Genomic DNA, 1,140,476 nt, shown 5'->3' with positions numbered 1-1,140,476 from the left:
GGGATTTGCACTTTGTGTATTAGTGACTGGAGGGTGTAATATGAGCTTTGCTTTAGCGGCTATGCACGTGCTTTTCCCTTGCTTTTTCAGTAGGTGATGGAAACCTTAGTTTATTTTTGGCATGTTCTTAGGGCTGCACAGAAAAAGAATTTGAGGGTTGATAGTACAGACACTGAATGGTTCCTGCCCTCAGCATGTTTAAAATGTGAAGTTTGTAGAAGATGAAAAGCAAGGCAAGTCCTGCTGGCTGGTCTGTATGAGTCCAGCTCTGTAGCAGGAATAGGCACTGCTCAGTGCCTTCGTGCACCTCGCTCTGTGAGAAATCAAAAATGGGGATGCTTCTCCCCTGCTGATCCCATCTGTAAACTGGAGATATTTGGGCAGGCTTTACTCCAAGAAGGAAATAAAGAGGTTTTTTTTGTAGCTGTGGGTCCTCAGGCTGACAGACTGTGTCATTCCAGATGCCAGACCTTTCTCCCACTCCATTCTCTGATGCTGAAATTTTGGAAAGCAAAGAATAGTTTTTACCGCTCCCGCCCTAAGAGGCGGCACCTTGCAAGTGCTTGTAGCTGGTTGCTTGCCTTGGAGAATGTTTGTGGGTATTGTTGTTTGAGGACTTACTGTTACATACAAGCGACCTCTTTGAAGGTGCACCAAGTTAGCTTGGAAGAACATGTTTGGTGATAATAGCTGGGATAGTAGTTGCACAATCTCTCAATCTTCACGCTTTGTGGAGTGTGATAATTGGGCTTTTAGATAAGGAACAAATTGTAGCTCTCTGAAACTGTGCTGTCATCTGGGGCTGCAGCATAAAGTACTTATTACAGACTGGGATAGCCTTCTTGTAACAATTTTTATAGGTCTCTTCAGTTCTGGACGTTTGTCTCTTGATTTGGTCATAACTCAGGCTTCACTGCACAGTTGCATCTGAAATTCACCTTTGAGCCTTTGAAGTAAAATGAATCACAAGCAGCTGTCTGAATTGAGAGATTTCAGATGAGAGGTATGGCTCAGTGTTTAACAGAAATTACTATTAGCCATTAAACCTCCCAGCTGCTAATTAAATGGACTAGAATGTGTAAATCCATCCGTATTTTCCCTTTGCAGCCAGATAGAATTTCATTAAGGCACTTTAGTAGCTGTAAAGGGGTAGTAGCAGCCAGCATTTTGAGGTATTTTGGTTTTAGTGAATTGTGTCACTCTCGTACTGATACTAAATATGTTAATGGTATGTCTAATAGAATTTGTTTTTGTTTTGGCAGGGACATTAGGATAAGCAGTAGCTCAGCAAAGAAGAATAATTTACAGCTGAGCTCAGAGGTGGTGCTTAAATCTTTAAGTCCATAGTTGCTGTAGTTTTTAGAAGCATATGTAAAAAGAGCTAGATAACTTTGTATACAAGCCTATTTGTCAAACATTGCATATCAAACACTGATTTAAACTGCAGTTCCTTCATATGATCAATGTGGAAAGGCTCCCTTTTTCCAGTCTCTGTTCTCATAGCTTTTTAGTTAGTTCCTGGCATTGACATTGGTTTTCTATCTTTTGTGTCAACTTGAAGAGTGGATGCTGCCTAGTGGTTGAAGCAGGGGACTGAGTAGAGGTGACAAGTCAGGAGATCTTGCCTCTGTTCTTGCTTCTTTCTCACTTGTTTTGTGACCTTGAAATGAAGCATGCTATGTTTTTTCCCTTTGGTACAGAGGTATAGTTAATTACACTGCAAAGCACTGAGGATGGGACAATTAACATTTATCGAAGGGAATTGCACAATGATTAAGCCTTAATTTGCTATATCACTTCTTTCTTTCTCATTAACCCTGCTGAAGCAGGACCTTTGAAATGAAAATCAAAGGTGAACATCATTCTTAGAAGTGTAGAGGACTGAGTTAAGTCAGCTGCAACAAGGCTTTGCAGACCTCCTTGTATTTTATTGCCCTGGGACGAAACACAGGATGCGTGGGTACTGGCTAACAGGTTGTTACGCTGCTGCAGTCCTCTGATAGTTTTTTCTACTGATTTGCTTCTCTGTGTGTGGAGATAGGAGGAAAAAAAACAAACCCAAACCCCATGTGGTGGAAAACCACTGACAACAAAGAAATAAGGACAATTGAGTTTTGATCTGATCTTCTAGCTCATGATTTCCCCCTGAATGTGGTCTATGAAAGGCAGGAATATGTGCACTTTGCTATTGATGCTTCACGTGTAGGTTGGATATGGGTTTGCTTGGGAGGATGGTAACTTGTCAAAAGTAGCTGTGACAACAGGGGGAAGTTTTTAGCAGGACACTTGGATGCCAAACACTGTGGCCAAAAGCATCCCCAAGTACCCAAATGGGGTTGTGATCTGCTCAGCCTTAAAATGAGTAGGGTCCTTTTGTCTGTCACAGAGCAAGTGTTGTGGGAACAGTCAAAAGCAGTGGGGGAAAGACAGACCAGATCTGCGTGCCATGTTTTATTTGATTAAATGTCTAAAGATCAGCACATTGGAGTCCAGTTGAGCTAATTCATAATTTCTCTCATGGTATTTGTTGAGTTGTTTTAATGCAGAAGTAGGATTGATTTTATTTTAGTTTATTTGTCTTTCATATTAATGTGTACTATCTAATTCTGGTGTATTGGAGGCATTGTGGTATCTTAAGAGCCATTTTTTTTGGTGAAAATGATTAGCCGTAATGAAACAGTATCAGATTTGCTGCAATACTATCTGGCCACATTGAGTAATTCTCCCTCCAGAGCTTGAGTCCCACATATGTATTTGTGGATTAAACCCCTACTCTAAGTTTAGTAGGTAGAAAACAGTAGGAGCGACCTTTTCTTTTTGTTTCCCAGAGGAGTGAACAGGACTAATTCCACTGAAAGCTGTGTTTATGCTAATGTAACACTAGTGTAGGAGGAGAGCTGGTCCAAATCCAGTATGATTTTCTTAACAGTTAGAAAGACTCCAACAGTCCTAACTTCTAAGTTACATTAATGGCAACAAAAAATGGAAGTGAAAAGTGATTCAATGGTACAAGTATAAATACATAAAAGAACAATCTTAGATTGCTCCAGGAGTTAAAGTGCAGACAAAACTAACAATATCCATGATGTCTCGGGTGGGGTGGGGAAGTAATATATTCAGCTGGCATGGGTCTAAGGATTTAGCTGGAGTTAACGTGCAGAAGCAGCAGCTCTTTAAAGGGCTGGCGATGCAGGAGTTACAGCGTATGGAGAGGCTGGAGGTCAGTCTATCTCACTATACTGATTCCTTCTGGTATTAAAAATTCATTTCTGTACTCTACAAAACTACAGACTACATTGTGTCTGAATTGGATATTCTTAAATCTAATGGATGACTCTATTCAGAGAGAGAAATTGGAGATTCTGCATTAATATATATACACACAGGTAATATTGTTGCTACTGCTGGAGTTTTTCAATTTGAAGAAACGTAGGAGGTTGTGTGAACTAGTTAGTGATGCATTTATGTAGAAAACACATATTTTAACCTAGAGTGAAAGTCTGTCAAAAGTGAGGTATAATAACTTGTGCTCTAGAACAATATTTTATCACTTGTCACAATTAGTTGTAAAATCGCATTCAGTGCTTCAGTTGGTCAACTAGACCAAGATCCCTACTGCTTGTAATTCACTTGGGATGGATTTTGTGTAGATGGGACAGGACACATTAGGGGTAAATATTTTGCAGACACAGTTCACAGCTACTGTGATATTAAATATTTGTTATATTACCTGCTGGGTTTCATTATTCAGAAAGATATCTAGAGCATTTGTAACCATCCTTTCCTAAATGATTTAACTGCTTTTAGGACAATAGTCAGCTGTGTGAAATTCTGCTTAATCCCTGTGCCTGGTCTTTATTAGTTCCAGGTTCAGGCAAGCAGCTCATGTAGTGACTTCCCTGGTTCTTTGCAATGTGCCTTAGATACCTGCTTCTCTATTACCCTGTCACTGGGGCACGGGTGGTTTCAGTGCTCAAATATGGCCCTAAAAGGATATATTGCAACGGAGTAAGGCAAGAACCCTGAGAAACATGGGCCTGAGTTAAGAGACCACCTCAGTCCTGGACTAAGCTGGGGATATGGGGATATTTGAACACCTGCCTGGCTCCCACTGCCTTTGGCTCTAGCTGAGATATTGGAATATTAGCACTATGCCAGTAAAGAATAATTAACGTGATGGTATTTCTTTCTGTAAAGGGAAATGCAATCAGTTTTTCATTTGACTTATTTCTAGTAACAAGCTGGTTAAATCAGCTATTAAATCAAGTGAAATGAAGGTATTCTGTTTTATATCCTCTATTCTGTTAACAGTGGAGAGTATAAGTCAAAAGGGAAAAGTAACACCAATAAAGTCTGCAAAACTGAAGATGAACAGTGATTGCTCTGAGGGTTCCCTGGTCATGAGATCTACGTGCTTGGTCAGTCCAGAGCTCTTCAGTCACTTATGCCAGAAGCACCATCACCCTGGCTTGAGACAGATGGCTTGGCCTGTGGGTTGCACTTTGGCCACAGAGTCCTTTGCAGTGCACAGCACTGCTTGGGAAAACCTGTAGAAAAGGCTTTGGTAGTCAGCCAGACAGGTTAGTGCTCATCCAATGTTTATTTTTAGGTCTCTTCTTGACAGGTAAAAACAGGATTGGGAGTCTAGTGGTCAGAAATGGGGACTAAAGCGTCTGGAGGAAAGACTGTAATGTGCCAAGATTACTGCTTCAGTCTTTCCTTGTCTGCGCTTCTGTCCCACTGGCTGTATCTGTCCAGTTCCGGATTGAGGGGGTACCTGGAGCATCAGTGACCAGGTGACTCGCTGTTGTGGGACTCCTCCACCAAAGCTGAGTGCAAGAAAAGTTGAGAAATACCAAGCAGGTATTTACAGTGAGGAGGTGAAAAATTGCATTTTAGGGTGAATCAATCTTAAAAATAAGAGCCAAAAAGACCCTTTTAATTATAATGTTATTAAGACTTAACTTGGGCAAACTGCCATTATAGCAATTACTGTACTTTGCTGTTCTTAAGGCTGACTATTAGATAAGGTTAAGAGTTGAAACCATTTTTTATTTCCTCTACTATTTAAATAATATAAATTATATGTCCTGTAACATTCAGTGAGATTAGACTCTTCAAAAAGATCAGAAAAGCTAAATTATTCATGCTCTGTATAAACATCAATGTTTCATGGTGAAGTAGATGTGTTCATGTGAGCCTGGTGAGATTTTTTTTTAAGCCTCCTTTATTTTGTGTTGAGTTAAGGAAAGAATTTAACTCTGGAAACAGACCTATAGACTGGTAGCATGGACCTGATTCATGTGAAGTTGTTCTGCACAGTTAGAGCTTGAAAACAAAATGATGGGACCATGCTGTGCTTGATCCTCATCACGGTGCAAATTCTTCTTGTAAATACGACATGGGACATGGAGCTGTTGAGACACAATGGGAAGTCTTTCTGTTAACTTTGTAGGAAGCTGAAGCAAATCCCATCCTCGGTGATGGGCAACTCAGTTCTGAGGTATTTGTGCACACAACTACTAATAATGTAGGTACCTAGAGGGAAACCGGAATACAGGTCATGTAGCCCAGCAGAGTTATTCAGAGGCCTTGCCTTGGTAATCTTTGGGGTCTAATCTTGGAGGGTTGCATGACCCCATCTGACAAATGAGATGGAGCTGGTTGCTCTGGCTATGAGCAAAAGATGCTTAATGGTCCCTGTCTTGTCTCTACTGTGTTCAAACTTGTAAGTCTATATTTGAATTTGAGTAGTTTATTGTAGCTCTGTGGAGGAGAGATTTAAATCCCTGGAGTGGCCTGAATACTCATTTGGTGAGTGCTGTAATCAAATCTAGATAAAGGGAAAGAGCATTTCAGAAAAGGCAGGAGGCATAAAACCTGGTGGTTTCTACAGGGGCAAGGTCCATTGAGGTAGGCAGATAGCTTTCACTAAGGAATTGTGGTGGTTTAGCCCTGCAATGTCACTGAGTGTGCCTTCCCTCTGGCAAGCCCTGGTCCTAACACAGTGGGATGTTGAGGGGAGAGATGGTGACAGAAGAGGAAGATGTGCCAAAACACTTTGTCTCTTCCACTGAAATACTCCAGCCTCTCTAACCCAAATGCTTCAATTTTTTGTGAGTTACCTTTCTTGTCTGCACACTTCTCCCTGTTATATTAAGGAAAAAAATAAATTGCTTTTTGGCTAATCTGATTCTGATCAGGTCACAGCTATTCAAAAAACAAAACGAAAACAAAACAAATCCCCTTTCTGAAATCTCCTCTTCATGGCACGGTTCAGCTTTGATTTTGGTGATTTATTACGGCTGCAGTGTTTACACTGCTCTAATCAAAGGCCAGTTGGTACTTCAATACAAACCTTGATTCCCAAAAGCCTCGTAACTTACCTGTAAAACACATAAATAGCTGTTTTCCTGCTAAACAGAGGAATTGTCTTAAAAATATTAATGCCTTCTCTTCCCTCTTCCTCACCCTCCCCCAACACTCCTTCCAAAACTTATGCATAGTGCAAGCAAGCAGTTGACGTTGGCAGGAGGAGCATGTAAGGGACAATCTTGGTCATGGAGGATCCTGTCTGTGTCCCCGCTGGTCATAATTGCAGGCAGCTATGTCACACAAACTATCATAAGCAGAACAAACTCTGTCTTAAAACCAAAAAGGGTGTTCCTTTTCCAGCCCCGCAAAGGCTGTTCTAGTTCTTCTCTTGGTTTCCAGTCAAAATGGAAACTTGCCTGTATATGTCAATGTCTTTATTGCACTGTTCTTCATCTTGGGTGGCTTTTTCTCATCTTCAATGTGTTTATCTCACTGTTGTATTTCAATAAAGCTGCTATGTCTAAACAAATTATGGTCAGTGGAAAAACAATCCAACACCAACTGCAACCTTGAATGTTGCTCTAGGACTGAAGATGGCTCCTACCTTTTGTGTCTCTTCCTGCTGTAAGAGCTGAGAGGCTCTTGAGTATTGGAGAAGCCCTGTGAAGAACCCCCAAGCATGCTTTGACAGTGACTCTTCCAGTGATGCTCCTTGATGCTCTGCATCATTCTTGCTTCCAGCAATGCTCTGCAGTATCACAACTGGCACTAAATATTAAACAAAATGATTGCCACTTACACATGGGTTTGCCCTGGTTGCACACTTTGCCTGTAAGTTTTTTTTTTGAAGCATCTAACTTGAAAAAAAAACAATTGATGTCAGCTTGCTTCAGAGTCAATTGAAATGTCTAATAAGTCTAACACTTTTTAAAAACTATGCTTGTATTTCTGTTGGTGTCGCTGGAGGTATCTGTATGTAATACTGACTGACTACAGCAGGTGATATGAACCAAATATGGTCTGGGGAATCTGTACTTTTGCATCAGCTTTTCATTTGTTAGATGCTCCTGATAAAGCTTTCTTCACGTATTTATCTTGGGTCACCACATTCTGTTATTTGAAAGAGGGACTGATTCTTGCTGCATTCTTGCAACAATACCCAGTATTAGGCTTGAACTTAGCTGCAAGTATTGGGCTCTGTTCCATTGCTAGTACTAACTGATGTCAGTTTTCATTTTGTGAATCCCTGACTGTTTGGATGTGTTTGTATATATACGAATGTACAGAATGCCTGTCTCAAGCATCATGTCACCAGTGTCTGTGGGAAGCACCGGGATCTCCTGTGAAGCATCTTAATTAGTTTTGCCTTTCATGTTGACATTCTAAATTCTAGGTTTGAGTTATGTATTAGGCTTTTTTTCCCCTTGTCTGTCACAACAGAACAACTTCTTCAGAGCAGAACGTAATGCAAATGCTAATTAAAACTGACAAGTCAAATTGATGTCACCTATTTCAATTGGAGGGGAAAAAAAACCTGACTAAGATAAATCCATTCTGGTTGAAGTTGACTGAAACTTGGTTACTGAAATCTATGGGCACAGAGTGAAGACTCCTGTTCTGCTTTTGCTGTTTCTTGAGGCAGGAGGCAGCCATCCCATGCTTCAGAGAGCAGAGCTGTTGCCCATGGGGGAAGGACACCAATCCCACCCTCCTAGCCTGCTTTCAAAGCTGCTGTGCCACACCTGGCAAGAGATGGCTTGGAGGTGTCTGCTGGCAGACTGTCTTTGGCCAGATGTGATCCCACAGGCTGATCTTTACAGATTGCACATGTAAGCATTGAGACTGGTAGTCATCAGCTCTGTCTCTCCAAAGTGCTCTAGAGATTGCTCAGGAGGAGGGCCTTGGCTCAAGCCTCATAGTTTGTAATGTACATAAGCACTGCCCATGCCAGTACAGGCAGACTGGTGAAACCAGCCCCTTTCAGTTGCTCTTTGGCAGGGGAATAAAACAGGCGCTGCCCACAGAGTACTGGCTGCTGTCATAGTTGACAGTAGTGTGGGAGCCCTCTTTGTATAGCAAGGAGTTTGGATGGCTGATAATTATTTCTTTCCCTTCCTCCCTGAGAGGCAGAAGGTGGTTCAGGCACCTAATTATCATAAAAACCTAAGGAGTTTTTCAGTTTGAATCTGGTTTTCTTCCCTCACAGAGCACTTCACCATTTCCAGTGCATCCTGGTATTGTGCTGATGGTGTACTCCTGCTGAATGGCCCAAAAAGAAGTGCCTACACTTATTTGATGAGATGCATTTGCTTGATGGTGAGACAAGTAGATTCCAAGAAGAAAACTATTTCCTATGTGAATAGACATTTTGTGTTCAGTGCAACCCTAATATGCATCTACCTTTATAAACATGAGGATATATTAAATATACTCTGATCATGTATTAAAAGAACATTTTTGGTATGATTATTAATGCCTTGTATTCCTTTTCAGTCTGTATTCACTGCTAATGATGCTACTATTTATAAATTATTCCCCCCCCCCCCCCCCCCCATGTCTTGGGAAGACTCTTCTACTGCTCTCCAAAAGCCTGGTTCTTTCTCATGGCCATCGCTCTTTAAGCCACCCCTGGACCCAACACTGTGAGCTACAGTGCCCAGTGAGTTACTGAGTGCTGGAACACTGCCTATGTCAATGGGTGGTTTTTTCTTTTCTTATTCTACTGCCAGCACTGTTTACCTGGGAAGTAAAGGCTGCTAGGAAAGAAAGCCATTACCTTTTACTCCCCCCAAATCAAACCCTGTTGTCATCTTGGCATAATGGAGTATTACTCAGGAAAAATTCATTGCTCTTCTTCTGGCTTTTGATTTTTTTTTATGGCTTTAAAAAAAGTTAAAGATTAAAATCCTTCTTTCTTCCTGAACCCTTGTAGCTTATTGTGGTGGCTGAAATGGGTTGGCGCTTTGTGGCTTGAGAATGAACTTCAAATATCTGAGTAAATTTTAAAACAGAATTCATGCTTGTGGGCTAAAAGTAAAACACTTGTAAACAAGCCTTTCAGAGCACAAAACACTTTACAGAATCTCCATGACACTCCAGCGGAGCGGGCTGGTGTAACCCATTTTGATGCATGAGACTCAGAGGGCATTACTGTGGCCATCTGCTTAAGGCAAATAATGGATCCCAATTTTTTTGTGTGTCTGGACTTCTGTGGTGTGAACAGGATATCCGCATTTTACAAATGAGGAATGAAGGCCAGATGCAGGGCTGGGCTGGTGCCAGTCGAAGTTCCTAAAGTTTAGGTCTGGAACAGTGAAATGTGTCACAATGAGGCGTGTGGAAAATTGGATGTCTCGAAAGGCAAAGTGGTGACCAGGAAGTGACTAAAGTTAGACTGTGGGAGGTGTCGGGGGACACTGATCTGCAGTCCTCTCTCTGGACATCAGGTCCCAGCTCTGGAGTTGCAGGAGGAGCCCTCTGCCTGGGACATGAGGCTTGTCTAGTTGTGCAGCAGGCACCCAGAGCGGATCTAGGCTGTGCTGGTGAGTCACTGCTGTTGCCACCACCTAAGTTACCTGTGTGGGATGCTGTCAGGGCTGTGAAAAAGCAGAACTGAAGTATCTGAAGTCAGCCAGCATGAATCCACATTCTTGCCTCTTGAGAAGCAGCAATGAAATTCAGAAAGAGGTGTCTAGGTACTTAATAACACACATCCCTTTGAGCATAACCATAATGCTACAACTGAGCCTCATGGGGTAAGATATTTGCTAAAAGGCACTGGGGACCAGGAGAAAAAGAAAATAGCTCTGAAACATACATTAGCAGATTGATGGCTCTGTAAGGATCTTCCCAATGGCCTCTATACTCATACCAGACAAACTGCTCCAGCACCAGTAGGAGATTAAATTGGTTGAGTACAGAGCTGATGAGAAAAACAATCCTGCTAAAAATGTAGTCTTTGTAACTTTTAGGGAGCTCATTCAGTCCTAAGTGAAGCCACCTATGACTTGGACCCATTTCTAGGGAATCACAGTAGTACAACAAATGACTTTTGTGCTGCTGATCACCAAGAGATTGGTGATATCAATCTGTAATTGTTGGTAAAGACCTGAGCCTTACTTAGTGGGGAAAAACTTTTCCTGGTGACAGTGCAGGATTGCTGCTTTACATCTTTGAAACAGGTGAGCACAGAGTTCAGGGAGTTATCTCGGTTCTTCCAATCTTCCATTCATATTTTCCTAGTTTCAGCAATGGGAAGTAAGTGCTTTTCACGCTTTGGCAGCAGTTAAGAGTGTGATGTGAGCTTGTACCACTATAAAAGCAATTAATATCACATTAAAACCAACTGGTGAGAAACCTGTTTTGATTAAGAGTGAAATCTCAAGTGAAAGTTATGACAAAAATTCTGTCCTTTCAGTATCATCTAGGTTGGAGCTGGGGTAAGGAACACAGTAGGGACTGGTTTCTCACGTGGTACAAGGTTGGGATCTATTTGGCCTGAGCAAGCAAATGATGAATGGAGCTGTTGGCGATGCCAGTCAGGGGCATTGATGGAGGGAGATGCTGCTGTGTCAGAGGCAGAGCAGGCTGTGGTCTGGCTGGTTTTCCACAAGCTGCCTGTCCCTGCTGACTGCTTCCAGCCCAACTGTGACCTGTGGGGAGCTAAACACTTCTGTACCAAGCCAAGGGGCCTGGATGCCTTTTAGTCCTCTGAATGCTGGAGGTAATATCTGGACTTTGTGGGACTACTGTTTTCTCCTGAGACAATTTTTTTCCAATCTCTTACCCCATCATGGTAGTGCAATCCAGTTGACAAGTCATACTGGGATGCAAACAGATATGCCTGAAGCTGCGTCTGCTGACTGCTTTATTCTGAACGAGTACTGGCAAGCGTCCCATGGGCTGTAACATGGCCAGCTAACAGCATGCTCAATGTGTATCTTGGATTGCTAGTTTATGCAGCCTCAATAAAAGTAACTGGAAGATGCTGCTAAGACATACATAGGAGAAACTGTCCCTTTTCCATGGAATTGCAGATAAAAGCATTTTCCTTGGCTCAGTTTCCTAATCTATGAAATTTCTGAATTATTGTCATTCCTGAAAACTGCATACAATTCATTCCTGAAGTTCTACTTCCTGCTGAGCGGAGCTCAGCCTACCTACTATCAGCTTTTTTTTTTTTTTTTCCCAAAGAAGTACTGGCACCTTGTTTAGGACCTTGGTTCATGCCTGGGTGGAACAGGGAATCCATCTACCAGATGCAGAAAAGATCTGTTCTAACATCTGTCCAGCATTACCTGCCAGTCACACAAAGCAGATGGAAATCACATAGCTTATTTAACTGCATTGAGTAAAGTGGAGTTAAATTGCTGAAATACAAGTCCACTTTTGCACTTCATGCAGCTTTCAAGGTTAATATTTCTGCTGGTGTTGCATGTGATTATTGAAGGTAGTGAAGCAAGGACTGACAGATTATTAAAACAGAAAATATTGCAGGCTTAGATAATTTGCAAATAATACTGGACATCTGAGACTACTGAAATGCTGCTGTTTTATAAACAACTTGGCATATGTAACTGTGCTAGTAAAGAAAATATTAAACGTTTTGTATCATGATGTCTTCTACAAGTTGGGGTGTGTAGTTATGATGTGGGTTGGGTGCTGTTATTCTTTAACTACTGTTCAATTACAATTTTTCTGATCCCCTCTTAACACTGGCTACCGCTTTTCTTGCTCTCTGGTGTTTTTCCTGGCAGACATCTCAAGCTTTCATTGCGTAACAGCTCAAATCATGTTCAAAGTAGAATGTTGTTAATATTTACACCAGGGATGTGTCTTTCTGAAGCCAGATATTGAAAGTTCAAAACTAGAAGACACAAGCAGAGACCAGCAGTATTTGAACCAAAAATCTAGCATCAGTTTAGATTATGGCTGTAGTGCTGATAATATCTTACAAATGTCAAATGGGGGGTCCCTGAGGGTAGATTTTCTTTTGCTTTAAATGAAGGAGGGGACAGTATTGTCTGGAAATGGAGAGCTTAAACCTTTAAGGCCAATTCACACATAGGTTTTTGAAGTGGGAGGCATTTGAGTTCTTATTCTTGCTCATCTCTACAAGTGCTACACAAGTGAAATCCCTCTTTGCTATGTTAGACTGAGAAAGCTTCTTTAGCAACTGGTGCTGGCAGCTGCTGAGGCCCTTAGTACTACTGCAGAAGCTGTTGTAGTCTAAGAAACAGTACTGCTGTCCTAAACCGTTCAGCACCCGGCTGCTCCTTCCACGTGGTCCTCCGGCCAGTCGAGCAATCCTGACAGCTTGACCTCAGTTTGGTTTTTAAAGACTTCTGGATCAAGATCAAGGGTGGGTTTTGTTTTGCCCTCTGAATGCCTGAATTACGTCAATAGCTTGGATTTAGTTGAAAACTTAGGAAGGAAATGGAGCAGTAGCAAGGGGGAAGGCAGTTGAAAAATAAAGATATGGCTGAGGGTCAGAGACATGTAGAAATAATCAACAAAATATTTCTGAGAAATGCTATTAATGCTAGAAAGCTGTGTCTGAAGGAAAGCTACACTGACCCATCATATTTAACCCCTGAATCACTCAGCAAAGGACACAGTATTCACTTGCATGCTGCACAGCTAGATTATGGACATTTGATTTAGAAGTGGTGGTTTAAAGACTGCATTTTGCTCAAGTTGGGCTCAGCAGGGAAGGATCATGCCCTAGCGATTCAAAAATGAGGTTAGTGTAAATCAACAGTGACACAATTTGTTGTTCTATTTTCGCTTTTTTGTCCCTTGGTTCTTCTACAAGGAATTTACGCATCAGGAAGCGGTCTGTTTTTTTTATGGTAGTTGTCAGCATAGACATACATTTCTGTTGTGGTGGAAATAAATGTTATTTTGGCCAGTTCTGCATCTGAACGTCACAAACATGCATCACCTTTGTCCATTGTCTGGAATTTTGCAGGATCTCTTTCTGCAGAGTACACATGATCTGTGTGGTAGAGACGGTGTATATAGATCAAACAACTTTTTAATAACAGTAACAGGAGCAGAATTTGTATGCGAATGCCTTGTAGGGTACGTCCATTGCATGTGTGCACCCAGGCACCATGTGTCAGACACAAGCTTGAATTAGTTTACCTGAAGAAAGCAGTGTAAAAATTCTTCTCTTTCTTTTGGGACTGTGAAGCAGGAGGTTGAACAACTTGCACAAGGTCACCTACAAACTGTTGAGAGCTCTGACCTGACCCATACTGTGGGATTGCACACCAGGTGTCTGAGATAGTTAAGTCTGGCTTGGGAAATCTGCATAAAGTTTTTTCACCAGATACTTCTGAACAAAGTGTGGGCTTCTTGGCTTGAGACATCTCTGAACAGTTTTTGGTGCAGTTGTGTGCGTGACTTAGTCCATGAGTAAAAGTAGTATTGTCTTTTCTCCCTTCCTTCCCTTCAGTGACAGTTATGCTTTTGATTTGTGAGGTTTAATCCTCAGGGAAGCTTTGAGAAGACCCTTCTCTGGGTGCTCTGAGGCTGGCGAATGCCTTTGCTCTCAGGTGTGGACCCAGCTTCATGGTGGTGGAGGAAGCCAGCTGAGAGAGCAGACAAAGGCAGCTACTGGCTGCGTATGTGGAAGGAGGGGCAGGCATTGTGCCGGTTTTCTCCTGAGCAATTTCTCTGTGGAGTTTGCCTCAATCTCAGCCCAAAATAGACAGGAACAAGCATAGGAGCAGAGACAGACCCCTTCTGAAGGCTTTTAACTGCTTGTGGTAATTAATGGCACATGTATGGGTGTGCCTATTGTTGGCCAACAGCAAATCCTGCTTAGGTCTCAGATAAAGATCCTGGTGCTGTTTTCAAGACCTGGAATCTGAACCCTCACCTTGCTCACAGGAAAACTTGGCCGTGGGAAAAAAGAAAAATATGTATATGGAAGACTGTAAAGGAAATCCTCTGGACCTGATATCTGGGGAATGTATAATTGTTGTTTTCTGAAATGTACAGGCTGTCTTGTTTTGAGACTGATTAAATAAAAGATCCTTGTGTTCTACTGAAATGCAGTTAAGGGTCAGACTTGGTAGGAATTGGTTGGCTGGGCTAATGAGGTTATCATCATCTTAATCATGGTTCAAAATTTTGGACAAACTTTCTCCAAATTAATTCTCTGCAGCTTCTCCACCACAAGGGGTTGGAAGCTCAGAGTGTGGCCTCGTCTCTCGGTCTGTTCCTTAAAAATTATTGAAGAAATACAAACAAAACTTCATTCAATTTTCTCCCATTTGGCTCTACTGGTTGTTTCCCTGGGCTCAACCAGAGACCAGCAGTGATGGAGATGGAGTGGTGATCAATCTAATTTAGTAGTTGATACATCTCCGGTGAATGTAAATGGACTACAGTTAATCTAGTTTTCAACCATGCTTGTGTTGTGAGTGCAAGTTAAAATTCACTTTATATTCCTCTTCCCAGATGGCCCTACAGCTAAAAGTATCAGAGTGGGAGGAAGGAGATCTGGCATTAGCTTGTAGCTTCGCTACAGCTTCTCTATCTTATCCTGGCATGGTTCTGTGAGGAATTCTCCCCAACACAGTGACTTTTCATGTTTCTTTGAGTAAGAGAAGTACATGTAGTTACCACAGCTCAGCTTGTGTGAAGTAACTTGGCTCTGTTTGGACCAAAGCACAGAGATGATGTAGTGTAACCACAAAGCAGTTGGTGGGCTTCCTTGCTTAAATTGTACTTAGCAATAAGAGAGAGCAAGGAAAGTGTGTGTGTGTACACCCAGTCCCATGGACACAGCTGTGACGGCTGCACAGCGCTCCTGTGCTGTAACCTAGAGAAGTGTCCCATTACTAACTGAGGTTCCCAACGTTAATTGCCTGCAGCACAGTATATGGGCTTGTGGGATGAAAAAACCAAGGTCCTTAAATTAAAACACTGTTTCCCTGGAAAAAGCTGTGCTAAGACCACAAACTTGCATATCTCTGTCTGTCATAGGAGAAGTGAACATTTCTCAGCTTTTATAGGTGCCTGCACCTTAGGGAAATGGCTGCATCAGAACACTGACTGCAAGTAGGTTTTGTAAATCTGGTGGTGTTGGGGTTTTGTAGAGCTTTCAAGGCTTCTTTTGAACCTGGAGTCCTCTGTCTACTTACCCCACAGTAATTACAGCAGCTGTGTATTGTGACAGGCCAGGTGATGTTTCTGATGCCTTTTCAGCCACTGAAACAACTAAATGATAGAGCTTTATTAAACCCATCGAAAGAAAATGCACTTTAAGCTGTGGCTGTTGTTGGTTTAGGTGTCTTCATCTGGTTTCCTGTCGAGTGAGGTGTTTGGAGAGTTTCAGTATGTGTGACCTGTAGCAGCACCAAATCAAGCCCAGGGCTGCTCCTCAGCATTGCCTCCTGCCAGACCCAGACATGTCTTGGCAAGTGGTGGCTTGGCCCTGCTCTTCATGCTGTTCTCTGCTCCCTGCAAGGTCACAGCAGCATACTCTGATGTGATGCCACGGGCTTCGTCAGGAGCACAGGCTATCAAGTGTGCCAGCCTGCCCTGCAACAGCAAGCTTGAGCTGAGGAGTTGGGGTGTCCCTGAGGCAAGCTGGTGCTGCCTCACTCCTCGGCTGTGGGACCTGCTTTGGGAAGTAAACCAGTAACTTGGGGAAAAGTTGGGGAAGTTCAACTGCAGTGGGGGCTGGAGCAGAGAAGGTTTTTGAGGGAGGTTGGACAGAAAAGCAGTGATGCTTTTCTCTACCAGTTTTCAAGTTTGAGCTAATAGAGTGTCCTGATGGGAAGCTTACAAACAGGCTTGGGTGTAAGACTGGGCTTGTGTGCATGGGTTGAGGAAACTTCCTAGGGTCTGTGGCTTTTATAGTCTGGATACTTTTTGGCCTGACCCCACCATGCTTAAGACTACTTGAAGCTCAAAGTGCAGATGGCAGTGACAGCTATATACTTCCGTGTCATGGTTTGGACACGGGAAAGCTGACCTTTCAAAAATTGTGCCACTTACAGGGATGGGGCAGAGGCAGAGCCGAATCCTGCAGGTGGAGCGTGGGGAAGACCAGTGGGTGCTGCAGTAAGGAAGAGAACCCCTTTAGGGGTGTGTGGGTGGTCCAGGGCCAGGGGGTCTGCAGTTTGCAAAAGGAGAACTGAAGTGTAGAAAGCATGTAATGGCAAACAGCAATGTCCTTGCTCTGGATATTGTGGCACCCTAAAAACTGGGCCAGGTGGCAGAGGAGCAGAGGAGAGGCAGGGAGGCTGTGGGGTTGGTGGTGCAGGGTGACTTACAGCACGCACATCTCTTTAGGAAGAAATGATCTTTCAAGGCCAAGGGATAAGATACGTGGGACTGCTCCATGTGCACAGCACAGGGTGTCCCTCTAGTTGTAAGAGGAGTTTGTTCTTTTGCGCTTGATTCTGCATCAGATAAAGCCTATTTATAACTTTTATTGCAATGCTAGTAGGTGAATATTTTTTCAGTACCTCTTTTCTCAGATAACCCTAGGGTTAACGTCTCTGATGACCAGCATGCTATGGAGTTCTGTGCCTCACTGACTGTGCAATTAACCACATGAAACTAATTAAAATCCAAATAGTAATGAAGGTTGTACATGTGAGGAAATGCTGATGTGTGCATATGTAGTAAGAGTGGACATATGAAGATTTTCTTGCATTTCTTTCCTCTTTGCACCTCTTTACTTTCTGTATTTCTAAGGGCAATCAACCAGAAATGAGTTCTAAGAGCAATCAAGCAGAAATGAGGTATTGAAAGGATGTTTCACTTAGCTTATATTTTTTTCCACCCTTTCGTGTGCAAGTCTCTGGAGTTGGTTCACAGCACTGCAGGTGACAGATTGAGTCTCTAAAATGTATCAACTACATTTAAAAAATTATCTTCCCTGAGGAAATAAGGCTAATTCAGATTCTTTGAGTTTTAAGACTCAACTGAATGCACAGACCCAGGTGTATTCATTATTTTTTAAAAACCCTTTTAATCTTCAGAAGGCAGCGTGTTCAGTAATTGCTGTTTGATGCAAAAATATTCCTACTTCTCCCTCATTAGAGCTTACATTTCCCATTTGCAAAAACCCAGGGCTATAAACCCAGCTCTCACTTGAACGTGTTACTTGAGGAATAAATGGAAGGACAGAGAGGGGAGAGGAGCGGCCTGGGGCAGCCCCTCGCCTTGGTGGGCACATGCAGGTGTGAGGTGTCTGGGATGCTGCAACGGCACCCGGAGAGTGCAGGTGGGCTCAGAGAATGACAAAATTGAGTAAAAGCAGTGAAATGACTGCAATCAGCTGAAATTAGGCAAGACAGCGGGAGGCTGCCTGAGCACCTCCTGTGCATGTTTGGTGGTTTGGGCTGGAAGTCTCCTTGTAGATGCTGGGATGCTTTATTGGTGAATTAGCTCAGTGGAGGGAGGGCTGACTCCTGGAGACCTCCACCAAGGTCAGCTCTGAAGCCAGCTGCTCTTGGGGCCCTGCAAAACTTGGTCTTTGTGTCTGCCTTTCCAAAACTGCCAGATGGTGGTGAGAACCATGTGAAGCTGTTCCCCTTGTTTAGCAAGCCCCTGTCAAGGTCCTGGGTAAGTAAATGGCTCCTGTGCATTTATAAAGATGTTGAAATGGCGTGGGGCTTGTCTCCATCTGGGCTGCAGTGCTTGCCTGCCTGCATACAAGTACTGTGAAAAGAATAACCTACTTTTAATGCTGAAAAAGAAACTTTATTGGAATAAAAAGTTGTTATGGAAGTTACTTTTCTTCACTGCAGCTTCACTCTTTCTTCTGCTGCGTGACGGAAGAGGTGAGTCACAGGAGCTTCCCGTGTAGCTTAAGCAGGAGAGCCTATGTGATGATATCTGATTATATTTTTTTTTTTAAATGTCTTTTCTCCTGCTGGTTTTCAGCAGGCAAAATGAAGGGTTTGTTTTCACATGGGGAAGATGTGTCAGGCACAGGCAGGGGGGCTTGTTTGCCCTCTAACATTTCTCGCTGCATAGCAAATGCTGTCTTTTCCTGGAAGATGGTTCATGCCATCTGGTTTTTCGTGAGAATCACTTGAGCTACGTAGAAGGAGAATTGCCTGGAGCAGTTTCCATTTGGAAGGAAGCTGGATCAGGCAGTAGAACCGTGGGTTTTTGAACTTCTTTGGAGTGTAATTATATTGAGGACCAACTGTGCTTAGTCCAGTAGCAGCACATGAACCTTGGCATTAAAAATCAGCTAAAATCCTTATTCTGTTGTACAAAGCATGTAAATAATGAGAAACAACAAAAGATTTGATCTTGCTTTTTCCTTTTCTGGATGACTACTTGTTCTTGTTCTAGTGGCAGAGATTGTAGGTTGGTTGGTTGGACTCGAAGATCTCAAAGGTCCTTTTCAACCATGAAGATTCTATGATTCTATAAAAAAAAAAAATGAAAAAAAAAACATCAAAACAAAAACAAGACAAAAAAAACCCAAAACAAACAAAAGAACCCCAAAAAACCCCAACAACTATTGATGCCAGAGTACTGTGTAATCCCCAATTATCCTACTCCATTTGTATTAAGTAGTTTATTGCAATTTAAGGTAGACCTGGTGGTAGAGTGTTGGTGTAAAGCAGGCCTGGTTTGCTTTAGCTCACGTGGATGAAGTTGCAGCAAGCCATTCTTCAAGGCCTTCCAGCCCCATCTTTCAGGGCAGCCGCTTTCCAGCAGTGGGGAAGGAGGGCAGTGGCTGCAGAGCGGGACGTGCTCGAGGAGGAGCTGGCACGAGCTGTCTGTGCGGAGGCGTGGGAGACTGGCCTTGCCTGCCCGTCCTTTCTGGCTTGCAAAGCATTGTGTTTGTAGGAAAGCATCCGCTTTTCTTCCAGGCTCTGATGAGCTCTGGTGGAGGACGGCTGTGCTTCCAGACAAGGCTGTGGTGCTCGTCCAAAAACATCCCCTTGGGAAATCTGGATGAAGGCCTCGATAGAGCCTACCCTCTGTTTCTGAGATATTCTATTATCTTTGTCAAAGTAACAGTTAAAACAGTTGGTAATGGCACTGTATCTGCATGTAGATTTTCCTCAAGCCCCCCAAGATGACAATTTGCTTTAGGGTGTTTTGTACATATTAGCTTGTTCTTAATATTTACCTTATGTAATCCACGATTTAGGAATAAATACATAATATAGCAATTATTCTGCCATTGTGGGGGTTCAGAGGCATGTAATGAAAAAGCTGAGAATCATGCAAGCATAATTTCCATTAATCCACAATCAGTATTATTTTAGATATTTAAAAATAAAAATCTAACATATTATTCACATTAACTGTATCCTATATGTCATGCTTTGGTGCTCCTGTATCTTCCTTCTCAGAAGCAAGTCATTAGATTTTATTGTTTAGGATAGAAGGGAATAATAGAACAACATACCCGTTTTCATAAATAACTGGATTGTATCATAAGACTATCAGCAGTGATTTGTTTTATGGTTAGCCTTACTGAAAGTTGCTGTTTCAAATGGTGGCATGAATTACAGAAGGACAAGAGCAAAGTGCCCTGAGGATGGAAAAAAAAAAATCATGGCATGTAAAATGTTTCTTGGAATTAATTTATTGACATTGTGTCATCTGTCAATGAAATAAAAATTAGGTGTTTTAATAAAAAATAAGTAAGGCACGCAAGTGATCATGAAATGTTAATCTTGTGTATTGATACTCATTTGTTGTACAGCTGAAAGGGTTGGAAATTTTAACAAAGATAGTTTATAGTGATGAACTTTAATAAGGTCTCAGACTTTGCTGAGATTTCCCTTGTGAAGAGTAGCTGAATGAGAATTTACCACCTGAAATAGATTTTTCCACATGCAAAATCACTTATATGTAACATTTAGGGGGTTCTCTATGCTGAGAAGGCTTCTTCCAGGCTTTTGGTTCCATATGTAAATTTTTTGAATGGATGATTCACGGTAATGGGGTCAGTAACTCCAGTGTCGACGTTCTTCTCTTTGAATCTCTCCCATTCAGTGCCCAATGCCCAGGGCAGCGGTTCTCTCTGGCTGGGCTGTGTGCTTTCAGGGGCTTCTCCCATGGTCGTGGTGAAAAGTAGACTTGGATCTGAGCATGACCCCTATTTCTTCCCATGGATTTGGTATCTCCAACCTTCAGCTCTGAGACCTGACTGCTCTGGTAGGGATTTTTGCGTGATCCAGTACTAGTACGTGCTTCTGGATGGGCGCTGCACGTGCTTCTGGATGGGCGCTGCACGTGCTTCTGGATGGGCGCTGCACGTGCTTCTGGATGGGCGCTGCACGTGCTTCTGGATGGGCGCTGCACGTGCTTCTGGATGGGCGCTGCACGTGCTTCTGGATGGGCGCTGCACGTGCTTCTGGATGGGCACTGCACGTGCTTCTGGATGGGCACTGCACGTGCTTCTGGATGGGCATGCAGTCATCTGCTCTCCCCAGTGAGCATGAACTCTTCAGGTTAATGACAAATATTTTACATGAACTCAGCTGTTTTCCTATGTGTGTCTCCTTGGGGTTTGCAAATTACCTTTCTCTGATGGATTCCAACATGTTGTACCACATCCAGGCTGACATTTTGATTATGTATTATTCACATTGTTGAAGAAATTAACATTTGAAGCAGTCGAAGCTTTTCAGGATATTTTTCCCCAAATAACAATTTTGTATTTTGAGCACCAGCCAGATTTCTCCATATGGCTAAAATGTGCTAGAACAGAAAGACAATTAGCATGGCTTAATAAACTTCATGCATGGTTTGCTACTGCAATATCAGAAAGAAAACAAATATAGCCAGTAGTTCTCCTTGGAATAACTCTGTTAAATTACTGTTGTTTGAAATGAGCTTTTTTATGGCTTACGGCTGATATAATTTGCATTGTGATAGGTAAAGTACGCTTCCGTATGTTTAATGCCTTTGGATTTGACACAGGCCTGCTTGGGTCTTGCATAAATCTTCTCCCCTGGTGAGAGGGGAAAGGCAGTAAACTGAGTTTTGGTATGGAGCAGAAAGCAATGGATCTGGGGACATTGGGGCTCTATTCCAGACTGTACCGTGCAGCACAAGTTCTGTTGATGGTTATTTAGCCTGCTTTCAGTCTTTGTCTATTTGCTTTTCTTAGTTAAATGCTATGTTTTGAAAGCCAGACTTAGCTGGCCACACAGACCAACTTTCACAGTGTATTTCACCAAATTGTGCAGCGTCCATAGGTATATTTGTGCTGACGCATTTGATCTGTCAGCAGAGGATACTGCTGAGCAAGCTGCTAATTGCTTCTGGTTTACCATCTGAGTTTGGTACATGTAGCAGTGAGGGCGGGGAAAAAAAGCAATCCCAATGTGCCTGAATTCTGTGACTTAAATGAGCTTTGCTCAGTGAAGTCTGACACTTAAATGCTCATGAAAGCTTGTGTTCTGTTTTTGGGCATGCATGGTTTAGAGACAAACAACCGCATGTGTGTGCATGTGATTTGCAGGGCTCAAGGTATTGTGCTTTACCATGGCCATGAAGGTCCTGTGAGAGTCAGTGATAAACCGTGTTCTTGGGACATCAGTGACTCCATGGGCATGGCCTGTCTTCAGCATTTATGACAGCGTTCAGATCACCCTCTAGTAAGAAAACCTGCTCTGCGCACTACAGTTGGCTTCTTTGGTGATGTTGAGTGTGGTGTTACACAGAAAGAGCTTCCAGGGCTGAGTCCCATCGCAGAGCTGCTCGTGCTGGATCCGGCGCTCCCAAACCACTGTTTAGCATTTGACACTGAAGGAAGCTGAGCCTGGGCTGGTTTCCCCTTGAGGAATGGCAAATTAGTCAGTTCCTGAGCTGTTGCACTGATCCCAGCCAAAAGTGGGACTGAGAAATGTCCAGAAATTCTTGTTTGAAATGCCCCGGTCCAAGGGAGGCTGGAACATTGCCTTGTTTAACATCTATTGCACTGTACAGATGTCTCCTTGTTACTGATGCAGCCTGTCTTGCAAAATTCCATGAATGAGAGTGCCTATGAAGAATGTTTTTTTTACAGGGCACTGGTATGGAAGCACATAATGTTTTAATTAACTTTTAAAGTGTTATGGTCGGAATGGTTTGCGCAGCTATTCCGTAGTCTGATCTGAATCTCTCTGGATTCAGAGCACATCTATCCTAATGTCTTGAAAGCACGTGGGTGAGTTCAGATTACCGATGTGCATAGGATGAACGTTTCTGTTACCCCATCATCATTATCATCATCACCATTTTACTCCTCACTAGTGGAGTGACAGTGTGGCTATAATTAGTATTGATTGTGCAAGACGGCAGGAGTAATCGGGAAGGTGTTACACGGGAGGGCAGGCTGTGAATTCCCTGCCCAAATCTCTTACGCTATTGCTGCTGACAGTCTGTGGGTGCAGTACTATTTGCATTTATTTAAATGGGAAAAAAAAAAAAGTGGTGGTGGGAAATACTGGTAGAAAGCAGTCTTCCCTGGGAATACCTTCTCCTTGCACTCTGGGCTTAGGAGTTCACAGTTCTGCTCTAGCAGGATGTGAGTCTGAGCTGCCACCCACGCCACAGGCTTAGGAGGAGTATTTCTCTGCTGATTTCTGTTCTATAAAGAAAAATACTCCAGGTAGGAAAATACCTCAGTAAATACCATAAGTAGGTCTGTAAGGTTTCTTACCTCACCATGGTGGATGCCTCTCCCAGGTTGGTTTCTTTGGGTCAGAGATCCACACCTTCTCCATGCTGTGCCTGCCCACATCCCTTAGCCCCTCAGATGTCTGGTAGTTTTTCCTTGCAACATTTGTATTCCACTATTCCATGATGTATTTTGTGGATTCACTCCTGCTGCGAGTGTTGATTAAGAGAAGTTATAGTAGCAAAATATTTTCTTTTCCTGCAGCATGCTGTAGCAACCAGGCTCACCAGGTCTACAGTGGCTGTGCTTAATGCTGCTCTGTAGCTGAACCCACTCTCTTGGAAATACTGCTTTGGCACCAAAAAAGGATGTGATTGCCACATGAACAGACCTGTAGAGAGAGTACAGTGCTCTCAAGCTCTGTTTCTGGGGCCTCTCCTGCTTTGGCCTTGCTCTGCAGAAACTGTGGCATTGAATCAGTGTTGACACAAAATGGAGCAAAGAGTGGTCGAGTGTGTGTTGACTGCCTCTGCGAGCCACAGAGATGCTCAAATGAAAGTAGCCAAGATGAGCATCTGTGCCTGAATGCAGCACATTAATAATTGTATGGGAAGCTTAGTGCTCCTGTGCCAGTGTGTATAAATATTCATATTATTCTATGAATCTGTCATTATGTGCAAGTGCTTCATCATTCAAACTTTACTCCTGCCAAAGGTCCTTACTCATGGAAACACTCTCACTGAAGGCAATCAGATGATTGACATGACCAAAGGGCTGTGGGAGCTCTTGTAACAGCCTGATTTACAGCAGTATTTCAGTTGTAATTTTTGCAGACAGGGAAACAAAACCCAAACACAAATTGCTTCAGCTGTTTTGGAGAGAATTTCACACCATAGGGCTTTTACTTCATGGGGACTGAACGAAACCACAGAGCTTTTCCCCAGCTGCTAATTATCTGTGTCCATTTATTATTATCAGTGATATTAGTGAGGTTACTGTTGGGGACTGGATCAGTCCCTGTCTCCTGAGCTGCTGCTTTCCAGAGGCTCATCCCAGAATTCTGCAATGGATCATAGCCCCTGGGAGTGGCTTCCCTGTTATGAGTTATTGCAACTGTTAGTGCAGGGTGAAGTAGCTGGAAAGGTGATGGGAGAGCAAAGCATGCTCCAAACTCAGATATCTCTGGAATATTTGGATGCTCAACGATACTAAAGCTTTTATCACTGAGGTTTTAGTGTGGTTGTATGGGACCCAGCCAGTGCCTTGCTGTTAGATCTGAGCACCTGAGGAGGGGGGAAATGAGGATTTTGGGAAGAAACATTTTCTTTCCTCTTTATCAGTGCTGCCTACTTGCCCCATGTCAGCCAGTGTGTCCTGTGCTGGTGGTGCCCATGGACCACAGCAGCCGTGAACCTCTGGCTTGGCAGAGCATCAGCTTTCACGCTGCAGGACTGCTGCATCATTCTGTGCAGTGTTGACCCATCTGGGGCCATGCATAGATCTGCTAGAGTAACATAGCTTCCTGCTAACATGCCCTGTCATGGGGGCAGCCCTAATGTGGCATCAGTCTTGCAGTAAAGCTGCTGAATTAGATTGAATCTTGCAAAATAGATTAACATGATTAACTGTGCGGGGGGTATGTGGAGTGTAATAGTCTCCCATGTCGGGGCAGGAAGGGGAGCTGCGTGTAGTACGAGCTGTGATACTCACATGCTGGTGTGACCACTTCACTGCCAGCAACCCCGTGCCCAGCAGAGTACCAACCGCAGTGGCTCATCTGACGGTCTGCTGGGGCAGCCTGTGCCCTACTGCATGGGTGTAGGAGCGCTTCCTTAGCCATCCCTGAGTAAATGAGGCCCTCTTTGGTGAAAGTAAATCCTCACTAAGCCAGTGGTGGAAAGTGCCCCTGCTCTGTGATGAGGTGGTTGTGTTTTTATGTTTTCTGGGGGACCTCAAGGGCCTCAGAAGGGTTGGTTGATCTTAATAACCCTTTTTTGGGTGTACTCAGCTAAGACCTGCCTTGACTTGCTGGGATGTGGAAGAGAAAATACTCAATGCAATTAGCCTTTTGTCTTCTCTGTGTAGTGCCTGAACCCAGTCAATGTGGGACTTTGAGGGAGCACCTTATGTCTGGGACCGTCAGGCCAAGCTACATGGTGACCCCACTGGGATCCATAGGCAGGACATGGTCTGGCCAGGGCACCTGGCTAGCAGCCCTCGGAGGACATGTGCCATGGTTAGGAGAAGGCAGGGAGAATGGCAAATGCAGCCTGGAGGAGGCACAACCAAGCTTACAGAACAGGTTGAGAGAACCAGCTCCTGGTGTCCTCTCCTTGCACCCAGACTGGCGAGGTGGGGGAATGCAGAGGTAGAGCAAGAGTGCACTTAACAACAACAACAACGACGATCTCACTTTTATATATCCAGCAGATTGTAATAGCTGTAATCCTTAAATATGCGTATAATCAAACTGCATGTGAAATTTCATCTTTTTGGTTTACTGGGTGAGCAGGGCAGACAGCTCTTACGCTGCAGCTTTATGTTTCAGTGCATTTTGTTCTTTTGGAAAACAGCAAAATGTGCTGTACTGCAAAATGGGCTATTTGCTTGCAAAATGTCTTTTTGGTATCAAAACTGATTCCAATCATGAATACAATCAGCCACCACTGTTGACAAGCTTGTTTTGTTTGTATTTCCATATTCTTTCACGCATTCTCTTCTTTGACAAAAAGCAAGCTCACTAAAACTTTGAAATAGTGGAGCTTGACGGTGCCTACAGCTTCTGCTCAGTTAAGAGCTGCAGAGAAAGGGTGCGTGTGTTCCAGCAAGTGGTTTCTCCTGGTGTGGCTGGTGGATCCTGAGGCTGTGGGCAATGCTGTCCCCCAGGTCCGTCCATGCCTAGTGAGGGGCCAAGGACCAGACTTTTTGGTATTTGTAGAGGATTGCTGTCTCCTTCTGGCATCAATGCTTGAGTATACATCTGCCTGCAGCCCTGGGTATGGCATTTTTAACAGAACCTTGTCCAGCCATATTCCAAATTACAACATAAGAGTGTGAGCGGGTGTTACTGCATGGGCTGAGATGTAGCAGCTGACCGTCTGCGTGCCCCTAGCTGACTGCAAATACCCTCTTTGCTGAGTTTGTATAAACCTTGAATTGCAAACAGAGACACTGCAATAAATACAGGCTGATACCAGAGAGAGAAGGGATCAGCACTTTCCCATATGGCTTTCACAGTCACACGCCTCATCTGTACTGTTTCTACGCCTTCACATGCTTAAATACTGGTGTTGAGTGTAGAAGAGCATGGATCAATGTGAACACAAATGCTGGTGCCAATTAAAACTCCCATTGGAGAGAAAGGGTGTTGGCGGTTTTCCCAAAAGTATCCTCCTCTGTTTTCATGATTGTGTAGGGCTGCAAATTTCCCCATGATGAGTCATTGAAAGCATTTATAGAGGTAAGATGGGGATTTCATGCCCTAAATATAGCCTCATGTCAGCCCACATGGAGCAATCACAGGAGCTGGCTGCTGTGTGTAAATGCAAGTCAGAGCTGGCCCCAACTTCTCCTGACTGATGGGGTTTGCAGAGAGGGAAACAGGGAGTTACAGAGCAGGAAAAAGGTCAGCACGTGTAGGCTGTGACCACAAGACCTGAGATCACAACATGGTGAGATAAATCACAAGTGCAGGTGGATGTGGGAGTGGAAAAGAGCGTAGCAACTATGGGAAGAAACAGGCAAAGAAGGGTACTGCTTCACACCTGCTTTTGCGAAGCAGCTGTGGCAGTGCTGGGCTGGTCTCTGAGAGACCTCTGGTTCAGCTCTGCTGACCCATTGGGGTGTTCCAGGTGGTTTTATGGCTCACTTTTGTGACTGCTAAACCTCCTGACCTGGTTTTGAGACTGTTGTGCTTTCTGCAGATGTTCTTTCACCACTGCTGTGAATGTGAGGTCACTCCTTAGGTGGGGCTTGGGAGTTGCTGTGTCCCTCTGTGCTCTTCCACAGGCTCGCCTAGCAGAGTCTGCCTGGACCACAAGCTCCAGGGAGCTCCTGCGTGCCTACAGCACTTCTGGCAGGGGTGTGTGGACAGACAGATGGGAGCTTCAGGCAGGGCAGCCCCAAACTCTTCCTGCTGCAGCCAAGTTCCTGGCTTCAAAAGTAGGTGCAGCCTGTGCCTGTGGCCTGGGCTCTGTGCTGCTTGGATGGGCGCTGGGCTGCCTCCCTGGGCTTCTCTGTTGCTTCCCAAATGTGCTACTAGTTAAAGCTCTGGTTAAAGATATTAATAACTCTGGGGGAAGGCTTACAAAAATTCAAAACCAACCTACAGATGTAGAATGTGAATCTAAGATACTTCTTGTATAGCGGCTGGACTTGGGACACTCTCTCCTTGATTGATATGCAAATTCCACTTGGCTAATTGGCTTTCTCAGCTGTCTGCAAAGAGTCCATGTATAATTTATAAAGGGCTGGATATGTCTGCCCTGGGAACATAGTAGCTAATAACATTGAATATTCATGAATTCTGCCAGCTAATAGGCAGGTAAGACCATAAGTAGTTTTGATACATTGGAGTGAACCACCACAATCTGTTTTTATTTGAACTAAAATATTCTATGGCAGTTTGGGTCTTCAGAAAACATTTAGTTCTCTTTTAATCCAGAACGCTTAAAGACTCTTTGGATACCAGCTTGAAGTGGCCTGTAGCAATTAAAAGACATACTGTGGGTGTGTAGTGGGTGCCCTAGACAGAGATTTATTTTGCCAAGGCGTAAAACATTGCAGATTTTCCCAGCGGAGCTGGTATACCTGTATCTTCCCCCATCAGGTTTGCATCTCTGTTTTATCGAAACATACTAGAAAATGGATGTTTGGGGAGGAATAAACGAAGGGGGTTTACTGAAATGGTTTCAATTATGCAGAATAACAATTATTTAAAGTTGAGATCTTAAGTTCTGGTGTGCGGAATTGGTGCTGAAAAGATACATGAAACAGCAAGCATGCTATTTAAAAATGAACTCAACATTTTTAGGCTGTGTGTTTGGAAAACTCAGATGTTTGAATCTACACTGCTGATTATACTCAAATTTTAAGTTAAAATCCAGAAGTTAGAGGGAGTGATGTCAGCTGGTCTGTAACTACAGTGAGTGTTGTAGCATTCATTAACAAGACTGTTAGGTTTTGAGACTGCAAATCTTGGAGCCACCTACAATTTTAGCAGGACTAGAGGCTACTCCTTAGCTTAAAGATGGAGTCTCGAGCCAGCTCAGCAGCTGTTTCTGCATCTGCTGAAGTAGGGAGGTATTTTATGTAGCTTATGTAGTGGGAAGACAAATCCAGCACAGACCACAAATGGAGTTGTCAATAAAGAAGGGACTGGATATTTGAGAACAGAATAAAGACCATGTTTATCTCTAGAAAATCAGCAATGTTTCAGAAAGAGAGGGCTTCCTGCATCCCCAGACTTTAGGTCTATGTGCTCTGCCTCTAGTTAATTTCATGCCCAGTACCTTGGGATACTACATTGATGCCATGGATGAGAACCCGGCAACATTTTTGCCTTGATTTGGGAACATGGAAAAGAGAAGACTGATATTTAGATGAGTTCTGTAAGCCAAAATAGCCTCAGTTTCTTTCAATCTTCTTGGCTCTTATATTATTGCTGTTAAGTAGATTTCTGCCACTTGCGATGAGGCCAGTTTCTGGGGATGGAGTCTCTGCTGGTGGACCTCATCTTGACTGACAGCTTTCTCACCTTTCCGCAGCAGTAAAAGGATGACAGTGTTTTACTTCAAATGCAGTTCACCCTATTTCACACTCCTGTAAAGCACAAGGAAGAGCTGAAGTGTGGAGGGAGGCTCTGTTTTATGTGCCCTGCAACGAGCACCCCTGTTTGTACAACGTGAAGAATTAATGCAGGTGGCTGCATGAGCTGGTTCTGGAACAGGAGGTTGAAGTTGCTTTTTTAAAGAAAAAACTTATCAGAAAGATTTATATGGTGATAAACCATATTGCACTGCTACTAAAACACTGTATTTTGAGAGGAGAGCTTTTATAGCCTATGTAGCATAGTGAAACTGTTCATTTGATGTGCTTCTGAAGATGCCTGTGACATTTAAACACTGTAAAAACGGAACTTATCAGGTGGCTTGAGGAATGATCTTCAGTTACTTGAGAAAATCTATTTCATGAATGTCAAGACTTGGTAGGCGAGACCCATTGCAATTCACAGTTCTGCATGATTGCAATGGAGAGTGGGTGTCTGAAATGAACAGCTTTGAAAATCTTGCTCTTGCATTTGAATAGTGTGAAATGTTCGCTTAGGCCATCTGCTTCCCCACGACGGGCTCCCTCCCCTGATCCTGGGTGAGGAGACTTTAAGTACCTCAGTCCCATCTGAGCTGAGGTGTTTCACACCGTAGAATTCTGAACTCAGCCTGAAACATGATGAAATCTCAGATGAAGGGTACTGGAACCAATGCAGGACCCTAGAAGACAAAAGAATGAAGTCTGTTGGGACTTAATATGCAGTATGTATTATGCTTGATTTTATTGGAGGGAGAAAAGCAGGCTTGTGTGAAATAGGAACTGAATCTGAAATGAGTATTGTCAGTTACCCATTTTTTTTTTTTTAAAAGGAGGAAAACCCTCAAACTGTATAGAAAACAAGCCAGCAGCAGCCTCCTCTCTGTGCCTTAGTGGAAAATTGTTTGTTATCACTCACAAGCGTGTGCTGTACCAACAAATCCCAGAAGAAAGAACAAAACGGAAGAAATTCAGAAAAAAATATTAGCTGTGTTGAATCAATCAGTGTCACCAGCTACAATAACAAGCTTTGTCCTGATGGGGAGTGCTGCTCCACAAGTTGATTGGAAGGACAAGGTTTGGTGAGGGCAGGGTCTCTTCTAAGGGAGAATATCAAGTGGAGGTGATTACACACTGTATGGGCAGCTGTTCTCTGGGTCTCCTTGAGGACACCAATAGGTAGTTTTATCCAGTCTGTCACCTCCTGGTGACTCGGTTATTGCCTTCCAAAGAGAGAGGATTTCTTCCAAGACATACTAGTAGTGGGTATTTTGGAGTTTTTTTTGATGCAGAGTATTGCTCTCTTCTGTCTATGTTTTCCACCACTGCCCAGACCGTGAGTAGGGGATGGTGGTGTCTTTGGGAAGAGCTTTGATGTCACCAGAGCAGTCTGGTATTTAACTGACATCTGCACAATGTTTGCTACAGGATTTTGGGGTCAAGCTCAGGCTGCTATGATTCCTTGTGACGTCTAATGTCTCAATAGGCTTAAAAGAAACTTGCAGCATCCTCAGATATCTAGTAGCTGTACGCCTAGCAGGGCTTCCGGGGCTTTATCAAAGGACTCCCATACAGTTATTTAAGTGCCATAAGTGCTTAGCTTGTAGGAACTGTGGGGTTCTTGATCGCAGGCTGTGGGAACCGGAGCCTATGTGTAGCCTGTCTCACCTAGAGCTTCAGCCCACTGAGCACTGAGCTGCAGAAAGTGTTGTTCCAGAAACTCGTGCTTGATTGCAAGGGCTGAAGTGATCTGTGGCTTCAGGTGATATCTTTGGGACTGGGAGTTTACAGTCTAGCATCAGTACACATGGCTCTCTGGGCACTATCCTAAGTTAGTATAGCTAACTTAACAAAATGTGCCTGGCTTCATTACGTCCCTGAGCTCTAGAACTCTGAGCATCTTGCAGGGTTGTGTGAGATAAAAAGTCCCATCGATTCACAAGCAGTGATCTGCACTTGTAAGTAGGCTGCCACACTGTAGGGCAAGAGCAGCTTGACCCGCTGGCACTTTGTATGAGTCTGAGTGGGATCAGTCAAGTTGAATTCAGGCCTTGTGTGAACACCAGGTAAAACACTGAATGTATTTCTGTGTTGTGGAATAACAATTTTGTTTCTTCTGTTTGGAGACTGTAACTCTCTAAGTGTCGTTAATTCAGTGTTCAATAACAAACATAATTTTACTCGCTGTGTTTGGGGGACATGAAACATGTTTTCTTGTGGACTTAAGTTCCAAAGATGAATGGATGAATAGGATTTATGCAACACACAGACTACGAAGAGGCTGAACTGTGTAGTTGAGAAGATGACATTTACTTTAAGTTCTTTTTTTGTGTTTTTGCTTTCCAGTAGATTAATCTCTCTGTTTTGAACAATAGCCAGTCAGGACTGCACCAAAAAGATCTTCAGTGAGGTGTAGCCGGAGTGTTAAGATGAGCTTGTATTTCTGATAAGATCAATGAAATGCTTTTTTAGGCTTAGTGGAGTTAAAGCGAAGTGCAGAAATGAAGGGGGCAGGTCAGCCAATCCTGTATAACAGGTTTTGCTGTGACTTGAGTAGCCCTGCTAAACTCTAAAGCCATTTGGTAGATCTCTACCTAGATCTTTCTTTACTCTTCAAAGGATAGCTTGTGTATGCTTGAGCACTCCTGGGAAGTCTGGGCATCAGTGGTTTGACACCCCAGATCCCACACCTGGAGAACCTGGACCATTCGTGTCCCATTATATCTCCATCTTCCATGGGACCTTTTAGCTCGAGCTTGCAGTTAGCCCTGGTGAACTCGGCTAGCTGCTAATCACAAAGCAGAGCCAGCGTCTTGCAGAGTGGTGTGCATCAATGTTTCTGTGTAGCACCAGGGACTGGTGCTGTAACAGGGATGGTGCGGACAGTAACCAAACCTGATGTCCCAGAACATGTCTCCCGGGTCTCAGATTTAGCAAAACACGAACATGTTGTTTACTGTGAGCAAGCTTGTAATTGCACCTCAGGGAAGTGTTTATGCAAACACTGACGTAGTCCTGGGCTCTGTGAGACTATGTGCAAAGCAGGTCCATAAATGCTTCCTACTGATGGACATATTCATCACGAGCAATGCTTTAGCTATGACTTGTTTTGTGGATGGTTTAAAAAATAGGGAGTAATGACTTACTGTCAAGTAATTTCCCAGTTTTCAGTAATTTTATGGCCTATGAGATTTCTGTGCCTTTCTCAGTGCCATTCAGATTTCTAAGCTCTAACTCTCAAACTTCATGTGAAGGTTTTTTCTGATTTTTCCAGAAGTTATGAAGGACTATTGTGAGATACTCTTGGAACCAGCAAGAAGACCTTTCTTCATTACTTACTGACTGGCTATTGCTTATCTTGTTTATTTCCATTACTTTTACATCCATTTAGGCAAAAGAAGAACAAATACAATTGCTCTCCTAACCTTGTGAACCAGGATTGAGATTTAGGTTTGCAAAAACAACAGGGACTCTGGGAAAGTGTAGAATGCGTAAAAATAACAAACACTAAAGTTATGCCAGAGAAAAGTAAATATTAATTTGATATTGTGTTTGTTAGTGGAGCAGACTTGTTCCCCCTCCTCTTTCACACTTAAATCAACTGGCAAAGGCCAAGAAATTTGGAGTCAAGAAAGACAAACTCACTCTAAGGCAAGAAATCAGACAATGATTAATGAGTAAAAAGCAGGTTATGTGAAATCAAGCCAGTCTGAGCTTGCATTTTAAGGCACATGTTCTCATGCAATCTTATGATCAGGAATTAATTTATAACCAACTGCATAAGCCTGGGATTTTGATGATGAGGTGGGGTGAATGGCCCCATCTTTCCTGGCACTAGCTGTTACCTTTTGTAGTTTTATTTAAGAGGGAACATGGTGATCCCTCATCAGTTAACTCAATACCTGCTTGGATCTCAGTTTTGGCCATCCAAAGCTTTTCCCAAGTGTTTTATTTGCAATGATTTCAAAGTTAGACCTCTTAAACTTAGACCTCTTTACCTCTGCGTAAAGACCTCTTAAGTCTTTCTGTGTTTGAATAAACCTAGAGGAAATTTTTGAAGGCTGATCTACAGTCTGTTTTTAAATCATTCAAGGGAAAAATAATCAGCAGGAATCTGACATATGCCTCTGCCTTCCAATGGTGAGAATTACCTGAGACTTTTAGTAATTTCTGCTATAGTTGTCAAATTTTTAGTAAACAGCATGAAATTAAAAGTTGCTTTATGTTCGTTTCTTGCCTTACTTTTTGAAAATGTGATATATGTGACGCTGTAGGTTAAACATGGAAGGAAATCACCTGCTTATTTGACACCTGACCTACATGGATTTCCCATAACTGAGGGGAATCCTCCACAAGGCTTAACTGTAATCTAAATTAGCGCTAAAGCCATAGCAGTAACCTGTGTGTACAGGACTACAGGTGATCTGAACATTTTTATTGCATTAGCTTTAATGGACTTTTCAAAGTTACCTTGAATTTAGTGCAAGGAAAAAAGTTGCCTGCTTGCTTTAGACTATCTGAAATCTATATGAAGACTTTAACCAATTTAGAAATCATTTAGGCAGAACTGGCTGTAAAACAAGTTAGAAATGTTTCTGAGTCTAGGCAGACCCTAAAAGTCAATTTTATAGGAACATTTCTTAAAGCAGAAATCATCTACTCAGGAACAAACCTAAAAAAATGCACAAAACTTTTTTTTGCCAATAGGAAAAAAAAAAAAGTACATTAAACCAGTACTTTACTCTTCATTAATTCTGCTGTATTTTCATCCCTTCCCCTTCGACTCTTCCTCCCAGGGCTGGGCAGTGGCAGTTCCTCTCCCTCCACCTTCATAGCTCAGCTCACTTTCCCGCTTAAGGGTGCCACTGTGATCACGTGAAGGCTGTGAGACAGAACAGATAATTACATAGGTATTTGCACACATCATCTCGCTCTACATTGGTTTTGCTATGCAGAAACTGGAGGATGGTGTCTTGAACTACTTAGTGAAGGGCATGACTTGGGGGACAAAGCTAAACAACTGCTTTTTACACGGTTCTCCTGTCTCCCGTTGTTGTTAGCTGTGATGTGTGAGCTGTCACAGCTTTGTTACTTCTTATTTTGGTTTTCTTAATCAATTTGCTTTCCTTCTGGCTAATTAACCATATCCACCTCAGTGTTCTTACGAAGAGATTATCTTCAGACTGCTCTTTGTTTTCTCTTACAAGGTCTCCAGGCTCTTGTGTTGTGACAAGTGTGTGATGGTTGTCCTCATCCATTCGAGGTGCAGGGTGTGCTACCAGGGCACTTCCATGCCACGCAAGTACATCTGCTGGCAGCGCACCTGGAGGTTGGTCTTTGCTGATAACATTGTGGTGTCTATCAAACTAGTGTGAATTAGAAGGCTTTTTTGTAAGATTTTATTAATGCTCCTTGGTGAAGTTGTTGGCCAAGGCTAGCACATTTCTTTGTTGTTTTCTCTGAGAGTGCAGATAAGACCTGTGCGACCCCGAAAGGCACTGAACTGTGTGAGCTCCAGTGAGAACAATACTGCTTTCACTGACACCCCAAGCTGCTGGCTTGCTTTGCCCCTGAAGTCTGAGCCCACTCCCTGCTTGCAGGGTGCTGGTGGCCAAGGCTTTGTGTGAGAAGTAAGAGCAAATGGAATGAAGGATTCATTAATGTATTCTATGCTCAAGTGTGAAGGATTCATTAATGTATTCTATGCTCAAGTGAAGTAAAGCAGCTCAAATAGAAGAACCCAGCAAGCAGCAAACACAAGGGGACCCAAGGGATGCTCTGCCCTGATGGTGTATTATGCTGACTCAAATTTCTGCCAGGAGACAAAGTTGGTTGTTGGACCTGCGTCCTGGTGTGGTTCGAGCCTTTAGACTTGCAGCATCTTAGCAGAAATAATGTGTTTGATTTTTGAACCTAATGTTGTGTTTTAATTACCACTTTGGGGGGTAAACACCTGTCTCTTAGTTGGACAAAAGAGAAAAAGAGGGAAAAGCATTTTGTTGATTAGTTTATTTTCCAGCCAGTCTAGAGCTGGCACAAACACAGTGATGAAAACACGGTCTGGGATTTGGGGGGAAACCACTGGGGTACCTGTTCTAGCAATGAGGGCAGACAAGGTCAGCTGAAACCAATGTCAAAACTCAACATGGGAATGCTGCAGAGTCCTTCTTCCACTGCCTGCATTTCTCATCCCTGGCCCATGACACCCCCAGACTCCCCTCAACACCGGCAGGGGTGTTAGTGAGGCTGTGCAGGGGGCAGGACTGGGTTAACAGTCTGCAGGAAAATCAGCCCGCAGTAAAAAAGCGGGTTTGATCCAAATCAGTCCTTCGGTACTGCTTTTCTCAGAGTGCAGGAGGACGAGGATGGAAGCAGAGAACCACCAGCTCTTTCTTTTAAGTGGTCCTTTATGTCAGCTTAAGCTGTCCTGAATGAAATCCACTTGACCGGATTGTGTCCCAGATAGTGCTGTTATGGTGCTGTTACTTTTACTTTTTAAATTAAATGAATTTAAAATGGTGCCCTGTTGCCTGAACCCAAATCTTTTGAAGTTACTTTGGAAGATTTTTCTTTTGTTTTTGGCACACACAATTCCCATAGATAATATTTTCTTTTCCTCCAAATAAAGTCACTTTTATGGCCCACACAAAGTATCTCTAGCAAGACAGAAATCTAATACTGTCTGTAGTCCCATGCATAATTAACAAAAATTCATCAAGTGGACGGCTGGAATGTTTTTGTGCTGATTGCTGTGACTATTTTTAATTGTTATTGCTCTTGTTCAGACAACTGAAACAATGAGTTACCCGCATTAAACTGGGCAAGACACAGGTTGTGCAAGTGGCAGCGTAACTCCAGCCTCGTGGAGGCTTGGAGATGCCCACTGACCCCGTAAGAGTTGATGAACATCCAGTTTAACTCACTTCATTTGCTGGTTTCCAAGCATGAAAGTATAATAAAGATGAGAGCAGATAGGTCAGTATATAGCAAAAGCAATCAGGGGAGGAGTTGGGGAGGCAGCTGGAAAGCGGTGCGAAGTGCTAAAGCGCTCTGGCACCTGCATGTAAGGCTTCCTGGCCCCCGGGATGAGCCTGCCCAGCGCCTGGTGCCACCTTTCCTGGTGGCTGTGGGTGCTCTGGTTGGGACCTGCCTCTCCCCAAACACACAGAGAGCTGGTGAGCAGCACCCATGAGTTTGGCACTTGCGGGGTGGTACTCGTTTTTCCTACCATGTGCTAAAGTGATCCCTAAAGGATACTAGGACTGGGAAAAAGTATTTACATCAGAAATGGAAGCAGACTCCGCTTTCCCAACACTGGAATATATTTAGGAACAGATCATTTCAATTATTTTTGCCCTCTAGTTCCTTGGTAAATATGTCATTGTGTTTATTATTGGATTTATAGTCTGCTCTTCGGGGGAGACAGAGTATTTAGCAGCAGATCTCAATTTTAATGGAGGAGAGTCGATTCAGCTTAGAAGAATTCCCTTATGTCAAACGAGGCTGCGATGTTTATTGTCTCCTGAGAAATTTTCTCAAGTAATTTCATTAGTAAAAGATTTCAGGGACAGCCAAGCTCAGGAAAATTAAAAAAGAAAAAAAAAAAAACAAAAAAAAACAAAAAAAAACAAAAGAAAATGTGCTGCTGTCTTAGTTTAACACAGTTTGTGTCTATTTTCTAAGTCATATTTTCATGACTGTAGCCGGTTTTCAAACGTGGGGATTGAGTTTCCCAGAGGTGCCAAGCTGGTACAGCCAGCTGCCAAAAAATGCTGGCACTGGGCAAGCCAGTCCCAGTACCCCGAAACAACTTGTGTACTAGCCAGGCACCTACCCGCTTTTGAGCATCAGAGCGATATCTCACTAATTAGATAGGTCTTTAAGCTGGATTTGTTGGTTGAGCAACAGGTACCTAGTTCCTGGCAGCCTCTTGGAGAAGGAGAAACCTCCTGAGCCCCCAGGCTGGGTCCTCACAGGGTCCTTGGAAGCAACCAGGCCTTTTTAGTGGTGGCCCTTCAGTAGGGGTACAGTGTGTTGTGGGGCCAGGACCTTTCTCCCCTTGGCAGTACAATGGCTGTGCACAAGTGGTCCGTCATTGACGGCAGCAACATCACCGGAGTTTGGCAGGTGGTGGGCTGGGGAGGATGGACCCCTCCCTGGGGTGAGGGTCTGTGACTTGCACCCTGACACCTATGGCTGATTGCAGCCAGCAAGGCAGGGACTGGATAAGGATCATGAAATAGGGGTGATAAACTATCAATTGCCATCATTCAATGCAGAGTTTATTAAGAATATGAAAGGTCTATTCCTTCATCTTCTCTGCCGTAAGAAAGGTTTTGTAGCCTCTCTTTAATTCACCATATTTGGTGGTGAATTAAAAATGGCAATGGAAAGAATTTGCTGAGGCTCTCAAGAAGATGAATGATTTGCTTCACATGTTAGGTCTCCTCTTTCAGTAATGCTTTTGGTGTTATTGCTATGTGCTGCGTGAGTGAGGCAGGGTAGGAAAACTTGTGGCTGGAGGGGAGACCTCAGGTGTGGTGTGGGGCACACTGACCCTGGGCAGGTGGCACCAACTTTGGGCTTTCATGTATGCAGCCTTGGGGGTGCTTCCTTTCCTTTTATAATTTGTGTAATTTTCACAGCTCTCTGTTATCTGTATGTAAAGATATTTTTGCAATTAAGCTCACAAAATGTTTTTTTCCTTGGTGATTGATAGATAGCCAGATCACAAGCATCTGAGCAAATAAATTCACCCCTCCCACTCTCCCTGCTCTGCAGTCACCCAGAGGACTCATGCTGTTTCATTAATCTGTATGCAAGCAATCCGGCTGGTAATCTGTGCCAATAAAGGGATTTATTGTCTCACTGTGCAGAGAGGCTACATTCAGTCTTGCTGTCAGCATGAAGGGTACGCCCCATTCAGTTGTCAAAAGACAGCAGGGGTTTTTTTCCTTGCTGACTTTAAAGTGATTTCTGTGACCTAAAGGACACGAGTGTGAGGAGGACTAAGGGGTTTTGTAGCTAATCTGCACAGCATTTATTTAGGAGTGCAGAAGAAATCTCTAACACCTGCATGAAACTAATAACAATGAAAGCCCAACAGTCCTTCATATGCCCCAAAATGAATTACAATAGATGCCTGCACTTGCTATGCTCTCTTGGGGGCTGTAGGAATGCAGGGAGGATGCGGGGTTTGATATGGCACGTGAACTGCCTGAGAGGAGGTCTCCAAATGAAAGCCCTGAATCTGAAGGCAATGCTCTCTGCGGAGGGCCTGGGTGGTCTGCAGAGCGTCCTGAGCCCCTCCTGTGGTATACGGTTCTAGCTTTTTGAAGGTGCTGAACTGCCATGCATGGGCACTGGACTAGAAATAGAAGTGGTGTTAAATTCTTTCATTTATACATCTCACCAGAAGAGCCTTAACTGGTTGTGTGATAGCCAGAGTCTTTGATTTGGGGTTTCCTTCCCTGTTGTGGAGAGAGGGCCACCAGTGATCCCACAGAGCTCTTGCCAGGCACTGGATGTCTTGGAGGGAGGGTGGTGGACGGATGCTGATTATTCTCTGTCCTTAAGGGATCAGTAGTGATTGCTCTTTCCTGGTCTAGAATGGCAGACTGCCTCTTGAAATCACGCCTCTGAATTTGCAATGCTTCCTCACGGGGAATAGCAAATGAAGAGACCTCGGTTACTCTTCTGGCTTTGTAACATCGCTAAAATTTTCTGAACGAGGCACAAACTGTAACTTAGAAGCAAAATCCACGCAAGGCTGTGATGCAGCAGTGCTTCTCATTCAGTGAAGCCTGTAAAGGAGGCATGGGGTCCTGCAGACCATCATGTCTGACTGTGGTGTTCACCTTGTCTGTATGGTGTCTTTTTGGAGACTGTTAGCTGGTGGCAGAAAACTGGGAATAGCTACGAATGACGTGTCTGAAAGTGTGGTTCTCTTCTCAGACATGACCAGACTACTTGTAAGCCTTTTCTTTCTTTTTAAAAAGAGGATTAGGTATTTCTTAGACTTTTACCATAGAAATGTTTATGCTACAAATAGAATGACCCTATTCCCATTCTTTTCACTGCCAATTTTGCAGGCTTGGTTGTGAATCCAGGATGCTGGGGCTTGGTTCTTCCTCCCACGTGATGACAGAGTGGATAAATCAGGTTATGTTAGCTTAATATCTGGACGAAACTGGAAAAGTCTCTCTATGCCCTCTGACAGATGCCAGGAGTAGATTGTGGGATTGACAAGACTGCTGATATGTCCCAGATCAGTGGGGTCATCTACTTAACATCTGTGTTATTGGGTGCAGCTTCCATCAGTAGTGGACTTAGTACAGTGCGAAGTGATATTTGTCTTGATAACACAGATTTAATCCAGATGACATTTAAGTGACACTTAAATGAAAACAGTTGAGTGTTTTTAAGAGATTGAAAGTGTCAGAGTATTCTTAGAGTGACCAAACTGTCTAGAAATAGGGAAAGGGCGGTGACTGGAAAGCACAAGTCAAAGTAGGGAGGGAGGACAGTGGTTTTTAAAAGCCATTTTCCCTTCAGCAACTGGGATGTGAGAGCCCAGCCTCATGGGAGATTCTTGCAGAGCTCTATTGTTTCATGCGATTTCACCTGTAACCATTTTATCCAACTTATAAATCCAAACGTCCTGTCATACTCCATTACTGGAGTATCTGCTTCACGGATTCCTTTGTGTTAAAACATGACCAAACTGAGCAATGAGAACAAAATTTCTAGAATTTCCTTGATGGCATCTCTCTGTTCTGCAGCCCGTGCTGGAGCACCGTTCTTGTGAATTTTGCTGCCTGCATCAACACACAATCATTCCTTTCTCAGTTTGACCTTTTTATTAAAATTACCAGGAAGCCCTGAGGCTTCAGTTAGGATTGAGCCCTCCTGTGTATATAAACAGTTTAAGAAAAATGAAATGCAAATGTTAGCAAGAGGCTTGCAGAGACTTTGCTAAGCAGGTGGTCATGTCATGGTTTCTTCTTCAATAAACAGAGCTAGTCTGGACATCATCCAAGAGACAAAGGGGTGTTGGCATTCTCATTTTCATTGTTGTGTTTAAAGTTTTAACTGTTTCTTAGCACTGTAAAGTACGATCGTGAGATTTTGAACATCAGTGACAGCCGAGTGTTATCAAGCAGACTTTCTTTCCCAGCACCTCTTGGAGGTGAGTGCTCCTCTGGGCCCGTGCCTTCCACGTGGTAAACGGCTGAGGGAGGAGATTCCCCATGTAGTATTAATTCAAGAACAGGAATGAAAGACCAAGATTCTGAAGATACCTGGCAAAGACAAGGAGCTCAAACCAGTTATCTAGGAAGAGGTATGAAAGGGGAACGTGCTAGTACAGGCAACACATAAACCCAGAGTGGACGGACTATATCAGACAATTGCTTCATCACAGGAGTGGGGAGAGCCATTTATTGAAAATAAAATACATAACTCCAGAGAGGCAGAGGCATTGCAAATGGCCCAAAGCTAAGGCAGCAATTAACACAGAGTTCACTTTATTTGTTTGGGGTTTTTTGTTGGTTTATGTTTTTTTAAAAAAAACTATACGGGGGAAGAAAAACTTTTGGGGTCACAATGAGGTGCAGATTTTCAGTAATGTGCTCAGCAGAACGGATGCGTAAATCCCTTTAGCAGTAACGGAAATTGGTTTTCTAACCCAAGGAATTGAAATTATGTGCTGACTTTGCTGTCTTCTACCGTAGTAGCTCTGAATTCTGAACCTTTGGTTGCTGTTGGTAAATAAAATGGAGTTTGTTTCTACCAGGACTGTGCAGGAAAAAAAAGTAATCTTCCAGATCTGAAAGCAGGTCTGTAGCTGCAGAGCCATGAGGCTTACACGGGGACCTCTTGGAAAAGGCCAGGACCCTGATGAAATCGGGGACGGAGGGTTGTTGCCATAAGGGATGTGCCAGGCTCATCTGGCAGATGTGTGTGGTACACACATCAGTCAGTGTCCAAGGATTGTATTTACATGGCTCATCTTCATTCCCTGCTGAGGCAGGATTACATGTTTCCCTGTGTTTTTGAAAATAAACCTACTGTTGTGCTGTCCTGCTGTGATTGAGGATGTGAGCCTCCAGGTCAGGAAGAAAATTTCTCCTTTTAAAAAAATTTTAACTAGACTTAACAGGTCACCTTCTTTTGGTAAAACTGGTTCTTCCTTGAGGGCTTCTTGAACTTACTCTCAGCTTCTAGTGATTTTAATGTGGGCAAGACTTACACTAGGCAAGGAGGACATCAGTGAGATATCATCAGAGCCTTTACTGGTCCCAGGTGTTTTCCCTCAGTAAAACTGTGTGCCTCTAAAGCTGGAATCTATTCTTGACAGGTCTGGTCCTGCAATCTGCACAGTGCCTCTTCTTGAGAATATCGGAGCCATCTCTGCAGGCAGTCACCCTGCCTCATCCTGCCTGTTGTGTTTGGTGTGTGGTCACACTTGTGTGTGAAGAGAAGGTCTGACCCGTGCTCTAAAACCTCCCAGACAGCTGAGCTCTTATATTGTTTACAGTCTAAAATCAGGAATTGCTCCTGGTTGGTTCTGCACAAAGCAGCTGTGGGGAAAATTCAGTACAACATTTCACTTCAATACTTCATTTCATTTTGATATAGCGGAGAAGTCTCCCAGCAGGGGACACGCTTTGAGCACCATCAAGACATGCTTTTTTGCTCAGTAGTTTGCATCTCCATGTCCTGGGATACAAGGAAGAAGAGTGTCCATCACTTCAGGAGGGATACAGTTAGCTAGAGCATGAGAGTCAGTAAAACACATGGTGTTTATGCTCCATCATTGGGCAATTCTGATTTGCCACAACTTCTGCGGGATGAATAAATCCCTAATGAGGGTTTTTTGAACGCTGGAAGGACGGTGTGTCATACAGCTCTGGCACTCTGGAGGCATGTTCAGTTCTATCCATCAGCACTTGTGCAAATGACAACAGCAGTGTTGGTTAGGACAGGCTCATTATTCCTTCTGTGTTGATACTCATGTGAGTAACAACTACAATCATAGTGGATCAAGAAATTACTGTGAAAGTTCCAATTCAGACATCTGGGTATGGCTGGGAAATTGCTTATCAATTTTTCCTAGTTTATAAATATGGAAATGAGACTCTAGTGGGAATATGTGTAGGACTCAGCACCTTGTGGTCAGGGACCGGAACCCTACTGCACTACAGTGTACTAATGCACAGGTGAGAGATGGCTTTCATCCCCTAAAACCTTCTAGTCCAGGTTAAAGAAGTGAACTTGGGTAGGACAGACCAGGAAATATGGAAGGAAAAGGTGATAATGGTGAGCATTGCAATTTGTAAGTTTGGTGGTCCTGCAGAAAAGACTTTTTGGAATAAAGGGTCTGAAGGAAGGCAGTGTGTTTGTTTTGTGAAAGTGTAGGAGCAGCTTCTCCCAAACACAAGGAACAGTAGGGCAGAAGGGGCAACTGCAATCATTAGAGAAGATCATTGTCATGGAGTCATGCTCATAAGAATTGTGTGGGGAAAGATCATATTTTCCAGGCTAGAGGGAAGTCAATGATAGCGTGTCCGTGACCCAGACATGAAACAGCCACCGGGATGACAATAATGGTTAGGTGGAGATAGAGGAGAGTCTGTCCATTAAGAGAGATTATGCTGGAAAAGTTTGCAAGATTCAGGCACAGTGACTATGAGAAGGCAGGAAGAGCATAAAATGACAGATTATGACCATTTAGGGGGTGATGGTTCCAATGGACCTTTATATCTTCAGATAAAAGGAAAGGAGGTATCTAAGCAGGCTTGGCAAGGCAAGAGTCTATACAGAGCTTTGTCCAACACATATCTAAGAAGAGAAGCCAGCCAGGTAATGCTCTCTGTGAAAGTTCCTCCATTGGCAGCACAACTGAGAGACAGATGAGTGTCCATTGCTCTATAGAAGGATTTGATCAAGTACCAAGCTATGTAGACATGGTATCTTCATTTCAGATCTAATGTGAAAGTGCAGCTTTGGCCTGGGGCTCACAGACCTAATGGGGCTATGGCTACCTGTCAGCTGACTGGTAGTATCCATTCCTGGGTAGTCTCCTTATCTCTATGGGAAATCACGAGTGACTTGCCTGAACTTAGCTTGCACTGTGCGAGGATTTATGATGGATGATGTTACAATTGCTTCTTGTGATTTATCTGTTAATGGTCTTTCAATTAACTTTGTTCTATGTTGATTTATCTGTAATGCTGACTTTAGACCATAATGTCCTGCAACACCAGGAGTCACTCACTTGAGTGAAAACCCTTACTGAAGCATGTTGGAGCAATATGGTGATCTTTATCAGCCAGAGCTGATACTTTCACAACAAAGAAAGCGTTATCTTCATGGTCATTCAGTTATGCTCTCTTATAATTCTTTCATGTTTGTGTATCATATTAGCCTTTCTGTGATTTCGCTTGGGGTTCATGCAATATTATGGCTTCTTGGCTATCTACTTATCCCGGCCATCTATTTATTTCTTTCTAGTCCTCTGGAATACCCATAGCATTCCAAGTTTTGTCAGAAGTCAACACTAATGGATGTTAATGAGTGTCAGGAGAAATGGGATAATAACTGATGCTTGTGGGTATCTTTCTTCAGCCAAATTATTTTGCTGTGAGACCCAAAAATGATCAGGCACAGTAAAAAGCACTCTTAGCAAAGTCTCATTCTACAAACCCTTGTGCTCTGGGCACATGGACTTCTGGATCCTCTGAGGCTCATGGACTTCACACCTGTCCCTCAATTTGGGGCATTAGTGATCAATGCCAATATCAGCTTCCTCTAGTCAATTTTTCTAAGCTTTTGTTTTTCTGGCAACTCTAGCCTAACAACACTGTAAGGGTGCTTGTATTCCAAGTTTGACACTGATTTTCCATGAAAGATTCCCTGAAGATCAATGTTATTTCTTCCCAACAGCCTGTAGCTGAGTTTGTGAGACTTGTAGGCCATTAATTTCAGGGAAGACCTTGCCTCAGCTGATGGTTGAGGAGGTGATCACTTCCATTGTTTGCCCACAACTTTACCTTGACTGAAATACTGGTATAAGATTTGACTGTAACAAAGGGCATCTCTGTGGCATTAAGAGCCAAGGGCGTAGTGGAAGAGACACCAGGAGTGATCTACTTCCCTTCTGTAGGGCCCTGGTAAATAGCTGCCTTGGCCATGCTGGTCAAGCTCTTCAAGCTCTTCAAAAACCCTGGGATAGCCCTGCATATACAGCTATAAACATTGTAAAGTACAAGAACTGGATGTGCCTAAGAAGCAAATGACTTATAGCTTGGCTCACCCCAAATAGTAAAGACCTTCTGTGCCCTTAGCACTTGTGTTGTTTTGATACAACTGCATTGAGGGTGGAGAACGTGCAGTGACGGGGAATGGCTGACCTGAAGGACTTTCTGTACTTTACTAAAAATAGTGTAATTTAAAAAAAACAAAAAACACCACCTTTGCAGTTCTGCTAGGGGAATGATAGGACAACTTGCCCAAATGTATTTAAAATGTGAGATTTGGGAGGGCACTGGAAGGATAGAAGAGGTGGTGTTTCCAGCTACAGTAGATCTGGTATCAAAATGAACACTTGGCATAAGTAACGTGAGATGCCTCTGCATCCCATGAGCGTGTTCAACCTTCAGCATAATTAACACTGATTGTTGGCTTTCTTATGAGAGCACCTTGCCAGTGTGCTGCAGGATGTGCATGAAACCCGGCAGCAGTGCTGAGAAATGCACAGGACCGTGGAGAAAAAGCTGTAAGACACAAAGGCTGTTGGCAATATTCCTAGTGAAGGTACCTGGAGGACTCTGGCTCCGGTCTCCCATGTAAACCTGCAGCTATTTTCACTGGATGTTTTCAGCTGAATCAAAGTCTGTTTGCTAGAAAAGCAGATTTATTTAACAAAATTGTCTGACAGAACTTGAATGGTTGTAAGAAGCTGAAGGCAAAAAGATGACCCTTTTGGATAGGCAAGATTAGGATAGGTATTTTGTCGTGGAGAGGGAGGATATGTGGAAACACTGATCAACTGGGATTAAAAATAAAGCCAGAAACCAGTTCTCAGCTAAATGAATACAGAGGACAACAACTTGTACAATTACATATCTTAATGAGGGACAGAACTGAAGCATGAGTATGATTCATAAATGTAGGGGGAGAAAAATTATTTTGGTATTAAAAGTTGAGAAATCAAGCATCAAAATAGAGCTAAGAACAAATTTAATTATTTTTTTCAGCACTTAGAACATCTTGGTGAGGCTTGTTTCCATTTATATATTCATTTAATAATTTGCATAGCATAGCACAAACCATGTGTTTATGAAACCCCCAAATATAGTAAATTATAAGGCAGTGCCAATTTGTCTTGATTAAATTCAGATGAAGCCGAGGTACACAAGACCAAAGGGAACCAACTCACTGCTTCTGGCACTGTCCTGTAATGTCCTGATTTGAGCTGAAACATCTTAGTTGGCTGAAACACAGCCCTGAACGTTTCATAGATCGTAAGAGGGTGTTGTGTTTCCAGTCCCATTTCCTCCTGTGGCTTTCTATCTTAAACAAGGTTGAATTTTGGTGCAGGGTACTAAGCACATGTAGTATCTCTGCACAACTAGGGAAACTGCCTGTATGATTTCTTATGTATTTTGAGGAAGCTAATTACATTTCCAGTTGCTTCGTTTCATCTTTCTCAAAGGATAAACACAGTTCATTATGGTTCATGCCCCAGAGTAAATCAGGATTTTTATGAATATGGATAAAATATCTTCTCAGTCACTTAAGAGCAAAGGTTAGTGTCTCTCATACTCTTCAATGACTTTGGGCATAATTTCAAAACTCAAAATACAGAAACCACTATTAAAATATCATCCTCTCTGTCATTTTTTTAATCTGACATTTTTTGCCCCTTTCTTCAAGAATAAAAAGAAGCAGAAAATAAAATAACAGAGCACAGCGAACCCTTGTCCCTAATGTATCCATGACTTAATGCTTATTCTTTCTTCAACTTAATTCTTCAAACTTTTGGCATGTCCACAGTATGAAGTCTGCCCAGATTTCAAGTTCTTTTTTGTTTCCAAGAAGAGTGTGCGATTCATATGTTCTGCAATGACTAGCAGAGCTGCCCTCAGCTAGAGGGAGAGGTAAAATAAGGTGAGGTTATTTGTCCAAGTAAGAAGTTGAGGGGACCTGAAGCCGCTTGATTCTCTTAAGTATAGTGGAAAAATTCTTGTGTCTTACTGAAACTGCTGTGAGAATTATTAAGACATGTTCAGGGGTGCTGTTGTGTTTTTTAAGCAGTGTCCTAGGTAGCTGCACACATGAATTATTTTGACTTCACTTCTCCACAGTTCTGCCTACGCACTTAATTTGGTGCATTGCAAGTAGGTGCTAATGGTACCCTGTGAGAAGTCTCTGCAGGAATGGCTTCTGAACACTGGAGCTTAATGGAGCACCCAGAATTAATTTCATTATTATTTTTCCGTAGAGGAGAGGCATTGCAGCAAGCGGGGTTTTACAAATAACCTCCAGCTTCCTGCAGACACAGAGTCACTTTTGGAGGGTTCCCGTCTGAAGGTATTAAAGAAGTTCTGTATGGAGATTTGCTTTCTGCATAGAGTAAATCTCTCATTTTAATCTGACGCAGAGCTTTGGAAAAATTCTGAGTGTTTTGTAGTTAAGGTTAAGGATAAACTTTTCAGGATTGCCTAACCGAAGATGTTGTGGATCTGATTTACAAAGGTATTTTCAGCTGGTTAAAATTATGGAGGGATGTTTACTGGGAGTTACAGAAATGCTAAGGTAACTCATTCTCCTTGCAGTCACACTTGCTAGGGTTTTTGTCTTTTCCTGTCATTCTCACTAACTGCTCCTCTGAACCTTGAGGCAATTAAATACTTTTTGCATAACCAGCCCAAAGATACACAGGCATGGTTGCAAATTTAGCCAGATAGGCTGCTTCTCCTAAGAACAGCCTCCTACATCTTGTCTCAGTGGCAGTATTTGCCAAAGTGTCCCAGTGAGTGGAGTTCACAGACGCAGTCCTACACCTCGTGTAGCTTGAATGTCACTCAGTTTCCTCCTAATTGCTTGTTTCTTTGGAGGTTTGTTGGGTTTTGTTTTTCTCTCTATGGGCAACCCCACTTGCCATGGGGAAATCTTCACTGCATAAAGACTTAATTGCAAAACAAAGTGCATTAGTTCCTATAGTTGTTTCTCACTTGAGTATTACTTTCAGTGTCCTTAAAAGCATTCATTTTTCAAGTAGATATTTTATATAGGTCTTTTGTATCATATGACGGGAGTTAATTTCGCCCACTAGATAGTACTTCATATTTAAAAGTGTTGATCTCTAGAACGCTGCTTACTAAGCCAATGAGCAGAGGTGGAGAGCTGCCTGAGATAGCAAGGTATATCCATGCCATCTACAGGTAGAAGAATGAAGCTGGGAATGTGCAACTTTGTTATCTCCCGCCCTGGCCGGGTTTGCTCTTTTGGATTGTGCTACGGTGGCAATGGGCTCCACCGTGCACAGCGGTGACCAGCAGGAAGGGGTGAGGGCAGGGCTCTGGGTACCAAACCCCATCAGTCCATCTGTGGCAGGGTTGGTGTAGGCAGCAAGGAACCAGCGAGGTTGTGGTGTGTGGCTGCGACACTGTAAATGAGAGCAGCTGTGAAGTTTGTGTTCCTCTGTCACCTCTGCAGGAGGCATGGGGAGTGCTCACTTGTGGGTGCTGTGGTGCCCCTCCATGGTACAGAAGAGCATGAAGAAAGTAATTCAAAAAAGGCTGCTGGAACAGGGTGCTAATAAAATCCCCGTGATCAAGGGGACAATGTGAAGGTGTTTTATGAGAAGGGAAGAGGGGGCAAAAAAAAGGTCTGTGGAGCCCAACAGTTTGTCAGGGAAGAGAGAACTTTTTAATTGACTGTCAAACCATAACCTTGGAAACCTAGGGAAAAGAGGCATCAGCATGTCGGTCAGCACAGATAGGCATCAATCTTCGCTGGCTAGACAGAAACATGATTACTTCTGGGATAACGTCAACAACTTGGAAGTGCAGAAAGCTGATCTGTCCTGTTAAAAAAAGAAGGGAGGGGTGGGGTGCTCCTCCTCCCCTTGTTCGTTCAAGCTCTTTCATTTAAATAGACTGTTTACAGATATCTTTTAATTAGGAGTGATTAAAATGTGTATCTCTGTTTTGAAAGATTCACTTTGTTATGGCCTACTCCAAAATAAGGTCAAACTGGGGAGAAATATAATTGTAACCATTTTGTTTCTGTATTTCCTACTGTTTTTGTGATTTACGTTGTCTCAGCCTAAGGTATCCTAGCAAAACTGGGGTGGAGTGGCTGATAGGAAATACTTCTCCATAGTTCTAATTTTAGCAGAAAAAAATTTTTTAAATTACCAGAAAAATTTTACATAATAAAAACTTGTTATCTGGAAAAAGATTTGGAACCTGGTCTGACCAGGGAAGAAAATACCTCCTCTTCCTTTACAAAGCACTTTCCTAACCATCTGGTGGTCTTTGGGACCAGTCAGCAGCCCTGTGCACACCCCATGGTGGGAGCTCATCTCCTGACCAACATCCAGCGCTACTGATGGAGCACCTAAGGCAGTCATCTGTCTCACTTTGCATGGAGAGGATGTGTAACAAGAGCCTTCCTACAAGCCTGATAAGGGGCAACTTCAGCATGCCGTGCTACATGATTCTGTCTGCCCTAAGACGTGAGACACAACACTGTTCCCACTCTGCTTTCCAGCTCTGTGGAGTCATGGACTTTGTCCAGGATTTCTTGCCCATGGAAGTGCATGTCCAGAACAAGCTGTTGCTTCTTGGAAGAAGCATTAAGCATCCCTCCTTACCTGCTTCTCTGGTCAGCTGCATCACTTCATGGTGGCTCTAGCAAACCCAGCGTGACCCACACCTCCTGCTGCGCTCTGAGAGGCACTTCTCCAGGAGCCCCAGGTAAAATGTTATCACTTGAGAGCTTGTCCTATGTGTCCTTCATGCTACGCTTCCAGCTGTGAACTCAAACACTGCTGGGCTGTGAATGCAGGTCAGGAAAAGTCATAAGCAAGGGACAGTCCAGAGGCGCTCAGCCCTGCCTCATTCTATGACAAAGGTTATGAGTAGAGTTGTGTAAATAATTAGTTATTATTTTTATTGATGGGTGGCTGAACTGCCTGGAGTTACAAACGCTGGTATTTTTTTCTCTTCTTGATGAAATGAAAACCCTCAAAAATAAACTTTGCATCAAATGAAGTGCTCTTAGTACCAGTGCCAGTAGTTTTGGTTGATCCAAAACTGTTGGCTTTAGCTTTGATTTTTGTCAAGCTACTTGTTTTGCTCCAGGTAAACTACAGCAGTTCTTTTTAAAAGGGAAAATGTGCTGAACTGTTGAAAAGTTTTGGACAGACTGGATTATAGATGTAATGTATAGTGACTGTGTGACATTGAAGAGATTTCTACTGTTGTCATTCTGCATAGAGAGAGGAGTGTTTTCTGCCACCGGAAAGCAACTATGGATTAGCATGGTCTCTGCTCTTTGGTTCTGCAATCTTTTCTTGGTTTTGGAAAATCTCTGCATTTTCCTGTGTAATGGCAAGGGCCATGGGAGTGAGGAGCATGTTGTAAATGAGGTTATGTCAAGACACTGTGATTGATGACCATAATACTGCAGCCTTGTCTCAACTTCTTTGCACAACTTATCCTAATGTCATCTATTGTACCTGGGAGGAGACAAGGGAACCTTAACTTACAGCTCAATTTATATTAATTGCATTTCCTTTTTACATGCCAAGACCAAACTTCTGCTAGTTTCTTTGCAGAAGTTTAGGGGAAGTAATCAACGATACCATGCCCCATTGTACAGCACATTTCAAACAATTCATATGACATTTTCTGAATTAAAAATAATTAGTAGCATAAATGATCAAAGTGGTTTGTCAAAGGGCAAACATCTGTGCTGACAGAAAAGCTTTGAAGGCACCAGCCCATTAACACCCATTAAATCAATGATATATGGGACTGTGCTAAGGAGCAGCCTTTGTGGGCGTTCTCCAAACAACTTGAGGTATGTTAATTTTCTCCCTGAAGTGTTGGCAATCAGTTTAAAAGCCCTTTGGTGTATCAGACCTCCTTTATCCCCACCTGTTCTGCTTTTGGAAGCAGAGCACCTTGGCTGGAGGCTCCTGTGTACACAGGTACCATGTCAAAAGACAGGGTGTGAGTGTGTAAAGGGGTGTGTGAGCATCCTCTATGTGGAATGACCCTGAGACTCTGTTTCACAGTGTCTAACAGGCAACTACTGATTATTCAAGCACATATTCAGTTGCCTTCCCAGCTGCTGATGGAAAGACAAGGTGAATGGTTGCAGACGGCAACCATCAGTGACAGAGGGATTTAGCGGAAGACCTCAGGCAAACCTCTGAGTCTTGGCCCTGCATTGTTTTCTGTTCACCCACAGACCAAATTTGAATTAATACAGATTCAAAAGCTTATCCCCAGCAAGCGTGTGTGTAATGGGTACATTTGAGGTGGTATTTGAGGAGTATGGTATGATATTGCACCAGGAGAGTGATTTTGCAAATGATTCCAGGCTTGTAAAAGATCTGGGAGACACATGTGAGCACGCACTTCATCCCTGTGTGGCCCATCAGGATGAAAATCTCTGAGTTTGTTTTTTATTTATTCTGAGGACCCACAAATGCCGCATTTGCTAAACAGATCTCAGCATGGACTGCTGTGGTGCCTGGAAGTGGGAGGGCAGGAGCCAGCCAGGCATGGAGGAGCAGGAGGAGGATGGAGGGTACTGCCACTGGGCATGCAGGGCTGGCTTGCTGCAGCTCAGGGGAGAAGTACGTTTAGAGAGTCTCCTAGTAGCTTTGTTACTTACACATACAGCACAGTTCCTCTTTCACACTGTTGCGTTTTTTTTAGCACTAGGTTGAAATTTAATGGGAAATCTTATGTGGATTTTAAAGGGATGGAAAAAGTGACTCCTTTGACATATCTGGGAGAAAACCATGTCTTATGAATTTCCACAAAGGCTGGTGTGGAGATCCCAAATGTGGAGTATCGCTGTCTAATCTGTGAGCTGTAGACACAGTGATCAAGCTGCTGAGGCTAAAGTCTGCTGAAGACAGAAGAGAATTAATCTCCTGAACCTGGGTGTATATTGCCCCATGTCAATGTTTCTGTAAAAAATAATTTCCATATGAATTTTTCAACACTTTCTTCAATACTTATAGCTGAGTTTTTCCCAATCTGGGAAGTGCTTGCCCTTGCAACAACCCCTGGACAGGGCTACGGCATTTCTATAACGCCACGTTACTGAGGGAGAAGGGAGTTGCAGGGAGCCCACAGCACTCATCTGTGAGCATGTTGCAGCTACAAAGGAGAGATGTGAGCCTTGGCGTTCAACACCCAAGGCTAGTCCCTTAACCCTGGACCATCTCCCTGCCTTTAAGTTGATTTATGTGTAGGATTTCACTTCTTCATCAAAGTGTATACCGTAAGTCATGCAGACACACTTTGCATTAACAGCATTAACACATGCAGAATATAAGGGTGCTTACATTTCCACAAAACAGGGTGCATTGCATGGATGCAAACAATTATTTTCACGTCATATGAGGATGTCTGTTTAAGATCCACCCTCCAATTTAAAGCATAGATCCCTTTTTAGTATTCATGCTAGAAAGAGACTGTATCCAGCCTCTTCTGGAAAACTGGGCTTCGTAGCCTTTGGGGCTTAAGGATCTAATTATAAAAGGAGGGTCCTGTGGTCAAGCTGGAAAGCATGCTGGTAAATTCAGTGGAGCAGGCTAACCTAACAATTAGGATGCTTTGGTTTAAACGTAAAAGTTGAACCTGCAGTCTGCTGCTGAAGCCCAGTTGTGTACTTCTGTCCACAGCAGTTAGCCCTGCTCACCCAAATGACTGACAATGAATTACTCTTGATATACAACCTCAGCTACTAACAGGTTCAGCCAGCAAATGACCGATGCAGAAACCAATAGGCAAACACAGCTTTAGCCTGAAAGCTCTAGGTATGGTATGCCATTAAGGCACTTATTCTATTTGCTCCGCTCCTTCTCCACTCTGCATAAAAATTCCTACCAGCCCTTTAAATTTAAGCAAATTAAGGGCACACACTGAACTACTTGTTATTAATATCTCAGCACTATTTCCTAATTCCCAATTCATGCTTGAAATGGATTAAAACTGCTAATCCTTGACAAGGCAGCAAAATTTGATGCTAATTTATTGATGTGCTCTTTTAAGAAACTTTGGGTTTCCTGTCTGTAAATTAAATTTAAACAGAGCATTCAAGGTCCTTCTCAATTTAGAGAGTAGAAAGCAGAGATCTGCGTGTGGAAACATCGCGTGTCCTTGAGCTTACTGTACAGTGTGGCTGAGGAGGGGTTGTCTTGTTTTCCTAAAGGGGAGTGTTTGTGCCTTCAGAGCTGTCTCTTAGGGTCAGCCATGCCAATGGCTTCTCCATCTTACACCACTTGAGTTGTCTTGATTCACCTTGAAGAGTGACCCAAGCTTTTCTCTTCCACTGAGCTTTTTGCTCCTGTCCCGAGCTCAGGCATTACTCGATACTGTAGGTGGTTTTTCATAAGCTATCCCAGATGTGGGATGTCAGTGCTGAGCCTGGGAGAGGCTCTGTTGTTCTGCAGGGAATTATTTTAGAGTCCTTGCACATTTTTGATTACCTTGGAGCCTTATTTCAATCTTAGTCCTGTACGTTTATGTGAGTAACACGCTCCTTTACCAAAGGAAGTTTATTATTTTCAGAACATTGCAATTACATGGCAATTGTTGCTTGCTTTGGTTGTTGTTTTCTTGCCCGGGAAGATGTAAACACTGGGGAAGTTTAGACAAAGCCTGCTGTAGGAACCTGTGCTCTGTGCCTTCCTTGCACTGGGCAGAGCTGCCCGTTTCTGCAAGAAGCCTTTTCCAACCACACAGCCACCTTTATAACTCTGGGAAAGACAACAGGAATAACCTGGGCATCCGTGCCAGACCCCCGAGCCACCCCGGCTGCTGGGGTGGGCTGCCATGGGAGGAGGCAGCTCGCCTGTGCTTGGGGAGCCAAGTAATTTGAAATCTAGGAAAAGCAGGTAGCTAACAACATCATACTGACCATGGCTATCGTGAACTCTGTGTGGGCGCTGAGGCATTAATACAAGGTTCCTTTGGGTGGTTTCGTTTCTTGTCCTGCCAATATTTTTGAGGGTTTGACATTTCTGTCCTGCATTAGGTCAAAAACTTGGAATTTTCAAAGTGATTTTATCCCAACGCTGCTTCCCTCGTCCTCCCTGTCATCCCAGATATTTTTGTTTCGGAAATGCCCACACAAAATGTTTTGTCAGCTTTAAAAACACCTCATAATTTGACAAATTAATTGACAGAAAACTTTCCCTGAAGACTATTTTAAAAATGGCAGTTGTCACCTCAGACATTTCTGGGAAACTGACAGCAAGTTTTATCAAAATCTCAATGACTTTGCAATTAAAAAAGACAATTGCTATTGAACTCCAACAAAACTTTCAGGCAAACTGACCACAGTAACTTGCCAGCTCTGAAAAATGTCCTTTGTCCTTTATTTAAGACAATCTGTAATTGCAGACATCATGATATGAATTAACTGCCTTGATGTGGATGTATTTTTAAAACGAAGAGAGATACGCGGGTGGAAAGGGACTGGCACAGTGCATCAAAAGAGGACGCAGCCAACGCTGCCTCTCTCCAGCCAGCGCAGGGGGTACCAAAGAGCAGTTCTGGTTTAATATATACATTAATATAACCAGGAAACGGGGCAGCTCTCCTTCTTACTCTTTAAAGGTTACGAGCGCCAATTTTTTCTTAAGTATTTGCAGCAAAGCATTGATTTTCACAAATTCTGGGCCAGAGGTGTCACTTGCAACCACCACGCCTCCCTTCCCATGTCCCTTTGCCTCCCAAGGCTCCTTCCTGGTGCCTTCCTGGTCCCTGTAGTGAGAGCCAGTCTGGCTCTTGCTCCCAGGTACCGCATGGCTCTGCTCCGGATGCTGCTGCCTGGACTCATCCCTGAGCTCATTACATCAGGTATTTCCTTATGCTTTTGTACAAAGAGTGGTGTTTGTCCCACTGGATCCTCTTTGCTGAGTCGGGATTATCAGCATGCTTTGGGGAAAAACACATTCAGGCTTACCTGTACTTCTGTCTGTCCATAAATACCTGTGGAGTAAGGAGAACGCACATATGTACCTGCGAACAAATACTTTACCAGCTCATGCTTCTGTCTCTTTATTGTGATTTCTATGGCATTGCTGTGAAGAACTTCTCTGCCTGGCTGCCCTTAAAGGGTTATCGCTTAGCCCAGTAAGGTTTCGGAAATTCGTGGGAGAACGAAACTTGCAATTTTCAAATGGTGAGGCTGGGTTGGTGGGGTTGGTAACTGGCAAAAGTAATGCTTGTCCAGGGCTCTGATGGTGCATCTGGTGCATGAGACGGTGCATCTCAGCATTTGTGGGATTACCTTGCAGAGATTTTCCATCCTGAGACCAAACACGTTCCCACCTGTATCGCATACAGGGTTATCTTAGCTGGGTTTCCTGAAATGCTTTGTCTTCTTACCAGGCAACAGCTTTTAAATGAAAAAAGCAAATGGTGTCTCTGAGCCTGTATATTGCAGGGGTGGGAGTGAGTATTGACAGGTGATCCCTAAGCAGGATCCTTAGCCTGGAAAGTTAAATGCACACTGAATTTAGTGTTTGCTTCACTGCTAGTAAAGCTGCATGCCAGAAAGAGGATGAGATTTGAGCTGCCTGGCATTCAAGTCTGATTTCCACAGCAGGCAGGGCTGGCCCCCATTTAGCACTGCTGAAAATTCCCTGAGAAAGAGCCAGTGGCTAAGACACGTAATGTTAATTACAGATAACGTCGGCTGAAATACCTGGAGGAGACAGGCAGTAGCTGCAGTATGTAGAATCTAAAGGGACTTGTCTGAGTGGCATTAATTTTTAACGCTTTAATCGGGATAAAATCCCTCTACGAAGTCTTACGGGGAGTAGGAAAAGTCTGTTTAATTTTTGGAATATAACCTGAAGGAGAAAGCAATAATTTCAGCAATCTCTAGTGATGACAAAGTTCTTAATTGGACAACAGGAAAAACAAACCCCACATTTCTACCCAAGCCATTTAGAATTCATCCGAAGGCAGACAGAGAGCAGCAATTCCATTATCTTTATAAGCCGTTCCGTAAGATTTAAATGTCTTGCATGCTTCATGTTTTTTAAAGTGAGACTTCATGATGCCCTGGTAGACACTTCCCTGCTAAAGCCGAAGGGGTTTTGCCCAGGAAGAGGCAGGTTTCTCCTGACCCTGCTGCTGCCCTTTGCATGGCCAGCTGTGGGATGAGCGGTTCAGAGGGGATCTGCACGGTGTAGGAAGGGCAGCGGTGGTGCAGGACCCACTGGGTTCCTCTGCACCCCCAGGATGTCTTCATCCTGTGCCGAAAAAATCCTTTCTCACCAGAAGATAATAGTGTGCTAATAACCTTTCAAAACCCAGAGCTGTATTCTACAGGTGTGCGAGGCATATGGCTTCTCCCCTATTAGCAATGCAAATTTAATCAACCAGAATAATATTCAAATGGTTGGCTCAGCACGAGCCAACAACCGACAAGCAATTGTCACTTTCCCCTGCTTTTGACAAACGTAAGAAAGCACTTTGATTAAAACTTCAATTCTCCTTAAAACAGATATCTCTTTGAATGAAAGGAAGCAATGTCCTCTAGATCTACTGCACTTCCATTGTCAGTTCCCAAGAAATCTGCTTTTTATGTCCAGATCTCCACAACATCAGATAGAAAAATCTGTTACTTTCCAGTTGAAAAGCAATCCCTGTCACTACACATGCTGTAATTCAGCAAAGTGACAAAGTTCAGGTTGATCTGCATATTTTCCCATTAGGGATTTTTATTGCATTTCAATTTAATTTTGTAGCGCGATGCTGTTTGTTGTTGCCTGGCTCTTGCTAATAGCCTCAATATGCTGTATGTCTACTCTTCTGTCTGTCAAACAGCGCCAGGTCACTGGGTTTATAGACTTCGCTGCAGAGCAGAAGTCTGGAGTGTTTTAATACTCTCCTTCCTGCAGCAACGCGACCTTGACAGTCACAGTGGCACTCCTGGGAGACATCAGCGTGGTTGTGTTTAATGGCAAGGGCAACAGAGGCAGGGACTCGCCAAGCCAGGACATGACTCCAGGGTTCTGTGCCCACTTTTCTAGTTGGCATAAGTACATCTTTCTGGTGTTTTGGAGAAGGTGGTGGTGGTTGGAGTTCTATTTGAATTTTCTGGGAATGGTGAAAGGTAACCAAGGACAGAATACAGAAACGAGGGTCTAGGCACGGATTGCTCTCTGAAGAGCTGCAGGTCAAAATATACACGGGGCTGTTTAGGGATGGCCTATAAATCTGAGTGATACCTTACAGACTAAAACAAGACACAGTCATTTTTCTCCGGGTGGTACGCTCTCAGAGAGGGCCCTACAGAGACACATTGCTGTTGAGGCAGGCCCAGTTGAAGAGAAGCTCTGTGCCAGGCTTGTCCAGGGGTCAGGACCAGGATCCCGTCATTGAAAACTTATTTGTCGTACAGAGATTTGCTCCTGTGCTGGGTCATGTCACAGGTAGCACAACCGAACAGGAGACTCCCTTCACTGACCCCTTCCCACCTTAACAGCATCCCACACTCCTGGAAGGGGCTGATCCTGTTCCTTGGTGTGTTTTGGAGGGCTTTGCAGTGTTCCTGGGCCAGCATGGACCCTTCTGCCATCCAGGGGACTGGCACTGACTGCACATTACCGATGAAGCTGGTCTTTTAGCTTCAGCATAAATACTGATTTTGGTCTGGCTGACACCAGATTTGACCTGCTGGCACTTTGCTGGAGTTCACTGATGTGGGTGAAGATAAGATCTGGTCCTATAGCCTGCCTCTGAAAGAGTTGTATCCACGTCCTGTGGTAGGTAAACTGCCTCTCTTTCCTGTTTGCCTATAAAATAAATGCACATGGCGCTGCACCCCAGGGCGTCCTTCTCTTGTCATCTGGGCAGTTAGAGGGAACTATAGTGTCATCAGTCGAATAATTGTGGGAGGGCTGCAGGACTCCACTTAAAATCTCAGATAATTGTGGTCACTTTATTTTCCATTCACTTAGTGAAATAAAATGTGAAATTACCACAGCAGATAATTAGGGTAGTAGGCTTCTTGTGTTCTTGTTCATTAAATGCTGATTGAGAATGTGTCGCTAATGACTTTGCTGAGTTATTTCAAATAATATTATCATTTATGGGACTAGAAACAGTCTTTTTATTGCAAGCCCCTTTATCTAAAAAGGCCCTGCATGACACATCATTTTAAAGGACTGTTTGATCACAAAAAATATCAAAGTCTACCTGACTCTTGCAGAAACATGGAAACTGAGTTGCCTGAAGATGTGGAGGTAGATCTTGTGGTGCTTGGTGTATTTTGTAGCCTTTCTGCTATGGTAGTGAGACGATTGTACCCATCTGCCACTTTCCCAGGACCAGCCAGATGCAGTGCCTTATAGACTTCAGCCATGACTGACGTTTGCCTGTGGGATCTGAAGTTATTAGGGATGCAGAAGCACTGTGCAGAGATGGGACAAACCTGGGAGATGTGTTCCCATGAGGTAAATAAGAATATGGCCAGCCTAAGGAAAATACAAAGCTAAAATACAAATGCTGGACTTCAGCAACCGGAGTCCATCTCTGCCAGGAGCTTGAGGGGGTGGCAGGCAGGTCTCTGAGATGTCCTCCTCCTGGCATGTTGCTCCAGGGGCTGTGCTGCACCCCGCTGCCTGTTGCTGCTCTCTGCATCGCTGCCTTTTTTAGCAAATGCCATCTCACTGCCATGAACTTTGTAGATGGGGTTTCTCACCCTGTCTGAGGCTCATTGATTTATGTAGGAGATTGTTTGGAGGCTGTTTGCAAAGTTGTCTGCTGCTGATAAGTTAGTGCTGTAGCCAGTGTGTTTCTGGCCTCTGGCCAGGTACGTGCAGTGCTTCCTGAGATACCATCTGCTCCTTGCTTGAATGTTTGAGTCTGACTGTTGGCCCTCAAATGCCATCACCCTGCGATCTCACTCATGTGGCCTCCAGCCTAAAACCAGTTCTTCATGGGAGGGCTGCGGGTCATGGACTGTGCCAAGGCAGAGCACTCCATGGGGCTCCGAGGCTGGAGGCTTTTATGGGCAGGATGACACCTGTGGCCTTGGGGATTTTCTGTCAGCTCTGCAGCCCCCATGGGCTGGGCTGCAGGGATGGGGGTGGCCAGGGAGTGTAGGAGCAGGTAGTGATGCTGAAGAGTCAGGAGCAGACCTCCACCGCCACGTGGACAGTAGGACAGAACTTGTTCAGCAGTGACAAGCAGTGAGCAAAGAGTCTTTGGGCATTTTGATTCCCTTGATTGCTGATTTTTGTTTACTTCAACCTCTTGAAAAGCAAAGCACTTCTTATCTCTGCATGGGAGATGAAGCCCTCTCTTTAGCTGCAGCCTACTTAAGAAAAAGGGTGTTTTTCTGATGCCTGTGTTTTCCCCTGAGAAAACATGAAACACAATGGAAGGAGTTTAAGCAAAAAAGCCAAAGTCCTTGGACTCCAAAGGCATCAAAGCTGAGCTACTTTCCTTTGAAAAAAGTCTTTGGGTGGGCTATGATTTATAATGCCACCCATCAGACAGGTTGTATCGTAGCTAATTTTGTCTTCCATTTCTTGATGCTTTTGCCTTTTTTTTTTACTTTGATGCACTTAGCTAAACAAGCTCAAATACGCTCCCAGGAGAAAATCCAGCTCTGGGTGGTGGTGTAGCTTGGCACCAGTCTGTGCAGGCAGCCCTCCCCAGGAGCCCAGTCTGCCCTCAGCCCAGAGTGGCTTCTGTGTTGATTGTGTGTGCCATCAGATCTGGGTGTCCCCTCAGTGCCACCACCCTGTGTGTCCCCTCTCCTCTGTGCTCTAAATCCACCCCTAAAAGAGCTCTTGCAATAAACTTTCTTCCTGAGCTTGAATGTCTGCAAAAACAAGGGATTCTGGCTGTTCTCAACACATTATCATTAGACTAGATCAGGACAGCACAATAATGTGGTTTGGTATTTTATCTTGTTTGTTTTTTAAGCAAAGAAAATGGAGGCCTGCAAGTGAAATATTCACACGCTGATAGCATTGGCATACACTCCATTCGTTTTGATCTGGGAAGGAAGCCTCTCGGATGGAGACTGCGGCAGCTGGGCTTGCAGAAGGAAGGAGTAAAAGGTTAGCAGGGTCCTGCTGCTCTGCCCAGAACTGGTTAGCTGCTGTCAGTCTGTCTGGTGGATGTGGTCTGTGCTCCATACGCAGAAGAAGCTGCAACATTAGCTGCGTCTGTGTCCTGTGGGGGTTTGAGCTCTGCAAACCGGATTGCTGATGGGGTAAATGTGATGTGCAGTGATGATATGGCCTGAAAAGCCACAATCCTGCTCTCTGAGATAGACAGAATAGCTTAAGGGGATTGACCCCTTAAAGGGCAGTGCAGAACTGCATGCTTTTAATGAAATTCAAACATCATAGATTTGTCCAGGTCATGAAGGAAAACCATCTATAAGTCATTCTTCAGCTGAGCTATGCACAGCCTGTCCCTGTGGGTTGCTCTGAGCAGGAGCAAGCATCAAACGCTTCAAAAAAGCTTTGGGCAGGAGCAAGCATCAAAAACCTCCAGATGTGCTGCGAGGCCGCAGGAGGGTGTGTGTCCAGGGCTGGTTGGATGCTCTTTGACATGGTGCCTGGGGTAGCCTCACCCCTCCCATCACCTGCCTTTTGATGACTTAGAGCAGGCATGAAACACTGGGGATTTACTGTAGGAATTGTGTTCACGATGTCAAATCTTCAAGTGTGTTTTTCTTATGGGCCTCACTCATGCTAGGAGCAAAGCACTCGTGTTTCAAAACCTGTGCTGTTCAACTGGCCTCTAAATATTTGTCAGACAAAATATTTTCCATTTTCCTACCTGAGTTACCAAAGTATCTTTTCCCCTTACAGCTTGTTTTCTTATTATTGTCTCCCAATTTCTGCTACCTGTGCAAGCTGCTTATTTGCATATAGTTACTTCATTACACTTTTTCTTTTGTTCAGATTGCTAGTTGTTAGTTTTGAGGTTTTTCATTTACGTTTAATTTTTAATCTTGTAAATTGGCTGTTGTCAGGACAGCTGCAAGCCAAGAGAAAATAATGGGTTTCAGAACACAACTAATGAGATCAGAAGTTAAAAAGATCCCATAGAGACAAACGGCAAAAACCCATGAGGGGCAGATTTTTCCTCTTTAGCTCATGACAATCAGGAATTTATCCTGCAAGAAACCTTACTGATATCAATGGAGTGAGTATGGTCAGCGCGACCTGACCTACAGAAGAATATACTTTGAGTTTTACTGTTTTAAGTTCCTCGGCTTCTAACAGCCTTTCAGAATGATGCTGGTACTCTCCGTTGGTATGTTCCAGGGGGTTGGAGGTCTCCGGAGATACTCTCTGTGACTGTGTCGTACTTACGCCTGTGCAAGTGAGTGACATCTCTGCCCAAGAACATTAGGTCTTTCTCACTCCTCTGTAAATGGCAGGGCGCTCTTGTGGGGTTCCACACCACTTTGACAAATTTGTCCAAATCCCTTTCACTGCCTCTTTGCAGAAAAAATAAGCTATTGCTGGAGGTTGGGTTGGTTGCTTGGTGTTCGATTGTGTTTGATCTGTGAAATTCCCAAGAAGCCTAAAAAGCAGTGGGAGTGCAATGCAAAACAAAACCTACTGGGAAAGAGCAAGACTCGGCTGGTAGCAAAGGAGATGGGCTGCATCACGCATCAGTCTGAGACTGCTCTGCTCTGTTCCAGCCGGCGCTGCTCCCCCGGGGCAGGCTGCTGCACGCTGATGCAGACTGTCCCCTCCAACAATTCCTGCAAGAGCAGCAACAAAATAGTTCAAATGTGTTACCTCCAGAGCAGGCTGCAACATCTATGTGTTTGAAGGGTGTCAGAGGGCGAGCTGAGGCTGGGGTCACCATAGGGAGGCAGAGAAGGAGCCACGCTGTGCTTGATGCTTTCCTGTTGCACCTTCCTGCAGGAAAAGCCATATTTGCCATGCTCTCTGTGCGTGTGTGCGCCTCTGCAGAACTGCCAGAAGGTCTAAGCCTACAAATTAAAAGTGCTAACCTTTAGCAAGAGGCAAGTCAAATCTCCACAGAATTCCAAGCGCAATTGTTTAATCTCCCCAAAAGGGAGGTACGGCTAGTGCTCTGGCACCCGAGAAAGGAGACATGGGCTCTGAGGCAGCCGCTTCTGGGAGGAATTGCCATCTGGGTTCTGCCCTTTGTGCCCATGAAGCTCAGTGGGGGAGAGCCATGACCCCACCAGGTCCCTTCAAGGGAAGTCAGAGTGGGCTGTGAGGTACCTATCAGTTGGCTCAAATACTCTGAGATAAAATAAAGGAGCGGCACACCTCTGACAGTCGACTGTGGAGTTTGATCCAGTGAGGGCATTAATGAAAATAGGATTGGGAAAAGGAAGCTTTTAGGGAAGTTTAATCTATAGATAGGAATGCAGTGGGATTTTTAGCTCCAAACACAGGGAGCTTCCAATGACTAAAGCAATGAAGGGTGCAAAATCAGTCACTCTAGGAAGCATCCATGACTTTATCAACAAACTGTCTATGCCAAACAGAAGGGAAAACAGGCAAACTAAAAAAAAAAGTGTCACACTGTTATTGCTGGTGGGTGACACAGATACTAGATCTATTTAAAGCCTGGGACTAATAGCTACACCGAATGATATGCGGCTGATTTGGGTGATGTATGAATACAACCCAAGTCATAAGATTTCACAAGACAGTTTTCAAGGCGGAAATTGTTAAGAAGTGCCCTTTACACATCACCAGCTAAGTGGTGTGTATTTGCTGCTCGGAGCTACTGTGCCAGTTGGACGTCTGCCAGGCTTGTAATGCTGCTTTAAAAGGGATCACTTGCCATGTGGAGTTTTCGCATTTTCTGTTATCCAAACAGACTCACTTGAATGTTAATTTGTTCCCGGCTGCCAAGGACCCAACTCCGTAAAAAGCCGAATGCAGCAGAGCCTCGTGCCTGCTGGAGGGGCTGCTCCTATACCTGCTCCGCTGGGGATGCTGCCTTGCTGCAGCCAGGGAGCAATCTGTCATTGGGATATAAAATGTCCAGCCACAAAGGCATTTCCTTCTTTCACAGTGCAATGCTGTGACCTTGGCAAAAAAAAGGGCAGCAGCTTTTCTCTCCTCTGGGAGGTGACAGCTGGAGAGGGCACGTGGGAATATTTGAAAGAAAAAAGCCTCTTGGGTTTTTGGAGCTGGGCTACTGCAAAGTACCCTGGTCCTTGGATGGAGCTTGCCAGGGGATACCAGAGTGTCATCCTGAATGCGGGCAGGTCAGTGTGGGTGATCCAGCCCTTGTGGGATCAAAGCTAAAGCCCCCAGGAACTTTCCTGTGCCACCAGCTTCCTGCTCCCACAGCACCTGGGCGCCAGGTCCTTCAGAGGCAGGTTGGGGATCCCGTTGCCTTGGGGGAGCCCTCTGCGTGGGGGTGACCTTGTTGTACGAGGGCCCTGCTATGCAGCCCTCAGACCTTCTTGGCACCCCTCTGAGTTTTACCTTGTCCTTTTCAAGGTGGCAAAATAGCAGCTGATGGCCGTGGCCTGGGTTCAAACAAGACTGTTTGTCATGTCACTTCTAGTTCTTTCAAGCATTTGCAACATCTTTTCATGGAAATACGTAGGTTTTTCCATGGGCATGTGGGCAGAAGGAAAGCCACCTCACTGGGTGGCTGCTGGTCGTGGCAGAGTAAACTGCAAAGCTCCTGGGCTGGGGGTGGATGGCCCCCAGGAAAACCAGGGGGTGCTCTGATCTGCTCAGGGGCTGGAAATGAGAAGGGAGGGAAATACTGAGAGAGACAAAAGCAGGTGGGAGATGGCAGCAACGTGGAAGGGGTGGCAGGAGGCAAAGGGTCCCTGCTTGGTGGGGTTAGCGCGCAGACAGTGGGATGCAGTGCATTTGGCGTGTCCCGTCGCCAAATTTGCGCTAGGGCTGGCACCCTGTCTCTGGGCCAGGGCAGCGAACTGGCAAGGGGATGCCAGGCTGTGACAGTGGTACCACACTGACACTTGGTACGAGACATTGGAGCGATGGGGACGTGTGGGAAAGACCCCCCCACCCCCCATGTCCATTCACAGGTGCATAAGCCATTGGAAGGTCAAAAGGCACGGACTAATCTCATCGTTGGTTGGCATGTGCTTTATAAGGTGCTGAAACTTACTGTTTTGACTAGAAGGCACTCAAACAGGTTCAAACTTAACTAAATCTTCCTCCTCCTGCTTAATTTCTGTATCAACATTTTTGTATGCTTAAAGAAAAATGCAATTTTTTGGTGCCTGTTTTTAGCCATGGAAAAAATGGGAGATTGTTCAAAATTTGATTAAATATTTAAAGCACAGTTTCTGTTTAGAAACTGGCACTTTATCAAGTTAAACAACCCATTAAGCTCATAATCACACTCCATCTTTTGTGGCACAATGCCTTTTGCATCTTTTGAAATGAGTATTTGTGTCATCACTCAGCATGCTCTGAGGTGAAATTAATCTTCCATTGTATTGTTTCATTTTACTGCTGACTGAAATAATATTTTCAATATCTTTTTCGTTGTTTATTTGCGTTCTTTTTTTGACACATGACTCATGGAGGAAATTTGAAAACAAGTCACAAAATTGAGATCCCTGATAAGCTTCTAAAACTCCTTAAATACTCAGCTTAAATATTCTGCCATCAGTGTGCTTTGAGTAATTGCTTTTTTACCGCTAGCAGCTGCAGTCAGTGTCGCTCTGAGAATTGCTGTGGTCTTGTGGCCCTTCTGGTGTTAGGTGCTCAAATATTTAAAGAGGTGGTTTTTGCAAAACAGTGGTAGTCAGTTCTGGGGCGTGGATCCCACAAAATTCTGCAAAGGCCAGAAGAAAGAATGGAATCATAGGCTTCTGTAAGGATCAGGGATGTCAGAGCACATCCCAGACACTTGTTGACAGACTGGGGATCGCTGGCAGACACGACGCCTGTTGCAGTAGTGGCATCCCAGGCGTGAGAAGCAAGGCTGTGCTTTCCTGTGCCTAAGGGCTGCCTCTGCACAGTGGGAAGCAGTTGCTGTCCCATGTCCCACAGGCCAAGCAAGGATTGTCTCTGTTCAGTTGGGTGATCGCCACAGCTCCCTGTGTAGTAAGTCAGGGTATACTTTTGTTAGAAGTGCAGCTGTCATTTAGTAGCCTTACTGCGTGCATGATAACGGTGATTTGAGCAGAATTCTTCTCCTCCCCAGTCTTACATCAAGGAAAGTTTTCCTTTTTTAGTTACCTCTAAAAATAAACGAGGCAGACTGCTGTTTCTTTGAATGGTATGTCTGCTTTCTATGACACGGCTGACTTAGAAATACATTGCATTTGTAGACTGCGAGATGTGGCAATGTTTAAAAGGCCCACATCTTTTTGCAAATGTAATCTTTTCCATGGGATGACTAGAAGGTGTGGGTTATTTGTGTTGAGACTTACAATGAATGCTTGCATAATCTTACGGCATATTACTACCACTATACAGGATAGTGACTGCAGCAGCAAAGCCATTGCTGCACTTTATATGTTGGAAGTGATGAGGTTATATCAGCAGAGCAAGCAACTGAGCAAACTCTGTTCTTGTTTTTGTGTTGGCATGCAGTTTGATATCTAGTCATAAAAGAAATGTAACTTTAGATCACGTTCTTTGCTCTGTGCCTTGTATTTGGAATTATTACCCAGCCTTTTCAAAGCTGTTTTCCTGCCGTTGCTGACAGTGCATTTAGCACAAGGAGTCCAAACATGTCCTGGTATTGTTAAGTTAGATCCTTTCTATGTCTAAAAAATTTGAGTGCCATGTTTTCTGAAATGAACTCATCGGAACGCAGACTTTCTCTGTCAAACATTTCCTGTGCTGATTCCTTCCCTTGCTGCAGCCCAGGGGGTTACTGAAGGCAGAGATCCATCAGTTGAGGCTGATGTGCCTGGTCTGCTGCAGCTCTGCCCCCACCTGATGCTCTGCTCTTCAGCAGTGGCTTTACACGTATCACAAATTTTTGGTTTCTTCTTGGGTTTCTCGTTCTTCTGTGCTACTTCATATGAGAAGCCTGATCAGCTTTCCCTTGTTTGTTGGCGTACGATAAGTAGTTGTACATTTAAGATCAACTACAGAGTCAATGTCTGAGAATTCCTGTAACTGCTGGCATTGCTTATAAGTTTCTTTCTACCTATTAGAGCTAAGCAAGGACCTTCCTGCTTTGCGTCTCACATCCCCATTTGCTATTTCCATGTTCTCATACTGGCTTTTCATGAACCTCTTCTTGTCCTGATCAGTATAATAGTCGTCCACAAACCACTTCAGTGAGCAATGTGCAAGAAAGCGTGCTTCAAAACATACCCAGAGTACAGACAAAGCCTCTTACACACCTGGTTATGTTTGGTTTCCTTCTGAACTAACTCCCAGTTCACAGAGCAGGAGGAATATTCACAGGTGTTGCTGTAACGTGCTGGTTCTTGGAGACATGAAACATTTCATTCTCATAATGTGGGGACAGCAAAATATAACTTTATGCTAAAATCAAGCAAGGCCTCAGTGGGCTATTCTCTTTTGCAAAAATTAGTATTGTTTGTTAGATGAGATATTCCTTCACCCCAAATTTCCAGAGTACAGTCATTTCCTTGGTGAATGAGTAACTTGCACACATTCTGCTAAGATTCCTGACTGATTCAAAGGGGAATACTTGCAGCATGCAACCGAGAGAGTTTGGTCCCAAATGGGAAGCTGATGTGACTTAAAATACCAAAGGAATGAGGAAAACATATAAGAAACAGGTAAATATAACTGTTATTATGAAAAACGTTACCACAGCAATTCTTACACTGTCATAGGATGATCTAAACATTGCAACGGTAGAGGCGAGATGGAGTGTTAGCAGTGCATTTGCATCAGTGGGAAAAGCAAAGGAGCACTGGTACAATTTTAGTAAAACCCACAGGTATATAGTAGTTCATAGTGGAATACCAAAAAAAGGAGAAAGCTTAAATATGTATGTATATTTTAAAACTCCATCACAGGATAATTTAAAGCACCCAGCACGCAGCAGTGAGAAATGACTCAGGGCTATCATTTTTACACAGCATTTAGTCATATTAACTGTTTGCAATATAGTCCTCTCCCAGAACCCAGACTCTAGGGAAGAATATTCTGCTCCTCTGGCAAGTACTTGTGTGAATGAGAAAACAGGCCAGGAGATGCTTTTTTACCCTCTATCAAAAGGGGTGATGCTTGCTGGGAGGGACAGGTGGGAGAGGGCTACCTAGAGCAGTCAAATCCAACCCCAGGTGATGACTGTGTGTCATAAATAAAATTAATAAATAAGTAGAGTCCTGGCACTTGTTCCCACCGCTGCAACGGACTGTGAATTGGGTACTAAGGCAGGAGACCTGTGCGCCTGTAAAACAAGTCCAGTTACTACAAGAACTCTTTGCAGAGATGTGCTTGCAGCCACGATCCAGCTGTATATGGAAGGATTTTGTGATGCCTCCCCCACACTCTTACCTCCTGCTCTCCTGCTACATGTGGCCTTTTTCCAAGTAGATTTACTTCCTAAATAAAACATACTGGACAGTAAATGTAAATTGCCGTAATAAAGTAATTTACTCCTGCTGTGTTTTACTACAGACCTTGAATAAAAATAGATGTACATTTGGAAAGCCTGACTTCCTCCTAAATAATGAAAATGAGGAATTCTGCTGGATAGTAAATATTATAAATTAATGAAGCATTTTTAATAATTGTTCAGCAATTTCAGACTACTCATCCTTTTCTTTTATTTTCACTGGTACCAAAGTAAGGCACTTCTGTAGGACTATTATCTTGATGCTTGCCCAGTCGGGGCACCTGAAGACTTGTCTTTCTATTTGACTCTCTAAATCCAGATCTAGATCATTCTAACATAGCAGATCCAACTTTTTTCTCCTTTGTTGGAGGAAGGGACAACATAACCAGATCTTTTTTTATCCAACAGTGTGATTCAAGGATCCATCACACTGCACCTGGATACGGTGGAAGGTTTGATGGCTTCAGCAGCCGTGAGTTGCACTCCGGCTTCCGAGCGTGATGTCTGCTTGCAAGGGAAACTGTGCAACCAGGGTACATAACTGGTTGTTTCCTAATCTACTGCAGCGGTGTCCTGTGTAAAGGTGCTAATAGCTAAAGCTAAATAATGCTGCTATTTCAAACCCTTGTCACTGCAATGATGTGGATGCGTTATAATCACCTGCTCTTCTTTTCATGTGTCTGTCACCAGATGGCTGTTGTTGATGATTTATAGGATTGTATTTCAGACCTCATTAACCAACATAAGAGCATCTATGTGCTAATTTCATCCTGTCAAATATTATTTGTAATAAACATCCTGGTAGTTTCACCCAGTGGGGTTTATTGACTAAAACAGCAACGAGGCAGTACCCACACGCTGATCTGATGGGTCTGTCATTAGCGAGCAGGCTGGGTGGATACACCCCCTCTCAGTTGCTGCGTGCTCCTATAACCATCCCTGCTCAGCATCTGTCAAATGAAAGAGAGCCCCCATCAGCAATCCCTGCTACCGTCAATGAAACGGTTCCACTTAAAGCCCTCCCTTTCCCTGGGAATCTACAGCATCTTTAAAAACATACTCATAATGCAGACCCCTACATGGCTATTTTCTTCTTATCTGAAGAGCTCATGCCAGCATTCTCAGCTCAGGCAACAAAATGTTATTTATTTCAAGAGCCTGAGGTACCATCTGTTAGCAGAGCAAGGAAAATAGCTGTGCTTGAGGACACAGCTGGCCCCACAGCTCCTGAGTTTGGGTGCTGGGACCCAAATTTCCTTTCCATGATGCTCCACGCTTACCCTAAATTAGAGTAGTTGGGGGTGACATCTTCAACCTGCCTGATGTTCTCTGTGCCAGCAGAGTCCAGCTTCGGTATGCAGCTTCTAGACAAGTCAGGAAAAAGAGACAAGGTTTTAGCAAGGTTATTAATCCCACATCCCTATTCAGGGCAAATCACTGCCAGGAAAAGTGCCATTAAAACAGCTCCTGTTCTACAGCTGACTCCAGGGAGTCCAAAATCAGTCAGCAGAAACTCCAGGGTGCAATGAGGCCCCAGGACAGACTCGGCTCTGCTCGCTGGCTGGCCAGTGAGGCTGAATGCAGAGTGCATCCCTGCTGGTTTAGAATGGGCCTTTATTCTTCTCTACTCCAAAATAGCTACAGCCCATATGGCACTTGCTGACATTTGCAAAACTAGAAAACAATCCAACTTCACTGCAGTTGGAGCGCTGGGGTCAGGGAAAGAAGGTGGTGCTGGAGAAGGATGTGCGTGCAGGCTGAGGATACATGAGGTGCCTGTGAGAGACCCAGCCTGTGCCCGTAAAGCCCTAGGGGATAGCTGCCGGAGAGGACTTTCTCCTCCCCGGGCTGCTGCTGGTGATGCGTGGAGGGGGAGCACCTCCACCACATCTCACACTCCCAATTGCCCTGAGCGCAGAGCGAGGAGTGGGAAGCTGAGCACTTCTCACTACAGGACTCACTTAACGCTGTCGTACAAACTGTTGTATCAGCCTACAGTGCTCATTGCAAAAGGTAGGCTGTTGGTGCAACATAAATAACAATCAATCCTGCTGGAATAGCAATTCTGTCTTAGGCCCATTCCCAATATTTAGAGAAACTGAGTGGTATGTATTTATTAAAGACTGCAACTGCTGTGGTGAGGGTTGGTACCGCTGGTACCCGTCTAGATGAACAGATGGTGCTTCTCCTGTGTTTTGTTACTGCTGTCACAGACAGGGATAGCTCCTGTTTAAGGAAAACCCTGTTTGGCAAGAGTTATCTGCTGGGGCTTGGGATGAGGAAAGCAGCCTGGATGTCAGGTCCCTGCAATCTCTATCCAAGAGCCCGTGACTACTGACATGGATGGCCACTCTGGAAGCATCACTGGTAGACAGGGCAAACCTAGGCAAAGAAAAGGGTGTCACAAGCCTTCTGTGCAAGTCTTTTTGCCACCTCTGATGTTTCACTACAGTCCGTGCAGACTTATAACGGGAGGGAGGTTTTTTAAAGGGCAGCAACTTCTGCATTGCCTCCCCACTGTGGTGCACACTCCATGCCGTGGGGCAAAGCATGTGGCACCGCTCTTTTTCACTCCATCACAGCAGAGTCCAGCAGGACCCCCAGCTGCATGCTGCTCCAGCAAGGGCAGCTTCACATCGTCCCCACTATTCCTCAACCCGCACCCAGCGGAGCTCAGCGTCATCCCACGAGACTGGTCTGCAATGCCTTGGGTTTGCCCTGACAGTAACACTTAGAGCACATCCGCCCTGAAGAAGAATCTGTGCCCGGGCCCTTATCTTCCAAACACAGGTAAGCTAAGCTTTTGTACTGTAAAGCCATGGGTGGCTTTTATCAGAGCAGGCTTTTATTAGAGTAGCCAAAGCTGCTGCGAAGTGGGTCAGGCAGGAAGATTTTTAGAGTCGTTTCCAGGGTCCTTTCTGCCTTCCCCCCTGGACGTCTCCAAAAGCTTTGTCTTGGCACACCATAAGAGCCATTGGGTGGCTTGGCAACCAGACCAGCAACCAGTTGTCCTAATAACCCTGCCTCCTGTTATCAATTCCTAGCTTAAGCTCCTTTGCTGGCTGTCCTTGCTGAAGTGGTCACATTGCCAGTCAAATGTTTCAGCAGCTGCAGTCTGACTCCAACTGCTCTTAAAATCCCATTCATTTATGGGATTTCCTCTCTGCTTTGCAGGGAGACAGTCCTAAGCGATGTGCTTAGCTCTTCAACAGGCTCTTCTGGCAGCTTCTGCGGTGAAGCACTGCAGGAAAAGGGCAGGATAGCCTGCAATCCTAAAATGTTCTTGTTCCTCTGTGGTTGGCGTTGATTCTGCCACTCAATTTCCCAGCAAGAATAAGTCTAAATAGTTTATAGCCAGGGTTCTTTACTGACCTGAAAAGCTTCTTAAGAGAAATGTAACTTGAAGGAACACCTTTGATTTTTTTACCATAGAAAAAAAAATCTGGAGATGATCACCAATGTTGGCACTTTTCCAAAGGTCACAAGCCTAAAATTGCTCAGGATTTATTTTTGTTTGTATTTTTTAAGTAATTTGAATGCACTACCAAATCCTTGTTTATATATAAAACTCAAATACCAAAATAACGGAAGTGAAATGTAAAAGAATTGAAGCAAATGGGCTTTGTTTCCACAAAAGTCTGTAAATGAGCAGAGTATTGATATTTGCTTTACAAATGGGGCTTTTTAAGTTTGAAAGCTCGTTAATAGGATTTCTTTTTTAAATCTCCTGCCTTAAAGCTTAATTTACCTCTGCAGCATCTTTAGTTTTCAGACGGGTGTCCAGAGGAACAAGCAGTAACATGGTAGTCTTTTGCTGGGAAATTCTTCAGGCTGTTTCTGCGTGGTGGCAGAGGGTCCCCATGCTGAGCCTCCTGCTCTGAACCGGACACACAGGTGCTCAGGGTGCTCAGCTGGCTCAGTTACAGCCTGCCAGCTCCGTATCATCTCACACCCTTAGAAATATTTTTTCATGCAGGTGGGTGGAATTTTTTTTCAGGATTTTTTTTTTTTTCCCCCCTGGAAAAGTTCGCTAACCATTTTTAAGCAATGACCTGGCTGCACCCACATCCCGACCAGCAGTCCCTGCTCTTTGCCGGGCTGGGTGCCACACTGCAGGGCACTGAGCCCCATGACGCCAGGCACAAAGCCTCCATGAAGCTTCTGGGAGTCTCTGACAAAACCAGTGACATACCAGCAAGCTGATTTAAAGGGTTTTGCCGGGGCCAGCAGGGTATGATGCCTACAGCCTCCCACAGCAGACAGTGGCTGGACCGGGACGGCTGTCCCCTGTGCAGCCGGTCTCCAACGGAGGCAGCGCCTGCTCTTGCCTATTCATGTTTCCCAAATGTCCCTGTCACTTAAACGTAGCAATTTAAAGAATAACAGTCAGATGATTCTCAGTACCATCTGTCTAAACATTGCTTTTGCTAGGAAGTCAATTAAGCTATAGTTTTTCTTTGCGGAGAATGATAGCTGCACTCTGATGAGAAATGCACTTGATAATTTAATAGGCATTTTGTCTTTTTTCTAACAAGCTGTGTTGATTTCTGAGTAGTCTATTCGCTAAGGGAGGAAAATGAACGAACTGAAGTAAAACATTAGAAGATCCATTAATGTGAAGGATGGTTAATCTCTGCAAACTAAAAATAAAGCTTGTGAGCTATTTGGATTATTAACATTTGAATGATAAAGAAATTTAGGAAATGCCAAGACAGTGAGGGAAATGTCAGCTTTTTAAATTAAAAAGAATTGTTTTGAAATAATGGATATAATCATATTTTGACTTTTGAAGGAAGAAAAATGTTTTCCTGACAGTGTTTCCATGTAATAGAATACTTACAAGGTCAAAATCTTCAGTTTGAATGAATCAGTCCCAGGCTGCGAGAGGCTTTTTGACATTTTCAGTTCACAGAAGGTTTTGATTGTCTTCAGTCCTACAATACGGAAAATCTTTAAAGTCTCAAATGTAATGTGATTGGAAAACCTTTTCCCACTCAACCCGGGTGCTTTCATTGACTGTCTTTGGCAGAATTGTGGGGCTGGTTATTACAGCCATGCGACGCTTTACCTGAGGGCAGTGACTTCTTGGCCTGGTGATAACCTTGAGTCGTTTTGGCTGAATTTTTTTCTATTGTTGGCCCCTGCACAGGTTGTATTTTACAGAAAACCAGGAGCCAATTCTGAAAATGAGCTAGTTTGCCAGTTAGAAAACAAACGGGATTTTGGTTTTGTTTATTTTAGAATGATATTAGCACATCTGTGCACTGGCACAGCAAGGTTTGTCAGCAGATGGTCAGTCTGAGCCTGAAAACTGCCCCCGTGAGAGTCTTTTGGGCTGTGGGAGAGCAGGGGTGTTTTGCGCAACTGGCAGCCCTGGCCTGACTGCAGGGATGTGACCAGTGCGGCTGCTTCATCCCTCCTCGCTGAGAAATACAGGGATGAGCAGGAGCCACAGGGACCTGGGCAATCCCAGAGCTGCTCCCTTGAGTCTTAGGAAGCGCAGTGCAAATGGGGATGGCTAAGGTTGTGCCCTGGCAATGAACAGTGGATGCACCAGGTGAAGCTTCCCAAGAAGGCGGTGCAGATGCAGAGCAGAGGTGCTCAGCTGAAGCAGTATCATCGTACTTTTTCTACGAGAAAATGCTTTTTCCTCACAACTGAATAGTGGAGAGGGTGGGGGGAAGAAAAGGAGGCACAGTGACACTCTCTCACGCTAGCTGATAGCCCTGTGGTGCCTCTGGGGCACAGGAGATCTGAGTTTAAGTCCTCCTCTGGTTTGGATCTACTCCACACAAAGTACAAGCAGCTCCTGAAACCTGTTGCCTTTTCCTGAGAGCGCTGCTGCTTCCCAGACCCTCTCCACTCATCACTTGCAGGTGGACTCCCAGGGGAAATTGGCTTTATTAATGTTTAAGCCTTATGGGATGGAGACTGACACCAGGTGAGTGATGGGCAGGGTGTGGGTGAGCTGTGGGGAAAGGGAGAGACTGAGAATGAGCCACATCAGGAACAAACCGAGGCAGGGACAGGGCAAGAAACAAAAGAATGAGACAGGACAAGGAAAGGACAAGGAAAGCCACAGGTTTACATTGGGCAAGCTCTTGTTTTGTCTCCTTATGTTTTCATAATAACAGTTAAATATGGCATGTAGCAAGTCATCCATACGGGGCCACATTTTTGTATTTACTGTAAATCCACCTATGCAGCTGGGGAATTGATACCAGTATGGCTGCAGGGCTGGAGCCACCTCGGTTTGGTGCCTAATACTTGCCAGAACTGAACAGAAATCCTGCAAAAAACAAGCAGCCCGTTATTCCTCTGTCATAGCCCCCTCTTACCCTGTAATGCATGCAGGTCCATAGGGTTGTGACTGATAGGGTGTTTTTATAAGCAGTCACTACTCGGCTGGTTGTACGGTCACTGCAGCGTGCTAGCAGAGGAGACGAGCATCTCTGCTATGTCGCAGCGAGTGCTTAAACAAATCCCACAAATAATCTCTGAAAATGAGCTTCCGTCCCAGCAAGATGTGACATAAACTGGTATAACCCCTCTGGGGACCTGCACTGTGTTTGGTCCAGGATCACCCTGGCACGGCGGGAGTCCTGCTGGTGCCCTCATGGGAACAACCATGGGCAGCATCACGGCTGCCCTGGGGAGCCCTCTCATCCAGGTGTGCCAGGACATTAAGCACAGTCTCCCAAGGCAGTCTGCTCCTCTCTCTGCCCTTCCCTGCCTTGTGAGCATGTTTTTCTCGTGACTCCTTGAATCTTCTATATTAGAGCTTAAGCCATATCTGCACTAGAAATTTGTTATAGATCCTAAAGCAAGAAATACTGTGTGTAGGGATGCCACACAGTGAACCTTTTCCCTTGGACCAAGTGCACACAAAGAAAAGCAAGATACAAATCACAACGGTTTTGTAGAAATGGGCTTACTTTTGCATTTTTTTTTGTGAAGACGACTTGAGGGAATCTGACATTTTATGGGCTTGACTAATGACTCACCAATAGATTACTCTCCAGTCTGGGAACTCATCTCTCTGCAGCTCAGAGGATGTTTGGAAAGATTAATCTCAGCTCACAGGCGATGTGAGGCCGAGGGCTGCATTCCAGGTGTCCCAGGAGGTGTGATGGGAGCCCACTTGTCCCAAGACTGCTCTGTATCTCTCCTGCTGTGGTATTGAACACCCCTGTTGCTTTTCTTTCCCCTTGCTAGGACGAGCTGCCCAGGGAGAGGACTGGGAAAGGCCCAATAATCCAGTTGACTGTGGCACAGTTAGAAAAAAACAGAGAAAACTTCAGAAAGAACACCAGGTTTTAGGATGCTTTCAGTTAACTCGGGAGAAATCTGAGGTTTACATAGCAGTTAATAACGTGGCATATGCTCCTTAGGGGTATTCTGGTCTCTATACTCTTGAAGTGTTACAGTTGTTTCTACTGAGTCGAAAGCCTTGAATATAATATCCTGAGACTAAAGTCTGATGCTTTTGAAAGTGAGTGTATGTGAAGGCTAGAGAGAAGAACAGAGATTAAAACATTGCTGGGATTATACCTGAAGCAAGAGCACGCTATGGCAAACAGACTGATTTCATGTTTAAGATACTGAAGACACGTGAGATGGCCACCTGCCAAAGGTTCCTGTGAGCTCTCATACAATACTGCAAGGTAAAACAATACTGTAATTTAACCAGAGGCCAAGTAATAATGCTCCTGGCAGCTGCATATGGGCTGTAGATATTTGCACAGCCTGTACCTAAGCATCTTCTCAGGATCCTGTTGGCAGTGCTCCTACAGAAAGGTCAGGTCCTGGCACCTGGGGTGGGTACCCAACCACTGGGCTCTGGAGCGTAAAGAACCGATGTTGTTCTGGTGCTGTCAGAGATTGTTCACCTGAGTAACACCCGACAGAAGCCCCTGGAACAGCCACAAATACCCTTTAATTGAAACTTATTATTTGTTTTTTTAAAAAACCCCGCATATTACAATACTGCAATAGTTGAGGAAGGGGCTGAAGGCCATGGAGCTGCTTCATTTTAATAAAAGATGTAAATTAGTTTTGGAACAGGATCGAGTCTTGTGGCTGGATGCTGTGTAGCAGATGGGACCAAACTTTGCTTAAGTCCCTTTGCTGGCATGTACCATTGGGCACCATTGGACTTGTTACTGAGCTTGCTTGTATCATATGGATTTAATCTGCATTTTATATGGCAAATCCCCTCCCTGCTCCTGCCCTTTCTATCTGGGAAACTGCATCTTTAAGTTTAGGTAGGGGCTGTAATTCCCCCATTTTCAAAAGGCCCTTCTGAAACGCATATGCCATTCAAACACTGCTTTTAACTATCCCCCTCCCAGGGCGCAGCCACAGCTCAAGGCCAATTTACCATGATTGTAATTCTGAGTGATTAAAATTTATGGCAGCTAATATGTTGGCAAGCATATGTTAGAGCAGCGTTCAGCTGATCAAATACGTTATCTGATAACGGCTAGTAACTTCTGCTGCATGATCTATAGCCTGATTCTGAGGTGAAGGTATTTAACCTGCAGCAACTTACAAGACTAGAAAGAAATAATAAAACCCAATGTAGACTTAAGGGAAAAAGATGAAATAAAAGTTATTGGAAAGCAGCTGATGAAACGGTTGAGGCACTACAGTCGTGACAGTAATCAACAGCGCTGCTAAACCAACGGGCTCTGTGACCTTGGTGGGAGCAGATACGGAATGGCGGTGTCTGACTCAGGCTAGCAGAAATTCAGGCAAATGCAGGGATAAAATAGCAGCCTGTCAAAAGTGAATCCTGTTCAAGGGTATCAGAAGGGATTTCCAAGGCAGATTTTTTGCAGAATTAGTGATGTGCTTTGACATTTCTGGGAAGCGAGAAATTGCTTGGCAGGATTGTTGGATTTTGGCGCAGTGAAGGCTGAAGAGCGAGCCCTCGCAGCTGGGCCAGGCAGCAGAAACGTGCTTGGCTGGGTCTCATTTTGGAAAGTGTGAGGATTGCCATCAGCATCCCGGGCGTGGAGCGATCGTGTGAGGTAGATGCGTTGGCTCAGCAGCCAGCCTTAGATAGGCTGGGGTTTGGGTGCTAAGGAAGCACCGCCTTTCCCACCCTGCTCAGCAGCCATATACGGTTGCTTTGACTCATTTAAAAATGTTTTGGAGATGATGTTAGTAATCCAAGCTGCTCATAGCCTGCCTGTGGAGAAGTATTAAACAGATTGTGCAGTTTTCCTCCTGCCTGCCACAGTTTTATTTATGTTCCCATTCCTGCTGCTGGGGCCGTGGCACATTGTGGAGGGGTTGGGCTTGGTGCTGCTCTGACCACACACAGTGAGGACAGGACTCGGTGGCCTTCCCATCCCTCCTGCCACCTACTTACTGCTGTCGTGGTCCCTTGAGCAGGTGTTTTCTAGCTCAGAATGCAGTTTACGCAGAGATTCATTCAGTTAATGGCCCATGCAGTGCCAAGCTGAGTATGAGGAACTCATTTCCCGCCTTCGGGCGATGAATCCAGTGCCCCTTTGCCATTGCTGCTTGTTGCGTCCCGTTGAGGAGCGCTGGGGTAGCTTTGCTTTAGAAAGGGGAAATGTGCTGATGAATCAGGAGCAGTGGCGGGCTCCCAAAAGGACTCATCCCTTCTTTTTAATAAGGTGTCTTACATTGTAACCTTCCCATCATTTTCAATAAGCTCTTGTGCTGTCAAAGCCACACTTGGCCGTCTTTCTCATTTTCCATCTGCTTATAAAAAGGGCTTACAAGAGATGAATGATTAAGAGGAGATGCTGTTGAGGATGCTTGCCCTGTGCAAGCAAACCAGGCTCCCATCTGGCTTTCTCTGGTCTTTTTTGGTCTAGTTTTCTGGAATAAAGTTGCTGATATGGGTATTGCACCCTGGCATATGTGTATGGCCCAGGCTCCTTTCCAAAGGGGGCCAAGAGGGAGCCAGGAGGGTAGTCTGGGGGAGAACTGAGGAAGCAAAGCAAGGTTTATTCCATATATTTAGTTTTCTCTCTTCTTGTATCTACTGGAACTGTACCTGTATTGCTAAGTGAGAACCCAGTCCTACTGCCTAGGTGTGATCACATCAGTCAATCTTTTTAGCAAGCTTTCTTCAAAAGGCTTAAGTGTGATATAAAAATGATTCATCTTTAAATTCAGTCTGAATGCTTCATCGTGCAGAGCTGGAAACTCTTGTTCAAAGCTTTCCCAAACAGTCCTGTGAAAGACAGAAATTACCCAGCAGATAGTCCTTACCGCGTCTGCCTTGGAGTGATTTGTTACTGCAAAAATGAAACTGTCCAACAGTAATAAATTAATAAAGAAACCCTCCTCATCCGTGCAAAGAGAATGTAGTCTTTATAATTTATTATGGCAGCGTAAAAGAAATCTATTGCATACACCTAACTCCTGGCTCTAAGAGAGATTTTCTACAGCTTCTGTTCTCTTCCTCCTTGCAGGAAATTAGCCTGGCCCAGAGACACCGGCAGAGCCCCACCAGAACTACCTCCCACAGTGATCCACAGGAGCTATGGCTTTGGCTCGGAGTGAAAAAAAAAAACCAGCTTATTTTTGCCCTTATTTATGGCAGCTGGCTCTAGCAGTGTCCATAAGTGCTCACCAGTAAGGGTGAATCCCGGTCGGAGATTCAAGACTGGTCTCTAGAGAGCCTCTTTCTGCCTTGAGTAGCTTGTTAAAGCATAAATCTCTTCCCCGATAGGCAGTTTGTCTGTTGCGGAAGAGTTCGTATCACAGTGCACAGTGATATTTTTGTTTGCCCATAGGGATGAGTGTGTTGTTGCAACCCTTTAACTCGTACAGCGCGTTCAAAACAGAAAGGTCTTTCATGTATTCCTGCTTCACTGCTCTCAGCGAATTACCAGTCTTCTGATTTAATTAAAGGGTAAGTCAGCTGAACTTAATAAGCACATTAGTCAATGATATTTCTTAAAGCTTTGTCTGGGTAAATTTATATATCTTCAATTACAGGAATGGCTCAAATAAAAAATGAAGCTTCTTTAGCCACTGTTTTTACTTCTAAGGATCTGAAATGTATTTTTTTAGACCAATGAGCTTTATGAAGGGCTGCAGTGCATTCAAAACAATTCCTGGTAGCCCTTCCAATGCAATACTCTTCTTTCTCTTCATGATGTCCCAGATCATTTGCATGTTTGACAGGCTGCCTTATATCTCTCACTGCAAAGGAAAGCTGGTAGGTTCTCCCTGGAAGGGGAAAGGAGCTCTCTGCCCTAAACCAGGCTACTCTTGCATGTCCTCACTTGGCGCTGGGTATTCACAAATATACAAAGACCGCTCTCCTACAGCCAGGTCAGGGCGATGGAATGTGAGGATGCTGCCATGGGTCCCCGGGGGAGATGCTGTAGCCAGAAAAGAGAGCAAGCCCCGCTCTCCTCTCTCGCTTCGTATGCTTTGAGTACATTTTCTCAACAGCCCCTTGAGGCAGGAGGGGAAAAAGCCCCCCTGCCTCCAGGCTGGGACAGGGCAATCCACCTGCCCGTGGAAGTCCTGACATCGAGGTAGAAATAATGCCACCTCCACCCATAAACTGTCCTTGAAATTGTAATTGGGTTGTTACACTGAGGTGAAATGTGCTTTCTACTTTTTAATGTGTTTATTAAGTTGGCAGTATATGATTTATTATGTTCTTAATTATTAATTTTCTTGCTCGTAAGTGCCTGGATTTTTGTAAATGATGAGATAGGGAAGTGTAATGCTGTCACTTAGGAACCTTAGCTGAAATGAAGGGTTTGGCTTTTTAGTGCAATTTATATTTATGAGAAACTAATATAAGATCATTTTATAGTATTGAAGTAATATAACTAATAAAAGATGATTAAAAGAATGGTGGTTGGGTAGGTCAGATATGAACTGGTGTGAGCAGAAACTAACAGCTGTAGGATTTAGGTCCTAATTTTGGGAAACATTTAAATATTCACTTATTTTGTGAGCAGGGAGGCTGTCCTGCATTAAGTCGTAAATCTGAAGAAAGTTGTTGAGCATTCCTAAAGGCTACCTAGTATTCTGTATTCTGTAAAATAGGGTTTGACCTAGGGCAAAATTGAATGTGGAATTTTGCTTGCATTCATCCTCATGAAGCTTTACCTGCTGAGCGTTTGCAGAAGATGCACGTGAAGAGTGTGGTGAGCAAGGCTGGATTAAACTGGTTTAATTCCGGTTCATAGTTTCTGGGGGTTTTTTTCTACCACTGTGGGTGAAAATAAAGCTCAAGTAGTGGGCCTACTGTAACAGTCCCAGACTATCTTGAATACCAGCAAGTGTCATCCAGACAAAGAAAAGAACCAGTATTATACCACTTCTGGAAATTATGAGCGCAGGGCACAATTGATACATTTATTAATACGTGTGAGAAGTTCCGAGCCTGCTTGTAAGAGTACAGAAGTTATTTATGCACCTTCGATCTTCTTACTCAGTACTGTGTCTGACCATGAAGTTTCATAATGAAGTCGTTCAGAATTTCAGAATTCAGCTGTCATTGCAAGTAAAGAAAATAAATCCATTTGAACCTTTTGCATTAAATGTTCCTTTAATTCACAGCAATTTCATTTTCATAGTACTGCATATGCTGTATGAGGACAGCAATATTTTTATTCTGTAACTCCTGTTCAGGGGGGAAAAAAGCAACAATGCCTATTTCAAACTACTCTCTGACAACTAAGTTTTTCTCAATATTAAACAAGGTATTGTCAGAACTCACTTTTCTCAAATGTCAAGGTCAGCTAGAGGTTTGTAAATTAGTTCATGCCAAGAGAAACTAATGAACCAGTTAAAAGACTGATACAGAGGTTTGGCTCTGTGAACATGTTGGTTAATCATCTGAGAGTCCACTAAATATGCTTTTGATTACTTTCTTGACTTTATTTCTGTGTTTAATTTGAATAAATCTTAGTCACAACCTAATTTTGCTAGGAGTCACGTATCTCCACTGGGTCTTCTTGGAAACTTTTTTAGTTTTATATTAAATAAATATAGAATAAAGGCTCTATAACCAGTATGTGGAATAATCATAGCAGTTACTATAGAGATATTTTAGATACATTGATATATTTGTAACATAAAACAGGAATACAAGTTGTACTTTTTTTTCAAGGAATAATCCACTCAAGTGAATGAGTATCTCCAGGTGGACTTTGCAAATGCTGTGGGGTGATCATTTCCCAAGGATTAATACCCCAAATGCTGTCACAACTATTGAAACTTCCTTCCTGCACACTAGATAGAGAAGAATAAAGATTCAGCTACAGGCATCCACGGAAACTTCATCATCTCAGAGCTTTGTAGATCCCAAGAGACCCAAATCAGGCAAGGAGCAGGCAGCCTCCTTGCCAAGAGCAGGGTTCTGGCCAGACAGTGCCAGCAGGAACATCTGAGGTCTCTTTCCTCAGCTCGCTCAGTCTTCCAGATTTATTTTTAATTCTGTGTAATCACCTTGAAGTCTTTTCATGAGTAGTGTGAACCTCATTGCCTCTCACTGGAGAGGTAACACAAGATTGCAGAAGGCTGTACAACCTTTGTCTGAGGTTTTCCTGATGGCGACTTCATAACTGGGCTGTTTCCTCTCCTGGTTTATTGCACTGTATTCCTTTCAGTTTTCATCAGCGCATGGAAAAATTACTGGCACTGGCTCATGAAAATGCAGATTTCTTTTTCCTCTTCCAAATCCAGCTTCATTCTTTTCTTAAGAAAGGGAATTGAGGTTTTAAGTCAATAGCTTGGCTACATCTAATGTGAATTGACGGTATAGGCAAGCAGCTTAATACCGTGTTTCAGCTCCTTCACACCTGTTGGGAACTCAAGTATGTTCCTCTTCAAAATGAGTCTCCCCCACACACGCCTTGGTCTGCTGACACCCAAACAGACGCAGCTGACTGATTTGGTGTGAAATACAGCAGCCCCAGTTCAGCCAGGAAGGGAAGAGTCCAATTGAGGATTAGAGGCATGAGAAAAGCAAATGGGTGAGTGTGAACCATGGGGACCCTCTTCCTGCACCCTTGGGAAGGGGACCTGGCCAGCACCCTTGCTGAGGGAGAGGGTTATCTGGGAGCTCTCAGAAAAGGCGTCCCAAGGATGTGAAGGCTAGAGGAAAGTTTCCCTCTCCCCAGCCTTTCCTGCAGTGCCTGGATGTGGCAGCCAGGGCTGGACCACCTCCCACTGGCCAAGGTTTCACCAAGTGAGGAGACCAATTACGTCCAGGGGATCAGTGGTCACAGAGTGACAACCCCCTCCCAGGGGCTCCTGACCCCAGGTTGTGCCTCCAGCACTCATTCTTTTACAAACCAAAATTTCTGCTAACCTCAGTGGCCCAGACTGCCAGACCATTTAAAATCTGGCAAAGGAATGTTTTAAACAAACACGTGATCCGAGCTCCCAAAGGAGGGCAGATAATTAAGTACTAATTTGAGCAACATTTTAAAACCCATTATGGGTTTTGTTTGTAGGTAAGCAACTGCTTAAAGGGATGGCTTTAGGGTGAAAGAGTGATGCTCATCCTTACTAGATTGGTAAGGTGCTGCCTATGGGCAGCTGTGCCTCTTGTGGTTTTGTGTCTCAGAAACACAATCAACTTTTTAGTTGTGTTTCTGAGAGTTAAAGGAGTGACTGGTTCAGTGCTAGCCTGGTTTTGCAACGCAGACATATTTTATCAGGGTTAAATAGCTGAGAGTGTAATGGAACATGGTGATCACACATTTGTTTGACTCATCGGCAATGCAACTGGTGAAACCAAAGCAGATAATTAGAGCTTATAATAAAACAAGAGCATTTATAGTAGGTACTACTAGAGGAGCAAGTGGAGCCCATTTCTCATTGACGTTAGGGTCCCTCAACCCCGCCATGACGCTGGAGTTATGGTCTCTCACGCATCCCTCGTTAGTTAAGGACAGTGGGCAAGTCCCAGGAAAAGATCCCAAAGATAAACCCAGTAGTATTCATCTGGCCTATCCTCTCTTGGTTTTCCCCACAGGAAATTTCTGCATTGCCTCACAGTTCAGAGCAAGCTGATTATCTAACAGAGCAGTAAAAACATTTCCCTGTTTTAAACAATTAAGTTTTTAGGGCAAGAATTGGAAGAAGGCGGAAAATTTCATACTACAGCAACAAAAAAAACTGAGCTGAAGGGATGCAAAAAAAGTTAAGCTGAAGGGGTGCAGCAGGTGAATACTGATGTCCCTGATTATCTGACTGCAAAAAGTGGTGCCGTGCATGAAGGAACAGCGAGCTGGTGGCCACCAGTGGCACCTGGAGCCATCTCCCTGCCCTGCAGCCTGTCCCTGCCTGGGCAGCTCACCGAAGGGGCAGAATTACCTTTTAGGCCTCTTCAGACCCAGAAATCAGAAGCAGATATTTCTTTTAGAACATGAAGCTTACAGGGCTTCAAATGTTTTCAGAGCCCAGACTAATGTTGTCCTTGTTAGTCAGAGAAATATTTCTTCCTCCTCTGAAATCCTAAATCAGTTCTTGGTCTCAGGTCTATGGCAGAGATTTCCAGTAGTTAATTGTGTTGGTTTTCAATAGTTCACCCTCTAGCTGCATGTCCAACAGCGAATTGCCTGCTTTATCTCCACCGTATCCCACATCCCAGCCCCGCCACATTACCTTAAAAAATAAATAAATTAAAACCAAACAAACAAGCAACAACAAAACCACAGAAACAAAAAAAACCCAATAATATATCTATGTCCCTGGGAGTCCTGAGACCCATTACCCAAGGCGTGATTAACCACCTGATTTGTGCAGTACTAGCAAGAGCACGCAGGGAAAAATTAGCATCCTAAGGATACCACAATAACACCTTTAATCTTGGCCTTGGCTAAGTGGCAGCCTGCATTAATAGATAATAGTATAAGCTAAATCAAGGAACATACATATAGAGGACTACTTCACGTTGGCTTCTGCAGATCCAGATGTGGTGAAATAATACATTTTCTGGTTGGGAAAAGCCTGACTTGAGACCAGCTTTATCTTGGAAGACATATCATATTGCTGACTTTTACCTAGAATAAAACATGCCTGGATTATTTCCAAATTACTCTCTAATTATGACGGAAAAAAGAGAAATCTATACTAAAGCCACTACACCGAACATCCGTGAACTCTGAGTCAGGCAAGGTTACAGCTGATCATTGACTGTGTTTTGAGGCCAAGAGTGCAGATTTCGGGTCTGATAGTTATTCCATGAGTGGGTTATCATCTCCTGTTTCAGCAGTTTTTGGTAGAGATCATGTCAGATACAGGCTTCAACAGCGGGTGCGATGCATGGCCATGTATGAAGCAGGAAGGTAGGAGTCTGGGCATCATTTTGTACCCGATATGTGTGCCTTGAGCTGAGTCCAGGGCTTGTGGTGACCTGTGCAGAGGCTCCCAACTGCACTCTTGTTGTCAAAGAGCAAGTGCAGGTTGGGTTGCATACTTGATAAACGTATGCAAGAGCGTGTGATGTTTTCTCACTGATAAAAGAATGATTGAACAAACAGTCCTCAGTGATGATCCACTGTGGAACCCACGAGGAAGAGTGATTACTTGGTAGAAAGCAACTGCAAGATCAAATAAGCAAGTATAGCTAGAGGCATGGTAAGAGGTGTTATGCTGTCTCTGCAGAGGAGGGGCTGGGTTTGCTGGGCAGCCCAAATCCCCGTGGGAAAGACAGAGAACTTGAGACACACAGATTTTCAAGCAAATACTCAAGCATAACATTGGTGTTAACCTCTGTCAGGTCCACAAATGAATCCAAGTTGCCAGCCTCTCCCTCTTCATCGGTAGCTGCATGACTCACATCATTACCCAATTTAGCCTAATTGGGACCCAGCCGGTTCCCCAGTTGCTCATTGTTAAATTAGCTTCACTCAAGCAGGGGTATCTGGAGGCTTGTGGCCGTTGAGCTTTGCTTGCTGGGCTACTGTTGCTCTTTTCAGGGTATATTGCTTGTTTGGGCTGCTCTGTCCTGCCATTTTCTAGTGGCACTTCAGGGACTCCTGGCTCCCCAGACACCCTGGGGTGCCTTTGACCCTGTAAGCTGTCCCACTTGCACAGCTCCTCTGGACCAGCTCAGCCAGCAGCATCCAGCACCTGGAGCCAAGGGAGATGGAAAGAGGGCAAGATTTGCCCCCGCAAAATCAGGTAGCTGAAGGTAGGGGGTGATATGGAAAACTCAGTGCCCTATCATTGTGCTTGGGGTGTACGAGCCTGTTTCTATCCAGCAGTTTTCCAGGAGAGATGGCCCCAGCGGGTGGTTGCTTTTCAGCTTTGCTCTTCGTGTTCCTTCCCAGGGCGGCCAGGAGGATTACTGTGCGTGGGCTGCTGCAGCTCTGAGAGAGGTTATACCTGCTCCGGTGCCCACCCGGGACAGGGGCACTACTTGGCCCTTTCTCCCTGTAGTGAGAGGTTGAGGCACAAGCCCTGTGAAGCCTTCCTAATTATCTTCCTCTCTGGTCTGTGTGCATCTGGAGTGCACACAATCTGGAGTTCAGCTGCAAAGAGATAGACAGACCATGGAGATCTCATAGTTTAATTTGAGGTTGTCATCCAGAAGTAATGGGGTAATCATCTTTCTAAATCTGTGTGTTTTGATAATGTAGAAAACAATTTACAGTCAAACAGGGGTCATTGACTTGCTTTATTCTTGTTCTAGAATGACAAAACATAAACGATTACACCTGCGGTGCGTCAAGGTTGTCAGTAAGTACAGAAACATGTCATGTCTCTGTCCTCCCTGGAATGAAGACTTCACCCTTGTGTGCTCTGGATTCAGTTTGTTAAAATGCAGCCAGCAGAATGAAAAGCAAATAGGAGCTCTGTGCTAGGTGTGCCCTAGCCATGCAGAGAGACACAGACAGAAACCAAAATCGAGGTGTGAAAATCGCTGAGCTAGCTCAGTGTGTGAAGAAGCTGGTTGCTTTGCTGCAGGATGGTAGGTGACAGAGGAGGTGAGGGAACAGGGGAGGCTGAACAGGGCCAGCGACTGATTTTGTTGTTGAAAGTGTGTTTGCAAATGCTAATCTCTGAAAGTAATTGGCATGATCAAATCCAGCTCTCAATTCATGTACAGTCAGGCCATTGCCCAGTATATCCTGCCCGTCTCACTTAGCATGCAAGAGCTAACAGCAGTTTGTGCCAGGAATATGGGATGAGTCATTTGAGCTGTCTTGTTTGAAGAAATGGGGTCCCTGATTGCATTGGTTATTCTGAAGTCTTTCTCTCTTTCACTGAGAAGAGCAAAGTATGCCCAGAAGATGTGGAAGGTTGGTTGTTTTTTTTTTTTCTATATGCAAATGATGTCCTTCACTAGGTTTATTCTTTGCCTAGGTAGAAGTTAAGGGTGCCCTCCAGGCTTTCACAAGACGAAAGGTGATACAGCAGATCTATACCAGGCGAGAGGTTGTTCTTGGGCTGGCTATGGGCCTTATCTAATTCAGCATCACAGGATGGTTGAGGTGAGCAGGCACCTCCGGAGATGGGCCAGTCCAGCCCTGCTTAGAGCAGAATCAGCCAGAGCAGGCTGCCCAGTGCCATCCCCACCTGGCACTCTCCAGGGATGGAGAGTCCACAGCTTCTCTGGGCAACCTGTTCCTGTCTTTGAGCACCTTCATGGGGATGGGCAAGAAAAAAAAAAAAAGGCAGCTTTAATTTTTAAACAAAACTTCCTGTATTTCAATTTTGTCCTGTCACTGTGCCCAAAAGGAACCAGAGGGAAGAGTATGGCTCCATCATCTTTGCTTTCTCCCTATCAGGTATGAGATCCCCTGGAGCCATCTCTTCTCCAGGCTGAACAGTCCCAGCTCAGTCTCTCCTCATGTGTCAGCTCCTCCAATCTTTTAATAATCTCTGTGGCTCCTTAGATGTGGTTTTGCTTTGTAGATAAGCAAGGAATACACTGAAGCTTACTTTCTTTAAAGAAAAACCCTTAAGGATGGGTGTATTTTTATCTTTTCCAGAATATGTGGTTCAGCTGTCAAACTTGTAAAAACAGAGATTATTATATCTGTCTTTTCCCCTTTCTTCCCCCAACATCCCATTTTTATGGTTAGAGCACATTTTATGCTCTATTTGCCATTATCCTCTTCTGGAGGGTTGGATGTTTCCCCCAGATGCCAGTCAGCATCCTTTGCCCTTCACACCCTCGGCTTTCCTGCGACACGCTGGCTCCTGGGCTGAAGCATGATAGTGGTTTGGGGACCTGCCTCAAGTTAGGTACCCAGAGCGGGGCTGGACTTTGGGCCAGGGACTGAGTCTTGCTCCTGAGGAACAAAAGGAGATAAACTTGACTTCCCCCAGTACATACGTTCAGTAAGACAGCAGCTATAGACCTGCCAAGAGGAACACGGTAGAAAAGTGAAATATGTGGGTTTGGGTTTTTTTTTCTGTTTTCTAATAGATGGAGGCATTCTTCATCTAGCACAATAAACTGCTAAGCCTCTAGGTTATAAACAAAAGAAACACTTTAAATAATAAAATGTTCAGGGTGGCAGCGCTAGCAGAGATGCACATATCTGCTCCTGGAAGCTGTCGTGGTTTGGCAATAGCTCTTCTCTATCGGGCATCTCCATGAGGCTCCCTGAGTCTCCCTGCGGTGCACAGGTAGCAAATTTATACTGATGGCAGCATAATAAGCCCAGCCAGGAGAAACAAATGTCTGCCGTCGCTGCTGGGGAACAAATCAATTAGTGTGTCTGACCTGGACTGGAGAAAAGCAAGCCTGGCCAGCAAAGCGCTGTGAGCGTTGTTTCACCATGGGGAAGCAGCAGCAGCAGCAGCAGCATTTGGGGTGCTGGTGCTCTCCCCACATCCCCCAGCCATCAGCGGCATGGGGGGCACAGCTTCCTTCACCCCATGGCTGAACCTGTGCCTTGCAATGTGAACTTGCCCATGGTCTCCCAGATCTGCAGACAGCCCTTGTACCTCTGCACCGGCTGCTTCCCCCGGTTCACAGCTCCGTGTCCTCCACAGCTACTTCTCATGCTGGGATCAGAGAGAGAAAGTGGGCAGAGGTTCAGGGCTTCACAGCCACGATCCTTTAGACCTGCAGAGTCTTCTATTTAGACAAGGACCTGAGAAGCAGAACCCAAAAATAAACAGGTTGTATCCTTTCATATCTTTGTAGCTCTGATTTATTTTTTTTCCTCCCAAACAAACATTCTATCTTACATGTAAACACCAACATTTCCTTCAATAAACTTCCAGCAGAGGTCTGAAATAGCTGTGTCTCTCCAGATAGTCACATTATTTGAATAATTCCTGCTTCTGACAGGCATTTAAGAAACAGAAAGTTGTCTGTGAGTAGAGTACCCCCTTTTTTGCAGTGAATAAAGCAGTACTTTGAAGAATAAAAATCTCAGAAATTCATGGGTTTTATTGATGCACTTATACTCTAGTTCATATTTCTACTGGAAACGATGATTTTGTGTTTAAGGAGTTGGCAGACTGTATTTGTGTTGAGCAAAGCGGTGATGTTGCAAGTTATGTAGAGAAAGTAGGAAATGAAGCTCTAAGCCCCAGGGAAGCTGGCAAAGTTTGAATGTATTTTGTGGAGTGGGAAAAGTGTTTAAAAAAATCATAGCTGTTTTGAATATCAAAATATCCAGAAAGGTTTCAGTTTAAAAGGCATCCACTTTTTGATTGGCACATCTACCAAAGCCACTTACTCTTACCTGGCTGAAGCTATGGGCTTCAATTACAGCTTCATGAAGCCACCGCAAGGCTTTTGTTGTAGTGAGCGGGAGCCCTCCTGGCACGGGCTGTAAGGTCTTCAGTCCTCTCCAGTATCCATAATGTGTGCAGCTGCTTGAATTATTTTGGGTGAAGCCCTCCCTAATCCCAGCAGCTATCCTGATTTTCTCTGTTTGGGGAATATTCTAACAATATGAAACATCTCCCCATGATCCCACGTCGTCAAGCACACTGATCTGCTTTTTGGTTTATAAGCTTAAAATATCCTGTAGATCTGCTTTCATATTTCCTTGCAAGTCAGGCTGGAGCCCCCAAGCTTCTCTTTCCCTCTTTGTGGCTGTTATAACCAAAAAGAATTAAATTTTGCCCAGTCTAACAGCCGTGACCTTTTCAATCTCCAGTGCTTGTACTGAATTTCATCTGAGCTGGCAACTTCTCCTCCAGCATCCACAAAAAAAGTCTTTGCCCTACAAATAACTTTCACAAATGCAAAAACTGGTCGCTAAGCAGACAGGAGAAGTGTCTGGCATTTGGTGAGACTCGCTAAGCTGGTGGCTTGCAACACGCGTGCTGCTGCTAAAGGATGCCGGGGAAGGAAGTTAGCTGGTATTTGCAACCAGCCTCTGCCACCATGGGGCCGTCTGGGGCAAGGAGGTGATGTGATGAGCAGAGGCTGAGCAACACTTAATTTGTTGCTATTGATTTTCCAGCAGAGGCACCAGACACTGTCATCAAACACCTGGCTGTTCAAGATAAAAAGTGCTTATTTCTAACTTCATGTACTAATAACAGGGCCATTATGAGGCTCGTTGTGGTGGAGCAACCACCCCCATATGGGAAGAAGGCAAGGAGAAGCTCTTGGGTTTCAGGGATTTGCCCAGGTGGCCAGACGAGCCTCAACTTGCACCCTGGTCTGGGGGAAAGATATTTTCTGCAGAGCTTGAATTGTACCTGGATGGTTGGGAAGCAGACTGGAGAAAGAGAGGAAGCTGAACCGGTGTTTGACTGGTGAGCAGTTAACGTGGCAGGGGGAGCTGAAGGCAGCAGAGACACCCCCTCTGTCCTAAGCAGGCTGGGACACTCTGTGTTTATGTTTTTGTGGTTTTGTAGCCTTACACAGGAAAAAAGACTAGTTATTGTGAGAAGCGTGCCATATGTTGTTGCATATGGCTGAAACATCTGCATATGTACCCAGGGATCTGATATATGTGATGAGCTTCTGTTCCGCATCTAACAGTGACGGAATTATCTTTTGGATTTTTTTTTTTTTTTTTTTTTTTTTTTTTTTATCTCTAAGGCTCTTTGAGGCAAGTCAGCCTCCTGGCTCTGTCTTCATGGGATTTCATGAAACCTGCAGAGACTGGTGCATGTAGAAGGTACTGACAGTTGTTTGTCTAGGAGCTACCAAGGCTTGTCACTGGGGATGTTTGAAGGCTGAATGAGTTGTCCAAAGCTCTTCCGTAAACTACTGCTACCAAGCAAGTGGCAGAAGAGCGAGAGAGATTCAAACTAAAATTATTCAAATAATCTAAACAGATACTTTTGCATCTTCCATCAAACTTTTTGTCCCTGGCTGATTCCTATGACTTGTAAATGTGTAGTACCATATAAAGAAACCACAATGTACTGTGCATCCAGTGGTGACATTGTTGAGGTAAAGAATTTAACAGGGTTACAGAAATGAGCTGAACAACAAAAAAAATCTGTAGTCATAGCAGTTCAGATGAAATGGGATAGAGAATGCTGCTTCTCACACTTAAAGATGTTCACTGATAGCCCAGCTGCCTGGTTAATCCCAGACAGCCAGAAGCAGTGGCCACAAGAGATCTATTCATCATATATGGAAATCCTTCCGTATTCCCCAAAGTTACAGTGTCTTCATCAAGAAGGAGTTTATAAAACACTGATTCTGTGTTGTGTTCATACAGCACTTAGCGAAGGGAATCTCCCATCTTGGCAAAAGTTATTAGATAAAAAGAGTTAGGGAAAATATCACAGATCAGTGAATAAAGTGATGTTTGTCCACTTTGCCACTGAGCAAGGGGGATGGAGCTCCTGAGGAGACCTTTCATGGGGATCTGAAGCATGAAGTGCTTCTCCTAGGCACATGTGAATGCAAAAAGGTCCACCTTGTTCAGTTGTACTTGTGGTGCAAAATTCTCAATCACATGTAAATTCCCACAAACTTTTAAGCAGACTGATTTCTTAGGCTGATGGTGGGGGTGGATAGGGGGTGAAGAGATGGAAGATCATCTGACAAAACAAATGGAGGAACCGATTGAACTAGTCCATAAATATAAATGTATTCCTGACAGCATTCTGTGTGCCTCTCTTCATCGTCCTACAGAGTGTGGACTACGGTTAAAGCAGATGGAAGGTGGGGGAAAGCGAGTCATCTGGGTTTTGTTCATGACTTGTGTTGCTCACTCCCCGATGGAAGATTTCTTCAGCTCCATCCTCCTGTCTCCCTTGTGCAAGAAAGGAGATAATAATGTACATGTGTCCAATTGAAATGTCTAAAGGTCGGTGTTTGCAGGGTGCTTTGAGGCTGGAGGTCCTAAAGAGCTGCTGTCGGGCAGCATCACCACTAGTGGATCAGAGCAGGCAATCTTCTCGTGCTCTGACCAAGGCTGGGCTTTTTCCGCACCTTTCTAGTTGTATAGCACATGTAAAGGCCCTACTGGAATATATCATTTTTATTACCATTGCAAATAGGAAGCTATGACATAGAGGAGGATCTCCTCATATTTCAGATTTAAAGTTGGTGCATTTTGTTTGCATTTCAGACACCCTGAGACCACAGCCAGGACATACCCCAGCAGCACAGCTGGTGGGTCCCATAGCCTGCACCCTACTATTCCCGGCGCTGCCTTCCCTGGGCACAGCTGGGGAAGCACGGGGAGCCAGGAACACAGATGCGCTGGAGGAGATGCTCCAAGCCCCAGGCAGAATTCTGGATCTTGGTTGTTTTCAGCTCTCAGGTGGGACTGCTGAGCAGCTTTGTGGGGTTGCAGGGGTTTTGCGCTTGCTGCAGGGAATTGCCTGCTGTGCTGCAGGCTCAGGTGGGGCGAGGGGGTGGCGAGGAGATTAGAGGCATTGCCAGGAGCTCCTGAAAACAGCCCCTTATGAAATATCCTCCCTCCACACTTACAAGTCCCTGCCCAGAGGGAAGCAGTGGTAGGAAGATGGGGTTACTTGCTCCTGCCTACAAGCAGGTGAAGAGCTGGTGGTGCCCAAGGGCTCCATGCCCACTGCCGAGCCCATCTCTTCCACGGCGGTGTTGCAACAAGTCTTTAAGGCATATGCCATCTTAATGCTCCCGCAGAGTTCCTCAGCATCACGCTTGATGGGGAAATGATTGAATGTATTTCAGCATATCAAAGAGTTGACTGCCCATCCAGGCACCCCTCACAAACCCCTCCAACTAACTGGATTGTTTCAAGGCAGCTATAATTAGGTGTAATAACTGCAATCATAATTATAGCTCTTCATAGTGGGGATATTTGCTTCTTAATTCGGTCTTAAAATGGTTTGTTTCAATATTGAATCAACACTTCAGAGAAATCAATGAAAAATACGTTGTAAAAATTATCTGATTTGTGGATGGTCTTGGGTGAAAACCATTGAAAAAATGAGAGAAAAGAGCCCAGACTGAAGCCCTGTGCTTCAAAATAACACAAGTTAAGAGATAATGTATTATCAGTTGATTCAGTATTGCTTGCAACCTGCTATCATGTGTCAGAGATAAGAAAACATATGATTCCTACAGAAGGCTTCTTGGATGGCAAAAATTCCTAGATACTATTTGAATTATCATGTGCCAATAGCTCAGCATTTGTGGAAGGTGTCATCTAATTAAACTAGAATTTTTAAGTACCAGACAGCATGAAGACCAGTAATAAGAGAGCAAGAGCCGTCTGTATTACAGATGGGATGTGCAACTCTAATAGTATGGCTTTAGGCAATATTTAATTGAGTAGTTAAATTATCTTTTCCAGACGGGAAAATAAATTACTGCTCATCTCTCCAATTTATTTTAGCTTCTCCACATTCTGTTTCCTGAGGGAATGGCGAGGGAGTGTGGGACATCCCCAGATATGCCCGGGATGATTTATTCTCCCCACGCACCATAACTCTCCCTTCAAGGAGAGTGGTTTATATGCATGTGGAAGTTGCTGTGTATATAACACTGCCTGTATTCTCCTCTTTCCTTTTAAAGGATACGCTGCTAATCAGTGTGGTGGGATCATAGACATCCAGCTATACACTTGTGTGTGTGTTTGTGGTTTTATATATATATATATATATATATTTAAAATGCAGGAGAAAGAATTGCTGGTTCAGCATCCTGCAGCCAAATCCAGAGCGTGTGTCCTGGTGGGGCTGTGTAGTTTGCCCAAGAAGCTTTTCCAAGCTCTGGGATGGCCTAAAAATATTCACTTTGTCTCACAGTTTTTTGTAGTATGGAATTATTTGGGGAAATTGTGTCAAATTCTAGATTGTTATTCTTCAGGTTGCCCAAACTCAGCCAAATAAGCACACAGAAATGTATGATACTCTGTGTGGTGCATGGGAGCGGAACTTACTGGAAAATTTCTGTTCATTAATTAAGTATTGGATCCATGTGATAACAGATCTCGAGGCTGGACAAACTTTTTCCATAGTCAAGTGTTTCCATGCAAGCATAGCCACGTGAGAGTGTATTAGCGTTTGTGCTTTATGGTGGCTACAGGAGTGCAGCTGGTATTTGATCTGGCATGAAATCTTCTACCATAAAGTCACTCCTTGGAAAGTCACGAGCAGATCCAAGTCGGCTGGTTGGGTTGGTACCGGGCCACTGGTTTGTGCTGTGTGGCTGTGATGGTCTTGATCGAGTGCTCCAAGCCTAAAAATGTATTTCTCACGTCTTGCAGAACTACAGCCCGAATCCCCCGTGACTCCTGAATATTTGTGAAGGTAGCAACAGGCCCGTGAGCGTGGCAGAGCGCTGGATTCAGTCTGCTCGTTTCCAAACAAAGTCACAACTTGCTTTCCAGCTGGCCAGTTCCCAGCCATGGGTCTCGGCTGCGGGCCGGAGGAGATAACCATGTTCTCCTTGTGCAGCCTGAAATTCTGCCGAAATTCTAGTGGGAAGGGGAGGGTGAAGTAGCTTTTAAAGCACTTTGGGAGAAAAGACTCTGTATTAGTGCAGGATGATCTTGTTGTTATTAGAGTATTATTACATCTGAGAGTAACTTAAGGGACTGGAGAAAATGGTTTTTAAAATTACAGGTGGTCTATTTTTCCCCTCGGTAAAGGTTTTTTCTAATAAAGTTAATAAAAGATTGCTTTAATGAATATGGATGCTTTTGTCATATTGCCCAGAAACTCCATGGGCTGTAGAAGAAGATGTCTTCAGGGAAAAGTGCTAACTGGAAAAGCAGACAGTGCAAAGCTGATATCTCTAAAATGTTTCTCTCCAAACACGCTAAGCAGAACATGCTCCCAGGCTGTAGAAATGCAGCATGGTTGGTGTGAGGACAGGAAAACTCCTCCTGTTCTTGATCTGAGTTTTCATCATGCTGATCCCTTTAACGACCACAGATACATCCTCGGCAACCGCTGAGCTGCTTCCCATGTGCTCAGAGGTGTTTAACGTTGAGCAGAGACAACTCTGTGCATAGGGGCAAGGAAAATCCACTTATCCACGGAAAGGTCAGGGCCCTGGATTTGATGGAAGTCCCAGTGGACACTTCAGTGCTGCAAATCTGCTCTGCAGGCAGGAGCATCTCCTCCTCTTCTCTCCCGCTCTGGCAACCTGCTCTTTTGCCTTTGGCCTTGAACATGCTTTCTTTTAACCAAACAGATTTCAACAGCTCTGTGGTCCCTGCCATGAGAAGGAGGTTTGCTTCGCTTTGCTTGGTTCCTCTTTCCATGCCCTGCAGTTCCTCTTTCACTGCCCTGCAGGTATTTGGTAAAGATGATGCAGACTGCACCTGGCACATCTGTGAGAAGCAGAGACCCTAGCCACCAGCCACGGCCAGCTCTCTGACCTGGGTCCTCTGCATAGGAAGAGGTAAGAAAACAGCTTCTCCAAACGACGAGTTTCAGGCCAGTGGCTTCACCATCCTTTCAAAGTCTGACTGCAAGGGCGTGGCTCCCTGGGAAAGAACGGGTTCATCTGCTACGGGGAATTTTCCTCTGCCAGCACCAGTATGTATGGAGCTGGGAGTTAGCCCTTCCCCCTGTGATGGAAAGGACGCAAGTTCCTACAATGGCAATTTCATTTTTAAAATACGTGAGCACAGATGCTTTCTAAGCTGCCTGGAATATGAATTTAATACACACAGTTTCTGAAAGGATTTTACTGGCCAACTCCTTTTCAAGAAGCCTGTCTCTCTTAGACCAGTGTAAGTTTAAGCATTATAAGCAGCTAGCCCTGAGGCGCTGCTCTGTGGCAGGATCAATGCTTTAAGGGGTGGCTGCACAGTAAGGATGCAAGGCTTGTTCTGCACCTAGGACTATATATCAGCAGTAAATTCAATCTCCAAATATATAGTTACTGTATGTCCCTGCACACCCATAAATGATGTTCCATATTGGCATTGCAGAACACTAAATGCTCGCTATTTCTACATTTTCTTTAATTAAAATGTATTTAAAGCCTAAGTATGGACAACCATTGGATTCTAGTGATTTTTTGCTTGCACTGAGTGGCGAGCACTCATTGCCTTTCAGCTCTTGTGTATGGACCCTGGCTTCAATATGAGAATTTTTTTATCTTCCTGGGTTTGAATCTAATGGCTGAAATGTGTATTTTTTTTTAAAAAAAAGGAAGCTTTTGCTAGGTAAGCCTTGACTTCAAAGGTGCATTTCTCTGCCTTTCAGATCCTTCCTTTAGGACAGAGTACCCTGCCGATGACTCTGCAATAGGCTGCGCATTAGAAAGACATCCTGATAGTAATGGATGGACACAGATCGGTTTCTACTACTGTGCTCTCTGCCTGGGCTGCTCCAAAGGCTGATGGATTTAGGAGAAGCTTAGATCCAATTTTATTTTTGTAGTGTGAACCAAAGTCTGCTGGAAAGGTAGAGTTCACTCCCCTCCATCAGTCACAGAACAGTTGAAAATTGGATGAGGATGTGGTTAAGCAGCTGTGGGAGAGCTATTCCCTACAGAAAACTTGGGGACCAAAGAGGGCAGCAGGAGTAAAAATTGCGAGGTAAGTGATGACATTTTTCCCTCCATAGGCAAGCCCTGCAGAATGGTATCAGGTACTAAAGGTCTCTTGGGCTACCTGGCTCCCCCAAGCAAGTAGCAAAAGCCCCGTGAAGTGCAAGTTCCCGGGGTCTGGCTATGGATGCTTCTTTCAATGAGTTCCCTGTCACGTGTGCAATGCCAGCATGCTGCTAGGGAGGTGAGTTATTTCAGAAATCCAGTTTAGGGGCTCTGCTGGAGATACCAGCTCATAGAAGTTGAACTGAGTGGGTGGCTGTTGCTGCCAACGTAGCTGTGCTTCTGCACTGGAGCTTTGCTGATGGCCTCTTAGTCACCCAACAGAGAAGTATCACGTAGGCTCTAGCCTCTCACCTCTTGTGTACAAGGCCATGAAAAAAGCAGCCATGTGTGCACTTTGTGTTATGTCATTGTGAACCAAAAACCTGCAGAATTGGAGGTGCTGACTTTGCAGGGCTCAGGCTGTGAGGGACACATAGGTTGGCCATGCCTGCAAGGCTTCCGCCTGCTGCTCTGGTCCTCTGATCGCCTCCTCCCTGTTGCTCCAGGACCGGCTGGGGTGGATGGTGAAACCACTGGTACACTTCTGTGGGTATCTCTTTGTAATGCTACTTTTTGGGTAACGTTCCTCCAGGGTTCATCTTTTCCAAGCTCTGATGCTTGACGGTAGCCATTGCAAAGAGTTTGTGCTAGTACTTGCCCACACCAGGGCAAGCAAGGTCTGAGCACTTGCTGTTCTCTGTCCTTTCAGAGAAATGTTGACATGGCACAACGGGGTGCTGTGAGAAGAAATGTGAGCTTCCTCAAACTGCTTGCTGAGCTCTGCAGTAGTTCGTACCTTTTCAGAGGCTATTTTAACCCAAAAGGAGCACTGAATTTGCACTTACACTGCTTCTGGCATCTCAGCTAGTTCATTGAGAAATAGCACTCACACTCCTGCTGTGGTGTGATGACTCTTCCAGGGTCACTATGATGCCTGTGTCTCAACATCTCAGAGCATGAAAAATGTATCTGTCTTCAAGGGAAGCTAGTTGCTATTTGTGATCCAGACAGGGTTCAGCTCCTTGGGCTGCTCAAGGAGAAGACAAATGAAAGTCGTAGACCTTTTTTGTTAGCACTCACGGCCACCTGGGGCTCCCTCAAGGGCATGACCAGGTCCCCTCGGCTCCACCAAACTCCCGTTACCCTGCAAGAGCCGTGGCTGAGCTATGCTTGGAGTGATAAGAGCACTGCATACCAACCAGGCCAGGTATGATCACGCAGTGCCGGGTTTGCTGTTTGCTGCCCAGCCGCCTAATCCACGTGGTTTGACCCATCTCTGAGCTCACTGTTATCTCTGAATCTTGGGTGATGGCCTGGAGTTTCTCAAGGAAAAATAGTGCTGAAACATCACCAAACCAGAAAAAGCAGCGTGCCTTTTTAGTAGATCCACACCCAGAGCATTGCTTCTTTGTGCCTGCTCCTCAGTGTCCCTGGTTTAGTTCTTGCACTGTAACTTTAGTTTTTCTTCTCATGGTGCTGTCTCACACCCCATGTGAGAATGAGCGTGCTGCCCAAGCTCACACCCCTCCCCTTGCAGAGTGGCACTTCAAAGAAGTCCATGTAGTGACACAAGTGATTTTTATTAAGTTGTAGGACTGTATTTTATGCTCTGAAGGAACACTTACTTCACATAAAGGCTCTGACATTTTTATAGAAACGGCTATAACTGTGTTATTTCATACGAGGAAGAATTTAGTAAGCCCAGATCTGGATCTTCTTTTTATGTTATGCAAATGACTAATAACAACCCTTCTTCATTACCAGCTCAGTGCTAGGGCCAGGGCTATTAAATCCCCCCTTCCCTTCAGTCCGCACCTATCAGACTGCCACATTAGGCTGCAACCTAATCAGAATTCATAAAACCAGCCCAGGCTCGTACTGAGATACGAGGCTGCAAGATTAAAACCTGAGTTATAGAACATGATGTTTCTTTTGCTATTGCGAGAGGACAAGCTGAGGTATTTTGGGACACGGTGGCATGACACCACCTTGATTACTTGTGATTATGAAAAATTTCGCAACAACCATACAGCAGGGGAAAAAAAGTAAAGGTTTGTTTATCTCACTGCTCTGGTCGGATCACACGTGGGGCAGAAACATCCTGCTTTTTGTATTTTCAGGAGTGGTTTCCACTGCATGCCATCCGGACGGGCAATCTTCCCCTCGAACGCTGCTACTCCTCGCTCTGCGCTTGCCCTGGAGGTGGTTACAGAGGAGCACTGGGGGGCATGCGGCACCTGGCAGGGCTGCTGGGACATGCCTGGGAGGACCTCACTGCATCCCAATGGTGTTTAAACCTTCATAGTTGTAAGACAAATCTTGGTTCTTTGAAAAATCTTTCAGTGGGTTGGAGTTTTGTTTGGGGGTTATGTGGTATGCTAGAAGATTAAAAGCAATAAGGACCTTTCCTTACATAAAGTCAACAGAGTGGTGAAGTGCCTAAGAAAGTAGCCATCCCAGACTCGCCTATTGCTGGATATTTGGGGCCAGTCCCCTAGGAGAATTTGAACTTTCACTGTGTATCCCAGAAGAAAAGCCCATTTCTCCGCAGTCTGGGATGACCACCCAACCACTGAAGCTGGGTAAATGTGCTGGAGAGAATAGTTGCTTTTCTGGCTTCTGTGCGCTCTGAAAATACCAGCTGAATCAAGTCCTGTAGGTGAGAAAAGTAGAGGAACACCTTATTTGTGGATGTAGATGGGATTTTGTGTGGGCTAAGCACCAACTGTTCAGCATCTTTTGTGGATGGATCCAGCCCAACTGATCTGAAGTGGCATGTGTTGAGTGAAAAAATACATATCTGAGGGAGTTCCTGGACACAGTGTGATGGAAGAAAGGGAGAAGAAAAAGATATTCCCGTGAGTTTCATTTTCTTTGCAGGGAAAAGCTATCGGAGCTTTTCCCAGAGCAACTCCAGGAACTCTAATTATGCTTTTGTGTATCAAAGGAGAAGTGTGTTTACACCTGACCTGATCTCTGCAGAGATGAGATGTTCTGTCTTGGGAAATTGTCACCTTCAGGCTGGCTGCTCTCACACAGCTATTGCAAAGCACAAATTTCCCCTGCAGTGCAGTCGTAGCAACCTGCCAATATTCACGGAAGGCAACAGCAGTCTTTTCTGCTTTCGTGGCCTTTAGGTCAGACTCTGCCCTGTCAAATAGTGCTAATGCTAACGGGACAGATTCTTCAGAGCTCAGCCTGTGATTTCCATTATATAGCATTAACTTCAAAAAAGAATTAGTATCCCAGCAAAACACAGAGATAATTTAGATACAGGGTAATTACCTGTCCTAAAGTCTAGATTGGACATGAGCATCAACAGCTCCTGCTTTTCCTGAATTGGTGTGCAGCCTTTCATTAGCATCCCTGGGCATGCCCCAGGTCTGCTGCAGAAACGGCTGTGCAAAGCATCGCTGGTCGCAGTGCGAGGACGGCCCTGTGCTGCACGCTTGCGGCTCTGCTCCCAGCCGGGCCCGCACAGGCCCTGGGGTGGTTTGAGCCTGTGTTCGGGTATCCAACAGTTCACGGGTGAGCAAAGCAGGCAAGGACTATAAGACTGCAGAGTCTGTAAATGAAAGGTGGATGCTGGATTATGAAATATTATGCAATTAAGGTAACATTTTTTCCCCTTTAACAGACAGAAATAAACTTCTTTGACTGGGGCCCAGCGATATTTCCTCCGCTACTGAAATAATTTCAGAAAAGTACAGCCTGCTTCTAGAAGGGGCCTTAAAACAGCTGTTTTAAATAAAATAAATAAACCCCCCAAACCCAAACATCCTTCCTGATGTTTGGGAATGGCAGGGCTGGAATGGCAGGACTTTCACGGCACCCCGAGCCTGATGGGGGCGGGGGGGGGGGCGCTGCACAGCGATGCTGAACGGGAGGACCCCGCAGCGCGGCTGCGCTTCCCCGGGCGGCGGCGGCCACGGGTGGGTGGGTGAGTGGGTGGATGCCGGGGGGGGGGCTCCCCGGCAGCTGGGGCTCATTCCCTGCTGAGCAGCACCATCTAGAGGCTGCTGCCTTCCCAGGGCGCCCGGCAGCCTCCGCCAGCCCTGCCCGCCTCCCGGGACGGCATCCCCGGGCAAGGGCTCTGCCTTTCGGCTGCTGCTGGCAGGGAGGTGCCACGGCTGGAGGAGCACCAGGGTGTGCTGGCTCTGGGGCTGCCTCCAGCCCCGTTCGGTGGCAGGGGGAGGTGAAGGGTTTCGTTACCTAACGTACTGCAGGCCTGGCACCAGCAGGAATCGTGCTTGGGAAGCACGAACGGGATGCGGTGTTTCAATTTGCAATGCACTCTGCACAGGGGGAAGGCTGGAAGAGATCCCCGGCACTGAACGCGTTGTCTTAGGCTCTTTGAAGTATCCCCTCTTTTCACCAGGTCTCTTCTCGCTCACCTGAATTAACCCTCGTTTGGTGCGATTCACCCTGGTCTCCTGCTCCTCAAAACACTGGGAAATCCAGAAGCCGGGAAGCAGGCTCAAGAGCATCTGCACAGATTCCTTGGTAGGGGTACTGCTTAAAATGAGGAACAGGACAGTTGCAGCTGGGCTCTGGAAGCACAGCAGCCAGACGAAGCTTTGCTGTCTTTCAGTGCCACTTCTTTTGCAGCTAGTAGTGACCTACAGTGAAACAGATTGAGGCTCTGAGATGCTGACAAGTATCAAGGAAGTTTCTGGTATGATTTTCGTTGCTGGACCACTCAAAAAGGACTTTGCTGAGGTCCTCTGAGGAGGACCTTGTTCTTCGGCTCCTCAAAAGGCTTGGTGTCACTTGTGTCCCATAAGGCCACTCTGTGGGGAGGAAAACAAATGAGCAATGTCGGGGTCTGGGGAGGAGTGAGACGTTGCAGGCTCCCCAGGTGGCCTGAAGGACAAAAAAAAAAAAAAAGAAATGAAATGCCCTGTGGCATTTTGCATTTGCATCTATAGAAGAAGTAAACCCTAAAAGTGTGTAGTATCTGAATGTTTAACGTAGGGGCAGGGCTGGGGAAGTCAAACTGAAGCCAAGTCCCTCTGCTCCAGGCATGCTGGAGAGTCTCGTGACTGGTAATATGATCAAGCACCAATTGCCTTCAGATAAGTGGAAAACTAGCTCCAGGGCAGGTACAGCTGACAGTTTATCTGCTGGCCCTATCGTATGCGTATTCAGGAGCAGCTCAGCAGCATCGAGACCCCATGCACATAAAGTTAAGACTCAGTTAAGCGTTTGCTCCTTAATGTTCGCAGGGGAAAGATTGTACTTTTGCCATAGCAGTGAAAGGAACACCCTAATCCTAATTGAGTGTATTGATAAACTGCAGTTGCATCATACTTACTCATTTTTCAATATATCAGATTAATTTTTCAACGGGACCTTCTACGCTGAAGAATAATTGGCCAGAAAAAGAGACCTTTTTATCTCTGCGTGCAACAGTCATCAAGCCTTAACATGAGATTTTGTTAAAGACCAAATTCCTATTAATCTCATCAGAAACAGTAACAAGCAAAGGAAAGACCAGCAAGAGAAACACCTTCCTACGAGAATGAGATAGGGAGACTCAATGAAATGTGATTATTTATTTAGAAAATGATTGCCACATCATCAGCGGGTGTCAGTGAAACAGAAGCATCCGTCTTCTAGCCTGGGGCTACTGCGGAACTAGTGCTCACGTTTCCATGTCCTGTACACTTCGTACTCAGACGTGTGCCATTCGCTGCAGCCTTGAAGCATAATTAGCATGTAGTGAAGCCTTTTGTATTTTAGATTTTCTAACATGTTTAATTACTAACTTTAATTATTGTCTGTAATTTTTACCATGAGGGGATGATAGAGCAGAGGCCTTTCATGCAGCACCGAGTGGATAACTTCTGTGGGGCTACTTCTACTGCTGAAGAAGTTGGTTCAGCTGTGGATGAGGGATGAGAAAGGGTAACAATCTTTTGGTGTCCTGGTGAAAGACCTGACAGAGGGAAGGGATGTTTTCTCATTTTCACACGGATAACAGGAGTGTGCGCCTGTATGGGGAGGGAAGTGACGGGGCAGAGACATGAGGTAATGGAAAGTTATGACAGTGGAAAGCAAAGCGAATCTTGCCCAGACTTCTGCATCTCAAGGTCCTCCAAGGCTCCATGTTCTTCCTCAGCTTCTCAAAACACACAAGTCCCTACATGCAAACCAATTACAGAGGCAGCACTGATGTGTTTGCCTGTGTGCTGAAAACACTAGAGGTGATGAGAATTCTTCACTTGGAAGGAGGGTTTATCATGTAGAAGGGAAAGGTTGAGAAACACCGGCCTCTGCAACGTGCAGGGTGCTTTGCCCTCTTCATGTCTCCCTGTGACTGCATCCCATCCAGCTGGGGTCTGTGGAGCAGGGCCCTTCACTGCCCGATAGAGAGCTGCTCCAAGGATCCCTATCTGTCCCTGTGACTACCCAGGGGTCTCCAGTAGCAGCTTTGGAGTATTTTGTCCTTTTTTTGCTAGTTTATGTAGAAAATCAGCAAAAATGTAGTCTAAATGCTGAACTCCTCCGAGACCTTCAGCTGTTTTCCCATGTGAAATTTAAAGGCTACAACTCATGTCCCTGGTGAAGTCTCAGAGGAGTTGCGAGCAGAGCTTCCACGTGTCCAGGGAGAGCAGCGCTGGTTCTGGTGCGCAGGGAAAGTGGTGACTTTCTCCCATCTTTTTGATATCTCCAGATAAGAAAATCTCCAAAGCTCCAGACTTTCGTATTCCTTATCCTTCCTGTGGAAGGATAAACTAAACAAATACATATTTGTGTTTTAAAAGCGTAGAAATGAACAACCCTTGTAGATATTTGACTACATGTTTGTGCACTGGTTGCTGCTGAGTGGCACGTGCTGTGTTCACCTTTTTCCAGGAGCGAAGTGTGAGGCTCTGTGCTTTGGATAAAGCAAAGTTTTGCTGGAGAGCCCTGGGCAGGAGTGAGGACACGCTGTTGATTCACTCTGCAGCATCTCCTGGTGACTTGCTGCTCCCTGTGCCTACCAGGAAAGCTGGGTGAAGAGAGAAGCCTGACTTGCACCTCTCCCTTCTTCTTGATGGAAAAACTATGAACTGTGCTGTTGGTAAGTTAAACATAGACATTCGTGGGCTCCTTTGAGCAGTGTTCATTCACTTGAAAGCCCAACTGGGGCTCTGGCTGGATTCAAATATCTTTTGGGTGAGTACTGGATCCATACAAATAACTCCTGTCAGTGTAGCTGACCTTGGAGATTTTTATTAGCTAATTAAGATGCCACACGCAAAGGACAGAACTGAACCCACCGTCTCACTTAAAATTTAGCTTCTCTATTAATTGAGTTGAGGAAGTCTGGCTTACATCCTAAGCTGTTGGCATCCTGTATGGCTGTAAGTGTATTACCATTCGTTTTACCGGAGAATGCAAATAACATCACTGTCACACTGATGGATGGCTTAGCATGTAACAGGATGGGAGAAAAACTGGTAATTTTATAAAATTTTATGAATTTTGTGGTGGGGTTCGCCCAGCGTGCTGGATCTCTGCAATGCTTTCCAGGGCACAGGCTGAACAGGGACCACTTTTTGTGTCAGTTGCAATGAAAATAAAATAGAGATTCTCAGGAGCAGGAAGAAGGGAAAGCAATTTTCATGTAATTGATGTTGTGAAGCTTATCAGAAATCCTTCACTTTTAGGACTGTTTCAACAAAGAAATGACAGGTTTTAAAATCCTCCCACACAGTGCAGTCATATAGTAGTATCACTAATTGTTGTGATATAGTATTATTTACTCCTAATCACTGTCTTACTTATCTCTGGTTTAAAGCACATATGCATGTAGGTGTTTGTATCCATCCGTCTATCTATCTATCTATTTGTCTAAATCAAAACTTTCTGCTCAGCTTGAGGGTCCTATGGTTCACCTAAACTCAGCTTGTGCCACAGCACTGATGGGAATGTTGAGTGGCAACAGCTCAGCTGAAGGCCCTCTTTCTCTTCCCTTGGGAGCGGGTACTTCCACCACAAAGCCAAACGTTTGAGGAAGTGAAGAGATGCAGTTCTGAGATGTCTAGGAGAAGCTGACATCTGTGTTTCTGACTTTTTTTTCTGGAGCATGGAGACAGTTTTAATTCTTTCTTCTCTTTGTTGATCCACAGAAATACTGTCCCGCAAAGCATGCTCTTTACCTAGTCAGCCAAACAAAGCGGTTTGCCTATTTTATCTTTATTCCCAGTTTGTTTACACAGCTTGGACATAGCTGGCTTGTAGATCTCATCTGGTAGTACTATTTGTTTGAACTATGGTGAGCACTCAAATGCACCAACTTTGGCTACTTTCGGGGGCCGCTTCTGAATACAGCAGCTGTTCTTTCCACCTTATCTTCTAAGTTTTGCACCTGCACACTAATATACAAAGCCTCTAACTTTACCTCAAATTTTCACAATGCTCTTTAACGGCTACAAAAAACAGGGGCAAACAACAATTAAATACATGCATTTCTCCCAGTTGCTTCATTTTAACTTATCTATCATCAACACAGTAGTTTTACGTAAAAATCCTCAGAAGATTCCTTCATATTAAAGGAAAAAAAAAATCTGTTTCATGCACATAACCATGATATGAGAAATGCCAGTTTAAGTCCCTTCTTTGCCACCATCTGGAGAAGTTTCTATGACCTGGGCAGGTTCTTTAGGATCAGATATGGGAATGAGAGGCCTAGAAGTATTTAGCTGAATCTGTTGGGGTTTGACTGCGCAACTAAGACCTTCTTAAAGGTCTGTAGTCTCTGTTGCCAGTTGCTCACAGTGCCTGTTAATAAAAAGTTCTGTTTATAAAAAGGTGGCAAGAGGTCTGCCAGGACCTGGTTACTGCCAGAAACCTTTGGTTTCTGATTCATTTTGAAGGAGTTTGGGACTTTGAGACCTAACCAAGATGAGGACTGTATTTCATAAATTGGATTACTTTCAGAACAGAGAATTTGCATTCATGTCCCTGCATGGGCTTTGGAAGTACTTTTACCCCATACCCTCCTCTCAAGGACTTGACGTTAGCAGTAGGTGATGTAATTGTATTATTACAGGTCTGCCAAGAACAGCAGCCTTTGAGATAGGGGTTCACACATCTGGGGAGGGGAATTTACAGTCAGTGTGCCCTCGTGCATATGAATAATGGTAATTATATTTTCACCCTCATTCTCCGCCATTTCTGATGGGCCAGAGTCATAGCACTGAGAAGTAACTTTTTGTTCACCATGTCACTTTTATAACCATCAGTCTTTACAGGCATCCTTTACAAGTATGTGGGGCTTTGGTTTTTTTTGTTTCCCACTCTGCAAGATGAAGGTAAAATGTGCCAGTTCTTTGCTGAAATAATAGTACTAGATCCTGAGGGCCAGTGCTGGAGCAGCTGGGGAGCTGTGAGTCTCCCATCGGCACGTGTCTCACAGGGGACAGAATGCAAACAGCATTGCTCTGTTGTCATCTGACCCCATGCGCTGGGGAAGAAGGCTGTAACGTAACTACTTGGCCAACTTGACTGATAGGCAGCAGAAATGCCTTCTACGACAGAAGGAAAGCCACATTGGTATGGCCATAATCCAGACCCATCGCAAAGGACCCTCTCCCTCTTATTTCCCACCAATAATATTAGTCTCAAAGCCAAAGGGGAATGCTTCACAGCGGGCCCTTCTGAAAAACTTAGTGGAGACCCAGGTTTCTTCCTGCTCCTTCTGCACTCACCTGTAAGCGAGGCATGGCTGTAATTCTGCTACTGAGGGTATCTTTTGAAGGAAAAAGTCTGTCATCCCAGAGCTATTAGGCATAAAGTCTTACAGTTCCCATTGTATAAAACAATATCCTTTTTTATGAGCAGACATTATTCAAGCCATAAAACCCACGCATGTTTCTGTACTCTATAAAACCTGTCTCTACATCTGTCCAGGAAACAAGTGCTTTTCGAGTTCATTTGTATGTGTGGAGTTGAGGGACACATTTAATGTTTGTCGCACAATCCCCTGCCATTCAGGCTGATGGATCTCTCTTCCCCTGCAGCTCCTAAGGCACTGCAGCCCTGGACACATCCTGCCTAGATGCAAGTATGCCAAACTCAAAACCCGCTCTGCTTGTACAAGGTATTGCCTGGTTGTATTTGTTCTAGCCACTGTCTTCCTTCCAGTGGTGCCTGTGAACACAGCAAGAGAACATGTTTTTTCCTACGTTGCCTGCTGGAACCTGGTGCTGCCCGGCTGTCCCTGCTTGGTGCCTGCTGAGCGTTGGCTGCCGCAGGACAAACCCACTCCAGGGACAAGCTGGCAACGACGGAATGAGGATGATGGCAGGTAGAGTTCATGCCTGTGCATCAGCCCCAATTGGTTTTCTAGTATAGGTGCAGGTAAATTCCTTAGAGAATCAGATAGGGAAGATAAACACTTAACACAGAATAAATGCAGACGACCCCACATAACCCTAGATGAATGGTTTATTGTCTTTGTGTTTGGATATTAAGGTAGAAAGGTCTCCAGTTTTTGATGGTTTTCCTCGGTGCTTAGAGCAGCCCAGTTGTTCTGCCTTTGCTGAAGATTTTTTTTCTTGGAAAACTTCTAGTATTAGCTAGAAAAATAATCTCCCCTTTGTGACAAAACCCTTTTGGCAAAGGTGGAAAGTGGTTTTGGTCTGTCTCAGCTAAACAATACTGTGAAATTTTATCTAATAATCTAGTGCGGAATTAGTTAGATGTGACTTTTCTTTTGCGCGCGTGATCAAGTTACAGTCGAGGACTAGATTTTCATCTGGTCTTGAGCTCAGAGGTAAACCCTGAATGCACTGATGCTGTGAAATAAAACAAGCCCTACAAGCCCCTGCAGTTGAATGCGGGTGCCAGGCACTACAGCATCCTGCCTGCCTGCCTGAGGGATAAGCCTGTCCCTTTGCAGCTTGCTGCTACGGTAGCTCAAAACTGGGATTTTAATGAACTTTCTGAGGGTTTTCAAATTCCAAGCACTTCTTACACACTGCTCATCATGGGAAACCAGTGCTGTGAGGCTGCTGCTCCCAGCATGGGGTCTTTCCCCTGCTGCCTGATGCACCGTATCGGACTATCTGGCTTTTTTTTTATATTATGTAGAAGAGAAATGTCACCCCTATAACTCGCCATCTTCACAAAAACCTGCTGTATTTTCCAAAGGTAACTCAAATAGCAGCGGGAAGGGGCTGTGTTTTCTGTGCATTTGTGCTACCATAATTTTTTGGAAAAGTATCCCCCAAACCTGCCACACAAATCCACAATGTTCACTCTGTAGCCAGCATTGCTTGTCTGGGCAGAGGTATAAAATGTCACAAACTGGCTTAATTGCATGAAACATGTAAGCCTTTGTTTACGTTTGCCTCTACAGAAAAAGGGGATTTCTCTTTCCGTCAGTATCAAGAGTCTCACCTGTAACTGGTAAGTAAGGGTGGACTTATAACAGCTATGGGAACGAAGCCTTTCCCACTCTATTAATGTAGGTGCCTCAGGTATTTCACAACACGTGTGGAAGACAGCCACTTCCATCAGTAGCCCTGTTTTCTTTGCAAAATGACAGCAATAATCTGGGAGGTGGAAATTAGACTGTGAGAGTTCTAAGCTCCAGTAGCTAATAGGGGTGTCTTAGCTCTTTGCTTTAACTTATCCTGGAATGGGCAATAACAGCAACAGGACTGTAACAGGGGATATACCCCTATAATGCCCTTACAAATGGTGTCTTTGCTAACCCAAATCATTAACGTTACTCTGGTTCTATTTCCACAGAAGCTGGTGGCCAACTATGCAACATGCTCTACGCTTTGTATCGAAAAGCTGGGCTTTTGGCCTGGAGTATCATGAAGAGTTAGCCAAGGCAATCATTTCACCTTTTGTGAAACGTATCTCTTTCTTTCTGGGGTGTAGAGGTTCACAAAACAGTTAAATAGAGAGTATTTGTAGTATTGCTGGAGCCAACAACGTCAAGAAACTGAAAGAGGAAGGGTTTGGTAGGAAAAGCTAACATCTTTCATTAGATCAACTACATGACTGGAAAAAAAATGGACAGTGTTACAGCACAAAAGTCCTTATTATTCAGCAAAAGAGATTGAGAGCGCCTTACAATTGTCTGTCTGCTCGAGCTCTATCAGATGATGTAATAAAAGACATCATTCCCTACAAATGCCAGCTCTCTCATATAGGAATTGTCCCTCCACACTGCGAACCCAGTCACAAATGTCACACATCCTTCCCCCAACCATGGCAAACCATGACTTGAAATAAAGCCCTGTATCAGAGCTGCTCTTTCTTCTACACCACCTCCTCTGGGGCTAAGCTCTAACCACGTAAAAACATTTACTAATTCGAAGCGAGTGGTTAACAGCTTCAAAGCTGATGCTGCACAGCACTGCTTGTTTGTTGCTGGGAAATCTCATTTCAAAAGCCAGAGCCTTGGGGTCACTTAGCACTTCTGCAAGATCAGGCCTTGTAACCTGTTACTGGCCCCAGTAACCATGGTCCCTTCCCCGCTCCAACTCCTTTTCTGATCATGTTTTACATCTTCCTTTTTGATACATTAGTATGGAAACAACCATTGAAAAAAAATATTCACAAGCAGGTGGTTTTGTTTTTAAATATTATCTGTTCAGTTTTCACCTTTCTAGCTCTGCACATCTTGGGGGGATTCTTTATCTCCATCTGCCACTAGATGGTATTGCTTCAGCAGGCACCTTCTGTCTGCTCCGCACCCTTGCTGATGGAGACCCCTGTCCGCACAGGCTCCGCGCTCAGTCTGAATTTTGAAATGCGCTCCCTACGCCAAATTGAGCTCAAATGAACAAAGTTCAGCAGTTCAGCAGTTACACAGGTTGCTTTTTCAGGTTGCTTTTAGTCTTTTACAGGCCAGGCTGTAAGGCAATTCACGGGGACCAGCTGAAGGGGCTGCAGCAGAATGAAGCTGAGGAGGAAAAGAAAATGCCCTGAGCACTTGGAGGTGCATGGCCAGAGTTACCAGACTAACAGGCTTTCTCGCTCCACTTGCTGGACAAACAGGAATCCCATCACTGGCAGGCAGAGTCCTCTCCATAGAGCTCACTGCGGGGAGCTGGGACAGGAAAGAAATTATCTGTACGGGCTTTATTCTTTATATTCTTCAAGCATCCCCTGGCGATTGTTGTTCAGGATAACATCTTAGAATAGCAGATCTTTGGTCTCTGCCAAGTTGTTGTGTACAACTGCTTGTGCTTGCAGCACAGTTTCTGCTTAAGGGCAAATTTTGTGTTTGTTCTATAATCCAAAAGGTAAGACAGGTCTGTGGTCTGCCTGAAATGTCAGAATACTTGATGTATAAAACCTGAAGCAAACCGACAAGACTTTGTGCATCAGATCTTTTCAAATAACTGACACAAAAATGCAAATAAATAGCTTTTTTTTTCTCACAGTTGCAAAATTTTTCTAATAGTTTTGTATTTCCCTTATGCACTCATGAAAGAAAAGCAGTTAAACATGCAGGAAATCATTCAGCAAAATTGTTATTAGTCTAGTAGATGAAAGCATCAGTGTGATGAGATATGAAGCAATTTTATATTAAAAATTAACGACTTGGGCTGTTAAGCTTTGAGTGATTTGCTACTCTCTAATGACTGATATGCATCTTTATGGTAAGTTTATATGATGTGAGACTTATTACACTTTTATGTTTCCTTGATTTGTTGTTTTGTTATTAAACTGTCTTATGTCACTGCTTTTCCTACTGGGGAAAGAAACAGGAAAGTCAGACCAGAAGTGGAAAGAACATCATGTATCTGGTGACTAAATGTTCGCTGCACCCACATTCATATTTTTCATATCTTAACTATGCACCATTTTTTTTTGCCAAATAATTTTTGTTCGCTAAGTAATCCATAAATAAACAAAACCTGCTCACGCATTTGGGTTGGTGTGGCTAACTGGAGTTTAACTAGATGTTTTTAAGAACTAGTTTGAAGTTTTAAGCTCACGTTACACAGCAAACCCTCTTTCCATCCCCATCCAACTGGGTATGGGCTACAAGGCACTGCCCTGGTCCACATTAGCCCCTTTCTGCCCCCCTCAAGAAAATCGTCTCTCTTGCTGGCTCAGTCAGCAATGGAATCAAATGAGAGGAGGGCTGTCACGTTGTAAAACAGCATAAAATTTGTTGGTTTGTAGTGAAAGTGTGACCACAAGAGCCTGACCTTCCTCTCCTGAACTGTACTGCATCTTAAAAAACAGGAGGGAGCTGCCCACTGAGCTACGTTCATTGCTGAAAAAAAATGCTTCTAACAAAATTCACCTTTTTTCTCACATTTACTGGGGAAAACATAATAAAAGGCCTCACTATTCACTATCAGAGGGGAGAAAATCAGTGCTGCAGATAGAATGGCACCTTCCCTCCCACCTGTACCCACTATAGCTGCTGGTGCAGCATAGTGTCCATTGGCTCTAGCCCAGATGAGGAAAATTCACTCAGAGTAAGCTCTGAGAGGAAAGCCCACAGCAGGAGTTACCAAGAACAAAGTGCTTATTTCCTAATCTTACTACTTGCACGGAAAACAACTCTTTTTTGTATTTCTTCTCTTCCAGGGTCATAGGTAGCAGGGTGCCATGCTGGCCCGTGAGAGAAAGAAGAGGTCACCATGCTGTGTCACGTGCTATGTGGCACCGCAGCAAGGAGCAGGGCAGAAGCCACAGTGCTGGGCTGCAGAAACGCTGGATGTCTGCACGCTGCAGGAAAACATGAGGAAAGTCATGTGTGGAGTCAGTGACTCACACAGTTAAGGTTTGGCATGGCTGAGTGGCATGGCAGTGACATGGTTTTACCATAAAAGGTTATTGCTGTGGTATATGAGATTCAATTAAATGGCAATGTTCAATTAAACGGCTTCTAGAGCTATTGTTTGGAAGTTGCAATGCTTTGCATTCCTGCTGGAGCTGTTCATTGAGTATAAACAATTAATTCCCTTGCAAATGAGTCTGATTGCATAGCACAGAGATCGTAACACTCTGGTCTTCTGTTGAAAAGCTGGGTTCAAGTCCATCCCTTGGCGAGTATTTAAGCAGAGTAGAGTGGCTTCAGTAAGAATGTGAATTAATAGCTTAAGCAGAGTGTCATCTTGAAAACGCTTACTGCTCAGCCAAGCTACAGGACAGTGAAATCCACTCGAGTCCTTGGCCTATCATTTTGCAGCACCCATTAGTTACACCGGAGACTGTTTCTCTCAGATTTTGACCAGAAATTTCATCTTTGGCTGGAGAAGGAGTTTTGATTAACTTTAGTGCCGTGAGAGCAGGAAACCTGTAAGAGCACAAAACTCCCTCCTAACAGGACAACACAGAGAAACTTTGCAGTTTCCCTTTACAGAATCACAGAATGGTAGGGGTTGGAAGGGACCTTCGGAGGTCATCTAGTCCAACCCCCTGCCAAAGCAGGGTCACCCAAAGCAGGCTGGACAGGAACACATCCAGGCGGGTTTTAAGTATCTCCAGAGAAGGGGACTCCACAGCCTCTCTGGGCAGCTCTGTCACCCTCAAAGTAAAGATTTGTTCCTTGTGTTGAGACAGAATTTCCTGTGTTCCAGTTTGTGCCAGTTGCCCCTTGTCCTGTTGCTGGGCACCACTGAGAAGAGTCTGGCCCCATCCTCTTGGCACCCGCCCTTTAGATATTTATAAGCATTGATGAGGTTCCATCTCAGTCTTCTCTCCAGGCTGAACAGACACAGGTTTCTCTTAGCCCTTAGCCTTAGCCAGTGTTTTTTCATTTATAGTGTTTTGTACTGGTGAGTTTATCAAAACATCTCAATAACATTATTTTAATGGGTTTTTTTGGCACCGAGACTGCTGCCATTTGCTGGCAAGCCTTGACCTTCACCCAGTACCTTCCAGTGCCGATGTGCTCTGCTGCCGTTTCGCCATGCACAGACGCTTTCCATCTCCCTCGAGTAAAGCGGCCTCAAGCCGCGCAGATCACGCCGCTGTTCCAAGGCCGCGGTGAGCCCGCGCGGGGTGGCTGTCCCTGCACACAGACAACGTCGTCCAAGCACAACAGAAACCATGGCCGCAGCCTGGGCCCCGGGCTAGCAGGCAGCGGCCGCCGCTCGCCACCTCCCCAGGCCCTCAGCGCCGGCCGCAGCTAGGCCGCCACTGCCCCGCGCGGTTGCTATGGAGACTACGGCGCTGCCGCCTGCGCATGCGCCCGCCCCCTCCGGCGCGTTTCCGGCAGACCAGAAGCTTCGGTAGCGCGGGGCGCTGAGGGCTCGGTGGCGGTGATGGAGCGTTACGGTCAGACGGTGCTGAGCGCGGCCTCCGCGCCCGACTTTAGGCAGTAAGTCCCGGGGAGGGGCCTGGCGGCGGGAGGGGACGGGCGCCCCTGCGGGCCGGCGGGGCCTGGTGGCGGGTCGCAGCCTGCTCGGGAGAAGGGGTGTCTGCTAGGCCGCGGCGGGCCGGGGTGGCGGCGGTCGGGGGTGGAGGGGGGAGCAGCCGATGGCGAGGCAAGGGGAGCGGCAGCTCGGGCCAGGGGAGCCGGAGGAGGTGGAGGAGGCCCCGGGTTTGCCTTGGCCCTGCGGTGTACCGCCGGGCAGCCCCGAAACCCGAGCGTGGAGGCTGGTCTGTCCCTTAAAACCTCCGTGTTGGGGCTGAGGTTATACACGAATATGTGTTTTTGCTGCGTAGGGAAGTGATGAGGGTGTGTCGGTTTAAGAAAAGGATTTGACAGCAGTGGAGTTCTCAACTTTGGTAATAAGCTGGAGGTCATTTTATTCTTTTATGGATAGGTGTTAAATAGAGAATAACTTATAATTTCCATACGGAGAGTTTGACTGGGGTTATGCTTTCCACCCTGGCAGACCTTGAGAAAAACTCTAGCAAAGGAAAAGATTCTGAATGTCTGGGTTTTTTAAGCTACTTAACATGCTACCTAAATGTATGTCAGTACACGATCGGCAAAAAGTGATGTTTACTTTAGCGTAAAAGTTGTGTGTGGCTGCACGTCGTTGTCTTTTGATGACTGTCAGAGGATGAGATTATTTTTTTTCCCACTTCCGCCTGTTTTTCCAAAGAAATGTTGAGAATAAAACGTGATTTCAAGTAATATTCTATAGCACAAATATGTCTTGATAAAAATTCTTGAAACTACTTATATAAAAATTGCTGTGAAGGTGCCTGGAAGTTTTAAGAATTAGGTATCCCTGATGTGAATTGGTTTTTATGCATATTTGTGTTTCAAAGCCTAAAGGACACATGCCATTGAATCTGGTAGTCTTTGAAAGTCATAAGGGTATTGCTTGGCTTACATGTTTCCTTCAGCATAAAATAATGTAGTCAGCCAAGCAGGGCGAGTGAAAACTGGTTGAAGCACATATGAAACCAAGCTGTATATGATGTTTTGTACATACAAAACCTGTTTTAGCAGATCAAGTTCAGGGAGACCTTACCAAGTACATAATCCCTCATGATTCTCTTGCTCAAGGTCTTCTAGGTTTAGGTCTGTAAAGGCAAAAAAAGTTACTTACATTTTTGGTGTATTGGCTCTATGTTCTGATTATTGCTACAGTTATTCTAACTTTCTCAGTAGAAACTGAGAAATTATCTTAAATAGAGGAACAATGCCTAGTAAAAAGGAACTTCACTTCCAACAGTAAGCCGTTCAAGTCATTCTGTGTACTTCCCTCTGTATCCTGGCCTGTAGGATTTGTCAGTTTTCTAGACTTGTATTTTTTTTCAAAAAAATAAAAAGGAACTTGGCAAGTTTTAATGCAGAATACTGTCATATGACAAGTGCATGTGTATCTAATATTAGATCTGTAATAATTATGCGAGACTACACCAATAAATGTATTAATGTAAACCCCCTATGTTGTTAATGCTTGCAAAGCAATAACAGGGAAAATCTAAATACTGTTTTTAGTCGTGTTTGTGAGCTTTGGCTGGCAGAATCATTACATTGTTTTTAATACTATGATTTTTCTATTGCAACCAACAAATGCATACTCAAAGTCTTTATTGCTTCCAAATGATATATGTACTCAATTCTTGAAAAGTAATTGGCTTCTGTTTGGGACAAGCTCTTGTCCTGTTTCAGGCGTATATATTGCAACTTTCTTCTGTATGTAACTTTTCTTATTTATTTCAGAAATGAGGGTTCATTAACATCAACTTTAAGAACACTTCTATTCTTCACAGCTCTAATGATCACATTACCTGTTGGGCTATATTTTTCATCAAAGGCTTATGTATTTGAAGGTAATTCTGTTTCTGCCAATTAGCGCTACTGTTACAAAAAAGAGGAAAAGCACAATCCTCTAATAACATCTTTGTTCACCTTCTTGTTTTGAGTATTTGTTTCCGTATGCAGACTAAAGGCCTTGTAATGTCTAATTAGAACAGAAAATTATATAAATGGTCAATGCATCCTTCCCTGCATTGTGGTCTGCAATCTGATATTTGCTGTTTGTTATACAGTGGTTTATATAGTATACAGGTACGTTGTTCCCCTTTGCTAAAGGGTAGCTAACACCACCCGGCAGCATCAGGGATATGTTTCCTACAGGTGTTGCAAACTAGTTGTGTATTCAAGACAGAATAATGTTGTTTACTGGGTTTATTTTTTGCTTCTTAGAACGTACTTGCATTTGTCAGTGTAAACCAGTTAAGTCACATACCCAGTTTTAGATAGTGAATGTGGTTGCTTGTTGAGCTTTCTTTTAATTAAAAAAACCCAAAAGCTAACAACCATCCATGTTCTAACCTTGCTTCTGCAAGGCTTTAATAATTTCCCAATACTGCAGGAGAGAAGTATCTCCTTGAAAAGCAGGGAGGAGGGAGGGAGGGAGAAAACTGCTGCTTTTAAGAGCAGTTTGTGAATATAAAACTAAGTTGTTCCAAGATGATTCTTCGTTGGTGTGTACTGTTGTATGTTGTTCTGAAGGCTGAAGTAAAGTAACCTTCAAGATCCTTTTAAGCATGTTGTTTTTGTTGGGTTTGGTTTTGTTTTTTTTTTTACCTGAGGTGTGGCAAGCTGACCCTTAACTTTACTGTGTCGGTTAACGGCAAGATGTGTCAGCATTGATAGGATTTGTGTTTGAAGGGTGGTATTTTTGGTGTGGTGTAATGTGTGGGGTTTTGTTTCGTTGGTTTTTTTTCTTAAATTAATGAAGAGAAAAGATATTTTGGTATTTTGTCTTCTGATATTTGAAGGCTTATTTCATGTGAGATGCATTCATGTATCTTAACTCATGAGGAATTATTGTTTTTTGGTTTAAATACAGAAGGTAGAAGTCCTCTAAATTTAATTTTGTTCTACTGTTTTATCCTGTTATATTGGCAAATAAATTCTATAATTATCCTACTTCCCCCATTTTCCTGCCCCACAAAAAGTTACACTTATGAAGAAAAGATGTTGAGGATTATTTTGTGCTGGAAGATAGTAACAGAAAAAGTGGATGTTATAAAACTCTTAAGCTGTTGACTTCAAAACCAGGATATTTTATCTTAAGTACTGAATAAGTGCAGTGTTGCTTTATTCTAGAAAGAGTTTCAAAGTCTGTAATGATCATGGTGAATTCTTTTCCTATAAATCTTTCTGAGCTCAGTCTTTTGATACAGGAGTAAATGTAACTTTGGTCTTTAGGAAGAATTGTGATTTGCTGTTTCAGTGTTCCTAATAACTAATATTCTTTACTCTCTTTATTTTCTCAGGTACCTTAGGAATGTCCGACAGAGACAGCTATTTTTATGCTGCCATAGTCGCTGTAGTTACTGTTCATGTGGTACTTGCTCTCTTTGTATATGTAGCATGGAATGAAGGTTCTCGACAGTGGCGGGAAGGCAAACAGGACTAGAATGAAGATCATCGTCATGTGATGCCTACAGACTGTAAATTAAATTTTTCTGAGCTGAAGGAAAAGCATTCTTCAAAATGTATAATACACGTGTACAAAGGTGAGGCTAATGCCTCAGCTCTGGTTAGAATAAGACTTGTGCTCATCTTGAATGTGTACCAGTGTTTTCTTTAATGCTGATGGAAGTTGTTCTTTAGCCAGGCTCTGCTAGGTGGAGCTGAGGAGGTCTTTACCTGGAATTAGAATGAAATAATTATATATTTTTTAAAAAAAATCTTGTAGCTATTTTTTGCTGTTCCTAGTATTTTTCTGGCTTGCTTTGAACATAATATTGGCATGAAGCAAGCATTACACTTTCAAGTAATTAAATTGCTAGTTTAAAAGGGTACATTACTCACTTTCCAACTACAATGGAAAAGATGGGATTTCACTTTGCTGTGGATAGTTTCCTGATTTGTGGGTGTCATGGTTCAACCCCAGCTGGCAACTAAGCACCACACAGCTGCTCACTCACTCCCCACAATGGGAAGAGGGAGAGAATCAGAAGAGTAAAAGTCAGAAAACTTGTGGGTTGAGATAAAGACAGTTTAACAGGTAGAGTAAAAGCCATGTGCGCAAGCAAAGCAAACCAAGGAATTCATTCACTGCTTCCCCTCATCAGGCAGGTGTTCAGCCATCTCCAGGAGAGCAGAGCTCCATCACGCATAATGGTGACTTGGGAAGGCAAATGCCATAACTCCAAATGTCCCCCCCTTCCTCCTTCATCCCCCAGCTTTATATTGCTGAGCATGATGCCACATGGCGTGGAATATCCCTTTGGCCAGTTGGGATCAGCTGTCCCCACTGTGTCCTCTCCCTACTCCTTGTGCACCCCCGGCCCTTGCTGGTGGGGTGGGGCAAGGAGCAGAAAAGGCCTTGACTCTGTGTGAGCACTGCTCAGCAATAACGAAAGCATCTCTGTATTATCAACACTACATAGCCCCATACTAGCTACTATGAAGAAAATGAACTCTACCCCAGGAAAAAAGCAGCACAGTGTGACAGACATAAATAATATATTTCAGAGTTTAGAAGTAATTGAAAAATACAACTGGTTAGAAACTCAGGTCATGTTTTTCTAATGTGAAATACAAAGTTTCTTTTCATTTTCATATGTATTTTTTTATTACAGTGTAAAAGTCACTCTTTTAATTTCATTTTGGGAGGATTTTCATGTTACTGCATTGCTAGTCTTTCACTCTTCTACAGTTAATCTTGATGATGCAGAGAAAATGGCAGAGCATTTTTTTATGTCTTTACATCTGTGTGTCTCCTTGGTAATTGCTAAAGGATGTAGTTGGATTTCATGTGGTAAAGTAATATCAGTAACAGCTGTAAGCCACTCTAATGGCTAGTAGAGGAATAAGGAGGAGAAAACAAGCTGTAGCCATCTGCAAGTGTCCTTTATGAAGCGGAACACAAGAGTGATCACATGGAATATTTGCTTCTCTTCATAAATATTAACTTGTAGACTGTGAAATGATACAATATGTTGATTGTTTTCTTTTTTCTAGGTTATGTGTAGAAACTTTGTGTCCTCAAACCACAGTGAGATTTTTGTGTTGTAGGATAACCTGAATTTCACTTCACTGTTGTACTGTTCTTAGCAAGCTTTTTAGTCTGGAGATGAAACATTTTTCTTCAGGTTCTAGCAGTGCATAGAACTTTCCTAACACTGGTGATAACTGTTAAGCTGTTGTGCTTGAGGTCGTTCTGTTAATTTGAGTTTTCCAGTTTGTTGTATTAGTTGAGCCTTTTTTGGAAGTGTTTTGCTTAATATAGGGCTTGGAATGGTTTTGGTGCTTCATTGGTCCATGGTAAAACTTACCTATAAATGCAACAAAAATCTGTTACCCATGCCCAGTGGCCTGCAGAATGTGTTCCCAGGTCTCGTTCATCTCATCTCCACCCCCATCCCAGGTGTGCATGAGCGTATACACCATGTCACACTAACACAAATTAATTTCTACATTTTGCTTCCTAAATGTTAACTTTTTTCTTCCAGAAGCCCATTGTCAGGTTGCTGTCAGCGAACTGGAGAACGGTCTCATAGTACTTGAAAAACAACTTTAGTTTGTACGTTGGCATATTGGCTTCCTGTTCTCCAGTATATGAACTGTACACTGTTGAACAAATACTGCCTTTTAATAAAAAACTACCCTGCAATACAAAATCCAGGAAACAAGCACTTGTGCTTAACAGGTTTTGAATAATCTCTTTAATACTGCTTATGTATTAAAACGATGCTCAGCTTACAACAAATAGATCAGGTGTGGCACTGTTCAGTAGCTTTTTTTTTTTTACTCTATTTATAGTGGAGAATAAATGGGAACATAATTGTCATGCTTTACTAGCTGGGTCTTGTGCTATATGTATTCTGTGTTTCACATAGCAGGATCCTTAGACACTAAGTTAATTTCCTAGGAATAATAGGGAAGTAATTGCTTATTATAATTGTTTAATTACAAAAATCTGAAAAGTTTGACCTGTGCTATAAGTTTAGGCACTATAATGTCTCAGCAGCTGAGGGTAACGAGCTGAGCGTTAATCCATCCATTGGAATATAATGCTTTGATCCTCAATGTTCTCCTTTTAAAAAGAGGCAACACGTGAGTCTCTGCATAGCGACAGCCATGTACTGGGTTTTTGTTGCCTATGCTTGGAAGCTGAAACAACCACTCAGGTAAGTGGTGCAACGAAAACAGTTAAGCGGTGGAATTACACCGTGACTAGGGAGCTAAAAGGACAGAAACTGCAGCCGTACAATGTAGAGTGTACATGGAGTGGATACCCTACTGGGACTTCTGTTGCGCCTTACCAATACTAAGATTTATTATATTTCATGAGCTTTGTTGTGTTCTCTTTAGGTTGAGTGTTCCCTTTTATGTATCTGATGTTCCTGTTAAAGTCAAAGCAAATTCTCCTGTCAATTTTTAATTGTTTAATGGCCATTGTGATTCTTACAGGGTTTAAATAATGCAGTACAAATATGGAAAGTGATCAGAGTTGTGGAGTGATTAATATTGTTGTTGCTTTGTTTTTTATTTTCTATAAAATGATGTCTTTTAAAGTGGTACTGTAAGTTTGTTCATTACTAGGAATAGATTTGAGACAACTGTTGCTCAAGACAAAATTGGGAAAACTTGGTGTGCATAAGCCATTCAGTACTACAAAATTGCGTCTCACTTAGTGGGCCATCATGCGTTTGTATAGGTGGACAATTAGGCAGTTTAGCTAAAGCAAGCAATGCTGTCTAGCAGTGAGGAAATACCTTGAGACTGAGATCGTAGCAGAAATTTTCTGGAATGTTTTCCAAGACTATAAATAATAAAGGCAGTGGTGGGAATTGAGAAGTGGAAAATCAGTGGCTTCTCAAAATGAGTTTAGTTTTCTTCTTCTGCACTTCTTATCGTCTCTGTTTTTTTAAATGCCTGCAGAACGTTGTGGTGGGTACCCAGCCCATGAAGGTATGCAGCTTTGGTTTGTGGTTAGGGATGCCTGACTTAATTAATCTGTTAAGTGCTAGCACCAAGTAGGAAGTCTCCAGAGAAAATGGTGATGTTGGTGATCATGTTGTTAACAGGAATTGTTTGTCATACCCTAACACTGACTAATGTACAAGAACTTTAAGAAGTCTTTACAGTATATTTGAAGCAAAACAAAATACTACTTACCTGTGTTTTGCTAAGTAAGACACGGCCTAGTAATAACTTTCACTTAACATTAAAACCAAACAAAAAACCCTATACAAAAACCAAACGAATCAACCCCCCAAAACCCCCAGCCTCCTGTGTAATTTTTACAGTGGTGGTTGTTGGACACTGTCAAGCCAGTAGGAAGTTGAAGGATGTAATTTTGCCACGCTGCTAATGCAGCATGACAAACTAGGTGGCAGGCTTTTCTACCTGATGCCTGTCACAGGGGAAGGGAGGTTGTGCTAGCTGAAAAATTACGTTCTCAGTGCACTGGTGAACAGTCAAATGTCTGATGTTATTGCACTTTTGACGTTTTTTAGAATGCTGCGCAATTATTGTAGTTAAATAAACTGTGTTTAGGCTTCTGATCGCCCACGCAATTGGACAGGGTGTGCTCAAAGCCTCCAGGCAGGGGTATTGTTGGTAATAGCTCAGATGAGTAAGAGATGGGAAAGGAGAGGGCCCTTAAAATAGCAAACTAAGACACAAATGTATTATTACAAAACAACATAATCTGAGTATGACTGAAATTTAGGTGGGCTGCAGCCCATGGGACAAGGGGAGGAAGGGGTCCTGTGCAGCAAAGGAGTGACTTGGGGAGGTGGGGTGGAGATGGGGTATGGTGAGGACTGGAACGGGCTAGCACAGCTTGCTGTATGATGACTGAGGCACCGTACGTTTTTGTTTAGAAGTGTTTATTCCCCTGTTCTCCAGGGGATTATGCAGAGCCATTGATCTGAAATATTAAGTGTAAATCATACAAAATAGCAAGCCAGTTCCACTTTTAACTTCCAATTAAAGTTGTTCATAGGTTGACAGCTTTGCAATGTGTGATCTGGGGCACATCAGCTTGGTCTTGTACAGACTAGCATTGTGAGTCATCTCTTAGGGCAGGGTCAAGCCCTTGGAGTGTAAATATTTCTTTAAAAACACCAAAGAGCAACTGCCACTCTAATGTTTCATTAGCTCTGATGAACTCTCAGTTTAAGGAAGACACTCGAGCTTCTTGTTTCAAGTTCATAGAAAACAGTGCTTGCTGTTTCTCTGTGAGGGGAGGCTTGCTTGTGCTTGAATGGGGCTTGCAGCAAGGACTGTGTCATTTGGGGCCCCCTCAGTCATTGTCTGAATTTCTGAGATGGTGGGATACAACTTCAGTCCCTTTGTTAGGAGGGCGGAATCAGTGAGGGTATAGTTTAAGATGAGAGACGAAGGAAAACTCTTGGGACTTGAGTGCTGTTTGAACCTAAAATTGTAAGAAAAAGTAGGGGAGAAGTCAATGGGGATTTCTGTAGAAAGCAGGGGTTTTTTAGGTGCTGGTCTCCCAGTTTGCATTCTGAAACCAAGAGACAGAGCTAATGGTGGTCCGGTTTCTGAAGGCAGGGATGCTGACTGGGAAGCTCAGTGGTGAAGGATGACCAGGGAGAGGAGCTTGGAAAGCTGAGTAGCTAACTTGGTGACTGTCCAGCTGAATGCCTGCTACTGAGTTTTCTTGATGCTGGTTTGCTGTCACGTTTCACAACCCTCTTTTTCCTCTGGAAAAAAAGCTGTTGATGCTTATAGTTGGCACTCAACACAGTTTAGTTTAATAGTTTTAGTGTAAATGGCTCACAGCATAGGCACAGGGGGTGTGTTATTAACTAAAACTGTTTTTAATTGAAGGATGATTTATGAGTGAGAGTAACAGAGTAAAAATTAAAGAAACAAAACTGCCGTGGGTGTGGGCCAGTTCTGCAGGCAGCACTGAGGAGACATTTAATACCTTTGCAGTTTTCATCCTCAAGATGCAGAGTTTCTCATAACTTGCTTGACTCTTATTAATAAGGCCTTGCTGCTGTCGGAGATCAACTGGAAGTACCGAAGTTTATCTCCACTGCTTCGTACAGCTCGTTGCAAGGGAGTCAGTCTTTGATGTGTAGTTGGTTTTGTGTCTGATAGAGAAGACAGAAGAACCCATCTTGCTCTGAAACCTTATTGCAGTTGGAGCTCTTTCCTATAACGATTCCCGTAGAATTAGCAAGCTTGGGTGATGCTTAATATGCTAGAGCAGTTTCCTGTAGAAGCTTGTACGTCTTCAATACAGCGGTTTTTTTCTCCCAGGGTAAAGTATGCCCTCACCAAAAAATCCAAACCAAAGGTGATTCTGATGATTTGGATGTGTGAACTGTTTTGATGGCTGCCTGTGTGTTAGGTGCAGCTAGCTGTGTTTAAATGTGGAGAGGCTGGAGCTCATCATCTGCAGGTTCAACCCAACATTCTGTGTGCTGTGTGTTTAACAGGAGGGTTTGCCTTAATGCTTAGTGGCTTCAACAGGGTTATTAGAAGTAGTCTTGAGGAGTAGCTGTTTGACAGCTCCCAATTTTACGAAGGGAAAACTGGATCTTTACTTGATTTTCATATTTGAAATAAAATTATAATGGTACCTCTCTTCATGGTAATGACTGATCTGTTACATTAAGACAGTTCCTTTATTTCTAGCTAGCATTTATTTCTAACCCATTATACTTTTGCAAGCAGCAGCAAGTTCCTCACTCTTTTTAGCACTTCTCTCCCTACCTCTCCTGGCTATTTGCCAAGTGCATTCGATGGGAGCAAATGTTTTCTATAGTGGGACACCTGTTGTGGTCCCTAGTTAAGATTACATTGAGCTTTGTAGGGAGAGATGAAGTTGGTGGGGGATTGTGCTTTCCTGCCCATTCATTTTCAGAACTGTTAGTGCTATCAGCTCTGGTATTTGAGGTGTGAAAACAGGAATGCCAAGGGGAAAAAATGTTTCTAATTTTATAAACAATTCTTTATCAGATAGCTACTTGTCATGGGCCTTGGGAGGAGTAATTAACAACACTAAAATAATAGCATGTTTCTGTGTTGTCATATGCTTATTAGGTTCAAAACAGTCCAACTCTTGTGTTCAAATGTAGTTTTATTTTAGCATATTACAAAACTTAACAACATTGAAGTACCCTGAGTAGCATTGTCAGTGTGATCCAGGCTGCTTTCACTTTTCCAGCTCTGAAAGAAAACTACATTGAGCCTTTTGGTAAGGAAATCTTAGAGAGCACCTGGGAATGTGTGGTGCAGCTCTTCGAGAAGCCTGCCCATGCCAAAAAGCCATGTGTGCATTATGTCAAGCTTATGCAAGGGATTAATTTGGAAGCAGAGCTGAGTGGCTTGTGAACTTTCTACCTCAGGTCAGCTGTGCTCTAGCTGCGTAGTCCAAATTGCAATTTGATGGGATAAACAACTTTTGTGTGCTCTTTATGAACTTGGTTCCAAGAGTGAACAGGTAATTCTGCATGGCAGCAGAACTAATTTGCTGCAATTTTAATCAAAGATGCAGCAATGCAATAAGATGGCTGATTACATAAGCACAAGTTCAGTTGATCACAGCTGTATGTGCTTATAATATGTGAACTGATTGACCAGTAAAGCAGATGCAGTAATTTATTTTGTCTTGTCTTCTTGCGTTTTGCCAAGACAGTTTTATTCCAGTTCAAACTCAGCAGTTTGCTCAGCCTCAAAGATTACCGTACAGGTTGATGGACCAGTAAGATGAATTGCTGTATTTGTGGAAGCCAGTGTGCTCCAGACTCCTGTATGAACAGGTGAGGCTTTGCATCGTAAGGGAAGTCCCTTTGCCTGTGTTCCTGGCTTCTGCAGAATTTACGCGGGCTGGTCCCAAATCCGATAACAATATGAAATGCAGAAAATGAGGTATTAGAGGCAACTTGCCAGGAGTACTGTGATATGGATGGATGAGTTACCCATCAGTAACAGGACACTGAATGACTTTTTTTTCTTATGTGCATTCCTAGCACTGGGAAATCAGTATGAAGCCATCATTTAACATCTTTGAAAAACACAATTTGTTCTTAATATTTCCCCAGGAAAAGATTCCACTTAAACTAGGCTTTTGAGACTCAGTACAAATTTAAGCTACTTAGTCTTTCGCCAAAAAAGCTTTTGGATAAAACTCTGGTGTTGGTGGATTTTCTTCCCCAGAATACCCTGCATATTCCTTTTGGGGAGGGGGGGGGGGGGGAAGTTAGCATCGCAGAATACTATGTGTGATGGGATCCACAGGTGCATTGTGTTGCAACGGAGTATTTAACCTTCCTAGAGTTGTACCACTAAGTATCCAGATATCAGCCTTTAGTGCTTGTCTTTTCGTGTACTGTCTGCTCTTCATTGCAGCAAAACCCAGAGAGCAAGGCAGGGTCCTGCTGCGCCAGATCTTTATGAACGTACAGTGAAAGTTGATGGCTATCCTGAAGAAGTCACCATATAACTAGATAGGTCAGGCTAAAGGGGCGCCAGGGAACAAACACAGCAGATGTGTCCCAGTGGAAGTAGAAGAGTGTTTAATACACTTAGTACACTCCAGGGGTCGTTGGGCCTGGCCTCTGAGCTATGTCTCTACAGAGGAAAAAAATAACACATCTTTACTGCTTTAGATAGCACCTGGAGCAAATCCCATTTCCACTCTGAGTGTATGGCAGATGACAGGCTTAGAAATGGAGGGCAGGTGCAGGAAGGGACTGGAATTTGGATGTTTTGACCCTCTGCATTCACCACCATTCATCCACAGGGTTTTTTTTAGGGATTGTTTCTGGTCGGATCTTGAATCAGTAGGTACCTGGAATGTTATCCAATTTTGCTTAGCTTGACGTTCTTTTCAAAGTCTTTGCAGCTCACGCTGTAGCGCGTGCTTTCCTTCTTTGTTAGTTCTTCTGAGTATTCCATGAAATCACTGTCTCTGCAGATCGTTGCCGTTGTTCAGCTGCCTTTAGACTTCTCTGGGCTTCTTTCAGGCATACCTTTTCTCTGCTTCGTCCTTCCACCTCCTTCTAAAATTTTAAATAAAAATAATAGCAATAAAAAAATAGCTGAAATTTGCATACCACTGGAGAATGATGCATTGCACTTGAATGGTGTGATGCCATTATCCTTTCGATAGTGTTAGCGCTGTGCTTTCGTCCTGCTTCACACGTCAAGAGCACATCCCTTCATTTGCCTGCAAGATTGAGCTGGGAATGAGTTCCGTGGTCAGGGTGCAGAACCAGCATGCGGTGGTATCTGGGGGGAGGGTTGGCACGAGACTGGAAGGAATAAGACAGTGAGTAAGTGATAAAGGAATTAAACTAATACACAGACCCTAACTTTTCGTGTATGCCTTTGGGAACGTACATGTCTTAGTCTTAGCTCTAAGCAGGGTATTGTTTGGGGAAGTACATTCAAGCATGACTAATCTGCGTTTGTCTCTCTCTCCCAAAACATTGTGCCATTCGAAATGTTTTCTTTTTCTGTATTTAAAGAATATTCTTTCATAATCCAAAGACTACTCTTCATTTTTTCTAGAACAATTGGTGGAAGTGTTTTTATTAATCTTTTTATTATTTAAGCGCTTCTATCTGCAGTACACAATAGAGGCAAATGAATTGATTTTTTTGAGACAAGCGTGCTTTTTATCCTACAGAAACGATGACTCATGAGATTCAGCCAACCCTCATCTCTATTCCTCCCCCAGTTAATAAGTTAAATGTGAGTTTTGTGTTTGTAATAAAAGGCAGCCTATGCTTACCTCACCAGGGAGCTTGTTTGAACATCGAGTTCACGAGAGGAAAATTCCTTGCCACAGTAAAACTGCATCTCTGGGCATTAAGGAGCTTTGCAAAGTTTGCTCCCTGAGTGAAGAAAGCAGTGTTAGATTTAATTCAGTGTTCATGTTTACAGTGATGCTGGTCTGGTGTGATTGTGACTTTTCATGGTGATGCCAGAAGGTTTGTGGCTCTGGTATGTATGCAGGCATCAGAAAGCAGAGACCTGTTGTATCTTGTCTTTGGGACTGTTAATCCTGCAGATGGAGAGTATCAGGATGTAGAAGATGTTACTCTGATCTAGGATAAAAATTCCCTCTATTTCCATTTTGACTGAAACGGTCCTGCAAGTGGTTGTTCTGGGGTAACTAAGAAGGGAGCATGGATGGAAATGGGTGGAAGTACTTCAAGTCGGTGTTGCTGCTGAAGCCCCATGCTGTGAGAAGGCACCCTTAGCCAGAGGACCCCCATGTTAACGCAGCCATGCTCATTTAAAGCCCAACTGAGGTATGGTTCTGCAGCTCAGCAGCGTGGATGTACTGTGAGTTTTAGCTGAGAGGAAAGGAGAGCTTGATCATTACAAGTCACTGCATAAAAGGTAGTTGATTTCTCTGTAAAGTTGTGGATTTTGCACTGGGCTTTTTTGAAATATAGCAAAGTTCTTTTGAGCATCCCTGCTGGCAGATCCTGGTTTAAAGCCTCCCATGGGGGAATCCCTGATAGGGATGCACCTGAATGAGAGGCCTTCGTGGTGTCTCCTAGCCCAGGTCTCGCAAAACAGTTTGACGTATAGGATCTGGCTTCTCTAACTCTGCTTGTCCCTCAAAATGTGCTTAGAAACCAGGTGACGCGACTAGGGGCAGTATTGAGGCCTCTGTCAACTGAGATTAGGGAGAGAGTGTGAGGCACCAGTTGCAGGACAAATTGGTTACTTCGGAGAGCTGGCCCTGAAAGCTGGTGTATGGGTGGATGTTTGAGTTGTCCGTTTAACCCCTCAAACTCTTGGTCAGAGATACTTGACTTCCATTGCGTAGCTGAGCCTGATACTGATTATGTTCATTCTAAAGATTTGATCTTTTTATCAGGTAAATACTGCATAATGTAGAACGGAGTTGAGCTCCTGAATTGCTTTGGCTGGATGCTGATCAGTGTCTGGCCATAGACAGTGCACGAAGCCAAAAGAGCGGCATGGGTGTGAATTCTCAGTCTGGACAGGTGGTGTGCTCTCTTTTCCATACTGTTAATTATTCAGCAGCTTCACAAGAGCAAGCCCTGTTTTTCCAAGTACTCCTTTTTGGTGAAATCTGGAGAGATAAAGCAAAAGAAGCAGCTTTGCAGAAAGAAATCCACACTCTGAACATCCGTTTTTTTTTTCCTGTTTGGTCGCTGCACACTTAATACTGCCTTGCAGATGTTGGGAGGACTGGTACTTAACCAAGACAAGACTGTTGAAACTGATTTTCCAGAAACAATAAAATCTCCATGCGTAACTGTCTCCTCCCTTCGCTGGTCCCTAGGGTGGGAGGGACTGAGCTGTAATTGCAGAGGCTGCAGAATAGACGTGTCCTTACTCTCCGTCAGCCAGAGCTACAGGCCTCTTTCTGTATGGCTCCGGCTAAGGCCAGACTATCTATGGGTTCCTGTTAAAAGGGGCTTGGAGATTTTGCAGGACTTCTGTTTCCCTGGAACTCTCCACAGCAAGTGTGCTGCTGTGAATGGAGTTCTTGACAGATGAACCTGCATAAGAGCAAGTGATTGACTGCCTCATGTACAGCAAAGGGTTAAACTTTATATCCCACATGATGATAAACAGAACGTGCATCTGCAAGAGTAGAGGATGAAAGCGACCCAGGCCATCAGCCTGACATTTTCCAATGGAGAAAAACACTTTGGGAGGAAGAAGAGATTCCGCCATGGCAGAAATGGGAAGCTGAAGTGTGTGTTGAAGTTCAAAGACTGAAGGCCCTGGAGGGTAGTTCATGCTCCTGGCTTACAAACTCAGTTAGGATTTTGGATGCAAGTAGGGCTTACACCAGAAGCTTAGGTGAGGCAATGCTGCTGAAAAATATGTTGGGCAGCTCTATGAACAGTCAAGGAATGTCTTTAGAGTTTCACAGGTAATAATTAGTTTCTTATCTCTTCTCAAGAGTGGAAAAATATTGTGATTGACTACAGGCCAGTAGGCCAAGAGAGATTTTTAACTCCCTCTGACAGAGAGGGTGGCTTTCAGCTGGCTTCAGTGAGTATGGTTTCATGGACGCTTCAGCACCAGGACTGACCTAAGTGCAAGTCAAGTGGGGTTTTTCGGGGTGGATTCCCCTTAGCTGCTATCAACAGCTTTCCTTAGCTTGAATTTCATGAGCGATCTATTGGTTTGACATAATCCTGTGCGTGGGCTGAAGGTAATATATCATTCCAAACTTAAGAGCATTAGGTAAACAAATTCCCAACCCAAAAGGCACCCTCTGTGACTTCCAAACTCACCTTTATGCTAAAAGTAGTTTAAAAGTATACTGTAATGAAGACAGTATCTGTGTGCCTGAAAAGATCTAATTTCACAGAAAAGTAACTTACGCAGTGCGTATTTTGCAGTTTGATGGTGTTCCACATAACATGCTGCTGTTTCCTCATTCATTTGTAGATGTGTGCTTGTTAAACAAGATCTTTACAGAGTGTAGGGGCTGTTTAAATGCTTTAGGGGCTGAGCATATTTATTACAAGCTGATAATACTTGTAACTTGTTACATTAAAATATAAGTGGATTAGAATATAGTCCAATGAGAAGCATGAAAGTGATTACTAAACTGCACAAATAGATGCGCTAGAACCCTAAATAGCATAATAATCCTCTAAGGGGAAATTGCACCCTCATTCATTTATGATGGTATTGTGATTGGCTTTGTTTTAGTCCAACTTTGAGTCAATGCCTCCATGAAAATCTCATGACTTGCCTTCCAAAATGACATCAAAGACGAAAGGAGAAAAACAGTCTTGACAAAACCAGGTCACTACATTAGCAAGAGCAGAGTGGGCTGAGCGGTTCTGCTTCCTAAATCAAAGCCTTGCTGCAGGAGCATCGCTGCACTCCCATTAGTGTGTCACAAGTGCCATTCTCAGCGGTGAGGGACCAAAAAGTGTCACAACAGCAGATAAAGGCCTTGACCAAAGGCTGGTGCCTCTCCTCTCAGAGCAGCACTGTCCTGGGATTGAGGTGCTCAAGGCATCGCTTTGGGGGGAATGTCCTGGTCCCAGCTATGCTTTGTAGCCAGCCCCTGCACAAGTTAGGAATGAGGAGGAATAGCGAGTCCTTTGTGCCTAAACCAAACAAAAGTCCCAGCAAGGGAACTGAGATATTCTGCTAGCCCTGTGCTTCCAGAAAAGCAGGGGTCCTTTCGTGGTCTTGGTTAGGAACTCCCGGGGCTGTGAGTGAGTAAGGATCTTCTGAAGCGTACGCAGCTCTCGTGTGTGAACCGTGAGGAAAATGTACGGGCCTGGAGCCTGTCTCAGCCTGCCTATAGAGCAAGGAGCTGTCAAACCATCATCTCCCTCTCCTGCCGCTGTTCCTGTGTATCCCAGAAGAGCTGCCCGTGAAGGGACGGAGAGGGCCTGCACAGGGCCACATGGGCTGATGTGGAGTTGCCACATGGGCAAGATAACTTCTTCATGCACAACTTGGCAGTCTGTGGTGGTGGGGTGGGAGCCAGAGGGTGTTCATGAACAGGAGTTTGCTCCTGGATCCCATGCGACAGCGTCCTCAGGCCATTTTTGTAAAGGGCCATTTTAGTGTGTATAGCCAAAACTTAACAAGATAATTATATAGCTGGTAGGGCCAGGTGATGAATATCTAGTACAACGTACTGTAACAGACTGCTGCTCCTACGTGTTTTGTGCACAGTGGGAGTGCTGAGGTGTGCTAGTTTGCTGTCTGAAGAGGGTGGAAAAAACCTACAGGAGGAAGGAAATAACGTTTCCTGTCGTTTGGGCTTTTAATTAAATAATCAGCAGTGGCAGAGTGCCAGGGCTTCTCCTGGGACACGCGTACTGAGCAAGCGAGCTGCAGAGGAGGGGGACCCTGGATGCAGGAGGCTCACACAGGTGTCTGTGTTCAAGAACAGCATCTGTTCTTGACAACAAGCCTCGATCTTTGTGTTGCTTATTTACTTTACTTAATGAAGAAGAGCCCTTTACCCGTGTCTTCGACCATGCAGGTGCAAGGCCAGGGTTTTGCTGTTACCGCGTGAATAGCCATCACAGCACAGGGTCTGACCCAGCAGGTCATCTCGGGGGGTAAACTCAGGGAGGGACCGAGAAACTTAAATAATGTTAGGAAGACTTGCCTTAGTTTCGAGTGAGTTAGTGTCTGTGCAAAATAAATGACTTCTGTCACCTTGGGCTTTTCTGGGTAGGATTTTGAGCAGAGCAAGCCAATAAAGATTCTGGCTCATTGGGATTTTAAATGGCATTCTTGCTTCTTGGTGTAAACAGAAGGCGATAGCGTAGCATGTGGGAGGTCTTTAATCTTGTCTTCTAGGTTTACGTTTTGTAGGACTATAATTTATTTTCTTTAAGCTTTTTGTTTCATCTTGAGCACTGGCAGAGGCAAGCAGGTAACTAAAGGTACACGCAGAGCGTTTTAATGTGGCTTTTTCCTGAAATCGTCTGAGCAGCCAAGCCCCCTCCGACCACAGCCCCACCCTCCCATCGGCATTTTGTAAGGGTATTAGTGCTGTAATTAATAGGAGTTGTATAACAGTACCTAATTAAACTCTGATCATATAGTGTAAATTTAACTCGATTATCGTTAGCCTCGGTGAACTCTGCAGGAGATTAATCCTGGTGATTCACTCAGCGTGGAAAGCAACAGTGCCAGTTGTGCAGAGGACCGAAATAGGAGCACACGGAAACGCTCCCTGCTCCCAAACGCTGCGAGGTGGTGCCGCGCACCGAGGCTAACGCCGCTGTCAGCGAGGGGACTGCGCTGCAACAGGAGGCTCCCCGTTTCCAAATCGGTTAAAAGCAACTGGGATGCCAGCAGGCTCCTGAGGCACAGATCTTAAAATCACTGAATAAGGAGTCTGAGAGGATTATGGCTTACATAAGAGTTTTATGTCTGTCCTAAAGCTACAGCCCCTATGCGTTTGTGCACTGTGTTCTGTGTCCACCGACCAGTCATGGACACCGGGACCTCCTGAATGACTACAAGCCGTGTTTTGTTTAAGATGAGATTTCAAATAACAGGACCTGGTGCCTGTCTTACGAAAGCTGGTGGGGTTTTGTCTGTGGGAACAGAGCAAAGGCAACGTTATTTATTTATCTCAATTTCTGCAGATTAAAACGCTGCGTGCTTCACTTCTGCCCAGTGTGCTAGAGAATGTTTCCACTTTGCTAAAGTACCAAATGACGCTGTGGTGAAATAATGTTTATTCCTGTATCTAGTCCAGAAGTACAGGACGTGGGGTTTGTCCTGTCTTTTGCTGAGCACATCTGTTTGTCTGCCTCTAATAATAGTTTAATCAATGGGGCTGATTGCTGCATATTCCCTGTCTGACGGTAGCCCGGAAGACACAGATGACAGCAGCAAAAGGTCTTTTGTACGTGTCACTCTTTTTTCTTTTGCTTAATTAAAAGCAAAGAGAAAGTTTTACTCTTGTTTGCATGAATGGTCACATCAAACAGTACAGGAAAATCTAGGCCAAGCTGCTTTCAGCGGGCTAAGGAACATTATACTATCACACCGCATCCTTTCATAGTCGCAAATGCCTCTTAATAAACGCCAGGCACCTTTTCAGCTTTCTTTGATGCTGTCACCAGTGCCCCCAAGCCCACCTTGCCCCCACCCTCGCCCCTTCCCCGCTGTTGTCGGGCTCCATGTGGGAGCGGGATGGGAAGGATCGGGATGCGCGGGGACGCGCGGCTGGTGCATCCTCGCCGCCGCCGGCGGGAACGGGGCCGCTTATATAACGCCCTGGCTGGGTAACGAGGTAAAACTCCGTCAACTCTCCTGCGGGAGCTTTCAGAGGGTTTGGGGGGCGGCTGGCTGGCTAAAGGGTAAGTGGGGAACGTGTTTCTCAGCGCGGGGGAGTTTCTGGGGGGGGGGCGCACACGCGTGTGTTAGCGTGTGGAAAAGGGGGGGCTCCGAAAGTACAGGCTGAGGTGGGGGTGCAGGCAATGGTGCCTCAAGCAAGCACGGCCGCTCTGCACAGTTAGCACCTTGCCTGGAACGGATCATTTTAGGATATTGCTGCTTTGTGAAACAGCTCTGGAACTTGTTTGTACAGTTTTTCTGGTTTCCCCTAACGTGTCTGGAACACAATTAAGAATATGCCGTGCTTAAACCACAATGGCTTTTCGTTAATAGTGGTAATAACGCTTTCTGAGAGAGGGCTGTGCTCAGGCAGTGAAATGCTCTACGTCTAACGATCGCAAGATGTTGATATTATTCGGAATGTAACTTGCTGGGGCTTTGCTGCTGTTTTTTGCACTTGCGGAGTTGTGGCTGTTTGCAGCTCAGCTGGTACGTTTGCTTGTGGGAGTGAGAATGCTCGTGTTGACTGGTGAGTACATGCTGGATGGCTGCGTCCGTGAGTGCCAGGTACCCAGAGCTATTTCGGTTTAAGGCTGGAGCTATAGGTCTGGGTGCGCTTGCCGCTGTCACAGGAGAGCTGCCCGTACGCATAGCACTCTCCTGGACCTACTGTCAAATGTGCATCTCAGAGCAGAAAGCCATCTCTGTTTGCAGCAAGATGAACAACAAAGAGAATGCCTGAGTTTTTGGGGTTATGTTACGGAGGTTATGCTTGCTCTGTAACTGCTTTATGTGCTTCACGTGTGCGGGAGTTACTGGTGAAACCGCTGGTTCCCTTACAGGAACACAGGGCTGCGGAGCGGGGCTGTACATCCACAGCCCTGTTGGCTCTAAGCTCAGAAGATTCAAAAGGTGAGAAACAGAGCTGAAATGAACGTAAATAAGCAAGGGGTTCTGAATTATTCACGAACAGAAATGTTTGTTCCTGAACGGTCAGGTGCCTAAATCCGGAGCAGCCTCAGGCTGTGGGACTGGCATTGCAAGGGTGAGCGTTGTCCTAAAATGAACTGTGCAACAGAAAAATTGCTTGATATTAGATACAAGCTCGTATTCCCCTGGGACTGTGAATCTCTTGTACTCAATTTTTAGGCTCTTCTTTTTTTTTTTTTTTTTTTTTTTTTTTTTGATATCATCTAAAAGGTACTTGATGCCACAATTCCTGTCACTTTGGCTTTTGCATTTGTTCCTTGCAATAGTCAGCTGGAATAGCAGCCTGCTGGGGCCCATATCCTGTTTCATCTTTGTTCTCATCCTCTCACTGTGCTTGGCTCTGGTGGTCCCATGGATCCGGCTGGTCCCCGGCTGGTTGTGTGGCCCTTGTGTGAGGAGGTGTGCGTAAGCAGAGGGGACTTACCCCGAGGGCAGCGCCTCACTCCAGACTCACGTGAGCTGCACGAGGACCAGTTGTCAAAGTTTTTACGCTGAATCTCTGGGGTCGTGGGCAGTTGGATGTGTGCTGGCCACTTCTTTTGCATCTCACCATCGCCAGTGCGCTTCTGGTTTGTTGCAGAAGTTTTGGGGGGAGCATCTCCCCGACGTTTCCTATACCCACCCCAGGCAGTCCGGGAGGGGTGCGGCACGGCCGGCTGAGGCTGAGAGCCGCTGTGTCCCAGGACTCGGACCTGGGGAAGGGAAATGAGCTGGTGAAATCCCACCTTGGTGGCAAGCATGGCATATAACCATCTTTGCGCCAGGGGAAGTGGATTCTCTGTGCTGTAAAAACACCTCGTTGCTTTGGGAAAGATCATAAGTGGGTGCAACTAATAAAAAAGATTATCCATGGAGACTGCAGGCAGGTTGAGGCAGGAGCTGTTTCTTACTACAAGCTACGTGGTGCCATAAAGATCACTCCACGACTGGCCTACAAGCAGGACCCTGTCTGGGGTCTGCGCTCACTCTGGGTTACGCCCTGGGGAGAACAGTGGGTGGGTGGTAACTACAATACCAGATTTCAAGGTGTAATTCACGCTTTTATTGCTCTGAACGTGCTCCTGAGATGACAGCTGTGGGTTTCTGTGGTGCTCTGAGAAGCAGGGCAGAAGGGCAAGGAGGGAGCATGCACATGATGCAATGGGTCTGTTAAAACCTGGCTTGGAGCTCCCTTCTGGATCCCACTGGGCTCATTCCCGGGGCCAGAAACAGATCACTGGTTTGAAAATATGATTACTATTTAGATATAGAGATGTCTCTCTTGCTGGCCAGTTCCCAGATGATGCCCGCCGGGGCAAACGGAGGATGGTTTGACCTACAGGTTGTCTGGTGTCAAAGTGCAAGAGGTTTAATGGAGCAGGTCTGTATCCCAGTAACAGCTGCCTGGGGACAGAAGTGGACAAAACAGAAGGAGCCATTCAGATGACCGGAGCCCTGCGCAGGCACTCACTGCTGCCTGGTGAGAGCTTACAGCCTGGCGCTCAACTGCAAGTTAGCTGGGATTGCTGCCTTTCCACCCCCCCCCCCCCGCAAGGCAGGAATTGAGCCTGATTTGGGTGCTTTTTTGGCTTGGTTTGATTTTTAAATTTTTTTAATCCAAACCATCGTCTAGTTCTGGTCCAGGATAGTGGTCCAACTCCATACTGGTTTCTGTTAGAGCTGTTCTCCAGCAGGACTCCCAGGACACGAAAGAGCAGTGCCATATTGCACTCCCCTGTCCATCCTCTCCCTCCCTCTCCTGTCCTGCGTCACCCATCGTTCATGCCAGATGTAGGAATCGGAAGCAGCGGACAATATTGAGACTCCAAGTGGTGCTGTGCTCTGCAGATACTTGGGGATAGGTTGTCTCTGTTTCATCCGCTTTCGTTTTCTCCGTGTGAGCTGGTTTCAGTGGGTTGGAAGCTAACAAGCCGGTTTGGTCCTGGGCTTAAAACTGAACCGCAACAACTTCAGTCACGCCAGGGCTGAAAAGCTCAGCTTCAGCCTCCCAGGCTCCCTACAGCTGGGGTAGGCTGCAATAAAACAGGAGCAGCGCAGGACTGGCCAGGAAACAGAGACTGCTAAATGCGTATAATTACTCATAAAAATCATTATAATAAGTGAAAGCAATGGGCAGCGTTGCTGGGAACTTAAACGTAGATGCCAAGAGTTAACCACACCTCAAAGACTTTGCTCCACTGTCTCCTTGAGGTAATTTCTGTCTTGCTGGGCAGGAGGATGGGCAGAAAACTCTGCTTTCCCTTTCCGGCAGGGATGAGTTAGTCCTGCCTGCATCAGCCATGCAGTAGTTCCCCCAGAACTGCAAAGTCAGCGATGGAGTTAGGCCTTCCGATGCTGCAAGCCCCCAAGCACTGGGGGCATCGTTGAGCACAGGTAGAAGGCCATAAGTGATCACAGGCACAGAAATATCACATAGCTGCTAGTTTTTGATACGTGACCACCGTGGTGGCGGTGGCTTTGTAACTTCTGCAGCCTCGTTAGCTGCGCCTGCAGGGTCCCGGTTGCTGCCTGCAGATGGTGAGCCTTGCCCTATATATCAAGCAGATTTCTCTCTGTGCGCGTGCCTGTGTTTAATTACCATTATGAAATGGTAATAAAAAATTTAAAATGTCATTACAATGCGGTGCAGAGCTGGGATTTGCAATCCATCTGCAAGTCTTTTGTTGGCAAAGTTGCTCTGAGTTTATCTGAACTCTGCCGTTGGACGGTCGTTCCCCGCTGTGAACCGCTCTCTGAGCAGGCTGACGTTGCTCGTGTTGTTTGTCACTGAGTTGACTGGATACGACCGTGTCAGCACCTTTCCTGAGTCTTTCCTATGGTGGAAATTTAGCCTGGTTAAAATTCCTACCAGCCAGATGCCTCAGTAAGAGCAGTGCTAGGCATGCTTTGCCCCAGGCGTAACTTGCTTCTTGAAGGGGAGTTATTTTGATGTAGACAGGAGTCATTAGGACTGCTTTGCCTCCCTGATGTTGGTACGAACTCTGAGAAAGTCCCCATAGAGATAACCGACCCACCTCACCCGTCCCCTCACGTGTCAAAGTGCCACCTCGTGGTAGCCGCTGAAGCCAGGAGCACCCGTCTCACCAAGGTAAAGCCATTTGATGCACTTGGCAGCAAAATAAATTACTCTCCGGTGCTTACAAATCTTTCAGGGTATTAAAATGGGCTTAAAACCTACTGTGTTTCTTGCTTTAGCTTGGAGGTGGCCCAGAGCTGGGTTTGACTGGCAGCTCAGCCGCTGCTTGCAGTTTAAGTTCTTTGGGAGGGGGTGATGAATCCCTGCCTTCCCCAGCCCCCCTTCACCCCGCTGCCTTCGGGGCAGGCTGAGCCCCCAGAGCTTAGCTCCAAGCTGCAGCCAGGGAAGCTCTCAGCATCCAAACCTCAGTGGTGGGTCAGAGCCAGGTTTGTCGGAAGCGCCCCAGCTTCAGAAAATAAAGGCTTTTATTTTGGGGAGAGGACAAGAATTATTTCCAACGTGCTGATCAAAACCCTAAAGTAAATAACTAGGCATTCTTTCATTTCAGTGTAGCTCTTGGAAAATTTCCCAGGATGTCTTTAAAGAGCTCATTGTAAAACAGTGGGATGTTCTTTCCCCACAGGTATATGTTAAAGTAAAAATACTTCATTTTCTCCACTCGAAATTATTATAGAATTACCTGGTCTTGGGACTACTGTGAAGACTTCTGGGAAATCTTTCTCCTGGGCTGCATTACGTGAGATGTGCTATGGCCGCGCAAGTCCATGGTTTTGTAAAGCAGCGGAAAGAATGGTTCAACACGTGGTCTTGCCCGCCTGGCTGTGAAGGGGAAATCATAGGTTTGACTGGGGTTATATATAAACCTTTACGTCATCGGCAGTGAAACTGGTTCTGTTCTTTAAATTAAACTTTTTAAAATTAAAGTGAGGCTTTAGTATGAATGGTATTGTTTGCCACCATCTGATTGCCTCAGCCAATTTATTTTTTCTAGTTCAGGTATTTTGTTGCAGGAATTAAGAGATATCTAATCACTACCAAACTTGTTTTAACGTTACAACGCAAACACGGGTACATAGGAAGTGGAGGTCTTCCTCTGTGTGCATCCTCCTCTGCCTACCTGGAAGAGCAGTCTGGCTCTTAGCTGCTGTCATGGAGCGCCCTGGGGAAGGTGCGGAGCCCTGTTGGCCGGGGAAAGGAGCACCGATGCCGTCTGATACCTTAGGGAGCTGAGCCTAAGGCAGACCAGTAAATTGCAAGGTTTTCATTTACTTTGGTAACCTTTTGATTAAATTGCCATTCCCTCCATAGACTCGAGGACCAGAGTAATAAAGGTAATGAAGGATGAGTAATAAAGGTAAGCACAGATGCTTAGCCATCCCAGTCCCTCCCACATGCCAGTTCATCGAACCTGTTTGCTGCTCCGACCTCATCGTGGCTAGAATTTGATTTTGAATCCCCACAGGTGGGTGGATCGGGCAGCCCCCTGCTCAAAAAAAAGAAAAAATGCTTCAGCTGTGTGGAAAATACTGAGCCAGGCTGAATGTTTATTAATAAGCTGATTTTGTAAGGACATGGAGCACCATGTCTGAGCTCTTGTGGCAGGGCTAGCTAATGGTATTGGACAGCAAGCAACTGTCACTTTTGCTAAATCTGTCATATTGCAAGTAAGCTGCTTACAGCATGCAGTTGAGGTGGGCAGAATGACAGTCTAATCCACCTTAGGGCTCTACCCAAAGTCAAATTTGGAGTCTGCTTTTCTCAAGAACGCAGTTGTCCCTTGGAAACCGTTGTCTCAGAAGCACAAAGAAAGCTAAGGAGCAGAACAGTCACCAGCTTTGCTGAATAAACTCCATTTGTGTGTCTGCTCAAGGGCTTGTGGACCTCATCCCTGAGCAACGATAAAATAGGACTTCCAAGGAACAGAAGCGATGTGGAATTTGTCAGAAAACATACCGTTGTACATTGCTTAGCAAAGCAGCACAGATTCATGAGCAACCTGAGGGGCTGGAACAGAGCCCTGTCTAGAAGAGGGGAAGGGGGTGAGACCCGGTCAGCAGTACAGGGCTCTCAGCAAAGCTCTCGTGGGTGGGAGCTGTGGCAAGCGGGGCACAAAGAGGTTCTTGGCTCTTTCTGTTCCCTGTGCAGCAAGATGCCAATCCCTAGCCCAGAGACCCCGCCGGGACCTCACCGGCACCAGTGCGAGTGCAGCCCGTGTGCTCTGCCATGGCTGTATGGTGGGTTTGGGGACGGGAGGAAGGTGTGGGCACCCCCTTCTGCCGATACGTTCCTGCACCACCTCCCGCTGGCCTTCAGCCCTCGATTGTTCTGCCCTGTTGCTGCATTGGGCATGGCCGTCCCTTCGTGCTTCCGTGGTAGGAAAACAGTGGATTTCTCCCACATTTCTCCCTCTCATTTTACAGGTGAGACTTCACCCGTGCATCACAAGGCGCAACACATCTTTCAGAAATGATCCCCCATTTTGGCCCTATTTGGCCAAAGTGCATGGCAGATCCTTGAATTTGAGTAGATAAGTAATCCTGTTGATGGAGGTGCTGCTTAATATTAAACTAAGTCTGTTGCTGAATCAGCTCCTTGATCTTTGGCAACCTTTGTGCTACAGAAGTGTTTATAGATGTAGATACAGTTTCTGCAGATGACGCTGCAGCATATGGGGCACAGTGCGGAGCTTTATGGGACAGTAAAACTCAGTGCTGAACGCTGTGAATAGTTTCCTCGTCTTTATATCTGCTCTTAGCAGCTGTTTCTCAGTGGCATTTGATAGCGTTTAAGAATGTTTTCACTCCCCTTTAATTGCCTTGTCATCTGTGCGGTGCTCCACTGTAGAGGGTGCTTGCCAATACTGGTGTCTTTCCTGCAGTTGTGTGGGAAGGTCCAAATGAGGTTGGAGTGCTGTGTTAAGCTGGGAAAGCAGATAACACACGGAGTTTGAAGGCTCTCAGTCACAATATGCATTTTGAAATGCAAGAACTGTACAAAATATGCCTGGAAGGATCTTGAGGGGGCAGTTTTGTTGCTCCTCACCAGGAGATCCACAGCAGTCAAAGGCAGAGATGTGCCTACATGACTTCTAGAGTTAAAGCTTAAGAAAACAAGACAGGAAAGTGGTTTTAAATGCTATCAGGAAAAGGAGATGGGAGATAGATTAAATGCCTTATTAAAATCACATAGTGGTGGGGCTGTGGGTTCGGGGTGGAATTCCTGGCTGTCAGATCACTGACACTAACAACAATCAGGTGCCTCTGAGATACAGAGCTGAGGTCCCCTCCGGTTCCTGCAGACACCAGGGGGCACTTGAGACTCCTTGGTGGCCATGATAGATGATGGGTTGCGTGACCGAGGATACCAATGCACGAGTAGCTGGTGCAAGACCAAAGAAGATAAGATTCTGTCGTCTTCTGCTTCCTGCCATCTCCGCTGCATCAGCACAGTAGTGGCAAAGTAGTTGGAAGCTGATCTTTTTTAACACTTTTCTTCCAGCATTAACTTGCACCCACGCAAGCATGACTTTTCCATGCAAAGGAGGCAGGGAGTGGCGGAAGTGCTTCTTCAAGGGCAAGATGTGCTTGAGCTGGTCATGAAACTGCGCCCTGAGGGCTGCTGAATCAGGCTGCTCGTAAAAGTCAAGAGCATTTTAATGTACGAGGTGTTTATGTCCTTTCTTGAAGTGTCATAACGAGGATAAAGCGATAGCATCGGGGAAACGGGGTCACAGAGCAGAGCCCTGGGGAAGCACATGCCCGGCTCCTCTGGTGTTTACCTTGGGATGTGTTTTAGTTACCGACTGCTAAACATAGCAAAGCTGAAGGTACCTTATCACTCTTCTGAATTTCAAACAGTTTGTTGTGTCTTACTGGCGAGCACATCATTGGTAGCTTTAACCAGCTGTAATACAGAGGCTGTTGAAAAAACACAGCTCTGTTACCATAACAGCACTTTTATTTTTATCTTCAGGAGGAAATATTTCTTGAAATTACCTTTTGACTCCCAAAAGGTGAAGACATTCCTAATTGGAATGGTATCTATGAGTACACGTCTCTCTCTTTTTAGGTAGAAAAATGTTTACTGATAGGCTTATACATTTGGTTTGTGTGTTCTCTGCAGTCTTCAGCAATTGGGTTGGGGTTTTCTTGGGTGGCTTTAGCAATTATTTAGGAGACGATGGACAGTCTAGGGTTTTGAGTACTCTTTAGGTGATTCTTTAGTATGAGGCCTACGAGGACGAGCATGCTGCATTGCCACTGGAGAGATCCAATGAGGCATTTATGCCTAAAAAGGACACCCCAGATTAGCCCAACTACCAGATGGGAGATCCACCTACTGAGGGCCTGAAGGCCTTGCTGAGGAACCTATGGAAAGTTCTGGAGAGCACCCCAAAAAAGTGGTTCCTCAAAGCGTTTTAGGCCATGTGCATTCAGATTGGTACTTGCTTACCAATTGATTCAGAGCCTACAACTTGTATTTAAAGCCAGGCATCAGAGATGTATCCTGTAAAATCCCTTCATGGCCTACTCAGAGAAGTTTGGCACCTGTTTGCTGCCCTGGTCCTAAAACCCATGTTCCCGGAAGGTTAATGCCAAGCAATATTGTGAGTTTAAAGTACTTGCTGGGAAAGATATGCAAAGCAATGTAAGACAGAGCTATTTTAGGCAAAAAGCTTTTCTCTTCCTTAATGCTGTGGATTTTATTTTTTTAAATGTTGCGTACCATTTGTGACCAGCTCTAGAAAGTACTTAAAAACTTGCAGAATTGGGTAGACTGAATTCTTTCACGTAGATTTTTATTTTTTTAAAAGCACAGTAGAATTCATCAAGAGGTGTCATTCTGTCAGTGCCCGTGCCAGTGCATCTGCCGTCAGTGCAGAATTAATCTTTTTCTCTATGAAGCTGAACAAAACAAAAAAGTTTTTGAGTTGTCATCTTCTCCAACCCTTGCTATGTAAGTATTAGGAAATTGTTACTAAACGCTGCTGCTCTACTGAAGTCTTTAAAGGAAACTCATCCAAAAATTTTACTTTGCAGGTGAGATTCAGTTTCTTGGTAATCTGGGACTCCGCTGCAATCTAGAATAAATTAAAAAAAAAAAAAAAAGAAAAAAAGAAAATGTGCATACATCAAAGAACGTTAGTAAATGAAATTACTGGGGTTGAAACACTGGCATTACATCCCTAAAAATAACTCATCTCACGGGAAGGTGGCATAATTTAAAATCCGTGTCACACAAAAACAACGGGGCCCTAGTGACCACCTTGGGCAGGAGTGAGTCTAGGTCTGTTTCAGGCATCGAACATTTCTTGGAAACTGGACCCATTCCAGGCATTTCAGTTTGGATGTCCTGAGCTGCTTTTCAGAAGTTTAACACTGTTTGTCTCAAGTGAATCCGGCCGTGGGTTTTGCGTCCCGTGGCCGTGCACAGTGTGTTCTGAAAATCCAGCTGGACACTGACTGCTTGGCCTGCCCTGCCCTCAACCAAGGGTTTGTTGGAGGAATTTATTTCTAAATAACATTTCCACTGTCTAGATCTCTGTCATCGTTAAAACAGAACTTACTCTGAAGGGGCCACTGGTTGCATGTGAGCTACTGCTGGCTCTCCCCAGTTGTTCCTGGAAAGCAGGGGGCAGTTCTGCAGCCTGGCTTCGTCTCGCTCCCTTAACTGTAAGTTCTCGTTGGTCTTTACCAGAAGGTATTTCTGCAGCAGTTCTGACATTCTAACATGCTCCAGCTACCCATAAGCACGTGCTAAAGCTGTTAATTTTGTTTGGGGTGGTTTTGTTTCGTTGTTTGTGGGGGGAGGCCTGGGTTGGTTTTGATCTTTTTGATGCTGCGGCAAAGGCTTTTTTGTAAAGATGCTAAACCAAGGAAGTTGAGCCATGTTAGAAATAACACGGGTAACATTTCCAGTATTGCCCGCCCCCCCCCCCCCCGCTGAATGAAAAGTATTGAAAAACAAAAGCTGTGGAAAGCTAGACTGAATTTTCAACTTGCACAGCAGCACTTGGTTGAAGAGGGATGAACCTAAGCATGAGCTCAAGTTTCACTGTAGCATTCGCTGAATAAGGGCCTAAATTAATAGCATGAAGTAATAGTGCAAGAACTGGCTTCAGCCTTGTCGGAAATTCAGGGCTGTGTTTTTCAAACACACGAGCCCATTGCATTGCAGCGTCGAAATGAAAAATTCACTTTGCTTTTGCCAATGCTGAAATTTGGTGGGTTGCAATGGATTCACATTGCAAACGGCTCAGTACCAATACACGGGGTGACAGTGCTGTTGAAATGGAAGATAGCGTTGGTGTTTGGAAACAGCTCTTGTACCAGAGAAGAAAAAAAAAAGCCGTTAACACATTCTTTTGTGAAATAGCTCCAGACAAAGCACTGAGCACACGGCAGTGTGTAGGAGAAGAAAAAAGTGCATTAAGGCTTCTCTGTCGGTTGCATGAGTCATCAAAACTTATGTAAATATGCCTTCTTATAAACTGTATTTATCGTATTCATATAGAGGAATCAATAGTAACGCTTCTGTCTTTCCTGAGCATCAGTAATGTAAGTGTGGAGTATAGTATTTTGATAAGCACATTACGTGTGTCCATCATCCCTGTGGATCATGGAAGACAAAAGACCAACTAAAAGCAATTCCCCATGACTGTTACTTGGAAACTTAAACAAAATCCCAGACCTTCTAATCCAGGACAGTAATGCTATCTAATCTGGTTTTGAAAGACAGGTATGAGACTCCGAGTAACATGTCAGTTGAAAATAATCTTCCTTTTTTTCCACTTGTGTGTATCTCTGCATGTGCTTCAACAGGGAGTCGATGTGAAGGTTAAGAGGCTCTGTTATCATAGTTGCAGTTTTCTTGAAATTTGTCAGAACTGAGTCGTAGCTGGCCAGTGAGAACTGGCAAGAGTCAAAATATGGTGTGACACCAAAAAAAAAAGGGTCTCAGATTGTGTAGGTTCAAAGTCAGAAAAGTGCTGTGACGGCCTACCAGAGTGATTCACATATTTTGGGAGCGCTTATGCTTCATACACTGTTCCCAAGTAGAAGACACGACTCTTTCGGACATCTTTCAGCCTTGCGCAATCAGTCCACCTGCTTTAAAGATGAAAAAAATATATTAATAATGAGAGGGATACTAATAGATTGAAATTTCATGGGATTTTAGGGATGAACCTCTGTCTGCTGAAGTCAGAGGCAGTTTTGCCATTACCAAGGTATTTAGTCACTGTGTAGTCTGCCATTGCCTTGATAGACTAGAGTTATCTAAAAGGACATGCTGTAAATGTCAAACAAGGTTTGACTGGGGTTCCTTGCATGTTTTATTGGGAGTGACTGGGTTTTGGACAAGAGAAAATATATTTTAGATGTATATATGTTTTATCTATCCATACTTGGGGTACTTTGGAAATTCAACTAAAGGTAAATGAGTAACCGACCAAATATTCGTGCTTGCATTTCGAGAGCTACAGTATTTAAAGGGGACTTTTAAATGTGATGTAGTTGAGCTTTGGAGATGGTTTTGGATTGGGGCCATCCTTTCGACCACTGACATACCCTATATGCTACGAACTTTAAATCACCCAGGGAAAAACCTGAGGTCTTTGATGTTGTACCGAGACCCTCTGGTGCCACAGAGCTACCAGTGGCCACTTCACAGTGAGCCTGGCATCAGGCCAGTGAGGTTTATCCTGGCTGTCTCCTTTCTGATGTGTTTGCCTGATGTTTGAACTCTGTGTAAGTGGACTCAGGGATCCTAGATCTTCGGCTCTGGAGCCCAGGAGCGCAGAAAGGGGGCTCTTGGCTCCAGTGCCCTAACTGGCTTGTCCTTTTTCCAGGACAGAGCAAGTTATTTTCTTCCAAGCAAATATTTACTAAGTGCATGGGGGAGAGTTCGTATACAATTTGTTGGCATTACGTCAATACAGATTTATTCTGTTGTGTGTTTTAGAAGTTTAATTAACATGAACTTTGCAATATGTGCTGGAAAGTAAACAGCAGGCGCATCTTTGTTTACTTGGCGGAAGAGTAACGCTTCTTTAGAAGATACGAAAGCTTTTCCTAGCGCACGCGACTCTATTCACCAGTACCCTGCCAGGCCATTCTGCAGTGCACACACTTCTTAAATCCCCTGTAAGCCCAAATATCAGGCTTAGGGGAGACTTAAGTGCTGTACAAATCTTGTGGTGAGCCTTTGCACGGGGGGTGATTTTCATCCTACCCTCCGAATGCCGTGCAAACAAGCAGGCGGAGCCAAGGCCAAAGGGGATGATCGACTCCATCAGTTTGGCTGTCGTGCAGAGCCGTTTATGGAAAACATATCAGATGCACAGGCTGACGCTGCTTTGTGGATTTTATCATGTTAGCAATCAAAAATATCCAACATGAGCAGAATACCCACAACTGAACGGTTTTCATTTGGAAGGACTTCTTGGCTGAGAACTTGGCTGTCCACTGAATTGTAAATCTCAGCCGGCAGCATTTTATAATAGGAGTCCTGATATAACCTTTGCAGAGAATCACAGATGGCAACCATGTGAGAAGGCTACTGTGCTTTTAATGCCATCTGCATTGTAATCACCCCCGTAAAAAAGTGTCTTATCCTATCAGTGATACATCCTCCTCTGATGTCCCATCCATGAAGTCTGGTTCTGGGGCCTTGCAGATTATTTACACGTGAGGTTTCCATTGCGGAGTCCAAGGTTCAGGCTGATCAGTGGTGAAAAGTCACTGCCAGTGGTGGGAGCTCTAGTTAGAGGTAAGAAATCAAGCCTTACTGGAGCTGTCAGACCTGTGAACACCTTCACACATTTAACTTTTAACCATCTGAACGGCAAGTCCTCATTAGCTTCCCTGGAATCCCCTGCATGTTCAGGGCCAGTTATAGGTGTATGCATCTTCATGGCTTGGGCAAAAGAGAAGAGCCCTGCTTTGGAGAGGTCCTTCCAACATGATCATATCCCGGCTCACGGGCAAGGTCTGCTCTCCCTAGACTGCATCCCCCAGCCTACTGCAGGTGTTCTCGTGCTTCCTCTGGTGCTTTTGGTGTAACATCTCACGGCTGGGATAACGATGTCGTTGCACTCCCTGTTTTCCAAGAAAGCTTTCATCACTTCATAAGCGGCTAAAATATTCATAGCCACTAACTTGGCTATTAAAATAACATTTACAACAGGCTTAACACCAAGGACCAGATTTCTCGTTGGTGATTAGCCCTGTTGGGCTGAACTGAAGGCAGCAGTCAAACTTCTCTTACTTTTCTCAGTCCTTCTCCTGTTGGTGTGTAACTGACCTTTCCCTCTCCTTCATTCCTATTCGTGTCCCTGCTCTTCAGATATCATTTAAATGATGTTTCATGCGAGTTAAATGCTGTAGAAATGCTACTGATTGATTGCTGCTCTGTTCAAATTGGACGACTCTGTTATAAGGCATCGGATTGCTAAACGCTCTTCCAACGCCCTGCTACAGTGAACGTTTTTCCAGGTTGTCGTTTTAGAGAGGTAGAGTTAGATGTATATTTTTTCCAGGGTTATGCAAGAATAGGCATAATATTTGTTAATTGTCCCTGACGTCCCCATACATGTTTAGTGCTCTCCTGCTGTGAATAGGTTGTTACTGCCTTGTTTGTTTGTAGGCATCACCCGCGCTTCCATACAGAAATTGCAGTGGGTGATGTTTTTTCTCTGGACCTCTTTATAACTCCTCTTTCATCTGCCTCCTGATTTTTCTCTGCCTATTGAAATTTCATGCATTCTGGGGGGGCTGGTAGCCCAGATGTTTTCACGACAATGGTGTCTTTATCATCAGGATTTCATAATTAGGCAATTATTTTTTTTACAATACAGTCCTCCCAAGATTTTTGTGTAATAGGCAGTTAGATATTATAATCTGCTAGAAATGCCTTTTTGTGTAAGTATGGATTAGAATAGATTTTAATTTTACAATTTCAGAGATCTAAATTGGACATTGTGGTAAAGAAAAATGACTTTTTATGTCTATTAGAACATTTACTTTTGTGTTGTGCTTATGCCAGCTAGAGTAAAATACTTCCATATGTTTTTAATCTTAGGTTAAGTTAAAACTGCTGGTAGAAGAGATGATGGAAAAATGGTTTGTGATGATGCAAGAAAATGTAGCTAGAATTTTTAAGATACTGCAGTGCCCCATCCCCTCCTGCTCTGCAATAGGGAAGTCCAAAGTGTCAACAGAAATAAAATCTTAGTCAGTTTGAGGCAGCTGGAAGGTGGAATAACTTCGAGACATTTTGTTCCCATTATTTCAACCACTTCTTTTTGCGTGTAGCTGGAATGTTCGACCAAAAGTCTTTTCATTTCCACCTCTTCCTATTTCGCGTGTGCGTATGTGTGTTTCAGCTGAGATACGCAATGGAAGCAATCGCCTGCAAAAATGGGCATAGTCCAGTAAAGAATAATTTCCCATCGTTTCCCTAAAGAGCTCCCTCTGTAATTTCTCTCACTCTGTCTCACTACTCGTATTTGTTTTCCCTGGTGTTCAGTGAAATGTTAATCCTTTCAAATGTTAAGCCTGAATTTGTCTTTCAGTTATCTTTTGCTTCTTAAAGGCTAGTATCAAACACTGATTTCTGAGGATGTTCACAAAGGCAGATATAGCTTCAATCAACACTGGATGAGTAGAATTTTCTGTTTCTGTGCTGTGTTTTCTAGTAGAAAACTGCCTGAAAACTTTACTCCTAGTCCATCTCCATTTGTGTTTTGGTGGGAAAACTCCAGCTGGCTTTAGGCAAACAAAATGTTTTGAAGATGTAGAGCGTGTTTTGCTGAACTGGGGCCCCATTAAGCTCTCTCTGGTCCTGCAACGCCAGGGCTGTGCTGCCCTGGAGAAAAGGGATACTGCATATCCTTGAGAATACATCTTTTCCTGCTATATGTAGCAGTTCCCCAATCCTTCGTTAGCCTGAACAGAGATGGAAAAGTGCACGAGCACGGGATCAACTTGGCTGCTTCTCGGTTTGAAGGGAAGCCTGAGATGGAGGAGAAACCTGGGGGAGCAAAGAGGGGAAGCGGAAGGCAGATGCCATCCCAGAGCTGGTGGGTGTTGATGGCTGTTGCCCTGTTGGGAGGGAGAACAGACATGGAGAACTATTCCGAGAGAGCAGCTTTGGCTGGTCACAGAGGTCCTCAAGTCTCCCCTGCCTTTAAAGACTGAGTTATGTGGTCTCTGAGTACCACATCAGGTCAGGGTGAGGGAGTTGGAGCGAAAATAGCTAAAGCAGCGCTGTGGATCAGGTCCCCTTTGTGAAGTGTTCCCTTGGGCAATTTCTTTACCCATGGCCACGTTGCTGATGGTGGCACTAGTGCTGTAGACAAAATTTGAGGTTGCTCTATGTGTCAGTGTGATGGACTCCCAGGTCCAAACTCTGCTGCGTGGAGCACGCGTGCTCAGATGGTGGCTTTCAATGACTCAAGGTTAGAAACCACTCTCTGTATTCCTGTCTAACCAAAAATGATTTTTGTGGCCAGAATGAAGTAAACGATGACCACATCTGGTCTAACTCTTCCCAGACAGACCCACTATTTGCTCTAAGAAGTTAAGTAAGAGGTGACGTTGCAGTCTGAGCTAGGGGTGGCTTTCATGTTACGTGGTGCTCAAAAAGTAGGTTACTGGGTCAGGAACGGCAAGTTCTGACTGTTTGCCAGCTCGGCCTGGTTTTTTTTTTCCCCACAATGTTTATACTGCTGTGACCTGCCATGCTAAAATGAGTCTAAAAGGAATGCAAGCCGTGCTTTACAACAGCAAGATGTGTTTGAACTTGTCCTTCTGCACTTGCCTGAGATTGTCGCTTTGCAGGATGCTCGCTTTTTGGTGGCTTGCTTTTTTGAAACGAAAAGGAAAGATAATTGGAAGTCAGTGGCTAGAAGAAAGACTGTCCTTAAATGATTAGCTTGAAGTCAAAAAACTTTCTAAACTCACTGGAGTGTGCAGAGACGTGAGGTCACTCGAAATTCAGTACTGAAGAATTTGCTCCCAGATCCAGCGATGTGTTCGAGAAGATCCCTTGGGACACCTGCAAAATTTGAATCTAGCTCAGAACAGTGAATTTTGGAATAAAGGAGTTTTGATTCACGCTCTGATCTGTTTGAAACACCCCCCCAGCTGCTTGCACCGCTTTGTCCAAAACTGGTTCCTTCCCCCCGCAGACGTTCTGTCCTTGTAAGCCTCTGCAAAGCCAGAGCTCGTGTCCGAGCTGCCGGGTGTGTGGACCATGCTGCGGGCTGCCGACAGGATCGGCTCCCTGAAGGAGAGCAAGGTGCCAGGCTGAGGGTGGGAAACCTGGCGGGCAACACAAGGAACACGATTGCAGCCGCCTTCCCGGCGAGAGCAAAGGGGCAGGAGGATGGACTGGATGATCTTAAAAGTCTTTTCCAACCTAAATGCTTCTATGATTGCAGAGGCGAAGCTGACTCACGTGGGTTTGTACCTGCCCTGAGTATCGGGCCCTGCGGTCCCTCGTGTGCTGGGTGATGGCAGCCCGTGATCGCACCGCTTGTCCCAGTGCTGCCACGGGCTCCATCGCCCCACGAGGGGACCACAAAGGCAGTGGTGGCGGCTGCTTCATCCACAGGGCTGGCATGAGCCCTTTCTGGGCCTGATCGCTCCAGAGGTCGCGTCCAGCCACCATTAACCACTGGCACACAGCTGGACTGCCCCAGCCTTGCAGTTGGGTGTATAACATCATATCCAAAGAGAAATTCCTTCAGTGCTGGAGGCAAGCTTTCCTCTTGATCAGTGCCTTTGCGCCCAGATTTCCACAGCCTGATCCCGCAGCCTTCCTCCCTCCGGTTAAGTGCAAAGAGTGGGGTACACAAGGGACGGGCGGCCTGGCTTCAAATATTTGAATAATCTCACCAATAAAAGTCTGACTCAAAGCAAAGCCTCAGAATTTGTTGAGTGGCTTGCTGCCAAAGCTGACTTAAGAGGAAACTATGTGGGCCATTCAGCCAAGTGATTCATCGAGTTTTCAGTGCTTCCGAAAACTCATCTAAAAGAAAGTAAAGAGAAAAAAAGGCAAGCAGGATTTGAAGATTGCACCTCGCAAAATCTCTCTCTTAAATCAGGGAGCTTTCTGCTGCCAGACCAGATGTAGCAGGACAGAAAGAACAGCATTGCTAAATGCTCCTTGCCGAGATAAAATGGCATCTAATCACAACGCATCAGCAGTGCACCCAGAAAATGGTTCGCGCAGCCGGCAAAGGCCACCCTCAGCACTATGGTTTTCACATGCCTCTTCACGTTTCTTGCCCGCAACCTGAAAATATCTGACTTTCTGCAACTGCAGGAAAAATATGTTGCTCAAAGAAGGGTGAGGTGGGTAACGCAGCTAATATAAACCCACAAGTCTCCACGTTTCAAAGTAGGGATCAGCTCATTTTCTGACTGTTTAGTGAAATGCAAGTCAAACTGCAGCATCTCCTGGAAGACGTGTTATTTATGAGAGAGCATCAGCCTCTGGGAGCTGCAAAGGTTCCCCACCGGCGACGGCTCAGCAGGGCCCCGGTTATCACCACTGACTTACAGTTCCGTCTCTGCTGGCGATCAGTTCAGCGACTACCGGAGACTATATGTTAAGCCTCACCCCGAAGACCCCAGTCCTGCGAGGTGCTGAGTGTTTGGCGTGGGAAGCAGCGTTACGGGAGGCAGGGAGGAGGCGAGCGGCTCACCCCCTGCCTGCCCCCTTCTTTCGTAGCGGGCCGGATCAGATTCGTCACTGATAAAAATAGAGGCAGCTCCGTCGCCTTCAGAGGAGCTACGCTGGTGTACGATGGATGAGAATCTGGCCAGGCGTCTATTTAGAAGGAAAAGCTCTAAAGCTTTAAGGGGAGGCGTGCGTGTAAAATGCAAAATATCCAGCATTAGTTCTTGCTGGGCTTGTTTCCTAGGGGGTTGTGTGGATGCTAACTTGGCCTGGAAGTTGACCTGTGTGAAAATCCATGTCTGTCTGTCTTGGGCACCAAGCCCTGGCGAGTTTGCAGTCACTGCGCGGCTCGGTTCTGCCTTCCTGCCCCGCGCAGGGTTGGCGAAGGAAGTGACGGTCTGTTGGTTTGAGAGCGCTGCCACATCTCACGTGCTCGCTCCTGCCCCTGCCCCTGCGCTGCTGTGTTGTGTGGTCTTATGCAAAGCCCGTCGCTGCGCTTGGTCTTGATTCCTCTCTCTGCGAAACCGTGACGACAGCGCTATCAGAGTGCTTTTACCTAGACTTTTTTTTGGGGGGGGCGGGAAGCGACATAAAAGAGCAGCAGTCTGTGTCTGTTCTTCATCCCTGCTGCACAAGCAGCTCTCCAGCCCAGCTTTGTCGCTTCAACAGCTGTAGCATGAAAGTAAAAATATCAAAGCCTGGTATCAGGGCTCTGCCTAAGAACATGCAAACCATTATTATGGCAAAGGAATGCCCTAATAATACTCTGCTTCCAGTCAAAGGAAATACATATACTCTCCGTGTACCGGATTCTGACCTATGAATCTAGTTACACTTAATAAGATGTAACAGTTGCTCAGGGGACTGATAATAGGATATAGAGTCCTTTATCTCCGTGTCACGCGTTGAAATCCAGACCAGGCCATTAGCAATTAAAACGTCTTACCATCTGATGTCTGTCCAGTGGCCTGTGCAAAATGAGTCTCAGCTCAGCAGCCAGTACATAAACTTTTGGGGTTTCAGGGTGTTGGGTTTTGGTTTTTTTCTCTTTTCTTTTTTCCTTTTGAGGGGGAGAACTGTCATTTGCAGTCCCATTCCTGCCTTCGTTAGCGCCGTGGCCAGCTGTTTGTAGGCAGGCAAGTGGCCAGGCAGACATGGGGCCGTGGCGTTTTCTTTCCCTAAAGATGGTTTTCCAAATCAAAGCTGAAGTATGTTAGAGCAAGGCCCTCGGGAAAGCAGCCAGCGCTGGCTCTATTCATACTCAGTTTGTTTTAGGACTAAATACACACTTGTGTTCTCTTGGCTTCTTAACATGGCAGCTATTTAGGAATATAAAAATAATAGCTTGTAAAGAATGATGCATGTGTTTCCTCTCTTTCTGTCTCTCACATGGAAAATACCCCAAATATTTATTTTCGAGAATTATTTGAAAAATGGGAGAGAACGAAGAAAACCTTTACTTACTGCTGCAGTTTCGTTCAGACACAGACATGTTTGTATTCCATTAATTATGGTGAGGCTTTATATTATATCTTTCCTGTTCATTTATACCTGGTAAGATTATTTTTTTTTTTCCCCCCAATCTGAAAATACCCAACAAGTGTGAAAGGCTCCATAGTTACCATCCACCCCGACAAGGGCTGAGGGAAAGGAGGTGTTTCTTTTTCTGTCATCAAGACAAGGCCACGGTAGTGTTCGCACACAGATGTTTGTGTTTTAGAGAGTTTTATAGCAGCAAAGGCCATTGTTATCAATGGCTGGTCAAGCACAGAATTCAAATTCCCTGTGAGCTGAACCCGGGTCTGTGACTTGCAGCTGTGGCTTGAGCTTCTCAGGGGCCAGGCAGCCCCATCTTTGTAGTCACCTGCCACCAAGTGAATCTGTCTGATTCTTCTGCCGCCTACGTCCACCTTGCTGGGAAGATCAAGGAGGATTCATGGCTGCTCTTCCTTGTAGGACCAGGAGGCTGATATTGACCTCCGCAGACCATGGCCACCCGAGAGCCAGCCTCCCTTCGTGATCTTCACCCAGCTCCAGAGGAAGGTCCCGCACCTCCAGGCTCCTGTGAAACATCATTTCACAAGAGGAATTTGGAGGAGAATGGAAGGAGGAGAGGACACAACTGAACCCCAGTTACCCGGAATACATTAGCAAAAACTGCCACTTTCAAGGAGCTCTTGAGCTATGTCTTCCCCTGTGGAGATCTTGGTCCTGGGAGATTCCCTCCAAGTGGAAATACTGCAGTGCCAGGACATTGCTCTTCTTTCCTTGTTTTGAAAGACGCACCTACTCCCAATCATAGGTTCTAAGGAAAACTTGCCAAATTGCATGCCAGAACAGCGGGCTTGGGAATCTCTCACTTCCCTTTTCTCAGTATCTTTGGGAGCTTTGAACTCTTTCATGGGAGTTTGACATCCCCTCTCAGACAGCTAACGGCATATCCACCGGCACAGCCTTTATCTGGGGAGGAGGAAATGCAGAGCAGAATCAGCGAGCCGGATCACTGCAAAGGAGAAGAGGCTGAGAATCTCCACTTTGAATGAAGTGGAGAATTGAACTCTCTTCCTTTCTGGGTTCGCTATCCACCCGTCCGTACAGACACTTCTAAGCCTGCTCTTATGGTTTTCCGTTTTTGTGTGCAATAGTCTGAGCTGATGATGGGCAGAGATGCCATTAAGATAAGTACCTGTACTCTACAGAGAAGGATCACAAGCATCCTCTTGGATGCCCTTAATAAAATGTTCAGCTCTTTTTAGTGATGGAAGAGGACTGTGACACAGATCAGTTCATTAGATCCTCATCAGCTCTTGGCCTGGTTACCTCTTTGCAGCTCCCCAGATGCTCGGTGGTACTACTCCAGATGAATTAAGTGGCCACGCTTGAACATTAGCCACATTCTCTTAATTGCACCAAAATCTGTATTTTTTTTCTTTTTGTTCTTACGAATAGGAAGTGATCAAGGCAAATGAATTCTAGATTAGGCTTTTTTGACCACCACAGGGAGTGCTTAACCTTTTAAATACTAGACTTGCAGAAAAAGTCTTGGGAGCCCACGGCAGGCTACCTCCATGCCTGTTGATTATGGCTATTTAATTGTCCCCTATGAAGCACCAAGTTAAGAAGGTTAGCTGGAAATTGGGTAAATCAGCCATTCTCAGTGGAGTGTTTGAACACGGTTGGGGCGTTTAGTCACCTCCACCCCAGATTTGCCAAAGCTTGTAGCGATGGAGGGGTGAACGCCGCACTCTCTGCAGTCGAGTGAGCACAGCAAGCCCCGAACAGCCTCTTCCTTAGACTGAGCAGCCATGAAAACCGCTTTTATTTATATTTAATCTGAAACTACAGAAACCTTTCTCTTTTCTGCGCCCGCCTCTCACCCCTGTCAGTGTTGTGTTACACGACGACGAGGTTTGAAATGGGGTGGGTGTTGCAGGGGAGATGGCCGAGGGGGACCGCACGGCTTTGGGGGCTGCACCTCGGATGCTGCACGTGGGCGCACTGCGTTCGGAGCCACGGCCAAGCCGACGCGCAGCAGCTCAGGGCTGCTGGAGCCGCGCTCGCCCTGGGCCGAGAGGCTCTGGCCACCTGTGGGATTTTTTGACTGAGGAAGGGCCGTTAATTCCGGCTCCGTGGCTGAATCCCAATAGGAGTAATTGCACGGTGGCTACCTCAGGTGCCCCCTGCGATTTCAGTGGGAGAGCTGCTCTCCTGCACCTCCTGGCCTAGGCTGGCGGGTCATGCCCTTCTTCTGCTATTCCACTGCTGCCTTTTACCCTGGGCTTGGCTGGGCTTCACCTAGTGATGTGTGGCTGTCTGTCCATCCGGATTTTTCATTGCGCTCTGGGTTCTCCCTCAGCTGAAAGGCTCTGTTTCAGCCTTATAGGAAATTATCTCGTTCCTCTGTCCTTCGTGGCTTGGGGTTTTCCGTAGGCAGGACGCTTGCCGCTGCTCCTCTGACACAAGCAGCCAGGGGTTACTTAACTACCCACATCTCTCTAAAAATAGAAATTCACGGCTCCAAAGTACTTGGCCGCATTTTTGTTAGTGTATACAGTGAGCTTTCTCCCAGCTATCCCAGTCTATTAATAACAGCTCCAAAGCCTGGGGTTTGCCTAAGTGTTTAGGAAAATTCACCTTTTCCAGGCAGGGGCTGTTGGTATTTCTGTACCGTGAGATCGGAGCTGCCATCCTGCTCACAGGCTCGGTAATGGAGGGGGGGGCGGGCTGTGGCTCACGCGCCCCTTTCTTTCTTTCCTGCGAGCAAGGAGCACAACAGCCTGTAGCCGGCCAGGTCTTTTACTTACCCTTTTACTAAGAACTGACCGCAGAGAGGGGGACGGGGAAGAATCAGAAAATTTGGATATGCATTAAAGTGTAGGAAACAGCAGGGAGAGAGAAAAAATAGCAGGGAGAAGAAAGCGTGGAAAGAAGTTGCCTTTTCGTTGTGAAGGGATTAGCTGAGAGTCAGCTTTCAGATGCTTTTTAAATAAGGCATTCTCCTGGAAAATACGGATCCCGATCGATTACGAAACCCTCGGGGATTTTTGAGGTCAGAGCTCCCCTGGGAAAGGGGACAAACAAGACTGCGCAGCGGTGCCATTTGCAAATGGTCGTGTTACTTTCCAGGGAGAAATGCAGCCAACAGATTTCGTGGAGTGTTGTTTTAGGTGTCAAGTAAAAATGTTCTTTTGTTATTTCCACACGTGCCCCATGAAAAACTAAAGGTTCTTTGAGGCTGGTTAACGAGGTTTGCCTTGGATCATTAACACAAATAATCGTGCCTGGGTGATGTGGAGAGGACGGGCTCCGCAGCAGGTGTGATTCGCACAGACCCATCAGCTTCGCACCGGCGAGGGGCTGTCCTCAGCATCCTTCTGCCCCGCGGGGTGGAGGTGCTACCTGCGGGTCATTTGTCCCTGTCACCTTCCTGTGAGGCTCAGGCCCTGAGCAGGGGAAGCTTTTCCTCTCCCTGTTGTTTTCCTGCCGCTTTCTTCTGCATCCTTCATAACCTTTGCAGTCACCCAGCCCCGAGGCGTTTGCAGCCTGCGAGGTGCAACTCTCCTGTGCAGCACGACGCTCCCCGCCTCCCTGCCCTGCCTTAATTCTCCGCTTGCAGCTGGAAGGGTTTAATTGACACACAGGCTGATTCCTGACGAACTGCGGAAAAGTTGCCCTAGCCGTTTGTCTCGAGGTTACGATTCAGCCCCTGCTCTGGCTCTGCAGTCCTGCTGCTTATTAGCATTTTTCTGTACGTGGTTCTTTCCATTTCCACACGTTAATCTTGCTTTGTTAAGACTCTACCCCACGCCGAACAGACAGGAGGCACAGATGGCTTGTTGCAGGTTTGTTTTTTCTTACTCTTTAATTTCTACGGTTCATGGAACAGCGGCAATGTTTAAGTTACATAAACCTTAAATATCTTTTATTTTCAATGGAAATCATACTTGCTTAGCCTAACCCTCCAGTAATCGCCTTGTGCTCGAGAACATTTCAACTTTATTTTCCAGCGTAGTATTTGGTCGTGCTGAGGAAGGGGTGGCGCTCCTTCCATGCTATGGAAATAATCTTGGGCTGGGTGGAAGAGGGAAGATTATTTGGTTCCCCTGGGGATAATTTTGGGACATCCTTTGGAAGTCCTTTCTCCTTGGCACTTATTTAAACAGCCTGTATGCCACCAGAGATCAGCTTCAGGAGTTTGTGTTTCAGACTTTTAATGTCTGGTCAATGGAGCTACTTTGGGTACTTATGTGCTGTAGGTGAACACCTAAATTAGCGTATGGAGTATGTGCTGTGAGTGTATCCCTTCCCTTTATTGCCAAGCAGGGAGATAAGATGATGCAGTCCTGGGTCATGACGATCCTCTCAGGCTCGGGACAGCAGGGCAGCACCATGCTCTGGATCCAGACCAGTGCCCCGGTTAGGGTCCCTTTGCAGGCTTCCCTGGGCCATCCCTGCCCGGTGACCGCAGACAGGAGGGGGGCAACCCGGCCGCTTGTATCTGTCCCTTGGGACATCCCCAGAGGGGATGGACCATATCCTCCATTTCAAACCCAAATCTCGGCTCCTCCACAGGCTGCTCGCCAGCCGGGGCAGCGTGCTACAGAGATGGACCCGGCGTTCCGAATGCTGCTGGAATTCCTCTGAAAAGTTACAGAATCGAGTAAAAATTTCCCCGCGCACTTTATTGCGTCCCCAGTTGCAGGTCCCTCCCTGTGCCTGGTGGACGCGGTGACAGTGACGTTGTTCTTGCGGGGGGCGGGTGCTTGGGACTGCTCTTTACCACGCTCCTTCTTTAGCACCCACTCATGCCCCCACTCCCCCCTCGCTGAGCTGCCAGGGGTAATTGGGACTGCTCCATTATATTTTAAAAAGCTGGTTAGAGGCCTCATTTATAAAATACAGATCTGTCACACTGACAATGTAGATTTCTAATGTGCTCAAGCTTTAAAATCGTGTGTTTTGACTTTTTCCAAGGTTTCCTTTTTGGCAGCTCAATTGCAGTGCTCCCTACTGGGACTTATTTAAGGGGAAGAAAGGACATAATGTACTTACAAGCGTAAATGATGTATGTTTATTCCCCTGAACTGAATAAGTGGCAAATCCAGAGGGTGAATAAGATAAGCTCGTCAACTAGGTATTCCTAACTTTCTTTCCAGCAATTAAGAGGAGGTTTGTACCTCCCTGTCAGTTCTGCCATATAATAATACCGGGTAGTCATGTAGCTTTTATATTAATAGCAGACAGTGAAGGCACTTATCCCAGCTCTGAAGTACAGAGCCCGTTAAAATGGGACTGAAGGTATTTAATATCGATTGTTGTATTTCCTATTTGTATTCCAAAATGGCCAGCTTCGTTATACGGAGCATATTCAAAATAGTTCCGCTTAAGTCACAAAGCCTGGATTTACACCCTCACAAACACGAAATCAATCTCTCTCCGAAGTGTTCTTGGAAAGCTCAATCGAGTTTCTTGTTTCTAGATGAGCTTGCTTACATTATTTCAGAAGAAAAGTTTTACATATACAGGGAAGGAGAGCTCCCCTTTCCTACCCCATATTCCCAAGAGGCTGAGCGAGATGGGGGGCAGAGCCGGACACAGCCCATGGTATATGGGATGGGTCGGGATGCAGAGATGCGGGTACTGGACCCTGGCACGGTCCGAGATCACGATGCAGGTCCCAGTGCAGGGTCGATCAGTCCCTCCATGCCACTCATCTGTTCATCCAAGCCAGCATGATGTGTTGCCCACCGCTGCCATCTCCGGCTCTGCAAAGAGCTTTTATGAGAAACTGGCTGCATTTTCGCCACTGCCTGGTCCTCTGGCCACTGCAGGGCTGCTCAGGCTCCGTCCCTTCTTCCGTTCGCCCTGGTCCTTGGCTCAGCTGTTGTGGCACAGTCTCTCTGTCAGCTTGAACTCTGCTTGTACCCTTTCCCTTCTGAGCGTGGAGATCCGTGTTTTGGCACATCCTCTTGAACAGCTTCAGCCGAGTGTGAAGGGAGGCGCGGAGCTGGCCCGCGGTGCTGCAGCGCCGAGGGATTCCCAGCAGCAGGCGTCACCCTGCAGGTTCCCCCACCGTTGGGTTTGCATCAAGGTTCAATTTACCCTTTCGTCAAGCATTAGGGTCTGTCTGCAGCTGAGGGATGCCGACTGTACGTAATCTAGTCTTCCCTGGGACACGGTGAGCTTCTGTCCTTCTCACCTGGTTTCTAACTGGTAACTGAGGTAACTGTACTCCTTTCTGGCCAGTTTACAGGAGATTGTTTTTTTTTCACATAGTGACCAGCTTACAGGCCCCCTTGTTCGGTTTTTGATTTCAGTGCCGAAAGTTTCACATCAGCCCCTGACTGCAAGAATGATGGTTATCACGCTCAGGGACATGTTTTCCCTTCTGCCCTGCCACAGACACAGGCAGTCCGGCCCCAGGGGGTACGCCGACTCCACAAAGTGCCTCCTCTTCCCATTCGCTGTCCTGCACCAGCTCCTCTGTGCAAGAGCAGGAGGGGGTTACCGGGTGGAGGGGGGCAGCGGGAGGGACCGGAGCCGTCAGGCACAGGGGACCTTCCCCAGCCTCTCACCATGAGATGTAACCCTGAGCCCAGCAGCGATAACTCCAGTCCTTACAGCTCTCCCGCTGCTGGAAGAAGGCAGGATCATGGTTATAACTAAAAGGTTCCAATGGGTGCACTGGGAGCCAGTGTTGGCAGGGTTCAGGTGTCCCTCCGAAGGCTGGCTGCCCGCCATGAGCACGATGCTGCTCATCCAGCCCTCAGCTGGATTAACCATCACAAATAATAACAACAGAATAGACTCCTGAAGTCTCGTTAGTCCCGAGGGTGCTGGCAGTGGTGCAGTGATGCTCAGGCATGGCTTCAGGTCCCTTCTACAGCTCTATGGGACATTTGGGTTGGTTTTTTTACCGTCAGCAGCTGAGAAAGAGCTGCTGCATCTGGCTTTGCACTTCTTCCATCTTCAAGGCTGCAGCTAATAGCCACTCCTGTCCCTGTATAGCTCACTGAGACTTTGATTAGCAGATGACATATTTTGCTGCCAGACCATCGGAGGGAAAGGAAAATGAAGGTATTGCCAGTGTTCTTCTTGTCTCTATGGCAGTGAAGGTAATATCTGGGCCATGCTAAAGCCCACACGCTGCTTTCTCCTTTTACCTACCTGCTTTAAGAACTGTCTCTACTCAGAAAAGACAGCCCAGGGGAGGGAGAGAAGACACCAATTGTCCTTCTGCCTGCTCAAGCCCAGGCAAAAGCCTTGTCCTCTGGCGAGGGATGCTCGGGTGATACAGTAGTCTGCATGCAAACTCTATTGAATGTTACAGGGCTTAAGAGTCCACGGACAAAAATTCAGTTCTTTCCTCACTTTGTCATTTATCTTCATCATTTGTGTTAGGTAAACATAGAGATTTGTGGTTAGAAAGATACCTTTAAATACCAAAAATCGAAAGAAACAAGTGTAACCCAAGAAGGATGGGCCACAGCACAGCTGGGGCTGAATCTTGCCATCTTTTCCTTTCCCAGTTGCATTTCTAAGTCCCCGCAAAAATAGTGGGCCATTAATTAGTCAGATCGTTTCTCCTTTTCTAGGAAGGTGGTGCAGGAAAATAAGATGTTCCTTCCCTTTCCAAATTATAGAAGCAAAAAGTGCTGTCTTTGTGCAAGATGACTAGTAAAGTTTTGCAAGGCTGCTACTGCAAATACTGCCTGAAAAGAGACTCCAAGCCTTGTCCGCATATATATATATATTTTTTAAGTTCATTACGATTTGAATACGCAGCAGGACAGGTGCAATACACATTTCGAAATAAAATGCACCATCAAAGAACAATCTCCTGCCCATCTTAGAGGGGCTGTGAAGATAACGAAGTAAACCCACTCGCAATTGTTCTTTTGCAGCAAGCGCTGGTACATTTTTAAGCTACCCACCAGCCTGTTAAATAACTGGCCATCTTTTAAGCTCAGGCACCCTGGAGTGTAGGAGGCGAATAATTCTCAGGGGGGATTTAACACAGTTATGTAAAATAATCTGAAGCCATCCTGGTTGCTCCAGAAAGATTATAATTAAGCGGGGTTGTTTTTTTAACGTCTGCTGTCATCGGTTGATTTTCCTTTGTAACAAACCAAAACAGAAGTCTTGTTCTCATTTGTTTGAGAAGCAGTTTCTGTTCCTCTGGCGAAGAGGAAGGGGGTTCGGACGTGCTGCTGAATGTGCTGCTGTGGGTCTGGATATTTATGACACAGAATATCTTTTGAATAGTAATTTTTAACATCTGATTAATCTTCCATTCTGTTTGAGTAGAGGGACACCATCGTGCTGGGCTGGGTACAAAAGGCGCTCGGTACTCACTAACCAGCCCTCACCCTGCGCAAGGGCTTTCCAGCAAAATCCCTGGTGATGGTTTTCCCAGCCCTGCTGGTTGGGAGGTGGGCAACTGCTCAGCTTAAAGTTGGGGAACCAGGTTTTTCTCCATAGGAGCCTGTGACAAGTAGATTTTAAAGCAACCCTCCGGCATCCTAACACGTATCTAGGATGCGCGCACAGCACGACCCGTGCACACGTTTTTCCCCCGCACTGGCCGTGGCAGCACTGGCCGACAGGCGGTGGGGTGAGGATGGGACTTCTGGACTGAGCTGGACCTTCTGGACTTTGTTACCTTCTGGTTTAACCCATTTCTCTCCTCTCCCCTCCCACCACGTTTCTTCGGCTCCCTTGCTCACCCCTGCCCTCCACGTGACACGTTTTCTTACATGCTGGATAAAATAGTTTTCATATTACCCTGGCTTTGTCATGGGTTAAAGAGAAGAATCCATCGCCGTGCCAGCTGGCTGTGGTGGGGGTTTGGCTGCCACCCATGCTACACGGCTGCAGACCTCAGAAGGAAACCCTCAGCTCGGGGTTGGTGATCTCCTAGCGAAGGCAGAGAAGCCACCCAGCTGCTGCTGGTCTCCCTCGGCCACGTGGGTAAGCCACAATGGCAGGAGTGGAGGGAGCATTGTGGAATATATTAACTGGTACCCATGTTTTTTTTATGAAGAATGTGATATTTAGCAGGCCTGAATATCAGCGGTGCTGCCATTTTTTATTCCACTACAACTAAAGCAGAACTTCTCGCGGATGACTGTTTAGGGTCGTTTGGATGCCCTGCGATACGTTCTCATATTTTCCACTGCTGAATGAAAAGGAGAAAAGGAGTACGATACTTGTTGTAGGTGTCTGCTTAGCTTGCAAATGGTCTAGATTTCTGCATAGCTGCTTCCCTGTTACGTGGGGCTTTCAGGTTTCGCTATTGATTAGAGCGGTCGCTTTTCTAATTAAAAGAATTCCCAAGTCTAACTATTGACTTGGGCAGTAAATGTGCTGGGTTATTAAAGAATAAGAGGCTTTAGTCAGAAAATACGTTACCCTCTCTCGCAAAAGAGGTCAGTGTAACTCGAGCAAAAGTGTGTCCTAAAAATGAGAAAACAAGCGAAGGAAGCGAGAAAGTAGGAGCCAGGCAAATGCTGCTTGTGTAATTGCGGCAGAGCAAGTAGGGCAGGGCAGAGACCCGGGCAGTGCCGCTCGGCGGTCGCCTGCCCGCTTCCCGGCGGAAAGTACGGCTGCACGTGGGATTCCGGTTCCTTCTTGACAGGGAGGGCCAATTTCACTCAGCAGAGGCGATACGGTTAAAAAGAGAGCAAATGTACTTGCCTGCCACGAAACAGCAGCGGTGGTAGAAGCGTCTCCCATTGGGATGAACTTTCCCAGGGCTTCAGCGTTCAGCTGCTTGTGGTAGGTCAAAGGGGGTTTTGAAGGTACACTTCAACCCCTTCTTTAAAATATTCCTTCTCAGCTCTTAACACATCCCCAAAAAATATTACAACAGCGCAACCATTTCTGTTATGGAAACGAGAATTGCCTGCAGCACGATTGCGGTCACCCAGCAGCCACCCATGCCTTGCCCAACAAGCTGCTTGTCCACGGCAAGAGATGGGCCCTTCCATGCAACCTTCATCAGAAAGTTGGAGCTGGAGTCTTTGAAGGAGCCTCTCTCCTTCCGCTGTTTCTAGAAACGAGCCTACACAATTAGCTAGGAGCGAGCACTGAGCTCGCTGAAGTTGGGTGAGATGAATCCTGCCCCAGGGAACCTGAATTCCTTGAGGTAATGCATAATTACCCTTCCTGGAAGTTGTCACACCTCGGGTCATAGGTCTTGTAGCTGGTTCTCAGTGTGTAGTGGTAGTTACAGGATTTGCAACATTTTATTTGTGTACTCACATCCATTACCCGGGGACGTGAAATTCCTGTGTCAATAGACAGGTATGCTGCTGGGCAAACGGAAATGAATGTACGTCGCCTACGGAGATATAAACGCCGGCCTTGGCACTGGCGGTGTAATTTGTAGCTCTGCCTGGTCTCAGGACACATGGAGGCACTGGGCTCTGTTGGTGCTGAACAAACACAGAACGGAAAAGCGGTCAGGACCTGCAGGACCATCGAGCGTAGAATGATGCGGGAGGCGGCGGGTGGATCCAGCGAGCACTGGGAGAAATGCAGGATAACCAGGGGGCTTAGCCAGGGCGGCTCCGAAGGGCCGCACTAGGCCTTTGTGGTACCAAAGGCCTGCTTCTGAAATACGCCCTTTCACAGTTGACACCAGGGTTGCTAACAGTAAGAGTTTAATAAACACTCACACACTTAGAGACCCATACATGGAAGAAGCAAATGTGCCTTTGGACTCTCGACCTACTCTCTTCACGTCATTAACAAATCTTTTCTTTTTTTTCCATCCTCCACCTCAATTTTTTCAATTTTCCTATGCTTTTAGAGAGCTTTCCCTTACATCAGATGACTTTTTCCACTTCCTCATATGAATTTTACCCTTGTCTCCAGTCCTGAAGTATTTATAGCTCAATGGCACACATAACCATTGGGCATACAGTAATTTCTCTTTGAATACTTTCCATATCTCTCCTGTGTGCTTTTCCACCCACACGTGTTCCATTGCCTTATCCCAAAGGATGTCTTTATTCCTCCTTTATACTTTTGGTTTCTCTATTGTTTTTTTCATGCCTTTCTTCTTGATGGGTTGGGTGTTTTTGCACATCACACAGCTTGAAAAAAATTTCCCTTCAGACTCTTTCATTGAACCAAATCCTATTCATTTGATATGCACATGGGCTAAAATTCAATCTGGAGTAAAAGAGCGACCTACCTGCTGTGGGCAACCTATTTTTGAAGAATTTTGGGGACAAAGGCCTCAGATTGGCCTCCACAGAGGAATTAACTTCACCAACAGAAGAGTCCCGCTGGCCACAGCACAGCCGTGACCTCTAGGGTTGTAACTGTACTTAGATATTTTAGTTGTTGCCATTTTCTTTCCTACGGTAGTTTTTGGAGCAAAGCAGAAAACTTAAAATCTTTATGGCATTTCTTTTTCAAATATCGACATAGTTTTTGTGATGAAAAAGTAGGAATAAGGGTGATTCAAATTGTGCAGTTATTTTCTTCCCGTTTTTATTTACCTCTGTAAGGTAATACAAAGGGAACAGCATGGCAAGCACGTAGCTTTACTTTCAGCCTGGACTAATACAGAGTCATGCTTCAAAGGACCAAGATGGGAAGGCAGGCTCACAGAACTGAAAGCAATGACTCTGAACAAGACTTTAAGAGTCACGGTTAAATAGTCACAATGCTGTAGTTAGAAGGAATGCAATCAGGGATATTAAGTTATATTACTTCTCTTATTTGGCGCTCGTGGCAATGCTGATGCAAGCCTTCCTTTAATTCAAAAATGATGATGAAAAGCTGCAGAGGGACTGGAAAATGCATATGTTGGTGAAGGACTCCAGGGCTGCCATCAGGTTGGCTTAACAAAGACAAGGTTTAGGGCTGACTTGACTGCAGCCAAGGAGGAGTTAATATTCCCAAGAAGGACCACTTATTAGTAGCAGGTTCTCCAGTTAGGCAGATAAAGGCATAATGAGAGTCAATGGCTAGAAGGTGAAGTTAGGAGAATTCCCAAATCGATCCAGTTTGCACAGATCATTGTGGTTCATCAAGGGTCGGGTCAGATCCTCACGTGCAGGGCAGTTCCAAGCTCAGACAGACTGACGGTCTAAAATGCTGGTGGCTCGAAGGTGCTGCCAGCCACGGACGCTGGCAGCACTACCTCTTGTACCTCCATGTAAAGACAGCACAGAGTGGCCAGCAGTCACCTGCCACACCAGTCGGTGGTGTACCGCTGGGCTAGCACTCTGCGTGAGCTTGAGCACTTGTGCGGGCAGGACTTAATCCAGACATCATATGTGCCGCATTAGGGCCCGTAGCCCTCATGAGATGGCCAAGATAGATAGATTTAGGTTATAGGAGCAGTATTAGCCTTTATAAATGCTGCAAAGAAAGATAACGCTGTTCGGCCTGATTTTTTTCAAAGATAAAAAGTGCCAGGAACGCGTTGAAATTGGCTTAGCATTTCTGAAAATCAAGCCATAACTAATTAACCTCTGCACGCCTATATGCTTAATTATTTTTTCCAATTTATTTAAGCGAGGAAAAGATAAACTTTAGGCTTCTCAAAACTTTGCAGCAAGGTTGTGGCATGGTCAGGACTCGGAAAATCCTGAATAATCTCCCCATCACTACTTCTTTCCCTCTTCTAATTAACTCAGCTTTTACTATCATCAGTGCAATCCATTATATGGCATAGACCATAGAAACTACAGGACCAAACCCCAAGAATACACCTGACTGCATTCCTGTTCAGAGCTGGGATAAACCAGCCTGGAGCACATCCTGCCTTTAACTACACTGAAGAGGTCTTGGTGCTTTGGTGTCCTACATCAGTATTAGGGAGCTTGGGCATTGAATTGCTATAAATCAAGAGCTTTGCTGCTCTCACAACAAGCCCAGTGGGAGCCTGACTTCCACAAAGAGCTTAATTAAAGAGTGCTTATTGTCAGCTCACCCCTGTAGCCCATTAGAGCTCCGCAGAGATTTCTGTTCTCCAACATCATTGTGAAAAGTGGGACAGCCCTGGCTTCTTAGGAAGCTCTGTGTTCATAATCACTTCCTCACATGTCAATACGGTCCTGGTGATCTTACAGTCATGTTGCAATTAGTTGGTGATAGGTGTGAACAGGGCATATCTGAATAACTGTTTATGGAGATCCTATTGGCTAGACAGTTATTCAACACAGTCATCATTTTCCTCATAGCTAGTGCTTTGTCTGCCTGTATCTCAGGGTGCTTGGAAAAGCAAGATTAATGTGTGACATTTCCAAAAAACACCTATTTTCTTTCCTCAGGAGTGCATGCATCCCCGCTTTCTGGTGAACACAACCCCTTGTGATTTACAGAGTCAGAGGAACCCAGGTTCCCGTGTCATGGAGGCCCTTGAAAACATTCCTGACTTTTGGCTTGAAATCCATGTCACGGTAGCGTTGTGCTGCGGTGTAGTTAAATAAATTGCTCAGAATATAACATCTGCTGGTTGGTAGAACCAACGTAAGTTTTTTGTGTGCATAGGGCTGGTGTCACTTGGGCCCTCAGCCTCATCCGTCTTGAACGGGGGATTTGTATGTGCTTTAATATTGATAAACAGCAGCCATCGGACATTGGGCTGCAGTTACAGAAACTGGTGGGAAGAGAGCAGTAATGTTTTAGGTCTGTACCTGCGCCGTCCATTCGTGGTATTTTCACTTACAGATGTGGGACGGAGAGGGTGGTGGTGTCATTTGGGCTTGCCTTGCACCGTTCATGGTGCAAGGCTGCTTGCAGTGCAGGTCCCAGGCTGGTCCCACCCGCTCCCCGAGCCATGCAGCAGCTCTCAATCACGTGCAGTCATCACCCACAGGTGCCCCTGGAGTGCTGAGAAGGAGTTTTTTAATTTGATTCAGAATGGACAATTCTCCACATTGCACAGGCACAAACGGCCACCTCCCTTCACGCTGGGCTTGGGCGGTGTTGCAGCAGGGCACGTTCCACTGCTCTGCCAGGGGATTGCACAACTTCTGGCTCTGCTGGCTAACCCACACCCCAGAGGGGCTGAGAGGACTCACCGGTTCAGGTTTGTCCATTACTAAGTATTATTTCCCAATGCATTTATGGAGCCATCCTACCTCCAAATTCCCACCCAGAGAAGTCAGGGATGTTTGGAGGCTTCAAAAGGAATTTCGGACAGCAAAAATGAAGTTGACCTTATTTTGCATGTCCTTCTTACAACTTTCTCATCCCTCATGATTGCAGCCATGAATCAATCTAGTATTAATTTTAATTAAACTCTGTCCAACGAAACGTGCCAAGAAGATTAAGGAGCAAAGTGTAGGCTGTCATCCTGCCAGTGGCCATTCCCAGGGCAAAACTGACTTGAACAGAGCCACCTGATAGAAAGGAAGCTCCACGCAGTCATGCTGCAAGGAAAAGACTCCTCTGGCTTGTGTTCTTCACTATTCCAGCAGTGTTTCTGAACATCCTATGGGTACTTGTGTCCTTCACCCTATGGTAAGCAATCCACAGATTGCTTTCATCATATGCGTCATCATTGTGTTCCTGACGTCTGCTTTCCCACCCAGTGTTTGCAGGATCCTCATGGAGGAGGAGTTCATCCTAGAGACAAAATGGTCCTGTAAGGGAAGTTCTGTCTGTCAGCAAGTTATATATTGTAATCTGTAAAGCTGGCAGTCGCTTGCTTACGTCTCATGGCTCACGTGATGATTTCTCCGGAGTCCCACACCCTGATGTTTCACTGAGATGTCTTTTGTGCAGATACGGATCTCTCCAAACAAAAATTCTTCACCTGCCTTGTGGCACAGGTGAAGAAACGGTGCAAACCCCGCTACACCCACGCTGGGTCACTGGATGAAAACTCTCCCCTGGCTGCAGGCCATGAAGCGGGCAGGCCGGAGGGAGCAGAGTGGCTGCAGAGGATGCTGTGTGGTGCCTGCGCACCGAGCCTTAAACACCTGCAAAATCGGGTGGCTTTCTGACATGAAGCAAACCGGTTGCTTCCCCGTCACTCTGCCTACGGCAGATGCTGTGACACAGTCTGTGACAGCCTTAGGTGTCAGCCGGAGCATGCCAGGTTTGGAAACCAGCTCAGGGGATGGAGCGAGGGAAGTGCCACCCCTGGCCAGGGACACCTGCCTGTGGCAGAGTCAGTCCCTGAGCGGGGCACCCCAGGGAGGCAGGGTTTCCCCACCCTGCGTAATCATTTTCCCCAGTGGAGCCAGGGAGGAGGTTTGACTCATCGGGCAGATGGAGACGGAGATCCCAACAGACCTGGCAAAGGGAAAGAAAATGTGGCTCCAGTCGTCTTAGGTGTGAAAGGGATCTGGTTTTGTGGAGGAGGTGGGCTCCTGGTCTTGGAGAAGGGATGTTAAGCAGCAGAAGTTCCTGAGCTGGCTCTGGTGGAGCATTCCCTTGGACGGTGCCCAGTGACTGAAGGGAGCAGCTTTTGAACAACACATATAACGAGTGATGAAAATATAATTGCCAGCTTATTTGGGCATGATAGAGTATTTAGAGAAACAGCCAGCCAAACCAAACCAGCCCATTTTATCAGGTCAAACCTCACCTTCTGTTACCAGAGGATGTTCCCCTGATCCATTTGAGTTTTTAGATGTCCAGTGAGGCTTCTTCTCTGCCAGTTCTGGTTTGCCATAGCGCTGCCTCCTCTACTGCACATTTGGGTTGTTATGGTGCAAGGAAGGGAGCTGAGACCCCACATAGGGTCACACAAATTATTGCCATGGGGAGCTGGTGTCATTTTTTCTTCCCGTGTCTTTATCTAAAACTGCACTTTGTTGGCAATGAAAATACATTTAGTAGGAAAACCAGAAGCGTTACCGAATGGGCGTGGAACATAGAGAAGCACGTGAGGAAAGTGAAGAGCAAAGTAAGGCACGCTCATAGTTGCTGTGAGGCTGACCCAAACAAGTACAGATCAAAATCCAAACTGTTCCAGCAGCTCAGCTTTTCTTATTCAGAGACTACGCTCTTCCGAGCCTGGAATGCAAAGGTAGCTGTCTCTTGTTCGTTGTAATAGCTGTGGCAGCAGAGGCTGCATCTTCCTTTGGTTTTGAGCCTTTATTGCGAGCGTGTGACTGTGTTCCATAGACGCTGAAATCCAGAGGTGATGTAGGCTGGTGCTGTGTGCCTGATTGCCCTCTTGACCGATATATTTTGTGAATGTTATTGTCGAGTGCGTTAGTCATAGGTATGGCTGTGCCACATCTGGAGTTATTATCAATAGAAGAAAAGCCTACTTGTGCTGCTGGGTTATATAAAATGGAAAGAGCTTGAAACACATCGGGCAGCAGCACCGCTGTTATCTTTTTAGCTTTATGCTTGTGTGAAGCAGAGATTTAAGATTGCACTTACATCAAAGGGCGGCAGGTATGAATTGAGGATACCGGGTTGAACTTCAGATTGAGGAACATTTAAGTTACTGAATTTCTACCTGAAAAGCAACTAATAAAATAAATGAACGTAACTGTGCATTGACTGCAAAGTCTGAACTGCTTGAACAAAAAGCAGTCATTTAGCTCAATTTGGTAATTGTGTTAATAACGGAAGCCTAAATGCAGTGGCGCTTTTTTCTTTTTAACTAAACTTAACCTGGTTTTTATCCAGCTGCAACGGGCATATGACAGCAATAATAACAATAACAACAACAATAATGTAAAATAATAATAATAATATCATCCTTGATAACTGTCATGGGCCTGCTAGATTTTACCACAATTCACCCTAAAACTGTTTCTCTGTCCTGCATCTGTGGGAGAAGAAATCATGTAATTTCTAATAATTCTAGACTAGATACAGAAGTTCATAATTCCACTGAACTCCAAAAGAAGTATTTTATTGATGACGATGACTCTTAGAAATAGTAACTCCCATCTTCACAATGCTTTATGAGTGCTAATAAGGGCTTCCCCAGACAAGAACAGCTAAATAGCTATTATAATATTAATTTTAATGGTGTGATGAATTCTGAATACTTTTGTAATGGAAGTGCTGTGTTCGGTGTTCTAGTTACATTGTGGAGGTATTTTCTACATACTGATTTCAGGATTGGCTCTGTTAGTTTTATTCTGGATTGGAGTGGATCAAATCACTGGAAAACGCGTGCTCTGTTCTGATTATATGATATTTACTCTTCTAGTATCCTCCTAGGTGGATTGCAATGCAATTAGGTCTCAACTCGTCCTTATAGAGAAGGATAATGACTGGCTGCTCGAGACTGCCTGCGTTAGACTTCTCAGCCTAGGCTGATTGTGTCCCAAATTGAAGGATATTGATTAATTTTAACAGTGCCTGAAATATGTCCGTGCATTAGCAACGAACTACACACTTGGCAAACTCGTGGTGCTGTAGCAACATCTAGAAGTCTGTTCTTTAAGGAGAAAGAGTGAGAGCAAAACTCCATTTGGCATGGTGGTAACAAGAGGTGATAGTGGTGTGGTACACGGGACGCGATGTAAGGTGTTGATGGGCACACACCGACGTCCTGGCAGCACTGGAGGCAGCGCGCTGCACCCAGCGTGTCTGCTGGCATGAGACTCAGGGGCCTCTCTCCTTGGGATCGGTCTTCTAAAATCTCCAGAGCTCTCTCTCTATTGCATGCAATGTTTCACACGCTCGCATAGTTCCCGCAAACGAAACAGTCCGCCCTCTGAAGCTGTATGTGTCGCCTTTCACTGCAAACTGGCAGATTTCCACCTGATAAACTGACTGAACATGTTTCAAACTCCTTGGCTTTACCTGTTCCTTTTTCCCCAAAAAGGACTGAAAACTGAAAGCTCTGCTCCATGTATTGACTGCTGAATCTGAAATGAACCTCTGAGAGCCTGAGTATATGAAATGTCATGGTATTTCTTCTTATCAATGCACACCCAAAGCAACTCCTTCGTCTCCACTTTTACCAGATTATCTATAATAGTAGGGTAAAATTTTCCTCCTTATTTACTAAAATAATGCTGGCAAGAAAACTGTATTTTGCACAATCACTTCTCAGTCTAAAACACTTCTAGGCTAAATATATTCTTGTAAGAGATGTGCTTTGGGCATCTGTTTTCATGCTGCGTTCTCTCTGCAAGCGGCACAGAAGATGCCTTTCTTTGCCATCGCTGTGTGCAGCGTGGGTAGATCTGAGAAGAGGATTCTGCCTGAAGATTGCTGTTGTCTCTTTGTTCAGTGGAAGGATATGGCTCTAATTTCTCCCATTTGTAAATTGCACACAAAACGCAGAAATCTCGATTATACCTTCCAAGCTAGTCTAAAAGTACAGCTCAGGACCTGCAGCCCCCCAAATTTAAATCCAGCGTTCCAACATGCAGGGTAGCCAAAAGAGTGGGATGCTTCACAGCACACAGTTATCGCCCCTGCTCTCATTAGAGAAGAGAATTGATATTCACAAAGGCTTAGTTCCCTTTAAAATTTTACCCATTATGTGTTTTATGAGGACACAGGAGCAAATGTCCATTCTATTACCATTCTGAGAGGATTTTCAGGAAATATAAGTTCTTCCCTCACCAGAATTCATGAAGGAAGGGATGCCTTTCCACTCCCTCCAGGAACTGTAAGCAATACCAGTTTCATAATCAAAAAATACCACCTAATGGTTCAGCTTTATTTTTACAAGTGGCAGACTTACGCAAAGTTTCCCATCTCACCTGTACAGGTCAACAGTGCATATTATTCCAACAAGCTCTCCATGGCAAGTCTTTTCAGTCTTAGAGGCCATGCTCAAATTGGCCATCACGAGGAGGCAGTGAGCCCCAACCCAGCAGTTTTGCTCTGTCAAATATTCAGTGTTTGTTTCCGGTGTTGCCTCTGGGCTCTTGTCTGTTATAGCAATCAAAAATTTCATTTGCTTACGATCTTCTGAACGAGGAAAGGTCAAAATACAGAGCCATGAAGTCCCTTTGTAGATGCGAGGAGCGGAAAGGCTACATAAAGGAGAAAATGCTTCTTCCAAGGATGACAAACAAGCACTATCTCGGATGCCTCGGCTCTGCCAGTCAGCCTTGGGATGAGGAGTCTGTCCTGTGGATATCCACGTTTCCAGCACCCAGGACACAGGATACAAATGCTTTTGCCTCTTATTTTCATTTGTTGTGCAATCTCTCAGTGCTGCAGCCTTTGCGAACGGGGAAGCTGTGCGTTCAAACCGCTGCTTCAGCCTGCCCAGAGGGGAGCTTGCACCGCTCCCGGCGCACACGTAGTTATGAGGGTGTCCTGGACATTTGAAGTCCGCTCTCAAGATGAGCTGGTATAGGAAAGACCCGTGTTCAAAAGAGTGGGCTCTACCGTCTGATCCAGAAAAGCAGCCCTAAGAAAAAGCAAACGGACCATCCTTGATTCGTCTTATTATTGACGGGGCAGAAGCCGGTCCACTACAGTCCCTGGGTCTGAAAAATCTGATCGATAAAAAGCAAACTATCCTCGCGGAGAACAGAAGTTCTCCCAGCTCCCTCCCTTCCCCAGCCTGTCAGCACAACCTTAGACTTATCTGGGCTGGGTCACAGCCAGCTTGCCCTCATTCAAGCCCTGATCCTGGCAAGACAGTGGGTAAGCCGATCAGCCGCTCCAGCCAGCTCCGGCAGCCCAGACCTGAAATAGAAACGCGCAGCTGAGTGTTGGCCATGCACTGGAAGATCTCCAGTGTCCTCATGGAGGGAGGAGGAGGACACCTTTCTCAGAGATCACTTCACTGCTCTCTGGCCCCGTTTTTTTTGTCAGTGCTAGACAAAGTGTCCGATGTCCATGGGGACACTGGGGTTTGCCTGTGGCAAGCGGGAAATTACTAAACCAGTTCAGCCCCTCACACTGTAGGTCCTTCTTTTAGTGGCAATCCATTGAAAAACTGAGGATTGCCCTTCCCCACCACAGGCTGTGACTCTAACCTTGTGTACCAAAGTCTGAATATTTCAAAGAAAAGCAAGCTGCAGTCTCACTGTCGCTAACCTGTGAGGAAAACTGCTTTTCAAAGAAGAGGACTGATCCGATTTCTGTGAAATGAAGAGATTCTCTCCCTGCTCTCAGGGGCTGTGATGAGATGGGCAGGAGCCACACGAGACCACGTGCTGCTCCACCCCGCCAGGAGGGCAGGAATTGCAGGTCTGGTTGAATCAGGTCATCTCTGGCACCAGCAGCAGGTCCCAGGCAGCTGAAAGCTTGTGTCTAATCATGGCTGGGCAAAACTCCTTGCTCGCTCCTGATGAAGTGGTCATGTCTTCAACCCCTCTTCTCCTTTGGTCCCACCACTCTCCCTGGAGGCACCTGGCTCTCGGCACTGTCCACCAGATGTGTTGAGGAGTGACTGCAGCATCCATGCCGGGGCTCACCCGAGAGCACCCAGAAAGAGCGGGGTGGTGAGACACGGGCAGTTGTGCTTGCTGAGGGTTTACAAAAGGCATGTGCAACAGGAGCGGCCTGTTCCTTTCTCATCTTCGACATGGAGTGGAGGTAAACTGGCCCCTAGAACAAAATCCTGATTTTCAGTGAAAAAATTCACTGGGGCTTCTTATCACTTCAAGTATTTCGACCTGTCTGCAGTTTTTTTGTACTAGCTCGCATACCTCAGACATTCCCAAGAGGCTTGTTCAATCTGATAAGGCTTTGTTCACAAGAAGCTACATATTTATTTACCGAAGGGAAGACAGCCAGAAGGGTTTCTGAGCAGATACTGCGTGAACAGTTAAGCAGAGGCTATTACGACAGCTTGTGTAACAGCACGATTGACAGACAGGTAACACTTCGCCAGCCGCCTGCGTGGGGAGTCGGGATGGGGAGCGCTTCGCCCCAGCACTGTCTGAGACGTGGAAATCACCCAGCCTGCTCCTGCCGGGGTTTATGGGTCCCAAAAATTACTTCTCCTTTCATCTTTCCTCTTTACTGCAAAACTGCTCTGTTCAGGAAATGTTAAGTCTCTGTCCTTTCTAAGAAAACACGCAGAGATGGCGGGCAGTCATGATATAAAAGCGCTCAGCACGGAGATGGAAAAAACCCATCCAAAAAATGGGTTTTTTTGAAAAGAAAAAATCCAAACTAAGGCCTGAAGTCACTGTTAATTCTTGGCAAAATTCCCCACCCACAGAAGCACAAAGGGTTAAAGCCACCCGTCAGGCAAAACTCTTTCTGGGCCACCAAGGCCACTATATTCAAATGAAAAAAAAAAAAAAAGTTAAAAAAAAAAAAAGTGGGAGGTGTCCCTGCCCGCGCCAGGCGGGTTGGAACTAGATCTTTAAGGTCCCTTCCAACCCGAACCATTCTATGGTTGTATGAAATATCCATGGGATTTATATTTGTCTGTTACTTAGCCAGGGCAGCACACAAAGTGTTTCATAAGATGCTGTTAAAGGATATGTTGGCTCCTTGCAGTACCTATTGGATTACGCATCTTCAGAAACAATGTAAAATGAAAAAAAAAAAAAAAAAAAAAAAAAAAAACGGAAAATAAACTATTGCTTCCATATGCGAATGGAAAATAATTTAATTATGAAATGAAACGGCTGCACAGCACTGCCAAGAGGGCAAGCAAATGAGAACTTAACCAAAAGAGAAAATTGTCAGTCTTTCAGTGCTTAACCATTTTGCTCTGAACAGCAGCAATTATGGAAATGTGCAGAAGACTGTTTCACTGATGATAAATCTGCAATATGTCAAGCAATATTTGAAGATTCATATTTAATTACTGTGACTGCACAAATTAAACAGTGGAAAAAAGTTGTCAATGATGTTTTTTAAAGTAGGGAAATAGATCCAATGCCAAAAGCAACATGGTTAACGTCGGTAACTAAAAGAGAGTGTTTCCCTCTAGGCTAAACCTTGTGATAAAGGAAAGATGTCACTTATTATGCACTTTTGAACATGTCTGGCAAGGTTAAGAGGTAAATAGGCAGAATGATGATCTTCTGGGTTGGTAATGGTTTTCTCAGCCACAGATGTTCTCTGAGCACATTCTTTGTGTTCCAGGTTACTCATAACTCTTGATCAACATTTGTTGGGGGCTTTTTTTCCACCTCCGGAAACCATTTTAAGGTAAATAACTTCAGAAAACTCCATGTTCCACTAGTGGCCAAGGCAGGACAGAGCTTCAATGAATTCATCTCATAAAGTAAGCGCACCCCGGCCATCTACCTTAGCGGTGTCTGCGCTGTGCTCGCAGCCGGTGCCTGGGAAGCGGTGGGTCTCTGCCCTGCTGACCAGGTGTGATTTGGCACGACGCAGCTCGGCTGCCCAAGCGAAGTGGGGGCTCGCAGGGTGTTTGGAGCTGCGGGTTGACCAGGGTGGACAAAACAAGGACAGCACGTGCTTTAGTGCAGTCTGCAGAAGTTGAATCTGCGTCAGCATGCGTAACGCCTCCTTGCAAACCAGGGAAGACGTTTCCAGAAGCATCTTCTGGACCAAAATGTTGGAGGTCCAAATGCAACCCTTTTCCTGCAGCGTGCTGGCTGGCACGGGGGACGGTCCTCCGCAGCCAGCTGCCGCCTGGCCACACCACAAACCAGGGTTCGAGCGAGAGCAGCGTGGTGTGTTGCTCCTGTTTAACCAGAGGTAGGGATGCGCCGAGCTTACAGGAGTTTTCCCCAGCAGCCGCTCGGTCCCCGTGGTGCAGATTTTGGCTGCAGAGTGCAGGGGATCATCCCACCTCATCCTCTTACCCTCAAGTACTGGCCCAAGTGACACGGGTGTAAATGCCAATGCTCACACTGCTGCGCTGTGGGGCCTTAGGTGAAATTTTTTGCCCACATTCCTCATGTGTAAAATAAGCAGAGTATTTTTTTTGTTTGTTTTTAAGGATTACCTTTGTAAAGTACTTTCAGATATAACACTGAAAGGGCTGTGTAAGAACTAAGTAATAAATAATACTAGACACCAGGCAATATCCCGCTGTAAAAATGCAGAAGAATTAATCCACTGTGCTTGAAAACCCCACCCTGAATTGCTCTCAAGGACACGGAATTTGGTAGGATGCATGAATGGGAGCGGTTCTATAAGAAGATGCTCTGTGTGAAGTGGATTTTGTTCTACGCTCTGCCGTAGTTGTCATGGCGAGTATTCATATTTCCCATAGCAACGGGACCGGTAAATAACTGCATAAAAAGCTGCATTAAGTGACCAGGGCACAAGTTAATTCTCTTATCGGCATCCTTCACTTGAGCACTCTCCTGTAGACGAAACACTTCACTGAAAAGCAAGCTTTTCCTTCGGTTTGTGACATGTTTCCTCTTCATAGTTTCGTTATGATTCACCCACCAGTTGCTATGCTAGTGACACTATCTGCGCCACGTACGTACTACTGGTGTCTGAATTAACCGAAGGAGATGATGACAGGGCAGCAAACCCGCAGTGAGTGCTGGTTTTGTAGCACTTTGTGCAAGTGCTGTCTAATGCGGGTCAGCCGAAGTTCTGCAAGTGAAAGGACTGAAGCTCTACAGGAAACAACGCACTTTTTTCGTTTATTTTTGGAGTCTCTGTCTCTTGTTTTTCCTCAGTTGAAATGACTTGTTATTCTGCAAACTAGCACCACCACCAGCATTAAGGGCGGTCAGGTGTATTAAATGGACAAGGGGAGGATGAAAACTGGGGGGAGCTGGGAGATGTCACTAGAGCAGCAATGATGCTCCAAAGCAATGATGCTCCAAAGCAGGACAGTCTTTCGCTTTAATCAAAAGAAATTTGTTGTAAGTCCACGTTGTCCTAAACAGTGGTTTGCAGTGCTCTGAGAAGAGCAGAACCATGTTGTTTGTATACTCTGCTGAACGCAAAATTGGGTACAAAGGTGGGTGGCGTCCGTGAGAAACACTGCAAGTGGACAAAAGTCAGTTAGTTAGTGCAAAACAACTAGGAACCGTTTTTCTGCAACGAACCCCCTCGGGCTCCTCTGGCTGCCCGCAAATGTGCTGGGAAGGTGCTGCTTGGCTGGCCACAGAAGGTGGATGCTCCTCTGGAGGAAGAAGGCAGAAAGGGCTTCTTGATGTGGAGAGGACCAGCGGGATCTGTTGCTAAGACAGTCAGGGGCGCGATGGAGGGTCTTGGGGTCAGGATGAGAAGGCTGGCAGTACTTAACTGCTCGCATGGTCACCCCCATATTTAGGCCAAGAAAAGAGACAAATTGTCCAAAGAAAAAAAAAAACTCCAGTCCATTTCCCAAAGGTCGTGCTTCTTCAAAATGTGTCCTGAGTTTCATGACGAGCACGTGCATTAGACAGCTCCTCTCTTCACTCCCAGCCCCTCATTCACAAGCGCTGACCAAAACTGACCTTGATACTCCTGCTTAGATGAGCAAATTCTGTCTTACATATTCATTTTCCATAGACACATAAGAAGGCGATCAGTCACTTAGAGCTGCATAATCAAAACTGATTTCATCGGGTCAGTCAGGGGTTTGTTTCCGCTTATTAGGACTGACTTTTTGCAACACTGCTCATAGACAAAAATCTGTCATAAAATAGTAGTTTCCAGAGTCGTAGTGCATTCGTTGATGGTGTTCAGCACCTCCCCTGTGCCCAGAAAAACCAAATGCATTTCTGTGAGTAGAGAGTGCGGTAACATCCCACACAGTTCTGAACATTTTTTGACACGTTTCAGTATCATTCAGTGGCAAAACACAGTGATAAAGTCTCACAGACTTGCGTTTTAACTCGCTTCTGTTTAGGTATGAGCACAGCGGCACAGCATCAGCAACACGTGATGCTTTCGGTCTGTCCTGCTCCCAGGGTACAATCTCTGCTGACTACCAGGCCACTTGTTTTATGCATTCATGAATTTATTTAGAAGGTTTCTGCGTTTTTGAAGAAGGTAGAAGGAAAACAGTGGAAGTTACCTGTGAATTCTGTTGACTTTGGTGCACTTGGGATCAAGGACATGCATTGTTTTCTTTCCTGTGTATCCTAAAAGACCATTAAGGGAGGTGTTTGGAGAGCTGTGGCCTGGGGCTTGTGCTCGGGGCTCCTGTCCTTGTTAGCATCTGGGCTGTGTTGCCAGTGGTCCCTCGAGACAATCAGGCTGCTCGGTTCTTCTAAAGAACCGCTGGCACAGCTTGTGCTTAAGAAGCCGCTGCTTGACATTTCTAATTTGGCTGACTGTCAAACTATGCCCGGTCTTTCCTTGGTGGTTAAGTACGTGCAACTGTTTGTGGTGAGGGAGTTTGCATGGTGTCAGATACGTACACAGAGATAAGCGTATTGTTTTTTCAGTCTTTGCCAATCGGGAGGTCTTCTAAACGCAAACGCCCTATCTGCTGTCTACTGGGTTCTGCCACGGTCTTCAATAGTCTTGATTTTAATGTCGTCTTGGTCTTGTACAAGCTGCAAAGCTGGCAAAGGACCGCGCAGGTCACTTTGCCTTGGAGAGGAAAATTTTACTTTCCTTACAAATTAAAATCAGGCAATAGCTTCGCTCAGCACCCCGTTGCAGGTGGTTTTGCAGAGGGAGGTCTCCCCACCAGCAAGGCCATAGGAACTGCAGTGCTCCGTGCCTGCAGGTCACAGCCATCCTAATGCCACTCTCCATCCCAGTTTCCGAAGAAGATTAGGATGTAGTTGGGAGCCCTCTGGCTGCAGACCAGTCCAGGCAGAGCACAGGAGGTGAATGTCAGTATCTGGGAGAAAAGCGGGAAGGTGTGGATGGAGGCAGCTGGTCCCAGCACAGCCTGGTGGGCCCTCCCAACACACGTGTCCTTTGTCACCCACATCTGCAACTTGGCGGCCTGGTCAGACCCTGGGTTATAGTAGGAAGATCAGGTGACAAGGACAGCTTCCTCTCTGCTGCATTTGGCCAGGAGCACGTTGCTTCTTGTCTTGGAGTCAGCCGTTGCTGCTCTAAGCCATGATGTTGAAAACTCCATCAGATGACACTGTTAACATTGCATTTGCTCTGGGTAAAGGCCAGAGAGGAGAAGTGGAAACTTTTCAGTGCAAGGAATAGTTGACCTGCAGAATTCCCAACTGCTATGTATGGGATGAACAGGCAAGGACCAGAGAGAAGATATAAAGTGTTACCACCTTGTATGAATAAAGCTTAGCATCAGCAGAAATATTAATATGAAATACCCATGTTTATCAATGTGGATTTAATGCGCTAATTAGTAACAACCATGATTCATTAGGAAGGACGCACTTGCAGATGATGGGCAGTAATTCTGCACTGACTTGCCCATTCTTCCTCAGTGCCTTCGTCCGTGGGTGATACTACGCCTTTGCCGTTGCCTGGTGCTCCCTCTGCCCATTTGTCCTCTCACTGCTGAATTCAGGGGAATTTGGGCTTTTAACATAATTATTATTAAGTTTCTATTTTATGTCTCTGTTCATGAGGCCCCTCAGTAGCTGATTATACTAATCAGAGGTGATTATTGCCTGTACCCACTTAACCCATATTTAAATGCAGCAGCCTGAATTTGTCTTCAGCAGATATGAACCCAGCATCAAAGAAAATTAATTCATAGGTACATTATCCTTTGGGATCGAGCTAAAATGTGGTCAAAGAGCTTCAGAGACAGTATATGCTTTCATGGAAGGATATGGGCAGAAGAAGGTAGCCATGTCCTTGTTCGTGCAAGTTTTTTCCCCCACTTCTTTGAGTTAGGCAGAACAACAGATCACAAGAATACTTACCAGAGAATATTTTACTGCAGTTAACAGAGAACACTTCTTCCTTTATAGAAATAGTAGTTATTGCTGAAAGTGTGATCAGCCACATTAAAAATATTCTTTTACTCTTTTTCCTGGCCAGATCTCTGACTTGGGCACCTCTCAGCTTTTCAGATAAATACATTTATCTGGCCATGCTATTACTCCAGCACAAGGAAATACAGGGCCTTAGATACTCACAAAATTTGGATACCAATCTTGCCTCAGCAAGAACCATCTTAAACCGTTTACTACAAAATAAGGTGCTGGATGATGGAAATGAAAATATTCCAGTTGGTTCTCAAAAGCTCAGGTGGAATTTTGTCCTAAATGGTGATTTACTCATATATATTTCTAATTGTTTTAAAGCAGTTGCATAAAGATTCGAAGTGGCGCACAAAGATGCTGGGTAGGACGGCAAGCAGCTCCTTCCAGCCCACAGGGATGCAAGATTTTATGCTGGGGGGGAAATCCTGTTCACACTGGAGTAAATGTGGTTTTTGCTCTGCCTTTAATGGAGTTTCCGTTCCTTTTTCTGAACTTAAATGAGAATGGGATTTTACCCATCTTCTCACATGATTGTGGTGCAAACCTGACTTTTATTTTTGAGTCCTTTTTAAAGGGGGGAAATGAAGGTGAAACTGTATTATCCCAGAGAACAGATGCATCTCCAGAGGGAGAAGGGCTCTAGCAACTGCAGGGTGTTGGTTGAAGCCGAGATGTGAGCTCTAAGCCGGGTCCCCGCAGTGTGGCAGCAATGCCAGCTCTCCTCCAGGGCTGGAGAGGCTGCTGTGAAGCTGACTGTGGTTCTCGTACAGGTGGCAGGGTTGTGCCTGCCCAAAATGCACTTCCCTCTCCCCACCACAAGCCGGGGGGGGGTGTTCAGGATGAGGAGGTCACAGTACCACAGAAGGGAAAATGCACTGCCGTTTCCAGGAGTTTTCCATGAAACTTTAGAATTCACAAACATAAGGATAGATAAAGAATTGCAGGGGCAGAGTTTCACATAGGCAAACTCTTCCGCATTCTATTTTTATGTTGCAAGTAAATGTGACTAAAATATTCCAGAAACCTCTAACTATATTCTTTACTTTAAATCTAATAATTATGTATTCATCTCCCAACTTTGATTTTGTTAAATAACCAATACCATAATTCAGAGGCAAGAATTTAATCCACAGAAAATTCTGTCCTCGGAGAAGATCAAAGCGAGTCCCGTGGTGTTAAGCACACACCTACAGCACTTGATCCTGAAAAAAAATCAAGTGTGTGTTTCAATCAGCCTATCCCTTCTTGCTGGTTCCCATGCATTTACTTAAGCCTCTGCCCGGACATTTTCAGTGGCAGGACCAAGGACCAGTGGAGATCTCCACGCTGGGACAGCAGAGGGCTGAAAAAGGAGCAAGCAAACGTGTGAGATCACCAGCGGGCTGCGATGGCAATGCCTCGACACTCCTCTGCATCTACAGCCCTGCAGTGAAGGACTGAAAGTCTCTTGGGTGATATAAATACGCAAGATAAGTGCGTACACCAGAACACAAAGGTGAAACGGCCCTGTTTATCAGGCACAATTAAAATGAATAGAGGATGACTAATAAAGAGGCAGTTTAAAATCTTTACATGACACAGTGTCAAGGCAACAGTGTTGTGCAATAGCACTGACACGATTAACGCCGTGTCCCTGCCTTGGGCTCCCGCTGGCCTCGCCTGCACGCTCCCATGGCAGGGCTGGGTGGGCTCCTCCGCTCCATCCCTCCCCTCGCCGCCGCATCCCGTGCTCCCAGCGGAACCTGCACAGAGCCAGCCTCTTCGGATCAAGGCAAGGGTGGGTTTTTTTTGTTTTTCGCTTTGTTGCCTCTATTCTTCTCTTTCCTTTTGGTTGGCATTATCCCAAGCCTCACAGTTGGGATTGCTGCGTGGAAAGCGAGAACATCACGTTGAATTTCTGGGCACACTCCGGAGTGAGACGAGGCTGAGGTGCCTGATCCGGTACCGGAGCTGGTTCTCAGTTTAGCACCGCGCAACGCAATCATTTCCTGGCTATGAATTTTTGCAGTATGTAATTTAAAGGCTAGTTTGGACAACCCTTTGCTCCAGATGAAAGGTTGTGCACGGGAGTGTGATCTTGCAAAATACAGCTCAAGCTATCTCTCTATTTCTTCATTTAATTATGTTACTCCTTCATAGTGCCTGCCAGGCTGCGGGATTCTCCAGTGCACTGGGTGAGTGCAGCAGACACCGGCTGGTTTATATGTGCATATACGTATTCTTTGCTGTTCTTATTTTCTGGCCAAACCCGGGTTTCTCTTGGTTTTGTTGCCGCTGGCGTGTCTTTGCAACACAGCATTGTTAAAACCTAATAATATAAACAATTCTGAGGCTATGCCAACCATCGCAGAGTACAGCCAAAGCTGCCCAACGCTGCAGCTTGCTGAGCAACGTGTGAGGGTTTTCTTGTCAGAAATGTCTGTTTCCCTATTCTTCTTTAACTTTTTGAAGGATCTTAGTGGAGAGCGTGTTCTTCTAAACGAGATAATTAAAGTCATTGACATGAAAATTCTCAGCGTTGCTATAGGAAGAGTAGCCCCTGCACTCGCCCAGCCTGCTGTCTCTACCTGCCAGGGGCTGCAGGGGAGTTGATTGAAACACTTCAAATAGAACATGATTTCTGCTCAGAAAATCATGTTATTGCAATTAACATGTAAAGTGGCGTTTCTGAGTGGTTTGCTTTATTAGAAGAGAGCGTTGACGCTGTTTGCTGTGGCTGCCAGGCTCACAGGATGGGGGGTGGCCGTGGAAGTGTCCCAGGTGCAGACATGGCCGGGCAGTGCCAGCACAACCCGGGGCAATAGCTGTGGCACTTGGTGCCTCCCGGGGAGACCTGTCCCAGCCCCAGCCCAGCCCCTCTGGGGCCACATCCTGCCTGCGCTGCCCACAGCATCCGTCTGTGGGTGCTTAATCTTACGTGCCTCAGCTGCAGAGTGCAGTACCCTCTTTATTCCTGATCTAACTCCCCAAATGTGTATCTCCATGCCCACATACGTGGGCAATGCCATCCTCTCAGTGACCGTCACTCGCATGAGTGACTGCAGGCTGCAGAGACACACCTTAACTCAAGTAAAAAAGGAGAGAAACGCCGCATTCAATACCTATTTGTACCTTGCCTAAAAGAGGGCAAGAAGGATTTTTCCCACATGAAGGAGGGAAGGGTTGCTGTGTTTTGCATGATGAGGCTGCGTGCCTCAAAAACCTGCTCTCAGTGGGAAAATGAGATTTGCCACTTGTGGCAGTCATCACAACCACGCTATTTGCTTTGCCTCCGATAAGAAAGAAAATAAGAAATATTAACTGTGTGCAGAGGTGCCCTTTCTCTTGTCTGTATCAATAACGGCTGATGTTCCTCAGGGTTATTGCTATAACAATGTCACTTCCCTTTCCTCAGTGGCATCAGGTTTATATTAAAAGCCTCATAGCAAAGCTTTTTGTCCACTGTCCCCCTTAGGTTCTGCTTTTGTCCCCTGTGCTGTGCTTTGGGGAACTGGTTTGTGTGGGGGACAGGGCCGTAGAGGCGGGCTGCCTGCCTGCCCCCTTCCTCCAGCAGAATGAAGGCTAGGAGAAGAACAGGAGTTTTGGCTGAGCCAAAAAAAAGCCAGGGGTCAGGTGTGCCAGCTGTGAGAAAGGGCTACTGGGCAGGAATGTGCTCCCAGCAGAGCACATCTCCCAGCGTTGCACAGGCTGAGGAGCAGCCTTCCAAGAGGCGTTGGGGTGGGGGACGGAGGGGAGGGAGAACCAAAACCAACACCCACCCAAAATATCTAACTTGTTAGTTAGAGAGAGCTCACTCAGTTTTGGAAGGGGATTACATGATGCAGCTGCTTGCAGCACCCTGGGGCGTGGGGCAGGGACCCAAGCGATGTCCCCAGCCCCACGTTCCCCCAGGTTACCCCAATGGTGACATAAAACGTGCTTTTCCCACTGCAGCGCCCCAGCCAGCGCTGATCCGCTCCCAGCAGTACCTTGAGAAGAGAAAGGAGAAAGCTACAGGCCAACCTTGATGCCACAGCTTTTGGTATCTACTGCTTCCAGAGACAGGAGAAGCATAAATCAAATCCCCGGCAATCAGCATTACCTAATGAACGAGTGAAAAGCGGCCCCACCTCCGCCCCTCCGGAGCTACCGCGGCCGGGCCGGCGGGACCCGCCGCCTCCTCGCCCGGAGCCGGGCACGGCTGATGTCGCGGGCGCCCACTGTCCCTGAGGAGAGGGAAAATAATTACCGGAGAGAAAGGGAAGAAAGAATGAAAGAAAAAAAAAAAAAAAGTCGTATGAGGAAGGAAGCAGCAAATGTTAAATCAGTGACTCATGGCATGGGATGACTAATGCCGTCAAAGCGCTCCTCGTGTCGGGCATGGAATTGGTGCCGAACCGAATTGCCGGGGAGAGCAGGGAGGCTGCGGGACCCGGCGGGGCAGCGGGAACGCCGGGGCCGCGCTGCCGCCGCCCCGCTCCCCCCCGCGCAGCGCCCGGCGAAACCCGGGGAGGGGAGGGGAGGGGAGAAGGGCCGGTGCCGGCCGGGCTCCGCGGCCGAGCCCTCCCGGGGCTCGCTGCCGGTGCCGCTGACCTACTTTCCGCCGGCTCCTCCCGGCGGAGGGTACCGGCGCCACCTGCCCTGCCCGGGCTGCGCGCCTCCTGCGCCCCTTCTGCGCCCGTCCTTCGCTCCGTCCCGGCGCTGCCCGCCCCGGTGTCGGCGGGGAGGGGAGGAGGAGCGCGCCTGTGCAGTGCCGGGGGGACGGGCTCAGCCCGCCGCCGCGTTACACAACCGCCCGCCGCAATCGCCGACTTTCACAAGTCCCGCCGCAGCTCGCCGGTAGCCCGCACCCACCGGGCGACCACCCACCTCCCCACCGCGCCAGCCCTGCCCGCCCTCATGCCATGTCTCCTGCGGGCAGCGGGACCCCGCGGCGGGCGGTAACCCCCGGCGCCGGGGGGGCACCGCGCCGGGGCTGGGCATGGCACTGAGAGCGGCTGCGGGACGCGCATCCTCCGACACGGTACGTACACCCCTGCGGCGGGGACACGGGCGCCGCGGACCCTTCGCGGGGGGGGGGGGGTGCGGGACGGGGGGGTGCCCCTCGGGGGGGAGCGGCGGGACGGGCTGCCCTGTGCCCCGGGAAGAGCATTTGCCGCTTCGCCTTGTCCTCCTCCAACACCTCTAGGACCGGTCCCAATTAAGTTTTGGAGAGGAAAATTTACAGCCGCCAACTTAAGTCGTCTGATTTCCACCCCCCAAAAAAAATTCCGTGTGTCGGGAGGACGGGCACGGGAGTGCAGCCCGGGCTCCCCGGTGGGTTTCCCGGTGGAGAGGTGAGGCGGGGAGGGGGCTCCGGTGCTGCCCCCGCGGCTCCCGGGCCGGGGATGCTGGAGCGCGGCCGGACACCGGGCTCATCCCGGCCCCGCAGGTGCCCGCGGACGCCGGGTTACGGAGCGGCCCGGGAATAGCACGACCGAGAGCTGAGGGGTGTTGAGGTTGGGGGGAACACACACCGCTTTGCTGGGGGCTAAAATGGGGCCCGATGGCGGTTTTCTCGTTCTGTCTTGAATTTCTGTCGTTCTGGGAATGTGTTTGGCTGAAAACACGATGGGGGGAGAAAAACCTCCAAATTGAGTCTTGTGCCTAAATATAGCATCTAAAATCCAGGTTGAAAAGTTACACCTCCCACCAGGGTTATCGTGTTATTTGATTTTACAGACTGTTTACATTATAAGCGGGGAATTATGAAGGCTTTGAAAGCCCCCCGTGTGTTTCAGCCGTGGATTTGTGAATGATAACTCCAAGCCTTGGTCCGTCATGGCAGAAATTGCAAACCGATTGCTCTGGGTAGCTTGCACTGGAAGCACAGTTCAAAGCTGAGCCCAGCCTGATTCATAAACGAGGTGTCATATGCACTTTAGAGAGCACTCGTCCTTTGTAAAATGCCACAGTCCCCAAAGGCAGGGGGAGGCTCCTGAGCCATCTGCAAAGCTGGTCCCTCCTAAGTGGATTTTGGAGGAGTCGAGCAGACCAGTTCCATTTTAGGGGCAGAACTGGCACCGAAGTGCCAACTAGCACTGAATGAAGTTGTCTTCTTCAGGAGGGGAGCGGCCCTGGAGATAACGTACATGAAATCAAAGCTGTTAAAATGTCCCGTGCTCTGCCCGCCTGCGAGGCTGCAGTATAACCTGGGAGGGCAGGGTTGTTTATTAGCCTGAGTTTATTTTGTCGTGTGCAGTGAAAGCAGGGGTGCTGATTTAACTGATGGGACCTGACCTTCTGGTGTATAGATGGGAAAGTGGCAGGAGTCACTTCATTTTTAGGCAGAATGAGGGTGCTCCCCTCTCCTTATTTTGCTGGATCGCTACTCGCTAATCCCTAGCTCTGGAAATGGGAACTTGCCTTAAAGAGCCAGCTAGCTCTTCGTGTTTTGATACACAGGCTTTACAGTCTTCTTAAGTCCTGCCAATGTTGTTTGGAGCAGCAGGTACTTTCAGGAGTATGCAGTGTGAACCCCTTGTACTGAACATACTACAACATGCGCTGGTTTGCTTGGGAATTTGTGTAATTTTTATAAACTTCCTAGGCTGCAATGCCTCACCATAGTTAGCCAGTCAGAAAAATACAGTTGGATTTTTTGGTTTTCTAGAAATTGTATTAAAAAAAGAAAAAAAAAAAAAAAGATAATTTTCCTGTAACGTGCTGATCGGAGTAAACCAGCATGTCAGTGATGCATCGCGGAGGAGCGGAGCACCCCGTGCACTGATGCGCCGTAACGACAGCGCTCTGGCTGACGAAGTTCTGACAAATGCAGAAAGCACTAATGAGGAGAGGAAGCTGGAGAGAGTTAAGCCAAAAGTGGAAGTTTGTACGGAAGGGAGGCATTCGTATCTCTTGGGCTAAACGTGTTTACCACTGAATCTTCAGAATATTTCTGGAAGATGGACTAGGAAAAACGCAAACTGCTTTAGGAGTGGTTGCTTACTGCTCATGTATTCTGTTCATTTAGAACTGTGGATTAGACTTACTTGATCTAGAGGAAAAAGTAAAATTGGATTGAATTTTTTTTTTTATAAACTGCAAACTTCAGTGAAATTTGGCAGTAAGGGATGTGGTGGTTCCTGGGTTTAGCCACTCAGATTACGTCTGTATTAAATTATTTCGCTGGTTCAAGACACACATCAAGTACTCAAAAATAGTTTAGGGTTAAAGATTAAAATTAGAAAATGAGTAGTTCATAATTAAAGTCTCATGGTGTTGGATGCAGCATTACATTTCAGAGATACTGATGTCAAATCCAACTTCTGCTCATTAGTAGTATCCAAAAATTGGTAGAATGTCTTTACAGTTTGGAGCTAGGGCTTGTCTATGCACAGAAGTTGCATTGTTTTGCCTTAAATTACGCAACCTCCCAAGATTCACATGTAACGATACAAAGGTTTTGATGCCAGCGTAGCTCATTCCTTCAAGACCGGGCGAATAAGCTATGTGCCTATACCAGAACAACTGAAGCCAGGCTTGTACTGAAACCGCTATGGGTTCTAGTGGAATAATATGACTTTAACCAAAATAATAACACCTATAGAAACCCAAAATAGTATGGACCAGTCTTTGCTGGTATTGAAACGATACACCTCTGTATCACTTCAGTTCCAAACCTCTATTAAGGAAGTCAGGCAGGTACAAAAGCTGTATTTATTTGTTACGACCTGGATGACACCCTTCTTCCATGCAAATCTTTGTTGACCTAAGGCCATGCTCTGCTCGATGTGTCCCACGTTGTCCTGCTGCAATAGTGACTCTGTGCCCGTTGGCCCAGTGGGACTCACCTGGCCAGTAGCCTGTGTGCCCAACCAAGAGTGCCCCTGTGCAGAAGCCCTGCAAAAGCGTGTTTATTATTACTCCAGCCCCACTTGAACCCCAGTTTTAAGTGAGGTTGAGGTGGTGGCGAGGCCTCGGCAAGGGCTGTGCACCCAGCTGGGCTGGCTGGCGTCTGCTTGGCCTCAGAAACCCCAGATTCAGTCAAACCGCAGAGGTGTGTACAATTAATGAGAGACTTTGACCTACTTCATATTCCATTATTGGCTTTGGCCTTGTCTACATGCGGAGATTACACCAATTTAGTTTAAGTCCATTTTTAAAGTGATTTGATTAACCTGATGTGACCTTGCGTAAGGACATTCTTATTTTGGTTCGAATGAACTTATTTGGGTTCAGCCAAAACCTGCGCTTAGTCAATTTATACAGAACTGAAATTAGCCGTGCCTAAACTGAAAGGAGAACTCATGTCTCTAAATAATGACACAACTTTCTCATGAAAGCAGAACCTTCTGGAAATCTGGAACAGAGTGTAATTACTAACAAACCTGCAGGAGACTGAAAGCTATTCATAGCAAAGTTTAAAAAAAAAAAAAAAAAAAAAAAAAAAAAAAGAAAGCAAACAAGCAAAACTCAGATATCTTAGTGAGACAAATGAAGAAGTGACAATAATCCCAGTCATGGAATACTAAAAGCAGTGGCACGAGGTTTGCAGCAAGGCTCTCCCGTGGCTCTTCAGCTGCAGAAGAGGGGAAGCATTCGTGTCCTGTACCCGGAGCCCCTGTGCAGTCAAAAAATTAAAAAGCGATGCATGGAACTATAGGCCTGCTGATGTGAATGCAGTGTACAGGGTCTCGTGACGTATTTTGTAGGAAAGAATAATCAGACATGGAAATAATGAGGAAGCAGGCTAAATTACAACAAGATTTCTATCAAAGATGGATTGTGCTGGACTAATCTAACATCTTTTTTGTATAAGAGATTATTTAGGTGGGGTAAGGCAGGAATGTAATTTATCTAAAACCAAGCATTTGATACCATGCCCCACGGGGCTTTATTGCTTAAAATGACGATGGTGGTCCAATACAAGAATTGAAAGGTGGAAAAAGAGCTGGTTAAGGAAAAGATACACAGGTTGTGTGTGAATAAAAGTTGTCTGAATGGAGAGGGGTATCCAAAGAAAGTCATGGGGCTGGAGAGAGATTAGTGCTGTCGCTCCCTTGGGACCAGGCTCGTGCCTGTTGAGCGGAGCCGCTCTGACCTGTGGGCAGGATTTGGGGGTGTGCCCAGGAGCTGTGTGGGATGACACAAAGTTGGGAGGTATTGTCAATACAGAGGAGGATCGGGTCATCATATGAAAGGAATTTAGATGACTCTGTTGATCGGAGTGATAGAAATAAAATGACATTTAATAGCGTTGAGTGCAAAGTCATGCAAAGTTTTAAGCGTGGAGACCAGTAACAAGAATTTCCAGTGTGAAACAGGAGCTCGTCAGCTGTCTGTGACAGAAGGGAGAGATGTGGATGCGCTGGCTGGTCGGGAGATACCTGCAAGCAAGCAGTGAGATAAAGCCGTGAAGGAGACCAATGACATCCTTGGATATCAAAGGAAAATAATAGGAGAGATTCAGGGAAGTGTGATATTATCATCGTACAAATCATCATATGGAGTGTCGGTACAAGAGCTTTCCGTTGCTCATGGAGTAGCCCATCGGGATTTTGTGTAGCTCTGGATAGCCCAGCCAAGAAAATGTTAAATTGCAACAGTAGGAGGGCTAGAGATGTGGTTACACAAATGGACCGTCTGTTGTATGAAGTTGTATTGTATGAGGTTAAAGAGCATAATTTGGTTAGCTCTGGCCAGCTGAAAAAATGAAAGGACAGGTTACAGTAGGTCTTTTTCCACACAGGTGGGACTAAAGAGCAAGAAGGCAGAAAAACTAAGTCAAAAGATAGCATCCACAGAAGATCAAATTGTCTGAGTTGGTCATGAATAAGTTTGGATAGGAAATTAGAAGAAAGCTTCTACCTACCTAAGGATTGAAGTTGTGTAATAGTCTTTCAATTAGGGTAGTTTTGAGATAGATCTTGATAATCTTATGAAAGAGGTTATACAATTAGATTAGAGAGTTCCTGGAGATAGGAAATTAAGTTTGCAGAGTTAGTCCTTTGGTCTCCAGTATAGTCATATTTTTAATGTAAGGTTGAAAGGAGAATGGACCTGGTTTTGTTTGCACTGCTAACCCCATGCATCAAGGCTTCTGCTCTTTTCTTGGGAGCCAAGGCAAGAATGAATTTTCCCTGTTGCTGTAGATTTGAATCTTTTTACCCCCCCATGTTTACCTTCCTCTCAAGCACTACACATTGGAGGGTGCATTGCAGAGACTCACTCCTTTTAGCGTTAGATGGACACAGTTGCCTGCAGTTTTTTCTGGCATGCTCCCTGGTTTAACCTGTTCATCAGATTTGATGCCAGAGAGGCATTTTTCCTTCGGGTTGTGTTGCCAGTAGCTGTATTGCATTTCATGGGATATTTTCTGGGATCCGCTGCTAGTGTTGTTTCATGATTTTTGCGTGGATCCAAGGACATGCAGTACTGGCAGAGATCTTCACTTGCCCTTTGCTGTGTCACAATGCAGTTTAATCTTTTGTGGGTCTGATGTGTATCGTAAGTTTGTTGTAGGATGTGAGGAAACATTCTGGGGCTCCTGGTGCACCTCGGCAGGTTGAGGAGATGTTGTGAAGTAGCCATTAATAGTGTTGTTTTCCAAGACCGCAGTGCTGGCGTTGGTGTCCCCACCGTTCCCTTTCCACCTGATATTCCTAAAATAAGTTGCACAGCTGGACTTAAAATCAGCTCTGCTCTGGTGCAGGTCAGAGCAAAATTCTGTAAGTTGTGCAGGATAACCTCTTGACGAAGTAAGAGATTGCTAGGCATTAGTGATGGATTAGTAATTTTAAAAACACTGTTCTGTTATAGGAAAGTTGAATGCATGATGTGCATCTTATTACAAGAAAGAGAGAAGCAAAGAAAAAAAAAAAGGGACAGAAAACAAGCAGGCAAGCAAGAAGGAAAACAGCTTGACTTAGCCTGAAGCAGAGATCACATACCTGATAAGCTGCCTGTAAAGAGAAATTGAAATATGGAAAAATGACAGTGCAGATGAGGATAATATTGAGATGGTAGAAGAGGAAGTGTGTTAACCAAACTCCATGGAGCTGTTGAAATGCATTGAATCATCTAACTGTGACTTGTGTTCTTAGGCAAACACAATTGTATAATTGATTAATTTGTCGACATTTCTTTAGTGCATAGCGCTATGGTAACCAAGAGGCTCGCTAAACATTGTCACAGGGAACACTGTAAAATATATCTTTCCCGAAGAGGGAGGGAGGCAGAGCAAGACCTTGGAGCTCTGCCTTTGGAAAACTGATACACACACACACAAACACACCCAAGCGCACACATCAGCAGTTGGAAATGGCCTCCCGTTGATGGTGGTGGAAGAAAGACGAGCATAGGAGGGTTTGTTCGTGATGTGCATATTCTGGGTATGATTGAAGATGTGACACTGGCTAAAAACTGCCTTGAACACTAGCGCTACCCGCCTTTTGCGGAGCAGATGGACTGGGGACAACTATGCCCCCCTCCCACCAGGTCCTCAACACCCAGGAGTCCCGAGCGGACGGGGAGAGCAAGGGGCTTGGTCTTCCCCACACCACCACTGACACGGCGTTGGAGGACTATGCCACCCTGCACGTCACCCTCGTCGGCTTCTGGGACCTCAGTCTCCCAGGGCTGCTTCTCAGGGATTTGCTGCATAAACCAGAAAAATGTGAAGTTTTACAGTGAGCACCGAGTACCTGGGGCTTGGCCGGTAGCTGTGTTGTACCTGCAGTTGCCCCTGGGGCTGCGCTCTGTGCCCTGGCTCTGGGCAGGGGTTTGGGCAAGCCCCCCTCTTCCCCATGGCAGGGTCATGGCTCAGCTTACCCTGGACCTCTGTCACCCCACCACTTGTGTTCCCCCTCACCCACAGGTGACCTATAAGTCAATGTGAGGTGCTCTGTTGAGTGCCAGGTATAGAGAGATTGATTAATTGATTGACTAATAGATAATCCATTCTGTGATAAACGCAAAGATATTTGTAGGTGTGTTTATTCTTGTTTACAAACTGCCCGAGCTTAGGCAAGATTTTCAAGTATGTAGCAATGGCAGGAATCATATCCATAAAAATGCTAATCTCCTCTCTTGCTTCATCTGTTCAGCCCACAAACACACGCATACACACATGCTTAAAAGAAATTAATAAGGTTTGTTTACTCTCTTCTGGGCTCAGCCTACTTTAATCTTGTTTTAACGCACAGCACAGCGTGGTTATTGCTTCAGGACAATAAAGTTTTGGCCATAAGCAACATACTAAGTAAACCATTTTTTGGAGAAATAAATGAATGATAGATGAGCTGATAATAGCTCCCATTGCCGTTAATTATTTTGCATAGACATGGCAGCATTATAGGAAGATTTTTCAAGCGACCGCAGAGGTTTTATCTGGAGGGGATGAGACGAACCCTGGCCCTGATGAAGGCAAAGGTTCAATTTCCATCAACTTCTGTGCAGCGAGAACCTCTCCCAGAGCATCAGCTGAAGAGAAAAATAAACGTCCCTGAGAGTCAGCCCTTGGGTTTAGGCTGTTTAAGGCTCTACTGCACAAACTGCAAATCTGTTTTTATGTATGGAGGAGGATGCTGTGTGTTTGGTCCGCTGTTGGCTTGTCACAGCAAACACAGCAATTAGAGAGGCTGTAATAGCTGGGGAGGGTTACACCCCTTGCTGAGGAAGTTTGACCATAAACCTGTTCGTCCTGTCCCTGAGTGCAATGTACACTGGCACGATTTACAGTAAATTAAGAATATTCACTCCGATCAAACTGTTTCCAACCAAATTTTATGAAGTGATGCATTAAGTGTGTGTGTGTGTTAAGCGAGTCCTGTGCGGAAAAAAAAAGGTGGGACTTTGGTTGACTCTGCATGTGTTAAAGATGGATATCAACAGTTTACTTTTTCTCTCAAATAGAATAATTGGCAAAATTGGTTTCGTTTTGGGGCAGGCTTTTAATGGAAGGGGCGCAGTAGGAAGTATTAATAAAACAAACTCTTTGTGCTAATCTTAACACAGACATTTTCTATTTAATCTTGCTTATTGCAGAGGGCTGAGCCTTGTCATTAGTGGAGAAAATGTGTCAACACAGAAAAAGTGAGTTACTTTATTTTCTTTCCATCATAAGCTCTGGGGTTTGCCTCCCGCATGGCAGCGGTGATGGGGAGCTGTGTAATTGCAGAGGGAGTATGGATTGGCCTGTGGGTGCCAGTCCTGGGACAGGCAATTCCCATTGCTTGTTCTGCTGGAGCATGGACTTCCGTGAATCTAAATCACTTTCTTTATCTGGGGCATCTTCGCGTCTCTTGGGACTTGGGTCTTACACTGCAAGACCTCCTGGTATCTATGTGTCACCGGGCCCGGAGCAGAAGCCCATTATTTGGGGAAGTTTGCACAACTCGGGAATCCGTGCTGAAAATTTTGTTACGTGGGAAAATTGTCTACAACTCCTTTTTTTCTACTTTCTGGAAATAATTTGGAGTTTGAAAGGAGGGGGTCCCAGAAGAAGGTTATTATGGTAGGGGAGCATGTATGATTCTGTAGTAGTCCTGGTGTACTGTCTGGGAAGGGCAAAGATCCATTACCTAAAATGGGAGAAGAATAAATGCAATGGACTTAAAGTGCCACTAAATCATTTGGAAACAAGAAATGAGCCTGAATCAGAACTTTGTCTTATCCAAGGCTCATGTTTCGAATCTGGAGATGAATTCCTTATCTTGGGTATATTCATAGTTAAAAAGGCAATTAGTAGACCTATCAAGATGTAGAGTGTTAGACTGATTAGTTTGTTGGTACTAAGCTGTTGTGACTAGAGCAGAATCTCTGCTTTCGCTTGAGGGATGGAAAAAAGACTAACGCAAAGAACAACTTCTGTGTTCTGATTTTTTTTTTTTGAAGGCAAGCATATGAATATTAATAAGTGATCCAGCTGGAATAGCATCTTTCTTAAAAATTGTCCTTAGAGATAGTGTATTATATTAACATGAATTTGATTGCCCAGTAAGTAAAATTTTATAAATATAATCTTATTTCAAAAGCTGCAGTGCCGAGCAAACTATTCTGGGATTTTCTAATACAGTCCAGTTTGAGTTGTTTGAATAAGAAGAGATATCGGTGAATAAATCAGATAATGAGCTGCTTTACATAGAAGGCATAATGCCTATTTATGATGTATGGAAGTCCTGAGAGGGATGAATTGTCTGCTTAATCTTCTTTGGATTGTGTTTGAAATCTACTTTTATGAGGCATTCCTGACTGTTCCAGAGATTACTGTTCAGACACTTATATAGACTTCGTTTATATTTGATTTACAGCTCTACAAGGTCCTTTGCAGGCCAATGTTCTGTTTCTTCAGTCGTTTTTATTTGGTTCCTTGACCTTGAAGTAAAATTTGCAGTGATTATAGGTGTTGCCAAAAGTTTTCTTCTGACCTAGTTGCTCTTGTCAGAACTTGGGAAGCACTATTATCTCAATGGATGCGCCTTGCCAGCGGGAGCAGTAATACAGATCATCACCTTTGTCATTGGCATCTTTGGCACAACATTGAAGAGCTTTGCAGTTGACCTGAGAGGGGCCGATATTTCTCCCTTGCTCTGTGCAGTAACTAAGAGTATGGAGTTTGGAGCCATTGCGATAAATACTTCTTTTTCCTGCTTCTTCAGTAAGTTGGAAAAGAAAGGTGGCTGTGGAAAAGAAAGATGGCTGGATGAATTAAATCAGATTAACTAAACATTAGATTTCTCTCTTTGTTTCGAATAGCGCATTGGCATTGACTGTTTATCCATAAAACAGCTATTTTTTTTGAGCAAAAATGTGGAATTTACTTTTGTGTCTTTCCTGACATGAACATCATGTTTTATTAGGGAATTATTTCAACCAGCTTTACTAGCAGCTGATTTTCCTCCCAGCTTTGCAACACTTGCAGCAGCTTCAATCAAAGAGCCCTGATGGTGAAACGTTGCTGGAAGGATGACGTGCAACGCTGGAGTCCGGCAGAGCAGGATTGCTGCTCTGCAGAGAGGAAGCAAACATCTGTGAGATATTAAAAACTTTTGACGGGGATAGGAAGATAATTCTCAAGATAATTCCGCGTCAAGCTCTGCTCTAGCGTCTGTCTCCTGCCAGGCTTCCTAAGCCCCAGGTCATAAGGTTAGAGAAAATTGTGGGCTGATTGTGTCATCCTTCACCTGTAGATAGAGAAGTTCCCAATTGCAGCCAATCGCCACCAGACCCGGGCAGCCTGTCGTCACCCTCCTATTAAGGATGACTGTTTCTGAAACATTAACATTCATGTCAGGTCTAGATATGGATCAGCACAGGCTTAAATCATTGTCAGGAGCAGATGTGAGATACCTAATCAGTTATTTCCTAAGGAAAATGAGTTTGATTGCATGAATAGTTGTAAATATTTCATTCAGCAATTCAGCTACTACGGCAACGGTAAACAAGCTTCTGAGGCTGAAGAGAAGCATTTTGTGGTTCTGTACTTGATTTCTTATTCATTTAAACCTCAGTGTAGAAGAAGACAGCTTGGGTATTTTGGATTACTTTTGTGACAGCACTGATCATAACCAGGGGCTCGCTTTGAAGAGAGCCCAACGTGCTTAACCCTAATAAACACGGCCACCTTCATCCTGGTTTACAACGTGCCGCATTTGTCTACAGGATGGGCACAAAGCTGCAGATTTTGCCATGGGGACATGATCGTGGCACAGATTTTGGCTTCAGTAGGAAGATGACAGCCCAAGCACCAAAACCTCCATCCTCTGCCTCGGTTTTGCACCTGCCCCCCGATGCCAGGCTTCGGTGGTGGCCGCAGCCCTTGGCTGGGAGCTGAGCTGGGACTGTGTGCTCCGTGCCCCTGTCGTGCCATTGCTACGCGGTAACCCCGCTGGCTCTCTGAAGCACGGGCTATACGTAAGCAATAATTCAGGACATGGCTTTAATTTCTTGTTTGTTCTGCAATTCTCGCTTGCTGAAAAGAAAACTGAATTAATTTGGAAGAAACTTTAATGTTCAGTCAGGACGGGTGTAATACTCATTTCAGTGAAGTCGATAGGAATTTTACTACTGATCTTTTGCGGAAGGGCTGATGAGAGGAAGAAAAGGAAGGAGGAAGTTAACTTTTCTCTCTGCCTGATTGAATGCTTTCCCGGCTTGAGTTTTGGCTAAACGATTGTATAGTTTGCTTGTGATTTTTCTTAGGACACATGCACAAAAGCAGTGCATGAAAGGAGGAGGTTGGGATTACAGATGATATTTGCCTCTCGAACATGATGTGAAATTCTGAGGAAACTGGGGCTGCCAGCTAAAGGTCATGGGTGTTTTTAACTTCTGCTGCTGGCCTCATGCTGCTGCGTAGATGTTTGTCAGGGAACTTGCTGGCCTTGGTGGTATTACGTCGTCAGATTATCACAGAAACAAGCTCCCTTTTAACCCATGTGTTTTTTATGAGCGTACATTACGGTATGATTCTTTTCATCAGCTGGTTTTAATGTGTATTTTCTCAGCCAGCCTAATTTTGTTGTGTTAAATACAGTATGGACATTGTTAGCCTATGGATATATGGTTTAAGGCGCTTTGGTCAGGAAAGCCCTAGGTAATAAATTCATGTTTATCCTAATTCTGGAAACACAAACAAATCCCACTGTTTTCGCCATTTCAAGAGTTACACAGATGTTTAAAAAAGGAGGCATGTGCCAATGGATCTATCTAAATGAAGGGCCAAGCTTTTCAGTGCTCTTTTCACTTTGTCCCAGGTGAGGTGTGATCTCCCTCTGCAGCCTTTTCAGCTGGCCCAGTCTCTTACTTGAAACCCAGGACTATAGATGTCTATAGGCACATATCCACCGTCCTTGTCAGCCACATCCGTACAGCCAGGGGTGCTCAGCAGGGTGGCAGTATCCATCACTGCTGCCATTAACTACTTACTTAGTGGAGGAGAGTTATCCTTCGAGAGAGATGGACCCATGTATTTAATTTGCTGGTTGTATTGTAGTCTTGATTTTGACTCATACTAGGAGGATTCTTAGTACTGGACCATCACAGATGTGCAATAGAGCATATTTTAAAATTTTACGCATGCTTGCACAATTGTAATCCATAGACAGCATTAAGAAAATGAGGAAAAAAAACCCCAACCATATGTCCTTAATTTCAGAGATCCCCACCCTTGTGGGACATGACCAGTTCTCTGTCCCGTGTCCGTCCTCTACTGTCGGTGAGAATTGCCCCCTGCCTGTGCTGTGGCGGGTGACGAGGGACCGTGCGCTCTGCAGCGCTGGTCACTCTGCGAGAGACCAGAGCCTCTTTGAGGGTACGATAGCAGAAATGTTGCTGTTTGATCCCTTCCCTTTCCCCCGAGTCTCTGTGTTTACTCAAATCTTTTTTACATGAGCATTATCTGGGAGAGACACATCTTTTCCGGTCTTCAATAGTTAAAAAAAAAAACCCAACACAAAAACCTCCAAAGAGAATCCCCAAAGCAAAGTGGACATTCAGTCATGCTGAGTCATATTTTGTTATTATGGTTGATTATCCATCCAGCCATGCAAATAAACTGCAAGGGGGGGAAAAAAGGACGTGTGTGAATATCTTATCTACGACAGAATGAGGCCTTGGGTCTTTGTGCATAATTTGTGCAACAATAATGACCTAGTATGAAAGTGTTCCAGTGACTGACATATTTGCAGTCTAAAAAAGATAACAAAGTAATAAGAGAGAGAGAGAGATCTGTGGATGTTTATCTTCTCTTTTCTTCTTTCTGAAGGAAAGTTTTGCTTTCTCGTTATATTTCTAGCGCATATCAGCGGGACCATGCAGAATGATGAATATGATTGCAGTTAATTGTTTAAATATTCTTTTATTCCTGAAGCCTTCAAAACAAATAACCGTCTTTTGAGGAGTGAATTGAGAAGTGATGTGGGCAAGATAGTGCAAAAGAGAATATTGGATGTGAAGTTAAAAGTGTCTCAGAAAAGAGAAAGAGAAGTAGGGAGGGGGTGTTTTACAGAAGAAAAAAAAAAACAAACGGTGATATTATTAACAATACCAGTAACATAAGTAAGTGGCAGCAGTTCTTCTTAAAAGAAATTTGTCAGCTTCAATAGTTCAAATCCATCCTTGGTGTAACAACAGTGGAATTACACTTGGATCAACATCTTTCCCGTTGCATAAGTCTTCTAGCGTTAGTTAATGCAAATGCTACAAACGAGCACAACTTTGTCCAAAATGCATTTGCTGGCTATATTTATCATCTGTCTTCTTCATAGTAAACAAGAAGAGACATCTGTGGAGAAGGTCTGGTAGCCACAGAAAATATTTTGCATCGTAGTGTCTAACTGGTGCCATTATGGGCTATTCTCAGCTCAAAGAGGCAGCTGAGACACAAATGTACATTTAGTGTTTGGGACCCTTTGCAACCGTATTATGGATTTGCAACACAGGAAGTAAAACAGTGGATGGAAAAGAGCCACTTCAAGACAACTGTGAGTGATTTTGGAAATTCTGAGTAATGAGATGAGTTTTCTCACCATAACACTCGAGTCCAGCCCTTAATCATACACTCGAAACAAGTGGGCTCAGACCTTATGAAAGGTGTTTACTTATTCAGCTTTAAGGCGCAGGCCAAGAAATAACTTGATCGGATTAGCCGAGTTTGAATAGGAACGGCAGCAAATAGAATCAAATGAGTGTGAACGATGCTGCTGTGCCCTCTATTAGAAAAATATCTGCCAGCTGCCGTTGTGGAGTATAATCCTGCAAGATGCTGACGCCTCCAGTTCCCATTGCCCAAGGGAGCTGGGCCAGGGCACTTCAGGCGAGCGGCTCCCATTACTCACCTTAGTCAAACAATGGTTTTTCTCTGAAATCCTTCTTTTCCCTGTTATATAAAGGCTGATTCTTTTCTGCCTCCTCTTTCTTGAAAGGCTCTTGGTGCTTACAGGGGCTGGGTGCGTTGCTGGTTATTCTCAGCTGCAAGATTACAGAGATGGCAGCGGTAAGGTCAGTGGGGCATGAACACGGCTCAGCTGGAGAGCAGATGTGAGTAGATCATTTAAGGCAAGCAGCTGAAATTCTCGGAGCCAAATGAGGATAAGACAAATTTTGAAATGTAAGGGCTTTGTTTAAATTCCTTTTGACTGATGTGCACATTATACCTGGAATGCTCCAGAATTAAACACACCAAGAGGGTAAAGAAGTTTCTTATGCTTGAACTTGGACGTGTGAAGCCAAAGATGTAAAATGAGGTCAGTTAGCTCAGCTGCAGTGAATCCTTTGATATTCATTTAATGGATAAGTAGATAAAACTCTAAGTAAGCTTGCATGGGAGACTTTGAATTTTAACTACTAAAGCTTTTTATAATTTTCTCACAGGTCTTTTACATAGGCTGGACATTAGGAAGCATTTCTTTACCGAGAGGGTGGTCAAACACTAGAGCAGGTTTCTGAAAGAGCTGGTCGATGCCCCAAAGCCTGTCAGTGTTCAAGACGCATTTGGACAATACCCTTAATAACATGCTTTACCTTTTGGCCCGGCAGTTGGACTAGATGATCATTGTAGTTCCCTTCCAACTAAAATATTTTATTCTATTCTATAGAGCAGTTTTACTGTTCAGACAGCTAGGGCTGTTCCACTTCTGCTGCAGTACCACCGCGGGGCTCCTCAACCTGTCTTCTCATTTCTTCTCTCTCTGAACCAGAGGTGGTCTGCCTCCGGGAAATTTGTCATTTTGGCAGTTTTTAGGTTTGAGATTTGAGCGGAAGTCAAGAAGTTGAACTCTGGATCAGGAGCTGAATTCTCCTCTGGTATAGGGAGGCTTTCAATCTGGTTCAGACCTATCTCTAATCCTTTTGTCGTAGTATTTCCTTTTTCTGAATAGCTTCCTTATGTATTGAGTTCCAGAAATTCCAGGCTGGTGATACACATGGGAAACAGATTGCAACAGAGAGCAGATTAAGTTACTCAGGTCTAGGATTACTGAGGCAGAACATTTTTTTTCTTCGTGTTGTTTGAAAAGGGAGAAGAATCTTCCTTTTTTTATTTATAGGAAGAAGTTTGAGATCAAATGACTCTGAGCTGCCCTTTGATTGGTCAGTCAGTGATCACTTGAGGAAAAAATAACGAATTGGGTTTTTTTCCACCTCCTTCATTTGAAAATCGGTTGTTACCAGTGCTGCGTATTTAAGGGAGTTCTAAGACTATAGTCTTAGATGCTTCAGGAAGCTTATTTTAGGAGGGAAGACTTGACTGAATGCCAATAGACGGAGCTAATCACGAGGACATCTGGATTCACTTCTTAACTCTGCTGCGTGACCTTGGGTCAATGATTTAGGTCGAGCTTTTCCAAAATGTGCATTGTCTGTAGGTGCTTATGCTGGGTTTCAGCATTACTGAAAATTAGGCTGTAACTGCATTTACTCTTTCAAATTCAGCTTCCCAAAACTGGGACGCTTGTAAAAAGAGACAGAAGTAAAATGCGTGCCCCCATTTCCTCACTTGTACAACAAGGGTAACTGTGTTTATGGAGTGCACCAAGGCTTCCTGATGTAAAGGCATTAGAGGAGAGAGAGGATGGCAGCAAGCTGCTTGCAAAGCATCAGAAAAGTAGACGTTGTTCAGCACAAATCAAAGGATGCTGAACAAGAACCAGACTTCCGAGGCCTCCCATTTTACCAGCCGAAGGGCTCCCCAGGCAGCACAGAGGACCAAGCAGATCTAAGGAAGCACAGAAATGACAGAGTCAAGGATAGCCGCCTGTCTGCAGACTGTCTGTACAGCCCCCAGCCCATCAGCTGCCTTCCCACGTGTCGCCCAACAGCAGCAGAGGAGCCAGCTGAGTTGTCCTTTCTTGGAGGAGGGATCCAGGGACGTCACATTGAGTGTGGCCGGGGCAGCAGAGGTGTATTAAGCCGTGTGCTTCTAGGAGGTTCTGATTTGTGTCACATACAGTCAGTCTGTGCGTGCTGGAAAGGGGCAGACCTACTGTGCAGGTGTGGATCAGCTATGCTAAACATCTGGTCATGTAGCGGAGGAGTGCTGACAGTATGAGGCTCCTTTCATTAAATGGGCTGGGGAGTTGGTAGACTCTTCTGCCTTTCACGGGTGGTAGGAGTGTACAGCACTTTCGCAGGTGCATCCTCCAAGATCGACTTGGGTTGCTGTCAGGCTTTGAAGTGAGCTGAGGTACATTAACTGGGCAATGCCAGGGGAGTGCTGTACGTAGACAGAAGGTGTTCGAGTTTGAAGGAAAATCCTCCAGTCCACAAATAGCTCCCACCATCTGCTGGTCCTGCAACCTGTGAGCAGATGGACTTTGAAGCCAAGTCATACACAGCATTTTTCTCCTCGCTGGAGCAGAATAGTTTGGAAGTGTGGTCCTGGAACCACCTAGGACCCACTCCTGACCCAGTTGAAGGCCCCTGCTTTTACAGTGCAAGGCAAGCAGCCCTCGGGCCTTAGGTTTATTTTTGCATTATGAGTTCAACCCCCAGCACAAGCAAACACAAAGCACAAGTGCTCATCTCCTCATCTGTACCACCACCAATTAACTTTATATACAAGACTGGGAAGGGCAAAGAAGAAACAAAGCAAAAAATGTATTGTTTGAGGAGAAAAAGAGAACAGCTAAGGACATGAATGCCACTATTACCTCTTTCAATGAACTGGTGGTTGTGGGGGGTGTTCTCTTGCTGAGAAAAGTAGAGGAGAAGGTATTTAGTTTAATTAGATAGCTGATTTGCTTTGTTGCCTCATGATTACATTTATTCTGTGCACATGGAGAGCGTAAGGCGTAAAAGTAGGTAGTTTAATGACACATAGACTTTCTGTAGCTGTCTGCTTGGGATGAGTTCCACCCATAGTAAATACAAGAGGTAAGAAATTGCAAGAGGGATTTCAGGGTAACACATCCAAAAAGACAGCTTTGACGTGTTTGTCCTAGTATCTACATAGATGCCAAAACAAAATCCGAAACTGAAAACGGACCCAATGACCTCGCTAGATGCCATAAATACAGTTGATGCAAACTATGTCCTCTTCGTGGGAGTAACGCACGGCACCTCCCCGGGAGAAGCTCCAGCCGGTGATCCCTGAACACGGAGCATGAGGTGTCCGGGTGCTCCGCGCCCGCATCCGGGGCAGCTCGGCGGTGGGTGCGGAAGCCAACGCTGTCAAGTTGGCAGAGACTGGTGGTTTCTTTTAAAAACGTTCCTCACGGGTTTGCTATGATAGTGTTGAAACTATTCTGAATGACACCCTGAAATTCGCCAGAATTTCCGCAGTGGGTTTATGATTAGATGTTGTCCGTATTGTTTAAGCTACAGAATCAATGGCTCTGAGGACTTTTTTTTTTTTAGCTTGTTGAGCCACTCTTTTCATCGCTGAAGTTTATTGGGTTAACCTTCCCATGCACCCCCCCATCCTTTGTGATTTGCCAGAGAAGTGGATGTGATAGAAAGTGGCCCGAGGCAGGAGAGAGGGAGCCCTGCTCACCCTCCCTTCGCATGCACCCAGCAGGAACGGTTACCTAACTTCCAACATCAGGAGGCGAGCGGGGCAGGAGTCATCCTGAGTGTCACCACTGCTTTCCTTGGTAGAAATTGCTCTCCTTGGGTTTTTTGGGGGTTTTTTTGTTTGTTTTTTTTTTTTTTTTAAATTGCTCTGAAGTAAAATGGTTTTTTATATACGTGTGCCTGTGTACCCACCCACCCACATGCATTTGCACCATCAGGATCAGCCATAAGCAGAAGCAGAGCTTTAAGATCATTCGTATTTGATGGAAGGTTTGGAGAATATTCTGTTCTGACTGTTAGATTTCAATAGCGCTGCCTTCTCTTCAGCTCTGTGTGACTTTCCTGGAAATAGTCCCATGAAAACACACATCTCGATTTCTGCTGAAGGATTAACTGTGGACAACTGCCTCTGCTCCCATCCTACACGAGGGAAAATGATGTTATTATTTGAGGATTATTTGGCTTTATGTCTGACTGAGTCAGGTGTGTTAAAGAATTGTTTACGGGTTAGATATCATCATCTCATACCGCAGCACACATTTACCTTCATTTGGCTACAAATGAACACAGGTATTCATCCAAGACTGCAGAAGAAGTATTATTTGCGTTTTTATCCTACCCTGCTTGTGCCAGGAGAAGTGCAGTTTTGTACCACTGGGAATCAGCAGTTCCGCCTTTTGCCATGTTTTGAGACTTTTAAGGGGCTATTAGACATACTGATATAGTTAATTAAATGCATGCCCTTCTTGTTACGGAAACCCTGAAGACATTTTAAATAATATTCTACAATGTTGTATCTTTACCCTGCAAGGTTCAGTAATTTGCTGGAACAGAACAAACTTGGCCAGCTATTTTCTCCAGGATCTGACAAAAATCCTAGAGGACAAAATGTTCCAGTAATCATCTTTTCTTTTCAAGTGTCTGTCAGTTTTTAATCCTTTTCCCCCTTCCTTTTGTCAGAAAACGCCATATCCTGGTTAAAAAGACCAAAAAACAAAAAAAAAAGAACAGCACACCACCATTGTTCCTCCCTGTATCTTTCATTTCATTTCTGTGCTGAATCACAGTGTTCTGATACAGCCTTTTTTATGGTGTAATTGTTTTGTATAATCCATTTTCTTTGGGCACCTCTTAGCTTCTGTCTGAAGCCGTTTCTGCTATAATGAATGTAGTAATAAATCTGTCACAAGTAACAAGCTAAATTTAGAGCTCAATAAACCAGGGGAGAGTATGCCGTAGAGGAGTGAGCACATCGAGATGCAGTAGTTACAATAGTGGCACAGAAAGTCCACTTCTGGCAGGTTAACAAAAGCGGACAGAATATTTGGTTCCCTCACTGATTCACCGCCCTTGCCCGTGCTCTGGAAAACAAAGATGCTGTGTTACAATATAGGTGCAGTCCCGGCACGTCACCCTGCCTCGACACCCCCAAAGAGGGAAGGCGTGCGTTAGCTGCCCCAGACGAGCGTGCCGGACAGGACCATTTCCCTCAGCCATCCTGGTAGAGATGGAGGTGTGGGGCCGTGTTTCTGTGAAGAATGGAGCTGAACTGAGGGGGATCCCAGTGCCTCCAAAGAGGCAAAGGGTCTGAAACTGGAATTAGGAGCTATGAGACAGGACAGGAGCCAGTGCTCCTAGAGCTGGACCGAGGCGGTGTGGGAGCTGACCATGTTGAAGACACCCATCTGATTCCCACCAGCGTGATCCCTAAGGCAGCGTGTCCCTAAAGAGAATTTGGCAGTCCTGCGTGCCTCAGAGCTGGGCAAGCCAAGAGCTCCCACAGCTGAATGGCTGATTGATTGTCAACACTGAGATCGTTATAACATTTTTTTTCTCTTCTGAGAAGAGGAAAGTGAAGGACGCAGAGAAGAAAAAGCAATGGAAAGATGAAGGCAGATGACATAAGAGATAACGAGATGGAGAGAAACTATGTTCAAGGAAGATCCAGTTCTCTGAATTGCAAACCAATGGATGTTAAGTAACGGGGATAAGTGAAAGAGCAGGAAAGAACGAAGAACAACAGAAGACAAGGTACAGCATGGAAGGGAGAGGGTAAAATGCAAGCAGAAAAAAAAAAATAAAAGCAAGCAGGTCAAACAATGCAGATAACGTTTTGGTTTTTGCATTTCTGCATGGCGTCTTCACGCTGATCTGTGCTGCGGCAGCGGCGAGGCAGTGCCCATGGGGTACTCCGGCAGAGGGTAATGCCGTAGCCCTGCAGAGCTCCTATTGCGCCTGTTGCTGGCTCACTGGGACAAAGCCTGTCCGGAAGCATTTGTCCCAAAGGCGGGTAACTTTGTCACTGGAGTCTGCTCAATGAAAGAGAAAGGCCTTTCTCTTATAAAGCTGTGGGAACCGCTGCCGTGGCTTCCCCTCTGCTCCCCGCGACGGCTGATGCCGGGGTGGCTCGGCGGCGCAGGACGGCCTGCGGGGCCTGAACGGAGGCGGTGAGCGCTTCTTGTGCTGAACAGCAGCACTGTTTGGTGCTTCAAATGCCATTCACATTAGCATCTTATAATTGAAGCGTAGCACTTTACTTGAAAAGGTTAAATTCTGCCTTTTAAAAATTAGATCAGCTGTTTAGCTGTCAACGACAGCCATGCCCTCCTCTCGCCTCAAGAAGAATGAAACATTGGCGTATTGACATATAAATCGTATTGCTGGAGAAGGCATTAACGCTCTTATTTATGGCTGCATTGTGCCACGAAATGCTGCATCTTGTAATTGAGGGCTCTCTGCCGAATTCGTTGCATGTAAAATCTGTGGAAATTATTAGCACAGCACATTTCCATAATTAAAATGTTTCCTACAGTACAGAGTTGAAGCCTCCCTAACTGCCGTACGTTACTCAAATGCAAAATTTTATGAAAAATTTAATGCGAGTACAACAAAGTTTTTACGCACAGAGAATATTTTTAATTAGAGCAGTTGATGTAGTTGGGAAAAGCCATCAAATTAGCTGGGTTCGGGGACCTTTTTTAGGTGACCAATGAAAGCTTTATTTGCCACTGCTCACAAAGAAATGTGCAGCGTGACACTCACAGAGTGATCTTTGTGTCACCTTACCATCAGTGACATCACCAAATAATTAAAATTAAAGCTGTAATGAAGCATTCATAGGAACTGTTGTTTCCAGGGGGTAATTCTTACTAATGTGATGTTCCATTAAGAGTTATTCTAAGGTAATGTTAATATTTTGATGATTTGCAGCAAGCCGATAAATAAACATTTTCTTTAGTGAAAACTCTGCAGTTTTAGATAGCTCCTGAAGCCAGACAGTTCTGCAACACAAAGAATTTTAAACAAGTTCCCTCTCCCATTCTCTCTTCAGTAAAAAATGTGCGAGAATATTGCAGATAGCATGGAATAGCGCTTAAGCTATTAGCTGTGTGTCTGAGAAGTCCATTTGTCTTGTTAAGGCTGTCATACTACATTACCCTTTCTGTAACCCTGGAAACAACTTCAAATACCGTGATATTTGAAAAGTCTAAAATATAACTTGCCCTTAAAATGCTATGAGTGTTTTTTTGAGACTCCCTGTACACGGGAAGAAAAATCTTTTCCCTTTACAGAGGTCATTAAGCAGCGATGGATGTGCGTTTCTTTGTGGGAGAGCTGATCCTCACCTGTCGCAGGCGGGGTGAAAAACAATGCACTGGCAAGTGTCCTCTCTCTTTACCTGCCCATCGAGTTCAGGAATCCGTCTCTCCAAGTGCTGCAGGAGAGGATTTTCAGGAGGCAATAAATAAATTTTGATCCCTCTGGTTAATACAGTTAAGGTCAAAGAGATTCTATTTAGAGCCATCTAAAATACTCTTAACATGCAGACATACTGCTGTCAGTAGTGCTAAGTGCCTTATCTTGCTGAGGAGTGTATACAACCCTTATGAAACTATTCTTAAGTATTCTGGTTACTATATTTAGCTCTGGCTCATAACAAGACAAAAAGCACTTTGCTAAATGTAGACCTGAAGTGCTTAATCCGGTTAAGAATATTTTGTCCTTAGGTGTCTTCTGCTAAGGCTTTTTGTAGCTCACCCATCCTGCTGCATCATGCAAAAAGGGCCTGGGAATTCTTTTATGGCCATTTATTCTGTCAGAGCCTCGAAGGCTGGCGGTGTTGACTGAGGACATCTCTCAAGTTCGTTGGGGTTGTCCCACTGGGACTGTCCTGGGAAGCCTTGTTCCTCTGCCCCTTGCAGCTCACATCGGCCGTGCGGCAGCGGGATGTGATAGCTGCTGCTGGAGAGTGGAGAACTGGGGCTTTGTTTCCCAATTTAGAGCATTAACCGGACTGTTGTCTCCCTCAGTGACCAAACGGCTTCCCTCAGCTTACTGCTGTTCAAGCTGGCTGGTTGGGCAACCGCAAGTACAAGGCAGAAAACCTGCCAGGCTTCTCAGGAGTTTCCAGTTGTCAGACAACCTATGGGCAAGGCAGTGCAAAGATTTCTGCTTAAAGCTTTGCACTCAAAGCTCGGGAAGGATCCTTTTGTTTGGCTGAATTTTTGCATACTTAAGCCCATATAGAAAAAATGTTTCCTGAAAAATTGTAATAGATCTGTTTGTGTACTCGCAAGTGGTTTTTTAGAATTTAACCCGTTGCTTTAAAAAGAATCTTCTTTATACCTACGTATCTCAGAAATTATTATGAGTTAGCAAAAGTTCAGTATGAGTCATCCTTCTAGAGGAAAAGCGACTGTGTGGTTTTGATAAACCAGCGCTGACCGATGAGGAGCAGTGACCAAGATAAGCACCTCAGCTCTATGATAGCTCACCAGGGTAACAAATAAGCTCACATGCTCCTTTCGACCTAGGATAAAAGCTTGTAACGTGACCGGCATACGACGACCGTGAGAGCAGAAGCGAAGCAGATCCGCCCTGTTTAAACTTGTTACCTAGCTGTTGTTTGCAGTTGCGGCTTCACGGGGGATATCAGGAGTTGCGTGAGGTTTTCCCTGGAAGTTCATGTTCCAAGCTGAAAACGATCACTTCATCCCAACTGCATTGTTTTGCCGAATCACTTACCACTGAAACACACTAGGTATTTTATATGTTACTCCTGTACTTCTGTTGTGTCAGGAGGTTCAGGCCTCTTGCAGGTGACTTCCATATTACATTTACAACCACCATATCCCGCTTTATCTGAAACATTTTTTTTGAGCAAATGGTCTGACATCATTCCATTTAGCTGCAATGAGCAGGAATTTGGCCCGTGGTCTCACGTGACTTGCAGAAAACCTTCCCTGCGAAGCATTCTCACCGTGTCACTGCTCAGGATCCGAGTTGCTCGTGGTGTTCAGCAGCAGCCCCACGTTGTCAGCCCCTTCCCCGTCCGCCTGCGTGTCTGATGTGTGTCTCTTGCAGTGGTTCTTCAGCCACCTTCTTGTGTTTCCTTCCCTTTGAGGCATTTTCACTAGCTAGAGAAACAAACAGGCTCTTGCTAGTCCTTTAGACGGTCAAAAATGTGGGGGAAAGTTTGCTTGTTCACCGTGGTTGCAAATACGGAATCCCTGGTAGCGGCAGGGAGGTTTTTTGCAGTGCCTTGAGCTGATGCTGGAACTAATGGTAACAGGAGAAACAGCCATGAACGTGGGCTCAAAGCAGGGAGGTCACTTCAAGGGCATTAAAGGCTTGTTCAATTTGGAAGCCCAGCATTTGGCTGTTGTTGAAGATATTCCTGTCAGTCATGGACGGTTTCGTTGCATCCATATCCTTCCTGAGAATGAGCCTCATCTGAAGCCAAACAAATTTCAACAGCGACGGTTTCAGGGAGATGGGCACTGTGGTGTGGGTATAGCCAAGAGTTCAGGGTGTTCATTAGTAACCATTTAAATCACAAACAAAATGGAGACGTGTGTCCCATCAGCAGCAAATCTTAGTGGGAGGCCTTGAATCTGTCCACAGGTGGGTGGTTGTGGCTTGCGCTGAGTTTAGGTGATCACATCCATCTTGAAGGAGGTTTTTGATTGCAAGATTGGATAGATGAAGTATGGATCGTTCATACTCACCAGTTTTCATAGCACGCATGCCAGGTAAACTGTCATACTTTGGAAGGTCACTGATCAATCCTCAGTGGCCCCAGGCTAGCAAGGTCATTCCTCCACCCTGCTGGGCTACATGGCTTTTTGGACACGAGAGGTCAAGTTGGCCTTCCCAGGCTTCTTCTGCAGCAGCAGGTGGTGCACACAGAGCCAGGAGCCTCAGAACACAGTCCAGCTCCAGTTCCTGGAGGCTTTGCTGAGCTTTCAACAGTTGTACTTGAGCATTTAGTTTATGGCGGTAGCCGTTTTCAGCTTGAAGTGATTGCTGCAATCTGGGCTAAGTCTTGCCTGCAACTGTGTTTTAACTGGATTTGCTTTTCCTTCCAGGATTAATTTTTCTCCGTCTCTATTTACATGGTGATAAGAAGTGCTAATCCTACTCCGTCAGTCTGGACTGATGAATCTGAGGAATAGAACAGGTAATTTCTAATTTGGCTCATAGCTCTCAGTGACTCAGGCAGTGAGAACCACTCCCTCCCCATGGAGTGCATTCCTATTTTGGGACAAAAGAAATCATACAGTTTCTTCTGTCCAGGTCATCCGCAGGGAGGGAGATCCTTGCCCTGGAGGGAGGGTAAATTTTTGTAGCTTTTTACTGTGAGCAGCATCTTTGTCTTCCTGTCGGTTGTGGGTGGTTTTATTTGGTGTTACTTTTATAGCCACCGGGTTGTTTGAACTTGGAATAGTCTTAAAGCAGGGAAAAACATTTGGACGTACCCATTGAAAAATGCCCCTCGCGTGGGGTGGGAGGGTTTCGCCAGTGAAAGGGCTCGCTAGAGATGGAGGCAGGTTGGTGCTGATGTCGGGGACGGGTGCGATCTCCTCTTTGAAGGTGTCTGAGGTGGGTGCAAGCCAGCAGAGCTGACCCAGGTGATGCAGCATGGAGTGATGGCAGCTGGCTTGTCTGCATCTGCCTGGCGCCCCGTCCCTCAGACTCAGCCCATCTGAGTCACAAAAAGCAAGGTGCCAGTGAAGAAGTTACCCTTATGTTGAATTTTCCATCATTTCACAGGGCTTGAGGGTACCGTGTCCTTACTGGAATTGTTGCCAACTTACCTGTGCTGCAGGAACACTTTAATCACAGAATCACAGAATGGTAGGGTTGGAAGGGACCTCTGGAGATCATCTAGTCCAACCCCCTGCCAGAGCAGGGTCACCCAGAGCAGGTTGCACAGGAACGTGTCCAGGCGGGTTTTGAATGCCTCCAGGGACAGAGACTCCACCACCTCTCTGGGCAGCCTGTTCCAGGGCTCTGCCACCCTCAAAGGAAAGAAGTTCCTCCTCATGTTTAGGTGGAACTTGCTATGCTCAAGTTTGTGCCCATTACCTCTTGTCCTGTTGCTGGGCACCACTGAAAAGGGCCTGGTCCCATCCTCCTGACACCCACCCTTTAAGTATTTATAAGTGTTGATAAGGTCCCCCCTCAGTCGTCTTTCTTCCAGACTGAAGAGAGCCAAATCCCTCAGCCTTTCTTCATGAGAGAGGTGTTCCAGCCCCCTAATCATCTTTGTAGCCCTTTGCTGCACCCTCTCCAGCAGTTCCCTGTCCTAATAAAGTAAAGGCAGCAGCTCACAATGACTGTTCTGGTGCAGGGACATGCAGAACCCAGGGAACTCTGGTCACATTCCCTTCTTTTCACTGGCTAGTGCCGGGTGAGGAAGCTTTAACTTGAAGCCTTGGGTATGAATCCCAGTGGCAGGATGCAGCTCAGATGATGTGGTGGAAGTCCACCAGTGCAGGCAGCAGTCATTGGCTGCAGGGTGCTTTGGATGAACCCATCTATCATATCACCTCTTAGACGTCCTGATAGTACCCTGCTGTTGGCTAATACTAATCCTTTGGGGGATTAGCACAGTTTCCTCCTTCCTCCTATGCCCTTCCACTGGGAAAGAAATCTCAGATGCATTTCAAGCCTTGCAATGCTTGAAGTCAGCCAGCAGCCCGTGGGATTTCACAAAACAGGATCAGGCACACGCTGCCTAATACAGACATCAGAGTCAAACTGGCTCTCGCACTGACAAGGGAGGTGCTGATTCCTGTGCAGAGTTCAGTGCGTCAGCAGGGTTCCCCGTCCTGTGGCAGAGGGCAGCGCAAAGGCGGACCGAGGGGCTCCTGGCTCTTCCTTCCTTCCCTCTAAATCATGCTTATGGTAGCTGTATGTTTGGGCATATAGCAACGGTCTCACTTCTGAAACCTCAGTAGCTGACAGAACAAGCAAGAAGCTACGTAACGAGAGTGGAGTTTGGGAAAGGGAAGAATGAAACGTCCAGGAGGTCGTGAAGTACAAACCAGTGAGCTCCCTATTCTGACATCATCAACAAGATCAGGGAATATGTCTCAGTAAGTCCTTCTGTCTTTTCCTTCCAGAGCCCTGTGTTGTGTAGACGAACTGATGGATGAAGATGAGAAGGACAGGGCAAAGAGGTACGAAGGCATGCACAGAGCGCTGACAGTGGAAGCTCTCTCAGGGGAGAACTGTTAATGCCGTGTTGGCCGATGCCTGAAAAAGTACTTGGGACCACTGATGTCAGAGGCAAAACCCCCAGGCAGTTTACAGGCTATATACAGCAGAGCACCAACAGCATAATTAAGTCACCATTTTCAAGCTTTTCATAGTGTGTTTGACCACCCCTACAATGGGTTAATCAGCTGAGTGGTCCTTAAATTACATTGTCGTGCCCTCAGAATCTCGTGTTATCCTATGGCTATTTATTATCCTGATGCAAGACTCCTGACCTGTGATTTTACTGACATCATGCAGTGCTGCCCACCCGGGGCAGAGTTCCCCGTGAGACTTAGAGAGCAGTCCTGCTTTAGCACAGGTATGAGTTAGTCTCCCTTCAGAGAAGCGTTTGGCTCAGTTCTAATTAGTCATCGTACCCGAGTGCCAAATCAGAGATAGCTGTGAACGCAAATGCTGGATCTGGGAACCTCCAAATGCCAGCCTGAATATGAATGGAAGTGCCTCCTGCCTACCACACTCGGTCTAGATCACAGGAGGCATGTATCATCATGAATACGCTTGTAAAGAAAATTAATTACTGCTGGAAGAGGTTGTATGAAAATAGGTTTATCTCAGATATGACCATTGGAAAGAACATTTTGGAAGAAACTGAATGGATTTGCTTTCTTCTTTATTGTTTTAATGGAGGGGAAAACCCTAATAAAACATTCTTAAATTGTATTAACGCAAGCTGGAAACTTGTCTGTGGTTTCTGCAGCCAGACTCTTTAACGTTCCCAGTTTCATATATCGTGGCAGCAGATTTTCAAAACCAGATACAAGAGCATGTGTTTCATTCAACTCCGTTCTGCAGTTGAGATGTCTCTGCATGGCATTGTCTGTCTGTAAATTACTTTTGCAAGTATAAGTCAGGGAATAAGGAATCCTTCGCACTTTGACCTTTATAGTGTGTGTACTAACTGCAAAACAAAAGTTCATAAAAACGAGGTGGGCAAAACACAAGCGTGTAGATGCCAAGGCTTCTCTTACTGGAGAAATTTCACCCGTAACACCTTCACATCATTATCACCGCTTCTGAAACAATGGGAACCGCTGCTGAAGTCTACATACGGGTATGGTCTCGCTCAAATGAATGTAAATCATATTTGTTACCTCCTTGCTGACGGTGAGCTCAGTCCTGCTCAAGGTGCTTACACCCGAGTTTGATTTTAAACAAATGAGCAGTCCCAGCAGAGTTTAGATTCTTGTATTTAAAGTGTTTTCCTGAGACAGGGCCATTTACCTCTCCCTGGGTTGAGCTGTGTGTCCATCGTTTTACTTAGCGGCATTTATGTTTCTGTCACCCAGGGCATCACGCAACAAATCTGAAAAGAAGAGGAGAGACCAGTTCAATGTCCTCATCAAAGAGCTTTGCACGATGCTGCAGGGCCACGGCCACCCTCTCAAGATGGACAAGTCCACAATACTGCAGAGGACCATCGACTTCTTACAGAAACAGAAAGGTACTGGAGGGCTCTGGCTCTGCACCTGCCCAGCAGCCAGTTTCCACGCCGATGATGAAAACTGTTTTTTTCCAAGCATCCAAAACCTCCAGAGAGGACATGAACCTACGTGAGGGGCAGCAGCAGGCATAGCAGCTGGCCTCAGGACATGGGCTAGAGTTTGAATATGGTGCTGACCAGTTTATGATATACTTGAGAAGATGCAGCGCTGTATGCTTTTTAATGTAGTGACATCGCTTCATTTCCCTCGCTGGCTGCCGAACCCCTGGCACGCTTCGTATGCTCTCAAAAAGAGCATGAGGAAGAGCTGAGGAACAGCACACACTGCAAAAGCCAGGGGAAAGGGGTTTCTCTGCCCTGTTCCCTGGTCTCCTGGGGTAGGACATGGCTGGGTGCAGCCTGTCCTGCTGCCTGCGCACTCCCGTGAGCCTTCCCGAAACAGCTCCGGAGTCACGAACATCCTCTGCTCACGGTGATGCTCAGCCACTCTGAAATTAGCCCATTGACCTTAATTTTTTTGAAGCATTTCCTCAAACCGCCGAAAAAGTCTCCTCTTCCTTTTCTTCATTTCTAAGGCACTTGTGTCGTGATGGCGTGGAAAATGACTGTTACATGCAAGTAGGCTTTGTGTGGAGAATGATCTGAGGATGATTCTTCTGAAAGCCTCTTAAAAGAAATCTAGTGTTACTTGAAAATGAAAAAAAAAAATCCAACTAGCATGAGTCATGTTGCTTTTTTGATGTTTTTCTCTTTAAGAAATCACAGCACAGACAGAAGCCTGTGAGATTAGACAAGACTGGAAGCCTTCATTTCTTAGCAACGAGGAGTTCACCCAGTTGATGTTAGAGGTAAGACGAAATTAAAGCTGCATAGATTAGTGAGAAGTAATCAGTTCAGTGAAGTAGTTCAGGGATACAGTTCTTTTTCACCTGTAGGTCCCAATGTTAATGTTAATGATTTCTACTCTGCTGGCACATGGAATCCAAACCTGACAGAGACCAATGTTGTGCTAAATGCTTTGCAGACACAGAATTAAAAATACGATTGCTTCCACTTAAAGATAAACAGCTTTTCATTTAGGAATGAAGATGAATTTGGCCCAGATTTGGCCTGGTGAGAGAGGAAAAAGAGAATTTCCCTTCTCAGAAGAGCTGCTAGAGCTAGCAGTTTTAGCAAAAACTTGAAAGGACCTGACAAAAACGGAGCCGCTCTCTTCCTCCCGCATCCCATTAGCCAGGCAGCATTTGCTTTGCTGCCGCTGCCGCTGCTGCTGCGCGGTGCTGTACTTGTGATGTGAGCTGTATCTTTTGCTTGGATCGCCTGGATTCGGGAGAACAGCTCTCATACTCTCACCTATGAAATGCTTAGCTGATTTAGAAACATCCCCCCCGAGCCTATATGGTTTTTCCTTTCTGAAGGATGCTGCTTTGGGTTTGTGCTGCACGCTCCTCTGGCGAGGCCATCTCCTGCCCTGCGTGGGCAGCCGTTGCTCTTTGCCCCACGAAAATAAGGGTGTATGCTGGGCTGAGCTGGGAGGTGCTGCAGTGCCTTAGTTGTTCCTTTTCATCAGGACGTCGTGACTCACCTCCCTGGAAAAGTCTGTTCATTCTTTCTGGGAATTTCTCTCACCAAACAAGCTAGTTTGTTCCAGCTGAATCAAAACAAATTTCCCTCTTAGAAGTGGCAGGGGAAGAGGGCGCCCTTTAATAACTGTTGGCTTACTGGACTATGTTAGACCATTGACTAGTTTACTTAAAATGTTTTTTTCCAGAGAGGGCTTATTTTCAGCAAAGGCAGAGTATGACTTGTAAGAAAGACGGGGACAGACTTTTTAGCAGGGCCCATTGCAATAGGGCAAGGGGTAATGCTTTTAAACTAAAAGGGGGGAGATTTAGACTAGAAATACGGAAGAAAATTTTTACAGTGAGGGTGGTGACACACTGTCCCAGGTTGCCCAGAGAGGTGGTAGCTGCCTCATCCTTGGAAATGTTCAAGGTCAGGTTGGACGGGGCTCTGAGCAACCTGATCTAGTTGAAGATCTCCCTGCTCATTGCAGGGGGGTTGGACTAGATGACCTTTAAAGATCCCTTCCAACCCAAACTATTGTATGATTCCATGATTCTATGTCAGTGAGGTGGGGAATAACTGGCCGTGGGGGAAGATGGTGAATGCTGCGTCTGTGGCTCCCTGTAGCTGCAGGGCTAAGATGCAGAGCAGCCTAACAGTGTCTTTAGGAGAGCTGGCTTTGTGCACAGTGCTAACCAGAGATTAAACCTCCCAGGCCTTGGTAAGTGTTAGAGAAGAATAGGGACAGACACTGGGTCAATGGTGCAAGAAGATATTGTGAAGAACAGGGAGAACACCCAAAGAGGAAAGCACATGCAGTGACTCAAAAGGGACAGAGAACTTTGACTCCAGGACATAAACCATTGTGAATAAGAAAGGGGAAACAAAACAGACTTAAAAATGTTGTGTCACTAGCCTAACAAATGAGTACTTTATGCAGAATAAATAAGTTTTTAGATCTTGTCCCATATTGTCCATTAATTGCTAAAAATACAGCATTGTATCATTTTTCTGTCCCTGCTTATCCATCCATCCATCCATCCATCCATCCATCCATCCATCCATCCGTCCACAATGCTGGGTTTGCCATGATCATATCTAACACCTCCTTACGCACTTAATTGGTTAACTATTGTGTAATTCAGAACACATAATGAAGTGACTGAAGTCACTAGGATTGTGTGGGTGTGGAAATTCTAACCACCACTGTCTTGCTTCACGTTAAATCAATACTCACTGGGTGAAAAATACAAGTCAATTTACTATTAATGAGCAAATAAGAATATAGAAGAATGTTGAATTAGACAGCATGTGTAATTTTTATTTTTCCGCACTGAACTATCATTTCCATAATTGATTTATGTTAGTTTTAGGCTGTTAGCATCACCAAAGAATAAATTAGCCTGTTATATTTTAAGTAAGTTGTTCCCTTGCATAATTCTTTTTTTTTTTTTTTTCTTTTTGCTTGCTTTTTATCATTAGGCACTAGATGGCTTTCTCATTGCTCTTACCACTGATGGGATTATTATTTATGTATCTGATAGTGTCTCATCTCTGCTTGGACACTTACCGGTAAGTTCTGACAATGCGATATGTTGAAGAATCGTTCCCCTGCCTTAGTGCAGCCTCGATGCTGCAGGGCTGGGGCTTGGTTTTCTCTAACCAAAAAGCCAACAGACTCTTAGGGAGTTTCTCAAGCTCCTGTGAATAAGAGATTCTCCGCCAGGGTCTGCGAGTTAGCAAAAAAAGGAAAAAACCTAGGCAAAATCACTGCACTCGCAGCGCACTGCTTGCAGCACGTCTGAGGGAGGGTCTGGGCAGTGTTTATCCCACCAGGTATATGGAAAATCTTATGCTTGTGAAATCTGTGCATGCCGAAGCTCTTCTCAGCTAATTTAAAGATGATTTCGGGACTGAGTGTACGCTTTCCTAATGTCATTGTGGTTTTTTTCTACTTTGAGCCCATGGTCTTTAGTAACAAATATGTAGCCTCAGAGTTTTCTGGGAGAATTTCTAGACATCAGTTGGCTGTTGAGTACCAGCAGGTTCTGCTGGCCCCTCAAAAACATTTTTTATTTTTGTCTGGTGCCAGGCACGTGGCACCAGCGACGCCATGTGAGGGCGAATTGGAGCACACAGTTAACCTGGCTGAATGTCCTGGTGTGCAGAGAAACAAATACGTGCTGACATTTCGGTAGGACCCCTTGAGTCAGGATGCGTGGGTTTGTCAGCACTGAAACACTTGCAGGTCGAGCTGACTTTGCCAGATGTTCAGCCTAGAAGACAAATGGAGGATGTGAGGAGGAGCTCCCTCGCTTCTGTCTCGTAATTCCAAAGGGAAATGTTTAAAATTTTCATTTTGATACAATATTTCTCATCGTGTTGTATTCTGGTGGTACCAGGGATTCTTCTCCAGCTTGCACCTGGCTGAACCTCTGGAACCATACAGCCTTTTGCAAATAGCTAGCAAGCCTGGGGTAAAATAACTTAAGGGCTATATTGTGCCCTAGATCCATCCACAGAATGACTGGGCTTCCTTGTCTTAAGCATCCACGCTAGACCAGCAGCATCTGTGCTCCGCTGCGGGATGCAAAGGCGTGTGGTTGTGTCAGGCTGTACTGCTGAACATGACAAAGCATTCTTTTGTATCAGTCAGATTTGGTGGACCAAAATATATTAAACTTTCTGCCTGAGCGGGAGCAGAGCGAGGTGTACAAGCTCCTTTCTCCACATGTGCTCATGACCGATCCTGTTGCAGCTGATTTTCTAAACGGTAAGCTCTGCTCTTGCCTGTCGGTCAGGGAAATTTGCCAAAGGCAAACAGCTCCCGGGGGAGCCTGCACAGGGCTCTCCAGCTATGTAATTCTCCTGCCTGCCACTTCTGTTTTGCTGCAGTTAATATTTCTGGTTTTTAACGCAGCACATCTTCTAATGTTCCTACCTGCTCCCAGTACTTGGTCTTTGATTTGGACAGTCTTTGTTTTACTGACTGCTTTGCACCACAGGACAGTGAAGTTGCCCTCAGTAGATATTCTTCCTAGGGCAGGATGCTGGACTGAGCCTGTGAAAGGAGTGAGGGGCTTGGGGGAAGGAAAGGAGTAGTAGAAATCCCCAAGGGGTTTGTTCCTTAGGAAGTCTGCATGTCTCAGGACGCCTGAGAAACCCTAGATGGAATTTAAGCAACAGGCGTCCTATCTGAACGGTCCATCTGGATCTCTACTGCTGGTTGCTGTCCCGCCCCCAAAATGTCCCTTTCCCCCAGAAAACGTCCCCAGCACCAGAGCGGGCAGCAGCCTCTTCCAACATCCACATTTCACCCAGCCTGTGTAGGGACCCCACCCTTTCCCAGTGGGTTCGCCATGACTGGGCAATGCCTTCCCTCTCGGCGGCCCCATCGGCGTCCGTTGAGCCGGGCAGCCCTCGCCTCGTGCTGGTGCTCCATCCTGGGATTGGTTTCCCTCTGACTGGAGACCGCATGGCCTAATCCATGGAGTTCAGTCCTCGGGCAGAAAACTGAATAAGAGCTTGGCACGATGCCCTCCACCGTTAATGGAAGGGCTTAGGGTGACTTCAGCGCCCTTTGGATCTGGGTCCTCCCGAGCAGAGTACTGCAATATCGCTTAACAGCTTTGCTTGAAATTGTGCACGCAGGAAGTCAGGGGAAAACACCGCTGACCGATATTGCCAGGGCTTCACCCCCAGCGTAGCGGGGTGGCCGTAAAGCCATGGGAGAAAGGGTAAGAATACATTTCCTTAAGCGGAACCAGCTGATCATTGCTCTTAATAGTTATATATTTACTTACAGTTATCAAGAGCATCCCAGCAGGGTGTGCTGAGATACCAGAGCAGCAGGGTTGGTTTAAGCACCTAGACAGATTCAATATATGGAGAGTCTGCTAAAGTGCAGACTTCTACTAACATTGTATATGCCTCCCTCTCTTTCTCTCATTTCAGCAGAAAAACAAATAGAGTTTTGCTGCCATTTAGCAAGAGGCAGCTTAGACCCAAATGAACCCCTGATGTATGAATATGTGAAATTTGTAGTGGATTTTAAATATTTTACTCATGGTAAGTTACTCCTCCAGCCTACCTTTACCTCTCTGCCTCTCTTCTTTAAATTGTGTGTTGAACTGTAGCCTCCTAAAGGCCTTGTTTCAGCTGAAAATGCCCCATAATGGGCAGGGATTGAACGACCTGTGGATATGTTGGAGATACTTTTCATGTAAAAGTGGGGGGGAGGCTGTTGGTCAGAAGAGTGCACTCTTCTGCGTGCTGTGCTTAAAGAAGTGATACCAGACTGATCCGACCTCCTTTTGACCCGCTGCCAATTGTAAAGCAGCCTACTTATTCAAATAACCAGGAAAATACGCCATTCTGTTTCACTTGTGGCAATAAAATGACACTTTAAAAAGATTAAATAGTTTGAGAAACCTGTAAAATCTTGAATCTTGTTGAGCTGGAGAAAGGCTGACAAGAAGACTGTAGCTGCACATTGTGAGCTGCTCAAAGCTGTCTTATGAAGCTTCCCTGCAAGCCAGGGGTAGGTGGTTACAACGGTGTAACTCGGAGCCTAGAGGGTCATTCTTTAAATAACATCAGCGTGTATCAGTGTGGCATCAACCTTGTGGGAAGGAGGAGTTTGTTGCTTGGGTTTCATCAGTCATTGTACCTGTCTTGACATGAAAAGAAAGCTCTTCTTCCTCTTCTTCTTAAATAAATTGTCTGGTTGTGTCTAGTGCCTACACCCTCCTGTAATGGCTTTGAGTCAGCTATTGCACGAGCTTTCAGGTCAGCCACGGAGGAGCAGATTTGCCTCGTAGCTACCGTTCGTCTTGTCACACCGCAGTTCTTAAAGGTGAGAGCTCTGTGCCGGCAGACAATCGTAGAATCACAGAATCGTCGGGGTTGGAAGGGACCTTTAAGGTCATCAAGTCCAACTATCAACATAATGCTGCCAAAACCACCGCTAAACCATGTCCCTAAGCACCATCTTCCCTTCTGTGAGGGACTGACTGGTGCTCAGAGCTGCTGCTGGTGCCACGAGCTATGTGCTCGGCTGTGGCGAGGGGAGCCGTGTTACAGAATCACAGAATCACAGAATGGTAGGGTTGGAAGGGACCTCTGGAGATCATCTAGTCCAACCCCCCTGCCAGAGCAGGGTCACCCAGAGCAGGTTGCACAGGAACGTGTCCAGGCGGGTTTTGAATGTCTCCAGGGACAGAGACTCCACAGCCTCTCTGGGCAGCCTGTTCCAGTGCTCTGCCACCCTCAAAGGAAAGAAGTTCCTCCTCATGTTTAGGTGGAACTTGCTATGCTCAAGTTTGTGCCCATTACCTCTTGTCCTGTTGCTGGGCACCACTGAAAAGGGCCTGGTCCCATCCTCCTGACACCCACCCTTTAAGTGTTTATAAGTGTTGATAAGGTCCCCCCTCAGTCATCTTTCTTCCAGACTGAAGAGAGCCAAATCCCTCAGCCTTTCTTCATAAGAGAGGTGTTCCAGCCCCCTAATCATCTTTGTAGCCCTTTGCTGCACCCTCTCCAGCAGTTCCCTGTCCTTCTTGAACCAGGGGGCCCAGCCTCTCCAAGAGCACGTTCAGCAGCACAGATTGCTTGTGCAGAGGGCTGGTAAATGAGAGAGGACACTGCTGTGTTTGGGAGTGGGAGGTGACAGAAGTATGTGTTTTGGAATGGCGAGATATAAAGCGGGAGGTGCTTCTGAGAAGAGGCGTTTGTGTGATGGGGTGTCCTGGGGCCATCAGTGCAGGGAGCACCAATACAAGGTGACCAGCTAAACCGCTTGAAAAGTTGCAGCCTTTAAAGAAATACATCCCACTGTTCCTTTGATCTAAGAAGGCCACCCGCATCTTGTGTCCTGTGGCACAGCGCAGCGATGGCAGGGGTGACAACTGTAGAGGCTTCTTGCTCAAGAGGCCATTAGCCAGCGCAGTCTGAGGCTGGACCTGAGGTACTGTCATCCATCCTCAGATACCAATATTTACAAAAAGTTGGGGGATTTTGTCTACAGACTGCAAGATGAGGCCCTTGGACTATTTATCCTAGCTCTGAAATTCAGCCCAGGGTAAATTATGCAGCCACTTTTCATCAGTTTATGCCTCTGTAAAACAAGGCGTATTCATTCCTTAGAGGAAAATAAGTCAAGTGCTTTAAAAGCACTGTGTTTTGCTAGGGTTTGTTGTATCAAGAAGATGCATCCTTAGTCTGCATAGAGGGCTCTTTTTGTCGTTTCACAGAATTAAATGTCTGAATGTGCCAACTGTTTTGCAGGAGCTCTGCAATGTTGAAGAGCCATGTGAAGAATTTACATCGAGGCATAGTTTGGAATGGAAGTTTTTATTCTTGGACCACAGGTAAGAGATTTGGTTTTAGTCACTGAAGAATTAACAAACTGTCGCTTAAAAATCAAAAACTCAGTGGCGCTATTGCCTGAGATCCCAAGTAGAACAGCTCTAATTAAATGCAGATGAGGAAGTAATAATACTCTGAACTTACATATTAGGCATCCTTAAATGCTTTGCTCTTTTCCACATTTTAGGCCAGTAAGAAGCCATATGAAATAGTGGGAAAATGTCAAGAACAATGTCTAACTTCACCAAAATATTAAGTCATTAAAACTGAGCAGTGTGGGTCCTGTTCAATGTATTGGTTTAGCGCCTCTGTTTTCCAGCTACAGCTTCCAAGAACCCTTCTAAAACTTTTGCTGTGTTAACAAACTTTTGATTTTTCACCTTGGGAAATGATGGAATTTATAAAAATAAAAGAAAAAGCAGTGGATTAGATGGTGTAATTGCAGATTTGTTTTTGACAATGCCATATGGTGGGCCAGGATTCAGCTTGGTGAATGAAACAGACTGGAACCACTTTATTAGGCTGATTAATATAGGATTCATTTTCTTCAAAAGACGCTGGAGGGTTTTGTTCATTCTTTTACTTCTCTGCATTTGACATGTACGCGTAAGCACATTGCAAAATCCTGCCCTTTCCATTATCCCTCCCTTTGCAAGCCATGCACAGGTAGTCATTACTAGAAATAGAAGACTGGTAAATAAGGCTGTAGGGGAAAAAAATATTTGGGAGGAAAAACCCCTAAATATCACCTGCACATTTAGAGCAAGAAAGAGAGAGAGCAAATTTGAATGAATAATAATTTGCATTTGGGTAGTAGACAAGACGTGCACCTCACGCATCATACGCTGAAGCCCGGAGGAACTGACTGTGCAACAGCCCTACGATTAATGCTGTGTGGTTTGGGACAGTCGGCTTATTATTCATGTTGTCAAGATCTTGCTGGAGTGACTTTTTTTAGACTTTGATTGGCCTCTCCAATATAATGCACATTTTCGGAATCAGGTGATTAATGTTAAGATTCGTAAAAGATCCCTAAGACCCTTACTTCTGTCTCACCTTGTTTTCTTATATCTCACTGTCTGATGAAGGGCTGTGTCCCAGCAGCTCCTATGGATAAGGTGAGCAGGAGCTGCTTTGAAACCTATCAAAGAGCCTTTTGATGAATCTGGGTTATGACTCAGAGAGGAATCTCTCTGCGCCGGGTGCTTGCAGTCACTCCGGTCCCACTGATATCCCCGGTGAGGAAACCATTGTTACTGAGAGTAAATAAAGCTGATGGAGATGCTGAGGTGGAATTTGGGACAGCCCCGGATGCGAGCGGTGAGGCCAGACCCAAGAAGGAGCAAGGGATCGTGTGGGTTGTCTCATTTAATCACTAATTCAAACCTCTCTCCACCGTTGTTGGGCATTTTGCTGTTTCTCACTTATTTGTGTCAGCGCACACCACCTGATGCTGAGGTGGGCCGTCAGCAGGGGCAGAGGGTACCCAGCATCAGCTGCAGCCCGGACCTTTGCTCTCATGACGACAACGTAAATTGGGGTAAAGATAGATAATGCAGAAAGCACTCCACAGACCTGGATAAACATTAGAAAACTAGGAAAATACCTGTATTCTGGGCCTACATGTAAATACGTGCAGAGGAAGAAAACCTGTCGACTTTGATAATGATCTGTTTCTCTTCTGCGTTGTGGTCCTTGCCTTATTTCCCCTTCCTTTATGAAGAGACTGCACTCGAAGGGCTCTCTGAAGACTGTGCGTTTCCATTTGCATAGCGAGTTGCAGGCCTCAAGGCTGGAACTTCAACTAAGACCCTTTTAAATTGTTCCACAAGCAAGGCAGCTCCTTGTCAAATGACAGATGAGGAGCATTTTGTGGTTGCTTTCTCATTTAAGGAATTCTGGTGAAAGTCAGGGAAGCATAATACTTTCCTGATCAGCTTAAATGTGTATCTGATGTGCATCTGAAAGACTTTATTGTCTCAAATATAAGCATGTCATTAAAGATAGGAGAGACACTGGTGCGTTCTGCCAAAGAGACAGCAAGAAAGGACACTTTAATAAATAGACATATTATCATCATTAACAGAAATCTGCGTCACATGAGGAAAAGGAACATAGTGCTCTATGAAAAGTTGTTTGAATAAATAAGACTGATTCTGGTGGAGACCACAGTGTACTAAGCGCACGCCGTTTCAAGAGCTTTGCCATCAGAGAATGTGGAGGACTGGCTCCTCCAGCCAAGCCCTTGTGCTGGGACTGGGACCTCCTGCTGAGATCTCGATCCTTCAGGGATGCTGTTGAGCTTTCCAGGGATCTCTCTCTTTTTTCCCTGTCTCCCATTTGGTGCCAAACTGCTCATCATTGTGGGGAGGAGAGAGATGATAGACCTGTCTGGGCTGTCTTTAGTCAAATAATTTATGCCCACCACGTCTCTCGAGAGTACAAATGTGGAGGTGGGTCGCTCAGCCAGGGCAGGACAACTTCCCATATTAACATTTGGAACAGTCAGGATTGATCCATCCAAACCCAAATGTACTTACACCTAAATAATTTTTTGCTCGTATTCTTGGCTGCTTTATGGCATTCACCTTCCTTAAGAGGGTCACTTGACACACCAAGAGAAAGGCAGCGGCGGTGACACCTTCCTCCTGCCCTGGTTTTGAAATGTTAGCCATTTCGCTGACACACCGCCGCCTTATTCCCGCGGAACACACTGAACTTGGCGGGTGAGCCTCTTGCTAGCAGCACATCCAGCAGCCAAAACAAATAGGTGGAGCCAAATTAGCACATGTCTCCTGCTTCAGGGAGTACACGCAGTGCTTGAGCTGCTGCAAGGAGGAGCGTACTTGAGCGTTAGGGGACAGAAGGTGGCATGCTGGTATAGGGAGAGAGGCAAAAATAGTGGTTTTCTCCTCCCATTTCAGTGTTGTTTCACAATCATAAGCTAGGAGGCTCTGGTGGAGGTTGTGCATAAGCTCAGTGTTGTTAGGAAACCTGCTTAAAAAAAAATAATCTCATATATTGCCTGGAAAATGGAAAATCTAGAGTTGACAGCAGAATAGTCAGGTAAGTCATTGCAATGTGCCCATCTAAATACTTCCTCGATTCCTTCTCCACCTATCATAGAAATAACCATCCTTAAAACCAGCGCCATGCCTATTCTTATCTTTACTTCCAACATAAAAACATTTTTTGCTGGTTATAATTTCCCAAGCTTTTCCACAGGAGCAATTCGTTTTTCTTTTACCCGAGCTGGTCCTGACACACTTTGCAGTTTCCCACTTACTCTTTCTTCTACAGTTACTACCCAGATGACATTTACATCCAACCTACTGGATAATTCTACTCGAGCTCCAAGTTATTATGCACACGCACAGCCGTAGCGTTTCTCAAGCTGCGTGTCTCCCAAGCATGCTTAATGAATTGAGTCACTTGCGTGCGTACATGCCTTTCTCTACACCCACATAATGAATAGGCTATGAAACAGTAAACACACACCTTTTCATTTTCTCAATTTTTACCTCTCCCTCGCTGGTTTGGGTTGGTTTTTTTGTGCTTGTGTATGAAAACACGTCGTTGCGTCTATGAAAATCCACTCCTGATTTCCCTGCCAAGTGAACGTATGAGATGGTTCTGGTCACTAGTATCGCAGCGTATCTGCCAGGATGCCAAAGTGTCAGGTTTTGTGCTCACTCCCTGCCCTTTGCTTCCCTTCTAGGGCTCCACCTATTATAGGATATTTACCCTTTGAGGTTCTGGGAACGTCAGGGTATGATTACTACCACGCAGATGACCTGGAGCTTCTTGCTAGGTGCCATGAACACTGTAAGTTCCTCTCGCTCTGCAGCGTGCATGTCTTTGATCTCGTTTGTCACTCGTGCAAAAACCTTTTATTCGTCGTCACAAAAGGCATCTTTATCTGGGGTACAAGGGAATTCTGTCTTCCCATGACAGACTGTCACAGCTGACGCTTACCTGGGAGGTTGAATCCCTGCAGAATTCACTCCGATCAGGAACTGATTGTGTAGGTCTCCCAAATTGGCAGATGCCCTGTTTGAACACGGGTTGTCTGAGAGTGGAATGAGATTAATAGATGGGAAGTGAGAACTGTCCACTCTCTGCTCCCAGTTTGTGAGGGCAGCCCCAAACCCTGGGGTTTTTCCTTGATTGTCACAGTTCACGGGGTCTTGTTCTTCCTCTGGGCTCCGGTGTCAGCCAGGAGGCTCAGCTCACCAAAACGCCTTCTGAAAGCCACATTTGCATCGCCTGCCTGTGCAATTAGGTGTTGTGAACCTCACTTAACTATTAGTAAAATGCTTCTGGAGATCCAGACTCTTTTTTAAATGCAAAAGTACTGAAGACAGGCTCCCTGTGGGTGAAGATGGCTCATTTTTGGTCGATCTGAAAGTAAAGCAGAAAAGTCCAGTTCAGGCTGATATATGGACACCGGAGAATGTCTGTGAAGTTCATCTTGGTGCAAGGTGGAATACTGTGACCTGCGAAAGCCCATGAGGAGCCAGGTCAGAAGGAGCGTGTAGCCCGAGTACTGCGGCAGTGCAGCCCGTGGCTGAAGCACCATGTCCTGCTGAAGGCTGGAGCTGACCTGAGGAAGGGCAAAAGGTGGCTTCAGACGTGGTCTAAGTTAGTGTGCTTTTCCTACCGGATGAGCATGTGAGATGTTTTATCCCTGAGGCTGTATTTTTCCATTTTGTTAACGTGCACTTCAGACTGAGAAACTGATGCAGGGTTAGGTCTCTCCTCCAGCTGGTTTGCATGGCCAAGCACTGTAATGAAAAGTAACCGCGCGCTTTGTAAAATGCATCTAGGTGATCAGATATTTTGCCAAGAAATATTACTTATAGGCTTCCTGTTGGGCAAACTCTCTATTTGTCTCTCTGCTATCTCCGTTTGAAAGCAGAGTGTTTTGTCAAAAGCAAACAAGGACACCCCAGAGAGTGGAGAAAGTGGGATGCTGTAATTACTGTGAGATGCAAACCAGCGCGATGCAGGGACACCAAGAAACTCCAGAGCCCCCTGGCACACTGGAGCTAGACAAGCTGCTTCATCTCTGAGTTGCAAACCACTCCTATCTCTACCATGTACCCTCTACCACTTACACATATAAGATGCTAAAGGACCTAGTAGAGAATGGAGAAAATTACTTCTCTGAATGTCAAATTTCCCTACTTTTCTGCCCTGTCAAGCCAAAGGGCTGGTACAAAACAGTGATGGGGAAGCGGGTTCCCACCTGAGCACCCAAAGGAAGATGTGAAAGGGGCTGGAAGCAAGTTGTGGCGAGTGCAGCAAGCTTGTAGATGGGAATATTAAAGGAACATTTTAATTGCTCTGAGGTACAGTGCTTTTTAGTGCTCTTTGCTTAAAAGACCGTTCAGACAGAAGTGAGCTGCTTTAGCAGACGATGTCCCTTTGGTAATATGTGTGTGCAGTTTAACGTAGACACTAACTATATTGCGAGTGGGGTCAGATCATTCAGCAGAGAATCTCTTACATATTAAAAGAGTATTTGCATAACACACCTGAAGGAAAGGATCTTTTAATCTTACTGTGGACAAAGTAAGGTGTTGGCAAAGTGACTTATAGAAGTTGCTTCAGGAAATCTCTGCCAGGACTAGGAGCCGAGTGATCCCCAGCATGGTGTCTTGGCCAGAAGACCTTTGCGAAGTGCTTCATCTAAAGCCCATCACTGTTAGTGGGATCACTAAAGAAGTTAATTCTGATATTTAACAAAGTAGAGGTGTGCAGGTGAGTAAAAACACTTGGGTTACTGTGGCTTGGTAAGTTCCTGTTCATCAGGTTGACCGCTCTGGGCAGGCATCTTGCCTACTGTGCAGTGAAATGGGTTTGCTTAAACCACGTTTGTATTTTACTTTGCATTAATTATGGGTATTTTAAGTGAGCATGTTTCATTTTGTACTCCCGGCAGTCTGGGAACAATTAACGCGGTTATTTAATGTAGTTCCCCTTATTATGTTCCGGTTGTATTACACCACTTGAGATTTTTCTAGACATACCCTGATAAAACGTACCAGCTCTGGTGTATTTAGGGCATCTCTCAGAAGAAAACTCTCAGACAAACTGCTAAAACTCCATTATTATTTTGTGCCATGATTAGGATCCTGACTTCAAGCCTCCGGTCTTTGAAATGCATTCTTGTATACTTGTGAAAGGCCAATACTTTGTTTAATTAATGCTATTTATGCTTATTTCAGAGGAGCCCAGGAATAAGTTACAAGAATACAACTAGTTATATGGTTATCCCAATTATTAGTTATAAGAACAATCTCAAAATAGCAAAGTGCACTCTGGAAAACCAATAGCAGAAGAGAACCCAAACAAAAGCTCAGTACGTGGTTGTGTGTCATCTGCCATCTTTATAAAGCCACAAGAGCCATTTTAGTGCAGTAGCAGACCACAAGAGGGGAATGGGACTAAGTGGTTTTTTCTAATCGCCTTTACACCATGAAATGTCTGTTTGCTATAAATTGCTTTCTTTTTCATTTGACAGTGATGCAGTTTGGAAAAGGCAAGTCCTGTTACTATCGGTTCCTGACCAAAGGCCAGCAGTGGATATGGCTGCAGACACACTACTACATCACCTACCACCAGTGGAATTCCAAACCCGAGTTCATCGTTTGCACTCACCTGGTAGTTAGGTAGGAGCAAGCGCCAAACGCTTCACAATGCATGTCATGCTCAACCATTGTTTTATTCTAGTCCTGTTTTGTGTTAGACAAATATGTGCTGTGCATGTTGACACACTAAGACGGTATGTAATTCTATAAAACTATTATGACAGGGAGCATGGTGAAAAACATAATATGTTTTCATTACTCTTTTTTTTTTTTTTCTTGGCAACCGGGCCAAAAGCCTGGAAGCCACCATTGGACAAGTCTATCAGTGTGTTACATTTCAAAGAATCACAGAATGGTAGGGTTGGAAGGGACCTCTGGAGATCATCTAGTCCAACCCCCTGCCAGAGCAGGGTCACCTAGAGCAGGTTGTACAAGAACGCATCCAGGTGGGTTTTGAATGTCTCCAGAGACGGAGACTCCACAGCCTCCCTGGGCAGCCTGTTCCAGTGCTCTGCCACCCTCAAAGGAAAGAAGTTCCTTCTCATGTTTAGGTGGAAGTTCCTATGCACAAGTTTGTGCCCATTACCTCTTGTCCTGTTGCTGGGCACCACTGAAAAGGGCCTGGTCCCATCCTCCTGACACCCACCCTTTAAGTGTTTATAAGTGTTGATAAGGTCCCCCCTCAGTCGTCTTTCTTCCAGACTGAAGAGAGCCAAATCCCTCAGCCTTTCTTCATAAGAGAGGTGTTCCAGCCCCCTAATCATCTTTGTAGCCCTTTGCTGCACCCTCTCCAGCAGTTCCCCATCCCTCTTGAGCCGGGGAGCCCAGAACTGGACACAGTACTCCAGATGCGGCCTCACCAAGGCAGAGTAGAGGGGGAGGATGACCTCCCTCGGCCTGCCGGCCACACACTTCTTGATGCACCCCAGGATGCCATTGGCCTTCTTGGCCACAAGGGCACATTGCTGGCTCATGGTCATCCTGTTGTCCACCAGGACTCCCAGGTCTCTTTCCACCAAGCTGCTCTCCAGCAGGTCAGCCCCCAACTTGTACTGGCGCATGAGGTTATTCCTCCCCAGGTGCAGCACCCTACACTTGCCCTTGTTGAATTTCATAAGGTTCCTCTTTGCTCAAATCTCCAGCCTGTCCAGGTCTCTCTGTATGGCGGCACAGCTTTCCTGTGTGTCAACCACCGCCCCCAGCGTTGCGTCATCAGCAAACTTGCTGAGGGTGCACTCTGTCCCCTCGTCCAGGTCATTGATGAATATATTGAAGAGGACTGGACCCAGTACTGACCCCTGGGGAACACCACTCATCACTGACCTCCAACTAGACTCTGTGCCCCTAATCACGACCCTCTGAGCTCTGTCTTTCAACCAGTTTTCTATCCACCCCACTGTCCATTCATCTAACCCACTCTTCCTAAGCTTCCCTATGAGGATGCTGTGGGAGACCGTGTCGAACGCCTTGCTGAAGTCAAGGTAGACCACATCCATAACATTTCCCTTTTATCCCTCGCAATGACATGGCCGTAGGAATAATTAAAGCTGTTAAGAATCAGTCAGCTTTATGGGCGTGAACGGGATCGTACTTTTCCTACAAAACCTTTTGATCAGAGCTTTAAAGGTTTATGACTTGAAGTTAGCTGCTGTCCTGCTAGCCTTATTCCTCACCTGAAATTCAGCCCAGGATCCCCCCCTAGTGGGAAGCTGGTTGCGCTGGAAGACGGTGTGCATGTGGGGTGCTCTGTGATACGCACCTTCTGGAGGGGAATCTGCTGGATTCCCGCTGTCATCTCAAAAAAAAACGGTGTTAAGATTGAGAATATATTTACTGAAGGGCTTGAAAAATAGTGACACACTGGTTTTCTCTATTAACTTGCGTGGACATATTATTGCTCGCTGCGTCTTTCTTTACTGTCAGGAATCAATTTGTGAAGTTTTTTTCTGGTCCCTCTTTTTCTCCCTCAAACATCTGGAAGAACAAACACTTGTAAATTGATATTCTGAAACACAGACTGGGAACACCTGACACCACTAAACAGGTGTAAGGGATCAGAGCTGTGTGCACGGATATAAAGTACATGTTGGGTGTTACCGTAAGCAAATGTTAGATGAAGGGATTGCTTCTGAGTTGTGTTGTTTTTGTTGTTCTTCAGGGAATTTGGCTTCACTTTAAGCTCTGAATTTATTATGCATATTGTTTCTTCTTTCTGCTTCCCCTTAATCCTATTGATATAGTCCTAAATAGATTTTGAAATTCAATTCTGTCTCATACAGTTAAGGTTTAGAATATATTATTGAAGCACACAAGTTAAAACGTGGTTTCAGGAAGCGAGGGATGGTAACTCCGATGTAGCACGCTGCACGGCGCTCTGCGCACCCTCAGAAAGAGGGGACCTGACCCCCTGCTCCCCAAGGCACCGGCTTTGGTCTCACCGAGCCACCGTGCAACACGCAAAAAACTGAGTCATGAGCATCAGCAGGTTAGAAAATGAACGTACATTACCTATGGCAGTTTACCTGCACAGAAGCTGTAGGATCATTTTTCTGCCTGGTTATGGAAAATGGGAATCTCCTTTATTAGGAAAATTGTACTGAGGACAAAGACGCCCATTTTGTCTTCAGTAACCAAGTGCACTTTGCTTTTAGATTAGTCTTGTTCAAAGGCATCCAGGGATGACAATTGCAAAGCAGTGTCTACGTTCATGCTTGGAATGATTAGTGCAATTAATCATACAGGCTCTGCCGTCCTGGGTGCAATGGGGCTGGGACGCTGCCCTGTAGTTTCGAATCTGTGGATATTCAGCGTGTGCGGTTATTCGCAGACCACAAGGCCGTATGATGATGTTCCTCTGAGCGCCTTGTACGTGAGAGAGCGTGTGTTTGTGTGTGTGTGCTGTGCAGAGTTTGTGACTCAACGTCAAAACTCCGTAGTGACCTGTGTGGTAGGATAGTCACAGTACAGTAAACAATATCCAGACTGAAAAAGTGGATTTAAAATTTATTATTCTTTTTTTTTAGTTATGCAGAAGTTCGAGCTGAGAGAAGGCGAGATCTTGGCCTTGAAGAGTCATCAATTGAACTGGCCTCCTCTTCTCTAAAGGTACCACGTCCCTTCACAGTTGAATGAGTCGCTGTTTAAACCAAACTGAGTAATCGCTTACCAATCTTAGGAAAACAGCCGTTCTTTCTTCTCCTTCTCCTTTACTCCCACCTCCTTCCAAGCCTTCACTTGGGTTCTGACTCAAGTGGACCCCGAGAAGTTTCCCATTGCATGGCTCAAAAGTACCCATCTCGGTTCAGGCATCTAACTGCAAATTCAGCAGTTGCATTGCTGCTGTTCTGCTATTCGTTATCTTGCTGAGACTGTTCTGCAAACGATAGGTTAAACCACCTCAGTTCAGAAGCAGAAAAGTAGCGCTGGAGCTGGAGGCTAGATTGCTGTACCTGTCACCATTAGTAAGGCGCAGAGGATCCAAGGACAGAGTGGTGCCACATGGTACCTGTTTTGTTAGTCCCAGCTGGTCGCTGATGCTCAGACGAAGATTGGAAGTGAAGGGAAAACACTCATTCCAGATTTCAGCTCCGTTTACACCATTGGGCAGGAGCGCATCAAGTGTAGGATTGTGACCAGAGCAGTAATTTCCATGGCTTGAATCAGTCTGGCATCCCAACACACCTGTCCAATTAACAAGGTCATTTTAATTACTTTTAAGTTCTTCTTCTCAATAGTTTATAAGTAAGACCAGTAATCAAAGTAATTTCAAGTGGACTGTTGTGTAATTATCATTCTATTAGCCTCATTGCTCTTCAGACATTATTTTATAGAAGCCGTTTATGGGATGTACAGGGGAAGCTGTCACAGAGACCTTTTTCACTTGAGCAAGGACCATCTTGCAAACCATCTGCTTCGCCGTCACCACAGCACACTTCTGTGTCGTTTTCCCCTTTCCACATGGTAGTCGAGATATTTTTCTGTAGATGTTAAGCTGCATCTGTTGTTGTAAGACAGCTGGAGAGAGGCAGAGCCATCGCTCCCATTGCTTGATCTTCTGGAGGGGAGTGGGAAGCTGGGGAGCACCCTGGGAGGCGTGCGGAGGGTGGTGGCGCGGCCATCGGGATCAGCCGTATCCCGCAGGTGAAACAATCACCTACTACCCAACAGTTGTGGGCTGTTTGCCATAAACCATCTGCCAGGTGGCATCTGTCATTTGGGTGTGACAGCTCCGAAGCTGTTAATATTCACTAACGTGGGCTGTTCCCCTCTGCGGATGTGCCGCCAGGCTCCTGCCCACAACAGCCTGCTGGGACCGACAGCTCCCCAGGCAGCGGCCAGCGGGGTTACAGCTCTCAGCGCCACCCGGTACCTGTCCCCCGCAGGAGCTGTTTGCTGTAGGTTCTCCTGGGGCCGCAGCTGACGTCCCTCTGCCACTGCTCCATGTCCCTTCCCAGCCATCTCTCTCCATCTCCCCAGTGAATAAAACCATTCCCCAGCCAGCCCCTCCTGCCACCTTCATTCGTTACCTCTGCCACCGCTCCCCAGTGTGCCACAGCCAACAAACTGTGACATCCCTGAGGAAATCGGGCAGAAGGAAGCTAATTATAAAAGCATATTTTCATTTGCAGACAGCTCCGGTGGCAGAGGAGCAGGAGGGTGGCACGCCAGAGCGAAGGGCACAGGCAGCAACCCCACGGTGTTTGCCGGACTCGTGGTGCATGTCCCCCACCACTGCTCGCTGCCACCAGATGGGTGTCCTGGGACAGAAATGTGTGGCGTCACCCCAAAGCCAGCGGTGCCCGGTGTGTGATCCTGAGGGTTCTGTCGGCATGGGGAAACCTGAAGGCTTTAGGGTGAACATGGAGGGGCTGACCGAATAGAATCGTAGAATTGTCTAGGTTGGAAGGGACCTTCCAGCACATCGAGTCTGACACTGCACCAGGGTTTGGTGGTGTGGTCCAGGTTTTGCAGTGCTGGCCCTCTCCGCACCCAGTCTGTTACTCTCCTCCGCAAACAAGCAGTCGGGGAGGTGGAGGTCCCCTCCAGCGCCGTCCCCTCCTGCTGACCGTCTCGCCGCTTGTGCTTCTCTCCCCGCAGAGCCACAGCAGCTATCTGGACGTGGGGCAGTGCGGCAGCAGCCAGGACGCCAGCCGGGAAGGAGTGTCACTGTCGTCCCACAGCTCCCGGCGCTCCTCGCACACCGCCCTCTCCGACTCGGCGTGTAGGTGCCAGCGCGGCCGTGGGCAGCCCAGCGCGGGGCGAGGAGCGGGCTGGAGGGCAGAGCAGCCTCCAACATACTGGGGTTCGGCTGGGAGTCCCCCAGTCGGGGCGGGAGGGGGATGCTCCGCACCGGGACCAACTTACTGTGCCATAACAGGTTATGGTATGGGAGCGGAGCTGCGGCCATGTGCTGCCTTCTCCCTTTTAGCCCACTGCCAGTGTGAGAGCGGCTTTCTCCTCATGCGCCACCCACTGAGGGTTGTGGTTGTTTGCTGTGGCTCAGAGGAGAGGAGGTGACCCGCTAAGCCGAAGCAATTTGATCAAACCACAAACCTCACTGACAAAACTTTTATTACGGAGTAATTTGGTCCCTGATGATAAATCCCTGCAGAAGGGGTGCAGGAGGCTGCCTGCCTTGCTGTCAGCTTCATCCCAGCTCCCATCAGTGCCCCCCCTGCCCTGGGGGCAGCAGCAAGGTGACGGCAGTGCCCGTGCGGGACTGTGGGTAGGAGGCCACTCCGGGGGCTTTTCTTGAAATATTTGCCAGGGAGAGAGTCAGAAAGCTCATCTGGAGACACCCATGGAGGGAAGGATGAAATGGGGTGTTAGCATCAGAAGGGAGCCCCGCGAGCAGGCGGGGAGCCAGCGGGACCACGGAGGGGCAGTGTGGGGACCAGTTTGGCAGCGTTTGGGCCACTGCTCATCTGCGTACGAGGAGTTCAGGCTTAGCCAGGGTACCCAGGCGCGAGTGTGCTGTATCGCAGTAAACCACCTCTTTTCCAGCCACGTCATCCATGCGGCACACGGACACCAGCACTCCCACCCGGCCGTCGGTGCCGGGGGGGCAGGCGGAGAAGGCAGCCCTGCGGCTGGCATCAGCTGGAAGCGCTCAGGTCAGTGGTCCCTGCGAGCAAAAGCCTTTCCGACACTGTAAAGAAATGAGCGTGACAAACTTTGATCTTGCCATCAGAGAGGCTGGATCCCCACCTCCGAGTGTACTGGGCCTGGCATTGGGATGTCCCGGGCTGCGGGGAGCGCTGCTGGCCGGCACAGCCGGTGGGGAGCTGCTAGAGGCTCCTCTGCTGCCTTCCTTCGGGATTCAATTTGCTCCTCCAGGCCAAACACCTTCTCACACTGCGAGCCTGCTTTCTGGGGGGTTTGTACACGTGAAATGGCCTTTATCCAAAAATGGATGCTGACACCGAGGATTTGCCGTTAGCAGGGGGCGTGCAGGAGCTTAAACTCTCCCTGCAGACTCATCCTCACATCTCCTTGTGGAGTGGTCTAATTCCCTGCACTTGTTCATCGCCGGTATGAGCTGGTATGGCACCAGCTCTGCACTAGAGGTGCTATGGACCTGCAGTAAGGCAAAGTTTTCATTTCTAGGCCATAGCAGCTCCTCAAGCCCCTGGTGAACACCTCCCTCAGCATCCCGTGGCTCAGCCGGCAGTCCCCTCTCAGCACGCTGTGATGGTACGTGGTTTATTTTTGTCAAACGCACTGGGATGGCCAGGCAGCGGGGCAGACTCGGTGGCTCCGGTTCACTGCCCTTACCTCCTTGCTGGCTGGTCCCAGTGCGGCAGCATGGCTTCAGCGCCCTTTCCATTGCTGTTACTGAGGTTAACGGGCAACCAAATTATCGCAACCACTTAATTCAGCGAGGAGACAGAGCGGGTAGGACACTCAAGAGAATAGCTTAGAAGAAGGTTTACACTTGTCAAAGCCATTGGGGGCCGCTGAAGGCTCTTCTCTGAATTGCTAGCAGCTAACTGCAGGCTGGTACGGTGCTGGAGGGTTTTATTGCCCCGGTAGGGGCTTGAGTTAGGCCAGAAAAAGAAAAAAAAAAACTGCAAGAGAAAAGCGGGAGTCATAAACCATGACTATGAGGCCCATCCTCACCGAGCTTTGAGGTCAGTGTAGTAACCATTCAGACTAAAATACGGGGATTGAAGACAGACAATGTAGGTGTGAAGGATGGGTCCCAGGGTGGGATTACAACCTAAGTTGGGCCTGGCATTTCCCGGACAATTAGCAGCAGAACCGAAAGCCCAGCCTGGAGGTGTGGCGAGGGTTAGCATGCAGCGTCTGCCGCAGAAGGTGTCAGAAATCAGCAGGGTGTCACGCTGAAGGGACAGGGGAGTCCCGTGCACAGACGCTACACCTCCACAGAAATTCAGCAGACCGAGATGGGGAGCGAGGCACTGAGTATGAGCTGGTTGTGCTGCTGCTCTGGAAGTACAGTGCTTACTGGTTAGATGTGCAGTTGCCATTTTTTGTCAGCATCATATTTTCTATGGCAAAAAGCTGAAAAGCAGTCGTTTTTCTGAAGCCAGCGTCACTAGGAATGTGAGTAGCAGGGCTGGTCTCACCGCGTGATGATCTTCTCTGTTCTCTGCAGCCCGTGTACCATTTCCCGACCCAGCTGGGGATGATGCATCAGCTGAAAGAGCAGCTGGAGGAGAGGACTCGCATACTGCAAGCTGACATCAAGACGCAGCAAGAAGAGCTCCACGTCATCAAGGAGCAGCTCCAGCTAGTGCAGGACTCCAACCTGCAGGTACCCGCTGCCCCCGGGGTGCCCAAACCCCCAAACCGTTTGCTTTTCCTTTGAGCACGCGGATCGGTAACGAAATTGTCCGCGGCAGAAGCATTTAGAAATGAGCTCTGGATAAACTGGTAGTTTGGTCTCAGATGTGTGAGTAGTGTCTCCTGAGAGATGAGTGGCATCAGTATCTGCTCAAGTATTGAATCAGTAATTTTCATTATTTAGAAAAAAGCAATCCCAAGCTAATCTAAAGTCCCCCCTGCGTGAAAAGCTCAGCAGTTCAGTGGCTGGTTAACGCCACTGGATCCCCAGTGCCATTCCTGCAAAGTGCAGCAGGCGTAATGGAGCCAGAACGGTCGTGGCTCTGAATAAATATTTGAGCACAAGCTAGCATTTGATTTTCTATTATTCATGGTTCACTTTGCCCCTGGATTTAGAGATGTTGCTGTGGCAGTGTTATATATGTTGATAGAGACAGCCTGGGAGCCAGAGCCGGTATCTCCCAGGCAGTTATCATGGTTTAACCCCAGCCGGCAGCTGGGACCACGCAGCCGCTCACGCAGTTTTCCCCCTTTTACCCCAGAAGGGCAGGGAGAAGAGGCAGAAAAGGAGGGGAAAGGAAATGAAAGAAAAAAAAAAACCTTTGTGGGTTGAGATAATGATAGTTTAATAGAGCAATAATAGGAAAAAGAAAATAACAGTAATAATAACAATGGTAAGAGAATATACAAGATAAAGTAACACAACACAAGTCACTCTCACCACCCAGTGATCGGTTGCCCAGCCTGTCCTGAGTAGAGATCACGGATTCCTGCCCCCTAACGAACCCCCATTTATATACTGAGCATGGCATCTGTGGTACGGAATATTCCATTGGCCACTCCGTTATCCTGTCCATGGTCCCTCTCAGCTTCTATGGGAAGCTGCAAAAAAGCCCTTGAATAGTATAGACATCACCTAGCAACAACTGAAGCAACGTGCATTATTGACATTCCTTTCCTACCAAATCTGAAACACAACCACAGCAACCAGAAAGACAATTAACTCTATCCCAGCTGAAACCAGGGCAGCAGTACAACCACCGCATGAGCTGCAACAATTCATGTGTCTCTTTTATTTAAAGATGCTGATGCAGCAGCCGATCCCTGTTGTCTTTAACAACGTGCAGCACCCAAGCCCCAGGAGGCCGCCGCCGCCGGGGACGCCCAGGCAGACCACAGCCAAGAAGTCGCAACAGCAAGGCCTTATGGGGACGAAGCACTACTGCAGCACCCACCTGCTGTCACCGCGCCAATTCCTCAGGGACCCCTGCGGCACGGCCGCCCAGGTCGCTGGCTGCTTCCTTGTCTTCATCGGCCCCTTTCCTGGCTTTTAAATACTTGCCTGCCATGTCCCCCCTCCCCATGGTCCCACGCATCTCCTCTGTGCTGGTTTTACTCCAGAGCTGGCATTATGAAGTCTGTGCCGAGAGTCAGTTGTGAATGATGTCATTCAACTGTAAAAATAAAAGCCAGGTAGTTGAAAAGCATTATACCCTGGGGACCACCGGAGCCATCCTAGGGACCGGAGAGGAACCGAGTGGGAGGTTTGGGCTCTTATTCGCTGCCGTTTGCGATTGCAACATAGAATCATAGAATGGTTTGGGTTGGAAGGGTCCTTAAAGATCCTCTAGTTCCAGTCCCCATGCCCTGGGCAGGGACACCTCGCACTGGACCAGCTGGCTCCAAGCCACTTGAGCACTTCCAGGGATGGGGCATCCACAGCTTCTCTGGGCAACCTGGGCCACTGTGTCACCACCCTCACAGGAAAGAATTTCTTCCTAATATCTAATCTAAATCTCCCCTCTTTCAGTTCCTACTGTTCCTCCTACTTTTCCCATCTCCATGCTGGAAGCAGTTATTTTAGCCTTCTATTAGGGAGCTTTAAAATCTCACGTGGATATCTGTGTCTTCATTTCAGGTGCAGCAGCAGCAGCAGCACCTAATGAGAGGAAACCAAGCCCAGCAAACGTGTCTGCCAGGGCAGACGAGCATTTCAGTCCCCCTCTACAACAACCCCATGGTGTTTTCACAAACACATCCCATTGCAGTGGCTGCACAGATGCCGGCTGACGGCAGCGAAAGGCAACCGCAGTCTGACTACAGCCAGGACAGGAGCCTCAGGTACGAACACAGCCCTGCTGGGACCGTCCTGATGTCGGTGACAGAAAATAGTACCTGGGTGGCGGGGAGGGCAGGCACGGCTGGTCTGGGGGCGGGTGATGGTCTCTGGGTGCGTAGGGATGTCTCCTCCTGCAGAGATCTGGATTAATGGTGAGCCCGGTGTGTGTGCAAGCAGTGTGCTGTGCACACCATGCCCTACCCTCAGGCGCCTGAAGTCCTTTTCTCTCCATATTTCCATAAATTGTCCATGTAGCTCAGTAACCTTTGGACATCTGGTGCTGTCGGAGGCAGTGAACAGGAAAAACTAGCGGGAACAGCCTTTCCTAAACCTCTGTTTGCTTGCTCTGGATCTCCAGGGTGTCTTTTCTCCAGCCAGGACAAGTGCCGTGGCAAAGCCATTTTTCTTTTATACAACGCTGGTAAAGTTGTGTAAAACATATACAAAGTTGGTAATGTTGTAGAAAACATATACAACTGCCCCAAACTATTCAGCCACCTTTCAGGGAGGTATCTGCAGACACTGCCTACAGCATCCAGCTGTTTCGAAATACTGTGTAAGGAAACAAGATAAACCCTAGAAGTCTTACCATCTTTCAAACATAGTTCCTACATGAAAGATGTAGCAAGTTTCAGCTCACCTCTGCGAGCGCGTTAGGCAAGACGATAATGAGCATCCCATTTTTTCATTAGCTGTTTTTTCAGGGCGACGGTTTGCACGCTTTCAGGGAGGATTTTCCGAGATTTGTTTCTCGAGACTGAGAGGAGTTTGGCCCTCTCCCTTTTCCTGACCCTTCCTCTGTTTTTCCTCCCCCGCAGGATGCTGCTGGATCAGTCTATCCAAGCCATGATGCCCGCCGCCAACGGCAGTGGCCAGCCCGCGCAGAGCAGTGCCAGCAGGCAGCAAGGAAAGTGAGTCTCTGCTGCCCCTTGTTCTCACGCCGCGTGTTAGCAGGCGCTTCACGGCGCTGACAATTATTTTGAAAAACTTGTAGGTGATCAAGCGAACGCAAACGGTCTCAGTCTTAAAAGAAACAAAAGCTCAGCTCGTTGGGAGAAAAAGTAATTAGAATATTTTTTAATTACAAAGGACTTTATGATTACTAAGATGCTGTGAAAAAATATTTTTTTTTAATCAATTTCTGGCTTTTGCAAAGCTTCAAATGCCTAATCAAGTCATGGAGAAGGTGCACAGCCTTAAAAACCTTAATTTTCTGCACTTCCAGACCGTGCTTGATGGGGAGGGGGAAATCTGGGGCCTGCTTTCACCAGGCTCTGCGTGGTTTGGCAAACCCTGCTCCAGCCTGGTTCCTGCAGCACCTGGGCTCCCCAGGGCCCACAGTGGTGGTGGGTCTGGGTCTGGGTTTGGATTCTCACACCTTGTTTTCCTCCTCGTGGCAGGTTCGTTGCAGAGCAGCAGATCTTGCCTCCCCCGATACAGATGCAACCGATTACCTGTAGCACCGTCCGACCTCCAGCCCCATCGCCCATTTTCTCCCCGTCGCTGATGATCCCACACACCAGCTTCACGTCCCACCAGGCAAACACACCGGTTCATCTCCACCAGTGGCCACAGCAACAGGTTCAGCAGCACCGTCTCTACCTTCAGGTACTGGAGCTGGAAGGGGTTTCTGAGGATGCATGGGGACGGCTTTGGGGTTGGGTTGGTTTTTTTGAAGAAATGGGGCTTACTTGGCTAATCAAATCTGGTTGGTGCACTCGCATGTCCTCCGTTCCCATTGTATCTGCACGTACCCAAGTGCTCAACCTTTCCAGGTTGGCTCTGCACCCATTCAATGCCATATTTTCCAACAAACTCAGTTATCGCTTAGCGTCCAGAAAAAATATTCAGTTTTTCAAACACAGCTTGTCATCCAGAGGAGCTCTGGCGGGAATCTCGCTGTAGAGGTGAAACGTGGTAAGGGATAAGCTCTTTTGAAATCCTGCCTCGTGCTGTTATGTCTCAGCATAGCGAGGTTTTTTACCAGCTGCCGTCACTGCTTTCTTTTAATAAATGGCTGTTTCACAACACAAATCTCTGGAGAAGGTGATTTTGGTCTTTCCAAGCACATCTTCATCAGTGCATGCCAAACCAATGACGCTGCCAAGGAGAGCGGTTGTTGAAACTAATAATTAATTAGTAATACACTCTTCAAGACTTGCCTGGTTGGCAGAGGTAAGTTACGGTCCTCCAGGCAAAGATGGTAGAAAATAAAGCAGGAGGAGCAGGTACAGCTGAAAGTAGCCATGCAGCAGGACTGGATTTAGAGTGAGAAGTTAATCGTTGTTGTCAGCAAATGTGGACGTGAGCCATCCCTGCTTTGGGTAGCCGTGCTTATGGCTGCACTGACGTCCTGAGGACTAGCAATATGGACGGCAGAATGATGATGCTGGGGGAGATAAATAAGCTCCAGGGCAACAGAAAACCAGGCTTTGGTGCCACAGTGTCTTTTAACGAGGCTGAACCACCAAGTCCAGGTCTTTGGGGTACCAGCCACAAAGTGGTATATGGACAAGGTCACTCTACAACTTCTTCCTTGGTTGCCTGAAGATGGAAGTTGCACGTCCTGCAGATTTTACCTTACGTCCAAGTAGCTTTTGAAGGTCTCCATTCCTGCTGGGTTCCCCGTGGGGATGGTAGGATGAATGCGTCCTGCTTCCCCTCGGTACGTCCAGGCATCATTAGTGGTGCTGATAGCACCAGCATCCCAAGCCGCTTGTCCCCAACTCATACCCTCGATGGGTAGAGGTTACCTTTAGGATTTGGTACTCTCGCTCCTGGGTACGAGTCTCAGCATCAGCCCTGCATCAAGACAGGGAGCAGATGGGTGATGGGGCAGGTCTGACTTGTGGGATTTGTGTCTCCCGGCAGATGCAAGGACCCGAGCCGGTGCCTGGGGGTCCGACACAGCGCATTTTCCAGTCCCCCCACACCCCGCAGCAGAACCCCCTGAGCTGCTTCCTCCACCCGCAGCAGCAGAGCCGCCACGCGCAGGGCCAGCCCTGCAACCTGCCCGACCTGCCCGAGATGCAGCTGCCGTGAACGCCAGGTCCACCTTGCAGGGACCACCTTGGCCACAGCCGCTCAGCACCCCGGGCGCACACAGAGAGAAGAGAAGGTCGCCGCCATCAGAGCATGGGACCGGTGAGGTCGGGCCCTGCAGGGAAGGTGGTGGCTGGAGGGACGGTCCCCGCCGGGGACGGATGGATCCGGGGGCACCTCAGATGGCCCTGGGGGCACCTCGTCAATTGGGATTTCCAGGCAGCTGTGATGCTGCTCTGGCAGCCGTGCGTGCTCTTGCCCAGCCCAGTGGTACAACTGGAAGGTGATGGCTTTCTGGCTGCAGGGAGGTTATTTATCAGGTCGCCACGAAGATTGCTTTGCAACCGAGATAAACCTTTTCCATTCAGGACTTCAATGCTGAAAGTCACTGTGAATTTAAGCCCAGCACGTGGAGCACATACACAGACTGTACCGGTCCGCAGGACGCCGTTGGATTACCGTGTACATAACTCGTTTTGCTGTAGTAGGTCCATTGTGGATTTTTTTTTTTTCCCTTTTTTCTATACCTCAGTCCCGCAATTTTTTGTTTTCCAGGAGATTGGATAATGCTGCTAATTTACATAACACCACTTTTGCCTGAATTTCTTACTGTTGTTATACCAGCTCACATCGCAGCTAGTAAGATATTTGTCGTGTTTTATTTTGGTTAACAAGTGCAGATAAATTTATATGGTTTTTACTCCCTGTAGCCAAATATTTTTCAGGTTACAGACAAAGAATCCTTACTCCTCCTTTTTTTTTTTTTTGGTTGTTTTGTTTCAAGTGAGGTAGTTGTATGTGTTTCTATACATGAAAACAAACAAACAAGCATAGAACAGCATATGACGGCAAACTTTGTGGGTTTGCTAGATCATGTTGCAATTTGGCGAACGTGAAACGTGTGATCACAACGACACAAGCGATGTTACAAGCCCGTAGGGTCAGCAATAAATTGTATTTTTGTAAATTGTCACTTTTTAACTATAATTTTATATTTATGAATGGAAAAACCAGTTTATTCCTCAGTGGGTGTATAGTTAAGTGTCCCTACTGTTTGTGTCTTTCCAAAGGAAAAATGAAATGTACATTTTTGGGGGCGTTAGTAGTTGAGTGCTAACTTTGGTCACTGTTAGTGCCCAAGCGTAGGCGATGGGTTAGGACATTACTATAAGCTTTGCAAGAAAAGGGTGAGTTAGGACGAGGTCCATCGAGCGGCGAAGCTCCATCTGGCAGTAGGAACAAGGTTTAGGGACGGGTCAGTTGGGAACCTCTGTCGAATCCAAGCAAAATGCACCTTTTTTTTTTTTTTTTTTCTTTTTTTTTGGCGTTTGTTTGCTTTTTCCCTCGTGCGAGCCACTTGCTCGGCTCTTCGCAGCGGCTGGAGGCTGGTGCTTATGGATGGAGCTTTGGGACCCCAAGCAGCCCCATGTTTCAAGAAAAGGGGGGAAGTGGGAAAGTTAGCATGCAAGAAAAAAATAAAAATAGGTATAGCTAAGGGTATCTATAGCTAGAGATATCTAGTGCTGTACATATAGCTGTATCTCTAGCTAGCTCGCTTCCTCCCACCAGCCACGCATTTTCTGCGCTGCAGCACTGGGAGGATTCCGTTATCTCTGGGGCCAGACGTGGGCGCATGGGCTCGATAGCGGCAGCGGGGGGGCGGGGGGGGGGGGGGGGGGGGTGTCAGAAAACCCTGACTGTTTCAGCCTGACTGAAGCAGGTTGTGGCAGCCCGAGTTTCCCGGAGAGCTCAGGAGCGAAACGAGAGGGCAGCAGATCTGCCCCGCACTCGGCTTTGGCTGCAGCCTTCATGGCTGGCGAGGCCACGAAGGCCACCCCCCACACAAGGGGCTGTTTCCCACCCGCCGGGTTTTTCCTGAGGAAGGGGACGGGGTTTTGATGTGCCGCATCGCCCGGAATGGCGGCGGGAGGACGGGCTGCCGGAGCAGGGTGGGAGCTTTCGCGGGGCCGGTGTGAGGCACGGGGCTGTTTTGGCTGGGGCAGGGGTGGGCACGCGAACAAAAGCTGTGCGAGCTCCCAGCTTTTCACGGGGCACCCCCTCCCTTGGCAAAAGCATCGGCATGGGTTGGCTTTGGCTGGGGCGTTTGGGCACACACCTCCCGGGGGTGCCAGCGGTGATGGAGCGTGGGTGGCAGAGCAGCCTCCTGGCCACCAGCAGCGTTTAGGGGAGTGCAGTGGGCCATAGCATGGCGCCGTGGAGTTGCCCAGCAGCCCGTAGCCCTGGGGCTACGATAGCAGGGAGAGTGCCTTGGGAGTGCATTCCCAGTTGGACCCAGCCCAGCCGGCACACACAGACCCTGGGCACCACCTGGACTGTCCCCCCTCCCCCCCCCCCCCCCAAATTTCAAAGCCCTATAAATAAGCGTGGCTACAGCAGAGCCGTGGGCCGGGGTCACCTCACTGCTGGCGGTGGGATGTGGAGCCCCTGCCTTTGGGTGCAGTCTGGAACTGAACTAATAACAGCCCCCACCCTTGGCTCTTGGAGCCCAAGTCCTGGGGAGAGCTGGGGGGGGGGGCAGTGTGTCTGTCTTTTTGCTGCTGCTTCACATGAGGGGACACAGCACCCAGCCTTTGAGGTGGGAAATATTTTTTTTTTTATTATTATTATTTTTAAAAGCATTATTACTTTTTGGGTCTCCCTATCCCCAAGACAGCAGGGTTTCTCATGACGTTGGGGCGGGAGGGGTTGCTGTATTTTGGAGGGTTGTTTGTGTTTGTTTGTTGTTTTTTTTCCCCCCTTATCTTGGCACATAGTGTTAGTGGGGAGGCAAATAAACGCATTTACGTTAGGATGCCACTATTGTGCACAATTTGTGGCCTGATGTGGCTGGTGGGGGGGGGAAAGGCCGTGCATTTCCCTCCCTCCCTCGCCCATTAAACCTGCATCCCCCCCCCGCCCCAACCATGGCTGTTCTGCAGTGTCCCGTCACCGTACGTGACCCCTGGCACGGCAGGTGTCCATCAAATGGACCTCGGAGGTGGCGGTGGTTGGGGACAGGGGCGTTGGGGGTGTTCTTTTGAACAGGCTTGGTAGGGAAGTAGCCAAGGCAGAGTAGCTTTCTGGGGTTGCTGTGGCTTTGGAAGCAAGTCCAACAACAGAGGGTTGGGAATGGGTTTGGGGGGGGCGGTGGGTGTGCCGGACGGGGCTGTGCCAGGGACACAGCCCTTCTGATGGCAGCCCTGGGCCGCAGGGACGGGGAGGGCTGGCGGGGGGCACTGCCACCCCTCTCGCAGCCTCCCGGCAAGGAGCACAGGTTTGCGGGGATGTTTACATGTTAGATTGGCCTTGCTAAAACAAGAGACCTAAAATGCACTTTATCATGTGTGTCCCGTCTCCCTCTCCCCCCCCCCCCCATTTATTCCCACTGGCCCCCCCCCCAGCCACTCGCTGAGCTGCTGGCGGGTGGTGGGTGTCTGCGCCATGCCCGGCGCTCCCGCAGGGGTAGAGCCGTGTTTTCCAGACATGCTCCAAAGGACAAAAATCCCCCAGTCCCTCTCTGGGACTTGCTTGGTCCCTGCTCCGTCTGCCTCCAGGCTGGGGGGAAGGCTGAGTCAAGGCCATGGGGTTTTTGCCTTATATTGTCACTCACTCATTCTCAAAAAAAATATACGAATAAATAAATCTCTTTATTCAGGTTGATTTGTATTTGTTTACCTCGGTGTTAACTAAGACCTGTGTTGTTTTTTTTTTTGGGACCCATTTGGAATTGAGGGTTGCTGGTGGGTTTGGTTCACATCCCCCCCCCGCCAAGGTGCTTCGGCGAAAACACACGCGTTGGTGACAAGCAGAGGGCAGGACCGTGACCGATGCCACCTGCCTTGGGGCTGGGCTCCAGTGTCGGCGTTGACCTATTAGTCATTAATGTTCTGGGGCTTTCTAGTGCACAAGCACCTATATACAATCGCTCTCTCTATATATATATAGATATACTGATATATGTATTTTTAATATACATATGTATGTATGTGTATCTATATATAAAAATATATGTATAGGCCACACAATTCCAGACCTCTGAAAACACAGGCAGCTTTAATTAATAAAAAGTCTTGCACTTTTAGCATATTTGTACATATAAGCTAAAGCCTGGTGGGTATAATCAGGCTGGTTTGACTAACACAGTGAAAAGTGACTGTATATTTTGTATATACTCCATGTAAAAAAAAAAAAATAGGAGAAAAAAAATCTTAGAATTGAGTATAAATCTTGGTTTATTTTATATGATGTTGAATATAGATACATTTATAAATGTTACTATTCTTAAAAGTATTTTGTAATGGGGAAAAGGAAGTGTCTTATGAAGATGAACAGTAAAGATTTTATTCTTGTCTTGAATCCATGTCCCTGCACAGCCCCACTGAATGGGAGCCCGTGCATTTTGACAAGCTTTAAACAGATTGTATATAGTATTTTAAAGAAAAAAAAAAAAAGACGACAACAAAATAAAATACTACTTGTAAGATGTCTTACACAATATGCGCTGTTGTTATTCCCTGGGTGGTATGGGTCTGTTGGGGATCAGAATCTGCTCCTTGTTCTCCAGGAGGCATGAGAGCAACAGCCATCACGTATTTATGTGTAAAAACATTGGAGGGATGGGGCTTGGGACAGAGATTTCCATGGGATTTCCATGGCCAGTGCCAGAAGCAATAGGGGCAATGCATAATTCAGCAAGAACAAGGCATCAGAGTCGGTGTAGCCATGTCTGCACACTGTAAATGGTTTAATTTGGATGCCAAAACCAAGTAACAGTCCTCTTCCTGGGCTAACTCGCTTTCCATCGCAAGCCCAGGCTGTATGCAAGGCTAAACTGGTCCCAGGCTTCAAAAATCTGTGTCTCCTCTTTGTTCTCCCTCCGCTTCTGGGGCGGCTGGCATCCTAGCATGGGTTTGGGCTTGGACCTTGCTTTGGAAAGCACTGACTAAATGTGGCTTTAACATGACCAGTGCTCCTGAAGGAACTTCTGAAGCAGTCCATCATGAGAAATAATAGTGCCCCAAACAAAGATACTATTTTTTTTCTTGAAACAAATTTTTATTTAATATCCCATTTGTCTTACAGTACCTCTGCATACAACACATTGTATAAAAAGCCAACCTGCCAACACAAACATGTGTTGCCTTCTTGGTAAAGTGACAAAGCTATAGCAAAAAGGACGCAATAGCCTATTTTTCTGGAAACAAATCTGAATATTTCTTTTTGTTGGACTATTTGAATAGTCCAGATAACACCTGCAATCGCAATCAAGACCTTCGTACGGCACAACTGGATGAGAAACTTCTAATAAAATCAACACACAGCTATTTCTTAGTCACTGTGGTAGCAAACTGTTTAAAAATACATTATTATCTAGCCGTTAGCGTGATGAACAAGTGGCTTGTTCTAGGAATGGACGGAAAGGCAGAATGCTTTCTCTGACTCACTTGGCACCGTTTCCATGTCCCGGGAAATGCTACCAGTTGAATTACAAGCAGTTCTCTCCCAAGATGGAAAGGGCTCGTATTTTTCTTCCTATTAGTGGAGCTATTCCCTCACCTCGCGTGTTCAAGCCCTGCACGGGGTCAGGCGGCCAGGTCCTCACGGTGGCCAGGGCTGCCACCTGGAAGGGCGACAGGGTCCCTGAGCCGCACGCTCTGCAGTGCAACATCCAGGGAACATGGCAGCGCTGCCGGCCACCCCCTGGGCTAATGACTGTGGGGATCTTATGGGGCTAATAACAATAGCAACGGCCCAGCCACTAGAAAGGACCGTGCAGCGCCCACTAACCGCCACCGCGATGGGTGAGGGGAAGTCGCCGCGGCAGAGCTGCCAAGTCACACTAGTGCCACTGCAGCAGGTAGTGCAATTTTAAAACTGTACAAACAGCATCACTAGTGTTAGGAATCCACATCCTACCTACGCCTGTCTATTTTGTTCTGACCGATGCACATTCATTTATTTCCTATGACTGAATCAAAAAATAAAGACAGATAACTTCATGAAAACTGTTGCAGAAAAAAAAACACAAAACCCACCACAGATACGAGACCTGACACATGAGTACTCACTCACTCACGCTGCTTCCTCTTTGTACATGAACTGTTCCAAGTTCAAAAACGCTTCTGAAAACTTCCATGTTACAATTCGAATGGAAAGTCCCCCCACCTCCTTGGAAAGTAGCTGAGTAATTCTGGGTCAGACACCCTGCAACCGCCAGCGTCCTTGCTGACACTTCTGCTTAATTCCCAGCTCATGTGGCAGCTGGTGTCCTGCGACGGCGTGTGTGCACGCCCGCAGGGGCCTGATGCAACAGGGTGCGAAGCTGGGGTCATCTTTGCATCACCAAGAGCTTCAGATGGCCAAAAAGCTGTATCGCATGGGGATCTCTGCCCCAACTACACTGGGCTTTAAAGTCAAGGGTTTTTGAAGTCCCTTTGGAGCTGAAGAGCTTCCATTGGTCTTGCTCCCCCAGTCCCAACTACACCTGTGTGTATTTGTTAGCCAGCCTGTTCCGCAATGGGAAAGGGAAGGAGCTAGACACTAACTCCAGAGTTACTCTGTCACAAGCAAAGCACACGTGTCCCTCAGTTTTATGGCACACTGTGGAAGCACCCCAGCAAGCACACCTCTGGGTCACGCGCCTTGGAAATCGCTGGTATTTCCTACATCTAGCTCTCCCCGAAGGACCAGCCCAGGATCCACAGGCTCCCAAAGGGAGACCCTGGCAGCGAGGCAGCTGCCCGAGAGCTGCCAGGCTGCTGGAAGTCACCTCGTGCCACCCTCTGGCCTGCTGGGGCTGGAAGCCTGGCTGCTCCGACTGGTCTCGCCGGATCAAACTGCAGGTGTGTTACAGCAACGACTAAAAGACACAACCCTTTTTGGGAAAAAATATAAACAACAGAAAATCCATGCAGTTAATAAAAGTCAGTATTCCCTTACATATCATAACTTTTCATGTTAAATCTATTTTTTTAATATATCTATATATGCTGGTAATCCCGTTATACATGGATAGGATAGCTGACAAGAGCTACTACGTAATTGGTAATGGCTCCACAGTCTCTCGGATTGACACTAACAGAAAATGGTATTTTAAAAAGGTGCTCAGTTTTGCGTAACCAAAGCAAGTAATGTCACAAGGCTACTGTATTTTGCAGGTTCCTTCAGTACAGTCTTCTGTACTTCATCTTAACATCTTGTCTCTCAACCAAAACAAATGTCATTGAGTTTTAAGACTTTCCTATCTTAGCACAGAGTTCAGAGCTTTGACTACTTCTGGAAATTAACAATATCCGTCGTAAACCTACAAAAGCTTTTTGGATGGGCATCTATTTTCATGGGGCTCCATTAATTTCAGCACAGCTGTTTGCAGAAGAATTACTCACAAAGTAAATCTTATCTGAGTACGCCCTGGACCAGAACAACAACATCATCTGCTTTGTATTTCTAAAACATTAGGAAAACAGTAAGTAAATATATTTTAAAAGTGACACAGTGTTGCCCTACTTTGCCTTAGAAACATAGCTATAGGAATGGATATATTAGGTTTTATAGGTTATAAATACAAATCAGTATTATATTGCATCAAGTGTAACTACTTCGTGAAGGTTTCTGAAAAAAGCTTCCTCATTTCTCACATACAGGATATAGTTGTTGGAGTTACTGTTCATTCAATAAAACTTTATTTTACATTAATACCTGAGAGTATGGGGGAGACCAAAAGAACTAATTCATAAATTCATTGCTCCTGGTCAAAACTGTATTCTTTAGAAGCAGCATGGGAACTTTAACACCAATTGCAGTGATGGATTTCACCCAGTACTTAAAACACAAGTCAGAATTTCATTTTACTCTTCGTTCATATTGGTATTGCAAGAAAAGCCTCTGTGAATACTGTCCCCATTCTGCTTCTTTACAAAAAAAAACATGCTCAGTATAAAAATAACGCTGCTCTGCAGAGGAAGATTGTCACACAGGCTTTAGAAACAGCCATTTTTAACTAGCTTAGCAGAGAGTCCCAGTTTACTTTTTCAGTTGTTAAAATACAAGCTCTTCCCCCCTTTCTCACAACCCATTCTAGCACCAGCTAGCGAAGGTTCAAAGTCAACATTTATCAGCGTTAACGCTGGCACAGCTTGCCTCCACAGCATCTTTACTACATATTTTTTTTATATATTAAATATTTCAAGTCAGATTCCAGAGGATTTTCTTGTTGCCATGAATCCTGGCAGGCAGAAAATATTACAGCAGCACTAATCTAGAGAGCTATAGAAAAGAAAAAATAATTCCTATGTTGAGGTATGGACTCAGGGTAGGCAAAGGAGCAATTGCAATCTATCCCTAGCAGTTCAGTAGTCAGCATCCAGGTAACTATGGAGCAGCTAAAGATGGTATGTACTTGCGCTTTCCAAACACAAGCAAAACTTTACATTTCATTGACATGGTCCTAAAAAGACAACAATGGCTCCTCTTGCAAGACGAATGACAACCACCATGTGGTCGGACAGATTTAGCCCCTGCTTTTTCCCTTGATTTCAACAGTCTATTCTAGCTTTTGCTTGACATGCTGCTAGCGTGCAGCCTGGATGACCAAACAAGCTTCCATCCTTTTCACCTCTCTTGTAGGAGGATTGGTGTGAAAATGGGAAAGGGAACTCATACGCAGGCTGAGCAAGAAAAGCAGGAAACCAGCTGTTCACTGCAAAAACAGAGACGTGGGCTGGGAGAATGCAGTCTGCAAACTGCTGGCAAGGGGCTGGAATCTGTAAGAGTCCAGGACCATCGGTAACACCAAGGCAGAGGAATTGAGAGCAGGGCAACTTTTGTCTCTAACCTCATGCTCTTGTGCCTACCATTGCCTCTATTCCTAGTCTTCACCCTGCTTTGATCCCAGTCCACATGCAAATTTGGAAATAACTAATTAAACTAACCTGGAAGACAACCTCTAAGCTGTCACTAGTCCTTTTAAGTGAAAACAGCTGGAAGTCATTCCTTTTATCACAGTAATAGAAATGAACCTGTCACCCACACTGTAAAAGCTGTCATTCAGATAGGTTTGCAATAGCTCACATCCAATATTTCCAAGCAATGTTGCATATTTTAATAACACAGTAAAGACAGTTTATTATTCAGTACTTTTTGGGGGAGTGAAAGTTATGAACAATGCATGAAAGTGATTGTGCTTCAAACTATTTTTATTTACATTACCTACTAGTAATCTGATATTTAAAGCTAACTCTTCAAACTCCATTCTCTATGTAAACACCAGACTCTATTTCCATAGTGACAACCTTCATTTGTAAGTGCTTGATGCTGTGGTTAATTCAGAGTCAAAGGTAAAGAAAATTACACGCTGATTCTCGCTTTAAGTTGTAAATTTTTAGCACTCTCTATTTTAACTTTTATGTCGTGAGGTTTCTCAAAAAATCTCACAAAGGCTGGTTCATTTAATAAGGATGCCAGAATCTGTTCAAAGGCAAAAGACCACTCATGGTTCCCTCTCAGACTCTGTGCTCTACTGCCTTCAGCCTGCTCAGAGCTGCTTTCCTCCTGCCCTTTTCTGGGGCTTTCCGCAGGCACCTCCACAATGGCAACTGGACTTTTGACTGGTGACGTGGGACTCTGCAGTCTTCGCCCAACTTCTTCCATTTTCAGGAGGAGGCTGGTAACCACCGCTATAGCCCGATATAACAGCTCCTCCTCAGGATCCCCATGGAACAGATTGTACAGAGTTTTTGAGAACTGGATGAACTGAGACTACAGAGAGATACAGAGGAGATTATTCAGAGAAAACACAACTGTCCCGTTTCACTACACTTTGTGATCTCAACCCAGTGCTTGCTGCTGCTAGGCACAAAACTGCTCTAATGATAATACGGGCGCCAACCAGCCCTGATAAACCTAGGTGTGTCTGAAAGTCCCTCTTTTCATAAGCTTACAGTTACAGCAGTTTAAAAAACTCATAATCGAATGATTAATGTGAAGGTCTGAAATTTAAGGGATCCTACAAATCCTTTAGAAAGCTACTAATAGGACTTAAAGGATGAACAGCAGTCAAAACCAGACTTAAATAAGACTCAGACAGTTCACCTGATTCATTCTTGGCAAATCCTTAATGTTTTCTTCTTTTTTAAGAAGTTCATCTTGCCATTGCTTCAGATATGCCTGAATATCAACCTTCCCCTTCCCTACTTGAAAAAAAAGGGGAAAAAAAACCAGACAGACGTGAACAAACAAGAACTAAAAGCTTCCCGTGAGGGATGATGAGCAAAAGAACTGGCATCCCCAATGTCATTCCTTCTCAACAGAGTGGTGGGGCCAAGGACTAAACAGGATCTCGCCCCCCAGGACTAGACTTACAGAAGTGGATATAAAGTTAGCACTATGCTAGAGATCACGTTACTCAGTATATTTTGTCACCACTTTCCCAGCTCTACTCCCCCAAAATACACGCAGTTACCAAATGGGTCTCCAGGATTCTTTACCTTTTTCTGGGCTGCTCTTCAAGGAATCACTTTCAAGACTATCCCCAACAGATGAAACTACAGTTTAGGGGGAGAAAAAGAAGAAAGAGTTATTTAATTGAGAAAGGAGGACCAATGGTCCATTTGCTTTTATCAAACATTCCTTCCTTAAGGAGCACAACCCTCACTGACCCCTACGTTGTCAACACAGATTTGGCCAAATATAACCACATGGTAAGTTTTGTATACTTTCTATAAAAATAGAAGCCATCATGAGGCTGGAGATCACAAAAGAAACTGCAATCTGTTATATCAAGCAAATAATCTCCATAATGTTCATGGCCCACGTCTTGAACAGTGGTGAGAACAGTACTCAGGTATTACAGATAAGGCACTTTTGGATAGTTTTTAAAAAACAAAAAGGCTCAGTCTTCCAAAGAAGTAAAACCGCACAACTTTCCAAACAGAATATTTTATCAACTCCATAAACTTAGACCCCACAGAACTTTTTTCAGCTTACTCGGTTTAAAATGGAAGCAAAGGATTTTGAAATACTTGCTTGTGTACCTCAAAATAATTATGGATTAGGATATTTTATTTCTGGAGGTAGGAAATGTCATCCCTTTATGCCTTAAATGCAAAAGTGAAATGGCCATCACTTCAACAACCCCTGCAACAGGTTGCCTAGTACGCTGCAAAATGTTGACAACTAAGCTCCCCCGTTTCCATGTGAACAGCCTTGGCCTTTGAATTCAATCATCAGACTAGCTATCCACAAATTCTACACTTCTTTATGAAAAAGTAACTATCTACAGAAGATCTTTGCAGAGGATTCTTGTTAACAGTGATACGACTTACTGGATTTACTAGTTTTCAGAAGCGAGCTCCCCATTTTTCAACACTAGATAATCAATAAATTCTGTCTGATAGTCTGCAGGCAAAGCCGCACACTCTGGAGCTTACCACTGAGTTGGCTGAAGTGGATCAGTTCTTCTTTTGAAAGATCACCACCTTTGGAAGGGCTTAGAGATTCTACTTCAGTAAAAGCTGCAATAAATAAGCAAATAAAGTGGTTTAGGGGCTCCCAAAGCAGTGATAAAAAGCAAAAACTTTGTCCAGATAAACGGTCCCTATGAACAGAAATGGTGTTGGAACACATTAAGTCCTTCCCAAGGAATACATCACTCTGGAAGAAACACGTATCTGTATTACAGCTACCAGACTGTACTGTATCCAGGATTGGTGACAACAAGAAGAAAAGTAAAGCTAAGAAAAATAAACCATGCAAAGATGATACAGGAACAGCCCTCCCCGAATGCCACTGCCTCTCACTTACCTGGAGGGATGTGCAACTTAAAAAGAAGCTTGAGTTTGTCAGTGAAACTTCCATTATACATGGTATCTGTCAGAGGAAAGAGGCAAGACAGTCTGTTTAACCAGGCCAAACTTTAAAACACCCTCTTAACCTAAACAAATACAACCCAGGGAGGTTGGAACTGGAGATGTGTTCTACCTTACATGGAGTATAATTAGAGATGAAGCTTAAGGAAGGCAGTAGCACCTGCAGCTGAGCCTGGGGTTTGCCTACACCGAGGAAAGAACACTGTCTATGACTTAACTAGAATGACACCACAGCACCAAAGAAATATAGCACTAATGTCTTCTCAGCGTTTTCCCTTGAATTTTTGTTTCCTGAACAATGCCATTTTGAAAACAAGAGGAAATGAACAGAATAGCAAGTCAAGAAAACTTTCAGTTCCCCACAGATATAAGGCATTGGTCATCTTGCACGATCTGTGCATGAGATGGCTTAGTATGAGGAAGCATTTATCATCAACCAAACAGGTTGGGCAATGAGATCATACCATTTCCTAATTTTCTGGTATTTTGATGGTAAATCAAATTTAAATTTAAGCTCAAATACGGAATTAACATCTCAGAAGAGTTACTAGTTTGTAAAGCCTTGTGTTAGCTATTTCATGGAGAAATACACACAAGAAAATGAGAACACAGTTCCGTAACCTGAAGCCTTTATCATTCACCTAAATAGTGTAGCTCCCACTCTCAAGCTTATAAATATACTTTGAGGACTTGGCTTGCGATTTAAACAGTCTTTGCATTTAATGTCACATGATAAAAATCAGACTATTTAACCCTAAGTTAAGAGGCTAGTCTCCTTAGGCTCTTTATATAGTGTATGGAAGGTGAGACACTCCAGGACCGCTCCCAAGATGGAGTTCCCTTGTGAATGTGCTACACACACGTGTTGTTCTCATACCAAGAATACAGGCAAATTGTTTGAAGTTTATAAGGCAATCGGAGCTCTCATCCATCAGTCTGAATGTCCACAATGCAAGTGAGTCTCTGTTGGCACAGTGTGACCAGGGGCTCAAGAGATGACAGAGAACCCTGAATTGCTGGCAATCAATCCGATACTGTTCAAGATACGGCAGACTGGCATCATGATGTTGCAGGACAGGACTATTTACATTCCAATAACAGGAAAGAAAGTGCTCCTTCTGCAAAGGAAAGATAAAATATTAGATTTTCTGAAACAACAACTCTCTCTGGGTGAAAGATGTGGGAAGTTAACTATGTAATTTGATTTAAAGCCGACATGTAAAACATATGTTGAATCTAGCTTCTACCTCAATTTGTTAAAACTGTTTCACACCCACAACACAGTCCACCACTAAGATGGATGTTTGGTAAGTGAGGAAAATGGCACGTTACCTTGAATAATTCATAAAGCTCTTCAAGATCACTAGGATTGAATTTTACATCCTGGGACACAACACGTAGCTGAAACAAAATTAAGAGAAAATTAATTAATGATTCTTCCCTCCTTGGAATAAAACCATAGAATAAAGAACTGGGAAACTTAACCTTACATTAAAAGACACTGTTTGAATATTCCAGGTTTTGGCATATTACAATTAGGAGTAAGAACAGAATTTCTTTTTAAAAGCAATCAGAAGATTATAGACTAAAAGAAATAATTTCTCCCCCAAAAATGGGAGCTTAAAGCTAGTCACACTACTTGCATACATGGAGCCTACACTATGAAACCCAGGAGACAAAACTTAATTATTTATAATGATATAACCTATAGCTTCTTTTATAATGGGCAAACACATGTTCAGCTCTCAACAGTGAAGCTGAATCCTCATTTTTATGGTTCACAGCTTTTTAAAACAAAGTTAGCCACAAGACCAGGTTCCATCTTCACAGTACTTATGTTTGGTAAAATGAAATACAACAGTTATCATCTTAGCACAACCAACAGCATTTAGTCTCAGTTACTACAAGCCACATTTACTACAGAAAGCAGCACTACTTTTATTATCATCAGTTATAGGAAATGAGCCACTGAAGAAAACAAAGGAAGCACCTTGCAACCCCCACCTTCATTCAGGAGTCTGAACTTAGAGGATGATATTGGCAGCTGAAGAGCCACCACGCCATGCACGCATGACAGACATCCATACACACCACAGACAAAAAGCAACCCTTGTTGAATGCAGTACAGCAATCTCTTCTGTGACATTTGGGATTGCTTCCCAGAGTAAAAATGCAGGTGATTAATTGTTTTACTGTAGCACTGTGGACATTTTACAGTGCCTATGCTTCCAAGAGAAATGCATTAACAATTTAACAACAGCAGACAGACATACAGGTCAGCCTGTTCCACTCAATGCAAAGTCTCACAGATTGTCAGCCTTTAGAAGTTGTCTGCAATGATGTTACTTGTAACAAGACCAGAAGGTCATGCTGTGATTCACAGACTGAAACCCAAACGTCAGTTAACAGAAACCCTGCAGACGAGCCAGATTTCAGCATATAAAATCATGTATTTGGCCCTGGAAAATGTAGCTCTTCTCAGAATTTTCCAAAAAGGAACAAGATTTCCTTTTTTTAGCTCTTCCAAGTCACTCACCACATTCTGCTTGGTCGTAGCTTCTAACGTCTGGATCACATAAAGTCTGTTCCTGCAGCGCATGCTCTCAACATCCTCATATCGAATATCACCGTATCTCTAAGAAGAAAAGTGTCGTTTCATGAAATCAACTATTGCTAGACACATCTAAGCAGGCATTTTTGTCTTTCTTGCATCTAAGTACAATACAGGTATGGACACAAAGGAAGATCCCAGAAACTCTGAGCAAAAAGTCATTTATTGGAGCACTAACATTCTCCTAAACAGCGTAACTTTTAAAAGGGAAGATGTTTCAAAGAGTGATGGAGAAAGACGAAACTGGAAAGGTCACTGTGTGGGAAGACAAAGGAAGGGATTTTACCACATATCAGCTCTATATCCAACTCTGCTATCACATGGTGACTACTGCAGGGAAACAAAGTCTAAGATGTGTATGTTATCAGGGTGTGAAGTTCACTCTAGTGAACTTCAGAAATTAGCTGACGTAATTTCTGAACCAGTCCTAGCTACCCCTGGAATTTCTGAAGGACAGGGAAGGTGTCTGAGCATTGGAGTAGAATAAATACATTTACCTTTAAAGAAAAGTGGGATAGTAGGCAAAAACTCGAAACAAATTCCCAGAGAAATCATGGAAAAAATTATTAAACAATTAAAATCTAAATAGAAACAGCCACAATAAATCAAAACAGGCCAACAGTCTTTATCAAGATCATGTCAAATCAATTTAATTTCCTCCTAATGAGGAAATTCAGTCTAGTGTGTAGCACTGAAACAGTGGACAGGATACGTCTTTACTTCTGTAAGGTTTTTGACACTCTTCAGCAGCAAATGCAACAAGGAAGACATGGCCTAACCACGATCACCACGCACCATGTGCGCAACTGGTTCCAATAACAAACTTTGAGAACAAATGAGTGATAAATGAACAAACTAGGCAGGATTTTCAGAAGTTTTTCTGCAATCTTGCTCCCCTTTTCAACAGTGCACTTTGAACAAGATATGAAAAACTGCAACACAGCCATAAAGAGTCTGAGCACATAAACTTTGAGGAAAGGTTAGAAACACTGGTTGTATTGAATCTAGAAAAGATTAGAGTTAAAAGGGTAAGTGATGAACAACAACAACAACCTAATAGCAAAAAGGAATTGCAGAGAAAACTGCAGTCGACTATCCTCAACAGCGCACCCAATAGAGCATCCAAGAGGAACTATACTGGATATTAGGATGTTTTCTGACAAGGGCAGAGACACCCTGCAATGGGCTAAAGTTTTTGCAGATTCTCTTTTGTTGAAGTGTTTTAACAACATTAGATATTTTTTCAAGGATGATCTGAGTGTGTTCTGGACAGGGAGCTGAACTGAATGACCTGTGGAGTTCTCTTCCAGAACTGTACGTCTATGTTCCTGTGAAGACCATTACCAGCGTTCTTCTGACTTGGAACAAAGAGGAAGCAGAAAGAAATTGCATCTCTGAGCAACTCATTCACTGGTGTGGCCTCTGGGCACTGATATTGTGCAATGGTCTCAGTAAGAATATAAACAAGATGTATAATCTAACTCTGAATTAGTGTGATGTGACAAAATGTTATACGTTCTTCTATTTACTAGTTCATGACTCCTTCATACCTGATTACACTGACGAAGAATGAGTCTTGCATTTGTGCCTGACCCATAACGGCATGAAACTGCTCATAATTTTAAAAATTCAACTCTGTATCTTTTCACTTAATCTCATTTACCTTGTGAACACCCACGCAAAGCAACAGTATCACAAAACATCTCTGTTCATTTATTCATGATCTGTAACTAGACCTATCTGCAGAATGACAACTCCCCATTGCAGCAATCTTCCCATTTTGCAATTTATTTTACTTCCACAGTGATACGAAAATAAAACCCTTCACCAGAACAGAATTGTGTTGAAATTAACTGTCTGGTCAAAATGGGAAGCAGGAAATTGACTCTCACTTAGTATCAGCAGTACTCAAACAAGAGGTTGTGACGCTTACCAGCGTTGAAGAAATTCAGTTTCAACTGAAAAGAAAAATTTGCATCCAAAAAAGGGGCTTTAAGATAGAAATGGGGATACAGGCCTAGGAACAGGGCTGTCAATTTGGAAATGGGAGATTCAGGTTCAAGGATCTGCCCAAATCAATGTTCAAAGCCATACCAAATCAGAGGCTATTGCTCTGGTCCAGTCACCTGCCTGCAAAGGCAGGGCAAAAAGAAAGGGAGTTTCTTTTGCTTTGTCTTTCAGTAATGATTCCATCTCTATGAAAGCTTCAGCTTACACTTCAGAATGCAACATACAGTGTTTCTTTATTTACCATCTCTGTTCTTTATTCTGCTCCTTTTTGGAACTCTTCAGACTTTTTATATGATTAGACCAATGCTATAAAGACACTTCAAAAGTACTTGAATTTCTGATTCTTGTCTTTGTTCACCCCACTAAGGGCAATGCCCTCTTCTCAGTAAAAGCAAAAGAGATAGTTCCTAAATTATACAAATTATAATTAGTTTATCTTTTCTGAGTCAAGGCCAGGACATTTTTCCAAAAGAGATGTATTGTGGATCTATCATTAGAAACCTATGACTGAGAATCAGATAAGCAAAAAAAAAAAAAAAAAAAAAAAAAGTATCATATAGATAAAAGAAACCAGCTAATAGAAAAAAACAAAACGTGAACAAATCTCTTCTCTCAACTTGCCTTTCACTTCGGGTGGGCTGAGCAGAAACCTATCTACAAATGGATTAATACCCTGACAAAAATCATGCCAAGGAAGGAAATGCCTCACAAAAATCTGAGGATAAAAGGAGAAGGAGAAGCCAGACTTATCTCCTCCCTAGTACAGAGCTGCAAAGCTAGATGCTGCAGAAATCAAACGTGCAAATTGAAAGGAAGTGCTAAAAGATCATAACTGGTCTTCCTAACCAACACATCTCTAAACAGGCATTTAACCCGTACAAGAAACTACTCATGTAAACAGTTTCCTGCACGAGTTGTTATGTCAAATGTTACCACTATCTGCAATGCGCAGTAATCAGTTTCAAATTACTAAATGCAAGGGCTATTTCTGCTGTACTTTGACGTTTAGTTGAAATACTAATAAAATGAATGAGGGATGGCAATACATGACCTGTGATGAACCTAGGGAACCCCTGGACGCTCAGGACAGCCTAGCAAGCACATTCCAGGCAGTTAAAAAAACAAAACAATACAAAAACAAACCTATCCCATAACCTCTAAAGTTTTCAATGAGGCTCAACAAAACACTGAACCCAATTTCTACCAATCTAGACAGATTTTCTACTCTAGTTTGTACAACGCAGCTGCACTATTTTTAAGGTAGCCCATGCAATGTAAACACTGCACGCAATGCGAAAACATACCCACAAGAACACATACTTCATTTGACTCTCGGATCAAATCAGTAATGTCCACTTTTGGATGGTCACTCGTCGTATCGCTGAGGTTGGAGCCCTGCTGCACAGCCGGAGGCAAAGGACTGTCTTTGTTAGTGACACTGTCAAAAAATCTGCACAAAGCAAACACAGGAGAAATCAGCAGGAACCAGTTTATCACAACAAAACAATAACATCAGCATCTACTAAAGAAAAAGTGTGCAGAGAATGGGAAAGAGCAAAGAATATCAGCATGTGTAGCACAAATATGCTGTAATAGTAACAAAGATATGCAAACATGGGAACTGGCTACCCAGAGAAGACAGATCCATTATGGAGGCTGCTAATTCCTTTGCCAGCATCGAGGAACATATATCTACGGACTGATAGCTTCCTTTTTCTTGAGGAGAGGCAAACTACTGTAATAATTTTTTAAATATACCATCACGCAGCAGGCTGGATTAACTGTGCAACAGAAGTGTTACAGCCAGATAAAATGTTGAAAGCAAGAGCTCAAAAGGAGTTCATAACAATCATCAAAATCTTGGGTGTCAAGTGGAAACGCAACTTGTTTTATTCAAGTGAAAATTAAAATTTCACCACACTTCTAGATTTTAAATGTGCTCTTACTGTTAGGTTTCTTAAGTGTTAAATATTGAAATGAGTACAGCTAGGTTTTTCAATAAATACCAGGCTGCACGGTCTCATAATAAAAACTACATTTTCCTTATTAATACTCTAGCTCCTGCCCTATTCAAACATGCAACATTTAAATGTCCCGAACTGTTTGGAACAGTCTTAGTGTCACCTCATTATTAAGGAAAGCCACCTTCTATAAGTGATATAAATTCCAGGCAAAAATCACATTGCTTTTACTTTAAAATACACAAAATGCCACCTAAACGTGAGGAGGAACTTCTTCACTTTGAGGGTGGCAGAGCACTGGAACAGGCTGCCCAGAGAGGTGGTGGAGGCTCCGTCTCTGGAGACACTCCAAACCCGCCTGGACGCGTTCCCGTGCCACCTGCTCTAGGTGACCCTGCTCTGGCAGGGGGGTTGGACTAGATGATCTCCAGAGGCCCCTTCCAACCCCTGCCATTCTGTGATTCTGTGATTTTAGAAGAACTTTAATGGAGCATGGGACTTTCAGAGGCTCCGAGTACACTTTCCAGCCACCCCTTCCAGAATTTCAGCCCAAGATGAACACTTAATTCCTTTGAAGCCTTTGGAAGTCTTGTCCAGATGTCTTCTCAGCTGCCCCAGAATGACTTGCACATTTGCAATTATACCAGCTGCTACGCAGCCTGTAAGAATAACAGTCGCACTGATACCTGTTAAGAACTGTGACTGCTTCTGCATCATCCTTACAAGTCAGCAACTTCTCCATGTTGTATTCCAGCACTGCGAGACCCAGCTGCAAGATTGCCTTTATTCCATCATAGAAGAAACAGTCCACCACATTGACTGCACTTTCAATAGGCAGCACACTGATAAAAAGGGTAAGGAACCAGGAGAGAGAGACCGAGGAGAAAAAAGTCATGTCCGTCATGTGGTCTGTCAACTGAGGCAGATGAACCCTGATGAGCTCTTCAAACACTGCCTGATCTACCAAGGCACCTGCAGGGAAAGGATAACAAAACCACCACCCAAATCTTAATAGCGAGAAGCATACTTTTCTCAGAGCACCGGCCAGAAAGAAAGCCCCTGTCCTAATGCAAGTTTGTTGTAAAAGCAAAGAGAGGCCTAGCTGCATGGCACCATTGACTTCCTTCCCTGTGCTGGAACCTATGCACTCTGTGCATGGGGCCAGAGCCTTGCTCCATGCTATAAAGCATGTTAGCACTTTTCTGAGTGCGTGGCTACTTCCAGTGATTCTCCTGACAGCCGATACACCCCCTCTGCAATTAGAGAGAAATTTCACATCCAATTTTCTTCTAGCTTATACACATGCAAGTACTGAGTTCATGAGATCAAAGATTAAGTCTGAACCAAAGTAACTCTTTTTCCTTTATTTAAGCTAGCATGAATTGCAGTTATAATTCCAAAAGAACAGTATAACAGACTACTTCCCAAGGAGTTATGCCTAGAGTGATGACAATATCTGAAAATCATGTCCACTCCTGCTTAAGGAGAAGTCTCAGGACATTCTCAGTAACTTCCATTTTCTACTTCACAATACTGAAACCAAATGCAACCGCTTCTTTCCACTGTTCAGCCTTCAGCTCATTCCGTGCATTTGTTCTTAATGAATGATCATTTACAGATAATTTACATTCAATTCTAGATAGATAAAAAGACAGATGGATGTTACCGATGATTCGACGATTGAAATAATCCGGTAGCATCCTTTCACACACAGCAACCAAAAGCCAGAATGCTTCCTCCTCTTTAGCGTACAGCAGAAGTACTGATGTCAAAATATTCATTGCCTGTAACATTTAAACAGGAAAGGAAGCATTTATGAGGAAAGATGGTAAAAACACAACTGTTGTAATTTCTTAAAATTTGTATTTCTGAAAGCACTTTACAGCGCATTTGTAGAGTGCTAGGATAACCTACAGACATATCCAGTATAAGACTTTTACCTCTATATTATTAAATACAGAGCGTAGTATTTAAACTACATAAAAATATTTTAAGTGCTAAAAGTCTAGTAAGAATGCAAAGGAATATTTGAAGTGGACACGACAGCATTTATCAATAAATTCAAGACCAATGTAAAAACTCATGCTACATAGCGGGATGAAACAAGCAAAGTGAACCACTGAGCAAGAAACCATTACATATTTATTGATTTTATGAGGCGCCACTATACTGACATCATGAACTAATATTTAGACAACCAACACTAAGAGTCTCAAAACTGCTGTACCTGACAATATCCAATTTGGGGATTCCTGTATGCATAAGCTGTAAGAACTCTCCTGAGTGCAGAAATTCCCGTGTCACTTTGAAAAGCAGGATGCTCAGGTAAGGAGCGACGTAGATCTCGTTCAATTTCATCAGTAGCTAAAGTGCATGTTCCTAAGGACTTTTCCACCAAGTCAGTGTAATAACCAGGGTTGGATGCCATATCATTGACAGCACCTGTCAATACATTGTATTGCACAGTATTAGAGGACAACAGTAAAGTATCCACGTGATTGTCTGCAATTTGTATAAAAATTTTTGGTGACTACTGAGGTATCTCATGAATCTCCTCCAGATGTTACTGCAGTAATGTATCAGAGTAATTCTACTGAAATTAAAGGAATTACTCTGAAATGAAAACAGAAAAGCAAAACAAAATAAGGCTTGGAGGAAATCTAAGTCACTTTCCATTACAAAGTTGATTTTTACTTACTTTTTTCTTTCACTGGGGGCAGGAGGAAGCTTCCTTTCACCTACAATTTTGCCCAAGTTTTCTGGCAAACATAATACATTTCCATTTGAAGAGCTGGGAACAGATTAGAAAAACTAGGCAAAGGACTGATATTTACCTAATTAATTCCATAAATTTAACGTCAACACCTTCCAAGACAGAGATACCAGTCTGGTAACAGAAGCATAAATGCTTATGTAAACGTTCAAAGAACACTAGCAAAGATAAATCCGTGTTCGTATGTCCTCAGAAGGAACTACCGTGCAGTAGGCTGAATGAAGAGTACAAAAGGCATTTGTTATACTAAACAGATCCTCTGGAACAGCAGGAAGCTCTGCCCAGGGGAACACAGTGAGTACAGCTGGCAGATAAGGTCCTGGGTGGTTCCTCAAAATCTGCAGCTCGTTTTCTGAATCTGACACAGATTTCTTGTATGACCCTGATCAAGTCAATGGCTGCTGCTTCTCTAAGTGTTTCAGTGAACAGGAATAGAAAGAGCACAGAGGTGTTGTAAAGCACTGTCTTAATTCCCTGGGCCTCCATTTCCTCAAGTGAAGTGCTCTGACACAGACGTGTTCTACAGAAAAAAGCCACAAAAGCACATTGAGAGCTTTGTCAAGAGATCCCACATGTGTAAGAGAGTCCACAGTTCCTGTACATCTCACTCTTAAACCACGCAACAGCATATAGCAAAGAGCTGCCAATAACTGGGGCCAAATTCTTTGTCAGGAAAACATTTTTTTTGTGTGTCTGGTAACGCTATCCTCTCAGAAAGCTTAAATCAAAACAATTGAAACATAGTTCCATATTCATGCTTTTCTTTTTAGTAAGTAAAGAGGCATTGCTGAAACCGACTGTCCCCCGGAACAGCATGTATTCTTTTCCTTATTTTTCAATTGAGTTTGTTGTAAAAGAAACAGATGCAGGTTTAGTTTGAATCAATGCAATATAAATAACAGAGAAAATTATCCTGTTCATCATTTTGAAGTGTCTTTCTTCAGAAAGATTTGGACAAATTGCCAGAGGGAACAGCATTATTTGTCAGACTACATTCAGCCAGTAACTTGAACAACCATACCGGAGAGTCCACAAAATGAATCAATTATACTTGCTATGCAATACCTGAGAAGAGTAGCCAGAGCTCTCCTCTTAATGCCTCCGGGATCCCTCTTACAACTAGGTCTCGAGTCTTCTTTGTTCGAAACATACTGACACCATGTCCACGTTCGACAAAGAGAATGTTCCAGGACTGTTCTTTCATTTTTTCTTTCAACTATGAAAAGCAGAAGACAACAAGCATTAAGTAGACTGGACAACAGGCATTAAGTAGACTGGAAGATTTTCCTCATGTTTCAGAGAACAGAACCAAATTTTGCTCTCAGATATAGTCATACGAACTGGAAATGACAGCACTGGCACCCATATTGATATGTGAAATGAATGCTGATGCAAATCAGAGCAAAATCTAACCTATGCATAGTCTAAGTTTGGCGCACAATGCAAGCTCCTGCATGACCTACTAGTCTTTAAAGTATATAATTGCAAGAACGTCTATACCAGATCAGACAAAGGGTACATCTAAGCCAGTATCCATCTGACAGAAACCAACAGCAAATGCCACAGGACAGTAAGGACAAGCAAACATCTGTAAAATCCTCCTCCATCCTCCAGCAAATAGAAGCACGGGCACCTGCTCAGCAGAGGCAATCTCTCTGAACTTAACAACATACAGCAGATTTTTCCCTGCAAACTGCTGTCTGAACCTCGACAAACCTGCCGCCTTCTAACTTCACTTGAAGCCCCCTTGTTGCTGCATTAAGACAGCAAACAATCACTCCCTTTCACCTTTTTCAAGCCACTCCTAAGTTCAACTTTTTTCCTTAATTCCCACGTGGGAATGATTCCTACCCGTAAACAGCAATAACTGTATGCAAGCTGGATTTTCATTTTAAATGAAGTCATCACCATCTATTTGATATGTTTTATTGTTCACTATTCTGCTAAACTTTTTTTTTAAATAAATCAATAGGTAGACAGCCCTATTTGTTAACCTCTAGATTGAACGATCTGCAACCACATCAGCAAAAACTACATTACTGTTAAAGGACCACAAAGTATAAGGGACTTAAAGGGAGTCAATGGCCAGTGATAAAGCAGTAAGACAGCTAACCAGTGCAAGGTGCAGCTGTGCAGACAATTTCTGCCATTGTAATCCTCCTGAGGTGTTCCAAAAACACATTGCCAGCATAATAGATAAGCAAATTTAACATTTCATATAATTCATATGGCAAAAAAATAGAGGTACATTAAAACTCCCTCTGTAAGTTTCTTTTTCAGGTTTTTTTCCATGTAAATATATATATATGTATATGATTGTATGATACATACATACAAACAAATCTGCTTATTGTAACTTGGGCCAATTTTAAAATATCCTGTTTTCTGTTGCTGCTTTGTGATAAACAGCGTAACATTTTCTTGGTAAAGGGTAAATCAACAAAAGAAGGAAAAAAGATGAAATTGAATGGAAACAGTAGAAAAGACAAACAGGAAAGACGGGGTGAAGAGAAGGTTCAGATTGCTTATGTGTGGTGGCAGGTTTCTCTGTGCTAATTTGAGAGCTCTAACAAATGAACTATGAGAAAAAATATTTGGCCATGATGGCGCAATGAAACCAAGCAAGTGATTATTTGCAAAGTCAGCTCGGTGTCACAGACACCTGCTTAATTACTCTGATAAATTAACATATTTTGATTTCAACATGTCTATGAACCGCTCTTTGCTAACAGCAAAAAAAATGTACTAACTCTGTTACAGATGAAATAATATCCCTCAGAAACTCAACAGGCAAAACAGGTTGCTTCCTTTTTTTTTTTATTCATCATGCTTTGTTGCATTATACTAGTTGACAGATTTGGAACAGAACAGCTACAAATGGTGGAAAGCACACAGAGGGATGGCATGACATGACATCAGTGACATTATTCTCCCACAGTTTCTCAATCTTCCCTCAGTTTATTTACATGAGCTCCAAATAGCACTAGGAGACAATAAATAATCACGAAAATTTGCAGGAGAATGAAGTTTAGATGCATTAAGGAGGGAACTAATAGCTGAAAACACTTATGCCCATACAGGTTTTACATTTAATCAAATATTTATCAAGCAGATAGAACATTTTTACAAACAAGCAATTTCTGTCAACAGAGAAGATAACACTGTATGCCTGTAGGATCAGCCACGTAAGTAAAACCTGCTTCACAGAAAGGAAACTGGCAAAAATTCCCCATTCAAACAAAATTGAAGTTACAGGCATTTTACGGGCAGCGTAGAAGGAGGCGGAGATAGTAGAAACAGTGAAATAGATCCTTTGTAAAGTACCAGATTACTAATAAACTATTGATTATGCACCTAAAACGCAATTCAGTTTCTCTGCAGCAAAGCAACCGACGTGCTCCAACTCATGCAAGGCTCCAGGGCTGAGACAAGGTGAACATCGCCACTACGTTTTCTGTGCATGCAGCAGTTAAGGTTTAACATTGTTAAAGCAATTAAAGGTGCTGAAAGGATCAGCAGGTTTTGTCCACTTCTGTTCAACACACTATAAAAAAGCAGAACTTAAAAACCTGGATTGCCTTTTCTCCTGCCTAAAGGGTGTTTATTTTTTGACATTTCTAATATCAAAAATTCCATATCTTAATTTACCCAGTACTGCTGAAAGACTTCCTTTTAAAATAAAACCTTTCTATCTTCTTGCACACACTATGAAGAAACAAAAATAGGATGTCCTACTGAAAAAACAATTGGGAAAAAAAACCAAAGAAAAAAAACATTCTCCAGAGGATGACTTTGTTAGACAGAAGCGCAAAAGAATGAAACAACGAAGAAATTAAGTCAATTTCTTGATAACATTCTCCTTGCCCCCAAAGAGTTTGTAGCGACTTTGTATCTTGACAATTCAGATAGATATGAAACATGTTCACTATCACAAAACAAACAGCCAACTCTTCCCTGAGGGGTGGAAGAGCAGGAGGAATTAGCTCCATGAAGATAAGGCATATCATTATCAAACAAGATGAGCAGAAAATTGAATGGAGCCATGAATAAGCACCCTGTGGACTCCAAACACAGAAAATGCAGATGAAAGAGGACTGGCAAAGCCCCAGAGGAAATAAGCAGCCTTGCTGGAATACATTTTGAAAATACTTCAGTCCTTTCCAATTAGAGTCCAAAAACTGTTGGTCATTTTATCCCTTACCATTTTAGAGTCTAGATTCTCAGCATCCTGAGGATGGTAGACAGTCATTAGGGCTTCTGTACTGACAGTTTTGCTGTTATCTCTCTGACCCATCTTTGACGGTCCCGCATCAAAATCCTTCGGAATGTCAGAGGCAAAACTAGCTGCAACCTTGAAAAAAAATTTAACAGTGGTGTTTACAAATGCCAAACAATCCTTCAAGAAGCGGCGCTGACACCAGAAACCATTTTGCTTCTAGACCATCATTGTTCGTTATATTAAGTTACAGGTACCAGATACAAACTTCCAAAATAAGTGAAAACCAGCAATCCCTGCTCTGCACAGGTGGGCTTTCAGGAGGTTGCACTGGAAAAAAAAATTCATCTCTACAGCCAAAAACTTAATTATGAAAGGAGAAATATAAACAATGAGAACTGTAACAGTTAGGGAGGCCTGCCCACCCATCACCACTGAAGTCAGCAGAAAGACATTAATTTAAATGGAGCCATACACTGAACTATACAGAAATGCTGAGAGCATTTAAAATCCAGCATTAGAACCTGGACTGTTTTTCAAATCCTGATGGAAAACAAACTAAAAGAACCCAGAACCGAATGTATTCACAGTAGCACCATTGTTTAACACATTCTTTTTCGTACGGGCTCAGAGTTATTTATTTTTCCACACCTTAAAACCAGAGGTACATGACTTAGCATGGTATGTCAAAACAATCCAGATACAACCTGAAATAAAGTAATCTAAAAGGGAACACCCCTGACCAGCAGACCCTACCACTCAGGTCTCCCAGGGCTGTGCTGTACCCTTATCAGCTGAGGATTTCTGCTGATATCAAACTATCTTGCTTTTATTACTCATTTTTGCCTTCTAACCCTTAAGAAAAAGAAATTTAGACAACTTGAAATCTAGAGGTCCAGCAGACGTTGTTCCCCATCTTATGTCTAGATTCATCCTTAAATATGAATGTATAGCATTACAGAGCAAAACAATGACAACGATACATAAACTCTGAGTAAGACTACACAACATTATTCCTAGGTACTAGGAAATCAGAATTAACGGAGCAGTTACCTCTGTATTTATGATGTGTTGTGGACTTGAAGTTGCATTGCATTTCATTCTGAGCTTTGCCACAAGCTGTTCGAAATCTCTAACCTCTGTGAAACGAAAAGCTGTTTTTCCTTTGGTACTAATGCTGACTCCTCTGTTGGCTGGATCTGGCTTATCCACCCCTGTGACCTATGGAAGCAAGGATACATAAATTAGGCAAGAAATTTTACCAGCTTACTTCTAAAAGAGAAAATCTGCATACATGAAAATGCAGTATTAAGCCCCACACAAGCAGAATCAGTAACACAAGTAAAAAACTCACTACTTTAAAGCTCAGTGGTCTGCAGCTATTTTGGCACAAGGTAATAAGTATTATGTGATAGATTTTTGACAAGAGTACCAAAAATCTTTGAAAACATTTTCCCAGCTGTGAGTGCTGAACTTATTTGAAAACCTTGCCTCCTTCTACCTGCCAAAGCTGTTACTTTTTTTCTTACCATCCAAAAGCAGACCAAACATGGCTTTTGCAAGTAATCAAATGAAACAAGTTTCACAAGAATGAATTTCCACTGAGAATACCCTTTCAAAGATAGCTGTCATAATACATGACAGCTGGAGCTGATTTTAATTGCCATGACAGAACAGTTACAGATTAGAGCAGTTAACACACTTTAATAATGCAAGTACAAGTGAGACAGTCATGAATAGCTCGACTGACTGCCATTGCTGATGCTTTTACAATGTTCTAGGTAAAAGATCAAAGACCACTGAAATAAAGTAACTCTGCAGTACTGTAGAAAAAATAGCGAGGGCCTGACGATCCACAAGAATAAAATTAGAGTCAGCTCCTTGAACACAGCCTCTTCTTGTTTTTCACATGTTATGGAAGTCTCTATTGTTTGCAGGACTATTTACAGGTGATCAAATAAATTGCTTTATCTGGGCGGGGAACATCAAGGGTATTGCTGAACTTAGCTCAGCTCGCGCCCCTATGTCAGGTGTCTTATGTCAGGCAATATGTACACAGAGCATCTAGAGCAATTACAGAACCTGGTTAATTTTCAGGCTACTGTAAAATATGTCTGGGTGCTGATGAAAAGCTTTTAACATTGGGAAACTGAAATGTGGCAATGTCCCAGATCACATGAAGTCAAGAGAGGGATGGAAGGGCTTTTTTCCCCAGAAGTTACTCCACGGTCTAGCTGTAGTACTCTATAGAAACATGAATGCTGTGTCCTTTACAAGATGGTCCTTATTCAGTCTGTAGAGACTATCAGCTGTAATGGCATTGATACTTGTTCACTGACGACTGTCAATGGATTTTTCCCATAGACTTTTGAACAGACAGCGCTGCTCAATTGCTGCAAAAAGAATTTTTTTAGCACTACTGAGCTAAGAAAGAAACACAGAAGAGCGATTACTAGTCTTCAAGACCCTCTACAATTCTTTATGTGTTAAGAATCTCTCAGTAACCCAACTTCAAGAATTAAGCAAAAGCTTTTTAATTAAAAAAAAAAAGTATTTCAAAATTTGGATTCTGGATCCAGCTACAGAAATCAGGGTAAATAGAAAAGGGAAAAAGGATATAGGGAACAAAGATGAAACATGAAAGTAGTTCTATAAATCTACAAACAGAATTCCTACATGCAGTATCCAAGGTAGGGGGAAACATATGACATCATGTAAAGTAAGCAGATCCTAATGAAAATCTGCTAAACTGGCATTAAACTACACATGTGCAAAATTTCTGGTATAACTGGCTCTGACTCGAAGTTTGCATTACCTCTCTTAATGGAATGATTACACTGCACAGGCTGCCATCCTGGCTAGCAAAGCAGATGTAGTTTTCTGAAATGCACATTTTCCCATGGGTGTTGTAATGACTGAAAGGAACCCATAAGAAGCACTCATGAACTTCTTTCAAGGTCTCTTCTTTGGGTAGCCTGAAGAATGCACTAAACTGCTCACTGTGGGCACGGCTCTCTAGGCCTCTGGATTAAAAACAAAACAAAAAACAGGGGAGGTGAGAGAAAAGAAAAATTACATAAGTTTAAAATGTCTTTACAAATACAAAAGGTAAAAAGTCCTTGGGAAAAGAGTAAAACATCATGCTCTCCCACAGTCCGTGGATTGATCTGGAGCGTTCAATGTTTTGCTTGAAGAGGCAACAAGGGGCAGGAGCACAGCTATCTATATACACCCATCTAAAAAAATACTTAAACACTTCACTAAACAGCGATAGATTCAAGCATGTTCTTACACAGTAAAGCACTTTGCTGGATCAGGGCCTACAGGTAGTGCGGGAAAACATACTAATAGCCTAATCTGCTCTGTTTCCCAACCCATCAGAACACGCACTTACACCTAAAACAAGTTCTGGCTTGACAGAGGAATAATTAGCTAGAAATGTAGCACATGTTGTAAACATCTGCCATGGGCTAATTCTTCACAGGTAACTGCAGCCAGAAGCAATGTTTTGGTTGTAGAGCAACATCCCTCTCCAGCACTGCTACAAAACTGAGGTATCAATTACCCAGGAAATACAACCTAAAACAGCTTTTATTACTAGTGTACTATAAAACTACATAGCTTTTTTTTTTTTCCTTAAATCATAGGTGCATGGAGCTCTAAGTAGGAAGAGTTATTAGAAAAATGCTTTATTGTAATTTCTGATTTGCAAACAGGTAACATTTCCCAAGAAAGCTTTAGTCCCTTTATGTGAATTTAAATTACCCAACAACAGATGTGCTTTTCCTGGTTACTTTTCACAGTAAATAGCTGTGCTCCACGGATCAAAACCTGAACGTTTGAGTGCGAATATGGACAGCTCTCTGAGGAAAAGGCAATATTCGCTTCAACAGAAACCAGAACTGAAGAGAAACCATAAAATTACTACAAGGAATAATCACACACCTTCCTTGAGAATGAGGGATGCTAACCATCGGGTTACTGACATACACATCTTTCCCACCGCACCCATCTGCAACTCATTGATTTTATCACCCATCTCCAGTGGCAGCAAAGCCATGCAGTTATTATTTACACATGTTTATCAAATGATTTATTCTTCACTTTCTCCTTCTTCACCAGATCTCTTTGTCGACACTGCAGCTTCATTCTTAATTTTCTAATCCTAAATGCTGCTAGAACACCTTTTAAAAATTCAAACTACTATAAACCCTATAGTTGAAGACCAGCTCTGAAGGTCTGATCACATCCTGCTTTCATATAGACTTTTGATACTGCAAAGTAACAAGAAATTACAATGCCCCACATTACTTTGATCCCAAATTTTAATGAGACGCTTGTTTAAGAGAACATCAGCTTTGCTGACATTTACAGATCTCCTTGAGACATGCATTCTCTTCCCCTTTGCCTAATAAAGTACTGGTCCTCGAGCAGACAGACTCTACGTAACATATTACCTCTTGGTGATCTGCAGAGGATCATGAAGGACTGGGTCATTTTCAAATGTCTCCTTGTCAAAAAGTCTCCTAACAGCATAGTTTGCCAGCTGCTCCATGAGAAGGAATGTTTCACTAATGTGCAAAAACATGGAAAAATAGTGATCTTCCCCACGGGAGCACACATGAATGCTCTCTGTCAGAATCACATTGGAAGTCTTCTCAAGCTTTGATATTTCATCCCAGGAGATAATAAGTTTTACTGAAAATATGAATACAGGCAGATGTGAGTAACTTCTTGTTAGCTGCTACCCTCATATTAAAAAAAGAAAAGTAGTAGTCAGCAGCACTAATAAAATATAATTAACCAATACAGTTAAATGATAACCCACTTGGAAAGGGCTACAAATTCACAAGCACAAAAAACACTCTCTTCACAATTCCTGTAAGATAATTCCATTAGAAAGAATTTTACAGGAAGAAAAACATTGAAGACACACCATTTATGAAAATACAAGCTTACATCACCTTTTTTTTGCACTCGTGAAACTGCAAATTGCAAACAAACATCATCATATAAGCTACCTCACTTCAACAGTTTACCAATAGGGCTTCTTAAAGTAAATCCATCATGTATTGGCAAAGGAACCGTGCCCAATAGCTATGATATTTCCTACTACAAATGAGAAGTATCTTAGAAAGGATCCTACTTTCTTTATGCTTTCTAGTTTTCACATAAATACAGTTATAGCTCACATTATTAGAGGCATTTGTTTGGGCATTTCAAACTAATGTTACACAGGAAAAAGAAGGTATGTGCAATTATCACCAGCGCACAGTGCAACCATGTGAAACACCAAGTCTGTGTGTGAAGAAATAACTGTAACCCTCACAGACCAAATTAATATGCAGCATGAATAAAGATTACAACATCTTTTCATTACAGCCAACTGCAACAGGTCTGCCTTCTCTCTTATACAGAGGAAGAATACTAATGGACATTGTCCATTAAGTTACACGAATGTATTCATTTCCATAAAGTATTTTATGTTTGCAGTTTTTTTCTATTCTGTGTTGACATCTGCTCACATGGCAAAATAGCTGCCTTAGGACATAGCAGGAATTCTTCCAAATCTGAAAGATAAACAGTAAAATGTGAAGGGATTAGGCTTAGTATCGAGGCTTGCTTACCTTCTGCTCCCAGCAAAAATGAGTAAAAACTAAGGAAGTTGGTACTAAGATAAAGCCATCCTTGACAGGGCACTCTGCCCTTCCAGTAACTGCATGAGTAATAGGTAACCAACTTCTCCTGCTCCGGTAATCCAAAACACTTTTCAAACTTCATAAGACCTTCACGAAACTTCTCAGGATCTTCTTCTTTTACAAAAGAACCTTTTCCCTCTTCAGCAATCAAACCCTAAAACAAAAGAACCAGTTACCTTACATACGCATCCATGTGGGTGGGTGTCATATATGCACCTGCATACATACAGCGTAGCATTCTCCTAACAGGACAGTAAATTTTAGAACAGGAAGAATAGTCTGAGGATCTGATCAAAACCCAGGTCACAAACCAAATGTGCTATTTCAGACTCATCCACCAAGTTTCCCACACAACTTAGGCAGGACACACATTCCCAGGTTTCCTCTTCTGAAATAGATATATTTTCCTCACTTAATCACAAGAATTCCTGGCTAAATATTTAGCATATATAAAGTGCACCTTCACAAAAATATGCCATATGCTTCCCAGGCATTACTAAAATTATTCTGACATAATTTATCAACAGTTTCAGACCACTCTCTAAAGGCATCTGGTGTATCATTTACCAAGAAGAGCATATGTCAACCAACCTTACTGAACTGTGAGGCAGATAAACAGGAACAATGGCATGTGTTGAAGTTAACAGGCACATACTACTCAATAAGAAGTACGTACCATTATGATGCTGTCCTTTGATATTCTAAAGAGGACACATTATTTGCATACGTTTAGAGGAAAAAAATACTTAGCTTTCCCCAATCATGTCATGTGCCCATTACTTACTCTTATCTTTCCCTGGACAAAGCTCGTAATATCTTCATTTGAATCAAATACTGATAAAGTCTTCATAACATTGTGTTCTAACCAGTCCCAGTGTTCTGTTATTTCTTCTCTGCTGGATCCTGATTGAAAGAGAAAGTTAGTGTTACTTAAAATTAGAACAGGCTTTAATCATTTCACTAAAAATATTAATCAAGAGAATACTTAGCAAATTCCTGATTCACAGAGTAATTTAGAAACACAAGTCCAAATGACAAGTCTCAAATTGATTGTCCAACTCTTGCATACACTAAAAATGTATTTGGTGTACATTAAAAATGCGCACTGCTGTGTTTTTATCTTTCAAGCCCTTTATGCAGCTATATTTCTACCCTTTACATCCAGAAACATCTCAGCTTTGCCAACATTGTGTGGCTCAGTGATGAAGCCTGTACCGTCCCAACATCGTTAGAATGCTCCCAGTCTAAGTCTAGAAGGTGGGAAATGTGAGGTCAAATTCATCATACTAAGAAAATGAAATCTGATCCTTTGATATCCTCAGCTGTGATCACTGGGTCACACCATTTTCCAGAGTAGAACTCCAAGACTTAGACCTGCTGTGCAAAATCCCGTCTAACAAATGTAAGGATGTAAAGCATACATCACGGTAACCAGGAAGGTAGCAAAGACTTATCTTTGGATACATGAAACAACTATTTATGTTACTGACAACAAACAATTGCTACTTACTCGTGCTCATTACAGGTCATGGTTTTATCTCATTCTAACTATCAACTGTATTTCTAACCACAGTAAAGCTCAGGCAACTGCCCTTCAGGAAACAATACCCCGTCCTACCTACAATAAAGTTCTGCTTATGCTGTAATTCCAAACAACGCATATTTTCATGCAGTTGCAGGCTTCTACAAGAGGTGAGAAGCACAGCTGCACCCCATATGGAAAACATACACCAGAACTAACTCCTGATGCAGGAAAAAAGTCTCATTTATACAAGGTGAACAATCCTTGAAACAATGTTTGGCGGCACCAGAATTAGTATTTTTTCCTTCTGGACCCTCTGGGACTCAAACACACGGGAATAAGGACTGTTTTCTTTCCTTTCATTACACATGTGCAAGAGGAGGAATAACTTAAAAAACCTGTTATCAATAACCATAAGGAATGTAGACCATAGAGCCAAGATAAAATTAAATGCTCCAAAAATATAAATACTGCTTTTTCAAACACCTTAGAGAGAAGCCAACCTTGTTACTTTATTTACTTGACACTGCTTTTTAATCTAGGTTTCAGACAGCTACCCCCTACTATAGGATGAATGATGTCACTGCAACTTTACAGCAAAGAAAAACCTCTCGCACCTGAACTTTCCAGAAATACATTTAGATTACTGGTTTACTTTAAATACAAAGGAATACTCCTACCCACCAGCTACTTTAATAATTACAGAAATGTGGCAGGCCAACTTCAAAATGCTTATGATAATGCATCTTATTCTTTCCACATACTCAATTACAAATTATGCAAGTGGTAACAGGTAATAAGCAGAGATGACACTAGTGAAACAACAGTAGAGGTTCCAGCAAATTCAATACTGAATCAGTTCTTTAAAGACAGGTGAGTCCCCATCAGATGGTGGGAGGCAGGGAGAGCGAAAGAGAGGGAAAGAATTTACATAGGTTTGAATAAAAGGATTCTAGAATATAAATTAATTGGCAGTTTCATCTTCCACAGGAATGCTCACAACTAAAATCAGCCAGTGTAATCACACACTATCAATACCCCCAAGCCAGAACACACCTTTAACAATGTCTTTTTTCTCAATTTACCTTGTAAAGACTAATTAAACAACTTTCAACGGACTCCACAGAATTAGTTAAAGTTGCCTTGGGAATGAATAGAAATTGTTCTAAATATGGGTGGATTTGCAACAACACTTTAAAAAATTATATGAAGAGTAATTAACATAGCAATTAAATTGCAAACTAATTATTTTTCTCAGACTACACATGTAGACCAATTACTTGAGTCACAGTGTGAATCAGAGGCACAGATGTGACACAATAAAGATGAAACTTTAAAATAAATATTTAAATGATTTAGGAGCACCGTTTCAGATCCTTAATATGTAACAGCAGGAACAAAATGTAGTCTCTTCAATTTCTTCACTTCACAGAAGGAACAATCTGTTTTCTAACACAAAGTACAACTACATTATATAGCCTTTTGTTGTAAAGTATACTTGTGCAGCACAGAATTGACATAAATTGGATCCTAAGGTGAAGATTACCTTTTGTATTTTCCCAAGGGCTGACCTGATGGCGTGAGAATTCCCCAGAGTATATTTCCAACACACTTATCAAAGTACCTTTTTGATAGCCTGTCACCATCAGTTCTGAGTTCTTCAGTAGTAGTCTTAAAATTTTATTCACTGCCAATTCACAAAGTGTTCAAATTCTATCAACTTTATAAAGCTGTCCTTTTAAAGTGACATGTAATGGATTACATTACATCATTATTAAACAGTTTTCTCACTGACTACTGCCCTTCAGAGAAGTCCTTGCAGAATGTGAACGGGAGCAGATTAGGATTACAGCGAGAAATGTGTAAACGATTAACTGAACATCTAAAAGAACAAATCTGTATTTTGAAAGTAGCTAACTGTATAGAGAATACAGCAAGAGGCCCAATTTTTCATTTAAGGTGAAGCAATGAAGCAAAGTCCAATGTAACAACAACACAGCACTTACTAGTGGAATTACTCATACATGTAAGTGTTTTCAGAATGGTGAATTTCCTGCAAAGCTCATCTTTTGCCACAAGCAACTAAAAGGAAGGCCCAGAGCCCAGAGAAGTCTAGATGGAGTCTTGTTTCTTTAAAGAACACTGCTAATGAAAAAAATAAAAGCATGGAAAAATGAACTAAAATACGTGGTTCTTTTTTACTGTAATTATAGATGTTTTCAGAGTTTTCAATAAGCCTAAGAAATAGATTAATTCCACAACAGTGACTTTTTAGCATTAGATCACATGACAATATTAATTTACTTCAATATAAAGACAGGACCATGCCTCAGAAGAAAAACCAATGATGCATGTAAAGAATAAAAGAGTCCACTTTTGGAACGCAGGTCTCTTTGGACACCCAGAAGTTAAGCAGCCTGTATAAAGGAATTAAGAGTTTTTTCAGGAGAAGCTGCAAAACTTAAAATAAATTAAAAAAACCCACAACAAAATAAATGCATGCACGCTATCAGAAAGCATGCTCTAGGAAAAAGCATATACTCTACTCTCAAGGTTAATTTTCATTTCTATTTTCTACTGATTAATAACACAACATGAGAAAGAGAAAGAACTTCTAAAACTACAAGAGCAACAGCTCTGACCATGACTGGGAACCTGGCTCATTTTAACAAGCAAAGAGAAAGTAGAAAAAGACATTAGGATAAGCAGCTCCTGCTATTCCTACCTACAGCACACTTAATACTCTCAAGGGTCAACTTCTCCGTATCATCCTGAACTGTGCCAAGATACACTTGCACCTTTCAGAAGAAAAGATGGTGCGTCTATTGGAGCACCAAGGCAGCTTTTCAGTACTTCACAGACTGCTGCAGAGAGCAGGCAATTGCAAGTTGTAATAGGAAGAGTCCATAGATATACTCAGAAAAACTGGAACGACATGCTACTGTCAATCACAGGTTTTCAAATAACTCTAAACCATTTAGAGGTCACAGGAATGAGTAATGATGTGAGAGGATTAGCCCAAAAATGGACCGCATACTTTGTAGCTTCATTTTTCACTTTATAATCTCAGTTCGCTTCTAAATCATAGTACATACCACATGCAATGGACCAGTAGACTTGAGAGTCTGGTGTCTGATGCAGGATGCGAAATGGGGCGACTTTCGATGTAGAATCCAACACCGCATCTAATGTTCCCACGAGAAGACCTGTTGTGTTCAAGAAAATGTATACAGCATAGTGAAACTACGGTTTTTCAAACGTACACTCGCTTCTCTGTCCTTTCTTAGTCAATAGGAATGCTACCCAATACGGACTAATGAACTCAGAGGAAACAAAAGCACAAATAAATAAAGCAAAAAGTGCTCCCAGAGGAACCTCTTTGGGAGGTGATGATATTTTGATCCAGTAAAAGCCATTATAAACACAAAATGAGGGTGAAGAAGTTTTTTGAGATGACCCCCTTGGAAGAGATAGCCACATAGTATGCCAAACTAGAGGACAACCTGAAAAGTAACACGGTAGTTCACAGCCTTCAGTGAGCATAAGCAGTAATTGAACTACCTCTTAATTAGTCATTTACTGTTCTGTTTTCCAGTCACAGGAAACAGGAAAATGCAATTCCATTATGTCTGATTTTTATGAAAATCACACCATTTTCACATGAGAACACCATATCATACTTTCTGTGCATACAAAAGTTTTGCTGCTCATAGCTAGAAAATACCTGCCATTCTTTAGAAACAGTCTGTCAGATTACTCCTACATAAAGTATGGAACACTAATATTTCATCCTATTACATAAAATGCATTATTCCGACATAGATTATACACCCAAGATACGATGGCCACATCACCTCCCTGCCCATAAATATTGAATTAGCTCCTATTAAACAGAGTTCAGATTAAAATATACTAATTTCATTAAGGAGACATACTTAATCTCTCCACAACCAGGAGCAAAAAGTTTCCTGAGAAAATGAGTATGCATTTTATCTTGGCTGCCAAAATCATTCTTGCTGCACAGTAATAAAAATATTAGCCCAGATATTTTAAAAGTTACTTTCAAATCTAATAATCAGGGAATTCTAAAAGAGGAAGAAAATTCCGTAAATAACAAAAAGATAGGCTTTTGGATCCTGATGCAGAAGTAAAACTTTTTCTTCTTGTTACAACATAAACAAAAATACAAGCAACAATACCTTATGCTTCCTTCCTGTATCTCCTATGCTTGCCATCCTTCTAGCATGGCCACATAAATGGAAAGTTAACTAAAGCTACCAAAGCAATCACACACAGCTTGTATGCTCCTACAGAAGAACTGCAAAATAAGAGACGAGATTACCTAGAAAAATATGAGATGCAATTACCCAAAGTGATGCTGTAAAGTCTGTTCTGCCACCCCGCTGAGATCACGGATGCAGGGCATTCCCAAAAAAATGCTATTAGTGTAGAGAGCTCGTATGCAAAGTTAACATATCCCTCATAGCACCTCTAAGTACCCTTCCTTGTTTAATGGAAAATAATCTTTTGATTCAGGTTTTTAATATTCCATAGCAGCATTAGATTTAGATCATTTCAAATGCATCCCTCAAAAGTTATTTCAGAATTTTTAGGTTGGTTTCTGATGCTTTTTGTTCCACTTTCTTTCCATTAACCCCCTCTCAAATTCTGAACAATATCAATTGTGAGAGAATGTAAGAAAGTGAAGTAAGACAAAATCGTGTAAGTCTACACAAGCATCTTCAGAACATGGTTTTCCTAAGGGTACACTTTCAGCATAGAGCTTGTGTGACTGCCTTACGGTGGCTATTCAAGTTTCATAATGCTTTTGCTTCTCTTAAAAAAAATGGATGTGAATAATGAAAAACACAAAATAACCCCAAAGACCAGTACATTACATCAATCAAAAATACTACCTTGTCTTTTCTGCAATTCATAGATTGTATGTTACTGTTGGAAAGAAGAATTTTTTTGTAGTTTCCAACTGAAGTCAGCCATTGAATAGATAACAACATTTATGTCTGTTTAAAGAGCTCTGGCATACTGAATGAGTCATAACAGTGAGCTGATCTCAAGGTTGGCTTTGCTTCAGCGAATGTTTTATTATTTCATTCACAATTCTCCTAATATCGTTTTCTGTTATGATATACAATACAAGGACATTAGTCACCGTTTATAAGGTTAATGCAACTGCTCAGCTTGAGAGAATGATTACAACAGTGCATGACAAAGCAGCACTCCTCAAAATGCCTTAACAGTTTCCGTCTACTTGGAAGGTCATTAGATTTTAGACACAATAAACTGTATGGGGTTAGCAACAGTCACTTCAACAGTCCTACTGGTCAATACTGCTTTGTCCACAAATGTGATATACACTACAGGTTTGCACTTAAGCTAATAAATACTCAGTACATGATGAACTAATTCCAGTGGCTATGGCCACTGGCATAATTGCGAGGAATCAGCATGGTCTCACCTTCTTACCCTAGTTCTGAAAGTGCCCTAAGAGCTGCGTAATTTTTGAATACTGTATTATCAGTCAGGGTTTCCATAACTACCAGTTGTTGGGTGCTTCTCAGCAAGCATTCCCTTTTATTGCTATTTCCCGATGGAAAATGAAGAACCAGGTTCACCCAGGCAAGTGAGGCCACTGCTGAGCGGTTTGCTGGCACTCTGCTAACTCCATTCGCACAAGACTGACAATGAATGATTCACTTCCAGGGCTGCAGAGATTTAAAATTCACCTGTATAATGACAAGGATATTAACCGTAAAATCAGGGAGTAGGTAACAAAAAAATCAGTAACTGCTCAGCCCAGGCACTAACACTATCTCTGTAAGGGAGGCAAGGGGAAAAAGCAGCTCAGGCCATACTTGCCAATCCCTCGCTAACGAAATGTAGTACATGTTGCTCTCAATCAACCAGTTTTAGGAACAACCTACAGAAGGTCATCTACTCTCATCTCTGCTCAAAGCTAGACCCCACAGTTTCTACTGTGCATTCCACCTAAATCGTCCTCTTGCCGCGCTCGGGGAATGACTTCAGCTGTAGATACAGAACGGGATGCACATTTACACAGAGAAGGGGCTCTGCTTTTAGAAGAGATTTTCAGTTTCACAGCTACTGGCGTAAAAGTAGTGGGAAATACATTAGATACTTAAATAAATAGAGTTAAATACCCTAAAATTAAAACAAAGAATAGCTTTGAAATAAGGATGTGTTCTTCCTAAAAGTCTCCTAAAACACTTGCTTAACAAGAGATCAACATTAGCTGCAGAGACATGCACCACAACACATCTGCAATGAATTATGCTCTCATTTGTACTAATTTAGGCCATAAAGCCAATATGTTACATGAAAATAACTGCCCAGCATTTTGCCATCTGGGGGCAACACCAGTTTGTTCTTCTATAATTATTTCACCAAGTACATCAAGAGTCTCCTAATACTCACTTTTTGTTTTGTCCTTTTCAACCCACAACCTCAAAGATTTTTTTTTCCTGGAATAGCTGTCAGTTACATCTTTTTTACTGCTGACAATCTTCTTTATTTTAAATATGTATATCATACCCAGCAATCTGACTACTTCCTATCCTTTGTGGGACTAGTGTAATGCAAACAGAATAATACAAGTTCCATTTTACCAATGAAGAACTGGAATCAAAGAAAATATGCTGCTGTCTTTTTTTAAAAAGGCACTATAGTTTGGAAGCAAAGTTAGCACAAGCCTGTTCTCTTCTCTAATGCATAACAGTACCTTTGAGGTCAATAATTAATTATATTAAAACTGGATCAGCCAGCCTCCTGATTTGCTACATTAGGAGTGTTAAGGGACGTAAAATATTTATAAGACTGTAAGAGTTCCTTACAAACAGAAATGTTCTATTAGCGCAACACTGGTCGGGCCCATTACACTAAGGATTTTGAAAACTAGACACTTTGATGTACAACTGAGTTCTCACTCTTAGTTTATTTACATCATCATAAAAAGGAGCTGTTTGAAAACACTGTAAAAGCTTTTCCCTGAGTGGCAGAAAGTGATATTCTGCAGCTACAGTCAGCTTCATTTCGGCAGTAACTGCTCACTTCTAGAAACTGAAGAGTTCAAAGGCTAATCAGAGCAGAACCAAAGTGGAAAAAATACTGTAAAACAAGTAAGTTTGTGACAGATAGCTGTGGTAGTTTGATCTTGGCTGGATGACAGGTGCCCACCAAAGCCGCTCTATCACTCCCCTCGTCAGCTGGACGGGGGGAAAAAAAGCATGATGGAAGGCTCGTGGGTGGAGATCAGGACAGGGAGAGATTACCCACCAATTACCATCATGGGCAAAACAGACTCGACTTGGGGAAATTAATTTAATTTGTTGCCAATCAAATCAGAGTAGGGTAATGAGAAATACAAACTAAATCTTAAAATACCTTCCCCACTAAAATACCTTCCCCACCCTCTTCTTCCCAGGCTCAACTTCACTCCCAGTTCTCTCCCTCCTCCCCATTTCGGCGCAGGGGACGGGGAATAGTGGTCATGGTCAGTTCATCACACATTGTCTCTGCCACTCCTTCCTCCTCTTGGGGAGGACTCCTCACACTCTGCCCCTGCTCCAGCGTGGGGTCCCTCCCACGGGAGACAGTTCTCCACAAACTTCTCCAACGTGAGTCCTTCCCATGGGCTGCAGTTCTTCACTGACTGCTCCAGCGTGGGTCCCCCATGGGGTCACAAGTCCTGCCAGCAAACCTGCTCCAGCGTGGGCTCTTCTCTCCACGGGGCCACGGGGCCACTCCCTCCAAACTCCTATGCTGCGAGCTAGCTAGCAATGATGCAGACAACAAGCTACATCTTTTAAAAAGCAGGAATAGGAATACCAGCAGGAGCCTTCTACAGATTCAGAATAGCAATAACTGCTGCAGGAAATCCAGGACTTGAAGAGTCAAAGTTTTCCCCTACCCTTGCAAGCACGGCACATAAAACAAGCAGGGAAGACTAGTTCCAGCCATGTATTTCACTGACAAGTTTGTCTCCTCTGACAATTGCATTTTACTTTAATTTCTCAAGCAGAAAGAGATGAATTGAAACAATGGAAGCAGAAAACAAGTAATTTGTTTTCTGACATTTGAGTGAAAGATTGGTATTTTATGACACCAGATACTCATTTGTATAACTACTCAAGGAATACCCACCTCCTAATTAAGGTACTGTCTAAACTATAACCAAAGCAACATCTTTGTGACCAATACGCTTAATCTCACTAGACCTTGGTTACAGCTTGTGCATTCACAACACAGGTTTTGTGTCATCATAACTGTGCTTCCACAGATGGGCCGTTTTGCCTAACTACATTCTTATCAATACACTCTAGAAAACCTGAGTAGCTCTCCCACAGCGGCTCTGCAGAAGACAGAACGACCAGAGGACATGGTCACACGGTTGCACTGCCGGACATACAGCAACGTACTTTGGGACAATCTATTGTGTTCTGAATTATCAGGAAGTAGAACCAGGCAAACAGGTTACAGTACCTGTATCCTTAGGTGAGGTCTAAGAAGGGAAAGCAAAATGAAATGTAAAGCTAAGCAGGTGCACACCTGCAGGAAGAGAGCCAAGACTGAGCAAAACCAGCACAAGATACTTCTGTCCATTTTTACCCACACTAGCCAACTCAGAACTACGCTGTGTGAGGAACACAAGCCTTAAGAGCTACATAAGAGCTGTGTCATCTACAGATGACAAACTGGCCCTGCTGTAACAGTCAGTCCAGAAGGGTCACACAAACACATCCAACTGCAGCCTTCTTTCTAAACCTAGGACAGCACCAGAATTCCCAGCCTTCCTTCAGGTAAGTGTCTTTGCTCTCATCTATCTTTTTCTCCTTGCTATGTACCTTCTGCAGCTATCAGCTGCTTCCTCAAAACTCACATCTCCCCTCCTTAAAGTCTGTCTTACCAAGTGTACTCCTGTATTCTTGGGAATCCTTTGCTACTGCCTCCTCAGCTAGTCCTCGTTACTGCTATTCAAACCCTGCAGCACTGTTCAGCTTTATTCCCATTCCTGCCTTGATGCATTGCCCCTCTCTTCCCTCAACACTTAGTCTTCCATTGCTGCCTCCCTCTTTCACTCATAACTCCCCAGTCCCCCAATGCTGCCAGTCACCTCTAGCCTTGTCTTGTCAGCTGAAAAATGCTGTTCAGAACAAGATTATACTTGGCATGTTTGCGATGACTTCAGAAGATAATAGCTGTGCATTGTTTTTTTCTAAAGTAAACGCTAATTTTCTTGAGTGACACATAGCAATATAAAATTAAAATCAGGCACAGCAAATTATACTAGCTTATACCTAGGAGGTTTGAATATTTTCGAACCTGCAAACCCAAATATAACTGCATTTTTTCCAATTTTCTTGTTAATCTTTCTTAATCACAATTTTAATTCAATAACATCTCACTCTTTTTGTTTCTGTCCAGTGAGAAACATAACTTGTACAGCCAAAATCTGTATGAATCTAACATTATGAGAAAAACTACAGAAATAAAATGTGCAATGCCACATTAAAAAAAGCATACTACAGGAACTATCCCATTCAAGTCTTTTTCCACACTGTCAAATGCCATCAAGGACAGAAGACTAGTGACAGAAGCCTCACCTTCAACAAAATCCGAAGGGCACTAGGAGGCCCCAGCCCTCTGTCCAACTGTAAGCCTACAAGGATGTTTTAAAATGAACACCTAATTCTAGTTCTTATGATTTCCCTTTAGTCACAGTTCTTATCACACAGAAAGACAACCCTCATACCAACTCAGCTTCCTTGGCTTCCAAAGATACAAGGACAGAGAATGGCCGATCTAGCCTGATGCCCACAAGACTTCCAAGGTTGCAAAAATATCACCCTTGGTTCTAAGCCAAAGCCTAACATTATCTATCGGTACTATTATGATATGCCTAGAAGAGAATCTGGGATTTTGTGATGCTTTCTTTTCACACTTTCTTTGTGCCCTCCAAGTGGTACAGATGCCAATGAAGAACGCCCCACCTCCAGCTGGGAGGGCTATATATACATCTGAAATTCATAAGCCAAAAATTTGGACTTTGTGTTTTTGTCTTGTAGAATAAGTAAATGTTTCAACAAGACAATTACACCTCGTGTTTAATATAGCTTGCTTTATGATGACACAATTATAGAGAGCCTAGAAAGACCCAGAGGGACGCAACTCATGCAAAACACCCAAGAACCATAGCCCACCCAGGAACAACTTTACTCTGCTTCGCTGTAGCATTTCTCTTTGACAGGGTCAATGACAGATGCCAACAAACTATGAAGGACACAGTTCTAGTCTGAACAGCTACCACAACAGTGGCAGCTGGGGTCCCTGCAGTACACAACAATACAAACAGACAAGAATTAAAAATAGAAACTCAGCTCCATACCTTGAAGTTTGCATGAAATAAAGTTTATTATATAGTTGTCAATGCCCTGTCACTTTCCTGACACACCCCTCCTGACAAGCTCCATCAAATCACATGCTTGTTTTTTAAGTAAGTGATCAGAAATGCCTCAGCAGGAGCTCACTTCAAGCAGATTCAGATGCACGCAGGAAAAAGGATTTGGAAATGAGCATCTTGCCAAAGCAAGACAGATCTGTCATTTCTTCTGATGCCTCCTTCCAAAAGGCTGCAAATCTAACTCTGCCAGGGTGTCCGTTGGAGCAAAGGGCCGTTACACTAGTACCGAGTGTTGGGCTTGGTACTGACCTCAGCTTGACATACCACTGCCGGGGCGGCTGCTGGCCCTGGGCAGCCCAACGCCCTCAGCACATCCCCACTGATCTCCTCCGCTACCATGGGCACTGCAGGCCCCATCCCACGGAGTGCGCCAGAAACTTTATCCGTCCCTGGAAGTGTTCAAGGCCAGGCTGGATGGGGCTTTGAGCAGCATGGTCTGGTGGGAGGTGTCCCTGCCCATGGCAGGGGGATGGAACTAGATGATCTTTAAGGTCCCTTCCAACCCAAACCATTCTATGATTCCTTTTCCCAGTGGGATTTCTGTTGACTTGCCTCTCTCATGCCAGGAAAAAGGGGGGAAGGAGGAAAAAAAGAACCACATGAGACGCTCCATGAAGGTCAAGGGCTCCAAAAATCGGCCAGGCCTCCCCCCCTCCCTGCCCCTCTGGAGCCGGGGGGGGTCCCAGGACCGGCAAACGGCCATCCTCCCCCTCCAGCCCTTCCTTCGGCCCCTTCACCCGCCAGCCCCGAGAGACCGGGCCTGAGGCGGCCCCGCCGCCGAGCCGCGGCGAGACCCTGCCCCGGCCACCGGGGCTTGGGGGGGGTGGGGGGGTGGCCGTACCTGCCAGCCCGCCTCCTCCCTCCTCGCCGTAGCCCCGCCGCCTCTGCAGCACGAAGTACTGGTTGGAGCGCTCCTGCACCCACAGCTTGAGGGCATTTTTCAGCAGCACCTCCTCGGGCTTCAGCCACATCGCGGCGGCCGCCTCACTCCCCGCCGCCGCCGCCCATTCCTGCCGCGCCGCCCGGCCTCCCCCTCCCACGTACACAGCCCGGCTGCCAGCCGAGCCAGGCGAGCGGGGGGAGCGGCGCTGCCCCGAGGCATGCTGGGAGATGTAGTCCCCGCGGGCGGCTGGCAGCGCCGCGCCGCTGCCTCAGGACTACAGCTCCCGTCGGGCGCCGCGCGGCCGCCCGCCTCCCGCGCCGTGTGGCGGCAGCCTGCCCGCCCGTCACAGGCGGGGACGGGGAGAGGCCGCTCGCAGCCCGCCGGGGCTCGTCCCAGCCCGCGGAAGGCGGCTCGAGAGTTGTGGCTCCTTCTGTCCCACAGGCTGCGGGAAGAGACTCGTCCTCCCGCCCCGCCCACACGGCACCACCCCTCCCTTGTCCCGGAGCTGACCGGCCCCAACCCCAACTCCTGTCAGGCAGGGCCGCAGCAGGATCGGGCCTCCCCGACGGGCCTCCTGTGTGTCCTTAAAACGCCTTCATAAAGCGGGCTGGGTGTTTTTTTTGTACTCTCTGCCAGTCGGAGAAGTACCATTCTCAATTTTGGCCAAATTGTATTCTGTTTCTGTATTCCATTCCACAGACAGGCAGCACCAGAGACTTTGGCTTTTACGTTTGCTTTTCTGTCAGCACTAAGCCCTATGCTGCCACAGGAGACTGAGGTGCAGAAAGAATAAAACCCACAGGAAAAACCTGCCATGCAAGAAAGAGAGCCATGGCCACTACCTCCACCGGCAACCCTGTCACAGCGCTGGTGCATGTCCCCGCCTGGTCACAGGCCATGCCAGGAGCAGAGGAGTAGCCCCAGCAGCTGCAGAAGTAGACGTACAGTCACCATTCCCTATTTACATTTCACGTTATAAAAAGACCATCTGCCTCATTGCTTCTATCGCCCAACATGATTCAGTGCTAATTTGGAGTAGACAATTAGTTGCCTTAACAACAACTTTGACTTGTGGTCTCAGTATTTTCGTGATTTGTCTGCAAGACCTTTGGCATTTGTCTTCAACGACTAGCTCTTCAGATTGTTTGCAGACTGGCTTTATCAGTTGTTCTGTGCTAGAATAAATCAATCTATCCTGTTAAGGAACAGGACATGGTCATAGGGACTGCACTTGAGTATCTGCTCTGACTACTGTCTTCTGTTGTGGTCTTCTCCTGATTTAAAGAGTAGTTCTCTCAGAGACAGGTTTCAAAAGCAAATCGGGTGCTGGAACTACTCTGCCACATGTACCTGGCAGCTGCGGATGTCCCAAAGCTGTGGGATGACCTCCGGACTTGCTTTCCATGAGCACTGCGCAGTACAGCCTAACTCCCAGCTCCCCATGAAGTCATGATCACAGCTCAGTCTGCCCATTATTGACCCCGCTTCTCTTGCTGTTTCTTCTCCAGTCTCTTCACTATGTCCCAAAGAGCTCCAGATCTCTCCCCGAGGCCTTACACTTGATAAATGGTATCTTTTGGGGCTGAGCAAAACCACAAATAAATGCCTTCCAGGAGTGGAAGCATCACTGCTTCCTCTATTCCAGGACTTCTCAGGGTTACCATCTTTTCCCACCTCCGTGTTAGATTCACTCCTGGTGCTGATACAATCTGTCATTCAGTACAAACAGGGTAAGTAGGACATTCCCATTTCTCAGGAACTTCTCTGGGGCTTGCTGTCCTGTCAGATCCTTCCCTTAGCAGTCTCTTTCCAGCATAATTGACCTTCCTAAGATTTTCAAGAATGATGCTTTATTGATTGTGTATCATATGAAAAATTCATCACACAGTAGTTTACACTCAGCCTTTACTTTGAGCCCTTTCTAAAAAAAATTATGCACATGATGCACTAACTATAGGTTGCAAAATTGGCACTTTTGCTTTATCCTGTCTTCCTTTCATCCCTTTCAACAGTCCCAAATGTACTTCACAACCAAAAATGCTTCTGCCAGCACTGATCTATTTGTGAGCACAGGCACAGCAAGATTCTGCCAACCGCGCACCGAAAGATGTTTGGCAATGGCCATCCAGTTCCATCTGCATAAGGAACCATCTACCTAAAGGCACTAGTGTGAAAGCAGAACTGAATGCACAATCACATTTAACTCACTGGAAGGCTTCAAAAATGGGTGAATTGCAGTGCTATGAGACCTTTCCCCCTCCCCCCCCCCCTTTTTCTTCCAATCACTCATTGCACCACAGTAAGGGAAGCTGTAGTATTAAAAGGTTTTACCTTTGGGAACTGAATATAGCTTTAACTAATACTAGTCTTTTTACCTTTTTTTTTTTTTTTATAACAGAGTAGAAAGCAATGAATTTCTGGTGCTTTACCTTTACTAGACAGGAAAAATGAATTAAAAGGCATTAGCCAGCATGTGGTAACTAACACAGATAAAACGTGACTGACACACGGGAAACAACTCCTAGATACACCGGCACATCACTCTTCATGAGGCAGTTTCTTCAGTCCCCACACTTGAAGTGACTGAGAGTAACAGACATTAGCACGTTCCTGGAGATTTACCAGCTTAACTGACAGAGTGATTCCTGCATGGATGCTGCTCTTCTAAGAACATTCCCAGAGAGAGTGTTTGCCATTTAATTTTCCCCAATTAGCCAAGCTCCTTGGAGAGGAAATACCTATTAAGGATCTAACACAGGTCTTTAATTCCAATGCTAATTGTACGGGGAGATACCATTGGCATTTCTGACCCAGAGCTTGGCTTTTGGCATCTCACGCTGGACATGTTAGGACATATATGGCTTTCTTATGTAAGACTCAAACTTTGTTAATTGTATAAAAATTTAACAGTAAAATGCTACTACTTGGAAAACGTCTGTTTTGTTTTCCTCTCCCTTGTTCAAAGTCTTGAATGTCTTTCTTCCAGTTCCCTCAGGCATTGAATTCTTAACCAAATACTGTTAAAATGCAAGAGTGCTCCTCTTTTGGCTTGGAGGAATTTATTTATAGGCACTTAAATTCTTTCTTAATCAGTGCACAGTCATCCTCCAGTCTAATCAATGCCTTCTACAGCAACAGAGATTCATTTAGCGCTGCAGAATTTTTCTTTCACTTTATTAAAGACCTCCTAGAAATGGTAAATTACTTCCCTCAAGTAACCATAGCCAAGATTATATAAACAGATAAATAGCTATATAAATACATTTTGGCTTCACTCAGCATAACCAACAGTTGAACAACCAGTGCAGAGAATTACACAGTTGTTAATTCACAATGGATGAACACTGCAATTTGTTTTCAAAATTTCCCTTAAAGCCAAAATTAAGTTGCCAGAGCCAGTAGATTTTCTTTCACCTATTCCAAAATGCCAGCCATTACAGCCCTGCAGGAGCGGAACTCTATTCAAATCTGCGCCGTGAAACCATCAGTCTAAACCTGGCTGAAACACAGCAGGGCAACTTGCTGTATGTTAAACACGGAATGAAATTACATTAAATTACATAGCCAAGGTCATGTGTGTATTTATTCTGTCCAACCGTTAGGTCATTTGACAAGTGCAGATCTTTCCAGCTAAAGACCGAGGCGGACTACGTCTCACCATGTCATAGGAAGAGTCCAACTGTCCTTTGACTCAAACTGCTTCTATATGTTTGCAGCCCCTCATCACAAGCCCTGCCTTTCCCTTAAGCAAAAATGTCAGCTATAACTACATTTCTATAGGAACACCTGAAAATTTTCCTCAATATGAGAAAATTGTATTATTTTGGTTTGGGATTTAAAATAAAACCCCACTGCTGTAAAGCCTGGTTTATAAGGAAGCACAGTAATCCAGCACCAGGTGACAAGGCTTCCCCTCCTGCAGGGGTAAAAAAATAAATCTTTCCCAGTCCCCCTTTGAGACCACGCAAGCATTTGAGTGAAGTGTCTAGATCAGAGCTTTCCCGTGGGAGAGATAAGTGACAGCAGTGAGTAAACACTTAGCGACAACGCTGGAGCCTGTTCTGCTTTCTCTTTGGGGGCAGAATAATTGACATGTCTGCATGACTCAATAGGAATATTAAGAGAGTCAAGAGACACACGTTTCAGCAACTGTTACCACTCGCGGGCACGTAATTTCCAGCACCTTATATGCATACATATAGCAAACCCCAAAACTATTGCACAATAACAGCACGCTTGCACCACGTTTCAGGAACAACCCTATCCCCAGGCACACTGCTGTTCGCCTCCTGCTTAGAGGCCCGTCCATCATGCCATAGTGCACGTATCTATGTATACATAACACAGAGCCATTCAAGCCTTTAGCATCACCAAAAAAAAAAAAAGTCTGCTGCACAGTGCTTTAAAACAGCTGCTACACAAGGAAACCTGAAAATACAAAGTGAGAGTGGAGCTTTGAAATTTCTTTAGCACAGGTAAAACTGTAGCAATGTTCTCAAAGGGGAAAACCTCAGCAGAGTTCAGTGAAATAAGAAAGTGGATTTTTTCAAAGCCAGACAGCAACAGACCCAAGTTCAGTGTCATAGACTGTGTGCATGAAATTTGCACACTTTCATTTTTAAACAATACCCCTTGCATAGCTAATATTTACAAATAAATCAGCACACACAAGAACATAGCAGGTTAAGCTGCGAAACCAGAGAAGCATTAAACTCTTCTGTGTAGCAGTAACTGAAACACTGTTCAGATACAAGGGCTGTATTTATTCCTTTAGCAGTACTTCACATTTGATAGAAGAATCTTAAAAGCCTAGAAATTAGTCTGCCATGGTTTAACCCCAGCTAGCAACTACGACGACGCAGCCACTCACTAACTCCCCCACCACCACTAGGACAGAGAGAAGGAGAAAAGGAGGGGGGGAAAAACCTCATGGGTTGAGACAGACAGTTTAATAGAACAGTCACACAAGAGGAAAATCATAATGATAATAATAATGGTAAAAGAATATACAAAAATCAAGTGATATGACACAAGTTGCTCTCACAACCCAATGACTGTTTGCCCAGCCCATCCCAAGCAGCGATCACCGATTCCTGTCCCCCAACCAACCCCCATTTCTAGACTGAGCATGGTGTCTATGGTACAGAATATTCCTTTGGCCAGCTTGTCCCATCTACCCTCCCTCTCAGCTTCTATGGGAAGCTGAAAAATTCCTTGACTAAGGCAAACATTACTTAGCAACAACTAAAACAATGTTACCAGCATTATTCTCATACTAAATCCAAAACACAACAACTACTAGAAAGAAAATTAACTTAATCCCAGCTGAAACCAGGACAAGCTCCAAGCAAGTCCACATCTTTACAGCACACATACGCTTCATCTGATCCTACAGGAGTAGGATTTCACTGACATGAACTGCTGCATCCCCCACAGGTGCATTCCTTGAGAAAATGCTGTGTATCCACCTTACCCTTAGAAATATCAGTACTGGAATAACATCAGGTTTATTGCTCTTAAAAGACAGTAAATAAAAAAGCTTGAATCCTATAAACAAAGCAACGCTTTGGAACAAAAAATAAAAGTGCCAAAGCACTTTTCAATGTATTGAATTGATCAGAATTCCATCCCCACCCCACACCCTTTTTTTTTTTTTTGGGAAGGTCAAATCTTGTTCCTATTAAACACAGATGGCAGATGATTTCATGAGAGCATATCATCATGAAATTCTACTATGTTACAGCTTCCACGCCACAATAAATTTATAAAAGCTTTTTGAAATGAAAATTAAATTAAGTGTTCAGGGGTTGTATATTTACTGCTTGACTGTTCCTTTCTCTGCTCTGCACTTCAGATGTAGAACAGAAATGTGATCACAGCAAAATACAGCTTCAGAGTAAAGTCCAATTATACTCAGCTTCGCAGTTTGAGCCCAGAACCAACCCACACTTCCTAGACTAGGCTGGGAACTGAGCTAAAAAGAAGCACAAGATTAACTACTACCTAACTGGCCAGGGAGAGACAATTTTTTACTCCATCTAATAATATAATGCAGAACAAAGGGCACTTGATTGTTTTTAAAATGCTTCATCTTACAAAGCAAGCGTAAACTTTTGAGTAAGGGAGGGATGCTGAGCAACCTGGCAGAGGAAAGCGAGATGGAGCCTGTCTGATCTGAAGAGTTCACGTGAGACTGCCTTGTGCTGAACATGCCTAGAAGAAGAGTTCAGAGGGATACCAAGCAGCTCACTGAACCCACCCTAAGCTGCTTGGTTTTTCTTTTATATAAAGTACAGCTACTAGGCTTAAGCCTCTCAACACAATCCCAATCCATGTAACAGTAGCACCCTGAACACAATTAGCATTCCCTGGCAATCAACATTTAGTGTCAGTCAGGGTCATCAAAATATAGTTTTATTTACATTTTCATATTCAAATTCAATACAAATCATGAAATATTTACAACAATTTTAATTGTACTATAGATAAGAAAATGCATTGCTTTTCCCCTCCAGATTCAATAGTACTTTATTGCGGGCTTTAAGACAAAGTTCTGCTAACATTAGAAACAAGCCATAGATACAGAAATAAAAAAATAAAGTGCATCTGTAAGATGTCCTTAGTTACCTTCACTGGGCAAGGCCCCTACGCTTACTGTTGAGGCACCCCGTGTTGCTCCTTGACCCCAGTTCAACTCCCCACCGATGGCAGACAACTTGTCCCATCCTCTGTTACGGTTACGGGACGTCAGCTCTCCCTGCAGCCTTAGCACACAGGCGAGACCATGCACAGCAACAGTCCAGCATTTCTCAGGGGCTGGATCATTTTCTGAACAAAAACACAGCAGATCCTTTGGGAAGAATTTATCTTTTCATCTTTAGTTCAGTCTTCCTGAAGTCATCCCAGACTCACAAAGCCAGGACTCTGGCATATTGCTGGTGCTAGAGATGGTCATAACTCCAAAAATCATGGAGGATCTTTTGGACTGTCTAACAGGTTTGAGAAGTTCCTACAATTGCTCCCTTTACAGTATTGTGCAAGTCAGATTTGGCCTGTCAGCACGAAGCTCTCTTCTTTTCCCTTTAGGAATGTGTGGTTGGCGGGTTGGAGTTGAGAGGTAAAGTATCAATCGGTTTACTAGAAAACCAAAGACACTGTGGGCAAAATTCAATTTGACAGGCATTAGTTTGTACTTTCTCCTATCAAATTAGTGCACCTGCGAGAAGGATAAGCAATCCTCCGATGGTTAACCTGATCTCCAGGGGAAGTGTGCTGGTATCATTCCCAATATTATTCCTGGAAAGGGAAAACAATAGAAGTCTCGGCAGGAGCAAATTAGTGCACTGAAATATTAAATACAGTGTTGCTTTAAACTAAACCGGGTCTGGTAAATAAGTATTAGACCCAATCAAAATCAAATTTGTTTACAATGAAAATCCACTTGAATTAGAACAATAAACAACAAAAAAACCCCTAATTCAAAACAATTCCCAGTAGAGACAGTTACGACAAAGAATCTTCTCCTTATTTAAATGACTCAAACACTGAAGAGAAGCTTTACATAAGATGGAACTTTTGTTTTAGTGTTAAAATCTGATGTTTTTCTTTATATTTAAGACAGCTTTATCCAAAGAGTGCTAAAACTAAATTCCACATGGGAGATGCAGTTAAGAATTGCAAACCATACAATTATGATTTGAACAAGTCCATTTGATCTCAGCATTGCCAAGGCAATATTCTTCTGCTGCAGTCTTACAACATCTGGTATCCACGTGACAGCAGCAGGCAGCTCCTCACAGAAGGCTTACACCAAGTTGCTGGGCATGTTCTTAGGACTTGACTTCACGAACTTCTGTTTCATCTGCCTCAAAACTTGGGTTGTCAACGTGTGGAAGGACATTCACAGCGGAGGGCTGGGATTCATTGTTTACAAGATGCATGTTGTCATCTGTCCAGAACAAAACCAAGAAAAGGCAAATTAAGAAGTGTCATAGGCAAGCTTTACTACCTTAAAGCAAACCACGCTTCCTTTATTTCCACAAGCCTACTGCAGCGGTCTTTTCCCAGCGCTTTTCTTGCTGAGTGGGAAATCCGAGGCCATGCTCCAACTACCACTCTTCTGCTGCCCCTCGTTAGTTTGTGAGCCCATTCTTGACACTACCCATCATTTCTAGTGGTACCTGCTCAGCTGCGGAGTTCACTTCTCACCAGTGCTGAGCAAGCCTGGGTTGTGTGCTCAAGTGGCAGAAGGCCATGTGAGTCTCCAAAATCCAGCTACAAGGAGATTGGCAATTCTCGTATCACTTTAGGGCTACTGAAGACAGGCATCAGGAGCAACTTCTAGAGACTAGGTTCAGGATGAACTGTGGGACACAGGCTGATTGAGAGAGGAAGGCCTTCTCCCTACAGACTAACCTCGTTAAGCTGATGTTAGCGTGCGTCCCTGCCACTCAAATGGAGAATACAAAAGGGCCTGAGACGTACAACTCATGCAGCATCGCTTCAGTTGCTTACAGGGATGCAATTTTGACTTCTGATGTTTAGCTTATAGGAAGTGCCCTCTGCTCTGCTGGGGTGCCTAAACAGAGCACTCCTGTACGCACAACACTTGCTGGAGCAAGATGTCCCACAGAAGGCAGGCAGCAAATCCTGCGCTTTCTCAGCAGGTGGGCTTCGCACAGGAAATCTAAGCGGACACAGCCAGAGCATCACTTTCACCTCTGAAAGCTTCCTCACTTACTCCTCTTCCCAAGGCTGTTCCACAATCTAGGGGGTTGTTACTTTCGTTTGTTTACCTGGAACCTTTCAATTTTTAAAATCAACAGCAGCACTGAGCACATATGGGCAAAGTTGAGCACTACAAAGACATTTGCAATTAGTTTAATCTTGTTCAAAAAGATAAGGTATTTGGAAAAGCTGACAGTCTTTTCCAATTAAGCTTCTCTGAAAGTGTTAAAGGATGACTCAGCCTTGGCAAAATCTGAAATTCAATTGAAGTATTTGTCATCTCTATTTTGCATCATCTAAGCTAGAGCAGGACTGACTTCAAGTTTTCTGTAAGTAATTAAGTACTTAAAGCAAACAGATCTGGTGGCAAAGCAACACTCACTCATCCAAATGAAATCTCCAAAGAGACAAAAAGATGAGGGACATCTTCAGAAGAATCTCTTTGGCCTTTTAAGTAGTAAGCCTCTGATTTTCAACTACTCGTTTCACAGACTTCAGTTCTTAATTCACATTTAGGTTGTGCTTCATTTGAAAACAAAGACCAAGCACCAGAACCAAGTGCTAAAACAAAACGGGAGATTAAGATTACCCTGAAAAACAAGGTATTCAAGCACTGTGAGATGTTAGTAAGGCAAACCCCCCCTCATTCACAGCATAAGCAATGAAGCGCAATGCAATCTTGCAAGACAGATGAAACAGTAGACGCACTTTCTGATGGTGCATGTTCCTCCAGCACAGATTCATCTGCTCCTTGTACAGACGCATATCCAGATGATGCTGTTTCACTGTGATTATCCTCTTCATTAACTGTAGAGACATTTGACGTCCTATTGGATACTGTGGCTTGCACAGACTCAGCCCCTTCTTCTACATCCTCCTGTGTGAAAAAAAGAGGCAACAGTTAAGTTACAACTATGTAGGAGGCTGCATCTTTCCAGGAGACCAATGCCTGCAAGGACTGGAATTTAGTGAACTTTCACCCAGAAAAAAAAATAATTTAAAATTGAAAAAAAAAGCTCTGCTGTTAACTTCCATAGGTGGCATCATAGGTGAAAAACAGTTGCTGCCTAATTGAGCGGGAAGTTCAGATGCAGCTTCTGCATTCTTCAGCCAGCTCTTCCCTTTTACTGCCCAGTATCAAGAAAACAGATTCCCCCTCCCACTCAGTGCAGATCTCCCTCCCCCAGACAAACTCCACCATACGTTTTAGCTGGTCCAGGCAGTGTCAGGTGTTGGCAACAGCATCCTCCCCTGGCACTTGTCACAATAAGCAGTTGCAGAACACATCAGAAATTCCTGATGCGTGTGTCCTAGGAAGTCATGTGACTCCAGGAAAGGCATACATGCCAACACATTCGCTTTACAAGGACACCAGGTACTTAATAACTGAATAGAGGCTGGTTTCAGGAACAGTATGAGTTCTCAAAGTCTGCCTGAAGCTTTAAGAAACATCCTTAGCTGCAAGCACAAGAGCTAAGAGTGATTCTTTAGTCATACATTACAATCAATTTTGGTTCACATTCTGCCCAAGGTTTTAGATGACACCAGCTCACACCAGGTCAACTGCAGGCTTTGCTAAAGGGGCCACACCAATTAGTCCTGTAGCATCTCACCACTGACATGGCAACGCTTCTGATTATCACCTGCGCTCTAGAGGCAGCATGAAATGGCTCAGGATGTGGTTTTTACATGTAGTAATCAGCATCACTACACTAGCACAATACTGATAATGGCATCTGCCACTAAGACAGACTACTGGCTTACCTCAACACCCAAAACTTTGAGTATGTCACATTTGCACATCGGGCATGTCCTGTGTTCCAGAAGCCAGGGGTCAATGCAGTTCTTGTGGAAGAGATGGCTGGCGGAAGAAGGTAATGAACACATTAGGTTTCACACCAGGAAACTGTTTATGTGGCAGCTATGAAGGCCCATTAAGAAACACCAAGAATGTATTCATTCTAGAATGGATTACCTTATTTTTGCCACAAGTTTTAGTTGTTAGTTATGAATAGTTGATCTCTCAACCTGTAGCTGGTTTATGCTTATTATTATATTTACACAACTTGCTAGAATTCAGCATGGTCATCTTTGCTATATCAGTCCTAAGCATTATTTTTTTTCCTACGTCTGTATACAATACATTCTCAGCCAATAATTTAACTAATACAAATATTGACATCTCAGCCTTAGCTTTAAGGTTAATTTCTATCATGTAGATGACTAAATATCACTGGTTTCTGTTAAAACTACATAGAAAAATTATCTCAGACTCATGCCCTCAAGACAAACTATGCTCCCACACATTTACTTTGTATATGCAGTCACTGTGTATTCCAAGTGGGTATTTGGCAGGCTGTGTACTTGAGAAAATAAATATAGTTCAGCCGTCACAGATGCAAATGTGTGCTTCTGTGAAGAAACTCAATTACACAATGGGTCTGAATTAGGCCACAGATTTAGGAGGATGACTTGAAATCCTGTAATCTGCCTGTTCCCTCAGCATGAATAGAAACAGCCAGGCAGACAGGCGCTGCTCGGTGTTAATCAGAACTCTATTATGAGACAAGTGCAGAGATCACCGCATCCAGTGCTCAGTATCCTACGCCCCAGTGTGATCCATGATTCTCCAATTCAGCCCACATAACCAGCACCTCCTTCCAGCTGCACCAACGTAATGTCTAGAGTACAACCAGACACTTCCTTGATGTGTGACTATTTTAAGTACTTGGACTTAACACTGGTCATGTGTACCTCTGCTACTACAAATGCCTTCAGTTTGACTATCTGGACAAGAATGCCTTCTGCAAATACACACGCCCCAAATACTTAGATACCGCTGATGTGACTCACAGGAGCATTCGATGGTTTGTTTCTTTCATGGATATAGTTAAATGCTTTCAACAAGTAGGGTCTCAGTGTTGAGGTCAACCACCAACATCAAGTATGTTCTTGCAGTAAATATCAGTTTATAACAATTCATGTGAGAGAATTTAATATGGTTGATACTGGCAGAAATCACCACCGGTGAAGATTATCAAGTCAATGCAGTCATCTTAAGCTAGCGCCTCTTAGAGTTACATTTGTGCCAAAGAGGAATGAAACATCACAAAGGTATGTAAAAGCAGTCTCAGAGCAAAGCATAATGCAGCAGATGTGTATATACAGAATACATTCAAAAGAAGTTACTCCTGTCTTAACCCAGGAAGTCACACTTTGTTTGCAAGCTGATGTCAAGATTAGCAGGGTTTATAGGAAAATAATGAGAAGTCAAGTCTCCTATCAGCCAAAAGTATCTACAGCCTGTGTAAATGCTTCTGTACTCACGGGACTTATTTCATTACTAAGCAGGACTACCCACGAGCATAAACCTGACAAGACAACTGAATAATCATTAACACCCATGCCTGAAAGCTTATTCAGTTTTGGGGTTTTTTTTCTAAACTATTGAGCATTAAATCAAGGAAGTTTGTTGATAACACCTTAACAGGCCAACCTCTTGATATCAAAACAGGTTAGAAGTCCTGCTGCTTGAGAGCAGAGAAAGCTTTGGCTAAACTGTAACCTATTGCAAAGGTAACCCCAGCTGAGATTTGATAGTGTTTGACAAATAACACTGCTCAGCAGCTACAGATTTTTCCATTCTTCAGAACATTCTTCTTTCCTACAATAAAACTTTTCCAAGTGTGTTTTTTTTTTTTTTTGTAACCATCCCCAAGGGTTACAAAACCTCTTCCCATGCAAAAAAAGAAAAAAAAAAAGAATAATTGTGCAGGTCACATTGCAGTCCTCTAATTTTAGAAGCTTTGCCAGAGCAGTCCCATCCAGCAAGCACAAGGGGAAGTCCCACAGAACAAGTTTCCTTAAACCCTGAAAAGGCTTCCTTGCTCGTCTTTGGAGCAAACAAATCAAAATCTTAGTGCTACAATACCAGGCTTCCACAGAAGCACAGCAGTGAGATACTACAGTAGAGAACTTTAGAAAACTAAATTGCTATATCTCTATTTTGTTCTCTATTTCAGATGATGCTTACAAGAATAGAAATGCTTTCTTCTAAACTACCAAAAGTTAGCATGGTTTAACAAGTTTAGCGGGAGCACGATCCTCTTAGTAACCAGTAAACTAAGTGACAAAAAATGGGCATAGTTTTGCCAGTTATCTGCAATTTGGAGGTAACAATCTTATACGCCAGCAAAGGAAGAAATCTTTAAAAAAGCCCTGGCATCCCCTGGAGAGGCGCCGTGGTCTGCCAAGTCACACTTGTCAGTCCACTCACAGGGGACGTTATGAACACAGGCCAACAGGGCACACTTACAAGCGTGTATTTACACAGTTCCTGTTGTTCGAAACACTGTTTAACAGAGATTCAAGAATTCTTGCTGTGCAGCAGCTTGATTAAAGTTTGATCAGCTTTGTTAACATAGCAGAAGGAACAAGCGGCAAGAGGCATGCTTCCAGATTTTAGATTAAGGGGCAGTTTGGAAGACAACTTACTTGCAAGTCAGAATACGCACTACTTCGTTGGGCTTGTACAGCTCAATGCACACAACACAGCTGTCTCCATCAGGACCAGTTTCCTAAAGCAGCGAAATGAATTTACAGCATTAACAGACTTTGAAAGCTCCCTTTGAACTACAGTCAGATTTACTGCAGACAAAAGGGTCTAGCTGAAGCAATCCCGGCTCCTGTACATAATCTTCTATAAACACATTGTGTGGATTACTCATAGTCAAGCTGACACTTTAACAGAAGCATTGAAAGTTTAATCCCATGGTTTAGAAGTCAAGCGGCAAACCACCATTGGATTATTCGAGGCACTACTGTAGAGCTTTAGAAACTGCCACCTCCAGTTTAAATTACTAAAACAATAGGCAGGGAAGCTGATTAGATATATTAATTTACCTTTAAGCATCCATGCCAGCAAATTAGGACCTCTCACCTCAACAAGACTACAAGCAAAGCAGCTAAAAAGATAATCTGATTTATGAGAATGGGTAAATTGGGAAGTCTTGCACCCCGGAAAAGGAGGACCTGGTCTGGAAAAGGAACCTTCTCCACAAGAGACAGTTACAGGCTCAGAGAGACTTCTGCAGCCGGCTCCAGTACCAGGGACCACGCTCAGGCGCTGTGCAAGGGGTGTGCCGTAACGCTCTGGAAACTATAGCATCAGCCGTACCTTGTCCCCTTGCTTCAGGGTGCGTAGCTGTAACTGCTCGATGGCCTTCTTAGCCCTGGCCTTTAGTTGTCGCTGTAACAGAAAGCAGTCCTGTTAAACACAGTCTTTTCCCCTTAAGTGGTGGTTACTAATACTTACCATGGTGCTTACTGCGAGCAGGCACCAGTTTTATAACCCTGATGTTATCAAAACAAGCCAACTAAGCATGACCATGCTGTTTAGAGACAACATGAAACCAAGCTTCAGGACATATTGATGTGGTTACTGACTCTGGATGACGTGCCAACAAGGTATTTGCACATGCTTTGTTTTTACCTAACCTTTTCTCAAAGCACAGGAATTTCAAGGGTTTCTTCTTTGAAAAGATGCAAGGTAATACCTTGACCAGATTAGACCTAGCCAAAACAAACAGAAGCCTTCAAATTGACTTAGTACCGGAGACCGAACATCGAGTCCTAGAATCAATAATTTTAACTACTCACTTTATGACAACTTCCTGGCACAAACTCACGTCCTGATGAAAGGTGAGATTCTTTACCGATCAGCTCCGCTCCCACCAGCACACCCTGAACTAGTCCTCTGCCACCACTGCTTGACAGAGCACACAACCAGCTCAGGAGCCTCCTAGCACCGGCCGCTCCCATCAACTGGAAGAACGCAGTTTTATCTCAATATTGGTTCAAAGTAACATGCACAAAGGAGCTGGGGGGGAGCTATTTCTCCCTCTCCCCATGACACAAGGCATGAAACAAATGAAATGACTAGCCCCAGGTGGATTACAAGGCAGCTTTAATGAAAGCAGAGGAGGAAGCATTCCCCTTCATGCAATAATTTGCTGGCTGCTGCCAGGATGGCAGGGCAGAGATGAGCAGACAGCCGAAGCCCAGCTCGCCTGGCAACTGTTGCTGCCCAGCTGTCACTGCAAAGTATTTAATTAGCACAGGAGCCAACCTCCCTGTTTAAAGGTCACAGGTTGGTGCTGTTCCACCAGCATGAATACGACTGTCCTCTCCCTCCCTGGTGCACTTACTGCCTCGGCACACAGAGGTATCAGGCAGCTCCATCCCAACACGGCACTTGTCTTAGGGACAGACTGGACTTAAATTTTGTAGCCAACCAAAAATCTTCTTCCTAATCCAGCTGCTCAGTGCAGGAGCCCCACGTTGTTAGCTTTCCAGCATTACTTGCCCTTATGCATTTTAGTTCAGTTACAAGAATCTTTTCTGGGATGAAGGTGGAGTGCTGGTGGCACTGGTACAGAAGGAACGAGCGGGTGCAGGGCTGCTGCTGCCACCCAGCAAACTCAGGGAGAACTGGCAATTCAAGTCTGGATAAGATTCCCTGTGCTGAAGCAGTTAATGTCAAACAAGTTAATTTATATGGTCTGCTGGGACCCTGCCAAACAGTTTCGGTGCAAAATGACTTATTTGTGTATCAGCATTGTTTTGGGATCCTAAAATCAATATGCACCCTTTTAGGAGTTTAATAGTTGGTAGCTATTAACAACTATCAAGAGATACATACAATCCAAAGGCGAAGCATGCAAACAAGTTTTCAGGTATAGTTTTTAGGAGCAAGAACTAGTCAAGTTTTCTTTGAAGCTTGTAAAGTTCTTCTGCTGAAGACATCAATGTATGTTTCTGTATGTCACTTATGGTAAACTTTAGAATGATGTTCCTCTTGTCAACATTTCAGACTGAAGTCACAGAGAGGCAGCCACATACTCATCTCAGTTAATACTGAGGCCCCCAAAAGTTTCAGCAGCAAATGCAGTAACATCAACAGAGCAGGAATGCAGCAATGTTAGTACTTTTCATACACAGCCAGAACTATCTGTCACTGCTACTTGTTATTAATTGAGAACTAAACTTTCTAGGAATGTACTCCCTCATCAGTATCTAATCTACACATCTAATGTCAGGCCAAGCATATTAGACGGGACCCAACTGGCTGTATCATTAATAATTTACTGAAACAATAATTTAAGTTTCACCTGGGCACAAGTTTAATTGCTCTTCATGAAATGCACCAATGGCAAAGTCACCTTTAACATTGATTTTAGTAAGTACAGCAGAACACCCCTCCGGGGGCGTGGAGAAAAGTTCCAAGAGGAAGCTTTTTACTGAATAGCCTACCAGGAGATCCAGGATACTCGAGCTTGGAATGTCAAAGCATTTTGGGAAGCCAAGTTTTTCAAGCAAACATTAAATGTTAATGATGTTAAAAGTCTAAAACCCAGCAACTCTAGAAAAAATAGCTGACGAAGTTGAGGCAGAAAAAAAAAAAAAAAGAACCAAGACATTACAAAACAGGCCAGGTCCCAGCTCCTATCCAGGCTCTGAAGTAGAGAGGCACCTAGCTGGGAAAATTAGGTTTGCTATTTGCTTAGTCCTCAGTCTTCCCAAGTCCAACACTGCTGATTTTATCTCCGACCCCTTCTGCATAGGGGTGCGCTCCTGGCACCCTGCGAGCATGGTCACGGCAAGGCAGACCCGCATGCTCTAAGGAGGTCAGGAACTCCTGGTTTTCTCCTGTAAGCTAAGGAATTTCTTCCCCACAGGTAGCTACTGCCATGAAAACAGTTCTGAATTGTGCAAAGTTGAGCAATTCACCTCCTTCAAAGCCATTAGTTCAGTCATTTTCTCAGCTGCAACATCTAATCTTTATGAAATCAGTGGAAGTGAAGACTTGAGCTTAAATTAGAAACCAGGCCACTGATAACATCACTGGCCATTTTGCACTATTAAGAAAGGTTAATATATTGAGGAACTGAATTTGCCAGTACGCCGCTGACTAGAAAGTTATCAAGCCACCTACCACACTTTCCTTGTTTTTCCACCTTCTGCCTCACAGACCTCACAATGCAGTAAGAGATCGCAGAGGTGGGGACTTGAATTTCAAGCCCAGAAGAAAATATGCGTTCAGATAAGAACTAGCAGGTTGTAAACGGTTTAGCTAGCTGGCTGGTGAGGAAAAAGCTGCTCTGTTTTAACCCACAGTTAGGACAGATGTGCTACCAAACTTATGTTCTCACTTGGACAGCAAGACAACATGACTGGCTCTTCTCAGTAGTCACTCAACTTTTTGAGGAAACCCTTTGCACAGTTTTACACGCTACTGACTTGCATACAATTCCTGCTCAAGCTGAGTAGGAGACAGCTGCTGCCTTCAAGAAAGGCCTGCAGAGGAGAACGTGTTTAAAGCCTAGGTTATATGTGATCAAGCTGTCCAGAAAAAGTGCTTTCACCAGAAGCAGCAAGTAGTCATACAAAGAAGCACAGAAAATGTATTGGCAAACAGTGAAGTTTAAAGGTCTTCAAAAGCCTGACTGTCTATACAGCAAGAGATTGCTTCAGAAAGCACTGAAGTCTGAAGATTTTTCTCAAGCCAAAAGAAAAGGGAAAACGTATCGCCAATATGTTAATACCTGGCAGCCATCCAATTCAAGCAGGGGTTTCTACTAGTCCCATGCACGAATGAAACACATATCTAGCCAGGCTCTTCTTTTCAAGAAGCCTTTGCAGAAGAGGTATCTAGAAAATGTTCTCCCCTCTTTCTGTTCTACCCCTCAGTAAGCAACTGGGACTCCAGCTTCCTTGCCCTTTTCAGTCCAGGGCCAGAGCTCTCCTGGGGCTGTGGCTCAGTCCACACGAACAAGCCAAATATTCAGGAACTCGAACAAACAAGAGACAAGCTGCAGAGCATCATTATCAAATATCACAATTAGCTCACCATATCACTCGGAGCAATTTAAGAAGTGTTCGGTTTGGTTCAAGTGGTAGACTGACACTTTAAGAGACTCCTCACACAAGAGCAACATAAACCCACAGGAAAGGTCAAAAAAGCAGAGAGATACTTTGAAGAGTAGTAACACTGGGTAAAGGGATGCATTCAGAGCAACACTTCACTTCTGAAAGAGCGCAAGTTTTTAATGCTTAACTAACACACTTGACTGTTTCCTAAAGGCACGCCCCAAAAGAATGTACAACCCTTCAACATCTGCGCAATAAAGGAGACAAAGCACACCCCTTTACTCCACCAAGTAACAGACTGAAGTCCTGGCAACCCGAGTTTGCAAAGGGCTGAATGATGACAGGAAAGCTCCCCATCTGGCATGCAAGCTGCTAAGTTGCTTGACTAATATTCAGTATTTCATAGAGCCAACGCAGTTAAAAGTCTCAAACTTTGGATATACACTGAAAATCCAGTCAGCTGGCTACCAGGGAACACTGTAGCATCACATTTTAGTAGGTCACCTTCACTAACAAGATCTTTCTTGTTATTCTTTGCTTATCTAATCATTGTGAAGTCAGTTTTTAGATGCCATGGTACGAAAGCAATTGAAAACAATTCTGGATTGTCTTGAGTTTCACTTTTACAAAACAGTACCTTTTTACCCCCCAACAGCGGAGGCGCTTTCTTCTATTCTTATACTTTATAAAGCACATTTTAAGGCTCCTTAATTTCACTTCAGCTGAAATCATGTGGAACTGGCATGTCATTTATCAATGTTATTTTTCAATCCACAGTAAATTCCTTGTGCACGCAGAACCCAAGATAGAAACACTTTATGAAGGTGCTAGCCAAGCAGACTGGATTTTCCCAGTACCATCTACCACCGAGGCATTAATAACATTTGTAGCTTGTTGAAAGCCTGATAGCTCAGAATAGAGCTGGACTTCCACAACTGCTCTGCTAAATACCTTCAAAGGAGGAAAAATTTTCATGCAATGTGATACAGAATGTCTTTTGCAGACCAGCTTCTAGGGCACCCAGTTTCTCCTGCCCAGGTTTGTTTAGCATTGACCAGAGTTCTCATACCAAGGTAGATGGCAGGGAATGAAAGAGGGAACTCAGCAGCAGGAGACGGTGTGCATCTCTGTCCACAGATGTCAGCAAGAAGACAGCATCAAGTTAGAGCTCCAGGCCATCCCTTGTGAAAGGCACTACAGAGACAACTCCACTTGACATCCAGGAGTGGCAATGACACATCTCACAGGCAGATGACAACTTCCAATACTGCTCTTTCAACTATTTGTATCCTTATTCCCCTACCGTATCCTCACATCACTTCCAGGTGTGGCATAACATCAGAACGTGCACTTAGAGGAGGCCTAGTCCAGAAGCTGAGTCAGACACAGCTTAGACCAGGCACAAATACAGTTTCAGCTCACTGTCAGATCTCTAGTCTCAGTAAGGATACAGCCAGCTGACCATCATCCACAAGACTGCACTTAGACAACAGGACTTCAGAACACAAACTCGACTGAGTTCGGTTCTGTGATTACTTGAGAGAACCCAGCATTCAACTCTGGTCAATATTTGAGCCCACCGTTCAACTCCAGGAATATTGCCGTCATTCACCCTAGCTAGTCTGCCTGCCTGCCAAGAACATCAATGGTTCTACTTGTTAGCATTTTAAAGAAGCCAGTCCTAAAATGTTACAGAAGCCTGAATTTCAACACCTATGTCCAGCTTTATCAGCCTATTTAAGAAGGATCTTGCTCAAGGTGCCCAAAATCTCCAGGACAGCAGAGCAGCTCAGCAGGGCAGGTCTTCTGCAGTGGGAGAGAAGTCTGTCATTTCACTATCTAACCACTGATCCAGAAATCATTCACAAACTCTGAGCCCAGCTGGAGAGAGATGCTCGTGCTATTGCTGTCTGTAGGAGAGGACTCTAACAAACTCTTCTTCCAGAGTTCAGGTAGCTCCTGCACGAAGCACTGCAGATACCAATGGTCCCCTTTGCAACACAGCTGTAAGGGCAAGGCCTGCGCCACTCGGATCCTGTTCCTGCTGCTGCCCATCACCTTTACCAGACATCATGCCAGGGCTTTATTCTCACTCTTATGGCTTTTGACTTAATACCTGCTACTTCAGGGCTAAGGTGGGTCTGATCAGACTGAAGACAAAGCCATAAGCACAGTCCCATCACCTGATCAGATTACTGCACAGAAGAGGGTTACTTGGAAACTTAACTCATTAGCAACTCCCTGCCCGGGGCTTAAGAACACCATTTAATAGTGCTTTTTTTTTCCAACACCTAATTGAGGCTGTCATTGCAATTCTCGTAAAGCTTTCAGTCAGAAAGCAGCTTTCAACAAGCAGCAGTTTCCCAACTTGTGGTCTACAGAAAGGCAGCCAAAGTCGTACACCATTTTGCAGCCACATTTGCAGTCGTGTCTCACATTGCAGCTAGCACACAGGCAGTGCGACGTGGGAAGTGTGAGGGTCAGCTAAAAGCAGTTTAGTGCTCTCACCGCCTCCAATACATCAGCATTACGGCTGCACTGCAGTTCAGGGAGTAAAATTTGTAGGAGACAAAGTTAGCTAAACCTGATCAGTTGCTTTCTCCAGACAGTTTGCTTTTTGCTTTTTCTTTGGAAAGTTTTAGGCTGCTTAAAGATATATCTCAGCATTTTATAGACCACACTTCTTCCTGCAGAATGAACAAATTCAGTAATTTTGGTGCTCGAGCAGTATTTTGCCCTCAAGTTCTACAGCATGGAGGTTCAGGGGTATGAAAAAAAAAAAAGCAATGGCACACACAAACTCACCTGATTCTTGGACTGGGCCCTTGCGATCCTGAGTCGCCGAGCAGAATAATAAATAAAGTAGCCCATGGTTGCTGCTGTGACAATGAAAAACGACACCGAGATGAAGAAGATGGAGTACTGATTCACCCAAGGACCGTGCTTTTTCCCCACTTCAATGACCATAGTCACTTTCATGCCACTCTCAATCCGGTGTAAAATCTCCATGCCTTTCAGGTTGCCAATCATAATTGCAACGATTCTCTCAGCACCTGCAAAAGGAGAAGGGGAGTCCATGCTCAGTTCCCAAGTGTTGTATGAGAGTCATTGTCTTAGATGTTCCAGTTCAAGTGCTAAAGAACAGACTGGAAAGTTTCTAACTAGCATTTGCAGATTCAACATGAGCCGATGGAATAAGTGTCATCTCCATGTGCTTGTTCAGTTGAAAGGTATGTCCAGTTCCCCGATTACCTATGAGCTGCATAAGTGAACCATATTTAGAATCCATTCCTCTCCATAGTGCTCCTCACTGCCATACAGAACACGCATTGTCATTATTTCAGACTCAACACTTTGGCGATTTACATTTTAACATGCCTTTGAACTACATGAAGTTAAAAATAAATGGGGTCAGTAGGGATTGTGATATCTCCAGGAGGTCAGGGATGCCAGGTCCACAGCTGGTGGCTTAAGGACCCTTCCTGTAATGGATCCGACTCCCTCCCTGCTCCGCTGCTACTTCTTAACACCTCTTTTCTAAATTTGACAGTACTGCTAAGTACTTCCCCAGACACTGAGCAATCAAAGCCATAGATCAGCCTTTGCTTCTGTATTTTCAAGGCAGTTGAGAAATGTTTGAGTGAAATTTGGTTGTGAACTAGAAATGTTGTTGTGAGTTTCTAATGCAAATTCAGAAGGAAGCAAATATTGAGGTGTGCTTGGCTTTTAAACAGTTTGTGGCAGATGGCACACTCCATGAAGATTTTAACAACTGATTTCATTTACTCCATTGAACATCATGACAAGCCACCAGAGAAACCAAGGGTTTTATGGTCGGAAGAAATTTCAAGCAACTCTGGTCACCAAGTACAGACAAAGCTGCTTTCATTTGGGTGACACGTAAGTGTTTGAGGACACTTGATACTACGTGCAATATAACAGAGAGACTTCTAAGAGGAAAAAAAGGGAGAAACGGAGATGAGTCAATCATTATTGGCCTCTCTCTAAACAAAATACAAGAAATGTGGATTTGAAGACCAGCAAGTCAGGAGTCTCACTGCATTAAACCATCAGCTGCACAACATTCATAATGGATATTGCATGGTGAAGGAATAAGGGCTGTTACAGAAGTGCTATTTTTAGCTAACCTCCCAGCCAAGGAGGAGACCAATTTTTTTCCCCTCCATTAAAAGAAACCTTATCCAACTTCCAACTATCAAAAAAACCAGAATTGGTATTTAACCGCAAAGGCTCTCATTTGAAAAAGCACTTACTAGTTTTCCAGCTTGTTCACATAATGCCTTTGATCCAACACGGCTAAGCATGATGTCTAGCAACTCTCCTCAGCGTGACTAAACTCATCTTTTATTCAGAAAGCTCCTTGTAATGAGAAGTACATCACACAGAAAAGAGGGGGGGGAAATAAATCAGCCAGACTGCAACTACTGTCCTTTATGATGAACTAGGGCTTATACATCAGTTATAAAATGAGCTGGAGTCAGGTGTGAGGAGCAAATAAAAAAAATTAAGCAAGGGTCAAGTCAGCAGCTGTGACTTACTTTCATAAGCATGGAAGAAACTGGAAGAACAGGCTGTGACAAGAAGAAAATAAAAAGCCTGCCAAAAAAAGCAAAAAAGCTTGCTCTGCCTTATTCCCCTCTGCTTCTGCATGTCTCAGTAGTCAAATATAGCTTGTGGTTATGTGCAATTCAAGATGTAGTATAGGAAGTCCTGTTAATGAAATGTCACCATCAAGCCTGCAAAACCACTTCAGTTACTAAGCCATCAGTTGTGAACAAGTTTTACCCTTAAAGAAAAAAATCTTCCATTTAAGTTTCAGCCTAATCAGTTCACCAGGATCTCACTGGATGACAGTATTAAGGCTTCTCCTGACACTTCCCCCCCCAGCAGAGATTTCTCTCTCAATTTCAGCTCTGCTTTAAACAAACACAGGCTAGTGGTCAGCTGGTAGCTCTGACAGGTACTGAAACATGTTACTGTGGCCTGGGAACCACCAACCTCGCCAGAGGCTCCTGACAGCGCCTGGGCATCTTAATGGAAAGGAGCTATTTGAGGGGACACCTACAGATGTGTCTCAAGCACAGCAGCTGCCCTGAACTGTCAGCTTCCCCCCGCCAGACTCCAGCAAAGCAAGAGGAAAGTCAATCAGTTGTGCGTGGCAAAAACCTCACAGAAACCCAAGTTCCTTGCCTAGGCGTCAGCTTTTGTGGTTCAGGTAATGCTTTCTGTAACAGTTTAAGGGACATTAGAAGGTGAGATTAAGCTGCTGCCTGTTTAGCTAATTAATGGGCTCATTGCTAAACAGAAGCAAAACCCGTTTAGTTAAATATTTCCCCGCCTCTCTCCTTTCCCATCTCCTGTGAAATCGGTGAGGGAAAGTTACTCAAGTCTTTCAACAAACGCAATCTGCCTCTGTAGACGTGGAATTTTGCAGAAGGCGCCTCCTAAATCACAAGGCAGCACACTGGTCAAAATCTGAAGGATGCTGTTTTGCAGACACGGGTTGGCACAGATGAGGGACAAGAACTTCAGTGGTTTCTTAGAGCAGGGAGGAGCTGGGACACAAGCACATTTGGCACGCAAGGAGAGCGCGTGACTGGGATCAAAGCTGTACCTTCCTGTATCAGGTTTACTTAGACGCAGAGTGGAGTCGTATCTATTTATACCAATATAAATACCTGTATTAAACACTGCCCTGCAAAGGCTTCACTTGTTCTGCCATTGCACTTCTGCTCCCTCCAAACGTGACGTTACAGGTTTGGCAATTCAGCAGAGAGATGCAATGTGCAAGAGGTGTGCTGAACTGGGAGCATTAACTTTTGCACAGTAAACACCTGCTTTTTCACATTAAGGGGATTATTGTAACCCAGGGCTACTCTTGTGTGTGCTACAGATAAGTCTACTCTGAACCAAGCAAACCGTGGGTCCTGGAGAAGAGTCACCCCTCAATACTTAGCAGACTGCAGTGTAATCGAACCAATGCCTTCACAGCAGTAATTTTCAGCTAAAAATCACAATCTGTTCATGCATTAAAACACACCGATGCAAGGATTAGATCTTGGGGCCAACCAAATCCCCTGCTTCAAAACAAGGTATGGCAAAGCATTGCTTACCTGATTCAAATTAAGTATACACAAAATACAGGATAACCAGAACTTTAGCTCTTTGAGTCACTGCATACGACTAAGTCCCAGACAAGCAGGTCCCTACTTGCCACTGCTAAGTATGGTGGGACTCTATGTCATACCTCAAGGCAACACTTGCCTGGTAGATCCATGCTAGAGCACAGCACTGATGCCTCCAGGGTCTCCATATCTCCTTGCACAACTATCATCATAAACCCTCTCCCCACAGAAGCAGCTCCGAAGTGCTGTCACAGTGTGTTCAGGGTGAAAATAAAGCTACGAGCCGATTCCCACAGAAGGTGGGATTTTCAGATTTGCCTAATTTTTTTTTTCTTTCCTCCCCCATGCAAGTGAAGGAATGAGAAGCCGTAGCAGTTTAGAGGAACCACCTCCTTCCCAGGCATATTACAAGTACAATTACAACTTCTACAAACACTACAAGCAGGTTGTTCTGGGGATTACAGTGAAATTTCTTCTTTTTTTTTTAATGAAGAGGGAACTGGTTTCCCATAGATATTGATTATTAATATCCAGTAATGAGCCTTCCTTTCTCACTTCTCTGTTGGGACCTGTTGAAGTTGTCCACCCTTTCAGGTGTTATAATACAGCTTCCAGGTTGCCTGGAGTTCACCAAGAGTCAAGGAGATTCAGAGATTAGAGGCAACATGACTGAAGGCTTTCTGCCCAGCTCCCAAAACTGTTAAATCCTGTCTATAATATGGAAAGAGAAAATAAAACTTCATAAGGCAGCTACACTAGCACTCCAGGTGAAATAAATACAGCAAAGTAAGATTTATTAAAGCCCAGAGACTACAGCCACAGCACACGGACTTACAGGAAAGTTCTGCCCACCAGACTCTGCCATGGTGGCACTGAGCTTGCCTGTGGTCTTGACTTGAATTCTGTGCTACTTGGGAGCACGGGAAGGCCCCACCAGCCCTCCAAGAGCACAGCTGCTAGCTATACGTGTAAACAAACTGGCAGATTTCCTCACCTGGGATGGAAGTTGAATGCTACCTTAGTCATAATTAAAATTTATCCCTCATGTCCTGCATCTCCAGCCTCGCAGTTGAGCCACTCACTGCACGAGAACGTCAGAACAAGTACAGGGCACTGCCCAAGCTTCACCCATTCACAGCAACCATCCCTTCCGAGACGGCTTTCGTAAGCGAGTTTCCAGGGTTAAATCCTGCCTCCTGGACACTCCAGTGCAGGCTCCTACAAGTTGAAACCACGCACGTCTGGAGGGGAAGAAACAGGCCTTCTTGTGCAGGCTGCTCCTCCTCAGAGCTCCAACCCCTGTGAAGTCAAACTGCGCTGTCGCACTTTCAGACCTCAGCCTTTTTTTCCAGATGTTGGGGGGGAGGGGGCGGAAAAAAAAAGAAAACTTTGCCCCTGCATTAATCTTAATGTAGCTTTGGCATTGTGCATTTAATAAAACCGAAGCACAGCCTGGAAAGGGGAAGAAAGAGAGCACCTCCAGTAATTTCAATCTCTGCTGTGTCAGCGAAACCCCATCAAGTTATGAAGGCCATATTTCAGTTCCCCAGCTAATTAACTGCCAGAAAACAAGTTTCATCTAAGGAAACTTTTTTCCAAAATTGTTTGAATTTAAGGAGTCTTTATTGTAATACCACATTTCTTATTTACCACTTGAGTTCCACAACTAAGAAAACCAAACTGGTTCAGCCTGCTAGCCACAATGCCAGCTTTACGATTGTACACTATTTTCTGGTGCAGCCCATTTTAAGGCCTAATATTCTAGTACCTAACAGAAAACACTGTGTGCCTTCAAAACTTAGGCAAAAAATTCAGTTATGAAACTTGCCATCTCTGCACACTTTCCCCTCCTCTACCACTGACTTCGATACTCCACCTAACACCACAGAGAACGTTAATTCAATCTAAGAGAAGTATTTAACATTCTCTCTGTGCAATACTCTGAGGTGACACTGACAAACACCGTGTATGTTTTTCCGGCTCTTGTGAGGCCCTGGCAAGGCTTTTTGCAGTGAATAATTAACTTCCAGCTGTTTGATAGCTTTACATGTCATGGAAGCCAACTCAAGAACTCCAGCTCCACGTCAGCTTCTCAAGCCTCACTTAAAATTCGTTTCTCAGCTTGTTGAGGCATTGGAAATGTTTTACATTGTTTAAGCATCCTTTAAACCAAACATATTCAGCTTCAGTTAAGTCATGAAAGACCCTTTAATTTCAGTTTAAAACCTCAGTGTAATTTGGGGGAAATTCTACCGACCCTTATTTTCTCAGATAGCAAAAGCCAAACCCTTTAACGTCTCTATCAACGTTTACCAAGAATGGGCTGTAGAACAGCGTGATGGGACCCTTTCCTCTTTGGGAGCGGACCTGGCTACAACATAGATCAGTAAAAACATTTGAGGAAGGCAAGTTTTGTAGGAGTTTTTAAGAAAGAAGGTATAAAACACAGTAAGTAGGCAACTTATTTCCGAAGAAGGAAAAAGCTAGCATGCCGCACACAAGCTCCAACATATCCAATTCGGTAATTTTTCCTCTCCCTTTCTGAAAGTCTGAGGTGTTGCATCATCTTTAAGCAGAGTGAAATTAAGCACCCAGAGTTTGTTTTGCCAGTATTATTTCACTTCGTCCAGAGAGCGCCTTGTGCAACCACCACATCACACTCCTGCCACGGCTTCCTCGCCCCAGGAACCGGCACAGCTCACCCTCGTCTACTCACTTGGTGGTATCAAGCGAGGATTGTTGGGTATGTTTACCCAACGTTCAGCCAACACTAAGTTTTCCTGGGCTTTTAATATTGAAGAGAAACAGTTTCACAGAAGTCACCGGAAGGGGAAGGAAAGGAAGCAGCATAGCTTTTCTACCCGAAAGTTAAACATTATCTTGCCCTGTGTAGGAGAGGTTTTCTGACAGACTAGCCATGGCTAGCTCATCGAAGTTGTTTAATATCACAGTGGCAGAGAGTGAGTCCAGCTAAATGAAGACATTTATTTTTTTTTTAAAATAGTCACCTTTTTTGTTTCACAAAGGAATTAAACAGCAATTCAGCAAACAGCCAATGAACTGTTTCCTCTGAACGCTTTAAGAGGACTGAGAAACGAAGGATGCAATTATTAACAGATTAAAGGCTGCAGGCATTTTGCTACAGCTGAGTAAGTTCTGCCAGAGAACTACTACAGGATGAAGGATTTTGTGCTTGTATGATCTTGCAGAGAAGTCTTCAGAGAATGCAGTCACGCAAGAGCTGTTCAAAGTACCACAGCAACAACCCATCACGCCCCCTTTCCGCAGCTATATAAAGCCCCAGCTGACCACCACATAAGCCACATGCTCAGAAAAAGCAGAATGGAAGAAATTACGTTTGATTTTGATTGCTTCATATGCAAAAAGAAGAGCAAAAAGCAGGGCTCAGAGGTTGAATTCTCAAGAAAAGGATAGCGTCTCCTTAACCCCAGCTTAATCACTATCTGAAGGCTCTTTAGGGAGATGAAACACAAACCCTGGCTTTGGACAGATGGTGGCTGGATCTCTTTTAGCTACATGATATGGTGCTGGCAGCACAGAAGATCAGCACTAGCTGTGCCTTCAGCCATAGCCAAAGGAGGTAGCACTCCCCTACCATCCCTCCAACCCCCCAATGTCAGCAAAAAGGCAGTAGGAGATCCAGCCATCTCCTGTGCTTTACCACGAAACACATTGTCAGTTGACTCTCCAAGAATATCCTGCCAGATTAGCACACCTGGCTCTTCAGGCATGTAAGAAGAGTATTTGATATACTATCTATCAGGTTTAAAGAAAAAGGTAAGACATAGCATTTTGAATATTGCTTATCTCACTGTATTGAAATAGTAAGAAACGGGGGATTTCTGTTTGTTCTCAAACAGGCTGGTACAAGTTTACTGTTATCTGCTACATTAGAAGGGAAAATAAACTAACAGCATACACAGGCTGAGCCAGTATTACAGACATGATGTAATTCACCTGGGATGAGAGGCCAGTGCTGCAGACAAAAGCCACTGTGCCTCAGCACCACCCCACGCTCCGGGTGCGAGGGCCGTGCCCGGCCTCAGGAGCACTGGCAAACCAGACGCTCGCACACCAGCTCTGCTCTCATCACTGGTACGATGCTGACCAAAGCAAAAAAAAAAAAAAAAAAAAAGCAATGATTGCTGTCACCCACATGCACAAGGCCAAGTCTTATCAGGAACGAAGGTCTGACTGAGCAGCACCCATCCCGGCGCTCATCCTCCATCGCAGACACTGACCGAAACATCATCCTCACGCCATTGTTGCCCTGTGATAAGCTCTCCCCGTTGGAAGAGGGGAGAGTGACTGAAGTCCTGGTTCCAGGAGCAATTTAAGCCTGGATAAGCTGACACGTAGGAAGGCTTGTCCCTCCCCCTTCTCCTGCTCTGCATGCTCTCCACCCCAAACATCACCTGGCACCAAGATAAAAGAATCCCTCCCTTCCAGGCTACTTTGCAGTTATTTAAAGCAACAGCCCCTAATGACCCAGCGTTTTGATTGAACTGTCTTCTTGCTCACACCATCACCTAAGCTTAATGAAATCTACTTTCAGCTTGCTTTACTTGCCAGCTGGCACTATGCCTGACCTCTCAACATACAAGTCTTCCAAAGTAGAGGTAAACATTCAACAGCGAGATACTTGAAAAAATTGCAAAAACTGGCAGGAGTACCCAGGAGTAGGATGCAATAGCTAGATCTTTAAAAAGAAAACAAAAAAAGGGGGGGAGGGGAAGGAACATTACATGAAATTTAAAGATGAGACAGAGTCTTAGAAGATCCTCAGCATGGTAAGGACAGAAGGGAAGGGAGCAGAGAAACTCCCTGGTGGTTGTGTTGCATGAAAGAAACACCTATTTTGGAGAACTCATGCCCACAGCAGTCTTAGTCTTCGCCTGGGAACACATACCACCGTATGCTCCTTGCCAACACTGTATTTATTAATGGACTACACTGCTTGAGAGCTACCAGCCACGTCCATCTAGGGAGATTCACTCTTTGGTGAGGTTGCCCTCCAGAACAGTCACCCAACAGTTAATGTGGGTAAGGAAGATTTCCACACTAGGAACGTGGGGGAACTTTTTACCAAACAGGCTGGGTATCTAAAGGAGCACATCAAGACCAAATGTAGTTTTACATGACGAGAGTTTCCACGAGTCCCCAGAGGATACTGGAGGTGGAAACCAACCTGCGCTCCATTTAGTTTAAATAGTGTTAGAAGTTATTATTTGCCAAGTGGATCCAACAATTACCAGCCCTTTTTTCTGTATTTCTTTCTGAGCCTTTGAGACTTATGTAAATGCTGCCAGGCCCTAAATCCTAGAACATTTAGAACACGAAATCAGCCTTTAAAACAGCAGCCAAGACTGTATGCTTATTAAGGGCGCTGAGATCTGTAGAACAGCTCTCTTCACATGCTGTTTGGTCAGTAGCACTTGCAAGAGGGAAATATCATCTTTCAATCCAGCAAACAGCATCTGAAACCTTCTGGGGAAACGGCGATCAACATTCCCTAATGAAAATTCTCCAGTGAATTTACTCAACAGCTTTCAGCAGTTTTGATTTAGTAAATACATTGCTCACCCTCTTCAGATGAGATAGAGCTCACAGCTAATATCCCTTCCTCTCAACGTACTCGTAGCAGCTAAAGTGCTCGCTGGAAACCAGCAAGTTTGAGGAAGCTAATGGTAAAATAATGTAAGTCAGCACAGTGTAAGCCAGAAGGCATCTGTCTGCAGAAAGACGGCAGGTCACATTTGATACAAGGGGGGGGAACAGTGCTGAGCCCCACTGCTCTTTGCTCACTGGCACATTCAAGACTGAGGCAAACAAGCACCGTCATTGTTTTAGGGCCATATGTCCCACACAATGAAGCCTCTGCTACCACAGCTGTCACTTAGGATTTTAATCCATCCTTTCACATTTCATCAGCTCAGTAAACCCAAAGAGCAAGGGCACTTCACAGACCTGTTCCAGGCTATCTCAGGGTTGGTGCCTACCCTGCAGTTTTCCATGGCACAGAGGTACCTAAATGGGACCCAAAAGAGCAAGGGCAGGGATCAGAAGCTGCCAGTAGCACTGTTTAGTCTGTCCTGCTGCTCAGTGCCTCTCATGCTTGCCCAGGTGCTGTGGGCAGCCCCAACTCACTATTGCACCCCCACCATACCCTGCAGGTGGGGATCAGGGTCACCAGCCAGACTCTGTACCACGGTCGGTTATCCGAATGCCGCTACAGCTGTGACATTCATTTCTTCTAAACCAGGCAGCCAGGAGAAGTGAACTGAGCACATAAAGACAAAGTTGCAGCACACACACATCAAAGAGCTATTCCCAGATTCCAAGAGCTGGGAACTCCAGGCACTACATACAGGCTGCCAATACGATCCGGGCACAGGGGGTCCATCCAACTTCCTTCTCAATAAGGAGCTGCTCGTAGGAAGGGCTAAATAATCTGCAGGGGCTCGACCGGACGTGGCCAGGGAACATGGGACAGCAAGTGACATTACTTAGACCTTGCATCCTCATTCCTCACCTCGGATGTGCTCGGCACAAGTCTTCACTCACGGCAAAGGAACGGTGCACTATTTGTTTACACGACATTTACAAAGCTTCAGCACAGCCTGCCGTGGGACTACTGCTCTGTCTCAGCCTTGACCGGGATGAGTTTTACAGCTCACATCAGCCTTTTAATATCACGGCAAAGTTCTAGCTTGTTTCTAAAGATCCTGCCTCACACAAAGTTGGGGCAGAGCATCATTATAGGCTTTTGCCATCCACTGTTTCCTCAAAGCATATGGAGATTAGCCTTCACCTCAGTGAAATTCCTGCAGAACAAGTTAAGTGGCAGTGTTACATATTTAACCTCTCCTTCCCCTTTCACCCATTGATGCGAGTTTACACTTGAACCAGATCGCGTTAGCATGAGACACGCTCTTACTGTTTTAGCCAGAATTATTTAGCTGCGTTCCCCCGGAATAAACTCTCTCCAGATCAGGTGATGTGCTTCTCAAGGCTAGAGTTACACGACGAGAGGGAAACCAAGGAAAATTATCACAATAGCTCTCTGACCTGCAAAGAATCCTTCTTTACCAGCTACAGGGAAACGCTTAACACCAAAGGACACTTTCCACGGTTACCACCATACCCTGACCCCAAAGCCACCCAACAGCCTGGTTCTACCTTAAGTCAAGGTCCACCTTTAAAACAAACCAACTCTTGGTGTGCACTTTTTCCCCACATGCTGCTCTTTTTCTCCAATCAAATGTCTTTTTCAGAAGGTCAATATAGATTAGAGAGAGGTGCAGTTATAAGCACACAGAACTGTACTTTGAAACCCTGCTCAGCCTGCCACAGAGCGGTACCATCTTCTTAAAATGAGCACAATTAAAACTCAAGTTTGCTAATTGATACTGTTTTGTGCTTATAAAAGTACAAAGTAAATGTTACTTTGGACTCCAATAAATTCTTGACATTCAATGTGTTAGAGACAATTGGGCAGGATTTGGTCATATCTGATTTGGCTATTTATTGCGTTCTGTTGTTTTTATTGCCAGGGTGGGTTGGGTTTTGGTGTGGCTTTTTTTTTTCCTTGTTTAAAGTTGGCACACCAGAAAGTTTCCACACAGAGGACTGATATAAGCAATAAAGAATTCATCAGACTAAACATGATGATTATAAGAAAAAAAAAAAAGTCTCTGGAAGCAGGATGACCAGGACAAACACTGCTGTCAAGTACAGGCACATTTAACTCTCAAAACCAGAAAGTTGCTTCAAAAACTGAGCTTGACAGCCCCAGAAAAAGGCACAATGTACTTTTAGATAAACTTCTGTTAATAACTTTTGTGTTCTGTTGCCACCAAAGTTCCGCAAAGAAAAGCGTATTGTGCCACATGTTTTATCAAAGCCCACCCGCAGGGACCTCCCCGCTCTGCCAGGCTGACGACAGCTCCTGCATCCCGCTGGGGAGAGGGGAGCCCTCGGGGCAGGAGGAGATGCTCCCCTGAGCATCCCAGGAGATGGAGAGCCCCGAGGCTGAGCTCCCCCTCGCCCCAGCAAAGCCACCTCCCGCTACTTCCCACTGCCTCAGCTTGGAGGAAGCGCTCGGCCTGCTTTGGTTTCACTTGACAGCGTATGATGGCCCACTTAAAGCAGAAATTAAAGCCGATTAGGAAACCCAGATTGTGAAGTCACCGTTAGCACAGCTACAGCCGTTACAGAAATGGCGGGAGTTGTAGTTGCACAAAAAAACGTTCCTCATTGAGCAGGGCTACCCTCACCACCGCCTCCAGAAGAGTTAGAGCATCCAGTCGACCACAGCATGCCAGAAGAGGAGGCCCATCCCAAAGGGCAGTATCACCAACTCTTACCTCTTGAGTCTGAGCTCAGCCTATGGCGCTACATCTCATCAACATTATACAAGCAACATCCCGCACTTGGCAAAACGAACGAGGCTGATTGATTACTTGTAACTTGCTTCCTCTTGGCTTTGCTGTGTCGAAAGCCTGCAATGTTTGTCAAGTTTGACTGGAGAGCGTTGGGTCCCAGCAGGGGCACAGGGCAGGGGTGGCCCAAGCCCAGCATGCCACCAAAGCCCCGTGAGCACAAGGAAGAGCGTCGCTGTGGGAAGAGGTGAGAACAGGGGCTCGCAGATGACTGTGACAACAGAAAAGGATAACTCAAGCCCAGTGAGGAAGAAAAGGCAGAGTGGAATAGGAGAGAAAGTGAGGGACTAAAACAAGGACAAGGAATAACCGTGCTAGGACATGGCAAGGAAGAGTCACACGGATGAAATAAGCGGTTTGACAGAAGCTGTCTTCTCCAAGAAGTCCCTGACCTGTTTGTCTACAGTTCAGCTGTGAAGTTTTAACATGCCCTCGAGCCTGTAACCCATCATGTAGGATAATCAGGACAGCTAGAGCCACTCTGACATAAATCCCTCAGCAGAAAGCTTAAGGACAGCATGGGAAAGGGAGGAGCTCTCTTGGAGCAGACCCGGCAGAGAGCAGATGGCTCATTTCAAGAGGCAGCTCCTAGCATGATTAAGATGCTGTAGGTCTCTCAGTGGCCAGGATGGAGGAGTGGGCTGGAGCACATATACCTGCCCTCAAGAACAGCTTCAGCAGTGACCTATCCAGGTGAGCAGTGCCAAGGGAGCTCCTCCGAGAGCTGCAGGATTAGGCAGGCACACAGTGAAGAGGGTTCAGGGCAGGGATCCTACTGTCAGTTCAGCAGGAGGAACTCGCTCAGAGGTAACCAAAACTCAATAGCCTTCGTCAGGAGATTTGATTACATAAAGCTCTGCCTCAGAAAGGCCAGAGCCCATCCAGATTGTATGCTTTAAATTCTTAAAGCAGAGTACAGACAGTCACACAGCTCATTACGATTGCGCACAACGAACTTCCAGGGGCAGCTGCTGTTTCTGCTGTCTCACCAGAAGACTTACCTCCACCGCTAACAGCCAGAAATCCTCTGCACCCCTTCTAAGAGGGGTGCTGCAAGGATACAAATATTTTTGGAACCAGTCAAAGCTTTAAGACTGACTATTCATTTCCACTGTTGTATTTCTCTCCAGAAGACGTGGCTTCCCAAAGCAGTGCCACTTAGCAGAACACCACCACACCGGTGGGGTGTGTGCGCATCAACGCAACAGCCAAGGACTGGACAGAGCCACCAAAGGCACCTCCCCCGTCCCACCGCAGGCAGGGTCCCCGCTCCGGCTGTTACCAGAAGGCATTACACAGCTTTCAGTCCAGGGCTGTTCGTCAGGAAACGCTAGCCTAAAATACAGCCAAATCTCAATCTTCATTTGAAAGATGGGCAGTCTGGGGGGAAAACCCCACTGGCAGCAAGTGGGAGGCTTTCCATCGCGAGGGAAGAGAGGCTCTGTCATCAGCCTCTGCGAAATGGAAACAACCTTTAAAGGGCTTTAGACACTTTGCATCAAAACTGGCATTTTGCTGGTGAAAAGTCACTTAAGAAAGCATCTCACACGCTGCCTATTTCCGAGCGGGTTAGCGCGTGGGATACAGGGAAAAACTGTGCCTGAGTGTGGAAACCCAGCCTATTTCAGAGCCCAGACCCGCACCCCACAGGCTTTAAAAAAAAGCCAGCATCCATCAGCTCTGGGCAGCTACCCGGCCACGCTGGAAACCCAAACAAACCGGAGCCACCCTTCGCACCTTGGCCCCACACACACCTGCGGCCAGCGCCCGGCCCACCCCGGCCAGAGAGCACAGGCGGCCGCCTGCTCGCCCTCAGCCCACAACAGCAGCCTCAGCTACCAGACATCGTTACTCATTAATCAGAGAAAAAAATCCAACAACAGCAGCGCCTTGAACAGGACCGGCGAGTCCAGGCAGAAACTCTTCTTGTTGCAGGCAGAGTCAGGCAGAAATTCCAGCCTCTCACCGAGCATCAGGGCCGGGGATGTGCAGCGGGGGGCGAACCCGAACCCTGCCCTCTTCTCCCACCCCACGGCGGGGGGGGAAGGGGCAGCTCCCGGCGCAGGGCCCCCCTCCCTCTTTCCCTCCCTCCTTCCCTCCCTCCCCATTGCTCTCCCCTCCCCAGCAGCTCACCTTGGTGGGACATGGGCAGCACCTCGTTGCCGGTGCCGCGGTAGTTGTAGATGACGGCGGCGACGGCGCCGCGGTCGGCCGCCAGCCGGATCTTGTCGGCGAAGGTGCAGCCGCCGCCGCGCTGGATGAGGGCGAGCCAGCCCGGGGACCCCCCATCACCACCGCCACTGGGCGGGGGGGCCCCGCTGAAGTTGGTGCCGGCGCTGCAGGCGTTGAAGGAGTCGCGGCCGTCGGGCAGCACCAGCAGCCCCGCGGCCGCCTGCACCGGCGAGTTGAGCCCGTACAGGCCGCTCTCGCTGGCCTCCCAGCCGCTCCGGTTGTGGTCCGCGCCGTCCTCCCACGACACGTTCAGCCAGGCCGTCCACACCGCCACTGCCGCCGCCGCCCCCCCTCCCCCGCGGGGACCAGGCGGCGGGGCGGCGCAGAGCAGCGCGCCCAGCGCCAGCAGCGCGGCCCCCGGCGACATCCCGGCACGGCACGGCACGGCCCGCACACGCCGCCGCCGCCGCCTAAAATCGCCGCGGCTCCGCCACCGCCCACGGGGGAGGAGCCGGGCCGCCCCCCGCCGCCCGCCGCGGGAACCCCGCCGGGAGTCCCCGGCCCCGCCGCACACCCCCACGGCCGGAACCCCGCGGGGGGGGGGGAGCGCTGCACCCACGGGCCCCCCCACGGCGCGGTGGGAGGGGAGCACTGGGGGGGGGGGGGTCCACCTCTCCGGACCGCCCCCCAAGGCGGTGTCACCGCCCCGGGTTGCCGCCCAGGGGGGGATGCGGTGGGTCGCCCACCCGGATCACCGCGCAGAAGTGATGGTTCCTCCCGACATCACCTCTCAGGGGCGATGGGTGACACCCCCCGCCCCGGATGGCTCCCGGGAAGGGTGGATAACCCCCCTCCACCACCTCCCGGCACAGGGGCGACCCTTCTTCACACCCCCCTCCCCAGCAGCCTGCCCCAGTGCCCGCAGCGGACACAGCACCGGGGCGCCAGCGGGCCCCTGGGCACCCCCTGAAGGGACCGACCCCCCCGGCACCCCCAAGCACAGCGGCACCAGCACCCGGAGCCCAGCCTGCCTCGCACCGTCCGGTTAATGTTTGCTGAACGCTCAGCGACAGGCGGTATCAGCCCTGCCTGAAGCCGGTCTGTAGAGCGCTAGGTTAGCTGCGTTAGCTCACCGGCCATTGTTCTCCCCTTCATTAGACATACGCTATAGACCTGCCATCTCAACCAAAACCGCCTTTTTTTCTATTTATGTATTAGTTGTGTTTGCACAGTTAATTATTATTTGACCTATGTAACTCTCAATGAAAATTCACGATTCCTTAGGACTCCGCAGGTCCTTTGCGGGCAGCCAGCTTGCATTCAAAAGTCCCTCGCTCCGGCGCATGCGTATTTTTGCCAGGTTGTCCAGCATCAGGCGGCGCGGTCAGAGCGCTTGCAGAATCGCTGCAAACACGAGTGTGACATGCTGTCGAGCCCCTCCAGGGAATTTGAGGCAAGAAAGGAAGGTAACAGGAGACAAAAGAAAATTTTGAGCTCCTCTTCTCCACAGAACCGCTATTCTGATTGAGAGGCTCTGCCCCTGCCAGCTGCTCTGCAGGAATTGCCCCCAGCACCTGGAGCCACTCAAACATGTCCCCACATGGCCCCGTGTCACTACGCACAGGCTGGGTCTCTGGGTGGGAGTCCATCATTTAGAAAGGATTATTCCTGTGCAGCGATTAGATGGCACAAGAGCAGCCGCTGCCTATGCAATCGCCAACAAAATTAGTGTAAACACTGAGTTAAACCCTTTCTAGTATGAGTCGTCGCCGCTTACTTTTTAACGCAGGCTTTTGGCGGATTCTGAATCCATGTAGCTGATAACCGATAACTCGGCGTCGATCTACGGCGCACATTTTCCTTCACTTGCGCCTGTGCTAAATGCAGGACAAGGAGCACTGGGCATAGTTGAATGGCTACCTGGGGGCTTTGAAACCAACCCGCTCCACCGGCACCCACCCCTGCCAGCACGGCATCCACGGGGTTTTGCAGCTCAGTAGCACAGGGAGATCTGCCTCTGGTTTTGCTGCTGAAATAGCAGCGCAGAGCAGGTAATGAAGAGCAGATGAAGCAATTTGCAGAAGATCAATATTGCTACACACACTTACTAAGCGAATCCTTTTGTCCTAACCTAAACAAGCCTCTCATTTTCTCATTCCACCTCCAAGTAGACAACTCGTTTAGGCAGTAACATCTCTAGCTATAATAAGAAGTATATCTGTACGCAATCAGAGGGACGTGGTTTTGTGTTGAAACCCGTTCCATGTAGGTTCAGGGAACAATTTAACAACACTCTGAAAATACAACCAAGTTTTATGCAACAGGCAGCAGCCAAACCGCTCAGCGTCAAAAGCCTCCCGAGCTTTAGGGACGTTCAGCTCTGGCGTTTTCACCCAGACACGATTGGACCAAAGGCAAAGATTGAAACTTCCTCGGCATACAAAACTTCCTATAGTTCTGGGGATTTTGAGCGTGAAGCCACAGTCTCTTACACTCTCTTAAACATTACAGTTTGTAATCCGATGATAATAAAGCCAGAGCATGGGTGCAGATGTTGCGGCCGTGGGCAGACGCGAGGGCGTTTCTGCGGCAGGCAGGGTGCCGGGGAGCAGCCCCGCGGGGCGCCGTGGCGGCTCTGTGCTGGGGCACAGCTGCCCATGGGCTCCAGCCCGGCTTTGGGGGCTGCTGACGACCTGCGCTTCTCTTCGGAAACTGTTGGGAAATGTGCACGCTGTCCAGGCTCCTGCCTGGTGGCAAAACGTCTCCAAGACGGCTGGTAATCTCACCAAAATGAACACGGAACCTAAACTTGAACTCCTCGCCGTGCAGCGCAGAGAGCGGTAACAAGAAAAAAAAAAAATCGCTCTAAATGGGATTGCGGACATTTGGCTGCCATGGCGTTATTTTGGTACCAAGCTTGTGGCTCCCTGCTCAGGCAATGTTTCCACTCGCTTGAAAATAAGCGGACAGCAGGCACAAACAGAAAGCCTGTTCACCACAGTAGAGGAATTTCTCAGGTTAGCAACGCAAAGTCCAGTGTTTGTATTGGGGCAAAAAAGCGGACGCTGACGGAGGTCAGTCCTTCCAAGGAAACACTGGAAGACACCAGCCTTGCGCATCTTGGCAGGGAAGCCACCTCCAAGAGGCCAATGGTCCCTGCGCGTCCCAGCACGGATAGCGGCTCCTCCGGGGCAGCACAGCCGAGGGGAGCCGGCTGCAGTGGCCGGGACACTGTCGGAGCGCAGAGGGATACCCCAGCAGAGTTAAAACACCATGTTTTAAAAACAGCATGCCAATTATACCTATTTTAACTTGCATACCACATATCGAGAGCTTTCTGGGCTGTCATTCATTTAACCTTCTTCCAGAATGATAATTCTTAAACAGATCTGCAGCCTTACTGAAGTTTATCCTTTGCTTGGGTTTGAAAAATACGGTTTGTCTGATGCCTTTCACCTCAGTCACCTGTAATTCACAACAGAAAAGGTGCATATTGAGTAGCAATTAAAAATAGTCACTGCTACCAGGAAGCCTGGAGGGACCAGGCAAGAGGAGGGCTGATAGGTTTTGGTTTTTTCCTTTACATAAAAAGCTGAGATTTTATAGTTTGGAGAAAGCGTATTTTGTTCTGGAGAAAGAGATGAGACACTGTAGGGGCTGTGACACGCAGCACAACGTATTAACAAGTCGTGCAACTCACTTCTGCTACATTTGTTTGCAAGAGCTTTCTAGAAGTTTCTGAAATCAAAAGCGCTGTAGCCCATGATGACTACAGATGGGAGAACGATAGATTAAGCAGCATTAATGGGCCCCCACAAAATCAGAAGCAGAATTACATCTAAAATAGTTACAGCATGAAGGCATTTCTGGCACAGATCTGATTTTTTTTAACCTGAAAAGATTTTTATTATTTAAAACCTTATGCTGTATAATTTTGCTTTTTATTTTTCCCCATGGCTACTGGTGGAGGCTCTGAAAAGTTCAGAAAGCAGGGCTCGACTTTCAGGCAAGGTGAAGTCCTGGGAACGCTGTCGCTGCCTTCCACAGGGACAGACCCTATCGTTATCTGGAGCTTTGTCTTATTTGAGTAAATATTTAAACATCATTTTTCAAGATAAAAAAAATGTTTATGCTAAATATTGCTTTTTAATGTCAAGCCAGATCACTCAGGGCATATTGCTGATGAGAGACCTGTATGTTCATGTCCTTCAAAACTGCATTAGTTTCTCATTCAAGTACGCAGCCCTGGATCTCTGTCTTTGGAGGAAAGCTCCCAAGGACACAAGAAATCTCTGTTAGAGCAAAGCATTACAGGGGCCAGGACTGAACCCCCTGAGCGCTGCGTATGGATCTGAACCGTGTTCCTGGGCCTTCTCCACTGAACAACAAAGTGGAAAGGAGAAGCACTTCTGAAAACGGAAAAAGCAATCAAAAGGAGCACCCTAAAATGAAACCCAGGACTGAATGTCATGGGACAAAAAAATCCGTGAACAAATGCTACTCTGAATCACAAGTTAAAGACAATAGATGTTACATTTCCTTATCCAAAACCAGCTCATGTCCATGACCAGCAATGGAACGCGCTTGGGCAAGTGACTTGTTCCAGAATAGGCAACGGCGTGGGCTACAGCATCCCAAGTTTTTAAGCTAGCTGAAAAAAACCTTTAGGGTATGAGAATGGAGCTTGTGGTCCTTTGCCTCTTTACAAAGAGGACAAGCTCAGGCCGGGGGAGGCGTAGAGGCTGGAAACATTCCCACCTCCTGCCTGTGGGGCTTAGGAGCTTCCAGGAGAATCTGAGGTGATCCTTGTGACTAGATGCAGAAGACACATGGAGGTTGCCAGTTCCAGCTCAGTTTCACTGTGCGTCTTGGAGCTCATTTGGCTGGAACACAACTTGGAAACTCCAGCCCACAACTCTCCTTTCACTGGATGTGGAAAAAAAAAAAGTGCGTCAGATGGCCCTGTGCGCTGGCACCAAACGCTTTCCCTCGGCTGGCCAGATGTGCGCAAGAGTCTCCGGTGCCAGGGAAGCAAACAATGTTTCTCCCTACTTCTGGCACAGAGGGACCAATTGTTGACAGCGCTTTCTAATAAGAAAGGCCAGAGCTTGCCAGACAACACGTACTTTTGGTCCGGTCTGGTTGCACATGGAGCTGAAGCACAATGCCGCTCAGGCCTGTTGATTCAGCGGTGGTCTTTGTTCAGTGACGGTAGAGTTTCCAAGCAGGGGACTGAATCAGTGGTTTCCTTCCCCTGCAGTGCGTTGGGCAATCTCCATCCAGCCTGGGGACCGAGATTTTCCATATCATGCATGTAATGCAGTTGACCAACTGAGGAGCATCAGGTGACTGGAAGTCTGAACACGCCAAGAGCAGGACATATTGACACTTGGCTCTTTGAGGAAGAAATGAGTCCAAGCCAAAATGTTTGCACTTTCTGGCGTTGTTATGCACAACCTATAGGGCCGCAGAGTGCAGCTGCTCGCGGAAATCAGCAGCGCATCCCTGAGGATCTTCATCAACCAAGGTACAAGCGTGCCTAGTTTCGGTTCTGACTTCATCTCCATCAAATCCGCACAGGCCTCTCTGAAAAGCCCTCACCGCCGCCAACAGGGAAACTCAGCAGTGACTCCAGCTGGTCCTGAAAACCTTGTTTAAAGGACCGCAAGCCGAAGGCAGGAACGCGCTGAACAGGGGCTTTTAAGATCACACAACTGTAAAAGTTCAGCTTTTACAGCATAATTAGGATGTCAGCATAATTAGGATGTCAGCTGTGACAAACTTCAGTCACCCCAGCAATGTCAGCTGCGCCAATGGCCTCAACACGCCAAAGACTTGCCAGGGTCTCTTGTTCCTTCCTGCCACCCCCAAGAGCTGCTGACATGCTGCAAGAGACAGCGGCCACCCCAGCAGAGACTCCCCCAGAAAGGGGCCTGGGAGGAGGAAACAAGCATTGGAGGAGAGCATACAAATGGAAAAAACAGTAAGCAGAAAATCCTCTCTGGGAAGGTGTATGAGATTTTGGGGTTCGGTGCTTGGAGCCAGCTGGTGGCTGGCGGGGCTCAGGACTGTCCCAGCTCCCCAAGGGACACCCAGCACCAGGCAGCCATCACTGGTCATGGCTGGGAGTGCTCGGTGCTCGCTCCCTTTCCGAGAGGGCCGTGGAACTGTCTAAACTAAACACCAGCTCTAGACTAAACGATTTGGTTTAGGACATACTTTTTTTCTGAGATTCATTTTTGGCATGTGACTTCAAAGCGTGATGGGCCCGAACTGCAAAGTCAGGCTGGAGGCGGTGCTCCTCCCTGCCCCAGAGCACAGAGGCCTCGCACGGCCGTTTAGGCTCAGTGATGCTCCTTTCAGCATCTCCCTCTCCTTGAGATGGGAGAAATTGTAAACCCCAGATGGTTTCTCCTCTGTGCCTTTTGCGTCTTTGCTCAGCTGCAAAGGTGCTCACGGCCACGGCTTGGGAGGACACTGGGGAGAGGGCAGCCAGCTGCCTGCAAGCTCTTCTCCAAGCGTGGAACAGACCGTATTCATAGCAAATAAAGATATTTATAGATCTCTTCGATTTATGTACAAGTAAGATTTGTATTTCAGGGTTTTTTCATTAACATTTTCACTCTTCAGGGGGATGCACAGGGTAAGGCACTTTGACGCAGGTGATCCTTTCATGGCTCCACCAACCCAGCTGGAAAACCGCATAGACAGCAGCAGTAGATTTTAACTGAAAACAGTGACAACTACAAGAAAATCAACGGCCCGTGTTAAAATATCTTCTAAGTAACTTCTGAAATTGCTACTTTGCAATATTTAGGATGCGAGATAAGTGAGATAGTAATGAATGCACCTATCAAAAAGGTGGCGTAGTTTATTGCGTACTTGCTGACCCAACATTTCCATGTGCAAATGGCACAGTCTAGAGTCCACTGAAATCAAAGGAAACGCTTCCACTGATTTTGTAAGGGTTAAGGTATTATTTTTTTTCTGTAAAAGCCCTGTGTAAATCCTTCGTTGGAAAGCCAGATGGACTAGAAGGTTAAGTAGACAAGAGAGTAAATTGCAGTACGAATTTTAAAAGAAACCAAAGGCTGATCCCGAAAGAGACTTAGGGAAATTTGGGTCCAAAACATATTCTGAAAACCTCTGATCAGTTGCTGCTTAGACCGCCTCCAAGATGTGATGCTGGTTCATTTTTTGTTTGGTTTTCAAAGGAAACAAGGTATGCAGTCTTACTGTTTTCCTTTCTGTCCCCATCCCTCCTCCTCCCCCATCTCCTCCCGGCAGATAACTTCCCCGCTCGCCTTACGCTGATGATCAATTTCAGCCAAACTCAGAGGAAAGCTTGGAAAATTCAAGGAGAATTTTCCCACAAGTTTTTCAACATCAGCAGCTGGTTACAGGACAGAAACCCCCGTCAGTTCCTTCAGGAGAGGCGTAAACCTGAGGTTCAGCAACCACATGCTGTCTTTGGACTGATGGCTCCTGACAGCTCCTGCCTACCTCTGCCCAGGGGGAGTCCCACCTGCCAGAGAATGGGGTTTGTTAGTTCAAGGAACAAGGAAGCAAAAGGACTCTTGAGCTTGTGGAGGTGAAATCATAGGGATGGGAAGGGGGAAAAGAGGAAAACGTTACCCAGGTGGAGTCAGAGGGTGTATAGGGACACAGGGGACAGGTGTTAGGACAAAAATCCCACTTTGTTAGTTGTTTTACACCCAAACCAATTTATTTACTTCAAGCACCTGCTGTCCTGCTTCTACATGTGCACTGGTCTGGGTAGGGACAGCATTCGGCTCTGCTGCCCTGCAGAGCTCCGAGCACAAAAGGCATATTGCACACCGGCACAGCCCGGAGCTCGGGCGTCTTCCAGGAAGCAAGAAAATGGGTTTGAATCGTCTCAGGTGGTAAAAGGAACCAAACCCAGCCCTCCCCTGGTGCGAGTCAGCGCACTGAGCTCCCGGAGAAAAAGGTCTTCCCCACACCCTCTGTGCTTCACCAGGAGGGACTGTCCCAAACCACGGCGAGAGACAATGCATGAAGTCCTTACCTCCAGCCGGCTTCCAAGCTCTGAGTCTTGGCCTCAGCCTGAGCAACACCCTGAAACTCAGGAGACTTCAAGGAGATCAGACTTTAAGCTCAGTCTGTCTTGAACATTTTCCTCTTGGCTATTTATGCCCAGCTCCTTGCTGGGGTGGTTCACGGTTTGCCTAATTGGCTTTCATCGATCCTTCTGAGGTGTTTCACAGCGGTGCCAGCATAGAGAGGAGCTGACCCTCACCAGCGCGCTCTGCAAGCCCCCGGGGGCTCATTTCACTCATACCTGCAGGTGACCATCAGGCTTCCACCATTACATTTTTTTTCTGTTCAGTTCTTGGGTTGCAACAACTAACACAACTTCAATCACAACAGCATGACTGATAGGAAAGGTTACACTGACAGGTGACTGAGGAAAGCTGTGCATGTTCTATAAGATATTACCTGCTTGTAGTTAGAAGCGGGATTGATTGACTCGATCAGCTGCAAATATTTAATTTGTTCTTTGTTTCCAGCAGGTTAAACAGAAGATGTCACCTTTCTCTTCTAGGGGAAAAGGTTAGCCAGCAGGTTGGCTTCTTTTTTGGGTTCTGGCAGTTAAAGTTTTGCAAAGCCTCTCCTGAGCTTTGCTAACCGAGGAAGGTCATGAGAGCGCCATGCTGTGGTTCCAGGACAAACCTTCTGCTGGTTTTCCAGAGAAGCAGAATCTGGGCTCCCTGTATATGTTCGCCACCAAGTTTATGGATGAACAAGTGGGTCACAGTATGTAGTGACCTGAAATAAACCCAGTGCCCATCACATTGATTACCTGGGAAGCTAAAGAAACACTGAAGTACTAAATGCCAATGTGGTGAAGGGTCCTGGGCCTTGATGTCTCCGTGTTCTGGAGGCTCTGGAAAATCCCAGACCTGAATGCAGCTCCTTGGCAGCCTGTGCTCTGTGGAGGTGAGCACAGCCCACAGGGATTGTTATGGGATCCTTTTTGGAAGGAAAAGGCTGTCTGCTCTGGAGATCGGACAGTCCAACCCAGCTGGAGACAGCTGCCCAGGGCCGTGTCCAGTCGGGTCTTGAGTACCTCCAAGGAAGGAGACTGCACCACCTCTCTGGGCAACCTGCCACACTGTTCAACCACCCTCACAGTGGAGAAGTTTTTCCTTATGTAATTTCTTGTTTGTGCCCATTGCCTCTATTTCTTTCACTGGGCACCACTGAGAGGAGTCTGGCTCCATCGTATTTACCCTCCCTGGCCCCATCAGGAATTTGTACTCGTGGACGAGAAGCCCTCAAGCCTTCTCCAGACGGACCCGCCCCAGCTCGCCCAGACTGTCCTTGCAGTAAGGGCTCCCACCGGTGAAGGGCTTTGCCCTTCCTGCCGCTGCCCTCGCTGTACCTGCACCTCTCACGGCATCAGCGACGTGAAGCCACTTGGACAAGTTTCTCAGACAATAAATGGAGGAATTTGGTCTACGCTATGGGAACACTGACTTCACGGAGGCACCTGGACTGCTGTTAGAAGAGCCACTTACTTCACAGGGAATAAACGAAAAGGGAAATACACGGCATTTGCTTTGGATGGACCTCTTAGAAGTTAATTTGTTTTCATGTGCAGGTCCCACAGGCTGTTCAAAGCTGGGACAGAGAGCCCGGCTTTTTCTATAGTGAACAGAGGAGACGACTCAAAATGTGCTGCAAAAGAGAAATGGCTCTGAAGGTCAAACAAGCAACGATATTTTAGAGAGTTAAGATGGGAAACCTGAGCAAGTTTTTATGCCAGTTTTTCAAAACAAAAGATAAACTCCATTGTCAGGCATTTAGCCCACAAATTTATAATAGGTATTGCACCAACAGCTAATAAGATCCTATCTCAAAATACTTCTGAGATAACAAAAGTTAGACTGTGAGGCTACAGAATATCCTGGAAACAAGTTGGAAGGAAATGCAGATCCACAACGCTGACATTTTTTTTCAGTTGCTGGCAGGATTGCCAGTTATTTCTATTGTACAGAGAAACCGAGACACCTGCTTGCTCCTGTCGTACAGCGGTTCTGCCAGGCTACTGTTCTTCACGAGTCTTGGAGGCTTTAACCACTAAGAGTTTCCTTTCACTGGGTCTTAGTAAATCCCTTGGAGAAAACCTTTCAGAAAACACTTGATATTTTAGCTTAGCTGCTATATTGGACTAGTATCCAAACGGCAGCAATAAGGGTGGTTTATTTTTATTTATTTTTTTTTTTTAATACTATCGCCAGTCTCCTATTTTCTCTTGTAAAGGAACAGGAAAAAAAATTGCAGTGACAAGAAGATACAGCCCTCTACCGACCTGCGCCAGCACTGCTGACAAAGCGTCGGCCCAAACCAGCTGCTTCGTGACTTTGCAGAGCACCGTTATTCTGCTACCGGCTGCCGTCTGGTATTTGTTACTAAAAAACAAGCTCCCAAACACCTTGTTTAAATTTGGCTGTGTTTCAAAAACTTGACAATTCCTGGTCTTTCCATTTAAATTTCAAGGAGCGGTGGTGGAAAAATGTTGTTACAGATGCATGTTCCGTTTCCTTTCCAGAGAAAAATCAAGTTAAGTGCTGGAACCACCAAAAAGGGACGTTTTTCTTCTAGCAACAGCTTAGTCTCTGTACCGTTGGATCAATCTGACTTCATGCAAATGACACAAACACCTACAGAAAATCTTTCAGATTGAACGAGAGCATTTTCCTGCCAGTGATTTGTGTAATCGGAGAGGAATGGGAAAGTTGTTACTAATATCTTGACCTCTAAAATTTTCCATCATAAAAGCAATTAATGTACCATTTTAATCTCAGGGGTGTGTGTGTGTAACAACAAACCCATACCCAGTAACAGGTGAAACTGATGGCAGGTAAAAGGAACTGCGGTAGAGGATGAGGAAGGCGTCACCAAGAGGGGAGGTTTTTTCTCTTGGTTCCTTCCCAGCAGCTTTAAATTACCAACGTTTCCTGCAAGCCCGGACTTTGCCCAGAACAAACTATTTCATTGCTGTAAGACCGAGTGGGTGTTTTACGATGTGAAATACATACACAATATTGTACTGTTGTAACAGAAATGGAGGTTGGCTAGAAATCTCTATTGATTTTATGTTGAAGTCAGCAGGAAGGGAGGAGGACGGCAGGAAACTGCGGCCAAGGCCCCAAGGTCTAATGAATAACCAAGGTGATGGGGTTCCTATGGCCCTGCACGGTAGCAGAGGAGTGCAGACGGATGACAAGAACCAACTGATAGCCCTGGCGGCTGCTGCTCCTCGTGTAATCAGGTTTTCCTCTCGCTACTCTGCCAACAGGGCCTCTTGTCTCCAAAGGTCCAAATGGCAGAGAGGATTAATCCCCAAGTCTCCTCAGACCCCTCTGGGCGATGCCACCATTGGCAGATTCGGGCCAAAGAGGAGATTTCCTTCCCCAGCCCTGTGAACAACTCTGCTGTAAAAAAGTAAATCACCTCCAAGCGCTCTTTTGCTCTAAGCGTTGTGCTGCAGTCACCACCCCTCTCCCAGGCTTTTTCCCTTCTACCTAAAGAATGTGTGGCTTCACGCGTTGCCTGAGGGAAAGAAATACAGAGAGAAGATGCTTCTATACTGATCAAAGAGCTCATCTCACTGAAGCATTTTGCCCTCACCGTCTTTAACATGTGACTACTGCACTGATTTATAAACCTTCTTTGCCACCAAATAGATCGTAATATCCACTTCAGTCCTATAGGACAATTACAGGAAATAGTCCTACAAAAATAACAATTTGTCTTTGAAAAAACTAAATGAATTATATTAAGAAAGATGGGACTTCATGTTTCATGAAATACACTCTCGGGTGATATGTCTGTTGCTTTCAAGATTTAAAAAATCTCTTTAGTTTTAGAAAAAAAATCTGAAAAATTACGGTCTGCTTTCGGAGCTTATCCTAAATAACTATCTTATTTCTGGAGTCTAGCCTAGTCTGTCGGGTTTGTGACACCCCAGTTACCCAGAGTATCTAAACAAGGTTCCATCCCGTTCCCCTCCACTGACCTCCGGGGGAAGGGGCTGCTCTGCTCCCGCCTTGGGCCAGCTGGGGTCACAAGAAATGCTGCTGGCGCTGATTCTGTGGCTATGTAAAGCCATTACGATCCTTTCCTTATTCACCCAGCGTGAGTATGAGCTCGCATGCTCCAAAACCAAATTAAAAAAAAGCAAGTTAATCTGAATCTTGACATGCCGGCCACTGAAGTCTAAATCATTTTCTCCAGAGGCAGAACAAAAGCTTTGGTTTATTGGCTACACATTTCCAGTGAAACTTTTAAGTTCCGTTTGCAAACACTAGCTCCGTCATGGTATCAGGAGAGTCAAAGCTGGCTGTGTCGTACAACAAGCCACTGCACCTTCAGTGCCGTACAGCACAGTTTTTATCATGTTGTGCAATACCTTGTTTAGGACACTTTTTTCTTTTTTTAGCCAAGCCTCACACAATGGTTCCTAAAGCACCTATGATGCCGCTGCAGGAGCATACCTGAGACTCTGGGCCAGCCTGCTCCACAGCCGGTGTCGGGCTGTGGACTGCCCAGGCGTGAGCTCCACAGCGAGACACGTCCTGAAGTGGCAAACCCCAACCAGCACCGGGCTGTCACCAGTAAAATGCTGGCTCATCTCCGGATTAAAAATCGCTCAGTTTGCTCACGAGATCAGACAAAAAAGACGTAAGCCAAAGGATTCCTAGTGCAGCTTCACCAAAGTATACTTCCAGGAATTTGCTATGTATACCTACGTTTTGTACTAAAATGCCTATTAGACAGGTTAACCTAGAGGAAACACACAGAAATAAAAGCCAACAGTACAGTATCACAATTACCTTTTCAATTCTTCCCTAATGACAGATTCGTAGCTATTAGGGCCAGAATGGGCGATTACAATCATTTTGTCTAACCTTTCATTAAGGAATTTGGATATTCTAGAAGAGGCTGAAATCAGCCACTATTCAGAAAGGATTAGAACAATTTAGAAAGAAAAAAACAAAAGCAAGATCTGGCTTGCAATCTGCAAAGCGTACACCTATGCTGCAGACGCTTGTAGGTTCATTTGTGGCCTCTAACTTTGAAAAATAAACTAGTGCCTTCAAAGCAGACGCTACGGGTTTCTCTACATCACTGTCTGAAATAATTTGCGTGCTGTACAAGTAAAAAAATGGTACTAACTTCACAGAGTCACCAGTTTGTCTACACTGCACCAAGCTCAGAACGTAACAGCAGAGTATTTCTTACTAAGCACTGAAGTCAACAAATTGCAAAATACATTTCTTTTCCCATTGAATTCTTGATTAAAGCAACAATCATCCAGAAACACAACTGCCTCCTCATAGCCCAGCTGTGCTGTCCTGGACCAAACTCCAGAGAGATGGTCAGGTTTCAGTGCTTCGCGCTGTGATACTCACCGAGATGCGACATCAGGACGGTGCCGTTGCCTTTGTCCACCGCATTGTAGATCACAGCTGCTGTTGCACCCCTTCTGGTGGCCACCTTGATTTTTTCAGCAAAAGTGCAATTGCCTCTTTCAATCAGTGCTATCCACGGCGGTGTTGTGATGGTGAACTGGGTATTTGCATCGCAGGCTTGAAGATTAGCCGATTTAGGAATGCCCACCAGCCCCCGAGCACTAAGTAGAGGAGAATTTAATCCATACAGGCCACATTCGCAGTGCTCGGACACAGTACTGTTGCTAGCACTGTTGAAATAGAATAAACTTACAGAGGCTCTCACAGAAAATGCCTCTGTAGTCTTGAATAAAATACTAACAATCACCAGGAGGCAAAACCCCCTAAACTTATCTGCCTGCTTCATTGCTTATTCATATAAGCACAAAATGTAGATGCCTACAGATATTTTCGGCTGGTGGTGGTTGTCGTTAGCCCACAGCCTACTGAGGAGTTTGAAATTTCAGTTCCAACAGGAACTCGACACCACCCAGGTAAGTCCCTGCTGCGGTGTCACTGTGGGGGCTGGGACGGTGCAAGTGACACACCTGCCTACGTGAAGGTATTGTGAGATGCAGACCAAAGGACACGCAAGTCACCTTCGGCCCTAACTTTGTGCTTCTTTTTCACAAAGCATCATTCTCCCCTTCCTTCTCTCCCGTTACTGCCCAAATTCTAGTTTTGATGATGCTTCCTAAGCGATCGCTCAAGCCCCCCGCTCTGTTTCAACTGCAACCTCACTTCAGAGGGCCGGGTCACCTTTCATCCAGCAATGTAAGCTCAGGGTTCTCACTTCACAGTGATGCAATCTGTGATGCAAATGACCTTCTTAAAAAGTTCAAAAGCGGACAGAAGGAAATATTAAAAAAAATTACCCATCGTATAGACTAAGATAACCAAGTCATTCTCCACATTTCTCCTTTCAGATTCTTTCAGTCATCTACTCCGTGAGGTCCAGCTTGTTCTGGTGTTTATAACGAACTGATTTTAAAGCAAAAGATGTAGAATCACCTAAACTGATCACAGAAGCAAACTACCTCTTTCAGCGCATTTTCACACTCTATCTCACTTTCAAGATTTACATTGAGATGTTTGAATAATTACCACACAACTCTCCATTTCTGGATGTAGGCTCTACAGACTCTTTCTCTGAGTTCAGTCAGTGTTGTATTCCGCACCAATTACTAGTATCAACTCCTGTTTTCTTACATTAGAACAGAAAAATGAAAAAATTTCTAATGTTAGAACTCTGTAGTCCATAACGAAAATAAAGGACAAATTGTAAAGTCATCAAGAACTTTTTCCAGTTTTTCTGCAAAAGTCATGCTCCACACAATCTCGAAAGCCAAGAGAAGCTGCAATCGGTGGCAAATGTTTTGATGGAAGCTCGACCTAGTCCCCCTGTAAAGACTTTTTAAAAGAGTACACGTAACTGTGGGAAAGATTAATGGAAAACTGAAACAGCTCTCAAAGAAAATGGATAGAAAATGAAAGAAACAATCCAAGACATATATATATATTAATTAATTTATTTATATTCACCAGTCTTCAGTGTTGTACTAGTTCTACATCACATTAATTCAAAACTGATCTTACCTCTGAGATCTATGACTTAGTAAGTTTTATACAATCAAAAGTACCATTAGCTACAAAAGTTTACCTTCCTCTATTTTTCTTTGAAATTAATGCTGGAAACAAAAGAAACATGCAAATGTAAGATTTCAGATTTTGGTTGTGTGTGAATTCTACAGTTAGGGAATGTGCTCTGATAGTATTTTACCCTCAGCAACGGCAATACACGGCAGCAAGACAGACGACATTTTTCAGGAGTAAAGACTCTATCTCGGTTTAACATGACAAAATTAATGTGTTTCAGGTTCAGGATCAAAAATACTTTGGTTTTATACTTGTGTCAATACACACCAAGTGAAATAAAACAGTAGTTTCTTTGCAGAAAGGACCTTCACCGGAACCACGTATTAACACTGCAACACTTCAGAAACTAAAGTCAGCATATTAAGTTTGGCGTAACTTTCGGGGATGCGGTAAGTGCCTCTACAGAATGACCCAGAGTATTGAAATTCCAAGCCTGCTACAAGCATTGAATTTTCTCGAGCTCTACACAGAGAGCCTGTGCTTCTGACATTGGCACTTCATTCTGCAAGACTAAATATCTCTCCTTCCTGGCTTTTGCCATGAAAAACTTCAAACACCACTTCTGTAAAATAAAATTACATACTTTAAAGTCTCAAGCGCATATTATACATATTCCACATCATTCTGATATTTCCTTTAGAGTTAGGAAGTCCTAACATGGAGGATGAAATCATTAATGCTATGTTTAAAGTGTAGTAAGGAGTGCAACGCGGCAAACAGCCTTTGCTGCGTTTCTATTGCATGGGATGGATAGAGTGCCGAGAACAACTGAATAGAGTGGCTCTGTGATAGCGTTAGTCACATCAGTCCTTTTGTACAAAGATAATTACTCTAAAAATTGCTCCTAGAAATAATGGTTTCATTAAAATTAGACTTCGATCTGAAGTATATCTAAATAAAAAATACTGGCTGACACAGTCAGCATGGCTCAGTTTGGTATAGGAAGTGCTGGTGCTAATCTCATTCTAGAGCAATGGCCTCTAACCTTCACCTACCCAGAAGGAACAAAATTACACAAGTAACATATTGCAAGCAACGCTGTGCTCTTCTGGGGTTGGTATGTTTTCATTTGCTTTCTGTGGCAAGGTTATAAGGTACTCTCAAAGGCATGGTTGACAAACATTGCTCTAGAACCAATACTATAAGATCCATACAAAATACAATTGTACAATACATAGTCACATTTAATTTACTTTTCAGTTAAACTTTTCTCATGAATACATTTTTTAACTGTAAACCACACTAGAGAGACAGAATAACTCTGTCATTTTCTTTAGCCTTAACAGGCTTTTAGTTTTTATCTGAACTTGTAATAAAGACAGTTATGTTTCTCCTTCAATTACCATTAACTGGAGTCAGGGTACAGAATTTAAGTACTTTAAGACGAAGTCCACTGTCCCCAGGGCAGAAGAGTGAGCTATGAGTTGAAAGAGATACTCCACAATTACCAACATGCTGTTAAAATGTGCCTAAAAGTTTTTCACAAAAGAATAAATCTGTTCCTATAATTTAACTCTATGGGCTTTGGTCAATAATGGTAAAACTTAATTGGCAAGCTTCCATAATGCAAGCATGTCTTCTCAAAGAATTGAGCTGAGACCAGCATTTCACATGGACAAGTTGTCAAATAGCAATGTGTTTAAGCTCCTGCTTGAGAATAATTTCCTACAGATCCAGTTGCACAAATGATTTGAGGTTGTTTGACACAGGAGGAAAAACTGGGACTTGGTTCTGAACTCAGCAGGAGCCAGCTGCTACTTTGTATCTAGGCAAAAAGTTGACAGGGTTTTACAGAATCTCTTGCTCTTGTGGAAATAGCAGCTTCTCACAGCTTCTGAGCTCTTTCATGCACTCAGAATACAGCTACTACTAAAATGAAAGAGGATAGCAGTGATCAACAGAAAAAACCCTAATGGTGTAACACACTGTATCCTGCCATGCTAAGCACTCCTTAAAGACCGTTTTTCTCTTGCAAAGCTAGAAGCAAGTTCCACTAACAAAGTTTCTTTTTTTTTTTTAAATATTTAATTATTTTTTTATTAATAAATAAAATATGTTAAAAACTTTTGGGTGCTACATTCACTACCCAATACTGTATATACGAAAGCAGACATATAAAAACAGAACAATTGATCTTGCTCAAGTAAAAAGAACTGAAAGTGGCTTCTTGGATCACTGAGTCCAGTCCCCAGTACTAAAAGCAGAATGGTATTTAACCACTTTCGCAAACACGGTAAGTTTCAAGCTTACTAGTACCTCATAGAACATAACAGCTCTAATCCTAAAAATTATTCTAATTTCCAGACTAAATTTATATCACAGCCAGTTAATTCTTTTGCAAACTTTGCCTTTAATATTGGGAAAGCCTGCCTCTCTTCTCAGTTCCCACCCTGATACACACATTTCCCCTGCATGTATGTGCACAGGCAGAGAGAGAGAGATGACAATCATACTCCATGGTATCCTATCAAAAGATAAGCTTACTGTATTAACTATTCAGCCTTCCTGAACATAAGTGACCAAGACGTTGTGTAATCCATTTCAAGACTGCAGAAAAATAAAGGGAACAGTCATCCTTCTCAGTTACATGGATGACCATTACAATTGCTCTAAGGATCATAATTTTATGTTTGTGTCTGCTAGTTCTAGAAAAGTGCAATGTGTAGAGGGTTATTCACGTTACAGCAATTTTATTTCCCTCCTTTTGAACAATATAAATTTGAAAAATAAGTTATTAAATTACACTGGATTCCACTGGGTCCACACCAGGTTGTTCCACAGTCTTGTAGATTTTGCTTAGAAAGACTTCTACCTTATCATCACCCAAGTGACAGATGTCCAAGATGCAGACAACATGTTTGCCATCTAGATCCATCGCTGCTTTTACGATTTCATCTAGAAGTTAAGAAAATACACTTTAAAAACCATACAGAAAAAAGGTATACTGAATTGACATTGTTTTCCATGCAGTAGTGTGTGTATGTTCAACCTTCATTCAGTGAAAAACCTCACTCTAACTATTAAATCCTGGCCTACTGGGATTCTTTTTTTTTGGTAGGTAGGAATCTATTAGTAAATTCCATCACTAGAAATGACAGTATCAGAACTTAGATATGGAACATCTGAATTCATTACTTAACCATTAGCGATTCTCAGATTTCATAGTATTATTCGAGGAAAAGTAAAGATATATTTAAATTAAATCAGGTCTGTCTACACAAACATGCAGGAAACGCGATGCTTATATAGCACTTTGCAGTATGACAGACGTTATTAGTGTTCACCATATTTGGTGACAGTAATTAGAAGCATAATCTGAAAAGGATTATGGAGTAATGATAGGGAATAAGGATAAGGAAAATAATTCCACAGCAGGCAAATACTTCAGTTTATAGGCACTGTAGGTTGTTGTGTTAAAGCAGCTGTTCAAAGTGACATCAGTGAAATGGATTGACTGATTGACAGTTATTCCACTCTATTTTGAAGCAGATAAAGCCAAATATTCACATGCTCAAGCCACACATACTGACTTCTATGTCAGTATAATTTTGCATCAACAAATAACTGCAAACACTATCTACGTCACTTAGGAGCTTGTGGTTTGGATATTAAAATACTATCTTCAGAGCATGAGAACAGCTCCAGTAAAAACTGCCTTGAAAATTCAGTATTACATTTATTTACTAAAGGTGGTCACATAGAATTCATGTATCTTTCACCGAAGAGGTGAACAATGCCTGACCTACAACAGAGATTTCTATAGAGGACCAACTCTTGCACTGTAAGATAAAACAAGAAATAATAAATGAGTAAAGTCAACAAAAGCCAGTCTCACTTGAAAGTGGAAACATGTCACAAAGCCTTCCGTTGCTAGTGGCCTTCTGCTGACATGAAGAGATGCAACTCATACAAGATAATAATGTATCATTTTGAATGTCTTCTAGTTGAAATAAGTGGGGATCTTCAGGACAAAACAGTGGAAGAAACGCAACATCTATTGCTATATCGTGGTTTATACCTGTTGAAAAAAAATATTTGTTAGCCAAAACTTCATCTTCAACCCATTAGCAACTTCATGCACCATTTCTTCTTTTTTGTAAAAACCTAAATTATTGCAGGCTGAACCCTGATTTTTGTTTACTTGCTCTTTGCCCATTAATTAGTGACTGATGTCTAAAAATACATTTCTCTCTATATATGTATATATATTTATACATAAGCACATTCAAATTGATACGATGTTATAACACACTGTGATTTAAGGCTAACAATGCTGTTAGCTCAGAAAATATGAAACCAACATTGGAAGCCATTTCACACTCCTTTCTAACTTTATCACTGCTACAAGGACAGAGAAATTAATTTTATAACCAATGTATCTATGCAGTATGCAATGCACTACTTCTGCTTTTGTCTTGAATATTATATTGTAAGTCCCAGGATTCTAGTATCTGTAAATACTCAACACCTTCTCTGGAAATTTCCCTTAGCAAATAATGGAAACTTTTAAATTATGGGAACTTAACATAAGCATAGTTAAGGTAGGCAATTTCCTTCTCCTTTTAATGGGGACAAACAGATACACATCAACTTGCATATTTATATTTTAACAAATAAATAGCAATCAAGTGAGCTTTGTGCTAACCAGAAGCAGCAGAGAGCAGTTGATGAGTATGGCTAAAATACAGCTCTTAATTTTCTAGCATGGAAGAAAGGCACTTTAAGAGCAACAGTACTCAAAAACACAACTTCATGAGAATAAAGCTCAAAAGAAGCATTCATAGTTGTCCTTTTCCCTTTAAGAACACTTAATTTGTTTCTGATGAACACCTCTCCATCAGGAAAGTCAGCTGACAATCAAGTGCAATTTAATAACTGACCTGATGATGTCAGACTGCTTAACTAGTGAACAGGACCTACCTCTAAGTGTAATAATCAATAGCTTAAGGACTACACACATTCTTCAAATGATACACATAAACCCATACACAAAATTGCAATTATATGAAAAGTTATACAAGAAACAAGATATTCAATCATTTCATTTACAGGTATTTTTAATGAGAACTACAGCTTTCCAGTAAAAAATTATCATAAATCAGGTCTCTAACAAAAATCTAAAGTGTCAATCACTTTTTTCAACTTCAAAAAAATACTCAGAATCAACTGATTTATTTAGAGAAATCCATTCAGTTTCTAACAAACCTTCAAGTCATTCTCAACACAGCAAAGAGCTAAGATCTTACACCTTTTTTAGACGCTTAATCGAGCTACCAAATACTTACCCAGAACTGTCACTTCATAATACCCAAGGCCACTGGCACTTTTAAACTCGTTGATATTTTTATCAGTTCTGGTTTCTTTTGGTTGGTGCACTGCTGCATGAAGGTTGTACTGTTGCATTAGCAAGTCTTTGTGCACATAATCAAATTTACGTGGGATGCTTTCTGCGAAAATTGTACTGTGATGCAAATACTTCGTTAACTTGTCTTTCACGTGTGCCCACAGGTCACTCTGCCATGAATCACAACTTCTTCCAGTCTCTGCAGTTTCAGGTATATCATTCATTCCTTCTCCATCTATTATAAACACAGAAAATATTTAGTTGCTTATATCCTCATAGAATTGCATCACTTCTCTGCTAGATGAGAAATATTTTCATTAGAACATTTCAATTATGAAGACATGGCAGAATGTTCAAAACATACAACGCAATGAATTAAACTAGGGTTGGAGTGTGAGGTAACCTTTGAAGCTAGACTTGCTTTAAAAAAAACCTTATTTCACCACTGAAGAGCACCATCATGGCTTGTTTTTGGAGAGCACGGAACTTGTTAAATGAACAGCCAGAAAACATGAAAACAAGTTTTAAATGGGTACAAGTGAAGGTAAACTTTTCCATCCCTTGCACAATAACTATATGCTTATATTGAGGACTATGTTACATTTCAAATTTCTTGCTCCAGTTAATGATAGCTCTATTCTTCTTTCCTATTACATGTAACTTGAGGATTGTTAATGGTAAAAGCTTATATAACCATCACTTCCAATTTTGAAGGTGAGTGTTAAACCCCACCTTTTGAGCTTATCAGAAAGGTTGTTTCAAAATATTTCCAGTATAGCCTTTTATCTCCTTCATCTCCTGTGAAACAACTTCTCATCAAGTAGCCTTCTGAAATGGGTACATTATCCACCCCAACATTCCTCTATGAACGTATACTTTTTTACTTCTTTTTAGTGTCATAATTGCTATGATGGAGTACCAGGATGTTAAAAAATGAAGAAACCAGAATGTGCACAGACAAACTGTTCCTCACAGCCTCCTCCTAGAGAAGCTGATGTGTTCTGGTCTCAACAAGTGGTCTGTGTGGTGGGTGGGGAACTGGCTGACAGGCCGTACCCAGAGGGTAAATAACTCCTTTCCAAACTCGCAACCTGTCACAAGTAGGGTCCCCCAGGGATCAATACTGGGCCCAACCCTGTTTAGTATCTTCATAAGTGATGTGGATGATGGGATCAGGTGTACCCTGACGAAGTTTGCTGATGACACCAAACTGAGTGGGGAATTGGACACTTTGGAAGGGAAAACCACCCTGCAGGAAGACCTGGATGGGCTAACAAGAACCTTATGAAGCTCAACAAGGACAAATGTAAGGTCTTGTACCTGGGAAAAACATAATCCAGGAGCGCAGCACAGGCTGGGATCTACCTGGCTGGGGAGCAGCTCTGCGGAAAGGGACCTGGGGGTCCTAGTGGACAACAAGATCAACATGAGCGTGCTGCTGTGGCAAAGAAAGCCAACAGGGTGCTGGGTTGCATCAACAAAGGCATCACCAGCAGAGACAGAGAAGTCGTTATCCCACTCCACTCAGCGCTTGTCAGGCCACACCTGGAATACTGTGTTCAGTTTTGGTCCTCACATTACAAAAAAGATGTGGACAGGCTGAAGAGGGTCCAGAGAAGGGCCACCAAGATGATCAAAGGCCTGGGAAGCCTGCCATAGGAGGAAAGGCTGAGAGAACTGGGTCTGTTCAGCCTTGAGAAAAGAAGGCTTAGGGGAGACTGTATCACCATGTTCCAGTATTTAAAGGGTGGCTACAAAGAAGATGGAGACCCTCTTTTTACAAGGAGTCACATGGAAAAAAAGAAGGGTAATGGGCACAAGTTACTCCTGGGGAGATGAGAACAATCAGCCATTGGAATAATCTCCCCAGGGAAGCAGGGGATTCCCCAACATTGGACACCTGTAAGATTCATCTGGGCAAGGAGCTGGTCCATCTTGTCTAGACCGTGCTTTTGCTGAGAAAGGTTGGACCAGATGATCCTTGAGGTCCCTTCCAACTTGTCATTCACTGATTCTCTGATCCTATGAAACTTGGTACAACGTATGCAAGAAGAAGGGAAATAAGAGTCTTGCTGCATGGAATTAGACAACACAGGACAGTGAATTTAAAGAAAATTGACACTAATACTGTGAGAAAAATATGTGCATATGTTTAGTAGCTACATTTACTAACATAATCACATAATTACTGCATATTTACATTAGATGAGAGATTAATTCATTTATTTTGGACTACACTCAAAATAACAACCAATTGAAGTTAAATAGGGTTTCACATGCAGTGAGGAAATATCAATGTAAATGATATCTTAATTTAAGAATAAAAGTTGCTAAATATAGCTGTATTTTAGATATAAACATCTAAATAAAAGTATCTAAATATAAGTATCTAATGCAAAGTATCTAATGCAGTCAAAAAATTGAGGCCTGTATTTCACGGTACATCTTCACATACATGCGTTCATTTTATGAGATCTACGTGATATCCCAACAATTCTAAGGACAGTAACAGCATAGCGCAATAAACACTAGAGCTGCAAGAAATTCCTGTAAAAATAATTTCAGGTGAGAACACTTAATTTGATTTCTTGTTTTTAAAGGCAAAAAGAAATTTCACCTAAGAGTAACAACCAATAAAATAATTACTTAGCACACTTGCTTATGGATATGTTTTCTTACTTTTGAACAACAGATCTCTACATAGTACATGAGGCTGCTCTTTCTCTGGAATAAAACTTCACTTTAAACAGTTACCTGTACAAGTTTTTCTCCAATTTGAAAGTTTCCTCGTCATTTCAGTCTCTTAATATATTAAACATTCAGGAAATTTCACTGTCATTTCTATTGTTTTAAAGGAGCACAATGGAGTAGATCATCCTTAATAGGCTACAAAGAAAACCTATTGAGGTCATTACTAAATTAAGATGAACTGCTGCCTTGCAAAAATAAAAGGATGGACACCATTATACATAATATAGCTGTACATAGAAGAAAAATGGCAGATGTTAATTTTGGGACAGATGCTAGCAGTAGACAAACTTTTAGATAAAATTACATGACTCAGAGTATATTCAGTCAGCTTTGAAAAGAGGAAAACATGTCTAAATTTTTGCGTGAAATAAAAAACAGACCAAGCTGCACAGAACAACAACTAACAAATTAGACTTCTTCACTCATCCAAAAATAGATATCAAGAAACTAACTGCACAACTTTATTTTTCAATTGCAGAGGAAGAAAGGAAAAAGTTAATAACAATAACTCAGAAAAAAAAAATCCCTAAATCAAACAACATCATCCTTATTCCTTGTTACTGGCTTGTATGTTTCATTCATTGCCTCCCACATCTTGTATTTGTCTTTTTAGTAAGGTACTCGCATAACTTTGGGGCTGCATTGCTGGAGGAGGACAATTTTATCACATGCAAGAAAACTGCCAACAGAAAACGAGAGGTCTTATGCTGCTAAGTGCTTCCGAGGTAGAAAACTAACTTAAAATTTGCATAAAGCAACACTGAGAATTTATTCCCCATACTGGGAAACAGCCTGACGCTGTTCTTCCAGCCATCTTTTAGAACACAGCAGGGATACAACTGAGCAGAATGACATTAACAATACATCGGTACAGTGGCTCCCTAGAGGTTGATGCAGCCAGATGTACAGAAGAGCTGTCTTGACAAAAAAGGGTTATGAGGATATCTTTGCTGCGTGTTCTGGACCTGAAGACAAGAAGTAAGCTTAAACTTTCTAAGGTTAATGTAACAACTATTTGCAACATACCTGTGCTGTACTGTACACTGTCTGATACAGCCTGTCCATTTTTATCTTGCACAAACTCTTCATGTTGAAATTCAGTCAAGCTATAAAAAAGAAAGTTATAGTGTGTGTGTGTATATATATATATATATATATATATTTAAAACCTATTTAAATCTCAAACACTATGCAGCAGAAGTTCAAACCTTAACAGATTTCTAGTGATAAATGATACAAGCTTGAATGAGTAAGCACTAGTACCTGGTTTTATATCACGGGACATGTAATATAGCAGCTTGACATAATGACACCTACTACGCTCAGTAAATCAGTTTTTGAAAAGCTTAGGACAAGAACTGCTGTATTTCTTTGCTTTATAAAGTAGGCAGAAAAGTATTTTACGCTCAGAAAACAGTGTTTGTTGCCCTCTACTGGGCACGTATTGAAATAGCATGTGTGACACTAAGCTGAACATCAGATACAGACAACAGGTTTACGACTTGATTCTAAAAAAACGGTTGCACAGCATGCTGATGCCCTTTCATATCAGCACCCTTCAGCAGTCAAAATCAAAGCATAAACCACGTCATCACTCCAGAAGCCAAAATGATAGAGAGATTACAAATATTTTTTTTCCTTTGAACATACTACCCAGCTGTAACAATCAATCAAGCAAACCAGATTTTTGTTACACTTCCATTTTTAACCTCAAAATTTTGAATTAACGGTAAGCAACTGTTCTCTAACAATCTCTAATGAATTACCTAGGATATTATGCAGCAGAAAAATGTAACAGATACTCTGCAGCGATAACATGGTAAAATAAGCTCTTAGGCCCATTTATTCCTTTCTTTTTTGCTCCATTACGCTCATTATAAACTCATCATGATGTCTGAATAAACTTAGGAAAAAGACTATCTTGATTATCTCACATCACAAATGACTGAGACAAAGGCAAGACTTTGTTAAGGTACCATTAAAATTTCAGACTACCAAAGTAGTTACTAATAAAATACTGTAACAGCAAATACACAGGGACAATATACAGAGAGCGGAAAAGGAAAAAAACATGAAAACAGTATTTAGTGAGACATTCAGTATTTCAGGCATAAGGATTTACATATTTTTTTACCAATTTTTCCCATTTCATAATAGGATATATCTTGAAAATTTCATGTCAATGTTTCATAGCAAGTGGAAAATAGCTAAAATCCAGTGAAAAGATAAAGGGAAATACATTGTGGGTTTTAAGTATTAAATTATATTTTATGAAATGCACTATCATCATGGTGTGGGCTAAGTACTGGAGTGATCTTCTTGTGATTTCTAATTCTAGGCAGAAAGAATCCTCACTTAAGCAGCACAAACTGCGCAACTGAGGTTTTAGCCACCTCATTTTGTAAATAAAAAAAGCTGACAAATAGAAAACTTCAAAACACCATGACCATACTTGCTTCCCACCCCCCACCCAAGCTTCTGAGCAGAGTTGTGTCGAAAATGTTGGTAAATGAAAATTTGTATGTGCTTCTACGTGACTCTGTAGTCCGAAGTATGTTTCAAAATTTTGGGGTCCAGGGCAACCTCAGAAACAGACATGCAAGATGTCAGATCTAAGTTTATGGTGCGGTATTTTTACGTTTTCTGATGAAAGGCAGCAGGGAAGTTTGTCTCTTACCATTCTGAAATGGTATTTCAAGTAATTTCATTGTGCTTCCTATGGTATTATTTCTAGATAAAAGAATGTTTCCATGAAAATAGTATCATATGAGGAATTAATTCCTTTTACAAGAACCATCATGGAAAGTAATTACTCTATATGTATAAGAATAAATTAAACATTTATATACCAGCTATGTGAATACATTTTCAAGCCATTAGAAGACATTTTCAAAATATTAACAAAATTAGTGTAATTAAAAATTAGTGCCCACAAAACTAACTCTCACTTTCGAGACTTGGATTTCCCAACAAGAGACATGAAAATCTAGCACAACGTTAGGAAACGCTTGCTCAGAAATCAACGCATCAAGTTAGATACATGCCAACTTCCCTCTTCATTAAAGCAGAGGATTAAACCAAGTCAGATTGATGGCAAGTCAATATTATTGAAACGGTGTCTTTTTCTTTTAAAATTGTCTAGTTTTGGAGGTGAATAGGCTCTGATTCAGAGGTAGTAGAGCCTCTGAAAAATATGAAAATAACTTGTCACAATTTTCCCCCACTTCTTTCACGGATTTCTAGCTGGGATGATTTCTCCTACCTGCTTGACGTGTTACTCCTACGGGACTGCTTTGTGCTGGATGTGTGTACAGCATAACTTGAGCTAGGTTCCTAAGGGAAACCTACTTGTCCAGACACACAATTTATATGCTTCTCTGCCAGCATGTCTGCAAGCCACCTGATAAAACCCAAATCCTTCCATTTACTGCAATATGCTGTGGCTGTTGTACACCAAAACACCCACATTCCTATTTGCCTATGCCAGCTTTATGAGAACTTGTGCCATGCCAAATTTGCTATTTTCAGCCTGCATTCTGCAGGCTCCCTTTTTCACAGAGGGACACTTGAAAAACAGCCTTTATTCAGTACTTCCAGATACACCGGAATTCACCATTTCAGACATTTCACTTTAAGTATTGTCAACAAAAATAACATTCATCAAAATAGATGGCAGATTAATACTTTTGGAAAATACTGGGAAAATAAGCATCTCTCGTGCCTCACACCTATTTCCTAAGCACTGGGACTAAATGTGATTAAAAAAAGGAGAAAGAAAATAGTTACAACTTGTAGCCATGCCCAAATGATGCAAGGTATTAAAGTGCCTCAAAACAACAAAACCAAATACCCGCTCACTGATCTAACTGGTAAAAACCTTATTAATAGACAGGTTTGAAATACTGTCATGACACCATTATGGTATACGCCTCTACCACGGCAAGTAACAGAGTAACCAAACAGCCTTCTACAATAATTTGACAAGTCTACACAAACTGATTGTTGGTATCTACCAATTTCTCCCTGAAAAATTCTGATTTATGTAAAAACGGAGGCTGAAGAAAATGTTAAATTCCGTGAAAACTTTCAGTCATGCAAACCTCAAGCTGAATTTCCCCGTATTACAGAATCCTCATCCCTTAGTTCTCATCAGAGGGGAGGGAAAAAGGAGAAAAGGGTCTATATTACATAAACATTTAGAAGTGAAACTGCAAGGACAGAAACATACAAAGTTACTTTCAAGCAGTGTAGGGTATGAGCGTGTAGTGCATGAGCAACTCCACGGTAACTGCAGTGCTAAACTTGCAAAGATTAAAATGCTATGAAAACTACTGTGGTTTTTTTCACTTCCACATAAAAATAAGCCTTTCTAAAATTCCTGATCTTTCCTCATTCACAATAAACTATCAATGAAACTACTTTGCGGTATATGAAATGCTTAAAAGTACATTTATGTTGAATGTCTCTCCTAGCAAGGATATAAATATCAACAGTAATATTAAATTAACCAGTTTTCTCTTACCTTGTTCTTTCTGAAACCCTTAGTAATCAGACAAATAAGTTACCTCAGAAACATAGGAACTGAGGTTGTCAATAAAGAGCCTTAAAATAAGCCTTAAAAACAAAAAAAAACTTAAAAAATGCAACCACATGCTGAAAAAACTGCACAAAATACTTGATGCAAAATCATTTAAGATAGAATATGTACTTAAAAATATATCTCTATTGTTGTTATTTTATCAATGTATTAAAATATTTCAGTGAGAGCTGACATTCTGCTACTTCTAAGCAACAGAACAGAAAACAATGCACTTTTAAGGTATGTCAGGCTAACTTTCTATTTTTCTTCTGCAATTTGGAGAACTCAGCACAACTTCATAGTTAATTACAGAAATACACAAGTTACCTTTTAATTATATAGAGTGAAACAGCTTTCCATAATCCAACACAGACTTTCTCCTCCTTTAGTTGGGGTTCTAGCACTAATGGGATAGAGTGGACACACAGGTAGCGAGGAGAGTAGCAGATTGAGAAAAGCAGAGAACAAAGTAAACATGCCTTAACTTTTTTCTTACTTTCAGGAAATGGGGAGAAATTCTTCCCACCCTCCACCCCCAAGAAAAAAATTGAACATTTCTCAGCAAATGAAAGAAAACTTCACATTCAAAAAAAAATTATTTTCCTATGGATTTGTGCCACAAGTCCCTGCAAACTCCTGCACCACCTGCAGAGATGTGACCTTAAAGCAAGGTGTCACAGTTTTAATAAATGGCCTGCAGAGCCAGGCAACCATTTCCCCTAGAAAATGCAGGATCTACCAAGAGGACCAAAGGAAAAAAGAGACACGTGGCTGAAAAGAGCCTGGTAAATCCCACAGAAAAAGCTTTTGCAAATTAGCTTCCAAGAAATGTTTTTTCAAGAAAATAGACATGCTTGTAGGGCAGTAATACTGGCAGAATGGTCAACAACAACTGATCAACTCCATCATTACTATTGTTGCTCTATCCCTAGCACTATGATTCACTGTTTTAGTGGGGAGGGAAGAGGTGCTAAAGGTAAACTAAGGTGGCAACTGAGGGGCATATGTTCTCATGACACAAACCCAAACATCCGAAGTTACTGACACCAAAGAGTTCAAACATTCAAGTTACACACTGTGTTTGGAACAAATTATATGAATTTATGGCCCTTAAACAAAACGCATGAAGGAAAGTAGCATTTTACCCCAGACTAATAACAGTAACGGTTACATTCAGTTCTCTGAGTAATTTCCCATTTGCAGTTATTTCATTAGGTTCCACACTTATCAGGGCTCTGGAATTGAAATTCCTACCTGTGGTTTTTTGGTTGTTTGTTTGTTTTTTTCTTAAATCTTTCTCTGGATCCAAATGGAGTTCAAGAAAGACTTGAGTGTTAGGCAGTGGAAGGAGCCAGGTGGCTTCTCAGGGACAACTATACTTACACCTCTGTAGCACCGAGGATGCTGTATAGCTCAACCTCCACTAGCAAATCCATTAATGCTACTACATTGTTCACTCTGCTGGCTAATGAAGCATCCCTCCCTCCTACCTCTGGCTTTGCTACTTAAACTGTAATCTCTCTGAAACAAAAACTACTATATTACTCTGCTTACCGTTATGGACCCCTGTTACTATATATTCCCTAAATGGCACTAGTAACAATATAAAAATATGTTTAATAACACAGCCAAAATTATGTTTCAGAATAAAATAATCCAATGTATTTGAACTGGAATCAGTACAGAATAATTGAACAGAAAAAATTAAACTTTACCCTGATTTGTTCTTTCATTTCATTTCCATACAGATTCTTGACCTGTAAAAGTTTGTCTTCAAATATCTTTGTTTCATCACTGCAACTATTTAACATAACTAACTTCACATGACTTACCCAAATTTTCTTCTTGCAGACCGTGTGAAATAGGGGTAAGATGATACAGGAGTAACAGATGCACTTCCCCTTAAAGTAGGAAATTCACCATTATTTTACAGTAGTTAGTTAAATGGAAATACACAAAGCAAAGAACATGCATGTTTTTCTTTCAGGCAGAATCAACCTAAGACACTCAAATGTTGGAATTTACCTTATGGAATGGAAATCCACTAACAAGTTTGCTGTAACACTGCCAAGACAGAACTTCTATTCAGGGTTTTCTTAGTCTTAAGTTTTCATTCAATCCTAATTACATTTCATCTCATTTTCCCTCAAAATATTCTGGATACCCACCCTCTTGCTACATTATGACTTTTAGATGTGAAATGTTGAGAAGAAAAATATACCCTCTACAACATGAGAAATCCACTACAAAGGAAAAAAAAGATGTGACTGGCTAGATTTTTGCAACATTAAATCCGTCAATGTATACACCAGGTTTTTAATACTAAGTACAGGTATATTAGATTTTGCACAAACATTGCAACAAAGGGCAATCTTATACAAGCAGGTATTTCACTCTTGAAACTAATGTATAAGGCAAATTATTTTGTCTTATTCCATTTCCTTATATCAGACTGATATCCTCTGACTACGCCCATCTAGATGCAATAAAATTTCATGAAATCCAATCACAAGCAGAGCCATAGTACTACAAGTTATTTCAAGGCTTTAGGTGACCACCATCTTCTTGCCTCTCTGACAGTAAGTTACAGCTACATGCAGTACATTCTATTAACTAGAAGGAAAAAAATAAGGTATGTTTGAAATTAAGGAATAGATCCTGATTCTGCATTTTCAGTGAAGAAATCTTATTTCCTCACACCACTGTAACTATTGCTTTTTCCACGGCTATGTCACTAAACTATATACGGTTCAAGTATTAACTGCCTGTATTTCAAATCTGTGAAATTAATAACAAAGTAGCATAAATACTAATCAGAGGAGAGCACTGCAAACCAGGCACCTGCTTTAATCAATCCTTCATTAGCCTGAACAGTATAATTGTCATCAACTGATGATAGGAAAAGCACCTAACTACCTTTTCAAGATTAAACTATATAAGCTTTTAAAGCTTTCTTATATATTTTCTATGGCCTGGGCTCTGAACTAATTTCTGCAAACACTTTTTAGAAGATCCACTATATGTTTATGAAGAGAACTTACTTTTCTCCATTTGTATTTGATCTGCGTGGTATCTTTCTCTTAACTGAACTCTTTTTTGACAATACAGTTTGGTGCTGATGTTGTTCCCCAGGAGGGCAATGTGGCCCCAGAGAAGACTTAACTTCTTCAGTTTGAAGGCTGGTGTTTTTTCCCTTGTGAACAGAGTCTTCCTTGGACATAGCAGAACTTTCAAGAATCTTTGAAGTATCTTTCTGCAACAACAGTTAATTGTTTAAGAGTTTCAAAGAGTTTCAAAAGTTTCAAACTTTAAAACTTGCAGGTTTTTGAGTTGGAAGCAATAGCTTTAAGTAACTTTTAAAGGAACAAAACAATTTACCCTACCTTCTGAAAGTCACATTATATCTAGCAGAAATTATCTTCTAATCATATTAATTCTGCCTAGAAAGTGACAGAGAGTGTGTTGCCTCTCCCACAGTCTAATTTACATTAGGTTATCCAGTCAGTCAAACTAGCAACTTCTAAACAGAGGTAGTTTTACAGAGGACTGTCATAACACTTTCAGAAAAGCACTGAATCGTTGCTTTTTAAGAAGTTCTAAATTATGCCTTTCAAAAATTTTACTCTCAAAATAGAAAATGAAGTTAATCAAGAGACAATGTAACTAGGTTCTGAACTCAAATGCAAAATTCTCCATTCTAATTACAATCATAGTTGCTTAAGTGCTATAGCATTAATTCTCAAACACGGTACCTGAACAAGTTGCATTCCCGAGGCTTCTTCAGCCACACTGCTACAGCTGATGTATCTTATAGCGCTAATTATTCCTTGAACAGCAATGCGCTTGTGCTCTCTGTAGTGCAAGTCTTCAATCTCTTTCCCCGTTTCACCTATAGCTTTCAAAACTGACTCAACTGCAAAAAAGAAACTTCCGTAAACAAGTTTTAAAGAAATACAATATCAAAATGTCTGAATGCAAGACTCAAAAGATAATTTGTTATTAAATATCAAATTGATTCAAAATTACAGTTTTGAAGAATTTTAAATCTTTTTGTTGTTCACCTCACATGAAAATAAAATTAAACCATAAACCTTTTTAGCTCACAACCATCTTTTAGTATGCATTATCAGATACCACAATTTCTGTTTCAGGTGAAATTTCGAATTCACCGTGTTTTTCAGTATAACTGTCTTAAATTCTGATTTAGCAGAATATTCAGAGTAAAACTTATGGGCAGATCTGTAGCTCACGTAAGCTGCTACAATTCTCCTGCAGCTACTGGTGCCATGATACTTTCTGTCAGATGAGGATTTAGCCTGTAACACATTTAGTCATGAAAGGGAGTTTTTCTTAAATGACATTACAAATTTGTGTAATCAGTATAGTAACTGTGTTGCTTTTTAACTGATGCTTTAAATGCTTAGAGTAAGACTGAACTGAAAAAGGTTACAAGGCTACAAATCTTAAAGATATTTGACGGTATGATACCTTTATTGTTTTTGCAATATTTCAAAAAGTTATTTGGAGGTCGTGGAAAAGGATAATAGCCGCCAATGACAGTTTTCTTCATTTGATCAGCTTCACTTTGTGTTTTAGTCCACTGAATGAAGTTTTTCACTTTGGTATCCTTGGTGTATGGCTGGCCCTTGTGCCACCCTTTTAAAACAAAAATAATCAGATATCAAAACCAAAGCAGATTACTGTCATCCATTCTCATCTTGAAACTATCCTAACACTATGTAGAAAAAATGAATTAAGAAAAACTGGACTAGAGAACACAAAAGACAGTCAACAGTGTTTTATGAAATTAGTATCTTGAATTCTTTGACTAACACTTGCATTTGACACTGAAAGTTAGATAAATGTTAAGTAGTAGAAAGAAAGAAAACTGTTAAGTAGTAGAAAGAAATAACACAACTAGCAAAAATGCTACCGGAATACTTTCTCACAGGACCATACAAAAGAATAAAATGATCAGAAATTGTTTTATTAGCAGGAAAGAGCAGATAAATCATATTCATAGGGTCAGCAAAAATCATTACTGATCATTATGTATTCATCGTTGGCTGGTCTAAAACAAAGATATGGATGAAATACCAGTTTTATTAAATAAATTGTAATCTGAACAGATCTATGTCTAAGCTGTGAACTAAACTAGATCTTATCCAATGGTTTGCAAACTCTAGCTGTAGTTCTCATTTAGGACCCAAACAGACATAAAATGAACTAAAGCTAGGGTGGGGGAGAGCTTAACTATTTAATTAGAAAATTAAGCACAAAAATATACTGAAGGGAAGCAAAGGAAAAAACCCAACCTCTCAGTAAATTAAGTAAATTAAATAATTAAAAACATATTAAAAAAAATACTAGCTTGCTTGGCTAGTCCAATTAAGCACAAAACATCCTACCCAGCTTGTCAGGAAAGACCAAGTGTATAGAACTGATTACGCTCAGGTACTTTTTTAGCACATATTTTTCTCTATTCCTACTTGTCAGCGGAAAGATTCAGACTGGGTGAGTGGTATGTTAGGAACACTGAAGAAATGAGCTGGATAAACAAACACAGGGAAGATACCCCGATTGCATCTTACACTCCCTTGCAATTAGGTCAGTACATCACTCGCCTGCAACACTGCTATAATCTGCCTCCTGATTCAAGAGCAAATACACCATGAACAGCTGTGCCTGGTCCTGCCTGTGACATGGTGACTGGTGGTATCTAGTGTACAGCATCACAGGGCCATAAAGTGTATTGTAACTGCAGACGGGAGTATTCAAACAAGACCATCTAGAAGGAATGCTTCTTCAGTGCAGCCCAGCACCACATCCCTTCCCAGACCACATGGTCTGCACAAGACCCTGCAGGTTGGCAAAGACGAAACGTAACAGCTCTCCAAGTATTTGCTGAAAAAGATTAGCTAAGATAAATTTAAGACAACTATACCTTTTTTTTTTTTGTAATAAGGAAATCTGTAAGCCAGAAAAGCTGCAAGTGATTTTTAATGTTTTTAAGGAAGCAGTAATCTGCATTGCTACACTCCCAAAGGATTAAAACAGGCTGAAAAAATTAATAAACATATGACAACCTAATAATACTTAGGTACTTTTCATGAGATACACCCGTTAATGCCTCACAAGAATGCAATTTTCCTTTTTCTTTTTGCAATGGTATTTCATTATTAACTGAAAGTCATTTCTGACAGGGAAACTAATACTATGCACTGATTATTTTGCTGTAAAACAAAAATACCCTTTCCAAAGAAATAAGATGAGAACTACGTAAAACTAAAACTAGTTTAAGTTACCTGTAATGAATATTTGACTTTCATTTGAAGTCGTAAGGTAAATTGTGCTGGAAGGATTCTCAGTGAGGTCCCGTACCACTCTCATCTGGGTACACACCAAATACGTCACTGGAGAGAAAAAAAAAAGCCTTCAGGTTTTTTCCTGATATTTCATTGATTTTAGAATGCCAAGATTGACACGCACTAGATTGATTTTATTAAGTGCTCTAAACAAGACACTTTAGTTCTTGACCCTACAAACGGTTCAGCACGTATTGAGCCTCCGTTATAAATTACAATATGGAGATGTAATTAAATTTTCAATATAATAACTGCGCAAGGAAATTTCAGCATACATGTTAGGACTAAAGCATCAGATACTTCATCAGGAGGATATCAATGAAACAAACAGTAAAAATATGGATATTAGATGGCTGTGTTTCAGAAAGCACAAGAAATCATGGCATGCCACTGCAAAACTTCTAAATAGAATACAAACTCACTCTTCTGTTAATATCTCAGTTAAACACTGGAATGACGTTCTTTGCCATTTCTCCAGAACACTCAAGATTAATGCAGCCATAATCTTAACAGGGTTGTGTAGCTGTTCCTGAATCATATGATATAAAAAAAATGCACGACACCAACCACTGTTAAAGGAAGGATGAGTGCTTGGAGGAAAAGAGAAAGAAGGCAAGAAGAAACATTTAAAGCTCTTTTAAAATCCTTAATTGAGGATGCTCCAGTCTGAAATTTATCATTCTTAGCTCACATGCAATAACTAACATAGCTGTGTGATGACTGCTGTTTGTCCAAAAAATATTTATTCAAAGAAATGAAGCTTTTATTTACAGGGAAAAAAGCAGTAATAGATTTGACCAGCTACCTTCTTTATTTGCTACTGATGTTGACACAGGTGCTTCACTTAAGTTTCTGCTTGAAATTAATGAGATTGGGTGAGCCCCAGGCCCAGCTGCCCATCTATTGTTTAGACTAACTGGCAGATCACCAATATGATAAGGGTTTCAAATACTTAAAACCATTTTTTTTATTTTTACATTTTAATTTCTGATCAGTTATTTTCTGTTTAAGGAGATAAACCATGGCCAATTTTTATTCAGTGGCAATTATACTCAGAATTTGAAATTAGCAACCAACTAGAAAAACACATAAATATTAATAAGTATTATAGAGAGATGAATACTTGGGTGAATATGTTCAAACACTTCTGGCTGAGAAGTCGCAAATAATTCCAGTATGAATGGTTGGTCTGAAGTCCCATCAATGGCATGTGCCCAACGATACAGCCAGAAGTCTTCACCATGTTCTATATAAACAAATATTAAGAAAAATGTATAAGCATTTATTCAGAAAGTTAAAACTTGTTTGATAAATTCTGAAAGTCGTATTTATAGAAAAACCTCTCTTTCTTGCTCGTTCAGCTCTTCCTACAAACGTCACAAGACCAATAACATCACAGGAATGATTGTTTGGTAAGTCATCCAGTTCTGACCTAAAACCAAAACAGAACAAAAACATGTGTATTAGTTAATAACAAAACACAAAGCTTTCTCAGAAACTTTTCAAAAAACATTTCCAATTAACATTCAGTGTAATGTAGTGAAATTTAAGTTCCAGCTTGACAACCAACAAAATTCTATTTTACCTTGTAATAAACCGATATTTAACTTCAGGCAATCCCCAATCTGGTTTAACCATTTCTTCTGGAATAATACTTATTTTAGTAGGAGGGTCTCGAACATTAAGGCTGATTTCTAACAGAGAAAAAAACCCCAAAAAGTCAGTAACATTTCAGGCATGAATACAAATTTTAAAAAAAACACCAAAATCTTAAAAAATCCACAAAAAATCCAGGGTGAAGTTTCTTAAATGAAGTATTTCAACTTTGTCTCACTGCTTGTTAAATTATGAATCAATTCCTCTGATGTTAGGTTTTCATCAAAATAAAGTAAGGAAATCAGGTACAGCATTCAACAATGCAATTTTGTAATCTGAGCTATCTTAAACTTTTCAGTTCTCTACATGAGCCAATTAGTTTTATCCAGATGGATACTTTAAAAAACAGCAGCAGAAACAAATACTACAATACTGATTAGATACAAAGTACTTCTTACGCTAGCTTCATTCTCCAATGTCACTAAGATCTAAAGTTGACTTCCAGACAATGAAGTAAAACAGAAAACAGAATTATCAGATGAGAACTGCCACACCTGATACCAGCTCAGGCAGTTATTAGTATGACAGAAATACACTATGGCCGTGGAGGAAAACAAAAGGTCTTCCCATGTCTGTTCTACTGCACCTGAAAAATTTAATAAATTAAGCAGACTGTTTAGATGCTGAATAACTAACATGGCAGAGCACTGGGCGAAGTGAGGGTTTCTGCAACCAGATAAAAATACAGGGGCAATGTCTTCAGCATCTAAAATACACCAGTGGTACTCTATTGTCTTTCTCAGAACAAGACAAATCTTGCTGGTATGAAAAAGACAGATTCTGATGAAGTTTCCCAGAAAAGTAATTAAATAGGTATAAATAATGTATACAATTGTTTATATAATTATATACAGCCCTTCACCCTAGCGGTTCAACAACAGGAAGGCGTTATACTTGAAATCAGACTCTACTTCAGAATTTTCTTTGGCTACTGCTTTCTAGAAATGTATTTGGAGGATAACTGTGGTTTTGCATATGGTGTTTTAGGAAAGTAACTCAGAGAAAATTCCTGAAAACAACACTTTCCCATGCATCAAAAGCATTTATCAAATTGTTCTGTCATTTTGAGATTAGATGAAAGTCATATACTGAACTCAGGACGATACCCTGGGATGATTCAGAAGCTAAGGTCAGTACAGACTATTCAAAACAGCAGTTTTCGTCAGTACCACATAAATTCAGTGATCTGTGAAAGGCACACGTTGCCTGGCAGTAGAATTCAAGGTGCTGGTACTAACTATTTAAGCTCCAAAAGTTTTAGGTCCTGAAACAGCACCTGTCAGCATGTTGTACAATGCTGCAGCTGCAAACAGAAGCAGGCAATGCAGAACTCAATTCACAGAAACCTAGGAATATGCCAGAAGCATACTGTCTTGCAAGAACTCTTAATTTGGAAAGTCCTTTCCCCTTGTGGCCTTGTTAAGGCTACAGATAGATTTTACAAGGTTTACAGGTGAATGGTTGTAAGGAAACACTGGAAAATTGGGGTTCGATGGAATTACAAATTGGAAATACATGAGGAAAAAAGTAATTGTAACTTAAGCAACTCAGTGTAATTGATTGCTTTAACTAGTAGCTGAAGAACTTTTGGAGCACTCATGCATGCTTAAAAAAATGAAATATTGACCCATATTTGGCATATACAGAGATATTTACATTAATGGAGTAATTAGTGAGGCATTAAATTTCATTTCAGCTGAACAAAAAAAACCAACCCAACCATATACCAAGAGTTGCATAAAATCGATTTTATAACTGCTCTAGACTTTTTTCTGGATATTCACTTCTCTTTAGACTCTCTTCTCACAGGATATATGGGCATAAGATCCATCAATGGATGGTATTATATGCTTTGGTAGTTCATATTAAGACAAAATACTGAGCTTTCTGCTGAGAAAAGTACCACCTTTACTGTACGTGCATTGATATGAACTGAAAATTAGTAATTTCTACAGTTTATCTGCATTCTGAAAATACACCATGGCACTTTACTATAGATTGACTTTTAATTCTTCCATTACACATCTATTACCATTTACAGCCCATTGGCTTAATTTTCCATTTTGATCTCTTTAACATTTGCACAAATCAGTAGTGTAGTGTGAATGAAGGCATTAAAATGAAGTGATATTTGCCTATAGAGAAAGTCACCTCAGACGGCATATTTTATTCTGTCCCTTTCCCGAAGAAAGGGTTTGTGGCAATTATAATTGGTTTCAGGGCTGGCTTGTAATCATCAGCAGCTTCTGTCACAAACTTCCATTCCGTGCTAAACATTTCTTTCTCCTGCCAACTCATCACAAACACTTCAGACATTAAGATCTGGTTTTAAGGCACAGATACATTAGGCAGAAAATACACTGCTTCTAGCAGTGAAAATATTGTTTATTTTCATGCACTGTAGCAACCGCATTAGGAAACTGTCATTGTAATAAGTTATATATACATCATCCTTCACTAACACGCATATTTGCTTGTTTCAAGGAAGTTATTTGAATTTTTTGAGCGTTGGCTGTCATTTTGTTCTGAGTATGAAAGCACAAAAGGGAAACGAACTCATGTTCATCGAAGTAGGAGAGAAAAAAGTTGACCAAATCCAGTCTGAAGAGGCTATTGTCGTTATATTGCAGCACTTGTATTTCTGTGGCATAGCTCCCTTGAGTATCTGCTACACTAAACAACTGCAAGTAAGAAAATACTTCCTCATAGCCAAGGAATATTCTTCATATGTGTATTCCCATGGTGCTGCTGTTTCAGCATAGACAGCAGTCATCAATGCAACTTTTTATTCAGTGGAGCTTTGCAGATACTCTGGGCTTTGATCATATACACTAAAATCTAAAGTCAGATGAGGTGACAATGTGCTTTAGTGAGCTGGAATAAGGTGTGAGCAAGTGCACAAATGATATCTGTATTATGAATCAGGAAGTAGAATCAGATTAAAATTCAGTGATAGAAGCCAGTCTTTATGACCCCAAAACTTGAAATCAGGAATTAGGTTTTTATTTATTTATTTTTTAAACAAAGGTGTTAACTAATTGTGGCAATAAACTTTGTAGACATGATCCAAACATAAACAGGGAACAATAAGAACTTAGATGCTAAGACACCTTTCAGAGCTAATATTTAAGGATATATACCTTAACAACTAGTCTCAGCCATGGATAGCTTTCTATTTCATTTCTATAAAGAGCTGCCTTTTTTACAGCTATATTTCATTGACGCAAAACAGTTTTCTGCAATACTTAACCAATTGTAGCAAATCTCTTCATCTGTGAATCCCCTGGGGTTGGCTGTGTTTTAAATGGGTAACTGGTTTTGATAGCATACTGTTCAAGAAGAAGTACCGTGCCAACCTTTATACTGTTATACCATTCAGGACATAATGAATTCCACAAAACCATTGACATCATGCCTGAACTATCAGCAACTTCAAAGTAAGCCTAAAGAAAGAAGAGAGACAAAATACATTCATCTTTTATTTATCATCATTCTGGTATGCATTTATTTTGGATAATTCATCAGCTACTTGACTCATTAACAATTTCTCTGATGATTATAAATGGACACAGAGTATGTTCCAAAACTTGTACTGAATACTGGAGTTGAAGAAATCCATCATTTCCACAAAATAATTTTTCCACAACTACCCCCGCCCAAATTCTTATGTTTCCAGTGCTCAGTAATGGTAAGTAACACCAGTTTCACTCGATGTTTTTTGGAAGAGGTTGGGGAAACACCATGCACAAGAAACAATACTGAAAAGATTCTTCTTTATCAGCGAGAATGCTGTATTTAGAATAACATTTCAAAATATCCATGGAGGAAAAACATATTTTGGAAGTTGAGATGTTACAGGATCATTTGCTAAACATTCTTGATCAAAAAACGACACAAGTCTGATTTTCAAGCAAAAAAAAATAAATTCAGAAAACAATCTGCATTGCAAACCACTATCTTTTCATTGAAGTTCTTCTCATGACAAAGATTTCTACCCAATTTTTTTTTTCAACCTGAGCGAACTTTGAATCCATAACTGAGCAGATCACTGGGCAGTGAAAAATATTTTTGAACAGTCTTATAATGGTCTTAAAAAGTAGCAATCCACTGAAAAATATAACCTCAGCTCTACAAAAATGCTTCATTTTATCCATTCATCCGTCAGCCTCAAGCTTTTGTTCATACTACCATCCTCTTTCTTTAGTATATTACCATTCTTGAACATATCTAACACCTTATGTGTTTTTCTCCCTTGCTTCTTCTAAAATCCTCTTTTCCTTATTCCAAGTTCAATAAAGAGATTATACAAATCAACGCTTGTTAGTTCATTCTAATATTCCTAATTAGTCATGAACCATGCATCCTTGAAAGTAAACCATTAAAGCATAGAATCTTTCGTTAGCCCATTGGTTTTTATCTAATAAGAATAATTCAACACACAACACTATCTAAAAAAGGAACGCATAAAGCAAAAAGCACGTAAAATCTGTCTCCTCTAACTTCTTGAGCTGAATCAGCTCTGGCTATTGATTCTACACCTAATACCAGGAAATATGACCGATGAACTGCCATGAAAGTTAGGAGCACCATCTAGACTGTCTACTGAGAAGCACCTCCAATAAAAAGACGCAGATTTTTCTTCACGTGCAAAGGGAATGGAAACTTGGAATAAGAGAACATCACAGCCTTTCATCAAGATGGTTCACACTTCTCTCTCCCCATGGAGGAATTTATGTACATTATTGGAGCTCTTTGTAAAGTGTTGCCCTGCTGTACGGGGTCTGTCTGGGTTGGAGTTTATTTTATTTGTACCAGCCTGCACAGTGCCGCGTTTTAGATCTGTGACTAGCACACCAATGTTTTAGCTGTTGCTGAGCAGCGCTTGCACGATGTCAAGGTCTTTCCCTGTTTCTCAGTCTGCCAACCCAGCTAGTAAGCTAGGGATGGGCAAGAGGCTGGGAGGAGACACGGCTGAGATAACTGACCTCAAGTGACCTAGGGGAGATTCCACACCATGTAACATCATGATCAGATATAAAATGGGCTGCTAGTCTTCCCAAAGTACCCCTTGTTCAGAGACTGGCTGGGCACTGGTCTGCTGGCCAGAAGTGGTGAGCAATTGCCTTTACATCACTTGTTTGACTGTTTTTTTTCCCCCCTTCATCTTATTAAACTGTCTTCATCTCAACCCATGGGTTTTTCCTCACTTTTGTTCTTCCAATTCTCTCCTCCACCCCTCTGGAGGGGGGCAGGGGAGAGCAAACGACCAGCTGGCAAGTGCTTAGTTGCCAGCTGGGAGCAATCCACCACACCTGCTATCTCCATTTCTAAACAGATCTACACAAAAATATCACAAATAAAACATATTAAGAAAATCATTAAGAATTTCACAATAAAACAATCTATCTGGAAGTCACCAGGTGAGAGAATTAGCGGATACAAATTGTTAAAATTTGTTTGCGTTTCTTTTTTTTGACAAGACTGACTAACTCCAGCTTCCAAACAGAGAGACCAGAAACACTTAGGCTGTTAAGCTACTAAAAACTCCAATTTTTTTTCTTCCTTCACAAAAAGCTCAACTGAACTAGTAACTGAAACACATCCACCAAAGTTTGTACGTATGATCCCTAAATTCACCATTTCCTACTCTAAAGGCTCAGCATTTTTGTAAAGGTAGCATTTTTAATATAAAGTAGCTACAACATAAATCTTAACTTTACATGCTTACTATATGGGAATAATAATTTCCAAATATCCTACAGCTATTTGTTTGAGTGTTAACCTATGTATTTATCCCTCTTTACCTGATAAGGCATATCCAGTTTTTTCTCTGGTTTTCCGTAGTACCTTAGTCTAGATTTGTGCAGGACTCTCACAAGAAGTGGATGGAAGTGAGCTCTGCTTCTCCAGGTCATTTCCAGCTGACCAAGAGAAGTCAGCTTGGAGACTAAGGTTAAAGAAAAAAGACCAAAAAAGAGCATTGATGACTGAATATTTAAGTTTTCAGGAGTAAAGTGCACAGACCAGGATGTCACATGTATTTTCTTAATGTTTTTAACATTTAAAAAGGCTCATTTACTGACATTATTCACCATGAAATCCTGCTCTGAGCTATCAGCACACAGCATAGCTTTGTTTTTTAATTGAAAATTTAAAGTTTAATTTAAAATGATACATAAGTGTTGACAGATGAGCAGAAGAGCTACTACAAAAGACACAGGCGTTAACCTAAAAGGGCACCACAATTTTGCAGAAGTCACACTTATACCTCTCTCCTCACTAGTCTTCATGGACTGACACAAGTCCCTCGGCACTGGCTGCATTTTGGGTGGCAGCTTCCAGGTGCACCCAGTCCCACAGACTAGCCAAGAGACTACCACTGGAACAGATGTCTTTGTGTGAGCAGAGACTTTATTGCTCTCTACAGCCACCTGAAAGGAGGTTGTAGCGAGGTGCAGGTTGGTCTCTTTTCCCAAGTAACAGGTGACAGAACAAAAGGAAACGACCTCAAGTTGCTCCAGTGGAGATTTAGATGGGATATTAGGAAAAATTTCTTTACTGAAAGGGTTGCCAAGCATCGTAACAGGCTGCCCAGGGAAGTGGTTGAGTCACCATCCCTGGAGGTATTTAAAAGATGTGTAGATGCGGTGCTGAGGGACATGGTTTAGTGGTAGCTTGGCAGTGCTAGGTTAACGGTTGGACTTGAGGATCTTAAAGGTATCTTCCAACCATAACAATTCTATGACTGACACCTCAAAAGACCGGGCGCAAGCACCACAGCTACATATTTTCAGCCAATGTTTCGTAAAGTTTAAAAAAAACCCTCAAGGTAACACAAACACGTAAACTGCGATGTGTATGGCATATTCATATTGGCGCCTAACGCAACTGCAGGGTCGCCTCTGACCAGGGAGCTCGGCCCAGCCGCACAAGCAACACAAGCACCCGCACCCTCCCACCTTTGTGGGCGCCTTCGAGGCCTCCAGCAGCCCAGGCCTCCCTAGGGCGCCCGGCTGCCCCTGGGCCGGTTGTACCCCTCCACCCCCTTCCTCTCCACCCGCCTCCTCCCCGCTTACCGTCGACGTCCACCTGCGCCTGGGGCTTGTCCACCACCCACATGTCCCCGTAGGGATCCTCGTTGTTCCACAGCGGCAGGTAGTGCTTCTTCTCGCCGCGGAGGGGCGGCGGGCAGTGGCGGGGGCGGCGGGGCGGGGCAGGGGGGTCTGTCCCACCGCCACCCCCCGCCGGCTCCAGCTCCTCCAGGCAGAGGAAGCCGTACCGGAGCCGCTTCTCGTCGTACAGGTACGAGCAGCGCCTGAGGCGCAGGCGCGCGCCGGCCCGCAGCTGCGCGCGCTGCACCAGGCCGTTGAGGCGCGGCGCTAGGTAGCAGCGCTGCTGGCACGCACCGTCCGCCAGCGTCACGTCGTACCAGTACTGCGGGGCGGCGGGCGGCGGCGGCGCCTCGGCCAGGTACCGCTCGACCGCCGCCACCGTGAGGGGCGGCGGCTCCGCGGGGGCCATGCTTAGCTGGGAGGAGCCCCGCACTTCCTCAAAGAGCCGCTGCAGCCAGGAGGCCCCGCCGCTCGCCAGACCCCCCGCCGCCGCCCCCCGCCTCTCCTCGTCGGGGCGGGCGCCGCCACCGCCGGCACCTTCCGGGGTAGGGTCCTGCATGACAGCCCGGGCCGCTGCTGGGGAGGGAGAGAGCGGCCTCGGCCTCCCGCTGTCACCGGCTGAGCCACGGCGCCGCCATGGCGCGGGGCGGGGCCGGGGCCGGTGCGCGCGCGCGCCGCGTTCCGTTCAAAGCTCCCAACGGTCGCGCAGGGGGAGGGAAGACGGTGACAGGAAGGCGGCGGCGGGGGCGAGGGCGGGGGTGCGAAGGAGGAAGCAGAAGGCCCCGGGGAAACGGTGGGAGGAGCAGCCGGTGATAAACAGGCCGTGGCGGGGGAGAGAAGGGGTTCCCGAGGCGGTGGGTGGCACTGCCGCACTTCAGGGGTACCCCAGGGCTTGTTCCGCCGGTAGGCTGGCGTCTAGAAACCGTTAGAAACCGAGCCTGGAGGCTACGGCACGGAAAGGCCGTTTGTATGTCCGCTGCGGTGCTGACCTGCTGCCCACCCTCATCTTCTTGTGGAGAGCCCATGGGGTGCCCCCGGCTCGGCATCAGTGGGGTATGGCACAGCAGCCAGGCCTGCCAGCTTCCTGTGTAACAAATAAAAGCAAAATAAACAAAAATCTGGCAAATCAACAAATGGTTACAGGACTGGTACCACAGCTAGGGATTCAGCTTCTGGGACCATGGGACTCGCTTTGAGAAACAAGGTCTGATGGTGTCTGTCTGTCTGTCAGTCAAGGGGAAGAGCATCTTCGGTCATGGCTTGCCAAGCCAGTGAAGAGGGCTTTGAACTGAAGTTGTCTCAGTCCACCCCACTGCGACCAGTTTGATGCCAGTGCCAGCGATAGATGCCCAGAGCCTGGAGAAGGGTCACAGGTCGGCAGTAGAGCACCCGGAGTGCAGCACAAAAGAGTTGCAGCCACTCCAGCCAGTGAGTCAGCTTCATCAGAGCCCAACGTAAACGCCTCTATGCAAACTCACATAGCATGGGGCATAAACGAGGAGTTAGGATGACACCAAGCTGTGTGGAGCGGTCAACATGCTGGAGGGAAGAGATGCCATCCAAAGGGACTTTGACAGGCTTGAGAGGTTGGCCTGTGCGAACCTCATGAATTTCAACAAGGCCAAGTGCAAGGTCCTGCACCTGTGTTGGAGGAATCCCAAGCACAAATACAGGCTGGATGGAGAATGGATTGAGAGCAGCCCTGCCAAGGTGGTCTTCAGGGTACTGGTGGATGAAAAGCTGGACATGAGCTGGCAATGTGCACTCGCAGCCCAGAAAGCCAACCATATGAGGACAGGCTGAGAGAGTTGGGGTTGTTCAGCCTGGAGAAGAGAAGGGGAGACCTTATAGCAGCCTTCCAGTACTTAAAGGGAGTCTACAGGAAAGATGGAGAGGGACTTTTTTCAGGGAGTGTAGCGATAGGACAAGCGGCAACAGTTTTAAACTGAAAGAGGGGAGATTTAGATTAGATACGAGGAAGAGATTCTTTACTATGAGGGTGATGAGACACTGGCACAGGTTGCCCAGGGAAGTTGTGGATGCCCCATGACTGGAAGCATTCAACGCCAGGCTGGGTGGGGCTTTGAGCAACCTGGTCTAGTTGGAGGCATCCCTGCCCATGGCAGGGGGCTGGAACTATATTATCTTTAAGATCCCTTCCAACCCAAACCATTCTATGATTCTATGAAATAGGCTCTTTATTCCCTGCATCCTGTTAAGAACCTTCTGCTGCACCTGGTCCTGATTCCATTTTAAGTGGATGCATAATACTCATTATTGCTTCTACCTAAAGATGAGTGTGTTCTGAGTTGTAATGGAGGTGTCTCATGCTAGCTCCTAAACTTGTATTTATCTTTTTTCATAGTTGCAGCATGTTGGTAATCACAATCATCCTGCCATCAACTAAGTCTACTGGGTCTTTCTCTGTTTCCAACAGCAATGGTTGAATTGCTATTAGGAGAAATTCTTACTAGTGGTCCCTAAGTGCGTGACCTTTTCTATTTTATTATTGATTCTCATCACACTGCTACTATCAAGATCATCCTTTTCTTTATGATACCATGATCACTTATGATATTAATGAAACTTCTGGGGATTAAGAACTTTGTATTTAATACTTTATTAACACTTGCTAATATATGTATTTTTTTCTATCAAAGGAAGTATTAGACTATAAAGCAGCAGGACAGAGCGAGGAGAGAGGGGGTAAAGATAAAGGGGCAGGAAGAGGAAAAAGAGAAGCAATCTCCAGTATTTATAGCATCACTGGTCCAGATAGCCTTTGGAAATCCAGTAGACCGAAGCGGGGCTGCAGGTTAGGCAGAGCTGTGTCATGCACTGGCCCAGAAGCAGTTCTCTGAACTCACAGCTTAAGAACGATTGTATTTTTAAGCCTACTGGCTTTGCCACTGCGGAGCTTTTGTCTCAGGGCAATTGGAAGACTGTTCCTTGAAGCATTTAAGACAGACTGAGAAACTAGACAAGGGGATATAAAAAACCCAAGCCTTCTCTGGCCTTTAGACAGCCCTAAGAATAGTATGAGTTTATGGATTTTATGTAACAGTGCACTCCTTGGTGAGAACATTTAAAACAAATCAGTCATTCTTGATGTTTGTGTTGAAGCCAAGATACTGAGTAAAACTTCAATATGCTGTCTTTTTTTTTTTTTCTCCCTGGTAAGCACACGATCTGTTGTGTGGACTGATAAAATGGTATTTACAATCTTTGAAAAAATGAACATGACCCAAATGCCTTTTTACTGAGATTGCACAGGATATGATTTCACATCACTGACAAGCCTTACCTGGAGAGCTGTGGTGTAGACTTTTTTTCAGCTATTAAATGAATCTGTAGGTATAATGAGGAAATCTAATCTGTGGTCTGCTCCCAGCCTCTCTCCACTTTTGTCTTGCTTGTGATAGGACTTGCAGAAGAAACATTTTATTTATAGGAGAGGTAATTGTTACATGTACATCCGTTGTCATTTTTTTTTATTGTTGTAAATCACTGTGGTTTCAGTCATGGAAACTATGAAGCAGAAGCTTTTGTGGAGTGATAGTGGACTGATAGGAGTGTTAATACTTTATAATGTTGGATAAATTTGTATGCATTGCAGTTCCAGATACAAGATAGTTCCCTCTCTTAGGAACTTGTTCCTGTTACCTCCTTCTTTCTCACCAGCAGAGGTCTAGCTAACATAGATATTTCAAAACTCTAACAGGGTAAATCTCTTTGCTGATGGCATGTCAACAGCATGTTTTAATGACTGGTTACGTCTGTGAATTCATCTAGATGTGATTCCCCTGCCATACCTGACCAGCGGGACAGATGTGATTGCATTAGAAACTGGAAGTTTAAAAACATCTGGAGAATGAATAATGAATGGTATCAGAATCACAAAAACTAAGAGCTTGGTGTGATGTGTTGAGCTTCTTCCATCGGGGCATGCAAGAAGCTCATTGAAGACAATATGGTTTTTCATATACCTACAGTTAAGCGTGCTGAACTGTACCTATGTTGACCTCTCTTGAATCAATACATAGTCTCAAATTCTCAGACATAATTAGCAGCCAAGTATCTGAGTTATGTACAACACACCTTAAGAAAAACAGCAGTTTGCCTCTATAGCCATGCCAGCAAGTAATAGGATATGCTGAATAGGAGGACATTATTACATTCTGTTAAACATTAGATTTCATACACAGTGGAGAAATTAAAGGCACAAAAGAATAAAAGGTGGTGCTGTAGAATAAAAAAAAAAAGCTATTGTGCAAGATCATAAAGCTTACTGTAAACGACAGTTGTTTGCCACAGAGTGTTTTGAGGACAAAAATGGAAAAGCCTTTCTACTACATTTCACCATTATCTTCTAGGGGCTTTTGTTAAATCAACATAGAAAATAACAGGAAGCGATTAAGTAATGCTAAAATAACATTTGAGGTGATTACCCAGCAGACATCCTCTTGCCCTTTAATCAGCTCTACCACTTTGAGGAGCAGTTTAAGTAGGTGGTGGGCTATCAGCAGGAAGATCTACACTTTTATGTGGAACCTTGATTTATTGTGCAGGTTTTAGAATCTATAGAAGTCTTTTATATAGATTGCAGGTTTGCTCATGTTTCATTTAACTTAAATACAGCTGTCTAAACATGGAACTGAACTTGTAAGCTGGCTTTTATGATGGTCTTTGGAGAAACAATTTCACTCCAGAGCAATTCGGTACCATGAAACAAGCTACTTTTAAACGTAAAACAAAGCTAAAATTAAAATGCCATTTCATCTGAGCTCCAATAGAAATAGGTAATACAAGGCTATTTACAGTTTGTTTGATACATTATGTAACTTGCATTGTATGTGTAGCTGTATCTTACTGCCTAGCTCTGCTGTTTGGCAAATAATTGTAAAACTAAAGAAGATATTTTAGTTTTTCTTATTGCAAGCTCTCATTTTGCTCTAGTTCCACTGCCCTCATCCCACTGGGTATTTGGGTAAAGAGAAAGGCGGAAGCACAGAAATTCACTCATGAAGCTCATTAGCAGCACGCACAGCACAGCGCCAGCTGTCACCCTTACTGGCACTCTGTCTAGGCTGAACTCTCACACTGTCACCTCAGCAGCTTTATCTACTGCAAGGAAATATATTCATTTTGTCTCTATAGGCAGATGTAGATGTTTCCCTAGGGATACTGTAACAGTAACAAAGCTTTCTTTGATTTTTCAGAGTATTTTTTATTACTGTTTCGGTTGTACAATTTCAACATTAGGGAACAATACATAGCGTACAGTACATAGCTTGCGTTGTTCGCAGGTTTTAAAGTCATGTGTCAAGGTTCAGGCTGCAGGATAGAGTTCACCATTCCTAAAATGAAAGCAGGCACATACAATACTATCTTGCTGCAGTATTAGCGCAATCTTGTTTGTCAAATATAACATTAGGAGCACCACCTGCCATTAGGATACTGCATATACCAAAGGATTACTGACATGGATCCTTAAAGTTATGCGCCTCTGCCCCTGTAGGATTTGTTCACATCAAAGTGACATCACTAGAAAAACGCTGTTAAGCAGTTCACTCCTTGGTTTTAAAAGTTAGTGAAAGGTTACAGCTAGAGAAACACCTCACGAAATGAAACCACAAATCCGATACACATTTTGCATAGTTAAATTTATGTCTCTGGATTTTTTTTTTCTTCAAGCCTTTGAACTTTTGCTTTGAGGTGAACAGTTACTCGGAACACACTCTCATTCAGTGTTCAGACCACCCAGTCACTCCAGATACCTTTCCATTTCTTTGGTTACTTTCTTTTCCTTAACATCTCTTAACCTTTTTTTTATTCCTTCTACAACACTACACTGTTCCAGACATCCACTCCCTCCCCTTCGGCTACTCCTGTTTATTTTCTTCAGCTTTTCCCACCTCTTCAGTCATTTCCACTCTCTTCTGTTACTCTTCTCAACATCTCTGGGCTTTCTTATCTTCAACCATTCTGATTTTCTCTTGATGAGGAGAAAATGCCACAATCTTCTTGTTGCATCCAGTTGCTATTGCTATTTGCAGTACCACTTCTAAATCCTTTAAAAGCATTTACCTCTAAGGGCCTCATTCTTTCCATATTTACACATGGATGTAACCCCAATAATTCCAACGGTTTTACATGCAAAGTGTCAGATGAAAATCCAACCTACTGCCTTGAATCATAGCTGGAAAGGAAAAAGCTAATGGAAACAGAATGAAAAATTAAAACTTCAGTGTAATAGTGCACATTCCCTCTCTTGAACTTGCACTTTTTTCCCCCACTTGGTACGGAGCTAAACATCTTTACAGTGTGTCAACTTACTGTCACATTTTTCCATTACAATAATATCAAACAAGTTTGATCACGTTTGCTTCTTTAATCTGCTGATATGAATTGTTCTCTGCTAATTCCTTTTAACTAGTGCCTGGCATCAGGAAAAATCTGCCTCCTACCTGTTGACACCAAAATGGGAGAGGGAAAAAATTCACATGCATCCCATGTAATGCAGAGGCTGCTGAGACAAGCACATTTTGAAAAAATATTATAGGCAGCCTGGATCAGTGATGGCTTATAGCATAAGCAGTTTTGCAAGCAAGTTTTGCACACCGACTGGCTACACAATGAAAGCTGTTCTTTCTTCACAGTCTCTTAGACTTTTTAGTTTAAGTCAACTGTATTTCTGATTGTCTGCAAATTACTTTTTGCCTGTAATTATAACTTTCATCTCTGTTTCTGTTACAGGTTTGCGTTTGTTAGGGTTTTTTTTGTTGTTTTTTTTTTTGTTGGAAGTTGAATAAAACAAGCCCCATGTTCAGTAGCATGGGGAGCCAAGCCACGTTTTGCTCATCTGCCCCAGTCCTAACATTGGCAACAGGTAGGAACATTACCACAAATAGACAGAGACCTCCTGTTTTCACACAGCTCTGCCCGAGCACAGAATACCGTTCAGATTTTAAGTCTGCACACAAGCTGATTACTTGCATACATTAAGAACCACTTTGAGTATTTAACTGCACATATTTTTTAGTATGGCCTTAGGCTTATTTTTCTGTAAAACATTTAAAAGGAAAATACTTCATAAAAAAACCACTATACATTTTGAGATAAGCTAGTGCCCGTGAAAAGTGCTAGGTTAATAACTTTGGAAAGTGCAGTCCTCCACATAGCCAAAGAATATAGACAGCAACAGTGTAGGCATCTCTGATCTGCCTGCACGCAGTGGAGATGCCGACACGGGGAAGGGGGATCAGCCCCTAGTTTGATTCTCTGCTGACACATACAGGGACACCAGTTCTGGAGCTGATGGTTGCGATCTGAGCACCCGTCAGTCACGGTGTGACTACTAACACTAACTTAACCTGACAAACTGTACAAAACAGCTACCAGTTTTAACAACTTTATTTCTCCCCTTCTTAGTCAACTTTGAATCATCATCCTTGAGGTAGACGACCAGATATTCCAACACACTTTCCCTGCACCTTTCAGTATCGCATATTTCAAGTAAAAAAAAAATACCTATTTTCAAACACTGTAGCTAGCGATTTCACTTTTGCCTACAGCGTCATCCATACTGTATCATGTCTGGAATGAGCTCTTTTGTATTACATTTGATGCTTTACATTTTCAAAGCACATCCAAAATCAGATAAATGATGATTGCATTAAACCCTACAATTTAATCATAGTATATGATTATATATAGCATGTGTATATATATATATTAATTATATCTGTATAGTTTTATGGCCAAGTTACAAGCCCCTGAGAACAGAGTTTATGCAGAAACACTGGCACCAATAACACTAGTGGATGCAGCTTTATTTAGATGTAATTAGCACAGAAAGCACCTGAAATTATTTATATTTTCTATTTATAATAGATTAACTCTTTGGATATTTTCAGAACTATATTAAGAATACATTTGTTAATCTTAACATCCGTTGTGGAAGGATTATATTTACACACAAATACATGAAGACTTGATGCTGAAAGAGCAAGAAGGGAAGAAAAGAAGGTGCCTCATCCTGTGCCCTTATATTTGCCCTTATATACATGGGTAGTGCCTTTAAATCAACTCTCATGAGCGTGGGTCCCGTTTCTGAAATTACAGGTTCAGGTCCATAATGTTTTCTTTATGCATACATGATTTCGACAAACTACTATTTAAACTATTTTTACAAATACATTCTACAGTAACTGTGTCTATGGGCTCAGGCATCCAGCCCTGAGAGAAACATGAAGTCTGTCCCCTGCATTTTGTAAATTCTACCAGATGGGGCATGTGTAGCCGCTTTTACGCTTTTTTTAAGTAGCCGCTTTTACAGCTTTGCAGTGAAATGCACCTGGCTACCTAACACAGGATACAAACCCGCGAGCGTCCCAATCTGCGTTAGGCCCCATCATCAACAGTTGCTCTTTCACCAAGGCTTGGACAAGCGCATCTTGGTGGAACAGTAACAGCTTGCTTAAAATTCAAAACAAGCCAAAACCCAATTCAAAATAGCTTTGCCACTAAACTTGTTTGTGTTTTTATATCTACCTGCAGATGTTGCTGTCCAAAAAAGAAAGAGACTTCAGTTCAAGATAACAACATTACATCATCTGTGACAATGACACTGTACAGCTTTCAGAGTACAGGAGCTTCTTATACTGACTACATTCTTTGTTAAAGTTGTTCTCTCCTAACACTGTGAGTACAATCTTGGTTTGCAACATATTTTAGAAGACAAACTAAACATGTTTGCAATACTTTGACAGGTAAATGGAATTCTTTCCAAACTGAAAGAATATAAACTTTGATAAGTTAGTAACAACAAATTTTTTGCAGGTAAAAAGTGCAAATCTGTGTATATTACCTCCAAGCATTTTACACTGCTACCTACAGGGAATTTCAAAGCATCCTTCATTTTGATGTGATTTACCAGTTGAATAGTACATTTTGACCAAGAGTCATGAAGTATATTTGACTGCTGCCTCCTGACTGTACAGACGCAAAGAACACCTTGAAAGGAAGAAAAAAAAAATATAAAAAAATGCTACTGTCAGTTTACACTTATGTATGGCAATATTTTTACCTATACAGGAAATCTGAGAGAATGCCACAGTCCTAGACACAAGGATATGTAGATCACAATTCAGTTTTAATCCCATGAGAAACTTTTTAAAGTGAAACTGTGCTTGTGGTACAACTGGGATATATTTTTTGGTCTATTTTTTTTTCCTATTTAGAAAGACACATTTTAAAATAATTAATCTAAACAGTTTTTGGGCCCAAGTTTTCTAAATATGTCAGTGGGACTAAGCAGGTTTCACAGAACATTTATGAAGAACTGCTATATGCAAGAAATCATACTTGGTTATCCATACTCTAGTGTCTGTAGTATGTCAAATACGAGAGCATTAGGGTTTTCTTTTCCATGATGGCTGCTCTGAATTGCCTGTAATTGCAGTAGCCCACAAGAGGCAGTCCTGTAGCTGGGCATTATCAGGGCTGGCTCACTAGCCCTCCCCACTCCACCTGTTGTGCTGGAGTCTGGCCAGTTAGCAATGTCTGTATTTGTTATCAGCTCTGATATCAGTTAAGGTTGTGTAGAATAGGAGTTAGAACAGAGCTGGCTAAAGTAGGGTGGTGTAAAAGTGTGGAATATCCATAGTGAGCGCTTTGTGGGGTCAGCGACTATGTTTATACTAAGGTAAGAAATAACCAGTGTAAAAAAGTTACAAAAATTAAATGGTCTCAGTGTCACAGTCAACTATTATTAATTTTTGCTTAATCACCACACTGTAGTCATCTCTTTACCTTGTCATTTCTTTCACACAGAAATTTTAGCTTCTGTGCTTTCTTGTGCATAAATACTCCTTCCAGATTTCCCGTTTCCACAGAGCGTAATTCAATTGCCTTCTCTCCCCAGCCCATGACCTGATTAGATTGAAGGTAAGCTAAAAGAAAAAAAAACAACATTTGACACTATTTAACAGGTGAAAGACTGATTCTTGACTCATTTATGTCAATATGGATCTGAAGCATTTCTCTTTGATAACAATATATTCTGAATTATTTGTATTTTAAGTTTACACAAAAAGCCTTGGGAACAGTTACTAAATTTCAGTTTCTCCTCTCAAACTTATTTTGGACTCTAGATATAAATCTTAAGTATGCTACTATTGTATATTTTAGAATCACAAAATGTCAGAGGAAACCTCTGAAGGAGGCCAAAGCAGGGCCAAACTAGACAAGGTTATTGTGAACTTGCCCAGACATGTTTTGATGGATATTTCACAACCCACCCCCAAAGCAGGGCCAAATCAGACGTTACTTGTGAACTTGCCCAGACATGTTTTGATGGATATTTCACAACCTCTCTGCTCCCCTGTTGCAATGCATCACTACTTTCAAGGGTAAAAATTTCTTCCTAATACCTAATTGGAATTTTTCTTGGTGCAATTCGTGCCCATTTTGCCTCTCATCCCTTCACTGTACACATCCAAGAAAAGTCTTGACTGTCTTCTCTATACCCTCCCATTTCAAAGCTTGGTTTGTATTTATTATGGAGTTCAGCTTAGTCTGCAACCTAAATACTTTTGAATCTGAGACTATGCCATGGTTAATTCGGTGTCCTTAGCTATTGTCTTCCCATTACTAGTTACATGCAGTATCTCCAAAAATAAAGGAAAATACTCCAGCACTGTGGAAGCTTACTATGTTACTCCCTTTAAATCTGGCAATTTGATGAGAAGGCAGAATAGTGATGAAGGAGTTAACACCACATATTTCAAATTAGGCACAGTTTCAATGAAAGCCCTCCGATTAGTGCACAGTGTGGGCTTCCAAGGTAAAAATACATTAGTTATGCTCTATTGATAGTCAGTGCTCAGGAACTGTTCTTCTTGCTCAACTATGAGCTGTTATTTCATTAGTCTGAGAATTCTGGTGCTCTGAAATGACCTGGAGAGAATGTGTGCATTTGGTTTTCAGCTTCAGCGGGCAGTGCTTGCCTGCCCTACATTACTAGTGCAAGCAACGTCTGTTCCTTAAAACCTTCCACGTTGGTTTAGATTTTTGACTAAAAATTAAACTTTCAGTACACAGTGATACAGGAAGCAACAGTCTGCAATCCCACTTTAGAAGGACAGCAGAAAATAAAGGCAATATGCCTGAGTGAGTGTATTTTCTTCTTTTATCAGCTGTTGATTTATTATAAAATTGGAATCCTTGCTTTGTAATTCTTGTCAGAACAACTACATGAAAATTATACCTCCTTGGAAACATGTGTGGTTTGGCTACAACGTTGTGATTTTAATTCCCTCAAAGTCTATGAATTTCCCCTACATCTGTTTAGTGTGCTTTCCTTTCAGTTATTCTTTGTGCACACTGAAGGCTTCCCTGCCGCTAGAGCCGAGAGCAAGAAAATTCTTTCCCAGTATCCCAGTTGTGTGGAAAGCGGAAGAAGCCATCCCATCTGAAAAGCAAACCAGCAGTGAGCATCTGAGGGCAAGTGGGAGAAGAGAAGGGGGGGAGGGGTATTTTCTAAAAATCAAAGACTTGAAATCAATAAATTTTTAAATATTATCTTTATGCTTCAGGTTCCTAGGCTGTACAACAGGGCAGTACTGCTGTAGGCTGCAAGGAAGACTGCCATTAACATTTCCGAATCACTGCAGCAGTAGCATGATGAGCACCAGGGCAGCACCCGTGCAATGTGCTGTTAGTATCTAAAAAGGTAGGCCCAGACCACACATAAAGTGAAGAACATAAAAATCATACAATACTCAGACATTTGCCATTTTTTCTAACAACTGACAGTGTATTAACCTTTTCAAATTTTGCTTTTCAACACAACAGGAAGAGAGGCACACTGTCGTTCTGGGGGGTGGGACAGCGAGGCAGGCACATATACATAAATGCATGAAAGCATTCTATCGCTATGCTGTTTAGGTCATGTAGGTCCTGCAACAAAGACCTAATCCACTCATAAGTCTCCTTATCTTTTCCACTACAAGAAACGTGCACTCAAGTTGTCAGTATGCTATGTCTGTATCATGTCTGCATCCGTGCCTTTGGCAGATTTCAATTTGATAGCATCCTTGCAGCTCTCAGTAACAGCTTAATTAGGCTCTGTTGCAACCTCTAGGTGATCCAGGATAGAAAGCCCTGGATGACTTGACCAGTACCACTATGTTCAGAAGAGACCTAATCTCCAAGCAGTATTACAACAGGAACATAATAAACCAGATATACTGTGTTCAGCCATTGATTCTCTGCTGTCCAGCCAATAAACTGAGAACTTGTCAAGTGACAGTGGCAAATTTCAGTTGAAGTACAAATATCATAAAAGTCATTCTTAATGCAGAATCAAAAAGTTCTTTCTCGAATTGCATCTGTAGAATAACATGCCAACAAAAAGGCCCCAATATACCATTTGTGCGGTTGTCCAGTTGTAAGGATATATGTACACATGGAAATTAATTTGGAAGATAGCAGGCTGTGAATTCAAAGGCCAGTACTGAGTCTTGATAATCTTCCCATGTGGCAGCACTTAAACGTGTTTCACGTGAAATGAATTGAGAACAGATTGGATGCTCAGAATAAAGCTGTCTTATTCTGGAACAAAAGCTCCTATCCCTGAGCAACTTAGGAATAGTTATTTTAAGTCCACTTTCCACCTCAACAAGCTTTAGATAAAAATTTCCTATGCTTCCAGCTGGCAACATACAAGGGTGTTTATATTTCAGACAATACAAGATCGTACTGGTTTCTAGCAACCCTAGACTTAAACAGCCACTCTGGTCCTTTGGACAGTAGCTCAGCAGAAAAGGCATACACTGACTCAGACTGATGAGCCAGTATTGCTTAACGTGCTGGAACAAAGTTATCCACAGTTACCTGGAGCTCCCCTGCTTCACCCAGGTCACTGCATATCTTAAAAGACCTATACTTGTGCATGAGCTGTGGTTCTTGCTACACCATTTACACCAGCATTACTCCCCGGACATCAAAGAATATATGCTATAATGTTAGTATAGCAAAGTGAGCTCAAAATCAGTTTCTTAACATCGTGAAAGCATTAACAATGCTCTAAACTTGGGGCAAGACTTGGTATTTCCTGTTTACACTGTGTATTAACATTTAAGTTGAGTAGAGGGAATTGACTGCTTCAAGGGGAAATGGTTGAGGGAGACAGGAAAGGCAAAAGAAATTACTGAGCCATATTGGATCCATTAACTTCTATGAAGTGTCACTGACATGAGCTAATGATCTCAGTCTCCCACCCGTAGCATACTCAGTCTGAATGAGACAACTGCACTTCGTAGCACGGAACCCAGGTACTGCTACTACCTCACCTCCCTTCTTAACCTTTTCTTTTTTAAACTTTTTCCCTTCAAAAATCCCTTTTCTGATCTGATGTACTGAATTTGGCTCGCTGCCCTAAGCAGTTATTCCAAACTGACCTCTGCATTAGAGCAGAATCAGGCCACCTTTTAGCAAAATATCATACAATTTTCTGATTAGTGGTACAGAAATAGGACAGGAAAGGACCTTAATGTACCTTCTCTTCCATCCATATTTCTGTGCCACATCAGTATCACTTCTGACAGTTGTTTGTCTAACCTGACCTTAAAGGCCTCTAGTGATGGAGACTCCAAAAATTCCCCAGGCAACTGATTCCAGATAAACCAAGTTTGAAATGAACAAACTGAACGTGAATTAAAAGAGTCTGACCGACTTTTGTGTGCCCAAGTCACAAGATCAAAATTCATTTTGGAAGGTAAAAGATGGTGTATGCTGCTCTACTGAATTCCTTTTTGGAGGCAGTATGTGCATAGGTGAAATTCAGTGCAAAAAAGCTACTGAATTTTTCTTTTGTATACGCGTTTGAGAAAACTGCTTCAGGCAAGTATGCAGCTGGGCATGAACATTAAGAGGAGAAGATCCAGTGATGACTTTGTGACAAAAAAGAATACCAGCTATGAGAGACCTGTCCTGGTTTGAGGTAAAACAGAACCAATTTTCTGTTTAGTAGTTTTACTTTTTAGCTAAGCACTTAAAACTGAGTACACTTCTACAGAATCCTTCTTTGGCCCTTTAATCAAACCCAGTGTGATCTATGAAATCAGGAGTTTTATTGGTTCCCCACTCTTTGGGGAAAGCATGTTTATTCATTTATTTTTAGAGAAATGGAAGGGAGACGTAGGAAATAACCCACAGAGATATCAACATCATCCTACGATGTAGCAAAGCTTGTTCCCACTGAAACCCAGCCTTGAGCTCTCCAGCGATGTTGCTGATCACTGATTAGGGACTGATTAGCTACTTGCACGTACTCCTGTCTGTTGCCCATGCCTTAAAACTTACTGCCCGCAAAGTTAAGCAATTTTGGGTAGGAAAACCAAGAAGGAAGTTGGTAACTTCTCTTGTGCAATTGCGTTAAATAGATTTACTACTATTATTTATGTTACCTGGATAGAAGCGTGTATTTTTCTTCCTCCAGTCACAGCTGTGGAGACCTTTTACTAAATGAGAGAGGCTAGAGAGTCAAAATCAAGAAGAAAAAAATCTAAGGCTGAATAAAGTCACAAGTGGACAAATTAAGAAATTGGCCATGGAAGACAAGTGTTTTTCTGCTGTATGTTTTGGTCAGATTGCACTGGATAAAGGGCATACAGTCCCCTAACCACCCCAAGCGAGCTAGGAATAAATTTATGAATAAATCTTTTTTTTTTTTTTCCCCTACACGTGTATGTTTCTATGCATCTCTGTTCCAAAGCTTCTCTGCTCACAGTTGTTGCTCACTCTTTCGTAAGTATTCCAGTAGAACTGATAAACCAACTCAGAAATGTATCTGGGGTGACAGTTTCCTTGTTTGAATGCTTTTTACTGTTTCCTTGGGGAAGAAGCGCACAGAGATCTATCCAACAAGAGTCATTCAGATACAAGCAGGCATTTTCTGTGCGGGAGATGGACACCAACCCTTCCAAGAACTGGTGAGTATGTTGATAGAGCACTGAAGCAGTAATTCAACAACCTTTTGGTAACGCTGTCCGTTTCTCTACATAACATACTTTTTGCTTCTAAATGTACACGGCAAAGGAAATAAGGACTTTTATTGGTTCCCCACTTTGGGAATATCCAGTTTTGTGCCAACCTTCTGAGACTGCATACTGTAAATAATTCATTACTCACACAAAAGGGCAAAAGTGCTCCCAAATCTTATTAACTTGATGTTTCTTAAGCCCTTTTTTAATCCTGTTCTATAGAAAGAAAATATTACAGCTATATTTGTATTTAGCCCTACATATGTGAAATATCTTTCAGATTAAACATAGACGGAGGACTTCTACAATTTTAATTTCCCACAGGATTTGAATTTCCTCTCTCCAAGTTCTTATTAACAGGTCAGTCACAGAGGTCCCAACTTAAAGACTATGAGAGTAAGCTACATTTAGATTCCCTGCCCTAAATCCATCAATTATAATACAACTATTTTTTATTTTTTGTAGTGAAGATATTCTCACAAAAGTTTTCTTTCAAAATAATTGTTTAAAGAAATCAAGAAATGAGCAATGGATGACTAGAGAACACCCTGAGGTTAGCACAAGATCCTTCTGTCTCTGAAACACAGAGTGAAAATTTTGAGATAAGCTCATAGAGACTTTAGGAGGTCTGAAATGAGTCTGGAGATTGGTCTGGAAATTCCAGGAAAATGGGATCTCTTATGAAACTTTCAAGTTTCCCCTAAGTTTGGCCATGCAAATAACAGAGTTATTCACGTTTCTCTCATAATAGATAATGTTTTTGTCTGGGGCCAAGAATTTCAAAGGATCAAGAAAATTAATAGGAGCTAGTGGGAAAGAATTATTAAAATAATAGTTAAGAGAGCTCTTTGTTTAAAGTTTGAGTTGGGTGTTGAGTTATAGGTTGGGTTAATTTGGTTTTAGTGGAAATGTGATTCCAATCAGAAGTCAAATTAATCTTGTACCACATCACAAAGACTGACAATTTCTGTTCCAAAGAAATCAATTTCTGAGATACCAGAAGTGCTGCTGCAGCAGCAGAAACGCAAGGGTTCTCAAGCCAACATATTGGAAAGTTGTCAAATGACAACTGAGAGGGGCTGTTTGGAGACTGCCTCCCTTCAGCTGTGGAATCTGCAGAAGTATAAACAACGAGAGAGACAGATGGATGGAGACAGACACCTTTCCTTCCAGAGAAAACCTACAGTCTTGCTTTTTGAGCACTGGGAGAAGTTCTACAAAGAGCTAGCTGTTTATTCAGCTCTCCTAACCTTACCATCCAAAACATTTAATCTAACTCGCCCTCTGCTTCCTCAGCAGGATGTTTCGCTATACCTGCCCTAGCTACCTGTCCCTGGATGGGCACCACCTTCCCCATCTGGAGGTGCCCATTTCTCTAGACTGACTACAGAGAAAACCTAAACTATTCACATAGACAAGATTCCTATATATTAAAATTCACCAGACAGGATGCCACCCTCAGAAGCATCTTCTCCGTCCCTTTCCTATTTAACTGCCCTAAAATACTCTAACAGAAACACTTAGACAATGTCGTACTGCTATCTTTCCATGCAAATGCTTATCATAGTGGTGTGCTGAAGAACAGGAGAAATAGCTGCACGAGCACATGGAAAGGCAAATGTGCGAATGGCATTCCTTCTATTAAGATGTAATCAACCTTGAGAAATCGAGAATATCATGCCTAGCCAGATGTATACTGAACAATCTTTATAAATTAGAGTAGTTAACTGGCACAAAAGATCACAGATATTCAACTGGTCCAAAGTGGTGAAACTTTATTCACTTCAATACCAGCTGGGTACACGCAAGGAAATTTTTCCTGAAGTTAAGGCAGTGTGATTTCCAGGCTACAGGAAAGCTTTACAAACCTATCTCATGTCTGTGGGTTTGATGATTCAGTACTTGCAGCAACACTGGGAAGAAGGACTTAAGCTTTCTGTGGTCCACTTCTGAGGCATTCCTGCGAACTCAATCTAGATTAACCGAAAAGGCTTTGACAGCAATCAGTGCTCAGTGAGACAAACTCCAAATTTCCAAGTAGAAGTCGTAGAGGTATGCAGCATCCCCCTTTCTAAAAAGCACAATGTAAGAAAGCCCTTTGTTCCTTATATATCATCTGTCTTTGAAACACACTAATTATCTAGTAACAATGACTCTTTAAGACACAGCATATAGTAGGAATAATACAACTAGAAACGCCTGTAATAGTTAAAAATAACATCCTGGTTTAAAAAGTATTAAGCATGAGATTAGGGTTAATCTCTGGCAGGACGCTCATATAAGTGTTGCTGATTTTAAAATTGTTTCTTCCCAAGGCAGGAAAAAGAAGTTCTAACCCACGAAGTACATGTGGGTAAACAAAGGAGAGTTTAAGTATTTATGAAAATCACGTATCGTATATGCACACCATAAGGTGGATAAGACATTACAGTTTGAAGAAGGTGTCCATGGTAAGTAAACTTGCTGCTTTTAGTAAGGCCTAAGGAAGGCCGTCCCGTAACAACATGCTTGAAAGCTTCTGTCTCCTTCAGAGAGCATCCGTCAGTGCAGCTTCCAATTACACTCAGTATTTCTCATTAGAACTCTTCTTACCCTGAGTAATTGCTTTTTGATTATTATTTCTTACAGTGTTTCTAACATCAGTTCAGAGGGGATGTAAAATTTCAGCATATCAAAAAAGGTTAGATATTCCTATGAAATAATGGAGAATTGACTTAATACATTTTCATTACATCCTGTAGCTCTGAATATGGGCTGAAAATTTGGCATAGGGCTATTCAGTGAAGGGGAGGAAATGCCATATAGTCAGCTTATACATTTTGTTTTTGAAACTGAAGCAGTTTTGTTGCTGAATTTTATTGAAATAGCGCAATAAAGTCGTATTGTAGTGGTTTGTGTTCCAGAGGTGGGCTTCTTGCCCTTAGTGCTGTTGAAAACCCTCTACAAATGTCAAACCTGGCATTTACTCAAGGCTGTTATTCTACTAATGTTAATGGACTAAAACTACCCAGTAGAAGTAAAAGGAGAAAGGTGAACATCCTCAGTTTTTCACTGTGGCATCCACTTTCTGCCAATCTAATAATATGCTTTTGTACAATCTAAGTGTCTTGGGTTTTTTTTCTTTGTTGGTATGTTTGTTTTAAGATGCAGAACAGGACTGAGCCAGAAAAGAAATTAAAAGCAACAAATAATAAAAATCTGCCTGTGTTGTTCTTGATTTTCCCCACACTGTTAACTTGAAGCCCTCTGGGGAAGGTGAAACAAACAGCTGTCCTGGCTACAATACAATTAGAATCTCCTCCTACCAAGCCAACTGCAAGCGTGGAGAGATTGAGAATCTATTAGAAATACCCTGGGCTGGCAGCACTGTGAATTTAAAGTGATAAAATTAAGGGGCCATTTGACAGCAGTTACAGACCTCTTCAGTAACGACCTCTCTATAGTTGTGAATTTTTACATAAAATGCTGTGGGCTATGAACAATCAAAGTAGGAAACGAGCACTTTTTTTCCCCCCCTTTGTAATTCACAGAATTCTGTCTGTGAAAACTGATGGTGAGCTGCATCCTCAGTGCAATTTGGCTGTATAGTCAAGGTATAATGCAATAAACAGTGTGACAAGAATACAAACTCTGATCCAAATGTGAAGACCCTATTGCAATCATTGGCTGTCTTAACACCAACACACATAAATCTGTTTACTCTTTACACATCTGGTTTGCTCAGAAGTTTCTTTATGTGCCACACAACCACTTTCACATGGATACAAACCTCATAAAGAAGTCAGGCTTCATGCGGCAGAATCTTAGATTTAATAAAGCGCTGTTTTTCATACATACCTACAGATGCTGGCATTTCTCCCCACTGTAAAACAGTTTCCTTTGTGAAATGCCCATATATATCAATGTAGATGCCTTCATCTTCATAGGTGAGTAAAAGCTCCATTCCGCTGGTATTCGGCAGGATGATGATGGCATGTGGGCGAATAGTCCCCTGGATCTAGAATCGTATTTTACTAAGATTTATATCAGAAAATGGACTGCAATTTTAGTGACTACATCAATCTAACTAGCTTGGCAGTGCAATAAAAAGAACTAGCTCGTGGCTCATGGAAAGTGAAAGAAATGCCTGTTTTCAGAAGGCTGTGTGGTGTGCTAGCCAGCCTCCGAAACAGGCTTTCTCCCCTCCTCCCCGCTTTGAGTATGACAGTAGGTTTGCAAACAAATCAACATTCAATATTTCACTTTATATTTCCCAGCATTTAATGGTTTCAAGAAGCCATGGAGCCACTGAGACACAATAATATTTACTTACTCACGCACAAAACACGTGCGTTATATAAATAGGAGAAAGGTGAAATAAATTTGAATTCACAATTATTTCAGAAGATGGAGGAAGGACAAAAGCTTCCATATTCCAGGAAATCCGTGCTTTCACTTTCCATGATATTGCCCTCTCCCCACTGACAAGCTAAAACCTGTCAATTTAACTGCAGCAAGTTGAAAAGTTACCTGGACCTTTCAAATACGAGCCACTCTCTGTCCTTCCCTTCCCACATCCTTCACTCAACAGTTTCCCACTTAAATGCTGTTCGGCGTACATTTTCTGCATGCCACAGGAACAGTGCATTTCGCTCGCACAAATTATTTTAACAGCTGTTCAATGCACTAGAATCTCTCCCAGAAGCCAACACGTCCCAAGTGAAAAAAAAAGGTTTAAGTATACAACCATGAAGGTGGGGTTTTATGAAAGTGGTTTTGAAAGAAAAGAGGACAGCCTTAACAGACAATAACAAAGCATTTCCTTGTCTAAAGTGCTACTCAAAACAGGATGTTAAATAGTAAATTAAACAACTACAACTAATATTTTTATAGGAAGCGTATGACTGGGGTTTCTACATCATTTTCACAAGCCAGCAACACACAGATCGTTTCTTCTTCAAGCACATACATTTATGCACACCGTTAAGGGCACAACGAACAGTAAAAGAAGCACTGAAGCTGTACTTGCCAAACCGAATACACCCAGGCCAACCACTTGACTCCGTGCCTCCGCAACAACTATCCGTAACACTAGAACGGGTATCCAGAGCCGCAGAGCAATTTTAATGCGTTGCCTTGGTACTCGCATGAGCGATCGAAGCAGGTAAGAGATGAAGAAAGAGGTGGGGAACCAGGAAAAGAGGCTACCAGAAAGCAAGAGTATCTGAAGTCAGCCTGTTAAAGTCTGGTCTGTTGCCACCACAAAGCTCCTCGAGAGAATTATCCAATTCTAGCAGATGCTCTTTAAAATAATGAAATACCGAAAAATATAGAGCTACGGATAGAGCAGCAGATTTATTTCAGGTCTAAGACTCTAAGGGGAAAACATATTTTTAGTACACGCTAACTTTTGGTTGAAGAGCACCCACAAATGGAGTCAGTCTTAAAGGTGCCCTGCATATTCAGGACAGTCACCTGGGAAATCTCTCTCATCAGCTACATATAATTATATTTGCAGCCTGTTGAAAAACTACAGCCTCTAAGAAGGTCTGCTTTTTTTTTTTTTTTTGCCTTTCTTATCTTGGGCAATTATGCTAATGATCTTTTTGACAAGTCATTATTCACCTTGCTTAGCAACCAGCTTCCAGGGATGGTATGCCAGCACCACGCTTTGATTTATAAACTGATGTGAATTTTTCATAGTTGCATAGTTAACGAAGCTACTAATTGTCAGATTAAATAAACCCTCTAACAAAACTCCCTTAGAAAACCCAACGCAGGAATAAACAGTACAAGCTTTGAGCAGATGATTCAACAGTTCTGAACAGCTGGAATAGTTGCTTTTTAATTAAGAGAAGTTTATAAACTTAACAGCCATCCTCAATATCGTGTCCATTAGAAACACGGGCCTGACAGAATGGGAAGGCTGTCACTTGTCGGGGCAGCAGAGTGATCAAGCGGCTTGCACAGGAGGCATGGGTTTCCGTTTGGTTTGAAAAGGTGGGCCTGAGAGTGGAGCAAAAGAAGTCAAAAAAATAAATGGGTTCAAGGCACAGGCTGCAACATGCAGATCTGGGATGAGATTTCTTCGGACCTCCTGAGCATAACTGTGGGACACCCTGCAGTGGGACGCAAGGAGGGCACGGCACGCGGATGGGCAAACCCTCTGCCCCTGCGGAGCCCCGCTGACGGCCGGCGGGATCTCAAGCGTGCACAGAATTTCCCTGCCAGGAGCCATGGGAACCCGTGAGTTTTCTGGACCTAAGCCCCCAACTTTCTCTGGCTTTTGGGACACGCAGCTTTGAAAATAACTACCTAGAACAGCTGAAAAATAAGCAAACGACAAAAAAAATTAAAGCCATAGCACAGACTATGGCTGGCCCCGTGCCAGCCATTCACTTCTGCAAGGGAATTACTTTGCAGTTATCTGAGTTTAAGCAGGAATTTAGCCATCACCATCACCTCAATGAACAGATGCACAAGGCAATGTGTACACATCAACCTGAAATCAACAGCTTCATGCCAACTTCTTGACAATCTAATGAGAAAATCCTGAGGAAAATGGAAAAACTCTTCTGAATTTAAGGGCTGATTTCAAGGGCAACTGAACATTAAGAAGAGCAGCAAATTCGTTTAGTCTGGAAGCTGGGTTTCTGTAAAGTCATGACTGAAAGACAAATCACATTTTGCATATGGAGCCTGGATCTGTAATCAAACGAATGCAATTTTGCTCCATGGTGAAGAAATTGGGATTATTCATAGGTGCACGTGTATACCTGGCTCCTCCGGCTACAGGTACTCACTGGTGCAAGGGTAACATACTTGCAGTGGATCAAGATTAAAACATGTTGCAACCGTCTTCGTCATCCAGGCCAAATTTCAGCTCAATTCAGTGCTAATTTAATCAGCTTGTTAGCAAGCTTGAGAAGCACAGTGGCAAATAAGTCACCTAAATTCATGTAGATATTATTGTGTCTTTGATTGCTTAAGTAGTCCTAACTTTCCAGAATAAATCAATTAAAAATAGTACTGTCCGTACAACAGACTTTCTGACGTTAAACCATTAAAATTGATATTCTGAATGTGATAAAAGCCTCTTAACCGAACTTCAGTGTTATAAAAGTATGTGAAAAGTGGTTTTTTATTAGCTGACATACAACAATTACTCTCTTACCCTGTCTTTCGAAATATAGCACAACTCTTAACCTGATCATCATCAACATACAGCCCAAGGAATGGAGGCGTTTACATTATTTTTTTGAGTATCTTACGTGTGTTGGAAGGTACAGGTCATACACAGATCCAGAGTCCACATCAATAGCGTGAAAGCCTACTACTGAGCCATATACAACTTTTAATCTTTGTCCATTTTCAACAGTCAGGTCCACTGACAGTGGTTTGTGATGAAGTGAGGTAAAGGACTGCAAAAAGAAAAATACACTATATTACACAATGAAGCTGTTGGTTTACAGATCTATATGTATGATCTTAAGAATTTTCAAAGCTCAAAAGTCAGACAGCTATTTTTGTTAAATAGTATGTTATATTTAAGCAGGTAAGTATCCATCATCCACTGAGCTGCAAGGAGAGCTGGATAATTCACTTGTGTTTTGAAAAAAAAAATCCAGATTCTAGAAACGGACCAGGCAGAAATTAGGCTAAGTACCATTCATGTTCAATTTCCTCCTCTTTTGAGGGAAATCAGCACCAACTTCGTGAACTCAAATGTATGTTTTGGCACAGCACTGAAACAAGTTATTCACATCTAACAGAATCACGACTGTGACATTTTTATGCCTGCCATCTCCAATGTGTGTCAAATGAGCTACGGTTTCTTTAACAGAATACTCATTTTATCTTTAACTAGAAATAAATGTTATACAAAGCAACAAAAAGCAAAAGCAAATAGTAGATGAGAGACAGTGAGAGACAGTGATACATCTGAACCAAAGTGAAGTTTCACTTACCTTAAAAGCCATGAATTTGTGATAAGGCTTTGGAGCCCAAGCATAAACCTCCACTGAGTTTTTCAAAGCAATTACAAGGAATTTGATTCTTTCATATTTTACTGTAATACAAGAAGAACAATTCCTTAGGTATCAGCAAGACACTTAAATCAAAGACCATCTCATCACATGAAATAATTTCAATGGATTACCTGTAGAGGTAGACATTCTCCAGGAAGGGAGACTAATGGATTCTGGACACCAATGTTTAATATCATCAGTGACAATATCTCGACTGAAAACCTATAGCTCATTTATTCTCAGTAAAGCCAGATGACTGTTAACAACATTTATATATTATTTTTACATATATCTATGAAAAAAAAAGTTATAAATCTTACTAGTCGGAAAAACAGGTCTTGACCCTGCAGATATGTCAACCTACTTTATTTTTTTATGTATGAACACACACCAGCACTAGTGGCTGTTAATAAACTACTTTTGGAGCAATGGTGGTTGTTGGTTGAACGATTCTGCTATACTCTGCAGGATGAATCTTCATTTCACTGTTCACGTGTGGGGTTAAATCCCCATGCGCTAGTGGGGGCGAAGGACTCCCATGTTCCTGAGATGAGTAAGCATTTAAGAGAGGAGCAATTTCTCTAAGTTGATTAAGGTCGTGTTGGGCCCATAGAGAACAAATGCATTCAAATTTAAGGCTTCTTTGTACATTGTGTTTTCACTCTGGCAGAGACAAGCATTCGCTTTGGGAACAGAACCCTAGGGTATCACATCCCAACGCATTCACCCTTCGTTTTATATTCAGTGTCTGCTTGGCAGGGATTTTGAAAAGATGCAGATGTTACACTGCTGAAGTAAGCTTTGTTTTCTGGAGGGGCCCTCGATCAGCCCTTGCTGCTTACAAAAGGAGCAGGTAGCAGAGGCATGGAGAGTGGATAAGGACAGACACTGGTCAGGAAAATCTCACTTAGGCAGAGAAAGAAAAAAAAACCACAACCCCAAAGTCCACCAAAATGCAAACCAGCACATCCCCTTCCTCTTCTACCTGGACAAATGGCCATAAAACCAAAGGTCCAGATACAAGAAGATTCACCAAGAGAAAAACAACAGCAGCTGTTTTGTCAAAGAAGTAAGAGTGGTTTGTCATATGTAAACACAGAAGCTCCTACCAAATGTTTGCCTAATTTTAGGATAACTATTTTTTAAAAAAAAAAAAAAAAAAAAAGAAAAAAAGAAACAACATACCAAACCCGAAGATGAGCAACTGAAGTGGAATACGTGGGTGCTTAGCTAAAATCACACAGAAAGTAAAAATGCACATCTGTTTCACATTCTTGGATTTAACCCTTGCCACTTTTTTAAAGCCGTGAGATACAAAAGCAAAAAAAGATGTCAAGCAAGGTATTCATGAGAGCCAGCCACCTCATCTCCTGCATTCCTCCATATCATTTCTCTATTTGACTTTGAAAAAAGTGCCACTTTCATATACCACCTTTCACCAAAGCAAAACTTGCGCTATACATCACACCCGCTCACGCAGTTAGATGACAGAAACTATCACAATACTGATGTTCGTCTTCAAGAATGAACTGCCTGAAAGCTAAAAAAAAGCAAGATGGTTTTTCAACCACTACGGTACCATTTCCAGCGTGTAAGTTTAAACAAAGGTATATTTAGGTCTTTATGATCTAGAGACAGGGATGAGCTGTCAACACATCCAGTCTGATCTACCTATGGACACCCTACAAATATGATTTACTAGCACTTTAGTCACCCAGTTTCTCGGCAGTTACTCAGCACCAGGAGGGAAGCTGAATAGCATGGAGGTGGAAAACATCAGTCTAATTAAAACCTTAAGTACAGAACTTCTAAGCTGCTGACTGAGCAACAGACCAGGGTTGGCACTCCCTTCTTCCAGCTGTCACAGGGAATACCCATAACATCATCCCGTAACTGCTGCAAGAAGAGATGCTACCTGGAATGACAGGGAGCAAAGCAAAGCCATGTAAAACAAGGTTTGAAAAGAAAACACTCAGAGATATTCAGCCCAATACAATCCTGAAAAAGAGCTGAAGAAAAATACTGGTGTCACGACATGCAATAGGATGATCATGTAGCTCCTCAAGGAAAAACCAGTAAGTCCTTACCGACTTTGTAGTGTACGCAGCCCTCCAGGTCACCCACAGACACCCAGCCTTGCCGCTTCTCCACCTCTGGATCATTGCGCAAAATCTTATTTCTCAGCCATGATAAGTAATAGACCCTCAACTTATTCTTCTTCCCTAGGATTTGGAAAAAAAGACAGCCATAATGCTTTAACTCGCTGAAGTAAAAACTCTCCCACACTCACACAGAGCCGGAGTTTTGTGACCTTGAGTAGAGCAGGTCTCTGTGCCTTGTCAAGGTGAGAGAAGAGTCCACCAGCCCAAATGCAAAGCCCTGTGTGATGGTGACGCGCAGGAGGGAACTGGAACATGAGCAATACGATGGCATTTGGCACATGAGCATTTACCTTGCGACTCAAGCTTCATGCAAGATTTTCACACCTGACTGAAATTCTTCCCTCAGGCCAAAGAAGAGGTCTCTATAGACGCATGTATTATCAGAAATAATCACACTATCTGGCATTTACTCTTTGATGTGAAGGAGGGAACACAGGTATGGCCTACAATGGCCATTTTGAATAAGTGACTCATTTAGTTCTAATTAACTGACAGTCTTCATTACAAGTAGCTATTTTCTTTTGGATGCCTTTCCAGGTGAGAATTACTTTGTCATCTTTCATCTCAGCCAGTCTTCCTGCTGCTTTAGTTTGTAAGTACATGTGTTCAAGAGCAGTCTGGGATCACAGGTTAGTCTAAGAGAGAAGGACTCTGTCACAGAAGCAACCGGACCTGGCAATATGGGACAAACAGCTCTCACCATCACCTACCACGGGGAGTCTGGACTGGAGAGAAGGAGCTGCCATTCCTTGCTGGACCTACATCGCTCACCTTGCTGTGTGCTAAGCACCCTTTGGGGCCACTCTCATCCATGGGGAATAAGGGCCTCAGCACCTCGCAGGGCAGAGCCCAAGCTGTTTGTCATCAGAGGTTGAAGACACTACTCCATTTAATGTGATGCTTTCACAGCATAGAACACTCATGTTACTGCTCATACATCTTTTTGAACACAGAATGAGGTTATTTAATGATATTTTAATAGAATTGCACTTAGATAGATGCTCACCCATCACAGAAACAAGCAAACAGACCAACAAACTATAACTTGCTGAGAACCAGTTCATTTTAAGGATATGAAACACTTCATACTTCCCATAAACCATTTCACACATTAACCAGGTAATGAAATATCCCAAAGCCTCTCTGAAATGAGAATATACATGTTAAAAATTCAAGAGAGTTTTCCTATTAACAAGAATAACTGTCCTGTGATTTTTCTGCAAGAGGAAATTCCTCAACCTAGTTTATAACCTAATTCTTCTTTTTAATTGCTTCCAACCCCAATGCAGGTCAGATACTTTTAGACAATGAACTAACCTGATATAGTAATTAGCACATTGAGTCCTTCCAGAACATCCATTTGCTGGAATCGCCTCCTTGTAATCAGTGAATAAACTCTTCCTTGCCCACTTCTGTCCAGCAGCCACAATCCATTCTCTGTTCCCACCAGTAAATTTACTCCTGTTGATACAAGGAAAAAAATACTGCATAAATCACGTAACGATTCAGAGGCCACCGAGTGTTCATTGTTTTGAAATCTGATTCTTTCTTAGTCTCACGTAATGGTATCTGATAATTTCTCTGTTGCTCTGTCGATGACCTCCCAGAAAAATGAATAGAAAAAAAAGGATCTCACCATTAACAGTTTTTACCCAGCAGAACACTTATGTGCTTGTGTAACTTGAAGAATGAGTAGTTCCGCTGAAGTCAATGTTGATTTAAAGAAAAGGGAAAATGCTTTGTGAGCTCAAATTTCTCGGGTGACCTTGGAAAGTGCCTGTGAGCCCTGCAAAAGTCCCAGTCCAGCACCGCTCCACTGGCAACACAGGAGATGCAATTAAGTGATCTAGGGGTCCCTAACCAATTAAAAAATTAAACAAAAAAATAAAAAAATCATTCCTCTTTCCCCAAATACAACACTCAAATCAAAGGAGGACCAAACTTGGGGGAAGAAGGGCTGCTGTCAGGAGAAAACAGAGTGTTTGTTTGAAAACAGTCCGTGTTTTGCAAGAATGCTTTCAAATGCCAAATTACAGGAGTGAATCCATCTGAAATCCAACTGCTTCCGAGGAAGCAAAGGCTCCAGTAGGTTGCTGACATCAGAGGATGTCAAAAATCGTGTTTGGCTGGCATGACCACTACCTTTCCTAAAGAAACAACATGAGGTATCCTGCTGGAACAAGCAACCTCCTCCTCTGGCAATGCTCTGATGAGTACCTGGTGCTCGTCAGCCTCAACGCACATTTAATTACAGCCCTTGTCACACAGCTCTGTACTTAATTTAAAATCTTGGACTCCTACAAATGTACATTACATGAAATCTGTGAAGCTGTAAACTGGAAATCTACATTTCCTTTGGACAACGTTTAATCTATTTCATTCATTTTCCATTCCAGACTCAAAAGTGAGGAGGAGTAAAAGGCTGGGTGAGTCCCATAGAATAAGCCTGTTCTTCTGAAGTAGAAAGATGGTTAAAAAAATTTAAGAGCTTAGCTAGTATTAGACTGGGACAAGGTCTACAGTTGTTGAAAACTGGTCTGACTGCACTTGTCTTGGTTTTACACCATGTGGAGCTGACCCCGTAAAAAGGGTGATCCAGCGAGGTTCTGAGGAAGCACTGACAGCAGGAGCTAAGGACACCAAGCTTTTGGAAAGACTGACACCTGGCCTGCTTCAGATTCTTGGAATACCTAACACGTGTGACAGCGAAAGGCTTCAGGTTTGGAATATTTCCACTGGGTCAGGGCTAAGTGTGATCAGCTGTACTTGTACGCGGCTAAGACAAGAATAAGTATCATGAGCCGCGTAAACTAGTAAACATTTGCAACTTTTGGCTCTTCCAACAAGCACAGTTTCAATTCGGTGCCCAATCAAAATCCATTGCAACTGCAAGTCATCCGTTTGCCATCTTCTAGCAGGAAGGCAGCGTCATGCGAGCGACGCAGGTATCTACTCGGCGATCCACTCCAGGACTTTCTGACAGGAGAGGTGCAAGACAACTGTGAAGTCTGCCTGGCATCTACTGCCAGCCTCTCCTGCTGCTGCCTGCCCTCCACACGCATGCCCAAGTACTTCTGAGCTTACCCCACAAAGCAGCACAAAGGACCTCGGAGTTGAATTTCTTCTTGTATTTCCGAATTTCTGGACTGTCACTCTGCGGGCGGATATTCGTTGGGTTGACGTTGACAACGGAGCCCTTCCTTGCATTTTCTCTCCTGACAGGCTCAGGTTTTGCACTAGATGCTACAATGAAAGACATATGCAATCATGAAAAACACGAGTGTTTGGCTACGTCTCACATTTGACGTGTTTATGACAGAACGAAAGAAACCCCAGAGGGGTGAGAAATCACCTCGGGAGCATTATGGAGCCAGAGGGAAAAAAACATACATCTAGAAAATTCCTCAGGCATTCCTGAGTAAGCGCTGTGGTAACACAGCGAGCCACATCTGGAAGAAGGACAGAACCAGTACAATAAGAATTCGTAGCGACGTGGAGTTTCAGTTTCTGGAGACATTACTGACAGTTCCCGTTTGCAAGCAATAAGCCCTTCCCACTCCCCCTCCAAAAAAAAAAAAAAAAAAAAAGGAAACCAGGAACGACATTTTATGAGAAGGGTAAAGCATACTCACGAGAACTACAGGAAGGTCCTACTGGACTGGTGGGAGGGGTGATTGGCAGAAGTCTGGGATCTATGAATGAAGTGAATGATGTTGTAGACGATGTACTGCTCTTTGAAGGTGTGCTTTCAGTGCACGGGGTCTGCAGTGAAAAACAAGAGCTGGGTCAGGAAGACGATGCTGGGGGAGCAGACAGCACACAGCAATGTGGTGCCTCTGAGGTTCAGAAGAAGTGGCATGGGGCACACTTAGACAGGATGAACAGTCTTAAAGCCAAAGACAGATGGTACAAATTCAGCGACAGAAGAGGAGGCCTGAGCGGGGAGTTGTGTCAGGATGCTTACCCAGGCGTCCCAATGGGATGATGGGGGCAAACAAGTGGAACAACAGAACTTGTTAGGGAGCTCAAGATTTCTTACTTATCCCCTAGATAAAACTTTTAAAGAAAAGAAGGGATGTGGTGAAAAATCTCATCATAAAAAGAGACAGGACAGATGAAGTTAAAAGGCTGTCAACCTCAGGCTCTGAAGGGCTGGAAGAAAACAACGGTACAATTAATTCAATCTATAGTTTATCTCTTACCTTATTCAGAGGTTTGTTCTGAGGTTCCTGGCTGGTCAGTGGCACTTTTGGTGGGTTCACAGAGGAGTCTGAAATTTGGCTTTGCTGGAGGAGATCTGGCAGGAGATAGTTCTGGTTGTTTATGCTCCAGAGGCCTTCTTGGGTGCTAGAAATTTGTTGCCCTAAAATCTGATCCTGCGCAGGAGAACATACAGTTAAACTCCACGTTTAGCATACTTCCGATGCACTATGCACCTCCCATTAATTAGGACAATAAATGATGGGCACATGGGGAGGGATGCTCTGCGTCACGCATCATGTAAAGACAAACCCTATGGAAAGATTAAAATGAAAAATTAAATACAGAAGTGTGTGGCAAATACCTAAGACATTGATACTGGCTTAAACCCCTGAAATGCTCCACAAACACTCCTCATCTACGTTACTTCAAGCCACAGGTGAAGAAGGAACTTCATCCTCAGAGACACTTGAGACAGAATCAAGTGACTTGTCCTAACGTTACAGATCTGACCTCTATCTACCACAGTCAGAAGTAGGTACTTCTCGGTTCTGGACCTGCATTAAGTTCAAAGCCCTTTACCATTCAATTCATTGCTACTTTCCATTTACTGATTAGGAAACTTTATTCCAGAATGCTGACATTCAGTAGGATCTGGTATCAGCATTTCCAGCACAGTGATGTTTGGTACTGCAGACCTCCTTACAGGATCCCACCAGCTTCAAGGAAATATTTTTGAACTATGTAAGGTGTGAGGCACCACACAAGCTCACTCTCCGACAGCACAAAATACAGAGTTGGAGGTTGGTTTCTGGGAATACGTGGCTAGAAGCTTTGAGAGGAAGTAAGATGGGATGCGTAAAGGAAGATGTCCCAGATGGGGTGGGCAGTGCAGAGGGATCTACCCCTGGCTGTGATCGGGCAGGGAACCTGAACACCATTGGCACTGTAACGTAGGGAGTAACAGGAGCCAAGTGCTGCACTAGAAAATTCCTCCTGAATTACACCGAAGGAAAAAAACACCACCAAACCCCAGCAGCTTCTGGCTGGATGAATTCAAGGCAAGTCTGTACATTGTACTGACTTTGATAAACAACCTACTGAAATCAGATCAGCTTTTTTTGAATGCTGGCCAAAGTATGAAAAAACCCCAAGTAGATAATTCTAAATAAAAGGCATTTGCCTTTTAAAAGCCAAGTAATTAAGTAGAAAACAAATTGATGCTCCAAATATTTCACATTTTAATTTAGATGTAAAAAACCAAACCAACCCATACGTGTCAGTATTTGAGATGAGGGACTGACTGAAACCAGTATGGGGCTTTTTTTGTTCAGTTTTGAGTCAGATTCAGCTGAACTGAACCAAACACCCATTTGAACGATTTGGGCAGTTTGGTACACCCTAACCCTTCAAACCAGTTCCTGATGATGAGCCGGGGACAGGGATGTTGGAAGAAGTTGTAGAGACTCATGATGGCTGTGGTTGGTGTAACAGAGGTGGGAGGAACAGACAGGATTCTCCATGAGAAGGAGGGAGAAGACTGGGAGGCATCACAGACATTTGTGTGGAGAAGTGGCAGTCATCTGTCTGTTCTCACTCCCCCATCGTTCTCCCCAAACCCACCAGAAAATGTGACTCCGCTCCCCTCCATCCTCCCTCATCCTCAATCTGGGTCTCGAAGACCCCATCCTTCAACTTTCCCTCAAGCAGCCTATTTCCAATGCCCGGATATCAGGGGAAAGGGAAAGCACTGGGCTGGTTTTGCCACAAGAAGAATACTGGGTTTGCCCCATTTATAATTCCTTCTCCGAAGCAGGGTCTTTTCTCCTTGAAGATGGTGGGACGAAGGCAAAGCAGGACTCCTTCCCCAGTCAGGAAGGATGCCATTCCGGAACTCCTTTTTCTTCCTAGCCCTGCCACAGCTCACGCAAACAGATCTGGGAAAAACACCAGTTTCACAGCAATTTATTTTCCCTGTCTGTGAAACAAGAGTACACTCAGTAATAGGTGGAAGTGCTCTGATGCTGACTGCATGTCTTATTACTGTAACTTTTTTTGTTTTCGACCACAAAGAACATTGTTCTGCTTTGTCTGTCTTCATCTTTTCTGCACTAATATTTATCACAGGGGAAAATCCACATGACTTGAAGTCTACTAGAAACTACAGCTGGGAAGGAACCACATGAGAAGACATGTATTTTTGCTAAGCTAGTAAGGAGAGATGAAGTGTTTTTCCCCTCTTCTGGTAACATTCTAAGTAGTAAGAGGTAGTTCTCTTTAAATTGGAATAAAAAAGGTCAAGATTTTTTTAAAACAGCAACAATGCAGACCAACAATAACCAACAGCATTGCTTTTTTGCAACCTGCCCAGTGCCTTCAAGAAATACGTTGACATCAGGAACTACTACCAGGTCAATAGCAAGGACAAATAAAGAAGCGCAATTTCATACCTAAATGTAAGCACTTTTATAGGAAGCACAAAACCTGAAACTACACATATTTTCAAGGCTTATAGCTATAATTTGCAATGACAGAGCAGGACTTCACAGGGAAAATGCTGCCGAGAAGAAACGGATACAGTGTTTATCATACACATTAACGATCTGACTCCCCCTCACCGTACCCACCCCCTTACAAATGGCCAAATTACCTTCTGTTCTGCGACGGTGCTTTGGGGTTTCAGTTCAATTCCATCTGGTACTCTCGTCCTTGAGAAATCTGCCACTCTGCTGCTTAGCAGTTGCCTGGTAACAAACTCCAATTAATGAACAGAACTACTTCAGGGGGAAAAAAAAAAAAAAAAAAGAGCCCAAAAAAACAAAAAGCAAAAAAACCACACATATACATGTTCAAAAGTGCGCATAATTAACATTTGCTAGTTACACTTAAAGGTTCTTGTACAAAAGCAAGCTGATTAGTCTGTGGATGTGCCTGAATGGACTGGAGCCCAAGGAGCACTCACACACATCAGGAAGCTCTCCCCACCCCGACGGAGAGCATCCCTTCATCTCCCTGCATTCCACCCACCATTTTTCAGACACTGTGTAGCTCAAGCAAGTGAGAGCTGGTGGCTCAAGCTGTCATTTGAGAAGTGCCTACTTCAAAACTTACCCTGTCTCACCTCATACACTACCCTGTGGAGTGCAATTAGGAGCCACCCTGCTCTCCAAAGAGCATCGGCTGCACGGGGGAGAGCTCCTGCTCAGCTGTATGCCGGTATCAGGGACCTCTCTGCCAGTGCCTACTGGGACAGGCTACACTGGAATTTCATACTGCGAGTCAGTCCCTGAAACACGGACATCCTCACCTTACGTACAAAGAAACAACAAAAATGTTGCCCAGTGCACACAGAGACAGAACAATGTAAGAACTGCTGGAATGGCTGGGGACAAAGGCCCACCTAGCCCAGTACCCTGTCTTCAACAGAGACCAAAAGCAGACACCTGAAGAAAGAGTAAGAATAAGGACATACCCCAGCCTACTATTGCTTTCTACACAACCAGTGGTATCTTTGGTTTTTTAAACTTTTTTTACCCAAGTGGAACAGCCTCAGCAAGGCTCTGGCCCCATTTCTGTGCATTTCCATCCCACATTATTTATTTATATTCATTTATTTATTACTGCAATCCATTTAAACGTATTATATTTTTGCCTCCTCTGCAGTAATTATAATGCCGACTGGGTTCAGGATGCTGCTGCGAAGGGCTCTACGGTGCTGTGCCACCACTGGTAGGAGAGTGTGAGGGTTTGTTTTAAAGTGTTGCCCAATGTGATAACAAAGAAGGTTTGGTGAGAGAGCTACCGACTTAAGACAGATGTGAAGAAGTTCTTGTCGCTTCTTTTTGTTGTTTAATTTTTGGTTTTGGGTTGCTCCCCTCATCTTTCTATGGGAGGGGTAAACATTTGCATACTCAACTTAGAAGGAATGGCAAGACATGGAGTAGGATCAATGGTGAGTGCCAGGGTCTCTTCTTACCAGAAAAGCGAGCAGCAGCTGATCTTAAACGATGTCAGCCTCCCATTTATTAGGGGGAGAAAGTAATTCATAGCCAAGCACACACTTGCACCCACCTTGTTCAAATTTTGGTAGGGAACAACATATAAAGAGCAAAGAGAGGAAACTGAACTACACAAAATGAGCCCCAGGAAAGTCAGTGTTTCAGGGGATTGTGAATGCTGCAGCCACCAGAGGAGGAAGAACTCTCAGAGAAATTAGCATCAATGGAAAAGATATGTTATACAAGCAGGTAAGATGCTGGATCACGTACACTGACATCTCTTCCTTAAAACAAAATCCTGGTGTGTGTGAGGAAGAATTCTGGCTCATCTCACCGAAAAGAAAAATGAGGCCAAAAAGTTGTTTTACAGCTGAGAGACAGCTGCCCTTAGTCCTGGCTTCCTCAGAAATGAGCCTTCTCAAGGTGGCTAACAGGGGTCATCCAAGAGAATATGAAGCTCTTTCTCTTGTATACGTGCATGTCCCAAGTCTAGTCTTACTGGGCACCTCCACGACAGCTGGAGCGTGGACACCAAAAGCTGTTCCACAGCCCAGGCAAGAACAAGAAAACAGAGATTGTTTTCAATAGCCAACTAAAACTTTGTCCAAGGTGTCTCAGCCAGAGCCCACACAGAAACACTCCTACAGACTGCAAGAGCCTTCAGATCCCGCATTCTCATACCTTAGATTGCAAGAAAAACAAAAACCTTCATTATCCAGAATATGCAAAGTTTCAATGCTGGCTGCTGCTTTCATTTTAATCACTATACTTTTTGCTATTTCTTGGTATTAATCAGGATAGATTTCCCAAAGTGTCTCTCTTTTAATACAAACGATGTTCCATCCAGGTGAAGGGACTTTGTCAATAGACAAAATTATTATTTTGATTTTACAGGAGTTCTTGCGGCGGCTGTGTGCACAGGCAGGCAAACCTGACAGGGATCATCCTGCCAATTCCACTTCTCTAGATCTCACACACAGAGGAGATGCAACGCATGCAGGTTTCCAAAGGCAGTGATACCACTCCTTCAAATCATTACAGCATGCAAGGATCACAGCAATCTAGCACTTACGCAGCAAAGTCATTGCTACAGGGCAAATCCATGTTTTTATGTAGAGTCTTTCTGAGTTCTAGGATGAATTCTATGACCTGGAGTGAATAAAACTTTTTACAGATCAAAATAAGGTGGTTTGGAAGAGGAGCACTAAGAAAATAAAGGCATCGCAGCAAAAAGACAGCTCTTTCAGGTGCGCTGAATAAGCTACAAGATTTTTAACATTCTCCCTCCTCATTCCTCAGCTTTGAAAATGAGCTTTAGAAATGCAAATCAGGAGCATATGCAGGTGCAAAAACTCCACCTTCCTCCGAGCAGCACAGGGGAAAGGGCTGGTAGCAGGCCAAGGCGATGGCTTGCCAGCAGTGCTACAAATCCGCGCGTCTCTTCCCGAAGACTGACAAAACTGCACATGCGATTATGTCAGAAGAGCAAGAGCCCCATCCCAGAGAGCTCTGTGGCCCTGCGATGCACTTCGAAGTAAATCCTAGAACTTGAATTAAACCCTCTTAAAGTCTCTTTGCAAGAAATTTAGAAGTTTCATTCATCAATACTAAAAAATAATTCTCTTTGCCGTTCCAAGCAGCAGCGCTGGCCAGCTGATCTCCTGACTCTCATTCACTTGGACTAGCAAGCTATTCACACTCCATTATTTCTCAGCAGAACACACATTTTGCTCGACAGGTAACACACCACAAGATGTCAGTCACAAAACCAACAAGAGAAACTGGAAAGCTAGAGAGAAACAGTTCATGTGAGATCAGCTTGGTACAAGCCACGGCATCATCTGGCAACCACAGCAACTGTGCAAAACAGTAATATTAAAAATACAATTTTAGAAGTTTTATTTTGTATTTAAATTAAAAATACAAATTTTACAAAAACAAGTCCTGCCTACACTATCTCCTCTTTATCCACCACAGCCCTGGTGAAGGAATCAGCTTTTCAGTGGTAATTATTTCTCCCGGAGTGAACAGACTGCCTGAATACAAGGGTCACGTTTGCCTCGCTTTTTTCACTGTAATCTGTATTTAGCATGAAGGTGTACAGTTTTCTTTCCCTCTCCTTTTTCCTTCCAAAAATTCTTTAAACATAGATCAGTGCCAAGTAATCTCTATAAAAGCACCACCTATTGATATTCAGTTAAAGCGAGACATTTCCTCATTGTCCCAGGGCAACAAGTCATCAAAGCTGATTACACTGCATACATCTGATGGAGCAAACATTTACCCCCGGGAGTTCATTATAGCGCGATTAAACTGCTTAATTACAACTGACATAAATGACTGATAGTAACTTCAGAGAGGAGGTAGTGTTTATGTACGCCAACTTTTTTTCCAGATATTTAGAAGTATGTAATAAAAAGGAAGAAAATAATAATTAAAAAAAAAAATAAATAATCAAGCCAACCTTGTGTGGTTCGTGTCATCTTCGTCGCTGCTGCCAGCTTCGTCGCTCGATGAGGAATAGTCTGCTGCTTTTAAGAATGCGTTGGCACCGTCCCTCCCCTTGGCAAAGGAGCCTGGATTCTGAGCAAAGAAAGCTCAGTTGATTTTTTTTTTTCCCCCCTCATGGAAGAACCCACCACTGAACAGCATGTGCAGTTTTTTTACTCTCCCAGCAAATATAGTTATTGTCGCTTCCACACCAAAAAAGCTTTATTAGGAACTTCTGTTGGTCCATCACAGGTGGGTATTTCACATAGGAAAGTGACATAAGCCAAAATACCTGATTTTCCTTTATGTTTACAGGTGACTCGCTTTAGTCAGTATGTTATTTTGAATCTCAAACATTCATGATTCAATCTTTGTACTTTGCAGGAGCACAGAAGTACCTCCTCTTTCACCCAAGAGAAGGTGTGCTCTGCACCAGGACCGAAGGCTCACCCCGACCTGAGTTCCACCCCAGCCCTGAGGCTTGGGGACCGTGCTGTGCTGCGTATGGAGCACCTTTCGGCTGGAAAGGCCAAACCGACACAGCCATGGCTCACACCACGGGGCAGTTAGACGCCCCAGTCCTACAGGAACTCGTATATAGGCCTCCCATGACACTGGCAATGGCCTAAACAGAGAGTCTTCTTCAAACCTCTGGTCCCTGAGAAGCCAGGGGGGGCTGGGGACTCCAGTAAGCTGCTCCTGTCCCCTGCTGTCCTGCTCTGCAACCCGCTGGATCACCCAAGCCTGCCTGCCAAGTTTTAAAATGCCAAGCACCCCACAAACTTTTAAAATGCCAAGCATCCCGCATATGAGCTCTTGCACAAGGCACAGTGAGCTCCAGTTGTCTGACAGGCATCCCCTCCCTCTCCCCCGCTTCAAAACACCACCAAGGAAAAGAAATGCCTCAGTAAATAAGACAGAGAAGCAGCAATCATCCTTTCCACGAGTGGCACGTCAGCAAACAGAGAGCCAGGACAGTCCTGAGTGTGTCACAGCCTGGCAGCACACACTCCAGGCAGTTACACACTGGGTATCTGCACAAGCCACAGGCGTGGTCTTGACTTCTGGCTTGCATGGCAAGTGATCAATGACCTCCTGAAATATTAAAGACGTACCCTTCCTTTCTAAAGATTTATGATCAGGCAGGTTCAGGAAAACTGAACTCTCTGCTGATGACCTGAGCTGGACACAAGTCAGACCTGGACTGAAAGCTGATGAGAGACATTAATGCAGCAGTAAGCCCGAGCCAGCCCCACGTGGCCTCTCAGACAGACTCATTAGCCAGCAAACTCAAGCACCAACAGAAGGGCTGTCTGCCCAGACATTTCCTCAGTGAAAATTACGAACAATCACAAATACCAGTGGATTTAAAAGAACCTACTGCAATCTGGCCTGGGTGAGAAACTTTTTCAGACTTCTTATGCAGCTGGAAGTGGTTCTGGGACAAAGCGTTCTCTGCCTTGGCCGGTCCTGGATTCCCTAGGAAGAAGAAGAAAAAAAAAGTTTATTTTTTTAAATGCACGCACAGCAGAGTGAGAGACCAGTAAGACAAGCACATAAAGTTACCACCCAAAGCAGACACCAGCTTCTGACGATAAACTTCTTTTTTCTCTTTCTTGCAAAGTGAAACCTTTTTGCTCGTTTCCCAATGGTTCTGGATGCCACAATATTACTTATATAAATTGATACTGGTGCAGTTTAATGCTGCAAGAGTAAGACAAGCAGACCAAAACTTGGCAACACACTCCCACTGCACGGAACCAGCAACGGTTCCAAGGACTCGAAGGCAGCTTGCAAGGGAGGAGAGTGCGGGCGTGCTAATCCCTTCCTCTGATCCTCTTCTTGAGGGGAGACAGCTCATCGTATCAGCAACTGCTGGGTATATTCCAGCCCTGAAGGTGCCACCCAGCTGTACTCCTGTGACCCCAGACAGGGCTCAGGGAGAGGGTACAAGAGCTTGGGCCCCTGATGCATACTTTCATGAGCAAACAGATGGGGCACCAAGATTTGGCCTTCGCAAAACTGTTGCACAAAAACAGTCCAAAGGGTCCGATTCTCTAAACCCAACTGGGCTGGGGGCAAACTCCTGCACTAAACTCCACTCACGAGCATGGCGTCAAACTAAAAGCAGAAGAGGATTCAGCGCTTCCCATAGCAGTGTTTTCCAGTCCCCAATTCCCTTGGGGCACATAGAATGTCACTTCTCAGCTCCTACTTCCATTCTGCGCCATGGGGAAGTAGGTAATAACAGCCCCCATTTTTGCAGAGAGAACTGGCCCCAGCCACGGGCCACCACAGCATCAGGTGGCACCTCATGACACTCTGGCCAAGGCCAGGTTCGGGTAGCAAGGAAGCTGTGGCGCTACGCTTCCCTCCCAGGTGGCTTGGGGACCTACACTTGTCACCACGCTTGCACAGCTATTGAATACCCAAGCAAACAAGACTAGAGGAGCTGGAGTCCATCTGCACATGGTAATGCCACGTTAGGAGGGATGCTTGCAAGTCATTAAGTAAACCTTCCCTTTCAGTGCCCCTACTGTCCACAAAGCTACCTGGGAAGAACAAAAGCAGCCTTGGAGAGATGTGGTCTTCTGCACACAATTCCTGATCCAAGTGAAGGGAGGGAAAGCAGACGTGCCCTCACCCTGCCCCTGGGACACAGCAGCCAGCTCAACTTCTACCTCGTTCGGCAATTTCTGCCATCACCATCCTGCTGCTACCAACGGGACTCCTTGCAAGTTAAGGGGGGAGAATTCAAGCTCACACAAATTAGGATTTGTATTTGGTAATTTAGATAGTTTTATCACAATGACTTCATGTATTCATGCATTTTGCAAAGCTTTTCCAAAACAGAATTCCTTATTGGTCAATGAGTACCTAAGCAACTCAGCAGAAGTATTAGCTTTAAAGTATTTATAGCCCTTTCCTGCCCAATTCGTTATCCCTGTGGGTTTGGAAAAGCAACAAACTCTTTCTGGAACACTGTAAGCCAGAACTAGCTGCAATTTAATGACACTTAAGAACCCAAGGAGACAGTTTAAACCACAAGGGAGGTTTTCTATTCTTTCCATTGCTGGTGAGGTTTTCATTTCCCCATGCCAAAATAGCACAGGAGTTACACATCACGCAGACATTGCAAAGTCGAGCTGGGCTGTTGCATGTTCTTCATCACTATGCTGTTATTCAATTGTAAAATGACATAAGAGCAAAAAGAAACAAAACCCAAGCCGTTTAAAGTGTGCTTTGGATTTCTCTTGAAGCAAAGCTTCCTATTCTGTGTAGCTAGTGAAAGCAAAACTGGCTCGATTGTGGAAGTGTAATAAGCAAGCAATTTGTTCTTCATTTATCAAGGGCTTGCAAATTAACAATGTGAGCCTCAGTTTAAAAATAAATGACCTCAGCAGCTCACTGGTGTGGTTTCAGAACATTTTTAGCATCCACCCTGCTTCAAATTGGGCGTGATTCCCCATGTCCCCCATCTTTACTAGTCAACCTGGATGCAAAGTGCTGTAACACACCACTGCTCTGCAAGGAGCTACGCAAGAAATTGCCCTACAGTTGACCCACAGAAAACGCCCTCAGGAATTACAATAGAGGAACAAAACTGTCCACTTCTGCTCCATGTCCCCATCTGCCAGAATCTCAGGTCACGGCTCAGGAACCAGAGTCTGTACCACAAAAAATCTGCACAACCATGAGCAAGCCCACTGCATTCCTACACCTCTACCAGTGATACCAGGGTAGCTTATAAAGTCGCACTTTGCTTTAACTGGATGAGGCTATCTCTACCTTTTAACTTCTTCTGCCTTTTTTTTTTCTTCAGTTCATAAAGTTTTCATAAAGTGCTGCACAGAGAGTCTTACGCTTCGTTCAGCCAGTACGTTATTAGAGCGCAGAAATATTAGTGTACAGAACTGCTCATCTGTATCATCTTATCAGTGGGCAATGCAAAAAAGCAGCATACGGTTATGCAGAAAATGCCAATGGGTGAACATTAATATTGAAGTACATCTGTAGGTCTGTAGTGTTGGCTCTGCTGAGTTTCAATGGCGTCAGTAAGTGCAATAGAATTGATTTTTCCCCCCCCCCAATTCTTAATTGAAGCAATTCAAATCTTCTGTATGGAAATACGTTCACAGTCACTTTTTGACTCAAAAGAGGAAGTGTTTATCTTTTAGGAACATGGAACCATAAAATCCAGTGGGCTTTCAAAACCCTATCACCAGAAGACATCATTTAAAAAAAAAAAAAAAAAAAAAATCCCATTTGCAACGCAGCACTTGACACCCTTCAGAAGCCCGTTTCATGCGATTGGAATTTTGCATATTTTGACTGATGAATCTTTTGACTTCGGAATCACCTGAGGTTGACCAGCTGCTCTGATGAGATCCCATCTCCCACTGCTTGCTGCCAGGAGCGCTGCTGCTGCTGTTTAGCTTCAGAGCCTGTCCCCCGGGGGATGACTGATGAGTGCTACCAAACAGAAAGACAAAAAGCAGATCAGACTATCTTGCATGCAAGAACGCAGACTGGAACGGACCTCCTAGGCCACTGAGTTGAGGTCCCTGCTGTTAATGTATGATATAATACTCTAAAGTTTTATATTCGTTGCTGCTCCAAGCAGGGCCACACAGTAGTGAGAGAAGATGATGGAGGGGATACTCTCCTCTGGGTACTCACTCTGGGAGATTACAGACATTCCCAAATTATTAAAAAGTATCCTAGTATATGTACTTCTCCCTTGGCCTCCTCATACCTGTGTCACTCCTGATTCCAAAAGCTCATGGCTTTTACAAATAACGAAACCTGCTCTAGTATCCTCTAAGAAGATACATCATGACTCACTTACCAATGGTGAACGGAACGCATCGGACAGCAAAACAAGCTGCCGAGCTTGTGAAGCAAAAGAGCAGCTCACCCAGAAACCCAAAGCTCAGAAACCACTCACTTGTTACACTTCGGTTTATTTACATGTTTCTTTTCTGCTTTGCCTCCTATAATTCCTAAGTAGAGAGCATTTAGGGCTTGACTTCCTTTGAAAGTTATTTCGGACGATGTTCCTGACTCTGGCTCATCAGAAGCGCTGCACGTTATTTTGTTATGTCCGCTAAATCTGCTTCCCTTTCAAATCTCTCCAACCCTCGTGTCTCACAGCATCACATTCCCTGATTAGACATCCAGTGGGGGCTACCCTTTACCGCTGAGCTCTCTGCATCCTTGGTCTTTTCTCCTGGGATATGAAAAAAGTACACTAGCCTTAAGGGCGGAGTGCCAAAATAGTCAAGATACATCTACAGACAGCATAGTTGCTTGCTCTTGCTCAAGCTACTACAGGCACAAACTTCACAAGCTATCGTTATAAGTGCCTCTAGAGGGAGTTGGGGCCAGACCCCCACTCGCCAAAATATCCAGGCACCTCTGAAACCGACATAGAGCATCTGCAACCACCCGCCACCACCAGTGTGATGGGCTTGGACCTCAAGTAGCCTGCCCCTTCAGCAGCCACTTACTCTAACGTGAAGGGAAAGCAAAGCATCACCAAATCACAAGAAGTTAAAAAACCGCGCACCATGCCGCCCATGAACCGGGAAACGGACGCACAACTTGCATGCAACCCACTCGGGCATGCCAAACAGGCTGAACCAAACAAGACAACTCATTGCAGGAAGTATTACAGACAAAACAGCCCTTATATATTAAAAATACTGCTTTACAGCAGAAGACAGAACTACGTTGCATGAAAAGGAGGAGAAGACCTACAAGAGGCTTGTTTCTCTTTAAATCAGTTAGGTCAATCAATAAAAGGAAGCTGGCTTAGGCACTTCCTTCAGGTTTAAGATCAGGACCTTTGGTTAGTTATTTTTGTGGACAAACTGACTCAAAAGACAAAATAATTGTAACTGCTATTAAATGAGGTATAAACCCACGTCAGTTTTGGTGATACTGTCATTATGGATTTGCTTTTAATAAATTGGCCCTAGTTTTATTATTGACAATAAATCGGTGTTAGTATAAGCATAAAATGCCTAAGAGCTTACCTTGAAAGGCATCTCTGATGGCCAGGCTGATCCCTGCTGTAAAATTTAGAGGTTGTCCTTTCTGGAACCTTAAGGATTTAATCAAATGTTTTAAGTTTGCTACTGATATTTCAGACTCAGTTAATAAACCTAGCGCTTACCCTGTATCAATGCAAAAATGAGACTAACCAACATAAATGAATAACGCTTCAGTGGGACCCGTGGAGAGGTCTTCCATGCTATCAACACTGGAAGATGCAAGTCAATCGCAGGTGCTCCCAATTTGCTCCAAGCCTGTGCAATCTATCAGGGTGCAGACTGCAAGTGGCTGGCACCTTTCCCTGGAGTCAGCGTTATTCTCGGTCGATATTTAACGCGGTCAGGGAAACACACCTGCAGTCACTTAATGCAGCTTTCCCGAGGTGGTGGATTACTTTACGTTGCTACCAAAGGGCTGGAGGAAGAGAGACGCCCCCCACACCATCGCCCCCAAATGCAAAGTAACAAAATGAATACATGCATACATGCACATCCCCCCACAAATATTCTTGTATTTGTTAATTCTGTTAAAAAGAGAAATACACCATCACCCAAATTACACAAACTAGTTAGCTTTTCTGCAACAAGCCACAAAGGGCAGCTACAACTACTTGGTCTAACAAAAGTAGTATATCTGCATTCACAGATATTATATATGTACACATAAACTCAGAACACTGACGCGCTTATAAACTCCTATCTTCGTTCTAGATTACTGAGACCCAGTTAATGGACAAGCAATGAGATTATCACTGAATTTCCTGAAGTCCAGAGGACGGATACTACACAGCGCAGGGGAACTGAGCAGAGTGCTATTAACCACCGACAGCGCCAAACACCCCGAGCCTCACGTACCTTTGGGGGCTGTTCTTCGTTTTGACTCACGCTCCAGAATACGTCATCCTGCACAGGGCTGAGTGGTGCCGTCACCATATCTGACAGTGAACTGCTGTGGTACACATCCTTACTAGCCCGGAAATTTTCACACTTGAAACAAATGAAATACATGTTGAATTGTACCTCCCTGCCTATGTAATACGTCCCAATCTCAACAGGTATCAATGGTTCTGTTTGTGAGATCAAATTTTTAGTCAATGTACAAGGAGTATTGTGTTTGGATACAGCCCTACTCACCTTGTCCACTGCAAAGTAAGTTACTCATTTCCAGCATATTAGCATGGAAAGCACAAATATTTCAAAGTGGAGGGTACAATAAAAAGAAAGAGTAAAAACACCTATGCAGTACATATATCTCCCCTTCTTAAATCTACAGAGAAGCTAATAAGTCATAGGCAATGCACAGTGAACTACTTAACTGGATGATGCAAAAATTACTGTTGAGTAAATATATTTCATTCAAACCCGACCAATGCTTCCATTTCAGAATTTCGATAGTGTAATCACTGGGGGAACCCACCTGCTCTAAGGCAGGCGGTGGCTTCCAAACCAGCGTTTGCAAGCCCACCATCAACCTAGAGTCAATGGAGACAAACTGCCAGCTGGAAGCGCTTTAAACTCTCCAATGGTTTTGAGGGTGCCCTGGCCCTCCTCTGTACGAGAATTTTCAATTACTTGAAAAAAACCCCAAACAATTAACTTGAGAATGCAGTAAGAAAGAAATAAGAAAATATGCTCAGACTACACCTCATGGGTGGTCCCGTCTAGGTGCTTCCATCATGACCTCCTGTGTTTCAAAGGTATCTTCAAAGGTATCAAATTAGAGCATTAGGGTAGCAAGTGCCCTAATCATGGGGATGGGAGGGAGAAGCAATCAAATCGCTTCATTACAAAGTCTTTATTCCAAGGGAACAACAAGCCAGCAGTGTAAAACTCAAATACTCAAAATTTGGTTCTCTGATCCTTTCTGTATTTAAAGAAAAAAAAAAAAAAAAAAGAGAAAAGAAGGAAAGGTCTCTCAAATTCTACACACTAATGATCTATTACACTGGTGTCTTCTAAAGGGGAAGAAAGGCAGAGCGCTAGAAATGTCAACTGAATGTACTGATCCTCCCTGTAATGAGAAATCCTCCTGGCCACAAGACCGAGACAGAACACATGGAAACGCTGTGCGAGCTGGGCCTGTCTTGAGGGATTGCTATGCTAGAACCAATTTGATGTTAGAGAAACAGAAAAAAGTATTAGAGAAATGCCCTGAAGCTATACCACTTTGTGCTTCTTCTTGTCAGACCTCCCATGCAAAGCAAGACGGGGGCTCCCCGGAGACACCCGCGGCCGGCAGCAACGGGCCCTGACACCCTTCCCACATCGGGAAACCAGCACCACATCGGTGCCCCGGCACCCTAACACACCTCTGCCGGGAGGCACCGCTTTCTCAAATGCACGGCAAGACCAACATGTCCACCGCTTGCATGCCTAAGAAAGGGGCTGACAATTTTTGTCTGAGTCAAAGTTCAAATTTTTTTGTCCCGATTGAGTTACTGCAGCTCAGATCAGAGACAGCTGCAGTTCAGTCTCCCCAAAGAATGACTCAGACAAATATTTTATTGATTTACAAGTCAAGCGTATAAAATTCTCTACTTCCCCAGTCTTAAAGTAAAATACAGTAACTGAGAACTGTGTACAGCTTTTCAATAATATAATATGATTAAGAACTCCCTAGAACTCTACAAGATTAGTTATTTCATGGGAACAATGTTCAAAATCACTTAAACATTGACAGGTAGTAATTCTAAAACTAGCTAAAGATGCCAAACATCCGTTCAAACTTCCCATCACAGCCTCCCCAGACGAGCATGGCAAAGTCAGACATCAAAAACCAGTCCTGAGAAGTTCACCTAGTTAAATATTCAGGTGCTTTTTCTGCCTTTTTGGGAAAATATGCTCTGTTGACTCCCTTTACAGAAAAATCGCTTTTTCAGCAGTTGTAACATTTCATAATCCATGTCCTTTCATTTTGCCAAAATCACTTTTTTGCCCAACATGATTGTCACTAATAATAGTTTTTAGTTAACCAGAATTATCTCAACAGCCAAGTGTTCCCCTGAAAGGATTCATCGTGTGTATAGAAATAGGTTTTATAGCAAGTGTATTATTATCAGAATACAGGAAGATTTTTTTTTTTCCCTTGCCACTTTTTCAACAAGATACTTACATTTCATCCTAAATTCCAGCTTTTGAGTCCTGAAGACCACCAGAAAACTACTTCTGCTTAACAGCATGGCTGAGCTTTGCTGAATCGTGATATAAGTGACTGGGTGAATCCAAACTCTGCAGACGGGACCCACACACCTTCTTTGGGCAGAGAGAGACCAGTACAACGGCACCACATAAAGCCAAGAAGTGACTCCTACTTTTTGGGTGATTTCTGCAGGACCTGCAAGACTTTGCAATTCCACAGCAAACCAAAACCGTCTCAGATAACCTCCTAAATCACAGTGTTTGATACTTCCCTTAAGTTTTACAAATAAAATAATTTGGGGGGGGGGGGGAACGACACACGTGAATGAAACACAAACCCCCTAACAATGATGCTAAACTACTGAGACTTGAGCCTTACATTGCTTTTATTGTAAGTAATACTGAAAGAACAGCAGTTCCTCTCAGGCACAGAAAGCACTGGCAGACAAAGCGTCACCTACCACGTGTCTTCAAACCACAAAGGCACACCTAACAGAGCTAAGGCAAGGGACCCCTCGCTCCCTGAAATTACAACACAAGGTGATAATAGTACAAAAGACTGATTACTAGAGTTAGTTTAGAAGAATTTAGGAGCAAGAAGTTTTAAAGAGAGAGGCGGCACTGCTTTTTGGAGGATGCCCAAGTTACTAATCTGAACTGAATCTATATGCAGAGGGTGGATAAGTGCAACTGTTCTTACAAAACAGCATAAAGGAAAAGGATTTTCTTAAACTACTGAGCAGATCTGCGCTGGGATACTGGGTCAATCCATGACCTAACGCACAGCTAGTTCTTCTAATATCGTCAGCTTTATTGTCCTGTTTCAGCCACGTTACTCCAGACAATAGAGGAGACCTAGCTAGCGAATCCTACAGGAAAACCCCAGAATCAATTAAAAAATGGAGTTTATTTCAGATGTGAGCTAAATTCCTCCACTAGTCAAGCAGCAGGAGATGCTGGGCAGAGAAACAGACTCGGTGACTTTGTTCAAGAAGTCTCTGTAAAATCCTGTGGGTAGTCCAGAGCGGCTCATCCCACACCGCCACAACCAGAGCGTCAGATCTGCTACCGCACTGCAGCAAACACAAAACAGGTACAAAACGGGTGGAAATGGTACGCTCTGATCTGGCAGCGTCTCACATTTCCCTTACCAGACAGACAGGATACAAGACCCTGAGAAATCATGCTCCCTGAACCTCAGGGGCTGTGTTTAAGATTTTCAGTGAAATAATTTTGAGAGAGATTTGGGCAAGCAGGATGTGCCACAACATCTTGCCAAATACGATCATTTAAAGTAAGAAGTCATTTTTGTGTGAGCAGAGCAGTGATGACAGCTGATCCCTCTCTGACAAACCTGGCTGGAAGTTCTTCAGCGCAGACATCTGTGATGAATTCAGCTTGCATTTTAACTCCGCAATTCACTTTTAGTTTAAATCAACAAGGCACCCACATATCGAACTTCACAAGTATATCACTGTGAGTCTTTTAATCTCCAGGTGACTAACTGACCCATCACTCATATTGCCTTCACACTTCATACAGGCAGCATATCCAAGCGTGCCGCTATTAGCATCAACAGCTGCTGCCAACCAGCAAAAGGAAACACAACCTTTCAGAGGATTCATAAATTACCCACTGACATTCATCTGGCCTCCATGCTAACACGGCAGGTAAGAGTACAGATTGCCTTCTCCCTGTCCACACGGTCCCTATCAGCTCCAGCACTGACTCGCGAGCGGGTAACAGGGCAGCTACCAGCAGGGAGTGAAATCACACGGTAACAACTGTAGATCACTCGCTGCTATTATCCTTAAGTAACACCATCACTTTAAACAACATAAAATTTTTATAGTGTAGTTTCCATCAAGGAATGTGAAAGAGGTTGGTAAATTCCGCTTCATTCCTCACCACTCCCAGTGGCAACTGGGAGAGGTGCTACCAAACCGAGACGCATCGACAGGGCGCAAAGGAATGAAGGGACATGTCCCAGGTGATGCAGCCAGCCTAGATCGCAGCTCCTTTCATCCCGGGAGTGGCATTTTAACAGGGCACGACCATCCTCTGTACAGCCGCTGTGCTCCTGCAGAATCCCAAATGCCCCGCAATAAACTACGGACTCTCCCACTCCTATTGCAGGGTGAAATACTCGCCTCAAGGAAGCTGCCAGCCTCTACCCAAGGCTAAGGGATAAATGTCCTTCCTACAGACCTTGCACCAGCTCTCCAGTGATTTGATCCTACAAGCCAGGCCATCAACTCAGCCCGGTTACAATACTCGTGTCCTGAAAAGACAGACAGGCCCTGGAAAAAAGGATGTGAGAAGATACACAAATATTTTCCCAGGTAAAAGCTGTCAGGTGAAACAGGGCCTTTCCTCTCCCAACAGCCGTCTATGGCGATTCTTCCATCATCACCAAAGAGCAACCTGAACAGGAAAGGCACAGGGAGGCTTTCACTTAAAGATGGTAACAGCCAGCTATTACCTGCCTCCCAGAGGCTCGCTCCAGGGCATAAACAGAAGCCGAAGGACAGGGGAGAGCTGAGCCAGGGAGCCTGATCCTTGAGGACCCTGGCTCTTGGGGAAGGAGGAGCTATGGAGCGCTTTGCGAAGCACAGCCTGAGAAAAAATAGAACGTGAGAACGGTGCTATGAGGAGGGCTGATTCAGGACATGTCAAGCTTGACATGGCGAATATACAGAGCTGCGAACAAAGGCCTGATTTTTAAGGCACTTCTGTATCTTCTTTTTTAAGCCACTATCCGTATCAAGCTGTGGGACTTCAATCACCCTGACACCTGCTGGATAAGCAGCATGGCAAGACGTAGGCAATCCAGGAAGACTCCTGGAGTGCATAGAGGATAACTTCCTAAGCCAGGTAATAGACAGCCCCACCAGAGGGGACGCGATATTGGACCAAGTGAGCTAATCGGTGATGTCAAGATTGGAGGCAGCCTGGGCTGCAGTGATCAGGCACTGGTGGAGTTTGCAGTCCTAAGGGATATGGGTCAGGTGAAGAGTAAAGTCAGGACCCTGAAGTTTAGGAAAGCAATTCCAGCTGTTCAAGGAGTTGGTCAACAGGACTCCCTGGGAAACTGCCCTCAGGGACACGGGAGCAAAACAGAGCTGGCAGATCTTTAAGGACACCTTCCACAGAGCGTAACAGCTCTTGATCAACAGCCAGATCAAGATCTTGATCTTGATCCTCTGATTGAGGAAAAGTGGCCACAAGATGCCACAGCAGTGCACAAACAACTCCTAAGCCTGACTCGAATGACACTCTGCCATGGGTACCACTAGCTAAATCCCACAGAAGCAACTGGAGAGATGGATCAGAAGCTGTACATCCACATCCATCCAGGAGCCCAGCATGAACTGAGAGCTGCCAAGAATAAAACAAGCGCTGTAATTGTATATCCTCATTGAAGGGTTGAATGAATGCACGAATGAAGTGCTGTGGGGAACCGTAAAGGCAATAAGATTATTCCTGCCACAGCATGGTTACAAAGCAAGTGGAGATTTCCAGCTTAAATGAGGTGTGTTCACGCTTCACGTAGCTTATTCCATTTCTACTTGCTGTCTTGTCTTTCTTTTGCTCACACATGCTTACAGTCCCTTCACAAGAGACTCGAGAAAAAAGTAACTGCAGTCTAAGCTACTTATTTCAGACACTGTGAAAGAGCAGCACGTTGAAAGGAAGCCGAGTTTTTGGGCACACCGTGGAAACCCTAAATCACCTCTGACAGAACCAGTAGGAACAGCATAAGCTAAAAGCTTTTGAGAGAAGAATTCCAACCCAGAACTTTTTCAGAGTGCTTTCAGTGTATAGGTACTGTTTAGGTACCACTTCTACCTCTAATATGAATTTCTTCAGGTCACAGACCTTCTGAGCTCTATCCGCAGGCAAAATCTGACACTGCATTGGTCCTTACTGCATCTCCATACACTTTTACATTATTTCATCAGATCACTAACAATCTTGCTTGTGTATACGGTCTTCAGGGATAAAAATTCTGGCTTTGGACTTGTTTTGAAAAGTGCCACATGTATTTATGGTGCCATATAAATAATATATCGCCCAGGGACTGCAACAGTGCAACCACGCAGGCTTTCTGTCAAACATTTAAGAGTAATACCACGGAATCAGCAATGAGGCATCAAGTTTATAAAAACAACTGTTATCTAACCCTGTTCTGCAGTGCCTAAGCATAATTCCACATAGAACTTTGCAGCATGTGGCGGCATTAAAAATGTCTGAGAATGTTTGCACAGGCCTCAGTCATTTCTGCCAGGAGCGAAGGAAATCAGGTTTCTGATGTGCTGCTTCGTTTAGGAACCACCCATGCCTTCTCCTCCCACCCTGGGGCAGCAGTACCGTACCTGTACTAACACGGCTCTCTGCGGCGCGGGGGTGCAAGGGCTGGAACTGCTGCCAGACCCCATCCTGGCGTGTGGCGTGGCTTCGTGCCCCAGCACCGCTGGCCACTGGAGGGAAGGCTGGATGCTGTCACTTTTCTTTTTTCGGTCCTCGGCCTGAGGAGGAGAAAAGCAGCAACAGGTTGCACACTGAGCCTCAGGATTTGCAGCCTGGACGTCCTCCAACAGCAGCCCAGTGTGCATCGACTCCAGTGGACCTCCCCATCGGGGAGAGGTCAACCCTGGCACAATATGAACCATTATTGCCTCTCCATTTGCAACCCTTCCTTTTCCATCAAGTTTCTAAACTGCAGCAAGGAAAAGGGCCCGAGTTGCCATCTGCTGTATTCTAGGCCATCCCGTTTGCTGCAAGCTGGGATTTGAGCTGGGAAGAATCATTTGTCTGTATTTACTTATCTTTGACAACATGCAGCCTGTTTCGCTGTGCATTTATTACCCCCTTCTACAACCCTGACATTACTCCATGTTGCTTTCTACTTTAAAACGCTTTTAACACTCTATCTTTTGGTATATTACTTGCACTATGGAAAAGACTGCGGAACACGATCTAGAAGGAATAATATTTCCTGAGGGCATTGCTTGTTACAAAAATCTTTATCCTATTGTTTTGACCCCACTACTCTTTCCAGTTTCACTCATCGTGACTAATTCCCATTCTCTAGTGTAAATCTTCAGCATATCCTCTGATTCAGCAGCCTAGAAACAGCTCTACACAGTAAACTAGAGATTAATGCCACAAAACCACACAGTTATCTGTGTCTGGGTGGGCATTCTTAATGGTATCTCTCACTAGATCTGGATGTTTGCGTCTATGTCAGGAAGGCAAGCATATTCTTAACACAGCCTAGGAAATTGCTGAGGAGATGGAAAATGATTCCACTTAGTCTCACAGATCTTGAATGGGGGAAAAAAAAAACAACACCAAAAAACCCTCACAAAAAACCCCACCTTATTAAAACAAGCAACCACAGCCAAATACCATGAAATTCTAGTCCCAGTGAACTTGATAGTTATACTACTCTTGAGGCCAGAGTTTCATTACTTGCAACTCCTAATAATGAAAGGCAAATTTTACCATAAGCAAGAAAAAAAATATGTAAAAATTAGAGTGGTTTCACTAAGCTGGATATGATAATTCACCTGCCACCTCTGTGCCCAAAGGGTGCTTGCGTGCAATACATTATGATCCAGATGCAAACTCACGCAGACGACACTCTGGGCTCCCAGAACTGATGCCAGGTCCTATTCCAGGCAATGAACTAGCGCAGCGTTAAGCCCGAGCTATGAGTCCCAGCCTCCCAGCTCCTTAGCCCTGGTGTGGTGGGACCAGACACAGCACAGAGGGAGCTCACGTCTGCACACACCAGGGGAAACCCTCCCTGACCTGCCTGCGATGGGAGGAGCGCACTGGCAAAGACAAGGAACTCCCAAGAAAGGATGCTGTGGCCCCAAACATGAAACTTGAGGCACTGGAGGGCTTTAGGGTTTTTCATATGTTTGTTTTTTAACGCCTCAATGCAACAATAATTCTGGCGAGCTTGCGTATATCAGTAACTGGTCCTGCAAATGCCACTGAGCCCCAAAAAGCATGCAAACTCGCTCTTGAGTAGGCTGTCTCTGTCCCCACGTAGATCTCTCCCAGAGAAACTGGCATCTCTTTGGCTAATAAACTGGGAAAGATGAGTATCAACAAGAACAAATTCACTGAGATATCATTGTTAAAAACAGTCAAAACTATAAAGCATTTTTAGATTGTTGCGAACAATTATAACTGCTGACGAAATTACAAAGTCTCAAACTTCAACCAAAAAATGCAACCCTGTACCACTAATTATGGTTTCAGTGGAAGGATCTGTGACTTCCAAGAAGTTCTGAGATTAAATAAGTGATATTATAAAATAATTTGTTCTTAGAACTAGAGTATATTATGGTAGCCATAACAACAAGAGCCTCGTGCTGTGAACCTAAAAGGCAGGCAGCACTTTATCTGCAATTGGTGATACTTTATTTCACTAAATTAAAAGTTAACAGTGACTGCACACTAGATTCCATAATACATTTCATTCTCCTACAAAGGGGTCATTTACGAAACACACGCCAAAACCAGAGATGAGTACTTAAGCTGACTTCTAACTACAATGAAGTAGAAGAGAAAGCTAAATTAACTCAACTGAGTTGCATTTTCTCCCCACCCACCGAAAGCCTAGCAAAGGCAAAGCATTTCTGTTGACTTTGATGTTGTGTATTTAGCAAAAGCGGCTTACTTCTCTGTCCGCACCCAATTTACTCCCCAGATGGAATAAGACCCAGCTCTCCGCCATCAAACAAATACTGATTTCAAGAGTTCACTCAAATTTCGGTAATGGTTTGTTTAATCAGTCACCGCAATAAAGGCTTTGGAGCCAGGGCATTTGGGTTTTCGACAGTTAAGTTGTACTTCAAACAGAATTATTCTCTTGTTTTCCCAAACTGCTATTCTAACAAGGAGCTTAATGTCTTTTGTTTTCCTGATTTCATATCGCTGCTTAGCTTTTTTGCATACTCTATTCAGCTATTAAAATTTATCATTTCAACAATCCTCGCAGTTTCATTTAACTGTTTATCTGTAGAGAAAATTTCAGCTAAGGGAACCAGTTGCAGCATGCACACACACAAGGAGGTGAGGAAGAGGGCACCTGCGTAAAGACTGCAGCAAGGTGTGAAGAAACAGAGCTCTGCATTCCCCTTACATACACGTGCGTGAGCTCCCCTCATGTCTTTGCCTGGGTATTTTGGGAAGACACTTTGCCTTGAATGAGAGAGACCATCACATCCACTATTTTACTTAGACACAGCCATTTGAGGTGGCACCTGTGAGCTGCTAAGATTTCTGACGTTGACCCAGACTTTAGTAACACAACAAATTGCACCACCTGTAGAACTGGGCTCACAATTAACATTATATCAAAAAGAAAAATAAGTGCGCTAGGAACGATGAGATGATATACGTGAAATGGACCTGTAGCTTTTCACAGTATGACAACAGTAAGCAGAACAAGTTGGTGGGCAGAAATACCTTCAGAGTTAACAAAAGAGTGAAATGCATTACAATTCTTAATTAAGGACTATATGTGGCTACCCCGATCCATCAAATCTTGTCTGCCTAAAATCCTGGGAGACAAAGAACATTTTCTTGTTAATATATCAGGCATCACAGCCTGACACTGGGACACAGAGATCTGTGCTTGGGAGGCATGATGCCGTTCCGCATCTGGGTCAATTTTGTGAAGCCTAAAATCAGACAAAGACATCTGCTAAGCCTCACATGATACTACCTTAATTCATGGGAATGACAGCTGGTTGACCAGAAGGCTCACCAGCCAAACCCTTCTCTGAACTCAAGAAGAAGTGACAGAGCAACCTTTCCTTTCCCTTATCCTCTACATTAATGAAAACCAAAGGCTTTACTGTAGCATAAGTGTGTAGTAAGACACAGGTCAAGCTCCGGATTTAGGTTTAAAGATCAGTCTGTTCTCCGCTTCAGCATTACTGCTTCATCATAAAATGCAAAACACCAAAATGCTACACTGGCTGAGACGGTACCTCTTTGCTTGTGCTGCTCGATGGAGGATGCACTGCTGAATTTGAACTCTTGGAAGGCTCCTTCTTCTTCTGCTTGTGGTCATGCTGGAGGGACAGCAGCTGTGTCTGATCTTTGGGGAGAGTTCGATGCACCCTCCTGTTGTGCTGCACATCTTCCACCTTCTGAAAGCAAAGAGTGATGAACCTCAGAGAGGACAATGCCTTGGAGGACAACCAAGTTGACTGCTGGAAATACTGGCTTTTCAAAGAACAAAGCACGCACAATTCCAGCAGAGCTGACAGAAGAACCACAACCCCAAGCAATAGGAAGCATAAAGTGACCCCAAACACTCTGCGTTTGGCTTTTGAAACAGCACATCAGAAAATCATGTTTTCTTTTTACTTTTCCTAAAACCAGAGGGCTTTAATCAAACACTCCATGCTTCTGTTTGATTACAAATCAGTTTGCTGCTGAAACATTAGAAGAACATTGTGGCCAAGGTGCCAGGCTTGACAATGAGACTTCAGCATTAAAACTAACCTCTGCTCCATTTTTATTTGTGAAAAAGAAGCGGTCCCGGTTACAACCCGAACAGAAACTGGAGACTGGAGATTTAAGCCTAGGTTGAGCTGATGCTGGAAGCTTTCAGAGTAAAGATATTTTAAATCAGATTGAAGTGACCGAAGACCATTTCAGCGCGGAGAAACGGCAGGGAGAGAAGTGGGAGAGGCAGTGTCATTGCTGTAGATAAGGAGGATGACTCAGTAACACGTAAGTTAACTCGAAAGAAGGCTGAATCTGAGAACAAGAGGCAGTAAATGCATTAAAAAATTCCCTCTCTGGTCTGTGACTCAGAGGATGGGAACACCCTCAGGGAACTGAGAAAGACATCAGCTACAAGAACAGGGAGCTGCGAATCGCTGTCAGTAAATGCTTTCCATACCTGCTTCTTTTCTGATTTCCTCTGTCCATCTACTATGAACCGTTCATCTTCCACAGCCCTTTTGTCTTCTTTACACCTCTCCTCTTTCCTCTGAGCGGCCTGAGCCTCTGGCCACCTTTGCTCACACTCCTGCTGCCTCCGTAGCTCCTGCTCTCGCCTCTGATGCTGCAAGAGAGCCAGGGAATAACAGTGCTTATTTTAGTTTGTACCCACCAATTACTTACGCCACTGTTCATCAGTCACAAGGCCCATTCCCTGCCATGCAGTCACAAACAGGGGTACCCGCCACACCGCGCAGCAGAAGCCGACAGCCACAAGCTGCCACCGCAACGACTGCCAAACCTGCAGTGAAACCTTTGCCCTTTTGGGAGCCGAGGGCAGATTTACCACTCGTTTAAGAAGGTATGTGAGATCTCTGTGATGGCTGGCAGCTAATCTAATGACAAACATCTTCCCATCATTTTGAGAAGGAAGGTTTTTTCCAGCATACCCCCCTGTTTTGCTGGAGCAGCACTATGCTTCACAAATGCCAGCTTGGGAGCCTTTGCACAACGCTTCAATTTCCATCAGATGCTCATGAGAAGAGACACGTTGGTGGATTGAGCAATGCCTCCAACACCACAGAGCGTCAGACAGCTGAAAAGGCAGCAGCTATCTTGTGCCATCTTAAACAGACGCAGGGCCAGGGCTCTGGATCAGACAGACAGACTCCAAATTGGGCAACGCACACAAGAAAGAAATCGGGATCTCTCATCCCATCTGCCGGGGCTTCCACCACCAAACAAACTCAAGCAAAATGCCCTTCCTCTTCTGCTCTCAACCCCCAGGGCAGGTTATCAGCAGGAGAAGGACAGAGCGCATTTAAAACTGTTGTGTTCAAAAGCGACACAGCTCTCCAAAGGCTAAAGACTACAACCCAGGTTGTGCTGACAGCTGAACGCAGCCTTCTTGCCTTTCAAGTGCTCTACGTGCACACTTTTTATTTGTGATAAGACATGGAACAACAATACAAGCCCCTACATCTTCCAGCCTCCTCCTCTGCTCTTTCTGCTGGTCAATCCGTTTCTGCCGCTCCGTCATCAGCTGCTTCTTGTATTTCTCCTGGTCCTTCAGCTGCTGCTGCTGGCGATGAGGGTCAGAACGGTTTTTGTTCTCCTGCTGCAGCCTCAGAAATTCACGACGGAGCGTTGACTCCCCCGGGAGATTAACTATGGAGCTGAAACAAAGGGCAGGTTTCTACATGACTAAACATAACATTAAAGAGAGAATACAAGGTGCATTGGGAATTGCTTGTTGTCCTGTGTTAGCAAATTAAGATGTTCCGATAAATCTCCAGCATGTTGACTATGCATCTGCACTTACTGTGCTACAAAACAGCCTGAAGCTGATTATTGGGCCCTTCACTTGAGAGTTTCCTCCCTGTCACAGGGGAATTAAGCAGCAGCTTATTACAGGCGTCTTATACTCGGCAGTTAAAGCTACCAGAGGGGATGTAGGAGATAAGGGATTCTGAGCAAGTTAAGAAAGCCATTCAGGCCGAGGAGGGCTGCCTTCAACAAGAACAGCTTGGGCAGTCAAATTTTCTATTCCAGTAATAAAATTAACCTTGGTTCTCCTTCGTCTTCATTCAGCTCATCATCTTCCTCCTCACTTCCACTGTAATCATAGTCCGTTTCTTCTAAAAAAAAAAAAGAGAACAATAAACAAACCCCAGTGGAGGATGCTGTTATTTAAGATGTGATCTTGAACTTTGTGTCTGAGCTCTCAACCTGAACGACATGTAGCTCAGCAGGAATTTAAAAGCCATAGGCTGCACTGGGAGTCTGAGGGGAGGCAAGATATCCACGTACACAATTCAAAATCTAGTTCAGATCGTGTTTCAGGGCAGCCCCTTTACACACTCCCACCTTTTCCCTCGACTGACTGTATTGGTTTTGCAAAACTAACCTATTTCCATAATTTGAAATAAATTAGGCTAAACCCACAGAGAAATCCAACCCCCATAACACCACCAGCAGAGGGGTTCTTCAGAAAGAAATTTAGATAGAACATAAAAGATTTGTACTGCCCTTCTCGGCTATCTACCTGTTGTATGGCTAGGCTAAGGCCTTCTGTAAATCCAGGCTTCCTTTTGTATTAAAGTGAATAGTTAGAAAAGAAACAGGTGTAATAAATTAACACTAGTTTTAGCACAGCCATTCAGAAGAAGCTGACCCACACTTTTAAAGTTCTCTTCAAGACTAATATGAAGGCAGCTTTTAAGGTATAATTTCAAACTGGTCCTACTCCACATTGCTGGCAACATGGCATGCTAAAGTAGGACTTAATTTTTTTTTTTTTTTTTAAGTCTCTATTTTAAAGTGTATAGTCTGGCATTTTCACACTGTTCTCCCTTTCAGGGGCACTTTGATTAAAAATAGCACTTTTCAGGTCAAAATATAACCATCTACCAAGAAGTGACTGTTATCATTGCATTCCCCACCCCCCATCTCCCAAAAGGCATTTGTGAGAAACTCTAACTCGCTATGCTTCCATTTGAACGTGCTTTGAGATTCATAGCTGAAAGAGGTGGCAGAATTTGCAACTACCACAGGAGTCAACAAATCTACATTGCAACAGCAATTTCATTTCAGGCACAAATACTCCTGTTGTCAAATCAATGCTCGGGAGTTTGTAAGTCACTTTCCAACCGTATAGCGCTTTCTGAGTTTGCCCTCATAGTCACTGATCTTCACGGTACTAATATAAAATATGCAGAAGAGGAGAAGGGGAGGGGGCAAGGAAAAATCGGTGGTCAACAGGCTACAGCTCGCTCTCCACTTTGCACAGCCCTCAGCCTGCTGCGCACAGGCATTTACACACGTATCATCCCCTCTCCAGCACTGCTTCTTCCAGGTTTTGTTCCGAAGAGCAAGGCTAGCGTTTGGAACAAACTCAGATTCTCTCTTCTTCAGCCACCCTATGAAGTGGATGATTCATTATACCCGTTTGTGTTCTGCTGGAGCTTGGGGGCCTTCTCGAGGTCTCTTTTGTGCACTCCACTGCAAAAGGCACTTTTGCCTCCGAAGAACTCGCAAGCTAAAATTACATGGAGATGCAACAAGCAAATTAAATGCATCGGGAACAGACTTGGAAACACTTGTTGAGTACTACTTAGACACTCGAGAAGTAGGGACCTAGACTTGGACTCCTCGCTTACATTAGCATCAGGATTGCTCTCAGTGAATCAGGGTCAGTCAGGCTCCAAAGACTTTAGCGCTTAAACACCATTAAGAACCTGGGCTTTGGCAAAGAGATCTTCAAAATGGCTCCACCAATACCAAGGACAACACTTCCTCACAGTTTTCCTGGTTCTGGTGTCTCAGTTGCGTCTGCCTTGTACTCTGCTGCCAAAAGTGGAAGAGGACCTACTCTCTGAAGTGCCTCTTATTTTGTTTTTGCCACGTTACCCTTTTCTCCTTTTTTCTTCCTGGTTCTGTCCAGGTGGTCCTTCAGCATGATGCGCACTTGCCGTTCATTCTGCATGTCTCGGATGAAAGAATGCTTAAGCAAGGTTTCAGTGGACGGACGATGCAAATAGTTTTTTACAAGGCAGCTTTCAACGAAGTTTAGGAATTTCTTTGACCTGAAACAGATAGAAAAGTGGAGGAAAACAATAATCCTTTTCAACTTGTGCACCACGCACTGCCCCTGAGTGACGGAAAGCACTAACTTTGCAAGGTTTCCTTTTGCACTGGAACTGCGTGAGACAATTTGAGTACATCCTGAGACCCGCACAGTGCTGAGGGCGAGCGATGGCGAACTCCACCCCGACCGCCCTCTCAGTGGAGTTACCCGGAATTTACATCTGGATCAACAAAACCACAATCCAGCCAAAGCAGCTCTTTCAAAAAAGCCCTTAACCCTTTTGATATGGTGAAGATTTTCTTTATAGACTTCATGTAAAAGACAAACTAAGTCTCCTGGCCACAGTGAGCGCCACTGGCCCCACAATGTCCACGCAGCCTTCTGACCAAGCGCTGACTCCAAGCAGCCCATCTAAGCCTTGCCCGTACTGCAATTTCAGCCACCAAACTTCAGCAATTGCAACGATGGCCACAGCTTAGGCAGAGTTCAAAAGAAAGGTAAAATACCTCTGCACCTGTGGTGTAACCCAGCACTAGGAACAGCCTAGGAAAGGCCTCACAGATCACCGCAGGATTTAACTAGATCATTGTCTCTGGACAAGAGAGCTCAAAATCCTCCTAAGCCCAATGCAGCAAAAATACAGTTTTTACACATCTCTTTACCATTTTCTGGATTTCAACTTGGGGGGCGGGTTCCGTGGGATGAGGAAGAGCGCTCTCATGGGGTGCATGTCACACAGGGCTGCAAAGGAAACCACAAGCTGTTGAAGGGTGCGCGTCCCCACAGCGTCCCTCCCTCCCCTGACCACGCTGACCCAGCCGGGCCAGGAGCCTGGTTCTCCCGACAGAGAGTAGTCCTCCACAAACACTGCCACTTCCAATGGCACAGCATCCGCCGCAGAGCCGTACCGCTAGTCAATGCAATTCACACTACAGCCAAGAAATAAAGCCTCTGAGCACACAGAAATCTTACATGACAATATGCTGTTATTGCCAGTTAAAAGAGATTTGAAAGAAAGGCTGCACGGCAGGAACAAGCACAACTTTCTTCGTATTTTTTTATATGTAAGGCTTCAGAGGGACATAAAAAGAGCTCACCTTTCTAATACACCAAAGGTTGTTTTTCGTAAGTAGAAGTTAAAGTTGGGATTGAAATACTTATCTAGTTTATTACATCTGGCTTATGGTTCAGATAAATATGCTAAATTTTAACCAAACTCTTAGCTACATCGTTCATGGCGTACGAGAAAAATGCAGGATGAAGAAAACCTGGTGGGAAGCGGAGAGCTCATGAACTGCGTCACTGGCACAGAGCGTAAATGACTAAGCACACATTTCATCTATTCTGTGTTTCGGGAGTATGAGCACCATTATTACACAATCTGCGACAGAGCCTACCCGTGCATTCAGGTGTTCTTTTCTCTCCAGCCCAATGTACTTCTCTTTAGTGTTACCATTGCGGAAAGTTGAAGCTACAAAGAACTCTGCAGAAAGTAAATACTGTCACATCTCATCTCACCCAGGCATTTTGTATCGAATTATGAATGTGCCCCATCTATCATGGAGAAATATCGAGGGTCAGAGGTCTTCCTTCACAAAACAGTTACTGAATGACAAGTGATAGGAACTATATGGAGGCTGATTTCTTATGATATACTGGTGTTCAGCAGTGATTCTCTTAACAGGAATGGATTTACAGCATTACAGGGCTAGTAAAAGCGAGAAGACTACGGTCTGGTAAAGCCTTCACTGTGGTCTTTTAATTTCTCTGGCTTCATCCACCTGCTGTTATTTCTTACATCTGGGTTGTTTTTGACTTTTTCCTCTGTATTTTCAATAGCACATGATACAGTGGGGATGGGGGGCAGAAGAAGTCTGGTTTCTAGCTATGGGTCCCAGAAGCTGCCGTACTACCGTAAACAAACCATAACGCAACAGAATATAATCCATGGCATTTCCCTGCCAAAACTAGCAAAAACATCAAATACAAGCATCACGAGGAATTAGCATGCAAAGCTACAAAGTCTCTCTCAAAGAAAACTCCCCAGGGACTCATGTCTCAGGACTAAGCATCAGCTACGCTGAAGCACAGTGTCTGAAAGTGCTCCTCAACTCCAGCTGGCTCCCGAGCGCTGCGGAAAACCAACTCCGAAAGAAGAACAGCCAAGTGTGTTCTTTAAAAACACAGCCTACGTGCTCTCCAGCTCAGGCCAGAGTATAATTTATTTCATCTCCTGTGCTCTCAGCAGTGACCAGATAACCCATCACATCACATCTGCTTCGCGGGCGCTGGGGCAAAGCAACCGATCCTCCGCGGAAACAAAAACGCACAAGGTCTTTGCATCTGCGTTGCAGCCCCTGATCGCAGCCACCGATCGCTGCCTGAGGGCTGCGAGAGGCTAAACTGGAGGAGCGAGGGCAGGCTGTAAAACTACGGCATTCTCCTGTCAGGTTGCGGATGTGGTCACGGACCAAAGCCATCACATGAGCAAATACAGTATTCATCCCAAAACCTGTGAGAATCAAGTCAGCCCCAGAGTAAAAATATAACCTTTGGGCCTAGCTTCTCCCACTGCTATATTGGTTTTTTCCAGTGAGCTAAACCCAAAACCACTCTTGTCAATTTTTTCTGCTAACGTGTCAATCACTTCTGCTTAGCTGTACCCACAGGCAGTGATCAAAGTGATGCTAACAAGAGCTCCAAGAAAAATTTTTTTGTTTCCCTAGGAAATGAAGGCAAGGAATCAAAACATAGACTTAAAGGGTCTAAAAAGGAAGAGCAAAGCAGAAGAGCCCAAAAAGAGAAAAAGTCATAGATTATTTTTAAAGATACAGCCAGAACCAGAATTTTGTACATCTGTGCACTAGCCAAGCATGAGTTATTTTAACACAGACCATGTTCACAGAGCACAGGCACCCCCACCTTGATACCACATCACTTACGAGGAGCTCCTTCGGCCATTTCAATAGCAGTGATCCCCAGAGACCATAGGTCACTCTGCAGGAAAAGAAACATTGCAACTTTCAGCATTCAAGCTTTTTCTTTGTTTTTCTTTTGAGGCTTTGGGGTTTTTTTTTGGTTTTTACAGTTTCCCTAGATATCTCCTGGATCGGGTCGTTTTAGTTGGAGTGACATACACTCTGCTCCCTCCCATTCCCTACTGGGCTCTTAGGAAATGTGCTAATAGCCAGAAGCTTCCCGTTTCCCATGCAACTCTGAACAGCTGATTCATCAGTTAAACAGCCAGCCCCGAAACGCAGGCCTTCTGCATTAAAAAAAAAAAAAAAATCAAAACAAAAAAGAGCCAGAACATAGCAGTCACTGTTTAAATACATCTTAAATCTTTTAAACTGTCTTCATGAGGCAATGAGACACAGCAGTGCGTCACCCCCCTGCTCCTGGTCAAAAAAAGTCTTGGTATTAATGCTTATTTCAGAGCAGTCGTTGCTGAGCTTCTACACTGATGGTACAGAAATTACAGTCAGGCCTTGGGGTCTGACACTTCTTCTGTCTATAAACTCTCCAGTCACATGGTTTTGGGCACATGAAAGGAGGGCACAATCACGCAGTCAGATTTACGACGCAGCGTATGTTCAGTTCCGTTAACTTCCAGTGGAGTTTATCAGTTTATCTGGATGTTAAGGGCTGGGTTTTGATCATGGAAGGTAAATCGGAAACACTACCAATGACTGTTAAGAACTTCACAGGTTTCCACTTGATTTATCATGTGCATTATCTTACTATTTTTTGTGCCTAAATGCAGGCAAATGAGAGGCACGTGACCAAACCAACTTGCAGGGCTTCTCTAAAACTATCTTTGAAAAAGTGAGCGACACAAGACAAGCCTTCAAAGATTAGAAGCAATCTACCATTACACCAACAGCAGCTCATACCCAGCCTGGCACTCTAATTTTGACTTGATCACCAGAGACGCCGTCTCAGTCCAGCAGCTCTGAACCGCTTTATGCGAGCTGAAAACCAGTTTGCATCAGGGCTTATGGAGGGATTTGACAACAAAACTGGTGGGAATTTATATAGATTCACGATCCTGACTTGTTGTTAAGTAAACGACTGAAAATTAGGAAAGCCTTCTAGGGGTAGTACTGCGCGTTTCGGGGAGAGTGGGAGAAACAACCAGGCTACAAGGAATTTTGGTTTGGAGTTTCAAAGTGAGATGCAGGATGACAGCAGTATTTGTAAAGGTCGGTGTATATGTGTATATATTTTTACTCATTTGTTGTAATCTTTTTTTTTTTTTTAATTTGTTTTTTAAATCAGAGCTGGAACAGCAAGAAGTTACAGAGTGGCTTCCTGCTACTTTGCTCATGCTGTCAGCTATAAATCTCTGTAGAAAAGACCGGCCCCATGCCACCTTCTGAGTCATGGCACTGTCTGCATAAGTGCTTCCAAAACCTGCCGCTGGTCACTTTTAAACTGCCATCTGCAGAATCTATTCAGAAGCAGACATAAACGCACAGAGATGAAGCGTGATTATTACTGAAGGCAAAGAAACCTCAAGAATGAGGGGTGCATGTTCCTAATGCTTGTATCTTCTGAAAAGCAAACATTCTGAAAAGGATATCGACTGGGGAGAGGGAACGAAGACAAGGGATTAATTTTAAATCCAAGAACATTCTTCGGTCATGACTGACCCTCACGCAGCGTGACCTCACTCTGCCAGTGCAGCACAGAAGGTCTCAGCACAGGAGAATTGCAGCCTCTGAATCACTAGAAAACGGGAGCAGTAACAGGTTCTTCTAATAAATATTTCTGAAGACACGATTAGAACGAGAGGTGCAAAGTAGCAACCAAGAGAGCACCTGAACCAAGCGAGTGACTGGAGGGTCACTCAGAAGGTGGCTGCTCAGAAAGTCATCCCTGGAAAACAACCTGCAGGACAAGCGTAGACAGACTAATGACAACACTGCTGTAAACGGGCCAGAGGACAAAGAATAAGCTTTATATGTCTCTTTTTGAAAGAACATCGGCATATATTATGAGAGTTAGGAGAAGAAGCAGAAAAAGTGCTTGATAGCTGTTCTTGGGCTCCCCAGTACAAGGAAGTCATGGACACATTGAAACAGGTGCAAGGAAGGGCCACAAAGATGTTTAAGAGATCGGAGCTGGGAGGCTCTGGGCTGAGAGAAACTGAACTGTTCAGCCTGGAGAAGGGAAGGCTCAGGGCCATCTCATACACACGCACAAATTCCTCATGGGAGGGGAGTAAAGACGACCAAGCCAGACTTCTGAGCAGTGCCCAGTGACAGGACAAGAGGCAATGGGCACAAACCGAAACACAAGAAATGCTGTGCCTTCTCACCTCAGCCACCCTGTGAATGACCAGAAACCATTCTGGGGTGGGAAACCTCTAGCAGTCGCATGCTCATAAGTGAGTGAAGTGACACTAATTATTGCCAATTAATTCAGGATTTGCAGCTGAGTACAGAGTAAAACCGCTCTATCACAGAGGAGAGCAGTAACTTCTTACATTAGTATTACACTACTTCAAGTATTCCTTCTAAGTTTACCTCTTCCTTTCTTTTCTATCCTGACCTGCAACATCCATAAATCAGTACTTTTCTTTTTTGCACAGAAGTTTATGAAAGTGTATTTCATGTATTAACAATTCACAAAAAATATTTATAAGGAAACTCCACTCTTAAAAAGAGCAGCCACACACACATTACAAGTACTTCTATTTGTACAGTTATATTATTGTGGTTTAAAAGGATGTAAGTTTGAACTTTTCAAATGCAGTACTTGAGCAGGATTTCAGCAATAACCTGCACGTTTTACCACTTTATGCAGATTTGTAGCACTTACTCTGTAATCGTATGTAGAGTCTGGGTTCTCCTCACAAGCAATGACCTCAGGTGCCATCCAATACGGTGTGCCAATAAACGTGTTTCTTCTTCCAATGGTCCTATCCAGTTGAGCACTCACACCGAAATCCACTGAAAAGCCAAGCAGAGGGAAAGAAATTAATAGAGAGTCGTATCCCCCTGGCAGACTATTTGCTTGGTTACTTTCATATTTTTTGGAATACTAAACCTTTGGGCTACAAGGTATATCAAACTGGAGTTCCTACAATACATCGTGTCCGATAGTTGAAATTTAACGGCTTCCCCCCACCCCTTTTTGACAGAAGGATCGGATCAACAGCATGCTCAATCTGCCAGGCTGATTACAGCAGACGTGAATCGATCTAGGAAGACATTACAGAATAATTTATGCATAACCTAAACACTACATTGAGTAGGACTCAAGATCTTTAATCAGTATCTGAAAGGAAAACTAGTATCTGTGGACAAGGCAAATTTGGATGTGTCTAATATGGCCATTTGTGAAAGCTGGAAAGAACTATCATAGCACTGCATTTTGAGGTGTTTGGAATAACTCCTTCCCTACATTCATACACTATGTTAGAACGAGCTGGAAAGTATACTAATTTATTCTGATCTTAGACTCATTATAATGAGAGAATCGCGTGGTGCTCTTCGTGCTGAAAAGGGTGTTACTTTCATAAGGATTTTGTAGCAAAATGGTTTTGTTTAGCTATGAAGAAGGGCCCATACAACCAATAATTACGCGATTGTATTTTTCTTTGAACAAACCTTTAAGATACACTAATTGGATCCACTGGGCATAGTACTTGAGTGCTATTCACAGAGAAGATAAAATAACAGGGAAAAGAAAGAACCGAAAGGCGACAGCCCTCTGGTTACCATCAAGGAGCAGATTTTCTCATTTATGTTACCTCATTGCAGATCATCTGCAAATCACAATCACTTGCACTGCTATAATTTAATGTGCGTGTTTAGCAATCCTTTTCCAACAATAAGTTGGACGTGACCTTTAGGATCATCAGGTGCTCTGTGCTTCTGATGGGAAGCGTGCACACTTACACTTGGAGCGGAGTGGAACTGCACTGAGGACCTCTTGGGCTTCTAGCTTCTTTAAGACACGAGCTAAATCTCTCTGGGAACAACTTTTTATTTTATTTTTAACTGTCGTACTTAGCAATTCCGTCACATCTTTATCCAGAGGTTTAACTTTCTCACCAAGCATATGAAGAATGGTGGGACTAGCAATTATACAAGACCATAAACACACACAGGTCCCCCATCTTGCCCGTTTTAAGAGGGAACAGTTGAGAACTGGTATATATCTTTTGGAGACCACAAGCAAAACCCTGCCTTTGTTTAATACAACAGCAAAACTCCCTTTGATTTCAGTGAAGCCAGGATTTCACCATAAGGTTAAACCATAATGAGATTTAAAGTACTTAATTTTACTTGCTCCAGCCAAACACCCTACCCCACATCCACAGGCCATGTTTATTATTTTTGTTCTCCAACGCTACAGTGAATTCTTTCAATTAAAGAGAGAGTAAAGATCATCCCAAATAAGAGAAGTGCTCTCTTTGAGACCGCTCCTTTAAGTCATTGCCATGTGTTCTCTGTGATGTCTTCCCAAAACATGAAAGACATCCCCTTCTCCAGAGAGATATGGACTGGAGTTTCATCTTAGGAAGTCAGAAGTTGTCAACACTGACATGTCACAGCTAGAAAAGGAAATGAGTAAACACTCTGACATTTTTGAGAGATGACTATTAGTAAGAGCTGCTCTTCAGCGGTAGCCCTTACACATCAGTAATTTCACTTATTGTCAGATTTATGAAGAATCTCTAAGACCACTTCCCTTAGAGAAATGGACTAGTTGGGGGATTATTCCCCCAACTTTTTTTATTTTGGAAGTCTTTGCATGCCGGGATCTGCTGTGAAGGCCTGATGGTGCTGCTGTGACTTACTAGACAAGTCCTGTGTTTGACTGCCCAGAAGTAGTTGTACTCCCCACAGGCTGTGAGTGACACCCTTGCAGAACATGTCACATTTTCAGCTCTTTCTACATGACAGACACCTTATAAACACAAGCATTAATGATACTTGAGATATTGGTTGATCTTAAGTTACTGAAGGTTCTTTCTGAGACAAGATGGAAATCTTAAATTTTTACAAACAGGTTCTAGCACACATTTAAGGAAACTTACCCAGTTTTACTTCTGCATTTTCTGTGAGAAGAACATTCTGTCCTTTAATATCTCGATGGATGACATGGTGAGCATGAAGATGTGCCAAGCCCTAAAAGAAAACCAGACTTCCCTTATTCTTTCTTTCCTATCATTGTCATGAGTGTGGCATTGGTGCCTTTTGACACTTCTACGCCTCTCAGGCTTTGGTCATAGGGAAAGTCCTTTAGATGTTATTAGCAACATGAAGACCTCAGTTTTGGGGAGGAGAGAGGACAGCAATAGCAAGTTTGATTGTCTTCTTTACCCACAGGCCTGAGAGTAGTGGAGCATCTCTGAAGTCAAGTGTGAAGAGAACAAGGCAGCAATATTTGAAACTTCTGTCTCAGAACCAAGGGATGCCTCCTTACACTACGTGTAACAAGAGAGGGAAAGCAATGCAGAATGCTCTGTCTGAGGACCAGAAACAGCAGCTGGCTGGCCACAGTGGCTTAAATTCTGCATCTGGCAAAACCATGTTCAATGGTAAATGACCCCAGAAAGTTCAAAACACTACGTCAGACCTCTTTTTGAATGCAGCAAATGTTGCTTTCATTCAGCTAGTATTTGCAATAGCCTGTCTCCTCCTTCATTCCAAAATTGTCCGCGGTTATAGACAGCATAGATATAAAGGAACACACTGAAATAATACATTATAGTAAGCCAGGGGATTCTTCACTCAAAACGCTTAGCCTCTGTAATATTAATGACTTCAAATAGAGATTCCACCCAGCTTCTAAATTTTCCAGAAGAAAACATTGTCAATCCACGTGCAACTGGGTCATCCTGCTTTGAAACAAGCACGATCAAATCCAATCTCTTGTTTTACACCAGCACACTGTTACGGTTTTCAGTTGCATGAGCATAAACCAATTATTTTAACATCAATTGCTTTAATAGAGATATTATAGCCACAGAAACGAACAGCAACCTGCCCAGACCATTAAGATATTTTGTTTTTTTCAGAAGAGCTCTCCCCACGCTCTCCAGCTACAGCTATTACAATCTGCAGACTAATGCCAAATCCTCATAAGATGGCCAATGTTCTCTGCTGAGCGCGCTTCTCAATTCCTCTCCTCCAGAAGCAAAGATTTGCCCCCTTTCAAGCATTACTTTAGCATGCCATTTGAATTCCAGCTCCCAGAATACACATTTATCTTACTGTTATTTAGAAAAGAAGTAAAACTCCATTACAAGGAAGACGGGTCAGTAACTCTGTAATGGATTTTGAATTTAGAATGACAGGTTTCAACATTTATTTTTTTTTTCCAGGCTAGTTCACTAGATTACACTTGGGAATTGCTTTATCCTCTGTACTTTCCAGGAACAAAAAAAAATAGTAATAATAAAAAAAAAATAAATCCATAAGCCTGCATAGAATGAAATATAACCCCAAGAATTGGCTTGGGGAACATTGCCGCAGTGGGGCCACCTTTAAGATTTTGGAACGGTGTTTAGTCAACATTGCTTCTAATAGTGCGGAAAAGAGGCCCCTGAGTGTGTGCAGGTAAAGGAATTATGAACAGAAAGATCTTACACAGCATGAACAGCTGAAGCGATGAGCAGTAAGGTCTCCTGACGCAGAGGACAGACTTACTGAAAGCAGAAAATTTGTTTACTTTTCTAGATGCCCAGAATCTGGACTTTCAGAAGATGGCTATTTGCCATAGGAAACAGGAATTTTCTGTTCTTCATACAGAAGACGGGATTAACTATAATAATATGGGATGTCAAGCTGCCATCTTGCTGGCTCCTTGGGCTCTTGTGAACCACAGCCCATGAGCCCCATCGATAAAACAACCCTTTAAACAGTAATGTTCATTAGTGACCTATGTCAGCGACCAAAGGCTTGGAAAGGCCTTTTTGTTGCAAATGACCAACAAAGCTCTGTTGGCACGACTCACCCTGAGAACCTCTCTGCAGATGTACGCAATCCAATCTTCCTTGAAACAGTTGCCTTTTGTCTTCTTCACCAGGTCAGTGACAGAGCCCGCACCGCAGTACTCCATCACCAGCTGCCGGAAGACAAACGCAACACACCTTTACCACAGCCCCGGCAGGGTGCCAGCAGAGATACCACGTGCAAACACCCACTCCACCACAATCAAGGTGTGGCAAACTACACTCGGCCTTCCCGGATGCCAAGTGATATAAAACCTCATTTCCCGAATCACACACATTGCTGAATAAATAAAAAAACCTCAGTAGCGCTCCTCTCCTATTGCAGGTTATGGGTACCTTTTTTTTTTTTTTTTTAAAGAAACTACAGAAACAGAAAACGAAGAGCTAACAGCACTGAAAAACATGGGAATTTTTTTCAAAATTTGAAATTTCTCATTTTGCTGCAGAGCTTCAAAAATGTTGCAGCTGAGAAATTTGGAGGATTCGGTTTTCTTCTTTGCTTTATTGCCAATTCCTCTGTTCACTTTTTTATTTTCCAACTGAAAAAAGGAGAGGAAAGCAACATGAAAAAGGAGAGGAGGGGAAGAGGACAAGCTCCCTTTCACTTTCATTTAAAAAAACGTAAGTTACAGAAACATTTAATTTGGAAAAAAAGAAGTCTGAACAACAAATCAGAATGACAGCACAAGTCACAACATACTTTATGCCCATCCTCAAAGGAAATCATAGGGGATGGAAGACATGCAGGGAGGAACTATTTTTCTCTTTTATGTGTTATTCTTCAGAACAATGACTTCAGAGCCGTACTGAGCCAGAGTCCAAGCCAAGTGTACTGGAGCTCTAAAGAAAGGAGCTGTAAATCTCATGAACAGAAATGACACTACACACTTACCCAGAGTTGATCATCTTGGCCTGCAGGACTTTTCTTTACAAATGCGCCATAATACGTAGCAATATTCCGATGATGGGAGTACTTTTTTAGCATATTTATCTCCAGCTTGATTTCCTCCTCTTCATTCTGTAGCAAAAGAGAGCAGAAGGCTCCTTAGGTGACCAGAGATCACCGAGCCCCAGGGCTGCCCAGAGCTGCAGGGCAACCTCTGTCTTCGGAGGCTTTCAACACCCAGCTGGAACCAGCCCTGGGCAACCTGGTTTGATCCCACAGTTGGACCAGAGACCTCCTGAGGCTCCCTCCAACCTGCGTTATCCTGTGGTTATGAGACTGCAAGTGAAGGACAGGCTCTTAAACCAACAACTGAGTTGCCCTGGATCCACCAGCCTAAAACAATGAATTGATCGAGTTTGAGCTAAAGAATCAAAAATGTTCTGATTTGGGTACAACAATCTCATTTTGTCTCCTCAGGGGGCTTAGACAGGACCTATTACTCCCCCGTTTGCAGTTTCTGTATGCAGTAATTTAGTCATGTAGAAATTAACCAGATTCAAACAAAACTAAAATTATTCCTAACACTCCATTACTTAAATACTTGGAAGAGCACTTGGCGCACACATCAGCGTATTTGTCTTCCCAGACCTGTGGAGGGTCTTGCTGGGAGGAACCAAAGCCAAGAAGGAGGCAACTTGCCACAAATCAAACTCCAGAGCCAGGATCCGCTCCTTCCTTCCAGCTGTGAGGCTGCCCCACCTGGACCACGGAGTTCTTCCCCCTCTCCTAACATCACGCCATCAGTAAAGTCTCTGGCGTGCTGGGGGCTAGCACACCCCTAGACATCTCCTTCCAGGCACTAGCTAGCTCTGTTTTCCCACAGTCTTTGTTTCAGTCTCTTCAGGGCAGACATTCTCTTCTGCCCGGTACAGCACCGTGCACAATAAGACAACTAATGGAAACGCCAGTTTTAATAGTTACATTAGAAGGAAATGCCCTTTTCCAGAGAGAACTGCCTGCTCTGAAGAGGTCCTCTCAGAGCCAGCCTGTTTGCTGTGTTGCCACCAAGAGAAATGGTGCACGATACCCAGTGAAACACGTGTGGATTTTGCTGTCTCGTTTGCTTTAATAGGAAATGAGTGGTGCTGCAAGGCATCCCTTGTATCAGGTAAAAGGAGTACGACAAAGCTGAAAATTAATTTACCTTGCTGCAAAACATCCCAGTCAGCACTTACTCGCTGAAGGCAAAAAAAGGAGGCAGCAAGAACAGCTCAGCCCCACAGGACATTTTTCTGCACTTTTCCACTATTTTCCAGTAGCTTTGCCATCAAAACATTCTTTTAACCATCACAACAGACTGCTTACAAAACCAGCTGCAGTGTCCTTTCTACCTGTAGCAAAACATCAAAGCCTGACAGGCTGAAGCCAAAGTCCCTCGTGTATGCCTCTTATGAAACCCAACCATACAAAAATTATTCCCAACAGAACAGAAGGGACCAGTAAGATTTCCCCAGTAACATCAATCTACAGGAGACGCATTACCAGACCAAAGCCTAATTGTCTTAGGCTTTAGGAAATGGGGAATGCAAAACAACTCCACTTGAAGCAAAATGAGCTATTTCAGGTTTCAGAACAGCCCCTTTGTTCAACACAGGCTCTCAAGCTGCACACATAACGCTAGATATTTCCTTTGTTTTCTGTTTGCAATTAAGCAGAAAGGAGCCATCCTTGGCTTGATGCAGCCCTGGATGTTGCATGACTTAATAAACGAGGGTAAGGAGAAGCTCGGTGCAGCATCTGGAGTCTCCAAGAGAAGCCAGAGCTGAGTCCCAGACAGCACGCGGGAAATCCTCCATCAGCAAGGTCCTGTTTCTCTCTGCACGCGGCCAGTGCACAACCAAAGGGAGGTGAGAGCTTGTGCTCACGCTTTCAAGGCTCCACTCCCTTTGGGACTCCAAACAGTGTACGTGAAAGGGAGCAAACAGGCAGGTGAGGAGAAGGAGGCAGAGAATGAGATAGGAACTGCCATCCTGGACCTGACCACAAGGGTCCTGACACTGGTAGGAGTTTCTGGTAATGCATCTTACGGGAAGAAGGGCAGAAAGTGGGATAAATAAGGAGGACTCCTTTCCTCCCTCTGCTGTGCCTCCTGCATCCTGCCCACTCCTTCTGCTAGGGCAACCAAACACATGGAGGGGCAACGTTAATCTTTGGTAAAGGCCTTCACCAAATTACTTAAGGTCTCTTCAGATCTCAAGGTTTTGGGGTTTTTTAGCTCTGCCCATCTGCATGAACTTTGCACTGGCGGATCCCAGCTGAAAAGCTCCCCGGCTACAACCCCAGCACCCGCCTGCAGCTTTCACAAAGTTCCCCTGGGGGAGCTGGTACATCTCAACCACTTCCTCAGAGCTCTCGCCTCTTTTTCGGCTCTTCTTCCTTTGCCCAATTAATTTACCGTTTGTTGGAACTCTTATCCAAGTACTTTCTATTCCTTTGCAATCTCAACTCCATGTTTTTAAAACCAAGATAAGCGTGTGCCTGTTTGTGCACACAGCTGGAATACCAGGTAGGCTCTTCCACACCCAGAGACAAGAGCAAAGAGGAGCTGCACATGCAGCTCCTTTCCCATTAACAGCAGGATGATCCAATTCCTCATTTATCTCGTGTCCTTATCTTTTTACCCAGAAGGCTGGAACCTGCTCCCTCCCTGCACTTTCCTCTTCTTCCCTTACCCACCCTTCCCCGCAGAGGCGGCTACCGGTGCTCCATGCTGCCGTACGCTGCTCGGGTACAGGACAAGCGCCTTGGGACAACACTGCTTAGATGGGACAGTGGGCTTCCCTGCTGAGTCCCACCACCGCTGAGCAGAAACCCTCTGAGCCAAACTCTTCCGTCCTCCAAAGGCAGAGATGTGACCTCAAATATCAGCCTGTCTGTAAGGTAAAGCCCTATACAGGACAGCAGGCGGGCATTTCGCAGACAAGAAGTACTCTGTCTTCCCAGTGCCTGAGTGAGTTTTGGAAAAATCACTCTCTCTCACATGGACAAACCAAGGCAGAAGGGTAGATGTGAGTCATTCTGTCCCATGGGCCATGTCTGAAGCCCAGCCAGGAACTGAACCCAGACTTGCTCCATCTCAGTACTACATACATGCTTCAAGCAGAGTCACTGGGGACAAAAGCACCCTCAACTCCTCAGTGCATGCACATCCTCAGGATTTCCACTTTCCACCATCCCTCTTGTCAGCGTTACCATTGGGCACATCTCCCGGGGGTCTAGAAACCCGCTCATAAATCATGCTGCTTAAGAAAAGGAAACAAGCTCGCAGATGTGCAGGTGCAAAAAGCTGTTTGCTTTCACAAACCAATGCGTTTCTGGGCACAGATGGCTGCATGCACAAAGATGACAGGTTCATGATCAAAGGCTATTTTTGAAGCTGCGGGCCTATCTGCAATGACGTTAGGAAGCAAAGAACTAGAAAGCACACGCCTCTGACCTCAAATGGAAACAAGATCATCAGCTGATAAATACTCCACCAAGAGACCCCTTTGTACTGGGGCAGTTCTAACGAAGTTTCTCATCTAAATGTTATTTTGCTGCCTGGAAAGACTGAAAGCAAGGACAGGCCGAGGATGACCTGTTGCAGAAGGGCTCTCGGATCACCTATGCTAACAGCTGAAGAGAAAAGCAGCAAGAACCCAAGCTCTCTGCAAGCCCTCTGCCTGCCTGGCACCAGCAGGTCACAGGAAGCAGCGCCTGCGTGGAGAGGCACACCAGCACGTTGCCATCAACCATTTCAAAGGGCTCCCCCCCGCTCCCCCCCTGTAACACAGCGCGGCAGCACTTCCTGACAGATGTCCAGAGGATCCCACAATGACCACAGCATCCTGCTGCCGCTCCGAAGAAACCGGCCCCGGGGCTGCGGCTCATGACAGCAGAAGGGCAGATTTGCTCAGCTCTTGGTGTGCCCCACATCTCAGAGGTGAACAATCACAGCTGGAGCTGCTCGGGGAATTTCTGATGAAATTATTTCTTGATGGAAAAAAAAAAACAAAAACAAATAAAAACGTAGATTTGGTGAAGCCAAATCTTTTGGCAGAAATGTACTGGTTATGATGAAGTGTTAGCTGAAGGACTTTGGTTGGATTTTCTAGTGATGAGAACATGATGCTGGGGGTGAGAAACCCACTGCAGAATATCCAAGTAGCAAGGAAGTGGCGCAGGCCCCCAGGATACGAGATATCCATGGGGGGATATCCTGTCCTCTCCCAAGTCAGACAACACTGACCTATTACTGAGCACGAGCAGGTTAGCAACCAAGCCACCACCAGCCTACAGTGGCATGGGGCTCTGTCAAACTCAGGCACTGGAATTGCCCCCCTCTGAATGACAGAGACCTACCAGAGGCGTGAACCGGGGAGTCCTCGAAGCAGGTATAAAAAACCTCACAAGTCCGGTCCAGCTCTTCTCCACTTTTTTCTGGAGACAGGTGAAGGCAGAAAGACTGCATTTGTCTTGATTTTATTTTTTTTTAATCTTCCTGTTTTCTACCACATGAAATTTTCACTCCCTAAGAAAACTGTTCCCTGTGCAGCACTAATCAGATCATATAACCACCCAAAGATGAAAATGGCCACAGGGGCTAGAAGCCTCCCGTCTCACTCAAGCAGGTTTTCTATGACAGCTTCCATTTCTCACCAGCCAAACTCCATGTGAGATGTTGCTCTCAGGTGCAATTTATAGGCAGGACATTGAAGACGAGGATTTCAATATTTTAAAGATTTTATTTAATGCCTCAAGCTAGCTTTTCAAGACCAAGGGATCAGAAAATAACTTAAACCTCAGCAGACTAACAATGCAAGAGAAATACTGAATCCTTGACAGGCTCTGAATTTATGACACTGAAATTCTGGAGACTGAAAGGATTTCTACATTACAGTTAGGACACACAGCAGCTCTTAGAGACTTCAATAACCAAATGTTGTGCAGCAGAGAAAAGATATTGCTATTTTACAGGAGAACTGAGCTTCAGAGACGCCCTGGACAGCCTCAGCTGTACCCGTGCCCCTACCTACTGCAGCTGCATTGGCTTCAAGCACCCCAGCTACTCTGCGCTCCACGCGACCAGCGGCACGGTCCCTGGCTGGACGGATGAGCTCGGGAGGCCAGCAGTAACCCCATTTCTTGCAGCCATGTGGCTCACCCCGAGGGCTCTGGGAATTTGCACTGAGGTGTCCGAAGGGCTCGGGACCTCAGCTGCCAGCCCAGCCTGTCCCTGCACGCAGCCGCTGCGCTGAAAGCCATCGGGGTTCACCGTAACGCAGCGGGCCGTGAGGGGAGGGGAGGTGTGGTGGGGAGGAGAGGACGACCGCAGCTACTGGCAGCAAGCACCTGGATCACCCCTGCGCTGGTCTCCCAACCCCTCGCAGAGGCACCGCCGAGGGCCTGGAGGAAACCAGGTCTGCCAGCCCGTGCCCCGGCAGCGGGAACACAGCAACCCCGCATTGAGAAAGTGGAAATAACAGCAGAAAGCCCTGCACTCACCCTGCACCAAGGCCAGAAAGCCGAAACGCTCAAGTACAGCTGAACTGGATTTGTTCAGGGTTTAGTGGGGGATGAGCACCGGGGAAACCCCTCCAGGTGGCCGCACCGACATGCTCAACGCTCAAACTGTCACAACTGCTTTCGCATTAAGTGAGTCAACGTGAAAACAGCGTGATCTGGTATCGCTGCCCCTCAAGCAATGGGACAGGTTCCCCAGTATGATGCTGGCTCTCTAGCCTGCAAGGAAGGAGCAAATCAGACCTGAACAGCTGGGTTTTGTTCCCAGAATCATGCAAGTCTATCAACCAGAATTCCTGAAGCCGGACCACAAGGTTGTCCTCCATTTAAATTTTGTTTCCAAGCAAACAGGCATTACTGGATGCTACGGTTTGTTGCTTATATACAAAGGAGACCACGTTATGTATAGCAAGGGGAAGGAAATCTTTCCAAGGTTCCCTTCCTGCGGTTCTTGCTTCAATTGTTTCATCAAGGAAGGGACTGTCACTGGTGTTAACACGATGGCCCACAAGTGACATCTTTGGCCAGCCCTCACGCACTGTTTTCTGACCCAGCAAAGCATGAAAGAGGTCCATACAGGAGCTCTGGATCCCTTCTGAGCCCTGCCAGGATCTCTCCTGTCAGCTCCTCTGTCCAAGCATGGAGACGCTCTCATCTCAGGAATTTGTGTGCGACACAAACCCTACACCCTCTCCCTTCCAAAATTCAGCAGCCTCATGTTTGGTGGCTGCCATTTTTTCAAGCCAAAGCACCTGATGACAGATGTGCCTATACAGCTAAAAGCAAAAATCCCACCAATCTAATGTACCACCCATTTAAAAAATGCACCCTCCTCTATGCACAGAGAAGAGCAAAACTGGCATTTCAACTACGCATGCGTACAAAGCAGCAGCCATAGCCAAACCAGCCCTTAGATATGCTTTGTAAAAGCCTTACAGTAGCATTTAAGTTCAAAAAACCAATATGCAATTCAGACCACTTGCTGCTGAGGGCTGGATTCCTACACCATCAGCAGAGAGAACGGTCCCAGACCTGCACTACGTGACAAGGCCCACACAGACACCAACTTGTTCTGCTGTCTTCCAAGACAATCAAAAGACCTAGGAAAATGCAGGCAAGACTTGCTTGTGCTTGCCCAGAACACCACGTGTAGATGTACCACGGGCAGACTTGGCCCAGAGGACTTGGCCCTGTTTTTGTTTTTTTATTTTATTTTTTATTTCTGTCGATAAACCTTCTACAATATCGCAAGAGGACTAACTTTATCTTGGAGTTTTGTATCTACGCTGTCATAGTGACAGAAAGGGGAGCTGGGCTTTAGTGAGACGAGGTGCGTCCTACCCCCCATAGACTTCCAGTTAACTCAAGAGAAGGATGCAGGGAGCCTTCCCGAACTTCCTGGGGCTCAGCCTAACATGGTCTCATGGAGGCAAGCTGCTTCGCTACTGGCTGCGCTCTTAAAAGGAGAAACAGAAATCTATACCTAGCAACTTTTTTGACACCCTGTTCCAGCGCTGACACCACTTTATAAATGTGAGGAGGGACAGGGCCAATTAAACTGTCTCTTCCTCTCATCTGTCAAGTAACAATAAAAAAGCGCTACATTTGCATTTCTAACATGTTCCTGCTTGCTAGCTGTCAGGGCAGCAACTCTGAGGAATGGATGGCATGCGAGAGGAGAGGGTGTGATGAAACACAGCAGGGGCAGCACAGAGCTACAGGAAATCTTTTACTCACTGTCTCTGGAAACAGATAATCAACTAGAAATACGCACGAAGAGAGTTCTCCTCTTTGTTATTATAGACCATCAAAATACATGGCAATGCATTCCCTTATTGCTTTGTCACCAATGGTCAGGTACAATTGAAAAATCTGGTTGGATTAACACCTCTCAGTACTTTATAAAACACAAACCAGTGCTCAGCAACCATAATTTATACCACTGGATCGTCTTTAACAAGCTATCCACCTTCTGAATATTATATCTGAATATTTATTTTTCCTTGCAGCTTGATAACAATGTTTTTATTTTTGGTTGTGCACTCACCTCAGTAACGTTCATCACTTTGATTGCTGCTAGCTGCCCAGTCTTAACATGGCGACCCTGTTAAAATAACAAAAGACTGTAAGTAAAACACGCATGCAAGCTAGGCATACAGTAACTAATTAGGCATAAAACAACTGGGTTTGAGTTTGGCGCTGGCAGAGCTCTGCAGTCGGAGCACAGCGTGGCAGGAGTTTATGCGTCTCCATCCAACTCCTGCTGAACAGGTGTTGTCACCTCTCCAGCCTCCTCTCCTAGGAAACTTCAGCAGAGGCCCAGGGTCACCAACCAGAACAACCTTCTCGTCCTGCAAGCCAGGGCTGACACGTGCCGGGGAAGCAAGGCATGGGTAGCTGTCACTGTCCCCACCTCCCCACCCCGCAGCTGCTGGCCCACCTCAGGGTGAAGAGAAAACTCTGGGTTCCAGTACATCAATCCGGCAACCTGTATGTGGCTGCCAAGAAACTAAAGCTGTATGTACTTTTTCACCCCACCACACCCTTTATTTTTTTTTTTTTTTTTAAAAAAAGCCTTTTACTGTGAAATGCTCAGTTTTTAAAATTCTTACTGCAGCTGAGCTAACTATATCTCAGCTACCTCCCAAAAAGCATGCGGAGGCTTTGTATTTAAAATGTCATCTTCTGTGGTCCCAGGGCTTTGACTGCGTGTGTGCCTACACGCGTACACGCACTTCACGAGTGGAATGCACGCACCCCGCCCTCATTACTAAACAACGGGTAACTGGCAATTTTAGGTGTGATAACTGGTAAATTTAGGTAAGCGGCTAGTTTTTGAAAACAAAGCTATGAAAAGGCAGGTAATAGGGAATAAAGCTATTAAAAGAGCAAAGTTGACACTGAGACTGACAAGAATGTATATTAGAAACACAACCAGGAATCTTGCTGTAAGTTACAGTTTCTTGTCTTGGTTAGATCAAGCTGATCAACAGATGCCGTAGATGCAGTATTTTGCCACAATCACCAACACTAATCTCACACTGGAGGACGGGATCAAAAGATTCGTACAAACAGCGTGTATGACAGGCTACACGTCCCAACTCCTCACTTCCATCAACTGTTCAGGAACGGGTTTTAAGCTTTGAGACGGCAATTTTATTCCTGAAATAGTAGTGCCTGCAAAGCTGTATATCGAAATAACTAAGCGACATCAGTTAAGTAAGTCATAGGAAAATCAGGAAATCAAATATGAAATGCTGCAGTTTGCAGACAAAATGATTTGCAGGTGCAATTTACACCTGCAAAATTAGAAGCTGGGTTGATCTCATTTTAAAACCCAGGTCCTATCTGCGCAAAACTGCATACGAGTGTTATTTCTAAGACTAAGCAATTTTGCATCAAAGAAAAATGATTCTTCGTTCTCAGGCGATATGTCACAGTCATGTTTTCTTTTACAGAAAACTAAATCCTGCTGAGTTTTTGTATATTTATAAGTGCCCTCTTTCCGCGGGAGCACTCCTGGGATGGTGACGCTTTTTCTCATAAAACTAGAATGACAGGATTTATGCATTATCGCAGACCTCCGGCGGAAGACAAGTGGGACACACCCTCGCCAGGCCCCCGACGCACGCCCCCCCCGGCGTGGCTGAGCGCAGATGGGCAGTGCTGGCCCCAGAGATGCCGGAGTTTGGTCACCATCCATCCCAGCTGACGTCAATCCCAGTGAGCGAGCTTCCTCTGCACAGCCACCCCGCTCCTTTGTTGGAGGCCATTGTTTGCAAACGTTTCCAGGCATTGAATGTCTTGGCAATATAGCGAGAGAGGGCCTTCCACAAAATACAAACATGCTCGACACGCTGGCACCCTGACTTAACTCCAAAGTTTGGCTGGAGTCAAGCACGCCGATAATCCCATGTCTCCGGCCACAACACACAGCAGGCGACCCACCCATCAAAACGATGAATCTCTCCTGGGCTGCTGTATATTCTGCAAAGGATGATGTCAAGAATCAACACTGATTTTCCTAATTACAGCCAAGCATGGAGATGTGCTGCTTTCCTGAAAGAATAAATCTACCAATACTAGGCTAGCATTGTGCCCAATACTGAATATTCATGAGAAGAAGGAAGGGGGAAAGGCCTGGCACTCAGTTTTGATTTCAATGCATGGTATCTGGTCAACTTGTCCCCCTGTATAACAGACATCTGTTATTTTGCAGCCACAGGTATTTCCACTACATGCAAACCTGCTGTTCTCACTCACTTTTACCATTATAAATGAGAATACTAAATCCCCCCACCAAGTTTGTACAATTAGCATTTACGGGAAAGAAAACAGCAAGCCCTTTTGTTTTGTGGGTCACGATTCACCTTTGCACAACCAACGTGTCCCTGTTAACTCAGATGCACAACTCGATCCTGCTCCCGCATTCCCAAAAGCTTCAACTGGGCTGACTGCTGGCCAAGGGGAGCTCAGTCCATGCAGCGAGGGCAGGACCGTGCCCCCACCTTGTCTCAGTGCCCCGTCGTCCCCACACCGCACACAGTTACTACTAGCCTGAGGGAAACGCACAGGCTGACATCCAGCCATCCCTCTGCGCAGGCTGACCTGCGGTAAACACCCTCTGACTGGGTGAAGCAGCCTTTACGTGGAAGTAAATTCTGTCACCCGCATGCACTTGACACCCTCCTGTTCTTTTAGACCTCATTTTCCTGGAACAAAATAGAGAGCGGTTCAATCCACCGGAGAATCCAGACCCTTTCTCAAGAGGCCAAAAGGAAAGGAGCAGTAAAAACTCATTCCTGTTGGTTTGCTCTAATTCTCAACTCATAACAGTTTGGTTTCGACAACTGTTACCGCACCTTTTTCAAAAGAGTCTTCCTCATTTCTTGGTTGCATTAAGCAGAACAACCTCATCTTCCTCCACCAGCCCAAGTCTGTGCAGGGCAGTGCAGAGGGCTGCAGGTTAACCTCATGAGAAAGCGTGAAAATATCTGTATATTTACACCTGCATTTCATCAATTACCTAAAAGGGATGGATCAGTTTAAAAGTGCGCAGAAGAAAAGAGTATCTTGGAGAGCATAGCTAAATATATATCTACAGCTATATATCTATATTAAAACATTTTCATCATGAGATACTAATTTTACTGCCATCGTGGCAGATTTATTTTTGATTACACTTGTACATTTCTCACAAAGTAAAGGATTATCATAAGGCAACACATCTCAAAAGTCTTTGCACCTGCTAATGTATGCAACAAACAACGTGGCAGAACTACACCGCACACACCATCATTTCTCCTTACCTCTGACATCACCCCAACGTATATAAATAAAACCTTTTCTTTAAATATTGCCAAAGGAAAAGGTTCAGTCAGTAGAGACAAAATAATCAGAGAACCCTGGAGACATCCTAATTTTTTTCCTTCTCCTCCCCAGAACTTCACCGTCTATTCAGTTAGCTACGGAAAAAGGGGCTGAAGCAAAGGCACCCAAAGGCTCACCCAAACCCCAGCAGTCCCTGTCAGCAGTGGCTGCACCCTGTTGAACTCAGCATCACCACCCAAAAAAGGGAGCGTGCTATTGCGAGACTCCAGGCTAAGAGGGCTGAAGCTTCCAGGGGACATACGTGTTCACGTGGAGATGAACCAGCTCATCTGAGCAGGGTAACACGCTCCACGTTACACTTGCTTTAATGCACAGACTGATTGCCAGCACAGTCATAGAACAAAAATCTCCTTTACGTTGGTTTTTCAAACTGTTTCGAGTTCATTTTCCTTGACATCTCTAAAAGCAGTAAACATCCTGAACCCAGCCCCGGGCTTCTTGTTAAGACACCGAGACTAGTGCCTAAGTAAGGAAAGGTTTCAGGGCCTGGCCCCTTATTTTTTCATTTATCAATAAATCTCAGAGGTTAGCCAGAGTTCACGGGAACTCGCACATTGCTACTTTTGCGAAGCCACAAGGTTCAGCAAGTTTGAATTGTTTTGAGAGAGGTGGTGTTTTGATTTTTCTTTAAAGCTCCTAGGAATAACTGGCTGGTTTAACTGCTTTCCAACCAAATGGGATCAACAGATGCACTTACTTCCAGTGACGAGGCATGCAGGAGTTCATCCTTTTTAATTTAACCCAAAACGGGAGGAAGAACAAGGGGCACTGCCCTCCCAGCCCTCTGTGCAACCACCGCTGCCCATCCTCTCCAGGTCATTACAGGCAATCGGCCTGTTGCGATTCAAGATCCACCCTTGCACGTTTCCTCAGAAGCCGGGTAAAGGGCAGGAATGGTCTGTGGGCCCCTTTCCCTAATAAAAGGTTTCATCTTTCACCCAAATGCTCAGTTTGAGAGCAGGTTTCACCTTTGGAGAATGCAGCCAAAACATCCAACAGCGATCTGCAAGTCATCCATATTCCCACCCAAGAATATAGCATTAAACACTACCAAGTTCATACAGAGCTTAGACACGAACAATTCTGAAGCTCAGTGCCTTTCTAAAATTGAAGTTCCTGCTTATATTTTGGTGAGGCATCCAAGCTGGAAGAAATTCTCCCATTAGCTTTGAGTCCAACTAAATTCCTTGTCTCCTCCAGAAAACATTTCCGCACAAAGTCTGCTGCAGTTGCCAGTTAGTCACTACAGTAACGCTCAGCAAACCTGGAGCCAACATACATGTTTTTCAAATCTGCATGCTGCTCATTGCAGCCACATTTGTGGAAGATGCTTTATGCCAAAGATCTGGTCCTGACGAGCTCCAACCGTGCATTATCTCTGCAGGGAGATACAGGTGGAATAGGACCGATCACTCAGTGTTATTTTTATTGGACGTGTATTTATCTTTTCAGCTCAGTTAGGTAAAGAAACCACTTATCTATGCCCTCTACTGAGGGTCAAGACATGTATTTTTCTATTTACATCAAACACAAGTATCAGTATTAGCGGTCAAGCTATTAGCTGATAAAGAGGCTTTACATGAATTAAGTATATTTACAAAAAGACGCATTCAGTCACGGACAACACCTTTTCCTGTTAAGTCCAAACAAAAGTTTGGGGCAGTCCCCGTCTCAGGCCACGACTACAACCAGAGCCCCAAGGTCCCAGTGACACACAGTGAGACTGTCACATGCAGGAGCTTGCTTTGCCCGCTTCCCTCCCAGATCCCGCACAGCCCTCTCTTCCTAGGGGTGGCAAACAGCTCCCATCAGCTTCCCTCCCCCATCTGACAGATTTGAAGTGGACGACCACAAGCCCAGCTGTCCCGTTACAGTGCTGCGCGCCATGCCAAGGCAGTCCACCACAGACCCGTCACACGCTTCCTTTTTGGCAACAGGCGCTCATTAACGTCCACGTGTTTCTGGGTCTGTCTGATGTAGCTGTCCCCATTTAACCGCAGCAGGAACAAGCGCCTGTGAAGGGCAGGGACTGCCTGCTGCAGCATACCAAGGCAGCGCAGAGCTCGTGGGTTTCACTATGCAGAAGTCCCCAGCTTTTTGGGGACTCACTTTTCTCTCCCTTCAAAAGCAGTGTTTTTGGCGAGGCTGTGAGGTGCCTACATGCAGGGATACCTCCCAGATGCCAGAAGCCTCAGACACTCGCCAGTTTGCACCTCTGTGCCCGCGCGGAGGGCAATTTCCCATCAAACACGCTCACCACCACTGTGCAGGGACACAAAGAGCTCACAGCGCCCGCGCAAGGCTGCGGGGCTCCCGGGTGACCCTGCACTGCTCTGCTGGCCGGTCTAACCCAGAAACCTGGCAGGTACCACAAAAACTTAATGCTGGGGACCTTCTCTGGATATTGAATACCTTCTCTGGTATTTGAAAGCAAGATCTGGCTGTTGGAGGTGGAGGGCTTTCTCATCCACAGGCATTTATTATGGGATACCCGATGCAGGCTGTGGCCACCTGCCCTTTGGGAGCGGGGTGAAGGCACAGCTGTTTGGCTGCAAGCTCTTACCGAAAGCGAACTTCAGCAAGCAGGTTTCCTGTTCAAAACCCACTTATGAACTTTGAAGTTTGAGCCCATCTCGGGTAAATCAGTGTGCAGCCCTGCGGTCGCTGGTAGACTGCCAGCTCAGCCTCCCGTGCCCTGAAGGACGGGACCCCACCCTTGTGCCCCTCTCTTCTCCACCCCTTCCATCCTGGTAACACAAGGAAAGCCTTTAAGAGACTATGCATCAAATGAACAATGCTGTGCATAGGGATCCAGGAAACCCTATGTCCTATTCCACATGACCTTAGCAAAGTCACGATCCTTCTGTTTCCCTTTCCACCTACATAGGGCTTTTCTACTAGGTCCCAGCTCTCTAGAAGAGAAGAGCAACATTTGCTATCGCCAGCCTGGAAACACCAGCCCCCCGTGCAGCTGCAGCGTGCTGCCCAGGGCACACTGGTGGGTCAGCATGGCAGGGAGGAGGAGAACAGGATGTCAAGAACGTACAACCTGCAAGACACACTGCTCTTGCACTGCGGTTCAGGCACAGCCACCGTTTTACAGCATATGGCTGTTGACAGCAGACATCCTGCGCGGGATCTTGACTACTGTAAACAAGTGGAGAGGGTTTGCACATCTGGGGCTGTAGCGCTTCGGTGCTGAGAAGCGTCACCTGAGAAGACAGTTTACAGGGGAGCTCTACCAGGAAGACCAGTCCGTAATCCTGTCTCAGCAACCGGTGCCACGTGAGACAACCCACTGTAGTCATGGTGGGAGCTCTTCAGCTAAAAACACAGTAGTAATGCAAAACTTCAAATGGGACAGGAATAAATTCCAAGGAAGAAGTTATTAAGAGTTTGGAAGCTTATAGCTTGTTTTTGTTAGTTAATGGTCTAAGGCAGAGCTCAGGGTCAGTCGTGCACTGGATACTAGCACCGGATTTCAGAAATCATCCATTTCATTGTAAACTATAACATGTAACCCACATCAATACCGATTGTTTTTTTTAAAAAACAAACATAAAAAACCCCACCAAAACCCCCAATCCACCACAACACACATCAGCCTTGGGCAGATAATTACCAGTTTCAGAAAGTCGCATTTTTGGTTTGGTTTTTTTTAACCCCCATGAAGAATTCAGGACACCAGCCAGGTAGAAATGAGGCTGTAATTTTGATTAGAGCTTCATCTTTTAATCATGCAATTAGGGCTGCAGAAAGCCTGCTTTGATCGACATAATAAAGATTTGGTGGCACTTCTGTCGCAACGTCTCTGGATGTCTGCTGTACCGTGGGGCTGTAAATCAAAGCACTGTATTGCCCTAGAGCATTTATTCTCTTCTTCGCGATACTGGGAGATGTGGGGATTTGGAAGCCCGGGCCTTGTTCCAAGTCACCTCCAGGCTGGCCCTCAGCTCCATCTCCAGCTGGAGCACACCCTCCCTTCCTTGCAAGCGGCTGCTTTTGTGCCAGCAGAGCAGGATGCAGGACTTCCGTAAAACCACAGCCCAGCTGCACTGCCTGAACGCTGACCGTGTGGATGCAACACACTTGCCCTTTCACCCCCCACATTTAGCACCCAGTTTCCAGACAGTCCTAGGTCTCACCCAAAAACACACGGCCAGCGTAGCCAAACGTTGCATTTCCCCTTTCCTACCCTCCATAAACACCCTCTTTCAACAGCAACTTTCAACAGCTTTCTCTGCCGTTAACTCTGTGCTACCGAGAGGAGGAGCAGACGGCAGGCTGCAGCATCAGAACAAACTCCTGAGATTACCACTGCAGCAACGTAAGGGTCCTCCGTTGCTCTCAGACTACCCAACATCAGACGCCGCCAGTCAGTCCCTTAGGTTGTACTGGGACTGCTTGATTGACTTAGACTTAACGTTGCCTTCAGAACTGACCATAGAGGTCTTGCTATCAGCGAAGGCAAAGCATGTCACCTAAGCCCTACGAAATACTATCGCTCTTGTCCACAGCTGGCCAGAGTGGGGAACAACATAAATATTAATACACCATGAATAATCAAGACATGCTTTTCAATGTTTATGGGCGGTTTGTTGTTTTTTTTTTTTTCCCCTATATGCTAATTCCCACTCTACTTTATGATTAGATACGTTCCAAGAAGTCAGCTAAGATTTATCACTTTCAGTATACACCACACTATGAAGTCGAACACTATTTAGCATGCCCCAGAACTCTGGTTGTAAAACATGAACAGTAAAATCTAACGTGTCTGCACATAGATATATAAAGAACGAAAGTTAATTAATAACACCCAGCGCACTTTTAGACAAAGCACGTTACATTAATGAAGAAATATTAGAGATATACTATTTATAAAGAAATGAAAAATTGTTCAAAAAAAAAAACCCAAAACAAAACCACGTTACACTGCATTCCAAATGAAAAAGGATAATTTTGTAAAGGTTAGCAAATTTATATAGCAAAAATGACTTAAGTATTCAGTGAAAAACAAGTTCCTTTCCTAGCAAACACCACTGCCCTATTTCTGTGCAGAACAGGTCATTCGATCCCTCCCATTGCTCCTCTCTCTCCCCCCTCATCTCAGAAGTGGCTAAGTATTTTGTACTCACTCACAGTGAAAATATTAGTTTCATCAAGTTTTTTTTAAAATGAAGCTTTAGATGTTTCAGGGGAAAAGACATTAAAAAAAAAAAAAACACCCCACAACAGGAATTTCTCTCAGGGCCCCTATTTGTGTCACATGCTTGAACACACAAAAATACCACTGTAACTCCTAACACTGTAGAATACAACGGAGTTGGCAGTAGTATAGGAGGACTTCCCATATACTAAAATAGCAACACATTAGCCAAGAGAAGAGATTAGAACATCTAACTTCTATCAATCGCTTAAAATTCTACCCAAGTCCACACTGGCTAGAAGGGAGGGATGGAGAGAGGTCACTTCAATGGTAGCAAATCAAACCACCTTCATCCCTGGAGGAAAAGGACAGTTTTTCACCCCTACTGCAAGTGTCTGTACCACGGCCCTCCTGAACTGTAAAACCCAAGAGGCACCAGAGGCAGTTTTTCTGTCCAGTTTTGGGGTTTTTTTATCCTTTCAGTTCCCATTTCCTCCCATTGTACAAGTGGAAATGCAGATTGTTTGCTTTGCCTGATGTTTGTCTGTGTCTGACTGAAGACCAGTGGGAAAAGAAAATGAAAGAAAGGAACAAATTCAAGCCCTTTTACAAACACATATTTGAGTACCTACATTTTTGCAGTATCAGTATATGTTCAGTTGATCAGATTACCACCCTTATGCAAAACGTGAACCACGCAAGGCTACTGCATACTTGTCTCAGAGCGGACTAGAGATTGATCTTTTGGGCTTTTGAAACCTGGTCCCAAAGAGGTCATTCACGTTGTGATTAGCAAGACCAAGCAAAGCACTAAGCACTTTTGAAAATACCACACTGGTCATAATAGGAAAAAAGAAGTTTTGTCCTCTGCTTATTTGAAATGGGTGGCGTCCGCAACAAAACATCTCGTGTAATCTTCCGCAGCTCCACACTCATTTGGAGGAATCTGGAAAGTACCCATTCCTGCGGTTTCTCCTTATTCAACTCACAGGCAGACACGATGCTTTAGATATCCTACTGCTATTTGAAGTTTCCGAACAATGTGACCAATGTGCAAGAAGGAAGAGCAGGCGCATTCCTCCTGGGGCAGGGAAAAACAGGGCGGCCCTCGGTGGGTAACAGCAGGAAACCGAGAGCTGCAGCGTGCAGCCCGGAAAGCGAACTTCACTGGTGGCCACCGCTGCCGTGTTCAGGGTGAATGGGAGCTGCTACCAGCAAGGAAAGAAAGGCAACGTTTTGGGTGGGTGGAGGTGGGTGAAGAGAGGACCTCAGACAGCAGCACAGTGAACGGGAGGAGAGGTCTGAAAAGCAGGCTGCGCAGTTATCCCCTTTTCCTCATGCTCCATTTATTGGGACATAAAACCCGATTTCTTTGAGTCCAAATTTCAGTATTTGCACAAATAACAGTTTCAACAGCCTTGCCATTCATCCTGGGCTTTGGCATTTGTCATGCCTCTTAACGTCTGTTGAAACACGCTGTTGGGTTTCCAGCCTCAGGCACCCCATCCCTCCCTGCTACCCCTGCCAGGGCTGCGGAGGCTTCGCAGACACAGCCGACGGTCGTCTTCTAACGGGTGTTCTGCCCTGGGGATGCCTGGGCTGGTGGGCCTGCAGCCAGCCAGCAGCAGCGGGGACCCCGGCTGCCCGGCGCGGGGCGGCAGGGATGTAACAGCCGGTCCCGCTCAACACCTGGGGAGCCCAGCAGTGATTTATGACAGCAAAGGTCCGCCACACTGAAAGTCTATTCATCCAGAAAAATAAACAGTTTAGGAAAAAAAGCCTCAGCCTTTGGAAGGCTCTCACTCTGCAGACCAGGGGCTGTCGAGAAGCTAAGTTTAGGGAGAGGTACAAATCCCTCCACCCCAGTGAATTTTCGCTGCCTGACTCATGTGCATCCGTTTACAGAAATACAGGGCGCTAGAGAGAAGTCGATACACAGCACATCTCTGCTGGATGAAGTCACAAGCAGTTAAACGTGTCCCACCGGCCCCATCCTGCCGAAAGGAAGCCGGGGCTGGACTGCAGGAGGTCAGCTGATGGGTGGCCAGATTTTCGGAGCAGGAATCCCTCAAAGGAAGGTTTTTTGTCTCACCCTCACTATGAATCTCTGAAGGTCAAGCTGCACACGGCAATTACAAACCTCACGTTATGAGAGTCATGTTTTAACTTTTTAAGTAATGCAGCCTTCCCCAGACAAATGCTAATAAAGAAAGGCTTTATTAGCCTTCTATCCCATATAAATATAACTTTGGGTGCATATTAAGCTCTCAGCAGCTATATCACTGAATTTTTAAAATTCCTCCAGCATTCTTGTGAACAGTAAGTGTAACATGGTTGAATTTTCTCTTGCATATAACACAGAGCACGGAGGAGGTTCTGCATGGGTTAAAATGCATTGCTCTTTTTTTTTTTTTTTTTTTTTTTTTTTAAAAAAAGGCTTTGCGGCAGGCAGGGTACACAGCTCAGACTGCAAGCTCCAGACTAGCTGACGAGAGCTACAGCCACCTTAAAGGTGATTTGCTTTTTCATTCCAGTTGTGCTGGTGTTTTTCTGGCCCAGATGGCAATACCATGCGGGTCTGCATCTCCCTGCAGCGGGCCGTCAGACAGCACACACGGCGCCGCGCGGGACAGCCCAATACCAACAACCGGCATTAAACGGGTTTCTCTTGGAGTCTCTGAGCCTTTCCTTCAGCTCTTCACGGCAAATACCCTCCCTGCAACTCTCTTCACCCGAGGTGAATCCTGAAGTCAAAAACTCTGCCGAGTACCGCTGCCGAGTTCAGATCTGAGGTTTGCCCAGGGAAAGGTCGTTACTTTCACACATACACAAAAGTCTTCACAGAGCATTTAACTGAGGAAAAGAGAGCATCTACTCTCAGTGCCTTTTCATTTGGCTCTATTTGATGCATCCTCTCAAAAAATAAAAAGGGAGTTAATGGACACAATTAGTCTGTGAGAAAATACATCAGTCTCCAGATTTCTGAATGAGCTCTGCAAGAGACGAACTACATGGCACTGATCTCACAGCAGCAGTCAATTCCTATTCCCTTCCAAAATTCTATTGGCCAGATGGTCTACAAAACTCAAGGGAAAATTACTTAAGTGTTTGGAAAGGCTTTCAGTGTTAAGTTGGTCTCCAAAATGAAACCAGACTACCCTTCTAATTATTCTTAAAAGTAAGGTATACCTTGCTTTTCTAATCAAATTACGAAGGAGCGGTGCTTCCAAGTTCACTTCCCTAAAGAAAAAATGTGAATTCAAGTACAGCCTTGGTTTTTTGTTTTTTTTTTTTTTTTCTAAACTGATCTAATCAGGTTTGTACAGCAGAATTCTGGCTGGCCAAGGTTCTCCTGTCGAGCAAACTGCAGGTCAGATGTGCAGTAATAGTTCCTCAACAGCTACACGCACTTACTGCTCAATGCCGTATCTTCCAATTTTCTGTATCACTTGCAGGGGTCAAAGCCAATCGTGCCAGAGAGAGAAATGAACAGCGAACTCTTGAGGGGTTACAATATAAATAAAAATACCCCTGCAAAATAATTTCAAGAAAATGGTTAAACACATTACAGCTGAGGAACCGCAGAGCCTTAAGCAATGTAGACTAGCATAATTACCAGCACGTAGGAAGCAAAAGCAGCAGCTAACCATTGGAAGAATTGGTCACAAAAGGGACCAAGAGTTTCCTGCAATTAACCACTGAACAGCTTTACCAGATTTTGAAACTCTCATCTCTTTGCCTTGCCCTGTTTAAACAACCCCGGTTCATTTTGCACAGAGTTAAGATGAAGTAGTGCACTATATAGTAAACTCTGCATTTGGGTGAAAAAAAAGGCAAAGCCCCAGCACAGGCTGGGGACCCCCCTGCCCTCCTCTGGGGCGCTGCTGGCTACACTTCCAGAGCTTCCCTGCAGGGCTTCCCACCAACGGCTACACGGGGCTTCTCCTAACGCTTGGGTTCCTGCACGCGATGCTGGCCCCACTGACGTCCACCGCAATTTCTGCTGTTGAATTTATTGCATGTGATTTTGCCCCTTAAAAGGTCAAATTTCTCAAATAAAACAAATCCCACTTTGCACCAAGTTCTCCACTGAAAAAGCATGTATATTCCATGCTTTCTGTGTTGGAGAAGGTGTGTTCACACCGATCTGTCACAGGTTGAGGAAGAGTCTGTGATGGAAGAAATGAACCTATGCCATTACTGCAGTGCGTCCATTCGTGTAAAAGCATCCAGCAACCAACTGCGCTACTACTACCCAAAGTTCACTGCCTGCTGGAAATCAGTCTCTTCATAAAGCTGCAGGTGAAGGCCAGATGGAAACAGAGACCACTTGCTATTGGGATTGATTACAGACACATTTACATTCAGGGGCATATAGATTTGACCGGATTCCTCTCATTCATGGTTTGTCCACTGGTATGTCACGTGAAGCTCTCCCAGCCACCAACGGCATCTCTGTAAACTTGTACGACAGCAAATACAATGGGGCCCAAGGTACTATGGACAAGAGTGCAGGCACATGCACACAGACACATATATAAATATTCAAAACTGTAAGACTGAAAACCACTGGCCCAGCCCATGAAACCTCAGGTGTCAGTGAACTGCACCAGAACCTGTCTCGTGATTCGGTCTCAGACCCATTTCTCATTTCCGAACCCCACCTGCTTGCTTTTAGGGAATAGCCTGTCTAACCAGTTGCATCACATCACAAAGCAGCTGTCAGGAAAGAAAAAACAAAACAAAACAACACAACCACCTAAACATTCCACAAGGCATCCAGCTAATGCCAGCAGCTTGCTGGAGAAACGTGGAGTAGCAAGCACGGGAAGTCTGGTTTACATGTATAATATAAGCTTTAAAAACTGGCATCCCTGCTTTAACATCTTCTAATTGTATTCCCTTTAAAATTTACTCTAAAAGTTTAACCATCCACAAGTTTCAAAATAACTTCCTTTTGCAGCTTCTTTGCATATTCCGTCATCCACATCCCGATGCCAAAATACACCACCAACAGCTCATTGCTCCTTAGGACAAATCTGGTAATACACGCCAGAGAAAAATTTCACAGGGTCAGCTAAAACTACAGCACTGCCAATGCACGCAGTTAAACAACAGAAATGTTAATAACTAGGTCTCTATTCACAACAAAAGCACTTTAATAATAATAATAATAATAATAATAATAATAATAATAATAAAAGAGCAAATGAAAACACCATACCAGAAAACCTACCTCCCAAGCGGTTTGTTCTGCCTTCTAGTTTCTGAACCTTTAGGTTGAGAGAGGGACATGGGATTACGTGGAATTGGAAGCTCTTCCCCACTATCAGAGACAGAAGTGTAGCTAAGTTTCTTCAGAAAACACTTCAGAAAACAAGGTGTACGTGATTGTGCTGCCTTTGCATCCAACCGTGTTTTAACCTGTCAGCCCATTTCAACCAAAACTGACAGGCAGAAGACTCGAAGATGATCCAGGTCCTGCGTGCTTTGTGAAAATCAGAGACGGAGACAAACTCCCTTCCTCCACCACGGGTGTATGTGCTAGCAGAGATCCCAAAGGGCTCCACAAAGGAACTGGGGCTGCTGAGGTCAGAGGTGGAGGACAGGATAAGAAAGGACAAGTTTGCAAGCAACTGCATTTTGTTAGATTTACTATTTAGTTTTTCCTCAAAACCCAGAAAGTTTAAACAGCTTCAGAATTTATGTTGATATATAAACCCATTTCTCATTAGTCCTTGTCGACTACTGTCCTCTAGTCTTAGCATTAACATTGGAAAAAAATTTTCACGTTTGCACCACTGAGGCTTACAGAAAATAGGTATTTTTGATGTGTTCTCTTGAGAAAATAACTATATTCAATAACAGAAGGGTTACAGAAAACCAAATACCTGACACGAAGGGTTCTGAAATTAGTCACTGAGCCAGCTTTAGGGATTGGCTCCCCAGCACTGATTCTTATTTGCCATTTACTCTGTAATCAAATGAGCGCAAGGTGAGCATAAAGCACTCGCATGCCACTGTTAGCATTTTATATCCTCTTTGAATACATAAAACAAATGACATCATGTGCAAAGGACTGGAAAAAACGAGGTTTCAAATAATTATTTTTAAAGACCTGATTTGCACACGTGGTTTGACCTAATTTAATTAGAAATCTATTTCCAGCTCAATTTTGTCAAGTGTGGCCACGCTCACTGGACTGCATAGGTTTTCTTCGTCATTTCCTTTCATTGATCCAGCCACACCGGACATCATTTTCCAAAGTCCTCATCTTTTGCATAACTCCATCTCTGTCCATGCAGTTTTACGGTGGCTTTAACAGAAGTGGAGATTAATGCTGAGTTCTTTGGACATTCCCATTTATTTCTGTTACCCCCCTTTTCTTCTTTTTAAAAGAATTTGGTTTAGCAAAGTCAGCAATTAGCACCCATTAAGAGGCTGAATGATGTAAGCTTAGTATTCATACGTCTCACGATCCAATGAGAACTGGTGTTTTATCACTAACCGGGACGGCAAATGTTGGCCACAGTCAGGGGTGGGTCCAGCTAGTGGTTTTGCCCTCGCAGCAGTCATATGCGAGAACATGTTTCTGTGGCAAGGCAACAACCTTCTACCTGCTAAAGCTTCCTTTTGTTTTTGCCAAGAAACAAGAAAAAAAAAAAAAGGGGGCAAAAAAGCCAAGAATAATCACGTAAGAAACTATTTTCTGCCAAACCTCAAGAGAGCTGTTGTTCTGTTTCATCATCGGCTCCAGGCACACCCACCGTTACGAAACGACGCCAGCATCCGTGCAACCCAGGGCAGAGCACGCGGGTTAGAGATGCTAAATCTCGGCAGCACATCCGCAGAAATGAATGGCTACGCTGATGGCAAACATGGATATGGCAAACACAATAAGGAAGGGGGTGGGGATTAAAAAAAATTTAAGATGTAAAGCCCTCTGCATCGCCTCATGTATTTCAAACACTGCTTCCTAATAAAGGTTCCTTCAGCCAGTGCTGATGCACAAATATGGATGTCCTCCTCGGCAGCCAGGACACGAGCCAGACGTGGCTTATCAGATCGCAACCAACTCCTGGAAACACACCTAGAGAACCGCGCTGTCAGCAGCCTGCCCCGGGGCAGGGAAAAATGCAGAAGCAGCAGCTTCCCTGCTTCTCTTTCTGATCATGCTCCCAGTATTTATAAGGAGATCCCTGGGAATGAGTATGCATCATGCAGTCTCTGGGGACTTCTCATATCACGCAAGGACTATCGACAGTGAACAGCTCAGATAGCAGGGCACTGTGTAATGACGTTCACGCTACTTGCTTGGCAATAAAGGAAGCTAGAAAGGAAGGAAAACCCGCTGTTGGCATATGCTCCTGTAATCTGAGGGAACAGCCCCTCTGGAAGTTCAGGCGGTGTTTACACACAACAGGATTCAAACAGACAGGCTCCCCATTAATAATGACGGTTTATATAGCACAGTGGCATCTCCATCCCGAACTCCACTGGCACCGACAATCCCCGTCCGGCCCCGGTCCAGCTCCCCGGGGCAGGCTCAGCACTGCCACCATCACAAGGGCAGCCAAGGTGCCCGGAGCCTCAAGCCTGTCAGAGGCAGACTAGAAGGCTGTCTCTGTAACATAAAGAAATAGTCAATTTTAATATTAATAACATCAAAAGGGAGATGTCTGCCAGAACTTTGTAATGTAAACAATGCAGCGTACAGCAACCACAAAAGCTCGGAAAGCCAAGTTGCCTTTAACCTACTCACTATGACATTCAAAATCCATCTGCATGACAGATAGGACAAGTGCCATGCAGGCTCCGAGCATCACCCAGAGCTGATAAAAATCATTTTCCGCCATTCCTGGTCGGAGAACTGTGAATTTGGCAGAAGCAATAAGCCAAATGACGTTACACAACCTAACCAGGAGTTTTTTGTGACTATTCGAACAGCCTCATGAACGCACCAGGTGCTGTGCAAACACACACAGAAACCTGACCGCTCATGCATGTCTGTATGCGCAGACACCTGTGCCAACACGAACGTACTCTGACTCCAACACGCAAGTCAAGGACACAGGCCAGGCAAAGTCTTCCACCAGGTGGGTACCTAGAAACTAACACGATGCAAAGAAAGGGGGAGAGGAACATAGGAAAGGGTGAATCCCAAATCCTCTCTAACCTTTATTCTCCAGCCTGTGGGATCAGAGACCTGAGTTTCCAGCCTTTGTTTTGTGACTTCCTCTATTCAAACCAGTTCTGACTGAAATCTTTCAAGTGTCCAAAAGAAAGGAAAGCTAGCACATCTCTTTATTCCTTCATCCTTTCTCTATTTTCAGGCATATTTATGGAGAGCAGGCTACAATACATGTAGCTTCTCCAGATGCAACCTCTTTTTCTGCCAAGGAAACTGCCCCAATTGGGCATCCAGCAATCTGCTATGCCCTGTGCACGTGCACACCTACTCAACAGCGCGTGAGCTGGGCGCTCAACGCATTTGGGAAACGTCAGACCTACTTAGGCTGATCTGCACATGCACAAAAAGCCCCATGTATCCCGAGTGCACCACATTTACTGGCACGTACCACCTCTGCGATGTCCAAGCTGTCCCGGGCTTCCCAACTGCTGGGTTCACTGGGCACACCCTACGCCTCAAGTGTTCATGGGCCTGCCTGTGGAATTTGGCAGCCTGCCACTGGGAGAGATGACAAAACATATTCTAATGTCTCTGGAAACAAGTCACCCTTCATCAAAAAGCACAAACACAGGCTGCGTGGAGAATGGATTGAGAGCAGCCCTCAGGAGAAGGACTTCGGGGTGTTGGCTGATGAGAAGCTCAACATCAGCCAGCAATGCGCGCTCGCGGCCCAGAAGACCAACCACATCCTGGGCTGCATTAAAAGAACTGTGGTGAGCAGGTTGAGGGAGGGGATTCTGCCCCTCAACTCCACTCTGGCGAGACCCCCACCTGCAGTACTGCGTCCAGCTCTGGGACCCCCAACACAAGAAGAACATGGACCTGTTGGAGCAAGTCCAGAGGAGGCCACAAAGATGATCAGAGGGCTAGAGCACCTCTCCTATGAGGACAGGCTGAGAGAGTTGGGGTTGTCAGCATGGAGAAGAGAAGGCTGTGGGGACACCTTATAGTGGCCTTCCAGTATCTAAAGGGGCCTACGAGAAAGCTGGAGAGGGACTTTTTACAAGGGCGTGTAGCAATAGGAAAAGTGGTAATGGCTTCAAACTGGAAGAGGGTAGATTCAGATTGGATATCAGCAAGAATTATTTTAGGATGAGGGTGGTGAGACACTGGCACAGGTTGCCCAGCGAAGCTGTGGCTGCCCCATCCCTGGAGGTGTTCAAGGCCAGGCTGGATGGGGCTTTGAGCAACCTGGTCTAGTGGGAGGTGTCCCTGCCTAGGGCAGGGGGGTTGGAACTGGATGATCTTTAAGGTCTCTTCCAACCTAAACCATTCTGTGATTCTATGAAAAAGGAATCCCACGGGAGGAATGGTGGGGTGCACCCAGGTCATGTACTGGTACTGCCTGTCCTCTTCTGCAGGAAGATGCACAGACAGGATCGGTTCCCGCTGTCAGCAACCGATGAAAAACTGGAAGAATTCACTACAGCAACTTGATTTTCAGAGCAGCAGGGATACGCTGGTCCACAATACTTTACTCTCTGATATTAATAAGAGGCAATCAGGTATCTGCTGATATAATTTGGCTTCTGGAGGCAGAATGTTTGCAAGAAGCCTGTTACGATAAATATTTCACGTTAGACTGGAAAAAGCAAATATTAGAGCAAAAACATTTTTTCCTGGTTTTTACCTTTTTCCATATAACAAGACAACATCATGGACAATCTGTGTAAATAATACATTTGAGAGTCCATTATCTAAGCCATACACATATTTATTTTATGTAGGTTTTGTTGCATATTTTAGTATAATTGTTCATAGGTTTAAAGCCAGGAGTAAAACAAGAGCAGACAAATCTACTACAGCAGAAATAATCAGTAAATTGGTTATTCTTTTGTTATTTTTAAATACTAGGAAAAACCCATGCTAAAATTTAGCATAATAAACGAGACTGACAGAAAATTCCTCAAGTTCAGTCAAATAAATATTTTCCAAAGACCACCACATATTTCTCTCATGCCCTTTTCCTCAAAATGTTTCCACTTTCAACAACAGAAATACAAGAAAAAAATTGCATCAAAAATGCTGATATCAGTTGTAGCAACTGCACAACGGTGGAGTCGGAAAATCGAATTTAGTCAATTCCAGTATTCAGTAAACCTCAACAAAATGCCAGTATTTTACCAACTGGTCTCACTTTTGGTTGTAAACACTCGTCACCGAATGGAAAGTCAGAAGAACTCACATTAATATTCACACCTATTTAGGTAATGACAAATTATTTCAGTACGATAGTACTCCTTTTTTTAGTATGCAGCACTAAAGACACTCTATAAAATATTAAACATCCTGCTAAATTAAAACGTATGCTCAAACAAAGCAAATGAAATGCAATGTTTTGACGTTCCTGAAACAAAGTTGGACGATGTAAGCCAACTCCTTTCTTAAAATTTTCCCCACTAACGTTTCTGTTGAACTCAACATGTTTTGATTCGAGTGGAACTGTTTTCAAACAGCATGTTGTTCAGCGAGTGGCTGCGAACCAATTCTCACAAATCACCTCCATAAGTACACTAATTCCTCTTAGCCAGGATCCCAAGGCGCTTTACAAAAACAAGGACTGCCTTCATTTTAATAGCTACAGTCATAAGGAGAGCTCCATTTCCAGCAAATCCATGCTTTTTCGAACAAGGATGAGAGGCAAGAAGACAAGCCAGATCTGCTGGATGGCAGCTGTACACGTCAACCCCCCTCCCACCTTTATGAAAAAGTGTATTTCTTCCACAATGGGAGCACCTAAAAGCACCGCCACAGACCACGTGCTAGCTATTACCTATTAGCTAATAACAGCACTTCTGCGGGGCGCTGAAAAAGGCCACAGTTTGCTACAAAGCACGCCTTCTGCACTCCCTAGGGTCTCAGAAGTTACTGAAGTTTCATGTTTTCTTGGGGAAAAAAGAATGGGATGGGGAAGAAATGACCTTTGAAAAGGTGCTTATAAAGCAAACCTTAAAAACCTTTCAGGAATCCCACAAAGTCAGTGGGTTACGAGGGCAGGCTTATAACACATAAGGCCTTTAAAAAAATAAGCATACTACAAATAGCTGAAAAATAGTTTCTTCTTTAATTTTATTCCCAAGATCCATATTCACAGAACTCCGCAGGCCAGGAAAATTACTGCTGGCCAGCAGCCTGAGAACAGCTGAATACCAGATTATCACGTTTACGGATTTTGCAATTGAAATTGGACATCACAATTTAAAATTACCTACTGGAATTTTCATTATGACGGGACAAGGGGCTGGCCTGCGCCTGTCTACTGACCGAGAGAGCTGTTCGACCCCAGCTGACAATGAAAACTGGCTTTTAAACTGCATTTCCCCACAAATGCCTTGAAAGGGCAGCATCAACAGTTATCCCAACAGATTTTGCCGCTGTGTCCTCAGGCAGCTGCAGTCTGAATAGCTGTGCTCCCACCAAACCCAGCTGTACTTGGCTTTCAAGGCAGCAGGAAGATTAAATTTTGGCAAAAGGCTGCTTTCCTCCAGAGCACTGGAGCTGTGATACCCTCCAGGACCTCACAGCAGCATCGTCACAGAGCCCTCCGTGAACCCACCTGACCCTGGGAGACACCATGAGACATGGTCTCCAGAGGAGCTCTTCCCAGCAGCAAGTACAAAGACCACGCTGATAATGGCCCTGGTTGTCCCAACCACCCCCATGCCCCACACCTCATGTAGCTGGGGGTCCACATGGTGCTGGCCCCTCTTACTTGTGGGGTAATTGAGAGAGCATGGAAGAGGAGCTGTGGCAATCGTCCATGGCAGCCGACCACGCCAGGGTAAGGCTGTGGGAACATCCCTTATGTTTCCGCACTTCCCAACCCCAGCGCTCAAAGTCCCGCTGCCTGACTTGGCAGACTTCTGTGCAACCTCTGCGCAGACATAAACCAGCACGTGGTTTGCAGGACAGCAGATTGCCACACTCAGGACTTCATCTGAGTAACAAATAAAAACAATTCCTTCATGCTACTTCCTTCTCTTTGCTCCACAAGAAGGGGCTTGCTGCTGCCACAAGCTATCTCCAGTCCTACCCCAAGCTCCACTAACGAACACATGTGAAACCTTTCTTGCACAAGCATGGTGCTGCTTTTAACTGCTCCCGGATGGTCTTGATGGGGCAAAAGTTACAACTCTACAGCTACAACTCAGCAGCTGCTAATACAATTGCTTCTTAGGGCGTTATTTCACGACGAGTGAAATAACACGACAAGCTCTCACACAAGTCAGCCCGACTAGGAGGAGTTAATGCGAGCTCACCTCTGCAGTGAGGAGCTTTAACTGAGGGCAGAATGAACTATAAACACATTTTGTGGTTCAAGCAAACCAACATCCATTCTACTTAAAGCAGAAAAACCCACCAGAGAGACTGATCAGGTACCAGGGATGGCAGAAAAAGGTGAAGGTAGGGAAGTCTGAGATAGGACAGAGTTCCACCAGGCCTGAGCTCATGGTCAGAGGGCCAATGGGGCAGGAGACTTCAAAGCCCAGGCTGCTGAAGTGAAGCAGGAGCTAAAATGAACAGTTTTGCAACAGCCCTACTGTGCACAGTCACTGCTCTCTGTGCATGCTGGAAGTGCTGCACGACACCCAGCCCATGGAAAACATTGATCCATCACAGCCCTCAGCAGGAGGATTTGCCTCTTTGCGGACTGACATTTCTGCTGCTGGATTTTTCAGCAACACCTGCAACAAAGCGCTTCTGCTACAGGATTGCTGGAGACCCCACTCAACACATAGGTAAAAACCCTCCTTCAGAACAGGATCGCAATTTAGATGTCTAAAACATATCCCAGAAGCTATCTTTTGGTCCCCAAGATCTCATCCTGTAGGGCTTAACTATTTGGCCTAAAGTAACAAACTTGTTGAACACTTTAAGAGCAAACTATAAAGCCCTGTTACAGATGATTCTTATACAAAAATACGAGTTCCTCAGGCATAAACAAATTCAAACACATTCTTATGGGAAAAACACCTGAAGACTGAGCATGAAACTTAAAAGAATATTTACTGCTGGTGAAGACAACGATGACGCCTCATCTACGCGGACAATGGGAAAGGAGAGAAAGGCAGCACACACTCCACACAATTCTTAAGACCAATTCATCACGCTGTCAAGTTTAAAGCATCAAATGCTGGATAAGTCCATGAAATATACATAACAATAATAATAAAAAGAGACAAGCAGGCTATCAATATTTTTAGGAAACTGACTGATACGTTCCTTTTATTATGCTCTACTAGCTATAGCCCAGAGGTACCAAAGAGGGACTTTCAAAAAAGGTACATGCATCCTTCAGGTCATTAAAGCAGACCTGGAAAGTACCGCTCACGTGGAGCTGTAAGAAAGACTCAGCGAGATGGAGATAAGGTGGTGTGTGATTACAAGGCACTGAAGTTCTGCAATTCCTTTGGAAAAATGTAACAGCACAGTTACTAAAGCTAACCTGCAACGGGAATCATCTCAAACATCTATAAACAAACACTAGTTTTTCTGCTGTTTAAAATTAAGTAATATCCTACCATTCATTCATTAACTCCAATAGCTCATTACTTGTGCGGGAGGCTTTTGGACTGCGAAAAGACAATTTCTTACAAGTTTTCCCCCAATCCCACTGCTTTCTTTTGAAGAAGAAATAACACATACAAGGAGATACTTCTGAGTAGGTCAGGTATTGTAAAACTCAGGCATGCAAGCGCTGGTCACTCTGATGTGCATCTTCACGTAGGCATGATTCTGGATGCTACTGAGCAGTCACGAGTATTGAAATCAGTGTCACTGGGGAGGTGCTTAAAGCGTAACAAAGTGCTTGAGTGGGGAATTAAGAGGTTGAACTGTTTCCCACCGTGCTCATATTACCACCAGTGCATTTTTAGCATGTTCTCTTACCTTCAAAATAGCATGTCCCAGCGCCTACATCTGAAGCGTTATGCAACATGAGCTCAAAATGCCACCAGTTTAGGACAAAAATGCATTGCACTCTCCCATATGGGCATTCAGGTCCAAACCAGGGAGGAGCTGGAAGTGGCAAGCCTGCCAACAAATTATTTGCAAGGATTTTACTACTCTCTAATGGCTGATATGGCACATCTAATTATTGTACATCGCTCTGCTCAGTCAAAGAGCCTTTATTGTATAGAAGCACTCCACAGCTGAGAGGTTTTTTCCACATTTTTCACATCCTTGCTCTTCTATTTTTGATAAACTAGTCCTACACTTAAGAATCTTAATTGAATTCCACTGAAATATTCACTAACTAGAACCAGGACTTCACAATTTGCTAATTAATTTCGCATGTATGATCCATTATTTTAAATTCCAGTGCTGAATATAGTTTGGCATTACCACGCAAATAAGCGGAGAAGCCAAGATCATTAAAAAAAAAAAAAAAAATCCAACACCACCACCCCCCCCCAAATCCCACATACTATGGAAAAAAAATGCTCCTGACTCTGACAACTAAATATACACAATACACTACCTATTTTATACATATATTTGAAATAAAAGTCATTCCCCCTCCTCTTTTTTTTTTTTTTAATTCATCAAGTCAGTCATTCACAATCTAATAGGCCGGATTCAGAGCAGCTATGTTCTGTCCACGGAGATTCACACGTTTTGTAATCAAAGTCCAGTACTCAAATTAAGATTGGAAAAGACCTCTGGGAACATATGGTCCCACCTTCTGTTGAAAGCAGGGCCTCAAGTTAGGTTACCCAAGACAATGTCAAACAGTCTTGCACATTTCCAGCAAGGGTAACTCCAGCACCACCCTGGGAAACCTATTCCAACGTTGACTTATTCTCATGGTAAAGAATTTTTTTCTTACATCCAGATGGAATTTCCCCTGAGCGACCTGTGCCTGGTTCTTCTTGTCCTGTGCATCCCTGTACTTCCATCTTCTATGCAAACCATCGCTGAAGCACTTGAACGCTGTGACTAGATTGTCCGCAGCCGTCTCTTCCCTAGGTTGATAAACATCCAACTCCTTCAGCATTTCCTTCTTCACGCGTAAAGTTCTTCAACCCTCTGAATGTTTTGGTGGCCCTTTGCTGGACCCTCTCCAGTTTCCCAATGTCTCTCTGGAACTAGGGGCGCAAAGATGGGACACAGTGTTCCAGGTGCGGCCTAACAAGAGCAGGGGGAAGTAATCACATCCCCTGATTTGCTTGCTACACTCTTGCTGACGCAGCCCAAGGCACAGTTTGCCCTTGTTGCTGCAAGGATGCACTGCCACCGCCACATCCTTTCTGATGAAGGAGGAAAAGGACCAACATGATGGTGCGGAAGCTCTAAGAAAAGCATGAAGACACTTATGAGAGTGTATTTAGGAGTTGCAGGCAACAGAGAAGAGGAAGAAACACATCTAGCTGGCACATCTAAACACATCTAAACTTCACAGGCATTATTTAAAATCAGAGGCATGAAGCAGTTAAATACTGAACCACCAAACCATGCCTCTCTAGTGTGTTAATGACATCACAGCCATATACATTACACTTTCAAGGCACCCCACTTGTGAGCACCACAGCATTTCGCATCTTATTACAATGGCAGTAGCAGATATCAAGCTCAGACTCACTCCTGCAGGAGAACCCCGTTGCCAGGATTAGCAGACAATTTGTTTGCACTGCTGAACCGAGCATGTACACAATGAGTTGTCGACTCCACCCAGTACACCGCAGCAATACTTCTTTATACACCGCTGCCTACAATAATTTACTAGTTTTCCACGTGGACGAGATAATCAGCTATGCTGCTAAAAACCCAAATAAAGAAAATGAATAGACAAACAAGCACTTCCACCAACTGCTAGTGAAACAGAAAGTAGCGTTTTGTCATTTCTATAAAGAACAACTGATTTCCATACTTGACTCATCAAAATCTCAGTGCCTTGAAGGCTATGATTGGCTTGAAAACTGTAACCAACCACAAATGATAACAAAATATCCCAAGAGACATGACATTTTTAACGTCTCTGTTTGCGGTAGTTTGGAGACTCTGAAACTGCATTTCAGCCCTGAGATATGCTCTTCAGAAGGTGGCTACTTCTGACCCACCCCCAGAAGGCACGGTTTTGAAGTTTTGCGGTTATACATGTTCACTTTCTGGATTGCACTGAACATAACCGAAATGTTTCTTAACGTTTAACCTTCCAGCAACTGCCTGAGGTGCTACCATCAATTAAGGTTTTCAATACAGTCCATAGACTTCAACACTTCATAACTTAGCACGGCCTAGTGATTCTTTCCATGCAGGATCAAGTCTCAAAAACCTCATGTTGCTTCCCCCCACCCCTCCCAACTTGGTCTCAATTACTTCAGCCAGGTATTCAATGAAATGAATTATGCAGGACTCAGCAGACTTTCAAATTGTTTAAGATAAGCTGAAAAGTTGTATTTATGCTTCACTACACTCCTGCCATCGTACATCAGCAGTAGAGTAACACATAACTCACGTCAACAATTGACGCCTGAGTCAATGCCAAGAAGCAGCTGTATTTAAAAAAAAAAAACAACGAAACAAACAGAAACAAAATACCCACCAAAACACTTCCTTACGCAGATCTGCTTCCTTTTTGCATCCAGAATCTTACGTGACTACGTAGAAATAAAAGTATTAGCTGTGCAGAGCCACTACAGGAAGGCAGGGTTGCTTCCACCCTCTGCTAAGCCTCGGCAACGGCACTGCTTCATCTTCATCAGCTGCATTATGGGGAAGCCGCTTCTTCCCTTTTGATTCTCGCAGTCCCAAATCCGAGCACGTCTCTCAAGTTCCCTGTGCCCTCAGACTCCATTGAGGATACAACCGTTTTGCACACACCACAGCTGCAAATCACGGTTCATCATCAGCCGGCAAGATCATACTCCAAAAAACGTCAGCCCCTGGAACTCGCCAAAGACACTGACCTCTCATTCCCTACGCGACTCAAAAACGCCGACCCCAGGAGAGGGCTGATCCCCATCATTAAGACAAAGGAAGTCAAAAGCCCCAGTCAGGTGCCTCTCTACATCAGAAAACAAGGAGATTGCACACATGCTGCTTATGACCTCATTTGGCCCATGAAAACTTCTTTAGAAGGATGACTCTCAGAGCACAGCTGAACGAATAGGGTTAGGAGCAATTCCTCTTTATCTTGATAACTAAAAAAAATGAAGCAGCTACAAACTCAAGAGTCCCACAGTCTGTTCCAGCGCTCAAGAGCCATTGTCTGACCCAAACACTTCAAAAGTGGCTCCCACTTCAGTCGCCCCATCTCTCCCTTTCCCCATTCACCCATTAGAAAAATGACCCTGCGCTGAAAATTAAAAGATAGAAAATACACTAACAAGCTCCTACTGAAGCCGTACCACTCAAAGAATATGAAAATAACAGCTAAAGTCTTCGCAAAAAAAAACATATTTCATCCCCCCAAACTTACAGTTTAGTTATTACTACATGCACAAGCGCAGACCAAGATGTTCTACATCAAGGGCGATCCACAATCACTCTCCAGTTCTTCATAGCAACAGAGCCCAACTGTGTAAGGAGAACAAGGCATCCGTATAATTAAACTTCCGGAGGTAACGGGAGTAGGCAAAGGATTATTCAAATCACCACGCTGTCAGGTCTGGACAGCCATACCTATGTTGTAAGATATGTTGTAAGATTATTAAACACTGGAATAGGCTGCCCAGGGAGGTGGTGGATTCACCATCCCTGAGGTGTTTAAAAAAAGGGTAGATGGAGCACTTAGGGACATGGTTTAGAAATGGCTTTTGTCAGGGTAGGTTAAAGGTTGGACTCGATGATCTTAAAGGTCCCTTCCAACCTCAGCAATTCTATGATTCTATGATTCTATACAGCCTCAAGCACACCGAGAGCAGTGCACAGCCACCGATGTTAGCTTCGCAACGCTTGCAAAGGCACCACCTCTAAGAGTACACCATGTGACAATAACGTAGCAACTACTAGCAAATAAAATGATGGTATTTATACATTTCCAAGATTGTTTTCTGCAGTTTTACTGCGATCCCAAACACCACTGGATTCAAGCTTCCACAGGCTGCCTGTAAGAGGGGGTTCCAAGGCACCGCGGCTGCAGCCCAGGGAGGAAGCAAAACCCAAGAACTTGCGGATGACACCTTCAGCAATCTTGCTTCCTCCCAGATGACACCGACAGTTACGTGATGCAAAACATTGCTCTGCCCTGTCTGAAGGTCCTTACTGACCAGCAGCTCTAAAAAAAAAAAAAACCCCTAATCACTGCCCTCATAGTTTGGAGAGCAACCCCGTGTCCCCCGCACAGCCTTTGTGGTCCCTGGTCTTGAGGGTTCTCAGGAAGACGGACAGTTCTTGCAAAAAACAGTGCATGGGAAGGTCAGAAACTTCTCTTTCCCATATGCATTCAGTAGCGATGGTGCAGAGGCTGGACACAGTCTGACCTTCAGCGCTTCAAAGTTCAGGAAACCAACACATGAAAGAGAAACACTCATTATTTCTCCAACCACCAGCAAATGCACTACTTCCAACTGCCTTCAGAGAAGGCTTTCTGCTACCACCTTCCATGACATTATTCAGAATCGCCTCTTACGTTGTATTGTTCTTCAGATTTCGACTCCTGGAAGCCAGCAATTTACTGAAAAACTCATCTGTCATTTCGAGAGATAACGAATCCAGTCTCATGACTTCTGGGTACCATCTGATTTTTTAATATCTAATTCATACTTTCCAAAAGGCTGAAGTTGCCAGTACTGGCATATTTACGTCCTTCTACTTCATAAGTTGTCAAAAAATCTGCTAGCTTTTAGTCAGTTATTATATGCAAATCCCAACTTTATAACACCTCTAGACAGCTCTAGCATTATCATGGGTACAATTTATACCCCTTCCATTTAATTTAAAAAGACACTGAACTGGAACTGGTCTGGAATAATTCAGTATGAACAATACTCTCCTTCAATAAATCTGTTAAACATTGTTTTCCAAATCTAATAATGAATCCTCTAAATTTTATTTTCATTTTTATGGAGCTGCATATATTAAACCATATAGCCTTATGAATCATCTCCACAGCCAACCAAGCAATTTAGTAATCTTGGTCATTATTTAGCCTGAAATAAGCTTTGCTTTGATTATGTGCAAACTACTATGTGTATCTATTTATGAACGTATGGAAGATTCTGACACCTCTGGAGAATAAAAACATGCGTTAATGACATGAGTACATTATGTGGATAACTGAGATTACTTTATAACTTAAATATTTATGATCCCAAGCCTCTACTAGATAAACTACAAAACGATTCCAGCATTCCCTTATTCACTCCATCAGTCCTAGCATTAATGTGTCCTTCGATCTATATAAACAGCAGTGAAAAAGAAAAGTGGATACCATAGCCTAATTTTTTGTGGTGACCTCAGAAGCAGTTGTTCCATCGCAGCTGTCCTCCTTCAGAGAAAACAGACATTTGCTCTGGTCGCAAGGCCAGCACGAGGGAGATACCACCTGAGTACATTCAGCTGGTGCTCAGCATCTTCTGCAGAGGTACTTCCAAACACCCTGGAGATTTGGATCGCATGAAAAGTGCTTGTAACGGAGTCCATGCTGAATGCCTGCAGTTTAGAGCACCCACTTTTTACCCGTCCACCTCAGCTGTCATCATCTGTCTTCTTCAGCCGCGTGGCTCACTGTCATCCTCCCGCAGAGAGCGGCTCCTTCCATGAGCAAAGCCTCAGCAGAACACCCTGCGTTCACTGACCACACGTATTTATATGAACAAAGCCTTTGTTATGGGTGTGCCTGCCCGGAGCCAGGGTTCCACATGGCCCATCATCTCTCCATGGCGTGACGCACACGCACAAAGCTCCCCCTCAGCACCCGCAGCCTTGCGAGACCCTGTCTCTCAGTGCCTTGCGTAGATGTGGCAGCTAGTCCAAGTGCAGAGCGAGCCGAGACTCAAATCACCCATTATCCAGCGCTGTCAGACCCTGGTCTCACGCGTGCTCAGCGGACAACAGCCTTTGGGTAACATTTTTAATTGTCACTGTCAATACTTCTTACACATTTTGGCAACTAACAGTCTAGTGAACCACACGATAGCTCAAAACATTTTCTCTTGCAGCAGAAAAGCAAATGACATTGCTCCTTCCTGTTTCTGCCACGATTACGCAGCTGATTCACTCTCAACATCCTTAAAAGATGACTAGATTGAAATTTTTTCTCTCCCAATATAAAATAAATGCAGGCATGAAAAGAAAGACAACTATTTCAGAGGCCATTTGGGAGCTTTAGGATCTTTTTACAGGCAGGACACTCTGTGATTACACTGACAACAGCACCCCTGAATGTCTTCTGGTTTCTCATCTGTCCGTGTGAACCCCTGAGCCTCTATTTTTGATTTAATAGTACTGACCTCAGTATCTGAATGACAATCTCAGAAACAACAGACTTAATCAGTGCCACAAAGAGTTACATAAGAAAGATCCCGCTTCTGACATAAAAATAAATAAAGACAATGTAGTATGGGAAAGCAGAAACTCCCCAGAGCTGCTTCTGTAGAGGATTTTCCAGAATCTTTGAAAGAGTAGCTATAGCTTCAGAGGGAAGCCAAAATGTGGTCACAGCAGATGTGCCACCAGAGGACGGACTCCGAAACGGAACATGCATTCAATGCACTGGAATCAGAGGAAGACGAAGAGCCCTCCTGCATTTCTACACCGGGGCCCCCTTCTGCATTCCTCCTGCAACAGGGGATCGATGCAGAAAGAGCCTGCACCGACAGAAAGACGCATCACGCAGGAGCTCCTCAGCGGTGGGATCTGCGGGAGAAGCAAGACCAGACAGATCCCTCCGGAGCCGTTACTCCTCTGATGTACCTCCAAGGGTTGAGCAGCACGGCCTTTTCCTTCCTCTGTCTTCTTTCGCCAAATAGGAACAACACAGACTCAGTTCCCTATTTTATCGTGTCTATTTTCTCTTCCTAGATCATTCTTAGGAAAGGCTTTACAGTGAAAGAACAATTTTCTGGGCTAGTTCTTACAACTAACTGAAGGTGTGCATTGCATAGTGTACACGGCGTGTTATGGCAGACAGTATTTAGTTGCTGTAGTTTCTTGACCGGTAGTTCTGCTTGGGTACCACGGAGACAAAGGTAATAACAGAAATAAAAAACTTGACAGCCTGCCTGCAGAGCAGGGTTAATTGCCCCCTCTGTCTTGAAGAGTACCTGCTGGTTTAGTCTTGGCTGAGCTCTCCACCCAATCCAGGACAGATTTAGCCATCAGTGATGTTAATTTGTGCCAGCCACCTCTTAAATAATTTTGAAGAAGAGAAAATACCACAGGACAGAACAAAGAGGGCAGAGGGAAGTCAGCAGGAAAGCCAACACACCCATCTCACCTCTGGCAGCAGAGAGACATGAAAACAGGGCAGAAGGAAGGGGCACAGAGTTTCACAGGTGACACCATTTTGCATTACACAGAAAAACCAGCAAGATAAAACAGGTTATTACTGGAACATTACTGTCCACCTTCTTAAATGGTGCTCATTTCTGCTTTAGGAAAAACAGCTTCATTAAGAATAGCATCATAAATTAAAGAGGCATCCAAACCTTATAGACTTGTCCATATGTCCCATTTCCAACAACCTGCACCAGTTCAAATATTCCCGCGGGGTCCTGCAAAAAAGCAGAAGAAATAACATTATTTGCAGCAAAGCAACCACTTCATAATGGAGCATAACTGCACACAATCAAAATGAAAACGTCTGTGGCAGATCTCCTAATGACCTGTATTACACACTAAAGGGGAAATAGCCAAATAATAGTATAAGAAATACATTTAATATTGAAGTTTTCAGTCAAGTTGCCCAAAACTCTACACACAAAACAACTCGGTGACGATTTGTAGCATGGCAATACGGCAGATAACAACAAAAAAAATGGAGATGTGTGAGGAATACAAGAATTCAACAGATTCAGCTTAGCAGCAGAATAAGGAATAAACTCCAGGCTTCCTAAGCCTTAGAACACTGAGCTAGGCTAGGGGCTGGGCTGCCGTCTTCTGCTATGAAACACTTCGCACTGGCAAGGTAATAAAGCACCTAAATCATAGAACTGAAAAAAATACCATACGCAGCACCTGAGCCCAATTACCTTACAAAAGGGAAACAGAGCAACACAGGCCATCACAACGCTACAGGGAGCCTGAGAATGCTCAAGGGCCCATTTCGCAAACGTAACAAGGTGGATTTGACTGATGTATTGAAGCCTTGAACCCAAACTAGACTGCTGTTAATTTACACGAAAGGTTCATGTGTCAGGTGATCAGTGCCCCACACCACACCAGCCAACTGGCATCCTACTGGTTTAGCACCAGTTGCTCTAAACCCAACCACTGCAGCACACACCCGCCTCCAATAATGGGATCCAATAACGGGATTCCTTTCGGATATAGGAAGACCATCTTGTTGCAAGGCATGGGCAAGTAAACGCTCGCTCCTGCATGACTGAGCACATTAAGAAATTTGTTGCTTCAGTTAAAACTCACTCGAGAGATTTATATAAAAACATTAAGAACTCAAGAGACCAGTTTCTTGGTTTCTGGCTGAGCTATTTCTCAGTCAGCTCATTTCTTGGGATGATATCATTGAGAGATTTACATAAAATATTATTAACTCCATGTGTCAGTTTTACTACATCTGTTTCGGCAATCTGTCATGTCAGTTGATGCCTATTGGTACTGCTGAGGGATGTGATACAGAAAAACATTATCTCAGAAGTACAGTTTCTATGGCCCTTTTTTTTTTTTTTGGGGGGGTATCAAGCTACTTCTCCACTCCACTTACCTGTTATTCTTTTAATATAAATAATGCCTTCTTCTGTATCTGATATGGAAACATTTACTTAGGCAAAATCCCAGCGGAAACATACTGTCTTTTTTTCTGAGCAGATTCTGCCTTTACTGGCACAACCGTCACGATAAACGGCAATAGCTTTCACTGTCAGAACAACACAGCACCAACTTCCACAACTGAAAGTACTAATGAGTTCGTTTGGTTTTGCCTTTAAGTTAAATGAGTTTTAATCTTACACTTCCTGGATTGTCAACCTCACAAGACCTCTTTTTTTTTTTATTTTAAAAAAAAAAAAAATCACACTAATTAACAATGCATAAACCAGATCAAATCACTTACCGTGCACAGGGCAGTCTGTGTCATTTCTTTTCTATCGCTTACTTTTAAGACCAGGTCATAAGTCACGGCCTTCTAGACTTAAACCCCAATCCTAGAAGTCTCACACAGAAGGAAATCGATGGGACCACTCGTGTATGGAGCTAAGCGCAGGTATAAGAATGCAACACTGGGATCCTTGTAAAGCACTTTGCTTCCTTCCCTTTTCTTCATTTTGCATTTGTGCTAGTCTTGGATATAAAGGAGCCCCACACTTTGCTTCAGCAGAGCTGAAATCAGCAATAATCCACCGCCACTGCTAAAGCATCAGGTGGGTGCTCCAAACCTCTGCCCCAGAGCCGTGCCTTGGGTTGTCACGGTCCGTGCAGTAAAGTGCACAGCAGTTCCCCCAGGAACCCTTCCGGACAAGGGTCTCCGTGCACAGTATCTCCTGTATCTCTCCTCAGGAAGCAGGAGCAGCATCCCATTTCCACACCTCTTCCGCAGAAAGCAGCGCTGCTGAATTAAGCGGTGTTCATAGAGCGCAGAAACCTAGAGGAAGCTAAACTGCATTTTCAACTCGGAGTTTGCAACTGTCCCTCTCACTTAAATGTCTGCTCCGTCCTCACTCTTCTGCTCCAAGCTTATTTATTATGCAAATATAATAATTTAATGTGCCTCAAAATCAGCTTCTCTCTCCCCCTCCAATCAATTTCATTCTGATTTAGCATCCTAATAGCTTGCTTCTAAAGGTTCCAGACACTCTAGGAAAAACCCAAACAATTATCTAAATAAATGTTAGCATTAACTTTAATATAGTGAAAATCCTACCCTGTCCTTGCCAGCCAATTGAGTATTAACATGCGAAGCCTCCGCAGCTCTGAGTGCAGCCAAAACACTTGGCCATCTCTCTTCTTTTAATCAGGACACCATAGCGAACCGAGCCTTGTTAAGAGTCATAAAGGATATTAATCTGGGCTCTGAGTTTGGTCCTTGGATTGCCCTTGTTCGCTTGGAAATCAGCACTGCATCGTTCGCTGGCATTCTTCACAATGGCCCAACTTCTTAATTATCTTGGAGTTCGGCAACATCTTTGATGTAGTCCTCCCTCTCAGCTACCATTTAAGCCCCGTGGTCCATCTAACCCTTCACCAAGCCAGCCCCTGCCAAATTGCTGGGTTCACTTTGACAGATGCCAAAATCCTGGCCTGAACATTCATCACGTTAAGGTTAATTACTGTAATGCACTGTACCATATGGTGGCCTTCTTGCTTTCCTGCAAGTCACCTGCAGAGTACTCAAAAGGCAAGAGGAAGACTGCTGCCCCAGAGGCACCCAGGCCACATCCATCTTCTCCACAAGGCAGAACAAAGAACAACGTACGCAGCAAGAGCCTAACCAAAATGCACTTTTCACGATCTCTGTGGCTAAACAAGATACAGGTGTCTGAAGCTCAAGTTCTTCTACAGGGCCTCCACAGCCTGGCACTTAACGCAGAGATCAGAGACTTCTTAACCACCCGACTGCCCTGATGAACCCAGGGCGGGAGCACCCCAACAAGATGCTCCCACAAGATTTGCAAACTACAGCTCAAACCACCTCTTTCCAGGAAAAGGGGAAAGCCCTGGCAAGCAGCCATTTGGAGGGGAGCAAGGTTAGCTCATGCAGTTTGAAAAAGACCCCAACCCCAGCTGTGCCCCCCCGCTGGACCTCCCAACAGCAGTGATGTTGGTGGGAACACAGTGCCAGGCAGCTCCTGCTGGGCCCAGGAACACCCAAGACAAGGCAAAGGTAAAGCACCTGCATTTACATCATTTCTACAGCCCAGCCTCACCCGCCAAGCACAAACCCCAAACTAAGGCTGCTGATGTGCTGAAAAGGTTTCCTCCATAAGGACACATTTGTCCCTTCCCCTGTCAGGGCTGAAACCCGCCGTGCTCACAGCCTCTGGGAGGTTCCTGCATTGGATGGTTTCTACACAAAGCCTGCAGTCTGGCTTGCAGCACTACTCTTTTTCAAACTTACACTGGTTTCTTATCATTTATTTAAGAGATAAGACTCATCTGCTAAAGCTCTAAAGAAGAGCTTCCGCTATTTTGTCTTAGTCCCCTGAGCAGAGCCAGGTTAAACTTCTGCTTGCCCAGCCAGGAGCCTTATGCCATCCTCACAAACTTTACTGTCTCTGCCGCCTTTCTTCTTTCTGTCTCTGGTCTGGAACACCCTCCTTGCCGTGTGATTATTGCAAAGGCTTCTCCAAGCCTTCCCTCCCCCCCCCCCCCCCGATATTTTTAGAAAGTAGCCTGCTTTGGTTTCACTGCCTGGGGCCGGCTGCTTTTTGCCACAATTGAACTCTTCCCTCTTCTTCTGTGGAGAGTACCCCAGAAAAAAAGCTGACTTAGTTGGACTGGGTCGATAGGTGGTCAGCTTCTATGTAAAAAAAAGCGAAGTGGAACTAAGGGGCATCATACACAACTCTGTTAACTAACACCGTGGCTTTTAGTATGGCCAAAGTTTGGATTACGTTAAAAAACCTGAAAACACAAGAGCATAATGATAAAAATTCATAGCAAACTAGGTGAATGCTGACTTTTTTAGCTTTGGTGAAAAAAAAAAAAAAAAAAGCCAAACCTCAACAAAAACCCTCAAAAGCCAAAACCCCACGCACATATTTTCTTCTAGAAAATCCTCATTTCTCATGCTTTTTCTCTCCACAGCTTCGCAGCGTTCACACAGCCCCCAGGAACGGCAGCAGGAATCATTTCTTATCCCGGGAGGGGACGGGACCGCGCCGGTGGAACCCCGCGAGCGGGGCAGAGCCGCCCTCCCGCGGGACGCTCTCGCCAGCGAAGGGGACGCGACCTCTCCAGCGCCGGGTCCGGGCGAGCTGCCGGCCGGCGAGCAGCAGCCCCGCAGGCTCCTCGCCCCGCTGACCCAGCGCAGCCCTCGCCCCACGGCCGCCTCCTCAAACGCCGGGACGTGCGGACGGCATCGCCCGGCTCTGCCCAGCGGGGACACGGCACGGGTGTCCCCCGGCCACCTCCTGCGGCGCCGGCAGAGCGACATCCCCTCAAGAAAAGGGGGGGTGGGTAGTAGGGGGGATGGGGTGGTGGGTGAAGCCTTTGCACACCCCATGAGCCCCCAGCCCCGGCGCTCGCACGGCCCGGCGGGGACGAAGGGGTCCCGGGGCAGCCCCCCCCCCCCCGCCGCTCCTTACCCGCAGCGCCGCCAGGTCGATGCCGTCCAGGCTGCGGGCGGCGCAGTCCCGGGCCATGGCGCTCCGCCGAGGCGGGCAGGACGGCGGCGAGCCCTCCGCCGCCCCCAGCTAACGGTCCCGCCGGCGGCCCAGGGCGGCCCGGCCGTGCCCCGGCCGGCGCAGGGAGGCGGGCATGCCCGGCCGGCCGGAAAGCCCTCCCCGCTCGGCGGGCGCGGAGAAGCAGCCCCCGGGCCGGGCGGCCGCCGCCGGCAACTTTCACGGAGAGGGTTCCTCGGGAGAAAAGTTTGCGAGGAAGTGACGTGCCGAGGCGGCGGGGGTCGGGGCCACCTGCCGCCGGGCGCTCCCCCCCCCACCCCCCACCCACGCGTGGGGAGCGGGGGCTGGGAAGCGCGGTCGGTGCGGCCAGCGGAGGGTCGGGAATCGCGGCGGGGACAGTCGGGGCCGGCGGCAGGCAGGGGAGGGAGAACCTGCAAATTTCCCCCCCCCCCCCGGCTTCCACCCAGGAGCTGCCGTCCCAGATGGCACACGGGGCACGGCGTGCCACAGGGCTGAAGGAAATTACACCAGCCATTAGAAAGAAAAATAGATCCCCCCAAAATAACACAAGTACCCCCACAACTTAAAAAAAAAAAAATCAAAACAACAAAACCAAAACTACATTAAAAATAACAATAATAAAAACAGAGTCCAGAGGAGGCCACGAAGATAATCAGAGGCTGGAGCACCCCTCCTCTGAGGACAGGCTGAGAGAGTTGGGGGTGTTCAGCCTGGAGAAGGCTGCGGGGACACCTTATAGCGGCCTTCCAGTATCTAAAGGGGGCCTACAAGAAAGCTGGAGAGGGACTTTTTGCAAGGGCCCATAGCAATAGGATGAGGGGTAATGGCTTCAAACTGGAAGAGGGTAGATTTAGATTGGACATAAGGAAGAATTCTTCTTAGGATGAGAGTGGTGAGGCACTGGCACAGGTTGCCCAGCGAAGCTGTGGCTGCCCCATCCCTGGAAGTGTTGAAGGCCAGGCTGGATGGGGCTTTGAGCAACCTGGTCTAGTGGGAGGTGTCCTTGCCCAGGGCAGAAGGGGTGCAACTAGATGATCTTTAAGGTCTCTTCCAACCCACACCATTCTATGATACACACAGAAATTTCTAGACCCTTGCCCTAAGTAACGAGCACTGCAAATACAAGCCCGCAGAGGTGACGGCAATGTGTCTCACAGCACCGTTCTCAGAGCCGTCCTGGCGGGCAGAGCAGCCTCAGACATGGGGGGAGCCCAGCCCCACAGTCCCACACACAACAGAGGGGAACAGGCAGTGGCAAGTCCCCCCAGATGCAGAACAGGGTCACAAGCCCCTTGGCAAGCCTCTCCCAGAGCACTGCAGTGAGCTTCAAGAAGGCAGCATGTTACTATAAACTCTGCTGCTCATCGCTGTCTCCGTCACCCTGTAATTATGACCGCAGAAATAACAGTGTACAATGGTATTGTAGTGGGGTGGAAGGACTTGTAGATATTTTTGGGCCTCACATTTAGAGACAAAAATCAGTGGAAACGCACATTACTGAAATAAAGTCCTTAAGCATTCCCGAACGATACTCAGCGCAGGGACATTGTCCCCTCCCAGAGTGAGCAAAGGGGCCAAAATTCTGAATCAGTATTTTCACAATCGCAGGCGTGAAATCAAGACAGAGTGGTCAAAGTATCTTTGGTGCCTATGAGCCCATCACGGCGGACGCAATGCCAGCAGTGGAGTGGCAGTGTTGTAATAAAAGCATTGGGCAATTTCCTTGAAAGAAATGCTGATGTGTCACTCAACTTCAAAGTATTCTTTTAAAACACTCCCCTCTGTGTACATAATCTGCTAAAGGGACCCTGGCTTTTTTCTCTCTGTCTGTAGGCCAACATATTGATGCGCTGCTAACAGATTTGAGGCCGATTGCTGCGTTAAAGCCTACATTTGTGGAAGAACTACATTGGCATCACGCAGCTACGCATGACGGGCAGAAATCCACACGCGGCAACAGCCCAAGCCCCTCTCTGTGCCTAGCCACCCGCTCTCCCCTGGGCAGCATTTGGAAAATTCTGGCTCTCACATCACCTTTGACAAAGTTAAGCCAGAGTTTTGCCCCCCCATTATAGCCTTCCTGCCTTACATAAATCCATCATTAGCTTTTCTGCTTGTGTTATTTCTCACAATCCCTCTTTATCTCTCCCCTAACCTTCGGGCTGTCCTTTGTCTCCTGCCACTTTCCACTTCCTTCCTGCTTCCCTGGTGAGAGCTGGTGTGAAACTCCCAGCTGCTGTCTACCAGACGCCCTCTCTCTTGCTCCGTCTCTTAGATTCTTTGCCGAAATTAATTGTACCCGCCTGCCTTGCTTCTGGTGAGTGCACCAACTTGAGGATTAATTTCCACTTGATAGAAAGCTCTACTCAAAAACAATATGAAAATCTGGTGTTAGAAGTACAATATGGCTTGTAGTATTTCTGCAGGCACGTCTCAGTATCTCTTTGCTACGTGCATTTATCATCACCTTTCGTTGTCTTCCCTCCACTGAACCCTGGTGCCAGCAGGGTTTCTGCGGACACTCCAGTCCCACTTGTACCATTGCGGGCAAAGCTTCGTGAGCTTCCCTTGCTGCCAAAGAAGGCAGCACATCTTTTCCCCCATAACGGCCTTGCAGGTCTAACACAATCAACAGCTGGTTTTGTGACTGGTATTCACAGCAGGTCTGTCGAGAGTGAAAATGCCACCCAGACACGGCTACTTTTCAGAGCAGAACCAGATTTACAAGCCCCGCGTTCTCCATCACCGGCCTGATAACTGGTTCTGCAGAAACAGAAACTGTGTTCCAAGCATCCCCCACGGCCTCATGCCCTGCTCCTGCTCCAGCCCTCCCCAAAGCACGCGCAGACAGGGCCCTGGTGCTATTGCTGACTTGCAAGCGGGCTGTGGCACCTTGCTCTTCTGCATGAAGCCATGCGGCACAGTGACTCCCAGGAATCAGGAAATTCACTGCCTTAGTGCAACATGAGTGTTAATAATCTAGAAACCCATATTCATCTTACCTGTAATAAAAAGTGAGCAGGATGCCTTAAGAATAAATTCAATTTAAAAAACCAACAACCAGAAACAAACCCCAAAACACAACAAACACAAGAGACAATTAAATGCTATCAGTAGAGCTTTGCTCCCCAACAGCTGTAGTCAAACCCCTGCAGCCAAATTCAGCAACCACAGACCTGAGCATGAAAACCTTTCGAATGTCTCCGTGCTCGCAAAGGATGTTTTGCATTAAAAGGGAAGTGCAAGAATGAGGGGGGAAGAGCTTCCTTTGTTTCAGCAAAGGAAATGCCATTGTACCCCAGAAGTACGGGGCTAATCCTGAGCTCTTCTGTCTGCATCCCACCCTCCAAACTCAGATTTAGGTCCATAATAGTACTACTATATAGTAATTGCCCCTGCCAGATGTGACACTCAGGAAAGGAAGAGAGTGTTTAAAGCTGAGGCTCGAATTGCCATGCTGGCTCCTTTCCTTTAGCTTTGTTTACACCGGGGTCTCAGCTACAGGTGTGAAGCTGGCAGAGAAAAAACCCAAAAGATAACTCATAAGAGAACAGGATTTCCGGTCTGCAGGAAATAAACAGCTTCTTAAAACGTGGTTTCAGTCTGAATTGGACAAACTAACTCTTCAAAACTGTATATTCAGAGAAATTACCATTCAGGACAACTCAGACACACAGGACCTTCTCCTTGAAGTGATCCCCCTGATGCTGCTCAGGGAACGGATGTCTCTGCCGCTCCCACACCTGCGGGAACAGCGCGGCTCAGCCGCTCATGCCACAGCCGTGGCTCCAGAGCCAACCCTCTGCGTGTACTTCCCAGCATTTTCAGGATGAAAATCCCATCTCTGCAACAGGGAGCTCGGAAAGCCCAAAGCTCAGGTTCTTCTCTCTGCTATAGAGGTAGGAAGCGAAAGCCCTGCGTTGTGCCCCTTGGTCCCCTGGCTCCCAGCATTACGGCGGAGCCCGAGCCCGGCCCCGGCCCGCTGGCCTTCCCCAGGACTCCTCTCTGCAACCGCTCCCCAGCACTTGCTCCAGAGTCAAACAGGATCCCTGTAGACATCAGCTTTCCTCGGCACCAAAACATTTCCCCAAGAGATTTGTTTTGCTGGAAGTTTTCTTACCTTCTGTAAGAAATCTGCATTCTGCCGGGGCCAGGGCTGCCTGGTCGGTTGATGCACACTCTTAACGCTCAGACATCAGCGCCTTTCTCCCAGAATAAGAATCCTTTACAAAATTCCCCATCACTTTCGGTTTTTATATGAACATCTCTTTATATGAACATATATTTAGACACCTATTTAGTGTTCCTTTAGGGCACAACCCTTATCTGGGAGGTGGTGAAGTGACACAAAAGCCCATGAAATCTGCTTGCAGCTACAGACGTCACCCTCCGCTTCCAGCAGCTCTCTCTAGATTGCTCGAAGAGGAAGGCCAATCTTTTTGCCTAATGCTTTCAGAAACCATTTTGTCTTTGTTTGGTAGCACCAGAACCAGATGATTACCAGCTGTTAAATGTTGATTACAGGAGAGTCAATGGGTGGCAACGGCCGGTGTGGCATTAAGCCCAACATTCATCCATGAGTAGGGTCTCTTGGCTGCCACTTGAACTCATTACCATGTACAGTGTCATTCTGGAAGTGATTTATTATTACTAATGGTTTTCATGAAGTCCTGGACTACAAAAAAAAAAAAATCTTGATTTATTAGGCCAGCCACTAACTTTAAAGTTGTCCCCTTCCGTTTCCAATTATAGCATGGTTTAGTACCGTGGGTGGCTTTGCTAGATTGTCAGGAACAAGATTACACGTTAAAAAACCATCTAGGATTGTATACAGCGCGGGTATGTCTTCCTGCTAGCTTGGTGGCAGTCACGCAATGCCGTCAGTACTGTTTGATGAACGCAGAAAAGCGGAGAATACTTTCATCAGGTCACACCTTGGAAAATACCAGTACAATTTAGTGCAGCTGCTGCAAAAATTCTTTGGATCGCAGAGGAAAGATTTAAGTTCCAGGCCGTGGACACCCAGTTACTTGCATTCCAATTTAGTTAAAAGATGCTAAAAGAGATGAACCACCAACCCCTCCCCCAAACCAATCCACTTCATAACTTCAGTATTTCTGTGACCCATCCCTGCAGTGCTTGGAAATCACAGTAAGACGCCTTTGTTTTCAATGGATTGTTGGATTAAGCTCTGAATATTTCTCATGCTTTCTCCTATTTGAACTAAAGAAAATTCCACTTCATTCCAAACACATTAAGGCTGGGCCAGAAAGTCATATTTAAACCTGAGTCTCTCTTCAGATTTACATTTTGCAGAGGCTGCTGCACTGGGACTGAGACAGGGTTACTACCTTGAGTAAACTGGGAATACCAGAAATCCAGACAAACAAACCAAAACAGTCATTTCCCATACAATACTCAGTAGCACATACAGTAGTTTTTGACTCTTTAAAAATTAAATAACTTTTTTCAGTTCCTGGCAGCCGTGCTAGTGCAGTTTCACAGGATATCCAAAATGAGACCAAACAGCTTCCTTCCCAAAGGATTCCTGAGTGGACAGGCAAGCTGGAAAAAGTGCCTCTCACTACTGTAATCACAGCCAGGATGTCCACCTCATTTCCCAGAGTAAAGCTTAAAATAAAGGTCTCCCACAAAACTTGCATTAGCTTGAATGCTACTCACTGGGACTCTTGCAGAAATTTATTTTCTTTTCAAGTGCACCCAAAGGAGCCCGCCTGAGGAAAGCGTGTCCCCGTACACACAGAGAGCACGAGGAACCCTCTCCTTGCCGGGCTGATAACCCCCTTTCACTGCGTGACCCCTGACTTCACAGCATTGTTTCAGCACAGCACTTCGGAGTTTCTCAAGTAAGAACGCTGCTGCTGGAAGCTTCCCGTTTCCCGTCAGCCCAGCACACGTCCCGGCTATCCCTGCCGACAGCCGCGCGAACGCTTTCAGGGAAGAGAGTCGTATTTTCTGGAATGATGATATTTTGCACTTCTGGCTTTTGGACTCTCAGTTCCAGCCCCAATTAAATCCTCAATTGTGATTTTGTGCAGTAATACACAAATCATAAATGGTTTCCCTGTGTGAAACCTATTTCCATTACACTGTCTCCTCATGAGAGTTTTCCCTACTCCGATTTTCTTTCCTTTCCTGCGTCACTGTGTGTTTCACTGTGACTGTATGCCTAGTGTGGGAACACCAACACAGTATCCGCACACGCCGGTAATACCAGTAGAGGAAGGCTGGCTGGCAATTTTGCAAAATTAAGAGCAAGATGCTTTATTGAAATAAATTGAACTCGTACATTTTCTATTACTATTGCATATTACCGTTGCGCAGCCATCTGCCGAGCTGTAAGTTCTTCCTTTCCCTCCCATCTTCTGCAAAGTTATTTCTTCATTCAAAGCGGCAACCATTTTAAACGCTTTGCAAGGAACAGTAGCTATATGTTACTAGGTCATCAGATCCCAATGGGGTTTATGAATACCGTAATGAATTTCAGCCCAACATCTGTCTGCTCTCTGAAACAGATGCAATTATGGGAAAAAATAGCTGCTGCCTCTTCACAGGCACATTTCTCAGTAAAAAAACCCAAAATACAAAGAAAACTGACATAGCATAGTTTAATCGCTACCACATTATTTTTATCAGTCAAAATATCATGCGGCACACACTTTTTTTGTGAAAGCAAGACAAGTTGTGGTAACTTTTTCTGGCAGACAGGCAAAGGGGTTTTTTTTTGACTTTTAGAAAAATCTTACAAGCATGGTTTTGGTGTTGCCAAGCAAATGCTAACCTTGGATGACTCAGACGACGGTTCCCTTTTATCCAAACCACTGAAGTTTGGTGGTTAGCTAAGAAGGAACTGGTATCTGAATCACCCTTGGTTTAGAGGAATTGTCAGATAAAAGTCTTGGGCACGGGGTTTTGGGGGCAGGGTGTTGGTTGGGGTTTTGTCGGGTTTTTTGTCCCCCTCTTCTCCACAGGAAAGAAAAAAAAATAAGCAACTTCAAAAGTAGGGACTTAAAAATAATTTTAAAAAAAAATCAACTTTATCCTATCTTTTTAACCTTTTCAGTGTCATGTGTCAGGCTGGGTACATTCTCAGTAAATTAAACTGATTTTTTTCAGTCCTGTTGCAAGCCTAACCTGTGCCTCACAAAATTACACAATTTTAACCTTGTCTTCAGCTACAAAAAAAGCCTACCTCATTGCTCAAGTCCCAATTACATATCTGCAGTTCCCAGGCCCCCTGCTTCTCCTTTTCTTACAGGGGGAAAAAAAAAAAAAAAAAGGAAAAAGAGGAACTATAATTTATGAGCCCCCAGCGCAGCCCTCTGGAACAAAACCTGCCCTCAGTGACCTATTAAACATCTTCAGGGAACCCTCCTCTGTTCTCACTCCAATTTCTATTTAGTTCCAAGTTGCTTTTCATCTCGGTAGTTTGTCAACTTTGAACATTTCAAACACACTCGGATGCCCCAGCGCAGTGCCTGAGCCTTTTAAATCCTCCTCCTTCCCTCAAGGGAAATGTATCCCGTCTTTGGGATGTTGCCTAATGTGCGTGTGTGACTGCTGGAAGGGGAAGGCAAGGGGAAGCTCATTTGAGCCTTGAGCAACAGAGTCCTCTTCCAACACTAACTCATGAATAAGTCTATGCCTTTTCCTGTACATCCTTGCCAGTCCTATCTAAACATTCTCTATCTTTGTATATTAATAACCAGCCCATAACTTCCAGCCAAGTTTCAATTACGTCTATAACACCACGCTCGGGCTGGTAACGGCGACACGGCTCCGGCTGGGACGGCAGCGGGTAGGTACGCTCGCCTTGATGCCGCTGCTGCACAGCGCAGCTGTCAGCTGAGACCGTAAACATTTTAAAAATTAAATTCGACAAGTTGTTTAGTGGCTTGGGAAGAATGGGAAGCCTCTGTACATCCTGCCAGTCACTCACCGATGTTTAGTCATGGAAGTTTTGTGGGCAAGGAATGCGTTTGCGCAGGTCCGAGACAGGGTGTATTCGCTGTTTATATCAATAACCTGGAAACAAACACCAAGTAACCGCTGCTTAGTTCACAGAGGGCACAAAGAGGCGGCGTGGCAAGTGGCATGGGGCTGCGCTGTAGAGCGCGCATGGCTCAGTAACCTAAACCCATTTGAAGAGCATTCATCTTAATAGCAGCTCGTAGCAGGTTACGCGCAAGCCCAGCTGGCGTGCGGTGGGGTGGAAGGGCTGTGGCACAGACCCTCTTCCCACACCAGCCCAGCTGCGCCCAGCACAGCCTGGACACTGCCCAGAGCGCTGAATCCCGGAGGCACTCCCAAACTACATCAAACAGAGCGAATCTGTGGGAATATCTTGGTGCAATACTGTGGCAAAAGGGCTGACGGGATCACGGCTGCGTAAGCAGAGAAAAAAGACCAGGGAAGGGACTTCACCTCCCATACGGCTTTACCAAGATGGAGGCTGGAACAGCAGCTCCACCATCTTCCTAATAATGCGCAGAGCAGAAATGAAGACTTGGAGTCAGTGCAAGGAAGTGGCACAAAAATTAACAACCGAGGACAAAATGGCCTACTGCGCCCACCTTAAATAGCTAAAGCTCTTACCTTATTAAAAAGAGAAGTGACTTTATCTTTTCTCCTGAGGAGAAAGTAGCGGGCATTTTAATCACAAAAGACATAACAATAGCCAGTAGCTGACGAAGAAACCAGACAATAAAAAAAAAAAAAGCCCAACAAAATAGAAACAAAGGCACCACATGTTAACAGGCCTCTTTGGTTCCATTTCTCATGTGTCTCTCGTTTTCTGCTTCCTAGGGTGAGTGAAAGAGTGCTCAGACCTCACCAAATTCCAGCTGCTTTCAGCAGCCTCTCAGACTGTTTCACCAGTCCAAAGTAACTGGGGAACAAGATGTCCTGGCCATAGCAGCTTCTGTGCCACCCAGGAAATCCGTCCCCTCCGGAGGGCTGCCTGGCTGCTTTACAGTAGCCGAGTCGCAGCCAAGACCAGAACTGGCACCCTATAGCGCACTTGGGCTTAGCCTTCCAGCAGGGAGAATCAGGGATTTAAACCAGCTTCCCTTTTCACAGCAGCTTAAGTTCTTTAAGGAGTTTAGCTCCATAAACCAATTAAGCACCTTTAAGTCCGTGAGCTCTCATACCTTCTCCGAGCAGTTTGCATGCTTACATTGGTTTAAAGGGCGAAAGCTGATTTCATCTAGCTGAGACCCGAGCATCTTAGGAGGTCACGGGGCGAGCAATCCCAGGCAGAGTCAGCGAGTCTGGAATCCTCCGCAGACCAAATCTGGGGGGGCTGCACTCCCGTGGCCTCATTTCTGCAAGCTAATTCTTAAGGTTTGGAAGAGGCCAATTCCACCTTTAATTCTTTGCTTTCCAGAAGACCCGGTTCTAGGTTATAAAGTAATAGATGGCCCATGAGCTCATAAACTTTACACGCTAAGAGTGGGAGTAAAACAGCTATTATCTGCATTAACACATCCACTGCGGTAGCGCAGGCAGACTTAACTGGTGTGTCACCCCCTCGAGTCCCATCCCAACGCCTTATCTGCCCTCCTTGTCTTTTTCCTTTGGATTAGTTAACACTAAAAGAAGGAGAACAATTATTTGATATTTGAATATGAAAGCTTACAACCAAGCCTCTGAAGTACTGTTTTGGGCTTTTTTGGTTTGTTTTTTTTTTTTTTTCCAAATAGACAGATCAGCAATATCTTCAAAGCCAGAAAACCACATCATAAAGTTTTATGCGAATCTATCACCAGCCCCCTTTGTTTCCTTAGGGCATATCCCACATAGCTAGATGTATTTATATATAAAGTATATAGATTTGCATTATACGTACATAAGTAAAATAACTGCATATCTCCTAAATGCTGTAATTTTCATAGACACTCTTTTTAAGTCAGTTAATAACCATACATCGTTATGTTGTGTTAAAATACAGTTTTTAACTCCTGCACAGGAAAAACAACATGCTGCGGTAACAGTGTGATTCTGTAAACAGTTGTGGATTAACGTTCAGCAACCACTGAATCTTCTCTGTGATTAAAAATCCCCACCAGCTGCCCAATCTGCTTTTGTCAGTAAACTCTGCGTCATTTTATAGCAGTAAAAATACAGTTTACCCACCCACTTGAGGTCAGTCATGTGCTTATGCCTGAAAAGGAACATTTACACAAGCGTTACACGAAGGCCAGACCTGCTCCATTGCTCTGGAGCCGCTACTGCTGTTGCTTGCTTATAAGGTCACCATCTCTGTTTCTTCTAAAACAGTGACAAATAGTCCCAGAAAACACGCCATCCATCAGCTCTGCCTGCTCAGCACCCAGGTAGCGCCCTCTGCATTAGGTTCACCCAAGGAGAACATGACACTGAGGGACAGCCCCTGGACCCTAAAACAGATCTGGGGGTGCTGGATTTTTGCATGGGCTTTCCAAGATGAGCCTTGTCCCAGTAAGGCATTTTGTGCAATTCATCACCCGAACCCAACTCATCAACAGGTCCAACTGTAGCTCCAACCATGAAACTTCCCAGCCTGAACCCCCCACACAAACAGGAGACATCTCAGCAGTTCCTCCCTCCCTGCAAACACTGCTGTTTCCTACAAACACAGATGGCGTTTCAAAAACTTACTTCGCCTTTGATTCAGAATTCCCCAAACACAGCTCCTACTCAAGGATTTCCAGCAGAACCGTACCTACCAGCTCAGGCTGTGCACCCCTCATCGCATTGCCAGCAGCACTTGCCCAGTGCCTTGAACCCCAGGAGCGGGAACACACAACCACCTCCCCGAAGCTGAGCTCCCTCATCAGGCTGGGACCAGCTGCCAGCAATCACGGCTGGTAGAGAAGGTGAACACAAGTGTTGCTGGTTTGCACTGATTTTACGTTCTGCCTCTTTTGACAAAACGTTTACAAGGGCCCCTTCCTTGCAGAGACAAAGTCGGGGTGTCTTTGTACAACCTGGGGACCTGCAGCAATTGCAGCTATCGCTTGCATTTTGCACTGTACCAGCCTGCTGCTGCACAACAGGAGTCACGGCCTGGCGCAGCAGCCCCCTCCACCCTGCTCCATCACACTTCCTCCAAAGCTTTCTGCTCCATTAGTTTTAGGGCACCCCAGCTGTAACTCGGAGGACAGCCCTTGCCAGATGGCTTCTCTTCCTCCGTGTGAGCGCGCAACTCCTGCCCCCTGCCTGCCCTGCGCAGGAGCCTGGAGCCCACCCCGACTGACTGGAGCAGGAATATGGCCCTAAGTGCTCCCAGCCTGCAGCTGTGCCACGCTTTGCACTGCTCTCGCTTGGGCCCCGGTGCCCACGGGGAGCTGCACACCCCTGTGCAGAGCCTGCCTTACGCTATGGGCTGGCCACCTTCCTCCTCCACCCTCAGGCCACCACCACAGCTCCCATAGCCATGTGTCCAGTAAGCTGTCCCCTGCATAGCCCCGGCCAGAGCCACCTCCTTCACCCACTCACATTTCAGAGCAGAGCACTGCCGAGCAGCCCACACCAGCACCCCGTGTGCTCCCGACCCCACCGGGATAAATCGCTGCAGAGACAGGTAGTGGCGCAGCAGACTGCGATGCGGCAGGGGGACAGCGGTGACAAGTTATTTTGTGGTTTTAGCCAGCCCAGCACTGCTCCCCTTCGGCCTTGACCCTCGCCGTGCTGAGCCATTGGGGACGCAGCAGAGGCTGCTCACCAGCCTGGCTGGCTGTAGACTTCCCCTGGCGCAGATTAACACCCTTGCTCTAGGCACTTTCTCTTCTTTAATCTGCTCTCTAAAACCAGAGATGTTCCTTGTGGTGACTGTGAATACACACGTACGCGCTGTGGGCACTCACACAGCTCTTCTGCTGCATGCTTTATACCACCTCTTGCTTTGAAGCAGAAATAGCACTTCCTTTTTTTTTTTTCCCTAGCTGTTTTTTTCTTTAATTAAAAAAAAACCCAAACAAAAACCAGAAAAACTTTCAGTTTAACTCTGCAATACTTGAACCCTTTTGTTCTTTTTGCTGGACTTGGGTTACCCCACAAAGATCAATTGTTTTCTTTCTTGTCCAGACACGTCTTCCTGCTCAGCCAGATAACAATTTGCTTTACTGTTGTGTGGCTGTATGGGTTTGTGTTTTCCCTTGACATTTCTGTGAACAATGTAGCAGAGGTCGGTGTTGTGTATCCCCATTCCCTTTCTCTTTTCGGCTTATTTTGATGATTCTCCCGTACTGATGCTAGCTGTTTTTCCAGTCATATTTAATCCCCTTTGTGGCCACCTCCACTTTTCCAATGCAGACGCTGACATTAAATTGCCTGTTATCCTGTCCTAATTTCCATGTTACAACTGCTGGGAGGATAATCAGAATTTATCTATCTTTCTTTCTCTTTGCTGTGTCCCTTTCTATTGTTCATTCTTCATCTAGATAGGGAGGGCCTGCAAGTCCTTTCATGACTATTATTTTTTCCACATGTCCAAGCTCAAACTGAGAATTAGAAAGCTTCCAGGGCTGATCCTTACTTGGCCAGCATTTCTATCACATTTTTCTTTTTAACCTTTTGAGAGCATTTTCTGCAGTTTTGCCTCCCCAGCTGATGAGAGATGAAAGCAGAGACGGCAGGGAGGGCTCACCGGGGGCCAGCCCCCAGGGCGACTCTGCACTGGAGACATGCTGACGCCCTTCGCAGAGGTGCAGACTAGGAGAAAGGTAACTGGATTTTAGCTGAATCGAGCTGAAACCCAATTGCCGTTGGGGTCAGGAGAGACAATTCTGGCCTCTGAGCAACGTTAGCTTTATGCTGTGACTTTTGGGGTCTTGTACAGTCCAGCTGGCTGGGAGGGTTTGGTTGGTTTGAGTGGGGAGTGTGGTTTCAGCTCACTTCTTAAAATTTGGGGCAGTACTTGACATCTTACCCATGTAAAACTCAGGGGAAGGGGGGGCAGAGCATGGTTTTGTACTTCAGACGGCAAACTGAAAACACGGCTGGTAACTCCCACCCGCGTTAGAAGGAATCACCAGTTCTGCCAAGCCACATCACATTAACTAGTCTAGTTACAAAAACACAGACCCTGTAACTCACAGGTCTTTTTTGTCCTTGGTAGAAGGTATCGGAGCAACTGAAGCCAAGTGCTCAGCATTATTACAATCTTCCTTTTAAGCCGCTCAGATTAATGGAACAAATTCTCATTCAGAGAAATCAGGTACAGATCCCTAGTGACTACACTGATCTGACTCTGGCTTTTGAGTAGTACAAATTACAGCAGAATATCATTATTAATTGCAGCTGTCCCCTGTTCTGGCAAGTTATCATTCATCTCACAAAATGGATATCTCAGCTGGAGACCTTTATTTTATCAATTTAGTGTAAAAAATCCCCACTGCTTCCTCCCTCCAAATTAGCAGTCTATGATTTCCCTGGGGAAGTCTGTCTTAGGTGTAGTGCTATGACTTACGCTTGACTAATACCACCAAGACTAGGCAGGGCACCAGAGCATTTTTACCTTCCGACACATACCTGAAATCTCTCACCAGGTCCGTGACTGCCTGTTCAGGAGTTAGTCACTTCCTCCACAGCCTGTAGGGGAGACAGCAAAGTTCAGGAAAAGTTGCTCTATTCTAGCAAAGCTTATCGTCAGTGGCTCACTGCTCACACGTACACTGAATTCACCTTACTTTGGATGAGTACTGCCCAGGCTGCAGGCTAGGGATTGATTGTGGCATCATTAGGGCTTACTTGGTGTTACCTGGTAAGCTCCTGAATTAACCAAGTAGCATAAAATGTAATTGCTAAATTACAGTGAGCTCGCTGCCCCAGTGCGGCATTTCAAGCTGCCCATAAGGAGCTTTTCCCTTCCCATAGCCAGGGAATCATGTCGCGTGGCTCAGTGCAAAGCAGGAGTTAAACAAGAATCCTCAGGACAACGGTGCAGTGTCTATGCTGGGTGGCCCTGGGGTCAGCAGTGGTACCCTAGCACACGGCAAACCTGGGGAAAAGCAGAGCGGGCTGGGGCGAGGGAGGTCAGCCCAGGGGGAGGTTTCATTCCCCGTGGTGCCAGCCAAAGCCATACGGACGCGCTGAGCCTGATGATTAGCTAGGCTTGTTCTGCTTCAACTACTTTGTGAAAACACAGCTTCCACATCACAATTTTTAAGTACTATTTAAGAAGGTAATAACTTGCTACAAGTCAAACTGGTCCAGACTAGGTCACCTGGTGATACTTTAGTCTCACTCAATGTCATAGCTTTGCTACCAGTGCTACTCCTGTGGTGTTTGCTGGCTCAGGGGGAGCGTTAGAAATCAGACACTTTGATGAGGTTTTGGGGCCAGCAAGGCCTGGGGGACATGTGTGTTGAAGTGCTGTTGCATCTTCTGCTGAGGAAGAGACGGTACTTGAACCCCTGTACTGTGCCCTGGATGCTGGCCTCAGATGGGCATCCCCGTGCCACCCCTTGAACACTGCACCCTGCCCTGTGACACTGGACAATAATTTGGACTTTGGGCTCACTCTAGCCTCAGCCTCTTGGCCGAGTGAAGGGAAAAGGCTGCCAAAGGAGAGGTCCAGGCCTGTCCACTAGAAACCGCCCCAAGATCAGCAACTAGCATCAGAGAGAAGTGACAATGGGATGGCAGCAGCTTTGGGCGGTCAGCCTGTGGCAGGGTGATGGGCGCTGCATTCCCCGTTGTACAGAGGCTGCCAGCTCTGTCCCTGCAGGGCACCGTGTGAGATTAGTGACAGCCATCTCAGGTGGCCACGCTGGTTTCTGCTCTTCCGCCCATTCCCACCTCAAGTCGTGTCACCGCCCTGCACAAACCACTGCACTTTCCCCTGGCTCTTGGGGAGAGTTTGTGCTTTACAGTCTTACTGTAAAACAACAAGAATCAGGCTTCTAAAATCAGGAATTTTCTCTAACAGGCTTCTGTGCTTTTGCTATAATCACTCCACATGGTCCTCTGACAATTTCTGTGACCTTATTTCACAAAAAAAAAAAAAAAAAAGAAGAAAAGACAACTCCCATCATCCCTCAAGTCTCAGTAGAGCTCTCCACACACTAAAGCAGCAAAGGCTGCCAGCTCTCTATCTGGAGCTCTTCTTACACATGTTTGTTAACCCTCAGGGTACAATGGATGCTGAGAATTACTCTTTCGTAACATTTGTTTGGCTGCCAAAAAGGAAAAATGATTAGCAGCTCAAAGGTTACATTGCTGTATTTTGCAAGAGAAGCCCTTGTCATGGGCTACCTCTATTTTGCTGACTGTGGATGCAGCGCCGCAATGCTCGGCTGCCCGTGGGGCACCAGGGGACTCTGCCCGTCGCTGCGCTGCTCCAGCTCTCCGTCCCAGTGCAGTGCTGGAGATTTCCACCGCTGCCCTGCAGACACATGTCCTCTCCTCCTCCCATGGATGGCAGCTCCCAGACCTTGCAAGTGGTACCCAGACCTTGCAAGTGGCCACTTAAGGCCTCCTCTTGCACTTAATCTGTATGACTGTGACCAGCTTTATCCTGCGCATAAAACACTCCCTGCTACAGGCAATGCTATTTCTATACCCCCTCTGGGGAATTCAGTATCTTAAAAGACAAGCATGGTGATAAGTCTGTAAGACATAGTTAATGGTTTAAGAACGGGATTTAAAACAGATTGCTGAATTAATGACTACTGTTATTACTGTTATTGTTTCCTTTATTAGCCCCTTATTAGCCTTTTTTCCTGGGAGCAGAGCTTTACCTCTCTTTGGAAATTTACTTCTCTTTGGACCCTGGGGAGCTCCGGAATTGGGTACCATAAATAGTTTTGGAAGCCCTCTCGTGGACCTCGGAGCAGGCTGCAGTGACTGCAAGATGCTGAAGCCATTGCGTCCAAGCAGCGCCCATGCCCTACGCATCCCCACCGGCTGCCGACACAGGCATGTCTTCTAGGCAGGCGGTGGTGGGCTCCAGCCCCTCACGCACTCTGCTCCTGCCCCTCTCTACCCCGAATCACTGCTCCCTAGCACCTCTCGGATAGACTCACCCAGCCCGACTGCCTCTGTCGCTGCCACCCCACTCTTATTACAGGGCACTCGGGCTTGTATTTCTCAGCTGGGGATTCTGCCAAGGACAAGCCAGGTCAACCAAGTTCATGAACGTCCTCCTTTATTTTGCTGTCTCAGGCTCCTCTCGCTCCACAACAAAGGGGCTGCTTTGAACCGCCTGGGCCCCAAGATACACCTATTACCTGCATTGGTCTAGGCGTTTCGCAAGGAGGAATAGTTCAAAAGGGTAACTGAAAACTTCTGGCCCTGGATTGAAGCCTTCCTCGCAGACTGGCACTGTCACATCACAGATGCTTACTCTGTTCATTATGTTGATGGGTGTTAGCAACGAAGTTTGAACTTTGTTCAGATCTTCCCCGAGCTTGGCAGTATAAGAGCCAGAGTTCTGATCTGGGTTCAGGCTGGTTGTTAGGTACAAATTATCTGTCAGTCCAATTTTTATCCCCGCTGTCTCATTTTGCCAATAATTTGCTACAGCACAGAGATTTCCTGTCATCTCATCTTGTCAGTCTGCGTCCTTCCAAAGTCACTTCACTGCCGATGATTAGCTTCTGTCTTTTCGCCTCTCTGCAGTGAGCTGCTGATCCCACAGGGACGCGTCACGATTCGCTCGGGGAGAGCTCTCCTGTGCCCCCCGAAACAGCCGCAGCGTGACCCACGTAGGGGACATTCAGAGGTTGTTCCCACAGACTGGAACAATCTTTTTCTGTTGATTGAGAGGCGATGTGGCCGCAGAGCCAGGCCAAGGCAATCCACTGAGAAGTTGCCAGTTTGGTCCAGGTAATACCATCTACTGGTCAGAACTCTGGACTGGGAGACCGGGGGCACAGCCCCAGCTCTGACTTTGGTTTTTGGTTGGATCTTGGGCAAAATGGATCCTAACCCTGTTTTTCATTTGCTAAAGGGAGGATTAAAAACATTTCCCCAGTGGAGTTAGGTGTTAGATTAATTGTTTCATGATCATAAAGCCTTTGATATCCTTTAATCAAAGAGCTGTTAAGGGTTTTAAAGGTTGTTATGATTTGTGGAATAGATGTTAATTTTCTGTGCGCAGCCTACAGAGTATGGACTCTCTAATGTTATTTGGGGACTAAATTTAAATGATCCCTTTTAGGTGCTGGCAGAAGTTACCTTTAAGCCACATACACACACACTGATTAAAGTATATTGTACCTTAAAAGCTTCTTCGCATCTCATTAGACCTTCTCTTCTTGAGTCACCTCATAAGAGGCTAATTTACATTAAGTCTAGGCCACATCAGGGTCTGGATTTCTCATGAAAATATGTCTTGGTAGTGAAAGCAAAGCCTCTGCTGCTCTCTGCATGAGAATCACTACTTCTTTCTTCCACATCATAAATCCCAGGGCGTGCTCTGAATCCCAATAATTTGGATTTAGAAAGAAATGAGGCGCACAATTCTTCCTTTGACGATTTTCATTTCCCCCTTGGCTTGCCTACGTTTCTCCATTAAAAGAGGGCACCGGAGAGTTTGCAAACCCCTCCGCGCATGGCGAGCACAGTCTGAACTGCTGCTATACGCTCTAGGCATTGCCCAGCCAAATACTCGAGCCCACCCTGTCACACGTGAGCACGGTGGGTACCCCGCTGCGCTCAAAGGTGGCCCTGTTGCTCAGCTCCAACGGGTTCAGCAGTAGCTGGTGGTGCTCTCGCTCCAGCACACCACAGCGGAAACTTGCAGCCAGGAAGACATTTACCACCCACTGCTGTGTACAAAGGAATTATTTTACAGTCTTTAAAGAAATTGCAAAACTCATCTAGGATAAAATACATTGTTTTGTCTTTGTGTTTGTCCTGAAGAGAAGAAAGCTCTTCAAATCTTGTAAAGCCAATTACGCTCTATCAAAATGAATTAGGGAAGTTGTTTATGGAATACCTACCGTGAGAATCTGGCTCAGCTTGACAAACTGTATTTTTATTATTATTACTTATTTGCTTTCCTGGTTGGTCTGTAGCTGTACAATGATATTGCAATGAAGAGAAAATGCTGACAGGTCATGTTCTGCTTCTATTGGCAGTGCTACTGTTTTATATTTAAATGACAAATATCCTGGCAAAGCTCGCTAACTTTTACTTTATGTTTCTTTTTTTTAGACATTGTTTTATTCCTCTTTGGAGCAGCCTTATTAACCTCTGAATTTCCCAGTGGCATTGAATTGTCCAAATGGCTTCTTGCGGTAAGCATTGCAAAGCTGTCCTTCCTTCACCATGACAAACTCTTCAAGTCATTTCTTTAGGGAAGCAAAGTACATTTCAGAACATTGTTCTTTGTGTTTGCAAGAATGTCACTTGTCACTACTTCCAATTTTCAGATTTTGCTTTCCTCCTGTAACAAAGTATTCCAAAATCCTGTATTTTTAACATTTGCTGTGCTAACTAGTACCAAAATGGAACTGTTTTAACCACTATTATTTATGAAATTTCAAAATCTTAAATACTTCAAGACCATGGAGAAGGGTACTTTTTATGTCTTTTTCATTATTTTATAAGCAAATAGGCCAATATTGATTACATTAAATGAACACCATCGTTGTTCAGGTACCCATTTTCCTCCTGACCTGCACGAGGAAGGGCCCGTTGACTCACTGCCACCTTGGTGCGGCTCTTCCAGCTCTGCTGCTCAGAGCAGTCACTATTTCTCAGTCCTAACTAACTAATGTTGGTAACACAACAACTGAAGACATGGACCACTAATTCCCATGGACTTTTGATAAGATCTGACTCCTGTGTGGCTTAACTGCTTTGGAAAAAGAGGCTCTGGCTGTGATTGCACTGCTCAGCAGACTGAAGAGTGAGACCCTCAGGGATGGTACTGATGCAAACTGATACAGCACCCAGCAATTCCATGTTGTAAGAGCTGCAGAACTGCTGTCGGCACAGTCCTCAACAGTAATGTTTGGTACCCACTTTCCTGCCGACTCTGGACCACCCTTACTGGAAATGTACATCTGGTAGAATGGGGCAATGGGAAAAGCAAGCAGTTTAATTTGCTGAAATGCCGGAGCCAGAAGTTGTACTGTCCGGCGATGGGATCCACTGCACTGCAGAAACCGGTCACCTCTTCCCCCTCACCAGAGGTGATCTATAACACTTCTGGCATAACATCCAAGTTTCAAACCCATAGGACCAGCAGAAAGCGTGAGTTTTTACTTTGTAAGGAATTTCCACACACACAAAGCAGCAGCATTTTTTTTTTTCTGTGTAAGAAATCAAGAAACTTTCCCATCCAACAGGAAACTGAAATTTAATTTTAAAATTATCAAGACAAGGGTTCTGAAGCAAGTCAGCTGGCAAGAAATGGTATTTTTCTGGGGAACTTTGCCCAGCATCCATTGAATAGTGGACAAACATGATGCATTCATGCAAGAGCTGTCATTGTGCTACACTGAATCAGTGTTTCTGCCTGGAAAACCCCTGGACTCTGACTCCCTTCTTCACATTCTCCACTAATTTCTTAGTGTCCCAGTAACTTTGCGGCCCCAGCATGAACCTCAAAGGGTGCACAAAAGAAGAGTGCACAAGAGAAGATGCACAAAATGCTGCAGGGAGGTAGAGGTTTCTTGCAGATAGTATTTCTAATCAAGCCATCCCATGGCCGCTGCCCATGGGGTAAGCTCCCAGTTGCCCAACTGGGACACAATAAAAAAGCCATTGTTCTCCCATCTACCGTTGAATTCCCAGGGAGACGTCACTGCCAGGCTAACAGGCATTGAAGACTTTCTCTCTTGTAACCAGGACTATGAGACCTGACAGCTGCTCTGCCATAACACTCGCATCTATTCAGAGACCAAAATCAGAAAAGCTGCTCTGAGGATCTCCGTAAGGGCACAATTTTACAGGCTGCTAAATGTCATGATTTCTGGCACTGAAATACTCTTCCAGGCCCCTGCTCAGTAAAGTATTTCTCACTGAATTAAGGGGAATTTAAGTATGTGCTTATGCTTTTGGATGAACAGAGAAAGCCTGTTGAATCAAAGGAACTACTGAGAGCAGAGTAGAAGCCCTTAAAAATCATGTTGGTTTTTTTTTTTCCCTAAAAGTATCTGTTATTTATTCCCAAGTCCTTATCTTGTTTATAACAAAGAATGAACGAAATTCCTTTCCCAAGGCTGGACAGTCCTGGAGCATATCCGCACCAAACAGGAACAAAAATAAGCTTGATTTTAGTCAGATTAAATAAGCAAATGCTTATTAGTGTCTTGACTTTTTTCTCTCCCATTTGCCTTTTTTATTCCTCTGTACACAGTAAACCTAAGGTTTTACGGCCTTATCCAAAGTCTGCTGAATGTGATGGAACTCTTTCTGTTGCCTTGAATGGGCTTTGGAGTAGACCTGTAGGCAGAATACAAGAATATTTTTATACAGGTTTCTCATCTACTCTCTACAGAAAGGAATATTAATTCTTCAAACACTGGTCCAGCACACAGCCCCCAAGAACTGTCAATATTCACTCTACTTTGTTACTTAATTTAAAATTACCCTGTTTTCTCTCTGAACTTTCTTTAGGAACATAAATTCTGCAGAGACTGAACAGGTTTCCAGTTTCTAGCTCATTTTATATACAACCTTCAAAACATAATTGCTTTGGAAGCACATCGCACACAAAGGTAAGTATACAAACAGTAGTTTGCAAACATTACAATAAACCATCTTTAAAATGAAAGTGCCCCAAATCAGAAGCCCCACATGTTTGCAGTAAGGATGTTTGCTGCTGGTGATTTTGTTGCTGGGGAAGGCACAGCCTGAGAAGCCGGGGGTGCCGAGGGCTGCATGGTCGCACAAGCGAGATGCAGCACCAAGCACTGTCAAGGGTATTGCCCTGGCCTCTTCCCCGATAAGTTCAGCTGAGTAAGTACACGGCTTTGGTGAGACGGAGGAACGCAAAATGCCTTTATGCCCTTCCAGTTCAGCTAATGAAGTTCACGTGAATGAGCTAGAACATTTTTGCCACCATGGCCCTGATCCAGCTGTCGCTGCCGCCACAAGGGACCCTGCCGGAGGGTTGCTACAGAGGTGATTTTCACAGCGGGACAAGCTCCCGGTCTCTGTGCCACCCAAGTCCCACTGATGGATGGATTTCACTGTTTGACAGTACTTTTCCAGACCCTTACGTGCTCCTTACGGAAACACTTGGCCTCTAGCATGTCATACCAGTATTACAGGAAACTCGGTAAACGCGAGGCCTCCTGAGCTCAGGTCCCCATCCCCATACTAAAAGCAGAGGGGTACAGGCGGTTCCGATTCATGTATATATTGTCGTAGTACTCAATACACACTTTGAAATCTTAAAGCAGATTGTGACTTGTCATCTATAACTAAAAGATATCGATACACAGACAGACAATGTGCTTTTGCAAAATGACAGAAAAACTGTTCTTTTCATGTTACCTCAATGCAAACATGATTGCGTTTTGCTTTTTAATAGCTACTGCTCTAAGAAACATTATCATCAGGTAAAGGAATTTGCTACCCATATTTAATCATTGTAAATAAAAGAAGCAGACCAACCTGCATAGGTTTTTTTTTTCTTTTTTTGGAGTTTGCATGCTTAATACAGAACTAGTAGGTTTAAAATCTCACTGAGCATTCTATGTGAATTAACCAGATTCTAGAATAACGTGGAAAGGAAAATAATGAAAAGTACAGCTCTTCATTTAAACATATGCAGCTCTTCATGCAGGGTCTTCTTTTAGGTTTTTTTTTTCCTTTGTTTAAATTACACTTTGCATTAAAGAACATAGCCAGTGTAAACACAGTCTGTAACACTTATAAAACAGTGCAAATTTTGTAAATTTCTGGGAGGAGGTTGGAATACATATATTTATAATGGAGGTAAAATCACTTTCTTTCTCAGTAGAAAAATACGTATATTAAACACCTATATGTTCGGAACTTAACTTCACAAAAGAGCTAGTTATAGTCCTATACTGTGTAATAAATTAGTATCTTTTCTAGATTTCCATTTTCAGTGTTAGTGTCAAATGCATAATAATGCTAGAAAAAAAACAAGAGAAACATGTATTATTTAGAACCTAACGAAAATCTTACAGACAGTAACTGGTGTAAGAGGGCACAGAATAAAGAAATGGGGAAAGACGCAATGGAAAAATACCGACCTCTGATGAATTATTGCACATTTGAGATCATTCTCATGGCCTTTGGGCCAATTCTGGATACTTTTAAGTCTTAGGTCAGTGTTTGTTTCCATTTGACTGTAGGGTACAATTTAGGAACCACTGCAAAATGTCAAGGATTTACTGAACTTTTTTGCTGATGAAACCACAGGCAGCTGAGTGCAGAGTGCTAACTTTTATTCATGCAATCAAAGAGAACAACGCTAAAAACATACGGAAATACAGGCAAGGTTGCCTGCCATAAAAATATTTTTGGGAACTTGCTCCAGCGGATCTTATTGAGACAAAACTCCCATGCCTACCGTGTTTTCATTAAAGCCATGACAAAAACTGCAAAACTGGCTTCTGCCTACATTATTTAGAGCTTTTTCCTTGAACGCTGTTGTCTCCACGGTCTGACTCTGCAACTCTTAATCAACTGAGTATGGAAATCTCCATGAAACATACTGCTCCAAAGAAAACTCAACTCGCTGAGTAGTAATGCCTGATGCTGAGTACCTGGATAACACTTCTCATCCACAAGCAGCAAGAATGCTTTCCATGGAAGATAAATGACAGTCTCTTATTTGACCGATGGGATCACTCTCATAAGTAAGAAATGCAAGACCTTACCAGCTGCTTAAAAATATCACTTTTCACTAGTTGCTCAGAGAGCAGAAATATTCCTGCTTCAGCCATATTTAAAAGGTACATAAATTGACAGGTAGAGAAGCAGAGAGAGAACTGTCTACTGTCTCAGGTGATTATCACTGCAATTGAAGTCAGAGTACTAGTAAACCTGAATAATTTAGCACTTAATCTTTGAATATTGCTGTAGTAATTATTTTCTATTGCTGATGTTCTCAGAAAAAGGTCAATTTCAAATTGTAACTACTGATTTTGGAAAAAAAATGCTATGTAAAATCACATTGCCTTCACTACAAATCTTAAAAGAGCTCAAGAGATCATAAGAAATTTCAAATTAATGAATTAACTGACAGACAGATAAATTCATACTTAAACTGTTTAAAAAATGTCATTACAAATCTGCAAAAAATTGTGAAATAACCTATAATCGACAGAAAAATTGTTTAAAATCCTCCTAAACATCTTCCAATATTCTAGTAAGTTAATAAAACCACATTGCTAACCATTGACTATGAATACAACATGCCTCAGTAATAAAATGAAGAGATGCTGATGTGAGCAGGTGATTTATTCTGCCGCAACTGTTACTATGCACTTTATTGATAAAGCTTCCTCTGCATTGTTTCAGCTGGTCATCTTCTAAAATGTATTTGCGAGACAGGGGGAGGTTTCCCCCTCCGGGAAGGTTTCCTCCTCCTTCCTTTTGAGACTGATTCACCCCTTGTGGTCTGTGCAGGAGATAATCATTTTTGTAGCATGATTAGAATTTCAAACTGTACTGAAGTCTATATGAAAAACTCAACAATTTCCGTGTATTTCAAATACTATTACTTAAGTATGTATGGATGTTGGAGATCATATACAGTGACCTTTTATCCATCCCAGATTGTAAACCTACTGTAAAATGATGGGATGTGTTTTTTCTATTCCCCCTCCTTTTTAAAGAAGCAATAAAACTGTACATTAAAAGACAGGAAGGACATTACTGAGTTACAAAAGAATGCCCCCTTTGTCAATAATTCGTAAACGTAAACAAAAAAGTTCGAGTAGAAAAGCAAACAAGTGTGCCGCTGCTTCCAATATGTTTTCTCACCCCGTGGGGTTAGGGTAAAGTTCTTTAAAAACGTATCTTCATGGCGGTCATGAAGTATCTCAAAGGAGTCCTGATCTTCACTACCAAATATCACTGGTGAAGCTAAGCTCCTTTGCTGATAAAGGTAGCAATGGGTTGTTCCTGTGAAACTCTTGGGGATCCTTCATGGTATTGTTAAGAGGTAGCTGTCCGTTTAGTAGTGTCAAAGGTATGTTACAGTATGTGTGATGGTTGCTTATGGAAGCTATAGGCAATGTCGCTGCTGACACATCATATTCGTATCCTCTGCAATAGTGTCTCATTTGCACAGAATCTGCTTGATGGTAATCAGTTAAATCAGCCCGCGATTCTACCAACGTGGCAGAAGTGCCTGTGACGGCAAGAGAAGGTACAGTCTGGAGGTCTCCAAAAAGGCCCTGCTCTGCAGAATCCAGGACCTGATGCCGAGACACCACCTCCTTTTTCTTCCCTGGCATTTCAAAGACTAGGCGCTTCCAAAACTTAGAATTCAGTTTGCTGCTTTTTGGTCCTTTCCACTTGACCACTGAGAGAAGTTTGATGGTGTGCTTTAAAGATTCCACTTCGTGATAATTCACTTTCCCTTTTAATTCAGTACACTCAATCAAAATAACTTTGATTTCTCCACTGACTAGCATGTTATGGAGTCTGTTTTCCATCTCAAAAATACTCCATCCTCTCCTGAGAACATAGTCTGGAGTTAACACGATAATGAGTCTTCTGCTTTGTTCAACACATCTTGTGAGATCTTCAATGTAGGCTACAAATTATAGAAAGAGAGAAAGAGTAAAGAATAAAGAAGTCTATTGAATCAAAACATCAGGCTTGCAATCAAGTACAACAAAATCCTACAACTTACTGATCCACACCATTTAAGACAAGGGGCGTTTCACAATATACTCCAACAAAAACAGGATCACAACATATTTCTATTTATGGAGTACATACAGAAAACTCCTTAATAACACCCTCCATCCTTTACTGGTTTTGCCTGTTCATCTCAACAGAAAGACATTTACATAATATCCTCACTGTGTAGATGCACTAGTGACTACAAATACACAGTTCACTTCCTAAAAAAATATAGGTCAAGATCAATGTAATGTTTGTGTAAATTTTAACATTAACACTGGTTATGATTAACATTGCATTGAGGGAAGCACAGTCTGGGAAGCAGTTCTTGTGTTTCAGGTGCGAGGATATGAGGGTGCTGCAGGGTGTATGAACTGTAACTTGCAAGAGCCCAAAAAGAAATCAACCCATATCACATGCAGAACTTGTGCTACTGCATAGAAGCACCATGGCAGCCCTTTCTTCTTCAGCTATTGACCACAGAAGAACAAAAACATTCTGTGTGGCCCAATGATATGTTTTAATATCACAAACCTGTGCTTCTATGTACCCCAACGTATTAACAGAAACTTCACAAGTGACAGGAACGATTGGAAAATTTAAACATATTGGAGGTGTTTATTTCTTGAGACACCAGTGACAAAAAAATAGTATTGTTCTTTTATTCATGCATGCCAAGTAGTTGCCAATGATCAGTGTAAGCAGAAATGCCAGCCCCATCATTAGCTCCATGATGTCAGCTTATTGAGCTACAAAGTATTCTTGAAGTTGGACTTGATCCCTGAGTTTCACTTGTCCCAGGGATAGTAGGGAAGAGAAGCCAATTACACTGGTCTGACATGGAACAGGATGGGAAAGAGATCTACTTACAGACCTGATCCAAAACCCATTCAAATGAATGGACTTCAACAAATTTCAATGGGTTTTGGGTCATGACCAGAAAAATGGAATCACTTGAAAAAAACAACCCACTAAGGTCAGAAAAGTGTTCATTGGTCGCATAGCATTGTGACTGCCAGCTCAGAGACAGGATATAATTTTATTTTTAAACTGCGTGAACCTCTTGACCATGCTACTCAGAACGTGCTGTCTGACAACAGAGGAGAAGCATGTGTTATAAATGAAGACTTGGACACAAGAGCTGCACAGAAGAGATCTTTACTCAGCGCGGGGCAGGGCCTCTCTTACACACACTGCCCTCTAGCAGGAACAATGATTACAAATAACATCATTAATCAACATCTGTTACTGCAAGACTCATTTTTATAGTCCCAAGCACCGTACCACAGCATGCTTATTCACACCACTTCCAGTAAAGTAAATAGCTACAAAATAGGCCAACAGGAACATTCTAAAATAGATTATTTTCATGAGACTGAAGGCATAGTTAGCATCAAATCTGCCTTTACCAATGTTTTATTTCACCACTTAGCAGCAAGAATTTCTTTCACAAATGGAAAAAAGAGGCAATTGCAAACATCCCACAGACACAAAAATTTAAGACATACACATATATTACAAATGTCTATGCAACAATCCTGACTTTTAGTTAATGTTTTATGACTCTTTAATCATGCAGCATTTACAGTTTGGGTTTTTTTTCCCTTGAAATATTTTATGAGGAAAACCCCCACATTGCTCTGTGTAAAATAGTTACTCATTAATGAAAAGAATTCAACATTAAAATCCATGGGAGAGGCAGCAGAGAGGGGAGAGAATCAGCAACAATGAGAAAATGATAAGCAGAACTGGTGAAACAAAACTTAAGGAAAGGTAGAAATGTTCAATACAATGGAAAGAGATTATCCCAATGTATCAACAGCTCAGACTCTTCATTTTCTTCCTTTCTTTCTGCTCCCAAAAAGAAAGAATTTAGGTGGGAAGCTTCATCATTAGAGGTTGAATCTGCAAGATACAGTAAAACAACAAACTATCATGCATCTTTCCTGAGACATATTCATCCCTCCTTCAAACAACTCAGAACACTGCTATGTACAAGACAATTCTCTACAGGACACAATACCGGTCAGTACCACATATCCAGGTTAGTGCTAAGCACAGACATGCATATCCTGTATGCATCCAATTAAAAAAAAAAAACAGCAAACAAACCAACAGAAAAACCAAAAAATCACTCCACTTTCATCTCTTCAAATATCCAGCAGCAATAATTTCAATAGCAACAACCCAGCAATAATCCGTCATTCCATCTCAATCAAAAACTCACCAGACTTTGCTTTAGTCAAACAGGGAACGAGGTGGGAAGAAGACAAGAAAAATTCCCTGTTTTGTCACATGGATACTTCTCCCCTCCGTGCCTCTCCCATACTTTGGCATGCCCACCTTACTTACTGGATATTGCATTAAGTTAGAGCTCTTTCTACAGACGGCTAAACAGACACCTTCACAAATGACCACTAGGTGCTCCTTCAATTCTAAGTTTGCATCTGCTTCAATGCTAGACATGGCCAACGGACAGGGCGTCTGTTGGTGCGCTGAGGATAAAATGCACTGTAGTATAGGAAACTGGAAATCCAAGTGAAAAGGCAAACACATTTTCCAGCCATATGTCTGGGAGCACTTAGTACTCCCAGTAACTTCAGCTTGGGACTACTACTAAAGGTAGGTGACAACTTCCCTGGAGCACATGGTTCCATTGGGTGCACTCTACAGTATGCCCAACTCGCACAACCTTACGTATTTCTGCGAGGAAAAGCATGGGGGGGACATATTCCAGTCTGTGGAAATTCAAGCTTTATTTTTTCCACTGGTACCAGACTGACCGCATAAATCTGTAAGTTGCTAAATCACCCACCCTCCTTTTACTTCAGAATTTGAGACTGCTCAAAATACCGCAGGTTGAGTTGTCTGTCTTAAGTGTTCAGTCCATTAGGAGGTATTAAATCCAAGCATTCTATATTGCAATGTAGGATGGAGAAAGGGTTGGTTTCACCTTTCCATTGAGTTAATAAGTAATTGTCAGGCAACGGCTCAGTTTCATTTTCAAGAAATAAACTGAGCGCAGATTTCAGGAGTGACGTCACTAACTGTAAGACTCCAGACCAACATATTTCCGTCAGGTATATCATTTTGCTGAAACTTCACTTTTGCTGCAGGAGGTGTCAACTTCAATGACATTTCATTGTGAGGGGAGAAAAAAAAATTGCCTTGACAAAATCAGTATGGAATTATTCATTTTTAATTCCCCAAAACTGTATTTTATCATAAACTAGAATGTAAAAATAAAATGTCAGCATTAGAATTAACCCACTTGATTTTACTGAAAAAGAACTTTTTAAATTTTGACCCTTTTTTCCTCCCTTGAAACACCACTTTGCAATATGGCACAAAAAAACGTTTCCAAAATGTTGGCATTTCCCATGGGTCAAAAAAATTTAGAATTATGAGTAGCTTTATCAGTAACTTACTTGCATCATGTCCAATGCAATAACCAAGAAAGTATGGACAGCAAGAACTTGTGGACCCATAAACAAATGCAGTTTTTGCACGGTTGCCCTTTAGTAATGAAGACAGATCATCTGACAGCAAATATGTGCTCACCAAACACTGTCAACATGTAACGATACTGAACTGTAGTTTGAAGCACTGAAGAAGAGAAATCCAAGACATGCATCCAATTTGCAATTAAATCATGCATAACTGCCTACTGAATCTTAAATGAGCTACACAAACCACAGGCTGCAAGGAAACCCAGACAACCTAATATGCAAGCAGACTAAGAGCAAGGAAATTAATGAACACCACGGACACAGAGTTGCTTACACAAAGAAATTACTGACTAACCACATTCAGATGATTTGCAGAAGCAGTTGAGGGAGAGGGAAAGAACACCAGAAATCATATGAAGTCCTACGGATATTTTCGGGAAGCACAGTCTGCAGAACCACAAGAACCAAAGAGTATCTACCATCAACCCCACACTGGCTGGTTCCTGGTGCTCTGAAAATAACTAGCCTTTCTGCTTTTGGCAATGTGGCTATCACTCGAGAAAGTTATTTATAGAAGAATAATTCACTCCTGGTTTCCTAACCGTATAGTTCCCAAACCCTAACTCTGATTACTTTATTATAACAAAAATGATTGCATGTCTTGCTTTTCCTATTTATTAAATATCTGTTGCTTCTGTTAGCTCAGACCAGAACAGCAATGCAGTTGGAACTGCTGAAAACACAGACCGGAGTGAGGGCCTCTCCTCAAAGAGAGCCCAATCCCAGTATAAGCTAAGGGCCAGCTGATGAGTTCAACATAAAGAAAGGAATAATGCAGAGCAGCATGACACACAGCCCTCTCAGCATACTACTCCCTTAGCCACTGTCAGACGTTCCGTATTTGGCATGGCAAAGGAAGGAGGGATTAAGGAGAAGGAAAAGATGGTGGCTCTGGGGATGTGCCCTTGCAGACTGAAGTGTCTGAAGAGGATGATTTTAGTGAAATTGTTTTGGCAACAGATGTTGGAATCAAAATTCTGGATATTTAGAATCGAAGATTCATAGACTCATACAGGTTAGAAGGAGGCTCTGGAGGTCTCCAGGTCAACACCCTGCCCAAAGCAGGACCAGCTATGATTGCTCAGGTCATTGCCCAGTACACTTCTGTAGACCTCCAAGGTTGGAGGTTTCTTCTTAGTGTCTCTGTGTTCTGTTCCAGTGTCTGACCACCCTCATGGTGAGGAAAACTCTCCAAATGTTTAAATGGAATTTTCAGTGTTGCAACTCACACCCATGGCCTCCTGTTCAATAACTGTGTACCCCTGAGAAAAGTCTGTCTCCATCTTTGTGCTTTCCACTGGAAAGACAACAATAATATTCCTCCTTGGCTTTGTCTTTGTTGGCCTTTTCTTCAAGAAACACAGTTCTTTTGGGCTCTCCTCTTGTACTGTGTGCTCCAGCTCCCTGACCAGCTTGGAGGCCTTCAGTGGACTGTTACAGGGTGGCCAACCTTTATGGTTTTTGGTCATATTTCTTCCACTTTCAACTGTCATTCCTCTGTATCCCTGCTACCCCTGCCCATGCCTGGCATTAAATGTAAGATTCATACAGAGTAGACAACCAGGGACTTCTGAAAGGAGTTTGTGGAGCTGGGTACTCTGTTCTCATTCCACATAAATGGTGTCCCATACCTAATTAAGGCTCCTTGGGAACTCCAGGCACACAGTCCAACTGGGTTTTCTTCATCCAGGAACCCAGAAAGCTGGAATTCACCAGGCAAAAACCACGCAGATGGGCAGACAAAACTATAAAGTGCCAGAACTGCAATATTGACTGTTGGGTGCTTTTTATCACGTGCCTTAGGTGCTCTCCTGTTGTGCTGACAACCTCTCATTTTTCAGGTAAAAGCAAAGATATTTATTCCATCACCGTTATTCTTTTCAGTGCCTGATCTCTTTGCCCTGGGCTGAGCTGAAGTGAATTGCTGATGTTTTTTCAATCCTGTCAAGATCAAATACACATATGCTTAGAGAGCAACTAGATGATTCTCTAATAGATTTGTATTGCTGGTATTAAAAATCCAACTTGACAGTTTCGACCTCTTCACTTTCAGGGTTTAAAATAATTTGCAGAAACCATGCGAGAGAAATATCTTCCTCCGATATAGTCCCATTTGTAGAAGAGTCAAGTGCAAATAGAGCTTTCTCTCTGTAGACACATCATCCTTAGCAAGACAGAAAATGGCTCAGGTAAAAACATAATTATTCCTATCCCCTCCCCGCCCCAAGTACTGAATCTCCTCAGGTCTCCTAACACTGAATTAAAAAGCTCACAGGGCTTTGAGAGCCTGCTTGCTGTGGGAAAGGGTTTGTTAAAAAAGCCCTGAAAACTAATAGGGTGGAAAAAATGATAACTGCTGAGAAACTTTAGTGACAAGTGCAACTGTATCTTAGGGATCACAGTCTCCTTCTACAGGCTAACATGTTCAATTACCTAGGCAGAAAGGTATACGCGCTGTCAGCTTTGACAGGACGAAGAACACTCACTCTGTTAAGACTAAAGAATATTCCTTAAGAAAGAATAGCTGCTATAGTACTTCCTATAACACGCAACTCAAATCCCAGGTTACAAACTTGGTCTTGGTGCTTATGCAGCACACTGCATGTCACGTCTCCCTGCCGTGTCACCCCACTCATCTTCCAGCCTGCATGGCCATGTGGGCATCTGCATGAGCGAGAGCAGAGAAGCGGTGGGTGCTGGAGCACCGTTTCTACCTCGTGAGTTTGGGGAGCCAGGTCCATCTGTGCTGCTCTCGGGCAGCTCCAAGAGTCACTGCAAAGGTCCTAGCTGGCCACCATGTGGTGGGCGTCACTGAGGCCTTTGGCATCCTTCATCGTGATTCTCCCACTAGGACAAAATGCTCCACTGGGATAACATTTGTATCCCGGCAGGGCACAGAAACCAACACCTACTGCAAAACATGACTCAGCCCCATCTGACCTGAACTCTGGATGCCCGTGATCTTTTTCCCAACAGCAAAGAGGTGGCCTCAGTCCCACAGCCATCACCTCTGTCCTCCTAAGGAGAGAAACCGTCGCTCCCTGGGTATCCCTGAAACAGACGGTCCTCAGCGCAGAGCTGAAATACAGAGCTTGGGTGTGCAGTGTGGAGGAGCTCGCTGCTGGGTGTGCATGTCCCAGCTGAGTCACATCTGGCTGTTATCTCTCCCTTGGCTGCTCAGGGAGATGCAGAGCCTATCATAGCTTTTCCCCAGAGGTTAGAGATGAACCAGCTGGACAAAAACATAATCAAACTTGTCCCTGAATTTTTCTGAAGTCAGCTTTCTAGTTTGTTCAGAAAAGTGTGCAAGTTAATGAAACACTATTTAACAAATCTATTTTTTGCTTGCTCTCAAACACAAGTAGCAGCTGTATGTACTGCTTCATGCCAGGAAGCAAGCACAACAATGCACACCCTCCTGTGGCAGCACCTTAAAATTGCAGAGATTATAGGAAACAACCAGCCTTACAAAACACACCTTATTTGCTGTACTAGTGGAATGGCACACATTTAAGTACACAAGATATAGAAGGAAACACATCAGAATGGCGAGTGGGAAAACATTACATTACACTGAAAGCGATTTATACCAAGAGAAGGAAATGCAGTAGTACATGTGAGAAGACATATTTCCTAAAATAAAATAAAAAAAGATAACCGTAATCAAACCCTTATTTTTCTATAGAAATCTACCCCAAAGAGCTATATATTTTGTCATATCTGCCACTTTTTGAGACAGTGCCTCTCATGTTTACCTCTGGAGTTTCTAGAAGGCCCATACCACACCACCCTGCCTGCTCTCTTCACTACGCGCTGCAAGTCCTTCTAAGACTGGTGAGCATTAGGCAGAACACAGCCACGTCCCACTTCTCCAGCATACATGGAGAGCTTACAGACACAGGAGTCTTCCCTCTCTCTCCAACACTTCTCCCTCCCTCTTGCCCCCTCAAAATAAAGTGCCTTCCCCCATATCTTTTCCAAAGCTAAAGCATGCAAATCACATTCATTTCAGTTCCACATTTTATTCTGCATTGTCATTATGTCTGATTAAGCGTTCTTGAAACTCCATGCGTTAGAATCAGGCCCTTTCATAATACTGAAGAAGGGAGTTTGAGAGGAAAAAAGAGGTATTAAATCTGTGAATGTTCATAAATGAGAACTGACATTTTCAGGTACCCTACATTTTCAGGAGAGGTTTAATGAATACCCAAAGTGATGACAAGTATTTGCTGAGCGTCTGACTGACAAAAAGAGACAAAAATAAAATACCATGCTGGCTGGTACAGCAATTGGAAAGAAGAATCTCATTTCAGATTAATCTGTGTTTCACTATAGTTATCATTGAAGGGCTAGCTTTAAACTCTTTAATTCACTTGTATAATTGCTACGTACGTCTGCTATATTGTTGGATATGAAACAACTATTTACAACTGTTCTGTGATTTTTAACACAAAAAGAAGTATTTTATCTTAAAAATATTGAAAAATTCAGTACTACTTGCTTGTGTAGTCAGAAATAAGAGGGCAATGAGCCAAGTTCCCTTTCTGGAACTTGTCAGTAAGGGAGTAAAATTCACACCTTGCAGGGGCAGGGCAAAAGGAACAGGGGAAGCAGCTCTAATCTAGAGCCGCAAATGCACACGATAAATTCCAACCACTACACTGGTCTCTGCATGATCTCTGACTAGGCTCTGACTCCTTTTTCCCAACGGTACAGGATTGAGAACTCTGTTTCCAGCTCCCTCAAACGTCAGAGAAGAAGTAGGCTCCAGCTTCTGGGGCAGGCACTGTGGTTTGGCAGCAGCAAGGCAGCAGTTTCAAGCCTTTTGGCAGGCAGGTTGCTAATGCAGCCATGTTCTAGCTGTTTCATGTTTGGGGACATCTGCTCCAGCACAGCCATTGCTTTGTTTTCTTATTCACATTTCCTATACAGTAGCATATACAGAGAGAAGTTCATACTCTCTTCTTATGTTTTTCACAGATGTGATTTGCAGACAGAATTTGTAAAAAAAGCTTATTTTTCACAAGGGTAACACTTCAAATAAATGTGATATTAAAGCAAACATACTGTGCATTCAAAATTCATCAACATGATGCATATGATTCATGGTCTTTTTTGACTTGTCCAAAAATTAATCTGGAAGAAGAGATGCCATAACTACAGCTAGGAAGGTATCAACTGTTGGTACAGACACCCAAAGATGCTGGTGAATCTTCAGACATACCAGCAAAACTGATTTGAAATGGACAACTGTATTTCCCCATCAGCATAGAAAACAGCATCGGATCACTGGGCTGTACATAGTCCTCTGAAGAATTAGTATTACTTACACAATACCAATCCTGTTCAGAAATGCAACACTTGGTCAAAATGCTAATGAAAAAATTGCACCTATACCATTAACTGGAAAACTATTGTAGCAACTTATGAGAATTCAAAGTTAGGAAAAACCAAAAGACAATGGGAAAGATGACTTTTACTTGTAAAGCTGCTGTAGACAAACAAATAATTACTGGAAAAAAATAATAATCCCATTTTCAATGATAAAACAGAGACTACAAAAATATTTTTTGGAAGTTTCCTGCTTAGCTACCTGTGTCTGATGTAGAGATTTTGGACTACAGTATTGCTTGCAGTGCTGCAGCCTTCCCTGTAGGAAGGTCCAGCTCCTGCCTCCACTGAGATCAATGGCAGTTCCCTGTGATTTCAGTGGTGCAGGAACAAGCTCTAACCTGAAGCTCAAATGTGCAGCACTGAGGAAACTTTTCCAATCCTCACAACCAGTTCACAAAGACAGGTTTCCCATATGTAGTACTTATTGCACAGTCCAGGCCTTCATGACACAACAGAGAGAACTAAAACTGAAAGGTCAGAAATACTTACTTCCACTAGGGATGAGGTCCCTGTCTGGAATGAAGAGCTTATACCCATAGTGCTTTTCTAGAACATCCGGCAGAATTTCAAGTGCAAACTGCTCCTCTTCATTATTATCACAATCTAATGCATCAGGATCCACTTTGGTGTATGAAAGATACGCATCGTATTCCTTGTTGTCTGTAAGAAAACAAATTCATATTCAGCCTGCTGTTTGCAAGAGCACTATAAGGAATACAGGAAAGTACTAGGAAATTGTATTATTCCTTGAAATGATTAAGCGTTTCCCAATAAAACTGGGACTTGTCACAGGAACATAGAATCTGGCTTCCACAGAGAAATCTTTCAGATCCAGACAAACAATACCCTTTCAGTTTTCTTCTGCATGTTGAGCTAGTTAGTAACTCTGCTTCATGTGGTCAGTGTGCACATTTCACATCTGAAAAGATCACGGGCAAAACTTCGATACAAATACTTAAGCTGGAACTTTTTATTTTAATCCTTTACATATTGCTAATGGAAATCTTTCAACTACTATGCCTCAAAAGTGCTATGATTACGCAAAAGTTTTGAGCTTGGAAAAGCTTTTGAGACTGGAAAGTTTGGAGTTTGGAGTAAGCAAAACTTCCTTCCACAAGTAATTGTGAGAAAATACATGACTTAACCCAAATGAATACTGATTATGCAGAAAACAATGACAAACAGTCCAAAGTATTTCTTCAGAAAATCTTGTAGTTTTAAAAACCAATATCATAATTTTAGAGGTCACTTGATCCAGGACATTTTAAATACTTGGAGCTCACAGTATGAGACAGAGAAACACCTCCAAGAGCAAATGGGGCACAGGGGCAGACTTGCCCCTCCATTCTGCCTGCAGCTCAGGGCTGGAGGCAAAATCTCATCAAAAGGCAGGTAGTGGGTGACAGAGGGGGCCCAGGCAACGCCACATGAGGATCGCGGGGCTGCAAGACAGTGATTTGGCTAGAAAGGGCAACACTCCTCCTCCCGCACAGCACTGGGGCTTGTCTCCAGCTCTCTGCATCCAAAACACAGAGCTGAGAGCTGGCAACTGTGCAAGGAACAGAAGTGGCACCGCTATTGAGCTTGGGATCCATGCTGGGATCAGACTGCCTTGGTGACATTTCTCTTTGCTATTCCTCTGCAGTAATGGAAAATAGCATATTGAAAAAGTCAACCTTCAGCAACTCAAGTCTCCAGGGAAGAGCACAGCTGCCATTATTTACAGAAAATGAAAAATCAAATAGTTAATGTTGTGAAGACAAAACTGCATGAATGGAGGATTGCTTAGTACCAATTATCTGTAAAGAATAGCGCACATGGAAGATAATGAAAGCAGTTAAAAATCATCAATATACTCTGATAAAAAGAAAAAATAGCTAATCATAATACAATACATTCCTTGAGGACCTTGAAACGATTGTTACTTTCTTACAATTCTTAACACGAGGCCAGACCCATGAGGGTCAGAGCTACAGACATAGCACGGGAATAATATGTTTGTAAAAGGGAATTTGCCTCGTGTCACCATAGCTCTATGGGAGGATGTCCACCTGGCTTCTCCGAAATCAACGGCATACAAAAATAGTAGTTACTGATGGAAAGATGACAGAACATCATACAGCAAAGAAATAAAGTCCAGTCAGCTTTGGAGGCCCGTCCAAAACCCGCTACCTTGTTCATAATGAAGCCTGACAAAATCTTTTAAGAGAAGCCAGACACCAAGCAATCCAGGAGGCAAACATCCCTGCAAGTGTTTGAGAGCTCTGCAATGGCAGCAAAGCAAGCCCCAGAGCACTGACGTGCCTGGTTATAAAGCAGCATGAAAGCTGCACATGGATTGTGTGCAAGCAGTCCCCGAGCCTCCTGCCCCTTCCAGCTGCGTGGGTACAACTGCCCTCTCCAGTCACCCCTAGTCACGATACCAGTAAGCAAGATGTAGACACAACCGGTTCCCTCGGGCTCCTGTGAGTCCATATGCTTGTGTTACATCTCTGCGGTCTCGACTCCCTCTTCACAAGCTTCACATAGACAGGACATAGCAGAAGGACCTATCCATGCTGGCCCACTGCTTACTCTGTGTGCCTTGGATGCAGCACTATCTGGACCGTTTTCTAAATGTCTTCCCTTAATCCTCAGCATCATTTTCTCTAAAAACAGCGCTACGTGTAACACAGGAAGCCAACACTGCTTACATAGGATATTTTTAGAAATAGGAATAGAGCAAATCTGTTGAGTTCCAAATCTTCTATTTTAAAGAAATATATGTATAATGAAAAGTGACCCTGTGATTGCATCTGTACAGCTGACTGCTCATGGGAGCTCTGTATGTTCCCACTGTAGCCTACACAAGTAGAAAGAAACATCCCCATATATGTCTTGACTTCAGTAACATTCTGCCTCCATCTTTCCTTCTGCAGGATCAGAATGAGACACAAAGCTGCAATAATTTTAAAACCACGCACTGGAAAAATGAAGGGTTGTTTTCAGAATTAACATGCACACAAAATCTCTGATGTACTCAAAGTGCTTCCTCTAAACAACTACAAAATAATATTGTTTCATAAATTAAAAAGTGATCGAACCAAGGAAGTTACATGAACAAAAATGCAGCAGCTTCACACTGCAAACACAAGATAAATGAACCAAAGCAATCTGGAGGAAGTTATGACTTTGGGTCACTTTTTGTTGGTGTGAACCAGGGAGGTTCTGTTGGTATAATCCCAAGGTGTTAGAGGTAAATTCCTTCCAAACCCACATAATCTCACCCTTCTCTTTCTCCTGGGTATCACCATAAATATTGTGCAGTATTGTATAGTATGAAAAAAGCATCATTTTAGGTTCTCCCATTCACACATGAAGATCGAGAAAGAGGAAGCTTCCTGACCTGTATTCCTGCTATTTATCATTCCACATTCTAAAATCCCCTGGATGTCATTCCACACGTTCTCTAAAATTCCTATGGATTTCATTGTAGTGAAACATTTTCACACCATATCTACACAGTGTTAAAAAACCCCATTTATTATTTTGATAACAGTAATGCTAACTGCAGAAAGTAACATGTCTGTGCAACTGCACGTTGTTTTGGCACAATAGGGCAAATGTGTTCCCTGCTCTTTTTTCCAACACATTATTGTTTCTAGATACACCACTCCAGACTGCCTACATGACTCACAAGTGTTGCAGTGGGCTATAAAAAGTACCTGTACTTTGTACTGTGAATACGGTACTTCACCTCTTTAGCAGATACTAGTTGTAAGCATATTAATAACATTAATTATACTATAATACAAATTTTAAGAATATAACAATAGGACTCAAAACACCTGGATTTAGTTTAGCAGGGTTTACTCCAGCTTCACAGGAGCAGGAATGTTCTGTATTCAGGAGAATTAAAGCTTCAATTTAAAAATACATGTTTAGCTTTAGGCACCAAATGGAATATATGCTAGTGGAGGGGGTAGGGGAGGGAAGAACACTGAAAAACTGCCCAGTTTATTCCTATACATACTCTCCAGGCAAGCTGTACGTTTCCACTAAGTTGTTTACAGTCTCACAGTTAACTGAGATAACTAGTTACTCTCAATGACAATTGCTTCTCACTAGTTACTGGAGTTAGTTGGCGGCCTGAAGACAATTCAATGGAAATGTTTAATGAAAAATACCTGGTGAAAGGACTGCCCACATACAGCATGGATCTCAGAAGTGATCCTGGGCATATGTGGCCCTGGGACACATGAACGTGAAGAGTTCTCCTGAAGAATCGGTTCACAAATGACATTCGAGCCTCTATAACAGACTCATGAATAATTCTTCTGACTCCCATTTGTTTATGGCATGGCCCAGTGACATTTCAGTGAAAAGACTCATTGATTTCAGGGGGCTTTGGGAGGAAGTCTTAGGGCTTTACACTGTTGGGTGCTCAGTAGTTTGAACTTAAACTGGCAGCAGGTACCTTTCAGGATTCATTTCAATCTAGAAGTTTCATCGCATTGGGTCTCTGAAATATTTCCATTGCATATATTGAGTTTCCTGAGCAACTGCTTACCATCAGCTGCTTCGTCTCCTCCAAAGTTCTGTCTGTAGAACAGCATTAACTCTATGTTGTAGCACTTATAGATGGTCACGAGCAAAATAAGCAGAAGAAGGATGGCTCCCAGTCCTCCAGCAAGCTCTATTTTGTAGATCAAATCTAAAATTAGCAAGGAAAGACAAAAAGGTTATGATCTTTCCGAGCTTTATTTACTCTTATCCATTGTACAATTCCACATAAAATTGTGCAGCTTCCAATTATACTGTAACATTAAGGATGACTAAGGTTTTCTTCATTTCCTATTACTTAACTTTACCCATTTACTCCATCTACTGCCCATCTGAAATAACCATCCAGAATGCATTTGAGGCTATAATCATAATTCTTCTACAAGGGAATTAAGTAGTGATTTTACACTGAGGATTAATCAACTTTTAATAAGCTTGTGGAGTTTGAAACTTCTGTATTGGCAGAGTGCATCAAATGCTGTATGCAGCATGTCAGACTAGATATACTAGACATATTGTACCCCATTTGGGAGGCTCTAGTTCACCCTAAATTACTAAACTTTGTCTTTACATTTGTGAAGCCAGTGGATGAGCTGATGTGAGCTGCTATGCCAGGACTTCAGCTGTATCACTGGAGAATGAATTGAGCATCCAGAATAACCAAGATAATGTGCGAAGCCCAGAGCACACATCAGGATGCTAAGAGCCACTTTGAGTCACGACAGCTACTAACGGAGTTCTCACTTGTTTGTTTAGTACACATTGTACTTTAATGGGAACCAGTGGTAGTTTCATTTTCGTACGGGGATGTTTTTGTTAGGAAACATCACAAGCAGTCTGCCTCAAAGAACTTCACAAATTCATACAAATGCAATTATCCATCTTTTACAGCTGGGGAAACAGAGGCACAGAAAATTGAAGCAACATGCTTCCGGTCATTCAGCGAGCCAACGCCAGAATGGGATAAAAATCCTTGAATACCAGGCCAGTGCTCTACCTGATGTAAGCCACTAACTTTAACAGTATTGCTCTTTAGCCTGAGACGCCCTCTGCACACAATACTGCTTATAACCCCACTTGGCATATTACTTAGCCATAAAAGACAAAAGATGTCAATTTGACAATAGCTACCTCTAACAGCATATATTAGCTTAGATAAGACACCATGAAGATTCTTGCTGCTGCGATAAATACAACGTGAAGATGTAAAAACTGTAATGCTGGCAAGACAAAGTTTTTGTGATCTTTACGCTTCTAAAACTTAGGGCAGGAAAAACTACTGGTATGTCATTTGTGTCATTTTCAAGATAAAAAGCAAATTAGTTGTGTATCTTTTGGGGGTATTCTTGCTTCGCCATGCCTTGTATTTCAATAATTACCATCACATGTCAAGCTATTCCCAGTTTACAGTATCGCTGATGTCTGTCCGGTAAGAAGTCATGGACTAATAGATGGAAAAAGTCTATTATAATAGCTATTTAATCTCTTTGAGAACACAGGGAATTCATGGGACTTTTATTACACTGCATGATAAAGTTAGCATGTGCTCTGGGGATAAATCTTGTCAAATGGAGAACAGAGTTGGCTAAAATCACTTTTCAGGGAAATAACTATGTTTTTGTTGTACAGAATCTTTTTTGCTAGGAAAATGAGATGATGGCAAAGCTGACAGCTTGGAAGGAGAGAAAATGCCAAGCCTCGTTCACCTGCAGCCCACGCATGAGCACAGACTTGTGTCCACTTGCTGGGGGAATGGCAGGGTATCGACCAAACCCACAAAATCCAGCTCAAAGGCAGAATCAATCTGCTTTTGCACGTCCTGTATTTGTCCTACTGCCCCATAAATTCTCCTAGAGTCCAGACATAAGGAGGCAGAAAGCCAAGGCTTTTGGGCTCCGTATTTCCATTCCAAGGTGAAGGCAATGGAAAAAAACCCAGAATGTTCAGTTTTCTTGCCCACTCCAGCTCTTTGTCTCTGCCTCTGATTAATGCCTTACTGCTCAAGTGGTCCTCCTTGAGGTCAATAGGGAAGGCAGCACAGCCAACATTAGGAAAGGAGTTGAATCTGAGTGTTGTCCTATAATAGCACCTGAAAATTAGTAAAAAAATAACATTCCAATAAAAGAAAAGCAAACCTAGGATTGTCCAGAACTTATTTTTGAACTACTTGAAAGCAAATAACAATGTGGTCTTAAATTAAGTCAGTAAAAAAGAATGCAATAGCAGACAGCGGTATTCAGGTTGCAGGAGCATGCCTGATTCTGTATTTGCATTGGTAGCTTTGAGTGTTTGAAACTGGATTTGGTTCTTTTTCAGTCAAAAAATAAATCCTATAATGCCTGCTCCGGGGCTGGTGCTGTACAGACAGCACTCCTGTATTCTCCAAAAGCATTTGCGAGGACTGTACCACTAATATAGCAGAAGACTTTAACATATTTTACCTTAAATATTTGAATAGTTTCTTTTTCTTTCTTAAAGTGAAGTACGTGCTTAAAAGTAACCACCTGATGTCAAAACAAGAACTAACTCTAGAAACTCTTATACTACCGTTATAACTCAGATTTGCAGTTCAATCCTGTTTTTTTTATCCAAGCCTTCCTAGTTTAGCAGGACTCATGACTTACGTTTGCTTGTGTGGACCTGATGTGCTGCAGTCACACCTTTGAACAGGGGGCAGACACAACCTATGGCACTGTGACAACCCGGAGACAAAACGGAGCTACAAGCACCTCTTGCTGAACAGGGATAACCCAGCCCTTGGCAGACAAGACTTTGGAGCGAGGAGGGTTTCTCTGGCTGAGAGATCTGTGCTTCCTCTTCGCCTTTCCAAAGTGCACCAGCAGCTGGAAAGCTGCAGCACATTACAATAGGAATCCATGATCCCTTCTTTGACACGCACAAAGGATGCTGGCCAACAGCTTCCTACCAGTCATACCCTAAATCTTGCCACAGGTCAGTAAATACGGTAGTATTTCCTGGGTCACAAATACTCTACAGTCAAATCCAACCTGGAGAAAGCTAGGATGAGACGTAATTATCTCAAGTTGCAGAAAGGAAAAGTTTGGTCAACTATTTGTAAGAACTTAATAAATAACGAACAGGACAATGGGACAGGCAGTCAAAGGACACAGTGAAAATACTGTGGTTGTTTTAAATGACACTTTAATAGCTTGAAAATCAACTACTGAGAATGCCTGAGGGGAATATAAGCTTTCTACAGCCACAGTGCAGAGAGAATGATATAGTAGCTGTGAAGTGATCCTTTCCACCTCCAAATTCTGTATTCAGCAGTGCTTCTTCCATAATTTCAGCAGAGCTCTGAAATATCTGCATTTTCTTGTTATAAATAAACCTAGCTTGTTATTCTGATACATGCAACACAGCTGAACATTTAACAGTGTCAAGATAGATATACTATCAGTTGTATATTTATGAGGTTCAGTGGATGGAAAGGTAGAACGCTTTTTGCACTAAAGAGGCTAATCCTTCATCATGATGACCAGATTCCTTAATTAAAGTTGTGACATCCTGTCAGTTTAGATGCTGAATATACATTCATGTGTGTTCCACACCACAACTGCAGGCCCTTATTTCTCAGGGCAGTTTGCACCTTCTGTATTGTGTTTTATCTTTATCACTTAGCATAAAATATAACCTATGTTATGCTTTTCTTTCTGGGAGGACATAAAGCTCTCACACATAGAGGAAACTGTAAGTAGGACTTGATTCAACTGATTTTGACAGGATTGCCTACTGTACTTTCACACATATAACCTGTGGGTCACATAAAAGAATAGCAAAAAAAGAGGACATTGACCCAAAAGCTTCCTCTCCCTAGCAGCCCCTTTTTGCCCGATACCACCTCTCCCTCATCTTTCATTTTATACAGATCATAGCCATGAAACGCAGCACTTCGCATTCAGCGTGCCTTTAGGTGGACTGATGACTGTGGATGTTTGCCAGAATCTAGAGAGGCCCCATCTAGAGAGGCCTTGGCTGCTCTTCTGTTCTTTCACCCGGCTCTTAGTTCATTTGTCCCATCCTGATGTTTACCCTAGGCTCAGAGCTCAATCTGCAGCACACTCAGGTACTAAGAGTGTATTTAAACCTTCTCCAAATGGTGATGCTTTTGTGGGATTTTGCTCCAAGTGTGACAATGGAAAGCACTGGCTTTTTTAACTGACATGAACACTGCAATTCACAATCTGCTGAGATGCACGTCCTTTGCCTTAGGGGTCTGAAAGCATACGAAGGACTGGAACAGCATTTGCAGGTGTGCCTCGTGAAAACATTTTTTCTTCTCCTCTTTTGGTAAATCAATTTACAGCTAAGAATACTGGCAGAGATCTGGACAACGTATTAACTCTTTAGTCAATCTCCTGTGCTGATGGCTCTGTGGTTTCACGTTACATCTTTATCCCAAGCGCGTAACCTTCCTTTGTTTCCCCAACAGTTACTGTCTTACAGCTTTTGTACTACCTACACTGTATCTTAGAAAGATCACCATCAAATTTAAATCTCACCCTATTTAAGAATAGGAGATGTGATTGAACAAACAACATAAGAACTGCAATGAGATACTGTTACACTCCTTATGATAATGATTTCTACAAACAGCAGGGCATAGTAGCATCTTTTAATTTGGAACATTCAAACCCAAACGGTTTCCTTTCTGCTACAGATAACTTGTCAGTGGTAGTATTTCCAATTCCAGCACCAAACAAAGCAACCACGATAAAGTAATTCTCCATTGATTTGTAGCTCCCATTGCAATGTCTTCATTCCTGATGCAATTAGAAATCAAAATTCACCGCAACTGCTTAAAGCCTTCCATTTAAACAGCAAAGCCAGGAAGTGGAGAAATACGAGAACACCTGACCTCACTGCTGAGGTACCAATTCTAAGAAATGCACATTTTAACTCCATCACGCAATTACCTCTGGTCTAGTCAGTCAACTCTGGATCAAATTCATAGGTTGTTTAGACGAAAATACTTCCACTGATTATACTGGTGCTTTACAGGTGACTGTATTCCAAGCAAGTGCAACACCTGCAAGGCTGACTCACCAAAGAACAATTTATGAATTTTTTTCACAAATTGTAAACTGAACCTGTAACAAAAACATACTTCATCTCCAAGTAGGACTCCAGCCTGGCTCAGAGGGGTCAGCAGGACCTTTGCTACTGCCTGATCTGTTGCTACTGAGGCAGGCAAGACTACAGATAATTAAATAAAAATAATTACCTTTCTTGCGCAGAAGAACACTGGCGTGTTTCCGTCCATTTCTGTTTTCCACATGACACGTATAGTTAGCCAGGTCTGCCTCCTCTACAGCATCAAAGATCAATGTCAATTCAACTTCTTTTTCTCCAAGATGTTCTCTGAGGAGTCTGAAAGGAAGGATACAGTCTTTGCTCAACTGAATTAATATGGGTGGAAGATTCCCAAATGAACCATGATTTCTCAGCACAAGATGCACAGTGTTCCTGCCCTCCTTCACTCATGGACAAGGACTTAGAAGGAGACTTGAGTTGCCTGAAAGAGACATCACAGAGGCATCTTCCATGACAACCAAAAGCCTTTTTCTCCATCCATGTCTGTAGCAAGGATCTGAATCAAGTGCAGGAAGAGTTGCTACGAGCACAAGGGTTCCATGTGGCTTGTTCACCTCAGCTCCAGAATTAAATGCTAAAAACACGTTTCTTTTAAAAGTAGCAATAAATACTCACTTTCCAGAGAAGTACTAAGCCGTTGTTGAGCAAATTATAAGGCAATATTTTAAAGGTTGGGCATTGTGATACATTTTAATGCAGTTCTGGAAAACCAATGAAAGGAGCTGTGCTACTTTGTGGAATTTTCCTCTATTTTTGGGGGCTAGATCCTTACTTTCAAAGGGAACAGTCTCAAGAACAAGAGCTCTCTGCTCCTTTTAGAAGATTGAGGAGAGATGCAAAACCCCCATAAAGGGAATATAAAGTTCGAGCAGACTTTCAGGCCAGAGGTACGGTCTTTTCATGTCGTTGTTCTAATGCCAACGTTAAAAAGAATGCAAAGTAAATGCATGTGTTTTCTGATGTTGACATTAAGCCTAAAAATGCAATGCCCTATTCTCTCAAAAGGCTTCTTATCAGTTGCTCAAAAAAAAGTTACTGGTCCTTTGAACAAGGAAATGTAAGGCCAAGTAAAATCTACCAGATTCATTTGATTCTGTTTGTGTACGGCAGCACAATGTGTAAAGGGGTAAACATAAAAGGTGGAATGGCTCTCGCAGTTGCCTGTGAACTCATCATTGCATGTAGTACTTCAGTGAGTCTTTTCTCCAAAAAGATAGTGTACAGCACTAAGAGGTAAAGGCATAAATAAAAACCAGGTTTACCAAAAAATAAATATTTTCTCCAGAGAACGAAGGGAGGCGATTGGGCACAAAGTAATTAACCAGAGCACTGTTTGCACTGGATAGAAACTGCTTCTGGAGAGCTGAAAATTTTTCAGTAACAACCAACCCCAAACTTCTCTATTATAAACCAATGTTATTTTGGGGTTTCCAATGTGCGCACACATTTTCTTATGTACATAATTTCATGTAACAAATGTGGAACTCAAAATTTGAAAAATCAGAAGTGAAATATGAGGGCATTGCACCAGACAATCAAAAATGCAAGCCTGACTACCATAAAGCACATATTTACAGTAAGATTTCATACCACACTTTAGAGGTTTGTGTGATCTGACAGAACTCAGAAGATGTACCAGAACATCCACAACAATTCAGTCTCTCTCACCATGGCCGTGTAACTTGCAAAAAAGCAAGCAGAAAAACACTAGTTTCAGAACAGACATGTGCGTTGCATTTGGAAACCTGGATCGCATCTTTTTTGCAAATTCTCTCTCATTTATTGGATATTTTTGCATTTTTTGTTATTCTGGCCCTGAGTCCAAATGCTGAAATTAAAGCAAGAAAGGCTGAATTTGCATCATATCTGGCCAGAAAAGAAACCTCCCAAGAGAGCCTGTTCTGTTTGCAGACTCCAATCAGTCTAAATCATCGGGGGTCAGATAAATCAATTCTCTTTTACGTATTAGTATTCCATATGTATATATAGTGAAATATTTTCAACTCAGGAAAGTCCTCTCTGTTAGTAAACAATATGCTCCACAAATTTTGGCCGACAAATCATGCTCTAAGGAACAAATGAAATCATTAACAGGGACGATATCGGGGACACTAATGTGGAGCACTCTGTGAATGTTCAGATTGTCTTGTGTTTACTATAATCAGCATATTTCACGCAGAAGAAAATGAAGACAGATTACAATTAAGATAAAATAAACCATTATTCTGAGTCTATTTAAAATAAAATGATCAACGCTTAACCTAAATTTAAATAAAAAGGAGCTTTCATAAAAAAGAATACGTATTTGGACTGAGAAATTTTTTTCATGCTTATTTTCATGCTAATTGCAATCTTTAGGAAGAGAATTCTTTAAGACTGGGATCTATCATGAAAATGCTGACAGACACTTAAACATTATGCTGGTAGAAAAGTGTAGAAAGCTCTTAGTGGTGTTAAACCTTTCATTCCTGCATTTTTTTTCTTTTTACCAGTACTCTCCAGCTAATAATTCGCTATTGCCACAGAAATACACAGTAGGTCACCTACATTTTTTTTTCAATATTTGTGCAGCCTTTAATTGATTGCATTTTGTAGTTGGTTCAGAGAACATTGAGCACAATATCTTTGAGTTAGAAAAGGAATACAGTATCAACAAGTAGGACCTTAAATATGCAACAGTATTTGCTGCATTCCCAGAAGATGAAGTCCCTATCTGAGTTGGGGGAACTTTGCCAGCAATACCGCCAACACATGCTAGCTCCCACAGGTTGAGAAAATAATAGCTCTTTTTTCTGGTCTGATGAACAAACTGTAAGAGTAATCACATCATTTAATACATAAGTAAATTGATGGTGCTTGATGACTCACAAAAACCAGGATGGAGGGAGACAGAAGAGGTGGGCAAACTAAAAATATACCCAGTGCTTTCTTTTTGTTCAAGTTTGCTTTCTTTTTGTTCAAGCTGAAGCATTTTATTTGATCTGAAACAAAACAGTTTGTCTACTGATCACTTTTCAGTTAAGAAAATATGAATTAAAACCAAAAGTGTAATTTTAGAAACCAAATGTTTTCTTTGAAAAATATCCAATGTTTCAGATTTTTCAGACCTTTTGTCATATTTTTCCAACGCGTTTATGCGTTGGAAAGTTAAAATACCTTTGAAACCACATTTTCCTAAAATTTTCAGGCTTTGTATGATCACAGATGTAAAGGCTGTAAGAAAGCTTCACCTGGGTCTCTGTGCAAGACCAAGACATTAATTCCAAGCCTTTACTAACCTGCAGGAGAGTTGGAACTTATCAAAAAGGAAACTTTTGTTCTTTATATAGTTAAGGATCTGGGCAGTGAACAGGGATATGAACTCTAGTCCCTTCTTTCTAGTCCTTAACAACAGTGCGTAGATGAAAGGACATATCTGTGTGTATGTATGTACCTCTCCAAAGAAAAGTAGTTCAACTAACAACATGGCACAGCGATCTTCCCTCTCACTTTCCTGCATCGTGTTTCTCATTCTCTGCCCAGAAATTGCCTACTTGAATAGTATAAGCTTTTCAGGGGAGAGCTGTCGTTTCCATACTTCTCTGCAAAGCACCCAGCACATTAGCCAGGCAGGGATGGTAATTCTGCCTCCCTCCCTCAGCATCCCCTCCTACAACATCCTCATCTTGTCTGAGTGTTTTGCAACCATCAGGTGACTTCTTTGGGTAAAAAGGCAGAATGTTAAATTAATCAGGAGAAAGAAATAAAGCTGCAGTTCAAAATGTCTCCGTTCACTTCTTTTCATGCCTTTAGAAAGAGTTAAACTATTTACACTTCAAAAATGCAGGAAAGATACAAAAAGCTGAGCATTATGAGGCACCTCACCTGCAAACTGTTCTGAAGTGTTGCCTGAAGAAGAAAAAGAAGCAACTCATAGGTGGCTGGGTGAGTAAGATTTATGCCTGAAAATACTTCTTTGCCGTGGCAGAGAGATGGTGCTGAAATTTGCTGTGGGCTCCTTTGATAATTAGGTACAACCGACAAGTCTGCAGGCAGGCTTAAAGACTCTCACCCCTTCTTTAAGAGCCCCGGTTCAATTTACATGACATTTTTATTACCACTGTGAAAAACCCACCTGGCAAGCAAAGTCTCTTTCTGCTTTTCCCCCTGTGGATGTCTAACATTTGGGGATCTTAATTCAAGGGAAGACAAGGAGGCGGGATAGAGAGGGGGTCATTACCTCTGAGTCCTTCAATGCTGATTAGTAACTTTTATTATGACGCTCTGTAATAAGGTCTAATAAATAACGAGAAGCCCAGAGCTACACATATATTACTCATGGTAAAGTCTGCCTACCAAAAAAACAGTTCCACGGGTTTGATTTTAACAGTCATGTGCATCCCTATTTCAGTGCTTTCACAAAAGCACACTAATTGACTGGTTACTATGCCAGAGGATGCAAACTAGGGATGGACGTTTGGTACTCCCACACTGCATCGATCTGCAAACCTGAACTCGCATCATATACAGAAAATCCAGCGACACAACGGACAGGTACAGTCCAGGGTAAGGTAAACACCAAAAATTCAGGCTACTACTAAATTTGTGAACTAATTTAAGATAGGGGATGCAGAGTTAAAATGTTAGATGTTTGCCAAAGGAACAACCCATGGAGCTGTAATAATTCCCGATTAGTTGTAGTTTGTCAACGTTAACAGGAACATGCTGATAATACCATATAGAAGCAAACTGATGGAAAAAGCATCTAACCAGCAAATTCATTGTGGCTCATCAAATTTGAATCATACATGACATTTTTTGAAATACATCATAAATACAACTGGGTGGAAGATGTGGGCTGGCTCAGGGCACTGCCAGAACGGTTAGTGCTGCTTAGTTTCCCTGAAACAGCACACCTGTAATGGGACACATAAACAAGAGCTGTTACTGTGAAAAAATCATTTGCAAAAAGTTACTACTGCAGTTGCCACAGCTACTTCTAAATGAAAAAAAGGGATGGACTGTGGCATTGCTGGTAATGATGCAGTAGGTTTTGGTAAATGCTACGTTTTTAATGCTGGCTGTGATGCACGGGAGATTAGGTATGTGATAAGTAGATTTGTTTGAGAGAAGATTCACTGAATTGTGACGGGTGTGTAAACTGAGTCAAAGCATTTTAATGGAGTGAGAAAAGGGAGTTGTCACAAAATTAATTTGAAACATGAATGTGTAATGAGATGGCAAAATGAAGGACAAATACAGCTTTTTCAAACTCAATTTCACTAACACACATAAAGGAAAAGTTCTGAACTGTGCTAGAGCTGGACAGCTCTATAAATACAAACCCCAAACTGTCCTTCTGATGCAGAGGAAGAACATGACCAAAATCACTCTGTTCATATATATACACAAGAGAGGACACAATGCCGTTAAATGCTGATTACTTGCAATGGCAGAAGTTTCCAATAATTGTATTTTGTGGTCAGAAGCCCAAAAGAGGATTGTACACTTAAAGTCATTCTGGCAACATGTGATAAATTTCATCTGTATGCAATTAAGGCGCAATGTTAGGTCAGTTATTTTAGTGTATCTTAATAACTAGTGGTTAAATTGCTGAACTTCAAATTATTGATCAAGTAATATAACAAACTAATATCCCTCTCTGCCTGCTCTCCAAAATCACTTTTACAAAAACCAAACAACTCAGAAATGAGACCAAAAAATGTGCAATGGAAGGTGCAAAGACCCTGTTTTTCTTTATATCATTGTGCCTATAGGAGCTGGGACCACCTTGTCCATAGAATAACCATAGCTTAGTCTTTGCTCAAAGTGCCATTAATCAGGTAATCATTAAACAAGGAAGACAAGATGCTGTTAGGTGCAAATTCCATGAAAGTTGATGGGGATACAAGTGTTTGTTTTCTTTACAACTGGTACAGCAAATGATAACCAGCACGTGGAACAAGCCAAGCACAAGCTGGATATCGGACATCCTCACGCAGTGACTTCCTTCACTCCCGTAAGTGTTAAGCATGGATGAACAAATCCTTTGAAAGCCCTGGTTAAGGCATACTGAGAGCTGTACCATAGGCAGACAACACATTCAGTAGAAGAAAAAAAGTATGGTGACTTTGACAGGAGACCATTCATCTTTAAGATTAACACTGATGCTGAAATTAATGTCATCTTGCCAAGGACTCCAACAAGGGGCAGCTGCAGTGGACAGCATCATTTCCATGCAGGGCTAAAATCAACCCTCAGAACACTCAGACGCTTCAGCTACCGTCAGGGGAATTTGATAACAGATTTCCAGGCACACAGATAGCTACTATGTCTTTAGAGTTTATTTGCTAGACAGGAGAAGGAGCAACTCACACTGCTCTGGTTCCAGGTCATTCATCACTCTTTAGACAGAAAACTATTTCCACTTCCAATTAAAAACCTGTTTAAAAAACACCAAACAGGCTTTTAGATTATACCATGTTTTTAACAGTAAATACTCCAAAAAGTACCTGACTTCGCCTTCTCTAATGTGACCTTCTAATTCTTCTATGAATTTTTCTCCTTTCATCCAGTAGATCATAGGGCCCGATTCTCCACTGAATCCAAAGAAAGCTTTGCAGGCCACAGTCAGGGGGTTTCCTGATGACAAGAAGAAAAGAGAGGGTTAGACACTTCGTCAAGGCTACTAGTGAAAGAATGATTATGAGAAATCTCAACACCTCAGATAAACCTCCCCATTTAAAATTGGAGGGGAAGAAAAAGAAGGAATAACTATAAACCAAAGGAAAAAGGGTGATGTTGATTTGCATCTACAGGAGATTGCTGTGAAATTAAACTCTGAGGTTATCTATCATTTCATCCCAGAAAGACACTACGCGAACAGTGAGAAGGTATGGAAACGGTAGCAACATAAGGTAATGTCAAAAGGAAGGTTGTTAAAAAGAAAGAGATGACTTCTTTGTCAGACTCCTGGGATCTCTACCAGGACTGGGGAGCGTGCCCTAAGAGGCAGGTAAATCACTGAACTTGCTTACTGCTGCCTATCCACCCGTAAAAAAGACACAGTAATAATTTCTTCCTCACTTAGATAGAAATCAAATGTTAATGAAGTCTTGCTAAGCTGTTCAGAGAGCTTTTAAAGATCCCCAAGTAATACATGATGCCAGTGAGCACCACCAACACTCATGTAACTGTCAACAGGTTTTTGGCAAAGGACCAAACTTCAAAGCATTACTCAAGCAATAGAGTAAAGAACTCTCCCTTTCAGCTCTGCAAAAAGACTTCCAAAGAAAGAAAATAAAACTTGGAAACTAATCAGATTTCTTTTCTCTCCAAGAATTCAGCATTTAGATGGGTTTTTGTCTGGCTACAGCTTTAGCTGTACTAGCTAGTCCAGGACTGTGCTTACACTGCCAGGACAGATGGTTGTCTGCCTGCAAAAGACAAAAAAAAAAAAGAACAAAAAAACCCCAAACAAGCCAGGAAATTGAGGAGGACTATGCCCATTCCCTTAATATGTGAGTACAACTGCTGCACCCACTTCTCTTTGCCTTTTTTACCCAGCATCCACGTTACAAAGCAGCTGTAGAGTCACCAACTTAGATGGGAAGACAGACCTTCTTTAATGTCAATGGAGACTTCTGCTGAATCTTCCAGAACTTTTATCGAGCATGGAAAGTCCAGATAATGCATTTTACTATATTTGGAATAAATGTTTTATTTTGCCAGCCATTCTCAGTGCCAGCAGGAAACTCTTTTGACACTGAAATAGAACAGGCCTACACTTTTAAAAAAGGGCTAGTCATTTGGAGCAGATCCCTTGGTTGAGCATGGGCTAATGGTTTTGCGTGATTGACTTACTGTGCCTTAATCAGCTCCCTCTTGTCTGCTCAGCAGTGATAACTCGCTGTGTGCATACTCAGAGCATATCAGAGCTGTGTGCTAAAGCATCTTTGCCTAAACCCCCACAGAGCTGTCCTAAGTCAACTACTTGCACTTGTCTATCCATTTTTTCAGTGCCCAATTTAAGGCATGTCAAAAGAGTCTGATTAGTCAGGAAACGCAGCATTCCCAGACACTGAAAACCAGCCGCCATTAAATTGTTTCCAAGTCAAGATCCAAAATTACAAGTCCTTTTGAAACACTAGGATACAGCACGAAACGGTTTAAAGACTGCACTTCAGTCTCTGTTTCTCAAATAGCAAAAGACAAAAATGGAAAACGTTTATCCTGAAAATGTTTTACAGAATCTTTCATTATCTCCATATTCACTATGAACTCTGCTACCACAGCTGGCCACTGAACACATGCTGTTGCTGACGGATTATATACAACCAGCTCGAACGTCCAAAATATAAGAAGGGGTGGATATTCACCGTTATCTGTACATCCCACAACACTGACGACCGTCATGAGAAAGTTCCAAACTTCATTAACTAATGCAGAGTCAGAAACATTTCTAGGCAGACATTTAATACCACTATATGACAATATCGGAGAAGTTTGTTTCCTTCTGCTTCTGACCCATTCCCTCCGCCCTGCGAGGTGCTGCATGCCCTCCACGGGTGGAAGGGAGACTTGGAGCCTCTGGCTACATCCATCTCACATTTTCCTAACACACTGAATGCCAGGTGTGACGTCTTTTGTGCCTCTTGCCTCCGAGTCATGATACGCATCTCTTTAAATAGCACTTAGTTATTTCCTAGCATTTGGCTGCTCAGTCCGTGTTTGATTTTAATGGAAAAAGACAATTGTAGCAATGTGAAAAAGAAAAGGGCTAGACGTGGCCTATCAGCATCGACAGTATATGCCCTTTTCCTGGCACACCATGCTGGGCATTAAGTGTTACTGGCAAAATATATTAGAGGGTGTGCTTTTCCTCAAACCAGCAGATTTTTACTTAAAAAACAAACCCTAAAGAAATGAAAATATTCCAAGGTGAGTCTAAGACTTCTATACATGCAGAGTAAATATCCTGAGGTGATACGTCTGGTCTGAAGAAATAAGGAGTTTTCTATACAAATAGGAAAACCTAAAAAAACCTAGCTGTTGGTACACAGCTTCTGTAATAAATAAACCCAACATAAAGCATCAGTAGCTTTTGCTGTGAAAGCCTGCATGCTCTGAACACGCCTGGGCAGATCTATTTGCCACCAGGGAAAACCAGCAGAATAAACTAATACCGTCAACGGCAAACTTTAGAGTCAATTAGTATTTTTAGCTCAAAGTCTGCGACTGGCCACACCTGAAAAAAACCATAGTCCATCTCATCTGCAAACCAGTCGCTGATCGGAGGGAGGTATAAGCAACTGTTTCTCATGGGACAACTAATTTTTATCTCAGTAGCAGAATGAAGCACGCCTGGGTTGAGCTGATCTGTCCTGGGGTGGAAACAGCTTGGGGTTTGATGACACTTCAAGGTCTCATCCAAACCCAAACCCTCACACACTGTTCGTCTGCTTCTCAAGCTGGTCTTGGTCTTCTGTAGCTCTCTGAAGCAGCTTCTGTTTTATAACCCTCATCACTCCTTTGTGACTCTGGAAGCAGGACAAAGTCAGAAAAGGTAACATTGGTTCTTCCTTGCAGAAACACTTTACCTGCTCAAATAAGCCTCCACAAGGAAAGGAAGGGAGGTTTCCTCTCTCCTGCTACGTTAAGACACAGCTGGCCACAGCAGCAACCTGTTAATACTATTTTTCACGGAACTCCAACCAATTCCTATCCAGAAAAGAACGTGGCATGTCTCACTGCATTTCTCCCCAAGTACTGAGATCCTAAAACTGCAGCAGAATTCCCTCGTTCCTAAATGTACCCTCAAATATGGGGAGAAACAGGCACTGAGCGTGGAAAGAGCCCTTTGCAGATCCTGATTTTGGGGCTGGCTTTGAGTCATGTGGTATCACCCTGAGTCACAGAGTTCCACGCAGAAGGAACTACCAGGCAGTTTATAACTCCAACAACTCATCTTGTGTAAGGCCCAAACTTTTGCATAGCTTTACTTCTATTCCACACAAGATTAAGTATTTCCACTACTAACTGTTCTTATTTAGAAAATTTCCCCTTGCATCATTTAATTAATAACATCAAAGTTCCTAGAATGAATGGTATCTATTTAAATCAGACAGACATTTAAGTTGCGATTTTAATTGATAAAATAATTTGCTGAGAAACGGAGAAAACAATGAGTGAGATTTCTAATAAATCAACACTTGAGAGAATGTTTTAAGAAACAAAGGTAGAAAGTAGGAAAGGCTGCTTGTAGACATTGCTGAGTCTACTGCTTTGCTTGGGTCACCTTGTTACAGTAAAGCCTCAGGTTCCCGCAGAAGTCTTTGCTTTAGCTTTTTTCCCTACTCTGTCAATCAGGCAGGTTTGTTGCAAACTCCCAGCTGATAAGACACAACCGCTGGCAACAGGAATGACTTTTATTGCTAAATCTTATGGTACATTTTTCACCTGACCGTTTTCACAATAAATCTGCGTGAACTCTACCATACATTTTAGCAAATTTTTTTTCTGAAAGTGAGAATTCCACAGAAATGCAATTATTCAAGCAAAATAGCTGCCTGATGGTGGTAGGAGTACTGGCTAAGGATGGAAAAAGAGCCTGCAAAACAGTTTAGGCAGGCATGATTCTGAATGTGCTTACTGTGGGTCCGACATGCTTGGAAAGAGAATGACAAATCCTGCAGCACAGTCTCTCTGAATGAGGCATGCTCCAAGCATGAAGTAAATGAAGCTTAAAATACCTAAATGTCATTCAGTCTTTTAAAAACCAGCATGGAAGACAAAAGCTGTTCACAGGTCCTAAGATCTGGCTTATGCTAAGGCATTTTTTCAGCAATTTTTTTGAAAGTATGGATTTTTCACTCGTTTTACACAATTAGTGTATTTCGTGGTTTATTTGCCAGCATCCATTCAAGGATTTAATACAGAGTTCATATTCTCTGATGTCCACATTCTGCTGGTGCTCTGTTCTTCCAGCAAATCAAGCTTTCACTACTGGAGAAAATCATCCCAGAGAACCCCATCAAACAGCCAAAGTCATCTATGAATCCTTGGGTGTTTGCTTTTTTTTCCCTATGCCTTGAAACATTAGTGTTTTTTCCAATTCTTTCACATTTTTGTGCCAGATACACCACCTCTGTCAACAAGCCTGAACCGAACCAGATGATCCTCGCAAGCTGGTAAGCAGAACTGCCTGAAAGTGTGAAAGGAAAACTTTTAGCAAGCAACATCAAAAGTTAGTCCTGGACACTTTGCTAGCTGGATTTACATCTTTAGCTCCACCTGAGTGTTAATACCATTGCTTTTATCTCTTTCTGGGCTGGATGCTGTATACACATAGAAGGAGAAACAAGTGCGCTGCTGCCACCAAAACTCATTCCAGCACTCCAAGTCTCTCTTATCGATGCATATGCATCATGTAGCTCCTCTCTGATAATGGTGCCTGTGTCTCTTTCCCTATAAGACTGACAGAGAAGTGTTTGCAAAGGAGCAGCGTCCCACTCTTGACACATGCAGATGTTATGCAGCCACTTCACAGACTTTGTTTCCTCAGTTTGCTGAGACAGAGGACGAGAAAGGCAAGTTACTTATCACATCTCGGTAAGTGTATTCCACAGGCTGTCTGCAGGATCAAATCTGACTTTCCAGGCTGCAAAGTTTGCAAGGCAAATCACCATGTCACTGATAAGAACATTATTGTTCTAATGTGCTTTATAAGTGCTAGAAACTGGCCAAAGAGCAGCAGAATGATTTAAATTTCCCTGGCAAGGCAAGTATACAACTGTGAAGTAGAAAACACATTTCCTTTTCCTTCAGAAGGACATCCTGGATAAGAAGATATGGGAGACAGAGCTTAGGCCTGCAATTTATCCACGAAACAAATGCCAGGGGCAACACAGACCTTGACTTATAAAAAACAATCTCTGTGTGTGGTAGCTTCTATCTAGTTTGCAGAGAATGTCACTTTTTTCTAAGTCCCTTGCAAGGACATCCTCTTGGCTGTTCTCCTATGCTCAGCAATTAGCAGGCAGAACCCAGAAGCACCCTGAGGTGGTGCAGCCCAAGCCAAATCTTGAGCCCTAACCCTCTGCCTGGGGTTCATCCACAATGGGATGACCTCCTAAAGAAGTCAGGAGGCATTTGGCAGAGGCAGCTGAGGATATATTTGGGTTTTGCTCATGTCACCCAGCACAGCTGATCACCTGTGTTTCCCAGTCCCCTCTCAGCACAGATCAAAGGCTTCACCGCTTCACAACATCAGGATCTTCAGCATCTGTTCCTATAATCTGCTAAGGCAGCACTGAAATTCTTCACAGATTATTAGCAAGTTTGCTGATGATACCAAACTGGGAAGTGCTGTTGACTGTCCTGAGGGATAAGAGGCCTTGCAGAGGGATCTAGATAGACTGGAGCACTAGACTATGATTAACAGTATGAAATTTAACAAGTCGAAATGCCAGATTCTGCACCTTGGACAGAGTAATGTCGAGCACAAGTATAAAATGGGAGAGGAGTGGCTGGAGAGCAGCCCTGCAGAAAGGGATCTGGGGGTGCTGGCCAACAGCAGGCCAAACACGAGCCAGCAGTGTGCCCTGGCAGCCAAGAAGCCAAACCGCATCCTGGCAGGGATCGAACCCACCATCGCCAGTCGGTCAAGAGAGGGGATTATTCCGCTGTTTTCAGCATTGGCGCGGCCTCACTCGGAGTGTGCGGTTCTGGGACCCACAATTTAAAAAGGACGTGAAGTTCCTTGAATGCACCAGAGGAGAGCAACAAGGCTGGAAAGAATGTCCTATGAGGAGTAACTAAGGACTTTGGGCTTGTCTAGTTGCAAAAAAGGAGGCTGAGGGGTGACCTTATCGTTCTCTACAGCTTCCTGAGGAGGGGATGTGGAGAAGGAGGTGCTGAGCTCTTCTCCCTGGGATCCAGTGACAGGATGTTGTGTATGGTTCAAAGGTGTGCCAGAGGAGGGTTAGACTGGACATTAGGAAGCACTTCTTTACCGAGAGGGTGATCAAACACTGGAAGAGGCTTCCTAGAGAGGTGGTCGATGCTCCAAGTCTGTCAATGTTTAAGACAACGCCCTTAACAATACCCTTTAATTTTTGGTCAGCCCTGAATTGGTCAAGCAGTTGGACTAGATGATCATTGTGGGTCCCTTCCAACCGAAATATTCCATTCCATTCCATTCCATTCCATTCCGTTCCACTCCATTCCATTCCATTCCTCCACTACTGGATTTAGACAAAGCTACAACACCCCACAAAAACCTCAGGTACATTATCACCTCCCTCCTTTATTCTTCCCTGGCAATTTCCCAGTGTTACTTGATCAAAGGTTCCGTGATTTGTTTACCACAACAAGTCAGTGCTAATTACTCTACCTGGGCTGCTTCATCCTCCTCTCCTAACTTAGCTGTTCTACAGAACACAAGCCTAACTGTGTGATAAACCATGTTACCCTTATTTAGGTAAAAGTCTTATGGAGTTTAGTGACTAGTTTTAGCATTAATGGATCCAGTGAAAATAAAGCATACTCAAAACACATTATTTTCTCTGACAAAAAAAAAAAAAAATTACAGAAAATCCTATAATGTTTCAGAACTCTATTCCAGCAGCCAGGAGATTCATGACTGGATATGATCCTTCCAAACATTTGCATAATTAAAGATCAGCCAGCAATTAGTGAACTGAAAGCATTTTAAATAAAATTAAGAAACCTGCTTTGGGTAGTGATGATAATTGCTTTAATAAGATAAATTTATAGTGAAATCAAACCTAACTAGCCTCCAGACGTTTCTAATCAGTTTAAGAGCATTTAAAAACACCCACATAGATACAGATATATATATTTTACTAGATTGTTTTATTCTTCATGTTTCTACAAAGAAACAGATTAAAGAAAGTGCTCTTCCCCTAAGTAAGGCCCCATGTTATGAACAGTGTATCCTAGCCACCAAAATCATTGTAGTTGTATTGATACATAGGAAAAATAAATGGTGGTGGCACGTGACATACATTAAGTCGGCTCTTCACTCATGTAAGAACTTTTTGACTAAGGCAAGTCTTTGGCAATAAGAGCGAGCCCAGTAAAAACTTTGACAAGAAAAATGCAAAAGATCTTTAGGTCTTATTTTGTCTTCTGCAGCTTATGATCTTAATCCTAACTTACTTTCTTGCTCTGCTCTTATTTCTTATGCCCTGAGACATCACAAAACACACGGCCATGAGGTATTTGTGCTTTTCTGTCTCACTCAAATGAGCAAATGGCATACGTATAAAGTAGCATCAAAATAACACTAACAGCAAGCAGCAAAACCCCAAACATGAAACAAAGCAACTAAGCCTCTAGACAGCTTGTTGCCAAGAACACAAGTCAATGCATTTGCTGTCATTCCATAGCCCCAACCATTTAAACAACACAATCATGACCCACTGCAAGCGCTGCTTGTAGGCTTGGCTATTGACCATGGCTCTCACAAAAAGAGAAAAACAAAAGTAAAATACATACAAGGCTGAAATGTTGCTGATAAAAATTTATTGGATGTTCCAAAAATCAATCAATCAAGGCAAAATCTCCTAGAGCAAATTTCTTCCAAAAACACACACAGAAAAACAACACACCCATCCCCCTGCCAATGTAAACCTCACCTAAATCCTGTAAAATCCTTTATCCCATTTTCAGAACTGCCTTGGGGTCAGAATTTGAAGTCTTAGTCATTGAGAGCTCAGGTGTAACTGAAAGTCAAGGATTTTAGCTTTTCAGTTATTCACCAAAAATGAAGACAGATGCTTAGTGGGATTTCCAGAAGCAGCCTGACAGCTGCCTTGTGCTGATTTTAATTTGTGCTCAATGCTGGAGTCCTTCTGAAAATCTCATTTCTGTGCATTTTGAGGCAGAGAAATATTATTTAAGAGAAAATGCCCTGTAGGTACTTAAAAACGTCCCCTTGGTGGTAGGATTCCAAGGGCTGGGGCAGCCCAACGGCAACAGAGCAGTGACATCCAGACTAAGGTGAACTAAGCAGGGAGTGAAATGGAACAAATCATCTCACTACGGCCAGGGCATGGCCCCATGTTTCACAGCAATCATTTCTCTCTATTCTGATATCGCTTTTTAACATGGCCAAAATAGGTGGCAACACACAGGTGCGTTGCTTTGAGAGAAAAGCAGGAAGGGAAAAATTATTCAGAGGGGCACTTGCTTCCTTAGAGGACTGTCCCATGGTGGAAAGGGCAAACAGCCAACTGTTTGTTTGAGTACAAAGAGATGGACCAGAAAGAGATGCTCCTCGAGTGTGGCAAGCAGGTCGAGGGAGGTCATCCCCCACCTCTACTCTGCCTTGGTGAGGCCGCACCTGGAGTACTGTGTCCAGTTCTGGGCTCCCTGGTTGAAGAAGGACAGGGAACTGCTGGAGAGGGTGCAGCAGAGAGCTACAAAGATGATTAGGGGGCTGGAACACCTCTCTTATGAAGAAAGGCTGAGGGATTTGGCTCTCTTCAGTCTGGAAAAAAGACGACTGAGGGGGGACCTTATCAACACTTATAAACACTTAAAGGGTGGGTGTCAGGAGGATGGGGCCAGGATCTTTTCAGTGGTGCCCAGGGACAGGACAAGAGGTAAGGGGCACAAACTTGAGTATAGGAAGTTCCACCTAAACACGAGGAGGAACTTCTTTACTTTGAGGGTGGCAGAGCACTGGAACAGGCTGCCCAGAGAGGTGGTGGAGTCTCCGTCTCTGGAGACATTCAAAACCCGCCTGGACATGTTCCTGTGCAACCTGCTCTAGGTGACACTGCTCTGGCAGGGGGGTTGGACTAGATGATCTCCAGAGGTCCCTTCCAACCCTACCATTCTGTGATTCTGTGATTCCTGCCTCCCCCCAGCCATCTGCTGGCTCAAGGGGAAGGTAGGGTCCCTATCACACACATCACCGATTCTTGCCAGCTTCAGGACTTTCCAACCCTCCAACTCGTCCCTTCATAAAATTTTCTAAGGACACTCAAGCCTTACATTTCAGTTTTCTGAGCAAGCACATCTTGATCTTTTCTCTCAGGGGAGAAAGAGGATGAGATCCAGCATCTCATTCTACAGAGTAATCTGGCTTCATGGGAAGTCAGCATATGGAGGGACCAACCTAACCAAGACCTGCTACCATCAATATGGCCAAATTCTGAACCTCACTCACATGAGTATGTAATGGGTATTGAGTCGTACATCTTAGTGAGTTCCCATTTAGTATGCAGAGGGTACAATCAAGGTTGCTAAGGAAACCAGCGGCAGGCTGCAACAGACTGAAGAAATTACTCTAAACTTTTTCCAACTTCTGTGTTGATTTTTAAACAAATGATAGAACTTCTTAAGACAATGACTATAGAATGGATAATTTTTCTTCACTTAGAAAGGACAAAGCAAATGTGAACTTAAGCTTCCTGCTATGGATGTCTATATACAAGGTGCCCTATAAACAAGGTGAGACTCTGAAATAAATGTATGCTTGAATCTAAGAGGTATTTTCATCCTCAGTTTGTGACTGTTCACTGAACTTCTGCTTAGAATCTGGCTAACCCAGCTCAAGCTAAGGCCTGATGTATGCTGGGAACAGCGCCATTAGGTCAAAGCAAGAGCACCAACTAGGGCAGGACAGGTGGCCAGGCAGAGCTAAAGGGCTATTATGCACCATTATCACCTGCAAATTGCTGTCTCCAGCAGCCAGCATCTTTTCTCTGGCAGTTTCCTCCGAATCCACTAACTTAGGGAAATGGTATAGACCGAACCTCCAAGCTAGAGGGTATAAAACATCAATTTACCCAAAAGGCTTTTGAAGCAGATCCAACAACAGCTGGACTGCTGAGGCTTTCATGCTTCCCACGTGTTGTGGGGACTCCCACAACTTGATGGAGGAGGAAGGATGAGCACTCTTACCGTCAGCTAGGTAACTAATTCTTTTCTTTTGCTCATAGGTGCACAATATTAAGAGTTATGGGTTATGCGTTCTGAAACCTTGTGATTTGAATGGTGAATAACTGAATTCATGTGATAGATTAGTCTGGGCAAAAGGGGACTGAGCCCCTGTTTGTCATGTTTGTTTATTTCTTAATTAGCTCATGAAATAAAGTTTAAATCACAGAGTACATTGTTCTGTAAACCTGAAAGATCCAAATGGCCCGGGATATCAGTTTTGTACAAAGATGTTAATGAAAAACCTAATTCTCCCTTAAAAGCTTGCTAGTATCTTCACAGTGCCCTGCAGCAGGCATATAGGGCCAGAAATGTTAGTGTGGCTAACAAGGTCCAGAATATTACCTTGATGCACATATTTTCATGTTACCTAAGATCTTCCCTCTCTCTGCTGCCATGCTCCTGACTCAGTGCAGGAGAATGGGACGGGAGGGCTGAGAAAAGGGGCCAGACCCAAGAGGCAGTAACTGCTGTAACCTTTGTATTTCTCCAGCTTTCCCAGCCCTCCTAAAAGAAATCAAATGCAGTGCTGGGGTCCTGATCAGGGGGATGAAGAGACAGATGTCAATCACCTGTGATAATGAATGTAACCACAACTGTCACCTCGCTTGGCCTCAGTTATGCAGGTGGCCTCTCATCCACAGGGGACAGGACTTGCCTTGGCTTGTGATAAGATGACGCAAATTCCCCTGCACAAAGGGGCCAACAGGGACACAGCTATCAAGATCAGCTTGTACTCAAATGAGAATCTACAACTGACTGATGTGCTTAAAACTCAGCAAATACTCAAACATTTTGCTGAATAGGGAGAGGGTTCCCTGTTGATCAAATTTAAGCACGTATTTAAATGCTATGCTGAGTAAAGGCAACAGTGAGTGTTAAATAAAGACTGTATCTGTGAAAAAATTTCAAAAAGAAAAACCACAGCCACAGAACAACATCTTCTCCAAGTAATTATTTACTTAAATTTAGAGATAACATTCAGGGAGAGTAGGAAAGTAAAACACAGTTCAATAAATACAACCTGTATTTTGCTTATTGAGTGAATCAATATTATTCATCAGTTGTCCAATAAAGAATTTACAGGGAAGTTTAATCTCTTCTAATTTGTCAAAATTAAAGGAAACATTTTTATTTGCCCTTCTTATTGTTAAAATAAAAAGTCATGATAAAAAAAAGCAAGTAACATTAAGGTGGACAGCATTTAAAAAAAGGTCAATCACACAGAAAACTCACTGTTTCACATTACTTTTTGTTTGTTTCCCCCTCCACCCCTCAAAACTTTGAGTTAAGAATCTTTTAACCAAGATACAAGACCTAAAGCAAGAACTTTTATCTTGGGTGCAAGTGAGCGCTTAAGGATGTCAGGGTCATAAGAAATTTTATAAGTTCAGACAACTTCTCAGGGTTACAACTACTCCTTCCTAAAGAGATGTGGTGGCATCCCCTTGTGCTCAGTAATTCGAGACATAATCTGTCAATTCAGGTAACTGCCATGTTGAAAATTACCTTGGTTTTTTTTTCTCTGACAGATGTCATTTACAGAAGTCAATAGACTAATTGCCCTAAACCTATTAGCAGTGAGGACTCAGATTTACCCTAAGCCTCTTGCCTTGCATTCAGTTGATAGCATTCACATTAACCACACATTAAATGTAATTTTAGTTGCACAGGAGTCTAATAATCTCAATTTTCCCTATGTGAATGCCAAACCATGAAGTCTGTAACTCAGAACTCCTAATTTCTGCCCCATCACTTTTTTTCCCCTGGATATTTACATACAGTGAAGGCACAACCCATGGTTTCACCTTCCCCAAATTCACTTAATTCACCTTCATTCTCAACACTGCTGATTGACGATGATTAAAACCACTCCAAAAATCAAAAAACACTTTGCTGGCCCAAGCAGAAACTCCTGCAAAGGCGAACTACCCTGTTCAAACTCACGGTGATGAGACATCACATGCTTGCAGAAAAGAGTGTGAATTTCAAAACTTAGCAGGGAAATCATTGCAAAACTCCACTGGGTAAACAGGGAAGGAAAGATGTCTCTGCAAGGACTAACATTGGCCTTCTCCAGATCACAGCAGAGCACCCTTGAAGGAGTGTAACATTGCCTTTGGCTCACAGCATCAGAGGAGCAGGGGTCAGCTTTTGTGGACTCCTCTTCCAGGTATGAAAGGGGGCAACTGTTACCAGAGTAAGCTATAGATACAGACCTCTCTGAATGGTACCAGCTCTACCCTACTTGCCACCAGCAGGGGATGCAGCAAAGCGCACATCTGGTATGCCTGTGGGGCTACACTGTGAGAGAGGGGAGCACAGATTCACCATAAGGTGGTCCCATTGCCCTGGGGATTTCCCAGGCCGCCAAGTATCCTGGCCATGGATTCCCTATGGCTAAGGCAAATGGCCATACTGTGAGAGGTAAGTGGACTCAGAGCAAGAGATCCTCAGGCCTCAGACTGATATGGAAAGCAAATGAAAGGATAAGAAACCAGATCTTAAAATGAAAGGGAAGAATGAATATTTCTGCCAGGCACAAGTTGGTAATCAGTCAACCACTTCCTTAGCAATGAACTGGGCCTTGAAATTCATCTGCAGGTTAAAACATTGTGCTCCAAAAATTTGGGCACAGATTCCACACAGCTGTAACCTTTTTGAAAAAATAAAACACCGAAACCATAATAAATAAATAAATAAAAGACCTTCAACTCCACCCCACCCCCACCTCTTGGGGAGAGGGATGTCATGTCTTCTTGAGACTTACAAGAAGATGTTATGAATTTGAATCTGAAATATATTGAGAAGAGGGAAGCTATATTGCCTTGCTGCAGAGAACTTAGCATGAACTCCTTACATTTGGGAGAGCCACGTTATGAGCTAATTCAGAGCAACCTCCTGCGAATTCAGTGGACCTACATGGTTGATCTTAAAAAAAATATATATATTTGCTATTCTACAATAAAGAGGAATCAGGAAATAGAAGCCCTTCCTCTACCATGTGAGCAGGGCTCTCAGTCCTGTTACGCACAGCAGGCAAAGCACGAGTGAGCTGCTGCCTGGCCCAGGTATGAGCTCAAGCCTGCCCTTTGCTGCAGCACGCTGTGAGCAGCCATGCAAGAGCACTCAGCACACAAAGCTGGCTCCCACAGAGAGCAACTTTGATTTCATTCAGTCCTGGAGCCTCAGAATATCCCCCTCATGTCTTGCCCACAGTAGCGTTTGGATATAAGGCAGTATCTTAGGAGCTCAGGGCAGGATCTTATAAAAAAACCTCCTGAGAGAAAAGCTTTGCTCTTCTTTATTGCTTATCTCTTTTCTTAGCTGGGCTAGTGACGAGAAAGAAATTAAGCCGCTCCCTGCAAGATGTAATGTGAAACCACAGCCACATCAGTGTCAAGATTGTTATTTGAGCTTTTTTCTAGTACGAGAAACCTTTATGTGGCCTTCACCTCTGAATTAACCAGAGAAGGTTACAGACTTATTATTCCCTCCCTTGGGAAAGCTCCTGCCACCATCCAAAATGAAGCAAGGACCCAGGTAATTGTGATCATCTGGAATTGTGATGGTCTAATCACACACAGATGCGCAGGAGCAAGACGAAAGGACTGGCCTTTAGAGATGTGCATCTGCTACCTCACAGAGCACTAAATAAAGCTGTGCCTGCAGGTGATAACAGGCTGAGGCAAACGCCTGCCCCCCAAGCCTTGTGAATGTTTCTTTTAAGGATATTTAAAGGGATGCTGCATATGTTCTCAAAAGCTCATGTAGCAATATAAAATGGAGACAAATACAACAGAAAAAACCTGCTGTAGTCCAGAATAGATTTCCAAATTTAGGAAAGCCACTATTGCTTCACGCACAGGGTGATGTGAACACGGCAGCGCTTCGCTATTATTTCCTACTCCAGCACCCAAATGAATGCTGGCAGAGGGCACCCAGCACTGGGTGATACCCGTGAAGAGTTGTTAGCTGCCCTGAGGGAACTGCTGCACTTTGAAGTCAGAGAGGTTTTTCTCACGACTCTGCTGAGTATTAGAGACAGAAAAGGCCAGGTAAAATTTTTCCTCTGTTTGGATAATTATCTTCTGTGCTACCTTGTGGAGAACTGATGTGTCTGAACTAATTTCTTTCATTTCTCTGTCAAAACCAAAATTATTTCCTCAGCTGATTCATTCTTCCTTGGGCTAGTGTTAGAAAAAGACACCAACTCAGGCCAAGTTGTCAAGAATCGTCTTGAATGAAGTCTCCTCCCCTCCACCCTCAGCCTTCCTAAAGTCTGAATCTCCACCACAACACCTGTGCTGACTCAGTGACGGATAGAAACCTTCTTTTCCTGGGTATGGTTTGTGTACTCTGGGATTTCACTGGAGGCCTCTAGTATTTTGCCTTATATGCTACTGCTGCTGCATTTCAGCCTAGTGTTTCTCAGCACCATTTCGCTCTGATGAGTTGTGCTGATAATGGGCAAGATGCACTTCTTAGCTCTGCCTGGTGGCCTCGTCTCTGACAGAAAGCCTGCCTGGAGGGAGACAGGACTGGATGTAGCATCTGAAAAATCCTTCCCATGCTGTAAAACTCAAACTGTGGGCAGGGCTGCAGGGGATTTTGGGCACTGAGAAAAGAGGCTGAATCTTCAGAGGTAGAGGAAGGATGCTGTCAGCTCTGGTCATGGGGACCAGGGCTGACTCGAGGCTTGTTGAGTAGAGCCTCAAAGCAGCGCTCCCTTGGGAAGGCTAGGGCAGATTTAGGCTCTGTACTACCCATACCTGTGTCATTTCTCATTTCGCACTAAGGATAACCTCACAGCCTGGCGCAGAGAGTGAGCACAGACCCCTGCAGCCCATTGTACTTTGTGCCTCACAGTGTGCTGAAAACTAGGATCCCTTGGGTAGTTATCAGCCAAACAGACCAAATAATACTCACAATTCCCAAATGCCAAACAAATTGGCTACACAGACACTCCCATTCCCCTTCAGTCACCCTAATGAAACCCACTTTAAAAGTCAGCTCCACACAGAAACACAGCTCTATTTGCTAACAAGTCGGGATTTTTTCTTTCTTTTCCAGTGAGTTGCTGAATTTTTCTCATTTTTCCAACAGAGAGAAAAGACATTAAATACTTCTGTACTGACGCCTGCAGCACTAATTTTTCAGCCTTTTCAGATTTACTGACCCCTACAAATTTTGTGTTGGAGCTGCTGACCTTCCCAGAGAGCCCTTGCCCCCACCGACACAAGGGTACAGCCTAACTCCCTTTCAGAGCCCCGAGGAGCCAACTGCCACGCTCCAGAGTTACCAGCCACTGCCCTGTGAAGTCACCTGGCAGCAAAACACATAGTGCTGTGTTCGCTGAGATTACAGAGTGTATGTAGCAGCTTACAGGGGATAGCTGTGGAAGGCAAAGAGCAATCTCCCTTCCAGAATACTGTTCAAAGACGACTTCAAACGGAAGAGTAGTAAAAGGGCATTTCAACGAAAGGAGAAATTAAACCTCAGCATAGGCAAACATTTCTTTTGTGTCTGGCATAGATAACGTGAGGGGACAGGGAATGAGCCTTTTGAGCAGTGAAAGACCCAACTGGGAGAATACAAGTGACAGGCTGTGGCCTCCCTAAAGATGTGACAGGAGGGCTCCTATGGCAGCCACCTCGGCACTATGCCTGCTGTCCCTGAACAGTAGCATTGCCATTCCCAAGGTGCGGGGCTGCCAGAGCGGAGGTCCCTGCCTGTGCTACACCGAAGCAGTCTCAAGTTCAGTTCCAGCACTGCAAGGGGTAGTATTAAGGGAGGCCAGGGTTCCCCAGAGAGGCTAGCAGGGGAGGGTTTCTCTTCAGCTGCTGGAGAAAGGTGACAACAAGGTGTAATTTCATAGGAGAAAAAGAGAAGGAAAATCTGCCCCCCTTGCTAATGGAAATGCAAACACATGATGGGCAGTGCGCTCGCTCTGTGCTGGGCCTGCAAGGGAAGATACAGCCAGGGGAACCCAGATGTCACTGCCTGGCAGGATTAACCATGCAATGGCAGCAGCATGCTTGCCCCCACAGGGCTGGCACCCCTGTCTATGCTGCCCACAAGCTCACAGCAGCCTGGGGTGGTGGATGGTCCTTGGTCCAGCCACCATCTCATGCCTCCTGTCTTCACAGCTAGCACTGTGCAACCCATGGACCCTAGGCTACCTGTGCTGCTGCCACACTTGGCAGGCACTTGAGCTTTTCTTAGGGGGTTAAAGAAACCTCAGCCCCACCGTGCACAACCACTGCTAAAGTAGGCCTGCCCCCCTGGGAGAAGGGGTCTGCAGGACCGATGGGGTCCCAACCAGCCTCACTCTCTGATACTGCCTGGCCCACTTTTTTGGTTGGCTTTAGATGCAAAGGAGAGGACGTGACAGGCATTTTGCGGCAGCTTCTGATTGCTGGCACCCTGCACTTTGCTTTTGTCATGTCGAGTCATCTGCAAGCTGCTCAGAGCCTATGTAATGGTGCTTTTTGCTTGTTCAAATGGAAATGAAGTAAAAGCCGGGGTGACACATGCTAACTGTGCAGAGAAACAAATGCAGAGCCACAGAGCCACAAAGTAGCACTTCCACCTAATCGTAGGCCATGAGCTTCACCAGTGCCTGGGGAAAGGCTATTTCACAGAATGGAATTTAACTTTGGCCTAAATGAAGACAAGGTTTATGTAACCTCAAACCCAAAAGCAATCAAAGGACTGTGAATGGTCCCACGGAAGGTTGCTGTCCTGCTTTTGTCTGTGTTTTTCCTTCTTCAGTTCCTGGCCATCCTGAAGTGCTTCAGGGGGGTTGTTTACTACGCAGAGTCCACCAACCCTGACGGTCACCTGCCTTTTGCACGAGCCAGCCCTGGTTCAGAGGCTCTGATCATATGCAGTGAAACCTGAGCATCTGGCAGGGTGTAAGCAGGGCTTATCTACTGGGCCAACAGCTTTGCCAATGGCTGCTGGGCTGCAACAAAGCTGCACCCAACTGGAGCAGGCACCGCAGACACCTGATGGTGTGTATTCATCCATTCAGGCATGCCCAGCCGCTCCTCCTTGGTCTCTTTCTTCATCTACCCCTGTGTAAAGGGAAGGTGTCTTTGCACAGTTGTTCTAATACATCCTTCAAACTATAAAATAGGGTCTGGAGTAAGTGAAAGAAACACCAGAAACACAAGTCAATACAGAGCATGATGTGACCCATTTTAGCTCAATCAAAATTATCTTAACTCTCCCACAGCCCTACAATCTTTTCATTTTCAATATGCTAAATTTCTGGAAAAGTCTAGTTTGCAGTGATAGCAAAATATTTTATTAATAAAACAAAAATATATGTTTACTCCCAAACAGCAAAATACATTGTTTGCACTTTGGGACCACAAATGAACAGAAAGGAAGAGAAGCCTTATGAGGACAGTTGAGGCAACAAAGCTTTTGGTTGCAAACAGACTTTGAATAGGAAGATCTCAAAAGCACAATCACACTTTCAGTGGTTTCGACTCCACATAAAAGCCTGAGTAGTGAGACCTGCTGTGATCACAGGTGACAGATGGAATCGTTGTGAGTCACACTAGTAGTCCACTTCCCATGTGCAGACACACAGATGCAGTCGGCAGTTGATATTGGGTCCCTCCCAAATGAAAATATGCTCAGATGTCTCCATCTTGAAAAAGAGAAGAATAATAATCTCCCAAACACACTCATTTAAAACAGAAATGATTCAATTTTCTTTTGTTTTACACCAGATGTGCTCCAGATATGCCAACCTGGCCTCTAAAGACTTCCCTGCCTACTATGGTTTCCTCTCCTAACTACTCATAAAAGCACACTGAGGAAAAATTTCCTTCCTCCACATCACTAGTCACCAACGCGACCTTGTCATTTCAATTTCTCACACCTCTTCTTTTCCCTTACCCTATATCTCTGTAAAGTCTCATCTCTACAGCTTATTGCCATTGGCTACCAATGTTGAACAAAGCGTTCCCAATTTCAAATATAATGAAAAGAAAAATCAGCAACACAGAAGAGAAGAAAATTAACTATGGAAACCACTCTCCCAGGGCTGGCCAGATTCCTTAGGTTGAACACCTGAATCTGCTCTACAGAAGCACACAGACTTGCCTGCTGTTGCTGTTCTTCATTTCCTCTGGAGTTTGTTCCACCGAACAATCTGCTCCCAAACAGAGGGGAAGAGCATTGGGATGAGTGACAACCTGAGAGCCCCCCAGGTACCCCCCTGAACAGCACAAAAGCACCCCAAGATCTTCCTTGGGTATACACACAGGCACACCACCATACCCCACCCCCCAGCAGCCGAAGATCTGCAATGATTAGGAGACATCAATCATCCCCTCAATTTTTTTCTGTTACTTGCACACAAGGTGCACCTCTTTCCCCTGTTCCTGCTGGAACTCCAGCAAGCTACTTTCATACCAGATTTTCACTTTAAAAAGCAATTTGTCAGTAAAAGCGATGCTTAAAATTTTAAAAGGTAGTGACTAGTGCTGGGATTTGGAATCTCAGTCCTGACTGAACCAGATCAAATCAGGCCACTGCCTTCTTCAATTGAGGGCTGTGAGCCAAAACTCCATTTTGTTCCTATTGCTAGTATTTAACATTCTAAAGTGTTAAAAATGGCATCTCAGGATGTGGGTCTAAAGACACAGCCTGTGTTCAAGGGTATTTATGAAAGCATCAATGCACACAACACCTGATTCATCCCTACAGCCATCTGGCTATGGGACAGAGAAGGAAGACAAAAGCAGGCAGGCTTTCTTGTGGGACACCGTCTCTACTTTACCCAATGTTTCTACATCTCCTCATTTTTCATCACAGACCTTCCTCCTTCAAACTGTTGACAAAGTTTTGAAAGGGTTCCCCACAGTGTCTTAGCAGGCAAGCATGGATTTGCTTACAAGCCACAGCCTGAGGTATTATCAGATTATTGGAGAGGAGTTCAGGGAGGCGCCCCAAAGCTATGAAAGAACCAGCCTCCAAGGACAGGACATATCCAGGTTTGGAAGGCCATGGTGAATGCTCTTAACCATAAACCAAGAGGTTTTACTTAGGACCAATGATTCCTGTTTAACAAGTCTATCAAGCAAGAAGAAAGGAGGCCAAGGTACTGAGAAAATAGTGACTTCAAGACCTGTGGAAACAACTCTTTAAGTGACCCACCAGCGTATTTTCACCACTGCTGGTTCATCCTGTCATATTCCTTGATGCCCAAGAAATGATCTGGCATGGAATTGAACAGTCAACTTTATCAGCAGTCCCACAGGCTGCTCCTTACCCCTCATCCATGCAGGAGAGCAAAGGGGAAAGCTGTGAGCTCTGCTTCAAAGAGAGAAGCAATTGCCTAGCTGCATTGGTCCATGGACTGCTTCTAACAGCTGCTTTTAAAGGCAATGAGGACAAAAAAGTTCCAGCACCATTGTGGGAAGTTTTGCAACTATTATCTTTCTAAAGGAGCACTCACCCACTCTGTGAAATGTACTCTCTCCTTAGAGCAAGAGTTCCAGCCTCAGAGGACCTGTCCTTGTACTTCTGTCTTAATCTTGCAGAACAATGCACCATTCCTTACTTCTGGTCCCAAGTAAACTCACGCTTTTATCCCAGAACAGTACAGTTAATAGATTTAGCTAGTAAACCCCTCAATTATTTAAATGATGCCTTGCTGAAAATTATCTTTTTATTAAAAAAAGATAAAAATACACGAGAAAAGTCTCAATCCAGCTGATACTCATAAAGTAGATGCTACATAATTCAGAAGATTTGAAGATTACCTTCAAAGATTTGCAAGGCTTTCCACACACTCTTGTCCCCAAGTCTACTATAGTAAACTTTGTATAGACCTTTTAAATGCACACCACCACCCCCGCAACCCACAAAAACATGTACATGGGAGCTTGTCAGCATACTGGACAATTTGCTTTTGACTCTAGCCTTCCCTCAAAAAAGCTGTAGAACAGGGGCTAGGCACAGCTAAATCTCCTACAATAATGAGAACCCTTTTGATACTGCAGGATGGCCCAAATACATGGTGAGCATCTATCATTAACTATGTATCTTCCAAGCAATTAATAAAGGTGACCCAATGTGTAAATGATTCAGAAAGTGCTTTCCCAAGAATGTGTGTTTGCTAAAATGTGAATGCTAAAACACACAAACGCAGTTTGAAACACTGACCAAGTTAAGCACACATACATGCATTTGATAGTCATTGAATACCAGGTTGGAAGGGACCTCAAGGATCATCTCACCCAACCTTTCTTGGCAAAAGCATGGTCTGGATGAGATGGCCCAGGACCCTGCCCAGCGGAACCTTAAAAGTGTCCAGTGATGAGGAATCCACCACTTCCCTGGGGAGATTATTCCAATTTGCCAGATTAGGGTGCTAGATACTATAATACTTTATGACTTTGAAAAAAACACGTAGTGATTTATTTATTTATCTTGTATTTTGAAAGAAAACACAAATTTAATCTTTATTCATGCAGATACTGGGCTGTTCTGCATACTCCCAATCTCCGCAGTGCTAGAGCACTCACTGATGTTGCTTGTTGCCTTGCTTATTTCCTTAAACAACTTCAGATAGAGCAACCCTATTACTGCTGCACTTTATAGGACACTGACCTGCATTTTCCACACTTTGCGGTGTAAAATTGGAATAACAGCGACAGTCTGTGAAATTACACAATGGGTAGAGAACAAGAATTGAGCATACTGATGCTCAGGTTGATTCAAAACAAGAGGTCTTGGAAATCTGCAGGAGTCTACCACATAGTATCCTGCCTCTTTAAGCCAATATGATTCAAGCTGAAAATTGAACCTCTCTCCTGCTATTTAATCTGTGTTATTTTACTAACGACGAGGAGTTCACTTGTCTAATGAGGTTTGCTCCTCTGTTAGCTGCACTGGGCTTTCTGCAGGCGTCATAGATTTTTAAGGCGAGAATGGCTCATCAAGACCATCTCTCCTTATCCCTGCTCATAATGGTGCTCTTACCGATCCTTACACTAAGCCCATTAATTTGTGCTTTGGTGAGGGCACATTTGGAAAGAGGCTGAGTATTTGTGTGTCTGGGAATGGGAAATGCTCTGCAATCTCTGATCCACTGCTCAGAAAAGCTGTGGTGTAAAACCCAAGACACAAAGGGTGTCCCCAGCAGCTATCCCTCCTCCTCCTTTGTGGACTGGTTTGGTAGCCTAGTGCACCCCTTGGCACCATTACAGAAATCAGTACCTGTTTTCAGCCCTCATTTTAGGAAGCTTGCAAGTAATGAATCTGCACCATCCCCTCCACGGCTTGCAGATTTTTTAAGTGCTGGCTATGTATACACCCAATTTTTTAAAGGAGGAAAGAGAACGTCAGATTAATAAGGTTATCAAATGCAAACCTTCTGACTCATTTTATCTGTTCCTGGGGAAAATACTTCTGTGACAAAGTTACATTTTTGAAGTAGTGATTAGGAAGCTATAACCTATCTGCAGTCCATGTATTCGATAGTAAATATACTTTGGAAGAGAGGTAGAGCTACATACTTGGACATCTAATATCACAAAGACCCTGTCCAGTCCCCAGCAGAGATTTGTAAATCTGGCAAATCTCAGCACAGCTGTCAAGCTCTGCTCAAGAGAGAACGTACCAGTGACAGCAAGGCTTCTGTCAGGATCAATCTACTTTGGCAAAATGTGTTTAAGAAGCCTTTCAGAAAATATTGTCCTGTTATAGATAGCTTCGGCTATGCCAGAAAGTCTCTTGCACATACTTTCCCCAAGGCAAGAAGGGTTTATGGCTTCTTTGTCCTCAGTAAGATAAAGATCGTACCCGACATCCTTCTCTCTCTCCTTTAGCACCCCCTCCTTCGGTACACTACCCCTAACCCACCTTAAAAAAAACTTCGGCAGAGTTATCTATCACTTTGAATGTAAGAGCAGCTATTTCATGAAACTTAATAAAAGTAATAGCGATATTCTTCACCCAAACATAAAACACGATAGATATGGATTGGTTGCCATTTTTTATGAATCTGCTTAAGAGCGTTAGTGGATATAAATTATGGTAAAGGGCAAACTGCAAGTTCTACACGACTTGGCTTGTAGTAATGAAAACCAATCCTGTGCACAGCGTGTCACCAGAAGACATACTATTTTTCACAGTTATTTTTAGTATCCATTAACTTCCATTTGGGGGAATTTTCCATGTGTTTAGCTATTCCTATTTGTTAACAATTCAAGTAGTTATGGTTTTTCAGTCAAAATCGAAGGCCAGTGAACAGTTATAATGATCCTTGTTTTTTTGAAACCTGATTTGTTTTTAAGGAAGGAAGAAGAGCGGAGAAGAAAAGGATCTTACTGCTTTTGCAGTATGTCTGATTTCTGTCATTCTAGCATTTCCCAGAGATAGGTCTTTAAGTCCAAGTCAGTTAGCTTTGTCTTTCTTGATGAATTCATGCCTTCTGTTATGTACAGCAGTAACACTTTTATCATAATGAGGAGTCAGAATGCCAGGCTCTGATTCTCTAACTGGGTGCTCGTGTGGGATGTGCAGGAGCCTAATGCAGCCTCATCTAGGACGTAAAAAATAAAATATCAAGGCAAGCAGAAAAAATATTCTCATTTAGCGAGAACACGGCCTATGTGCAAATCTCCACTGCTTTGAGAGCTCCTCCTCTTTGCATGAGATTGAGGAAAACAATCTAATTTTCAACAGGTTTTGACCCACTTCAATCTTACCTCCCTATCATGAGCGCATGGCTGTTACTTTACCACCTCAGGAAGCTAGCAGAGAGTCAATGCATTGCTACCATCTTCTTCGTAGCTGATGCAAAATTTTCACGTAGACCTTCCTCAGCAGGTACCTTCCACCCGAGGGCAGGTGGTAGCATCTTCTATATGGGGCATTTCAACCTCCATACTATGGGATTCTTTTTGGACCCAAACCTCCACAGTGCTGACCCCAAGAGGTAAGTGCAAGCAGTACACTGAGGTAAGCTAGGCATGACTAAATCTGTTGGCTTCAGCGAGGTTATTCAAATGACAGAAGGGATTAAAAGGAATAGAAGCAGCCAGTCAATCAGGCAGTGGTAGTGAAGCGCAGGCTGCTGCTACAGTTACTTAGTGACCGTAGGGAGCAGGAGGCTGCTCAGCACACCACTGCCTATCGCTTACCTTAATGCTATCAGCCAAAACCCACACTGGCTTTCGATATTTACTGCAAGAAAGACACAAGGCAGAAGAATTTCAAAGGGGACTGAAAAAAATGAAGTGGAGACCAAGAGCCAAATCCGCCCCTCAGTGCGCCCCAAAGCTTCCCTCTCAAACCAGAACAACTTTCTGCTACACGAACAGCGTCTTATTGAGTTTATACTATATGTACACTGGAGTAATTTTTCCATTTGCAAATCTTATTGAACTTCTCCAATTAGTTGAAAAACAAAGCATTGTGTCCAAAGCAGAGAACAAGGGGAAGAGGCAGGCTGGGACAGCACTGTGCCTAGATCCTCCCTTAGCGCTCTTGGGTACCTCAGAAATGCACCCCCTCCTTCACCCACCTTTCCAACCCAGCCAGAGCTGGGGACAAGCTCAAGCCGAGGGGCAGAAACAACTTTGCTTCAAATCATATTCTCTGACGAGCAGACGATGACGCTGAAGTTCAGAAGATGGAAAAGTGCCGATGCCCACTCTTGCAATGGTACCGGGGAACGCTGCTGTATAAGGTTTTGCATGGACTGGTGCTCTAATGCTTTGCCGCCTTGCGGCATGGATCTAGAGGAAAATGCTAGGTTTTATACCGATGGTTATAGAGAAAACTGAAGTTCAGTGATCTAATTCAAGTATGATGAAGTGTCCAACGATGCCTGAAGACCATTCTGGCATTTATGTATATTTTAAAACTATCTGATTTTTTTGGGAGCCTGACTTCTGTTTTCTTTTAACCCTTTGGGTTGGCAATAGTAGAAAAGAATAACACATTTCAGCTCCCTTCTAAGGAAGTACGATTGGCAGAGAATCAGATCAGATGCTCTCAGCTTGGGGTTGGGCAACGGGTCTAAGAAAGGCATCGTGACTGATCCCTCTCTCTTTGTTGCCAGACTGGATGGCTGAGGATAAGGAAGTCCTAAGGGGATTCATGCAAAGACCATGTTGGTTGGGAAAATTACCACAAGGGACCCACACAGAAGCGTAATGCAATTTACTATCTAAACCAAACCGGAATGTGTGTTTTTTTGAAAATACTTCATTAGAATTCCCACCAAGTTAGTTCTTAAATACAGGCAGTGCATTTTTCACAGGCCCAGCAATAAGTCTACGAGGACCAGATGGATACATGTGAGGGTCAGAGAAGGAAAAGCGGGCCCTTCTTTCTACACTTTCAGAAAATCTCCTGCAGTGCATATAGCTTCTATGAGACATACAGCTTCTTCCAAGAGGTATCACTAAAGCACTATTTGAGAATGTATTGATCAGTGGACATTTACAATGTTGTCAGTCCCAGACAAGATGACCTAAGATCAATTATTATATTGGGTACTGCTTACAAATGTCAGAGGCATTACTCAGGAAACTGATCTTGACTTTATGCAATTTAAAGATCAATAGAAACCAGCAAACAATTAGCAGGCTATTAGTAAGGGTGCACTGACAGTGTTATTGACAGTTGCCTTGGAACTTATGCACTCACAGATACACATCCTGTGTTTACATACGTATCATCTATGGGCTACATGTACCCTTGACAGATGCACAAAGCTCGCACTAACATGCACAGCTGCTCCAGCGTCTCATCCCTTCTGTGATTTGGACCCATCATTACTATTATTACCTCAGTACCATCATAAGCTTGTGTGTGGTCTCCTTGGGATACACAGGGATGCACCAGCAGCACTCAGCAGCTGCCCTTCTTAACAAGTGCTTCAGTTTATTAAGAAAATTGATAAGGTCAATCACTAGGGGACAAAAGTAAAAGAGAAATCTAAATTGCTGTTTTTCTAAAACACAAAATAATATCAAATATGTTTGTGTTCATGTCCTAAACTAATCCTCCTGAAATATAAAGAAGTCTAGCAAAGCACAGCATTTCTCATTCAACTGTTTTTGCGTCTTCAGAACTGACCTTTGCGATCAGAACCCTACCACCACCCATGAAGGAAAATCTTTTTTTTTTCCTCACACAACTTACAATTGTCATTTTAAACCCCTGTTGCCCCCTTGGCAGGACGGGTTTGAGTAAACACAAAGCTGTCCACCTGTATTTTCTTCCAGTCTGGCTACTTGTTAGATTGTAACTGTTTTCCTAATTCTGAACTGCCAGTACTTTGAAAATTCTGCATTTCAACAGGGTCTTACTCTAAGAATAGAATCCCCAAAAGGACTTAAGAATGTAGAAAATGTAACTTGATTTCCTTTTCTTCTCTTAAAAAAGGAGACTCATTAGCTAGCTTAGCTGCCAGTGTTTTGAAAGCAGGTAACGACCATCCAGTTGCAGGTGAACAGAAACCTGATATGCAAACCTCTCAAGTATGTTCAGAACCCCTTGCTTCTATTTTGATCGTTAAAACTCCACGAGTCCCAAGAGCGAGGAACAAGACGAAAGGTCTCCTATGATTACTTATCGTTGTGTAAGTCACACCTGCTCACTCACATCATTCCCTCCCCATCTTCTTCCGTATAAGAGCTTCAGTTTTAGTCTGAATAGCCCAGAGGAGGTTTGCAGAATAGTGAACACCCATGGATCCTAAGGATCGTCAGAAATTCTGCCTAGGGTTTAATTGCAAGTGCTCTGCATTGCTAGCTTGAAAGTGGCTAGAAGTGACAGAGAAAAGAAGGGATTTAGAAAATCTTCTTTATTGCTTTTCAGATCCAAAGCAGAATCACAGAAAGAAACTCCTCCATTACGTCTATTCTCACTTCCACAGTGATGCTTTAGAGATATCAAATAAAGCAAACAGAAATATAGGTGAGAAGCTCTTCTTGGAGACAAAAGAAGCCAGGGGAGAAACAGGGGTGCTTTTTTGGACAGAGTCTCTGAAAAACAAATGTCAAATCAAGTGACTGAAGCAAAAATACCACTGTTGCCTTACAGGCTATAGAGTCTTCCCTTTTCTTTCTGGTTTGTCAGAAGAGCATTAATGTTGAAGGATAGAAGACGATCCTCTAATGTACACAACACAAATACACAAAGCCATTTTGGGGTTCTTCAGGTGGAGGAAACCCCCGTACTTCTTGGGGTAGAACAGAGAGATGAAGATTCAAAACTCCACAAGGACTTTGACTTTCCCACTTCCAACTTATTTTTGCAAAGCTACAACCACTTATTCTCCTTCCTTGTCATTGACATTGCAACTGCCAAATGAATAAATAGCGATGTTTCAAAGGAACATCACACATTGGGAAGAGGGCATCAAGGAAATTAGAACACTGAGCAGGAGCCCAACTGTCACAGGAGGCATGTCAAGAAATGACTTTGTAACTCTGCCTGTGAATGCAGCTGTGTGGTCAGTAAATACTGGCACAGCCTTTTCATTTTATTCCTACCAGCACAGCTGCAAAAAGAAGAGCTGCTAATTTAACAGATTCCTGCCAAGTACAGTAAGGGGAATAGACCCATTTGTGGTGTCTGAGGACTTGGTTGGATGGCACCATGTTTTAAAGCCCCCAAAGATCTGTCTAATAATGAAGCCTACACACTCAGATGTTGGCATTGGCAAGTTCTTTGATTTAAGTGTACTTGCCCCTTTGCTGAGCTACAGTAAACAAGCTGTGCTTTTGCATTTTTGATGTGTGTGTAAAAGCAACGTAATATGACATCAAAGCAACTCCACAGCATTGCCCACAATCTCTCTTGCAAGAGGAGCAGAAGGCATTATCAGCACCTGGGAATAAGTAAGAAAGAATCCTGCTGATGTGAACTACCCTGTGCTGAAAAAGTTAACTTTCCTAGAGATTAAGCACTCAATGATGTGACTCAGTGATTACATTTCAGCAAGTTGTGTGCGATTTCTTTGTATGCCAAATGTGGACTGGCTGACTGCAGCAAATTTAACTAAACTACTTGGCAGCACCCAGTGCTGAACAACACTTCTCTTTACTCTATGCCTGTGCAAAGGCACAGTCCAGCTCCAATCGTACCTGGCAGGAATTCACAGTCAATGCTATTTTACCTACTTAGCCAAATCCTCGATTTAACATCTTTGGTGACAATTGTGAGAAAATTTCCTTAACTGTGCAGCTAGTTCTGTTGCAGTCACTGACTCTTGAGATGTTGGTCTTGCCATCAGCTGAGAAAGGGATGCAGGGAGAACCCCTGGGAGGGCCACGGAGAGGCCTTAGAGGAAGAATTCAAGTACCAGTATATTCAGTTTGTCAATAAGAGGATTCGAAAGTGCCTACATTACAGTGTGCAAGGATTTCACTAGGAAGAAATGCAAGACAGTGGAAGATTTCTTAGTACAGCAGAAAAGGCATTTCAAGAACTGAAAGGGGACGCCAGAAAAGTTTTAATTGCAAATAAAACACCAATTTGAAACAGTGAATCTAAACAGCAAGCAGAAGTGGTGACTCTGGGAAACGGTGAATTCTCCAGCTCTCAACACCCTGAAATCAAGGCAAGCTGTCCTCCTAAACTTTACGATTTTTTAATACGTACTGTGTTCGGTACAACATAGGGAGTGAATTGAAAATTTAATTGCCCATAATGCACATGAGATGAAATCAGGTGAACTAACAATCAGTCCTGTCTCTTGAAGCTCTGTGAGTCTACGGAGTGATGTTGATGGGATTACTTGCATAAAAAATACACAAATAAATGACAATTTGCACAACTGGGTCAATTTCAAGATTTCAAGTGAAAACTTCTTCCAACAGATACCATCTATGTGATAGACTCCATCTAAAGGGTGCAAGATGACCTATATCTTAATTCAAAGGGAAACAGTAAAACCCAGGGGACCTATGAAGACTTTTAGCAAAGAGTTTGTGGGTTCCCCCGCAATGATTTTTCAGTTGTTCAGGGTTTTTTGTTTTTTGCAGACTTGAATATTGAAGTGCTGTTGTACAAATCTAATCTCAGCACATTTTTCATCTTCATAATTTCACACATCTAATGAAATCTTCTTTCTCATGACTCTTCACACATTGATTGATTTTTTTTTCCTGTTTTACAGATAGGAAGAAACCCTATTATCTCTTAAATGTAGAGGTCACTAATAGGATTTAGGGAAAGGTCATTTTAGCAATTTATCTGCAGAAGAAAAGTCATTCAAAATACAAAACATGAAATTCCTTAAATTAGTTTTAGGTTAAGAAGAGAAACAAATAAATACAAAAGCAGTCCTCATGCTTGAATGACAACCTGCTTATCTGTAAATTGGCCCTTTTTCAGAGTTCTCTTGGCAGTGTTGGCCTCAGGGAAGGTCTGGAATGATATGGCTGCTTTCTTAGTAAAGCAATAAGATTAATGGGACAGATACTCATTCGCTGTTTATAGACAATTCTCTGGGACTTAATGCTGTCTGAGGGTCTAGCCCAATATAATTGCACAGATCTGGATTTCACACAGATGAACCAATTCTTAAAGGGGAGGGTTGCATTTTAAAAGGCTGTGCAGATATTAAAGCATCATTTTGGCTGGTAATGCTAAAAACGGACATTTTGCCATCCTCCTCCTAGCAGCAGAAGGTAGTGGACATTTTGTGATTAATTTCTAATTCTGCAGTTCATCTGAGTCTGCTGTGCTGCTCTGAGAATGTCAGCCCAACTTACACTGGCAATTATTCTGAACCAAGCGGACATCTTTAACGAGCCAGGACTCTATTGCTGACCTGTTTCCAACTCATTAATGCTTTTAAAGTCTTTGCCATCTTTCACTTCCCCATCAACTTCTTCACAGATGCACTTACTAGTACACATGGCACTTTGCTAACAAATGATATGGTGCATAGCGCTCAGCCTGGAGAGATCTTACTCCAAAATTAAAGCCACACTTTAAAAGTGCATTTGGAGTGACAGTGAACTCCATCAGGTCTCAACTGCTTATTAAATCAGCGGCACCTCAGTCAAAACCTGTGCAGTTGTCCAAGCCTATTACCATTTTTCACTGATGCCATCCTTTTCTAAAGACTTTTGTCTTTGCTCTTGAATAATTAACAGTATCCTTGCAACATAAAACCAGCAATACTGGATCAGCCCAGAAGTTCATCTATCCTCCTATCTTTTCTCTGACAGTGACTGGGATGAATGCCAAAGGAAAACAACGATCCTTCCCCTGAAACACACTTCATCTTTTCAGCAATCAGCATTATAAGGACTTCCTGAGCTTCAGGTTGCATTGCATTTCACAGCTGCTGATGGTCATACCCTACCAGCCTCTGTCCTGACCTGTTTTGACATGCTGAGCCTCTTCATAATAGTGTCTAGGAGCAGAATAATTTTATCATCTGAGATTGTGACCAATCAATTGCACATAAATGCCAATAACAGCATATATTATCACACAACTGAAGACAGCTTTGACAATGACTGTTCTCCCTGCTTATATAATAGCTGCATAATAATTATCAAAATATTTCTGATCTCGTCACACACAAAAGTAGGCTTGTGACAAGACAGAAATAAAATTTTCCTGGTGGTTTAAAATTTATTTACATACTAATCTACCTCGTTATCATCCATTTAACTGTGCTAAAATTTATTGGACCGTGATTATTTGGACAGAGACTAAGAGTTGTGCTTTCTCCAGAGCTTAAATCCAGGTAATCTTTGATGTGTGTTTTGCTGCCTGAAAGAATGCTAAGAGTTTTGGTTCATATTTTTCCATTATTTTGTAAAGTGGATCTCTTAAGCCTTCTGCAGGACAGGCACTCCTGGAGTTGTGGGCTATCACACAGCTAATTGCTCCTGGACTGAGTAGACAGTGATATACCGGTGGCACTGTTACACTGATGGGGCTGCTGAATTCCTGCAGCACTGAGCCGGAGCTGCCAGAGCTCCGGCTCAGTGTGAACCCAGCGGCTAGGGAAAAACTGCTTAGGGCTCCTCCTCTGTAAATATAGCTTTAAAGTTAAGGGTTGTGTCCTGCCTGAACAGACAGTAGTGCTCTAGAAAAATACATCTCTCTTGAAGAATAGTTGGGATGGACACAGTGTCCCTTGCTGGGAGCTCTGCCACACAAAGTACCTCCTTGGAGACTGACCTTGCATTGGGGAAAAATGGAGCATCCCAGGCAGCCTCAAAGGGAAGGAACTGGTTGAGGGCAAAACCCAGGGACAAAGTGGGGATAGGTTATCCTGTGTGGGTCCTGTGGTTCCCCTACTCATGCCATGAATCTAGGACGCCTTCCCTAACCAGCCAAGGATGAGGGGAGTGAGTGCTGCTTCCCCTCGCTCATCGTCTTGCTTCCTGCATGCCTGCTCGGAGGAGGGCATGTGTGAGTGATGAGGGAATAAGAAGAGAAGCAGTTTTTCCCTACAGCCTGAAAATATTATATGTAATCAGGGTGCTAAAGTTGTCACAAAGCAAATGTGCTGCGCTGGTTAAGATGTAAATTGTCTGCGGAGAGTTACTTACAAATACAATAACAATAACTCACCAAGTAGGAGGGTGCAGTTGAAGGTGGAAACCATGCTAGCACCAAAGCTTGCCTGTCTCTCGGAGCTTTTACTGTCTGGATTTTGATGGTATTCCTACACTGACATGGCTGGTGCACCACAATAGACATGTGCTTTTTAAGAAGATTAATGACATATTTATCCAAGAAGTGTCTAGTAGCCATCAGTGGCCAATCTCTCATTCATCATGCTGTCCCCTGTCATAAGGGGAAGTTCGTCTGCCCCACAATATATTCCAATAACCTAGTAGTACTTTAAGCGTGCACTCTACCTATTGGAAATCATCAGCAAATGACAGGCTTGTTGCCTCTTACCTCCATCAGCAGAGAGCCGCCATTGCTTGCATTCAAGTTAATCTGCATGTCATTTGCAATACTCGGAGCCTAAGCGACTGAGGACAGAGCAGTTCCTGCAGAGAAACACGCTCCTGCTGCTCTCTCTGCAGGCTGACAGCTGCTATGTGTTTAGCTCCGCATTCTTGACACAGGACACACTGCTGTGCTAAAGTGGCGTATGTGGAGAGCCTGTACAGTCCCAGGTGCTGCTCCTCATTTTCTTCCTTGAAATGCAAGCAATTTATGATGTCTACACTACGACCTAAAATTCTTAAATTACGTAGTGTCCCAAAAGGAAGACTTTCACCATCAGATAGCAAGGGCAGCACACAGTTTGTACAAGGTCAGAGTGTTATTCAGTCTAAAAGCCCACTCTGCTGAAGACCTTCCCAGGGCCAAATACAATCAAAAACCAGAAATGCCGTGAAAGTTGTAAATGCTTTCACTGACACCTTCCTTCTCTTCAGGGTTTCACATGATTTCTATTCCATGCGAGAACAGCTTCCCCTGAAGTCCCTGTTCACCAGAGCGCTTAAAAGTATGTAAATTCAAATGCCAACATCAATGGAGTACTTGCATGCTTAAAAGTACTCCTAAATAGAGGCCTTGGGCCTCACTGAAAAAACAGGTCTCTCTACATCAAGACTCCTGTGTCAGGGCAGTTGCTTCAACACACATATGGTACAGGAATTCTCACGCAACTGTACTGAACTGAGGTCACCTCATTTCTGGACACGGGCTACACCACAACTATCCAGACTGAGGTAAAAGAAAGTATCAACCGTGGTGCGATTTTGCATGGACACTACTACAACAGGATAGTTCCCAGCTGTAGCAGGGTTGTAGTGTATCATTATTTCTTTTTGTGGTGAGAATGCCCCTCACGAGAGAAAGCAGACCACGGAGCTAAAGAGGTCTATCGCTGATTTAACAGCAGAGGGAACGTGCCACGATCAAAAATCCATCAAACAGTTTCTCCTCCAGAAATAAAAAATAAGAAATTACATCAGTAGGGAACTTTACAGATCTCCTTCATATTACAATAGGATAACAGACAGGTATAAAGTAAAACAGCAGTGAAAAAGAGAGAAAACAGGGTAAGAAAGATGGGAACTCCTCCCTTCCAATCAGAATGTAAATCTTCCCTTGAACTGTAGGTAGAGATGGATGATTCTTCCCCAAGGGAAAAATAAAGCTGAAACTATTCATGAAACCCACCTGAATTTACCAATTAGTCATCACTTGAAATCTAAATAAAGCAAACTTTATTTTCATTGAAATTCTGTGGCTGCTTCACTAACAAGGCCATGCCTGTGCACCCACAGCCTCCTCACTGCCACTTCTGTGACAGTCTCGTCTCCTGTGGCTCTTCCTTCTCTGTGTACAAACATCTCAGTGTCCCAAATAAGATCGGTTATTTAGGCTTTAATATAGTTGCCCGTGAAACAAAGCTTTCCAAGGGTTTCCTTTCCCCTTCCTTCGCAAACCTAAAAAAAATACAGTCAACTGAATTTGAGCTGAAATTAATTCCTTTTATCTTTTGCTTTGAATACTAACCTTGAAAAAAGATAAAAATGGTTTGGTCAATTCTTTGTGGTGCACAGCATCTTTTTATGTATTTGGACAACACCGTTTGTAATTGGATCTTGATTCATTATGGAAGAGCTTCCAGATACTCCCACAACACATACTAAACGCAGTCACAGAAAGGATCACCAAGAAACAAAGGGTGCAAAGTCAAGTGCTTGAAAGCTAGGAATTATTTGCAGCCTTCATCCAGCCTCCCTGTGCAACTGCAGCACCAGACAGACTAACTACATGTACATACCATATTTTTTCACAGAGCCATTGCCTCATGCGTTGCACAGAATGAATGCTGTCCACGTAAAGAGCAGCTATTCGATATTTTGTTTTCTCCCCTTTGTTCATCGCGTGGCCCCATGCTTTATTTACTTCACATCATTCAAACACTACTCTGAAGACAGAATTTTTAATTTCCGCCTCATTTTTTCTATGGAGTTAATCTCTCTAGTTTCTAATGGCTTCACAAACAATAACAAATCTAATTTTCACAGCAACTCTGAGAAGCAGGGTGTGTGTGCACTGAATTTGGTCCAGATAAAAATACCATGCGTTATGCAGAAGATCATTGCATATTAGATTGAAAACTGCCTTGGGCACTGACTTTTCCTTTTCATGGTAAAGTGCCGTGTGTATCACTAAATCCATACAGAGCAGCTGTAACATTAAAGACATCTTAGTTTTTCTGAACATCATGTCACAAAAACCTGCCTTAATGCCATTTAAAAGATACCTCCTGGAAATAAGAAATTATTTCCTGTTACTTACATGGGTACAGACAAGTCAATGGAGATGGGCTAGGCAGTAATGTGCAGCCAAGAAGGGCCAGGGCCAGATCCAAATTCCACTGAAGTGCAAGGAATGCTTTCTCTCTGGAGGGCTGACTGATCAGGCCTCAAAAGCTAACCATGCAGTTTTTGTTGAAAACAGGCAAACCCCTTTTCAAAAGTGTGTTTTCTGCTAGTGGAGTGGTCTAGAGGCTTCTTTATGCAGGGTGGCCTGGTGTTCTCTGTTTTAAAATCTTTTTTGCAAGCCACATAGAAATGATGCTGTAGATTGCCAGGGATTTATAGGTATCAGTGGTGGTAGCACAGTTTTAATCACAGGATAAATATGGTGCAAAAAAGGATTTTTAGGTAACAGCTATTCTGGATGAATGTTACAGACAAAACTTCTCTGCAGGGAATTTTGTAACCTCTTTGCAGAAACCATTAACAGTGTTTGATATATTTATATATGGTACCTCAGAGAACATTTTTTAGTGTCAGAGGAGAAAATCTTTTGCAGAGGGCTTGAGATACTGGTCAAACCTTGTTAATTAGTCAGGCTGTCAGCTTGTCAGACGAATTATATGGATTTGCAGGTAATAGCTCATTAACAAGAAATAGCTACTGCTAATTATAACAAGGTCATGAAAGCAATATCATTCCAAATTTATGAAGGAATTAAAAATAATAAGGCAAGTGTCTTTTCATCTGAATGCAGATTAAATGAGTAGTAAATGTCTTTTCTCAGTATAAAATAGTTGGTTCTGGTAGTTGAAGTTATAGCTATGTATCTCTTTTGTTGGAAGATGAGATTAAATTAGAGAGGCCGCACTAATTTAACTTCACCCATTATTTAGCCATGCATATTGATTCACAAGTACTACTCAGTCCTTACTAGTTGTCCTCTTAATGTTATTTTCTATGTCAAGACCTTTATAAACAACTATATGTGCAATTACAGAATTTTACTTTCCAAATTAGCTGGTGAAAGGGTTTAACTGCCACAAAATATCATGCTTGTAATAAATTACTCTACTCCACAATTTGTTTTACCCCAAGATAATGACAAATGTAACTTCTTTTGAACAAACAATTTACAATTTGCACAGGGGCAAATGTTTATATACTTAAGTGCTCCTAGAAGTTTCTGTTTGACATTCTGAAACTAGCAACATTGACTTAGCACATAAAGGAGCCCGGGGACGCTCTGCTTTTGGGGGGATGGAAACAAAAGTCATTCCAGTCCTTTTCCTCCTGCATGACATACTGCTTTTGAATAATGTTGAAGCCCACCACCTAACCACAGTTCCCTTTTGCAGGACAAAATTCTGGGTCACATTAAATCCCATAGGAAATTTGCAATTGATTTCAGGAGGGCACAAAATTATAATTGCATAAAAATATTCAATAACTTGCTGTGGCCAGAATCATCAATATCCTTCTAAAGCCCACAGCTCCTGGGCAGCTTAGGAGGTTACAGTCCCTAAATGTTTGCCTGGCTGTCAGGCCGGTGTTACTAGCCTGGTAACAGAGATGACAGAATGGTGGCCAGTCTGTGATTCTCCATCACATTTCAGAGTCTGACATATAACTTTCACCTGCCACCAGCTTCCCTTTACTTCAGTGATACAGGCTGTGAACTGCACGAGCTGTTCTGTCCCATCTTGCTGTGGGCTCTACCTCCAGCACTGGAGAGCCTCCATCGCCCAGCATCAACAGCCAAAACTCACAATTTGACGAACAGAGCTCTAATTCTCACTCATGAACGAAGAAGCAAACCATGCCCTGAACCATTCCTGTTAGCAAAAGGGAAGTAGAGCAGTGAATTAGAAAGACTGATACACAGCATAGAAAATTTTGGTTCGCAGAACAGTCCCTGTTCTTGTTTTTTCTACAAGACCTAGCTGTGGGCAATGGTTTCTTCCTGGTGGCTAGTATGGGCAGAGAGGGAGCTGATAAAGCATTTTCAGAACCAGTTTGTAATAATGTCTCAGTAACAAATTCCAGCAGAATTAGCACAACAAAAGGCAGCTGTTGTATGTATCGTCAATACTGAACTTAATACAACGTGAAGCAGCAAACTGGGACTTTCATTTTGCCTCACGGTCAAGGAAATTTCACTGCAATCTCCTGTACCTGGAGGTCTTCAACTTTATTGCCAAAACCCAAAGACAACACATTTCCTCTACAAAATGTAAACATAAAGCAGTTCAAAATCTGGCCTGAAGTTCCAATCTGTAATATTTTTAACTATCCCTACTGAACACAGAACGGTTTCCCTGCCAAGGAACTCTGCAGGGCAACAAAGCAAAAGAATGGCTTGTTTTCTATAAAAATGGTAACATTTTTAGAACATGGAACCTTACTGGATAGTTTTCCATGAGGATTAAAATGTCTGTTTGGAACATACAAGCCCCTGTAAAATGTTTCTCACAGTAGTTGAGATAATTGGTCATGTCTATTGCCTTGGTGGGAAGTATTCCCATTGAATTGAGTCTTAAATGCCAAAACAAAGAAAGCTCATAAGCACAACAGAAAAGCAGGCATTGCATGGATTTCAAAAATAAAAACAAAACTCACTTTACCTCTCAGGAAAAGCTTTGTAGAAATGTGCTTCGTACAAGTTGCAAAACATTACAAGTAAGCCAGCATTAGCAGCCAAGAAAGCCTCATTACTTTTAAAGATGAAAAGGCAGAGCCAATTTCAAATTACACTTGTTGCGGTGTAACATACATAACAAATAAACAAAAAGCAAGGGACTGAAGTCATCCCTGGACACCACACATGGTGAACATTTCCAAAGTGCTTTTGTTTGTAAAACCAAACATTCTCCTTTTAACCAGTCACATTTCAGTTGTTTGAAAGGCTACCTGGTTTTGTGAGTTACTGAAGTGGACAATAATCACTGATGTTCTCTGCCAGTGACGATGATTTCCGGTGCAACTGAGCTCCCAAGTCATTGGGAAATCATTGTTCCTCCTGGTTATGCATCAGGCTTCTTAAAGAAATTCAGCGCTTTACTTGCAAAACTTTCATTACGTTTGAAGAATTATTCCCTGGGTAACTTCTTCCATCACTACGTACCAAAAGAAGTTATGTAACCTGAAGCAATTCCAATAAAATGAAAAGACGTGCCTTCCCTCTGCGCTGCAGACCTACCATGGGGCGTATCTTGTCGAGGCTGCACAAACTCCACAAAGCATTGTCATTTATTCTGCTTATGGATCTTTCTGCATCATGACTGATAGACGACCACAGCTGAGGTCTAAATGTTCTCCAGGGCCAAACTGCCTGTTTTGCAAGTATCTCAAAGTTGAGGAGCTCAGTTTAAAGGAATTCTCTGTCTGGATTTCACCCCAAACTGCTGAGCACCGGAATTCCACTTTCGGTAAAACACTGTGTGTTTTGGGTTGTGCAACCAATTGCCAAAAGGTAAAAAGAAATAGGGAACAATTTCTTTCACATAAACAATTGAGGCTTTTCCATTTCCTTGAGTACCAGCTTCTTAAGAGCGTACCACTTCTGTCAACCCACAGTTCACAAACGCCCTCCTGCCTCCCTCAGTGCCCTCCCCCTGCCTCGGGAGGCTCTTGCCTACAACAGCAGAGCTCTGTTCCCAGTCAGAATCCCCCAAAAAGAGGCTTAAAGGAGAGAGGCTTTCTATATCAGAAGTCAGATTAGGAAAATGCTCTTGTTTTTTTTATCTAGTCAGTTTTACAGTATAAATAGTAACATATTACCACTGCTTTTATCACAATCTGTCAAACTACCCCGTACCTACTAAAAACTGCTGTAGCACTATGAAGTGGAATGAGCAGAAATAATTCTAGATTTATTACTGAAGTGAGGGGTTTGTTTACACTTAGAGGCTCAATCTCAATTTCATAACAGTCAGAAGCCTGAAGTCATCAAACATGTGGCAATTAAACATTTTTAGGAAAGAAGGCGAATGTAAATCAGAGACTGAAGGAGACGTTTGCAGAAAACATGGTGAGTTCCTAAGGATTTCTATTTGCTCTGGAATTTTTGGTCTCAGCAGGACTATAAGCATCAAAAGTTTTAACGAACATTAACAAACTATAATTCATGTCTCTATTTTATCTGCACAGCCCAACTTCACATGAGATTTGGCAACCGAGTCCCAGGCTTGGCACCAATCTGTCGTGTGCTCTCTGCTCCGTACGCTGCTCACCATCTGTCCAAGCAACAGCCCGAAAAGCTCCCCTGTCGCAGTCCTATAGCGCTCTGAATTATACATGCTGCTTGCAGCTGCCCCCGACACGCTGGGACGAGGGGAGCACAGGCCAGCACTGCCCTGAACCAAACAGTTGGCTGATCCATCTTGCACGTTTCCTACAAGAGTGTGTCTGGACCAAGCCACTGCTGCCTTATTTCTGAGAAGCCATGACACTTTATTTAATGGCTGATTACTTGAAACATTAAATGCGATGAAAGGAGGACCCGTATACCCCAAAAGGGAAGTGGGACATATGACTTTCAATGAAGTTATAATGAATATTCCCAGGACCATCTTGCCAATTTTAAGAAATCCCTCATTAAGCATTTAATTTCACAGCATTTTTTTTCCTGGAAAATGCAACTCCAGTAAATTCGATGTTTTCTTTATTTTATAACTTTATTTTGTACAGATACTACAGCATGCTGGTATACCTGCATAAATAGATGTAAAATAGATTGTGTGGGTGTACGTTGATACTCAAGGGGCAGGGGAAAGGAAGGGAAACTCAATCATGAGAGTTACAACCAATTGCCAAAAGGACAACCAGTGTATAAATGTAGACTAAATTAGTGGTAAGGATTTATCTGAAATGGCTCTGCCTGTGAAAGGTAGTAATAAATAATACAAACACCTAAATATATGTGTGTGTGTATGTTTTATCTGGGAAATTCACAATCCATGAACATTGGCAATTATTTTTCTCCCTTAAGAAACGACACAAGCAAAGCACAGAAGGATGATCGATGTGTCTCATGGCCTAACGGATAAAGCAAGACAGAGCAATGGAAATCTGGGTTTTACTCCTAGCTCTGCCACCAGCCGGCTGCGTGTCCTTGGACAAGGCTGTGGGTGCCAGTTTCCCCATCTGTAGAGCACTGGGCTCCTTGGTATCAAGCTTTGAGCTGAAAACACTGGAGTAGATTTGCTTATAGCCAACCTATCTCTAGCACAGCTGGTGTTGAACTGGAACTATGACGTCCATCTGGATTTTTCTTGCCCTTGCAGAATTTCCTGATATGCCTGTGTCCTGCTCTGCAAGGCTCCGAGCAGAAGGTGCAGTATTTTGTGGGCTGAGCAATACAGAAACGCAGGAGCAGCGTGAAGCTGGTGCTGCTCCCAAGCTAGAAAGCTCTTCTGAAGCCCGGATGGTTGGGGAGCAAATACATTTACATCCAGATAGGCCTATTAGCTCTAACTCTGTACGGACCATGCAAAAATCTGTGCTGCCCCCAGCAGAAGCATTCAGTGTGTCCACTCTAGAGTTCCTCAGGCTCTTCGCTGAGGGACTGCAGCACAGAAAAGCCCAGGCTGGCACACCACATGCCTCAGCTCTCTGCCACACAAAAGCAGTGAGACTGCATCCTGCCCAGGCAAACCAGAGACCCAGCTCCGTTCCTCTGCATCCCCGCCACACAGATAAATGGCAGCGAATGCGTTATTATTTACCTCCTCCTGCTGAGCCCTACAAATGCCATCAGAGAGATGTATAGGTTTGAATTATTATATTGGAGGAAGCAACGTCTTTTCAGTGTTTCAGAACCGAGTATCGTACACTACATCCAAAGGTATTCTGTCAAAGCCTTCTTGCTTATTCATACCAGCGGTTCCATTGAAATCAATAAGGCAGACAAGATTTGGCCTGCTGTTACTAAGCTAGAAGCAAAGAGAATGTCATTTTCAAGGACTACGTTCACTGACTACAACAAATTAGTCTCCAGTGAACCCGCGTACATTTGGGTATTTTGTTTTATTGATGGCTTTAGAAGTTGTTAAACACCTGGCTCTTGCTACCTAGAAAGATTTAAAACAGAGTATTTGTGGTGAAAAATAAATGATCATATGGATGAGTGAGGCCTTTGTGTGCTAACTAACTAAAAGTTTGAGCACTAACAAAACGTAGCTGCAAACCTACTAACTTCAGGGCTTAAATCTGCAGGGATATCGGCATGGCCCTACCAACCAAGTGTTTAATATCTCAATTTCTTCTTCCTGTTTGCATAGTACCCTTGGCCAAATTTTCAGCTTATGCTTTGTACGTGAGGAGTTCCCACTCTGCTTCAATCCTTAATGAATATCACTACAAAAATAATTACTATACCAATAAAAATGGAGAGTTTAAAGAAAATTATAGTATGCTCTCATTAATCAATTGATTTCCAACTGACTTTTATTTGGTTTATATTTAAGTGGACTCTCAAAACACAGAAAGGGTAGACAACCCTCCCTTAAAGATCACCATGATTTAGCATCACATCTTTTAGATGCTTGAAAGTCACAATTAATTCTTCATTTTAAATATTCAATAGCATGTATCTAGGAACGTTTTTCACTTGGTTATATTAACATGCTCTGACAAGTGAATATAATAATGAGATTAACAGTCCAGCTGTGAAACAAAACTCAAATTCTGTAACTTCTGCCAGTTATGATTTGGCATGTTTGGTGAGCTGCTTTGGCTTGTCCATTACCCACTCCTCCTCCTGCAACAGGAATATGAGGAGTCTTCAAAAAACACAAGACATGTCTGTCTATTCATGTCACTCTGAAGAGCCTGTGCCACAATCTCATGAGTCTCGGAAGATCTGGATTTTGACTATTTCCTCTCTTTCAGTAAAATGCAAAAGCTAATAGCAAAAATTTGAATACAAAGGAACTCTTGACTGGTTTAAAACATGTGGATAGAGTTGTATAAGTCATACGTCAAGGGGATATCAACTATGGGCATCGATGCTTTGTCACCTGGGACTGAGCCTTAAGAGCGGGTGCTCCATGGCAGGGGTTGCAAAGATGAATACTTGTGCTATTCTATGTTTTCATCAATGACCTGGAAGCAAACACAAGATCACTTGCTGACAAGTTTTCAGGTGACAACTTGTGGCTCAGTGATACATCATGAGGAGGACAAGCCAGTGAAAATGATGGGGATCATTGGCAAGTCATGCCCAGTCAAATTAACTACAATTTAATTTAGCCAAATGCAAGGCCTTTAGAAACAAGAAACACAAATCTACTTGCAGGAAAGGGATGCTTCTGCGATTCCAGAAAGGATCTGCACTATTGTGAAGAACTATACACAGATATCTACACATACACACCAGCTCCCAGTATTATCTTAGCTGTATGAAAATGCTAGTTAATTCCTTAAATTTGAATACTGAAGGGCAACAAGAAGTAGGGAAGTGTATACAGTACTTGTGAGACCTTGTGTTAGCACACAGTGTGTTCATGTCTTGTTTTAGAAAAAAATGTAGAGAGTATAGAAAACAGACCCACAAACTTGACTACTGGAGAAAAATCTATCTAGTGAGACTACAGAAATCTCAATACATTTCGTTTATAAAAAAGAAGATTGACAAGTGACCAGTTTATACAGTGTAAGCATTTTGGCAGGGAGAAAACTAACACTGGGTACTCACAGTCTCTCTTGTCTAGCAGGGAAATCACACAAGAAGAACTAATGGCTGGGAACTGAACCCTGACAAATTCATTTGGGAAACAAGGCATTACTTTTGAATGCTGAGCCAAGCAATATGGCGAGCTCTCCGTTTCTTTACTTTTCAGTTGGAGGATGCCATTGGAGAATAAGCACTGCACAGACACAAGTTCTTGGGCTCAGTCTAAGAGTACCAAGTAAGCTCACATACAAGGGATCAAACACAATGATGTTCCAGTTTCTTCTGAACTTAAAGTAAAAAAATTTATCTACATATGGCCTTTTGTGATGGTCAAAGAGATGCAATAGTATCCTTCAATCATCAAACACTTCAGTGCAGCCATGGGGACAAATTTGCTACTGACAGGTAGCAACACCTTTCACAATAACTGGACATGAAAATGGCCTGCAATCACTGCTGCTGAGGGGACAGGTTATATTAGTAAACCCTTAATATTATGCTGTGAAGGGCAACTCATTTAGTGTTATTAGTTCCTCCATGGTAACATTTCCCACAATATCTCATTGACAATTTCACGCTCTTCTCTGAACTGGATCTAGTTCTGTTTAGCCCCCCTTAAGGGGCTTCCCAAAGCTGTTCAGTTCACTTTGAGCACACCAGAAGACTTGCAATAGTGCTATAGATTGGCCCCACTGTCAACCAGCAGCAAACGCGATACTGCCAAGTGTGGACAAAATCTACAGCATGCCACTGTAGAAACAGCGGCAATTCCAAGCCTAAAAGCTCAACAAGTTATATTGTGAAAACCTGCTTCAGGATTTCAGATTACTTGGGTAGCCTGCCAATGACAAACGCTATAAAAGATCCAAAAAGAAAGATGTCCGGCCCAAACCACGACAGAAGACTTGTATCTGCATATATATTAGGCAGCACTTCACTGTGTTGGTAACATGTTGAACTCATATCCAGGTTGCTTTTGTAAATCGTTAGGGATGTCCCTAAATGACCTCTCTCCAACAATTTTAATTTCTCCAATGAAGCCCGTATGGACTTAAAGGTGATTTTACATGACTGAAAAGCCCAGGCAGATTTTGAACAGGTCTTGAAATAGGAAACATCCACTCATTTTTAAATGAGGCATTGCAAAAAGAGAAAACAAATTAAATGAAACAGCATTGTCTCTGCAACATAAAACACGTTATAATGTTCCAGTTCTGGTCATGTCTCCAAAGGCTTGTTAGCGGATTTCACTTGAATTAGCTCCATTTGAAAAAAAAAAAAAAAAAAGAAAAGAAAAAAAAGAACTGCAACAAGCTGGCAAGCTGGCATGTGAGATCTGTAAAACAAGCTGAAAATTTGCTTCCTCATTTTGCTTTATTATTACATATAAAACCTGAAGAGGGGAGCTGCTCAAACATGCCTTAGACATTTCTCTGTCTACTATGCCCATATCAACTGCTGGTAAGCAGAGTCACTGCAGTAAGAGCGGTATGGCACGCTTCCCCAGCCCAGGATTACTGCAGCATGTGTTTTGCCATGAAATTCCTGAGGAGTGCCTACATTCCCCTGGGTTAAATGCCTGAACGAAGCTTAACATGTCCCATGCCAACTCCCCAAACTGCATTTCAGTGATGCAGGGGCTCTGGCAGGTCAACAGCATATGCCAGATGCAAATCCCTCACACCTTATGTGCATAAAAAGGTGTCACTGAGGACACCAACATAGGACCTGACAGGGTTCGGTCTCTCACACTACACTTGTCATTGTAGCACCTGAGTGACACTGAAGAATTCCTCTACTCCACGCAGCTCCTGAATCATAAACTGTCGTGATCCGGGCCCTCACTAACTACCTACTAGGACAACTGAATCAGATGCCAAGGACCAGAACGATGGTGCTCTGAACTAATTTACTGTTTCTTCCTCTCTCCTCAAGCAGAGCAGAATTAGCCTTTTGTTACAGAAGTCAAAGCTGTAGTTTATTTAACTGCTGAATGATGAGCAGTCAAGATGAAGAGCACTCTAGAGCAACATGACCTAGCACTCTAAACGGAGAGGTACTCCTTTAATGCAAGGTACTATAGGCACCTGAAGACCCTCTGTCAAAGAAAACCTTCGTGTGTAACTGTTTGGAAAGCAGGAGGCTATGTATTTAAAAAGATAGCTTACTAGTGAAACTGTATTAAAAAAGCGTTGAGTTTATTATTTTTATACAAATGGGTTTCCAAACAAGAGGCTAGTCTGCAGTTCATGAAATGAATTAATACATTTTTAAGTGCTGAAGCTAGCCATCACTATTATCATCCAGTCCAGCTTCCAGTGTAACATAATGGTAGGATTTGCAAATGGAAAACACATAATCATTAGGGAAACTGCAACAAGAAAAGAACTATTCCATCTTTTGGGGGCTAAACCACAATCAGTGGAAGCTCCTCTTTTATCAGGAGAAGGCTACAGTCATGAAAAGCTGTGGGTTTGATTGGCTGATTGTGTCAGAAAGAGCTTTTGTTTCCATGAAGTTAACGTGGGATTTCAAGGGCAGACTCTTCTGCAGGAAGTCCCTCCCTTGTGGGTGCACACACGGCCCAGTCCCCATCCGGACCTCAATGGCTACAGCCCACTGAAGGATGAGTAGCAGCAGGTGGAATCCTTATGGTGTGTCAAAGCCCTGGCTGGAGAGACTGTTTTGTATTCGAGGCCTCAAATTATCTCTCCATCTCTATTTGGCAAAGCACAAATGAGCAGGCAGCAACAGAAAGAAGCCCCAGATTTGATGCCTACCAAGGGATATAATCATATGCTCAAGTATTTAGCAATGGACTTCAGCACAATCTTTGCCGAACTGAACCTTAAAATTTCAAGTTTTACTGACTCTGTCATTACAGCAAAGAGCTAACAGATTGCCGAATGCATCACACACACCACCAGCAGCCTGCTCGCGGTCCCTCCTTAGCTCTGTACGCTTTCCCTGTAAACCCACACAACTACGTGATTTCTAGGTAACTGGAAATTATCAGTGCCTGGTACTTGGCGGGGGTGGGGGGGAAGGATTGGTTTTGAAAATAGGTGATGAACAGAACTAGCATTCCAAGCTGGTGTTACTAGAACAGAACACGAGGATTTGACCTGAGCTGTTTCACTGGCAATAATTCACAGAGAGAGTAGATAAAACAACAGATGTCCCCACACAGGTACAAAATGACCGGTACTTCCACTACCCTCGAGCAACGATGGGATGTTATTTTTCCTCTGGAGGAATTCGGGTGGCAAACCAGCACCCAGATGGTTAAAAACCAGTTGGACTAAAGAAAGTGAGCTTCAGAAATTCCTGGAGAAGGCAGATAAATTTAGCAACTACAATTCAAACAGCCATTGATTTCAGCAGGATGAGAATTAAACTCCCTGGTCACTGCCATCGTATTTTCCTCATCATTTTCTCCACCCTTTAAAAGCTGAATTTTGTGATGTGTGCAATGGGCAGGGCAACAATGAAAAGTGGTTCAGTGCCGTGACCTCGGATGGTCCATTTTGGCAGTGGCAGGAAGGTAGAGCAGATATTTCTCTGACTTCTTTTCAAATGTGTTCCTAAAGCAGTATAATTTCTGTGGCTTCAGAGGTAGCAAAGCAAAAGTATTTATTAGATTGACTGCTGCTATTTCATCTATTTAATGTTGCTGGTATAACGTCTCTACCCATTTTGTGACTTGAGTTCTTATTTATGCTTCTAAATCTGTGCTTAACATTTTACGTTATTATAGAAATAAGCTTCTTTTAAATGTTCTGCTATTTTTTATTTAGTTTTATTAGAACATGCAAATCCTCACTGGCTTAGTTTCCAAGTGAACACATCCCAACCCCTTTTTGCTTCTGAAATAATGGTTTTATTGTCTGTGGCATTTTGCAAGTTGTTTTTTTTCTTACAGCCTGGTCTTTTTGGTCACTTACTGGTCACTCAGGAAGAGGAATTCAGCAATTACAGGATTTGTCATTAGTGGACTGAGGCACTTTTGAACCACCTCTAATTACATCCTGGAGTCACCCAGGGTTCTGCCCTCTGCTAAGGCACCACATTTTTGCAGAAGATCACAAATAGCACCTGAATTCCTGTTCCTGAATCCTGTCACAGGGGAGGTACTACTGATGCCCAGCCACTGACTTCACCTCACCAGCCCTGTTCACATAAGCACAGCACACGATTCTCCAACACACTCGGGTCTGGAGCACACACGAAAGCATCAGAAGAGCATAACCTGGCCCAACAGAATAATTGATTTAAATTAGATTTGAGTTCCTCTCCAGCAGAGGGAAACAAATGCAGAACGACAACGACTAACCGCTGTGGCTACAGGATGTGGTCCTGCACCATGTAAAACCAGAGAAAGAGTTTCTTTTAAGTGCCATTAGGATCAGATCAAGCCCTCCATAGCCTGTCTTCAGGTCACTTCCTGCTTTTTCTTATCCCAAGAAGGGGTTGGTGCCTTATTTCCCAAGAACAGCGGGATGTTAACAAATGAGTTCTCGAAAAGACCCTGCATCCAAAGCTATTCTTTTCCTTCTTTTCAGCAACTTCTGAATCAAATGTGAGATTTTCAGTTCTCCCTTAAACTCTGGCAACAGGCTATATCCCTCAATCTCTATCTCTGAGGAAATTATTTTTGTATATAGCCTCAGCTCCCTTCTCTTTCCAGCCCTTGAATAGCAAACCGTAGTCAGTGTGTATATAAGAAATATTTTTTCTAGCCGTTGAAGGTTGCAGCTCACCATTTCTCGTTCTTAGGACTACTTATTTAGCAGCTCTCTTCCACCTACAGATTTCTTCTTTAAGATTACTCATATTTTTCTCTAGGGGGAATGATTTCAGAGGAGCTGTTCTTGACAGGAGAACAAATGTTTAAGACCTGAACCCATTACTTTTACATTCCTCGCAAGAATAAGAATTCACAGTCACCTTTTGTAAAGTAAGAACTTAAATCTGACTTCTAAAAAGTAGAAAAGATGTTAGAAAGGAAGAAAAACCCAGGAAAGATGCTGTTTCCTATTCGGTCTCCTTATTCATTTAGCTACCGCGCATCTCAATGCTTTTGAGATAAATTTTGGCAGCATCAAAACTCAAGCTCCCAGAATCCCTAATTTGCAAAACAGTAACGAACTACATGGACAAACTGGAATTATGGAGTGCCACCAGCCAGCAAGGTAGGAATTCATTTCCGTTACTCTAACATGAATTTAAATTAAGCAACACCTGATTATGCACATCCCAGTACACAATATTAATGCAGTGCTATTAATAACACTTATAAAGGTTTGGGCCAGCCTAATTCTAAGATTCATCATAACAAAGCAGAGCATATTGAACAACTCCAGGGTAAATTTGTTAAAAGTATCTGAGTGAATTAGTACTTGGTGTTCCATTGATTTTTCCCACAGATCTCTAAATCACTAATGTATATTGCCAAACACCATGTGGCTAACATATCCCAACACTGAGTAAAACACCAGGCACCCAGTTAGTCCTTTCAATTCAAGCAGCTGAGAGTGTCTGATTTTAAATCTGCTCAAGGAGAGACGTTAAACATGTGCTAACAACCTTTGCTGAGCAGGGAAGTTCCTTCAAGGAGTCCCTCTGGATACATTAGAATGAACATATAAACCAGGAGAGAAGTCAGGTCACACATGCAATCCCAAAGGAGGTGAAACAGTTAATTTGAGAGCACGAGGGTTTTATGGCATTTTAGTAAAATGACAATTTTATAATGTTTTCATATATCAATACATCCTCACCTGGGATTGCCTATGTTCTTATCCCCGAAATATGAACCACGTCAGAAGGATGACTAATACTGGGTCAAGCATCTGGCATGATATGTGAAGGTCTTCCAAAAATAGAGATGAGGCACCAGTTGCCTTCCCCCCTGATTCTGTACTAGATAGTAGAGACGAAGGATGCTTCACTACCTTCTCCAAGCTGTCCTGTCTTCTGGGAGTCTGAGCTGAACTGAGTGATGGGCTCTGCCCTGGGAGTAGTTTGTGACTGCTGTCAGTGTTCTGTGATTACAGCCAGTGAGGTCCTTCCCTCTGGCAGGATATAATGGCAAATTCTTCTAGTGGAGATGTAACTTTTATTTGCAAGTGCCCAGTAGTAAAAGTACCCAGTACTTTCACATTAGAACAACACAGAACCGATAAGCTACTCCGTAACAGTAAAGGATATTTTTCAGTATAACCAGACCTAGTTTAGGGCTTCCGCTAGTACAAAAACATACTGCAATGTAGCAACCAGTCAGTCACTTCTTCACCTCTTCCTCCACCATCTTTTTAACCATCAAAATTTTTAGCACACATCTGACTCTGGGCAGCTATTTTACATATTAGAAACCTCCTACAGGAGAACCTGGACTCAGCACCTCTTCATTTTATTACAGCAGTGGTGAAAGAGCCATCTAAAGCCTCTTCATATCAGCAATTGTGTCAGTCTGTGTAGTTTTTATCTCCCTAGACAACTGCCACCACTAGAAAAAGAGGCTCAGGAAAGATGACATTCATTCTTTAAAGCTGACAGCTGTAAAACAAGGTTCTTAGGACTGCAAAGAGAAAGACACCTCAAAGATTGGTGTACGCTAGTAATCAAGTTAGTTGCATGTTTCTTTTTAATTCTCAGCTGTCTGTAGGCTTTTTCCTTTCCCAGCATTGCATCTCACAGCTGACTGATAGAGATTAGGTGCCACTCACAATTAAAGCTGCAGGAAAACTATAAAGATCACGTTTCTTTTGATGTCTGTCTATTGCTCTCTGAGCTTGTAATTGAAAGCCCATTTAGTAGGTTACAAATATCTAGACAATGATGACAGCTTACCAAAAGCTTCAAGGTGTTGGGATTTAGCATAAAATGAAAGCCTGCAGGTAAGAAGGTTCAGATGCTCTTTTATTGTACTTTACAAAATGCTTAAGTGCCCTCTACACACATATACCTCCACTCTGAGAGATTACCTGGTCCTTTTGCTGTGTGTTCTCTGTGTCCTTGCCCTTTAAATGGTGACAAGGTATCAAGAGGACAGGACAAAGAGATCCAACAGTCCCAGGCACCAGTCTGTGAATAAGATGAGAATGGCAAAGCCCGGGCAATCTGATGAAGCATCCTCCCAGCAGGCTGACCGCTGGCTGCCTTTCACTTCACCTTGAAGCTTCAAGAGAGGACGGAGCTGGAAGTCTGCAGACACGATGGGGAATGACAGTGTGGCAGGAGAATGGGACACTTCGAGGAGTTGGTGTGTGGAGGCTGAGTTGTGAGGAAGGAAGATCAAGTCACAACTGGAGTCACTGTTGAAGAGTGGGCACAAAACCTCTCTGGAGAACTGCAAGGGTATGGAAAGGGTACAACTATGTGCTTGCTCATGCTACTGAGACACACATTTATGACAGAAGCAGTTGTGCCATTTCTATTGCTTTCCAGTCTTACAGCTCCGATTTTGAGTGGCATCTGATCTCTCCCAAATTCCCACTGCAGCAGTTCCCACTTCAGCCTGTTCATGGGAAAGCGCAATCTTCACATGAAAGTGGAGAGCTCAGACGCCCAAAATGCTACTGCGGAGGTGAAGACGGCCCCGGGGAGGGGGCGACGGAGAAGAGCAAGGAGAAAGCAGAGACCTAGTCTAGACCTGTACAAACCAAGGGGAGCTTTCTCCATCAACTTCCTCAACAGCAGGCTCTGCTGGGGCAGGTGAAGGACACAGAGTTGTGAAAATGGCTTGAAAAATTCCTACTTGCACTATTTTCCTAATTGCACTGTTTTCAACTAGATTTTATTAGTCACCCTCAGATGACACATCCAAGTCTATTTTGTTTTACAATTCTCTTGAGATGACCTAATCGTATAAAAAATAGGGAGGTTGTTCATGTCTAATCAGATGGCTGTGTGATTAACTCATTCACAAGCACTTTAAAGGCAATTTTATAAATGTATGTAAAGGCCTTTGTCTCCAAACTTGAAAAGTCTATTTCAGTGTGTGTACACAGTCAGGCTGAGTCACTCCCTTTCTGCTAGTCAGCGAAAAGACATCCCATTATAGGACACTGAACTCTTATCTATTTGCTGGTTACATTTATAGTTCAGAAAGACTCGGATTATTTATTTATTTTTGCCCGCTGCACAGATTTAGTGCCTGGGGACAAATGAGCTCGGTGACACCAGTGTCAGCCCCGCCCAGAAACTATTTTTAAAAACCAGGCTTTTAAACCCAACTTCCTCCTGTATAGAGGCGGCAGCAGTGCACAGTAATATCAATAACCGGGGAGGCCTTGTTCCAAAGGGTAGGAGCTTGGGAAGAACAGATGCAGAGTCCACTTATACCGCGTATCGAAAAACTCTGTGCCTCTCCTGTACAATGGAGAGGGCAGCAGTTTCTCTGGCAGCAGTTTCGTGCCCTACCCTGGGTGCTGGCATCCCAGTCCTGTGTGAGGCTTTCAGGACAGTGGGAGCACTGAAATAGTTAGTTGCACTATGGTAGCGCTTACAGGTCCCATCCCACTGTAGAACAGTTAAATATTAAGAATGCTGCTTTAACACAGAAATGCCCTTTTTTAAAAAAATAGTAACATAATTCTTCCTTCCTAAGGAAGGAAGGAATATCTACTCAACAGCTTTACACTAGGTTTTCCCTTGAGTTTTATAATGTGGCTGAGACCGTGGGTGAACAGCAGCACACAGATTCCAAAGGGAAGGCTTATGAATCTTAATAAAAAATAAGTTTGATTATGAGAAGAATGAAAGTGATTCCTGAGTCAATAGCTCTGAGCCAAGTAAAGCAAATGGAAGGTATAATTCTACCCCAGGTTATGATTAATTTTGTCATAAGAACAAAGACGAAACTTGCAGCCAGTGAGTGAAAGTACTATAACAAAACTTGACACTTAGCAGATTTAATTAAATACAGATTTCCTAAATCCATTTTCCATGATTATTGTTATTATTCTTTAGAAGCTGATTAGGCAATAGCAGATATCACCACTGTACGAATCTAGATACACAAGCACAAATATCATAATTAGAAGATTTCTTAGGTCTCATTAAAAGTTGTCTGCTGAGGAGTGAAAAAGGTTTGCTTCGAATATTTTTCAACATTTAAACGAAATCCAAATCAACTTACTACCAGAATTAAACTGTAGCTCTCCTCCACAGGGATTACCTGTAGCAAAAAATTCAAAAAGGCCTTGACTTGCAAACATTTTGTGTGCACAAGGGCCACGCGTGCTCTGTGCAATGCAGTAGCATACAGAGACCTGTGAGGCACCATGTGGACAGATCAGAACCGAATGCAGCACGGTTGGCACCACGTGGTTTAATATCTCAGCTAATGCTGCTTCCCAAATTCAGCCCTGCTTCTCTAGCTGGTGTTTGCATGACTCTGCCAGAGTTTGGTGCTATCACGGAGCTGAGATAACTCTGCTCTGCATGGGGACCGCAGTTAGAGTAGGAGGCACTTCTGTGTGGTGAACTGCAACACAAGGGACTGCCTTGTGGTCCCGCAGTCCCAAAGCCCCATTTTGGCTGGGCGGAGGAGACGTGGGACCAGACCTCTCATTCTGTTGAGTTGGTCTGCATCTCTCTGAATCTCACTTCTAAAGCATGCCTAGAGAAGACCAATTTTTAGATTAGCTGCGGAGGAGATACAACCTTGAAAACAGCAGAGTTTGGTCTTTCTATTAACAACTCACAAAAGCTGGCTGAGAGAAACTCATCTTAACCCACTCTTTCCTCTCTGTGCCTATGCTTCCTTGCAGCTCACCATCCCCCCATGCATGCCTAGTTGAACTAAAAAGGTCCTACAAAAAGCATCTGCTAACCAGACTGCCAGACAGCTCACTTCTTGTACAAGGTGTGCTTAATTTATGCTCAGCAAGCAGTGCTGCTGAAATCATGTAGGGCAACTCAGTGTTTCAAGTGAAGCATGGGGGCCTAAATAAATAGGGCTTTACCATTAACCCTTCAAAGAGGCCAGGTCCAAAACCCACTGAGGGCAAAAGAAAGATCTTAAAATTTTAACAGGCTTTGAGTGAGTCACCAAAAGTATGAGGCCATGTTAGCTACTGCCTCAGCACTTGTACGCCGGGGTGTGCGCAGCAGTAATAATACCATAATATATATTTCAGCTGTATTTACATTAGCAACATATCTATTTTGCAATAAAGGAACCTTCAACTTGTAAAAACAAATTAGCCAAAAAGGTTAAGTGTCTCCCCTCTGTTTAATAAATGTAAATTTATTTAGCTCAAGTGAAATGCAGTTTGTACTACCAATCTGCATATCTAAGTAAGGCCAAAGAACAATTTTTAACACCTTTCCTTACATTACTAAATTGCAATAGATCTGGTAGAAGAAAACCGAAACCCACGTTTCCTTATTCAGGCGGGAGTGGGGAGGAGCAGGAGGGAATCCCAAAGTCATAACAGGATAACATAGACACCAACACGATACAGTTCGCAGCGATGACGGTACTGTGTCCCATGTAAATGTCTTATACGAGGATTTTCAAAAAGCACCTACGCAATCTGAAGACTCTCTGGTTCCCATTGACAAAAACAGGGATATTTGTACTTGTACAGCAATTGGATTTGTGTTGAAAATCCCATCCCTCTTAGCGTGAGTTTCTTTGATAAATCTGTCTGATTTTTTTTGCACTCCACAAGTGCTGTCTTTCCTTTTACTATCATTAGCTAAAACCAATTCCTGCCGAGTGGTGTACTATTGCTGACTTCTGATACATGAGCTGAATCAGCTCCTGGATGTCTACAGCTATTTTCTTTTTTAATTCCATTTCTCTTTTTGCTGAGCTGCTTCATGCTGTTATTGTTATTCCCTTCAACAATGGAGGCAGGTCTCTCTGTATCAATGCATAATAGGTTTGTTGCGATAATGAACAGTCTTTTCAAGACATCCCAGCTTCACTCAAATGAAAAGTACCCACTTTGGAAAGACAAAACCCAAAGGTGATTATTATCTGACTTGAAAACAAAAAGATGAGAAACAAATTGCTCACATGGGATTCAACTAATATTTAAAAGGTAAAAATGCATGAAAGACTGATGCCCTTTAAAATTTTACTGGTTCTAAGTGAAGCCTTAGACATTTAAATTAAATGATGCATTTGTACGCAGGAAATATCTAAGATTAACAACACAATGAAGACATCAGCTCTTGCCACAGCAATAAAAGAAATTTCCAATGCAAACCACTGAATGATATTTAACTATTGTGGAAATGATTTCTGTTTAAAAAACTGGAGGAAGTATAACTGCATAGTAAATATCATCCTGAAGTTTACAGGCAACTCTGACCCAGGATAATGATCAGTGTTTACCAGGAAGGGAAAATGGACCACTCTGCTCCCCGCTGATGGACAGTCTCCTTCCTGCCCTGGGAGATGTTTCCAAACCAGCCGAGCCTGTGGCGCTGCGATACCCGCCATGGAGCGCAGCCAGGCTCACGATGCAACTGTGAGCAGCAGCCACAAAAGGAGTGCTTTTGAAAAAACAGATAATCCAGCCCAGGATTAGCAACTACTGTGTAGCTGTGCAATTTATTCAACTAAATACAAGGCTGGCTGCCCTCAATCCAGCTTTTAAACGGGTTTTGGCTTTTGGCCCATTTCCACTTCAAGGCCATTTTTAAGATGATTTATCTCTCCCTTAATGAAGACAAGCCCATTTCCTCATCACAAAAAATTTCTTTGTATGGACAGTTGGAACCCTCCACATACTTTCTTAGCACTACAGAAACATCACAGACACTAGTGGGATCTGGCAAATTCACATTGGCCAAATTTGTCCTTACCTGGGATCATCGGGTCTTTTTAAGAGGTATCTTGATTTGGCTTCAAGATAACAGATCCACTGGTGAGATAAATCACAACTAGCACTAGCTGTTTTCTACCCTCTTCATGGGTCGGATGCTACAATTAAGTACTTTTCTATAGACAGAGTGAAAGCAAAAGTTTAAACCTGTTCTTTCCTACAGCTCACCTCTAAACCGGACTAACAGAGCTGCCTGTGCCCCAGACCACAGTCGGTCTCTGCCTGGCCAGCTGGATGAGAGAGGTTGGGTCCAACTGTGTTTGTCCACGTAGACAAGCCCCAAATAACAACAGCAAACATTAACACCTGTGAGATGCTGGATGTTCATCGTCAATGTGACGGCTTATAATTTGGTCAAATTGAACAGATTTTCTGGGGAATGCCAAATTAATATTCTGGAAATCCATGTTAACTTTCTTCTCCAAACTAGCAAGTTTTTGTTTACAAAGCCCTAGTTAAATAGAATATTTTATTTTGCTTTGCTCCCAGATACATCTACTTGGATTTAAATTAATTGTTTGTCCAGGGCACACTCCCCCAGAATGGGAAATTTGAGTTCAAAGGTTACATTTTACCCAAAATAAATGAAGACAAATGAAAACAGTGTTTTATAGTGGAGAGTGTCCAGCAATCTTAATAAGACAACAATATGAGCACGGCTTATAAAGCAGAAAGTCTGCTACCACTTTTTATCACCATTTAGTGAAGGTGAACACCCATAAAGCACATGCCAAATATGCCGTAGTTGGAAGGAACCAGTAACAGAAGTATAAGGTTTCATGTTTTTCATTCACACGTGTAAGAAAACAGTCCAGGACTTATTCCAGCTCTGGGGCAGGGGCGTGGGAGTATATTTAGCACTTTGTCAGGTCATGCTGGACAGTCCTTGTTCTGTCAAATGAGCCAGGATACACTCTTGTTCCCAAGGCTGAGAGCTGAGTAAATGAGCCATGTTCCATAAAACTCATGGTGCTACCCTCATAGATCGTAAACAAGTTTAACAAATTTAAAGTAATGAATTTGTCCTGGTTTGCGAATGCCAAATGTGGACTTTAAATCAGACAGCTATGAATGCATGGCTTTCTTCACTTTCAGCGCAAGTGTGTTGATAGCATCAATTTTACACCAACTGTCCATACCACATTTGCGGATACTAGGAAAAAAACCCCAAAACAACCCAAACTGTGGAACACAAGGGAAAACCATGAAGTGATTGTCATTTCCATTAACAAAATTTGAACCTGGACTGTAGGAGTCACTTAGAACTGGGGTTTAGCACACACAAATAAATAGTTCTGAGGTTGGTAAGTCATGTTTTGGACTGTTACCTGACAGCACAAGCTATATTCCATTTGCAGCTTTCAGATAAAGACAGATAATAAGTGATATAACATTGTGTTCGTGTGAACGTGAACTGAGCTGGTGTTCTGTGAGTAGAAATTAGGGCTCTAGATCAGGCAGCCTCAATATTTCTGAACAGTGTCTTTGTCTTAAACTTTCAAGGTCTGAAGATATTCTTCAGCTATAGTGCTCCCAGTGATGTTGCAATATATGGAAATAATGTGCCCCTGTGGCACGCAGATGTTTCAAAATGAGATTTCAAAATGCTCTTAAGCTTTAAAAGTTCCGTCTGAATAAAGTACACCAATGTTTTCTGTAACAGCCCTGGCACTACTCACAAAGTACAAGAGATGCAGAAGAGGAACTTCTGCCACTCTATGGGAAAGCAGAAATACTACTGATTGCAGTGGTCCCTACGTTAGATCAGCTTTCCGAAAAATCTACCCAGAGGCTCAATTTATCTACAGGACTCAGTCCTCAGGCATGCTTTCCAACATCAACTATACATATCTCTGGGGGTTTTTTGAGAGAGAGTAAGACTGCATACTTACTGGTCGGATAATTATTGGTTCATCTATAAGCTGTGATTAGATTTGTAAATCTAACTCGCAGCATCTAAATCACTAGGGTAAATGATTTGAAAAACAAGCAGACTATTAGTGCTGTAAACCACTGAGCTGACTGGCACATCCTGAAAGCATTTTGCATAACGCTAATTCTTTGAAAGCATTCATTCCTACAAGAAGCTACCACTTGGCACAATGTTAAACCCTTCTGCTTTGCCTTGGGCTGTTAGCTGACTAAATGATCATTAATTCTTTGGAAATAACAAATACCTCTGAGATTACCACTTTAATGTTGAAGGGAATCTATTTTGGTACGGGGAATGCAGAGAAATATGATGCCAGTTTTCTGTAGTGTATTAATATTTCTAATTATCTCAAACACGTATTTAAATGTGGCGGATGTGGCCAGGGTTGCAATATACTTAGCATCTTCTGTGGCTAAGGCAGTCTCTAACCTCATGCCATTAGTTATCACAATCTGCCACAGATTCAATGCCCCAGAACTCACCCCACACACACTGAAAAGATCCCATAAATTTTCACTAATGCGTTCATAAATTGGGATGTTGGACCCTAAGTCTTTGGTGTGCTAGCTACAGCCATTACTAGAAAACCAAAGTCAAAACCTGCCTGCTCCACAAGGCCATGAGAATCACGAAGTAGGAGGATCCCTCCCATGGAGAAGGCAGAGGTCTTACAGGAGGAGGGCGGCTCATGAAGACTAGGGGTGATTATATGCTCCACAGTGCATCATGCTGGCCATTTGAAGAGAAGCACCTCCTCTTAGCCCCGCCTCTCCACCCCCCCCATATTATATATATACACACACATATATATATTTTCATGGTTTTGAGTAGCCAGACCTTACTCCTTGGGTGTAGGATGCTACTTTAACTTGTAGGCTTTGCGCAGGGGTGATGGCATGGCACAGCGCATAGGAGAAGACTGTCTTTCTCTCAGCCCCTCATTACAAGGAAGGTCAGGATTTAGCTTTTGTCAACTTGAATATAGTTCTTAAGTACCTAAAACATCAAAATCTCTTTCTGGATTAAATCAACAGAAATCTCTAGCTTTCTCAACTAATGGTACTGATGACTTCCATAAATTTCACATTAAGATAAATACTTAAAGACACTACGATGTGTCCAATCTGCAAGCATTTTGCATCTTGTTAAAATGAGATCAAAGTGACACATCAGTAGTTTGCCTTTGTCTTTTCCCGTTATAGACAAAACTTTTTGTTACTTGTCACATCAGCTCGCTGGAACATCAATGTCGTCAGTACATTGATGTTGATACAGTTGATTCCTTGAAAGTCATTCAGCATTTGTCAGTCTCCTTTGTTCCTTGAGGCTAATAAAATATGGCAGCTAAGACACAGGCATAATTATCCTGTGAGTTGGCTGCACTTCTAAATTCACATAGTCTTTTTGTGTCTTTTCCAAGAAGTCTTTGTCAGACGTTGTAGATGATTCAAAGACAGTTTGAGAAAGCTATCATCCCCTTCCCCAGGGAATTTCATCGTCTGTGGATCAGGTTGTACCATGTCAGAGATCTGGGCCTGGGTCCTTAGCAGGAATCTCAGCTCTACCACACCAACCTTGGCAGCAAGGGCACAGAAGTGGTGGAGCAGTTATGTCCTAGTTCCAATTAAATGCTATGAATATGGTCCAAAGGTTTCCTCATCTTCTTATGGGCATCAAAAGTGGGTCCAAGCGAAGGAAAACACCACATTGGGGTGTGATCTTTTGCTACCTAGAGCAACTGCTGAGTTGCAGGTGTCTTGCAACTGACTGAAACTGGAGCTTGTTTTTTCAGAGTGGCTTCACCTCACTAATGCTGATACCATCAATGCTACTCTGTGATCTTAAAATGCATTTAGCATAAAAAAGAAAATAATCGGAGCCATGAAGCAATTGTTCCCTCCCCCGAAACAACTCCTTAGAGTTTGCAAAGGACTATTAGAAATTCAACACTTGCATGAAACCTACAGCAATTTTCTATGAAAGCATAACAACTATTTTTACCAATGTCATAAACTATTCAAAATAATATGGATTACCACCAAATCCCTTTACAACTCTGCTCTCTGAAGTGCCAAATCTCCAAGGAGACACACATACCATATTATCTACCACTTTCATGCAAAACACTGGGAAATAGATGCCAGAGAAGAGAACAGGAACTATGTAATTAACAGTCACTGTGAAGTAAATGGGAGAAGAAGTTAAATGAGGGGTGACAGCTGGGCATACTCAAAGTTTCCACTTAGTTTTGAAATAAAGAATGAGCTTTTTATTTATAGGACAAAATTCTGACTCATGATGTAATAACCTGAGGGTTGACCTTAGCCCCACTGATGTCAAAGGGACTGCCTTTTCTCCAGCAAGTGGCCTGACTTGCCAAAGTAGAGAGGTGCCCAGGGAGAAATACTTCATTTCTGAGAAGGCAAGGTACATAGCATGCATCACAACTTGCTAACAATTAGCAGACTCTTCCGTATAACCCCATGTCCCGCACCCATCCACTCCCAGAACCCGTCTGCATTTTTTGGTACATGCATGATCTTTGTAAGCATAATTCTGTGGGATGCTGCCAGAGTAACAGTGACAGAATCTGACTTACTACATGGTAAAGTAGGGAACGACGCTGTTTAAAAAAGAATGATGCAAACTAGGGTATCGTCAAATAACTAACACCCAAGACTTGCCCTAATAAATCTGTGTATTACCAAATCTACTAAACGGAAGCAAAACTCCATGTGTTCAACACCTCCTTCCTATTATTGTCCAGAAAAATAACTTAAAAATGCAGTTTACTCTAAATTATGATGGTACAAGAGATATCTCTCTCTCATGATCTGTCAGAGTGTAAGATACGTGACAAATGACATTGTGTCCGTTCGTAAAGGGCTTAGAAAAGAGTTAGTGGCTAAGATTATACTGAGGGATTCTAACTTCTGCCTTTATGGAGCATAACAGGGTTAGGCACCGTGGCATCTCAGCCAGTCAGAACTATGACAGCAACACTATGTATGGGATGACATCAAACCAGAAGATTTACAGATAGAATCAAACTGGGATGACTGAAACAAAAGCAAAAAAGTCAGTAAACACCTGCAGAAAAGCTGCCTAACAGTATTCTAAACCGCATGAGACAGATGTGATGAGATTCGATTTTTAAAGTATTTGCAGAAAAGACTTCTGCATTTAAAAACAATAAAAGTCTTTGATGCAGCAGCCTACAATAATTTCTCTTAGGCATGGAGGAGAGTATCTGCTCTAAGTACAAGTATTCACAAGTCCAGAAGAAGTAGTACATATCTATTTTCCAACCATTACCTGTAGCAAAGCCTTATTTTAAAAGACAACTATTTTTCTCACGCTGCTACAGTATTAAATTCACTGATGCTGAGTTATGTAATGGGGGACTGAAAAAAACAGAAGTCTGTATTTAGAAATAATCTATTTAGTACACATAATTTAAGACATAATAGTCCAATTCTCTAAATCCATGTTTCACAAGCATTTAAAGACTGTCAAGAAAATAAGCCCAGTATCACGTTCTTCCACCAGGAGCTGTTCAAAAGACACTCGGAAGGAGAGGGCATTTAGAGCAGAGCACAACGATGTTTGCAAATTCCTCTCTTTCTATCGGTATATTGATGTGCCCTGGCACATCATATGCCAATAGTTTTCCAAGGTTTTCTTTATAGCCAGACATTTACTTTTAAAAACCGCTTCCTTTCCAGCTGAGAGTGGTGTCCCTGCCCAGCTCTGCCTCTGATGTGATGCCTGCAGGGGATGGGAAAGCGGGCAGGCAGGGCACGTGAGCTGATTTTGGCACAAGCTTCCCCTGGGCTACATGGATGGACTACACCTTTTGGTTTAAAATGAAAAAATGGCCTCTGGCTAAAGCCCAAACCTGGGCTAGGAGTCACCAACACTGAAGGTCAAAAATGGGCAGACCAGATTTTGGAGGCTCTCCTCCTCCTCCTTTCCCTTATGCTCTGGAATTACCTCTCTCCCTCAAAAAACCCTACCCAGACGGCAAAAAACAACAAAACCAATACCCCCTTCCCCAAGCCTTTTCCAATCTCACAGCCTAAGGCAGAATGGTAACCAGACATCCCCAATGGAACTCTTCTCCCACACCATCACATTTACAAAGGGAATTTAAGAATCCTTTTCCAGAAAAGCTCATGCAGCAGCAGCCCACTTCCAGCTTTGTTACTACAGAACTGAAATGGGGTGAATCGTCTCCAGAATTTTTCATTTCATTGAACATTAATACCATTTGAGAATAAGCACGCGCTCCTATTGCGTGATCCCTGTCCCTTATCTGAGTTGAAGTTAAGTAAAAGCATTTGCACTTTCCACTTCTAAACATCATGCAAACTGGCTTGGGGGAAGCATGAAGGGGAACGTTCCGATTACTTCTGAGTGAAGATTATACAGATGAGACTGTAAATAATACCAGAGCTATTGAAACGACCTGACAGGACAGTAAGATTTATTTCATAGTTTATCTGATCACTTTTGTGAGCGAGACGATGGAATGAAGCTTGAGTGTTCAATTTAAGCCCTCCCTCCCTTTTTTATTGAGTCAGGAGATGTTTAAAGAAATTTATGTAGCTGTTTGAAAGTCAGGATTTTTAATAAGTAGCACAGAAAAGGAGATTACAGTGAGGAAAAGACACAGATAACACAATACTGTACATAAGAAAAAAAGGCTTTGCAGTGATTTTCCCTATGAAGGCAGAGGAACAGAAGTTATTTTTTGTGATTTATCCATACAGTTGCCTTAACCACTATCTGCATTTCACTGAAGGAGGAAAAAAAAATAATAAAAAAAATTAAAAAGACAGGTTGGGAACCTCACTGTGGAAATGCTATATATGGATGCAAACTGTCCAGGGGCACAGCACACATATATGAACATATGCAGGTGAGACAGCAATCAGGTATGGTCAGGCTGGGTACGTTGACTTACTATTTGCCCAAAAGCAGAATTCTGTTGCTCAGCTGTCCACTCAAAAGCAGAACTTTGTTGCTTAGCTGTCCATATAGATACACAGGCAGCGGAGTAAAATGTTTCCATTAGTACCAGCTTTAAAATCGACTTCTCCAGGGCCAATATTTCACCTTTAACGCTGAATTCTCAGGCTAAATCAAGGCTAGGATAGCAGCTGAGAGAGTTTCATGAACTCTTACACAAAATGTTTTCAGGGTTGTGGGCACCTCCACTTAGAATGATATTTCTCACCCTGAATCTTGACTTTTTTCTCCAGTTAAGAGATGATTTTGAAATGGTTAAAAAGCCAAGTTCACAGTATCTCCCTCATTCACTTCAGATTTACTGTTGACAGCTACTTAAAAATTCATCTCAGATTTAAACAAATGGAGTATAATTTAGATTTAAATCTCACGTAACTGTAGTTTTAAACACTTTCTTCCAAGCAAAATATCATACATATGCAGAAATATGTTTCCAAGCTTCTGCATGAAGCTGAAACAGCAATAATTCATCACTAAAGAACAGCTAAAATATGCACTGCTTTGAATTCTTTCAATATTGTGCACAAGGGATTGGTGAGGAGAATCAAGTGCCTTATGCTGCCTGGTTGTATGTATCAGATGGATAACAATAAAATAGAAAACAAAATCATTTAGAACCCTTTTAGGACCATATGCTCAACTTCACAGGCAATAATCAACAATAACTATAATACTGCATGATTCAAGGCAAAGAACTGGAGCGATAATCTGTGCTCGTTAGGAAGCCAGTTACATAACCTAACCATCCAGACTCTTGCCTCCCTATTTGTGGCACAGCTTTGCGCATTCCTGAAGACACGCATGTACGTAGAGACTCATCCCTTTACGTACACCCAATACAGACTAATTGAAACAGTCATACATAGTTGCCAATAAATACCTAACGGAAGAATCAGGGTCTGCTGCAAGTTTCAAAGCAATCCTGCCAGGTTTCAGGGAGTGGCAAGCATGGATGCCAGTGTTTGAATACAATTGTATGAAATCATTCAGACTTTAATAAAACATATACAGCTGAGTAAATGGCCAGGAGAAGCGACGTATCCTATTTACGTACCTCATTTTTAGAACAGCTCTCCTGGGGCTGGATGCTAGGTAGAGACATTTCTTAATTCTCTCACTTTTTCTTTTTTTTCTTCCTTTTATTTTTATTAAAGAAGATCCTTTCTTCTCCACCAGAACCTATTCATTTTGCTTTTCTTCTTACTGATAAGCGATGACTCTTTCTGTAGCTTTCTGTTTCTCTCCTCCTGTCTTTCTGCTATTTCTTTTTTCCTTTTTCCCCCCAGACAGCTTGCTCCTTCCTTCCTTCCTTCCAACCCCTGCCCCACTTCTGATTGTATCTCCTCCTTTTTATACAATAGGAGAGAAATTCTTTCTCTCCTACTGTTACATCATTCTAATTTCACTACCATTTATAGGCCATTCATCTCAGAATAGTTAAATTATACCAAAGAGACGCTGTGCAGAATCCTTCTTGGAGTCCCTGGAAAAGGACAAATCCCCCAACCCCATCATTTTCACAACTTTTAAAACATCATCATGATTTTTGAGACATTTACATGTTTGAACACAAACAAAGACTATTTATTTTCCAAGTAGCATGAGGAAACGTTGACAACTAATATAGGTAAACAGAGAGCAGAACTAAAAGAAATGAACAGAACTACAGTTACAAAGGTCCCTGAAGAACATATGGTTGACTAACCATTGTTTTTATGGCTGGAGCTGCAGGTTATATTCAAATAAAATCCCTTTCAAGACTGTTAAACATTTGATTGTACGTAATTATTAAGCTTTAATTCCTCATCACTGGTTCTTCCTTTTTTTGGGCTGGGAGAATTCCATTAAATCTTATAAATCACGGCCGATACAGCAACGGATGTAGGATGTTCTGGTTCTACATAACAGCATAGTTACTCTAATTTATTCTTAATAATGACAACTTGGTCATAATGAATTACCCCATTTATCTGAATACCCAATGACAACACATTGCAGGCAAAGAGACAAGCTGTTTGAATAAGGGAATGGCTCCGCTGAAGAGTTTCATGATTCATCATTTTCTCCAATGTGGGAAGCAGTAGAGGACTGGTTGGAAAAGCAGCAGCTCGCTTTGGGCAAAGTTCGCTCGAATCCAGTAAAACTGGGTCGTTAGCAGCCCTGGATAAACTACGAGGTCCAGATTTAATGACTTCCATGGCAGTTTGCCATACGTTTGAAAATTTGGCTCTTACCTCTGAGAAATGGGGAAAAAGCACATTGCCTCCAGAGACATGAAAGACTGATACTACTACTACATGTTAAAAAAGCGCCACAGCCTAAAAAACAACAATTAAAAGTCAAGGAGTGAAATGAGGAAAAAGTAGGTAAAAAAATAAATCTATGAGTATCTGTTTTCATTTTATCATAGTATCTCAGCACCTGAAGTTGCAGACGATGGTAAAACCATCGGGTACAATGAACACATCCATTCCCAGTACAGCAATTTATGAACTCATCCTTCAGGTAACAGACCAAACTTGAGATTTACTAAACAGGATAAGGCTTTATAGGCTCCTACGCAAACCACAAGATTTATATATTACTTTTTTCTTATAAGAGGCAGAATCAGACCATTGTGCCTCCACTTCCTTGGGAATAGCTCAAAAAAAATTCTTTTTAGACTCCTTCCTTCATAAAATACAGAACGGAGGAAAGAAGCAGGTTATTTGGAACACTAGATACAGCTAACTTTCACAGTCTATTTTCCTCTCCTACATTAAAATGATTCAAAATGGAATTTGCTAGCAGAAAATCAGACCTAACTGCATTACAACAACAAATTCTGGAATCAAGTCCCTCTTTTCAGGCATTTAGGCATATGTAACTAGAGCTTAGCTCTTTATTTATAGAGAAATAAAAACAGAAATAGAGTCAGCACATAAAAAGCAAGCATAATCTGATATTTGTTTTGTGTAAACTCCGACCATCAAAGGGGGTTATTAAAACTATATGTTAGCTCAGAATCTTCACGTTACAAGCACAGACAATCAAGGCTAAGAAGAGGAAACTATCTTGGAATATATGATACCTTTATCTTAGCATAACTATATAGCAGAGAGTGCACCGGCATAACTATTTCATTTAAAAAAAAACAAAACAAACAACAAAAAACCACCTTACTACATCACGCTTTTGTCATGCAGCTGCATCTCCCAGATTTCCAGCTACTACAACTTAGCTTGCAGCAAAGAAAACTGGAGGTCTAGGAGATGTTTTGGGGTGGGAGTCCTATGGCATACGAGCCTTGTTTTTGTTCGGGAGTAAGACAATCACTCAGTCTCTGGGGCTATATCTCAAACATACTCTGATTTGACCGGTCAGTAGAAACAGGACATCTTAGCCTGAACTAGGCTATTTTCTCTCATGTACTGTTTCCTCTACAAAGTGCACTTGTAAATAATGGAGCATTCCCACAGAATTAACAATTTTAGACCAGGAATTTCACTCTGGCTATGTACCGAGGCCCAGATCCTGTTGACTTTCAAAGGGCTATGGATGCTCAAAACATTTTGCAAATCAAGTCACTTACATAACTACAGGCTCAAGAGCTTAATGCTGGGCATCCAGCTGCTTTGGGGACGGCAGAGGCAGAAAGGCCCACTGAACTCCCACTTTGAACATTGAACAAGCCACAGGATGAGTTCAGACTGCAGCATATCTTGAATCAGGAAAAGCCCAATTCTTGACTTAAGCATCAACACTGATGGAGAGCCACAGCCTGATGAAATCGTTGCACTGCTTTATTACCTTCCCTGGTAAAAGCATGTGCTATAAGTCTAGCTAACACTCATCTAGCGTCAACACACAGTAATCAGATCTTGTTATACACTTCAGCTTAATAGATACAAGAGCTCTCCATCACCAAATTTCAATTCCCTCTATATGTAATTCACAGACTAAGCTATTTGGCACTGTGTTGAACACAGCAGACAGCATTCCTAGACCTTTTACTCTTCCCGACTCTTTAACCTTTCTTATGGATCTCCCTTGATTGCTCTCCATGTACTCAGCTTCCCTGAAGTGCTAACAGCCAGACCTGGAATCTGCACTGCTGTAAGGACCCCATCAAGATGCCAGATATATAATTTCTCCAGTCCTACATGAGTGTACTCCCTCGGGATTGTACAATCCTTCTGGTCACAGTAACACTCCCGAAGCACTTCCCAAGCAGACTTCCTCATCCTTCTTGTGGCCTGTACTCTTAGAGGCACGACTAATTTAGCTGTACTGAAATGCCTGTTGACTGGTACACCCAGTAAGCGTAACTTAGTAACACTTCAGTGTTACCAAGTAATGTACTGTCTCCATTTCAGTGGTAACTCAGGAGCAAAGCATTCTTCACTGTGGGCTTCTGAGGTTTTTACCAAAGTGTTCTCTACCCTTTCCCAGTTCTTAGCCACAGTTTTTAGGTCCTACAAACTGATATGCCACATCACTTTTGTCAACACTGAATGTGGCTCCTTTAAAGCTGCTATTTGGCAGGCAATACAACTGAAGCTTTTCAACAAAATTGATATCAAAAATAATTTCTCAAAACAACAAAGCATCCCAGGGCTGTTAACGATTTGTATGATACAGTTTTGGAAGAGCAGGGACCAGGGTACCTCTTTCTGTCTTTCTTGAATGCCCCTCCCCTGACAATCTAACTTCTCTTGGCAGAGCAGGCAGAGTACGCATAAAACACCACTGGATGCTTCTGTGCAGCTGAGATCCACAGGGAAGGGAAGCAGCAGATACTGAAACACAGCTGGCGATCGCTGACACCATCCAAACGCTGCACGACAATCTGACTAAACCATCCCATGGAGGCTTATCATAAATCAAGCTCTCTGGGCAATGGGAATAGATGGCTGGGTACAGCAGCAGAGACTATGACATAAGATGAAACATAGGCACCACAATGTTACGATAGCATCAGTGACAAATAAAGTCAATATCATGCAGTATTTCTCATGTTTAGAAGGTTTTTTCACCCGTTTGGGCTTAATATATATCATGTGGAAACAAGATTGCCAAATCACAGGCCTCTATGTCCTCTTAAACTCAACTGGCTTTTAGTGCTCTGGTCTATTCCTTTTTGCTGCTCAGGATGAAGCTAACATATAAATCCCCTGCTAAAGATGTAGTCCTTTAGGGGATGTTTTATTGCTGACAAAGTGTGATTTCCAGCTTGCGGTGATGGGAATGAAATGCAACACAATGAACAGCTCCCCCAGCCCTTAACTAATAGAGAAAGGCTTCACAATGGGTCATCCTCTTCACCACAGCAAAACCACGGTCTGCAGAGACCCCAGCCCATTCCCCATCCTGCTCTTTCACAGCTACGGCACCAATCGATATGCACCCATCAAAAACTGCTTCTAGGTTCTCAGAAGCAACAAATGCCACTTCTGACAGAGAGCTCCTCCTCCCCTCATCTGCTTCTAAATAGGTTATAAACACGGATTTTAACACTCCCGTTACGCAAATCATTCCCACCAGATTTCTGTTCTATAGACTAGGTTAACTTTAAGCCCACAAACGTGCCATTCTCTTGATTGTTGTTTATTACCCAGGTTTCTTCCATGGGTGTGTGAGCATTTAAAAATAAAACCAAACAAAAAAACATCAGACCTTTACATCTCCTGATGGCTTGATTAATTTTGTTCTTGACATCTTGATTTTTTGCTAAATGAGTGATCATTTGTTCCCTTTCCACCTTCCTTGTTTGTTGCTACTTTAATGCCTGCTAGACTACTTTATTCATTCATCTTGGTCTGGGTTTTATGTAGTTTCTGGATACGAGACGCCCTCCAAGTCTCAAATTTCTACTGTTGTGGGACTGAGCTTTGAGGACAGGTCCCTGGAATCCATTTTCACAAGGAAAATGCACATCTTTGGAACACGTTTGCCACAGGGAACACAGAAGAGCCGCACAGAGAGACAGCTTTTCTTGATGTGCTCAATGCGATCATGCCAGGATACAGCTGGAGGACATAACCTCAGCATTAGGCTGCTCATAATTCAAAAGGCTGCAAGTTAGCATGCCTTAGAAAGTTACACGCATTAGCAGGACACGGGAACTGGCAATATATATGCTTTCAGCTGTTTACAAATGTAATACTTTATTCCAACTATCCTTAAGGGAAAAAAACGCAAATAAAACAACAACCACCAAAAAACCAAACCAAAACAAACCAAGAAAAACCAACAACAACAAATAACACTGCAAGAGGAAAAACAAAGGTTTCTACTGCTGAAATTCACTGTCTCTGGAAATGACTCGGGGCACAGGAAGTCCTCGTGCCCACAAAAAGGAAAAGGCCAAACCCACGGAGTTGTGCGGTCCTTCTCCTTTTTTAGTGTTTTTTTTTTAAAAAATATGGAATCACAAGACAGGCTGTGGAGTTCAAACACCCTTGCCATACTGAAACCTGCCAGTGGCAAGTAATTCTAGAAGATACAGAACTGGGGGGAGAGGCGGGAATAAGTTCCAGACCGGGGAACATACAGGGACCACATCATGAAGAAATACTTGCAACTCAGGCCTGACTCTCTGGGCATCGGTCAATCTTTTATTGATGTGCATGTCTCTCCTTTTTTTTTTTTTTGTTTATTCTCATTTAAAACACAACTGGTCAACAAAAATACATGAGGCTTTACGCATCATACTAAACTGTTTTATTTTCCCAAGGTTAAATGTACTAAGATTGGCTGATACACAGAACAAGAATGAATGAGTGTCAAGGAAATAAGTAAAAAGAAAAATCACTGCGTTTTTGGTGGTGCAATTGTGTTTTCTCTTTGTGAACATCTGAGAAGTGTTCATTCACATTCTGAATGGGAAAAGGCAACTGAAACAGGTGGTCTATTACTAGATCCATTAAACAAGAGATTTATGCATTACATATCCATCTTAAGGCAATTAGGCTGATCATTTTTTTCCTCTTTTATGGCTTCATTGAAAACTTCTGGCAATAAAGCAATTAAGAAGTAACTATCCAGGCATTTATCTATGATATCAAAGACAACCAGCCTTTCTTTTATCAGAAAAAAGCTGTTTCACTTTCCATCCTTAGAACGTACAAATTTAGAGGCAACATTCACTGTTAAGACAGTGACATAATGCTGCCATTGTCCAAAGCATGAATGGTGAATGACGGGGTATGGACTTGCTAAATCATTGTTTGCTTTCTATTTTGGAAAATGATTCTTTTAAGTTTGACTTTAATCTCATGAGGCACGGGAACAGCAAGCAGAGAAATGAAGTGACCATAAAATTAATCTTGAAGTAACCTCCTTGCTGCACATGCTGCAAGGGTACCCACAGCTTTGGGTTTATACTGGCACTATCCTCATAAGCAAGCACAAAAATTGCAACAAATAATGATTTTCAAAACTCCGGTTGATGTGACATATGGAGTCAGTCAGACACTAAAACATAAAAGGATGGCTCCAGCAATAAGACGCAGATGCCATCAAGCTATCCTTTTAGAGGTGTTTCACATGAATGGTGGAAGCCAGTCTGTGACACAGGCCAACAGGCCCCACAGCCTCCTCTCCCCCAGGAAGAGGTGACAGAAAAGAGATTTGTGGACTGGAGTCCTCATAGTCCTCCACAAAAAAAAAAAAAAAAAAAAAAAAAAAAAAAAATCTCAATTTGTAGATTCTTTCCTAAGCTTAACCACTGAATAAGTCAAAGTTAGTTCTGCCTATCAGTAATTTAGATAATCCAGACACTGGGCACATGTTCACTTAGTTCTGTTGCAAGTACCCGCCATGGCTGCAAGACTGTACCCAAGCATGGCCCAGAAGTGACTCTTTGACAGCCATGGGAGAAAATGGTTATTTCCTCATTCTCTGTACCAACAACTCCATCTACTTTACAAAAGATAATTTGTACATCATTTGCACATGACTGCAGCGATCCAGGCTCTTGGTCAGGGCAGAGCAGGCATCCAAGGTGCCAAGTGGCTGTGCAAAGATCTTCCTCCGCAAGCAAGATCTACAACTCAGTGACTTCTCCGAAACTGGGAAGCAAAGACAGCTCCCAAGGCTGGTCAACTATCAGTAAGGTAGCAACACCCAGCTCCATTTTTCTACTGCCACTCTGAGTAAATGATTATACAGCCTGTTCTCTATTGTGTGGACAGTGAGAGATGGGATCACCTGGAAAGCAAAAAATCCATTAACGCGGGCAGTAAGGGATATACTGTAGGTAATAGAGAAGCTAGATATTATTTTTCAAAGTGCAGTTCTAATGATGTACTTACAGTTAGCGTGCAACCTACAGTTACAAGAAACAAAAGGCAAAAACTCCCTTGAATCTGATATGTAAGCCAGTCTTGTGATTTATAGATATCCATTTCATGACTTCTGAAAGCTGATAATTCTGTGTATCCTAAAAAGCAGTGTGTACAGCCACACGATATTCTATGAGATTAACCATGCAACTAAAACCAGCAATTACAAACCACCTCACCACATTCAGTTCAGAGGCAGAATGATAGCAGAGCACGTTGCAAACAGAGCTCTTGGTCTTGGTTCCACCCTACGTTAGAGAAGTTGAGTAAATTCTGGAACTATTGCAGCACGTTGTGAATGATGAATGAAATGAAAAATCTCTGCTCAGTGCACAGCAAGTAGCCAACTCCCTTCTGTGCTGCATCACTTGCTTTCAAGGTACTTAATATGCAACTTTGGTGAGAGACATTCGGAAAATCCCAGTGAGCCCAGATGTCTCGAAAATAAAAATAAAACATTGCAATTTTGTCCCAGGGCTTCAGTTGTTTCTATTCAATTTTAATTTTATTTTTGCCTACCTCTATCCAGTGACCTCCCTTGTCATGGTGCATTATGGACTCAAAACATAAACATCTACCACTGCTGGTTGCTCAGTTACAGAAGAGGCTTAAGGGTCTGGTTGCTTCATTCCTCACTAAGCAGATAAGAGTTTGCGCTGGATGAATACTTTTTGAAAATGTAACGTAAGAATGAATAAGTGGTGAATAATCAGCTCCACCACATTTTTTTAATCAGGGGCTGCAGAAACACATTATTTTCCTAGCCCTTTTTCGTTGGTCAATTTCTAAAAAACATAAATCAACCCACATGCAGTTTGGATTGGCTTTCGCTGATCTAACTTACCATCAAATACAATCTGCTGGGCAGAATTACCATGAAGGATGAAGGATTTGGGAATTGTATCTTGTTAACAAGCAGCACAGGTTAGCTTACAAAAATTTACAGCAGGGTTTAAGTCACGACTTCACTTTTGCTGGATTAAAGATTTGTTTCTTCCCAGCTATATTATTATGCTGTTTCAGGTTATCGGACTGGGTAGATGGTCAGCTGCTTTACTGCTCCTGAAAGGTAAAAACTGCGAAAAAACTTGCTATTTTATTGCTTTGTCTCTCTAGTCCCTCACTCCTGCCTGCCTGTTTGTGTCACCGATTTATTATTACTTGTCATAACTACATATCAGACAATATATTACTTATTAAACACGTAGGCAGAGGTCAAGAGAAGTTGCTTTATTCTTGTCTAAGTACAACGGCCTCTAGTTGTAACCCCATTAGGAATGCTTAATAAAAAAGCAATAAAACAGTTTAATAACTGAATCCACTTCTACTGCATATCTGTAGTTAGTAGTGGGGCATGGAAGGAAGAAAAAAAGGATTAGCTCTATCACCACTATTTCTCCCACTAGGCTGTTTCCCTCAAAGGAGAAGGCAGGATATTATTTAGAGATTATAGTGTAATAGTTTCATTTACTCCTTTATTGGCACTGGAAGGCTGTACATGCAGCAATAGGCCTTTATACATAGAATTTATTACTAGATCTGGAATTTCAATATAAAAAACCAAAATTTTCCTGAGGAAGAACAGTGAGTGCAGTAAGTCTTTCCTGTTGCCCATATGCCAGGCTCTCCTCAAAGCCCATAGGCAAACAGTGCAGCATGTGATGCAAGGTTTGCATGGATCAGCTGCCCAGGCTCCTTTTAGCTGACAAGGTGGGGCTGACTGCCAGGTGTCAGGAGGGTGTTTGTGTTTCTCTCTCACCAGCATCCAAGCCCACTAAAAAGGTTTGGGCACTTTTCTGGTGCCAACGTTAAAGCGATATCCACCGTGGGAATGCCCTGAGTGCTACCATTCAGCCAATGTGGTATTTTAATAACATCCAGCTCTAAACATGTATTTATTTTTATGTACATATCAAAGCCATCGCTGCTTTATTTGCTTGGAAGGGAGGGCGGAACTGCTCCAGCAGACTTTCTATTTTCCACCCCTCAAGAAGCATATTAAGGGTAGAGAGCAAAGCGGGTAATTCCCATCTCTGGGTAGAAAATGAGTCAGACTAGTTATGCAATAGAGGCTTTCACTGATTAAGGAGGATGCTATATTCAGGTAGACAACTGGCCAGAAACAGATGCTATTTGTGGGCATAACTGAGCATTAGCAAATTGGCTGTTTATTAAAACAGGTGTTTGTGGGGACTCATGTGTCTGACACTGCAGATGTGGCATTCTGCTGAGAGATCGCCTTAGAAAACATCAGTTTCCTTCCCAGTTACACTTATGCTTCAACTGAGTTGATGCAGGAACTAAATTAGATTCAAGAGAGTCAGCATCAGCTTTGAAAACTGGTGATTTCAATCAGGGACATAGGAAGAAAATACAAGTTTAAATTCACGCCAGCTGTTCTGTTGCCCACTTTTGATTTCATAATCATTCATTATTGTCTGGTTAAAAAAACCCCCAAACCTGTTTTAAAAAGTTTCTCTGGCTTCCATTAAAACAACAACAACAAAAAAACGCCAAACAACCTGCACGCACACACTTCCAGAATTCCCAAAGATCTAGACAAAATATACTCTATTCATACCATCAGAAACAGGAACACAAGGAGAGCAATGGCTTGACAGACTGAAATTTAGCTACTGTCAGAGCAGGAATACTAGCAGACCATGCATCCTTTCCTACAGAAGACACCGCGCTTACTGATACTTGACTGCTAGGTCTGTTTAAAGTTTTCATCATGTTGATGACATTGGCAGCAGGCTTGGTTGATCAGATATTCTGAGTTTAAATTATGTTCTGACAATTGTTCTCTATTCTGAGTCAAAATGAAAAAATTCTTGAACTTCTCAAGAGAAGAAGATGCCAGGCCCTTTTCCTGACCTCCTCCTACCCCAAATTAGTCTAAAAAAAAAAAATTAAATTAAGTTTGCACTATTGCATTATTTATTTATTTAAAAGACATACCAGAGAGGCCGAGTAATGTACAACACCATGCCAAACAGATCAGGCCATGCCATTTTTTGACACAACAAAGACAACGACTATTCTACATTTTTTCTAAACATTAATGTTGGGTGCTCCTTCACGTGACCAAACAAACCTTCTTTAGTCAGAAGTACCTTTGGCTTGTCTTAAAGCAGAACACTGTGAACTAGACTGGGCCTGCTGTTTTAGCATCTCTGTTCATAATGTAGACCCTCAGCTGCTCTCATTTGTCACTTAATCTTTGCTGTGCCAAAAGTCAACATACACCAAACTTCTAATAATAGACCTCCCTAAACATTTAAAGTGATGTTTCTGAATATGATGCACTTTTGAGATGGTTATGTAGGATTACAGTGTCTCAATTCAAAATACTAATTGCCACAGAAATTCCCCAAAGCTCTCTCAATCAAGAGATTTTTATAATTTTAATTAATGTGGTCTTAGAAACAAGATGAATGGAAACTCTGAAGGGGATTTCAGTGCTTGAGACTGTAAGCTAAATAACTGTGGAACAGGAAACAAGACAATGATATGCACACATATTTACAAGCTAGTTACAGAGAAGCCTTACATCACAGAGGAGAAAAAGAACCTGCAAGGTCAGTTTTGCAGAAACATGGGTAAAACACCCCACTACACAGTTGGCACGGAATACTGTACAAGACAGGTGTGAACCAAGGACCTGATAGAAAATCAGCACAGAAAACAAGATGCCTGCAAATTTCCAGGGAGGACTTATTGATGTCTCTTCTTAAACAGATACTCTAAAATAATCGAAGACAACCATGCCTGTTATTATACACTACATGTTGTAATTAGCCTGTGGATTTCCTGTTTTTTTTCACAGGCAAAATTATGTCTCATAACCCCCACATGCTTGCCGAAAATTGAGGTGTTTGAAATCACAAGTTTGTTTAAGAGTCTTCTGACGGAAGAGGCATTTCATAAAAGAGAGGTCAGGCTGTGAAAGGGTGTGCTGGATTGTGAGATGCCGGGGTCTGAAATCCTGAAACTGAGAGAAGTAGTATGCTTGTCTGCATCTGAGTAACTGCTCAAATGCAACAGGACCCTTTCTCAGAGGCAACGTGCCCACAGTGTGAATAACAATTTGACATCTACACACCACTTGCTTTGCCAGATGATATTTAGAACAGCTAAACCCGCAATCCTAAACATAAGTGCTCGGTCAATGATCTTTAGTAAAGCAGATTTCTTATTGCATACAGTGCAGTCTCTACAGCATAGTTTCCAAAGTGAATAAGCATGAAAGGCAAATGAATGCAGATGAAATTAAACCACAAATATCCACTGCACTTACAAATGAAACCCTTTGCTTACTCCGTTGGCATTCACTTCATTGGGGCAAGTGCGCAATGTTCCAGCAAAGCAGTTTTCTGCCTTCAACGTTTATTAATATCAACAATTTGAATGATAGGCTGCAGAATATTGTCTATAAATTTGATTTCAAATTCATCAATGCAGATCAGGAAATCATTAAAAAGAGTTAACAGTAATGTAATCAGGAAACTGAAAGCTTGATTTGATCAGCCTGCCCAATCAAAGCAGCCTTCCTTTTCAAATCCTGCATATTCAGGGCTTAGCAACAAACTATTCAAAATAGCGTTTCAAGTCCAGAAGCATTTAGGGAACGTACGCAAGGAAAGACCCACATGGACAATCTTTCCCTTCATAAAAAGGGACAAAACTCACAGAATACATTATTTGCTATTATTTACTCAGCTCACTAGCAGTGAAAAACCACACTTAACACACCAGGTTGTTTTGGTTTTTGTGGTTTGTTTTTTTGTTTTGTTTTTAATAAATCACTGCATCTTAAGTATTTAAATTCTCAACTCAAACTGCTGAGCTTGATCAGAGGAATGTGGAAAACGCTTTGAGTTTGCGAAGACTTACGTTAACACTTGACCAGTAAAGCACGCGGCACCGCTTGCAAACTTCAGCGCTGAGATTATAGGGGTGGCATATGCAGTTCACTTGCATATTAGACTCTGCTAGATATAAAATTAAATTTACTTATGCCTTTTAATTAATGCAGTGTGCAAGACCATCACTGAAATTTGTATTTGAGCAATATTGAAGCATTCCTCAAAAAAATTAAGTGTTTAATCCTATGGTCCTCTGAGCTGAAGTAACGACACACCTGACTGTGCACAAAAGAAATCTCAATGGATGTTTTCATGACTAATCACATTCATTTGTTCACTGGACTAGGGCCAAGCATGTTAAAATTAATAAGCTTTCAATACAGAATAAGGAGATAACAAAACCATACTCAGTACTAGAAAGTGACAGTCATCATTTACTGTGCGGCTGGTTTGTTAAACTAAAAGTGTGTGGTGGGAAACAGTGTGCCTCTGCTGCCTTTCCACAAATTACTGCTTTCTATATGTTTACTTTCCAGCTGATTAGGGGCACTGAGAAGCCATGTAACACATATCTTCAGTAGGTAATAAAGGTATCTCTTCATTTCAAGAGAAATCTTGCTTCACTTCTCTTTCATTTGGTCTTCATTGGACTGAAATGTCTGACACGAGTACAGTAAATCAACCTAGTTTTAATGGTCAAAGTTCAATTACCTAATACAAGCTATTCGTTTCTGTAGGACAGAGACAAAGCAAGGGTATCGAGGATGAAGTTAAGAGCAACATTTATCAAACATGGATTAAATGAAGCAAAGATTTGGTGAGAAGAATTCTATCTCATTTCTTCTGAAGGACTCCGACAGCTTTGATTTTCACGGCCTCTAAGATCATGACATTACGATACTGAAATTTTAAGAAACAAAAATTATACCATCACTCTTCATTTTCTGCACTGTCACCTTTGGAACAGATTACAAAGTACAATTTTCTATTATTTTTCATTGAAGAAGGAAAAGTCATGAGAACGGTTAGTCTAGATTTTAATCTTCACTGCCCACTGAACAGCAGGACTGTGATGCATGACCCTGACCTTTCGCAGCCCTGTATATTTTGACTGTTTGCCCAGTCTGCTCCATCCCTACATTTTAGTGAGGCCGTAAACAAGAGATGTGGAATGGCATGCCCAGCAAATGACAGAATGCTGAAAAGGTCAAAATAGTAGTGCCGAATGTTTCTACTCTGTAATTTACAGAATATATGAGGCATTCACAGCTTAATAACTCATTCATATGACAAACACTGTAGAGAGAATGTAGAATGGCAGAACATGAATTCCTTCCAGTGACAGTGTTTCTAACAAGCACGGAAAATGGTGCAAACTTTGCCCTGTGGTTCTCTTTTCTGGAACATTAATATTGCCTGACTTTCAACGCACAATAGCATATGCCTGTAGAGTGCACAGTCAAATGCCTTTGTGTTTGCAGTCAGGCTCAGAACTCAAAAGGCAAGGCCCCTGAGGAAAAAATCAAAGCTTTCCCTATCTGTACTCCTTCTTGTCATTCTTGGGGCACTTCCCCAATACCAGGTTATTTTATTGTCACAACATTCCTGGAAACTAGAAAAGTACAATCCACACTTTTAAAGGGGACACAGACTGCTGGCCGAGGTCAGGAGAACTACAGCAAAACAAAAAAACCCTACAGCTCTTATCAACAGCCCTAATCCCCTCCTCTCCAAAATCATCTTTTCTACTTTCTGTTCCAGGGGCTGAACTTCATTTTTGCAGAAACAAACTTGTGCCCATTTCTCAGACACAAGTCAAATGCAGTAAATCTAGAAACCAAACAAGAGATCCTTTAGCCAAGTTCAGCATAGCTGCATGGTTGAAGTGATGGCTGTATTTGTTAATGACAGCTTAGTCCTAGTGAAGTGCTAAAGACGTACGTCCCAGACACCCCACACACCGGTGACCCCTTCCAGAGAAAGTTTTACTGGTGCAAGACTATTTGAGGCATTCCCCAATCATCATAAGTTAGCTAATGCCCTTGGAATAATGCCATTGAGCAACTGTAAGCCAGGACATACTGGAATGTTTCTTGTAATATAAAGAACACAAGATTTATCTGAAGTATTGTTCTTTCAAACCTAACTGCAAGGGTATCTATCTGACATCAATTAATCAATTTTTTCTATAAAGACAGTGTCATTTTGTCCTCAGAGTATATAGAAGATTGATTTAATGACCATTGAAATCGACATAAGCAATAAACAGTTTATAAAAGTAGAAAAGAAAGATTTGTAAAGTGCCATATCTTCGTTTCTGACACACCTGTGTCAATTCCATGGTTCCCAATGGATGTAAAAACCATGGATCACTAGCCAGAATTAGGCCTTATCTCTCCAAGTCCATTGAAAGAAAAGAAAAAAGTGTGCAAATAAACTGTTCTGTGCTTTGCAGATGTAAATCTGGATTAATCATACAAAAGGCAAAACAACTGTGGATTTACACCGGCCAAACAACAGAACCCAGCCTCAAGTCTCTGAAGTGCAGCATTTCACCATTATCCCTGAGAGAAGCAGGGATATTAACAACGTACCAAATTAGCATCAAAGCATTAGCGGTAATACACTTAGGGTATTTAGGGAACTACTTCTAAACCTAAATGTCAGACAATTTGTCTGTAATATTCCCTGCAGATTAGTACAAAATGATTGTAATAGATGCAAATCCTGCCTCCTTTCATACAGGCACGTATGGCTGAAATAGCTGTGGAGCTGTATCCCTTGTGCTGCAGAGGAAGGCAGGTCCTAAAGAATACACCCCCAGTTTCTCTTCATTTCCTAGTGAAAATTGCTCCTTCATGTATTTCTGTGCAGGAACATGAAGCTTTTGGTGTTACAGTCTGCACTGCTGGGAGGAAATGATTTTCCAGCACCGAGTCTGAGGTCATTTACACCGTGAGTCTGTAGCCTCTTGAAGGGAGGGGAATAGCGTGTGGGGTTCGGTCTCCTGCGGGAAGACAGGGGATCTGTCAGCATATCTCTGGGAGGAGGTGGGTGCAGTAGAGAGCCCTGGATGGCTGGAAGGAGATGCAGAGGAGACAACAGTGAGGGTACCAGCTTGTTCCTCCAGACAGCAACAGTGCATTGGGGGACATGGCTGTGAGACAAAAGCGCAGCGTGGGGAGAAGTTGGGATAGAGGAGATCAAAATTTTGCCGGCGTTGGGGTGGAGGGGACACTAACCACATGCCTTCTCTGCCTTTAGTCTCACCTCCCCTAGATCCCTGGCATGGGGGTGGTGGTTATTCCACCCGGACAGAATAAGACAGCAGGATACGATTTGGGGCAAGACTGTCACCCATCCCACACTCAGGCCTTACAAAAGGAGAGAGCAAGTGGGTCTCTATAGACAACTTTCAGTCCCCTCTCTGAATGCACAATTTAATCACTTGGATGGGGCACCATAACCCACTACTTCACTTAAAGTAATATTCCTTTTAATAATATTTACAGACTATATTGCAGGAGTAATAGTTACAGACTATTCTGACAGGAAAAGGAGTTTTATATTGAAAAGTTGAATTCAACAGAAAAAAAATTGTATTGCTGACTTTTACTGTATTTCCCAACCAGAAGAAATACAGTGTACATATAGGTAATGTCATCTCCTAACAAGGCTGTTCTTTATAAGGCTCTGGTTTCATATGCTTATGATTTTGTACTGATTGATGCGTTAGGTGAAATCAAAGCTGAGATACTAGTTAATTATCCTAATTAGAGCTTTTTTAATTTTGGAAGCCAGGAAGGGAGAGAGATCTATGTCAAAAACATCAGGCATTCTCACAGAATGGGTGAAGAGAATGGGGGAAAAAGTTATTTCCTTCCTTCCGTCCCCCTTCTTTTCATCCTCAGAGAGGGGACGTCCTGTTTGATGGCCAGCAGTCTCTATACAAGGTATTCCCAGGAAAATCCTCCAAAGTCTAATCAGGCAATAAACTTTCAGAAGAGTAAGTCTGAACATGTTCTGTGGCGACATGGGCATCAGCTGCAGAAGCCCAGCACACTTCCATGCCCACATCTCACTCCCACTGGGCTCTGAGAACTCCTCGCAAATGCATATTTGGGCTGCTGCCACATTTCACACAGAGTGACAAGAGCTCCAAACCTCAACAAAAAAACCGCAGATAAAATAAAACAAAATTTTAAAAAAATCTGCAGCCCTGTCTCCTCCTTGCCCTCTAAGCATCCCTTCTCGCTCTCAGCGTCATCTTTCTCCCAATTCAGCCTCTTTGCTCGCTCAGGGTCAGGTCACTTGAGTCCTCAAGGTTTGTCTCTTCTGTGCTGCCCCAGCTGAGCAGGAGCAGCAGAGGCAGAGAGGGCTGCTGCCCACAGAGAGGTGCAAAGCTCTGGATTTGGTCCAGCTCGCAGAAACCTGGATCTCCATCTGAGAACCTCTGCTAAGCCCTAGGCTTGAGAATGTCAGGTGGGAGCTGAGGGAAAGCAAGGCGGAAGGGTAGCATGTATCTACCAACACCTAAGATACCTGTTTTTCATACATACCTCCTACATTCCTGAGTAGTTGTTACATGTCATCATTTAATCAAAGAGCAAGCCGAAGGGCACACGCACAACACCCACAGGCCTGACCACGGAAGAGTATCGGTGCTCTTTTCACACTGCAAACACAGAAATTCCTTCCCAAGTTTGCTTGCAAATCACTTGCTCTGATTGAATTAGTTTACAGTTCAAAATTTCTGTATTGTTTTTTGTCCAAGACCACCACCCTGTTCAACTAAGATGTTTATCAAATATCTGTATCTTTAAATGCAAAAAGAGCATGATTTAATCAGCAGATCAGCAATGACAGACGCTGCTGGATTTTCTTGAATAGATAGGCTTAGTATGAAACTGGTATCTCCAAAGAATCTTACAGATTTTTTTTTAAATCATCATTATTTATTTTTAAGAAGAGAAGTGGGGTCTCAATGAAAGTTAAGACTGTGGACAGTGAATATAGTTATCTTAAAAATGTCAGCAAATGTGTTTTCATTTCCCAAATGACTCCTTCCAGCCAGTGCTTTGAACAAAAAGGACCTTTTTTTTTTTAAACCATTTTTATTCTATTCCCATACCTGTCAGCAGATGTAACTTTGTATACTCCCTTGCACTTGTTTTACAGTAGCTCTATTGATCTGCTTAATAACTAGTCCCAAGGAACTGCACTGTTAAATCTTCTAGAAACAAAATCTTTCTGACCAGGTCAGCTATTAGGAAAAATGAGAATCCTCATAACTATGTGTTCTCTTTCCTCAGCGACTTTAGAAGCAGAGAAACTACCATGACAAAAGTGAGTTAAACCCCTTGACATTTTCCCTGTTCAGTATATGAATTAACATAGATGTTCCTTGTTTTGTTTCCTAAGACTCCTGCTACTTTTCTGAAGTCAATGCTTGGAAACAGAACCAGTACATAGTTGAAGAGCAAATGATACATAAATGATATATTCAATTCATACAGACGCAAACATTCATTCCAGTCTCAACTAACTCATTCATAAGGAAAAGACTAACTTAACATTGCAGTCACTGTAATACACGGTACAGAATTAACAGACAGACTTAGCTTCTATTTTGATATTGTATTTTTCAATGTTTTGATACTCTGCGGAACACATGTGTAAAATAGCAGCCATGGTGCAAGCTAGATGACTCTGGGTGCTGCTTATACATAGACTAACTAGATACAGCTCCTACAAGATCCTTACAGATACTTGCCCAGCCATGAATCAGCAGAGCACAACCATGCTTCCTTTCTTCCACAAATGCTTATGCCCCTGCCATTCCACTTTTACACCAGCTGAGAGTTGGCAGTGCAATAACTCACAGATACCCGTGTACCAGTCAGATTTTGGCTGCTTAGTGCTCCCAGAATTGTACAAAGGAGCTAGTTCAGAGAAGAAACCTACTGCGTAATCATGTAATCAAAACAAAAAGGATTGGCTATCTTTCTTTCCATGTTCTCAAAGTACTAAGAGTGAACAAAGTTAGCTGAAAAAGAATTTAAAAAATAAATTAAGAAATCAGCAGAGTGATGTACCAACATGTCATCTTAAGACTTAGAGCACAGCATGCTCCACTTACTGTCAGAACAGCTGTATGTGAAAATAGATAACAGATCTTTAATACTTACTGCACCACAGCCTCAAGACTTCTGACTGGGGTTTCGATCTTTACTTTTCTAAATCACATAAGGAGATCTCTAACCTGAGGGAGGTTACATATACATGCTTAGGTTTATATGGCAAACAATGCAACAGCAAGTTCCTGCTCTAAAAAAAGGGGGTCTTTGAACAACTACTTTGAATCACAGTGATGTAAGTGTTAATAAATTTACTTTCAGAGCTTTACATGGTAGACAGTCACATTATACAAAAAGAGTTTGTAGGAGTACAGAGTTATGGCACAAAACTTTTCAAACGCAATCTCAAGGGCCTTCTGCTAAAGCCACGCCGTATCCTGGGCAGGAGACCTGGCTGTATTTTGGCTCATCCTACCAAATTTTATTCTACTGTCATCAAGAAAATAAGGGATATCCTTTTTCAGGAAGAACATGATATTATCAGATTAATGTCATATATTTGCAAAAATATATATTATATAGTGTGAATAAACACTTTTTGTTAAAACCAAGATATAAAATGAGTAAATGTGTTGCATACTATGCAATGAAGACCTATTGCTATGCTGACCCCAATGCAAAGAGCTAAAAAACAAATAAAAAGGGGGTCTCATTTTTGTTTTTATGAAAAGGAAGCAGCAAATAAAAAAAAATAATCTGTCATTATTTTCTAGGTAGGCCCAGAGACGGTAGGCGCCGGCTAAAGCATCTGAGACAGTGAAATTGTTTTGTACTATTTCTCTAGTCCTCTGGGATGCTCTTTTGTCGTTCTGTCAACCCTCCTCTCTCTGGCTCTGTTTCTCCAGCACAAGCAAATACAGAAAACAAGAAAGAAGCAAATTCCAGTTTCTGCTTCTCTTTAACCTTGATGGGGTTAGGTTTGATCTCTGTCTCATTCCAAAGAAAAATGGAAAAAGCAAAAAGTACATTCATGCTCCTTAAGAAGAACAAGGCAGGCTCTGGCCCATGTTTGAAGCCTGAAGGAACTCTTTTATCCACTGTCAGTAAGAATTGTGCATACCTATTTTCATTTCAATGTTCTTATAAAAGCTGAAAGCAAAAAGGTGAATAGTGAAGTCTGCAATCAGGTCATATAAGCTGCTAAATAGTTAGGCCAACATTTAGAGTTCTAGGAGGATTTTGTATTGCGCTATTGCGCTAATCATTAAGGATAAAGACAGTAAATAATTATTAATCTCCTCTGCTTATAGAGCAAAGACAGTTATTTCTTTAAAGATTAGCTTTCCAATAGAAATCTAAATTAATCTCTGCAGAATAAGTAGATGGATTAAACTCCATTTCTTTTGTAGTTTAGTGCCATGTTCATATACTTGCGCAACCACTGAAAAAAGCAGGCACATTGGGTGATTTGACTCTGTGGGTTAAAGGCCCTGTAAAACACAGAAACTTTGCTTTGATTTCTAATAAAATACTGAAGAATGTCACTTGCTCAAAACTCCTAGGAGCTAAACAAGATCTAAAAAAAAATATTCCAGCAGATGACATTACGTACCACTTTCTCCTCCACTACTTTGCTGCAATCAAATGATTAACTTTCCTGCAAAGCTCCAGTACATAGTGAGGGCCCGCAGCACATTGCAGAGGTCACCGCCGTCTCCCAGCCCAAAGCTGCACGTGGCCTCCACAAGATGAAGGTGCTCCCTGAGAATTTTCTGCCTCTATCTATTTGCCATTTAAAATCAAGAGGGAAATGAATGAACTTCATTGTATGTTAAAGAAATAAATTCAGGTTCTTTCATAAACGTGAATGTTTCACACATAATATGGTTTAATGGCAATAACCAAAAACATTAACATATCAGAAAAATGCACCATATGTAAATTCCATGATTTTAAGGGAAAACTAATGGATTACATTCCAGCATATAAAGATGCAAGATTTGTATTTCCCTCTAGAGATATTCCAAAATCCTATTACTGAGCCATATCTCCAAGGAGAGGAGGGGGTTTGTTTGTTTTCATTTTTTTTTTAATCAAACCACTTTTTAATCAGTCAGAACAAAATGTTTTCATGCAGGAAAAGCAAGAAATTCAGTGCAGAAACAACAGAGTCCTGATGGAACAGAGAAACTTGGAAGAGAAAATGAAGATGGAATAAAAATGCAGGAAACAAAGATGTGTACTCTTCGAGTGCCTTTATTACACAGATGTATGCAGGGACAGTTTGGTCCCAAAGGAAATCATTAGAAAGTTGAATTTTAAGAAGCTGGACCAGGAGACTGAATTCAGCCTTTTGGGCTGATCCAAACTATGGTGACTGAGTTTTGCTGTTAATTCTGGTAGGCTTTTGACTATGGCTTCAGACCCATTTTGCATTTTCCCCTTTTAGGGCCAATTTCTGCTTAGCTACAGACATGCAAGTCCTGTGGAGGGGAACCTGAATATGCACATATGCGCCCCTCTGCAGAATTCATCTGGCACTGGCTGCTTCCCAGATCCACTGTTCTCTTCCCTGTGCAAGCCCTTACAGTCTTCTTAGTCACTTCAGGCATATGAGAGAAAGATAATCTTTAAGATTAGCTAAAGTCACAAACGATTCATATTCTCACCACGATTCAACAACCACATTCAAGAATTCAAGCCCCATTTTTAAATACTTCATAGCATCTTAAGTGCTTCATTGAAATTGTCAGGCACCTGGTTTAAGAACAAGGATGTGCCTTTATACTCAGCTCAAGTAGGACCCTATAGGGTTTCACAAAAACAAACAAACAGCTTTACCACAATGTTATCAGCCCACTTAAAATGTTTCATTATGACCTTGCTTTCCTTTAAAGCACATTCCACCACTGAATCCTAGCCAGCTTTAGTATAAAAGGAGGAGTCAAGCTCAAGAAGGAGGAAAATGCCACAGCTTCAGCACTGAGTGAATAATCCACATCTGCAACACATCTCTTGTAATTTAAGCTCATGACACCACAGTCCTCAACAGCAACTCCAATTCCGCCTCTCAAAATTAGAAATCTATTTTCAAGTCACTGAAAAAAAAACTCTGGGACTTCAAAGACGAGCCGTTCTTTCAGCACCAAGATGGCCCTCAGTTCCCCAAAGTTAGCAGAACTCTCTAACATTAGAGTTTCTCAACATGAGAGAAAATATAGGCTGCCAGCTGAGATTTGGAGATGTGCATTCACAGAAGAATATATAACAGGAGTGAGAAAAGCATACAAGCATTTTAGTCAAAAGCCCTTCCTGGTAAGCATTCAGAACAACATGAAAATGCACTGTTTTACATTAACTTTTAAAGGAATCAGCACTTCTTTTATGAGAATATTTGTCTTAGATAGGGTGAACATCAACTGATCAATACAGCACCAGCGTCGACACATATTACTCTTATCAATCACATATTGAAAAGCGCAGCAGTGCTTTATATTTAATACCCAATGTAACCAATTAGTACTGCCATCCCCGATGTCACACAAGTTCATTTCCTTAAATTACCATGGCAGTAAATTCTACAGTTATAAATGAGAAGCTGTAAATTGATTTGCATGTAATAACAATACCACTAAACCTTTCTTACCATTTTCAATTTTTCCCATCTGCTATCAGAGTGGAAGTTTAGGATCTATTATTCCCAGAAGGGGACTTACCCAGCTGGACATCTATAACAGTTGGCTGGTTCTCCATGGGGAACAATGGCTTTGGAGGTTTGTCTGTGAGTAAAGCTAGAAAAGAAAATGAGAAAATGTAATGGAAAAATTGAGACCAATGACTGCAAAAGAAAAGTTCTATCATGTAAGCAATCAAACGTTTGCACACTTGATGGCATGTAAATATTTATTACATAATGCGACTGTTACACTGCCAACGTGCTACTGCTTTCCTCGTGGCTGTGGTGGCCTGCCGATTCAACAGAAATGAGCTACTTCAAAAATTACATTTTTAATACAAAGCAGCGAAACAAACTCAGTTTCTCACTTTTAATCTTCATATAATAACTAGATAAAGCATTTTAGATCCTCACCTTGCAAAGTTAAAAAACTTAATTTGAAATGCTAACCAAATCTATTTCAGTGTGACCAGTCCCAAAACGTCTCTATGCTTGCCCAAAACAGTATTTAAACGCGCAAGGAAAACTGCCACATCATTTTGTCTGATGAGCCCCAGCAGCTTCACACCTAGCTTACGCTCCCACCCAAGCAGGTGGGGCACTTGGACCCCCTTCTCAAAGTCCGAGCGGGGACCCTGCCTTCTGCTACAGAGAAGTATCTCCATCCAAGAGCAGGAAACATCACCCCAGCCTGGTCCTACCAGGGGACTGCTCCAGCCACAGACAGTCACAGATAATACTGCTGCTGAAAAGCGCAGCTACAGACACAGGCTTCATGACCTGATTTGAGACCTTAGTCCCAGGCTGTGCAAATAGGTTTTGTAAGCTGGGGCTAGCTTGAAATAAATGTCTCAGCATTCCTGGAGGTGGAGAGAACTGTTTTTAATAAAATACAGCATCTTGCACCACATAAAATTAAACATTTCAAAATTACTTCAATACTTTTCCAGTTGAAATTCATCACCTGAAATTATTTGATTTGAGTTTATAAAATGAATTTGCATTTTTCAATAAAAGACTACGGCAAAATTACCTTGATCTCCTCAGAAGCCTCCGCACTTACTGATTTGATAGGAAACAAGTCTGCTCAGTGGTTTGGTAGCTCAGGTTGAAAGTTGCCCCTAGTTGGGGCAGCAGATCTCCCTGAAGCAAGCAGTGGGAGCTTGAGTTCTGCAAGCTCCTGGCCTATGCTCCCAGCCCAGCCTGAGCCATCGGTGTGCTGGGAGGACATCTCTCCCCCATGGGCTCTGCCTTCAGCATGAGTCAATGGTTCAACACACCTTCCCTAGGGCTTTAAAACAAGCTGACTGAGTGGCTGAAGCAGAGGTGCAGCAGTCACACGTTTCACTAATGCGGGTCTGATAACCAGCCATCAAGTGACAACTGCGTAAAACTGGAGGTAGCTGAATTACTCTACTACCAAAAAAAATTTAAAAAGGTCAACCCACAAAACATTTTTACATCCACATCTACAGAAAATGACAAATTGTATTAATGAAATACCTGTTTGATTTTGCTTTACAGTTGACACTATTATTTTAAACTCCTTCAGAAGTGATTGTCAGCGCAATCCACTTCCCCAGTTCCATTTAAATGAAAATGGAGCTCCTTCCACTGACGCTACAGCTATGCTTTGCTTATCACAAAATAGGCATTTCAGTAACAAGTCAGCAGCCAACATTTCAGATCAAAATCATGTGTGTTTGTAAGAAGAACTCCTTGTACCATTTACCCAGAAGGACAACACAGGAATCTCCGAAGTGATTTAATGAGCACGTTATTACGACTAAAAGCACAGGCAGGGCTCAGAAAGAAAGAGAAATAGGAAATTCTGTTAACAAGAACTCAGCAGTTCAAAAATGCTCATCCGATGCTAAGTCATAAGACTGACCCAGAAGCAACATGAAGGCTACCTGTACAATCACATTATTTGGGGATTAGCCTGCGAGTAGAAAATTTCCGGCAGAAACAAATAATTAATTTGCTGTGCTAATGCACCTAAGGCATCTGAATGTCACTAGAGAATAAGAATAAAGTTCTGCCAAACCTACATGTGTAAGTATAGTCTAACTACTTGCTTTTTAAGGAATTTCAACCCTAACCAAAGCTGAAAACTTCTAAGTAGGAGTTTTGGGCATCAAACCCAAGGGGCTTTGGAACACATTCCACTGATGATTTTTTTAAGCAACGGATGCTTTTAAATTGCTAAAAGCTTTTGAGATGCTCTTCCTCATAAAATCCCACTGCATCCAAGGGAAGATGGGCAACTATTTCTCCAGCTTCTCCACAAATCCCATCCTAATTCAAACAATGAATTTCTCACTTGAAGGTCACAGCGGCTTCAAGCAAAGCTCATTCCCAACACTCCATGAAAAAAAGCACGTTCTCCAGGAATATGCTGATAGCCAGGACATTGGGTAAGGGAGAACATGAAAGTGTGAGCACATTTTCAGTACTGACATTTTTCTGTTCAACATGTATAAGAGCTTTGCTTTCCTTATTCTCTCATCCCTCACATGCAAAGCCCCTGTCAATAAATAATAAGTTAGCAAGAGCCACTTAGTTACATTAGTTGAAGTGTAACCCACTGCCAGCCATAAGGAGAACATCTTCACAGGTATTGCTTGCCATTTCCTCTCAACTCATCACAGAAAATTAGAGGTAGTGTTGTCTGGCCCTGGCATCTGCTGAGGGGGAAGGTCATAACCCGAGTCACCACCTGAGAATATTGCTTTTCTGCAATTTTGGTTTGGTATCTTTACTGGTTTTTATACTGTCTAGGCAGACTTCCTCAGACCACCTGCTGGAAAGAGACAGGAAAAGGAAGTACTACAGAGGTATTAAAAATTTAACAATGTTCTTAATTGCCTCTGCTTGTCTGAGTTCAGTAACTTTTTAAAAGACTGAGCCAAAAATCTCTAGAAAATGCATTTTGGCCTAGAAAGTGCACAATTCAGGCTTCTTAGGAAGGTAACACATTGGCCTGTATCCTACTGCAGGAGTGCCCCAGATGATCAGTACACGGAGATGAGAGGCTGCTGTCAGAGACATGCAGCTATTTGCTGCAGCTTCCGTACAGGCCTGATGCAAAACACGTGCTGGAGGGAGTGGAAAGGTCACAGTAGCTGCAAAGGGGTTTGGGGATTTAACCCCAATACTAAAAGAATCAAGCCCTTTGTCCAGTACAAGCAAGGCTCTCACCAACCCTTTACAGGACTCCTTCAGGAGAGATTACGATGTGTTTAAAGCTCCACACACATACAAGACCTAATAAGTAAAGGCTAAAATGGGGAAAGAGATCAGCTTGAGAATGTAGTTCTAAACCACTTGATATACCGGGCAAATTTTCTTCTGGGTAGATATTTAATGGGAAGGGGAGTGGGGAGGAAAAAAAACCCCAAAATCTTGCAGCCCAGTTGAGTGTGGTCCCTTGTACTTTGTGAAGAGCCTCACCAGTTTCACTTTCTGGTATATTACCAACACCTCAGTTTTTTTCCTTAGCTTTTCAGGCTTTTGTTGCTACCCTTAGGCTTTTCTTGTGTTATTATTTTTCATCTCTAGTACTAAATTGTACTCTGCGTGCACTGTAGGATGTGGAGGAAAACTTGCTGGGGTAGCTGCATCCACACTGTGCCAGTGTGCTCAGGCTTTCCTTGTTTAATGTTCTTTTCATACCTCTTTCCCACCCACACCCCTTGCAACCCAATCTGACCAGGGCTTCCCCCTGTTTGCCTTAGCTTTACTTGCGGTCTTCGGATGTTTTCTAAGCATGCTCCTGTGTGTCACATTTTAACTGGTTATATTTTGCCATATTTTTCTTGGACAGTAATCATTATAATGAACTGGCAGCCTGTCAGAGCTCTTTATGTAGGAACTGAAATGGCCCAAAGAGATTTTGAGTCTAGAAGGCAATGAACTGCTCGGTCTCAAATGTCATATGCGTTTCCAGAAAACGAAAGCCATACTTGTTTTAGAGGTCAGACATCAGATCACTTATTCACCTTATGAAATTCACTTCTGTCCCTTCTTAAACAGTAAGGTAGTAAAAGATATTCTCAGCTTATTCCTCTAACAGAAGTTTCTTTAATTCTCAGAACAGTTTTACAAATGTGTGGCACTCTTATTTCCAGCCTTGCTAGAAGGGGTAGCAGAACAAAGAGTTAATGTTGTTACTGTATCAACATGTCTTTAATAAAGCTAACAGTCTTATGTGTTCTCACCTAACTCTTACTTCAGCTCCCACAAAACCAACTAACTTAAAACAATTAGATGCACTGCAAACACTCTTCCTATTATTAAAGGTACAGCAGTACTTCTGCAAAGAAGTACAAATATACGTCATTAACTGTCACAGGAAGAGCTGTGATAGAGCTGTCTCCTTTTCTTTCAGGCCCCTCGGAACGTGACATGCCCCTGGTCTGCTCTAAGCAGCAATACTTAGATGGTGAAGCCACTAGAACAAGGATGACAGTTCCCCAAAGCAACAATCCCCACAGATAGACCTACCTTTGCAAGACACTAGGTCTGACAATGCAGCGCACTAGGGGGTTTCTTTGCCTTTACTTGCCGTGCTAGAATTTCATCCCATGAATGGGCTAGGAGAGCTTTGGCTGCATTTGTTTATGCAAGTATCTGCTGATAGAGTACACTACTGAATTAAGATTGACAGGAGGCGTTGCACAAGGCTTCTGTGCTTTGTCTCAGGGTAACATCACACACACTACCTGGTGCATCGCTGGAAGTCACAGGTGCTGGATGACAAGCTGGAAAGACATTTCTTTACCCAGAGGCACCTGCCAACGCATGTGCCTCCTATGAGAGCTTGGTGGACATGGCTGGAGGCTGTTCAGCACTACTAGGAGACTGCTTAAAGTGCTGTTTCCTCCTATGCTTATATTCACACCATTAGAAAGTAATACACAAACTTTAAAACAATAATCAAGTTGCTGTGACTTCAACAACACTCATCACGGGGTTTTTCCATAAGACATTTAAAGGCATGGCATTGTACAAATCAATACACTGATCTGATCCTCTGAAACTGTTCATCCAGGTGCATTTTCTTTCCCAGAACACATGATACTTTTATTCTCTCTTTTTCATAGGCACAAGGAATACGCTGTACCAGGAGAAGTGCCTCAGAAAAGCAGAGAAGAGACCTGCAAAAATTTGGTCTCATCAAATAGTTACACGGGGATCTTCAGAAGACAAGGGAGAGCATAACTTGCTGCACAGGGCAACGTCTAGCTACCCACAGCACCAAACGAAGACGACAACAGCCTTGAAGGAGCAGCTCCTGCTTCCAAGTGCCAGTGCAGCACAAGGGCCTAGAGGCTCATTTTTTCCTGCCACAGCCTTACTGTTTCAAAAACCTCTCATTCCATATTCAAACATATATCTGATGCTCTAATGAGTTCTCTAGAAAAAAGCACAAAACAGCTGAAAAAAAAACAGCCTCAGGATACCATTACTTAGGGATAAACAACGATAACCAGCTAGAAAAACTACCAAGCACCAGTTATTTGATGCATCTCTATTTCCTTACACTATTGCCTACCTTCCCTCCGCAGCAGCCTTACAGTACTCTCCCCACCCCAGCCAGACTTCTATTACGGCAACCACGGTGAGAGACAGACAGCCCAGGCTGTTACTACAACGAACACAAATCTCTTACCACAATTTTTGAACAGCTCAGTTAAACACAACTTCCAAATTCAATGCAGATCTCCTTCCCCTTGTGCCGTGCAAAGGCATGTTCAGAGCCAATAGGCCTCACCTGTGCTTCAAGGACCTGAATTGCTACCAGCGTGAAGCCAGTCAGCATCAGGGTCATGCACTGAAATCCAGGTGCTTGTGATTTGAAGGGCCTCTTTATTGTGACTTGGTACAGCTGTAGTGTTTTCCAGACCAGATAACTCTTCTAAGGGACATGAAGGCTGAAGGCTAAAAATGTTAATTGACATGTGGCGTAGAACAGGTCAAATGCTGGGTAAGGGTTTTCCTCTTCTTCCTCAGGGTAGGTAATGACTTTTCCTCTTCTTGTGATAAGCACCCAAAGTACGTTTGCTGTTCTATAATTTTGCTATTGATGTACCTCCTGGACATTTGTTCATGTAATTTGCAGTGATGAAAGGAACAATTATCCAAATATGAAGCAGAATGCCGGGAATCTAACAAAATTGTTTCAAATCTTCTATGAGACAATTACATGCCAACCTACTTCCTTCAATCAAAGGACCTGGCATTTCCCCACCACTAATTAACACAGACCCTCTAGTATCATTCAATCAAGAATCTGGCTAACCTTTTGACAGCAGAACTGATCTGTTTGAATAGCATCCTCAGGGGCAAATAACAGCATGCCAAATCCTTAATCTGAAACTAGTTCATACCCAAAGTTAAGCTTTTGTTCACTCCTAGTTCAAATACACAAGCTCCCAGGCATGGCTTAGATCTACTTTGGCATCTAAAAATCTTGGCAGTGACATCTCAACTTTCACACCGTAGATGAAGATGGAACTAACTGCATGCAAAATGCTAAATCAATATGTTAACCAGAGGGCACGTGTTGCTAAGAGAAGCTCAGCATTGTACCTTTTAAAAAATATGTACCTAACTCCTTTTGGCTCATATGAAATCCCAGCTTGTGCCAACAGATTTCTCAATGGCTGACAGTAAAACACTTCAGGCCTGACCTGCTACTGCTTTATCTTTTATGTTGCTGCTTACACCAAAGCAAATGCGTTAGCCAATTGTGCAGATGTAAATGTAAATGTGACAGCTATAGTCTTGGCTGCCAGGGACTGAACTGTGTGCACTTGCAGAGTTAAAAGCTTGTCTAAAGAGACAAGGGTTCCCACCTGGACTCGTAGTAAGTATCCTCTGTGGACTGAGCCCCTAACACACCTCCACTAGCAAGTCCCACTATACGATCAGAACGAATGCTTTTCATTTTCTTCGCCCAGCAGCAAACTACCACACAAGGTAAAAAGCAGTGGAAAACCACATAAAGCAACTCATTCATAAAAACGCAACTTTGTGAGGCTGTATTTTTGTGGGGACACTGTCCTCTGTATTGCAGTGTGTTCTACCAGTCAGTCAAAACACACTTTTTCAGCATTCAGCTATTGTGCTGCCTTTCCTTCACCACAGTATCAAGCTGACAAAATGATTGCACCTCCATCCGTTATTTGCTGTAACTGAAAGAAAGCCATTGCAACAAAATGTTGTCAAAGGATAAATGTCTCCACCTCTGAAAATAAACACCAAACACTTATTTTCAATAAACTCAAACTCAATAAACTCAGAACTTGTGTGGAAGCCAGGAGTCATTGAATAGGGACAAAGAGGTTTTCTCTATTTATTACTATTCGAGCAGGAAATGCATCTTTTGGGACAATGGGGTGAAATGATATAGCAATTGGATGCTCCCCCTTTGCTACCATCACCGTGAATATCACTTTTTGAAAACTCTACCTAGGATCAAGAGTGCCTTAATGCACTGTTTGGTCTGCCACTGTGGGACAATTTTCTGCAAGAAGGAGTTTAGCATTTTTATATTAGCGGTAAATAACTGGAATTCATCACACGAATTCTTTTTATGACATAGAAAGAAGGACAACACAATCAGAGTTTTAAGGAAGATGCTGTGTCCATGCTGAAATGCAGCTCACAAGGGAAATAAATTTTGAGGCACTCAAATGCTCTTGGATCATTACTGGTGGTTTTGACTGTAACCCATTAAGTCTTCAATGAGTTGGAACAGACCCGTGTTTGACAGGTCATACTACTGGCACCAAGAAGCTGGCCATGACTGTGGCCCCCTTGACTTTGAGAGCAGTCAAAATCCTCAGCTACTAGCTGGGTCTATCCTGTTATTGCCAGCTGCTCCAACAGCTTCTGCTGCAGGCATGACCTTGCAGCCTATGGTAACTGTTCAAAACTAGTAAGAGCAGCTGGCAATTTCAGGTGTGAAATCATCTCTGAACACGAAGACTTGCTGCCAGTCTTCTCAGCTAAGATGTCTTTAGCTACTGCACAGAGGATGCTATCAGAGTTCATGGAGATAGCTGAACTCCTTTGCAGAGAAGAGCAGGAGCATCAGGTAGTAGATGAACTCTCATGAATTCATGGAATTGTTAAGAAAAGTAGAAAAGAATCAGATTTTGGTTTTAGGATCTTCTAGTTTTCAGATTTGTGCAGTACCTTCTTCCCCTTTCTTACAAGGCTATCAAGTCATATAAGGCTGTAGAAAATGAAACTGTGAGATTCTGGTGGAACTAATGCAACAGAATATGACTTAGAAGGACTGGTGAAGTACGGTAGAAACAATAGCATAGATTGCACATTACTGAAGCACAGATGGCAAAATCCCACAAGGTGCCCATCACAAAGTAATTACAACAGGGCTGAACACTTAACAGTACTGCAATATACATGTTAAATGCCAGCAGCAGGTGATTGTTATGCATCTCCTGATGTGAAACATTCACTGACACTACTATCAGGTTACTATCAGTGTTGTCACTATAGTCATTGCAAGGCGGGTGCTGGAAACTAGAAGAATTCCATGTTAGCAGGACTCTCCCTGTACTGATGTTATCAAGTTTCCTTACTCTTACAGTTGCCAACACACCTTTCTTTTCACTGCATTTCTAAATTTCACAGATTGGATTAGATTATGCGGGATCATTTTATTCCTTTCCTAAATGTGGATCATGCAGCTTTCCTTTATGAAGCAAGCGTGAGTTTCCTTTGAAATCGAGAAAAAAGTGTAATAAGTTGTTACTAAATGTAGATTGCATTTCCCTGCAATATAATTCATGAAAATCTCAAATGGAGTGTGCTTTAGTTAATGAACAGAGTGTATTTAACACAAAGGATACATCATTTCATCTGCACTCAAAATGTTTCTCTTGGACTCTGAGCAGAAATAAGATGCTTGAAATTACCCTCTATTTCAAGGAGATCTGCAAGGAACATTTTATGACATTTTATCTTTTGGCTTTTTTAATTCTTTTTTCTTTCTGTCTTATAAAAAAAATAAAGAAGTGGTGACAGATGAAGCCAGATCCCATCATCCATCTTGAAGGGACAGCTGGAGACTTTGCATGCAAATGAAAGCTATCATTCTTGTCAACCTGAAGCCAGAGTACCAAAAGCCTGCAGTCCGCAACCAATTAATATTCTATGATCAATTTGACCACTCGTGCACAGTGAACTACTGCACCACAGCACAACCCCAGCAACATGAATTATCATGGAGGAGATTGTGTGTGTTGTTTTAATAAAACTCAAACTAATCCATTCCTCTCTGAAACTATAAACCTCGTATTAAATATGGATAGTGCATCAAAAGAGAATTATTGTGGATGACGAATGCCAGCTGAACTAAGTATTAAGCACCTATGGCACTATATTTAGGCAAAACAATGGGGGCTCTTTTTGGAGCTGGGAAAAACCATCTCCAAGATCAGTAACAGCCTCCAGCCGGTGCACACCACAATCTGGTGAAGGAGGAGCCGGTGCCATTTTGACGTCTCTCTTGGTTTGCTATTTCAGGCAACCGCATGGGTCACCTGTGCCCTCGGATAGCCCTGAGACAAAACCTTTGTAACAGACCAAATATTTCTGTGTACTTTTTCAAAGAAGAGGACGGAGCTACTCACGATCAACATTAAAAATTTATTTCATTTGAAGTCTCAAAGGCAGTAGAGACCATTTAAAACTTGTACTTTTGACACGATTAGATGTTGCACAATGTAACAGCTCAGCCTGCTTTGATGTTCAGCAGGACCATTACAATTTCAAAGCAGCCATACTGCAAACAATTTTTAGATGGAATTTCAATTCTAAGTTTTTTAGTTTAACAACGTTCACAAGTAAGAAACATGGACACTTCTGTTAAGTCACCTCTTGCCAATTGATTTCGCTCTGTAGGGATTTAATGTGTAGGTTTCACCCTGCCCCATCCAGCCTATTAATTCTGACGCATTCTTTGAATTAGCACCCCAGCTTTGAAAGCTTGCTACGATGATGAAAAATGTTACTATACTTGACAAGGAACACCTTTTCATAAAATGTTTATGCAATATTTATGTAGGTTCTTTGTCTCTAATTTGCCTTTAAAAGCTGCAAAATATATTTCACCAGGTATTGCTATTATTTTTTTTTTTCATTTTACCACTGAAGAAGTTTTGAACTGTATTATTTGCTACACACATGTAGCACTGTTAAGAAAAAATTGGGCCAAATCATGTCTTTGTTGGTTGGATGAGCAGAAAAACAAATAAAAGCAGTCATAATATAGGCTTGTGAAGAAATCATAGATACACTCGCTACTGTTTATCCTGTCTCATGACTGAAGATCAAGAAAATGTAAATCTTCTCATGAAAAACAATGCTTTAAGAAATGAAGGAGATAGTTATCCCATGAAATGCATCATTTTATCTTAGGCACAGGATTTAAAAGAATTAACAAAAAAGTAGCATCCATAGATATCTCTGTCGGGACGACCCATTTTCAGTCAGCACTGATGCCTTTCACCACTTTCATCAGAGTTTATACCAGGTGATGGGAAGCAGAATAGCCTCATGGTGATGTGTGGGACCTGAGTCTTTCAGTATCAGCTACTATCAAACACAGGGCGGTTTTCTGATCTGAGAACGCAATTTCTTTTTCACAAAAATACACCAAACATGAGCAAAGCACTGCCTCAAAGACAGATGCTACAGGAAACTTCTTCACACCCTAAGTCAGTGGGCACACTCTCACCTTCACGCAGCAGGTTTACAGGAGGCAACTACTCAACAATAAACTTGTAGTATTTAAGACCAACATATCACTTGAAAATGTTTAACGGTCAGTGGAGATGCAAAGAATGGCAAGCAAACCTCCAAGGGGAATGTGACTAAGGGTGTGTAGAGAGCTATATGTATAAAAAGCACGAGGACAAATGTAATTCCAGTGCCTACCGGTGCATCTCTGTGCAGCCCCGTTAACAAGCCCGGTGACATACAGCACAGTGAGAGGAACAAATTAACTTCCCAGTGAACCAGTTCAAAGACCTTGTGGTAACACTCAGAACAATGGAAAAGAGTGAAGACATGGCCAAAAAAATGTCTTTGGGATTATTTTTGTTTTGAGTCTACGTGACCATTGCTAAGCAGGCTGTCAACACACCAGACATTTCTATCAGAGGAGCATAAAATAAACTTGACAGCAGAGGAAGCAGTGGATTGTACCTGTCCCACGGCTCAGTTTGGGCACAGGTTATACTGCGTGCAGCAGAAACTGCAGGAGGGCCTAGCTTCCAAATCTCCTGAAATGTAAGATTAAACAGTCCCACAGGCACTTCAAAAGGCTGCAGATAAGGATTTAATCCTTTGGTATATTTCCTCCATCCTTTATTAAAAGATGAAGATAATCTTTAAATCAAGAAAAAAATAGAAAAAAAAAACCAATGGAAAGAGGAGGAGAGGAGAGAAGAAGAAGAGGGAGAGGGAGAGGAGAGGAGAGGACCCACCTTGTTTTCATTAACAAATCACATGGGGGAAGGGGAACTCGCTCCCCCCAGCCTTGGTGGACAAGGCAGTGCAAGATCTCTGTGAACGGTGCATGGACGCGATACGGATGAGCTGCCCAAGTACCCAGATACTGCGCCTGCCTCTGCCCAAACTACTTGCGCATATGCAGGCTCCCGAAAGGTTTTGTGTTCTGCAATTTCTCCCTCTGACTGCAAGGACAGAAATCAGCAACGCCCCTACCCCTCGGCCACTGGGACACTGTTGGTGAAGCAGAAGAAGAGAACGCTTTCCTTGGCTTCTACATTTCTCTGCTGTTCTCAGAGGACCATTCATTACCCAGCTTTTAGGTCTTCTGCTGCTTTTTTCCAGCAGCCAGATATAAGTTTTGCACCAGGAATGTAATTTCTGAGAAATTTTTCATGAAATTGTGTCAGCTTGTTGTAATGAACCTGCTTGACACTTCATTTTCCTGTTGAAAGTGTCTTCTGTTTGTCATGTGTTGAAGCAATTTAAGATTTTGCTTTGACATTTTCAACAAGAGAACAAGACAATTCAATCTGTTCTAGGTAGTAACTGCCATTACATTTAAACTACATCATTCAAATGAAACTCAACATACTATTTTGACTGCCATTTTATATCTTAATCTATCATTATGTAGAACTACTACCTCAGCTCATGGAACAAAGTTCAAGCAACAAAGGAAGTAATTTAAAGAAGATTTCCCCCTCAAATTTTCCAGTAATGCCACCCTGAAACTTCCATTTCTTTCTGAAACAGTATTCTCAAGTGGCATTCTTCAGGTGTCTTTATGAGGGGAATTTTGAGAATTTTGGCTTTTGTTCCAATGTAAAATGAAAGTAAAATCAGAGAAACAACCCCACAAATTTCCTCCCAAATAAAAAATACATATTTCTGGCCATCTATAATACTTCAGTCCCAAAGGATGGGATGACTGGCTGATGGAGAAGCTGAGCACAAACTCAGCAGTGACAGTGTAGGAAACAATAAATGTTTCATTACTTGCCACGTTAATCATACGGTGAGTATGATAACCTGCCCTGGGTACATGTGATTGGTTTACCTACCACCTACCCCCATTTGAAATTTTTTCTCCGTTTTGTTGTCTGCTTTAAAATGTATTATGCACCATGTTCAGTTCCCTCTGATCAACACGTACCTGTCCATCGACTCCTTCTAATGCACACTAGTTATCAATCATGTTTTATTTATTACAGGAAAAAAGATTATGTCTTGTTCATCAAGTCTTTTACTTCAATTCTAAGGTCTATTTTCTAGAACTGTAAGGCAACATTTTAAACTGAAAGATGTGAGATGCATAGCTAAAGAGCATGACAATTTTTCAGGAGGTGAACAATATTTGGATTGATAATTACAGAACAAAGTATTTTAACAGGCTAATATGGAGATAATCTAAATACAGGATTACAGGTGAGAAATATTATCACTTTCTCTCCCATATTTTAATTAATAATTAAAGAAAATCTTTGAGTGTCAGCACACTTGTAAAATAAACACTATATAAAGATCTATCACTTATCTACAAACTATATGATATCATTGCTTTTTACAGAACCAGTGGATTAAACAGAGAAAGGAAGGGCTGGGGTTTGTTTGGTTGTTGTTTGGGTGTTTTTTTAGTAGTAAAAGCATAGAAGCATCATAAAAGCATTGGATCACAGAAGCAAAACCACAGTGCAGCAGTAATGTTAGATAGGCTTTTAAGGCAGAACTTCTGTCTTAATCTGTTATTATTCTCAGATTGTGTCTAAAGACTACTTTTTGTACCATGCTTTTATTGACTATTACCCCACAGATGGGTCCCTATACATGCATTACTGATATCACAACAAAAGGAAGCATTCAGATGCAACTGCAGGATTGGGCTCCATTTCAGCTAATACTTTTACCAAAGTAAAAGTCAGAGACCTCTCCCAGCCCTTGGTATTATTCTGCAATGATGTGCTTCCTTACCAAGATGCTGTAAAGGGATCTAATACACTGTACTGTAAATAGGCAATTTTGGCTGAATGCATAGTAGCACTATTTTTTAACTGCTCCAGAGCTGACATTTGGGGAATTCTGAGTTGTTGCTGGAATGCTTCTTTTCTCCTCCTACCTACTCTCAAGTTAGTATATCTCTTTCTGTTGGTAAATAAGCACCTTTGTGTTCACAAGTAGTCTAATCTGGAGCTGCATAAAACAGTTAAATTATCATTAACACCATATACTGATCTTGCAAGGAGTTGAAAACTCCAACGCAATTTCATATCAAAGCAATGGAGCCTTAAGCTTTTGCATCTATGAATGATGAGCAACATTACTTCAAATGACATCTTTTGTCAGAGTTGCTTGAGCTAAAGACAGAGTGAATCCATTTGTATAAATTGTGGCTTCGCTGCTGAAAGATTACAAAAATATATGGTGCTATCCTTAAGTCTCAAACCATTAATATAGTTAAAATATGCCATCTTTTCCCAGGAAGAACTAGCAAGTCCTTAAAACACTATCATCAATCACGACTAATTCACTAAATATACAATTCCAACAGCAATAGAAAAAGAAAATACAGTATAGTATATCATCTGTCACTACATCAAACATCTCTATTTTTCAATGGAAACTGCAAGTCAAGATTTCCAAGGTCTGTGATATAGACAGTTCATAACCGAATTCCTGTTCCACTAGGATTAGCCCTTTGTTAGTTTTCCATTTGTGTGATAGATCCAAAGGTAGATATTTTTATTTGGAAAAGTAAACCAACATTAATTTCCCCCGCAATAAAATGTATGTCTGGATGCTATGGTTTAGTCATTGAAGTACTTTAAAATGATCAGCAATCAAGCAGATGTTATAGAAGGTATTTGTGATTCCTCAAACCTACACATTAACTAATTTATTAGAATTATACAGATTTTTATACTGCCAGGGTGTCCAAAACCACTACGAGGTATGGGCTGGGAGTCCACTGTACTGTACAAAAAGTTCCTGCTCAGTGGTACTATCTTGTTTGATTCAGATCATTGCCTTATCAGTTGTATTCTCATCATGTTATGTCATGGTTTGGTGCAATGAGCATTTCACTATGCAAGACTGAAGGTCACACTAACAAAAAGGAACACTAATGGGGTGAAAATGAATATCGTGGGAACAATAAATCATTCTTGGAATCCTATTTAAATGATCATTTTGTAGCTGACCTTGCTTCTGCCGAAGTCAATGGCAAAGCTTCCATTTCTGTGGATATGTACAGGATCGGGTCCTTTAAACTATGGCACATTTTATGAATATTGAAGGGAGCATATTTTACACTAGAATTTTCTTTATTACTTCTCAATACAAAACTTCACCAAGAGTGCCAAATTGCTGTATAAAAGCACCCCATAATACCGTACATTAATTTAATACATGATACGTTTTCCTGCTAGTAATATTAAATGTTGTCACTTTCAATACACAGATGCCTAACAGAGCAAATTCTCTCCCCCCAGTTGCCTCCCCAGTATTTTCCTCCCAGATTTTACAAACATGTCTATCACAAACTACCATCTCTCCATCTTTGTCTGGCAGTCTGACATTTCCTTTAATAATATGCGAATTACCTCTGAGGCAATCGGAGTCCTCCACGAGACTTAGCCCCCAGCAGCACAATGCTCACAGCACTATGACAGAGGACTTAGCAATAGGATTTATGCTTACTCGAAATGGAAACGAACCAATAAGGATTATTCTGCAGCCGTATTTTTTAGGTTAAAGAACCTGACTTAAGAGAGTCTGATGTGAGTCGTGAGGGAAGCATGCAGCTCAGGGTCAGGAGGCTCTGTGCTCGCCTTGAGCATGGTGGCTGAGGCAGATGCTCTTTACGGTGACCAAGCTGAGCTGGCCAGGGCAGTCTTGGTAGGAGCTTAGGCTGCATCTGATGAAACTTGCTCATTCTCTCTCTTTCCTCATGTTATCTTAACTCAAGCAGTGTCACTGTCTCTTCTGTACACTGGTCACTGTTAATGACAGTCATAACAAACAGGCTTTGACGAAGTGTTTTCAGAGGAGCATGTGTTTTTTTCTGGTGCTCTTCTCTGCTGTGTCAGCATATTTGGAAAATCTGGATCAGGGCGAGAGGCATGCACCTGAGAATGCTCAAAATCTCCAAATCTGCACTATTGTAGGAGAAAACGGCACAATGCAGTGTGTTCCTTCCATCCCTCTAATGGCATGCAAGCCCCCTTCCTCCTCCTTTCCATTTCCCTCGGCCTCTTAGAAAGATGATGTACCAATACCACACACTGAGATGTCTCCTTTGGGAAACAAGTCTAAGGGATCCTAGGTGGGAACAGGAGAGGCACGTACAGTACAAGTAGAAGCCATGGGGACTGTCAGAGGTGCACTGAGATAAGCATACAGATTTGGGGATGGAGCATTTCCTTGAGGAAAATGCTACAAGAAACTGAGACATGAGACATGAGCTTTGACAAGATGCCCTTACGGGAGTAACCTTTCCACCACCAAGGAAGCAGTACTTTCCTCATGCTGTAGGTAAAGGCCTAGTCTCATATTAATCAGTGTTTTTTGCACTGCTCCAGGGGGAGCACAGTTTTAAGAGAAGGGAAAAACCCCCAGACCAGGAAACTTTCCAGTCTGAATCCCTCTAGTGAAGTAAATTTCATCTGGAGATGCTTCCTTAGAGAGATGAGGCTGCAGTCTCACAAGCGAGCATATTCAAGGCAAGCAGAAGCTTTGGGCTGATTATCGTCATGCTGCTATTTATCTCTGCTATAGTTTTAGACCCTCTTGACTTTCTGTGGTGTGAGCAGGATGACTCTGAGTGCTGTCACAGCAGCCTGTCACAGAGGAGAGTAAATTTGGCACCTGAATTCCAACTTCCCAAATTTAGGGGGAAATTGTTTGGCAGTAAGGTATCTGTTTCTTACTGTTCATGTTTTTGCCAGCACTCTTGGCAAGTACCTTTTTTAATTCATAAATTTCATTATAAGTTTTGGGTGTATTACATCCTTTCCCAAATTTCACCCCTCTCAGGTTTTTGTTCCTTTCCTTTTTCGCTTCTACATATTGTTTGTTCTATTTAAAATACAATAGTGAGAAGAAGCAGAAATTAGGAGATTCCAAGTATATTTTCACACTGTTTGAACACTGAGCAGTTCTCAAATATCCAAGGTAGGAGCCCAGTTAACTTTTTCAGACAAATGGTTTATGAAGGAAAAGAAATGTATTATTGGTTGCCTGAAACTGTTTGTAAATTAATGTAAAATTCAGTTTTAGATGAAAAAAAAAAAGAAAGGAGAGTAATATAACTCTTCTCCCCAAACAGGAACACCTTGGTGTGACGTTTGTCCTATATGAAACACAAATTACATATTTTTCTTCAGAAAGTTAAGACAATATCTTTGAAGCATATTTAACTTCCTCTAATCTAAAAAAAAATGTGTTGAGAAGGTTTGTAGGTAAAAAAAAGAAAAAAAATCACATCACTTCTTTTCCCCAAAATATTATATTTAACTACTGTACTGAGAAAACTGTCATACAGCACTTAGCAAAGGCTCATCTTCCCTTTCAAAGGCTCTTAAAACGCTACCCAGCTGAATTTCTACATAATCTCCCAAATGTGTCCTTTTATACCTTGCCATTAATTTGATTAATCTAGGTGTAGGGTTTCAGGATATTGAATTTCCCCTGGTTTTGCATAATTTCATATGATGCTTTCATTATTTCATTAAGCAACTGAATTGACTGAAATGACTCTTACATTCTCAAGCTTCAGACTCGGACAGATAAAACTTCCTAATTTAAACTCATGTTAGTTTTGAAAGCTTCTTTCACAGCTGCAGCAGCTAGAGCCTTAACTTTTGCTTTTGTTTCTTTAAAAAACCCTGAAATTCTGGGGAATCTGGAGAAAACCAAACTACCATCTGTATCTCTCATGTCACAGCTTTCAAAGGAGGAATATCCCATCCCTTGCAAAACTCAGATGCAGGTATTCTTTCCTACGTAAACTGCCTGTTCCTGCCCAAGTAGGCTTCCTTTGGGTTGGCAGACTAAGGCCTCTAAGACAAGAGCCATTCAAGACTGGACGTCTTGCAAGATACGATGCTTACGTGAATGAGGCTCAAGAAAACCCTATGCTGAAATCCAAACCTATACAACAGACAAATAGATTTGAGGTATTGTCTAAACTGAAAGAGAAGATGGAAAAAACAGAGATGCACTTTGAGAGTTCCCTGTTCACTTATCCCAATGATGCACATTTTATAACAACACGGAAGGTAAATGGATGAACTTCTACTCTACTATGTGTTAAAGCTATGGCTGGGGGAAGCAGGAGTAAGACAACTGCAGTAGTATTTTGAGAATGGAACAAAGGAGAGTACTTCCTGTCTCTACTTACTGACATCACTTGACAGATAATTTCTGCTGCTGAACACCATGGCACACGGTTGCTCCACACTCATACCAGCTCAAATGAAATTATAGTGGCAACTACAGTGGCCTCCATGGACTTGGTATAGAAAATAAGCAACAACACCAGCTTGTGAGCCAGTCAGCCAAGACTGTGTGCCACGTAGCATTGTACAGAACATGGCTCTGTGAGAAAGGAGTCATCGGCACATGCTGAAGGACAAAGCTCCAGCTCTGGCACGTTTCTGATGGAGGCTCCAGAAGAATGGTCTGTTTTCCTTTGGCAGCCTTTCCTCAGCCCCGCTCCAGCTAGAGCAGTAGGCTCTGTCTCTGTCCTAACCCTATCAAATCCTAAGCCCAGTCTTCAGCTGAGCCTTAGCTCAAAGACCTGCAGCCATTGCATATGCTTGACATTTAGCGTAGCGTAAATCACTTCTGTTTTCTGCAAAGACCTTGCTGGGCTGGACACACACTTCACGTACAGCTGAAACGAGTGGGGCACCCAAATGGTGACTCTCTCAGTTTCCTTTAATTCTTTTGTACATTTGAAATTTATAAATCACCAGCTTCCAAAATGTGGGCATGTAAATGACTACTCCTAGGCTGAAATATGCGTGTGCCAATCTTTTATTGTAAGTGGCACATTTATAATAAACCCATATGCAGCAGGACTTTGACACTAGCACGACATACTAGCACGGCACAACTAAAGAAAAACAGACTTGCCATTCTCCTCTTCGCTAGTGTTATTTCCCTTATGAGATCACATAAAAGGCATAAGGCCTATTTCTAGGGGATAAAGGAGGTCATTACTTTGAACAGAACTAGACCCAACAATGTTGTACAACACTCTGTCAAAGGATCTGGCAACAGGTAGGAAATTAACCCATCCTGTCTCTGTTGTAAATCTGGGTGACAGGTAGGAACACACAAGACAGGGTCATCCAAAAAGATCCACAATCTCTCCCCCATGTAAGCTATTATGCTCTGCTTGCTGATGCCTCTGTGAACCAAACAGAACGAGCAGACGCAGTACGAAACATCAGCTTATGTCACTCATGAGCTATAAGCATGTCATAAACCATCTGTCCCCCTCTCACATGGAACTGTAAGGTCACAAGGATGGTCCAAATCACGTTCACCTTCACTAGGAAAGGGAGCTCAGCCTTTTATTTAAATGTCTATGCCTATTTTCTAAAAGGACACATCTGTGGAACCCTTCTCCACATGGATCTTGACAGAGGGATCCAAAATTCACCAGGATGTCTGTCACCTCCAGCCTGCACTGGTTTGAATGCTTCCTGGGAAGCGGTATTCAGTCTTGGTGCTAGAAAAGATGGCAAGCAGATACAAGACCTGCACAGCTCAGTCCATTTACTCTTATGAAAACTGCATAAATGTTTTCCTTACTGCAGGTTCTGGTCAGCAGGTCTCCATAGTCATTCCAGACGCTGAACTACTGCAATGTTCTTGACGCTGCTGTATACCAGCCACAATTATTGGCTTCTGTGCCTGGGGACTGTGATGCCCTAAGTGGTAAATAATGATGATGGACAGGCTTGCAAGTTATAAGTAAACATAATCCCACAGTGAGATGAAACATTTTCAGATGTCCCTTGGATGTCATGCACGCATAGAACCCAACATGCCCTTAAACTGGTAACATCCCAAGCCTGGGCTTTGGATCTAGTGGACCTTCATTTTCAAGGCCAGGGCTTCTTGTTGAGCAGCATAGTAGGATGCTTGGCTCCTAAATAATCTAAATTGGCCAGTTTGTATCATGTACCTCCATTTGCACTTCATTACAAGGATTTTTGCTGTGAATTTTTCTCCTCCTGCTGCTTTTTCTTTACAAACAAGACCTCCTATTCTTCCACTTCCCAGTAAGTCTGAGACAATAGCTCATTTTCAGTCTCATCAGTACACACTGCCCACTTGTCAAATCTTGCCCAACATTAAGCCCACTCCTCCAAGTCTCTACAGCGTTTTTAATTAAGTGTTACTACACAACTGAAAATTAGCACATTTTCTAGCTATTCAAAAAACACATTGCTAACTGCTAGGGAAGGTCTGCTAAAAGGTTTCCCTGGTGCCAATTATTGCTGCCTCAATGATCACCAATTCTTTGAAAAAATTATTACATATACAGAAAGTCAACAGTCTGTTAGCACAGCAGAATCAAAGAGCAGCAGCTGGCAAACACCAGTTACTTTGCACCCGTATACTAACAACATTCCTCTTGTGTAAATGATCCGCAATGAAGTCATGTTACATGCCTCTAATTTTGCTTCCTGAATGCAGACAAATCAAGCAAGTAGAACTTAGGACACAACCGCCAGCTTTGTAGGTCAAAATCCTGACCCCACTTAAGACAAATTTGGGCTGAATCAAGTGGTTGAGATGGTACTTTTGAGCTATTCCAAATGAAAATGAGTTTTATGTGAAGGAATTTAGGGTACCTCCCTGTCGTTACAATCCTTTAACAAAACATACAAAACCCAACAACCTGTAAATGTCTTCTTTTAAATGAATCATCTTGAAAACTGGACAAAATTGATACCATTGAATAGCAGAATGGGCAAAGATATCACCATTTTCTGAAATTCATTTTATAAATATTAAATATGGTGTAACTTCAAATTATCATTATTATTATCATTATTATTATAATTATTCAACTCAAACCAATTAACTTTGCCCTAAAGGTGATCTCAAGACCTAACATACAGTCTTGGTGGGTTTGTTCTCCTCATGACTTTTTGTTTAAAAGGAAGGAAAGGCGCTTTAGAAAATCTGCAATCTGTCTGTCCAAAATGGTTTATCCAAACCAGAAAATACATGACATTAACAGCTACCTTCTCCTCTGTAAGACTGGATAATCTCAGGTACAGTCACCCTGCCTCACAAAAGACTTTTATGTTAATGTAATGCAACATCAAGCAATCCCCCACCCCGAAAGAGCAGGAATAGGAAGAGGTGTAGTGCCTGACAATGTATGTTTATCCTCTTATAAATTTAATTTACTGCTCCAATATTCATCCTTTGGTTAGAAATCTTCCTGTATTCAAATTTCTGATTCTTTAGGACAGCAGCTTTACAGACATTGCTCTCAATAAGAGAATATAAATAACTCTGGGCACAGTTAAGTCACACAAGCCCCGATGACCTGCTGTTCTGACACTTACGCTGAACTGCTCTCATACAGCAGATGGAGATTTCGGTCTTTTAACATAGCTTCATCAGATACCTGTGTGCAAGATCCAACATCTTCGCCAAATACACCATTATTCAACCAATTTACAAAAAAACCCCGTACCTTTCTATCAACTGTTCTTCCAGACAGCCAACACGCTCATTCTATCTCCATGTAACTGCACATTGCAGATGCCAACCCTCTCTCGCTGGAGCCCAGGGACTGGCATGTGCTGATGCTCATCCTCCCCTTCCAGCCAGGAGAAGCCAGGGGATAGAGACAGCACTGTCACTGCCACATGGACACTTCCCTCCAGTGTTAGCAACTCCCTACTGTGTCCTGTATGAACCTGTCTGGCTTCTGTTTTGTCTCTTTCAGTGACCGTCAGTGAGCTCTTCTATGCGAAAACAGCAAATACTCCATCACAAAGGCACCTTCCCAGTACCTTTATCAGTAGTGAGATTAAATTATTTCAATATTAGGCCCTTTCAACAGGCTCTTATCACCTGCCTTATCCTGCCAACAACGGCCCTGATCACACAACAAGCAACCACTGTGGCTCCACCGGCACAGTGCCACAATCTGCTCTCACCCCTGGGCCCCTGAGGATGCTTCAGGTTTTTGGGATATAGGTGTGCCTGGCTCCCCTACTTGCTGGGCACATCACTTTGTAGCTGCCAGTGTTAAAACAAATCCTGGTTTAATATATCCAGCTTGACAACTGATCCAGATAATGCTCTGAATTTTTAATAAGGAAAGGCCTGTTTTGATCAGTAGGGGTCTTCTAAGAAAACAGAATCATAAATAAAACAAATTTAATTTTTAATAACAGAATTAAAGTCTAATGGAAAGCCTAGCAAGGCAGGAGCAAAGCTATTATTATAACCCTTCCTTTAAAGTCTTTATTGTCTTGGGAACTTTTAATAAATAATTATTGCCTCTGTAACAAATCTACTGCTTGCCCTTCAATTTTCATATGGCTTATCCTCCACTATTTTGGGAGGGTGTTAGAAAGACCCTGCAGTACCTTTGGAAAGCTGACAGTACATGTAATAATATTTACTTAGGCATGCAATGCCCTGACCCACTTTCAGATCCCCACTAAGGAAAGAGCTCCCCATGCAGTGTCACACAATGGGAACATTTGTAAGGAAAGACTACGGCAACACGATCGTATTTGGAAAGTCATCTTCACTTAAAAGAACAATGCTTCAGCTAAAGGACATTACTGGCACTGGAACAAGCGGCTGTAATTGACCACGAATTCATTTTAGCAATGAAGAGGTATTTTAACCACCAGAAAAGCAGGCATTTAGAATAGGCTTTGACTAAAGAAAATAGGGGCAAAAAACCTCAATTTCATTTAAAACAAGACTGACTAGCTTATAATGTGAAACATTTGATGTGATTATAAAGGATATGACCGAACCAGATGACCCGGGAAGTCCCTGCCCAATGCTGTTCTTGTTTATTTCAATAAAGAGAAAAGAGTCTTGCTGTAGGAAAAGAAGGAATCTGCAAACACTGGAAAGTAGCATTTCATACCTTTACCATGTTGCCATTTGAAAGCAGACTAAACTTCTTGCTGAGTGGTAGAAGCTCTTTTTCCATTAAAATGCTAATAGGAAGGTTAACTTCAGCTTAAACCATTAAAAAAAAAAAAAAGGCAGCATAAGCAAAAGAGTTTAGCTTGAGGTTATACTTTGGAAAAAAAACAAGTTTAAGCTAAATGGGATTTCCAATGAGAAAGAAAACTCACTCAAACAGAAAAAAAAAAACCACAACAAAGTGGGGAGCAATTCTAATACCTGCATTTGCTTATATGACACAGCCATGGACTAGGAAACACAAATTCTGTGGCAAAACCTAGTGCCTCCTGTGTGGAAGTGTATCACATGGTAGCCTCATCTTTTGGATACCGTAAAATTTACTAGAATATGTCACTCACCTATCCCCCAGCTGTAAAGAGAGCATTGCACAGTCCCTGTGCTGATTTACATGAGCACGCAGAGAATGAGTCCTTAAGGTCTGTGCAGGCATCGGCAGCAAAATGGTTTGCAGCTTTTGTAGATATTATGCAGAATCTCAGAGATAGGGATCAAACTCCGTAATGATATGCCTGTGTGCGTGACAAATGCAAATCTGCCTTCACTCTTTCATCTGAGATCTGGGGCTCTTATTTCATGCTTGATTATGCTGATGTTTGTTCACCAGCATATGGGCAACATGCAGACAAATGAACATTTTGACTTAGCCCAAATTCAGCTGTGACTACCAAATGGCCTCATCCTTCACTGGTGCAGATACAGACTTAGAAGCTCCTTTCATACAGATAGCTTCATCCATATCGAGCGCATGCCTCTTCTTGCCCTTTTGACAAAGAACACTGCATGCAGTATAATGAGTGTCAGGCCACGGAGTTCAGAATCACTAATTACACAGTGCACGCGAGCTGCTGCAATATTCCAAATTAAATCAGAATTTCAGACCTGAACACAGTCAAGGGATGGAAGAAAGAAAAGGTGAGAGGAGGAAACATCTCAGCCCCGACAAATTTCCACTGTGCAGGCCTGAACTGTGCATCCATACTGGTCACTAGGCAGTGGTTTCCATTTTCATTTCATGAGCAATTGCATCAAAGCTATGTGAAAACTTGTTTTTTAAGCAAAGTCCAGCCAGCGGCCCCCAACATTCTTAGATTTACACAAAACCTGAAACCTGTTACTAATGTGGCCTAAGTTCATTTCCATTTTACACTGAGGTCCCTTTTAGAATCTAGCTTCTATTCTGAGACTAACAAAATGAGTGGTGAAAGGATTACTTCTGAGGTCCGTACTCAGTATTTTCACTGTTTTCTACATCCTTCCAGAAATGGAGGTATCTACATTCACTGATGTTAATTCTAGTCTGAGGAGTCCAAACAGCAAAAGTTTTCTCAGGTTGGAAGACAAGATGCATTGATCTACACCAGAGCTGTATGAGCCTGAACCATAAGGAATTTCTTATTTAAAGGATCTACCACAAAAGTGGATGAGACAACCATGACGCTTTCAAATCTTAGAAAGAAAAGAACTGAGTCCAGTGCTGAGCAAATATTTTCTATACCACAAGGAGCGTCCTTGTGAAGACGGAACACATCTCATTGAGTTCAAGGTATTCCACATGCAGGAGGAAGGAAAATTGGCGTATTGTCAATATGAAGGCTACAAAACTGAAAAACCAAAGTGCCTGTCCTGCTTTTCTTCTCATTTTTGTGCAATTGCGATGTGAAAGGCTGTCTCTTCATCTCGGTTTCTCACAGTTCCTTGCTGTCATCCTGAGACTCCACAAACACAAGCACTCAGGAGGGAGGCATCTCTCAAGCCATTTAAAACGGCAAAGTTCAGGTGCACATTGCAGTATGCCAGCTAACTTCCCTGCAGACCCAATGGAGAATGCGGCGACGTAAGGCGGAGTAAAACTATCCCAGGAAAGCAGAGTTTGAGGAGTGTGCTACTAGGCACACCATAGTAAGTGTTATAGCATGATACACAAAATAATTTGTAGTTGGCTTAGATGCTCTTCAACCCCACAGATGAGAGATGTTACTTACTGAACAGAGGAAACTCGCATTGTTCAGATGTATATATTTTAACTCAAAGCCTAAGCGAAACATGAATTCCCCCACCAGCTTTGTTTTAAAATGACACAATATGTGGAAGATTGAAGAAACATAATATCCAATAACAGCTGCCCTGTTATAGCTGTGACAGTGTGCAACTTTATATCAATTTATAAAGTGACCTTTCCAATGGTTTGTGTAAATACAGTATTACAAACCAGCATAAGCCTAAAAAGACTCAGGTTGTCATTCTGCTATCTCCAACCATCCCTCACTGACACAGGACAAAACTTAAAATGAAAAAACTTCACAATTTCAGAAGTGCCTTCTGAAAGTGTTGCCTCCCCTACTGAAACTGCAAATAAATAAATAAATCCCTCTTTCAATATGTTTGACTTACATTCTAAGAGACTATCCTGCATACTACTGTTAAACAATAACTTCCAAAAGATGATTAATGTGTTCTCCAGCCAAACTCAAACTCATAATCCTTTTGGGTTTGTTTTGAAGGTTCACACAGAGACTGTCTATTTCCATGAACTTTTTAATATATCATGATTGTCTGCAAGAGAACTGCAGCTGTAAATTTCATAAAATAGTTTCCCAGAGTCTGGAATCAAGACATTAATGTAACAGACAATGTTTCTGATTTTCTGCAATAATTTGGGTGCAGGGTCTTTCATACATTTCAAAATCTAATATTTCAAATGTCATTTGCTTGCCTGAGGACAGCACGGAGAATGACATTATTAACTCTCAAACAAACTGTGCATTTGGATGTTATTCCTGTTAGTAAGATTTTTACCATAAAAAGGTACATTAATCTGCAACTTTTTCAAAGAATCCCACTATAAACAACTAATAGGATGTTCAAATTTCTAAGAACAAGTTACATTAAAATCACTTGTACAACTGCTGCTCACAATCCTAACTACTAAATAACTGGGCAACTCAGCACACCGAGTATAATGAAGACCGCACACACAAACACACCCTGCCAAATCTTCACATATAGTGGAGTTCTCCTCATGCTTCGGTGACCTTTAGTGTTTGAAAGGGTCTCAGGAGCAGAACTGATGACAGACAGAGAGATAAAAGCAGCTAGATATACTATCATTGCTACATTTTACTGAGGGCAAACGAATCTCTCAGAAAACGGCAAGGTACCTGTAGAGACCATCTTTACTATTCCCCTGATCCAAGGGAGGATCAGCTCCACTTTCAACAATCCTCTACTACCACTGCTTTCTTGACAAGCATTGATCCAACCTTTTCTTCAATATTACAATAAGATATTCAAGGTGACATGGAGTCACTGTCTGGAATGTGCTTTGAAAGCCTGTTCCTTAATCCTTCGTACATTTTATCCAAGCAAAGCTAAAGTATTCTCAAATTGAGCTGAGGTACTTAGCTCAAACTAAAGTATTCCAAGTAAGCTAACACTAGTAAACATGCTCAGAATCAGACAGTACACATACTGTTAATCAAAACCAAAAAATCCTTAGGTCTACATTGAATCTCCCATAACAAGAACAAAGTCAGAATGAACATTGTACTGGGTTTGTGTGGCAAGGTTCTGGTAATGAGGAGGTGTATAGGGGTGGCTTCTGTGAGAAGATGCCAGAAGCTTCCTCCATGTGCAATAGAGCCAATGCCAGCTGGCTTCAAGACAGATCCGCTGCTGGCCAAGGCTGAGCCCATCAGCGACGGTGGTAGCACCTCTGGGATAACATATTTAAGAAGAGGGCAAAAAAACCCTGTGCAACTGCAGACAGAGAGAGGGGTGAGAATATGTGAGAGCAATAACTCTGCAGACACCACAGTTACTGAAGAAGGAGCAGGAGGAGGTGCTCCAGACACCGGAGCAGAGATTCCCCTGCAGCCCGTGGTGAAGATCATGGTGAGGCAGGTTGTCCACCTGCAGCCCATGGAGGCCCACGGTGCAGTAGATATACACCTGCAGCCCATGGAGGACCCCACGCTGAAGCAGGCGGATGCCTGAAGGAGACTGTGACTCTGTGGGAAGCCTGTGCTGGAGCAGGCTGCTGGCCCCGTGGAGAGAGAAGCCCACGCTGGAACAGGTTTGCTGGCAGCACTTGTGACCCTGTGGGGGATCCATGCTGGAGCAGTCTGCTCCTAACGGATTGCACCCTCTGGAAGTGATCCATGCTGGATCAGTTCATGAAGAACCACAGCCCATGGGAAGGACTCATGTTGGAGAAGTTTGTGGAAAACTGTCTCCTGTGGGAGGGACCTCATGCTGGAGCAGGGGAAGAGTCATCCCCCTGAGGAGGAGGAAGGAGCAGCAGAGACAACACATGTTGAACTGGCCACAACCCCCATTCGCTGTCCCCCTGCGCCAAAGAGGGGAGAAGGTAGAGACTCAGGAGTGAAGTTGAGCCCGGGAAGAAGGGAGGGGTCAGGAGACGGTGTTTTGAGATTTAAGGGGTTTTTTCTCATTACCCTACTCTGATTGGATTGGTAATAAATTAAACCAATTTACCCGAGTTGAGTCTGTTTTGCCCATGATGGTAATGGTGGATGATCTCTCCCTGTCCTTATCTTGACCCATGAGCCTTTCACTATATTTTCTCTCCCCTGTCCCACTGATGAGGGGAAGTGATAGAATGGCTTTGGTGCACACCTGGTGTCCAGGGAGGGTCAACCCTCCACAGACATGCACTGCCTTCTTCCCTCATCTTCCAACTTCACCCCTCACAACCTACCTCAGTGTGGTTTGCCTTATTTGCAATTGAACACACTGTTGTCTCATTTTCAACTTGGCATCCACTGTAACCACCAGGCCCTTTCCAGCAGCCCTCTGTGCAGGAGTAAATTGCAATCTCTGAGATTGTTCACACAAGGCTAAGCACTTTCAGCTCCCACTGGCACAAAACTACCTAAGGTTTTAGTGAGATAAGTGTATCAAATTCCTGTAAGTTTGGGTTCACTGCATGTCAAGTGTTCCCTACCTTCCCTTAGGCACCTCACTGAAATGTCTTAATACTCTGAAATCTGCTTTCCCCTTCACATGCCACTAACGAACAACTGGGAATGGGTGGTTCCCAATTAAGTGCCTTTCTACATTAGAAATGCTCAAGAAAGGGCTTTAATTATATTTTTCTAACCATTTAGCCATGATGGGAAATAGCTGAAACTTTTCCAATTATTGAACTTCTAAAAAGTTATCTGAGGGATGGTAACTTGTAGCTACCTCATATTCAGTGATTAAATACAAGAGCTGGGTCAAATTACAATGGCAAAAGAGAAAGTGGCTCGAGGCTTTCAAATCTCTGTTCTGCAGTCTTATACCCAAGGCATATTTTTCAGGTCTTATTAAAAGAAATCCCTTGAAGTATTTCTTGGAGGGCTGCATCCTTATCTTATTCACGACAGTCTTCCGTTCAGGATTCATCATTTTTTAAACGACAGGTGCTAATGTATTCTTTTATAATCTTTTTTTATTATTATTTTACAAGACTGTGACTTTGTCCTGCACTGTGCTTAATTCTTTAGTTTCACTGTAAAAATGTTCTTAACTTGTTAGCTAGGCAATCATTAAGATGAGGAGTCTTCCTTTGACAGGAATTGTCCCTTGTGACACCTTTGCTTCAAATGTTAGACTATAATGTTCATTTTATGCACATACTTCCATGTCCAGAACAGAAAAGAGACTCAGACGGGATACAGAGGACCAGCTGTCTGCCCATTCTGCAAGTTTATCTACTAATTAGCAGTCACTCCTGGATTAAGAGAATCTTTTGGTGACATTTTCTGTTAAACACTGCAGCATCTTACGTTCACGCAGCAAGAACCAGCAAAAGAACACGCAGAGAACAGAGGCAGTACCCTATTCCAACCACTGCTTGTTTTGGCTTCACAGCATCTCCCATGTTTGGCTGAAGCTGCTCGGTGCCAGAGGTTTATCTCACTTTGAAAATCAGGTTACCAAAGGCACCTCACAGAAAGCTTCAAAAGAGAGCTTAACAAGCACAGGTAATATATATATTTCTCCAAGATACTGGCTACCCTACATTGACTTCCCCCTGTTTTTTTTTTTTTTCTTTCTTTTTATTTGCAATTCTGTGCTCCAGCAGCAACAGCACTTGCTAAAGCACACACAATTGGAATATTCAGCATTGGAAAGAGTCAGTATGCCCACATCGGGTTGTATCTTAATTCAATTAGGGACTTCCAACTTGTAGCACAGAAATAATCTTTGAGAAATTGCCACAAATTGTCCTATTAATACAAAATTCAAGATCGTAAGATTCCCAAATTATTTATCACTGTGGGCTAGAGAGTCAGCTGGAGCTAAGCAGCTTATCCCACTAAACTGTAATGGGAGCTATGCTGATTTTCACCAGTATGGTTTAAGATAATGAACTATATACAACTATTCAGTTGAGAGTAGGAACAGTACATACATCTGCATACATGCAAGCATTTGTGAACATCGTATCTTGCCACTCTGATTTATGAGTTCTTTTGCAGTAATGGGAATAAATGCATTATTCTGACTACTAAGGATAAAGCTCATAACTCAAAAACATTCAGTTTATGTCTTAAAAAATATTTCATTGTCAAAATACCTTATGCACTATTTAAATCTGCATCACTGCATGCAGCATCTCAAAAGCAAAAAATAGTTTTGATAGGTACTGTGATTCTTCAGTAATTCAAATACTGAAACTATTTTAGACTTTGGTATATATCCTTGAGAAATAACACAGCATTATTTTGCAGATGAATTCCAACCATCACTCAGTAAAATGGAATGCCCAGAGGTTAGCCTGTTTATAAGCATTTGATTTCTTGTATTGTTATTTTTTTAAAATCTGTTTGTTGGGAAATTATATTGCTCAAAAGAAATGGTAAAACTTACAAACCGTGATGTAAAGCTCCATGAGCAGACCGTGGTTCACAGAGTATATTACAGAGATTAGAGACAGAAAGGTAAGCAGAAAGACTGATAAATTGGTACAAACCAGGTTATGTACTGTGCAGTGAAAGAACATAATTTTATGATTAAAGTTAGGATGGATTTTGTATCACAAGGCTCTACAGATTTGTACACAATATGATCAATATCAGTAGCAGGTACATTGGATGCTTTTAAAAATGCTTTGCCATATGAACTAATTGCAAAACTGTAGCACAGCCCCTACTGCTGCTGACACGTTTGCCTGTGGAGGAGTGCCAGCATCTCACTTGCACGTGCCCTCCCTCATGCGGATACACACCAGAGTGGAGTTCAGCATGGCGTAAGAATACTGGAGCAACTGTACTGAAGCAAGCACACCCCTTGGATACAGAGCATGATTCCCACATGCCCATCTTCGAATGTCAATATTTACTTAGATAAATCCTACTATTTAGAGAACAAGCAGCTAGGGGCTAATATGCAGGACTGAAGCTGTAGTCCCTTGAAGGTAAAAGTTGCATAGGATTTCACCACGAGAAAGATCTGACCTTTCTTCGAAATTAAAAAGTCCAGCTATATAACTTCATAGAGTTAACCCACTCCAGAATGCCCCTCCACCATTCCAAAGCAATCTTCAAAATAAATGTGATTCTTGGGAGAGTCACAATAATAATTTTTCTATGAGTGTTATTTGAACAGAAGAAATTTTCTGGTATTTTACAAAATTATTGTACTGCTGGACAATAAAAAAGCAAATCATAAAGTATATATTTGGGGGGCTTCTCTAGTGTCCATCCATAATATAAGGAAAGAGAAGACAAGCAGTAAGCTACCTCAAGTACTTCAAAATTTATCATTGGACTAAAATAATTGACTGACTTTTCTGCTCTACTCTGCAAAATGTATGTTAATGATATGCAAAACATTACAGAACTTCAGAGGAAGATATAACCCAAGGATTTCTTAACCAAGTACAGCTCAAACTGACAGTTGTCTCTCTTATTATTTTCAGGTTTTTTACCCCACTTCTTCTTCATGTGTCAAACCACCCTTGATACAAAAGACTACCCGTAGTATGCCCTTCTCTGCTTCTTCTTGGGAAAAGCAACACGTTAAATCAAAGTTCTCACCAAGATCTGAGTATCCCACAGATCAGGATATCCATATCAAGAACATCCCTAACCCTTCTACAAAGCAGTAATCTACATAATTATGAGGAATCCTACTGAAATGAATGCACTATGGCAAGGTGGAGCGCTGCAAGAGGTTGCACCTGGCTCCATCAGGGAGATGAACACAGGGAAGTCGATGCTTCCACACAACCCTGCTGACCACATCTCACCAAGCCCTGCATATTATCAAAACAAATAGATACAAGTATTTAGGCTACAAATAGAGCAAAAACTGAGATAGAGGTTACATGTAGTTTCTCCCCCTCTCCTTGTTCCTGTCGCTTGCTTTAATGAGCATACAACGATAGTTGCCTTTCTCTATGCAAACATACCACGACAGTGAAGCCCTGCTGCAGAGGTGCCCACTCTGGCCTGAGACAGTTCTCCACTAGCACTGGCTAAAAAACTAAGACCCAACTTCTTTACAGTTCAGTTCATCACTATATTCCCAAGGGTGTCCATATTCCTATTTTACAGAGGAAAAAGGAGCACTACCCAGGCCAATGCACCAGAGCTGTAGCAGAGCGGGGTGGGAACACAGGTCTCATAAAACGCTCAATCGCCTAAGGTTTTGTTTGATTTGATATGGATTAATGCTGTAAAGCATATCTTCTTTTGCCTCCCAGGAAAGCCTTGTGTCATAGCAGAAAGTCAGGCAAAAGGCTCAGTTTGGGTTCAGCCTCATCACTGGGGTATGTCCCAGTGTCCCAGAACTAAGCAAGCACAGAGGGGGTTTACTCCTTTCACTCAGGTCCCACAGGTTCTCCCTCCTGAGCCAGGAGCAGCACCTGAGGTAAGCTGTGCGTGATGCCACAACACGGGGCCTTGGTCATCACCACTGGGACCAGGCACAGAACAATGACTTGGATTTTTGGTGACATACAGGAGCATCCCCACTGATTTAAAGAACTGCTATTACCTTACATCCCTTTTCCTATTACCAGTTCTCCAGAAAACATTTCAGGTGTTAATGCTCTCCAAAGACCCTATAATATCCAATTCTATGACACAGCAAAAACCAGGACAGAATAAAGACAAGTGTGAAAAGCAATAAAAAGTACTTCCTGCCATTTACAGAAGACTATTTTCTGAACAAAATAGCTCTATAGCAACGAAGTAATGAAATCATAGAATGCAATATGGAAAGAAATACCTTGGAAAGGTAAGCTACGTTCAAACTAGTAACACAAATACAGGACAAAATAAGAAGTCTTAAGAACAGCAGCTGGAAGAACCAAGAAAAAGTACTGTAGTAAACACATACAAACCCACATAAAATATTGAAGTATCATCACTTATACTGACACGATTTCACGCTAAGAATTCCTTGGCAGCCAATTATTTATCATCAGAAATACAGATCGCTTCTTGTGCTACAAATCTCAATTGACTCTAATAAGGAACTAATTAACAAAGATTAGCACCCTTTTTGTGTAACAAGCCACAAAGCCAATCAAGACAAGATGATAACAAGATGCAATCAAGAGGTATCAAAGACAACAAAATAGTGCCTAAGACTAGGGAGAGATATGCTGCAAGAAAAGAAATATACAGCCATAGAGGAGTCTTCTTCCTAATTAATTGGTTGCTTCACATTTTTAAATACTCACTCTTCACTCAAAGTGTTGAAAAGAGGGCAAGGTTTGCTCTGATAATTGAGAGCTGTGTTGAGTTACTGAGATTTCTGGACTCTAGTAAAATCTTTGTCCTGTTGTCATCCAACATCAGTAAGGGACTTGCCAATTCATTTTCCAGGGGCCATAAAACACCTGCCCTGCACTACCGTACACACAAGCTAGAGGACATACGCAACAGGCTCCTGTATCGGTTCCCAGGGCTACGCTCAATTCACAGCAGAAGGCATTTGTCCCTTTCCACACATCTCCATGCCATGTGGGGAGCAGTCAGCTCAGCCGTGCAGAGCGCTCAAAGATGCACCCGACTCAGAGCAGAGGTGGCACGAAGCAATTCCCCTTCCACTGCTGAGAGCAGATAATGAAACACTGCAATGGGAAGATGCTCATGATGTTAATCACCTGTGACAACAGCATTAAATGGAATGACTCTCAGACCTTGAAACGATTTAGGCTATGACACCAAGGGATACCCTAAGGGGCTGATGTGTGTACGTGTGCACGTGTGCAAGCCGAAACTGAGAGTTTGGGTCAAACATAATTCATGTCCATTTTCCATTCTTTACAATTGCAATGATTTAGGGATAATCAGAAAACTGCAATTCAATCTGGCAGGAAAGTAGGAGGAAACTTCTTTTTTCCAAAACTGCTTCTAATCTATAAGCAAATCCTGATCTTTTTTTCACAAGCCACTGAATAAACACCAGAATAGAAGACACCAGAACAGAAGCAGCAGTGGTGTCGTAGAAAGGGCAGAGAGCTCATTGGAGATGAGAAGTTCAGTCTCTCTGAGGTGACTGCATGAACAACCAGGCTCCTGACTGTTCCTGTAACGCACTCACTTTGGCCAATACCCTGGCATTTCCACCAACATCCATGCATTTCCATGGGCAGGTCCATATTGATGAGACTGTATTTCACAAAAGAAAAATAAAAGGTTTATTTAAAAGATTTTGACACATTTTCTTGTCAATTAAATATGTATTTTTTAAAATCAACTCTGTCTTTTAATCATGTGTAATTGTATGAGACTGGGTTAAAACATATCTCCTAATGTTATGAGCTAAAACAATTCAAATTATAAAGAGTTCTTGAGTAATGCCTAAAGCTTCTATAAAAAGCAACATTTCCATTTTATTATAAATTTCTGTTAAAATGTATATAGAATGAAAAATGCAATACTTTCATACCTTGTCTTTATGAAATCTAAATCACCACAAAATAATTCACATTTGAATCTGAAAATCATTTAATTACTTCTAAATGGAAATAAGATGGGAGTTAAAAGGCACTGTATTCACTTAAAGGCCTGTGATCAGATCTGCTCTCAACAAAACATCTCAATCCTTCAAGTATTTGCCCTGTAATAGCATTAACATTCAATTCACAGGGCATACTTTATCAGCTTCCTTTGTTTCACTGAAAAGATGTTTCACATTTCCATTCCCCTATCAAAACCCGAATGCAATAACATCCTGGCTTCTGTAACGAATTCTACAGCAATCTGCTTGATAAACCTGCTCTAAGACCCAAGTGTGGAAAGATAATGTCAGATCTGAGATAAACCACACTGATTACTAGAAAAATGCAGGGATCGCTGACTGCTGCCATACCCTCCTCCCTGCCCTACCTGATCTTGGTGGGGCAGAAACAGGCAGCGTGAAAGGAAACCCTGCTGCCATTTGCTAGGGAAGTGCAAAACCACTGCTGGTGTAATACTTACCTGGGCTATTTTTAAGACAGATAAATTGATGGGATTGCATGGGATAGCAAAGCTGCTCCCGATCCTGTTCATGGCTGGGAAAGAGGGGGTGGGCAGCAGTGCCTTGTGCTGGTGCTACCCACACCAAAGATGCAACAGCACTGGAAGGATGAGGCCAGCAACTGACCCGCACGCAGGAGTGCAGGGTGCCCATGCATGGCAAGGTTGCACAGTGGCTATGCACATCCTGCAGGCCCTCATGCCCGCTGGCTAGAAAGAATTGCCCCAGTCTCTGTGCATCATCTGCTCTGCGCAGGAGCCACCCGCTCTGGCCTCTTGTGCCCTGGCACAGATGTGACATGCACTCTTGCCAGGCGAAGACAGCCGCTCAACTACTTTGTGAAACTTCCCACTCAACCTTTAAAGTTAAAAAAAGGGTTTCCTACAGAAAGAAGCAGCTGTGAATTTTATCATAGGCCTGTTTCAAAATGAATAAATTACACACTGTAATTTCATAATTATGCATACACCAAATTGCATAATGAGAGATCACTTCAGTAGTTCTGTAACTACAAAGATAGCCAACAGTCAATGCAAGGTAATTAAAATAAACTCACAGGACAAAAAGCACCTGAAGGGACCATGCTGCAAATGTGAACACAGAGCCACTTACAGTCTAAAACACCTGTAGATCAGAATGAGCGCACAGCAGCCTTTCCTGGCATGCCACTGCATGCAAGGGCTAATTTTAAAAAGCATTATACCTGGGTTCAAAAGCGTCTATTCCTTATGGGAAATAATACAGTGTTCTGTCTGAGCAAAGTTAGGCAGATGCCAAAGCATGTGTAGGCTCACAGTTTGTATCTGTGGAAATAGTTGCACTGTTGATGCCCGTTTCTGAGCCTGCAGTATTTAGTCATCGTATTTCTGCATGCCTATGTCTGTGTGTCTGTCTGTACATGTACACGAAGCTTCCCCTCTAAGTAAATACTGGGGATGTGAAGAAATTATGCATCTATTCTTCTTGCTCACACAATTGCAGAGAGCATCTGTAGAAATGGAAAAAGCAAAACAAAATCCAGAATTGTGAAAAACACCTGAAAAAACCCCATGGGTGGTGAGATGAATCATAAAGACATGGAAGAAAACATGCCCTCCTCTTTCTCTTTGCCTTGCCTCTCTGTGTTTGAGGCTGTGTGAAGTGCTCCCTGCCTGTGATTTCATCATGCATTTTCACTTCAGAACTAGAAGTAGACTTGTTGGGATTCGCAGGCAAGCTGGCCTTCTCCAGCTACTGTCAAAACCTGCTGCTGCTCCTAGTCCCATATTTCTCCTGTTCCTCATCCCCCTCCCAGCCACAGGAAAGCTCTGTGACAGCTCTAGGCAGACAAAGCTACTGCCACAATAAGGCATCATCTGAGGGTGAGAAGAATTCTGGCACTATAAATGAGCAGCAGCTCTAGTGAGCTGCTCCAGCCACCAATACCCACATCTCCAGGCCTGGCCTCCCTGGTCTGTTTGACTCTGACCAGCCTGTGCACAAAAGAAGAGGCTTCCATGTCTTATGCTCAAGAAAATCAGGTTTAGGATTTAGTCTTGCATGCACCCGTGATACCTCACCTTGCAAGCAGACAGCAAACAGTACCTCTGTGCACACAACTGGAAGACAGACACACCCCAGAACACGGCACGTGGCAACTGCAGAGAATAACAACTTCTTGCACGTTACGGACAGGCTGTCAGGACTGACAGGGAGTCTCTGGTTGAGCTACATGGTGAAGAACAAAAAAAATCTCGCAGTAATCAGGGAAGTGCTGATGGGGAGGCTGCAAGATGGCAGGACCAGACTGCTGCCATTTCCAGCACTAAGGAGAGAGCAGCAAGAAAAAGAATTTTCTTCACTAAAGACTGAAAAATAGGTTAATATAAAATCCGAAGGACCAGAGGCAAATTTCATATTTGTTGCAGGTTGGGGAGGTAAGTACTCTCTGCCTGAACAATAGCAAATAACAGTGAGTAAACAGTAGATATTACTTGGGAATGTCTCTCCAAATCCAATAGCACTTTCATCAGGAGCAGAGAAAAAAAAATTGGACTTCATTGAGTGCTTCATTTGAGTCCCTATAAGCTTTGACCTCTTAACTGTGTCAAAGCAAAGAGAAACCTTTAATTTCACACATAACATTTAAGGAAACTATTCTCAGTACCTATAAATGAAATGAATACAAAAGTAACCTTAGGAGCAGGGGGACTCCACTGTGATTTGGGATGGCTCTCTTTCATTTTGTGCAATCAAGACTAATGTCAGATGTTCCCAAAACCAAGATCAAGAGAGATTCCCGCTACAATGCATGTCTCTGAGCTCTCTACAGTTCATTCCTGACAATTGGGTTAAGTCCATTTTTTACGCAGTCTGATTTTCTTGCATTTTCTTATAAATGGCATTTTTTAACACAGTTTAAAAATCATTCTTAATCTGCAATCTGAAGCAAGTAGGCAAAAATGGGTCTTTGACACTGTGTCTTCCATTGAAAAAACGATAGTCCAAATGTCTAAAAATCTACTAATAGAAAAGCAGTTCTTGAAAAGGGACAACTTCTCCTAGCAGCTACATTCCTGATATCTTTTCTATTATTTGAATCAGATTTCTTCATGAAGTCACCAAGAAATAAACACAAAAGCAGATAAAGGGCACACCAATAGATTCCCTTCCTGTACACGCTCACCAGGGTTTTTTAGTAGCCAGAGTAAGTGTAATCTCTGAGCTTATTTATAGGAATGGCAAGATCTACACCAACTAAAGAATGAGCTCAACAGAAGCACGGTAGCCTTCATAGTTCTTCAGTGTTTCTAGCAAAGCATAAAAGAAAAATAACCCCAACACCTCTTCCTCCTCCACCCCTCAAAGTACCACTCTCACATACCCACCAGATACAAAAGCAGTAGGCAGCATAGTACATAAAGAATAAACCACGCCAGACAAACTGATTGCTCTATGGGCAGAATTGTAACAGTAGAGGCAGGTAGCCACATAGGTGATAAACTCAGATGTTAGCAAAGTATTTGATATTGCACCTTATAAATTAATTATGAAAATGTATAGAAACTGTCCCAATAAATGCATGCTGGCATTTAAGTTGAAATTCAGGTGCTAAGTTGGATGTAAAAAAGGGAGTGACAAACTCTGTCCACTGCCAGAACGAAGACCAGCTCCTTACAGAGAGGGTGCATGGAGGGAGTGGGGCATACAGCATCAGGGAAGCAGGGCTCCTCCAAAGAGAAAAGCAGGGTGATTTCTGTGTTGGTTTTCTACTTCCTATGTCTACAAGCAATTTTAAAAATGACAGCTCAGTCTGTCAGAGAAATGGCCACAACCCAGTTCCTCAGTGGGGGCTTTCAGGGAGTGAACAAAAGGGCTGGATTCTGCAGTCATCCTCATCCATCCCCACTGCGCCATTCAGGGAAGGCGAATGAGCCTCCATTAGGGCAAAGGTTTGTCCACTGAAACCGCCAGAGGAAAGAGCTCCCTGAGCTAATCCAAAAAAACATAGCATGGCTACGTCCTGAGCAAAACATACTCCTTGCTCAGGAAGTTATTAAGCCTTGAAAAGTGTGAATGTGAACACACAAATCACTGGGATTGGATTTGCAAACTCTTACCAGGTGAGGTAAGCTGTAAAGCTTCTAAAAATGAGAAACCTGAGCCATATAAAATCTCCTCAAAAGACCTATTTTTAAAGTATTTCCTATAAATTAATATTTTAACTCAGGAACTGCTTATGTAAGAATTATTTCATATCTCAAGACCCTTCAGCACGTCCAGATGGACAAATCCCTTTTGTCAGCTGAGCTCCATTACTCTCTTCTGAATGAACCCCTCTGGGATGGATATAATAGATATAATTTTTAACAGCATATCTAGTCTGCTAATAAAATGATGCCAGACACTGTCTGCACACAGATTTAACACCAGTAGGCCTCTCCAGGAAATTTTTACTCCTGTTGTGGTGGATTTTCACAAGACTGCTAATGTCACAGACACCATGAGGAACAGACTCCTTGCTGCTATTTACCACAGTGTACAACCGTGGATTTTGCGTTACCAGCTGAGAAGCTGGGGAAGCCCGAGATCAGGTGCTTTGCAGCATGGTACGCTTCATTTCTGAACACGAAGTGACAGGCTAAAACTGGTAGGTCTGCACCAATCCTCCTCACGGTCCCAGGTGACTGATTTAACATCTCTGAATCCATCACCATGTTTCTGACTTCAAGAGAGACCTGAATATGGTATGATCTGTCTTAAAAGTGTTTGGATACAGGTCAAATACTGTACCACTTTACAGCAGTATACGGCCACTATTCTTCTCCAGCTTCTATCTCTTAGGACTGGCGTGAATCAAAGCAAGTTGAATGCCGTCCTGCTGGCATATTACCAACCACATGAGAGTTATTTGCTGACGCATGGGCTTTCTTACAATCACCTCCACATTCCCACCTAAAAATCCTCTGAGTTTACACAATGACTTACCCAAACATGTGAAAACTTTTAGCCAAAGCCAAGTGCAGGAAGAATTAGGAGTTACAGTCCCAGTAGATAACAACAGCTATTATTTTTGCTTCTATCCTTCTACCTACAGAATATTGGAAGCATAAATTCATCATTTATCCTTGACTCTCTGCTAACAGTATATATGCTCAAGCCTTTGTTGGGAGGGGAAAAGGACACACTCTGAATTTAAGAACCTGTTCAAAGCCGTGAGTTGAATAGCATGAGCAGCAGAGCTGTAAGTCTGAAGGTTTAAGTTTTGGCAGCTTCAGATCTCCATGCAGAGACACCTATCAACCATGGTAAGGGAGTACTGCTACTTGTAACCAGCTATGATATATTTTTATCATCCTGGGTCAACCACTAGTGGGGGACAAAGACTCATTATCTACCAGTGTGGAATACATCTGTTCTAACATACTAATCACAAGCACTTCAGTAACAGATAAAGATTCATGCCCACTAAAACCAGAAGTACTTGCACCTCAGGGAATGTTCTTTCTTTTTAAAAAAAAAAAAAAAAAAAGTTATTTAAAGAATATTTAGGTAGGTGCAATGCAGGCTTTGTTACTGAAACAGGCCCTTGCGTCGAAACTCAATATGTTTTTTCAAGCTCTGTTTTACAGTACCAAATGTGTAAATCCTTCACAGCTTTCTGTAGAGTTTGGAATACAGACTCCCAGAAAAGATGTAATAAAATCCAGAATTGTCCCTATTTCTACACGAAAAAGCAAAGCTGGCTATACAACTTTCTTCAGATCAACCAGAATCTTATATAATTATTTTGAACATTTGATTATGTGTCTGCTGTTAGAGGAACTCAGTGAGTGGCATTATTATTTAGCAGTCAGCAAATTCACAGAAAGTTGCACGTGCTCTAAGAACACAACCAACATGGCATGGGAACAGTGACAGACAGTATGTACATATTTATATTACATTTCTTTCTGCACTACTACCAGAACTCAGAGTGCTTTGAATTTCAACGACCACTAGAAAAGTTAAGCTATTTTGTATTTCACTAAAAATAATCCTCTTTAATTAAAGGCCATTTTTTTCAAGGGCAGCAGAACTAAATTTTTTCTTCCTTTTCCATCTGAATGTGATCTGACTTATAGCAGCCAGAAAGATTCTTCTTTGAAAGGAACTTTTGTTCTGCTCAGATCCTAATGAAAATAACCCCCTAAACTGTACAAGTGAATGTGCAATTTTAATAAAAGTAAACAAAATATTTTCCCTGGGTTCCTTCCTTTGCAAGCAGTAAAGTTTATTTGCTATCTTTGTTGGTTTTGAAAAAGTAGGGGAGCAATAAGACACTGCATAATTCTGTACAAGATGTAGATATAATGGCTCTCAGAGGACAATTGTAAAAATCAAGATCACTGGGATTGGTCTTTTTTCTGTATTGAGTGTAAAACACAACACATGATGAGTATGGGAGATGTCTGGGAAGTATTACGTACAAGATTTATGGGAAGCTTAAGTGCAGTATGAAATTCGCTGGCTAAAGATAATACCAAGGTTAATAAAAGGAGGAAATAATTTTCTGACTATAAATCACATCTGTAATTATGCCAAATAAAGTTAAAAGGGCATTTGGATCTTGGGCTCCATCACCTGAGATGGTTCCCTTAGCACTGATGTATTCCTCAGCATTGCATGATGCTATGTGATTTGACGTGAGGTGAAGGAGGCAGGCAGAATTGGTCAGCATGAGTACCTAAAACCAAATCAGATTTACTGATTTTAGAGAAACAATCAAAGAACTGCAGGAAGATGCACAGGAGGAGCGTGGGTTACCCTCTGTATGTAATGCAACATTCCTCTGCTGCCTAATTATTGCAGATGATACTATTGCATTGGATTGCCACTTACAGTTTGATGGCACTGCCCTTGGCGAGCAGCTTTGCAAAAGTTATTTAAAAAAAAAAAAAAAAGAAAGAAAAAGAGATACAGTAACCCCAATGCATGCCTGTGCCAGAAGAGAAAGAAAAGTGCATAAAGTCAGACAGTCAGATTCTCAATCAGCCTCACTTTTAAAAACTTGAAGTTTTGAACAGGGAACAGATGTTGGAAATCACATATAAGTTACACCAGAGCTGAACAATTATTTACTCGTGTACTATTTTGTTAAGATATCATCTCTTCCTTCGAATCCAAGATCACATGTCTTACTATGACAGGAAGCTTTTCCAAAATCTTTAGCTATTACATGCTCACAGTGAAGAAAGTGTCTCAGCAGAAAGCAAAACTGAAACTCATTCAACAGCCTTCAAATTCCATAGACAGTTGTGGGGCTTATTTTTCCCTTGTCCTTACCCTTGCAGAATTAACTTCTGACAAACTGAACCCCGACTGTGTCCACATTATTAAGCAACACTTTGTTCAAACCAGAGAGATTTATTCATCAGGTGTCCGAACTAAGCACATGAAGTTAAAGGGCTGAGTATGTAACTGACTTTTATTGTTCTGTTCCTGTGTTTTGTTCCTGCTTTTCTCTTGAATCAATGGAAAAGTTCTGAGATAAGCATGTTGTAGAAGTGATGGATGCCACCACTGTTAATTATTCCACCCATTACAAGACACAGTATAAATCACTTTTTGTCTGGTGACTGTCGCACCAAATTTGTAGAGCACAAAAGACACTGCAGATCTGTGATATGACTATGTTCTTCTCATTACATAGGAGATAAAGATATGCATACTTAATAAATACATTTATTTTAACAAGACGAAGACAGGCCTAATTCAAGTAGTAGCACTTTCTGAACATTTTTTTTATTATCGGTATTACTTAGTACATGAGTACAAGACAAGTTTTATTTTCAACATGGCCTTCACAACAGAGCATGTTTTTTACCATTTATGTTTCTAGTAGCTGCAGCTAAAAATGCCATTCAGAGATGAAACTGCTGCACAAGTACACTTTGTTCAATACAAGAGCCAAAGATTCATTTCTGTCATCATCTCTGTAAGAAAAGATTCCTTGTTCATAAGGTATTGATTCAGCATAAGTTTCCCCATATACTTTCAAGTGGTTGGGATCAGAAGGCATCAGAAAAAGGGAATGGATGTTTTACAACAATAATGGTAGTTGCAGTGCTGTCACAGCTGGAAAAGCTGTGCTCTGACATGTGCTGGCCGCGCACAGTCAAACTGGAGGTGAACAGAGGCAGCCTTCGGAGACAGAAGGACCCTGCAAAGGTTTTCACAGGCATAGCTTCCCTGAAAATCCATTCCTGTACCGCCAAAGTCTTACACTATGTGACTGCCCTTAAGCATTGTGTTTAAATCTCATTGACTTCAAGGGGAATAAAACACTTGTTTATGTTTTGCTGAACAGCAACGCAGAATTGGTTAAGGGATGGGCAATAGCCTCATGCTTAACCTTGGTCCCAGAGAAATCAATTAAGGCCCATGAGTACCCTCATGACATTCCTGAGTAAGGGACTTAAGAGTCAGAATCGAGACTGGAAAGCTCAAGCAGTTCACACACCTAAACCATCAGGAAGATGAGGAGGTAGAGAATGAGAAGTTCTAAGTAAACTCAGGTATGTAGCATCATTTCCACAATACACAGCAGGATGGAGGTGCATGCCTGCTCCTGGTATCAATGCATTCCCATCTCTACCTCTACTTTAAGGTCCTCGCATTTTTCTGCAGAGGTAAGAAGTCAATCCAAAAATCAAGTGAATAACTCATTTTGATGTTAAGAAACTACTGTTTCCTCCCTCTCCCTCTTTGTTCACCTTTTGAATTAACTGTTTAACATAAAATAAATTTTTCATCTGTTAAATTCTTCAGGGGCATTTTTAAATGCTTGGGGATTTCACAAGTGACTTCAATTTCAAAATTTGAAATTTGATTTGAACTTAGTCCTGGATCAAGGCCTTTGCTGTGATATGCTTCCAAAATCGTAACTATGAAATGAAGCAGCAAAGTCATTTGAGACTGGTTTACTGCATGATAATTTTCACAGCTGGAACTGCATATGTTTCTCTTTAGATGGGAACAAAGCATGGCTTGAAAAGCTTGCTTGCCATGGCAAAGGAAACTGAACACCCACCAAAAATTCACTCTCTTCCACAGAAATGGAAGCTCTTTTTTGCCTGCTCCCCTCACCTCTTACTTTTCTAACTCTTTAGCCTATGCATCCAAACAGCTGGTCTCCGGCATTGCCATGTATGTCTGCAATGGACCAAAGGCTCAACTGTACACTTGCGTAAGACCACTGAGTACAACACAAGTTACTTTGATTAACAATAATAGAAGCCAGACGGTTTATTTTCAGATGGTTTGCCCCTCCAGTGACGCAGGGAATGAGTCTAGGACTGGCACATCCATCTAATTGCTATTAGATCAAATAGACTACTCTAGATAAAACCAGCCTCATATACAAGTTTGCTTTTGCATCCTAGATTTTTGCTATTGATGTTAACTGTCTAGAGCACAACCACCTTCATCTCAGGAAGTTTGCAAACACTCTTCTTTCAGTTTCATGCTGCAATGGATTTCTTGCAAATCAGGTACTATTTACTACTTGGTGACTTTTCTATTTCCTGCACTTCTCACATTATGTTTTATCATTCTGAGTTTTCTTTGGTAAGCGCACTTTAGCCCTTGTTACAATAGTTACCGCTATACATACAAGTACACATAAAAGGGTTGCACATTTGTGACAAGTCATTGACTTACAAATCTTCCCTTTTCAGGTTTAAATTTCTCAGGGTTGATCAGAGGTTGGAGCTGATTTTGCTGTTGCCATTTTTGTTGCAAGAAAAATGTCTGTTCAGATGCTCTTTTACCTTCTGAAGGTTGGAAACTCAAAACAAAGGTGAAATTTAGAAAAAATACTTTGAAAATATTCAAAGCCTAGCACCAGTTTTCCCTGAATTTTACACCAATGTAACTATCAATTTCATTGACTTTGTTCTTCACACAAACCAGTACAAAGGAAACCATAACCAGCTCCCTTGCAGCTCAGGTCTCCGCCTCCCACCTCTAATACAAATGACTGCCTTGAGAAAATCAAAATGAGGCTATAAAAAACAACTTGCACTTAAATGTTTGATTTTAGCTGCTGAGCTCAGACAACGAGCACACTGTACGTGTGTCTACATGATGCGATGGAGCGCAGCACAGACAGCCTTCAGCAAGCAGCGCCTGCATTAGCAGCAAAGAAGTGCCCAGGCAGCCGGGGCTGTGCCAGCCAGCCCACCGCATGGTGTCGCAAGGTAGAGGCACAATGTCAGCATGGTGGCATCTGACCTTTCCCTTGGGACAGTCACCATGCCCTCTTGACAGAGAGGGAACAGAGCTACATTCCTCCACCAGTTTATTTTACATGCGCATCTTGCCTCCAGGACAACCCTTGGAGTGATATACAGCACACAGGACCACAACCCCATCACTACAGCAGTGCACCTGTTATGTTGACAAATGAGCTTCATACAAGAAACTGCAGCCACATGCTTCCAAGTGACTCCATCTCTCTGTCTAAAAGGAAAATAGCGTTTAATATTTCAAAAGTGCTCCTGCTATGAAAGTGTTTATGACAAACACTTTAAATAATGATTTTAAACAGCAATTGGTTCACTAGGTCTTCAGATGTGAGGAGAACAATTGCTCTTGTTGTTACTTGTGTTATCTTGCAATGCCCTCTCCAGTGGCAAGGTCCTTAGCATATACAACAAGCTGCAAGCTGAATCTAAATCACCAGAAGCGACTTTTTAAACCCACCTCCATAATAAGCAACTGAGAATTAAATATGAAGGCCCTTGGTCAATACAAAGCAGCACTGTCTCCCTAGATTTTCACTGCTGGTTTGTGCCAGTTGAGGCTCTGGATTGCTTTTAGGCACCTGTTTTAGTCTCCCCCTTCCACATCTCCACCGAGTGTTTGGACTGGTTTGGACTACTGACACCGGGTCCCTGATAGTAGCTACCCTTCAGAGACTCCCTCTTTCTGCCTCTGTGACAATATAGCACAGGCTGGTTCTAAGTTCTCATCTAGACATGAAAGCATGCATTAGAATGAAGGAGAATCTCAAACGGAAACAATCTCTGGGTTTAACTCTTTTTTAATTCAGGTTTAACAGGCATGGCTATGTCATGGATTTGAGAATTCAAATTGCCACTTTCCATACTGCAGATGTTTCTCATGTCAGCTTCTGGGCTTCGACTACGCCTTATATTTAGCAAACATAAGAACAACAAAAAGATTTGCCCTAATTTAGGCATCGTTGCTTGAAGATAAGGATCTGCATTTTCATTTCCTTTTCTTATTTTCATAATGTAAACCCAGCAAGCTGTTATTCACTAAGTATGTTACCAACAGTGAAAGCAGAGAAACACAAATGTCTGTGAATTAAAGCAGAATCAGAGCACTAAAAGCACAGTAAGCCAAAACCAATCCTATTTAAAGGACAGAAACATGCCATGAGGTGTCCAAATATAATTGATAATATTCTTGAAACGTGTTTTTACCAAAATGAGCACTCATCTGTTTTCCTTCATCGCCCAGAAAATTCAAACAAAAGAACAGCCCGTAATGTTTAGATGAAAATATATGCATTGCACAGTAACTTCTTTTTAACCTAGACTTTATTATCAATTTTTAAAAATGTCATGTTTTAGCAATACTTTTCTAGCCCGCAGCTCAGCTCTCTTCACCCCAGAAACTTCAAAAGAAATTCTAACAAGAGAGGTTGGTCTTTTTTGTAATGTTAGGGTATAAAAAATAAAATCACTCTCTGTCATACTGAAAACATGAGAACGATTCAGAATCAAAGGAAGGGGATGTCATCAAAGGTCCTGGGAGATGATGAATAGCTTCAGGAAGGAAATAGGCCTTTTTAATGCACAGTTTAACATTGAGAATTAATGTAAATATCTAGCCTGGTTGTGCAGAGGGATGGAGGAGTTTGGGGGGAAGGAGAATGCGAGGAGATACAATGTACACAGGAGGGTATAGAGCAGTACACAGCAGTTCGGGGTCTGAGTGCTTTCTGCCATGCTTTTCTTGAATTTTGACTGTCTGACAAAGTAAATAGCCCCAATTATATTCAGCTGGATTGACACATACAGAGCTCAAGGCTGGGGAGAATAATATTTCAATAAGTAGCTGAGTTAGTGTAGGCATGAGGACATCAAGTTTTAGTCTCGCTTCCTCCTCCCCCTGACATTTTAAAATGTCAAGCTACTGTCCACATTGTTGCCTTATTTCCCACCTAGTCTGCCAGTGAGCAAAGGAAAGTTACCTGTTTACTGCATAAAAGGAACGACAGTATCACTGGAGATTTTACAATGAGAAATATGCGACCACAAAGTTGGAGTAATGGCACAACTATAGGTCAGGAAGTATAATGTGGTCAATTTAAAATTCTTATTTGAAAGACATAAGTTTGCGAATACCACAGTCCCAGGACAAATCAGTGAGGGCTCTGTGCTGGATGGAGTCTATCACAGAGCACAGCAAGCTCCTAGCTCCATCGATGGCTGCATTGCATTACGGTGTCAGGCAGCACTTGTACCACAGGGAGCTTCATGTGCACACCGGGGCAAGTTACAAGTTTCTGTCACCTTCAGCCAAAACCCGTGTGTCAGCAGCAGAGCCGGTGAGGAATACCTCATCTTAATGAAGAAAGCTCTTCTCTTACGCCAAAGAAAAGCTGGTACAACAATACAATATTTAAACTCCACAAAGTCCTTATTAAATGTGACAGCAACAGCTGTAGCAGCTAGAGCACTGGCAGAACAAGGAAAAGAATTAAAGCCCTTTCAAGGGCTAGAAAAAGAAAACAAGTATAATTTTAAATATTAAAATGAGGTCTGGGTTGATGGGGAATACAGATACAGTGGCAGATAGCCAGAGATCTTGGAGGTGCTGAAAGCCATTGCTCTGACCCTCCCACAACTTAATGAATAGGAACAATCTTTAATACTTTCCAGTCAATATCCTCTACATTGAACTAATATATATAATTCCCTCTCCTTATCTTCAGAGTATGGTGGGTCACATTAAACTCTCCCCCACATCATGAGCTCCAGCTGAAACAAACCTCAATATTTGCTTATGAAATACACGATGCCAGTTGCGATGCCAGACAAGTGGATAGTGGGGAATAGAATTATTCATGTTTGGAAGGTGGAGAAAAAGTAGAGATCAAAAACAAAGCCCAAAAAAGAGGCATTTTTCCCTACAGGCACAATGATACAACAGGTATGTTTTAGACGTGCCCAGCTTCCACGACTGCTTTTCTGGAGTGAATGCATTGATAACTATGTTTGAAGGAATGGCCGGAAATACTTCTATGTTTTACTGTACTTCTGCAGTCATGTTGGCATAATCTACAGGAACTTGAATTGTCCTGTATGGGAAGCCACTAACATGGAAGAGAAATTTCCCTTTGATAAATTTGATTAAAACAATCCCTGGTGAATTAACTTAATTATGTAAGTAAATTATGAGATATTTCATGAAACATTTCTTTGCATAAACTGGCTTTGTCATTGCTGGAGATGTAGGCACTACAATACTTTGAGCAGCACCATCTTTCCAAACCGGCCTCTATACCGTCTTTTCTTCCCACCCGCAGATTGTGATCACAGTATTCCCTGTGAGTGCAGCATTGCCCTAAGCTCTTTGTCAAGTGGCAGAAAAAGTCTTTTAGTTAGGAAAACAGTGAATTCTCTCCCTCTGGAGAACACCACAGAAAAGCTGCAGTTTATCCCAGAATGGAATTTTTGCTATGGAAGGAAAAAAGTATTTCATAAGGGGGCAAATTCCTCTTTGACAAAACTAATTATTTTTTCAGAAAACTCACATTTCTTCATCAGTCTGATGCTTTGATTAGGTTTTTCACCAGCTTCAAACACACTTTTTTTAACATAAAACTAAACCAAGTACCAAAAGCCTTCCTCTCTGCCCATCCTATCTTTCCCACGGTATTTCTGAGGCCCCTTCCTCTCATATTGGCATCCACACCATGCTGAAAAACTTATTGAGTACCTCTCACTCCTATTTTATTTACAAATTAAGTTGCCTGTATTTCTGCAACATCACATGTCCCAAGAGAAGCACAACTGAAATGACATCTCTAAATCAGATCACTTTACTGCACAGCCACATGTACATATATTCAGATAACAATGTTCTCCTTAAAAAAAACATCTACCTAAACACGGTTGCTACAGCCACTGGGAGGTTACAGAGCTGTCAGAGCCCTGACAGGGTCACAGCTGCCTTGTTCCAGATGCATCTCTTTTCCCATTTAGGAAGAAAAAGAAGCACGTTAGTGTATTCCAGAGAAGTCATAAGGGCATACATGGCTCATGGCAAATTGTTTTTTTCCCTGCCAGACACTATAACCACTCATGGCCCGGGATGTGCAACTCAACTATCCACAACTGGATTGCTAATGTGATATATACTCTATAAAGATGAAAAGCCATCTGGTGCTTGAATCTAGTCTGCTTTGATATAACCAGAGGCCTTTTATCATCTCAAGACATTATGAAATTAACTCAGACCAATTCCTGGCAGGCAGGTACTCACACAAAAGAACCGGCACCAGCCAAGATAAAATAAAATCAGAGAAAACACAGACCATGCTGCCCTTCGCTAGTAGAAACAGTCCTTTAGGTCCATAGCTGAGCTACACCAGAAAAAAACAGAGGATAAGAACCCAAAGCTGCCTTATAAATTTACAACTATGTTGTTTATTAATTTTACTGTTTAATCATTTTGGTTTGCAATTCTGTGCTTCTTATTTCCTGCACTTTCTCAGAGTACTTCAGCCCATAGGGCTTGTCATAAACAATACATTTGAGAGCTTTCCATTTTACGCCAAAGAACAAGATGAAAAGTTAAATCACTTACTGTTCCCTTCCCATTGGTTGCAAATTGATTTTATTTAGTGAAACTTGCTTGCATTGCAAAAAACACTCAACACATACAGTAAATAAGTCAGTACATGAAAGTCTAAGGTAACCTACTAGCTACCTATCCCTTTGAAGCAGACTGGAGTCATAAACACCTAATACAAATTTAGTTGAACACTTAGTTTTCTCCTGCTTACAAGAGGTCAATCAATACTATCAAAGACAAAAAATAGCTTGGTTGGTCCTGATAAAAATTAAGGCATATATTCCATGCTGCTTCACAGTATTAAAGACAGACAGGGTACTTAACACACCAACCACATTTTTGTACGTCCTTTCAACTTAAAAATTGCAAGGCACAGAACAAACATCGGTAAGTTATTAGCTTCAGTCTTCTGGTGAACTTCATAAGAGTAACATCAGAGCCTGAAGCAATACTACTACTGTCAGATCTCATAAGCTAAACATGGTCAGGCCAAACAGGCACTTGAATAAGGCACCTTTGAGAATCACGTAAGTGCAGCAAGAAATAATGCTGACAATTCAGTAGCGAGCACTATTCCTTCCAGAGCAGAACTTTTCATCTCAGATACGCACCTATGCTATGCAGCACAAACCAGCTCCGAAAGGCATCAACATTGTGCAGAGAAAACATAACCCTAATTCCCAGCTCAAGTTACTACAGTTCACTATTAAAATTTCTCCAGTCATTCCAAGGGAACTAGATAGTCATTGCTTCCTATTCTCACACTTTTCTTATGAGACAAAACATTAGTCAACATTTGCAGTGTTTCTCTGGGAGGGTGGGAAGGCTGCATTTTTAGTGGGTAAAGCAATCTGCTCACTCATGTGTATCTATTTTACCATTAGCAAAATGGTTTCAGGGGCAGCGTTACTCCGTGTCTGTGCATCTATCTGCCTATCTATTATTAATAAAGAAGAATAAGCACCCAGCCTACACTTTCATGACGAAGGAAGCCTCTTTTATATAGGAAATATAAATGTACAGTTTTATTTCAGTGGCTGCACTTTACCTCACTGTTGTGGGCAAAACCCCCACAATCCTATCATTTATACTAAATCACCTCCACTACTGAAAGCACAATACACTTAGAGAATGTGGCTCAGCATCTCCCAGAATAAAAGGCAATTCTTAAAGTAGGAGCTCATATCTGACGTTTACAGTATATAGTAAGTGATTCAGCAAGCTACAGTTGCTGTGCACAATGACAGATTATTGGATAAATGAGCAACCGATAACAAGTGTGGAAGCCTTGTCTGTCCACATCAATAAATTAGACAATACCAAATAATCAATGCTACAAACTGTAAACCGCTGATTTAAGGTTGAAGGAAAAAACCTAGATGATGTTCAAGTACATGACAGAGAACTAGGGGGCATCACAGGTCAATAAAAACTAACGCTATTTGCCATTCTAATTACTTTGCATGTTCATGAGCTAGGAAGGCAGTTTGTGAAGCTCTAAGTAAAGCGCCAAGAGTACTGACACTATATATAATTCATAGACTGCAGCATATTGCTCCTTTTCTCATTGCCCTTAGAACTTGTACTTTCTCTGGGAAATATGGAGGTAATACTTAATATTTATCTTCCAAACTCGTTTTTCATGAGCCATATATTAACAGGTCACTCTGGTGAATGGGAAAGTCATCAATCTGGATCATTTGAGAGACCAAAAATGAAGGAGCTTTTATTGCGTTGTCACTTCAACAGTGACACAGTTCACACAGCAACCACAAATGGGCACATTGCATCCTTCAGATATCGTCCAGATCCTCAGCTTACTGACTTTGATGAGGTACTCTTGAAACCAGCAGAGTTGGGTGAATTTATCAGGACCTTGCTGGGTGTCAGGTGAAAAGGAGATGTTAAAAGACAGAACATGACTGGTTGTGTCACTTCTTCCAGGTGAATGGGTACCCGCATTGTGCTAATACCTAGCTCTGGATTGAATTTTCCTGTTGACTCTTCGCAGACGCAGAAGTTCCTGCAGATTTATGTTGGGGTTTTTGCATGGTTGAACAAAGAACACTCTGAAAGAGACAGAGAAATTGCTCCATTTTCCAAATGTGGTCAAAAGCAAATGGCCACATTTCTCTTTCTGGATCACACTGGGTTTGTCTGAGGTAGCTAGAAAAATTAAAGTCACTATAGAAATTAGTGGCTATTAAGCGTGCTTTGACCACAGAAACATGCTTAGCTGTCTATAGGCAGTTAATGGGATGCTGCTGGCCAGACATGTAACAATTCAGAATATGAATTAGAGGTTTAAGATAAATACTTTTTTACTGCAAGAAACAGAAACCTAATATTTACAAAACAAAGACCTTGATTAAAAAAACCCCACAAATCATATAAAATATACCAAAAGAAAACTCTAATTTTTGGCACTTCCTATATGTAGCTTTAAATAGACAGTTATTTTGGCAATGGTTTGAGAACCCAGCTGTGAAATTCATTTCCTGATCTTTTAGTACTGTATTTGTCAGCACTTAACCCATTTCTGGTTTGGTTTCTGTCACAAAAAGGAAGGTTTACTTTAGAAAATCAAAATATTAGAAGATGCAATGCATCATTTATATGCAAATGCAGCAGAGGAAATGCTAAGAACTGTATCTTCTACTAAAGGTCTTTTAAAGTTTGGGACTCTCAGTAGAAACTTAATTTGGGCAGGTTTTTCTCCATGCTTTGCATTTAATGAAAAAGTGATTCCCTGACTCTTTCAAGATATTGTAAACAGAGAGAGGAGATGAAGTCTTGCTATGGAAATGTGTAAGTTATAGCAGCAAGAAAATGTCACTTCAGATATGACATAAATGTTATATATTTTAACATGTCAACATTAGAAGGGAACAGGAAGGATTTTCTGTTCCCAAACAATCTGTAGTATCCCTCACAGAAGTACAGAATTTCTGCAGATTTAACTTGATCACTTCAAAATTTCTCTTTTGAATTAAAAAAGTATCTCCTTTTCACAGTTAGAACTGTAGTCACAAGCAAGCTGCTTTTCTCTTTGCCTCTTGCTAAACATCTAGCCAAAAGGCAAAGATATTTACAAAATATTTACAAAAATATTCCCCTCCCCCAACAATAGGTTTCTCTAGATTTTTTAAAATTTATTCTCTTTTGGAGTCAAATATTGGTAAAAGTTCTATTACAAAAAAATGTTAAAAGGTGTTTTCAGAAGGAAATAAGGCTCTCCTGCCTATACCACTACAAATATGGTCCATTGGCTGATGGCACGTGCTAACACCATGAATTAAAAAGGAAACATAAGTCACTGTGAAAATCTTACCAGCTTGTTATCCACCCTAACTGCTTACACTACATTTGAAGAAAATCTGAAAATGCATACTTTATTTTGAGCTCAGCACTTCCGGTCAGTTAATCATTATATCTTACCTTGTGACACTATTCGAGAACAACACTTAAAGTCCATTGCGGCACACAGGCAGATGTCAGGGAAGGAACAGCGTGATCCCCCTTCTCCCTGTATCCTCTTGAGGATGAGGCATGAGATACAGCCTCACATCAGTCAAGGAAACTGGGTGCAAACACCTATTACCCCTTTACTCAAGAAGCATTTTGCACAGTGATTTGCTGTCCGTATTACTAAGTAAGGGAGTGAGTTATGGCTTACAGATAAAAATAAGTTGTTAAGTACAAAATTGGTCTCTAAAGTAGAAAGTGCCAATGTTCTCTGACTGCACTCCAGCAGCTCCCCATGAAGAAACAGAGACCAGAAGTTGGGCCTTCATCTGGGAACAGTAAATTTCCTGCCAAGCGTAAGCTCTAGCTAGAGCACTTGCATGGGATACGACAGGGTAGAGGCACCCTAGGCCATATGTCAAGAGTGGAGAGGACTGCCAAGCACCGAGAGTGAACTGAACATTGTTCATGGCAGGGAAAGAAGGACTAAAGCTGCCAAGCCAGGAGAGAAGGGAAAGAAGGACAAGGATGTTCCTGGGTCAAACAGCTGCTGACAGCTTCAACACCACTTTAGATGTGATACAATTCTGGTGAACCCTAAATAGGGGAAATTTTTCATTTGGAGATGTGGAGCTAAAAAAAGAGCTCTCTAGAAGGAGCAGCTGTTTCCAGGAAAAAGGAAACAGCTCCAAATACAGCAAACACTTCCCATCCCCATCAGCACCGACCATGCAAATATGCAAGGAGGAGCAAAGCCTGAAGGCCAAGCTAACTCCCAACATACGCATGTCACGACATTTTACCTTGGAGTGCTTTTCAGCCTGTTTTATCAGGAAAATTAACAGGCTGCTTTAGGCTTTCCTTGAAATTTTTCCTGCTTTATTTGAGACAACAGGCACTCTGACTCATGTTTGAAAATACAAATAAATAAGATAGAGGGGAGCTAGCAGCTCTCACCAGATCCACTAGTCAAAATCAGGAATGAAAATGCTCCTGGCACTCCAAGCAACTTCCAGATCCCAGGATTAGATGAGACATCTAGTGCTGCCAGGAACTAGAGTCTGCATGTGGTGAAAATTCTGGCATTTCACAGGAAATTTCCCATGAAATATCAATTTTATGAGTCTGCATGTGGTGAAAATTCTGGCATTTCACAGGAAATTTCCCATGAAATATCAATTTTATTTCTTTTAAATAGCAATTCCAAAAAGGTTTTTAATAAGAACTATCAAAACATCTAATTTCAGGAATGCCAAAAGATTCTAGTAATACACATTAGTAGCTATATGTATTATTAAAAATTATACACCCACAAGTCAAATTAAAATCTCTCAGCTCATAAAAAAGTAATTTGACAACAAAATAATAAACACAAAATGTTGCAATACGATCTTTGATGGTAAAATTACATAAACTGAAATTCCACGCAGTGCTCTAATTGACATGTTACTGCCTTGTTTGATGATAAAATGGTGGTAAGAACAGGTATTTCATCCCATCCCCAAAGAAAAGGCTTTGGAGCTTGGGCTATGAAGCAATAATAAGAGGGTGAGCGTGTATCCAGCCTCCACCAGGACCTGGAGGCTCTGCCCTCTCTGCAGAGCGCAAGGCCAGGCAGAGGTGTCAAGAGTTACTTTGGGTACCAAAAGCCATACAAACATGTTAACCAGCTGTACTGAAAAAGCTCCTTCACAATTAACTTAGGAACCCCTACAGACCAGAGCTTTGTATGACAGGCCTGTCCTTAATATAGTACCTCTCACTGCAGAAAACTCTGCTGAATATTTTCAGTACCTCCACTTTTATTCCTTAGCCACCTGCTTTTTTACCCTGTGTCTTATGTTGGCCCTGCTTTTATGTATACCCAATTCCCATCTACTCGATGATATTCAGAGCTCAGTGACCTTTTAGAGCTAAACTGTTTTTTTGGGTAAGTAACTACTTAAGCAATACTGAAGCATTTCATAAATTCATTGCACATTACTAAACTGCTTATGCCAAAACATAATGTCGTTGGGATAGAATCATAACTAAATGCTTTCAGATTTTTAAGAAAATCATCACAATTCTTATATTTCACATTACAAAAGTAAATCCCTTAGAACAGTCTGATTTCCAAAGGATATGTTTCCGTTCAGTTCAAATAAGCTTCTAATTTATCTTAACACTTTTTGCTGTGGTTGTTCTGGAAACCGCCAATAGCCAAAAATTTTATCAGTCAACATGTCATTTGTATGATTCTGTTGATAATACTTTATCTACTGTAAACTGATAAAGCTTAGAGTGCACTTACAGATTACTGCAGGTGTAAATTTGTACTGATCAACACCCATTGATTCCTGCCAATGTGTGACTAGACTCCACTACAAATAATGTAAAATAGCATACTCAGTTTACAGAGGACTAAAAATGTGCAGAAAAGCAACTACCACCAAATAGTGGACATACTTTTAGCTCACGTCCTCACTTAACACTGTGGTAGCTTGTCTTTGTATGTGCCTAGAGCTGCTGGAGAGCATGACTAATCATTTGCACTTTTAAATCCAATTCACCCCCTTGCCTTAACAATAGCAAATCACCATAAACTACTTGTGCTAATAAAGGGGTCCCAAACACACAAACAAAATCTAGCAAGAGCAGCAGGTGTAATTTGAAAAGTGAGCAATGTAATGAGATTTGAAAGAATTTAATTGAAAAGCTATGAGCAAAGAGTGAATTCAGGCAGAATCATTCAATTCATGTAGCCATGTGGAATAATTTGTCATTTATGACGGTCAAAACAAATATTGCTGCATAAATGACTTTTAGGAACAGCCAGGCATTTTAGCAGCCTATGAAAAATATGACAGGGTAGAGGTTGAAGGAAACTTGGAGGACAGGGCTGCCAGACAGAGTGGTCCAGTAATTCCTGCATGTCACTCCAATTCATCACCAGCAGTTTATGAAGCTGGTCAGATGGCCACCTTCTGCTGTCAAACTGGAAAATAATTCACCAGTACAAGTTCACAAATCACCTCTTTTCACAGGGAGCAGAAAGAACAAGGCAAACTCTCCCACCAGCACAGCTGTCTGTGGAAAAGCACATCCTTGCAAGATAGCCCCATCTACCAGGGGACACCTGGGCCACCCCATGACAGTAGGTCTTGCTCCTTTCTCAGAGGGGCCACCCTTTCCCCAATCTCCAATGTACATCTGCTTACATCTTCTTCTAAGCCTGTTTCTTTACAGACCAATGTTCCAAAATCAAAAAAGAGTGCTGAACCAGCAGGTAAACATAGCAGGTATTGTTCTCAATTACACCTTTTCATCCCAAAAGCTATTGAAACATTGCTCTGTACCAGATAGAGTGAACCAGTTGGTAGGGCCGGGGAAAGCAGGAGGTTGCCTAAATTGCCTTTAAAAAACAACTTGACTTTTTATGTTTGCGTTTTTCTTTTTATCTGAGCATTGTAATTGTTCTTCAATAAACAGTGGCATGTAACAATACTAATTAAAATGCTTATGATTTCTGATATTCCTGAATATCTGTAATTGTATTAAGAACTAATAAATTCTGATATTGTTGATTATCTTTAACTTTATATTAGCATGTTCATTTTTTCTATGTGGCTGCACTGTAATTTACTATCTGATTAAAAATTGAGTTTCTGTTACATTTTTAGGGTTTAGAATCCTGGATCACAGTTACTAATCTCACTTGTCTGTCCACAACAAAACTATCAAGAGGCAAAGTGATAACATATATTTTTATATATATACATTTTTTTTAATGTAGACTGAAGGGTTACATGTTACTTGCTAAGAGATAACGCTGTTGTCGTGTTTCTTCAGCAAAAAAGGCTGACAAGACTTGTTTCACATCTGTCTGTATAATATAACAAACCCATGAAGAACTAGTGATGAAAAAGCTGTTTTGTTGACAATTATTGTGAAATGCACCCAAACACCAAGATATAGGCACTGCTCATTAGTGCTGTATTGTAGCTCAGGATTTTGTCCCTATAAATACTTTGTGTCAAAATATTTTTCAAATATATTCTAGGCTGCAAGCCTTTTCCTTACAACCCCAAGAGCTATAGCCTCTGAAGCCTTTTATCATCTTAATCATACTCACACGTACCTTAACCATCAAAGCTGTATGATAACATTGCCAGCCATGTACAGTACTCCATGTGTAGTCCAACTACCCCTTTCTACAAATGCCATTTTACCTGTTTGTTTTGTGCTCCGCTCATCTACTAATAAAACTCAGATCTCTCTGTCTGTCTTACCATGGACAGGCATTACATTGATGGCTTTCATTTTCCATCTATGACTACAAAGTTTTTTGCCTTACAAATTATCTCCTAGTATCTAGTATCATGACTTCGCACAGGAAGAAGAAAGGGAGTAGGAACTCCCCTTCTCCCTTTAACTGAGCCACTGAGATCTTCCATTTGGGTCTGCAAAAGTGAGAATGCAACATGCTGTCCTTGCAGCTCCCTCGCACAGCCACAGCCGCTCAGGCAACTGCCCTGACACTCTGGCACAGGAAGTTATGGCAGCACCTTCTATGTTCACTTAAATAATTGCTGGATAACTAAATAATAAGAGCAGGGCTCTGCCCCTAATTAAAAGTCTCACCTAGCACCTACTTGAAATAAATGCTAAAGCAACACTAATATGAATATCAAATACACAGTCGTTCTTCACTTAGTCCACCACTGCTCTCTTGTCTGCAAATAACTTTGACCAGGCTGCCTCGTGGGATCACATCTTCAGTAAAGCTGCTGCATTAGCCTTGGATATCATTAACTTCTGATTACCTTTTCCAGCAGCAAGTTAAAACGGTGCTTCTGGATCCTGCACCTTCAAATTTTCCTGAATCTTTCTGTTATTCCAACTTCTGGTACATCAGCACCGCATTTATCCTGATTTCAAGTCACTCTTTAGATGCCCATACTGTATTCACCTACGAAAATCATTTATTTCATCTTGACACTTCCATAACTACCGCAATCTCCAAAAAGGACTAAAAAACAGATTTGATGCAACTTTAAAAAAGGGAAGATCCTTATTTTAGAATCAAGCATTTTGCAAAAAGGAGAACACTCGCATATTCCATATTTACATTTTTAATAATTCAGGTCATAAACATTTTAATAACCTACTTAACTGTAATACATATTATAGTTAGTTTAGGACAAATTCATTAAATTGTGAAGTATGAATATACCGCACTGTTCAAATAATGAAGAGAATACAAGAGTTCTAGCAAGGTCATGATGAGAGGGAGAGCATAGAATATCTGTTATCTAAAGAATATCCATCATGGGGAATTGAATTAGATGCATCTCATTTTCACTTTGTCAAACTTAGTTCATATTCTGGTTGAAGACCAGCATGCTACCCAGGATAGCAACTATCCACAAGGCAAGTATTATATCTTCATTTCTTAGGTCTGGGGTCAGGTAGGTCAAATCAATACTTTAGAGACCTGCCCGTGGTCAAAAATGGACAACAGTCACGTGATATATGAATCTGGCACACAGGGAAAAGGACTTATTTAAAATGTGGAGTAATGATAAGGAAAAAAAATTGATTTCACTCAAAACAAAGGGAAGAATTCTATTCCAAGAACATATTAGAAATATATGGACTAATTCAGCTTGATACAAGAAAGCAGAATTCTACTTATCATTGCTTTAAGTAGCACCCCATTTTAATCAGTATGTCAAAACACAGACAGGGAAATACCTAATCATTTGTTTATATGGTTTTGTGCAAAAGGCTGAAAAAACCTCAACTGTTTTCAGACACACGCGAAGTTCCACAGACACTGAAGGCAAAATAATTATAGATTTCATACTGCACAGTGGAATGGAAAGGGATTGGGAATATATTGGTAGGCAATATTTTTTACACATTCATTTCTGGTACCTGACAAAATGAGACAAAAAAATATTGTTGACTAGTAGATTACTACATGGACTCAGAAACATACAGTGTATGACCTCCTGATAAACAGGTTACTTTCCCCCTGACAGTCCAATGTTCCTAACTTCATTCTTGGAAAAGGTTGTGCCACAGCCTTCACTAAAGACAAACCCTACACTAGAGAAGCTGATCATCATAAAGTAAATTAAAGCTTAAAAATATGGAAAAATCAGTCAAAAATATTAATGACTCAAGATGATTCTTTTGTCTGTGTTTTATTATAGGACAAACCTCACCAAAAGCCTGTTTTGCAGCTTTAGTCAACCTTTTCTCTGTTTAGCATTGAAGACAAAAATGGAGTCTGAAATACTTCCAGTGTATAGGGAGGACTTAGGTCCGCTCCACCTTTTGCTTTTGCTACCAGCATTTCCAGGTTTTGTACACACCAAAAGGCAGAAGTAGTCTTCTGTGTAATTTTATAAGATCTTGATATAAATTTCCTCTAGTTTGGGACTGCTTGGCTATTGGGATTTGGTTTGGACTTAGTTCTATCAAATAGATTTATGTGAAACACTCACATTCAAACATGTGAAAACCACTTTTTCTTATTACTTCAAATCTTTATATTTATATCGGCATAGAACAAAGATTCATACCAGTAACTTTCAATTCAACTGTTCTTCGTATAAGCTTGCCTTCAAACTTCAGTTCACAGGTATAATTTCCTCCATCTTCTTCCTGGACCTCTTGTATTAAGAGAGTATTTCCCTTCTGAATTACAATGCTTCTCCACATTTTTGGCTTACATTCCTGCAGGAAAAAAAACCCATTGCCAAAATTACCCAGCTTGTATGACATAATACAGTGTTGCCTGATCAGATTTTCAGTATTATACGTAAGTAAACAACCATCTCAATATATTTTGCAATTCAAATTCAAATACAATTTCAGAGAGCACAGAGATCTGAAACTTGAATTAATTTGAAGACAGAAATTAAAGAGAAATGTTTTTAAGGTTCAGTAATTCCCACTGTATCCCATAGGCCGTGTTTAATACATGGTGCCCTGAAGCAATGGTTAAGTATCTCCTCTTTTTCATGATCAACAACTGCCAAGACCTCTGCTTTAGGATGGACCATTAAAATGCATCTCTGTTTGAAGGGAGTAAGGGCAACATCTGTTAAGAGTTAGCCTGAAGGCAAACTTAACACACAGTCTCAGGCTAGAACCATTTACCAACAAAAGAAAACAGGGAGAACAGCAGCAGTTTTGTGAGCAAGAGAATTCAGGAAGCCTGGTTTCCTTATGGTCCTTTTTTTTCACCACTGGCTTCTCTGGCACCTTTTCCCATCACTGGGCTCTTTGGAGCATCACCCCCATGTGCGTCCTCTGATGGAGTGCATGGTACTGATGGCCTGCAACTCTCACTGACTTCCCCAGGCAGACCTTAGCTGTTATTTGGCAGATTTAGGTTTATCACTACGAATTGTGGTCCTACTGGAACAGCATTTGAGTCCTTCTGTATAGTGTGTGATACAGGGAAAGAAGAGGCTCTCCCCTTCCTAACATACTGTATCCTTGCAGCCAGATCAGTCACCGTCCACACTAACGGTACTCATGATCGAATACCTCCTGGAATATTCTGAACCAAAACCATGGGCACAACCTGATCATTGTCTCTTTAAAATGGTACTTTAAGATTATATATTTATTGTCTCTCAATAACTTTAACATCAAGCCTGTTCTGCCGGCAAACAAAATCACACTCCTGTCAGTTCTCTAACCCGCTCAGTATTCCTGACAGTTCTGGAGGCTCTGGCTAATTCTGTACCCAGAGCACACAAAGCAACATAGGGTCCTCGTACCTTTAATGCCCCTCTATTCCCTCTGTCAAGGTGGCAACACGGAATAGGCGCTTGGCCTTGCAGCTAACAATCTCACATCAGTTACAACAGGCTCAGCAACTTCAGAGATTCGTGTAAATAGCCCAGACCTACACCCCAGTTTCTGCTCATCTGCAACAGCAGTGTCAGAAACACAGCAAAGAAAATAGAACAAAGCGTTCTCTTAAGAAAACAACCAAACAAGAATATACATTGACATGCAAATATACTGCATGACAGCAAGAGGACAGAATGACACAAATGATTTTTTTTATGGGACTCCATACACATTCCAAATCCACGATGTCAGATTCTAAATTAAAGGACAATAATAAAGGAATCAAAAAATGGCACAGTGAGCTTCTGGCCTTGCACTGAAGCATTTATCCCTCTCCCTAGTAGGCCAAATTCAGTTACAATGTGGTCAGATTTTGAATTCAAAGTAAGCGTATTTCAGATATGCACCCTTTCAGAGCAGCAGTGAAAGACCCTATCATATGTTACCAGTTTTATATTCTCTATTTTATTTTTAAAAGTATGGGAGCAAAGAGATCAAAGATATATTTTTATACACTACATGTTTGTAAAAAGAAGGGTGACGTCTTTACTACTACAGAGATTAATGATTTAGCACAAACATTGTTTGTGCTATTGTGGTTTTACAGTGAGGAATTGTTCTGTTGGAATTGTACCACTAATTTCCTAATTGTTTCTTATTGTATCTACTTAGAACACTTCATATTAAAAATTATTTATAACCCTTTCTTTCCTAAATTTTAGCTAATTAATTTTTCTTCTACTGATTATGCAAGCTTTCTAAACATATGTTGAAAATGCCTGTTTTATTCTGCTTGTTATTCACAGAATAGTTCAATCCACAAAACTAAAAGCAAAAAAGTGGAGAAGTTGGAAAATCATAACAATTTGTATTTTAAGCAACGAAAATGTCCGAGAAACAAACCAATACAAAAAAAATCTAACTTGTCTTCATATTGTGGAAACAGTCTAGATTTTTTTGCTACAGGTCTGCTAATTTCTCTAAAAAAGTAAGTGTTCAATTGTACAACTGTTGCTTGTTTAACCAATTAATTAGTCTTTTCTGCTTTTGCACCACATTTACCTGCTAGGAGAATCTGAAAGTTTATTTTTCTACTCTATGTATTTCTCCGTAGACATCTTAAATATTTTGGGGCTTTTTTCCCCAATAATTAAGGTGTACACTATTATGCTTCTTTTTCTCTTCCTTGAAATTTAAGTGGCAGCACCTCAACAATATTTTTTGCAGGGTAGATAACAACTACCTGTCCTTCACCTGACATTTTGATTGTTTTCACAGCCCTTCCTTCAACCCAGTAGTAGAAAACTGATAGTGGAAATGAATTAAGCCTCCACATTCTAGATGTAATATACTTTTTCCTCTGCCAGCTGATTTTTCATGAAGCTGCTCTTACTGTTACATCTCATTCATTCAATCATGCCTTGACACATACACTTATTTAAAAAAAATCCTTATACTTCTTGTCAAAACAGTTCTAAGAGGCGTTAACACCACTGTACGTATATCAATGGCATTACTTGTGGAAATCTTTAAAAATAAATACTTCATGCAGTGTAATTCTAGCCAGAAGTGAAGTTCATACTACTGTTAAAAGAAATCCTCATAGCAAATGTTTTATTACTTATCTGGTCTGTATGTGGAAATCTATTCAGGCATAATTATTTTAAGACCATTTTTAAATTACAGTTAACTCCCTGTAAATTGATGCAATTATTGGCTCAGATTCGTTAATCCCTCCACATAGAGAAGCCTTCTGGAAGGCAGGGCGAGTCCTCCATACGGTGGGCTTGCACCATTACTGTCCTGTCTGATGTTACTTCAACGGTCGTAAATCCAAACTCCCCAACCACCAGCAAACTGGCAGGTTCTTGTGAACACAAGGATTTCTCTTTTCAGACAAAGGTATAAGGAAGGAACATTGAGGACTTCCTGATATTTATTTATCTACTGTTCTATTTTGGACAGCTTATGCTCTCCCCCAGATAAAAATATTTTCTAAATATTTCATCATAATGAACAGGAATTGCCCCCCAGTGCCTCTGGAGCCGATTTAGACAAGAAGATGGCTGATTGATTACACCTGCATGAACACGTCAAACTCAATCACAAAGGCAGAGGGGGAAAAACTTGAGGATCCAGTGTGCTATCACTGGAAACAGATGCCTTCTTGAGAAAGTGTGAGTCAGATCCTGAAGTGGAATATTACTTTACACTGTTCTTCAGGAGAAGAGACCTGCTTTTTGCTACACATATTGCCTCACACAATATGATCTTAAATCCCAAAGTGCAGTTTGTAGGGGTTACCCCAGTATGCATCATATTATTTTGAAATGCAAGTAATTATGTATTTTCTAGAAACTGGACTTATGCTCTTTTGAATAGGCAGACCTCTATTGACAGTTAGTACCATAATATCCTCTGGAATAATCTTCCAAAACCCTGTTTCAGGAATAAGTTTCAAGGGACAACCTGACATATATACCTTCTGCGTAACATTAATATTGACGTTTCACATTACTGAGCTTCCTGACTCAGATCCAGTGTTGTCTAGGAACTGAACTGATAACACCTTACTGTTAATTACGGATAAGGAGGTATATGTAGTAGGTTATTCCATTTATGTCTGTTTTCATTACCAAGCCAGACTACAGTTTTTCGACTTCGATTGTCTCACTGTTATCATCCAACCACATCAATTCTGTTCAGTTTCACTGCTGTGATGACTCATCAGTCAGCTGTCACACTCCAGCCTGGTGTCACACAAACTGTGTGCATAATCCAGATAACATGTGTGGGCATATCGAACAAAGACCCTTCCATTCCCTTTCTTGGTCAGCACAAAGTATTGTTGATGTGGCATTGTACATGCATCTTCCTTAGACTGATTTCTGCTCCATGACAGCTTAAGATTATTCCTGACAGACTATTTTTCCAGTCTGCTCTTGCAAAAAAATTTAGATCTTCCGTGACCTGGTGTCCACTAATACCTAGGTAGATAGGGCAAGAAACAGCTTCTCTCTGGTACCCTCTTTTCTCCAAGATTTCAGATTTAACTGAATGCATATATTTTATATATGAACAGCACTGAAGATATCCACCCATATGCTGAGAGAAACAGCTTCAACGGCTGAAAGAAAAACTTTGTTTACACTAACAGTGGGTTATGGCACACTTTTTGTTACTATAAGATAGAACATGTGAGATTTCTGTGAAAAATAGAAATAGATGACAACTTTTATAATTGCTCTTTTCTGATGCAACCTGCTAAGGAGGAAAAAAAAATCCGCAGCTCTGCACATATTACTTATTTCACAGAAAATAACTATATTTAAAGAATGTTATTAAGGTTGGCAAATCAAGCACTCAAAATTTAGGATTTAGCTAGTTTGTGTTTTTCTGTCTTCATTACCTGAACCAAGTTTGTCCTAAATGTTCCCTCTGACTTTCAGCTCTTTATTTTTCTGCATTTTTTCTTGCAGCAACTTGTACCTGATGGCTTTTCCTATATCAGATTTTAGTCCAAGTCCACACAACGGGTAAAATTTGCCAGACCTTGCTATGGTCTTGGTACCTGACATTTGCGTGACAACCCATATTTCAGTCATTCTCCTGTTTTCTTGGGAAGCTACAGAAACACATTACCAACACATGTGCTGCCGAAAGTGGTGTGCAATACTTGACAAGCCTTGGAGAAGGTACAGCCACAGGAGTTACCTGCTGAGTAGTAAAAGTATCTGACAGACCTCAGTAAAATTACTCAATGAGCCTCAGCAAAAGTAAAAGCATCTCTGCGAAATCACCCAGCAGACTTTGGTAAAAATTAACAAGCCTTGGTGAAATTACCCAACAGACTTCATAAAAAGTAACTGGGTGGCACTACTGAGACTGAGAGGGGATCTTATCAATGCTTATAAATATCTAAAGGGCAGGTGTCAAGAAGATGGGGACAGAATCTTCTCAGTGGTGCACAGTGACAGGACAAGGAGCAACGGGCACAAGCTAGAACACAGAGAATTCCATCTCAACACAAGGAAAAACTACTTTGAGGGTAACAGAGCACTGGAACAGGTTGCCCAGAGAGGCTGTGGAGTCTCCTTTTCCAGAGATATTCAAAACCCGCCAGGATGCGTTCCTGTCCAGCCTGCGTTAGGTGAACGTGCCTTGGCAGGGGGTTGGACTAGATGATCTCCGAAGTTCCCTTCCAACCCCTACAATTCTGTGATTCTGCAATTCTGTGTGATACTGAAGCTGGTGGTGCTGATACACCTTTTGCTCCATTGTAGGTTGCCTCCCTTTCTTTCTACTACAGCATCAGGTAGGGAGACATCCCACCAAGGTGGAAACTGGTACAGAGGCACAGTGTTTTGGGAACATGGTATTGCTGTTAGTGAAACCACTTGACCTCCTGCACAGAACATCCTCATTGATGCTGATTTCTGCTAGACAATGCCTATGCTAGGTAGTTTTGTCTGTAATTTAGTTTTTCTTCTGTGATACTGTATCTATGCATTTATGACAGTGGGAGAGCATCCTCCCGAACAGTCACAAACCACTGCAGGCTCAGAAAAGGCCTCAGACTGAAAACAGTGGAAGTTTTGTGTAGTTTCAGCACAATAGCAATAAGACAGCAATAGTTACCTTGTACCACACCACATCTGGCTCTTGACTGGCTGTTTTGTAATCCTCGATATCAGGACAGGAGATTGTCTTTCTCTTAGTGACTTCTGATTTTTCCAGATATCTGATCTTGCTGTTGTAGCAAAGCCCAGATTCATTCTCAGCTACTGTCAAGGACATGGACACCTTCATGCAATACGTTGAGTTTCTGCAGGGACAGAAAAATGTTTTCTTTTATCCTACCTCCTTTTTACCATGTTTGTTTCAGCATAGTAAATTTCTTTATTAAGCTCTCATCTTCATAAACACTTCAGCGACACATTCAAATAGTGACTGTCATGCTGCTTATTTCCAACACTGAGGAATTACTAGAAAACATGAAGGCTCATTTCTCATTTACTATGAAGAACCCTGTAGAAATTTTGTTAACAAGCGATGTAACCCAGCACAGCAGCTCTTTAGAGCTTGCAAGTCTACAAACACAGAAACCTGTTGGCATCTCAAATGCTGGTCAGGATACACTGTTCCATTTCCCCTGTGTGTCACGCGCACTCTCCCTCTTTCTCTCCCACTTTCAGATTTCACTCCAGTATGCAGTGCTATACATTTGAGAAGCGGATTATGCGCTGGATGTTAAAGCACATCATGCAGGAAGAATTCGTCCCCCTGAAGGAACTGCTATATAAAATCCTGCAGCATGTGATACTGTGGTGGGTCGACCTGGACTGGCTGCCAGCCGCCCACCCAGCTGCTCTCTCACTCCCCCTCAACAAGAGGGGAAGGAGAAAATAAGATGAAAAAGCTCACGGGTTCAGACAAAGATAACACGATCACTTACTGATTACCGTCATGGGCAAAACAGATTTGACTTGAAAAAATAATTTTAACTGACTGCACATTAAAAAACATTTGGATAGTGAGAAAGACAAAAAAGCTAAAACACATTCCTCTCACCTCCTTTTTTTTAACTCCTCTACCTCCCCCAGCCCCGAGCGGTGCAGAGGGTGGGGATGGAGGGTTGCGATCTGTCCATAACTGTCCTCTCTGCCGCCCCTTCCTCCTCACACGACCCCCTGCTCCAGCCCGGCCCTCCATGGCTGCCGTCCCGTCAGGAAAGCCCGCTCCCCGGGGGTCCCTCCACGGCCGCAGAGGAGTCTCTGCTGGGGCCTGGAGCGCCTCCTCCCCGCCCGGCCCGCGGTGCCCAGGGCTGTTTCTCACACCTTTCCCCTCACCCCCCGCTGCCCGGCAGCGCTTTGCCCTTTCTCAAACGGGCTTTCCCCGAGGCGCCGCCAGCCCGGCTGAGGGGCTCAGCCCTGCCCGCCGCTGGGGCCGCTGGAACCGGCCGGAACCAGCTGGAACCGGCCGTGTCCGGGGTGGGGCAGCCCCTCGGCTCTCCTCAGAGGGGACCCTGCAGCCCCGGGCACCGCACCCAGGGCAGATAGGCAAGAAGTCATACTGGTGGTTACACAGACATTTTGGCCTTAAAATCTTGTTAAAGGTAATCCCTTAGCGCTTCAAACCATTGCCTGCTGTATCACCAAAGAATCCTGACAGAGTTAAATCCGGGCGAGTGGATTGCGAGCTACACCTAAGTCTGTCTTAATATCAGGGTGGAATAAACGCAACAGCCCAGCTCCCCTGCCTCACAATCATGAAAACAGGATTAAATTAAATTGCTTGAGACTTGCATCTTTAACAGAGCTATCAGGCAGGCAATAAAAAAATCCCAAATGGTGTTTGTCGTGGCGTTACTGTGAAGTGTTTGTGCTTTGCACAGGATCGCTGCAACCCAGACTGTTGGCTTCTGCCCTTCATTAGGTGTGATGGCAAACAGAGGCCTTTAAAAGCAAACTACAAAGCACAAGAGACAACATAATGAGGCTCTTCCTCCCATCATGCATCACTTTGTCATTTTAACTGACTGCGCCACAACCAAAAAAAGCCTGGAGTAAAACTGATGTGCTGGGTGGTGGCTCCCATCAAAGGCAGCTGTCGAGGGCTCTTGCAGGAGATATGGCCGCTTCGCCACTCATGACAATGCTTTTAATTTAAAAAAAAAAAAAATCCAACATGCTCCATAACAAATCTTTTCTTATGCAACGTTTCAACATGTCGCCCCGTCAAGCAAGCCTGTAGTTAGGAAGAAAATAAAATGGTCTATAGGGCCACTTCATCACAGCACTAAGCCTCACACTAAACAAGCGCTGACAAAATACTGTGCAAGGTACGAGAGGTATCTGCAAGGCAAATCAACAGGCAATCTTCAGAAACCTCTCGTTTTCAGCATCGTTAGTTTTACGTATTCAGCAGAACCACAGAAATCTCCCTTCCTATTCCCTCCTCTTCAAAATGCCACCTGCACATTTATGTAATAAAATTGGTGGATATTTTCTCCGTCCCCCCTCTCAGAGCAGAAAGGCTCACTTTGCACACTGCCATGGTGTTTTTCAGTTGAGAGGCTATAAAAAAGTCTCATCCTCACAAACTGCACAAAATGTGTTATTTTATCTGAAACAAAAGTTCTCTGGATTGAAAAAATGCATCATTTTGGGTAGGCTTTTCAGAAATACTTATATGATTGAGGGAACATAAGTCAACTTTCTCCCAAACTACTTGCTTTTGAAAAGGGTTACCTTTTTTGTAGGAAGAAAATAAAACATCTTTGAAAAGTTTCAATGCTTCCTAACACAGGACTGAAAATCCACAAAATATGGATACAACCACTCAGTATAATCAATAACAACTAATCAGTAATGATTATTTAACTTTTCTGAATGACTATAAGTATTACTGAGTGCAAATAAGGTCACATGTGCTCAGTAATAATGATCCAGGCTAATCAAGAATAAGGACTTTGAATAGTTGTCCATTACTTGGTGTTATTTAACAGTGCTGTATTTTCTGCTAACAATCTTGCATTATTTAGATAGCATTCTGAACAGCGCTGGAGGCTACTTCTATTTAAAATGCTTCCTGGAACACGACCTAAAAATGTAGTATGCTTTTCATTAGTTACAATTAGAATTGAGTAGAATTGAGAAAACTAAGTGCCTGGTGAGCACTATCACTTTTGTTCACACTCCATGACCGAGACAATAAATCTATTCAGGTTCACGATGAAGAAAGCCCTCACTAAGCCAACACCAATAGACTTGAAAGCTTTATGAATGCTTCTTCACCACCCACTCACGTTAGTGCTACAGCTGGTAATTCAGAAAAGGGCAACTTCTCCAGGAATTCCAGTGAACGAAGCATTCCTTTAATCTAGTCATGGAATCAACCATGTTCATTCTATGTGGGAATTAGTAGATGAACCTGTTAATTTTCCTACACAGAAAAAAACAACCTTGTAATTTGAACTGTAATTTGCAGAAAAATGTGCATTTGGTTTCACAGGCACATGGGAACATACTGTCTTCCCTCCCTTGTGGGGCCTGGGGCACAAGCCCCAGGGAGGGAGAACTCAGGAAGGGGATCACAAAGCAGTCAATGGTCACTACAGCATTGTTTTTACCACCTCGGTAAACAGACAGGAGTATTATGGTGCTGGCCACCACGCAGGTCACTGAGGCGATAGGAACTCACCTACAGAGGTCCCTCAGGAAGCCCATAGAGCTGCTGTGCTGGGGGGGGATCCAGCACTCCTTGTCAATCATTTTCAGGATCTCTGTGTATGGGGACTGACTAGCATGAATTCTACATTTATTGCTTTTCCTCTTTTAAAAGCTAAACAGGTGGCCTATGAATTATAAAAAGGAGGATCTACTTTTGTTTCCAGTACATGGTCATGGACCTTGGTGGCAGAGGTCAACGCTGCCAGCACTTTGCAGACTGGCTGGAAAGGTTGTATGACCGTATTTAATGAGGAAAGCTGGAACACAAGTACAACAGATAACAATAGCAAAGCTGGTAACCCAGGTTTTGCTGTCAGAATCAGTGGCTGAAAGGAATAAAAAGGAAGTATCTTCCAGGTGGATGAGGAAGATGCTGGAGGGCTTGTGGTGGTGATCTCGGTACTGTGAGGCCAGGTAAGAAGAGCTGTATATAGGTAGAGAATATTGGAACACAAAGGAACCTGGCAGACTGCAAACAACCCACTTTCCACATGTAAAGGAATTAAGCCCATGAGTCTGAAAGCAAGTCTTTTAATAATTTGTCTTTTCTGAAAAGTTCCCAAACTATTCATTTTCCAGGGGAGTTGATTTCCAATGGATTTCATTTCTAAAGGAAATAGCAGCGGTCATATGGGGAACAGGAAGAGGGGAAAAAAAGACAAAAACACTCCATAGTGCAAATAAAAAAATTTAAGTGTCTTATGTTTTCACAGTGAAACTAAGATTCATAATTCCCTATTTCAAAGGACTAGTTATAAACTGGGCCTACTCTCTCGACTGGAAATGTGAAGAAGGGTTTAGCTTTGCCAGAGTTCACAAAGTAGTTCCCTTTGTTCTGGTGGCAAGGCATTTGTAATCCCCAGGCCACTTGGAACTGGCTCTGAACTACAAACTGAAGCCAGCTTAGAATCCAATAGAAAACCACAGGGAAAACCAAGGGAGTTTAAGAGATCTCAAAACAAAAGCAAGCAAAATTGTGAGTTTGGCTTGACTTCGAAGCAAGGACAAGAGGGAAAAAAGGAAGATACAAGGAAACGGATAAGAAGGACATTTGCAATCGGAGTGCCAGTCCCTAAATTATTTTTCATCTTGTTTTGGATTCAAGACAATTAATCAGCCCTAAGGCTGAATTCAGATTAGAGGAAGTATCTCCAACTTTGCAAAAAAAAAAAAACCATTTTTGGCATTTGTTTTTCTGCTAAGTGAGGGTGGTTTGCTGAAAGAGTCAAGTAAAACAATTTTGTCTCTAGTATGCACAGAACCTTCCCCCCTGTTTATCTATTTTCTTATAAAGAGGAAGGAGGTAGCAAAGTGGCTGAGTATTTTATATCTACTAGATCAAAAAAAATCCCTAGATTTGAACTGCATATTTATATAAGAGGATTTGCAACTTTTTTTCCTCCAGGTTCATTTTTCATTAAGTTTTAGGGTTTTTATTACATTCTAAGACTTAGGTCTTAGAACTAAGACTATGGTGGTAGATTCAAAAGCTGTGAAGTGTATTTATCAAAGCAGTGCTCAGGGAACAGCACAGCTCAGACTTAGATCTCTTCCAACGTACCTAAACACTCTGGCTGTTTCAATGGCATTTTCATTGGCTTACTGAAATACTGGTTGCAGGACTGTATAGGTCAACCCTGACCTTCACCTTTGCTTGTTCTGAGTTCAAGCAACAACAGCACAACCAACTGTCCTTGTACATCTGAAGGTCCACAGCAATTAATGCACTACCAGATCCACTACCAGCTGCTATAAGAATGTGCCATGTTATCAGCTTTCAGACTTAATTGAGCATTTGATTGTTTTCCTCTCTCTTCACGAGAATCTTGTAAATTTATTGCTGTCTAAATTTCACACTTCACATAATTGTTATTAGGCAGTTTCATTGGTATCTGAGCATGTTTTGCTAAGATCAATGAGGTCATGGTTTGTTGATCTTCTTAAAGAAAAATGAGTTATTTATTATCATTGGTTTTTTCAGATCACACAAATGTAACATCTTTCCTAAAAACAAATGGATTATTACTTTCTCTTCCAAAGTTTCATTTAAGTGCTAACTTATTTTTCACTGACTACCACTGCTACGTGTTTGGGGTCATTGTCTGGAAAAGACTGAATTCCTGCTTATGCTGTAAATCACTCTCAGAGGTTACAAATCACAGATCCCTCAAGGTTTTTAGATTTTTTTCTTCTTACCAGTTTGTCAAGTGAGAAAGCAATGCCCAGAGAGGAACATTCAACTGCTGTAGTTGCTCCCTGAACCACAGATCAAGAGGTGCAGCGTTTCTGCAGCTTGCATGTGTGGTACCTGGCCTTGACGCAACTCCAAACATTCCTGTCTTGTATTTTGCTTACTCATTGCTGTTATGAGTTAGAATTACTCATTCTACTACCAACTCCTGCTCACGATAGGAAAAATCATAATCCCATGTTACCTCTCCTTTAATGTCTGACTGGTTTTCAAGATCCTACTAGTAAAAGAAGACAACATCATGGAAGTATGATCTCAGAAAATGAAGTGCTGAAACAGTGCAATGTTACAAATCCAATGTTCTTTCATTATCTCTACTTCCTTGGATCCTCCAATAGAGACCTGCATTGTGAATCCAGACAGAGGTACCACTCAAGGCCCCATTCCCTTCAAGAAGAAAAAGTATTTGTGGTGAGCTAACCCATCACTCTTTAAGAATTTTTATTCCTTCTGTACTTCCTTTCTCCTAAGATTCAATCACTACACAATACTCACCAGAAACAAGATGAAAATTTGAGCTTGACTAAAACGTACTAGATGTCCCAGAGGCGTATGTTTTACAATGAGGAAAGCCTATACCATCACTATTCAAAAGAGATAACTTCTGAGCCAAGTCACTGAAACATAATTTTAAAAGGCTCACATTAATGACAGCTTGAAAAACAGATAGCCAGGGATGTCTCTTCAAGTTAACCATCAGGAACATAGTTCTCACCAGAGGCACTTAAAAGCAAGACCTGTACTCCTCACTGTGAGTTTAGCCCTGTTTAGGGAATTTTCAGGCTTCCTGGATGCTGGGACAGAGAAGAAAAGATATTTAGATGTGGCAGTTGGGTACAGTTTCTCACAGTTGGGTCTCTCTCACCAAAGCTTAGATCTAAGTTTAATCTAAAGTTGGACTTCAGCTAACATCCTTATTAAGAGGGAAATGTGACACAAAAATGCCTAGTACAGTCAGTGATACAGCTCATAACAGCAAGGCCATGATTTGAAATTTCAGGGATAATCTCTAGTACCACGTTTCTTAAGTCTCTCTGAGAATAGTAAGTGACAGCCAGCCTGATTTGCACATGCTTAAGGGTCGGGAGGAGATATTTCTTTTCTGGTTGCCTTCCCACACACATGGTCTGGTCCTGCTGGCCTCTGCATCGTGACAGAAGCAATTGAAAAACAACAAACCAACAGTCAGCCATTCCGACAGGGACTGCTCAGGCACGGAGGGAAAATCTAGCATTTAAGTTGAATCACACGGGTCAACAGTGTTCCTTGCTGGGTTTTTTATAAAGTCTTCAAAAAAGTTAGTTATTAGAAATGAATATATGAAAATATAAAATAGAATATAGAAGAAATGCAGAAGCCAAAAGAACACCAAGTAATCGCAGCATATCACACCTAAATTCATGAACTATCTGGTCTCTATCAGCTTCAGCACATCCTGTTCCAGTAGAACAAATCCTGTAATTGGCTGGGTTTGCTCTCAGGGAAAATGTCTTCCTTGCCCTTAAGAATTACAAGGCAGCAAGTTGCCCTGAAGTTTGCTACTGCAAATGACTACGCCCTTTTCATTTATTTCCTAATAATTTTCTGTTAGAACTCTGGATATTACTGTTAAATTATACTGTCTTACTGAAAAGCCCCATTACAAATGACATAAATCTGAGGCACAGGGACACCTGCTCCCAGGGAAGCATGAAGAAATCCCCTTCCAATAATTATGGATTTGCAATACCCTGTTTCTGAGAGCACTGAACACTTTCCCCTTTATTTCTTCCAACCCACACAGTGGGTGAATTAGTGTACCTACTCCTCTATGCATTTTTTTATTAGACATCTAAGACGCAAAACAAAAGCTGCATTCGGGATAGCCAGCAGACTTGTCTGCACTGGTAAACCTCACTGATTTTGTTGCCTCTGGGAACAAAACCTGTGGAGCACATCCTTCTTCATACACGTAAGTCCTATTTGTAGATGCAGTGAGGAAAGGCAAGCCCCCCTCAGTTTGTATACAGGCAACTGAGCACGTAAACCAGTGGATCAGTTATTATCTCATAGGGTACACAACGAATGCTATAACAAAGGATCATGAAGTGAATGCCCTTATGCCCATTTGCAGGGAGAGCTGTTTGAGTCTTGCAGCTGAGTCCTCCTGGCTATGTCTTCCCTTAAGCGTTTGCCAGAAAAGAAGAAATTATCCTCCAGGATCAGTTACCAAATACCAGTTTAACTCCCTATGGTTCTGTCACCTTGCACTTTGGGCATGATGGATTTCCTCAGGAAACCTTCCATTTGTCTGTCTGCTCACAGGACATATACAACATTGCCTACTGACATGTTACAGTTACAGCTTACTTGATGTGGGTTTCAACAGGAGTAGTACCTGGGTAAAGCACATTCTCCTCCATTGCTATATGGAGAACAGAAGGGATATGAAAACTGCCCAATATGTTAGAGAGGAGATGGCTGAGGGCTGAACAACACCTCAGCAATAGGTCTCCTGCACGCAAAGTTGACTGCATGAGGAAGCAGTCGCTCTGCTTAGCATCCTTTCTCTCCAGCAGGCAAGGTCTGAAGCCCACAAGGGAAGGCACTTCATCCATGAGCAACCAGTGACAGTGAGCTGAAATGTTACTTATACACTGCAGCACATGGAGCTTTCGCTATGACAGTCTGTTGGGACTAGAAGGTAATGCCAGTCATTTTAAAGGTATCTAAAGCTGGGATTTACTATTAGGAAAACTGAAGGATACACAATATTCTCATCCTTGTGGATGCTGGTGCAACAGGGAAGTCGCTGGATGCTCTCCAACCACAACATGGCAACATGGGCATTTCTCCTTGAAGCCCTGACTGTTCCTGCAGCTTCTCAGCAACAGTAAACGCTGGCTTTCAGAAAGACAGAGGATAAGTATTTTCTCTTCTAAAGGTTTAGACAAGGAGAGTGAGTGAGCAGAAATATACACATCACCAGGGAAAAGAAACAAATCTTTGTTTTTCTGCAAGTGTAAGTGTCAAAAGAACAGATAGAACTGATTTCTCTCAATAAAGACAATGTAATCAAAATGATTTGCAGGAGCACCATCAGTTTTTACACAATTTTAGATAGAAAAGTAGAAGAATTCTGATTCTACTTTCCCCTGCATTTTGATAATGCCAAAATATTATATCTCAGTAAGTTAAATTTTATTTCAGCATGAATCATACTGACTTTATATTGTATCCACTCTAACACTGTATTCAGGTATTGAATACCATATATCACAGAGATTTTGTTTATACAGAATCAGTCACTTTTAATGTGGGAAATGTCACACAGTTTTAATGCGTGACTTTTAATGTTAGTGTCATACAGAGCCTGGGAAGACTATGCAATGCTGAATCCATGCACTTGCTCTAAGTGTGAAATTTAGCTGCCTTCTACAGACATGCCTGGGACAGTACAGCCATGAAAGCGGATCATGTACCAGCGTGCAAGTATGAAAGGTAACCATGAGGTGTGTAATCCATCAGCTACTTAGATGTGCTTCTCTTGGACATCTGATGATTAAAGACACTGGCCCACAAGAAAGTATCATCTTTGGATCTTTTCAGAGTAAGTCTATGGGGAAAAAAAAAAAGCACTTGCTAGTGAAGCATATGTAAGGAGGTATTCTATGACTACACTGGAACTACAACACTGTGTTCAAAGGGATTTGAGATACAATATCACCTTTGTCATGAACAGTTGAGCACTGAATAAAGCCAAAGCACCTACCTGAACATGAAACGTTCTGTAATGAGAAGATATTGCCACTAACAAAATGAATAACTGCATTAAAATACGTATTGTAAGAACCATGACAGATGGCTGCAGAGAAAGTGACCTTCCCCTGCACTTTTTCATATCACGATTTAGTCCAACTTTCCTGTTTGGTCTCTGTTTGGACCTGAAAAAAACTCTTCTTTCCTTTCGTTTGGAAATCAGAATTTCAGTGCTCAGGAAGTGGTGCAACTTTTCCTGGGATGATAGGTGCATACTGCAGTCCAGGTTGTAAGCATTTGAAACAAGTTCCTCAGCTCCTCCTAACACTCACTGAAGCGAGAGCACAAAGGTTATGCCACAAATGAAGTTTTACTGACAGCCCCTCCAGGCTGTCTAAATCTGATTTTGATTTGCCGGTCATGCGCTCCCACAGACATTCAGAAGCCTGAAGGCTTAAAATCTACTATCAGTCTATTTTATTACTGCTCAGAAAGTAATATCTCAGTATTTCACCAATGGCTCGGCAAAGGCTTGATTCTTCTGTGCATGTCCATAGCAATGCTGCTCTCCATTAAGAACTGTGCAGATAGGGACAAAGTAAGGGAAAAAGGATGCGCAGATTTCTTACCTTGATTTGTTGGCAGTTTTCTGGCATCAAATGCTAGTATTAAAGATCTGCAGGCTTATTTCCTCATAGGTATTCAAGGCCCTCACTCCCTTGTTATTCTGCATCTTGTACAAAAATCGAGGCTTAGCTCCGTCAGCCAGCCTGGCGACCATAAACCTCCACCTCCTGCTTCCCCTGCACCCCCACAAGACCCAGACTTTCTACCCTCCTGATTCACATTGTGGGAATTGGGTTGTTTTCTTTCACCAACAGTTAACTAACAGCAAATATGCACTAATGTTTTACTCTTACTGATCTTGCTTATAAAGCATTTATTCAGTACTTCAGTTTATTTCGGAGTTGGGCCCAGTTAGAAGAAAGGGCTCCAGGAGCAGGCCCTTGCTGAGGGCAAAGGTGCTGCTAAGCTTTGATGAGATTTCTTCCCTAGCTCATCTTCTCTTTTTCACCACGTTAAGAAAATCTACATAGGCCCAGTTCTTGTTCCCTCTTTAAAGAAATGGAGGCATTTAACACAGAGAAACAAATGTATTTGTTCAGAGAGCAAAAGCAGCACATGATCTGCAAATGACTGTCTTATACCCTCAGAACTTTAGGGCTACCCTGTGCATTTAGATCTATTTTAGTTTCCATGTGTGGCTTTGGTGCTCTCATCTCTGAATCCTTCAGTGAAAATGCTTCGATCCAGAGTGCTGATGCGAAAATCCCAGAACATCAAACCTCTGTAATAGAAATGGTGACAGCTTTATCTGAAAGTAGCATTGGTGGGTGCTGGAAGATTAATGGCATGTCCAGGACCTTACTGCAAAGAGACCTCCAGAATGCAGCATTTCTATATTGGGCAGTAAAGTCGCGACACGGATGTCCCGGCATTTTTCTGGGAACTGAGTGAAACACACGTCTATCCGTTAGTCAGGATCCCTTTTTTGGATGTCGCTGGATCTTGCTGTAGCAATATCCCTGGTTTGACACAGAAAAGGCACCTGAGAACTAAGCAGATCCATGGATTTCACATGGATTAGGTAACACAGCTCAATTCTGCACTCTTTTATAAGTCCCTGCAGAATCAGACCCTTTAATATGTCACAGCCATGCTTAACACTAGAGAAAAATACCACACTTTGGTTTGCATCTGAGTGTCAGGTCAATGACAAAATGTATTGTGAGAAGAGAGAAGTAAGTTTTAAGGCAACAATAATTTCCTCCTATTATACAAACACCCCCACACCTGCCTGTGGAACAATGTCTGATTGGTTAATAAAGGAGAGACAATATTTAAATTATGGTATCAGACCTCCTCAGTCTGGAGAAGCAATCTCTTTCATTAATGCTGCACTAATATTCCTTAATTTTATTCAGCATTACAGGTTCATTTGCAAAACAGACATTATGATCATTGAAGTGACAATTCTATATAAGAAAGAATTCACTGACATATTTAATTTTTATCCATCTCCAAATCATTGTCTTATCAGCCTATCCTTCCCCTGCTCACACCCACTCTTTTCAAGCAGCTTCTGAAAAATTCCTTCCAATTGCTTCAAAGGTACTCATGCCTTGATCCTACAAGCACCCGTGAGCAACCAGAAAGTGCAGCTTCTTGAAAATCAGGATTTTTTTTTTTAGAATTGTGAAGAACCTTTTCACAACAAATAGGAAACTCAGTGAAATGTGCAATTGCCATCTTCCCCATGCAGTTTTCTTGTTTGCTACATTGTTTTGACCGAGAAAAAAGAAGTCGAGGAAGAGTGAATTAGCATAACTCGCACTATTGTCTGTGACATCCTTTATGTACAACTCGCTAAAAACCCTTGGTGTTTACTTGCCTTCTACCAGAGACCGTCCCAGCTCAAGAGTGTCCTTCCTTTCAAGCCATAAACTTCTTCTGGGACAGGAACCCCTTGTCCCCAATTAGCCTTAGCAGCATATCTAAGCATCCCACCTCCTTGCGACCCTTTTGTATAGACAAGTACGAATTTCAGACAGAACGGTTCTAAGGCAAGAGACTTGAAGTGGGTGAACGCAGGACACACCGGCCACTGAGACACACAAATGTGAATTTTCACCCTTAGGGCAGCAGAGGGAATTGCACCAGGGCTTCCCACATCTCTGGTAAGGGGCTAGAGAGACATACATTTAGATTTGAATTGCTTCTGATTTTCTCTTAGAGGACATAAATGAAAACATCTTTGTTGAGAAAAACTTAAAAAGTTCTACATTTATCTTGAAACAAAAGCATTTTCCTCCCCAATTTTTTTCATTCAGCTACCAAACCAGAAGCCTTAATTATGCATGCAACCCTAAACCCAGCACAGCACACTAATGGACAGTCACCTCTTCATTTCCACTGCACTGAGTTCTCTCTACCAGTCTCTATTCATTCTGTCTACAAAAGAAGGCATTTGTAACAGAAATTGTTTATGTTTCTAGAAAATAAAATCATATTCTAGAATTACCGCTCTCATTTCTGACCTCTTAATTCTCACAAAGCAGGTGATCCTGGTTAATGACTAAAACACAAACATCTGCTTATCCCCCTCCAAAAAAAAAAGGGATTCATAAAGCTGAAATTACACGGTTAATGGTGTGGATAGTCTACCACAAATGTGTGATCATATTTCAGAACATTACATCTAGCACAATTTTAATGAAATTAAAATAAATTACTAGTGCTATTTCCTCAGCTATTTTAAGCCACCTATGATTTCATAAACAATAACTGCAGGGATACATTACCAAAATTTTGGAAGAAAGAATTAATTCAGTAAAGGAAGAAATACAGTCTTTTATGTGTAACCATTATATGTAATATTCTGCACTGGGACATAAATCTGAAAAAGGCAAAAATATCTGTAATTATAGAAGAAAGTTCTACCCAAAGCAGAAAAACTGTATAACTGACAAGGAAAATCTTATTGCTGTATAATGCCTTCCAAGAGGCACATCATATGGGTTTTATCTGAAAATGAGGAGAAAGCATGAATTAAGACCTTGCCTATTTGTTACCAAAACTACTTTGCCATGTAAATCACCAAAGAGTTTTGAAATTTTCCAGAAAAAAGTATGGCTCAGAATTCAATCCAAGATAAATTAATAATTTTTCACATAGGATTTGCATTAAAATTTCCAGAGTAATAAACTAGTAACTTGATTACCACAACAGGGATTTCTTATGAAAAAAGTATAGCTCCCTTGAAACATATAAATCATTATCTTCCCGTAACATTTCAAAATCACGGAGTTCACATTATACTAAACCTGCGACAGAGCAGCTAAAAGAGTAATTAACTCCAAAGGCTGCAACACAGAATTAATAGTGAGTTTAGCAGATGCGTCTGATATTTAAACTGGACGCTGGTCCCCAGTAGAAATCACCATGCACCACAGCACAATCTTTGATTTTAGTAGCGTTCTTCAGGATCAAAATGAACTGCGGCAGCTGAGACAAGGCAGCACGACTTAGCAGAGACGGCAAGAGAGGAAATTCTGAGCTCTGAACAGTGCTGTTATTTTTGCTGCAAATATTTGGTATTAAATTCATCAAACGTGTATAATTTCAGTACAGAATAGCAGACAAAGATGAAGCAAGCTTCATTCTCTGAAACTAAATAGTTTTAAACCAAACCACATAAAGTATCTGTAAATTCCTTTTAATTCAAAACTGGATCATTTAAGGGATGTTTATTCATTCATTCTTAAAGAGTCCTCCTTTTTTATCTTCCCAATTTTAGGCACAGAGCTGACATCCACATCCACATGACGGAAATCACGAGCTCCAGCACATGCTTAATTTAAGGCTCATCCAACAGTTCCAAAATACTTCTGAGACACGCATTTCAGTGCCTTACCAAACAAGGTCTGCTTAAATTTATGACAAATCACAACTGTATATCAAAATAAACATTTCTTCAAAACCAGACAGAATTGTAACTCCCCATGGCCTAACCCCATCAGAATAACTCAAACTGTGTCTAACTCTTGAGCAACTCAGAGGATTTGGAAAAGAGCGTTACTTAACAAAAATACTTCATGATTTAAGAAGTATGCGGTTCTGAAGGTTTATGGAAAATTAAGAATTTGCAAATGTTGGAATGAAAAAAAAAAGTAATTAAGTGAAAGCACATGTTTAATTACAGCTATTGGAAGAGGTAACCATAACTAGTAGGGAAACTAATTTTGAGACAAAGCATTATGTGACATATATAATTATGAGAATAAAAATAATGAGCATGTATTAACTGGAAGAATATCTCAATCCTGAGAGCTAAATTTAAACATTTTTTTTTTAACCAAGACAATCTATACATTCTTAGTTAGACTTTAACACAATACCCACCTTAGAACACATGTGTAGAAACCACTGTCTTGCAACTCAACCGAGTGAAACCATATTGAGTCTTCATCCTTGCTCATCCTAACTTCAGAAAATATAATGGGTTCTTCTAAATCTCCTTTGTTTTTGTACCACATAAGCCTAAGACCTGTGCTTTGGGCCATGCTATAATTAGTTCTGATATAGCTGTAGAAAAGGGCACATTTCACTCGGACTGGTTCACCTGCCAAAGCCATGTATGTCTTGAGATCCACTGACCAGTCAATGCAACCATCAACTGAAAGCAAAACAATAATAAAGAAATATTAGACACAAATATTTTTTCAAGATAGCGAAAGGCAGCTTGTGAAATACAATGCAATTAATTAAAAGAAAAGAACCTTAGGTTTATAGCAACGTGAAAAACCCGAAGGAGCTCTTGGCAATTAAAGGGTTTTATACACCTTTTTTAATTACAAGTAAATATGAACGCGCAGGCAATAAATAGAGCACATTGGGCTGTCTCAATTCCATTTCTTTAGAATATCATTACTTTTCATCCCCACGAAATTAATTCTTTAATAAATAAACCAAGTGTTTTCACCTTAACTACTTGCCCCAGTAAGCCAGTTTTGAATTTTTTAACTCTTTACAGGAGGAAAATGTAAATTGGCATGAGATACCAATCTTATCCCTTAAAACTTTTCCATTCACCTCTGCTAGTTACATTACATGAAAAAAAAATAACTAACAGATGTGACATTTACCATTCTCTTTTCAAGGCAGTTCCACGTAGCTTTTTTTTTTTCCTACCACCTACTCAACTGTAGAGATATGTGTTATATACAGCAGGATACAATTACAACACGCTACCTATGCAATCAAGCTTAATACAGGAATTGTACAAATATTAAAAGGGATCTTTTGATGTTCTGTTCAGTAAAAACTTTTGAAACAGTTTTCTTAATATTTCACTTTAAAAATTAACATCAGCTAGTTTAATAAAAGATCGCTTCTCCCTACACTTTTTTCTCACGTTATTTTAAATCATCTTAGTCACAATACAATCCTAGAACAGGCACCCATATCAACATGAAACTCCCCTTCACATCAGAGACTTTTTAACTCAATCTTTTATTGCTGGAAAAAACTTAAGTCTGAAAGTCAACCAAGAACATAACCAAAGAAAAAGACTGCAAAGGCAGATCATCAATAGGCAAATACACTATCTGAAATTAATAGGCTTAATGAAATGTGTAGGTTTTAGAATTTATTGATCATATCCAGCTACATGCAAGTGGAACGTCTTTACCCTTGATGTAGCTACCTCAAATTCAACCAAGTAAGGTTCAGGTTGCCTCTTCTGCATTTACAATATCAATTCTCAAAGTATTAGATATTCTCTGGTCTCTGGATACACTGGTCATTTCATAGAATCGTAGAATCATAGAGTCTTCATGGTTGGAAAGGACCTTTGAGATCATCGAGGCCAACCATACACACCCAAAAAACCCCCAAAACAACCCCTACAATCTCTGCCACTAGAGCATGCCCTGAAGTGCCACATCTAGATGTTTCTTAAATGCCTCTAGGGATGGTGACTCAACCACCTCCCTGGGCAGGCTGTTCCAGTGCCTGACCACTCTTTCAGTAAAGTAATTCTTCCTAATAGCTAATCTAAACCTCCCCTGCCACAGCTTCAGACCATTTCCTCTGGTCCTGTCATTATTCACCTGGGAGAAGAGGCCAACACCCACCTCTCTACAACCTCCTTTCAGGCAGTTGTAGAGGGCAATGAGGTCTCCCCTCAGCCTCCTCTTCTCCAAGCTAAACATGCCCAGCTCCCTCAGCCTCTCCTCATATGCCCTGGTCTCCAGAGCCCTCACCAGCCTGGTAGCTCTCCTCTGGACACGCTCCAGCACTTCAATGTCCCTCTTGTACAGAGGGACCCAGAACTGACCACAGTACTCGAGATGAGGCCTCACCAGTGCCGAGTACAGAGGCACGATCACTTCCCTGCTCCTGCTGGCCACGCAGTTCCTGATACAAGCCAGAATGCTGTTGGCCTTCTTGGCCACACGGCTGGCTCATGTTAAGCTGCCCGTCCACCAGCACCCCCAGGTCCTTTTCTACCGGGCAGCTTTCCAGCCACTCTTCCCCAAGCCTGTAGCGTTGCCTGGGGTTGTTGTGACCAAAATACAGCACCCGGCACTTGGCCTTATTAAACCTCATACAGTTGGCCTTGGCCCATCGATCCAGCCTGTCCAGGTCCCTCCGCAGAGCCTTCCTACCCTCAAGCTGATCAACACTCCCACCTAGTTTGGTGTCATCTGCAAACTTACCGAGGGTGCACTCAATCCCCCCATCCAGATCATTGATAAAGATATTACACAAAACTGGCCCCAAAACTGAGCCCTGAGGGACACCACTGGTGACCAGCCGCCAAGAGGATTTCACCCCATAAATCACAACTCTCTGGGCACGGCCATCCAGCCAGTTTTTTACCCAGCGAAGAGTACACTTGTCTATGCCATGATTCGCCAGCTTCTCCAGGAGAATACTGTGGGGGACGGTGTCAAAGGCCTTACCACAGTCCAGAGAAACAATGTCCACAGCCTTCCCCGCATACAGAAGGTAGGGCACAAGGTCATAGAAAGAGATCAGGTTGGTTAAGCAGGACCTCCCTTTCCTAAACCCATGCTGGCTGGCCCTGATCCCTTGGCTGCCCTGCACTGGCCATGAGAGCTCACTCAAGATGATCTTCTCCATGATCTTTCCTGGTACCTTCAATAGCGTTCACTCATGAAGTGATTTTTTTATTTACTTCCTAAACAAAGGTAGTGAGCCAAAATTTCTACACATCGTGGAATGTCAGGCCTAGTCCTTTTTTTTTTCCTATGGCTTTTACTGCCTTTAAATTACATCTACCATTTTTTCAGGCTTCTCCTGAATCCTTCAAAACTAACCATGATAAATGGAAGGTTTTAATTTTGCCTTTGCAGTAAGTCAGCTTTAATTGTATTACGATCACGTGAACCATGCAACTGAACCACATTTTAAACCCGTTGACACTGACCTCTTTCATACATTTTTAATACATAAACTTCCATGTAACATCTTGTTTTAAAACAAACTTTATTTGTAAAACAAATTAACATGGGCTCAAGAAGGAAGGGAAACTCGTTACTCAAAAGTATACTTTTAACGTATCTACTGTTGTGAGGGTATGGACAGGCGAAGGGAGATGGTACAATACCTTCACCCCAGGGGGTGCGGATCAGGCTCCCTGCTCCTGCCACCCCCACCACCGGCAGACGCAAACGCAGTGGCTGGTTGAGCCAACTGACTTCCTACTTCAACAATAGAAGCCCCCAAACCAAAACATTCACCTGAAGCTAGGTACGGACAGTTTCGCTTAACTTCAATTTTTATTGCCATACTTGTTTTGCTGAAAACATCCTGCTGATTTAAATGAAAATTCATTGCTTCTTAACAGATACTGTTAATGACATAAAATGAAAGGCCACCAGCAATTTACTGACTTTCCTTTTCTTCACCGCTGCAGCACCACCTTCTTCCTCTGTGCTCTCCCTCTCAGTCTAGTGCCACACAGAAGAGAACAAGTTTGGATAACTGTTACGAAAATCATGTACTGAAGTATTTGTTCTCAGTGCATCCCCTCCAGGTTTCTAACATCCTTCACCATGACCAAAGGTGCACGCTGTAACTCAAAGACTCTCTTGCCAGGACTCCATGAAACACTGCGTTCACCTCTCTGCAATGGTGTTATACAAAGGCTGGAAAAAGAACCCAAGTCTCCCAAACCCATCCAGTCAATTTTTACATTAAAGCCTGGTTCTGACATCATAAATTGTTTTATATAGGTGGCTTTGAAGGCTTTTACATAGAGTGGATATCAACATACGCCATACAGAACTTCCTCACAAAAGTTCCGTGCTTTTTTTAAGCCCTGCTCTTCAGGCTGGTGTGAGTTTACAGTTAAAGAGCAGTGCAGAGCTCACAGCCGCCGCCTCTCAGCAAGGGAGGTGAACAGCAACGCTGAGCTCTCCAGATGGCTCATCCCTGCTCTCCAGGCCATACAGGCCTTCTCAAAGGCAACCTTCCTCGTGTGCTTCAGCAAAGTCACAAAAGTCTAAGGAGGGGTGTAAGCTGAAATGAATCGGGGTGCCCAGAACTGGAATTTAGATCCAAACTAATTCAGACAATCTAATTAATTCTGTCAATCTTCTGTCAATCTAATCCTGTCGTGTCATCTAAAGCTTTTGAACCTGTGCTGGTTCAGCACAGTTAAACCTCAATACAGAAAAACTGACATTCAGACACGCATGGAAAGCTTGTGGGTCAAGCAGAAAGGTGCCAGTTTTTCAGTTACTTCACAGAGCAGAGTCACAATTAGGAAGAGTTATGGAGTTAGGTACTGACCCAGTATGGAAATCCAGCTTTGGAAGCTGAAAATGCCTCTGCTTACAATACAGTTTCTCCCCCCATCCACACCAAACAACTTGTCAAAGCACAGCTCAAACGAACGCTAAGCATCCTTCAGTGTCATTAATCTGCCTCATCTTCCACTTTCATTTGGAAATGTCTTTTCCCTTCTAGTGTGCACTTCTCTACTATTTTATTTTCAAAATTACAGCTGCTGGAGTATATAAAGCACAGTGGAACAGATGAAAGACATTTGGATGGTAATTTACAGCCAGGTCATTAAGGTGGCTAAAGCCCATCTCCAGCTGCCCCCAGTGCAGAGTGAGACCGGGGCTGGCGCACGACTGGCCATTCCCAGCGTTCCCGGCACCTGCATCTCAAAAGCAGAAAAGAAAGAAAAAGGAGCTTTACACTGGAAACCTTTTTCCCATTAACAGTATCCGAAGGGAAGGATTTCAGCAGCCAGCGGCAAGGCTGCCCCAGCGCAGCGGCGGGGGAAGGTGCAGGCAGGCTGTCTGCCCACCACCCCTGCCTGCCCCCGCGCTCCCCGCAGCAGCTCGCTCCCGCAGCGTGCCGGGGATGGGGGTGGGTAATTACAGAGAGGAGAACACACAGGGAATGGAGTAACCATTCATTATAGGGTTGATGACATCTGCGGAGGGGAGAAGTCTCACAGAGCACCTTGACTAAATCTTAATTATTGAAGAAAGACTAATCAAACAGGAGACGACTTTTCCCCCTTGCTCTTTTATTCTTGTTAAATACACAGTCAAGAATGTCTCCTCTTACGAGGCTGCAGAGGCTAAAATCTAGGTCAGGCTCCCCACGCTCACGTGGAAGCTGGAATTTTTCCTCTTGCCGCGCTGTCAGTCACTGGAGCGTGAGCACTGTTAGATTCGTTTGGAGCATTCTCCAAGCTGTCATTACGAATGACTGGAGCTGCTTAGGTGGAGTTTAGCACTCCATTATCCAGAACAAAGTTTGCTGTCGTTTTTGTTGGACTGGCTCTCAGTGTGTAATATAATCAGGGTGGTAAGAAGAGAATAATAAAGGCATTAGAGAGAGGCATTTATTATATAATAAATGTATATACATCTTTTCTCTGCTACTCAGTAATCAGCTGATCCTTAATAAGTGCCTGATTGAAAGCCCCATTCAAATTAAATCCTATCTATTGTGGGTGTATTTTAGACACTTTAAATAAAGACCATTATTTGAAATATTTTCTAAAATTTGGAGCATTGAGGGGATATGGAAAACATTGTCCCATTTTTAGTACAGCTCCCTAAGGAAAAGAGGTTTGCCCGTCTATCTGTCCGCGCCCCCACCCCGTTAGTATAACTTCTTACCCGACTGACTAACTTCAGTCTTGTTTCGTAGAATGTGAAAGTGTTCAGGTACATGAGAGCCCTACATGGGTGCAGGAGAGAGTCCCGATGTGTCCCCACGGGCAGGGAAGCACAGCAGCAGTTATGACAGTGGGGCTGCCCTGAGCCCATCCCACTTATCTATCCGGGCTAACGCGACCCGAGGAGATTGTGAATTGAAAATGAGGGTTTCAAAATTATCAAGCAAATTACAGATTAAGTTGGTTGACAATGAGTTCTGTACTTGTATGTTAGCAATCACCCACAGTGTGTACTGCATCTCCTTCCCCAACATTTCCCGGTAATTTCCCATTATTCTTATTTTAAATAAATCTAGTTGTCTCGGGAGTCTAGCTGCATTTTAACATGAACCATAATAATTTATGAGCAATTATAGAAGAGCATGTACATAGTCTCTGAGTAATTTGTCTTTCTGCTTGCTGTCATATAAATAATTTTTTGCATTGCGAATCTGCCTGTAATAATTTTTGTAGGGATCTGTCACCTACAGCAATTTATATCATGGCATTGTTAAACATGTTTGCCTACCTTGTTACCTGCAAATCTCATTTTAAATTGAAATCATCGACAAATAAATAATTAAAAAATAATATACTAGCTAATGTATTAAATTTATCACTCCACAAAGCAAGCAATGCTTGTGACTGTAAATACATAGTCAGAAAAAAAAAAAAAAACAACAAAAAAACCCAACAAACAACGACCATTCCTCTGATGCAGGAGTTATATTTTTATTTATATATTAGCCATAGAACAGCAGAGTTTAGGAACTGATATCCATCATGCTCGGGGTTTGCAGACAGATAGCAACGATAGATGCACTCCATTAAGGAAATCCAAAAAGGGATGCAAATTTTTAGACTCTTAAAGGGGAGAAATCAGTTACAGCCCTTGAATTTTAGGCAACTTGGTATTTTCAGATTTTGATTCTGGAGAAAAGGCAACACACCCTCCATTTGAGCAAACGCAGCAATGCCTTTAACAGCTTTGGCTGGATGTGATCTTCACAAAGGATCAGGGTGTTTGATTGGGCTCACCATACATAATTGGTTTCACATCTCTGGCTTTCTGGCCATGCCATGCTAATTCTGCTACGGTGCTTGCAAACCCCTGCTGGGATCTCATCACAGCCCAGTGCTGCCATATGAATCCGTCAGCTGAGCCCAGCATGCGGTCTCCTGCCACCCTGCCTTCTCCTGGAACCCTTCCCTGCTCCTCACACCACAAGCCAATCAGGGAGCTGAGCCTCCTAAAAGCTGACAGCAACCCCTTCCACTCCATCTATGATTCTTCAGAGAACACGTTTCAAACAAAACAATCTATTGAACACTCTGCGCGCTCTTCAAAATCATGGATGTCACCCCCAAAGCAAGGTAAGACCTTTGCTTGTAGAGCCTCCTCAGCTTAGCTGACCTACCAAACTGAATGGTCGAATGACACTCTCATAACAATTAATAAAAATCCACTTTACTGAAAGACATCTCAGCTGGCATCTTTGACATGGAGAGCAAGTTACTCAGTTTTACAGGGGAGAAGGAGAAGCCTACGCTAGCAGTACTTCAGAGAAGGATGACCTTCTCCAGCAGCCGGGGAGCCGATCTCAAAGAGCAAGCAGGGAGGAAAAGAGAAGGAAGTTCAGGTAAGGTGTCAGTGATGTTTGTTTTCTATGAGTTACAGTTTCACCCTTTTTTGAGTCAAGCGAACACTAGTTTTTGACACCGACTATGCTCACATGTTAAACTGCATTTTAGGAAAAAAATTAAACAGTTGTCCCCTGAGGGGTGTAGTAAATCAAAACAATGTATCTGTTAGAGATTAAAACCACTCAGAAAACCATCTTCAATTTTGAGGGAAAAAAAAAAGTTTATCATGATTCAAGCTGGGTAAATTTTGCAAACGTTTCTCCTGTTAACAACTTTAAATAATTCATTTCTATCACAGTGACATCTAGATTCAGCAATCATCAACCAAGACTAGTTTGCTGTAGAAACACAACATCGAAGAAGAGGATCACTCACAGACTTTGTCATTTCTCTACTCTGATCTCCATTTTCTGAATGTTTTCTAGCAAGATTTAGACCATTCAAACTTACTGGCAAAAATGTTTGAGATTTTAAAACATGTAAAAGAGCAAATATTCCAAAATTCCTAAATCAAATAATGATGAGTGCAAAAAAACTTCATTAGATTTAGCAACATGCAAATATTTCTCGAAATCTGGCTCATAAGTAAGGAAAAATGCATTTACTTCTCCTTATACATTGGCTGAATATTTTCCAAATTTTGATCAAAGCTTCAAATTTCTATAAGATGGGCTAAAAGGTTTTTAAGAATTGTATAATGCTTCATTCTTTTTGACCAGCTTATGAGCCACAGCTAAACAACCCAACTCAAATGTCAAATATTCCAGCCGAACACTCAAAATTTCCTTTGAGGTCAAACAGACTCTAAATACATACTGCCAGAGGTCCAAATAACAACAGATTGTTCTGACCTGACTTACATATGCATATGGAGCCAGAAGCATTTTAGTCTTATACTGAAAATGCAAAAGAAAGAACATACTAGTAGATCACCAATCTGTAAAATTCTCTAGGGAGAGAAAAAAACCAGCTTGGATCCTGAACAAATTCTCAGCTTCCAGAAGCGATGGCATATTAATGTGGTCAAGACTTACAAATTATGCTTGAAGAACAAAAAATGCTAAAGTAGTGTCAGTAGAAGTTACTGGACAGGGGCATTTCATCCTGTAGCACTTGTCAGAGCCAGCTTTTCAGGTGGCACCTTATCACAGGGCTTTTGGGGAGTGTTTGCTGATGGAGAGAAGAGCAAATCCCAGCTGGCAGGTTAGATTTTGCTGGAGACAGGGAGCTCTGAAACACATTCTGTGATGGAAAGGAAATATCTGGTCTCATCATACTCTTTGCTACCTCTTCCAAGTCAGATGTTCCTGGAGACAGATGGACTCGAAGTGCCCTTCCAAAGCTGTGCTCTTCGCTTCGAGCAGATTGCTCTGCTGAGCACAGAGAAAGAGAAGAGGAGGGCATTAAAGCAACTGTTTAAAATGCAGCATATTTACCCTAAAAATGAGTGTTTGGTGACCTTGATCTCCTAATCACTTCAATATCTGGCGGGTTTTTAAAGAGTCTGTGTTGAAGTAAACAGTACAGAAATTGGAACTTATGAAGTGGTTAGGTTTTAAATATTCAGTGTAATGCCTTGATTCTCCGTGGCTGTCACCACGCTAGAAAACAATGTAAAAGGCACCTTGAAAATCAACAGCAGCAGGGCCAGGACATGAACAACAAAGAAGACATACTTCATGGTTTTATGCTTTTGTATATTTTATGAAGTGCCAGACACAGGTTCAAGGACTGTGCCCCAGCCTGCCCTGCCTTCTCAGCCCGTCCTGCAGCCCCTGGCCCCTGCCCTTCCCGCTGCGGTTCCCCTCCCGCACCGGGCAGGCAGATTTGGAAGACTTGTGGGAAAGTTCATTTACGAAGCTCCTGCCTCTGCCCAGCCTCCACCTTTGCTCCCACAGAAGTAAAGCCAAGTGGGTGATCTGCAGTGAACAAGTTATCTGAACAATTAAACGCCTTCTCTTGTTTGTGGATCTATAAACGAATCCCCATTTCTTCAAAGTCAGACATGAAATAACATCATTAAATGAGCACATCTCCCTTTTTGTTTCATCCCACTAGCAAGGGAACGTTATTTCAAATAAAACATGTTGCTCTAAATTGGAGTGGCCATATCAGTTACACGACATTACGTCTGCTTCTTGGACTCAATGAGTAACAAAACGTCCCTGTTAAAAACTAATATTTAAATTCCATAAATAAACAACTCAGCAAACAATTCAGTGCAAACACAGGTACGAACTCCATGAGGACTGTAAATCAGCTGTTCACCCAGCTCTGAAACCCATCTGAACACCAATATATTTTTTTTTTCACATAATGCCCACAAAATCAGGTAAATAAAAATACGTCTGCTTTCTAAGCTCCAGAAAGGGGAAAAAATATTTTTTTCTAACATCTTCCACAATGACTATTGCTGTTTTTATTAGCTCTTTGGACTCCTGAGGAAGTCAATGAATGATGGAAAAGCACAAAGAGATTTCTCAGCATTTCTGATACTACCTTTAGACAAATTAGATCAAAAAAGAAAACAAGAAGAATGAATCTCTAAAAAAAAGGAGAATAAAAACTGATTTAAGTAACGAGTAAAACAGACTGAAAATATTCCATTGCATTTATAAATAAAAATTTTATCCTAAGAAGAGTTCGGGTAAGGAGCAACACACTGGAAATATGCTTTATATCTGAAGGTATATGCAATTAATATTTTAAGTGGTGTTGACTATACACAAGCTCTTTAAGGACACTCTCTGAGACAGTTTTAATATTCTCCAGCTAACCACATTAACCCACGGAGACTTTCACACACTTCTGTTTTCAAGTCTTTAGCACCATGCAAACTTTGGGAACAAAGCTGAATTCATTTCAATAATTGATGACTCTTTTCATTAGTCCCTTTGAATAAAGTTACTGAAGGTAAAGTAAATGGAAACTAGACCCCAGATCAGGTAGTTGCAGTCTCAAGTAATCACACAATTAGGAAACTCTATATCCACTGCTTGTTATCCCCACGAGGGAATTGTAGGAAAGAGCTGTGAATAACAGGAATTTAAAATTAAAGAGAATGAAACTCTATTAACTTTCTGGTCCCTGTGGGGCAGAAGGACTGGTGTACCTGCACAAGATTATTTTATTTTTCATCTGTTTTTCAAGCATGTGGACAGTTTGAGTTGGATTATCTGCTTTGAGCGCACAATCCTCATGAGTTTGGACTAGGTTAGGAAGATGGACTCCCTGTTGAATACACTGGACTAAATTCATTTCCTCTGCTGCCTCAGAGGGGAATCCTTGAGTGACACAGGTCTGCTGCAAGGGCTCTTACTACATCTCACTTGTGGCAGAGGAAGACTGGTCAACAGGAGAAGAGAGCAAGGGAAGTATGAGAAGAGCCTAGGCATAGTATCGCACCCCCCCCACCACAAGAGGAAAGCAGGACTCGGTTATTCCTGTGGATGAGATACACCGTATTTGTGCAAGGTTTAAGCAATTATTCACTGGGACACCTCAGCAGGGGCATTTCTGGTAGTCCAAGTTCCCCATTTACCATGGGCAACTCATGCCTGACCAGTGCATAGGCCTTGCCCGCACAGCCAACCATGCCACCATGCAAGGCCTTTGAGCAGGAGCCCAGACTCTGAGCCTCCAGAGGTCTCTTCCAACCTATCCGACCCCAATGATTTGGTCCTACCACCAACGCAGCCCTTGCTGGCCACAATTTGCAGATACATAAAGGGAGCCTTTCACACAAATGCCCATATCTGGGTGTGCACAATCTCTACCCTACTCATTAATAGTTTATTTTCCAGCTTACAAAGATGCCGTCAATCCATCAGAAGATTACCAAATGCTTTAAAAACAAGTTCCTCATCATAAACACACTAAGTAGGATGAATGTTTTGGGCCTTGGACATTTGCAATCTACTTGATGAATATATTGTAATGTTAAAAAAAAAAAAGAGAGAATGCACAACTTTAAATCAGGACATGCTCGCGAATAAAAAGGAACAAGTCAAGTTCATCTGAATTTACTTGCAACAAACAACCAGCTCTGGTCATTTGCTTTGTTTCTGCACATTTACCTTTAGCTATCTAGACATACCTACCATTTTACAATTGCTATGCCATTCCTCCTGTTATCTGGAAGAGATAATTTCAGCTGCAGTGAGCCAATTACCATTTCCACTTGCATGACAGGTGGACCGCTGTTTGAAAAGGTTGTGACCCACGTTCTAACCTAGGTTGTAATTCCTCCTCTCATTTTAATTCATTAGCTGCACATACGCAGCAGAATTTAAATAGGAAACTCTCCTGACTGCAGAACACACCGAATTTCATTTCGGTAAAATGAACAGTCACAAATCAAAACAATATTTGCTTTTATAGGACAACCATGAATCGAATTGTTAGAGGGTTATTTAACTAAAATGTGTCTGTAGCTGATGAATTATGAAGAGCTTTCAAAATGAGATGTTTTAAAACAGTAAATGTTGTTCTTAAGACTTTTGTTTCTATTTAAAACAAACAAACATAGAGTTATCCATATTGCAAACTATTATAATTACATGTAAAAAAGAAAAATGAAGGATGGTTGAAAAATGAACCGTTACAAGAGCTACCTGTGTTACAGCCGTGCCACTCCAGGCAGTGCAGCAAGTGGTAATGCAGTGCTGTGCTCCGTAACACGACATTTGTTTAGGCACACCTTTACCATTTACACACGTTTTCTAAAGCCCGCCTGTAGCAACATCCTGCAGCACTGCATCCACCGGCAGCTCCACACACCCCAGCAATGTGTCTCCAGGGAAAACAAGGGCCACATTTGTGGGACCACATGTCCCACGTTGTGGGACCACATCCCCCCAAAATCCCAACCCCCTTCCAGACAAGCTGTGAGCGGTGGCCCTGAGCAGGTCCTGTCACCAGCACCACGACTCCACTCAGTCGACTCCCGGTCCCCCATTCCCCGGGCCTCGCTCCTCCCCAGCCCCAGCCCTGGTGACGGCCCCTTGGTGGGGGAGAGGGGACATTTTGTCATCACCAGGGCTGCAGCTCCTCACATGGGCACGTCCCGAGGAACTTCATCCACTTTCTGTTCGTTTTCCCAGGTCTTGACTCAGGAGACTCAGGCCAGGGCCAATGGCCGACTGAAACCCCACAGAAACGGGCTCTTCTTTGAGCTGACGCAGAACAACAACTATTTATCTTTAAATAATCATAGAATCTTCGTGGTTGGAAAGGACCTTTGAGATCATCGAGTCGAACCATACACAACATAAGAATCATCATAAAGCAGACAGACCCCAAAACAGCCCCGTTTACAGCCTTTTTCCTCACACTTCCCTGTAACTTCACGAGCCAGGAACAAAACTGGCGGCAGGAACATTTCATTTATTAGTAAGCAAAAGTGACTAACTGCAAATACTTCATTACTAATACATCATTTGCTCGGAATTGCACAAAACAAACAGGTCTGTGTTTTATTCATGGGCCTCCTGTCACTCTCAACAGCCTCGACTCACTCTGAAAAACACACAGCTGCCGTGTGTTTTACCAAGCAGCGCCCAAGAGGGGGACGGGGAGATGGAGAGATGTCTTAGCTCTGGGCTGAGGCCGGGCAAAGATGGGAGTTGGGACCTGGGATGGAGGGAGGGGGGCACAGGGAGGGAAGTCCTTGGCACCTGAGGCCTTTCTTCGGATGCCACCACGTCCTCCAGCTGGGACACCATCCTGCAGCCCCACCCATCCATCAACTTGGAAAAATCATCATAAAAGCTCCCACCTAGGCTACTGATAAACCAGAAAAATTACATTACTGGAGTAACTTTTTTAATTAACGTCTCCCACTTGTACTGACTGGTTACTCAACACTCAGTGAGCAAAGGGAACTCTGCTCATTTTCTGTCATGCTTTTGCTCACTCCCAGTTTCTTGACCTAACCCCCAGCCATCATTTACTTTCCCAGCATTGGGAACTGACTGCCATAACTTTGAGAGCAAGGGTTTAAGTAGTATTTTAAAATGATTAATACAACAAAGCTTTGAGGTGGCTAAACCTGGTTTGGATTCTGTAGGGATCACCCCAAAGAAAACCAATATGTTTTTCACTAAGGAAACCGTGTTTTAAAGTATGGAAACTTGGTACTTCAACTCTTAAATCAAAAAAAACTCACAGCGATTAGGGAAGACAGAAACACGAAGCTGGATACCACCTTCTTCCACCCATCTTCTTCACAAAGAAGGTGCTCCTTTCCAAGCCTGGCTGCAGTTATCTCAATGAGTTTGAGGGGCTCCAACTGCTCAGCTGGGGACTCCCGTCTCTGCTCGGGGCAGGCAGGCCGTCCCCGCTCCTCTCGGCAGGCACAGGGAGGGCTCCTGGCTCCCAGCTCAGGGCTGGGGCTCTGCTGCCCCCCGCTCCCCCATCCTTCCCTCACCACACCTGCTAAATGCAAGCTGAATTCAGAAAATAGCGTTCAGTGGGGAAGCAGGGCATGCGGGGAGGATTAATTGGGACAAACTGTGTTGTGAGTGGATGCATTCCCAATTGAAAAATTTTCTATTTAATTCAACTTCAGTCTATTTTGCTGTTTTTTTTACATTATTATTTCAGTTGACGATGACAGATTTTTCAGTTCAGATGACAGAACTTGTCATCTGTCCAGGTCTACATCTGAAGGAAGAGGAAAACAACTGTTCCCAGCCGGAGGGGAAAACGCACACAGGAGGCATGTGACCTCAGGGTAGGGATTTTGGGATACAGACAGGGAACTGAAGCGAGGTCTCTGACAGTATAACACGTGTTCCCACAGCACAAAAAAAGCAATTTGAATCAGGTCTCATCAAGGTTAAAGTAGAATTGGATGGCAAAAATCAGCCTTGTTTTCATAAGATAGAATGTCCAGCCTTAGAGGTGTTGATGGCGTTCAGCTCCCGTGGAGGTCAGTGCGCCCTACACAACCTCTGCACGCTACAGCCCTGGGTGCCAATACTCCTGGGAGAACATCCCTACAGTACACCCTCTTTGTGAAAGGGGAAGGGGGGTAAAACACAGAGAGAGCGTGTGAGAACCAGGAGTATGAATGAGAAAGAGAGATGCAGGCGTCATTGAAACTATGGTAAGTGAACTACTGATAAAGAGATCTTCAAAGTTAAAGACACTTACCGTTGTATTTCTGTTAAAAATAAGAGTATCACAAATTCAATCATTTTTTTTCATGTGTCACTTGTGAAATAAATGATATTTCACTGTGGGGTTGACAGTGTAAGAAATGCAATTAGAATGATTTGCATATTAAAGATATTATTATGTCTGCATTGTAAATATTTCCATCACGATGACTTTGAATAGAAGCTTTGCAAACAGAAATATAAATATCCTCACGCCAGACTTCACATAATCTGAAACCATACTGTGTCAAGTTGTCAATTTTAAAAATTCTCCTAAGCGATTACAAATCTCATTTTAATCTCTCTGAAGACTCATCTGATTTTACATAACTGAAAATAACCACTGCTTGTAGTGTGTTAATTTTGATGTGCGGTGAATAATATGGTGCCAGAACCATTCCAGCCAACCACTATTTTGAAAAGCTGTGCTAAGTTTTCAATCTCCAGACTGCCCAGGGCCGTATAAACCTTTACAACGCAATTTTTTCCTATTGTTTAATACTAAATAGTCCGAAGTATGTCATCAAAATGATAAAAATTGGATTTTTTTCCTCTTCCCTGAGACTGATCTGTGTGTCTTCCGTAAGAGAGATAAACCAATACAACCTCATTAATGAGCTACAAACTTGAGATAACAAAACGCACCGCTAATAGCCCAGTTGCCATTGGACTGCTTCTCTGTGTAGTACCCTCCTGTTAGAAGAGACAAACCTACTCAGCAGGCATAAAGGACACTGCACTTTTTTGCTTCTATTTACATATATTCAGAAAAAATCTTGCCGCTCTATAGTGCACAGATAATACACTTGAAAGCTGGGAGGGATGACAGCAGTGTCCCACTAGACCCAAACCAAGAGACGTGCAAACACAGGCATGGACAGTGGGGACAGGGGTTACAACCCTGAGTCTCAAGAATATTCACAAACTTTCACTGCACACACATGTACCTAAATCAAAAGAATATGGTGCAGGGAAGAGTGACTTTCAACCTGTTTTTGCAAACTCTGTATTAATTAGGAAAGGATTTCTCAAACGCCCATGCATCTCCAAACTTTGTGCTGGGAAGACCATTTACTTCTAAATGACAAGTGTAGGCTGCATGCAAAATATTCTGAGTTTTTTGGTTCTCTAAATTACTGTTAACCCAACATTATTCCTGCCTACCTTGGGTTTTTTAATGGAATTACATGTAGCCTGCAGCTTCAAATCTAAATGAAAAATGTAGTTCCAATTGAACCTTAGGAAAAAAAGGCAAAAGTTAATGAGATTTAAATTAGTAACAGCCAAAGCTTTCCCTTAAAGAAAACATTATCGATTTTAAAGAGCTACCTAATGAAAAAGAATGGCACTCATTTAGACTTTGCATGAGCTACATTAGAGATTCATTTATAATAATAAATAAGGCTGTGCTTTACAGTGCAATGAATCAGCAAAATTTATGTACATATTTTTATGAGTTAACTACACATTCCTTAAGCCTTTAATCACAGTTTTGGGTGAATTGTTTATGGTAGTAAAGAAATTACAGTTTCTAAGGCCCAGACCATCAAAGATAATTAAGTATCCGTTGCCTATAAGAGCACCCACACAACTCTGGGGTTTATAATCTACTCTTCATTTGTAAAATGGAAATGGATACTACTTCTCTTTATTCTTTATTAAACAATGTTTCTATTTTAAGTTCAAGTAACAAATTATTGGAAAAATTCTCCTCCTATGAATGCTCTTCAGTTTTATACAGTAAGTACAAAAAATGAGTATTGCCGGGAGAGGGTATATATATGCACTCTTTGTAAATTCCTTAAATAGGTAGGAAATTTGTCAAGCTACTGGTTTTCATATATTTTCATTCAAACACAATTTTGTACAATCGCAAGATACTTCATCATATCAGTACAGTTCAGGAATATAACATTGTGAACCTATGACATTTAAATATGGAACACCGGTGACCGTGCACAGGTAATTATCTGGTTGCATTTCACCAGCTTAACAAATCCGGTTACTTCTCTGAGAACTGCTAAGAAAACAGATGAAATCCAAGGTCCTCCAAGCAAGTTTCAAATGACTTTTAAAACTAAAGTACTTATACAAATAGCAAGCATGCCTGGACCCAGTCCAAACAGAATTTCACCTCATAATTAATTAAAGCTCCAGACAAAACCCATCAGAACAAAAGGAACATTCAGTTCATTTGCTGAGATACCTGAAAGTGCTAAAACTTTAAACTCCGTAAGTGGTCGAATACCCTCAACCTCAGTTGCTGAAACCCCGCCTGCCTGAGGGAACCCCAAGCCCCCAGCCTGGTTCTCCAGCCCCCACCCTGGTAGGTATCTGCTCAGATTCACTGCCCAAGCCACGGAGCTGCGTAGAACGACCTCAGAGGGCTGTCACGGTGCTGCATACGGGCAGACTGACCTTTGCAAAGTATTGAGGACGAAAGGTAGCGTGCAACTTCACGAACTCTAAAGATGAAATTTCTCCCACGTACACCAAAACCAGGAAGAAAGGTAACTACAGTTCTCTCAATAAAGCAAGCAACGCATTCTTACATCTCAAACTATGCTTGTGTATGCCAATAAAATAAAGAACACGTAAAGGTCCCCCATACAGTACCAAGTCCCACAATGCCAGTACAGCATGTTTTTGCAATGCAGTTCACCAAGACATCATTTCACAGGGGAGAAAATATTTGTCAGAGCATGTCTAAGCTGTTGGACTTCATTTTTGCTTTGTTAAAGCAAAAGATAGATTTGCAAGACATGCATTTATTTTTAATAAAAAGCATTCATACACATTAATTTCACCTGCCACAAGACTGTGCCTTGAAGAGATTCTTTAAAGTAACTCAATAAATCTAATTCATCTGTTTCGCAGAACTAAGAATTCCACCTGCCTATTTGTGAGCTGATTTACAGATCCCTGGCAGACCTCCTCCCCTACCACCAACATCCCGCCGCTGCTGTTCTGTTCACATGATTTTGGTTCACATTATCGCTACAATTCAGAGCAGTAAAGCAGCTTTGGATCAAGTCCTACTGTTGTCCTCCCTTACCTCTCTCAGTTCAACCCACAAAGTGTTTTTTGGTGTGCAGAAACTACATTTCATCAGGAGGACATGACCTCAGAGGCTCCGCTGCAGGTACACTCACCGGCACTCCCACCCCGAATGGAGACAAACAGCTCCAAGTCAATGGCTGGTCTTCAGATCGCTCCAAAGCAGGCATGAGGTTGGGAGACATTCAATCCCAGGGATCATCAGAACCCCAGGATTCAATCTGGTTGAAGCAAACCCCCACAAATCACGTAACATTTAGATGTGGATGATTCTGCCCCAAATCCTTTGTTCTAACAATCTGCTCTCGCTGCACCAAATTACGTGCTAACACAGATCTAGCCCAGGGTGCCCTAAGATGGGACTTTCTATTCATTTTGAAAGTGATGTGCTTCAGACTTCATGCATTAAAAGAAGAGCTTCCAGAGGCAAGCCAACTCTCAAATATATGATCTTTGCGAAGAACTTTAGGTGGAGAGAAAGAAATTATAACTGAAGTACAATATGTTGATTTTCTATGTTGGTCTTCCTTTCTTTAATTATAAAGTAAATTCATAATCATGAGTATTGTGTTTGTTTTCCCTAAGACATGACGAAAAAATGTGAAACTGCAGGAACTGCATCTCTGAATGGATCTGAAGGGAAATAATTAATAAAACCTACTCTATCATTGCTTGTTTCTCTAAACTATATATTCTGGTAATGTTCAATGAAATGCCTTGAAGATCGACATAAGCCAGTCCTTTCTACCCCACGCAAATGTGACCAGAGCACACTGTACATCAGCGAGATGCAGCACAGAAGAACCATGATGGCTCAGTAGAGCGCTGCGGATGGGGACAGTCACTTCTGTAACCCCAGCTCTGGTTTAGATCCAAGCTGAAGGGACTAAGAATTACCAGTAGACAGAGGGCATTCAGCTGGCAGTTGAAACAGTCCTAAATTGAAGAATAACCTAAGCTAGATCCGAGGGAAGCAATAAACAGCTGTTACTCACCCTGCTGCCATAGTGATTTTCACATCAAAATAAGCTTAAATTTTAAAATGTTTCTCTTGCTTTTATTTGATTCCACTTTATACCACACTGCTTCTTTTCAGTCTTTCCATACCTGATGCAGGAGTCACTTTCTGATGTGTTATGGACCACAACTCAAGAAATCCTAATGTAAAGCCTGCTTCCCAGCAAACTGGCCTCCTTTGACGGCGTGCAGCCTTGTTCTTCTTGTTAACAACCTCTAGATTTTCATTACCACTGCCTACATTCAATGAAGAAGGCTCAGCATATCACCTCTGACTGCCAAACCCTTCACGAGTAACAGGCTTCCACAAGCTTTTTTTTTTTTTTTTTTTCTTTTGTTTTTTCTTTTGTTTCCTACAGGTTGGCATTTTTTGCACTGTTTCAACCCGCAGTTTAAGTAGGCTCATATGTACTCTGTACACCAGTAAAAACTTCAAAACTTGGAGTTTTGAAGTTTGCCTTCCTCCCCAAGAGCCTTCAGGTGAGTGTTTGCTCTGTTTTAAACATCCTAGTGGGAATTCCTACAAGCTCCTTGCCCTTTCCTTTCTGCCTGCAGGAGGATTGCTACTTTCATTGCAGGGAGACAACAACTAAAAATATTCTGGCCATACATACCCACGCTTCCCTAGTGGAATGGTGTACAAGGGAGATGGTATTTATTTGGGGATGGAGAAGACAGTGTTCACAAGGACGTAGCTGAATCGTTCAACCACTCGTTATGTCAGTAACTTTACAAAGTCTCTTGTGAGCTGTGACAGAAGTTTCATAGTCAGGCGAGACCAAGCCTTGTGCTCTTTATAGCTTCGAGCTGCAAATGAAAGACCACCTCTTACAAAAAGTATCTGAAGATCACTTCTTCCAGCTTTGCTTAGGCCAGGCTTTCTCCAGTCTTACATCCCCCGGAATGGTGAAGGCTACCTTAGGACAGCCTTCTCGAGGAGACAAAGTCTGCCCACCATTCAGAGGCAAGGTTAATATGCTAACAAAACACCTTGGCCGTTGAAGATACAGTTTCAACTCTGACTTTCTTTTGTTAGACAAAATGATCTAGTACAGACTTTGTCAAAAGAGCTTTGTTAACACTAACACTTGCAAAACCACTATGCTAATATGACATTTTCCATCCACTTGTTCTGTATTTTTATGCCACTTAGCAATGAACTATGGCAATTCCCTCCCAACCCCTAATATTTGGCCATGGGAGTATGTGGGAGGCCACTTTTTATTACTTTTACTGTGCTAATTTATTGTCATCTATTACTTACATAGAGTACACCTGCAGTTTAAACCTGACTAAATGTGCCATCTGGCCAATAGCCTTGTTGACACAATGTTGGTTTATTAAAAATGATTATTATACTAGCAAACTAGTATGCTAGAAAAAAACCAAACAAACATTTGGGGAAAGTTAATTTCTACGCATGCAACATCTCCATGCCTTCACACAAAATCCGCCCCGGCAGCCATTTGAGCACGCGGAGCAGCTGCACCTCTCACTCCTAGTCTCAGCTTAGAAACCTGAGCGAAGCTGAAAAGGGAAAGTCTTGAGGAACTCTGGCAATCACACAAATAATAGATTGCTGTGACAATGGAACCACATTTAGAAAGGGGACAAAATGGCCATCCTTTCCTAACTAGCATTTTCAAAATGCACAAGAGTTTTCAAAAAGCCTCAATTCTGCAATTCAAGCACGCAAGCAAACTGGTACTTGTACAGCCACCAAGGTCTAGCCAACACAGCACTTGGTCGTCATCTCTGTGTGATTATTATGCAGGTTCACTACTTCATGTGCTGAATAAAAATCACAGGTCATGCCTAGATATTTATCAAACAGATAAAAATAGGCTTATCCCTAGGAATATACAAGCTTGATAAGAAAAGCAGATAAAAGGCAGTAATGATTATCCCCGTTTCCTAAAGAAAACAGAAATATTGAAGCTCCAGGGCAAGAAAACATTTTCATACACAGTAAGTCTTTAAAAAAGATGCTGTTCAGGCAGATCCCGATGAAGGTAATGGTAGTGAAGGGATCTGGTCACAAATCTGCAGTCCACAGCTATCCCTGCATGAGCATCCTGCTCATGACTTGCTCAGTCTCCAGGTTAAAAAATAATAATAAAAATTCAAGCTAGACTGAAATCATCAGCCTTCCACATTTTCACCTCAAAGTTGTCAGAGTCCAAGAGCAGAGGCCACAATTTAAACTTACACAAGACATCTCTGCTCAGCCCTGAGCACTGAAGGACCCCCAAATTGCGAGAGTCCATTGCCAGAGCCCTCCTCAGAGGAGCTGTGTGCACCTAACACCGCTCAGGGGGCACCCCTCCCCGTCAGCGTCCCACACACGCCACACTCAGGCTCTCTGACATTGCGGGTTCACCATGAGATGCACTTGTGACGATCCCTTAAAGGGTTGGGTGGGGTTGGTTTTTTTGCATCTTGACTCCCCACTTTCCCCCCTCCAGCTTTGCCTTTTCAATCTATGAACAAGAATATTCTAGCCGAACTTTCAACACCCCAGTCTGCTCCTGAAGACAGCTGGCTGCACCAGTCTGCCTATTTATAACTGTTTTTAAAATACGGATGAAGAGAGAGGCATTTAGATTAGAGGGGCTGGCTGACAACTTAAAGTGCAGTGTTTAAAAAAAAAAAAAAAAAAACACAAAAAAAACCCAACCACCACCAAGCAACCAAGAAGCTACAGCTAACCGCCTCCGCATCATTTATCTATTTGATTTCCTTAACAGCTATTGTGATTTCTGAATTTAGTTTTCCTTTTCATTTATAAAAGCCTGTCCCTGATTGTAGTCAAAACAACATTATTTTCTCCCTGGAGAGACCTTGTGCTGCCTTTCTTGACTTGTAACTTCCTTTCCACAACACCTGCCCCAACAGCTCAGCGGACAGATGTTGAGCATGTCTATTTCCAAGGAGATGAGGTGAGGACCGCACGGGGAAGGGATGTGACTCAAATACACGGCCCCAAACCATTCTGCAACGGACGGCTGTCCATACCATCACCACCAGAAGAGACACTATGCTGCGGGCTGGACGGCAGCTTCAATGGCGAGCCAGCCCATACAGCGATACCGGTGCTGTCACCCACGTGTGAGCCAGCGAGGAATGGTTAGTGCCATATGGCCGCATCATGTTGAGAGTGATGCTCATTAAGGCGACAGTGTGGCACTTGCTTTTATTCTCTGAACAGACAGAGCCCTAAAATCTCCAGGCTGTCAGTTCAGTAGGAAAGAAGGAACTTATTTGGCCAAATTCTTCACACTATGTTTTTTATTTGCATTTTAAAAGTTTTCATCCCTAAATCATATCAAAGGCCAAGCATCACTGTCTGTCCCTTAAAAAACCAGTAACTGGATTCCACCTGCACCTGCAGGGCATTGTATCCATTAAGTCAGAACTCAAAAAAAGTTTTTCTACAAGTGCTATAAAAGATCCTTCACGCTACAGTGGAAAATCACTGATCTGCATATTTCACGCAGCTAGTGGGCGAGCCAGCTGTGGTACAACCCTTCCACAGAGCTGGGACACTTTGCAGGACTCCAGACAACTGTTCGTAGATCCCACAGAGTCAAGTTTATGGTTCGGGTCAAAGGCTGACAAAAATTTTACTTGTGGCCACACTGAATGAGTGGCTTCTTCCAAATGGGCTGCTGTATCTCCACATTTACCATGGTGGAGTTCAAGGGCTGCAAGCCAGCGTCTTCACGTTTCACAGCAGGCTATTTGCAAAACTTTGCTTTCATTTGAAAGCAGGAGGAAACCTAATAAGCATCACCAATTGCTCTCACTGTCCTACCAGAGCGCAGCACTAGCGAGCGTGAAGCAGTGGCTCGTCCGGGCTGTCAGTGGTCCCTGGCCGTGCCCTGCAGGTTTGCCGCTCCTCCAACCCGCGCTGCCCTTGCCTCTGCTTCAGAGCAGGCAAAGGAAAAAAGGAGCATGTTTTGAAAGGAAATGTACACCTGAAGTGATTCGTGACCCTGATTAAAGCTTAATTGCCATTTTTTCACCTTGGCTCAGTTAGACTCAGTAAGACAGTGGCCATGCAGTGCCAGGAGCCAGTATAAAGGGACACATAAAAGCAAGATTCCAGAATATTACGGTAACTGGCAAGATCTTTACTCTTACCCCTATTTTTCACACTTTTTTTTTCTTTTACCTTCTGCAAGAAGTACCTAAGAGCAGCGATTGGGAGATCATTGCTTCCCAGGACAGGCAGCCGAGGGGCAGGGGGCCCTGGGCAAGTTCCTCTGCAACAGGTTTTGGGGGGTAAACTTGAATCTCCAAGTTGTGCAGATGGTGAACCCCACCTGGCAGAGCGCCCCAGCCGTGCTGCGCCCACCTCCACAGTGGGGCACTGGGTGGGCAAAAATCCTCCTCTGGAGGACCCATTCTCCCCAAAGGCACTTCAGAGTGTTGGTGCTGGCAAAGTGGAACATCAATGCAGAACAAGCCTCTCTTTAATTGCCTTCTTTCCAGCAGCAGGGTGCAGGTGTGAGTAGGAGGGCACTCCGCAGGACCTCAAAGCAGTATCACCACTACAAACACACGCTGCCTCTTCACCAAACCACCCGGGTCCCGCTGCAGGGCCCCGGCAGCCTGTGGGCAAGCACAGCAGCCAGGAGGCTGCACGCCCCCGAGCAACGTCCCGAGGGAAGGAGCGGTCTCACGGGAAACATACAGATACTGAGCCTTATCGGAGAGCACCAGACTGCACACACACGCGTTTCAGATCTGTATGGCAAGCTGTTAAACCTGCCGCGGCTCTGGCTCAAAATGCCCACGCTGCGCTTACAAAGAGCTGAGCCTGGGACTGCTGCCAAGGCACCGGGCTGCAGCGGGTCCGGCACCGTCTGCGCCGCGTCCCTGCACACCTCGTCAGCACGGGCCCTGCTAAGCAAGTGGGAAGGCTGAGGCTCCCGCTCCCCAGATGCGGAGCAATCTCCTTGCATGGGCTTGATGATTCACAGCTCGAGCGCCGTGCAAGGCTGGTCTTGCGTAGCAGCACTGACCCATGAGCAGCCATGAGTGGTTACACGGGCTCCTGCTCGCCGAAGCGCAGAAAAGCCTCCAGGGACTCTGCTCACTAACCTCTCACAGCAGCCATCACACAGTCCCCTCCACATACTCTGATCAATATTTAAATGACAGTGACAGCATCAGGAGGCCCTCCCCCACGCGCTGATACAGTGCCTCCAGCCATCCCATCTGGCCAAGGTCTGAAGGAAAAGGAAAAGATGAGCCTTGTACTCTATCTTGAAGGTCAGTAGGTTCAGGCATGTTTGAAAGTTTAACTAAGGCTTTGTGGCAGGTCATCTCGCTATTTCCTGATGTGGAAACAATTTTATTTAATACTTCATTGAAATAACAGACCGTTGCGTAATACCCCTGACAACAGTCTTCAGCGCAAACCTGCCGCCCCAGACAGGTAAAGCTCCACCACAGAGTAATTAACAGCCTGTGAATTAAAAGCTCTGTAATGTCCACCCAAAGCTGAGACACCCGTGCCCTCCCTTCCCGTGTCAATGCTGAAGCAAAGCAGGCGGACACTGCGCCGAGGTGCTGCCTGCTGCCACCAGTCTGTGACCACTCAAACCTGCAGCCCCCCCAGAAAGCCTCAGCAGGTCACCCCAGGCGTGCCCCTCCGCTCGCTCCCACGCACACCGCTCCGTACAGCAGTGAACGGCACAACTCCCTGCAGCTGTCCCGGGACACCAGCCCTGCAGCCAGCTCCGCTTCTCCTCTCCAGCCAAACCACTGGGGCTGGGCTACAGCGCAGATGGCAAAGCCAAAAAGATGCTGAAAAGCAGCAGCGAGGGGAGCGGAGGGAAGGACACTTCAGGAAGGCTGTGATTAAAGACTCAACTTCTGTTTTAAAGAATTTGAAATGAAATTGAAATTTGAAGCAAAGGTGCTAAAAGTCTGTGGATGACTCTGTTTGTCGGAGAATGGCCGCTTACTGGGATTCTCTGCCCATCAGACACAGAAGCAGAGCCCATCAGCCAGACACGCAATACACAAAGAAGTGTGTTGAATACAGAGTATTCTCAACCGCATTTATATTTTCACTCTGCTCATCAAATAGAGTCAGAAATTAGATTTTTCCGTCCAAGTATTCAACTACTACTTTTCTTATTCCAGGCCAGCAGAAAGTACGTACCAGGAAGCACATTAGCTTTGTCTATCTTGATCAGTTTTCACTGAATGCAAAGTGAGAGTTTGGTAAGTCTTTTCTTTTTCATGGGAAGGCAGAAACCGGAGCCAGTCACTAACGATACAGCAAGACCCAGATTTTTAAGGTGGATGGCTCTAGCTTTAAAGAACCAGAGGGCGAGCAGCTCCTGGGAAGCCCCGTAGCTTCCCATCAGCTTGAGGCAGCATTGTCAGATATGAAGCCCAGAGACGGATCTAAATGTCTCCAAAGATCAGAGGTTTGCCTCCAACTTTCATGCATGGGGTGGGTTTCGAGGTTCCCAGCAGTCTGACTATGCAGATGGAACTATGTTTTCCTAATCAGAAAGTCTAACCGCAGCTCGCCACTGGCACGCAGGTCTTGCTATCCTTCTGCAGGAACGATTATGACCTTCCAGATACTGCACTGATTCCAGCATTAACATTTTTCACACTTCCCTGTCACAGCAAAAAACATGCCCGCATTATGTGAATACAGACACTCATGGGAGGGAGCATTAAGCAGACTTTCACAAGGTAACTCAGATTCAAACAGATGGACAGACCCTGGTTTTTAAGCTGTACCGTTCCACGGGGTTTCCTTTAGCCAATTTGATCACCTCTGAGGAAAGGAAGCTTTACACCTGATGCATCTGTGCTGAAAGACCCCCTGCCTTTAAAACGACTTTTCTGAGTGTTATTGGAAACAACAACATTAAGATAATGGCAAGACTGGCAGTGAGAAATTCACAGGGGATGCAAAATAAATGAAATCAATTAGTATTATAAATACAGGCTGAGTTTCACGTGTCTCACATGTCAATTATTCATACCGAACTTTTGAGACTTTATTATTAGCAGGTTTGTTTTGGCAAAAGCTATAAAAAAATGATCAAAAAAACCCAACAGTGCTATTTTAAACTTGTGCCATCACACTGCAGTTTACATAGCTGCAAATAAAATGGAAGAATATTTTTATGAGCCATCAAACGGCTCAGCTAATACCAAGAGGCATTTACTGAAACAAAAATTTTGAACGAGCCTGCTTCACAGCAAGCCCAATTTTGATTTTTCCAATTAAACGAAGAACAATTCGTACCCGTATACGAAAGTGTATATGAGCTCTGTTTAAGTATCAGCTCTGGTGGAACGTACATTAACCAAACGCGTCGGGTTTGAGGTCAGCTGTCATTCTTTCCCAATTGCTCCCTGAGCAGATCACAGAGCAGATGGAAAAGGCCAGTTTGACACGACTCTTTAGCTTAATTATAGCATTACTAAGGCAGCATATGGAGTTGGTATGTACTGTAAAATTTTATCCAATAACTTTATTTCTCATAAATTCAGTGATCTGCTTCATTTGCTTTTACTCGATCTTCAGCATGTACATTGACTGTGATTGAATTATTTTTACCTGTGCATTACTAGGTCAAGCTTTCGTAGCAAGCACAAGAGCTGTAAATCCACATTAATGTTCAAAGAATCACAGAATTTAAATTCTGTATCAAGTACAAGATCCTTTCCAAAACATCAGTATTTAAACTGATTCACTGTTTTCAGCGCTAACTGTGTCATATCCCACGAGTTATCCTGTGCTTGCTCAGACACGAGCAACGCCAGACTGGTCTAGTGACAAAAAGGCTTTGTATTACATAGACTAACACCCCCCAAAGAATCATCTCATGGCATATGCCTACCCATATGCACAACGCACCCACAACACCGTGCTATGCAAAGATAGCAAAAATAGGCCCAATAGGAAGAGCAGAACCGATAACACACTACCTGGAAGCACAGGCGGCTTAGCATCTTAGCACAGCACAGCTCCATTTCGATATCCCTGGTTTACAGAAATCACTGCAGCGTTCAAATCTGTGAGGTAACCACTTACCAACAAGAGATTTAAATTCTTGACACTGAACTTCTGTTGGAAATTTTTTAGGAAAGGTAGAAACAGGTAAAATTGAAAACTGTTGTTCCAGTCCTCTACATACTGCAGTTACGCAGGTTTTTATAACAGTTACTGATGTCAACAGTTCCATTTGCAGCACTGATAAACTCTTCAAGGGTCATATATCATGGTATGTTGTAGGTGCTGACACGGTAAAATAAGAGACTCGCCTGCTATTGTGGAAAGGCGTACTTTAACTGGACTGCAACTATCACCGAAATTCCTCCAAGGTCTGTTACTGTCTAGAGGGTGCTCTGCAGCACCGCGTTGTACAGAATCCCCTATCACTGACAAACGTATCAAAACCAGGAAGCAGGAAAATCCAGCTATTACTTGATTCTTTTAATACCCTTTGACTGTTTTCCTAGAAGGAGGAAATGGGAAAAGGACAGGGCTGTCAAATTGTGGGAGAAAGTAGTTCATTTCCACTGTCTTCTTTATAAACAGTTCAGATTTTTCCTGCTGGGCAGGAATGGAAGGAGGCAGCTGTTTGAAATTAGGAAGGGGAAAAAAACCCACAACAATAACAAAGAAAACTGTTGGGTTTCTACGGTTTCCAAATAGAGCTTTCAGGGAAAAGCTTAATTTTGAAATTTCATCATGAAATGAAAAAGAAAAGATTTTCTTGTAAAAATGTCACCGCTGAAAACCAATTTTCAAACAAGATGATGTCATTTTTAATCACCTCTCAGCTCTTAGCTGTAATACAAAAGACTCCTAATGCAGCAACTTGCCCCGACAAAGCAGACTCTCCAACCTCCCCTTGAGAATCTCTTTCCAAAGCTGAATTAGGACCCCCATAACATCTCTGACACCTTTTGTTCTTCATTTCACTTGTCTTAAAGACAAAGCCAACTCAAATTAGAAAATAAGAGTGGAAAAAGACAAAAGTACATAGCACCAAAAAGGTAATAATTTTGAAAAATTCTCACTGCCTAAACCATTAAAATGACGGATTTAAGAGGCTGGTTTCTCACTCTGCCCCATTAACAAATGATCACCATCAACCTGCAGTTTAACTACTTACACTTATAATCTTAGTGAGAATAGATGGATGGTGGCTAATGGCTCTTCATTTGTTTCCTGGGCAAGAAACAGACCCTATTTAGCCAACTGGCAAGGAGAGACAAGCTCTCTGAGGTGCCACGGAGCCTGTCTGCAGATGTTCTCCATTCCTTCTCAGTGCTTTCAGTGCACCTCACCCCCAGGACCCGCTGCACGCCAGACAGTGTGTGGCGAGTGATGGGATCTGAATCCGCAGCAAGCACAGCCCTGCTGCAAAGAGCACCCAGGATCACAAGAACCACTGACAGAAGAATATGAAGCAGGGAAAGAAAATGAGGAACGAGTGCAGAGGAATAAAAAGGCATCAAATGAGTACTTATGGATGCTCCTCACAAGGCACTCTCTCTGCCTCACTTGATTCTTGCTGCACTCAGCCTCAAATGCGTGTAAGCCTGCAATTTAATAATTTGTCCAACCCTGGTAAGGAAAAAAGAAATTCCTTCTGTACCGTTACAATTCAGAAACCCAGAAATGTCCTCTCATTTTTTTGACAAAGCAGAGGTCGATTTTGGCTGTTCCCTCTGGATCTGCTCTGGTACCCATGGAATCCGTGCATAATGCTAGAATTACTATCCCACACAAAGAAAACTGGAATTCCGCCTTAAAAGTGCAATGACCAAAGCTAACAGTTGCTTCTGGCAATCACAAACACCATGACCTCTGACTTCCACCCTGACACAACCCAGAATTGTAGTTTCAAGACTTATGTTTTTCTTAGAGAGGGCATGTGGAGCTCCTACCTTCTGGGTCCCAGCAGGAGCAGCCTTTGGATTCAATACAACCGGTCCTATTTTAGCCACCACCTCAACCCCCAGATCTCACGACAGCAACAAATTCTCTCTAACTCCAGCGATCTGTGACCTGGTATTGAAATTCAAATCCAAAAATGCCCCAACTTCTGAAGGTAATACTTAGTGTTCTAACTTAGTGGAAACATAAAAATGGATCAAAGATTGACTTGACTTACGTTAACATAGTTAAGGGTTACGGGGGTGGGAGATTAGAAGAAACTGGGATATTATGGCTGGGGTTTTTAAAAGATTTAGGCATCCAAATGCCATTGGAAATTCTGAGCCTACAAAATCCATTGCTATATACAGAGAGCTGCACTCCACCCTCACAAGATCATACAATTCAGCATCCTTAGTACATGCATATTTTAGCTACGTACTTAACATCCAGTATTTAAAATTATAAAATTACTCTGTAATGCTTGTTGACACAAAAAAGGAAGGGTTATCGAACTTTCATATGCAAAACTTAGAAGGTTTCTCATTCACATTTGTCTTGGAATCATTTTAAATCGGCCTGTTTCTATCCAAATGGCTTTGCACAACGAAGTGCATACCCGAAAGACAAATGACGGCCACACATTAACGAAACACAACAGCAGTAAACCTTCAAGGAGCTGCAAGCAAGTTACAAACACACAAGTGATCCCCCACACCATTACTCCCCAACGGCAAATGGAAACTTGAAAGAGGTCTCCTAAGAGGTGCTTTTACAATCATAGCACAAAAGCACAGGTGAAAGGCAATTTTCCCTGTAGGTGCATCTCCCAAGAAAAAATAATTCCTCCTTCATCTTGGGAACACAGAACAGACTTTTAGATAACCTAAGATAGAAATCATTTGGAGCTATTTAAGAACAAAAAATATATTGCTTCTACCTAACATCTAGCTGTTACGATTAGAAGCCCAATAGCATTCTCACTACAACGAACTTTCAAGGCAAAATTGGAATGTTTCAACTTGACAAATATAAAAAACCATAGAGGAAAAAAATGCCCACCTAGGTTTTAAATGATGTTTTAGATAACTCCATTTGACACTTCAAAATATAGAATTTAGCGTGTGCTGCATCCTTCACAACAAGGAAGGAGGGCTGCACAGGATATGAAAGATGAGGTTATCTGCTCTGCTACGACGGGCAGGACCTCGGCCCTGTTACCTCCTTATGTACGGCCTAAAGTAAATTGTCCTACAAGAACTTGGTTATTGGTTCAAAAGGCAAAATCGACCCCTATCTCTCAATAGAAATATTTACACAAGAACCAGGGTCAGCTTTCCAAACTAGGCCACTTTGTTTTGCGTGGAGCAGCACAGAGTGCCATCCCCAGCAGTGGTCTGCGGGTGAGCTCATGGTGCCCGGTCTGCTGCGGGGTCAACTCGTGGGGGTGACCTGGGCAGCAGTGACAGACGTAGCCAGGCAAAAAGCAACCTGTGATGCCCAAGGTCGGCTTTATGGATGCAAGAATAAAGATGCTGCAACTCAGACACTATACGGGGGAAGGCCACGCAAAAAAGGGAAAAGATGCCAACACAATGGTATGACTGAACATGCAACCAGCAGGGTCATAACAAGATACTCCACTGAATCGTTAAACACAATATTCCTGAAGTGTCTAACTAGAACATTTTCAATGCCTATTTTAAAAGTAAATAGGTAAATAAACAAACAAACAAAAAAGCAGCAAGGAGGATTTAATTGACATATAATAGAAGAGACGCTTTGTTCGGGTAACAAATTCCCAAAGTAATATCCTCAACTTAGAAAACCGCACACAGCTCAGTAAAACCCAAAGGTTTATTTTTAAAGAGAAAAATGTGTCATCAATAGCATCATCTTAAAGGACTCTTTTCGGGGTAGAACACAAAACAGAAAAGAAACTTTGGTCATCTCCAGCATTTGTCATAGAATCTGTTTAAGCATAATTAATGGTTTTCCTGCAGGCAGAGATTCCTGCAGGTATCCTGTCAACAGACTAATTTAACCTGCTCCAGACTCTGAGGATAACAGAATTCCTGGGGAAAATGCAAAAAGAATTCTGCAACTGCAGCATTATCATGCATAAAGAAAAGTTCATGTATATAGTAGCTGTATTTCAGATATTCCTTTCTTATCATAAACTCTGGCTCACAGGCACTGTAACGCTACAAAGCGGCATCAGAAGCAGCAACTGACTGAGCTGCACGTTCCTGGGGAATTCAGAGAAACGGTTTTCTAAAACTATCTCCTCATTTTTAGATATGACGTGATATTCTTGGAGACTACCCACTAATCTATGCAAATGGGGAAGTAGTGAGCAGAGAAGCAGGACAAATAAATAAAATAACTCTCTTCAACTTCTTAATCTCTTCAACAGAGATGAAAACCCTTCTAGATGAAGTTTATCAGAAAAACATGCAGTTTCTTTTGAAGAGTCATCAGGATAAAAATGAATTGCTGGATCTTAGTCCATTTGGGAACAGGAATAATCTAAAGAGTACAACAGAATTACTGCCAGTTGAAGCAACAGTTCAAATGTTAAACCTATCCCAAATACAGGCTCAGCTCCTCGCTCACAATGATTTCACCCGATTAAGAAATATGCATGTGAACACAGAGATGCCATCGGCTTACCTCATTCAACACCCATTGAACAAACAGTTAATAAATTCTCCAGCTGCTCCTTAGAAAAAACATCACAGTCAAAGCCTCCTCAGGAAAATACAAGTATCTAGATAACTTACTTAAATGTCAATCACCAAGTCTCCCACTGAATTTTCCACTCTACTCCCATGCAAGGTGAGGGGAGTTTGCAATTGCCACCAAGACAAGGCCTTGCCCAGGTTGGAGGCGCTTTGAAATTGTCAGCCCATCCTAAATCATCCAGTGAATCCTCACTTCTCCCTATTACTCACGAACTAAAGGATGAAATTTTGCATCTTAGTTTGGTCTAGAGATGAAGTTGGTCAGATTACTTTGGAGTTAAGGGGACAATTGAAGATGGCTGAATCACTGGTCAAAAACTCTTCCGCTCTCATCACTTAACGGAAGATCTAAGGTCGCAGAATTGCTAACTTTGCTGATCAAGCAAGGAAAAAGGCTTTTTTTTTCTGCTCCCACTTAGGACATGGGTCCTTCCTACCATGGAAATTCTACTGATGTAGAATTGAATTTGAATTGAAAAAATTAAAAAAAAAAAATCAAAGAATTCAAAAAATTATGAAAAAAAACCACACAGAGGCGAATGGTTATCAGGTTAGCAAGTGTGACGCCCATCTACAAGAAAGGCCATAAGGAGGATCCAAGGAACTACAGGCTTGTCAGTCTGACCTCGGTGCCAGGGAAGGTTATGGAGCAGCCCATCTTGAGTGCCATCACACAGCACGTACAGGACAACCAGGCGATCAGGCCTGGTCAGCACAGGTTTATGAAAGGCAGGTCCTTTCATAAGGAGACCTTAGCTAACCTGGTCTCCTTGTATGACAAGGTGACCCACTCAGTGTGGGAGGGAAAGGCTGTGGATGTTGTTTACCTGGACATTAGTAAAGCCTTTAACCCTGCTACTCACAGCATTCTCCTGGAGAAACCGGCTCCTCATGGCTTGGACTGGCCAGCCTAAATGATTCTATGATTCAATGGTAACAAGAGTACTGCTCTGCAAAAATCTAGCATTTTCTGTTTCCTTTATGTGCATACCGTCATTTACTGTTGTTTTTAATCAAGAGCACAAAGTTTTCATGTTACCCAGTGCAACCAAATAAAAAACAGTCAGTATCTTTAACTTGAGGAATTGACTCACTTGGGTGGATTTTCAGCATGAATGTTAGATTAACAGTAATTACCTAATTATCATTAAAGGATCACAAGGAAAACAATTATGTAACAAAAGTTATAATAGCTCATCTTAATAAGACGACCATTGGAGATAACGCTCATGTTTCAGGTTTTGATGCAGTCTGTAACATTCACAGACCAGGGAGGGAGGGATAACCAGCGCTGCTTCCTATAAGATTTTTTGCTTGATCCTCCAAAAGATCTAATGCTGCTACTTAGGTCTCCAATTTGAGTTTTTGTACCCAAATCCTTATCCAACCTTTCAAAAACTATTGCAGTGTTTAATGTAAGGCATAAGTTGATTCAGAGAATTTGCCTGGTGAGGATGAAGGATGGTCTGCACCTCCCATCTATTACTCACCTGCTACCAGTCTGATCAGGAACTCGGCTCTCCAAGAGCCTTTACATGCTTTTTCACCATCAAAACCCTATTCAGGGGCTTTTTGTAAATACAGATTTTGCTCAAGTTTTGGAAACCCTCACCCAAAAGAAAACCAAGGACTTCACTTTGGCCGAGTTAGCTGGTATAGTGGTGATGAGTAAAGGATGTGACATGAAGTGTCAGAAGCAAAATCTCAGGCGGACACTTGTGCCCAGGAGGTTTGAAAGCCCAGGTGGAAGAGGACCTTCCCAGGGGACTCTCAGGACTGCCATCAGAGCATCCCCATTTCAGTCCAAAACCACCTATGCCTGAACTACCAAGTTCAAAGCACTCCAGGTTCATTCTCACAAATAACTACCATGATTTAAAGTGAGTAATTGGATCATTGGAGATGTTCTGAAGTTAAGGAGCTACCCAACATCCATTACCTTTACTACTGTGTTGGGAAAACAGCGCCTGAAGCTAAAATAATTTTTGTCCACAGCAGTCAGAGTTCAGGGCAGGGAGGCTCATTACTCCCTGTGCGCTTCCATCATTCTATTTCCAATTTTCAGCTCCTGTTTAGACCCCTTCATTCACCCTGAATTATTGACAACTGGAGGATAATTAGTCCATCACTGCTTGGAAAAACTAGAAGGTTTTCTATATTTCTCTCCGATCACTTAAGCTGGCACACAGTAGCACCTTATACCACAGGTTTGCACTTTACTCTTATTAAGGTCTTTCACCTCCTGTTTCTTAACATAAGAGATACTGAGCAATTCCTCGGCTTCATTCTAAAATAAAAGTTATATCACATTTGAGCTGATGCTTTCCAGCCAACCTCTGCCAAATACAATTTGCTTAAAAACCTAAACCTATCTAGCTGGGCTTGGATAAGAAACATGTAGCAAAAGCTGCTTTATAAATAAACCTTGTACACTTGCACTTGAAAAAAAGCATTTCATACAGGAACCAGAGAAAACCTGACTCCACATAGCCAGAGGAGACATTCAACTGTATCAATATGCTCATCCAAAAGGTTCTGCTAATTAAAACCAAATTACTCCTTACAAGCGGAGCAGCAGTTTAGCTGGGTTTGAGTAGGCAGCATGTGACTCTGCTTTCAGTTCCTGAAAATGTGACAGACATAACAGACAGACATTGAGTAAGAAGCCGCTGCCTCCACAACGCGCTGGGCGCCAAACTTAAATTTCCTTGTAATGGCACTGTGATTCTGAAACAGAGTACGAATGGGTTGGAGGTTTTTCCTTCCAGAATGTACTTATAGCCACATTAGAATTACTCTGACAGCCATCAACTGCGGTCTTCTGAGGGAGGAAACCCTCCATTGGGCTTCTTTCAAAAGTTGCATTTGGACCAACCTAAAGAAAAACGGCAGATTTTAAACTTGGTGCTACAGATCCATCTTAACACGGTCAGAAAGCACTGCATCTGTTTAGAAGTCTTTCAGAATATTTATCGTATGCACAAGGCGTTCTTTTTGATGCTATAGATTATAAGGAAAAATCAGATCTCCCTTCCTCACACATGCTAGTCACACCTCTGAGGTGCATAGGTGGTTAAAAAGCCACAAGGATGGCAATCACATGAACTAGTACTAGACTTAAAATAGTGGCAATTAGAACATCAGCTACTTATTAGGGTTACATTTTCATTAAAATGTTTGAAGTTCCTGTATCAATATCGTTAACTTCTTAGCCATCAAACAAACTGTTCAGACAAAAACTGTTCTCAAGTAATTACACCTCATTGGTGACCACTCCTAGCATAAATTTCAGTTATTCAGTCTCTCTCAATATTTGACCTTTAATAAAGATGAGCTCTTCGTATGCCCTGAAAGCTGTATTGGAAAATATATTAATAGTGACACAAACAGGAAATAAATTCCATATTCTCCAAGGTATCGAAAAAGAAAAAAAAAAGGGGGGAAGAAAGCCAGTTTTAAGAGAAAGCAAACTGAAAAATCCTTGAAAATTTAGGAGTTAGGATGGAGAAAAATAAAACCGTCTTTCATAAATAAAGTAATTCTTTATGAAAATTCCAGAGTCACTAAATTTTCTATGAATCCTTTCACGCACCATAACAACCGGCTGTTCGAAAAAAAACCCAAAACAAACCCCAAAACACCCCAAACCCACCATTCAATTACACATGCTAATTTATAAAGCTTCAGGTGATTATCACCAGTTCACTGCTGATCCTTACTAAACACTCAGCACCTTTGCTGTAGAGCGCTTTTGTCTTGTCTACTATCAAGTAAAAAGCATAGTTATTTGTTATCATTAGAGGCCCGGCAGAGATGCTTTAAGAGGCTCTTTTCTGTTGATGGAAGCCAATTTGTTGGAAAAAAGAGAAATCTGGACTCTTGAAGTTCATTGAGAAAGTTAAGTAGCCATCTATCTCACTACCTTGTGTATTTACAAAATGAGCTCATTAATCTGTCACGTCTAATTAAGTCTTTTGAGCAACTACAGAAAGGAAACAGGATAGCAAGGGTAGGAATTTACACCAGAAGCTTGATAATACTCTGGCAGTTGCTTTGCCTGCACAGGAGTCCCTGGAAAGCTCACGATACCAGCCCTCCTCCCAGAGCAGGGAGTAAAAAGCCTGGAGGTGGCCCTGGGGAGTAACTCCCGTGTTAAGTCTAGCTGAAGACAGGCCAAACTACACGCGTATTTTGGGATGGTGGTGGGTGAATACACATGAACGTATGGGCTGAAGAGACACTGTTTCCCAGGAATGACATCGGAGTCTCAGAGAAAACTGACGAGACAGGAGCCTGCAGACTAGGGCAGGTTTCCAGCAGGGGGGACCTGGCATTGCTGGCCCCCGGGCTGCTTCTCCAGCCTGTGCCCTGGAGATGCGCAAGTACCAGGGGGCTACACAGACCAGCGGCAAGTCACACCAGCCAACACAGAGCATAGAGACGGCAACACTAGTGGAGAGAGGGGAGACCTCTCAGCCTCTACAAGAGAAAGGAACTATCCTCCTGCCGAGCTGTGGGGGTCAGCAAGCAGGGAACCACTACCCGTCACAGCCTGCAGCATCACCCCTGCAGACCCACAGCACCATGCCAGTCTTCTCAAGGGCTACAGCATATAATTAACTTCCACATTCAGAGAGGAAAATGGAGATGAGCACAAAGGACACCAAAGCTGTGGAGCTTGGTCAACCTCTTGCCTGTGTCACATTCATAAGCAATAACCCTCCTTCTACACCAGACCAGCATACCGTACACCTCCTCATCAACAGGTTCTCTTGGGTGCTCAGCTCAATATTGTCTCCTCCCCATGACAAGAAAGTTCACACAGTGTGGTTCTCTATCTGCCAGTCCTTCATTCTGGTCACATCAAATAAAAAAAGCAAAAAACATACCAACAACAAAGACCAAGCTATAATTGAAAAACTGACAACTTCCCAAACCAGATGTGACTGTGACCCAAATCAGGAGGGGAAGAAACAGTAATTCATCCTGGCACGCTAATTAATTATTACACAGATTGCTTATTGATTTTCTTGTGTTCACTCTGACACCTTATGAAGTACGCTCATCTCATGCAAACATCTCATAGAATGAGAAGACGCTGGCGGATGAAAAGCAGATGCAAACGTGAGGGTAGGTCAGGTCTCCGCTTCTGCAGAGGGCCAGGGGAAAATCCATCCATCCGCAGCACTGAATCTCAGCATCAAGAGACACATCTCTAGCCCCACTCATGAAGGCTAAACTTTCAGTAATGATCTCCCAGTGAAGCAAACCAGCCTTTGCTGATAAAAGCAGTCAAATTGCCAAGGTCATTCCCGAGTCACTTCAGCTTCTCAAAGGCTTCCTGCATTGGGCAACAGGCTGAGTTCCCAGAGAAGTTATCTAACAGGACATTTTCTAATTATAGAATTAATTACTGCCACAGACTAAACAGCAGCGGCATGTCAGGCTGGAGGTAATGATTGTACAATTAGCTCTTTCACATCAAATAAACATTTACAGCTGTTCTTGAAGGGGGAATTCATAATATTAGGAGGTCCAACTGTCATCGTCCCCGGAATATCCTGCCACTACAACGACCAAGTGAAAACCTTTTACACCTTACCTCTAAAATAGTATCAACACATGCTGTTTAAGTCGTTGGTTTTCTTTGGCACTTTCTGGGTACTAAGGAAGCATCCTCACTGCAAAGGTTTAGTCTCATTTGTTGTGTTTTGATCGGGTAGCAAACTGGTTCCCAATGCACGATCACAGGGACACTGCCTGTTTTTAAGATGTGCCTACAGCAGACGTGTCGCAGTGATCAAGGGAAATTCTTGTGGACATCTTCTTGTTTGCTTGTGCACAGGGAAATAGCTCCGGTCTCATTTCCAGCTCTTTGCACAGACAGTACAATCGTCATCATCACAGTGATAAAAGCAGCCTCTGAAGATGTTTATGTCTAGTGAAAGACGTGTCAAAGAGGAAGCTGAACAACCCCAGAAAGGGGCCAGCATATGAAAGGGGCCTAATTTAGTGGTCTAAAACCAAACATGAATAAGCCAGCAAAAGCACTTACAAAGTTGCATAGCTTTGAGCGTGCAACTGCTTGCTGGATTCAGCTACAATTCAACAAAACGTTAACAGAACCTAAATTCAAGATTAGCCCCTGGTCTGTCAGCATCCCTTCAGAACTGCCAGTGCCCCATGTCATGCCGCATTTCCCTCCAGATGCTCTGGATTCGCTTTAGGGACAGGAGAGCCAGTGTCTGGGCAGAGCCTACTGGGTCTGTCCAAAGCCACATCCTGTGATGGCCCATATTCTGTACAGCTCATAGGAAGGGCTCAAATAATGTCAAAATAAGACCTTTTCCAGTTTGACAAGGAGAACTTTTGAACATTAGACAAGAGGTACCCAGTGTTCCTATTAAGAACACTATCTGGGCTCCAGCAATACTCTGAATTTGCACTCTCCTTTGAGCTAGGTCTGACGATGTCTTCTCGGCTCGTATTTCCCCTCCCAGCTGTATGTCACCGTGAGGATCATCCAGAGAGCTCTGCACTGAGCACAAACCCTGTGCTCAGAGCCAGCGAGACCAGGGAGGTCTAGACTCGGCCAATGGTGGGTGCGCATGACACAAGTGGTGCCGTACAATCCTCAGCTTTTAAAGGGGCTCCTTGCCTTGTGAGTATGTCAGACTCCACCAAAGCCTGTCCTCCTTGTCTGGCAGCAGCAGGTCTGTAAATCTTGTAAAACCAGGCTTTCTTGTGAGATTACTAACTGCTTGGGCAAGCACAGGAACACAGCGAGGAGCTGCCGCATCTCAGCATCTCTGTGGGAAGCAGATCCGCCACAGCCCTGCACACCCGGAGCAAGGAGCCAGGGTCAACACCTCTATGTCACACGCTCCTGAAAGGACAATGCCAAAAGGTGCCAAGGTAACCTCTGAAATAAATTACGATAATAACGACCAAAAATAGGGAATACAGTCTAAAAGCTTGTCTGCTTCAGTTTGACCCATTCTTTACAGAATGGGTTGCAAAGTCTGGGAAAAGTTGGAGAATTTGACCAATTTACAAACACGTTGAGGCCTTTAAGCTACAATAAAACTGCGGATACATGTGAAAGGCAACAGTTTTACTCTGTACAAATGAATAAGTACAGACATATGCAAATTCTTCTAGCCATTTCTGCAACAACTTGCCTCAAAAGTTACCTTGACAACCTTATTGTCTCCGATGTTGCATAGCTGCCTGCTACAGGAAGGGTGTTTCGTCTTTGAATTGCTCGTTTAGACTGGCTTGTTGAGGCAACATGACTGTTGAAGGCTTACGGAACATGCACCACTGTACTGAGGACACCGACAGTTATTTACAGCTCTACCTCTGACACCGACACAACAGCGTTTGTAATGAGCACAATTAAATAATAGGTTCCTTTTGTCAAAAAAACAGCATTAGGAAAATAAACAAATTGTTCTGGGACCAGCATATTTAATAAATTGTACTCTCTCCTGGATTTATTTCTTGTGGTTTGACTCCCTTGTGTTCCAGAAGAAGCTTGAATCAAAGCTTTCCATGTGGCTGGTGCGTCCATAACCTCTCTCTCCCTCCGATTTCCAGAAGTCCGATAAACAAACTTCTCCTTCAGCCTCCTCTATCCTGGCCATTCATACCTGTACCTGGTACTCATTTTCATAAAAATGTGTAACACCTCCCTTGTCAAACTGGTGCAATAGTTCAAAAGTTACTGGGAACAGGGGAAGACAGAGCAGCAAGTAAGCATGTTATCCTCATTTCCTTAAGCAAGCAGGCTAAAAATGATCAGAAAAACTGGACTGAAAATATATGAGTATCTGAGGTGTTCTGCACAGTGGCAAGGGCAGAAAACCAAGTCAAGACACCACCCCCACCCATGCAAAGTCAGGATATCTCACGTGAAACACTCTGGTGGAGAGCACAAGCTTTTCAACCCCAAAGCCCTCAGCAAGAATCTCCCAACAAGTGAAAACCACAGATGCTCTCTGGGCCCACAGAGAAGTCACCCATGGACTGGGCACCACTCAAAACCTCTGTGATGAACCAAGGCAAATACCGCAGCAGAAGCTTGAGGAGCTCGCAGCGCTGTGCTAAGCTCCCACGAAGAACCTACAACAGCTTAACCGCTTACCTGCTACAACCCTGGGAACAGCACATCACCCCAAATCCCTCCCACAAATGGATCCTCGGGGACAGAAGAATTAAATTAGTTACCCCAAATTAACTTACAAATCAATCACCAAGATAGGAATAACTAAGGAATCCTGTCTCCTTTTTCTTTTAAATTATTTTGGACACAAAGCCCTCATGCAAAGATGCAGGTTTCAGGGAAGCATGTACTTGAGGAGAGTGGCTCAGTGCACTTAATGATGGATATCTGGATCAAACCAGTAGGTCTGCTTGTGAAAACTGGAGAAGATTAGAGTGTGCTTTCGCTGTTCTAGAAGAAAACATAAGTAATCTACTTAAATGAAAATCAATTTTAGATGTTCCTTTATTACACTTTATGGTCTGTGAAGTTCCTTTCTTTTCATGTTGCTACGTGAATGGTATGTAATACCTACACTGGTGATAGATTTTCCTTTAGAAAAGTAGTGAAGGTCTTAACTTTTTAATACAAATTATTCCTCGGGAATCCTTAGCTGCTATTCAAGCAGTTTAATTCAAAGAGTTATATCTCTCATTCAGAAAACTTTAACTGACACTAATCAGACCCAACTATTTTTATTATTAATGTACAACAATGCTAATCTGTGTGACTAGAGTCTTTAGCCAGAGTATTAAGGGCTGCTTCCCCCTAAAGTGGGATTTAATAACAAAAAATTAACATTTTTGCATAATCTGCTTACGTGTGCTGGCAACTGCTGAAGATCAGCCCCAGCATTTTATTCTCTTTTCTGATCCTCAGCACAGCCATGCACATCCTAAAAATGAAACGATGCATGTTTGTGAGCTGATGGGAATCTGTTTTGGTGTGCTTGTCACAGATGCATCTTGCATTACACGATAACACGCAGTCCCCGCGATAATCCATGCGCAAGCCTCAGCAGTTACACAATCATAAAACAGCCAACAACTTTCATGTCGCTTCACGTTTTGAAAGATCCAACAAGGCCTGCGCACTGCAGGTCTGATTCTTGTAAACCCTACTGGCTTCACATCACCTTACACAGGTAGGGCTGCACACAGAGGACCTGCCCTCAGCCCATCATGGTTAAGCGGAGGAGGCAGCCAGTCCAGTAGGCAGATGCTTGCGCAGAAGGCTGATACATCAATACATTCAATTAACCTTATTTTATGGGTGGCCAAAGCGTTACAAGTAGTAAACTTTAATCAAGACATTCAATACAAATTGCAGTCCAAGCATATTCAAGAGCCTGAAGAGGCCCAGCCACAAAAACGCTGAATTAGGCTGTGGAATACCTTTATTCATCTTAATTGTTGCTGGAGTATGACCAGACTCCTGCGGTATCACCACTCTACTCAAAAATAGGGCACAGAAATCCAACTCCCTTCGCTGTTTGATTTTGACTAGTCAAAGGTAAGAAGCAGGCAACAGAACTCTTGTGATGTCCACAGGAATTATGCTTTTTGTACTCAAGTTGTTCTCCCCTTACAAGATGCACCGATGCCTCTCTTTTTGTTTCTGATCCCTTTTTAGCACAGTTCAGAGCCGCTCACTTCCAAGGGCAGCGAGCGAGGCAGCCGCCCGCCCCCCCCGAGCCCCAGCAAGGCACACAGCGAGTCCTCTCTGCAGCTCCGGGACACCAGCTGATGTGAAAAACAGACAAATGCATCACAGACCAGAAAGACATCTTGGTCTCTGACATACGGCCGGACCTCAAATGAACTACATCAAGACCTGTACTAAGAAACTATTAGAAAGCTCCTGGAAACAGTGTTTTTTCAAGTCTCTTTCCAGATCCTCACCTCAGACGAGTGCATCCCCACACCGCAGCACTGCACACCTGCCGCTTCAAAGGAGCCCCCCCATTCTCCTTTCCGCACGCTCACTGTGGGTAGCACGGCACAGCTGATGGGGGGGGATTAAGTGAGAGCTGGTGGGGGACTTTCCTCCCTGTGGCATTCCAAAAGAAATCACCATTTTGCAACATCAACACTTTCTCCAGGAAAAAGCAAAACAAAACAACTCCTGTGATAACAGCTTTCCTGCGCCACCAGAGGCAGAGCAGGAGCATGGCCAGCCAGGGGCTTGGCTCGCACAGAGCTGTGCAGGGCAACTGTGGGAAGGCAGGGAGCTACCGGTTCCCCAGTGGGGGCAAATGAAGATCCCAGCCCAATTCCCAGCAATCAGCTCACACGAGCTTCCATGCAGCAGATTAAACAACTTGCAAATTCTCTTCCACTTTGCCTGAAACCAATTTTTGCCTAGAAATCTTTCTGCCTTGGGTTTTAAGGGCTTCTTCCCTTCCTCCCATTAATTTCAAACTTTTCTTTTTAGCTTTTTGCCCAGCTTTGAAATGTGTTTCATTAATGCAAAGCATCTCAGAGAAAAGAGCTTCTGAGCTAAAAACGAACAAGATTTCAGGTCACTGCATTAACGTTGATAGCTTTAAAACAATAACTATGCATCAGGTACAGGACAGGATATTTTGCTATGCAGCTAATACGACATAATACCATGTTATTACCACAAAATCTAATTCAGGTTCATAGGAAAAAACTAATTAATTTCATCCAAGAGGCAAGAGATTTCTAGGTCTAAAATACCCAGGAACACTGACTCGCACTGCCAAGTGCCAGGCAGGAGCTGCCATCCCCAGCCAGGTGGTGGCAACTTCACCTGAAGCTGTGCTTTCCCTTCTACAAGCAGGTCATGCTGGCTAGCTTTTAAAAGAGTGGGATGAAAGGCCAGGCACGCTCCATAACCACGAGCAGTTTTCTGAGTGTAATTCAGCTCTGGCTTATATTACCCCAGGACAGATGAAGGGTTTCAATATTCCCAGCTGTCCCCCCTGCTCCATGTGACACTTGCTGAACCTCTGCAAACTACAGTCCGCTACAGTATGAAAAAAATTGATGTTGCCCTACATTAACTTGTCAGGCTGTAAATTGACATGTCAGGAGCCGTAAATGATAACTACATTCCTACCTCGCACCTTATAAAGTTAAGGTGAACAGTGGTCCAAACCCCGACCGGGCTCTGAAGCCTACTGTCACTTGAGCTCCTCTGGTGAAGTCCTGTCTGCAGAGCATTAGCATCCTTTCTAAATGGAGCATGGCATTTCATCTCACATCAACAAGCAGGACTGAGGGAGAAAACACTGGCTTTACAAGGAGAAAGCTTCCCACGCTAATGAGATACAGAATTTGAAAGACTGATACTTTTTTTATCATCTTTTTTCAGTATTCATTTTGGCTAATACGGTGTGACAGTCTCTAATATGATCAGTCTTTCATACCCTACTGCTGACAACTAACACTAATTCAATATGATTCTTATGTGACGGGATGGGTAGAAAATTGTTGCTGTGGTAAGAGAGCAAAGCGCCTCCTAGTAGGCCAGATTCAAGTCTACTAGTAATTTTCAAATAATCAGATAATATCTCCTCAAATAAATGAATACATACCCTGATCGAGACACCTCTAGTTTGGGGCTTTTTTTCTTGTGCCAGATAAATACATCATGATCCTTTAATAACCCTTTATAAGGTAGCTTTATTAATTTGAAATTATTTTCATAATTCTTCCCAGTTTTTTTCAACCACCAGAATGGGACGTATTGCAGTAATTGCTGGTACCATATACAGTGAACAACCTGCCTCTCCCTGCCTGGTATTTCAGTGCTTACATATTCCTGCTATTCCTCTTAACCACAGCTCTACATCTTGCGATCAAGTTTAAGAGGTTCCCAATGTGAGCATTACACCCTGTTCAGAGCCGCTGCTCTCCAGGCACAGCTCTCCACCCAGTTAAGCACGAGCCACATTCTTATTCCTAGATGCATCGCCTGATCTCCAAACTAGTTTAAAAGAAATGAATCCAGTTTACCATGTTGACTGACCTCGCATCACTCATTACTTACCGTGTTGCCAACATCTAACCCTTCTACAAACTTAATCAGAGTAATTTTTTATTTTACTTTCGCTGAAAAACTAAAGAGCAGCAGAACAAGCACAGATCCCTGCAGAATATCCCAGCTGATTGTTACTCCTCATTAACTTTTGGTCTATTTGGAGAAAAGCAAAGCATTAGTACTTTTTACATCTCTACATCATTTCACATAGCTTGTGATCTGAAACATAGTCCCCCATTAATCTATACAATATATTAGAAAGAACTTTTAATTTGAACTTTGCAAATTAACCACAGCAAAGAATCCTTCACGCAGGACATCACATCGGCAAAGACGTCACATTACATTTAATTTAGTGAATACACACTGAAGCAAGACTTCAGTATTTCAATGTGGTTTCATCAGAGCAGGATCACTTGTGAAGGTATTGATGTTACGTTATTAATCCTGGGAGCACACAGAGCACCAGAGTAACAAGCACAAGTATGCAACACTTCATATTTCTAACACTATCAAAACAATTATCTGGCATTGATATCTTATATAGATAAAAAGGCATGATCATAATAGCAATATCCTTCCTTTTTTTTGTTGTATGCCATAGCAAAGCAACAGAAAAGAAAATACCTAACACTGGTTATTTTCATAACTTGTTCAAAGCCTGGGAAGCAAACACTAATTAGCAATGGGACTAATGTTACTGAAGTAACAGGACTCTCCACTTCTGCAGATTACAGAGTGTTATTTGATGATTTTTTTTTCCTGAATACAGCCCTTGCTGCATGAACAGAATCATTGTTTGGAAATCAACTGGACAAAACTTACATTGACCGTAATGAGCTTTGGCTCAAATCCTGTGTTGATCTGCTTCAGCCCACAATAAAATTGAGAAACACAAAGAACTCTTATATCTGTACATATAACCCTGAAGTCAGATTCGAAGCCTCAAGTTCAACAGCTAAAGCCGACGTGTGCCTCAGTGCTGCGGAGAGGAGATCTGGTCGTTGGTATAAACACCAACGAGCTCCTTTTGAGAAGATGCTACTGATTTCTGCCATAGATGAAAATGAACAATGCCTTGACAACACATCTATTAGGAAAGCTGTGAATCACAGCCATGTTTGCATTGCCCTTCAGGGAACAAAATCATACATCTTTTCTGTTTACTTGTGAAATCTATAAATCTCTGCCTGACAGCAGAGAAAGATCTTTCCTCTTGCTTACCAGACCACCCAGTGCAGACAGCATGGCAAGAACTGTACTTTTAAATATTTGCAGTAATAAGCCAAATATACTGTCCTTATGGTCCTCTGTCTTTATGTCTATAGATACAGATATGTAGTTTCCATTCTAAAATCTGACAGGCCACCACTCACCACGGTCGGTCTTATACTGAAACTTACTTCTACAAATCAATGCCTTCATCTGAATTGATTTAATTCTACCTTATAGTTTCCCCGCTGATGGACAGAGATTTCACATTTGTCTCCATGCCTCGGCCTTGCAGGGCTGTGTACGCCGTTTAAAAATTCTTCCATCAATTTAACTGATTGTGAGCCATGGTAGAACAACAACAGGAGCTTCAGATGACTGACTGATCAGGCAGGGGGTGGCAGCCAGCGAAACAGAATTACTTATTATGAGAGCACACAGATGTGCCATGCAAGCAAAGCCCAGCTGTGCTAGATGCTACATAGCTGGGAGACTGGATGTATAACCATGTTCCTCTAGCAGGATGAGATTTAAACCTATCGTAGAGACCTTCAGAATAGGCATATGTGATGATGGGGGAAAGAAAAAGAAGAGGTGCAGAGAATGACGTACGATAGGAAAGCAGGTGATCCCACGAGTCTCCAAAGGAGACATGTGTCCAGGTCCCCTGCTACTGGATAAGGGAAGTCTCATAGAAACTTCAGAGGCTGAACTTTCCTAAACTAACCACAAAAAGCCATTACATACTTCTTCAGAAGATGCTTCCAATGACACAGCTGGGAACCAAGCAGTCCCATGCTCTGGTCTGCTAGATCTTTTTGCTCCCTCCTGCAAAGTTAATAGCAGGAGTGAATAGGTTTTTAGGGTTTTAGCATTTTGTCTGTATGGCTGCTTGCCCATGGCATAGGAGGCCAAGTAAGAAAATTCACCTGACATGACTAACCCGATGGCCCAAGGAAATAAAGGAAATAGTATAAACCACTAGGGAAAAAATGCCTTAAAAACAGGCATTAAGTGTAAAAGCCTACATAAGAAAATAGCTGAGACTGTCTGGGCATGTTCTTTCACCATAAATTAATGTTAAAATATTGAACGTTCTGAAAAGCAACAAGAAGTTTTCACTCTTGAGTTAATTTAACCGAATGTAACAACACATTAGTCACTCGAACTCCCACTCTCAGAAATACTTTCTTCACCCTCTGAGAAAAGGTAATGAGAGAAAGATACATTTTTTTTACTTGTGCAGTTTCACTTAGTTGTATCAACTCTAATTAGTGGTCTCACAGAGTATCTCTCTTGATATTCTCACATTTTGGTCTCTTTTCAAAGACTGTTCTGGTGGCATCTTGGGATAAAGATGGCCCTTCAATGGACATCTCCTGATTTCCCACTTCAGTGGGAAACTTCAGACACAATTAAAAGAGGACAGAGTGCCACAATATGCTGGATATGGATTACAACAGGTCAAGCAGCTCGAAACAAGCATAGGTTGAAACCTGAAGGACTTCAGAACAGACTTCTGCAGCCCCAAACAAGCAGAACACACCCAGAACCTCTGTATGGTAGGAAACTGCTCCTTGGCAAAGCACAAAATAAACCTCCTGGGAATACAAACAGATACTGTGACAATAAAGGCAAGGGTTCCAAGACAGATAAATCCGAAAACAGCAATAGCTTTCAAATTTTGGGGTAGTGTCTTTATGTTGTCTATTTTAGCAGAAGGTTGCATTCCTGAACTAAGCTGAAGGTAGTAAGCAAAGCCCACTTCTTCAGGCTTACCAAGACTGAAGAACTAAGATCTGGAATTAAGGATCTAATTTCCCAAATCTGACGAGGCTGGAAACAAGAAATCATCCATCAGAATGGGCAGATTGGCCTTTTGGACCATTTCTAGAAGCCTATTAATTTGCTTGACAAGAAGATCACGTGTTTAGTAAGACTTGTTGAAACAAGCTGGGAGATGAGCAACTGAAAGCAAGTCATCGTGTGAATTACTGACAACTCAGAAATCATTACACAGAGTTCAGCCAGTTTTACCCTTTTATAGTCCCCAGGCTGCGAAGGTCAAACTGTCAAACTGCACGGGCCTTGGGCCACCTCTGGCTGGCAACGGCTCCTGGCAGAGCAGGTTTCAAGCACTCTGCAGGGGGCTAAGGACTCAGCAGCCCCTAATTCTCACACCTTGAGATTATTTTTATGTTCAAGAGCACGCTCAAATACACATTAAGGCCCCGGTGCTCAGCGCTCGCTTACAAAGACACATTTCCAAGCTGTCCCAGACAGTGAGTGGGTTCCCACTGGGGTAAGAGGGCTCTGGATGAGGCCCCGCGGGAGAGAGGGCATCTTTGCTCACAAGCAGGGAATAGTGCTGCAAGTGCTAAAGCCAAGTGGCCCCTCTGAGTAAAGGGCTCTTCTGTATTTGCAAACTGACTTTAAAGGCAGGTGTCTCCTGGCAGTGCCACCCAGCACCTAGTGCCAGTGGAGCACGTCTCCGTAACCACTGCAGCCTCCAGAAAGTCCATTCGACATCACCTTCCAACGCCTGTCAGTCCTCCAGCATTTACAGCAGGTGGTCTTCAGAGTTAACGGAATAAAATACAATGGCCTTCCTACAATGTATTTACAAATATTTGCTTCACCGTTCTAAAAATAGTATTTTCAATCACCCCCACTAAGATCATAATCTCAGCCTTTAAAGATCAATAAAATATTTATTTCCTTAAATTAATACATTTTCTGTGCAGACTGCCAGTGCTTCATTTCCAAGAGCTCCATGTGAATATTGATATTTCAAGTATACAGACATAACTTTATTTACTGTAGAAAAGTATATTAATATTGATTTCTTTAAACACTTTACCAAAGTGGCAGTTCTGTTTAATCAAATACTGAAGTAATTGGGTTATGTTTGATTTTAAACTTTGAAAACCCAACTCCAAGATTTATCAAGTGCTGAATTTAGCAAAGTTATCATCATTAAAAATTGATATTATGTAGTGGGGCGACGCCAGCTTCACTGGCACATCGCCAAGCAGCAGACCTTTTAAAAGACTAATTGTCCACGCCTGTGTAATTCCCAAAGCGCTCTGCCCAGCGGGCCACTGGCTCACGAACGCCAAGTCAAACCGTGCCAAAAGCACCACGAGGAAAATATTCTTCTGTTGCTGAATGGGGGAAACACTCTGTTCTTTCATGGTACATAACCTGCACGCGCCCCAGACGTTACGGCGATGCCAACACGCACAGGGCCTTCTCTGCTCCTTCCAGTCCTCAACCCAAAGGCCAGATCCTTCCTGACAGGGGGAAGGAAAGGGGCAGCCAAAGTCCTGCAGCAAAGTGAGAGCTGCAGGGAAAACCCGTGACTCCGAGCAGCTTGCCAAGTCCCTGGTGACTCCCAGCTTTGATTGCTGTGGGATTGAGCAAGGCGAGGGCTGCTCCCGCCGTCTCCCTCCAGGCAAATGCACAGAGGTCAATTATTTAAATACTCTAAACTCACGCATCTCAGCTCGACTGGAAGGGGTGAGGCAGAGCGCCTGCGAGCAGCCCCTGGGGCAGGCGTGCAGGGACCCAGCCAGGAGGTGGCCAGACCCTCATGTGCACCACCAGAACCCAGCAGCAGGGTCCAACGCCTCCCTCCAGCCACATGGACGGCCCCAGGAAAGCCAAAGCATGGCAGAGGTGCAGTGCAGCTCAGGAGTCAGCGTCGGCAGAGACATCTCACACCACTGCTGACCACCTCTCTGCTGGGGGCTGCTCAAGGATGTGCCACCACCCACGTGCTCCTCAGGAGGCCCTGGAACTCTGAGGGGAACAGTGGCAAAGTCCCACCACAGAGGGGGAAGTGGGTAAAATGTTTCCTGAGAATTTAAAGGAAATAATTCTCGTCAACTAACAATACTGCTACTGAAACTTCTATACTGTTTGCCCTTTGATTTCTGTTTTCCAAACCAGGGAACATTGAGGAGATCACCTCAATGCTAAGCACCTGGGGCTTCACCGCTGCAGATCCTGTTGCCTTACAGCTCTGTGCCCACGGGTACCTCCATCAGAGGTATTTTGTTATGAGATACCACACCCCAATAGCTGGCAGCTACCCCAAGGACCAGATTCTCCATGTGTGAATTATCAGCCTAAATCCACGATCTTCATCAGGGCCATGCGTGACTTCCCTATGGTCTTGCTGTTGGACACCAGGTCAGGATTTATCCTCACATCTCCAAGACAGCCAAGGAGTTAGTCCGCACTATTCATCTGACAATCCCATACGTGGCACTGAAGACTTCGTGGTCTATCTCTAATTATCACCCCTCTTCTTTGCCTCTCCAAGACATGTTCCAAGGGTGAGGACTGAATAATAATCCTCCATTCCGTGACCCGTGGGGCACAATGTAGCGCAGAGTCTGTGCTACAAACACGAGGAGCTGCCAAATTTAAATGAACAAAAGCTCTTGCTAGGAAAGGCTGATACAGACGCACTCGCACTTAATTATTTTTAAAATCTTTTCTCAAGAGTGTAGGAACAAGAAAGCAGTGACAGCTGGAGGAAAACCACTACATCTAACTAAACATTCAAAATTATCTTCTGGAAGGAAATCTGTCCCATTGAACTGAATTTTGTCATGTTAAAAAAAAAATCCTCTTGACAGAAGCAACCAAATTAGAAGACATCTAAAAAAGCTCAAATCCTTGTGACAGCTTGTCAAATTATTCTTCACCAATAAATGATCAGATTATTTGGGTTTGTACAGAGAGTTAAATTCCTATGCCTATATAAACTAATTATTCCAGAATACACATTTTAAGAGAAACACTGTCCAAAAATCATTTTTCCCAGAATGTCAACATTTTCCGTAAGTGAAAACCTTTGAAAAACATTAGTAAGGACATGCGGAAATTAAAAAATGCCTCCTGTCTCAGCTGAAGCCGAATGTATCATTTCACAGCATCAATTCAAAATGAAACACTTCCTCCCAATCACCCCCTCAAAGCCAGGAGCTGTGTTCACACTGCCGGCCCTGTGAGCAAACCCCCCGCAGGCGTCCAGCCGGCTGCTCATGGCCGGCTCTGGTAAGAGGTCTGGTGAAGACATCATCTGAAATTATACAGTAACCTTTGCACTCATGAATTGAGCTTTGCAGTACTCAGCCACCCCACAGGAGGAATGTGCTGCCGACTCTCAGGACCCCCTCGCTCAGGACCTTGCTCTGGCAGGGACTGGGAATGGGTAGACTAAGATTGATATGGTCTTCTTGATTTCAGAAATAAATAGCCTGGGACTCCCTGACGTGGACGCTGGATTCAGAGTACCATGTTTAACAGATTTTTATGGAACGACCCTCCATTAACTTAGCCAATGAATTTTTAACCCCTCTATACATTTGGTCTTTGTAACACACAGTGGCAATGAGTTACACAATTTAATTTCATGTCTTGTCTAAAACATGCTGCTTTTATTTATTTTAAATCTATTGTCTCAGTCTTCATCAAGTGCCTTCTGTTTTTTTTATCATGGCGAATAATAAATACTTGCTCTCTAGTCACCTTCTCAAGTCAGTTATTCCTAATGTCAAAGTTACTAGATCTAGGACAATAATTAAGAGCAAATAATATTTACAGGTTTTTTAGTGTACGAACTACAGACTGCATGCTCATGACAGTGAAGCTAATGAGAATTTTGCTTGAGGAACTACACTTAAAACTACCAGATTTCTTGGCAGAATCAGTTTTGCCTTACTGGAACTTAATTTTAATGAAAAAGCCACATAAGCCCTGGGGAGGTTGTTAGATTGTGACCTGAAGCCCATGATTTGTGCCTACCTTTAATTAAACCTAATTAGCTTTCCTCTTGCAATATGGATTCCACACTCCACCTTCTTACGAGCTGTGTGCTATCTAAGAGTACGACAAATTTCATGAACCACTGATACCAGAAAACAGCTTCCAACTATTCATTTGCAAATGATGATAACAAGACAAACATGCAAAATACCTGCTTAAAAACATGCTGAACTGAGCCTGTCAAATAGCTGAAGTCAAAAGTTTAAGATTATTGAAGGGGTTCTTAAATCTCATATGAAAGTTGTAACGGATTTTTAAAATAGCGTACATTTTACTTTCAGTAACTTCCTGCAGTTTAGGGAAGCCACTTCACACTGGCCTATTTGTACCACCAAGCTAAATGAGCAATCTTCAATTAATATTGGAAAAATACTTAAAACTTTATATAGGAAAGGATGACTTCTTTTTCCACAAAGTTTTAGTAAATGAACCTAAACTTACACAAATTTCTTCCCCTATTCTCCTGGCAAACCCAGCCCAAAGCTGAGCTAAGGCTCCAAGACATCCCATTTGCAGAGATCTTCATCATTTCTCTTAGTAACACTATCACAGTTCATCCAAACGCATCAGTCCCACACCTAGCTCTAACCTAGCGGAGTGATCCCTCCCCAGTCCTTCTGGCCCTTTCTGCTACATTACCCTAAAGAAGATTGGGGTATTTGCATTGTATCACCCTAACGAAGGTTACGGTATTAGCACTGTATTACCCTAATGAAGGCATAAGTGGCAAGTGAGGGCTTTGCACACTCCCTCTGCATCAAGGTGAATTTCAGCACAGATGATTATCCCGACAGTTCACATTTAAGACACGCTATTGACCTCAGCAATGCTTCTCTCCCCGCAGGAACCATGGCCATTAATGCAGCAACTAAAACGAAGAAGAAAAAAGACTTTTGAAAATCATGTCTCATCTTGTAAACATGAATGGATGTCAGGAGCTTTTAAAGGGTTTAACTATTAAAGATCAGTTCTAACAGCTTCAAACGATCCACCATAATGCATTTCATAAAAACCTTCCAAGACCTTTGTAAAGTTCCTCCTCTTCCATTGTTAAAGCCCGCTGCTCTGAGAGCGCTGGAAGCTTGGTGGGTGGATTTTTGACATAAGGTCAAAAACTTTTTATGACCAACTATAGATGTGGTTCAAAAGCAAGTGAAATATTGTTCTTTGAAAGTAGTTATCAACAGTGCCCTGCCCAGACAGGCTGGCTGTACTCAGTGGTGCTCTGCAGGAGTGTCATTTTGGAGCCAGTTCTATTCCCTAATTCATTCTCTCTCTCTCTCACACCCCTCCCCCTGCAAAAAACCCCCAAACAACTCAAAACAAAAAACAAATAGAGAAATCAGGATAAGTCCTCCTAAACACCTCTGGACAGCAGGGGATGGTCCAGCCCCATAGCCGTGAGGGCATGAGCCATGCATGGGTCTGCCCATGTGGCATCTCCACGGTCTCTCTTCCCGTCCACAGTTACCAGTCCCCAGGTCCCTCTTCTACTGCTCTAGCAGAGTCAGCAGCCAGATTTTGGCTTCAAGCACGAGGTCACTGGCAGCTGTGGAGGAAAAGGAGGAGGAGGGGATGGACCAAGCCCAGGCTCACAGCTGAGCCTATGCTCTGTCAGACAAAACCCAACACACGTGGGTTCATGCTTGGGTTACAGACCAGGAGGGCTCTCAAACCCACTGTGCATCTTTAGACAAATGACTTTGTCTCTCCCCATTTGTTTCCCAACATTTCCCCTCTCCATGAGACACTGAGCACTGGTGACCCATTGTGGAATAGTGCAATGCATTAACTTTGAGTATAATGGTGCAATGTATTAACTTTGAGTATGAAAAGGCAAGAGTAAAATCCCTGCAAATCACTCCTTTTCCCTTGGAAGCATGAAATTACAGGAACGGGAAATCCTTTCCTGAAATATCTCTGCACTCTGTTTGCTTTTACGATTCAATCTTTTGACCACCTTATGGTCCCCCAAATAAAATAAAAATAAATGGTCTCAAACTAAGTGCTGTGGGTTTTGTGTGCTGAGTTCCAAAATGATTTCAGCAGTTATAAAGAAGGAAATCCCCCCCTTACAAGGAGGATCATTTAAGAAAAAATGCTGACAGCACATCGATGGTAACGACACAAATAACTGTGCTCTAATTGACAATTTATGAGTATTGTGGAAAGGTATGGTACCCAGAGCTCCTATTCCTTTTTTTAGTCCATTTCCTGCTCAAGCAGCTTCGGAAGTGCCCTGATACCTCCAAGCTGGGTTCTTACTGGCCTTGGAAAACAAAGACAGCAGAAAAATATGGACAGGTATAGGCATGGCATCCAGTTCTGGTACTAAAACAGCAAGAAAGTGTATTGCATTAATTCTTCAGAGTTTCTTGATTTTGGAGCAATCTTGAACTCTTAGCTCTGCTGGAACACACACTAACACTACTCAAATTCAATGACATTTAACACGCACAAAACTCATCAAATTAAGGCAGGAATTTAAAAAACATTTATCGTTTCCTAGAACTGGTCTGCAGTGACACCAGGACGCCGAATGCTGGGCGGTCACTACAAAAGCCAAAGGAGTCAGGTGGTGGAACACTGCTGAAACTTCCCTTCCCTAGGTTGAAAATTTTCTACCACCCTACAAACCTCAGCCCTGCTTTCAGAAACTATTTTCAACAACCAAACAACGCAGCAACTCCATAAAAATGCACTCAGCCATAAACAGCTTGCTTACAATTAAACAAAACCTGCTGCAAATGTTTCGCACTTGTGTGCGAGAATCTCCCGGCACTTCACAAACAGTACTGCAGACTGTAACTTCTGTACCCTTCGTTTTGCTTTCTTTTCCTTAGGCATCTATCACCAGGATATTTAAGCATCCAACATTTACAGAAAACACTCAGCAAGTTATAAAAGGGAAAACTGACATAAGAAAAAGTAACAATTTCCCTGAGATTTCATAACACGGACTAGGAGTGAAATCTAGCAAGGTGACACTACGTGAACAGCTGTGCAAAACATCTCATGTCACGGTGCTGCTACGCAGGGAACCTGCTGGTACCTGCCTGAGGCCTCCGAGACATCTCCCACCGCAAAACAAGGGGGCAATACTCCGAAGCAGATCTCTGCAGCTTTAAAGCAGCTCCTCTTGACTCGCTTTTAAAATTCACCACTTTTTCCCCATTTTAAGACATACAACTGAGCCTGCAGCCTACAGAACTAGTGCCGGGTCTGACAGGTCTGCCCCGTCCGCGCTGTTGGCTGGGCGCAGGGAGAGCTGCCTGGCCTCAGCCGAGCGCGACTGGAGCGGCACCCCACACCACGGCCCTGCTTGCCCTTTCTCTCCAGCTTAACAGGGCTAAACTGAGAGCTCAAGAGCTCAGGTAAAGCGTTTTTAACGGCTGTAACAACAAGATGTAGTTGTGAGCTCCTGGGATACCTCTCCTGTGAGCTCCCAGTCCAGTTTACACACCCGAACAGCCCTCCCTTAGAGCTGTGCGTGACCTGCCCCTTCTCCACTCATACAACTGCAGACTCCCCAGCAGTGAAAAGCAATGGCACAAGTACATTAAAGCGCCTCGTTCTGCAGGTAGCGGGACACACAAACCTACTGCAGACAGAAAGAAAAAAAGAGCCAGAACCTAGAAAACTTTAGAGCTAACGCTTGGAAAAACCAAACAGCCCCAAAGTGCGTCTTAATAAATGCCACAAAGCAGATGGGAACAGCTCAGCAGAGTCTTTTAAAACTGTCACCGGGGAGAGATTTCTCTGATGAGGGGAGGAAACACTCAGGATCCAAAAAAGCAGATCTACGGGGCCACGTTCTCAGCTGCTGCAGCCAGCGTTTCTCAGCAAAGGCACTATAAAAGAGGCGCTTTATATTTAGTGCCAGGGACTTGGCATAGAGTGCGCTCGCCTGCCAGCTGACCAGCAGAAAGAGGGTTTTTCAAACCACCTCTCCCGCAAACCCAGCTCCAGCTCTTCCTTTCCCTTGCACGTACCAACACCAGGAATGAAGCTTTTACAGCCTGCCTTCCTTACACCAAGGATACTCTTAAATGGAAGTAGCAACAAGAACACAGACTCCTGGCCCAGTGTAAATACCGTGAAGCCTTTAAAATACAAAAGGGTGTTTTTCAATTTTCTTTTTTTTTTTTTTTCCAAGGCTCTGAACTCGTAGTATTTTCGAAGCATAGACTTCCACACACAGTATATGGAAATGTATCATCTTTCACAGATCCTTTCCAAAGCTGTCTGTAAGACTACTCCATCCCGCTGAAAAAACTGATCAAAATGGTGTCAACCATCGCTAGTAATCCTGCATTTATTTACCAAGCGTGTGAGAGCCTGTGCCTCAGGCCATGCGGCAGGATGGGGAGATGGCTGGCTGCTGGGATGGGGCAGATGGCAGCACCAGAGACACGTGCCCCCCGGGAAGGCTCCTCGGTGGCTGTGAGTCCCAGAGCCCCACTGTCGCAGCCTCTGGGAGCCAGATGTGCCCCCTCCACAACACCTGGGCAGCACCTCCCACACCCATCCTGACACAGGATGGGTAAGTCAGACCTCAAAGCTGCTCTGTGGTGACCCACAAGCAGATGGTGGAGCTGAATGGTACCCACGGTTTAGCTTTCCATGAAAAACGGCATGTCGGGGGCCTCTCAGCAGCGCTGCCACAGCCAGAGACCGCTGCGTGCTTCTCTCCTCCCGCTTCCCTTCACTTGCAGCGAGACATTTGGCTGCTGTTCTCAAATCAAACGATTCCATTTTAAATGGGGAAGAGGGGAGAGCGATGGCGGTTCATAAGAGGAATGTGCAACTAAAGTGTTCAGAAAAAATAGTTATTAAAAAGTGTCTGGGAAATGATTCATATTTATTGACTACTTTGATCATTTAGACTTTGGTCAGCCTTTTGAATATGCACTTGATTTTAACACTACTATCAGTAGTTTTTAAAACTATGCTTTCCTAAATTGCTAAGAATAAATGAAAAGCTTGGAATGAAAAGCTTGTAAATTAAACATACAGCCATCTAACCCCCCCAGCAAATGTATATAATTTAATATAATAGCACTGAAATAGCATTTCCTTCGCTCAAGTTGGTACTTACAAATCTCGATGGGTATAAAGGTTTCATTATCTAAATGATATCCTAACACTTTTTGAATTTCACAAATTATAAGTTAGCGGTAGCTTCTATTGTACTGCAACTCATTTCAGTATGAAATCACCTTGTACAAAAAACAGCAGTGGGATTTCAATTATTTCTGGGAAACATTATGTATTTCCTAGAGTATGATTAAGTTTAATTTGATGCATTAAAAATAATCAATATTTAATTTTTGCCTAGTACTTCACAAGCGTTCTTCCTGGGGGTTTCCCAAAGAATTTTCATTAGCTAACGAGGCAATTCTACCACAAGAACATTAGTCATTAGAGCGGTTTAAGTAGTAAAGAAGCATCTAAATTCATACTGATCTTAATAGTTATTTTTGTCAAACAGATGGTCTATTGTTCATGTCTACACTTTCTTGACTTCTTAATTGCTAATGTACACGCTAATACTAATTGTACAGTACTAGCAACCTCTGTACAGTAATAAATAGGTCAAAGCTTCTTTCAGACCTTAAGAGTTTTGGTTCTTATGGTTGCAGCTTAAGGAATCATCTACCAGCCACTGCACAGCTTTGTATTACACAACAGACCACAGCCAGCGGAGAAGCAATTTCTTGGTCCTAACATACAAAAAGGCACCACGCTCAGCTCTGCAAGGAGGGAGGCTTGCGCTTGTCTGAGCTCTGGGCAGGCAGCAGGAGGTGGTCAGTATGCCACTTCAGCTGAGGTTTGGGTTTTTCAGGTCCTACGTCTTGTTCCTTTGCTCCTCCATGGTGGGAGAGAGGGACTGTGGCCATACGTGTCTCCTGCTGTGTCACAGGGGCTGACTGGCCATCACCTTATCTTCTCACAACACGGCAAGAAATTAGTTTGTTGGACATGAAGGACTCATACTTGAAAATATTGTTGAGCTGGTACTTTAAACATTTAACATTTGTAAACCAAGCATCAGAAGAAAAAGCAGCTAAAAAGCTTCTCTGAGAAGACCAGGGAGAGAACAGAAGCAGCACGAGATGCTAAAAGCAACAAGTCTGTAAGGCTACTCCAGCACACGGGCACTTAACCAGAGATGCCCTTCGCAGTGAATTCTCCTACCCGAGCCAGGTCTGGTCGCAGAGCACAGGACTCTACAGCCGCGCACAGTCACCCACCAGCGCCGGGCTGCTGCCAGAAGGACTCAGTGGAGTCATTGTTTGCACTGCGCCAGAGCAGCAGTGCTAGGTTTAAAAATGTGAGGTAACTTTCAGAAATACATACATTTGCAATTCATGACTTCTTTTCACAGGCCTGGTTGCTTTTCAAAGAGGTTTAAAAACCAGATGTGGAAAATAAGATTGCTAAAATCATTTGGCAACTAAATAAAGGGGTGCTGCATGTTCCCAGGGTAGATTTTCAACAACAGGGCAAAACAAACACATGAGAAAATGCTTTCAGGGCAAGGAGGAAAGGCTTTGAAAATTTAGCATCATATGAGAATGAAATATCATGTTTCGTTTATGTGATTTGTTTTTTTCCATAAAGTATTTTTGTCTATCTTCATGTAAACACTTTTGAGAAGTTTAAAGTCTTATTTTCTGGGGGGGGGGGGGGGCGGGGAAGAATCAATCTCAATTGCATGTGATTGCAGTTGTGAGTCCTGTTTATGTCATCTTGTCTCGTTCCTAGAAGATTTGGCACCAATACTGTAATACTATAAATAAGAACAATATGAAAAACACAATTAATATAAAACTAATTTCTAAACCAGGAGTAAAATGGGAACCACAATGGAAAAATCAAGAATAGAAAACAAACAAACAATCTCAGACAGCACTTGCTCTTAAACACAAAGCTAAATCCTACCTGGCCAGGCCACCAGGTAACAGTGATTCAAGTACCCTGAGATCCACCTTCAATTCACGCGACTCTGCCTGCACAAGCCATGCCATGCTTCTCTGCCTCTACTTGCCATCCCAATACTTTGTCACATTTTTCTTTCTCTGGCTAGAGTTAAACCACGACATCTGCATTGTGTACAACGAGAATGGATGCCACACGCGAAAATTCAGTGCATGAAATAATCAATGCTGCTCGGCAAAATAAAGGGCTCAGACCTCAATGGGTATAAATTGGCAGAGCATCACTGCCACCTCTGCGGAGCCATCTGTTCACGCAGAACTGAAGACAGAAAAACCATGAAATCCAACACAGACACATGCAAAACGCAAGAGAGAAGAGACGAAATCGGCGTGCTGCTTGGGAAAGGCTGCGGTGACCGCATCAGGGAGCTGGCTTGCCTTGAACTTCATGGGCAAGGTATAAACGCATGGTATATGCGTTTCATATTTCAGAGAACAGCCTGAAACGGTAATGCTCTCTCGAGGTATTTTGCGTACCAATTAAATATTCTAAGTTGATATCAAGATTATTGTCACCTATTTAATGGCTCATTGACTTTAGAAGCCATACCAATTTTCTCTTTCCTTTCCATCGACTTAGTTACGGTAATGACTAACCATAAAAATTAGATAACATGCTGAAATGTGATTTAAAAACATCTGTGCATTTGATATCTCTACTTTTAAGTGAGAGATGAGTTAATCTCCCCCTGCCTTACCCCACATAACCACCTTTGGCCTATGTGGCTCTAAAGACAGAGCAAGACAAACTGAATTACACTGAGCATGATTTTTTAAAAAAAAAAAAAAAAAAAAAAATCCTAGAAACTCTCAGCCGTTTCTTCTCTGGTCCTTTGAAGCATCACGCAAATACACAATCAAAGAGTCCATTGTTTTTTCTAGCTGAACAGCTGAAGAGTTGGCTCCCAGGGAAAGGCTCCAGCCTTCTCTGGAACCATTTCTGAAAGATGCCTCAGAAACATGCATCCTCCAAACCATCTCTGTGCCTGTCTCCACACCCCTCCTTCAGAACAGGTCAAAAATCCCTCCACCATAACATTTTCCATCAGGTGAACAAATGCACAACATCTGATTTTTGCAGCATCACATCCACTTTCACATTTTTATTTAGAAAAAATGGAAAATATCTGGAAAATGCAATCAAAGCACCACTTCTCTGTGTTTATCTAGCAGTAGGTTTCCATTTTTCATTTCAAGTAGACATTATTCAACCCACTAAACTTATAAATGAAATATTTTAAAGAAAAATGAGAGAAATAAAAATCTGAAGAACACATTGGAAGTTTACTCAAATCAAATATTCCAATAGAGAAAAAAAATTAGATTTTATTCAGCAAAGAAAGTTCTTACTGGTTTTTAATCTTATGCAGGGTACAAAGAAAGTTAAAAATCTTTAAAACTTTTTTCCTCATAATAGAAAAAATGTCTTTTCAAACCACATTAGCAAATTTCACCCCCTTGATTCACATTTTCCCTTGGTCTCGCTATTGCCTTATGGAACTTTCTACCTGCCTTATGGAACCACTGTTTCCAAGTATTTGATTCAAGAAAAATAAGGGCTTTGCAGGCCATGCAGAGACATCCTGCCCCTATTTCTCCACAGCACCGTCTACCTACCCTCTCCCCGACCCAGCAGGATTGCACAGGCTCATGTTTGCAGTGAATGTTCACTTCAGGTTTTCATCTACATTTCTAGCCAGTGCAGAAACCCCCCACAAAGTCAGTTGCAGCTGACCAGGTGGGAGATCACCAGCATTTCTGAGGTGCTGAAATTTCACTTTTTGCCTGTTAGAAGGCATTCCTTTTCTTTTGAAATATGGCATAACTTTCTCTCTGAAGAGTGCAGGGAGCACTGCACGTAACATCTCACCCAGAAAACAGATCTGTTCTCCAGCGGACACTGGAAACTCCACACCAGTAACACACCGACACTTTACTGTCCACCCTTTTGCACACAGTTATCTCCCATGGCTGTTTTCACTCTGCAATAACAAGCATCTTTTTGTCCTCGGTTACTTTTTGCATATCCTTGTTCAGATACACTACCCTTTTTCTTTAACTCACAGTATTTTTATTGCTAAGTACCATGGGTGACCTCTGGGCATCTGTTCAGACATCTTTGAACATTTTTCCAACTCCCACCTGTTTCCTTTGTGGCACTCTCTTATTTGATTTCATGTAATTATTTTCTCAACTTCATCTGTCCCACAAAAAAAATTATTTGTAAAATTTCATTTTAGCAGCAACTAGCAGATCCAAGTGATTACTCAAAAATGCTCAGTGGGTCTCCTTTGTTTTGCCGGGTCTCCTCTCAGCACCCCAGGGATGCAAATCACATGGATACCACTTCTCTGAAACGAAGCGGGAGTAGTTTTGCAGATCATCATCAGTCCAGAGCACTTATCTCAAACTCCAGCTCTGAATGTAACATATCGGCCACTGACAACACAAACCCTTCACAACCTACACACACCCCATCGCAGGCTTGCACAAAACCCATTTACCAATGAGCTACAGGCCAAAAGCTACTCATTAAAATAATTTGGCAAACGCTCTTGAATGAAACTTAGAAGAATACAGCTTCACACTCTCAGGCTTTGCACATGCCCCCCAACCAAATCCAGTTGATAAATGACTAATTATCCTAAGCTGCATTAAAATTCAATCTTGATTGTGATTATTACTGATTAAGTACTACTCAAACTCTACACTTCAATTCCGTACCATATCTGTGATTCAGAAGATGAGCGGAGTGCCCATTGCCCGGGGCAGCATTAACACACACTCCAGCCATGACAACAGGAGTAGGTTCTAACCTGACACGTACAGTTTTTCAAACAACCAGGCTTTATTACTTTCCTAAAATTGTTCAGCGATGCTCACAATTTCAAAACTATTTTTGAGCCTTTCTCAGCCACTCCCTTAGTTCTGTCCCCTCTACAGCAGTGAGCCAGTTCTTACCCTGTCTTTATATTCTCCATACATGCACCTCAGTTCTCCTGTTCCCAGGCTCATGGCTGAAAACCTTCTGACCCTTCCTTTATCCTTCTGCTGTGAGTGGTATTGTTTTAACTCCTGGAACTAATCTGAGTTTTAAACCCCTGGAGCTACCAGTAGGGAAACCTATGACTTGCAATTTCCAACATGTCTGGAAGGCCAAGGACTGACAACTCCATGTAACCGAGGAACTTCACTGCAGCCAAAAGAGCTGACACTACTGCAAAAGAGCACTTAAAAATGTAAAAACAAAACAATGGCAAAATTCAGAGCAAATAAAAGCAAACAGAGGACACAGTCCCCAGGCCCGCACACACGCCCATACTCCATGTTGGCCAAGGGCTGTGTTCAGGTCACGAGGGTGAAGGCCCACACGGGACAAAGAATCACAGAAAGGATGAGGCTGGAAGGGATCTCTGAAGACCATCTGGTCCAACCCCTCTGCTAAAGCAGGGCCACCTACAGCAGATTGCCCAGGGCCATGCCCAGATGGCTTTTGAATATCTCCAAGGATGGAGACTTCACAACCTCTATAGACAGCCTGTGCCAGTGCTTGGTCACCCTCTCAGTAAAGAAGTGCTTCCTGATGTTCAGAGGGAACATCCTGTGTTTCAGTTTGTGCCCACTGCCTCTGGTCCTGTCACTGGGCACCACTGGAAAGAGCCTGGCTGTCCTCTTTGCACCCTCCCTTCGGGTATTTATATACATTGATAAGATCTCCCTGAGCCTCCTCTTCTCTGGGCTAAACAGTCCCAGCTCCCACAGCCTTTCCTCACGTGAGATGCTCCAGTCCCTTCAACATCTTTATGGTCCTTTGTTGGACACTCTCCAGTATGTCCATGTCTCTCTCGCACTGAGGAGCCCGGAATTGGGCAGAGTGCTCCAGCTGTGGCCTGACCAGTGCTGAGTAAAGGGAAAGGATCTCCTCCATCAACATGCAATGCTTCTCCTAATGCAGCCCAGGATACCACTGCCCTTCTTTGTGGCAAGGGCACATTTGCTGACTCATGGTCAACCTGGCGTCCTCCAGGACCTCCGGTCCTTTTCTGCAAATTTGCTTTCCAGCTGGGCAGCATAAAGTGACAGATGATTAAGGCTGAGCTCAAGGCTTTCACATGTGAAAGGGCACATACTCTGCACACTGCAAATGAGCGTTTAGTTCAAAAGCAACTATTTTGTTCTGCTCATAGCCCCTGACCCAGATGGTCTGGGTAAGAACGGTCCCAGTTTGCTGAATCACCTGCAACTTTGGTAAGACTTGTAGTAAGCTCAGCCACTGTTTGCCCACCTTTAAAATTTATATGCATCCAAAATACTTGTTCATGTTGAAGAATGAATTCACCTACTGTATCTGTTGAATATTGGTCTTTCATTACCTGTTGCACATCATGTAGATAAAATTAAATCCTCTGTGAACAAACTTCTTTGCAAATGTGAAATCAAAGCAAACAACATTAAGTTGAAACACAGCTGATAACGCAACATTAATTTCATTGCAAGGAAGAGGTTCAATTCTTGGTATTTGATTTTCTCTGAATAATAGATAGTACCTATTTACTAGACTGAAGAGTAAATAATTTTTCCAATTCTCTACTGGTAAAACACAGTAGCACGTAATAGCACAGTTTTGCTGTATTATTAAAAAGAGGGTCAGTATTTCAGTAACATCCTTGTTACCAGTAAGGTTACTCAGCAGTCATGAAGCACAAGCTGAACATCCTGTGACTCCGAAATGTTAAAACATATCGTTCCAATCATTTTTCCGCTCCTTGCTAAGTACCACTGCAACTCAGATTGCAGTGTCAGCTGCCTAGATAAGGATTATATAACCCAGGGAAAAAATAGCGTGAAAATCTAACTGCAAGTCAGCATGAAAATAAATGACTCAAACGTGGAAGAATTCCGATTTCACGACTGGCACCGCAGGTCACGTCTGGGTCCATTTCTGTGCAAAAAATACATGTTTATTACTAAAGGAAAAAAAAGTATTGGCGTTAGCTTCTGCAAAGAACAGGTATATTTAATGGAAATATTCAGCTCCCAGATAGATTGTGATGTCATCCAAGAAATAGTAGGAACATTATCAACATAGAATAGAGTTTTGGTAGCTCATAGCAAAATTACAGTGCTCGCAGTTTGTCCAAAAAATAACTACTCAGAAAGGAAAGCAGTCAAGGGACTGCCAACATAAGAAATAAAAGTTGGAAATCCTGCAGCATGAAGTTTTTAGAAATGGAGACAAATTTGTTTTGAGAGGAAATTGTTCACAAATACATGAGACATACTCAAGTCAACAGTATAGAAAAAACAATGCATATGGTTGTTTCCTCTGTCATAGAATAGTAGATGTTTTCACATGCATACAAAAAGCAAATTTTAGAATGAGAAAGCAAGCTGCTTAAAAAGCCCCAAACCATTAGGATTAACATGTGAAGCTGGTTATCAATATTGTTGAAAGCTCCAGAACAGAACTTAGGGCAGGGTAGTTACTTGTACTGAAAATAAGATCCTGGGCTCCACAGGGCAATTAAGCGCCACTGTCATGAGTGATTTCAACATTGAGTCTTTTGACTCATCAAAAAACATTTCAATTTTGCCTCCTCAGTAAATAGATCACTTTGAGAAGGGAAGGTAGATTTCCTTGAAAATGTTACCATTGGTCCCGATCCTGTTATTCCTTCAGCACTCAAGATTTCTTTCTCATGGAAACTACACCATTAATCAATATGTCTGTCAGTGAAAGTACACTGATATTTACGTATTTTCAGAACTGGAGGTTCTAGAGAACACTGTATCTATAAATATATTGTTCTGAGCCAGGTGGGCATCACCACTGAACCTTCCCAACAGCAGCAGTGTATCCCGAGGCAATACACTGGCTGGCAATGGAGATAAACAGGGAAGCTGAAAGAGGGAGAGAAGCAAGCCTCAAAACCTCTTTGCCAGGAGCAGAGTAAAAGGGAAAAAACAGGATGACGAAGACAAGATTAAGGTACTGGAATTTAAACAGAGGTGCAGATAGATGGAGAGACTGAAAAGTGCACACCTTTGTGCAACGATGTTTGTTCAGGGAAACAGAAAGTGTTTACAGAAGTCTAATGGCTGTATTCAGTATTTGGATTAACCTTCTCCCCTAGAAGAGTCTGACACTGTCATTTACAGGCTGGTAACACTCATATCCAAACCCAGTGAGTGAGACTAAGTAGCCGTGCCGAGCTGCAAGCCGTACGGGTGTGCAGGGGTTAACAGGCAGGAGGGGAGAGCAAAATGAAAAGTAGAGAGATGAGGTGGACCCTGAAGGGGACAGAGATGCAGTAAAGGGGTTTGAGGAAGACGTTAGTCTTCAACTTCGTTATGAGACAATGAAAACCTAATGTTGGGTGGCTCACTGACAGCAATGTAAATCCTTCCAAGAATGAGGGAGAAGCAGAGAAAGAATAATTTTCTCCAAATTTTATATCACTGGGGAGTTTTCTTATTCAGATACTGGCATATAGGTTTGGGGTGGACCTGCTGGGAAGTAGTTCTGAGGAGAAGGATCTGGTAGACAGTAGATTATCCATGAGCCAACAATGTGCCCTTGTTGCCAAAAAGGCCAATGGAATCCTGGGCTGCATAGGGAAGAGTGTGGCCAGTAGGTCGAAGAAGGTCATTCTCCCCCTCTGCTCTGCCTTGGTGAGGCCGCACCTGGAGTACTGTATCCAGTTTTGGGCTGCCCGGTTCAAAAGGGACAGGAAACTGCTGGAGAGGGTGCAGCAAAGGGCTACAAAAATGATTAGGGGATTGGAACACCTCTCTTATGAGGAAAGGCTGAGAGAGCTGGGACTCTAGCCCAGAGAAGAGAAGGCTGAGGGGAGACCTTATTATGGCATGTAAGTATCTAAAGGGTGGGCTGAAGGAGGATGGTGCCAGACTCTTTTCGTTGGTTCCCAGTGACAGGACGAGGGGCAACGGGCACAAGTTAGAACATAGGAAGTTCCATTCAAATACACGGAAAAAGTTCTTTACAGCGAGGGTGACAGAGCACTGGAACAGGCTGCCCAGGGAGGTTGTGGAGTCCCCTTCTCTGGAGATTTTCAAGACTCGCCTGGATGCAGTCCTGAGTGATGTGCTCTAGGCAATCCTGCTTTAGCAGGGGAGTTGGACTAGATGATCTCTAGAGGTCCCTTCCAACTCTGAAGTTTCTGTGATTCTGTGATATCAGGAAATGTTCTACTCTCCTAATCACTGCAGCTGGGTGACTGCTCCCTCAGAGGGCATTCGGGAACTAGGGACTTCCCAACTACAGGTAGATGGACTAGTCTTTTCAAGAGCTTCTAGCGTGTATGGAGATATAAGAAAGGCAAAAGCATATTTAGGGAACAACAATAAAGGAAACTATCTGGGTGAAGCCCAAACTACTAGCACTTTAGAGGCCTAAGTGACATGTAACGCTAAATACATTAAGAGCCTCTCAGAGAACTGGTAGGCAGTATCTTATCAGTCACTGCTCTCAAGGGCAAATAGGAGCACAAGAGCTAGCTAATCTTCAGGAATTACCTCCAGGGAGCACAAGCACAGCCCATCCCAAAGTGCAGAAGCCAGCACGGCTGAATAGAGAACTCCAAACTGAGCTTAGAAAGCAAAAATCAGCAAGGTCAGGGCAGGGACGGGCTGTCCAGGAGGAGCACGGAGGCATCGCCCAGGTGGGCAGGAAGGGAATTAGAAAAGGCAAAGTCTCTTGCTCCTTCCTAAACTCTGGGATTGCTTTCAACAGAAGTGGGCCGAAAGTCTGAAAAAGTTCAAAAAGAGACTGGACAAATTCATGGGAGAAGAGATCCCGTAAGGACTGTTACAAACAAAGGCAACCCTTCCGATTTGGGAAGTCTCTAATGCAGAAGTTGCTTCTGTCTAGCAGAATACTCTAGAAAAACTGCCACACATGCCATCTGCCTTCTCACCCTCATTCATGTCCATCCACTACTGGCCACTGTCACGGGTGGGATACTCGGCAAGTGCGACCAGTGACCTGGCATGATATAGTCATCCTTACATTCTCTGGTCTGGGCTCCACTGTGCTGTACCTGTATACGCTGGATTTGTATTAATCCACATTTTGAGGTCAGACCCACCTTCCAGCATTAATATTTTTAAAAACAAAGATGACAGGAATTAGCACAGAAGGGAAAACATCTCTGTTCTCATGTTGAAAAGACATCAAGATCTCCTAAGATAGAGTAGCGTGCCATCTGAAACAGTTTTTCCTCTGAAGCTGTTGACCTACTTTGTTAGCTATACAATTTCTTACAAATTTACTATATTATAACAGCTGTGTTCATGCTGTTCTACTGTCAGCACTTCTATTCTAAACCCCATTTTTTACTCACTTCCGTAATAACTAAATTATAAAACTTGGGTAACTCTCCACAAGCATTTTCTTCTCCAAAGTATATTTGACCATCCACAAAAATGCACCATTGCAAAATGCCAAATTGCCCACTTGGGGTCTGATTTGTTCCCCAGAGCGTGGCTGGAGTCTGCCTGAGGTGGCTAGTGAAGACATCTGAGCCCACCTGTGCCTTCTGAAAACAAAGATCTGCTCTTGTCCTTGACAGGCTGATAGCAGATGTGCGGTGTGCGGCCCTGCACTGCTTTTTTGTGTTCCCTGGGTGGGTTTGCGCAGAGCCCCATCACCCTACGGGGCCGCACGGAGCTGGCGAGCAGCCCTGCTCTGCAGTCAGGTACCCCAGAGAGCATAACAAAATCATAGGGCATGGTAAAGACAGAGATCTTGGAAGCGCATAGTGCTGAATGAAGGGGAGGTTTGGGCAGGAAAGGAACTGTGGAGGAGAAACCAGTGTAGGGAGGGAAAGAACAGAAGGAGAAGAGATGGCAGTTTGGTTTCCCATGAAGAACCAGTGCACCGTCAGAAGTGTCCATGCAGCACAGCAGCTGGGAATGAGGGAAGAAGAAGAGCCAGTGCACTGTCAGAAGTGTCCGTGTGTCCGTGCAGCGCAGCAGCTGGGAATGAAGGAGGAAGACCTGACAGCTGTACAGACAAAACAAGAAGAAGAAACCTATCTCCCCAGTTCAACTACAGCCAAGCTTTGGCTTTTCTAATTCACTCCTTGCCCACCTGGGCGATGTCTCTGTGCTCCTCCTGGACAGCCCATCCCTGCCCCAACCTTGCTTTGTGGCCCTTCCATAAGTTTTTCCTATTCTATTAGTTCTGATAAAAAGGCAACAAAACCACAGGCGATAGTCAAGGTGCTGGAACAGCACAGATCTATATGGTGACACAGCAATGTTTCTTCAGTTTGTTCCCTATTTCTCTCATAATAACCCATATTAAAAGTGAACACACTTTTCTGCCTGCTGCTGAGACTAGCATCCACATTTTCATCATTTTCATAAACCTTTCTGCTCTAGACCCAAGTCTCATTCCTCTATAATAACCGTTCGCTCAGACATGTCATGATGGGTAGCGCTCTCAGACGCTACATCCACACAGCCATACCAGCGATGTCCTGGAAGCAACACTATCATAGCATGGGACACAACCCTCCCCAGCGCCGGGCCTCCATCGTGCAGCCGATGGCGCTGGCTGGACATGTCCTGAACAGGACACAACCACCGGGCAGGGTCTCCATGGGCACTTTTTCCCCAGAACTTTTTCTAGTAATGCCCCCACCTGCCAGCACCAAACCCCAAAGGTGCTAAGCTCCCAAACTACACCAAAGTTGAAATAAAATCTTACTTCAGTAGATCCATGCCCATCTGTCTTCTTTCCCCTCTGAAGTGTAATATCCAAGGCAGTCCCCACACTGGACAGCCTCTCCTAGATAAAGGACTGCTGCCACTGTTAAAGTCCTATGACTTTTCAGCTCAGACTGTATTTCTCCCTTTCTAGAGTCACTTCTGGAAGGCTCCAAATGTCAGCAGCTTATTTTAAGTAAAACCATCAGAAAATCTTAATTCAGGAAATAGGCAAATACTAAAGTAATTACCAACTTTCACATAAAACACATCTTGAAAACTTTTTTCTGTAGAAAGATTGAGTTTTATGCGCAAGTGATGCCCTATCGAAATAAATGAAATTCTGTGTCTGCAAAATTAGGCGTGACCATGTCTAGTAGGATCGTGCATTACAATGATTCTCTTGGACTTCTGACGGTAAAGAATCTCACTATATATTAATGCTGATAAATTACAGAAGTTAGATTGAATTCTACAGTTCATTTTAAAAAACCAAAGAAAACTTTTTATCTGCTCCTAACTTCTTCAGATGCAGAGAATTCAGCTTTAGTCCATCAGTGGATCTTCCCAGTTGCTACCTAAGTACGTCTGTGACAGCTGTCAATTCAGAAATCATTTATCACAACAGAAAGATGACAGGAAAACACTGAGTTGATATGACAGCAATGGCAAAAATTCGCTAAAGCAGGCATGCCTGTAGGAAATCTTTCCGTACTACAACAGATGGCCGGTAGTTAGAGGAAACCATTAAAGCTTGAATTGTGGAAATTGGTTAAATTTTTCACAGCAAAGGGTAGCAGATAAAAACAAACTTCCCCAACCTTCCAGGGAGAGCCAGTCCTTTTACGGAGCGCAGGGACCTATCAATAGCGCAGGGAGGGCACTAGATTTTACAGACACACTGCTATATCGTATAATGATTTTATAATCATTGTATCATTTCCAAATACCACGCAGACAATACAGTCACACAAGTGTCATAATTGCATAATTACTACATTAATGCACGCAGGCAGCAATTAAGGAAATACTACAGCTCTGAGCTGCAGGAGGGGAAGCCACCAAGGGCGCAGCCTATGGGGCTGGCAGCTGGTGCCCCGCAGCCCCCGAGCTCTGCCCAGCCCCACAGCCCACCCCTGCCACCGGCTGCGATCTGCCACGGAGTCCGGGAAGGTGATGGGTACAGGAAGGGTGGGATTTTCCTCCTCTAACGCTTTAATAGGAACTGGAGAGACCTTGTACTTTCAGCTAGTCTGGAATACACCAATTCACCTGAGGCAAGATGTGATCCTTACGAAGATACAGACTTCCCTCTATATTTGGGAGTTTTCAATGTCTCGAGAGAGATATGGCAACACATACAAATAGTTTACTTGTATATACAAAATATCAACAAAGACTGAATCTTAAACTGACCGACTTCAAAGTTCATATCCGTCCAGACCAGTCCTTTATCCCGATAACATTCATCAGATCTGATTTTTCATGTTACTAAAATATATTCCAGTACTGGGCAAAAAAAATGAAGATTGCCTAAGAAAACCTAAAACTAGGAGAAATACAAGTTTTATGAGCATTGTAGCATGTCTGTGCTGCATTCCAAATGACAAGGGCTAAGATAGGGGATCGGAGAATTCTAAAAAGGCAAAACTTCACTGAGCTTTCTTTTGGGACCCATTTAAATGTGAAACTTCAGGGACTGCAAATCTGACTGCATCAGGGAACAGATGTCCAAGTCATTCCCACTTCTGAAGGCCTTTTCAAAAAAAAAAAAACAAACAAAAAAAAACCAAAACAAAACAAAAAACCCCTTGGGGATCCACAGCAATACTTGTTTGAGTGAGAGCATCTCAACAGCTGCAGGCCTGAGCCCTGCGCAAGACTGACTTGAGCACAGCTTGCCACAGCTTGCCTTACTCGCACAGTCCGGGGGATGTGCTTGTTTAATAAACGCTGTCAGCTATGTATATTAAAACGTTTCTGTCTTTAAGCAGAAAACAAAAGAAAGGATGAAGCAGCAATGGTCCTCATCATCCCTAGTGCATACAGCAGCCAAGTGGTGGACACCGTGAGCTGCTGGCACTGGAAAGCTAACTCAGTACCAGCTCCGAATTTGATTTGGTAAGTCCTTTTGATCACTGATAATAAATAAGGAAGCTTCTAAGCCCCTGAAATACAATTCCTATTCTTTCCCCTGAAATACAATTCCTATTTTAAGACCAAATTGATCTTTAAAAACCAGAAATGCTGTTTCTTTAGCCTTTACCATACATTCCTGTTATGTGCATATTATAAGCAAAAGCAAGTAAATTAACTTCGTAACACTGCGCTGGGATTTGCAGGGAAAGAAAAACAACACTGTTATGTGAAAATACATACTTTTTCATAAGATCTCTGCTGTCTGGGTGAGGATAACCATGCTTCCAGCACACTGTTCTCACTCATTTAATAACGGGATACAATTTTGGGTTGTGTATATGTTGACAGAAAGCAGAAGTGACAGAAAGCTCGGGAAGCTTTGCTTTTAGTATTTGCCTGTTGGAATGGAAATAGCTGAAGAGAACCTCTAGGCTGATAAAATCTGTCACTTGAACATCAAATAAAAATAAATAAAACCAACTTTATCAGCCACTAGAAGAAACCCATCTATTTCCACTGCGAATTGCAATAATACTTGGTTTAGGTCTCTTCTGTTTCAGACATTTCATGAGTTCCTTCTGCTTTGGGGATCCAAATACTGTGCACCTGCCAAACAAAACAGCAGCATTATCTCCAAGTTGTGTCAAACCACCTGCACGCTGGAGTTTGAAGTCCAGAACCTGAAAACAAGGCACAAGCAGGACTCGAAGCTCAGAGGCATAAAAACCCCAGCTGAAGAACAATCCACGGGGACACAGACCGGGGGCAACGTGGGCTCGCCTGACCATGGGCTTTGCAATGGCAATACTCAGCTGGTCTGGAGACAGCTCTGCTGCTTCGCCTTTAAAGACTTGTTTTATCTCCAATATCAGCTCCAACCCTTAAAGCTGCAGGAAGATCCATCCATCTGATGAAACACAACGGATTAATAAAGGTTAAAAACTAAACTCCTTATGCACTGAAACATGCTCTGTTTTCTGAAGTTCTACAATCATAATAGTTAATTCTGACAAACACAGGCTATTTAAGTGCTTAACTTTGATCATCTTAACTTTCTCAACTTAATTCCATAAATACACAAATGTGTATGTACCTTTTAGACAGAGGCGGTAATTACAGCTGACAGCTGTGAGAGCATTTTACGTGTTTCAGTAATAAACCTCTCTATCCCTATTAAATATTAATACACCATCTCTCCCTACTACCTATTATGTCATCAGTCACATCAGTTTAGGAGGAAGGTCAGCAAAAACAAGATAACAAGGTTTTTGGTCATTTTTTAAAATAAAAGACTGAGCAGTTTATAGATGTTAATAAAACTCCTGACAAGAGAAGCATTATTTACTAACAGGACTGATACACAAGCAGGAAAAATAAATAGAGCATTTTCCTCCCTTAAATTTGTTTATCTATTGTATAAATATCAGAGGTCATATTTCAGCCAGGATAGGAAGGACGTGGAAGGGAAGGTGAAATGAAAATAGGCCCTGGTCCTTCTTCCTGCTGCTCCCTTCCCAGCCTCCCCACAGGGGCTCGGAGAAGGCTGCGCTGAAAGTCAGGGCCACTCCGCGAGGCAGGACACTCCGGAGCCAGGCAGGGCTGCTTGGGCAGGAGAGTGTCGGGGTAAGGACTTTGATACCAACCACGATGCCACTTGTTCCCCCCATCTCTGGTTGAGAAGATACGCAGGAGGTAGCCTTCCAGATCTGCCGTAAACTCGAGTACTTCAGGTGTCATGTTTCTCTTAACCTCACCAATTATTTTCATGTTTTCCTAATCGAGAAGGATGACTCTGGCATACGATAACCCACAGAACTGCTGATCAGTTTCAGTTATTATTCCCATTTTTTGACTTAATAATTCAGTCTGGCACACAGTTCAGAAGCCGACTCACTTGACATTCAGACTTTTCTACTGAAAAAAATGCTGATTTGATAAAAATCAAGATATTTCAGAGGAATATACTTCCCATGAATTACTTCTAACAGTTAAACTGAAATGTGTCTTTTTATGTTTGAAATTTCTGAATTATTTATACAAATTTCAAGAAAACTCACACTATTAAGGACACTTCAGTTTCCTTTTCACTGATTGTTTTCACCCACGTAACTTTCATCCCGCTCTTTTGAAAGGTTAAAACAAAATATGTTTTCAAGTTCCTTTTTGTGGGAATTTTAGTGATTAACTTTTCACTCCAATTTGGTTGAAACCAAGAAGTTGCAAAACTTGGACTTGCTACTAGAATCTGGGTTTTTTTTGTTAAAAACTAACCATTGAGGAAACAACCGTTCATTTTTGGCTGCCGGATTTTATTGCTAGTCACAATTTTTTGCTCCACTTCAGCCTGTCCTCTGCCTCCCTGCCTTCCCCAACAGCTCCACAAACCTGGGGAAAGGGCAGGCAGCCAAAAGGGAGGGGGTTTTTAGGTGCCAGACAGAGAATAGGGAAGGCGGAAATTCTCCAATCATCTGTCAAACGTATTTTTGATCTGGGGAAGGGGAAAACCACACGCGTCAACAGATACTGTTTGCTTAAAAACAGACCTTCACCATCGCTACCCACAAATACATCAGCTAATCTTTTTCATTAGCTGATTAAGCTCAGCCTTACAACTAGTTACACTTCCTACTTTCACTGCTTCTGGTAGAATACTCCTCCAGAGCCTCCCACCTAAGTAATTACAAATTTTCTTTTAGTTTGTGCATAACCAAGTTACAGGCTGCTCTTACAGCAACCCTCCCCTTTTTCCCCAGATAGGTATTTCTTCCACTCCCAGATGTCAACTCCCCTAAGGATCATCAATGGCAATCGAATCTTACAGGCTTCATTTTGCTGCAAAGACGACTGTTCTGTCTCATCTCAATAGTAAGGCTTCCAACTGCCCTGATTATCCAAGTAACCCCTCTCCACCTTACGAATTTTAAGGTAACTTTATTGAACTTATTCACTGGCGGAGTGCACAAGATGCTAGAGTATAGAGAGCTCCACGTTTTTCAGGCTGCTCCATTAACCCCAGCTTCTCTTCAGCCAGAATTACCTTTGCTGACATGTAGCCCACAGAGCCTTCTCTTATTCCCAAGCTCTGCAGAACTCAAGCAACAGTACTCATTACCTCCGCTATACTACCCCTTATTTTATAGGGCTTTCTCAGATCACACCTAAATTTGTCTGCTGTCTCTGCTTAATGCTCTGAAGCTTCCTTAGCCCTTCCAAAGCCTCTGTGTGATCCATATCTCCTTCAAACTACAGAGATGAACAAACAGAGGATTTCACCTTCAATCCCACCATTTCAGGCACATGGTATCTGCCCACATCTTCCACTGATTGATTAGTAGGTTAGGATTGCAGGACCTACTTGCTTTGGTGCTTATCAATCACTGTTTTTTTCCACCTTCTGTGATAACTCCTGGGAAGCACGAAAGAATCCTTTAAAAGCCAAAACAAAGGGGGAAGTTCCTCTCTTGGAAAGATGAGTATTTTTGAATATACACACAGACATATATATACACGTATATAGTCCACATCACTTTTTTTTTTTTTTTTAGTAATTCAAAAACAGTTTTGACAACAAATTTTGAGTCAGCTTCAGTGCTTATTACTGGCTTCAATTTTCTTTTACTAGGGGATATAGTTCCATTAAATCAGTGTCTGCAAGATTGGAGTCCAGGAGAATTCCATCCTATTTCATGCTTCATTATGAAAGATTCATACAGCCCTACTCATCATGTTTCTACAGTCATCTACATCAACTTTAGCGTACTAAAATGTTGTACAGTACGAACTGACACGTTGAAATGATCAGTCAAGTTCACTGGGCTTAACCACTCTGACAATGATATGTAATCTTACTTTGGTTAGGGAAAAAAGACATCCTAATCAGCATACAAGAGCAATCTTTATTGTGGTAATTAGCATTTACCAAATTGTAACATTAAGCTCAAAATGTTGAAAAGTGCCCTAGAGGCAGAAGTACAGGGGAGAGATTACCTAGAGGCCACCGAGAATGGAAGCCGCTTTGTGCTGGAAGAAGCCCTGCAGCGATGTGAGCACCACATGCCTGAGCTTGTTTTCTATGGGGAATGGTGGTAACGGGATTACTTTCTACAACATGACATGTTAATAAACTGTCTCTCACAAACACACACCCCCCTTCCTCAAGAAAAAACCCAAGTCATTCCTGTGCAAGACAGACTGAATTATTTCATCAGTGTAAGAGGTACCTGGAAAGCAACACTCAAGAGCCCAGTTAAACATCTGAACTTCTTGGTCAAGTACAAACTGGTATTTTATCTTACCTTGGTTTTCTATTGCATGTAAGATGCCAACTGAGAAACACAAAACAGGACTGGAACCAGAAGATAACCAGGGTACTAGCCAAAGTCTGTCAAACCCGGGTTGTGTCATCAAATTCTTGACCTTCATTTAATATCGTACAGCTGAACAATCTGTGTGTGGGTCTGTGCATATGCAACAGGGGATGTTTAGATTGGATATTACGCAAAACTTCTTCACCGAAAAGGTTATCAAGCATTGGAACAGGCTGCCCAGGGAAGTGGTTGAGTCACCATCCCTGCAGGTATTTAAAAGACATGTAGATGTGGCGCTTACAGACATGGTTTAGTGGTGGACCTGGCAGTGTTAGGTTTACAGTTAGATTCAACGATCTTAAGGGTCTTTTCCAACCTAAATGATTCTATGATTCCGTATGTGCACATTAGTGTTTTAACCAAGTCTGAGCCAGAAATCATTAGACTGGAGGAAGTGCAGGTGCTACAAAGTCCAACTTCCAAAGCCAGCGTAAATTCCCTCAGCTGCTCTCCATGACACAGACCAGTTAAGGTTTCTGGGGAAACCACTCACAAGCTACAAACTGCCAGAACAGCGCGGGATTCTACAGCTTTGGTTTGGTTGGTTTTTTAAAATCTCCATTCTGTTGTCTTGTCTACTAGAGACTACAGCAGAGAACTCTACACAGTAATGACACTGAATACTCAAATATTCCAGCTTTCTAGGGACATTCATTTGCTTACTAGATTGATACCATTAGAGAAAGCAGACTGTTTACCTACCGTAACTACTATTTTTATCACTCATGCTATATCCTGCTCCTGGTTTTGCTGCCTTCCAGTGATCTACATTCCCATTTATACATTCGTGCCATTATTTTACTAGCAGAAAAACTTCAAGAGACTTTACTGGGGCTTCATTTGCATTTGATGATTCCATTTAATAGCCCTGTGGGCTAAAAGCCAACTGATGAAAATTTCTAATTCATGATGGCAGAGGAGGATGTTAACCCCATTAGCATCAAAAAGAAATGACCAAACGTCAAGACAGTTTTCACAGTTCCATTCCTGTCCTTTCAGACCAGTTAAAGCTCCCAGAATTAGGTTAGTCAATGGTGCAGACTAGTTCCTCGGTTAACATGTCCAATGGTGCTGTGGGACACTATGCACTGACTGCATCAGTCATGCTGCTGGATCCAGCTACTAGAAACTTAAAAAACAAGCAGACCAAAGGATACACAATGAATTCTTTATACTTAAAAGCTCTTAATGGGGGGGGGGGGGGGGGGAAGAGTAATTCTGTCTTTATCTTTTTTCCACTTAAAAACAAGTGCACACAAGTAAAATGGATGAGATGGGAACGACGGGTATTTTCTGTACTGTATGATTTGTCCTTCTCACTATCACAACACAGGAAAATTAAAGCAGCTTTGTAGCATTCTCAAACTTGACTAGATAAATCACAGGGTAAGCATAGGGTGTTATGATACTCCTCAGATATCAGTCCCGTAAATCCGGCTGGATCCTCATCTCCTCCTCAGTATCATTTTGACAAAGCCTCCCTGCTGGACAAGGAGTTGTTCCAGGCTGGCCGACTCACTATCGCTGGTGTTAGTAAGACTTTACTTCAACCTCTTTAGTTCTTTCTAAATATCTACTCTTCTTCACTTTTCTCTGTTAACTTCAATGATATGATAAACCTCCACAAATAGTACAGCCGACCAGCATTCAAAAAAGGTCAGTTGAGGTCTGCAGAACATGCTTCAACATGAAGTGCAAGCAAGTAACTGGAAACACACCAAAATCAGGTACATTTTGCAAGATTGATCTTGCAAGGCACTGACTGTTCAGTCCACAAGGTTTGCATTCTGTGGAGGACTCAATCTTTTAACTCAAGCAGTGGAGGTTCTTGCTTTGAGGGGGGAAAAAAAAAAAAAAAAAAAGCCGTGTCAGTGGCCAACTATGGCTAGTTCCAAACAAAAAGCACAGAGGAAATAAGAGAATTCTAACTCTGACTTATTCTTTTGTTCGTTAAGAAGCTAGAACAGTATTTTTGCTAGCCCTCTTGTATGTGCTTGCTATGGCCAGTAAGGACATTTGGGCTCTAAAGAGAAATGTGAAAGAGAAGATAAATTATGATCAGTCCTCCTTCACTCCCCGAAATAACTGAAATCCATTTCAAAACAACAACAGAATCCTCAAAAACGTGGGTCAAAGAAAATGCATTTAAAAAGTTTCACTTAACAACAGCATTTTCCCTTCCAACCAAATTCCTGACTTTTGTCTTAGGCAATTTTAGACTCTTCACTCTATTAATAGCTTAATGTATAATAAATAATACATTATTCAAAAGGAACTTGTACTTTCACATTTGGTGCAATACTTGCAAGATACTGGCACTGTTTTCCCACTTGATTTCAAGTGTCATGCCCAAAGTCTTTGCAAGGAAAAATAAATCTGCCCATTCAAAACAGCTACTGTCTCTGCCCAGCTGAATGCATCTTTTTCTCGCAAAGAAAATGGAATACTAAGTTCAAAATGTACTTCAAAGGGGAGGAGAGCACATAAAAAAGGATGAGGCATCCTATTCAATTTGGGTGACACCACTTCCAAAAGGACGTAGCAAAATTATAAAAGTTTCAAAGATGGGCAATAAAAATTATTAAAGTCATGCTGATTCTTCCGTATTGTAGAGATTGAAGATGTTAGGACTTCTTAGATCAGAGAAGAAAAAGAAAAGGTAGAGAGATGAAAACAAGGAAGACAATACGATAAAAGGTACAGCAAAGATAAATCAAGGTCTACCATTCAGTCTCTTTCATAACATATGATCAAGGATACATTGAACGCTATCAGAAGGTTGCAAAATTGACACAATGCATTATCTATCTGTGGAACTTAAGAGTATGTGATGTCATCAATGTCAGGGCTCCTGGCCGAATAAAAAGGCGAGATGAGTTATGCACACGCAGGTTCCAATGGCATTTTTCAAATTTTTTTTAATTAATGTTCTGATCTAAATGAAACCCTTTGAGAAATTCCCTCTATTTTTGCTCTAGTTTTGACAGTGTAAAGAAAACTTCATTTTCAGTTTATCGGGTGGCCAAAACACTTCACTTTTTATACAGTCACAACTTACAATACAACAGAAATTGAAACAAAACATTCTGATTTTACCGGTGTCAGTAATTCCATGACAAAATATCTCTATCTCATATTGAGCTTTTAAATGTCTTTGTGGTCTATATTGGAGGAAAATAATTTCATAAAAATTGGAATTTCAGAAGTGAAGCTTCACGTTTCAGCTAGCACCTTTCCATAAATACTGTAAATATCAATGCTTTTCAAGTGTCTTTAATATGAAAATAACCCACATTGCGAAGAACATAGACTGAAATAGCATCAAACATGAATTAGCTGCAAACACAAACAAGAAAACAAAAAGACGCATACTAACAGCACCTGTTTTGGCAATGCATCTCTACTGCTAAACTAACAACGCCTCTGTGAGATCGTAGAATCAGAGAATATCTCAAGTTGGAAGGGAGCCATAAGGATCAAGATACTGGGCATTCATTTATTCCTTAATTGAACATAATACACTTCAACGTGCATGCCAATTTTTAACAACGTACGGGAGTAGAATTTTCCGATCTTCCACTCTCCTCAGTTATCTGGGGAGTTCGGTAGAGTTGTTGCTAGCAAAAGAAAGTGCCTCATGCCCACGGTGGCAGGGGAAGACTCATCCACAGCCCTGCAGCTACTTACACACTGCATTGACCAAATTCCTCTCAGGTCTGGAAACAACGGCTCGTTTGGTTAGCGAGGCAGCAGACACCACGTTCTGGTCAAGCAGCTTCAGAAACCAGAGGCACCCAGAGATGGGTAGCTCTGAGCTAGAGCGGCTTTGAACAGGACAGAGATACTCGACAGCAGCAGAGAAGAAGAGAAAGTCTATCCATGGGAGGAGATAGTGGGAATGTCACTGATATATCACTTCACATCTGTGTTGCTATTTTCTTGTCGCTATGGGAATACTAGAGAAAGCGGTTACCATTTTGTATTCAAAGACCCATGTAAAGTCTAGGTGTGAACAGTATCATTTGCTTGCAGCCTGTAATTTTCTCTTCCAATCAGTGTTAATAGGTTTGTTTGGGGGGATGGTATTAATAATATTCTCTTCTCTATTCACGTGTTAAAATTAGGTAACCTTCTACCTGCTCTGGAGAACATCCAAGAAAAATCTAAGGCAATGACAAGCATTAACTTATCAGGGTAAAACAGATCTTTTTTCCATATAATTAAAATTAACGTACCAACTGGAATACTCTTCATAGAACTGATGCTATCTTGCTTTTTATGATGAGGCCACCTACAAAATTAATTCCATCATATTTAACTTGAGTGTCAAGAACCAGGCTTCAGAGCACTTTAGTGGAAATAACTTTGAAAATTTTAGTAACGATTACAGGGGCAGTCTAGAAGTCCTTCCTTATCCTAATTAAACAGCATTGCCTGCATTCTCTGGGACAGGATCAGTGATGAAAGTCAACAGAGGTAAGTATTGGTATTTCTTTTTTTAGTTGTATCAACACAGAAGAGGAGAAGAAAACACACAAGATACACTAGTGTTTGTATACTCTTGTCACAACTCCTCATTTCAATCTGAAAGAAAATATGATTCCTCACATTTACTCAAACAACTATTGGCAGGAACAAGCAGGTCTTGAAGAATGGGCTCAGCACCATGAAAGTGCTACCAACACTTTATTTTTGTATTTCAATAAATTGTTTTATGTTCCACCTGAAGACTAAAATCATGCAGGAATAAGCATGCATACCTGGCTAGTGATTGCATTGCTGCTCACTTATCTTCAAAATTTAAACTCCTCCTCAATATTCTCAGAGCTAAACCCTGTGAGGTTTAATAATGCAGTCAGTCCCTGTTCAGAGAGTGTTTTCTATACAACAAGTTTATGTACAACAACAAAGTAACATACAAAATGAAGAAAATGCTAATGTTCAGTCTCTAGGCTATTTTCACTGAGCTGTGAACAAAAGTTTGAAACCCAAGCTAGCATCAACTGGAGACAGTTTCATGGCATCAGGGAAGAGCTGTACAGAAAGGTTCCAACTAGCAGTTTTCCCAAAGTAACTTGTTACTTACAAATTCTGAATTATTTCTCGCAAACTGCAAGGGCCATTACAGTAATTTCTCCCAGAAACCTTGACAGGGTTCAACCACATTCAAAGAGAATTAGCGTTCAGACTGATAGGAGCGTGGACGGGCAGTTACTTAGTGTGGTCCCACTTCTGTCAGTCTTACCAAAGGCTCACAGAGACCAACGGAAAGAGTCCACCTGACCTCAAAAACTTCTGAATCAGTCCCCTTACTGCCTGTTAACAACACGCCAAAGATGCAGTTTATGTTGAGAATTGATTACTCGAAAGTAAATATATTAAGCTGTAAGTAGGCATACAAATATATTGAAGTGATGCTAAAGGGAAAGGCTATTTCCCCAGGAAGCCAGAGAAAGAAGAACTCTTAACAAAAGGCCACTTCAAAACCAAAAGTATTTCACCTCAGCACCATATTCTCTTAGTAAAGATCATTAAATATTATTTGAAATGAGTGAAACAGAGAGGGGAAAACATGTGTCCCAGATTTAGATGATGACTGATGCTACTTGTAGGAGAAGGAGCTGGAGGTATTTGATGCAGCACCAAAACCTGTAGCAGCAGTTTGAGAGGACTGATTAAAATTCAGATGCTGAAACCAGAGTGTGTGAAACGTAGAGCTACATAATTCATAAATGGAAAGCTACATTAAATAGCATTAAAGATCCTGCTTATGCAAAAGCAAAGACATAGAGAACAGGTGCTAGCACGCTCAGCATACGTACCAAGCCCCGACTTCCCCTGGCAGGCGCAGGAATGCATTCCCAGCGCGCCCCACACATCACTGCAAACGCTACTCGACTGCTGCAGCAGCACCAGGAGGAGAGGAACGCTCTCACAGCAACAAGAGCAAGGCAACATCAGCTGGAGGATACCAAGCGATTAACAATTAAACATTGTGGGGAGCCTGGAGTTGCTACGGGTGGAGAGAAATTAATTCTTCAGGTTTAGCAGCAGATTCCTCTCCGCAGAGACGGCACCGCTCCTGAAGGCTGCATACATCGAGAGTACAGGGGTCAGCTCGGCACTAAGACAGCTGGCGTTGTACACGCTTTTGAACTTGGCAAGTCATCCATTGCCATATAAATGTTATTGCCAGGCATTTAATTTGGGATTAATGGGGAAAAAAATGGGTGCTAAATCAGAGCCAATAACATATTATAAAGAAATAGCAGGCCAACTTCTCTATTGCAGTGACTCACCTTCCCTGAGGTCAATGAAACTACATCAGCAGGAAATTTTGTCCCATTACAAGGATCTAAGCAAACAATTCACACTGAATCATTTATCTAATTAATCTCAATTTTTCAGCATGAATGCAAACAGGCTCCAAAATCCTCTCTTATTTTTATTTGCAGTTATTCACTGAATAATCCTGGCCTGTGACGCTGCTGTGAGGTGTCCACAGAAGCATGGGAGAATTTCTGACCTGTCCTCAAGGTTACGTAGCATGTTTCTGTCCACCAGGAATACACAATTTGGAAAGCAAAAGTTGTTTCCCACCATTATTCTGTGTCATTTCCTGGAAGGTCAATGCTATTGTTTCAAAAATTTTGCCAGTGAAGTGACTTAGTGAAGCACTTGAAAAAAATGAACACTACAAATTCTGTGAAAGAACACAAAACAAAGATCATTTACCACTGTACCTCTATTGCTTATATTAAAAAACAACCAGGAGAAATAATCCCTTTCGGTTTTCCCTCTCTTAAAATAAATGCAGGGTTTTTGTATGGATATAAATAATTGAATAACCTGGTGATTTATAGCTATTATATATTTATATGTTCTCTCTCTGTGGTGGTGGTGTTTTTTTTTAAATCAAAAGAGTCTGCAGAGATGAACTACTCGGTGGATGTCCCTGCCATGCCCAAGGCTCATTTTTTGCCCCACACGCTGTTCATGAGCAGCTCATTCGTTACAGTCGTTGTTTTAAGGATGCTCTTTCAGTGCTCCCTTTGTTTCCTGGGGGGTCCCTTGTTAAAAATCTTGAGAGCAGGTTCTCTTCATTTCCCCAGACGTCTGTTTTTGTTCAATCCCTTACGCTACTACACATCAGTATTTAACAGTGGTACAGAGTTAATGTTTAAAGGCCCAGCTATGGCTGACACCATTCTGCCAGAAACTATGCAGATTAGAAAGTTCAACCCCATCCCAACCGTGATCACCAAGTACGAGACACAGTAAACAACGCATGACACAGTCAAGGATGGAGCATGCCGCAATTGAAACAGGATAGGGCAAGCTTAGCCTCGCAGGAGCATTTTGCCACACGGGGCATTTATCAAAGGTACTGCTCAAAGCAGCTGGGTGGCTTGTTCCAGAGCAACCAGAGTAACTGCGCTCTCCTCCTGCACAGTCATTAACTGGGGAAGGTGATTCAATCCTTTCTGAATTAAAAAGCACAACAAAAATACAATGTCATTAGGGAGGGCTGAATCAAGAAGTGAAAAACGTCTTGCCATTTTTTCTGGCTGCCAGTTGTCCACGAAAGCATTTCAAGAGATGTTGCTAAATGCTTCTCAAAACATTAATGTCACTACCAAAAAATTGCTTAGTCTCGAGCATATGGTCACAAGTGTGCATTATCTGTCATTTGCTCATTTTCAAGCCATCATATTTATGCTCTGCAACACTTGCAGCACTTGTGGTTTGTCACAACTGTCTTCTCCTGGTGAATTATCCTGCGTTCACTGGAGCTGAGGCAGGAGGAGCTGAAGGATTTCTTCGCAAACATTTTGTGTTCTGAAAAAGCACAGCCCTTCTCCCTCTTTCATTTTAAAAACAATTCGTTGACTGAAGAAAAACAAAAGGATTAACGGCTCTCATGCTTCCAATTAAATGCTTTGGCCTTCTCTACCTTGCTTTTTAATCAGTGGCTCAGGGGCCCATTCCTTGTATACACTAGCGAATTTAATATTAGCTCTTAATGAACCAGTTACTGACAGCCAGGAATGAAAGCTGCAGAGAATAGAGGAAATTACTATAGAAACATAATTTGCCTTTCAAATTGCATGTAAAAATAACGACAATGGCACACCGGTTTGTTTATTTATGTATGTTTTACCTATTTTCAGTGATTATTACATAAGCCAATGCTATGTGTTACAAGGCCTGCTGTTTCTAAAATATGAAGATCACTCTGCTAGGGTCAAACATCTTATTTTAAGCTGTTGAAGTTACTGTATTTAGCTCCAGAAGCCCTGCCTCCCACCTCCTATTTACTGACCCAAGAGGTCATCAACCACAAACGTCACGTCCAACATCGAAAAAATCCCACCAGCTGTGCCAAGTCTGCTCAAAGACAACCAAGGTTTGTAGCTTTCTTTCAGCATCAGAAGCCGACCCCTGTGATGGTTTCTTGCTTCATCACTGTCATCAGGCCTGGCTTAGAAACTCCAGCATTGCCCATCACCTACAACTTCGCTTAACAGAGCACTCAGACTCCTAAGCCCCACACTCTTTTGAACAGGAAAAATTATTGAGGGTTAAGGAACAGCTCTCCCAGAGTAATATTCATCAGCAACCATGGCATTTGAATCACTCTGGACACTTATTAAGAAGCGTGTAAGGAAAACAAAACCATCAAGAGCAAACTTACTTTTTTTTTCCCCTCCTTTTATTCAGACGGAGAGGAACTCCAGCAGTACTACATCAGACATATCTCACAATGCTTTCTTAATTGGCATTAGCCAGTATTTCAGGAGGTAACATTTCACTAATTAAAAGAAAATCAGACGCAACTTATTATAGACAGCTTAGAGTAACAGTACCCTTCAGATTTTGGCAGTAATGAAGATAAAGCAATAATGCACTCAAATAATTGTTCCCCACAATTTTGAATCACTTGGATAGCTATTAGCCTAAAGCACGATCACGGCTCATTAGGACTCTCCAAATAACAACTTAGAACAAGAGAGAGAAAAAGTCCTCAAACACAAACTCTCATAGTTTGTCCAAATCACCGAAGTACTTGCATGAGATCAGAGTTGTGGCAAACGTCGTAGGTTTAAATGATTTAAGCCGAAAATAAACTTTCAGATTCTCTTCATGCTGTGCCCTGCAACCTCTCCTCTCTCCCTTCTACAACCTCTCCTTTTCCCCCAGCCTCTGCTCCCAGTTTTCCTTTTTATTTCTCCAACACTCCCATTATTCTTTCAGCGCCCTGTCAGAGGGAAAGCAACAGAGGAAGATGGACATGAAACAGACCTCAAGCAGCTCCAGACAAAAGGATGAAGGAAGCAGCTGAGGGAGGCATGCACAAGGAGCACAGTAGGGCTGCACAAGGGTGAGAAAGTCTCACATCATTACTCCCTTTCCAAGAAGCAGCATATCTAAGGAAGAAGACAGATACCTTCTTGCAGGCAGAGCAGCAACATTAGTGTTGCTAGCAGGACAAAACCTTTCAATGTGCTGCAGAAGCCCAAAGCAAACAGCAGGATCATTAGCTTGATTATTCCCAGTGCTAAAGATTGAGTAATGCAGGATACAACAATTGTTGGAAGCAAATTAAAAAGGTAAAGTGAATGTCCAGCTTCATCAAATCAGGCTACAACCATTAACTCCCAGGACCTAACAGAGATTATAGCGATAGATAACTCTATAAGCCTACAAGAAACAGAGAATACCCTTCCCAGTGGAACAGCTGTAAACCCAGCAAAGTATTGTCCAAGGGTGATCATCCCGGACCTCGCACAATTTGCCTGCATCCCACCTTGGCAAGCTGCTGTCCTTTGTCTCCGTTTGGTGGACAGACAGAGCCCTCATCCTTCCACTGAGGATGTGAAAAATTAGAGACATCGGTTGACCAGGAGGAACTGAATATAAAAGAAACTCTGAATGGACTAAAAAGAGTAAGTCAAGAAAAATGCCAAATCTGCCTGGGCTGTGCCATCGAACAACTCATCCACACACATTTTTCCACCAGCTTTAGCAGAAACAAAGGCAAGAAAGTTTTGGCTCACCAAGACAGAAAAGCTTATAGCAGAAAACACCAGAACAGTTAAAAAAAAAAAAAGGTAATAGACCCTTTTGTAACCAAAATCGGAATGATGCCCGGGGGGTTCTGTAAAATCAGGAGGGTTGAGCAAAGACCAAAAGCAATACTGCGGCTGAAGGTCAGAGATCTGTGTTTCACTCACAGCTCTGATACAGTCTCCCTATGTGATCGTGAGCAAAAAAAAAATGACCTGTCTGGGTCTCCAGGTCTTGGCTGCTCTTTCTCTACCTGCCCTGCAAGGACAGCAGCAGAGGTTCTCTCTGTTCACCCAGCACGTGTCCCAGCTCATGATCTCAACTGGGGTATTTGAACTGGAATGTAATAAAAACAATTAACAAGTGACTGCCAGCAATTTAATAAATCGGTCAACTAGTGTATAAGGAAATGAAACCTTCCTTTTCAGAAAACACAGGGACCTTCAGCCACCAAGAAAGAGAATTCATGTGAAGGGGCTCACCCGGACAACTCCGGAACAAATACTGTGATTAAGATTCTCCCAGTCTGGTCTTGGCAAAAATTGATAAAAATGACAGATACACATGTCAAAACAGATGAAGAATTGCTGCACAAAAATCCACACCAGTTAATGTGCCAGAGCAAACAAAACTACCTGGAGTCATATCAGATAAAGACATAGATAAAACACTGTCAACAATAAAAACAGTAATACAAAGCATTTGGCTGGTGAACAAAAAACACACTTGGATCGGGAAAACATCTATAGTCAAAATTGACTGGTATATAGACATAGACCACTCCTACTCTTCTCTGGACGCCCAACTTGTCCCCTGTCACCTCTCAAAGAAAGGCTGGAGGAAAACCATTTCCATAGCAGGATTTCTCCACTCACGCTCTCGTCACTCAGCACTAGACTACTGGAAGAGGGATGATAAACTGTAAAGGTGCAGTAATCTGATTGATGTGACTGAAGCTATCCCACAGACATCTTTTCTCCTGGTGAAGATGGTAATGAAAAGGCAGATTGACTGATGAATCTCTGGGGAACCCTCTTCCACTAAGCTGGAATCGACTGCCATCAACTGCAGCCCTGTCATGGTTTGGGACAAGCCCGCAACAGAGAACAGATGTAAAACAGCTCTACCCCTGCCCACCTCTCCTAAAAGACGAAGCCACTAACATCAATTTTAAGGCCACTGTTTTATTCTCCTATATGTCAGACCAATGGATGTAAGTAATTTTTATTTCTAGTTTACAGTGTGAGACCCAGATGACCCCTCCATCTGCTATTACACTAAGATAAAGGAGGGCACATGGGTGTAAATAACAGCCCAATAGACCTTCTCCATGGTCAAAATTTGGGGGAGACGCCAAGGGATAGGGAGCGGTACGAGACAGCACTTCTGAACAACAGAAATGACTAAGGACAGCAGCCTGTCAATTACTATAGTACACTGGAAATTTGTACACAAATCACATTTCTGCAAAAATACTTGTGACTAAGTACAGGAACACTTTAAACCCCTGTAGTTATTATTTAAACAAAAACAGATAAAGAGGCTGACACATTACTCTTTCCAGTCAACAGGTGAAACCTTACTGACTGCTTTGAAAGCCAGGATGTCAACCCAAACATTTTTTTAAGAGAAACAGGAAATTAAATGTAGGGTTTTTTCCAGGTACAACTTCTGCAAAATACCTTCTCCTTTCAGGGAAAGATGCAATGGAAAGGAAAACTAAAAAGGTCACATAAGTAAAATAAACACGTGTCCCCATGGAAGAGTACAGAAGGGATCATCTTGTACTTCTCGCTGAGAGCCAAGAGGATTGTGGAAAATGCAGAGCTGAGTTTTGCTGTATTCTTCCTTGCTAACAGCTATGTTGTATGCTTATCTTTCATTATCTCCTTCACACGACCTTACAGGGCAGAAAAAAGGCCACCTAATACATCTGCCTCATTTATTTTAAATCTATTTACACACAGGACTTGTGTTTTAATGAATCCATTTTGACATTCTGGTCATCAGAGGTAGCACTAGTGGCAATGAAAAGGGTACAGAAGTGTTACGGGCTGTTAAAGGAGTTAATATTCAGGATGATAATAAGACATTTGACCCATACCAAGAAGCAGCTAACTCTCATCATATATCAATGAGTAACAGACTTGCTTTTTACTTGGTTGCAATAGTAATTGTGTCAAATGGTCTCCCTACTACTAATAAAAAGGAAACAGTAAAGATTCATAATTCACACATTATTTTGTGCCTGTGACCCTACACTTCTGGTGTAAGCATTTGATACAGTACACATCAGTGAGGTATTAAGTGCTGAAGCACAAACTTGAGATGAAACATTTTCATTCTCATTGTGTAATTAGCTGGATGCAGTCACATCCTAACAGCAGAACTTATTTCCATTGGAAAAAAATAAATTCCTTACAGCATTTTTGGACTTCAATTAAAATCAGCCACCAAGATGTGTCTTAATTTGGGTCCTGTTCCCACTTCAAGCACAAAACAGACCGTACACACTCTCTCATATGGGAGGTCAAGCACAAGGACTCATCCAGCATGCCCCACTGCATGGGTTCACTTCCAAAAAAAGGGTTTTGTTTTAAACAGTTGTTTTCATGTTACTTTCTGCTTTCAAACACATACGCACCCGCTGACCTCCAAAGGCAGCTGCAGGGTTCATACCTGTTCTCCCACCTGAACCTGCTCGGAACAGAACTGAAAGGGAGGGACCCGACCCACAGCGCCAACCCCTCACTGCCCTGCGGAAAGAGGAAATTTAAAGCCAGATTTGTAAAGCTCTTCAGGTGCCTAATTCCCATCGACTTCATTGAATCGAAAATTCAATGTGAGTTAGACATCTAAATAGCTCTCAGAAGAGATCCGAGAGATTTCTCAACATATTCTGCTCTTAGAAATCAAGTAATGCATTTGGGTTTCTTAACCTGACACAGACAGCACCTTTAAGGAAAACATATTCTATTTAGAAAAATCCATAGACTGGTTCTCAGTCACAAGGAATTGATATATGTTTGATCTAGACAAGAAGCTGCTGCACCTTGTACTTTTCTCCTTGGTATCATTTCCCAACACACTCAATAAAAAATTTACTCTCTAGAGTTTGCTTCTTTGTAAGAATTAATAATCTCTCAGTATTATTTTTTTGCCACTCACTTTCCTTATCCTATACCTTATTTGTACGAACTCTTTCAAAACAAAAACAGAATTTTAGCTAAATATTAAAATAGTAAGCAAGTGCAGTTTTGTGTGTGACAACAAAAGCCTTACAGACTTTTTTAATGGTTATTTTATGAAAGAGTCCATCAACTCACATAGTGGAGCAGGTGTGTACGTACAAGGAAAACAAACTTTAAAGAAATACAGAAGAAAAAAGGCAGGGTAGGAGAGAGAACTATTTTACAGCTACTTCTGTCACAAAGAAGAAAGTTGATTATCACTCTTTGATAAGGAAGAAGAAAGCTGTCTAATGCTTCTAAAGCTAAGGCAGTATATAATTTCCCTTTAAGTTCTTTGACTTTCCCCCACCAGCCTTTCTTGTGCAAGGTTACATGTGTGAACAGCAAGCGGTTGCGTTTCTGGCTGTTTTCAAAGCACATAGTAGGATCTCTAAACTCCTGCCAGTGTCCTAAAGCAGGCATGATATGAGAAAGTTTGCTACGTATCAGCATGTCCTTGCAAAGGGGAAAAGAGTCAAAGCAAAGAACAATGCAGGGGAAAGCCTTGAACAAAATGGACTAATCCAGGAAGGCACGCAGTTCTAACAGCGGGGGCGTCACCTCCTATATATTTTCAAAATCCCCAACGCAGACTAACACAACCATTCTCAATTCCAGCAGGACATTTACAAACAGACCATTCCCAGTGAGATTCTCATAGAGCTGCTTATGGGAGCAAGGGTGCCTGTGTGTAAAGACTGAAATATTGTGCTTCCACCGCACTATGGCAGGGTCTGACTGTTTTTTATCTCAAATCCCCCTTCTCTCCTTATTTTACAGGTAATTAGCAAATGCTGTCCAAAACAAATGCCCCTTCCCTCTGAAACTCAAGCTCTACGTAGTCCAGCTCGTTTTGTGAGTGATCTTTCCCTTAACAATATGCCAGAGCACCGATACACCCACAGGTTTTGTTCCACAGCTCATGGTTTTCTATTTTCCCAGGAACTCTGTGCCAGGTTCGGTGCTGTAGCACAATTGCTAATCTCCAATGACCTTCTAGCCCCCTAGCCCTCTACTCCAGCGATTAGAATTGATTTTTCTCCTTTCTCCATATAACAATCTCACATGACGTCCTTGCTTTACTATTAGACAATGTAAAGTTGCACCTGGAGCAGAATATGTGAAATTAGGCTTTTGTATAGCCCTGAAAGCAATTAGTCTCAGCAGCCAGCAAGGAACCAATACATAGCAGCGTGCAACTATCTCCCTCTGTCCAAAATGCCCCTAAACAGGCTGCTTTTAACTTACAGCAGCATATGAAGCATGAAGACCTGCACAGTGTCTGGGTGAAACACAAAGGCAATAATAGTATTAACTGGAGTCAGGAGCATGAAGAGAGTTTCGCTAATTAATCCTACAAGAAGCAAAGGTTAAAGAACTATTAACAAAAGAATAAGCAGACTACTGAAGGTACAGTTTTCACACTCAAACGTCCTAATTACCGGAAGGGACATGGGTCCTTTTCCTTAGATGATGAAGAAATCACAAGCAACTACTTTACATGACTTCATATGGCATGTTCTATGACCAGCTGCACCAAGAGGTAGCAACAGCAAACACAAGCATTTCACCTACGCAGAGGAGACAGTGTTAAAGCAGACTTAGATGAGAAGGTGCTGCTCTCCTCAGAGTCCAGCCTGCAAACAGCAAGCTGCTTCGGTCACCTCCAAGGACATCCCACAACACTGGGGTGAAGACACCCCGCCCCCAGCTCTCACGTCTGACCTCCTCTCCAGACCCCTGCAACTGGCCACTACCCAGATCCCAAGCTTTTCCCATTTCCCAGATAATTCATTAACTGTCTGAGGCTCATCAGCTCTGCTTTTAAGCAGGTCTCCATGCCTGGACTTCTGAGTAGAGATAAAGCATTAACCTCTCTTCTCTGCAGCATGGGATTTCATATTCTTGTTACAATAATGTTTTTTGCTTTGTTTTAAGATAATTAGATCTACAAATCAATACAGTCCTCTCCAAGCAGCAATTACAGCCAAAGATGGCTGTCAGTAATATGGAAAGCCATTCAAGTAGCGGCTGTTACCTTGAAGGCGGTTTGTCACATTTTCAAGCATGGATATTAAGTAATGCTGCTTTTGCTTGCTTTCTTAGAAGGCCCCATTTCCACAGAGAGAAAACACAATTCAGTAACTACGCTATACAAAGAGGTAACGGGCTCAGGGGCAGAGCCTTGAAAGTAAGTAGTGCTTGTGAGAGAAATGTGGCTTAGGGAACAAGGAATACAGGTTAAACCAATTTAAGAGGGTTGGTCAATCTACCAAAGTCATTCCGCTTCCTCTTGTAGACCAGTAAGAGTGTTATGATAGCTGGTGCATTGATGTGTATTAGGGAAGTTAATGCTTTCATCATAATCCATGTTTCTCACATCCTCATGGCGCTGGCTATTAATATGAAGAGACGGGTATTAAAGAATTGAAATACAAACAATATTCATAATTTAGGACTTTTTTTAAAGCCTGAAAAAATCATCACCTATGTTTTGGAAGCACTAAGCCATGTGTCTGGAGGACTTATATTTCAGATAGAAGCAAAAATTAAACATAGTAGAGGAGTTGAGAAATCTTTTCAATCTTCTTAATAGGAAAGAAATTGAAAGCAAGATACACTAAATAGATTTTACTACAGTAAAGCAGGAGGGATTAAGGGGGATTCTACCTGTGCCCAAGATGTTTCGAAGCACATGCAATCTAGTTTCACCCAGGGATGGTATCCCTTCTGCGTGCTGTTTGCATTTCCAGAGCATTCAACATGAGCAGTACTCTACAGTTCCTACATCACATCTATTAATTCACGCTTGATCTAAAACGTCTTTAAAAGAAGACACCTCCATTTGGAGACGCTGGCTGTCAGAGCGTTACTGCTCTTGGTGCACTGTTTTAATGGTGAATTACCCCACTGCCTTTCCCCAGAGAAGTTTCAGCACACTTGAAGCAGCCCAAATCAGACAAGATGGTAGGATCTATTACTGGGCTTCGCTGGTCATCAACAAATTGCATAGGAGCCCTACTGGAGAGCGTGAAATTCAAGTACAAAACTCATATTTTTAAACGTTCTGAAAATCTTGCGTTGAACAAACTTTAGTATGTGGTTAATCCGTCCAGAACTTCACAGATTTCTGATGGGTCCTTTACAAACAACCGAATTACCTCTGCAAAGAAAATAATTAGATGAGAACAGAATATCCTCGGGGATAAGAGATAATTTTGTTCACATATTGGAGTACCTGAAGTTAGAGCTTATTTTAATGATTGTTACCAAACAGGAACTATTTTTAAAAAAAGGAGTCAATTGCAAAACTATGTTTTTCTTTTGGAAAAAAAAAAAAAAAAAAAAAAGAGGGGAGCATTCAAACCTCTTTCTTCACCACTTGTTTTGTTCCTGATTTAATATAAAACTCTTCCCTGGATTTGGGAACTCATTTCCACAGTGTCTTGTTCTGCTTTTATGGCTCCATTAAGGTCACAACTATCTCTGCTTCACTCATGGAATGATTCTCTTTTCTGCTCCCCTTGGCTAAAATGTCACTCCAGTGGGGCTGACCTTCAAAGCTTTCAGCTTTAAAATAACTCGCTCGAAGTGGCAGTTTCATTTCCCATTTCATTTCCCATTGACTGAGTAAAAAGAAGTATCTGGGAGCAGGTTCTCAGATCCATTACCTTCCTTCATAAACACTGAACTCAGACTCAAAAGATCAAAGCCTGGTGGGTCTGTTACAGCCGCACATACATGGTCTACACACATTCACACCACTACACCCTGTTTATTTTTTTCTTCACCCACTCCCACCAAGAGCACAGGGACTCATTTACCTTCAGGCAGGCCCACGCAGCTAAATGAGTGAAAAGCCCAGAAGCGCTGTATATTGCAAGACTTTTTTAACCTCTTTTTACCGTATCAGCAACCTCTTTTTTCTGAGCTTTACACTTGATCTGAAAATTAAGATGGCTCACCCTACAACACACAGAGGCAGATGACGATTTTGGATGCACTGGCCATGCTGGTGTCCTCCCACGGGCACTGGACCCTGCCCCTGTGTAAGACAAGAGCCACGGGAGAGTCTGGCTCTGGAGCCGCACAGACCCGACTTCATCCACGGCTCAGACAGACCTCAGCTTTACGCTCGAGCCTCTCAGCCTGACAATGTCCCAGACAGATGCCGCTACCCTTATGTAATTATCATAGTTATGAGAGAAACAGCATACAAGAACAAAGGCTTCATTACTAGCTCTAATTAGCTTTAAGCTAAAGGGGATTTAACATAATTTTCTCCTCCAATACGGATGTCAAAGGGGAAAAAAAGCTTTTTGTAACCATTCACCTAGTTTCAAGACAAGAAAATTCTGTAAATAGCCAGTGTTGGAGGAAACGGGAGGCCTCTAAGATCAGAATATAGCTAAAGCTATTTTTAAGTTTATTGGTAAACCTTTCTTCAAATAGTTCACATTAGTTAAGATTTCTTTTTGAACAAAGAGCTTTATGACAGGCTTCAGCATTTACCAGAGCACTTCTCAGCAGCTCACAACTATTTTTCCCCTTAACAAAAGAGGTGGTAGCAGATGCTTCAAAAATAACTCATGCTTCTTCCTTCCTGATATTCTGGGGTTTCACAGTTTATGGTTGGGTTTTTGCCAGTTTGTTTTACTGTTCTAGAGTGTGAAAATGTGAATGTGCCCAGGCTTAAAATTTGAGACACCGAATGAATCAATGAGGAGGGCAACAAAGGCACGATGCAGCTATATGTAAGCTTATTTGCGTCTGAAGTATTGGAGTACAGAGGCTTCTCCACTGCAGGCCCACCAAGACTGGTCATGCCATGACTCAACTGAAGCCACCAGACAAGGTAAGCAAACAAAGCATTTCTACTTTTTAGAAAGTCTCAATGCGTTCTGCCTTCTGAAGCACTTCAAAGACTTTGAGGAAAAAATGATGAAACACCACGTAAGAAAAAAAAAAACCAAGGAGAAGACTACAGCATTGATCAGATTGTAATTCTTTGGGCGGGTATTACAAATTACGTTCTCTTTAATAAGCTGAACAGACTGAGCTACTTGAATTTCTGACTGTTTATTTCCAAGATTGATTTTTAGGCCAGGTACGTTGTATGTATGCACATAGTGAGATTATGTCATCCTTGTTTTCCTGGAAAAATGGAAAATAGCAGTTTTTTCTAGTAGATCTATATATTTAGAATACTCAGTACTAAGCATTATTTTTATAACCAATTTCCTTTTATAAAATTATTTTTATATTCCTTCAGGGAAAATAGAATGGACTCAGACACCCTTCCAATGTGTGAAGAATACAGATTTTCAGTGTTACTTCATACAAATGTTTATGTTTGCTGTCAACATATGGACATGTGTAAAATTTGTAGTTTGCTAAATATCAAATATTTCACCCATGAAAATGGTAGAAAGCTAAAATTTTAGACCACAGCTTTGAAAAGCTACTTGACTCATTTAAGAAAAAAATTATTTTCAGATCCTGGTTGATCCACAGCCTCTGCAAACCAGGTCTTTTGAATCAGTCTCTGCTTAGCTCCCACGAAATGAAACATCTCCCCCAAAAATCAAGAACAGATCTCTCCAAAATATGTTGTTCCCGGGACTATAAACTGGCCTGAGATTAAACTTCCATTTGTCACTAATACTTTCACTTTTTTACATTGTCTGAGACTTGTGAAAAACTGCTGGCTCAAAATATTCCCGAGTCTCCAGCACAGCAGGTTACAATATACCCACATATAATCAAGGAAGACATGATGAGGTTTGCTGAGTCTCACATCGATAATCTCTTTTCATAATGTAGACTTCACATTATAATGTCACCAAAAAACTCCCTAGCCAGGAGCTGCTCAAAATTTCAGACAGCATTTAAACCCCTGATTCCCTCACGGAACACCTCTGCGTACAAACAGCACGCCGGACGCTCACAGAGATGCTCATTTCTTTATTGTCGGCAGCTAAAGCAAACAAAGCCACACACAAAGTACACCCTGCTTTTCAGATTGGCCACAGATTTTAACAGACCACCTTGAAATCACTTCATTTCTGGAAGGGCTGTGCACGCTTCCAACCTAGGAAAGTCAAAAGGAGCTTTCAAAGTCAGAACGAGAGCATTTCTCTGAGCTTCTCTTGCCCTTTCCTCTTTGTCACGCTTTGTAGCAGGACTTTGCTTTTCTTTGAGGGCACACGGAAGTCTTGGCAAAGTCTCCGGCAAAATCACCTTTATCCATACAAAGCCTATTTTGTGCAACTTGCTCTCTGTTCTTCTTTTTTCCCCTCTTTCTCTTGCTGCTTTTCTTGATAAAGAGTCAAATTAAAGTTCACTCAAGCAAAGATGTGGCAGAGACGGCTGCTAGCCTCAGGCCAGTTTCCACTCCTGAGATTTACAAGGCAGGCACTTGAAGCTGATGATACACTTTCAAGAACACATTTCTGACTTGACATTGGGTCGGGTCGCATAAGAGTTCTATATTTAAAACCCTCTGCATTACAGCGTAAGCGATGTCAGTCTTCCATGGACCCACTGCCCCTTCCCTGCCTACAGCCACCTCTGGCCTTCCCATACCTTCCTGAGCATCTCCACCGCTGTGGCACTCTGTCCCTTTGTCCCAAGTGCCATGCAGATTATCTCTGAAATCTATGCCATGGGTGTAATATACTATAATTAAAACTCACCTGCCTGAAGAAAAGCATGCTGTGGGTATAAATACAATATATTAATTCATACTATTACCTTACGTTTCTTCCCAGCAGGCCATACTATTTTTAAACCCTCGACAGCTCTGATTATAGCTTGGCTAACAATAAATACTCCACGCTCAGCATTTCCACAGCAGACACATACAGGTTCCTCTTTACTAATGCCCAAGGCCATTAGCAAGCCAATCTCTGCGAGGACGCTGAACTGACAGCTGAGTGGGGTGGGGTGGGACAGAGCAGCCCCACGATTCCCACCGAGCCCAGCTTTCCTGGTTTGAACCCTGGGGGAGAACAGCCCCACAATTCCCACCAAGCCCAGCTTTCCTGGTTTGAACCCTGGGGCAGAGCAGCACCATGAGCCGCGGGCGATGCTTGGCCAATACAGCAGGAAGGCAGAACCACCTGCTACGTACCCTACTGTATCTCTAAGCTCCTCAGGCTACTGCTTCAGGCTGCAGCAACACCTGCGACAGTATTAATCAATATTCATTATCTCCTATTAAAATGGAGTGTAATCGTCTGGCCAAGTTCATTCTTGGTATGAACAGACACGGCTTCAGTGAATTCAATACCGGTTAAATCTGTTGATTGAAATTGGCATAGCATGTCTGATCCTGCTTTACCTCACATCAGACTTCTCTTCATTTTTAAAAAGATCTGCCAAAATAAATATTGCATGCTTACTTTTATTTTCTGGGGCTTTGGGTGTTGAGTTTTTTTAAACCATGCATATAGGGCAGAAAGGTCTGAAGAAACTGTGGGCTTTAAATCCAACCCAGTATGGAGGATTGTTCACTATTTTGTTTCTATCATGGCAGCTGAGTGATCATTTGGTACTGTTGCTTCTATTCGACAAACAAGCTGTATCTGGTAGCTTTGAAAGATGTTTCTCTTCTCAATTTTAACAGTCTGAAATTCATTAGAAAATTAAGGTCTTTACCATTACGGCAATTAAATTGTGGGAAACCTGAAAAACAGACTGTTCCTTCTGCACTCATGTACCTGTGGAATCAAGGCATAAATGCATGCAGGCCACTCAAGAGATACCGAAAACAAATGCACACACAATTATGCCCCAGTCACCTAACGGTTAAGTGCTTTTTGGAACTGAGGTGTCAACGTCAAACATGAGTTAAACTGAACTCAAGTGGGAGCACGGCCATAATCACCCAGAGGATCTGGGTTTGTTCACACTTAAATTACTGATTGTTTATCCTGCAAATATTAACTATATATAATCACCAGTTCACCTGCATATTGAGGTCTAACAAATATAACTCGTTTTAAATTACCTAGGTTACCCAAGCCAATTGAGATTTACCATATTCTTTACTTAATAGAATATTTGTCTCATCAGAAGCAATTACATCTTTATCATTGCTTTTGGTGACTCCATTAAACATGGTGGCATTTTAATTTTTAAAAGTCTTCAGTATTGCAGGCTGCCAGCCTGTTGTTTTCACGTTAAATTTTTAAACGTCCTAGTCCACAGCTTTACTGCTTCACTTTACTGCAGTCAAAGACTTGCAAATTTAAGCCCACAGCATCCACTTCTACCTTCCTCCCCACTGCTACAAGCTTGCTACCTTGAAATTCCTATTTAGCAATGTTTATGTTGATTGTGTTGAACAATAGGCGCCACCTACAAGCAGGGTCCCTGGCAGGCGCTGGTTCATTGGGTTCCTGCAGAACAATGTAAGATTACACAATAAATTACAGAGCAAAACATTTTTAAATGGCTGGGGTGGTTTCCTTGGCTGTTCATTGCCAAGAGCCTGCTTTTAGGTTGTGCAGGGGACTTGTGTGTGTCCCCAGCCTAGGCGCAGGGGTCCAGGCTCGCGGCACAGGAAGGCAGAGGCAGGCTGCAGGAGCCCGCTGCCTGCGCCGCCGGCACTGCCCGCACTGCTGCATGGCAACTCCATGGCAGGGAGGGCTGTTTTTTGAGCGGAGGCCCCAGACCCCACTCTTAGCACAGATCCCACCCCAGGTCTGGGTACGACCTGCCTGCAAACACCATTCTCCCACATGCACGAGCCCAGCAGGCTCAGACACAGAAGGGGACAGGGCTCAGCAGCCCTGACCGTTTCCATACAGAGCTTCCAGCTGAAATGCGCGCAGAAGCGCTCCAGCAGCCAAAGTGTTTGACCTTTCTGCTGAGAGAGCCGACCAGTGCAGTTCAAAATCCAAAGACAAAAAAGAACAGCCCTTGCTTGATGGCACAGGGAGGTTACTTGTGGCAGCACGTGGAGGTATAAAAACCGAATCCTCCTCCAGCCTCCTCAGGATTTCTGACCTCAGCACCACAGCATGATGCGCCAGACAGTTCATCCCCACCGGGAACCGCTTTTCCTTTCCAAGCCTTTGTGCCCAAGCCCAGGGCTGCACAGAAAGCCAAAGCTCAGGTTCAGCTTGCTGCTGCTGCTAATGGGCTTACCACGTGGTGAGAGAGCCGGGGATGGGCAGGGCTCAGGTCAGAAAGGCCAACTGTGGTGGAAGAAGGGGCCTGGGGAAGTGAGTTGTGAACCACTGGGCTGATGGAGCAGGGCACTGCCCGGGCACATCACTCCCACCCCACTGAACTTCCCATCCAGACACCCACCCAGCCCCTCCAGAGGGAGGGAAATAACGATTTAGACATCTCAACCCTAAGCCGATGCTGCGGGAACACCTGCATTTTCATAACCATAAGTTACACTGAACATACCCAGTGCTACGGGCTCTCTGGGATAAACCCCATTGTCTCCACCAAACTACAGCAGGCAAAAAATGGGCACCCCAAATTTCAGTGTGTCATGCCCTGCGCAACCTGAGCCAGCACACACGCTTGATAATCTAATGATTACCACCCCAGGCTAGGTGGCTAGGTTTAAACAATCCAAAAGCTGGCACTGTACCTTTGCAGTGTCAGATAGCACATTCTACAAGTGAACTATCGGGGGTCAACTCTGCTGAAATCCTGATGCACACAGGCACCTGTCTCACACAGGGTCAATGCACATTTTTTCAGCACTATCCCCAAACCGATAGGATCTCACCATAAAACCACTCACTTTTTTCACCAGGCATGAGAAGTCAGTTCTTCACCGCAATACTCCGTACTTAAACGAAGAAGTGGATGATTAATGCCTGGGCAAGAAATAGCAGGGTGAAAAATTGAAGAACATTTTGGAAACATGGGTTTGTTTTTAAGCTGTGATTACAGGAAATATATTAAAGATGAGTTTTCTGAAGGGATTGGAGCCCACTCCTGAACTCGGCAATTTCCATTTCGGTAAACAGACAACAATCTCCCCTGAAGTTAATATGCCAGAGGTCGACCCAATAAACACTAAAACAAACGGATAGCACAGCTGAACGGTCTGAATCCAGACACAGTATGCTGAACATAACTCCAATCAAACCAGAGTTCAGTGCGTTACACCAGCTCTCAGTTGAGCACTCCGACCTCCGAACCATCATCCATAAGGTGAGGCAGGAGCTCTGCCCCACCGCCCCAGTGTCACTTACAATACCCCTTTGGCAGAGGCGTTTGTCCCGTGCTGCCTGCCAAGCGCCAGCTGCACAAAACCTCTGCTAAAACCCCCAAAATCAGAGCGTACTCTAAAGCCACACAGAAACTAACTCTTGTGAGCCAAGACCAGCAAACACAGCCAAGCATAAAGTAACCTTGTTCACACGTGCCAACAAAGAAAAGTGAGACTTGTAACTTTACATGTATTACCATAATTCCAGGCAGAAAGCTGTTTCTTGCCTGGGACTCCAGTCTGCACCTCGTCTACCCAGGGACAAGCTGAACGCCCCATAGCAAAATCTGACAAATTCCAGCTTGCTGCATTAGTGCTTCATTTGCTTCATTTAAATGAAGAACTTAATTTTTATTTTTTAATTATTTTTTTTAACTGAATTTAATCTGAATCTCAACAAGGCAATTGTCATGGCTTCTCTTCACTTTTACTTGGAATAATTGCAAGGAAGAGCTGAACGGGAAGACACGCGATGGACTGCAAGAGTCCAGCAGCACCTCTGGTGAAGTCCAGCTTCTGCAGATGAAGGAGGCTGGGGCTAGGTCCTCCCTGGGAGCCGGGTCTCCAAACAAGCACCTCGCTGCCCTGTGCGCTTGCATCAGCCCCCACACCCGGCACAGCTCAGCCTCCTGGAGCTAGAAAAAGCATGTTTTCGGCCAGTTTCCCAGCTGAAGGGCTGGAAGTAGCGATGTGCTGGGAGAGCAGTTTCTCAGTCAGATATAACATCCCTTTTGTCCTTTGCTTGCACAGTCCCGGCCCATGAAATTTCCTCATCACCTTAAAAAGCATTTAGCTGCCAAAACTGCATGTTTTCACCTTGGGGCTGCCCCACACAACTTTATAGGGGGATACCTGTAAGGTACTGACAGCCCCAAGCCAGGAGCTGGTTCCTCCAAGTCACCCGCGCTGCTGTCACCGGGGTCAGGACAGCCCAGCCCTGCAGGAGTGACCCATGGACCAGCTCCCAGCCTCACACCTCCGAAGCCAAGAACCAGGGGTCTGTCGCAATTAGCATCTGGGGTCTGGGGTGGCCCCAAAGGGCCCAATTCGAGGGCTGGAGGAATCAAAGACGGTTTTATTTCAGCCTCAGGCTGGCTGACTACCCTCGTATGTCAAGGGGTAACTGAAAGGGGCCAATCAGGCAATAACAATTTACACTTTCTTGACGTAAGTGCACCGCTGCCTTACGCATGAGACAGGCCTGTGGAAGATGCTTCAGAATTGGCCTAACAAGCAAGCCACTGTGCAGAGGATATCAAAACCAAGAGCAACCTTCTGAATATGCAGCCTTTGACAGAAAGCCATAAAAAAAATATTCAGTAGCAATAAACTGCATGTTAAATAAATACCAGTAAAGCTTATAACAGAATTACAGACAAGCAATTCAACTTCTCTCAAGAGTCTTGCATACTTCAAGGAAAATATCTCCCAATTATCATAAAAAGCTATCTCCAATTTTCACAGTTCATCTATAATATGCTGATTGAGAATGTAAAATGTATGGCTCAGGTATTTTTGTATAATCGGCTGTAACCATATCCTCAAGTGTAATGACGAGCAATTGGAATCGCAAGACTAATACTTTAGCTATTTAAATTCAGATTGCCTGGTGTTTATACTAGTATTCCCAACAGAGAAAGGAAACAAAATATTTGAAACAAACAAGTATCTTCCCTGTAATATTAATCTTCTCTCATAACAGAACCCTAGTGGAAAAACAGATTAATCAACACCACAACAGAAAACGACAGCAATGCAATTCTCTACATTGCGTTTTCAAGAATAAGCAAACGGGCAGTTTGTGCAGGGAACAAATATTTCACGTCTCCGGAAAAAAAACTGCCCTAACCCCATTAAAGGGTCACTACAGATGCAAGGGAATAAGAAGGTTTTGGTCAACGAGCAAACGCCCATTGGTTCTGGAGGAAGCTGTGGGCAAAAGAGAAGTGCCCATTGGAAGGGCCCAAAGCAGCACCCTTAGCTGGTCAGGCATGCTCCAGGCGACCAGCCATGCTCTGGGGGCCACCTCCTTGCTTGCACAGATCTGACAGGTCCAGGGAAGGCCAGGGGATGAGTATTGCCTTACACACATTAATGTGTCCATATAACAGAGCTGCCCCAGGAGCAAAGAAGCAATGAGACTTTCCAGACACGTTACTTTCAGGTCTGCACCAAAAGAGCTAGGGATCACCAGAGAACCGGCACAAGCAGGATCAGCTGCATTTCAACACACGATTGTAAAAACCCAAACGGCCTCACCATGCCAAAGCCAACTCCTATATAAACAGTCACTTTTATTCATGGAGATGATATGGCTGCTTAATAGAGTAGAAAATCTGACAGAAGATTGCTGCATTCCCTAATAACCACATCTGTGAAAAGATCGGGTTGAAATCAGCCTCTTAGCAAACTATCAGCCACCCTCATGACAAGGTGCAAATGACCATTACAAAACAATACCATTTAAAACAAGAGTACCAGCAAATAACAAGCGACTGTTTAAACACCAACACTCCTCAGCAGCCACAGGAACAGTTTTGGGAGCAACCCCATATTCACACACCGTAGCTCTGCAGAAAACCAAGGGTATTACCCGGTTTCAGCTCTCTGCCACTTGTCATCTGTAAAACAGCGAAGAGCCAAAAGACATACGAGACTGCAAACAGGTATCATGTAAAAGTGAAAATACGTCAATGTAAATTACACATTGATGTCAGGAGGTTTCACAGTTCAGCGGGTCCCCAGATGTTACTGTGTGCACACAGCTGTCTTCAATAACGTCAAAAAGCAAATAATGTTGAAAAGCACAGGAATAGAGACATTAAGGAGGCCTATTCCCAAATACAGTCACGTTCCACGGCAGAATGAACCCAGTAACAGCAAAGGGAATAAGAAAGGGTAAAGAAAAGCAAAACCAAAGATGTGACGTCAGGAGCCATGGAGTGTATTTTCGTAACCAGGGGAGTGGATGCAGTGACCCACGCTGTGGGTCTGACTCCCCAGTGTCAACAGATCGGAGGGGCTGGGCCACTCGAGAGCTGAGCGAGGCAGTTTGCAGGGTCAAGACTCAGATCCTCCTCTAAAAATTCAACTGCTTCAGGAGAAAAAAAAAAAAAAAAAAGAAAAAAATGGTTTAAAGGCAGAGGATATCATATGTCTCTTTGATTATTCATTTCATTGCTCGGATGCTTTAATTTCTTGCTGGGAAGTCATTTCCTGTTTGATTTTCTGCTTGTTTCCAGGTGCTTATACATTGGGTAAAATATCTTTCTGGTTTTCCACCCATCATTTCTGTCCCTTTGGGTTGCACTACCTCTCCTCTCAGACTAGCACAATACCAGCCTGTACACAAACTGGAAACGGCAGCAATTTTGCTTCTGGAGTAATCACAAACAATTTCCCTAGGAAGTAACCACATTTCATCCTGTTCAAAAGTCCAGTGTCTCAGCAGTGTAATACTACTTTTAAGTGGCAAAAAAAGCAGCATTCAACCACTGCCAAAAATTGATATTTTATGCCAACGTATTCAGAAAGAAACTCACCATTTTTCAAAGAGAAATTTTAAAGAAGGAAAAAAAATGTTGGAGGTTATTTGCACTTGTGCAATGACTTATTTCCATCCTGTGCCTCTCTAAATATGCAAGTCAAGAAAAACTACATCATTTTTTCATGAAGAGAAGAGTTTTCCCCCCTAGAGCTGAAGCTTCTTCCTACTTCTTTGTGTTTTGTCAGCTGGCGTGGGAGGCATATTATCCAGGAGTTAGGCACACATTTCCAAAAGGGAGAGAAAACAGACAGAGTAGACAGTCCATCAAGAAAGGAGATACTTAAAGTTTCAAATGCATGAGACACACCAGATAGAAGAATCACTTCCCTTTAGTCCTGCTGAGTGTTTCTCTCTCTGCCCCTCCTCAGCAGCCGCATTTCATATTTGTTTAGTTTTGAGCGAACAATTGCCTCAGAAATCAGTGGGAGTAATTCTAATCCTAAAGTTAAACCTGTGCTTAACTACCTCCCTGAAGTCAGCCCTTTGCCGCTGAGGGGGTGAGAGGGCTCCTTACGCTCCGCACGGAAAAATCACTGTGGCACAAAGAAGAGGAGAGGAGGAACCAACGTATTTTGCCACTGAGATTTCAGACACAGCGTCGCTCATCCTTCCCGTTGACACCACTCTCCGCGGACGAGCACAGAGCCGCCGGCCTCTGCTGTGCCCAGCACAGACACTCCCATCACACACTTGCAGAATTTGGGGACGTGCACATGGCAGAACCACCTAAACACTGACACACACACACACCACGTTTAAACCGCCTTTGGATACGCGGCTTCTATGCAACCTGCAGTCTAACAATATTAAATACCTGTAATAAGTTGTCAGCCTGAGCCTTACATGCCGCTATATTAATGAACAAAACATGCAGCACTGTACCAAACCACAGAAAGCCAAAGGAAGAACTGTGGAAAATACTCCTCTTTGTTCCCTACACAAGAGCATTAATTCAATAATTCTTTAAAAATGGAACACAGCTGGCATAATCAAATAAATTATTAGAAGGAATATAAATCATTACCACCTAATATGACTGCAACAAGATTCAATGCAATTTACAGATAAGTATGAGGAATGACTACTGTGTTTTACTGAATTAAAACTGGCAAAAGTTCTAAGAAGACAAATGATGTAAGATGACCCTACATTCATTTGCAAACTAAAAAGGCAGAAGGAAAGCAGCAGACAGATAAGTCTTACTTTTTCAACTGTTTTGCAGCTTGTCCTGAAAACAAGGATTAATCATAAAATGGAAATTCTTTCATTTAATTAAAGATTGAGTGGGTGGGAATCTGGAGACAGACTAAAGCTGCATGGAAATTCTTAACGCTTTTGGAAATGAGGTGTCACAAACTGCAAAAGGGATGCAGCCTTTCAGAAAATCCAAGTCCAGACTGCTGCCTGGATTGCTTGGGCTGGTCCTCATAATGTACTATTTACTCCCAGAAGGACATTTCCTTACAGAATACACCTTCTCTGCTCCCACAGTTGGTCTAGATACCAAAGGGCTGTTTGCATGAGCCCTGTTTCACTTCCTGCAGTGGCTGGAAGAAAAATATGAACAAAATCTGGTGCCCAAGCAGGGAACCGGAGCAATCGAGCGGCTCACCCTCTCACCAACGCAGGCAGCTGGGCACAGCCCGGAAAAGCTGGCTTTATCCTTTTCTTTGCCCCTGGCTTTCTTCATGAAGCTATTTAAGATCCTTAAACCAAGACTTTCACAGACACCCAACTCACCTTCTGGGTGTTCCTACTGCACAAGCTCCATTTGAGACCACAGGGCCCTGTCTGACGTCTCCAATGATCCTGTCAGCACCGGCTGCAGGAATGTCACAACAGATAGCCTGGGATTCAACCTCCCTGGCCTCTGCTTTCCCCATTAGGATGGGAAGGGAAGAATTGCAGTAGAGTTTTCTCAGGCTGCCAAAGAGCTAAGGAGAAGTTAATCGCCACTTACACAGCATTACTCCAGTTACTGGGATTAACACATTGGAAAATCTTTGAGAAAATTGGTAATTGTGCCTAAGAGCACACACTGAACAGCGTGCAGAGTCCCACACCAATCAATAAAAATCCGTTAACACCCATAAGCTGCTTGTTACATCCAAATTAGTGCATTTTGCATCTATGGGATCTCTATTTCTCTACTCCTCCCCACCTCTGGCACGCTCTTTGTTACAGTTCAGATCTTGGAAGACCTTCTGCAGTGCTAAGCAGGGATTCAAAATCAACACAAATCCCAATGCTCTTCTGCAAGTCTCTGGCCATTATTTCCTGCTCGTCTCACCAAAACATTAGTCCTCTGCACTGAAAATCTGAACAGCCTTGAGCACTTTACTCTTTTTGTTTCAGCTCTATAATCAAAAAGAGTAGGACAAGGGCAGAGGATGTGCGAGATGAGAGCCTTTGTGTTTTTTCAGTCCAGATCTCTTCTTTGGGGTTTCTTATTGCTCTTTAGTTCATTTTGACACTGTCAAAAAGCAATCTCAGGTTCTAATCCAGGTTCAATATGGACTAATCACACATAAAAGCAAAGTACACATTTACGTGCTAGGGCAGGGGACAGCATTTCTCATCAGCTGATCTGAGGCATGAATTCCCCCAGGAACTATGACCTTACCACAAACCCTTAATCCCTTCCCACTTCAAAGTCCCCTTGGATCCAGCTTTCTCTGATAACAGATACACCTGCACTAATGCTGCCACACCAAAACAGAGCAGCAAAACCTACCAAAACACTCTACTCCAACCCTCCTCTCCTCCAGAAGGAATCGAGGGAAAATAGACGAATATAAAACAGGTAGTGGCCATAGTGCTTGCTACAGAAATAAAAGGCACTCCTACATCATGGCAATGAGCTGTCTATAAAACCTAGACAGAACAGAAGAGATCAATACCTGTCTTAAGGACAATTAATGGCACACACGCTGCATATTTATTTTAAGGACATGCACAGATACACACATTACCACACACAACATCTTGTCTAAAGAGTAAGACGACATGTACTCTTCTCTTAAATGTGAAAAAGATGTATTAACCCATCAACATGGCTTGTTGCCTAGACAGTGTGTAGTAAACTGTCATGATACACATCTCTCTTACTGGAGCCCTGCCATTCTCTTCTCAGACTCCTCCAGCCCTTTTCATATTCAAAGGCCTTAAAAGTTTTATACACTTTTGCATGATCTAATCATGAGTTTGCAAACACTCCCAAAAATTTGGCAGTTACCATCACCACCCTTAGCTGAAGGACTCCATTGTTTTAGTTTTACAGGTTATTTCCAGTGGTTTGACTTTATGCCTTACCTGTCATCCCCAATTAAAATACGGGGGAAGACTACCAAGAGACAAGCATGTAATTTCAAACAAAGTTTAAAGCCAAGAGCTGACAGGGGCTGGAGGTAGGGGGCTGGCAGAGGCGAAGAGAGGAGACAATTGTTTCTTTTCCCCAGGTTGCAGCCCCTCAGTTTCAAAGCAGGGATGCAATCTTTTAAGTGCCTGTGCTGCTGCGCTGCCTTCCTCTGTTTGTGACATGTGCAGTCACAGTATTTTAATGGAGCCCAAAACCCAGTTTTTAATGCAGACGCTTGTGCTGGGGTCTGGATTCCTGCAGGTGACATGACTCTAGGGAACAGCTTTCATTTCAAATAAAATGCAGAAAAATGTTTCTTCCCTGCAAAGGATTTTAAGCAAGCAGGGTCCATTGTAGCACAGCACATGCAAATAACTAAGACACAGCTATGAACTGGAAATCATAACAGGTTGATTACAGATGAAAGTGATGCACAAACACCTGCTGTAGGCTCACTCTCCTGCTACTGCTTCACAGATTACAACAAACATTTATTGGTAGTGGAATTAACTTCACCTTGACAGCTCTTTGGGGAGGAAGGGGTTTAGGTACATCTATAACCTGAGCTTCTAAATAACCAAGCTCTAGAGCGTGCTGCTTGCTGCTACTCCACATCACTGAAGCCCTGGACTAAGCGTTTCAGAAAGCAGAATTCAAATCACTGTCAATCCCCTGCCATTCCACAAGAACAAAATTGACAGAGGGGACTGCAGCAGTTTGAGATGCTTTTCATGAAAACTTAAGACACTGGTACCAATATGAGGGCACACCACATCCCTCATGTACCTTCCCTGCAGAAGGGTGGTATGGAAACAATGAGCTCTACAGGTGCTGGCGGGAGGATGGTATCTGAGGAGCAGAGCCCTCCCCAGATCATGATCCTCATGTACAGGCAGAGTTTGCATTCACATTCACTCCAAGAGACCCCAAAATCAGCACATAAGATTGACCCATTTCCATCTGCTTTCCTGAGGCCAGGGGAAGATCAACCAACTACATATTATTCATCTGTATTTTTATAGCACTTGCTATATGCTTCTTAAACAGTGAGTAAAACTGAAAAGTCTTTTGAGTTTATATGTACCTTCCTCCTTACCATTTGCTCACTCAATTGTTGTTGATTTTGCTCTGTCTCCATCTGTGTGGAGCTGACATGCCCACCACGCCGCTCGCTCATATGCTCCAACTGCGAATTCCCTGGGGAGGCTAGAGCAGCCAGAATTGCTGCATCAGTCAAATCAGCAGTAGAATGATGGGCTCCCATCTCAGTTGATAAAAAAAAAAATTAAAAAAAAAAAAAAAAAGAAAAAGTAGTCTGGCCAACTCTGGAGAACTTCCAGATAAACATTTTGACATGACGAGCTACAGCAGCCTGGCAAACCAACGTTAGCAAAGGCAACAACTTCTTGCAAATTGTGTGCTTTACTTACTTCTGGTTCAATTTGAATGCTCTCCTGTAGGTCCACATAAACAGCCTGCAGTGGGCTGTCTTAATTTCTATGCAGCAAAACAACACTTTTGAGCAGCAAGAGCCCTGAAGATTTAAGCGAGAAACCAGGTATTCAGCAATATTGTGCCTCATCCTCCCCTCCCATACTGCCAACAGAGACAGTGGCTCCCAACTAGGTGAGGGGCAGCAGAGAACAGTGAAGAATCACGAGCTAGAAAAGGCTCAGATCCTCTAGGTTAACAGACTCAGTAAGAGCTCTCCGGCCAGACAGCTCAAAAACATTGAACCCAAACGCATCCTTCCCAAAGCCTGCAGTGCTCCATCAAAAAGAATAATTCTTGCTCCAGCAAAAAGAATAATGCAAACCTGCCTCCATGCTACAAACATTCCCAGGAAATTTGCCTGGTTTCACTTTGTGGAATTAAACATAACATCTCAATAACTAATTTCCAAACAGAATGTTTTTAAAACGTGGGTGATCTCAAGCGTGTGGAATCTTCCGAAAACTTCACAACATCCATATGTCAGATTTTTATATATAGGTGCTCCATAAGGCATATGGATTGCATCACTCTTCACAGCTGCTGATAATAGGATAAGGAAAAAAAAAGGAAAGAAAGCCTGGCTTCCCTACAGCTGAAGTACCAGGTCCATTTTTACAATGTTCATCAAGAACTTACAGACCAGTATCACAAGCAAATCACCCCCTAAGGAGCTCAGCTCACACTATGACTGAGGTGCTTCAGCCACCTGGGAGCATTTTCAGATTTTCTCCAAAGTCCCCAAGACGAAATCCTGGACTACAGCAAGGGGCAGTCATTCTCATCACCTCTTTGAGCAGTGCAGGGAAGCAATCTAGAAGTTACCACCAGTCACAGCGTCTCACCTTCATCCTCTTCCACCCCAGCTGCAATTCAGTGGCCTCAAGTCAGGCATCCCCTTCTTCTCTAGCTCTGCCTTTCCTGAACAGGAAGTCCTTACTCCTCCTTGCACCTTCTTGTCATGGCAAACAGGGTCTTCTCTCAGAGCTACAAAGACCCCAGCCTCTCCTACACAGCCAGGCACACTTTCCTAGCACTGTCTTCTTCCACATTTCTCCTGACAGATCACTAACCTGGCTCCAGCATCCCTGGCTCGCTCCCTTGCTGTTTTGAGCTCAGAGCTATTTAATCAACAGCAATTGAACGTACGTAAGGTTCTACGCCTGGAGAGAATTTTATTTTTATTATACACCAAAAAGGCATGTTTCTGGTTTGTCAGGCAGGTTTCATTTACACAGGCTTGCAGCACTTGCACACAGCTCATTTTATTCTCAGCTTGCCTCCAGAGTGGCTGTAGGAGTACATCCATATGGTCAGGGCTTTACAGCTGAACTGGAAGTACCAAAACAGAGATGCAACTTTCATGCAATTATATGCACTGCTTCGCTTTCTACATTGGGAAGCGCACACCATCTCACTCCCACTGCATCCGCAGAGAAACACGTGGTAGCAAAGAGGTCCGTGGCAAAGCGGCTTCTCTGCTGTGAGAGCCAGGAGCTGCTGCTGCTCTGCCGATCCCACAAAGCAGGCCTTGTGGGGCTCCTCAGGTGGCACAATCTTAACGGAGCTCCCTCAGCCATCACACCCAGAACTGCCAGAGAAATGTTATCACCTTCTTTCAACAACCTAAAGTACACAGGGCAAAATTAAAGATATGGAGCTCCTATGACTTTCTGTCTCTTGAACCTCAGTAAGTGGGCACTGAAACTCTGCTGAGCATCCCTCTCCAGCGCTGGCTCACTGGGGAGAAGGAGCAGACCCTGGTTCGGTCATCGGGGTCACCTGAGCAGATGCCCACAGCACCCAGCTGTGAGACTCTCCCAGACCAGGACCGACAGGACTCTCCTGTGAGCAGATAATGGGACCAGGCATAAATGACACGAGAAGTTTCCTGCACAGAAGTGGCAGGAATGCACTGGTCTGCGCTGGATCCCACCTGCAGAGCTCAATTTCTCCGAGTGCTCTGAAAGCAATAAAAGCTTTCCTATTTTTTAATAACCCTGCATTTTAAATCACTTCATACATATATATGTATATGTCTCTGAGTGTATATATATCTCTCAAAACATAAAACCAATTGAATTCCTCAGTGAAGATTAAAAACTGGAAATACCTAAGACTATATACCCACATCACAAGCCAGTTCATCTCCTCAGAACTTGAAGTTCAAAAATTCACAGAAAGGAGTTTGATAAGCAAATTTAATGACTTTGCACAGACGTATCCACCTCCTTTTATACTGCTTGTGATTAGATGAGAGGCACTCACTCCTTGCTAGACTTTTTATGTACTTGCTCATTTGCATGCACTCCAGAATTACCCATTAAAGGCTGCCTTTTCTCAACAAATTTTTGCCTCTGATAAATGGCACAACTCCGCTGGCCTGACTTCATGACAGTCCTTGGTCCTGACAGCTTAACTTAATTAATCTATTTAATTTATTGATCAAGCCCATGGCAAAGGAGTATTTCCCCATTAAATAGGATTTTTATCATCCTGAGTTATATGACTAAAGGCCTTCCTAAAATCTGAAATTTAGTTAGCAGCTGACATGCTGTCCATCCAAAAAGCCACCCATGAAGGAAAGAAGAGTTGGAGATTAAAAATGACTTGAGGATTTTAAATAATGACCAGCAGGTTAGACTATAAGTTGAACTATAGCCCAGTTGCCTATTTCACAAAAAAATGCATTGCAAAGCAATAATAAATCCTTGAAAACCTATTCTGAACACTGTCTCTACTATTGGACTCTGCTCCTTTACATTTGTGTCACTCGTAGCAAACCAGACAGTTCTATTTGTGCAAACTGTGACAATTATTTCACTGGGACAGTGCGGGTTATTCAGCGCTACAATACTTCTTGGATGACTTATTAATATGGATGTAAAATCTTGCAGTTAAAAATAAAACATACAAGGAAGCAAAGTATGGGCTTAAGCAGACAGATAAACACCAGCGTAGTCTTTAAATCTAAAAATGAACAAATCACATCCAGATGAAGGACATTCAGGTAAGTCAATTCCCCTGCTGCCTAAGCCCCAAAGTGCCTGCCTTCCCCTTTACAATCAAATAACCAGAAGCCATTATAAACTGGCAGGAAATTATAAGTCTAACCAGCCAGACCAGAAAGCTGATATATCCCACCCCTATGCATTAGCCTTACTATCTGTGATATGACAGCTCTCCACATCTGTTTGCAGAAAGATGCAAATGAGGCTTAACTCTTGCAGTAGTCTAGCCGCTGGAGGATAATTAGAATAAGTACCATTTCTATAGTAATTACTATTTGTGGTTTTGCTATAAAACGGATTTGTTCGGGGAAGCTTGACTGAACAGGTAGGGACAGCTAGACTGGACAAAGGATAAATGGTTTCATCATAGTTGCATACAGTTTAATTTCTAGATATCAAATAGAAAACCTCTTTTTGTGGGATGCTGGTCATATCATTTTAGCATTAATATGCTGGATACTTTACAACTGTCGCTTCATTTCTTTGCTAATATACCTTTAAACTGGTTACAAGCAGGATTGAGAACATTTTATAGAAATCTGTCCAGCATCTAAAATCACTTTAGTTCTGGAAGCAGAGCAGCAAGTTGGGGGAGAGACACCAATTGGTCAATGTGCATATTTTCAGGATGTTTTCCATCAGCATGTTTGGATCTACATCTCTGTTCGCGGCAGAAAGGCATCTGTATTTCCGCAGGACCCCTTATTGGTGGTCATACCTCCTCCTGCGAGGCAGGGAGTGCAGCAGCAGCCGCTCCTCTTCAGCCCCCGGAGACAGAGTGTGCAGGCAAACTGAGCAGTCTCATCCAGATGGAAAAATCAGATGACAATCTTTTTTTATCCCAGTCTTGAGTCTGTCTAACTCTGGCAGGTAGCAGTCTAGGCTAACACATTATTATGCTTAATTCCTCTCACAGAGCGGAAACCAACTGTTACTATTTACCCTCAGTGTGCAAGTTTTACAAGGGACGGGTCCAGACCCACGTGGCATTTCCTTCCATCTCCCACGCTCAGACACCCCCCAACCCTTTGGCTGCTGCACGCGTGCCCACATGGCGCAGGGAGAGCTTCGTGGTGCCGAGGGCACAGCGCTTCCCCACCAGAAGGTCTCACTGGTGCCGTGGTCCTTGGCTCCACAATTTTCATTACAGACTGCAGCAGCAGAGTTGCCTGCCCCAGCTACATCTCCGCCAACAAGAAACAGCCAGTCCCAGTCCCCAGCATTGGCAGAGACACAGGGGATCCTTCAGTGGTGACCCTCGGCCACCCCTAACCCAAGCCCTCAGTGCTGAGGCTCCACACCTCCGCCAAGCCCCGGCCCCACGGAGAAAGCCGAAGCTGGAGCTCCTGCTCACTGTGAGTGTGTGCACTCACGAGCACGTTTAAGAAAAAGGAATGCATGTGCATATTGCACGCAATTCTCTTTTCAATTTTTCGTCTCTGAACAGCTTTAACTTTATCTCCTAATTAAAACCCACACTGTTTTTAGTCTACAAATTTAGATAAAGAGAGAGAGGGGTCTGGAAGCTGTCTGTTGCTTTGCAATGAGATTTTAAACACATTGCAAATCACATCACAAACATCCAAAAGTGCATTTGATTGTCTGTGGGGGGTTTCAGCCCTTCGAGGCTATCCGATTACTCCCAACAACAAAGAATATTCTGAAATTAACTTTGAAAGGTGTCTCTATTTTATTATGACAGAGGAAGCAAAAGGGACAGGTCATGCTTCTTTACAGCATTTCGGTACCTGAGCAATGGAGGATGGATTCCTGCAGGACATTTGCACAGCTCTGGCATGGTGCAGGAGCCTGGAATCAGACACTGCCTCTTTTAAAGTAATTACATTTAAAGGTAGAGGTAGCAGGGCTTGATCTGTGACAAATGCACAAGCATAAAAACTGGATGTGATCATATCAGAGTCCACAGGACACTGCTTTTCTGAAGAGACAAAATTAATTGTTCTTCTCCACCCCTCCCTGTTTCCCCCAACCTTTGCTGAAGCAGCCCTGCATGGACACAAATTACACGGCAGTAAGCGCATCTATATTAGCACACGGCTGACAACAGCCATCAAAATACTGCATCGCGCTGTTATTCCAGTGGAACCACAATGAATATGCACTGACAGACCCTGACCCACATCTATACTGAAAAAACCTGCCCTGCTGCTCCTCTCAGCACACACTTGTACATTCCCATGCCTGCTTTCTTTAGATACTCCTGCCCAGCAGCAAGAGGTTGATATTAGATGCAGAGGGGACTTTGTCTTTCACTACAGGCTCCTTCCTCAGAGCCAGGAGGAAGTTTACTTGCCTTGTGGCAATTTAGCAAAGTGGGAAAACAGCATCTCTGTTATTACCACACATACAAAGCACAAGGCACTAATTGCACTACTCACACTGCTGTAAATGTTGACAATAAGCCAGAATTCAAAGGCCTCGCTGTTAAATGGAGCTCAAAGTGATTTGCAAGACCTGAAGCTGTCCCACGGGCAAGGCTTCAGCTTCCACCACAGCCTACAAGTGCTCCTGTGGCAGAACCCATTTCTGGTACCACCTGAAACATGGACACATGTTTATGTCTCTGAAGATGGAGGGCTGGATGAATTTTCCATTGCAAGTTTCTCCTGCAGTATACAAAGCTCACTTACGTAGAAGAGAACATAAAATAACACAGACCTAGGAATCGGGGAGATTTATCACTCCTTTGATGTTAATAAATGACATATAAAAAGCTGTAAACCACTGTAATCCTGATTCTGCCTCATGTCAAGGGCGAGTCTGGGGCAAAGACTACATGCCATCACCACCTGCATCATACAAGAACATGGAAGGCTTCTTGTATGAAAACGTCTAAGCCAAAGGACAGGATATTATCTTTATATCATTATTCAAAATCTTCTCATTCATAGCCCAGACTGCCCAAACGTAGGTGGTTTTGTTAAGAAGTTCAAAGCTTGGTCCATCTCCAGTTCTCACAGTGGAGTCTGCTTTCTGCTTACAGGCAGCATAAGTAACACTTTCATACCCCAGTGGGATTTAAAAGCTACCTAGATCCCTATATAACTTAATTATGTACTAAGTCAGATGTTGCTCAGCTATCAGAAACTCCTCCAGTATTTCAGCTTCTCAAGATACTTTTGCAAGAGTATTATGAGTTATTCAAACTTTTGTTATCCTGAATTCACAGCACTGCAGTGTACATAAAATTATTATTTTTAATTAAGATGATAAAACATTCTGAAGCAAGAGAAACATCCAATTTTTGTAATTAAAGTAACGCAGAAAAAATTGCCTAAATTATTCCAGAACTAAATTTCACAATGGTTATGCCATTTAAAAGTTACAGAGCTTGGAAACTAGGTTGCACTCTTTAATAATTCAAGACCTTTCAAGGTCAGACAGAAAGCAGTGATACAGTGATTTCCCTTCTTGAAATTTAAGAGCTCTGCTCAGTCCTCTCATATACATGCATATATATTCCAAGGGTTACCATGGGATCTGCAATAGTCAGGGTCAACATGTCAAGTCAGTGTATACAGCCCACTGCTGCGTGCCCGCAGCTTGACTTCAAAGCATCGCTTTTTTTTAATACTCAATTTGGTGCACCCTTGACAACAGAGCCAGGTAAGCCCTTCCCCCTCAAATTCAAGGCAATGCATTATCCAGAAGTAGTTGGAATGACCAATAATTTTCTCCCTGGCTCCTCTGAAATGGGCGTTCAGTACTAGTTTTCTCAAGATTTCTTTCTCATTGTAAAAGTGTAACTTAGTTCTAAAGTCTATGGAACAGGAACCCTGTTTTTCAATACGTCTAGATGTCATTTAGTGTAGGAGGGACCTGATCTCTAACTGAAGCCTTTAAGTGCTACTCCGAGAAAAACAGTAATAGTACCTCTTGACTGTAGAAAACCAGAAATAACTCCCAATTAACTGTCACTGAAGCACAGCTCCAGTTTGAGATTTGGCGGATTGAGTACTTGCATGGGAGTATTCAACTTCCAAGCAATCAATCAGACCATTGCAAAAGTCATTCAGAACAAGTAAGAAAACTTCTGAGAATTACAGACTGGACTACTAAGCATGAGAAAAAAGCTTCTAATACTTCATGGAGAGATATAGAACAAAGTATTGCACTTTATAATAGTGGGCTACAATAAAATGCACAGGTGGGCTACAGAAATTGAAATTAACATTTTGCCACTTTCACAGAAGTGCTGGGCAAAGCAATGGGTGAGTGAAACCCTTCCTTATCTTGCCACACATTACAATGTCTGCTTTGACAACTGGGTCTTGATGAAACCTTTCTTCCTTCTCTGCTAGTGTGCCTTGGCTGATCCCTGTTAGGAAAGGATCACTTTGGAAACAGTTTCTTAAAGCCCAAACAGCCAAGCTGACATTTATGCAACCAAAAACGAATACTTCAACTGTGTGTGGACACAGACTAGAAAAAGTGCTGGCATGTCCAAAAGCAAGTTCCTATTCAAATTTAGACACATATTGAGGGCAAATTATTGACTTGACACCTTTCTTGATAAGGGAGATCCCCCTCTGTTTTCAAGCAGTTCCCCACATAGTTGGATTTTCTGTTCTGCCTCCAAAGAGCTAAAAATCAGGTTCCCCCCCCTCCACCTGAGGTTTGGAAAAGCCCACTCTCTTTAAAGAGAGAACAACTAGAAAGCAATAGCACCAGGTACATAAAATCAGTGCAAATACAAGAGGCATAATGCCAGCAGCTCCCTCTTTCCTGTCTTTTATCACAGCATTAAGAATATTGCCTGCGAGCTCTCTGTTAGTTAATTCAGTGTCTTTATACATTTTTAAAATGTAATTTCTGGTAGGTTTGTTTTTGCACTGATCTGTCAGTGTGTTGTGCATAAAATGACAATTCACGTCTCAAGCTATCAGCCTCTTTCTGCCAAGTAACGAATAGCGGATGCTTAAAAAAGTCTCGTGGCATTCCAGAGAGCTAAAGGATAATGAATCACAATCTTGGAAAAACTTAAAATTCTTTTTTCTTTCCCCACTTCCCTTTTTTCTCTCTCCCACCCTCCCCCTGGTAGCTCACAGGAAGAGATTAGGTCACTGGGCTCAAGAAAAGAGAATTTTCATTTTTGAGTTTTAGCATAGGGTCTCCGAGCACCAGCAAAAACTAATTTTCACTTTGCACATTATATGTGGCTTTGTCATTAATTTGGACAAGATGTCAAAAGAGTAAGAAACAAGCTGTAACACTCTCCCTCAAGCCACTCTTTGCTGTTAGATTGAAAAGGCCAGGTTAACAAAGGTGCTAATAAAACGTTAGCGGTGTTTCCCTTCTCTGTGTAAAACAAACTTGCTAGGGCTTACGGAAAATAATTAAGTTTTTAGAAAAATTATATCAAACCTATGTGTTATGCTTTATTCCTTGTTTTTAATTACTTCTTCTGCCATATTCATTTTTAAAAGCTCTTTTTCAATTTAGGAGTCCTCTCCAATGGTTTGGACAATATGCAGGAGAAACCATAATAGAATCCTAGAATGGTTTGGGTTGGACGGGTCCTTAAAGATCATCTAGTTCCAACCCCCCTGCCATGGGAGAGGATAATAAATCCTACTATAACCACACCTTGTGAAAAATGTAGCATGTTGCACATTCAGGTAGTCTCTAGAAAAAGAGAAAGAGAATGAAACATCTGGCAGCTGGTTATCACATCTCCAAGGCACTGAAGTCTCAAGTACTGAGACAATTCAAATTAAAACTGGAATAAAAAAAGCAAAACAAAACCAGCACAGCAATATCCCATATGTTAATATAAAAAAAAAAAAAAATCCTCCTTATCATTCTGTCCTGGCAGCTATTTTTACTGTCATTGTGCTTATCACCAAGGCACTCAAATTAAACAAGAAGTTAGGCAGCGACCTTCCTGGGATTTCACCACAGAGCATTCCCAAACCACAGCCTTTCCCATGCCTCACCAAACCTCTCGTGCTTCATGACAGCAGCATCTTCAGCTGGGACAAAGCTCCCAAGTGCTCCAGCTCCGTCTCTTCTCTGTCTTGGCTGCCTCCCCTGGTCAGCCTATACAGGAGGCTGGAGGGCCCATACGGAAGCCTGAAGTCCAGCATTCTCAACAGACTGAGTCCACCAAAGCAATGAATGTCTTCCTGCTCACAAGCTTTAAATCCAGCCCTGTATTTACATCTTTTTGACCTTACCAGAACAAATAAATAATTCATCCAGTTACCAAGATGGGACATCTTTGTCTTTTTAAGTCTGTGCAGTTACAGCCAGCTCTTAGAGCCCAGTTCAGGAAAAAAATCCTTAATTGGGACTAAATATAAACACCAACTTATTAGTCAAATGTTGTCTTAAAAAAGGGTACATGTAATCAGATGCTTAAGTGATTCTTTCATCAATCTCACAAGACCAAAGGGCACGTGATGAAGAATGATGACAGACAACCCACAGAAGTTTCCCGGAGACCTAGGACATTGCCTCACTACATAAAATGAAGGCAGCTGGTTATTATCGGCATCGCTAACAGCTTCTGCCCCTGCTGAAGAAGCAGTCTTGAGAGGAGCAGTCTGCAAGGCTCATTTTAGCAATGAAATTCCTGACAGACACAAGAAGGTAAATGTCACACAGCCAGCCAGACTGGAAGGAAAGCCCCTTCCCTCAATGCTTTGAATAAATACATCCTCGCAGCTATTTCTGTTTCATAGGAAGGATATAAAATTCTGAAGCAGGGAAAACCTGCACCGCTAGGACACATTAGTAGGCAGCACGCCAGGCAGGCAGCTCGCCACAGACGCGGGCAGGAGACCGAGGCCCTGCGGCTGCAGTGGCTGAGAGCATTTCAAAGTAGACATAATCTACTGGGACACAGCGTTGCTTGTCCCATCGCTTCAGCGCAGAGCCGGCTACTGAGCTGGCTCAGGCACTGGTTTCCAAAGAACCCGCTGACCTGCTAAGGAAACAACAGAAGAAAGGCTGAAACTGCCATGGGAAGGACAGGAAGGATTTCTATTTTTGTTTGAATCGACAACTTCATCAGTGGTACAAGTGCCCCAGGCTGGATGGAGCATATTTAAGTGCCAGCTCACACAGGTGTCAAGCAGAATGAGAGAGGAAGTAACAGAAAAGGAAATGCCTGGAGTCCGTGTGCTGGGTGGCCACAGGGATGCAGGCTCCTGGCCCCTCGCCCACGTAACATGTACCAGCACATACATGGGGATGTGCACGAGGCAGCCAGGGAGCCACGTGCAAGCAATGTCCAAGCAGCAAGCACTTCTTCTATAAGGAAAACAAAACCTGGCACACCGACAGCAGGCTTTAATCATACAACTGTCGCTCGCAAGCATGGTGGGAATTAATCGTAACGGCCCAGACCCAGAGAGATCAAGACTAAAGTGGGAAAGCTCACCGTCAACACTTGCATACCACATCATCATTGCCCCACTCCAGTGTGCATCCCTCATACAGCCTGAGCTTTCCTTGATGTTGCTCAGTCTCCTGATATTAAAGAAGAAATCTGTATATTAATTAAAGCTACCATATGAGAACCAGAGTCCTGATGCGCATGTTTGAGTCGGGGGAGTTACAGGTGAGGATAAAATCCACTTGGCATTTCACAACTAACGAAGCATCTAACAAGTGGTCAGCAAAGCACTTCTGTCATTCAGTTAACAGCTTAATATTGACAGTCTTGCTTTTAAGGCACTTCACCTCAAGAGGTTTGGCAGCACAGAAAAGCAGCATAGCAGTATGCGGTTCCCTACAGGCTTTTGCCCTTCACATTACAACAGTATGAAATGGAACACTAAAAACAACAGAGGAAGGGAAGAATATGCAGATCACACAGTGGCTGTTTAAAAAAAAAAAACAAAAAAAACCACCAAAAACAGAGGTTTTGTACAATAAAACCTCTGAGACATCAGATAATTCAGATGTGATCAAAAAAGTACTCCAAGTGTCTCTGCTAGCATGGGTGAAAGCTACCAGCAGCAGCAGAGGACCATTAGCACCTACTCACAGCAGCATCTGTACTGCTCGTAGGGAGCCCAACTGCCCCAGGTCCCTGCCACCCCGCAGAAGGGGCTGCTACTGCACAAGTTTTGCGACATGCTCTGTAAAGCTCTGTGTGCTCCATGTAAGATCTTCAAACTCCATGCTGAAATCACCTCTCCTAAATGAACGACATAAATTCTCCTTCACCTCCCACTCAGGACTTTGAAGAGCACCTTGGACCCAAATCTGCAACCTCTCCAGCAAAGCTCCTCTGCGGATTTTGTCAGTCACCTTCCAGGAGAGTGGGAAAACCTGCTCTGAAGAGGCTGTTACCAATGTGAAACAGAGATCTCTCTTCCTCATGTAAGCTGAGGTGGTTTTTTCTATTTTAAAATTATTAATTCCTACAATCACAAAGCATTGATTCAACACTACACCTTAGCTACGAGGAATGACTGCAGCAGCTTAGAGAAGACGCAGGAGAAGCCCTGTTTGCACCATCGCAGCCCACCAGGGCAGACCCAGCCTCCGGTTCTGCAGGTGGGAATTCATAGCCTGCCAGACCCCAGCCCACAGGGCTCAGCCATGGCTGCCCGGAGCCCACAGGGGTTCCCACCATTACCTCCAAGTCAGGTTTTGGGTTTCTCCTACATCCAGCTCAGAAAGCAAAAAAGTAATTAAGAACTGAGATGACAGAGTGCCTGGATACAGGGATATTCAAGAGGGAAAAGAAATGAGATCAAGGGAAGGGGATAAAAAGAGAAAAAAAAAAAAAAAGATTATTGCTGGCAATTTCACAGAATCACAGAATCATTTGGATTGGAAGGGACCTTTAAAGGTCATCTAGTCCAACCCCCCTGCAACAAGCAGAGGCATCTTCAACTTGATCAGGTTGCTCAGAGCCCCGTCCAACCTGACCTTGAGTGTTTCCAAGGATGGGGCATCTACCACCTCTCTGGGCAACCTGGGCCAGTGTGTCACCACCCTCATCCTAAAAAATTTCCTCCTTATATCTAGTCTAAATCTACCTTATTTTAGTTTAAAACCAGTACCCCTTGTCCTATCACAACAGGCCCTGCTAAAAAGTTTGTCCCCATCTTTCTTATAAGTCCCCTTTAAGTACCGAAAGGCTGCAATAAAGTCTCCCCAGAGCCCTCTCTTCTCCAGGCTGAACAACCCCAACTCTCTCAGCCTGTCCTCACAGCAGAGGTGCTCCAGCCCTCTGACCATCTTTCATGGCCTCCTCTGGACCCACTCCAACAGGTCCATGTCTTTCCTGTGCTGAGGGCTCCAGAGCTGGACACAGTACTCCAGGTGGGGTCTCACCAGAGCAGAGCAGAGGGACAGAATCACCTCCACTCGCCCTGCTGGCCACACTGCTTTTGATGCAGCCCAGGACACACTGCTGGCTCCTTTCCGGCTTTTCATCCACCAGTACCCCCAAGTCCTTCTCAGCAGGGCTGCGCTCAATCCCTTCATCCCCCAGCCTGTACTGATAACAGGGGTTGCCCTGACCCAGATGCAAGACCCTGCACTTGGCCTTGTTGAACCTTTCAAGGTTCACACAGGTCCACTTCTCAAGCTTGTCCAGGTCCCTCTGGATGGCATCCCATCCCTCAGGCACGTCAACCACATCACGCAGCTTGTAGTTGTCCACAAACTCGCTGAGGATGCGCTCAATCCCACTGTCTACGTCATTGATGAAGATGCTAAACAGTACTGGTCCCCTAAGGGACACCGCTTGTCATGCATCTCCATCTGGACATTGAGCCATTGACCACTACCCTCTGGATGCAACCATCCAACCAATTCCTCACCCACCAAACAGTCCACCCATCAAATACATATGTCTCCAATTTAGATGAAAGGATGTCGTGGGGGACTGCAGCAAAGGCCTTACAGAAGTCCAGACTGATGACATCCATAGCTCTTCCATTGCCCACTGATACAGCCTCTCCATCATAAAAGGCCACTAGGTTGGCCAGGCAGAACTTGCCCTTGGTGAAGCCATGCTGGCCATCTCGAGTCAACTCCCTGTCCTCCATGTGGCTTAACATACCGTCTTAGGAGGATCTGTTCCATGATCTTCCCAGGCACAGAGGTGAGGTTGACAGGTCGTTAGTTCACAGGGTCCTCCTTTCTACCCTTTTTAAAAATGGGTGCAATGTTTTCTTTTTTCCAGTCACCGGATACTTCACCTGACTCCCATGACTTTTCAAATATCATGGAGAGTGGCTTGGCAACTACATCAGCCAATTCCCTTGGGACTCTGGGATGCACCTTGTCAGATCCTATAGACCATAGACTTCTGTATGTTCAGGTTCCTCAGGTGGTCACAAACCTGATCTTCTCTTACAGTGGGAGGGACTTTGCTCCCCCAGTCCCTGCCTTGCAGTCCATCCACTCCAGAGGTGTGGGGAGAGGGGTTGCCAGTGAAGACTGAGGCAAAAAAGTTGAGTACCTCAGTCCTCCTCATCTGTTGTTACCAGTTTGCAAGTCTTGCTCGTCGGGGGGCGGTACGCTTTCTTTGACCTTCCTTTTCTGGCTGACATACCAGCATTTCATTGCAACATAGAGGCCAAAAATGTTTTCTTCACCATTTCAAAAAACATCAAATTCTGTTGTACTTGAACTTTATGATGAATAAAATATTAGCAGTTAACAACAGATAAATCTGTTTGGGAGAGAAGCATAATCTAAGCATTCTTAGAATAATAAATTACTGTGATGGGTTCAAATTTTCTGGAACGGGTTCCTTAAATGAATACACTGTATGCACACGTACTCAGCAGAGAAAGTGAATCCCTAACCTTTTGAAAATTGAAGTTTCTAAATGGAAATTGTTTTCACTAGTTAGATACAAGCAAAAAAGGGAGACAAGGAAAAAATCAAGGCAGTCAGATTAACCTTTTTTGATCAATGACTCATTTGTAGGGATAGGCACATTTTTAAGTTGTGAAATTTCTGATGTATGCAAGCCACCACGGCTGGAATCAATAAAGAGTGAAAATGAAGTAGGTTTGTGTAGACTGATTTTTAAAGCAAAATTATGCATTATTCATACAGAAATCTGTCTATAATGACTGGAAGGCAGATTGAAAAGTCTAAAGGTTTAGACCCAGTTGAAAATTTAAGACAAATCACATTATTAAAATGAGCTTTGATTAGTTCTGCAGAATACAGAAATCCAGTCTCGCTCATCTATAGACGCATTTCTAATGTGCACATTTCTAGGTCGCAGCATACATACAAGTAACAAGCCCCTCTCAGAGCAAGACAGACCAAAGTTTCAGAGAAGGAAAAAGCTGGACTTCACAGGAAAAACAACAAAAACTCCACAAGTAATTCAGAAGTTAAACATTTACAGCACACATTTTTCTGCACGTTACCTTCTTAGACATTCGTAACAGCTGCTTGTAATAGCCAGACTCTTAGTTATCAAAACCTGTAGGACACTGAAACATTGGTTCTCTGTTTTTTCCAGTGGTAAAGCAAAGTCCATGACTTCAGTGGAAGAAATTACCCGACTGCAGCTTGGTCTTCATTGGCAAGCAGTGCAGTGCGACAGGGCAGGCCTGCGGACTGAAACAGAGGGTGCTGAGAACCAAACACCCACATTTTATGCATTCTGACCATTATCGTTCAGCTCAGCACTAATCTGTCATGCGGAATGAATGCCTGCTAGCAGTTAGTGTGCATTAGGCAAGTGATGGGAGCCCTTCTTCACGTTTATCTTCATTGGAAAGGAATTCAGCCCGTGCACTGTGAGACCACCCTGCAGTGCAGACCAAGCCTGCCACGCAGGGACACACAAGATTCACTTAAAAACACACTCCTGATCAAAACTAAAAATGCCAACAGAAAGGATGTGTTTTTATTAAACGCTAGTTTCTAAAGATTACTTCATTGTAACAACCCTGTCACATTCAGTATTTCCCCATAAGCTTAAATATAAAGCTCTTTCCTCTTGAACTGTACTCTGCCAGAAGACCAGCTGATCCAACTGCCCACAACAAAGTCAACTCGCTTCACTCCAACATAATCTCATTGTCAATTACTACTCTCTTCCTTTCTCAATTTCTATTTAAGGAGCAAAAAAAAAAAAAAGCAACCCAGATTAGAAAAAAAGTCTTCAAAACCTGCCGATAATACAAGATTTCATAGGGAAGCGGAAAAGCGCAAGAGGAAGCTGTAATATAGAAAGTGTCAAGAAGAGAGCTTGTACAAGTTCAACAACATCCAGCTGCAATCCAACCCCTGCTTCAGCTGTAATCTCTAAATCGATCCAGATCTGCCTAGAAATGTTTGATTAGCTATATGGGCCTATAGTTATATATAACAAGTACAAAAACCAGCAGTTTCTACCTCTTTACCGTTACTGTGTTTCAACTTTAAAACTTATTTACCTTGAAAATACTTAAGGGATTGCAGTATTAATTATTTTTAAAGGACACTCCATGCAACTGGTGGCCCAGAATTGATGAGTATATAAAAAAAATAATAAAGAAGGAGAATTAATTGGGGATCTTGGGACCTTATTAAAATCTATTCTTGATTGAAAGTTCTTTGACTTTCTACTGCTAAACTTGTCTTGATGAGGTAACTGCATTTTTACTCTAAGAATACTATTTGGTGGCGAAAAATAACCAAAGTTTAAAAGAAGTATATAAACACATTTGCAATACAAATCGGCAGTTTTCCAAGGGAAAACATTAGTAAGACTGAAAGCCTTTACACCTAACGCTGAAACAGGATCTAGTTCTTTTATGTCTTAGAGGCAAACCTCCTCTCAAAGTGCCACACTTAGCAGTGAATCTCGGGAGGCAAAGAGTACATTCACAAGGCTGCATTCCTGACAGAAGCATCAAATTGGCCAGGATAATGGAAACCTGCACCTTGCAGGTAATTCTGCAGTACCACCCATCTCAGGTCATGCACAAGATGTGCAGGAAAGGAGGAAACTAGTCCAAACAGCCTTGTCCCCATAGTAAAAGGGCTGCTCCCAGGCTGGATGCAAGCTACGGGGAGGTTTAACATGATGCCAAAGCTCAGCTTCTCCTACCAGGAGCAGAGACAGACATGAGCAGAGACAGGCTGGACAGGACATTTCTTCCAGAGACAGATGCAGGGGCTATAGGGGCCCAGGGCTGTCCACACAGGTGATGCATTCGCACTACCTAGCTCAAATCTGAGCAAGCCTCTTAAAAGCCTGCGCCAATCCTACATCTTCAAATAGAAAAACTGAATGGGTAAAATAAACGGGCAGATCTTCAACAGCATTGCGGAAAAACAGCTTTGACTGCAAACATTAGCAAGAGCTCTCCATCTCATCACCAGCCAACTTCAACAGTTGTTTGGCCACAAAGCCCCAAGTGCCTTCTCAGTTTCTTGACATTAAAGCCCCTGTCCATATTTTATTCAATGTTTAGGTTTATTGAGTTTTTTTACTCCCCACTGGCACCACACAATGAACTTCAGAAGTTTCACAGCACAGCAAAACATTTCTCAAAACCACCCCTTGCCACCACTTCTTCCATATTCTGTGTTATTTCCAAGGCCTTTGCCTTTGACTACACCAAATCACTTTGCTCCTCTGTGTGAGTCTGAGTCACACCGCACACACCAAGTGCCATAAGCAGAAGACCAAAGAATCAGGAAGCACAAATGGCCACTCCTGTCCACGAGGGGAGGAGGGCAGGCTTCACCTGTGGCACCACAGGCTTTTTGATACTATTGCTGCTTTTCACAGCTTCTTTGACCAAACCTCTGGTCCTATGGGAGGGAGAAAAGCACCTCCTTTTCTCAGCTAACCTCTAATCTCCTCAGTCTTTGCAGGTTTATTAAGACACTTAAACCATTTTGCTTGCTTCAACTACTAGAAATCTGCTTTATAGCAGTTAACATACCAGCTCTTTTAACAGTAAAAATCTCAAATTAAATCAGAAGTCTAGACTCTGCTGCTTGCCAAGAAAGTCCCGAGACCCACGTCACAGGGCAGGGCTCCCATCTCTCACAACACTCGCACAGCTTTGTTTATCGTAGGGATTTTTTGAGTCTCACCATCCTCTGCCCCAGGACCTCTTTACTCCCCTGAGGAAACACTTCACACATTCCCCAGGATTTCTCCCTCACAGTGTTTTGCTAGTATTCGTTTCTCTCTGTTCAACGTCAGCTAAGTCTGACCCCTGTGCCAGCAGCCACCTGTTTGTCCGTCCTCTCCTCCATCCTTGTTGCAATGCAGGACACATGGCAGTAGCCTCGTATGGCCTTCTGCGTCCTGGTGTCTGGGCTGACAGAAACACAGGAAATCGCAATTTCCTCAAGGCACTTGTCTGTTCCTGCCATTCCCCGGTAACAGCCGAGTAGACTTTTCACAGCCTTCATTTAAAACCCTCATACACTCCCCAGCAATTTGTCCCTTTCGCTTTCCATACAGATTATTCCCAGAACACTTCTCTTAAGTGAACAACCTTCACCACATCTTTGCCTTCTCATCTTTTAACCTATTCTTCCAAATCTAGGCAATATGTTTGCTGTCATTTTACAAAGTGATGAGAAAATCTCCTTTTGTATCTCTGGAGATAATTCCCCTTTGGCAGTCTCTCTACATTTCCCACCTACCACTAGAAAGCGAGGCAAGAAGAGTGTCTCCCTGACAGTGGGCCTATAAAATGCGCAAGCATCTTTTTTCCTTTCACTGTATTCGTAATAGAAATAAAGCACTTGTAAAGTACCTGAAAGCAGATTGTACATTTCATAAGCAAAATATTTCTGCTCTGGATTAACACCAGTGGGTAATGGAAGAAATTGAATAATTTACCCTCAGCTGGTCAAAAAAGGATTTTCTTTCCTAACAAAAGATTTAACTGAATTATTTCTCCTGCTCAATCTTCAAATTTGTTTCAAGTTTTCACCTATCCCAACAGCTTTTTTTTTTTTTTTTTCTTTTAATAAGAAGACTCTTGCAGACAGCAAAGGTAGATAATTCATGACAAGACACACTGGTGAAGCTTCTTTTTTTTTTTTTTAATAAAGAGCCATAAGACAGGGCTGGGTTGATGCAGAAGCTCACACCTTTAGGCCAGAAGCACACATTTCTAAAGCAAACAACAGCTGGAAGCCATTGCCCACCGGAGACTCAGCCGATGCCTCACATAAAGTTGCCTTTCTTGAGTACACTGAATAAAGCCTTCCCTTGCAGCTGCTGCTGAGGAGCCTTTCCTTTCTCCTCCCGCTTGTCTTCTGCCAGGGATGAAAGGCTACACAGCAAGGCAAGAGCTTGCCTTAAGAGCCTCCTCAAAATTTTCCTGAATGTTTTAACAGGAAAACAAAGTCCTGGAAACACCTGGGGGTAAAATAGGTTGGTTGGAAAAAAAAAAAAAAATATCCACCGTCCATTTTGATCAGAAAACAAAGTTTAACTTTTGCCTAGATTCTACATGGAAAACAGACCAAAACCCCAATCATTTTCTTACAGCACTAAGAAAGTCTACCGGAGCTGAATAGCTTTAATAAACTCACATTGCGAATGGTTAGAACAAGATCACCTTCCAGCAGGCTCCTTCCCCAGAGACCAGCCTCATATTTTAACTTGAGCTAGAATTATATTTCAAACTGTGAAGGAAGCAAGCAGAGACCATCCTCCAAAACCCCTGCTAAGGGAAAGGGGGACAAATGGAGATAAATCAAGATGAAGGTAAAGAGGGAAATAAGAAACTGAGTCGCCCTCTGGGATATACATAATTATGTCTCTGAGTTCCTCTTCTAAGCAGAGACCCAAGGCAGACAGTTCAGGCAAAGCTTTTGTAGCTTCCACATGAGTTAGGCAGCTACTCCTAAAGTTTTCAGATTTAGCACTGGCAAAAAAAAGTCCTGGGGGGGAGGGAGGAAGAAGAAGAAAAAAAATCCAACCCCACTTCAGCAGCACTCCCCTCAGGATCTCCATGCAGCCAGAAGTCTGGGCAGCATTTATAGGGAACGATAATCACACTGCTCCCTCAGCCCACGCGATAGCAAGAGAGAGGAAGGATGGGATGGGAGCAGAACTGACATTAGGCAAGACTTCAGCCTGGATGGTTACCAAGAGCAGTAGGAGGAGAACCTGGGCAGAGGAAAGACAAATCTCCCTGGACTTGCAGGGGCAGGAACTGCTAAAACTGAAGACTTGCTCCAGAGAAGCTGCACCTGAGACTGAGGAAATTACCGAAGAAGGGACAGAAGTACAGCTAAAGCACACACACTGCAGCCAAGCAATTGCAGGAATCCTTCCAACCCCAGGTCTTTGCCAGTCTGGCACAGGGCCTCATGTCAGGGTATGCTCAGCCCTCACCTTTCACAGGAAAGGGAGCAGACCTGCGACCAACACCAACGATGCGCAATGGAAGTCTAGTTGGCAAGTCCCCCACAGATCCATAACCCAGCAGCACAGCTTGATCATGTCAACCACTGATCACTCACCCATCCCGAACAAGCAGGTGACACTGGCTAGGCCAGAATGTTCAGGATACAGCCCAGCTCCTCAGGTTGGCTCCACCAGCTCCCATCATGGCAGCACCAATCTAAATAAAAGCACTGACCCAGGAAGAGAGTCCCTCCAGAACACGGCTGCCAAAATAGAAGGCCAACAGGGCAGACATGGATCTATACTGAGAACAGCAAGAGCAGAGTCCCAGGATGACTGAGGCTGGAGGGATTTGTACAGCCATGCCCCAGGCAGCACCATTCGCCAACATGCAGCAGGGCCCTTGGACTGCTAAGAATATCACAGCGGTAAGTAAAATGAGAGCAAGCAAAGGAGTTCGTCTTGCTTTGACTTCAGATCCTCGTTTTAACTTGAGAAAATTCAATTAGTTTCTACCCAGAAGCAGTTTAGCTGCCATTGTTGGCAATCAATGGTCCCTAAATGCCGAGAAACTGGCAACTGTTCAATGTGCTGGCAGAGAGGCTTTCCTAATTAAAGATGTCACTTTTCCAGCTAATTTAAGTCTGCCATCTCTTTAAAGTACCAATTGCCACAACAAAATATGAATAGGAAATTGACTTTCTGTGCATCTGTTTTTGCAAAATACTTCCTCCGAGTCACATGTTTCAGCTTAAATGGTTTAGGTCACTTGCTGTGAGGTGATAGCAGAGCTTTGTTCTGCCTCCCGAATACCTCTTAAATAAAGAAAAATAAGCAGGGTTCACCATCTACAGGGATGAAAAAGGTATTTGTTGGCTTTCCCATCTTCAGTGAGTTGTACTGTATTCCGTCTGATACTTATTTTGTTAGGATAAAAGAACAAGAAAGAAATCCCCACTGAATCAGTCTGCTTATCTAAACGGCTTCCACTGCACTATGTACTTATCCTCACAACAACCCTGGAGATAGGCAAGGGCTGTTATTCCTGTTGGAAGGAAACGCGGAGGCATAAGGATGAGACACACAGAGTTTTAGATGTCTAACCTTCACTAAAGTCAAACTTCTGATTCATGCTATTTAGCTCCTTTCCATAATAGCTAAATAATATACCATTTTTTTCTGAATCCGGCTATCCCAAGACCTTAGCCAACAGCACAACATTAAGACTATTCATGCTCTTTGGCAACAAATGGAAAGCAACACCTATGCACCTGTGAACAGAATTCCTAAGTTCAGTAATGAATCAGCGTCATAACTTTAGCGCAGAATCTAATGCAATTCCAGCTATGTTCACTCCAGTGCTTTCTGCCATGGCCCCAAACTCCACAGCTCTTTAATCAGCACCATTCTGGGACAGCCAAGGGGAGGAGCAGAATGAGTCCTAGTAGCACTGCCTTCATCAAAATGGCTTTTGACTCCCCTCACTCCTTCTAATCTCTTCTTATTTTATGGTCCGTTTGTGAATCTGCATGGAGCAAACCATACTACATGCACCGCTAATTCGGACAGAGCAATACAGCCCATGTCTAAACTAGTTTCCTTTATTCCCCAAACCTCTCACCAACAAAGCAGTTAAAAGTAGGACTTGAAATCTTCCCTTTCCCTCCCCCTCTAAAGAACGGAAAGGCCATTGAATTTTGATTTTGCAGAATGCCTGATACAGCTAGATAAGAGCTATCCTCTATTGAGTGCCAAGAGAAATAAACCCCTGATCTTTGACTGGGACTTTAGATCTTATTATTGTAAACTAAAGTTGAATTCAACATGGACGAGATGCATTCAACAACCAATGCAGTTACTCACATGAGTATTACTGACATGCTGCTGTGTTTCCTAAGCTTGGCAATACTAGCTGGCTAGCTAGAGTTGGTTAAACAGAAGCAAGTCATACATTATTTATAATTTATTAAAATTTATTTTAAACAATTCCTCTCCCACACCATCATTTGATCAGCTCTGTTTACAGTCTACAACTGTGGAGCAGAGGCGTGTAGCATTAATTAAGCCACCAGGCTCTCCCACCCCCAGGTATGACAGAACAGACCCACACTTCCTTCCTGAAATGGAAACCTCCTAACGTTAGGTAGGAAGCAGGAAACGTTTCATACTTAGATGTTTTCCCTCTGCCAATGCAAGTTCAGCTATTCCCACTGCATTCTGCCCCTCCATCTCTTCCTAGAGCTCAGGAAGGACTTCTGGCAGAGTGACAAAGTGGCTGGGAGCTGAAATAAGGGACTCCATGCCACACTAAGGGAAGAGCATGGATAAATCCTTTCCTCACATCTGAATGGTATTTCCTGGGAATTTCCTCCTTTTCTAACCTCAAAATGTGTTAGTTAAATTCCATAACACCAGGAGAAAAATCACAGAATGGCTTGGGTTGGAAGGGACCCTGAAGATCATTTAGTTCCAACCCCCCTGCTGTGGGCAAGGACATCTTCCACTAGATCAAGTGGCTCAAAGCCCCATCCAACCTGGCCTTGAACACTTCCAGGGTATAACTGCAAAGCCAACCCCAAATTATTTGTAAATAGTTCCTCTGGACAGTAAAAATGGTAAGATTTTCCAACCGCGGTTCAGCAATGTCACCATTGTGCCCAGCGCCAGCCCTGGGGCTGGATGTGAACTCCATATCCCACAACAAAGGTCAATGAGGCTTTCTTTTTTTTAAATTAAGTCACAGAGCACTGGAATGAACGCTATGCAGAACTAATTTGTAAGCCCAGCCACAGTGTCTTTCTGTCTGCATATTTGTTGGCAAATTCCCTCCCCCCTCCCTGGTCCGTATCCTCCCATCCTGTACGGGCACATCATGGCTGGAGTCAATACATGGACTGTCTGCCCCCACTCTGCCCCCTCCGAAGGAACAGTGCACTTTCCACTTCCAACTCTCCCTCCAGAAACGCATCATTATTCTCATGAGTCACTGCGTAATCACAAAGTCATGCTAAGAGAGACACAGAGTCACCATCACACTGGGGCACCTCCAGCCCTCACCCCCAGGAGCTGCAGCTGCTGCTCAAGTCAGCACCCACTGGTTACCTTCCCAGGGGGCCAAGGCAAAGGGCAGAGCTCGTGCACACCCTTACAGGTGGCACAGACCCAATGTGGGACACACACAGCAACTCTAATGGTGCCTCACCATCACACAGGAGGCTGCAGTGGAGGAAGGATAAATCAGAGGGTGGCCCAAGGCCCCTCCAGCCTCTGCCTTCCCCGGCACCACACAGCACAGCAGTCACAGCCCACTCACACCCATCAGGACACGATGCTGCCCATCTGCAGGCATACAAACTCACAAACAAAAACAATCCCATAAGCAGCTCGCTGCAGGACATCCACCTGCAGCAAAGCCTTTTCCAAGCTTTCCGAGAAGGCTGCTCTGCAGAGGACGAGTCCAAGCTCCTCGCTCAGCACAGTGCTCCAGGGCAGAGCACTGACATGCTCAGGTGCAAGGCAAAAGGAGTGCTGGAAATCAGGAATACAGCTATAAAAAACAGAAAGTCAGGAATCTCAGCTCCTTATTAAACCTCCTAATTACTCAGTCTAGTAACACAAATGCAATATGGAAACATTCACCACCAAGAAAATAAAAAATCTTACAACTTTATATACATATGCACATATGTGCACATACAGTTTACTCTACAAAAATAACACGTTTAACCTATATTTTACATAAGCACATTTCATTTTAACTCAGGGATATATCATACTTATTACAAGTTATTTTATGTACACAGCAGCTGTGCACCAACATCTCCATGAGGAACCCTGCAGGGTACTGCTGCCTCCATCTACCTAAGCGCTAATGGAAAAATAACCCGCACAAATACATCTACCAAAGGACAGGAAAAAACTTTATCCCTTGAGGCAATAACCACATTGCATTTGGCTTTCCATGAACACGTACAACCCTCTTCCACTAGAAAGATTCTCTCTGTGTAGGTCCGCACCTGAGACAGGAACACATCCAAACACACGGGCATCCTGTTCCTCACATCACTGGCAAAGCAACACACGGTCACTTGTTCTCGTTGTTCCCTTTCATTTCTTTCCACGCACTGGCAGAGGTCTTGCCCTCACAAATCTCCTAGTTCCCATCAGGTGGAAAGAGCCTAAACTATGTCTTTTTTAATGCTGTACTATGACAGACCAAAGCCTTGTGCCATGACAACAATATTTGGGGAAGGAGAGGCGATCTATGCAGCTTCCAGCAAGATTAAAGCAACCTCCACATTTTATACTTGCCAGGGATTCTATAAATTACAACAACGATAAAAAGCAGCAAGAACAACATCCACAACTACACGGACAACCCCAAAGGATGTGACACGCCATTGGTCAGGGCAGATATACTCCCTGTTCTCTGGATAAAGGGGAAAACCACAGCTTCCCTCCTTTGACAAAACACCAGTTGGCTTTGCTGCCATCACACTGCGTGCCCAGAGAGCACACACACATGCAGACCCCACAAAGGAGTGGGAGGGATCCAACTATTTCTGTTTAAACTATTCCTGGTTTAAAACTGTGGTTTGAAAGAAATGAAAAAGGAGGGAAAAAAAAAAAAAAACACCAAAAAAAACCCAACACAAAAACCCCAGCGTGGCTGCTGAGGGTGGCTTGTTCTCCAACCATCTGTGCTCCTGGCAGGAGCCGTTCTGCTCCTACACACCCTTCAGCGCCTTCTGCTCCCTGAAGTGTTACACAACTGTACAGCGAAAGGAAATCAACAGAATTAACAAGTGGCCAAGTACAGAATTACCAGGGGTGCTGAGTACGCCCGTTGGTCTCCCATCGCCTCTGCCCAGTACAGGGTGTTTGCTCCTCAGCACATGATGCAGGAGAACTCCAAAACACATCTCCCTTCTTCCTCTCCTTTCTCCTACCTCTTCTTTCCCATCCAAATTGCAATTCACCCTCCAGAGCCATAAATAACTCATCCTCATGACCAGAATAACTGAGCTGCAATTACAGAAGCTCGAGCATGGCACCACGCTGCTGTCCTCTCCCCGGCTCTGCTGCAGCTCTTCTCCATCCCACCAGCTGCAGTGACCAAGCCGGCTCCCAACCACAGTCAATTACCGATGTGCTGCACAACCTCATGCAAGTGACCACTTTGTTACATCTTCCTTGTTCCTTCACCCTTTCATCTTTCCTATTAAGACTACAAACTCTACGAGACTAGAGCTAATCTTAGCTGTAGCCCGTGGCACTAACCTAATAAATAATTACTAATTACTTAGGAGAGCAGTGAAGAACAGTGTAAAATTAAGCAATACTGTTGCTCCTAGCTCACTCTTATTTCTATGGCTTATTTTCTGTGGTTGCATAGTGTGTTCCACTGCACTAACACCCGTGACCATCATTCTCCATTCTTGTGGATGAGCTTCTCTCCATCACTGGTTTTGGGGTTTTTGTTCTGCAAAGCTCATCTGGATCCAGGTCTGGATCCGTAATTTCCATATGTTCCACCATTTGGATTCAGGATCTAAAATTACCTTGGTTGCCACAAAAATAGGAGCTTACAATTCCCCTTTGCCTTGCAATTAGGTCTCTAAATCACTTAATTGTGGGAGCCAGATTTTCTAACAGAGCTCATTCATAAGCAGAGTGAACCAGCTGCGAAATATTTATCACTGTCCAAATTCTCTCAAATTTTCAGCATTTGGATCACAGGATTCTGTTCTGATCCAGGTCTAGGAGTAATGACAGAAAAATCATAGGAGGCCAGATAAATCAAAAATCATTTTCATTAGAAAGCACAGCTTCTCCTTCAGGAAGTGTTACACTCTGCCAATTCTTGTACTGAAACTGTCATTTAATCCTTAAACTTCTTTGCTGTTTTGCAAATTGCAACACTTGATGTTGAAGGATGCGGAACAATTATTCTAACAGTGAGTTATATTTTTTTTTTGCTAATTAGCTAGCTGAAAGTTTCATTAGCATGAAATTTACCAGTCTGATCATTTAAGCATCTTCTTTAAAAGTTGAAAATTAGGAGCGCCTTCTGTAGAAACTCTCTAATATACCAATTATATCAGTTCTATCAAAAAAACACGTGTACACAATTGCAGGGTAAAATAGCCTCAAAACAATGCAGAACGAAAAATATTTGATGTAAATTACTTTTTTCCCTTATAATTCACCAATCTCAATAGTAATTTACAGTAATTAAAATCACAAGCCAACAAAGCATTACCAGGAGTAGGTACCTCATGACAGGTGCTGAACAAGCACTAAAATAAGCAGTTCTGTACTCAGTGCTTATACTGTCAACAGCACTCTTTTAATAAATGGTTGCATTTGTTATGCTTTTTTAAATAATTATTTGCTAGAAGATCATAATCATCTAATAAAAATGTGTTTGTTTTTGAACTGGACCTAATTATCAGTTTTAAAAGCTAATGACAACATATTCACTGGAATCCATTAGCAAGTTCTGCATAGAAAAGGTGACAGGGTAAAATATCAAAAATTACTTCAGTGATTTATGAGATCATGTTCCCCAGGAAAACAATGGGATTTAAGCGCTTGAAACCTAACTCTCTTTTCAAAATGAGATTCACATAATTTTATTTTTTTTTAATTATTGGGAAACCGCAAAGAACACTGCAATCATCCTAACAAATCCCTCTTGCACTTGTGCCAAAGCTTGTTTTCCTCTCTCCATATGCAGAAGATGCAAGTTAATAACCTGAGATACATTCCATATTTCAGCAACTCCAAATACTACAGTGAATTTCTGGGCAGATGCAGAAATCAAACTGTGCACATCACACTGCAGGGCTGAAAAAGGGAACAATTACTTACTCACAGATCACATCTGCTAGTCTACCTGGAGGATCAAGGATTTTTAGGATCAGGTCCTAGTCATCAGTACCAACTTCTCTTTCATCAATGTGTGTCAGAGATTTAACGTCTTTTAAACATCGTTTCTTTGTATTTATGGCCGAATTACAGTTCAATAAGGTGATCCACTGAATCGTCACACTTCCTCAGGATAAAAATTCTGCAGGTTAACAGCATCTCCCTCCTTAAACGTCCTTCAGGTAGCAATGACAAATGAAGGAGGCTGCAGAGTGCTTATTGTGGTGACACGAGTTACCTCTCTGAATAGTTCTCAGTGCAAAGCAGGACAAGAGTCACAAGAGTCTTACAGAAAAAAAGAAAAAACAATAAGAAAAAAAAAAGGAGAACTGTCAATTTACATGTAATGCACAGTAACAACTTGCTTGGCTGTGTCAAAGAAATCATCTGAGCTTCCAAGTATCAATATCCATGGCAATAAAAAATAATAACTTCAGAAGACAAGGGAAACCTTGATTCACAAAACAGTATTTGGAGGCTTTGAAAGACTTTGTGTGTCTAACTGAACATTTACTTTAAATTAATAATCCTTTTTCAACTGCACAGCAGTTCAGTTTCTGGCTACACAACACAGCTTTCCAAAAATGCTGGTTATTGTAGTAATGCTTCAAGAAATGAATACGCTGGCTGGTATTAGAAATCATAGGAGCATTATTTACCTCTATTGAATACTGATCTAGACGTTTAGCAAATAGAATGCAGCTTAATTAAGTGATTTTATCTAAGGAACTGTGATTTGATAATAAGTAGTTTAAATATCAGCTACTATTTTCTTATTTCAAGCATTTCAATTATTACTAACAATAGAATGAGTGTTATTGCAATAGCAATTTCTCCTGCCAGTGGAAAGAACTTTAATATAAATTCATAATGACACTATTGTATGGACCTGATTCTAATCTGGAAAGCATGCCATGCATCTGAAATTGGTGTTCACGAATCACAACCTGCCTTCCTATTGTGGATACTGTTCCTGTTTCTGACATTTCTTCCAAAAGCCACCAGTAGTGCTAACTGCAGGCTGCCACCAGAGCTACCTGTACACAAGTGCAAGGGCTGAAGCTTAAGCACTTTGATTTGTTCTGTTAAGAGGTGGATCTATTTACTCATTTATGTGCTTTGCTAGATCAAAGTCCATCTCTCTGGCAACGGAAATCACACATTTTCTGTGAGTCACATGAAAGACAAATGTAGGGCTACAGGCAATATACGTGTATAACACACTGCCAGCCAGTCCTGCAAAGTCGGTACTGGCACCTCCTGTGCACGCTGCTTTCACTTGCTGGTATGCGACTGACCACTGGAGCAAGCCAGGACAGGACTACAGCTTAATTCAGAATCGTAACTGCTACGCTTCGGACCCACACTTGGAATGTGTGCTGGGTAAATTCAGTATTTAGCCAAAGGTACAGGGTGGTTTGTCCTATATCAACACCACAGCTGATGGGGCAAACATAGATGGTTGCTGAAAACACAGGGGAGCTGAAGGAGGAACATTTGTATTCACAGTTCCACCGCTGGAGATGGCAAGCAAAGAAGGAACTCTGGCCAACTCCACTGCCTTTGACTCTGGTGAAGCTTCACAAATAGCTCCTCTCCCAGAAAAAGGCCAAGCGCAGCCCTGGCCAGTGGTGCCTGCAGGACTTCTAAGACCTCCCTGGGGTTCAATACTTTGCAGAAAAGGTGTCCACATGCAGGATGCAGGATTAGGTTGTTTAGGTGCTGGATGCCATAGATTGAGAAATTTCTGATCTAGAAATTCTGATCTAGATTCTTCTGCGCATGACTCACCAAGCAGCTCTTCACAGCTATTTTCAAATGGTAAATCTGCAGGGCAGACCCCCTTTGGCTAAGAACCCAGCTAACTGCAGGGGAAAAAAACTCCACACCTGTCTCATCCTGAATGTTGAGGCAGCAAATGCTCTCTGAGCTTCGTTTGCAGAAATGGGACAATCATGGCAGTTCTAGTTTTAGAACAAAATTTCGATCTAAAAATAGTACGGCAAATCACCATTGTATTAACTGTACTTTCTCAGACACACAGCCATCCCAGATCACCCATCTAGAGAGCTGTCCCAGCATGTTCCAGGGTTTAGTCCATAGTCTGCAAATGAAAATTATTCTGCATGTTGAATATACACATACCCTGCATGTGTGTGCGTCTAGGCACATGCGTATTTCCATGCTGATACATCTGTATAATCCATCCTTTTTACATGAATTAAGCCAAACGGTGATCACAAAGTGTTATTTAACTATCACCAGGGATTAGAAGGTTCAGAAAGACTCCAAACCCCATAAAGTGATGCTAAGCAGGATTACTTCCTGGCAGCGTGTGGATACAAGTGTAAGCTGATTATACGTTTTCATGACCTACATTGGCACATAAGATCCACAGTCCTCCTGCTCTTCAAACAAGAAAAAAAAAAAATCAACTTCTATACTTCCTGGTGATGGATTACAACTCATCTTCTTCCTTGCTTTCTCTTTAATAAACAAAAAGGGGAGAAAGATTAGAGACAGGCTTCAGTAGCTGAAACAAGGTGGAACTGCTGAACTATAGGAATAACCACAGTGTTGAGTCAATGGCATTCAAAGCACTAACAGCGGGGATCAATTGAAAAAAAAAAAAAAAGGTAGTACGGAGTGTGAATCTCAAGGTAGATACAAGGTCAAAGCAACTGGTGGGACAAAGCTGAATGAGGATGGGGGCAGGGGGGGCGGAGAAAAAATTAAAAACCCACCAGGGTCTATTCACGTTCATAGCATTCCTCAAGTATTTGGTATGCTCCCACCTACTTACTGCTAATTTATATTATACTGCTTACAACTAAAAAAGGAAAGAAACACTGCTAATTATAACAAGGTGCTACATACACAGAGCACTGCCATTGCTATTCCTTACAGGTCAAGGGCAGCATAGTGTTATGCTGCTCAAAAGGGGCTAAATAATGCAGTAACTCTGTTTGCAAAATCATACAAGCAAAACAAATGTCATTTTTCATGCACAGAGCAGTTACATTTCTTCACGCATATGATCTTCAATTATTAAAGAAACTGTGATGTCAGAAATAAAGCTGCCAAAACAACAAGAGGCTGAAGACAGCTTTTATATTCAGACTCAACTCTCTTGTTTTACATGAGGGTTGTAATACAGGAATGCAGCACAAGAGCAGAAAGCAACATTAAGTGACCTGTGTACTACACCCCAGTTACATCAACAAAGACCTTCAATTAATGCCAGTGCTAGTTTTCATTCAGGCTCAGGTATGCTTGGAAGTGACAGAAACCACTGCCTCCAGCATTTACAGGGTTACGGGATTTTTTTAGTGTTAGAGACTGTGCTGGTGTTGGACTATTTGTAACACAATGTCCAACCCTGCCAAAAAGGGTTCTAACACTAAAGGCAAGGGATAAAACGTGCTGGTTGCAGCATGTTTTGCTCTGCCCAGATTAAGAGCTGTTCAATAGAAGTATAATAGAATCTGTAAATCTACTGTGACTCAAGAGCAGTGTATCTGACATTGAAGTTACAGAACTGTCATAGTGGAGATAACCTGCACAGTGAACAGCAGGCATCTAGGTATGGATAATGCATCATCTGATAGCATTAAAGTCTGAAAAAAAAAATAATAATTAAACCAAAATAAAATAAAAACTGGTCATACCACAGACTACCTTAAACTTTACATTAAAAAGCCATTGGTATGTATTATCTGCTCCTTCTTTAAAAGCATGCTACAAACAATTTGTTTTAAAATTCTAATGTGTAATTAACGCTGTCAGCCAGTGCCTGGCCCTGCTGTGGCACACACGGCCATTGCCTGGGCAGACGCACTGGTGTACGCAGGGAACGGCTCCGGCTCCTGGCTCACCAGCAAAGGCCACGCGCTCACTGTACAGAGGGGGTTTGCAGCGCACAGCCCTGCGTCTGTGAACTGCCACACGCTGCAACTCCTGCTGGATGGGATGCAGTAGCTGCTTGAATCCTAAATTTTTCAAGGTTTTTTATTTTGCTTCAGTGGGTCTGCAAAAACACCTCAGGAGCAGAATTTGGAGCTTTACACCTTTTCTCTCTAGAAAAGTCTCCAAAGACTGTTGTGCACCTCCCCTCTCCTTTAGTCCTCTTAACCCACTCTGGAGTCACCACCTCGTCAGTGGCCCTCACCCCGTTTCCTCTGCCAAAAGAGCTGGCCTTCCCCCAAAGCTGAAGCCTCCAAAAAGTAACACACCCCTGCCTTTGAACGGTTGCTGTGTATTTCCACAATATCAAAAGGTTTCGCCTCCTCTATGACCTTGTGCTACCACTGCAGTTGAATACCCCAAATGTTTTAGAGCCAGATCCTGCAATCCTAAATGCAGGCAAGACTCCTGTTACTGTTTAGGCAAGTTTTACGTTGCTAAGAAATGAGCCCCATGGGGATTTGATGAACTCCAGAACCCTTCCCTTGGTTACCTCCTTATGGTACTGATGATTTCTAAGCTTGGACAAGTCAGAGAAACAGAAATGAAGAGACTAACTCCAGCACAAAGCATGGTAACACAGAACCAGACACAGTCCTGCAGCTCCTTCCAAATTCAGGCAAAGAACACCCAGCATGGGCACGATGAGAAAATCAACAGAAGAGAAGAAACCAGCCAGAAAATGCAACATGCCAGTACAGGAAGAGGTTAAAATTCCAGAGCACCAGTAGTCCAGACCTCAAAACCCTCCACATACAAAAACCTACAGCCAGGTTTCATCATTAAATATGATGTGACCGCATGTAATTACTACCTCAATTTTTATAACTCCTTTAGCAGTCCCATCCTATTCAGCATTAGCTGCAGGTTCATTAAAACAGACTAATGTTATAGGTCTAACTTTTGTGGTGCCTTGCAGAAGTAAAAGGTAGAGATTTGAGCTGATTAAGACAGCATTTAACCCAGTAACTATGGTGTAAAAAGGGACTGAAGGTTTGATCAACTGAATTAACAACTTCACTTTTGATCTAGCAGAGAGAAATCCACAAACATCAAAAGCAGGTTTTACTTAGCCCCTTAATATCTGCGATTTGCCCTAAGATGTCAGCTCTTCTCACATATATTGGACATGAATCACAAATCCTGTGATTACGCCTGCCAAGACTCCTCAGAAGAGGGGTAGGATTTCCACCCCCCCACACACCTCTTTGCTAGGGAAAGATGGTTCCTGGTGAATACACATATCAGAACCAATCAGCAAGGTATTGACCTGTTTGGATGTGAAGTCATTAGTACAAACAGAAAACTTCAGAAACATTGGAGAAAAGAAAGAAAAAGATGTATTGCAATAAAGGCAAGGATGATCTGCATCTTAAAAGGTCATGTTCTTGTCAGAACAAGAAAATTTATGGAATGTATGTAAGTGTCAGGATCTTCAGTTGCATGACAAGCATAAATAGGTAGGATGTTTTCAAACAACGTTTGAAGTGGCAGGGGAAGATGCCGAGGGTCTCACCAAGAGGAAGGGACCAGACAGGGAGGAAGGAAGCGCCAGGGCCTCACCATCAGACTGAGTGTCCGCACAACACTGGCTCAGAGGCAGAAGCTGACTCACGGGCCAACCTCTGCTGACAGGGCACGGTCCCTGGCACGCCTCGATACCGGCTGAAAAAGCCACAAAAAGCAATGATTGCTGAGGCGTCAGCAACAGCACAGCACTGCCAGCCGTGGCGGTGGCTTGACAGCATTCGCGGAGGTGGTAATTGGCAACCGTGGGGCCTGCCGGATGGACAGATAGATCTCGCTGGAAACCAAACCCTCAGTTAGCTAATTTAGAAGACAGGCAGGTGTACTCTGACAAATACCTCCCCCTCCACAAGCACGAGCACACGCGCACACACACTCCACAGATCTCAAGGCATGCATGCAAAACACTGCTTTTCCCAGGATTTCTATTATTTTAGCTTTATAAAATTATTGCTTTAAGTTAGTTTACAGCCTGCCAGTTGGCTGCATTTCAAAGCTATTCCAGCCCACACAGCTAAATTTTTTTAAGGCATAAAAAAGTGGGGGGGTAAAAACAAATGTCTAAACAATGCCATAATCTTGATGAAAGCTAAATAATCCCAATCCTTTTCTATTAGGAAAGAACTGGTATGCTAATCCCACCATTCTAAGAGCTGGCAAATTTCGAAGGGAGATGCCTTTATCTGCCTCTCACCTTTAACCTATTTTATGCAACTTGAGCATTTACTAGACTGGCACAAGGAGACAGTCACTGCCGTTCTTTTCATCACGAAGCTGCTTTTCCCCAAACCACCTTTCCCTCTCCAGCCCTTCAGCTACAACTCTGGCCTTCTACCAACTAAACCAAAGGGAGATCCATTTTTTGGTAGTTGAGGTATGGGAAGATACCAGGACAACCACTTGGCAAGGAAGGGAAGCACAGTTCAGAACAATGCCACTGATGTTTTAAATGGCAGAACCTAATCCTCCCTTGTGCACGACCTATGGTTCATCGATCCTTTAAGGCAAGAAGAGATTATTCAAAAGCGCCAACACTTGAGAATGGCCATCAAACACTAAGCACCTGCACACATACTGCACACAGTTATCAGACAATGCCACTGCCCCAGCAGGTTGCAAAATACACAAGGCAAAAGTTATCTCCTCTTAAAAATGGGCCAGCACAGACATACGTGCTCTTTGTCGCAGGTGAAAAACGTGTGTGTCTCATCTTCAACATGAGAATGCCTGACCACAGCCCAGCTGACAAACACGATCCACAGGGCGCCCAGCAGGGGTGAGACTCTTCCCCGGCATCTGACCTATGCTAAAATGAGATCAGTCACAAAACTCAGGGCATAAGAGCAGCCCCAGCCCCTTTTCTTACACAATTTGCCCAGGACAGAGGAAGATTCTCCCAGCTACCACCTCAGACCCAATACTTGCTCCCCGACATGCACCTTGGCTCTGACACCTAATGGGATCCATCCTTTCCCCTCTTGGCTCAAGGCAATCCCAGACTCCCAATGCTCCTACCACCACACACCTCAGTAGCACAGTTTGATGCTCAGTGCCTGCCTTACTTAAAATCCCGTTTCCAAGCCAAACGAACTGAAAATAGAAGCAACAAGCAGAGATGGCTTCCAAATAGGCAGCCTGTACAGAGCATCACCGCCATCCTCCTCCTGGGTCTGACCATGTCACTGTCCCTGGATTTGCACTGGATCTGCTCACTGAGACCTGTGCAATACAAAGCCCTCCTGGTACCTCTGGCATCCCTCAGAGACAATCCACAGTCCCCTGAGTCCACTTAGTCCCAGCTTAGCTAACTGCTGGCAGATCTTAGCCCTCTTGTGCACCTAGAGATGAACCACCTCCAGCTGTGACTGACTTCTGTCTCTCAAGCATTGCTAAGCAGCAGGCAAAGGTTTCCCCTCCTTCATCCCTCATTCCTTCCCATCTTTCTCAATAACTCATCTGATACTCTAAGCATTTGCTCTCGTTGTGCACATAAACCTTCCAGCCAACACCACCAGGCTCAAGCTCTCAAGCCATCCCTCCCGCCAGCACAACGGCCATCACGTGCCTGTTTCTCTCCACTGAGTGTTGAAGCCATTTCACAGGGGCTTAAGATAATGTTGTCAAAACTGTATCTTTGTGTCTGCAATGAAGTGCAGGCTCTTACTCACCTCTCTTTTTATTAGATAAAAATGCTTTCAAAATTGGTAAATTAATGACTGTATGCCAGGCCTAGGGCTCCACAGACAGAAGTAGAAAACCTAACAGGGTTTGCTCCAAATTTGCTTTGCTAGTAATAACCCTAAAGAAACAGCCAAATGAACACAAATGCCGTATTTTACTCCTACTGTGGATTTTTACTTCTTTTTAGTTTATTGTAGGATATTTAGTTTCTAATGAAATATGAAATTTAGTGATGGGGAAGATTATTAAAACATAGCAGTAACAGATCTTAAACTTACTTTTTATGGAGTATTTTTAGAACTCTCTCCAAAACAACAGATCTCCAGCTCCCATGGCTGCCACTAAATGTCAGCATTTGACAGTTTCCATACAGTTATCTCTCAGACAACAGTTTCTGTCTGTAATTAGGACAATAACTGTCTTAAATCTAAAGTGGCTGTTGGTAAATAGTGGCATTTTAAAGGCAGGTTACTGAAGAGACCACAGTCTGTGAGAGCAACGTTTGGGGGTGTCCCCCAGGTCTGTTCAAAACCAGAACAATGTGGTCAAGTCTAGCCTCTTTGGCTACACACCAGAAATCGGAAATCAGTGAAATAGAAATGTGAAGCAGTTAACTGATTCACAATCAAACCCAGATTTTTATATGTATTTTGCCAAAGGATTATTTACCCATTTAAGTTACTTTTTTGCAAAGGAATCCCACAGAGCCAAATTACGGTATTTCTCTTTTCTTGCAGAAGCTGGCAGGGGGTCACATACTTCCTCAGCAGCATTCATGGACAAGCAAAGTCAGAGGAACCATCTTTTTTTCCCCTGGTCTATCCTTTCTCCTTTTCTGGTCATTTATTCCAAGATTGGAATAATCCAAATAAATTCTCATCAGCAGATGCATTTCTCCGCCTGCAAAATCTTGACATTTCAGTGTGCTACCATTTCTCATTGGAACAAAAAGAAATACACTTTTTTCCTGTCCCAGCAAGGAATAAATATACATCCGTATACGAGCATGAGCCAGCAGACAAGACAACTGATAAAGGACGTGTGGGAAAGGGAGATACAGCCTTTGATCTTACCACTGCCCAGCTGCTCTCCAGGAAAGTCTCCAGTTGTCTCTAGAAGGGAAAACTGTCCCAGTAAGGAATAAATATACATCCGTATACGAGCATGAGCCAGCAGACAAGACAACTGATAAAGGACGTGTGGGAAAGGGAGATACAGCCTTTGATCTTACCACTGCCCAGCTGCTCTCCAGGAAAGCCTCCAGTTGTCTCTAGAAGGGAAAACTGTCCCAGTATACTCACGCAGACCTGCATACGCAGACGTATGCAAACCTGAAACTGTATGTCCTTCACATTTTGTTCTTTTCTCCTCAGATGCAGCCTTCATCCAGGTACCCAGATTGCAGCGTAGGCTGCCTGTGTTGTTATTCAAAAGTGGCAAGGTGCTAGAAATCAGATGTTGGTAAACTTCAAAGTGCAACGCAAGTTGTTTTCAGTACACTATGAAATCCTAGCTGAAGTTTAACATGTAAATATCCCCCATCATCCACCTACAAGCTTCTCAAGCCTTGCCTGAAAGACAAACTGAGGACTGACACCTGTCCTTTGGTATAAGCTCCAAGTCTCAAGAGCTTTGCAGAGGTACCTTTAATGTTTTTGGTGTACTTCAATAGGATTTTGTACTTACACTTGTGACACCACAACAGAATTCAAATATACCAACAGAGCAGCAGCTAGGGAAAGCAATTTCTTCTGATGCTCAGAAAGCAAAAGTATTTTACAATATAAGAACCAAGTCCCAATTTAATGACTCCTAGGTGTTCCTGAAAGAATTGTAATTTTGAGAACATATAAAAGAAAATATGCTGGACACGCTAATTGCATCTTCTGTCCTCAAAGACCAAAAGGGAAGCCAATTATCACATACACTCAACAGGCTACAGCACCAAAATACCCATCAGCATAAGGCAGCAGCTCCGGCAGCACATCAGCTTATGTCTGTTGTCTTTATGCAGTCAGCAGTTGAAAAAAGTTTGCTTGAAGTGGTAGCACAGGAGGGAAAACACAAGTGAATACAGCTGGCATTTCAACCAGAGTTCATTGTACGCTGCAGCTGAGGACAGGAATTATTTCTTCTTTTTTTTTAAAAAATAACTACACAAGAGGAAAAAGAAAGTTGTCTCTTCCTGAGCTACACCCCATCCCTGCAGACCACAAACCCATTCAAGGACTTCTCTGAGTCACAGCCTGAATGTGGCCTTTCCCAGAGAAAAGGCACCCACAGCAATCCCATTAAAGCGGAGCCAGAGAGCGCGAGTTTTTTCACATGCTTCAATGGCTGACAGCACTTTCATTTCCATTTGGCCACCTGGTATTCAGCCCAACTCATCTCCTGAAAGTGTCTAGAAAATTAAAAGGGAGGAACAGCATACTTCTGTGAGAAAGCGAGGACAAGGGATTGCAGTCTTGCACACATTCTAGCAAAGTCCCTTTTGAATGTGGCTGGGCTTCACAAGACATAGCAATTAAGCATCGCTTGCAGAGCACCTCCTTCTCCAGCCCGTACGCACCAGGGAGGGCAGCAGCTGCTACATGGCCCCTGCTCAAGGTCTCCAGTCGTGCAGGCAAAATTGAATTTTGCTGCCCATGGATCAAGCCTGGGTTGCTCCAGCTGGTGGGAGACACGTGAGGAGTCAGACTTGCTGTTCCTGCTACCAGGAATGGGATAGCAGAGAGACAGTCAACAACAGCTGGTGCTGGGACCGAGCCACCTCCTTCATCCCATGTACGCCTTGCCCCATCCCTCAGACCCCAGCCTGGCTCGCCAGGGCTCTGGCACCACCGCGGAGGCAGCAGAGCAGCAGCTGCCAGGGCTGCCCCTGCCTGAGCACCCTTCTGCTTTGCCCAGGGCTGCTTGTTTTCACACCTCCACCTAACAAACCTGTAAAAACCAGCACAACTCAAGAGAAGCACAGGAGGTGCCTCTCTACAGTGGAAAAGAGGATCGCTCTTATAAGGTTAAGAATGTTCTCAAAGCAGTATTTTATTAGCCTTCCTAAAAAATGAGAAATACAGGCTATGAATACAGTGCAAGCAAAGCAGGCAGAAGCTGGATCTGGAGCAGGAGCTTAAATCACTACAGCCAGCTCTTTAGATCAAGAAATATAGTTAATTTTGATGAGGAAAATGAAGTGTCCAGCTTGCTTTTGAACAAATCATCTATTTTATGAGAAGCATTGCAGTCCATTTGCTTTTAATTTATTCCAATGACTTGAAAACCTGTATGTATTTTTTTTATACTAAAGAAACAAAAGATCTTGCTGGTGACAAACAAATAGAAATCTATGAGAGCTGGCAAAGGGAGGAATATGTAGAAGTAATCGTATGAAGAACCAAGCCCAACAGAAGTTAGTCTCCATGCAAACCAGCAACTGCAGTTTCAGAAAACATACCCCAAGGAGGAAGGAAAAGGATGCAAAGCTGCCCTGGCCTGACAGGACACACACCCCTTGGGCACCCATCACAAGCCCTGCCAGAGACGAACTGTGGAGAACGAAGCAAGGGACGTTCTGCTCCTGCAGACAACTACGTGCACGTGGAATTCAAGGTAAATGCAGCTCCCACGTCAGCATCTCCTAGTTCAGGCAAGTTAATGGGTGGTAGATTCGGTCCTGCTAACATTAACGTTAACATTTTTCTCCAGCTAAAGTTTCCAGAGCTTCCTGTACTGCCCTGCTTACACGCTAACTAATGGATGCGACAGCTCAGTCAAGGTGCCGGCACTGTTACGCTTTGTTCACAGGGGGGCAGATCTCAACATATTATACCCACTTAGAAAAATCCTCCAACGGCAAAGCATTTTTTTTCAAATCTGTCATCACAGAGGGACACTTGCAGAGCAGATGTGCTTAGAAAGCATCAGCACACAAAGCAATTTTTCACTATCACTGTGCCACTTTTGGACAGTGCAATGAATTCTGTAACTTCCATGTCAAGTTGGGTTTTGCTCTTTCAGAGATTTAAACTACTGGCTCTTTCCAACCATGTCAAGACTTAGCTGTCTCAAGCAACTTAGATTAGCTGACTGGTTGAAGTAAAATTGTATTTTATAGCAGCCAACATACCCAAACATCCTTTACCCTTACCCTTAAATCTGATACAGGGCTTAAAAGATTGTAACACCTCCAGAACATACAAAAACATGAGAGGCAGCATACTATCAGTAGTGAAAAGGCTCATTTCACTGGGTTTCATATCAGATAGCCACCACTTAAGTCCCAAGGCTGTCTGGCAGTGACAGACCCTACCACACAAGGAGGTTACCCAACAGAGTAGGTGCAGAGCTCATTTAGGCAGGACTAACTGGCTCATCCTCAGCACAGTTCCCTGCACCCCTGCCAGCAGTGAGATGTCGTCTTGACATTTCACCCCCAAAGTCACCCACCTCTTGTGGAGTCCAGACTTTTCTCTCTCACTTTCCTGGAGGTGAGCAATTCAGTATCTGTCTGGAGACTGTTTTAAAACCTACAGTACCTGAAGCTTTGTTACATAAAGCAAAACATTTGCTATAAAATTAGCACAACAAGCACAAGCGTAAGCTACATCTTTTTCTGCCAGGATGGATCCCATCACTTGGTTTATGATCAGAAATAACACAGCAATAGTTTTCTCTCTAATGAGTGCCTTCTGGATTCCTATCAGTGCTACAACTACCTGGAACAAGAGTCACCCCAAGCATACATCTGCTGTCCTCTTAACTCAGACACATCTGTATTTTGAACACTTCCCAGAATATGGTCTAAGCAAAATAAAAACACCAGAGAGGCTTCTCCACCGAATCCAACAGGCTCTGACAAAGACCAGCTTTGCAACCAGGTAGTACTTCTCGGCACAGGCATCTTTATTTACATCCTAATACAAGAAGTTTCATCAAAATTAATAGGTTTCTCTTAAGAGCAGTAAAAGCAGTTCCACATTAGAGGAAGATCCCTGGTTAGGATGCAAATGTGAAAGGTTTACACTTTCCTATCCAGCAGACAGATTTGGAGGATTACCTTTTACCTCGAGGGTAATTTTTCAAGATAAAGCTGTCTCTTCCATTTTTTTTGATCACGGAAAAGATGCTAGATTGCCACAGATGGTAATTTGTTTTCATTTGGTGTGTTTTACATAGTACATTTTATAGATTATACTAGTTAATTCAATGTAACAAATAAAATTAATTTCAAATTCAAATACTGAGCCTCCCTAATCTTCACAACATGCCATTACTGTCGGGGTAGCACAGTTTGAATATAATAGGGGGAACAAGGTCCTTTGGCAGTCCCATCACAGACCATCTGCTGACTGGCGAGTCCCTTTATGACTTGAAATTCAGAGGAACTGACTGACACCGACGTACAGAGTGCTCAACGCCAGATAATATGAGGCCCCCAGTTTCTTTGCAGTAAGAATAGTACTGCCTATTTATTTTACAGGGGCTTCTTCAGAATTGTTCATATTCATATATTGTTCTCTTCTTCCTAAACTGTATTTGCAGATTCTGTTATTCAAATGCGCTTTCATGAAGGTGAAAGATAACAAATAGAGCCAGACACGTGGTACTTCACAGGACAGAAATACAATTCACCTCACTATAAGAGGACTGCAATAGCATTTTAAAATGCCCAATTTGCAGAGTCAGCAAAACTGTAGTTCTAAAGAAAACTTTAAAAACGAGCACGTAACCCACTCCCCCCACAGAAGTGTTACTTGAGGGAAATAATGGAAATAAATGGAAAATAAAAATGCTACCCATCATGTACTGCACTACGTATTTCAGTTAGTACTCTCCATATGCACATCTCTGATCTTCTTTAAACTCAGAACTCAGTAACATTTCCAAGCACTATTCCAACAACCAAACTGGCTTTTAGACCTCCCACAATGCTTTTTGTAGAGGTTGCGGCAGGGGTGGAATACAGGATGTTAGGAGTGCAGAAGAGGAGGGGGATACGCAACTGTGGTATCTTTTGCTCCCGGAGAGCTGCTGAAGCCCAGGCTGCTATAGGCAATCCTGCAGCACTACCTAAATCCCGGACTGCAACAACTCAGAATCTTTTTTTTCCCCAAGGTGGGAGAAGATAAAAAAAAAAACAACGAACAAACAAAAAAAACCCACAACACACCACAACATACAGGGAAGGGTTTTTTTTTTTAGTATTAAGAAAGCAGTTTGTACTTATTAGAAAGTAAGAAGTATAAAAAAAATATAATTAAAAAAAACCCAACCTAGCTAACACGGTATAAGGTGCTTGTCTGTCTCCCCACTGCGAATGAATGAATTCCAAGATAAATGTGCCTTAAGTAGAAGAGAAATACTGAAGGCACCACCCCTCAACCAACTGGAGCTAACCTTGCCTTTTCCTCAGGCATTAATGAGGACTGATGGAAGATGATGAGGAACACCATATCTTCAGTAATGCACAGAGATTTCTCTACCAGGCTAAGATGAAATAATTTACCATCCAAGATTTAACATCCATACTTGCCCATTCCTTGCTAACATGCTCTTTTTCCCTTAATACAATCATTACTGGTGTGACCTTTCAAGTTCCCCACACAATCTGTTGTTAATTCTTCTGAGCACTTCATCTCCTAATGTATCTCTTCTAAAATGTCCTACAGTTAAATCTTTTGCTATAGAGCTGCTTTGTCTATACATTAAAATAAAACTCTACACCTTTCGTCAGTGTTATCACTATATACATGAACTGTTAGTAAGGTTTATAAAACACAATGGGTTCCTCTAGTAGAAGGCTAGAAAGGGTTTTGTAAATTGATGGATTGCTGGCATTTGGAAGCTGGTAGTCGGAAAAAATAGCTTGGTTTGAACTGTGGGGGGAGGGTGGTGGTCTGTGCTTGTTTGGCTGGGTTTGCCTGTTGTATAATTTTTCCATCAGACTAAAAGCTTAACAGCCCACAGGTTTTAGGGTACTATTTTGTTTTCAACAGGACTGGAGCAAACAATGAAGGAAGAGCTTTATGAAGTTAGATCTATCCTTTGCCCAGGCACTCCAATACTTCGACTGCAGATCCTGAACTTAAAACATCTCAACAGAGACCAACTTCCAGAAAAAATCAGCCCAAGCCCCTTAGCTACCAGCTACTTTTAAAAAGCTTTAACCCAGAAGTTTCCCCCTCCCAGAAGAGCCGCATTCCCATTGGTGAGTGAACCAGTTCCAGGCCCCACCAGCACTGGGACAGACAAACATAGGAAGAACATGAACATGTTTGTAGAGAAGAGAGGAGCACCATCAAGGCAAGATTCAGTCTGGACTGGGTCCAAATTCTGGAATTCACTTCTCAAGAGAGAAGTGAGCACTTTAACCACACCATTCTGACTTTCCATGGATGTAACATCACCACGGTCTTACATTTTTCTCTTTCTTCACAAAAAGATGATGCATACATGCAGAAAGCCAACCTTCTTAAAACAGTATTATGTGCAACCCCACCGGTGGACTGCTACAAAGGCAATAGTGAGTTCTTCATATGTCTCTTCCTTAAGATTATCCCACAGCCATTAAGGTTTGTGGGACATTGAGCCTGCTTCTGAAACTGCCCCTTACCAATTTCATCACACCTTACCCATTCCTGCATCCTTTACATTCAACTTCCTAAGTAACCTGTTGTGAATTTGATTTTCCACTGAACAAATACTTACATAATATTTGATGACTATTTTTTCCTTATTCATTAATCGTGATGAACGCATCATGAAATTCTCTAATGTATTCATTATTCAATATTATTCAAACATTTTGTCAGCAAATAATTCTTGGTTTATAGGTCATTCGAATTGCAAATTGTAACTATTATAGTCATAGTTTGCCATTTATTTTTTAACATATGTAATTTATTTAACTTAAGTAATGCATACAGCCAATTTAATCAATGTGCAGTGAATTTCAATTTGTGCATTTGGCTTTAATATTCTTAGTTACATAAATCATGCACTCAGGAAACTGAAAATAATAATATGGGATTTAAGTGAATAATTGGAACCACGTGAACTAGTTCCATGGCAAACATGAAAATTGTCCCATAGACAAGCAAATCTAAATTCACTTTCCAAATCATATGAACACTTGCAACTCTTTTTTTCCCTTTCTAATTCACGCTGATACAGTTAATTTGCAACAAAACCATGCCAGCAGCTACAGCAGACATTGCCAGATTGCTTTCCACTTCCTCCTCTGTATCCTTATTTAGGATATTAAATAACCCTGGTCACTATTAACTTTTCTTCATGCGGTATCTCAGAAGACATCTGACCACCACATATAGCGAAAGACCTTCAACTTCCACAGTATTTGGGAGGCAAACTGCAATTAGTGGTTACCTGAATCAATCATAAACAGCCTAGGACAGCTCTAGTTCCTTAATGCCTTTGATTTTATTATAAGACCCAAGATAAAAATATAATGAGGTTCAGTAATAATAGGAGTTGGTCCTCTGGGACTTAAAATTGAAGTAAGTAGGCAGAAATTAAATGTTTATCTAGCAGATTCCCATTTGTTTATGCTTTAATGTATACCTCCACCCATGCTTCTACTGCAATTAGGGAAGAGCCCGAATTAGTCTGATCATCCTCCTTCAAGAAGCAGAGAATAAAAAATAAAGACAGAAGAAATTAAGGAAAAAAAAAAAGTGAAGCTGACAGTCAATATCTATTACCACCATCACTTTTCCTAGTGAAAAGACCTTCCTTGTAACTGGCAATGGACCAAAACCTGCACTACCTCCATAGCCCTGAGACTTCCTCCTTAAACTGAACCCAAAGCAGAAAACACAGCACAAGTATGCACGAACAATTTGGAATAAGCTTGTATGTGCTCACCCATATCGATACATTGTACAGTCTACAAATGAGCAGATGATGTAGAAACAAGAGCAGACATATTCTTTCTTATACCACTAAAGTCAGATTCTAACAAAAAACACAGCCCGTGCCCTCTGTAGGCAAGTCTAGAAAGGGCTTTCAGACACACAAAATTGGTGCCGAGATTCAAAGAGCTGGGTTAATCGTGGGAAAAGAATCAGCCACAGCAAGTCTAGATCCAAACACTTGCATTCCCTCCCCTCTTCTCAAGCTGTGGAGCTGTTCAGACGCGCAGGGTTTTGCTTCAGGCTGCTCTCCAGTTATTAGAGGATGCGTGTTTCGCAGATGTCGCATCATATCCCAGACAGACCAATAAGTAAAAAACTGTAACCACCACTGAATCGTTGAACCATCATTTAAATGGACAGAATTGTCGTTATGCACATGAATCAAAATGGGCTTTTTTGAGTGAAGAGACAAAACAAAAGCAACTTCTGCAGTCAGGTTTTGTGCAAATTCATATAGATGTTGTTGTGTCTTGTGACAATATCAAACAGTAATGACATAAGACTTTCACACTGGTGTAGACTATACAGTCAGTCAGTTCCGGAAGCAACATCCATTAGAAAAACCAATCCTCATGGACAAATTCTTCTGATAGCAATTACAGAACAGAAAACAGACTTTGGGGGTTGCCTGACATTAGGATTTTGGGTCTGAGCAAAAAGGCAGTAGGGAAGTTGAATGGCCCTTCCAAGGAATTATAGGGCCAGTCAAGCCTGAAGAGGATTAGATGGGAAATGGCATGATCTAAGTACTGTGCTCATTTGGGTGACAAACTAGAATTCTTCAAAGGGTTCCAAGACCACTACATCCAGGGTAGATTCACTCTAATGGTAACCCACCCAGGCATCCAAACCTAACTACCTGATTGAGTTCGGTACACCATTGCATAGCATGAACTCCACTGCAAGGGGATACAGAACTCACTAAACTCATTCCTAGATTTCAACACCCTAAATTTCTGCCCCTTTTCCAGGTGGTAGCATCAATCTGCTTAGCTCATGCAGGTGGGTGAATGCCAAGGTGAGAAACACAGGCTGCACCTATCAGTTCTCGCCCACAGAGCCCTGTTTGCAAAATGGGAAAGGAAGAACACAAGCTTTTGTGAGTTGTTTGCACGATGGGTTTCACCTGAGAGCTCAGAAAGCCTTCAGCACATGTAATTTTGTGCAGCAACAGCCTGTTGTACTGACAAAAGAGAACTGGCCCTCCCTAATTCCCCCCACCAAATTCTCTACGCATGTACCCCCATTTTAAAGGCAGGCAGAAAAGCAGGTGGCACAGGGGCAACACAAGTGGAACCACCCTTTCTTCGCACTGTGCAGCTGGACTTGAAACTGGGGTCCCTGCAAGCCTCTCCAAGGGTGATGCTAGCCTACACTGCCATACAAAAAAAATGTTCATTGCAAAGTCTTTCTTCCTTTTCCACTTGCATCTTTCTCCTCATTCTACATGACAAAATCTGAAATCCTTACTAAATGCCATGACACGCTGAATTGTTATTAACAAGCTTATTAGAGCTGTGAAACAGGATTTCCATTACATAAATCTCTTACTTTCCCCATAGTACAACAGAATACCACCCTAAGTATCTCATAATGCCCAGTGACCTACCTATTGCCTTGTAACAGAAGCAATCATATCTGATTTGCCCTTTATGAATTCTCCAGCTGTCCTGATTCATTAACATACTGTTAAGTGTTCCTTGTCTGGCAGTGAGAATGTCCTGCTCTCCCATCTCCTAAGTAGCCTCTCTCCATTCAGCTCCTTGTTTAATCAATGCTAATTACATAGTCCTGTGATCATCTCCTGAAATTAGCACAAATGGTAACAAGATCTTTGATTGCCAATGTTTTTGTAAATGTTATATTAAAAAATAGCACTAAAATAACAGCATAGACAAAATTTGTATTAGAACCATGCGTGCTGTTTCAAAATTCACAACAAGGATGGCATGCAGAGTGGGAGCCCACTGCCATTCACTTCAACTGATTCAATTAAACAGTGCACAGAGAAAACCACCTACTTCCAGTTTAGAAAAGCGCTGGTGAAGAAAAAAAAACAATCTACAGTGCGTATTAGCAATAAGAGAACATGGCATTACAGCTGCAAATTCTCAATGTGTCATCTTTTAAGAAAAAAAAGATTTAGTTATAACCTCATTAATTTAGCAATATTTGGGGATGAGGAAGAAAAAAAAAACCAAAACAGTGTAAGCAAATTTCAGAATATTGTTCAGAAATTGCTCAAAACCAAGGCATTAGATGAAGATTGCTTCTTCTAACTGTGCAGCATGACGTAGTGCCAGTCCCTGCACAATACAAAAGCCATTACCAAATAGCTCCTGTGTGAACTTACAAGAAAGAGTAGAAACATGCCTGTTTGGTACTCAAAGTCAAACCTCTACAAACGCCCATTACTCAATGGGAGCTAAATAACTAGAAAAATATAGGACAGGTCATTTCAATATACAATGAGATGGTAAATAAATGACTATCCAAGATACCAAGAAAAATGAGTCAGGAATGAGTTGTGTAACCGGGTCAAGTCATTAATTCTGAAAAGAACTGGGAGCCTGGTGGATAATTTAGAGTGATTGTCTGAGACAAGAAGCAACTTATTGGAGAAAGTTTTTATGAAAATGATGTCTTAAATATTTTACTGTGAATTAATAAAACAAATTCCTGGAGGATGATGAGCGATTAACACACCTCACACACCTCAACCAAAGGCCCTACTACAGGATCCTACACTGACCAGGTTTTTAAAAAAAAAAAAAAAAAAAAAAAAAAATGAAATCCCAATGCCTCTGAAGTCAGAGGCAAAATCCTGACCGGCTTCACTCTAGCCCAGTTCTCACCAACTGTCCAGTCAGATGTTTCCAGTTTCCTCTGCCGAGTGCTCTGCTGAGCACTAGTTCTGAGTCATAGCACCATTAAGATCATCCTCTATGGGATATGGATGGAAATTCATGACAAATTTATTCAGATTCCTAATTTGGCACTGGCCACCATTTCTGTATGGTCACCCTTCTACTCATTACAGGAGTTAAGAAAATAATATGCCCTTTCTCCCATCAACTCTTATTCTTCCTTAATTTCTCTATAAAGTTCTGTGAAATGGGTAACGTCTTAGCAGATGTAACAAAAGCCAAACACCATGAACCTTCAATGTAGTGTAGTGCAGACCTAAAACCAAGCAATCATCCTCATCTTCGTGTTGTTTTGCTGCACACATGACTGACATTGAACATCATAAATCCCTCTGCAAGGACACTGAAACATCAGAGCAGTACAGGTTATCTAAAACTAAGGAATTTGTTCTTAATTTTGATAAAGAACAAGTTGGATTACCTTCTGTTAGGACTGGTCCAAGTAATACTTGTTCACCAGCTCACCTGAGGACCATTCTTTCTACCCTATGGTTTCTATAAAGGTTTTTCTGAATACTCAAGAATTCTGGATAAAAAGCAGGAACCTGAAGACTCATTACTGTCAACAGAATTTCAGAAGTGTGCTGTTACAAATACATACAGTCAGAGATTAAAAAAGCAACGCTGATAACATGTGGCTTACAAATTGGGTACAAAGCTTCTTTTTTTCTCTCCATAGATTATCTAACAGAAAATGATTACCACTGTACTACCCCATTTCATTTCTATCTGTAACATCATCATAGGCAAAAGAAGAAGCCTCAGGAAGGCCCCTTGCTCCATCGGACTGCAGTGCAGCAAAGGACCTCTGGAAGCTTTGAGCTCCTCGTCTGCGCTCCAAGCACCTGCCAGAGCTTCCAAACGTCCTGGTGAGGCAACCACACACAGCAGTGCCAACAGCACACACAAAGCAGTTGTCATGCGCAAATGACATCCAAGGGCTCTTTCTTTTAGTTCCCTACTCTTCTGAAAAAAGATGAAGACAGACAGATGCAAAATGTCATTTAACTAGAGAAACTGCCAGTGAGAAAGAGGTTATTTGTTGTGCAAGCAAGAACTGGCATGTGAATTTTAAACAGATGTAACGGTTAATTAATGCTTAATATTCCCTTGCAGCATTGGAGATGTGAACTAATAACATTTCTGACCTCTTGTAGAGGACGATTCACTGTCCAACACCACAATCATTTTACAAGAAACTCAAATACAAACCACCTTGAAGCTTTTGCTGAAGGGAAATATATCCTTGGCCCCTGGACACATCCACTGCAAGTCTTCACACATCCGTGGGACATGACAAGCTGATGGGAGGAAGGCTCCACAGAATTGCATACTTCCAGTCACCGATGACTGAGAAATTCACATTGAAAGGAGTGCTGAGAAGGATAACCTAGGAGATCAGGCAAACTGAGATTCAATTCTACAAGATGAAGGCAGCAAAATAATTGACTACTAAGTACATTGGGGGAAAGCACCAGGGAGGCAGAAAAGCTATTTACGCAGCCCCAAGTAACCATGGGTATACCTTTGGGGTGGGAATGAGAAGAAGGTCTCCAGTCATCAGAGCCCAGTGGTCCTGAGGGAGCAGCACATAAAATTAAGGGGAGTATGTGACATGCTTGCCCATTACTGCAGAGGACTTGATAACAAAAGCGTCCCCATCCCTCCACACATGCAGGCATCTGACTGTCTAATCTTCCCATTTCAATTAATTGGTTGCACTCCACTATCTCTGAAAAGTAAAGTCCCTTCAAGTTCCTTTAAAGCCTCAGGAAGCATCTACAGAAACAGTTCTGTCATACTCTCGACACATGAATGTTTCTATGGTGACTTTCTAGCACTTCATTGGATTCCCTTTCCTAAATGCTCAGGGTACTCCCACACCACCCTGCAATCCCAAACCCTAGGTAAACCAAAATGGAAAACTCAGTTTTTCTATACCCAAATCTAAATACGCATTTGCTGTATACCCACGCATCACACCTCCATGGCCTGAACATGTTCTGGGGCAATGCCGGATGATGCCACGTCATCCAACCAGTGGCAGTGACACAGACAAAGCTATCTTTTGCTATATATACACCATGAGCTCACTTCAGCCTGGAATATCAGAGTATTTTGTCTTGAAATACCACCTTCTCCTGGAGCATTTATACTCACAGGCTGTTCACAGCTACTAGAGCACGGAGTCCATCTAAATACAGAATAACTACAAAAAAGACAAGTTTTCCTCGCTGCCTTCTCCCTTATGGTTTTTTTTCAGTATACTTTCTCCCCCTTTTCTGTTAAGAAACACCTCCATCCTCTTCAAGGGCTCATTACCCTCCCTAAAATATCTTTCTGACACTAGCAAATGCCTTCTGAAAGGGCCAGTGCTGTCGGAGCAATGTGAGATCCCACAAATGCTCCCAGAACATTGACCTCTCAGAACTCCATTCACCTACAACACTTGCACATCCTCATTTGGCTGCTTTAAAGTCATTTAGTCTTTTGTTCATAAGCAATTATCAGATCTTCCAGGGCCTGTGGAACAAGTTATCCTTGTCTTCAGCTCGCTATTAGCTCTGAGACCTTGTGGATGGCAGTGCAGGATAAAACCCTTTCCCTATCTGCCTGATCAATCAGTTGATAACCAAGATTTACCATGGCATTGGTAAAGCTAGCACTGTGCATGTATAAACAGGTTAGGTGGTTCCCTCACTGTCTATTATTTTCTTAACAGCCTAGAACATTAAGATATTTCTTGGAAACTCAGTACAGCCCCAAGACTCACACAGCCTTCACAGGTGCTTGCAGGCATTGCCAAATCAGGCCATCCTTTCTTCCTACGCCCCCTCTTTATGCACATTAAAGATTAATACCTTATTTGCTACAGAATTCTGTTATTCTGTCTGCTTCCATCCTGGCACCAATGCAGCTTCCTGCTGAGTTGAACACACCGCTACAGGTACTTTATTTTCAGTTTTGAATATTTTCTGGCAAAGGTAATGTTAACAAAACGAAGGTTCTTGCAAGCAGCAGCTGTTGTGAGTAGCATATATCCTGTGTAACTGCTTAAAGGAAATAATCTGGATGGTTTCCTTTGGGAATTTTGTATAAATGCAGAGGTCTAGGATGCGTAACTTCAACAGGAATCTGAACCTAAGGCTCCCCTTGCAGTCATTTGGGGATATTTTTATTAAACAAGGGTAGGGTCTGCCTAGCAAGGCTCCAATCACAAACCCTCTCTCAGCGCACCCAGCATTCAACAAGCACAGCGGTCATAACAGCAAATAACCCCAGATGCTCCTCCTACACAGCACTCCACTTGGAGCCTTCTGTAGGAGACACTTTTAAAGAAGTTTACCTTTTCAAGAACTTGTTCATTTGTATACAAAAACACTACCAGGGTTACGAGCCAGCTGCACAGCATCGCAGCCACTCAGAGGAAATCCTGATGCTCAGTGATTAACCCACGCCACGGTGCTGGTCGTTCTTGTATCCACTTATGCATAGGACAGTGTCAACTTTAATTTTGAAATTCTGTGATGCTGTCACTTTGTGTCACAGTGTTAAGTGGTTTTGATTATTTGATGTCAGCTCAGTTTACTTAAAGCATTCCCACTGCTTGCATTTGCTTCCCATCAAAATGTGTCAGAAATCTCTTACTAAGGTCCATTCTTAACCCAAAGGGGTTAGCAGGACCCAGCTGCAACCGCTGGTGGTCACAACAAGCAATGTTTACTTGGAAGGTTCTCCAAGAGCAGCTGTCCTCATCACAGCATCACTCCCACTGGAACAAGTCTGGTCCTCAAGAAACCCATTCTGGAGAACTTACACATGGAAGCGTTTCCAATGACCAGGGCTGCTTGCACCATGCACGAGGCAGGCAAGCTGGCTATACTACTGGCTGCCCAGGCCTCCTCAGCCAGGCGAAGGGTTTCCTTTCCCAACACTGTACCCTTTACAAGGGAAACACTTCAGTTCAGTGTGTGACAAAACCTCCCTCAAGCATTGCCAGCTTTTCAGTACAGTAATGGTCCCAGGCAGCGATACTTTCCATTCACCTGTTTCATTATAAAAAGGACATGGGTCTTTTTGTGAAGATGGGTACTGCAAGAATTGGAGTCTCCCCTCAGGTACATGCCCTAAGAATGAGACGCAAGTGATACTAATTGACTTTCAGCTTTTCTTCTCATTACTCATTCATTTCTACAACCTGAATTCACTCTCCTCTGCCCAACCATGGAACATTAACAGCCTTCTCAGAGCATCCTGGCAGCAAGAAATATCAGGTAAAATGCACTCCCACTGACGTCCAACTTCCCTGGACCATGAAAACCTTCACAGCCAAGTGATACGCTCTAGTACTGAACTTGAACACAAGCTGCAGGGTTAGATGAACAAATCACTGAACGCCACCAAAATTATTATGAAAATGAGTAATAACATGTTCTTTAAAGCTCTCCTGACTAAGTCATGACCTCCCAGTGCACTGTTAGCGTTGATAAAGTTTCCTTTATGTCAAGGAAACTACATTCATTGTAAACTGATTCACACATGATCAGAATCAATCATCTGTGTTTTCAGGGTGATCCTGGACATGAACTGAATGCCATTAGAACAGGATAGCTAAAGGAAGTCAACAGTGAAAAGCCTGAAGAAAGCAGGAGTATTTTTTTAATAAATTCAAAGTTAATTAAAGAATAACAGTGTTCTTAAATTACTGAAAGATTTAATTTACTCCGGAAACACCTGATTCATCATTAACACTATAAGGATCTCTTTGCATTAATTCATACCCAAATTCAAGGCTGTGCATTTTTTTAAGCTTCTTTCTTCCTGTTCATATTTGTACCCGATTAAACTTCAGTACAGGTGCATACGGGTTAGTAATCACATTTTTATATTTTGCATGCAGATTAGTCCTATTCGAATCTGCATAAATTTGTTATGCATCACTGCAAAAGTGAATGCTCAAGCAACTTTTATTTTTATCTAATCAAATCACGCCTAATGAAAAATGAGCAACTGTGCACAAAGGTGCACTCGGGCAGACTCCAGGGATCCCTGGGAACAGGAACATTTACCATTCAGTAGGGCTACCAGGTGCAGATCTCTACAGCCTCATGGTCAAAGCCTGATCAGGATCAGCCACATCCAAAATGCCAGTGTTACCTTCTGCAGAAAGAGTAAATCAAGGTTTCCCGCTAAAGGATGGACCCAGAAGGGCCTTCCTACAGAACTCCTCACCTAAAACCTTAGCATAGTCAATTAAGACTTGGTAGACTATGATCGAAATCCCTCCTCCAGTATGGAAATGGACAAGTCTCTTCGCTTCCCTATACCTGAATTTTCTGGCTGTGCAACGAGCACCACATCTTTTCTTCCAAGGTAAAAATAGGAGCTGAACCTCAGGCAGAAAAATACTTCATTTAATTAAACTGCCAGCAGTCATATTACACAGTGGTAGGCAATATTAAACAGTTTACTCTGGAAGTAACAAGACAAAGCACACACCTTCCACTGCTGAAATTGTATTAAACCATTTAAAAAGAGACCCTACAATGAAATAAATATGCACAAACTGGCATGACTTCTTAGTATAATTGGCAGGATCTAGTCCAGAAACAAGTCTGCTGGTGGAGACAGTAAGTAGGGGGTTTTTCAAAGCAAAATGTAAGAGACACGACCACTTGAAAATGTCATCCTAAAGTAGGCAACCATGTCCAGATGACTTATAATCGATTTACTCCCTCCTGTGTGCTCCTGTCCATGCCCTCACCCTTCAGCCAGTGCAGACTTCAGAGCAGCTGATGGGTACAGCCCCAGCCCAAAAAGCACCATGGACAATAGTGAGAAAATACTAATGGAGACAAGCAGTTAAAAATTTGTGCAAAGTGATTTCAGACCTAAACTTGAACAGAAAGCTCGATCACTTCCCCAGTCCACCCCTCCACACAGCAAAGGCCAGCGGGTGAGGAAGGAGAGGGATACAGAGCACTTGAGGAGCCTCTGGAGGGGGCAAGGCACCTCCACCCACCCATCCCACCCCAGCTATCACATCGTACCCAGCCACCTCACAGCTTTAGGCAAATCCACCTCTCCTCATCCCAGGAGCTAAAGGAAGACAGGTATTGGGATCTGCAAAATCTGTGCAAATTACCATGGGGCTGGAGTAAAGCAACAGTAGCGCATTCACCTGAACAGCTGCGGCAGAAGCAACAAAGGCTTGAACGAATATGGATACTATATCACATGCAGATCATTTTAACATCTGCCTGACCACATAAGAGAACATTGTGCACCGATCTCATCTTCAAACTCGCAAAATTTTCACAAGCATGCTGCCATCTCGGAAGCACGCTCTGCTCATTTCCTATTATCCAGCACAAATAGCGAGGCAGAGCGGCTGCACCCTATTTCAAGTTCAAATCAGCATGAGAGATGCTTAAGTAAAATCACTACATCAAAATTAACACGCAACTACGCTTTCCATTCAGCAACACTACTGGTATCTCCTTGAAAGGAAAGGAGGTCCCCGCAGACCCAGCTGCCCACAGCAGCAGCACGGGGTCCACAGGGCTTCCTACAGGAGCAAAGCCCTGTGGGCATCCCTGCTCGCAGGGCTCCCTCCTCCTCCTCTACACCCCTCCCCACAAGCAAGGACCCACCACCCTAACTTCTGAATTGCCATTTCTCCTTGTTCCACATGAATTTGTTTAAGGGATTTTGAAAAAAGGAATTTGAAAGGAATTAAGGCTTAGGAACAAGCAGCAACTGGCAATAAACAAGTTCCCCAAAGTGTGAGAGAGTTTGTCCTCTGCACTCACAGCACATTTCAAGGTCAATTACACTCCCTAACGAACCGCTTAGCCACAGCCAGGCTGCAGGAGTTACACCAGGCTGAAGAAAAGCACAAACAGCTCAAATCTGTGCTTCTGACAGGCTGAAATCAAAACTCATTCCTCTCCAGCAAGGAAGGCTCTGGACCCACGACAGAAGCTAAAACTGCACCTCAAACCTTCTCTCGGCAGCACAGCCATCCTGCTTCAACGGATCCTTCCAGAAACACCTTTTTTCTTTCATTTTAATTTTTTAGTTACGTTTCTATTTACGTTTCCTTTAAAAAAGAATACATCATAACCCTTTTCCCAACTTTCCCATCTGCCACCCCCCTCCTACCCACATCCTCCCAAGAAACACAAACATCACCACCAACTTTCCTAAAAAGTCCATACATTGAGATAACCAAGACCCAAATATTTTGTATTATAACATTTACGGAATTCGGTCAAAAATAAAAAAATGAAAAAGCATCTTAGATACTTCTCTTCACTGATGTCTTTTCAGAGAACACATGCACTTTTTCGGCCTAATTTTTACTCTCCATAGACTTGAACAAACAGACCCACTGGTAACACAAATTGGTCATTTGGCCATCTGCACACAGGGACTGTCTTATCTACCCAACATAAAGCGGACAACTTCTTTCACTTCCATCATAGAAAATAATCTATTTCAGAAGTCAAATCCATGTGACTGGATATTTAATTTAAAATAAATAAATAAATAAAAAGCAGCTCTACATCACCACCACCGAATCACACAAACATATTTATTTTTCTGGGGGTCAGAGGCTACACCCTGTCCATGGGCTTTGGACAGACTGACGAAATGCAACTCTTAAACCGTTGCACCTGCCACCCCAGGTTGCATTTTTTTTCCCAAAAATTCTTACCAGCTCATCAAGATTTATTCCATGCTGCTGGGCCATTAAAAACAGATAACTTTTATCAGAAATCCCAACACTTAACTGCTATACTGAATCCATTAATCTCTAATACATTTTAGAACAGTTTTCTTGCTGTATTATTTAAAAGGACTAAAGTGGATAAGAATCAGTTTTAGACTGACATATTACCTGAATCATTTACCAAGATAAAACATTTTTACTGATCATCGCACTGCTATTCAATAGCAAAATTATTGCACATGTTTAAAAGCATTCTGCTTTAGGGAAAACAGACCAGTATTAACACAAATGCATTAAGTCTAATTTTCATTATTGTGGTTGAATACAATGCCAAAAATATATATAAACAACTTTAACAGCTCTAGTAAGTAATATTTATTTTAAAAAAAAAATTAAAAGGACATTTATTAACCACACAAATTAGTTTTTCCTTTTCTTTTTTTTTTTTCTTTCAATAAGGGTATGGCTTTCAAATTATCCATTTGTCTTCACCTGCAATTTACACAACACTCAGAGAGTGTCAAGTCTCTGAACACTGGAAACACTAGATATTTAAATTTTGTAATTAGCTCCATTGTTTTCAGCTACGGCAAGATCAGAGGTTACCAGGAGCCACCTCTTCCTCCTCCTTGACAAACATTTGCATGCAAAAACTTGACAGGAAAAAGCAAAATAAAACCAAATCGCCCCAAACCCCAGAATATAAAGTATGCTGTGAGGCAGCCAGAGCCAGGGAAGTGACAGGGTAAGCGTGCTCCAGCACTCCAATCCTGCACTCCCAAGTTTTGCCGCTGACTTAATCGAGGCCACGATTTCAACCTACAGCATTTTCTTCTGTAATTTGAGGGCTACTCTGATTAACTACAAATAATTAGCTCGTTTTAAAATGGCATAATCTTCTTGGGGCACGATGCACATTCTAAAAATGGATTAGCACGGGGTCTGATGCTGGAGCCTCTCCAGCATTAAAGGATTACGGGACATCAATCTGAACTCACAGCTAATTGGGATGGCTGCATCCCCTCAGCCAAATCCACTTGTTCTGCCTGTGGGGCAGGACCTAAAGGAAGGTGCGTGGGTGGGCACGCGCCTGCCCTCCGCGAGTGCAAACTGAATGGCTTTTGTTGCGACTGAAGTGATCGCTTTCTGCAGTGCTGATTTTTGGAAAGCCAGGCACAAGGGCGTTCGACTGGACATCTAATAACCCTGGAGTCACAACTGCAGATGTCTACATTAACACGAGGTTTGAGAGGTTAGCAGATGGTTAGGAAGCTCTTACTGTGAAGGCCCTAACAACTTCCAAAGGTAAAACAGCAAGTAGCTTTTATGTATAAATGATACTCGCCATATGGTAACCATGAGTGAAATTTTAAACAAAAAAATTAAATTATTACAGTTAGATTGAACAGAACCAAAACCAATTAAAAGTAAAGCTGAGCTTTAAAATAAAGATTGGAAACAGTTTATATCGATAACATTAACACTGCCAGAAAGGGGAGCAGGACACACACCAGAAGAACAGTGTTCTTAAGTGATAGACACAAATACCATTAACATTCAGCTTGCTCCTTTGAACACACACCCAAAGATGAGGTTGGCATTTCCAGGCACCAAAAAAAAAAAAAAAAAAAAAAAAAAAAAAAAAAAAATCAATAAACAGACATACAATCAATTAAAAAAAATCATATTTCATTGACATTAATTTATTAATTAATCTATTAATTTATTGATTGTGATTACAGGCCATGATTACAGCCTGATTACAGGCTGTGAATAGGTACTTTTTTATATACATAAGCATTCCACAAAAATAAATAACAAATGACATGTGCACTTCTCCAGTTGATCAGAGCACCTATACATGCAAATGAAGGCAGGAAATTACCAGGTGTTCTTAATAAAAAATAAAAATCACATTTGCTGGTTTTCAGTAAGAAACCTGGGCACATCCTCATCTTCACTTCTGCTAAAGCAGGGAGCTCTTGGTCACAAAAATGAAGATCCCTGAAAGGCTGAAGTTCCCCATCCCGACAGGCACCCACAACACCCTGCCAGCCAGCCGAGCGCTGGGAGGGCTCCTGCCAGCACCCCAGTACTGCCACCCCCGGCTTCTGCATGTGGGGAGGGGGCTACCAGGCAAACCCCAGGTCCTGCCACCTCCAGGAAGAGCCTCACAGCTAATGTGATGGCTCAAGACAAGCCGTCCTACATCTTGCACGGTCAGGCCAAAAGACTAAATGTCTGTGATGGGTGAGGTGACATCTACCACTCTGTACCACTTCAAGCACTGAAAGAAACAATGCTCAGTTTGGTAGAGTTAAGCATGTATTTAACTTCACACAGTAAAATCAAAATAGCCACCCGTGGATCATTAGATTATCTGCTGCCTCGTAACATAATAAGCAGTTAGATTACATGGCATCCCTCAGTTCATTAAATTAAGCCCACTCAGTGGTATGCAGGCTGTCTGTCAGAATCTGGTAGTTTACTAAATCCTGTCAGTCATTCTTTACTTTGTCACAGGCCTGTGATGAAAATCCACATAGCATACTGGTTTTACCAAACGCAATCTCATATTTCCATGGACTTTAAGGTAGTTGGACTTTCACTGGATGTTACATGAGTTAGTCACAGCAAAAACCCAGAGCTAAGCACAATTCCGGTCCAGTACCATTACAAGCTCCCAATTCTGCAGAGGATTGTCAACAAATCTTCGTATCTTTTCAGCAGGTCCAGCGTGAGTTGCAAGTGAACCGTGTGCATGTGATATGGAGCCTTTGCAGATAAACTCTGCTTTGATCTTTCAGGTTCACTAGAAACCAAAGTGAAACTCAAGAGATGCATATTAAATCCAGGGGAAAAGGTGTTTGCACGTACGCACGCGCACACAGAGCACCCAGCCTTTCTTCCTTTCCTCATTTTGTCCCTATGCCAGCTCCCCAAATGCCAAACCCCAGCTCACATGGCTACAGTGTCCAGTGATTATACAGGAATTAGAGGAAAACTTTGCAAGGTTCCACCAGGCTGTTCATTGTACTGTGAAACATGGTCCCACTCCATGAAACACCAGCCCTGGAGAGGCTCTTTGCTATGGACCCAGGCCCCTTCCCAAGGCATAATTCCACAATCCCTGTGCTGTGAAACAGGGAATCCAGGCAATGCTGGAGACATCAGTCCAAGCAGGCAGGCCAGTACTGACAGGCAATGTGTTTTCTCTCTCCCAGCACCAGAGCAGATCACCCATTCACTGCCCTGGTTCTGCACTGTCTGGGAGGGATGTGGGACCACCCAGCTGGCCAGGTGAGACCCATGGCACAAGTACTTAGGAATGCTGCAGCATCTGTGTGTGGCACTGGTGGATAGAGGAGTTCCAGGTGCCTCCAAACTACCTCCTCCATCAGGTTTGCAGGACACAGGAACTGAACTCACCTGTCTTGCTGTAGATGGGAGAGGGAATAGGATTATAAACCATCCTCTGGGGAAGATAAGGAGAAGCCAAAGTATGTTTTATTGATTCCTTCATTTTTGAACATAAGTGGATAAGTGATTTCAGCCTCCAGACATTTCTTAGTCACGGTTGACTTTTACATGTTCTTTCAGGGATCAGAAAGTTCATTGTTTCCTCCTTTCCCCGTGATGCATGGGGATAACGGGAGACATGGAGCACTCAGAGAGCAAGCATCTAGCAACAAACTGCAGCCAGGCCCAGGACTGCTCTAAGAAATTTTTGTTGCTTTTAGTCCACACTCCATTCATAGGAGAGGCTATTCCCACAAAAATACAGGTCATTGGGATAAACATTTTGCAGCAGCTTAGGGCTGAGGCAGAACATTAGGAAGAAAAGCGTGTACATCTCTGGGGTGTGACAGATGGGGCACAATCAGCGTTACTAAATCCCATTCCTTTCCTTTCAAACAACCTGCAGTGAGTCACTGCTACACTGTGCCATCCCATCACGCTGTAAAAAACCTCTCACTAGTAACACTGTCTGCAAGTCACGCATCCTTCTCCCCATGTAAGCACTGCATGGCAGGACTATGCAGACAAACCTTAAACCAGCTTTCCTTGCTGGGTGGGAAGCCACCAGCCTTTGCTGCAAAGTCACTGCAGTAACCCATGAGCAACTCCAACACCTGAAGTACTTCGTTCTGATGGGGACAAGCCTAGGACAAGTCATCACCACTCAGACTACTCCTGAAGAATTTCTGATTTCTCTCCCAAATTACCTCATTTAAAAGACTTAATACATTAATTACAGACTTCCCCATCAGCCCAGTTACAAACCCCTCAGCCACTCCATGGTCCCTAAATCTTCTCCCTAGTAGCCAGTGACAGGACGCGTGGGAATGGTTCAAAGCTGTGCCGGGGAGGGTTAGACTGGACATTAGGAAGCATTTCTTTACCAAGAGGGTGGGCAAACACTGGAACAAGCTTCCCAGAGAGCTGGTCAATGCCCCAAAGCCTGTCAGTGTTTTAAGAGGCATTCGGACAACGCTCTTAATAACATGTTTTAACTTGGTTAGCCCTGAATTGGTCAGGCAGTTGGACTAGCTGATTGTTGTAGGTCTCTTGCAACTGAAATAGTCTATTCTATTCTCAAATGCCGAATTACCAAGTCCATATTTTTGTAAAAACTGGGTTTTTTCCCACCAGTATGCTCCCAAAGACAGGCTCAAACCTCTACATAGGACTGTGTTGACCTGAGCCACCACACTTGACAATTAATCTTTCCTCCACTATTGAGGGAAGAAACCTACTATCAGAGCCCAGCTCCAAGATGCTGCTGTTCTTATTCCTCCACCCTGATTCATACACAGCAGAGATGAGTACTAAAGAAAACATGCCATGAGGATCTTATACTTTTAATTATTTTATCACAGCCTTCACGTACCCTTTTTTTGATATTATTACCCTGGAGAGTACGCTAACAACCTTAAGATGCTGACTAATTAAGTTTTGGTATACTCCAAAGCCAGTTTTTGCACACTAATTAAATTTACAGGCAGTTAGATTTGACAGGTACTATGGTATCTGCCAACGTGCCTTCATAATCAGTTAAATTATTAATTCTGAGGCAGCAGGCCATCCCCAGGCAGGCAGGGAAAACTCCAGCAGCAGAGCTACCCCAGCAAAGCAGCAACCAGTGACCCTGTGCCACAAGGAGCTGGGGACACATGGGTGCTCTCTCCCTAGGAGAAGGCAATGGGCTGCAGTGGGGGGCACCCTCCTGCCCCCCATATCTGTTGGGAAGCCATCTGAATTTCCACCCAGATCTGGCCCTTACAGGATGGCAGAGGCCAGAGACATAGGCTGCCTCGCCTACCCCTACTGCTACCCCAGCAATGGCCAGCAAAAACCCCAGAGGCACAAGCGCCTTGGACTGCAGACTGCATCCCTCACTCTTGTCTCTGGAAACTTGCACCTCAGGGTAATTTCAAAAGGCAAGGCAAGCAGCAGGGGTCCCATCGGATACCTGTCCCCAAAAGCCCTCTGAGGAGCGCTGGGCGGGCAGGCATTGCCATTGCCACGCTGCTGCTTGAGATCACAGCAGCCAGACAAATCCCCCAACTCCGCTCCCGCGCTATCACACTTCAAACCCTCTGCAGACAAAACATTCATTTAGCAATCTATATGATTCACAATGTCAAACACCTCTCTGATACTTCCCTTAGGACAGCTGCTCTTGCTATTTCATCTGTTAAACATTTCCAGAACCCAAAAGTCCTTAGGGAGAAAAGCAGTTATTTTGACTAACTGCTCCTCCTCCTCAACTACTTACTGTGTTAGCTTCCTCCCACTCAAACACCAGGAGTTGATTAAGACATATGGATTATCTCAACACTACCAAGAATTTCAATTTAGAAAGTGAAATATTGACATTCTTAATATCACATTCCTCTCTCATTCAGGAGCTCTTCCTCACATTGACACTGATCCCCGCTGAAACACGGCAGCATCGCGCAGGCTGCAACTCGAGGGCTAGACAGACGGCTTTTTTACACGGTTTTTGGTTGAAGTTGCTGATGGAGTCAACCCATCATGGTTTTCTTAATGCTAGTGAGACACATACTTGCGAGTGACCCTTATTTATGGAAATCTTTGGATCATAAAAAGAATTATTCATTTCCACGTTAAATTTAGAATTTTGCTTTACGGTCTCCTCCTTGTTTAAAAGATTATTTTGTAGCATGTTGGGCCTCTTTTCAATATAACATAAAAACAACATACACAAAAGAAAAGCCATAAAGGAAAATTCTACACTTGGAAATCCCTCAATTTGGAAATCCTTCAGGAACACATCGGTCTTTAAAGTAAAATCTTATTTCCCATATCTTAGAGCTTTGAAAGATTTGTTTTGTTCTAAGCAGAGGAAAGGTGAGGTTTTGTTTTGAACTGGAACAGAAACTAAATGTAAAGTGTGCAAAGTTTCCTTTTAAACAGAAATCCTGAGTTTGGACTGGCTCTGCTGGGATCCCAGGAGCAGAATCGCCACTATCCACATCCACTCTTGTTGGCATCTCATTTCACTGAGTTTCTATTTAAGATTGATGGCCTTAAGCTGCAGTTATGTATTTAACCAAGTCAAGAAGAAAATCAGAGTGAACCTCACTGACCTTTTATATCTCAAAGTACTGGGCAGATGTATTTAAGTTAACCAAGTGTGAACTCATGTGAAGTATCTCAAAATAAAACCACGAACTCTCAGACTCAGACGCTACCCCATATTTAGATGGGCATTCCACAACAAAGAAGCATTTTTAAAGGAAAAACGTGAGAACTGCAGTTGTGCCATTGTGCACGTAATACATCACAACATGTCGTCTGTACAGAATCTGTAAAACTCAAAATTTCAGGACTTTAAGGAGGTGTAGGACAGGAGACAGGCTGCTTGGCTAACCCGGTAAGAGGACTCACATAAAGCACAGGAAAGTGGAAGGAAATGGAATATAATTTTATGCTTTTGACAAATCATAAATAAGTAACCAGTAGGCAGAGGTATTATTTCAGGCAAGAAACAACAGGGTTTTGCAAACCTCTGAAAGCATGTGGTCTCAACCAGGATGATACCAGGTGGGGAACGGCTGCTATTCTTACTGGTAACCCTCAGCATCCTAGACTTAAGGTCATCAGAGACACAAAGAAAAAAATAAATTTATCTCACGACAGCTACAGAATTTTGGAAGAGGAGTCCTGACCGAGCACTAATTTAAATGCACTGACATATAAAACAAACCGTGGTCCAAAATGGTTGGTGCAGCTGCCACTCCTGAATACTCCACATGATTCAAGAGGATTATTAACAGGATTACTGTGGGGGAGGGAGATAACTCCAGAGACTCTCCATTCATCAGCAGTCCCCCTCACTCCTCAACATTTTGAGACCTCCCTCAGTTTAAGCAGTTTTAGTTAAGCCTGTTGCTCAGCACTTCCCAAAGCAATGCCAACCTCATTTTTGTTTTTAATCAAATTGGTGTGAAGAACCCTCTATTTATTTTATACAAACACCCCAAAAAACCAAGGAATATGCACCCCTTTTTCAGAAACCTGAGTGACAGACAGCAAAAGGATCAAGTCCAGGAGATAACCTTATTTGAAAATAGTTGCAGCCACCACCACACTCTCCTGCACTCAGGAGAACAAACCCATCCTACTGCCAAAGCTTTTTTACAGCTCTGCCCCAATGAGGAGATCTGTAGGCCACAGAACTGCTTGTAGCTGATATTTCTAGTGCTCTGAGCCACCATTTCTGAGGCAGTCACACAGGACAGAGGCAAAAGTGACTGCAAGGCTTTATGTATTGATGCCAGCCATTGGTTTGGAGTCAGTGAACCAAGAGAAATACACATTGAGATGTACTGAAACAAACAAACTAGAAACAAGCCTGAGGCAAAGAAAATAGGCTTTTATACATTAATTATACTCTGGTTTTGGTTTCTGCCTTGAATAGCAGCTATATAATGAAATTCAGCAAGCACTCATCTCAGGTATTGCAGAAATGTGCAAGTCAGTCAAATGACCTCCCAGCATCAGGCTCAAAGACTTCAAACACGAGGGAAGCTTGCTCGAGGCAAAGAACTAGCGTTCATCCTTGCTTTGCTGATGCAAATCCTCTTTACCTTGAGAGCAGTCCCTCGGCTTCAGCAGCACTGCTCGTGAGAGCAACGTGGCGAGACCTTTGCTCTCAAGTGCTGCCGACCCACCACCGCCACGGCTCTGCCTGGCACCCATCACAGGATGATGATCAGACACCCGCCGGCAGCACGTTACACTCGTCTCTGGCCAGCAGCAAAATGACTCCTCTCAAGTGCAGGCAGCAAAGACTTGGGGCCAGAGCTGCAACTCACAACTTCAGGAGCTCAGCCCTGCTTTGAGGCAAGTCTGAGACGACAGAGAGCGAAGTACAACAAAGCTGCACTCCAGAAAGGGCTTTGCTTTTCGTATTCAGTACATTTCAATGAGATGAAACTGTCACTAGTCTGACAGGAGTATGACCCAAAGAGCCTCTTTAACTACATTACAACGACTCTGTGCATTTTTAATGGTAATCTGCCCCTTATTTGTGTTTGCTGACAGCTTGAGGAGGGCATACAACATTGCTCACGAAGGCAGGTGGGGATTCTGGAGCATCCTAAGCTCTGTGGGCACTGTAGTGTCTTTCAATTGGAGGAGTTCTGCCTCGATGCCCCCTGCAGCCTACATGCACGCCGCAAAGCCTGCAACCTGAGAACCTGAGCTTTCCCCTTGAACACACTGAGCCAACTCCCTGCTTCTGCAGAGTAAAAAAAAAAATAAATAAAAAAAAATAAAAATCAGAATGTAGGCTGGAAACATGGGAGGAATTCAATTTCTTTCCCAGCCCCTCTTTTTATTTAGAAAAGCGCTTTCTCTTGTCTGACTGCTTGAAATTTTCACTTCTGATGTCCTCAGTATTTCTTTGCACTTCATTGATCAAAGCCCATTTCTCTGTCACAAGTCCCTTGCCTTGGTCCATTAAGCCCAGCTTTTCCCTCCACCTCTCACCAGTGCAGTTTGGAAGGACAAAAGTTTTACAAGTCCCACTGGGACTTCACAGGAGTTCCCAGGTATTACATGGGCTGTTGTAAGCCCTAAAAAGCTGCCAGAGTCCCCCAGTAAAAAACAGAGCCCCATACACAGTGGGAGGACAACTGTGGCAGACCCAGTTTGCTGCACCTAGACGAGGAGAGGCTGGCCCTGCAACCATCGAGGCCTCCATAAGTTTCAAAGAAGTTTGGTCATCACTTGACAATTTTGCCATATAAGCTTTTTTTGCAACTTCTACTTATTTTCCTTGTTCTGCAGTTCTCCACAAAGTTTTTCAAGGAAAAAAATAAATAAATAAATAAAGTCCCCAGCCCAGGCTTCAGGCTAGCTGGGAGCTGTTTATTTACCTTGGGTAGCATTGTGCTCAGCCAGAGCGCTCATACTCCCAGAGGCAAGCTCCCTTCCTCTTGCAAGGCATTATGAGGACACAGCCCAAGATTCAAAGCCAGGCTGTGAGGAACGGCACGCTGTTCGAACAACCCACTCTCCACAAATGCAGCAGCACTCTTCTATCCAGCTTCTGAGTCCTGGCAAAGCTAGTGGTTTTGCAAAACTTTTCACTTCCCTCTCCTCTTTCCTTCCCTCATCCATCACGAAAACACACTCTTGTGCAAAGAACCTCAGCTCCATTCTTTTATATAGTTTATAACATGCCAATTTTTTTACTATGCATTTGTTAATCTTTTCAATAGTTGCAGCAAAGCTAATCTACACTCCCAAAACTGAGCAAGTGTGTGCAGAAGCCCAGGAAACTGTATTTCCTGAGAAAGGGCTCGCAGCACTGGCAGAGGCAGGCTGTGAATGAGCCAGGTACAGCTCTAAGCATGCACACAAGTCCTGCAAAGCTCTTATATTCCATTTTTTACACATGCCATATGTACCAGGATGTAATACTGCATACTTAGTCCTTTTTTTTTTTCCCCCCAGTAGGTAGTGCAACTAAAGAAACAACCCACTTCGTTAAAAGTTTAAACCTCTAATTCTGAACACAAACGTGCCACTGTCTCTTTGAAAAAAGTCATCCTATGGTTTTTTTGCTTGTTTGTTGTTTTGTTTTTACTAAGATACTCCAGTATGCTGGAGTATACTTCAAGTATTAGTATCCTCCAGCACAGAGAAGCTACAATGGTTTAAAAAGCCCTATACACTATGTTGCATTTTATTGTTCAAAGACTTATGAACACAGATCAGCAAATGAGGGCATCACCAGCAGAGATACAAAGTCATTATCCCACTCCACTCAGCGCTTGTCAGGCCACACCTGGAATACTGTGTTCAGTTTTGGTCCTCACATTACAAAAAAGATGTGGACAGGCTGGAAAGGGTCCAGAGAAGGGCCACCAAGATGATCAAAGGCCTGGGAAGCCTGCCATAGGAGGAAAGGCTGAGAGAACTGGGTCTGTTCAGCCTTGAGAAAAGAAGGCTTAGGGGAGACCGTATCACCATGTTCCAGTATTTAAAGGGTGGCTACAAAGAAGATGGAGACTCTCTTTTTACAAGGAGTCACATGGAAAAGACGAGGGGTAATGGGCACAAGTCACTCCAGAGTAGATTCTGATTGGACACAAGAGAACAATTTTTCACAATGAGAACAATCAGCCATTGGAATAATCTCCCCAGGGAAGTGGAGGATTCCCCAACATTGGACACTTTTATGATTCAGATGGACAGGGAGCTGGGCCATCTTGTCTAGACCATGCTTTTGCCAAGAAAAGTTGGACCAGATGATCCTTGAGGTCCCTTCCAACCTGATATTCTATGATTAGAGGTACAACCTGCTCATTTAATGAGGACAAGACCTTCCACCATGGGTAATTCATCTTGCCCAGAAAAACAGCACATTTATTTCCTCCCCAGAGAAAAAAATAATTCCTCTCGCTAACAATAAGCTACAGCAATCACTAAACAACTCTGAACTTGCCACCAGCAGCAGCTATCAGTGCATTATAAATAGTGATCACTTTCTAAGCTGCCAGTCCCATCGCAGGACAGGGGAGAGGAGGCATGTGTGGGTTCAGGGACCATGAAAGGGCTTCCAGGTGACCCTTCGGTACCTGCTCTCATAGGAGAGCCCCAGTGCTGCTCTCAGAAGGTGACACCACTAGAAGCAAAGAGATGAACAGAAACTTCTCTTCATTTAGGTGCTGGAATTTTAAGTAAAGCTCCTGAAACTCCCCAAGGCATATTGTTGCTTCCATCTAAGGAAGCCAGTGAGCGTGACTGGCTTGATTTTCAGTAGTGCTTAGGTTCTGCAGTTCTCATCAATTGCACTGCAAGTTGTAGGTACTCAAGGCCAAATATTTTTTTTAAAGGGTAGGTATTTTAAAATGTATTGCAGTCAACAAGAACTGGGAGCTACAGTTCTTTGAAGGCTACAAAGGCCTTCAGCACATCTCAGAAGTCACATTGCGAATTTTTTCTATTTTTCTCCCTAATGTTTTGCTTTCTGGTTCAGAAAAGATGACAGGAACACTGGAGATCCTCATTTCATTACAAACATTAAAAAGAGAAGATATAACAAAACATGTCTTTGGAGAGGAACACAAACACTGCAGGGAGTCTCTAGAAAATGTACAAAACACAGGAAAAAAAACCCAGTCTCTCTGGAATGTTCATTCATTTGCTTCAGTTTCCCACAGGAGAGAGGAACCCACATCACCATTTCAAAACCCGAATTTATCCCCTCTCTCAAGAATCAGTTTAGTTAAAAGTAGACCTTTTTCTTATTACTGCTAGAGAGACCTCACTAAAAAGTCTTCTCTTTGTCAGTACTGCAGAAATTAAATAGTAAAATTGCATTATCCATTAAGAGGTTTTGAAGTCTGTTTGTTTATACAGCAAGAATTACTTTTACATTTCTAATTAGGTAGCTATTAACTAACACACAGGGAAATCACACCAGCATATGAAGTTTTATCAGCACAATCTTCTTAAAAGGAGAGCTTAAGATTTTACCAAGAACAACAAACTAATCATGATAATGTGTTTTTAAATCATAAAATGGAGCAGTCAAGGCGGGGGGCTTTTTAAAAGTTCTTTGTGTCAACATATTTTCCTCTGCTGATGTCAGAGTTTTAACACAGGCTTCAGTAAGAGAAAAGCTTTTTCAAATTCTTCTGGCATTATTCTATATATGAAAATCTAAGAGGTACACTAAATTAAGTTAAAATTAGATTATGCATAGTCATTCTTCCACTGTCACACAGGGAAAATAACTGCTCTAGTATTCAGAAGCTGCCAGAAAGTCTTTAACCCTTTCTGAGGCAACACAGCAGAGAAGATGCTTTCTAAGGTGTAACAGGTCAGAGACCCCACGAAGTCCAAGGAGACCTCAAGTGTTTTATCATCATTCTGTGATCCCCCGCAGGAGAGATTTTCTCATACAGTTTTCCAATACAGCCCACCACTGCAGAGTTCAACTTTGACATTTTTAATGCAGCTGCATTAAACATACGCACTTTTTTTTTTTTGACCCTTTTTCTCTGGTTAGAGATGTGGGTTGATGGACTGATGGCAGTATGGAGAAACATAAAAGTTAACAGCCCAAAGGAGCATGTTATTGGTGCTTTTGGAATAGCACTTCAGAGTAGTAATATGTGACTGTGCCATCAAAGACTGTGGCAGAAAGCAGTCATAATTTACAGTCTCACCCAGGAACTTAATTAATCCTTCCTGATTTTGGGGTCCTTTACTATCTGTAGGAGGCCGATGTATTTTATTTTGCCAGCTAACAACAAAAACCACATGGACTTGGATTCAAACTGTGAAAGTTTTAACCAAATGCAAACTAGATGACTAAATGCAGGAAGATAATTTATAACAGAAATTTATGTTTCTGTAATTCCAGAAGCACGAACCTGAATTTCCCACATTCTATTAAGAACCCTCTGCTCCCATGACTGTTCTGTTTAGATCAAACAAAACAGCTTGAACAAGGTAATAAACCTGGGATGGAGCAAACTGGGATTCCAGAAGACTGTTCTGCAGCCTCAGTCTCAGTGTGTGCTCTGAGAAAGATACCTGGCTGTTGGTGGCCTTCAGTGGTTTTTCATAGCCACAGTGATGATGGGAGACATTGGGGATCTTCAGCCTGTTATTCCCCCCAAGAATTCAGACTAACAGCTTTTTTGGCAGAGGCATCCTTCACACACTCGTGTTTGAGCACGATGAATTTGTTTGAGAAAAAACAATTTGTCCTAGCCAATTAAGAGTACTCCTGCTTTTGCCTTATACAGGGAGATGGAGATGTTGCTACCACTTTAGCAGCAGCCAGCTATAATGCTCCAAGAACTAATGCACAAACACTCATTACACAGCACTGGGTCTTTCCATCCCAACAAACTGTTTCTTTCAAATAAGTACCTTTAAATTTATATATTTTATATATATATTTGCTGCTGCAAACTGAACAGGACAGGACTGAGATAGCTACTAAACAGATGGTCAGGCAATCCAATGTCTTTTCTTGCAGAAAGAAGTTAATTTGTGCGTTCAGTCAGGCAAGTGCTGGAGAACGGTACCCAACTCACAGCGGAAGGATTATCAAGCAATCTTGATCCATGGTATAGTTCTTAGCCACTCAAATCACCATAAGGCCATTAAAAGTTAATCACAAGTAGTATCAGTAAAATAGTTGTGCTTCTGAATTTTTAAAAAATAGCCCTGCCAGGAATTGCAGCATTTCTGCTCTTCTGTACAAAGTGATCCCTATGTCTATAAATAATCTTAATTAACATTCTGAGAGATTAATATCTTGTCATTATCACTGTAAGTTCAAACGAGCACTTTACAACAGGCTAGGGCCCCCTGTTTAGCACTACTGAAGTATTTCTGGTCCTTCATAGAACTGAAGCACTCAAGAATTCCAGTCAAATACAGAAAAGAGATTATGCCAGTCCATGAGAACTTACAGTTTAAACGAGTCAACAATTCCTACCTTGAAGATAATCTTATCACCACATATACTTGACAGCTGCTTACTGATATAGTCAAGTTCTGTTTCACAATCTCATTTAGCCTTCCAGTTGCAAAGACAGTTTCACAGGCAAATCTCAGCTGGAGACCACCACAGCTTTGTTTCTTTACATCATATCTAATTGAGAAGGTTTCCAAAGATAATCATTGTTGAGAAATGTATTGATTTGCTTCTGAGAATCTTAAAGATGCTTGAAGAATTGCAATTGAGAGTTCCCCCCAAAGGATTTGTCTTTGAAATAATAGTAGTGATGTATTACTTTTCTCTTGTGGGCTACCAAATTTCAATTAAAATTCAAATTCTGTATTTTGAAACAATATTGTGGTATCCAAACGGATTAGCATTAAAGGGCTTTTTCAAGTGGATGCACTGAAGGAATCGGCACAGCACGCCTGAATTCAGCCTGCACTAAACTATTTGCTGATTGTTTAGTCAAACTACAACCAAGGCATCATTTTAGGGGAATTTCTGCTGTTACATCTACCATATTGACAGGCTTGACTTTTATTTTAATGAAGAGCCAGGTCCCCACAAAATCCACTGCAGTGCAGTTTTCATCATGATACTAGAAAAGGTCCTGGAGGTTTACTGTGATACGTTTATACTTCTCTCTCCACTTACCCATTGCAATGCCTGAGGTAGAAGCGAGAGCGGGAGCTGTCAGAATCTCCTTTCACTGATAACTTGGTCAGAATCCTCCTGCTTGTGTCCTCACCTAAGCAATTTGTGGCACACATCAAAGTACACTGGCAAGGAAATTTCAGCTTCAAAATGCTTCAAATTTACAGAGTACAAACATCCATTGAGTACTTATTACTTAAATGACAATTGCTGTCCATTTGCATGCACAATAGTCACAGTCTAGAGGCAGGATACGTGCGTGGGGACCTGCTCTGCAGCCATCTCCCAAGCAGGGTCAATGGGAGGTTCCCTGCAGCAAGTGCCAACACAACTGGGCACCATAATAAGAACTGTGTTGTTATAGGCTAAATAAGCAGCTCTGCTGCTTGATCCTGTGGGTTACGAGGTAATTAGCTTCTGAATGACTGAAATCAATGGATGTTTTTGCAGAATCACACCAAATAAGCAGAAGCTTGGCACACAGAAGGGAGAAACAGTCCCACTGCTACACAGTCATGTTTGTTAATTCCTAGTTTAATTCCACCAGCTTCAATAGCTTTACAGCAGGAGAAAAAAACCCCACAGCCTAGGGTTACTAGTAAACCTTATCAAATTACCCTGTAATTTGAAAGCTAAAATGAAGTACTACTCTTCCTTCTTTGACACTTTCACTTCAAAGCTCTCCTCAATTCCAGGACTGCATACACTGCCACCTTTGAACAGTTGATGGAATCTCACTGCCAAACTCCTGGAATTTCCTTGGAAATCATGTCATTTGGTGATTTCCCCTCCTCGTAAACCCCAAAACCTCTCCCCACTTCTCCATCAAGCCATATCTATAATCAAGTAAACACTTGAAAGTTTTATTCTAAAGCCTTAGTCTTTTACACATATCCTTGCAGAAAGCCTTCCCAGTTCCCTCTGCATGATATCTATCCCATCCTCTCATCTCTCAATACACCTCTAAACTGCATTTCTACTTGCAGTCATCCTTACATGACTTTAGAAATATTTAATCCCATTACCCCAGAGCAGTAAGTACATTCCAGTGTTTCTTGAGATTTTTCAGGTTCAAATATTTGAGTGCCACAAAATAAACCTCCCTTCATGATAGTTCTGCTCCCTCCAGTGCAGGCTGTGGAAACCACACACGCTACCAAGGATTGAACCTGAGTCCAAAGCGGGACTTAAATTGAATAATACTCTACATCAGAGAGGATCAGCATCTTTCAGAACAATTGTGTATAACTAAAGCAACATGGCAACTATTAGAGTATTCTTCACAGATTACGTCTGCTCCTGAGTTACCTAGTCCAGGCTAGTATTTTTAAAATGTACTCCACAAAAACAAATGTTAACTCAAAAAGATATACCAAAATGGCATTGTAATTTGTACTTACACACCAATGGAAAGACTAATCAAGCTGAAGTGGAACCATTGTTCTCAACAGCAGCATACACTCAAATAACAGACAGACAATCTATCAGAAGTGAAGAAACAATGTAAATTATATCCGCTAAAAACACAACAAACAGCTCTGCTGAGGGCTTGGTAAAAAAACATACACCAGAAGGGTGTAACTGGCAGCTCTGTTTAAACCCCCCAAGGAAGGTGTGAAATGCACCAAGTTCACAGAGTATCAACAAGGGGAACATTACATTCTTTCATTAGAAAGAGTTTATCACAGTTCATGACAAAGATATGCAAGCACTGATGGGAAAAGCAGCTCTAAACAAAGGAGACCAAACTCTGACTGTTGGGAGAAGAACAATTATGTGAGGGAGCCCATTTCTTCCCCATCCCAGTCTTAATGGTAAAAGTCTCTTAAACAAGAAAGCCAATATGCTTATGAATTCACAGATGGGGTGAGGAAAGAGTCTCACTGCTCACAGCCAAGTGCACTAATGGACAACAGTAGTCTTAAGATGGGCTCAGACCCTGCTCAGGCAGAAAGAGACTGCCCAAAGGAGGGATGGAGCAGTTCTCCATTTAACAAGACACATGGGATGAGGAGCAGAGGGCAAGTCTGTCATTTGAAAATTAAGCCATGATTATTATCATCTCTGAATTTACCCTACATCTTTGAAGTCAGGAGATCCAGGGCAGTACGTCTCCAGCTGCCTCAGCTGCGCTGGCAGGTTTGCTCAGAAAGAAGCTGGTGGGCCCTTGCTCAGCCCCTGCAGGGTGGCTCCTTCCCCCCAGCAGCGCCGGGGGCTCCAGGCTCTGCGCTTTCTGTCTTCCCTGGTGGGCGATTTCTCATTTGGCTATCCACTAGCATTTGCAGAAAGAACCCAACTAATTCAGAAACACTCTTATTTTGAATAAACTGGTAACAAACTGCAGACAGAAAAACATCATGAGAAAGAACAAAAAGCAAAAAAACTACATATATGCCAAATAAAAATTAGGCTCTGAATACATTGCTCTCTAGGCAATTATATGGGTAAATTAGGTACTGAACAAATGAAATAGTTATTGTAAGTCTGTTCTTGCAATATAATTTTTCCAGAAAACAGTAAATTACTTTGAGTATTTATCATAATCTGTTATCTGCAGAAAAATGTGAAAACTAAATAAATTTATGGAAATGCATTTACCTAATAATATTTACCAAATGACATTGTTCCCTCTGCTGCTTGTAGCAAACTCACTCACAGAGACTAAGGACAGGTTTGCCTTATTAATACAGCTCTCTGCCTGTGTATTTTAAATACCTTAGAGCACAGTACCATCTGTGTGTATTCTACTAATGAGCTACTTCTTAGACTGAGGAAGGCCAGCCAGCCAACACCGATTACTCAGATGGAGACTGCCTAATTTTTAAGCAATTAATGAGCTCCTCTCTCACTCTACATAGAAGCTTCCTCTGGTTAGTTCTCTTGGCATATTATGGTGTATACTATTCTAAAGAAAGTTTCTCAAAGAAGAAAATACAGAGGAACAAGACACAGCCCAGACCAATTCCTTGGCGCAGAGCTCAAACCCCATGTGTGGGACACAAGCTTGAGAAATCCCTGCTGGGACCATGGGGAACAGCATCCTACAAAAGGGGTACCTCAGCCCTCTCCCTCCCTGTGGAGTGTTTGGAGCACTGAGATACCTTTAATAACACCTCAAAGGATGGACTAGAAGAGCCAGTACCACGCTTACACAAGACCTTTGATGGTTTTATTCCCTCTCACCTCCCAGTCATTTGGAAAAATCTGACGCTGTCACCAACTGCTGCACTGCTCCACAGCTGAGGATCACCAGCCGTCGATGCTGCATGCTCAAGAACAACTGAACACTTCGCAAGATGACTGACTGCTCCCATCTCGTTCCTTATCTGACTGATGTGATTTTAACAGGTGAGCCTTAAGGGGCTATTAGATTATGCAAAAAAAGAATTCCCTCTTCTGCCACTAAAAAATATTTCTTAATAACCTAAACAAAGTTTAAGGAGATCAAAATTACCTTTTACAGCTCCCTGTTGGAAAGCGCTCTAGTAAAGCAAAGAATGAGTATTAAATTATCTCAGTAATTACATTGATAATGCACAACTTTCATGTGCACACTAAAGCCGTTAAAGGAGGTCTGATTTTTACAAGTATATTACACATCATGATTCTGAAAGGGCAACCCTATGTGCAGGAAAGGATGCGCTTGTCTTGCACAAACCTGAAAAACAGGCCAACTCCAATCATAGTGAAACTATTACAGAGGAGAGCTTTTACCCAGCAGCCCTCAGCAAGCAAAACACTTGCATCCCTTGAGGATGCTCATATTTACACACTAATAAGAGACTGAATGTAACATTTCAAGTTGGTTTGACATTACCAAGCCATTCTACAACCACATTGTGTAATTTGTATTTTTTAAGTTCTCATGACCAAGGTACCCAGGATTTCACTGCTGGGGAGGGGTGTGGGGGGGTGGAAATTGTTCCAAAAGACAACAACTAAGTACTATAGCACACCAAGGGTCCTCCTCACTACAAGATGAAGCAAGTTGGTGAGACATTCTGCAAGAGACTTCACACAAGACCATGCTGGACAACCAACTGTTCACATGGGATCTGTGTGCTTCAGAGAAAGCCATCAAATACAGCTCTTTATGAGGGATGGCAAAGGGAACAGTTCATTTGTAGACATTCCTAAAAACGGGATTTAATAAAGATGCTTTCTTCATCGGCTGAGCTTTACACTTTCCTTGTGTAAGGTCTGTAACAGTTGCAGCCAGGCATCCCAGGTGGCTGGCTTTAGGTTTCATCTCTCATCGTACGCTAAGTCAGAGGCATGTTTTGCAGTTGGAACAAAACCATTTGCAATAAACACTGAATGGTGAAGAGCAAATTTAATCATCCAATCCAGATGAAAGAATCATAATGCTGTAAATAATACGATGTAAATCACGGTGAATAGGAATTATGTTGACCTACATCAGAAGTCAGCCAAAAAGCTTCAGCTTTCAATCTGCTCCAATAAAGCTGAGACGCTCCACTCCTAAGTGCAGTTTCCACTGTAGTTCCCTGATTTACCTAAAATTACAGATGTCATCTGGAATGGAAATAATACATCCAAATGTCATCAGTGACACACACCCTAATTTCTTTCCTTAATTTTGATTGATTAAAACCACACCATTATTCATACCCCTAGCTTTATACAGTGGGACAAGATTTCAAGGGCATCTCAAAAGTGAGTAATAGATTCAAGGGCTCAAATCAACAACAATTATTTTTTTGGCTTGAGTTTCAAATTTGCTTTTCTAAACGACAAGTACCAGAACAAATGTGTTTCAGAAACACTTTAAAATTTGTTTATTTTCTCAACAAAACATACTCTGCAACAGGAGCCTGCAACTAGAGAGAAATAAGCATATCCAGAAAGTGGTCCCACTTCACCCAGAGAGCAGTGCTGACGGCCACAGATCCACCTCCACCCTGGGAGACGAGGAAGCCTGTGGGATGACCTGGCTCCACTAAAGCGCTCTCACTTTCTCAGTTTTTAGATCTCTTCTGCAGGCAACCAGAGAGATTTTACATGGCCAACTGCTTCCCAGCACGGAATCCCAGAAACAGCAGGGTCTTGACAACTATGTTTTCAAAGTCGTCCAGCTTCTTCATCTGACATCCATATCAAGGACCTCAGAAGTCCTAGCATTCAGCTGCAACTCTTGAATGCCCCAGAGATCCTGAGCCGGGGAATAACCCTGCCTTTGATCCATGTCCCAGCAGTTGTCCATTGCTTATTAAATGTATCCATCTCAGGGAATTTACTGTTCAAAATGAAACTGTGTCACTGAAAAAGAAATTCTGACGGGCCTATTCTGCAGAATGTGATTATATTTCTGCATTTTACCATTAGCTCAAAGACACCGGAATGATTATATGTTACATTACTCTTCCCCTTCCGGGCCCGCCCACATATATGTTTTGCTGAACATGTAAGATAGCAAAAGCATGCATGAAGTGGCTCTGCACATTGACCCAAATAACCTTAGGATCACAGAGTGCATCAGCAAAACAAAAACATAAGGCTTAAATCCAAGAACAAACAATTCCTGTTGTCTTGTGAAAAATCTGATTTGCTATATGAACCTAATTCTTCACAAATATTAAGTCACTTATACCAGGCATTATCCATTAACTCTCAAATAATAAAAAATAAATTAAAAAAAACAAGTCTATGAAGCCACTTTGCACTCAAATTTTTATATGTATTTGTACAGTGGGATGAAAGGACGAGCATTTCTTTAAACAAACATGAACATCTGGTTAGACTATACACTGAGGTGTCCTTGGATAAAAGCTATTTAAGCTATTCACACGTCTGACGACAGAACTCAAGTTTCTGGTATTGCTGAAAATCTAAAGGCAGCTACAAGGTAAGCACAGATGGAGCTCAGAGTGGCTCAGACACAGCTGACTGCCTGCAGAGTCACTGCAGTTTATGATCAACAAATGTTCCTTAGGTCAGAAGAGTAAATATATACACGGGTTTATAGAAACTTGGTTACCCAAGAGACTTGATTGGCATCTCCAAAGCTCATGGTCCCTCAGGTATTCCATATGCCATTTTACAGTCTTAAGTGTTTTTTCCTCCTGGGTCCTTCGCTATACACTGGGAGGACAGCTTATAGCCAATACACACACATTGTAACATTCAAAGGCAAAAGCTCTTAGCCTAAAACTAGTGCATAAAACCTGGTATAGCAGAATCTCTCTCCTCTTCCTCCTCCATTTCTAGCAGACACATCTTACTATTCTTCTACTGAAAAACAACAGAGATTACAAACACTTTTACTTTTCCCTAGCGCTTGTATCCAAGGACATAAAAGCACATTCTACACACATGCTTATTTAGCCTCAAAACTTCTCTAGGAGATAGTACTGGTTTCCTCATCCTTGCCTAAGGCGCTAGCAACATAACAGAAAAGAGGGAAACATTTCATTTGTGTTATTCCTCTATATCACCTTCAGAGTGCTGGGCAACCTGAATATCACATCGTCTTTGGATGATTTTCTACCATCTGTAAAATGGGAATAACTATGATGCAACCATTAGAGACAAAAAGCACTTGTGTTAAATATCATGGAAGCAGGTGTTTACTAAAAACACCAAATAGTCCCATGACTTAAAAAAAAAGAACCTGCCAAGGTAACAAAGCAAAATTAGAATACTTCAAGTCCAAAAAATAATACCACCATCATGTTTCAAGGCCTCTACTACACAGCCCTAACAAATGTTTAAACTGTACACATGGCTACTGAATGCCTAAACAGCAGTATGTATGAGACACAAGCAAGAGTGACATACAAAATATTGTACTTTAAACATTAGAAAGGAATTTGGGAACTTCAGGCTTTCTCTTCTGCCCTGTTTCAGACTTGTTCACTGAAAAGGGAGCTGAACCCCTCAGGGGCTTGCCCTGACATGTACCACTGTCCCTGATGCCTCTTGCCCCAGAGGGGCTGGTAGGCCAGGTTAACACTCAGGGTCTGATGCAGCATCCCATTCCTCCCACTTCACTAAAGCAACAGGAATGAGATAGCCAGATACAAAAGGCTCATGCCAGGTACTGCTATTGCCTCCAGTTTCTTTATAAAAACCTGTGAACAACACTTAGAGCTGCCTGGATCCAACACTCTCCTACTTACTCAATTACTATTTAATTTTCTGTCTGGAATAACGGATGCAGAAATCTCAGTAGATACCTTTTTTTTAAAGGAATACTGATCCCTCAAAGATGCAAACCAATTGCACCTGTCTTAAAGTGTCAAAATACCTTCCTCAAAAGAAAAACAAAAAACCAAACAAAACCTAACTGGGAGTGAGTTTCCATAGGTCATATGTAGCACAACAACAGAGCTACAGTTTTGTGAATCTCAAAGGTGGAGGAGCTTTAAAACAAGTCAAGCTAACAGAAATACCCTCAGGCTGGCTCCCTTCCTGCCTCAAATGTGGTCACGCGGAGAGGGCAAGCGAGAAGGAACTGATGGCAGAGGTTAGCAGGCATGGGCAGCCTTGTTACCCTGTCTCGGAAAAGCAAAGTCCTCAGGTCAGAAGCTTAACTTTTATCTAAGTCTCTGTCTTCAGTGGCAGAGCACTGTAAGTTTTCGTATCAGTATGTATTATAAGTACTAATCATGCTTCTTGTAGGAAAGAATCGATTGGATTTGAAAGGGTTAGAGATTAATAAACTGATAAGATGTACACCCTAGAGGTGACACTGCAGCTCAGATCAATTTTGCTTTCAGCTCATAGACAGGCAATCATTTCTACTTTAGCAAGTTACAACAGTACCACAACAATCTCACACAGCTCTGTTTACTAACAATTGCACACATATGCACGGCACTAAAAAGAATTCCTTCCTTCTTCACAGGTCAACAACTTGAAATCCTTAACTCTGCACCTCCTGAAAAGGGAAAACTCTGATGTTGCCTTTATTATTTGTTAAACCAACTTCTCCAAATGCCAAAAATAACCAAAAATGTGTCTTAATTTTCCTTTCTGTTCCTATTTCCCAAAGTGATCCCAACATCTACCTCACAATTTTACTGCTTGTCACTTTCACAGCTACATTTATGGCAAAAGCAAGTAAATAAATAAAAAAGAAGTTTCTGATACAATGTGTCACCAGGACTAGCAATTTAAAACTGAAATGTACTTAAAACAACAAGCAAGGTTCTGAAAGTAAAGTAGAAAAAATTCTTTCAATCCAGTGGACGGAAATATGAGAATGCATATTAATATGGATACCTAGTTCAATCAAAGGACCCTTAAGTTTGCAGCTGTATTATTTATATATATTTGAACATTAGGTAAGACAGACCATCCAAAAATATTTTCATGAACATGAGGAAAAATTAAGCATTCCAGAACAACTTGCCCTGTGTCTTGGGACAGTCAGTTTCAGAGTAAGGACATGAACATAGGACACACACCCTCAAACTAAGCATACTACAAATACTGAAATGAAGATGTCTCTTAAAATTTCTATTTAAAGAAAACAAAGCAAAGACACCTTGATATATTAGTTTTCTCATTTTAAAAGGCTCCATTTGGGGGAGGAAAAGTATTATCCAGTTAAAGGCACAGAGCTGGAAGATTTCTCAATCATGATGGTATGCCTACTAGAGGTTCAGACATTATTAATAAATTCTTACATGCTGCAGCTAGATGTAGAACAGATATCCAAACAGCTGACATGATGCCCATCACAAAAGTGTAAGATTATAGATTTTTTAACTGAGGAAATTACATTTCTTTCATTCTTTGCTCATTTCCCCCTATCCCTAAAGATCCTACCTTTGTGATTTACTGCAGTTGGAACAACTTAATTGTGTTCATTTATTTTATTCAGATACAGCTGTGGTTTCCCTTTTGGGAAAGGAGTCTAGCTTTAATATTTAAGTATCAGCTCAATATTTTAATTGTTTTAATTATACATGAGCTCATTTTAAACAAGTGTAATAGCTAAAAACTTGAGTGTTTAAATAAGTTCAATATTTAAACCCTGTCATGTTGAGGTCGCTAAAAAAACCCCAAACCTCTAGCAGATTATTTCCTTTCTTGTTCTTCTCTATGCATCTCCCTTCCTTCCCACAAGCAAACAGAATGTCTAAATGCTGCCAGCTGTCTCCCAGATAGGTCTGTCTAGCTGCAGTGCCGCTCTGTGTCTAGAGGAGAGGAAACCAAGGCAGAGTCTCCCGTAATGAGGTGCACGGACTACCCGTGCTTCACAGCTTACTTGCTGGTAGCCCCTCGAGACCTGACTGAGTGCAGGAGCCTGGCTCCTCGCTTCCTACTGATCCAGAGTGAACAGATGGAGAGCTGCTGTGAACCTGAGAGCAGACACAACCGTATGCAAGAGGGACTGTACATTCCTGCGCTGATGACAGCTTAGAACAACGGTGATCTCGACTTTTTTTGTTTGCTGGAGCTGTGAATAATTCAACATCTTCTGGGAAAAGTAAGAGATCAGTGTGCGCTGATTAGTGTTGCCAAGCTCCCGTTTCCTCTACGTCTGCACATTATTTGCAGGAAGTAAAAGCTGAAAGCCTCTTTTGCATCACTCCTATCTCAGAAACTGGGAGGGCTCGTAGCCATGCATTGTACATCAGGGCCAGAAGTCAGCTCTTCAGGCAGATACAATTACAACCAAAAAGTGCTAATTCTGCAGCTCCTCTAGGGGCCCACCCCAGCAGGAGCAAGAGACTTTTAAGAGTTAGGCTCCTCTAGGATATCCCACTCCAAGCACAAATCCATGAGTCACCTCTGACGTACAAACTTTCATGTATGTCATGGTGTGATCAGGCAGCAGTGCAGCAAGACTGAGCGTCCCAGAAGGGGCCAGAGGGAAATCCTAGGCTAGAGCACTGAAAACTAGTAGGAAAGTGAAGGTCCCCTGAAACATCTATAGCAGACCACAGTAAGTTGTTGCATGACATTTAAAAGGCATGAAATATCAAGTCAATAGGTTTTAAATGAATGTGTCGAAGCACTACATCCCAACCGCTGCAACATCAATGAGAAAATTTAAGACAATTTGGCTATGCACATAAACCGCAAGGCATAATGCTATGCCCTCTCTCTCTGAAGCCATTGGTGACAAAGTTGGATGCAGGTGGCGGGTGATGGCATGGGTGAGGGATCAGAGACACACTTGCTCCTCTGGCATAGGACTGACTCTTGGGTCAAGAAGAGAAGGAAGGCCAGAATCCCAGAGCACATCCATCTGCCACACTACAGAGGAGAAGACACAAGACTGGCTACGTAGCTTGGAGGACACACCAGTCCGAGGCCTGAGCCAATTAAGCCCTGTTAACCCGCAGAAAGATTACTACCAGCTCTGCCTCCAGCAGCTTCGTTGAAACCTTGGGAATGTCTGCCTATGCTCCTCCACACAAGGCTGGCATGGCCTCTGGAGCTCTAGCATGCTGAGACAGGGTATTTCAGCTCAGCAAATAAATACAGCGACAATAAATGGCATTAATTATTCACTAATGGAATTATGTCTAGTAACTCAAACAGAGTCTATAATCTGAAAAATCTTTTGCTTAAAAAATGCAATGATTTTTAATTGGTTTTATATTCCCTGGTATGATTATTCAAAGCACTATATACAAAGGGCTTGGGAAAAGAAGTCACTCAATCAGATTAGAAGGAAATCACCTACCAGCTGGGAACCTAGCAGCTCCCACATCCTCAATTTATTTGCATAACCTCCACCTGTAAAATAGCCTTTCTAGGGTATTGCTAAGGCTGTAGTACCAGCATTAGCTGTTTGCTCAGTTTCACTTCTTAAAGCAGGCAAAAAGGATGACCTGCAGCTTTCAAAAAAGCTTCTTAATATTAAGAAATGCTTGTGAAACTTAAGTCAACGTTACATTCACACAAATGCTTGAGGCAAGCCTCTCTGTTCCCACCACAAACAGCAATCATTACTCTGTAGACATGACAGATTTCTTCTGGAGCATCTGGAAGTTGCTGCCTGTAACAAAGAATCTGACTAGCATAATTAAATTAGCTCACCCATTTTAATTATTTTGGCACCACATCTCAAGTGAGAAGCAGCCAAACAAATTTGTCTTCCTAGAAGTTTCTGTGTCATTTTTGCAGCATTGCAAAGTACTCTAAAACCTATCTGTAGCCCTCACATGCATTCCTGCTTGTCTTCTCCAAACAGAAATATGGACACCTGAATCTATGACAAAGGGCAAGTAAAGGACATAAGACAAATCTATTTCAGTTCCGTTTTCTCTCCCCTTCCATGAGGATTGTTTCTTCAGCAAACTTTAATTCTATGCTTGAAACTGGAGCACCATTTCATCACCTTCTGTTTGACATCTTGGATCCTCCACTCCTGGCCTCTCTTTAATGACTCCTGCCTGTTGTCGAACCCCTGTGTACTGTCTGCATTTGCTGTCTGGAGTTCCCATCAACTTTCTCCCCTTGGGTTTCCATACCTTGGCTTCGAATCAATATTTTCCCACCAGCCTCTGAAAATGCCTTCCTAGCCAAATCCCTGTTCTCTTTAAGGCAATTTCAATTTCACTGATAATGCCCTTCTGGACATTCTGCCTCCCTTTTGACTGCCTCTGTTTTAGTGATGCTTTTGCATTACCTGAAGACAATGCTACACCTTCCCATTGCTCCCCTCCTAGTCCTGTTCAACTCATCTCTCTTTAGATTCTTCCTACACCTTAAACGGGATATATTCTATTGTGTGATATTACACACATGCTAGTCAACTTCGTAATTGCTCTTGTACTTAACGCTGATCACAATTCTGGTTGTTCATGCAATAATCCTACGTATTGCTTGGAAAAATGCCAGCCTACATAAGTCAGCAAAGACACTAATACCCTGATTTTGGTTTATTGCCCTAGTAGCCCAGATCTGTCTTTATCATCAGTGTCAGTACTTTCCATGCACTGCTTCACACAGCTCTACACAACTGTCTGCACAATTTCCCTTCCCCTTTTAAGGATGCTTGGCAGATTAGATGTTCCCATACCAATAGCCAGCAAGACCCAAGACCACAGCCTCAATCCAGAACACTGCTGCAGAGATCCTGTCCACAGAGTGTCATTTGGGTGCCACATCCACTCCCCCCCAAGCTCTCATCTGCAGCTAAGAGAGTCTTCTGCTTTCTGACATCCTGCTGTTTACACTGCAGTGCAGCTGCCCACAAATGACCATTAAATTACTTTCCCCTTCCCACTCTCCTTTATCAAGACACAAGTTAAAAAAAAAAAAACAAAAAAAAAAACCGCACACCCTGAGCTACAGCACCAACACACTACAGCTGCTGTCACCCTGTCGAGCAACATGGTCTCCTTGTTTCTCCATGAATTTGGCTGGCGGCATTCATCCACTATCTCTGATCTTCTAATTAAACAACAATACAAATAGTTAAAGTTCAGAGCCTCTGGAGCATCTGTCCCTTCACAACATATAACATTTAGTGAAGTCTCAAGCAATCAAGTAACAGTCCTTCATATCTAAAGACCCCTTTCAGAAAGGGAGTCAAATTATCATTTTTGCTCTAAGTGCTGAAATCACAGAAACAGGAAATTCATTTCACACACAATGTAGTGGAAAAAGAAAAAGGGAAAAATAAAAATCAATAGTTTGCTCCACATAGCAACCTAAAAATCAGCACGTAAGACAGAATGAATATTGAAGGTGAAAACCAACTACATGATCATGTACTTGTAAAGAAACTACAATTTTACTTTACATGCCTTTTCCCCTTCATCTTATACTCAACATATACCAACTCAATCAAATCAAAAGAAAAAGAACCAGCTATTCACTAGTGGGTTATATTTAGCAATACGCAGTGCAACATATTAAAGCATTCTTCCCACCAGTACTGAACCTGAATTGATACTGTCAACAGCTGCCAATAACACAAGACATTCTGCAGAGTCAAAGAAAGCAGATCAAAAAAAAAAAACCAAACTAAAATATAATTAAAGGTAAACTACCATCTGAATGATGCTATAATCACAGGCATGTTACTTCTACAGATGTGTACTTCTGATAAAGGAAATGCAAAGGCTCTTCCTTGCAGCCAGGTGGTGTTGCCTGGCATCAGTGAATCAAGGCTGCCCAAACTCAATTATTCAGATTACGGATCTCATAGGGGTTCCCATCCAGGCCAGCAACAGCAGGTTTGAAAAAGAGAAACACCATCACCCTTAGCAGAGTTTAGATCGAGCTCCACTGTAGCCAAATCCCAAAAGCCATGACTGCTCTCACAGGGCAAACAGGGCTCAGGGCACAGTAACCACAACAAAAGGCTGTAGACTAGTTTGATCCAGCAACATCCATTTATACTTTCTAGCCCAGCAGAAAGAGTTCAGCCTAGCATTTGGTGGTTCACGGAGTAATGCTTCCTAGCCTGGGATGTGACATCTAATTCTTTATAATAGACAGATCAATAACTTTTCTCCTCCACCCTCAAGAAATGCAGAAATTAGACTTAAAACTGGCCACACACCAACTAAAGTTAGTAATTTCTCTTTGTACCTACATTGCTAAAAGTGTTGGCGAAGACACTGAGGACAGCAAGATCAATGGAAGCCCTCACGCTTGCACATATAGCACGCAACTCGCGGGAAAAAATAAGTAGTGTAACATGCAAGTTACAACATTTATCCTACCTCAGTTACCTGCCCACATACACGAGGCTGTAGCAGACTAACAACAATATGAAACACTGCAGCTAACCGACTTGTCTGCCTGAAGTCCTTCCAAACTTACAACTTACTTCAGAAAGGCAAACAGTCTCGTGAAGTTATTCCCTTTGAGGGGGGAGAGCTGCATGGACTAAGAGTCACTTCAGGCTCTAATACTCATCCAGATCAACTGTCTGTCCTGGAAAGAGATACTCTAATGCTTCTTTGAAGAGTTCTGCTATTCTTAGTGGGTTTCAAAAGCAGATGTAAATATAAACCACCTCCCACTCTCTCCACCACCAGACTAATCAGAGATTATCTACCCAGGAAATCTTTTCCCAGTTAACCCTATACATGATCACACATATGGCTGACATAACTTTTTGAAAGGTGCCCTTCCAACACACAAAAATATCATCCAGACTTAAATCCACCACAAACCACATCCACAGTTCCTTAGCATCCTTAGCATGAGTAAGAGATTGGATGTTAAAACAATGCCAAAGTTATTATTACCTTTGTGGTTTTTCAATCACATCAACCTTTTCTTTTTATTAATTTTTTTTAAATAAAAGAAAACATAATGACAATTTCAAACAGCTTAAAGTCACATCAACAGAACATTACAGTGAGAAAATTCATTCTGTAACACCTGGTAAGCAAACCATATTGGTTATGACTTTTTTTTTTTTCCAGAAGAGAACAAGAAGTATATATGCAAAACAAAAAGCAGCCATCTAAAATGCTTGATTGCATAAGCACTAGATCCAGATTCAAAAGTAAAAATATTTTTCTGTGACTTACCAGAATTTCTCTTTGACACGAGCTTCAAATTCATGCTGACTACAGTACAGATCACAAGAACCAAGAGAACAAGAGGCTTCATCTTTCACTTTCTGTGACAGCTGAAATGCAAACATAGTATGAAGTCTGAATCACAGCTTTCCACTACAACAAAGCAGCAGCTACAGTTAAACATTTCTCAAAGAACCATTACAGGGCAATGGCTTAATCTAGTGACTTCTGGGTTTATTTTTATGCAGAGGTAGGAAAACATAATGGTTCAAAGTAACTGTCTATGAATAATTTATCTCTGACTATCACGCAAAAGGGTTGCGATTTTTTAAATGACACTTTGAAAATATTATTTTGCTTAAAAAAAAAAACACAACAAAACACAAAACTGTTTATTTGAAATAGGATGGGTCTAATCTGCCAGATTTTTGTATGTTATTTAAGGGGGAGACCTTGATGGTCATGATTAGTTTTGTCTCATACAAACAGGCCACACACTTGAAAAAACTTCACATTGTTCAGGAAAAGATAAAGAGCGCGTTATTCATGCAATTTCTCTTAGCAACCTTATTTTCCCACTGGTGACCTTGTAAAAGTTCCTACAATGAATTAGTTCTATTCCAGAGATTTCTCCTATAAAATGAGGAAAAGACAGGTGAAGAAAATTCAGAAATCAATGAATGCAGATCTTGGGATTCTTATTAAAAAGATAAAACTAGTGTCTCCTGTGAACCTTACTACCTATTTTATATTATGTACATTAAAAAAAAGAAAAATTCAGTTTAAAATTGTATGTTTAGTTTTATATAATTACTGGAACTAATTCTGTGTTCATTTAAAGTATGAGGTGATTGAAGAAAGCATAACAAGAGCAAACTGAGGTTTCTTATCTGTAATTAAAAACAGATAGAATGAATCTAAACTCAGCAAAGCCCATCTCTCTATCTCTCTCTCTCTAAACGAAAGAGAGAGAAATACTTAATTATAAGCTAGAGCCCTCAAATATATGCTTAGCTTGAAATCACAGGCGTTTAAGTGGCTTGATATATTTAGGCTCAAGGAATTCATCTCTATATCAGATACAAACTTTAGATCAAGACCCTTATTCTCACATAAAGAGGGCAGTCACCTAAATCAGTATGAAATTATTATTTGTGCCAAAAGAGTCGGCAAATATTTTATAGCAGTTTCTTTTAAACAGAAATACACAAAACTACCTGCATTAGTAGTGAAAATGAAGGCCAACGAAACAGAATCATTCCTTAAATGCTGTACCGCATCCACCTGCCCGCTCAGAGGCACCCTCAGCTTTGGGACCAGCCCAGATCCTTGTAGCTCTGAACATTTGCTCAACATGATAAACCAGCAAGAGGGTGCAATGTCCTGCAGTTCACTAAAAATTATTCAGTTTAATTTGAGTTTATTACATCAAATATTCTTCCCTTGTAATTATACTACCAGCCTATTGTTGTGTGAAGAAATGTAAGGAACCATGTATAATCTTTTACACGATGGCAATTATGCTGCTATTCAATTATTTCAAAATTACCACTTAAAACTGAAGTTTTCGCCCTCTCACCTTACCGTACTGCAAGCTATAAATAGGCAGTGAATTTTTTTCCCCCATGAATTCTATGTTCCCATGGGCACTTTATGCCTATTGATTCCCCACAGTAACGATGCTAAAGGAGTTTTCAAGGAATAATACACACTGAAGGCTGTCTGACAGTGGTTAATGGCAGAATTAGTATTCATTCTTCCCTAACCTCTCCTTGGAGTACCAAAATCCTGAAACAAGCAAGGCCATCTTGACAAGAGAGCTTAAAAAAAAGTAATTGAACTAAATCTTTTGACAGATAATTGTAATGATGATGTTATGCTAGAATGATTTTCAAGTGTAGCTTTGCAAATTACTTTCTCCACTTTCCTCCCTTCAGTTATTACAGCTGAGGTATGTAACTCCTAGGTCTTTTTTCATGTGGGTCCCTCCATCCCCACCCCAAATGAGCTATGGTGCATTAAATACACTTAAAAATTCAAAGCAAGTTCTGTCAGCCAACATTCATGCTAGAGATAGGGGAGAATTCTTGGTTCTGTCAGCACTGATAGGAGTTTTGCTTTTTGAGTCCCTGGCCTCACCAAGGCAGTCAGTCTCTGTACCTGCAAAAATCAAGAAAATACAGCAGATAAATGGCAAAAAACTACTTCACCATCCAGTCATTCACAGCCTAGCCCAAAGCCTCAGCCTGTCACATCTGACACAACCCCACTGAAGCTGGCATGAAAATACATGTCAGACTTTGAGGTGTCATCTTCACCGTCCTAGACATGCAACCACAAGAAGGCAGAATCACTCACACCACTGCCCAGTGGATCAGCTGGTTATTGTCCTGAGACAGCGGACAGGTATAGACAACAAGGCTGTTCAAACCACCATATCACAGATGATTTCTTTTTTAAACATACAATTTGACAAAGAACATTAAGGTACAGCATAAGATGTTTTTCCCCCAGAAGAATGTCAAGCAGCCAGAAGAGTGAAGTTTGCATGTGTCCAGGACAAAGTCTCTAAATTTGCTCAGGAGGAGATTTCTGGGCTGAACCTGCCAAGACTCCCATCATGGCTCCCAACGGGACCACTTGCACAACTCCCTCCTCTGGGCCATTCACTCACGTATCAGGCAGTAGGATGGATTAGAGGCTCAAGACAATCCTGTGCTTGACCTACTAGGACTTCTGGAAATAAATGAGTGGTGAGTAACGTGAATAAACTGTGCTAGCTTGAAGCGATACGAGATGGGATAAACCAGTTAACGTTCAATACCATTTTTCTATAATCAAGGCATTCTCCTCCAACCAGGGCTGATTTTGTCATTTGACAAACTTTCCCCTCACAGGCACCAAGCAGCATTTCCCTGAGGAGCTGTTTACTCTGACGCTGCCAACTCCAACCAGCTGTGAGTAGGGGCCACAGCTGCAACAAGAATGTAGTACTCTACTGGATACACCTCAGAAGAGGGGGAACAAGTTTAGGCCGTTCCCAGAAGAGTAAAGATGATGTCTTACTGAATGAGGATACAGAAATACAAATTACAGCTATCTTGCCCAAGATCACCAAGAGGAGGGAAGAGAGACACAGAATGAAGTGCTTGTTGAAAAGGCTGAAAGAATTGCTAAACAAATTAATCCAGCCCTTGTTGTGACCTGCCAGGTTGCGTTTGTATCAAGATAAGTAAAGGGAGGTTGCTACCATCAGAGGGAGAACTGTAGGACAAGCAAGGTGTGACAACTTCATTCTCAATCATTCCTCTGCTAACAAGTTCACCCCTTTCCCTCCTCATACCATTTGACGCTACAGACCACAGGCTTCAGGGAGCTTTCCCAGTCTGCTGTAGACATCCAACACCTACAAGGGGACCAGGCTGCAGTGCAGCACAAATTCTATTCTTCTAACAGAAACCCTGACTCCCAAATGCTGCCTAATGCCTTTTACCTGTGCTGACAAACTTAGTTCTTTCTTCTGAGTCCTCAGAAAACAACGCTTGGGAAATTGTGTCCCATTTTCTTCGTGTACTGCTTGCTGTCCTTCCAGCAGCCACTTCAGCTTGCGTAGCTTCCCAGACTCAAATGAATTTCAAGCAACAATGTTGGAAGAAAGCACTTAGAAACACTAAGGAAACTGGAGCATTGACATTCTGCACAAAACCCAGCACCGAGATTCCCAAGTTCCTGCTTCAAATATAGTTTAGTTTTGCTCTAATTTCTCCTGCAAGCTTTGTTTATATAGTGTTCCTTTTTAAGAGAAAGCAAGAGAAGAAAAAGTGATGCATGTGTGCACTCAGGCACACGTCTGTGCCTGAGATTTGCTGACACACCATGAGGCTCTGTAGGTTCTGGTTTCTCCACAGAAGCTGCAATGCAGAAGGTGCTCATTAAAAACAGCAGCCCACCTCTTTACTGGTTTCCAATTGTCAAGTTTTGTTGTTCAGAAATCTCAGGGAAATAAATTACAGTTTTCACCCCACACACAAAGGATGAAATGGCAACAGTAATTCTTTCATTGTCTTCACAATATGCTAGATGGTGACTTCTGTTCATTTATTTTCAAACCATTTCCCCACACCACTTTTTAAGGCTTTGAATTTTAATATGAACCCTCTCTCAGGTCTTCTCTTCTTCTGCCAACGTACCAAACTTTGAGCTGTTTATTACTGAAAGATTTTCAGTGTATACAATATGCTGGATGGAAGTAATCCACAATGGGCACCGGTCCCTTTTTGTTGATACTTCAAACACAAACAAAAAATTATTTAAGATCAGAGATTCAAGCTAGTTCAAGTAACATATCTTCAGCTCTACTTGATATGGGTCATGCAGCGTTCTTTGCTCTGTTGCTCAATAAGCATCAAAGAATATTTCATTTTGCCTAATTCACTGTGCATCTTCACCATTATAACCAGCCACTTAAGTTGTCTAAATATGTAATGAACATTAATTCTACAAGGCAGTGTGCATTCAGCATTCTTTTTACTGGATTTGAGCCTCTACTGGGCTCAGGTCCTTAACTAAATTCACAATTCCACGAGAAACTTAAAGCTGAGGTAAGCACGGAGGGAGCCTGGCAGTGCTTGTGTTGTATGAACAGAAAGTAACCAGCAACAATGAGACAAAATCTAAAATGTCTGGGATTATTACTGGCTCAACAGTGTAACAGCTGCACGATAGCAATACAACAAGGAAAAGACCCAGGGTATTGTCCTGCAGAAGCAAAGGGAACCACAACTAAATATACAGAACACCTGACAAGGTCACAACACCAATCTGTAATGATTCCTCTAAAGGTTGAGTATCTGGGTGCAAAAGAAAAGGAACAAACTGTAAAACTCGCAGATGTTTTGTGATGTGAAGGGGATAAACTCAGAATCTTATCAGCTATTTCAGAAGAAACAAACAGCACTGCACCTTAGGTGTTAACACTGAGATTTTGCCAGAAAGACTGTAATGCCTCCATTAAAAAGTTAAATATCTTCCAAACAGCAACCACAGAAGAGCAGTATCTTAAAGCTTCAAAAGGTGTCTTACAGTATAACACCAAAACAAAAAATGGGTTTCAGTGGCAGCAACAGGAAAAAAAAAAGTCCTGTGGATGGCCTCCACACAATAACTTATCCCATTAACATTTCTGGCTGCAAAGAGTAGAAGTGATCTTAGTCATGTTAAAATAGCAATCAGACACAACACTATGAGCAGACTGCTGGGTCACCCTGTAGAGAGAAAACCCTGAGAGCATTAACACAAGAACCTTTTCCTGCAAGAACTTTCCGATCCAATAGCTGACTAAAATAGTGCTCATTCATGCCAAAAAAAATGAAAAGCAGGAAATGGAAAAACCCCCTGAAATATTCCAAATACAGATAAAGGTTCCAATATCTATAGAATAAAAATGCTAACCAGAGGGGGTAGTGATGAGTATGTGATGCAGGCACTCATCTAAATCTCTACTAAGAAAACTCACCAAAAACCTGAGCAGCCCATCTTAACAGATTTGTGAACGAAAAGAACTAGAACTACTCAGCACTGATTAGCAGATCAAGCACTATCAGCTCACACCACATACTGACCTCGATTCCCTAAGCAACTCACTCACACAGAATTCAAGTTCATTGTATCTTCAAATTGGATTTTTAAATCCCTGAATCACACTCCTCCCTTATTGCAGCAACGCCAGCACTTGGAAATGCATAAAGCAACTGTAAGGAGGAACAAGAAGAACAACAAAGGAGTGGCAAAGTTAGCTATTATTTTTTAAGCCTCATGCCCAGCTGCACCATCAATGATGTACTGATTCAGCACTACCCTGGATTCTACAGAGAACTATTGTTCCAGCCTTAACTTTGCAATATTCTAACTACACATCCCAGGACATATCGATGCGCTGGTCCAGTATCACAGCTTTTGAGTAGTCCAGGCCTTTTACAGACATTCAAAGTGAAATACATGTTGTGGGAGGAGGATTACAGCTGTACTTCAAGCCCTCACGGTTTATGAGGTCAACATAATGGATCTATTAATTTACAGACTTTTTTTCCCCTAGAGTAGGAGCTATTAATATTCTACATATATTTACTTCTGCAGATTGTGGTTTAACCAATACAGTACTTCAGGCAACACGAAAGTACCGTAGGCAACGTAAAGACCGTCAGACCCAGGGAGTTTCGGTTTATAGCGTGGGTCTTAGCCTCTTACCACTTTGCAGAATTACTTCGAAGATTACAGAAAAGACAGCTGGGGGAGAGAAGAAAACGTGAAGACAGTCTACACTTGGAAAGCTAAACATGTACGCTAGTACTAGGGAAAGGGAAGTGATTTTAAGAATCAGCACAAATCAGCCTAAGTCCTACAGCTGACGCAGTTACAGCAAAACAGTTCCCAAAGCTGAGTAAGCCACAGCAGTAATCACAGCCACCTGAGGGGAAAGAGGAGCCCCAGCCACAGATGACCACGTACGTTTCCCAACACCGAGAAGGCCACTGGCCACTGTTCCAGGAAGGCAGACTTCTTCTAGGCTGAGATGAACTCTCACAGATCCAGCCCAGCCAGCCCACCCTGGGCTGCGGAGAAGGTCCACTCAGGAAAAAATGACTCGGAACCCTGCTTTTCAGATCTCCAGGGGAAAAAAAGCAAGTTGCTGATGAGAACTCTTAAGCTTCAGAGTCGTTGATAAACCCCGTAAATTCCAGAAAACCCACGGCTTCACCTGACTCTTCAGTCACTGACACCCAGAGCAAACACCACTGCTCAGGTCATGGCCCTTTCCTGCTGAGTGCTTTAGATGATCTTGCCAGTGATCACAGGTCTCCTCTACAGAGCCTCAACCACAAAAGGAGGAGACATTTCAGATTAAGAGAGATGCAAAAAGTCCATTCTCACCCACACCAACTTCAAAACTAACTCACTGCTCTTACATCAATAAGAAAGTCTGTCCAATTCACAGCAGCCTATGCAAGAGCATTATTAAGCCAAAAGATTAGATGCTTTACTTTTTTCATACTCATACCAACCTTGTGCCCAAGCACCTTTTGTAGAAAAGCTATTAAAAATGGAGAGAGAGACAGTTCAAAGAGAGGTCTCAATCCTGAAAGATAGCATATGCCTCCTCTTCCCCCCTACACTGCTTCTCTCATTTCCCTTGTGTTCCCCAAGGCTCATTACGGAGGTGCTCAGCACAAAACAGAACTAGATTTTAGACTGGGCTGCCATCTGCATGCTGAAACGTTCCCTGCTTTTATAGAGAAACTGCTTTTACAGCATCTTAAAACAGTCCTCTTTCCGGGACCACATAGAAGATGGACTGCAGTTGTTACAAGTGTCAGCTGTATTGACTTTATATCTGCTCCTATATACATTCATACCTCTGCAATATGTACAAAATAACAATATTTGCACTATTCATGGCAAACACGGTCCACATTCACTCCTGCACATTAATGAAACAAGCGCCAAGAGAACACAACTCTGCATGTGATGTGCTTAGAATTTCATTCCTTGATCTTGTTCATGGCCACATGCTTCCCTAACTAATATATAATGCTCAAAGAAGACAGAATTAACAGAAAAAGATGACATACCAGCTGTTACACTTCTTATAAAACACTCTTCCACAATTTTCCACTTAGAAAACACAGTTCCAGAGAAGCAAGACAGAGCACTTTGCTCTGCTGTCAGCAAAGGCAAGTTGCTTTCACTGTAATCAGCACCACCTCATAGTAACTTAAAGTGATAAACATCTTCTTGATGATGATTTTTTTCCCCTTACATAACCAGAGGTTAGCCTATACCTATATGTATTTTGCTAGGTTTGTCTGGGTGAAAATAAGAATTTAATTAAGCAAGCAAGCAAACAACCCCCCCCCCCAAATTTGAGAATCATGAGAAACTGCTTATAGAACATTACTTCCAAATATTTGCGGAAATCTTGTAAACAATGAGGTTTTGTTCTGATGCAGGCCAAAATCAAATTAAAATATGTATTTTATGTGCCCTGGAATTGCTCTGACAAATACACATCCTCGTTAATTTAACTGTTACATAAAGCAGTGTGAAGAGGGGTGGAAGAAACTCTCTTCCTGTAGTGCTTTTAGGGTAGAAAGTAGGTAGAAAGGAAAGGATTAGCCAAACAAACCCTGCAGAAGTTTCTAACACACAAGTCTCTCTCCGGCCAGCTTTGTTACATGTTTATAACATAACCTTCAGTCCTCCACCAATTCCAGGGGGGCTTACTTAAGTCAAGTACCAGATGCCAGAGGAAATGCTGACCATGAAAGCTAGTAAAAAGGTTCTCATTATTTTCAGCAAGGGTAAGATCTCTTCCCTTTGTCTTCTCTTCAACGCTGTTTAAAGGAAGATTTATTTTTAGTTGGACACCCTGAAAAGCAAACGGCCTCTTAAAGTGTCTCCTTATTTTGTGATACAGTTTAAACGTTCACTTCCCTTTCCATCACTAAAGACCTCCTAATAAATAGCTCAGACTCACATTGTTTGAGGAAGGCTTAGAAATGGAGAGCAGGCACCGTTTCCCATACAGCCCTTTAAGGCTGTTTAATAGTTGTTCACGATTCAGCATCCCTTGGTATTTTCAGCTTGAGCCTCAGTTTGAAGTGAGAGATTACTCAGAGCCCAAATGTTTTGGAGAGCAGGAAAAGTCCATACATTATAAATGCATTATTTGTACTTCTTATTGTGAGTACAGATTCTCAGCCCTTTCCCTCAGACACACAGGTCAATGCCACCAGCCCCAGCCACCCCTGGCAGTTTCCCACTTTAGCCAGCCCCCAGCAGGGATGACTGGCTGCACCGGGCACAGACGTGCTCCTTGGAACTTTTCCTCCACCTCCAGTCCCACAAGGGCATCTCAACCCAGGACATATGAAATTTGGACCAAACAGCCTCTCTGCCACATAGAAGATGCTGTTCTCTGTAGCTTTAACTAGATAATTGTAACATGCGCCCTTCTCTCCCCAGGAAACAGCTGCAGTCAGTCAGGGAACAAATTGCTCTGCCTTTGCAAACAAACCAAATCCCCTTACAGACCCATCACAGCCAGAGCGCCTCACCTGAATGCTCCTGTCATCTCCAAGCAGGCAAAGCATCCCAAGGGCAACAGGCCTCACATGTTGTCCCTGTTTCCTCTCCTTTGCTTCCAGCAGCCTACCTGCTTCTCTGCTGCGCTCCTCACACACACTGCGTTCATATGCAAGCTGCCCGTCACTTCCATGGGGAACTGAAGCCAGCAGCTGACCGACACCTCCAGAGACACATACACTCTTAAACCCTCCATGGCTCAAGCTTATTGTACGGTGGCAAGGCACAACACCCATGAGATCCTGAGCCCAGCAACTGTACTCCTACCTGCCTCTGCTTCCTCACTCCTCTGCAGCCTCCTCTGGGCTTAAGGCTGTGAAGTTCAAGTTCTTCTGAGGCCCAGGCCTCCAGCCTCCATCAAACCTTCTCCTCCCACTCCCACACCGTTGGTCCCTGTCTCATCAGAAGAGATCTCTGCCACAAGAACAGCCCTTCTGCTGAGCTCACCTTCTCCCTGCCAGCCTATGAATCCCTCCTGACCCTCTCAGGCTCTTTTTTGATCTGACTTCTGTTTGGAGAGCGGCCAGTCCCCCACGCTGGTTTCCAACAGCTTCAGCTACTGCACTGCTTCAAAGAGCAGCCACTAGACTGGCAGCCCAGTCTAAAAAAGCTTTCTGTCACTCCTGCTCTGCGAGATACAAAGCAGTTCAGACAAAGCTGGCTGACACCATATATGCACAGGGGCTCCAGCAATTGTGTGGCGTCCACAAAAATTGACTAAAGTCGGTTAAGTGCATTAATGTGGCACACCTGGTCTTTCTTCTTACCTCTTGTGCAAGCAAGTCTTCCTCCCCTCACCCTCCTCCCCATTTTACTGCTAAAGCATCAATCACCAAACAAGTTGAAGACAAACCTTCTCTGAGCTTCCAGGTACTGTGAAAGTAAAAGGGTCATCTGAAAAGAACTCTTAGGCCTTACAAATAGAGCAAATAAAGATTCATATCTCTCTACTGTGCTCACTTGCAGACCAAGCAGGGGGATGCGTATAAGGAAGTCTTTCTATCAGCTATGTTCCCAGCACATACCCCCTCCCCTTTCTGACATCCTTGGTCACCAGCTAGAAAGCTTTAGTTCAGTAGAGGAAGGTCTCCCCTCACAGACTCGGATCTGGAACACACTGGAGGTGCAAGCTGCTGCCTAGCAACACAAGCACTCTGCAGGGAGGTCAGAGCATGCCCCCGTCCTCCCACTGCAAAAGATCTCCTATGCACAGAGAATAACCCTCACAAGGATGCAATCCACACTAGTTTCTTGGAAAGCCATCCTGCACATCACCAATTACAACCCCTGCTTAACCACAGACCCGCCAAATGCTGAAGAGCACTGCCTGTGCCTTAGTAAGCTGCCAGAAGTCTTCACTTCTCATATTTGTTGTGTGTGCATTACACTCCACTGGCTTACGGAGCCCAAAACCCCAAATCCCAGCCTGTCCCTCCATCCCTTCCTCAGCCACTTGTCTATTGCAAAGACAGTGTCTATTGACTCACTGTCAGGCAGCTTCCTCCCCAGACTTACCTCCTGCCTCGGCCCTGGCAAAGCTTTTCAGCCACCATGTCCTCCTCAAAGCTGGCCCTCTCCCACCTCCAGAGGGAAGCCCCTTCCCACGCACTACGCAGAAGCAGAGCAGGCAGTCACCTGCTTGTACAGCTGAGATATCTGACAGATACCACAGACCGCCAGGCAGCTGCACAGTTTTATCCCTGCTAAGAAGTAACGTCCCCTTTTAAGCACTGACAACAAGCATTTGGGGTGAGTGCCTCTCTCAGGTGTGAATGCAACCACACTCACACAACACCTGGGCACCCTGAAACAGACCCTGCCTACCACCCTGCCCCACATCTGCACAGGCAGCGCCTCCCCTCACCTTGCACTAACCTCTAACAATTCTCTGAAAAACCTCAAAACTCTGATGATAATATCATAATAGCCGCAACCCCCCCATGCATTCTAAAAATATGAAAGGTTTTTTTTTTTTTAATAATCAGGATAAAACCAAGAGAGTATAAACACTGCACAGGAGCACAAGAAAGTGCCAGTTCCAGCCAGGATGGGTTTTTCCTCACAGTACAAGCCTAAATTTGGGCGTTAACCCAACAGGAGCAGAGGTTGCCCAAAGCACACAGACCTTACCGTAACTTTGAGAAACTGCGGCTTACAGCATTTTCCACCAGAAACTTTATATTCGTTGAATCTTAGCAGAGAGAGCAGTCCACGGCCAGGTCCTTTAAAAATAGTCACTTGATCAAATACTGGAGAGGTTTCATCCCCTTTAGCAGGTTCCCATCAGACCCCAAATGAAACTAGAGAATCCTTATTATCACAAAACTTTTCAGAGGCACCTAGAGATCTCCAAGTCGCCCAACCTTCAGGACACCACCGCAGTACCTCAGAGCAGCCAAGCCTCCAAAGAACCTGCACCTTTTCAACAGGCTCCACCAAGCTACAACATCCCAAGAAACAACTCCTGGAGTGTTTTTATTTCAAATCCCCAGCGGTAACACCGTTCCCGGGGAGCCCCACTCGCGTCCGCGGCGCTGACTGAGAGCGCCAAGAACCTCCTTTCGTGAGAGAAAACACTTTTGGAGCCTCCGCAGCCGCAGGGCCCGATCCGGGAAACCGCGGAGCCGCCGCGCTAACAACGGACGGGGCTCCGACTCCGGGCAGCCGCTCTCTGAGGAGACCGGCGAAAACCGCGGGCGGAGCGCGGCCGGCCCGCCCGGGACGGAGACCCGCAGCTGCGGAGGGGTCCCTCCCGCGATCGCCCCGGCAGCAGCGGGGCGCCCGGGCTCTCTCCGCCCGCCCCGCGGCTGAGGGAGGGACAAGGCGGCAGCCGCCCCTCGGCCCCATCCCGCGCACGGCGGGGGCGGCGCCGAGGGGATACTCGTTACATCCGAACTTTTCTCTGATTTTGAGGGAAGATTTTTTTAAAACAGGAAAAAAAATAAAGGAAATTGCCGCGAGAAGCGCCGCGCGGCAGGGCTTACCTCCCTGGCGGCTCCCCCCTAGGTCTCCATGCCGGCACGGCCCCGTCCGAGGCCGGCGGGGTGCGGGCGGGCCCCCGCGGCGGTGGCGACGGACGCTGCGGCCGGTGATGCCGCTGCGGGGGCGGTCCGTGTGTGCGGAGCGTAGCTCCCCGCCGCCGCGGAAGAGCGGGCGCTGTCCCCGTCAAGTTACGGCGGAGCCGCCGGGAGGGGAGGGGAGGGGACCGGGACGCCGCTGCCCCCCACCACCCCCCCCGCGCCGCCGCCGCCGGCCCCGCACGCGGCAGGTGCGCCCGCCCGCCCCGCGCAGCGAGACGCCGCAGCGCCCCCTGGCGGCCGCGCCGCGCCCTTGCCCGCCCGCCCCGGCCCCGCTGCCCCGGCCCCGCTGCCCCAGCCGGGCACCGCCGCGGGCCGCCCCGCTTCCAGCCCCGGCTCTGCACCGGGCCCCGGGGCGTCAAAATGCCGACGCCAAAACCCCTAATGCCCCGTACAGCCGGCAGCAGCCAGGGGTCGTGGCGCCGCGCACATGGGCCCGCTCTCGGCCGAAGAACCGGCCAAGAACCGTCCTGAGGAGCAGAGGGAGCGTCGGCAAAGGGCTGTGGAAGTGTAAGGTCGGCGCCTTCAAACCTGGTTTTGCAAGAGGTGCAGCTCGTCCCAGGGGTTAACAGCGTTTGCGTTGCTCTGGGAGAAGCCGCTTCCAAACCCACTGCATCTTTTCATACCATCATTAGCACCAGTTTAACCAGACTGCTGCGAACTGGACCAGGTGCAGTTTGTCTTCCCCAACTGCTTCAGACATGGCACATCCATGCTTTCTACAGCATGGAGCATGGTAGTGTTATTTTTAGTTTCCCTGTGCTGCTTTTTATTTGCTTTTAAACATCTCAGAATAGTTCCGTGCAGAATATAATCTACTTCTGCATTTTGCTCAGATTCATAGGAGGACTTGGGTTTGACAGGCAACTGCGATACTGGCAGAAAAATTATGGGCCAAATTTCTGTAAGCGCACTTCACGCTCATTGCTTATTGCTGCCATGGTGCACAGTGCCATTGCTCGGGCTGCCTTGTGCTGTGTCACAGGGTGTGTGATCGTCACTCCTGCACGTGACCCCTGCAAGGCTGCAAACACCAAACAACGCAGCGGCGAGAAGCTCATAACCCAAACACGCAAGCAGCATCCAGCTGGTCACAGGAAAACCAATTCCTCGGGAGAACACCACCACAGAAGTTAGTGTCACTTCAGCATCCTGCCCCCAAGCCAGGGCAGCTGAGAAGAGCCAGAACCTGCTCAGTCACGCACAGCCCACCTCGGCTACACATCAGTGTCAGCATCTTCGCAATTATTGATGTCAAAGCCAAGAAAACACTCGGCTCTGCTTTCAGGTCTTTATCACTTACGCAGAGCTGACAATTAGAAACATTATCTTGTTAGCTATAAACAAAGCAAATCTGAACTAGATGTCATACAGGGACAACAAAAGTAGCAGCATTTTTAGTCATTTCTCTGAGTATAACCATCCTTTAAAACCTCTTTTTTGACTTGAGGAGGTGCTGGGGACGAACAGCACATGGACGCTTTGTTCTCCAAGGTGAGGCCAAGAACAACGACTTTTCCCAGTCCCAGCCATGGGGAGGGCTCAGGCACACACAAGGTATTCCTACATACAGCAAATGAGCAAAACTATTGTAGTGCAGGAATGTGACAAAAATCAATAAACTAGCCCATTTTTACTGCCTGTATAAATCTTTTAACTAATTAGAAGGAGTCAATATGTTGCCAGGAGACCTTGCTTCTCCGTGTGACATAGACTTCTTCACCAAGATGCTAATACCTTTACTGCAATTTATAACCTCTGACACTTCAGCTACTCTTTCATTTCTCCTGGCATGATTACAGTGTAAAAGTGCTATTTTTTAAATTATTTATCAAGTCACTTACTAAAGTCACTTTTTAGCTGAATTAAAAGATTAAAAGCCTAGAAATAAAACATCCCATGGACTTTGAAATATACAGTTAGGTGAAGCTGTATTTAATGATACCTTGGATTTATATTTGGATTTCAAATGACTAGATAAAGCAGTATCATTAGACATTCTTCAGCATTTTATAGTAAGTCAAAACCCCTTAATTATTATGCTACACTATATGAATGTATACATTATTCATAAAAAAGAGGGGAATATACCACTGACTGATAATTTTTTAAAAAAAACTAATGTCTTTTCCCTTATTCTGTTCTCATCTCAGCCCATTGTGGAAAATAATCCATTTCGCAGACAAGAGCACTATGATATACAGCTGTCAGTCTTTAGGTAGGTTCAGTAGGAATGAAAAGAACAAGGTATTAATGGAGTTGAATACAGAGCAGAAGAGATCAGCCTTCAGAGGAACTGTAGGAACAGCCTGCCATGCACCAAGCCTTATGCTAATTTCTGATGTACCACTAAAGAAGTAATGAGACCTATTTTGGCCTTTGTTTCTGACCATCTTCTTGGGTTTTTTTTTTTAATATGTGTGATAAAGCAGGCTAGGGACCTCAGCTAAGGCATCCCAGGCACACTGTGTGTTGTAGATGCACACTGAAAGAACAGAGAATAATGCAGTTGACATTGATAAAAATGGGAGAGAGAGAAATTATTCAGTCATACCCGACCATACTAGGAAGGGATGTCCAAAGAGACTGATGAACTTGGGCAATGTCAAACAGTAAGTCTGTGGAGAGCCAGGAACTGAATGCATCACCTCGAATCTCGTTTAGTTCTCCAGTCCTTGATTTGTTAAATCTCTCCATTCTTTCTGCTAACCAAATTATTCCATGATGGGGTATTCTAGGGTTTTAATCCAATGCCAGAAAATTCAGTAAAAAAGACTCTTTTCCACTGACTTCAGTTAGCTTTGGAAGAGTCCCCAGATACACTTTCTTAATCAATTTTAATCAATCTACGCATGGACTCACCTACATCCCTTACAATTAGATTGTGGCCAAACATCCGCTTCTGACTGCCACCAGCAGACGTTGTCCTCCCAGCTGCTCTTTTCTTGCCTGCCAAGGATAGATGGATCTACCGAATGAGTGCCCTGTACTCAGTCCTACTTCAGTCAAATATGATAGGTTTGTTTTGACTTTAAACAGCAGAAATTAAAGAGCTCCCAGCTGAGCATCTTGCTTGGCAGAGATGGGATACAAAGTGAGCAGCCCCCACCATAAATAGGGTAATTTGGGGGGCATAAATTGCCCTAATAAAACCTACCACTACCAGAGCTAGTTCCAGAAGGGGCCATCGTCCATGGCTGTGATCAGGAGACCCCCAGTCTTGCCATGAACCTCTGCTTCTGAATCTACATGATTCTCACATCTTTCTTCCCTGAATGGGAAGATGACAGGATGAGAGAATTTACAGCTGTATAAAGTTCCATTTATTGACTTTATGTCTAGTCTTTTGTATATAGCAGCACAGATTCAGGTCTGATCTTTGGGAAATATGGCCACGTGTGGAAACTATGCATGTGTGTATGCTCCTGCTCAGAAGAGCCCCTGTGATGACCACCATAAGCAAGAGGAAATAAGGCTGAAAGCTAAGTCCATCTCTTCAGAAACACCATCAACCCTTCCCAGCAATTAATTTCAGCAGACAGTGATGCAAAGCTGGTAGATAACCCCATTGCAGCCAGGTGCAAGCATCCAGCCTCCCTAAGGTCAGGTGACAATGACAGACCTGCAGGGCTGCAAACCTGCAGATGCTGCAGAGCATCATCCCCTCCCATGCTGTGTCCACCATCTCCAGCCGCACTGTGTCCTGCTGCCCAGGGCCACATGCTTTCCACAGGCTGCTCTGCCAGCAGCACCCACCTTGCTGGAGCAGAGAGAGGCAGAAGCTGCTGATCCGTAAGGATGTGAGATGCTGATGCTGCAACAGGAGAGCACGGAAGGGAGCTCATCACAGAGAGACTTGGCAGGGCTGCATTTACACGGGACAAAAGCCAAAGCAAAGAGAGCCTGTTGTGAAAGGAATGAGGAGGACATCGGCAGCCGGATAACACCGGATGAAGGATTAGCTACAGGAAGGAATAAACTGACAAGGAGAGAATCCTGCCTGGCTGGTAGCAGCCATGATTCTGATCACCGCCTGTCAGGAGATAAACACAAAGCTGCATAGTAGCATATTTCCAGTTCAGATCTGCAAAGAGGGAGTTTTAATAGGGTGCCAGTTCCCTTCAATTGGAGGGAGAGGGACTCGGCACAATAATGTCACTGCTGTTGACTGAAGTTGCACGCAGACAGTATAAAGCAGCAGTAAATGCCAAGATTTCAAAAATCATTTTGCATCTGACATTCTCCTGGGTTATTTCAAGTGAAAGATAAGTGCACTATCTTCCAAGCAGTAATCTTACTTGATACCAACAACATACACAAGTAGTTAAGTTTGGAATAGAGTAACTTTCTCGCTTTTATGCTTGAAAGCTGAAGATAAAATTATTAAGCATTTTGCATGTACAGAGTGTAAAAGGAGTGACTGCTTTGCATAAGTATATGGATTGGAAAATAAGAATTCCCTTCCCCAAAGAATAACACGACAGGCTTATAGCAGAAGTAACATCTTCATGCAGTATGCATTATATTTTTGTAAAAGAGTAAAAAGATACAGCATATTGACTATTTACCTGTCTCTCTTGACTGGCCAACAGCAGAAATGGAAGCATCATTTGGGATTAATTAAAATCAGACACAAATCCTAACTTTGCCTTAATCCAGCAAACAGCTATGAAGCTTGTTAGGGAAACGGTTCAAATGGAGAGCTTTTTTTCATGTGCAGAGTAGTTTGTGGAGCACGAATGTAAAATCCAGTAACGGATAGTGGAAATATGCTTCCGTTTCCCATTGGGAATTTCTCAGACAAGACTAAGACAAATGCTGCCTTTGACTGTTTATTTCACTTTTTGGTGGGAGAACCAATAATCAGATAGAAAAAGGCGAAGTGTGGTGGAGGGAAGAGTAAAAATAATTAGCACACACAAACTCTCGTACTGGTGATTTCTGTCCTCTGAATGGGACATAGCTACACAAACAATCAATCCAGCAGTTCTGAGACCTCTGGTGAGCACCAACAACATCCTAAAGCAGATCAGGCCCTATTAATAGAAGACTTCTCCATCAGCCCCTCATTTCTCCTCCATTCATTCCCCTTCAGTTGTGCGGTATCTACCAGCAAAACTGGTTGGCAGAGACACAGAGACAAAAGACTAGATCAAGTTGTGCTTCTTCTAAACTCCTGTGGGATTTAGAGAAGCTAATGATTGTTGGATCCGCTTGTATTCCACAGATCATTTTTGTTTGGCAGTAGCTAATCATAATTGCAGAAATCCCACTGCAATACAGAGTTAGGCAAACTCATCTTGGAACAGCTCATTTGATGCAAACTTAGATTATATTTTAACTTCAATGATAAGAAATTACTGAGAAGATGACAAGCATGGTTAGTTTTAGATGCCACAAGCTGAGGAAAAAGAGGTAAGTTACCTAAAACGATATCATCATATTTTGTAACTTTGTCCTCATAAAATGCAAATTTCTGTAAGTGGATGGTTTGAAAAACCTAGTTTAAAAAGTAAAAGGAAATAAAACCTAGAAATTAACAAATACTGATGTTGATCTTCTATGGGTTTCTATTACAGATTTCTTTTCCCCTCTCCATTTTTTGCTGGTGTTCCTAGAAAAGAAGATATTATACAGCATTTTGTTTATTTCTTTGTGTTTGTAGCAAACAACAGAAGTTTTAAGTCTGGTTGTAAAGATTGTCCTATTTTGCATTTCTGGTCTGCTCAGATTATCATATTTCAGGCCAGAGAACAGAGCAAATCATAGCAATGAAGGGAAGGGTACAACAAATTGTCTGAAACTCTGGACTGATGGCAAAAAAAAAAACCAAATTACTTTTCTGGACAGAAGCTACACATATTTGGGGTAGCTTAGATTTAGTTGAGTAATGGATTTTCCAGGTCGGTTGTTAAAAGAAAAATGTTGTTTCAGATGAAAATAAAATGGAGTTTCAGGGCAAGGGGAGAAATGTGGTAAAAATAATAATAATCGACTTTAAGTGCTGTTTCATATCCTTGTTCACAGATAAATAAATTTTGTATTAAACCTACATACCTGGATCATACTGTAAACAAGTGTCTCTTTTTCAAGTTGACCAGCACCATTACTAAAATGTAAAGTTCAAGGTTAAATTCTAAAGTCTGATTCTCTGTAGCTACCCAAAAAGATAATTGGGCTTCAACTCAAGCAGAAGCACCGGGCTGGCCTGACATACAGAAAAGGAGAATTTTGCTGTTCCCACTTACTGTCTGCACAACAGTCCTCCCTGGCTCTGCCCACTCACACGCTGCAGTCGCTGACAGGCCTGCCAGAGAGTATAGAAAGAGCCAAGCGTGTTAAATGACCCGCGCTGCGTAGCCGCAGCAGCACAGCTCCCAGCTAGGGTAGCCCACGCCAAGCTCCAGGTGGGGAGGGTTGGAGAGGGGAGCTGCAGGAGTACGGCTTGGCTCCTCCAAGCACAGCCCTCAGAAGCCAGAGGCACGGTGAGGAGGCTCGTGTGCCAAGACCCTTTCTCAAGCCCTCGCTTCACCTCAAGGGCTAACATAGGCATAAAGATCCTCTAGCTTTTATGCAACATAGTACTTGGCAGAAAAGAGGTTCCTTTGTTTTTGTGAGGTGTACATACATGAAATACATTTGTCAAGAAAAATATACTCCACAGTTACACACCTGCACACCCACCTATTCACCTGGCAGGTTCTTCGAGTAGTCCTCTAATTTATCACATCAGTAATTCAGTTCTGATGTCAATATTTCAAGGTCTCTTTAACCATCAGTGACCATATCCTATGAATGAGATGAGGAAAAAAAAACCAAAAGCAGTCAATAAAGCAAAGTTATACTAAAATACCTTTTCCAGCCTTACATGCTTTAATGCCCGGTAATAAACACTTTCCAGGACATTTGTTTTCAGGCTTTGCCATCCTCTGTTGTCCATGCATTCTAAGGCACTGAATTCCCCTCTCCCAGTACATCTGCAAAGAGAAGATTTACGGGAATAAAGGGATATGATTTAATCTCAAATTCAAAGACTGAATAGTGGCTTTAGATATAGCATTTTGGGTTTTTTTCACTATGCCTAAGCCAGTCCTGCCCTCCAAGCTGTCAGTGAGTTCATTTCCTCAAAAGCAATGAGTGTTATCAAAGACAAAAAACAAAACAAGTCAGTCGAACTGGAGCTAACGGCTTCAAAAACACCTTTGATTGCCAATGCTTTTGGCTTGTGATAACACGGTAATATTCCAAAATTGGCTTGAATTTCTGTAAGAAGCTGTTTAGTGTATTTCAGACTTGAAGGTTTCTTACCTATGTAAAAATGCCAGTACTTGGAAATATCAAGCACATTAGAGTTATACCCTGTCTTAAAGGAAACAGAACATGCATGCTCAAACTACTGCTTAATTTCCATTTTGAGTATTAATATTCCCTGGCAGAAAACAGGTAGAAGGCAAGTGCATAGGTATCTGCTCCACGCAGGCACGTACTGCCCGTGCTGTCCAGCCTCCACCTCCACCAAACCTCAGTGTGCAACTTCCACTGAACTCCTTAGGGCCAGAGGCACCTCTTGTACTTCCAAAATAAAAAGCTACTATTTGGAAATGAATGTACAGCACCAGTCACCTGAGCAGAGCAAACACGTCAGTCATCTTGGAATTTAAATAACCACAGCTTTGGAGGAGGCACATCAGAGACAGCCTTAGCTCAAGTAGCAGAATCACAGCATTGACTTCAAGCACTTCATATAATCCAAAGAAGCACCCTTTGCAGTGTAAACCCTACAGTCCAAAACCTTCTGAGAGGGGGACGCATCCCAAGAGTTAAGAAAAGAGAGGGGCTGGGAAACAGGGAGCTCTTTTCTGAGCTAGGAAACAACATGAAGAGGAGCTGTGTGAAGTGGTGGGATGATGGAGACACGATAAAAACAACTGAAAAGTGAAGCACAGAGCGCATCCTGGTGGAGGAACCCTGGTTAGCATCTCTCACGACCATGAGAGGGGGAGTGGAAGCAGATCAAGTGTAAAATTGGGTGAAAATCATGCTTTTTAGGAGGATTCTGGTGATCAGCATATTTCCAGAGCCCTGGAGAGGTTGTTCATTAAAAGTCCTCAGGTTGCAGGAGCTGCTCAAATACCCCACCTCACGCAGCAAACCCAACAGCACTTCTCTGGAGGGATGAAGACAGACTTGGTCAAACACCGAACTCTGCAAACACCAAGGGAAACACGGGGAGTGTGTCTGGGGGCAGATGGGAACAGGGGCAGGAAAAGGGTTATAGGAAGCACCATCATTTTACTAGAGAAACTGTGAAGAAGACTCAGTTTAAAGACTACTGCAACAATACACTCAAGAGCAACAGTGTGACTTGAAAGCTACAGACCATTGATTGACAGCTTTCTGAAGTACATTTCAAGTCCAGTTCCCTTCCTAAATCCTTGTGTTAAGTCCCTGGACTCACTGGTTCAGAATGGCAATGCTCTGGCTATTGAGGGTACCCTGGAGGTCACTGTCATTCCCCCATTCCTGAGAGAGGGACTAAGACGGTGTCGTGGTCTCTGCAGGAATCCAAGATCACTGAATCATGTCCTCCCTGGAGTAATCAGAACCAGGAGAAATATCAGAAATAACACTTTCTACAGTGAAAAGGGAAGACAATTCTTACGCAGTCCTCAAATTTACAGGAGTGCCGTTTCCTCTGACAGAGCTTGCCATTCCTTCCTCTGCCTTATTGTCACCACAAATCTGGCACAACTCAGACAACAGAGGTAATCCACCAAAGGTGATGAACACAATATGTGATGTTCTCAAAAGTTCTCAGATCAAGGCTTATTAAAAATAAAAATTGTAGAGCAAGAATCAGCATTCAAGGGCAGTCAATCAGATGTCTGAATTATGTCTTGCCTTTGAAATATACAGTGGATAACAGTTTTTAAATGGTCCCTGTAAAAGGCAGTATGTGTACTGTACCTTGACATTAAGTCCATAGTAAAGTACTTACCTTCAGGATTCTCCCCATTTATAGGTCTTTTATTCTGCTTCAAACTAATCAGAGCAGCTGCTCCAGAATGTAAAAAGAAAAAAGTAAACGTATGATTTACTCCCGGGGAGCAAAAGGGCACACACCCATCACTGCAGGCAAGCAGCAAGCAAGCAAAAGAAAAATGATTCAGAGCAACAGAGGGAAGGCGAGAGGGAAGAGGGTGTGGGCTGGGCAGGGAGCTAGCATGCGATAGCTCATTAATGTGCGGGTGTACAAGGCCAGTCTGACATCAAGGAGGTTGTTACAGGATTGCAATGGGATTATGGCATATATATATATAGACAAAAGAGGCCATTAGCTTTAAAGGACCACTTGTTTATCCCTTTCAGTAAAAAGCTGTGGGTCCCGAGCTCACAACACGCATAGGCGCATGCTCAGCTTTGTCTGTCAGTGGATACAGACCAAAGTGTCTCAGCCCATCAGCTGAGGAGGCAGTAAGGTCTCCTGCACAGGTGAGACTCCTCCCTTACAGGCTCTTCACCCAAACAGTGGTGACCGAGAGCAGGCCAAGCACAGTTACAACAGCCAGGATGCTTAAAACAGCACTTGATCCTCCTCACACTGAGAAGGAGAGACTGAGTATCTCCTGGCATTTCCAGGTGCAGCAGAATACCTTGGTGTTATTTGTCCTTGCTGCAACAGAAGAACCTCAAAAAGCTGCACTAGTTTCTCCTAGTTCCAAAGATTTTGCTTATGATTGCCTCAGGACTTACTTCAGAGCTCAAATTTCACTGACCCATTCCTTTATGAAATTCTCCACTCGCCTGCCATTCTGTGCACTTAGAGCTGAGGCTATTCCCTCACCTCTCCTCTCATTTGTGGGCAGGCTGAAAACAGTTTGCTTTTGCCTGTTACATTAAGATCTCTTTGATTTCTTCTTAGGGAGTTCACTCTTGGCAGATTCTTCAGTTCTTGGCTGAACCTGACAGCTGATTATTAGCCCATTTTGCCTATGTGGCCCACTGCAGAGCTGGGCCATTTCTGAATAAAATTGTCTCTGGGTATTACAGAGATCCCTTGTCAAATAGCAGTACCTTTAGGCCTTAGCTGTGCCGCCATGGGTCAGAAGTAACTATTCAGGTTAGGGTTGCGCCTTGGCTAATTATAAAAGTGAAGATTTGAGCCACTAGGTCAGCAGTGAACAAAGTAAGAAAAAAGAAACCTGGCTAGAGAAAAGCATCCGGGAGCCACATCAACGCAGCTGTTAGCCCAGCTCAGGCAGGGGGTGAAATTCTTGGAGCACCTTCTCACGCTGCCCAGGGACAACGCCGCAGCTTCACGGTGTCCTGTGGACATGCATCTGCCTTCCAGTGCATCCAGCCTGCAGCAAACCCTAAGGACATGAGGGCTCACCCAGGCGCTGCCGAGGGTAGGGGCCTCTCCAGTTTTTCCAGTGAGACTTCTTCTCCCTCTGCTCACTGTCCAGCCCAAGCTGAGATGGCAACAAACACTGCTGTGCCCCTGCTCTGGAGACGTCTCCTCCAACACTGCCACTTCAGCCTTCCGAGGGAAAGCAGGTTTGGCCCCTTAGCATGTCATCTCGTGTTTTTCAGTAGGAAATTTAGATTGCACATATCTAATTAATGGAAAACAGGGATAAACAAGCAGATTGCTTACTTAAATTATGTGCACAGCGCCTGCAGGGTTACCATTTAAAAATAACAATGAAAGAAAACAGTCAAAACGTGTAAAAAGACACAGACAGGAGTATACAATCTGCAACTTACCTTGATGACAGCTAAAAAAACCTCTCTGCCAAGAGTGAAAAGAGGGAGGTTATTCTTGGCAAATGAGTATAATGCAAATTTTTTTCAGCCATCTGTAAATAACATTTACCTGGAGCAGCTTTACATACTTAAATGACTTCCTTATGAGTTCTGCACAGATCCATCTGCGCAGAGGGAAAAATTCACTCAAATAAAGACAGAGAAGGAAAGAAATCAGAAGCTCTCCATTAATTTATTTAAATTTCTCCCAGAGGCAATTTCTCCAGAATCCCTCAAATTCCATGAAGTCAAGAATCTGCTTTCCTTGCAGCTTAACTTACTGAAAGAAGCATTACCTGGACAAACAATCCTCTCTCTAAGCAGCTTAACAAGTTTGTGTAAATGTTTGAGCTGCTGTAAAGAGGCAAGAAAGTCATTCCATATCCTATTTAGAAAGGTAAACAATTTTCTTGTTATTTTGAGTCCCTCAACTATTTGCACTACCAGATGGATTAGATGAATACTCTGTGGCATGGCTATTCTGGCTGACAGGACTCACATGTAGCAAAAGGTTCAAAACTGGGAGTGAAAAGTAGTTTCCAATTCAGTGATTTTAATAATTAGATGCAAATCCAAGTTTTTTGAATGACTTGATTTGTATTTAGTAAGAACGTTAGTGAGACTGATGATCAAAATTCATTGTTCAGCTGCATTTGAAAATTAAAATGGCCAACAATGCCAGCACACTGAATTCCCCCGCTGATCCTCTGTGTAAACTAGATGATTGTAAAACAAACACCAGAGCTTTTTCTGTTGCCTTCTGTATTCAGTAGATGCCTGTGTTTGGTACTAAGCAGGATTGGTTGAGACATTTCGCATTTCACTTTCCTTCTTCTCGTCTGGTTCTTGTTCTATTTTCCTAAGCACCTGTGGGAATATTTCCCCCTTAGAAAAGCCAAAAAAAGAAAAAAGCTACCAAAAAATACAAAAAATACAATAACTTTCTTTTCAAACATCTCTGTGGGACTGAAGGAGTCTCATTGACCAAAATTTAGCTCTACGATAGCTTTAGAAGTAAGCACTCCACTAGTATTGCAGCTAGAGTTCCTCACTCAAAATGAACTGGAGGACCAGGTTCTTTGCTGCTTTACACACGGATTTCAGTGATTGCATCAGAAATACCCAGAGACAGACAGGATTCAGTTTTATTGCATCCATCCAAACCCTGTCTCAGAAAATAAACTTTTTACCTTATCAAGTGCCCAGGCATTCCTGTGACGCTGTGCAGTGATCAGTGATCATCATTTCAGATTTAATTGTATTAATGGGATGAAGCTAAATAAACTGCTTGTTTACAGTGAGTATCTCTGGTTCATTATTTGCATTTTCTCAGCCACAAAGGTGTTACGTGACTGGAAATGATTTAGTACCAAACACTCCAGGGAAAAATTCACCAGATGTGTTAATGTTTCTGACCTCCAGTGCAAGATGCACTCCAGAAAGATGATTTAGGAATAAGGTTTATGCAACATATGGTCAGGAGGTACACTTCTTACACACTAGCTGGTGTTTTAGTGACACCACAGGTATGAGACCAGAGACGTTTGAGATGTAAGCAGCTCACACCAAGCTATAAATGCCAAAGATCCTCCAGACAGGACCAGACTGCTGCCCACCACCAAGCACAGCCTGGCCCACCATGACACAGACTCCCCAAAGGTTGCAGACCCTACAGGAATGTAAATTGCTGAGGACCGTAGGATAATTCAGGCTAGAAGTCACTTCACAGTATCTCTAGTCCAACCCGCTGCTCAAAGCAGGGTCAGCCACAAGATCAGAGCAGTTTACTCAGGGTTTTTAAGATCCCATTAGGTCTTGAAAAACTCACAGCATAGGAAGTACACACAGGAAGCTCCCTGGGCCCCTGTTTCACAGCTTCGCTGTCTTCATGGGAGAAAAAAAGCTCGCCCTAATTTGAAGTTATGCCCTCTCATCCTTCTACCACACACCACTGTGAAGAGCCTGGCTCTGTCTCCTTGATGCTTCCTCATAGGTAATGAGAGGCTGCCATTGGGTCTCCCCACATCCATCTCTTTTCAGGTGGAACAAGCCTGGCTCCCTCAGCCTTTCGCTACAGGGCAAGTGCTCCAGCTCCCAGCCATCTTGGGGGCCCTCTGCTAAACTCACTGCAGTTTATCTATGTCTTTCTTGAATTGAGGGCCCAAAACTGGACACAGTATTTAAAATGCTATCCAACAAGGGCTGAGCAGTAAAGGATAGTCACTTCCCTCAAACTACTGGCTATGCTCCTGGCAAATCTGATCCTCCATGTATAAGAAGACAGCCAAAAATTCTGCTTTTCAGTGCAATGAGGAATGCCTATCAACATTATCAAACATCAAAGGTACCTTTAAAAATGCCCAGATTCAGGGCTCAGTTGAACGGTTGGGCTGCTGTTGATGTAGGAGGGCTTTGAAAGAGACTGCAGTCCAGGTTTGCCAGCAGTGGGGGTCCAAAGCGGTATGGTCACAATAGCAAATCCATGTAGCACTGTCATCTAAGCTACAGAGATGCTTAACATGCACAGTGGGCATCTGTCCAGGATGTTTCGTGTCTGGTAGTCCATGTTGCTGAACATGTGATAATCATCATCCAAATCAATAGGCTAAAAGGAAGAAAGAGATTTTGTTTGCCTCAATGAATACACCTGGTAGGCCTGGCTATTTCCTTGGTAACTATTGAGTGGAGTCAGTGTTAACATAACCGAGATCAGAATCTAGCCCTGGGTTTGTAGGAGACAATGCAAACTGCATCAAGTAGCTCAACCTACTTTTCTCCATCTATATGGAATTCATCCTTGCTCTGCCAAGTTAGCACTAAACCTGCCCAATTCTCTCAGGCTCCAGAGTCGCAGGTACGACTCAGTGCCATAAGAAAACTAAATCATATGCGTGACTGAAATACCCCAGATAATACGAAGCATGCAAAAGAGATGTAATCAATTTTAGAACAAAGTAAAATCTGCAGTCATTTATCCTACTTCCACTAATATCTAAAGCTAAGTAATCTCATGCGTTAAGTATTTCCATCACTTTTGTTCCAGTGGTGTAAATCTTCTAGCAAGTCCTAGAAATAAACACCGATGAAGTGCAACAACAATCACAAAAGCAAAAAAAACCCCAACCTGTATTGGATTTGCATGGCAAGGTTTTGGTAGCAGGGGGGCTGCAGGGATGGCTTCTGAGACAAGCTGCCAGAAGCTTCCCCCATGTCTGATAGAGCCAATGCCAGCCGGCTCCAAGACAGACCCACCACTGGCCAAGGCTGTGATAGCGCCTCTGCAATAACATATTTAAGAAGGGGAAAAAGCTGCTGTGCAACAGCAATTGCAGCCAAAGAGAGGCGTGAGAATATGTGAGAGGAACTCTGCAGACACCAAGGTCAATGAAGAAGGAGGGGCAGGAGATGCTCCAGTCCAGGCACTTCATGGTGAAGACCATGGTGAGGCAGGCTGTCTACCTGCAGCCCATGGAGGAGCAAATATCCACCTGCAGTCCATGGAGGACCCGAGGCCAGAGCAGGTGGATGCCCGAAGGAGGCTGTGACCCCATGGAGAGCCCGTGCTGGAGCAGGCTCCTGGCAGGACCTGTGGCCCCATGGAGAGAGGAGCCCACACTGGAGCAGGTTTGCTGGCAGGACTTGTGGCCCTGTGGGGGACTGTCCTGGTTCCGGTGGGGATAGGGTTAACTTTTCCTGGTATTCCATGCCATGTGAGCCACGCCCACCCTGAGCTGCCGGGGGAGGGGGCAGGAACTTGCTGCTTAAAAGCGGGCTGGGGCGTCCCGGGTCCGGCCGGTCGGCGAGCGGTGGGGAGCGGCGGTCCCGTAATCGCGTTTGTATATTCCCCTGTCCGTGTTGTTGTTGTTTGCCTGTTCCCTTTGCTGTTCTGTTAAACTGCCTTTGTCCCAACCCAAGAGTCTTGCCTTTTCTTACGATCCTTCCTGTATTAGGAAGGCACGTGCGAGCGGCACGTGGTTCTTTGTTGCCATCTGAGGCTAAACCACGACAGGGACCCACGCTGGAGCAGTCTGTTCCTGAGGGACTGCACTCCATGGAAGGGACGCACGCTGGAACAGTTAGTAAAGAACTGCAGTCTGTGGGAAGGACTCACGCTGGAGAAGTTTGTGGAGGACTGTCTCCCGTGGGAGGGACCCCATGCTGCAGTGGGGGCAGAGTGTGAGGAGTCCTCCCCCTGAGGAGGAAGGAGTAGCAGAGACGTGTGATGAACCGACCACAGCCCCCATTCACTGTCCCCCTGCGCTGCTGCGGAGAGGAGGTAGAGAACTGGGAGTGAAGTTGAGCCTGGGAAGAAGGGAGGAGTAGGGGGAAGGTGTTTTAAGATTTAGTTTTAATTTTTCATTACCCTACTCTGATTTGATTGGCAGTAAAATAAACTAATTTCCCCAAGTCGAGTCTGTTTTGCCCATGATGGTAACTGGTGAGTGATCTCTCCCTGTCCTTATTTTGACCCATGAACATTTCATTACATTTTCTGTCCCTCATCCAGCTGAGGAGGGGAGCGATAGAGCGGCTTTGGTGGGCACCTGGTGTCCAGCCAAGGTCAACCCACCACAACCCCCCCAATACAGTACGTTTGCATTCAGCACAGATTTTCCAGTTAACTCCCTTTCCAACAGGGGGAAGGGTGCATTTGGCAGCTCCATCAAGTGAGCGTAACTAGAGGAAAGGCAGGTTCTTTTTTGCCTTGGGAATCATAATTTCATCATCTGTATCCCAAATACAAAGTCAGATACAGTCTCCATTAGATAGGCACAATCTCCTCTGATAAAATTAGTAAAACACTTGATATATCAGACCAAAACAGGGAGCTTGCTTTTTCAAAGCTAGCCAATTCCAAGGGAAGTATAAAAAACAATTGCAAATTCAGTATTTGTGAGCCTGCACAGTCATTTCAGAGCACATGGTTTAACAAGACTCCTCAGCCTTTACCCTCCTTAGCACCTCTTAGCAGGCATAAGGGAAAGACACATAGTTTTGAAAGCTAAATGTTGTTCTTGGTATAATCTTCACTTTATGTTTTTATAAGATTTCTGAAGGAAGTTGCCTGCTTCTGAAACACAGCCTCCTCAGATTTCTAGCTAAAACTTGAAGTTAAATTGCTTTTAAATGAACTGAATAGATCTAGTAAGAGTGGCGTGTAAAATCTTCACCAGTTTTCTATCTAAGTATATCTCATAACAAGAGAGGATCTTGTGGAATTGAGATCTACAGGTTAAGTTTTGCACAGTATAAAAAGAATTCATTTATCTATTTCAAGCATGTCACCTTTGAGTTTCATTGAGCATCATCACACAGTGAGGAATAACCCTGCTGACCCTCTCTGTGCCATTCACTATTATACATCCTTCTGTCACATTCTTGTTTATTAATCTCTTCTTAGAATTAAGTGGAGTTTATCTTGCCTGATACTGTCTCAAATGAAAGTCCCCTTATGCCTGTAATTATTTCAGCTGCCCTTTTTGGCCCCCTTTCACTTTCAGTCTAGCCTTATTTGAAAGGAGAAGATTATTTTGCTTCCATTTCTCCAGCTGCAAAGGAGCAGTAATAAGAAGGCCTGGAACAGGAATATAGTAAGCAGGGAGGCTCCAGTGTTATTAATATTTATTTCATGCTGGTATCTAGAGGCATCAGCTGAGCCAGAGTCCTATTGTGATAAGCTACACAGCCATGTAGTACATGACAGTCCTTGCTCAAAGGACTGCATCATAAGGGATACAGGGATCTCGGAGAGGAAGAATTCGTATTGCAAGTTTACTTGTCTAATGCAAACTCATTGCCTTTCAACTTCCCAGCAGATGCAGCCTGTGCTCAGTGAGACCGTGGTGCATGTTTGATAATGAGAGCCCTTACATTTCACCCCCCACAAAGGAAGCTGGTCCCTGCTGCCACAGATCCCTGTGCAACCTTTACCACAAAGCTACAAACAAACCCTTCACAGCATCTGCATCTGCACATGGTCAAAAAACAGCACTAGGCCGTCACATACCAAAGAACTACAGTGCTGGCAGTAGTGAGGGGCAGAAACGCTTGAGCGTCCAGGGAGGAACCTGTCTGCTCAGCAGTCATGGAGAAGACAAGCACATACCCCAAACTCGCATGTAGCAGTCACTTCAAAGCGTGAAGGATTTCAGTGACCAAAATCACTCCAATCCAGGCCCTGGGGAGAATGTATTAGGTATTAAACATCCTGTTTCCAGAAAATGCGAGTGCCCATATTGGTAATGTCATCAGGGAAAGAGCATTTCAGAAGCATCAAACAGATAAGTAAAAATTCTAAATCTCACTTAGAAGGTGAAAATCAAAGCACCTGAATGATTTGGGCACAACAACCTGGTCCTCACAACCTCTGCTTTTTTCTGCTCACACCAGCTGTGTATGAGTGCCAGGACAAGCCATTTCAGTGCCCAAGCTCATCCCTCTCCTCCCGGCTGGCAGATGGTTCCTGCTCTGCATCCTCCCCGCCACCTCCTCCTAAACGAGCCCCTTTGCTCTGTGTCACAGGGGCTGCCTCCTGCCCACCTCCCGCTCTAAGCTGGAGTCTGTAGCTGGAAGGGGACAGGCATATTTGTTTGCCTGCATTTCTCTGCTGGGAGCAGTTTGCTGTTACCACAGGAAAAGGCAGGATGTTCGCTATATAGGCATAAAGGTGTCTCTACAACAGCTCTGCTCACTGTGTATGTGACCTTTTTAGCAGGAGAAATAGGGCAAGGTCAAAAGGAGCATTTGGAAGGCGACAAACAGCTTCACCAGTGAACGAGCACCAGTCCCACAAGCACTCTCGCCCTTTGAGTACACACAGGAGAACATAAAAGCAGCCAGAGTAAAAGAGCAAAAACAGCGATGGAGATCCTTGAGGCATAAGAGGACAGTAGCCAGCCCTTGATTGTTTTTCTTTGATTAAGAGCATAACATCAGAACTAGTCACTTATCCAAGATGCAGGCAAACAGATCCCACAAGCTCAGATCTTACACCCTATTTCCGTTAATGATTAAGGAGAAGGTTTTCTTTCCCTTGCTAGACAGGTCAGCTGTCCACAATGACTGTGATGGTGATGATGCCTAGGTTATTCAAGAATACTTCTCCCCACCCTTCCCCCATCACTTTCTAATTCTCTGTCTAGTTTTGGGCAGTTCAGTCTACTTCACCTGCCTGTACTGTATCACAGGCATATTTTAAAATGTGAAATAGCAGGCGGATTCCTAATACACAACCAGAAATGGAACACAGGTGACTGCAAAGCTGCAGGTCATAATTTTTGCAATGTTTCAGGGTGAACAGAGCTTAATATGGTTTTAATACAATTACCCAATTATAAATTTGTCTAATTCTTGGCCTTGCATTTCCCATGACACAGCCAAATCAACCAGACTCATCAGCAAAAGCAGTAGTAGGGGGGTATATTTATTAGACATTCCAAAATGGATCATAAGCTTTAAAAATCCCAACTTACTGTAGACTTCGGGATAGAGAAAGGATAGAGAAACTGCTGAATAGAAGCAGTGCTTGTGCCATGAATAAGGCATGGCACTGCAGTTAATTCTGGTTTAGAACAAATGCATTAAACATTTATTATACCAAATGTTAGTTTAAAACAATCATTAAAATCAGTTTTCTCTCTGTCCACTGGAGATCCGTTATTCATTTAAAGTTGATGAAGCTTCCCTAATTTCAACATCATTATTTCTATGCACACGTAACAGGAGCCATTATAGTTTAGATTCATATAGTAATGTTGCGCAATTTATTTCTCACACTTTCTGTCTCCTGCTGCAAACCTTTATACTGACCGTGAACATTTCATTTTAAAAATGAGTCTCTTAATGACCATCTTCTGGAAATACATGTACAGCATGTACGATGGGGTAAAGTCAGCTCAGAGTAATACACACAGATTATTTCTGAGCCAGATCATTTCTGCTCTTTTGTCTTTCTTCAGACTTTGTTTAACTAGTCATTCATCATAGACTTTTCGTACTTCATTAATTGCCAAGCTATTTACTTTCCCTCCTAGCTGAAGGTGAGGATGCAGCCCACGTTTTCCCACTCCTGTGTTATCCCCAAATTATAGCCCCAAAGGAGCTGGAGGCTGGTCTACCTCTTGGTGGTGCCCCGTGGCACCCTCAATGGATGAGAGTTGGGGGGCGCAGCTCGGCTGGCTGCCTCGCCAGCACAGAGGCTGGGGTACCGAGCATCCCTGGTGCTGGCTGGGCTTTTCAGAAGGGAAGTACAGGACGGGCAGGCTCAGGCACTGGTCTCTGCTGTTGCCCAGCACTGGACTGACTGGAGGACAGCATGCATGACATCTTAGTTAATACTGGCTGCTGAAAAGGGTAACTGAAGCCTTTACCTTCTAAAATACATTAATTTACAGTAATTAGCATACCGATCTTATCAGATTAAGACTAAGAAAATTGCTGCCATCTACTGCTGGAAAGAAATACGTGAATACTGAAGGCCTCCCCCAAAAACAAGTTACAAATTACAATTAACTTAAGGAAGTTTATTTCAAGTGCGAGCCTAGCTCTGAAAAGGGGCTTGTCACGCACAAGCAAGAGGGACGTGACCCTGCAGTTTGGTGGTTAGGGCATCAGGCTGGGCAGTCAGAGTGCTGCTCTTGCTCTCTAAGCAAACATTTCTCATTAACAGAGGAAGAGAAATAGTAAGGGTAGCAGGCCTCTTTCACACTACACTGTGCAGAGCTGTCCTTTAAATACATTCCTGAAAATACATTGCCTGAAAAACCCCTACTTGTGACACACAGACACTTCCCATCAAGGGAATAATGGCTTAAAGCTTGGGGAAATCTTTTACTTTGGATTCTACATTTGCTTAAAATTTAGGAGGTGTTTTTCTCTCTCCTCCAAATTCAGCTTTACTCATTTATAACAACTCAAATGAGTTGGAGGGGACAAGGCAGTCTCCCATATGTCACTGCTTGTTTGGGGGAGGTTAAATCCGATAAAGATGCTACGTTGTCAGGGATTCATAGATAAACTTCATGCTGGTCTGCAGGCAGGTATTCTTCATGAGAAAGGCAGAGAGAGAAGAGAGAGATCTTACAAGGGGAGGACATAAGAATCTGGAATAAGTTTATATTCATTCAAAGCTATGGGGGTGGACCAGGAGTCCACAAACCAAAATTCCCATGTCCTCTTCCCAGTCCCTGTGCCCATGAGGTGTCCTTGTGCTTCCTCTTAACCATGGTCACTCTCAAAGCCATACTGATGTTTTGCACCAACAGTGTATTTTACCTCCAAAGCATTTTCTTCAACAGCCTCTTAGTCCCTGCAGCACCAGTGCCTCTGCCTCTGGGGATTTTATTTCCTTGTACTCATATGAAAGCAACATGACTCTATCAACCTCCCTCACCCCCCCTAGCATTTCCACTTCATTTTCAAGCATATCATTGTCTTCACTGCACGGGACCAGCAGCCTCAGGAGTCCTGCCTGCTCTGCTCAGTCAAATATCCTCTGACTAATTTTGCACACTTCATCCCTGCTTGTGCTTTTGCTCAAAGATCACCATTCCAGCACTTCCTACCCCTCTCAGAGCCAACCAACAAAACACACGAGAGGACAGAGAAATATATTTGTTACGTGTTGAGATCCATGCAGTGGGTCCCATTCCTTTAACACAGGCCATTGTTTTGTCTGCTTTTCCAGGAAATTGCTCGTCCAGCAGGTGTGTTACTTTTGCCTTAGGTGAGCTCCACTGTCTTTTAACATTAGCCCAATTTCCTCACACTATTCTTTCTCCATGGTGAAGAGAGCAAGAGGCATGTTTTAACTTCCTCTGGGGCAGGCAACCACTACCTTTGCTGAGCACCAGGGCACATGGCTGCGGCAGAGCACCTTTGACAGCAGTTTTCACAAAGTCACACCCAAGTCTTTGTCCTACAGAAAAAAACAATGTCAAATTTTCTCAGTCCAGCTCTGCAGCAATCTCCCCACAGCAGCCACTGCTGCTCAGCGCCATTGTGAAAGCAGAGATGCCACCACCCATCTGCACGCGTGACTCCACTGGTAGTTCACAAGGAGGGGACAGACTGACAGAAAGGAATGAGACCAAATTAGACCTGTCTGAACTACAAATCATTTTCCATTTCCTCTTAATTCTCAGAACTATTTTACTCTGTCTTGGACACAAAGCATCTGAGAAATAGCACTTAGACCTCAGCCTAGACCTCAGAGCAGCAGTAATTAAGAGGGTGAAAAGCAATAATTTTCTTGAGTAGCTCTCTTTTTCTCCTGTACACACATCATGCGCAGCACGTTGATTCATGTCAGCAATTAAGGCCTACTCTTTAATCTCAAACACTTTCATTATATAGCTGGTAGTCAAAAGTATCTGAAATGCCCAAAGCAGTCTCTCCATTTCCCACCGTCAGTGGCAAAAAAGGGTTGGGAGAGAAGAATTTAAAACAAAAAAAGCCACCTTCTGAAATATATTTCTACAAGTTTAGACAAAACCAGGCTCATAAACAAGCGTCAGAGATGGCAGCCACCACGCACAGGCACGCTGCCCTGGACCAATATGCTCTTTTGGGCCTCTCCTCCTGGCTCCCGTGATGCCTGACACAAGGCAATTAAGTTAGCTGCAGTTCATGTTTATAGAGACAGACAGGTAATTGCTCCTCACACAAAAATACAATGTTTTCACATGGGCACCACAAAAAAACCCAGACACCTGCCATCTGCTATTTCCTCCAGACATTCCTATGCATGGCAACTTAGGGCTAGGCATTGCAGCACCATCCAGCTGCAGCTGGGGACAGAAAATAAGAAGGTTTATGACATGGCAAGGTTTGCCTTTCCATCTTCCACCACCACAGACACCCCAGAAGGTGATGTTTCCCTCAAATAACTTGCCTGGGATGATTCAATGCAAGACAGCTGTTTCCTAGAAAAAGCCCATCCAGCCAAGCCAGCTGAAAGTGCTGCTAGTGTCAGATAAACCATGGCTCCAGCAGCAAATCCTTCCACTCAGCTGGTAAATCTTCCACTTCACTTGTGAACTTATACTTGCAGCACTAAAGAAACCGGTTAGCTGAGCAAACCCTGCTGTGCAGCTAGTAAACAGATGAACAGGTAAGAATCTGTCCCTGTAAATACAGATAGATTTAAGCATGTGTTTAACAGCTTTTCTGAACCAAGACTCTGACGCATTTAAAGGGAAAAAATGGCATTAATTTGTATTTTCCTGACAGAACCAGGTGCCTGAATAATGTTTTCCCAGTTGGAGGAAGCCACAGAAGGCTTTTTTCCCTCCTAGGAAAACAGTCAACAGTCTTTCAGTGACACAGAAATCAGCCTAACAGAAGCGTTTATGTCAGGTTATCCTACAAGGAGCATTTCAGCTGTATTATCCAGAGAAGAACATCTGTACAATATCTGCCTGCCAGGAAAAAAGTGTCTACTGCGTTTTCCCAAAAGAAAAATTTTTATAACCTTTTGCTGACAGGGAAGTAATAATTACCCACATAGGAGCATACCATTAGAGTTCCCTTGACGAAGAATTATTTATTTATATATATTTGCCAAGGAAGGAAAAAAAACCCAGGATGAATGAAGTGCTGGTAGATTTCTTTTGCTAACAGAGCTACAGGGGAAGGAAAAAAAAAAAAAAGGTCCCAGTGCAAACAGAGCACCTGAAAGCACAAATATCACAGCAAAGCAAACAGCCATAGGACAACAGAGATGCTGCCAGGGACTTAGCAGGCACAAACACGGATGTGTGACACTGCAGCACTGAGGTGAGCACCTCACACCACAAACTGCGACCCACTCATAAAGTGCTTGGCTGGCATCGCCTCAAGTTTAACAGTGCTGCGTCTCCTTTGCCAGCCAGGATTCTTGTGGGAATGTGCAAAGGCTGGAGGAAAAGAAAAACAAAAGAGACTTGCAAAGTTATTTTCCAAGCTCTGCTGTGGCATTCTTCCCACTGATCTCCCTTTCAAGCGATCTTAAGAAGCTGACATGGTGCCAGAAGTGATACACGAAACGCAGTTTAACATACTCATTAGTCTGAAAACAGGAGAACGTCACAACTAATCACAAGGCTACCACTGTGGTGAGTTGAAAGCAAACACAGATCTTTATAAAAATATAGTTTGTTTGTTTCCTTGTCTAGTTATTGTCATATGAGTCTCACTATGTTAATCAAGACCTCTAGTCCCATAGCTCTTTTATAAAAAGCCAGTGTTAGAGGCTCCTCTTGGATGAACATCACTCCTCATTTGTTCATCTTCCCCACAGATGTTGGTCTCTCTTGGCCTTCGTCGGCTCTGTTAGATGTGCTTGTTGGTCAGGAGCTGGATGGATGGAAGAATAATTTATATCAGTCTGGTATCTTCAAGGGCTTCACACAAAGCTATTAAAATCAACTACTTTCAAGCCCCTGGGTAGAGAAGCCACCAGGGGAACTTCTCTCCGTGTACACAGAGGTGCTAGATACTGTCTTCCTGCCTGGGCAACGTTCTGTCTTGTCTGTGCTTTCATTGTCATGCCCAGAGAGACAATTCCCTAACTTTGTTAGTATAACGAAGTGATCAATATCCGTCTGGTTCTGGCACTGGGGAATAAAGCATGGCACGCGCAACTCCAGTCCTACCGCCCCAACAGCCAGCCAAGCAAGCAAGGCGATGTTGGGGTTACACCTCATGATTTATCCAAGGCCATGGCTAACCTACGGGTACGTTTTTGCTGATCTTGGCACCCAGCTCGTTTTAGAAGCTGAAAGAAAGAGATTCCCTGAACACTGGATATCATAGAGACACAGGTACATACTCACACTGGTCAAGAAGTTTCAGCATCTTGGTAGCATCCCTTGGTTTGGGGTCTCCTTCAGGTACTCAACAGGAAGAAACAAGAGATGGTTTTCAGTCCCTGTTTCAAGAACCATTCAGATATTGGACACAAAATAGTCAATGATAAAAAAGCCTTGGGTCAGGGACACACCACAGCCCTGTCCTAGGAATGCTCTGATTATCAGGCTTTAGGAGCACAACCTCTTTTTCTTAGGCCCGGTGACTCCTGAATTATTCTGCACAACACCGCAGCTTGGGGTTGTGCCAGCTCCCTCCCAGAGGGCTGGAGACCACAGGGGCTCCTTCTGATGAAACAGGAGGTGTAGGTTTGTTGCTGCAAAGGAAGGAAGGGAGATGGAAGCTGAGTCTCCTCTCACCTGCCCCTAGGCTAGCTATAACATAGGCTAGCTACATTTCCCAGCCTGTGGGGCACACCTTGGCAGCCAAGCACTACGAAGTGCAAATGCAGGTGCCCACATATGACTACACATAATTAACTCACTGAAGGAAGAAAAGGACAATGGAGATCTGTGTCCAGTTGTCCTAGAAGATATAGGCAAGGACAGCTAAGCGCTGAGACACTAGCTCTGTGGTGGAAGGCCAGGCTCTTGAGGTCCTTGCTGTTATACAATCCTGAGCCCTGATCCTGGCATCTTTACTGAGCACTGCCTTATTCCTGACAACAACATCTGATGGGAGCATTGCCTAAATAAGGACTGTAGAATCAGGCTTGAAATTTCCATAAGAACACGATCATAACACTTGGCAGAATAATGTCTCACGGCTCCACTAGATTATTTATATCTTTGATTCCTGCTAACACAGTCTTGTCAAATGAGTACAGATTTATTATTTTAATTATCTCAAGCTTGTAGAGATTTAAACATCTGTTATAGGTGTTCAATAAGTATTAGAACAGCAATCAATTTTTTCTTAAACAGGAGAGTGATTCATGGTGCTCTGTGAATAGATAAACTCACTATAGTCAATACCAGAAAGATCCTTTGAAAGAAAGCAGGAGGCTCTTTTAATTAGCTTCTAATTAATTCTATTTGGGAAGTCTAGATGAAACATAACATTTAGGAACACTAAAAGTCATTTAATTACAGGATTTGGTGTGTTATCCTCAGATCTTTCATTGCCAAAGCAGCAGTGTTTTCTGCTCTGTTTCCCAGCAGGACAGTATTTATGGATTGTCTATACAACTTATGTTGAACATCCTCTGTCCCACGTGGCTTTCCTGCTTATGTAATAGATTTATCAGTTAGCAGTGATGGACCATCGGAAGAATTCAGTCCAAAGCTTTGCTTGATGTGATTTGAATCCCCCTTGGCCACTACTTAACATCAGTAAAAATCAAAAAGGAGACTTCCAGGTTTGACTTGGCACACAGGGCTCCATTAAAACAGTGTGTCTTCTGGAGACCACAGATAGATCTTGGAGTACCAGCCTTTATGTCTAGCATCTATCCTGAGGTGAATAAAAGAACAAATGTTCATCTCTAGAGTAACAGATAGTCCTATGCAACGTTAGGGGATTTCATTCACTGAAGCCGGTGATGGTATAGAAGGGTCAAACCAGTGGGCAACGGGAGCCTAGGACACAATGAGGGGTGTGGTACTACATTTCTCAACTACCAGTCCATTCATAACAGTAGAGTTTGTCTTGTATCAACAGTTCCCAAGGACTTGTATAGACTTAGATTTCAGGTCCTTGGGCAGAGCTGCTAGCTCATCTCCCGAGTCTCTGATGCACCACCAGCCCTCACCAGGGAGCAACACCCACTGGTGCTCCAAAATCCCCTTTGCCACATCACCCGCTCAGGGTCTTAACAGAAGCACTGCAAAGACAGTGCTGAGAAGCCTAATGCTGGCCCTAAGGGAGGTGGAGGGACCAGCAGACAGTATTTGCTGAGTGGATGCTGAACAGGTTTCTCAAGCCCAGTGCAAATGAGACCCAGGAGCTCAAACTCTCCAGCCCACAGCTCCCCATTTGCTGTCACTGGGGGCCAAGCCACTGAAGCTCAAGAGCTGTGACACACCACAGGAAGATGGGTGGAGCGCATGTCTCTGCTGTGCCTATACTCCATCTAGGTAGCCTTAGTTCAGCCACCATCACCTGGAGCTTCTCAGCTTGGGACAGCCCAGGTCTGTGCACCCCTACAGTGTCTTTTAATGTCTCCCCCATTCCCTCTCTCCCATTCCCAACTCTCCCACACAGCAGTATTTCCATCCTGTTTGGACCTCATCTGTTCGGAATCTAGCACAAAACAAAAAAAAAAGAAGGAAATTGAAGGTAGAGAAGACTACAGAACTCCTGCTGTTACCTCTCAGCTCTGTCCTGTCATCCATTATTGTCACTTAAGTGGCACCCATTTCTACAGATGCTACCAAGGACTGATGCAGAGCTGACAACCTGTCCCAAACGTGGTATGCAACAAACCTTTAAGAGGAATCTCACTGTTCTGCATGCTACCGGCACAGCACACAAGTAGTTAAACAGAAAAATGTCCCTCAAAATATTTTGAGCCACTGCCCTGGAAAGGAAAGTGAATAGGTCTTTGAAGGTAGCAAGGCTTCTTTTCATGCAGAACAATAAAGTACCACAGCAACAATAGATGCTTATCCATTCTTCCCCAGTCTGTCCTTGAAGAATTTTAAAGGATTAGAGAAGTGGAAGTTGAGCCAACTAAGAAAGCGCAGAATGCGCTAAAGACAGCAAGGATAATAATGGTCCTTTTTATTAATTTCTATAAAAAATTAGAGACCTGCCTCAATACGTGTGTGTGAGACAGATATTCCTTCAACATAAAATCTTGCCCTTACAGAATCGTATAGAATGGAAAATTCAGCTTTAATGTTTGGAAATAAATGAATTTATTCTAATTGCCGTAGATTTCAAATCGCTTAAACCAAAGACACAAGTAATCTAAAATCCCTAGGAAATTAACTGTTATTTTATGCCAGCCTTGATGTTTCCTACCTGTAACAGAGAGCATCTCAGCACAGCAGTTTTACTTTTCAAATGTCAAACCTGACTCAAAGGTCAAAAAAAATTTAAGTCCATGATTAAATGTGCCAGCTGAGGAGCTAACACAAACTGGTATTACTTTGCTTACCATGGGCAGTCTTAAATGAATTTGCAGGTGAGATTTAAGCTAGAGTAGAAATTTGTAGATAAGCATGCATCCTTTGAAAAGGAGGCAGCAGGAAAATGAGACACAGAGCTGTTTATGGGAGAAACAGATGACTGGAGCATCAAGGCTCATCAAGTTAACGAGACAAAGCCAGGTGTATAAACAGAGAAGGGTTTTACTAGGATATCTTAGAAACACAGTGAGCAAAAAGAAACAGCATAGATCTGATTGCTGCCCTCCAACAGAAACCAGACAGCTTTTAGCTCAAATTATCCCCCAAGGCAGCGATAGGAATATCCTTCTCTCCTGTACAACAGATTTTATCAGTTCTGAGATCTCAAAGTCAACCCCTCCTGCAATCAACAGACAAAGCCAATATTTTTAGGAATGAGAATAGAGACGCAAAAACAAAGGCCAGCTACCAGTCTTAATAAATTCACTATCAGTTCCAAGAAAGCCTTTGGCTATGTATTGCACGGATGAAAATTAATACACTGGATTTTTCAATTGGTAGAAATTTAACACTGGATGTAAACCCCAAATCTGTTCATTGTGCAGAGTTACCAATACAATGCAAGTGCTGGTTTCACACCCCACCGCAACAGTGACATTCCCATGGGCTTCAGAGACTTTGGATGAAACCAGACGTGCTGTACTACTCTGGAAAACAGAGTGAGAAAAAATTGTGCTTCCTGTCGTTCTTGAGATTCATGCCACAGCTGTAGCCAGAACTCTGTGTTTCTAGTGCCAAACCTTGGTCATATTTTCCAAATAAACAAATTGCTAGAATTTGGTCCAGAACAAAACATATAGCTCTGAGGAAAAAATATAAAAGAAAAGACATGTTTTCAGTACTAGAAGCATGAGATAGAGACAAAATTCCACTTGCTTCCACTTTCACTAGTTTGTCCTGATTATGTATGATGCTCTGGGCACAGGAGAACAGAATCTTCATTTTTTTAAAACTCAGGCTGAGGTTGCAGGACCAGCAGTTTTGAAAAATATTACAAGACTGAGCAAATGGAACAGAGTTCACTGAGGGGAAAAAAAGGTGGAACACTCTAGGGTCATTTTTCTATTGCCTTTTTTAAAAAGAACTGCACACATTTATTTTCTTTTTTGATTTTGTTTGCAACTGAATCTAATTCTTCTAATTCAGGATCATAAAATCTAAAGAAAAAAAAGGAATCCTAAATTACCAAAGGCAAGAAAAAAACCTTTCTATTTAGCTGTACTGGTTATGGCAATTTCCACAGTAATTATGTTATGTACATCATCTAATACCTTGTCTAGAGTGAATTCTCTACTTCATTTTAGTACCATCCTAGGAACATATTTAAGAAGTTAGAAGAAAACAATTGCCTTGGGGAGTCAGACTTGCTACTGTGTTCCAAATTCTAAAACAATACTTCTAAGAAAGCAGATTTTCTTTTATGAGCAACATTATTAATTGAGAGCAGGAAAGAAATATGAAATTTTTTATCAGTCTCATCTTCTAAGAAGAGGCCAGCACTGTTTGTGCCCTCTGTCCACCCACATCCAGGAATTACTGAACTTGTTGACTGGTTTAATGTAAATTCAGCAAAAAGTGAGATGTTCAAAAAGATATTAAGCTTCTACAAGTTTGACAAGAGTAAATGTATATAGAAGACAGAGTCATACTAAGGTACGCAAAGAAAAAAGAAAGCATCACAAACTTTACTTAATGAGAGAAGATAATATATTTGGGGGGCAAAACTCTTCCTGCTCCTATTCCTGTCCTATGCAGATCTCTATTGCCTAATGTAATTCAGGTAAGTCAGTCAACCCAACGCAAAAATTTGTTCATCTTGGCACCTGGTAAAGAATACAGAGAAAGCAGGTTAAAGACAATTCATGCCCTCAAGCTTATAATCTAGGACAATGATTTACTTAAGATAGTGTTGTGAACCTCTTTCTGTCCCTGGCAATGCATGGGCTGAATGTGTATGGCTTCTGCCTTGCTTTGTGGTGTTGTGTTCTTGAATTAGCCATCATTGCTTTCAGTCAGCAATTCCAAATAGCAATGACCATGTGGGATGTAAAGAAGTATCTTGGTGATCTCCACAGGAGCTGAGTTTACTTAGTGACTCCCAAGGGCTTGCCTGCAACAGGGCCTTCAGTGCAGAAACCTTTTCCTATTCTGCCTAATGAATGAGGCATTGAATCAATTAAATTGTACTGAAATGAAAGCTAATTAGTAATGAATTAAGTTTGTGATCTCTGACTGTTTTGTAGCAGTTCTTAATTTCAATGCACTTCCACAGATTTGTCAACACTTTCTCCATTTCTAGGGGAAAAAAAAAATCGACAAATATAGTAAAAAATGTATAGCCTCATGAGGAAACAAAGCTAGTCAAAGGGCACAAAGAGCTAGTCCCCCCTCGCTACACACTGCTGAAAAATATTTTACTATGTTATTGAAACATACATTGATACATTACCTACATAAACATGCAGCTGCCTGACATTTTGAATTATTAGCAGAAAGGACTTGCGGTGACAAAAGGCTCAATCATGCATTTCTGACAGATTTCCAGATCTCCCTGTGATGTTAAAAGGTATTGGAGCTGCATAAAGAATGTAAGATCAAGGGAGCACAGGCTTTGTCTTTGGGATCTCAAGTCACATTATACGTAACTAAGTCTGAGACTGAGTGCAATACCATGGGCTAAACCTTACTGTCATGTGATAAAAGCATCACTGGACTATTTTTACTGATCACTTACCTGTTTTCCCAAGTCCTTTTTGTCTTCAGTCTCTGTTCTCTGAAAGAGAAAAGAGAAACATGCCTCTAAAGACTAGCGGGAAAGAACCACAGCTGTGAACCACAAGTGAGTAACATCTACCTGGACTTGTGCAAAGCATTTAACACTGGCCTGCATGACATCCTTGTCTCTAAGTTGGAGAGCCATGGATTTAATGGATGGACCACTCAGCAGATAAGAAATTGGCTGGATGGTCGCACTCAAAGATTTGTGGTCAATGGCTCAATGTCCAAATGGAAACCTGTGACAGGTGGCATTTCTCCGGGTTTGGTATTGGGACCAGCGCTGTTTAACATCTTCGTTGGTGACATGGACAGTGAAATTGAGTGCACCCTCAGCAAGTTCGCCAAGGACACCAAGATGTGTAGCACAGTTGACACGCTGGAAGGAAGGGATGCCATCCAGAGGACAGGCTTGAGAGGTGGGCTCGTGCAAAACTCATGAAGTCCAACCACGCCAAGTGCCCGGTCCTGCACCTGGGTCACGGCAATCCCAAGCACAAATACAGGCTGGGCACAGAATGGATTGAGAGCAGCCCTGAGAAGAAGGACTTGGGGGTGATGGCTGGTGAGAAGCTCGACATGAGCCAGCAGTGTGCACTTGCAGCCCAGAAACCCAACCACATCCTGGACTGCGTCAAAAGAAGTGTGGCCAGCAGGTCAAGGGAGGTGATTCTGCCCCTGTATTCTGCTCTGGTGAGACCCCACCTGGAGTACTGTGTCCAGCTCTGGAGCCCCCAGCATATCATTACTGAACCTAAGAAATCTTTCAATAAGAAGCAAAGCCCCATTGTGTCAGGTGCTGTTCAAATACAGGGGACAGTATCTGCAGAGGACAGTCAACAATCTCAGCAGATGACGCAGACAAGCGCCACGAGGAGAAATAACAGCATAAGGGTGAGTAACATCCTTAGGGTTGCAGTAGAGAAGCTGGGTACAGAACCCAGGTGTCCTGGCTCCCAGCCCTATGCTTACAGCAGCACTTCACTATGCCAGGCACACAGATGCTGCAGCTTTAAACCTATCAGTCTTCATGTCAGGTGTTACCTCAACTAACAAGAAGTAAAGCTGCCATGGTAACTCCTCCCAAATTTCTCTACTTTTTTTTTTTTTTTTTTGCCTTGCCAGTCTCATTAGAATAGCAGTCCACAAACACTGGAGCATTGGGACCTTTCTGCTTGCTCCTTTTCTCAGAGCTTTTGCCTCATCCTGTTTTACTGCGTATCAACAAACCTCATCCAATTACAGGTAAATATAAAAACACACACACATAGCAGTTTTGGATGGTGTTACACCTCCCCCATCGCTCCCAGCCTTGGGCTATCCATCAGGGATGATGCTAGATTGTTTCACACTCAGATAATTTAATTTAGTTCAAAACAGTCCTCAGAGCAAAACATGACTTTGAAAAACCAGTCAGCACACTGTTGTCAGGAAGCTTACCCTAAGTAACTTCTACTTCCAGGCTGCTTCCAAAAGTCTCTCTTGACTCTGACAGCCAGCTGTGCATAAAAGGAAACCAGCATCCAGAGAACACGGCTAAAATCAGAGAGGAAGGTTAAGAGGAAAAAGAGCAGGAAAAAAAGATCACAGTTTAACATCCTACTCTTCAAAGGCACTACAGAGTTACAGGAGATCTATAAACGCTCTTAGATGCTCTCTGAGAGAACAGGTCAATGGGAGGTTAGGGAGAGGAAGAAAATGTGATGAAAGATCAGCAGAATGAAGGAAGGCTGTAATTTCACCTAAAAGAGGAGCTCTGAATTTGATGGAGCTGCCAGTGCAGACCCCATCACCCATAAGAACTTTTCTCCTTCCTTGTGGAGAACAAGCAGATTTGTAAAAGATTCACAATCTTCAAAAATTGTCTCATAATAAGGCACAACAATATCTGCTGCGCAGCCAAGAAAGCAAGAGTTAAGGTTGCCACAGTAACCTCCCTCTGAGATGTTATGGTAGGGATTTTTCACAGGAGCTTGAAAGAGGAAGGGGCCCAAATCACACAGATAAAATGCAATGGGAACTGAGTGCCTCACACCTCCCAGCTTTCCTTGAGGGAGGAATCCAGTTAGCCATCCATAATAGGTCCACCTGGCCTTAGTCTATGAAGATGCTCAGCCAACAGTGTCTTGGCCTGAATCCTGCAAGGACTCTCCTGGTGGAGGCAGCAGCGAAGGGTGCTCTGATATCTGTATACATTTTTCTTCCGCTCCAGACTTTGCAAGCTGGGACTGCAAAAATACATTCCTTCAAAAAAAGGACACAGCCCAAACTCTCAGGTGGGGTTATGGCACAGGGCCACCACTGAAGGAGTCAGTGAAGGTCTTTAGAAAGACCACAACTACCTTATAACCAGACACAAGACTCACCAAAGGCCTGGCTTCTTCCTCTCTTCACTGGCTACTGTATGGCTGGCCCGTTAAGCAGGATCTTAATGAACTACAGAAACTCATTCCACCCCTCTTTCTCCAGAAATTTGCTATACAATAAAATAAGTAGAAACCTCATTTAATTAACTCTTCTTCCCACTCTACTATTGCTTCTTGCTCAGTCTTTTCTCAGTCCTTTTTATTTTAATTAAGTATTTCTGATGTAGAAAATGAGGGTGAGGCTGGCAGAGAGGGATTGTGATGGAAACACGCAGGTGTTCAGGTGCTCAGTGAAGCTCCCTGAGACTCTTCCACACTCCACTAGAAGGCAAAAATGCAACGCAGAAACCTACATGCTCCATATATTCCCAGGCCGAGACCTGCAGAGTACAAACTCCCTCCTCACTGGCCTTGTGGAGGTGAGATGCCACAGGGACTACTTACGCTGACCTGGCCCCACTTGAATTCTCCTTACCAGAGAAGACCTCTAACTGGCCAAGCTAAGCCCTAATGCCTGAAACTCCAGAGAAGAGCAAACAGCTGAAGACTTAACCTGGCACATAATATTTCATAACGTTCATTTATCCCTCACTCTGGGTGTCAGTTTCCATGCAGCAGCTCAGGCAAGAAGGGTTTATTTCAGCTGTATTCAGTGGTCTATGAAGACCTTGTTTCTTATCGCCTTGTTGGGCCCCCAGGGACCTCCCACCATCACACTACACTTTATACATGGGCAAGGGGGAGGCAAGACTCCAGAAAGAGCGGGAACAAGATGTAAGATCAGGACTTAAATAGCGACAATAAGAGCTAAATGAGGTGAACATGCCCGTGCAAAGAACATTTGCTTTACTCCTAGGCTGCAGTTCAGTACCTTCACAACAGCACTGCATTAAGTTACTGTGGACAGCATGAAAACAAATTCAAATAGAAATATTTTCTGACAAAATACTATTACCATGCTTCACTACACAAAGACCAAACTGTACATGCCATAGACCTCTCCATACTCAAGAGGTCTGGATACAAATGAGGGCTTATGGTAAAGTCCCACAAATCTACACAGGCACCATCATTTGAAGAAGTGATTCTCTGTTTTGATATTCTAACAAATGTTCTTCCCCTGAAGTGCAGGAAAGACACATGGTGAGGAACTTGTATAGAGCATATGGTGCAGAAATAGCAAACAGACAAGTCTTTAACAGCTTTTGACAGTGGTAAAAGATCAATTATTGCACCATAAATATTAAAAAGTTCCTCCAGCCTTTTTCTGGAATGAATGTATATTTAAGCATCAGTGTTTCCCTTTAATAGCAGCCAATTTGCCTCAGAATCTGGAAGTTATGCAGCCCCACAAAGTTAAATTAAATGCTCTATTGATGTTTACATCTCCAGCTGCTGAAGAACAGGCCAAGAATTTGCAGCATAAACTCCTGAAGCCGCTGAAGCTGCAGGCAACCTGAAAATGGCCCTTCACTCTTTGTTAAAACTAAAGGGTAAAATGGAATTGCCATTGCTTTCCTTTCCCTGTGCTTACAAGGGTTTACAGCAGAAAAACCCAACAAAGATGCCCCTGGAAAGTATTAGGCAAGAGGGGCTGATCTGCCAGATTGACTGCTGTGCAGGCTGAGACGCGTAAGAGCAATGGGTTTTATTCTCTGAATTTTTTCACCCACAAGATTTCTGCCTTGGATTAACATACATATGTGTATATACACAAGTGTGTGTGTAGTTATACAGACTCACCCTCTTACTACCCTTACTTTTAATCATGAAGAAAATCAGCAGCCCCCTTTCAACAGTTCTCTGTAGAAAGTCACTGAGGTTAAACAATGATAGACGTTTCCTATTAAAATTAATACTATACAGGGCATTTTTATGGAGATCCGATGACAGGAACACATGTAATGTCCCTAGGTTCCAGTTCAAAGCAGCGCTAAATGTAAATTGACACTGAGCCGCACATCTTGGATTTGGATCCAGAACTAAACTGTCCTGTTATGGTTCTGAAATTATTCATATGGATTCACTGTTATTACTTAAGGGCAACATACTCCAGTAGCACATCACCACCTTGCTCTGGAAAGCTTCCCATCTAAGGGAAGGTATCTTAGCATGCTTTGGGCTTTAAAAATGTGCCTCTGTCTGCTGACTGATGTAGGTAAGGCTATTAAAAACTGTATGCATTATTTATACCAGTGGGATCATACAGCGATAGCAGTGAAGGTCAAGGCTCTTTTGTGCACCAATGGACAGATACTCACTTGCTGTGTGAACAGACAAAACCAACGGAGAGACAAAAAAGGATACAAAGGGTAACGAATTCATGAAAAGCAGAGTGGGATTTCCTTGCTCCCAGGCCAGTGCACCACCTGCCAAGCCAAATCACTGCTCTGCTTCTCAAACATTTCAAAACCTGCCCATATTTGACTCTATATGATCCAGATTCCCAATATGCATGGCCAACCCTACACACAGCAAACCACCTCATGCACATGTGTTGGTTTCAGTGGAACATTTCTATCCACGTTAGTGCTCTATATATGGCTATAAAAGTGGTACAGTTGAATTAAAGCCGAGTAGGTCAATTAAAAATATTGTATTAAGAATAAAGAAAAAAAGCTTAGGTCAAATCTAGCATGGAATGGTGTGAAATCGCACCTCCATATATAAAACGCCACAGCACCCATACCTCTCTCACATGGGAATCGTCTATTTTCCCCTCTTGACTGTTCTATGTGGAAAGACACACCTTGTCTTCAGGTCTTGTCCCCTCTCCCTTTTCCCCCCATGCCTTCCCACTTTACACTAATCAAAGTTCTTCAGCCTACCTCATTTTCTGCCGCATCCAAGGTGCGGTGCTCAGGCTCATGGTCATTGTCGATCAGCTGGATTGTCTTATCTTGGATGAATAAATTTAACTTCCACTTTTCTCTGTGCCATTTTAAGTAGAGATCATTAGGTAGCACAAGCACTATAGCTGTTGTTGGCCCTTGCGTCTTATCACCTAATGGCAGCCTTGCCCAGCAGTCTTAAGTGTTCTCCTTCTTAGCAATCGTACTTATCTTGGTTGGAAACACCACTGTCAAGTTAGATCCATCTGCTCCTAAACGTCCTTAGCTCTGCAGCCTTCTGTTCTTACCTTCAGGTCAGACCTGAGCCAAGGTTCAGATATGTCCCAGCAGATTGTGATGATAGCAATTTGTACTATTTTTTTAATATCTTCAGCCAAACCTTCTGAGGAAATTTACCTGCAGGGCAAAGTCAGAGAGCACATAGTTAAAGATAGAACTAGAGGTAAGCTAAACAAAAATGAATTTCTGAAAAAAAGTTAAAAATCATAGTGGTGCCCTTGGGAATACAGTGGCATGACAAAGCAGAGCTTATAGCCTTCTTCTACATCCAACACGTGTTCTCTATAACATTTGTATTAAATGACCCCCTCACTGCACAAAGGGCAATGGATGTCAGAAAGGACACCGTGTAACTGCTGAGCAGGTCAGCAGAAGAGAACAGAATCGAGACAGTGATTGTCAGCCTGCTCCAACCTGGGGTGAGCTTTTCCATGAAGGGACTACTCACGGCTGGTTAGGGTTCAGCCAACCCAAAGGTGAGAAGGGTGTTTGTAGCTAGCCTTCAGCAAATGACTGCAGCAACTATGGTGAGCTATAAAAGAAGCCCTCCCCTAGTTACCAAACAAAGCAAGAAACTGAATATCATAGGGGAGGAAGAAGAGAGGAGAAGTCCCCAACTACATTCAGAACAGCAAGAGAAGCAGCCCGGAGGCAGGGAGTGAACATAGTATCTGTGAAGCTGCCTGGGAACATGCCTGGCTGAGCGTTAAGTCTATTATCACAGACCCTTAAGACGAATTCTCATTTCTTCAAAACTAGGCACTATTTTCCCCCTTCTCTAACATTTGTGTCATTTTAAAAAATGTTTATGCTTGTCTAACTCTGGGTAATTTATTTCTGCGATTTGGTTCTGCCTCAGTCCTAAGGGTATTTTTTTTGTTTGTTTGGGATTTTTAAAGAGGATTTTGTGCTCACAAAATACGCCAAATTGACAACTCCAGGAAAAAAAAGCTCCCATTGAGCAGAGTGCCTGTGTCAGCCATGCAAGGCAAGTACCCTGCTCCACCTCCCCACTGCTTCCCAAGGTGAGCCACAACATCCAGCAGAACAGCAGGCCATGCTGTTTTCCGGTGTAGCAGGAGGCTACAGCTTCACTAGCATGAGCCAGCTCCACAAAGCGCGTATCAGTCTCAAGGAGACCAAACAGAGACCAGTCACTGTGAACTGACATCCCAACTAGCAGACATGCTAACTGGCAACTGTGATCCCCAAAACCCAGAGGTGGAAAACATATCACAAGTTTTGATGTAAATCAGACAGATGCCGTGTTGATTAATCACTTGCTATAATCTATTAGCAACACTGATTAAACCTTGATGTAGTTCAGCTTCCTTCATAGTTAGCTGCAATGCAGTGGGAAGGGAATAGAAGGGCTCACAGAGCGGAGCAGATTCAGGGCTCAGGGATGAATACACTTCAGTCGGTGTTAGCCAACAGGTTTGATAAGATTATCCAAGAAGGACAGAGAAAGACAACATCAGTTCAGGAACAATATTTCTTCTTTGCCCAAACATTAATCTCCATTGAGTTTTATACCCTAATACTCTATTTCGTATCACTTCACACTGCTATAATATTCTTTACCATTTTGGATACCTTCTTCGTTACAATGTCCTCTACGCATTGTTCCATAGAAGCAGCTCTCTCCTTATAAAAACATAGCTATAATCTGAGTCCTTCTGATTCCGTAGTTTTATTTCACACAAGTGTCCGCTTTAAAAGATGCATATTTCATGCCTTAATTTCAATAACAACAAAAAAACCCATGTATGCGTTTTCTTTGTCGTTTATTAATCACAGACTACTGCTTCCGATCCAAAGCTTATCACAAAGCATGTGATACCTGCACAAAGATGTATAAAATAATGGAACTTCTAACAAGTTCATCTGTGATTATATCTGTTGTTAAACTTGGCTACTATTTGGGCTCACTATTCAACACTTCTGTCTGCACTGTATGCATTTTTATTGCTAAAGCTGAGGAAACAGCAGGCAGTTCTAACTGAGCAGCATGCAAAGCATCCCCCCTACACAGTGTCCCCGTGGGGACTAAGGCCCAGGCCTGGGAAGCTGATGGAAAGAGCCAAGGAAATTCTTCCAGAAGGTAGGCACACACAAGGGAAGAATTTTTCTTCAGGACTTTCCCACTGTATTTAAAGAATGTAACTGCAAGACCTGATGGAAAACATGTGCTTTGAAACTTACTTTAGAGCTACAGACAATTTTGATCCTACTTAAGAGTGAAGAATTGTGACGTTCATCAAAAACCCCCTTCTAGTGGGCCATCCTCTTTTAAAACAGCATAGCACAGGAAGGGGAGCAACTTCTCAGATGGATGAGCCACAAGAACAAGGTAATACCTCAAATCCCACCCAGAGAACTCTAGGCAAGCAACACAGCTCATGGGCCATTAGTGTTGCATGACCCCAGGAGCACTCTTACCCATGCGGGTACTAATCCAGGTTAGATACCTGTGTTAACTCAGGACCTGGATGCAAAGTGACAGTGCTCTGATCAGCGCAAGCCCAAAGACACTGAGTGTGTCAAGAGTCCTCACAAGAGAAACAAAGCGCATATATCTTCAAATGAAAATGAGATCTGGAGGGGAATTGTTGGTTTTCTTGGTTGTCTTGAGGGTTGTTTTTTTTAAGGCTGACTCCATCAAAAGTATGCCCACTACAGTCTTTAGAAGGGCAGAGACCTTACTCACGCAGTGTCACACTGTCATTGGCTTCAGTTTCTGGACTGACTTAGGCCACAGACCAGAAAGTGAATGCAGCAGCATCTCCAGTGAATGAAAATACAAATGATAGCAAGGAGCATATCCAAGGACATGGCTGCAAACTCTTGCACAGACCGAGCAACACCTGCTTAGCAAGAGGTACATCTCCACACAGCCAATTGTCATGTCCTATGGCAAGTGTATCTTTCACGGCAGGGCAGAGAGAAACCTTGCCCTGTCTACTCTTTTCCCCAGCCTCCCAACTACATTGCCGGATTATCTACATGAAGCTCCAGCCAAATAGCTCTTACACCTCGCACACTGCCAACCTCTGGCATTGGTTCAAACAAAGAGGAAACAGAGGTGAAGCAATCAGTCTTCTGGTGACTCAAAATTGTTCTGTGCCGAGAAATGCTCAGTGCTGAAACTATTGGAAGGGGTTTTTTTGTTGAAAAACACTACTTTAGTCAAGATGATTTAAGTAATTTCAATTGTGGCATAACTATCACCTTTAGCAAATTGGGAAAAAATGGACAAATCCTCCTTTTTATTTGGAAAAATTAATTCCCCATTTCATATCGTTTACAGTACTCACAAAGTCATCACTTCCAGAATATGAGGTGTTATATTATAGTAAATGAAATATTTTTATTTCATGCCTTAAATCATCAGCAGCAATTTTGGAACACTTTATCAAGATTACAGTGTCTCCTCCTGGGCAGAGACTGACACAATTAGTGAAGCATTAACAGTGACTGTTACTAATGTGTCAGGCAACATTGGCTAACAAAATGAAAAAGGAAAACATGATAACATGCAAAATAATATTTTATAACTGCCTTTCAATTATTTTTTTAATTTTAGTGATGAGTTAGTGCCTTTGGCATACACTGCAGGCCAGGCAGCTGATGGTGAATGGTGGCAGTTGGGGATGGGGAGTGTGACTTCAGGTTGGCACTGGAATCCTTCAGTAACTTATGAGAATTTAAGTCAACCTGCCATATCTGCCAACCTGTGAACAGTTTCCCTGCTTTTTGTCATTGGCAGGGATGTCTCTCATTAAAGATTGACGATCATAATTTTTAGATTCCAAACCACCGAGCCACTGTAACTAACATTGCATGAGCCAAAGTAACCAAGCATCACTTTAGGTTGTTTTCTGTGTGTTTCTGTTGGTTTAGGTTTTGGTGCGGGTTTTTTATGTTTTGTTTTGTGGGTTGTTTTTTTTTTTTAATTAACTGTGCAAGCATGTCCAGGAAAGTAAGGAATTAATATCTCTGCCTTGAACCAGCCAGGTGAAGTGCAGCACCTGTCTGTTCAGAAATCTCAACTGCAGGGCTACAGTTCCTGACCCTCCCTTTGCCTCCAGCTGCAATATGTGCCAGACTGCACATTTCAGATGGGTAGAAACGGAGATGGTAATGCCATGGAAATCAGACTTTGCACATCACCTAGTGAGGTCAGGGCAACACCTACCTTAACGAAAGCAGAACTGTGTGTACAACCCTCAATTCTTAAAGGAGTTTAAAATGTCAGTGGAAATATCCGAGCAAATAATACAAAGCACAGAAGATGAACCTGAGGCTGAGATGAGAAGGGATTTCAAGGAACAAGGTCCACAGGAAAGAAAGTTTCACGAAAGTAGAGTAGGTTTGAAAGCAATACTAATACTAATCCTAGAAATGGCACACCATGAGGTAGACAGAGCTTCCCACAGAAACCAGTTACATCCAAAATACTCTCTATCAATGAAGCCAACATTTTTACAATGAAGCCAGCATTTTTACATTTTTCAAAACAGGTTTACTGACTTTGGACAAACGAAAGAGAAGATCCAGTGACTAAAGCTAGGCTGCAATTAAGTGCAGAAGTATGAGGAACTTGCTCAGTGTAGTCAAGGCTACAGAAACCAAGGACCGTGGCAAGCCAATGTGACAGTGAGTGTATACAGAGGATGGGCGTGCATTCAGTAAACCAGGACTCCTTACCACAAAACGGGGTCCTGAATGAAAAACAGGCAAGACCAGAGCCAGCGTGAGTAGCACCCTGTGTAAACATGGGGAGGAAGGGTAGCAGGGGAGAGGAAGGACAGAGCAGGGCAGCCTCAGCCACCAGTGGCACTGCCTTGACACATGCCTGGCAGACACCAGGAGCCTGCGGGCCCAGGGCTCAGAGCACGTTGCGCAGAACAAGACCTACATCATCAGCCCCTCAACTATTCCTGCCTGCTTCATGGCTTCTGTCAGCAGTGGTGATACTGAAAGAGAGAAACGCATTTTGCCCAAAAGCAGCGTGGGCCAAGGGGAGTAAATTTGCAGTGACATATTTCAGCATTTCCAAAATTATATTTTGCCAGGATATCCAGTTCACAGGAAGTGTCAAAATATTTGGTAGCAGTCTGATTCAAACTGACACAAAATATAATTAAAAAAAAAGTTGTTTTACAACATGGAAAATCTGCCTTTTGGCCAGCTGTAACTGATAGCCCAGTGTCAACTCAAAAAAACTAGGCATGTGTTACTTCCCTCTATTTTTCCCTTATTACATCGCACAACTGTAAGAACAAGGGGGTAGCTTGCCTATTAGATTTCATCTGGCTAATATGAATCTGTCCCCCATTTTCAATCAGTAGAATTAGCAATCAATCAGTCAAGTTCTTTCCTAACATCATTGCAGAAAATGCAAAAGGTTCACATTTATTTTATAGTTTTACAGCAGCTAGGCTACCTTTAGAGATTTATGTCTTGCTTTCATGCTTTACAGCACTCCTTGAAACATTAGTAATATCATCTAGGCAGGAGCAATAAAACCCCAGGACCCTTTACCACATGCAACTCTGTCTGACACCAAATCAAGTTTCTCAAGTGAAATATAGATTGAAGAAAGAAGTGGCATGAGGAGCGGAATCAAATTCATCTCAGTTATACTTATGCCACTGATGTCAATACATTACATCCCTACCAGGCTAAAACAAGTGTTTCTTCTGAAAGGTGCAAAAGTAGAAGCACAGCTCTGGATCTGAAACTAGACTGACACAGGGGTCTGCATCTATTTTTAACATTACATAGTCTTATACTTTCTAACTCTGAATCAGCCTTTTTTTTAAATAATACTTTTTATTCTTCCTGTTCAAAGTCATCTAAAAGAAGATTTAATAAGACTGCAGGAAATGTGTATAGAGGAGGAATAACAGACTGATTTTAATCCTACTATTAGTCAATGAAAAGATTCTAGATGAAAGACCGCAGATAACCTAATAGTCTTTTCGGTCTCTGTCTCCGATTCCCCGGATCTTGTGGGAGAATTAAATGTGAACTACAGCCATAGTCTGGTGATCACACTAGATATTTATTTTCCAGACACTGTTGAAAAGAGACATTTACTTCAGACTTTACTTCTGTGGATTTCTGAGCACCCAGTTGCACCAAGAAAAGACCTTCTCCTCGCTCAACCTAAGACACTTCATGTCATTCTGACAATACTAAGAGCACTTAATATGAACATACTTTGTAGCCTCTGACATGCTGTCAAAGAAGGGGAAAATACTTTAGTGCGACTGAGAATTGAATTCACAGCGTATTAAAACAAACAAGAATGAAATCAAACTGCCATCAGAAGAATGACTTACATAAAATGCCTAACGGACAGAACTCAAACATTACTCAGGGTGCTGTTTGAATGCCATGACGTACGTGCCAATCTCCAGCCTTCAGGATGGACCAGCAGCAAAATATTTACCATGTTGCCCCTCTTTAAGATTTCTGCTTGCTGCTAAGCAGAATTTTAAGGCTCTTCCCTGTTATGCTGTCCTTGACAGCTGTCAAATAGGAGCCACCTCCTGTCAATAAGGCTGTCCAAAAGGACACACTGGTCAAAGCATTTTGTCCTTAGCTCACACTGCCACTTACTGCCTAGTGCTATCCAGTTACTTGCTTTTATAAACCTCTCCTCATACTCAAAAGTTAAATCACTTAACACACAGAAGTCCTGGGGGACCAGAGCTCAGTATGCCTCCAAACAAATACATTTATTAAGACGTATGTTACTTCATTAACACTTAGGTTAAAAATTGCTGGTTATCTATAGCCAAAAATCTCATGGAAATGGGGTCCCAGCCTTCCAGGAATGGTGCCTTCCAAATACTGAAATGATGACTTTATAATGCAGAATGAGGTCTGAAACACAAAAACTGCTGTCCGTGGGAGGCTCCCCTGTGCTCCAGCTGTAGGGCTGATGGACAGCTCTGACGTCTTGCCAACCGTGAGTCCCTGGCTCCAAGGAGGTGCGTTTTACTATTTAGTAAGGTTCACAACTGCACATTCTCCCCCAACCCAGAATATCTGAGCAAAAGCCTGCCTTTCACATGTCCAACTGCCAGACTGATGAGGTGATAATAAACAACAGCACTTGATTGTTAACGGAGGCACATTCTAGGTGGGCTACGGTGTGCCCATCCCCTATGTGGCTAGGCACCCTGTCAAACGTGCAGCACAGGGTAGAGGACATTACTGTTTAGGAAGAGATATTCTGGCCACCATGTAAGAGTACCCGCCTCTGTGAATAACTGCAGCCACCAGGCAGGCTCCACAGTACATTTTCCCCACTGAATAGGCTGTGAACCTGGTCCCATACGCTGGCCTTATAGCCAAGCCTTTCTGCAAACTGAGAAACTCATCCAGAAGTGAGCACTTCTGATGCTTGGGGCAAGGACTGACCATGCAGACTACTCCCAAGAGACTTCACTTTGAACCCATGCATATCTAGAAATTATATTTTGCCTGCTCTCTGTGCAGTGAAGATTGAGAGATCGCAGTCAGCATGCATGGCTTTTTAGAGATCATCAGTGACAGTGATTTATCTTTAATAGCAAATTCCCCATGAGTGCTTAATAATACAGATTAAGCCCTAATAAATGTGTTTCCTGCAGGTTTAAGTGACTAACTCTATGATCTATTAGACTTGTCTCATAATACATACAATTTTTCTTAGTAACCGTGGAAATTTCTAAAGAATTGGCAGCATCTGTGCCTGGAATATTAAAGAAATCTATTTTTTACTGTAGGAATTTTGTACAAATTAATTCCAGCCTTGGATATAAAACGCTAAAATTCATATTCTCTGTGAGTATCTATTCAAAATATTCAGAACAAACACTTATAATCATTAAGAAAATTAAACTGTTAAATACTCCTCAAACATTATAATGAATCATGTCAAGCTGCAGTTTTATATTTTATTTTCTAGCTATTTTATCTGTTTCAGTTATACATTCACAGCACATAATATATTCTGTGTTATTCCTCCCAGTTCCTAATACTTTTATGTGTTGATCACTAAAGGAAAGTTTTAACATACGGCTGCTTTTAGTTAGCATCTGTCAGAAGCCCAAAAGATTAATGAATTTGGTGCTGAGTAGCAGGTCCAAACTTCACAAAGCTGTACTAATGTTTTGATCAGTCTGGAGCAAAAGGGTATTTAAGAGTCTCTCTGACAGCTAGAGGGAGGGAAATAATCACTTTGAATGAAAAATCTGAATTCACTCAACTGGTAATGAAATTGCACTGAATATTGATTCAGGGCTCTAATAAGCTCAGAAGTTCAAAGCAAGCACTGGAAGGCAAATATTCCCTCCTCTTCCTTCAGACAAATCTCTAGTACTACCACAAGGTAGGATTTCACTTCGTTCTAAATATATAGGATTATAAAAAAGTTCTGAAAGCAGTCCTGCACTCTCTCTCTCTGCTCCCCTCCTTTGCCCTCCCCCCCACATTTTTAAGCTGACAAATTTAACATCAACTAAATTTCAACCCAGAGCAGCACTTTAAAGTGATTTACATCTAAATTAATAGGTTTCTGTCTCCCTTTGGCTTCCAGAAATTATGCAATTGGCTCTTTTTTTTACTAAACCAGACTAATCTGAGATTAATGTTCAGCTAACGCTCATCCTTCATTCCTCCCAACCATGCCAGAGACATTAATGACAATGTTAGGAGTCGGCTTTGCAGAGAATTTCAGATACCACAGCACTGGAGGAGAGTTACTCATGAACAGCAGAAAGGGATCTCTTCATATTTTTGTAAATCACTTAAGCAAATTGTCTTTCCCCAGCAGATGGTGGGACAGGCTACGCTAAGAAAGGGAAGGAAGAAAGTCTTTTGGTGAGAGTTTTGCCTAATTCAGGAGTTGCACATGCAACATAATGATCAGAGGAGGGTTTCTAGTGGTTTGCTTTGCAGGCTGTAACTCACGAGAGATGAGAGAGCACAGTGGAGACTTCCTGGTGGCAGCAAGGAGACTGCCCTTCCATCTGCTTAGACAACTGCGATTTGTTGCATGCAGCCTCACGTTCTGCATGCTGGATAACAGAAGAGGATCCCATGCGCTTAAAACTGAACTGACCACCAATCAGCTGCCAATGGGAAAATGCATGGGTCTGTGGAGGTCAAAGCTGTAATCCTGGCTATGTTGGTGACTGGGCAAAGCACCTTGCTTTTTGATATTTTAATTCTCTACCTGTAAAGTCCATTGCAAAGCACTGATGAAAGGCACCATCTTGGAGTCCTGAGTTGCAGTTATGTGCCACACTGACAGCTCACAGACTGATTTCAGGCTGCCTCAGCCTTATGCAGCCCATGCTCCTCTCCCCTAGACCCTGGTCATCATACAGGAGGGACTTCATGCTGCTTCAGATCTGCTGCTTATTTAGTAAAGTGTGCATTTCAGGCCATCACTGCTTGAGGTCAAATTATCCTTATCTTTTACCAACAACACCCATTCCCATCCCTCCAGTCACCTGGGACTGACACCAGCCTCAACCTCTCCAGAAGGCACACAGATCTCTCTCTATACCACCCAGAAGCTGCCACTCTCCCTGAAGAGCAGGGCACTTGCTCTCTCCTCTTTGAGACCTCATCTCCACATAACAAATCCCTCATTCTGCCCTCTCTGGGTGATGACTCAGATCAGAGCCTCCAGCTCTGAAGTATAAAATACCATTCAGTGAGGAAAAGCCTAGAGGCGGGGTGTGAGGAGCACAGGTACCACTTTGCAAGCAACAAAGCATGATGGAACTCTTCATACCAGTCAGGTCTCCAGCCACTACGTGTCAAATAAATAAGAGCAAGGCTGTGTGCCTCTAGCACCCTCTTTTCCTCCCACTCTCATGCTCTATGAGGCTGTCTGCATCTATCATCTAACCAGAAAGTCCATGTCCTGGAAAAGACTAGCTGGTGATTGAAGAGCACAATGAGACCTTCCCTGACCACACTGAATGCATGTCTCAGAATGAAGCCTCAGAAATGACTTCTTAGAATATACCAGGTAATTGACAGGCAATTTAAAGCTTTTGCCCTCATATCTTCCTTACTCTGTTGTAAAAGCTCTATGTGCTAACAATTGCTTCATTATTCTCTCTCACAAAGAAAAAAACTTAAGATTTCAAAGGCAAAACAAGTTCTCTTGTTACAGCTCTGCCCAATCCAGCCAGGTGTGACAAGGACAGTATTTCAGCAGATCATCTGAGCATTGCAGAATCGCTGACTGTTGTCATAATGCCTTTTTCTCCACTCTGCTTCCCCTTCTCTCCTGCAGTAAAAAGTCTGATTATTTTCAATTGGCAAAATACTAAAACCTGCAGCTCGATCTCTATGGGAGACTCATTATGGCTGTCATTAGATGGTCTTTGATCTTCAGAAAAGAAAGAGGAGAGCAAAAAATATCTGGACTTTTGTGCATGTCATTAGAGCGTCATTGTTGCATGTTACAAAAAGCAGGTCAGATTGTCTCTATTATTCTCTTCAGTTGAAATTCAGAAAACAAAAGCCACGCTAAGTGTGAATAAATGCTCCTTTTTTGTTCTTTAAGGGACTGAATACACACAAAAACGCATGTTCTTAACCTAGATCTCTCAAACAATGTCCTTCATACACCTGCCAAGGTGATCACTTCCAACTTTTCCATATCTGAATATCATATTGATCACATATCTATACACACCTCAAAAAAGAAGGAAGAAGAAAGCACACATGATGTGGCAGCACAAATATTTTGTTGGTATGCAGTTGGAAGAGTCACATTATTTACAAGCAGCAGACCTGAGTGGATTCTCAGGAAATCTTTATGATGTGCAACACCCTCAGGTATTCTGCATTTGCGTTAGTGTTGGGAAGAAGATGCGTGACCAGTGCAGACAACCATGTCCCATGAACATTCCCTTGCAGGGTTAAATTTACTTATACAGATAGAGACACTCTGGAGGGGCCACTAGCACCAGTGGAGTTGGAATTGAAGTTGGAAGAAGGGAAGCAGTAACCGGGTGAACCACTGCGCTAGTACAATGGTGAAATCTCAGCAGCTCTGCCCAGAACACAAGTTAGTAGAGAATCTGGGCTTGGGAGCAGCAAGTGCATCTCAGAGAGCATTTAAACTTTGTTCAGATGGATAAAAAAGGGCTGTCTTTTCCTCTTCATCAACCTTTTATAGGGCAACCGATCTGACTCCAAAAGCACCCAAAACTCCATGACTAGCACATAGATCAGACCCTCTTCAGGAACGTTTTGTTATTTGCTGCTAAAAGCTGGCCTGAGGTTCTTTGCAAAACATCTCTTTAAACTCTGCCTAGCTGCAGCAGGACTATTAGGTTTCATGGACACTAAGCTCATTCATGTGTGTCTGGTAGGCACATTGGCTACTTTGCTGTCTGTCCGCAGAGCTGGGTGCTTTAACAAAGCATTCAACTACAAAAAAAATCCAACTATTTCTTACTAGACCACAATCAGCAAAAAGATCAGCAGTAGATGGTTAAAGATCCTCTGTCCCAAAAGATTTGGGACTGGGAATTTGGTTTGGCCAATGTTTGTGACTCTGGGCTGGAGAGGGGAAGCACTTTCCCACCGTGGCGCCCTTACTGTCTGAGAAGCTTTAGAGCTGCTGACATGCGTGTCCACTCCCAATACCTTCTGTCCTCTCCTGGTAGTCACCATGTTTCACACTGTAGACTTCAGACAGACTCTGGTGATGCAGTACAGTCACACCTTTAAATCCAGGAAGTGTCAGACTTGACTCTGGCTTCAAGCATCTCCCTCTCTCTGCACAGCATGACATACCTCGCAGACCAGCACATGGTTCCAAATGTCTATTGTTATAAGTCACAGCCCTTTGTGCATTGAGGATTTCACAGGATAGGGCAAGTGAGCAGATTAAACTATTGAATTATGTCTTATGTCATGTACTGAAACAGGATATTAATTATCTTAGAAGACACAGCAGGGACTGGGATAAAGGACTGGAAGGGACAGTTGGGATACTGTGACCCATTCCCTGCTGCTGTAAGTACCTTCTCACAACTCTTTCTTCATCTGAACAAGCTCTATCTCAAGAGTAATCGGACTCTGAGAGCTGAGACATTTTTTGGGTGCATTGGCCCAAATCCATCAATACTGCATAGCATTTCCATGGCAAATTGACATCTATAGATGTGCCTTGTACCTGGTAAACAGCAAGGCACACAGCATGCTGCCAACTGCATATGCTGTCTCCACATAGATCAATATAGTCATTGGGAAAAAAGACTTGCCAAATCCCTGGATACAGCATGAATATCAGGGTGAAAGTGAGAGGGACACACTACCTACATGTCTGTTAATTGAGAAAAAAAAATATCTTACTGGAAGGACTATGGCAGGTGTCATGGTTTAGCGCCAGCTGGCAACTACGACCACGCAGCCACTCGCTCACTTTCCTTAGGTGGGATGGGGAAGACAATTGGAAGAGTAAAAGTAAGAAAACTCACAGGTTGAGATAAAGACTCAGATAAAGATAAAGCTTAATAGGTAAAGCAAAAGCCAGACACACAAGCAAAGAAAAGCAAGAAACTCATTCACCACCTCCCATCAGCAGGCAGGTGTTCACCCAGGAAGTAGGGCTCCATCACACGTAACGGTTACTTGGGAAGACAAACACCACCACTCCAAACATGACCCCCTTCCTTCTTCTTCCCCCAGCTTTATAGACTGAGCATGATGTCATATGGCATGGAATATCCTTTTGGTCAGTTGCGGTCAGCAGGATTCAGCCTCAGGCTTAAACTCCACAATTAGCAATTTCTAGTCTAAGTATCTAGAGATCACTATAGCGCATGGAGCTTAGAGGAGGAAAAGGCATATACAGGCAGAGCCCAGGAACCAAATAATCCTGAAACTCATTCTCAGCTCAGATTAATTTTCAGATTTTCCTTTACAATGTCTCATCTGCTATATATTATGGTGGGGGTGAAGGAATCAATTAATACAAGGCCTAGGATACGGATTAACTGTACTCTGATGAGAGGCAGCATCTGGCATCTAAAGAACAGTAGCTCTACCTACCAATTTGTAAAGCCCTGATTGAAAAGATACTATCTGAAACAAAAACTAAGCCATGGTGTAACAGTTGAGCACAGGAGGCAGAGATGTATGTCTTTGCCATAGCAGGAGTTTTAATTTTAACTTCTTGAACATTTCATTCTTTGTTACTGCCTTGCTTGAGACAACCACTTTCATCTCTGTTTGTCCATCTGCAATTTTGCAGAGAAACGATCATCAGCTTTTCTTTCATCACATACTTTGCATGAAACTAACTTCTCTGAATTCTCCTAGCACATACAATGTCCCTGCTGCTGCAAGATAAAATGTGTCACTGCTCCATCTGCTACTCATTTGCTGATGAGTCTGTACGGCAACATGCTGCTGAGCAGAATATTCCAAAAAAGAAGAAACTATGCAGCCCAACAGATCTGGCTTTGACAGAGCTAGGGCCAGGTCTCATTAATCATTTTGCTGTGCTGCTTACAGTACCTGGTGGAACATTAGGACAGCCTCTCCAATTCAATATTTCATGGTACCCTTGTACAGTAGTTACACAACTCTTCATTTGGTGCAGGAATGCAGAAACAGGCAGCACCTCCTCCATATTGTGTTAAAGCAATATGAGAAGATGCTGAAATCGTAAGACACACAATACTGAGGCATTGCCAGATACTTTGGATTGCTGTCCAGTGCCTGCTTACCAAGGAGAAATCTTACGCCATTTTTTGAAGGAACAAACTACCCCTCAAGGTCAGCCATGGGGCTGATGGAACATGGCAAGAGATGTGCAACCTCTGATCACAGTCAGTGGAGGCTTCCCACCATGCACAGAGATTGTGCAGGATCCATCCAGTCGATGGATCTACCACTATTCTAGGAACAGCCCAGCTCACTGCCCAGCAGTCCTCTTACTGCATCCTCCTTGTTCTCACCACAGCAGCCCTCACCCCGACAGCCCCACCACCCCTGGGTGTCCTGAGATGTCTGAAGCTACAGAACCCTTACTCAGACCCAAGCAATGTAAGAAAATCTCGTTCTCCTCAGAGGGCAGATTGGAGAAGCAAAAGAAATAGTTTTTCCATTCAGGTAATTCAAGTCTGACTGACTCTCCAGCCAGCTGCATCTGAGTAAAGATGCAGCTGAGTAAAGATAACTTAGGGCCTGGGGAGGCCTCTGGTATCCCAAGAGCTCTTAACCTGTTTTCCCCCCAGAGGCAGCAAAACACCCACGACTGTGTCCTCTTTATATCAAATTAACTGGAAGCCACACATTTGAAAAAAAGTTTCCTAACAGCCATGTCTGTTTAAGTATATTTTTTAAATTTTAAAACAAAAGAGTCAATCTCTAAAACATAAGTGTTATTCTATTTTTCAAAATAATTGAGGGGAGGAAATTATGATTATTTGCATTTCATTTTAACTTTTCAAACCAGCTGCAATCAAAGAAACACCTGATCTCTATTGAATTACAATCTGCCTTTGAACTTGTCGTGGTTTAGCCTCAGATGGCAACAAAGAACCACGCGCCGCTCGCACGTGCCTTCCTAATACAGGAAGGATCGTAAGAAAAGGCAAGACTCTTGGGTTGGGACAAAGGCAGTTTAACAGAACAGCAAAGGGAACAGGCAAACAACAACAACAACAACACGGATAGGGGAATATACAAACGCGATTACGATTACGGAACCGCAGCTCCCCGCTGCTCGCCGACCGGCCGGACCCGGGACGCCCCAGCCCGCTTTTAAGCAGCAACTTCCTGCCCCCTCCCCCGGCAGCTCAGGGTGGGCGTGGCTCACATGGCATGGAATAGCAGGAAAAGTTAACCCTATCCCCACCGGAACCAGGACATTATCCACCCCTTATTCCATACCATCTATGCCATGCCCAGCAGGTTCCAATGAATTGCCACCACTTTCCCGTTTTATATATATATATATACACACATATAATGCCCTTAGTTTATGGGTCATCCCTCCAAAGTGTCCGTTGAGTTCTTTTAATCCACGGCTTTGGGCTCCATTTGTTAGAACAGTCTCTCAGGGCAGGTGAGATGCTGGGTGGTGCTGGTCTGTTGCATGCTGTATTTTTCGGAGCTTGTGGCTGGTGCACCTGGTGTGGCTCATGCACGCAGTCCGTGGGCTGAAGATGTAGATCTTGAGGAAACTGCTGGGCGCCAGCTGCTGAGGTCAGTTCTTATCCCATCATCCCTGTGCCTTACTTGTAGTACAACTGATATCAATTATAGCAATGAGGACATACAGTGACAGTGTTACTTATCAATTAACAGCACACAATCTGATTCATTGGCTATTCTCGCCCAAAATCAGATCCCCATGAGGTACACATCGGACTTCCCCATCCTGCCGCATCACCCACCAAGTGCACCCAGGTCCTTGGGCAAAAGCAATCCCACGGATGGGTTTGCCTTTGCCTGAGGCAGGACTAACCCAGACTGTCTTCCCTAGCATATTCTTCATGTGCACTACGGGGACTTTATCCCCTTCTACAGTACGTGGAACTTTTGATTGGGCAGGGCCAGCCCGATTGTTAGATCCCCTGGTGTTAACTAGCCAGGTAGCTTTTGCTAAATGTGTATCCCAGTGTTTGAAAGTCCCACCACCCATTGCTCTCAGTGTAGTTTTTAACAGTCCATTGTATCGTTCTATCTTCCCAGAGGCTGGTGCGTGATAGGGGATGTGATACACCCACTCGATACCATGCTCTTTGGCCCAGGTGTCTATGAGGCTGTTTCAGAAATGAGTCCCGTTGTCCGACTCAATTCTCTCTGGGGTACCATGTCGCCACAGGACTTGCTTTTCAAGGCCCAGGATAGTGTTCCGGGCAGTGGCATGGGGCACAGGGTATGTTTCCAGCCATCCAGTGGTTGCTTCCACCATTGTGAGCACAGAGCGCTTGCCTTGACGGGTTTGTGGCAGTGTGATATAATCAATCTGCCAGGCCTCCCCATATTTGTATTTCAGCCATCGCCCTCCATACCAAAGAGGCTTCACACGCTTGGCTTGTTTGATCGCAGCGCATGTCTCACATTCATGGATGACCTGTGCAATAGTGTCCATGGTCAAGTCCACCCCTCGGTCACGAGCCCATCTATATGTCGCATCTCTCCCTTGATGGCCTGAGGAGTCATGGGCCCACCGAGCTATGAATAGTTCACCCTTACGTTGCCAGTCCAGATCCACTTGAGCCACTTCAATCCTAGCGGCCCGATCCACCTGCTGGTTGTTCTGATGTTCCTCCGTGGCCCGATTCTTCGGTACATGGGCATCTACATGGCGTACTTTCACAACCAGACTCTCTATCCGGGCAGCAATATCTTTCCACAGTTCAGCAGCCCAGATGGGTTTGCCTCTGCGCTGCCAGTTGCCCTGCTTCCACTGCTGTAACCACCCCCACAGAGCATTTGCCACCATCCATGAGTCAGTGTAGAGATAAAGTACTGGCCATTTTTCTCGCTCAGCAATGTCCAAAGCCAGCTGAATAGCCTTCACCTCTGCAAACTGGCTCGATTCACCCTGTCCCTCACTGGCTTCTGCAACCCATCGTGTAGGACTCCACACAGCAGCCTTCCACTTTCGATGCTTTCCCACAATACGGCAGGACCCATCAGTGAACAGGGCATATTTCTTCTCATTTTCTGGCAGTTTATTATATGGTGGGGCCTCTTCTGCACGCGTCACCTCCTCCTCTGGTGACATTCCGAAATCCTTGCCTTCTGTCCATGAACCAGGACAGAACTCTTCATGTACTGCTCTTTCCTGTACTTTACATAAATAATGTTGTTATAGTACATCCCCAGTCACAAAGGATACACGGACAGACAGATACAAGAAAAGTGAAGAATCTGAAAGCAAGGTGATAAGATTTTCAAGGCAGAAACACATTTTTCTACTTATCATTGCCTAAGGATAACACTATTTGAAGCACAAAGACATGCAGCTACTCGTGTTTGATGAAAAGGTTACTAAAAAAGAAGAGAAGAACAAATTATGACATCTTCCCCCTCTCTCTCTGATTTCAGTCAGAGGTGAAACCAAACATGCCTAAAGGGGAAGCAAGGCAGCTGCCTTAAGATACTTTCAGAAATTCATGTTTTTGCTGAACAACTATATGGTGAAGTTATAGTCCAGGCTGAAGTCAATAACAAAGGATACTTAAATTCAAAAAGTCAGGTTTCTAAGACACCTGGTGAAGAAGAGCCCTAAAGGGGAATTGTCAAAGAGAAGCTATTACAGTATACTACAATTTCATTACAAACTCGATGATCTGACAAAGGTCCTCACCATCCCTCACCAATAGAGACGTGTGAATAACTGGTCTTTTTAGGTCAGCAGTTCAGCTGGGGAGAGAGGTAGGTAGACCTGAAGCAATTTATTTTAAAAAATACATTTTTTTTAATATTTTTACAGCTATATAAATGTGTACATGTACCATTCAATAAATTGTAACAATTTGTTTTGGCTTGAACTATTCATTTCAACCCCAAATGATTTCGTTTCACTTTGCAGCATTTCAAATAACAGCAAAAGAAGTTGCCAGCTGCACACTATCACAAAACCAGCAAGATATCATATCTGCTAATTCAGCTAGGGAAAGAAAGATCTAGAAAGAAAAGAAAACTCTGGAGACATAGCCTTTTTCTAGCCAGCTCACAACAGGGTTTCAAATCTGTTTATCAGGATAGTTTTTTAAGCACCAAGATCTCTCTGGACCAACTCAGTTCTGTTGAAATTGGTCCGCTTTGTAATCAGCAATGGAAATTATTCCTCAAGTCTGCAACTTTTTTTTTTTTTTCCACAAAAATCAGGCATTATATGCCTGATTATATACAATCTTCTATTGTAGCTGTTGTTGTTATGAAATACTTATGTACCTCTTAGAGGTAGGGTGTATTGTGACTTTAAAGCTCAGAGGTCCAAGCATTCACATGGCATGCAAGAACCATTCAAGGTATTTTACCATAGCTATAGTGAACACTATGCTTGAAAAAACTGTGTCTAATTCTAACCAGAACTTCCCATCTTGAGAATTCCCTTTAGTTAAATTTACCTTGATTCAAAGCAAAATATCTATGTATAAATCCCAACCTTTTGAAATGGCTCCATTGCTGTCACTGTACATGGAGTTGCTGCAGGACAAACAAAGGAATCTCCATCTTGATCCAGAATCAGGACCACAAGCCTGTTTTGCAGGGCCTTGCCATCCCAAAAGTGACCTTGGCCACAGCTGGAAGTTTAGCTATACCCTCCAGTGAGGACCAATACCATAAAGTTAGTCTCCTTGTCCCAGATCTCATGACTGCCTCACTATGCTGCTTCCAGCTCTTTGGCAGTCATACTGTGATTTAACAGGCTCCTCCAAACCCTCCAAGGCAGCAAAAATCTAGTAGCAACTACCTGAAAACTTCAAGACCCCATAACAAGGCAGGAGATAAGACTAACCCTGGTACATTGAATGAACCAGGGCAAACAAATAAAGCTGCTCTGCAAGTCCTAATTGCTCATTACCAAGATGGAAAGGAGAGCAGGATGGCTGTAAGCAGCAATCTCTTGTTACTATTCCTTCAAGCAATCACCTTTAGTCTTACCCATGGTCAGCAATTACCACACCAGCATCACCCCCTGTGACATCCCCTCGGAACTCATGTACTAACCACACTTTCAGCCACTTCTTAAAAACCGCAGATAGCAGCCAATTTTGTTGGCTGGCCACTTAGTGGTTTTTTACAGAGGAGGGATATTTTATAAAAGGAAATCTTTCAAAAGTAGGAGAAATGAAGGGTATTTATAAAAATAACCAGAATCCTTCCCCAAGGCGTTCTGAATAAGACATTCCCAACAGTCTTAAGGTTCAATGTCAGCAATGCAAGGGTCGATGAAGCATTGAAAAGGCACATCCCTCTCCATAATTAAAGGGTAACTTCATCTCTGATTACTTCAATGGAGTGACAGTGAGTACGTAATTAACTCAATATCCAGAGAACTCACACTCATAACACCCTGGAAGAATTAAGCCCTGACAAGGTGGAATGAAGGTGAAGGAATTTCAACCAAATGTTGAATGGATGGAAAAGTTACTGGCAATTGGAAGCAGAGTTATAAAGTGAGAAATGCTGAGCAGCAATAAAAATCAGCAATAATACTAACTTGCCAGTAGCTCTAAAAGCATTTTAGGTTGTGCGTGTGTTCTTGCACAAGGTAGTGAATCCCTAGGTTTCCACATTGTTTCCCTCACAATCAGCATGTGCTATTTGTTTCTTCTCCCCATCCTCAACCATGAATAATTTCTGGAGAAAGGTCTAATTAGTCTCTGTTGTCTCTCAAAACCCAATGTCAGCTACAGACGTCTCGATGGTTGGGATTTATAGCAAAGAAACACCTCAGTAACTAGATGTCCTTCTAAGGAATAAGGCAGAGATGCCGTGCTTTAGTTCATATTTTTTTGAGAACCATATACAACATACAGTAGCCCCAGCACAGATCTGAGGCCAGCTCCATGGGTTACTGTTGGTATCAGGAGCATTTCACTCACTTTATCAGAAGCCAGGCATAAATTTGGGGTACCCTCTCTAAAAAAATAACGGTGAATAGCTGTTTTCACTCTGGAAGTTAGCGGTGGGGTCTTTTTGTACTCTACTGATGAGCAATGCCATCCAAGAACGTCTCCCAGAAAAAGATAACTTATGTCTGTAGCGAAGGTTTTGTTCTCTCAGACATTACAAGCCCAGGGCAGTGCGAGTTCACCTCCATGGAGCCTGAGAACGTACCCTGCCTGACAGTGCTTAGGATCCCGTTTGCTTGCCTGCAAAGGGCCCATCAACATCCCAACCTCTGCCAGAGCTGGGCCAGGGGAAACCATTTCAACCATCTCTGTAGCCGTGTCCTTGAGGACTTCCTGCCCCAGCAGTGAAAAATCTGTCTCCTAGTAGCAGTACTGCATTCACAGAAAACCCCTTTTCTCACCCCCACCCATCCCAAAGTCTTTCTAAAGGTTGAAATTTTCATCTAGTCCTCCATCAGAGCTGTAAGAGCTTTACAAATCCAAGAGATAAGCTCTTGCATTTATACCTAATACAGTTGGCTTCCAAACCTCACAAGCCCACTCACAAGTCTATTTGTTCCTCATCTTCCCCAGCTGGGATACACTGATCTGCTAATCTTTCAAGCTTGCAGCAGCCAAGGCAACACAACTGTACTTTCACCTAATTTATCATGCTCCTTTTGCCTTAGCCACAGCTTACATCAGCTTTCTTGCTTCCTTCCAGCTCTGTCCCTCGGGTCCTTGAGCCAATGTCCTGATCCTACAGGGTCTCATTAGCTTAATAACTTCAGAGCAAAAGGATTCTGTTCTTGTAGATTTTGCTGGAGTCTCCCTCGTTACACTCCCTGAAAAGCTGGACTGACAGAGGAAATCCCAGTCATGACATGGAGCTTCAGCTTAAACCAAGGAGAACAGCCAGTTGAATTAGTAACGTGTTCTTTCCATACTAAACACACTTTTGTCCAGGGCATCACACATTCCAGCCTTCCAGCAGGAATAGCTGTAGTTTACGTCTGGATTTCAGCCCCAGAAAGATCTCCAGCTCAGCTGCTACACATCCACGCATTCCTACCAGAACCACCGAGCCATGTGCTAAGCTGTGCAGAATGCACTGAAGTCCAGCCTTTGGGGAAGCCTCAACTTGCCCTCTAGGGTGACCATACATCTGAACATTCACAGCTCAGGCATCCCTATGCCTGCGGTACACAAGTTGCCCAATTAGTCTGCTCTTGCATGTCAGTAAGTCTGCCGGGCCTCAAATTTTGCTTGCTCTGCTTGCAGAGGATCTCCGTTCAAGAGAAATGCCTGCATCCTGATGCAGCATGAAAATGCCACACACGCTCTAATGCAAACCATAGGTTCTGGAGAGTCAGGATCCCTTTGCTACTCTGCGGATGAAAGGGCCAGTGCTCCACCAGGAGCTTTGTGCAACAGAGCAGGCAGAGTGGTCACTGCTCTGCTTGCGTCCTGCCCTAGGCAACTGCACATTGTGCCCATGCCTGGGGCCAGACCTTAGCAGGCCGCTTCCAGGTCTGGTTCTGTTCCTCCCTTCTCACAGACTTGTGAAGAAGTGAAATCTCAGCTGTCGGGGGGTTGGCGAGAGGAGCAGGGTTTCTAGGTGAGAAGAACAGGCCAAATGCTCTCTTTCTATCACCCTCCAATGTGCCAGCTTCACAAACCTGCTGACAGTCCTTGAGAGCTGATGACATTTTTCAAAACATTGACAAAAATAGACAAGCACTTCCCCCCGCCATTGAAAAAACTCATCAACTATTTCCACAAAGCCCTTCTGCTCTCCACTCTGACCACCTTCACAGCCAACTCTTCTATATCAAAACATTTACGTAGACTCACCCCATTCCATAGTAAAAAATCCTGTCTTCTAGGGAGCAGCTGACATCCCAACCCATTAAGAGATGCTAACATTTTAATGGCAACTTCCATACGTTGTAAATTCTGGTCCTGTCCCCTTATACATGAAGAACTCCTAGTGACTCTCCATGAAAAGATTTGCTTGAGTGAGAATTTAATGTAAGGATTAAACATAACGTAAATGAAGCCATTAGTACCTGTAACAAACACTGGAAATAAAATAAAGTGCTCACTGAGCTCATAATTTCAAATTAAAAGGAAAAAAAAACCATGTTTTTAAAAATATCTTTCATAACTCATTGCTTATATCTTGGCTTGCTGTTAAAATACTTTTTTGTTTTACATCCATTTCAGCTTAGCAACACTAATAAATCACAATTTATTTCTGTAACCTGAGTACACACTTGCTATATACACAGTGTGTTTTGGCAATATGCAATAAATTGAACTGAATAAGCATAATACCATTAATTTTTTTTTCTTTTTAAAGATACATTTACTTACATACTTCTTGTACTGATCCTTTAAAACCTATAATTAAGCCTTTGTTGGATGTAAAAGTACCAAGATATTTATTCTAGAGGGGCAATCCAAATACTTTACATAAGCAGGGATTAATATGCCCATTATGAGCCATTAGTTGGCCTGGGAACAGACTTGCAAGATGGGAAGCATTTTGGCTCTTATTCAACTTGAACTTAATATACTTACATTCAGCATATGCCTAAATCCACTGCAGAACTAGAATCAAAGTTGTTGACCAGATTAGGGGCATGAAATCCAGCATCTTGAAGGATCAAACTCACAGGTAAATGATGTTGTTCTGGCAAGTACTGTGACGTGTGAATAATCAGGTATCACAATCAGAGTAAAACCACACAGTTCTACTAGAACCCAAAATCCAAAGCAACTCTTACAGGGGCTAGGTCTATTTATGAAACACAGGCTGTCTTCCTTAAGATCCTCAGAAGTTAGCTTTGCTTTGTCTGGCTCAAATTTTGAAGAATTCCTCCTGTTTCTTATGTCCCTCCATATCCAAGTAGCTCTCCTCAGGCAAAGACTAAGTGGCATGAGACACACTCACTCCTTGTTCCCTTTGCTAACTAAAAGCTCACCATGCTAAGACAGAACTGTACAGAGCATAATTCTGTAAAATACATTCAACACGCATGAATTCTGCTTTCCAGCTGAGGCAAATGAAGGTTTAGAAGACGCCAAGGACCTCATGTGCAAGCAAAGGATGAAGTCATCACTGCCAGAGTTACAGCTGAACTGCAGTTCTGCAGTCTGATAGTGTCTCTGCATTTTCTAGGATTAACTGTATGTACTACCTAGCCTTCTCCAACAGCCCAAGAACATACCTAAATCATTGACAGTGTTATCTGTCTTTAAAATAAAAGGTCACAAATAAAAGCTATCCATGCTGCAAGCTCACAAACCTGAATGCAACATTTTTCAACTCCACATGAGCTGGTACCATATTCTGGCAGTAGGGAAAATAAGGAAAAAATTATGTTAGTGACGGAACAGCTATGAAGCTGGGTAGTCAAGGAGAGCCAGAAATACACCAAGATTGTCTTCTGGGCTAGAGAACACTGACTCAATTGGGATTCATCTCTCAGTTCTTTATTTGGTTTTATTGATATTTTGATAGGTTCCTCAATATCATTGTATTCAGCTTACATTGAATATCTGCTATCACTCCCTGTTTGATTCATCTACAACTGAGCAAGAGACTCAGAAGGGAAAGAACAAAATGAGACATTTGTGATGCTGGAACATTATGATGCACAAAGTGTCATCATATAATTATTACAAGAAATACTTGTAAAAACCACTAAGTTAACATAAAGATTTTCATAGCTGGAAAGAAACAGCATGAAGTTAACACCTGGCCTCATTAATATGCATGTCAAGCTGCTTTCAGGTAAATAACAGCATTCACGTAAACCATTTAATATAAAAGCAATCATGCAGAGACATACACGATCCAATTCATGCCGAGGTTTTAATTTAATGTTTAGATCACAATTTTAGCTGTTTAAATTGAGCATCAAAATTAGTAACCAAACACAAATGCTTACTTTGGATCAGTTTAATCTTCAAGAGATATACAGCCCGGCAGAGGTGGTCAACAATTTGGGACTCATGTCAAAAATACCCCCAAAATACAGAGGTTCTGTAACTTGAAGAATTGTCTCCAGTTTATGGGAAACTAGATTATGGCTTTCCCTTCTTCCCTCTTTATACCAAGACTACCCATATTTCTTAAAACTTCCAGGATCAAGAAACTCTAAATATTCTTAGAAGTGGTCCCCCATGAGGAAAATTCAGAAAACTCAAGAGATGAATGAAAAAAAGAGGTCCCACGTCTCAATCAAACAGAAGCTTCAGACATCCTCCACTATTCAGTTTGGAATGATGTTCAGGTTATCAAGACTGTAGTCAAGATGGACATAGTAGTATAATGTAAGGCTTTAGTTTGTCCTCAGCCAAGCCAGGACAGGCATGGACAAGAAAGGAGACACTCCATCACTGGGACAGGGCTTGCACCATTCTCTGATTTCAACCACAGATGTTATTGTTCCATCCTCAGGTAAATGCTGAGCATCAAGAACTGCCAGAAAATCCAGGTGAGACATAAAAGCTTTGTCTTCAGGTCCTGGGTAGTTCAGCCCGCTATGCAAGGAGAACTAATTTAATCAACCCACTGGGCAGCCAGCGGGATGAGAGAGACAAGTGTTTCTGACTACGCATGATATTCTGACCCAAGATGAAGGGAAGCACCACAGGTGTCAGGCATTCCTCCATTACTGAGTCCATCATAATATGCCCTAAACCATGGAGGATGGCAGTGACAGTGAATCTGGTGGACCCACTCCCTGCTTATATGTCTCTCTGTTACCTTCTTTGGGTCTGCTACTTTCAGCATCATTTTACCCCTCCCGAGAGACTCTTCCATGGGAAGGATGACCAGTCAAGGAAAAAGTTACCTCCAGAAAGGCTATTTCTGCTCCCACTCTCATCTCATCTCTCAGACTCCCATCCTCAGTGGTAACATCCTAATAGCTTCCTTTGTCCCCTCCTTCAGCCCTTCTTTGGCAATAATCCCTATTTCCTGTAACTATGTTGTTATTTCAATAGAGTAGAAATGAGTCCACTTTCCATCTAGTCCCTCTGCTTCTGCTATGAGCTTTAGCCTACTCCAATTTGAGGCAACATCAGCCATATTCCAGTACAAAAACCAGTTATCTCCAACCTCTGGTGTTCTCATTTACTATATTTTGACTACAACTGCTTGGATTTCTGTGATAGAGTCAGTGAAGAGATCCAGGAAAATTATTATTCAGGTATTATTCATGTCATACTTAGCAGTTCTTTATGACTAAAATTCTATATTCAAAAAAGTGTCCCACCTTATAGCTTAATCAGAGAACAGATTTTATTTATCTCCCCAAAGGCAACTTGAATGTTTGCTTACAAATTCTGACTTGTCAATACAACACCTTTCTCCCTTAAAGAAAACCAAACAAAAAACCCTCCCATATAAATAAAGTGTATTTTCAGTGTTTTTGTGTTAAGTAACCTCAAATTAATGACTTGTATACTGGCATAACACTTAACTGTATCCTGCTCCTACACACCCTGGCTCTAATATTTCTATCCTGATGCTTAACATAAAATTCTTCTCTCCAGTTGAACAACTCAACAAATTGCTGTGATGCACATAACACAGGTAATAAAGAGCTGGCAAACTTCACGTTCACATTAAGGTAGCCAGCTATCTCATAAGCTTTTGTTTAGCAATGATTGATAGACCATTATTAACAAGCAGAAAAAGATGCTGTAGCAAGTCATTTAGTCCAATTCCACTCATTGCTTATATTCGTTGAGGAAAGATGAAGATCTGTGGAGCACAGCTTGTTCATAAATAAGACTGCTTATATGAGATTAGAAAGCCCTCATTAATGCAAAGCAATCCATGTAATTCCAAAATGAACGATCAGAAGAGAAACTTCTGTGTGTGTGTTCTTGCACTGGAATGTTTGCAAATGGAACGAAAATCATCCTTGAAACCTCAACTCACACAAAGAGTCATAACTCACCACCTCCACGGAATATTTTTTACAACTGTTCAGTTAGGCAACACGTTGAAATAAGGCCAGTCAATAAAAGCTGCCACAACAACAAATGGCTGAACTTATTCAGACAGTTTGGGTAGCTCTTCAAACATTTTAATCAATTTTGTTTGATTAGCAAATATATCACGTTCCCCCCCATTAAGAAACTTGGGCTGTGCATGCTACCAATCTGCGCTGGGCAAAACACCCCTATTTCCATGCAGAGGCGGAATGAAGTAAGCTGGAGACAATACTAACAGCACCAGCAGTAACTTAGAGAAGACAGCCTGACAGAGGCACTGTCTCTGTCCAATCTTCTCATAGCTCCTAATTCTCCTGACATACTGTGCCTCATCGTCACTAAGTATCAAACACAGTCCTAGCACATGATCCTCATGTAGGATCACAGGAAAATGGTCTGAATTTGCGCATTGGGTTTTTATTTTATTTTCCAGTTCCTTCACACCTCATTTCAGTACCACTTGTGTATTTCTGTTACTGCTCTTGGAGCTACGTTGTCCCTGTGTGATGCTACAGCATCTAAGAATGATCTGTTTGCTCAGCCTCAGGCCCTTAACTTTGGGAAACAGTCAGATCCATTTGATGTACTTGCTAAACACGGTACTTCCGAAGTCTACATTAAAAAAATTTATGGAAATCCCATTACATTGGATAGCTCGGAGTACTGCAATGTATTCATTGCCAAGTGCTTATACACAGAAGAACAAGCAGATATTGGCCTAATTCTTGGCATGCTGAAAGCTGAGATACTCACATACATTCTGAGCATATGACACTGTGGATTTAGCTAGTGAGGAACAGCTCAGGAATAAGCTCATGAATTTAGGTCTTTTGCCTGGTCACAGTCACAGTCAGGCACTGTATTTCACTCTGCACAAATGATCCTTATTTACTCATCTGAAACTTGCAGGGAAAGTTTACTATGCTGGATATTTCAGTCTATTTGACTAAAGCAGATTCAGATTTCAGATGAGAAGGAATCTTCTGTATTGGCTCACTCTTACCAGTCTGTGCTTGATTTGTGACATGGACTATACCAAATTTTGACTGTTCTCACTATTTTTTCCTTCAAAATTGCAAGTTTTAATGAAAGATACAACACAAGAAAGGAATTTTCCACTAAATTTTGTATCTAATTTTTCAGCCCATTCTATATCCCACGCAAAACATACCCAAACATAGTGTCAGAAAATAGTTGCAAAGTGTTATATGCTCACTGCTGAGAGAAGCTCAGAATTGTCTTGTGTAAGAAGCCTACAGAGCCTACATAAGCCTACAGACGGATCTTGCCTTGCCCTTGAGTGTGCAAGCACTGTAACTGCTACCAGCCCAGCAGCTGGAGGGCCTTGGGAGACAACGTAGGGAAACAGAGAAAGGCAAAAGAGAGCTCTGATGGGTGGCTGCCTTCTTCATATCTTGTGTCAAAATCTTTAACTACTGTATAACACCACAGGTAAACTCTTTGTTCAAGACTGCTAATACAGTCTGTAATCCATAAGCTACGGCAGTCAGGTTAAAGACCTGGGCATGTACCCAGACCACTAGTTCACATTAAAACTGCAACACCGTAATTTTTGCTAGAATTTTACCTTGGGTTAACAGTATAAAACAGCCCAGTTTTCCTCAAAAAAATAAAGCTGCGAGTAAAGGTACATTCATCTAAGCTGTTCACAGTGACTCTTCAGGGAGATAAGTGCTTAGAAAGGGAGAACTAGAAAACAGCTGGTGCTTTTACTGTAAGACATGGAATCAAAACCACTGCAGCTATGGCTGAGGAAGCAATACTGGAGGGGAGTGATCCTACCTTCTTTTGTGTGTATCTCCCAGCCAAGCACGTTATTGTTATGTCAGGGTGGCTGGCCATAGATCCAGCCCCCTGCGCTCTTTACAGCTTTCTGCAGTCCCTGCTGCCCCCAGAGAAAAAAGTTACAATTCTCTGCGCGTAAATGGGACAAGGGAGAGTTCACTTGTTTACTGCGGCCTAACAGGAGAATCCGGCTGATGCTGGCCCTACTCTCACAGGCTGCCTAACATGTATAAATAGTGAAGCCCTCAGAAGATGCCCATTATTGCTGAGTCTAGAGAGTGGCTAATTTTAGTCAGTAGCAGAGCTTTTAAAACAGAAATTCTTCATCAGCACAACCCCTCATTGCTGGAAGATAACATCTCTTTCACCTGAAAGACAGACTTACACAGTTCTGTCTTTCTGGTGACACTAATGAGTTACTGCTCTGGGGATAGTTCACTCAGATGCCTCTAGCTGGTTTGCTTTAAGCTGTCAAGCGCTGGCTGCACCGTAACTCCCTACTAGTGAGTTAAATCCTCCAGGGCAGCACATTCTCTATGCGCTATGCTTCCTGTAGCTGCTTCCCCTCTCCTCAGATCTTAACTTTATTTCCTAAACTTAGACCCAGCACAGATCAGGCCACAAAGCGTCAGAGAGATCCTTAAATATGAATTCTTTCTCTTCCTCCCACATAACCCTCACCTGCCATCACCTCCCTGAATATAGTTACCTTCGCTCTGTCTTCTCAATCCCTTACTCACACTTTGGTCTTTTACAGGCTTAGTAAGATGCAGAACTACTTTGAAATGTAGCTCCTGGAATTCTTCATAAGATTCCATGCTTATTGTCTCTGAGTGACTCCAGATCAGACATGTTCAGTTCATAAGTGGGGGGAGGGAGGGGAAGGAGAACCACACTCAGCAAAGTTTCTGCCAGCTCAAGAGTTTGGCTCCTATCCTGCCTTCCTCAAAAGGTTCTGCACGATGAAGTGTATATTTTGAACAGTTCCCTGATGAAAAAGCACAACTGTTCTCTAACCTTGTCCACAGGACTAGCAGGGCCAAAATCCAACAAACTGAGTGCATCACTAAAGCCATTGAAACGGATTCCATAGGCACAGAGAACAGATCCAGTGGAAGTAATACTCATGCTTTTACCAAAGTCCTCATGCTTTAAATTCACAGGTCCTAAACCTGATCTTTCACCCAGTGATTCTCTCACCCTGAGATTAGCTCCTAATCCCATCCATCTTCCCACCCTTTCAATGATGTTACCAAAACCAGTGCTGATATTAAAAGCTGTCTATAGATAAACTCCCCTACAGCTTCCATATCTGGTACCTACCTCTTCCTCAGCCTGCTCCTTTCTCTCCTCTTACTTATCTCCTCTCATCTTCCATCAGTGGAGGCTACTATCTTAATAGTACCGACTGCTAAACTGCCTTCCAAGTCATTGAGCAAAGCTGTAGGAGAGCAGCAAACAAAGTTTTCACAGATCTTCATGTGAAAACTTAGCTCTTTTTTCTTTTGAGTAATGTGAAGACTTGCACACTGCATTTTTGCCATACTAATGGGTCAGTGGGCCATTCTGAACATGAGATCATTATCTTGTGAGATGCAACTTCTTCATATTGCTAAACTGAAAACAGTTTTCCAAGCCACTGGAAACTAAACAAATCAGGTGGAAACACGAACTGCACAAGACTCTCAGGGCAGAGAGAGACAAGTGGCTTGCAGGTTCTGCGGTGTGCAACTATGTGCAGGGACTGTTTTGGGCTCAGTGGTAAGGACATGATTCACTAAGCGAGCTTTCCTTGGGCATAAAAGAAGGACAATACAGACTAATACAAAGCTATAAAGAGCTCTAGAGGCATATGGACACTAAAACATCAGGCACTGCTGACTGGCAAGATTGAATTTATCAGTTATGAACAAATGAGAATAAAAGCAAAGGGGTAAAATAAATAAAAGATAATGCAAAACATTCAGACAAATAAGAATAAAAAATTCAAGTCCAGAAGGCATATAGGGTGCTATGAGTGAAGCAGCCCGAATGGCTCAGAGGGATACAGCAGCCAGATACATCAAGATAGCAAAATGACATTTTCTAAAACGAGCTAAATTAATTATTTGCCTCAGCGCTCCCGAAGGAGAAAAGAAGCTGACAGAAAGTGACATGTCATATAATTCTCAGTGTGACAAGGAGGGGAACTAGCAGAGATGCAAGGGTTGAGGCCTGTATATCCCTCCTGTGCTACTTGGCTGCCTAGGGCAAGCCCTTTAGTTGATGAATACAGACAATATACCAATGACATGCCAGCAGCACTCTGCAATGGGGAAAGGTTCTGTCTGATCATTTTCACAAAGCTCAAGACAGTCTCTAGGTCTGACTCTCCTTTGCCACAACCTTCATGTCTTCATTTCTGCCTGCACAAAGTAACTATGAAATTCTTCCAAATAAGAATTCTCCTTTTTTCTTGGTGGCAGCTCAACACTCCCTGTTCACAGGTATAAATGTCTAGACAAGGTGCAAAGAAAAAATTCAGGCATGAATTCATGTCACTATTCACAAGGGAAATGGGTCTGAAGCCTTTTGCAAAGTCATGAGAAATTAACAGTGGGGAGACGTGGCCTTCATCAAGCTAGGTGCAGCCCCTCTGAGCTCTTGTTGCCTTGCCGCAGGGTGAAGGGGTTGCTGGCTTCCTGATACCAAAGGGACCTCAATGTAAGACAGATTTCCAGAAAAAATAAAATTTAGATCACAGTTCGTTTTTCTCTCAGCATCAATGTTAGCTCAATTTGTGCCTTTTCATAACTCACTTCCATTACAAAATAGCTCCCCTTAGTGACTGAGGGTACCCATGCATGTACCTTGTGCAATGTGTTATAACTACTCTCTGTTACATGAATGCCTAGAGATTAGTGACTGCCTCCAAGGGCCTCACTCCATCCCCCAGCCTCCAAGTCAACAGCAATACTCCCCTTGCAGGAAATCGCACCTGCAAGGACGTGATATTAGAGGATTTACTTAAGTTTAACCAACTTACCAGACTAAAACTGGGGTAAATAAACTCATTTTGATTAACAAAGAGGGACATATCAACCCACCAAAAAGCAGAGTGCAAAATTCTTTGTCATGCTTTTCCAGATTTTAAGAACTATATTAATGTTGAAAGCTTGAGACAAAAATGGGTAAAACAAGACCTGCATATACACTTGGCATTACTGTTGTTTTATTTTCCATAAGCATAGAAGGACTTTTGGATACCATAGTATATAGATAATGAGATTGCAAGGTATAATGCTATTTAGAGTCATTAAGAAGTGGAATTACAGACAAGCCTTATCATGGTCTGTTTAACTGCATAGGTAGAGAAATCTTGAAGAAGTGATAACATACTTGCAGTGAAGCTCTTGGAGAAACTGGCTGTTCTTGAACAAGTCTGACCAATTCATTTGTCAGCTGCACATTTTCTGCCTACAGTGAAGAAAACCACATTGCATAGTATTATCGTCATACACAATGCAAGCAGGCATAGTTACATATAGATAGATGAGCTTAAGGGCAGGGGTGGGGCTGAGGAAATAATGAATAAGCTACAAAATTTCATAAATATATTTAAGTAAAGAGCCTGAAATGAGGCTGTTTGAATACCCTTTTTTCAGATGTCAGTGAGCTGGAAGATCATGGCAATTGCTCACATTAGACACACTCAAGAAGGTAATCAATAGAGAAGAGAGAGTAATAATGCAATTTAATTTAATATAAATAGACTAGGATAATAAATCTCTCTCTAAACTAAGAGATAAGTCTTTTCCCATTATGTTTCATTCTGTGCTTCTAAAACAGCATGTGTGTAAGTCTCTGATGAGATATGAAAAGTGCAAAACTAAGCTACAGAGGTATGCGTAGAATTACAAGTTAGATGCTATAAATAAGCAAGAGGTCATGCAAGACAAGGATAAATTTTTCCCTTTGACGTGCTATAGATGTTCTCTTAGCTTTGCAGAAACTGAACTGCACTAAAAGCTTCACACAGCAACTGACATACGTGGATGTGTGGTATCTTAGAACATTGCATTTTGGGGCATCTGTAGCAAACTGGTAAGAGACAAGGACGTTGTAATTCCAAGTGACTGGAAACAGCCTAAATCAAAGCACTCATGTCAGCAGTTAAGCAATTACATACTCTGTCTTAGTCCAAAGCCTGTTGTCTTCACTGGAGGACTCTTGTTGAATCACATGTTCTGGGGGTATCAACACAATTTCTGAATTCCTGTCCCGACATATCAAGTACAAGTAACGTTTTCTGGCCATGGTCTCTATTAATTATGCTGATAACCTGGTCAGGAATAAACAAAGGGAGAATCATATTAGTGCAATGCAGAAAAATATGCACCTATTGCTTGGGAGATAGGAAAAAAGAAACAAAGTTTATCCTCATCAGCCACAGGTTCCAAAATCCCAGTCACAAAAAATGTTTATATACATATTTCAGATCTGTGCTTACACCAGAGGCAAGTGAAGCTGACTCCAATACGTATCAGAAGTTCACAGGTCAAGGAACATATAGCAATCTCTAAAAAGAGATTACTCTAGGGCAGGGTAAGGAAGCAAAGAAGCCACACTTCAACTTCACTATGTACAATGACAGCTGGGGCATAATACAAGAACATTGAAGTCATTGTTGTTTTAGAAGGTTTTAGGAAATAAGAAATTAAAATCCTACTCCAAAGAGATGTCGGGCCATCCTGGCGTCCAACACATCCATGTACCCTACAAGATCAGCAGAGCTTTGCACGGTCCTGGCTGCTGCAGATGGTACAAAAAATTAGTAACCAAGGATGTGAGGTGGCTTTTGTTCCCAAAGAGCAAGAAGACTCTCTGAACTGATACTTACGCACAAAAATAGCTCTTAGCACAAGAACAGCCGGACCCCAGGCTAATCAATAATTTCAGGATGGTAGTATCTCAGGGCACATTGTGCTGGAGAGAAGAGTTGATCAATGCTTCGTCATACTCTGGCATTTGATATTGGATGCTGCAGGATGCTCCTAGCTGTACGCATTACAGGGCGGTGCTTTTTGCCACAACACAAAACTCTCAGTAAAAAGCTAGGAGGAAACAGGGTCCGCGGGTAACCTACTGGTTTGTCAATGATTCTTGTCTCTGACATCTTCTCCGAGCCCTGTTGCTGTTTCAACTGTGCTAACAGTTGCTTTGTGGTAAACCAACTCCCTAAAAACACACAGCGACAAATTCTGGTCCTAGTATTCCCCTCCAGCTCTGTCTTGTGGATGCCACAATGCAAGAAACCGTAGAATGGTTTGGGTTGGCATCTAGTCCAATCCCCATGCAATGAGCAGGGACTAGATCAGGTTGCTCAGAGCCCCATCCACCCTTGAAGTTTTCCAGAGATGGGGCATCTACCACCTCTCTGGGCAACCTGTGCCAGTGTGTCACCACCCTCATCCTAAAAAATTTCTTCCCTATATCTAGTCTAAATCTTCCCTCTTTTAGTTTAAAACCATTACCCCTTTGTCCTATCACAACAGGCCCTGCTAAAAAGTCTTTCTTATAAGTCCCCTTTAAGTACTGAAAGGCTGCAATAAGGCTTGTCTCCCCAGAGCCTTCTCTTCTCCAGGCTGAACAACCCCAGCGCTCTCAGCCTGTCCTCACAGCAGAGGTGCTCCAGCCCTCTGACCATTTTTGTGGTCTGGACCCACTCCAACGGGTCCATGTCCTTCCTGTGCAAGGGGCTCCAGAGCTGGACGTAGTAGTCCAGTGGAGTCTCACCAGAGTAGAGCAGAGGGACAGAATCTCCTCCCTCACCCTGCTGGCCACGCTGCTTTTGATGCAGCCCAGAATACAGTTGACCTTCTGGGCTACAAGCAGACATTGCCGGCTCACGTCCAGCTTTTCATCCACCAGTACCCCCAAGTCCTTCTCAGCAGGGCTGCTCTCAATCCCTTCATCCCCCAGCCTGTACTGATACTGGGGGATTTCCCTGACCCAGGTGCAGGACGCTGCACTTGGCCTTGTTAAACCTCATGCCATGGAAATGCCATGACTGATCCTGTTGTCTTGGTTCCAATGGGATCAAGACAAGAGCTATAGGAAAAGTAAACTGAAGCAGTAAAAAGTGACTATCTTTTGTATCTTCTTTGCTGCAACCACATAGGAATTCAGTTCTAGGTTCATTCTTAATCTGAAATCACCCAGGATTTTTGTAGCTTTTCCTCCAAAGCTCTCCAAGAGACCTGGCTGAGCAGCAGGCTGAGCAGTTTCTGACAATGCACACTGGAAAGGGGCACAGGAAAAAGCAGCCAAAATAGCTCTAGGGAGTTTTACATACATTTCTGAGACTATGACCATCCCAGGAGAATCTTACTTCATCCAAGAGCAAAGAGAATCCCAGTTCCCAGATAAGACAAAGTAGTGATAATTCACTGGTATCTTAACCCTCTCTCTGTGACTTCCCCTCATGGAAACATCTTGGGACACATGTTAAACACTTCTCTGCACCTTTCTGGTAAAGTGTCTGGTTCTGACCAATGCTGCAGGATTGCTACTGGATTAGACAGTCTAGCTCTGTTTTGCCTGACTTTTGTCCAGCCTCACGTCCACGAGTCATAAAGATAACACAGAGATGAGGAGAACCTGGACCTGTGGCTGACAGTGCAGGGGAGAGCATAGGTTAGCTATGCAGCACGGGCTCATTTTAGCGAGCCACAGAAACATACAGGTTGCAATCCTGCATAAACTGGTGCCGGTTTCCTGCAGGTATGGCACAAGCTCTTTTCTTGTATTACTTCTCTGGCCATTGCTGCATTTAGAGGACATTTCCTTCATTCCCTTAAGGCACTGGCACTGATGGAAAGTGTTTATAATCCTCCTCGCCAATCTTCCATTATTATCCCACAGCTTATTAGCTATTTCAGAGCTGTGAACTGTGAGGGCTCAGGAACTGAACTACTGCCTGCTCTGCTACAAGTGATGCAATCTCTGCAGAGGAGCAAGGGCTGGCTGGAAGTTTTACCTCACACCAATCAGCACTAATTGCTGGGGTCACGAGTCCTCAACATCCTAGAATCCTGGCGCAAGTCAAATGGATGCTGAGATCTTGACTGCTCAGCCACCTTTGAAAATAAGTAATGTCCTGAAATACACAGAGATTTTTGAAAATCAATTTGATACACATGCAAAGCCTCTTGTGCTATCTACAGCCAGATGCTTCTGGGATTCAGATGGTATTTCCTACCCTTTGTGCCTGTTTGGCTAGATGCTCATGGGTTCACTCTCAGTCTGAGGTGTCACCTCTATAAGAGCTATTCATATGATCCTGTTAAATTTTATGTAAGATTCATACCCAGATCCTACTATTTTTGTCTTTTTTCTCCTTGGACTTTCTGCAGAAACCAGATACAATGCAGTGTCAATACAGATTGAGTAACGAGTCGTTAAGATAGGGAAGGAAACAGAAGTTCCCTTCTTGCCCTCTCTCCATTTACTCATTTTTTTCTTAGCTACTACCAATATTTGATGTCTGAAAGATGCTAATTTCATCTGCTTTCCTAGGATACTGCAGAAAACAGTAACGAAGTTTTTGGAGGTGACTAAAGCTCCTGCAGTCACAAAAAACAGGTGGGCGGCAGCAGCAATGATTTTTTTTTTTTTTTAAGGCTGCGAAAATACAAACATACGTGCACAGCACAGAACGCTCGGGAGACACCGGGGCTCTACCCTTCAAAGGCGGCTGGCGCACAGAGGTCCCGCCTGTCGCAGGCAGCGGCGGCCGGCGGGCGACACCCCGTGGTCACCGAGAAGCTGAGAGCAGCGCTGAGTTAATGCAGGGGGAAATCATAGAATCTGTTGGGTTGGAAGGGACCTTTAAAGTTCATCTAGTCCAACCCTCCTGCAGTAAGCAGGGACATCTTTAACTAGATCAGATTGCTCAGAGCTTCATAAAGCCTGGCCTTAAGATCTTACAGTTCACTAATACTGACATGGCATTAGTGAGCTACAGAAAGCAATCTCCTGTGAGCACAGAGCATGTTTTACAAAGAATCCCACTCCATCCCTCCAGCTCCCACCCTCCAGCCAGCGTGACTCTTGCCCTCTTCGCTCCGCAGTGCCTCCTTATCCCCCTCCCTCTCGCAATTTCTCTCTACTCATGTTATGGGAAGAAAAGTTGCCCAGCGTGGAAGTTAAAAAAATTAAGAACTTCAATTGTCCCATGATATTAAAAAAGTGGACTCTGATTTATTGGAATCCATTCTCTGCCAGGCCAACAAATGACCCGACTCATCAAGCACCTATTCAGGCCAACAATATTTAACAATATTTCTTTCTTACCTTCCCCATCTCCCATTACAGGAGAGCTGGAGAAGGCTCTGCACTTTTACGGCCACTTGACAACTACAGGTAGCTGATGTGTGGCCATTACCTTGGAAGTAAGAGTTTCTTAGCCAGCCCTTGACTTTGTACACCTTAAGGTTTACCCTGTACCATGTCTGTTGTATTCAGGCTGTTAAATTCAGTCAGCTGAATTCAGCTGATCTCTCCCTTTACTGATGAACAAAAACATCCCCATATTCAACAGTTTCATTAAATGCAATGGAATTCTCTAAGTTCAGTAACTCCCCTTTCTATGCACTTTCACTATCTCAGAAACAGTGTTGGTCTCAAACAGCCACAGGCAGTGTTACTAATGTATATATATCAGAGGTCTGTTATGATTCTAGTAAACTTCTTAGGGTTTCCCAGAAACAGGAATCCTGCCCCAGACAAACCTGATCAAATCCTCCAGACCAGGACAACTGTTAGCAAGCCCAGGAGAATCACCATGTAACAAGACTGGGCAGAGACAACGAGGGCCCAGAAGAATGAAAGGCTTCCAGCAATTGTGGGCAGAGGGAGAGGGACTGTGGAGCCTGGGGAAGGGAGAAACCCTGCTCAAGTCCACACGGAGTTCTCCTCTGAAGGTGAAAGGTGTCCCATTCACTCCATGGAGCAGTGCTAAAGTGCTGTCAGGCCCAGGGGACAAAGGCGCTTTACAACAGTGTGGTTGTGCTTGTTCAGCTGAAGACAGAGAGGGGCGCGCACCACCACAACATGCATACCTAATTATGACAAGGGAGCAGGAGAGAAGGCAAAGGAAGCTGGAATGTAGTCTATGTTTGAACTGGGTTAGCTCAAAGCCTGTAACTACATTAAGGAGAAGCCTCACTGAAAATTCAACCACATCCCTAAAATAAAAGATAAGAACTGCTGGAATCTAACTCCAATTGCTGAACTTCAAAGCAAGTGGATTTCCATCTTGCTTTAAGTGAAAAGTTAAATAGGCTCAATCCAGCCACTTCCATAAAACAAGCAGTGGCTTAACCCACCTCAGAGTGATGAATAAAGCTGGCTTCTAATGGATCATTGTCCAAAGATCAGCTGTCTTCAATCCTTGAACCCACAGTAAATGCTTAATGCTGCATTGGAGCCCACAACCAAAGAAATTCAGGTAGTAAATCAAAAGGAGAAAATTTAAAGACATATTCTATTTTTATCAGCCAGAAGTTCAGCAAAATTCCTTCAGTGACATTTGAAAGTCGGATCTTTGTCATCCCATCGGGAGCTGCAGAAAACTGAAAAAGCAGGTAATTCCCTGGGCACAGAGGAGTATGCCACCACCTGAAAAGGAAATGACTGGCTCCCCTTAGGGTCCATACACTACATCTGCAAGGCAAGGACCACCCCGACCCTTGGCCTGGCTGATGCCCTGTGTACACCTCCCAAGGAGGCACCAGGGAACTAGGAAAACCCACTGGTGAGACACACCCCATTTTCAGCGACATCTTATTGAAGGAGGAAGCTTTCCTTCTCCTGTACTATATATGCTGGGCAGGGCTGGCCTGTCAGGAAGTATTTTGACTTTTGGGTGGTTAGGTTTATGCCACATGTATCTCAGTGGTCACTCAGCTGGCTAATGATGGCAGAGCCCTGGCTACAAATCTCTGTAATGCATCTGGACTCAAGACACGATGTTTGATAGAGGCGGTCTGGCTAACAGATCGACTCCACTCCACTCACCTTGGGTGCAAGATGAGCATGCACAGGCGGGTTTCAGCCAGAAGCAAGTCATCTCTCTCAAGACATTCACTGTAACATTTATGTGCACAGAGGCTGTTCCAGCCCTCTGCCACTCCATCCTTCCACCTCATGGACCCCCCTCTGCACCCAAGCGCAACTAATCTGCTCAGCGTCACTGTGAGCTGATAGGACTGGGCAGCTGAGCACATGTTGCTGCTACCAACTCACAGCCCTTTGTGGGAATCTGTCAGCATCAATACCATCAGGTTTGGGGGATCACTATTTGTGTGCTGGCTTGCTTCCCTTCAAAACACCATTCTAATTCAGAGGAGTGGGTGTGTTTTTGATGGGGAATATAGTTGGATTCTCTCTTAAAATGCCTTTCTGTGCAGGAATTCATTCACCTTACCAATCCTGCAGAATAAAGTAGCCTCTGCAACTCTTGCACTCATCTTATCAGTTGGCTCAAATAAAGAAAGTAAGCTTTGAGAACTTAAGCCCTTAATCATGGGCAACCCAAATGGCTTTTCAGGAAAATTCATTTTCTTGTCTATTTCGACAGAAAGTCTTCGCATAACTGAAGTGACACATCTGTTTGATGGATGCTGCCACAACACTCAGTCTTTTCGCAGTGAAGACTGATGGCTCCTAGAAATAGGTAAATGTCATTCACCTAAGAATTGGGATCCCAGCTTCAACAGAATAAACAGAACTTGCCTGCATCTACTAACTGCTGAAGCATTTCCTGGGCACAACAGACTCCATCAGTGCCCAAGAGAGAAGGTCACTGCACAAAGAGAATCTCAGAGCAGCAGTGGGTACTAGCAGTAGCCAGCTTTGCTCCTGGAGGTAAAATGACACCTCCTGGAGATTAATTCCCCTTAAGTCCCCCAGGTCTGGGATGAGTTTTAATTCAGAAGAATGGAGCAACGTTTATAAAACCACCACAGCACTAAAATTAACAGGGTTGCTCCTAGATGCAGCAGATTTGCAGAATCAGAACCATAATCAGTGTCTTATTTGGAGTTCTGAAAGGGGCAGGTTATTTTTCTTAGTGCCTGCCTTTCTGTTGTTATCTGCCCCTCGTGTCTCAGCACTACTTCTGCATTCATCAGCAAGGCCAGTAAAAAATCGCCTGAACTGCTGTTTGACCAAGTGCTTATCTGCACAACTGCACAACCCATACCATCAGTTAGGGAAAAACAATTTCCCCTGGCTACTAGAGACAGCCTAATTACCTAATCTGACAGGTTATTAATGGTTCGAGTCAACAAAAAGTATAATGGATGCTGATAAGCACAAGCTGCCTGGACATTTGGCACATACAACCCAGCTAGAAATCACTGCTGTGAAAAGCTGCCACTGGCCACAGGACTAAATTGTCTGATCTCTCAGGGTTTCATTTAACAGGTCTATCAACATGATAAAGAGACAAACTAGCAAGTTTGGTCCATTAATGAGGACTGTGAAACAGCCTAACAGGATAAAAGATATTTATGCTGCAGTTTAATGTAAAAATAAATCTTTGCTTCATATCTCTATAATTACAACATCCTCCCCTTTTATAGGGCTACTTTGGGGACAAAAATCATGTTATTGTCCATACTAGGAAAGAGAGCAGTACACATAAGGATTCATGAGGAAACAGGCAGCAAGAGTCAAGGTAAAGCCATTTTTTAAAACATTGTCATCCCTCCCATAACTCACTGCAAGTGATGCACTATTTCATGGGTCTGTTTTAAAGACGCAATTACTAGACTCGCATGATCCCATCAGAATCTCAGGTTTCCACTTTAAAGAGGAAAAAGAGACATATCCCTTATAGTCACTGAAAGCAGTGCACATATATGTATCCTGAATGGCTCCACGCCAGAAAGCATACAAAAAAGAACTCATGCTACCAGTTATTTATTGTAATCTCAGGGTTTTCCAGGCCACTCTTGTAACCATTTGGCACCTAAGGTATAAATGCCTGGAGCTAGCAGCATTGACACCATTTAAGGATGAAGAGGGAAAAAAAAACAGATTTGGCCCATAGGCCTCAACTTCCAGTTAGGCCATTCCAACACTGACCATTGCTGGAACAACTGCACCACAATGGCACACAGTTGCTTGCACCTCCAGCACCCATGAGAGAGGTTTTTCACATAAAACTATTTAACTGTAATCTGGTTCATTGGCTGTTCTTCTGGTTTTAAGCATTCATCCTCTATTGCTCATGCAGTGAAAGGGCTAAGGAAGCTACCTGAGCAATCAATATTCCAGTAGATCTTATGTATGTTTTGAGACATGTCCCATCATTAAGCAAAACTTTACACCACTGAAATATTTATCTCTGTATCTCCACAGATCCCCAGCAACATGACAGAAACACCTTGGAAAAATATGAGAGGAGACACCTACCCGCTTAAGTGCGCCCTGAATAACATCTTTGACTGGCACGTAACATGAAGATATTTCAGATCAGGATGTTCCACACTTACAACAGCTTGTACTCCCTGAAAATAAAACTCCTGGTGCCCCACTCAATGCTTGCATTGCTTAGAGAACTTTAGACCTAAAGCCTAGTTTCTAATCCAGATAAAGCAACTATTCATTTCCTTGGATTTTTTTATACGCCAGAAGTAAAACTACAGACATCTACACACTCATTCTGCAGCAAACTCAAATCCTTTAAACCACAGAAAAGGGAAATGCAAAGCAATTTTGATTGAAACTGTCAAGAGAACCACATCAGTGTGTTTCATTAATGTTAAAATCTTTCACCATCTTCTCAAAATCATGATACATCTAGCCAACAGCAATGGTTCACATTGTCCGCAAGACTATTGGTGATATTGGAGGTTGCAGACATTAAATGGATATAATTACAGCCAACAGAGAGTGCAAGTCATGAGATCACCTGCAGGACGTTATTAGCCTGGGATAGTACTGTTTAGGCAGTGGCAAAAGGTGGCTTCCTTGTTCTAGCATCAGGCTAAACAAGATGCCTCCCTCAAAACACTGCAAAGGGAGTTTGGAACTCAGAAGGCTCAAGGAGAACAGTCCACTGCTGTCAAGCAGGTCCATGTGCCCAAAACACTTCCCCAACAGGCAGCTGTTCTGCTCAAAACATGTTTTCATACCCTGGACCACACATTCGAACATTGCAAAGGAGGCACCTGACATTAAGGGAATTCCCCTACCAAACAGGGCTGCAGATTTATTTTAATTAGGTAAAAAAAATACACAGTGATACCATCATTGCTTAACACTTAAACTATTATTGAGCAAAAAGGTGGTCTTTTATTTTGCTAGGTTCTGTATAAATGAGCTAGACCAGTCTCTCTTTTGTTGTAACTGGGTAACACAAGTCATTAGCTGTAACCACTCCTTAACTGCTCACCTACCTGATGTTTCTCCCTTGCCTCTCAGTATCTTCAAGATTAGGTTTTGTACCAGTTCATTACTGCAGAGTATCTGGGGGTCCTGGAGGCTCTGGACACTCCCACATGTATGCATGCATGCAATAATGCTGCAGCCCATTGCAAAGACATGAAGCTTCACTGCCAGTGAAGTTCTCTTCAAACCAGGCTCCTGGCTCCACAGATGACACTGCATACTGCACCACTATAAAGACAAAAAAAAAAAAGTCAATTCTTCTGTAAGTGTGTAAGCATTTCCAGAAAAAAGCATTATCAAAAATGGTATTATGAAGTCCAAGAAGACACAGCATCTTTACATAGTATACAGTAACCTGCAGTAATCTTGGGTCTTGTTCTCTTTTGCTATTCCTTTTCTCATTTCTAGAGTAATAATGCACATAATTTCCACTACTGGATAAGGATCTTTGAAATTCTATCAAAATGTTTTGTACACGCTAAGGTGAAGAAAGGTAACAGGGAACAAAATGAATGTATTTTCTACTATTGGATTACAAACCTGCAGTAGACTCAAGAACATATAAAGGAAAAAATACACCAAGTGGCATGAAGATCTGCAGGAGGTGGCATAAAAACTTTAACCAGTGCTATGCAAATAGCCCTAAGCTGTTCTTTCATTGCACACATAAAAATTGATCAACAGAGAATATATGTAACTGAATTTCACCATTCTGCATTCCCTGGCTGTTTGAATGCTATAATGCATTATAGTGCTCAGCCTTGCCTTAAAAAGGCTGAGCCTTGCCTCATTTGCTTCAGGGCCGTGTTCTGATCTCAGAAAATCTTTTACTTTCATGTAATTTGAGATAATGTCAAAACTCTCATTTAATTCTGTCACAAGATGCTAAGGAAAACGTAGACACTCAGCTTCCTTCAGTGGTACAGGCAGTTTTTCCCAAAACTTTTTTTCACATTTCTACATCTACCACAAGAGGGAGCAAAGAGTTCACCTTCCTTAAATTCTCCATTCCAAAGTAGAGGTATAGATAAGCAGCTCGATTATGTCATTACCTATGACCAAATTCAGGCTAAGAGTTTACAATGCTTTTATACGGCACACAGGACCTCAGACAATCAAAAGGGACAGTTTTTTGCTTTGAGAAAGGTGTTGCCTCACATCCACACTGTGCAGAGCCCTCTTCAAAGACAGCAGATGCTGCAGAGCCCACCTGAGGAACAGACACAGAATGATACCACGGGCTGCTAAAATCAAGACAATCCTGATGGAAAGAAACCTGCAGCTTCATCACAGCAGTGTGAATAGGATACTTACAAGAAATTGATAAGCATTTCCAACCATATTGGATATGCATGTGGGGTCACGGGACAGATGAGAAGTACACGCTTCTAACTGGACGTACTACTTTTAACTGCAGTGTATGGTGATTTCTAATTAAAACACTGACAGAAAATAGCTCCCTAAAAAAAAAAAAATCCCCCTAAACCTCCTCTTCTGCAGCATATATGACCACAAAGAGGGAACAAGCTCTTTGTACAGGAGGGTCTCCCTGGTCATTCCTTCCTTCTCTCTCTCTCCCCTCCTCTCCCCCAATCATCAAAACTCTTTTTAGGTCCTACTGTTACAAAACTAAATAGTTATAATGATTAGAAATTAATCTTAAATCCAGGCAGTTACAGGTTGCTGCTGAAATATGATACGACTGTTAAAAGCAACAGCTAATATCCCATTCCGGCACAGCAATCAAGCAGGTGCTTAAGCCCCTTCACTTCCAATTTATAGGAGTTGTAACTACACCATCGTTACCACTGGTATCAAACACAGCAAGTTAAATATCCTTACACATTGCTGGATAAAGATGGACTAAATCCAGATGCAGAGGAGGAGGAGATAAGAGATCTGAGTCCTCTGTCTCACACTCACCTTCTTCTTGGGTACGGTTACTTGGCTGTAGCTATCCAGCTCTTCGCTAGGATCCAGCCTGCATTTGTGCCATCATTCACATGCAGGTGAGGGGTTTGCTCAGCTCAGTTCTTAGCCACTTAGTTGTTTCCTTTTGGTAATTCACTCCAATCCAATTCCAGACAGCTAATTACAGAGTAATTTTATACAGCCTTTGCTGGTCAGAACTGGTTCCTAAAATAAAGAAGCCAAGTGATTAGTAACTGCCAGTATCTCTTCCATGCTTTCAATCTGTGGAACCAAGACACGGATTCTTCACAATTTAAAACAAAAACAGGTGTCCTTTTGTTTCTAATACCCCTGTGGAGTCTTGAGAGGTCAGCTTAGCTGTAGACCACAGTTATTTCCCTTTGACATTGACAGCAACTGTCACAAACACCACCAGTGGCAGAGCCCAGGTACCTGCTGTTACCAAGCATGCTACAGTTCAGAATGACACATTTTCAGTTGAAGGCAGACCAGGCCCGATTCCCCTTGCACTTGAACCACAATGAATCAAAAACAGAACTGCTGTGGTCAGAAAGGTGTGCAATAATCCCCCGTGCCCAGTCAGACTCCATACCTCAATAAATCCAGCAGAGGAAGTTCCCAAATCACCAGGTTACCAAATGCAGGGCTGTCTGATACTTAAAAAGACAAGAACAAGTCAGAGAAGCAATTCACAAAACAGCGCAGGAATCTCCCTACTGCTACATCTGTTTTGTAGTGAACTTCTGAGCTATTAAGGAATAGCCGTGAGCACACAAGCACATTAAAAAATGTACTACTACTGACTTTTACCTATTGATAGGCTGCTTCACTTAGTCAGGAGAACAGATGCAGATGCTATAGATTTCTACAGTTATGCCTATTATAAAATTTTTAGTGTATTAAAATGGGTGCATTAAAGGTATAGTCTGATAGTTCAGTCAATAAGGCTGAACATGGGCAATCACTTTATATACACAGAACAACCCACCACCTTTCCACCATCATTTCATCTCCCCATGCCTCAGCTCTCCATGTAAAATGATGGCAGCCGCAAAAAGTGTTATAAAGTTGAATACGATGAAGCAGCAATCACTTACTCTAGTTGTGGAACAGTGAGACAAAGATAACACAGAGATTGCAGCAGAGCCTCCCTTGCACATTACTAGACAGTTCACACTCTTCAAAGTTTAGTGACTTTGGTCCCTGTCTGTAAACACTGAAGTGATTTGGAACTAGCCATAGTACCTGCAGCGTTCGGGAAGAACTGGGTATCTCCCTATCCGCACAAAGGAACCCCAGAGGACTTCAGACAATACTGAAGACACATCTGGTGAACGCTCATTTCTAAAGTAATCATGGTAATTAATTCATATACAGAAAAAAAAAATCAGAAGAAGATTTTTCAGTATTCATTTTGAAGTAAACCCAGGTTTATATTTAGGGGTTAAACAGGTAAAATGCTAAGTGTATATTTCACAGGTACAACCCATTTTACAGTCGTAAGTGGTAAACATCAACTATGAAGTATTTTAACCACACTCAGCTTTCCCAGAGATAATTCATTAGCAAAGTCCAATACGTAGCAAAGGCAGTATGACTATTCCAATTTTACTTATGAATAAATGAAGCACAAAGATATGGTGATTTGTCCTAGTGGGACAGCAGAGGAACCAGGAATGGAGTCTTCCATGTCTAGTCCAACATCCTGTCCTGTTAGCCCCTATACAAACTAACTGTGAAAAAAAGAGAGTAATTTTCCCTCTGGGAATGCGCAACCATGATAGAGGACTGACATCCCTCAGAAAGAGTCAAAAAGGAATCCTTAAACAGAGACACAAACTGGGCTATTTATCTATTATCTGGCGCCTTAAGAATGCCAAGAAAAAAATAAATTAATATTGAGTTGGTTTTATATATCTTTGGACTTGTGGGCCCCTAGGCTCTACCAGGTTTTTAAGTTTTTCTCCATAAATGCAAAGACTAGAAAATTTTAGAAGTTAAAATACACATTCTTTATCTTCCAGAAGAGACCAGAGCCTCATATAATTGTGACCCCAAAAGAGGTAGCTTTAGCAGACCCAGTAAATATTATAATATCGTAACAGCACTGCCAGAGGTACCCATGCAGCAAAGAGCTCTTCACTTTTCACCTAGAGAGTTTGAGAAATAGTGCATTGCAGCAGCTGCTGAAAGCACAATTAGCGCACTATGATTAGGTTGTTTAAGGTCTCTCTCACAATACTCTATCATATAATTTCAACAGGAACCTCTTACATGCCTGCCCTTCAGGAACAGTCTCCTTCAAGAGCCAAATGCACGAAGGGAAGACTGGGGCGCTCACTTTATTTGCCTGCAAAAAATAAAAGGCCTGCAGTGGGAGAAAAGAACAGATCAAAAATTAAGACTGCAAACAGATTTGGATAGGGACACAACAGTAGGGCACCTGCTGCAGGCTGGTTGGTCAGAATGAGCACAATGACAGCAGCACCCACCATCTCAACACAATGGCTTCCCCAGAGTTAGACAACAACATCCCAATTCTTATCTCATTCGTTTTCCAACTAATATTTTATTGTGCTCTTGAATATGCAGCACAGAAAGGGAAGCTGATTTGCCATGTATTGTGCACACATTTTTTTACAAGCAGTCAGGTATGCCTAATCAGCAAAAAGCACTTACATTATTTTCAAAAGTTATTAACTGAAATGGGAAACCAGCATACTGTGATTCCATTACAAAAGAGTTACTGCACTCAAGTGCAGCTGGTATAATAAGCATCAACTGGCTTGAGAGAACATAGCTATAGCAATTAAGGCTCTGTCCCACAACATTCAGTCCTGCAGTTCCCCAGTATTTGCAGGATTGACACAACCTAAATCTAAATCCACAGAAAGAGAGAGAGGTGCTAATCTTCAAGTCCACCCAGATCTTCAGGCAGCTCTGTAAAACTGAAATACAACAAGATACCGATTATATTAATAATATGAAACAATCTGGAGAGGTACACTGGCATTAAAGCTGTTCAGCATCTTTCTGGATCTGGTTCCTAGAACATCAACTGAAGTTGACTCAGGGCTCTCAGAGTCACTTCTGCTTTATTCAAGTTCTCCACTTAAGTCTCTAGTAAGCAGTCATCTTTCTTCTTCAACCCAATAAAGATCCATGCTGAGCTGTCAAACTAACTCCTTGGACTTTCTTCAAGAAATTTTTCCTGTTAACCTCATAACATATTTTATCTCAGAACTTTCTTTCGAAATAAATATAGACAGGCTTTGTTTTCTAAGCCTAAATATTAAACTTAATTAAAATGTATTTATGTATTTAAAGCACTATAAAGAATGCAGATGCACATAACCAATGTGCCCTTAAAACAAACCAAGAAACACTTCAAGCACAGCAAATACCAGTCCCCCTCATGCAGTTGCAACTCTGCTGTCATCCACAAACATCCACATATGCTTCCTTTCATCTTTCAAACGCTTTGTGGACAAGGTGAGCTTTATGATTCATCTGTCACATTTTACTTCGTACGGGAACCAAAGAAAACCAAGAAAGCAGTAGTAGCAAGGTTGGTTAAACATGAAATGATGAAAATGTCATTTATATCACACTCTTTTAGGGCATTTTTCAATGTCATTAGGCAGCAACTACAACACAGGTTGTCCAGCTCATGACAAGACACAATACAACTCCAAAATACCAAGTCAAAAGTCCAGCCAGCAGTGTAAATGTGACTTGCCTGAGGACATCAAAAAAATACACGTGTGGTGGGTTGACCTTGGCTGGATGCTTGATAGACCAAGCTCCTCTATCACACCCCTCCTCAGCAGGACAGCAGGGGAGAAAATAACATGGAAAAAACTCATGGGTCAAGGTAAAGGCAGTTTAATAAAGCAAAAGTGAAGGCCACACGTGGGAACAATGGAAAACAAAAGACTTATTCCCTACTTCCCATCAGCAGGCTATGTCTGGCCGCTTCTTGTGAAGCAGGGCTTCAGTACACGTAGTGGTTGCTCCAGAAGACAAGTGTCATGATAACGAATGCCCCCACCCCCTCCTCCTTTCTCTTAGCTTTATTGCTGAGCAGACGTCATATGGTATAGAATATCCCTTTGGTCAGTTTGGGTCAACTGTCCTGGCTATGTCCCCTCCCAACATCTTGCCCACCTCTAGCCTACTGGCCTTTGGGGGTGGGGGGAATGTTGGAGAGACATGGTTGTAATATATTCATCCTTGAGAATTTCCAGGTGTAACATTATTCACAATAATAAAATAGGAAGAGTGCTAGAAAACTGCCAGCTAATAGAAGAAAGCATCTTGGAGTGATGCGCAAAAACACAAAATAGGATTGACTTTCTCATCCAGACATTTTTTGATTAAAAAAAAAATAATCTATTTTTATCTCAGTTTCAAAAGAGGAAACAACAGTAAAACTCAACTGTAGAAAGAAAAACAGCTTCCCAGAAGACAGCTCTGCTGAGGATGACACAGGAAAATACTTTTTGCAAAAAACCAGCCTGCGTCAGATGGCTGCTGCTGAACAAATAGCAAGGGGATAATGGTGCTTTATCTGCTGTTTGGGTTGTTCTTGGATTTGGTTTGTTTGGAACAGAAAAGTAACAAAACTTTGTCACTGGGAGATCTCACTGGAGGTTCCTGGGCCTGCTCTCCAAGATTCAGAGGCTCCTCTTTGTGCTAAGATAATACGTGAGTATAACCTGGGAAGGAAGGTTATTCCACAGGGTATTCCACAACAATCAGATTCCTCAATAAGGTTCTGACAAAGCTTCTTGTGGCCAGAGGAAACCAGATCGCTCAAATCCTGTTTCCTGGAATTGAAAGAAACTGTATAATAGATATTTGGTCCATAGCATGCGTAGAATCACTGTTCTTTCCACCATAAATGAGTCCCCAAGCCTTTGAACACAGGTCAGTTCTTCAGTACGTGAAGCCAAAAGTTGCTAAAAATACAACTGCAAGCAGACAAAACAATGGCAGTGCCCTAAGATGTTGAACCATCAGGGAGTTTGTTAGAAAAAAAAGTGTCTAGATAATTCTTGAAATTCTCTAGAAGAGCAGGCAGGGGAGGGGAAAAAAGGCCCATTTGGTCAAGGAGCACAGCATGGACAACCACACACATGCACACACACACACCCATGTCATTCTTTAACAGAGAGCACTGAGCATAGCTAGTAAATTTTGCTGATTTAACTTAGACTTGTGCAGGACTGGCCGATGACCTCTGCACTGTACTACTCCCAGGCCACATCCCAATACTCCTATGATATACTAGAAAGTATTTTTTCCACTATTCACTATAACTGAATTGCCTTCCTCCATTATTGCAGGTGACTGTGCATACTCTGAAATATATACCATTTTAAAATGCTAAGTTTATCTACTTTAATTTTTTATAATTCACAAATGTTCATTTCTTACTGTAAAAGCTAACACTTTCAAAGCACGAACCACACATACCTTTACCAATGACTCAGAATCGTTTAGCAATAGACAGCTCAGAAGCAAATGCAGCAACTGAAGAAATGTCCTGGGATACAACTTCAAAAACTTCTGCACCTAGCAAAAGCACTAGGGATGTTGTTCACACTGATCCGCCACTCTGTGAATCAGAGATTTACAGACACTCCCAAAAGGCAAAAGCAATACATGTACAATATTTCCACTACTTATAGGACACACAACCTGGTTACCTGTCAGTAAAAGCAAATTTATGGTACAGTGACTTAAAACCATAGGAAGCACACGCCTGACTATATGTGAACATGGAGAAATGAAGTATTTCATTTTGTTTGATCTGTATGGAAAAAACCCCATATATTTAACATAAGCCCTTCTGTGTCAAACACTATTGAGTTCCCTCAGCCAAAGGCCCACATCGCCCAGTGAATTTAAGCAGCAGGAAGCCTTTGTCCATAACACAGGGTATGCTATTTTCCTTCAGTACACCAGGTAAACTCGCAGCAGATGGAGACGACTAAAGGTTTTCACGCTCCATTCTGAGTTTGAGGTGTATGCGCCCAGCTCCCAGACCCTCCAAAAGGCTACAGATGGACCTTGTGTTTTCCACACACATCTTGAAAGGGGAAGATAACTTCCAAACCCCATTCCCCTAAAACGGCCCCAGCTGAAAACTACAGCCATGCGTGGGGATGCAGGAGTTCAGTTACATGACCTCTCTCCCTTGGAACTGCGGGAAGTCTCTCTGTGTAGGAAGTAGTTTCCAGACCTCCTGTTGAGGTATCATTGCTATAACAGTGCCAACAACAGAATTCTAGCAGGAGCGGAATTAAAGATTTCCAGGAAAAACGGCTCAATCTTGCACGGTTTTGTGCATTTTCCCTGTGCTTGTCGGCACACAGCACTTTGCAAGGTCACTCTTAGCTGAATTCAACAAGTTTAAGTTCAGCAAAGGCCACGGGGAGCCAAACCCCAGTGACACTTCTCCTCCTGTGTAAGGGAGCGAGTTCCCCCTCGTACTCCTCGAGCTCAGGCAGGTGCTGTCCCGCCTGCTCCCTTCTTCCCAGCAGCAGCGCAGGGGGTGAACGCGAGCCCCGACCCAGCAGCGGCAGTTCTCGACGAGCCGGGCGAGGCTCTCCCCCCATCCCGGCGAGCACCGGCACAACTTCAGCGCAGCCGCTCCAAACCCGCGCAAACCTTCGAAGGAGCCTTTAAAAAGTTGTCGCCGGGAGCAGGAGTGAGCGGGCGGCTTCGGTCCAAGGGCAGGGCCTGGCCCAGCCTCGCTGTGGGGCAACCCCGACCGGAAAGCTCCCGGACCGCCCGCCCGCCCGGGGGGAGGCCGCCGCGGGCCCGGCCCCTGCGCGGCGAGAGGGGCCCGGCGCCACCCACCCCCGGCCTTGACGCCAGCGCGCTAATGAAATGCTAATGCTGGGGCTCGGAGCCGGGCGCTGCCCGCCCCAATAAAACCCGGCGCAGCGCGGGGGCCCTGCCCGCCGCCAGCCCGTCGCCATGCAGAGTGCGACCCCCGCTGCCCCGCCGGCTCTGCACCTCCTCACCTCCTACTTCATCGACAGCATCCTGGGCCGGGGGCCCGCCGCGGGGCGGCACGGTGAGGGACGGCGGGGCGGGCGGCGGGGCTGGCGACGGGGCGCTCGCCGCTCGCCACGGTAACTCCCCGCTTCTCTCCCCTCAGGCGAGGAGCGCGCAGCACCGCCGCCGCGGGCCGGCCGAGCGCGCGCCCCCGCGGAGGAGCCGGTGGCGACGGGGCGAGGGGGGCGGTCGCCCGGCGAGGAGGCGCAGCCGCCGGGTCCGCTGAGGAGAAAGCAGCGGCGGTACCGCACCACCTTCAGCACCTTCCAGCTGGAGGAGCTGGAGCGCGCGTTCCGCAAGTCCCACTACCCCGACGTTTTCACCAGGTAGGGGCGGGCGGGGGGCCGGGGGGGCCGGGCCGGCGCTGAGGCAGCGCGGCGGCTAACGGTGTGTGCCCCCGCAGAGAGGAGCTGGCCCTGCGGCTGGAGCTGACGGAAGCCCGCGTCCAGGTGAGCGGTGGGGCCGCTACGGCAAACAATGCCTGGTTCCCCCGCCCGCAGTCGGGCGAGGGGCCGGGGGGGGTACCGTCCGCTTGAGTTCAAGGACGGAGAAATTGGGAAGGTACCTCAGCCACGGGAAAAGAAACAGCGGGTCAGGAGCATTCCCAAATTGCACTTCACACTCACGTTTGCTGCCGCCTTCACGGGTCTAAAGGCAGGTGCCGCCTCCTGTTTTGAGATTATAAGAACGGTATTAAAAAAAAAAAAAAATCAGTGGGTTTGCAGTAACTGAGGGGTTCTGTGGGGCATCCCAAGTTATTTACCTAGGCTTCAGAGAAACTTGCACGCTTTTCTTGCTCTAACTTAGCTCAGTAAAGCAGTCACACTTCTAAATGACTGGTTAAAACAAATAAAAGATTAATTTGACATTCATAGGACAGTCAGGCACTGTCCAGGAAAGTTTTATGGTCTAGCTGGGATGTAATAATAGGAACGCTGGTAGAACTTGAGCGTACAGAAACAGGTACTCATCATCTCACAGCCTGCAGTTTTGTGGAACTACAAGTGAACGTAGTAGTTTTCCTGACTCTAAGCACTCATACTTAACGATCCCTCTTAAGAAGCAGTTTCTTTAGATTCATCTCTTGTATAAGCTAGAAATCCCTTTTCATAAAGAAACATTAGCTTAAAAAAAAAAGTTTTTTCAAAATGTGTGAAGTATTTTTAAGCTCAAAATGACAATTGTACTAAATTTGGCTTGTGCTGCATATCAGATATTGGCTGAAGTACTGTTCCAGCACAGCTCTGGGTATGTGGATACTTGTGAAAGATTGAGAAGTGGTGCAGCTGCTCAGTGTGACAGCCCTACTTAACTCCTGCAAAGCTTTGTCACTCTTGATGCCAGATCCTTGCTTATATATGTTGTTATTACTTCAGTCACTGGATCTGCAATGGTTTGCACTAGCTAACATCTCTAAAGCTGTAAGTTTTTTAGCTTTTTATTTTAATATGCACCATCTTCAGAAAAAGCCTTAGAAGTATGAACAGTACTCATAATTGACTCATCTGAGAATAGCTGGACGTACTTTTCATTTTTGTCTTGTAGACGTGGAGGAAATTATGTGCCTTTCCCTCTCCCTACCACCAACAGTCACTGAAATACCCCAATATTTGGCAATTAGAGATGGCATCTACCTGTGGAAAGGACATGGATTAAAAGCTGTTATGTTACCTGTTACTGTTACATTCACTTTGTGGGCTATTTGCTTTGTAGTCCATTTGACCTGTGAAGGAATGGTAGATGGCAAAGAGGAACTCTTCTCCTAATGACTCACCTAAAAGAAGTGGAAATGTTTAGGTTTGATGGAGTCAGAAAGGAATTAACAAGCTAATTCGCCTGCAACACAAGCAAAATACCAGAGTTGATGTATCCCCAGTGGATGGAAGGAGCCATAGAGAGGTGTGTTCCTTGCACCTCCTTACTCCTTGTCAGATCTTAACGCAAGTCTCCTGGGCACGAGCACACAGCACAGTTTGCTTAGGGTGAACTTCCAGTGCGCAGTGCCTCTGTCTGTGTATGTGTTCTTGTCCTATGGTAGACAGGGAACAACTTAGCCTGGACGGAAGAGGATGCATAGGAATGGATGCTACATAGATGGTGATGTACTGTACTTAAGCTATTTTAATTCCCAAATATACTTGCCTCATATGCCCTTGCTCATAGTTGCTCTGGATGGTGTCCCATATGAAATGAAGACTTCCATACCTCTCCCAGGGTACCTGGCTAAACCATCTGACATTAAAAGTGGTATCTTTTTGTTTACTCAAGTGTAAACCCAGGAAACTAATTATACCAAATACAATCAGACCACTTTGCCTCATTGTGTTTTCAAATTGAGATCTGTTTCTCTGCGAAGAGCCCTCAGTCAACCGGCTGAAATGGGTACCAACTACTACGTTGTCCCTCACTCTTGCATTTTGAGTTTTACGTGAAAATGAACAAATAAGAAAAAAAAATTGCCCATGAACATCTCATTTCAGCAACACTTCAAAGAGATCCCCCTCACCCAACCCCCGTTGTTTGTTTCTATAGAGGAAGGGAGATGGCAGCAAGAATCTTTGTATTTCTTACCTTGGGAAGGGAGTTGGTCTGAAAGTCTGCAAAACCTTTTCCTAATCTGAAGACACGTTGGGATGCTCTTCAATAGCATTCGCATCTGTCATTGCCATTCTGCTTCTCATAATTCATCTTGTTAGGATGGGAGGAAAATAAGAAAAAGTTAAAGGGTATTTTAATTTCTTAATATGAGTGAAACATTACTTGGGTATTTCAGTACCATAAACTGCATCAGTGTTAAAACATTACCTTACAAATATAACTGATCTAAGCATCCTTGTCATATTTTCTGATTACAATCCTGTATTCAGCTACAGCAGAAACACGATACAGTTAGTCACATTTATGTGTCTTTTTATCATTGTTAGCTATTACATCAATTAAATAGGATACAATTTTAAGGAAAATTACAGCAAGAAAGCTATCAAATTTTACACGCTCACCTTTTTCTTTTTAAAAGACCTAAATCTCTTTTGTCAGATATACGTGGTGCTAGTAATTGCAAAAATAATCTGGGTAATATTTAGCACATAATTCAAACTTCATGGTTTAGAACTCATCTCTGTGTATTAAGGCATTTTTTCCAAAGTATCTTACCACCGATATTACGATCATGCCATAAAAATTTTAAGACTGGTATAACAGTTCCTGTTGTGTTTAGTTTGGCCCTTCAAATGTGTCTGAAAATAGACTAAGGGCAAGTTAAGCCTTTAATGGAAGCAAAGGAAAACTGCTTAACAAAAGTTCAAGATGACAAATCTGAATGTTAATGGCTATAATGTATGCACTAAATTTTGAAAGCTGTTTCTCATGTCAGTGTAAGGTATGAGGCATGCCTGCTTTAATCACTTGCATTGATGAGTTTGTACCTGTAACAAACTGAAAGCCATCTTTTTTCTAAAGATAATTATTAGATATCTGTGCTGGTATTTCCTTCCAATTTGATAAATACAAAATCTGAGAGATGACTCAATAAGTTTAGTTGTAAACCCAAAATCACCTGTAACATTAAAAAAGTTATCTTGCAGTCAAAATGCATGCCTGAGTGATCAGATGGATTCGCTTTAGGACAGAGAAAGCAGAAAAGTAGACATCTCATTTCGTGTTAGGCTTCTTTATGAAGAACAGATTGAAGAACAATGCTAAGATTTAGTAAGGAAGTTAATACCTTTGCAGCATTTGTTTTATCCTTTCTAGGAGAGGCTTTATCTACATATCTGCAGTGTAAGACAGTTCACTGCCCTTTTAATTGGATTTTATTTTCATAGAAAATACTAACACCTTTGAGTCGGTGGTCTTTTCCTGTGAGATCTCAGATAAACTCCACTTAAAAATATTTGGGATTACTGGTTAACAGCAATTTAAAGTCATCTGATCCCAGTAATTGAGTTCGTTTTTCTTACCAGACCCCTGTTTTAGACTAATACAGACCAAGTGTCTAGTCCTCACTGTTATGCAGGCATAGCCATCTGGTGTTTCACTGGTTCAGATACTCCCTTGTGAGACATCTGATCATTTAAAGCCTGTGGTTGCTGGAGAAATGGCCAAAGAATGAGTCAGAGCACTCAAGAATTTTAAGTACCGACTTCAAAATTTTGATGTTCTGACTTTTCTTCTAAGGGTACCTCTCTGCTGACTGCCTGTACAGTGAGACAATTCTGTGTTACATACGTAACCTGAGGGGTATGGATCCATCCTCCAGGAGGACAGTAACTCTACAGTGTAAAGATAATATATGCAATGAAAGAACTAGAGTAGTAATTCTTCATCTGGCTCCTGAGAAGCCCATAGCGAGTGCTATGGCCTTCTCAGGAACAACATCAAACTCAGGACAGCAAGGCTGTGGCATGCTACAGCCTCCTGGTTTGGGTATCAGCACCGTGGTGTGTGGAGGGCTTTCCTTCCAAACACACTTCTTAATATTCTGTAAGCACCTGAAGGTAAGTCACATCACTGGAAATGGTTATATGGCATGTCTGAGATTAAAGCAAGCAGTGAAGCTTTAAACCACCAAAACCTGGGGTTTTTTTTGAAATTTAAAAGTCTTTGAAAACATGTTTGGCTGAAATATAATTGCAGATACAAAAACCAACTATTGAAAAAATCATGCATTCATAGAACTTCTGCATCTAAAGATTTTTGTCATAATAAAAATTTCTATAGAATTTTCCTATTTCAGAAACACTAATACCAAAGGAATAACTATTTTTAGCATCTGTTATAATTTTTTTTGAGACTTAAATTTTTGCAATTTAATTGTATTATTTTAGTTTGTTTTAGTGACTTCGCTAGATTTTTATTTTGAAGTCATCTACATTGTATGGTAAAAGACCTTCATATTTCAAGTTTACCTTTGTCCTAAATCAGAAGTAAATTTCAGGAAGTCATAATTCTGTACATGACAGAGGTTGGTCTTTCAGTGACTCTTGTTCCTTGTGTTACCACTCTCTACAAAATATTGAATCATGATTGCTGCATTCAAGTATTAGACAACATGCTTGCAAGCAGCTCACTGAATTTCAACAGTAGTTATATACAAGACTGCTGAATGAGATTATGGGCCACAGCTAATGCCTTTCCTTCCAGATCCAGTTCAGAATCCACCTTCAATGGCCTTCAGTGCAGAGGGGGCTAGAAGACCTGAGCAACTGAGTACATTTGGATATTGAGCATTCAACCGCAGCAGCATCCATTTTTAAATACCCTTGGTTTAGGTCCTCTCTCCTTTGTTTTAGAGCCCATGCTCTTCACTCTACTCTCTCCTACCATCCTAGGTCTGAAAGGTTCTGCTCAGTGAATACTAAAGAATAACAGTGTGAGGAGTCAGTTTTCTGATCTGTAGATTCAATTGACTAAAGTCTTTAAAACATGTTTAATGGGCTAAAATAATGACTAATCAGGCTATGGCTTATTACACAAAAGCTATCAATGGCTTATTACACAAAACCAATACTTGCTAAAGCCCCTTTAGGAACACTTTGATACCCTGTTCTAATACTGCTTACTAGATTTTCTAGTTCGGTATTGGCTTTCGCCGCAATTCAGTTAATCACTTTCATGTAACTATATGCTGTTTGCATGCACGGTAGATTACAAAAGTTTCTCATTTTACTTTTGAATCCTGTGTATAAAAATGTATGGTCCAGCTATCAAGGTAAAAAGCACACACCATATATTTGGCCTAGTTACTCTTAACAGTCATGATTAAGTTGCTTCCTGAGGTATCTGTACAGATATAGCCACCTCTTGAATGGCTCTGTTGAAATTTAATTTTCAATAAATAGCTTATGAAAGGAAGAATGATCATTTTTCATAGCTGATCATGAGTTCTCAGGTGATAGGTTTGTCTATTACAATGGCTTTAAAACATATGGGACTATTCAGTCAGAGCTAGAGAGTAGTCGAATTTACAATATTTATAACTGATTTATTTCTTAATAAACCCTCTAAGGCGTTTATGAATGGATCTTTAATAAGTGGGTTTTGGTTTAACAGTGAATATTTTGTCGCCTTTATCACTGCATGCAGTAGTAGCTGGTAAGACAGACTGCAGAGTAAGCTCAGCTAATGCCTTTATAATTTCTTATTGAAGGTCTGGTTCCAAAACAGAAGGGCAAAGTGGAGGAAACGTGAAAAAAATGAAATTCTGGGGACTGTTCCAGGAATCTCCTTAACGCACCCACTTGGTCTATTTTTGGATGTTCCACTGAGTCATTCTCCCCTCCTAGATCACACGTGGAGGTCAATGCCTCTTTCAACATTGGCTGTGCCATCCATGTCTCCAGCCTTTAGTCCTTCAACTCTAGGGCCATTTGGCCTCAGCAGTCTTACCTGGACTTCTCTCTTCAGAAATCCTATTTTAAATCCACATTTTGGAAGGTATAGAATTGCATTTTTTTTTCATAAATCTCAAAACTGTTAAAAAATACTGCATTTTTATTAGTTTGATACTCACATGTTCTCAATAAATGTGCTTCCATCATTAAACTTACTAAACTGGGGTTACTTCCTGTGTAGGATCACTTGATTAGGAATAGCAAGATGTAGCTTTAAGTCATGCTAGTAAAAACTTAACATGTAATTGCTCTTTGAAGAACAGTTGTGCACACTTACCGGAATTTTGGTCTCATTGAACTCTAGTCTTCACATAGACTCCTGTAATCTAGGTGGCTCCAGGTCCATCCTTATCTGACAGACTGACACGCATTATACACCATAAAGATGTGACTGCAGACAGACATGGCTTGTAGGTGATTTGACAGAATGAAGGTATTACACATTGCTTCTCAGAGACCAGGAGCCTGGTTACAACATGCAAGAGTGACACAGCTCTAGAAAGAGAGATTGAAAGAGATCTTCCAGTCCTTTTCCCTTGGCAGGTGCTGTTCTCTCAACACGTACAACAAGCCCACAGCAAGCCTCCTTTTTTTTTTTCTGTAGTCAGATACCTAGAACTCCAGCAATTCATTTCAGCTGAACCTGCTGTCTGGGCTTTCTTGCCCAGCAACCTGAAATTTATCAGCAAAATGCTGCTGCAGCACACCCTATAAGACAGGAAAAAAGCATGTGTGCATGCGCGCATATACATATAATAGGCATGTATATATGTAAGTGTGTATATATATATAAAAGAAGATAGCGCTCTCCTCTTGCTGAAATTACAGCTTGTATCAGTTCCACATTAACAGACAGAAAAACACTGCTTTTCATATGGAGTAAACTTGTCTGAACAACTTGGCTGCATAAACAGCCACATAAATTGGTCTTTTTATGAGGTGGTTTATTGCTTTCACAGAACAGGCTGATCTACAGCATCCAAGGTTTGTTTAGAAAGGATTTAGCATTAGGAGTTAAGCAATTGGTTGCTGTTCTAGGTATCTGCATGATCTGATCATCTCTCATTTATTTTAGTTAAAAGTATTTGGTTTCTTGTTTTGGGTGGGGCTTTTTTGGTTGTTTTTTTTAAGGACAATGCTATACTGCAAAATAAAGCTAAAATACATTCTGGAAAACAAAATACATTTGGAAGAAACTGGAAATTTTGGCACAATTTTTTCTAATACTTTGGGTGGGGGAAGCTGCAACTTAGTATTTGTTCTCCAAAACAATTCTCAATTTGGATAATATTGACTTCTTTCAAATACAGGTTTCTCAATGCTTTAAATCCTCTCATGACAACAGCTTCAGTACTAATGAAAGCTCCTGGACCCCCGTCAGACCCTGCTTTTACTGCCTTCACTGATCCAGCAGCAGTTGAAAGGAAAACGTCAAGCATTGCAGCACTAAGACTCAAAGCGAAAGAACATTCAGCACAAATCCCTCAATTAAACCTCATCTCCAGTCTTACAAACACTAACAAAGAACTTTGTTAGGAGCTCTCCCACAGACTACAGCCACGGAGGGGAAAGTGAATGCCTTCTCCAATAAGTAGCTCCTGTTCGAGAGACACGTTTAAAAAAAGAAAGAAAACACACAAACACAGAGTTGTAGTTCCTCCATCTTCAGTAACATACCAAAAGGAAATAATTCTGCTAAAAATTGGTTTCCTTTACTACAACATTAAATCAGGTAGTAAATTGACTTGTATAATTTCTGACACTATAGAAATAGAAGCAGGAACTATCTCATCTTTGTAATTCGAGTTAACATGAATCTGAAGCTTTGAAATCCCCAAAGTCACCAGATGCTAGTCCAGAGGTTCAGAATTCTTTGTAGGAATAACTTCAATCTTCTAAGTAATTCTTAATTCACTTCTCAGGAGGAACTCTTACATACAGTACTTGAGACGTAAGAATCAGTACACAGTTATTAATTTTGAAACCATGCTTCATGTTGAAGTGCAAATGCCAGTGAAATTTTGCATTTTAGACAGCAGGAATGAGATGGGGAGTGTTTTCAGTACAGGCTTTTGATTCAGAACTAGGTTTGTATAAAGAGTACCTTGTTTCAAACTGAAAAAAAAAAAAATGTTTGCTTCATGTTCAAGATGGCAGTGTTTTAATAATTAAAAAAGTTTAACCTTTGTATATGAAAACTGTATCCTGTAAAAGTAGGTTATCAATGTGCAGTAAGTTGTGTGTAGTTCTCTGTGTATGTATATACAAATCAATACATAGCTCAAAGCTGTAAATATGAGACTGCTGAATACTTTAGCATGATTACTGGCCCATCTTACTGAACCAGTAATTTAACAGATTACTTGTACATTTCCATACATTTCATGCCTTGAGTAGATTCATAATTTAAGCGAAAACTAAATGTGAAGAGTTAAATTCTTCCTTGGACTGATGTTGGAATGAGTGAAAACAGAGGCCTTACTGAGCAGGAGTCTACAGGTCATCAAAATCCCGGGCTCCCTTTCTGGCCTCAGACAGGTCATTTTAAAGTTTTTGCTGAACTTCCCCATGCGGGAAATGGGACTGAGAACAACTGTCACACCTATAGGTCTGATGCTTTAGTGTAAAGTGAGGGTAAGTAAAAAAAAAAAAGCTCCTCTTGCAGCTTACTCACCTACCTCACAGGGCTGTTGTGAGGACTGATTAAACAAACATGACACTGTGCAAGTGGTAGAGTTATACAAGTGCTAATTGTTGCTTAGCAATTATAGAAGAAAGGCAAACAGCTTACTGCACATGAAGACTACCTTCCCACATCTGTAGCAGCAGTTCAAGCAAGCTCTGCTTCTGTGGGTTGATGGGACAACATGGAACTCTTCCATTGATGCTGCCCAGTTCCTCAAGACTATTCTCAAGCACCTATATTCACACTGAAAAGATTTTGTATATTTTAGAACTTCTCTCTCAAGGGAACTCTGGGACTACTCTTAAGACTACACAAATGTTTTCAAGGGTAGAGTTTTGGGTGCAGTGCTCCAGATACCTACCTGCTGCTTCTGTAGACTCCTCTGAGCTTCTACTTAGGTACGTGGCAGGGAAGGCAGTTTGCTGTATCAGACAGATCCCTTTTCCATTTCCTCTGAAATACTAATAGCTTTGACTGCTCTTGAGTCATAATCTACCACAAGACTGGAAGTATTTCTGGGTTCATAGACCTCATTGCTAGCACAGGTAGGCGAAGGTGGTGGTGGTATTTTCCTGTGAGGAAAAGCAAGCTTTCTACCAAAGTTACACTATGCCTGCACTGTGGGTCAAGCAGCAGGAGACTTGGGAAGTGGTGTAACCAGGACCTCTCACACAAAGTCTGAGTGTGCTTCTTCCACAACAGCTATTTGCTTCCACCAATCCACTCCCATAGCCCAGACTGCCAACTGGCAGCACAACACAGTATCCACTCGAGCACTGAGTTTGTTCCAAATTAACCTTTTAAGTAGGTTAATGGCTTGAAAATTGTCATTACACAACTCGTTCTATTCTGTACAAGCGTCTGTGGCATCTTTCCTTGCCATCAGTATCTCTCTCTTGCAATGCAAGGAGGTTCTGCAGGAAAGGAGACTGTATCACTAAAGTAGCAGAAACTGTCTTGCATTTCCCATGAACCATACAAAAAAAGAACTCAAAAACAAAATCTAAGTATTTTTGCCAAATTATATTCCTAGACAAATTCACCAGAATCAGCATGTGAAAAATAACTGCTGAAGGCTGTTTTAATACACTGCATTAAATAGTAGGTCCCATGTAATCACCAAAATCATCATGGGCCACAGAGAGGGGGGAATCCAATTCACAAGCTAAAATTCCTTTGATTTCGGCAGTTACAGCAGAGGTAACTTTCATCTATCGACAAAGTTTTTCCAATAGCTATGGACAGAAACCATTTCAGGGACAGCTATTAACACACAGAGGCAAGTAACTTCACTCGTTTGCGCTGTAGCTCACGCCAAAGCTAGGAGCTGCTACCTCTACCCAGCACACACAGCCACTTTACCACCACTCTGGGAACTGTAGGGTTGGACAGCAGGGTTGGCTCCTAAACCCTTGCCAGATTGATTTGGTATTGCTCTTTCCTAATTCTCCTTACAAGAGGGCACCCTTCCTCCAAGGCACCCTCCTCTATTCCTGAAGTCACAGCCAAGGACCTGCCTGGTCGCCTTCTCCTGACTTCACACAGAGGCAGGGACAGTCTCCACTGTAGTGCGTATTTATGCATGGCTCTGTGGCTTCAAGCTACTGTGTCCTCATTGATGCATGACGGAATTGCAAAGGTACGTACGTTGCCTATTTTGTTACATTGCTGATTAAACAGGAGCTGCCATTTGGGCGGAAGATGATGTCTGCAATCATGAGCATTTCCCAATGGGTACAGGTAGAGAATACAGCTTACTCATGTTTCATCTGGTTTTAGTTTGAAATGCAGAGAGGTTTTCTTTAAGCTGATTTCATTTTTTTCTGCTTTAATGAGTCCTTCCAAGAAATTTCCATTCTTTCATGTGAATTGGAAAGCCAGCCGTGAGAGCTAATGATATTATGAAAATAAGTATGCAGGACAACACTTGAAATCAGCTTAGGAATCAGAGTACGTCTGTAACCAAAACTCAACAAGCTTTTTATGTTAATTATTACTATCTTATAATGAAACATCACACCAAGGGAATGAGGTTTACTTATTCAGTCTAGTTTAAATTTAAATAAAGAGGCTTAATTACAAGCTATTATGGACATAGTATTAAAATTACATTTAAAAAATGTTAGGGAGCATTTAACTGAAAAACCTTCAGCCTAGTTTCATAGCTACACGTGAGTAAACACTCCTACCACAAACCAAGCAAGGGCATTTACTTTCCTAGATTTTCTCAGAGCAACGAGGGGAGCAGCAGCTCAGATTCTAAACAAGCCAGCCATTTTACAGAAAGTTTCTCACACCAAACATTGCAATTATTTCCCAACACTTTATCTTGCCTCATGCACTAAATTCTTTAGTCCTAATTTAGGCAAAGCCTGCACTGATCTGGATTAAGACAGCAGGGTTTGACCCTATGCCTCTCTTCTGAATAAAGAAGGGTTGCAGCCTAATTCTTCTCTGGGTGACATCAAGATGGTTTCCTGGCACAGGTTTCAACTGAAGCAGGCCTGGAGCCCTGGTTGTTTTATTGGGTTTGTCTGGTTTTCCTGAGAGCAAAAACATAGGGGAGGGTTTTTAAAGCAGCACAGATGTGAATACAGCACCAGCCCCATTCACTTTTTACAGCCCCTAGCCCACTGTGAAAAAAACTCAATCTCCAAATCAAACCTCTTGACGTTACCCTCCATGTCACAATTTTTTGAGGTGTTTTGTTGGAAGATTCTGCAGCATGTTGGTATCTCTTCAAGAAATGTTCACAAATATTTCAATTGGAGTGCTCATGTTTGGCTCAATTGAGAGGTTTGTTCAGTTTGTTCTCTGCCCAAACTTCAGTTCTGATAACATAGGATGTTGGGTAAATTTCCGTATTTCCAGTGACATAATATCATCAGAACCTTGCCTACAAAGAAAGAGCAATTTTGTTGGGGGGGAAAAAAGGAGAATAATAGGCCAGGTGTTTGAAGAAAAGACAAAGAAACAAGCACAGTAGGGTGTTCTGACTCACAAATCTGTATTGAGAAAGAAGTATTCATGAAGAAAATTAATTTAAGAAGTATGTAGTTCAGGTTTTGTGCCCATAAGTTCCTTTCAAAAACAGATTAGTGATTAAAAACTTTTTTAGTCTAGCAATCTCTTAAACAATTAGCACAGTAATTGGAAAGGGACTACAAATTCAAATCTAGATGGACATAAAAGAGTTTCCCCATAGAGCTTTGCCTTGGTTTTGTGGGTAACTGGCATGCACCTGCCTTTACCATCAGTGGGGCTGAAATACTGAAGAAGTGCTCTGAATAGGGATACAAATGCCCCAAACAGTAATGCCATACAAATTACTTAATTCATGTAAAGTAGAAGTAATTGTATTGATTATGAATGTGTGAGTGACTCCTTTATTTCAAGTTACATGAGATGTAAACCACCAGCTTGCAATGGGGTCCTCACTGCAAATTTGCCGACCATAGGGTGGGATGTTACTTTTTTCCTTATTCTGAACAATAAATCCAACTGCACTGCCACATGGACATAGATATCTATTGACTTTACTCTAAACCAGGTAAATAATAATTTCTGTGTAAAAATCTTTCTCTCCTCCAGACACTTGTTCACCCTGCAAAAGATGCCTGAAATCAAAGGAAAAGGAAGATAAGGGAAAAACATCCCCAGACTTCAGATGTTTATTCTCCAAGGCAGAACTTTTTTCTTTTTGCTATTATTGAGACTTTTAACAACTTCCTCACTTTCAACCCTGTCACTGAATGTCATGGATCACAACTAGATAAAGCCTAGACTACCAAAAAAAAATGGAGAGAGAGACATTGTGTGTAGTGTGACATTGTGTGTAGTGTGACATTGTGTGTAGTGTGACATTGTGTGTAGTGTGACATTGTGTGTAGTGTGACATTGTGTGTAGTGTATCCCCATCAATGTAATTATACTTACCAGCAAAGGCCTGAGCTGTGGCTTCCCAGGAAGCTCTGTGAACAAAATATACATAGGAAGAAGCATGCAATGATATGCACGCCACCTTTACTTCACTTACTTGAGCAACTCAACCACCCAAATTGCATAAATGCAGTTAGGGACAGGGCATTTCTATAAACCTTATATTCAAGCAGCTCTACATATGGATTACAAAGGAATCACGCTAGGGGATTGTGTTACGGTCTGCACTGATCTACGTGAAACCATCCCCTGCTCCAGCCCGGCCCTCCATGGCTGCCGTCCCGTCAGGAAAGCCCGCTCCCCGGGGGTCCCTCCACGGCCGCAGGGGAGTCTCTGCTGGGGCCTGGAGCGCCCCCTCCCCGCCCGGCCCGCGGTGCCCAGGGCTGTTTCTCACACCTTTCCCCTCACCCCCCGCTGCCCGGCAGCGCTTTGCCCTTTCTCAAACGGGCCTTCCCTGAGGCGCCGCCAGCCCGGCTGAGGGGCTCAGCTCTGCCCGCCCCTGGAACCGGCCGGAACCAGCTGGAACCGGCCGTGTCCGGGGCGGGGCAGCCCCTCGGCTCTCCTCAGAGGGGACCCTGCAGCCCCGGGCACCGCACCCAGGGCAGCGAGAGTACTGACCGGAAGGGATGACTCGAAATCTCATTTTTGCACCCAGAACTTCCCCACGGCTTAAGACATACCTGACCGTAGCTAAGGCTGTTCCCTCTGCCCGTACAGAACCTGTCCCTTCACGGCCTGTATGCCTCTTCCAGGTTTGGACGCTGTCCCGGACACCCCTCCTGCCCGAGGACAGGGCTGTCCCCGCTGACGGTGAAGGAGCCAGAGCACAAGGTGGGTAACACGTTTCTGCACAGCAGCAGCAGGGCACCCGCCCCTTGTCCTCTCTCCAGCCCTGGCCATGCTGCCCCCCACCCCCTAATGCATTTGGTTTACTGAAAAATGTGAGGTTAACCTTCAAGGGCTGAAGATGCTCAGTCAAGCAGTATGCCAAGGCACAATTCCTGGAGGGAGCATAATATTCTCAGTTAACTTCACTTGTTGGCTGCAGAAACAATTCCGATACTCCAGCTGGAGAAGAATTGCTCTGCGATGGCTGGCGGGAAGTCACTGGAAGGTTGGGATGAGCTTGCAAAGTCACACTGATGGAGTAACAAAACTTTTACATTAAAAATATATATTGAATGGGGGATTGTTGTTTGTTGGGGTTTTTTTATTATTTTAGAAAACCTACCTTATCAGTAATGATCTGCAGAAAAACTAGGACAAAATACCTGATGAAGCTGTTACAGATAAAAACCTAAGTCTTTGGTGTGAGCAGCATAGTGACATTATTGTGAACTAAAGCAGAAGCAGACAAGACAGCTTGAATTACAGTTTCATCTGGTTCAAAAGGGTTGCTAGTAAAATGTATTTAGGTGATCTGCTAAAGAAAAGAATACATTGCATTTTGTAAGTACCCAGTCACAGCTAGAGATTTTGACAAAAGTTGACTTTCACACGCAATTAAACAAAATAATTTCAGTTTTCTAGTTTTATAGAAGCTGCTCCACAGACTGCCCTATCTCCAGGGTTATTTTGTACTGATAAAAAATCACGGGATTAATGTTTGTGAAAGAAGACAAGAAAGGACAGCATTATTATAGCCTTATTTTCTATATATCCCAAAGTGAATATAGGAAGAGAAGTGAAGCAGGCTCCAATGTTAATGTATGAGAAGAGCCTGGAAACACTCTCAGCAAGTTATCAGAACATCTAAGTCTTACCTCTGTTAGTGCGCTCTCAAACCGAACTAGTAGAGAAGTTGCTGACTGCAGCAATGAAGTTTTCAGTTGCTGGTTGAGCAGTGGTGCTGTAAGCGTTCACCTTCTTTGTACAGAGCTAAGCAAAGACAGCAAAGGAGTAAGGGGGCTACGTTTGGAGGAACACGTGGAAGAGATTCATACTCAGTTCCCAGCTCCACAGCAGGGTTTCTGCTTTGGGACTGCAGTGAGCGCAGTGCTCTGAGCCCAGCCCTGGAAGTAAAACAAATAATCCTTCCCAGAGTGTATGGCAAGTGCTAAGAACTGCCAAGACATGGCCTTGGAGACAATAAAAGAGCGGCTCCAGGCATCACTAGAGCACACACAACATTCTCAATTTTAAAAAGAACTCGACCTGCATCTCAATTTCTCATCCCAAGTCCAAGAGAAGGCAGGAGAGAACCTCATCTATTGTTTACAGCACAGACATGGACATTACTAATGACTCTTACAGAATTTTACCTTACGAAGGTGCCATTTCAAGAACAGTTATTCTTGAAAACATTTGAGACAAAACCGTGTGGCTATGCTGAAGTCAAATACATGAAATTATTCACAGCCTCAACACTGAAGGGTTCAGCAGTTTTGCTTGTGGAAGAACACTTGGATTGGAGAAATAAAAAATAGTGCAGGCCATTCAGATGTCCGTACCAGTCACAGTCCTGTGAGACTTAGACATCCATACCTAAGGATAACATACCTGACAATGAAAGGAAGCTTTGATTATTGTAGCAAATCTAAAAGCACCCTCAAAATCCCCACTGTTACTACTTAAAAACTAGTTACTCACACCCTGCATTTGATTAAGGTGGTCTCCATTCACTGTTGAATCCTCCTGGCGTCCCCAACAAAACAGTACTTTTCACGGGAAGTTCCTGTACACTAGTAATGATTTAAAAGGAAGTCATATTTCTAGACTGGAAAACAAACAAAAGAATGAGAAAAACAAGAAAACACCTAGCTCCATGCACACCAGGCATCAAAGGCCTCAGCGCTGTGCTGAATAAGAGCCATGAGTCACTTTAATTAGAGCTAAACCAGCTCAATCTGTCAGCGAGAAGCACCAGAGACAAGCACTTATCAACACTTAAAAATACTTAAAGGGTGGGTGTCAGGAGGATGGGGCCAGGCTCTTTTCAGTGGTGCCCAGGGACAGGACAAGAGGTAAGGGGCACAAACTTGAGCATAGGAAGTTCCACCTAAACATGAGGAGGAACTTCGTTACTTTGAGGGTGGCAGAGCACTGGAACAGGCTGCCCAGAGAGGTGGTGGAGTCTCCGTCTCTCTCTCTTTGAGACATTCAAAACCCGCCTGGACGCGTTCCTGTGTAACCTGCTCTAGGTGACCCTGCTCTGGCAGGGGGGTTGGACTAGATGATCTCCAGAGGTCCCTTCCAGCCCTATGATTCTATGATGAGAGGATTCTAACCATACTGCACGGAGTCTTTCTGGTCCCACTTACATATACTGTTAAAGGTACAGGGTTCAGAGATGTTAACAATTACTACCATACTGGTAGTAGCCAGAAAGTGGGGGTTTTTTTAATTGACATATTCCCCCAAAATTTTTAATTTACTATTCACTGTAAATATCTGTTTTCCCTGGAACTGCCCTTGTACCAGGAAGCTAAGCTGTGCTAGACAACCCAGAATGTTACCCTTCACTTCCAGAGCTTGCCAGTGTTATTTTGGAGTTCTGGTTGTTTGGATTTTTTCAGTCCATTATTAATCTGTTACATTATGTTTTACGTACTTTCATGAGTTATTTTCATAAACACAACTCAACTGAAATCATGGCTGCATAGTAATAATAAAACAAACCTACAAAGTTACAGTCTTAGATAATTCGTACACTTCCTACAGGGGAGGAGGATGGGGGTTGTAATAACAGAACATTGTTTCTTGGCTCCCTTTAAAGGTTAAAAGCTGTTACGTACAGACTCTGCAGTTTGGCAGATATACACCAAAACAGAGAGAAACTATTCTGTTCTCTGCTACTATTTCAATATGGAATGGTCTCATACACAATGCAGTAGATTCACAGCAGGTCCTTAGAAAATATTGTACCTTTAGTACCTTTCAGTAAACAGGGGACTTTAGAAGGAGAAGAATGAATACAACAAGCAATCCAAACAAATTTTAAAATAATTTCACGAATGGTTTCCCTTTCAGTAGGATAAAAAACTCTGGCTACTCTCTAAAACACTCAACTGATAGCTTACTTATTAGACAAAAATTACTGTCCATTCAACCATGAAAAAGACAAGCCATTATATACCATAAGACAGATCAGACTGACATCAGCTACTGTACATCTTGACACTGACTACGTAATCAAAGTAAACTTTGCTATATATGACTGATCTAATGTACCTGTCAGTTATCACCACCTCTGCTCAGATGAGTTCGTGTGTCACCTATATACATGGGACAAAACAAATAAATAAATTGCAATGTTATCTCTTCAAGCTGCTCACACAGTAAGGGGAGAGTGCTTAGTATTCTGTAATGGAGTTAGGAGTAATTTACTGAGAGATAATTTCTTTTGGACCTAAAATCTCCTGCCTCCTGTAGAGCAGACAAATAGAACTATCTAACAAGAAATGGGGCATGATAATATTGCTCTTTAAATAGAACTAACAAAATGGAAATACAATAGGCATTACAAAATATACAGCTAACAGTTATCAAAACCTTTGATGTTTTTATAGCCATTACTGCAAGAGATCGTATTATCTGCTCCAGCCCATTTTAATACAAGAAAAGTTTAACATGTTTTTTTAAAACACTTAAAAAAAAAAAAGTTAAACCTCTGAAATAGTACTCTCTGATATCTGGGGAAAGTGAGTATGAGGAGGGAAAGCAACTTCGTTGATGAAATAACAAAGATTTGGCAATCAGCTCCAACAGCGGTGCACACGATGGACTACAGTTGTAATGGCACTGATGGTTTAATCATCTAGAACTAACCTTTCTGCACCCGAACAAAGATGCAGCAGGGTGCGGAGGCCAGGACACTCACCTGGGACTTGAAAGACTTACACTCTACTTCTGACTCAGCCCCTGCAGCTCCACACACCTTAGGCAAAACATTTCATCCTTTTGCCACACTTTGCCCTGTCTGCAAAGCACAGACTCCTTAGGGAGAGGAGCATCGCTCACCCTGCTACTTTACAGTGCACCAGGATCCTGAGCCTCAGCACCGCCGTAGCACAATCTGCAATATGAGCCGCTTCAGAACTGATTGCCTGGGCCCCCTCTCAACTTGCAGAAGTGATCTTTCCTGGCAAGGCTGGGAAGGGCTGAGTCAGCAGAAACAGCAGAACCAAGAATCAGGGAGTCCTTCTCACAGCAGCATCACTTATATATCATCTCTTCCCTGCTGCTCTGTGTGAAAAGTCACAGATTTCAGACAGTGGTAAGTTCTGTCATGGCATTGCAAATCCAGTTCCTGAAGAGATCCATTTCCGCTCACTTCTTTTACTATCCATCCTGGCTTCTTTGCAGGGGATGCAGTCCATGTGCTACTGCATAGCCAATAAATGACACAATTAAGCATTACTAGACATTCTTACTGTAACAAGGGTCTTCCCCCCTCAACCCCCTTCTCTTTAAGCCATATTTTTAGTACCAGCTCCTGAACTTCATAAACAACAAAACCAAGTCTGGAGGACTGGGAACTTCACCATGGCTCCTTACTCAGAGTGATGTTGTGTTTAGGTTTGTTCCTCATAAGAACTTGCCAGCTCTCCTCCAGTTTGCCAAAACAACCCTTCAGCACAGCACACCTTTGCCCCTTGCCTGCAGCCCCAAAGAAAATAATCAAAGTCTTACTGGACAATTAAATTTGTTGAGCTGATTTTTTGGGGTCATTTTACCTTTTTTTCTGCTTGATACATATGAATTCCTTTCATTGTATTCCCTCCTGATACATCACTATACCAAAATCCTACCTTTTGTCATTTCTCTTCTGTCCTGGGCCCAGCGATACCTCTCTAACTCAACAAAATAAATTATGCGGGAACAAAATTGTTGCTATAGTAGAAAGTGGAACGACTGCAGCTACCCAAACCCAGCTTCACTCTGCATCCTAGGGTCAAGTTGAATCTCCAGCCACCAAGAATTCTGCTTTGTAACAAAATTTTCATGGCACTCTGTGCTGAGCTTCTTTCCAGAGCATCTCTTTTGTCCTTTTGGTTGGTGTCATGTCCCTCTCAGGGAACTTCTTCAGTACAAGAAAATATTTATCAATGCTGAATTCTCTGTGAAGTAGAAGAGTCGGGAAGATTCTCTTCAGTGGAAGGCATTTTAAACATTGCACTTTCTAAGTAGCTCTGTGAGTACAGGGAAGAAATACATAACTTAAACACAAGGAGTTACTGACCCAGAAGTGATTAGCATTAGCGTAAAGCTTTCAGGCCCTTTTTCATCTTATTGATTCTAAGCAGAATAAATCCGTAAATGATAATAGGGCTCAATTTAAATTACCTACAGCAAGTGCTGCTTTTCAGCTTTCGTCAGACAATCATGCTGTTCAATCAGCTCCATTCTGTATGTACAAAGCAAATTAATGTGTATAAAACAGTCGTAACTCAGGCCAGTTTTCAACAAAAGAATCTTTTATGTAGCACACAACTGCCTTTTATTGACATGCTTTTAATTGAACCTATAATGCTATGTCCATATTCTACCTAATTATAGCAGAAAATACATATATATTTCAAAATACTGACCATACCTTTCCCTTTGTAAAACTTCCAGAAACTTTACCAGGGCACAGAATGATATTCTCAGTTAAGCCCAGATTTGTTTAGAAACACTAAAAGGGCATTAGAAGACACTTCTGAGCACATGGCAGGCAAGCAACATCTCAAGGACAATTACATTAGCACACTGAATTGGCAAGGCCAGTTCCTCAATCCTTGAAGCCAGTCTGTAAACATGCCTCTCAAAAGCATGTCAGAGGGCACTGCAGCATGTGACATCGACAGAGAAGCCTCCGGTCTGGAAGAGTTGTTTCTTAAGCATTTTTGTTTCAAAAGGGATCTTTAGCATAGCTTGCTTACTTTACTTGCGTTGCTCAGTTTACCAGGGAACAGGCAAGTCCCAGGAAGCCAGGATGCTACTACTTTAAAGGGTGAACTCCTGGGACAACAAAAGAAAGGATGGCAGGAAACAAAGAATTAAAGGTGAACTCTGGCAAATTCTTCTGTGTCAATCCAAGACATTTGCCCAGTGGTATTATCTTTGTGAGGGCAGTGATGCCAGGGGTTGGGGACGTTACTTGCACTTGTCTCTGCCAGTTCAACTAGGATGGCTTAAAGAGAGCTAGTGGGGGACTCCACAGAGATGAAGAAGGAAGACAATGCACAGGCCTTTTATTTCCATTCTGACATTGCCAAGTCCAGACCTTGCTGTGGGTAGGAAAAATCCTGTTGACAACTTCCATAGCCTTTGCAATAAAGCCTCAAGCTGAGACAACAGCACATATTCTTTATACGCATTCTTCTTTAAGAACATGCATGCCATACCATGGTTACCAGCAGCAAAAAGCAATTAAATCCAAGGCTAAAAATCAACTACGCTGCTGACTTCAATTTTAACATGGGTAGAACTCCACCTCAAGGATGTATGTTGACAATTAGTCAATTTTATTGCCAGGCTCTTCTGACAGGTCTGCACTCCACTGACACTATGCGTGGGACTCCTAACTAGCATTTTGCTTTAAACATTCTTCCTCTTAACCAGTCACCCCAAACATAGATTAAGGTGAATGATATGAATGCAGCCACTCTCACACGCGCACAGACGCAGCAAGTAGCTGGGAACACCACACAGAAAGGCAAGTTCTTTAACAGTAGACAAATACTCCTCCTGATCAACACATAAAAGAAATCTGTAGTGTAAATGATTCATCTGCGCTTCCTGCTGTACGAACACACTTGCCTGGCATTCAGATGAGCAGCTGAAGCGTGCTAGACAGTGCTCCCACCCAATGCAACAGCTCTCTACACGAGTGACCTTCTCTTCCTCCTTCTTCACTTCTCCTTTCTCAAGAAGTTTGTCAGACATTGCAATTAAAGTCTGTGAGCACTGGTGGAGTTAAAGTAAATGGATGTTTAATCTCTCTGGGGAAATATTTAAGAAGTGTACTGAGATGTATTTACTGAAGATTTCACTAATTCAAATAAATCAAGTTAAAATTACAGACTAGACTAGCTACTGTCAGTTTTCTGAAAACCCTTCCATTCAAAAAAGCACATAAAAACTGTAAGTTCATTTGTCCTTTGCTTTTTGACTGGGAGCAGAGCTGACATTGATGTTGTGGTGAAAGACATTAGTATTTATCTACTTGAAGAAATTCACATTACCACAGTGTCCTTTTAAATTGCTGTACTTACGTTCGCCACATAAGTTGCTATTAGCAACTGTAAAAAACAAAAAAATCCCTTACATTACTGTCTTGAACATAGCAATGGTTTATTGTACTAAATTCTTTGGAGCTTTCCTCACTCAATATTTGAAATAAAATTAAAATGCTATTCCTGAAAAATAACTATTTCTTCCAAAGTGTATATATATACACTTCACCGTAAAAAACAGACTTTAAAAACTAATGTAGCTGACAAGTAATCTCCAAGTTTTATATTATGAAGTAAAACAAGTCCTTGTAAAAATATTGACTTTCCCCTTAAACATCACTCTCCAGCTTTTAAGCTAAATAAAAGCACATTGCTAAAATCCTTATACTAAAGTGATTTTGATTTCTCTGAAGCACATGATAATTCCTGTTTGCCCTCCAACACCGTGTTGGGATTTTTGCATATCACCTTTCCAAATTTGTATTACCATAAATATCTAAAAGAGTAGAGTTTAGACACTATATATTTAAAGGTGAAGCAAACATTTTATCTAGGACACATCAAAAACTTAAATATTTAATGACAGCTTATTTTAAAGTAGCGCTTCTCTAAGAATGAATGAGCCCACCTGATGTTTAAAACAAAATTATTTTAAAAATATCTGCTTTACGAAATAGAAAACCTCTCTGATGTTCGTATTTGGCAGATAGAGCTTTCCATTGAGTTAAACATACTACTAAAATACCAAACAAAATACTTGTTCCTGAAACAGTCCCACTCATCATTAACAACAGAGTGACAACATGGCTTAAATAAAAAAAAAAAAAAAAAAAACACGGCAACATGCCAGTAGATTCTCATTTACCATGCTCTTTACACAAAAGGATCAAATTAACAACTCAAAGGAAGAAGAAAAGGTCCGATCTGGTAGTAGTGTAGTATTAAAGAAGGAACAGAGAAATAAGTCAGGAAGAAGGTTGGAGGCTCCTGCTTCCCGTTCTGCTCAACGTGTGGCAGGATCCTGGTTAGCTCACAGCATCTTCAGTTTTCCCCTCTATGAAATGGGGCAATAACACCTCTGGGACTTTCAGGAATGAACATAAGATCAACCGGCTTTGGTACAGAAGCAGCTCTGGTGCTCTGTGTATGCAACAGACTTAAATAGACCCACCTAACCCTACTAAAGTAAGGCAAGATAAACAAAAGCTTCAGAGGATGGCGTTCTTTCAGTGAAGTCATTGAGAAATGCTTCTCTCTCTCACTGCCAATTTATACCTAAAAATTTAACATGTCTCAAAACTTCCCTTTATCAAGTTTAAAGTTTATTGCCCTGCACCAGCACAAAGACAAAATCCCTTGCACATGTTCCTTTAGGCTCCAATATTAATAATATTCTTTATGGTATTCTAGCCAGTGGGACAGAGCTCTACTAAATAACCACGGGTAAGGAACAAGGTAACAGAGACAAGAAGAGGAAAAGTCAGCTCGGAATGGCAGGAAGTTGTTCCCATCGTGTGCATCTAGCGAGGTGAGCTCATCAGTTTGGAAGATACACTTCCCTCATCAGTGCCAATACAGTTCACTACAGAAATATAGTTAAATATGCCTGCGGGAATGGGCTGAAATATTGCTGAAGTGGGGCTTTCAGGTCTGACTTTAAAGCATCAAATCCTACTGTATGGAGTTAAACAGAGACCAAAACTCCTTTTTCTCTTCCACAAGCACTCTTACCTAGACCACCTCCAAAAATATTTAAAAAAAATAAATTAAAAAGCTATAGCTTGCCTCAGATTCTTCTGAACTTTTACTTATTTTTCTGGCAGTACTGGAAAAAAAACCCACAACTGTCTAGATTACCAGATCTTCATGCTTAAGCTTATCTTGTCTCAGTACAACAGATCCTAGATTTTCCTGCTTTCTGCTTGTAAAAACTGTTGTTTTCTTCTGGAACAGAGGACCTAGATTTAGTTCAGTCATTACATTTATTTTTCTAATGCATTCCAGGTCTCTGGAGACAGGTGGCTCGGGATGGAGAGAGACAAATATAGCTGCTTCTCCATGGAGCATTCTGTTGCCTCAGGTTTCCAAATCCAAATTAAGTAGTTAATGATTTATGTATACACTGAGCATTAGCATCTTTGTGCCACGTTAGTCATCAGATCACAAGTGGCTCTAAAGAGGCTTTAGTCAAACAAATGAATATTAGGTTGAATGATTCAGCTTACTTCATGTAAACAGTTCCAGCATGTTCACATTGATCATCACTAAACTGCACCGAGGCAGGCAGCCTCAGCTGTAAAGTTAAAGAAAAAAACCCCAACACAACACAGAAGCAGCGAGTCCTTGGCTCTTTTTTAAATTCAAGTTTTATCACACTGATATGCACTTCTCCAGATATATTATCCAAGGTTGTAAGCCTGTAGGTAGTGTTTTTATTAAAGCTTCACTGATGCCATTAGGAAATTGCAGGACTGCATCTCTTTGTTTAAAGATAACTTTCAGCCTCCGCAGTCACAATAAATCCTGAACGCATACCCTCTAAATCCATAACCAGAGGCAAGCTATATTTATGCCTCCATGCAAGTATTAACGATTTTTTTTAAGTAATTTCCTGGTATAGAGATCTAACTCAGACGTTTTAGAGACTGAGTAGGCATTACAGGGCAGGTGTGAATTCTTCATCCTCACTAAACCTTCTGGTTGGACATATTGCTCTTTAAACCCAAGTTCCTCTGAGGGTTGTTGGACTGTTTGGTTTGTTTTTTTCTTTCTTAGATCTGATACTCACCATGAACCCTTCTATCACTGTAGCAATATACATAGATCAGCAAAAATACCATTTTGAGTAAGACAGCATCTAACTATATCAGTGTTTGTAATTTGTAACTTAACCTTTTTCAACCTTCAGTTACAGGATCTGCATATCCAGGTTTTGTTTTGCTAAGAACATCTCTCTAGGGTCCCGAACAAAATTAACAATCTTTGTCTAGCAAATAATTACTTTTTTTTTTCCCCTTTTCAGTACTGCCCTAGACTATGCAATCTGTTATTTCATTTTGATATTTCTAACATGTCAGAAAACATGAATTATACTGTGCCTTCTGCCTGCTTAATTATAGCTTATATTATAGACTATATAGATATTTCCACAATATGGGAATAATCATCAGTACTACCTAATCAGGGCATATTTACCCCAGCAAAGCCTTTTTGGACTTCTGTCACTAAACACTGTATCCAATTATTATAGCAGCAGTCATCCAACTCTAAGTTTTGTTCCACGGGGAAGCCTTTACAATGTTTTGTATTCTTAACACTCACATCCTTCTCCAGGCATGTTCACAGCCGGAATTTCTATTATTCTGAAGCATGATACAAGCACAACTCACCTTCGCCTTCAGTCTTTACTTTTGGTAACGAGCAGAGGCCCTGGTTAAGACTGCAGTGCTGCAATGCCGAGTGCGGTAGAGAAACTCTGAAGAAAGCAGCTTCACTTTCAACACAACAGCTGAATAGCAAAGAGAAACAGCAACAAAGCAGACTGCCGAGAGAGAGAGCAAAAGAACAAGACATAAGCCATGAGACATTAGGCATCTCCTACAAGGGAGGCAGATCCTCACCATTATGACATCGATACTACAAAAAAATTAAGAATCCTAACACGTTGATTCCTGTTCTTGAGCAGGGCATGTCTTATCAAAGAACATTATAGCTACTGTTAGACTTTTTCTTTTTTCCCCCCTCTTGGTGGAGGGGAGGACCCTGCAAACCCTGCAGTGGTTTACTGTTTCTTAGCATAAAGCAATTAAGAAAAGTTTTCGTAGAGACAATGACTATCACTTTCCATAAACACTCTTTAGCAATGCAGTTTTTAGAAAACCATTCTGATGGCATCCAACTAGGAATCAGTGGTAACATGGCCGAGCCAAGCATTCTAGTAATGAGCAAGGGTTGGGTTTACTCTGCAAACTCTACAGCAAAATGGTCTCAGAAGTAGAGCTGTTAACTTGTACTTGTTCACTTGCAGAGATGGCCTTAAAAAAAAAAAATTCAGAAGCAACTAGAATAATACTGATTTTCAAGGTTAAATCAGTTTTGTTTTGCAGATGCAAGATCATTACTGCAAATGGTTTGGCTTGACCAAGTTAAATAATTAAGTTTCAAGGAAGGGAACAGTTACCCAAAACAAAAAATTATTTTTTTTTCTTCTTTTGCCTATACTCTGCTTTGGGTAAACTGACATCATAAATCCTTTAACAGCAGCACTGTTCAGCTGTATTCACAGTCCCACATTGACAACAAGGCAATTCTCCGAATGCAGAGAAGATAAATGGAGTTAATGCCACTAAGCAAACATGACATTTTTGTTGTACTGTGATCATGGATGAGTCACTAAGTAAAATGATTAATCACAAATCAATGTTACTAGGCTCATTTAGAGATGATTCTCCCTTTGTGAAGCAGGTAGAAGCTCTAAATTTATAGGCTAATGCGTTTATTCTAGCTGTAGCAGTCTCGTTATTGGTCTTAAGCATCAGTGTCTGCAGGAAATTTGTGCGCAATTAAGCTAAAGTGATGACCTCCTTATACACATTTTGGCACTTTTTTATCTGGTAGTGTGTTGTGCAAATATATAAATGAATTGAAGCATTACATAGAAATTACAGCTAATGCAATACTAAGAAAAATAGACATATACCAGAATTTTAATACGTATGCCAATAAGGTATCTAGACCATAAATTACATTCATTTTATCAGTCTGCAAATGGGTTTATCAGTCTGCAAATGGGTTTGTACTAAGATTTTAGACTGCTTCATTTTCGGTTGACTAACATTTGTAACTTCTACAAACAGTTTTACGATCTAAATTGTTTCAGGAGGAAGTGCATGGATTTGTTGAACGACATGTTTATAAGTCATACATACACTGTGAATACTTTCTATTTGGTAAGTAAATTCACCTTATTTAAAAATTAAGCAGAAAAAAAAATATTCTTTCAAACTTCATAAAGGTTTGCTAGCACCATAACGCTTTTTTTCCTCACCTTGAAATTAATGAAATTAAATACTCAAATAGACTCATGCACATATCTTTATCTGTCTACCTATCTGTCAATATAAATTGTTTCTGGAGCGATCATTTCCAACATACAAAGGATAATTTTCCAGGGCAAAGGATTGTACCAGTCCTAGACATGATAGGCCCTGGATCCCTGTACAACCAGACATGGACTATTTCAAAGCAGAGGTGACTGAATATCAAACATGATTTAAAGAATGTTAAATAAATACATGACAATTTGATCAACTTTAGTGTTCAATTATGCTTTCAGAAGGGAGTCATTAGCTGAAGATAATAAATGTACTCATGACTGTATGGTGAAAGTCATACAGCCAGCACCGTAATTCACAACTTTTTAGACATTCCTAACACACACAGTGTTTTTGCTCTGCTCAGCAGTTATTTGTGATACTAGGAATCACATAGCCATCTGGAAAACACAAGATTTACACTGAGACTGGAGTTAGACTCGCCACAAGGTAGCAGTGTTAATGAAGGGGTGTGGTGGTGATGTCCCCAAGCTGCTCTATGTTCTAGTAGAGCAGAGAGGAGTTGCCACACAGAACCATCCAAGAGTTGTGAGGTCCTCAGCAAAAATAATCTATAGTAGCTGCTACGTAGCTCATGCTGTTCTTGCCAAAAAGTACCACCCAGGTAGCGAATGCACCACTGCACTCTGGCACAGGAAAAAGGTCAAGTACAAGCTCTTTGGACATGCACAAAACTGTCCCGCATGTGGAGCATTTATTGCTCAAAGAACACACCAGTCATTAACAGTTCTTCCTTACTTCCAGAGCTCCTCAAGATAGTAACTGGTGCATTACATCTTTCGATATCTCTTGAATTCAGGAGACATCGAACCTACAAAGTGATCTAAACCATGCCTGAAAGCAGCTCTCCGTACATGAAAATTGACCAACTATTAAAATTAACTTGTCTCAGCTCTTCCTTTGCTCCTACTCTGCCCAGTGAAAGGTGAAACAAAACCCTGTGACTAATCCGTTTATTTCTACGCTGAATAAAGAAAGCAAGGACTATATTAACTGCCTTTTACCTAAGAATGGAAACAAATACCAAGAAACGTGAATTACCTAAATAACTAGGAGGGTCTACAGTGAATTCAAATATCTTTTCAGCAGCTCTTGTGATGAACTGCAACATTGTACTTGCTACTTACTGTTTTCAGAAAGCATAGACAGGAACTAGGTGACAAGAAAAACAAGTTAAGAGAGCTGTGCAGACATTAACAGATATATGTCACATTTTAAAGCTCATTACTCTGCAATCATAATTTAAAACCTTACTCCCTCCTTCCTAAATTATTTGGGCACACGTTTTCCCTGGGGAAGATGCCCTAGAATTAATGACTGAAGAATCTGCTACTGAGAGACTGAGTAGGAAGGGTTACCTTCACAGGAGCCACGTTACAGACAGACATCTATACAGACATTAAAGTGCTATTTTGAACTTGGCAGCGCAGCTTTCAGACCATTTGTTCTGTATTTTTCCTCATTTACAAGCCATCAATAAGGAGGGATAAGCAAAGCATTCACAAAAAACTTTATATCGTGGTCACAGTGGAGCTAACAACCCTTCAAAGCAGTTCCCCGTTTTCAAAGGGGAAGTGCATTTGAGTGTCAAGTCGCCTCTACTCTTCCACAGCAGAAGCAGCATACTGCTGCTAGACATAAGGCAACTTATATTTTCATTATATACTGGTATAATGCAGCTCATTAAACTCAGATGGCAGTATTTAACCAACTGATATGACTGGAAGCATCCTGTCTTCTTGCAAGGCAGGAGAAATACCGTGCACATGCTTACAAAGTCTGGGATTTCACAAGCACCGGGCCAGTGACACCAGTTCTCCCAACACTGAAGGAACAGCAGCCAAGCATGCTGCAAAGGTAAACATGATGATGCACCTGTGAAAAGAACTTAGAACTGAGAAGATACTGCTTTTTCTTAAGGGAGTATGGCCAATGCAAGGGCCAGACACACGGTTTCCAGCAAGCTGCCTCATATCACCCTGCAACCAGCCAGCGTGCTCAAGGCCTGCCAACAGCAGTCTCCCAGCTGAATATGAGAAAGTACCTCTCTACTATAATAATGTGACAATTTTAAACCAAAAACCCTATAAGCCATACACTGAACAAAAATTTGTCTAAGTAATTCAATGACTAAAACTTCTATTTCCTTTTGCATTTTGTTTTTATGACAGCTAATGACACAGAGATAGAAGAGGATGACAGTCACAAGCATATCTGTACAATTACATGTGAGAGCTCAAAGCCTTCCTAATTCTGCACGGCACCATTAAAAGCTTGACTTCCCAGAATGAACCGGAGATTCCAGGGAGAACTCTTCACTTGCTCTCTGCGGTTATAATATGCGTTAGTAAGCTTTTTTAAAGATAGAAATAGTTGTCAAACAAGTAGCGAGGGAAAAAAAAAAAAAAAAGACAATTTATCTACAGAACAGCTCCCGTTGAAGCAGTATATAAAGGCTACATCTTCTCTCCCCTGCCTCCCAGGTATCTACATTATGAGACTCAGCAGATTAAGAGATGACTGCTTATTTTCTATCATTACCTAATATTTTCAACTGCAAAATATTCAGCCCACATAAGGAAGGCTGAATTTGAAACAGAGACTAGGAAATTTAAAGCAGCAATATAGTACGCATACAAAAATTAATACTAAACAGGAACATACTTCCAATTGGAATAAGCAGTACCAGGCAGGAATTAGTAATCACCACCAACAGAAAAAGCAAATTTTTTCCCTAATCACTGGAAATGTTATTATTGTAGAACTAACTCTTAACAGACATAATCCTCCTTCAAAAACAGCGTAAGAGGAGAAGAAAATTCCCCCTAATATTTTTTTAATAGGACATAACAGAATAAAGTGCTCGTAGCAAAGCAACGTTGGCAGATGTAGTCTCAAAGGCGAGTAAGATGACTACAGTGCTCCCTCTAGTGCCAACATACCTGGATGAGTTCCTAACCCGTTAAAATTACAGCAAATTAGTAGTCAAACTCTAAATTTCAGCTAGAGCAATAAATCTTTCTTCGAGAAACTTTATGGCAATAAAGCAAGTTCTTCAACTTAAGTAGCATTAGAAAGACTCTACAGCCAAGATGAATTATCACACTTTAGCCTCAGGAATGTGGTCTACATTATGAGAAACAAATTTTTACACCAGTGGTGCTGCCAAGTGCAAGCCACTGCAGCACGTAGAAAAGAGCCTTAAATGAGGTCTCAGATCAGAAACGTGGATTTGAATTGAAATTTGATCTCAGCACCAGAGAAAACATTTACAGGATAATATTCTGGAAGGAGATTAAAAAAAATGTTTTCTGACAGGACACAGAATAATTAGGAGCACACACAAGGATCTCAGGAAATCAAGTTGTGACTATTGCTGTACAGGGAAATGTTTGGATCAAGCGTACAGTTCAGGCCAGTAGTGAGGGAGGGCTGAGGACAGCAAGATCATAACCGATGGCATCAATTTAGTAAAGGAAGTTCATCGGTTAGTTTTGCCACTGTGGAAATTTTGGTTCAGCTTATGCCCAAATAGTGTTTGGCCATCAAATGAGATGTTCTTGTCGCAGTGAAACTTGATACACTTGAGAGATAAATGAAGAAATGTTTAAGGAGGAATAACAAGAGATTCATAACATGCAGTGTTTAGTTGTGACCACAGGACCTCACTCGACAGATAGGCAGCTGTTTGCCAGGAGGTCTGGCAACTCATCCATACAAATGTCACCTCAGTAATGAACTGCTGCAACAGGACTTACTGGAAAAGTTCAGAAGTTCAAAGCACAGCAGACCCACTCACCGAGATCCTGTGATTCAGAAAGCATAAGCACCAACTTTCCTCCAGGGAGCAATAAGTCCTTACTACAAGCGACCACAATGGGTCAAGGTCCTTGGCAATATTTCAATTTATTTTGCTGTAAAACACTCTGCACTGTCACTCACCTTTGGGTGAAAACAGACAAAAAACACAAGCAGGTTGCTGAAGTGCAGGCAAAGCACCACAAGAGCAATAGCTTCTGCAGTTACATTCTGCAGCCTCCCAGTCACAGACTCCACAACAATTACAAGCCTCACGCAGTTTGACAAGACTTGCCATGACGTGCAGTGTTTCTGCCCTCATCTGTCCTTCTTCGTCCCTCAGTATCTACAGAAACAGGTAACATTTGTTTAATTTTAAATTCTGTAAGCATTTGATGAGCCTGAGCTGGGATGAACACAGCAGTTTAGATCCCTGAGATCCTGCAGGAGACTTTCTGACTGTATGCCAGCTATTCTCTTCTCAGGTTTTCAGGGTTTTTCTGATGGATTACAAGGTGGAAAAGGAATTTTTCATAATATGACACTTGAAACTTCAATAATGCTGAAGGCAAATTTGGTTTAGGGACGCACACAATATGCAGGCTGGCAAGCGTCCTTGTAGCCTACTCAGACACTGCTGATTGCAAAGCCATTGCCACTGCTGTGTCCTCGTTGGTGCTGCATGTCTTGGTGTGCATCACTGCAACTCCTGGAATCCCCGAGGATATCCGCTTCTGCTGCAGCAAATGAGATCTGGATTTACAATAGTGACACACAGGTGCCTGCATGATGAACTGTAACAGCATGGTAGGTTGTCAGCTTAGAAGTCCTATTAGGGATTTTCAACGTCCCAGGATAGATGGCAGTTTGATGGCTATGGGTACTGTGGGTGGCAGCAGAAGATTCAGAGTTATTGCTGGTAATGAAAGTGAGCGATTAGACTTCATACGCCCACAACTACGTAGTATATAGCATATACATATAAAAAATCCTCTGGCCCAGAAGGCCAGATAGCTTTCAGTACAAGATCAATTATATCATTCAAAATGAATAATTGTTTTCTTATGAAACAATTCTGATCAGATTTTGTGGATTACAAACCGCACTAGTTAAGGAGGGACTGGTTTGCGTTCTGCCACAAAGAACAGTTAACTTGTGCCACTTTATTTGTACTTTCTGCCTAAATGGTGAGTATGCAAGCCCTATATATGAATCCCCTTGCCCAGAAGAAGTTACCGCATAGTTTCATCAGAATATCTTTGCTATGTCATCAATTTTAATTCCAATCTGTACTTCAATATGCACATAACTATTTTCAAATACAATGAAAACTTGAAGTCAACAGCATCATTCACCAGCATTGCAGCTTTCAGTAAATCCTTCACAACTTCAGAAAAATCTCTATAAACATTGTGGAAAGTAGATACAGAATGTACAGAGGACAGTTTTCTATACAAAAGTGCATTTTGGCAATACAATTAGTAGAGAACCTGGGGAAAAAAAAAACCTCAACTTAAGCAGTACCATATACTCTAGTCTATACCCCCATCTTTCCCCCCAAAAAGGAAAAAAAAATAAAAATCACAAAACTCCACTTTCCCCTTGCTTTGGTTATGAACTATATTCAAGGCTTCAATATTACAATTATTTTCTTTTTAAATTGAAGAATTTATTTGTAATTTGGAAATGTTTTAAAGTTTAGCCAGATGAGAGACAATGCAAGTATGATTAATCAGAGTTAATAGTCAAAATAGACAAGTTTTGACTATTAATAGGATTTGCCCTTGGTAGATTAATAAACTATCTTTGCAATCCTTAAATGGAAAATTGCATATTGACTTGTCTTTTCTATGCCCAAGAACTGCAAGATCAGTAAGCTAAGGAACGTTAAACCAATAAATCTAACAACATTCACCATGAAAATCTGGCTTTTAAGAACGAACTTCAAGAGCCCCCCAAAACAGTCAGAATTTATTAATATTTATAGCCCAACGCATCAAATGATTTCAGAGTGCTAGAAGAAAAGAAATGGCTTCAGGCCATTCAGCGCAGATGAACAGTAAATATTGCCATTTTTATATGTTTCTATATTGTATATGCACTCTGATGTAAATGCATATAAATAAGATCAAGCAGGCTGGCTGGTTTGGTTTCCCCCCCAGAGAATGATATTCACAGGTTTCAAACCACAATATGAGAACTAAAAGTTAAGCCCAGGAAAGTCTTACAAAGACTTTTCTTGCTCTTCTGAGTAAGCACCCCATACTGAGCATACTATAACCGTCTTTTAATCAGTTTCCCAGATAAAGAAAAATAGACAGTATCTTAACAGAGACAAAGGATGACATTAGATACACACAAAAAAATTAGACAGGTTTGTCAGGCAGTTAGTTTTCTTCCTCGTATTTAAAATCATATTAGAAAAGAATGTTCTTTCTTGTTTACAGTCCTATTGCAATCAGACTTTCAGTGCTCCTTCTAAGCCTTTTTAGAGAAAAAGTTACCATGGAAGCAAACCACTAACGTTACAGAGTGTAAATTGATTACATTCATATTATAGTGGGTACAAAGCACCTAGATATACAGCTTCAGTACCATGGAGCCATACAGCTATGAGCTTTTTCCTGTTTCTCTCAATTTTGCTTTTAAGCTTGACATTTTTTATCTATGAAGAAAAAGCAGAGATTTGATCCTTTTTTGAAAAAGCACTAATAAGAATGCATGATTTTAGCAGTCTGTTACTCTTCTTTGTCTACCTGAACCAAATAATCTGTAGACAACTTCCTGTAAAACAAAGCGGTAGCCACAATGGCCAACACTCGAATCAGCAAGACCAGGTTTAACAGTTTGACTAACGTCATGGGTATCCAATACAAATTCACAGAATCATTTAGGTTGGAAAAGACTTTTAGGATCATCGAGTCCAACCATAAATCTAACACTGCCAAAACCACCACTAAACCATGTCCCTAAGCACCATGTCTACACGTCTTTTAAACACCTCCAGGGATGGCGACTCAACCACTTACCTGGGTAAGTATACAGCAGGGAAGGACAAGAATTTGACAAAAACACCTCTCCCCTCCAGAAAATTAGTGCGTTGTTAAAACTATGAAGGATGTGAAAAGTGAAAAAAACCCAAACATGTAAAAGTATCTGAGAACTCTTGAATCCCACAGCTACTTCAGGCCTGATTCTCTGAGATACCAAGTACTTGGCAGAGACAATATTCAGGTAAGCAAGATGATATTCTGCATTCTTATCACAACATTCAGAGTTTTATATTCTTGGATTATAAGCATTTTGGGACTAACAGATTACAGAGCTATAAATTATTAACATGGAATCCCTGGAAATCCATTGTCTTCTGTCATTTGTCACATGAGTGACAGAAGTACTCAGATGGAGACAATATACCACGACCAGTTACTGTGGCACCCAGGACTTTTTCATCCAATGTAACAGATGAGCAACTGGACCCATCTAATCACTTGGATTAATTTATACTTACATGCTTACAGTAAGATCAAGATGGAAATATTATCCTCCCTCAGTTCATGATCTCTGAACGCTAGTAGACAGGTGACCAAAAAGAACAGTACCTCATCAAAATGAGGGGGTCTTCTCTGAACAAAGCCTGAGGGATTTTAAACTCCGAAGAGCTGCTGAAACAGAATGAAGTGACACAATTTCATGCTCCACCATGCTGAGATATTGCGCCTTTCTTACAATTAATTTCAGAGTCTCGATTCTCTACAGTGCTAAGAGTGCATTTTTCTTCAAAAAAAAAAATTGCAGTTCAAAAATCACAGTTCAAAAATCACTGCAGAAAATAAAGGTTGTACTGAACTGTGATAGTGTACGCATAGTGAAATGTTTCACGATAAATTCATCCATTACAGCTATGGTAAGGTGCAAAAGTTCAACAACTGCACCCTGAAATTTGCTGAAATGACAGCAATTCAATTTTTTCTTCCATCCAAGATTTTTAGAAGAAGCTCCAGATTTAAGTGAATCTAAATTCTCAGTAACGCGTATACTGCTAGAAAGTTTTTCATATTGTTTCTATAGGAGGAAAGGAGGCGTCAGCCAGCTATAGCGCAGTACAAGCAAATACCGACAGGTAACAGTCACTTCTGGTTAGTGGCCAAATAACTGGCCATATGGGATAGCTAACACTCGAGTTTGAAACAACATTACATAGATTTTAATCATTCAGTGGCCAAGTCTGGGTACCTGTTGTCTAACAGCAGTAAGAGTGACTAAGTTCATGCATACTAGTTTGACTATGGACCTCACAGATTTATCAAAGCCCTTTCAGAGGCCATTGTTCAGATATTTTACTGGTCAGTTTATTTTGAAGCTACAAGGAATGCCACTTCTGAAAGAAAAATACTTTAGCTGTCAGGACTAGTAAGTCTGTGCAGGACATGCAAAATGAGTCAGAGTAATCCTATATAAAGCTGATCATGCAATTCTGCAGGACTGGGCTATATCCTGCCATTACAAGCACCTGTGGCCACACTAAACTGCCAAACTCTTAAATTCACCAGAGCAAAATGAAAGTAACAAAGCATCAAGATAATGAAAAATTACTTCCTAAGCTCAAAACTAGAGAATATTTTTATGTTCTTTTAAGTTTCACATTGAAATACAGAAGTATCATTTTTATCTCAGCTGTAGGGAAAATGAGTTCTGTAGCAAGTAGCTCCAAGATAAAGACAAAAGTCACCTTAAAGATTGTCAGAATTAGGAAGCAGATTAAAACTACTTTTATCTCCCAACCTGAAAGCCACCATTTTACCTCATTTTCTTAGCAAGAGAAATTTCAAAAGCAGATAGACAACAAAAGGAGAATTCTGAAACATGTAATGGTATAATGACCCACACAGAAGACACATTTCCAGCTAAACATACAATTAAAAAGCACAGCTGCAATAATTAAGTTCTTTTGCCAAAAACATGAATCTATTTAGATATGCTTCTGGGGAAAAAAGCGACCAAAGTTGTGTGCCACCTGATTGCACTTCTGTTTCCAGTAGCATTTTTAACTATTGTAAATAGTGTCCTAGACAACATAATTGCAGATTAGTTGCAATGCATAAAGTTAGTTATGCATTGCAATAACTAGTTCCGTTAGTTCAATGCATAAAGATGTTTTCATTTGAACCTTTTCATAGCAATACTAGGGATGTACTGGTCAACCATTAGTAACAATCATACTATAAGATATAGAGCAGCAAAATAACTTTCTGAAGACTAATTTGCAAGTTGGATTTGTTTTTTTTTTTTTTAATGCTAATTGCTTCCTAAAGAACTACATTATTAGGCATTATTTGTATTACAGATTCCCTGCATTAGAAGTCCTGCTTTTTTTTTTTGTGTAGTTTGAGTTAAACCGCAACTTCTAGAAAAGGATTTATCACAGTACTTCGATTTTGTATGATCCAAGAGCAAAACTGAAGAAAGCTCTACAGAACTAAAGAGTTCTTCCTCATGCTAAACAATGTTCCTGATACTGGGAAAGGAAAACAGAACAAGGCAAGTGTAATATTAACTCAAAGTTGGAAAAAACAAAAGAGCTGAAGCATACTAATGCATGCTTAGTGTCATCCAAAAGCACCCCTAGACTTACGTCTTGCAAGTAAGTTGGTATGTCAGTCAAGTTCAAATCTCCTTAAACTGTATCAATTCAGCAGCTTTTCAGAAGTCAGTTAAGTTTCTGAAGTCTTTGTTGCAACTTTAGTCTCAAAAAGCTGAAGTTACTCAATACTTGGACCTTCTTATCAAAATTACACTTGAGAAAAGATCTGGTTTATACTGTTAGCACTAATGAAAATTTGGTCAAGAAATATATGTAAACAATAAGAATAATACGTTTAAGGCTTAGAAAGAACACTGATGAATTCACCCCTGTCACATTAAAACATCTACATCTCCTTCATGGTCCTCCTCAGTCACTTTTAAAGAGAGCACTTCTTCATTAAGAAATAATCCGCTCAGTCTTTCCTTACGAGCTTGTCTTTGTTCTTTCAGCTGTCTCTTGCGTAAGGCCTTTTGCTGTAGTTTCCGTTGCTTGGAACGTTTCTATCAAAACACAGAAGAGACAAAAAAATAAGATTTTGTTCTGTAGATTAGAAACCACCTTTAAAGCTGGCAAATGTAAGTTAGCCCCTAAAATAATGTCTGCTCTGAAAAATAACTAAAATGAATTCTCAGAGGTGGTACAAACATTCATCCAAAATTGTATCTAATAGTAAAACATCAAGACTATTTACCACATCTGAGTTATGAGGCACATCATCACTCTGTGATGTTGCAGAGCTGAGTCATTGATCAGAATAGTCTTTATTGCAGGGGAAATATTACAGTCTTACAATAACAACCTGAGATGATGAAAAGCAAGCAGGAACTGCTCCTCTCCTCCACACTTGAAACTGAAATTACGGAGACAGGACAAGTGCCACAGTACTACTTTAACTGAAACGTGCTTCAGTAGGTCACTCCTCACCAAGTAATCTCATGAGACATATTGGAAGAATAAACTGAAGAAGATTCAAAACACCTGATAAAACTTCTAGTTGGGAAAAAAAACCACAACCAAGACAGCCTTTACTACTCAGAAATTATGCCTAGATTAGGTTGCTCAATCTTGAATAATTTTTTTTGCTAAAACTGTGTGTTCATTCGAAGAATTAATTTAGATGTATAAACCCTTATTGAACCCCCACTCACCTTATTCTAAATAAAAGTAATGAGAAGATCTACTACATACAAACATCAGGCTTTCACTTAGAAGAGAAGCGATGGGAAGAGCACAAGTTTAAATTCCTTATGGTCACATCAGAGCAAACAGTCAGCACTGGTTTAGCTAGATAACTTCAGCAGATCCTCAGTTACTAACCATGCTCCTTCAGTACAAATATACCAGTTAAGATCATATAAGCAACCTTAACAAGTTAGCTTAATTCACATGTACATAATTAGAAACTTTACTTTTGAATCCCGGATTCTTTCTGCAGCACTTGTGGACAAATTACTATCACTGTGCGCTCGACTCATATTGGCACTGGAGTTTGAAGCGGAGTTAGCAACACTAGAACCGCTGCTGCTTGCTGAGCTGACCATGCTGGCGCTGCTGCTGCTGGCGCTGGCACCGCTCACACCACTGGTACTTGCACAACTGTAGCTGCTCCTCTTCCAGCTTTCCCTTGCAGACCGTTGACGAGGTCCATGCTCCTTTATATAGTTTCTCACCTTCAGAACAGAGGCAGCAGAATTACTAAAGTCTGATAAATACCATATAGAGATACGCCTTCTCATGGAAAAAACACAATTTACCTACTAATAATGATCCAAGTTATTGGATGAGTTCAGTTAGTCTTTTAAAACATTTTGCTGTGGCTGCTTAAAACCCCAGTAATCTGGCAGTTATCAAGAGAACTAAATTAATATTAATTTCATTATGAAAGGAAGAAAACTAAGTAACAAGGTTTGGGTTTTTTCCCCCCTCTCTTGTCTCACAAGTTTTCTACTACGTAACAATAAGTTATTATTATAACACCAAACAGGAATATCAGTCAAGTTCAACTGAGCTAAGTTGTTTACCTAATGTATCAACACCCTTTATTTAGCTAGGTATACTCAAACAAAAGCGGCTGTAAGAAAAGCGGTACTTCTCTACTTTAAGATGAATACTTATACAACATTTGAACTATGAAGTAGACCAACCCCATTAAGAGCAGTGAATGTTTTCCATTTTCAATCTCTGCCTTCACCATAATCACAAATAAAGAGTAACACTGAGGAGGTCAGCTTGTTTGGATACTGCATCTTTTCCCAACAACACATCGCAATAGTACAAAGACTAAGAAGACAGTAGCATATATCTACCATACCGACCAGATACACTTCTTTGCTATAATTTCTATTTGGTAACATCTTTAAACCACATTTTTCTGTATCCCTTTTTACATGAAATTTATGGTCTTCCCCAAGGAATTCTAATCCTTTGGAGTTTTAAATGCTAGTTTATATTCAGCGAGCAAATGAAGATCCCCAACCAGTTGATGGCCATGAAGTGAAATACGCTTTGTCATAAGCAATACTGGGCCCACAGCATTACTCATTACCCACACGTCAGTTTAGGCTTAACGCATGTTGAGAATATATAACCACAGTTTTTCATATAAAAGTTTAACACCTACAACATGCTTTTGAACTCTCATTTCCCTCACTGACGATATTGTGCTCTAGTGTATTCCCTATATCTAATGATCATGTATAAAAGTTAATCAGAACTCCATAAGACATTTTGCAAGACACCTCAGATGCTGAAACCCCAAAGTCATATGTGCAAACCTTAACTCACCTGTTTCAGTTTTTCATCTGTGAGACAGTTCAGTTCAATAATGAATTCACTATCTGTAGGTGAGATCTGAGCAGCAGGATCAATAATTTTAATAATATCAAGTTGCTCTCGAAGGCCCATCTCTGTACTGACTTTGCGACTCAAATATTCAATATATTCAACCTAGGACCCAAAGAAAGGCAGGTCATTTTAAAGTATTATTGATTCTAAATGAGTGACAGAAAAAAGGAAGGACAAACAGATTAAAATGTGCTCAAATATCACATTTCCTACGATCCTAGCCTCATTGAGTATCCTCAAAAACGCAGGGTGAAAACTTAAGTACATGTTAAACTGCCTACTACAGATGCAAAAGACAAGACTCGGTTTCAAGAATCAAGCAGTACTGCATATGTCTACATTTACACCTACAGTAATCACTATGTCTTTTAAGGTGTGGCACTAATTGAAAGTTCTTCTGTATATTACAGTTTTCACATAGGAAGAAAAGTCAATTTCACCTGTTCATCATTTGTCATTGCACTCCATGGAAGTTCATCAAGATTCCTATGCTTGTTTTTCTTTTTCGGAAGCAGACAAGGAGAGCTTGGAATACTAGGTATAACATCAGAAAGTACATCACTCCCACTTGTAATGTCGCTGCCAGGCAACTTGTAATATGCAAGACAAAGAACAAAGACTTAGAATACAGTACGCAGATTTAAAGTCATTCTAACACTATTAACAATTCAAAACATATCATCAAATTAGCAAAGCATTGCTTAGCTACGTACTCTAGCAACTTCTTAATAATTACTCATAACACTGCAGTACTCCTTTGAATCTTCCACCAAACAGCAAGTGCAGGAAACTCAATTCACACTATTCTCTACTTATCAATCCTCTTTTCAAAAATTCGCATTTAAGACGACAGCAGAATGATGTGGCACTTCAACTATTTCCCTTCTCCATCAGTGTAAACTGTCCACTACAATCCAAATCTAAACCTCCCATTTTAGAGCTTAAGTCTAGTTTAAGGAAGATCATTTCAAAGTAGGTTTGTAATTTGTACCACACCCCATAATTACACAAGACAACTCAATTAAAATCACTGTCATTTTCCTGGAAGCAACTGCAGAATTTTAGCTAGCTTCATTTATACAACTGGTATGTAATTTCTGAATGCACTTCCAGTTAAAGTGTGACAGTCGGATTACTCATGCTCAGATTCTGCCAGATAACACCATGAAGAACTACAAAACAGTCTTTCCAAAATTCTACAAGTCCAATCAAGTATGTCTCTTAAGAAATACTTGTTTTAAAAAACAAATAATAATAAAAAAGGCTAGTTACTAATCAAAAACGCTGTCAGCTAACTAAGACATGGGAAATGGGATCCAATCCGAGTTGTTCCTACAGGCTGCATTATACAAATGCACTTGTAACTTCTGTGATACAATATACACAGAGATTAGCAGTTAGAATAAAACAGTAAGAAATTCAGAGCTAATCTCAGTCCATGTTATTTGCATCATTCCTTCATTCTGGAACAGGATGCGTGCTTTCTTGAAATCAGAGTTTTCAGTCCTTATGCTGCACTTAGAAGACTCTACATGCTTTGACTAAGTTTTATGACAAAATTTAAAAGTATTCCTTGGTATATTCTGAAGCACCACGTTTCCTATTTCAAAGTTATGTATATGTTCACAGTTGATTTCAGTCTATAATATAAAAAGTCAGTTTAAGTCTATAATATATAGAAATATTTGTATATTACAATTGAAAAACTGCTGAACAAAGACGACTACCACAAACTAGAGATACTTGAGCAGAACAGCACCCAATAAACTAGGAAAAAGGAGGATGTGATTCACTTTCATACTTTTCCCATCCTGGTGAGATAAAGTGAGCCTTGTACTCTTACAAGCACAGAAAAAAAGATAGACATAGGCTACAGCAAGAGATTCTACACTTTACCTAGGTGCCAGCTCCATTCCAAAAGAAGATTTAATAGGACCAAATTACTGGAAGCAGACACGTATAACCAGATTTCATTAGCAGGGAAGATCCTCAGTACAAAGGACCTAAGCTCATGGCTACAAGACACATCTTGGTCACTAAAACGAAACTACCATAATATGCAAACATCTCTCTTTGAAGAGCTGACCTTTGTTCTCTCCTCCAGATTAAGAATGCTGGAATAAAATGGAACAAAACATTTTATCACTGAAGATTCAGATATCTGCTCTTATGTTCAGCAGTTACCAAGAAACAAACGCTAAGGACTTCCCAATTAAGGCTAAACCCAGCACTTAATAGCCTATACAAAATTTTACATTTACAGTGGAACTGGTTTACCTGCCATTCAAACTCACTGTCTGACCAATCCCAGTATGTGCTTATAGAAGATGAGACATCACTGCAGACACTACCCTCAGGGAACAAATCAAAAGAGGTGAACTCCTGGTCATCCAATAGTGAGTAACAGTCATCTTGATCACCAACTGAAACTGATGAGAACAGCTCCTCACTGCACTCCGAGCTAGCTACGCTGGTTCCACAAGACGTCAAGTTCCACCTGCAAAACAGGATAAAATAAAGCTGCAAACATATTGGCATCATGTGTCCTGAAAAATGATTATTTCTTTTAAGCCTCATAAAACTATCTCCACTTTGCTTGTCAGTAACATTATACCTTGATTTTATTGAAATAAGTTATAATTATGTAAACTGAAGTATTCTATTTTTAAATATTTTTAAAGGTCCATAAACAACACAAAAGAGAATTCAATGTTAAAAGCGGTAAGGCAAAAATCCATACACAGTTAGTATAATTACTCCTTTATTGTAATATATTAACAGTTTCCACCCCAGAGCCATGATTTCTGTAGTGTGTAAATTGTCTTTTTGTTTGTTTGGTTGTTTTTTTAAAAAACACTGAATTAAAAATGTAATTTCCCATGTTGGGATATTTAAACTTCTATGTAAATTGAAATAAGCAAAACTAAGAAGTAAATCAATTGGACTCCAGGACAAATAGGAGTCAAAAAGAAATTCTAGTTTGATAAACCCACACAAAACAAAGGCTTAGTACGGAAATACATTATGGATACACCCAAGGCTCTATTATTCACTATTTTCTACTCTGAATGCCAAAAAATAGTGGACATGTTGCTGGAATGAGACAGTGCAAGATGGGAAAATGACCTGTGTGAAAGTCCTACCATGCCAAAAGTAAACATTTTTTCCCCCTCAGAATTTCATTTAAAAAGCTAGTTAATGCTGTTGCTAAAGGAAAGCAATTGAGGACTCAAACTTCACAAAACAGGTTTTTCACTCTAATAAGAGTAAGCCAGAATTTAACAAGCTCATGAAGTCAGTCTCCATATCTGGATTTATTTTACATATTGGTGAAAAGTAGGTCGAGACAACTATGAGTCAGCACAGCACTGCAATATGGCCAAAACAATTTGAAAAGGGCTTCTAAAATTCACCACACAAACCCATGCGATCAAGTCCTGTTCCATCGGGCTGCCGCTAACTAGAAAAACATCCCTCTATCCAAGTGCAAAAGCTGAGCAATGCCATCACCCAGAAAGGCTGGTCCTCACCATCGTTATTTAAGCTGCATACCAGGTTGACTAAATACTTTCGTGATGGACTCACTCCCACATCTATTTGGCCAGCAGTGAATTTATCCAATGTTAAAGACACTTGAAAAACTTCTCTTTTAGAAGATTCAAGACATCTTGCCCTCCCTCCCTCCCTTTCTGCATCTCTTATATACGTGCGATGTTTTACTGGTACAGACTTTTGTGGGCAGGGCAATCAATTGGTACAGAATGGAATATCAGCATGGTTACACAGCATGCTTTTGAACATTACTACGGTTTCAGTATTCATGATATACCAGTGAAAGGAAAGACAGACTAGACAAAAGTTTCCAGACCCATCAAAACACAGGATGAAGGTACAGAGGCTCTACCATCAACCAGCTACACACAGATACTCCAGGTATGCAGTATCATCACAGGTACAGGCAGGCAGCACTCGCCTTTCCATACCTAGGAGGGGGCTGCTGTACTTGCTCAGGTGAACTGGATTAACAAGAAGTGGGAACTACATTAAAATTACTCGTAACTTTAAAAAATATGCGAACACCACAGACTGAGTGGTGCATCTCCAATGGATTAATCAGTGCAAGACAGGGCATGTCCTTGCCCAAAGAAGTGAAATACCCACTGAAGATGCCAGGGTTACAAACCAGAGCTTGAAAAATGAGCAAGCCTGAATAATGCACTCAGTAAGTGAAAGACAATTCAAAGAGAAACATACAAAATGAAATAAATGCAAATTTGGTGAATATTGCACATTCATCTTAGAGATATGCCACCAATATGTCTTACTGTTCATGTCACAACCGTGTCTTACAATACAAGAACTAGATCATGCAAGTGTATCATATTCGATCAGGCTCTTCATGCTGAATCATTTAAGAATCTATAATTAAGGGCTTGCCCTTGTGAATGACACTTTTAAAGTGTAATTCCCATGATTTCATACAAATTCAATTGGAAAGTTACCTTATAATTAACTCTTCATTATGGTGTAGTAGAAATACTAAAAACCAGTAAAAGTATCTTGCAAACCTGGTACAATAACTAAAACTATCCCACATGTATGTTCAAGACTGAAATCTAAGAAATTGTTCTCAAAAAAAGCTGTGGCTATACTCAAGCTTAATACTATGCATAAATAGTAGCAGAATTAGGTTGTTAGGTAAGCAGGACTGTTTGGGTTTGATTTTATAAGTACAACTGGAATTTCTTTGTAGAGCTGCATTTGCATTTTTTGAATAGGCCTTTTCTACAAATTAGACAGAATAATCTGCCCTTAATTAGTAGCATGGGATGGAAACCCTTCTGCAGGAATCAGCAGAGTCACCAAGCCACCTGACTCATTCTGAACCTCGACAGGTTTGCTTGGTGTCCGCACAAGGCCTGCTTTTCAAAGCACGCTGCTCTCTAGTTGCCCATCCTACAGCACTCAAATCGCTGTTGTAAGAAATTTGGAAAGGAATAAATACATCTTAAAAATCGACTAAGCTCACACTGATTACACTGTGACGTTATTAGCCAGAACCAGACGAAGCTCACGCACAGCCCTGCCCAAGGGATGCGTGACCCAAGCAGGGTCCTGAGAGGGGGCTTCCTGGGGCAGCCGCCGCCGGGGCACGGTGACACCGGGCAGGGAGCGCGGGGAGGCGGCACGGCCCTACGGCACGGGCAGCTCCGACCCCGCCGCCGCCTCAGGGCTGGCCCGACGGCGGGCCCGGTGAGGGGATGCCGCCTCAGCCCCGTGCCCCCCGGCCCCTCTCGGCCCCCCGCCGCCCAGCCGCCTCGGTCCGCCGGGCGGGCAGCGGCCGGGAGTCCCCGCGGAGCGGACCTGTTAGAGTGGAAGCGGTGCAGCGGGTCGGTGCGGTGGCAGGACGAGAGCTGGCAGCCGAAGTCGCTGACGTCCAGACAGCCCTCCTCGCTCAGGCTCAAGCTGCCGCCCCGCGGCGGGTGCTGGTGCGAGAGCAGCGGGCACGGCTCCTCGGGGGCCAGGAACTTCTCGTACGGCTCCTCGGTCATGGCGGCGGCAGCGGGAACGGCTCCGCCGCGGCCCGGCGGTGGCGGGGAGGAGGCGAGCGCCTCACACAGTCAGCGGCCAAGCCGCAAGCGCCGCCATAAACAGCCGGTCCCGGGACGCGCCTCAGCCTCTGCGGCCAGCGCAGCGGGTCCTTCCGGCGCCGGCCCATCGCGCCGGAGCGGCACAGCGCCCCCTGCTGCGGTGGAGGGCCGCTGGGCGGGGCCGCGCTGCCATGGCGGCGGCGGTGGGCAAGGCGGCCGTGGCGGCCTACGGCCACGGCGAGAGCGGCGGCGGCCGCGGCGGCGGCTTCCTGGGGCCGCGGGTGCCGGCCGAGGTGGAGGCCATGGCGCGGGGCGTGCAGGAGGTGGGCAAGGAGACCTTCCGGCGGCTCCTCAAAGGTAGGGCCCGAGCACGGCCTGTCCTCGGCGTGCGGCCGGGGCTCCTCCTGCCTCGGGGTTCCCCGGTGTGGACCGGGAGGGGCTCCCGCCGCCTCCCCCGGGGAAACCGTGGGTCCTCCGAGGAAGGCGAGGACAGCCGGGGGATCTGCTCTCCTGTGCTGGGCGTGGGCAGGGCTGCAGCTCTGCTGGGACGCTTTTCGGGAAGTGAAAGCCGAGGGTTAAATACAAGTGGTGGGTTTTCTTGATTGTATTGTAAAATTCTGTAAAATCCGTGAGAATAAGGTACGGACTTCTGCAGCTGCGGGTGGCCCCCACACTCACACTGACTGCTGTTAAAACCATTCGTCTCTCAAGCCATGGTCCCAGGGCCAGTGGTCGAGTCACTGTTGGATTGTGAAAGTTGGAGACCCCACGGATATTTCCATAATGTGCGTGAGAAAATTGAGGAGCCTCGGAGTGCAGGTGTCTCGCTGAAGTTGGGCTCTAAGATTGAAAATGCTCTGGCTGTTTGTTTGGGTCTGTGAGGCTTCTCCCCGTGGTAAGGCAAGACAAGCGAGATCTTCTCAAGGCACATTTGACCACCAAAATCAGAGTTACTCAGTTGAGTAAGTTATTGTATGCAAAATAATCACTAAGTAAGCAAAGGGAAGAGCAAACAGCTTGTGGTCAGCTGAGAATAGAGTTAACTGCGGCGACCCTTATGTGCACGTTTCAGGCTTTTTCTTGATTTGAGTCAGTGAGGACTCAAAGCCTTTGGTAGCTGGTTTTCTTTAAGTGTTGCTGCACGGTGTCAGAAATGGAGGAATGTATCCAGGGTTTCCTTACAATAAAGTAATAAAGCTACGCATAGGCAGAGGTACTTGGGAGAAAAGCAAATACATATGTTGAACTGTATTTGCTGTCTAGGGCAGGGGCAACAGAGTCCAAAAAGTTGTATCAGAGCCAGGAAGTCTGACCGTGTCCTAAACCCCATCTGGGTTTAATTTTGGTGTAAATTATCGCCTACATTTAGGTGTGCAGCAAATGCTTCCTACTGCAGGGGGAGCAAACAGTCCTTCAAAGCCATCTGAAGGTAGGGCAGGTAACCCTACTGCACTGGTTCACCCAGTGCCCGTGTTCCCCAGCCTCCAGATTATGCAGAGCTGGCAGAAATCTCCAGTCGTCTTCTGCTCTTGCTGCTCTGTGATTAACAACTTGCAGGACAGCAGTTTTCCCCCTTGAAGGTTCAGAAGTCTTTGAAGACGTGATAGATATGAATAAAGTATATATAAATTGCACTGGCACCAAGTTAGTTTTTTGAGGCTGTTGCTGTTATTCTATTGCTAAATAATAACTAACATAAAAAATGAGATACTGCTTCATATGCCTGCTCAGTTCACAATGTAAAAACTGCACGTAGTGTTGTCTCAGGGTTATCCAGCCAGTGTTATTGCAGGCTCTGCTAAACTGCAAGTATAAGTTCGAGACCACAGGCGTCTTCTACTAGGAGCAAATGGCCCAGCAGTGAGATTTTCTGGGGTTATTCTTTTTCTTTCTCCCCCTCTTGGTATGTGACTGTTGGATGTGTTGCTATAGCTGACATTTCTGAGATTCCCTGAGCTATACTGAGTAAAAATCTTGTATTCTAGGGTGATGCAAGTAGGTTATAAAAGACATGGATTTTTAACCAGTTATTAAGGTTGGTTAACAGAAGGAAGATCGATATTGTCATTAAAGCTGTCTAGTTAAAAACCTGTTGTTCTTTGAAGAAACAGATCAAAGTTGTAGGTAGGTAGACAGCAACCTGTTTCCTGCTCTGTGCGTGATCTAGCAGACAGGCCTCAGTGCTGAGCTGTATTTGCCCTTCCCAGTAAATAGACTCTTCTCAAAGTCAGTTTTGTTGGTGTAGAGCAGAACCTTTTTCAGACAGCATGGAAAGCTTGGTACTAGCATCTTACACATCCTAGCTACTTTCTGTGAAATCTGCCATGCAGATAGTGCCGGACAAATTCAGTCAGCCACGTGAATGATCAAAGACTTGCCACTGAATTTGGTGTGTGTTTAAAAATGTGAAAAGCAAAGAGAATTTCTTTTTTTTTATCCACAGTGGGGCTTGCTGTGGCTCCTGCAGTCCATGCAGACTTATCAGAGTGCAGGACAGAGGCTGACATGACAACAGAAATTTATATAAGCCAGTGCGTATATGGAAAAAGGAATAATAACTGAATAATGGAGATTGAGATAATCCCACACCAGTTATTAGTGTGTAATATTGCCACATGGATTAACAGTAATTTCCTTTAAAGTTTGTATTATCAGCAATTGGCAAACTACAAGACTTGAAGATTTAGTTTGTCTCCTTCCTCATTTAATCCTTTGTCTCTGCTGACATTGCAAGATAAATTAATTATGTAAAATGTTGGAGAACAGTGTTGAATTGTTTATTATCTCAATACTCTCTTATCTTGTGTATCAGAAGTGTAATTAAGCTGTGGCAGACTTCTGATGTGAACAAGTTTGTTGATAGAAGCTCAAGTTGGATTTGTACTCGTGAGTGATGAATATGATTTTATATTTTTTTTTGCATTATCCAACTGGAACAAATTTCAACAGTGAAAATGTCTTCAATTTTACAATGCAAAAGCTTAATCCATTGAAGTTCCGTTGGTAAAGTGTTGTGAGACTGACTTGTGGTGGTGGATGATCAGGTGTATTTACAGAGATCTGAAGTGACAGTTTCACACCAGGAAAAATGCCAGTACATTAAGTCAAGTAAAATCGTAGACATGTTTATGTTAATGTTCACGGTCTTCCTCTTTTTAAAGCTATCTTGCTTTGCTTTCTTATTCACAGTCACTGTTAATGCTTTGGAAGGAAAAGACTGCAAGGAATCTGTCAAGCTGATTGCAGAAAGCACTAATCTCTCAGAAGAGCAACTTGCTTTCCTCATTTCTGGCATGTATACCCTTCTCCGAGAAGCACTGAGACTCCCCTTATCAACTTTCAAACAAGAAGTAAGTTCTAGGAGTACTTGGAGTCCTGATAAGTTAAAAGCTGCATTAGACACGAGTTACCATCTAAACTCTATTTGCCAGTGTGGGGAGCTGCATGTAAAAATGTTGCTCTGAGTTAAAGTGGTTGGAAGAAACTGTTGAAAATCTAGAGCTTATTATTTTACTTGTTGGGTAGATTTACAGTGAACTTTTTGGAAGAGTATTTAAGCTTTGGGAAAGATATTCCTGTATATCTCTCTGCTTTAGCATTTTGTTTACTGTACCTGTTTTCACTCTTAAATTAAAACCCCAAAAGAAACCATTGCAAAGTGTTATTTCATTGGCATCAACTTTCTCTTCTACCCTAAATGTGTGTTCACACATACCACTCGTTTTGTCCACACTTACAGTTTCTCATATTTGTTTGCCTGCCTTTCTTCATACTTTTGTCATAGAGGAAGGAAGGTCTTATGGCCAGAACAATATAGCGGAAATTGGGAGAAAGTGCTATTTCTGTTTATACTATGGATGTTCTGTGTGAATGTGTATACATCTGCCATGTTCCCAACCCCTAGTCCTTCTTTGTGGCTATTTTATTTCCTTTTTCATGTTTTATTTCCTATACCTTACATTTTTTCTTTTCTCATTTTGTTTTTATATAACCAAACCACTTCCGGCACCACTCTCTTGTTTAAGATACTGTTTTCTTATTTACCCAGGTATACTAGGAAAGCTCATGTATTGCAGGAAACATAGTGGAAGTATGCTTTTAGTATTCAGAGCTTATCTTTTGCCACTTCCTTTCGGTTGTCGTAGTATAAACAAGTTACTGCAAAACATATTTGAGAATAAGGGCAGATAATTACTCTAAAAAAAGGATATGTTATGGATAGTTCCATAAAAGAAATGGCAAGGATGTTGTTTTCAAAAATAAAGGCTTCCAAGAGATTTAAAGTTAGTTTCTCATAACTTGATTGAGCACTTCTGGAAATTCTTCTTAATATGTAACCTGTCATTTCAAAACTACTGTCACTCAAGACTAAAACTTTGGGGGAGAGATACCAAGCAAGTAACCACTATTAATTCACTAGGTAAGAAATGATCTTTCAAGACTACATCCTGTAAAATTTCACCTTCCTTGTCTTTCTAGGTTTTTAAGGAAGACCTAAAGGAGCTCAGGTATGCCTGTTTTTTTAATCTGTTTTTTATTTGTGACTTTTATGTCGTTGCTTCTCCAAATCAACTTTTTTACACAACAAAGTTGGTATAAAAATTACCTGTAAATAACACATAATACATTTGTTGCCAAATGTCACGTGAAGCCAGAGGAAAAAAACAGGTGTCGTGTAAGACTTGATTTAGCACTGAGCATGAGCAGTAAATTTCACATGCTGGGGAGATTGGTCTAATTTAGTCTGTAATGTAGGTTATGCAAACGTGAGTGACCTTCTCTCTGCCATCCCCACCTTGCCCTGCAATATTTTTTTAACATGTTTGGTAAGACAGTGGTAACATTTCAGAAGCTAAGAAACTGCCCTACTTTTTTTCTTCTTTGAAAGGCCAATGATATAACGCTCATGAAATCCTACCACCTTGTTCAGCTATGATCTGTCCTGCCCACGATCCAAGAAAGCCTCGCATTTGTTACAGACTTAGGCAAAACCTGTATCAGTCTGTTCAGAGTATCTCTGAATAGAAGTTCATATCCTAATAGACATGAGATGCTAATAATCTTTATAGGTTTTACCTTGTTTCTATATTCAGTAGCCATGAGAGAATAACAACAGCTGATGCTTTCATCTATAGAGAAATCTCTGCACTGAGACCCAATTGCTTTAAAATGCTAATTTCCCATAATTCTTAGCATTCTGATTGCTACCTGGGAGAAACAGATAGATCTTTTTCTCATTCTGTTTTTTTTTTCATCCTTAGTTGTCCGTTAACCTGCAAATTGGCTTTCTTCTCAGACTCTGTTCTGCAGAGTCGTAAGCATAACTTTATGAGCAACTTCAGGCAAATTAAAGCTGCGGATTTAGACTTGTAATTGGGGTGTAATTGGGGCCGTGATGAAAGGTGCCATGCTAGTTGATACAATTTTGTCTGCAGCTCAGTGCTGGAGTTTGGCCCGCCTTTTGTCTTGTGAGCTAAAACGCAAGCTGCTTCCTCTGCCATGTCATGGAGTTCACGCCCAGGTTAAAGTAGGTCAGTAAGAAACTGATGAATTGCTTTTGACCCAGTGGGAGTTGGTGCTTTCTGAAGTACACACAGAATGTGTTCAGTGTGACTAAGAATAATGAAGATCACTAGAAGTTCCATGCCAAGTTCTCTGGGGTAGGTGAATATTCCTCTATTGAGCAGTGGAAAAAATAGGTATACAGGGGTGCCAGAAGTCACTGGCTGTATCTAGAAATACAGACTCCCAGGCCCCCATCCTTGTCATTTGACCACACTTTAATGCCTTACACTTTTGTAGTTGTGGGGTTTTTTCTCACTTTATGAATTATTCGTGGAACTATGAAGACACATTTTAGTCTGGATTATCTTTTTTATATCTTTTATATCTTGAAAAATCTTTTTTGTGTTGTTGTTCTGGTTAACATGACTGGTATAGTAGCAATAGTTCAGGTAACTGCATTTGTGTTGCTTGCAGACTTGTATGTTTTATGTACTGCTTGTTGCTGCTGTGCTCCCGTGAGTCTCACATTATTGGGACTCTTCCTAACTTTCTTCTCTGACAGTCTTATTTCCTGTGAGTAGCTCTCTTCACCTTAGGGGTAAACTTTTAGAAGACTGAATAGCTTATTCTACTCTTAAGCTATGATACTTAGTCAATTTGGTAGCACCTTTAGCATCTTTGATTCCTATGGGAAGTGTCATTTCCTATGTTTCCCAATGCACTTGGGTTTGAAGATTAAATACCTGATTGTTTGTAAGTCATCTACTAATCACATTCAGACACTTATCCTTCCGCAGTGACTCCTGTGGGTCATCCTGTGATCATGTGCATGAAGAACACGTGTAATTGATTGAACGACAGTGTCTTGACATTATTGGCACACAGTGTTTGGGCAGGTTACCTTTTTTTCACCTCTCGTGCATTCTATTTTTTTTCCTTCAGTAAAGCCGAAGATTGGACTAATTCCACCCATATAAAGTCTTGTAATTCTCAATTTCCTGGTGATGCAGTTGGTCTTGTCTTTTAGTTTTGGTGGAGAGAGAGGCTGGGAGGCGTGCCCACTTCTGATTAATTAGATCAATACTACTGGTTTCACAGGGTTGCTATTCTATACCTTCTATTTCTTGGCCTCACTAGCTGAGCCAGTGAGAATAAATTCACTCTGAATTGTGGGTGATAGTTTTTCCCTCCCCTCTCAGGTTGTTTAGTAACTTTATGGCTCAGGCCGATAACATGGGATTAAGACATCCTCACACCTTCTTCCTTACCCTTTGAGTCCCTTCCTCAACATGTTCCTTTGAAAACTGATTGCCATCTGTAGCTCAGGCCTGAGCTGTGCCATGTTCTGTGTCTGATCTGCTTAGTGTGTGACAGGCGTTGTACAAGCTGCTCGAGCCAGGAACAGAATTTTCAGCAAAATCATTAACTGCACAGCAAAAACAATGCAAGCTCAAAGGTAGCATTAATGCTTCAGTTTTAATAACACTTGCTCTTACAGTTGAACAGGTATTGTGATAGGTATCATAATAATCATATTACACACCCTGACTCCAGCTATTCCACTACATACAGAGGGCATTTAGACATCATTAGGGTGGGTTAAGTGATACACTCACATGGAAAATATAAGTAATGTTTGCAGAAATAGTCTTGTCTCCTCTGAAAGACAGACACACATGCAATCAAAAAAGCACTGTCTAGTCCCTCCTCCTCACTTTCCAGTTTGCCTTAGATAACTACCTTGCTAACATGAATTCAGTTTTATCCAAGCACCATTTAAAAATGTGTTTTAACCCCACTTCTTCCATTAAGAATTCAAGCTCTAATAACTGCTGTTTCATCTTCCCACTGCATGAGTCGATGAGTTCTTTTTTCTCCCCTCATTAGACACTGTAAGCCCTTTAGGACAGGTAACTTCCTTGTTTGCTTTGATTTTTCTTTGATATACCGCTGTGTATCTCAAGTCACTGGTGAGTAATGTCTCTGGGCACGGATTCATGTTGAGTGCTGGATTTAACTGTGGCAGCAGTAGTTACTTCTTCCACTTGTCCAACCTGCCTCTCTGTAGGAGGTTACTGTTCCTGTGGCAAAGGCAGCTGAATGGGTAGTGTTTGCTCTGCAGTCTTTGCAACTCACAGCCTGATATATTGAACTGAAAATCAACAGCAGCTTGTTTGTAAGGCAATAACAGCATCGGAGGAATGGTAAAGTAGTGGAGAGGCATGGGGTGGATGGAGTGTGAGTTAGTCTATTCAGCCAGTTCTCGTGGTACTCATCAAATTTATGCTTGCCCTCCCCATGTTAGATGTGCTCCTTTTGTAAGTAATCTTAGATACAAGGGCCTCTGTTTTTAGTTTTGAGGGAGGTATTAATTCTGTCTTCTTTTCATTATGCTTCAAGTGAAATAAAATGTGTAGGTTTGGGATTTTTGAAAGCATGCATTGCTAGCCTGCCTTCTGCACTTGTCGGAGCTATCAGTAGAACTTTTCTTGACTTATTGTGAGAAGTTAAGCAAATACTGGGTTCTTCTGAAACTCACTGTTGCCATACTACGTAGGACAGAGAGATGTAATACAGTTTTTAGGGTTCTTGATATAAAAACATGGGCTGTCCTTTTGAGAGCCTAGACTGAATGAATGCTGAAGTGTTTACATAAGAGCTGATGGCAATTTTAAGCAATGGAAGATGGAAAATGTTGATGCCTTTTTTTGTGTTCTATAATAGATTTATTTTTTTTTTTTGGTAGCTAAGGCCATATATTTGTGGTTACGAAACACTTAACTATTTTGTATCACTCTTCTCTTTAAGGATACCAGAAGATTTCATCACGGATTTTTCCAGTATAGTCTTTGGTAACAGGTTAGTATCTTCATGTATCACGCATTGTGCAGCCAGCAGGGTTTCACAGAGCTCTGCTGACAAAAATCCCAGTCCTATTAAAGGAACAGAAAAATTCTCTAAATTAATGAGAACAAGATTTGTCCCATTATTTTGATTCAACATAACGTGATGTCCATCATGCATGGTTATATATACACTAAGTAGCTTTCGTGACAATTTTCAGTTTTTCTGTGATCATCTCCCATCAGTTTGTATAATGTTCTATAGCCTCTGTAAGGTGCATCAATACCTACAGATGAAAAATGCATTGCAGAATTAAGCATCTTTATCATCGTTATAATTGCAAGTTAGATCTTGCTTTGTTGAGAGGTAAACTACACATGCCTTCTACGTGTTGTGGTTCGTGGAAACTTTCTCAGACAGCATTTAATCAAGTCTTAATGTACAGTGGAATTGGGAATTCACGCTGGGTGACTTGATGACATGTGTGAGATATCAGGTGCTCTCATAGCTGTAATTCATTTTCTAAGCAGTAAACCTCAGTAGCTTCAGAGGAAGTACTAAATCAAGAACTTTTTAAACAGCCTATCTCTTTTGTCTGTTCTAGGGATTCCCTTTTCTATATGGTTCTCTGCTCAACCATATTTAGCTTATTCTACATCTAGAAATTGCTTGAACTTTTTGCATATGCAAAACTTTCATCCTTGAAACTTGAGGTCACTCAGCACATAGCATCACTAACCCAACGCTCCTCCAGCTATTCTGCATGGAATCATGATAATGATAGTTGTGGTATTTCAGTTACCCTCACAAGGGTCTGAATGCTGCTACCAACGTTAAAAATATTTTTCATTTCCTTGGTTAAGATCTTAGCTTAAAACTAAAGGTTCTTGGAGTAAAAATAAATTCAGCCTTCTCATCTTTTCTTTGCTCTTCTGTTTGAATTATAGGTGTTAAGAATGCAAAATTCATGGTTGCAAAGTGGAAATATTGTTTGCAGTGGAAAAAGAAGATAAATTTAGATGTCATTTGAAGCATGCATGATTGTCTGTTTTCTACTGTGAAATCACGATGCTGGAAAATTTAGCTTTTCCTCATTTCGAAAGCTGTGATTATCCAGTGTAATCTTGCTCTGTGTTTTGAGACCAGAGAAGAGTACCTCAGATTTGATTTCTAGACAGATCTGCTTTTATAATCTTAAATGTAACACTGAATCATACATATGCTTATTGAGTTGTAAATATATAGAATTGTGATGATAAGAGAAGTATTAGCATCTGATCAAAAATTCAGTATGAGCTAGATAACCCAGAAAAATCCATTTTTAATACTTTTCCTGGCATCTTAGCCTATTTTAGCAATTTTGTTCACTAAACAACAGCTCTGAAGTACTGGAAATTTGACATTTTTATTTCTGTGTGTCTACGGTTCCATCAAGCTATATAGACTGAAAGGGAAAGAAAAACTTGCCACATGGACACCATCAAATAACTACATGAAATTAAAACATTTTTTTTAAGGGAAAGGATAACCCAAACTTCCCCTTCTTTCCCATTTGTATGTTTATAATATATGTACTGCATTTTTTTAAAAATAGTGTCGCTTTTTTTTCTACTTCTGTTTCTACCAGGAGGGTGCGTTCTGTGTGCCATTTGTCAGCATTTCACACATACCAGTTTATTCATTCTTGCTGTTCAGTGGCCTGCTAGGCATGTCTTGTTATGTGCAGAGGGAACCATCAGGAATTTGTCTTTAGTTTTGATATTGTTAGGTCAGCTGCTGCTCCAGATTATCTGATCTTTCATTTTTGAGTGCTATTCTGTCGCATCCTTTGGCAGATGATGCTCTTGTCACTAGGTGTATCATCCTTTCCATGTATAATTTGGATGGTCTCTAGCTGATCCATGGTGCTTCATTTGTTCTAACTTTGCCTTCTGCACTGTGTGCTGACACTGTATTGCAACTGTTGGCACAGTGTTTACAAAATGTGATTATAGTCTATAGGTTTTGGATATAAGATTGATTGAGTCTTTTGTGTTCCATTTTGCTATTCCTCTTAGAAATCAATGGTTTGATTAATGGCCCATATAATTGCTGTATGTATGTTGGCCACTATGCAAATTCTGTTATCCTTACAGGATTCTTGCAGTTCCAGTTGTGATCTTATCCAAGCTGGAAAGATGCTGATGGAAGCTTAAACTAAACTATAAAAGCCATGAGCTTTTCTGAGGGAATGGTACTGAAGTGCAGTCCTGACCAGAACTAAACTTTGTGGTTTGGCCACAGAAATGCCATAGCTTAATAATCAGAAGCTTCACCTCTGTTTGGGCATTGCTGACCTTTCCCACCACCACTAACGAGAACATCTTCCTGTTTTCTCTGCTCTTTCTTCCCCCAAAATGATGGTGCTGTACTGAATGGACTGTCTTCCATTGATGGGAGTTAGGATGTCTTAAGGAAGCAGCAGCAGTGTGGCTATTTTTAGGTATTCCCCAAATTAAGCAATACTCTGGCAGCAGCTTGCCACTGAGAGAAAGGCCTGTTCTTATTGTTTAATCCCGCTAATGACCATTCTAGACTCCAGCTCCTCGTGGTTGCACCCAGCTGTGGTGACCTACTTCCTCTCCAGTAGCTGACAGTGAGTAAGAACCAGCTGATCTATTTTTTTCTGCTCATGCCTTTACCAGAGTATTAGGAACGCGTGTCACTTCTGACACCATCCCCCAAAAAAGGATAAATTCTTTCTTATATTGCCTTTGCTAAATGGAAGAGTATTGGAGGATCTCAGCCTGTCACTCCTGTATACCTTATCAAATGATTACTCTTTCTGGGGAGTTTCTAAAGGCACCAGCTAACTGGCAAACAAGAATCTGAGTAGGGATGTTAGACTGTCATTTCTACAGTCCTTGATTTGTTCAGAGAGGATTCCGTTCTGATGTAAAGTCTGTAATTAGATTATGTCTAGCACCACGGATAAAGGATGTAATGTTTCTTATCCTGCCCTTAGCGGGAGTACTGGAGTAGCTTTGAAATGTACCGTAAATAAATTCCAGAGACATGGGATGTTTAGAAAAAAAAAATTATAAAATATGGTAAGTAACATGAAGTCCACGCTAGCTCCCAAATGGACCAGCTCAGTGACCTCGTTCTGAAGATACTTCTGCATATATATATCTAAAACTGCGTGATTGTTATGTCTTTGTGTCAGATTTGGCTTGTTTACTTACCCAGAGCTTTAGATGCTGTTAAAATTTTAAAGATTGTCAACAATCTGAAGTTTAATTGCTGTCAACTGTATTTTCTTGCAGAAATAAACTGAGGTTTGATCAGCCTGATTCTTCCTGCAATATGAGTAATAAATAAAGTCCTTGGCTTCTTACACATTAGACTAGACAAAAATCCTGAAGGTTGTTCTGAGGTTGGCAGTGAACATTATGTAAGGAACTCAGAATTTGCAAATTATGTTGGATTAGCAAGAACCACTGTGTGATTATTTCTTTTAAAGTATGTTTCAAAGTACACCCTAATATTATATTTTAAAACATTGCTGCTCCCTAATATTAGATGCTTTCTGCTGAAGGAGCACAGTGACCTTATTCCAACTTTTTTGGTCAAGTCATCTGTCTCGTTCCTGCTTGCTTGTTCCTGTTGGATCTGCATGAAGGTAAAGGTATATTTGCAGATGCCTTTCTGTGCCTCACAGTTGCATATAATTGAAATAATAGATATGCCAGCCACCATAATGACTTGTACTAAACTTTGTAGTGACGTTAGTTTACTGGAATTACACTGAGTCACTTGGTCTTTTTTTTAACATGGGCCATAGTTACACATAGGAAAAGTGGGTAATCTGAGCACAGCTGTCTTAAATACGCAAAACCTTCACTCATTCAGACCTCTCTAAATGAGGATAGATGTAGAAGAGAAACAAGTTCTGGACAGGTTTGTTCTGAGGAATCTTATTTTCTCTTTAGATTGTTGTTTCTTTTATGAATCTGCATTTCAGTCTCCCACTTCTGATTTATTCTTTAGGCGTCCTGCTTCCGAAGGCACAGCTCTGGTACAAGGAAGTAGGCTGCCGAGTATCCAGGACTTCAAGTGGAGAGTGGACGTAGCTATATCCACAAGGTATAAAAGAGAAACATGCATGACCCTAGAAATTATTTTGCTCAAGATTAAACAGTCTTCTTGTGCTGCTTAAAAATATTAATGGTGTTAAAATGTATCTTCCTATTAGGGATTGGCATGTAGCATTAAGTGGTAAGTAAGATATGGAGGGGATTTTCTGAACAGTGTAGAAGTCAGGACTAAAGGCCTTTGTGATCATCCTGTCTGTGCCTGCAGTGGATACCTTCTTGCCATCTGCCACAGCAAAGGCAGCTGGGGGATGGATCTTTGGCTGGACCCAGAAGGAAACAGAAACCAGCTGTCTGTGCTGTTCCTGGTCTTTGTCTAGTTCTAACCAAGATGGACCAGCATGAAAGAAATTGGAAGATGATCCAGTGTTTGTCAGTATTGCAAACTGTTAGCATGAGTGACTTCATATTGCATTCATGAATACCTGCACCTGAGGGAGAGTGCAGTCTCGTTGCTGCCATAGCTGAGAGGCCTGTGGGTAATTGGGGACAGTCTTCCTGAAATCAAGAAAAAAAGATTCCTAAGTTAAAATTGTAATGGCCACAAGTTACTAGTTCAGGTGACTCTCCGATGAGCAGTGCTGTAAGCACCGCACAGGTATCACTATGCAGAAAAAATCTACCTATAAGAGAGCAAAATGTACAGATAAACATCCTCAGGCACAATGCTTGCAAGCTGGAAGCAAATCCTATGATTTGTTTTCCAAACAACACAGGAGCAACAACACATTATCTTTTTCTGTTTTCCTTCCTCTTGTTTTCCTTTCCAGTCAACCTCCCCCCTGGGATTTCTTGTTTATCATCCAGCAACAGCCTCTGCAAAGAGGTATGGCTTCTGGCTGTAACGCCTGTCAGTACCTGAGCAGGCTTTGGCAACATCGGTTGATGGAAGCTGCTCAAAAATGACTCATTTCCCCTCTTTGGGTCATCAAATAAAATAACAACCCGCAAATTTAGGATGAAGACTGGAAGAGCTTGATTTCCCAAATGAGATGGCAGTTGAAAGTATGAAGGGTTGGAAAGCATTAATGCAACATGGTAAACTGACTTAGAAAACTGTGCATTATTACTAGCAGTACTCGGTCAGCTCTTATCCCTGTCACAGTTCCACTAAACTGATTATTATGTAAAATGACGTTCCTAAACTTGCAGTTACTAAACTATTAAAAAAATTTTTAGTCTCAATACTGAGGTAAATTGGACGGGACTCCTGTGTTCATGAGTTTCCAGCCAGCCAGGTACAGGACTCTGTGATTGAAATTATTCATGTTCTATGTAAAGCCTACATGAACATCTTAATTTGTTAATGTAAAATGCTGTACCCATCACACTGCTGATGTCTATTGTTGTAATACTAATAATGTAAATAATTTCAGTTCACTGGCCCGTGCACTTCAACCATCCATTCTAATGATGATGAAGCTTTCAGATGGGACAGCTCATCGCTTTGAAGTAAGTCTGATTGCTGTAATAAATAAAAAAGAAACCATTTGAAGTTCTTTTTAGAAAGTTGAAATACTATTTAAAATATTAAAGCTTTTGTAAACAGTGCATTATCATTGGTTGGTTTGCTTTGGAATCCTTCATGTTCAGGGTAGCTGCATGCAATATATAATGAAACGCCAACCAAACTAATTTCATACCTTGTTCCTACACACATTTTGCTGAAACCATTTGTTAGAAGAATATTAATTACTGAAAAGCACTATTGCGTAATATCTGGTTTGATTAAAAAATATGGTTTTGTTATCAACTGTAACCTTCAGACCTGGTGGTGGCTCTTGAGGGCAGGAAAATTACTGGGGTAGTTCATATAATGCATGATACAATTCTAAACCTCCTACATTTCGTAAAGAATGGTAACATTCTCTTCTGTGGCAGAGGTAGTTTTATTCTCTTTTTCTTCAGTACAGTTCTTGCTGCCAGAAAGAAAGTAAACAAACTCTTTGCTTTTTACCTCAGAATTAGTCAGTGGCAGTATTTACGATACTGTACCTAAAGGCTTACCAGAAGATGGCATAAACTCTTCCATGTTTTTAACCTTTGAAAAGGAATGCTATTTGTTCTATAAATAACGTGGTGGTGCGTACAAGAATTCAGTGCACAGCAGGCATTCTTACATTTGAACTCTGTAAAGATTTTGGCTTCAGTTCATGTGTTAGTAGTCTGGAGGAAGCACCAAAGCACTGTGGGTTGAAAGAGGAGCACTGATTTTACTGTTACAAGGCTGCACAAGAAGGCAGCTGTTGAGGAAGGCACAAATTATATGCTACATTGAAAAGTGTTGAGGGTGTCACTTCACAGAAGATCAAATTCACCCTTCTGTGGACAGTCTAGCTCAGACCATCCTTTAGGCTCTGTTTAAGGTCTTCCATGGAACTTAAATGATGCCATGGACTTCAGGTTAACCCTTTACAACAGGGTAAGTTTCACTTATGAGAATAAAAACTAGTACTGTTTAGATTTGGGGCTTTATTTCGTGGCATATCACGTCAAGTCTTGGTGTTGGTGGCATTGTTCTTGGTTGTTTTGGTTTTGTTTTAGTTTTTCTTGTTGTAAGTCTGTGGAAGACCCTTTGCTGTTCTGCAGTGGAGATGTGTTGGTGTGCCTGTCCAGTATGTGCAGAAGTGCAGATATCTGATAGCAAACAATGTCCTTCTCTTAGAATCAGCTCTTTGCTGCTGCTGCTTAGATCTGAATGCCAAAGATCTGGCTATAAACCTGATTTCTGTATCTGATGAGTGGTCTTCCTGCAGTTAGTAGCTCTTTGGGATAAACCTATGTTTTGGTTCAAGGTACCATATGCAAGCAAATATAGTCTTCACCTCTTCAGTTTCCTTTCATTTGAACACATTGAGAATGTCCTGCTAACTAACAAGGCTTATATAGAGTGTTAAGTCCAGAAGGTGATTCCGTTATGAACAGTTTTAGAATGTGTATGCCACAGGGAGAAGTTATACTGTTTGGTCTCTTGGATTTGGTTTGGTTTTTTAATTGCAGTGTGATTTCTGACAATGAAGAGGGTTTTTTTTTAAAGCAATGGTAATTGCAGCATTTTGAGTCTTGTTGTATGTATGTCAAAAGTGAAAAGGACATGATGCCTTTTTATGCATTTCTGATGCATATGGAAAATGCAAATCAGATGTTGGATTCCTCTCACATAATTGGTATCTGTGCTACAGTAGGCAGGATATGACAAGGGGTTCCGTTGAAAGAACTGTGTGTCTTCAATGTAGTCAAAGTAGTAGAGTAAATTCGACAGTGCAGCGCAGAGCAGCCTGGGACTAGCTAGACTGCTGTTGGTACTCATGTGAGTACTTGCATTTGTGCACTGCTCCCAGTCTGTGCCTGTGCTCAGATATGGTTCTCTGTCTTAACAGATAATAGATTCCCATCCATTTGGCTTCTCAGGCTTGAAATGGTAAAGTCAAGTCCATTAGTCCCCTGCACAGTTGAAAATGTTTTGTATATTTAATCAAAATCTTTTGCCTTCCATGTATAGACAGTGCCTGGTCCTCTTTGCTCTTGAGGTTGCTGCTAAGTCTCTTGCTTTGAGGCTCTATTCCTTTCTCCTGCAAGTCTGGACAAGGAGAATATCTGGAATTTGTTGCTTCAGAATTCTGTAGGCTCCACAACCTTCCATGTGTCTTTATCTTTCCTTCCAATGCATGACTCTCTTACTTCACTACCGCAGCCATCAGTTTACGCTCTGGAGTACTTCCTTTCTCACATCAGGCAGTATAGAAAATGTACTATGTAGCTGTTATTTCTGGGTTTTCCCACTCTGCTCTTCTTTTTCACCCAGATGATTTGGTTGAATTAACTGAATTTTCTTAACCTCAAATCCTTTGTCTTAATTCTAAAAAAAAAATAATTCTATTTTAAGAGAGATTGGGCTGACACTGGAATGTTCTATCCATAGGCATGCCCTACTCAAAGTTCCTAAGATGTTTCGTGTTTTCTAACCTGAATATTCTATTTCAGGTGCCAGTTGCAAAGTTTCAAGAACTGAGATACAGTGTTGCCCTTATACTGAAGGAAATGAATGATTTGGAGAAAAGGAGCATACTGAAGATCCAGGACTGAACACTATAAAATTGGGAGTTTATAGAACCAGATCTGAAACCTTCAGCATGTTTTGTGAGTGGCAAAGCAGGGCACCATCATCACTTTGCCTGTCTGAACTGAAATGTAGCATTTGTGATGTCTGCTGTAAATATTTTTTTCAATTCAAGTGTTAAAAGCTTTTTTCATAAGACTAAGGAAAAACAAAAAATATATCCATGAAAAAGTATAACGCTGTTTGCGAGCATTGTTGCATGATTCATCAAAACATTTTTTAAATAACTGGCTTAATAGATGTAAGAGTCATTTATTTCTGATTATGATTCATCACTCTAATTATTTTTGAAAGCCTGCTACCGGAAGCCCTATCAATGTGTATCATAAGAAAGCTCTGCAATATCTCAAATAAAAAATAAAATAAAAACCCCTACATCTGTGCTCTAGTATGACAAACGCGAACTTGAGTTTTGCATAAGTAGAATTGCTGTCTGGCTTCTTACTAAAGTGACTGAGGTATAGCTGCAGCTATTTAAAGGCTAATTTTGGAAAAAATTGGAAGTCTGTGGATCAAGAAGTGCCGACTGAGCTTCCAGAACTAATCCATAGAATTGCAGAAGTGGAAAGGTGCAATCTAAGTCTTTATCTGGTTGATCAGAATAGGCTAAAATAGCAGTAATCTCATAGATTTCTAACTGGAAATGCTTGCCTGTTGTTTCATGTATGTCCTATATGGCCGATGTGAATGCAATCATCGGACTTATTACTGGGCAGAAGCCTCTGGCACTGTGATGACAGCTAACAGAAGGCAGCAGTAACCTTGTAGAGCACTACAGCTATATACTTCTTAATAGTGCAAGTCAGATCTCAGGATGAAGAGGCTGCATACAGCGTCTGGGATGAAAGGCACAGGTATGAGGATATCCAAACCTCAGGTCAAGAAAACAGTTAAGCATAAGCTGAAGTTCCCTGAATGGGTCAGGCAGCCCCTGAATTGGTCAGGCAGTTGGATTTAGATGATTATTGTAGGTCCCTTCCGACTGAAATATTCTATTCTAAGTTACTCCTTTGCCCCGTGAGTAAACTTTGGAAGAACTCCCTTAACTTGAAGCATATGTTTTAAGTCTCGTTTAAACACACTGGGACCACAAGTATGTCCCTAAGAGTTTTGCCAAGAAGGGATGCATTCCTCAATCATTGCCTGAACAACTGTTATCCCAGCAGCAAAGATGGAGGCTGCGAGCAACAACCCAAAGACAGGACAGGCTGTGGGCCCTAGAACTATAGAATTTTTCTGGCTGTCCAAAGTAGTTTAGAAAGCACATGCCCCTACCATAGTTAAGCATTGGCTTTTCTAGCTGCTTTCAGGGTTTCTACTTCAGTAGTACCATCCATGCTTCTCTCTCTCATTTTTTTTCATTGTAGAACTTGCCTTAATCTTCCTCACTCCCCACAGAAAACTACTGAAATCATGGATTCAGGAGGCCTTTTACACTCCCACAGATGTTTGTGTAGGAAAGGATGACTTGGCTCTTGGATTTTAAGAATCACAACATGCATAAAAAGACTTCGTTGTCATACTTTTTAAGAGGAGACTTGTTTGACAGCAGTCCATACCAATCTAAAGACAGCTAAATAGCTGTGGTCCAGAGAGCTTTTAAAGCCTGTGCAAGAATGTGTCCTGTAGTTTTAAATAAAACTATCAGCCATGATTTCAAACTGTTCAAAAGCTGCATGTTCCATTTGCTTCGTAGGCTACTCATCAATAACTTCCAAGTTTGATCCATACTGCATCTTAACTACTGTGTTAGGTCACACCAAAGCATATGAAGAGGAGTTGGCTCCTATCACTTCAAGTGGACTGTAGATTGCATTAATGTGATGTTTTCTTTTTGCTTTTACTTTGTGAAGCTTGTTCATCTTTCTGGAATGACATTATCACAAGCTGTGAAACAAAACGTACATTCTTCGGTTCCTTGTTATAACCTTGCCCTTCTGAATGTTTAGGTTTACATGGTTTCGACCTGGAAAGGTATTTCAACTGAGACTATAAGTGAAATCTTTTCAGACAAATGGAACACTGCATGGGTGTAAAATGACCTACTGCTTAAGATACTTGCAAAGGTTTGGGTTTTTGGTAAGAGTACCAAAGTACTACTGGTAAGAGTAGAAGAATCCATATATACCTTTACCTTCTAGACAGAATATATTCATTCAGTTGTTCCCCTGTAACAGCAATTGCCCATGTTCTCCAGAAATAGAAAGGCTTCCAGACTGTTTTCTTCATGGTCTCTGCAAGAGGTGATGGACCTCTTAGTCTCAAGTTTGTCTTGCCACACATGAATCCAGGAGTCCACACATGAATTCCCACCCATAATCCAGGAGGAAGTAGTCAATGACCTGCTTCTGCACCTAGACGCACATAAGTCTATGGGGCCAGATGGGATTCACCCAAGAGTACTCAGGGAGCTGGCGGGAGAGCTCACCAAGCCTCTCTCCATAATTTTTCAACAATCTTGGTCAACAGGGCAGGTGCCAGATGACTGGAGGGTGGCTAATGTGACGCCCATCTACAAGAAGGGTCAGAAGGAGGATCTGGGGAACTACAGGCCTGTCAGCCTCACCTCGGTACCAGGAAAGATCATGGAGAGGATCATCTTGAGTGAGCTCTCACAGCCAGCGCAGGGCAGCCAAGGGATCAGGGCCAGCCAGCATGGGTTTAGGAAAGGGAGGTCCTGCTTAACCAACCTGATCTCTTTCTATGACCATGTGACCTGCCTTCTGTATGCGGGGAAGGCTGTGGACATTGTCTGTCTGGACTGTGGTAAGGCCTTTGACACCGTCCCCCACAGTATTCTCCTGGAGAAGCTGGCGAATCATGGCATAGACAAGTGTACTCTTCGCTGGGTAAAAAACTGGCTGGATGGCCGTGCCCAGAGAGTTGTGATTTATGGGGTGAAATCCTCTTGGCGGCCGGTCACCAGTGGTGTCTCTCAGGGCTCAGTTTTGGGGCCAGTTTTGTTTAATATCTTTATCAATGATCTGGATGGGGGGATTGAGTGCACCCTCGGTAAGTTTGCAGATGACACCAAACTAGGTGGGAGTGTTGATCAGCTTGAGGGTAGGAAGGCTCTACGGAGGGACCTGGATAGGCTGGATCGATGGGCCAAGGCCAACTGTATGAGGTTTAATAAGGCCAAGTGCCGGGTGCTGCATTTTGGTCACAACAACCCCAGGCAACGCTACAGGCTTGGGGAAGAGTGGCTGGAAAGCTGCCCAGCAGAAAAGGACCTGGGGGTGCTGGTGGACGGGCAGCTTAACATGAGCCAGCCGTGTGGCCAAGAAGGCCAACAGCATTCTGGCTTGTATCAGGAACTGCGTGGCCATCAGGAGCAGGGAAGTGATCGTGCCTCTGTACTCGGCACTGGTGAGGCCTCATCTCGAGTACTGTGGTCAGTTCTGGGCCCCTCTGTACAAGAGGGACATTGAAGTGCTGGAGCGTGTCCAGAGGAGAGCTACCAGGCTGGTGAGGGCTCTGGAGACCAGGTCATATGAGGAGAGGCTGAGGGAGCTGGGCATGTTTAGCCTGGAGAAGAGGAGGCTGAGGGGAGACCTCATTGCCCTCTACAACTGCCTGAAAGGAGGTTGTAGAGAGGTGGGTGTTGGCCTCTTCTCCCAGGTGAATAATGACAGGACCAGAGGAAATGGTCTGAAGTTGGGGCAGGGGAGGTTTAGATTAGCTATTAGGAAGAATTACTTTACTGAAAGAGTGGTCAGGCACTGGAACAGCCTGCCCAGGGAGGTGGTTGAGTCACCATCCCTAGAGGCATTTAAGAAACATCTAGATGTAGCACTTCAGGGCATGCTCTAGTGGCAGAGATTGTAGGGATTTTTGGTTTGGGTTTTTTTGGGGTGTGTATGGTTGGCCTTGATGATCTCAAAGGTCCTTTCCAACCATGAAGATTCCATGATTCTATGAAGCGGGAGTTTACTGTAATTGAAGTGTTCCTATGCACACTGAGGGGTACTTAAACACTTGGGATTTTCATTCCTCTATACTTAAGAGTGCATTTGGGCCTTCCTTCTAACAGATTATCTTTCCATTAAAACAGCAGTTGTCACAGAAATGGATAGTGGGAGAGGCTAGTTCCTCAGTTTTGATAAAGTATAAGCCTTCAAATTATTGTTGCATTTCTCAGAACTTCATGTTGAATTATATGTTAAATATTTGTTCAACACTGATATATCTTCTTACTTCACAATTAAAATACTCTGGAATTTGAATTTCACTGAATTTCTGACTGTAGCCCTTTCATTCCAATACAGAACAAAAGTAAGCTTCTAAGAATCTGTGTATGTCTGAACAGAAATGTTCAGAAACCCAAGTCACTCTAGGATTGGTTGTGCTTCAAGGACACACTGTAAATCCCCCTGTATTACGTGGTGAAAGATACGACTTGAACGGGATGCTCACTTTGACGGTCCCGAGGTCTTGCCAAGCTGATCACTAGTCGGTCATCAATTAGGAAGGTAGGAGGTTTGCATGGGAAGGGCACTGTTTTTTTTTCTTATTACACACATTCATGGATCAATAGGAAACACGCACCTTTCACAGGCTCTACTGATAGTTTTCCCTGAAAAACAAACCCCAGTGATCCAGTTGCTTTCTCTACTTGATGGTGCCGTGTGTTTACTTAAATTGGTTAATGTATTTGTGAATGTCTTAATTCTAGTGACTTTCTAACTATGGCACATGAACATAAATTTCTCCATTACACCTTTTATTTCATTTCATTTATAATATATGGAACATTATGCCTTTTCTTTCAAGATTAATGTGTCAAAACATATTTAAAATAGAACTTGATTGTTCTCCAATGCAAATCAGGTGTGTATAATAGCAGAGATGCCCAGTGCATGCAGGAGTAGTCACAGTAGGCAGAATGCAAAAGGAGAGTTAAAGATAGTTGCCAGGAGTCATTCAGACATTCAGTGGCAAAATCACATAGAAGAACTCACATGTCTTCACTTCCTGAGCTCTAAGCGTAAGTCAGCGCAGCTTCCTGATGTAATGATCACAACTCCCTCTTGTTTTTTGTTTTTTTTTAATTGGCTGAATCCCATGGGCCATCAGTCCAAATCTGTTCTTGCCTGTGGACTATTACAGTGTGTGCAGAGAACTTGAAAATAAAAAGCCATCTGTGGCTGTACTTGTTATGTGACTTTTCACATCCCTACTTCCAGTAGAGAAGGAGCTTTGTCAGCACGACTAGTAGGTCAGAATTTCAGACTTGGGTTAGTTGTGTTTGAAAGGGGAAAGAAACAGGTCGGTTGGTTGTTTTTGTGTGGTCTCAAAGTGTGATGCAGATTATTGCTCCAGAAGAGGGCTGAAGAATGTAGTCATGCTCTCATACTGCCTGTTACGCCATCCATTAAATGCTGGAAGAAGATCAGTATTGTGCTCATTGTCATTAAAAGGAAGAAATTAAACCTCCATTTGTAGAAAAATCACACAAAGGAGATGTGCTGTTGCAGAGTGAGTCACCTCCTAGCTTTAACTTCTTCTGTTTAAGTGCAGGATAAATCCGTTCTTGATCTCATGAACAATGCAGATAGGTAGGGGGTTGCTTTTTTTTTACTTTTTGCTTTTTCTTTTTTTGCTTTCTAATCAAGCACACCTCATGACCCACTGTTGCTCCAAATCCATGAATATATGTATGAATGTATGAAAACTCCATGCTTTCAGGATATGTTATATAAAAACACCCCAGCATATCTAGATTGAGCACGCACATTCAATTTACACAGCTGTTTTTGCTAAAACAGTCTTTGCAGAGACGGGCCTGATGTCAGAATGAAATATTTTGTAGTTGTTTGACTTCTAGTGAACAGTAAATTAGTATCTTGGCTTTAAAACATTTTGCCATTAGTGACTGTACAGCTCACTCTGTAGCTGTCACACCCCACAAAGTACTAACATTTACCAAACACCACACATACCAGGAACTAGCAGAGGCAGAGCCAGCTGGTTTCTCCCCTAAGAAGTCACAGAGTTGTTGCCCATAGGCCATCTGTGATAAGGTCTTAACTGTTTTCTGGCTGTGGATAAAGGTCTGTCTGTGTTCTGAACCCTCATAAGCATACAGCTTCCACCACGGGAGCAGTTCAGAAGGACAGCTGCCCTTTTCTCTTGAAATGTCTCAGCGACGTCCCTGCTGGTGTAAGAGAATTCCCAGAAGTACATTTCACAGTGCTTTTTTGAGACTCATTTCAGTCCCAAGTGATCAGACTGTCAGCTAGCCCTGAGGATGCTTTCATACATTGTAAACAGAAACTGGAAGTTCCTTTCAGAGCACAAATGCTGATTACATTTTCTATGATAATCTATTTCCATTCCCTATCTTGAATTCATCTGCTGCTAGAAACCTTCCCTTTATACCGTGACTTATCTCTTTAAGTGTCTGATATGTAACTATGTAAATACCGGTGGCGTATCCCTGATAGGGAGATTGTCGTTGCATTGCTACTGGTAACCAGTGGTTATGTCACTTTCCCTCGCTTGAATAGGCTTTGACTCATGGTGGTTTTCAGGACAATGGTTATAAAATAACACACTGAGGGGTTGCCGAGACTATAGTTTTGCAATAGAGACAACTGTTGACCTCAAGGCTACAAGAAAACATTTTTTTTCTTTTTTTTGTTAAGGCTTTTGTTCTTTTATAGTATGAGTTTTTCTTGCATGGAAGTTTGGAAAGAAGTCTATGTTAGCAAGCTTGAGTCTGGTGGGAAAACCCCACACTTCTGAGCACAAATGCTAATTCTTTCTAAGTGTTCTGAAGCATTGCTTGACTGAAATTTTAATTGCTTCAGTTATCCTACCTTTCTTCGAATTATTTGATGGCAGGATGTTCTATACTTTGGATTATTGTCTGACTTAAGTGATGGCAGGAAGAATTACTGAAACCAGTGGTTATTCAATTAACCTTTTTCTTTTTCTAATTAAAGGACTTGCTTGGGAACAACGGTTCAATGTTGAATTATTTTTTTTTCTAAGAGATTCAAGAGCCCTAGAGACAGGGGCCAAATTTTTTGGCAGGTGCAAAATGTCTTAGCATTGTAGGACTGAAAGACAATTGAAGGGTCTGATGGTTGGCTTCTGTTTCCAGGTATATATCTGACTTGCTGTATAAGCTTAAGGATTGCCTGCACATGGACACATAAACATCACAAAATTAGCCCTCATTATTAACTTAAAGCGTATATTATTAAGAGCTGAGATCCAGAATTTAAGTGGCTTTAAATTAGTTTCTCACTTTAAATCTAAGTTCATCTGAACTTTCTCAAGTATCCTCTCTAAACACAGTCTTACAAAAGTCATGTTACCTTTCCTTTCTTCCATCTTTCGTCCTGTCCATTCAAACCCCATAGGCAGGGTTTGTCCCTTAATACCTGCTTAGCTTACACAGTCTAAGCTGGGGAGTCCAGACACTTCTGTAAGTAAGAAATGGGAAATTAATTCCTTCGTCCCCTCTCTTGAGCTTTGTGAGGAGGCCAATGGTATCAGTAATAGGATATCCTCAGAAATTTCAAATTCTGCAGTGGATTTTAAGACTGTGAAAAGTGCCCTATATTTTTCGAGTATTTGAAGATGTGTGCATATATATCATGGACATTTCTGGAAACTGTAACTGTAGGTCTGTGTAAAACTGCAAACAAACAACAACAAAAAAAAGCAGACAACTTCTTTTAAAACAACTGCTTCTATTCTATGCTAGCAGGGGTAATTTTCTCCCTAGAAACTGTTTAGCACAAACAGTTATACAACTAGTGCGATCCTTTCATATAACAAAAATTGGTGGGAATGTGCAAATTGAAGTGGTCAACACAGCTGGTCTTAAATAAAACAAATATACATCATAAGGCATGTGCTTTTTTATCTAGAATCTGGCATGGACAGGTGTATCTATGCAATATGCCACACCGCATGACAGAATAAACATGGCATTTTCCTTCTAATGTTCTGCTTTACTGGTCCTAAAAGCATGATTACCTGACATTAAAATAGCTTCACTACTACGTAGATTTGCTTAAAGAGAGTGACGGTTCTCGCAGGATATGGCATTCTCGTTTTCCAAAATCGCTTTGAACTGCTGTTCTTTTGTACTGCCGTAGGTACCAAAACACCAAGCCCGGGAGCGGAGTCGGTTTCTCACCGCGGTGTCCCTGCGGACCAGCGGGTCAAACCTAACTTTTCAAAGCGCGGCGTAACGGGGGCTGCCCGGCGGGACAAGGTTCCCGGCTGGGTGCCCTCCTCTGGCGCCCGGCTCGGCCAGACCCAACGGCAGCCGGGCTGTCGGGGCGGGAGGAGGGCGAGCACCGGCCGATTTCGGCTGCGCGTTTGTCAGACCTACCGAGCTGCTCCCGCGCCTGACGGGACCCTCACAGCGGTGCGGCGCGGCCTGTCTGCTGCTGACAGGACCGACCGGTGCTGACAGGAACGACCCCTCCTTGGGCCGGGCCGGGCTCGGACAGCCCACGGAGGCAGCGCCGGCTTCCCACCACCCTTGCGGGATGTGGGCTAGGGTTTGGGGCGGCGGTGGGGCCGAGCCGTCGGTCGGATCCCCTCAGCGGACCGGGCCGGGGGCCGTTACCGTCGCGTTACAAAACCGCCTGGTTTTGTAACAACCTGCGGGCGCTGCCCAATGAGCGCCGCCGCCCGGCGTCACGTGCCCGCCTTTATATAAGCGGCGGCGGCGCGGGGCACTCCCGGCGCGGGGCGGCAGCAGCATGGGGTGGCGGGGCCGCACCGCGCCCGCGCCCCCTCAGCCGCCGCTCCCCGGCGCCCCGCACCGCCCGCCCTGCTAGAGGTGCTGCCCGCCGCCGCCATGGGCTCCCACCTGCCGCCGCAGCAGCGTCCGGAGTCCCAGCTGGTGCTGCAGCTGGCGGCCGGGGCTCTGCAGGCGCAGAACTTGGAGCTGTCGGGCGGCGGCGGCCTGGGGCCCGAGTGGCAGATGCTGCTCGGGCGGGCCGACGCGCTGGCCTACGGCGGGCGGCTGCACGAAGCCCTGCCGCTCTACCAGCTGGCGTCCCGGCACCAGCAGCTGCGGGCGGAGCAGCTGGAGAAGCTGGTGGAGTGCCTGGCGCAGAGTGTCCGGATCAAAGAGGGGCTGCCCGCCGCCGGGGGCGGCCCCCCGCAGCCCCGCGAGTGGGACGTCTTCAGGTGCCGCAAATGCCAGGGCTTCCTCTTCGAGCCCGTTTCCTTGCCTTGCGGACACACGTTCTGCAAAAAGTGCCTGGAGAGGGACCGGGCGGCCGGGTCCCGCTGCGTCCTGTGCAAGGAGGAGGGCGGCGCGGCGGCCGGGCAGCTCCTGCGGGTCAATGTCATCCTCAGCAACCTGCTGGCCAAGTGGTTCCCCTGCCAAGTGAAGGCTTCGCAGCTCAGGCACGAAGGGAACCTGCTCTACAAGGAGAAAAAGCTACAAGCCGCCCTGCAGAAGTACAACGAAGCGGTCAGCCTAGGTAACGGCTCCCCCCGCCCCGGCCCCCAGCGCCGCGGGGGACACAAGTTTCCACCGGCTGGGGCTCGCCGGCGCCTCTCGCCCCGCCGAGCCCCGGGGTCGGTCGAGGATGAGGTGTGCCGCGTCCGCGCTGCCGGGTGGGTTCCGCGGGGGAGCCCCGGGGAGGGGCAGGGTCCCCTTCGGCCCGCAGCGAAACTGGGTCAGGAGAGCGGCGGTTGCGTAAGGCGGAGCCCGCCGTCCGGCCCGGCTCCCCCCGGCCGTTGTGTAACCGGCGGGGCCCGGAGGGAGCGAGGCCGCAGGGCCCGGGGCAGCCCCGCCGCGCCCCGGGGAGGTGCGGGGTGTCCCCGCGGGAGCCGGGCCCGGGGCGGGCGGCTCCCCCCGCCCCATCGCCGGGAGCGCCCGCGGGGCCGCGCGGGGAAAAGTTCTGCTGCGGCCGTTTGGATCTAGTTTGAGGGGAAGCAGCTGCACGCAGTAAGTGGGAATTAAAGGCGAGGTGTTAACGGGTAAGAGTTTCGTTTACATGAAAGAGTATTCCCAACAAAAGAGCCTAACCTTAATCCAGTACGCGTTATGTCTTGATGCACGCAGTGTGTGTCACTAGGAGATGGCTTCACCTGCGCTGCTGTAGCGTTACCCGATTCTCGTAGTTGTCGCTTGTTTTCCTCTGAGCTGTGGCACGAAAAGATCCTTATGTACCATTTAAAAACTTCGATACTAAAAAATTTTGAAACTCCTCCCTACAGTATGACAGCATTCCTCTTGCCACCTTAAATGTCTCCTGAATGTTTCTGTCAACCATCTGATCTTCATTCAGGGCTGGTAATTTATTGTGTGAGCGTCTCAGCATTTATTTATGCAACGTTCTCTGCAGTTATGTAATACATAGCTGACACTTTGTCTGGAGTTGCCCAAAGAGGCTTCCAGATTTCAGTTAGTACATAGTTATTTAAAGACTGGATATTTTGTGGGTTTGTACAACTTGGAAGCACCAACATGTGGTTTTAAAAAACAAAATAATAAAAACCCAAAGGTATAAAGCTTATGTAACTAATTCTTAATTTATTCAACCCATTTTTCTGTTTCCTACAGCTCCAAATGACCACTTACTATACAGCAACCGGTCCCAGATTAACTCTACTTTGAAAGCTTGTGAAGATGCATTGCATGATGCAGAAACAGCATGCAGGCTGCAGCCATACTGGTTGAAAGTAAGTTCCAACTCCAGTTGTACTTTATTTTAAAACTTTGATAGTGCCCTGATAGAAAATGGTTAGAACGGTCCAACAGCTGTACCTGAGGGAGGCTTTAAGTCCTGTAACTTCCTGGAGTCCTGTGACTTACAGACATTTAACCATGATATTCTTGATCATCCTGGAGGATGAGCTAATGCTACTTTTTTGACCTGAATAAATCTCAAGTCCATGAACTCTCTCTAAAAATTGAGTGCAGTGCTTATATCATTCTGTAAAGACATAATGACTATTTTAGGAGACTAATGTAGAAGTAGATTTCTCCAAGATCAGTTGGGCTCAGTGCTGTGAGAATCATACTTGTTTGAGTTAGAGAATATCCTAATTCTGTCTGTAAGAGTTTTCAGGGCCATTGTGGTTAAAAAAACCCCAGGCACTGCTGGTGTCTAAGTATGAGATGGTTATGGTGTTCCTCCCTGCTTAACTTTTTCCTTCTCTGGAAAGATCTTTTGTAATTTCATCTTGGTTTTATTGCATAGTCTCATGACAAAAGAGTAAAAGCTGCAACTGTGGATGTGTTTCATTGCAGGGTCACCTAAGGAAAGGACAAGCATTAGCTAATCTGGGGAAAACAGAAGAAGCTTTAAGAGAGTTTCTATTCTGCCTTGCTCTAGATACTGGGAATAAGACAGCCAAGTCTGAGGCACAAAAGGTGAGTTCCCCAAATCATTGTTTTTGATGGCCTTTCATAAAGGAGGATAGGAATTTTTCTTCTCTGTTCCCCTCTTTCTCTCTCATTACTGCAAAGAGCTGGGTGGAGAGATATATTCAGACTGTTGTTCAAACTTGAGTTATGTGCGTTGCTTACTCGAAGATAGGGAGGTAGCAAGAAAACGTACTTAGCAGGCACTATGTGGAAATGGTTATGGTGTTAGCATCAGCAAATTTGAAGTATAACTGAATTAATGATTGCCACCCGCAGACTATTGTGATTCCCTACAGTCAAATTTCTAATCTGTTTCCTAGCTTGGCAATGTATTACTAATGACAGAGTGCAGAAGAGGGGGAGTTGCTATTGAATGTTGTATCAGGGCGTTGACTGGTAGAATGCAACACGCAGCACCCATCAAACTCCACTTGGGAGCAGCAGCTCTCTTCATACTGCCAGTCGTGCTGCACTGAGTATCAGTGTGTGAAGGAGGCGTGAAAGGAAGCAGTCAACAAAAGAACTGTTTTAAAATAGTTTTTAAAGGTTGCTATTAATGCTAAATAAGCAACAAAATAGATCTGTAGTGAGGTGGTTGGTTTTTTTTGGTAGCAGCGTGTGGATTCTTAAACGGCTTTTGTGAATACTGCTCTGTTTAGCACACCCCTCAAATCTGATTTCCTGTGAATCAGTATTTTGACATTTGACCATTTTTTCTGTTGTCATAGCTAAAAGGCTCAGCATTGCAGTGATAGCTTATGGTAATAAAAATGCAATAGTTCTATTATCCTTGTATCGAATTTTATTTTATGTCAGTGCATTCATGCTTTTCTCCATCACTGGTGGGATGGGAACTTTTGGTGTTTGTGTGCTGTAACACATAAGGCTTTCTAAAAGCACAGCAGAATTCTTACACTATAGCGTTGTTCATGAAGGTAACAGAGAGTATAACCTGGATGGCTGTAGTGCAATCAAATTTTTACCTTATTTTGTATATGGTTGATATTTCTATATCCTGTGAGTTTTTTGCAGCTGATATTTGAGAGTTTTGGTTGGTTGGTTTGTTATTTTTTTCCAGTGGGTTCCATGCAGTCTTTCATTGTCATTGTGTCATGATTTGTTCTCATACTCATGGTGGGAGACTTACTGTGCACTAGAGCAAGAAAAACAGGAACAAATGAATATGTTTCTAAATTCAGACTCCAAATAGCCTTATCCAAGACACCTAATTTCTGAGCAGTGGGGTTCTGAGAAAAACTAGGCTTCTTATGACCAAGAGAATTACTCATGCACTCATCAGACACAGAGTTCATCCATGATGCAATAATCTACTGGGTCATTTCCAAGGCTGTTTGCATAACAATGACATACTACATTTTACCAAATTCTTTGGGTGCAGCTGTGATGTTCTGCTTGTATTAACTGTTTGTCCATGTTAGGTTTGACGTAGTGTGATCCTGTGGAATCCTTTTTGGCCTTAAAAACAAATCTTAGCTGTCATGTCGCTTCCTCAGGCATGAGCAGGATCACCTCACTACTGTGTTGAAATTAGTTTTTTGAAGTGTGAATCTTCCATTCAGCTCTGTTTCTTTCCTTCAATAATCATCTGATAAGCTATGCTGTACAGGTAGCTACAAGCTGCTACTTGAAACAGATTCACTTATTTCCTGATAGCAAATGAAGAAATGAATAGAAATACATTTTGTGTTCTCTCATAATTGAATTAAAAATGTCTACAGTTTACAATATCAGAGAAATTTACTTAATTGAACTTGGATTAAGCCTGTGAGATGAGTGCTTTCTGTACTAGTAAACTCCAGTGAAAGCTTCTGATGTGCAGCAAAAAACATATTTAAGAAAGATGTTAGTAGTTTCTGGCGTGCCCTGAACTGCAGGACAAAGAGGACAAAGACACGCATGTGTCACATCAGAGAACGGTTAATAACTTTATGGGCTTATTTAACTCTGAAAATGTGTCTTGCTGTCTGTTTGGCCTATATTGCATTAGCTCTTGCACTTCTTTTTGTTCTTACCTTAGTCTAAAGGGCTCTTTAATTGGTTTTAACAAAATCAAGGATGCTTCTTTGAGCTATTCCCTTACTTGCTTTTTCATATAGAGGTTCCAAGGAAGGAACTAAGCAGTGAAGTATTCTGTTTTATATCACAGCTTCTACTTAGTTTGTTTTCACTCATCCCGGGAAATGCTCAGGAACACTTACCCGATATCCTGCAGCTGTTGTCACATCACTCTAGATTAAAGGGGAATCTCCTAAATTCAGTGGGATCTGGAGGCACCAGCCATAATCTACAAAGGTTGCTCAAGGTAAAGATCAAGTCTGATGTGTGATTCTTAATTTGTTGTGTGTGTTACGTTCACATTGGGAAGCCTTCTCTCCTTTTCACCTCTGGGAGATAGGAGGATACATTTTCTCAGGTTTTTACTGAGTTTCAGAAGATACAAAACAATGTTGATTTATTGAAGTCTATTTATCTGACTACTTTTTCTTTAATAGAAGTCCTCTGTTGTTGTTCTGATAAATTTTATGCCAGAATTGAGGGGGTTCTATTCCTGCAATTGTCTTTAGCTCTTCCAAGTTAGCTGGTAGTGGGAAAGGGAGTCTGAAGATTGGATTGAGATGCCCTCAAAAGCTGTGAAATGCTAAAATCTAAGGTTTCAGCTTGAACTGTAAGTGATGATGTCAGTGACAATCATCCTGCATTCAGATTCTGTACACTGCTTAGAGAGTATTGTAGAGCAACGTAAGATATATTAACTACTCCCTAAGTTTGGTTTCACAGCCATAGTTTTGTAAATGGCTGTAGAGGTTTACTTATGTTCATGTGTTTGCAAAGACTACTCTTGCTTCACTGAAACCTGAATTTTAAGGGTAGGTTTTGCATATATTGTATACGTAGAATGAAACTTCACTAGTCCTTACAAACGAAAATGGTAGGTTTTGAGCAGCCTTGTTGAGACTGGCAAGACCAATCAGTAACATTACCTTCTGGAAAGGCTATTAGGATATTCTGACAAGAAATCCTTTTGTATGACCCTTTCATGAAGTCATTGGAGGGAAAGTTCACTCATCTTTCTGCACGATACACATCACCGCAGCTCCTGACCACAATCCATAGTATCTGCTTTCAGGTTCATCTGGGGAGTTGATGTGACAAGCTGATAGGTGATGTCCTGTGTAATGGCTGCTCACAGGTTGTTCTGTAGCCATAATGGGATAAAGACTGATCACTTTATCCTTTGTGAAAGAAATCTGTCTTGCTAAAGGAAGCTATGTGCATTTTCTGTTGTAAATTTTGTGTGTTTATACTGCTTCCTTAAAATAAACTTGCATTCTTTTGTTTGTTTTGATGGCTGATACCATCAGTATAATATAAACAATGTGCATTTTTCCATAGGTGAATTGATAACATTATATTTAACCTGAGATCTTGCCACATTTCTGCCTGATTCAAGTTTCTTGACCAAGCTATAAAGCCACACATAAGGGCTGAAAATATTCAGTGCCATGGTGGGGCTGGGGAAGCCGAGGAGGGGGGAAATAGTTTTGTTTTTTATTAAAATCAGGCCCTGACATAGCAATTCTCAAACTGTTCCTTCTTGACCTACTAAGTCCTTCCCAGTGACCCATAATATTAAAGACTTGTGACAGGTTTGGGTTTTTTTCTTTACCAAATTGTTGGAAGATCGGTCTAATGTCAGTCCTCTCTTCACACAGGTAAATGTGGAACAGAAAAAGGGTTTTCCTATTCAAGAGGAACCAAACGTAACTTCTGGTAGTTTGAGAAAATCTATACAAATTACAGAGAGCAAAAAGGACTGCTCAGAGGAGGAGAACAAACTCACCTCCCTGCCAGAGTCTATGTTTCTCATTTCTGAGAAGTGCAGCCTCCTGAAAAGGAAGTGCTGCCCAGAGGAGATGCGAAATGCTGAGGTACCCTGCAAACTGATGAAGAAAGGTATGTTTAATTACGCACAGGGTAAGTTCCATGGCATACAATCAGTGGAAGTTTTGTCATTTTGTTTTTATAAAGTTTAGAGGAAAAGGGACCAAATTACACTTTGGCTTTTATATTTTCTCTTTAGCCTAATCAGGACACGATGTGGAATCTTTTTTGTATGTGTTTTTAAAAAAAAAAAGGTCTAAAAAGGGGGCTAAGAAGGTTGGGTCAAATGCTTGTTTATCAGCAGTGCTCTGAATCTTTTAAGGAACATCAGTGTTGTGCACAGATCAATTAAAGTTTGTTTAAAAGAACAAATTCTGTTTGTTCATGATATCTGGCCTTGTTTTCATGCTGTGGGATGTATTTACAATGGTATGACAGAATAATTTGTCTCACTTCAGACTTCCAATGCTGATAAAAAATGTTTTGGCATTAATTGTTAATGCAAGGCAAAATTCAACCCTCTGTCAGTGGGTATAATGTCACCAAAATTAAGGGGAGGTATGCTGATTTGTGCCAAGGCTGAATTTGATGCTTTGCATAGAAATTATTGTAATGATGCTTAATGGTTCAGTAACTTGCAAGTATATACAATACACATTTAAATATCAGATGCTGCTTGTAGATACGTGGAATAACATTGTGTTTACATAGTTCTGTTCAGTGACATTATAATATGGTTTTTGTTATTGATAGATACAGTTGATACTAAGGGAAACAGTACTGGACAACATATTCCATTTGAATTTGTGGATCCATCAGATTTGGACTGCTCCCTCTGTATGAGGTATTCACTGTTTTCTCATGTATGTCTTTACCTTTTTAGCTGTATATCTTTCCCTTTTATGACCTAGAGATTTTCTAGCTTACTTGGTACCTGTTTTTTCTCTCTGACTTGAAATTAGTTTGTCTTATAATTGTTACTCCAGTGACGCATTTGTGGACCTTTGGTTTGAATGCTGTTGATGAATAGGAACTCTTTGATCTGCTTTAGGTTAGTGATTGTTTGGGAAAGGGCACGTAAGGTCATGTGAGGGTTAAGCGTGTTAGTGAGGGTGTCTGGAAGACTTCCTCTCACCGCTTATACACGCCTACCCACTGACACACATGGTGCACAAATCCACAGTTTGTCCTTTGGAATTTGTAGAGCTGTGTATGATGTTATATAATGCACAAAATAGCTGAAGAGACCACATCCAATGAATATTCCAAGTTTACATAAAAAATACCATGGTGCCGCTATTGCAATAGGAGAATCTTGCAAGCAGTCAGGAGCATGTTTTTCCTCTATTCCTTAAAAGATGTGTTCCTTAGTTTACTAAGGCCATGATTCCGTTTGTTTGATCTCTTCTAGTTAAACAACAGCTATTCTTGGGGATAGTCATGACTTGATAAAACCGTTAGTTGTCATCCACTACATCTGTTTTGCTACTTGTTTTGTAAAAAGCATTTTAACTTTGGCAAATAATACATGTGGGGTTTTGTCACTGACTTAGAAGGAAATATGGGGAAGGTGTTTCACAGGGGTCTTGACCTCTGCAGTGAGTGTTGCTTAGGTTTGTCTTTAATTACCCAAATTTATCAATAATGCATGTTGGGGTTAGTTTTGCACTATATTTTAAATTCTTAGATAGCAAATAGACTCTTCATGCATTTATTTCTGAAGGCCTGTGCTTTGAGAAATATGGATTTGCTTTGTTTTGTTGTTTGTGTGTGGCGGGGGGGGGGGCTTCAATTTATTTCAGACAAACTGAAACCTTTGGGGGAACAACTGCTGTGTTTTGATTCGCTTGTGCTTGAATGATTCAGATCTGCTCCCTCTCCCTTTGTCTGCCTACAGCTGAAATGTGCTCCAAAAATTTATACATCTGTTAAAACACTTGATACTGCTAAGAGCAAAACTTTCCTCTAACAGAAAGCCACACAGTTAGTCTTAGCTGGTTTTAATGAGTCTGTATGTTTATGATCGTTATGTCCACAAAGCATTTTTCAGATGTCTTTAATAAAATTAATTAGCTGTACTTCATCATCCTTTATGTTAAATCAGAAACAGCCAGACTACAATGCACTTGTAAAGGAATTAGCTCAAGGATTGCTGATTCCCTGACAGGATGGAGGATGGTGATGCTGATCTTGTAATTGCAATCACAACCACAGGCCTTGCATCTAGAAGGATGTCAGCTTTGTAACGTCACTGCAACAATGAAGGCTTGTGCTAAGGGAAGATGTCATGAGATTTTTTTCTTGCTGTTAATGAAGATTGATTATAATTATTTCCTGCTATGTTCTTCAGAAGCATTTTAGGGATTTGGATCCTGAGATACTTTGGACTAATTACCTAGTAACCTACTGACCTGCTCACAATTAACTGCAGGAGCTGTTATTAACCTATTTGTCTGATGGAGCGGCCAAAATGTTATTGATCTCCAGCAGCAAGCAGAAGATAAAAAGTAATAGTCAAAGCATTACTCGGCTGGAGTGAATATTTAGCTTCTGCTGTTACAATAGCTTAAAATGATGTAATGAGAAATCCTGGTGTATAGTGTTTCCTTCTGCAAGTCATGAGGCTTGGTCCAGGTCCCCTTACAAGTCGTTAGGAAAAAAGCTGCCACTGGCTTTCATGAGAGCTAGAGCAGAATCATGCATTTTAACAGGGATTTCTTGTCTTCATGCTAACATTTCAAATCAAGTCAGTCACTACTAAATAATTATGTATTTAATTTACATATGCAAAACAGTACTTACTGAAACATTGTAGAATTTGGTATTTTATATTTAAAGCAGTAATGTAGCCTTGGTGCAGTGAGGTTTCTGTTCATGAAACAATTAACAAGGCTTTTCAATTATACAGTCAAGTTGCAATAAGATAGGTGTGGTATTTTAGATACTACTTCATATGTTCCCTTGCTTAAATGTCAATATTTATAGTAACTAGTGACATTTAATAAACTGGCTATGGCAATCTTTTTAAGAGCCAATTATGTTCTTAAATACACTCATCTTGTTAAAGATGCTAATAAATGTAGGTTTACATATTTATAATTTCCACATGTAGAATAGAACTTAGTGTACTGTTTTGATAAAATGTAATATTTTAAAGTAAACTTATTAATTTACTTGAATTATAATTAAACTAATACTTGAGACTTTAAAAATGCTTAGACTGTGTGTTGTAAAATATAGTATACCCCAACAACTTAATTTCTAGTTCTGAATGTTTTCTATTAAACAAAAAAACCAACCTACCTCCATATTATTTGCATCTCCTTAAGGCACTTACAGCAAGGAAACATCACTTTGCAATATCACATAATCAGAATAAGTAAAATAAAAAAAAAAACCTAAATGAAAATGTGTCACAGAGGTACTTGAAATGGGTAAAGATTAGATACCATGATACTTTGAAGACTTGGCCTTATGTATTTAAATATTTTTCTAGATGAAACATGAATCTAATGCCACTCATTTTCCAGAAAAGCAGTTGTCTGAAGGTTAAAAACTGTCTATTCCAACAAAACTGCTTTTCAAGTCCACATTAAGAGTTGGCAATAGTAGTTTATTGCAAATACTTATGTGGGCTATTACTGCAAATAGCTATTTTGTGCTTAGCTTGTACAAGCAATCACATGATTTCCACAGTAATAGTTGTGCAAGTATTGCTCAGTTTCATTAGAAAAAGTCAAATGGTCCAACTTCTGCTTGTATTTATCACTCACATAGAGGAAAATTAAATCCTGGCTTGTTGGAAGTTTATGACAATATTCTCTCTCACATTCACTGAAATCAGGGTTCATGGGCTGCCTTTCACATTAGCTGGCAATAAGAAAGTTTGTAAGCTAAATAAATACAACAGTTGGCTGAAGAAATTAAAAGCAAGGAAAAACTTTATCCCTGGAGTAGTCAGTAGTTAAATTAGCAAATGAATACAGCTTTTTTTTGGTAGCAGCTTTTTCTTTTACTTTGGTACACGATATTGTTGTCTTTTTGGTTTTGGATTTTGCAATCCAGGCTCTTCTATGAACCTGTCACGACACCTTGTGGACACACCTTCTGCCTCAAATGTCTTGAGAGATGCCTGGATCACAACCCAAAATGTCCCCTGTGCAAGGAAGGACTCTCAGAGGTAATGATGCTTGGATTTGCTCAGCATAAATTCAAGGGCACAAGATAGGATCAAGTAGCACCTTCAGAAACCTTTTGATATTTCCCAACTCAAAAGAAATACTTTGTAACTTAAGAATGTACTTTTAAAATGCTCTTGTTACTTAAGAAAGCTTGGATAGTCTCCTCTGTTCAAACCTTAGGGCCAGACCCGTATTTAGAAAATCCGTAGGTGATTTTACTTGCCAGATTTCCCAAGGTAATGCCCGTAACATAGGGAATAGTTCAATAAACAGCTCTTCAGTAGCAGCACAAGCTTAAAAGATCACTTTGATTTGCTGTAGACATAAGAAAATGGAGGTAACGGATGACTCGCCTTGTTCACAGGCACCATACACTTTGAAATGCTAGACACTATCTATAACTGCTTGTGTGTGTTTTTACTGCAGTGTTTGGCTATGAGGAAATACTGCAAAACAGTACTAATGGAGGAGTTAATAGCTAGGTATCTTCCAGAGGAACTCACCGAAAGACGAAAGATTTATGAAGAGGAAATAGCAGAGCTTTCCAAGTATGTAATCCATTTATGTAAAATCCAATCTTTAATACTCCTGCCGTTAGCTGATGAGTGGCTCCTGCTCCTGTGGAACACAAGCTAAGATGCTGACAAAGGAGCTTTTTTTCTTGGTATCATGTAATTTCAAAGAGAACAGGGCCCAGGTGAAATTGTGCTTTGAGTTAGCATAAAAACTGGATACTGTGCTAAACAACAAACAAGTAAAAGAAATGCAGAAGGCTGCTTTATAAACAAAGTATACAGCAATGTGGGTGCTTTTGGTGGCCCTCCGTGAAAGCCACAGAGTGAGACAATAGGTGGAAGTAGTCTCACAGGCTGGGGGTGTGAATGTACTGGGTAGGGAAGAAATGGGATTAAGGAAAATAAGGTAAATAAAAGCAATAATAGAGATGCATTAATGTTCTCAGTAGTAAAACCAGAAAGCATAATTAAATTGTTCTGCTACTAAGTGGTATATCACTTTCCATAATATGTAATCAATTGAGGGGAAAAATAATTTTAGTTTTTAATTACTCCATTAAGAATTTTATTCTAAAGATGTTATAATTTCTATTTAAAGATATCATAATTTTAAAGAATATTTTATTGCATAAAATGTATTTTATACTTTGTCAGTAGTTTAGTAAAATGTCATATCTGATTTGTCCTTTCTTTCTTACAGCCTAAATAAGAATGTTCCTATATTTGTCTGCACAATGGCCTATCCTACAGTCCCATGCCCCTTGCACATTTTTGAGCCATGTTATCGCCTGATGATTCGAAGGTGTATGGAGACTGGCACCAAACAATTTGGGATGTGCATCAGTGACCCTGTAAAGGGGTGAGTGAGCAGCAGGCTCGGGCCATGTGATGTACCCCACTTAGTCTGGAGCAAGTCTCTTTGGATAGGTGCAGAAAGGTCCATGGCTGTAATAGCTGCGAGCTATTTCTCTAATGTCTCCAATTTCCAGTAGAGAAAGCTTCCTCCCAATCATGACGGTTAAAGACATTGAGAAGACTGAAGTTTCTCTCTTGAGCACTTAGATTCTGACTAATATGACTGCCCATTTTTCTTGAAACACACGTAGCTCATGTGTATTACATGAAGTTGAGCTATAGACCTCCTGTAATACATGAAAAGGTTTTTGTATTGTTTTGAAATCTGTTGAATGCTTTAGCAAGAGAATTCAAATTGAAATGGCAGTAAGGTGTGTTGGTGGGTTTATTTTGTTAAATTCCAAAAAGCATGGCTAAGCTATTGGGATATATTTACATCCTCACTGTTCTTAATATAGTGGAGGCTGCAGAGGTACAACAGGACCTTCAAAAGGACTGGCTGAACACTTACATTGAGCCATTTACAGTCAGTCTAAGGTAATTAGACCTTAATGTCTGTCTCTGTATTTAGTTTTTCTCCCTCGTTTTTGTGGTGTATACCTACAGGGTATGTATACACCATAAAATGTATGCTGAAACAAAACACACACCTACAAAGTAAAATTTACTGAAATAGTGGAAAAACTTTTTTCTTTACGGATTTGATAGTCCTTCCATAATTCTAATACTCTGAATTGCACTTCTTCTTTTGTAAAAATTAACTGAACATATTAGGAATATGGACAAAGTGTGCTTCTGAGCTGTGTAACTTTGTTTCATAAGATGTTCCCTGTATTCCAAAACATGCAGCTAGTGTTAATCAGATTAGACAGCCTGAATCTTCCTGATAGCTTTGAAAACAATTGTGGAATAATTTGAACTACAGCAGGTCAGTACTATGAACAATAGAAATGAGCTGACGCTGGTAAATACCTTTGTGGTAGGGACTGGCTGTATGGCAGTTTTGTGGAACTAAGGGTGGAGAGAATAAGACTTGTTTGCTTGCTTTTGTTCTGATTTCAATAGGTTTGCAGATTATGGCTGCATTCTGGAGATAAGAAACGTTGAATTCTTTGCTGATGGTCGCTCTGTTGTAGACAGCATCGGCAAGAGGAGATTTAAGGTGATACAGCACAGCCAGCGTGATGGCTATAATACAGCAGATATTGAGTACATTGAGGATCAAAAGGTAAAATTAGAAATATTTCATTTAAACTGTATTACATGTGAAATTCTAAGCACGTGTGCTTTCAGTGAGTTGGTTTTTTTGTAAAACAGTTTATAGTAAAACAAATTTGTGGTATTTACTAACTGCTCATGGTTAAAGGTGGGAAACATAATAGTTACCACAAACATGCACGCACACTTCTCATATACCGAAGAATGTTTTTCCTAGAGGTTTTTAGCAGAAGACAAAACTAAGTGAATCTTGCCAGTCTTCTGGACAGAATAACTGCAGTTTATAAGGGGGGGAAGGAGGAGGGTGGGGGCGGAGTGAGAAGCCTACCTCCCTTTGCATGGAAACCACTTAGAAAACTCCCATTCAGGTAAGAAGGAGCAGGATTGGGTCCACTACATCTTCAAAATTATTTACATTAATTCATATTAAAAAATATGTACACAGTCAAAGTATTTTGTGTGATGTATGAGCTTTTGGTATACAATGGGAAGACAAAATGTCTACTCTGAGGTGCTGATAATAATTAAAAAAAGCTTTGCATGATCTTTTCTGTTTTGTATGATGCTTATGAAAGGGTTTGTTCATGTAGTAATCTAGAAAGTGCTTGTTCTGCAAATAGGTATCTTTTGGTTTAGAATATAGGGTAAGAAAGTGAAGGATCTGATAGATGGGGGAGGAGAGGAGCAGGATGGGGGGGACACCAAACTAGCTTTCAGGATTTATCCCAGAACTCTCTTGGCATGCTTATATTTCTTTTTCTTTCCCCTATCCACTTAGAAAATCCTAAAAATTGTTGTGCCTTCCCCAACATGCAGACTTAACTAAAAGTAACCTTCCCCCTTTCTTTACTTATTTCAGGTGCAAGGACAAGAGTATGCTGCATTACTTGTTCTCCACGATTCTGTCTATGATCAGGCATATATGTGGTTTAACTCCCTCAAGCAAGCACTCAAAAGTCGAATTCTCAGTCATTTTGGTCCAATGCCAGCTAAGGATCCTGACCCACAGGTAGCCAGAATCAGTGGCTTACATAACTTTCAGAGACAGAAATAGCAGGGATATCCGATAAGCTGGGAGGTATTGTGTTTTAAGATGAAAATATGAATACTCGTCATTTTATCCTGCATAAGCAAAGTGTCTAAGTTATGTTGCCATACACCAGTGGTTGCACAGTTGCGAACAAAAAGCTCATATTTAATGTTGGTAACTTCCTGAGACTGTATTACAGGAGACTTAAATGCCTTTTTGCCTACTCCCCCAATTAAATGACTGAGAGAAAATAGACAAAAGGAAACTTGGTAGTCTTGTTCAAGGACCACAAATGGTAGGGATCCTAAAATAACAGAAACTAAATATGAAGTAGGGTCTTAAATATGAAGAAGGGAGGAGGGAATCCCAAAGAACAGGGTCAATAATAACAAGGGAACAAAATACATTAACAAAAAAAAAAAACACAACCAAAAAACAAACTAGAAGGCGCAAACCCTATTTTTAGGGTTTCCTATTTTTAGGAAGGGTGCAACTTGGTTGTAATTTGTTTGAAGCCAACCTGTTATCACAAGCCATTAGGCTGGCAATGAAATGACCTGCTTGCTAGATTGCTACCAAAATACTGTGTTTTCAAAGTTAAATTTTCAAAAACAAGATCTTACTGTCTATATGTATCCTAACTTCTATTTTTTTTTTTTGTTCCCCTTACTGCAGGCTAACCCTAACGGGCCAGCCTGGTGCTGGTGGGTCCTAGCTGTCCTTCCACTTGAGAACAGAGCTCAGCTCCCTTTCCTTGCCATGAAATCCCTCAAAGACCGCTTGAATGGCATCAGACGTGTCCTTACATTCATGTCTCGTACAAGATCACGGTGATGGTGAGAAGGAGAGCTGTGAAGTCTCCCACAGTACTTGACTGTAGACTGTCTCTTGTAACTTCATCTAACTGCAATAATGTCTTACAGATTTGAGTGTCAGGATGTTCCAAGCCTGAATTTCAAAGAAAATGAGTTATAAAGAGCAAGGGATGCTTATGGATACTTCAATAGTTTCCATTTGGAACTCTGAGATGATTATTCAATCACTGCACTGCTAAATTAATAACAAAATGTGACAGAACAAAAAGTGATCTTGTTTGCCATAAACCTTTTAAAAAGCTTAAGGGTTTTTTAATTTATTTTATTTTTATTTTTTTAGTGGATAAAAGATAAACTGTGCAGTTTAATGTGAAGCAGAAATAATAATGTTAATGCATTATTTCAGTGAACTGCAAAGTCTTTTATTCCAAATGGTTCAGGTTTTATATAGCATTGTGTAAAATAATGTTCACAACTTCCGTTTGATAATTTATTTTTGCACTATGATTTTTTGTTTCAAAATGTATATTATTTACGTGTTCATTCTCTAAAGGAAAGTGAGCTGCTCTATTTATTTATAGTGTTTTTACCCTATATTTATGACTGGGGCAAAATGATGATTCTAGCAGTGCACAAGCAACTGCGTTCATAATTTTTCAGATACTTGTGTTCAAATACTTTGAATGTTTTTCTACTTATTCCCAGTTCTACTATAGCCTAAGAAGGATTATTTTTTTTTTTCCCCCCCATGAAACAGCCTGCTGTGAAGTCTTTGAATACACAGATAATGTCTGAGATGATTGAAGCACAGTTGTTGGAGCTTGATCCTATGTTTGCAACTAGGTTCCTGGTATCACAAAACAGTCAAGCACATGCTTAACCTTAAGCTTGAGTGTTTAAGTGCTTGGGTAAATTCAAGTATTGATCAGTTGATGTCAGTGGGAATTGGCCATAGTGGTGACAGAAGGCTCTATCAAACCAGGACAATCCCCTAATTTTTCAAAGAACAGAGAATAACTTGGAGTTGAATTTATTTCTGAACTCTGTCTTGCAAGAATGGATAACGGCTGCAAACAACTGTGAAGAAAGAGCCACAATATAGGAGAAGTGGCTTCTCCTAAAGAAAACTGGAAATATTGGTATAATTTCGTTGTAGGTTATGACATAGACTTTTTTTTCATCAACTCTTGTTGCTGTTAAGATCAGTTTTATTTCTTTTCATTGTTTGGTGGGATTTGGCTTTGGAGTGTGTGTATGTGGGGGGGAGGGAGGGAGTTACTTTGAACTGTAGGACTCAGAGGGCAGTTTGTGTCACATTGCAATAAATGCTATTTATTTCACCCCAATCTTCAGGTTTCTGTTAGCTTCAAATCTCTACCCAGCCATTGCATTTCTCTTAAGAGATTGGGTAGTGTTGCTAATAGTTAACACCCAAGGAAAACAAGTGAATTTTAGTGCGATTATTTCTACCTGTAAAGCAGGTAAAAATAGGGCAGAAATGAGAATAGGAAGTATCTTGGTTTTGAGGTGTCTTTTTTTCTTTTAAAATCAACAGTTCATATACTTGTTTTACTGCTTTTACTGCTTTCAGTGTACCACTTTCTGGGACTGATCTTGCCTCCATCTTACTTTGACTTTCACTGATTTCAATGTAAGCAGAACTGGGCCTTTTATTCTAAGCTACTGTTTTCTTTTTGGTGGCAAAAAATAGATCGAATTGAGTATGTTATGGAATGCTACAAACTTCTGTTATTTTTACCCAGGGCAGCACTCTTTGTCATTCCATGCCTTTATGAAAAAATGCAGTAGAACTTAATTTCAATTTTCCATATGTTTTTTCATTATCATCTCATCAGAAATATTTATTAGTTAAAAGTAATTTCATACTGTTAGGTTTCGATAAAACTACTTTTGTTTCCCCTCTTGTTAAATTCTATAGAACTTTTCCATAAGGGTACCAAAGAAACGAATGGAAGACAAAGTTGTTTCAACCTTGTGATGTAAATGGAATACATATCCCATGTTTGCATTGAGCTACTCTAGAAATGCTACAACTTATTTCCTTACTGCTAGATTGCTGCACTTCTTCCATAGGTGGTACTTTACATGCTTTTCTGTAACCAATGTATAGAAATACATACATGTTCTGAACAATTAACAAGTGTATGGTGGCTGACACCTGCTATGGCATTTGTCTTAAGTCAAAAATGAAGTGATTTCTACGTGTTCGGAAGTGAAGCTGCATTAAATGCAATTCTTCCCTAAACCATTATGTATTATTGCAAACATAAGGGGCCCATTGCTCCCACAGAAAAAAGCTGCCACTTTGTTACTCTTACCTGTGAGAAAAGGACCTTAAATATCTATTTTAAACTGTTTTCTCAATGATGTCACTGTTATTTTATCCTGCATGCTATGCCTTCTGCGTACTCATATTCTCCCTATTTTGTTGATTTAGAAATTGGCATGGAAAGAATCCTTAATTTTTAAAAGTGAATATTGTCTTTTCTATTAGCCCTGAGTAAAGCTGCCAGGATTTCCTAAGCAGAAACTTGTGTACATGCCCCATATCACAAAGACCCAGTGCATTTGTTGCAACATGGAAACACTGGACCTACTGCATGTAATGCATATGCACAACAAATCAAACGCATCAAGAAAATTCATCTATACATGTCCAGTAGCATTCTGTCTGGGACCGCTCTATGGCCACACATCCTAGATTAATGGCTAAAGTCTGCAAGTTCCATCAGAAGAAAGAAAAATATTGAAAAACAGATTTGTTAGGGAACACAAACCTGCCCAGAAAAAGCTGGACAAGGCGTAGCCTTAGCCTTCAGTGAGTTGAGATGGTAAAGTTTCAGTAATGAGGTTTAAAAACAAAAATATCTTCTAGTTATGCCACAGCCTTCCTGATTTTCTTTTCAGTTGTATTAATCAGTACAAGGACATAAATGCAACATTTATTATAGGCATGAATAAACAGCTGAACAGATTTAAAAATACCTTCATTTTAATTACAGAAACAGCACTGATCAGATAAAATACTAATTGGGGGAGGATTTTATTTAAGCTTCTCACATTTTTCTAGACCCCAAACCCAGTGCCATAAACCAGTCTTGCTCATCTGTTTAAAAAAAAAAAAATCATGATTCAAACTTATATTTCCTGTGTGGCCAGAAGTATTGATTAATCTTTGTTGTGAGGGCATAAGCAATGCATAGGCTTCTTGCTAGTTCTTTAGAACTAGCAAGAAATAATGGAAATAAGAACTTAATTTCCATTGACCCTAGATCACTGATGTAAAATTACCGAAATCAATAGAATTTTTTATTTCCAAGGAAATGTGATCAGTACACTGTTTAAAAAAAAAAAAAAAAAGAGGGGGAGAATACAAAAAGCAAGTGTTTTGTAATGGGGGTGGAGAGGGAACCAAGAATAGATCAAACTACGGCTGAGTAAGTGCCAGTCTCCTGGGCTATATCACCTGAACATCTCCAGAGACTTCTTGAATGTTTTAGACTTGCATTTGTAAGATACAGTTTAGTAATCTGAAATCTCTGCACTTTTCTGCAAAATAAATATTTAACAAAATACATTAAAAAAAATAACAAAGACTGGCTGTATCACCTTTCCAAATCCCTGTACGTTTATATTATGTGGTTTCTAATTAAAAACAGTCAGAAGTTTTCTGCAGGAAGTAATACTCATTTTTCATTCTCATATATAGACAGAGTTATGACACTCAAAATAACTTTGCTTTGTCTTATATGCTCCTTTGTCTAGCAATAACTTAAGGGGATATGTTTCCATGAGAGTAGCTGGGATCTTGGCTAGCTTGACTTGGTTAAAAGCAAACCTGAGACAGGACTGGATTAATCAGGAAAAATCATGAAACCTGACAGTGATCTCAGACACAGTTGTGGAAAGTAGTTCAGTAGTTTTAATAACAAAATGATAAAATGGTGTGATAGGCCATTATTATGCTAAGTCCTAAGCGACATTCGGGTTTTAGTTGTAAAAGTTCCTTTTTTTTAATTTATTTTTTTTTTAATTTTAAATGCTGATATCTTATCTTCCATTACCTTGTAGCAATAAGAGATACCAGCTGTCGTACTGCGTGGCTGACCTATTGCTTGGCTTATCCTTCTGTCCTGTGTGACTACTTACTATCAGAACACCTCAACCATGGATTTCTTAATCCAAAGATTATTTTAATCTTAAAAAAAAAAAAAAAAAACAAACAAAAAACCCCCATATGGATTTGGATGTAGCAGGTCTGGCTTCATCTGTGCTACAGAGAAGAGCTTTATAAAATCACCTTTTCACAGAATCATAGAATGCCAGGTTGGAAGGGACCTCAAGGGATCTGGTCCAACCTTTCTTGGCAAAAGCATACTCTAGACAAGATGGCCCAGCTCCCTGCCCAGCCAAATCTTAAAAGCGTCCGGTGTTCGGGAATCCACCACCTCCCGGGGGAGATTATTCCAATGGCTGATGGTTCTCATTGTGAAGAATTTTCCTCTTAATGATTTCTACTTGGTGCTGAAGTTTTACTGGTGTTTAAATTAATGACAGGAGTTATATTTAAATGCAGTGTTTAGGAATGGAGAACATGTTCACAAACTTATTTAAAAAAAAAAAAAGTGTAAATTTAACTAGAGGTTTTCTGTGCATAAAACCCCAATGGAACTGTATGCACTTAGGGTAGTGCTCCCCATTCCCTCGAGTCCTACATCAGGTGAACTCAAACCCTGCTTTCAACCCTTGCTTCGTCCTCATTTAATTTGTCAGCTTCACTTGTAACTGGTGCGGCACGTAGTTTAGGATCTGGGATTTATCCCAAAGCCCAGTAAATCAATGAAAGTCTTATGGCTACAGAAAAAAATGGTAGTTTCGGCAAAGTCACTATTTTGAGACACTTTGCTAAATAAATATTGTCTGGGTACAAGAAACTAATCTGCTTAGACAGGATTTAAATGGTGGATAATAAAAAAACTGAACAATTACATTGACTTACTCATCCAGGTATCATGTGAAGTGCTTACTAATGTTGGAGTTTCATAAGGTCTAAAGTAACCCTCACATAGAAGTGCCTGTATTCTGTTATTGCCATTCTTGAGCTTTTTAATAGAGTCATAGCCATATATTTTATAAATATATACATATGCACCTTTAAATCTTTACATTCAATTTGCAGAACAAAGGTTTACAGAGCAGAAGTGTAGCAAAAACAATGTAATAGCTTCTGTAATTCCCTGGTGAGGAACGGGAGAAGTAGAAAAATGAGGAGCAAAAGACTATCTGTGTAAGATGTCTTAATTTGGCACCATGTACTTGTCCAATTTAATTCCATCGAGCTATGTGGTTACAGGAGTGCCAGAAATATATCTATCAAGCCATTTTAAATAAAAAGTTTTGTGGACTTGTATATTCCATTTGTTTGTAAAACATCCTTTTGTGCACTGTAATGAACTTGAAATGAAGCTTAAGTTATACTCTCATATCACTGAACAGAGGACTGTTCAGCTACCTCTACGTAAGGTTGAAGTAATTTGTTTTTTCCAGATTTGTTCACATTGTCATATAAAATATATTTTAAAAAAAATCATAGTCCAAAGAACCTGTATGTGTTTGTAGATGTACTTATAACTATGTTGTACCAACAAAGTCTGTGTGGAGAGTTGTTTGCTAATTAAAATTTTTGTGTTCTTTACTCTTTGCCTTGCATAACAAAGAACTACAGAGGTGAACAAATATTACATGTGAGCTGCTTTTTTTAGGTATTTTAGGTAAAGGAATAAAGAACAAATCCTAGATCCTGCAGTCACACACCACCACTTGATGTGAAGGAACCAAACCATAGAAATGAAGTTGTCCAAATCTCACCATTTGTAAAGGATATTAAGTGCTTTTTTTTCCCTCTTTGCTGTTGTAAAGTAAGAAAAAGGGGAACTGAAGAGGCCCTGGCTTAGAGCGCTACCATGCACTTCTCTGGTACCTCTCGTGCATTATTCTGCTGTACAGGTTTCTGTGATTTAAAACTATAACCAGGATACCTTTTCATTTACAGTCTCAGGCAAGAATGCGTCCTGGCTGTGTTTAAGCTGCATCTGTGAGGCGATGAAAGGACTATTTTCAGGGAAGATCCCTTACCAAGACGTTCCATAGGATTTTCAAACTCCTTACCTTTACAGAAAAAGCTAGAGAATAGTTTTATTCATAAACCTAACATTGAGGGGAGTGACTCCATATCTTATTCTACTAAAAAATGTGTAAGAGTTGCCAAAATTTTTAAGTTACGTGCGTATGGGCAGCTCCTTTTGCTTTGTCATTTAAGCAAGATGTGGCGTGTTTGTGACTCGCTGCCTAAGTCCCAGGCACCTCTGGTCTGGGAGATTGGCTTGCTGGTCTCTTATGTAAGCTTGCTCAGGCCCTGTATTTATTTTAGAATCCAGGGCACAGGCTAAGACTGTATATGGTAAGCCAGCAGCTAATTATGTCAAGACTGCTGTTTTCTGTAACAAAATAGCACTTGCGTCTGAGTAGAGGAAGTTTTGGTTTTCCATCAGGAAATAGTAAATAATCAAAACTGAAGCTTTGCTTGGGAACACGTTGATTTAAACTATTCCTTTAAAATCATTATTTTAGTTTTGAAAGCTTTAATAATGGTTATAAAAAAGTGGTTGTTAGGTGCAGTATAAAGCAGAGAAAATTTAAACCAAATATGGGATAGCAAATTATTTCCCAACTACTTGCTCGCTGTGTTCTCATTTTATAACAGATTTATTCAAATGATATTTTAAATATTCCAAAGTCATCTACAATTACATAATGCTTCATATTAAAATGATCATCTAAAACTGCTAATGATCTCTATCATGTAAAGCAGTTCAAGGGAAACTACTTACTTCAGTCAGCCTTTGCTTCCCAGTATAGTTCCCTGACGCAAGACCCTGCACTGACTTCCCTGGGATTTGGATCAGGACTGTGTGCTGTGCCGAAGGGCATGGTCCCACCATCGCTCCTGGCTGCTACCTGACCCAGCTTTGAAAATTTTGTCATTCAGCTGTAATATGCTTGTTCTGTAAATAAGATGCCACAAAATCCTGGAACGTCTCTTAATGTGTTGTGGTTCGCTATGACTGAGTGAAAGGTATGGCAACATTTTTATCTTCAGAGGTGTAGCTGACTTCTTAATTTAACGGTTGTTTAGCCTCTGCTATAGCAGGCATGGATTGACTGGTCTTTATACTAATCACAATCAATGACAATGTAAGGTAAGCTGTCTGTCATCCTCTTGGCCACATGTACAGATGAAGGAAGAATAGAAACTGCTGAACTATTGCAGGGCTGGTCTTGGGTTTTTTAAAATTTATTTCTAATTTTCAAATGGATTTTTATCAGCAGTCACTAATCCCAAGTTCTCCAAAAACTACACAATAGAAGAACAGAAGAAGTCACGCTTACTAGTAAACAGTAATGCCATCAGGCCTTCTTCACCAGAAATGTTATGTTTTTAAGTAACCAGATAAATTGTATATTGATACCAAAAACTAATATACAGAGGCTACCTGAAAAACAGAGCACTGACGTAAAGAGCAAGATTTGCTATGAAGACTGGCCTTCAGCTGCCAGATACTGAAGAGTTTACATCCTATGATACGATGGCTTTCAAGTTGTTAAAGCAGAAAAATTACTGGCTGAAAGAATCTATATAATGGAAGCCCACACATGCTGTCAATACCGGTTTTATGCCAGTGCAACATCTTTTGTTTCAGTAGATCTGCTCTTGATTTATAATGCCATAAATGAAAGGAGAATTAAGCTATTTATGTAAGTGACTTTATTTATATAACTGACTTATGCTGTATTATGTGATGGACCAAGCACATGCCTTTTTTGTGTTTTCTATGAGCTACAGAAAGATTTTCTGAAAGTTATGCTAGTAATAAATAGTTTTCTCTATGTGACACATTAGAAATTCAGTCTCATGGAGGTTTTATCACGAGTAGAATACATGGTAATAGATGACATGATAATGTGGAAGGATTTTAGCAAGTCTGCAGACAGTCTAGAAAATGAATGCTGAACATCACAATTTAGACTGTAAGTTAGTTCAACAAAGCAATTGCTATTCAGGCTCTTCCTTGGATGAGTCAATGATTTGTACTGTGACTATTAGTACTGAATGTACCATCTAAAATTCATTTTGAAAGATTACTGAAGCATTAATGATTTAAAAGTGGTTTCTACAAGTATTTTTTATCAATGAGAAGCTCAAGCACTATCAAGGCTAAAAAGCATACACAAGGATTTTCAACATAGCGGAATTAGGTTTTTTTTCATGTGCTTTTACATTGTTTTTTGCTCCTTAGTGAATGATGACTATATAATATGTAGGAAATCAGGGTCAGTAGAGTAAATGTTTCTGTAGCAATTTGGCAGACACACCTTTCATAACTCATAAAGTCACTACTGGAAAGGCACAACTGGGTCACAGAAGTGCATGGTGGGATGCTGCTTTCCACTTATGCAACCAGGGTAACTAAAGGTTAGAGCAAGCACTTGAATAACGAGCTTTTTGCCAGAAAGAGTAGAACAGAAAAACACAGTGTTTTTAAAAGCTGGCTTCTGAGCAGCAGCCGCCTAATGTGTCTAGTTAGGAGTCATCAAACCGAAATAGAACCGGATGCGTCAGAACTTTGAAGAATGGCAGTTGAACATCCCAAAAGAAAAATACATCTGCTTGTGTTCCAAAAGCAGATCCTACCGGTTCTCTCATTCCAATAGATAATACTAGACTCATTTGCAGCGTGCTGCTCGGCTTTTTCTCCCGGCCCACTGTAGCTGGCTTTATCACTCATCTCTTGTCTTTTTACTCTCTCCATCATCCAGCAACATCTTCAAGGAATTCCAGTTTGCCTCTGTTCTCTTTCCTGCTTCTATGTATATGTTACTGGATTACTTCTAATAAATATAATTATTGCAGAATCCTTAGCTAACTTCTGACAGAGGAAAGAAGAGAGAAAGGAAGTTGTGTTTCCACACTATAAAGATTTTACAAGGTTTGGAGGGCTAGGACCATAGTCCAAGAGGACAAATTATGACATTAACTAACAACTCCCATCAAGTTTGGGGATATTAGCTACAAAAACAGAACACTATTGCAAAGAGACTAAATAAAAGGGTGCTCTTTTAATCACAATTACATCTCCTCTTACAGCTGCACACCAGATAAATATATTAATCAAAATGACCTCATTTTAGGCATGCGTAGCAGTTATATAACCATGTTAAGTATGCTATTTTGTTTCCCTCCCGCCAAGGAGAAATGGTGTTTGTCTTACAAGAGTTCCAAATAAGTCTGGTTATAAAGTGATGGGGAAAGGAACAGGAGGGAGAGACGAAAGTGAGAGAATTAATAAGCAAAATGACTCATTCCCCAAGTGCAGAGGTGATGTTACACTCCACTTAAATCTCAGTTGCTGTATAGGAAGCTAATGTTGTCACCAGCAGTCTCAGTGTTCCTAACGTGCCCAACATTTCTCAGGATGGGAAAAACAGATGTGTTACAAGGATGGAAACTACGTAGTTTCAGACCTCATCAGCTCACAGCATTCCCGTTCTGTTTTCAAAGCTGTTTGTGAAGGCTGCCCCCATAAACAAGCAGTTTGCAGAATCCTCTGCCACCTTTTTTGTTGCTCACTTCTTTGGTGAAAAGTGGCATTCAATTAATTCTTTTCTAGTGCTAATAATGATGCTTTAAACAAGCTCAAAAGCACCCTTAAAAGCAGAATACATCCCCCCACACATATAACAAGGCTGAGACTCATCTAGATTTATACTGCACTACAGAAAAAAGGACCAAGAGGCGCACATTTTTGCAATATAAGATCACTCAGCCAGAGAACTCTGATAAGTGCTGAAAATTTGAAAAACAAATGGCAGGGTATGCATTTCCCATTTGCTCAATACACACACATAAAAGAAACACTGTGTAGGCTTCACTGCAGCATACCAGTGCGTCCAAAACTCAAAGGTTAGTTACATAAATGATAAGGCGTGGGCTTAAATGCTTCATTCAGCTTGTTAATTACTTGCTTTGTGGCCTGAGCCAATGTTCTGAAACAGGTTCATCCAATATTCTGTTGCTTCCTCTGAATTTTCATTTAATGTATTAAGCTGAAGTGCTGGGAACAATTTGTTGCAATACCTTGGAAGAGTCTGTTTTCTTTTCAAGCAATTTACAGAACAAACTTGCTCAGACTAATCCACAGATGCTCTTTAAATGTTCTCGCTATTTCAGAAAATTATGAAATTTAATTCTTTGAGCATTCTCTTTAAATAAGAGAACTGCTGACTGCATAAACATGTATGTATTATTGGCATATGTTTTAAGGGTTTCTTCTTTGTGTTCTTTTTAATGTATGCATCCACCGTGGGGAAATGGATAGCGATGTGTTAGAAAATTCTCAAAATAAAATATCTAATATGTCTCTGGCAGAAAACTAGTAGAAGCTATGTTTTAATAGTAGATGGAAATATTTCCACCTTCAATTCAGTTAACTGGGATACCTAGTTGAGGAGGCTCTATAATGCCATGGATATGAAGAAGTCTTCTTTATTGAACAGCCTGTCCTAAGACAGACAGTCCACCTATCTATTTCATGAGATGTGCATGCAGAAACTGGAACTTTAGAAATCCTTGCCTCCGTGGAAATACATCATATGGTGTTTGGAGCAAACTGTAGTTTTACCACAAGATATCTCATCAAGATTGTACCTGGGCACCCTGTCTTAAGATTTACTTCAAACAACAGAATTTGTTTTAAAACTGAAACTGCGTAAGTCGCTTTGTTTTCCTCAGTGTACACTTGCAGACATCTTGATTTCTAACTCAGACATGGGCTAAGAAGCCTATTGAGACCTTGACTTTAACAGCTACAATGAAGTGGAGGCGAACTGAATGCAAACATTTCAGAAGTTTTTGACTACCAGCATTTTAAAAGTCTGTAATGAATATCCTTCAGACCTTACCTTTCTATTTCTACATGAAGGCTCCATCTTTTTCCTCTATGATAAGGATACCACGTAGAGTTTTCTGAGTCACAAATGCAGATTAGCATTTGGATTTGAATTACAAGTCAAAAAACAGAGGCTGACTGAAACAGAAATCTCATCCAGTCCATTATTCGGACTAACTGCAAAACACAGATCGCAGCTGCAAATCTGGGCTGAAGCTATCTGGCAGTATGCACTGCTATGTGAAAGGTGATGCGATATATCGCATTGCCACTCTACATATAACCTTCCTTCTACATCATTCTCCAGATTTTTCAGGAGTATTACTTCTGAGGCTGCCCACTCCCTTTGGTTCTGCATTTCATATTTTTTTCCCTACTTGTACTGGCTTGCTTTACTTTCCACATGTCGTTATTTCCTGCCCATGGGCCATATCATATCATTTCATCAATATTTCATCGGAATGACTCCCTGCTGGAATCAGTATGGATTTCTGCTTAAAAATTGATACTGCAATATTGTCCCACATTTCTATCCTTATGCACCTGTTCTTCTCAAGTTACAATTCCTGTATGTCTTAATGGTTCCATTCTTCACAGTGCTCAGAACATCAGAGTATTCTTAACTGTATTTAAACTATCAAACGAATACAATTTCTAAGTTAGAACATGTACAAAAATGCCTTTTCTGTTAGCAAGTGAAACTCAACCACACTATTTAGATGATTTCACTACACAGATCACTTTTGTCTTCAGGCTAAACATTGTTTCTTCAAATTGAAGATGAAAACTGCAATTAAATATAGGCCACAGATGTTCAGGATGCAGAGGACGAAAATATAGGTTTCATAACTCTACAGTTATGCAACCAGTTGCTTTTCACATATTAAAACGAACATTCAATTTTATGTTATTTACCCGTAATCTAAACGCAAATAAACCTATAAGGGGTCTTAAAATGGTGAGATGTAAAGCAAGATATTTCTGATCTATTTTAATCATTGATAATATTTTCCTCAAGATGTTCATTGTTTTCTAATTTAACTTCAGATGCCCGAATACTCAGACATTCAGTTCTCCACCCAATTACTAAGACACCTAAATAACTTTGAGGATACCGGCCTTAATTTTGTTGCAGATCTAGTAAAGGCAAGAATATTTTAAAATAAGGTCATTATATATAAATGTTATTTACCTCACCTACTGAATCTCATTTAAAGTGTCTACCCTGATAGTCAAAGTCCTCTCTGGGACTGGCTGCGTGACACCCTGCAGCAGTGAAACTCTCATCTAATACTGCACAGTCATACATGCAAGAGACAAAATTTTTATAGCAGCTGAATCTAGACTATAGAATTTAATCCCTTAGCAGATAAAAATGATCAGGGGACTACGCACTTTCTGTACTTACATAAAAATCCTTTTCTTCAACTTAGCTTCCCTCTAGTAAATCACACACATTAATTCTCTCACGCAAAAATAAAGAAGCAAACCAAACAAGTTGTTCTGTTTGCTGACTGTAAATGGAGACAGAAAGCAAAAATGAGAGAATGCTCTTCTTTCTTACAACTATTTATACTTTTAGCCTCGTGTTCTACAGAAGCTTCACTTACAATCTGATACTGCCTGTCCATCATCTCTGATAAGTTTTGAACCAGGTGGCTGACTTTTAACCAAATTTTTTGAGATTTCTACCACCTCCTTTCAAATTTGAAACCGCCAGCCAGTCACCCAGCGCGTGCACACACACACACAGAGGAGGTGGTGAGCTCCCAGGTGGTCTGGACTAGCTGCAATGTGGAGTGGACGGCACAAGGGACTGGGGGACAGATGCGGTGGGAAATATGGAAGAAAAGGTACCCAACTCTGTATGACAGCAAACTGCTTCTTCAGTGTCAGCATTCACAAAATTAACTTCTTAAATATTCAGGAGAGACTTGGAATACTTTGGCAGTATGACTACAGTTCACAGAATGAGAAATACAAACTGAAAGGCTTGCTAGGTATTTAGTAATTATTATTTTTTTAAACTAAGGCCACAAAGCACTATCTTAAAACAATAACAACCAAAAGCAGAACAGGAAGACAACAGGTTTGCCTAGAGTCAATAAAGGCAGTCATTCCGAAAAAAAGTCATTTTTGGTGACAAATGAGATAGATAGGCCATGTAGATATCTCAATTTGTATTTTACATCACAGTGTGAATATGCAGAACTGGTCTGCTTTTATTTTTAAGCTAAAGAAGTTTAATTCAGACACAACACAAAGCCTCACAATACCATTCTGCAGCCATTTTAGAAGCGGAATTGCACTTTGGAGAATGCAGATGAGAAAAGCTACGAGCCTAAGATTTCTTAGAACAAAATCCACACAAACACCTAGAAGAGCTCTTGAACCTTTTGCAATGTCTGAGGAACTGGAAAACTACACAAACAAGACACTTAGTGAACCTCAATTACAGCTGCTGGTGTAAAAACCTAATGTGTGCATCTGTTCATTTTGGGTCCCCACAGCCTTGCAAAGGCAGACTCAGCTGTTCCCAACCCCTGAAGACAATCATTAATCTCTTAAGAATCTGACATAAGTTGGTTGGGTTTGTCAGGTTCAGCCAAGCTGCATGAGTTGGGTCACACGAGTCAAGAATAGAGTTTTACTGGTAACTCAGAAAGAGAGAGAGAGAGAGAGATGGTTGTTTTAAACTCCCTGTAATAGCCAGTCTGAATCTGGCAGGCCAGTTCCCCTCCACAGCACAAAGCAAGCTTCTCACAGTTTCTAAATGAAGCACAAAGTCCTTAATGCAGTTACTAAATGAGAAGTGGCATCTCAGTGGGCTGCCTCAGTGGATTAATTTTAAATGCATAATTCAATATAGACCCACATAAACCTTTATGAATAGAAATAGAGGTTATATAAGCATGTTCTTACAGCATATACTGCAAATTTAAAGGCCAGTTTGAGTATAAAACAACTCTATCTTTTATTAATATTTTCACCTTCCCATTGGTTCATTTCTCTAGCAAATGTGCTAATCAGATACTTTCCTCACTCATACATTGAGATGCCTAAAATAAAAGCGGCACTTCATTGCCAGACACCAACTTTTTTCCTCAATCCTTTAAGAAAAGTTTACATCGAGCTTGTTCTGTGGAGGCAGGTTGCATCAGTGATAATTCAGCAAAGGCACTGAATGCAAACCCATCATTTCACATTGGTCAAAGTTAAACAGCCACAAGTCCTGCAGGGACCTGCACGTTTCATGGAGCCTCCTTTCACAAGAGCAGAACAGATGCTGGACAAGCTTCTGCAGAAAGTCAGTTCTAAGAGGCAAATTTGCAGCCCTTTTATGTCTCAGGAAACATCTTTGGGCATGTTTAACAAGGTATCAGGTAACAGTGAAGTAGGATGTCTCCTAAAAACAAGGCAAAAGCTCTCTGTCTCCTCCCTGCCTTCTTTGGAGCCAAAACACACGCACTCATCAGGGAAACCAGAACAGAAACCAGCTTCCTATTTTCAGCCCTGCCTAGCTAGACAAAATTGGCCTGCCAGCTTTAGACACACAGGCACTTTGCTACTTCTGCTACAATAAATGGTCACAGGTTCATCAGTTTAGCTATCATTTCTGTGCTTTAAGCATACAGCTGGTAACTGATCAAGTCAAAGACTTCAGAAAGCCAAAATAAATTAAGACCTACCTCAAAACTATTTTGCATGTGGTAGATGAACCATTTTCCATAAATCAACTTCTTCCAAACCAATAACGGTATATACTTCACTGCACTACAAAAAAAAAAAAAAAAAAAGGAAAGGAAAAAAAGATTAGTTTGATGATCCCAGAAATATAAAGATAGTAATCTTTTCAGTCAGGGATTAATATTGCCTTCAAGCAAGGTAAATCCCTACCCCACTGAATGCCAGTTTTGCAAAACTAATTAGCAGCTTCACCAGTTAAAAATATATCCAAAGTGTTACTACAATTTATTATTAAACATAATCAGATGAATTAAAGTCAGAATGTCAGGCTTGGGCTACTAGTAGAAATATGTATGATTACATGTTGGTAGTAGCAGCTATTCTGCCATTGGGCTGTATATTATTAATAGGCTGAGTCCAAACTGAACACAGTTTACAAGAGCTAGAAAACTGCATGGGTTTTAAAAACAAAAACAATCCTCCAAATGACCCCAAGCTCTGAGGGAGTTCAGATCCAGATCTGGACCAGAGCACTGCATCTGAATTACAGTTCCACAACACACAGAACCAAGACCTTAATTCATATACTTCCTGAACTCTGAAGACCTTTGTATCTAGCTCAAAATGTAGCTTTCTATCTTAGGTCCACCACCAACATAAACATAAATGAAGAACATGCTGTGAATGACTGTGGAAATGCCTAGGCTGTGTTTTGCAGGGAGATGCAAGTTTGCGTTGCTTTCTCTCCGAGGCAGGCGGATGTCAGGTGCTTCTAACCTGAGAGCCATTACCCCACAGGCACCGCGTTACATCCGTAATGCTGTACAACAGGTGACACATGGTGGCAATAGGTGGCACCCAGTCTGGTGCCAACTCACATCCCCACAGCCTTGGACATGAGCCGAGTTAGCCGTGGTCGGCCTCTGAAATCTCCCACCTTGTGAAAATTCAGCAGAAGAATTATCTGCAGTGACATCGAGGAACTCAAAGAAGCCAATAAAATAGTATTTTTAGTAAGAAAAAGCGATTAATTACAAGGCAAGTTCTGAAAGGGCTACCTAGGAAACACAGATATCCATTCAACCATTTTTTCCCCGTAGACTGTCAGATTCTGTGACTTTGGGGCAATTTCCCCCAACTTTAGCATAGTTCTGGCATAGCTAGGAGGGGACCTGACCCCAAGTTATTTACTGGGATTTATTTTTGAGCAAGGCAGAAACAAAAAGGCCCAATTATAATCTTATTTAGATCAAACTAATTCCACTGGCTTTAGTAGATTTGTTCCTGACTGACTGAGCTGTGCCTGAGATCTGAAAGAAAGCCCAAAGCACCACTTAGCACTGAAATCCTTCTTGTTATTTTACATTTCTTTGGAAAATTGCATAAAGTCTGTTGTTGTTTAAGTCACTCCCTGAAAGAAAAACTCTTTGCTGCAGTACTGTGGTTACAGACCCACACTGTTAATAAAAACAAATGCAAAAGTCTAGCAAAAGTATCAGTTTTGTCTGGAAAATGGTTGGTTTTATCTGCTCCGTCAATACAAAAGTGCATGCGCATGCTTCTAAAATTCCCAATATTAAACAGAGTGAGAAGACTGACAAGCAGCCTCTCCAAGGCAAAGAATTCCGATGTTCCAGCAGCTCTGGCTCTGGACAACGCCAGCATTGCTGGCTCAACTTCTTTCAGATGGTAAGAGCTACAAGAAATTTATTTTGGAGACCAGGTTATTATGCAATGGCCTTGGTTACATCAGCACAGCAAGGGAAACACTAGGGGAGAGTAGATAAATGTCAAGGCTCTGCGCCTGCGAGACAGCAGCTGCCTGCAGAGTGCCTGCAGGAAGCCGAGCACCGGTCTGGGCTGGGGAGAGGATGAGCGGCACCCGGTCAGCACAGGTGCTGCCACCCTCCTACAGCAGCACAACTCCAGGCTGGCTCAGACCGTGGGACTCATACCCACAGCAGCCCCCGGCACAGGGCTGGGGCTGGACGTGCCAACCCCCTGCTTCACCTCATTGCACCCGAAACAGGTTTCAGCTCTGCTGGCCAGGGCAGAGGAGGTGAAGCAGGGAGGGGAACAGGCTCTGGTGCACCTGAAGCCTCCACAGAGGGGTCCAGGCATCCCACTGCTCCATCCCAGCTCCCGCTGCTATGCCATTAGCTTTGCAGCGACACAAACTGTCTTTCTAAAGGAGTACCATAGTCTAAAAATGAATTAGTCATGGCAGTACGTCTGTATCATCTCACTTTTGAGCCACTGCCTTCAAAGGAGAAATCCATAAGAAAAAGAATGGAATAAGATATAAACCAGCATTAGCAAATTACATTCATGCATGATTCCAGTCAACTTCAGTGACCTTGGTGAAGTTGCAAGTGAGACTGATGATCAGGGGACTGAAGCACCTCTCTCATGAGGAAAGGTGGAGAGACCTGGGTCTGTTTACCCTGGAGAAGAGAAGATTGAGAGGGGATCTCATCAATACTTATAAATATCTAAAGGGCGGGTGTCAAGAGGATGGGGCCAGACTCTTACCAGTAGTGCCCAGCAACAGGATAAGGGGCAACGGGCACAAACTAGAACACAGAAAGTTCCATCTGAACATGACAAAAATCTTCTTTACTTTGCGGGTGGCAGAGCACTGGAACAGGCTGCCCAGAGAGGCTGTGGAGTCTCCTTCTCTGGAGATGTTCAAAACCCGCCTGGATGCGTTCCTGCCCAGCCTGCTCTGGGTGACCCTGCTCTGGCAGGGGGGTTGGACTAGATGATCTCCGAAGGTCCCTTCCAACGCCTGCCATTCTGTGAGTCTGACTGGCATCATCCAATCCTTCAGGTAACACCATTTGGGGGCGCATTACCTAGGAATAAGTGAAGACCTTCACACACAGCAAGTCTAAGCCAAACACGTCTCCTAGAGGTGTTAGACTGATGACAGCCCCAGAGCCACAACGACCTCGTTACCACACTTGGATTCCCAGGATCGAGTGGTAACACCCAACTTTCCCCCCATCCAAGGGTGGCTGGACTCAAGATTGCAACATCACTTTTGCCACAACAGCCCATGCCATTTTAACCCCCAAGTTATATTGCTTTAATCTGCATGACATGATTGGCTATCAAAAAATAATGAACTTTCCTGAAAGATTTTGTTCTGTTTTGTTCATGCTTAAACATCTCTTAAAAGGGGACAAATCCAATTTCCACGATGGCCAATCAAGAACAGGCCACACATGGTCTGTCCAAGCCCCAGTCAATACTCACCCATGCTAGAGTACTTTGCAGAATTTGGGGGTCATGCTCTGAAACTATTCAATAAATAGCAAGTTAAAAGTTGTGTTGATTATTCTAGCATTTCACATTCAATGTACATATTCCCAGTTATTATTCTACCACAAAATGTAGTACTTCTCAAAGCCAAAGCTCTTCTTTTACAAACAATGTAAAGCAAGGAGACATTTTTATAAGGGATCATAACACTAAAAATACTTATGTAATAAATTGTCCTGTCAAAATTGGGGGGAGGTGCGGGGGGGGAAGGACCGTAAAATGAGGCTCTGTTCTGATTTCCTTTCATGCAAGTACAGATCAGGTCACTCATCCTTGGGTAAAACTCCCTTTACCAATGAAATGCTCTACTAAAACAGGTATATATTCCTCCTCTTTGAAATATGTATGAGTCAGGATCCAAACTGAGTAAATGCTTCTTGTGTTTAAAACACAGCTGAAGTTTAATGTACACATATCCTAATTTGTACATCTAGCTGTGACAGAAAGGTCACTTTATTTACTCCTGTATGAATAAAACATACTTCCACAGCTCATGAAGTCCAGTGAAGTTATTCCAACACACATGCACAACTGGTAAAATGCTGCACCTTTCAGGGGCACATCACCCCTCCATTGCTTCTCAAAGACTGTCACTTTACTCCATTTGCCCACGTCACCAATGACGTAGGTATTTAGCAGAGCAGGAACAACGCACTTGCTAGGAGCCAGCCAGCAACATCTCCTCCTGCTTTATTAGCTCTAAACGGTGCCAACGACATCATTAGGGAAGGCTGCTGCCTGTAATTTAAACTCTATGGAAACACAACACAGCCCCAGGACTTTCACAGCCCCTTTCCCATACATTGCTGCAGTTGCTACAATGAACTTCTTGTGTAATTTGGAAAAAGTTACCTCAATGCCACAGAAAAGTATTCCTGGGCAATGTGGAAAGCTTCTAATTTTAAAGCAGTCAACCTCACCCTTCTATGTTGGAAAAATACCTGTAAATCAAAACTAATTTGGAGCCAGGATGGTATAATAGGGAAAATGTCATTAAGTATTGGCTTAACAAATCAGGTTAGGGTGAAGTTTGAACAAGGCAGTGTTGCCAGTATTGATAGGTATGTGATCTTGGACTTGTCAGCTTTTCATTAGATATCTGTAAAATATGTCTGACTACAAAACAGGTTAAGTAAAGAGTGGTTTGATCCCCAAATGAAAATTAAGAATGCTTAGAGAGAGAAGCTATTTTTTTTTAAACAGAACTATTCTAAGGTAGATATAAGAAAGACAGAAGAAAGGATGGAATGAGAGTTTCGGGTACCAAACAACCTTTTCCACTTAGGTTATTTAGATCAGTCAGTCCCTTCTTGCTGCCTTTTCCTTTCTACATCATACAGAATTATATCAATGAAATACCCCACGCTTCAGCCATTTTCATACCTGCTTCTTGTTTAGTGACTAACTCGGTTTATAAATCAGTCTAAGAACAGACAGTTAATAATCCTGTTTAGATAATCTGCCTCTAGATTTTTCTTCCTTTAACTGCCTCTAAAAATTAAACAGCTATTAAAATAGCTTATTCTTAAATCTCTCCTAGCACAACAAGAATAATAATAGCATCTCACATTTTCCATAGTCAATAACCTGCCCCTCAAGTCAGGGGAAGGTGCTAAACTTTGGTTTAGCTCACTTCTGAGAAGCTGCATTTTAACACGCGGATCATACAGCACTTCCATTTGAAGCGCTGCACTGCTGTGGACATGACCAGCAGGTCACAACATGCTTTGATTTGCAGTCAAGGTGCTCACCTCCTTAGTGTGGTTCAGAATAAGGAGTAAGATCTGGTAAAAAAGCACTACCTCTCCTGGACAAAATAAAGTGGAGATGCATGGACTGCATCAAATGGCAGTGCGCATCTCTGCTGTATTTCCATTCATTTACAAGAACATATGAAATTCTGCTTCCTCATGTGCAGAGAGAAGAGACACATAAAGAGCTTCAACACTTAAAGGCCCCTTTCAATACCTCTCCTTGGGTTTAGACACGTGCCACTATGGAAGAGTAATATGAATTGTAGCTTCCCACTCAGCCTTTTGTTTCTCAACTTGAACTGTCATTCTTCAGTGGTCATTCACCTTCATCCAGCTGGCTGGAAATAACTGAGCAACGTTTTTGTTCTGGGCACACACATCATTTTGTGTTCCAAGTTCAGAATTTACGGTTTATTTCACCTGCCTACTTCCATAAAAGACATTTAAAAATACTTTCAATGAAAAACAGCGGTTTCAGTCAACCTCTGTGCCACGAACTAACCCAGACCATAACAACAATATCCTGTAACAAATATTGACACTTTGAGCGCAATACTTTCTGCCAACATAGAAGAGACAGAATGCAACAACTACAGCAAGCAAGAAATCAAGGTCAGAATCCTAAACAGATGCTCAGATTCCAGAAATATGAGAGGTTCCACATCGTTGTTACTAACATTTTGGTGACAGTTGATGAGACAAGCTTGTTAAATCTTATAACCAGGATAAATCTCTAACAAAAACATAGGCAGCATAACACACACTAGAGGAAAAGACAAAGAGAGATGTTTGCTGCTAATCACATCTCTCATTACCACCATCCTTCAGACTATCACCTTCCAGCAGCAGTTCTAAAGGACAAAGTGTCTTCACAGGATAGTATCTTTCCTGTATTGATCTCAAAAGCACTTAACAGAGCAGGTGGCACAAACTCAGGAATTACAGTTTTTCTAAGCTGAGAACTTCTACTATAATACCTCAAAACAAATTGCATTTAATATTTTAGAATACAGCACTTAAAAAGACATAATACAACACGACTTGGGGGGGCTCTCTATCCAAACTTCCTAACATGAAAAGGGCTAGTGTTTAGTATTTTCAGTATGATTAGCATTTCCTCACTATTCTAAGACTTTCCTTCTAAGTATGGTAATTGAAATGAGTATTGGCTCCTAACTTATATCTGAATGTTAGAGTTTATTCTTTGGGTCTATTTAAGGAGATGTGTACACAAGATTCTTGTAATAAAATTGTTGTCAGAGTTGTGCTACAGCATAAGTGCGTAGCTTTGGAAATTTTTGAGTCATTTTCCCTCATTTAAACTGACTCATTCCCTCTTGTCCAAAAACCCACTAAATTACAAGTAGATTCCCAGCTGGATGATAACATAACAGTTTCTCTTTTAGCCCGAGTCTTTACAGTTCACTGTTACAGCAAAAGGAATCTCCATAATCCACAGCTAGGTGCACACCAAGTTGCTGTCTGTCTCTCTAATCTCTTCTGTAAAATCATCAGATTCTACATCTGGCTGGGATGAAGATGAACCTCTAGCCAGGCAGCAGCTGTTCTAAGCAGCAGAGCTAAAATGACAAACCGCAATGCTCTTTTTGGACACATTTACATATCTTCCCGCATGGCCCCACTGCAAGACTGAATTCACCACGTAACCTACCTTTGCCCCTTGCCATCACCAATTCTCAGGGCCTTCTTGTAGCAACAAGGTAAAGCTTTTTTTCTGTACTTTATAGCTCCAAAACCTCCATCAAATCACAAACAGAAATACATCTCTCTGCATTGAAGAAAGCCTCCAGTATCCTTACTGTAATAGCGCATATATAAATGCATACCGAAATCTGCTTTCTCTAACACCGAGAACCCTTCTGCGCTCCTCGGGGATGGCACTAGCACCCTCTGCTGTCACACAGCAGCACCAGAGCCAGATGAAACCCCAGTCCCTGCACTGTGCAGGGAATTTCAAGGGACAGCTTTCTAGATCCTCCGATAAAGATACTGAGCCATAAAACCTTACAATGATATCCTGCAATGATCTCTGCACTTCAAGACAGCTTATTTTCAAAGACAGTGATGGTGTCTAGAAATAACCACCCAAAATGAGCTTATTATATTAGTTATTTGCACTGATCAAACACCTAAAAACTACACTAGGATGACAGGAAATCAAAGCCATGCTAATAGAGCTATCAACTTCTATAAATGCATCAATAAATCACTGATATTTCAATGTTCGTTCTTAAAAACCCATCTTCTAAACTCTTGTGATTACAGAAGACTCAGGTTTGATTTCTTCTCTGGATGCTTTTTGTTCTCTTGGTTGCAGAGAGAAATTTGGAAACATTGATTGTAAAAATCCAGAAGGCAACTAAATTTAAAATGTAACATCACATGATTCTCATGTGGTTTTCTTCTTTTTTAAAATGACCCAAAGATGTCCTACAGCAGCTGGCTAGCAATACCGAAACACATTCAAACGAGTATTTACAAAGCTTCCTGTGCCCACAAGCGCAGGCCTTCAAGCCAACCCAGTACTGAAGAAGCAATAACTCCGGCAGAAAAGTAGAGCCATCAGCTCTCTGGTGATGTTTTAAACTTTTAAATAGCTAGATTTAGAAAAGTTCATTACTCTGACCAGCTGTGTTGATCAGTCCTAGGCCATACAAAATAATCTCAAAACAAAATCTATGCAGTATATCCATATATAGAGTCTATATTGACCAAAGACCTCTTTTTATTTTTTCCTTAATAAATGAGGGCCATCTATCACTCTTCTTTTCCCAGGATTTATATCATCATCACCACTGGCAACAGCATTTAATCATAAACCAAATACGGGAATGGAATACAAAAGGGGTTCCTTCAAGACAAGGATTACAAAAACATATATACATACAGAACACAAAAGACAGAAACAATATTAAGATCAAAAGCAAACACATGGAAAGAAAGATTATAGCATCATTTGCAGTACTTTGGGTGAAGGATCACAATCGTCACTAACAAAAAGAGAAGAGAGTTTGCTGAATATAGAAATGCACGTATTTTACACAGGGTCAGTAAACCTGTAACGGGATGGCAGCTGTACAAAACTTCAGGAATCAAAGCTGAGTATGTTCATTTACATTACACTTAAAAGTTTCAGAGAAATACAAATGCTTCAGTTCTTTGTAAGAGAAGATATGCTTCCTAAAATAGAGAAAAACAAGTAGTAAAATAGGCGTGGATTACCAAGCCAACATGAAACTCTTACTCTTCTGGTGTTAGTACAAAAAAACCAGTATTTATAGTTTCAGTGAGCCTACTTAGGTAAGTTTTCACCTATATAAAAAAAATAAAATCACAGTCTAGCTCCCAATTAATACTGTTTTCAAATTACATATTAAATTTGGGCCAAGACTGGAAGATTAAAGTCTTGCTTGAGCTGACCCGAAATCAAATTTTTTGGTTAATCCTATCAGTAGATAATATTTTCCTTAAAAATACCTACCAGCTTTTCAGCTAAAAAGTGTCCATCAGCCAACTCAATCATCAAATTTTGCACTGACTGTAAACAAGAACTACAGAAATGCGCGATGCTGCAAGGAGTGAAAAGGACTGGTAAGTGCCACTGCCACTTAAGCCACAAGCATCATTTTACAAAGCTGCTTTTTCAAATGCCTGCTTTCTTCAAAGTGAATAGCAAAACTTCTGTCAATTTAAGTGACTGCAAGGCCAGGCCCTGAGAGAATAATCCTTTCCCAGCTGCACATTTTCAGACTGATGTTGAGTTACTGGTTAAAGACTGATGAGGCAATGAGGAAACATTTGAGATGCCCCTTTTATCACTAATATTAAATAGACCTGACTAAATACACATACACATGAACATGAATAGTAGAGCATTATTTATTGAAAACAAGATGCCACCTTCCAGGTAGCAAACAGTTGTCATCCCCAACACACTCTTTAAGAGAGACAATTGGTTGAGGAATCTCATAAAAAATAAATCACTATTTGACATAATTAAAGGACTTTTCTTTTTTGGTAGAATGCCCAAATTATCACAAGATTTCCAAAGGTGTAACCAAAAGCAGAGTATATGCTAGAGTGTGGTGGTTTTCTAGGGCATGGGAGAGAACAGAAGGTGTGTGGCTCTGCGCCATTCCAGCAGGCATCAACGAGCAAAGCACAAGACCCACAGCGTTGTGACTTCAAACCATCCAAAATCTAGAATTACTCCAACTCGCAATGCTGTTTAGATCCTATAGCTATCACAAAATAGATCCATTAACAATCAGCAGCAAAGTCAGACTGCCTATCCCAGAGCATTAGAGGAAGTGTGATGACATCAATGCCCATGAGTCATGATGTGTCAGTGCCCAGCATTGTATCTATTTTATAGCATACACTAATTTCTTGGCCAAAGCCACATTGCACAAAATACTGTAGTCTGCGGAAACTTTAAAAACACATTTTGCAAGGGAAATGTTTCAAAAACCTGAAGCATGTCTTCTTAGAACATCACTGTCAAATGTGTAAGGATTTAAAAAATTGATGAAGTTTTCCTAGTATTTGGTAGTAGGAAATGCTCAGCTTCCTAATACTTCAAATTAAGACTGCGATGGCATTTCTTCATTGCGTATTTACATACAACAATCTGATCAAAAGTTATAAGGCTCTTATTTCTCAAAAAAAGGTGACAGTAAAGAAGTGATTAAATTGAGTTAATGCAGCTATTGGCAATACAAAGAAGGATGCTCATGTCATTTGCTATTGTACAATCTGGGGCATTTCACTCCACGCTTTGGCTTTTTTCTTGGCCAGGGATAGCCACGGTGGTTCAGCAGGGCTGCACGGTGTCATTGGCAGGTTAGAGGAGTGTCTTGTTTCCTTTTCAACAGCAGGAATCACAGATGCTTCCTGAGTAATAGGTCCAACTTTACCTGCCAACAAGAAGATATCCATCACTCATCGGAAGGCCAGAGTTAAAAACTCAGTTTCTGCCAATAATATTTCCTTCTCTCTAAAGCAATTGTTTTACAGGCCAGAATGTCTGTGACTCAAAAACAAGTCAGAGGAATTGTTAAACTGGGTATTGCTAGCACTATCTGGTCCAGCTACAACAATGTCAAGGACTAGCTATTGCAATGGAGAAACTCACACTAAGCTGTCAGTGAATCATCTGCCCATAAAAGAATCTTCTCCTCAGTCCCAACAGCAAGTGTCTAGGCCCTGATAAATAAAGAAGGTCTTCAAAATTCTTCAAGCATGTGGACACTATAGCCCCAGGTATTTTTACAATTCATATTCTTGGCTAACTCATTTCTTAATCTTTTCAAACTCTTAAATTTCTGTGACAGTGCACAGCAAGGAGTTCCACAGGCTTGTTCTGCTCTGTGAGTGCAAGCAAATCTAGGAATAAGACTCCTGAGTATGCAGGAAAATGGAAATAAAATATCTGCAGGGCAAGGATCACCCCAGACTTACTGTGGGGTTAAATGTAACTGGTATCTGTTTTTCAACACTGAGAAGTCTTAAAGATTATTTTTCAGTCTTCGCTGCTGGCACAAATATTGCTCCAACAATATTATTAAATACTAGATAGGGATCAAACCAGTGCTTTATGTTCTTGAACTTGTAAGCCAAGCAGGTGGGATTCTGGTGGGTCTAGATGTTCCTCTTCATGCAGCCTAAAACAAGCCTGTCATCCTCACAAAGGATGGAGGAATACAGATAACACTCCTTGTATGGCTTTGAGTTAGCTTTGAGTTACTATTTAGAAAAGGCCTCCTCCATCGATCTTGTTTGAAAATTTTCAAGATTAATGTCTTCAAACAGTCAGTCTGGAATGGGGCTTCACACAGTGCAGCTCTGATCAGACGCAGCTCTCATTTCTCAAGACATGGTTCACAAGCCTTTCAACATCGGGCTCTCTCCATCCATTTCAACCCAGGAAATACGTAATTTCTATGTGTAAGTCAAACTGAGAAAATTCAAACTTTTTCTCATACTTGATTAGTCTGTGGATGGCATGTGGCAGGCATGATGAGGCTGCTGTGCTCCAGCACAAGAACAGAGGCTACATGGGGACTTAAGCAATGCTAAGTACAAGAAGCTTGATCTCACTTGCACTGAAATCAATGGAAAATGTCCATTGGCTCCATTAGTCACACTCCTGAGCAAAGCCAAAGAAGTGCCCTATCTCCACTCAGGAGGTCTCTGGTCTTTTAAAAATCCTGGCTCATTGGTAGTTCTTGCAGGAGGCAACCTATACTTAGGAATACTGGAGGAAGTACCCTATCCATTAAAAACAGGCTGCAGCTCTACATACACAGCGTATTTTTCAGAAGTACCTAAGGAGATGTAGGAATTTAAGTGTTAATGAAATTTTGATCTTGGAAATGAATTTTCACATTTTGGGAGACTTCCTTGTTTATAATAAGCAAAAATGAGTCTGAAGTCCTTTGCATGCTCTCAACAGCACAACACTCCATAAGACGAAGCTGGCCTGTAACAAAATCCTTTTTAAAAACTGTAGTATTTTAATCACACACAGTTAGGCTGGCAAATGACATGAGAGCCTCTCTGTTGGTGCACAGCCTCAGCTGGTCAGTTACCTGTAGTAATGGAGAAAGCTTATTTTGTAGCACCTGCGGATTCAAAAATGGGTAACAGGTCTATAAACAACTACTACAGGGAGCAGGCACAGAGGTACCCCCTAATATCTCTAATATAACAATTCTGGATGCTGGTGGATTTTAAGGGGAAAGTGGCCAGGTGCATGTGCTCTCTCTAGACAGCATCTCTTACTGACAGCATCAGCAACAGGAACCTGGAACAGAAATGCCACTGCTCTGACGCGGTGGGGCATTTCTTATCTTTTTTAGGCCGTATCTGAAAGATTTCAGCTAGCACAATATGCTTTTACAGCTGAAGAACTGGCTTATCTATATCTAGCTGGAGCATGTCTCTGAGGTTTGGCATCACACTGCGTAAGCAGGGAGGGATAAGCTGCAGCCCAGCAGTAGCCCTGGAAGAGGTATGTGAGTCACGATGACTGAGTCACACTCTTCCTCAGCATCTTTCTTATAGAGAATCACAGCTAACAGGGCAGGAGAGGGGCCATCGAGCCTCTGTGTTCACCTGAGGGTGGAACTGACTCTACTTTAAATTATTTTTGATACATATTTATCTATTAAACACATCCAGCAATGGAATCTGCACACACTCTGTAAGCAGCCTATGCTATTCTGCACTTCAGCACTCTTATTGTTAGACACTATTTCTTAACGTCTAAGCTAAACCTCCCCTGGTGCATTTTAATACAAAGCATAAAGACTAGTCTCGTCCTCTGCAGCAAATTAAGTTGTCTTCTCTAGACTAAACAACTCCACTCCCATCAGTATTTCCTGTCTGACTGGAGGTCTAGAAGAGGTTTTTTGCTGCTCTCTTCTGGACACTCTCCAACTTCAACTGGTATTCTTTAGTACTGACCTTTGCCACTAATAAATCACCATACTGTTTACAATCCATTCCATGAACTGGCAGTGGAGATAAAAGTTTCCCACTTGCTTTCTCTGCTGAGTGAGCAAGCTAATACATTGACTTATACGCAAACTATAGTCTGAACAGGCCTTATATAAAGTGTGCTTATTATCAAAAAGGTAGCTATCTCCCCCCATTACCTGCCACCCACACCACTTATGGGTGTAAACTGTAGCAGCTATGTAAAGATGTAAAGAAAGAGAATACCTGTTGCAGCAGACACACTGGTCTTCATTTGCGTTTTCTTGTCCTGAGAGCTCAAGCTGGACGGCATATTCTTCTTCAGTATGTTCTCACTGGCACAGATCCCTTGCTACAAAAGGAGGAGAGAAGAAAAGAATGCACCTAAGAAACCTGATAGCCACTGGCACTCATAAAGCTCACCCTGGCAACATCTCTAAACCTGACTGTGGAAATGCAGCAAAAGCCAGACAAGGTTGGATGGGGACATCCTGTGGGAGGGAAGGCGAAGGCAAGAAGCAAGACAGCTGCTACAAATACAGGGTTACTTCACATGCAGGCAAGTTATCCTCTCTCTCTCTTACAGACGGGGAATTGAAGAACCTGCCAAGCTGCACAAGAAACTTGTGCAAGAGTCAGCGGAACCCCCAAACTTTCAGTATGCAGTCTCCAGAGCAGAGCAGTAAATGCGGCCTGTAAGTCACTAACAGTGAGGAAGCTAGGGCAACTCAAAGCAGCTCTTGGGCTACACAAATACATTCTGGCAACAGGCAAGCTCTGAAAAGGTTCAAGTTTGAGTAGTGCAAAGGAATATATAACAGAATACAGCTCTGAAACTAATCACTGTGACAGCATAGTCACACATGCATTTGCTCACTTTCATCAGTTGTCTGTCTCAATACATTTTAGAGGCCAGTCCTGAAAATCTCTCTTTGAGTAGTGCTCACAACGTGCCTCCCATGAAGATGACACTGAACAGTTTGCAAAAGTACCCAGTCAATCTGGTGCAGGATTCACACCCATGCAACATTACTTGGTACTCTACCTCCTCTTGATCCGCTTTGGTCAAAGCTTTGTCTTCAGCCTTATGTTCTTTGGCAAGAGGGTGATCCTGGAAACCCTTTTGTTTCAGTTTTGCCATGGAGACCCAAGCTGGTTCAGAGGAAGCAGTTTCCAACTGTGGAGAGGAGATTTTTTCTACAAAAGAAGCATTTTTGAAGTAGAGAAGGGATTTAGGTCAAGTCAGTCTGAAGCTAGTGTTTTGTGTTTTAAATCCTTCAGCATCTGTAGTACCCTTTGAACAGTGCGGAGATAAAATTACCTTCCCTGATGATTTTTTCTTGGCAATAACTGTTTTTCTGTTTATTCTGAAGTTTTTGACCTGACTGTGCTTCCGTTTAAGTCAATGGCAGAACTCCCACTGAGATCATTGTGAACCGGATTTTGCCTTTGAAACAACATCCTTACATTGCAGATTAAATGAGTATGATAACCATTCTTTTTTCATGTAGGCAGTAAAATACAGGCTGCCTTTTTGCTTTTTAAATATTTTAAATGAAGTGACTGTAGGAAAAAAATAATCACACCGAATGCATCTCCTAGTGAAGGTTTGAGCTGCTGCAGTCTGGAAAATTAACTACAAAACAGCAAGTGTTAAAAAGCTGTGTTAAAACTGCAACTATATGCACAAGTAGGTCGTACCAGAAATGTGTCAGAGGCCCCTAAGCTATTAATCTGTTGTTATTCTTGCTGGAACACACCCCTCATTAAGATAAGCCAAGAATTCTCTTGACTGGCCAAATCATCAAGCCAATTAAATTATGGCACTGACGAACTCAAAGCTGAATTTAGTCCGTGTCAAGAGGATTTTTATCTTTTGTTTGCGCTCTGCTAAGGTTTTCTACATGACCACTGTTCTCTACAATGTTTGGATAAAAATATAGCATAAATACCTGAAAGTTTAGGAACATTTTGCTTCTTTGCCACTTCTTCTGATCTTGTCTTGGGAGGACTTTTGTCATCTAGGAGATCTGTTTTTTTAACAAATGATTTTGTGCTGACAGGAAGGCCTGGAGGTGGCTTCCTGGTGCCCACTGATTTCTGATCCACCTTAACTGAAGCAGAAGCAGCAGTGGGAACAGCTGAGGGGATCAGCTTTGGATACTCAGCATGACTTTCATTCTGGTATTTTAGTAAAGATGTTCTCCTTAGTCTGACCCCAAACGGGTTTTCAACATTTTGTGCTTCATGGTCAGCCTGCTCCATAGAAGAATTCAAATGCAAATCACTGTCCTTATAATCTCGATCAAATCTATCTGAGTTGTTTTTTGCTGATTCCTGGATGACTGCATCAAAACGTGTGTGTTCTTTTGTCACTCCTTCAAACAACTCTGGTCTTACAGGGGACGTTGGGGAACTTCTGGTATAGGAATCTTCCTTTGAATTTGAACCTCCTGAAAGAGATCTTTGCCATGCTGGTGCAATGGTAAATCTGACTGGTTTAGCAGAAGCAGTCTTCAGTGGACTTTTTACATTTTCATCTGAAGATTGACTGTCTTCTGCTGTTTTTCTGTGAGAAGCTGTACTGCTTACGTGGTACTCCTTACTGTCATCATCAGAAGAGGTATTACTCTTTAAGCCAGCCAAACTTGAAGAGGCAAGACATCCGATGGAAAGTTTTTCAGAAATGTATGACGGGTTGGCCTGTTGACTGCCTTGGTTACCCTTTGAAACAGAAATAGTTTCTGCTTTAAAACATACTTCCAGTTTGCTGGGAGGTAGCATGCAACCTGCTTCTGAGATAGATGCAGCAGTGTCTATTTTTTTTTCCGCATTGCCTTTGGATGGCTGAAATTCCATTATTTCACAAGTTTCTTTGTCATTTCTTCCTGAACTGTTTTCAGGCTTCAAAACAGCCACTGTCTTGATGTCAGAAGAAGAGTGTGAATCGGCTGCCGCAACCTGTGAAGTGTTTGATGCAGTATCTGAGACAGCTTGGTTAGAATGATTCTCAACAGTACCCAAGCAGGCTTCTACTTTGCCAATAAACAGTGGATCCTCCTTTTCCTGGTCTTTGATGCTCGCACAAGAGTCTTCTGGCAAAACTGTGGAATCACAAGAGTCATGGGCAGCATCAGTGGGACTTTTTACACCTTGTGTCTCGTTAGAACCGGCTCCCTTTGCACAATGTCCTACCTGGGCTGATAATCCTATATTAAACAGAGGAGAAAAGCGTGCACTTAAAGGTTACAATTCAAGCACCATCAGTATCAGTAATTCATTCCAGATAGCGCAGTCATTTAGCATGAGCTCCCTATGCCTGGGCACTACAAGGCTGTTAAAAGCGTATGTAGAAATGGGCTGTCCAAGTGAGGAGACCAATAAAGTTTTAGTTTGAACATACCTAATCCCAGGAAAGGCTGAAAGTGTTTGTCTGCTTAAGGTGTATCAAATCAGTTGCTGTTTAGTTCTTTTCTTGCATACCCCTAGTTATAAGCCAGATTTCACTAGACATTTCTTCATGTGTGTGCCTAGAAAGGCTGTCTAGAATTATCTGGAGGATTTTCTGTATTCAAGCAGAACATCTCAGCATCAGGTAGCTCTGACTTCTGCAGCTCTATCAGGACTGCTGATCATCTGGATATCTTAGATGTGTCTGCACGCATAATAACTCTGATGTGTGACAGCATCAAGTCCTGAGTCTGCCCTGACAACAAAGTGCCAACGTTCCCACCACACTATAGCATTACCATCAGCCAGTGCATCTGTAATGCAGTGCTAAAGAGAAAAGTCTTCAGTGCTCTTTTGGAGAAATTTAATTTGTTTTTAAAATTGTGTTACCACTGGCAATGAGCAATTATTCAAACAATAAGGGGGGAGGTGGCAAAGGAAGATCTAGTAATCACAAACCAATTAAAATCACCTTACACACATAACAGATATAATGCTGAGGTTAAGGTTTTTATGAGTTTCAAGGAACTCGGATCCCCAGTCAATGAGATGTAGCCAACTGTGTAGCACAGGTACTTCTGAACACGGCACTTTCACCTCATGTATTTTTTAATGCTGCCCTCAAAGTTCACCATTTCAGCACCGCTGCGTTGACTGGAGTACATGATTTTTTCTGTCATAACACTTTAGGAGTCAGGATTAGTTTTATGATATAAAACCAAAAGGTGCCTAGTTTGAAAGGACTTACAATTCAAATAGGTCCTGTCAGCCTTACGTAGAAGAGTTCAAGCACCCAAAGTAGCAACACATAAGTCTTCATTACCTTCCCAATCACTTTTACGCTGGTCACTCTCAAGTAATTCTGTTGAATTTCCCTTCTTTTCTGGAGTTCCAGGAAGACATGCTTCAATTTCTAGCTGCTCCACCTAATGAGGTACAGTAAGATCTTTTAATTAAAGAATAATGCACAAAAATTGTATTTTATACACACATGTTTATGAATACTCAAAATGTAGACACAAAACCCCCATCCTGTAATTTACTAACACTGTGGGTAATGTACTATTCCAGTTAAGAATCCAGAAATCATTCAAGTTCAAAATGTCAAAGGCAACCCATTGATCTCTCTTGAATCTGAAACATTCTAGAACGGACATATTATGAGTGAATGGGTATGTTTTTAAGACATCACCCAAGCTACCTGCTGGCATAGAACAGACCAAGCCAGAGACATTACCATCACTTCCGGTATCTCTGATTGACACTCCACAATTACCTTTTCTCCTTCAGCACTGTAGTTGTACCAGCTGCAGCACAATGAATATCCAGCAAAGATGCTGTAGGGCCCAAGTTTCCAAGAAAACCTCATTCAGTATTACACTCATCCTGAATTTCTCCCCCCTACCTTTCACTTCTAACTCCAGGAGAGATTTTCATGCATGATTCTCTGATGGAGAGAGGAACAAGCACTATCCTTATTTCTGTCACACTCCAGCTCAACAATCTTTTCTGTCTGGTGAACTTCATCTTCACAATGTGTTTCCTAGAAGCCAGGATGAGACGCATCTCATCCTAATTTCCCACATGCAGAGCCACATTCCTTCCCAAAGTCCTTCAGTCTTTCCTTTGACATACAAAGGATTAAGTTAAAGCTAATCTGAAATTGTTTGTAGAAACAGACTTAGGCTTCTTTAAAACTGAAAACTAGCTTTTCAAATAACAGGAATGTTTTTACAAATGACATGTAACCTGCATCTTTTTTTGCTAAATAATGAAAAAACAAAGTTGCGCTTTTTTTCAGCTTCCATGATATTGAAGTCTTCTGAGTCTTTTTTGGTTGGTTAGTTGGTTGGTGGAAAATACGTGGTTTCCCTTCTTCCAGTGGAAGAACAAAAAAGGTAAAGGATATAAATAAAAGGAAATAATTAAAAATTCACATCCATTTCCTTCTGCACAGCAATTCTTTTCCAGAAAACACTTACATGGAGGGCTTGCTGATTCTTGTTGGTAAAGCCTTTTTGTTTCCGGGGGTTTATGGCAATCCTGTGCCTGGCTGCTGAGGTGTCCAGGCAGCCAAGGGGACTGGCCGGGATGGTGAAGTCAACAGGAAGGAAGCTGTTACCTCGTGAGCTGGGGGTCCCCAGAGTGCCAGAGGATGAAGGACTGATGGGCCTGGTGGAAGTTCCTGAAGGTATCTGTAAAACACAAACACGTCATTATACATTTTGCTTGGCTTACCCCCATCTCTGAAACAATTCCTTTGCTAGCTCGTTCCATTTCAGAAGCCTGAAATGGCTGTATCTTTGGACATAAATCCTCGCTTTAAAATGCATGCCTAACGCCATCTCTGCATAGAGATAGCTCAGTTTGTGTGTGTTCAGCTGTATGTAACACAAAAGTGAGAAATACCTGTCTCTCCCTCTCCCATAGTTAAGAGCCTCAGTCTGTCCCCTTCCCAGTTCTTACCTGAAAAATCATTTGCAATATATGTATGCACCAGCAGGAGACACTGGTGCAGTTTTTATAGCTGCCTTTTCACCCAATAATGTGACACAATGCAGGAATACATTATTAAAAAGCCACAAAAGTAGCCTGGATGCTTGCTCCTCATTATCTCTATTTCTAAGAAAGTTGCCATAGCCACTTCGCTCTTTTAATATCCACTTGCCCAGGAAAATCAAATGTTTCTCTCCCACAAGTATCCCAGAAGCATCTTCCAGACAGTGATATGGATCTCACCCTCACAGCAATCTGCTCTGGGGAACTAAACAACAGTAACCTTAGAGTATGCTATCAAAATAAAGGGTTTACAGAAGCGTTTGTAGAGAAACCCCCAAACATGCAGCTTGACTGGTTTTGTTACTGTTTTGAAACATAGATCAGATTTTCTGGAATGCTTGCAAAATTTCACAGCCATGCCAAACAAGCTTCGTTCAGTATAACAACATACCTGCTATTTTGGCTTTGGCCATAAAGTTAAGTGAAACACAGCCATTTAACTGTGCTTGGCATGAAGATTTTAGTTTTGTTTAAGCTTAGGACATAACACAGCACTTAAAGCATGTACGCTGATGAAGTTTTTAAGATCGTGAAAGCATCTTCCCATCTGACCTACAAAAATTGTCAATGTACATTACTTTGTATTTAAGGTAGGTGAAATTAATTTCCTTACTCTCCATTGAATTTTTTTAGTTCCTAGATCTGAAATAAACCACAACAGAATGTATTATGACAGATACAGACTCTTCTAATGAAAAATTTACACATTGTGAAAGAGAGAAAGAACAACAGAGCTAACAAATAAGCAAACTATTGTTATAACACTACAAGATTAATGATAAACCTGTAAGGATCACTAGAACTTCCAAAATAGTAACATCATTACTAATTTCTATATAGAAATTCTTCTGCCTTTCAATTATAAAATTACAGTTGTAAAGCATAAAGATAAAAACACCTGAAGCTAGTATCTCAGCTACTGCTGTAAATAAATGGCAAATTCCCTACTTTTTCCTGAGCGCTGACAGTTGGTATGTTCTCTCAAAGACAGTAGAGCAGACACAAGATTTCCACATCAGTGTTTAAGTGTAAGATAAATTTGATGTTTGTTGGTTATTGGGCAGTTGCAGGAGCCTGCACAAGGAGAATGCTGCAGCTAGGCGGCCATTTCCTGAAGAGTATTTATGCCAAAACACTGTCCTTAGCCCCACAAGCTGAGACCATTTTGCTTTTAATCAGTCCGGGTCGAAGATGCCAACAAGGAAGTCAGATTTCCGTGAGGGCTATCTGGCAAAGGCAGGGTAATGCTGGTTAATGTCTCTGTGAAGTCATTTGCGGCTCACTTTGAGTGATAGCCTCACATTTAGCTTTAGATTAGTCAGAAAGTGGGTATTTATAAATGTGGAAGGCACTGAGAAGTTACACGGGTGAACATCAGGGTTTCACACAGAGGTGACAGCGGCATGAAGCTCTTGGAAAACCCAGTGAAGCAGCACAGGAAAAAGAAATGAAGTAACTATCATCTGCAGCAAGATCAATACAACAGTAAAATGTAAACCACTACACTGCGTGTAACTTTAGATTGCTTAGGATCAAATGCTCTTTTTCCTTTACTAAATATACAAACTGTTAAATGGAATAACTGGTGTAGATTTCTTGGTGCTCTTCATAATTTTCCTCATCTATGGGATGAGGTTATTCAGTTTAACAACTTGTGTCTGCTATCTCAAATCCTGGTATTACATAAATAGTTTCAAAAGCTACTGAAAAAAATTATGATTATTTAGGAAAAGGTTTTTTATTTTAGATAAACATATTGGCTAAGATAATATCTGCTAATCCTAATTGCTGACTAAGAAAAATATTTGGGTAAAGGAACATACACAGTACTGTAGAGAAGCTAGACAGATTCCTAGTGAGTTGAGGAGAAAAAGGAAGAGCCTTTAAGTGGGGAATTCTGTGCAACATAGAAGACAAAAAAATTTCTCCTATCTCTGTCTTTCTTTCTCATAGGAGATGAGGCTGCAAGACTGAAAAAGCTCACGGACTTCAGAAGTGGTTAGAAATGGGCTTTTTGCATTGTAAGGAAAAAACAGTATGCAGGTTTACAAAATGGAGCATTTTAGTCAAAATATAAAACGGGAGATGAGTTAATGAAATGTACATTGAAATAATGATAAAATATATACAAGAAGTTATTACAAATAATGACAATCCAAGTTACCTAGATCACTTGGGCCTCTAGAGTTGTGTGACTAGTAGTCTACTACGAGGGGTAGACATTGCTTTATCTTTCTGCCCCTAAAGCAAAAGATCTAGGAATGACTGAGCAGGTGTGTCTGATCTCAGTCACAGACAGGAAAGTTGAGCTGGTCTTGCCCAAAGGTTTTTCTCTCCTTTCTCAAAGGCTGGTCAAAGAGAGAGTGAAAGGGAAAGCTTCCTTAGCAGTGGGGTAAGCACCAACTGTTTGACCCTCAAGATGCTGCCCTGGCTGCTTAGGCTCTCTTCATCAGGAAGGAATCTTCCAGGTACCCTGCTACCTCCCCTTTACTTGTGGGCTATTCTCAGTTTCACAAAGGGTTAAACAGTGTTCTCTCTGGTGAGCTTCTCAAACAGGCATTCTGTACGGAGGACTGCAAAGCTTGGGCCAAAATGGCCAATAGGTATTCTGGACCCATAAATATTCACCTTCTCAGCTAGATGGCAGATTACATTGGTTATACAATTGCAAGGGCTATCCCATGAATCAGAACAGCTCTGTTGGAGTGGTGGTTGCCTTTCTCACTGGCATTTGAAGTCCTCATTGGCATAACTGTCGTCTGACTGGTCTTTCAGATATTATATCAACACTGGAGAAAGTTAATACAAGCAAACCTTGCAAGCCTGCCTTGAAATCGTGAGATAGGTAGGAAATCAACTCAGCTTCAAGCAGCAGGGTCAGTCAAGGTGAAGGTCCCCGAGGCTCCTCTACAAAAATATGACCTCCGTAAATTTTTCCAAGCTGGCCAAGGAATAGACTATGTTGTTCTGACAGCAGAACCTGCTGCTTCTGGTAGTCACTTATCACCCAAAGAAAACGGCAAATTAACACAGACCTTTTCCTGTGGAATATCTGGCATCAGAAAGGATGGATTCTGCAATTATTTCCCATGATAAGAAAGATGCAGGGGATTGCTCACAAGCCAATGCTGACAGGCAGGCATTATTAAGCTATTACTGCTGTTGGGTGTTGGGGCCCGGGGCATGGAAGCTGAACTGAAGTGCTTTGCCTTGTCCAGTTTTCTGTCCTGTAACTTTACAGATTCGTACTGTGTCACAGGGCTGACTCTGATGTTCACACAAACCACTTACCAGTAGATTTCTGCCTCTCTTTATTTGGTTCTTATTCAAAACTCTGCAAAAGGTACATTTTCAGTATCGTTTGCATCACTCTGGACTGTTTATGAATTGTTTGCTAGGATACACTGTACCCAGAATAGATTAAAAAAAAAAGATTCTTGTACTAGCTCCATACAGACACCACACATGCTGCCTCAGTGAAGTTTATTATCAGGAAAAATAGCTATTTACCTGTTCATCTTCACTGTCTGTCCCGCCTAAACTCAAAGAGCTATGACGCTGAACAGAGTTGGAAGACTGTGGGATAAAATAAGGAAGAGGGTAAGTCAAGGGAAGTATCACATAGAATTATCTGGGACTGGATATCCAGTGCTAATTATAAGAAAACACAAGAGGAAAGACAAAGGAAAGGTCACCGAGTCCCTGCCTCACAGAGTAGGTTTCATTTGTTAACTGGGGATCAAAGATAAAGTAGGGGAGCTTTATCCTGCTATGAGATATGCCATGAAGGTTGCCCACATGAGGCAATACATCTTATAAAGTTATTTTGGCTTATTGTTTTAATATCTTCAAATTTAAAAATGCTCACATGCTCACTCAAGTCCAAAATCATGCATCTGCTGTGAGAGGGCAATTCTTAAGAAAGAAACTCAAACATCCTCTGAGTCCCATCAGGAGCTGTTCTCCTCAGACTCATAGGATTGTTGCTTTCCTGCCAATTTAACTAATATTGCCACGGTTTTAAGCTATTTCATTCCAAAAGTGGTAATTTTTTAAGATTCTGTTGCAGTTCCCCTTATTTTTGTTTTCCTGACTTAGCTTTAAAACACCCAAAACTCTTCCCCATTCAAGGGTGCAGGAAACTGCCAATCTCTTCAGCTCCGTGAAGCAGGAAGACATAGGAAGTTTGTGCAGTGTGAGCACCTCAGCGCACCTCAGCTTGTTCTTGGACTGGAACAGTCACAGTAACATAACACTCACCAGTGAATAATCAGCTTTTTATGCTTTCTGCCATACAGACCTGCCAGGAGAGACTGCCTTGCCCAAAGGCACTGAGAGTCATCATATAACTGAATTTCTCTCCTCTTTCCTTAATGATACAGGTCACAACTGCCCCAGCACTGGTCCACATAAAAGCATAGAAAACTGTACTCAGAAGGGGTATTCATAAGGCCACTTCCTAGGCATTCCTCACAGTGACAACTCCACAATCCACCTGGGTAATTTGTTCTAGCTCTGACTGATCTGTGCCATCAGATTTTATCACAAGCAAGCAAAAAGGTCTTCCCCTTCTCCAAGCAGATTTTATCTTTTCTGTACAGGTGGTCACTACAGTGACATAATGATTATACCTTGCTTGGTGAATCTGTCAGAACGTCATGAAGGGTTGAAATTTCAGGAGGGCTTCTAGGTAAACCATCATCTTCAGAAACAGCACCTGCATCTTCCAGTTTCTTTCCAGTTATAACAAGAGGAGGTGATCCAAGTCTGATGTTCTGCTGCAACTGAAGCTGTGGTTGAAAAGAAATTTAGGCTTTCAATGGCATTATTTATAGTGGACATTTTGGACACTTTTACCCCAGTTGCTCCCGTTAGGCATGCAGAATGTCTTAGTTAACAGAAATACTTGAAAAAACAGACCATTTACAGAAAATAGCCATTAATAACATTTTTTTTAGTTATATTCATCAAAGACCCATCATTAGAACTGGCTTTGGTACAAAAGTAAAATCTAAATCAGTTTTATTCAGTAAGTCACCGAAGACAGAATTTTCACCATTCCAGAAAATTTACATCAGTTTAACTCATTTTAAATTTAAAACTTTAAAAATTCTATATTTAATTATTCTTTAAATAATTCCACGTATCCAGATGTCCCAAACAGTAACACAAAGTACTGTCAGTCAGCAGTTCCCAAGCCCAGGCTTATGGTGTCAGCTTTCCTTCACAAAGCCCTTCCAAATATTGAGAACTTGTCACCACTCCCTCCTGCACAAGTAGCCGAGTCCTACTTTTTATGCAATCATAGAATGGTTAGAGTTGGAAGTGACCTTAAAAATCATCTATTTTCAACTCCGGTGGCATGGGCAGGGACACTTTTCACAAGACCAGGTTCCTGAAAGTCCCATCCAGCCTAGCCTTGAAGACAATTTAATTCAATAGAATACAAATAATAATACAAAGATATTTTAATCTAATTTCTGGTCCACCCTAATTAATTGCTTGTTAATTTTCCCCAGCATTACATCCTGGTCCTCTCTACAGCAAGAATGATAACAGCAGCCAGGAACAACTTTGTTTGTAAAGGAGCATGGGTATTCTTTTCCAAGATTGCACAAAAGAATGCTCTGGCAGGCCCTGACTCCAGAAAAATAAAACAAAGTCTGCAACCTCACAAGCAGACAGATGTTCCCTCAAACTAAAAAAGGTCAGACCTCAGGAAACACCATTACAAAAATTCTTGGCTTAAGTCTGTCGGCTATGTCAAAGCTGGAATAGAAACAAAGTCTGAACAGAAACTTTGTCCTTCAACTAAAAACATCTCGACTGAATATTCCCAAGATAAATATGCAGACCTGTTTTTTCTGTTTCTTTGCTTATTAAACCAGACTAGGAAATTCTAGGCCTAATTCTGTCCTCTTCTGCAAGCTATGCATTCATGTATATCTCTGTAAAATAGATCTAAATAGCTGCCATTCTTATTCAGAAAGATTCACTTGGAATGTAATTCCTATGGATCTAACCAGCACACAGGGTAGCACAGCGTCACTCTTTAACCCACCAGTCCCCCAGTTCAAACAGCTTTCTTGCCCTATTACCCACAACAATCAAAGACGTATCACCAATAAGATCTGCAAAAGCAGGACTGATGACAAACTGCACAAAGACTGCAATATACAGGCAAAACAAGACATACAACATACTTCTGTACTTCATGGGAAGGAAAACACAAAAAGTCAATTTTGCTTTTCTCTCTTTTCACAACTTCCCATCTTTGATTTATTAAATTTATTACATGCAGACAGCAAAGTGTTGTGGGGAAAACTGAATTTACAGTCTGTCTTCTACTGGTAGAAGTTAAATTACATTGCTAAGAAAATAACAGCTTTTATTAGTGCTTGGCTTTTATTCTAACAAGAGTCAAGCTCACAGAAAAAGGCTGTCTTTTACAGCTATAAAAATAGCGCTGGCAGTATTATGTTACCACGGAGGATGACGGATGGATGAAGAGAGGGCACAGTGGACTGGAGATAGCATGAAAAGAGCTTTTTTCCCCAACAAAGTTCTGTCATATATAAACATGATTTCTCCTGCTACTCCTATTGTTATACAAAAAAATACCCTGAATTGAAGCTTAGCCTATTTTTCAGCCTTATGGAGGAACAAGTCCCTCTGTGCATCTTCTATTACTTAACATATGATGCAATTGTGTTTTGCAACATGAAGCTCACACTGAGCAAAGAAGAATTTCAATGGCCTTTGGCTGCCTTATCAACGGTTTGTTTTCAGTCTCTGGAAAAACCTTAAACTTTTATCTCGGTGCTCTGAGCCGGGCAGTTATTTAAATGCAATTAATATAACCAACAGTTGATAAGGGAGCTGTCAAGGAGGGTTCAGCATGTGCCTTGGAAGAAGGAAATGACCTAGCAGAATACAGTATCCTTTGCTGGCAGAGATCGGAAGAATAATGATATAAATAAAGCTGTCACTAAGAGTGCCCTGACATATCCATCATCCCACACAGTTACACAGCTGCTGGTGCTAGTATGTACAGTGAAAACATCATGGCCAGAATTGCCAGAAAGAATAACATATATATAACATAATATGTAAAGAATAACAGTGTAAGGGACACACTACAGTATAAATAAATAAATGGCCTTAAGCCAAAAGCAGTGGCTATAAAGTAAAGAATGGAAATCCCATTGGATGCTTATTAAGGAAAGTTTCCAAGAGCCCATGAACTGGATTCATGTCACTCACACACTATGAGGCCTGGGCAAGGCTGAAAGCACCAGGACTGCTCAAGGATTCAGCTTCCAAGAGGAAGAACAGACCCAAAAGTAGTAGCTTTGTACACTTTAGTCAACGAAGTCTTAAAGCACACAACAGAGGCATCAAGCAACAGTTTCCTAGGAGACAGCTAATACAAAGCAGCACTATGAATGAGGGGAAGATGTTCTCACCTGCAAAGTTTTCACTCTTCCAGGTGTGTTTTCCTGAGGTAACATGTCACCTGCCACACTTTCTGGTGCAGACTCAAAAATGAAGACGCTGTCATGGGACAAGGCTTTGTTTCCCATGCTTCCTTTGGGCCTGGGAAGGAAGGAAGAGTGGTCAGTGCACTGGGTACAGCCCTCCAACTCTTCCCTGCACCACTTCGCCAGGGCAGAGGGATCACAAAGAGGCCAGGGTGGGATGCACCTCGCTTAACTTCATATTTCTGTATGTTAGCTGTCTAAGGTAGCCACTGCTAGCTCCTTTTATATTCAGAAGGGAGAAAGAAACACTTCTTAGTATGCTGATCAAATGCAGGTGTCTCTTTTCAGAGGTACTCATCATCTGCATTGAACACTCAGGCCAGTCTCTGTGGACTAGAGAGGGAGTCCAGGGCGATTAGGTCAGATGCTGGGATTTAGTTGGATGCATGCCACCCTGAAAGATGTCTACAGCGCAGAGGCGACAGGAGTCTCCTACCCTCCTTTGGTGGGAATGTGCTTAACATGAGCCATTCAGGATACAACCTTTGCAGCCTGGTGTGCGTCATACCAGCCAAAGATTGTAGATTATTTTTCCTCCTCTTGTAAATGCGGGCACAAAATGTAATTCCACTACATTAACAAACTTGACTTAAATCCTCTCGGGTCCAGCAATAAAACCAGTTCTGTTTACCTGTATCATGAACATCGCCGGATCCCAAGCATATTAAAAAAATGTAGATGGGACGAGTGTCCATGGCCACAGTTACATACTTATCCACAGCCAAGTTACAGTACCCAGGAAAGGTATTTCTGTGCTTCTGTGCTCACTGGGTGTTCAGCCCGCTGAAGCACTGATGAGATCCCACAACAGCTGTTAACTGAATTGTAATCAATTGAGATTGATTGGGGTTGGGCTATTAAGTTGTGCAGGGCACATTTTGCACTTGGGTGGCATGACACGGAAAGCTCCAAATCTTTTATTCACCAAGTTCCACCAGCATAGGCAGGTACTGTCTGTACATTACTTTGTCCAAAATACCACAAGGATGGCCTCTACCAGGATTTCATTCTAGTACTTAACTGGAAAACAACAGAGAATACTCATGTTGTTGGCTTCCAGCCTCATAACCCACAAGTTAGAAGGATTCCTTGGCTCAGCTGCTGTGCAGGCAATGCTCATTGCCTCTGAAAGTTTGACTCTGGGTAACAGGGGATGATTAGGAACAGAACTCTGACAAGGAAAATCCCATAAGTCTAACACTCTTCTGCAAGGAAATCAAATAGAAGAGGTATCTGCTATTTGTCTAACCCCAGATTCTCTCTTTTTTTAGAAGAAATCCCTGAAAGACAGTGAACTTTCATAAAGTAAATACACCATGTAAAAATGCCAAACAAATTACTCTTTTTTTCCCTCCTGCACCTCCCTTCTTTACATCTCCGGAGACAACATCTCCTTTGTCTGCTTGACTAACCCTCCCACTGCCCCAAAAGTGTAGTTAATCAGCTGGGGCCTGTGGGGGGACAGCCACTGGCACCGGTGTTGCTATGGCTGGAGCCATGGCTTTCGCCGGTACATAGCGTTTACCCTGGCGGGTTTCAGGGAGTGTGATGTAGTCAATTTGCCAGGCCTCCCCAAATTTATATTTCAGCCATCGTCCCCCATACCACAAAGGTTTTAACCTTTTAGCTTGCTTGATTTCAATGGATGTTTCACAATCATGGATAACCTGCGCAATAATGTCCGTGGTTAAATCCACCTCTCGGTCACGAGCACATTTATATGTTGCATCCCTTCCTTGATGACCTGAAGTATCATGGGCCCACCGAGCTACAAACAGTTCATCTTTATGTTCCCAGTCCAAATCTGTCTTGAAAATCTTAGCAGCTTGGTCCACTTGCTGATTGGTTCAACTCATGGGTACGTGGGCATCTACACAGTGTACTTTCACAACTAGTTTCCCTAGATGATCAGCAATACTCTGCCATAATTCAGCAGCCCAGATGGGTTTACCTTTGCGCTGCCAGTTGCTCTGCTTACGCTGCTTTAACCACCCCCACAAAGCATTGGCCACCATCCATGAGTCAGTATAGAGATGGAGTATTGTCCACTTTTCACGTTCAGCAATGTCTAGGGCCAGCTGGATAGCTTTTACCTCTGCAAATTGACTTGATTCACCTTTCCTTCAGTAGGTTCTGCAACCTGTCGTGTAGGACTCCATACAGCAGCTTTCCACCTTCGATGTTTTCCTACAATACTACAAGATCCATCAGTGAACAAGGCATACTGTTTCTCATTACCTGAGAGTTCATTATATGGTGGGGCTTCCTCAGCACGAGTTCCCACCTCCTCAGGTGGCATTGTGAAGTCTTTGCCTTCGGGCCAGTTTGTGATCACGTCTACGATTCCTGGACGATTGGGGTTTCCTATTCAAGCTCGCTGCGTGATTAAGGTAACCCACTTACTCCAAGTAGCATCGGTGGCATGATGAGTAGAAGGAACTTTACCCTTGAACATCCAGGCCAGGAGCGGTAATCAGGGCGCCAGGAGAAGCTGTGCTTCGGTACCAATTACCTCTGAAGCAGCTCTAACTCCTTCATATGCTGCCAAGATTTCTTTCTCAGTTGCGGTATAGCTGGCCACGGAGCCTTTATAGCCTCGACTCCAGAATCCTAGGGGCTGACCTCGAGTCTCCCCTGGTGCTTTCTGACAGAGGCTCCAGGTAGGGCCATTGTCCCCGGCTGCGGTGTAGAGCACATTTTTAATGTCCCGCCCTGTTCAGACTGGTCCAAGGGCTACTGCATGCACAATCTCTTGTCTAATTTGCTCAAAGGCTTGTCGTTGCTCAGGATCCCACACAAAATTATTTTTCTTTTGAGTCACTTCATATAGAGGTTTCACAATCTGACTATAACCTGGAATATGCATTCTCCAGAAACCCACAATGCCTAAGAAGGCTTGTGTTTCCTTTTTGTTAGTAGGTGGGGACATAGATGTTATTTTGTTGATCACATCCGTTGGGATCTGGCGACGACCATCTTGCCATTTAATTCCCAAGAACTGGATGTCTCGTGCAGGTCCCTTGACCTTACCTCTTTTTAGAGCAAAACCTGCTTTCAGAAGAATCTTGATTATTTCTTACCTTTCTTGAAAACTTCTTGTGCTGTATTACCCCATACAATGATGTCAACAATGTATTGTAGGTGTTCTGGAGCTCCACCCTTCTCCAGTGCAGTCTGGATCAGTCCATGGCAAATAGTAGGGCTGTGTTTCCACCCCTGGGGCAGTCGATTCCAGGTGTACTGGATGCCTCTCCAGGTGAAAGCAAACTGTGGCCTGCACTCTGCTGCTGAAGGAATAGAGAAGAATGCATCAGCAATGTCAACTGCAGCATACCATTTGGCTGCCTTTGACTCCGGTTCATACTGCAGTTCTAGCATGTCTGGCACAGCAGCACTCAGTGGTGGTGTGACTTCATTCAGGCCACGACAGCCTACTGTTAGCCGCCAGTCTCCATCAGACTTTCGCACTGGCCACAGAGGGCTGTTAAAGGGTGAGCAAGTCTTGCTGATCACTCCTTGGGTCTCCAGCCGACGAATCAGGTTCTGGATGGGAGTCAGAGACTCTCGGTGCGATACTGTTGTCGATGCACCGTGGAAGTAGCAATTGGCACCTGCTGTTCTTTAACCTTCGGCAGTCCCACCACAGAAAGGTCATCTGAAAGACCAGGTAAGGCACACAGCTGTGTAATATCGTCAGTCTCTACAGCTGCTATACCAAAAGCCCACCGATACCCTTTCGGGTCTTTGAAATACCCTCTCTTAAGGTAGTGTATGCAAAGGATGCATGGAGCATTTGGGCCAGTCACAATAGGACGCTTCTCCCGTTTCTTCCCATTCAGGGTCACTTCAGCCTCTACTGCAGTCAGTTCTTGAGACCCACCTGTCACTCCAGAAATACTAACAGATTCTGTCCCTTTATGATTCAATGGCAATAAGGTACACTGGGCACCAGTGTCCACAAGGGCTCTATACTTCTGTGGCTCTAATGTGCCAGGCCATCGAATCCATACAGTCCAATAAACTCGGTTATCCCTCTCCTCCTCCTGGCTGGAGGCAGGGCACCTCCACTGTTGAGAACAACTACAATTAGAAGATGAGTTCCTGCGAGGACTGGAGCATCACTTACCATGGACTGGAGCAACCTTCCTCTTGCAGAAATTCTTTCTTCCATCTGCTTTACCTTGCAACTCAAGCACTCGTGCCTGCAGGACCGGAGTAGGTTTTCTATCCCACTTACTCGTGTCCTCTCCGTAGTTGCAGAGGCAAAGCCACAGGAAATCTTGGAGTAGATCCTGTTTCCCTTGAGTTGGTTTTGTAGGAGAGCGTTTTTTCTTAATGACTGCAACCTGGGTGTGTTCAGGGGAAGAGTGGGATTCTTTCCCCTTCTTAGACAGTTTTTCAAGCAGTTCGTGAAGCAGTTTTCTCATTTTGCTCAACTATTGTCTTAGTCATTTTCTCCAGTGTCTCAGCAATGGTCTTAGTTTGCGCAGCCATTTTCTCCACAGCTGCTACATGAAGGGGACGGGAGAGACTGTTTTCATACTGTCACACCTTGTTAGCCACCTCATTTACAGTTGGTGTATCAGTATCAGATCCTCCCCAGACCATTGTTGACAATGGGTGGGAATAATCTGATGGTGCACTCTGCACAAACTTTCTCAATAAAGATCGTTTCCATGGCATTTCATCAGGGTCTATAATCACTTGCCATTTGCTATAAATCACTTCTCGCACAGACAATTCTCTCAGGTACTTAATACCCTTTTCCATGCTGGTGCATTTGGTTGGACAGCATTCGATATCGTCCATAAAGGGATACCTGCCCTTCACAGCTTCTAGCAGTCGCCTCCAGAGACTGATGACTTCTGCCCTTCTCCCTATCACTTTATCAATACCTCCATCTTTGGACAGGTTTCCCAACTGCTTAGCTTCTCTGCCATCTAAATCTATGGTATCAACTCCATCGTCCCAGCATCGGAGCAACCAGGAAACAAGTGTCTCCCCTTCATGATGACTAAAGTCCTTTCTTATATTTCGCAAATCCTTCATAGAAAAGGATTTAATGATTATCTCTGCATCTGAGTCCTCATCCTGTGTTAATGCCGGCTGAGAAGGACCCTCCCCTGGATCTTCCTCAGAGGAACCCTCTCCTAGACTGTCTGGCTTGGGTTGGTCTTTGTCGTCAGAGGCAAGGGAACCAGCTAACTTTTTCTGTTTCCTGGTCACTGGGGCAACTTGTGCCGGTTCTGCTGGAGTTTGGGTAGCAGCCGGAGCAGTGACCGTGCTCCTTGTCGGGGCTGGAGCAGCCAGTGCCGCTGCGGGCGGGGCTGGTGATACAGGCTGGGGGGGGGGGCAAGGTGACTTTGACCGCGGGCTGGGGAGTGGCTGGGGCTGGGGCCTGTGGGGGGGCAGCCGCTGGCGCCGGTGTCGCTATGGCCGGAGCCGTGGCTTTCGCCGGAGCCGGTGGGGGCAGCCGCTGTGGGCCTGGCCGATGCCGGTGCCTGTTGGGGGGCAGCCGATGCCGGTAGCGGGGCCGGTGGCGTTGTTTGTGTCTGTATTGTGTCTCGGGCAGTAATCTGAGTTGTTTGAGTTTCTGCTGTGGCTTTTAGCGGCGGGATTGTCTGAATTTCTACTATCTTTGACTCTGGCCGTGGGGTTTGAGTAGCAACATCAGATGTCACATAAGACTCACTCCTGCACTGATATTTAACTACAAACCACCCCTGCAACACATTCAGGAAACCCAACAACAGAATCACGTACGAATGAAAGTAACATTCACTCTCTAAACAGCCCAAAGGCTTCTCATCCCCTAATTCTGTTACTGTCACTTTGGCATAATCATCAAAGGGTAAAGTAAACTTTACTCATGTAAGACCAAGAGTGTAATTAGCAAAAGAATCCATCTCGGAAGTGTAATTAGTAAAAGACTCCATGACATGATGCCCAAGATATGCAGGTAGAACCATTATCCAAGCAATTATTTCATAAATCTGAAGGCAAATCCACAGCAACATAGCACACAGACTATCGCATCCAAACACAGAGTATAAATAAACCACACAATATATTTGACCAGTTAATCCCCACTGCATCAATTAACTTCATACAAAGCTCTCTAAGGACACGATACAAGATGTCATGTAAGAATGACATGATGTGAACTGTCTGTTCTCCCTGAACAAGTTGGAATCCAAACTATTCAGGCAATCTATCAGAGCTCTGTTTGTGGCCTGCGTTGGGCGCCAATGAATCTGTCGTGGTTTTGGCCAAATTGGCCAATGGCTGGCGACAGATGCTACCCTCCAGCCTCTCCTGCACGGAGAGGAGGAGGAGAGATAGATTTACAAGTTTAGAAGAAACTAAACTACTTTAATGGAATATTAATAATAAGATAAAAAGGAAAATAATGAAATAGATACAGTATACACAAAACCGTATTAAGCTCCCAGGATGATGTCACCGGCAGGCACAGGGGAAGTCCCAGGCTGGACTCAGTGATGGGTGGGAACCGGGTTCCAGAGCTGGAGTCAGGAACACACGGATCGAGATCAAAGGCAGAGGAACAGGTAGTGTCCTCCTCAGACGTCGGCCATTGAAGGAAAAGAGTTGACCCTTTGATCCCTCAGCTTTTATACTGAGCATGGGGCAGGTGGGATGGAATGCCCCTGTTGGTCAATTTTGGGTGACCTGTCCTGTCTGCTCCTCTCTGCAGGTGGGACCCCTCTACGCTTTTCCACTTCTGATCCTCTAATGGGGCAAATAACGAAATTAGCTGACCTTGGCTGTTACAGAAATAAGTATAATCAAGAGCCTCTGTGCATACCATTCCTTGGCACAAACTGTCTTATCACTCTGAACGAACTGTTTTAGACCCAACACGCTGTTAATTTCAGAGAGTTAGAAGAGGCCTAGCTAAGAAATAAAATTAATGAACAGAAAGTTGGTTCTGTTTTACCTCAAACCAGGACAACAGTTAACGCTGTTTCACAGTAGGCCAAAATAATTTTGCTCTATGTTTATGTTGTGCCAAAGACAATTTGAGCTCTTTCTCTCACAGTACTGGCCAGAGTTTGTGCTTCCTCCCATTATACGTAATAGTTAATGACTGTGTTAGTTTCTAGGACAGCAGTTCTACACACAAGTAAGACACTTGCCTTATCTCATCATTAGAGTGAATGAAGCCATCTCATCTTCTTGTGTGTTTGATTTTATTTTATTTACTGCAAAGAATTCATGTGCATTAGGATGTATAAACCTTTTTGGGGGGGGATTTCCTACTTCCTTTACTTGGAATTCTTTAGCAGTAAGAGCTGAGGTTTCCTTATTCTTGAGACTGCCAGTACAAGACTTGTTTCTTTCTTTATCTCTCCACATATGTATCGTGTGTTTGCAAGAGAATGACTGTATTTTCTTCTGGCAGTCACAAAAAGAGCATTGGATTAAATATAGAATTAACTGCAGCTTTAGTACAGATGAGTCTCTTATGTGCAAATATACATTCATGTGTAATTCCAGGCAGTGTATTTATGTTTGTGCTGAAGCTAAAGATGCACTGTTAGCTAAACCCCCAGACGTTTTAGCCACTGTATCTCCACACTGATTTCCCTATACAAATCCTCAATTCATTCATGTGTAGCAACACCTGAGCTGCCATGACTGAGGAAATGATGGGACTCTACGGCCAGCAATAAAGCTGCTCCTAAACTCATCATGGCCTGCGCTATCTTCCACTGCTTGTTGCTTCAAACCCACTTATTTTATTAGTGTTTGAGGTAGGGGAAAGAAAGGTGACACAATTCCTTCAGGCAGAGGCTCTCTCAGAAACAACTGCAGCCCACCAAAGGAGTGAGCGTTCATTAGAAAGACCAGGACAATATTACATATTGTCCCAGCAGTTTTTCCTGCTCAAAGCTTTTTAACAGGAATAAGACTATTTGGGACCCAATTTTCCTCTACTTAAGGTCTTTTATCCTTTTGACGATACAGAAAAAAAGTACTCCATGGCACATGCTTTGAGTTTGCCATCAAGGTTTTTCCATTTCCATTCAAAACTCATGCCTCTCGGAAGATAAAGAGGCAGTGGCACATAATGCTCCATTCCCCTTCACAGATGCCAAATCCCATTGATTCCTCACAGCACCTTGACATCTGGGCACATCCCTTTGGCTGCTACAAGAAGCATTGGCACATCTGTGCGTTTGGTCTCTGCTTAGTATTCAGAAAAGTTAAATTTTAAAAACATTACATTATTTAAAATAAAAAAAAAAAAAGAAAAAGAAAAACCAGTGCTTCTGCCTCAAGAACAAACAAACAGCAGCATGGTTCTAGGACTGGTTTTGATATTCTGCATGCCAGAAATTGCAAAGCTCAGGGTTCTGCTATAAACCTTCACAAGTTTTATTTCCACTGGCTTTCAGGATCAGGTTTTCCAGAGGATTATGTTGTTCAGCCTCTCTAGGTACTTAGAAAGCATGCTTATGTGATGCAGGGTCTGGACATGATAGGGTTTTTAAGTAGCACAAACATATCCTCTAATTTTTTTGGATAGTCCATTTAATCCTATCTCTAAGGGAAAAACCAGAAGGGTTTTACTCACTTCCTGATCTCTGGTCTTGCAAAACAGTTCGTAATCACTAGAGGATAGTGCTGAGGTAAACAGCAATTGGACTTGAAGTACTTGGTTAAGAGCAAGAGAAAGAGTTCGCACCCACACTGCCTCTGGAGCAGACGGCTAATTTTAAGCCAGATCCCTCCTATGGGCTGATGGGGTAAACTCAACTTTTCCTAAGCTTTTTGGACTGGGTTAGCTGAGTCATTCTAATTTCCCTTACCCCAGGGGACAGGTTGTGTGGTCACTTACTCTATTGCTGTTATGCTAACAAACAAACTAAAGAGATTGTTGTTTCATTCCCAGAGCATTTTCATGATGTGGTTGCGTAAACACAACAGGGAGAGTGGAGAAAGGTGGGGCAAGGAGAAACAAGCACCCATGAGAAAGTAACATCTACAAACTGTTCCACCAGAAGAAATGTAGTGTCCAGCTCCACCAAAGGCCTTATTTGATGATACAAAGCATTTGGCAGCAAGGCTGATTTCAGCATGTCCCACTCCAGTCACCTATTCATGCCCTCTGCCAGTCTTACACTCGTCCAAGGATCCCTCCAACAAAACACTGCAAATCACAGGATGTTTTGTCACACTTTGCACATCTGCAGCTCCATGACCCGAGGCTTAGGGTAATCCAAAGAGAAGCCTGGCTGAGGAGCTAAGAGGGGAGTATGAGGAGGGTGGAGGGCTGGAGAACAGCCACATTATAGGTTGCCAGATACCAATCCATGACACCCCTGGCAAGAGACATAACCATGTTCAGAGGGCTGTCCCACCCCAGATTCAGTCAGAGACGTGCAATGGAAGTGTTGTGTACCTTGATGGTCTAAGGTTATCAGTGAAACAGCGTTAGCAGTGCAAGCTAATAGCTTGTATTACACTAACTGAAAAAAGGACAAGTTTTTGAACCAACATTATTCAGGGATCTGAGAATTTCCCTGGATACACCTTAAGGACTTGCAATCCTCACTCACAGGAACAGCCCTACAGCGGTAGCTAACACAAAACTAGAGGCCTACAGTTGTTATCTATACCTAAATGGCTACGTAAGAAAGTTAAAACAGGAATCTCATACTGATAATACACCGAAAATACTTCTTTCCCTTTACTCTAGCCATGACAGAGGGCACTATTCATACTAAAAACCAGCAACTCAACTTCACACGTATTCTCTGTACTAGCACTACTCAAATCATCGTCCTCTTGTAAAGTTGCTGCTGATCAGACCTTCCAGGACAGATTTCAAACATTAAAACCAATCAAAACAATCTGGGCTATCTGCAGTTTTAGACTAAGAGGTCGGATCACCCCTGCCCCTGGCTGCCCTCCCCCTCCTCTCCAGGCTGGCTTTTGAAGCACTAGCAAAGAAAGAGGAAATTCCTGGAATTCCTTCATCAGCATTAGGGCTTGTTTTGCATAAACTTGGACGGAGGTTACTCCTAAGGGGCCAACTCATGCTTTCATCCTACTGCTGTGAGAGGTCTGCTTTTATTTATTTATTTTCCTTCCCCACCAGCTTACCCAGCCTCCTTCAGTGAATGAAGTGCAGTAGTGTCGAGCACAGAGATGCTGACATCGCTGCTGGACTGGCTAGGTTTTAAATTACTCTCCCCCCTGGGAGGTGGAGGCTCTTTCCTTTTCTTCTTGGCAAAGAAGTTCTTGAAAGTCTGAAATTTGGATTTTTTCTTTCCTGCAACATGAGAAAAATGAAAAATTATGGAAGTCGGAGGTGTTTCTTAGTTTGGAGAATGTTATCTCTTAAATTCTGGAGAAAGCCTCAAAGCTAGAGCAGCCCATTCAGTTTTAGTCAGCTCCTTTGTAAATAATTCAGTGCTGGAGTCCAGTGAAAGGTGAAGCTGCAGTTACTCATTTGCTGTCTATAAAGCAACACTGGCATTAAACTGACAATAGTGGTGCCTACTTAGGTTCCAGTTTATGAAAAATACACCTTATATAGAGAATGTATCTACCTACAACTGAACAGCGATCATGGCAATCATATATCAATAAAAAAAAATTACGTTGATGTCTTTAACTCTTATTGTTTTTTACTTAGCTCAGTTTAGTTCTGCTTTGTCTTTACTCAGTGCTGTAAGGAGACAACACCTGAAGGATATTCAACATTTGGCAAAAAGATTGAAACTGGCAAAAGAATTTATAAACTCTGAAAGCAGAATATCTGTTTCCACATTAAACCACTGCCCCAAAATAAAACCAACAACTCCTCCAAGGACAATGGAGCAAACTTAAATTAAGAGGCTGCCCTGCAGGATGTGAAACCCCCAAACATGGCAAGCCTAAGAACACAATTAGAAAACTGTTATTCTGATTTCAGATTTTCCATTGTCCAAATGAAAAGAAATACAAAAAGAACAATATAAACCGTACAAAACATCACTGACTTCTCTCATTTGTAATAATCTAAGATACTTTAACATTCTTATTTGTATTTGCTTTCAATACACAAGTGCTGCGTTTTGTCACTGACCCTTACATTGAGGGGTCAGTTTAGAGTGGTTTGGGACAAACTATTGTACTAAGACTCCTGTGATTGACTTAAATACATATGCAGAGCAATAACATCACTGCATATCTGAGCCAAATACATTGTTCAATTAATACTTTAGAGCAGTTGGCATAATAAATGCTCACAGCTGGAGGATTCCTTCATAAGCAAGGCATTATTTCAACACAATTATTGTCTTCTCCCCGCAATGATTTAGTTGGCAATGCTCTGTCTCAACGTGTGCCCTGTACATGTAGGGATCTCTGCCAATGGGCCTTATCTAGGTTGAAACTGTGCCACCACACAGCTGCATCAGACAGTAGCCACTTTGAGAAATAAACAATGATACTGAGATCTACTCACCCTGTCTCCTCCCTGCTCTCAAGACCAGTGCCAGCAGCATGTGTCAGGACTTACAAGGATGCTGCTACACTGTCCAGCACGGACTAATGAAACAGCTATCTCTCTGCAGAGCAGTAGCAGCCAGGGAAGATCTGTACTTTGCTTTTCAAATCACTGAGACCAAATTATCTTTCAAACCATGTAGAGCAAAACTATCAATGGAGTCGCACTCATCTGAATAATAATGGGATGTAGCACTCCTATGGAGGATTTATCAGTGGAAGACCTTTTTATCTTCCACTGCTGCTTATCAGGCAGTAAGTGAATGAGATAGTAGTAGAAAACATACAGGTTATATTGCCTGCCCCAGACTACGGAGCTGACACTAAGGGTTTTGGATTTATTGAGACTCTCATGGGGCTCAATGAGTTTCATACTGCACCCATAGCAAGAACTGGTAAGAGAAGACAGGTCACACAGCAACCAGGAGGCCACAGTGCCTCTCAAATAAAACAAGTGTGTTTAGTGTCCTTTAGAGACTAATCTTCAGAAATGCCTCCCTACCATTACTGCCGTTCATCAGCAATTAACAATGTATATGGTATTCTCCCAGGAAACTTGTCAAAGCTCAGTTGGTTTATTTTACATCAGCAAAACAAAAGATTAAAAAGTTTCATGAAAGCAGCGCCCCAAAATTATCAATTCAGCAATGTCTGCTAAAATAGTCCAATGACTCAAAAGAACAAAATGGCAGACTTTGCTACATGCAGAGAGCCCTGCAACTTAAAGGCAGTCTAAATGAAAAACAAGGACATTGTCATGTACACTGGCCAGCTGACAGTGGTATGGACAGAAAGCAAGTTCGATCCTAGTGCAAGTATTACTCATGAGCTTAATTAGATGCTGGTATTTCCAGAGAAGCAGGAGAATGTTTAAAAAAAAAACCACAAACCCACAACACAACAACAACAACAAAAAAAGTGATTCTAAGGACATCTAAGAGAAAGAGACGTAAGTCCTACCACAAAGGATAACATTGCAAAGGTACTACTCCAAATACTTGTCTGGATCAGAAGTGATGCTAACTTTAGAATGGAGCCCATGGAAAGGATCTGCAAACACTGCCAATGACTAAACCTCAGCTGGCACAGGACAACACTTGGGTATCACTGTGCAAGAGAGTGTCCTCTGATGCAGACACACCAGTTACTTCAGTGCCTTCTCTAGCCTCTAATTTATCACTGATGTGCAGGGCACCCCCCCTCCAGCAATAATTCCTCTTCAGCCGCGCTCTGCTCAGCTGCTTGCCTTCAGCTGTTTCAGATGAATGAGAAAACAGTAAGTTTCCCTGCAGTTCCAGAAGACGGGCACTTGCCATATCATTACGCAAAAAACCATAAAATCACTACGAGACACTTAGTGCCGCATGCAGATGAAAACTGTGGGACTGCGCTATGTGAGAGCATTTGGCAATAAAGACATGGTCCAGAAAGACGGTGTTGATATTCGTTTCCTGCTACGAACAGTTGTGCGCTGGTTTCACGCACCATTAAAAGGATGACACATTTAATTTAAAGGTGCCTACATTTCAGTGCACTGTTAAGTAGCCCAACATATCACTAAATTGGTTGAGTGCTCTATGATACTTGAGCTAATAATATACAAGAGGATCTTACTACTTAAAATGGAAAAAATTCATTGCGTAACAAAAATCCAGTCAAAGCAAGGAGAGGAAAAAACCCAAGCTCAGGCAACTATGCCTATTCCCCCTACACTCACTGACGAATAATGACTCATGATTTTTGAATTCTTAATGTTACCAATCTTCAGCTTTATGGCACTAAAAATGAAAGATTAAAGGCTACTGCCCTAAAAAGCAAAAGCCTTCCCAAAAATCAGTTGCTTATGCTAACTATGATTTAACCCACTATAACAGAAAAGGAGCAGGAGTAAGCATTTTGCTTTCTCTGTAAAGTTTGTTTATTCTCTATTTTTTACTGTTTGGGTACTGCCTATTTCATTGTTTCACCTGTGCACAGAGAAAATTAATGCATGTCTTTCTGCTCTTTGCATGGTTCTTCCCAATAACAAGATAGAAGAGAAAAAGGTGCTTTTTCCAGTGCCAGACTGAGACTGTAAAAAGCATAGGGAAAATCTGAATTGAGAGCTCAATTATCACATTTAGATTAAACAGTTAATTTTGGGATCTTCTGTGCTCTCTGACTTCCTAAGGTGCATTCAATGCACATTTTCCATTTTTTCCTCAAACACATGATTAAAAAAAAAACAACCACAGATAAGATTCTCAGAAAATACCATGATTCTAGCTTCAAAAAAACCCACCCTGATATTGCCAGAAAGGTAATTAAATCATGGAATTCAGTAAGGCTAATGGGTGCTGACAGTTTTTGAACAGTGACCTGGTTACTGCCATCAAGAAGGAGCAGCATGCACTGAAAGCCCTCTACTACTAGTCAGACAATAAGGTAAACCTCAAGAAATTAATCTAATTGACTAGACTGAAGGTTGGGAATTTTAGCCTCCTAGAGCCTTTACATCACAAGCCAATTAAAGCTATGAAGAGGAAGAGGTGAGGCAATCCTACGTTACATGGAATGTAAACAAAAGATCCTGAAGTGGCTTTATCCAGGTCCAGTGAAGTGTCTCATGAATGCTTCAGCAACAGAGCAGCAGGCTTTAACTTTTTAAAATTTTGTTTCAGTTAGAGACAGAAATATTCCTGGTGGTTTTAGAGCCAACACTTCAGACAGCAAGCCATCTCCTGCCTTCCTTGTCACCCTGGTCAGAATTTGATTCATTTTCTGAATCTCCTAGTGAACCCACGTACAAAATTTGCATGCGTGGGTTTTGCACAAGTTCACCAGTGTGACACAGATAGCACTGGACTATGTGATAAACTCTATTATAAATTTAAGAAACCAGCTACTGCTGAGCATCCATTACACTTTCTTCACCCCTGTCTATCTGCCATGCAGAGTTCAACTAACAGTCACTTTGCCAGTTGCTTCTCTCTTCTACCAATATTCTGATGGTCGTAAATGTATTTCTAAAAGATAAAGCAAGATGACCTTAGAAACACAAACATTTAAGATGATTGTGAGACATTAGCCAAAGAAAAGAAAAAAAAACAAGTGATATGACAGCCACTTCTCATGAAATGCCTCAGCCATGATGCTATTCTTCATATTCACCTATCTCCTCAAAGATAGTCTGAACACTGGTAAAGGGGATTTCCTTTAATTAAGACAACTCTTTGGCATAAGTAAGATATTTTCCTTTCTTGCCTATTATTACATTCCCTCACGGCTGTTTGCATCAGCCCATGCCACTAAATTAAAGAATAAGTAACAAATAGTTGTCTGTGGCCAGAAGCAGAGAATGAGGCTGCAGTGCGGGTACTGATACAGCTCGCACAGACAGAGGCTGGCTAACACGCTTAGCTCCCACCTCTGTAGGATCCACCAAAGCAGGCACAACAATCAGCCCTTCAAGCTCTAACGCATGCTTTTAGAAAATCCAAGCTAGAATCGGAAAAGAATATACTCCATCAGTTTACAACCCTCCAGTACTGCACATTAAAAGATACTTCCTATAACATTGTCAGCTGACAAAGCCACACAAATTTTTTTTTTTTACACTAAAAAAACAACACAACACTGCATAACAGGTCACTACAGACCCCTCGACCTGAAGAAAATAAATCTTGACTCCCAAATCAGCTATACATTCAGAGAAGAACTGCTTACCTGTGCACTCTTCAACTGTGTCTCCTATTTCAGGTGACTGTGTGACCTCTGTTGGCCCTGTAGCCATGATATAGTCACTGAAATAGAAATGAAAGCATCAGTTAAATTTTAGTCCACCTTCCCAGCAGAATATGGTCTCACCCAGCATGAAGAAACAACCTGGCTGGTTCCTTTCTGAAACTGCATACCCAAATGCTTATCACAAACATGGCTTGCAAACTTCTTTTGTACTTCAGCACAGAACATTTCCTGATTTTTTGGTAATGCTTATTTCTCCAGGCAAAACTTACAAATGAGTCTAATATCTTGCCAGTACCTCTCTCTTTTTAGGAAACCAGGATAAAAGTTTGCATTAATGAAAGATGTCATTAAACTTGCTCAGCAAAGACTGTAATGCTTCCCAGTCTCAGAATAATGAACCTTTATGATTGCTCTTTGCTAGAGTGACAGCTCCATGCTACTGTAAAAAACATCTTAAGAGCTCTGCTGCAGAGGGTTCATGTATTACAGTGTCCTCACAGCAGGCACCAGGCTAGTCTGTCAGCATTATTAAAATTAGTTAAGCATCAGCACTGAAGCATCATCCTGGGCTATGCTACATTTGTGGAAACCAATAGATCAAATTTATTTTGGATCCAGTGCAATCAGCTTTTAGCCACAAGCTTTGAAACCTTATCGCAAGCTGGGCTATTGATCAACCAAATTAGCTGATGGCATCATCTTCCTCCCCGATGAAAACAAAAGTTCAGCCTAGTTTTAAGATCATTCAATGTTAACTGGCTCCACTTTATATTTTCCAAGACTCTTAAATGGGTCTCTGTCAGAGACAAAGGAATTAAGCAGTAGACGACCACGAGAGTTACAGTACAAATGTCAAGCAACAATGGAAATGTGACAGTTTAGCAAGGCAGCTCATAAATACTGCCCTTTGTTATGGAAGATATCTAGGTGATACATTTACATAGGTAGCAGTTCCAATATGCTGTGTCAGGACTTAAAGAGTAAGAAATCTTTACAAACAAATGAAAATACCTAGAAACAAATCCCGCTCCCTTTTCTGCATAGACCTCATCTAACAATTTTCCACCTCAAAGTGGTATAACAATACTGCCAAGTTAAGTATCACAAGAGCAAGCAAGATTATTATTCTACACTAATTTTGCCAATCAGTAAACCATTCTATTTCTTCTGTATTACCCACACATTCTATAATCTTTCATGCCCAAAAGCACTGGAACTTTCCTATGAGCTCTCAGATAACCTTACAAGATTAGGTGCACAAAATCAGAGGCAGAAGTGATGGGGCTGTCTAAAAAAAAAAACGGGGGGGGGGGGAGCAGACTTCTCCCGGGGAGAAGTGGGGCTTCTGCGAAAAAACAGACCGTGGAGCAAGCCCACCTGTACTAGCCACACAGATATGCAAACTGCCGCGCCGCTGAACTGTGGGTAGAAATGGAAGACATAGACTGCAGTCTTCTGGTTTATAACAGATCACCTGTGAGCCGGGAACACAGGAGTGCATTAACACACTGTAGTTCCAAACAATCTCATCTCAACTTGCTAAAATCAATTAAAAAGTCATTGCAGTGACCAGGACTGATTATACGTTTTCTAAATAAGATGCACTGAGGATGTTTTTGAAACAATTGTTAGACAATATTGAGAAGCAATGAAAAATAAGACTTTTAAGATTTTCCCTTTTGGACGATCATAACCATTCGACTCTTCTCCATTTTTCCCCATATCATCAATTATCTATGAAAATGTCTGCATTTCCTGCATATTTTGATTAAAGTAGCCATGAGCAGACTTTCTCATAGACTCTTTCTCTGTATTAAAAAGAAATTCCGTTCCAATTTTCCCCCTCAACTTTATACACTGTGCATGTTGATTATATTATATTTTTTCTTGCGGGAAAGGGAAATGCATTTGAAATAAAACATCGAGAAAGCACTCAACAAATTTACAAGGACAAACTGGCAAGTCCCCAGACTTGAGCTTATTTTCACAGAATGTGAGTGTGCCTGACGTTTGGCTCACTTAGACCCCTAACTTCTGCTTTAGCCACCTTCAATAAAATCAAAGCAAGAGAAAATGCTGCTTTCAGATCCAGCTTTGTTTTCACTGCTTGTACATTTATTTAAATTACTCGACCATCTCAGCTGCTCACTTAGAATCCATCCAGCCTTTGGAGATATTTTGACGGCTGTGTTTATTATAACTGCAAGCATTTATTTCCAACTGGTATATCTTTTATACAAGCAGAACTATAATTGCAAAGCTCCAAGCAAATTCCAGCTCCAAGGCAGACGCTTCACACTCAAATCAGATGAGCTCCAGCATTAACTCGATTTTATAGATGAGTTCTCTGGGGCATATGGAGGTCAAGTGTCAATTGCCAGGGTCCATCAGTTGTTTGCAAATGTGCCCCATTTAGGACCTAACAGTTTGGTGCCTATGTATACATCATCACAGTATCATCTTTTTCAAGTGAACTGAACAGTGACTTGAGGTGAGGGAAACCATCACAGATTTTTCTAAGCTTTCAGTTAGCAAGTATTTAAATTACAAAAAAAAACAACTTACACTGCAAAGTGTAAGTTCCATCATTACAAGTTTGATGACATACCTGAAGGAAACTTAGCAATTAGATGACACTTAGACTTCAAATTCTGGTGGCAGTGAGTTGTACTTTGCAGAAAACAGCTAACAAATGTTCTGAGCAGCAAACCCTAGCCTGGGGATTAATGTAATGGAGAAAAAGAGGACAAAAACCCCATCAATACAAATACATGTGAGTGCATAGGCATTAACTGATCGAACCTTCAGACGTTCAACACTTCCAGGCCTTAATGACAGCTGACAGATGCAGTGTCAGGATGTATCAATACCATGTACGTTCAGTTCAATCAGCTGTACTAACCATGTGCACCCTGTGAGCCTTCCGAGAGCATTACGCCATTAGAGACAAAGTTTTAAACAAATACTCCGTGTGTATTGATTTTTAGTGATAAAAATATGAGGTTAAATAAATGGCCTTTTAAAGCAGTATTTCTGATACTCTTCAGGCCAGGAGATGCTAGAGGAGAGCTGGGGGAAGGAGCTCGCAGAGGGATGAAGGAGACTGTCTCGTCAGCAGGAAAGCAGTCAAGGGAGAGCAGTGACAGACTGACAGCTATGGCCAGCCAAGGCAGTAGAGCTGTCAAGTCCCAGCTGCTGTTTGCTTCCTACTAGGAGTGGAACAGTGGGCACATTTCCCCAGTCTGTAACTTTCTAATAATGTTCTTAATCCTCTCTCAAACAGCATTTGCAGTCCCTGCATATGCACAGGCCTCCTGCTGCAGAGCCTCTGCCTGGTCCTGCCCAGTAAGTCCACTGCAGCAATTCCTGTGTAAGGCCATGGAAAAGACTGAAAGCTCACTGAGAGCAGCAAAGATTGACTACATGGTGTTCACCTCTCCTTGCACAGGGTGATGGACTGGATTATTACACCTATGAATTAATGAATTACTTGCAAACAGTGAAGTGGCTTCCTATATAGATGCCATCACAACAATAAAGCTGAAATTACTAGACCCTGTGTGCATTGCCAGGGTGTATTTTAAAGCAATAAAACTACAAAGTTGCAGGGCTTGTTTTACTTTCAAAGTAGGCAACAGGACCTAGTTAGCAATCATCACTACCCTCATCTAGTTTGATGGTTTAGATATAGGCTTCCTGCTAAACTTCCATTAACAATCCTACTGTGTTTCATTCACTTGAAGCTCTTCAACTCATTAAAGGAACTAATGAGTCTTAAGAGAAAAAAAGAAATCTCCAGGAAAAGGACAAAGATCCTCATCTCCCTTTTATGAACTGGGGCAACTGGACAGGTATTTGGAGTGCTCTATGGGAGGGCAGCGATAGGGCAAAAGAAATGAAGTCCCAGGGTAGTGTTCCGACCATTCCCTTTTCCCAGCTGAGTACCTTACTGTACATTACTGAATACGTACCTCATATGGGAGGGGAGGGAAGGGGTGGGTGTTGAGGAGGGTGAATACTAAAAGAAGACAAGACGATTCCCTTTCACTGCTTGGTTTGTGTACTTATGGACTCCTGGGAAGTTAACATTGTACAGGACTCAAGTTTCCTGCATTTCACACAGGCCTAAGACAAACAGAAACACTTTCTGCTCAGCGTCAGAAAAGGGACTCAGCCTCCTTGCTGTCTCTCCAGTGGAGCTGAAGACTTGGAGACTGCACAGCAAGCAAGCTCCTGCCCCACCTTTAGTGTTTCTTCAGCTTCAGTCTCGTGCTTCTGTACAAGCATTCCGGAAGACCTCATGACAGAGAGATGAAAGGAGATGCTGAATCCTGAACAGCCTCTTTCCTATCAAATAAATGCTTGAAGAAATAAAGACTCAAGAATACGAGGCACTGCATTCAGTTAGCATCTTCATAGCCTATAGAAGACAAACAATGGCAAGCAGCCAAGAGAATGAGGTGAGTTTTTTGCCTGGTGCTTTTAAAGACCTATTTCCTTCATGCTACAAAAATTACTCGAAATCAAGCTTATGCTCCAGATTTCAGGACACACACTTTGCACAGCAAGATGGATCAGCATAAGGAAATTCATGCCCCTCATCTGGTTCTCTAGGCCACGACCCTGCAGCCAGACTCCCCCCAGAACACACTTCAAGCTACTGCAAGACCTCAGAGAAAGCCCCTCTATTTCTCCTGAGTACCGAGTTTCAAAAAAAAACATAGACTGCGGGATGGCTTAGTTTATTCAGATTACATCATGCATCAAAAGGTGACTGACAGGCTAAATTTTTACTCTGTCTTATTAAAGCACATTAGAGGACTTTGTTCTGACAAAACGTGGTTGATTGCTTTCATCTCTGGGAACCCAAGAGCTAACTATCAATGCACCTGTTAATCCAAATGACAGTAAGGGAAGTAAAGTTTACCCTCTGCAACCCCATGGAACAGGATTTCAGAGTCAATCATAAAGTGATAGCAGAGCCAGCAAGATTTCTATTCAATTTTCATATCCCTCAAACACACCAGAAACTCAACAAAGCCCCCTTTGCTCTCCATGCAATGAACCAAGCAAACTGCACTTCAAGGTTCGTGTTCAGGGAACATGCTGAATAGTGTGGGATCCCCCAAACAACTTAGTTTAAACAGGGTATGACCCAACTGACAGCAGGAACTGAGATCTGACCTTGCACAGCTGATCCCATTGTACCCTTCCAGAGCACAGTGTTTCTAGGATGAAATTCCAAGTTTATTTGCCACCCCCTAGCTGGTATGTCCCTCGCCAGACTGTGATTGTTTTAGGTAGGCATAAGAGAATAGCACACATGGCAGTTTACATTAGGACTCTTGCTACTGCCTTCACTGCTAACAGCAAGGGGAGGAGTTTATAAAGTTAATGAATATTGCTCTTATAAGTTTCATGAAAGGAGGAAGAGTTTTAGAAAGTTTAAGGTCCTTTTCCAAAGACCACAAATAATACAGCAATAGTAGCCATCAGGAAGTCTGGATAAGCAACTAGATAATATTTAATATCAATAAAATACTCTCCCAGGATCAAGGAGAGGGTCATAATTCCCCATAGCAACAGACAACATTTAGCTCCTACCCGTGATGAGAAATCCAGAGCAAACAACCATTCCCATAAAGAGATCTATTCACAGCTTTCACACTTTGCATTCAGACAGCACCCCCGCACCACCCTCTGTCCCCACACCTTGGCTTCTCCAAGAAGGCTTGCCAGAAGACAGGTCCCAATGTGATGAACTCCTTTCACCTACAGTCTGCTTTGAGAAGCCTCTGTCTGACAGTGATTCTGAGGGATTTGTGTTATTCAGCAGTGCCTGAAGCATTATGTACTGCCCTCCTAGAGAGTGTGTGTAACACTAATGGAAAGCAGCTGGTGGGCTGAAGCCGACTTAAAAAAAAAAAGTAACAGGAGGAAATGCCTTTCATACAGTCACACAGGCTCAGTCTGTAATTGTGTGAGAAGCCAAAAGGATAAGAAGGGGGAAGGGCAAATGAGAAAAAAAACATTCATAAGCTACTACAGAAAACAGTGGGAATGCACTCTGTTACCAGTCCGGGAACCGAGAGTAAATGCCTCTGTCCCCTGCATCCTGCCCCATCTCCACAGACTCACTCCCTCTCAGCAGTCATGCCATTTGCTAAATCACTGCGGAACGCTCTCCCTGCACGTGGGGACACGACTGCAGCATACACACACAGACCTGTGTTAACTTAAGCCTGAGGCAGGTACCAGTAGCAGAGCAGCTCTTAGTTTGTACTCAGCTTGAGGGGCCAAAATGAAGACCAAGCTACCATAGTTTTGCAACACTTAGTACCAATGCCAGACAGATTAACCTGGTTTGGACATGCCACTTCAAGCTGCCCTAATACGCCTAATTACTCTACAGTGCTTATTAGCATGACCTAGTGTAGTTGCTGTCAGTGTGAGGATCTCCACTGCAAATTTATATCTCAGATAATAGAGAAAATATCTACCTGTTTGCCAAAAGCTAAGTAAAATGTTTCTGAATAGCCCCATCCCTGATAGTAATTTATCACATAGTTTTTCCAGTGCATTTTCTGGTCTGCACCAACCAGGAGAAATGTGACAGAACTTTGCTCAAATCAAGACTGGCACTAATATAGTCATGATCTAAGCACACGCAAGAGCTCAGCCAATATTTTGTGCCCATTTAAAGGAATGTACATTTAATGTACATTTAAAGGAATGTACATTAAATGACCCGGTTGAATTGCACCATTTGGCATTAGCATAGGAATAAGTCAGTGCTTTTCCCATGTAGTAATTCTTTTGCTTCACACTACCACATGGAGGAAATTTCAGGAAACAGCTGGAATGAGGACCTTCTTCCACTCTTCCTAAAAATAAGTAAAAGAACCAGCAGAGTCATCCAGCAACTGTCCTAAGGAGCTAGTACATTGCCAACAGTAGGAGACACTCTCAGATCTACTTGACATGGATACATTTGGAGTAGTTGGGAAGGAGGGGGAATATGCATTTAAAAATCAACAAGGATGTAACCAAAGGCTGCCTTTGCCAGTTAGGGAGCTACACCCACTAAGCATCACTGCCTTTGTAAGCAGTTTCAAGAGCAAAGCAACAGGAAACGTCAAGCCACTATCGCTAAACAGCAGTCATGCCTCATGCTAGCAGAGCTAAGATGTCAGAGAGTCAAGTATAGGAATAAAAGTAAAGCTTACTGTCTCTGCCTCTTCATGTGGCAAATTCAACAAATACCCATAATCTTCCATCCCAGACCTGGGTGGTGGGCATATTTGGCCACTGTTTTCTAGCTTGTGTGTGTGCTTTTTGCCCCCTCTCCAAACTCCTAATTAATTTTGTTTGACCTGTGGCCTCCCAGCATAAAGTTAGATGACTGATATCTGACCTGTGGTGTGCACAGCCCTGGGAGTCCACAGGCCACTTCGCAGGGTCAGCAAAAGGTAGCTAAGGAAAGGAGTTTACTGTCAGCTGACTTCAACATGCTCTACAGGGGCTTGAAAAACTGTGTGTCTGAGAAAACTCAATGGAAATTGCCAATATCTGCAAACTGGGAAGGTGACAATTATTAGTTTAGACAGTAAAATCTTTGAGACAGAGCTCATCTTTTAAACATATCCTAGCAGATGGAGACTACTGGGCTGGACTTGGGAGAATTGGCTCATTTTCCTGGCTCTGTCACTGGGTAACAGGGAAAATTACTGACTGCTGACAGTAGCTGAGTGAGTTATCGCTCAGCCTTGAGCTTCTTTACCTGTGGAATCCAGGTGGTCACACTGAATGCCTGGAAAACTTAATGAGCCCTACGGAGGAGCTAAGCACTACCTCTGCTATGGGAGACCAGCATGCTGGAATCGTACCAGTTGACAATGCTATCAAGTTCTACCACTACACGGAAGGTCAGTAACAAATCCCATGAAATTTTGCAAAAGTAGCCTGCATATCTGCCATGCCCCTGTATTTGAGTCTCACACTGATTTCCAAGATCTTATTCTCACAAAATGTGAAGAATCATTACATCCTGGGCCTGAAAGAGAGTCAGGAGACATTTTACCAAATTAAGCTGTCAAATGTTGCAGGGGAAACGAGGCTGAAACAATAGGAAACTAAATGCCAGAAATGAAACATGGTACTTTAGGCTATGTCTAAAGCTTTCTTTTTTTTTAAGGTTTTTCCAAAACAGTCACTTATCCCTCAATTTGTGGCTTAAAGAACAACTTAAGGATGGGAAAAAATGAAAAAATAAATCTTCAGATAAATCAAACTTCCCAGGACGCATCCTTCCAAGATAAGTTAATATAGATGTTTAATGCCCAGGAATTCAAAGTGCACTGAAAAAAAAAAAAAAGAGAGGCTAACAGAAATTTCCAGGGCTAACTGTGTTAAAAATTTTCACTCTGAAGATCAAACTGTCACAAAAACAGTCAGCCATCTTTCGGCTATAAGAGAGCAAATAAAATGCAGGCTTTGTGGTCTCAGAGACTGCCTTTGGCAGGAAGCTCAGGAAATCTCTCTTCATGTGAAGTCCCAAAAACGAGTTAGGGCAACATTTACTGACTGTACACACACAAAAAAAAACCCCAAGGCCAGCTCCCTCCTATGTTGAAACATACTGTGTCTGGCTGGCTAAACCCCCTGAGCTTCCACTGCCCATGGGTATTTCTGGAATTCAGACCCCATTTTGGCTGCTGATCAAGGAAGGTCTTGGGTGGCGTCCACGCTTGCAGAAAGAGCTCTTCTGGAGCTGTGTGTGGAGTTTGAGGCTCTAAAGGAAATCGCCTGCTGTCCCGGCTCTTCCTCCTGGCTGCTCTCTCTGGAGCCTCAAGTTAGGCAGCTTCTGAAGTACACTTGGTCTTGAAGCACGTGGAGAACCATTAGAGCCAAGGGAAATCATGAATGTGCTTAAAGCAGTCCCTGAGCCATTTCTGTCCCAAGGGCATCTACCAACCTTTCTCTTTAGTGTGAGCAAACACCAAAAAGGTATCCTACTTCTCCAGGATTCCAGACACAAATACCTCTCTAAAATAGGATCATCTAAAATAAGATTATCCGACCTAATGCTGTTTTGCAGCAATGGAATATCAAACTGTATTCAGCTGTTTTGAAGAAGGCGGTATGGTAGGACCAGGGAGCAGGGACGGTACACGACAGTAGAAAAACCCTGGAGGGTGACACAAAAGACAACAAGGACTGCAAGATTGGGTACTGACAAGTAGGCAATGGCAGCGGGGGAGGGAGGGAATCAGATGGGGACAGACATTCTGTAGGGTCTTCACAGGCCAAGGCTGCAAGAAAGGAAGCAATAAGACAATTTGCATTTTTTGAAGGAAAGCAATGAAATTTCAACTTCTGGAACACTCTTTTCACTAAACTGAGATGATGGAAAGCAGTTTGACTGCTAGAATGAGCCAGCAAACAATTCCTCTGCACCTGTCAGATCTGTATTTTCCCATGTACCCAGATAGCTTGATGATTAACATGATGTCTGCATCATAACTCTGCACTACAGCATTCAAATACATCCCATTTGCATCTGAACTACTATGTGGATCAGAACTGCACTGTTAGATGAGTGATACTTACAAGCCCTGGCAAAAGCGCACAGTTACATATTTCTGAGAACAAATAAGCATAAATGAATTCATCAAGAATAAAAGTCAAACATTTAGTTCACTAATTAGCACCAGATCCCTGAAACTCAGAGGCCAAAAGAAACAACTCCCACAAAAATTTGAAGCTGGAATGCCGCCTTAGCTCTGGCTCGATGGTTAAAAAGCAAAATCAGGCAGCTTTGTCTGCACAGACAAATTACGCTGCTCTGACCGAGAGCGCTACAATCCCCTCTAACAGTCACAAAAATACCAAGGTGCTATAGCATGGTCACAGGACATGACAGAACCACAGAATACCTTGGTACCTGTACACCCATGTGAATGCAGCAGCACACACTGATATAACGATATTGTTAAAAAATGAATAATGATGTGTGTGGCCCAGGTCTCAGTTTTTTCACGTACATTGTGTTGGAAGTGTTGAGCTACTAGTACAACCCTGACTGTTAACACAGTGATGAACAGTGACAGCTCCGCATCTGCAAGCAAAATCATACAGGATATTAACTGACTGACTTTTTTGTTTGTTTGTTTGTTTAAACAGTGACTCCCACATTGGAGCCTTGGAAGGCCACCTGCTAACTTGATACAAATAATTATGAATAATAAAACAACAAGATACCAAAAAAAATAATCAAAAAGTCTGCAGTTAGTATTTGCTGTATTCAAAATACTTCTTAAAACTCCTTGATCCATAGTACTTTTACCAATCTTGAAACTGAGCTTGGATCATGCTAGAGTAGGGCACTTTGTGCTCAACCGTTTTCTTACTGCAGCAACCCTTAGGAGAAACTTGGAAAGAAAAAAAAATCAACCTTGAAATTACATTGGGGGTTTTTTTCTGTTTTCCCACAGACAGACTTATCTCAGATTTTTCCAAGTTTGGCTGGTAATCAGCTCTAGCAGCCTTACACCAGCTCAGGTAGGTTATCTACTGTAAGTACAGCTTGGACCTACTACATTTGTGTCCCACATATCTATAGCCAGTTTTCAGCTTCTAAAGCCAATTCTAGGCCTTCACATCACAGCTATTAAACTTTCTAGACCTCTGTACAAGGAAGAAATGACAAATTAATCTCTCCAGTTGGCTGTAAAGGTACAAACCTAGACACTTTGAGCAGCAGAAGTTTCTGTGTAAGAGGAGAGCACAAGGCAAAATTATGACAAGATGTTTTCATGGCTCAGCCTGGTAATTAATGTAGACAAAAAACCTGACAGCCAAATGGTGCAGAAGAGTGAGAATCACATTCAGCAGATTGTCACAAACCAAGAAGCTTCTGCTCCAGTGCAAGAGAAGTAGGACATGCAGCACCAGAGGTGCACATCTGCCAAATGCTCGGCACCTTGGTGACAGGGAAAGGGCTGTTCTGTTGAAACCAAACAAACGGGCATGCCTGCTTGGAATTCCTCTGCCTACAGCCAGCAAACGCACAGCATCACTGTGGCTGCTAAAACAAACATCATCCAGAGAGAAGCATGAACAAAATGAGGAGGACTGGGAGACATGGAGCGACTCACACGTGTATTAAGCCAGAACTGAACTTCTTGCACAAAGATGAGTCAAATGGAATGAATCGACAAAGAGCAGTATCTTTTTGTTAATAATACAGCACCGTTGTACTCACTGTGCTCAACCGCCTGCAGCGCCATGGCTCTGCTACCTCTTGACTACTGTTGTTCACTCTCTCTACTATTCTTGAGTAAGAAAACAGGACTTAAGCCTGTATGCATTTAATAACAGGCATAGCACTGAATGATTCCTGTGGGCTGAAGATAAAATGCTCACAAATGTTCAAATACGCTGTATAATTGCCATGTACAGGAACGTGCTCATAGGTTGTGTATTGAAAGATTCCCTTGAGAGACTCACAATACCTGGGGAGTCCTTTCATCTCAGCTCACCCTCTCTGATTTGGCCCCAGCTGGGAGAGGCTCTCCACGTTCCACAAAAGCACATCCCTTCTCCTCTTCAATGCTTTGCCTCTTGCACCCTCCATAAGCCATTTCTTGAAACCTGGTATTGTCACCCCTGTGTGGATCCAGGGATTGTCTCTGCACTGGTGAACTTGCTTTGCTGGGCAGGAACCACCTTTCATCCTCAGAAGTTTTCATCTCAAAAAAAGACACTGTAAAACTGTTAATGAGTGATTCTTGCCCCCATTAGGAAATATTGTGTTAAAGTGGTGTATAATAAAGACAGGTAAACAAACATATTTCAGGATACCAGAGTGTTCATGGGAAGCATTTCACCTCACCAGAATTCATTTGTCACACAGACAGATCCCCCAGATCACCAAGGGACCGCTCTGCCACAGCTCCCACTGACTCCATAGCCACGCAGCCTCCTGACCGCTGCCAGCGCCACTGAGCCCACGGACCGCTGCTGAGCCATGCCAAGCTAAGCCCAGATATGCTGGGGGATGCCACAGGCAGGGATGGCCAGGGAACTCAGTGTCTCACTTTAAACAGCCTGTGAGTCCTGGAGAGATGCTCCTTGTCTACAATTGTGCCAAAGAGGAAAGCATCATGTACTGTGGACAGTCAGTAAACACAGCTACTTAGACCCTGCGGCAATTACGTGCCTCCAAAAAGGGAGAGAGGCCACAGGAGGCGAATGAGCTGCTGACAGAGAAGAGACAACAGTTTTAAACTGCCCCATTCCCCCAGTGCCAAGTTGCTACTTCAGTAGCAGTTGGTGGAGCTTTAAACCACTTCCAATTCACTTGCTAGTGTCCAAGCTAAAACAGCAGCTGCTTGCTGTGTATGGGGAACCAAAGGCTTTAAGGACCCCACACAGACATAAAAGCTGTAAAAAGGGTATTACACACCAAAGACAAAGAGTCTTCTGGCACTCCTTCCACTGTCCCCTATAATGTCTCCAACAAGAGGGTTTGGGGCAAAGGTGCAGGAGGCAGTGAACAGACATCTCAGCTTAGCCGGTTATCCATCAGGTGGACAGCACTATATCATCTTTGCAATAATCCCAGTAAACAGGAAAATCTCTTCCCAACACTTACCTGAATAGGCAACAACGCAAGCTACAGCAACAGAGCAACAGTACCTCATCTAGAAAACACATTTTACTTGATTTCATGGTCACAACATCATTTTACATTTGCAATGACTTTCATCTCAAAGAATCTAAAAATATATTGAAAAATATACTGATGCCTCCCTTGATCAACTTGCTTTACCCAAATGCTAAACTTCTTTGCAGGATAAGAGTGCACATCAGCATTTTTTGACTATTTCAGACTATAAGAAAAGAACACAATAACCCACTGTAAGTGTAGAGCTTGGCATAGCAGAAGACCTTCAAACTGAAATATGTCCATAATTCTGGGATTGCTTGTGAAAGGCACCATGAAATCCTAAGTGACCACATTAAGTATAGACCAGTTAAATACATTTCCTTATAGTCTGTTATAGAAACCAGTTCTGAGCTGGCACGCAAAGTCTTCAGCCAAGTATTTTATATAGCTTCTAAGATACTATATTTGTCTTTGGAAATTGGCAGTTTGCGTTGACCATGAGTAAACCTTACTATTCAAGCAACCACATTTTCAGCTCATAACTATGTATTTGGCTAGTACCAAAAGCTGAGAAACATAGGAAAAGATTTCTCCATAGGCTTTAGAAAACTTCGTCATGTCTGTCCAGGTCTAGTATCTTTTTTCTGACACCAGGACCACGCACAACAAAACTTTGCAACACGAATGATGAGCTATAAACTTACTGTAAGAACAATTTAAGATTATTCAGGTTGCAGATGCTGGTTAAAGAGAAATATGAAAGTAATCTACAACTTTTATTTCAGTGGCATAGCAGCCAAGATAGAGGCTGCGATGAAGAACTACCTCGATTAGCTTTGAGCTATTTTTTTAATGTGACATCTCATAAAAGAATATTAACAAAGCACAGGGACAGGAGACTCTGCACAAATACCAGATTCAGCCATACTTTATCGCAGTGTACCAAGACAGAGTCTTTGCTTCCCCTTGTAAAATGTGGAGGAGTGAAGGTAAATGTGAGAGCAGCGCAGGAAAGTGCTACCCAAAGCAGATTTTTATAAAGCTCAGGTGCTTTAGCTGGACCCAGCAGCTCAAAGTCCTGGATGGACCCCTTTCCCAGTGTCAGTGGCAGGTTTTATGGCCTGCACTGAGCTCTGTTATGCTTTGGCTAAATCCCTACTGGTACCCAAGCCAATTGTTTAAAACATAAAAGTAATTTCATTCCAAAATAGCTTCCATTCAGAAAGCAAACTAACTCCTACAGGTCAAATGACCACATGAGGATCTGGGGAAGACGTTCCAATGATCCATTTGTCCAGAAAGACAAATACTTCATGTCAAACTCCAAACAAATTTCATCTGAAATTAATCTCAGGCTAAAAGCATCACTGTTACTGCAACTGATGTCTTAGACTCATTTTAACTGCCAATAATCACAGCCAAAGCAGCATATAAAATTTGTAAAGACTGCAAAGTACTAACAGTTGCACTAATCCACTTGGGAACACATCACAGGTCTGAAATAACAGGTTGTGGAATATAATCTGTATATATATCAAGTGTAGAGACCTGACCGAAGAGTAACAAGAAAGAAGAATTTGTTGAAGAAAAAAAAAACCCGTTCCTCATAAATCAGGTGGAGAACCACCAGGAAAGAAGAGATCATAGGCCACATGAAAGAAGCTTCATCTGTCGAGCCTTTATAGCCTCTTTCAGACTTCCAAATTTGTTTTAACTGCCTTAGATGCTGGAGAATTTGAGGGAAAACCAACTTAGCATATCAAAAAACGTACGCTGATTTTTTCAGTCAATTCCAGTGCCAATCCTCCTACCTTCATCAGGACTCGCTCTTAACCATTTTAGTAGTTCTGATTGCATCCGCCCCCTTTATATAAGGCAGACTTACTTTCCAAATATTCATTCCCTCTCATAGACATTGTCCCAAATTTCAGAGGAAAAGAGACAATATGGGATAGAAATGCTAACTGAAATCCAATAGGAATTGTGTGCCTTTAAAAATGCACATTTCCACCAGAGTAATGTGAGATAAACTGTTGGTATGAGGGATAAAACCTTTAGGAGAGGGAAAAGGAGAAACAGTGAATTTCCAGCTTCCCTTTTGAACTCTTTTTCTCCCCTCTGCTAAGTAGGACTTACCTGTACATTTAACTATCAGCATTCATATCTTAAACCCCAAGATACAACTTCGCTTGCCTTTCACTGTGCATTTTCACTTTCTGTAATCCCATACTGTAAGCAAGAATAGAGCCCTCTACAGTCTGCTGATGCAAAACATTATCAAAAACCACTGCTCAGTTTTTGCAGCAGAAAATTTTGCTCCATTCCTTAGCAGGGAATGTCAAAGGAAAAACAGAATGTATCTTCATGGTGGTTTAAAGCCCAAATAGTAACATGCATTGTCCCATTCTCTTCTCCCTTTATAGCCCGCTCCAACAGAATATGTCAGTGAAGCAAAAAAAACCCCTTATTTTAAATACAACAAAATCTCTCAACAGGGAGCGATTACAGAAACAAACCACAGGTTGCTTAAACAAAAACTGAGCACATCAAGTTCTAAAGAGCATTTACTGCCAGATTTCTGGCTGAACATTTTTTAAAAGCCAATGTGCATTTCTGTATTTATCATTTTTATGTGTTAATATGTAAACAATATAGCTAATCTATAAGGAATATTTTTCCTCTTGCTATAATTAGACATGAAAAGGTTCTTAATTCCTTTTCCAATATTTCATGTTTATACCTCTGAAGGAAAAAACAACATGACCAATTTTCACTGCTTTGGTATTTCAGTGAGGATTGATTTTTTGCACTTTTGTACTCAGAACAGTACTTGAGTCTCAAGGCATAAGCATTTTCTTTGGTACTGCTGCTGAAATACAACAAAGACAGAATTCCAAAGCACCCACTAGACTCAGCTCACTTTGGAAAGGTGGAGGGGAGGGCTCAGCATGGCACTTACTTTTTACTTTTCAGGCACCCGTAGAATCCAGCCATGGTCCTTCCCGGGAGGCGTGTGTGCATTTAATTCATCCTTGTGTGTGGATGCCAGCACAAAGATTCTGCAGCTTTGTATCCTGCTCACCAAATGCCCACACACGCACACAAGAAAGCCAGCATGCCGATGCAATTACTAGCCAGATAAAGTTCCTCATCTGAGGCCCTCAGACTCTGCTGAACTGGGTCCAAGGAGGGCTGTGCCTGTTCCATAAATGGTTATGAATTGTTAACTCCCCCTTTTCCTGTCTCCTTCCAGCTCTTGGTAAGCACAGCATCCTAAGTGTAAAATACCATATGGCATTTGATTCTGTCTCCCTGTGGGACTAATGAGAGGCTTGGTTGTAATTAGGATGTGAAGAAGCCCTGAGGAGATTAATTGTTATTGTTATTTTTTAGACAGAGAAAGGCTACAGAAAATACTTGCAACATCTTTGAAATAACCACTAAAAACTGTAGTCATTCTCCAGCACATAAGGGGTGCACGGGATCTTCCAGAACAGGCATTATCCTACCTAACTGTAAATCACAATCTATTCTAACAAGCTATTCTGCAAATTAACGGAAAAAAATACATCCCTGCAATATCGCAAGGTCAGGTAAAAAGCTCCAGAGTTTAAAGTAGCCAGCACACCCCTATGAGGAAAACACTGCCTGGTGATACCCTCTGACAATACACTAACTGTTGTTACTCACTACCACAACTAAGGAGGCCCTCACTGGATGTGGAAGGAGGAAATGGCTATGGTTTAATCCTGGGGAACATAAATCTCAAGCAGCTTCATTTACGGGGTGACCCAAGCCCTGGGGACAACATAGCTGCACACAATTCTGACATTACATTGCATTAAATTCATATGGAAATGAATCCACATCATGGTTGTTAAGGACCTCTCTTAAAGTAAAAGTAGAGAGGTGAGGCAAGACATTGCTTGTGCTGCCTGCACACAACTAGGGAGCCTCAGCAGCCAGTAACAAAGTTAGTCTCTTCCTGGAGTCACATATCTTGTTAAGAATCTCAGCTCTTGATTAAAAAAAACAACGCATATTTAAATGTAGTAAGTTCATAACTCCCATAATTGCAAAGGAAAGATTTACACTCATTCCTAAAAGATCAGAAGAAAACCACATTTATTCGTATTTCTCAGCTACTACATAATATTTGAATGCTTGGGTCTGGCAAGCCAGTAAGAGGGAGTATTATATGAGTATTTCTATATGAGTTCCCCTTAAAGGTGTTGAGTAGCAAGACCAGATCTAAGGTGGAGCAGTTCTTCTGGAATACTAGGAAAAAAATATTTCATTTTAACACCTTTCCCATAAGAGAGACATGAAGTTTGAGAAATGCACCTCCGGTGAGGATTCCCATAACTGACTCAGCTACAGCAGTTCTATAACAGTGCAGAACTTTGAAATCTATGAACAGACTATTTTCTATAAAGCCCCCTACACAAAGGAAAGCCATGACACAAATAATAAATGACAGCAAGTGCAAGGGCCATCACAAACAGGAACCAAATCATATTCTAGTCTAGTTTCCCATTTAGCAGGAAAGAGCAAGCGTCTACAAGCAGCCAACTTCAATGCCATCCACAGAAGAACTGCAAGTCAAACCTGACCTCATGGAGAAACACTTTCTCTCTCTTGGGAAAAGACAAAGAAGCAAAAATACCGTAACACTAGCTGAAGTTTTACCCAAATAAGTTTCACTGTTGTCCTGAATTACTGCTTTTGTCACAATGACTTTGCGCTGAACTCCTAATCCTAAGAGAAAAAAAGCTAGCTGCTGAGCATTAGTCTCCACCCATCAGAGAAAGCCCACAGGGGGGGGAAAAAAAAAAAAAGGCAAAGTCAAGGCTCCAGTTATTGGGTAACAACCACCAAAAAGGAATTCCTGGAGATTACTGGAGGAACCTTCTGACTGGCTTAATGTACAAAACCTTGGACGTAGGATTGCATCTGAAATCTGCTTGGCATTTAGTTCAGAAAATACTGCCAACGGAAACATTTATAGTAACAAATGAAGGAAACCTCATGAGAAAGTCACATTTGTATTTAAAAGCAAGAAAGAACAAATGTCCTTCCAGTGGGAAGGCCCAATCTCTAAAGCCAGTGGAAGGGTGTAATCCTGATGGCTTTGGAAGAATTTCATCATTTTAATTGGTGTAGAATATGGTCCACAAGCTTCAAAAGATCAGATTTTTTGCTAACATTAAGTAGATTCCCTGTCTCCAAACCTCCTCAGATAGTTTGCCTTCAGAATATGTTTCCTTTCATTATCCTTTTTTCTTTCATGTATTTTTGTCTTGAAGTTCCTTACTTGAAGATGCAAATCTTCATCTGTTGGTTTCCGTTTAGGTCAAACAGTCCTGTTCCCAGGAACTGGCAATTTAGCAACACATATTGCACCATCTAGAAACCCCCTTACTTTCCAAGAAGCACAGACTAGTAAATAGTCATTAAAAATAATTACTCCACCTCAAGATTTAATCCATTTTCATTCTTTATCTTCATATCAGTCTCCAAGCCACTTCATGGTAACATTTATTATTCACTGCTCTGCCTCTTTATCATTAGCACAGCTCCAAATGGTTACACACTGAGCTTTTTGGGTACTGATCTGAAATCTTAGATGTTGATAAACATCATGGCTGTATATCCACAGGTAAATCAGTGCAAGTAAGCAGTTATGTACTGTACCTCAGGTCTGACAGCCAAACAGTCACTGCGCTGACATTACCTAAAGCGAATAGGCTGCTCTACTGCCAGTTAATTAATTAAAGCTGTTGTTTTCAGCTTGGAAAGCAGATGAACACCAAACAACCACAGAATACAGACTTTGGCAAAGTATAAATGGTTCTTTAAAGATAGGGAAGACAACAAGTTTAAACACCTAGAAACTGAATCAGATCTGGATTTCCTCTAAAGTTTGTGGCTTGGCTTCGTTGAAATAGTCCAGTCTAGGCCCACTTTCATTTGAAAATTATGGCCTTCCCCACTGACTTCTTCAAACTCACTGTCACTGCTTCCCCTCAAGAGCCCAACATTGCACCACTCCCTGTGATCACTGCAGACCCAAATCCACCTTGCTGCATCTTCTGAGTCTGCAGGCAGAACCAAGAGTCGAGGTGGCAAGCTGCCCTCCCGCAGTGGTACCGGCAGCGATGAAGATGTAGCAGCAGAGCTCCCAGCACCTGGTAAACTTCCCAACAAGTTTCTTAATTTCTCCGAAGGGAACGAGGGAGGTAAGTCTGAGCAAGGCCCAGCAACCCAATCAGTGAGAAATGCTTGCACTAAAATATATCTCCAAAAATCAGCGAGTTATTTGTTTCACAGACACCTGTGTCATTGCAAAAAAAAGGTCTCTTCAACGTAAGTAACCAACAGCAACTAGTAATCCAATGGGGGAAACTCTAAGTGATCTAAAAAACCTTGGCATGTTTCCACAGTCACTTCCTACACATATACACATACACAGGGTACAAGCCAGCAGCCTGACAGCAGAGGTGTTAGGAGCTACACACACAACCAGCAATTCAAAATATGTTTTGTGTCCGACAGATCTACTGCTTTTATTGCAGCCTCTTGCAACTAGATCTCTAAGGGCTAACCATGTCCTTGCCTCCCCGGCTCTCAGATGGTGAACTCTTCACATGTTGCAAAATGTCCATTCAAAGTTGGCTTGCATGCAACCAGGATGCATACGCAGTGCAAAGCAGCAGGGATGGACCACATGTCACACAGTTAGGAAATCCCATGATTCACAAACTGTGTTTAAACATGGATGTTTGCTTATATGTTTATTTACTTATTTATTTTCAGAAAGGGACAAAAGTTTCATGTGAATTTTTCACCAAACAAAGACAGGGGTAGGAGTAGAAATCCTACAGCAAACTGATGGACCGTAGCACTTCAGGTTTCCTCTACACTTTGGTGTCTCTGAACTGACTTCTTGTTAGCAAGGCCAGCTTTGGTCTCCCATTTTTAGCCTTTCGCCTCTACCAAAATCCAGTCTACTTCCCTCTCTCCTAGTCACTGTAACAAAGTGACATTTTGACTGCATTCCTGTGGTAAGTTTTGCTGTTATTAAAAAAAAAGCAAATTCACTGAAGGACGTTTGCAGCTCCCCTGTCACCATTGCAATGGGGTGAGCTGTCATATACTGATCTATATGCTACTTGGATTTTATATAATGAAGATTCTGGGTATTTCTTACATGCATTTGCACCCCCAGCAATATTTTGCACTTTTCAGTTATTTTGCCTTTCTGCACCTTTCCCAGCTGCTGTCAGCCTGAGTACCACGTGCGCTTCTGCATCTCGCAGTGCAGCTGCACAGACCCTCCCCTCCTTTGAGGGCAGGGCTGCACACCCGCAAACAACTGACATTTTCTATTCATTTGATTAACTCTGAAAAAGTAACCCTGTCGGGGTCTGGGGCAAATCCAGCAGAATCCAAGTCAAGCTTCCAGTTCTCATGTCTTTACTACTGAGCAATGGAAGCCTAGGTTAATTGAGAACTTTTCAGACTAGCTGCATTTGATCTTGCCCAAGTATTTATAAAAATGTGCCATTCCAGTTGAATTGCATGTAAAGCAATTCAGTTATAACCTGGAATAAACCCTGCACAGAAATCTAACCGTAACATTGCAAGTCACTCTTCCCATACCACAATTCTCTCTGCATTTGGTGTGTGGATTGTTTACCTGTATGCTAATGTAAATGTGACTCTCAGGAAACACTTTCCTGAAGCAGAAATGGATTCGGCTTTCTTACAAGTGAGATTTCCAGGCTGACAAATGGGCCTGGCTCGGGATTCTTCAGTGAAAACACTTCAACACTAAAGAAACAACTAAATGTGCATCACTGTCAAAAGCTGCACTATCAGAGCTTTAAACAAACAGGGTTGGAATCAAACACAGTACTCTGCAGAAAACAAAGAAGTGGAGATAAGAGGATTTCTGCCCTGCAGAGTTTATACATCCATCTGTGATTAATATTAGGAGGAAAATGGGAGTCAAAGCCTATCTCTGAAACTGAAAGTAGAGAATGTAACCAGGGGCCTCTAACTATGCACTGTATCAACTTTTTATTCATGCATATAAGCCTGAAGAATTTGCCATAATACTTGCTCTGGAGTTTAATCACTGTATGTGGCTCTAATTATGTCTATTTTTACACTTTGTGTACAATGTGTGGGATTTGGGGGATTTTTGTTGTTGTTATTCCCTGTTAGAGGACTTCCTGCAAGCTCCTTCAATAAAGAGTATTTCAAAGAAAGCAGCAATACATGTAATCTCTCTGATTCCAGTGTTTGGTAATTCTGAGTCTGAATCGTTTCTTGCAGTTTACCACAGACACACTGTCTTCACCTCTGAGGAAGGAGTGAAAATAAACTCTGGTATGGGGTATCCAGTGCATTACTGAATTCTAAAATATGGCCAAAAAGATACGGGTATGCTAAATCTGTCCTCTGTGTCCCCACAGTCAAACGCGAACTCTTCCTGGATTATCTGGAGATGAAGGTCAGGCATGAAGGTCAGAACATGTCATTCAAAAGGTAATTTCCCCTAGATTCACAACAGGATCACAGATGTAACCTCAGACTTGAGTGTCAGAAAACATCAATTGCCAAACAAATAATACAGAGATAGAAGTGTTTGTTAGACATTTTACAAATCTACAAGGATTGATTTGCATATAAATACATCATTTATTTATAGAGAAAGTAACACCATCCCTGTATACATAGACAATATAGCCAGGATGTGCTGCCTCTCAAATATCTCCTTTTTTCATCCAAGATCATAAATTTAAAATCTAAGATTTTAATGAGTCTGAATGAGAAGCAGATTATTTTTGACACAGTGGAAGAGCTTGGTATTTCCTGTGAAAATACTAGCACGGTCAATATTTTATATACTAGGAACTGTGGTTCTTTTGTCTAGGGGGGGGTAGTGCAGAAGCTGAACAAAGGAGCTCTATTTCTACACATTCTGACTTAAGAAAATACCATGTTAAAAAATATTAAGTTCCAACAACACAACTTTTCCTTCGCGGTGTCCAGGCAGGCACCAATATGCAAGACCATCTGGAAAGAAATGTGAGAACACAGTATGCAGCTACAGGCACATGGATCAGTGCCTAGTCTAGATGTTGAACATCAGAGGTAACAGTTACTGAGTCTAAACAAATATCCTGAGATGAGGTGAATAATGAATTGAGTTTTCTACACCCCATTCTTCCCAAATTCCCCTCAAGGGATAGATCCAGTCAATGTCCTTGCAACGCTCTTGCCAAGCTCCCTTGGAGACAGATCAGACCGACACTGCCACTAATTCTTGTGCTGTGAATAGCAATCAAGTTTAATGACTTCCCATGTATATTAGTTTTGCACTAATGGAGGCCCACCTCTTCAACAGAATTACTCCTGACTTGTTTGTATGGGTATAAGCAAGAAGAGAACCAGGGAGTCACACATCTGGAATAATATTCCTAAACCATCAACATCCTGAATTTCAACTGTGACTGAAATAAAAATTCAAAAGTGAAGGTCATATCTGATACCATCTCACTGGCTGTCAGCTGAAGTAATAATATGGGAAATCACAGAAACACAGCTCTGGGGAAAAGGCTGTCTGACTCCAGTGCCTGCAAACACAAGGCTAAAGACAAAGTGACCATTAACCTTCAGAGAAGGGCAGTGAGGTCCCAGAATGTCCTGCCTGCGGGCTTTATTGCTCCAAGGGGAAATGAATAGAAAAATAAAAGTAAAAACTGCATACTCTTGACATTTAACTCAAATTAGTAGGCAATGGTAACATCTCGCTTTCTTTGTTAGTTTTCCTCTGTATAAAGGCATGAATACAGTACCTGGTTCATTCCACAAACTGCAAAATAAGTAGAAAGTACTAAGTAATAATAAATTTACTCCTACCACTTAATATCTGCAAGATTAATCACAACCATCAGACCTGTGTCCTCTGCACAGAATATAATATTACTTCATATTGCAGATACAGCTGGGAGAACTGAGGAAGGGTAATTCAGTCACTATTCCAGAATCCGTAAACTGCAACTGAACTCAAAGTTCCTGGTTCCTGGAACTGTGTTTTAGAGTCTTTCTCCATCCTCCCTCACTCAATAAGGACAGACAGAAAGACCCTACGAGAATAGGCACCCTATAAATATCCAAGATAACTTTAAGTTCAGTAGCCAGCCTTTAGCCGTGGGAACTCTTACAGGACCACTGGCATCAAAATGCTGAGTTAAATTAGAAATCAATGACTGCACTGCATGATTTGGCCCAGCCTGTCCAGAGTTTTAAAATCATCACATAATAAAAAATACCTCATAGTGAGCCAATTTCACAAGAACAGACCCACAGCACAGCAGAGTCCTTACATGGCAGCCCAACGCATTACTCTGATTTAAGTTCTGGGAATCTTTAAATATCCCAATGTGTTCCCAATTGTCTCTTAAATATGCTGGAGCTGTTCCCATCATAATGGGAAGGGAAAATATCTAATAAATATCCAGAGGCAGGAAATAAGCTAATTGCAGAAGAATTTTACCTAAAACTGTTGAATAAACTACAGTTCTGTGTCACTGAGTCACATAACCACATGCTTAAACTGGATCTCTGCTTGGTCCTTCCCATTTCAGTCAATCAACCACAAAGCTGGGCATGCACTTAAGTAATGCACTGAGCTGATGGATCTACCTGTTATCCCAGGATCAGCGGTATCTGAAAAAGCTACAGTTAAGAGTCATGACAAACTTAAGTCCATTGCTTTAGTATCTTTCTGCTTTACCACGGAGATTTGGGGATACCTGCAGCTTTCTTAGGAAAAATGCCACTCAGCCTCACCACCCCAGCCCATATTGCTAGCCTTTAAATAGAACATACTTGAAATCCCCTGGTATTGGCTTTGGGTGTTGCATCCTTACTACTAAGCAGTTCCTTCCATCTAGGTAGTTTCCATACAGTGAAATACCAGACAACGCTGCAGGTATGAACAGGAAGAGGAACAGCTGTCACTATGCGCCATGTAGCTGAAAAGTCACCTACATTCTACAGGTTTTATCAGCACCTACACAAGAACACAAACTCATATCCTCTCATGAAACAGCTCCTTCGGATACAACATAGAAGCTAATATAACTGATACTGTCTAGCATGGCACTAACTGAGTCCTCAAGGGCCTCAATATATTGCCTGAAGATAAGCTACTGTGAAGTCTAAAGATTAGCTATGCTTGTTCTGCACTCAGAGAGCTCCCTTTGGTCATGAAAATACTATGCAAGCCCTCTGTCTACTGAAGACTATTTATACGTAACATGTATAAGGCTAGATAGTATTTTAAAGCAACTGAAGTTTGATGAGCTAAGTTAAAAGATGGATTTGCACTGCTTTCTTGATTACACAACACCCATATTGTAGTATTTTCTCACTGCAGATGAGATTTAATATTTCATGAAGGCAGCTGTAACCAAGTACAAACGCTAAACACTAATAGGACTCCCAGATTTTCTTCCTAGATTGTGCAAAGTTTTCTCACCATGAATTCATATGCAATTGCTAAATATAATGGGATATTAGTGAAAAACATCCAAAGGAAATGCCATTGAATGCTGCAGAATAACCACCGGTCATCAGTAAAAGTGGTATTAGTTATGATATGATCAAGTTTTTATTTTGATCCGAATCAGTTACAAAACCAGCAAATATGTTATTTCTGAAGAGTCCCATACACACTGCAAATGTAACACCTCTTCCATCAAAATGAAAACCTGTTCAAAATCTGACATATTTTTCCTTTGGAGGAATGAGAGCACATGATTGTGCTGATGCTGTATAATGCAAAATCTAAGTCACTCCCTATGACTGCTTTTATCCCCCTTGTAACTGCAGAATGAAGAGGAGTGGCAATGGCCATAGTTTGATGGCCAGCAGAGCAGAAGAAATGTGATCACCAGAATCAGAGCATGTAAATTGCTGTATTCCTTTTTTTACTCTAATCCAATCACAAAAGTTGTGGTGGTGGTGTTTCTAACATAGTTTCTTCAGACTCATCACAATAACAATGGCTGGTTTGCTCCTTTTTTTCCCCTCTTTCCTCTATTTAACGTGACTTTATACTGCTTCACATTAAAAAGATAATATAAAACCATTTGCATAGCCTAGAAGCTTGACAAATCAACTAAAGCAAGAACTTCTGAGATAAATGATAGTCTTTCCTTGACTCAGATTTCTTGCTTTAAGCTGATTTATTGTAAGAACCTTAACATTTTAATGTATTTTCTTATACAATAAGATATCATTTTTAATTATTGCAGAACCCACAGCTTTAGGAGTTTAACTCTCATCAAATCCACTCTTCAGTCAGCACAGTAGCAACAAAGTGAAAATGTATGAAAGACAAATCTAAAAAAAGAAAATAAGCATTAAAAAAATAAATGCTTAAAGAACTACATGCTGTAGTTAACAACATATATAAACAGTTTAATGTTCTTCTGCTCACTGTAGTGCTCTTGAACACTTCAGAGCACATAAACACATTGTATTGTGCTTTCAAAATTTACTCTGACGTGGAATAGCTGCATGCTATGTCTCTTTCAAAGGACCAAAATCTTTAAAAAATTAAAGCTTTATGCATCTGTAAATAAGGTCTGTCTCAATATATCTGCAAAGAGAAAGAATGAAGGATTTTGGAAAAAACTTTCAATTAGTATTGTACACCAGGCAGTTCTGAAATGGCATCTCCATCTGCTTTTATTCTCCTAATGCAGGGGAGGTTTTCTATGTCGCATTCTCTGTAACATTGTGTTCACATCTCCCTTTTTTTTAACTAAGATTTAGAGAGTCAATTATATAAATCCACAAGCTCCCTATGAGGTGTTAAATCGTTGGCTGGCAAACACTAATATAATGTACAGACTGAAAAAGCAACAAAATCAAGCAAGCGCCATTCATACACACTCCCCAAGTCTACCATGTTCCTGGGTAATTATACTATGGGTCTATAGTTTAAATTTACAGAGAAACTCTTGGACCATTTCTCAAATGTCAAGTAAACCGTACAGCGTACCTCCCCTGCTTTCTTTCCCTCACCCTTTCACTTCCTCCTACTGAGATAATGAAATGTATCATACAAAAAAACAAGAGGGTAAATTCAGGAGAACTCAGAAATCCTGACACTGCTTTGAAAGAAAATAGGATGAGAGAATGCATCTTGTCCAAACCTTCCCGCTCCTTTCATTACCACTGCTTAGCAATATACAAATAGTTTCTTGAACGATAGGGATAAAATTTATCCTGACATTGCAAGGAAGAGGCCTTAGACCCCTGTTATCTGGCTGCAGCCACATGCAGAAAGTAAGCAACAGACCTGGGAAAAGATGCTGGTTTGCCAGATACCATGATGTGAGACAAATGTCCACAGATTGCATGGTAAGGGCTGCAGCTCCAACTCTCCTAAGCTAGGAATCTTAAAAAAAAAAAAAAAAAAAAAAGAAAGAAAGAAAGAAAGAAAAAAAAAAAGAAGTCTTGGCATTCAAAACAGCAAAGACTGGCAAAGAACCAGCCAAACTACAGCAGCATTAACCCATTGTGTGCTGGCAGGTATCCCTCCCACATAACCTAGTGGAATACAAAAATGGTCTCGTAAAGTGTAAACTGGGAGAAAGGCAAAGACACACTTGAGCGCAAGCTGCTGTAACATTTTCTGGCAAATTATAGGAATAATATGAATGATGGCAACCTCTTCTTACTAGTAAATATCAATTAAATTTAAGAAATGCATGTTCAGCAGAAAGAATAAAGGGCTGGAACAGCTGATGAAAAGCCAAAGAATGGGCATGAAAGCAGGACAGGCCGTATAACTCTTTGACATACCATTTTGCTGAGGTTAGCTCTACACAGGGCATCAAAATTATAAGCAAAGTAAGTATGTGCGCTAACCTCCATTTTCCCCCACAGGCTTTTAAGCAACAACTTAAAAAGAAGCTGTGAAATATGATCCTCATTACTTCCTACAGTTTTAAGAGCTTAGAGTAGTGCAAGCACCCCCAATTCAGCATTCCTGAGTCAGCAAAACTATGTGATGGCTTATATGACAAGTATATTGGAAATAATATTTGGCCCTCTCTTCATTTTCAGTTTCTGAATCATTAAAGATCCTGCTTTTAAACTCTGTGGATGTATTTTGGCAATTTTGCCTGATTTTGTTTGGTCAGAAGAATGTTCAGAGTCTTGCATGATTGTTTGGCTATGCAAACTATGACCTGATGACATCTCGTGAGATTTATGGGGGGAACTGCAATAGTCAGCAGGAGTGAGGGAGGAATAGTAGTTAAAACGATCCTTGTTAATAACATCAGCTGCAAATCTCAGTGTCTGCTGCTTGCCAAAGAGGTGGTTTCAAGTTCTAACCTGTAGCGCTCCTTCCACTGCACATACAAGCTGTCAACCAAAGATACAGAGATAAACCTCTCCAGATGAAGAGAAATCTATTTAGCTTTATGCTTAAACTACACAATAGATTGACCTTAAACAGACAGAAGAATTGGCAGAGAAACTCATCTGAGGGAATGCTGAGGGGACACGACTGCATTTCCACTAAAACCAATGTCATGTAACAAAATCTCATGCAATGTGTTTGAATTCATTTAGAAGAAGCAGATGAAATTCAAACGGCATCTATGCTTGTGGCATTGGCATTGCTTTTGAAAGCTATTTTAAACTTTAAGAGGATGTACATGTATCTGTGTACGCATGACTCAACATGATGCTGGTGGCATTCCAATAAAGTCAAGCCACCGATTCTTGAGTTTGGGCCATATCCAGAGCTCATTAAAATCAATGACCGCCTTTCCACTGAGTTCAACTCTTCCTATCATAGCCTAGGCTGGCAGTCTGATGTACAACAGGGACTACAGTCACGCTGCTTTGTCCCCTGTGTGACTTACTGCACAGCCTGATGTTTATGTTACATAACGAAAGATATTGAGACCAACCCCACCACGTACACTGTCCACAGCACAAACATAAGGATTACTGAAAATCCTCAGGGGAAAAAAAATAAAAAAAAATAATCAGCTCCCCAGTTTGCTAAACCAATGTGTACTTTCTTTTCATTTATATAGACAGAGTTCATATAAATAAATATGAATGAACCTCTAACATACTTCAACAGTGTCAGATACAGTAAGCATTCTGGTCAGAATTGTAGTGGGTTTTAGCAGAGATTAAGCAGTAACAATTAAAGATGCATTTGTTGGTATCAAACATACTACACTGTCTCCGGCAAACACAAAGTATTGTTCACTGAGTGCCCACTTTCACAGCTGTTCAAAACTGAGTATATCTTAGCCTTTCTCTTAATGCTTATGCCCAATCCCAGTATTTGCACTTGCAGCTAGTGCTTTCCTGTGAAATATTCCAAGTAACCATTGGACTCTAGATTTATTTAGAATCTAGAAAAAATGGGCCCATATTGAGCAGGTCTTTGGATCAAGTACAATTTCTTATTTCTTCTTTGACTGTCACACATCTTCTGGTAAAAGAAAACATAGCTGTGCATTTGTCTGCAGCAAATTCTCTGACTGGTAAATTAAGATACATTTCAAGTGGAGACAAACACTAACTTTGAAACAGAAGCCAATGCCAGTAAAACTTCTTAAGTTGTAAAACTTTTGCTGATAAGTCTGCATCTACTGGCTTCCAGGAAGACTAAAGAGAAGTCTAAAAGGGGATCTACTTCCCAAATGTCTGAGTACAGCCAAAAACCGGTACTGTGAGTTCCAAAGGACAAAGAGTTTTGAGTCATCAAATCTGCACCAGGCGTATCTCCATCTTTGTGGTCACAGGAATCTAGAACATTTCATTGTCAGAAAACTTCCATCAAATCTTTGACAGAAACACAAGCAAAAGCTTAAGTGGAAAAGTCTTCCAGATCACAATGATCTAAAAAAATGGAGGAGTTTACTTTTAGTTCATGTAACATCCAAGTAACTTGGTTTTGCATAGTAGAAAAAGAATTTATAAACATACATAATTGCATAAATCTATATATATACACTAAACTTGAGTCAGTCATAAAATCCAAGGTAAGAAGAAGTGCTCTGCACTTTCTTATACTATAGTGAGTAAGAACCGAGCCAACTTTGAATTTTGCAGACATGGGCCCAAATTCTCTGTTGGACTGGCCAGTTCTGGAATCCTTGCAAACCTCACACCCCACCTGTGCAAAAGGGCTGCATTTTTTTGTTAGTATGTAGGAGCTCAGTCTGGAGAAGTGTAACGGTGTTGATCTTGTGGTAAGTCATCTACGGACATTCTTTAGAAACAGATGAGCAATTTCACTAAGTCAATATAACTTTTCAGGTGCAATATTCTTCAGGAATTGGCCTGAAGCACTAACAATGTCCTGGTCTGTATATATAGCTATATATAGCTTATGTAGATAGAAGATCAAACTACAAACAATGCAAAAAGTGATTCCGTGCCCATGAAACCACTGGATTAATTTTTCGTTGTATTTTTTTTATAACAGAAAGACAAATATGTAATGATCTGAAAGGTCCCTTCCAACCTAGGCAATTCTGTGATTCTATGATTGGACGTATTTGCATTTTGCATCTCATAATGTATCTGCAAAGGTACTGGAGTTCTACTAATCATTTATTCTATTGTATGAGAGAAAAACAAAAAGAAAACTCGCGTTCATTAAGCTGTTCATAAAAGATAATGACACCAAACTTGCCTTTCTGTTTTAAAGGTTCCTAACAGTATACTTCAAGTTACTTATAACTGCCTTCAGTTTCCACAAAATATCAGGACAACACAAAGTATAAAAGATCTACAGAGTGTAATCCCAAGCAGTTCAGAATATGTGTACTAGGCTACATCTTTCCAGTTCTCCAATCTGCTACACCATATCTGAAATCAATAAAACCCCACCCAAATCTTCATCAGACAAGCTCTGATGATTGTGTGGGTCTTGGCAGAGGAATCCACTCACACAGAGACCTCTGTACGATGTGGTGCAAGGACACAGCACAATGGCTGGAAGGGAAAAGGGACATTTCAAATGACATCTCCAAGAAAACAGTTGAACTAGACTATGGAAAAGACTGGAGGTGGTTTGCTGGGGTTCTTAGATACTCTGTGCTCATGCCCTGCCTGCAGTTGTTACCTTGATGAAAGCACCTGCCCTTACATGAGCCACTCCAACTTCCACAAGGTTAGTTACCATAGGAAATTCATCAAAGTCGTGACGTGATTAAGGCTTTACTTCTGCATACAGCTGTTTGTAAGATCAAGCTCTTAAACTACTGAGTGTATCAGCAAAATAATCATGAAAGAAATGACACAGTGGGTGTCTTCACATTTTGCTACAGGTTATGGATCTGATCTGCTCCCTTTACAAGACTCTACTAGTTCTCTCGTCACCACTGCATCCTCGCTCTGAGATCACATGGATTCTCCCAGTCCCCAACACCAGTGCTAAGACTTTGCATCTGGGAGCCAGCCAGCAATTCCACTAACAATGCAAGTGACAAAATAAAATCCAGCTTGTATTAATAACCGTGACTACTCCAGCTAACTAACATCGGTTAAAAATTTGTTTTAGGGCACAAAATGTAGAGATCTGACACTGAAAGCCTGCAAGTCTGTAAGTTAAGGATGAGGATGCCAATTTAGCCTGACAGACCCCACATTCGCAGGAGGAGTAAGCAGACGTTAGCCAGCAGTCGGTGAATAAAGCATTTGAACAAAGAGTGCATCACAGAAAGCTCACGCCGCTCGCGTACGCCACAAAACACCCGTTCGTTAGCGTGATCCCGTTACTACCGGAGGCTTCTGCCTGTGGAAAGCCCGACCCGAGGAGCTCTCACCAGCACGGCCCCGAGGGGCCCGGAGGTCGGGAGCAACGGGCAGGAGTCCTCTCCCCGCACGGAGCCGCCCGGGCTGGAGCCGTGCCCCCTCCTGGTTCCCGCCTGCCCTCCCCGTCCCCCGTCGCCGCCGCCACTCACCGGCCGCCGCCCGAGCGCCCCGCGCCGCTCCGCGCCCGCCGCCGCCGCCCAGCGGCTCCCAGCGATACCGCCAAGCCATCCCGACAGGCAGAAACCCGGCGTGCTGCTTCAAGCGTATCCGATCGAACGAGACACCTGGATGATTTGGGGGAAAAAAAGCAAGTGGTGGTCCTTCCACATGCCTGCCTGCCGCTGCTTCTTACTTGGTCACCCCCGTCTGTGCTGCTCTGGATTTGACCACCCAAACAACACAGACCCAGGAAAGGCAGCAGAAGCGCTTCGTAATCAACTAGGGGTGTTAGAAGCAGATTTCAGCTCAATAAATTCAAACCAAGATGAGAATCCATGCCTATCTTGCTGCATTTCTGCAACTTCAATGTTGCAAGGTTACACCTAGAAAACTCTGCCACCCTCCTTTATTGCTACCTCTCTTCTTCTAACCTTTAAATCTACTAATGTTGAAGTCAGTTCTCAATTCACATTCAGACTGACCTGCTCTGTAGCAGAACTAGGACTCCATCATAGCAGCAGAGAAATAACAGGCCCTGCTTAAGGGATATAGTGACACTAGTGAAGATGGCTCATGCATTCCAAAATGCAAAGTGAGTGTCTCCAGTGTAAGTAAAAATTGGTCTTTGTGAAGAACACGTGTACATGCAATGGATACCATTTCCCTATCCAGCACTGACAGAGCAGAGATAACATCTCCTACTCCCTCTAACAGTGCTACTGATTTGACGCAGTCTATGAATGCACCAAGTTTCCTTCATGTCATTGAGTTATTTTTGATACATAAAATCCTCCTGGCTCATTAGACCTGTAAGCGAATCCAAGGAGTTACTGTCAGGAAGTCAGGGATTTTACTTATTATTTCAGTGTCTATCAGTGTGCTTTCTAGGGATACTGAGACTGTTACACTGCAATAATCACAAGCAGACTTATGTTTTCTTTTTCCCTTGCTTCTTCCAGAAGTATCTACAACTTGTCCAGATTGTTTTTGACATCTGCTGCCTTTCAGAAAGGGAGCCCATACTGAGAATTCACACCCAGACTTTCATCCATAGCTAAAAGACAAGACATCTCCAAAACTTCCTAGCGTAGCTGCTGCACATACTGACCAAGCAAGCTTTCTCGTCATGGTGACTGTCGGTCCTGTTCAGCATGACTGAATCGAAAACTCTAATAGTCCTGGAAGCCTGAAAGACAAAGGAGCAAGGGGGAAGTTAAGGCTGGGGGATAGCGGAGAGATTTTAGTTGCAAGCTCACATCAGTATGTTTCCGAGGAAAGCAATTCTCCAGCATGAGCAGCCTCTGCCTTTCCAGCCCCCCTCTCTGACACATTTTCTAAAACTTGGTAAAAATTCCCATCTGGAGCTCCTTTATGCTGCAGATGTTTACACATACATCTCCAGGAATGACAGGATCTTGATAGCCTTCAGCACAGTGTCATCTTCACATTGCAAAGTTCTTTCTTCTAGCACTTAGCTGGATGAAGAACACAGCTAGAAAGTCAGAAGATGCAACTGAAAAAATAAACAGAAATGTGACACAGATGGAAATAAAAACTATTAAAAAATGGAAGTCCAGCAGAAAGATGGTCTATGCTTTCGATCTGAGGACTAGACATAACCCAAGGCATTCCTAGCTCAGGTGCCTGCTCTGCACCTGGAACAGACCTGCTCTAACAACAGCTTAATACAAACGCCTGCTGCCAGCATTAGGAGTACATTTGACCTACAGTTGCCTCTGCCGTTTAGGAAGGGGTTCTGTTTTCTTGGCATAGGTAGGTGCTAGACAGTAAAAGCTCATCATCATTAATTTCTTTTTCCTTGTTAGTAAGTTAAAATTATTACCGGGGGAGTTAAAAAAAAAAAAAGGAGGGAGAAGTAACACCTGCATTATACCAGCTGTGAGAAACAGGCAGGTATGATGGAGCTCGACTATGTAAATTTATTGGATGGTCTCATACAATATGTTGTCTCTCCCTAGTGGGCTTGAATTCCTTGTGTCCCTGTAAGGCACATTTAATCTCGCTTTCTAGTTTCTTTACTTAGTTTCCTGAGAAGTCTACAGATTCCAAGAGGCCATTGGACCACAAGGCAAAAACCTCTCTACGGCTGCTACTTGATGTTCCAAGCTGTTCGTAATGCAATCCTATGGTACTTTACGGAAATCTCTCAAATTATCAGGTGGAGTTACAAATCAGAATTCAGGCTGCACAGTAAAAATCTAACTTGCCAGTGGTTTTATTCATCACCAGTTCTCAGTAAGCTCAGAAACTAAGATACCTCATCTCTACTTCAGAACCCCTGGGTCCCTGCAGGTTGAATGAACGAGCAATAGTTCCAGGTGACCAGCTGCCCTGGGAATCTGCTCACAAGTAATGCAAATTAGGCACCAGTATCGTCGCAAACTTGTGAAAACTTTCTTGCAGTCATAGTCTGAATTAAAATTGTAAGTCAGGTAAGTTAGAGAAAAGAATTCCTGTGGAGGGCTTCCAAAGGAACAATTAGAGACTGTGAGGACCAAATGTTACCAACTTGGTAACAACGGTCCCCGTGTACTTGGCCAAGGTAAAGCGTATTGTGGAGAATGTAAGCTAAGCATGCTTTGTTTAGAAGCATCAAATGTACTCTAAAAGATTCATTAAATCTACCAGACAAGTTCAAAGGTGAAAATAGAGCAGTAAGAATAATGCTGGAGTGCAGTGGAATTAATTTCGCTTAATCTCTAACAGATTCATGCTGGTTATCAAAAAAACAAGTAGGAATATTTTAAAACTGCTTGAACTACTCTGATTTGCAAAGATATGAAAGTTATCTGAGTTCCAATGTTTTCTTCAATTAATAAGAGGAGAACATTATATTAGAATTGCTTTATCAACCCATCTCATCGATGTTGTTAACAGAACGGTTTCAAGAAGGAAACTTGTTGTCTATAGAATTGAGTGGAAAACCTGTGTGGGAGCACAGCTAATGCCTGTGGTATTTAACTGGAGCTGGGGCCAACTCTGTTCTGACTAGAACCTCAGTTCCATTTAAAGGAATTGCCAAGTAAGCTTGCTAGCGAGAACAAAGGGTTCATGAGTTTAGATAATTCTGACTGATGTATCATAATTTTGTTTATGCCCATTTATTTCTCAATATCTGTTCTTATTCTTTTCTTAGGTAAGATGCATTCTGAGGCATATGTATATTTTTCTATATGCTGCAAGGTAAAAAAAAGAGCTTGACATTGGGCAACTGTAACTTGCAGTACCAGTGCTCGTATGGCAGATAACTTGAGATTCTATCAGTCTTGGCAACGTTTCCTGGACCTTCTTTATCTAAGAATGAACTGTTCTTGGATGGTTTATCTAGGATACCAGGCACAAACAGAGCTGCTTTTTCCCTCCCTTCAGCGTCTGGTTCACAGTCAAATTCAGGAGTGAAGTTGTTTTGGAGTCTGGGTTTTTTCCTCTCTCTTAAACA

General features: G+C 42.9%; 12 protein-coding genes across 36 annotated transcripts; 5 read left to right on the top strand and 7 right to left on the bottom strand.

Annotated features, from left to right (window-relative positions):
- Positions 1-110,629: 110,629 nt before the first annotated feature.
- Positions 110,630-117,400, top strand: VMA21 (vacuolar ATPase assembly factor VMA21). Of its 2 annotated transcripts, XR_012589138.1 has the most exons (4): positions 110,655-110,771; positions 112,578-112,687; positions 114,143-115,658; positions 115,706-117,400. XR_012589138.1 is itself a non-coding variant. In XM_074601604.1 (3 exons), exons 1-3 carry the CDS (start codon positions 110,716-110,718, stop codon positions 114,283-114,285), a joined length of 309 nt encoding a protein of 102 aa, XP_074457705.1. In that variant the 5' UTR covers positions 110,630-110,715; the 3' UTR covers positions 114,286-117,400. The 2 variants fall into 2 exon arrangements, 1 of the variants encoding a protein (XP_074457705.1); XM_074601604.1 differs by having other exon boundaries at positions 110,630-110,771; positions 114,143-117,400.
- A 62,051-nt stretch (positions 117,401-179,451) lies between these two features.
- On the top strand, positions 179,452-237,104 carry PASD1 (PAS domain containing repressor 1). 6 transcript variants are annotated; one of them, XM_074601598.1, is made up of 23 exons: positions 179,452-180,462; positions 188,466-188,513; positions 204,299-204,390; positions 206,339-206,395; positions 207,782-207,936; positions 208,693-208,784; positions 210,985-211,074; positions 212,155-212,275; positions 213,457-213,570; positions 214,239-214,357; positions 215,788-215,870; positions 219,587-219,693; positions 222,395-222,542; positions 225,485-225,566; positions 227,559-227,682; positions 228,465-228,574; positions 229,068-229,154; positions 230,080-230,238; positions 231,350-231,553; positions 232,186-232,388; positions 233,205-233,297; positions 233,787-233,994; positions 235,258-237,104. In XM_074601598.1, the coding sequence occupies exons 4-23, from the start codon at positions 206,364-206,366 to the stop codon at positions 235,426-235,428; spliced, it is 2,502 nt and encodes an 833-aa protein (XP_074457699.1). In that variant the 5' UTR covers positions 179,452-180,462; positions 188,466-188,513; positions 204,299-204,390; positions 206,339-206,363; the 3' UTR covers positions 235,429-237,104. The 6 variants fall into 6 exon arrangements, with proteins under 6 accessions (XP_074457699.1, XP_074457701.1, XP_074457698.1 ...); XM_074601600.1 differs by lacking the exon at positions 188,466-188,513 and having other exon boundaries at positions 213,460-213,570; XM_074601597.1 differs by lacking the exon at positions 188,466-188,513.
- A 2,541-nt stretch (positions 237,105-239,645) lies between these two features.
- Positions 239,646-279,624, bottom strand: TBC1D8B (TBC1 domain family member 8B). 3 transcript variants are annotated; one of them, XM_074601595.1, is made up of 21 exons: positions 279,421-279,624; positions 271,180-271,290; positions 267,347-267,465; positions 266,491-266,716; positions 265,321-265,561; positions 263,679-263,886; positions 261,917-262,084; positions 260,849-260,998; positions 257,713-257,863; positions 256,102-256,316; positions 255,541-255,658; positions 254,561-254,846; positions 253,234-253,363; positions 249,829-249,927; positions 248,625-248,693; positions 248,170-248,410; positions 247,228-247,293; positions 246,855-246,938; positions 245,913-245,969; positions 245,518-245,618; positions 239,646-245,184 (listed from the first exon to the last, which is right to left on the bottom strand). In XM_074601595.1, the coding sequence occupies exons 1-21, from the start codon at positions 279,548-279,550 to the stop codon at positions 244,774-244,776; spliced, it is 3,381 nt and encodes a 1,126-aa protein (XP_074457696.1). In that variant the 5' UTR covers positions 279,551-279,624; the 3' UTR covers positions 239,646-244,773. The 3 variants fall into 3 exon arrangements, 2 of the variants coding, with proteins under 2 accessions (XP_074457696.1, XP_074457697.1); XM_074601596.1 differs by having other exon boundaries at positions 245,518-245,615; positions 279,421-279,619; XR_012589137.1 differs by lacking the exons at positions 239,646-245,184; positions 245,518-245,618; positions 245,913-245,969; ... (1 more) ...; positions 247,228-247,293; positions 248,170-248,410 and having other exon boundaries at positions 248,658-248,693; positions 253,218-253,363; positions 279,421-279,619.
- A 6,230-nt stretch (positions 279,625-285,854) lies between these two features.
- On the bottom strand, positions 285,855-327,763 carry RNF128 (ring finger protein 128). Of its 2 annotated transcripts, none has more exons than XM_074601387.1 (7): positions 327,358-327,763; positions 299,923-300,170; positions 293,366-293,437; positions 292,684-292,766; positions 289,954-290,050; positions 288,898-289,066; positions 285,855-287,410 (listed from the first exon to the last, which is right to left on the bottom strand). In XM_074601387.1, the coding sequence occupies exons 1-7, from the start codon at positions 327,761-327,763 to the stop codon at positions 287,292-287,294; spliced, it is 1,194 nt and encodes a 397-aa protein (XP_074457488.1). In that variant the 3' UTR covers positions 285,855-287,291. The 2 variants fall into 2 exon arrangements, with proteins under 2 accessions (XP_074457488.1, XP_074457487.1); XM_074601386.1 differs by lacking the exon at positions 327,358-327,763 and adding an exon at positions 313,859-314,356.
- Positions 327,764-331,722: 3,959 nt separating this feature from the next.
- Positions 331,723-357,788, bottom strand: RADX (RPA1 related single stranded DNA binding protein, X-linked). 2 transcript variants are annotated; one of them, XM_074601816.1, is made up of 15 exons: positions 356,824-357,788; positions 355,552-355,694; positions 352,998-353,190; positions 349,677-349,785; positions 349,432-349,523; positions 349,215-349,337; positions 348,032-348,139; positions 346,215-346,382; positions 345,479-345,639; positions 344,768-344,979; positions 343,559-343,627; positions 338,174-338,253; positions 334,338-334,631; positions 332,888-333,070; positions 331,723-331,947 (listed from the first exon to the last, which is right to left on the bottom strand). In XM_074601816.1, exons 1-15 carry the CDS (start codon positions 357,416-357,418, stop codon positions 331,787-331,789), a joined length of 2,691 nt encoding a protein of 896 aa, XP_074457917.1. In that variant the 5' UTR covers positions 357,419-357,788; the 3' UTR covers positions 331,723-331,786. The 2 variants fall into 2 exon arrangements, with proteins under 2 accessions (XP_074457917.1, XP_074457918.1); XM_074601817.1 differs by lacking the exons at positions 352,998-353,190; positions 355,552-355,694 and having other exon boundaries at positions 356,824-357,787.
- Positions 357,789-362,075: 4,287 nt separating this feature from the next.
- On the bottom strand, positions 362,076-478,899 carry NRK (Nik related kinase). 4 transcript variants are annotated; one of them, XM_074601813.1, is made up of 31 exons: positions 478,817-478,899; positions 463,260-463,325; positions 432,987-433,043; positions 425,384-425,509; positions 424,494-424,604; positions 422,572-422,662; positions 420,345-420,475; positions 417,464-417,518; positions 415,184-415,262; positions 414,344-414,519; positions 412,500-412,572; positions 411,915-412,110; positions 410,895-411,059; positions 409,972-410,133; positions 406,333-406,485; positions 399,674-399,805; positions 398,801-398,868; positions 397,123-397,235; positions 394,144-394,241; positions 392,737-392,855; positions 388,925-389,018; positions 386,277-386,450; positions 385,707-385,836; positions 385,159-385,317; positions 383,392-383,535; positions 382,000-382,134; positions 379,853-379,953; positions 379,157-379,306; positions 375,744-375,903; positions 366,673-366,812; positions 362,076-365,874 (listed from the first exon to the last, which is right to left on the bottom strand). In XM_074601813.1, exons 1-31 carry the CDS (start codon positions 478,838-478,840, stop codon positions 365,791-365,793), a joined length of 3,666 nt encoding a protein of 1,221 aa, XP_074457914.1. In that variant the 5' UTR covers positions 478,841-478,899; the 3' UTR covers positions 362,076-365,790. The 4 variants fall into 4 exon arrangements, with proteins under 4 accessions (XP_074457914.1, XP_074457912.1, XP_074457913.1 ...); XM_074601811.1 differs by lacking the exon at positions 478,817-478,899 and adding an exon at positions 468,033-468,285; XM_074601812.1 differs by lacking the exon at positions 478,817-478,899 and adding an exon at positions 468,033-468,285 and having other exon boundaries at positions 409,972-410,130.
- A 10,493-nt stretch (positions 478,900-489,392) lies between these two features.
- On the bottom strand, positions 489,393-880,831 carry IL1RAPL2 (interleukin 1 receptor accessory protein like 2). 3 transcript variants are annotated; one of them, XM_074601410.1, is made up of 11 exons: positions 880,601-880,831; positions 868,485-868,585; positions 680,175-680,448; positions 665,631-665,817; positions 659,708-659,861; positions 601,114-601,188; positions 517,933-518,062; positions 511,572-511,717; positions 506,334-506,477; positions 502,274-502,444; positions 489,393-492,789 (listed from the first exon to the last, which is right to left on the bottom strand). In XM_074601410.1, the coding sequence occupies exons 2-11, from the start codon at positions 868,564-868,566 to the stop codon at positions 492,092-492,094; spliced, it is 2,061 nt and encodes a 686-aa protein (XP_074457511.1). In that variant the 5' UTR covers positions 868,567-868,585; positions 880,601-880,831; the 3' UTR covers positions 489,393-492,091. The 3 variants fall into 3 exon arrangements, with proteins under 3 accessions (XP_074457511.1, XP_074457512.1, XP_074457513.1); XM_074601411.1 differs by lacking the exon at positions 880,601-880,831 and adding an exon at positions 879,747-880,410; XM_074601412.1 differs by lacking the exon at positions 601,114-601,188.
- An 84,613-nt stretch (positions 880,832-965,444) lies between these two features.
- On the top strand, positions 965,445-974,829 carry ESX1 (ESX homeobox 1). Its single transcript, XM_074601068.1, has 5 exons — positions 965,445-965,650; positions 965,735-965,957; positions 966,035-966,080; positions 971,780-972,066; positions 973,334-974,829. The coding sequence occupies exons 1-5, from the start codon at positions 965,551-965,553 to the stop codon at positions 973,557-973,559; spliced, it is 882 nt and encodes a 293-aa protein (XP_074457169.1). The 5' UTR covers positions 965,445-965,550; the 3' UTR covers positions 973,560-974,829.
- Positions 974,830-996,975: 22,146 nt separating this feature from the next.
- On the bottom strand, positions 996,976-1,009,867 carry FAM199X (family with sequence similarity 199, X-linked). Its single transcript, XM_074600297.1, has 6 exons — positions 1,009,515-1,009,867; positions 1,006,428-1,006,647; positions 1,004,591-1,004,740; positions 1,004,091-1,004,252; positions 1,002,716-1,002,976; positions 996,976-1,001,806 (listed from the first exon to the last, which is right to left on the bottom strand). The coding sequence occupies exons 1-6, from the start codon at positions 1,009,700-1,009,702 to the stop codon at positions 1,001,636-1,001,638; spliced, it is 1,152 nt and encodes a 383-aa protein (XP_074456398.1). The 5' UTR covers positions 1,009,703-1,009,867; the 3' UTR covers positions 996,976-1,001,635.
- On the top strand, positions 1,009,686-1,026,718 carry COMMD5 (COMM domain containing 5). Its single transcript, XM_074600298.1, is given in 10 exon segments — positions 1,009,686-1,009,745; positions 1,009,747-1,009,867; positions 1,009,870-1,009,909; positions 1,009,911-1,010,098; positions 1,012,931-1,013,091; positions 1,014,221-1,014,249; positions 1,018,055-1,018,105; positions 1,022,120-1,022,215; positions 1,023,600-1,023,675; positions 1,026,208-1,026,718. Coding segments are annotated over 10 exon segments (909 nt in total). The 5' UTR covers positions 1,009,686-1,009,700; the 3' UTR covers positions 1,026,310-1,026,718.
- On the bottom strand, positions 1,016,705-1,136,998 carry KIAA1210 (KIAA1210 ortholog). 7 transcript variants are annotated; one of them, XM_074600287.1, is made up of 16 exons: positions 1,121,934-1,122,135; positions 1,106,284-1,106,360; positions 1,101,190-1,101,358; positions 1,090,984-1,091,113; positions 1,088,149-1,088,307; positions 1,087,028-1,087,093; positions 1,082,941-1,083,153; positions 1,081,782-1,081,884; positions 1,079,461-1,080,717; positions 1,078,554-1,078,705; positions 1,077,755-1,077,860; positions 1,071,681-1,074,945; positions 1,064,933-1,065,017; positions 1,022,649-1,022,721; positions 1,018,060-1,018,179; positions 1,016,705-1,017,415 (listed from the first exon to the last, which is right to left on the bottom strand). In XM_074600287.1, exons 1-12 carry the CDS (start codon positions 1,121,993-1,121,995, stop codon positions 1,074,773-1,074,775), a joined length of 2,667 nt encoding a protein of 888 aa, XP_074456388.1. In that variant the 5' UTR covers positions 1,121,996-1,122,135; the 3' UTR covers positions 1,016,705-1,017,415; positions 1,018,060-1,018,179; positions 1,022,649-1,022,721; positions 1,064,933-1,065,017; positions 1,071,681-1,074,772. The 7 variants fall into 7 exon arrangements, with proteins under 7 accessions (XP_074456388.1, XP_074456389.1, XP_074456390.1 ...); XM_074600288.1 differs by lacking the exon at positions 1,121,934-1,122,135 and adding an exon at positions 1,136,869-1,136,998 and having other exon boundaries at positions 1,016,712-1,018,179; XM_074600289.1 differs by having other exon boundaries at positions 1,016,712-1,018,179; positions 1,079,461-1,080,612; positions 1,121,934-1,122,158.
- LONRF3 (LON peptidase N-terminal domain and ring finger 3) lies at positions 1,035,055-1,055,932 on the top strand. Of its 4 annotated transcripts, XM_074600293.1 has the most exons (13): positions 1,035,055-1,035,804; positions 1,036,893-1,037,011; positions 1,037,583-1,037,705; positions 1,039,867-1,040,022; positions 1,041,434-1,041,674; positions 1,042,356-1,042,446; positions 1,045,668-1,045,782; positions 1,046,210-1,046,331; positions 1,046,999-1,047,157; positions 1,048,219-1,048,381; positions 1,049,231-1,049,380; positions 1,050,077-1,050,237; positions 1,050,974-1,055,932. In XM_074600293.1, the coding sequence occupies exons 1-12, from the start codon at positions 1,035,171-1,035,173 to the stop codon at positions 1,050,233-1,050,235; spliced, it is 2,232 nt and encodes a 743-aa protein (XP_074456394.1). In that variant the 5' UTR covers positions 1,035,055-1,035,170; the 3' UTR covers positions 1,050,236-1,050,237; positions 1,050,974-1,055,932. The 4 variants fall into 4 exon arrangements, with proteins under 4 accessions (XP_074456394.1, XP_074456395.1, XP_074456397.1 ...); XM_074600294.1 differs by having other exon boundaries at positions 1,049,231-1,049,449; positions 1,050,077-1,055,932; XM_074600296.1 differs by lacking the exon at positions 1,039,867-1,040,022 and having other exon boundaries at positions 1,050,077-1,055,932.
- Positions 1,136,999-1,140,476: the final 3,478 nt, after the last annotated feature.

This window comes from Larus michahellis, chromosome 9, assembly GCF_964199755.1.
Source record: "Larus michahellis chromosome 9, bLarMic1.1, whole genome shotgun sequence".
In the NCBI taxonomy this organism is placed as follows: Eukaryota; Metazoa; Chordata; class Aves; order Charadriiformes; family Laridae; genus Larus; species Larus michahellis.
Note: the sequence above shows the minus strand (reverse complement) of the source record. Positions and strands in the feature narration are given on the sequence as shown.

Excerpts from the sequence above, each read along its gene's own strand:
- TBC1D8B (XM_074601595.1), bottom strand. The coding sequence starts at position 279,550 with ATGTGGCTGAAGCCCGAGGAGGTGCTGCTGAAAAATGCCCTCAAGCTG. Across the intron at positions 265,562-266,490 it reads ATTTTTGCTGGGAGCAGAAG|TAAAACTTATTATCTCCTGG; the intron begins GTAAGCAAGCCT and ends TCATATTTTCAG. Across the intron at positions 263,887-265,320 it reads CCTCTGCAGATCACCAAGAG|AGGCCTAGAGAGCCGTGCCC; the intron begins GTAATATGTTAC and ends TTTTTAATCCAG.
- KIAA1210 (XM_074600287.1), bottom strand. The coding sequence starts at position 1,121,995 with ATGCACACACGCCTCCCGGGAAGGACCATGGCTGGATTCTACGGGTGC. Across the intron at positions 1,106,361-1,121,933 it reads GGGTGCCTGAAAAGTAAAAA|TGACTATATCATGGCTACAG; the intron begins GTAAGTGCCATG and ends TTTCTATTTCAG. Across the intron at positions 1,083,154-1,087,027 it reads CAGACAGTGAAGATGAACAG|ATACCTTCAGGAACTTCCAC; the intron begins GTAAATAGCTAT and ends TGTGTTTTACAG.
- IL1RAPL2 (XM_074601410.1), bottom strand. The coding sequence starts at position 868,566 with ATGAAGCCTCTTGTTCTCTTGGTTCTTGTGATCTGTACTGTAGTCAGC. Across the intron at positions 601,189-659,707 it reads AGTTGAATTGAAAGTTACTG|CTTTACTCACAGACAAACCT; the intron begins GTATGAATCTTT and ends TTTCTTTTCTAG. Across the intron at positions 502,445-506,333 it reads AGGAGACGAAGCAGCTGATG|ACAACAAGGAATACGATGCG; the intron begins GTAAGCAGTTGC and ends GTTTTCTTACAG.
- LONRF3 (XM_074600293.1), top strand. The coding sequence starts at position 1,035,171 with ATGGGCTCCCACCTGCCGCCGCAGCAGCGTCCGGAGTCCCAGCTGGTG. Across the intron at positions 1,037,012-1,037,582 it reads TGCAGCCATACTGGTTGAAA|GGTCACCTAAGGAAAGGACA; the intron begins GTAAGTTCCAAC and ends GTTTCATTGCAG. Across the intron at positions 1,040,023-1,041,433 it reads ATCTACAAAGGTTGCTCAAG|GTAAATGTGGAACAGAAAAA; the intron begins GTAAAGATCAAG and ends CTCTTCACACAG.
- VMA21 (XM_074601604.1), top strand. The coding sequence starts at position 110,716 with ATGGAGCGTTACGGTCAGACGGTGCTGAGCGCGGCCTCCGCGCCCGAC. Across the intron at positions 110,772-112,577 it reads TCCGCGCCCGACTTTAGGCA|AAATGAGGGTTCATTAACAT; the intron begins GTAAGTCCCGGG and ends TATTTATTTCAG. Across the intron at positions 112,688-114,142 it reads AAAGGCTTATGTATTTGAAG|GTACCTTAGGAATGTCCGAC; the intron begins GTAATTCTGTTT and ends TTATTTTCTCAG.
- ESX1 (XM_074601068.1), top strand. The coding sequence starts at position 965,551 with ATGCAGAGTGCGACCCCCGCTGCCCCGCCGGCTCTGCACCTCCTCACC. Across the intron at positions 965,958-966,034 it reads TACCCCGACGTTTTCACCAG|AGAGGAGCTGGCCCTGCGGC; the intron begins GTAGGGGCGGGC and ends GTGCCCCCGCAG. Across the intron at positions 966,081-971,779 it reads TGACGGAAGCCCGCGTCCAG|GTCTGGTTCCAAAACAGAAG; the intron begins GTGAGCGGTGGG and ends TTCTTATTGAAG.
- NRK (XM_074601811.1), bottom strand. The coding sequence starts at position 468,089 with ATGGCCCGGGACTGCGCCGCCCGCAGCCTGGACGGCATCGACCTGGCG. Across the intron at positions 424,605-425,383 it reads GCCAAGATGATCAACTCTGG|CTGGTGATGGAGTACTGCGG; the intron begins GTAAGTGTGTAG and ends GTCTTCCGGCAG. Across the intron at positions 411,060-411,914 it reads AGAGGAGGAGGCTGGAAGAT|CATCAGAGGCGAGAGCAGGA; the intron begins GTAGGGGCTTGT and ends GCTCTCTTGCAG.
- RNF128 (XM_074601386.1), bottom strand. The coding sequence starts at position 314,324 with ATGTCGCCGGGGGCCGCGCTGCTGGCGCTGGGCGCGCTGCTCTGCGCC. Across the intron at positions 293,438-299,922 it reads GGGCCCAGTCCAAGAATCAG|CGACAACTAAAGGCCAGGGC; the intron begins GTGAGTTTGTGT and ends TTTCTGTTACAG. Across the intron at positions 289,067-289,953 it reads TCAAAGTTTTGGGTGTTGAG|GAGGATGTAGAAGAAGGGGC; the intron begins GTAAGCCAGTAG and ends TTTTTCACACAG.
- PASD1 (XM_074601597.1), top strand. The coding sequence starts at position 206,364 with ATGGATGAAGATGAGAAGGACAGGGCAAAGAG. Across the intron at positions 211,075-212,154 it reads CTCTGCTTGGACACTTACCG|TCAGATTTGGTGGACCAAAA; the intron begins GTAAGTTCTGAC and ends CTTTTGTATCAG. Across the intron at positions 225,567-227,558 it reads TGGCCTCCTCTTCTCTAAAG|AGCCACAGCAGCTATCTGGA; the intron begins GTACCACGTCCC and ends CTCTCCCCGCAG.
- RADX (XM_074601816.1), bottom strand. The coding sequence starts at position 357,418 with ATGCAGGACCCTACCCCGGAAGGTGCCGGCGGTGGCGGCGCCCGCCCC. Across the intron at positions 348,140-349,214 it reads GTTTGAACATATTCACCCAA|TGACGTATTTGGTGTGTACC; the intron begins GTATTCATCTCT and ends TTTTCTCTCCAG. Across the intron at positions 338,254-343,558 it reads TCTGCAAGAAGAAAATTTGG|CTTGACTGAATTTCAACATG; the intron begins GTAAGTCATGTG and ends TCTTTTTTATAG.
- FAM199X (XM_074600297.1), bottom strand. The coding sequence starts at position 1,009,702 with ATGACCGAGGAGCCGTACGAGAAGTTCCTGGCCCCCGAGGAGCCGTGC. Across the intron at positions 1,004,741-1,006,427 it reads ACAGTGAGTTTGAATGGCAG|TTGCCTGGCAGCGACATTAC; the intron begins GTAAACCAGTTC and ends GCATATTACAAG. Across the intron at positions 1,002,977-1,004,090 it reads CAGATGAAAAACTGAAACAG|GTGAGAAACTATATAAAGGA; the intron begins GTGAGTTAAGGT and ends TCTGTTCTGAAG.